General features: G+C 36.6%; 5 protein-coding genes, 2 long non-coding RNA genes, 1 other non-coding gene and 2 pseudogenes across 73 annotated transcripts; 5 read left to right on the top strand and 5 right to left on the bottom strand.

The window, feature by feature from the left end:
- The first annotated feature begins 34489 nt into the window (after window positions 1-34489).
- Window positions 34490-196300, top strand: LOC101702684 (CD302 antigen). Of its 3 annotated transcripts, XM_013076267.3 has the most exons (39): window positions 34513-34673; window positions 39917-40288; window positions 44877-45047; window positions 48142-48306; window positions 59340-59450; window positions 61105-61245; window positions 63714-63905; window positions 64744-64901; window positions 68076-68186; window positions 68685-68773; window positions 69109-69278; window positions 77210-77409; window positions 79268-79410; window positions 89731-89812; window positions 92530-92598; window positions 95003-95117; window positions 103813-103848; window positions 104714-104889; window positions 105518-105585; window positions 105851-105930; window positions 106864-107003; window positions 108507-108612; window positions 108910-109070; window positions 119550-119679; window positions 120894-121120; window positions 124810-124975; window positions 127283-127444; window positions 128806-128922; window positions 133057-133251; window positions 135552-135778; window positions 137088-137256; window positions 141641-141790; window positions 144514-144636; window positions 145761-145928; window positions 182443-182553; window positions 187561-187677; window positions 189218-189391; window positions 190858-190884; window positions 195719-196005. In XM_013076267.3, the coding sequence occupies exons 1-39, from the start codon at window positions 34580-34582 to the stop codon at window positions 195919-195921; spliced, it is 5616 nt and encodes a 1871-aa protein (XP_012931721.2). In that variant the 5' UTR covers window positions 34513-34579; the 3' UTR covers window positions 195922-196005. The 3 variants fall into 3 exon arrangements, with proteins under 3 accessions (XP_012931726.2, XP_012931721.2, XP_012931718.2); XM_013076272.3 differs by lacking the exons at window positions 182443-182553; window positions 187561-187677; window positions 189218-189391; window positions 190858-190884; window positions 195719-196005 and adding an exon at window positions 148335-150160 and having other exon boundaries at window positions 34490-34673; XM_013076264.3 differs by lacking the exons at window positions 34513-34673; window positions 39917-40288; window positions 44877-45047; ... (29 more) ...; window positions 144514-144636; window positions 145761-145928 and adding an exon at window positions 163505-163689 and having other exon boundaries at window positions 195719-196300.
- LOC110351018 (uncharacterized) lies at window positions 78928-80791 on the bottom strand. Its single transcript, XR_002398035.2, has 3 exons — window positions 80721-80791; window positions 80273-80359; window positions 78928-79101 (listed from the first exon to the last, which is right to left on the bottom strand). It is a non-coding gene; the product is annotated as an uncharacterized LOC110351018 (long non-coding RNA).
- On the bottom strand, window positions 121691-182505 carry LOC147829917 (uncharacterized). The gene is made up of 3 exons (XR_015445488.1): window positions 182404-182505; window positions 133878-134011; window positions 121691-121818 (listed from the first exon to the last, which is right to left on the bottom strand). It is a non-coding gene; the product is annotated as an uncharacterized LOC147829917 (long non-coding RNA).
- An 838-nt stretch (window positions 196301-197138) lies between the features above and the next one.
- On the bottom strand, window positions 197139-236018 carry Marchf7 (membrane associated ring-CH-type finger 7). Of its 5 annotated transcripts, XM_087196402.1 has the most exons (11): window positions 235626-235833; window positions 220499-220663; window positions 216207-216396; window positions 214066-214233; window positions 211737-212832; window positions 209840-210009; window positions 205617-205726; window positions 202643-202756; window positions 201056-201104; window positions 198804-198828; window positions 198249-198438 (listed from the first exon to the last, which is right to left on the bottom strand). In XM_087196402.1, the coding sequence occupies exons 2-11, from the start codon at window positions 220649-220651 to the stop codon at window positions 198426-198428; spliced, it is 2088 nt and encodes a 695-aa protein (XP_087052528.1). In that variant the 5' UTR covers window positions 220652-220663; window positions 235626-235833; the 3' UTR covers window positions 198249-198425. The 5 variants fall into 5 exon arrangements, with proteins under 5 accessions (XP_021121549.1, XP_004835950.1, XP_087052530.1 ...); XM_021265890.2 differs by lacking the exons at window positions 198804-198828; window positions 235626-235833 and adding an exon at window positions 235905-236018 and having other exon boundaries at window positions 197139-198438; XM_004835893.4 differs by lacking the exon at window positions 198804-198828 and having other exon boundaries at window positions 197139-198438.
- Baz2b (bromodomain adjacent to zinc finger domain 2B) lies at window positions 235842-646962 on the top strand. 46 transcript variants are annotated; one of them, XM_021265772.2, is made up of 40 exons: window positions 235872-235978; window positions 237319-237508; window positions 367919-367959; window positions 395393-395439; window positions 481754-481900; window positions 503487-503675; window positions 508060-508221; window positions 509111-509304; window positions 526825-527028; window positions 527317-527712; window positions 533337-533940; window positions 535477-535767; window positions 536951-537011; window positions 537902-538010; window positions 538274-538375; window positions 551438-551648; window positions 556810-556902; window positions 557019-557080; window positions 561245-561310; window positions 563114-563179; window positions 564811-564855; window positions 565095-565127; window positions 566344-566409; window positions 581746-581886; window positions 585033-585287; window positions 586285-586499; window positions 587207-587281; window positions 588246-588489; window positions 606248-606310; window positions 607266-607410; window positions 623405-624057; window positions 624441-624714; window positions 624889-625044; window positions 625396-625556; window positions 630171-630481; window positions 630867-631002; window positions 634958-635104; window positions 640535-640800; window positions 641031-641174; window positions 645485-646962. In XM_021265772.2, the coding sequence occupies exons 2-40, from the start codon at window positions 237494-237496 to the stop codon at window positions 645636-645638; spliced, it is 6744 nt and encodes a 2247-aa protein (XP_021121431.2). In that variant the 5' UTR covers window positions 235872-235978; window positions 237319-237493; the 3' UTR covers window positions 645639-646962. The 46 variants fall into 46 exon arrangements, with proteins under 46 accessions (XP_087052322.1, XP_087052470.1, XP_021121447.2 ...); XM_021265767.2 differs by having other exon boundaries at window positions 508054-508221; window positions 565095-565121; XM_021265804.2 differs by having other exon boundaries at window positions 508054-508221; window positions 630171-630376.
- LOC101703513 (translation initiation factor IF-2, mitochondrial pseudogene) lies at window positions 591260-592999 on the bottom strand (annotated as a pseudogene).
- Window positions 646963-662980: 16018 nt separating the features above from the next.
- LOC147829916 (RNA binding protein fox-1 homolog 2 pseudogene) lies at window positions 662981-663430 on the top strand (annotated as a pseudogene).
- An 11672-nt stretch (window positions 663431-675102) lies between these two features.
- Window positions 675103-718666, top strand: Wdsub1 (WD repeat, sterile alpha motif and U-box domain containing 1). 4 transcript variants are annotated; one of them, XM_004835895.3, is made up of 11 exons: window positions 675103-675277; window positions 677687-678108; window positions 679728-679912; window positions 684492-684584; window positions 687753-687846; window positions 696191-696224; window positions 697471-697511; window positions 697585-697691; window positions 698461-698640; window positions 705524-705664; window positions 718241-718666. In XM_004835895.3, exons 2-11 carry the CDS (start codon window positions 677711-677713, stop codon window positions 718396-718398), a joined length of 1431 nt encoding a protein of 476 aa, XP_004835952.1. In that variant the 5' UTR covers window positions 675103-675277; window positions 677687-677710; the 3' UTR covers window positions 718399-718666. The 4 variants fall into 4 exon arrangements, 3 of the variants coding, with proteins under 3 accessions (XP_004835952.1, XP_004835951.1, XP_021121582.1); XR_002398040.2 differs by lacking the exon at window positions 718241-718666 and adding an exon at window positions 702768-702890 and having other exon boundaries at window positions 675128-675378; XM_004835894.3 differs by having other exon boundaries at window positions 675130-675378.
- Window positions 718667-723789: 5123 nt separating this feature from the next.
- Window positions 723790-974667, bottom strand: Tanc1 (tetratricopeptide repeat, ankyrin repeat and coiled-coil containing 1). Of its 12 annotated transcripts, none has more exons than XM_004835896.3 (27): window positions 974499-974628; window positions 936470-936571; window positions 869162-869240; window positions 843274-843471; window positions 806350-806454; window positions 794347-794477; window positions 793096-793282; window positions 781093-781356; window positions 775833-775955; window positions 774925-775206; window positions 773787-773938; window positions 771187-771418; window positions 769321-769487; window positions 766997-767604; window positions 762907-763015; window positions 761961-762083; window positions 754778-755014; window positions 752507-752692; window positions 750120-750198; window positions 735438-735571; window positions 733652-733775; window positions 733134-733309; window positions 731702-731834; window positions 730301-730392; window positions 728299-728445; window positions 727510-727610; window positions 723790-726918 (listed from the first exon to the last, which is right to left on the bottom strand). In XM_004835896.3, the coding sequence occupies exons 3-27, from the start codon at window positions 869220-869222 to the stop codon at window positions 725475-725477; spliced, it is 5595 nt and encodes a 1864-aa protein (XP_004835953.2). In that variant the 5' UTR covers window positions 869223-869240; window positions 936470-936571; window positions 974499-974628; the 3' UTR covers window positions 723790-725474. The 12 variants fall into 12 exon arrangements, with proteins under 12 accessions (XP_004835953.2, XP_021121621.2, XP_004835954.3 ...); XM_021265962.2 differs by lacking the exon at window positions 974499-974628 and adding an exon at window positions 973554-973770; XM_004835897.3 differs by lacking the exon at window positions 936470-936571 and having other exon boundaries at window positions 974499-974667.
- Window positions 953392-953498, top strand: LOC147829915 (U6 spliceosomal RNA). Its single transcript, XR_015447514.1, has one exon. It is a non-coding gene; the product is annotated as a U6 spliceosomal RNA (small nuclear RNA).
- Window positions 974668-977151: the final 2484 nt, after the last annotated feature.

Below are 977151 nucleotides of genomic sequence, written 5' to 3'. Positions count from 1 at the left end.
AAAAAAATATTGTGAAAGAAAATAAAGAAAGTATAGATTTTTGGTAAGAATCTGACATTTTACCCTATCCAGGTGAAAAGCTCATGACAAAGTTTTGTGCTTTGTCTATGTTCCATTTCTAAGTGAGTGATGAGAATGAATATTAACATACTTGTTTGAATTAGAAAATGAAACCAGATTTTTCTAGACAGTGTCTTTTTGGCTCACTGGTTTGACAATCAGAATGCTACTTCACAAGTAATACAAATAATAGCAGGAGGAACAGAATCAGCAAAAGAAAGGGGTACTAATTAATTCTGTCAGAGATAGAGAAAAAGGCTTAACAGCATTAAGTGATGCCTATTAAGTAGTAGGAAATTTTAGATAAAATAGCTTTTTTGATATCTTTTTGAGTTACAAAGCAAGTTTTAGTTTTGCGCCAACAACAAAGAAAAGAAGGACTAATATTGTGTTCAGTTAACTTTTAAATTCCCAGGGGAAAAAAATTATCACAGGAATGACATACAGTACATTATTAACTTTGTACAGTGGCTGAATCCATTTAAAGCCAACTTGTTTATAGTGATTCTTAGTTAATATTGGAGTGAATTAGAAAAGGCAAATAAACCTAGATTGTTGATCATACATGGAATTCAAATATTAACTTACATAAGGAATTTCAGTTTAAATCCAATATATGTATAATTAGTTTGATGCACAACATAATTAACATATATAATGGCCCATAAAATTCTTAGACATAAAAACAATGGCTTTCTTGCAAAGAAACTAAATTTAAGTGAACATTCGAAATGAGCATTAAAAAGTTGTATCTTTTTTAGAAATATTGTCTTTAACTATTTAGGATTCTCTAAAGCTTAATGACATTTTTGATATCTTGGATTATTTACAAGCAATTAAAATTTCTTCTCTGTGCTTATAATTCCACATAAAACAACTGAAAGATTTGTTAATTATGTTGTAAAATTTGGAGTACTGAACAATAATTTATACGTAGTTTTTAAAATTCAGCCATAATACCTTGACTCAGAAAAAAATCAATATTTGAAGTATGCTTACAAATATTCTATACTTGAAACATTAGTGTTATTTCCTAAGTCAGCCCCATTATTAATATTGCATTTTAGAGAAGAATCAACAAATGTGCCCGTTTCTGAAGTGCTAGATAAAAAAGTGACAACCTGCACATGCTTACAGTGCCTAATAATGAATTCTAGTTGCAGAAGAAAATCTATAACCAAAACCACAAAATGAGCCCTATGTATACCAGTGACCTTCTTTACTCAGAGTTAATTAACACAAGCACTTGCTTCTTGCAGAGCACTTTGCTATAATTTAGAACAAATTAAGGGGAAAAAATCATTCAAGTGCTATTTTCTTCACACCATGAAGTTAGTGTGATGGACCTAAGTTAACTCATCTAAAATATAATCATGCACTTCTTGTAATTATGAGTAGCAATACCGTATCTTCCTCTTTTTTAAAAAAAGAGACATCCTGTTCTATGCTATTTTCAATTTGTTTCTTGTACCTGTATTTATTAATGGAAACTGATTTCAAAATTAATATAAAAGTTTCTTTTCCACTTCTTCCAGTAGTTCTTTATACATTAGATGTAGCATACATTTTCCAGAACGATTTTCAAATATATTTTTAATTTAATACGACAAATTACTGTTTCCTTCTGCCCCTCCCCTAATCCTGAAATTGTGACTTTATTATTGTTTCCACATGGTGTTGTGTAAATTAACTGGAGCTCCTTGGTCCCACCCAATGAGCTCCTAGCCTGAGAAGTTAAACTTTACTGCCCCTCCCATCCCCTTTGTAGGGCTGGGGACTGAACACCACCCGGCCTTGGCACCGGGCTACATCCCCAGCCCTTTTGTTTCTCTTTTTTTGAGACGGAGTCTCACTAAGTTGCCCAGGCTAGGCTTAAGCTTGCCATCCTTCTGCCTCAGCCTACCAAAGGGCTGGGATTTCATCTGTGTGCCACCAGGCCCACCTTAAACTTTACCTTTTTAGAAGATAGAACTGGGGCCAGGGATTTAGCTCAGTGGTTCTGGCGCCTGCCTCGCAAGCACAAGGTCCCGAGTTCGATCCCCGGTACCAAAAAAAACCCACCAAGTGTGGAAATTTTAAAAGGGGGGGGGTGCGGGGGTTTGGCTCAGTGGTTCCACCTCCTGCCTTGCAACCACAGGGTCCTGAGTATGATCCCCGGAACCAAAAAAGAAAAAAAAAAGAAGATGAAACTGAGGGAAACCCAGTTCATGGACATGAGAATCAGCAGGGCTCTTGCCCCAGTCACACTGCAACTAGGAAATACAGGAGATAAGGCAGAACAAAGAAAGACTCCCAGAAAGGACTCAGGAGAATTGAGGACCTAACAGGAAGTGTTATCTCAGTGAGTCACCAAGGACTTTGGAGGCTAAGCAGGGGCTTTGGAGGCGACTGAGCATGCCTTAATAGAGGCAGTGCTTCCCCAAGTCATCGCCACTTGCACTCCTCTCATCACATGAGACATTGTTTACTCCCATTTTACTCTGTGTGACACTGAAAGCTGCTAAAGAAAACCAGTTTCTGTGCACGGTGTTTAGTGCGCATGTACCTGAGTGAAGCAAGGGCTCCTGGTCAAGAGGAGGATCAGAGAGCTCAGGAAAACTGGGATTCACAGAGGAATCTCAGTGGAGTTGATACTGAATGTCATACTAAACTTCCCAAGGCAAGTGTAGGGAGAAAAGAAAGGGATTGAGAAAGACGTCCTACTTGTTTAGGTATAGCTTACCCGATGACCTATAACTGCATCTTAATAGGTAAATTAATGTTACATTTTAATAATAGCCTGTATTTGTTACAAAATGTAGTTCTAGGATGGTAGCCATTGTAGTTACACTGCTACTACTCAGACTGCATCTAAAGCACTCATTTCCAGCTCAGATGGAACCCCAGTTAACGAATTTAAAAAAACCAGTCGCAGCAAGGGAGCATAAAAATTGACAGATACATACTTACCTTACACATTTAATTCTTATTAGAACACACAAATACATATTTATCTATTAACTTTTTTTATTAAGTTTATTTATTGGTACAGTTTAGGTATACAATATAGTTACATTCATCATTGAGATCTTGTACCTTTACATGATGCATCTTGTTTTTTCCCCATTCCTGGCCCTGCCTTCACCCCCTCCACCCTTTCCTATTTACAAATAATTTGTTTCTATTTTTTTCCTTTTCTCATATTTTTTCTTTTCCCTTCTTTCCTTTCTCCTCTCCCTCCCATTTCCCCTATTCCTTTAGACCTCTTCTTCCTATTTCACATATTAATTATACATTTTGATCCTTATTTACGCTTTTAGTTTTTCACACCAGAGAAACTATTGGGTATTTACACATGTGTGTCCTGTTTATTTCACTTAAGAGTATGGCCTCAATGTGCATCCACTTAGCTATAAATGTCTCTAGTTTCTCATTCTTTTTTTTTTTTTAATGTTGGGACCAAATCATTCTTTTTAAGATTGCTTTTAGTTGGCCTTACTCATAGAGCATAGCCATAAGGTTTTGTTTACAGTCTCCAGTTTCAGTGTCTTTAATGGGTTAAAATTTTAAAATGCCTGTTAGACCAATTTGAGTGCAAGCTCTAAATTAGTATAGTATTCCTCCATATTTCCAAGTGTCTTATTCAATTTTTAGGTACATATAAGTCTTTGGAAAGGCCTCATCTTATTTTTCATAAATGAATTTGTTTCATATTCATATTTTATGTCATAAAATTAAACAGTAAAATTACAATACCTAGCAAAATTGGCATAAGGAGATTTGGGGGAACATACCTAACTGGCATTCAATATGCAAACAAATCAGTGGGAACAACAACTAGGCTGGATCTTGCTCCACAGAAGTCTTGGCTGATAAACACACCAGCTGAATCATATGCTTCTTCTTCTTTCACTGTTAATGCTTGAGGTTTACTCCAAATACAAGAAGTGAGAATTTCCCTCAGAACTTAACTCTGAAATCCACACAGAATGGATCTGAGCACAAACAAGCAAGAGAGGGAATAGTTCCCCAAGCCACCTGTCCAGGTTGTAGCTTGATTAAACATCTCTGAAGAAGAAACACAAGATGATGGTGAGCAAGAGTGTGGAAGGGGGCACACAGTGCCCCTTGGAAGCAAGCCAGAGACAGGCATCCACAGCAATCTAGAGGAAGGAGACCTGGCCTCTCAAAGTTCTTATGGGTATTTAGGATTTTAGGGCTCTCAGGAATCCCTCTAGTGATATGGATTCATTATGAGACTATCTTACCTTTTGTCACAAGCCTAACTTCCTTTGTTCTGTTTTCATGCTCACCAAAAATCCCTAGTTATAGGTAGGTCCACAGTGTACATTTGCCTAGTACTGAGAGAATGTCTAACTTCCCAATTTTGTGTATTAAGGTCTTACGACAATGAGTGTCTGATAAAGAAAACAGCTTATGATTATGGTTAAATTTCCCATTCAGCTCGAGCAAAGTGGTGATTGTGTGAGTATTCATGCCTTAAATTTCTAACTGGAAATTAGTGAACTCGCATTGTGATGCCTTCTCCAAGTCTTGTGTATGACTCTTGGGGCAGTGGTGACTTGGAAATGTTGCTCTAGAAGGGCATAGGCAAGGGCAGTCTCACTGGTAAGGGCCTCTAGACAGTAGGATCATGACAAGACCTTCCTCAAAGGCCAGAAAATCAGAGAAGAGAAAATAGGCTCCTCCCATAACTGAGACACCCAGGAAGGTGAGAGAGTTGCAGCTCGGCTTTAGAATCCAAATAGGTCTATGGAGTATAAAAGAAACCCTCAAGCAGAGAGTTGAAGCAAGAAAATGCAGGAGCCGGAATCAGGAATCCAGAAGGAGCCATGATAAATAATTAAATGCAAAGTTACTCATTTGTTTGTTTTTTTTTCAGTGAATCTTTAAAATGAGAAAACTTCCTCGTTTGGCCTTGGAGAGTAACAAGAAGTGGTTGTTTCTGTTTTGTTCCACGTTCGTAGACACTGCTGCATTCTTACTAAAAGCTGGTGAGTTGCATTCCAACCTGATTAGAGTTGTAAAATAAACATCTCTGAAAGTCACATAACCCCAGAAGTAAAAAAGAAAGGAAGAAATTTACTTGAACCTTTTTTATTACTAGTGACTGAAAAGCACAAAAATGAGAACTAGATCACGAAGTATCTTATTCACTTTCTTAGCCTTGGCACAGAAAAACCAACACCTGCATCTCAAAGGAGGAGAGACCCTCCTTGGCTCACATTTCAGCCTGTGGTCCACAGGCCTCAGAACAGGACAGCATGGCAGAGGGGCTTGGAAGAGGAGGGTCACTCAGCATGGTGGGCAGGAGACAGATAAGAGAGGAGAGGAGCTGGGGAGGGAGATAAACCCTTCCAGGCCATGTCCCTCCTGATCCATCTTCCTCAACCACATCTTACCTTTCAACAGCAAACCAGCAATACCATCCCCATAATCCAATTACTTTCCAAGCACATGAGAATTGGGAGCCAATTTAGATCTAAACCATAACACTAAGTTTAAATTCTAACTGCTCACATTTATTTCAAATATAAATGCTGAGTCTTTCAGCATCAGTTTTGTTCATTCTTCTTCTGCTATGGATATTGGCTGTACCTCAAAATCCACACACCACCCTTCTGCATCTGCTCTGTGCCTCAGATAGTACAACCAAGGACAACCAGGCCCTCTAGTTTCAGTTGGGTCCAGAACAATAGGAAGTCCAGAAAGGACATTTGAAGATGATTTTTAAAAGAAAAGAAAGCTTAGAGATTTGGATCCCCCTTGTTTTCCTCTTTGCCCTACTACAGCCTGGCAGTGACAACATTTCTCCAAGGGGCCTCAGTGCCTGGCACTGTCTTCTCCCACAGCTACAGAATTTTCCAGGTCCAGAAACATCAAAGCTACTTTTCCTCTTCAGGCCTTGAGTGGCACAGGTTCCCTGCTGCATGGAGTTGCTATCCAGCTTCTGCATCCCTTTTTGCTTCCCTTGACCTTCTCACACCTTTATAAACTTTCTTCAGTGACTATTTCCAATGAGTCACCTCTTCCTGGAGAGGCCCTACTTTCACAGCAAGCTTTCAAACCTAGAACATGTTTTTGACATTGGAATAGTTCACTGTTTCATCATCTTTGTTCTCCGGCTTTCAATTTCATTTTTTGTATGATGCTTTCCAGAATAACAACATAAAATTCTAATTAAACACGTGTTCAGCCCTACTAGACTCTAAAAGCAAGTGCTGTAAATCATGAACTAGTAAGCCATTCTTGAGCTAAAATAAGAGGGGACACTGCCAAAAAAAAAAAAAGATTATTATGAGCCCAAACTGTTAAATTATACTTTCATGACTGAACACAACTATAATCCATATTATTATTTTAAATTACACTATAAAAAGCAGTCATTTATCACCTTTCCAAAACATAGTGGTAATATATTACCAAATTATCAGGGGTCCCTTAATAAAGTTCTTGAATGTGATTTATAATGGGAAATATAGCTTATCCTTGAGAAAGAGCTACTAAAAGGTCTACTTAGTCTTAAAGCTACTGAAATAAAATCTCCTTCTAATCAGTTGCCAGAAAGCTTCTGCTTCAATGCTTTGTTGATACTGGTGTCAGCAAGACATTAAAAGCTTGAAGCTTTTTATGTTTGATCAAAACAGTATGCTGAAGCAGAAGTATTAATTCATACAATGTAGCTTCCCAAACCTCTACAGTTATCCTTCATCCCATTCCCTCCAACCCCTACACGTACACCAGAAAGGTCATACCAAATCAGGAGTTTGAGAACAAAAGAGGAGGGCATTTGGAGTGTTGAGTATACACAGAACTACTCAGAACCAAAGGAGAGACAACCACGAAAATATATGTTTTTAAAAATGTCAATCATATCTAAAAATGGGCAAGATAACCAGTGCTGAGGAATAAGAAGGTGACCTGGTTATTATTTTCATCTTCTAATGAGAAATAGAGCAACAGAAGGGTCAGAAATTTGCCCCAAACTTTCAGTTAGTGTTTGAGGAAGCTGGGGTCATTGTCAATCACATCTTCATACTGTAGACCCTTCCTGAATAGAATCTCTCAACAAAGAAATAAGAAACCTCCAAGGTTAAAGGAAAAAATTGTTTCCCTTTCTTAGTTTCTCTTTCTTTCTTTCTTTCTTTCTTCATAGCTTTGATTCTGGGCCTTCTAAAACAAAAATTTTATTATGCTGCCAGTTTCACGAAAACACTCAAGGAAACCAATTGAATTTTAAGTATGTCTCAGAAACATGCAGGAAAATGTGAAAAATAAAAACAATTTTCTCACATAAAAGCCTAAAATGTATTTGTACTATGGAACTGCCATAAATGCTAATCTCAATCATTTTGTGTATGCTTCTCTTCGCCTCTTAAAAACATATACACCCAAATGCAGAATTATTGTTTCCACCATAGCAATTTGGACACTATGGTACATGGAAAATTCCAACTATCACAGTAACACTACGAAGACATGTCATATCCTAAAAGATTATTTTGTAGTTTTTAAAAAACATACCAATTAAGAAAATAACAGCACCACTATCTCTAGGTAAGAGAATCTGGGAAAATTCATTTTCACATGGAGAAATACATGTGAATTGAGGTAAACGGGTAGGAACAAGAAGGATCATTTAGGTTTGTTTGAGAATCATATATTAGAAAGTTGAAGAAACAGAAGTTGTCCTTTTATTATTGTCCAAGTCTTTACTGCTATAAATGTCCTGGATAATGCCAGGTATTATAGGAGTGATATACATCAGACCAGATAGAAAATGAAATTTGATGCAATATTAAAAGCAAATGTTGTTGTTAATAAAATATAAAATATAATGGAATTGTCTGGGGACCCGGAACAGATTTTTCCTGTCTTCAAAGAAAGAACACACTTCCAAGTCCACCTCATATTTGTGTGTTTGTTTTTGCCACCCCTCTCCACCCCCACCCCAAATCAAAGAAAATTTTCTAGATTTGTTTATCCTTGTTTGAAATTGGTACCCCAAATATCCAGCAATAGGTTCTGTATTAGTCATCTTTCCATCACTGGGACAAAGTACCCAACACACACAGTTTAAAGGAGGAAAGGTTTGTTTTTGTTCACAGTTTCAGAGGTTTCAGTCCATGGTCAGCTGGCTCCAAGGCACAAACATCACAGTGGAGGGGCATAGCAGAGGGAAATTGTTACCCTATGGCAACAATAAGTCCAGAGAAGGGGAGCACCAGAGAGAGAGAGACAGATGGACAGACAGATCCTCCAAAGGTATGCCCCCAATGGCCCACCTCCTCCAACTAAGGCCCACCTCCCAATGGCACATTCAGCTATGAACTCATCAATTAATACTGATGAGTATAGGGAGTATAGGTGATCTAATCACCTTCTGAAAGCCCTACCTCTGAATACATGAAACTTTGGGAAACATTTTAGATGTAAATTAAAGCAGCTATCTTTTTTTCAGTTTAAAGATCGTGGCTAATTCTTGACATAAAAGCTCCTTTCTTTGAAGCTTTGAAGACTATTGTAGTTGATATTTGACTACATTTTGGCCTGTCATTTTTAAACACCTTTCCTCACAGGAAGCTCACTTCCTATCCTTTCTTATGGCTCAGGAACAGGTGACCTAGGCTTCAACAATGAGATATACATAAGTGATACAAATTCAGAAACAAATAACATTTTCATAGGCTAAATAATGGCCCCCAAGATATCAGGTCCCAGTCCCTGGAATCTGTGAATATTACCTTATATGGCAAAGTCTGCGTGGGATATTGAGACAGGAAGGTCATCCCACATTTCTGAGGTGGGCTCTACATTCCATCACAGGGATCCCTCTAGGGGGGCTCAAAGGGAACTTCACACACACACACACACACACACACACACACACACACACACAGGTGAAGGCAATGTAGACACAGAACAGAGAGGGATTTGAATATTCTGGCCTGGAAAATATTGGTAATACAACCTCAAGCCAAAGAAAACCAGTGGCCACCAGATGCTGAAAGAGAAGCAACAATGTTATAGTTTAAATCCAGAATGTCCCACCTCAAAGTCTCATGGGTACAGAGATGGGGCTCTTTGGAAGGTAATTGGATCATGTGGACTCTGTCTATACTCATCAGTGTATTAATGCATGGATGTGTTCAGTTGAATGTGCTCTTAGGAGGTGGGGTCTGATAAGGAAGAGGTGGGTCACTGGGGCATGACCTGGTAGGGTATATCTCCCTCCCAGGCTCTTTCCTTCTCTCTCTTGTTTCCTGGCCTCCATAATATTAGCAGCTTTCCTCCACCAGACTCTTCCACCATGCCTTTCCTGTCAGCTGACTATGTACTGAGTCCTCTAAAAGCCATGAGCCAAAATAAACCTCTCCTCTTTAAGTTGTAAGTATCTGGTATTGTGCCCGAGCAATAACAAAATTTCTAAATTCCTTCCTGGTGCCTCTGGCAGGAGTACAGCTTTCCAAGACCTTGATTTCAGCCTAGTGAATTCTCATTTAGGGATTCTGGTCTCCAGATTGGTGAAAGAATAAATTTCTATTGTTTTAAGCCACCACTCTTGTGACAATTTGTTACATACAGATAACTAATACACACAGGAAGAAAGAGGCCCAGCACAGAATTTATTCTGGTTAGGCTGATGTTGGACATATAGAGCTTTCATTACCTGAGGGGCCAAGATGCCAAGACTCCTTTCTAATTCACAGTGCTCTGCAGCCTTCTCAGGACATATGGCTGGGGATGAATTTGTGCCTTCCTTCTGTTGTATAATCTCTAATCCTTTCAACTATCCTTTGAGCAACCTAATATGACTTCATGAATTGCTTTTATGCTTGAACTAGAGTGGGTTCCCTTTAGTTCAACTCAGAACCATCCCATAATAACAATTATCAAATTCTATATTAAATATCCTCACCTACAGCAGATCACATATGACGTAACTCTTTCTCCCATGTATTTATCCATGGCAAATCCAGTTAAACCAAGATGTATGGGTAACCACAAGGTGAAACAGAAAGTAGGTGATGTCTGAAGTATATTGAATTAAATTAAAATAAATCCATCAAGTCACTCTATTCAATCAAAATAATGATAAGCCAAGTTCAATCCTTCTCTTTGAGGAGGCAAAATTCGTACTTTAAAGACTTTAGAATATTGTAAATGAATAATATAAAATTCTGACTTGGTATCTTGGCTTATGGTTTTGTAAAAGCTTGTGCTTCTCTCTAGGTCCTCACTATTCCAAATGTGGCCTGCAGTACCACCCAAGAGCTTGTTAGAAATGTAGAATCTCAGACTTATCCAAGAACTACTAAATCTATCTCTGTATTTTAGCAAGACACCTAAGTGATTCCTATGCACATTCAATGTTGAGATATACTCTATGAGGGGAAGTAGAGGACTTTATAGAGGAAATGACACTTGAGTTGGACACAGGTTGAACTATGAGAAAGATATTCCAAGTAAAAAAAATACCCTTAGCAAAAATATGAAAGTGGCAAAGTATAGAACACAATCAGGGATCGTAGGTGTTTTCTTAAAAATCCTACATAACTAAGACAAATACGAGGGATATAAGACTAAATTGTAGAAGATCAAATTGTACAGTTTCCATGTTAGCCTGGGGTGCTGAAGGTGATACAACCTGACCTGTGTTTTCGGAAATTTAATCTCACCACAGGTGTTAAATCAACTCAGGGGATAACTGTCAATAGAGAGCATGTGATAGTTATTCAGACAAGAACAAAGTAGCCGCAGTAGTGATAGGGGTGACTGATGAGTTACTGGGCAGGAGAAAGTGAACAGAGCCTGGTACTGGTTGTTTGGGAATGTAAGTGATGGAGGGATGGAAGGTAAAAGTATGAGTGTCTAGCCAGGAAGAGAGAGCAGTTTCTAACAAGGTGAAATTGGCCTGTCTGAGTCAGTCTTGTTGGTTCTGATGTCACAGTGTCATGCAGGGGCTGTGTGTTTAGTAATGTGAGATTACCAGAAAGGTGGAATCTAGAAAAAGCTTTAGGACAAATCAGTACAAATTTGAAAAATGATACCTTAAAAATTAATGAGCTTCCCAGCAGAAAGCATGTGGATGGAAGGGAAAAAAAAGCAGTTGAGGAAAGAGCCATTAGGAATTCCTTGACTTAGGAGATGCGGGGAGAAAGAAAAAAATGTATAATTCAGAGATCTGGAGAACAAAATGTATAATTCAGAGAACCCAACCCTGGCACACCAGCAGAAAAGGATAGGTGCCTGCCGAGAGAGAGTGAGAGCTGGAGAACCAAGCTCAAAAACAAGAGCAAACCAATACAGTTGGCAGCTGGGAGCTAGGAGTGACTCTGACACAGGCCACAGGAGTCCTGCTTGCAGCAAGTGTTTCCCATGGGCCTGGGTGGGACACTTGGAGTGCTATTTACATCTTCCTTCAGAAAATGATTTCTGATAGTTCCATGCAGAAGCTTCTGATTGGCAGGGTGCAAATCACATGCCAGCACCATAGCAGGAAGGGAGAGAAGAAAAGGAGTAACAGCCTCCCCCTGAACCCCATGGGTTCTGCTCGCCTCCCTACCTTCCCTTCCCCAACTATTTCCCCAAATAGACAAGGCCCGGAAATTGACAAACGTTCACTGAAGCAACAAGGAAGGAAAGACAGTAGAGAAATCAGGAGTGCAGTTTCATAGGAGAAGAGAGAGCAGTAGTCACATGGTTACCTTTTCAAACACAACTAGGAGACCAAAGAGGATGCGGGCCAGCCATTCACAGATCATCAGTTCAACTCATGAGTCTCTGTAAGAGGAAATAAAGTCAACCCACTTCCTGGTAGGAAGGTAAAAGCCAGACTTTAAGAAACAGAACAGAAACTCCGAATGAGGGGACAGCATAGAGGCTGTATGTAAATTATTCTTTTTAAAAAGTGTAAAAGTGCAAGGAAACATGCACAAGAAAGGTTGTTTTAGAACAGGAGACATTTGAACATATTTCAGGCCAATGGGCAAGACTGTAAAGAAGGTGAATGAAAATTCCCTAAAAGGGAGTGAAATAAGATCCTAGAAGATGTGGGAGGTGTGGATATCAAAGAGAGGAGTACGAGGAAAAGAGGCTGGAAGCAAGAAGGGAATGGAGACAAGCAAATACAGGAGTGATTCCTTTAATCCCATTTAACTAATGTATGTGAAGTATTAGTTATAAGCAACTATTAGGCTGGAAACTGTAGGGTATAAAAATATGAGTATGATGGGTCATGACTTCAGTGAGCTCATGAGAGAGTGACCATTACTTTAGATGATTTTTGATGTTCATTCAACCTTAAATGTGCTTTTAAAATATTTTTAACTGCAAATATCAATACAAACAAATGAGAATTTAATAGGATCAAACAAGGTACAAAATCCTTTTAAAGTTCAGGGTAAGAAGCTCACATGTCCAGATGCAAGGGTTCAGGGAGGAAGCTGAAACCTAAAGGATAAGGTGACATTGTGGGAACAATGAGCATTTGGAGGGTTTGCCAGAGAAATCAAAAGGTGTAAAACATTACACACATGCATGAATGCATGCAAGTACACACACACACACACACACACACACACAACTAGACATTAGAGTAGACATTTATCAATTGTGAGGGTCCCAGAATCTGAATCTTTTATTTTCAGTTCCTCCATCTTACAAGGTAGAGCTGTAACCTTACAAACTGAAAGATCAGATGTTCACTTTCTCTGCCACCTTCAAGTTGAGGGCACAGAGACATGACTTATATTTATCAACTAGGCACACTTACTTCAGAATTCAATAGTGGCAGTTACTGCACTGATTCTATGCCATGATTTTGGTTTTGTCTGTTTCTCACTTTCTGCCTAGATTCATTCTCCAAGCCTGATTCTGCAGTCCTTCAGCAATTCTGCAAGCTACCTGAAGTGCCATCAGTAAATTTCTTTTGAAATTAGTTATATAATCTTTCTGTTACTTGAAACTAAAAATCCTAACAGATACAAATGTGATCATCATGATATCAGTGTAATCATGGGATACTCATAATCCAGTTTAACTGAAAAGTTAAGGGAATATATTAGACAAGGTCACACCAGGAAAACAGAAAGACTTCTTTCTAAGTGTTACTGGACCAGACCAGACTGCTCACTGCTGGAAAGCCAATGCTTGGAAGATGAGACTTGGCAGGAAGAAATAAGGCCTATTCAAAAGGCAACATCTTAAGAAAATGAAGGGATTATGTTGTCCTCAACATACCATTTTAGGGAACTCAGAAGCACAAAGGGCTTTGGGGGGCAGGTGACAATGGGCCAGAAGGCTACATGCTGAACAGTCTGTCATGCTAGGTATGTGTCCATTTTTCCTTCTTCTCCAGCCAGCTAGAACATTGTACTGGACCTCAAACTTCTGGCCCAGGTTCCTATAGTTGTTTAAACAGACATATTGCCTTTGCGCAAGTTAAACCTCACAGCAACTTACATGCTTTGTGTTAATTGATGCACAGAACTAAAGACTATAGAAAGGCATTACACAGTCTGATGTTATCTGAAGGGCATCAGGTAATTTGAGTTGTGTAAATCTAAAGAAAGATTATGTAGCAGTTAACATCTGAAGTATTTTAGTGTGGTTTCTCTTCAGAATTTAGACTGCTGGGCAAAGGGAAGGGTTGCAACCCTGAGAAGGTAAGGGGAATGTAACTTCAGGGAAGATCAAATGGAAGGGAAGAAAACAAAGGGAGCTCTGCCCAGGAGAAATTCCAGAGGAGTGGCCACTGTTACATAAACATGTCAAGTACGAAAAAAAAAAATACCAGAAACTAGAGGATGACATGGTCTCTGAAAGGCATAGGGAAGTAAGGGTAAGGGAAGCTGCTGTTAAAATTCAAGAAATGTAGAGATGTGGGGTTTGCAGAAACCACTAGTGAGGATCTCAGCTCTCTGCAGCACCCAAGTATTTGGGGCAGGTCTGCTCAGCTGTCTGCCATCTGCCACCGCTCGCTCACATGTTTTCCCACAGTTACAGCTGGAGAAACATGGCTTCTCTTCTACTTTGCAAAATTTGTATGAGTCCCCCTTATTGAAGAGGTCTAAACTGAAACTCTACTGGCAGAGAGTCTGAGAAATGTGGTTTCCAAATTTCCAGTCCTGCCCCAAGAGAGAATCTAGAAGGATGGTCATGGGGAGGGTGGGAGTCAACTGTTTCCCCTCTGAAGGCTTACATGTCTGAATCTAAATTTTCTCTCCTTCAACTTCCTCACTCTCCTACTGCTCCTCCATCTGCCAAACCAGTAACTTCAGTAAGACTTTCAGGACTTTGATACCTCAATTTTCTTCAGTCTGTCACCTCCCTGAACATTTTTGACAATTTTCTACTCACCTGCATCCTTGTCTTCCAATCATAGCCCATCTATACTGTATATCATTCCAACTTTGCAGCAGTCTACCATTTTGGGTCCTAGGTCCAGGCTGGCAAGCATCACAGGGGAAAAGAAATCCTATACCATGAAGACTGATATCACTAGTAGTTTATAGCTTTTAACAAGTCACATGTGAGCTAAAGCTCACATACCACACATCTATTGTCTATAGCTTAATAAATTCCTATAAAGTGTGATTTACCCCATCTCCTCCCCTTCGCACACACTTTCTAGGCAATGGCCTTGTCTCCTACTGCACAGAAAAAATAAATAACATAAACTTGGAATATCCCATCATCCCTTCTTCCTTTTCCACATAAAACGTACATATTTACTTGTTGTTATTTCTACTCTTACTGCTTTCTTCCCCGTAATGGAGGAGTCACCCTTCTCCTTATGCTCCTGATCCTCATCTGTTTTCTTATCAGGTATCATCTCTCTTGCCTAATAGCTTCAAATTCTCTCTTTTTGCCTCATCTTCTTCACTAAATAAAAATGCTCAATTCATCCAGGCATGGAGTGCTTTCTTGTAATCCCTGCATTGAAGAAGGCTGAGACAGCAGGATTGCAAGTTCAAGTCCTGCCTGGGCAACTTAGTGAAACTCTGTGTTAAATTTTTTAAAAATAAAAATAGAAAGGGCTGATGATGTAGTCATAGAGTGCCACTGGGTTTGATCCCCAGTGCTGAGAAAAAAACAATTCTTTTTTTAAAGACAAGGGGGAAGTTCCTTCTTTAACTCGCTCATTTCCTTTCTTTCTGTTCTCACACATATCTGCAAGAATAGTTGTCTACACTCATTTCTAGTATCCACTAGAGAATCTCACACTGGGAGACATTACAGTGTATTATTTCAGAGCTTAGGTTTGGGATGATCAACCTCGGTTCCAATTCTGCTACAAGCACTCAGCTGTGTGAGCTAGTACAAGTCACTTACATGCTGCAGATTTCTGATTGCTATATTAAATTTGGGATAATCATAATTTCTCAGGCTTGTATGAAGAGTCTTTGGTGACACACAGTCTGACACATATAAATGTGCATCAATGCAACCTATTATTATTCCTTGAGCCCTTACACTCTGGCCACCCCTATCCACTGGAAGGAGACCTTCAGTGACCTAGTTGCTAAAGCTGGACAATTTTCCATTTTTGAAATGATGTTTTATATAGTATCTTCAAGGAATTTACTCTTGCCCTCTTACACTTAATTTCCAAAGTGGGCACTCTGAGTTCTATACTGGAAGGATTCGTGTGGGGTTTTTTCCCCACAACCATGTGATGAGCACCTCAAAGTCATCAAATCTAAAAAAAAGAATGTTTCCCTGTACATCTTCTCATCCTCCTGAGTCCCTTATCACAACAAATCATATTACCATTTTCCAGTTGCCCACTTTGGGAGCCTGAAATTTATCTTTTCAGCTCCCACTGCACACCTTCAGGTATTGTGATATTTTCTAATAGCTCTAAAATGTCGCCTTTTCTCCTCCACTCTTAATTCTACTTCAAGCCCTGGCTGAAACAAAAAAATATATATATTATGTTAAAGGTCACTAACTCATTTACAATGTAAAATTTAAATGAAAAATAATTTGCATCATTAGTTTGTCGTGCTAGAGTTATGGAGATCATCAAAATGGTCCAAAGCAAAAACATCTGCTGTTAGGGAGTATGTGCCAGAACTTGACACAATATTGTTTTATACTGATAATTACCTGGGAACAGAATTGATTTTTTTATCCCATAATTTGGTGTCTAGTGACTTAAGTATCAGGTTGTTAGAGAAAATTTCATTACTGTTTGGCAAATGATTTCAGACTGGATTGATTAGCCATGAAATGAGTGCAAGTGATCTGCACAGCTTAAATATGTACTTAATAGTTTAAATATGAGATGACATTTACAGCTTTCCAAATAGTGCCGATTTCTAGTAGAACAATTCACTAACATATATCAGCATAATTCTTACATATGACCATTTACCATCCTATTTTTTAACTTTATATTTCCAGAACTTTCTGTTCATTTCCTAAATTCTTCATCCTGCCTTCTTTCAGGGATAATATAAGTTAACCTACAATGGCCATCAAGAGATTCCTGACTTTATTCTCCTCTTCCAGTATTTACCATTTAAGTGGAGACAAGAAGTTTAACTGGAAGGTGCAACAAAACCCAAGAGTACAGTACATAATTTGAAGAGACATGCAAAGAATCTCAATTCTACATAGATTGATAATCGTTAAAATGAGAAGTTTCTTTAGAACAATTGGAAAGGTCTAATTGTATCATAATAACACTTATATCTTTAGCCCTTTCAATAGCAGTTTATTATATTCTATGTCCTTTTAAGATCTCCTTGATCATTTGTTTCCCCCGTATTTCCTTCCATCCCATTGTTATTGTCCTAGTTCTAATGTTCTAATGTAATAATGTTCTAATCCACATTTTTTACTTAACAGTAAAGTCCTTCATTATGACTTTCCTAACAGCTCTTCTAGTCTTACTAACTTTAAATTATCCACAATTGCCAGAGTCATCTTGTCATATTGTTAAAATATAATTCTGATATTGATATCGATACAGATAGATACATATATATTGTTGTTAAACCCTTCAATAATCTGTAGTGTGCAGAAGATAGAGTCTGAGCCTTTTTGTGCTGTACAGGAGACCTTGCTCAACATGGCTCCACCTTACCCTCCAGCCTCACCTTTGGCTACTCCTGCCCAGACAGACCTCACGCCACTGCTGGGTACTCATCCACTCACAGCTCCCAAATGCATTACACTGTGTAATGTCTTCGTGTCACTGTATAATATATTTCTCACCACTAGAATACCTTTTACCTTTTATAGCAACCTCCCCCTCCCCTGGTGTCACTATTTTGTCCCATGACCTCCTACTCTGGAAAATCATACCCAAGCAAAATTAACCATGCCTGTTATTAAGCTTTAACAGTGTCTATTGTTGCCCTGAATCCTAGCAACACAAATGTATGTGTGTATGTATATATATATATATATATATATATATATATATATATATAGTATTGAACCAAGGGCCCTCACATTGAGGTACATGCCCAGCCCTTTTTAAGACAGAGTCTTGCTAAGTTACTAAATTACTCAGGCTGGACTCAAACTTGCAATCCTCCTGCCTGCCTCAGCCTTCCAAAGGGCTCATTGTATGTACCACCACACCTGGCTACATGTCTCATTTTCTTTTATCTTCTGTGCTGCTTAAACAGGAGAATCACATACTGTCCATTTTAGTTTATTGCCCATACTAATCTAAATGTGCAGTGGTAATAATAAATACCGATTATTATGCACAAAAACTGTTTCAGATGCTGATCTAAGTGCTTCCTTCACTTAATTTTCACAATAACTGTATAAACTGGGCATTATTACTACTACATATAGGAGCTAATAATACTACATATACATGCATATGTATACATATACAAATACATATACATATACAGGCATAGAATATATGTTCAGTGAATGTTAATAAATGTTTATTTTTTAAAAAATATATAGTCATATCATCATTATTCCTGAGAGTTCCCACAGATTCTTAAAACTAGAAGATGTTGGTCTTGTGTAGGAAAGGTTTATGCAATGACATGAAGTAGTTATTTGCTTTGAGAGGACCTACATTACCTGCCATTCTGAAGCTCTGTGTATACTGGGCTTCAAAAGCAATTGCTTTGCCCAGGCATGGCAGCACATGCCTGTAATCCCAGCACTCTGGGAGGCTTAGGAAGAAGGGTTGCAAGTTTAACCCCAACATGGGAAGAGTGACAGAGAAAGACCTTGTTTCAAAATAAAAATAAAAAAGAGCTGGGGATACAGTTCAGGGCAAAGACCATGGGTTCAATACAGAGAGAGAGAGAGAGAGAGAGAGAGAGAGAGAGAGAGAGAGGGAGAGGAGAAAAATGTATTGCTTTGTTTTTATTTTCATGTGCTATGAAAGCTCTGTAAATCACTTTTCCCTTCCCCAATTTTATTTATGCCTAAACATTATCTTATGTGTAGCTGGTATTAGTCCTACTTGTATATTTTCTTAAAATGACAGGCATAGAAATAAGATTACTAAACCTGGAGGGAAACAATGCCCACCTTCATACTGCTAAGTGGGCAGTTATTCTACTTTAATATGTATCTGCTTTAAGTCTTTTCTCCAGCAAGACACTGCTAAGACAGATTTAAGTTATCCTGAATTGAAAAAAAGTAGTTGTTTTCTGAACAACTTTTGTAATTCTTTTTTTCTTTCTTTTTTTTTTTTTTTTTTTGGTACCAGGGATTAAACTCGGGTCCTTGCACTTGCATAGCAGGCAGTGAAACCACTGAGCTAAATCCCTGGCCCAACTTTTGTAATTCTTTAGCTACATCACTACACATAAGCACACAAACTTAAATAGATGAACTCATATGGGTTATTTTCAAAAAGCATTTGCATTTAACAACTCTAATAAGCTAAGTAGAAATGCATAATAAATGGAGGAATTGGGGACTGGGTAGAATTGAGAGGCTGAGGTACTCATAGTCCAGAGATTGTTGTCAAATCACAAAGTGTATAAGCAACTACCTACAGTCCACCATGAAGACCTACTAGTAAGACAGAGAAGTTTACTGACACCTTCCATTTCTACACTAATTCATCAGAGACACTATGACCTATATTGAAAATCACAGAAGGTTGTGTTCAGTAGCAATTTGATCTGAAATCCATACCTGACAAAGAAAAGAAAGAGAGAAAACAAAAGGAAGAAGAATAATGAAGTAGTTGACTCCAAAAATTTGACCATCTTCTTCTTTAGGAGGGGATCATGCCTATTGTCCTGTATTCTATCATTATAAAAGGGAGTGCTAGAACAAAGATCACTTCCCAGGGGGAATGAGCAGTGCAGTGAGTGAAACCAGAGCACACTCACACTCTAATGCATGCACAACTGTACATGTTTGCTTTATTCTTTTCAATGGCCTTCTTTTTGCTCTTGAATCCACCTGTCTTGTGGATTTTGGATAACTCTGCACATCTCATCTGCAGAATCACTAAAAGAGAGGCTCTGATTCTTCTCATTAATCACAGTAGTTCCTGCTGAGCACCATCTCATTCCAGCCTGTAGAACTAAATGTTAGGACTCCATACAGATTCCTCTATGTTCATTATGATGTTTGTGCTCTTTACTTCTGGTGTGCTTTTACTTTCAATAGCTAGCACTTGTGTTTATTTGTTGGCTGCCTGAAGATTGCATGAGGCCAGCTTTTTCTGCAGACAGAGAGAGCAAGCAGTACCTGGAAATCAATATCCCTCAGGACCAACTCTTAGCCAATGATTCTCAAATATGGAAGTGCTCCAGCTCCATTGCTGAAATGCAATTGTCTCTGATGTGACCCATTTGTATTAGACCCATCCTTCCAGAATTGAGACAAATTTACCTCCTGCAGGACTTGCTTGATATCTCACCCTTCCCTTATTTCTCCTTTTGTCTCTCCACTAATTTACTAGTTTTTTTCTAGGTATACTTTCTTCCTCAAGAGTTCTGTGACAGCAGCACAAACTCCTTGGATTTTATTTTCAGACTGTTCACTAGGATGCTTTCACAGATATTTTCATGCCAGAACCTGCTTCTAGGAAACCCATCTCAAAAAAAGCCATTGCATCTTTTGCTAAGCTACTTAGGAACTAGCTGTCTCTGACTGAGGCAGGTGCTCATCCCTGATCCAATCAACTGGGACCACAGTTGTAGGGTACAAGAGAACATTGTAACCTGTGTATACCCTTCATCAAGGACCTTGGCTTTGGACCATGGCAGTTTCTTGAGTACGAGAAATCAAGAGCTAGAGACATCCCCAGAAAATGTATTTCTATTCATTTAGGAAATGCCTGCTAGCTACAAGACAAAGTGATCGCAAATTAGGGCTATAGTTGTGAACCATGCAGATTAAACTGAAGAAACTAAAGTGCTTTCTGTACCAAATGTGGAGACAGCAATGTCATTTGCAATGATGAAGCAGTACCCTAAACTATGAAAGACAAAGATATGAGAAAGAAACCTGGAAGTATAGCTCTAAAAGGTAACACACAAATATATACACACAGATATGCCTCTTATGTTTGCACACCCCTACACATACATATAGGGGCTTCAGAAATCAGTCCTCCCCACTAAGAGCAATGTGAGGTTGAACCACCTTTAAGAACCTTAACAATATCTCCTTAGTTTTCCATTAACTCACAGGAGAAGTCTGGCCACCACAGGGGCAGAAACCTATTATTTACAAGGTAGCAAAGGTACACATTTATTTAGAGTTGTACTCTGTTTTTAATTTTTAAATTGTTAGCTACCTACCTTTCATTCTGAAAATTATACAAAGTAGCCTGGCAGGTGATTTATAGATTAAATTATTTTACCATAAGAAAAATGAAGCACTTTAAGTTCACTAACTGCTTAACTCACACACAGATGTCATATTATAGTAGTAACACTATAAAACAGCCAAACAGCAAATGAAATCACAAAACATACAAAGTATCTGTGAAGGAATGGAAGACAGAAAGGTGCATAAAAATTCTACCCAAATTTCCTTAAGGTAACATCACATAGAATATGATCCAAACCCAATACCCACAACGGGAAAGAAACCCCAGAATCCTATATGGAACAAGTAAAGGTTTTTAATTTTTATTCTTGCATTATCACCACTTGCTGGCTGACAATATTTTCTTTCTTGCATTAAAAGAAATTGTGTCAGAAAGTAGGAAATAGAAGAATTAAGACTAGGTGTCAGCTACTGTGGTGATGATAAGCATGCACAGAATTATATTACAAAGGAAAACTTACCAAGAATCTCATTCAAACTGATGGAATCAGGATTGTTTTCATGGAAAAGGTCTCAATTTTTTTTTCATTAAGTTTATTGGTACATTTTAGGTATACAATACAGTTATATTCATTGGGAGCTTGTACCTTTACATGATGTATCTTGATTCTTATTTTTTTTCCCCATTCCCCTGCCTCCCTTCAACCCCTCCACCCTTCCCTATTTACAAAGATTTTGTTTCCATTTTTTCCTTTTCTCATATTTTTTCCTTTCCCTTCTTTCCTTTCCCCTTCCCCTCCCACTTCCTCCACTCCTTTAGAGCTTTTCTTCCTATTTCACATTATCAATTATACATTTTGAGCCTTATTTACACTTTTAGTTTCTCACACCAGAGAAACTATTTGGTATTTACACATGTGTGTCCTATTTGTTTCACTTAAGAGTATGACCTCAATGTGCATCCATTTAGCTATAAATGTCTCTAGTTTCTCATTCTTTATGACAGAGTAGTACTCCATTTTATTTTTTTAAAAAACCCCACATCTTCTTTATCCAGTCTCCAGTTGATGGGCAATTGGGCTGTTTCCAAGCTTTAGCTATTACAAACTGTACTGCTATTAAACATGGGAGCACATATACCACTATGATATGATCCTTTTAATTCTTTGGGGAAGATACCCAGTAGGGGAATAGCTGGGTCAAATGGGACCTCAAATCGTAGTTTTTTAATGTATCTCCATATTGATTTCCACAGTAGTTGCACCAGTCTGCACTCCCACCAACAATGGAGAAGGGTTCCTTTCTTCACACACTCCCGCCAGCATTTGTTATTGGTTGATTTCTTGATAGCAGCCATTCTTTCTGGGGTGAGGTGGAATCTCAGTGTTCTTTTCATCTACGTCTCTTGAATGACCAGTGATGTTAAACATTTTTTCATATGTTTATTTGCTGCCTTTACTTCTTCGTCTGAGAAATGTCTTTTAATTTTAGATGCCCATTTTCAAATTGGGTCTTTGAATTTGGGGGTTCTGATTTTTTTAAGTTCTTGTATATTCTCAATAGTAGACCTTTGTCTGAGGAGCAGCTGGTAGAAATTTTTCCCACATTGTAGTTTGTCTCTTAGCTCTGTTGGTCATTTCTCTTGCAATGCAGAAGATGAGATCCCAGTTGTTGATTCTTTGTGCTAGTTCCCATGCTAATGAGGTTTTGTTCATAAAGTCTTTTCCTATGATGCTTCAATTTTTAAAAGAGGAGATCTGGAATAGGATGCTGTGAGGATTTATTCTGGTGATTAACATTTTTCTATAGCACAGGCTAAAAATCCCTGCAAGTGTTAGCATCTTTCTCTTTCAGAGTTTCTCATTTAACTGTCTTTAAGCAAAGAAGCAGTGCAGGGGCTGGGGATGTAGCTCAGTGGCACTGCACCTGCCTTGCAAGTACAAGGTCCTGAGTTCAATCCCTGGTACCAAAAAAAAGAAAGAAAGAAAAGTAAAGAAGTGGTGCAAAGGCCTTGTGTTTAATGTCCAGAACAAGGAAAGGTTACAGAGAGAAAGACAGAGAGGAGAGGAGAGGAGAGGAGAGGAGAGGAGAGGAGAGGGAGAGAGGAAGAGGGAGGGAAGGAGAGAAAAGAAGTAGGAAGTCTAAAGGTATCTTTTTCTTACAAAAGGGAGTGATTTCATTTCTGATGTCTCTTCAAGCTGTCTTACCAGGGCTACCACTACAATGCAAGCCTTATACCTTGGCAAGAGTCCTGGCCTATTTCTCAATCTCTACATTTAGACCAACATCAAAACAAGATTCTCATTATTTCACTCTAAAACTTTTAATGAGATTGAAAACACTGCCCAATTAGGTACATATCTATCAGCTAACTATTCAGACAGATACAAAAAACAGCCACACGGAGGAAACAGCAAATACCTGCACCATGTTCACAAAGAAGACCAGCATCATTAAGATGCTATCTCCCTCCATATTAGTCCTTGAATGCAGTTCTAATGAAAAGGAAAACAGGGTTTTTCATGAACATTGACACATTGGTTCTAAAGTTTATATGCAGGAATGAAAAGGCAAGAATTGCCAAGTTAATCTTGAGGAGGAAAAACAAGCAAGCTGTCTTACCCTACCAGAAGTGGAAACTTATTCTAAAGATATAATACATAAAATACTATGCTGTGATTGGCACAACGACTGGGATAAAAATTTTACTGAACCTATAGAGAGAGTACAGATAGTGTCCCCTGAATTTATGGATGAATACCTATGACAGAGGTGGCACTGAATCAATGTGGGAAATATAATATTGGGATAATTAACTAAACATTAAAAATTATTCCTATTTTCCAACATGTAGCAAAATGTACCCCAGGTGAAATAAAGATCTAAATGTGTGAAAGAAGCTTTTTAATGTTTGCAAGAAAATGTAGAGGAGTGATTTTATGATCTTCAAATCAGGAAGAATTTCATAAACAAGAGTGAAAAGCATTACCAAAATAAAGGAAGAAATGTATATAATTGAATAAGTTAAAGTTTAAAATGTTTATAGAATAGGAATAAACATAAAGAAAAAGGATAAACCTCTATCTTGGGAAATCTGCTGTATTAATAATATATATAATTGGAAAGGGTTTGATACCCAGAACATATCAACAATTCCTAAAAACCAATTTTAAAAGACCCACAAGCAATAAAAAGTAAAAAAAAAAAAAAAAAACAATGAATATCAACTCACAAAGAAAGAAACATAGGCAATAAACACAGGATGTTCACCCAGTTTCTGACACCAATTCTGGGCAATGGGAACTAGGAATTTAAGTTGATACAATTTTGGTGAACAGTTGGCAACATCCTTCTTAGTATTTATCACATGCATAACTTGGCATTCAGCAATTTCCCCAATCACTGTATATTATGGAAAATCTTTTGTGCATGTGCCCAAAAAGTCATGTGGCCCACAGTTTCTTTACCATATGTTCCTCAAATAATAACTTATCTCCACTATTTTATTTGACATAGAGTTCCTCCAGTCACATTGATTTCTTAAGGGGGTAAGGTCATGGGGTGTGGCTCTTGTGAGGGAAAGGATTTTGAACACTCATGGTTGCCCTGCACATAAGTAACATAGTTAAGAAAGAAGAATTATACTGACCTTCATTTGACTTGAGCCACGGCTCTGCCACTTGCAGGCCACCTAGCCTTGGGAAAATTTTTTAATCTCTTTAAATCTCAATTGCCTTATCTGGATCAGATTACTGAGCCCATTTGATAACATGATCATCTGTGTTAATGAAGACACAAAATATTATAGTCATCATTTATGTATTGCTTACTTTGTGCTAGGCAATTTAAGCCTTGCAATAATCTCATGAAATAAAAGTTGATATCTATTGTTTTTGCAAATGAGAAAATGAGTCAAATTAAGGATCTTTCATAAGAACACATCTAGCAAGGGGCAGAGTGAGGACCCAAACACACATTTGTCTGACTTCAAAACTCATCCAGAAAAAGTACCCCTAACACCCAATTGTGGCCTATAAATACCATTTCTTACTAGAAAGAAACAAAGACCATTAGAGAAATGACTTATTTCAAGTATGGGGCAGGTTGAGACTGAAACACAGTTTTCTCACTCCATATCACAAGGTAACTGTGCAAAACTCTTACAGACATGTCTGCCTAGTGAAGGATAGAGCAGAGGAAGCATCAATAAATACAATAACTGAAAGAAGTTTATTTAAAACACATCAAGTATGTATGTGTACATGACAAGATAAAATACAAATCTCATTGGTTACCTTTGGAGGACACTGGGAAATTACCTCCTTATTTTCAAAATACATAAATAAAAAGAAAGAATCCAGTATGTTCCTACTTTTCCTTTATGATCTATACCTCTGGGTAACCAAAAAAGACAATATGGGAAAGTTTCTATTTAAGGAAGTATCTCTTTAATAAATAAAGAAAATATGATAGAATACAGTATCTTTATTTTCCAATTTGTGTGCGTGTGTGTGTGTGTGTGTGTGTGTGTGTGTTATTGAAGATCAAATCTAGGGCCACTTTACCACTGAGCTATGTCCCCAGCCCTTCGGCCCTTTTCATTTTATTGAGACAAGGTCTCACTAAATTTCCCAAACTGGCTCGAACTTGCAATCCTAAGCCTCAGCCTAAGACATAGGTAGGATTAAAGGTGTGTGCCACCACATCTGGTTTATTTTCCAATTCTTAATTAATTATTGGATCCAGGTCATCAATAGTTGATAACATCAGCAAACAATGAAAGAAATGACACGTTTATCCTAATAGAAAAAGTACAACATATATGAAATAGTACTATTAATAATTGAATTTGAACCTCATAAAGGTTAGTACTAATCCATAGAAAAATAAGAAGGTTGATGGAACATGCTAAATGACACAACAGTGATCCAACTATCAAAATTTAAACTGTAAGAAACTCTTCAAAAAGCTAGTTTTTCTCCAGACACACAATTTTAAAGGAAAGATACAATATACTGAGATATGGGCTGGGGATTTAGCTCAGTGGTTTTGCAGCCTGCTGCGCAAGCACAGGACTGGAGTTCGATTCCCAGTACCAAAAAAAAAAATATATATATATATATATATGCTGAGATATATCAACTAGTCTTGATTAAAAACCTTATTTGCATTTGGATTCAAACAAACTATAAAAACACAACCAAGCTTTTGAAAGACAATTGGGGAAATGTGAACATTGGTTGAATATTTAATAAGATTAAGGAATTATTGTCAATGTTTTTAGGTGAATCATATATTGTGGTTATGTTTTCAAGAGTCCTTACCTTTTAATGATGCATACTGACATGTTTACAGATGGTACTTGACTTTTGAGATGTACTTAAAAATAATCTGTGAAGATCAGAGTATGGGTAGAAGGAGAGATGAACAAAATTGTCCTGGATTGGTAGTCACTGAAGGAGGGTGAAGAGAGCAAGTTCATCATGACACTATTGTTTCTACCTTTGGTATAGTGCTTAAATTCCATTGTAACAAGTTAAAAATGAAAACAAAACTTTAAAAATATGCTCTGGATCTCTCTTCCTCTAATTCATGGAGAAGAAAAGATTAGAAATACTAGAGAGAGGAGGAACATGGTTGGGAGTACCGAAGAGCTATATTAAGAAAAACAGACTGGCTTTTCCTCCATGCTGAGAATCAGAGGAGATGAAATAAGAGGTAAGTGAAGTCATATCAGGTGACTTCAGCCTACCAGGAAAATAAGAGGCACGTTAGTTTCCCTGAAGAAGCCTGTAAGGAGATGAAACAGAGTCATTTTTAGGGTTTGGATATAGTTTAAGTGTGTCCCCCAAAGGCTCATGTGTCAGAATCTTAGTCCCCATTGTGGGGATATACAAGGTGAGATCTTTAATAGATGAGACCTAGTTAGTGGGAAGTTATTAGATAGATCATTGGGATCATTGCCATCAGAAAGAATTAAGGTAGATCTTAAGGGACCTTGGTTAGTTTTCAGGAACAAATTGTTATTTTAAAAAAGGCAAGGTGAGTCCTTACCTAGTCTCTCTGGCTTCCTGTGTAACCAAGTAATATCTCCCCCTCACATGTACTCTTGCCATGATGCCATCTATCATGTGACATAGCCAAAGGGACATCTCCAAAACCAAGCCGATGCTGCCCATGGAACTCCAAAATTGTGCGATCAACAGCCCTTTTTCTTTATGTATTACCTAGTCTCAGTTATTTTGTTATAGAAACAGTAAATGTACAGTCCTGAAGAGGAAAAGGTTTGAACCATCTGCTTCGTGGAGATATGAATAAGATGGCAAAAAGTCAATAAATGGTTACATTGGTAAATACAGTAATAACACAATATCACAGATCTCAGTGCTTCAATTTCTTAGTAGGATTATCATTTCCAAAATGTTCCCAGAAAAGAATTCAGCATTGTTAAACTTACCCTTATCTAATAATTTAGGTGGTCCTGAGCCATGTCCCTAGGTTATGGGTCAGCTTTTGTAGAGGGCCACATCATACTCTGATTTCTAAAGCTAGAAACATGGCCTCTATCTTTTGCTAAGGTCAGAAAAATATTTGCTCTAAAATTCACACCTGATCATTTTCACTAAAGAGCAAAGACTCTGAGAATTTGATTATTTATCATTCTAACTGTTGTTTTCTTGGAACAAATTTTGACAATAAATTTAGTTATTTCTGAGGCAAGAACTTCCAATTACTTAAGAAAAAGCAAACATATCATCCCACTTCTTGTCTCTTTACCAAAATATAGTGAACAAATGTCTCTTCTAAAGTCAAAAATTCTTTTTTTTTCTTCCCCATATATTTCTCCCATCCAATCACTGGTACACTGAAATTGTTTCCTTATTCTCTAAAGCATGCATATGCAATGAAAATGTTTCCTAGAGAATTCTTACCATGCATGAGATAGTGTACTTCTACCCAAACATATAACTGATCCTGGAACACATTTCCACCAACACCGGTGTTCTTTGATCTGTGACCCATCCTTCTATGCCCAAATTTTACTTTTTAAAAAAATAAGATACAGTTCACTAACCCTAGGTTGATCTCATTGATATTTCTGGACTCTTCCCATTAGTCTCAGAAGTCTGCATCTAACCTCTCTAATATTACCCTTAAATCCACAATGGTCACTGAACCCTCTGAACTTCAGTTTTCCTGTCTTCTTAGAGACTCAAGATTTCTATGAGCTCTGTAATTCTACAGTTTCTTGGTCTCTATGCACATATACTGATAAACAAGTTTAAACCCTGTAAACCAGTGGGATAGATACAGGACACACAAACAAACCCACCCAACTACAACTATCTGATTACTGACAAAAGAACCAAAGTATATGTTGGAGAAAAAGCTTCTTTAATAACAAATTGTGCTGGAAAAGCTGGATATCTATATGCAGAAGATTGAAACTAGGTCCCTATTTCCCACCTTGTACAAAAATCAATTCAAAATGGATAAAATTCCTAGCTATATAAGACCTGAAACTTTAAAACTTCTGAAATAAAACATAGAGGAATAATTAAAATCATAGGTGCATACAAAGATTACACAAATAAAACTCTTATCACACAGAAAATAACAGCAAGAAACAATAAATGAGACTACATTAAACTTAAAAACTTCTACACTACAAAAGAAACAAACAAAAAATAGCCGACAGAATGGGAGAAAATCTTTGCCAGCTACTCTTCCAATTAAGTATTGATATTCAGAATATATAAAAAACTGAAAACTAAAAATACTTAACACCAAATAAAAACCTGGCAACACAATTACTAATCAGAAAAAGAAATGAACAGACACTTATTAAAAGAAGTACAAATGGCCAATGAGTACTGTATACTAAAAAATATTCAACATAATTAGTCATTAGGGAAATTCAAATCAAAACTATACTGAGATTCCACCTCACCCCCGTCAGGATGGCTATCATCAAGAATATAAGAAACAACAAAAACTGGCAAGGAAGCAGAGGGGCAAATGTCAGTGTGAAGATAAATTAGTATAGCCATTATGGAAATCAACATGGAGTTTCCTCAAAACATAGCCATTTGATCCAGCTATACTACTTCTTGGAATATTCCTGAAATAATTAAAGTCAGCAAACTATAGGGATGCCCCAATAGCAATGTTTATTGTGGCACAATATACAATAGCCAAGATATGAAAGAAGCCTAGGTGGCAATCAATAGATGAATGAATGAATGAATAAAGAAGAACAAGATGATCACATTTGAGGAAAATGGATGGAAATGGAGGCTATCATACTAATTGAAATAAGTCAGACTAAGTGAAATATTGTATGTTTTCTCTATATGAAGAATATAGAGGCAGAGAGAGAGAGAGAGAGAACATCAAAGTAGAAGGAGACTATTTGAGAAGGGGAAGAGGATAAGGATGGGGGGATAAAGTATATGTGTGTACAAATATGCCAAAATAAAACTCACTAGTCTCTATAACTAATATGCACTAGTAAAAAATGACAAAAGAAAAGAGGGAATAAATTTACCACATCCACTTATTGTCCAGTCTCATGTCAATCAGTGTTCTATAGATAGCCCAGCAGAGCATTTCCTCCTCTGAGAATTCCACAACTTAAAGCCTGTAGAGGAAGTTCAGTTTATTCCAAGAAGACAAGTTGTTTAATTTTGTTGTTTTTGTTTTTTTAAGCAGTTGGATTACAACCTTGTGCTTGTCCTTTAGGGTCTACCTATGCCTACAACTATAATCCTCAAGAGTTTAGTTATGACCAGGACTAAAAGCAGATCTTTATTACCATGGTGTAGCGGGAATTATTTAAAATTTATTTTTAGATTAAGCCCTTATCTGAGCCTCCTGGGTCCTCCTTACTACACCTGGGACCGTCTGTGGACATCCTCATTATTGCAGTTTAAAATGCATCCCACACAAGCTCTCTTTATAACACAACATTTCATACAGCTTCAGAATCTGCTTCAGGTATAGTTTTTCTTTTTCACATCTCACTCAGTTTGGGATGCCATCTCAAGGTACCGTTCTAATGTTAAATCAGCATCATCGAAGTGTAGCAAGAACAAAATCCATACTAGGTAGTTCAATGAAAGAAATTTAATATAGCGAAGTTACTAGTTACAGAAATGTTGGAAGAGCTCAAATAACTGCTAATGAGGCCACTCAGAAACTAACAACTACAAGAAGTTACTGCCAGCCAAGGGGCCTGGGGAACAAGAAAAGGATGATGTTATCAGCATAGGAGCCTGAGCTACCATGTGGGAACTAAAACCTTAGAGAAAGAACCACCCAAAAGGAGCTGCATGCATAGATGAGGTTACCTGGAGGGAATTGGACCACAGAGGGCAGGGCTCCCAGGCAGGAGTTCAAACCACAAAAGATGCAGCTTCTGCCTGGCATGCTCCCAAAGAAGAGAGCAAATAAATACCCCAACTTCTCCCCATCTCAAACTGCTGTCTTCTGTCAGACATTCCCATTGCCCAATCCTAACCAGGGATGGCTCAAGGGAGTCTGGGAAATCCAGGTTGGCATGTTGAGCTTCAAAGCAGGAAAGGGTGGAGAATGATCTTAGAGAAAAACAGGCAAACCACCTGTTCAAGAATGGGAAAATGAAATACAAATGACCAATAAACATAGGAAAATATGTTCCACTTCATTAGTAATCACTGAAGTGCATTTTTAATCCACAGAAAATTTTAAACCCCAGTTGCTGATGAAAATGTTTAGCAATGGGAATGCTTGTACACCAGTAGGAACATAAATTAGAAAACACAATGGTATTGTCTAATAATGTTGATGCTAAACATACCCCTATCTAGGAATTCTACTTCTAGGATTGTATCCTCAGGATATTCTAACAATGTACACCAGGAGACAGCTACAAAAATGTTCAGAGAAACATTGTTAAAGATGGCAAACTAATCAAATGAAAACTGTTCATATGTCCACCAAGAAGAGAATTGGTAACAAGTGTTTTATTCTTAGAAAATAATGTTATATAAAAAGGAATGAAGTACAACTACCCATATCACACAGATGAGTGTCACAGGCATAATTTTAAGAGAAAAAAAAGAATAGTGACCAAAAAGAAAAAATCTTAAGGCCCAAGATGTAGCTCAGCAGCAGAGTACTTGCCAAACATGCATGAAGCCCAAGCCTTAATCCCTACCATTGGGAGAAACAAAAACAAACAAACAAAACCTTAAAAGGATTCCATTTACATAAATATCAAAAATATGAAAATTATATATAATGTTTAAAGAGTGAATCATGTATGGGGAAACTGTAAAGAAAAGAATAGGCTGAGAATGTAGTTCAGTGGCAGAGTATGTGCTTAAACATACATGATGCCCGGGGTTCAAACCACAGTGAAAAGAAAAGGAAAAGGAATGATAAAAGGAATACTAAATAATTCAGAGGAATGGTTACCTCTGCATGCAAGTAAGGTGGATGTAAGCAAAGAGAGGCCTACGGTACAGCCACCCTTTTTAAAGTATATTTTTAAATTAAAAACACAACTTTATAGGCCATATATATCTCCCTAATATAATTAAAAAATTATTAACACTGACACACTCATGCAAGTTATACAGTGAGAGTCCCATCACTGTGTCTACACTTGCGATTATTAACCCTATGGTGTCTTAGTTTCCACATCTATAAAATGAGGATAATAGTAATAAACAAGCGAGTACCTGGGAAATGCTTAGCACTATGGCCTGGCACCCAGTGGCCTGTAGATATCTGTCATCCCATTCACACCATTGCCTCAACCCTCAGAAGGTCCTCCTCAACTGCCTCAATCTACTAGATGCTATTCATCAAAGGACATGTAGGTAGTCCAGGGCCTGAAGACCCTCCCTCCTACCCAAGCCTAATTTCCCTTCTTTCAAATTCCTAGCCCTCCTGTTGCCTGAATCATTTATGAGGCATCTGCTACATATTTATTTATTAATCTATCCAACAAATCATCCCTGGTACTAGAAGCCTGGAGGTCAATAAAGCAGACATAGTCAGTGTCTTCATGGAGCCTGTAGCCTAAAGAGAGAGAGGCAGAGACAGGGAGAGAGAGAGAGTTATGTAATTCAGCTGTGTTAGATACTACCAGGAAAAAGTGTGGGATGTCTGGTGAACCTGTCAAAAGGGGGGGGGGCAGGGATTTAGTTCAGTGGCATCACACCTGCCTGGCAAGCACAAAGTCCTGAGCTGACTCCTGATACCAAGAAAAAGAAAAAAATTTTAAAAGTTCACCTAGACCATACAGTACAGAAAGATAGATTTATTGGAGAAAATGACACTCAAAGTGAGATCTAAAGGATACACTGATTTCCATTGTCACCGTCAACAAAAAGTATCTATGGAGATTCAATAGCCAAGGTGAAGTATCAGTATATATGCCCCTATCACCACACACTGCAAATATGTACCAATAAAAACAAAAATTGAATAAGAAATAGTAGCAAGTAATACATGTTAATGTCAGATGCACAAAATGTACAATATTATATAGACGTTTGGAAGAGGATTAGTCCCAAGGGCCCTTCAGAGAAAGGTTTATATAAAATGTGAAATCTGAGCAGAAATTTAAGGAAAGGCTGGACCAAGACAAGGGAGGATGAAAAGAAGTCCTCTAATTAGAAGCATCTGGGCAGAGACAGAAGAAGCAAGACAGGTTCAGACAGCTTGCAGGAGTGACCAGAAAGTGATACAGCAAGGATTGTAAGGAGCAAGGGTCAGACCATAGAGGGACGTGCTTTATCTCAAATTGAGTTTTCTTTTTGTATCATGGGCTTCTTTGAGATTCTCATGAAAGTCTTGAGCTCCCCCTCAAAATCATTTATAAAGCTTTGTACTATTTGAGGGGTTCACAATGTCCCTGAACTTCCAGCTGGAAACTCCTGCTACAAACAAATAGCACTGAAAGGATGTGAGTAACACGATGGCACATTCCAGAGCATTTAGAGAGAGTCCCTAGCCAGAGAGGATAGTAACTACAGGCAATGAGGTCAACTGAGAAACTACTGCAATACAACATAAGGCAAGCAGAGCCTAGATGCCCCCAAGCTAAGGTGGTGGCTGTAGAAATTCATTCATTAATTAAACCAAAATTTATTGGGTGCTTACTGTGGGGCAGGCCCTGTGCTCAGTGTGGAAGACATGATAATAAGTAAGACATGACCATTTCCTTCAAGGAGCTCCAGGATGGGCAGGATCAGAAAGAAAGGCAAACACCTAAAGATGCACAGGAGATCACATCAGTAACAGGCTCTCTTAGAACCTTCCATTCTCCGTTCCTTGGAGAATAAATTCTTTGGTATACACTCAAGGCCCTTCACGAAATAGCCACAACTTGCCTTCCTGCTGTCATTTCCATGTAGCCCTTGATCACTCACACTTCTCTCTCTCTCTCTCTCTCTCTCTCTCTCTCTCTCTCTCTCACACACACACACACACACACACACACACACACACACACACACCACACCCTGCAGGGCAGCTACACTGTACTTTGTCTTCTAATCTTGCCTAACTTTTTCTTATTCTGTTATCACTTGTTTTCTCTCACCTGTACCTGGTCTAGTTGCTACCCATTCTTCAATCCCAGTTGATATACTGCCCTGCCCATATCTTTGTCTGACTTTCCCATGCATTTTTCCCTGAGTTACTATGTGGGCCTCAGTCTCCCACAGAACTCGGCAAGCCAGCAGGGCAGGGATCCTGTTTTTTCATCCTGTTTCTTGAGATGCACAGTTCCTGTCACAGTCAACACATATCTGCTCTATCTATTAATATGGAAGACCAGAGCCTGGGAAAGGACAGAGTCAGGGTAGACTTAGAGCCATTGCAGAAGTCTTGGCAGCTGGACTCAGCCAAGGCAACCTAGGGACATTCTCATGGGAACATTATCGGAAACAGGATGGAGGCCACCCGAAGTTCCCGTCATATGCTCAGTAAATGCACGGTTATTCACGCCCAGGCAACATAACTCATTAGGAAATTACAATATTTAGGTCCATAGGCAGAGAGTATGCAGGACTTTCAGATTCTGTGTGAAGACGTCCACATTTCTACAAAATTATCATTATGTTAAATTATTAAGAAAAGAGATTACTTGCAACCGTCAAAGAGTTAAAAATTCTACATCATCCTTAGAAATATTATAGTCACTGGAATAACTCTTGCTTTAATTCTTTTATAATTGCAGGTCAAACTGTAGTTTACCATTATCCCACCTTTGTTTGCACTATCAAAGTACCCAAGACGTTGCCAAGGACCGCTGAATTCTTCAGATTGGCCACAGACGCCGCACTGCGAGTGTGAGTAGCCCTGTGAAGGATAGCAGTCTGTGGGTAAGAAGTCATCCCGGACTGCAGTCGCTAGGCAGAGGACAAGGGCCTAAATGGACAGAACCCACTCTGTGGGGCAGGGACAACTCCCAGCAAGTGCGGATCTCCTCAGCCTGGCTGGTGACGAGGCAAGGGTTCGGACCACCAGCCCTTTCCCTCCTCGACGCTCACTTCCCGCCTTCCTGTGGTCCCAGGCAGTCGTCGCAGGTGTCGGGACCCCCGACCCATCCCGGCCCCTGCTGCCCCACCTGCCCTGAGGCGCCCAGGCTCTGGAGCTTCGGGTCTGATTGGCCGAGAGCGGCGGGGCGGAGCCTTGCGCCCTCCCGCGAGGTCCGGGGCAAAGGCGAGGACCACGCCGCGAGGAGTGGGTGCTGCGAGGCTGCGGAGCGGGGCGGAGGCCGGGCCGGCTCGGGATGCGGGCGCGCTGGGCCACCCCTCGCCTCGCCGCGGGGCTCCTCGCGCTGCTCCTCCCCTACTTCGGGCTTGCGCAGCCTTCGGACCGCACAGGTAACTGCCTTCTGGGGACCTCGACGCCGCCCACTTTCCTCCCCCAGAGTCCCGGGCCCGGTCACTGTCGCCTGGCTCCGGGGGGCTGAGGGGGACAGGAAGCCTGGTGGGGAAGGCGCCCCACTGCCCTCGCGGGCCGGGCCAGGAGGGCGCGACAGGGCAGAGGCCTCTCTGGTGCTGAAGGCACCGGGTCCCCTAAGAGAAGGCGCTCTTTTCGGGGGGCGTCTTCTGCCTCTTCCCTCTGCGGCTGTCCTCAAAAATGTTGCTAGCCTGGAGATGGGGACCCCTACACCCTCCCCTGCTGGTTCTCAACCCTCTCTCGTCCCTCGGTCACCTGGGCCCCTGGGCAGCGAAGATGAACGGCCTCCCAGAGAATCCGTCCCTGGGATCCCTGGCTTCCTTGCGCACACGGTGCGCGTCAAAAAGGAAGTCAGGTTGAGCCATCTTCTCCAAAAGTAACTATGACCAAGAGTCGGTTATGATGCCCTCCTCCACCGCCGAGAAAAAGGACCCTTTCTTCCCCTTTTATTACGGGCACCAAATGACACCCCACCCCAGCCAGCCTGACAGCCTCACAGGGCTGCTCCCTTGGGCACTCAGTGCTTCTCATTGCCAACTGAAGCCCTTTGCTAATGCTTAGGCTGATGCCAACCCCACCTTTCCCTTAGCAGCGACTGAATTTTGCTTTTACTTTCTCTTTGCGCCTTGACCAGAAATGTGCCAGGACTGTTTCTTGGTCTGCCTGCATAAATGAGCAATGTATGGGTTTCCTCACCCATAACTTCTGCTATCTTGCCAATATAAGGAAGGAAAAGATGGCCGGGAAATTTTTGAAAACTATCTACTGTGGTACTTACTTTCTTTGCAGCCAAAGTATTATCTGGTTTAGCCTGTCTTCCGAGAGTGATGGGAAGAAGTTTCTCAGAGTGTGGGTGGCATCATCTTGTCTACTTCTAGAACCTTTTAATGGACCTTGGTCTGACTTTTCTCCATTCTCTTTTGACCTTCGGTGCTGAAAATTGCCAAAAGAGCCTTTATTGCTGTGAGATCTATTCGCCTGTCCCACAATTCAAGGAGAAAAATTGCCGCAGCAACTAACTACAGGGGAAACAAGCTAACTTTTCAGTTGCTCACCTCTTGGTTTCCATCTACATCTGCTTTAGTCCTGTTGTGTCTCCTCCACAAAATTCAGGGTTTCTTTGATTCTCACAAACTCTGCTGTACCTGTTTTGTCTTCTTGACCCAAAGCAAACAGCACTAGACTTAACTCTTTTCTCCCTGCCCTACGTGCCACAGGCATTTGTTTCCCTGTATCCTTCCTCACTCCCAGTAGCAGCTCTCGGTGTCCTTCTCTCTTCCTCAGACCAGATTTGTAGCCTTATTAGGGAAATTGCTGAAAATTTGAACACCCAGCTATTTAGGTAGCGTGTTTGGCAGTGTTTCAGCTTCATGATGCTAGTGATGACATGTGCCTCCTCATGTGGATGCAGCTAGGCATGGGCAGGTGGTCTTGGTCACCCAAATGCTGAAGGAGCACTTCAGTGTCTTTGGAGAGATGCCAAGGGCTTAGTTTATTTTTTTTTTGCTGCCTTGGAAAGCTAACAGCTGATTCTTCAGGGACCCCTGATCTTCTCATCTGCCCAAACACCGTGTCTGGGCTTGATGGCTTTTTTACTCCTAGTATATCACCAAGGACCTAACTGTCATGTCAGAACCTGTTTTTGAACTAGTAAACCTAGACTTCTGATCCACTCCTCCTGCACCTGTGCATCCTGCATACTTGGTAGAGACCACAAAACAAAGAATGAGCTCGGAAAGTTCTCTGTGTCTAGCAATACTGTGATCTTCATCCTTACTGCCTTCCCAAGTCATTTCTCTTCCCATTGGTCTGTGGTTATAAAATGTCAATATCCAGCTAAGGCCAGAGCTCTTTGGCCTATGGCTTGTAAGACAGGACTTATTAGTGATCAGACAATAATAAAATACAGAGAGATGGTTTTTCTTTGATGGATTTAAAACTACTAAAAATTCATTTTCAGTGTATGATAATGCTATTTAACTATTTTCTCTCAAATATCCCTGGAGTATTTATATAAAATAAATCATATAAAAACTGCTTCTAGGAGTGATGAAGTGACCAATAAAAAATATTTTATAAAATTGCTCTGTAATTACCTTTTCAAAATGTAATGTATTTCTAAATAGTTTATATGCCCTTATATAACAAATTTTCTAAATAAAGAATTCTTTTTACACTTTCTCAATCCTTCCCATCCTTTAACCTCCTACCCCAGTAATGTCACAAGATTGAGGCTTTTTGACTCCTAGTGTATTGCCAGGGACCCAGCTGTCACTTCAGGACCTGTTTTCAAGCTAATAAACCCAGACTTCTGATCATCTCCTCCTGCACCTGTGCACACTGCACACTTGGTAGAGACCACAAGATTGAGGCAGACAAAACAACTCCTGCTAAGAATAGAGAAAGACGGGGGAACATGAGAGAACAAGACTCACCCTAGCTAATGTACTATGCACAAGTGCTTATACATACATTATATATGAAGGCTAATAACAAGTTTCCCTAAATCACATTAATAATGAATACTTGTGCTGAGTGACCACTGTAAGTGTCAAGCATTGGTATTGATTACATGGTTCAAGCACAGGTTTAGACTGAGCCAAGTAAAATATCTACATTTATGGATGTTGGTGTAAAGGCACTTGGCAACTTCTCCTGAGCATTGCTACTCCGTGCTACTCCACAGCTCTCTTCTAGTCTAGTCCCAGAATTAATCTATAGAAAATTGGAAGGAGTACATTTTTCCTCATCCAAAGAGCATCTATAAAGCTATCACCTAACTACACATGCCCAGTACAAGTGAGATTAGAATGGTCTCAAACACTACTAGCAGTAGCATGATATAATGAAACTGTGGACATCTATCCAAGAACAACATGCAATAAATTTATCAAAGGCTAATAAAATCTACAAGACTAAGAACACTGTTGTCTTGTAGAAGTGGCTTAGATATCTTATAGTCCACTGCTTTCTTCTGACATTTAGACTTAGGAAGAACCTGGGAGATTAGATGACTTCACCAAGATCTCTCAGCTAACTGATAACAAAGGTAGTCTTCAGTCTAGAGCACCTTATCTCTTGTTCCACTACTCTTTCCACCACATTGAAACTTGTACCCAATCCACTGGACTCTACAAAGGCAGTTTAAAAAATATAGAACTTCAAATTGCAAAGAAAGGCAAAGTTACTGTTTGTCCAGGTCAGCTGTTTGGGGTTAAGGGTCATAGGTCAGAGTGCCCCAAGTTTTGAACAAAGGTGATGGCCACATTTCTTGCAGGAGCAGAATTATTTTTTCTGTTATAATTCCTGATACTTTGGAACACAAGATTTATTTTGGAGAGGTGAGAGGAAATAGTTTGGAAAAGTGGCAGATCAGAGGTCTGAAGAGTTGTGAGTGAAGGAAGTTAGAATACTATATTAAAATACATAAAATACTATATTTCTCCTTTATGTTGACCATCAAAGAGACCTGTGACCTGTCAAAAAGAGAATAGCAGAGAATTGTCAAAGAAGAGAATGAAGGATGAATGCAGCTATACCAAATATACTTAGCTGTAACCCTATAAAATGTTTTAAAATTCAAATTTGAAAGCAGAACTAACTCACATCTTTAAAGGTATTTTTGTTCTTCCTGTAGTTGCTGCTATTGTTATTTAAAACAACTAAAAATGCCATCCAAAGTTCAAACTGCAGATTTAATTTTGTAGTTATTTACATGGTAAAATTTCCCATCAAGTTGCCTCCCCCTAATATGAGAATTTTTAACTATTCTAAACCCCATGAATTATTATTAGAATAAATGTTCAAGTTAGTAAGATCAGTGATTGTGAAGCAAGCATCAAAATGAAAGTGCCTTCAGGTTCTTCCACTGAACTCTGGTTCATTGACAGTGTTCTCTAACATACTTCAGCTTTACTGTCATTATCATGATGGTCTGTACTGTAACTTAATTTTTTCTTTGTAAAGAAACCAATTAAATTGTTCAATTATAATTCATTGAAACAGATGTGAATCTTGCTCTACAAATTCAAGTGTGCAAGAAATAATGCATTACTTTTAGAAAAATCAAATTAAATTTGATTCTGGTTTCTATTCTCTCAGGTGGAGAGAACTTCAGTTTCTACCATCCTTGGAGTCTTCCCCAGTTCACATAGAGTGCCCAGGAAAGGTTCAGAGAGGTGTCTTTTTCTACAGCTCCCACCGGTTTCTTCTCAAATTCCCATTATCTGAACATGCTGTAATCTGGTGGTTTGGGGATTTGGGAGCTCAGGGTGATCCACAAGCCAATCCTCACCTTCTCCCCAGGTCCTGCCACCTTCCTGCAAGTGATGCAGGCTTCCTGTTACCACGAGCTCCCCAATCTCAATACCCAAACCTCTATTCTCTCTTGTTCTCTATTCTTTCTTATTTATCCCACTCTTCTACCTCTACCCTCTCTCAAGTTTCCCATCTCCTCTGGGACATCAAAGTAAATCAGGCTTCCACCAAAGGTCTAGGTGAGGTGAACTTTAAGCAAATTCTATTTTTGCATCACCATACTGACTTGCCCTAAAGCAGAGGAGCACAAAGGCCTATCTTCGTACTTGGATCTGGAGAAGGAATATAGAATGAAACATTTCACATGTAATAATTTACTCTGCCATGGTGGCTAAAATACAAACATGACAAAGTTGTGGTCCTAGATAGGCTCAGAATATTTTTCATTGTCCACAGACTACCTGTTTAAGTAAGAGGAAAACAAAAGAGCTTCCTTAGCCTACTAAATAATCAAGGAATACCTTTCATGGATAAACATACTGCTGTCAGTGGTTTACATGTTCTAGCTTATTCCATCCTCACATCTACAGTGTGAAGTAGGTACAATATTACAAGTGAGAAAATGGACCAGCAGAGGTCAAATAAGTTGCCCTGATATCATGGCTAATATGTAGGAGCAGAGGCAGGATATGAACCCAGGAAGACTGGCTCTGAAGTCCATGCTCTGATGCACGTTGTATTACCTCCATTACTGACCTCCTTTCTTGTGTAGATATTACAGTTAATCAAGCTCTTAGGGTGGGAACAGTCCAATTGCGCTCTACTGTCTTCAGCAGTAGAGAGCAAGGCACATTGGCCACATAATTCAGAATCCTGAAATGTCTTCTTTTACTCTGTCCTGGTCCAGGTAATGATTTGTTCACCATTGTCAATGAAAACACAGGCAAGTGCATCAAGCCACTGTATCAGTGGATAGTAGCAAAGGATTGTGATGAAACTAAGGATATGTTATGGAAGTGGGTGTCCCAGCATCGCCTTTTCCACTTACAATCCCAGAAGTGCCTTGGTCTGGATATTACCAAGCCTATGGATACCCTGAGAATGTTCAGCTGTGACTCTAATGCCATGCTGTGGTGGAAGTGTGACCACCACTCTCTGTATAGTGCTTCCCAGTACAGGTTGGCTCTGGAGGATGGATATGCCATAGCTAGCACAAATACATCTGATGCGTGGAAGAAGGGAGGCTCTGAGGAAAGCCTTTGTGACCAGCCTTACCATGGTGAGTACGGGAGAGGAACTTTGATCCATTTGCTGTCGTGGTTGCTAAATGTAATATGCACAACTGAGTAGAAATAAAGTCATACCCTGGTAAGGTCAGTAAGCAAGCTATTTGGTTCCTGGCACCATGCAGTTACTTCAGGCTACATTCTTACCACATACCTCTGAGCTGGGTTGTATTTGCCCTGCCCTCATCCCTTCACAGTAAGGCTGGGAGAGGCTCTAAGACGTGGCACGGCCATGTCATAGTAAACTTGGGATTTGAAATTAATGTGATACCTGAGCATATTCCTATGATAACATTCTGAACTCTGGGAGAAAGGAAATGTCAGATTAATAGAACATCTTTGTGCAAGCTAAAAGACAAGTGATTTAATACTGATCCTATCAGTATTAAAATTTAGTATATGTGCTGCCAAAGCGAGCACTCAGTATTAAAATTTAAAAAGAAGAAAGAAAACAAGATGAATTCTTCCTTACCTAGATATTTTGATATGGTAGGAATATTTTTAAAGTTTCTGTCAGGAGTTTTATTTTCATTTTTGGCATGGCTATCACATGTCGATGTTTGTATTTATGATTCAACATTTTAAGAGTGGAATTTTTCTTGATTGCTTCCAAAAACAAGTACTCAATATTACCATGACTATTGCTCTGAGTCTAGGGACCATGTTTCATTGAATTTCCAAGTTTAAAAATAATAAATAGATGTATTTTTTAACCATTAAAGTAATCAGCTGTCAACCAAGCAAATCCTTTTTCACGATGTTTCTCTAAATTTTGTCAAATCTTGACATTTGTAATTATCTTGAGTCCTATTATCTAGCTGCTCTCTTTAAAAAGTACATAGCTTACCAGAGGTTTTGCTCTTTCCTTAAGGCTCATTTAAGCTAAGATTGGCTTAGACTCAGGATAACAGCGTCTGCCCATTATCTTCAAGAGTTTTTCTGCTAAAGGAACCTTTATTTCTGAGGGAAAAGCCAGAAAATCTTCTGAGAATATATGGTTCTACTGTTAACTGAAAAATGTTAGAGAAGGGATGTTCCTTTTCTTCCATTCTTGACCTTTGAGTAATTAAACAAATATATTTCTGCTAGCCAGCTTCCTCCTGAATTTAGAGTTGTTGCTTTCTGGGTACCATTTAATGCCATGTTTAAATTTCATGCCATAAATGACTCTCTCTAAGTTGGCAACTAAAAGAAAACATAGTTCCCAACAAAATTGTTTTGGAAGTGGATTTAACTTGATTCATTTATATTTGTTCCGGGATCTGAACCCATCATTTTCTTGGCAGAGATTTTTAATTTTCCTGTCCTCAGTTCTTTTGAAGGTATAGTTATAATCTTATACTCCCTCAGTCCCCAAAGTGTCTTCATTTCAATGTAAATTGCTTCCTTTTATCCTGTGTATTTTATTTATGCATTTATAATATTTTTCTCAGAAGGGAGTCCATGGGCCTCACACAGCAGCCAAAGTAAAGCTAAGAATTCACCCAGAGCAGGACCCAAGAGAGCTGAACAGAGCCCTGGCACAGCCCACAGACATGAATATGTTTCTGTACCTTTCCACGTGTAATATATGGAACATTAAATTTTTTTAAAGGCCCATATAGTTCTGACCAGTCAAGCTGTACTTCACATTTTAATTTGCACAGAGGCCAAAGCCAGAGCTGCCACCTCTACTCTGTTCTTCTCTAGGTGACTGACACCATCCAAGTTCTGCATATCAGAAATAAACAAGACAGCCTCAAGTTTTCCTGCTTTCCTCTCCCACTGTTCAAATTGAATCAAGTATTAAAAATTAGCAATTCTACCCTTTTAATTTTATGTGTGTCCATTCCTACTCAGGGACACAGACAGCCTGTGTGTCCCTGCTGTCTTAAGTTAGGGACCTTCTCTAGAAGTATTCTCTCTGACTCCTGATACTGGCCCCTGCCCTATCCTTGTGTACCTGTATAGAGATAAGGAAAGTAAGATACTTGAGTCTCAATAAAGTGAAGTTCAAGGTTACCCAGCTTGTTACAGCAAAGCTAGGGATCAAAGCCAAGCTTTCTTTCCCCAAATATAGTGTCTATTTCTCACTTGACTTTTGCAGTCTAAAAATTTTTACTTCTAATATATGAAAATCCATTCACCATTGTGCCCTGGATTGCCTCTTACACTTGCTGTATGACTTATGTTCATCTCAGAGAAAGCTTTAGTTACATAAGCTTTATGAATGAACTGCTCTTTTTGACTAGTACCTAGATATGTATTTTTATCATACAATAGCTTGACCTGACTATCACTCTTCAAAATTTTGAATGGTGAATCATGCAGAGGAAATGGGCTTTTGGTGGAAAGGTGGCTGTGAGAACCATCTTAACTACTTGAGCTTCAGCATGACGCTCAGAAACCTGCCAACCTCTTGGACTATTAAAGCTATTTTTTTCATGTTACTGACAAAGTTAATTTTTTCACATAAATACCGTCTCACAGATTTGAAGTTACATAGTAAGTTGTTCTTTCAAAGATGCTATTACCCTGAATCAATACATTCAGGGAAGCTTGTTCTCTAAAAGCCACTATGGAAACCCATGGGATTCAGGAGGTCCAACAATAGCAAGGATGAGGGCTAGGGGATTTAACTCAGTGGTGCTGCCTCCTGCCTCACAAGTGCAAGGTCCTGAGTTTGATCCCCAGTACCAAAAAACAAAAACAGAAACAAATAGCAAGGATGAGTGGGAGTAAAATTCTTAGTGAGTAATAAGCATCATTTAATTGCTTCTGTTGTGGTGGTCGTTGTTTGCTTATCATTCTTCAAAGTTTGAGCTTTTCAATGAAATCTGGCTTTCTGCTGTGGAGGGAGGGGAAGGAAAGAAAGGGGACAGGGATGTAAAAAGAATTAAGATGTAATATATTCATGAACCAACTCCCCATGATGAAAGTAATCATTAGGTACTGCACACCTGTACTAATAAAAATAAAAATGTAAAAAGAAAAAGTCCTCAGAATGCAAGCATTGCTTTCAAACATGTCCTTGAATGTCAAGGACTCTAATCAGAGCCTTCTCATCTCTGTCACTCACAGCTAAGTCACTGAATACAGTATTTCACTTAACTACTCTGAAAACAATGGGGATTTCACAAACAAGTATAGCACCTTCCCTACTCAGCTCATGGGTTTGTGGTAAAGAGCAAGTGAAAGAAATGTATATGACAGTGCTATTACAGAGATGAAAGTTTTTTGGGGGAAAACCCAGTGGTCTTGCAAGTCACAGTCTTTGTGTTCAGGGATTGTCCTCTTAGTATTGTAATAGAGAAGGGAAATCAGTCGTGAATTGTTGGGAGTTTTTAGTGTGGTCAGAAATAAAGCATATATGATGAGCACAACCCTTATAAAACAGAAGGTCAGCATAATCTAGTAAAAGTACCCTGTTCGAAGCCATTTACGTGGGTAACAAAACCTTAAGAGTTTCATCCTTAAGATCTTGCTTGAAAAGAAAAAAACACCTAGATTATTCTTGTCTTTTGTTATATAGCTGCGTAATACATTCCAAACAGTTAAATTAAGTTTCACATTTCAGTCAGGTGAACTCTTGAGAATAATTAAGGATATAGGAGCAAAGACTGTCTTAAACACATTTTTCAGAAAATCTGTGAGACATTTTGAAAGACTCTGGTAGCCTAGTAAAGGGTAAAGAGATTTGATGACTATGGTTTACTTAATAGCTGTTATTTTATCTGAAAGTGACCAGGGTTTTAAACAAATTGGGATATAGGATATGGTGTCAGAAATAGTTGTTCTATAAAAACACCTTAAGAAAGTGATTAAGCACTTCTCTAGCATTTCCAGGCATATTTTCCATTAGAATCATCTTTCAATGCTTCTGGGCCTCAGAGAAAATGATTTAAATGAAAAGCTAAATCTGCTCCTTTGCTGGCTACCAGCTGGTCCCATAACTGCCCCTTTGAGAATGGTTTTTCTTTCAGAACCTAAATTACTCTGCCCTAATTTCTCCAAAAATCTACCTAGGAATCCAGCAGCTCTTCCTTTCACTTCCTCAAAACCCACAGTCTAAATTCTTTTAAGCAGTGGGGCTATTTGTCCATCACTCTAACTCTATGGATAGTTTCAAGAGTCCACACATGTGCCCTCAGTGATGCCCAGGTATTTTTCTGGCCCCACATTTACTAAAGAAAATGGAGGTGAATTAAATCTCAGTCAGGATACCCTTTCTGGTGAAGTACTCTGCCACCCACAGTAGAGTAGTCCATGCTTACCTGAGAAAGCCAAGATATTTTAATCCGTCTTATTACAAAGAAAGAAGCTTCGCATGGATTATCTCATCAGATTCTTGTGAGCAACCTTCATTATTCCCAATTAATGCAGAAACTAAGGCAAATGGGGATTAGAGGGGAAATCAGCATTCAAGCCCAGACCTGAACAGTCAGCATCCATGCTCTGTCCATACCATGCACCCTACCTCCATACCATATTCTCATAAGTGGAAACAATATTCTTTCTTTAAAAGAATTTTTAGAAATTTCCTAGGTGAAGGGTAATTACCCAGTTTTTAATTCTTCTCTTTGCTTCCTTCCCAACCCACAGAGATTTATACCAGAGATGGAAACTCTTATGGGAGACCTTGTGAATTTCCATTTTTAGTTCATGGGACATGGCATCATGATTGCATTCTTGATGAAGATCATAGTGGGCCATGGTGTGCTACCACCTTAAATTATGAATATGATCAAAAGTGGGGCATCTGCTTAAAACCAGGTATGTGTGGACGGGTAAGCTTTATGTCTGGAAAGAAAATAGTACAATTTATGTGAGGCAAAAAGGAGGCAAGATTACTAAAAAGTGATGGTAACAAATATCTTAGGTAAGGAGCATATATTTGGAGAAGGAAAGAGAAATAATGTGTTGTTTTGCATTTGCTTTCAGAAGCAAGTCAAGAGGAAAACCAAGATGGCTTGTGTCATGGAAGACACAGAGGAGGGGAGAACTGAATAGTACACATATCTCTGGGAGAAGTGGAAAAAGCATGAGCAGTTAGGAAATTGGAATTTCAGAACACTAGCAGTTAGGAAAATGCAGTTTCAGAAGACTAGTAGGAGAAAAAAACTGAGTTATGATGAACTGAAGCATGAGCAGAAGGAAGTTAACCTCATACATCTCGTGGAGAGAAAAAGAGAGATGAATAGCATGGAGGGGAGGAGATAGGTTCCACTTTTAAAATGGTGGAAATTTAAGTATGTTTATGGCCTGAAGCTAAGAGAAAGGAGACAGATATCCTTGGCCTTCTCAGAATTGATAATACTGTTCTCTCTGTCTTTCCTGTGTGTTGATCAGAACACTTTTTCTAGTTGCTTCTTACTAGAAGCAAACTATTCAGGGTGTGCTAAAGAATTCACTGTTCTTTTTACAGACAAAAAGAGACCAACGTAGAAGTTGTGACATTATCTGATATATCACTGTGACACGGTATCTTGGCAATTAGGAGAGAATTACAAGGGATCATAGGTGCTTACGAAATATTATTCAGGACCAGGGATTTAGCTCAGTGGTTCTGCCACCTGCCTCGAAAGCGCAAGGTCCTGAGTTTGATCCCCAGTACCAAAAAAAAAAAAGGAATATTATTCAATATGCAATAGGTTGAAAGAATCTATAGCAAAGAGGAGAGAGCTCCAACCCGCATAATAATAGTTAATATTTAAATGTATCCATTGGTGTAAGCTCTCAATATCTATTAACTCTTTCAGTCCTTACAGCGACCCTATAAGGTGGGTACCATGATTTAGCTTTATTTTACAGATAAGTATGGTGAGGCACAGGTGAATTACATGACTGACGTTAGGTCAAAAAACTAATAAATATCAAAGCTAGGATACAAACCCAGGAAATCTGGCTGTGAGATTCTTGCCATGGAGAGCTATGCTGCTTCACTGAATAGAAAGCCTGATGGAATTAGTAATGCTGATCCCTCCTTTCTGGAATATGAGCTTCAACCTGCAGAGTTCTGAGCAACTTGAAGAGGTTATACTGGGACAGTGAGTCTCAAACTTCAGGACAATGAGATCACTGGGAGGGTTTGTTAGAACACAGATTGTTAGGTCCCACCTCTAGTGATTTTTATTCTGTAGATTTAGGGAGGAGCCCAAGAATTTATAGTTCAACAGATTCCCATGCAATGCTTAGCATGCTGGTCTGGGGACTGCATTTTGAAAATTATGTATCGAGGTTGAGGCCCAGGTTTTCCACACCTGGAACCTACTGAAATATAAAAAGCTAATATTTGCTTCAGCTATAATTAATAACAAGCAGAATGTGATCAACCATGAAACTGTTTTATTTAACTCTGGCTATAAGTTTGGGTCAGCAGTTTTAGATGGGAAATGGAGTTTACATATTGTCTAGTGCAAACTGTTTCTCAGGTGAGAGGCAGCATACTCAGACTGATGGAAGGATCTGCAAAAGTCAGACCACATTCTTATGGAGCCTGGCAGAAACCAGGATTCCTAATCCCATTCTCCAATGTATTTGCTCTGCCTTGCAGCCTTGACTGGCGTATGTCATGGTGCCTTTAACTTCCTTTAAGTAGTAGAATAGGAGTTGATAATATATTCATATGCCCCCCCCCGCCCCAAGTTACTTGTCCTGGGAGAAGCAAGATTATGAGTTTCTCAAACCCAAAGACTTGCTAAACCCTGGAGGTGATTTTGTATAGCAAACTCACTGCCATCCCACCAGAAGCTTCTGGATTTACAAGCAGAGGGCCTCAATAGTAATAATGAATGCGTAAGCCATGTGCCTACAAAACCCCCCTATTTTGTTTTCACCAATATTACAATCTCTGTTGGTATTTATGCCCTAGAAAAGTGGCTGAAAAGGAAGAATGTGCTACTCAGAAGAGCAATAGAAGAGATCAGTGTTCTGATTATAGTTCTACCTCAAACACCTGTAGGCCTTTGTTCTCTCTGTGAAATGAGGCCGTTTGGTAAGAGGATCTCTAAGGGCCTTACCAGTATATAGGCCCATGACACGAACATCTGATGTGTAAATGATTATAGAAGGGCCTATGAAACCCCCCACCTGCCAGGATGCACATGATACAACCTACACTGATTTTTCCTTCTTGTCAGAAGCACGTGGGAGGTTCTGAGTATATTTTTGAACCAGGTGTTTCAACACCTATATAACTCATCCAGGAGACAACTTCAAGATTCTTTGCCTAAAGTTGTGTTTACCTTTACAGGTCTGTTGAAGGATGCATGATATACATTATATAATGTACATACATGTTTCTAGACCTACATATGTATGCATACATAATATGAATTTTATAATATAAATTATATCATACATTTAATCATCTATTAAAATAAAAAGAAACTTGGTTTCTGAAATAAGATGGTTACTTGTTCTACATCTTGGCCATTTAAGCAGCATGTCTAGTGCACACACCTACAGACTTTGGTTTCTCTGCAGTCTGTGGGGAAACTCCCTGCAGTCTGACACCATGGTTAAGCAAACTTCTTCTCCACTAGCTTAGAGTTCCACACCTGTACATATGGAGACTTGTACTGTCAAGCAGAGGACAGTCATGGACATAGGTAAAAACATGCCATTGTAGCAGATAGGAGGTAAAGGAGAGTAGAGGCTTTCATTATCTTGAGTCATTTGGTATCCTCCAACTTCAATTTCACTGTGTAACCAAAGAATCAAAATATAGTCTAAACAGGCAATAGCAGCCTCCATTTTGGCATATCCTACCTAGGGGTATGCAATTTGAATCACAGTACTTGTAGGCATTGCAAGTAATAGAAAGCATTATGTCCTTATTTTTCATTAACTTATCTTTTTATCCCAGAAAATGGCTGTGAAGGTAATTGGGAAAAGAATGAGAAAACTGGAAGTTGCTACCAGTTTAATACTCAGGCAGTTCTTTCTTGGAAAGAAGCCTATGTTTCATGTCAGAGTCAAGAAGCTGACTTACTAAGCATCAACAATGCTGCTGAATTAACTTATCTTAAAGGTAGGTTTAACTTGCATATGGTAGAGAAAATTATTGAAATTATAAAAGTGCCTTCATCTACTTTTATGTCCAGAAGTTATGTTTTGTGTATATTTTCCTGACTTTGCTTGGGATTTAAACTTCCTTATTGAAGGTCACTGCAAAAAAGTACTGAATGTAAACATATTTTGTTTATTGAAAAATGCATCTTGTGATGGAGACCAGAAATTGATGTTCAGAAAACAATCCTAAGTGAAAGGATTTGGGGGCAGGGAGTGAACTTTAAACTCTTTGAATGTTGAAAAGTCGACATTCAAGGAAGATAAACCAGATGACTGTCACACTGCAGAACCTCAGTAAAAAGTCCTCACATTTAAGTGAAGAAATACAGTCCTCAGGGGTAAAGAAAGTTTTAAGAAATCTTAAGTGGATTTGACGTGGATCTGTGGAGCGGATAGGACTTTGTTTTATTTTGTTTGCAGGATGGTAGTTGTAATTTTAAAATAGTTAATGATGAAAACTTAAAGCATATAGACAAGAGCAAAAATAAAAATACCATGTGTTTTTCATATGAATTTCAGAATCACCTTGTAATTCCAGTGATAATACCTATGGGGATTTTGGTTGGAATTGCATTGAATTATACATTAATTAGGAAGGCATTGCTGTTTCCACACTGTTTTCTCAGCCATGAAAATGGTATGCCTTTCTATTTTTTAAGACTTTTGTTATGTGCCCAGTGAAATTCTCTAACTTTTTCCATCAAAATTTTGCACATCTCTGAAAAGAAAGTTTATATACAAAAATTTCGTATTATTTTAAAAATCAAAAACCCTAATGATTTGTTAAGATTTAATGAGTCCTTAATGATTTGCGCTCTGAATGAAAAATGTAGTAGTAATATATGATAATTGACGCAGACTATTAAATGTTTTTATATATCTTCTCATTTTATCTTACATAACAACCCTGTGAAGTTAGGTACAAGATGTGACCAAAAACTAGAGTGAACGTTTAAATTTTTACAATTTTCTTGCAGTAAAAGGAATAGTGCCACTAACTCCTCTAAAAATACTCCCCCTTGCTTTGAACACACATTCGTGCCACTTTCTGAAGCAGTTCTGGAAGTCCTTTTTCATGCCTTTAGTTGTGCTGTTGTGGCTGCCTCAATGCCTAAATTAATTCAAAACATTCACTTTCAAGGTCATTTTTTATTTTGAAGAAGAGCCAGGAGTCACAGAGTGCCAGATTCAGTGAGTAAGGTGTATTAGGACACACTTTAATGTTTTATTTGACCAAAATTGCTGTGAACAACACACATGAAGTGATCATAAAATGCAGTTTGAATGTTTAAATTTAAAATGTTATTACAATAAAAGACGCATTGCCATTAATCTCCAAATATATCCCCTCACTCTTGGCAATGTGTCTTTTACTGCAATGCAGTTTTTTAAATTAATTTTATTGGTGTATTATAGGTATACAATACAATAACATTTATCATTGGAAATTTGCACCTTTTCATAATCAACCTTGCTTCTTATTTTTTTCCCATTCCCCTGCCCTCCCATCAACCCCTCCATCCCTCCCTATTTACAAAGATTTTCTTTCCATTTTCTCAGATTAATTCCATTCCCTTCTTTCTTTTCCCCTACCCTTCTCACTTTCCCTTCCACTTTGCCCCTTTTCTTCCTATTTCACATTATCTATTATACCCTTTAGTCCTTATTTACACTTTTAGTTTCTCGCACTACAGAAACTATTTGGTACTTACACATGTGTGTCCTATTTATTTCACTTAAGAGTATCATCTCAATGTGCATCCATTTAGCAATAAACATTTATTTCTCATTTTTTATGGCTGACTAGTACTCCATATTATTTTTAAAAAGCACATTTTCTTTATCTAGTATCCAGTTGATGGGCAATTGGGCTGCTTCCAAATTTTGGCTATTACAAATTGTGCTCCTATGAACATGGGTCCACATATATCACTGTGGTATGATTCTTTTAATTTTGAGGGGAAGAAACACAGCAGAGGAAGAGCTGGGTCAAATGGGACTTCCAGTCCTAGTTCCTTGAGGTATCTCCATACTGATTTCCACAGTGGTTGCACCAATCTACACTCCCACTGGCAATAGAGCAGTGTTCTTTTTTCCCCCACAGCTGCACCAGAATTTGTTATTGGTTGATTTCATGATAGCAGCCATTCTTTCTGGGGTGAGGTGGAATCTCAGCATTGTTTTCATTTGCATCTCTCAAATGACAAGTGATGTTGAACATTTTTTCATATGTTTATTTGCTATTTCTACATCTTTGTCTGAGAAATGTCTGTTCATTTCAGATGTCCATTTTTGGATTGGGTCTTTAAATTTGGAAGATCTCATTTTTTTAAGTTCTTTATAGATTCTAGATAGTAGACCTTTGTCTGAGGAAGAGCAGGTGAAAATTTTTTCCCACATTTTGGGTTGTCTCTTCACACTGCTGGTGGTTTCTCTTGCTGTGCAGAAGCTTTTTAATAAGAAGAGATCCCACTTATTGATTGTTTGTGCTAGCTCACGGAAATGGAAGTTTTGTTCATAAAATCTTTTCCTACACCAATGTCTTCAGGAGTTCTACCTAACCTCTGTTCCAGCCGGTTCAGCATTACTGTTTTAATATTTAGATCTTTAATCCATTTTGATTTTAGTTTAGAGCACGGCAAGAGATATAGTTCTAGTTTTAACCTTTGGCAAGTTGAAACCCAATTTTTCCAGCACCATTTATTAAAGAGGTTATCTTTCCACCAGTGAGGGTGTTTGGCTCCTTTATCAAAGATGAGATAACTGAGTGTGTCTGGAGTTGTTTCTGCATCTTCTAATCTGTTCCACTGTTTCTTGGCCAGTACCATGCTATTTTTATCACAGTAGCTTTGTAGTATAGTTTCAAGTTGAGAGTTGTGATACCTTCTGCCATGTCTCTTTTGCCTAGAATTGCTTTTGCTATTCTAAGTCTCTTTTTCTACCAAATGAATTTTTGGATTGTTTTCTAAAGGTCCATGAAGTATGCTACTGGAATTTCAATTGAGATTGCATTGAATCTATATAGCAGTTTTGGAAGTATGGCCATTTTTACTATGTTGATTCTTCCGACTCAGGAGCAAGGGATGTCTTTCCACTTTCTGATATCCTCTTCAATCTCTCTTTTCAGAGTGCTATAGTTTTCAGAGAAGAGGTCTTTGATTTCTTTTGTTAGGTTGATTCCTAGGTATTTCAGTTTTTTTGATGCTATTATGAAAGGAATTGTTTACCCTATTTCTCTCTCAGTGAGTCTGTTGCTTGTGTAGAGGAAAGCTATTGATTTTTGTCTGTTGACCTTGTATCCAGCTACTCTACTGAATTGGGTTATTAAGTCTAGAAGAGTTTTAGTGGAGTTCTTAGGGTCTTCTTTATAGAGTATCATGTCATCTGCAAATAATAACAGTTTGACTTTTTCATTTCCTATCTTTATTCCTTTTATTTCTCTTGTCTAATTGCTGTGGCTAGTGTTTCCAAGACTATATTGTACAGGAATGGTGATAGTGGACATCCTTGTCTTGTTCCTGATTTTAGTGTGAAGGATTTCAGTTTTTGACCATTTAGTATGATATTGGCTGTTGGTTTTTCATAGATAGCTTTTATCAGATTTAGGTAGAGACTATCTATTCCAATTTTTGTAAGGCTTTTATCATAAATGCATGCTGGATTTTGTCAAATGCTTTTTCTGCATGTTGAGATGATCATATGATTTTTGTCCTTGGCTCTATTGATACAGTGTATTACATTGATTGATTTGCATATGTTAAACCATCCCTGCATCCCTGGGATGAATCCCACTTGATCAGGGTGTATGATTTTCTTGATGATATTCTGCATTCTATTTGCCAGTATCTTATTAAGGATTTTTGCATCTATGTTCATTAGTGAGATTGGTCTATAGTTCTCTTTTTAGGTTGGGTCTTTCCCTGCTTTGGGGATCAAGGTGATGCTTGCTTCCAGGAATGAATTTGGGAGTATTGCTTCCCTTTCAATTTCATTGAAGAGTTTAAACAGTAGTGGCAGTAGTTCCTCTCTAAATGTCTTGTAGAATTCAGCAGTGAAGCCATCAGGACCCAGGCTTTTCTTACTTGGTAAGATTTTAATTATGTTTTCAATTTCATTGATTGATATTGGGTTGTTTAGAATTTTTAGGTCTTCTTTATTCAACTTTGGTAATTCATGTGCATCTAGGCATCTGTCCATTCTTCTGTGTTGTCCATCTTATTGGCATATAGGTTCTGGAAGTAGGTGTTGATGAATCTCTGGATTTCTGCCGGGTCCCTTGTAATTTCATCCTTTTCATTCCAGATTGCATGGATTTGGGCCTTTTCTTTCCTTTATCTGATAAGGTTGGCTAAGAGTTTGTCAATTTTGTTGATTCTTTCAAAGACCCAACTCTTTGCTTCATTGATTTTTTTTTTATTGTTCTCTTAGTCTCCATTGCATTGATTTCTGCTCTGATCTTTATAATTTCCTCCCTTGTATGAGCGTTGGGTTTGTCTTGCTCTTCTTTTTCTAGAAGATTGATGTTCAGCATCAGGTAGTTTAATTGGGCTCACTCTGTTTTCCCAATATGAGTATTCACTGCTGTGAATTTCCCTCATAAGACTGCTTTCACTGTTTCCCATAGATTCTGATATGTTGTATTGTCATTGTCATTTAATTGAAAGAACTATCTGATTTTTTCTTTAATTTCCTGTGTGACCAATTGGATATCCAGAAGTGTGTTGTTCAGTTTCCATGTGTTTATGAAATTCTTGTGGTTTCTTTTGCTATTGATCTCCAATTTCAATGCACTATGGTCTGATAATACACAGGGGATAACTTCAATTCCTTTGGACTTACTTAAACATGTTCTGTGAACATGTATGTGGTCTATTTTGAAGAACAACCCATGTGCAGCTGAAAAGAATGTATATTCTGATTTTGTGGGATGAAACACTCTGTACACATCTGTTAAGTTCATTTGTTCAAGAGTTTGATTGAGTTCTAGTATTTTGTTGCTTATTTTTTGTCTAGTTGATCTACCTATTTTTGACAATGGGTATTTAGGTCCCCCACTACTAATGCATTAGTGCTTATTTGGTTTTTCATGTCCGTTTCTATTTGTTTTATATAGTTGTGTGCGCTAGTGTTTGGTGCATATATGTTTGTGATTGTCATTCTTTCCTCTTGGATTGTTCCTTTACACGGGTGTAGTGTCCTTCTTTGTCTCTGTTAATTGTGTTAGCTTGAAATCCACTTGATCTGCAAAGAGGATATCTACTCCTGCTTTTTTTGTGTTCCTGTCACATGGAGTATTGTTTTCCACCCTTTAACTTTCAGTCTATGAGTTTCTTTTTGAATTAAGTGTGTTTCTTGTATGCAGCATATTGTTGGATCTTGCTTCTTGACCCATTCTGCCTGTCTGTTTCTTTTGATTGGTGAATTGAGACCATTAACATTGATGGTTATAACTGATATATATTGACTTATCATTGTCATGACTTTTTCTTTTTCTTGGATTCTCACTCTTTGTGTTTAAATTCTTGTTGTGCCTGATGGATTCATTCTGCTGGGCTTCTTGGGGTTGTGATCCTCATTGTCTTTTCCTAGGATATTGTCTACAATTTTTTGGAGGGCTCTTTAGGTATTCATGAAGTTCCTAAGGTACTCTTTGTCAAGAAAGTATCTTATTTCTCTATCAATTTTGAAAGCTAGTTTTGCAGGGTACATCAATCTGGGTTGGAGGCTGTTTTGCTTTAGGGCTTGAAATACATCACTCCAAGCTCTTCTTGCCTTGATGGTTTGTGTTGAGAAGTCTGCTGTGATTCTAATGGGCTTTCCTTTGTATGTGATTTGTTTCTTTTCTCTAACTGCTTGTAGAATTTTGTTCTTCTGTTGGGTTTCTGGAATCTTAACTATTATATGCTTATGTGTAGATTTTTTTTTTGATCAAGGCTAATTGGATTCCTATATGCCTCACTTATCTTTATGTCAAGTTCTTTTCCCCTCCTTGGGAAGTATTCTGCCATCACTTCTGTGAACAGTTTTTTTATGTCCTCTACACTCTCTCCTGTTTCTTCATTGACCCTAATCAGTCTTATGTTATTCTTCTTTGCATTGTCTAGCAGCTGCTGAATTGATTTCTTGTGGCCCCTTACTATATTGAAGAAATTTTTCTTTTCCTGGTTGCTAATTGCAATCCTATCTTCTATATCTGAAATTCTGTCCTCATATTGTCTCATTCTGCTGCATAAACTTTCAATGGAGTTTTTAATCTCCTGGAAATCTGTTTGTATCTGTTTTATGGATTCCATTTGTTTCCTATGTTGGGATTCCATCATGTTCCTCACCTCCTCTATTTTTTTTATCCGTGTCCTTTCTAGATTTATTAATCATGTCTTTCACTATGGGCACAATCTCTGCTGTTATCTGAGAAATTATTTCTAATTTCATTTTTTCCAGATCCACTTTTGTTGCCAGTTCAGGTAGTCCAGATGGTTGAGTATCAGTGTTCCATACCGTTTCCCTTTGGGGTTGCTTTAGGTGATCTTGGAGTCTGGTTTTGAGACTTGTTTTGAGACTTCTCATTTCAATGGAGGGGAGATGAGGGAGGTGAGTGTGTACTGCTGCCCCTCCCCACCATATGGCTGACCTCCTGGATGCTGGGAGTGGCTCTGCTCCTTGGCCCTGGGGGCAGTGGTACAGCAGCCCAAAAGGCTCCTCCTCAGCACTGGAGATGGCTCCTGTAATACAGTTTTTAAAATTGAAATGTTTTATCAGCACTTGTATCGTTATTATGCTCATTTTGCTGATGATTATTGTGAAGCTCAGAGAGGAGATGTAACTTGTCCAATGTCACTTGCAAATAATTAGCACAGAAAAGAAATTTGAATGATTGATCTTACAAAAACAACTTGTATCGGGCATGTACCTGGATTCACCTTTTATAAGTCTTCTTTGCAGGCAGAGATGGTGTTGGGGTTTTTTTAAACTTTAAGCACAAAACTTTAAGCATTAGTGGCATATAGTAAACAAATACTGACTTATTAAATATTTCCAGTGAATTTTGTCACAATTTTATATAAGTTATATATAGTTATATATAATAACTATAAGTAGTTGAAAGTGCTATGAGCAAGGCTTCTTCTGAAAGAGGTTAATCTTGGCTACCACATCACCAGATTTTTATCACCAGATTAAAAAAAATTGATGCTTAGTAATAGTGTACCCAGTGTCACAAGCTAAGACATTCCAGAATTGGGATTTGAATATCAACATAGAGAATTACAGAGTCCTTACTTTTCTTTTACTGTGCTATTTATTCTTACATATTTTCTTTATTTCTTTCTTTTTTTCATTAAAAGTCCACTGACTTTTTGGCTAATGATTTATTCAGGCCTCCTTTCTTATTTATAGCTTTATCTTTTGTGTGTGTGTGTTGTTTGGCAGTTAAATTATTAAAACTTTAGAATGGAGATCTGTCAAGTCTAATAGGCTAGTGTTTGGTAGACTACTATGCCAAGACTTCACTAAAGCCTTACCAAAAATATCACTGAGAATGTAAAATTCCAATAAATGTAAGTCTCCTAGAATATCATCATTTGGAAAATGATGGTTTCAGGAGGGAGAAAAGTGTCGAAGTGTGACTATGACCATTCTAAAAAAATCTAATGATGCATTTGGAGCAATGAATGGTGCATGATTCTTAATGAATCAGTTTTTCCCTAATAACTTATAAAAGTGAGATGATATAGAAAAGTACCTTATTTTCCTGTATTCCTGGAAAGACACTTCATGTATTTTTATATATATCAGTAATTTGAAAGATGCATCTGTTTCTAAGGTTCTCTTTCAGTATAAAATTGTTTAGGCATATCAGTATGCCTAATTATGATTGCTAATTTCCCAAGACTCAAGAAAGCTGTGCTTTAGAATCTAAAATTTAGAGTATCCTTATTTTGAGAAGAAATTTGTTATGTGTCCCTTTACTGCAAACTGCCATGTGTAAACATTGGACTAGGAGTAATGATGTCAACAAAAGTGAACCAAATAAAAGACTTTGTAACCAAAGTGCTTGATCTGATTGAGGAAATAAGAGTTGTGCATATGCATAGCATAATGGAGTATGTTATTTCTCAATGATGTTCAGGTTTGATAGTAGTTGGGTGAGATTAGGGAATCTATTGCCAGAAAAAATAATAATAATAAATGGAGGAAGTGGAGAAAGAAAAATTGGAAGAAGTAAAAATTTAAAAAATAAAGACAGAAAAGAAAGATGAGGAGAGAAAAGTGAAATTTTAAAATCCAACTAAAAATTTTTAAACAAAGATATTTAGGTAAAAGTAACAAAAAATAAGAAAAAAAAGAAAAACAGAATAAAAACAACTGAACAAAAAAATTCCAAAATATAAAAGACAGAGAGAGTGAGCAATATTCTTCCTTGTTAAGGTATTTCAACGAGTAGTTTCTTCCAGGACCTGTAGTATTGGAATCCGCCAGATATGGGGAAGGAATAGTGAGTCATGTTGGTCACACTGTGTTTCCATACCCACTTTTTGCTGTGTGGATGCTGAATCCTGCCACACCTTTACCTCTGGGTAGGGTCAGTCAATTGTTATGTTCTCTGCCTCAGGGGTGTGCTCACTCCAGAGACTTTTAATATTTTTTGTGCCCTTCCATGCACCAAGAACCCTACTATCCCCAACTAGCTTTGCTGCCTGTGGGCTCATGAAATGCCCCACTTGCTCCAGAAGCCTTCTATCAATACCCCTAGGCTGTAGAAAATATCCAAGCAGAAGTGTGTCATTAATCGTGTTAGCAGGTGGGGAATGCAAACAGACCATTTTTTGTGCTGAAAGTAGGTAACAAGGGGGTGGAGGGTGAGTAGTCCACTGAACTCAATTGTAGTCCTCTCAGATACCACACATGACCAGCCTGGCTTCTCACCACAGAAAGAGGGACTACCTTGGTCTTCGTAGCCTGAGCTTGCCACTGCTTACTCTTCTCAGGAAGTCTGTGACAAGCCCTCCCCCACTCCAGGACTGTCTCCTGAGGCCATCTCCCACCCAGTCACTGAGTAGGGTGACCTCAGAGACCCTAAGGTGTAATTGTTATGTGACTTCTGATTCTCTGGAGTAGCTCAGTCTTAACACGATAAACCCCTTCTCAAATTGGCTCCTGATTATATTACTCCTGAATATGGTAAGTGCTGCACTGGATTTTTTTTCCCAAGCTAGCCTGCCATGCAGAGGGAGTCACATTCAGAGTAAAACCCCACACTGTATTTGCTGCTCGCAGTAACTGTAGGTTTGTCCTGGGGCTCATGTTGCCAATCCATTGTTTATCACTGGGGCTGCTGGCCCTTCTGGGCTTACCTTATGTTTTTGGAGTCAGGTCCTCCCTCCTGGGGAATCAAGGTTGGCATTAGAGGCTGCTTTTTTCTTTTCTCTGTATTATCTTGTGTTTCTCTGTGATTTTCAACTTTCCTGCTGTCTCTTGATTGCTAGAGCTCTTCTCTTTCTCCTTGCTAAGTAGTTGTCCCCAATACCCTCTTCCCTGCCATCCCTCCAACATTGGTGTCTGATTACTGCTCTTGGCACCTTTCCTCTTTCCTGCTGCTGTTACTCCTCAACACAGGACAGCTCTTCCACACCCTAGTTTTGGTTCCAAAGAAGTCATGTTGTAAGAATTTGGGTTACAATGTCTGCAATAAGGCAAATATCATGTATAGTGAAAATTACCCTTGGAAAGCCCTTAAGGTATGGATATGGTTTTCTATGTGAAAATCATACAGTTTTTATATAATATACATATACATGATATGTAATGCAATAATACATCATACATAATTCCCTGGGAAGAATTAAGACACTGTTATTAAGTGTTTTACTGCTGGAAATATTTCCACAAATTTATAAAGGTTCCAACCTATATAAAGCTTGCTCCGTTTGTCAGCATCTTCTTTGTCTTTGGTAAAGCAATTTGTCAGTTGTTCTACCTGTGCTACCAGGCCTTCAATTAATTTTTAAAATTCTTCCTTCATGATGTTGATGAAGTCCTGCCAGGCTCCTGAACAACACTGTTGGCTTCATAGACAATGGAAAAAATTCTCAACAATCATTTGCACATTCTTTTCATTCTTTTTCCTATACTTATGGACCCATACAAGTGTGATCACATCCCTATTTTATGAGCATATGCACATTGAATGGCATATCAGCAATTGGCCTCAATATTTAAATTATTTATGCTTCTCTTTCTTTTTTATTTTTGCTGATGATGTCTGGTTGTCAAATAATAGACTTGAATGATACACATCCCCTGTTTACACACATATGTATAACTCTCATTCTGTTTCTCCAGTCTAAGAGTTCCTTTGGATACTAGTGCCATATATTCTGTTGCCTGAAAAATAGAATATACATATTATACATATGCATCTTATACATATTTCTGACCCAGTTCCAAAAGTACTTTACCATTTGTGGGGTTCTGTATCAATTCCTTTTTTACTAGATTAAAATTTTTATAAGAACAGAGACTTTGTCATTTTGGTTTTTATATTCCTAGTACCTGGAAAATATGTGCTTCATGAGTTTAAAATCATGTGTTTCATGAGTTCAAAATCTAAATATACAATGGAAACTGTTTTTTGTCTTCAAATTAGTGCAAGAGTTTGAAAAAATAGATCGTGAATCAGTAATCTGAAGATTCTGTTTTTACCTTAGAAAAAAGGGAATTGGACAAGCTAATGGGAAAACAGAATTGAACAAATGCATGAGACTTTGGGTTTCTCAATAGTACAAAGTTTTGTTGTCTATCAGCCTGGCCTGCCTTTGTTGCCTAGTCAGCCTACTACAGGGATTTCTGCTTATAGTCAAGGCCTTCAAGGTTTGGAGGTGGGATTTAATTTGTTTTCTCTTGTTTTGTTTTTGCCTTTAGTAGAAAGTTGGTCTTATTTAGATGATAACTTAGGTAATAGTGTCACTTTTAAAAATTATGTAAATCTTACAGGAAAAGAAGACATTGCTAAAATATTCTGGATTGGATTAAATCAGCTATACTCAGCCAGAGGCTGGGAATGGTCAGACCACAAACCATTAAACTTTCTCAACTGGGACCCAGGTAATGCTCCTTCCCCACCAACTTGCACAAAGCAAAAGCTTCAAAAAACAAGGGTTTCCCAATCACTGAACTCTTATCAAAGTTTCAAGTATTGACAAATTTTGTGGTTACTTCTCAAAAGGAAATTTTCCTAAGCCATTCTTAACTATAGTACCTGTTGACCACACCATGGGTTGCTGAGCATTTGTCCTTGACCTTTACAGTCACCTCGCACTTTTAAGTAGGAGCAGGATGACCCCCACCATATGGCCAAGAGCCATTCTGGGACCTGTGGGGACTTAACATGTCCGTGATTCACTCATGTTGTTTTTCATGTGCAGCTCAACTCTAACGTGGAAAGTTCCTCAATTTCAAAAGCTTGGGGTCCCTCCACTGTGGCACTCAAGTACTGACAACATAATGGGTATATTTCATTACTCAGATAAATACTTCAAAGAAAACTTTACAGTGAATGAAATAATTAAAACTCTACTTGGCCAAAATAACTTTTTCCTCAAAAGGAAGGATGAGGTACTTTTTAAAAAATACAAATCTGGCAAATGCAGAACCTTAAAATTCACATTAATTTCAGTAATGAAGTATTCTGTGCACATACAGGAAAAAAAAGTTATCTACTATGAAATACCAATGTCATTCAGCTAAATAAATTTTCTTATTAAAAAATAAATCTCTACTGGATAAAGAAAATGTAGTTTTTTAAAATAAAATGGAGTACTACTCAGCCATAAAAAATGAGAAATTAGAGACAATTATAGCTAAATGGATGCATATTGAGGTGATACTCTTAAGTGAAATAAATAGGACACATGTGTAAATAGTGAATAGTTTCTCTAGTGTGAGAAACTGAAAATGTAAATAAGGACTAAAAGGTATAATAATGTGAAATAGGAAGAAAGGGGGCAAAGTGGAAGGGGAAGTGGGAGGGGTAGAGGAAAGGAAAGAAGGGAATGGAATTAATATGAGAAAATGGAAACAAAGTCTTTGTAAATAGGGAGGGATGCAGGGGTTGAAGGGAGGGCAGGGAAAGGGGGAAAAATAAGAACCAAGAGAGATTATGTAAAGGTGCAAATTTCCAAAGATCCAATGTCAATATATTGTATATCTAAAATATACCAACAAAATAAAATTTAAAAAAAAGAAAATAAATCTCTTATTATCTCAGTAAATAGAATCTTTAAAGCAGTGGAGGGGGAGGCCACTGGGGATCAAACCAGGAGCCTTGCACCTCCTAAGCAAGTGCTCTATCACTAAAATACACTGCCAGCCCTTAATTTAATCTTCATTTTAAGGGCTTAAAGGCATTACAGAATCTTACAGATAATATCTTCATCATGCTATAAACATTTATTGTAGAATAGCAGATTAAGAGTTACCGGCCACAGGTGGAAAGTTGCTTAGAAACAGAGGTTTGTTTTTGCTTTTGCATTTTAAATTGTGATATATCAGAATGTTTTCCTTTGTGTCTTGTAGTTTAGAAGAAAGACGTACTTAAGCACATTGTTACCCACTGAGGCTTATAAAATTTCAATTTAGTTAAAAGTATCAAGTGTACTATGAGTTTCCAGAAAGGCGAAAAATTATGACTTTGAATTAGTTTTCCTAACTACCACCCTGAGCCTAACCGTTTTTAACTCTGAAAATCCTACCTTTTAAGATATGCCAAGTGCACCTATAATAGGTGGATCAAGCTGTGCAAAAATGGATGCTGAGTCTGGACTGTGGCAGATGATTTTCTGTGAAGCTAAACTACCCTACATCTGCGAGAAGCCCCTGAATAATACAACGGAGTTCACAGGTATCTTCCTCACTTCCCTGTGCAGAGAAATCTTAACAGCACAGTTTTGTGAAGTCAAGTAAATTCATTTCAGATACTTACTTCCACATTTCCTTCACCTGATACTGCCAATGCAAAAAGGCATTTCACTTTTGACTTTATTATTAGATATTATGAGCTGAAGAATATCAAGTAAAAATATATTTCTCCCCAGAAGATGGCAGATATATTTTGATAGGAAATCTATTTCTGCTCACTGGTGGCCTGCCCCTTTCTCTTGGTCTCTGTCTCTCTGTTTCTGTCAGTCTCTGTCTTTGTCTCTGTCTCCTTAGTCCTTGTACAGAAAAATCAGCAAAAAAAAACCTAGTAGCTCAGGACAAAATTTGTACATGAAAGGTATCTTAGTTACTTATCTCTTGTTGCTGAAACAAAATACCTGACACCCAAAATTAAAGGAGGAAAGGTTTATTTAGTTCGCAATTTGTAGAGGTTTCAGTCCATAATTGGCTGGCTCCAAGGCAGGGTGGCTTCACAAATGAGAACAGTTCATGCTCAGGCAAAGACTAGCAAAGCAACAAGGGTCTTTATACCCCTTTTATCTTATCCAGACTACTTAGGGCAGGTAGCACTCACACCCTTAATCCTAGTGCCCTGGAGCCTAGCATTGCACCATGAATCAATTCCAGCATCACACATTCTAGATCCAGCCACCTCTGAAAAAGCCACACCTATGACTCCTGAGGCTTTGGGGAGACAGAGACACAAGCCATAAGAAAAGGAATTTTTTTCCAGGGAGTGTGTGAAAGGGATACAAGAACAGCAGAAGTTTTTGAGGAGGGAAGGTTTAAGGAATGTTTTGCAGGAATGAAGAAGAGTGCCAAGACTGTCAAGCATGTGGCCTGATGTATACTTTAATATTTGATTAAATTTTTACTGAATGCGAAAAACTCAGACTCAAGACTAAGAAGGAAAAAAGTGATTTTTTAAAAGTCTTGCTTTAAGGAATTATGAGGGGAAAGGGGAAAGCCACTAAATTTCTTGTCATACAAAAAGGAGTTTACAGCAACTTTTTTTAAAAAAGACATATAAAATAAATGATATAAATGATTGTTTTATGGTAACAGGGAAAAATAAACATTTATCTTCCAAGTTAATGCAGACCAAATATAATCCATACCACAAAAAGCATAATAGAGAAGTGAGTACAAATGAAAATAAACCAGAACAACCAACAATAGATTAAGTAAATACCTCAAAGTAGCAATTATTAAGTAAATTATGTTTCCACATGATTGAATAATATGCATTTATTATAACTATGCCATTAGGAAAGTACAAAGAGTTGAACAAAATGATATGCCTACTTATCATTTTAATCTTATAAAAATATTCATAGAGACAATGACTAGAATATGAAAATGATTGTTTTAAGTTCAGTTATGCATGATTTTTCCTCCTCTGCTCCTTTTTCATAATTCTAAAACATAATAGTAATGATGAATGCTATTCAGAATCTAAAAGTTAATTTAGTTATCTTGCAAGTACGAGTACCTAGATAAACCTGAATTTTACCCTTTAGTAAAAAAATAAACTGTTCAAATTTTCAAGATGCTGTTTTCCTGTAACAGTTGTTCCAAGTGGTTCTGAATCAGTGAAATCTGAGTAACCACACTATTTTCTAATTTTTTAGCAAGGGTAGAAGTATTTTGTATACTTTTTTTTTTTTTTCTTTTGGTACCGGGGATCGAACTCGGGTCCTTGCGCTTGCGCAGCAGGCTGCGATATTTTGTATACTTTTATACCTGGATCTTTTTCTCTGATCTAGAAAGATTAGACTTTCATTTGTGAGTTTTATCGCAGTCGAAACAAAGAACCAGTAGTTTAAGAGGACAAAAGGTCCAGCAGGAAGGGAGGAAAGAAGAGGTCCAGAGATGCCCTTTGCCCTTTTTCTCCATTGCTACTATCTCTTGAGTGTGAAGTGTACAAATGTCTGATTCGGTTCCTTAAATCGCTGCCTGTCTTTTGCTCAATACTGAGCATTATTGCACATCATCTTGCTAACTTGATCATGCAAGGAAAGAAAGCTAAGCCTCATTATAGACCTCTCAAAGGCAGAGACTGTAGGCAGCCTGACAAATCTAAGACCCAGGAAAAGATTTGTCAGCAACTGGCTTACCCCACACCTTTTTTGTCTATTACAACTAAGGGCAGTTCCTCCCTTTATTGTGCCTATGCCCCCGAAGTTGTTTATGCCCAGCCATGTAGCATGTCTGTATCACAATAAGGTCACTTCATTATCTGAATCCTTGCAGGAATTCTTACAGTGTTGTATATACATTAGGCACAGCGTAAAATTATGTCACTGTAGTATCTGACATTACATTGCTGAGTTTTCCAGAAGCTTTGATTCAAGAAAGAAAAATTTGCAATAGTTTTTATTCAAAAGAGCAATATCTTTACTGGAATATAAATTGCTGCTTTTCCCCCAGATGTTTGGACATATTCAGTTACCCGCTGTGATGCAGGCTGGCTGCCAAATAATGGATTTTGCTATGTACTAGTAAATGAAAGTGGTTCCTGGGATGAAGCACATACAAAATGCAAAGCTTTCAGTGGTGACCTCATGAGTATTCATTCGTTAGCAGATGTGGAGATGATTGTTACAAAACTTCATAATGGGGGTAAGTTTTTTAAAACATGCTATTTGAGAGGCTTGAGACATTTTTAAATATCCCAATTTTCTGACTTTTAGTGGAAATGAAAGCTTATGATTTGATCCGGCAGATTAGCACTGTCAAGGCAAGGTTTTCTGTGATGATGGAACTGGTCTGTTGTCTGCCCTGTGCAATCCAGTAGCCACCAGGCACATATGGCTTTTGAGCACTTGCAATATAGCTAGGGAAATGACAAGCTGAATTATTGACATTTGGGTTTAAATAGCCACATATCCCTAATAGCTACTAATTTGACAGTACAACTGTAGATTGGACAGGCTCCCTCTTCTTATACACTAAATTCCTTTTAGGTTTCTTCAAAAACTTAAGTGATAATTATTTCACTTTGTAACTACTTGATAATTAAAGACCAGTAAACTGAACTGTACTAAACTGCTGGTGTTATGGCCTCTCCCTAAGATTTTCTAATATTAACAAGTAATAGTAGGTACCTATTTTGTGCAGAGATGGTGCTAATTTTTTTTCTGTGAAGGCAGTGTTGTTCCCGGCCAGCAGCAGGCAATATTTCTATTTTAATTGGAATATCTATGATTATATTTATAGAGTCTCACTAATCCCCATACAGCAAAGTTCATCTACACAGGGATCAGCTTGGTCCCTGTGTTTCTGAGTATCAGTATCAGGAAAAGCCTTCACTATCCAACCTGCTTCCCTTGTCAACACTTCAATAGGCTAATTAAGAAGGTTCTTAAAACCCACATCAGAAGGCAAAACTCTGTAACAATATACATGTTGAAGAATGTAACTGAGTAAAACCAAACAACTAACACATTTTTTCTTTTAGATACCCAAGAAGAAATATGGACAGGCCTTAAGAACATAAATACGCCAACTTTATTTCAGTGGTCAGATGGTACTGAAGTTACTCTGACATACTGGGATGAAAACGAGCCAAAAGTTCCCTACAATAAGACACACAACTGTGTTTCCTATATAGGAAAGGTGGGAAACCTCCTGTGGTTTATTTATAGTCTTAGTGTTATCCTTATACATTAAGATTATTTTGGTTAAAGTATTTGTGTGTAAGCTGAGAAAGAAAATAAAAGGTAAGAGCCCCATAGATTGTTTTTCTGATAGCTACTGAAAAAACGGGTAAATAAAAGCAATTCCTGACTAAATAATCCACTTCCTGTCTGAGACAATTTGCTTTGTCTGAAATAGAGATAGAAAATCTCTTGAGAACTCACATCCTTTTGCAAACTGGTTCTAATAACCTGTTTTCTCTCAGGATCAGAGTCTGCATCTGCCTTTCTGCCATCAATGTGATACTCAGCAGGTAGCCAGCCACAAGTAAACCAGAAAAGTCCCATTTTTTTTTTTTTTTCATTTTGGTACCGGGTATCAGGGACCTTGCGCTTTCAAGGCAGGCGACAGAACCACTGAGCCAAATCCCTGGCCCTGTCCCATATTCTTATATTCAAGTTTTATAGGAATCCTTCTTTGAGAATTAAGTGAAAAATATTTATTTAATACTTTAACTTTTGTATTAGTCACTTTTCATTGCTAAGACAAATTGTCGGACATAACCAAATTAAAGGAGGAAATATTTTGTTTTGGCTCAGTTTCAAAAGTTCCAGTCTATGGTCAGCTGGCTCCAAGGCAGAAACATCATGCTGACCGGGATGGTGGAGAAAAACTGCTTAATTCATGGCATCAAGGAAACAGAGTAGGGGAAGAGCACCAGAACAGAAGGGGCCAGAGACCATATATATTCCTCAAGGTCACATGCCTATGACCCACACCAACACACCTGAGTGTGTGCTTTACTAATCTCCTAGGCATCCCTGAGGCAAATCAAGCTGACAATCAAGATTAACCATCACAATTTTAAATAAAAAATTTTAAATATTTTAATTTAAAAATTAGGAGTAAATTGGTTCAGAAAAATATCTTTCTCTTGTAGATAGCATAAACATGTATTGAACATATTTCAGTTAACAGCTCAAAATAGGTTGTAGCTTGAGCAGAAAGTACATCTGCACCTCTATATTCTTGTTTTTATCACTTTCCTGTGGACTTTTTTTTCTATTTGATTGAGAAGGTTGTTGTGTCATCTAGACATCTAGAGAGACTTGAGTGGAAGTAATAAATGTATGTATATGTAGAAGTGTTTTGATAGTAATGATTAATCTAGGAAGGTGTCAATCTGTTTAAAAGGTTATCTACTATAGGTAGAAGATTGAAACTAGATCCTTATAAAAATCAATTCAAAATGGATCAAAAACCTAGATATAAGACCTAAACTGTGAAACTCCTAAAGGAAAACATAGGGAAAGCAAAGTCATAGGCTTAGGCAAAGACTTCCTGAATAGGACTCCAGTTGCCCAAAAAATAACATCAAGAATCAACAAATTAAATTATATCAAATTTAAATGCTTCTGCACAATAAATAATCATCAGATTGAATAGACAACCTACAAAATGGGAGACAGTCCTTGCTAGTAACTCTTCTGGTGGAGGATTAATATCTAGAATATATGAAAAACTCAAAAAATTAACACCAAAATACAAATTACAAATGGGCAAATGAATTGAACAGAAGTAAATGTATTTCTCAAAAGAAGATATACAAATAGCTGATAAGTATATGAAAAAATATTCAACATTTTTAGCCATCAAGAAAATGACAGTGAAAACTATATTGAGATTTTGTCTCACTCCAGTCAGACTGTCTATCATCAAGAATTTTTTTAAATGCTGACAAGGATGTGGGGGGAAAGGAACTCTTATACACTGTTAGTAGAAAGTAAATTAGTAAAGCCGTTATGGTTTCTACCTAAATGTCCCCCCAAAGCCTCATGCCCTCATAGGTGGGGCTTTTGGGGAGTGACTGGATTTAGTAGATCATAAGTGTATGATACTGGATAAGTTCACTGCTCAGTTTAGCATAGTTCTGGGCATGGGTGATGGAGTTACTGAAGAGGGAAGACCTACCCAGGTGTGGGTGGCACCACATCCAGGTATGGGTGGCTTGTACCTTGCACAGAATAAAAAAGGGAAGCAGAAGGAAGACTACTGCTTCCTGTCTGCCATGCCATGATCATTTTAATCCACCATGCTGCCCTACTTTGGAACTAGCTGACTATGGACTGAAACCTCTATAAACTGTGAGCTAAAGTAAACCTCTCCTTTTTTAACTTTTTGGTGTTAAGTATTTTTTCCCAGCAACAAGAAAGCAACTAAGATAACAGTTATTATGGAAGTCAGTATTAAAGTTCCTTTAAAAAACTAAAAACTGGAGCTGCCATTTGATCCATCTACACCACTCCTGGGTATACTCCCAAAAGAATTAAAGTCAACCTACCCATGTTTATTGCAGCTCAATTCATAATAGCTGACCTATGAAAATAGCCCAGGTGCCCATCAACAAAAGAATGATACATAAAATGTGGTAGATATACACATTAGAATATTATCTGGCCATAAAGAGAAACAAAATCATGTCATTTGCAGGAAAATGGATATAACTGGAGATGATCATGTTAAGTGAAATAAGCCAGACTCAGTCAAAAATCATGTTTCTTTTCATAAGAGAAATCTAGAGATAAGAGAAAAAAACACAAAAAAGTAGAAGAGAAACAATTAGAGAAAAGGAAGGGGATCAGGGGAGAGGGAAGAAAGGGTGGATAACTTTGGCGGGAAACCTATTTCTAGAGTTCTCAAAGAGTAGCTCTTGGCCAAGGATTTAGCTCAGTGGCAAGGCACCTGCCTTGCAAGCGCAAGGTCCTGAGTTCAATCCCTGGTAACAAAAAAATAGTAGTTCTTGTAACCACCATCATCCTTGTGCGCATGAGGAAGCTGAGACAGGAAAGTTAGTTGACATACCTAAGTTTAACCTGTGGATGGGTTTTGATTATGTCATAGGGAAGGAAGACTAGAATACAGTACTGGCAATGGTTTGACACCTTTTCAATCTCTAGATGATGTGTCCTTTAGTGGCTTTATTATTATGCTTATGAGAAAATGAAATTCATCCACACTGCATCTTGATCCTAAAATAAGAGGTTGTGAGCCACAACTTTCTCTCCCTAGCCTGTCATATTTCTTGTGAGTTTAACTCTAAACTTAATGCAAATCATTTCTTTTATAATAAAATATTTTTCTGTCTTTTAAAAGTTAGGTCAATGGAAAGTCCAATCATGTGAAGAGAAACTTAAATATGTATGTAAGAAAAAGGGAGAAAAGATGAATGATACAAAGTCTGATAATATGTGTCTTCTGGATGAGGTATGTAAAATCCCTTTGTAAATTTTCCTAAACAGAATTACATCTTCCTGGTTAGAAGTTCTGCAGTTACTGAAACGTAAACAATTCAGAATTAGAAAATAAAAGAAATTATTAGCTCTGTTCATTTACATTAGAGCAGAAATCATAGTGTATAGTCATTCTTACATAAGGCAAATAACTTACTTATTTGTGAATTTCTGTAAAAATGTAAATGATTACTATGCTCAATGCTGATATCTTTACCTCCCCTGCTGATAATATTCCTGTTCAAAATAACTCAACCAACAATTATACTACTTATAGTGACCAAGATACCAAGGCTATAGAGACACAGGTTCAGTTATATAGAGGTTATCTATGAAACTGCATCCCATCCTTATCACATGTTGAACACACTATCTTCTCAGTTCCCACAACTTGTAAGATGTTACCAATGTAATAAACTTCCTTGTCAGAGGGAGACATTATCAAATGTGACAATATTCCTCTCTGGTTTAGGGCTGGAAGAGACATGGAGAAACCTGTTACAAGATTTACAAGGATGAGGTCCCTTTTGGAACGAACTGCAATCTGACTATCACTAACAGGTGTGACTATCAGTAAATGTGTACTAATAAATTTTTAACTCTGAGGGGTGCTTTGTTTTGTTTTTGCAGTGCTGGGGATTGAATCCAGGGACTTCACAATGAGCTACATCCCCAGCCCTTTTTAATTTTTATTTTCAGACAAGGTCTTGCTAAATCACTAAATTGCAAAGGCCGGGCTTGAACCTTGTGACCCAGCCTTTGCCACCCAGAGTGCTGGGACTATAGGCAAGCACCACCATGCTTGGCTTAACTCTGAATTTCTCTAAGAAAAAAGGAAATGTTTTAGTTATTTCAATGATTGTGAGACATTTGCCAATTTGATTCTTCTTTTGTAGATTTGAACAAGAATACCTGAATGATATGATGAAAAAGTATGATAAATCTCTTCAGAAATACTTCTGGACTGGCCTGAGAGATGTAGATTCCCATGGAGAATACAGTTGGGCAACAGCTGGTGGAATAAAGCAAGCTGTAACCTTTTCCAACTGGAATTTTCTTGAGCTGGGTGAGTGCCTGAGCCTTTAAAGTAGTAAAACAGTGACTAGCGAAACACAACATCCCTCCCAAATATATTCTTCACTTGCTTTTGAAATGTGAGGGAATCAATGATCCTAAGGACTGGCGCCTATGAAACCATAAATGGAAGTGCTGACTCTGTCTTCCTTGTTAAATCCTTGGGAATAAACCATGAAGAAAGTTAGATAAGAAATTAGTTCTGTAAAGCCACCATCTAACAGCCCAGGGCTAGAACCACTAGTGTAAGCTTTTTAAACTTTTTTATATTTAGTCTTGAACAGAATCTAGAAGCTTCTTGTGAAGTGCTCTACAATTTCATCCCTCTGCTTCTTCATTCTCCAAAATTGAATCCTTGTTATTCTCAGTAAGAATTAAGAAAGCAATATATTGTAGGTAATATTTATTCTGAAAGTTCATCTTTCAAGCAGCGTAAAGTATTAATCACAGTTTGCCATATATTTAACATTGAAGGGGCCTCAAAAGCCACTTGTGATTTTAGAATTGAGAAAATAGAGATTTAGAAAGTGTTTATCTGACAGAGTTCATCTGGTTATTGAGTTAGTAAAATCCAAATCTTATTTCCAAGCCAGTGATTTTTAGAGGACTTTGGGTTTAAATAAGACAAAAGTTTTACAGCATTCTACTTTTCTCCTTTCAAATTACTTACATTTCTTTGTGTTACCCTAATGTGATCATGCATTTTTTATAACATGGAAATTGGAACCTGTAGGCTTACAATTGAATCTAGTATTTGAAATAGACAATGCTGACCAAATTTGTGCATCTGCTTGAGTTCACCAACATGAATGATATTAATAATAATAAAATTATCTTTTTAGTTATAGAAGATAGAGGATGCCAATGCTAATCCTGGCTAAATCTCACTTAAATTAGAAATATTCCAACAGATAAAACATAAATTTTTTGCATCTATGTTTTCTTAGATCTATATTTTAGATTTACTCAACTATGTTAGAGTAAATGTCACATTCTTGGTAGATAAACCACATGTTTGAAGAGGTGTTCAGGAAGTAGCTGTCATGAATATTCCCTCAGTTTGGTAGTCAGAAAGACTGCCATTGAGCTGTCTTTGCCATTATAATTCCCAGCTTCAGCCAACTTGGTGTATGATGAGCAAGACACAGAAAGAGGGACAGAATGATGGAAAAAATAGTGTACATATCCAGGGTGGAATGGCACTATTTTTTTTCATTTCTTTGTTCCTCATGCTGCTCATATGTAGATATAAGATGTGAGACCATACAGCTTCTCTGTTAAGTATAGTAGAAATCATCCTTATTACTTTCCAATATATGTGATTCTGATTGTATTCTGCCTGTTCACGCAGTGTGATATATGGAAATAGGAGTTTTTGGCCTGAGAAAGCTGGATTTAGATATTAACTCTACCTCTCACTGAGTATGGGCAAATCATTCAGTCTTCATTTAATGGACCTGATAATACAAACTACATTTTTTTAATTAAATTCTTTTATTGGTACATTGTAGGTATACAACACAATTACATTTCTCATTGGGAACTGTACCTTTACATAATGCATCTTGGTTCTTATTTTTTCCCCATTCCTAGCCCTCCCTTCACCCCCTCCACCCTTCCCTATTTACAAAGACTTTATTTCCATTTTAACCATTTCTCAGCATTTTTCCTTTCCTTTCGTTCCTTTCCCCTGCCCCTCCCACTACCCCTACCTCTTTGGACCTTTTCTACGTATTTTGCATTATCGATTATCCATTCTAATCATTGGTACATTTTAGGTATACAATATAATGACATTCATCATTGGAAATTTGCACCTTTACATAGTCTCTCTTGGTTCTTATTTTTCATCCTTGCCCAGCCCTCCCTTCAACCCCTCTATTCCTCCCTATTTACAAAGATTATGTTCCTATTTTTCCATTTTCTCATATTAATCCCATTCCCTTCTATCCTTTCCCTAGCCCTCCCACTTCCTTCCCCTTTGCCCCTTTTCTTCCTATTTCACATGACCTATTATACATTTTAGCCCTTATTTACACTTTCAGTTTCTCACACCGGAGAAACTATTTTGTATTTATACATGTGTGTCCTATTTATTTCACTTAAGAGTATCACCCCAATGTGCATCCACTTAGCTATAAATGTTTCTGATTTCTCATTTTTTATGGCTGAGTAGTACTCCATTTTATTTTTAAAAACCCACATTTTCTTTATCCAGTCTCCAGTTGATAGGCATTTGGGCTGTTTCCAAGTTTTAGCTATCACAAACTGTGCTGCTATGAACATGGGCGCACATATATCACTGTGGTATGATTCTTTTAATTCTTTGGGGAAGGTTCCCTGTAGGGGAATAGCTGGGTCAAATGGGACTTCCAGTCCTAGTTCTTTGAGGTATCTCCATACTGATTTCCACAGTGCTTGCACCAGTCTACACTCCCACCAGCAGTGAAGCAGGGTTCCTCTTTCCCCACAGCCCCGCCAGCATTTGTTATTGGTGGATTTCATGAGAGCAGCCATTCTTTCTGGAGTGAAGTGGAATCTCAGCACTGTTTTCATTTGCATCTCTCGAATGACCGGTGACGTTGAACATTTTTTCATGTATTTATTTGCTATTTCTACTTCTTTGTGTGAAAAATGTCTGTTCATTTCAGATGCATATTTTTGGATTGGGTCTTTAAATTTGGGAGGTCTGATCTTTTTAAGTTCTTTATAGATTTGAGATAGTAGACCTTTGTCTGAGGAAGAGCAGGTGAAGATTTTTTCCCACATTGTGGGTTGTCTCTTCACACTGCTGGTGGTTTCTCTTGCTGTGCAGAAGCCTTTTAATAAGAAGAGGTCCCACTTGTTGATTGTTTGTGCTAGTTCATGGGCAACTGAGGTTTTGTTCATAAAATCTTTTCCTACACCAATGTCTTCAAGGGTTCTACCTAACCTCTGTTCCAACTGGTTCAGAGTTTCTATTTTAATATTTAGATCTTTAATCCATTTTGATTTTAGTTTAGTGCATGGTGAGAGATACAGGTCTAGTTTTAATCTTTGGCAAGGTGAAGCCCAATTTTTCCAGCACCATTTATTAAAGAGGCTATCTTTCCTCCAGTGAGGGTGTTTGGCTCCTTTATTGAAGATGAGATGGCTGAGTGTGTCTGGCATTGTTTCTGCATCTTCTAATCTGTTCCACTGGTCCTCAAGTCTGTTTCTTTGCCAGCATCATGCTGTTTTTATCACAGTAGCTTTGTAGTAGAGTTGCAGGTTAGGGATTGTGATACCCCCTGCCATGTCTCTGTTACCTAGAATTGCTTTTGCTATTCTGGGCCTCTTCTTGTTCCAAATGAATTTTTGGATTGTTCTCTCAAGGTCCATGAAGTGTGCTGCTGGGATCTCAATTGGAATTGCATTAAATCTATATAGCAGTTTTGCAAGTATGGCCATTTTCACTATATTAATCCTTCCTACCCAGGAGCAGGGGATGTCTGTCCATTTTCTGATATCATCTTCAGTCTCTCTTCAGAGTGCTATAGTTTTCAGAGAAGAGGTCTTTGATTTCTTTAATTAGGTTGATTCCTAGGTATTTCAGTTTTTTGGATGCTATTGTGAAAGGAATTATTTGCCCTATTTCTCTCTCAGTGAGTCTGTCATTGGTGTAGAGGAAAGCTATTGATTTTTGTGTGTTGACCTTGTAACCAGCTACTTGACTGAATTTGGTTATTAAGTCTAGAAGACTTTTGGTGGAGTTCTTGGGGTCTTCTACATAGAGTATCATGTCATCTGCAAATAAGGACAATTTGACTTCATTTCCTATCTTTATTCATTCTAGTTCTTTCTCTTGTCTAATTGCCATGGCTAATGTTTCCAGAACTATCTTGAACAAGAGTGGTGATAGTGAACATCCTTGTCTTGTTCCTGATTTTAGTGTGAAGGATTTCAGTTTTTGACCATTTAGTATGATATTGGCTGTTGGTTTTTCATAGATGGCTTTTATCAGTTTGAGGTAGAGACCATCTATTCCAATTTTTTGGAGGGTTTTTATCATAAATGCATGTTGGATTTTGTCAAATGCTTTTTCTGCATCTATGGAGATAATCATATGATTTTTGTCCTTGGCTCTATTGATATAGTGTATTGCATTGATTGATTTGCGTATATTGAACCATCCCTGCATCCCTGGGATGAATCCCACTTGATCAGGGTGTATGATCTTCTTGATGATCTTCTGCATTCTGTTTGCCAGTATCTTATTAAGGATTTTTGCATCTATGTTCATTAATGAGATTGGCCTATAGTTCTCCTTTTTGGTTGGGTCTTTCTCTGCTTTGGGGATCAAGGTGATGCTTGCTTCCAGGAATGAATTTGGGAGTATTACTTCTCTTGCAATTTCATTGAAGAGTTTAAACAGTAGTGGTAGCAGTTCCTCTCTAAATGTCTTGTAGAATTCAGCAGTGAAGCCATCAGGGCCCGGGCTTTTCCTAGTTGATAAGTTTTTAATTACATTTTCAATTTCATTGGTTGATATTGGGTTGTTCAGAATTTTTAGGTCTTCTTTGTTCAACTTTGGTAATTCATATGTACCTAGGAATCTGTCCATTTCTTCTGTGTTGTCCATCTTATTGGCATATAGGTTCTGGAAGCAGGTATTGATGATCCTCTGGATTTCTGCTGGGTCTGTTGTAATTTCACCTTTTTCATTCCTGATTGCATGGATTTGGGCCTTTTCTTTCCTTTTTCTGACAAGGTTGGCTAAGGGTTTGTCAGTTTTGCTGAATCTTTTGAAGAACCAACTCTTGGCTTCATTTATTTTTTGTATCATTCTCTCAGTCTCCATTGCATTGATTTCTCCTCTGATCATTATAATTTCCTCCCTTGTATGAGCTCTGGGGTTGTCCTGTTCTTTTTCTAGAAGCTTCAGGTGCAGCATCTGGTTGTTTTAATTGGGGTTGTCTGTTTTCCTAATATGCATATTCACTGCTATGAATTTCTCTCATAAGACTGCTTTCATTGTGTCCCATAGATTCCGATATGTTGTATTGTCATTTAATTGAAGGAACTTTCTGATTTCTTCTTTAATTTCCTCTGTGACCCATTGGTTATTCAGAAGTGTGTTGTTCAATTTCCATGTGTTTATGAAATTTTTTGAGTTTCTTTTGCTATGGATCTCCAATTTCAACACACTATGGTCTGATAATATACAGGGGATAACTTCAATTCCTTTGCACTTACTTGAACATGTTCTATGTGTGAGTATGTGGTCTATTTTGGAGAATGACCCATGTGCAGCTGAGAAGAATGTGTATTCAATTTTGTGGGGTGGAACACTCTGTAAACATCTGTTAAGTTCATTTGTTCAAGAGTTCGATTGAGTTCTAGTATTTCATTACTTATTTTTTGTCTAATTGATCTATTTGTGACAGTGGGGTGTTGAGTTCCCCCAGTACAATTGTATTAGTGCATATATGACTTTTCATGTCTGTTAGTATTTGTTTTATGTAGTTGGGCACACTAGTGTTTGATGCATAGATATTTATGATTATCATCTCTTCCTCTTGGATTCTTCCCTGTACAAGAATGTAGTGTCCTTCTTCATCTCTCTTAATCAGTGTTGGTTTGAAATCTACTTGATCTACAAAGAGGATAGCTACTCCTGCTTTTTGGGGGTTCCTGTCACATGGAGTATTGTTTTCCACCCTTTAACTTTCAATCTATGAGTTTCCTTTTGAATGAAGTGTGTTTCTTTTATGCAGCATATTGTTGGATTTTGCTTCTTGACCCATTCTGCCACTCTATTTCTTTTGATTGGTGAATTGAGACCATTAACATTAATGGTTATAACTGAAACATATTGACTTGTCATTGCCATGACTTTTTCTTTTTGTTGGGTTCTCCCCCTTTACATTTAATTTCTTGTCATGCCAGATGGGTTCATTCTGCTTTGCTTCCTGGGGTTGTGATCCTCAATGTCTGTTCCTACGATATTGTGTAAAATTCTTTGGAGTGCTGGTTTGGTATTCACGAAGTTCCTAAGGTGCTCTTTGTCATGAAAGTATCTCATTTCTCCATCCATTTTGAAAGATAGTTTTGCAGGTACATCAATCTGGGTTGGAGGCTGTTTTCTTTTAGGGCTTGGAATATGTTACTCCAAGCTCTTCTTGCCTTGATGGTTTGTGTTGAGAAGTCTGCTGTGATTCTGATGGGCTTTCCTTTGTATGTGATTTGTTTCTTTTCTCTAACTGCTTATAGAACTTTGTTCTTCTGTTGAGTTTCTGGAATCTTAACAATTACATGCCTATGTGTAGATTTCTTTTGATCAAGGCTATTTGGAGTCCTATATGCCTCACTTATCTGTATGTCAAGCTCTTTTCCCCTGCTTGGGAAGTTTTCTGCCATTATTTCTGGGAAGAGATTTTTTATGTCATCTGCACTCTCTCCTGTTTCTTCATTGACTCCAACCAATCTTATGTTATTCTTCTTTGCATCATCTAGCAGCTGCTGGATTGATTTCTCATGTTCCCTTATAATTTTGAAGCAATTTTTCTTTTCCTGGTCACTAATTGCAATCTTACCTTCTATATCTGAAATTCTGTCCTCACATTGGGTCATTCTGCTGTGTAGACTTTCAATGGAGATTTTTGTGTCCTGGAAATCTATTTGCATCTGTTTTATGGATTCCATTTGTTTCCTATGTTGGGATTCCATCATGTTCCTGAGCTCCTCTCTAGATGTATTAATCATGTCTTGCACGAGGGGCACAATTTCCCCTGCTATCTGAGAAATTATTTCTGATTTCATTTTTTCCAGATCCCCTTTTGTTGCCAGTTCAGTGTGTCCAGGTGGTTGAGTATCAGAGTGTTCCATCTCATTTCCCTTTGGGGTTGCTGTAGGTGATCTGGAAGTCTGGTTTTGAGACTTATTTATGTGTTTTCTCATGTTGACTGGGGCGGGGGGTGGGGGGGCTGTTGGCGCCTGCACAGATTACCTCCTCTGAGCTGCGAGAGGTGGGCCAGGGGCCGGGAGCAGCAGTAGGGATGGTGGCCCAAAAGCCCTTTCCTGTGGGCTGGGAGCAGTGGGAGGGATGGTGGCCAGGAAGCTCCTACCTCTGTTCCAGGAGCAGTGGGATGGTGGCTCAGAAGTCCCTACCTCTGGGCCAGGAGCAGCAGGACTCAGTACCATGACCTAGTGGTCCGGTGTCCTCTGCGTCTTTGTAGTGTGGAACCAGGTGGCTGTACAGAGGAGCGGGGCGGGGGGTCCAGTGGATTGTTGCCGGGGTGCAGGCTGTTTCCTGGTGTTCCGCACAACTTGGGACCTCAGTAGGGTGTGCACAGACCTGCCTGTCTGCAGCGGGCTCACAAAACTACCTTTTCATGTTGTGAGCAGATAAAACTATGACTGCCATAAAACAAATAATAAATAAATATATGTTTCCACATACTTCCCTCAACCCTTATTGTGCCAGCCATTCCTTTGGACCTGAATCTAGGAAGGTTTTGTTTTGAAGTTTACTAGATTGCTTAAAACTGTTCCAAGTTGTTAAGTTAATTTGTACCACCATCCTAAACAATGTAGTGATCTGGGGTACTGTCCTTGAAACAGACTACTTGGGTTCAAATACTAGGTTAACTGTTTCATAATTGTGTGACTTGGACAAGTCAGTCTTCACTGTACCTTAATTATATCAACAGAAAACATCCTATATACTGTTCTAAGGATTAATTAACTTATTCCCTTAAGAATAGTTTCTGACATGGAGTAAACATTTTTCTATAATCCAGTCATATCATTGTTATTCTGAACAATGTATTTCTTTCCTCCATTGTTTTTCCTATTCTCTCTATCCACCTTGGTTCAAATAAAGAGAAGAAGCAAACACTAGAAAATGTTGAAACTTCAATTTAAAGTTTTAATTTGTAATGGAACTTTCCAATTCAACCCTAGCATCTTCAGGTGGGTGTGTGGCTATGTCTACTGGAAAGTCTCTTGGCAAGTGGGAAGTGAAGGACTGTAGAAACTTCAGAGCACTTTCAATCTGCAAGAAAATAAGTGGACCCCTGGAACCTGAACAAGCAGCCCCCAAGCCTCATGGCCCCTGTCCTCAAGGCTGGCATACTTTCCCCTCCAGTCTATCATGTTATAAGGTAAAGTAGCATTCTATTTCAATCTTTCAATGGAGTTATCTTTCTACCATCCTAGCTGGTGTCCTTGTACAAAGTATGCTCCTCCAATAGTCCTACTTAATCTAACAAGTGTTTGGGGGGACAGTCCATGACAGAGTATCATGCACTTCTTACGTCAGGCAGCTCAGCCCTACACCCTGCATGTGTCCCACCTACAAGAGCAGAACCAGAGTCAATAATGGCCCTTTCCCAGATTCTTTCCTTCTGGGAAGTTGGGTGAGCTGCATGCCATGCTGACACCATGCTAATGATTCTCATGTCCTTCTAATGATTATTGCCAAATTAAGAGTGTCATTGCTTCTTATTATGCAAAAAAATGTAATTTGAAGTTTGTATCAGTCAGGTAATCCCACAAAAAACCATTAAATACCACCCCAAATCTCAGGAGGGAAGATGTTGAACCTGAAGTTCACAGATCTCCAGGTCAGTGAGGGTTTAACTGATCACATTTGAATGGTTAACTCTGCATCCAGCTGCAAATCAGTTTGGCTGGGCTCCAGGTTATGACTTGGGGTCTGTTTCTGTTCGCTCAAGTCTCAGGCTGATGGGGCAGTAGCTATGGGGAGCTCGTTTTGTTTTGTCTTCTTTTGTTTTGTTTTGATTTGTTTTGTTTTGATGAGGTACTGGAGATTGAACCAGGGCCTTCACTCTGAGCTATATTCCCAGCCTTTCTTTTATTTTTGTATTTTGAGACAAGGTCTGACTAAGTCACTAAATTGCCCAGGCTGAGCTCTAACTTGAAGTCCTCCTGTCTCTGCCTCCCAGAGTTCTATGATTATAGGCATGTACCACCACACCTGCCTGACAGCTTGTTTTTCTCATAGTAAATTCTTCTCAGAAGCTGGAGAAGGCAAGTCCAACCACATTTCAGGCCTCTGTTCACTTTTACCTCTACTAATATCCAATCAATCAAATCACCTTTCTCATCAACTATTTAATGGAGTTATTTTTCTATTATCCTAGTTTGTGTTTCCTGTCTTTCCTCCGTTGTTTGTCCTATTTCCAAGCCAAGCCAAGCCCTACATCAAGACACAGAAATATGGGCCGGGGATTTAGCTCAGTGGTTCTGCCACCTGCCTTGAAAGCACAAATTTCCAAGTTTGATCCCCAGTACCAAAAAAAAAATGATACAGAAATATACTTGACCCAGGAAGAGGCCATGGTGAGAATGTGTAATTATATTACGGGGAACTGAAGAACTGGAACCAACAATCACCCTACTGTCATGCCATCTTCTCCTAGTCCTTCCCTTGCTCCTCTTATTTAAAATAGCTCTGGTTCCTTTGGCCTAAAATTAATCATCCCAAATCAAAGAAACCGTCTGAAGTGGCAGGTTTTATTTTGCCTCCTTCTGTTAGTGTTACACATCAGTGGCGACTGCTCTTTGATTTTCTTCACCTGAAAATAGTTCTGTTTTAGTGCAGGTATCCCTATCTTGTGTTCAAAATTATATTATTAGCATGTTTCTTTGAAGATGTCTACTCCGGTAGCATTCACATATAACCTTTACAGCCTTGGCTTGAGTTCATTTTACCTTCAGAGGTCCGAGAAATGCACAAAAACATGGTGACTTGCTGGAGCAGTTCCACAATCTGGCTTCAGAAGGCCATCCATCCGACAACAGTGGGACACCTGTGCAGCCCTTCAGTCACACTGTGAGCAGGACACATTTGCATCTAAGTATATATGTGCATTTACCTTTGCCTTCATTACATGCATAAGCAATGGTTCTAAGGGCTGACACATTTGACTATCATTGACTTTAAAACTATGCCTTATGATTATTGCAGAAAACAAATCAACATTCTGTTTTGTTAAGGTATTTCATATAGAAAGAGTTATGAGAAAAAGGAACTGGGAAGAAGCTGAAAGATTCTGCCAAGCACTTGGAGCACACCTTCCTAGCTTCAGTCATATGAATGAAATAAAGGAATTTCTTCACTTATTAAAGGAGCAGTTCAGGTAATAGTTCTAGAATGAGAGCTTCTATGATAAATTTGCTGTCTTCTAGGCATTCAAACTGATACAGTATATTATCTAAAAGGCTGTTTTAGTGCTTAGTAGTCATGCCACATCAAGAACTCTTACATGCAAGAGTGTCAAGAGCTTTTTTTGTTTTTTAATCAGAACTCCGAGGCTGAGACAGGAGGATTTCAAGTTAGAGCTCAGCCTGGGCAATTTAGTGACTTGGCTAGGCCCTACCTCAAAATAAAAAATATAAAAAGGACTGGGAGTATAGCTCAGTATGAAAGCCCTGGGTTTAATCTCCAGCACCTCAACAAAACAAAACAAATAAACCAAGCTCCTGATAGCTGCTGTTGATAGCTCTTATTTGGTCTTGTTATGAGAGATTCAAAGATGATGAGACATAGTCCCTGTCATTTGTTTAGTAAAGTCCAGCTGCAAGGATAAGAAAAGTATGGTAAAAATCTAGGACGTAGGTAAAGAAGGGCCTTGGTAATTTGGAGTAAGAAGAAAGTGTTTCTGCAAGATCTAATCAGGAAAAAAGTCATAAAGCCTGATTCTTGGAAGGTGGTTAGTATTTTGAAAGGTAAGATAGGAGAAGAAGCCAGGGAAAACAGAACATAAAGAAAGGTACTGGGAACAGGAGGTACAGATATGGTCATGGAGAAATGAATCATACATCTTAGCTAGAAAGTGGGATTTGAATATGAAATTGGGATACCCTTTCTTGTCAAGAAAAGAGTTTGATCTTAAAAAGCAAACAACTTAATCCTCAGTTAACTTTGTGAATGATTCATTGATATAACTACCTATATTCCTATACCCACACATATATATATACATACAGATAAATACTTACATATATCCTTATCCACACAGAGAGGAGAGGGAGGCCTGGAGCCAAATGCAACTAAGTAGTAAGCTATTACAGCTCCCCTGTAGAAACCTACATCAAAGAAGGGCAGTAAGAATGGTAAAAGCAGGAAGTGTTCAAAAATATGTGTTAAAGTAAAAAGAGGCTTCCTAGCTCCTCTGACACTTTGGGGACTGTTATGGGTAACAGGGGCTTAAACTCTACAAAATTATTTGTCTCTTTCCTTACTTTTCTGAATTGGAAAGACCCAATGTTAAAGAGAGAGAGAGATGATTGATTGACTGACTGATTGATTGATTGAGTGATCTAGATTATACCAGGATAAATTACTAAAAAGAACCCACCACCTGAAAGTATCCTACTGAGTGTTTTCCCAATCATTTTGAATCCAACAGAGACTTCAAAACAAATAACAAAATATAAAACAGCTTACCATGGGCCGGGGATTTAGCTCAGTGGTTTTGCCGCCTGCTGCGCAAGCACAAGGACCCAAGTTCGATCCCCGGTACCAAAAAAAAAAAAAAACAGTTTACCAAACCACAAAATCTAGCCTTCTTTGGGACTTTAAATTTAGAAGATAAAGACTGACATCAAAAGAGTTTTAAGGTAGAAAATTCTTACATTGTATTTATTGTAGTTCCTACTAACTGTATTGGTGAAGATATTAATTGATGTAAACCACCTGTTTATCCTTCTTGAAAAAATTTCAAAGCCATATTCCAGCTGAGAGATGATTTTAAAAATCAAGAATATGTGAATAAGTCATTTGTTATAAAAGAATTAGAAGCAAAACTATAAAAAAAACCCAAGTAAATAATCCTAATATATGTAATTATGAAATAAAATGAAACTATCATAAATCTTGAGAGAGAAATGTAACATGAGAAAAATTTAATAAAACTAAGTTTTAAACTCTTTATAAAAACTTGATTATAGAAAGATTTAACAGATGTGAAAAAATTAAAGTATAATAAATTCCTTATTTTACCTGGTAGTCGTATTTTTAAAACACAGATTATATAAATAAATTTTAAATAAATAAATTTTTAAAACTTTAGGATAACATGTAATAAAATTTAAAGGTATGTCTATCTCTTAAATATGTAATGAGTGTGGCAGGGGGACATATAGATAATTATGAGGAAATAAAATAACAAAGGATGAAATCCAGAATAAAGCAATGAGCAAAAGACCCAGTTTAGCATTATCAGTTTTCATTAAGTCCAGGTCTACAAATAATAAAATCCAACTCTATGTTTCTGAAAAAGACAAAAAACAAATCTTATCAATTACTACCTTTCCAGCTCAAAGAGTATAATATTCTTTTCCCTGGGAGGAAGGAAACATAAAGTGTTACAAAATTGAGACATTTTGATAAAAATTTATTTCTTTAAAAATTAAAAAAATTGGCAACATTTCCATATTACAGCATATAAGTCAATGCTGAGTAGCTGCTGGCCAGCTAAGGTAGGGCATCAGTCTTCAATTTGCCATGGTCCCTATCTACTTCTTTTTTTTTTTTTTCTGAGACTGGGTCTCACTAGGCAGTTCAGGCTGACCTTGAACTCACTGTGTAGCCCAGGCTGGCCTTGAACTTGAGGCAATCCTCCTGCTTCAGTTTCCCAAGTGCTGGGATTACAGGTGAGTGCCATCATGCCCAGCTCCTACCTATGTCTTGACCCACTTCACTTGCTTACATTATGTGCTTGTCCCATTTTAACTAAGATAGAAAATGGGTTAATACTCACAAATATCATGTGATAATCCCAATAGGTGCTGAAAATACATGGTAAAATTCATTACTCATTTTTGGGTTAACATATAACTCTATCTTACCCTTAATATATTTAATGAATACAGTTATATATAAATTCTTATTAAATTAAAAATAGAATAGCTCAAATCATAGTCATATCACAATTAATGATGCATTATTAAATGCAATCCAATGAAAATCAGAAAGCTGTAAGAATCCCTATTACCATCACTATTGATCTTTTTAAAAAATGTATCCCCTGTTCATTAAGATAAAAGCAATATTATAATGTATAAATATTTATAACATATTACATGGAAAGAAAGGCAGATTATACACATAAAATACAGTATTTACATTAAAAACTAGACTGAGACTGCAAAAATGCATCAAAAAAGGGAATGGTTGTTATTGCTGGAAGATAAGATTTTGAAAATTTCCACATTTTCCAGATTTGCTTTATCACAGAGACTACTGCATTTTTCTCCTTAAAGAAAATGTAATGTACTGGAAACCTAATATGAAATACAATACATGGGTTCCATAAATATTCATGAATTAAGCATCTATTGTAGGATTTCTTGTAGTCTAGACTTTATATTATTGCATTAGAAATTAATATACCAAATTTCATTGTTTACTGACCTAAGCCAATTTGGGTATACTGGCTCACAGGTTCTTCTCGAGAGAAATGTTCACTATTTCCTCAGAGTAGATTATAAGGAATACAAAATTCAGACCAAATCTTTCCATGTATGCAGAGATTAATTACACATTCACCACGCACAAAACATTTCATATGACCCATTTTGTAAGCTTGACAACACCAAGCAATCTGTCCTTTTAGGTGTTCCCAGCAGGTTCATTTGAGGCTGATATGGCCAAATACCAGGCCAGAAATCTGTTCCCATTATCACTGGTATCGGGCTGTCACAATTCCTGACTCAGTGACTGGACACATTAGGGATCAAAACCTTAGGTGCCATTTCTAAAGGTACAGACTGCTGGACTCACAAGAACCTAAACCTTTTCATGAAAAGTACAGTATCTTTAAATATTTTAGCTAATCCCCATATCTTAAATAATTTAAATTTCAGTAATGAGAGCCCATTTTTGACATAGTGCTGATTAGGAAGCTTCTAATTTCTCTGATAAAAACCCATTTCTGACATTCAGCAGAGGCTAATTACCACAGCCTTCATGTAGCTACGGATCACAGAAGTCCTTGTGGCCATGTTTGGGGCATGACCTCTGTAAAATACTGCCCATCCTCCTCATACTGTGCAGGTACATCAGGACAACCTGATGGCCCCAAGATCACAAGCTCGGCACACACAATATCACATTGTCTAGGCAAAAGATTTCTACTAAAATACTGACATAACAAACTAGATTCCAAGCAAGACATTAGTAACTCTGATTGGAATGGGGAGCTACATACAAGTATTAAACAGTAAAGTTGGAAATATTTGTAGGAATCAAAAAATGGAAATATTGGATAGCACAGATGACAGAAATAACCATTACAAAAATCTGTGTATAGAATAGATTAAACTAGGAAACAAAACTGATGTGAAAAGTAATTAAAGAAATTTTCTTGATTTATTTTTGATTACACTAATTGACCACCTCCCATTCAAAAACTGATTGTAAACTTTAGAAAATATAAAAATGGATAATGAAAAAAATAAAAATCACCTCAAACCCTAATTCCCAGTTAAAATCATAGTAAGCATTTAGTAATTGCTTTCCATTGTCTTCCATTCTTATACATATAGTTTTCACAAAATTTCCTATGCACTAACTGTACAGTGTTTCTCTTTTTTTCTAATCACAAAATTAATGCACATTGAATTTGGAAAACAGAAAAGCATAGAGGAAAAGCAACAAATCTTCATAATCTCTTCAGTCATGGGAGCCATATTTTATTTGTACTCTAATCCCAACAGCCAAAGTAACATATTAAGCAGAATGTTGCTGCCTAATAAGTGCTCCATAAACAAGGAGCTCATTTGCCTATGCTGCACTTAGAACAAATTGTAAAGCCAAAATTGTAACTGTGGCTTAAAGGAAAGGAAAGGAAAGAAGCCAACCCATTTATATTAGAAAATGACTCTAAAGCTTTCTTCTTGAAAGCTTTAGCTTTTTATTGCAGAAATTGACCTTTCTCAGCAAGAAGTTCATTGCCCACCCAAATTATGTATCCCATGCCTAGGAGTTAAATCAGATTACTGCTCTGCTTCTCACAACCTAAATTCCACATCTCAATTTGTATTTCAATGAAAAGGATTCATGGTGCACCAAGTCATTAAGGCTCTAAGATCTTTGCAGCTCTTAAAGGCAGCCCAACAGGGGAAGCCACTGTAGAGTAAAAATAGTCATAGGATTAGAGAAGAAAGCTTTGTTTGCAATGTCATTGCTGCTGTGTACACTACCTCCTGTGAAGTGGCATGAATGGATTTAGATATAAATCTAAGGCTTTGCAGACTAAGAGCCCTCATCAAATAGTATTTATAGGGGAGTATAGCTGAGATACTGCTTTCCTTAGCAACCAGATACAGCAAGAAACTTGATGGAAAATAGAAATTTTAACATATCTTTATACATATTAACTTTTAACCTAGTAGCCTTTAAACTATATATTCAGTACCTGGAGTAGAAGAAATGTAAAAAGAGATATTTCAATTTGACTTGATTCCCCAGTTATGATCAGGTGCATATTTTTCCCACCAGTTTTTTAATATCTGCTTTGAAGGTAATGATTAATGAGATTTCCAATTTGTTCTTGCCTCTCTGACTGGCAGGCCAAATTTGGCAAAAGTTTTATATAAGTCAGGAAATATTGTCCTTAGGGCTGGGGGTGTAGCCTAGTGGTACCACACTTGTCTAGCTTGTGCAAGGCCCTCAGTTCTATACTCAGTGGTGAAAAAAAGGAAGTATTTTCCACCTGTGACTATACACAGACATACCTACAAAAGCACAAGTAGCCACTGTTTTCTGTATTTTTGACACATTAATAAATCCCTTAAATTTAAGTTTAAAACTAAATTTTTGGGTTGAAATGAAGTTCAATCTCAGATAGTAGTGAAGATTAGATATTTTGGATAGTTGGCAAACTTTTTTCTAGGAAACTGTCCTCTGAGATACAGCAAAGGAACCAACAAAGAGCTTGAATCAGAGAAGTTTGTAAGTGGGAGGATGAGAGCCATGGCTGGGAAGAGACTGGGCAAAAAATGCTCAGGGGCCTAGGAAGGTTGGGGGAGACCTCTACAAAGGCTGCCCAGGAGCCTCTGGAATGCTGAGACAGATAACCTTTGATCATCTTCCCATTGTATTGTTGGCTGTGTAAAGAAGGTGAAATAGTTAATGCTGACTTTAGGGAAAAATAAGTCTATACTAATTCCACAGGTCTAAATATATTATGTGCAAATATTTGGGAGATGTGAAGTTATATCACCAAGTATGAGGAAGGAAAGTTTACCTCTTTATTTTAGCCATCTGGCTTTAATTAGGCTGTACATGACAATTACCTAGGCCTGCAGATTAGAAATCCAACACTCAGACAGACGTTTGGAAGCCTTAAGAGAGTTCTGATTAGTTGAAGACACAAGCAGCAAGCTCCTCTTACAGCCACTAAATTTAAACTGGACTTAATTGTCTCCACAGGATTTATCTGAAGAACACATATTGGTAGTCTTTCTTAATGAAAGAAAACAATATAATAATATGCCATTCCAATAAGTTGGAAAACTAGAGGTTGGAAAGATGAAAAAGTATTTATTGATATTAAGCTATAAAGAAATGTTGAACAAAGAAAAGAGATAAAGAAAGCAATTACTTCATTAAAAAGTGAGGAAGTAATTTAAAATTTAGTTTTCTCTTGCCTTTGATTAACTAGAAAATTTTGTGAAAATATGCAGAATTATTATGTTTCCCAGTAGTCTTATCTACTGAGCTTGAGAATAGGCATATTTTTAGATTTGAATCCTCCCTCTTCTCTAATATATATGGTATTGATATGATATTTATATATGCATATACATACATATGCACACACATACACTGATCTGTGTGCCACTGATACTTTGCAACAACAGCAGGTTGAAGTATATGGAATATAACCAAGCTACTTATTAAGGCCTAAAATGTATAATGCATTTTAGGAAATTTTCAAGTGGAGTTGAGAAAAGAAAAGTCTTTACAGTTATGTAACTTCAATTTATACTGCATATATCTCCCTGGCTAGAACATACATTTATTGGAGGAGAAGGGATCATTCAAATGTGCATTCCCATCTCTGTATGTTTGTGTATATATTCTTCCTAGGGATGGTTATCCTTTCTCCTCTAGGCCAATCTGAACACTGAAATGTGATAAGCACCCAGACCTTGACTTGAAAGAAATGTTACCCATCCTCTGTAGACCGTATTTTGTCTTCTCAACCTTGTGAGGTTTGTCCTTACTCCCTGCAGTCCACAATGACCTCTCCTTTCTCTGAACTTTTGTAGCACTTAGAGTTTATACAACTAATTTGAAAGCCTATATAAAGAGTCTTAACATATATTTTCTGTTTATAAGTATCTTGCCTCCACTACTTTATATTCCATGTGAGAATTAGATATTAACTTTTATTTTCTTTGTATCATTATTGCACCTAGCTTAATGCCTTGTAAACAAGAGTATACTACTTACGAGTCTTAAATTTAATCCCTTAAGTAATTGTTTAATTATATTTCCCTGGTATATTTTTGGCTTTTAGAAAATACTAGAATGATTGTTTACTTTCATCTTGATTGGCAATAGGAGATAAACTATTTTTTAAATCTTCTTTAATAAAAATCTAGCCAAATGGTTTGGCATTTTAAAGAAGAGAAATTTGTTCAGAAAAGGCATTCGACAAAATCCAACACCCTGTCATGATAAAAACCCTACAGAAAATTGGAATAGAAGGTCTTTATCTCAACCTGATTAAGGCTATCTATGAAAAACCAACAGCCAACATCATACTAAATGGTCAAAAACTGAAAACTTTCACGCTAAAATCAGGAACAAGGCAAGGATGCCTACTATCACCACTTCTGTTCAATATGGTTCTGGAAACATTAGCCACAACAATTAGAAAAGAGAAAGAAATAAAAGGAATAAAGATAGGAAAGGAAAAAGTTAAACTGTCATTATTTGCTGACGATATGATACTTTACATAGAAGACCCAAAAAACTCTACCAAAAGACTTCTAGACTTAATTGACAGATTCAGTAGAGTAGCTGGACATAAGGTCAACACTCAAAAAACAATAGCCTTCTTATACACAAATACCAGACTCACTGAGAGAGAAATTAGGGAAACAATTCCTTTTACAATAGCATCCAAAAAAATGAAATATCTAGTAATCAATCTAACAAAGGAAGCAAAAGACCTCTACACTGAAAACTACAGCACCCTGAAAAAGAAGACCAAGGAGGATAGAAAATGGAAAGACATCCTTTGTTCCTGGGTAGGAAGAATCAATATAGTGAAAATGGCCATACTTCCAAAACTGCTATATAGATTTAATGCAGTGCCAATTGAAATTCCAGTATACTTCACAGAACTAGAGAAAACAATCCAAAAATTCATTTGGAACAAGAAGAGACCTAGAATAGCAAAAGCAATTCTGGGCAACAGAGACATGGCTGGGGGTATCACAACCCCCAACTTGAATCTATACTACAAAGCTACTGTGATAAAAACAGCATGGTACTGACAAAGAAACAGACCTGAGGATCAGTGGAATAGATTAGAAGATGCAGAAACATCTTCAGACATACTCAGCCACCTCATCTTTGACAAAGGAGCCAACCACCCTCATTGGAGGAAAGATAGCCTATTTAATAAATGGTGTTGGAAAACTGGATTTCAACCTGTCAGAGATTAAAACTAGACCCATATCTATCACCATGCACTAAACCAAGATCTAAGTGGATTAAAGATCTAAATGTTAAGATAGAAACACTAAACTTGCTGGAAGATAAGTTAGGTAGAACTCTTGAAGATATTGGCATAGGAAAAGACTTTATGAACAAAACCTCAATAGCACAGGAACTAGCAGAAAGAATCAACAACTAGGATTTCATCTTATTAAAAAGCTTCTGCACTGCAAGAGAAACCACCAACAGAGCTAAGAGACAATCTACGATGTGGGAAAAAAATTTTAGCAGCTGTACCTCAGACAAAGGACTACTATCTAGAATACATAAAGAACTGAAAAAAATCAGACCCCCCAAATTCAAAGACCCAATTCAAAAATGGGCACCTGAAATGAACAGACATTTCTCAAAGACGTAAAAGCAGCAAATAAGCATATGAAAAAATGTTCAACACCACTGGTCATTCAAGAGATGCAGATGAAAACAACACTGAGATTCCACCTCACCCCAGAAAGAGTGGCTGCTATCAAGAAATCAACCAATAACAAATGCTGGCAGGGGTGTGGAGAGGAAGGAACCCTTCTTCATTGCTGGTGGGATTGCAGACTGGTGCAACCACTGTGGAAATCAGTGTGGAGATACCTCAAAGAACTAGGGCTGGAGGCCCCATTTGACCCATCTATTCCCCTGCTGGTTATTTTCCCAAAAGAATTAAAAGAATCATACCACAGAGATATATGTGTACCCATGTTTATTGCGGCACAGCTTGTAATAGCTAAAGCTTGGAAACAGCCCAAATGCCCATCAACTGGAAACTGGATAAAGAAGACGTGGTTTTTTTTATAAAATGGAGTACTACTCAGCTATGAAGAACAAGAAACTAGAGTCATTTATAGCTAAATTGATGCATATTGAGGCCATACTCTTAAAGTGAAATAAATATGACACATATGTGTAAATATCAAATAATTTCTGTAGTGTGAGAAACTGAGAGTGTAAATAAGGATTAAAAGGATTAATAACTAATAATTGATACTTTGAAATAGGAAAAGGTCCAAAGGGCTAGGGGTGGTGGGAGGAGATGGGGAAAGGAAAGAATGGAAAGGAAAAATTATGAGAAAAGAAAAAAAAATGGAAACAAAGTATGTAAATAGGGAAGGGTGGAGAGGTGAAGGGCCCACAGGTAATGGGGAAAAAATAAGAACCAAGATACATCATGTACAGGTACAAGCACCCAATGATAAATGTAAATATATTGTATACCTAAAATGTACCAATAAAAGAATTTAAGCAAAAAAAAAAAAGAAAAGAAAAGAAAAGAAATTTGATAATGTTATAGACAAATGCTTTTTGCTCACAACTTTTTTTTTTGGTACCGGGGATTGAACTTGCGCTTGCAAGATAGGCACGATACCACTGAGCTAAATCCCCAGCCCCATACTTTTTAAAATGTCATTATTGTATTTGACTCCATCTGAAAACATTGTCTAGTATTCAAACATAGTAACAAAAATTTTGGAATAATCATAAATCTTTTTCTCTTAAAGTTCAAAGAAGAATATATTTTGCTTTTCATACAAACAGAATAACTTAAAATTTAGTTTTTAAAAGTATGGTACTTCCTCCAGTTAAGGTTCAGTTTCATTTTAAAAGAGTAATCTTTACAAACCTTGAAGTTATGCTTTTCAGTCAGTGTTAAAAAGCACTTTAAACATATGAATGCTAAATATTTTTACCAAGTGTCATCTTCAAATTGTTTTGATCCTTCTTTTTTACATAGTGTCCATCGTTGGCTGTGGATAGGTTTGAATAAAAGGAGCCCATATTTACAAGGATCCTGGCAGTGGAGTGATCATACACCAGTAAGTTAAAACTTTCTTCTTGGATATAAAATGGAAGGCATGTTTATTTTGGTAGCAAATAAATGATTGTTGAGTAATACATATACATCTAAAATTTTTGTGGAACCACAAAAGGCCCTGAATAGCCAAACTAAGTCTTGAGCAAAATGGACCAAACTAGGAGGCTCACACTACTGGATTTCAAAATATTTATTACAAATCTATAGTAGCCAAAACATTATGATATTACCATAAAAACAGACACCAATGGAAAAGAATAGGGAGCTCAGAAATCTATGTATTTACAGCCAAATAATTTTTGACAGAAATGCCAAGAACATACAACAAGGAAAGGACTATCTGCTCAATAAATGATCCAGAGAAAACTGGACACTCACATGCAGAAGAATGAAATTACATCCTCATCTCACACATGTATAAAAATCAACTCAAAATGAATAAAAAACTTAAATGTAAGACCCAAAATTATGCAACTACTAGAAAAAAGATAGGGAGAAAACACCATGAAAATTGGTCTGAACAATGATTTATTGGATATGATCCCAAAAGCATAGGCAATAAAAGTAAAAATATAAAAATGAGATTACATCAAACTAAAAAACTTCTGCACATCTAGTAAATTCAACAAAGAAACAACCTAGAGAATGGGAGAAAATATTTGCAAAGTATTCATCTAATGACTTAGTATCCAAAATGTGTAAGGAATTTAATTCAACAGGAAGAAAACAAAAGAAACAATTAAAAACTGGGCAAAGGGCCTGAATAAATATGTCTCAAAAGAAGACATTCAAATAGCCAACAGGCATGTGAAAAAATGCTCAACATCACTAATCAGGAAAATGTAAATTAACACTATAATGAGATATCACCTCACTCCTGTTAGAATAGCCATTACCAAAAAGACAAAAATGTAAGCGTTGGCAAGAATGTGGAGAAACTGTTGTGAGAATAACTTAGTACAGCATTTGGAAAACAGTATGAAGATTCTTCAAAATATTAAAAATAGAACGATATAATTTAGTAGTACCACTCCTGGGTATATATCCAAAGAAAATGAAATCACTGTGTTGAAGAGATACTTGCACTCCCACGTTTATTGCAGCATTATTCACAGTTGCCAAAATATGGAATCAAACTACAGTGGATGAATGGATAAGGAATACATATACACAGTGTAATACTCTTCAGTCATAAAAAAGAAGAAAATTCTGTCATTTGTGGCAACAAGGATGAACCAGAGGCAAAAGTGTTAATTGAGATTAATCAGGCACAGAAAGCTAAATACCACATGCTGTCACATGTGTAATCTAAAAAATGGATCTCATAGAACTAGAAAATATCATGAATGTCACCAGAGATTTGGGCAGATGGAAGTTGGGGAGATGTCTGTCAAAGGATACAATATATTAGATAAGAGGAATAAGTTCAAGATGGCTATTACTGTAGAACATGGTGAAAGTAGTTAAAATATTGTATGCTTTAAAAATGTGATACTTAGTGTTCTCACAAAATAATAGCTATGAGAGGTAATATACATGTCAATTAGCTAGGTTTAGGATTTAGTCATTCTACAATATGTATAATTCAAAACATTATGGGGCCGGGGATTTAGCTCAGTGTTTCCAGCGCCTGCCTCACAAGCTCAAGGTCCCAAGTTTGATCCCCGGTACCCCCCCAAAAAATAAATAACTAACAAAACATTATGTCATATATGATAAAAATGTACAACCTTACCTCTCAATTTTTAAAAAGTAATTAAAAATAGAAAATATATCCACATGTCTTCAACCATTACAATAATACAGGTCCATCTTTATTGAAATGGAAATAGATTCACATATATGAAGTAGGAGATAAATCAAAGTACTAATCTTACTTTTATAAAAAAAAAGTAGTTTCTCCATATGTAGCCAAAAAAAGATAAATATTATATAATTTATAATTTATTCTAATTTGTATTTATATTATAATATAAACATAATAATATATTTATAATATTTATTATAATTATTTTATTTAAAGAGAAAGAAGTGAGTATGTGATCTTTGGGTAGTACAAGTATTTTTTCCCCAAAGCTGTTCTTTATCTTCCTTATATTAATTTTTTAATAATGGGAAGCTTTTCATTATCTAAAAATATAAGTTATGTATAAAAAGTATTTTGCAGGAGAAATACTTTCCCTTTATTGGAAGAAATAATTTGTTTTAGGAAACCTAAAATAATCATAAACCTTATTTCAAATGTTTACATTATCCTGAAGAGGTCTTACATAAGACTGATAGGAGGAAAATATTCAAGTATTCAATATTTGCTCATGTTATCGTTGTGACATTTGGTATTCTTTCTAAATGTAAGACTCATGGCTTTTATTTTTAAATGGGAGCATATTTTAGATTAGTTGATGAAATAACCACTATTTTAACACATGCCAAAAAAAAAGTGTTTTGTGAGCTCTTAAATGTCTGATTCCATTGGTGAACTTAATATACTATTAACCTCCAATTCAAAAGTGTTGCTTCCTTTCCTTGGAAACTTATTAAATTATGACATTTTCTAAGTCTTTTCATGATTTAACATCCTTATGTACAAAAAAATGAAAAACTTTTCTTTTTGTGGCATATGAACATGCTTGAGTTATTAAATCTGCCTAAATTACATCTAAATTACAAATATTTATACATCAATCTTAAATTCTCAAGGCTTTCTTGTCTTTTCAGGTGTCTACTATTATCATGGAAAATGAATTTCTAGAAGATTATAACATCAGAGACTGTGCTGCTGTCAAGGTCAATACAATGCTAGAAAATCTGCATTTAAAAAAAATCTAGGGGCTGAAGTTGTAGCTCAGTGCCTACTGTGTGCAAACATGCTTGAGGCCCTGGGTTCCATCTCCAGCACCAAAAAGGGAAGGGAACCAAAGAGTAAGAGAAGGAGGGAAGGAGGGAGGGAGGAGAAAGGGAGGAAAGAAGGGAGAGGGAGAGAGAGAAAGGGAAGGAGGGAATAAGGAAGGGCACATAGCATATAATCAGGCAACAGATGGGAAGTAAGTACACCCTCAAGGAACCGAACTTACACTTAATTTGAGAAAATTAAATTCATATTCAGTAAAGATAGTTTTATCATTAATGTACAGTAACAATCTTCAAATGAATGGGCTAAGGAAGACTTATGACACTCAAGAAGTGATCTCTGTAACCTCTTCTCAGAAAGAAGTGGGGATTGACCTGGGACTTTAAGGATGGATAGAGTTTGTTCTGGTGGAAATAGTATGAGAAGGTAGCATAAAATGAGATCAGAATGGAAGGAAGAAGGTATGGCAGTGAGGAGAACAGTGCACAACAAGTGCATTCGATGCTGTGTTGAAAACAATGTAACAACCTTGAGAACTTAGATTAATGCCAGGTTAAGGTGTTTGTACATTTTTTGATAGGCAACAGGATATTCTTAAAAGTTTCTGAGGGAGAGTGACATGAACCAAGAGAATATGAGGAATATTTATCTTCAGGAAGATTTCAAGATGCAGCAGGAGGACTGAAAGCTATAAAAGACCCATTAGGCATCTTCCTCTGCAGAATTCATTGGTTTATTCATTTCATAAATGATATGTCCAGGGAATCTGCAAGGCATTGGGGGATATAACAGGGACAAGGCACAAAATGTTGTCATTTTCGTTACGGAACTTTCTGTCCAATAGGAGATAAAGACAATTAAACAAACTGTGGTGATACCACTGAGTAAGGGTTATGCCAGGCAAAATCAAATTATATGCAAGAGTAAGTTTATTATGAGATAATGATGGTTACGATGGTGGTGATGGCGATGGCAGAAGTAAAGACTTATAGACCACTTTGAGTCAGGCACCATGATATGTATGTTGCATACTTAATTTTATCTAATATTTATACAACCTGGTGGAGCAGGTACTGTTATTATAGTCATCATATTAAAAAAAATAGACCTTTGAATGACTTCCACAAGGACACATGGTGAAATTTAAACCCACATATTTCTGGGTCCAGTAGTCTTAAACCACTGTGCTATTTGACTAGGTATTTATAGAAACAGGCAGAATGGGGTCCTGTTTTATGGAAAATGTGGTATTTAATTTAGTTCAAATCCAACCTCGCCATAAGATGTATCCTATAGTAAGTTGAAAGCAGAGACAAGTGGAGGAAAATATTAATGTTAAAAAATGCAAAGGGCCAAGAAGTAGATTTGAAAGGACTGTCATTACGTAGGGTAAAAGATGATGAAAAGGCAGACATCTAGATCATACTTTTACTTTGTAGCCAAGAAAAAAGATATGAAATGTTATAGGAATATTGGGACTATTAAAAATTGAGAAAGCCATTGGAATGCACTGTTTCCAAAGTAACTTTTCAAAGTCATTTTTGTAGAATTTGCAATGTAACTCAGAAAAGGTGAAATCTTCAGAGAAGCTTATGAAGGTTTCAGGATTGTCAAGAACACTGGTGCAATAAACTGTATTCTATGTAAATAGAGTCTCCATGTATGGAGAGATTTGAAAAGCTACCAGCAAATAAAAGAGACACTGATGCAGCATGCATCAGGAATAATTCCAGTGAGGGCACTATTCTGTAAGGAGAATCATTGCTGAAATACCCACTAGGATTTTAGCCGTAGGAGAAGAGTCCAGGAACTGATGGATACCTCTCCCAAGTCATACATTTACCCCTTTTCTTTGTTTCTGCCTAATGTCTGAAATTCACAGTAAGCCCTTCTGGACCCTGGGGAGATGGACAGCATCCTAGAAAGGGAAGAACAACACAGAAGAAGGGAAATGGATTCCTGAACCTTCACTTTTCTGTCACTTTCTGATCTGCTCTGATCACAACCTAGTCTTCGATACCATTGAAATACTATTTTCTAGTTTGATCTTACCCAAATTTTAAAAGCAGAAGATTCCACAATTTCATATCAACAAAATCAGGAGAAAAAAAGACAGTGATTAACATTTTAGACATAAACATACCCTGTATCAGTGCCCTTGGAAGGCTCTTTATCTGGCTGTTTAAATCTTCCATTCATTTATGTGTTCATATGTGTTCTACAAATATCTTAGGTGCTACAGCTAAAATAGAGTCCAAGACTGCAGAACTTACAGTTTAGCGTTTCATAAAGACAAAAGCAACTTCAAAATATTCTGCAATCCTTTTCTTCCTTCTTTAGGTTATTTACAGTTCTTGGAGAAGAGGCTGGCATTTTTATGATGACAGAGAATTTATTTATTTGAGGCCTTTTGCTTGTGATACAAAACTTGAATGGGTGTGCCAGATTCCAAAAGGTAAGTGGTAGCTATTCCTTTTCACAACCTTTCCACATTAACGTTGTGAATGCCAAGCTAGGTGTACCTAAAAGAACATTTTACTTTTACTATAGTAATTTTTACAAGCCTATGAAATACCATTAACATATTAAACTCCATCCTGCCTGATTCCCACTCAGAATTCCAGCTTATTGAAATTTGGTGATACCATACTCTTTAATTATAAAAAAGCTTGTATAGAAGATAAAATTTAGTGTTCATTAAGAGAGATGAGATTTTGGAATGAAAGATTATGAAAAGGAGAGATGTAGTAAAGAGGATCACTTTAATTTTATTTTCATGCAAAATGAAGATAATCTTAGGAAGAATGAGGTTGGAATCAAGAAATTGAAATTAGGTAGATCCTTGTAAAATTTAGCAACAATTTTCAGTGAACTCCAAAGCTGCTAATACTTCATGTAAATTCAAATTCAGGAAACCAGTTAATTGATAGTAGAACCTTTGATGACAGAGAGGGAGGGAGGGGTGGGGGAGGAGGGGGCGAGACAGGGTGGGGGAGGGAAATTGACACCCTTTTGTGTAGTTTTTTACTAGGAAAATGTTAAGGAAATGTTAAGAAAAACGTTAAGGTTTTTGCCTCCCAAATTATTTTTAAGCAAACAGTCGAGATATTTTTAATCATACATTGGACATATGAATTAATGGAAAATACACTAAAAGAGTTCTAAAATGAATTTCTGAACTGAATGTAAGCAGACCATTGAAACTAAAGGTACCCTCCTACAAATTCTCAAAGAATTCAAAGCTTGCATCAAACATTATTCTTTTTCCTAAAAAAGGGGCCACCCCATTGCCTTTAAGAGAGCTTCAGATGTGACATCAAACATTGTAACTGGCAAGTCTCTTTCACCGAGGCAGACTGACAGGCCATTAGTAAAAGTTGTGTGTCTATGTGTGTGTGTGTGTGTGTGTGTGTGCACGTACATGTATGCGTGCATATGCATGTATTCATGTTTATGTGTGTGTTGATGGGGTTTTCCCAGAGGGAAAACTATTGTTTGGTTAAACCTGTAAAAGAAGCAGAGAAAAACCAGTTTGGAAAAATTTGTGCACATGATTAATTTAGATGATGCCTCAGGTTTGAAGCATTAGTGTGAGCCTTCCATTAGTCTGCCATTTACCTGCATGTCACAGCAAGCATCATCACTCCCTCTAAGATGATTTCATTAGTACCTGCTACCCCTGCCTCCTTATTTAAAGATATTTAAAGGTTAGACATAGCTTCCTCAACACAACAATGATCAGAAGTCTTTGACAAGATTATAGACAAGAAATTATGCATAGTTTTAACTGTCTTATAACACAATGGAAACTACCCAATACAGAGAGAGCTGGATAAACCAGAAAGAAGAATCTGAATATATAAGTAATCCTGAGGACAATCTTCTGATGCCTTTGGCCTCAGTGCCAAAGCAAAATTAATGACATATTTTCCCTTGTAATTTCTGAGATAAAGAAAATTATCTTTTTTTTTTCTTTTTCTTAAATTCTTTTATTGGTACATTTTAGGTATACAATTCATTTACATTTATCATTGGGTGCTTGTACCTGTACATGATGTATCTTAGTTCTTATTTTTTCCCCCATTACCTGTGCACCCTTCACCCCCTCCACCCTTCCCTATTTACATAGATTTCATTTCCTCTTTTTTTCTTGTCTCATAATTTTTTTACCTTATTCCCTTTCCCCTTCTCCTCCCACCACCCCTACAACTTTGGACCTTTTCCTATTTCAAATTATCAATTACTCCTTTTAAGCATTTTAATTCTTATTTACATTTTCAGTTTCTCACACTAGAGAAACTATTCGGTATTTACATGTGTGTCCTATTTATTTCACTTAAGAGTATGGCCTCAATATGCATCCATTTAGCTATAAATCTCTCTAGTTTCTCGTTCTTTATGGCTGAGTAGTACTCCATTTTATTAAAAAAAAAAAACCACATCTTCTTTATTCAGTTTCCAGTTGATGGGCATTTGGGCTGTTTCCAAGCTTTAGCTATTACAAACTGTGCCACTATAAACATGGGTGCACATATATCCCTGTTGTAGGATTCTTTTAATTCTTTGGGGAAGATACCCAGCAGGGGAATAGCTGGGTCAAATGGGACTTGTAGTCCTAGTTCTTTGAGGTATCTCCACACTGATTTCCACAGTGGTTGCACCAGTCTGCAATCCCACCAACAATGAAGAAAGGTTCCTTTCTCTCCACATCCCTGCCAGCATTTGTTATTGGTTGATTTCTTGATAGCAGCCATTCTTTCTGGGGTGAGGTGGAATCTCAGTGTTGTTTTCATCTGCATCTCTTGAATGACCAGTGATGTTGAACATTTTTTCATATGCTTATTTGCTGCTTTTACATCTTTGAGAAATGTCTGTTCATTTCAGGTGCCCATTTTTGAATTGGGTCTTGAATTTGGGGGGTCTGATTTTTTTCAGTTCTTTATGTATTCTAGATAGTAGTCCTTTGTCTGAGGCACAGCTGCTAAAAATTTTTCCCACATCGTAGATTGTCTCTTAGCTCTGTTGGTGGTTTCTCTTGCAGTGCAGAAGCTTTTTAATAAGATGAAATCCTAGTTGTTGATTCTTTCTGCTAGTTCCTGTGCTATTGAGGTTTTGTTCATAAAGTCTTTTCCTATGCCAATATCTTCAAGAGTTCTACCTAACTTATCTTCCAGCAAGTTTAGTGTTTCTATCTTAACATTTAGATCTTTAATCCACTTAGATCTTGGTTTAGTGCATGGTGATAGATATGGGTCTAGTTTTAATCTCTGACAGGTTGAAATCCAGTTTTTCCAACACCATTTATTAAATAGGCTATCTTTCCTCCAATGAGGGTGGTTGGCTCCTTTGTCAAAGATGAGGTGGCTGAGTATGTCTGAAGATGTTTCTGCATCTTCTAATCTATTCCACTGATCCTCAGGTCTGTTCCTTTGCCAGTACCATGCTGTTTTTATCACAGTAGCTTTGTAGTATAGATTCAAGTTGGGGATTGTGACACCCCCAGCCATGTCTCTTTGCCTAGAACTGCTTTTGCTATTCTATGTTTCTTCTGATTCCAAATGAATTTTTGGATTGTTTTCTCTAGTTCTGTGAAATATATTGTTGAAATTTCAATCGGCATTGCATTAAATCTATATAGCAGTTTTGGAAGTATGGCTATTTTCACTCTATTGGTTCTTCCTACCCAGGAACAAGGGATGTCTTTCCATTTTCTTATATCCTCTTCGATCTCCTTCTTCATAGTGCTGTAGTTTTCAGTGTAGAGGTCTTTTGCTTCCTTTGTTAGGTTGATTTCTAGATATTTCAGTTTTTTAGATGCTATTGTAAAAGGAATTATTTCCCAAATTTCTTTCTCAATGAGTCTGCTATTTCCATATAAGAAGGCTATTGTTTTTTGAGTGTTGACCTTGTATCCTGCTACTCTGCTGAATCTGTCAATTAGGTCTAGAAGACTTTTGACAGAGTTTTTCGGGTCTTCTATGTAAAGTATCATATCGTCAGCAAATAATGACAGTTTAACTTCTTCCTTTCCTATCTTTATTCCTTTTATTTCTTCCTCATTTCTAATTGCTGTGGCTAATGTTTCCAGAACTATATTGGACAGAAGTGGTGATAGTGGGCATCCTTGTCTTGTTCCTGATTTTAGCATGAAAGTTTTCAGTTTTTGACCATTTATTATGATGTTGGCTGTTGGTTTTTCATAGATAGCCTTAATCAGGTTGAGATAAAGACCTTCTATTCCAATTTTCTGTACCATTTTTATCATAAATCAGTGTTGGATTTTGTCAAATGCCTTTTCTGCATCTATTGAGATGATCATATGGTTTTTGTCCTTGACTCTGTTAATATAGTGTATTACATTTATTGATTTACGGATGTTGAACCATCCTTGCATCCCTGGGATAAATCTCACTTGGTCAGGGTGTATGATCTTCTTGATAACCCTCTGTATTCTGTTTGCCAGTATCTTGTTGAGGATTTTTGCATCTATGTTCATTAGAGAGATTGGCCTGTAGTTCTCTTTTTAGGATGGATCTTTCCCTGGTTTTGGAAACAAAGGAATACTTGCTTCCAGGAATGAATTTGGAAGTATTGCTTCCCTTTCAATTTCATTGAAAAGTTTAAAGAGTAATGGCATTAGTTCTTCTCTAAATGTCTTGTAGAATTCAGCAGTGAAGCCATCAGGACCTGGGATGTTCTTTGTTGGTAAATTTTTTATTATGTTTTGAATTTCACTCATTGTAATTGGGGTGTTTAGAATTTCTATATCTTCTTCATTTAACTTTGGCAATTCATATGTATCTAGGAATCTGTCCATTTCTTCTGTGTTTTCCATTTTATTAGAGTACAGGTTCTCAAAGTAGGTATTGATGATCCTCTGGATTTCTGCTGGGTCTGTTGTGACTTCACCATTTTCATTCTTAATTGCATGGATTTGAGCCTTTTCTTTCCTTTTTTTGATAAGTTTGGCTAAAAGTTTATTGATTTTATTTATTCTTTCAAAAAACCAACTCTTGGCTTCATTGATTTTTTGTATCATTCTCTTAGTCTCCATTGCACTGATTTCTGCTCTGATCTTCATAATTTCCTCCTTTGTATGAGCTTTGGGTTTATCCTGCTCTTCTTTTTCTAGAAGCTTGAGGTTCAGCATCAGGTTGTTTAATTGGGCTCATTCTGTTTTCCTAATATGCGTATTCACTGCTATGAATTTCCCTCGTAAGACAGCTTTCATTGTGTCCCACAGATTCTGATATGTTGTATTGTCATTGTCATTTAATTGAAGGAACTGTCTGATTTCTTTTTTAATTTCCTCTGTGACCCATTGGTTATTCAGAAGTGTGTTGTTCAGTTTCCGTGTGTTTATGAAATTTTTTGAGTTTCTTTTGCTATGGATCTCCAATTTCATCGCACTATGGTCTGATAATATACAAGGGATAACTTCAATTCCTTTGCTACCCCTACTTTTTTCTGGGTTCCTGTCATGTGGAGAACTGTTTTCCATCCTTTTACTTTTAGTCTATGAATTTCCTTTTGAGTTAGGTGTGTTTCTTGTATACAGCATATTGTTGGATTTTGCTTCTTAATCCATTCTGCTAGTCTATTTCTTTTGATTGGTGAATTGAGGCCATTAACATTGATAGTTATAATTGATAGATATTGACTCATCCTTGTCATGATGTTTTACTGTTGTTGGCTCCTTTATTTCTTATTTTTTCCTCCTTTCACTTTAGTGTCTTACCTTGCCTGGTGGCTTCCCTCTGTTGGGCCTCATGGAGTTGTGACCTTCATTGTCTTTTTCTAGGATATTGCTTAAAATTATTTGGAGTGCTGGTTTGGTGTTCATGAAATTTCTCAAGTGTTCTTTGTCATGGAAGTATCTAATTTCCCCATAGATTTTGAAAGATAATTTGGCAGGATACAACAGTCTAATTTGGAAGTTATTTTCTTTTAGGGCTTGAAATACTTCACTCCAGGCTCTCCTTGCTTTGAGGGTTTATGTTGAGAAGTCTGCCCTGATTCTGATGGGCTTTCCTTTCTATGTGATTTGTTTCTTTTCTCTAATTGCCTGTAGAATTTTGTTCTTCTGTTGGGTTTCTGGGATCTTGACTATTATATGTCTAGGAGTAGATTTTTTTTGATCATGGCTAGCTGGAATTCTACATGCCTCACTTATCTGTATGTCCAATTCTCCACCTCTGTCTGGGAATTTTTCTACTATTACTTCTGTTAACAGTTTTTTTATGTCAATTGTACTTTCTCCTGTTTTTTCGTGGACTCCTATCAGTCTTATGTTATTTTTCTTTGCATCATCTAGCAGCTGCTGGATTGATTTCTCATGGTCCCTTACTATCTTTAAGAAATCTCTGTTTTCATGGTCCTTAACTGCAATCCTGTCTTCTATATCTGATATTCTATCTTCAGATTCTCTTAATCTGCTCTGCATGCTTTCAATGGAGTTTTTAATCTCCTGAATATCTGTTTGAATCTGTTTCATGGATTCCATTTCTTTCTTATGTTGGGTGATTATGGTTTCCATTTCTTTCTTATGCTGGGCATTCATGGCTTCCAGCATGTTTCTGATCTCATCTATTTTCTTATCTGTTCCTGTTCTAGAGCCTCTAATCATGTCTTTCACTCTGCTCACCATCTCTGTAGTTATCTGGGAGATTATTTCTGCTTGAATTTTTCTAGAGCCTCATGCATCTGTTTTGTTACTTCCTGTGCTATTAGTTCAGGGTGTCCAGGTGGTTGATTATCAGATTTTTCCACCTCATTTCCCCCAGAATTTGCCTTTTCTGTTGTGGAAGCCTGAGTTTGTGCCTTACTTAAATGTCTTCTCATTTTTGTTTTTGGTACTGTCCTTGGTTTAATTCCTGGGTTGATATTTCAAAATTGCTTAATGTAGGTATCTTTGTTGCTTGTGTTTAAAACCCTTGTGGAATGATTGTTTTTCAGAGGTATCTTCCAGATATAGCTGGTCTTTAGGTTTTGAGACTCTAATGACTCTGAGGCTATTTCATTTTCATTATACCAGAAAGGACAACTGATTAGATCAATCACAATATCTTAGCCCAGATGATACAATCAACAACACCCTAGCATGAAGTACATCTTAGAAAATGACAATTTGTGGTAGTTATTAATCTATCACACTTAACTGTGTGAATTAAATCAAAACCAAGGACCAGCCCAACATATGTTTATAGTGAATAACCTCTTCAATATACCAACTTTACCTTCGGGATGGGGAGTTAGAAGGAGTTGGGGAGGGAGGGACAGGTAGAAAGATCAGCAGTGAGGCCAAAAGACACAGGAAGATCACACAAACTCTAAGAAATTGTTAAAGGCAAGAGGAAAAGGCAAAATGAAAGAACAAAGACATGAACAGAGCCACCTAACAGCAATAGGGAGGCTAGAGACTGTATTTACTTTCCTTTAAAACTAATGATAATCATGAGAAGGAAAAAGAGAAGAAAAGAAAAATAAAGGAGAAATCCAAATTCAGTCCAGAAAGGAACAAACAGGGAGATGAAGAGCAATGTAGGAGAGCAAGAGAATGGGTGAGAAAGAGTGAGAAAGAAAAGATAAAAGAAAGAAAAAAGAAGAGAAAACTAAAAATTTGAAAAAAGTAAAAATTAAGAATTAAAAATAAGAGAAATTTTTTTTCTTTTTTGCAAATAACAAAAAATAAAAATGAAGAGCCTACTTCAGGGTATGTCTCTGCTGTCACAGTTGGCAATATAGGCAGCCATGTGCATATACAAGTAAATGAGTTTCAGCAAACCAGTAGCAGACCTGTGAGATTCAGGCAGATTTCTGGCTGCTAGTCCCAAGTTGAGCTAGCTGTCCTCCTGCAGGGTTGAACTCTGCAAAGTTCTACCGCAGGTTCTGGTTACCCTCCCCCTGAAGATAGTGCAGATTCCGATGGGAGGTGATGATCCCTCCATCTTACCAAGTACGGTGGTCTGATGTGCCTTTATTGTAGAGATTCTCTACTTTTCCGCTGAGCTTCAGTTTTCATCGAGGAGCCTGAGAGGCCCTTTTTCTGTTGCTAACTTCTGCTCTATCTTGTGGCACTCAGGACAAAGGCCTTTATAATCCCCTGTGCCTCTGTAGTGTGGAACCAGGTAGCAGAAGAGCCAGGAGGCCAGAGGCGGGGCGGGGGGGGGGAATGTGGACATCAAGGAGCAGGGAGGACTGGGCTCTGCATGGCCCATGCGACTAAGAGGAGTGCAGGATGGAGCAGGGGCTCCAAGCCACAACTGGGTCCTCCGCAAATTAGGTCTTTGATTTGAAATCATTTTGATTTTTGGGCAGGATAAAAAGTGGGAGGGAGGAAACTACGAGCCTGCGTCAGCTGCCCTGAGTGTGGCACTGTCTAGATGCTTTCTAAGAGGTAACTGCGTGACCTTCACACTCTCTGTATAGAGCTCCATTTTTACAGAATAGAAAATTGAGGCTCAGGGAATTAAGCAGTTCTTCCACAGTACCACAGCAGCAAAGAATATGAGCATATTTGGACAAGGAATACCCAACTTCTAAGCCCATATGTAGCATACTGTATGTCTTGTTTCCATCCAGGAAATCTGAATCACTTTTATTATTTCTCTTCCAGTTTTGTTTCACCTCCTCAGAAGGTTCAATACTTCTTCCTCATTGTATTTGTTTTCCAGTGGTATTTTGGGAGTCTAATAAACTCTCCCACCCCAGGTATACACAACTCAAACTCCATTGGGTGAAAAGGTGGTTCCTGAACAATTCCATCCTATAATGATGATTATCTTACTGCATATCCCTTAGTGGTTCTATATAATCTATGCAATAATCACCATTGACTTACTTTTATTTTCTAATTATTAACTAATCATCATCCATCTAGTCCTCCTTTGTGATTTCCATGATAAAAAGTAAATGCCAATAATATTTTACTAATATTTTGCAGGTTTGCCTTTTTTATTGCCACTTGAGCATTAACATAAGTCCTATAAAATTCAGCTCAGGTGGTCATAACTTGAAATGGTTTGGTCAGAAGTGGATAAATCTCCACAGTACTGTGAATCCTTTGAGCTACATTAAAGTCCCTGCTTATAGTATGCCATGGTCTGTAACTAGAAACTAAACTTAAGTCACTTACTTTCTTCCTTCTATAGGCAGCACTCCAAAAACACCAGAGTGGTACAATCCAGGTGAGTTATGAAAACTGAAATCCAGCCAAAGCTGCTTTTATCTTTTTGGATAATGTACGTAGTTAATTATTTAAGCACCAATTTCTTCTCTATCACATTTTCAAGTGAAATAAAACATCTCCAGGCGAGTAAGGTGTCCAGATGGTGTGGGGTGAGGAATGAAGCTGCATTTCCTTCTGTATGAAAACAGGACACTGGCAGAGTCACTGGCTCAGGACTCTTCAGTTCCTTGTAATCAGTACTGTGCCAGCCAGAGAGAGCTACCAGTAGTAATCTAGATGGGTTACCGTATTAGTCAGCTTTCCATTACTGTAACAAAGTACCCAAGATAATCAACTTAAAAAGAAGAAAAGTAGCTGGGTGTCGTGGCATGTGCTTGTAATCACAGCACTTAGAATGCTAAGGCAGAAGGATCATGAGTTTGAGCCCAGCCTAGGCAACTTATTGAGACTTTGTCTCAAAAAGAAAAGAAAAGAAAAGGTTTGGTTCACAGTTTTGGAGGTTTCAAGCCATAGTCTGTTGGCCATCCTGATTTTGGGCCTGGTTTTGGACTGGCTGGGGTAGTGCAAACTGCTTACTTCATGGTGGCTGAGAAGCAAAAGAGAAAAAGGAAGCACCAGGGTCCCAATACCTCCTTCAAGGCCACACCTCTATAGAATCAGAAGACTTCCAACAAGGCCCCACCTGTTAAAGGTTTCACCACCTCCTAGTAGCACCTTCAACACACAGGCCTTTTTGGATAAGAGGGGACATTTATCCACATGTTAGCAGCCACTCTTTGTAAATGGCTTTGGACATTAGCCCATGTTTCGAGGGTACATTCGGTTGGCACAATCATAACTCTGATCTTCTTCCTTTTCTTTAGAGCGTGCTGGTATTCATGGGCCTCCAGTTATAATTGAAGGAAGTGAATATTGGTTTGTTGCTGATCTTCACTTAAATTATGAAGAAGCTGTCCTGTACTGTGCTAGCAATCACAGCTTTCTTGCTACTGTGACATCTTATACAGGACTAAAAGCCATCAAAAACAAAATAGCAAATGTAATTTAAATGAATGCATTTTAAAATATCTTTTCATTTTTATATTTATCCCATTAAAAATATTTTCAAACTCTATGAAAGTATATTTGCCTCACAACATCTAAATTCATTGTTTCTTGTTAGAGAAGTTAAATAGAATTCTTTAATGTTTTTAAATATACAAGATTAATAATAAATGTCAATTTATGAGATAACCATAAGTAGATAATATAAATAATCCTATTCCATATCATGTTTTTTACTAAAAGTTAACTTCATAGTTAAATTTCTGTTCCTACTAGTAAGTAAGTTTGTAAAACAGTTTTGGGGAAGAAAAATAATTTAATATTTAAGTTATAATTAATTACAAAAGACACTGTATACCAAATTCATATATCTGCCTGATTAATTTATGCCTATAATTATAGCAACCATATTTTTTCTACCCAGAATAAGGCCTGTGAATATACAAAATAGGGACCATTAAATTACCTTTTTGGTTAAAGGTCCTGGTTTGTGTAATTTTGAGACCAAATAATGGAATGTCTGGAAATTTTAGTGATTTGTGGTTATAAGACAGGGTATTTAAATCAAAACTCTCCTAGAAAATTCAACACATTTAAGGATGGGTGTTTGGTTTGTTTTTCAGATATCTGATGAGGAACAGAAGTGGTGGGTGAGGACTAATGGTCAGCCAATAGATCATCATTTTATATAGTACGTAACATCACAGATTCTGCCTTTGTGAACTTATCACTTAAAACTGGGAGCCTCAGATTCCTCTTGACTAAATGGATTTCTGTTTATAAACAGTTTTGAACATTAATCCATAAACTGCCTAGAGAAACCAAGTCTCTGTTAAGGAAAAGTAGTATAGAATAATAGTATTAACATTAAATTTAGAATTAAAATAACATAGTAAAAACAGAATGAAACATCTAATTACATTATGAGCTGTCACATCTCTCTTATTTACTTTCAGCTCCCGACATCCTTGGCGCCGCTTTCCTATGACATTTGGGGAGGAATGCTTGCACATGTCTGCCAAGACTTGGTTTATTGGTAAGATTAAGTTTGAACTTTTTAATGTTGATTATATAATATGTGAACCCAGGTTCAATTACTAGCTTAATCTTGTTTTCCTCTTGATTATATGTTTGGTAGCTTCATCTTAACTCTGTTTTATTGTTAATGACAATAGCTCAAATTCCAAATGCAAATAAAGGCACTTTCAGTGTGAATATATTAGCTTTCTTTATCCTAAAGCAGTTACTTAGAAGTAAACTTACCACCTTCATAACTGATAAGCATATGAACAGTTTACAAGGGTGAATGAACAGTAGTTCTAAAATAAAGTTTATGTCCTTTTACCTCTCATTAGACTTCTCTTTCAATTCTCTACCTATTTCTTGCCACAACTTTGTGGGGTTTTTTGTTATTCTAAGTTTTTGTCTTGTTTTGTTTTGCTGTGCTAGGGATGGAACCCAGGGCCTTCACCCTTAGCTCATCCCCAGCTTTTTAATTTATTTTTTATTTTATTTTAAGACTGGTTCTCGCTAAGTTGCTAAGATATCCAGCCTGGGCTCTAATTTGATTCTTCTGCTTTAGTCTCCCAGAGGGCTGGAGTACAGGTATGAACCACCACTCCAGCATGCAGTCACTCTTTGGAGGGTGTGGTAATAATACTAAATGTGTGGGGTTTTTTATAAGGCAATATTTGTGTGCTCTAACCTATTGATATGATTAATAATAGAAGATACGAATGACTAAAGAATAAAGGAAATATATTTTAACCTTTTGGGAAAGACTAATTTAAAAAGCCTTCCTCTGGGAATGTAACTCAGTGGTAGACCCTGGGTCTAGGCCCTGGGTTCAACCTCCAGCACACTCACAAAAAAAAAAAAAAATTAAAAAGAGCATCCTCTACTAATAGCTTGCTTTAAAAATGTGCCAAATGAAAATTCTCACTATTGCGATCCTGTTTTTCATTCTCAGACTTAAGTAAACCAATAGACTGTAGAACCAAGTTGCCCTTCATCTGTGAAAAATATAATGTTTCTTCATTAGAGAAATACAGTCCAAGTTCTGCTGCTAAAGTACAATGTTCTGAGCCTTGGATTCCTTTTCAGAATAAGGTAAAAAGAGAATTGCTACATTGCACTCTCATAGATTGGTCAGCCTAATGAAGAAGGACAGCTCATCAGACAACTCCATTAAGCTAGCTTCTGCATATGGCAATATCTCACTAGATCCTCTGTCTTAGAAACCGCGGGTGATACCAAGAGTTAACTCTCAAGTTAGTCATGGCTCCAGACCTTTCAAAATACAGCATTTCCACTTTGTTGCTTTCAACACTTAAATTGCTGAAGCCCATCAGTCAATGGGTAGTAATGCAATGAATAGTCAGACTATCACTATGGCATGTAACAAAGTGTAATTTCTGGCTGCTGCTTTCTTTTCCCTCTCTAGGAGAGTTATCCAAGCAGCATCAGCCAGTCAAATTAGATCAGCATTTCCCAAACTACTCTTCAGAGACTATACATGTGCTACAAAATATTAATCATTGATTTTGATTCCCTCCAAATGGGAATTTTATGATTACATATGTTTGAGAATACTACTTTCTATATCTGCCTCTTTGAGATGTATAATCTGTTTATGTACATGTATCTGTAAGAAAATGTGTTTGGATGCTAAAAAGAAATGGCCACAGTATGTTAAAACATTTATTCTTTCACATAAAATAAATTTATGTGAAAGATTGAGTTGGTGTGGAAACCCCATGAAGTTTTCAAAATTAGGTTCTTTTGTTTTTGTGCCCTGCCATCCTTAATATTAGGCTTCCACATTGTTCTCTCTAGGGAATTTTCTAGAAGCCATCCAATGACTTTGCCTATATCTTATTAGCCAGTATAGTGTGTAAGAAAGCTAGAAAAAAAATCTTTGTAGGATGTTTCAAGGAACACAATTTGAGGCATACTACTCTACATTTTGGTGATCATAATGTCAAAAGAAAAAGGAAGGAATGTATTTGACAGCTGAAAACACTTGCAATAAATTATGGGTGCATTTTGATTTTTAAAAATTAGGACCATCTCTTTAATTCCCAGGGTACTAAGACCATGTTAATTTACATAGTTAATACAAAGTTGAATTAAAATATCTGCCCAAAAAATGATAATTTCTTTTAAGGTGTGTTTCTTGATATAGGGAAGTGATGACTATAAGCACATTCTTTGACATGAGGTGGAAGAGTCTAAATGCTGACCTTACCTCTGTGTAGCTCTTTCACTTATGGTTCAAGTTCCTTAACTTCCCTGTCCCTCAGTTTTCCCATTTTTTGTGAGAATTAAATCAGATAATACTACAGAAACTGTGTAGCACACAGTATTCATTGAAGTATTCAATGAATGGAAGATATTCTAAAAATATGTAATAGTGTGAAGATTGCTTTTCAATTATTTATACTGAGAGTGTAAATCTGAATTCTTCTGATACTAGTTTGTAAATTTCCGTATCTCACACACAAAATAGTAGCAGCCCTCAAATTGATGAGGCATTTACTTCCTGTCATTTACTTCCTGTGTGAGCTTTCTTGTGTCTGGAATTTTATGCTTCATATGTGTCTTTGTTTGCAGTGCTTTCTGAAGATCAAATCTAAGTCTCTTACATTTTCTCAAGCAAATGATCTTTGTCTCTCCTATGGTGGGACCCTTCCTTCAGTGTTGACCCAGAGTGAACAAGGTACTGAATTATTTGAGAAACATGTTTTATTCTGATCTGGAAACCAAGTTAGTTTGGGGAGGCTATAGAGAATTTACATTCAAAAATAATCTTATTAAACTAGTTTTTTACAGATCAAGTAAAAGACTATCTTGATAGATAAGCAAAAGGAGGGTAGCGGCATAGCTCACAGCAGTTGCTTAGCATATATAAGGCCCTAAGTTCAATTTTCAGAATGGAAAAAAAAGATATTCATTGACATTTTTAATACTTCTTTCATTTTAAGTCAAATTCACTTCTTAAAAATCTTTGTAACAGATTTTATTACATCCTTGCTCCCGAGTATGGAAGCTAATTTATGGATTGGTCTACGCTGGACTGCCTATGAAAAGATAGGCAAATGGATGGACAACAGAGAGCTGACATACAGCAACTTTCACCCATTGTTGGTTAGTTGGAGGCTGAGAATACCAGCAAGTGTAAGTTGTTGTTGGTTTTTTTCATCAAAAATTGATATAGCACCATGAAATACCCAAATCTACCGTAAATTACTGGATTAGAGCAAAGGCCCATTGTTTAATTTTATTTATATGATATGTCCAGAATAGGCAAATTTATACAGAGAGAAAGTAGATTTGTGGTTGCTAGAGACTAAGGGGAATGGAAGGGTTGGTGGTCGTAGCTATGGGATATGAGGCTTCTTGTTAGAGTAGTGAAAATGTTCCAAAATTGATTGGAGTCATGCCTGTACAACTTTGAGAATACACCATACACTATGAAGTATATATTCACAATGGATAAACTTTATCTTATATGAATAGAGCTCAGGTAAGCTGTTATAAGAAAAAAAATCGGCACTTTGTAACTTTAGCTTTTAGGTAGATGACCTAGTTTTTTCACAATAGCATCAGATTCTACAGCATTTACTTCACAACCATGTAAAATGACCAAGTAGTGGATTATGAATAGAAACAAATATAGATATTTTATTTAACATTTGGTGGATGTGGACAGTCAACATTGTCCCATAAGGGAAAAATACAAAACTGGTGATTTGTCATGAAGAAGCCATAAACATAATTTCTAGCTGATGTTTTCTTCGATAGGAAACTGGAGAAAGGAAGGCAGCATTATATTGACAGTAGTTATGCTGACACCATGATATTGCTGCCTACTGCTCTGTCCATACTACTTTCTGCCTATTCTTTTTTTTGGTACCAGGGATCAAACTCTGGTCCTTGTGCTTGCACAGCAAGCGGCAAAACCACTGAGCTAAATCCCTGGCCTGTACCATACTACTTTCTGAATGTAGACCACCTTTTGCACCAAGGACAAAGACTGAAGAATTAACATAAAATTCAAATTTCAAAAATATGTTCTAGATAATAATCAACTGAAGTTCCTAATACAATGTTACTTCACTCAAGGTTGATTTGGGTGACAAAGAGAATGCTAAAATTTATGTAACAATGCACAAAGTAAATATCAAAATAAGACTTGATGATGATAGAAAATGTGGAACTTTTAGGAGAGTAAACACCCTCACATACACATTAAAATGTCAACCCTGATTCCCCTTAATCTTAGGACAGTGGCTTTTAAACTTTCAGCCATAACCCATATTAAGAGATATATTTAAATCACCATCCAGTAAATAGCTATAGATACAATATTGCAACAAAAACTTCAGGAAATAATACCTACTCTTAGAGGTTATACATCCTCATATTTTCATTCTATTCTATTCCATTTCATTCCATCATTATCCTATCTTATCCTACGCTATCCTATCCTATTTCATTACCATAAATGCCAGCAAGATAGACATGACCTATTAAATAAGTGTCAGACCATACTTGAGCCCTGATCTAGGGAATCACAATGAATATTTAAGCATTTTTTTTCTTCTAGAGATTTCCTATATGTTGATTCCTTGACATAGATGAGATTACAGTATAAATACTAAAGTACTCTATTTTTCTCACATATTATAAATAGTCATATATGCTATTAAAAGATCTACTTGATAAATATTTTAATGTTTGCATTTCCTTTCTTGATAGGCCATTACTTACCTAACCAATACTGTATATTTAGTTATTTATAGCTTTGTGCAATCATTAATAATGCTGCAATGAACATCTTTGTCCATAATCATTGCTTATATCAGATTACCTCCTTAAGATACATTTTGAAAAAGTTCTGCTTACCAAATTGCTCTCTAGCAAGGTTTGTGAGTTTACATTCCTGTCAGCAGTATATTGATTGCCCTTCTATGGTCATAAGCATATTAGTAATTTCTAATGTGTACTGATCTATTAATATGTGCCAGACACTATGCTAATGCATCACCTATATTGTTTCTTTTAGTGTGTACAGAAACTGTGAAATACTTATGGTATTCCTAACTTTAGCTTAGAAATGCAGAGACAGACATGGAGAGTCTCATAACTTGCCAGAGGTCATATAGCCTATCCATGTGCAATTGATACTTAAACATGTCCAAGAGTTGCCAGACCCACTGTTCTTGGTCATTTAATACATTTCCTCTAATAAGCATTAGTTTTTTTTTTTTTCTTTTGATACCAGGGATTGAACTTTGGTCTTTGCACTTGCGAGGCAGGCAGTGGAACCACTGAGCTAAATCCCCAGCCCCTAATAAACATTAGCTTTTGAAATTCTTGCTAATTGGTAGTTTAGACAGTATCATGTTTGTTGATATTTCTTTGATTTCTAATGAAAACAAACATCCATAAATTAAATAATAATTTGTACTTCAAGTGTGAATATTATTCTTTGTAAATTTATCTATCAAAGCCTCCCTGTATTTCTAGTTGATTTTATGACTTTCTAAACATTTATTAGCTAACCCTGTGTTTTTTGTGTTTATTGAAAATACTTCCTTAGGTTTTTAAAAGCCTTATTACTAAAAATATTACAAAACTAAGTTTTGAATTTTTTGGAATTTGTTCAAATCTGTTTACTTTTTTATTTCACTTCACTGTTTTTAGGTTACATAGTCCATTGTGTAAATGTTAGATAAATGCATACCTATATTTTCTTCTAGTTTTGTGTTATAGATTGCTTATTTTCCTGATTCATGACTACTTAATCCTTTTTCTTGACCCTAACCGCTTGTTACTTGCATCATTTATTGCATACTTGTATTTGTTAAATGCAATATAAGATGCCTATTTTACCACATACAAAGAAAGCATATGTATATGTGTGTGTATGGGATATATATATAGTGATGTACTATACAGTGACATTTCGGTCAGTGTCGCATCACTTGTACAACAGTGATCCCATAAGATTATAATGGAACTAAAACATCTAGTGATGTTTTAGCCATTACAACACTGTAGCACAACACATTACTTATGTTTGTGGTAATATTGGTGTAAACAAACCTACTATCCTGCCAATCATATAAAAGTATAGCACATATAATTATATAGGGCACAATACTTGATAATAAATGATTACACGTATGTTACTAATTTATGTACTTACTATACATATTATTTATTTTATTTACATGTTTGTAATCTGTAATAATTACATTTGTTTGGGGAAATTCATATATTTTGATAATTTTGATAATTTTCAGTATCCTTTCCTATTATATGTACTCTTCCCTTGCTCCCTTTCTCATCTCCAAGAAGTCTATCTTCTTGTTCCCTACCATTTCTCCAATTTTAAATTTATTTATATTTTGAGTTTCTCTTACAAGAGAAACCATGTAATAATTAACCTTTTGTGTCTGACTTATTTCACTTAACTTAACTTATTTCACTTAACTTCACTTAACTTACTTATTTCACTTAACACTGTGGTCTCAAATTCCATCTATTTTTCTACAAATGACTCCAATTTATCTTTCTTTAAGGCTGAATAATACTCCATTGTGTAATTATAACACATTTTCTTTATTCATTTATCTGTTGTTGGGCATCTAGGCTTCAATAGTTTGGCAATTGTGAATTGTGCTGCAATAAATACCTATATGATATCCTATAATATTGTGTCATTCACTCTTTTGGGAAAATATACAGAAGAAGAATGGGTCAAATGAAATTTCTATTTTTAGGGTTTTTTAGGAATATTCATACTAATTCCCATAGTGGTTGTACTAGTTTACATTGCCACCAACAGTGTAAAAGAGTTCTTAGTCCCCTGTATCTTCACCAATATTTGTTGTTATTTTGTGTCCTTGATGATAGCCATTCTTACTGGGGTAAGCTGGAAGCTCATTGTTTTTATTTACGTCTCCCTAATGCCTAAAGATGTTGAACATTTTTTCACATATTTATTTACTGCTAGTGGTTCTTCTTTTGACAAGTGTCTATTTCATTTGTTCATTTTTTATTGGATTATTTGTTTTTGGGGGGGGTCTAAATGTTTTTTGAGTATTTTATATGTTCTAGATATTAGGCCTTTATCAGAAGAGTAGCTGGCAAACATTTTTTTCCTGTTCTGGAGGTTGTCTCTGCAGAAGCCTTTTAGTTTAATATAATGTCATATGTTGATCCTTGGTATTATTTCTTGTGATATTGAAGTTCTATTCAGGAGGTCCTTCCCTATGCCTATGTCTTCAAGTGTTTTTTGTTGTTGTTGTTGTTTTTTCATACCGGGGATCAAACTCAGGACCTTGCGCTTGCGAGGCAGGTGGCAGCACCAATGAGCTAAATCCCTGGCCCGTCTTCAAGTATTTTTATCTTTCAGGAGTTCTAGTGTTTCTGTTTTTATATCTTGGTCTTTGATACATTTTGATTCAATTTTAGTATAGGGTGACAGATACAAATATAGTTTATTCTTCTTCACATGGATAGCTAGTCAGGTTTCCCAGCACCACTTGTGAAATAAGCTATCCTTTCCCCAGCATTTGTTTTTAGCCCCTTTGTCAAAGATAGCTAAAAGTATGTGGAGTTGTTTCTGTGTCTTTTATTCTAGTCCATTAGTCTTTGCATCTGTTTTTTTATGTCAATACTGTACTGCTTTTAGCTTCTTGGTATAACTTAAAATTTGAGATTTCCCACTTTGCTGTTTTTGTTCAATATTGCTTTGGCCATTCTAGGTATCTTCTGGTTCCATATAAATTTTAAGATTATTGCTTCTAGTTTTGTGAAGAATGTTGTTGATATTTTAGTAGGAATTGCATAAAATCTACAGGCCATTTTTGGTAATATGGCCATTTTAGCAATAGTAATTCTGCCTTTTCAGGAACAGGAAATGTTGCTCCATTTTCTAACATCTCCTTAAGTCTCTTTCTCTAGAGTATTATAATTTTCATTGTAGATGTCTTCCCCCTCATTGGTTATGTTGATTCCTAAGTATTTACTTTTTTGAAGGTATGGTAAATGGGATCATTTTCCTGATTACTTTCCCACTGAGTTTATTATTAGTGGATAGAAACACTTTATTTTTGTGCACTGATTTTCCATCCTGCCACTTTGCCAAATTTGTTTATTAGCTCTTAGAGTTTTCTAGTGTATCATAACCCCTGTGTATACAGATAGTATGACTCTTTCTTTTCTACTTGTATTCCTTTTACTTCTTTCTCTTGCCTGATTTCTCTAACATTGAAGTACTATATTGAAGATAACTGGGGAGAGTGGATACTTTTGGCTTATTTCTGACTTCAGAGGGAATGCTGTCAGATTTTCCCCTATTAATTTTATGTTGGCTATGGATTTGTAAACTGCTTTTTACCAGTTTAAGGAAGGTCGTTCCATACTTATTTTCATCAGGGTTTTTATTATGAAAGGATGTTAGATTTTGTCAAAGGCTTTTTCTGCATCTATTGAGATGATCATGTGATTTTTACCCTTCATTCTATTTATATAGTGTATTACATTTATGGATTTATGTAGGTTGTATCATCCTTGCATCCTTGGAGTGAAGCTGACTTGATTGTGATATATAATCTTTTTAATGATTTGTTTCATTCTGTTCACCAGTGTCCTGTTGAGGATTTTTGCACCTGTGTTCATTAAAGAGACTGGCCCATAGTTTTTCTTTTTTGTTGAGTCCTTGTCCTGTTTGGTATTAGGTTTATGCTGGCTTTATCTAATGAGTTTGGCAGTCTTCCTCCTCTTCATTTCATTGAATAGTTTGAGGAGTACTGGCATAAGTTCTTCTCAGAAGTTTGGTAAAATTTAGCAGTGAATCTATTGGGTCATGGGGTTTTCTTACTTGGAAGACTTTTTATTACTACTTCAATTTCATTGCCTGTTATTGATCTGTATGGGGTTTTTTTATTTTATTTTTTTTTTTTTTTACCACAGATCGAACTCAGGACTGCAAGGCAGGAGTGGTGTCGCTGAGCTAAATCTCCAGCCCCCCATATGGGTTTTTTATATCTTCAATTTTGGCATGTCATACATGTGCAGGAATTTATCCATTTTTTCTATATTTCTCTGATTTATTGGAATGTAAGTTTTTGAAATAGTTTCTTATAATTCTCTGAATTTCAATAGTTTCTGTTGTAATTTCACTTTTTTTCATTTCTAATTACATAAATGTGGGTCTTTCCTTTTTTTGTTAAATCTGGCTAAGTGTTTACCAAATTTATTTATCCTTTCAAAAAACCAACTATTTGGGGCTGGGAATTTAGCTCAGTGGTGCCACCACCTGCCTTGCAAGCGCAAGGTCCCAAGTTCAATCCCCAGTACCAAAAAACAAAACAAAACTATTTGATTCATCGATCCTTTGTGGAGTTTTAGTCTCAATTTCATTGATTTATGCTCTGATCTTTGTAATTTCTTTCCTTCTACAAGTTTTTGAATTGCTCTTGTTTTTCTAGGCTCTTGAGATGCATCATTAGGTTATTTGAAAATTCTCTACTTTTCTAGTGTAGGTATTCATAGCTATAAGCATCCTTCTTAGATCTGCTTTTATTTTGTCCTACAGGTTCTAACAATATTGTATTGCCATTGTCATTTGATTCTAAGAATTTTTAAATTTCTCCCCTGATTTCTCTTGTAACCCATTGATTATTCAAAAATGTATTGCTTAATCTGCATGTGTTTGTGCAATTTCTGTAGTTACTGTTGCTGTTGACTTCTAGGTTTATTCCATTATGATCAGAGAGGATGCAAGAGAATATTTCAATTCCTTTCTATTCTGATTCTTTTGTATTTATTTAAGCATACCTTAATGGCCTAAAATATGGTCTGTTTAAGATAAAGGTCTATGGACTGCTGAGAAAAATGTATATTCTCTTGTTGGTTGAAACACTTTGCAGATACCTGCTCGATCCATTAGTTCGGTAGTTTGGTTCAACTCTGATATTTCTTCTTTGATTTTTTTGTATGGTTGCCTTATTTGTGTGAGTGAAGTATTAAAGTGCCCCACTATGATTGCCTATCTGTCTTTTTAAATAAAATACTTTTGCTGTATATAATTTGGTGCACTGACATTTGGTGCATATATTTACAATCATTATCTCTTCTTAGTGAATTTTTCCATTTACCGTTATGTAATGACCTTCTTTGTCTCTTCTGATAAGTTTTTGTTTGAAGTCTGCTTTGTCAGAAATTAGAATTACTACTCCTGCTTGCTTCCAGCTACATGTAATATTGTTTTCCATCCTTGCACTTTCAGTTTGCATGTTTCTTTGTGGATGACATATGTCTTTTGCAGGGAATGTATATAATAGGATATTATTTTTTGATCCAATCCAATCCAATTTTCTGTCAATCTGTGTCCCTTGATTGGAGAGTTAAGAACGTTTGTTATTATTAAAAGGTGTTCATTGAATCTTGTTGTATTATTTTTTCAGTGCCAATTCCATTAGTTTTCTCCTTTTACTACTCTCTCATTTAGATGTATTCTTTCCTTTGGGCTCCTTGGTGAATTGTCCTTGGTGTCTCTTCCTAGGATTCCCTAGAGTAATTTCTGCAATGCTGGTTTGGTGGTCTTGAATTTCTTTAAATTCTCTTTGTTGTGGAAAATCTCTTTCAGTTTTGAAGAATAATTTTGCAGGACATAGCAATCTGGATTGGCAATTGTTTTCTTTCAAGGCTTGAAAATCTTCCCTCTAAGCTCCATTAATCTTTAAACTATGTGTTAGGAAAGCTGTTGTTATTCCAATAGGTTTGCCTTATAAATTACTTGATATTTTTCTCTGACAGCTTTTAGTATTCTTTGTGCTGAATTTCTGAGATTTTGACTACACTGTGTTATAGAGAGGTTCTTTTCTTGTCATATCTATTTGGGATTCTAAATGTTTCATTTACCTTGATATTCATTTCATTCCCTAGATTTTGAAATTTTTCTACAATGACTTCAGTGAATAAATTTCTTTTTTATTTTTTTATTATTTTTTTTTATATCCAGGATTGAACTCGGGACTTTGCACTTTCAAGGCAGGTGGTGGAATCACTGAGCTAAATCTCCAGCCCATAGTGAATAAATTTTTATGCCCTCAGTATCATCTTCTAATCTTTCCATAACACCTGTAATTCTAAGGCTTCCCTTAGGGTTTGAGTCATGTAGCACATGTTGGATCCAGCTTTCATGGTGTCTTGTTTTTAGGATGTCACTGAGTACATGATCTACTACATCAACCTTATCTTCAGGCCCTGAAAATCTCTCCTCAGATTGATCATGGCTGCTGCCCACACTTTCAATTGAATTTTTCATATCCAAGAATCCTTCTTGATTCCTTTTTATAATCCCTAATTCTTTGCTAAAGTGGTCATTCATATCCTATGTTATTAAGTCCTTCAGCTGTTAATTTGTATCTTTTTTAAGCTCTTTGATTGACTGATTAATTTTATCATTTATCTATTTATTTACATCTTCTTTAAGCTAATTGAACATTTTATTAATTCCTTCCTGAAATGGATCTCTTCTGCTATTTTAGTTATTTGTGTTTTTGAGTTCTTTGTTTGGAAATTCTTCCATTTCCCAGCCTTGTGAGCTCAGCTTTTAGGAAGTGTGAATTTTTGGAGGCATCTTTTTGCCTTGCCTTCTCATGATTCTTGTGTTTTTGTGCAGAATGTTGTAGATCAGTTTAGAAAGAAAACTCTGTCCCTATAGTACAGATCTCTTTAGTATATGGGTTTCTCCCTGGGATGTGTCCTTGGCTTTGGGTATAAATCAGCGTGCAGACACCTACTCCACTAGTTCAAAGAACGAGGTTCAGTCTCAATCACTGCCTTGCAAGGAAAGAACAATTACCAGAAATAACAAAGAATCAATCATATATCAGCACTTAATTTAACAATTGTTTAAAAAGTTTAAAACTCTTTCAATAGCCTATGGAGGCTAAAGAGTAGTAGTAATGGAGCCACAAGTTAGGAAAGATAAAAGGGAAAATAGAATAAAATGAAATGAGTTAATATAAAATAAAAACAAAAATAAGAATTGAAAAAATAAATGTTGGTAATTTGGGTGGGCAGGATCAGAGGGGAGAAAGGAAAGAAGATTTGAAAGGTTATATGAGATATGGGGACAACTACAGGAGCAACAAAAAAGAAGGAATTATTAGTGTAAAGCTTAAGAGGATGTTGGAACCAATTAATCAAATATCTCCACCTGAAAAACTCCACTGTAGAAATTAAATATTAACCCACACCTATACACAGTTGCATACTCACTTAAGCCTCACTCACTTTGGAGATAAAGGAGTCTGAGAATGCAAACAGTTCACAAATCTGTGTCACTTACTGGCTACTGAGTGGTTTCAGAGGAGAGCCAACACTCCACTCTCTTCCAGACCTACTGTTTTTAGCCCTCCAAGTTGTGGGGCCTCTCTTCTCCTCAGAATCCTTGGTGGGGCATTAACTCTGCTTGCTTCAATGAATTCCAGCCTCAGGTTCCTCAGGAGGGATTCCAGGAGAATCCCTGTTATAGGAGATGACAGCTTCCTTCATGTTATTGCCCCTGAACACCTTCTAGTGGGAAAAGATATGGAGGTAGAAGAGAGTGATATTTATGATCTTAGTCTAACATATGTATATCTTTCTTAGTTTTTAACACAAAAGGTTAAAAAGGAGAAGAATAAAAGTGTTTAGGGTTTGGAGATGCTCAGTGCTAGAACACTTGCTTAACATGCATGACTCTGAGTTAAATCCCCAGTACAGACAAAAAAAGCCTAAAAATAGAAAAAAGCTTAAAAGATAAAGTTGTGTGTGGTTTTTTTGTTTTTGGTTTTTTTGTTTGGTTTTTGTTTTTTGGTACTGGGGAATTTGAGACCTTGTGCTTGCGAGGCAGGCAGCGGAACCAGATAAAGCTGTATTTTTGTAAGTATCCAGTCTGTTTGTGCTTAAAGATGAATGTTATTAAAATTCAAACTATTTTAAAATTTAAAAGTATATGAGGTAAAAATGCTACAATAAATTAATTTATTACACAAAAAAAAATATTTTTTCTAAATTTACTGTGGCCTAAGAAGTACAGTGCTTAGAAAGTCTATAGTAATGTCTTAGGCCTCCCACTCATTGAGCACTCATTCACTCAACCTCCAGTTCTGCAAGCTCCATTTGTGGCAAGTATACTAATTTTTAGAAGTGTACCATTTTTACAGTAGTTTTACTGTACTTTTTTAATGTTTAGATATGCAAATATTTACACTGTGCCACAGGTGCCCACCGTATTCAGTGCAGTAACATGCTGTACAGTCACACAACCTAGGAGCAATGGACTATGCCGTATACCTGCATGTGTGGTAGGCTCTACCATCTAGGTGTGTGTAAGTACACTCTATCATGTTTGCTTGACAAAATCACCTACAAATGAATTTCTCAAAACAAATCCTTCTCATTAAGCAATACCTCACTGTATTTAGAATGGTGTTTGTTGTTAAGGAAACATCATAGAATAAGTTCATGAGGTTTTTTTCCTTTTTACAGAGGGAAAAAAACCAATTTGGAACCCAAATTTGTCTTCACAGGACCTTAGGACTATGAGTTTCATGATTGTGTGTATATATTTGCCTTTCTGTTTAGCTTTTTGATGAAGAGTCCCACTACCACTGTGCTCTGATGCTCAACCTCCCAATGTCACCTTTTACTGGGACATGGAACTTTACTTCCTGCGCTGAACGCCATTTTGTATCTCTGTGTCAGAAATATTCAGGTATCAATTATTATCTAGATAACTATAGTACTTTATATTATTAGATATTTACGGTCCTTTTTTTACAAAAATCTTATAAGTGAATTGCTATAAATTTATAATCATGTAGCTTAAAATTGCAGCATGGAGCACCAGGCATGGTGGGGCACATCTATAGCCACAGCACCCTCCGGAGGCTGAGGAAGCTGGACTACCTAGCAAGACCCTGTCTCAAAAAACTAAAAATTTCAGCACAAATTCATATTGACACTGAGGCAGATTATCTCAAGTGAAATGTGATTTTTTCATGTATAATTGTTATACTTATATATAAAAATTAAGTACTTCAAGGAATATGTTAGTAGTTTCCTAATGAGAGTAAGTTATTTTTGAATTTTTTTCTTTCTGCTCTGGCATTTTTCAGATTTTAGTTTTTATCTTGGGAAAAGAACAAGAAAAACCTTCATCTTAATTTGGTCTCATACTGCTAATTTAGCACTCATTTTTAAAAATGGATCACTGTCTGTGCCCTATAATCCAAGTAAAAGTGAAATGTATACTTAAAGATAGGAATCACCCGTATTTTGAAAAATATGCTTTCAAAAGACATTACATAGTTTTTCATTAAGCACAGTGAGTTCCTAACAAATGATTAAAAAGACAATCTGTGTCACATGCCAAGAACATTAAGTAGCTATTATGTGTATTTTGGGAGAAGTTTTTGTTAAATTAATCTTTACCCATTGTCCCACACTTTTTAGTAACTGCTTTATTTCAGATAAGTATTGTAAAACAAGGGTTCAAATATATCCTCTAGTAAGTGACTTTGTACACTTTTCTCATCGTAGTTCTTCCAGGTAAAAACTTTGTAAGAGGATACTTCTAAATATCTTTCCTGGTAAAAACAGTACAGACAAAGGAAGTATTTGACACTGACGGAAAATGATAATCTTATTGCACGCTACTTCTGTTTACAGCATTTCTCCTTCCTAAATTAGAGAAATTAAACAAAATTTTCTTCTGATTTTAGAAACCAAATGTTTGAGGTCATGCATTTTACCAAACATATAGAGCAAGGCACGCCTAATTCTCCCACCCAAAATCTAAAATAAATAAGTGGGCAAGAAATATCTAAAGCAGATTAGTAATATGAGAAATCTGAAAAACTAACCCATGACTTGGAGAGTGTGGGGGTTATTGTTGTTATAATTACTGTTGTTTTCTTTTACACACAGAAGTTAAAGACAGACAGCCCTTGCCAAATACTTCAGAGACTATAAAGTATCTAAATAACTTGTACAAAATAATCCCAAAGACGCTGACCTGGTACAGTGCGCAAAGGGAATGTGAAAAGGAGAACATGAGGCTGGTGACCATCACCAACACCTACCAACAGGCATTCCTCACCGTGCAGGTCGTGCTCTGGAACTCTTCCTTCTGGATTGGACTCTTCAGTCAAGACGTAAGGCTTCAGTGCCAGGGCTGAGTGATGAAACGCGACATTTTTATTGTGCATAGTATCTTTCATGGAGTAAAGGAAACCAGAGATCTTATAGTCTCACTCCAATATAGTTCATGAATATATGGGGTTTTGTGTCAATTATCTTCCCCCAACTGAAAGATCTCATGTAGGTGAAGAAAAGGTTCAATGGCCATAAATACTTGAGCACTTCTCTTCATTTATTCTAAACAAAAACTAAGCTAGAATCAAGAGCTTTCATATCTCCTCAGCCAATGAAAACATGAGAAGGAAAGAATTAAAACCTCAAATGTAGGTGGCTATATGGCAGGTCTGTGGACAATGTTGAAGGGAGCTTTCCATCACTTTCAAATTAGCAGAGAGTAAGCTGCTCTAAAAAGGGGTTAGAATAGTGTTTCACATCTCAAGTCCTGCTCCTGGATAGGTGTCCCTCATACTTCTCCTTCACTCCACAGCCCGCTAAAGAATATGGTATCAGTCTCCCGTGAATTCCCAGCACTGACCTTTGTGTGTGCAGCACAAACAGGAATTGGTATGCACATGAGCTTTAGCTGTAATCAAATGCAGGAATTTTTTTTTTCTTTTTTGAGAAAGCTGTCATATTCTTAGCATTGTAAGCAGTTTTGCCTCTCTTCTCAGCCATGGCATATATCTCCCAACATACCAAGACGGGTCTAGGGCTGTGTGGAGAAAATGTGATTGGAGACAGTTTAGTCCTAGCAAAAACCCAGAATAAAACTAAAGAACAGATGAAAAAAAGGGGGTGGGGGGTGAGATTTAGCTCAGTGGCACCGCGTCTGCCTCGCAAGCACAAGGTCCTGAGTTCTGTCCCCGGTACAAAAAAAAAAAAAAAAAAATCTCAACAGCTCAGTTAAAAGTAGCATTTAGAGATGGTTTGAAGAATAATCTCTCTGGGGCTCTGAGTATCCTAAAACTTGCCCCCAGATCAAGCCAGGTGACCAGAGAGCTGCTCTTCCAGTCTCACGGCATCCACTCCTGCACAGCGTGCCTTTTCCCTGCTTTCTGGTCAGCATTCAGTATATTGTGAAACCTCTCATTGTGCCTGTTGTGAGTGTAGCAATAAGTTGTTACATTTTCTTGTTTTGATCAAGGAATTTTTTGAAAGAAAAATTTAAATCTTTAAATCTTTTGAAAGACGAGCAAAATTGTTACTAGATAAACTATAAAATGTAGTAAATTAGAAGAAGAAAATTAAAGTCCTATTTATTAATGGGAAGTCACTGTTATTCAAGTAACTAAATATAAATGTGGTTTAGTATTTTGGTATATATCCTTCCATTATTTTTCTATGTGCATGTATTTATTTTTTAAATAATTGGAATAACACTGTTTTGTATCTTCTTTCTCCCACTTAATCATAGTGGTCTTTTTTCTTATTCTATTTTCAATTTTTATCTATGGTTCTCTTTTCCTTTTACCCTTAATTTTAACATATTTTGTCCAGCTATTTATTATATATCTTTATAAGTGCCCTAAATCTTTGGAACATGACAGGATATTAATAAATAGCATTTTATATTGAAAGCAGTAGGAAGACCTTGAAAGATTTTAAACAAAAAGAAATAGTAAAAATACAAGATTTTTTTCTTAAGTAAAATAAAATTGAGTTAGCGTTTGGGGAGGAAACAAGCAGTCTGGACATGGGGAGACCAGTTGTTGTACATAAATTCATGCAGCCATTGGTGTTGGCCTAAACCACGGCCTATCTGCAGTACCTGAAATGCAGCCCTTCTAGGTTGAAAAAAGTCCACAGTGTGGCCATGGCAATGGGTCCTTTAAACATTTAAGATGTGCCCAAGTCATTGGCAGAGCCAGGAAAACATCAGAACATCTTAGTGAGTGTCAGGAAATAACAAGGTCCCAAGTCCTCAGTGAATCTCTGAAAGAAGCAAAGATTCTAGAAGCTTGCAATGATAAGATGGGCATAAAACAAGATGAGTAACTGAAGGAAATAAAAATAACTACTTTCCCCTTCTTGTAGCTTGTTGGTGCCTGAAAATGGCAAAAACAAACAGCCTTACTTTGTGGGTACTGAGAAGAGATTATTCCTTTGGCAAAGCCAGATTTAAACTAAGATCAGTGAAAGCCAATAATTCAATAAAGAGATATTTCATAGTCTGAAGAGACTGCACATTCAGTAAATAAACTGAGGGTATGGAAGGATTTATCAGTGATGGAATAGACATTCCAAAAGCCCAGGGACAGAGACTAGTGATGAGTACAGCACGAGAAAAGGAATCCAGGGCAGAACAGATCATACTGTAGCAAAAATCATGCCTCCAGAGGGCCACATTTGAGGCCACAATAGCTTAGGAATTAATTCACACAAGTTTACAACTGGAACTCTGGTCAAGAATGGTTCAGGGTCAAAGAGCTAGTGGCGTTTGCTGATTAGGGTTCCCTAAAGAGCCTGTGTGTGGCCTTTGTCAGTATTCCAAATAAACTAGTGATGCAGATTGCTTCAGAGCTCAGGAAAATTTAGCTCAGTGGTTCCACTAGGCCCAAACTGGTTATATAAGGCTTTCTGGTGGTGCCATGGGGAATTTCAGACAAGCCTGTACCCCAAAAACCCTCCCCTGGTCTTCTTTGACTACTCTGTAAATTCTATTTCAGGATAGGGGGGTGGTCAGGCCCACATCAGAGTAAAAAGACATGTTTCTCACTTCTAGGGTCTGGGGGTGTTGCTCAGTGATAGAGTGCTTCCCTAGCAAGTAGGAGGCCCTAAATTCAGTCCTCAGCATTCCCAAAACAAACAAACAAACAAACAAACAAAAAATGTTTTTTGCTAGGTGCAGAGATGTAATCCCAGCTATTTGAGTATTTGGGAGGCTAAGGCGGGAGGATCACTTGAACCCAGAAATTCGAGGCCACCTTCAGTAACATAGTGAGACTGCCTCAGAACAACCACAACAAAATAGATGTTTGTAGTATATGATGACATATAGTAAAGGAGGAAGCCTCATCCCAAAGACAAATGTCAAAACAGAGACAAGTTTAGTCACAGGCCTAAGGAGCTAAGAGGATGGCCCTGTGTGCCAGCTATCCACTGGGTTATGTTTTACACATAGCCATCATTGTGCCACACCCTTTAATAGATGAGGGAATGGAAACTTGGAGAGGTAGGCTCATGGGTCAAAAGCAAGTAAGCAACTGCACCAGGATTCAAAACCAGTTACACTTAGCTCTGAAGCCCATGTTCTTTCCACTATGGCATGGTTTCTCCAGTTTAACTGGTGTTTACAGTGATTCTTATTCCATTTCTAGCTTTCTGTTTTCCAACAACCAACAGTTGCAATGATGTATGAGGCACCAAAGCACAAGGTTAGAACAGGCTCCAGAGACTGATGGCCTGCATTAGAGTCCCACAACTGCAGTTTATATTCCGTGTGATTTGCACATGTAACAAACCTTTACCTTCCTCGTCTGTAAAATCGAGAATTTCATAGAACTTTTCTCATAGGGTTGCTATGAGGATTAAATAAGTCAGTATTCATAAAACACTTAAGACATTACCTAACACATAGTGTTATGCGTGTGTGTGTTAAATATAAAGTAAAATCAAAAGTCATTAAATTGACCATATGAGTCAAAATAATAAAAAGGAGATAACATGAATATTGTCACTTGAAATGTATTTCTGTTCCTTACAGGATGAACGAAACTTTGGCTGGTTAGATGGAAAACGTCTTCATTTTAGTCGCTGGGATGAAAATAGCGAACAACTTGAAGACTGTGTGATATTAGACACGGATGGATTCTGGAAAACAGCTGATTGCAATGATAATCAATCAGGTGCTATTTGCTACTATCCAGGAAGTATGTGAATTTCAAATATTTTAATTCTTAAATTATCAGCATCATAAGAATTTTAAGGCAGTGGTTTTGTAAAATCTGGTTTTATAATTATGAAGAAATTATAAGCATGTTTTTTTACAAGAAATTTGTTGCAAAAATTTGCATTCAAATAAAATTACTTATTAAATATTTTCCCATTAATTTTTATTTTAGATATATTTACCTTTTTATATCAGCTGGCAACATTGATTTTTTTCCTTTTTTCATTTTAATTTTTATTAGTACGTATTTGTAGTGCATAATGTTTCATTGCTTGTGTGGAAGTGGTACATGTACATAACACATCTTAATTCCTTTTCTCATCCTCTTTCTTCCCCTCCCTTTCCTCCCCTCCCTTTCCATCCTTCCATCACTTGATCTTCCCATTTGAAGATCATCTCTCTACTTTCCATCATCTATCTTTTGTTTTGCTTATTTATAATTTGCACCTCTCAAATAAGAGAAACCATGTGATATATAAGCTTGTGTGTCTGATTTATTTCACTTAATGTGGCCTCAAGGTGTACCCATTTTCCTAAAAGTGATTCAAGTTTATCTTTCTTTATGGCAGAGTAGTGTCCATTGTGTGTAATACCATGTTTTCTTTTTTCTTTACTAGTACATGTTTGCAGTACATAATGATTTCATTTATCATGGAGAGTTTGCCCATGTACATAACACATCTTAATTCTTATTTTTGTCCCCTTCTCTTTCCCTCCCTCCCTCCTCCAACTCTTGTTCTCCTCATTTGCAAAAGCTCTATTTCCATTTTTTTCAACTTTTTTTTTAAAAAATCCCTTTTCCTTTCCTTCTCTCCCCCTTCTTCCATCTTGTGCCCCTTTCCATTTGAAAAATATCTCCCTACTTCCTATTATCTCTCTTTATTTTGCTCTTTATTTATACTTTGAGTTTTAAAGTCCTATTGTAACTCATTTTACATATCCATAGTATTTATCTTGTCTCAGAAAACTTGTTCTTGTGGGAATTCTTTCATAATTCTGAACATCAACTAACATTACTTTCCTGACCCTCTGTTAAGATTCAGTTCGCTGCAAGTTATATCAATAGCCTTAACTTAGCTTAAGCCAACAGAGAAATTTAGAACCCCTCAAATAGGGATAGAGCTAAGCTTCCTGCAGAATTGAAACTAGGACCCCATACATGCATCCTTCCACCTGTCATTTCTGTTTCTCTCTGTGTGTCTGTATCCTGCTCTTTACATGCTGTCTGCTTCTCTCTGCACTTAGTAGAAAACAGTGGCTCTGCAACTTTTACTTGTATTATAACTGGAGATGAGTTAACGATTTCTGAATTCCACTTTTCACATTCTTAGATTCTGATGGACTCAGCCTGAGTCAGGTATGCAATCTCTAGCTCAGTCAAAGGAAGGTGATCTTTCAATTATCAGGGGCCCATATTTGTGGGTTTATGGTGTAAAGAAAATACTACTTCACTGACAAAGGGGTTGGTTGTGAGGTGGGGGAGTTACTGAATGATCTTTAGAGCTATATGTTAGTCACTTTGATTTATTTTAAGTAGGACATATCTATATTTGTATCATCTTGAATGTACAGCCTTTTATAAAGTAAAAAAACAATTTTCTGGAGGCCACATTACAAATTAGATTTCTGTTTGATTTGGTAAAGTAATAACTTAGATCATCAAGTATTTCATTAAAATGTTCCTTTAAAATTAGAGATGTATGGGCCAGGGATTTAGCTCAGTGGCTCCACCGCCTGCCTCGCAAGAGGAAGGTCCAGAGTTCAATCCCCAATACCAAAAAAAAAAAAAATTAGAGAAGTAAGCAGAAATATGAAAATAAATTCTGAAAATTATAGTTATGTGCCTGTTATTAATTAATATGTTCATATAGTTTCTCTGAGGTGGCCCTTTGCACTTGACATTTTGATAATGCACAAAGGCAGAAATTGAATTTAACCTAAAAGCACCTAATTTTTTACATTTTTCTACTACACAGCAGGGCTAAGAAAATGGTGATAGTTTCCTCCCTATAAAAAGCAAACTTGGGCCGGGGATTTAGCTCAGTGGTTTCGCCGACTGCTGTGCAAGCGCAAGGACCCGAGTTCAATCCCTGGAACCAAAAAAAAAAAAAAAAAAAGCAAGCTTCCTATGTGCTACATTTGAGCATAAACAGAGAAGAAGCATTATTAACAGGCCATTATTTCTAGGCGTCCTGAATATTTCCTATAAATTCAGGCTAATGACTATAAACAGAAATTAACATTGTAATTTTCAAATGAAAATTCTTACTTCCAACTCTTTTTCTAGATGAGACTGAGGTCAAACCAATTGAGGGAGTTAAATGTCCATCTCCTATTCTAAATACCCCATGGATACCATTTCAGAACTCTTGCTACAATTTCATGTTAACAAAGAATAGACATATAGCAATGACACAGGATGAAGTTCATTCCAAATGCCAGAAACTGAGTAAGTATACACTCTGTCATCACATATTGAGTCGTGCTAATTCTTTTTAAAAGTCACCTGTGCTATAAATATTTCTAACTAGCACTAGTAACTAAATCTCAAAAGTATTTACCTCCTAATTTCTACATTATCAATTACAGTGTATTAAAATATGTGATTAGTTAAAAATGGAAAGTATATGACTAACTTCTTCTTTACTCACCCACTTGAGAACTAGTCTGTTTTCATGTGTGTAAACAAGATGTATTCTTTAAAAGGAAGAGAAATTACACTAAAAAGCAGAGAAATGGATATTAAACAAGGTAGACTAAGGACAAAGTGACAATTGGTTAGCTTAAGTAGTTAACTACACAACAACTATGCTTACAAGAAATATACATTTCATACTTTCAGCTCTCAAGACTCTGGAGATATTGCTAGTGAAATCCACTGAGGATTTGTGACTTTCAAACAGTGGAACTAATGGAACTGTGAGCTTTGTGAAAAGTTCCTATGCAAAACATCAAACTGTTATCCCTAGCACGTGTTCTACACTTTAAGAAATACTGGCATATACATATACGAACTAGTTTAACTTTGCTTAAACCTATGTTTGCAAACAGTTTTAACCATGCAGCTCTATTGTGAGGAAACCCCCCTGCTAATTTCCCGAGAAACGCATTTCGAGAAATATTAAACTTGTTTCACCCTAATAATGATGTGTAAGGAAAAGGACACTGTGTCTTGGAGTTCATCCAAGAAGATTGTTTAATTACAGAGAAGTCTTCGATACTGTATCATTAATACAGGTGAATTTATGCCACCTGTCAATGAACTTTTTTTTTTTAATTTCTTTTATTTATTTATTTATTTATTTATTTATTCATTTATTTATTTATTTTTGGTACCGGGGATCAAATTTGGGACCTTGAGCTTGTGAGGCAGGCTGTGGCACCACTGAGCTAAATCCCTGGCCCTGATGAACTTTAAATGTGATGAACTTTAAAGTGAATTTGTTTGAAATTGTCTGCTTAGCTACTTTTCCACTACACTGTAAGACCAAATTTAACATCAAAATTTTGAAAATTTCTTAACCTATTTTGTACAGTAAGATAATTTAAATTTACATGTTTATTTTTCCAATATTAAGTTTTCTGGGTTTTTTTTTTCTTTTTCTTTTATTTTGGTACCAGGGATCAAACTCAGGACCTTCCACTCTCGAGGCAGGTGGCAGAACCACTGAGCTAAATTCCCGGCCCAATCCAGTATTAAGTTTTGAAGAATATTAAACTAGGAAAGAAAACTTTCTAAATCTTATCAGACAAAATAAAGTGTTCTGCATAAGTAATTATTAAAATTATTTACTGTTTTTCATTTAACAGATTCAAGATCACATATTCTAAATATTCGAGATGAAAAAGAGAATGAGTTTGTTCTTGAACAACTTCTGCACTTCAATTATATGGCTTCGTGGGTCATGTTAGGGATAATTTATGAAAGTAAGTTGTAAATGTGTCAGTTTTTTTCTGTTTTATTATTACTTCGCTGTAACCAATTTATCAAGCTGCAAAAGTATGGCTCTTCAAAGTATATCAGTATACAAAAGTATAATCATATAGGGGCTGGGAGTATTTTTCAGTGGTAGAGCTCTTGTCTGGCACTTCTGAAGCCCTGGTTTCAATCCCCAGCACTGAAAAGAAAAAAGTATAAGTAAAATCATGTACTTAACTTCTATCCATAAAAGACAGTTTTTATACCTCTGCCAATGTCATTATTATACCTTTTCCATCAACCTTAAAGTTAAATGGAGAAAAATAACTACCTTTCCCCATTCTTTCTTCTAGCAACTCAAGACTAACTAAAAATGACCACACTCGCACATAAATCTCCATACTTACTTTAAATCTTTACTAATTATGTGGGATGAATGAGAACAGAATCACTTTTCTATTAACATTGCACCTAAGGGTTTATAACATTGTCTTGAGGTATGCATATGGTAAGCAACAAAAAATGAGACTCCTGGTCTGACAGTGGGATATGAAATTTGGACTAAATACCACAAATACAAAATATCATTGATATGATTGGGGGGGGATTGTTTGTTTGTTTGTTTGTTTTGCGGTACCGGGGATCTAACTCAGACCTTGCACTTGTCAGGCAGGCACGGTGCCACTGAGCTACATCCCAGCCCTTGGAATTTTTTTTTACATAGCTTCACTTTCTAGTTCAGGCTAACCTTGAAGTCACTGTGTGACCCATGCTGGGCTTGAACTTATGTTGATCCTTTTGCCTCAGCCTTTTGGATGCTGTGATTATAGGTGTATGCCACCACATCTAGTGGTATAAAATTTTTTAAAACACCAAGTCTAACATGGGAGTGGGGGAAGAACATACTCAGAGATGTCATGAAAACTATGGAAATTTTGAAATGAAAAAAGTCTGTCATGAAAAGCATTTCATGCTTTGATGAGCATAAATCATGAAAAGCATACATTTTCCCTTAAATGGGTTTAATAAGGGACACTAGACAATGAGCCAGAGGTAAAGTAGGAAGGAAACTAAATTACTCAAATCTGACCATTTTAAAAAATAGACTTGGGGGGGTGGATTTAGCTCAGTGGTTAAAACTGCCAAGGATCCGAGTTCGATCCCCAGTACCAAAAAAAAAAAAATAGACTTTTCATTTGCCATCTAACCTGTTTTTTATGATTGGTGAGGTTGTCCCTAAATGTTTATTGCTTGCAGGTGAGTTTGCGAAGATTAAACTATTAAGCAGTAGATAAGACTTAGGTTCCCACTTGAAGATAAATTCATCATAGTAGGACTTAGCTGGCCTGAGTCTTTTCTTCAATTGCACTATATTAGGAGTAGAAGGAAAAAATGGACAGAAACTAGATGGAAAGTTTTTAGGCTTTACCTGAAAGTGATTGAAGAAACAGTGGTCTTGGATTGGGCAGTCGAGAACAAACCCAGAACATAAGAGATTTAAATTGTACCCTCTGATATACTTTGCAGTTATCTTATCAGAAACAGATTAAAATGTTTTCTATATTCTGAAGAAGCACTTTCACATATGAAGATATCTTTTAAGTTTTCTTTTTATAAAAATATATGGGTAACAGAGCTGGAGATTTAGCTCAGTGGTTCTGCCATCTGCCTTGCAAGTGCAAGGTCTCGAGTTCGATCCCCAGTACTAAATATATATATATGGGTTACAAAAATTTTACTAAGATATACAGGTGTATGAGGGACATATAGAAAGATGTTTTAAGCAAACAGCAAATCTGGTTTAAATCTAATTCTTACTGATTAAATTTATATCCATATGTCACTCTTTTTAGTTCAAAATGCTTACAGAATATTTAATTCTATATATTACCTATACAACAAATTTTGTTTTTGAAAACCTGACTTTTCAACAGTGGGGCTATGAATAAAAATTATTAAGACAACATGGCAACCAAGAGATACTTCAAGCCAGGTTTTTAAAAAATGAACTTAAAGCAACTTTAGAAATATAGCACTGCATGTTGGATTGGTCAGAAAAGTGGAAACTTTGAAGTTTGAGGAAAGGAAAAAGGATTTAGGAAACATAAGGTAATTTAAACCATGAAGCAGAAAACGAATCACAGTCAGGCGCATAATCCCAGAGGGGAGTCTGAGGCAGGGCAAATTCCAGCCCAGTTTGAGCATCTTAATGATTTAATGAAACCCTGTCTCAAAAATTAAAAGGGCTGGGGATATAGCTCAATGTGAAGGCCCTGGGTTCAATCCCCAGTACAGAAGTGAGGTCTAAATCACTTGCACAATATTTCTAATGTGTCATTGATGCTGACCGATGTTTAGGTGTGCTGCCTTGGGAGATTGGTAATCAGTGAAAGCTAGGAATAGCCAGGACAACAATGATTGTGTGCAGGTAGTGATGATATCACTGACCATATGGACTTAGAATTTTAAAAAGCCCAACAACTTTTTCGATCTCTTTATCATAGAGACATATTCCCATATCATACAATTCAGCCATTAGAAGTGTACAATTTAATGGCTTTTAGTGTAGTCATGGAGTTGTGCAATCATCACTACCCCTGAAAAGAAATATGGTATCCCTTAAGATTTCCTTCCCTATTCCCACCAGTTTCCCAGCCCTCAGCAACCACAAATCTGCTTTCTTCTCTACAAATTGCCTGTTCTAGACATTTCTTATAAATGAGATCATACAATATTGCAATTTTTTGTGACTGTCTTCTTCTACTCAGCAAAAAGTTTTCAGGCTTTATCCATATTATAGCATGTATCAGTACACCATTACCTGGTGTCACTGAGTTATAGTCCATATTATGGATGTACTACATTTTATTTATACATTCATAAGCTAGAAGGTTGTTTTAATAGTTTTGATTATATAAATAATGCTTCTCTGAACATTTATATACACATTTTTGTGTAGACATATTTTTCCATTTGTCTTTATACTGAGTATAAGACATCCTGTGGAATTGCTGAATCTTTTCACTCTTTGAAGAACTTCCAGATTAGTTTCAGAAGCACCTGTAAATTTCTCCTACCAGTGTATAAGAGTTTTGATTTCTCCATATCTATGCCAACATTTGTTTTTGGGTTTTAAAAATATATATATAATCACCATTCAAATGAATGGAAAGTGATATAGAGGTTTTTATTGTATTTCCCTGGTGGCTAATGATGTTAAGCATCTTTTCATGTGCTTATTTATTACTTGTGTATCATCTTTGAAAAAATCTCTATTTAGATCTTTTGCCCATTTTTAGTTGAGCTATTTTGTCTTTTTTATTGTTAAGTTGTAAGCATTCTTTATTTTAGATATAAAACTGTGGTCAGATAAATGACTGGGAAATATTTTCTCCCATCACTTTCCTGATAGCACAAAAGTTTTGCATTCTTGTGAGGTATTATTTATCTATTTTTGCCACTTATACATCTCTAAGAAGGTTTTATCTACCACAGGGTCATGCAAACTTACTCCTATGTTTTCTTCCAAGCTTTTTATAGTTTTAGCTCTGAAAGGCTTTGTCTACCACAGGATCATGAAGATTTACTTCTGTGCCTTCTTCTAAGGGTTTTATAGTTTTAGCTCATACATCTAGGTTTGTCATCTGTTTTGAATTAATTTTAATGAATAGTGACAACAAAGGGCTCAACTTTCTTTTTTTGCATGTAGATGTCCAATTATTTGGCAACATTTGTTGAGATAACTATTCTTTCCACATTGAATATGCTTGTCATCTTAAGATAAAGTTAGCCATATGTATGCACAATTGTATATTGCTTATGACCAGAGAAGAGATTTCTCTCACTAATTGTGTAATATATGAATGATTTTTAATAAAATAGTTATGTTCATTTCCACTGCAATTAAACATATAAGTAAGAGAAATGGATATTTTATTTTCATGTTTATAATTTATATTTTCCAAATTAAAAATAAATGTGATTTACCAATATAATCATAAAATATTTTAACAAGATTCACATAATCATATAACCATTTAGAAGGTAAGGAAAGAAGAAAATTGGTCATTTGAAATATTAACCTTTTAACTGTAATGTTTAAATTAATCTCAAAGCACAGAAAATATGCATTTCTTCTTCAGATAATTCCCTGATGTGGTTTGATAAAACCATGCCATCATATACACACTGGCGAGCAGGAAGACCAACTGTAAAAAATAGCAAGTTTTTGGCTGGTTTGAGTACTGATGGCTTCTGGGATATTCAGACCTTTAATGTTATTGATGAAATACTTCCTTTTCACCAGCACACCATTCTTGCCTGTAAAATTGAAATGGGTAAGTATGTGGAGGTAGAGTTTCCAGTCCAGAGAAGAATGCCAAGCTATTAGCTCCACTAGTGGGAATTATGCACTTGGGTTTTTTGAGTGCTTCCTCTATATTCAGTTCCATTTGAGGTGCTTGCAGAGGCTACATAGGAGGAGACCACATAACTTCATTATCAAATGTAGCTTAGTCTTAGATTATTTGGTACAGATGAAAATGATCAAGGAAAGCTTTCAAGAGGAGGTGACACTTGGTGGGACCTTGATGGATGGATAGGATTTTTATAAATAAGAAAATTTGTTTGGGTAGAATTTTGACATTCCAGGCAAAATGAATGCCTTTCAACCTTGCCTAATGCTTAAATAAGTCCATTTTAAACTGGAAGTTATATTTAAAATTTTCACAACTTAACAACTACCATCACTACCACCCTTCTCTGAGCCTTCTGCTGTCACAGACCCCATGACAATGGCATCCTGGCCGGTCATCTTCCTTCACTATGTTTCAGGATAGCATGCCAGAGACCATGTGTAGCAACACTCTCCAAGGATTCCCTATTATCAATTACTTTGAGTCCATGTAAACTTTTGAGGTTTTAGAAATTAGCCTCTGTCCTTAATTCTAGACCTTCTCCTCACCTCCATGGTTTTCCCATTCTTGCTCATTAAGCATTTTTTTCTCAGTGAGCCTGATATTTGTCTTCTGTGTGGAGTTTGTCCAACCTCATATTTGTTCCTTTATTTTTTCTTCCTGCCAAGAAGCTTTCTGTTTGCTTGATTTAAAAAAAAAAATTTAAATTCAGTTTAGAATTCCTTTAGATTTACAGAAAAATTACAAAGATAGTACAGAGTTCCCATATCTCCCACCACCACTTTCCCCTGTTGTTGACATCTTACATTTGTATAGTATATTTGTCACAACTAAGAAACCCATACATTTTTATCATTAACTAGAATCCATACATTTTTCATATTTCCTTAGTTTTATGTAATATCCTTTGGTTGTTCAGGATTCCATCCAGGATACTGCATTGCATTCAGTCATAAGCTCTTCTTGGCTGTGATGTTTCTTCAGACTTTCCTTGTTTTTTTATGATATTGGCAGTTTTGAGGAGGACTGGGCATGTATTTTGTGGACTATTACTCACTTTGTATTAGCTGTTTTTCTCATGATTGAAGTGAGGTTTTGCAGTGAGAGGGGAAAACCAGAGATAGAAGGTACCCTTTTCATCATATGATATGAATGGTATATGCTGTAAAGATGTCTTTCACCATTGACTTTAACCTTGATCACTTGGCTCAAGGGAGTGTTTGTTAGACTTCTCTATTGTAAAGCAACTCTTTCCCCCTTTTCCATGCTGTACTCATTGTAAAGAAGTTACTGTGCTCAGTCCACAGTTACAGGATGGAGGGTTATCCTCCACCTTCCTGCGAGGGCTGGGGAGAGGTTGACTATTAAATTATTTGGGACTCTGCATAATTTATCTATTCTGGCCAAATTAAAATATATTCAGTTGTTTATTAATATCCTCAATCATTGTGGTTTTGTTTTTTGATTGTTTTTAGCACTTCTTTCTACTTATCTTCTCTTTATTTTTAATTTCACCTAACCTTCTAATTCTCATATGAACTCATGGTTATTTATTTTATACTTTGAATTATTATTCAACAAACTACATTACTTAATATTTTGCTCAATTTGTCCCAGCTTTGGGCATTAAGAGCTTTTCCCTTTGGCTGCAGTGTCCCTTTGCAGCAGCCTCGCCATTGCAGTTTTGTTGTTTACTTACTTGTTTTCAACACTTCCTTACTTTCTGGATAACTTGTTTCTCTTTAGTCCTAATTTCCCCTAACCCTCCAGATCTGGTATTTTAAGCAGATTCCCTAAGGCCTCTAACACAGATAAATCTCTCCATCATAGTTAATCTCACATACCCTAATGAGTAACAGTTTTGCTATCATTTCAAGCATTGTTGTTTTGTCTCTATAATGTGCACGTCTTAAATAAAGACTATGTCTATACCTTTTTTAAATCAACCAAACAACCATAATATTAAGAGCCTATTGCTGGGGATTTAGCTCAGTGGTTCCGCCGCCTGCCTCTCAAGCGCAAGGACCCAAGTTCAATCCCTCGTGCTAAAAAAAAAAGAGCCTATTATACGTGCTGTGGCAATAAGAAAAATAAAATATGCATTTGACCCCTCTTATGAATAATAAACGCAATTTTAACTTTTTAAATAATTTTGTCATTTTGTCCAGTGTGTTTTTAAAATACTGTAAATTTAATGACTAACACTTTTTAAAATATTATAGTTGACTACAAGGAAGAATATAATACTACACTGCCACAGTTTATTCCATATGAAGATGGTCTTTATAATGTTATTCAGAGAAAGGTAACGTGGTACGAAGCATTAAACACATGTTCTCAAAGCGGAGGTCATTTGGCAAGTGTTCATAACCAAAATGGCCAGCTCTTTCTGGAAGATATTGTAAAGCGTGATGGATTTCCACTATGGGTTGGACTGTCAAGTCATGATGTAAGTCTTGCTCTGTTTTTCATAAATTTTCCAAATCTGTTACTTTGCGGGTTGGAAATTTGAGCATAAAATACTAACTCAAAGTACAGTATCTGGTCAAGTCCTTGGATTCTGCTTGCACAGCATAGTGCTTTCTTACCATTAACAGTGTTGTACAAGTAAAAACTTATAACTGTAGAATGTACATGCAAACAGCCAAGCCATCCTGTAAGCCCAGTGGGTTAATATCTCAGCAGTGCCTCTGTTACCTATTTGGAGCAGACTAATTGCAAAACTGGTATAAAGGAAATAAAATCAGAAAAACCTGAGTTTCAATACTAAAAACAGCTCTTCCATTTATGTGCTAGGTTTTCATGAGCAATTTAACTTTTGCACCTCTATTTCTTCATCTGTAAAATTAGGATAATAATATTTTCATTGAGATTTTAGCACAGAAATTTATGTAATTTGCCAACTAAAATTCTTAACACAATTAGGACTTATAAACATACATTTTCTTCCCACTTTTCCCCTTAGGAATTAGCATTACTTAAGATTAATCTGCTGATAAACACATCTGTGCCATTATTTGAATCATATTAATTAGTATATCTATATATTTATAATAATGTCTGGTTTACAAAGATAGTCATCCAATGAGATTAAAGTTGTAGGCCTTATTTAATCTTTAGAACAGAGTGGAAGAAATAAAAGAAAGAAGTGGAAGGACTGGGGATTTAGTTCAGTGGTTCCGGTGCCTGCCTTATAAGCACAAGGTCCTGAGTTCGATCCCTGGTACCAAAAAAAAAAAAAAAGAAGTGGTAGCAAGTGAAATTGATTCAAGGAACAATCAAAAGTATTCTTCCCATTTTGAGTTTCTTGGGAAGTATTTTCTAGGCCCCTGCTGCTTGGTGGTCTCTGTAATGTCAGAAATGTAGCCAGACACCCAAACCACAAGACTGTAAAACATAGAAAACAGTATTTAGAACAATACGAATGTTAGGATTGTAGCTCTGTAGTTATAATAAATGGAAGCCATTTATTTGCATGTCATTTAAAGTATTATATAAACTCATCCTTTATAAAAAGATCCAGAGTATAGTAATTCTGTGTCAGACTTTAAAGTCCTACTTAAATAGTGTCAGAGCAAATGTCTCAAGTGAGTGCATCGAAGTAAATCTTCAATTTCACAGATAGGTCCAGAGCTGCAATACTTACAAGCAAATAATCAACCTCAATGTCAGTGGTTCTTAAAGTATGTATTTGTTCTTTATGTTATTTTTTGAAGTCACACATCTGAGCTCTGGTTATCTCTATTATTGTTAAACAGGGAAGTGAATCAAGTTTTGAATGGTCTGATGGAAGTGCACTTGACTACATCCCATGGAAAAGCCAAAAATCTCCTGGAAATTGTGTGGTTTTGGATCCAAAAGGAATTTGGGAACATGAAACATGCAACTCTGTTAAGGATGGTGCTATTTGTTATAAGTCTACAAAATGTAAGGCTTGATTTTAAATAACTATGAATTTACTAAAATATGATATTTATGTACATGGCTACATACTCAATACAATTTTTAGTTTTTAAATAATGCTTATTTACAAATTCCATAGAAATAATTTTGATAATTTGTAAATAGAAACAAGTATGATACATCCTTTCAGGTAATTTGTTCCCAAAGACTTTCAAATCATGGTATCAATTAGGTAAATTTTACTCTAGAATCTGTGAGTTCTCATTGCATATAGGCGTGTTTCCAATACTCCTTTAAAGATGCAGTCACTTTTTACTTTTTAGGGGCAGAAAATATATGGAATTTTTTTAAAAACTATTGGAATACATGAGGATGTGGACAAAATAAACATACTGCTGGTAGGAAGGTAGAATGGTATAGCCACTATAGAAAATGGTATAGTGATTCCCCAAAACTTAAATAGATGACTACAGTACCATATGATTCAGCATATTCACTTCCAGGTATATATTCAAACAAATTAAAAACAAGGACTCAATTTAGGTACAGTCTCACATGTTGTAATCCCAACTACCTAAGAAGCCGAGGTGGGAGGATTGCAAGTTCACAGTTCAAGTCTAACCTGGACAACATAACAGAGCCTGCCTCCCCCAAAGAAACAAAACCAAGGACCCAAATAGGTATTTATAGAACATGTTCATAGCAACATAATTCATAATAACCAAAAGATGGAAGTGATCTAAGTATCTGTTCGTAGCTAAATGGATGAGCAAAATGTCGTGTGTACGCACACACAGACAAACACACACAGAGGAATATTATTCAACCATAAAAATGCTACAATGCTACAACACGTGCTGCACAGGTGGCACAGGTGCCACACATTGTGGCTAAACCTTGAAGATATTATACTAAGAGAAACAGCTGATCACAAAAGGACAAATACTGTATGCTTCCACTTATATGAGGTACCTGGAGTTCTCAAATTAATAGAGGCAGAAAGTAGAATGGTGGTTATCAGGTCCTCTAGGGAGTGAGGTTTGGGGTGTTATTTTTTCTTTTTGTAAAATTTTTTTAAATTTATTTTTTTATGAGTACATGTTTGCAATTCATGCATTTTACAGTCATCTTGGGGGTGGTTACATGTACATATTACAACTTGTTTCTTTTTTAAAAAATCCCCTTCCTTACCCCTCCAGTTCCCTTATCCCCTTTTTCATATTTGTTGACATTATTTGTCTTAGCTCATGTTATGGCATTTAATGTTTACATTAATTGGGGTAATTAGGTTCCCATACATAGCATATCTCTATTCTTCTCATTTCCCCTTCCCCTCCTTCATACCCCTCACCCTTGTTCCCTTGGACCACTTCCCTATTGCAAGAGACCTGTCCCCTTGTCTCTCTCTATCCTATATAATTTTCTTTGTTTGTACATTTGCTCACTCACATGAGAGATACCATACAGTATTTACACTTGTGTGTCCAATTTATTTCACTCACCCTTATATTTTCCAAGTGCATCAGGTTTCCTACAAATGTCTCAAATTTGTCACTCTTTATAGCCGAGTAGTATTCCATTATATATAAATACCATATTTTCTTTATCCAATCATCCATTGGTGGGTACACAGGCTGCTTCCAGGATTTAGCTACTAGGAATTATATGTTACCTATAAACAGATCATTGTAGTATGATGTAGTATGATGACTTATGCTCTTTGGGGAAGATACCTAGTAGGGGGATAGCTGGGTCCTATGGAATTTCTAGCTTCAGTTCTTTGAGTAACACTGATTTTCATAGTGGTTATACTAGTTTACATTCCTACCAACAATGAAGGAGGATTCCCTTTTCATCCCAGCCATGCCAGCGTTTGTTATTGTTTGACTTCCTAATGGTTGCCATTCTTTCCAGAGTAAGATGGAATCTTAAGTTTGTTTTAATTTGCATTTGTCTAACAGCCAGAGATGTTGAACATTCTTTTTTATATCTGTTGACCATTTATATTTCTTCCTCTGTGAAGTGTCTGTTCATTTCTCTTGCCTATTTCTTGACAGTCTTTAATTCTCAGTGGTTTTGAGTTCTTTGTATATTATAAACATTAGTCCTCTTGTCTAAGCAGTAGCTGACAAAAATTTTTTTCCCACCTGTAGGTGGTTGTCTCTTCACACTACTGATTGATTCTTTTTCTGTACCGAAGCTTTTTAGTCTGATATAATCCCATTTGTTGATTCTTCCTGCTATTTCTTGTATAATTGATGTTTGGTTTAGAAAATACTTTTCTACACCCATGTTCTCAAGTGTTTTACCTATTTTATCTTCCAGAAGGTTTAATGTTTCCATTTTAATGTTTAGATCTTTGATCTATTTTGATTTTAATTGAGTATATTGTGAGCAATAAGGGTCTGGTTTCATTCTTCTCCAAACAGATAACCAGTTTTCCCAACATCTGGTGTTACTTTTTAATGGGTACAGTTTTGCAAGATGAAAAAGTTCCAGTAATAGTGGTAATGGTTGCACTAAAATGTGGATTATTTATTGCCACTAAACTATACACTTAAAAGTGGTTAACATGTTAAATGGTATGTGATGTGTATTTTACCACAGTACAAAAAATTAGATGGGTGCCGGGGATTTAGCTTAGTGGTTCTGGCACCTGCCTCGCAAGTGCAAAGTCCTGAGTTTGATTCCCGGTACAAAAAAAAAAAATTAGATCATCTTGGACATTAATATATCAAACTTCCCATAGTACAGGTAAATGTATGCAACCCAAGGCACCCCAGCTACACACAACACTAGAAACAAATAAACAACAAAGATAAATGATCTCCATTTGATTCTAGTATGAGAATTTAAAAGAAAAAGAAAAAAAGAAAACTCCACTCATCCTAGGGGTGCCATGGTGGCCAGTAGTTCAACATGCTTCACATCTAAAGAAACCACACACAGTTAAGCCCAGCATGACAATGGAGAGCCCACAATATTCCTTTGACAAACCAACTATTTTCACAACATGGTAGAAGCTAGTAGGGGCTGGGGATTTAGCTCAGTGGTTCCTGTGCCTGTCTTGCAAGCACAAGGTCCCAAGTTCGATCCCTGGTACCAAAAATAATAATAATAATAATGACTTGCTAGTAATGTCTCCTTCCATTGCAGCCTCACTGAAGAGTTGTCAGAGTTTCATAGATTTTACAAATAAATTCGCCAAACTAGTTTTGACCAGCAACAGCTGGGAAACTTACCTAGGGTGCTAGGTGTAGAACTAAAGAAAAACTTAGATCTCAAACTGGTAGCATTGGAGAATAATAAAAGACAAAAGCCAACCAAATAATTGAAATACGAAAAGATCAAGGCTGGTTTTTAACAGAAGATAAGGAACCAGAAGGAAGTAAGAGACACTATAAAAGTCTCTTGATAAGAAAGAAACAGAAACATCCATTTTTCTGGAATCACAGAGACCACAAATAGATTCTACCACAACAAGACCTGGAGAAAAATTAGGAAAAGCTTTCAGTTACTGGAGGAAGTGCAGACCACATGCACAATAACAGTATGGGTTGAGATTACTGACTGGGACTAGGTCAGACAATTGATTAGATAATCTGTAAGACACCCATGGGGTGTTGACAGTGTACCCTCTTGCCTCATGTGCTCTTCTCTTGGGATTAATTATAGGCATTAAGGGGCACTAGCTTCATTACAAAGGCTCATCATGTTACTTAGCACAATTAAAAATCAAAGAGTTTAAATAAACACTTTTTTTTTTTTTTAAAGAGCTGAGAAGCCACACTTACTCTCTTTTTGGTATGTGAGAGATTTTGCTGTACTGATAGATTGTGTTTTGTAAACCGAATTACCAAGATATTACTTGTGAGTATAAGTCCTAAAAATAATTTTTTGTGTATCTAAGTAATTTAGGTATTATCAAAATATTATATATTATCAAAATAAAAAGGAATCCTAGGAGGTATGAGGGCTGATGGGAGGGGGAAGGAAGAGGAAGTAAAAAGAATCAAGATGTGATATGAATATTTACTATGTATTGGGGGAGGAATCCATGGAAAGGAAGAATTTTAATTATTTCAGAGTAGTTTCAGGCCTACCCACTCTCACTCACTTTGTTTCTTTCCCCGTCTGTCTTTCTGGTTGTGTTTACTTCAGTTTAAATCCATATTAGAGGGGTAAGTACTTTCCTTTTCTACTGTCATAAGTTTTAAAAATGGTATTCCAGAAAGCTAACTGGAATGTGTATTCACAGAGTATGGCCTGTGGCTTTCTCTGGTACATTTATTGTATTAAATACTTGTTATTCACAAAAGCAAGAGTTCAAATGGGGACATTTAATGTTATTTAGGAAGACAGTCATTGTTTTGTGCATTATTACAGCTGTGTCTTAACATTTACACAGCTAAAGAGCTGTCCCTGCACACATATTCATCAAGATGTCCAGCAGCAAAAGAACACAGGTCACAGTGGATCCAGTACGGGGATCACTGTTACACGACAGACCAGACATTGCACAGTTTCTCAGAGGCCAAACAACTGTGTCAAGAACTTGGTGAGCTAAAACGTGTTGATTTTCTTTGACTTGATAATTTACCTCTTAGAAATTTTTCTTAAGGAAATAATTTTAAATATTGTTTGTATTTTGGAAAATGTTTAGAAGAACTTGCTGTTTTATAATAGCAGTATAACCTAATTGCCCTGGGGTGGGAAATGGTAGAGAATTCATGAGGTAAGTGCTCAATGGAATATTGGAATAGCTCATTAAAAACTATTAGTGTAAGAATAAGTACATGGGAAATAAAAATAAGTGGGAAGAAGTGTGCTTAAATATGCGAAGTAAGCTGTTGTAAAGTGATGACAAATGAAATAGTTTTAAATATAGCTAGGTATGCGTAGATAAAAAGATTAAGAGCCAAAGTTTTTATAAAGTTGCTAAGTAGTAAATAAAAAATTATAGATTGTCCATTAATTATTAACCAGTTAAGCTAAGTCTAACCAGAATAACAAAATCGAACAAGCGTGGGTTATGCATCCATGTGGAATAGATCACCTACATCCTCGGAACACCATAAATTACAAATTTGTCTTCTGGTTTACCGATTTGAGAAATAGCAACAGTGACTGGCTCTCACTCATGATAAATTTAACCTATAGTCAAAATGTAAAATGACTTCAAGATAAACTACCTAGAGGAGTTTCAAGACCCAAACTATTTACCTGCATGTTTGGGTAGCAGTTTAACCAGGCAGATGGCATTTAGCTCATTTATTTTGCTAATCTTATGAAGACATTTGACTGGTTAAAAAATCTCCTAGTTATTGCTTAACTACATAACAAGAATTTTAATGTGGGAACAACTGTGTGTTATACGTTTATGTATTTGATGAAAACTATTATAAGCTATGTATGTATTCTGAAAATTAGAAACCTCTTCCTCTTCTTCCTCCTAAGGGAAAAAATAAAAAAGATTTACTCTAAATATAGTGTGTGGGTTTAGCATTTAAGCTTTTGATGCCAATGGTAAAGGTCCAAGTTACAGCTGTCACAAGTACCAGCTAAGTGACACTGTGGAATTTACATATTATTTGTTTTCTATCTAAACAGTGAGAATGAAAATAGTACTTCAAAGGTTGGTACAGTTTGGGTTGTTGTAGGAATGAAATGAGATGATATATATAGATAAAGCACAGTGCACATTAAAGAGTGAATTCTCAAAACTATTCTTATTAAAAATATTGAGATTGGGGGCCTGGGGATTTAGCTCAGTGGTTCCACCACCTGCCTCAAAAGCACAAGGTCTCAAGTTCAATCCCCAGTATCAAAAAAAAAAAATTGAAATTGGCCCCACACAGTGTCAGATGCCTATAATCTCAGCTACTCTGGAGGCTGAGGCAGGAGGATCACAAGTTCAGGGCCAGCGTGGGCAATTTAGTGAGATCCTGTTTTAGAATTTGAAATTTTAGGAAAAGGCCAGGGATGTAGCTCAGTGGAAGAGTACTTGTTAACATGCACTGGCCCTAGGATTAATTCCCAGTACTGCAAAAAGAAAAGAACAAAAAAAGAAAGCTTAAAAATGTCTTTCTAATTCTGTAACTGTGTAAATGTGAACAATTAATCTCAAGTTTCAGTTTCCTTACGTTTCAGGTAACATCTACCATATTGTATAATATTAAACATGGAAATATATAGAGCATCTGTACATTGTGATGGTCTATGAAGAGGTTTTATTTTTTCTTCTTTTTTTTTTTCTTTTTTTTTTTTTGGTTTTTTGAGATGGTCACCCAGTGTAGTTCCAGCTGGCCTTGAACTCACTATGTAGCCCAGGCTGGCCTAGAACTCAAAGTGATCCTCCTACCTCAGCCCTCCAAGGGCTAGGATTATAGGCATAGACTACTACACCTGGCTCTCCTTTGCCTTCTTAAATTACCTCTCACCACAAAAGAAATGCTTTAGTTCAAGTATGGATAGGCTTGTTGCTGATGCAGATACTGTAGTTAATTCCATTTGGGACTGATTTCCAAGTCTAGTTTTTATTTATTTCTACCTCTTACCCAGTGCTGGTGATAATACTATTTTCTTTGTGGGTTTAGGGAACCTATCAAACTTCAAGAACACTCACTTATTGAATTCCAGATTATTTTTAGTAACTCACAACAAGTATGAACAAATACATTTATTATGAGATAGTATTAAAGGAGGATTAATGCTCCCCAATATCACATACCTATTCATTTTTAATTCCACTTTAGCAGAAGCAAGTTTAAAACTGAGTTATAAAAAATATTCATTGAGGTCAAAGCACTAAAACTCTGTAGGGCGACACATATTTCTACCATCACAAACTGCAGTTATTATGACTAGCTGTTCAAACAAGGATCTTATTAGTCAGGCATCTCTAAGATCAAAAAATAGTACCAGGGGGCCAGGAATTTAGCTCAGTGACACCACGCCTGCCTCACAAGTGCAAGGTCCTAAGTTTGATTCCCAGTACCCGCCCCCGAAAAAAAGTGCCAGTTAAATATTTTGCAGAAATACAAAATTTCTACATACAAATTTTCAATTTTAATATATGTCTAACTTTTTGGAATTACAGTATTTTAAAATTTTGCCATAACTGTTTTTTTAAAAAACCCTAAGAAAAAAATCCCTGTGTGAAGATTGAATATTTCAATGATCTTGTTCATGATAGATTTTTTTCTCAAATGACTAGTTTAGAATAAACCATTTTCTGTTTTACATAGAGCTAATTAGATGCAACTTGTTTTCCTTCAACAGATCATTCTGCAACTATCATCAGTATAAAGGATGAAAATGAGAATAAATTTGTGAGCAGATTGATGAGGGAAAATAATAATATTACCATGAGAGTTTGGCTTGGATTATTTCAACATTCTCTTGGTAAGTGCCATATTTATGTGTACAGTATGTAAAGGGAGTTCTAACTTGTCCTAAATACCAAGTCAGCCTTGCTTAAGAATGTCAAATGGTGACTAATTCAAGTGCTTCTCATGGAGGAGTAAGCCAGGCCCACTGGCTGTTTTGGAGGCTTATAAATTTTGAATGAACATGTAAGTAAGTTATTAGTAATTATGAAAACCACTAATGAAACAGAAAATCAGGTTAAGTCAGTAGGATTGTTGTAGAGGCTGATTCCTAAGATCCTTGGATCAACATCAGAATTTTTTTTCCTATAGAAATGTCTGTGTCCCATGTCCCCACCAGGAACCCAGGAGTTACTTCCCTTAGGGCCCCAGTGTTTATCACTCCATGGTTTTGCCCCTTATAACTCTGTTATTGAGAAAAATATCTTATTATTTTCCCTCTTAGAATATTTTTACCATCAATCAAAATTGTCTTAAATGATTTTACAGATAATTGATTTAAACGTAAAGGTACAAATTTGGTAGGAGGTCTGTTTTATGCAACTTTTTTCCAAAGTTGAATATTAAACAAGTTAAACAAATTCTAAAATATTAAGCATTTTTCAAAAAATGAGATTGTAATGACCATCTAGATGAATCAGAACTTGTGTTTACCCTTTCACCACAAGGTGGTGCCGCCTCAGCTGGAAAACAGACTGGAATCTTGGTGCTGGGGCTGAGGTGGGAAGGACGCTTCTTCCTCCTCCAGCTGTGTGATTTTAATCAAACAAGCTTTCATAAAGAAGGGAGGATATTGATTCCCAGACATCACTCTCTCACACAGTAAATGTGCAAGCATACTGCACATTAATCAAAATGCCATATTCTGTATCAGTGTCCAACAGAACTTTCTACAAAGATGAAAATGTTCTATTTCTGCTTAAAATAGTAGTCACTAGTCACATATGGCTAAAGAGTACTTGAAATGTGACAAGTGCAACTAAAGGACTTATTTATAGTTTTTTTAAATTAATTTCACTTTTAAATAGGCTATCATATAAAGACAGTACCATTCTAAGTAAATGATTTATTTGATCCACATCCTTTTAACTCAGTAATTTAGTAGCTGTGAATATAGTTGTATTTAATATCTTTCTTCAGATCATTCTTGGAGTTGGTTTGATGGATCAGGAGTGACATTTGTCAAGTGGGAAAATAAAAGTAAGAGTGGTGATGGAAAATGTAGCATTTTGTTAGCTTCAAATGAAACTTGGAAAAAAGTTGAATGTTCACATGGTTATGGAAGAGTTGTCTGCAAAGTTCCTCTGGGTAAGTATGTAACTTGTCCTTAAAGAACAAGTCAAGAAATAAATGTATGGGCAGGGAGGCATGGGGGTGCACACGTGTAATCCCAGCACTTGGGAAGCTGAGGCAGGAGGATTGCCACAAGGCTGAGGCCAGCCTGGGTTACATAGTGAGTCCAATGCCAGCCTGAACTACACAGTAAGACCCTGTCTGAAAGGGGGGGAGGAGAACAATCCAATTATGCACTAAGTTTTTGTTCTTGGTCCTGAAGTATTTGTAAGGTGTACCCAAATTTTTTCATTAAATCATAGAGATGTTTTTCCCTGAAAAAGAGATTACAAGAGACAGTAAATGCATATCCGAGGCTCCCAAGTGAAGCTATTAAATAGTCTAAACTTTATAGGTAATTCTTAGAAAAATGGAAGCTGCCAAAGTATTAAAGTGGTAATTTTTTAAAAAACATTAAGATGTATTTCATTCTATAGTTTGACTATGTAAAAGCTTGAAGATCTATTTTGCAGTTACTTTGCTTCCTTTCTCCCCATTCCCATAAAACTCATGATTAATTTTAGGACAATCTAAAACTAGATTTAACTACTTAAAATGTTCAGAATATCCATAGGAAATCATAATTTGAACTTCTGGTTCATTAATTGATATATAAAATCACCACTAACATATTATTTTTTTAAAAAATATTAATTTTAACTTATTTGTAGAGAAAGAGCTCCAAACTTTTCAGACTAACATTTTTAAAAATTTAACATAAAAATTTCCATTTTTGTCTATAAATATTAAAGGTAAAATTCCAAATGTAGGCAATTGGTATCTATTTTTATTGCATTGATTCAGCAAATACTCAGTGTCTACTGTCTGTTATATCCTCTTCTCCATGCTGTGCACCTATGAACAAGGCAGATCAGCTTCCTGTTCTTACAGAGCTTACAGGGTAGTAGAGGAAGACAGAGAAGTAAACAAGCAGCTCAAGACAAAGAAACACAAAATAATTCTAAACCCTATGTGATGGAGGATAGGTGGGTGACTACTTCAGGTAAGGTTACCAGGGAAGATGTCTAAGAGCAGGAGGCACTGAAGCTGAGATCTGAAAGGTCAGCCCAGCACAGCTCAGGAGGCACCAACCAAAGCAAGGAGATCAGGGAAGAATTTGAAGGGAGGCAGGTGGCAGACGCAAGGGTTTAGAAGCAGAAGGGTCAAGGGTTCTGGCTTTCTTCTAAGTGGAATGGAAAGCAATTGGAAGCTTTTAGAGGGTAGGACAAAGCAGGTATAAGGTGGTATAAATCAAGAGTTCTATTTGGGCCATTTTGAGTTCCTTGTGTAGAGAAAAAATATTCACATAAAGATGTCAAGTATGCAGTTGAATATATGAAAGGGAGTGGAGGCCCACACAGAGATTGTATTTAAAGTCATAGAGCAGGGGCTGGGGATGTAGCCCAGCGGTAGAGGTGCTTAACTGGTGTGTGCAAGAGCCTAGGTTCCATCCCCAGTAGGGTGGAGGGGTCGATCAGAAAGCTGTAGAGAAGAGGGCCGGGATTTAAACTCAGTGGTGCTGCCACCTGCCTCACAAGCGCAAGGTCCCAAGTTGGTTCCCTGGTACCCAAAAAAGAAAAAAAAGAAAGAAAGCAGTATTTGAAGTTGAATAGCTAAGAACTAAATGAGGTCATCCTAGAGGCATGAATCATTTTGAAGCAAACAATACTTTATTTGACCCCAGGTAAATCAAACACAAAAATTTACAGCTTTTAGCAATTTGTTATCAAAATAGGACAATATATAAGGAGTGATAGTCCCAAAAGAGTGATGTTAAGAGAAAGTGAAAAAATGACAGTGCTTCAATTTCTTTGGAGGAAAATTCCTATAACCATGAAGAGGATTTCAATAAAAAAGAAAACACTTAAATTGAAAAGAAGGCACTTAAGTCTTTGATGACAAGCTTGAATTTTATCTGCAAGCTATAAAACAATCAGGCATTTATTGTCTCTAATTTGTACAGTGGATCCTTGACTTATGCACTCAGTTCGTTCCTGAGAGCTGGTTGTAACTCTAGTTGGTCAATGAAAGGCTCAGGCTCCTCTACACAGTCTTCAAAGTCTCTTTTATACAGGCAGATCTCAGTGTCCTTAGAGAGACATTGGCCCAGGATTTCTTAATTAACCCCACACAGGAAAGGGTTAAATCTGATTCTAAGACCATCTGGAAGCATAAGGGCCTACATTCCAGTCATAACTCAGGCTTTGTTCGTAAGTCAAAACAAAAATTCTGGTTGTAACCCAAGTTGTATGTCAGGCTGGTTGTGACTCGAGGGTGCATTGTACATGGTTATGTATGTGACACACAATTTAAAGAATAAAATCCATAATAACGATTGCTGGTGTATTCTTTCCTCCAATGTCACCCTTTTCCCTCTTTCAGGTCCTAATTACAAAGGAGTAGCCATCACATTTGCTGTGCTCAGCAGCTTAGCTCTGGTCAGCGGAGTGATTTGGTTCCTCTTCCAAAGAAACCGTTTCCAGTGGGCAGGCACCTCATCAGTTCGGTATGAACAAGGAATGAATGAAGATCAAATTGTGTTTCCTTTTTTTCATGATTAAATTTTCCTAAAAGTTTGCTTATTTGCACTAATGTGTTAGGGAAGATGAGCCACTTAAAATTTTCCTAATGTCAGTATTTACTGTGTTCCAAAGTAGAAATCTTAAGTACTTTTTCAGTTGGCTACTTACTGTGTTAATCTACACAATCATCTACTAAATTCAATGTTTATAACTCTACTTACTAGAATGGGGCAAACTAGAAGCTAGAACTTAAATCCAGACTGTTTATAGGGTAAAAGAATGTGGTGGTAACTAGGATATGTTTACATTTTAATGACATTTTTAACACAATTTAGAAAATTTAAGCGGGCGTATTACTAGATCATACATCTACCTTTTAATTTTTAAGAGCATCTTGCCATATGCAAAATTAGTATCTCTAGGTAAAAACCCAACTGTAAATAATAGCAACAAAATAGTCATTTGTAGCATTTGGGAAAGATTATTAAACAATGTGACTTGCTTAACTTTTACACAGCAAAATGATGCCTCTTAGCAAGATGTTTCTTATACTACTCCAAAGATATTTCATACCAATGTTACTTAAATGTATATGTTTTTATTCATAAATAGCTTTAAAGAAGAGTTAGTCCTGAATACTTTCTGAAATGTGAGAACATTATTGTTAGATTTGATTGAGTACCTTGCAGCAATGTATTTTGTGTTTCCTGATTTAAAACATATGATTGTTTAAAGGGATTCAACTATTTGGAAATTTTACAATTTATATCTTTCATATAGCATGTCAACTTGGGTTTTTTTGTTTTTTGGGTTTTTCTGGCACTAGGGATTGAACCCAGGGCCTTATACATTCTAAGCATTCACTATGCTACTGAGCTACACCCTGAGCCCTTTTTATTTTTTAATTTGAGACAGGGTCTTGCTAAATTGCCCAGTTTAACCTCAAACATGTGATTCTCCTGTCTCAGCCTCCCAAGTACCTGGGGTTAACAGGTGCCATACCATATACAGCCAACATGTCAACTTTTTACTAGAATTTTAAAAATTAATTTATTGTCTATTTACATGAGTTAAACAGAGAAGGGGCCCATAAAAAAATTGTATAAATTACATTTGTAAAAATGTGAGAATTTTACAGTGAAACTAGGAGATTACCATGAAAATATTTAAGATTTTGTAGTTAATACTTTCAATTTTACCACCTAGAATATATTCTTAATACTAATTTCACTAGAAATGGTGAATGTTTTATTGAGTTTTTAACTTATATTTGTATTTTAGAGTATTTTTGTATAAAATCCGTAGATTTAAATTTAGAGCATTTGTACTATCATAAAGTTGTAAATAATTTTCTAAGACAATTTTAATGTAGTCTACAATTGCCTTAAAATATTTTATTGAAGCGGCTTTCATATTTTACTTCTTTTGACCTATAATGTGTACAATTTTAGTAATAATACTTTCCTCTAAGAACTAGATATGAAAAGCACAGCTGTAATAGTGGTGATGCATAATAAAATTGTTTTCTTTTATCTTAAAGTAAATGTATTGGAGTAGATCCTTGTTGAATAAAAACACCTCTAGATTGGGCTTTATTGTATTAGATGTATAGTATGATGAGTATAAAGTGTTTTGCTATTAAAATTTTAATGGGTACATGTTAAAGAATAAATAAAATCATTCCTACATCTCTGCATGTTTGGTTTTATTCTCCTTTTTTAGACTCCTCTCACTCAGTGGATATCTATGAGAATCAGCAATCTATGCTGTACTTACTTCTCATTCTTCCCCTTCATTAAAGATCCTGTCGAGATCCTCTGCTCTGAGGCATTTCTGAACTCATAGTTCAAAGATATAGTTCTAGGTTCATATTTCCAACTGTGTGAGTCTTTCTCAGCATGTCCAGAACTTCTCCAGTGGTCTCCCTTCCTCATTTTCCTGTTGCAGATGTTACAGAAGAACCACAGACAACTGATTCAAGTCTTCTCTAACCCAACCTCTATAGAAGGCCTGACAAAGTTTATGTCTTAAAACCAGGTACCTACAAAAGCAAGTAAATCACCTTAATGATGAGATATTGGGGACAAATATAGAAACGATACCAATAATCACCACCTTCTCTTTCCCCCTAGTCCCCGGCATGTTTCCTTCCCCCATTCTAGGGCAAGATATTTTCATTAAATAGGAATTCACCCCTGTAAATGTCTGCTGTAGTCTTTTTTTTTTGTATTAAATTCTTTTATTGGTACATTGTAGGTATACAACACAATTACATTGCTCACTGGGAATTGTACCTTTACATAATACACCTTGGTTCTTATTTTTTTGCCATTCCTAGCCCTCCTTCACACCCTCCACCCTTCCCTATTTACAAAGACTTTATTTCCATTTTTTCCATTTCTCATCATTTTTTCTTTCCCTTCTTTCCTTTACCCTGCCCCTCCCACTACCCCTACCCCTTTGGACCTTTTCTTCCTATTTTACATTATCGATTATTCATTCTAGTAATTGGTACATTTTAGGTATACAATATAATGACATTCATCATTGGAAATTTGCACCTTTACATGGTCTCTCTTGGTTCTTATTTTTCAACCTTGCCCAGGCCTCCCTTCAACCCCTCCATTCCTCCCTATTTACAAAGATTTTGTTCCTATTTTTCCATTTTCTCATATTAATCCCATTTCCTTCCATCCTTTCCCCTAGACCACCCACTTCCTTCCCCTTTGCCCCTTTTCTTCCTATTTCACATGACCTATTATACATTTAGTCCTTATTACACTTTCAGTTTCTCACACAAACTATTCTGTATTTACACATGTGTGACCTATTTATTTCACTTAAGAGTATTGCCTCAATGTGCATCCACTTAGCTATAAATGTCTCTAATTTCTCATTTTTTATGGCTGAGTAGTACTCCATTTTACTAAAAAACCACATTTTCTTGATCCAGTCTCCAGTTGATAGGCATTTGGGCTGTTTCCAAGTTTTAGTTATTACAAACTGCGCTGCTATGAACATGGGTGCACATATATCACTGTGGTATGATTCTTTTAATTCTTTGGGGAAGATACCCAGCAGTGGAATAGCAGGGTCAAATGGGACTTTCAGTCCTAGTTCTTTGAGGTATCTCCATACTGATTTCCACAGTGGTTGCACCAGTCTACACTCCCACCAGCAGGGGAGCAGGGTTCCTCTTTCCCCACAGCCCCGCCAGCATTTGTTATTGCTTGATTTCATGATAGCAGCCATTCTTTCTGGAGTGAAGTGGAATCTCAGCATTGTTTTCATTTGCATCTCTCGAATGACCAGTGATGTTGAACATTTTTTCATGTATTTATTTGCTATTTCTACTTCTTTGTCTGAGAAATGTCTGTTCATTTCAGCTGCTCATTTTTCAATTGGGTCTTTAAATTTGGGAGGTCTGATCTTTTTAAATTCTTTATAGATTCGAGATAGTAGACCTTTGTCTGAGGAAGAGCAGGTGAAGATTTTTTCCCACATTGTGGGTTGTCTCTGCACACTGCTGATGGTTTCTCTTGCTGTGCAGAAGCCTTTTAATAAGAAGAGATCCCATTTGTTGATTGTTTATGCTAGTTCATGGGCAACTGAGGTTTTGTTCATAAAATCTTTTCCTACACCAATGTCTTCAAGGGTTCTCCCTAACCTCTGTTCCAAGTGGTTCAGAGTTTCTATTTTAATATTTAGATCTTTAATCCATTTTGATTTTAGTTTAGTGCATGGTGAGAGATACAGGTCTAGTTTTAATCTTTGGCAAGTTGAAGCCCAATTTTTCCAGCACCATTTATTAAAGAGGCTATCTTTCCTCCAGTGAGGGTGTTTGGCTCCTTTATCAAAGATGAGATGGCTGAGTGTGTCTGGCATTGTTTCTGCATCTTCTAATCTGTTCCACTGGTCCTCAGGTCTGTTTCTTTGCCAGTACCATGCTGTTTTTATCACAGTAGCTTTGTAGTAGAGTTGCAGGTTGGGGATTGTGATACCCCCTGCCATGTCTCTGTTACCTAGAATTGCTTTTGCTATTCTGGGTCTCTTCTTGTTCCAAATGAATTTTTGGATTGTTTTCTCGAGGTCTATGAAGTATGGTGCTGGAATCTCAATTGGAATTGCATTAAATCTATATACTAGTTTAGGAAGTATGGCCATTTTCACTATATTAATCCTTCCTACCCAGGAGCAGGGGATGTCTATCCATTTTCTGATATCATCTTCAATCTCTCTTTTCAGAGTGCCATAGTTTTCAGAGAAGAGGTCTTTGATTTCTTTCGTTAGGATGATTCCTAGGTATTTCAGTTTTTTGATGCTATTGTGAAAGGAATTATTTGCCGTATTTCTCTCTCAGTGAGTCTGTCATTCGTGTAGAGGAAAGCTATTGATTTTTGTGTGTTGACCTTGTAACCAGCTACTTGACTGAATTTGGTTATTAAGTCTAGAAGACTTTTGGTGGAGTTGTTGGGGTCTTCTATATAGAGTATCATGTCATCTGCAAATAATGACAATTTGACTTCTTCATTACCTATCTTTATTCCTTTTATTTCTTTCTCTTGTCTAATTGCCATGGCTAATGTTTCCAGAACTATATTGAACAAGAGTGGTGATAGTGGACATCCTTGACTTGTTCCTGATTTGAGTGTGAAGGATTTCAGTTTTTGACCATTTAGTATGATATTGGCTGTTGGTTTTTCATAGATGGCTTCTATCAGTTTGAGGTAGAGACCATCTATTCGAATTTTTTGTAGGGTTTTTATCATAAATGCATGTTGGATTTTGTCAAATGCTTTTTCTGGGTCTATGGAGATAAGCATATGGTTTTTGTCCTTGGCTCTATTGATATAGTGTATTACATTGATTGAGTTGCATATGTTGAACCATCCCTGCATCCCTGGGATGAATCCCACTTGATCAGGGTGTATGATCTTCTTGATGATCTTCTGCATTCTGTTTGCCAGTATCTTATTAAGGATTTTTGCATCTATGTTCATTAATGAGATTGGCCTATAGTTCTCTTTTTCAGTTGGGTCTTTCTCTGCTTTGGGGATCAAGGTGATGCTTGCTTCCAGGAATGAATTTGGGAGTATTGCTTCTCTTTCAATTTCACTGAAGAGTTTAAACAGTAGTGGCAGCAGTTCCTCTCTAAATGTCTTGTAGAATTCAGCAGTGAAGCTATCAGGGCCTGGGCTTCTCTTAGTTGATAAGTTTTTAATTACATTTTCAATTTCATTGGTTGATATTGGGTTGTTCAGAATTTTTAGGTCTTCTTCGTTCAACTTTGGTAATTCATATGTATCTAGGAATCTGTCCATTTCTTCTGTGTTGTCCATCTTATTGGCGTATAGGTTCTGGAAGTAGGTATTGATGATCCTCTGGATTTCTGCTGAGTCTGTTGTAGTTTCACCCTTTTCATTCCTAATTGCATGGATTTGGGCCTTTTCTTTCCTTTTTCTGACAAGGTTGGCTAAAGCTTTGTCAATTTTGTTGATTCTTTCAAAGAACCAACTCTTGGCTTCATTGATTTTTTGTATCATTCTCTTAGTCTCCATTGCATTGATTTCTCCTCTGATCTTTATAATTTCTTCCCTTGTATGAGCTTTGGGGTTATCCTGCTCTTCTTTTTCTAGAAGCTTGAGGTTCAGCATCAGGTTGTTTAATTGGGCTTGTTCTGTTTTCCTAATATGCGTATTCACTGCTATGAATTTCCCTCCTAAGACAGCTTTCACTGTGTCCCACAGATTCTGATATGTTGTATTGTCATTGTCATTTAATTGAAGGAACTGTCTGATTTCTTCTTTAATTTCCTCTGTGACCCATTGGTTATTCAGAAGTGTGTTGTTCAGTTTCCGTGTGTTTATGAAATTTTTTGAGTTTCTTTTGCTATGGATCTCCAATTTCAATGCACTATGGTCTGATAATATACAGGGGATAACTTCAATTCCTTTGCACTTACTTAAACATGTTCTATGTGTGAGTATGTGGTCTATTTTGGAGAATGACCCATGTGCAGCTGAGAAGAATGTATATTCTCATTTTGTGGGGTGGAAGACTCTGTAAACATCTGTTAAGTTCACTTGTTCAAGAGTTCGATTGAGTTCTAGTATTTCATTACTTATTTTTAGTCTAGTTGTTCTATCTGTTTGTGACAGTGGGGTATTGAGGTCCTCCACTACAATCGTATTAGTGCATATATGACTTTTCATGTCTATTAGTATTTGTTTTATATAGTTGGGTGCACTAGTGTTGGATGCATAGATATTTATGATTGTCATCTCTTCCTCTTGGATTCTTCCCTGTACAAGGATGTAGTGTCCTTCTTCATCTCTCTTAATCAGTGTTGGTTTGAAATCTACTTGATCTACAAAGAGGATAGCTACTCCTGCATTTTTTCGGGTTCGCATCGCATGGAGTATTGTTTTCCACCCTTTAACTTTCAGTCTGTGAGTTTCCTTTTGAATTAAGTGTGTTTCTTGTATGCAGCATATTGTTGGATTTTGCTTCTTGACCCATTCTGCCAGTCTATTTCTTTTGATTGGTGAATTGAGACCATTAACATTAATGGTTATAACTGAAATGTATTGACTTGTCATTGCCATGACTTTTTCTTTTTGTTGGGTTCTCCCCCTTTACATTTAATTTCTTATCATGCCAGATGGGTTCATTCTGCTTTGCTTCCTGGGGTTGTGATCCTCAATGTCTGTTCCTAGGATATTGTGTAAAATTCTTTGGAGTGCTGGTTTGGTATTCACGAAGTTCCTAAGGTGCTTTTTGTCATGGAATGTCTCTTATTTCTCCATCCATTTTGAAAGCTAGTTTTGCAGGGTACATCAATCTGGGTTGGAGGCTGTTTTCTTTTAGAGCTTAGAATATATCACTCCAAGCTCTTCTTGCCTTGATGGTTTGTGTTGAGAAGTCTGCTGTGATTCTGATGGGCTTTCCTTTGTATGTGATTTGTTTCTTTTCTCTGACTGCTTGGAGAACTTTGTTGGAACAAACTTTGTTTGTTCTTCTTGGAATCTTAACATTTATATGCCTATGTGTAGATTTTTTTTGATCAAGGCTATTTGGAGTCCTATATGCCTCACTTATCTGTATGTCAAGCTCTTTTCCCCTGCTTGGGAAGTTTTCTGCCATTATTTCTGGGAAGAGATTTTTTATGTCTTCTGCACTCTCTCTTGTTTCTTCATTGAGCCCAATCAGTCTTATGTTATTCTTCTTTGCATCATCTAGCAGCTGCTGGATTGATTTCTCATGTTCCCTTATAATTTTGAAGCAATTTTTCTTTTCCTGGTCACTAATTGCAATCTTATCTTCTATATCTGAAATTCTGTCCTCACATTGGCTCATTCTGCTGTGTAGACTTTCAATGGAGTTTTTCATGTCCTGGAAATCTATTTGCATCTGTTTTATGGATTCCATTTGTTTCTTATGTTGGGGTTCCATCATGTTCCTGAGCTCCTCTCTAGATTTCTTAATCATGTCTTGCACTAGGGGCACAATTTCTCCTGTTATCAGAGAAATTATTTCTGATTTCATTTTTTCCAGATCCCCTTTTGTTGCCAGTTCAGTGGGTCCAGGTGATTGAGTATCAGAGTGTTCCATCTCATTTCCCTTTGGGGTTGCTGTAGGTGATCTGGAAGTCTGGTTTTGAGACTTATTTATGTGTTTTCTCATTTCGACTGGGGCAGGGGGCTGTTAGTGCCTGCACGGATTACCTCCTCTGAGCTGGGTGAGGTGGGCCAGGGTCCGCGAGCAGCAGTAGGGATGGTGACCCAAAAGCCCTTTCCTGTGGGCTGGGAGCAGCAGGCGGGATGGTGGCCTGGAAGCCCCTTCCTCTGGACCAGGAGTAGTGGGACGACAGCTCGGAAGCCCCTACCTCTGGGCCAGCAACAGCGGGACTCAGTACCTTGGTCTGGTGGTCTGGTGTCCTCTGCGTCTTTGTAGTGTGGAACCAGGTGGCTGCCTATCTGCAGCGGGGTGATTTGGTGTCTTCCAAGCGACTCAGGACCTCGGTAGGGCATGCACAGACCTTCCTGAGTTCAGCGGGCTGATTCGGGCAGGTTCTGTGCGACTCAGGACCTCGGTAGGGCATGGCCAGACCTGCCTGTCTGCAGCGGGGTGATTTGGCATCTTCCGCGGGACTCAGGACCTCGGTAGGGCGTGCACAGACCTGCTTGTCTGCAGCGGGCTAATTCCGTCTGATGTAGTCTTAATAACTCCCAATCCTGACTCCATGGATGAGATTTTTCTGGACAAAGTCAGAGGTTCAGATTCCTTCATTTAGATCTTAGGCTCATTTAATCATAAAACTGTTTTGGAGATACAATGACCTATTTGTTTTTAATTAGTTCAACAACTTTATCTTGCTGAAGACAAATTTTAACTAGTTCTCAAAACAAAGACTTCTTTAAAAACTAGACTTTATGATCTGTACAATTATCTCTAAATCCCTGGATATTCTAAATTAAAATATTCTCACTATATCTACACTTCAACAAATTTAGTATACTTGTATTTCTTTTTTCTCCAAACTAAAACACAATCAGCACTTGAGAAACTTTTCTATTCCCACAACTAGTTCTTTTTCTTATATTCTCTTTCAGTTAACTGAAGAAAGCACAGTCTTTACAACATACTAGAAACCCAGAAGTCATCCTCAGATCCTCTCTCCCATCTCCCTAATCCAATAATTCTCAATTTTACCTCCCACTTCTCACAAAGCAGCCCATTTCCAAATGCAGACTGTATTGTTTCAGGACTTTATCCTTTCTCCCCCCCTGGATGATTTGCATCTGCCTCTTCACTTAGTCTCCCTCATCAGCCTTTGCTGTTCACCCTATTTTACCCTTTCTTGGCCTAGAAAAGCTGAAATACACAGAAGAGAACTCACACTCTGCTCTACTCTTAAGTTATTGAGGCCTAACTGACTGAGGTCAAGGATTGCTCAGCAGTGCCCAGCCCAGGGGCCTTTCCCAGGGAACTATCTGGGCTGGGTAGCAATCTGGAGAAATCCTGGAGCTTCTTACCCTGAAATCAAATAACACTGTACACTTAAGAATTAGGAAACCACTGGTGATCTTACCCAGTGGAAATTCAGCAAAATGAAGAATCCCTAATCCAGATGAGAATGAACTGAAAAGTGAAAGGGAAATTTGAAAATGAGGAAGGTGAGATTTTGAGAAGTATGGGGGAAATGGAAGTCAGGAAATATTTTGAGAAGCATGGTGGATATGTAGGAGAGCAAAACAGAGTCACTAATGGAAGAATATCTTCGAGAAGATGAAATATGGGGCTTTTTGAACCCCACAGAGAGGAGAATTAGGTTTGAGTAGGACAAGCAAGCATGCTTTCCTCTCTGAGGCCACAGAGGAAGACTTAGAAGACATCTATGAAGATGTTTGCCTATATCTTATGGCCCCTGCTATGGCTGAAATCTAGAATGTTTCCCAAAGGCTTAGGAGGTGGAGATTTTAGAAGGTGACTGTATCATGAGAGTGCTGTATGTGTGGGTGGGTTAATCCACCAAGGAGTTCAAAGCTAAATGTGCTGCTGGAAGTGAGCCTGATAATAAGAGGAGAGTCATAGCCTGGAAGGGTATATCTCTCACCATGGCTCTTCTCTCTCTCTGCTTCCAGACCACCATGACAGGAGCAACTTTCCTTCACCAAAGCCCTTCCCCATACTCTTCCTATATTTCAGCCTTCAGAACATGAACTGAAATCTCTGAACCTGTGAGACAAAATAAACCTCTGTTCTTTCAGTTGCAGATATCAGGTATTCTGCCCCAGAGATGAGGAAAGTGACTAAGACAGCCTCCATTTTCTTGATGAGTAAAAGATAGTCCTGAGAAAGATAGGGATAGTACCTAAGGTCTTACCTTGAAAAGACTAAGAAAAAACTGAAATGAGAAGAATAGGAGAGGATGATGACCAAAGAAAAATAAGGGAAAAGTTTGTTGAAGAGTCACACAGAACCCAAATGAAACTCAAAGGCATCTATTCGTAGGGACATCCATCAGGAGAATTGCTGATTTCTTCTCCCTGTCCTCAGTTATGTCAGTAACACTGAGGAAGGAGCTTCTGAAAAAGAGACCTGAGCCTCAGTGTTGGCCAGGTAGATATATCAGACAGAGGAAGGGGGAAGAGAGGAAGTGATATCCAGGCTGGATATGGAAGGAAGAAATAAAAAGCTGTGGAGATGAAGTTAAGGGGCTAGCATCTGGAGTGATACCAAAGAGATAAATTGAAGTGAGAGAGAGAGGAAAAGTTAAAAGTATGGTAAGTGTTTGGAGACCAGGGCATTATAATGAGAGATTTTAGTGAAATACCACATCCCACAAAGAAGGAATAAACATTTTTGTTTTTCCATCTCAGCATAAAAATGACCCAGTGTGCACTAGGGTTAATAAGGGAAAAATCAACTTTTCCTAGTTCCAAAGACAGAAAAATGCATTGCTGAAATGGTTTGCTTAAATTAGATTGATCATTATGATGTTAATTCTGTATAAATCTAAGGAATATTTGAAAATTTAGTTTACATCAAGTAATCCACATTAATAAAATATACTTTAGGGCCTGAAATGGGGTTGGAGAACCTTTTCAATTTCATGATTACATAGAAATGTTCATTATACTAGTGTAGATGGCAGGACAAAAGAATCCAGAATCAAGATGTTTCAATATTTATATGGAGAATACATTTGGAAAGAATTGGTTTTGGTTTCGGTCTGCTACATAAACTCATTATTGATAACTTGAGAGGGAGAATGAAAATAAGTTGAGCAAGACCATGCTACTTTTGCAATGAGGTTGAACCTGGAAATGGGAGAATCCAGCAGGAGACCTGGCCTCTGGTTCATGTTGCATTCACTGTGTGCCCATGAGTAAGTCATGGCCTTTCTTTGGGTCTGTTTTCTTTTCAGTAGATAAAAGTGGCCTGTACTACCTCCAGCACTCTTCAACTCTCCTTATAGGTCCCTTTGGTCAAATATCCTTGGTGTACTCATCTATTTCAGACCAGTCTATCAGAGGCATGAAAAGGGCTACAAAGGTTTAGAAAGAGACTTGAGACACTAATTTTTGAGCAGTTTTAGGACTGCAGAAGTTAGAGTGAGTTCTTATGTGCTTCTTCATACACACATGCACACACACACACCCAAACACACACACAAACACACACATCCAGTGTCCCTATTATTAACATCTTCTCTTAGGGTGGTTCATGTGTTGTAATCAATGACTCAATGTTGATACATTGTTATTAACTTAAGTCCACAGTTTATATTGGGGTTTATCTTTGTTTTGCAAAATTCTATGGATTTTGACAAATATATGATAATATGAACCACCATTGTAGTATCATACAGAATAATTTCGCTGCTGTAAAAACAGAGCTAACAGACAACCTACAATATGGGAAAAAGTTTTTAGCAGCTGTACCTCAGACAAAGGACTACTATCCAGAATATATAAAGAATTGAAAAAAATCAGGCTCCCCAAATTCAAAGGCCCAATTCAAAAATGGGCATCTGAAATGAACAGACATTTCTCAGACAAGGAAGTAAAAGCAGCAAACAAATATATGAAAAAATGTTCAACATCACTCGTCATTCTAGAGATGCAGATGAAAACAACACTGAGATTCCACCTCACCCCACAAAGAATGGCTGCTATCAAGAAATCAACCAATAACAAATATTGGTGGGGTTGTGGGGAGAAAGGAACCCCTCTCCATTGCTGGTGGGAGTGCAGACTGGTGCAACCACTGTGGAAGTCAGTATGGAGATACCTCAAAGAACTAGGACTAGAGGTCCCATTTGACCCAGCTATTCTCCTGCTGGGTATCTTCCCAAAAGAATTAAAAGAATCATACCACAGTGATATATGTGCACCCATGTTCATAGCGGCACAGTTTGTAATAGCTAAAGCTTAGAAGCAACCCAAGTGCCCATCAACTGGAAACTGGATAAAGAAAATGTGGGGTTTTTTTAAATGCAGTACTACTCAGGCATAAAGAATGAAAAACTAGAGTCATTTATAGCTCCATGGATGCATATCGAGGTTATACTCTTAAGTGAAATAAATAGGACACAAGTGTAAATACCGAATAGTTTCACTAGTGTGAGAAACTGATAGTGTAAACAAGAGTTAAAATGATTAAAATGAATAATTGATAATTTGAAATAGGAAAAACGGTCCAAAGACGAAGGAGTGAAGGGAGGGGAAGGGGAAAGGAAGAGGGAAAGGAAAAACTATGAGAAAAGAAAAAAAATAGAAATGAAATCTATGTAAATAGGGAAGGGTGGAGGGGATGAAGGCTGCACAGGTAATGGGGGAAAAAATAAGAACCAAGATACATCATGTACAGGTACAAACACCCAATGATAAATGTAAATGAATTGTATACCTAAAGTGTACCAATAAAATGTATCAATAAAATTAATTTCAAAACAAAACAAAACAAAAAAACCTGTGTTCAGGCCGGGGATTTAGCTCAGTGGTTCTGCTGCCGGCCTCCTAAGCGCAAGGTTCCGAGTTCCATCCCCAGTACCAATAAAAAAAACAACCTGTGTTCTACCTATTCATTCATCCTTTCTTTTTAGCACCCCCTCCTCAACCCAAGCCCCTGGAAACCACTAATCATTTTGCTGTCTCCCTAGCTTTACCTTTTCAAAATGTCATAAACCTTTAATCATATTTAATCTTTCAGACTGGCTTCCTTCACTTTGCAATACATAAATACATATTTAAGGTTCCCCCTATGTATTTTTGTATCTTATCAGCGCATTTCTTTTCAGCACTGAATATTTCCTTGTATTGGATATACCTTGTACATGTACCATTGTTTGCTTATCCATTCATCCATCTATTATTAAGACATCTTGATTGCTTCCAGGTTTTAGGAATTATGTATAAGCTTGTTGCAAGTAGTAGTGTTCAGGTGTGTATGTGTGGGTAAGTTTGAAGCTCATTTGGGTAAACACTAAGTTGTATGATTGTTGGATTGTGGGTAAGAGTATGTCTTCCAAGCTGTCTTCCACAGTGGCTGTACCACTCATTCATCAGCAATGAATGAGAGTTCTTGTTGCTGCACATCTTTGCCACCATTTGTCAGTGTTTGGGGTTTGGGCCATTCTAATGGTTGTAGAGTGGTTTTAATTTGCAATTCTCTAATGACATAATGATGCTGAACATCTTTTTATAAATGTCTTTGCCATCTGTAACAAGGGTCCCCAACGCCCAGGCCACAGACTTGGTCAATGGCCTGTAAGGAAGCAGGCCACACAGCAGGAGGTGAGTGGCGAGTAAGCAAGCAGTTTCATATTTACAGCTTACTCCCCACCACTCACATTACTGGCTAAGCTCCGCCTCCTGTCAGATCAGAGGTGCCATTAGATTCTCACAGGAGTGTGGACTCTGCTGGGCACTGCACATGTGAGGGATCCAGGTTATGCGCTCCTTAGGAGAATCTAATGCCTGATAATCTAAGCCGGAGCTGAGGCAGCACAAGCAGCAGTGGGGAGCAGCTGCAAATGCAGATTAACACTGGCAGACAGGTTGGACTGCACCAAGACCACAGTAAACCAACTGCTTGCAGACTCATAGCAAAACCTAGCAGTGGGTGGCAAGTGACAATTAAACTGCATCTGGTGGCAAGCCAAAATGAGGATTCAGGGTAGACTGGATATAGGCACCATACTCCAGGTGTCACCGTCTCCCAACACCCTCAGAATGGAACGTCTAATTGCAGAAAAACCACCTCAGGTCTCCCATGGATTCTGCAATATGGTGAATTGTGTAATTATTTTACAATATATTACAATGTAATAAGAACAGAAATAAAATGCACAATAAATATAACGTGCTTTAATCCTGCCTGAAACCATTGCCTTCCACTCCCATCCCAGTCTGTGGAGAAATGATTTCCACACAACTGGTCCCTGATGCCAAAAATGCTGGAGACTGATGATCTACATATCTTCTTTGATGAGATAGATGTCTGCTCAGACTGCCCAGTTTTTAACTAGGTTGTTTGTTTTGTATTGAGTTTAGTTTTTGTTTTTTAGTACTGGGAATTGAATGCTGTGTCTTTGTACTTAGCTACAACTTCAGTCCTTATTTTTTTGAGACAGGGTGTCACTAAGTTGCCCAGGCTGGGCTCAAACTTGCCATCCTCTTGCCTTAGCATCTCAGAATTCTGGGATTACAGGCATGCACCACCATGCCCCGTTTAGATTTCATTTTATAGGGCTCCTTGTTGGATGAGATGAGGCTTAACCGCTGAGCCCAGCGTGGCCCTCTTTTGCACTGTCTGGCTCCAGAGGCCTTCTCTGGACAGGTTGTAGATCTTGATCCAGGAGCTGATGACAGAGAAAAGTTTTCTAAGAGACGCAGTCCATTGGGAGGACTATGAAAAGGAGGTTTATGGCAAATTCCATAGCAGTGAACTGGCAGACACCCCCTAACCAAGTGACCTAAGCCATCGTCGCAGTGATAAGACATATTGACACTGTGTCCCTCCTGTGTGGTGTCAAGCCCGTGGACTCCTACCTAACACACAACCTGAACCCAATCAGGGGGAAATATCAGGCAAACAACTGAGGAACATGCTACAAAACAACTGACCAGTACTCTTCCAATGGGTTTTGATCACGAAAGCCAAAGCATGACAGAGGGTTACCCTAAATTAAAGGAGACTAAGGAGGCATGACATCTCAGTGCAATTATGATCCTGTGTTGGATCTCAGAACAGAAAGAGGGCTGGAGAGAGGGACAACTGCTGAAATGTAATTTCCTGGTTTTGATCCTTGTACTGGAGTTATGTAAGACATTAATATTTAAAGAAGCTAGATGAAGGGTTACAGAAATTCTTTGTACTATTTCTGCAACATTCTCGAAAGTCAGATTATTTCCGTTCAAATGAAAAGAAAAAAAAAAAAAAAAAAGGTTCCAGAAGGCATCGCACCGCCCCTTGCGCGCTGTCCGGACCCCAGCGCGCACTCCCGCTCCGCCCCCCATCCTCGGCTGGGGCAGGAGGGTCGGGATCCGAGATCCGCACCCCGAGAAGCACCGCCCAGCCGCTCCTGCCTGCAGTCGCCTGCTGCCCGCGGCTCTGGGCTCTGACGCCCGCGGCTGCCGTCATGCCCCGGGCAGTGCTGCCCACGCTCCTGCTGCCGCTGCTGGGCCTCTCTGCTGCCACTGTCGCGGGTAAGCTGCCCCTGGCCTGGGAGCCAGGACCCAGAGCTACTTCTTCCATCCTTGCCCAACGCACTCTCCACTCCCTTGCGCCCCGGACGGCCCAGAGAGTCTGGAGCCGGGCCGGGCATCTGGCCCTTTTCTGCTCTCCTATCCTGTGCGCCCCAGAGTCTGACCATCCTGCATCTGCCTCTCTTCAGTGGGATCCGAGACAGCGCCTGGAAGGGGGGGGGGGAACCAGAGGGCCCCCTCTATCTCCTGTCCACTTCCTCAGGCCAGACCCCACTCCTGAGCCAAGGACCCCTAAAAGGGGCTGATTGGCCAGAGAGCAGAGTCCCACCACGGGTGTAATTTGAGGGACCCTGGGGGCTGAGAAGAGAAACAGGTAGTCAGCCAGCTGAGATTTCCCCCCAGCTAGTGCATAGCGAGGATGGGGGTGCAGGGAGGGGTGAGGGGTGGAGGGAGGAAGCAGCCCCCTCTTTTGCAAGCATTGCTGTTTGTCCAGTTGGTTGGTGTTCAAACTGTTGAAATAGGAAGTTCAGCCAAATAACCCCTGGATCGAAAAGGGATGTGAACAGACGAAGCTTGGGTTCCCGTTAATCATGGGATTTAAAAAATCTTTGGTCTGCTCTTGTGCAAGTGACATCTGAAGAATTACACATGGTTAGTCATTTTCAAAACGACTCCTGAGGAAAATAGAAAATTTCACTGAACATGTGTTTTTTCTTCAAACAGCTTCTCCACATAGACATGTCAAAAATATGTTGATGGGGAAACTCTGGGGAAGACTTCCATCCAAGAACACTTCTTTGAACAATTCCAGGAATTAAAGAGCAAAATAAACAAGAACTGAACGAATATTTGTGTGGGCTTAAATAAAAGGATTAAGCAAGACTCCACCCCGCAACCCCCCCCACCACCAAAGGTTTCACTGCGTTTTTATCATAAGTTCTTGTTTTAAACGTACTGACTGGCAAGAATATTTTAAAGGCCCTCAGTGTTGGGAGGTGACAGCCTTAGAGTGCTAAGCAGCTCAGAGCTTGCTTACAAACTCAGAGCTCTTTCCCTGAAAGCGTTTGTGGACCGGCATTTATGACCAGTTATGCCATCCTCTGATACTAGACAAGCAGAAGCAAGATGTGTGGATTTTCACACTGTTCAGACTGGACGTTAATTTTTGTCCAAGATAGGCTGGACTAGAGATTCTGTGTCTGAGTATTCCTCACACACATGCTCATTTCCTGAGCCAGTCAATCTGAGCTACCATTTAACTTATCCTCTACCATGCCATACATTTGTACTTTAGGCTAGTAAAAAAATAAAAATAATACACACACACACACACACACACACACACACACTTGGAAAATTTTGAAAGCAAATCCGTTTCTAAATTTTTGTATCTCTTCTTCAGAGAAACTGTTTTAACTGGCATTAGAGGACAAACTTCTCTCTGGCAAGTTATATTCTTTTCCTTTTAAAGGCCAGTGTGGATAAAAGGGCTTTTCAAGAGTTTTAGAAGTGCATGTGAATAAATTTATACTGTTAATCAGCTTCCCTCAATCAGGAAGTTTTAAAGATTAATTTGAAAAGAGCATGAGCTTTGCCCTTGCTAGTTACCCAACTTTTCTGTGCTTCCATAAGGTGGAGATAATACTTGGGGCTGTTGTGTGCACTGAGAACTAGTTCTTATTACAGGCATGGTACAACTTTGTTTCCTTCCCTTTGCTCCCCTCATACAAAATGAAGGGTAATTATTATGACTAGAAAACATCATTTCAGTACTGCTCTGTGTTGGATGTTTATGGTTACTGAGCACATTCACATACTTAATGATGTTCTAAGGCTGAAAAACCACTATGGACGTTTTTCATCACAGTGCTTTACAAGTGTTTCCAGACAAAAGCAGAAGTTATACTTGACTTAGAAATAAGTCAAGAAAAAACTTTGTTAAGATTTTCACAGACCTAGCTGAATGGAAAGATCTTAACAGATCATCTTTCATAGTATTGCATGAAGTATAAATTTAATGTTGAAAAGGAAATCATTGTTATTGTTCTCTATTAGTTTGGACTTTAAGTGAAAGTAATTTTATGTTGTTCTTAACTTAAAAACCACAATGGACAAAACAGTCTTTAAATTTCTAAGTAAAGTTCTGTCTGAGTCAATTTTCTCATTACTAAGACACAATACCCAATACCCAAACTTAAAGGAGATGAGGTTTATATAGGTCACATTTCAGAAGTTTCAGTCCATACATGGTCCATGGTGTGGTAGAAGGGCATAGCAGAGGAAAAATTGCTCTGGTCATGGCAACCAGGAAACAAGATAGAGAAGGAGGGAAGCTGGGAAGGAGATACTACATCCTTCCAGGTCATGCCCCGGTGACCTGCCTCCCTGGACCAGGTCCCTCCTCCTAACAGCAAGTTAGTTACAGTGCCCCCACGGTCCAGTTCTCTTACAAAAGCCCTGCCAGCGAACCACTGAGGCTCTTGAGGTTCATCTAGCTATAAACCGTGACAGGTTCCATGGCATACTTTAAAAAAATTGTTCTCCCAGTGGTTCCGTCACCTGCCTTGCAAGTGCAAGGACCCAAGTTTGATCCCCGGTACCAAAAAAAAAAAATTGTTCTGTAATGGTACGTTTTGCACATAGTTGATGATCAATATGTTCATTTGGGTCAGTGCCTTTCTATGAGAGGCATGGGATGAGGGAATATAAGGATATTTAGTGGTAATTCCTCATTCTGTGGTCATAATGTGCTTGAGAATCTAGGTTTCTAAATTTGAATTGCTATAACCTGCAATCCTTAGATGAGATTCCCCTCCCTTCTTCCCTAATGTCATCTCTTAATGTTATAGCTTATATCTAGGTGTCCCCCCAAAGCCTCATGAGTTCACAGGTAGAGCTTTATGGGAAGGTGCTGGATCATGGGTGTGTGATAACTGGATTGATCTATAGATTGGTTTAGCATAGTTCTGGGTGTGGATAATGGGAAGGTTCACCCTAGATGTGAGTGGCATCAACCAATAGGATTGTAGCCTGAATGGAATAGAAAAGGAAAGGGAGGCTCGCTGATTGCTGCCTCCTGCCTGACACATCATGAACTGTTTGTCCTCTGCCATGCCCCTCTTGCAATGTTGCCTTACCTTGGAACCAGTTGACTATGGACTGAAACCTCTACAAACTGTGAGCTAAAATAAACCTTTCCTCCTTTAACTTGTGGGTGTCAGGTATTTTGTCTGAGCAATGAGAAAGTGCCTAAGACATTTATCCTAATGTTATTTCTTACTGACCTTTTGAGAACTCTCAATACCTTTGATTATTCTGCAAAGAATACCTCCCAGCCGTCCATTCAGATGTCTGTTTATATGCCACCTCTTTAGGATTTCCCTAAATACCTTGCTTTCTCCATCACATCTTCATGTTTTATCTCCTTCAAAGCACTTCTGAGTGCATCTTGCTTATTTGTCTTCTTCCTTAATGCTATTTACCAAAGGAAGCTCCATCACAGCAGGTATTTTGCTGTTTTGTGCATTGTTGTTTTGTGTCTCTGTTCTTTATTTTATCTTGTAATAAAAGAATGAAAAAATTGGGAGAATGCTTCAAAGAGGATAAGGGGTGATTAGGGAGCACTTTTTTCAAATTATGTTACTCTCTGCTATGAACTCATTCATAATTCAAAGCATTCAATCCTCAACTTATTGATACAACTTTTTCTGACCCTTGTAGATGGTATAGTTTGATCAGGGGAAATTAGCTCATATTAAATATCAGAATTTTTTAAAGCTTTGAAATGTTAATTTTTCTTTTCATGAAAAAGTCAAATTACCATCAGGTGTCATTTTAAGACTTCTTTTATTGTTAAGAAGCTTTAAAAAATTTGCTTATGGAATCTGAAGACTGAAAATCAGTGTTGCAACAAGGTTATCTTACACAATTTTCCATTGTGTATGTCAAGTATTTCATTGCTTTTACAGGTTCTCTTAGATTTTGAGGGCATATCTGGAGACAGAATCTGTAGGAGAGTGGACCATTGATGCCCAGTGAGAAAGGTGCAGGTGAATGCTGGCACACAGCTTCTATGAACATATCCAATATCATGACACCTCTTCTAAGAAAAGGAAGGAGATAGAGGAGAACATCTTGGACGATAGGTTGGGAAGGGCAATATGGAGAAGGGATAGAGTATCAGAGTAGCTCCATTGCCTTGAGATCTTGCAGCAGCCCAGAGCAAAACCTCAGAAGCTCTGAATTAGTCAGAGACTTGGAATAGCCACTCCCTCCTCTATTTATAATAAATGCAATAAATGGCCCTTATTCCTCTTTCTTGCCAAAGCAGCTCTTGTGGAATGTGACTGCAAATCCCATCTTAATGGGAGAGGAGCAAAGGTCTTTTTAGTGACAAGGAAAGAGAAAAAGAAAATCTTTGTTTTTTTCTGTGTGAATATTTCTAACATGTATGTCCTAAGGATCACTTCCTCTTATTCTGTGACTGGTTATTTTTTTAAAGCAAATTTATAAAGGAACCGCGAGTTTTATTAAATTTGACTGGTAATGCAAAATGTCCCATGGATATATTTTATTCTTTTAGTACATAGTAATTTGAGGCAGATGATATAAACTTTTGGAGTTAAGTACAGCTTTTAAATTTTTCATCAAGATCCTAAGTTTCTGAGCATATTAAATTAATAGAGAGTTATAAAATTATAAAATCCCTAAAGAGTCATTTAGGTTTACTATTAATAACAGCCTACCTTTCAGGACTGCTGTGAAGAAATGAGTGCAGAGAGCTCTGTGGGCAGGTTGTTATAGCAAAGATGCTTTAAAGATACTTTAGCATTGAAGATGACTTACATTAGCCTTCCTCACAGGATAATCTAGCCTTAACAGTTTTCTTGAAGAATAAATGTATCATGTGTGTGTGTGTGTGTGTGTGTGTGTGTGAGAAACACAGGCATTCACACCACCACTGGCCTACATCCATTCCAAAATATATCTCAAGTAGTGCTTAAAGCTTATTCCTGGGGCACGTACTCTGACCTATAGCATGTACAGAGGGGTTCAGTGTTGACTGAACTGCAGGTATAGCTAGTGCTGAAATGAGTCTAGGGAGAAGGCAGTTGAAAATTTGGGAAAGTGAATCAGCAATCTATTTTCTATTTTTGTCACATATGAATTAAGTCAACAATGATCTTTGAGTAACTAGTTATCATTACATCATACTCATACCCGTCTCAGTGGCCTTGTATTTGCTCTTCCCTCTGTCTGACCTAGACATCCATGTGACTTCTTCAGATCTTTATTTGTTACCTTTTTTTTGCAACCCTGACTTCTACCTACCCCAACCCCCACTCAAGATCTTGTTTGTATGTTTTTTTCCCCTGTTTAGTACCTATGGTATCTGTGGTTTCCAGCCTCCAAGACAGCCCCCAAGATTCTTACTCCTTGGTAGTTATACCTCTCTCACACTGAAAAGGGTTAACTCACATAACTATGATAGTTAATTTTATGTGTTGACTTGAAAGTGCTCTTGGATGCTTAGCTAGCTGGTAAAATTTTAGTTCTGGATGTGCCTGTGAGGAGGTCTCTGGAAGAGATTAGCACTGGAATCAGTAAAACTGAGTAAAGAAAATCCTCTCTTATCAATGGAGACAGACATCATCCAATCTGTTGAGGATCCAGATGGAACAAAAAGGCTGAGGAAGATCAAACTCCCTCTCTGCTGAGGCTGAGACATCTATCTTTTGTATTCCTGGTTTGCAGATTTTCAGAATCAGATGAGGGGCCGGGGATTTAGCTCAGTGGTTCCAGCGCCTGCCTCTCAAATGCAAGGGTCCCGAGTTCGATCGCTGGTACCAAAAGAAAAAAAAAATAATAATAAGGAGGGGAAGAGGAGTTTAAGGGAGGAGAGGGTAAAGGAAACAATAATCAAGATGTATCATGTACAGAATCAGATGAGGACCTACATACACTATCACCCCATCCTGCCCTCCATTCTCAGATCTTCAAACTAAGGCTGAATTATACTATTATCTAGTTTTCCAGCCTGTGTGTTCTGTTTCTCTGAAAAACCCTAATATAGTAACCAGTGTGATATTGCAAAAATAATGGAGTGTGACAACCAAGGCTGGATTATGTGTAAGGCATTGTACTTAGGCCTTGCTCTCTGAGTCACTAACTCAGGAGAAGGCACATGCTGTATTATAGGGACCCTTCAGCACTGCTGTGGAGAAGTTTGCCTGGTGAGCAAGGCCTCCTGCCACAGCCACCATCACCTCACTATGCATATGAGTGAGCCTTCTTGAGGCTGATCCTCCAGCTGCAGCCATGACCAACATCTTGACTATAGCTTCCTAGGAAACTCCAAGCCAGAACCACCCACCTAAGCAGCTGCTTCTAAAGTTCCAGACACAGAGACTCTGTGTCAGGTAATAAGTATTTCTTGTTTGCAGCTGCTAACTTATTACATAGCAATAGATGGCAAATATACCATCTAACCTATTATTTTAGTTATTATTTTTACTTTTGTGTATCTATCTGCCTCAACTAGAATCTAAGCTATAGGAGGACAGAAATTACTTTCCTTTTCTGTTCACTATGGAATCCCAAGCACCTAGAACAACTTTCTCACAGTACCCCCTTATCTGTCATGTACATCTGTCTCTCTCATCAGAGTTTTAGGTACTATTATCGTCATTTTACAAATAAAGAAAACTGGGTCACCATAAAATTAAATAACAAACCCAAGACCATGTTGTCTGAATCAGATATTTCTCCACACACTAATGTGCATAGTTAGAGCCCTGCACTGGCCCACTTCTATACATGCAGTCCGGCCTGTGTTATGTTCAGTGCTGTAGGATAGTAATTTTCGAGGGTACAAGTAGATTTAAGAAATAGTCTCTGATGTTGTGCAGCTAACAATATAATTGGGAAAACAGAATGAATATCTGATAACTGCCATATAGAACAGGATTTGATGAGTGCCATATACATGTGTGTAGGGTTTCAAAAGTAACACATTCTCTTTTCTAAGAAGAATGGCTACCTATGGTTCTTATGCATAGGTCTCTATGGCACCATCTCAGCCACAGGTAATCAAAATAAAGATAATTTCAAGTCAAAAGCTGACTACTATAAGTTTGACGGTACTCCAAGAGGGAAATTAGTATAAGCCTGTTTAACTGCTGAAATAGCACACATTAAACATTATTACTTTACACATTGCACATTAGTACATTACAATAAATCTGTATCGTCTCAGGTAATCTGAATATCTCTTTAGTCCTTGCAACCAGAAAAAGCTTCTTACACATAGTACAGTAAAAAGTCCTATAGAAGTTCAGAATAATCAGGTGACATGAGGCAAGGGTTGGAAACTTCATGGAGAGTTAACACATGAGCTTTCACAAAAATAGATATATACTTTAATTGATAGTTCAGAGATCATTTTAATTTATAAAGTATATGAGCTACAATTGTACAAAGTATCTTGTACATTTTACTTGACTTTGGTGATATCTTTGTGAGCTTACTAGACATGCCTTATTTCATATAAATAATATTTTAAAGTTATTCATTTTTGTATATCTTACTAGAAAACAGTCTCTGTAGCTTTGACTAGAAATAATACTAGAGATCACTTCTCAACCAGTTGTTCAAGAACTTCCAATAATTATAAAGATGTTTCAGGTGTGGTAATGGAGTCTTTCCATTTCAATTTTTTTAAATCCATAAATTAAGTAAAAAGAGAAATACAAGGAATCAAAATAAAATAGGAGGAGGGAAGAAAAGAATAATAAAAGCTTGTAATTCAGAATATCAACCCTTCTGATGATATACAATTTGAGTTTCTTTCTGAAAATGACTGTTTGTTTTCTCTAACATACTCTAGTATATAACATTCTGTGGTTAGAGGGAAGGAGAGAAAGGAGGGAGAATCCTGCTTTTATAGCCTCACTCACTCACGCAAAAAATATTTGTTAAGTCCTTACTAGATGTCTTTCACTGTGATTTTTATGGTATTCCCTTTCCTTGTACTTTCTTTTTTCTTTTCTGCATGCAAGCTCCTGTTTATTCTATGAGATGTGGCTCAAATATTGCCTACATTTGAAGTGTTCTCTTCCTCCACAAAGCTATATACTCTCTCTTATAGTGTCATAGCATCTTAGCTATCATATCTTTGTCTTATCTGTTATGTACATCTGTCTTTCTCATCAGACTTTTATGTCTTATCTTTTCTCTTTAACTCTTAACACTGAGCATTCTATCTTAGAATCACATAAGAGTTACTCAGCAAATGCATATTGGATGTTTGATGGATGGATGAACAATTGACAACTTTTTCAAAAGTGTTAAAGGGAGAATTCCGCATTTAGCTCCAATGGAGTGGGATTCTAACATATCTGCTAAGAACATTTAGAAAATCTGGAAGCCACACAAAGTGGTGTATGCCTGTAATCCCAGCTACATAGGAAGCCGAGGCAGGAGGATTTCAATTGAGTTCAAGGCCAACCTGGGCAACTTAGAACCAGTCTCAAAATTTAAAAATATTAAGAGTCAGGATGTAGGTTAGTGATACAATGCCCCTGAGTTCAATAGAGAGACAGAGAGAGAGAGACAGACAGACAGAGACAGAGAGAGGCAGAGAGAGAAATAGAAATAGAAATATTAGGCAATAATTCCATAAGAATCATGTTTATAAGCATCAGATAGCTGCTAAGACAGTCCACTGAGGTGAGTCCAATTTTCTGTGTTACTTTTCTCTTAAGAGAGTTACTCTAATCTTAAATGGCCAAAAGCAGAGCAGAGTTTTGATAGTCTTGTGATACTGAAACAAAAGTTTGAGAGTTTTAACTCACTAAAGAGAAAGGCCTGTAGTTAATATCCAGACTTTCATTTGGAGCCCATATGGAGTGTGCGCCACAAACACTATGGCACCTTCTCAGGTCATCTCAATCCCTGATTAGGTTCTAGTGCCTCTGCTACTCTAGCTGCCTACAGAAATCCTTTCCAGAGGAGGATAACATCACTTAAGAGGCGCTACATTTCCTACAAAGTATCTGGCATTTGATACAAAATTACCAGGCTTAACAGAAGGGCTCAAAGGGGCAAAGGGCAGGGGGTGTAGAGGAATGGAGAATAGGTGACCTAGAAATTAGAGTTACAAGATGTGGACTTCAAAGTAACTCTGAAAAGTTCAAGAATATAGATTGATATATTCAACAAAGACCCAGAATCTATAAAATTATAAACAACACAAAAAGGGGAGATTTATTAAGTTAAAATACTGTATGAACCTAGCATTGTCTAGCAAGTAATAAAAGTATTAATTTACTTTAGGTACTAATAAATCAGGGTTGTATATGGTAAATGTCAGAATATGCCCAACATAATATTTAACAAATTAAAAATAAGGAAAAAGGGAATATAGAAATGTTTAATAATCCAAAGAGAAGACAAAAAGGAAAGAAAAAAAAGACGAGAGGAACATAAAATGAGCTGGTCAATAGAAACTGAGTAGATGGTTGCCAAGAAACTCAAATTCATGTGTTAAATATTACGGAAATGCTTCCATGAAAACACAAAGATCATCAAATTAGGTTTTTAAAAACTACTAGTTTGTGCTTATAAGAATTATAACCACCCTGTAAGTGTTTGGTAGTAGCTTGCAAAACTGAACACATGCATGTTTCATGGCCTGGTGTCTCAGTCCTTATGCTGCTCTAACAGAATATTGTAGATTGAGTAATTTATAAAGAACAGATTTATTTGCGCACAGTTCTGGAGGCTAGAAAGTCAAGATCAAGGTGCTGGCATCTGGTGAGAGCTTCTTGTATTATGGAAAGCAAATGAGCAAGAGTGATCGGGGTGAGGCCAGGATATGTATCCTTTCATAAAGACACTATTCATTTGCTAGAGAACCCATTCTTGTAAAATGGCATCAATCCATTAGAAATCCGTGGAACTATACACACAAATAGCAGGTATAGCATGTCCACAGGAACATTACTTGTAACAGCATACACTAGAAACTATCCAAATATTCATCAACAAAAGAACGGTAAAAATTCATACAATACTATTTAATAAGAAAGAACAGCAGATAAACATTCCAACAAGAATGAATCTCATAAAAGTAATGTTAGATGGACACAGTGGTGCATGTCTGAAATCTCAGTACACTGGGAGGCTGAGGCAGAAGGATGGCAAGCTCAGGGCCAGCATGGGCAATTTTTTTTCTAATTAAGAGTTTTTATTAGTACATAGTTGCCATACATAATGATCACATTCATCATAGGGGATTTGTACCTGTACATAATATACCTTAATTCATCTTTTTTCCCATTCCCCTCCCCTCCCTTTAACCCTTCTTCCCTTCTGTTCTCGCTTGTAAAAATCCTTTTTCAAACTTCCCTTCCTCCTTCCTCCTTCCTTATTCCCCTTCCCATTTGAACATATTCGTCCCATTTCCCAATATCTATCCTCCATGTCCTGACTTCAAAGATTTGTTCTTTCTGGTACTTTACACTGCCACAGGATGGTGGCTTAGGAGAGAAAAAACTTTGTGGTGAAACTGCAAGTGAAAGTTGAAATAAATTCCATAGTGCTATCTTGAAGAAGGTGACAGATTGGGCCAGGGATTTAGCTCAGTGGTTCTGCTGCCTGCCTCGCAAGCGGAAGGACCCGAGTTCGATCCCCGGTACCAAAAAAAAAAAAAAAAGTAACAGAAGGTGACAGATGGTCTGGACCTCAAAGGATGAGTATAGAACAGTGTTTAATAGCTTGGAAGTGGGGTTAAAGAAATAAAAGTCTTCCTTTTGAGTAAAGTCCAGACTTCCAAAGATAGCAGTAGAGGTGCATAGTGAACTATACTATGACTGAGTGCTCTTTTTCAGGAAGGGGATCAAAGTGTTTAGTGATGCTATTGTAGAAGAAAGGTTCAGAAGGCCTGAAAACAAAGCACTTAGTTGAAAGTTTGCACTAGCTGAAAGGGTCTAGGTAGAGCTGTTATATGCAGTCAGGTGGAAATTGAGAGAGAAATAAACTTTATCGCAGTAAGTCATTGTTTATTTAGATCACTCATATATCAATTGGTACATGCATCATCCCAAAACATCTTGAATGTTTTAACTACTAAATATGGTAGCATGAGGCCAGGGAAAGCTTGCATCTTGCATGTTGGGATAATTGAAGCAACCAGTTCCCATTAGTTAGGTTATTGGTCCAGTTGATCATGAGTGATGTGAATTAACAATAATTTACCAAGATAGAAGTTTACTTCTCTCTCAGTTACCATCTGAGTGCACGTGATAGCTCTACCTAGATATATCCATCTCATTGTTCTGTTATTCCTAGGGTGTTTCTTTTGGCCACATGAATGTAAGTAGGTAATTTAGTGTAGCCAGTGGGAAAGAGAAAATATGGCATGAGTAGCACACTCCTACCTTTGAAGCAAAGACCTGTATGTGGAACATTTCACTTCTGCTCACTCCTCCTTATCCAGAAGTTATCAGAAGAGTGAGAAATCTATCTTGGTGACCATGTGCTCTGTGTTTTAAGAAGCTGAGGTCAAGTACTGGGAACACTAACAGTTTCTGTCATATTGTGAGTTCAACAAAATCAAGAGTGTTGGTTTAATTTAGATTAATGTGGCTAATTGGTAAATTCTGATCTTTGTGGTAAGGCTTGTTCCTATGCCTATTAAAATTGTAATGCACAGAGGATTTAAAAATAAAACCTTATAGGGCTTGGCGTGTAGCTTGGTAGTAAAGTGCTTACCTAGTGTGTGTGAGGCCTTGTGTTTGATTCTCAGCACTTAAAAATATAAGAATAAGAAATAAAACTATATAAGTAAAATCTCAAGTGATTTTAAATAAACCTCAAAAAATATGGAAGCTTAATGTTTTGGGCTCCTTTCCTTAGTAGAATTAATTAAAATCTGTTTCCCTTTCCTCCATTTTGGCCAGTGAAATCAAGCTCTTACTTTTCCTTATGAGGCTAACTAATGACACTCTAGAACCTAGATTAAAGATGTACAGCTTGATAACGAACAAAAAGAGATGAAGGTAAGGGCTGGGAATTTAGTTCAAAGAGACAAAGGTAGAAATGAAGGAGATAACCCTCCTTACCGTACAACAACGGTAGAAAAGATATGGGTTTGTTTCATAGAACTAGATCAAAGAATCTGCTTTGATGAGGTGTTAAATTAAGAACATTCATAAGAATATAAATCTTCTTGTCCTGTGCAGTACTAAAGTTTGTCTGAATATTCATAATTTAGCCACTTGTTCTTTGTTTTTGGAGATATAATTTGAACAAAAGAGTTTCATAAATCTCTTAGGACTTTTTAAATTATCACATTCTGAAAAGATAACCTTCAAAGAGAAGTCTGTAATTCTTTTTTTTTTTTGTATTAAATTCTTTTATTGGTACATTGTAGGTATACAACACAATTACATTGCTCACTGGGAATTGTACCTTTATATAATGCATCTTGGTTCTTACTTTTTCCCCATTCCTAGCCCTCCCTTCACGCCCTCCACCCTTCCCTATTTACAAAGACTTTATTTCCATTTTTTCCATTTCTCATCATGTTTTCCTTTCCCTTCTTTCCTTTCCCCTGTGGCTCCCACTACCCCTACCCCTTTGGACTTTTTCTTCCTATTTTACATTATCGATTATTCATTCTAGTAATTGGTACATTTTAGGTGTACAATATAATGACATTCATCATTGGAAATTTGCACCTTTACATAGTCTCTCTTGGTTCTTGTTTTTCACCCTTGCCCAGCCCTCCCTTCAACCCCTCCAGCCCTCCCTATTTACAAAGATTTTGTTCCTATTTTTCCATTTTCTCATATTAATCCCATTCCCTTCTATCCTTTCCCTTAGCCCTCCCACTTCCTTCCCCTTTGCCCCTTTTCTTCCTATTTCACATGACCTATTATACATTTAGTCCTTATTTACACTTTCAGTTTCTCACACCAGAGAAACTATTCGGTATTTACACATCTGTGTCCTATTTATTTCACTTAAGAGTATTGCCTCAATGTGCATCCACTTAGCTATAAATGTCTCTAATTTCTCATTTTTTATGGCTGAGTAGTACTCCATTTTATTTAAAAACCCACATTTTCTTGATCCAGTCTCCAGTTGATGGGCATCTGGGCTGTTTCCAAGTTTTAGCTATTACTAACTGTGCAGCTATGAACATGGGTGCACATATGTCACTGTGGTGTGATTCTTTTAATTCTTTGGGGAAGATACCCAGCAGTGGAATAGCAGGGTCAAATGGGATTTCCAGTCCTAGTTCTTTGAGGTATCTCCATACTGATTTCCACAGTGCTTGCACCAGTCTACACTCCCACCAGCAGTGGAGCAGGGTTCCTCTTTCCCCACAGCCCCGCCAGCATTTGTTACTGCTTGATTTCATGATAGCAGCCATTCTTTCTGGAGTGAAGTGGAATCTCAGCATTGTTTTCATTTGCATCTCTCGAATGACCAGTGATGTTGAACATTTTTTCATACATTTATTTGCTATTTCTATTTCTTTGTCTGAGAAATGTCTGTTCATTTCAGATGCCCATTTTTGGATTGGGTCTTTAAATTTGGGAGATCTGATCTTTTTAAGTTCTTTATAGATTCGAGATAGTAGACCTTTGTCTGAGGAAGAGCAGGTGAAGATTTTTTCCCACATTGTGGGTTGTCTCTTCACACTGCTGGTGGTTTCTCTTGCTGTGCAGAAGCTTTTTAGTAAGAAGAGATCCCATTTGTTGATTGTTTATGCTAGTTCATGGGCAACTGAGGTTTTGTTCATAAAATCTTTTCCTACACCAATGTCTTCAAGGGTTCTACCTAACCTCTGTTCCAACTGGTTCAGAGTTTCTATTTTAATATTTAGATCTTTAACCCACTTTGATTTTAGTTTAGTGCATGGTGAGAGATACAGGTCTAGTTTTAATCTTTGGCAAGTTGAAGCCCAATTTTTCCAGCACCATTTATTAAAGAGGCTATCTTTCCTCCAGTGAGGGTGGTTGGCTCCTTTGTCAAAGATGAGATGGCTGAGTGTGTCTGGCATTGTTTCTGCATCTTCTAATCTGTTCCACTGGTCCTCAGGTCTGTTCCTTTGCCAGTACCATGCTGTTTTTATCACAGTAGCTTTGTAGTAGAGTTGCAGGTTGGGGATTGTGATACCCCCTGCCATGTCTCTGTTACCTAGAATTGCTTCTGCTATTCTGGGTCTCTTCTTGTTCCAAATGAATTTTTGGATTGTTTTCTTGAGGTCTATGAAGTATGGTGCTGGAATCTCAATTGGAATTGCATTAAATCTATATACTAGTTTAGGAAGTATGGCCATTTTCACTATATTAATCCTTCCTACCCAGGAGCAGGGGATGTCTGTCCATTTTCTGATATCATCTTCAATCTCTCTTTTCAGAGTGCCATAGTTTTCAGAGAAGAGGTCTTTGATTTCTTTCGTTAGGATGATTCCTAGGTATTTCAGTTTTTTGGATGCTATTGTGAAAGGAATTATTTGTCCTATTTCTCTCTCAGTGAGTCTGTCATTGGTGTAGAGGAAAGCTATTGATTTTTGTGTGTTGACCTTGTAACCAGCTACTTGACTGAATTTGGTTATTAAGTCTAGAAGACTTTTGGTGGAGTTGTTGGGGTCTTCTATATAGAGTATCATGTCATCTGCAAATAATGACAATTTGACTTCTTCATTTCCTATCTTTATTCCTTTTATTTCTTTCTCTTGTCTAATTGCTGTGGCTGTTTCCAGAACTATATTGAACAAGAGTGGTGATAGTGGACATCCTTGACTTGTTCCTGATTTTAGTGTGATGGATTTCAGTTTTTGACCATTTAGTATGATACTGGCTGTTGGTTTTTCATAGATGGCTTCTATCAGTTTGAGGTAGAGACCATCTATTCGAATTTTTTGTAGGGTTTTTATCATAAATGCATGTTGGATTTTGTCAAATGCTTTTTCTGGTTCTATGGAGATAAACATATGGTTTTTGTCCTTGGCTCTATTGATATAGTGTATTACATTGATTGATTTGCATATATTGAACCATCCCTGCATCCCTGGGATGAATCCCACTTGATCAGGGTGTATGATCTTCTTGATGATCTTCTGCATTCTGTTTGCCAGTACCTTATTAAGGATTTTTGCATCTATGTTCATTAGTGAGATTGGCTTCTAGCTCCCTTTTTCAGTTGGGTCATTCTCTGCTTTGGGGATCAAGGTGATGCTTGCTTCCAGGAATGAATTTGGAAGTATTGCTTCCCTTTCAATTTCATTGAAGAGTTTAAACAGTAGTGGCAGCAGTTCCTCTCTAAATGTCTTGTAGAATTCAGCAGTGAAGCCATCAGGGCCCGGGCTTTTCTTAGTTGATAAGTTTTTAATTACATTTTCAATTTCATTGGTTGATATTGGGTTGTTCAGAATTTTTAGGTCTTCTTCGTTCAACTTTGGTAATTCATATGTACCTAGGAATCTGTCCATTTCTTCTGTGTTGTCCATCTTATTGGCGTATAGGTTCTGGAAGTAGGTATTGATGATCCTCTGGATTTCTGCTGGGTCTGTTGTAGTTTCACCCTTTTCATCTCTAATTGCATGGATTTGGGCCTTTTCTTTCCTTTTTCTGACAAAGTTGACTAAAGTTTTATCAATTTTGTTGATTCTTTCAAAGAACCAACTCTTGGCTTCATTGATTTTTTGTATCATTCTCTTAGTCTCCATTGCATTGATTTCTCCTCTGATCTTTATAATTTCTTCCCTTGTATGAGCTTTGGGGTTGTCTTGCTCTTCTTTTTCTAGAAGCTTGAGGTTCAGCATCAGGTTGTTTAATTGGGCTTGTTCTGTTTTCCTAATATGCGTATTCACTGCTATGAATTTCCCTCGTAAGACTTTCATTGTGTCCCATAGATTCCGATATGTTGTATTGTCGTTGTCATTTAATTGAAGGAACTGTCTGATTTCTTCTTTAATTTCCTCTGTGACCCATTGGTTATTCAGAAGTGTGTTGTTCAATTTCCATGAGCTTATGAAATTTTTTGAGTTTCTTTTGCTATGGATCTCCAATTTCATCGCACTATGGTCTGATAATATACAGGGGATAACTTCAATTCCTTTGCACTTACTTAAACATGTTCTATGTGTGAGTATGTGGTCTATTTTGGAGAATGACCCATGTGCAGCTGAGAAGAATGTATATTCTCATTTTGTGGGGTAGAAGACTCTGTAAACATCTGTTAAGTTCATTTGTTCAAGAGTTCAATTGGGTTCTAGTATTTCAGTACTTATTTTTAGTCTAGTTGATCTATCTATTTGTGACAGTGGGGTGTTGAGTTCCCCCACTACAATTGTATTAGTGCATATATGGCTTTTCATGTCCGTTAGTATTTGTTTTATATAGTTGGGTGCACTAGTGTTGGGTGCATAGATATTTATGATTGTCATCTCTTCCTCTTGGATTGTTCCCTTTACAAGGATGTAGTGTCCTTCTTCGTCTCTCTTAATCAGTGTTGGTTTGAAATCTACTTGATCTGCCAGGAGGATAGCTACTCCTGCTTTTTTTCGGGTTCCTGTCACATGCAGTATTGTTTTCCACCCTTTAACTTTCAGTCTATGAATTTCCTTTTGAATTAAGTGTGTTTCGTGTATGCAGCATATTGTTGGATTTTGCTTCTTGACCCATTCTGCCAGTCTAATTCTTTTGATAGGTGAATTGAGACCATTAACATTGATGGTGATAACTGAAACGTATTGACTTGTCATTGCCATGACTTTTTCTTTTTGTTGGGTTCTCCCCCTTTACATTTAATTTCTTATCATGCCAGATGGGTTCATTCTGCTTTGCTTCCTGGGGTTGTGATCCTCAATGTCTGTTCCTAGGATATTGTGTAAAATTCTTTGGAGTGCTGGTTTAGTATTCATGACGTTCCTAAGGTGCCCTTTGTCATGAAAGTATCTTATTTCTCCATCCATTTTGAAAGCTAGTTTTGCAGGGTACATCAATCTGGGTTGGAGGCTGTTTTCTTTTAGGGCTTGGAATATGGCACTCCAAGCTCTTCTTGCCTTGATGGTTTGTGTTGAGAAGTCTGCTGTGATTCTGATGGGCTTTCCTTTGTATGTGATTTGTTTCTTTTCTCTGACTGCTTGGAGAACTTTGTTCTTCTGTTGTGTTTCTGGAATCTTAACAATTATATGCCTATGTGTAGTTTTTTTTGATCAAGGCTATTTGGAGTCCTATATGCCTCACTTATTTGTATGTCAAGCTCTTTTCCCCTGCTTGGGAAGTTTTCTGCCATTATTTCTGGGAAGAGATTTTTTATGTCATCTGCACTCTCTCCTGTTTCTTCATTGAGCCCAATCAGTCTTATGTTATTCTTCTTTGCATCATCTAGCAGCTGCTGGATTGATTTCTCATGTTCCCTTATAATTTTGAAGCAATTTTTCTTTTCCTGGTCACTAATTGCAATCTTATCTTCTATATCTGAAATTCTGTCCTCACATTGGCTCATTCTGCTGTGTAGACTTTCAATGGAGTTTTTCATGTCCTGGAAATCTATTTGCATCTGTTTTATGGATTCCGTTTGTTTCTTATGTTGGGATTCCATCATGTTCCTGAGCTCCTCTCTAGATTTCTTAATCATGTCTTGCACTAGAGCCACAATTTCTCCTGTTATCTGAGAAATTATTTCTGATTTCCTTTTTTCCAGATCCCCTTTTGTTGCCAGTTCAGTGGGTCCAGGTGGTTGAGTATCAGAGTGTTCCATCTCACTTCCCTTTGGGGTTGCTGTAGGTGATCTGGAAGTCTGGTTTTGAGACTTATTAATGTGTTTTCTCATTTCGACTGGGGCGGGGGGCTGTTAGCGCCTGCAGGGATTACCTCCTCTGAGCTGAGGTGGGACAGGGGCCGGGAGCAGCCGTAGGGATGGTGACCCAAAAGCCCTTTCCTGTGGGCTGGGAGCAGCCGGAGGGATGGTGGCCGGGAAACCCCTTCCTCTGGGCCAGGAGCAGCGGGACAGAAGGTGGCCCAAAAGCCCTTTCCTCTGGGCTGGGAGCAGCGGGAGGGATGGTGACCGGGAAGCCCCTTCCTCTGGACCAGGAGCAGTGGGAGGACAGCTCAGAAGCCCCTCACTCTGGGCCGGGAACAGTGGGACTCAGTACCTTGGTTTGGTGGTCTGGTGTCCTCTGCGCCTTGGTAATGTGGAATCAGGTGGCTGCCTGTCTGCAGTGGGGTGATTCGGTGTCTTCAGCGTGACTCAGGACCTTGGTAGGGCGTGCACAGACCTGCCTGTCTGCAGCGGGCTGATTCGGCGTCTGCAGCGGGCTGATTCGGCGTCTTCTGCGTGACTCAGGACCTCGGTAGGGCGTGCACAGATCTGCCTGTCTGCAGCGGGCTGATTCGGCGTCTTTCGCGTGACCGAAGTCTGTAATTCTGACTGGTTGTCTTCTTTAATGGTTTCTTGCTTTGGTAATTAAGCTGTAATTTGCATGTTTGAATTGCAGACCAATCTGAAGACTTGTGACCTTGCCATGTCAAGTTAGAAAAGAATCATTCGTACATTCCTATTTTCCCACATGTAAAATGGGGAATTCCTATTGCAGTGGTTGTTTTCTTATTTTAACAAAGATTTAACAAGGGAAATTATGTGTACGAAAACTTAATATCTAATATCATTATCATCAGGAACTTCTGTACTTACTGTCAAGTTATTTAACAGTGTTTTTCTTTTTCCACATAGGCTGTCCTTCATCTACCTGGGTTCAGTTCCAAGACAGCTGTTATATTTTTCTTCAAGAAGCTGTTAAAGTAGAAGGCATAGAGGATGTGAGAAATCAGTGTACTGGCCATGGTAAAGTTCTCCCCTCCCCTAATTAGTAGTATTCATTAAAAATGGCTTTGTCTTATTTCACTTTTAATGAGGTTCTTAGAATTAATGTGCAACTTTTACTCTATGACACACAAGCCACAGTTAATGTGCAATACTACTCAAAGTAGAGTGACAACTTAGCAACATCAGTGTCTAATGTATGTACCTGTGCTAGGCACTATGCTTAAGTACTTCATACTTTACCTTAAAGCAGTTTATTCTCTTTTAATCAAGAGAAGAAATTAATTCAGTTATTTGTCCAAGATCACACAGGTAATTATAGGCAGAGCCAGGATTCTAAGTCTCACCTGCTTGCTTGCTTTTTTTTCCTTGAATCTAGACTGGTCTTTGTGACTTGCTTTGATCAATTAAATGCAGCTCATGCAATATCCTGGGACATTTGAGGCTCAGATTTTAAGAAGACTAGCAGATTCTTCTGGAAGCCAAGAGAAGAACATGATTCAAAGATGAGCAGATTATCAGTTGTGTCAGATTCTGTTGACAAAGAGGAAGGGAACCAGAAACTGATCATTGGATACAATAATGTGCCTGTCATTCATGACTTGGATTATAGAAATCTCTGTGGAGTATTTGGAGCAAAATCCAGACTGAAGTGAATTTAAGAAAAAAAACACGAAGAAATAAATTAGTTGAAAATGAGTACAAATAGCTCTCATCTCTTGCAGAAAACTGAAGAGCCATAGGACAGTAACAAAAAGGGGATGATGGTATATGCCAATAGCAGTTTTTTCAACTAGCACTATTGGTATTGATTTTTCTAAATCTTGGAATATAATTCTTAGGTTTAACCCAACAATTTAAAGAGTGTATTGACTCATTGTAAAAACAGGATTCTTAAAAGCAAAGTTAATGCTTGAAACATAGTATCTTTGCAAATTTATTTCTTTTGATTTTGGTTTGTTGAAGCAGAGTCTCCCTATATAGTTCAAGCTGGCCTTGAACTTTCAGTCGTCTTATGTCACCTCCCAATTCTTGGGATTACAGGTGTGTACCACCCCACCCTGCTATCTTCTCCTTGTATTTCAATTTCGTAATTTGTAACATGTTATAATTATCAATTTATAAAGTAAAAACAAAATACATCTAGGTCTCTTAGATTTTGGGATAAGAATTCTTCATTACTGTTATTCTGCCTTTAAAGTGCTATTTCATGCATGCAGTGTGGACAAAAGATTACATAAACCCATGAAATGAGACTGTAATAAAGAATAGGATTAAAGAAAAAAGCTATTTGCTAGAGCATACACTTTATGTCCTCTGGAAAATTATTTATAATTTCACATCGTTAAATATTTAAACATCAAAGCCATTTATTTATTTACTTATTTATTTTTGAGTTAGCATCTCACTGTGTGGCCTAAGCTGGTCTTGAAGCTCTAAGCTCAAGTGATCCTCCCACCTTACCCTCCTGAGTAGCTGGGACTACAGGCATGCACTATCATGCCCAGCAAAATGTCATTTAAATTTTTCTTTGAAGAATATCATATTTATATTTTTTTTCTACTAAAGTACAATAAATAATTCATCATAAGGGGAATTGCAAGCACTGTTAGACCTGTGGTGGTTAATAGTGTCATTTAAATTTTTTAAAAATGTTTTGTGAGGCAAGGTCTTTGCCTCTATTGCCCTGGCTATTCTCAAACTTGAGTTTTTCTGCCTCAGCCTTCCCAACTGCGGGGACTACAGGATTGCACCTCCACACCTGGCAAAAGTTTTTTCTGCAGTGCTGAAGATTGAACTAGGACTTCACATATCCAAATCACATGTTCCACTATTTAGCTACATCCCCAGGCTATTTTTCTAAAAGGTGTGCTTGGAGTGAATGCATTTTATGTATCTGGCTCTTTGGCCTGTAGTACATGCTTTTGTTTAGCCTCTAATCTCGACATTCTTTAGCTCAAACTAAACTTTGTGGTAAGCTCACATCTTTTTTCAACTGAAGTATCTAAGCTGGTTGACATAAGAGTCCTCAGTCCTTTAAAGGTACTTTTTAAGAGACATAAGAGTCTCTCATTTCATTAGATTTTTTTTCTTAGGCATATTCACGAGTCCAGCATTTAGAAATGCCCTTTACCTAAAAAACACCATTTCTGACAACCCACCAATACAACATTTTGGAAAACTTGTCACATCTTGTATACACAACTTTGTTGTGTTAGAGATACTTTAATTAAAATCATATTTAATTATAGAAGAAATTAATGGAAACAATTTTTAATTCTATTAAAATTCTAACAAAGTTTCTAGTATATATTATTTTCCTTTGAAAAATTCTTACCTACTTAATGGTGAATACTGACTTTGAAAAAAATATTTCTGACATGCCAAGATAGTTTTATTTCAAGGAAGTTGAATAAAATAATAGCAATTTTGCTAGTTTAACAAGATTTTTTATATTTGAATTTTAAATTTTGAATTTTCCCCTCAATTATTTTCTTTTTAAAAATTTACTGTATATTAGTTATACTTCGACATAAACATAATTTCAATAATAAAAATTATATTAGATGGTGACAACCAAGCAAAGACTTGTTCCTGTATTTATATTAGCTTGTATGAACCATAAGATCAAAGTTCATTGTCCAGCATTAATATTTGTTTCAGTTAATCAACTGTTACTATACAGGGGCAAAATTAATAATTGACTGACCTCCTCTATTATTCAAATGTAGTTACTTCAACAAAGGAAAACACTAAAAACACCAAGCAACTCTGTGGCCTGAATTTCGAGTGCTTGTTTAGAAGTCCATTAGCTCTACTTGTTGAAAGAAAAATTTTAAACTGCATGTACAAAGTTGTTTTGTGCCTAAACAAATGACTTTCTCCTCAGTTAAAGTTTAAAATTTAGAAACTAAGGGTAAAGTTGAGTGGTGGAGAGTTTGCCTAGCATGTACTGGGTTCAGTCCCCAGCATGAAAAAAATTTAGACTATCTTACTGATTTTATTTTCTGTTGAACCCAGGGAGCCCTGAGCTACATTCCCAGCCCCTTTTCACCTTTAAACGGGATCTCACTAAGTTGCCTAGGTTGTCCTCAAACTTGAAATCCTCTTACCTCAGTCTTCAAAATGGCTGGGATTTACAGCCAGCATGCTTGGCTTCTAATGTGATTTTTTTATAGTTCCTCACACAGTTTTAATAATCCTTCCATTTATTTGATTATCCTGTGTATTTACTTTCACTCTGGAAACATTCATTTCATAGATGAATCAGAAAACTAGTTCAATTCAGTTAGTAAATTACTTATTTTGGGCTAGGGTAGTGCTTTGTTTCAGACAGCAGGTCAATATGAATTGTGTTTGCTTTGTATGAAGAAGAAAAGTCATAAGGAATACTGCAATATTCGTATTTGAAAAAAGTCTTTATAGTCATGCAAAACCATATCTTAAACCAATCACTGGAGTATAGAAAAGTCATTTGTTACTTTTTGGGGTACAGAGAGCTGCATTTATAGTTCTCCCAGTGTTTTGTGCCAATTTAGTTAAATGTACTTACTCTCTACTTTTGCTAATAGTATTCACTGTGAAAACCTAAAACTTATTTTCCAGCATTTATATTTTCAATCTTTCCTTTTTGTATTATGAGCTAAAACACTGACCATAGAGAGAATTAAAGACCCAAATTACATCTCAATAGATAGTGTCATTGGTAATGCATTGTTTAAAAAAAATTGAGTATATGCATTCTTTGGGGATTTATGCTGTCACTGAAGAAAATGAAAGTGTGTCATATTTGCCTGGCAAAATAATTTAAGTCTATACAGTATTTAATTAGATTACGATGTTAAAAGTCATTAAAGTTCCATTGGCTGCCACAAGGTCAGAGAAAAGGATAAAAAACTCATCTCTGGATTATTAAGCCTAAATTATTAACATAAATATTTCTCTTGAGAGTTTTTCTACAGTGGTATTTTGGTCACATTTCATCAGTAATTACTAGGATACAACAAATTACAAGTCTATATGACATTTAACAGACAGGAGGTCAAAACAGCTGGAGCTGATTTTTTAAAAAGCCATCATTTTTTTTTTTTTTTTGTACCAGGGATTGAACTCAGGACCCTGCACTTCTGCCACTGAGCTAAATCCCTGGCCCAATCAGACTTTTTTTTGAAAAAATGATAAACAGAGAACTTTGCTGAATTCTGACTATGTTTAAAAGTCAGAATAAAAGTATTGAGTATTTTAAAGTTATCTTTTTTCTTTTAAAAATTACTTCATGACACAATGCATGATCAGTATTAAAAAAACTTTTTAAAAAATTTCCATATTTTTTAAAATTGAAAAATATCACCCTAAATTGCAGCACCCTAAGGTAATCATTGCTAACATTTTGGTAACTATGCTTCTGGACTTACATTGATGACTGTTTCCATTCTTTCAGTCTCATAAACAACATATGATAATTGTACCTATTTGTACTTTGTGAACACAAATTCAAATTCGTGTGTTGCTGAACAAATGATTTTATCTTAATATACATTATTAAGAATTGCTGCATCAAAGATGTACTTAAGGGCTTTTGAAACATCTTGCCAAATTCTCTCTAAAAATGTTATACTAATTTTTACTGAGTAGCTGCTTATTAGCTCCCATTATACAAAACTGTTCTGCAGATCTCAAAGTCTGCTTTCTCTCTTTTTAGTAGTCAGACTGAGTTGTCACACATTTTTTACTATATTTTTGTGACAGTAAATTGGCTTAACAGTGTAAGACCATTTTTACTTGTTAAGTAATTTTTTTATATTTGTAATAGAATTGTATGTCCAGTTTCTGATACTCCTCTTTAACAATATGGTATGTTTTGGGTTTTAGCCCCATTTCCTGTCCTTCTGCAAACTTACTGATTTTCCAAAAAGGCCTCCTTTAAAAGATGTAAAGGTGGAATGTATGTAATTTATAATTTTTATATGCTTCATGTGATTTTCATTGATTTTGGAACATGCATTTTCCCCCCTCAAAATAATTCAGGAGCAGACATGATAAGCATACACAATGAAGAAGAAAATGCTTTTATACTGGATACTTTGAAAAAGCAATGGAAAGGACCAGATGATATCCTGCTAGGCATGTTTTATGACACAGACGGTAAGTGATATTTACCTTATGGGACATGACTTTTTCTTTCTTTAATGTTAGTAAAACTTAGGGCTTTTTGATTCTTGTTCTCTAGATCAAATGAATGTTTCCTGTGGCCTCCGGGTATTGCATTTTCAGTGTGCACCTGTAACATGAACCATACCATTGCCCTGAGTAGCTCCATGTGTTTCACAATGAGAGATGCAGTTGATCCTCTTGTCTGGATTAAAATGTGTTCCTAAGTACTTTTGTAATATGGCATGGTCATAAAAGTTAATATTGGTGTCAGCAGTTATAGGATAAGGATAAATTATCCCTACTTATAACGTTACATAATGTAAACATATTTTCACCACTACAAAAAACTAAACTGTATAAACATTTTCAAATGACCTGAAATTATTAAAGGTTAGTATTAAGATATTCACTTTAATTTTTTGCCCATGAAAGCATATTTTTTCTTTGCAAAAATAGTATGTTTCAGAATAACTGTTAAACTAATATCTTTTCAAAAATTTTCTATATAGAGAATATATCCCTAATTTTAATCCTGCAAACAAAAAATTTAGAAAGTACTTAACCTCAGTAACTTCCCAAACCTGTAGTCCAGTATCTTTAGTTTTTTGTTTTTCTTTATCAAATAAATCAATCCTTTTATTGGAGAGGCATACCTCTCATATGTATATTATTCAAATATACGAACACATGAACAATCACATCACCTTGTTTAAAAAAAACACTTAATATACCTGACTTTCAAAACATAATAGTATATAAAATATAAAACATCTTTAATATTGTAAAAATTGTAACAAAACAATGTATGAAAGTATTTTTATCTTGAGTTTTCACTCACTGTTGAGAGGCAGCCTAGTTTGCTTTGAATTTTGAATGGGTAGAAGTATGCCCTGCCTAATATTATTCTGTCCCAGGGGAGCTTAAAATATAGTAGCTGCAGAAGAGGATGAGAGCCATGGAAAGATATGGTTCCGCTTCTCCAACTGCAGCAAGGAATAAAGCTGGTAGAAGACAACACTTATCTCAATAAGGTTAAGTAGATTTAGCAGCCTTAATGGATGATGAAACAGGAAATAAAAGTGGGCATGGGACACATCTGGAGGCACTGCCACATTTTAAGGCCCCATGGCTCTATATAAACATCTGTGCCACATCAGTACCCCTTGAGGTCATACTGTATTTTCTGACTACATGTGCTGTGAAACACTGCTGTAGGACTCACATTCTAGCTTCTGCCACTTGCCCAGGTGTGCAGCTTATTTATGTAGCAAATCACAGTATTTGGATGGCTGCAGTTGCATGGTGAGCATGAGTTTCATGGTGAGCATGACAAAAGTACTGATCTACATCATGATAATATGCTCACATGACCTGTGCATTTTGTATTACTGGGTATTCTTCACAAAATACAAAAGGAGAAACCCAACATAGTAGGCACTGGAGAGAGTTGAAGAGAACTTCTTTGATTCTGTTGTTGAAATCTGCTTTCACCTTTTAAAACTGTCATGATGTTGAAAATATCCCTTGACAGATGCAAGTTTCAAGTGGTTTGATAATTCAAATATGACATTTGATAACTGGGCAGACCAAGAAGATGGTGACAATCTAGTGGACACCTGTGGTTTTCTGCACACCAAAACAGGTGAATGGAAAAAAGGAAATTGTGAAGTTTCTTCTGTGGAAGGAACACTTTGTAAAGCAGCTAGTAAGTATGGACTGAATGTCTTTTTCCATTCGAGGAAGGGAAAGGAAAGTTGGGCTGGTTTTCAAATATTTTTCTTCTGGATTAGTGTCTTAGAGGAGGACTTCAGAATACAATAGTGTGGTGTGCTCTCAAGTCTCTCGGAAATCTATGTGTAATTCTTTTATATTTCAGAGGCTGGGGCAGATTATTTGAACTAGGCATAAATTTAATTGTTTGAAGTTGCCAAGATGTCAAAAATTTCTTCTATTTTTCAAAAGAATTGTACCCTTATTGCATGTGATTTGAGAAGTGGTGAGAGTAATCATATATAATTCCAGAATTTTAATGTAATTTATAAGAAATTAGATTATTTATAAGAATATCCTTTGTTTAGTCTAAAAGAAAAAATATACTGCAGTAAAAATAACAACATAGTTCATAATATATTCTGAAATTTAACATATACATTATCTGATCCATGTGAATATATTTTAATGAACAAAATTACCTTGTCCCATATATTTATATGTATATATATACATAATATATACATATATATCCAATAATATGTACATATTTAATTTTGCTGTACTGGAAATTGAATCCAGCATTTCATGCATGCATGCTGGGAAAGCACCCTCCTGGTTCAACTTTATCCTCAGCCTTTTAAAATTTTTTTAAAGAAAATGTCTAAGTTGCCCAGGCTGACCTCAAACTTGCAGATAACACCATCATGTCTGACTTCCACAGTATTTTTATATGTTAAACACTGTGTAAAGTTTGTTCTTCTAAATTATGAAGAGTAAGTCTACTCAGTAAAAAAGGAATTTTAGTATATCAATTTGGGATGCATGACACGTGACACAAACCACTATTTCCCCACTTTGCATCCTTAGTATTTTCTCCCTCAAATGTAAACCAAAACAATATATTTGGCTCTGATTTTCTTTTTTACATCTAAAATTATACACATTTTTGTTTTATATTTGCCACTATGGGGTCCTTGACTGTAATTTTTAGTGTTGTAAAAGTTTGTTATAATTTTATAGTAGTAGCAAACCAATTTCAAAGATCTGAATTTTTAAAATTAGTTCATGTACTGTACTCCAGGGCACCATTATATAGACAAGTTTTTAATTTGAACAATAACTTCAAAACATCAGAAATAACGAGCAAATCCACACTAATGACATAAAGTCACAGTTGCTTTACTGTACTTTCAACTTCAGACTGTCCAACAAGAATCCTCTTATTTTCTTCATCTCATTATCTTTTTCTTGAGTTCCCTTATTTTTTCCATCAACCAAATCTAATGCATTTTTCTAGGCCTTTATATCTGTCTTTCAAAACTAAATTCATTACAAACAAGAATATTAAGACAATAAAGTGCTCATTTTTAATGACTGTGAAGTGTTTAATGTCTATCTTATAAAAAAAAAATATATATATATATAACATTTTAATTTTAATTTTCTTTTGTATTTTAGTCCCGTATGACAAGAAATATTTATCAGGTAAGTAATAGTACAGCCTCAGTGTTTTTTTTGCCCATAGTTAAATATTAAAATTCTGGCATGTTAAAATTCTAATATAAACCCTTTTTTAAGATTATATAACATAAAGTGGAACTTTCGTAGGAATGGTAATCTATTTAGTAGGACATGACATTTTAAATATGATAACCACAAGTTATGCATGAAATGAGTTTTTTTACACCAAATTTTATTTCTCTATCAAACTGCATTATCTATTTTTGTGGATTTAACTCTATGTTTTGTTTAGAAGTTTCTCCTCAGTTCCAGGTACAATTCATAAAGCATAATGGCATATTAAATGCATTTTTAAAGAAAAGATAGGTAACGGATGATTCAAAATAAAAATGATGTTAAGGGCTGGGGATTTAGCTCAGTGGTTCCACCGCCTTCCTCCAAATGCAAGGTCCTGAGTTTGATCCCCGGTACCAAAAACCAAAAAACCCCCCAAAACAGTGTTAATATAACCATTGTCCCACCCTATCCTGTCTTTTCTCTTATTGGGCACCACTTAATTTCTTCAACCTTCTAGTGTTTCTTTTGTTGATGCTGCGATACATGACAAGGAAACTGAGATACATGACTTACTTTGGCCCTTTATTCACTAATATAGTTTAGTACTCTCCATATCATTTTCTATATGTAGATCTATATTCCATTTTTACAACTCTATGCTCATTCTCTCTCACACACACACAGCTTCAAACTTGTTTCCAAACATTTGCTGTTATAAACAAGCATTGCAATGAATGAATCACCTTGCACAAAAACATGCAATTGCTTGATGCAAGATGACAGCTTTAATCAATATTTATCTTGGTCTATAGGAGTAGCATCCTGCATTCTCAGTGTGTGTCACGAAACTTAGATTTTCATCAACTGGATAATATAGATCTTTGAGGTACAATGAACAGAAAATGCATAAATCTTAGACATACAACCTAGGATTTCTGTATTCACCTGTTATCACCAAATCATTGACATCCAACATTTCCATCACCCCATAAAGCTCCCTCACTACTCTTCCCCAAAAAAGTCCACATTACCACCCATCTACTCCCAATTTCTGATTTAATGCACCTTGAAGTTGCTTCTTCCTGAACTTTACCATGTTCTACATATGTACGTTTGGGTTCTTTTACTCAGGGATGTTTTAAAGATTCATCTACACTGTTGTGTTTATTGTATTTCTTCGTGATATTCTATAATCAGGAATTTTCTATTTTTTTTTTTGGATATTTGAATTTTTACCTTGAACTAGTATGAATAGAGCCACCTATGAACTGTCTTCTTTTGGGATCTAGGTCATTTTGAGTATATTACCCAAAGTGAAATGGTGTATGTTGGTATATATTCATATAGTTGTATTTGAGACTATTGTATAATTTTTCAAAGTGGTTCAATCTTGCTAACATTCCTGTTGGTAAGCTTCATTTGCTTCACACTTCACATTGATCCCACAATGGTATTTTCAAATTTTACTTTTAGCTATTCAGATGGATGCATAGTTATCTTATTGTGTTCTCACTTCCTTGATGATGCAAGCACATTTTGGTACCTTCTTTATGAAATGCTTGTTTTGTCATTATTATCAGGTCTCCTTTCTTACAGGTTTTTATAAGAATTTAATAAAATTTTGGATGTCTTTTGTATCTAAAAATTAGTATTATGTGTCACAAATATTTTCTCCATTTGGAGCTTGCCATGATAAAACTATGATGGAGAAGGAAAAAACAGAGTGTGTTGGTTGGTGTATATGAGCTGCACCCTCATTCTATCAGTAGAAAATGTATAGCATTTTAAGAAGAACCATGTAACATCCATTAATTGGCTATTGTTTAAAAAAAGACAAATATTAGCAAGATCCACACGGCAACTCCTCAAAAATTGAATTACCATATGACCCAGCAATTCCTTGTCTGCATATATTCCCAAAAGAATTGAAAGCAAGGGCTCACAACATGTTCATAGCAGCATTATTTTCAATAGCCAGAGTGGAAGAAACCCAAGAGTCCAACAGACAAATAAATAAATGTTACTTATGCAAATGATAGAATATTATTTGGCCTAAAAAGGGAAATTCTTTTTTTTTTTTTGGTACCGGGGATCAAACTTGGGTCCCTGTGCTTGCACAGCAGGCAGCAAAACCACTGAGCTAAATCCCCAGTCCTAAAAATGGAAATTCTGACCCAGGGTCCCATCTTCATGAACGTGGAAGACATTAGGCTGTGATAAAAGCCAATCAATAGATAAATGTTAGATTAACTTGTTTAATTTTACTTAGAGGTGCCTACTCAAATATAGACAGAAACTAGAACTTAAGTGTGAACTTCTTAGAGCTCGCTTGTGGCATGTGTGCCATAGGTTTGCCACAAGTGAACTAGAATGCTTGTCAAGGGCTAGGAAAGGGAGGAATGGGAGTAAATTGGTAGTTTAAATTTTATGAATGGTGATGTACCTAGCTTATTAATGTACTTGATGCTATTGTACTGTACACTTTTGTTAGATGGATTTCAGTTAAATTTTTAAAGAATCAAGAAAGGTGGCATGACCATGTTATTTAGAAGTAGAGTGACAATAGAATGGAGGAATGGTTATTGAGAGGTTGAGTAGTGGGGCAGGGGTTCAGTATTTTTTCCTTCTGGAACTAGACTTTAGCTATGCACACATACACTTTAAGAAAAATAAAAACTTCTGTAAATTCAATTATGTTTAGAAAAGAGCATGTAGGTCTATGATGAGTCTCAAAACCATTATCAAGAACAGCTGGGAAGACTTGGCAATATTTGGTTTTTAGAGATCAGGAGTGTTGTCTTTGAATTCATTAAAACATATATGCAAATCCATTTTACCTAAAGATTGATGCATAACTCAGTAACTACTAGGTGCCTGGCTTTTATCTGAAATTAGACATTTGAGAAAGCAATGAGCAGAAAAAGAATTTGCTTTCAAACTTAAATTCTAGTGGAAAGGTTAAAATGATAAAAATAGAATGTCAGACAGTGACCTGTACTGTAGGTAAAAAAGGCAGGATGAGGATGAAGTAGGGGGAAGGGGAGCTTTTGTTTCTAAAGTAGGGTGATAAGGGAAGGCCTCAATGATAAGGCCATATTTGAGCAAAATGAAGAGGAAGAAAGTGAAAGCCTCCTATACTGCTAAGCATTAGGCATAGTCTATGACTTTAATATGTAGCAAGGCAAATGAGTTGAAGCAAGAAGCTGACACACTAACAGTAATCTTGCAAATGAGAAGTTTCCATTCATATACCCTGGAAAGAATATTAAAAGAGAGGGTTATACTAGGATGCACAAAGCCTAGTGAGCATAAAGCAAGCAGGAGTTAGCCAAGCAGGGTTCCCCAAAAGTTACTGGACATGATCCAGGAGTTAAATCTTGAAGGTAAGTGGGCATCAGAAAGTGTGAAAAGAAAAGCTATCTCAGTTTATGTATCAACATTAACCTAGATAGATTAGACTTTTTACTATCACTTAACTAAATGCATCTGGGCAAGTTAAACCATGTCTCAAATATACACAGTTGGCACTCAATAAATTGTTAGTCCAACAAAGGCTTTACTTTTAAAAAGTAGATTATGTACTTTGAGTCTCACATGATCAGGCACTGACTATACAATTATCTAGATTTATTTAAAAGACTTGAATAGTTGAGGTCAACCATGGAGAGTTTAAATAATGGAGTATGAAAAATAAAGGTAAAAGAAGTTTGTCAGGGAAGTCAAGTGGGATAAAGGTTGAAGGTGGATGGCTAATAGTCTAGATATCTCAGCTTGAACGGACATGTTCAGGTGTTTATGCTTCAACATAAAAATCACTGGTTAGGGCCGGGGATTTAGCTCAGTGGTTCTGCCACCTGCCTCCCAAGCACAAGGTCCAGAGTTCAATCCCCAGTAATAAAAAAATAAAAAAAATTAAAAAAAATCTGGTGACCTTTGCCAAAGCCAAAGGTTGAGAGCATGGGTTACGTGGGTTTGAGAAATGACAGTGAAGTGAAGGTTATGTTTGTAGTAAGTTTCCTCAACTTTCTATTCTTAGGCTAAGGCTGATTTCTCTTTCTAGCTGTATTTTTAAAATGAGGATCAAGTGTTAGATAATAGCACTTACTTGCTTAATCAAAGAAGCAACAGATTTTTCTCTTTCATTAATGAAGCAGATATAATGCAGAACTATCCTTTCCTTCAGATGCATATATTGCACATCTTAATATATTGCTAATGAGTTGTCCTGTGATTGACTTTGTCCAACATTTTAGTAATATGTAGGTAGCCAAAAAGCCTTGGTGGCAACTTGGCCACAGATCACTTACAGAATGTAAAAATATAAGTATATATATTTACTGTGTCCTATTGCAGTTCTTAGGATGAGGTCTTTAATTCGTTAAAGCTGTGATTATGAGTCTGTAAATCATTCTAAATTATGCCTTTTCTGGGTAAATTTACTTTTTGTCTGTATTTCTGTGGCCATGAAATCAATAGACACTGATTATATATTATGACACATTAATAGACTGAAATAACAAGTGTGTCCACATGGGTAAAATTCGGGATGTGTTCTGAAAATATGTACTACTACTAAAACAAATGCAAAGAATCCAAAATGCAACATACTGTATCTCTCATTTTAATACTAAGAAATAAGAATCTTGACAGTAGTAAATGTGTAACTTTTTGCCTGTCTGTGAGAAATTCTCTAATAGAGAAATATATGGAACTATATACTACACCTGTGCGCTCCAAAATGCAATACTTCCAACTTCTACAGCTTTGTTTCCCATATATTCTCTTGTGTTTTCCTTTTCAGATAATCACATTTTAATATCAACTTTGGTGGCTGCTAGTACAGTAATTTTGACAGTTTTGGGAGCAATCATTTGGTTCTTCTACAAAAGACATTCTGATTCTGGTTTCACTACAGTTTTTTCAACTACATCCCAATCACCTTTTAACGATGACTGTGTTTTGGTAGCTGGAGAAGAAAACGAATATGCTATTCAATTTGACTAAATTTTTGGTAATCTCAGACCAAGACAGCAATTGTCTTGACACTGATTCCTAAGAGTTAAATACAAAACTTGACATTGAAAATTACAGCTTTTATGGTACTCTTATTCTAGTAGCAATATTTTCATGAAGTCGCTATGACAAAAGTCAACCTTTGGGTTGTGAACATGTTCCTGCAAGCTTGAACCTCTGGTGGTTCAAGCCACCTCACAGATATATAAATATGGCCCTGTCATTAAAGCAGGTTTTGGAAAAGGAATGATCTTATATCTAACTTAAGGGTTTTAACCACCATTTCAAATGCAGAAAATTTCACTCAAATAAAGGAAAGCCTGAAGTCCAAGAAGCTAATACAAATAAAAATCCAGCCTATTTGTCTTAACCTGCTTTACTTTGCCTTCCATCTAGCTGAACCAGTTTAGTTTACAATTTAACTTACTCTTTTATTGATGAATGTGATATGGGAAATAAGTCTGATTTCAAAATAGATTTTATACATTTAAATATCCTGACACTGGGTACTTTGGCTAATATATCCTCTACTATTTGTATTTTCTTTTATAATTTAGATGAAAGATACAGATTTTAACACTTCATACTCCACAAAATTTTAAAATTCCATTACTTTTAGACACATTAAACAAACAGAATTTAGCATTCATCACAAATTATTAAAATTTTAAAAATTATTGAAACAAAAGATTAGAGATGTGTCCATCAGGAAGGATTTCATTTTACAAGTTTAGAGCTTCTGGTAATGAAGTGCTGAATCTTAATTTCTTTTTGTGGCAACACATCTATTTCAAGTCTATTTTTTGGTCAACAGATAACTAAATTATTGAAGCTTCCATTTTTTTTATATTAACACAGCCTTGTTTACTATATTCAGAATATAGAAATTGTTTCTTCTATGTCTTCATTCTAGTTAACTATATAAGGTGCAAAGCATCAAACTCAGAGACATGCACATGGCTAGGCACTGAAAGCATCCCTAAGGATTCACAGAATATGTTGAAACTGGCATCCTTAAATTTTGTGTTTCTGCCTTAAGTAAGGCAATGTACAGGTAACAGGCAAGAGCTGAACATATGGTTTAGAAACACTCATATTGCTCTAAAAAACAGGATTTGACATTTTAATAGAATTTTTGGCTATAAGTTTTAAAGTCTTTTTTTTTTCTTTGTGCACCAGTTGAAAAGGAAACAGTTCAAACTATGAAATAAATCAGTGAGTATGCACTTTATTTCCAGCCAAGATTTCACAGAAGACCAACAAACTAAGTGGGGACAAATTGTTCATTCACATTTGAGAAATTACATGGTTTCGATTAGGTTTTGAGAAAGTAGTTTGCTGCTGTAACATCAGACTTTAACCTGGAACCACTTTCAGGTGTTTTTAAGTATATCCTACTGGTACTGACAGGAAAAAATACAATGTTATGGAATACACAACTTATGACTACAGTGCAGACTCATTCAGGTTGAACAGGTAATTTTCATCTATTTTCCCCAAATACTGAAAAATATTAATTATCATCAAGTAAATGCTCAGAATTATTGAGTAACAGTTAAAAATGACCAGGACCCAAAACAGGTATTTATATCATATTTATCTATAAAGTAGTGACAACACTAAAATACATATTGAAAACCAGTGTTTTAAACTTTGACTATGGGATTTAAAAAGATTCTATTACTTGCAATTGCAATCATTTTTTTTAACCAAATAGCATTTGACTGGCAATTATAATTTATAGCTGAAATATTCCTAAAGGAATACTTACATACTATCACCTATCAAATATAGTCTGCATTTTGAAAAATCAATATAAAAAATTTTCCATCATTTCTCAGTCTTTTATACTTTTTTAAAATTAGGTTTTATTGCTAAATGAATTTAGAATTCAAATTAAATTTGGAAACCTAATATAATGAATGGTCTTCCCATTCTTTTTGAGTTTTTTAGAAACACTGGAAGTAAATGATTATTAAAGTATGAATGCTATGTAAGGCATTGTAGAAGAAAAACTAGGTGCCATTTGGCAGTTTATTTCAAAAGCATATTTTGTCCCCTTTTTCTTACTAGCAAGAAACTAGAACACAAATCTGTTTTTCATAAATATGACTACAGTAATCAGAACACACACAAAAAAAGGGTTGATAGGCATTGCTTAGATATTTAAAACAAGGGTAATACTTTCCCACTCACCTACAAGAAAAATATTTTTAGCAGTTTATAAACATCAGATATGCTGGTCAAGGTTAAAAAGTCCAGCAGAAGAAGTTTAATTCAGCAACACTTGAGAATGAATATATATGCACATGTATATATGTACGTATATATATTCATTTTATATACAGTCAATATATTTCACAGGCATTTCCTTACAAAATTAATTCATACTTAATTGCCAGTCTTAATAAACACTTGTTCACAGATCATCCATTTGTCTTAAATGAAGTTAAGCAATATCATATGTTCTGTTTTGTTCTCCATCTTCCTCAGAATCATCCTCTGAAGCTGTTGAAAGAAAACAGAATGATCAAGAATGATTTTGAGGGGGATGATGATGGGAGGTATAACTATGAAGCCAGAGAAGCAATGACTTATAACAACAAAAATCCCAACTTAGTATACTGTTCGGTCCAAATGATAAGTTATTATGACAGGGTTAGAGTGGTTGATTGTGGGTGATGCCCATCCACAACACCCCACCGCCCCCAAATCTTTTTGTGATGTTATAGTTTTTATAAAAATGAAAATGCTTTAAAAATGTGGTTCAAGAGCATCTTCTAAAAATGTTTTTGAGATCAATTTGTGTTCATAGTAGCTAATGAAATAAATACTAGAGAAAGAGTGAATTTAAGGCAATTCCTCTCACACACCTGAGTAGAATCTGGCTTATTACTGCTGCATGTTTGATGCATCCGATGAAAATGAAAAAAAATGTACACAGAATAACAGGTTATGGGTGTTCTTGCAATTTACATCTATATAATGTACACTGTCTATACAATGCACAGAAAAAGCCTTATTTAGTAAGTTTTAAAAGCTCTATATAGACACACCTTAAGTTAACTGGATTCAGTAAAAAACTATAGTACTATTGAAATTATCCCCATGTCTCCAAACTGTCAGAAACATCACTTTTACAAGATTTCTGACCTAAATTTATTCAAGAGTCATTAGTGGCTCAAGATTTAAAGTAAAGCAACCTAGAATGTCTTTAGGAAGGGGATAATAACAAAAAATTGTCTTCTGAAAACTGTTTTTCATGTGAAAGAAAATGAAAACTCAATAAAATAAGCATCTGACCAGCATCTCCGCTATTATCAAAAGCAGAAAGATGTAATGTACTCTCACTTCATTAATATTAGACAGCTGAGGAGCACCCGGCACAGAATCAAACCAGAGCAAATCATAGGAAAAGTCTGTCATATGCATATATAAAACCCACTTCTTTTTTTTTCTCACAGCATTTCTTTTTAATATTTGGCTGGGAAAAACACTGGTAAGCCATAAAATCCACTTCTAATAAATGAGATCAAGTATGTACCATAGCTTAATGACTGGGATAACCCCTGTGGTTAAGTTGTATGTAACAGAGAAATATCAAACTATTATTACAATACTGTATTTTTTTTTTTTGGTTCCGGGGATCAAACTCAGGACCTTGTGCTTACGAGGCAGGTGATGGAACCACTGAGCTAAATTCCTAGCCCTCAATACTGTGGTTTTTACATAAACTTTTAAAATTTTCTACTTGATTAATTCCATGTGAGAATAAAACTGAGTGGTAATTTTCAGAATATTCCAGTGCTCTGGTATTTATAGGGTTAATGTGTAGCATGCACATCTTTACGTTACATGACTTTGGGTCTTTTACCTCCATCATTTCCCTCTCTATCACAGGTTGGAAAAAGATACTGTTATGTTTAGAAAACTATGATCTACATGAGGTCTTTAGTTTTTTAAGAATGAGAGATCTGAGGAAAATACTGTATACTCAAATTAGCACATCTGACAAAGTATGATAATTTTTAAAAATAAAAGACTATTGGCAAATATAAGGGATTTGAACTAAAAAGTCAAAAAGGGAAAAAAATTATACTAACTGAATTCCCACTATTTTCACATAGAGCAATTAAAATTGTAAAAATGTTGTGTCAGGTTTTTTTCTCAAATCCTCAAAAAAAAATCGATGAATTAAAAGATTTTTATAACAAATAAAAATTTCAACCTATTTTCAAAGGATGACGACCTTTCTCTAAAGGTAAAAATGTTATACCTACTACAGCTAACACTCCAAGTATTCTGAAGATAAATGAATCAACTCAAGATCATATATTTAAAAACACTTCAAAGAGTGTATTGGAAACAAGGAGCCTGTTGCTTTGGGTGAAAAAGTACAGTAAGTAGAGATTGGGTGGAGTAATCTTGGATTCCTCAGGAACTGTTCCAGAGCCACCAATACCTGCGTGCCCACTTGGGATGAAGCACCCAAGTGATGAAGTGTTATAGGACTTTGAGATATGGCAAACTGCAAATTACATGCATTCACCTCTAAAAGCCCAGATAAAAGTCCTAATGCTAGAATATGATCTTAAGAGATTAGAGTTACTACTAACTTATTAAAAGTCCACAAGGACCCAAGCAAGGAACAAAAAAAATGTCCATGGCTTTTGCTACTGATTTGGAATCAGAACTTCTCCTTTCATTTCCTGGAATGTATAAGCCCCAGTAAAATCTTTTTATGGTCTAATAAGCTGAACAACAAGTAAAAATGTCTTTAAAAAATTGCCCAAAACTAAGAGATACAGCTGATTAGCAAATCTGTGTTCATTTTTATTACAAGTGCTGAAATCAAAGTGATCAAAAATAGATTTTGACTCAAATGTAAATACTGATGGTTAAAAATTCATCCTTCCATACACCTTAAACACAATTTTCAAAGTATGCTGCTAGGTAGTATCTGTTGCCCAACCCACATTTCCCAAACCAATCATTTTGATATTATTAAGCCTATAAATGAAGCTCTAATTTGGCAGAAAAGAGTTATATATAGTTAGGTTTTGTTCTGTGGGTTTAATTTGCAAAAGAAAATTCAACAAGTCTGGGGAGGGGAAATTCCACCTACTTTCGAGATCTTCCATATGTGCCTGAAGAGTTCTTGCAAGGTTAATAAACTAGAAACAATGCAGAGAGAAATACAGTACTTTAAATGTTGCAAATGGATCTAAAGAGAGAATCAGTATAGGAGATTCAATTCTACTTAAATAGTCTAACACCATTTTAATCCTTTAAATAGGGGTCTCTCTCCCCCCATATTAAAAATTACAACCTTAAGGGTATTATGTAATTATCAATCATGTAGAAACCAGTTTCTTAAAATTGGGAGCAGATACAATAAAATAATGTTATCCAATGATATTGTTTTCCTACATAACATTTCAAAAAATTTATAAAGGGGGAAAACAAACAAGAAAAACAAAACAAAACAAAACCTTCACTTATTAAAGCCCAAGTTAACTGAAATTTATCTGCCTAAATTTGAAAGAAAAACCTTACCGATGATTTCCACTTATTATTAACAACATTAATTTTTTTACAAAGGCATGAATTCAACAGACATATGTTTCCTGTGGCTTATTTATTTTCAATAGATAAGACACCATTTCAGAAATCATTTTATAGCATTTACTAAAACTAGGGTCTCATGGTTTCTGAAGTACTTAGAAGTCAAGAGATCTTTGCTTAAATTCTCAAAGTTTTCCAACAGTTTGTTCCTTTACTTTGATGATAATTGTCAATTGGTTTATTGTTGCAAAGCCCATATGATGATAAAATACAGAAAAGTATTTTACTTAGAAGTATTATATTCATTGAACTTTTTAAAAATTAGTTTTCAAAACACACTACACCTTAATATAAACTAATTTTTACCACTAAAGAGAACATTTATATAAAAAAGTTTGAAGGATGTGTTATGAACACAAGATATGAAGTGTTCAGAATGTTATATTAAACAGCATTGTTTCCTTACAAATACCTTAAAAATAGCAAGCCTAAATAGTACATAGTTAATAGTGTACATACAGTTAACAGCAACCAGTCTATATCTTAACGTTTGTAACATGGATTCTTTAAAAATAGTATACTCGTAATCTTTTACAGGATAATAACAAATAAACTGAAGTTAATTTCCCACACTCTTGGCTTCTGGAGTTCAATTTCAGGTTTCTAAGTTGGTAAGGCTGAAGTTTTTGGGTTTTTTTTAATTTAAAAGAACATTTTCCACTTTGGTCTGTTTTTCACTGAAATACATCCCAATTACTTTTAAGAGTGAGAAAACTTCTCTAAATAGCTTTATGAAAATATTATGCTGTTTGTCGTAGGAGGAAAGACAGCAATTTCTATTAAATCTACAGTATCTTTTGGGGGGGGCATGTTGAGAGAGGGTCTCACTTTGTAGTGCAAGCTGGCCTTGAACTCATAATGTACCCCAGGCAGGCTGTGAACTCACAGCAATACTCCTGCATCACCCTTTGGATTACAAGTGTATACTACCATGCCCAACATCTACAGAATCTATTTTTAAGGAACATTTAAAAAAACTAAGAGCTCTCCAAAAGAAATAGTATGTGAACATATAAAACCATCTGCTTTCCAAGGCCAACATTTTCTATATTACACCTTCCCACTCCCCCACTCAAATACTACTTACTCGAACACGTGTGCTTGGTTCATTTGTATTTCCCATCATATCAGAAAAGCTTTGTTCGCACAAATGCAGTAACACAACTAGGTAGAGACCAGAGCTGATAAACTCGTACTCAGCCTTCAACAGAGAAGCAAAGAGGAGAAAAGAAAAAGTGAAGAATGAAAAATTAGAATTGATTGATGGTCATAGTTTATTGATAAACCAGAGGAAGTGTACTCATATCCAGTTCCTAAAGGCATACAATGGCATCAACTGAAACAAGAAATAAAAGGCTGCCCTTTATAATTTCCTAAAATTTCACCAATGCTGCAAGACCATATAGGTGTGAATACCCTCTAAAGCCTTGGAGTCTTCCTTTATGTAACAGTTTATTAAAAAGCTTAACTTTTAATTGGGCCAGGGATTTAGCTCAGTGGTGCCACTCCTACCTCGCAAGCACAAGGTCCTGAGTTCGATCCCTGAGGGGGTCGGGGGGAGCGGGTGGTACTTAACTTTTAAATCATCTGAGGATAGAATGGATGTTTTGGATTTCTAAAGTTCCTAACAGATTTCTTTCTACAAATGGCTATTAGCTATATATAGCTAAATATACTTAAAAATTACCACTTAATTTATATTAAATTAATGTTACTATACTACCTATTCTGATAGCTCAAGTGTTTGTGTGATGGCAATTAGCTTAAAGGCCAACACTAAATACAAGATACAATACAGATAACACTAACTCATTATTAACATGGAATTTTATTATTATTTTTTTGGTACCAGGGATCGAACTTGGGTCCTTGTGCTTACGCAGCAGGCAGCGAAACCACTGAGCTAATCCCTGGCCCCTAACATGGAATTTTTAAAAAAAGAGTTCACTGGTTCAAAAATGGCCCCCCCACCCCTGGTATTGGGGATCAAACCCAGGACCTCACATGTAGGCAAATACTCTACCACTGAGCTCCAGCCTAGCCCTGTTCTCTTTTTTTAGTTATTAATATGTCATGAATATAGTGTAAAGTCTAATCTGTACAGTAACTTTTATAGAGAAAAGGTAAATTGTACACCTTTCATGTAATTAACTCATCTAACAGTAAGAATTGTATGTTCTTAATACTAACTTTAGGGGCTGGGGATTTAGCTCAGTGGTTTCGCCGCCTGCCTCGCAAGCGCAGAGAACCAAGTTTGATCCCCGGTACCAAAAAAAAAAAAAAAATACTAACTTTAGCAAGTAAGTGGTTATCCAATTCTCAGGAAATCTGACATTTAGCCAGGCATGGTAGCGCACACTTGCAGTCCCAGCACTCAGGCTGAGGCAGTAAAAACACTACAAATTCAAGGCCAGCCTGCACTACAGAGTGAAACCCTGTCTCAAAAAACAAAAAACAAAGAAGGAAATTTGAAATTAAGTTTCTTTAAATGTTTAATTATTTTGATAACCTTTAACTTTAAAAGGAAATTATCATCAAGAAAATGTTTACAAATTTTTAAATGGTTATCATTTGCAAAAGGTGAAGCCACTGGAAAACAAGGAAATAAACGGTCAAACTAATCTGTTAAGTCATTCGATTCCATGATTCATATAAAACTAAGAAAGCCAGGAAACTTGAAAACTGTCATTGTCTTTAATGATATTTCTTAACACTTGTAAATTATTTCAGAATAGGGTAATGAAAATGCAGTAAAAATCCTCCCTGAAAGAAAAACCAAAAAGCTGGTTTTAACAGACATGATGAACACCTAAAGGAAGATGGCAGGAGAAAAATCCTTCTGAAACTTACTCTTGTTCTGAGAAAATAAAAACATTTGTATTTTTTCTGCATTATTTTATCTTTTTATATTACTGTTTCCCCTGTTCTTTAAAACCACATTGCTTAGTTTTCTATACAAACTCCTTGGGGATTTAATCCATTCTCTTGCTGAAAGTGATTTTCTTTTTGGACAACTGGCTCATTAGAGAATAAAATCATTTTATTGATATTAGAATAACAATTGTATCAACTGCCTAATATTTCATCCTTTACATCAATGATTCTTAAACTCTGGATGAGTAATTTGTTTCAAGGACTTGGGAATCCCTTGAATTATATAATTTGTGCTCATGTATTCTGTAAAAAGAGTCCATAGTTTTAATCAGATTGTCAGAGTATTCATAAGTTCCATATGTTATTTTAAAAGTAAAAGCAGTTTTAGAAAGACTTTATATGGTATGATTTCATTTATATGAAATATCCTGAACAGGTAAATCCATAAAAAAAAAACAGAACACAGACTAGTCACTACTTGATGCTAGGGGTTAAGAAATGAGATTGAACAGCAACTGCTTAATAGCTACAGGATTTTCTTCTGATGTGATGAAAATGTTTTGGAATGAGAGATGGTGGTTGCACAACACTGTAAATTTATTAACACTAATGAATTGTTCATTTTAAAATGGTTCTGATGTTGTATGAACTTCACCTCAATGTAAAAGTGGGTGGGTGTCCATTACTCCTTCACTAAAGATATTTTTCAAACACTAACCACTTCCTTGCTATCACCTCTTTTTATACTAAATGGTAACACTTGAATACCTTGGCATTATAGTCACCCTTATTATCTCCTTAAACACATACCCTCTCTTCCCAGAATTTTCTTCAGTAGAAAAAAAACACAGAGCTCTTCATCCCATCATTTAAGCATCTCAAACACAGTTTTGGGGAAATAAGGTTGAAATGCCTACTTGGGGACTGTTTTCCTAAGTTTTTATTATTTTCAGACTTATTTAAGAAGCATGACAAATTTTATATTAAATAAAAAATCTGTAACATGGATATGTCTTTCACTTAAAGAAAAAAATAAAGAAAAATTATATTATAGATACCTAATGCCATAACAGAAAATTATGTTAAAAATATTTTATTGCTGGATTTCTGACCATGAATTCTTTTCTTCAAGAGCTGTCCTTTAAGCATAGAATAGACACTTACCAAATTAGGCAAAATATACTAACTTGTTCATTTGCATGAGCTCTATGTAGTTCATGAATATCAAAGTCCTCCAGGTTAAGTTGTAACTTCTCTTTACAGAGTTCACAGGTGGTTACAGCCTCTAATGAAGAACCTTGGAAAAACCAAATGGCATGCAAATCTTAGTTTTACACTGTCCTCATAAAATATTTTTCCTCAGTTTTAGGTTTAAAATGAAGAAAATCTTGGAAGGGGGAGGGTAGGAAGAAGGGGGAAGACGTTATTGCAATAAACCAGTGATGTTTTCTAAAACAGTAATCTGTAACACCCAATGTGCATGCCAGGTCCTGCCCTATGATATTTAAGCCTCCGCCCATAATTTAGATGTCTTTTCTCCCTCCCAGATACTCACACATCCTTATAATTATGGGAAGCTAACAGAGGCAATGGAATGTTGTCTGTATTTCCTACTTCCTCTTTAAGTACCTTGATTTCATGCCATAAAAACAATGTTTAATGATGTAGCATCTCAAACAACTAGTTACATACTCAGGCCAGTAACTCTGATGTGACAGCATATACCTATTTTGTGTAGTCTAAGGAATGTACCTCCGTGCTCCCTAGGTGAGATTATAATAAAAAGGATCCACATTTGTCCAGATAAGACAATGACTCCTCTGGGGGTAGGGGCATAACTCAGTAGTAGAGTGCTTGCCTAGCATAGGTGAGGGCATGGGTTCAATCCCCAGCACAGAAAACAAAAGGCCATAGTTATTTTCAGCCAAAACAGCAATTAAGTCCTGATACATGCTAACAATATGGCTGAACCTTGGAAAAACTATGTTAAGTGAAATAAGGCAGATGCAAAAGGACGGACATTATTCTACTTACACGACATATCTAAAATAAGCAAATTCAGAGACAGAAAATAGAAGTTACCATGATCAGAAGAGGAAGCAGGGAGTGAGAACTTAGTGGGTATAATTTCTATCTCGGGTGATGAAGTTTTACAAATGGATACGAGAGGCAGAAGCAGGAGCATTGCTACAAGTTTGAGGCCAGCCCGGGCGACATAGTGAGTTCAAGGCCAGCTTGAACTACATATTGAGATCGTGTCTCAAAACTTAAAAAAAAAAAAAAAAAGATAGTAGTAATGTAATGTAGTGATGATTGTACAATGTTCTGAATGTACTGAATGCTATCGAACTATATACTTAAAAATGGTCAAAATGGCAAATTTTATTTTATACACATTTCACCATAATTTTTTGTTTTGTTTTTAAACAGTAACTTGTGTTCCATATGCACCCAAAAACTGATTATGATAAACGTCTGGCTTCAATATAGTAGGTGGTATCCTGTTTAATTAAACAGGTAAGCCTTCTCCTCCTTTATTTTTAGATACAGTTTCCAAACAAAAAATGTCCTAAATAAGGTGAGTAACAGGGAAGAGGTTTAAGTTCAATTCAACTCACATTTGTTGAGTGATTGTTCTGTATCAAGCAATAGAGGTTTTGGAGATTCAGAAATGAGTAAACTGTCTTTAAGGAGCACATAAAATTCTCACTAACTTAACAGCAACAATATTTAAAAGACTAAAATTTAGCATAAAGTCCAGTATCTCCCCAGTAGTAGTACTTTGTGTGCATTTTCTAGAAAACAGGTGAAAGGTGTTAAAATACAAAAACACGGTATGCTGTCTTAAAATGAGCTATAGTTAAACTACATCAGTTTTCACTATACATTCAAGCACCATTTACAGTGGTTCCACAAGAATATAAAAGAGGCCAGGTGTGGTGGAACAACCTATAATCTCACCACTCTAAGAACTAAGGCAGGAGGATCACTCAAAGTTTGAGTCCAGCCTGGGCAACCTAGAGAAACCCTGTCTCAAAATCAAAAAAGGCCCTGGGTTCTAACTGCAGTACTATCAAATGTGTGTGTGCATCCATGTGTGCATGTGTGTATGAATAGCAGCTGAAAAATTCCTATTGGCTAACACAGTGGTCTAAGGTTAGAGCACAATGCACTGAGTTTGTGGAAATGCTGATGTCAATAAAACTACTCAAGCCTGGGACCTTCCACATGCTAGGCAAGCACTCTACTACTCTAACCACTCTACTACTGAGCTATACCCCCAGCCCTAAAATCATTTTTATAGACACCAATACCTGGAAATCCTATAATCTTTAGAATGTTATTTCCCCGTATCTCAAACCTCCTTACCTGTCCCCAATCAGCTAAAGATTATACCTAAGAAAATTCAAGCAATTACATAGGAAGTCATTCATCTTCCCACCAAAGCAATAAACTGATCAACACCAATATCAATCTATACTAGCTTTCAATAAATGAGATAACATTCTATTAAAAAGAATAATCATTCAACTTGTGCACTGGATCCACCCTTTTCTCCTTTATATAAATTATTTTTCCTCTCCTTTGGATTCTCAAAAACATGCACAAAAATCTAGCTCAAAATAAAACACTTTCTGTGACCTCATACGATTCTCAAATTCCTGCCTCAAACCTCCAATCTCCTTGACAGTAGTAGCCTGATGAAGAAGGGTCTAAATTGCTGTGTCACCTATTTTTTTTTCTCTTCTTAATCCAGTCTAAGTAGGCTTATGAATCCATCACTCCATAGAGAATGAAGTCATTTAAAATATTCATGTTATCAAATCAAACTTTTCATTTCATAATCTTATCTGACCTCTTAGCATTTACATATCCTTCTTAGATTTTCTTTTTTTTTTTTCTTTCTTCTACAACAACATTTTCTTAGCTTTGTTCCTACCTGACTGGAAGGTGTTCCTCAGACCACCTTTTCTGCTCTCACTAAATGTCTGGATGTCTCAGGGCTCTGTTCTAGGACCAATTCTTTTGGTATCTGCTTTCCACCAGATGATTTTATTTGTTTACCAAACTTCAAATGTTACTAAAACTAACTTCTGGCTATTTCTCTGGAAATGTCAGGGTTGTCTAGCTCTTGACATTTTCATATGGTCAAATCTAAAAAGGTCAAATAGAGTATGTCTAAAACATACAAGCTTCTTGGTTTCCTGTCCCAAACTTGTTCCATTTCTGGCTTCAGTAAAAGGTACTACCATTTACTTAGTTTTCTCAAGACCAAAATAGGAGCTTCTTCATCTATTATTTCTCCCTCATTCCACTACATTCAATCCATTGACAAGTCTAAGCGAATCTACATCCAATATATATCTAAGTTTATTCCTATCATCACCATTACTAACTATTACCACATGCTAGCTAGCCACTGCCATCTCTAACAAATACTACTGAAATGGAGTTCCTGGTTGGTCACTTTGCTTCCACTCTTACTCCTGCTAAAAGCCATTCTCCATAGAGCAGCCAAATACAAATAAGATGCTTTCATTTCCCTCCTCTTCAGAGGGTTTCCATCGTCATTAAGATAAAAATCTAAGCTTTAGGCTTCACCTTTTAAAACCTTCTATGAACTAGCCTCTGCTAATCTCAACTGTATCACCCTTTCTTCAATCCATTAATTATATATTAGCTATACAGTACACATCATTCAGTTCTTCAAAACACAAGTCATTTGTACTTTAAAAAGTTTCTGCACTAGCCATTCCCTCTGCCAGCATGTTCTTCTCATTCTGAAATATTTGGTTCCTTATTATTCAGCTTTCAGTTTAAATATCCTCACTTGGGATTTAGTTCAGTGGTAGAAAGAACACTTGATTCCCTAGCATGTGTAAAGGCCTGGTTTCAGTCCCTAGCGCTACTAAATAAATAAGCAATCAAACTCATCTGAGAACAACATTCTCTTAGCAACCAATATCACTGCTATAAGAGCACGTGCCTTGCCTTGTCTTGTTAACTGTGCTATACCCCGCACCTAGAATTGTGGCTGGCTTCAGACAGGTACTCAAAAACAAATGAATCCCTGCAATAGATTTCATATCCTAATTTGGTTAAATGATACAACAGCATGAGACAATAAATCTTCCTCAAGGACACACAGCTGGTAAGCAATGAGTATATTTCTTTGACTCAAAGGTAGTTTGTTGGGTAACAAAATGTAAGATATTACTGTTAACATATTTGTGAAGAGAAAACATTCTTTAATGTTTTTGCTGAAACTTCAGAATTAAATGATAGTTATATAAATAAGAGCCTAAAGTCAACAACCAATAAATTATAACAAATTTGTTAACTAAAATGCATACATATGCATCTTTTACAAACATTTTGAAAGCAAAATGCACAAAAGGGTAAATCTTACCAGAGTTAATTTTGGCCTGTAACCATTTTTTCATACATTCTTGGTGGACATACTGTAAACTTCCTGTGCACTTGCATGGTTCTATCAGCAAATTAGATGATGATGCAGCTGCCATCTGACAAATTCTACATAAATCACCTTCTTCTTCTTCAGAGTCCTCTAAAAGGAGGCTAGAAAAGAAAGTACATTTTCCAAACAGGCTGTCATAACTCATCTTAGTTTGTCATTTCCAGATCTATTATCATCCACACCAGTCTTGTCTACTTACACTGAGTAGAAAAAAGCAAATAGTTAAAAACAACAAAACGGTAATAGTAAAAAATAACCACCATGAAAGACCGTTTCACTGAGAATAAAAATTGTAAGAATTTTAAAATAAAATGAAATAGGCTAGCCTATCATTTATCTTCATGATTTAAGTAATTTTGTCCTTAGTAGCAGTTTAAGTTCCCTATTTTTAACAATACAAAAATAGACCTGCATTGCAAGCACAAGGTCCCAAGTTTGATCCCTGGTACCAAAAAAAAAAAAAAAAAAAAAAAAGGAAAACACACATAAACTCTTGTAAAATGATCCAAAAATGCTGTTTTAAAACTAAACAGATTAGTACTGGATTATTTTCCTTTTGAAGATCACTAAACTAATGCTTTGCCCTTTGTTTAACTACTGTAAGCAATTAAGCTAATTTTGAGGAAAAGAAATATGATAATTACTATATTCCTCTGCTGACAGTTTACTATCAGAGGAAGCTGCTATATAATAAGCAAACGTTAAAACTAACACCTCCAGGGTAGAGCAAATCTCTATAAGGAAGGAAAATAACAGGCTTAAAAGCAGGAAAACAGTTACACAATAAAATCTGTCCTATATAAAAGGAAAAATGGAGTACAATAGCCCAATGCCCAATATCTCAGAAAATGTGTAAAACCTTCATTCACGACCAGAGAACTGGATCTGAACCTATTTTATTTTTAAAGTACAAAAATATTTTAAAAGATAATTATGCTTCCCAACAATTCTATTAACTATTCTATTACCTATTAGGTATTTGTGAAAACTATCCCCTGGCCCGGAGTGTTTCCTTTTTGTATTTGAATTGTATTATTCTACCCCATTTTATCATAAAAATTATTTTAATACTTAGAACTAGACTAAGATGACAAAATCAACAGCCAAGTTGGGACTATTTGGTCTTTCACCCTTTTCTTTCTTTTCACTCCTGTCAGTGACATTTATGCAATGTACAACTGTGGAAAATATTTCTTTCGTATAAAAATGTACTAAACTCTGAATATGAAATGCTGTTTTTGTCCCTAAATCCTAATATATATAGACTATTCAGTATACCTTCAGACTTCAAAAGCAATAAAAATTATTTTTCCAATCTCACTTCATTCCATAAAAAGGTGTCAAACATAAGTAAATCGTAAACAAACCAACGTAATAAAGCCTAATACATTTATTGGTAATCCATGATCACTTGGTTCTTACCAATCTCATTTAGCAGTAGTCTAAGTAAGGAATAGGGTAAAAGATTAAGATTTTCCTGTGTGTTTATATATCCAAAGTTGGTAAAAAAAAAACCCTCAAGCTATTTCTTGATACAATTCACACCTCCAGTGTCTACCTCTTTATTAATTCTTCTCCACTTATCTACAGAGACAATAACTTCATCAGGATATAAACTCTGAGGAAAAAAATCTAAGGTATCAATTTTATTTTATGGGGGGCATACCAGGAATCAAACTCAGGACCTTATGCTTGCAAGGCAGGTGGCGGAACCACTGAGCTAAATCCCCAGCCCCAGGTATCAATTTTATGAAAAGCCATTTTAGAAGTGAAGAATTCTTTCTCTAATTTGTTCTAGGGTTACAAACAAGGAAGTATTCAAATTTACCTCTCTTTTATTTTCTGCAGTCTTTCTGGATCTCTTGAAGGTGCATTTTTGGTTTTGTCATTTTTTCCATCAGATGAATTCCAACCCGAAGGAATAATATCTACAGTAATCATGACATTGTCAGTCAAATTATCTCCGAGTGCTGGGGGAACTGCAAATCGGAATAAGGAACCAGGAAGAATCCCTGTTATCCCTCTATTTCTTCCACCTTGAATTGAATCTGATGTGGAGCCACCGGTAGAGGAACTGCTTGATGTTCCTGATGCTTGCATTCTGTTAGCAGCAGCCCCAAGGGGATCACTCTGTGCTTCAAGATGAACAACTTCATTTAATTCTCTTCTAAGGATATGAGATCTAGATGGTCCATCAGAGGTAGTTATCCTTGAAGATTCATCTCTTCCCTCTCTTCTCCTTCTAGAGAACAAAGGTGTGCATCTATTTCTAAGTGAGGAAGATAACCATGGACCTGTATTTCTACTTTCAGATTCATGGTTAAAATTTTCTGAATCTGGCTCAGAGCTATGATTCTGGCTAGATGACAAACCCCATCTTCGCCTAAGAAATCGAAATCCCTGAGAAGCTTCAGTTGCCCTATTATAGTTAACTTCAGAAGTTGTTGCATTACCCCGAGACTGTGTTGTCAAGATTCCTGGAGAAGTATAAGAGTTTTCAGAACTCAATGATCTTGTATTCAAGGAATCTTGACTAGATCTTCGTGAAAAAAAAGTAGATGACATGCTAGAAGCTATACGCGACAGCAACCTCCTGGTTGTGCGCCTACCTTCATTTTCAGAAGATTCTTGAAATGATCTCTGAGATGAACCAATCCTTTCTGAATTGCTTACAGTTGGGGTTCCATTTCTACTTGAAAAATAAGAAAATCCAGAGTGTGTACTGCTTCGGAGAGATTCTGATTCTCTTGAAGAAAAACTTGATCTTAAAGAATTTCTACTGGAGTCCCTATAATTTGGTACTGTCTGATGTTCAGAAGGCAATTGGTGGTTTGTAGATGATGTATTCAACTGTAAAGGGCTCACTGAGTTCTCTTTTGGTCTTGCTCCCTGTGAATATGAAGAAGGAACTCTGTCTTGAACATCTATTTTAGAAAGGAAGGAAAGATAACCAATTATATGAAATAATGAATACTAATAAATTTGCATTTATCAACTACTTATAGCTAAAATGAAACACTAAACTGAACACTGCTGTCTTACAAGGAAGTCTATTATTATTATTATTATTATTGAAAAAACATAAAGTATATTTATTCCTGTTTGTGAAATCCAGGTAAAATGTGAGGTAAAGTCAATATTACAAAATTCAAAAGAATGAATGTTATTAAGGGCTTATAAAAAGCAAAAAGTTGAAGATGAAGTTGAATTTACTAATCAGAAACTGATACAGTAGAATATCTAAAAATCTATTCTTGATACAAAATTGTAAATAGGCCACTTAATATAATGCAAATGATTCTTATAATGATTAATGGCACAATCAACCTAGGGAAACTGAGTTTTGGAGATTATTCTTACTCTATGCTGTAAGTATAAAAGTTATTTTATGTAAATATTATCCTTGCAATTAACAGCTAAGGATTTCTATAATCTTGTCTTTTAAGGTAACAACAGTGCTTCTTCAAATACAACTTTTGGCTCCAAATTTTGAGTCAGAATAGGAGTCTGGCATCTGTATTTAAAAAATGCAGTTGAACTGGAGGTTTGTTCTTCAATGGGATGAGAAACACCACAGAATTCCTTTGTGAAGACAACTCTGGCATTCACTTTCACTTCTGCCTATTTTATTGTGAACTTTCTTAGTATGTTTTCCCTTCAAGTTACTTGGTGTGACTGCTGATTTGTGAAATGCTTAAGTCTATGTATAGTGATAAGAACTTGGTCTTCTTTATATCAATTTAAGAAGCAACTGTGGTCTTCTTTATATCAGTTTAATGAAAATAAAGGCACACTCATTATTAAAATAATTCTAAATTATGCCTTAAAAATGGTCATTTCAATAGTTATTTTAGAATTTAATTAGAAGTAGTTACTAAACTGTGTACGATAATTATATATGTATTAGTAATATTTGAGTATGTCCTTACTAGTATGTTACTCTGTAACATATACATTCCTAAAAGGAAAAATTCAAGCAAAAAATTTAAAGAGCAGGAAAAATCTGAATATTCACGTCTGTTTCATTTTTTAAAGCAAACAAAAGTTAACAGAAAACATGCTATTCATAAGATTCATTTTATTCCTATATAATCTTGACAAACATAAAAGAAAACTGTAACCTTAGATAAACTATAATTAATGTATTTTATACGTACACGACGAAGTTGTGAAATCACCACTTCGATGACTATAATCCATAAGATTACTAATGGAAGAATCTCTTCTCCTCTCCAAATCTCTCCTCTCTCTCATTAAGTCTGTTCCAAATGAACCAAGTACCACTGATGAAGACCTGGGAACTTGACTATGTCTCCATGAAGAATCTTAAAATAAATGAAGAAATTTTACTTCAGAAAAGTTTTAAAGATTTCTGATGATATTAAATCTTCAGTAATACAGAGGGAGGTTACTATTATGTATTATGGGAATCCTCAGTTACACAGCTGCAATCAAAAGCAAAATTCAGCAAAATTTAAAAGTATTCAGCAATGAACTAATCACAAAATATTTTCCCATACAACAACAACAATAGCAGCAGCAGCATCTTTGTTGGAGGTGAGGATTGAACTCAAGGCCTAGAACATGCATGCTAAACATTAAACACATTCTTAACACTAGGATCTACATCCATATGTATTTTCACCATTTCAGGTCACTCTCTATAACATATGACAATAAGATGTCACCATAAAGTAAAATGACCATAGATTAAAAATGCAAAGCTTGTTTAAACTGCAGAATTTCACAAAAAGTGAAAGATACGGTGAAAAACTGCCAAAATTAAAATCGAAGTTGTTCTGATTTGGAAGCTAAATCGTAAGTTACAATTGTAACCTGGGAAACCTGGGAACGAGCTGGGAAAAAAAAAGTATTTTTCTTGCTGGGGATTAAGTCCAAGATCTGTGCATGCTAAGCATGCACTTCTCTACTAACCTATATATCCTAGCGCCAGAAATATTTTATAGGTATTATATATGGTTCATTCTTTTTTTCATACTGGGGATCAAACAGAACCACTGAGCTAAATCCCTGGCCCCTATGGTTCATTCTTTAATCAGAGTTAATGTATTATCTCATTTTGATCTAAATTTTAGTAGATATTTTATTTAAAAATAAAAAATTAAGTCTCAAGCCTCTTGTCCCCTATTTATCTTGAAAGTTTGGTTCTTCCTTTCTGAGTCCCAACAGTCTTAATAATTTCTCTCTAAAGGAAACGGCCCAGTGTATTGAACATAGTGGAAGTGTTTTTTGTTTACAAAGTTAAGGCTAGTCTGTTCTTAACCATCACAGGACTTTAAATATCTTTCAGATTGACAGGCCTTTCCCCATGGCAATTCTGCCTATCAAAATTCAAAGGAATTGCTTACACTAATCCAACTGGCAATACATAACCATTTTAAGAATTTTATTTAAAAATTATAGTGCCACAAATTTTTCCTCCCTTTATAAAAATTTCAGTTACTGGCTAAAATTTCATTTAAAAATGAATGTAAATGAGGAAGAAATCCCCTACTCTCTCAATAAAAGATCTCAATTTCTGCAACAAATACAGTATGTATTTCTCAGTACAAAATACCAGGCATGAAGCATTATGGATAAACCATCTAAATTCTAGGGCAATGGTAGCAATAGGGAAATTTGTTAACATTGAAAGCACTAAAAGGATCACTATCATTATCCTAGAGTAAGTTGTCTAATGTCACTCATTTACTTAAGTGGCTATAATCATGCCTTTCTTATATAGGACTATACATATTCTTATATAGGACTCTTACTAGGGACAGTACCAACATTTTTTTCTTTTTATTGAAGAGTTTCTGTGATTTCTGAAAACAAGCATCATTTCCAAAAAATTTGCTTAGGAAATGCTTTTTAACATTTACCAGTAGGTTTGGCTTTCCTTGTAATACTCAAAAATGTTATCTTCTATAGGGCCAGGGATGTAGCTTAGTGGCACCGCACCTGCCTGCCAAGTGCAAGGTCCTGAGTTCGATCCCCAGTACCAAAATAAATAAAAAATGTATCTCCTATAAATACAGGGAGCTTTCACTAATTTGATTAGTACATACACCAGTTACTTTTTTTCTTCTCCCATAGCAGAGTATTGAAGGGCCTCACACATATTAGGGAAGTACTGTACCAATGAGCCCATAACCACCTATACTTAAAATCAGATATCCTATTCATTATAAGACATCTGCATCAAACCAAAAAGCAATTATGCTATATCACAGAAAAAGGGTTTCGGTCCAAAGTACATATGCAATGGCTTTTACAGAAATTGAGTAATTCTTACCTGATACTGCATTTAAACCATTTCCAATATTTCTCACAGCTGAGGTAGATGTACAGTTTGTACAAGAAAGCTTAGGTCTTTTTGAATCATGATCCCGTTGCTGGTTTTGTGATCTTGCACGTGCTCCCTGAGTTATCTCTGATTCACTATACCATGTAGACTGAAATGGTGATGCAGATGCTGATGCAGACTGTAAATTAAACATTTTTAAAGGAACAGCAAAATGTTTGCATTCAATATGAAATCTAACCTACAATGCTCTTAATAAACTTCCAAGGAACCTTTTTATTCCCACAAATACCAATTTTCTACCATGTTCTTTTTTTCTTAGATTTTGTTCACTTCTCCCTACTTAATCCTTCACTATAAACTGTTACTGTATTTTGCTGGACTGTCAACCTGATTTAGATCAAACCTTCTTCATAACTCTACACACACTTGGTTATGAAACAATGAAGAGCAAAAACTTTATAGTAATTTTTTGTGACTAAATAATTCAATATTCTGAGACACCTGTTTCCTCTTCTTAAAAATAAGCAGGACACCCAGGGTGGGGCATCTAGCTCAGTAGTGCCTCCACCTGGCTCTCAAGTGAAGGTCTCAAGTTCCATCCCTGGTACCAAAACAAACAAACAAACAAACAAAAAGCAGGACACCCAAGAAAGGCACTGACATAGAAATTTGATTACCAATACCCTTAAAACAAAAATGAGATTTTCAAGCAATAAAAAACTCATTCCTGGGATGGGGATGTAGCTTAGTGGAAAGTACCTGCTTATAGCATGCGGAAGGCCCTCAGTTTGATTACCAACATACACAAACAAAAACAGGCAGAAAACTTGTTGCTGATCTGATTCTTAGTCTTAGAAACATAATCAGACAATACTAATAATGAGTAGTATGTTAAAAATAGGAAATCCTGGCCAGGTGTGGTGGCACATGTCTGTATATCTCCGTGCTTGGAAGGCTGAGACAGGAGGATCACTGCCAAATTTGAGGCCAGCCTGGGCTACATGGTGAGTTCAAGCCCAGCCTGAACTACATAGCAAGACCCTGCCCCTAAAACAAAACTAAACAATATAATACAACAACAAAAACAAAAGAAATCCTAGCAGGTAAAATTTACTGGCAGAATCAAGAACAAGTTCATATCTACAAACATTACCTCATTGCTTTCTTTTAACATAGAAATATATGAGCATAAAACAACTTGTAACAAATGTCACTCAGGTACAAACTTTTACTAATTATTTAATTGGTTAAGGAGTTTACTCAAAATGCATGTAGTCTCCTTAAATACAGGTTTAGATAATAAGAACATATTTAAGTCACAATTATTAAAACTGTCCTATTATTTATTTTTAATTAGTGCATATTTGTAACACAAAAGATTGATGTTTGTTTTGGGGAATTGGTACATGCATATAACATATCTTTATCATTTTCAATCCCTTTATCCACCTCACCCTTTTCTCATCTCATCCTCTTCCCCATAATGAGTCTACCTTATAGTTTCCTATCATCTCTTGTATTACTTATATTTTAGGTTTCTCATATAAAGCAAACATAATGATATTTAACTTTCTGTCTGGTTTATTCACTTAGACGATAGTCTCCAATTCCATTCATTTTCCTGCAGGTGACATAATATTTTTTTTATGGCTGAGTAATAGTCTATTATATATAAATACCACATTTTCTTTATCCATTCATCATTGATTGGCAGGCTTTTTCCAGAGCTTACCTATTGTAAATTGCACCACTATAAACATGGAAATGCATACACTGCTATAGTATAAGGTCTTTAATTCTTTCAGCTGGGTGAAATGGTTATTTCTATTTTTAATTTTTGAGGTTTCTCCACACTGTTTCCATAGTGGTTTTACTAGTTTACATTCCCACCAATAATATAGGAGGGCTCTTTTTTCCCAACATCCTGGCCAGCAGTATTTCTCATGTTCTGGCAGATAGCTATTATGATTGGGGTGAGATGGAATCTCAAAATTGCTTTGATGTACATTTCCCTAATAGCTAAAGATAATGAACTCCCTCACCCCCATACATTTACTGGCCATTTGTACTACCTTTTTTGAGAAATATCCAGTTCATTTGTCCATTTTTTGACTGGGTCATTTGTTTCGGGGGGAGTTAATTTTTTTGAGTTCTTTATATATTCTAGATATTAGTTCTCTATAACAAGTAGCTGGCAATGTATTTTTCCCATCCTGTAGGATGTCACTTCACTCACTTGCTATGCAGAAATGTTTTGATATAGTCCCCTTTGTTGATTTTTGGTATCATTTCCCTGTGCTACAGAGTTCTTTTCAGGAAGTCTTTGCCTATACCTATGGATTCAAGTGTTTATCCTATGCTATCTACCAGCAATTTCAAAGTTTAAGTCTTTGATCAATTTTGTTTTTATTTTAGTACAAAATAAGTTATCTTCAGTACAAGATGTAGTTTGAATCTTCTGCAAGGGCATACCCAGTTTCCCCAGCACCATTCATTACATAGGCTTTTTTCCAACATATTCTTATCCCATTTGTCAAAAATGAGATGGCTATAGGTTCAGCAGCATTGTTACTGTATCTTGTTTTATTCCACTGCTCTATGTGTCTGTTTTGTGCCAATACCATGTTTTTGTTGTTGTTGTAGCTTTGTAGGATAACTAGAAATCCAGGATTATAATGCTTCCATTTTTGTTCTTTTTGCTCAGCACTGCTTTTGACTGTTTTGCTTTTTCTTCTTGATGAGTTTATTATTGATGTACAGGAACACTAGTGATTTTTGTGTGATTCTGCATCCTGTCCCTTTATTTTTCCCCCAGTTCCGAGGATTGAGCCCAGGGCCTTCACACTGAGCCACACCCCCAGCCCTATTTATTCTTTTTATTTTGGGACAGAATTTCAGCAAGTCATTAAGTGGTTCAGGCTGGGCTTAAACTTGCAACCTTTTTGCCTGAACCTCCTGGGCAGCTGGATTACAAGTATGTGCCACCACATCCAGCTTTGGCATTCTATTCTTTTTTTTTCTTTTTTTTTTGGTACTGGGGATCGAACTCAGGACCTTGCGCTTGCGAGGCAGGCAATGGAACCACTGAGCTAAATCCCCAGCCCAACGATTCTATTATTTTTATATGAACTGGTTCTTCTTTGCCAAGTTCTTACTTGAACATACACAAAAATTTAATAGATAATCTCTACAATGCTTGGTGACAGTTAAGGAATGGAATTAAAGTATCTTTTAAGAAATAAAAGAGAGGCCCAGGATTTAGCTCAGTGGTTCCGCTGCTTGCCTTGCCAGCGCAAGATCCCGAGTTCGATCCCTGGTACCAAAAAAAAAAAAAAGGAATAAAGACAGCTCTAGAGATAATAAAAGAGAAATAAGAGAGCTCTAGATAACAGAAATAAATAATAATATAAGCAAATATTTAACAGAAGATATGTAGGAAATTTTATAGGAAAATTTATGTCCGAGGGAAGCAGTAGGCAGGCAAATGAAAGACATTACACACAGACAATATAAAAAATATAATTATAAACAATCCTACTATTAATTTCTTCTAAAACATTACTACTTGATCTTCTATTATGCTTCAATTTCAAGAAGCATACTGCTTTCATTCAGGAAATACATTAGTACACAGTTAACACTGGAAAATAAACTTTGTACATACATGGCAAAACACAAGATGTAATAGGAATAAGTGAGATCAAGATTACACCAATCCTTTATAGCACTCTTCAGCTTAGCATAAACTTGGCTTCACAAACATTCTGTACTGTAGTTTGTACTGTGGAGTACAAACATTCTGTACCCAGAGACACAATCAAAGTAATCTATACTACCTAATCTTGCTTGGGATTGAATCCAGAGCCACATACATGCTAAGCACACACTCTACCACTGGGTGAAAAACCCTCAACTAGATTACCAATTACCTTCAACTAATCTGATAATTGTGTAATATTAAAAGTATAATATTTTAAAGAATATGGATTCTAAATAATATGCAGTAACAACCCTCCCTATTCCACCACTGTTTCATGTATAAAAAGAGACAGAAGTCGAATGAATGTGCTAGTTAGAAGGATACAGTTTTTGGTCCTTTGAAAAACTGTTCACACTGACCACTTCACTCAAATTTAGACTGATATTTAAGTACAAAAATTTTCAAGTCTTTGGAAAATGTTTTTTGTAAGGCCACAATCTCATCCATAATTCTAAAGTTCATAAATTTAAAAATCAGACCATTTATTTTGCTACTATAATGTTTTGAATTAAAATGTTACCTGATACTCAGAATCCCGTCTAAAAGAAGAGTCTCTTGAGTGGCAGTTATCATTTAAACTACTTCCTCTGCTTCCAGACATCATCCTAGCACTTAAAGAGCTAGAGGGTGGAACAGAAATTCTTCTTGGAATCCTCGAAGGTTTAGACTCCATTCTTAAGACTCCCTGTGAAATGCAAATTTGTGTTAACTGCCTTTGGGAAAACAAGTAAGCCTTTAATCTGTCTCCTCCTTAATCATCAGCTCAAATCAAGAATTATCATACAAGTCAACTATAATAAGGTAAACTGTGAGACTATCACCACTTCTCTTCCTAAAGGGAGAGGCATAAAGTCAACCAAGATTTCCTACTGTCCAAAGTGCAGGAAGAAACTTAAAGCCTATTGTTTGCAATGCCTTTTTCTTACTCAAATATGTCTGTATAAAAAATCCTGTATGACTAAGTCACTTGCTCTCTTCCTATTCTCTACTGTTAAGTGTTTAAGGCTCACATCTATTGTACCATTTCTATATGCCTTAACACAACATGCTCTCATATGCCTTTGTAGTACGGTCTGGAACACCTATGCACTCCTTATCCAACTTGTGGTCATAAATTTAAACACAAGCATCTTTTTTTGTGCTTCCACTCTGTACATATTTTTAAGACATCATAATTTTTTTTACTAGCCTATTTTTCCTTCCTTCTCAACAGCAAATTTCTCTAGTTCAGGATCATTTAAAGTACTTTGACACCCCTGCCTAGAACATAATAGGTACTCAAAAATCAAAAGTTAAAATGTAATGAAAAATGTCTTCCTTTTATTTACCACTGAAAAGATTTCATTACAACAAATATATAACAGCTGATATTTACTGAGTATTATATGTCATGTCTGTTGGTAAGGGCCTTCTGATTATTAGTGCAATGATTTGACAAACCAATCCTGTGACTGGATACTATGTTATCTCCCCTCTATGGGTAAAAAAACTGGCACTGAGAATTTAAGTTATTTACAGATGGTTGCTCAGCTATTAATGGTCACCCGAAGAACTTTAAAAGAATGTTTATTACAATATTGAAAAGTGATATTTTAAGTGAAAAGGCCAATATTTAAAATTGTAAGAGCTACAAAACTACAGATATACTGATTCTAATGATACAAAAATGAAGAAAATAGGGGGCCGGGGATTTAGCTCAGTGGTGCCGCCACCTGCCTCCCAAGCCCAAGGTCCTGAGTTCAATCCCTGGTACCAAAAATAAATAAATAAATAAAATAAAATGCTAAATTTGGTTTACGTAAAATGTAGAATGGAGTGCTTTCTGCCTTACTGGACTGTCTGATATTTAACTATATAAATAGAATCACATAGTAGGTTCTCTAAAATTATGCAACTAAGAATATCTAGTGAGAAAGAGTATAAATTGTACTGTGGAACCTGATTAATGATTAAATCCAAGAAAGTTTATCCAAAACTTTCAGTTAAATATGATAGGGAATTTTTAGGTATCTATTTTGCCTACTCTAATCAAAATACATACAAAATTACATTAAAGAATCAAAAGCTGTAACCATGGGGGCGGGGCTGAAAAGGACTAAAAAAACAAGAAATTTCAATGTAAACTTGGGAAACCTAAAGTAGGAGAGATACAATAATACAGAAGACAGAATGAAAACTATTCTTTAAGTACCGAGAAAGAGATAGGAACTGGAAGCAAAGCATATGGCCTTAGAATCCCGAAAGGATCAAGATTTGGAGATACAAGGTACTATTTAAAAGGAAATTAGGCTGTAAAATGGTACGACTACTGTGGAAAAACCATATAGAATTATCATATGCTCCAGTAATTCAACTTCTGGTTATATACTTAAAGGAGGATCTGGGTATATACCTAAAAGAAAAATAGGACTCTAGAAAAATAGAAATATAGAAAAATAGAACTGACATATGCTGTAATATAGATCAACCTTGACATTATGCTAAGTGAAACAAACAAGTGACAAAAAAGACACAAACTGCAAAATTCCACTTACAGGATTTATAGTAGTTAAAGAGATTTATAGCAGTTAAAATCAGAGGCAGAAAGTAGAATGGTGGTAGTCAGGGGCTAGTAGGGTGTTACCAATTAAAGTGTCAGTATTACAAGATAAAGAGCTACAATGAAGAGTTACATACCAGTTGTAGTAACTGTTGTAAACCATTACAAATGTACTTAACAATTTAAGGTGGCAAATTTTATGTAAGGTTTTTATCACAATAAATATGGAGGGGAAAAAAGATGATGCATCGGGTTAAAAAAAAGTTGTTGAATTAAAATTGTATTTGGAACGGCATAACCCTGTATTCTTCCGAGCTCTATTCTCTCAAAGACAAAGCATTTATTCACTTGAAAGAAAAGATCTCACAGGAAATGCCTCCACTCCTAAATGTATAATCAATGCTTCAGAGGTTCAGGCATGGGTTAGTATAAAGAATAAAAGAAAATCTATATATTCTATTTTGAGACCCAAATTCTCTTTCCTACTCCTTTTTCTGTAATGTAAGGAGATTCTATTCTTGGATCACAGAAGACCTACCACTGATAACATTTTCTTGCTCTCAATTAAAAACCTAGCTTAGCTTGTCACTTGGCTATCCTATCCTACAGCCAAGTCCACTAGTTACCAAGTTTCTAATCAGCTTTTTCAGCGTTTCTAATGTAAAAACATCAAGAATAACTAGGTATTTAGGGAAGGCTCAACATAAATACCAAAGTTAAACACTCAATATAAATACCAAAGTTAAACAAAGAAAAGGAACTTTATGATGATACAGGGAGAAGAAATGGGAAAACATTATTAATTCATAAAATAACAAGACACTTGAGAATGAAATTGTAGTATAATAAAGAGCTTGTGTAAATTCAAAATGTGATATACTTTTAGAAATATGATACACTGAAATAAATCCAACATACAGATTCGAAGTTGGGGAATTTTCCCAGAAAGTAGATCAAGTAGAAAATGTGATATGAAAGTAAGTGAAATATCTAGAGGATTATCAGTTATGACTATTAAGAAAAGAGAAGAAAATGACCAGACATAACGGAACCTTTCTGGAACTGAAAGACATATAGCTTCACACTAAGAGGGGTCAAGAGTATACAGCAAGATCCAAGAAAATAACATCGATTACAGCACAATAAATCAATTTGAAATTTCAGGAAACCAGAAATAAAGGGAAGAGATCCTGTAAGTTACCAGAGCAGAAAAATGGGTCACAAACAAAGGAAAAGTAGTTAGAACAGCTTAAAAACAATATTAAACTCTAAGGAATGCCTGTAATACTGAGAAAAGTGTTTATTTGGCCTTGAATTCCAATCTAGCAATTAATGATAAGGTGAATAGGGTATGCATAAATTTCAGATATGCACAATCAATCAAATTCAGAATAAGGTGCTGGGGGGCAAAGCTCATTCCTAGAGTGCATCAAGGGTGAGGTCCTGGGTCCAAGGCCCAGCATCACAAAATATGTAAAAAGATGGAAACAAAAGAACTCACAACCACAGGAACTTAAATGAATATGTCTGTACGAAGATGAAAGTGTAAAGCATGAAACAACCAGATAAAGAAGCAGTGACAAAAGGCAAGTTCCAGAAGCTGGAAGCTAGTAAAGCACCAGAAACAACTGATCCAGACTGGAGCAAGACAAAGGTAAAGGAAGAAAAAGAATTCTAAGGAGGAAAAAAAAAAGCATAATATGGAAACAACAATTCATTGTCTTGTGGCAGAGATATGGATGTAACAGAACAAAAGGCAATCTTAAAAATTAATTTTTAACTTAGGAAAATATAGTCACCGTTCAAGAAAGGAGGTATGGGTGTATTTGGGTGAATTCTTTTGTTTTGGTACCGGGGGATCCAACTTGGGACCTTGAGTTTGTGAGGCAGGTAGCGGAACCACTGAGCTAAGTCCCCAACCCTGGGTGAATTCTTTATTTACACAGACATAACAATATAAACAGACAATTGAGTCAATTTTGTTACAACAAGTAGTGGAATGGAGTCATGCAGGGGAAGTAAGAACAATGATGAGTAACAAATATATGTAACAGAAAAATCATGAAACAACAGTATAAAAACATCATTTAGAAACATAAAGGTAAATAAATCTAGAAGAAACAGCTGAACAGTTGAAAAGAAACTGTGGAAAGTCAGATTATGAATGGGGTAAAGGATTTTTGTTTTTTCTTATGAGTAGGATGACCACACTTTTCCATTTGCCCAGAATAGTCCCTGTTTATGCCCTATAAAGCACTAACTTCTGTTCATTATCCCAGGATAAGTACAGAAAGTATCTTTAATTGAATGATAAATGGTTTGAATGATAAAGCATATGGTCACCTAACTTAAAAATCTTTTCTTTCATCAGCTTTTTATAAGTACATTTGTGTTAAGTCCATATAAAATTGTTCATTAAAGGTGAATTTAAATAAGACATACATTGGGAAAGAGAATATTCATGGTTAAACACTGACATTCAAAAGCCCATATATGAACTTCCAGCACCAAAAAGGAAAAAAATCCATAATTTAACAAGCAGTAAGTACACTTTAGCAAGAAGGTATGAAAATATTAAAGAAATTATTTGTGTGAGGGTTTTAAAACAAGGAAACAAAATGCTTTTTGAAAGATAAACATCTAATTTTTTTTTAACAATAATGCTTTTAATTATACTATTTCTAGTTTACTTTGACTATATTTATATATAGTTCTTACTTGGAGAAATGAAACTAACCTAGTAGGAAATCTTACAACAAACCCTTTGGGAGAAGACAAAGAGGCAAAGTCCTCTGAGAAATATAATTTGATACTGGATAAAACTATTTTTGGCTACTCTTCTACATAAAATGATTGAATTTTGACAATGTAGGTGTTACACGAAAACTTATGTAATTTGGTTGCATAAGTTGTAGGTCAAAAGCACAAAAAATAGTGAAAAATGTGAAAAATTTGTACCAGGCCACTTGACAAAGTTCTATGAGGCATTTTTTGAAGTCCACTCATTCATTTAATATTTTTTAGGGGGTGAGGGGTGTTGCAGTTTAGTAGGAATGTTAATACTAAGCAACGGGATGAGGTGTGGGACACACTGAATATACTGAGATGCTTCCTCCAAAAGCTATAGTCTAGCAGGGATCAACTATAGAAATAATTATACAACTGAATTTATAAATAGTATATAGGAAAATATGTAAGAATAACAGACACTGTAGCAGGCAAAAGGTATTGGAAATGTAATGTTTTTTACAAATACTTGGAAGAACACAGCACAAAGATAATACATACATCTTTCAACATAATGATCTGAGTTTCCTTCTAATACTATATAGTGTCTCTTTAAACCCAGATTTGATTCTAGAGTTGGATAGTCAGATTTTTCTTTGTGTTTGGTGGTAAGAAAAAACTTTTTATTACTAGGGTTGGTTCATAAGTGTGGGCCCACAGTTCATTAAAAAATCGGCTAGTGACATCCTAAACTCTTTACAATTTTATCCTTGAACTTGTATGAAGTCAGATATGACAGTGAAACCTGAACTAAATTAGAGGAGATATGTGTCTGACAGCCATGCCTTGCCACTAAATTTGCAATGTAGTACTTAATGGTGATATACAATTTGCATAACATACTTAAATTTGTACTTGCTTTGAGCCTCACAGAAGTCTCAGGCAGGATAGGTCCACTGGAATTCTGTGATCATGTCCCTCATTTACATGTCTACAATAGACTGAGGAGAGGCAGGCACTGATAGATTAAACAGACTACTCTTTTTGTTTTCCAGAACTTCCTTCAAATTCATAAAGGAGATAGAAACCACAAGCTCACAAAAATCTTACAATCAATATTTGAGATTTTGTTTGATCCCCAGTATCAAAAAATTTAAAAATTTTAATAAAAATGATATTTTTACTTTACTAAACTTTTCATCTTCTGAGATGAAATCTTAGTTAAGATTCTCCAGAGCTACTAACTGCTAGTTTACCTAAATTCCTCATTTTTAAATTAGTAATGTGCACCTTCACTTTAAAGCTACATACTTAGCTCAGTGGGTAAACTGTTCGCCTGGCATACGCAAGGCCCTGGACTCAATCCCCAGTACCATCAAAAAAAGAAGTGGTTAACATAAGCAACAGAAGTAAAAAACATATTCAAAAAACAAACATTTGGAGGACATGTCCATGAGAAAGCAAACAAAAAATAAAAAACAGATACTCATTCCATCTTTACTTAAATAGCCTGTCTAAATCACAAACTTGTAGCTTGCTCTAAAAAGATTAACTATTTTTTTTTGGTAGGTGATTTCATTCAGCTCAGCATCCTAAGAAACTCTGCAGAGCTCTTTAAAAACCAATTTCATGTTTTTAGTGGCCTGTTGAACACTATAACAGATCTTTAGATAAAACAAATTTCTACTTATAAACAGCATTAAATCTTTTTGCATCTATTCTGTAGAAGTAATCTTTCCTTGAACTTGCTTTTAGCTCAAGAAAAAGCCTAAAAGAATTGTCATCACCTGAGTGAGAAAAAAATCCATGTGTTCTATAGCTGCACAGGTACAAAGTGGTGGTAAGATGTTATTAGGAAAAGATTAGAAAACCCAATTTGAGGACGAACTCTACACTCATACAAGGTAGAGGCCTGTGGCTCCTGGGGAAGGGCTATAAAACCCACCTGCCAAAGACTCTCCATCAATACAAAGCAGAGATCAGCTGCCACAGGAGAGGAAGGGCAGTAAAAAAATTTGCCTGCAATCTATAGAAGAGTCATGGCAAACATTTTAGAGATGACTGCCCAAACTGCAACCCAAAACCCACTTATTTATCACAAAGTGCCAACACTGCAATTAAACCTGAATACTGAGGTTTTAGTTTAGAAGAAACAACTTATACATTAACATTAACATTTCTTAAAAGAAAAATACAACACATGCCATAGGTTTGCCACTACTGCTATACTCTAGAATGAACAAGATGCAAGGGCAGAAATAGTGAGAAATCCCAACCTGCAAGGATCAGTAAAATGAAAAACATCCCCCTCCCTACCTCATGGCTTTGCTTCAAGCTAGTAGCAACTGCAATATACTGTTGAGGAAGGTACAAAAGCCTTTAAGAGAACCCTCTGTTGTAGACAAGCTGAGGGTGGAAACACTAAAAAGAAATTATCTAGCATTCTATGCCTCACGTAAGTACTAAATTGTGGGAATCTGCCACTAGAGTTCTTTAAAGGCAAATAAAGCAACAGTAAAGTTTAGACTGAGAGTAAATACAGACTAAACCCATCACACTAGTATTCTGGCACAAGTACAGCTTGTCTTTAAGACATTAAATATTACATCTCAATTTTTTATTTATAGCATTTGGTATTCAATCAAAAATTTTAAGATACTGGGCCAGGGATATACCTCAGTGGCATAGCACCTGCCTGGCAAGCGCAAGGCCCAGAGTTTCATTCTCAGTACCAAAAAAGAAAAATAAATTATAAGATACACAAAAATGCAAATAAAAAATAATCAACCCACTGTCAGGAAATAAAGTCAACAGAACCAGACCAAGAGACAGCGCTAATGTAAGTAAATGGGGAAATTTATGGGTTAATCTAAAAAGAAGCATAGAAAGACATAAAATGTTAAATACACAAGAGAGCATTTAAGGGGGAAGGGAAAAATAAGAAAGTCTAATGTACATTTAAATAAAATAGAGGGCTAGAACAGAAAATAACTGAACACTAGCTGAAACCGACGAAGAGTCAAGAAGACCGACAAATACCAACTAGAATAATCAGCAATCCTCACCTATATAACTCACACTAGGCTGCTGAAAATTATATTTCAAAAAACAAAACATATCAGCCAGGCATGATGGTGTACACCAGTAATTCTGGCTACTCACAATGCTGAGACAGGAAGATCTCCAGTTCAAGGCCAGCAGGGGAAGGCAAGATGGTGGTGGTTACGTAGGGTGTGCGTAACTACACACACACACACACACACAAATAAACAACACAAGGCGGGAGTGGGAGTGTAGATCCAGGGCTCCTTGAGTTCAATTCCCAGTACCAAAACCAAACCAAACCAGACAAAAACTCAAAATGATATGAGAACAGTTAAAAATCCCAACAAGATGAGGAAGACTGGCTTGGGGATGTAGCTCAGGGGTAAAGAGCTTGCTCACCTAGCATGTATAAGGCCTTAGGTTCAGTCCTCAGTACTAGAAGAAAAATGTCCTCACAAGAGTAACATTTGCATTGAACTATGACATTAAAATGCAAAAAGAGAAGGCATAAAGATGCCAACGTATGCTTAAAAACTGAAAATAGAAAATAACATGAGTGTAATTCAAAGCAGAAAAGGTGAGAAAGGAACACAAGTAGTCTGAAAGTAATAAATGCAGAAAGTAAATTATGCCATGTGTCCTCTGCTCAGGCATCACTTTAATAAGGCAATGACTTTGAAGATCTCTACCTCCAGTGCTCTGGACCTCAAAAGTTATGTTTCTAACAATTACAGCTTTTAAAAATTAAACAATTAGGGGCCAGGGATTTAGCTCAGTGGTTTCGCCGCCTGCTGCACAGAGCAAGGACTGAAGTTTGATCCTCGGTACCCCCCCAAAAAATAAATAAATAAAAAAAAATTAAACAATTAGTACTAAATCTTGTCCTCCCTTAATAGATTCAAATATGATTTGCTGCATTTTGGGGAATACTAAAATACTAAAAGTGACTCAATTAATTTTGCTACTTTTGTGGAACAAACCACTGCTACGGGCTAAAAGGCTTAGGAGCTACTAAAGATTTTGAAACAAGGTCAGCTAAAACAAATCCCCCAATGCTAAACTGGTATTCAGTTCAATTTACAGGAAGAGAAACACTGATTTCAACACAAATTAGTGAGAGCTCAAAGTAGTGGAAATGGATGAAAGGTAGATTCAGTACACACATCTGAAGAAGACAAGAAACTATTTTTTTCAGATTCTCCTTTTAAATGTAGGCAGGCCCTGCATGGGTTATTTTACAGAAAGGAAGACTTTCTACCTGCTTTCATTTTTTCTTATAAGCATGCAGTGGAGGCCTAAGGAAAAGACTAGCCTTCAGCTGACTTAGATCTTCCTGTCACAGCGGCAAATCTTTGGCCTTTTATGAATTTAGGAACTGCACAAATTTCGTCTGTTTTGGCTTAGTAGCTTTTATGGTGGTTACCTTTGTCTTATCCCTCCCTCAGGAAAGGTTTGTCATTCTTTGCAGTTCAATTCATCCAGCTGCCTTGCAACCTCCCCAATAACTGGCAGAAGAGACATATGATATTCAAAGTACTGAAGAGCAAATATTTTGTTTTTATTTTTTTTCTTCAAGGAGGCTGGGAGTGTGAGAAAAGGCAGCACACTAAGATGAGTTGGTTTTAAAAATGAGAGTCTGAACTGACCAGAAGTGTAAGAGGATACTGGACTTAAAGTTTTTGAAAAACAGTAAAGCAGTGTAGGCTGATTAACAGATTTTCAATAACATGGATTTACTTTTTTCTGGCACATAAGCTATCTTTACTTCATTTTACTGTATCTTAACCTGGTCAGCCTTAGCATTCCTCATTCCTAACTTATTAACTCTAATTAGAAAAATTTGGGGTACTAATAGAAAAACAAACCAAAAAACTTCAAGCAGTATAGGGAAACATTTGGAGCAAAAGAGTTCTACCTATTGCACATACTTAATGAGTACAGTACTACTTTCTCTGATCACTACCACAAGCTGCCTAACACATAGGGCTTGGACTTTTGGTTTGCCAAACTTGGAAAGCTAAGGTCTTAAAAATAGCCTACCTGCCCCCAAATTTTTTGTTAATTCTTCTTTCAAAGTCTTTTCTTAAGTAATATATATTCTCTTTCATCAATACAGATCACTGTGTCCCATTACCATAATCATGTTTCATTCAGATGTCCACAGTCACAAACCAAAGAACCAGCTTAAAATGCCCCATGTCCATATTAATATTTCCTACACCTATAGTCCTTTCCTGTATTTTAATGTATTTGTTAACAGAAATGTATTTAATGCATTTATATAATTTATTTCCAATTTTTTCCCAAAAAACAGGGGAAATTAAGCACCACCTAATTTTTAGCACATGAGCCAATTTTCAGCAATTTGTTAAAAAAAAAAAAAAAAGAAAGAAAGAAAAAGATAGTCAAGAGTGCAAGCTTCAAAGTCTGCCCCTTGATTTACTTGATGTGATTCTAGGCTTAATCTCAGTAATATTTAATTTCCTCACCTTTATAAAATGGTGATAAAACCAACTTCACAAGTATATTATGAGCTTTGGTAACACACAGTTTGTATTCAGCAAGTAGTAGCTACTACTAAGCAGTATCATCAGCACTAAGAATTTCAAATAAACAGCTTAGGAAAACCTCTATTGAGTTTTTCATTATTTGAAATTTGTCATACACACACAGTAAAAAGACTTTTTACAGGGCTGGTGATATAGCTTAATATTCCCTGGGTTCAATGCCCAGGACTGAAATAAAAACAAAAACAAAAACAAAAACTGGAAGGATTAGCCATCTTATTCACCTATCGCTGCATCTCTGGGTGATACCATTATTGGTATATTTTGGGGTTTTTTTCCCTTGTTCTTAGCTTTCCAAAATTTCTTTAATGTACTTGTCTTACTTTGCTCAGAGAAGTTATTTACAAAAGATTCTTTTCTATAAATTATTAAAAAAAAAAACCCACTAAAAAGCACTATGGAGGCTAACACTGTTTCTAAATTACTAAATTGCCCAGGCTGGGCTTGAAATTGTGCTCCTTCTGCCTCAGTCGTCTTAGTGCCTGGATTAAGGCATGTGCCACTATGCTCAGTTAAGAATGCCTGTTCTTCAAATGACTGAAACCTGTGGTAAATCGTACGGCTACAAATTCCTCCATCCTAGTAAGTAAACCCCTGTGTAATGCAATGCTGACAATCTGCCCAGGATGAGGTAGTCATATTTTCCCACCTCTTGAATAATAGATTAGCCTTGTGAGACTTACTGTGACTGGAAGTCAGTACAATGTGGGTTAATTTCATAATTTGAAAAGGTTTTAAGTCTTATAGCCTCAATTTTCACTCTAGTGATATTGCTCTGAGACACTAATAAAGATCACATGGAGCAAGACTTAGATGTTAAAGAACACAAACAGCCAGACATGTGACAACATCTTTTTCTTCCCAGCCTGGGAAATACTCCAGCTAAATGTTGGTACAAGAGTGAACCCATACAAAACCAGTATAACTGCCCAAGAAGCACAAAGAACTTTAAAAAACAGTGGAACAGATTTAATTCACTAGGTTTTAAGTGGTCTGTTACACATTAATAGAGCAAAGGTTCATGATTTACCATAACTTTTACATTCCTATTATCATACCATTATTTTATGCTCTCACTCTCTATGAAAAACCTGATTCTAACTGGGTCAGATTCAAACTGTCTTAAGTATCAAGGGAAATTACAGTTAATGAATTACCAAGAGTACATTGTTATATGATAAATTTATGGCATGAAGGCCAGAGTTAACACAATCAATGCATTTCAACAGCCAGAATCTTTCAGAAATACATAATCACAATTCCATTATTTACCTGTAGTTTTCCTTTTCTTTAAAGAAAATGGTTTCTAGAGAAAATATTTTTTTCCGTAATGAAAATTATCCTAATATTTAATTGATCCTGGTGAACTCTGAAACAGGGAAGCCAAAAGTGGTCAAATAAGGGAAGCATTCTGAATGCACAGAAATGTGGGGGCCCTTTAAAAAATGTCTTGAATTTTTTACTTAAATCTTTAAAAAGATTAAAGTAAGAAACTAGGCAAGTGAAAGTTTCAGATCTCCATGCAAAAATATAATTCTGATGTTGTCCACAGTAGAGCACTTTTGAGATAGCCGGTTCTCTAAGTGAATTTATTCTGTAGGTGTCATGTTTCAATCTTTATTCAGTAAGTGAAAACCTTTTTAGGATTCTTTGTGGTAAGAAATACATGACAACTAGCTTTGAAGGTTCAAACCTTGAAACTGTTGACAAAAAAATGGGTGTAGAGCACTAGATGATTTTAAAACCAAGTATTCAACTTATCTAGTCTAACCGGTAGTCACAGAGAAGTATATTTGCAAACAGGAAAAACCAGCTTTGACCACATTAAAGCTTATGTCAGAGCTGAAAACTAAAAATTAACGTCAATGAAAAATGACACCCCAGCTAACTCTCAAATTATAATTTTATCCCCCCTGCCCAGACTTTTTTGGGTTCATCTTACAATTAGGTACTTTATTTTAGATAGTTTTTGTGAAGTAATGATTTGTAATTAGATAAATTCACTGTAATGGGAATTCTGCTTTACTGAATTCAACTAATCTTAGCAAGAACTCAAAATATTTTTCATTTTAAATTGTAATCATTCTAATGTGATCCACTGTTGATTCAGTTATTTACCAGTTAAAAAGGTCCATTAGTTAAGTTTAATAAGTTGCTTAAAAATGAGGCTTGATGTTTATTTATACATTCCTATTTTTTTTTAATTACTAGAACTGTGGTAACAGAAGAAGGTACCAGCCAAGAATCTAAAAATCACTTTTATTAGGCTTAAGGATAGAACAGCTTTCTTTCCCACAGCACAGTGTTCTAACACTGCACAGATCTTTCATGTCAAGCTCTAACCTTCCATTCAACTTCCAATACATCTCTGGGAAGCAAACTGTCACTTCCTAAAAGAAATTATATGGTGACTTTGCAATTTTCTTATCAAAGCCCTATTCATCCTTCACATCTTAATTTAAGCAATACTTCTTGTAAAATTTTCCTCCCAAATCAAGCACTCCTCATTTATGCTCCCACTATATGGCACAATGACGATTACAGTAGTTATTTATACATTAATTCCTGTAGTGCAGCCCTAATCTAGTAGTCAGACAACAAACTATACATTATCAAAACAAGTCTTGCATCATTTGATACATTTTACATTACAAAATTACTTCCCTAAAACGTATTAAGATGTGGGCAACTCTTGAACATAAGAGGTGTGCGCAATGGATATGGAGATGACTAAAAATTGGCTACAAGAGTGTCATAGATGACTGTGCCCAAGTTGATAATTTGAATTTGGCACTTCAGGTAGACGGAGGGGGGGGGGTCTTTTTGCTTTATGTGGGAAAATAAGGCCTCTTGACAATGTGGTAGAAAAAAATTACTTGTAAGTAAGAATTCTTAAGACACCTGACTCAAGATTGAGTGTATTTCTAGATTACATAGCTTAGTGGTAGAGTGGGTGCTTAGCATGGGCAAGACCCTGGGCTGGATAAAAAGACACCTGATCTATCATGAAATTAAAAAGAACCCAAGACTATGTATACCACTATTAAGAACTGCAGAAAGTTCTTAACTTAAAAAACATGCAATCAACTTTTAAGATTTTTCTAACCACAATGCTTGGATATAAACAATTGGACTTTAGCAGCCAATTCCATTTGTTTATTTTCATTAAAAATTCACACTCCTGGGCTGGGGATTTAGCTCAGTGGTTCCCCTGCCTGCCTCGAAAGTGCAAGGTCCCTGAGTTTGATCCTTATTACCAAAAAAAAAAAAAAAAAACCCCCAAAAAACCCTCACTCCAAGAATGTCTCCTGATATGCTGGCTGCTTCACACACTATCTTATCTAATTTTATTTATTTTTGGTTTTTTGAGACTGGGTCTCACTTTGTAATTCAGGCTGTCTCTGAACTATGTAATTTAGGCTGGCCTTGAATTTCTGGCAATCCTCCTGCCTCTGCCTCCAGAGTGCTGAGATTACAGGCCTGCACCACCGCGCCAGGCTCTAGGAATTTACTGCAGTATTTCTGAAGAAATCTGAAAAGGTTAAATAACTATGGCAAAACCAACACTGAAGCCAGGAATTGTGGCCTGTAATCCCAGCACTCAGAAGGCTGAGGCAGGAGGAACCCTTCGAGTTTGAGGCCAGCCTGAAATTACAAAGCAAGACTATCTCAAAAACAAAAAAAATTCCAACCCAGATCTTTGACTAGTACTACTGCCTCAAGCACGACTGTTTCATGAAATGCTGTAGCAGCTGTAAATTACAATACTGACCCCAATTCCAAAACACAATTTTTGTTACCTCATGAACATATCCAGTTACACTACCTATGTACCTCCTTAATAATGTTACTGTTTGATGCTTGAATCAAAAATTCGTAAGTCCTTACCTCTTTGTGCTGGACAGAAATAGTAAACGATTAGAGTAAGAAATGGAGAGATTTAAAAGAATGGAAAAAACAAAAAGGGGGAGTACCTAAAAAGTACAAAAATCGCAAGAAAAAACCCACTAAATTCAATCTTACTTGACCCATCTACTCTCATCTAAGTGTTAGGCACCAGTCGTGACAAATTTATTGCTCGCAGATATTTTTCCCCACATTTACTTCTGTGCGACGGGAAAAAAATACTTGTGTTTTAAATATGTGTTTACACATTCATCTTCACTGCGCAGTTTCACCAAAGTGAGGGAGTATTCTACTACTCGCTCATTCCATATTTTTACTTCGTACGCCAACAGGTCCGACCTTTATACGTAGTATCACCACCAATTTCATTCGAAGAATACGACACTTACCATAGAAAGTGCCACGATATTCAGGGCCTGGGACTATCAACTAGCAAATCTTCAGGGAACCTAAAGGGCTGACCAAATCTCTTCAACTCAAGGCAGGATGGGCCAAGCCCGAAGCCTCCCCGGAGGTCAGCAGGGCGCTCACTACCTCACTCGCGACACCTCAAAAGGACCCTCCGGACACCGGCCGAAGGGAGACCGCCCCGGCTAGAACAGGGCTCCAGCCCCTTCCCTCGCCTACCACACGTCGCCAAAGCGAGACGCACAAGCCGCCCCCGCCACAAACTCCACCACCGAATGGCAGGTAGGACTGCGGAGCAGGCCAGCGTCGGGCCGCCAGGCCTGCGGGCCCCAGTCCTCCACCTCAGAAGGGGAAGCGGCTTCGCAACCCCGCTCCCGCAGTCCCGTCTTCCCCTCCCCCACCCGCGGCCTGGCCTCCAACCCACTCAGAGAAACCCTAGCTCCACAGCTTATTACCCCTGCTCCCGAGCTGGCACTAAACAGGGCGGATTCCGCTCACAGCGACCACTCCGCGTCGCCTTCCTGGTCGGAATTCTAGGCCTCTAACTGAAGCAGAGCCGTCCGCAGCGAAGCACAATGGCGCCCGCCCCTCTCCCGGATCCGGCGCAGAACCAGCCGCCACCGTTAAGTGCCCCTCCCTTCTTCTCCTCCACCCCCCAACTTCACGGACTTCTGACTTCTCGCGAGAGTGGCGGCGCTGCAGGGATCCGAGAGCTGCGGTTCTGCCTGACGTACCCTGCCGCGGGGTGGTGCTCTGACTGCGGCAACCGTTGAAGGGCTGCCCCCCGGAAGGCAGCGAGGCGTCACCGGTAAGCGGCAGCGGGGCGGCGGGGCGGCGGGGAGGGCGCGTGTGCGGGCGCTGGGAGCAGGAGCGGGCGCAGGAGGCCTGGCCCTGGTTGGTTGGCCGTCCGCGTCCGGCTCACGAGGGTCTGGCGTCCAGTGTACTCACAGGCGCTCACCCCTGGGGCAAAACTGCGGGGCCCTTTCTGCGTAGAATACCGCTCCGCTCTTTTGCTTTTTGGTCCCTCTCGAAGCTTGGCAAGTGGAGCAGTGAATGTTTATTGAATCGAGTAAAGCACTGCCTTTTCCGACCTCCCCGCCTCAGTGCCGTCCCCGCCCCCGCCCCCGCCCCCGCCCCCCCCGTCTGATTTGACAGCAAGCCCTCCCCCTGTAGGGCTCGATTTGCCCAGTAATTCCCTGTGATAATTGGGTGTCGGTTGGGGCGCTTTTACTATCATAGCTTTAAAAATCGTGATGTTAGCCTTACATAGTGTGGTTACAGATTTGGCAGTAAAAAAAATTTACTTATTTAGAAAAAGGGAGGGAAATTGTGAAGTAAATGGTCAAGTGAATATTGGACGAAACTTTGAAAACAACTGTAAATGTTGTAAATTAAGATGTGAGTACTAATAAATAAAAGAGAGTAAGAGAGAAAAGCCACAATTTATGTGGATTTCACCAAATAACTCCAATAAGTGAAATATGATGTTTAAATATACTTGTCATTTCATCTGAAGGGAACGGACTGTTAATCATTCTCCCCATTTTACTGTCTTAGAGAGTAACAAACTGACTGTGCCTCGCTATGATAAATTTTAAAATACTGGAAATTTAAAAAATTTAAAGTCTGATTATTTAAAGTTGACACAAATTCCAGTCTCTTAGGATATGAAATGAAGATTAAGTGTTCAGTATGAGAAAAGTGAACAGATAAAGATTATTTTTGAGGAAATTAATTTGCCCTTTAAAGAAAAATACTTTTTCAGCCCCAGTGCCCTGTAGCATGATAATTATATAAACATATCACTCACACACACACACACACACACACACACACACACACACGCACACACCAAGAACCACGCTGTATGGGTTCAAATTCCGGTTCTGATTCTTAATTATCTTTACTTTGACCAGTGCCCCCCCCCCAGGCCCCTGAAAGAACAGTTCTTTAACTTGGTAGGCCTTGGTAGGCTTTCTGTGAATTGGGATTAATAACAGTATCTAAACCCCCTAAGGTTGTTGAAGGGATTAAATGGGATGATGCATGCATTCTTAGAACATAATGAGCATTCCATGATTGTTAGCTATTACATTCCCTGTTCAAACCATCACTAATATTATCGTTCTGGGGCTTAATATTACATAGGTCCCTCAAACAGCTTTTCATGTTTATTCTACACAAGAGGAATGACTGTGTCAGTACCACTTTCTTGAGCTATGGCAATCAGAGCTGGAAGTGGGAACTTGTCTACAGAACACCCAAACTTGCCAAGGATGGTGCAGATTATGAAAGATAATGGCTTTATCCCCTCCCAGCACTGATGATATTATCAGAGGTGAGTGTGGCACCAATTACAGTACCAGTTTTTTATTGATATTAGTAAATAGGTAAAGACCACTGATATCAATGTTTTTATTCTTTAGTTTTGTGTGTGTGTGTGTGTCAGTGTGCTGTCTTTGCTTTGAGTTTCCAAGTAATTATTATCAACAAATAATTCTTGAGATTTTGCTATGTTAAAGGCGTTTTACTGGGAATTATGGATACAAGAAAGTAAAATTGTGACCATATTTTCTGAATTGAACATCACAAAAGTGATTTGACAGGCAAGTATCTGAAATCAGAACTGTTCTAAACTGTCTAGACTCCATGGTTACCTTTCATGTACAGAGTTCCTCCTTTCTTTGCTAAATTTTTATTTTATGTGACTGTCACTCCTTTCTATGTAAAAATATCACAGTGCTCCAGCCTCACCCTCCCAAGTGCTGGGATTACAGACATGCACCACCATGTCTGGCTATCATTTTTAATTATAGATTATTTCTTCATTTTTTCAGAGGAAGTCATACCCATGAAGAGACAGAAGTGTTTAAAGTGAGATCCCTAAGTTGAAAACAGGGAATGCAACTTTCTTCTGAAATGGAAACCTTATTAATCAGTAAAGAAGGGAATGGTAACATTAACAAATTTGACAATCTACTGTTTAAATTTATAGGTAGATGCCAGGGGTAGATTGAGGACTCCTACTTCTAAAAAATACATATTATCTAGCAGTCCTTTGCTTTACGTCTTTGATGAAAGGAATTCTTTTCATGGAAAAATAATAATCCCTGTATTTAATGCTTTTATAAATTTGTACTTTCTCATGAAGTTTTCTTGTAAGATGCCACATTTACTGAATGTACATCCAAAACATTCTATTGGTTGGCTTCTGCTGAATTAGCAGCAAAACTTTCAGTCTTCAAAGGAAATGTTTTAAAAATTTATAAAAACATAAAAAAGAATGCCAGCATGGGCTGAGTGTAGCGACAGGTGCCTGTAATCTCAGCTACTCAGGAGGCTGAGGCAGGAGGATCAAAAGTTTGAGACAACTTAATGAGACCTTATCTATAAATAAATAAATAAGAGTTGGGGTGGGAGTATAGCTTAGTAGAAAGCCCCTCAATTCATTTTCTAATATGTACATATACAATAAAGAGTACTATCTGGAAACCCTCTCTGAGAAACCTCTCTCACACTAACTCTTGGGTTTAGATCTCACAGTTACTTGGAAGATGGTTCCTTATTTGCTTCTGAATATCTAGTTTGGCTGAGAACAATTCCCAGTTTAAGGAATATGATTCTCATTCCATATGTGAAATGCCTTTCATACTGCCTGCAACAGAGTAACTAATAAAAGAAGTTATCTTTTGTTATTTATAAAACTAAGGTTTAGAAAAGTATGGTACTCTGATCAAATTTGGCCTGGCACCTATTACTGTAAATGCTTTTATTGGAACACAGTCATACTCATTAGTTTATGTCTTTTCTATGTATTAGGGTTCTCCAGAGAAACAGAATCAATCATATATTGTATATTATCTGTTTATCAAGAGATTTATTTTAAAGAGTTGTCTAATGCAATTGTAGGGCGTGGCAAGTTTGAAATTTGTAGGGCAGGCTCGCAAGCTGGAAATACAGACAGGAGTTGATGCTATAGTCTGAAGGCTGAATTTCTTCTCTAGTGAATGTATTCATTATATATCACAAACATATACTAATAAAAAATAAGGATTTCTTCTCTAAGAAACCTCAGTTTTTGCTCTTAAGACTGATTGAATGAGAGCCATCCACATTATTGAGAGTAAGCTCCTTTATTTACACTCAACAGATTGTAAATGTTAACCACAACTACAAAATACCTACACACCAACACCTAGATTAGTGTTGCTTTAATATCTGGGTTCTGTTGCCTTGCCAAGTTGACGTATAAAGGTAACCATCATCCATCTATCACTGTTTTCTCCATATAATTTCAGAACTGAGTAGTTGTAGCAGAGATGTAATGACCCAGAAATCCTAAAATATTCTATATCTCGTTCTTTACAGAAAATTCCCTGACCTCTGGAGTAAATCATAAACCGTTTTTTATAATAGATCCAGGGACCTGTACATGCATGGACATAAGTGTGCACACACAGATTTTACAATGTTAGTAAGAATTGTGCTTGGCTTCCCATGACCAAGTTCACAGACTACATTTTATGAGTGGAAATGAAAGAAGATACTGGTATAAGCTCCTTGGTACTCCTGGAACTTCCAGGAGTTCCTCATCCCCCTTCTTAAATTTTTTCATATGTATATGTATATATACACAACTCTATAAAAAGGTATGTATGTGATAATATATATATTCTAGTGGCTATCTTAGTATAGCATTTTTCTTTTTTTTCCCTTTTTCTCCCCACCCTTTTTCCTTTTTTAATTTGGCTCTCCTGCCTTTATCTAGTGCTTCACAAAGAAGCACTAGATAAAGTGATTGTAACCCACATTAGTTACTTGAAAGTTTTGAACATGTGTTTGCATATTAGGATCCTGGAATATCAATGAAAATATGAAAAAATTTTAACAAATATTTTTGGTTACACTTTTATCAGTTTTATAAACTAATATGATTGTTTTGTGTTTGGCTTTATTTTTTTCCTAATTTTGTTATTACTGATAATTACAAATTGGTGAAATAGTTATCAGGATATTAATATTTATTAAATTTCAATTAGAATAAGATTGATCATATTGTAGCATTTGAGTTGAGGATATAGCTCAGTGGGAGAGGGTTGTGTTGCTGTAGACTATTAGAAAATATATTGTAGCTAAGTGGTAGAAAGTGTACTTAGTATGTGAATCACTGGATTCAATATCTAGTACCACAAAAAAAATTTTAAGTAGTAAGAGAACATTTTCCTTTTTTCTCTAAAATTTACCATTTTGAATTAATGAGAAAAGAAAAAATTCAAAAATGAACAGATTATATGTGTTGAAGTGAATATTCTTTTAAAATTTATACTGGGGAGTATATATATTTTTTATTTTACAATAAAAATTTTTCTAGTTTGGTGGTTGATGATTAACATTAATTGAATTTTGATTTCTCTTAGAGAATACTTTAACAAAAGTGTTTCCAACCTATGGCTTGCAGGCTGTATACCTCCATGCACAGCTAGTAATATACCCCGTTGAGATTATAAATTTTTAACATTACTTTATGATTTTTGGCAACATTTTTCCCGACAAGATTGCTCAGTGCTGCATAGTCAGCAATAGAATGCTGTGAGGAGGAGGGCCACAGTGCAATGCCAACTTTGCCTCCTGTGCTTGCTACACAGTCCAGTCAAATCAAAATCTGCAGATATCAGATGTTATGTGCACTTCTGCAACTTGGCAAGTAAAATGCTATAATCAAAAGTAGAATTTCAAATTACCATCACATGTATGTTTCTGTGTAGACAGGTGTTGTTGTTATTGAACAGATATGTATTCTTATTAAACTTGGGCTTGTGTTATTTTATAAAATAATAAGTTAAAATATTTTTTAAAGGAAATTGTTATTTGTTATTTATAAACATTTACTGTGTTATATACAGTGGTGCCTTGGTTCACAGATGCTTTGGTTTGCAAACAATTTTGCTTGTAAACCAAAGTATTTGGCAAAATTTTATATTTTTCACAAACCTGCCTCAGTGACAGACACGGCCATGGCATTTTCCCTACACGAACACAAATGTGGCCATCTTTTCCAAAGTTGTAGAACAAATTTTTATGAACCAAGGCATCACTATATTTTATTTTGGGGCCTAGACAATTCCTCTTTACTCATTGTGGCCCAGGCAAGCAAAAGATTGGATACCCATGCTTTAAAATAATATTTTTGTTTGTCATTGCTTGGAAATAAATTTTATTCTGTAGTTTTTATTGTAGGCCAACTATTATTCTATCTAGCACATCAAGATGAAGTTTTATAACATTCTATTTAATAAAAATGAATGTTGGTACAATTTACTCTAACTTTAGGCATAATTAGATTACATATTTAATTTAACCATCAAATCTACATAAAAACTAGAAATTTAATATTAATTTTACTTCAATATCTTTCTCTAAGAAAACTTAGATTACACCACTGAGATGGAGAAATTATTCATCCTATTAGTATTAAAAGATTCTTTTAAGTAGAGTTTATAAGCAGATAAGATTTACTCTTTTATAATTGTTTTGTCAATTATGAACCTGCTATTAGAGAAGTGCTATGGTCTGAATTTCACCCAAAAGTGTTGAAACTTACTGGCCAATGTGATAATATTAAGAAATGGGGCCTTTAGCAGCTGATTAAGTCATGAGACCAGAGCCTTCATGGATGGGGTCAGGGCCTTACAGAAGAGCTTGAAAGTGTGGGTTCCTTGTCTTCTGCTCTGCCTTGTGAGGAGGATGCAGCACAAGGCATAATCTTAGAAGCAGAGAACAGCCTTTATCAGATTAGTCCTGCCAGCACCTACATTTTGGATGCTCCAGCCTTAGAACTATGAAAAATAAATTTCTATTATTTATAAATCACATATTCTGCATTATTTTGTTATAGCAGCACAGACAGATTATGACAGGAAGCAAGTAGTGTCTTTGGCCACATTTTATTTAGATGAGTGTTGGGAGTAGAAACTACTATTTACAAAAATATTTAGTTGGGTTTAATAAAAGTAAAATAAAGCAAAAATGATTCAAACATTTATTTTCTATGCTTAATATTTTAACATACTCATGGAAGTATGACCTCTCCCTATAATTTCAAAGAAACTAACACTTAAAAATTTTATAAGCACCTATTTTGAATAAATCACTGAAATGATTAATTGAAGATACAGTTCATATTCTAAATATCTTAAAAATGATCATTACTACAAATTAATTTTTCAGATTTACCATTACTTTATTTTGGGGAGAGTTGCACAGTGTTTTTAAATCATATTAAAAATACAGAACATAGACTTTTCAGAGTATGATATAGAAATATAGTAGTAAGGCCAAATTCTCAAAGATTTTTATTTCTTCATCTTTTTTTTTTTTCTTATTTTTGCAGTGTTGGAGATTGAACCCTGGAACTCACACAGTCTAGGAAAGCACTTGGCATTTAGCTATATGCTCAATAGTCTCAAAATTTTTTAAAAGAACATTTATCTAAAGGACAATAAGAGGTTCTTGAGAATTAGTTATGTCTGTGATATAAGATAAATTTATAGATAGGAAACAAATTTAAAAGAAACTCATCTATGTTACATGGCTCTATAACTGTAACACAATTAAAATGTTTAAAGTACATTAAAATAGTTTCCTACTTTAGACACATTGAAAGTTTTGTTAGGATAACTTAAGTGATTTATACTTAATGAGATAATATTCACAGCTTGTACATTTCAAACTTGAGAACAATTTGAAGCTGGTACTATTTTCATTATTTGACATTGTTACATATTTTTGCAGTACTGAGAACCAGGAGTATGCTACATGTGAGCTACATCCCCAGCCCTTTTTAAATTTCATTTTGAGATATGTCTCTCTAGGTTGCTGAGGCTGGCCTCGCATTTGTAATCCTCTTGCCTCCCAAGTAGCTGGGCTTACAGGTGTGAATCATGGGGCCCAGCTGACATGTTTAATTTATGTTTGCTTTTTCATACTAGTAAAGAGTTTACATTGTAATGGCATATAAGTAAAAATCCTAGGGCCATAGACACCCATAGTTCAGATGAGTAACTGAGATCAATATAGTCAGGTGTGTTTTAGAGATGGGGACAGGTCTAAGAAATATATTGTTAGGCAATTTTGTCATTGTACAACATCAAAGTGTACTTCTAAGTAATTAATAGTCTTAGACCAGACTATTAGGAAACATTGTTATGTGATACATGACTCTGTATAAATAAAAAGATAACATTTAAAACAATACATTATAAACTGGGTATAGTGGCACACTCTACAATTCCAACACTCTGGGAAGCAGTTCTTACCCAGCCTGGGCAACTTGGTGACTTTACCAACACTGTGTCTCAAAAATTAAAAATGCTTATTCTGGTCATAGGTTATATGCATTGTAAATATGGTCTGTTTAAGGACTACTTTTCATTTTAATGATGTCATTTAAAGTTCTAAATTTTGATGGAATCTCATTTATCAATTTTTTTCTTTTATACATCATGTTTTTTTGTATCCTAGGTAGTTCTTGCCTACCCTGAATTCATAAATATTTTCCCTTATAATTTCTTCTTAAAGTTTTATACTTTTAGGCTTTCTTATTTAAGTTCATAGATCCCTTCAAGTAATTTTCATGTATGGAAAAAAAAGGGTTGAGGTTAATTTTTTATATACAGATACCAGGTGTTCTAGTGCCGTTTTCTGAAGACACTATCTTTTCCTTGGCTCTTGAATCAAGTTTATATTCTATAAAATGCTAATGTTAAATAATCTTTCAAAACTCAGTGGACCATATATGTGTGGTTCTATTTCTAGATTCTCTGTTTTATTCAAATGATCTGTATGTCTTTCCTTACACCAACACTGCCTTGATTACTGTAGCTTTAGAAGTCTTAAAATTAGGTACTAAATGTCTTCCAACACTGTTTTTTTTTTTTAACTTTTCTAGGTCTTTTGTACTCCTACATAACTTTTAAATTTCAATGTCCAATTCTTCATTTATAGCAAGTATACACAGACCTGAATTTTTATATATACCTTGTGTTTTCTAATCTTGCTAAATTCAAATACAAGTTCTAGGGGCTCTTAGAGATTTTTTAGTATTTTCTCTGTAGATGATCATTTCATCTACATATAAAGATTTTGCTTCTACCTTGCCAATCCTATCCTAATTGTGTCATTTTATTTCCAGACTATTTTGGTTGGGCCTAGGTTTCAAAGTTTAATGGACAGATAAAGAGTAAGCATATCTGCCCTTGTTCCCCACCTTAAGGAGAAAGCATTGTATCTTCTGCATTCATATAAGGCGTTCTCACTGGAAGTATGGAGTACATGTCTTTAATCTGTTGAGAAGGTTCTGTTCTACTTCTAGTCTCCTGATAGCTTTGACCATGAACAGCTATAGAATTTAGTCCAATACTTTTTCTCCAACTAGTGACAGGATCATATGGCTTTTTCCTTTCCTCTGTTTAAATGATGACTTTTGGGGGTGGATCTTCCAATGCTGAACCAACACTGCCATCCCTATAACAAAACCACTTTCTACATCCTGCCAGATCTGACTTCTAAGGCTTTGTTTCATTAAACAAATTTCTATCTATGTTCATACTTTTTTCTTCTATTATCTTTATCCAGTTTTAGGATTAGCACAATGTTGATTTCCTAAAATGAGGGGAGAAATGTCCCTTCTTTTTTTCTGCTTTAATTGTTTGATATAATTTATCAGTTAAAATGTATATGAGCCTGCTGTTGTCATATAGGTAGGTTTTCAAGCTAGGAATATACTTTCTTTAATAGGTGCTATTCAAATTTTATATTTCCTCTAGAGTTAGTTTCATTAATTTGTCTTCCAAGGTACTTCTGAGAAGTTGTCAAATTTATTTCAAAACAGATTTTTGTAATATGCTTTTTATATCATTTTAAATTCTATAAAATCTGTGGTAATGTCTCCTAGATCTTGATATTGTAATTTTAAAAATGTATAATTGATATTGTGTAATAGGAAGAAAAGGTCTGAAGGAGCAGGGGAAGTGGGAGGGGTAGGGGAAAGGAAAAAAGGGAAAAGAAAAAATATGAGAAATGGAAAAAGATGGAAACAAAGTCATTGCAAATCGGGAAGGAAGGGGTGAAGGGAGGGCAAGGGAAGGGGAAAAAAATAAGAACCAAGAGACTCATGTAATGGTACAAGATCCCAATGATGAATGTAATGTATTTTATACCTAAAATGTACCAATAAACTTAATGGGGAAAAAAAAATTAAAAATGCCTGGGCATGTAGCTCAGACACTATGTTTAATCTCTAGAACTGCAAAGAAAACAAAAACAAGCATCATACTGTGGATGACAAATCAGTTAAATAAGCAGATAGGTTAGGTACCAGGAATTCTGAGTTGATAATATGCACTGTAATTCAAGATGAGTAAAATTCATTGTAGAGTCTGTGGATAGGGCATTACACCCAGGCCCAGAAGGAAGGGTTGTACTCAGATAGGTAGAATTAGGGAAGTAAGAGTAGGAGTAACTGTTAAATCAAATATTTGAAAACTTACATCCACCTAAACTTATTGTATTTTCCAGAAAGAATAGAATGAAAGTTGACAGTCTGTTCTTGACCTTAGCTTTTAATATTAGTGTTGAGGGCACCTTAAATATACATTTGCTATGCAGTCCAGAAACTTCCAATGAAAGGACATCATCATTTTACAAAGGAAGCTTGATATTATTCTTAGTTGTATGTCATCAGGCCCTGTGGGCATGCTGGATGCTTTAAGCCTGAGGCTAGGCCAAAACAGCAGAAGGGGATGACAGGAAAGTTGCTTACTTCATGATAGTCAGGAAGCAGAAAGAGCGCCCAAGAAACGGACAAGGAACAAGGTATAGTCTCCAAGGTCATGCCCTCATGATATACTCCATTCAACTAAGTACCACTCCTGCTTCTATCACTTCCCAATAATTCCATCAAATTATGATCTTATAATGAAGTAACCCACTGACGTATTTAGAATCCTAATCATGTAGTCACTTCAGAAGCTCATCACCTAGCAACCAAGGCCTCAATACAGTGAACCTTTTGGGATGTAGGATCCAGCCTACGAGCTGAGCTTGAACCTGACCAAAGGGTGATGAGGATGAAAAAGGGACACAGAAACAGGTTAAAATCTGGGGGGCCAGGGGTCTCATATCTCTCTTAGGCACAGAGCCCCAAATGACTGGCGCACCTTGGCTTTATTCACTGAGACATGGCACAAGCAATTAAGAGTTCCACAGGATTCATCTGTCTCCCACCTTGGACGGTACTTCTCTGGATAAACAACCTCAGGTGTTTCCACTTTTCTCTGCAGCATGTTAGTATGCTTGCATACCCTCTTGTCAGTGCTCACTGAGGAGGCCAGTTAGGCCTCAGTCTTCGCATCTGGTCTCCCATAGTAGGGGACATTTTATATAGCAGCCAGAACACTGGATACTTTTTACCTTATTATCACATGCTACTTCTAATATCTGGTATTACCACAGGGCAGTTCTAGCAAGTTATAGGCCCTCAGTAAATGTTGACAGAGCAAAATGCTGTTGTGTTGGCTTTTTAGTTTATAGTTGTTTAAAAAAATCAAGTGGTAATTAGTATTGCATAAAGAGTAGTATCTGAGAAAGAGTAAATACTTTCTTGTTAATAAAATTTTCAGTTCAACATACTGTTTATGTAAAAAATGTTCATAGCCATTAGATATTTTAAAATCACCGTTGGTGCTTTGTAAATTAGACAAGTTTCAATTCCAGAATTGTTGAGAAAAAAAGCATTGATTCAGGGGATTATTAAAAATCAACTCAGAACTTATTGTTATGTAAAAATAGAGCCAAGCATTACCTTTTTTTTTTTTGAGACAGGGTCTCAGGCTCTCCTTGAACTCATTTTGAGCCCAAATTGGCTTCAAACTTGCAGCAGTCCTCCTGCCTCAGCCTTGCAAGTGCTGGAATTACAGGCATCTGCCACCATGCCTGGCTAAGAGCTAAACATTCTTAATACATGAAGTAGAGTAGTTCATATTAAAATATTTTATATTGAGGAGAAAAAATAGAGTGTTTATAATACCACATAATAGTATTTGTTAGAAGGGGTAAATGTCCTTATGTGCATGAAATATAGGTAGCTTTTAGTAATTTGTGAGTGCGTGTGTGTGTGTGTGTGTGTGTGTGTGTGTGTGTGGATGTGGATGTGTTACTGGGGATCAAACCCAGGCCCTTGCTCTTAGTAGGCAAATATTCTAACTGAGCTACACCTTTAGTACTCCTATTGATATATTTTTATATTGGGGAAAAGAAAAAGATTATTGGGGAACTGTGAATTTCATAAACTACTATAATGAATGTTCTGACATTGGTAGTTAGCATTGTAACATACATTAGACAAAATTATAATTACTAATAATTTGTTGGAAATCTTTTCATTCTAATAGTTCAAAGTACTTTACAAATACTAATTAAAAATTTCAAAACCTCTTAAATTAGTTATGTATGATTAATTATGTATTTCATATGAAAAAACAAAAGCTGAGAAAGGCAAATTTATTTACTTAAAATCACATAGTATGTAACTGATGAAAACTGAGTAGCTCCAGAGTCCCATTAATCAACTGTAACTCTATATAAAATAAAATTAGTGTAGTGATGCCTACAGAGTGCTCTTGTGGCTCCCAAAATAAACTAAAGATATTAAGTTTCAGCAATTTAAAGAAATATCTTCAATAAAATAGGTATTCAATTTAATATCTGTTAAGTATAGATATACATATTTATATAAGATATTTTATTTAAGAAAACAGTAACTTCCTATTATATATATATATTTTTTGGTACTGGATATCAAACTCAGTACTTTGCACTTACAAGGCAGGTGGCAGTACCACTGAGCTAAATCCCTGGCCCTTATATTTTATTTTTTTAATATATTTTATTTTTAATATCATTGTCATTAAGTTTTTCACATGGCTTTCTAATGATAAGGAAAATTCAAAAAATCCAAACTTGGTATGGACTGTGAATCAAGTACTCTTTTAAATAGAAGATATGATGAACTACTTGTTTGTTAAACTTGGCTGCTTAAGTAAAAATAATTTTCCTAGTGGAAAACCTAAACAAAAACAGGTAGCTCCATTTGCGTAAAAGACTTTTGTATTATTTTGTATTTTAGTTAACTTTCTTTCCTACTGTTCTCATCACTGATTAGATGCCACATGACTTATGAATTGTTTGAATGTCATGGTAGGAGTACAGTATGTTTAGGAAGAATTTATCTAATGCCATGTTAACAAATAACCCATGTTTTCCTAATAATAACACTTAACCAGAAAATAATCAGCCTTGAAAAGTAGAGATCAAAATGCTGGCCCAAATCACCTTGCCTTACTGCCATTACAGAGTAGCCACTGAGCAAGAGAATAGTGAGATATAATTTCCTGCGTGACACTGGCCATCACCATGGTAATGACCAGGGTTTATTTTTCCAGTTAGGTCTTGCTTTTGGGGAAACACAGAATTAGCCAGTTTCAATATTACTCATATTTAGTATTACCATTTTAGCACTGTAGTAGTGTACATATATCCCATTCTATTAAAAACCTGGCAATTCTTTATCCAAGAAAAATAAAATATTTACAGAAATATTAAATTATTGGTAACTGAAGTGATGGCAAATTCATTAATCCAAATTTCCCTGTAGATAGATCTTCCAGAACACAATAAAGAACAAATAAAACTATACATAGGCTTGCCTAAAAAAAACCCAAAACAAAACAAAAAGAATGTGGCAACTTTGAATTATCTGTAAATCAAAAAAGTACTACAAAAATCCTAGCTAGTCATCATTCAATCCCCTGCACAAGCCTGGTGGAGAACAAGAGGGCTATGGGAGAGGTTGGGTATAGCTCAGTGGTAGTGCGGTTGCCCAACATTCCCAAGTTAAGATTTCAAACCCCAACAATGAAATAAAAGGTGATCTTGGAAAAATTGACAGGAGAGGGGAGCTAGTGACCAGTTTAATATTGATTTAAATTGCTTACAGAAGTTCCTTTCAAAAGACTGACAGATCAGAGCAGACTATAGAAAAAGGACTGACAAGTTTGTATGGAACTCAAGGCAGCGTTTTATGAAACTCAGGGCAACTCTTTGGGGGAGAAAGGGTAAGAAAAAGATAAATAATCTTTAGAAACTAAACAATTTTGGTAGGGGAGAATGTGTAAAAAGCAAAACTCATAACTTTAAATGCCAAGAGTGAACCCTCATGTCAGTGGTGGATATGGGGTGGCAAGTCTATCAGTGTAAGATCATTGATTGAAACTAATGTTCCACTGTATTTTAGAATGTCTGTAATGAAAGTATGGGAACTTTCTGTACTTTCTACTCAGTTCTGCTGTAAAAATATTAGGCTAAAGAATAGTCTAATAAGCAAAAGGACCTGGGTGTAGTAGAGCATAGCTGTAATCCCAGCATTTGGGAGGCTCATGCAGGAGGATTACCATGAGTTCCAGGCTAGCCGGATCTACATAGTGAGGCCCTCTCTCAACCAAAACAAAACAAAACCAAAGAAGCAAAAGGGGAAAATTTAGGATCCTGTAAGATAGAAGAATATTTTAAAAATCAGCATCCTCACATTGTCTGACTCCCAATCCAACTAATATTTACACTTTACTGAAAACAGACGGCCTTTTGGTTGGTTTGTTTTTGAAGCAGAAATTTTCCAAGGGGAATTTTATTGATGGTTCTACATTATTCCCTCCCAAAAGACCAACTATAACCAGATGAACTTATCAAGTGAGCATAATATCAAGGTTTTGTTGTCTTTATCATAAAACAAAAGATAAAGGGCCGGGATTTAGCTCAGTGGTTCCTCCGCCTGCCTCCCAAGTGCAAGGTCCTGAGTTCTATCCCCGGTACCAAAAAAAAAAAAAAAAAAGATAAAGCTTAGAACTGGACATAACCCTCTTCTCTTCTTTCTCCTTCCTGTTCAAAATATTTCATTTCTTAATATCCAGCATTCTCTTAAATGTGCAGTTGGATTCAACACACTCAAGCCTCAGAACAGTTTCCTTTGTAGTTTTTGTCTTTTTTCAGAAAATCAGTTTAGTCTACCCATAGCCACTCTGCTGCCAGTCACAATGCTGATTTACTTAAACATACTTGTGCCATAGTCTACCATATTTTTTTTGTTTTGTTTTGTTTTGTTTTTTGGTACTGGGGATCAAACTCGGGTCCTTGAGCTTGCACAGAAGGTGACGAAACCACTGAGCTAAATCCCTGGCCCTCTACCACATTTTTAGGATTGGTGCATGCCACACTTCCTACAGAAAGTCTGGCAGGTTTTAGGAACATGCGACATATCTGTGGGAGTACTGTGAAAGAAGCAGAGAGGGCATTCTTGAACTAGGAATCTTGTGAATTGCCTCAAATAGCCAGTCTTGTTCACAGAAACTGATTTAAAAAAAAATAGAAAATGAGAATCAAAAGAGTTCATTTGATGAAAATACTTATAACATCCTCCTCCCTAGAAAGGGAATAGACATATTGATCCATGGAATAGAACTGAGAAGTCAGAAATAAACCCTTATATTTATGGTCAATTGATTTCCAACAATAATACCAATACAATTCAACATATTTATGGGAGCCTCTTCAACAAATTATGTGGAACAAATGGAGATTGACATACAAAGAATGAAGTTGAACTCCTACTTCAAGGTACATACAAAAACTAAAGTGTATCAAACAACTAAATGTAAATACTCAAAATATTAAAAGAAAATGTGTAAATATTGACCTTGGAATGAGTAGAGAGCTTTTTGTTGTTTGTATTTGAAAATATGATACCTTCAGGCATAAGCAACCAAAGAAAACTAAATAAATTATACCTTATAAAATTAAGAATTTTGTGCTTCAAAGAACACCCTTAAAATGAAAAGATAACCCAAAGAATGTAAGAAAAATTGTAAATCTTATATCTAACAAGTATTCTGAATATGTAGAGAACATTTCATAGCTCAACCATAAGACAAATAACCTAATTTTAAATAAAGGATACAAATATTTTTTCCAAAAGATATAAAAATGACTAATAAAAAATGAAAAGAGGAGCAACATCATTAATCATCAGAGAAATGCAAATAAAAAACATGAGATTTTTTTTCACACATATTAGTATGGATATAATAAAGACAATAACAAATGTTGATGAGGATATGGAAAATTGGAACCCCAATACATTGCTTTTGCGGATGTAAACTGGTGTAGCTATTTACGAAAACAGTTGGCAGTTCTTCAAAAAGTTAAATATACTACTATATAACTCAGTGGTTTCATTACTAGGTATATATACAAGAGAATTAAAAATACATATCATACAGTAACTCATACATGAGTGAAAACATGGAAACAACCTGTGTCCATTGACAAATGGATAAACGAAATGTGATATATTTAGGCAATATTCAGCCAGAAAAAGGAATAAAGTTCTACATGCTACAGCATGGAAGAATCTTAAAAAGTTAAGGTCACATTTTATGATTCCATTTATATGAAATGTTCAGAACTGGAAAAAGTCGGAATTGGGAGTGATGCTAGTAAGTATGGGGCTTAGTTTTGGGGTGATGAAAATGTTCTGCAACTAGAAAGTTGTGATAGTTTTGTGAAATTATGAATATTTTGTATATATACAACACTGAATTTTATAGTTTATGTATTTGTTTTCTAGGACTATTATAACAAATACTGTACAATAGACTATGTAACTTAACGAAGAGAAATTAAAGGGCAGGGGATTTAGCTCAGTGATTCCACCACCTGCCGAGGCAAGCTCAAGGTCCCAAGTTTGATCCCTGGTACCAAAAAAAAAAAGAAAAAAGAGAAATTAATTTTCTCATTCTGGAGGCTAGAAATCTGTTATCAAAAGGGTTGATTTCATTCTATGACCTCTTCCTTGGCTTGTAGATGGCCGTCTTCTTGCTGTGTGCTTAACATGGTTACCCTTTAGTCTATGTCCTAGTCTCCTCCTTTTAAAAGGACACCAGTTATAATGGACTGGGGTCCATGCATATAATATTATTTTACCTTTACTTCTTTTAAAGGACTTATCTCCAAATATAATCACTACCACTGTGCTATATCCCCAGCCTAGTTCTTATGATTAAAAATGGAGATATAATTCACATACCACAAAATTTTATCCTTTTAAAGTATGCTTTAAAGCATTATATCTCAACACTGCCCCTCTCCAACATTCAAGTGTGGAAGTCCTAACCTCTAGTACTTCAGTATGTGATTCACTCAGGGTGAAAGGGATCATAAGAACCTACTATGCAAACTTCTCTGTAAGTAAATTGAAAACAGACGAAAAATACAATTTTCAAGCTAAATATAATTTACCAAAATTGACCATTTTGGAATTTGTCCAGTTTCTGTAAAATAAATAGAGTATCAAGGAACTACCTCATAAAAAAAGCATGGGCCTAGATGGTTTCCCAGTGATTCTATGAAACATTCAAAGATTAGATAGTCTTTAAAGCACCATAAATTGTTGCAGAGCATTAAAAGTTACTACTAATTCTTAAAGACAGTATAAAAATACATATAGACCAATATCAATTAAAAAATACTGATGGAAAGTGCCAAATTAAATACTAGCTAATAAATCTAAAAGCAGTATCTTTTTTTGGTACCAGGGATCGAACTTGGGACCTTGCATTTGCACAGCAGGCACTGGAACCACTGAGCTAAATCCCCAGCCAACTAGCTAGTAAATCTAACATCATATTAAGAAAATAATACACTAAGACCATGTAGGATCTATTCCAGGAATATAAGGTTGGTTCAATATTAAGAAATTTATTAATATAATATAGTACCATATTAATATGTATATTGTAAAGGGAAAATAATCATCTTCATAGATGCTGAAAAGGCCAACAAAAATGAACATCTAATAAAAACACTGCTAGAAAAATAGGAATTTTTAGTCCTATTAATTTTTAATCTTTAATTCTAGGGGCTTTATTTTTATTTATGTCAATATTTATTTATGTCAGATTGAACCCATGTCCTGAGCTATATCCCTAGCACTTTTTAAGTTTTTTAAAATTTTGAGCAGAGTCTCACTGACAGTCTCAAATTTGCCCAGGCTGGATTCAAACATGTGATCCTTCTAGCTCATCCTCCCAGGTACCTCTATACCCAGGGGGAATGCAAGGGGCATTTTTGCTACCAGCATCAGAAATAAAGTAGAGATATTCAGTAACTACACTTACTATTCAGCATTTTACTGAGGATATTAGCCAATAGTTAAACAAGAGCAGTCAGTATAGCATAACAATAAGATGAGAAGAAATAAAACTATTTCTAAATGCAGATAACATGGTAGTGAAAATTCCAGTTGGTAATTGTTATGGCTTGTATTTAGCAATCCCCTTACAGTCATAGGTGGGAAGTTTCAAAGGTGGCTGGAATAGGGTGTGATTAAGGGATTAAGGGATGTGCTGGGATTAAGTATGCCCCACCCTAGGTGTGGTGGCATGGCCCAAAGAATGGGTAGCCTGAATGGAATCTAAGGGACAGAAAGATGGCATACTGCTTACTGCTTTGCTTCTGCTTGCTGCTTTGCTCTCTCTTGCCTGCTTGCCATGGACTATTTCTCCTCTGTGATGCCCCTCTACCATACCACCCTGCTTTACTAGCTACAGACTGAAACCTCTACAAACTGAGCTGAAATAAACCTTTCCTCCTTTAGCTTTGGGTATTGGGTATTTTGTCTCAGCAGTGAGAAAAGTAACTAAGACAGTGATCAACAAACTGGGAGCAAAATCTGACCATATTTATGTATTTTTGTATTGCGTATGTCTGCTTTTGCAATCTACTAGCAGAGTTGAAGAGTTGTGATGGAAACTTTTTTGGCCCATCAAGCTGAAAATACTATGTGGTGTTTCTATAGAAAAAGTGTACATACTACTCTCCTAATGAACCAATGATAACTCAAACAATGAACAAATTCAGTAATTAGACTGTAAAATAGAATTCAGAAGTTAATATCCCTTACACATGCAGTTACCAGTTGGAGAATATACCAGGGAAAACCCCAGTAATAACAAAAGAAGATAAAATACTTGGGAATAAACATAGCAGGCACACACCATTATTATAGAAAAACTTTAAAATACTTGCAGATACATAAAGTTAAATTTGAACCAATGAAAAGAGAATTCTCCCTAATTTATAATTTTAGTATGATCTAAGTAAAGATACCAGTGTGTGTCTTTGTGTGTGTATGGACCTAGACAAGTTAATATAGTATTCCAATGAAAAAAATATTGTAAGAATAGCCAGGGATTGTTTCAGGCATAAATGAAAAGTTGATAGCAAGGAATCTATTTTTACAGACATAAGTTTTCCCCACAAAACACAGAAGTTGGTATTATCAGTAGTGGTACAAATAGACATCATGCATCCTGATAGGATGCACTAAGATGAGCACATCATTTATGTGGTATTTCTGAAAGATGGCATGACTGAAAATAAACAAGGAGAAATATCAAACACAAAATAAGGAACATTTCACAAAATAAATGGTTTGACTTTTAAAAATAATGTCAAGGTCCTGAAAAGCAGACTAAGGAACTCATTCCAGATCAAAGACTACAGAGATAAATGATAAGTACAATGTATGACTGTGATTTGGATCATGGACTTGGATAGAAATAATTTAATTTTTCCCGCTTTTAGTAAAAGGCTAAATAATTTTTCCCACTTTTGTTATAAAAAACAAATGGAACAATTGGAAAAATGTGAAAGTTAATTAGATAGTACTGTATTAATGTTAATTTTCTTATTTTGATAAATGTACTTTAAGGAAATATACATTGAAATACTTAGAAGTAAAGAATGATGATGGCAGTTTATTATTATGTTTAGAAAAAAATACTATATAGATAAAGGAGAAAGAGACTGATTAGTAAATGTGATAAAATGTTAAGTTTGGAAAATCTGAGTGAAATGTATATAAAGATCCAGTCCAGTGTACCACATTGCATGTATCTATTCAGTCTTCTCTGGTCTATGATGGTTTCCTAGTCTTTTCTCGTTTTTCAGACTTTGACAATCTAGAGAATACTGGTGAGATTTTTGTAGGATGTCCCCGATTTTGGCTTGCCTTATATATATTTCTCAAGATTAGACTAGGATTATAAGTTTTTCTTTTTAAAAGAATACTGTACGGGTGAATTACTTTTTCAAAACATCATATAAGGGGCTAAATATTAGCAACTTAATATCCCTGCTGTTATAAACCTTTATATCTTGGATAAAGTAGTATTTGCCAAATTTCTGTACTATAAAGTTCCAGTTTTTCTGTTCTGTTCTTTGGAAGGGTGGCACTAAATCCACTCTACCCTCAGAAACAGAAGTAGGGTTGGGAGACAGTTAAAAATATCACCTCCTTGAGGAAACAGTCACTATAGTGCATATCCTATAAGGAAGATTTAGCTCTTTGATTTATTATTTATCATGTATTTCTATTAGTATGGACTTTTGTGTATTTATTTTATTCTTTGACTTATAATATGTCATTTATTTTGTCACTCAAATTATTCTAGCATCAGCCACTCTTTCTAGTGGGGATCTAACCCTTTCATATGCCCTCATGTTTTGTTTTTTGGTATTACTTTGCCTTCTGTATTCCATGATGCTTCTGCTTTGTTTTGTATTTTCCTGCTCCAGCCCTAAAATCAGCTTTTTTTTTTTTTTTGTACCGGGGATCAAACTCAGGACCTTGCACTTGCGAGGCAGCCGGCAGCACCACTGAGCTAAATCTCCAGCCCTAATCAGCTATTTCTTCAAGGATCCCTTGTACCTTTTATTAGAGAATGATATTTAGATACCAGGCTCTTGGCACTAGGTGTTTTGCATCTTTTCTGTAAGTCTGGAATTATTGCAAAATAAAAAGTTTTAATGAAAAGGTAAAAGTATATGGTATAATATTCTATTTGTTATTCTTAAGTGTTCTACTTTAGGGAAACTATTGTCAGTTACCAAATGTTACCTTTTACAATTCATAGATGCTTATTCTAAGTAAAAATTATATTTATACTTCCCTTGATTTATGAAAGTTATTAATAAAATTATATTACAACCTCAGTGGAACAATTATTGTATATTTTATTTGTAACTTTTTATAAGATAGAAAAACCTTGTCATATTTCCCTGTTCTTAAAAGTATGGAGGCCTGTGATTAAATCACAAAACTTTATATAACAAAAGTAATCAGTAAGCAGTCTGATTTAATGTACATACTTAAAAGGACATATTACACCCCTAAAGGAAGATCAAGACGTTAAGGACATTGCCTATGACTCTTTGAGGTATGATATCTCTGGCCTGAAATTCCACTTTGGCAAATAAACATGATAAAGACAATTTGACATGAAATTCTGTTTACGAAAATACAGCATTTCTTACTGAAGGTTTTTAAAATATCTCTTTGATCTATGACATGTAAAAAGTTACTACTGAACCAGACAATTTGATTAGAAAGTTCTAAGTCATAGAAAGTAAATTATTCCTTCCAGAATATGAGAATGAATAAGGACAGTATATTAATAAGAATATAGTTATGCTTTAGCTTTTAGTGGCATATAAGAGTACATTATCTAGGAAGAAAAAGGGCAAAGGGGAAGGGGAAGTAGTAGGGGTAGGGGAAAGGAAAGAAGGGAATGGAAATAATATGAGAAAATGAAAAAATGGAAACAAAGTCTTTGTAAATAGGGAGGGATGGAGGGGTTGAAGGGAGGGCAAGGGAATGGAGAGAAAATAAGAACCAAGAGAGATTATGTGAAGATGCAGATTTCCAATGATGAATGTCATTATATTGTATACCTAAAATGTACCAATAAAATTAATTTTCAAAAATAAAAGAATAAAAAAAGCATTCTTATGTAAAAACATTTTTAAAAAGAGTATATTATCAAATAATGTAAAGGAAAATATGAATAAGAACATTTTCAGTGTAACAGAGATAATACAGTTTGTTCTGGGTGTGGTATGCATGCCTATAATCTCAGCACTATGGGAGTCTGCAGCAAAAGGATGGCAAGTTATAGCCCAGCCCGGACAATTTAACAGCTTAGAAAGACAATGTCTCAAATTTTTAAAAAGGACTGGGGATCGAGTTCAGTGGAAAAGCCCTGGGTTTTATCTGCAGTACTTAAAAAAAATACAGTTCATGTGATCTGAGGGCTGATCCTCTTTTATTTCTCTCTCTTTATCCCTCACCCTCTCATAAGGCTGGAGATTGAACCCAGAACCTCATACATGCTAAGAAAGCATTCTACCACTGACCTAAACCCTCAGCTCTCATTTTTATATAGAAATATAAACATACATGTTTATACATGCATAGAAAATTTTTGGATTTACAGATCAGTTTGTAGGTTGCTACCTACTGGTGTGTCATAAAATCAATGTGGGAAATAACCAGCATTTCTTCAGTTTAAATAAAAACAGAATAGAATATGTCAGAGTGTCTGACACATAATAAGTATAATTACTATTACCAAAACTTTTATTTACTCTTCTATTTTATTTAGGTCCTGGGGATAGACCCCAGACAGAGCCTTGCACATGCAAAGCTGGCACTTTGTGGCTGTAGCCCCCTATTATCAAAACTTTTTTTTCAGGTGGTTATGTATGCAAGAGAGAGTCTGAGTGATTTCTGGGTTGTGAAATAAAATACATTTCTTATTTTGGCCTGGATCGAAAAGAATGTTTGAAAAATATGGTACCTGAATGGTAGACCAAAAATACTTAAAAGTGGGCCTTTCGGAAGAGAGGGATTTTGGCATGGGATTTTGAGGGGAAAGTCTATTAACTTCTTTTTGTTTGTTTTATACAAGCCTAGTTAACAAAATCTTGCAAAACAGTGGTATCTAGTTTGCATCCTCTATTATTCTGCCAGATTTCTCTATTTAATTCTTCGTATCACTGTGGGAGCTTCTAGAGCCTAAGCTCGACTTCCTTCCTCTTACCTTGCTATGTAAAATTTATTCCTATCCTGGGAGCTGGCTAAATATGCAACTGGAAATATTAATATAATGTACAATATATGGACCATATTTTCTAACATCCTCCTCAAAAATCTGAATTTTTTTTTTGTACCGGGGATTGAACTCAGGACCTCGCACTTGGGAGGCAGGCGATGGCACCACTGAGCTAAATCCCTGGCCCTGAATTCTTAAATATACCTGAGGTCAACATTTCACATAAAAAGTTTTAAATTTGCTCTTTTAGCTGGGTGAGGTGGTACATACTTGTACTAGCTACTCTAGAGGTTGACCCAGGAAGATTACAAGTTTGTGGCTAGCCAAAACCCTTAGTGAGACCTTGTGTCAAAATTTTTAAAAAGGAATGGAGATGTACCTCAGTGCTGGAGCACTTGCCTAGCATATGTGAGGCTCTGGGCTTGATCTCCAGTACGGGAAAAAAAAAGTTGTAGATTTTAAAAATGACTATTGTTTGGTCTTGTCTTTTGTAGATGAAATGTCTGTTGTCAGTATTAATTGTGTTCTGTTCTTTCTGGTATCTCTTAGGAGCCTTCTCTTTATCCTTAATATCCACATTTTCATCATAAAGTATTTGAGTATGGCTATTTCTTTTAATTTTTTTTTTTTTTCTACCAGGGATCGAACTCGAGACCTTGTACTTGCGAGGCAGGTGGCAGAATCACTGAGCTAAATCCCCGGCCCCTATTTCTTTTAATTTTGATAGCATTATCTATAGACATATTTTTTCCTTAATTCTGGAAAGTTTGGGCTGTTAACCTATTCAATACTGCTTCTCCACTATCTCTACATTATTTTTACAATTATTTTTGTCCTGTCTCTTAATACATTTTCATATTTTTATTTTTATGTTTGTCTTCTCTATAGAGAATTTATGCTATCATTGTGATAGACAATGTTGTCCAAGCAAAAGGTGCTTTCTTCATTTTTTAAACTAACTCTGTTTTTCTTTGATTATGTAATGGGCAACCATGTGCTTCAGAAAAGACATAAAAGGTACAGCCCTAGTGGAACACAGTTTGACAATTTTTTAGAAAGTTAAATAGGCACTTAACATTCAACCAACAATCCCACTCCTATGGATTTATCCAAGAGAAATGAAATTTTGCATCCACACAAAAACCCACACATTGTAATGTTCATAGCAGTTTTTTTCATACTTGTTAAAACTGAAAACAGCACAAAGAACCTTCAGCTGTGAAGAATAAGCAAAATGTGGTATATCCATACAATGGAATACAATACTCTCAGCCATAGAGTGAACTATAATTGGCCCTCCATTCCTGCAGATTCTGTATTCATGGATTCAATAAACTAGAGATCAGAAATATTCAGAAAAATAAATTGCATCAGTACTGAACATATACAGACCTTTTTTCTTGTTATTATTCTCTAAACAATACAGTGTAACAACTATTTACATACCATGTATATTGTATTAGACATTTTAAGTAATACAGAAATGATTTAAAGTGTAAACTGGGATGTGGATAGGTTATATACAAATATTATGCTATTTTACATAAAGGACTTTAGCATCTAGGGATTTTGGATCTATGAGGAGTCCTGGAATCAATCTTCCTTGGATACAGAGGGATGGCGATAATACTGTTAGATTCAGCAGTCTCTATTAACTCAAGCATATTGTGCTGAGTAAAAGAAGCTGGACTCAAAGGTTACACACTACAATGATTACATTTATAAGACATTCTGGAAAAGGGCACATTGTAGGAACTAACAGAGTGGTAGTTTCCAGCGGCTGGGGTTTCCTACTATGTAAACTGAATAATGGCTCCCCAGAGATATCTACATATTAATTCCTTGAACCTGCAAGTGTTACCTTATATGGTAAAGGATTTTGCAGATATGATTAAAAATGGGACAGTTACCTTGGATTATTTGGGTGAGTCCTAAATATAATCACAACAGTTCTTATAAGACCAAAGATTAATAGAAGGTAGGTGTGTAAAGACAAAGCACAGAGTGCATTAAGCCAGGAACTAAAAGATACTGCCAGTCTCTAGAAGGTGGAAGAGGCACAGAATAATCTTCTCTTAAGTTTCTGTGAGGAGCCATTCCTGTTAACACCTTGACCTTTACCCCCATGCAACTTGTTTCATGTTCATAGCCGCTTACTTCATACTCATTAAAAACTGGAAACAGCATAATTAATTTTCCCTTTGCAAAAGGTAAGCAAAGTGTGGTACAAACATGCAGTGAGATACTCTTAGCAATGGAAAGAACTATAGTTGGCCCTCCATATCTGTATCTATGAAAACAAATCAGAAATCAGAAATATTAGGAAAAAATAAATTGTATCTAGAACTTTAAACTTGTGTTGTTTTATGGCACCAAAATTTTGACAATTTGTTAAAGCAGCAACCAGAAAATTAAGACTACAAAAAGACCTAAGAGTATTTTGGAGTAATAGAACTGTTCTGTATTTTGGTTGTGGTAGTAGCTCTGACTATATGCATTTGTTATAACTAGTACAACAGTACGATTAAAATGTGTGAATTTACTATATGTAACTTATACTTCAGTATAACTTTAAAAAAAGTTTTGCTCAGAAAATATTTTTCATTAGAAACAAAATTGGACATGCTGATAGACATGTTGGCCCAATGAAAGTTTATATATTTATGAAAAGTATAATGCAGATGGCAGCTTTTGTATAAATAAATAAGGCACAAGCAGTATAAAACTGAAATAATAATGCTGCGTGGAAGAAATGCACTCATAATTCTTAGTAAGACAAACACCCATGAATTTTTTTTTTAAGATGATGACAAGAATATCTGCTAAGACTCCTATAAGATGAATTTGTGTGTGTGTGTGTGTGTGTGTGTGTGTGTTTTGTTTTAGCTATGAAAAAAGAAAGAAACAGCCTTTTTTTTTCTTTTCTGGAATAATTGCAAGAGAATGTAGTCTTTGGAACTGCTGGAGCCAAGAAGAAAACTGAGAATTGCAGAGAATTTGAGCTGATGAATTAATCAACCCTAGAACACTTCTAATTTTGTCTTCTTGTTGTATGAGACAGTATTCTTTTTTAGCCACAATTTTTAGTTGGTTTTCTGTTATATGTATCATAAACCTTTTGTGCCATTTATCTTCTGTTATCTCTCCAGATCTACTTTAATATTCTCCACTCTGCATTCTGTTATGAGTGGCTGACCTGTGTGAACAACATCAGTGGGCTGTTTACCTTTAGGTTTCCTATGGCTTGACCAATAGAAAGAGCCTGAGAAGGAGATCAAAGAAGAAAGACAGTAAGATTGGGATATTTATTCTTCTGTAGGATTGCCTGAGGTGGCTACATCTTGATTAAAAGTCAGCCCTCTTTCTCCAACTTATACCAATCCTCAGATTCTGCATTGTTATTCCTGATTTCTCTACTTGTTTTATTAAGTCCTTCTCCAATGGCTTTAATTTGTACTTTTAATTTTTATTTCTTTTGGTTTTTTGAGATAGAGTCTTGCTATGTAGTTCAGGCTGGCCTTTAACTTGTGTTCCTCCTCATTCAGCCTCTGAAGTGCTAGTATTACAAGCATGAACCATCATGCCTGAATGTACCATTCGTTTTCATCGGTGGGACCCTGGCTATATATTATCCAAAGTAACAAAACTTGCATATATATATATAAAATCTTTCTTTCAATCTAATATTTGTCAGATGTGTTGTTTTATTTCATATCTTTTTCATGTCTAAAATGTCCAATTTTTAAATACCCATATATTATTACATTTCTACTTGGTTTTGTTTGTAATTTATTTTACCCTTTTGTAATGAATGTGATTTCTGTATTACTTTGAGCTTTTTTTCCCCTGGGTGCTGGAGATTGAGCCTAGGGCTTTGTGCATGCCAAATAGGTACTCTACCACTGAGGTAGAACCTCAGCCCCTATTTTTAAAAGTTATTAGATGTCTTTGTTTCCTTTTTTTTTTAGTATTTGTTTGCAGGACATAATGATTACATTTATCTTGGGGGGTTTGTACATGTACATAACATATCTTATTTCTTTTTTGGGAGGACTCCTTCCCCTCCTGTGCTTCTCAAATTCCTCTCTTATTTTCCTTCCAAATTGGAAAAGATCTCCCTATTTCCTATTTGCTTTTATTTCGTTCCATATTTGTATTTTGCGTGCAGTATTTACACTCCTGTTTCTGATTTATTTCACGTAATATTATGATCTCAAGGTGCATTCACTTTCTTACAAATGACTCATTTATCCCTCTTTATGGTAGAGTACTCCATTGTGTGTAAATACCACAATTTTTTAATCTATCAGTTGATGGGCATATAAGCAGGCTGTTTCCAATTTTAGCTATTATAAATTATTCTGCTATAAACAGGGTATGCAGGTATCACTGTATCTTTAACTCTTCCAGGAAGATACCTAGAAAGGGAATAGCTGGGGTCAATGGAATTTCTATTTTTAGCTTTTTGAGACATCTCCATAGTGTTTGTACTAGTTTATGTTTCTACCAAGAGTGCAGAAGTTTCCTTCTCCTCCTCGCACTCCACGGCCTCAACCAGCATTTGTTATTGTTTGATTTCTGAATGATAGCTATTCTTTCTAGAATAAAATGGTATCTCAATGTTGTTTTAATTTGTATTTCTCTAATGGCAAGCAATGTTGAACATTTTTTTCATGTATTTGTCTTCTGTAATTTTTCTGAGAAGTGTCTATTCATTTCAGTTGCCCATTTTTTTATTGTCAGCCCCTACTTTGAACATCATAAACATATTTATTTAAACATACTTATTTTTAAATTTTGTGTCAGATTTGCATAAAATTAGTTTTACTTATAGTAAATTACTGTACTGATTAATTTTGATAGCTGACTCTCAGCCTAAGATTTTCTAATAGGTTTTAGAATTTTGATTAGCAGGCTTATGAGTAGAAGATCTTGTATTCTGTTTTCTCTTCCTACCTCTTAGACTTTATTCATCTATCACTCCCTAACAGTTTTTAGGTTACTACTTCTACCTGGCCTCCACACTGTCAAGAAATTTTTTTTTCTTTTGGTTTTTTGAGACAACATCTTAGTAGTCCACGCTGGCTTTAAACTTGTGATCCTCCTGCCACAACCTCCAGAGTGATGGGATTGTAGGCATGTACCACCATATTCAGCTGGGAATAAGCTTTATGTCATTTCAGAGCTGCTACACTGCAATATAATTAAGGCATATTGCTGATCCTAACACCAAGTCATGGTCATAAAGCTCTATTTTTGTCTTCTTGTCTCCTTGGGTGCATACCTCCCCATAAAATTGGAGCCCATAGCAGTAGGTTGGTAACATACTTTGTAGCCTTCTTTTGGAGTAAGGAGTAACAGCCAATATCCTTTCTCCAGTCTTGTCTCTGACTCTAGTCTCAAACAGTGAACCTATCTCTAATTTTTATTATCACATACATACAGCATATTTAGTGAGAGTTATTCCATAGAAGCTGAATTCCCACGGCTGTTGCATGAGGTGTTAGCTCTATTAATTAATTTGGGTTACTTTTCAACTTTTGATAATTTTGCTCTATATTTTTACCTGACTTTAGAAAAGAATGTAGCATAGTATTTTGACTTAGCTTCAGAATGTAAGCATTCTATGATAGAGAGTGAAAGGAAGAGTCCAGGGATTAGAATAAAGAATTACAAAATTGCATGCAAAGAGAAAACAGCATATTGTGATTTGGCATTTGGGGTTAGTATTTAGTGTCTCATGACTGATTGTGTTTTGTAATGGAATAGGTTTAAAACATCTGTATTATTATCATGGCTGTGTTATGATCTGGTTGAATGAACTTGACCAAATAATTTAATTGCCCAAATCATCAGGCTCTTTTTCTGTAGCTTGAGAAGCAAACATGTTTTAAATTATTTAGCATTCAGTAAAAGAGATGCTCCAGGAAAATACTCTGTGATTTTCCTGGTGGCTCGATAGCCCCTGACATACCGTTACATCCCCTAGTTGTAATAGCGTGAGAATAGGTCATGTAATAGTATTCCTCCTGGCTGTAAAGTCTTGGTGTGTTTTATTTTTTAACAGATAATTTTTTGGGTTTTCATTTTTTTTACATGTTCATTTTTAATACTGTACAGAGCAGAAATTTAAGACCACTAGATGGGGATGTAAACAATAGAGCATTTGTTGTTTCCTTGCACTCTAAAGTGATTTGTTATGACCTTAAGTATAATTCCCCCAAAAAAGAGGCTAAAACAAAGAACAAATCCATTGAAGCACTTGTTTTTATCTTTTTAAATATTGTGGTATTCTGGATTTGAGAAAAGTTAAGCTTCTGAAATTAAAAAATGGAGTCATCTGTATTCAAATAACATTGTAAAACCACAATATGAATGACTTAGAATGATTCTTTTTGAATGTCCCTGCATTATTATAATATGTGATAGTCTTTGTTTTGTGAGTTTATTTTTACCTGAAACCTGTTAATGATAGATACTAAATCAGAAATAAAAGCTAAGAGTAAAAATAAAGTATAATTTTTTTCTCCCGGGTTTATTCATACTCTTTGATGCTATAAAAATTAAAGTGAAATAATGGGGCATGGTGTCACTCGCTTGTAATACCAGCACTCGGGAGACTGGGACAGGAAGATTGCTGGGAGTTTGAGGGCAATCTGGGCTACATAGTGAGTTCAAGGCCAACTTAAACTACATAATGAAACTCCGTCTCAAAAATAAATACATAAATTGAATTTTAATTTCCCTTTTAAGATATACTTTAAAAATTACATGAATTTAAGGTTTTATTAGTGATTTTTAAGCCTTGTACATATAATTAGTAAGACATAAGCTATACAAAATATTAAGGATGTATTTAAAGAATTTTTTTAAAACAAAAATACCATTGTGCTATTTTGTGAAAAATATTAGGGAAGGACAAGGGTTTTTTGTTTGTTTGTTTGTTTGGGTTTTGTTTTTTTTTCAGGGTAACCAGAGGTATTTAAAATGTGTTAAAACTGTAATTGGATTAGAGCAGGGATGTAGCTTAGGGATAGAGTGCTTGCCTAGTATGTACAAGGCCCTGAGTTTGATCGCATATACTGCAACAAACAAACAACAAAATCCAAAAAAGAAATTAATAGGTTTGTACAATTGAATTTTTTTCATCTCATTTTTGTTGCTTTATTGATTAATAAAATTAGTGACAAAAATAGAGAAAATATTGCATCAGTGAATCTCATACAAAAAATTACATGCTTGTCTGCTACCATGTTTTACTCCATAATATCTCACTATTAACAAAATTTGGGGCATAAATAAGACTGAAAATGAAAGGTCAAAGCTATATTAATTAACTCTGGGAGTCTCAGGTAGTAGGATCATAGGTTTGAGCCCAGCCTGGCCAACTTAGCAAGACTCTGTGTCAGAAATAAAAAAAGGGTTGGATGGAGCACAATGTGAAGGCGGCCCCTACAGTGAATCTTCAGTAACTACCACCACAAGATACATTAATTTTAAAAGATATCTTTTAATTTTCCTTCAATGTTTTTTCCTTGCCTAATTCCTCTTACTAATGTTTCAAGTACTGTGTTGAACAGCAGTGATGATAGCAGACATCCTTGTCTTATTCCTGATTTTAGAGGGAAAACTGAGTTTTTCCCCATTTAATATGATGTTGGCTGGTTTGTCATAAATGGTATTTTGTTTTTGTTTTTGTTTTTTTTTTTTGGTACTGGGGATCAAACTCAGGACCTTGCACTTTTGAGGCAGGCGCCGGAACCACTGAGCTAAATCCCTGGCCCATAAATGGTTTTTATATTGAAATAAGATCCTTCTAAACTATTTTCTTCAAAATTTTTTAATGAAATAATGTTGAATTTTGTCAGAGGCCTTTTCTGCCTCTGTTGAGATGATCATGTGATTTTTTTGTCCTTGCTTCTGTTCATATGATCTATTAAATTGATTGATTTTTCTATGTTGAGCCATCCTTGCATCTGGGAGATGAAACCTGCTTAGTCATGATGTATGATCTTTTTGATGATTTGTTGCATTTTTTTGCTGGTCTCTTGTTGAGGATTTTTGCATCTCTATTCATTTAAAAGGTTGTTCTATAGTTCTCTTTTTTGGTTGAACCTTTGTCTGGTCTTGGAATCAGGGTAATGGTAACTTCCACAAATGTCTTTGGAAGTACTCCTTCCCTTTCAGTTTCATTAAAAAGCATGAATACTATTGGTGTTAGAATTTCTCTGAAGTTTTTGTAAAATTCAGCAGTGGACCTGGGGTTTTCCTGGTTGGTAATTATTTATTACTGCTTTAGTTTCATTGCCTGTTATTGGATTATTCAGGATTTTTAAATTCTCCTAATTTGGTTTTGATAATTCATATGTACCTAGGAATCTCCATTTCCTCTGAATTCTCCAATTTATTGGTGTACAGGTTTATGAAGTAGTTGATTATAATCTTTTTGATTTTGGCAATGTCCATTGTGATTTCACCTTTGTTTCTCATTGCATTGATTTGGGACTCTCTCTCTCTCTCTCTCTCTCTCTCTCTCTCTCTCTCTCTCTCTCTCTGTTAGATTTGTTAAGGGTTTTTCGATTTTGTTTATTCTTTTGCAGAACCAACATTTGGATTTGTGAATTCTTTGTATTGTTTTTTTTTTGTCTCAATTTTTACCCCCTTCCACTCCACCCCTACCCCTAGTTTTTGTTTCTAGCATCAGATTCATTTATTTATCATGTAAATTCGTATAAAATTAATTATCATATATACAGATTAACAGCCAGACTAATTGGCCAAAAAACATAAAAAACACATAAGACAATTACACTAAATCAAGGTATACTAGGTACATTGTCCATGCTGGACTACAGTAACCTTTCTCTCTTTTTTATTGTCTTTTATTTTGTACTTTATTTACACATTGAGTTTCTCATATAAAAGAAACCATGAGATATTTGAGCTTGGATGCCTGATTTACTTCACTTAACATTATGGTCTCAAGGTGCATTCATCTTCCTAGCAACGACTTAGGTGTTAAGTCCATTTGTTGGAAGGTTTGGTTCAACTCTGATATTTCTTTGTTGATTTTTCTGTCTAGTTCATCCATTTGTGACAGTGGGGTATTGAGGTCCCCCGTTACAATTATACTGGTGTTTATCTGATTTTCTTAGCCTTTTATTATTTGTTTTATGAAGTTGAGTGCACTGTTATTTGGTGTATGTATGTTTATAATTGTTATCTCTTCCTGTTGAATTGTTCCCTTAACCAATATGTTGTGAACTTCTTTGTCTCTTCTGATCAGTCTTGTCTTGAAATTCATTTTGTCTGAAATCAGGATAGCTACTCTTGCTTTTTTCCTGGGTTTCTTTTGCATGGAATAGAGCTTTTCAATCCCTTGATTTTTTAATCTGTGAGTTTCTTTTTGAATTAAGTACATTTCTTGTATACTACGCATTGTTTAGTTTTTTTTCTTGATCTATTCTGCCAGTGTATGTCTTTTTTTTTTGGTACTGGAGATCAAACTCGGGACCTTGCGCTTTCGAGGCAGGCGCCGGAACCACTGAGCTAAATCCCCAGCCCAGCGTGTTTCTTTTGATTGGAACTGGTTACTGTTCACATTTAGAGTTATTACTGAGTGGTATGAACTTATTCCTGTCATTGTGTTTTTTTCCTTTTGCTGATGTCCTTATTCTTTTTCCTTTTGCTTAACTACTCATTTCACCAGGTCATTCTTTTGGATTTAATTGTCTCTCTCTATAATATTCTTGAGAATGTTTTGTAATGCTGGTTTGGTGGTCATGAATTTCTTGAGGTGCTCCTTGTCATGAAGATACCTTATTTCTCTGTCAATTTTACAGGAAAATTTTGCAGGATACATAAGTTGGGGGTTGGGAGTTTTATCTTTTAGGGCTTGACACACTTTTTCAAGCTCTCCTGGCCTTTAAGGTTTATGTAGAAAAGTCTGTTGTAATTTTAATGGATTTATCTTTATATGTGATTTATTGCCTTTTTTTAAGTTTTGAAGTTTGTCCCTGTGATAGACTTCTGGTACTTTGAGTATAAATGTGGCACAGAGAACATCTCTTTTGGTCATGGCTGTTTTGGGATTATATATGCCTCATTAACTGCATGTTTATTTCTTTACCTATATTGGGGGAATTTTCAGCAATTATTTCTGTGAACAATTTTTTTTTTTTGGTGCCAGAAATCAAACTCAGGACCTTGCATTTTCGAGGCAGGTAGTGGCACCACTGAACTAAATCCCAGGCTCAGAACAAATTTTTTTATGCCATTTGTGTTGTATTCTGATTTTTCACTTATTCCAGTTATTCTTAGATTAGTCTTCTTTGCATCATCTAGCAGCTGTTGGATCTGTTTTTCATGTTTTCTTGTTGTTTTTAAGGTGTTTTGGGGTATTTGTTTTTTAAAGGCATCATTGCCTTTTAGTTCTGTAATTCTGTCCTCACATTGGTCACTCCTTCTGCCCATACTTTCAATATCATTTATAACCTTCTTGATTTCCGATTGAAACCTTTTTGTTGACTCTACTTTCTTGGTTAACTGGTCATTCATGTTTTGTATTGTTTTGTTTTTATTAATGTCTGCTGAAAGCTTGTGTGTGTTTTTGATTATTACTTACATTATATGTTTAGTTATATCTTCCCTGATCTCACTGAGTACCTCTTTGATCTGTTTTCTAACCACCTCTGTTATCCTTTTGAGTAAATTGAGTATGTGGGCTATGCTGTTCTACCCTCAGTGCCCCCTGGATTAGCTTCTGAAGGAGTTTTGGGGGGCTTTTTGTTGGCTTGTCTTCTCATGTTTCTCTTGTTTGGTTTCGTCCAAGGTTTATGAATGCTTATAATCTAGAGACTTTGTTGCTAGTATAGAGATCTCTTTAGTTGCTTTTCAGTGATGTACATTGGGTGTTGCTAATGATAATCCTTTGCCACAGCTTAATTTGGGAGGGAAGAATATAACGTTAGCCCAACAACCAAGTACCCTGGGAATGTACTCTAGTTTGTTCATGTCACAAGAGTAATGGAATGTTGTCTTACAGAGAAGTAGGGACAATTATGTGACTCTATTAACATCATGTGAATCAGCTGTAGTAATATTGTCCAAGACAAATTAGATATTAACATACCATATGACCACTCTTAATCCTAGAGAAGAAATCTACAATTATGGAGTAACCATTAAGACAACCTAAGTATTGACTTACAGCTAATATATACTCTACTAAATGTGACAGCTGTATCTCCGCTAATGGTAGAAAAGAATTCAGTATTATTTTTACAGCATTAACTAGCTATCCAAATGTTAAATAAAGCTTTATAGTTATACTATTAAAGTTATAGGGCTTGGGAATGGGGAAATGCAAAAGGAAGACTTTGAAACTTTAAACTCTATGATATGAGAAGGAGGAGAGAAAAGGAGTATAAGGAATCTTATTCGGAGGTAGAAGGATGTTTATAGAATTAGGTGAAAGTAATGGAAAACACTGATGAGTAATAAAAAGATTTTTTTAAAAGGCCAAAAAAGGGAAGAAATTAAAGTGTAAAAATAAAAGAAAAATTAAAGGGAGAAAAAAATAAAGAAAAAGGAGTTAAGAAGCAAGGAAGAAGGACAAGGGAAAATTCCCCAAGCTCTAATACTCATGAAGAAAGGAGGAAAAGAAAGAAGAGAAAACAAATAGAAAAACTAAACTAAAAACTAAGAATACTTCACAAAAACAAACCAAAGGAAAAAACCCCAAAACAAAACAGAACAAGAGAAAAAAGCAATTTCTCTGATTTTGAATGTATGGTTTTCTTCTGTGATTTACAATTTACTTGGGCAGTGTCCAAGTCAAGACATGTTCTTGCTCACACAGGTAGATGAAGAAGGAAGTCAAACCCCAGATCCAGGCTGGATGCAGGCACAAGCAGGCAGTAGGATTAGGTAAAGGCACCAATTCTGTGACTTTCAAATCCAGAATAATTCAGGCTAAATCTGGTCTCTAGCCATGGGGGTGGGGCCTATACTTTTTAGCTTGAACCCCTCAGGGGGTCTCTTGCTGACCACAGCTGTCTTCTGTGGCTGTCCTTCACCCAGTCATTGTGGGAACATAATACTGGGAGCCTTGAGTTAAAGCTATTTCATAGCTGTACTGAGTTCTAGGTTCAAACAATCACTACCCCCTCCCACCACCATTGGTGTCCCATAAAGTGGGACAAAATGGTGAGGGCAAATGGTGAGTGCTTTGAATGAAATTATTCACTAGCTGTTGTAGCAAATAGCATCCACTGGTCTGTTCTCCTGCTTCATTTCTCCCTAAAGCCCTCTGGAGCCCCCTGCTTTCACTTTGTCTCTGAAGTTTCAGTCTTCCTTTCTCCTGAGCCGTGAGCCAGGAGCTGGAGAATAAGTGCAGATTGCCCCTTTGCTTTTCCACCTTGTGTTCTATCTCTTCAGTGTCTCTCTAGGTTCACTAGTTTCTGTTTCCTGTTTCAGGTTCGATTTTTGTTTTTGTTTCTAGGAAGTAAGCAGATATATATTTCTATGTAATTATACACTCATCCTCTTCTTTCGGCGAAGATAGTTGTTAAATACAGTACATGCCCTTTCTTAGATTTTTTTCTTTTAAAAAACACTGGGTTTCGAAAAACCCATCCCTTTTCTACTGTAAATCTTTACTTGAGTGTAAATAGTAGGAAGCTGTGCATCTCAGTACCTTTCTCTGAGGGTTACAAGAAGCGATCTTTGTGTTTACCTGCTTGGTATGATGGCAAGGTGTGTGTACCTGTGCAAGTGTCAAAATTGGATTTTCACCCACATTATACTCTGCCTAACAGGTTTTGCATATATCTACGAGTATCACACATGGTATAATATACTCACACCCCTCTAGAATTTTTTTTTTAAAGTTTTCTTTTGATTTTTCTGGTAGAAGTAGCCCAGTTGAGTACAATGGCACATGAAAAACTAGATTTGTAAATTTTGGAGGAAGTCAAAAGTGAGTCATCAGATTGCTCATACATGGATGATGAAGATATCTACTATGGGAAAATACATGTTTTTATAACAGAAGAGTGGTTAGGGTGGATGATAATGTTGATTACTTTGACACTGGCCACGTGAGCCAAAGTTCCTGTGACAGTGAAATGGAGCAAGAATAGACTGATACAGACACAGGGAATACAGACCTCCTTGATTCAGATGACAAACAAAACAGCAATGTGAGTGCAGATTTGACTAGTTGAGATGTTGCAAAATGGTCATACAACCAAATGGAATGATCCAATGTTAGAACTAGTTCTAAAAATATAGTGAGGATCTTGGCAGGAGTGAAACCTATTGGACAGAATTCCGCTATTCATTGTTGGAAATTGTAACAGATGAAATGCTACAAGATGTTGTGAAATACTCTGGGGAATAATTAATAGTCAACTTGGAACACCCACCTGAACTGAGTGTGGTTCTGGACGTGGAAGACCCACCTGAGAATTGTTGCCAATGGCGTAAAAGGAGAACTGGAGAAGAACATTGTATGCTGTTGATTTTCCTGGAGAAGCTTGCCACAGCTGGTTGTCCTGATACAAATGCAGCTGTTCTTGTCCTCAGAGGAGCTCAGGTCCTCACTGTCGCTGGCGATGGCTGCTCTTCTTTTCACGGGAGCTCTGGTCTTCACCTTGAGTGTCGCTTCCTGGCTTCAGTGGAGATCCTCAGCCTGGTGCACAGATCCTTCATCCTGCCAGCACACACTTTCTAGCTTCCTGGCTTTTGGTCTTCCCAGTGCAGATCCTTGATATGGACTTGAATGAGACATTGCCATATGCTCTAGGCCTCTGGCTGGACTTGTGGAGGACATTGCCTTGGACTCTAGGCCTTCAGCTGAACTTGTGCGGGACATTTCTGTGGGATCCATCCCCTTGGCTGGATTGTTTGGGTCTCTAGTGTATAGATAGATCTCTTGCAGTTCCCTGCATTTGACTTTTTGGGTTAGTATTATAAAATAGTCCTGTAAATTATGTGTCCTGTGTTAAATCTCTTCCCTTACAAGCCCTCACTACAACATACACAAAAGCTGATAAACAAGTAAAACATTCTGTATACACCAACAGCCATACTCAGAAATGTATTGACACCTCATTAGCTGAACTGACAGCTTCACTCATAGGTCTACTGTACTTAGTAGGGCATTCTCATGGTAATTGCAGAAATGTAAAGAACTTATGAAAAAAGCAATGGGTATGGGCTTGAGGTTTGGAGAATAACAGTAACACTGAGATTTGGTTTCCTTCAAAATTGTCTGAGGCTTGATGACAAACCACCTTCCAAGAAAGAAAAAGACCTGATAATCTGGCAGATTTGTGAGTAATTGCCAAGCAATTTACACACCATCCAAATACATAACTATTGAACATTTTGCACTATTTCATGCTGCTATAGCTTCAGGGAGTACATGCCAAAAAAAATCTTCAAAATATGGCACAAAAATTTATTCCTGTGTAGATGCAAAGACTTATTATTCTTTCAAATTAGAAATTTATCCTGGAACTCAGCCATCAGGTCCTTATTCATATAGTAATAAATTAAATAATGGTGTGAACAAACTTGTTGCTCCCATCTTCCAAACTAATCAGAATGTGACATTCAACAATTGGTTTACCAGTTTCCAATCAGTGTTACATTTGCTAACACAACACAATTTGACCAGCATAGGAACTATACACAGGAACAAAGCAGAAATTCCAAATGAAATATTGCAGTCTCAAAACAGAATTGTATAGTACAGTCTTTGGATTTCAGAATGATTTACATTGACTTTATATATGGCAAAGAAAAACAAACTGATAATACTGATGTCAACATTGCACCATAATGGAAATATCAATAGGGGAAGCTCAACAAACTGGAAGCCTCAGATAGGAACTTTCTACAACAAAACCAAGGATGGAATTGATGTTGTTGATGAGTTATGCAGCAACAATGGTGTCACTTGAAACCCAAAGCATTGAGCAATGGTTGTGTTTTACTCTGTCCTAAACATGTGGCATATATTGTTTGATAGTTTATAAAGAAAATAACAAGTGCAAAACATCACAGAGAACTTTTCTTAGAGGATTGGGGGTAGGACTCATAAGAGATCATTTACAGCAGAGAAAAAACAATGTGTCTGCCCAGGGAACTAGACAAAAAATTGTGGAGCACACTAGTTAGCTGGTGACACAGGTGAACAGGCAGATGCAGCATCCCAAAGACCTACTGCGACAAGAAAGAACAAGAAAACAGAACATACATGCTATCAGTGTAAATGATACTTGTGTACAGAACATGGAATTTTCAGATGTGAAGACTGCCTTGGTGTGACAGTTGAAGCAAAGATTATTTTTATTGTAGCGTTCTATTGGTATTTTCATTGTAGTTCACATAGGTTTTTATTTGTGATGTTATCTTTTAGGTTTTGTAAGCAAATAAACAGCTGATGTGAAAATGTTGATATTTATTCTAAATATGCAATACATATTAAGAATTTAATACTTTATTTTATTGACATTTTATGTTCCTGTTAATTACCCATCGTATTATAATAAGAACCTCTTGACAAATCAGCAAGACCAGTGAGATGTTCAAGTATGTCCTACAGAAAGGTCAGGAAAGCAAAACACATATGCTGACAGTGTAAGTGATACGTGTGTATGGAACATGCTTTTGTCATGTGTGACTGCCTTACATGTGATAATTGAAGTAAAGATTTTTTTTATAGAGTGCTATTGATATTTTCATTTTAGTTCATGTAAGATTTATTTCTGATGTTCCTTTTTTTTTTTTTTTGCTATGGGGATCAAACTCGAGACCTTGTGCTTGTGAGGCAGGTGGTGGAACCACTGAGCTAAATCCCTGCCCCCTCTGGATGATCTTTTTTAGACTTTGTACACCAAAAACCAATGTTGAAAATTTTGATGCTTTTTTATAAATATTAAAAATGCAATACTTATTTTTGTCTTTTTTCTTGTTAAGCACTTATTGTTTAATACAATAAAACTCAAAAAATTAAAATTAAAAATTCATCAATAGAAATATTCTAAAGAGTAAATGTGCGTTTGACACACCCATGTTTATGCACCTTATGACAAAAAATGTTTTACCTAATATGTCCCTGAAATCCCTCCTTATCTGTTTGTAGACATTTTCATCTTTTTTTTTTTTTACAGCTTCATAATTTATGATGCTCAGAGTATAGGTATTCCATCTTTTGCTAACTAATGTATGAACATTTATATTTTTTCCAGTTCTGTATTATATTCCATATAATATAATATATGACCTGGTACATAAGCATTTTTATGCTTTTGGAGATACGTCTTCATGGTGAACTCAAGAAATAGTTTTGTTAGATAGGAGTAATCAGAATTGGGCATGGTGACTGACACACACCTATAATTTCAGCACTCAGGAAACTGAGGGCAGAAGATCCAGAGTTCAAGGCCATTCTGGACTATATAGCAAGTACCTGACTCAAAGGAAAAAGCCCCAGAACAAAACAGAAAGGGATAAACACCTATGTACTTTATTTCCTACTCTTTTTATTGGTACTGGGGATTGAACTTGGGTCCTTGCGCTTGCGAGGCAGGCGGTGGAAACACTGAGCTAAATGCCCGGCCCTACACCTATGTACTTTAAACTATGTAAAATTGTTCTCTATGGATACATCATTTTATATTCCTACCAGCAAGTAGTAAATTCCTGATTTCCCCAGTGAAACCAACAGAATGTACTATCTTTTTTTTTGGTACCAGGGATTGAACTTGGGTCCCTGCACTTGTGAGGCAGGAGGCAGAACCACTGAGCTAAATCCCCAGCCCTAGAATGTACTATCAAGTGTTTGAGAGTTTATTGGTCTGACAGGTGACAAGTAGTGTCATTTTAATTTGCATTTGTCTTATGAAAATGAAATTGAACACATTTTTATATGTGTAAGCTATTTCATATTATTTTACTAAATCATCTATTAATGGCTTTTATCTGCTTTTTATTGAGGTTTTAGTCTTTTTTTCCTGTTTATATATTAGAAATATTAGCCTTTTGTCTGTAGTATACATTGCAAATATTTTTTTCCCTGTTTGTCACTTGTTTTTGGACTTATGGTGTTTTTGCTATGCAAAATTTTTTATTTTGATATATCAAATTTATCAGTTTTTTATTTTAGCACATGTGGATTTTGCATGCTATTTATAAAATATTTCCCAGCACCTAAGTTAACAAGAAATGAACAGAGGCTCCATGGTAGAGCATTCCCTAGTATGCATGTAATCTCAGGTTTCATCCCTAGCACAGAAAAGGAAGGAAGGGAGGAAGGGAGGGAAGGAAGGGAGGAAAGAAGGACAGGAAGAAGGAAGTAAGGAAGGTGATGGAGCCCGCCGTCACTTGTCGAACAGTACCTGAATGGGGGAGTGAGGATGAAGAAAAATAAAGACAAAGAGATAGAGTCGGGAGGGCTCCCAGAGACCAAGCGCCCAAGTTTATTTTTCGCCTCTCTTTTATACAACAGGTGAGTTTGGTTGTTAATCATGACCCTTATCCAGAGACACCTGCTTCCTTGTTTTCTAGTTCTTTGGGAATTCCCCACCCTCATGGGCTTCTTTGTTTCTCGGGGTTACAGAACGTTCATCACGTTCCAGGGCAATCTAATTCGTCAAGGATGCAGTTCCTCATAACATAGTCTCCTTGCTCTATACAATGGAGGGTAAGATTCAAAATGGAGCCTCTTTGGCTAACACCGCTCTCCACACACCGCTCTCCACAGGAAGGAAAAGAGGGAGGGAAGGAAAGGAAAATGAAATTAACATATGACTTCTTTCATTCTTTGCATCATTTCATACCATACATTTAGATCTCAGGTCCACTTGGGTTTCTGCTTATGTACTGTGTATAGCTATAGCTCCAAATATGTCTTTTCCCAAATGGCTATATAGCTATTTATTAAAAGTCCATTTTCCTCTATGTGATAACATCTTTAGTGCATACTAAATTTCTAAATCTATACTTGTTTTTGTTTTTGGACATTTAATCTCCTTTACTCGTCTCCCTATTCATGTGTCAATACCATATTCATTTAATTATGATAGTTTTCTAGTATGTTTTCATAACTGCAAAATCTAGTCTCTCCTAGAATTTTTCTGCCTTTCTTACATACTTATCTTTCCATTTGTATTTTAGCATAGTTTCAAACCACACTAAATTTATGACTTAACTTTAGTAGAATTAATATCTTTATTATGTTGGATCATTCTTGATGAGGCATGATTTTACATTTATTCAAATCTACTTGTATTACTTTTTGGAGTGTTTTAAAATTTTTTCTCACAAAGATTCTGCATGTTTATTTTTAATTTTAAAAATTTACATTAGGGATCCTTTTATTTCTTTGGTTGGTTTGTTTGTTTTTTCCTGGGGATACAACTCAGGGTCTTACACATGTTAGGCAAAGCACCCTGCCCTTTAGCTTTTTCATTGCTTTTTGAAAGGGCTTTTCTGTAATATTTTATTATTGTTGATTACTGAACAAAAAAATGAAAAAGTTTGTAATACACATTGAGCAAAGTAAAAAAATGACAACTGAGAAAATATTTGTAATGTATATCATAGAAATAGCTACTATCTATAATACATTTATAGTTCAACATGCACCTAACCCTGGGGGAAGAGGACCCAGAAATATAACAGATTTTTTTTTAAAAAAATGCTTTTAACCCAAGAATAAATAAATATTCAGTGTTACTCATGATATAAGAGGTAAGGATTAAAAGTACAGTAATACACAATTTCTTACCTAATTGTCAGAAACTCATGAGTTTTCAACTGTTTGCCATGGGGAAAGTAGGCATTCTCATATCGTACTTGTAGGAATACAAATTGATACCATCTTGTAGAAGGGATTTGCCATTTGTTAGCTATATGCTGTATACAATTAACCTTTTAAAGACTAATTCCATTTGTAAGAATACATCCCAAAATTTAACTGGAGAATATTCAGAATGACTTATTCTGACTGTTTATTACTATCCTATTTTTAGGGCCAGGGATTTAGTTCAGTGGTGCTGCGCCTGCCTCACAAGCACAAGGTCCTGAGTTTGATTCCCGGTACCACCAAAAAAAAAAAAAATCTGTCCTATTTTTAGTAGCAGAAGATTGAAAACATCCATATGTCTTTCAGGAGAGAATGGTTGATTAAATTATGATAAATCCCCACATTTGTGAAACACAGGCTGTAACAGTAAATTAATTTCTAGGGTATTTGTTAAGTCAAAAAAGGTGAGGTTCAAAAGACTCTGATAGGGCTGGAAATTTAGCTTAGTGGTGCTTCCGCCTGCCTTGCAAGCACAAGGTCCTGAGTTCAATCCCTGGTACCAAAAAAAAAAAAAAGACTGGTAATATTCTGTATTTTATCTTAGCCATTTTGTTTGGCAGTAGTTTAGAAGAATAGACTTATAATAAAAAACAGAGAGAAATGAGGATGGAAAATACAGGAAAGAGTTTAAGAGCCATATGGGACCCACTGTAAAGGTGTAACAAAATATCTAGACAATACCTATACATTTGAAAATTATGCCATATTTTTTTTCTTCAGTGCTAGAGGTCAAACCCAGGGCCTCACACATACTAGGCATGCATTCTTCCACTAATTTACATTCTCAATGCTAAATAATAGAGTTCTAAAATACCCTTGAGTCAAAACATAAACTGTATTTTCAGTTGAATGGTATCAGCAACAACAACAGCAAAAAGATATATCAAAACTTGTAGGGGGGCTGGGGATTTAGCTCAGTGGTGGTGCCGCCTGCCTTACAAGTACAAGGTCTTCAGTTCAATCCCTGCCCCCCCCCCGGCAAAAAAACCCAAAAACCAAACAAACTTGTAGGGTCTAGCAGAGTGTGGTGGCACACACCTGTAATCTCAGTACTTGGGAGGCTGAGGCAGGATGATCACTGTGATTTCCAGGCCAGCCTGGACTACATAGTGATAGAAAGTTCAAGGCCAGCATGAACTACATAGTGAGACCCTGTCTCAAACAAAACAAAACAGAACAAAACAAAACAAATAAAAAACCCTTGTAGGGGCTGGGGTTGAAGCTCAGTGGTAGAACATATGTTTAGCCTGCTCAATGATCTAGGTTCAGTCCCTATCATGAAAGCAAACTAATTGTGGGATACAGTGTTCAGATTGAAATTTAGAGCCTTACATGGATATATTACAAGAAAAGAATCCCCCAGAAAGCAATGATCTAAAAATCTATTTTAAGATGTTATAAAAACAATGGCAGGATAACTTCATGGAAGATGGAAATAATAAAGGTAAAACTAGAAGTTAATGAAGAAACAATAAGCACATAGAAGATGGAAATATAGCATTAAAACTAGAAGCTAAGGAAGAAATAGAAAATAAGCACATTAGAAAATTGAAGCTACAAGTACATTCTTTGTAAAGATTTTTGAAACATAAATTCCTAGTAAGAACTGTCAGGAAAAGAAAGAAGGTACAAACCACTCTTACCAAAAAATAAGGGAGATATCATTATAGATCTTACAGGAAGGTAACAGGATATTTTGAACAACTTTATGTTAATATATTTGGAAATTTAGGTGCAAAGGACAAATTACTGAAAAATTAACATGTAGACAAAATAGTCTTACATCTATATCTATAACTATAATTTAAAGTCTTTGCACTGTAAAAACTCCAGGCTCAGATGATTTTTCTGACTACTTATTCAAAACAAAGGAATAAATAACATGATCTTCCACAAATTCTTAAAGAAAATAGAGTAAAAGAGAACACTTACCAACACATTTTATGAGACAGCATGATCTTGATACCCAAATCTGACAAATACAAAACTAAAAATAAAGAAAAAAATGTCCCATAATGAATGCCAAGTGTAATTAAGTTGTAGTTTATTATTTAGATTCATGGGATCAGTGAGCTTATTTGGCTTTTTTTCCACCCAGTACAGGGCCTTACACACTCCAAGCAAGCTTTCTACCACTGAATTATAGCTCTCTGATATGTTGCAATCCATGCCAAGCTTTGGATAAGGAAACTAGTAGAATCATTTATATGCTATCTAATTGATATATTTCTGACCTGGCCTGATTAACCCCTCCTTGGGTAATACAGTGGCCCCCTGCTCCCTGATGCCAAATTTAGTGCAATTACCTGATGGGCATAGCACATAGCAGCCTACAACTCCGACTACAGCGGTCCTCCTACCTCATCCTCTTGAATACAGGGATTACAGGCTCATACCACCATGCCCAGTGATACACTTATATAGATATAGATTACATAGTTTATTATCTTGAGGGCCTAATATAATATTACAGGCATTATTTTATAGGAGAACCCACGTATCTGTGAGTTTAAGAATCTTGCTTGTTGACCTTGTCCAAATAGTATCACTCATTAATACAAGTTAGTATTCTCTAGAGAATAGCTAAGCCTATGTTTGTTGCAAGAGAAAAGAAGACTGATCTGTAATATATTATTGTGCAAGAAAGAAAATACTTTCCATAAAGGGGATGTGGCTCAGTGAATCGGTCGTAGAGTGCTTTGCTAGCATGCACAAGGCTCCGGGTTTGATCCCTCTCATCCTTTGCCTGAAAAAAAGAAAGAATACTTTCTAAGATGTCTACAAATAAAAAAAAAATTCCAACTTCAAATAGCTCTTGTCTTAGTCACTTTCCTTGTGCCTGGGACAAAATATCTGACACAACTTAAAGGAGGAAAAATTATATTGACTCATGTTTTTGGTCGATAGTTGATTGGTTTCAAGGCAGAAAAACATGGTGGAAGGGCCAGGTGGAGGAAAACCTCCTCAACTCCGGGTAGACAGGAAATAAAGAGAGAAGTGAGGAGATAGGGAGGGAGATAAATGGTTCCACGCCACACCTCTAGTGATGTCTCTCCTGACCAGACCTTGCCTTCCACACCAAGGCAGTTACAATGCCCCCATAATCCAGTTACCTTCCAAACATGTGATGCTGGGGGTTACATTTTAGATCTAAACCATAAATAACAGCTCTAATTGGCCCAATTTTGACAATTCTAACACAAAAAGACTATGATTAGAGTAACTCAAATCAGTTGAATCTGAAAAGGTATAGCTCTATGATGCTCCAAAAGAACAATAAATTGTATTCAATAAATCATACTTATCTATATTGGTCAGCTTTCTGTCACTGTGACAAAATACCTGAGACAGTCAAAAGAGGAAAGATTTATTATGGCTCATGGTTTCAGAAGTTTCAGCCTCTATAGTCTGCTAGTTCCATTGTTTCTAGACCTGTTGTGAGGCAGTATATCATGGTGGAAGCACATGGCAGAGAAAAGCTGCCCACCTTATGGCAGCTACAAGCAGAGGCACAGTGACATATTTCTTCCAACTGGGCCTGCATCCTAATAACCTATTCAGCTATGAATTCATCAATGGAATAACGCAACCCATTGATCAAGTTAGCACACTTATGATTCAGTCATCTCCCTAGGCTTCACCTGTAAACATTGCTGCATTGGGGATTGTTATCTAGGGGCTTATATCTAGATGTATTCCCAATGTCTCATGTGTGTGATACTGGTTTATGGGTGTCTGATAACTGGATTGATTCCCTAATTGGATTAGGTTGGTTCTGGGTATGGCAGAATGGATTTATTGAAGACAGAGGACCTACCCTGGTGTGAGTAGTATCAACCTATAGGCTTGTGGCCTGGATGGAATAAAAAGGGAATGAAAGAAGAAGGAAAGCTGATGCTGATAACTGCTTCCTGCCTGTCATACCATGGGCTGTTTCTCCTTTTCCATGTCCCTCTGCCATGCTGCTCTGCCTTGGAGCCAGCTGACCATGGACTGAAATTTCTATAAACTGTGGGCTAAAATAAACATTTCCTCCTATAACTTATGGGTGTCTGGTATTTTGTGCCAGCAATGAGAAAGTAACTAAGACAGGGATCAAGCCTTCATAACATGGGTCTTTAGGGGATACTTTATATTTAAACTATTAATACTATCTATGGGACTCAATCAAGTTATCCTAGTTACAAAACAATGTAGAAGTTTATACCTCATGGTTACTGCTTAAGTGATCCCTTATCTAGGTTCAAGGAATAGATTGAGGGAAAAAGATTTGTGACTATGGTTCCTAGGTTGTGTTCAATGTGAGAACCTTCCAAATGCAAGTATGTGTTTTGAGGTTTTTGATTTTTTTTTTTTTTTTAGAGGTAGGGTCTGGTTATATTGCCTACGTTGGCCTCAAATCAAATTTTCAGGCTTAAGTAATCCTCCTGTTTCAGCCTCCAGAGTACCTGGGACTATAGACATGTTTCATTTCATCTGACTTGCCTATATTTTAAGAGAACTTTCCAAGGAAAGGTAAGCCCTAATTGGAAAAAATACTCAGGGAAGATTGAGAGTTTTTTTCAAAGTATTACCTCCTGGGACTGGAGATGTTGCTCATTGCTAGAGTACCTACTCTACAAGTCCCTAGGTTCATTACACAGCACGTAGAAAACAAAACAAAAATTATATATCTATGCCTTTCTAAGTGTGTGATACATATATAAACCTCTCTAGATTCACTTTAAAAAGGATAACAGATAGTGCTTTCTAGAAAGTTAATTCTCGAAATTCTATGTAGCTACTGTTTTGTCTTTCATGCATTGTTTTAATATGGTATGGTCCTTTGAAAAAATATATTCCTAAGGAGCTCCACTGGCCCAGTTGAATGACAGAACATTAACTTGTAAATCAGTAGTTCTATTAACACTGACAGCTTATAAATGAAGAAAGTAGATAGTGAAGGGAGGGCTGGATTCAGAGGACTGATATAGTGAACATGTGAGAAAATGAATGAAGCACATTAACTTTCAGTTTAGAACCATGAGGACTATCCTTGGAAAAGTAGGCCTCACTATATTATAATCTGAAACCTAAGATAAAAAAATATGGATTTAAGAAAAACAGTGTGTCACACACAAAAGAATAATAATAATTCAAAAAAATAATAATTCAAATGCCTGCAGTTTTTTCCATCAGAAAAAATGGAGTCCAGAAGACAGTATAACATCTTAAAAGCTCAGACAATAAATCAGTGAGCCCAAGAATTCTCTATTCAGTGTCCTTCAGAACTGATCGCCAAATTAAGATAGTTTTATAAATGAAAAACTAAGAAATTTGTCTTCAGCAGACTTTTACTACAAGAGATGATAATGGAAGTTCTTCATGTGAAAAAGGAATATTAACTGAACAGTTGGATCTTCTAGAGCAAATGAAGGGCATCAGAAATGGTAAATATTTGGATAAAAATAAAGACTATTCTCTTTGTAACAAGATCTATGGATGTTTAAAGCAAAGATTATAACACTGTCCTTTTGAGTTTTCAATGTATTTATTTCCAAAATATACAATAAAACATATATAAAACTATAATAAAATAATTAAAATTATGGGAAAATATGGTGTATTGAGGGAGGTGATTAAAGATCTAAATACTGCAATTAAGAGGCAGAATAGATAATAAAAGACCAAACTACACTGCATACAACAAATAGATTTAAGGCATTAAAAATATGTTAAAAATAAATGAATAGATAAAACTATCTGCAGCAAACAGCATAAAAAGCAAGGAATGTCTATATCAGTATCAAGTTAAATTGCTTTTAAGACAGGGTATAATAAGAGATGAAGAGTGGTACTTCATTACGCTAGAGAATACATTTCAGGAAGACATAGGAGTATTGACTACTAGCTTAAAAATACATGAAACAAAAGTTTAGATAACGTTTACCATTAATATTACCATTTAATATTCTCAGTAATTGATCAAACAACTAAAAGGAATCAGGAAAGATGTAGAAGATTTGAATAACACTATGAAGTATCTTGATCTGATATTTATAGAGTGCAGTATCCAATAACTGCCAAATACATACGCTTTACATATACACATGATGTGTTCCCAAAGATAGACCATCTGGTGGGGGATAAACAAATGAATAAATTTAAAGGGAATGAAATTATATAGAGTATGTTCTCTTGCCTCAGTGAAATTAAAATAATAGTTAATAAGGATAAGATTGGAAGATATCAAATATTTTAAAATTTAACAGAAGATTCTTAAATCACAGGAGAAAGAACAAAGGAAAAGTAGAAAATACTTTGGATCCTGATGTGGTTGCACATGTCTGTAATCCTAGCACTTGGGAGGCTGAGGCAGGAGGATCACTGAGTTTGAGGCCAGCCTAGACTACATAGTGAGTTCAAGACCAGCCTTAACTACATATAAAGACCTTGTCTCAGACAAAACAAAACAAAACTTTGTGACAAGTGCATGAGAATGAAATTACAACATATCAAAAATTTGGAAATGCAGATAAAGCAGCACTTACAGGGCAAATAGCTTTAATCTTAGATTAGAATAAGAGGACTGGAGGTATAGCCCTGAGTTTCTGCCCCAAAGTAAGGGAGGAAAAAACCCTTCTACAATTAATGATGTAGGGTTCTACTTTCTGAAGCTAAAATAAGTGAAAGTAAACAGAAAGCAAAGTAAAGAAAGAATAAAGAGAATAGACATCAGCCACACCCAAAAAAACAATCAACAAAATTAACAAACCTAAATCTGACGCTGAAAAGATAAAGAAAATTGACACATATTATTGAAAAAAAATTTCTAGACCAGTATCCCACATGAACATAAGTACAAAAAGTACTTTACAAAATAACATATTAAATGAAGTAATATATAAAATTGACAATATATCACAAGCAGCCAGGGATTTAGGTCAGTGGTTTTGCTACCTGCTGCACAAGCACAAGGACCCAAGTTCGATCCCCAGTACCAAAAAAGACCACCAAAAAACAAAAAGTATATCATAAGCAAAGAGAATTTACTTTAGAAATGCTAGGCTCAGTTAACACTGTTGATTTTAGTTCACTACATTAACAAGAGAACAACCACACAATCATTTCAAAATGTGCAGAAAACACAGTTGGAAAAATTCAACACACAATTATGATAAAAATCCAATAAACTGCGTAATAGGGACCTTCTTAATTTGATAAAGAGTATCTACTTGAAAACCTTCAGTTAACATCATACAGAGTGACAAAAGACTATTTTATTCCAAAGATTAGAAACTTGGAAACAATGTGCGCATTCACCACTTATACTTAATATTGTATGAAATGCTACTAAGTACTGCATTTAAGGCAAAGTAATAATAAAGTAACAATAGTGTGCAAAGAGACCTCAAAGGAAGACATAGCTTTATTCCTCCTTTCAGATGATAAGATTCTTTACCTAGAAAACCCAGAGCCTGGGAAATAACTGCTGCAACAAATGAGTGAATTTAATAGTATTATGGGATATAAGATTAAAACAAAAATCTGTGGTTTTGTTTGTTTTTAGAGACAGGATTTTGCTGTGTGGGTCTGGGTGGCCTTGACCTCACTATGTAGCCCAGGCTGGCCTTGAACTTGTGGCAACCCTCCTGTCTCAGCTGCCCAAGTGCTGGGACTACAGGTGGGCCAACACACCTGGCAGTTGTATTTTGTCCTGGATTTTTTTTTCTTGGTGTTGGTGATTGAATCCAGGACCTCAGCCAATCTCAGTACATGCTACTAAGCTAAATCTCCAACCCTGAAAAAATGTTTTAATTGTGTCAAATGAGTAATATTTAGGAAGAGATATTTAGGTTTTTTATTCCAGTACTGGGGATCGAACTCAGGACCTTGTGCTTGCAAGGCATGTGCAGTGCCACTGAGCTAAAGCCCTTAGGAAGAGATATTTAAAAAGCTTTCCACAATTTCTACCCAGAAAACTTGAAAACATTGATGAGGCAATTTTAAAATGACGTGTTTTGTTGTTGTTTTTCTTTGAGGCAGGATCTTGGTATGTATTTCAAGTGGACCTTTGAGCTCAAGGCTGGGCTCAAACTTGGGGCAATCCTCCAGCCTCAGCCTCCCAAGTGATGAGATTACAGATGTGCACCACCACACCCAGCTAAAATGACCTAAATTAATAGAGATATACCATGTTCATGGGTTACAACACTCAAAATTATTGAGATGGTGCTTCTGACCAAATTGATCAATATAACGAGTAGACTATTTTGGGTGAACATGATAAAGTGATTCTAGAATTGATGTAGAAATTAAGTACAAAGCAGGAGTAGCCAATGCAGCTTTTAAAATGATAAAATTAAAGGATGTACCCTGATTTCGAGACTTAAAGTGTAAATTCTGTAATCATAACTTTGTTATCAGTGAAGTGATAGTCCTCAAGAACAAGGGACAAAAAAATATATAGATATATATGTTATATATGTATGTAATCTTTATCAAGGGTGCCCATGTAATTTAATGAAGGAATGGAGAATCTTCAATAAATCTTATTGATCCAAGTAGCTATCTATATGGGAAAAAAATGATTAGATCCTGCTTCACAATATGAATAAAAATTAAATAAAAATGAACTATAGATTTAAAAACTTAGCACTATGAATCTTTAAAGGAAAAAACAAGAGAAAACCTTTCAGATGGGAAAATTATCCTTAGAACTAAAAGACTTTTCTTCTTTGAAAACACTCTTAAGAAAATCAAAAGACTGTGAATGCATGGAAGGGAAAATATTTGCAAATATACATCCAGGGACTTGCTTCCAGGGTATAAAAAGATCTTTAACAACTCACTAGTCAGAAGAAATATGATGCACTTAAAAAACAGACAAAAAGAGAAAGGAAAAAAGAAGGGAAAAAAGGTTTTTAAAAATACACACACACACACACTCACATACAATTTGTGTGGGCAAAAATTTTGCTCAGGCACATCACCCAAAAGATACATGAATGGGTAAATAAGCACATGAAAATACTTTTAACACCATTAGCCAAATATACAATGCCCAGTAAAACCCAAATGAGAACTCTTTCACATTCATTGAAATTGGTAAAACTAAAAATTTAAAAGAGCTGGGCATGCTGGCTCTCTCCTGTAATCCCAGTACTCTAGAAAGCTAACATAGGAGAATTACAAATTTAAGAGAATTACAAATTTGTTTTATATAGTTGGGTGCCCTAGTGTTTGGTGCATATATGTTTATGATTGTCATCTCTTCCAGTTAGATTGTTTCCTTTGCAAGGATGTGGTGTCTTTCTTTTTCTCTCTTAATCAGTGTTTGAAATCCACTTGATCTGCAAAAAGGATAGCTACTCCTGCTTTTTGTTGTGTTCCTGTCTCATGGAGTATTGTTTTCCACACTTTAACTTTCAGTCTCTGAGTTTCTTTTTAATTGTGTTTCTTGTATGCAGTATATTGTTGGATCTTGCTTCTTGACCTATTCTGCCATTCTGTTTCTTTTGATTGGTTAATTGAGACCATTAATATTGATGGTTATCACTGATATGTATTGACTTATCATTGTCATGACATTTTCTGTTTGTTGGATTCTCCCCCTTTGTGTTTAATTTCTTGTCATGCCCAATGGATTCATTCTGCTGTGCTTCCTGGGGTTGTGATCCTCAATGTCTGTTCCTAGGATATTGTCTAAAATTTTTTGAAGTGCTGGTTTGGTATTCATGAAGTTCCTAAGGTGCTCTTTGTCATGAAAGTATCTTATTTCTCCATCCATTTTGAAAGATAGTTTTGCAGGGTGCATCAGTCTGGGTTGGAGGCTGTTTTCCTTTAGGGCTTGGAATACATCACTCCAAGCTCTTCTTGCCTTGATGGTTTGTGTTGAGAAGTCTGCTGTGATTCTGATGAACTTTCCTTTGTATGTGATTTCTTTCTTTTCTCTAACTGCTTGTAGAATTCTCTTCTTCTGTTGGGTTTCTGGAATCTTAACTATTATGTACCTATGTATAGATTCTTTTTGATCAAGCCTAGTTGGGGTCCTGTATGCCTCACTTATCTGTATGTCAAGTTCTGTTCCCCTGCCTGGGAAGCTTTCTGCCATTACTTCTGTGAACAGTTTTTTTATGTTGTCTGCACTCTCTCCTGTTTCTTCATTGACTCCAATCTGTCTTATGTTATTCTTATTTGCATTGTCTAGCAGCTGCTGAATTGATTTCTCATGGTCCCTTACTATTTTGAAGAGATTTTTCTTTTCTGGTCACTAATTGCAATCCTATCTTGTATATCTGAAATTCTGTTCCCAGATTGGCTCATTCTGCTGCTTAAGCTTTCAATGGAGTTTTTAATCTCCTGGAAATCTGTTTTTATCTGCTTTGTGGATTCTATTTGTTTCCAACGTTGGGATTCCATCATGTTCCTCAGCTTCTTCATTTTTTAAATCTGTGTCCTCTCTAAATTTATTAATCATGTCTGGCACTATGGGCACAATCTCTGCTGTTATCTGAGAAATTATTTCTGATTTCATTTTTTCCAAATCCTCTTTTGTTGCCAGTTCTGCTAGTCCGGGTGGCTGAATATCAGATTGTTCCATCCCATTTCCCTTCGGGGTTGCTTTAGGTGATCTGGGAGCCTGGTTTTGAGATCTGTTCATGTGTCTTCTCATTTCAACGGGAAGGGGGGTTGTGTGCTGCTGGCATCTGCATGGCTCACCTCCTCAGTGCTGGGGACAGCTCTCTGCTCCTTGGCACTGGGGACGGTGGTATGGTGGCCTGGAAGGTTCCTGAGTTTTTGAATTTATTCACACACAGGTTTGCCAAATAGTCGTTAATAACAATCTTTTCTATTTTGGCAGTATCAGCTGTGATTTCCCTCTTTTTTTCAAAGTACATTAATATGTATCTTTCCTTTTTTGTTTGATTCATTAAGAGTTTCTCTATTTTATTCTTTTTAGAACAAACTCTTTGATTCATTGGTTTTTTATGTTTCCTTACATTTTTTGTCATAGTTTCATTGATTTCTGCTCTACTGTTTATAATTTCCTTTCTTATACTAACTTCGAGTTTGAGTATTCTTATTTTTCTTGGAGCAAGAGGTACATTGTTCAGTTATTTGGGCTTATTCTGTTCTTGTGATGTGATCGTTCACAGCTATTCACTTCTTTCCTAGAATTGTTTTTGTTGTGTTCCATAAGTTCTTTTATGTTGTAGTGGCTTTATTGTTTAGTTCTACAAACTTTCTTATTTCTTCCTTGACTGTTTTTGTAACCCATTGTTTATTTAAAAGTGTATTGTTTAGTTTCCATGCATTTGGATAGTTCCTATATTTTCTTTTGTCATTGACTTCTAGTTTCATTGTGCTATCATCTTATAACATGCTTGGTATAATTTCAATTATTTTACATTTATTTAAGCTTCCTTTATTAGGTAGTATGTGGTCTGTTTTGGAGAAAGTTTTGTATGCTGCTGAGAAGACAGTGTTTTTTGTTGCTGAGTTGAACCCTCCATAGATATCTAGTGAGTCCATTTGTTCAAACATTTTTTTCAACTTTGATATTTCTTTGTTGATTTTTTTGTCCAGTTGATCTATTTGTGATAGTGAAGTATTGAGGTCCCCCACTATAGTTGTGTTTATGTTTATCTGATCTTTTATGTCCAACATTACTTGTTTTATGAAGTTGGACGCACCATTGTTTAGTGCGTATATGTTAATATTTGTTATCTCTTCCTGTTGGATTGTTACCTTACCCAGTATGTAGTCACCTTCTTTGCCTTTTGTGATCAGTTTTGACTTGAAATCTGCTTTGTCTAAATGTGAAGTACATCTTTTTTTTTCAGGGTTTCCTGGTTTTTTAGTTTTAAATGTTTCTCTCTTTTCTTTTTCTTTTTCTTTCTTGAGACAGTGTCTTGATACGCAGTTTAGGCTGTCCTTGAACACACTGTGTAGCCCAGGTTGGTCTCAAACTTCCAGCAATCCTCCTGCCTTAGCCTACCAAGTGTTGCAGTGTGTTTCTTATATACAGCATACTGTTGGATTTTGTTTCTTGATCCATTTTTACCATTGTGTGTCTTTTGATTGGGTAATTCAGACTGTTCACATTGAGAGTTATAAATGACAGGTATTGAGTTATTCCTGTTACTGCCTTGTTTTCATGTTGCTGATTCCCTATTTTTCTTTTCTACTTAACTACTCACCTTACCTGGTATATTCATTCTATTAGATAGTTTTTCATTATTAGCTTAATTGTATCTTTTTAGGATATCCTTGAGAATGTGTTTACTGCTGTTTTGGTGATCATGAATTTGTTTAGGCACTCTTTATCATGAAAAGATCTTATTTCACATCAATTTGGGAGCATAGTTTTGCTTGATATACAGGAATACTTCAGTTTACAAATGCTCCTGTTTCTAAGCAATTTTGTTCACAAACAAAAGTGTTCAGGGCCGGGAATTTAGCTCAGTGGTTTTGTCGCCTGCTGCCCAAGTGCAAGGACCCAAGTTCGATCCCCGGTACCAAAAAAAAAAAAAGTGTTCAGCAAAATTTTGCTTCCATTTGGAAACTCCACATCAGATGACAAACCATGGCCATCTTCCCTACACAAACACAAGCACAGCCATCTTCCTCAAAAATTATAACTTCTAATTTCAGTTCTTTGAACAATCTTCATACTGATTTTCATGTTTGTACTACTTTACATTTCCACCAAAAATGAACGAGAGTTTCTTTTTCGCCCTAGCCACACCAGCGTTTGTTATTATTTGACTTCTTGATGGTTGCCATTCTTTCTGGAGTTAATCTTATGGTTGTTTTAATTCGCATTTCTCTAATGGCCAGACATGTTGAACATTTTTTCATATATCTGTTCACCATTTGTCTTTCTTCCTCTATGAAATGTCTATTCATTTCTCTTGCCCATTTCTTGACTGGGTCTTTGATTTTAGGTGGTTTGTTTTGTTTGTGTTCTCTGTATATTCTAGATGTTAGTCCTCTGTCTGAGGAGTAGCTGACAAATTTTTTTTCCCTTTATGTGTGTTGTCCCTTCACTCTACTGATTGATTTTTTTCTGTACAGAAGCTTTTTAGTTTGATATAATTCCATTTGTTGATTCTTGCTGCTATTTCTTGTGCAACAGAGGTTCTGTCTAGAAAATTCTTTCCTATACTTATGACTTCAAGTGTTTTATCTATTTTATCTTCTGGAAGGTTTAATGTTTCGATCTTTGATCCATTTTGACTTTTACTTAGTATATGGTGAGAGATAAGGTTCCAGTTTCATTCTCATGCAAACAGATAACTAGTTTTCCCAATACCACTTGTTAACTAGGCTATCTTTCCTCCAATCTCTTTAATGAACATAAGTGCAAAAATCCTCAAGAAGATATTAGCAAATAGAATGCAGGACATTATCAAAAAGATGATACAAGTTGGTTTCATCCTAAAGATGCAAGGATAGTTCAACATACGTAAGTCAACAAATGTAATACCTCACAAAAACAGGAACGAGATAAAAACCACATGATCATATAAATAGTAACAGAAAAGTCCTTTGACAAAATCAAACATCCCTTCATGTTAAAAACCCTGAAGAAAATAAGTATAGAATATGATAGTCTATTTATGACAGGCCAACAGCCAACATCATACTAAATGGGGAAAAACTAAAACCATTCCTCCTAAGCTGAAGAACAAGACACAGATATCCACTATTACCTCTTCTATTCAAGATAGTATTTGAAACATTAGCCGGAGCAATTAGGCAAGAGAAAGAAATAAAAGAGAGACAAAGTACTAGAACAAAAACAGACACTTGGAACAATGGAACAGAATTGAGGATACAGAAACCTCACCCTCACCAGACATATTTAATTTTGATCTTTGAGAAAAGGACCAAAAGCATATGTTGTCTTCCAGTTCTGACATTCTGTCTTCACATGAGTCTCATCTATGGACCATACCTCTAATAGAACTTTTTAATCCCCTGAGTTCTCTTTTGGGGCCTTGTTATGGACTCTTCAATTTTTTTCTATGTTGGTCATTCATGTTTTTCTTAGCTCAGCTAGCTTTTTAATATGAATATCTTTTTATTATGAGAAGTGTAGACTCACTGATCATTTTGTTTATGTTGCATATTATCTATTTACTTATATCTTGTGGGCTTATAAAATGTCTTATTGATCTATTTCATTATCTCCCCTGGTATCATTTTCAATAATTTGGTTGTGTGGCTTTTGGTTTCCTCCCCTTTGATGTTCCATAAATCAGTATTTGGGGGAGCTTTTGGAGCTGTTTTGTTGCCTTTTCATCGTTCTATTTTTTCTTTGTTCATTTGTTTTGTTTTAAGGCTTGTGAATTGATTATAGTAGAAAGCTTTATTTCTAGTATGGAACTTCTTTAGTTAATGTCTACTTTTCACCAGTATCCTCTCTGGGTATGGCTAACTGTTGTTGGCCTTTTCCTTTGTTTCAGGATTCAAAAACCTCAATTTCTTTGGGATGGGAGGTTGTACCAAACTTGGCCCAGTTCCCAATTCTCCAGAATTAGGCTGCCATATTATTAATGATCCCAAGGCAATCCAGATGTTGGCATCCTAAGAAAACCAATAATATCAACAGCTGTGTCTCTTTGACTATGGTAATAAAATCAATGACAGCTATAACATGAATGACAAACTATTGACAGACCCTAAGGACTAACAACATACTACCCTTAACCATGGAAAATTTATTATTATGAACACTAAGAAAAACCAAATATTGATCAACTATTGATATTTACTGTAGTAAATATCTACTAAATGGAACTTTACGTCTACTAACAAATAGAAGAGTATTCAAGAACAGCAGCATGAAGTTAACTAGTTACCAAATGATTCATAAAGCTCAGTAGTTAACTAGTAAAGCTGGATTGGGGAACCAGAGAATGCAAAAAGCAAAATTTGAGAAATTAATCAATGAGATATAAGAAGGAGGAGATAAAAGCAATATAGAGGATCCTATTGAGGACTAAAAGGAAATTAGTAGCATTAGAGAACAGTTGCAGGAAAGAATAAAAAAGAGAAAAGAAAAAACAACAAAATACAGAAAATAAGAGAAAGATAAGGGAGAGAAAAAACTTGATGGGGAAAAAAGAAAAAGAGAGAAAAGAAATGAAAGAGAAAAAAGTAGAAAAACCCCAACCCTCCCCCAAATCTGATGAAGGCAAGAGAAAAATAATAAAAAATAGAAAAATAAAAAAATTGAGTCATGGAAAAATTCCTTTTTTTTTTTTTTTTTTTTTTTAAATGAGTGGTTTCCTCCCAGTCTTGAGATCCAACTAGCCATGATTTTCTCTACCTATCCTTAGGACCTATGGGCTCTTGAGGTGCCCCCCCTCCACCAGTAGCCCCTCTGTTCATTCACCCCAGACTGTGGTTGCTACTTAAACCAAGATATATCCTTGCTCCTGTTGGTAGACAGGTAATGCAGTCAGCCCTCTGATTATTGCTGGATGTAGGCTGCAGATTTTCAACAGGACTGTTGGACTCAATGTCAACACTTGTGCGATCTGGTTGCTCACTATGGAGGGCAGGGCCCGTGACCTTCCATGCCTGAGTTTATACTTCTCAGGGGTTCTCTATTTGGCCTACTCCTTCTCCATGGTAGCCTTCTATGGTTGTCTTTCACTAACTCACTTTGCGAAAATAACACTAGAGTCCCTGAAATTGCTGGCCTGGTCTGAACTTTCTCCATGGGTCTGCTGGCTTCCCAGACTTACATTCTCTCCCTTGATATTGTCTTCATCCAGGATTAGGTTGGGGAAAACCTGTACAACCAAGTTGGAGTTGGTAGAGTCTCATGCCCTTTTATTGGGGGATGGGGAAGGGTGCATCTAGCATGGGCTTGCTTGTTCATGCTGTGGGGTGCACTGCACCAATAATGCTATTTTAAAAATAACATATTGGAAAGGATATAGACGAATTTGAACCTTCATACACTGTTCACGGGAATGAAAAATGTGCAGCTGCTTTGCAAAAACAGTCTGGCAGTTCCTGAAAAGTTGAAACAGAGTTATAAAAGCCATCAATTTTACACTTAAATATATGCTCAAAATGAAAGTGTGTGCCTATAGAAGAAGTCACACATTCGGATTCTTAGTAATACCATTCAGGAGGAGCATCATTTCCACAGGAAGAAACAATCCCAATCCTATCAGATGAAGAAAGAATAAACAAAATGTGATATCTATACAACAGAATATTATTCATCCATTGAAGGAAGTACCACTCACGTAATACAATATAGTTGACTTCAAAACATTATGCTAAGTGAAATAAGTCATATACCAAAGGACAAACACATCTCTACTTATATATGACATATGTGATATCTAGTATAGGCAATGCATAGAACAGAAGATGTTTCAAAATGCTAGGAGAACTATTATTAGCATTCACTAATAAAAAGTTTTTTATAGAGATGCCTGCCCCTTCCTCTTCCCCTCTCTTCCCCCCTCCTTTCTTTCAGTTCTGGAGATCACACCCTGAGTGTTGGATAAAATGAGCACTTGCTGAGTTACTGAGCTACATCCCTAGCCCTACTTGTGGTTCTGGATATTAAACTCAAGTCTTCATATATGCTAGGTCCACGTTGTACCTCTGAGCTACAACCCAACCCACAAGATGTCCTTTTTAATTGAACTCCCACCCTCAGTTTTTATTAAAGATGCTACAAGAGTGCTACCTAAAAAATAGTCAAACAGTTGGTATTAGTGGTCTACCCGCACACCCATTAGTGGAGATTGAACCCATGGTCTTCATACTGAGCTGTATTCCCAGACCTTCAGTTAAAAAAAATTTTTTTTATTTTTTTAGTTCAAGAGATGGTCTCACCAAATCTCTTGAGTTTCCCAGACTGGACTCAAATTTGTGATCCTCCTGCCTCAGCCTCCCAGAGTATTGGGATTATAGAAATGTGCCACAGTACTCATCTATATTAATGTTTTTTATAAAATATTTCTGTGGCATTTTGCTATGAAAGTATCTTCAATATGTTCAAATTATGTATATAACTACATTTGCATAGATGACCAGAGATTCTAAAATTTTTTCAGAAGAATTATGAAAGAGTTGGAAATATCTTATAGGTTATTTGTCACCCAGTATCTTTTACCAAAACTTAAGGTAGTCTTTCTTTGAATTCCTGCAAACTAAAGCAAGTTAGACTTGAAGTTTTAAATTTCTCACTTAAAGCGCTAGATTATATACTTTTATTTATTTATTTGTTGGTACCAGGAATCTAACTCAGGGCCTTGCACTTGCCAGACAGGCACTGTGTTGCTGAGCTACATTCCCAGCCCTAGATTATATACTTTTAAAGGGGTAAATTTTATGGTAAAGCAGTTATACTTTAATGATTAAAAAGTAACTCAAAACAATATTTTCCTACCAACCTTGCTGACCCTGCAAATATATTTTTGAAAATACAGCAAACATGAAAACCTATACTATTGTCAGAGTACATAAAGAAGTGAAATCAGAGACTAGCAGAAGAGGGCTTATAAAAATGTAGCAAATATTTTCACTGACTCTGAGAAGAAAGTTTGGGAAAAAATGAAAATCACATGCATGGTTCTCCTCATAAATTAAAAATAGTTCCAGTCATTCAAAGTAAAGTGGGACTTTTTCTTCTGTTCCTAGCATCCCCCTTATTGAGACAAGATTTGTATTTCTCAGAAGAGTCCTCACCTATCCCATTGCTGCTTTTTGAGATGGCCATAATTCATTCCCATATTTTTCTGTATTCATATATAAGAACAATGTTAGAATGCATTGCGGTTTTGGATACATATTTCCACACATAGATGAGGAAGCACCTTGACAGTGTCATATTCTGGGGATTGTAATTACTATGATTTTAAAGGAATGTTTGGCAATTAATAATTAATTATTAGGGACTTTTATTTCTAGATAACATGGTTAACTGCACAAGATTTACCCTCATACTTGAAATAAATGAAATAAAAAAGAAAAGAAATATGTGAAACAAATATTTTTGACAGGTTGGGCATTACATAACAAAGGGTAGTGTTTCCACGAGAACAGAGGAAAAAAGAAAAGAGAACAGAGGAGAGCTCAGAGACTTGACTTGAGACATTGTTGATAGCTTACAGAGACTAGAATGATTAAGATTCACAGGATGAAGTACTAGAGTGGTAAGAATTATTCCAAGAACAATGGAGATCTACAGAGGATCCCTTCAAGTTTTCAGCAGAGTACTGATCAGCATATGAATGTGAGGAAAGACCTGAGGCTGGGGAAGAACAAGTGAAAAAGATCAGAAGAGGGAAGCATCTACAGTTTTCTCACAGAGATAGGATTACTGCCTCTTCCTACCTGCCAAAATGTTACCTCAACCCCAGTCCCACTTCAGTCTCAACTGAAAATATTTTTGTTTTTGTTTTTGTTTTGTTTAGTACCGGCGATTGAACTCGGGTCCTTGTGCTTGCGAGGCAGGCAGCAGAACCACCGAGCTAAATCCCCAGTCCTCAACTGAAAATATATTATACCTAAATGTAAATGTTTAAATACAAAATTTCTAGGAGAAATTATATGCAAAGGATAAAATCTTCATGACTTTCTACAAATGGTTCTTGTATAAACCACTAAAAGCTGGATCATAACAATAAGACTGATAAGTCAGTTTTCATCAAAATAAAAAATAAACTTTGTTCTTTAAACTGTAAAGGGAATGAAAAGACCGGAATGAAATATTGCAAATAATGCACCTGTATCCAGGTGTAAAAATGCCTTGTATCCAGAATGTGTAAAGAATTCTTGAAACTCAGTAATGACAAAACATACAACCCAATTAAAAAATTGGCAAAGATTTGAATAGACAGTTCACCAAAGATGTAACTTTATTAGTTATTAAAAATTAAATTCTACAATCAAATAATACTATAGACTTATAAGAATGACTAAAATAACAAAAAAAAGACTACTCCATATGAGGACTAGAATGTTAAAGATCTGGAATACTCATTCGTTTCTCATGGGAATGTGAAATAACTACTTTGGAAAGAAGTTTGCTGATTTTGAAAAAAAATGATATACATGCCTACCGTGTGATCTAGCCATTCCATACCTTGGTAAATAGCTAAAAGAAATAGTGACATGACATAAGTCTCCATAGTGTTTTGTATGTGAATGATCACAGCAGTTATTTGTAATAGCTAAAAAGTAGAAACAACCCAATTGATCAACTGAAGAATAGTTAAATAAAATCTGGTATATATACAGAGGGACACAATTTATCAATAAAAGGGAATGAACAATTGAAACATGCAACAAAATGAAAGAATCTGAAAATAATTACATTGAATGGAAGAAGTCAGAGGAAAAAAGAATATATACTGCATAATTCTAGAAAATTTGAACTAATTTATTGTGAGTGAAAGGAAATCAGTGGTTGCTTAGGATCATGAAGTTGAGTAACATGGAAGAGTAGAAGGGAAACATTTTACATAAAGAAGCAAGAGGAAACTTTTTTCATAATCTTGATGTTAATAGTTTCATGGGAATATACATATGAAAAAATGATCTAATTATTCACTTTAAATGTGTGCAATTTATTATATACAAGTTACAAGAAATCATCTTTACTTTGCATAGTTCCAGTATATACAGATTTTAGACAGCATAGTTCAGTTCAGTCACACCCATCCCTTAAAAACACATTTCAAGTTTAATTTACCATAGAATATTCATTGTGAATAACTGCAAAAAGTATAAATTTTGCTGTTAGCTCTTTAGTCCACAGATCATTATAGCATGATCAGTGAGTGACCAGTCACATGGCTTAATTTCAATTTCTGGGATGATTTTTTCATTTCACATCTGTTGTTCAGTTTATGTAATTTGTTGTCGCCTTATCTTTCAGTGATAAACCTTTGTGTGTTAGTCACTTTTTAATTGCTGTGACAAATACCTGAGATAATTTAAAGTAGGAAAGATTTAAGAAGTTTAAAAAGTTTCCATCTATAGTCAGCTGACTCCATAGCTTTTAGGCCTGTGGTGAGGCTGAAACATATCAGAAAGTCATGGTGGAGGAAAGCTACTAATCTCAAGGAAGTCAGAAAGTGGAGGGCGGAGGACCTAGGGTCAGAGAGGAAGGGGTTGGGGATCTGAGTCCCTAAAGTTGTCTCTAGCTAGCACAGGTCCTTACATCCATAATAATGGAAATCAAAACTAAGGCAATCAGCATGAATTTATAGGCAGAAGCTTTAACTGGAAATGGTAAAGGACTTTTGCTTGTGTAGCAGAAAGCTGAAGAGGCACAGCTCTGACAAAGATTAATCCAGCCTCTTATCTGAGGGAAGTAAGAAAAAGTAGGGATTTCAGTTTGAAGAGCTGGAGGGGCATGGGTGTGATAGAGAATATCGAGTAGCCTCTTAACAAAAGTTGCTTTTATGGTACCGCTGGGGTAGGGTGAGGGCTAATTTTCCATTAGGCCAGAAGTCTGGTACTTTTTGACTTTTACCTCATGTTTTAAGGATTTTCTTCTAGTGTAAAAATGTGGATCAGTGACTGCTCTTGTCTTCGGAGACATGGCTTCCCCCTGCTGTTACAGTGCACCTGGTTCTTATGAAATGTAGGAGATACGGGAAGGGTACTCTCTGTACATTGTTGACAAGGTAGGATATTGCAAAAGACATTTTAATGAGTAACAGGTTGTGTTACTCAGGTTGTGCCTGAGAATCCCTCTATTTCTTGTCCTCATGAGGATCCCTATTTTGCTTCAAGGTTACCCCCCATCCACTCCCTCCAGGGAGGCATCACTTCCCAATTTTGCCATCAAATTATGATCCTATCTCTGAAGAACTTGAAGCTGTACTGGTCCTATTATCTCTGGAAACACCACAGACACACACAAAAGTGTACTTTACTAATTTACTAGGATTTTTTTCAAGCCAATCAAGTTGACAATCAAGATTAACCATCATGGCCAGGGATTTAGCTCAGTGGTTCCACCGCCTGTACCACAAGTGCAAGGACCAGAGTTCCATCCCTGGTACCAAAAAAAGAAAAAAAAGATTAACTATCACATGTAATATTTTAAATTAAAAGAGGGAATTTTTTTGACTGTGATATTTATTTTTATGTGTTAATATGAATGAACCAAAGGGTGTACAAATATTTGGTCAGTCATTACTCTGGCTGTGTTTGTGAAAATATTTTTGAGTAAGATTTACATTTGAATTAGTAGACTAAAATAAGCAGATTTCCATCCTAAATGTAGATACCTGTCATCTGATCACTTAAAGTCCTGAACAAATCAACAAAAAAAGATTAAAAAAATAAAAAGGCTGGGCATGGTGGAGCCTTTCCAAAGGACCAAGATCTCAATGTAAAATGGAGATGGTACTTTATTCCTACAGCTGTTACCAGCTCCTGATTTATTTGCAAAGTAAAAGAAGGCCAGTTGTCACTCTGAAAACCCTGAGACAGTGCCAACCAGGGAATAATTTCTTCGAGGAGCACCTTGACTATCTCTGTAGCCTTTTCTGAATGAGTAGTCCTCAATCCAGCTTGTAAAGGTGAGGTCCAACATTTGTTTAAATCCTCCATATGGTGGCATGTGGATAAAGTCTGATTGCCAGTCTCCCTTCTCTGTGTCTCTCTTCTTCGTACACGTTCTAACAAAGGAGATGGTTTGGTCTTGCCTGGGTTATTGTAGGCACAGAGTGGGCAAGCTTTGCAGACTTGTCAGGTGGTAGTTGCTAGTCCTATTCCTGTGAAAATTTGAGTGACCATTTCCAATATAGCATTTCTTCCCATATGGAAAGAATTGTGAAGGCTTTTATAGCCTTTTACTGTGTCCTTTGAGGAAGGACCAGTTTGTTTTCTAAATACTACCAGAGTCCCCTTTTAATTTCCCCTTGTCCTAAGACCTATTTATTTTTCCTGGAATTTTTTATGGTTCCTCAGGAACTGGGAATAAGGCTAAGATCTTGAGGAGCTTTAACGCTGCCCTTTTTTGCCCCCCAATTAGCCTTTTGATTTTGCAGAGACATTAGACACGTCTCTTGGGTGTCCTTTAAGTGACAGCATCTGCCTGTAGGAGTTATAGAATTCCCTACTTATGCTTTGTAGATGATTGGTTATTAGTTAAAAAGCCCTTTTCTTTCCAGATTGCTGCATCAGAATGTAGCACCAAAAAGGCATATTTGTAGTTTGTATTTAAATAAAATATCAATTCTTGAGTAAGAGCTATGAGCTCTGCTTTTTGAGCAGAGTTCACTGAGGGAAGGGGTTAGGCTTCAGTGACCTATTGTGAACTGACAACTGTCTAACTTGCCACTTGGTGTCCTTCTTGAACAAAGCTACTTCCATCTGTGAGTCATACTTCCTTAGGGTCTTGGAGGGGCAGGTCACTGATGACAGGTCTGGAAAATCATCTGTTCACAAGAGTGGAGCCTGTAGGAATCAATGAGGCAGTATTAAGGTTACAGTAAGTCCCCAACTTACGAACATTTGAGTTGTGAACTTCCACAGGTGTACTGTGTAAAACTCACTTTGTGGGCTTACAAAGACAACTTATGAACAATTTCCCCAGAATGGCACTCATTCATAAGTAGAGGACTTACTATACTTCAAGTGTTTATAGTAACCTTGAGGGTGTCTAAGAGCATGGGCTGTTACTTGGTAAGTTGTTTTCCTGTCAACTACAAATAAACTTTTGTCTCAAGAATGTCTCTGATCTGATGGAGAGTCAGTACTTATAGTTTTTGCCACAAAGTTAGTTTCACAGCTTCTGTTAGCATAGCTGTAGCTGCTACTGCCCTCAGGCAGGGTAGCCATTCAGTAGCCACTCTAACTTTTTTGGAAAGTATGCCACTGGGTGGAGTTCTTGTCCCAGCCTTTGAGTCAAGACACTTAAAGCCATTTCTCTCATTTTTGATATGTGGAGGAAGAAGGGTTTTCTTAAGTTAGGTATTCCCAATACTAGAGCCTGAGTAAGGACATGTTTTATTTTTCAGAAGGCATTGTCTGAGACTTTTCAAGGGCACAGACTCAGGACTTTTGACAGCCTCATTAAGGGCTTTGCCATTAATTCAAAATTACATATCCATATCTAGATGTTGGCCATTCCCCAGGAAGGAAAAAAACTGTTGTTTAGGGGCAAGGCCCAAGATCACAGATAGCCTGGGTCTAGTCCCTAGACAAGTGTAAGAATGTACACCAAGCATTGGATTTTCTAGAGAAATACCTGAGCCTTTTTCTTTGAGACTTTATATTCTTTCTTTGATAGAAAATTGAGGGCTTGGATACTATTATGGTTGGATAACTCCCAAATTGGACTACAGATTAGAATATTATCTACATACTGTAGATGAGTGAGTCCTTGTTTAAGCTATAGGTTCCTTTTCTAGTGCCTGAGTGAAAAGGTAAGGGCTATCTCTAAAGCCCTGTGGGAGAACTGTCCAAGTACACTGCTGATTTTCCTTTGAAGTGGGATTTTCCCATTCAAAGGCAAACATGAATTGGTAAGCTGGGTAGAAGGAAATGAAAAGAAAGCATCTTTGAAGTCTAAGAGTGTGAATCAATTCAGGTCTCCTGGAATTTGGGAAAAAATTGTGTGTGGGTCTGCCACCAGAGGGTGGATTGGGATTACAGCCTCATTAATGAGGTGGAGGTCTTATACCATTCTATATTCTTTACTACAGGGAGAATGGTAGTATTGCAAGGAGAGTGGCAAGACTGCAAAAGGCCATGTTTGAGAAACTTGCCTATGGGAAGCTGGAGGCCTTTCTGGCTCCTTCTTTGATTGAATACTGCTTTTAGCTAGGAAATTGCCTGAGATCTTTTAGTTTTATAACTATTGGCATTGCCAGAATCAGGTATTCTGTTATACCATACAGCAGGATTCACCTGTTGGCTATTTAGGTCCAGGAGGCCTGACGGAGTTCTAACAGGTAAAATCTATTTTGACCTTTGTTGGAATTGGAGAATTGTACCCAATTTTGCTAGTAAATCCTTTCCTAGAAAAATTGCTAATAAGGAAGTAGGACACCATGGGATAGTTAAAAACTCATGGTTAACATTTGACTTTCCAATTAACATGTCAGAGCAGGAGTAAAGAAGCTCTGAATAGGAGTCCTGTTGCCCCCCAGTTATATCTGTAGATCTAGAGAAGAGTTTTCTAGAGAAAAACGTTAAAACAAAAGCCAAATGAATTGAAATTGCTCACCCAAGACATTGAGGGTCATCCAGGATACCTTGAAGGAGAAAGAGATATCCATGGACAGGGCATTGCAGGTTGCTTTGGGCCCCTTCAGGCTTCATCAGAGTGGAAAATGAGAGTTTTGTCTGGCCTGGCCCCTCTTTGGGAGCAGGGACAGTCAATCCTCCAGTGCCATGGGTCAGGCACATGGGGTGCATAACACACGGAGCAGGCCCATTTGGTGGCTTGGTACAGTGGTGTGCCCAGTGTTCAGTTTTCTTGCAGGTCTTGATTGGCCCTGGGTTTTCCCTTGGATAACTTGGGTGTGCTTAAAACTTTGCCAGTCACAATGGCCATAATTTTGGTCTTTCTTTTTTCTTAGTCCTTTTCCTTTTATCCTAATCTAGATCTAGTTGTTGAACATAGTCAAGGCCGTGTCCAGCAGTTAGGTCATAGGGTTCTGGGGACCCACCTATAAATCTACCAGGATCTTTTAAAAATACTGTGTCTCTCTGGGTGTTAGCCTCTAATGGAAACAGGTGGGAGAGCCCCAGAGACAGTGTATGTCTAAGGACAGGATATCAATTTCCTCTTCCTTAGACCCCTTTTAAAGTACCATGGTTCTTGGGCTCTCTAGAGATAAAGAGCTATAAAAGCCTGAACATAAAGAGATTTTACACAACCTTTCTTGTTTTTTGGAGATGTGATCTAACTGAAAAATTGTATCATAATTTAGACTGCCATTTTGTAACCATCTTTTGCCATTTCCTAGTTTATAAAGACAAGGGTGTAGTCTCCCAGGCTCCAACTAGCTACTTAATGGTGTGCTGCCTGAGATCTACAGGGTAGTACCATAGATCTTAACCATATCTGATTTAGATGTGAGTGTGAAGAGATTTCAGATGTTTGAGTTGATGCTGGAGTGTACTTCATGTATTTCACATGCAAGAAAGATACGAACTCTGAGGACCCAAAAGTGGAATGTTATAGGTGGAATTTTTATGTTCTTCCAAAACACATACTTTGAAACCCAAATCCTCAGTGCAACTATATTTGCAGATGGAGCATCTGAAGAAATAATTATGGCCCTATTTGAAGGATAAGGATGGGGCCTGACCTGAGAGGATTACTATCCTTACAATAAAAGACACTAAAGTGCTTACTTAATACCACGTGAGATCATAAGAGAGATGGCTGCTTCCTGTAAGCAAAGAGGCCTCAGAATGAAATCTACCTTGCTAACACTTTGATCTTAGACTTTCTAGCCTCCAGAACTATGAGAAATACATTTCTTTTGTTTTAAATCACCAGTCTATGGTATTTTTTTTGATAGCCCAAGCAAACAAAGATAAAAGTTCAGCAAACACTAAAATGTGATAATGCTGTTAGTGATACACGAATCTACCGTAAGTCAAGTTATAGAAGAAACAGCTGACCATGAGATTGTTGATACTGTCATTCAAAAGATTATAGATATTAAGTTAGGAAATTAGTAAGGGTGAAATTATCAACATAATTGAGGAAATCAATTGTGAGGAAAAATATTAAGATATCTTAAGAAATGAAGTAATGCTTTTTATGGAGCATTGTGGATAGCTCAGTGGTAGAAAGTACATGGAACATGGATGAGGGTGTTCATCCTCAACACCAAAAACCCCAACAAAAAAAACAAAAGAAAGCTTGGTATAGTGTCACATGCCTGTAATTCAACACTCTGGAGAGTGAGGCAGGAGGATTGCCATGAGTTTGAGGCCAGCCTGGGCTACATATTGAGTTTAAGGCCAGCTTGAATTGTATACTAAGACCCTGTCTCAAAAAACCAAAACATGCACACACACACAGAGGGAAAAACCCAATGAAAAGTAACCTCACACTAGTAAGAATGGCTGTCATAAAAAAAAAAAACAACAACACAAGTTTTAGTAAGGCTGTGTAGAAAAATGAATGCTTTTTTAAAAATTAACTTTATTGGTACATTTCAGGTACACATTATGATCACATTCATCATTGGGAATTTGTACCTGTACATGATATATCTTACATTTTTTCCCATTCCCCTTCCCTCCCTTCCACCCCTCCACCCCTCCCTATTTACAAAAGCTTTGTTTCTGTTTTTTTCCTTCCTTTCTCATATTTTTTTCTCCCTCCCTCCACTTCCTCTTTGCTTCCTATTTCGCATTATCAGCAGAGGAACTATTTGGTTTTTACACATGTGTGTCCCGTTCATTTCACTTAAGAGTATGGCCTCAATGTGGATCCATTTAATGATAAATGTCTCTAGTTTCTCATTCTTTATGGCTGAGTAGTACTCCATTTTATAAAAAAAAACCACATCTTTATCCAGTCACCAGTTGACAGGCATTTGGGTTGTTTCCAAGATTTAGCTATTACAAACTGTGCCACAGTAAACATGGCTGCACATATATCACTGTGGTGTGATGCTTTTAATCCTTTAGGGAAGATACCCAGCATGGGAATAGCTAGGTCAAATGGGACCTCTAATCCTAGTTTTTTGAGGACTCTTCACACTGATTTCCACAGTGGTTGCATCAGTCTACACTCCCACCAATGATGGAGAAGGGTTCCTTTTTCCCCTCAACCCCACCAGCATTTGTTATTGGTTGATTTCTTCATAGCAGCCATTCTTTCTGGAGTGAGGTGGGATCTCAGCATTGTTTTCATTTTCATCTCTCAAATGACCAGTGATGTTGAACATTTTTTCATATGTTTAGTTGCTGTTTCTACTTCTTCATCTGAGAAATGTCTGTTCATTTCAGATGCCCATTTTTGGACTGGGTCTTTAAATTTGGGGCATCTGATTTTTTTAAGTTCTTTATATATTCTAGATAGTAGACCTTTGTCTGAGGAAGAGCTGGTAAAAATGTTTTCCCACATTTTGAGTTGTCCCTTCACACTATTGGTGGTTTCTCTTGGTGTGCAGAAGCTTTTTAATAAGATGAGATCCCACTTGTTGATTCTTTGTGCTAGTTTATGTGTGACTGAGGTTTTGTTCGTAAAGTCTTTTCCTGTGCCAATGTCTTAAGAATTCTACCTAACTTATCTTCTAGCAGGTTTAGTGTTTCTGTTTTAATATTTAGATCTTTGATCCATTTCTATTTATTTTAGTGCATGGTGAGAGATAAAGGTCTAGTTTTAATTTTTGGCAAATTAAACCCAGTTCTTCCAGCACCATTTATTAAAGAGGCTATCTTTTCTCCAGTGAGGGTGATTGGCTTCTTTATCAAAGATGAGGTAGCTGAGTATGTCTGGAGTTGTTTCTGTGTCTTCTGATCTTTTCCATTGATCCGTGGGTCTGTTTCTTTGCCAGTACCATGCTGTTTTTAATCATAGTAGCTTTGTAGTATAGTTTCAGGTTGGGAGTTGTGATACCCGCTGCCTTGTCTTTGTTGCTTAGAATTGCTTTTGGTATTCTAGGTCTCTTCTTGTTCCAAATGAATTTTTGGATTGTTTTCTCTAGTTCTGTGAAATATGCTGTTGGAATTTCAATCAGGTTTGCCTTGAAAAAAAAGGAATGCTTTATACCTTTGGTGGGAATATACATTAGAATGGCCATTTTTCTGTACTGAAAGTTTCTCAAAAAACTAAAAATTGAATCACCAAATGATCAGCAAATCCCACTTCTGGGTATTTACCGAAAAATTTGAAATTAGTACATCAAAGAGATTTTTGCATTCCTGTGTTCATTCACAATAGCCAAGTTATAGAATCAACTTGTGTCCATCAGTGAATTAATGTATAAAGAACTTCTTTTACTACTGCCTTAGTCTGTTTGGGCTGCTATAAGAAAATAAACAGGGTGGCTTATAAATAATAAGCATTTCTTGCTTACAGTTCTGGAGTCTAGGAAGTATAAAATCAAAGATGCACAGCCACATATGCTGTTTCCTGCTACATCATTGGCATCTTCCATATGGTCACAAGGTAAAAGGCAAAATAAGCTTCCGTGGGCCTGTTCTGTGGGCACTAATTCCATTGATATGGGCTCTTCCCTCATGTCCTAAACAACTCCTAAAAGACCCTACTTCTTGATGCCATCTTCTTGAGGAGGGCTAAAATATCAACATATGAATTTGAGGGACACAAACATTCAGACCATAGCAATTACCATTTAGCTCTAAGCTCTCATCATCTTTGTTTGGATTTTTCAGCAGCTCTTATATGGTCTAATTACTTCAATTCTTACTCTGCTATAGTAGTATATTCATCTTTCCTTCCCCTCCCATTCCATTCCTCCCTTCTTTCCCTCTTTCCTTCCTTTTGAGAATGTTGCAAGTCAAACTTGGGGATGCTGGGCAAGTGTTTTATCACTGAGAAATATCCCTACTTTATCACTGAAGTCAGAGATCTTTTTCAAAGGTAAGTCACATAATGTCATTTCTTTCTTAAAAATCACTTGATTGTTTCCTACTTAAAAAAAAAAGGAAAAAATTTAAAATCTCTATAATGACATAAAAGCCCCTACACAGTCTGGTACTATCTATGGGATTCTCTGACCTCATTTCTTGTCTTCTTGATTATTTTAGCCTATTTACTGTATCCTGAATAAATTATGCTTTTGCTCTAAGAACTTTGCATGTCTTTTTTTCTGCATGTCTTTCTTCTGCCAAGGAAGCTATCCCTCCATGTGTTTACATTCTCTTTCCTTTAAGTCTCACTCAAATGTAATCTTACCAGTAAAGCCCTTATTCACTACCTATAGAACATTGACTCAACTTTTTATATCATAACAGGAGTATGTAAACTACAGCCAGTGCTCTAAGCCTGACCTCTCACCTATTCTTTTTTTTTTTTTTTTTTTGGTACCAGGGATCAAACTCTGGTACTTGTGCTTGCACAGTGGGTGGCAAAACTACTGAGCTAAATCCCTGGCCCAAATAAATGTTTCCATTTTTTTTTTTTTTGGTACCGGGGATCAAACTTGGGTCCTTGTGCTTTCAAGGCAGGTAGGTGGCGGAACCACTGAGCTAAATTCCCGGCCCAATCTCTCACCTATTCTTGCAAATAAAGTTTTCTTGGAATACAGTTATGCCCCCATTTTTAATATATTGTACATTAATACTTACTTACCATAATGACAGCCTTGAGTAGTTACAACAAACACGCGTGGCCCATAAATCACAAAATATTTACTCTGTGGCCGTTAACAGAAAAAGTTTACTGATTCCACCGCTCCTAGGGCAGAGGAGGTGAGCCAATCCCAGTGCCCAGGAGGAGGCTCCCCCACTGCCATTCCACTGCTCCTAGGGCAGAAGAGGTGAGCCATGTGGACACCAGCAGCACAAACACCCTCCCTCGCCCCCTCATGAAAATGAGAAGACACGTAAACAAGCCTCAAAAGCAGATGTACAGATCACCTACAACAACCCCAAAGGGAAAGGAGATGGAACAATATGATACTCAACCACCTGGGCTCCCTGAACTGGCAACAAAAGAGAATTTTGAAAAGATGAAATGAGAAATAATTTCTCAGATAAAAGAAAAGATTGTGCCCATAGTACAAGAAATGATTAATAAATCTAGAGAGGACACAGATAACATAATAGAGGAGCTGAGGAACATGATGGAATCCCAACATAGGAAACAAATGGAATCCATAAAACAGATGCAAACAGATTTCCGGGAGATTAAAAACTCCATTGAAAGTCTACGAAGCAGAATGAGCCCATGTGAGGACAGAATTTCAGATATAGAAGATAAGATTGCAATTAGTGATCAGGAAAAGAAAAATTGCTTCAAAATTGTAAGGAACCCACGAGAAAGCAATCCAGCAGCTGCTAGATGATGCAAAGAAGAATAACATCAGACTTATTGGAGTCAATGAAGAAACAGGAGAGAGTGCAGATGACATAAAGAAAAACTATTCACAGACGTGATGGCCGAAAACTTCCCAAGGAGGGAAAAAGAACTTGACATACAGATAAGTGAGGCATATAGGACTCCAACTAGCCTGGATCAAAAAAAATCTGCACATAGACATATAATAGTTAGGATTCCAGAAACCCATCAGAAGAACAAATTTCTACAAGCAGTTAGAGGAAAGAAACAAGTCACATACAAAGGAAAGCCCATCAAAATCACAGTAGATTTCTCAACGCAAACCCTCAAGGCAGGAAGAGCTTGGAGTGATGTATTTCAAGCCCTAAAGGAAAATAGCCTCCAACCCAGATTGATGTACCCTGCAAAACTATCTTTCAAAATTGATGGAGAAATAAGATACTTTCATGATAAAGAGAACCTTAGGAACTTCATGAATAGCAAACCAACACTCCAAAAAATTTTAGTCAATACCCTATCAAAAGACAATGAGGATCACAACCCCAGGAAGCCCAGCAAAATGAATCCATTGGGCGTGACAAATTAAATGCAAAGGGGGAGAATCCAACAAAAAGAAAAAGTTATGATAAGGCTTTTAAAACTTTTAACTTTATCTCCCTAATGAGTGTATAATTCAGTCTTGTTGTACTGATTAGTAATTTTCTGATTCTAGTGTTGCATACCTTTTCTTGTGCTACACTGGCTATTTATCATCTTCTTGTGTCTACTTTTTAATTGGTTTGTCTATTAATGAGCTGTAAGTGTTCTTTATATATTCTGGTCATAGGTTATATGCATTGTAAATATGATCTGTTTAAGGACTACTTTTCATTTTAATGATGTCATTTAAAGTTCTAAATTTTGATGGAATCTCATTTATCAATTTTTTTCTTTTATACATCATGTTTTTTATATCCTAGGAAGTTCTTGCCTACCCTGAATTCATAAACATTTTCCCTTATAATTTCTTCTTAAAGTTTTATAGTTTTAGTCTTTCATATTTAGGTTCATAGATCCTTTCAAGTTATTTTTATGTATGGAAATAAAGGGTTGAGGTTAATGTTTTATATACAGATAACAGGTGTTGTAGTGCCATTTGCTGAAAACACTATCTTTTCCTCGGCTCTGAAATTGAGTTTATACTCTATAAAATGTTAATGTTAAATAATCTTTCAAAACTCAGTGGACCATACATATATGGTTCGATTTCTAGATTCTTTGTTTTATTCCAATGATCTATATCTCTTTCCTTACACCAACACTGCCTTGATTACGGTAGCTTTAGAGGACGTCTTAAAATTAGGTACTAAACATCTTCTAACACTTTTTTTCTTTTTCTTTTTACTTTTCTAGGTCCTTTGTACTCCTACATACCTTTCAAATTTCAATATCCAATTCTTTGTTTATAGCAAATACGTATAGACCTGAATTTTTATATATACCTTGTTTTTTCTAATCCTGCTAAATTCAAATACAAGTTCTAGGGGCTCCTAGAGATTTCTTAGCACTTTTCTCTGTAGATGATCATTTCATCTACATATAAAGATTTTGCTTCTACCTTGCCCATACTATCCTAATTGTGTCATTTTATTGCCAGACTATTTTGGTTTAGGCCTATGTCTCAGATTTTAATGGACAGATGAAGAGTAGGCATGTCTGCCCTTGTTCCCCACCTTAGGGAGAAAGCATTGTATCTTCTCCATTCATATAAGGTGTTTTTGCTGGAAGTATGGAGTACATGTCTTTGATCTGTTGAGACAGTTCTGTCCTACTTCTAGTCTCCTGATAGCTTTGACCATGAACAGCTGTAGAATTTAGTCCAATACTTTTTCTTCAGCTAGTGACAGGATCATATGGCTTTTTCCTTTCCTCTGTCAAAATGATGACTTTTGGGGGTGGATCTTCCAAGGCTGAACCAACACTGCCATCTGTATAATAAAACCACTTTCTACATACTGCCAGATCTAATTGTTTTGTTAAACAAATTTCTATCTATGTTCATACTTTTTTCTTCTATTATCTTTATCCAGTTTTAGGATTAGCACAATGTTGATTTCCTAAAATGAGGGGAGAAGTGTTCCTTTTTTTTTCTGCTTTAAATGTTTGATATAATTTATCAGTTAAAATGTATATGAGCCTGTTGTTTTCATATAGGTAGGTTTTCAAGCTAGGAATATACTTTCTTTAATAGGTGCTATTCAAATTTTATATTTCCTCCAGAGTTAGTTTCATTAATTTGTCTTCCAAGGTACTTCTGAGAAGTTGTCAAATTTATTTCAAAACAGATTTTTGTAATATGCTTTCTATATCTTTTAAATTCTGTAAAATCTGTGGTAATGTCTCCTAGATCTTGATATTGTAATTTTAAAAATGTATTGTTGATAATGTGTAGCAAGAAGTAAAGGTCTAAAGGAGCAGGGGAAGTGGGAGGAGTAGGTGAAAGGAAAGAAGGGAAAAGAAAAAATATGAGCAAAGGAAAAAAATGGAAACAAAGTCTTTGCAAATAGGGAAGGGTGGGCAGGGGAAGGGGAAAAAAAATAAGAACCAAGGTACTCATGTAATGGTACAAGATCCCAATGATGAATGTAACTGTATTTTATACTGAAAATATACCAATAAACTTAATGGGGGCGGGGGGGATAAAAAGTTTACTGACCATGAGATCTATATCTATAGCTATATCTATGTTTATTTTTTCCTGTTTCTTCCCTTAAAAAGTAAGCCCTATTAAAACATTTTTTTTTCAGTTTCATCCCTAGTACCTGAAGTTGTGGCTTGAAATATAATAGGTGCTCAATATATATTTCTTTTTTTAAAAAACGACTGAATGAAATAAAGGATATAGATATAGTGTGGTAATGTATTAAAAGATTTTAGGCTGGGTATGGTGATACATGTTTGTAATCCTAGCACTCTGGGAGGCTGAGGCAGGAGTAGTGCTAGTCTGAGTCCAGCTGAGACAACTTAGGAATTTAATGAGACCCTGTCTCAAAATAAAGAATAAATCTCCAGTACCACACAAAAAAGTATTTTAAATTTTACAGTCAAAAATTCTCATATGTTACCAGCTTTGTTATTATATGTCATTACTCAATTAAGCTTTGTTTTTGGTTTTTTGAGATAGTGTTTCACTATATAGTTCAGGCTGGCCTTGAACTCACTAGGTAGCCCAGGATCGCCTGCAACTCTAGGCAATCCTCCTGCCTCAGTCTACGAAGTGCTGGGATTACAGGTGTGCGCCATCACCCTGGCTCAATTAAGCATTTTTTTAATTTAAAAAAAGAGATTTCTGTGTTAAGATAGTAAGGGAGAATAGAGCATTTTCCTCTAATGATACCTTAAGGTACAGGGTATAACAATCTTTTTTTTTAAAAAAAGGGTAAGAGTAGCAGAACCAGAATGGGGGAAAGGAAAAGAGACAGAGAAAGATACAATGCTCAACAGTAGAACAAATCAAATAGAAGATTGAGAGTGTATCACAGTGGCAAGGAAGAAGAAGGGTGGAGGAGGAAGAGAGAAGAGGAGGAAGAAGTAACCTGAATAGAATCTCCCAAGTTTCAAAAAATGATAGCCAAGAAAATTTGGTGAAGCACAATATGGTATTAGATTTTATATTATCTATTCTTCAGAAGTTGTTATCTTGTGAGTCATCATTAATAAATCTAAAATAGTAGAGGGACAGAAGTATGAAGTTTCTTTTTCTTACTATGTGAAAATAAAAACAGCTGTGGGGAAGAGCTCGCTAAAAACTAAGAAATGAAAGATTAGGGCTAATCTCTTGGCAGAATCAATGGCGTCTGAACTCTTGAATCAAGATAATGATCTAAATTCCAAGCGTTGTCTGTCCATGGAAATAAGATATGTTCCCTCCTTGGAGTAGGTACATGAACCTCGCAGAAAATCTCAAAGAACTGAATCCAATTCCTTTAACCAAAGCTACACATAAAGAGCTCTCACTGAATTGTCTTTCCACTTAGCTTTACTATTTGAAAAAATCAGCTTGTATAACCTTGTCATTTGTTTTACTTCTCGAAGATAATTTTTCTCTCTTGGATTTCCTCCTTTATTGAGGGTAAGAAACATTATATAAAAAAATTTGAATTCATTCAAGCCAGGAATTATCAAATCCCCTTTTATCTGTTTATCTGTCTGTCTACCTATCTACCTTCCTATGGGATGCACTGAGTTACATCCTCACCCCACCTCTCCCTCCCTCCCTCCCTCCCTCCCTCCCTCTCTCTCTCTCTCTCTCTCTCTCTGTCTCTCTCTCTTTATCTCTATCTCTCCAGAGGCTCACTGAGTTACCCAGTTTGAACTAAAATTTGCCATCCTCCTTTCTCAGCCTCCCAGACTTCTGGGATTACAGGTGTATGCCACCACACCCAACTCACTGACTTCCTTTAAACCAAACCTAGTGACTTTCTATAAACTGTTTTAAAAGCTTCCCAGAATAAACACCAAATAATGTTTACTAGCATTTTTTCCTCCAGAGGTAAAGGCACTGAAGCTAAACAAGTATCAGTCAGTGTGTTGCTCTTCTCAGAGTTAATTGATGAGTGTTATCATTCTGTATGTCTAAAACTTACCAATAAATGTTTTTCTGTTAAAAATAAATATAAAAACACATGGTTGCCATGTTTATTAAATTAGCAGCAAAATAAATATGTTTGGTGTGAAGGCAGAATCATCTTGGCTAGATTTCTTTTTAACACTTGATACTTTTGGAAACCATAATATCAGTGATATACAATATGAAAGCAGATTCACTCTTAATTAATGTGTGGATGGTAATAGGTACTTAGCTTTATATTTGGATGCAAACCTATTTGAAAAGTATAAATGAAATTTTGACATATGTGCTTTTTACAGAAGAGGGAGAAGTGCTTGAGAACTTTGTGTTCTGGGTGTTTTTAATTTTATTTTTTGGTGGTACCAGGGATTGAACCCGAGGCCTTTCATGTGCCAAATATATGCTATACCAGTAAGCTATACCTCCAGCCCTTGATCATTTTGTTTTTTAAGTCTTTTGAGACAAAGTCTTGCTGTGTAGTCCAGGCTGGCCTTGAACTCACTATGTAGCCCAGGCTGGCCTTGAACTTATGGCGGTCCTCCTGCCTCAGCCTCCTCAGTGCTGGAATCTGTGTGCCACCACGCCCAGCTACCCTTGTTCATTTTGAAGCCTAGAAAATCCATGCAGCAAAAGAGAAGAGATTTTTAAAAATTGGTTTGTGATTTTTTTTTTTTTTAAGTCTGGAAGTTTCTTGAAAATGGTTTTTGGGATTAGTATTGATAGAGTTGCAACTATAGCACAAGGAGGAACATCACATTAGTTGATGATATTGCACTTGAATGTTAATTCTCACACTACTATTTCCAGAGCATAATTGTCTGTAAACAATATGAACTCTAATCTTGATTCACTTGTTAAAGTAATGACAGTTGTACTCATGATTGAATGTTGATCCTTGAGTGTATATTCTTTAGAGTGCTGTGAAAATAAATGGGCAATAAATATAAAATTCTGGTTCCCAACTCAAAACATTCTGGCTCTCAAGAGGGAGGGTACTCATGTGAAGTTTAGAAATCACATATGAGACAAAACTATGTAACTCTAAAACAGGTCATTTCTGTAATTTGAGGGAGCTTTGCTTAAATGGCTGTGTGAGTTCCTTGAAGAGCTTGAAACTCTTCTTCAGGTTTAAATTATTATAAATTTTAATGCAGAATATATATATATATATATGAGGGCAAACTATGAGGCAAAGTTTTATAACTATAGGCTTGACTCTTAACAAATTGAGAATATGCAGTATTGTCCTTCCCCCATTTCTACTCCAAAAAAGTAATCATTTCTTCTGATATGCATTTATTTACTTTGACTATCTCTGTTAGAGTAAGTCAGGTATTTTGGGGTATAAATGCTTCTCAGTTGAACTGTGCACTACTGAAAGGCTAGTGATTATATTCTTTCATAGAGGTGTGCTAATAAATCTTTAAAAATAGTATTTCTGACAGCAAAAATATATGCTTACATATACAAATGTAAGCTAATAAATTTTCTTGATATAACAGATTATAATGCACAATTTACAAATAAATTATTGAATACTTATTGTAAAATCCATATAACTAATTTATTCTCAAGACTTCTTTAGTTGATTTTTATCAAACTGTCTATTGTACTATGTAGCTAATCTGTGCTTGCAGTGTATGAGTGATGTAGTTCTGACATGTTCATTGTTTAAATGAGCAAGATGAAAATGAAACAACAAAATGTAAATTGGAACTCCATAGTTTTATCAATGATGTGAATGACTTCTTGATAAGTTAGTAAAAGTAATCAAATGCTGGAAGATTATTTCCATATTTTTGAATTGCTATTTACAGTGTAACACTTAAGTTTAATTTATATTATTTACATTTTTCCTACCCCTTAAGTTGAGTCTATCAAAAAAATATTAAGTTATAGGGTGAGTTGTAGTATAAACATTTCCATGGTGTAAATATTCCCAGCATGGCTAATTTCAAGCTCCCAGTATGGCATCACTGAACACCAAGTGGGGAAGAAATGGGTAGAACACATTACTATATAGTTTTGTTTTGTTTTGAGTTTTTTTGTACATACTGCAGTGTACATAAATAACCTTAAGTGTACAGATAGTAGAGTAAAAGAAGTGATGAGTTCTGTGAATATGTTTTTAATATATTGTATAATGTATTTAAGTTTGAAAATACTTATGTTTTAGCAAGGGCAACCATTTTTAGTAATGACAGTCTGCTTGCAAAATCCTTGAAAATTTAACATTTGACTTTCATTTCCTTGGCTTTCCTGAAGGATTGCATTGTGAAAGATCATAAAAATTATCTTACAAATGCTGAGGGTGTAGATGCAGCTCAAATAGTGGAACGCTACCTAGCAAGATAGTGGCCTGGAGTTCAGTCTGTGGCACCTGAAGTTCAATCCCCAGTACCAGGGAAGAGTGGGCAGAGAGGATTGATTTTTCTTTGAAAGCTAGGTATGGTGGCACAAATTAGTAATCCTAGCAACTTGGGAGACTGAGGCAGGAGAATTACGAGTTCAAGACAAGCCTGGACAACCTAACAAGATTCAGTCTCAAAAAAACAAACAAAAAAGGCTTTCTCTGTTATGTTACTCCATTTAAAAAAAATTTGTCTGAATGAATTGGTTAAGCTTCATCTTTACCAGATAAGAATGCTATCACCTTCCCTCTGTCTTACTTGACACTTACAGGTAAATTGTATGCAAATTTACCTGTAAGTGTTAGTACAGGCCAATGATATTTTAAATTTTTTCTTCAATAATATTTCAAAATTTCTTTAAAAAGCAAATCTATCTCAACATTTGATAGGAAACTGTTTTCTTTATTTACTAGTTTTCCAGATGAGTTGGGGCTGGGGATGAGTGGTTGCCTAGCATGCTTGTGGTTCTTTAATTCCCATCGCTGCAAAAAAGGGAACAAAATAATGAGCTTGTTCCCTAGCATCATTCACAGGTGAGCTAGTTTTTAAAAATATATTTGTTATGCTTCAATCTGTTGGAGTTATTCCAAATAATGTTTAAATTGTCTCATCTCTGGTCAGTGGGAGCCACTTCATGGTGGCCTCTTCAAAATGTCTTCTAAATTCTTTTGTCATGACACCACCAATAATCTTTGATGGCTTCTATGCTCACTAGTGTGACAGAGTAGTCTAAATTTATTTTAAACAGTTTCTGTCCCAAACCTAATATCAGCCACTGCTTCAAGGAACCCTTTTCACTGGGAAATGGTGTATAGAGATCACAACCTGGATACTACTTGTGCTTGTTGCTACTGCACTAGTTCCCATTGCTAGGTATTTCCATTTGGTAGACTTAAGATATACACATTTATAAATATAAAATATTTTATGGATTCATTCTGATACAACTATTTCTGGAGTTTTTATTTAACCTGTTTATTTTTTCCTGTTTCTTTTTTTGTCTCACACTAAAAATTAATTTCCCCCAGACACCAATTTATTCATTTGCTTTTCTCAGACCAAGCATGCAACAATATTATAGTAAGGGCTGGGGATGTGGCAATGGCAGAGTGATTGTCAAGCATGCTTGAGGCCTTGGGTTTGATTCCCAGTAATGAAAAAAAAAAAAAAGAAAAAACCCACAATATTAAATAATAACACCAATAATACCATAAAAATATGGTTACAGGTAAGAGTTTAAGTTGCTGTTTTATTGTTGCTTTGAAATTCTTAGGGTGAAGCCTGAGGAAGGTGTGTGTGTGTCCAAGTCTGATTGCTTATTTATTTTGGGGGTTGTAGGGATTGAATTTGAGGCACATGCTAAGAACATGCTCTGCCACTGAGCTACACCTCCAGGCCCAATTATTGTGATTTATCACTTGGAATACTTTTCTGTATAGTTATGCCATCAATTCCATGTAGAATTATGTTATTTTATTTGGCTTTCATTTTTATGGGGTTGCTTAATTTTTAACTTCTATTTTATATAGTTCCAAAGCCCCATATACTAAACAGATTTTGAGACCCCCCCACATACTATTTTTACTACCTTACTCCTTTCTTCTTTATAGGTTGACCATAGTTTTAAAGGTTTTAATTTTTCCTTTCATTTAGGAAAAGAATAGGTAAATATATTGATGGGATACTATATGTTACAATCAGGGTTTGCAAGGGAATAGATTAAATACAGGACACATACTTTATAGGATTTTTTTTTTTTTTTGCGGTACTGGGGATTGAACTCAGGACCTTCTTTATAGTATTATTTTATAATATTCACTCAAAAAGTCAAATGCAGAGAACTGCAAGAGATCTGTCCACATGCTAGAGACCCAAAGAATCCATGTCTTCCAAGAGTCCATCCAGAGGCCTAATGCCATAGCAATGTCTCATGCAAGTCCATATCAAGGATCTGTACTAGGAAGGCCCAAAGGCCAGTGGTGAAAGCTAGAATATGTGCACTGGTGCGGTGAAGGATCTGGGACACCAGGCTGAGAGATCTTCACTGGAGCCAGGAAGCAGCGCTTAGGGCAAAGACTGGAGATCCCCTGAAGAGAACAGCAGCCATCCTTGGTGACAGTAAGGACCCAAGCTCCTCTGATGACAAGAAAAGCCAAGTTCTTATCAGGAAAACCAGCTGTGGCAAGCTTCTCCAGGAAAATCAACAGCATATAATCTGTAGTTCCTCTTTTATGCCACTGGCAACAATCCTCAGGTGGGTCTTCCACACCCAGAACCACACTGACTCAGTTCAGCTGGGTGTTCCACGTTGACCATTAGTTAATCCACCAAATTACATGTTTTTCTCTTAAGTTGTACTCACTTAATAGTACTTTGTGAAGTTCACTGTTGTTTCATACCACATGTCACTTATTCCTTCTCAAAAATTGTATAGTACTCCACTGTGTGGCCCTACTATGGTTAATTCATCCATTACCATATGATGGACATGTGCCTTATTTCTAGGCCTTTTCTGTAATAAACAGTGCTTCAACAAATAACTTTCTCTGTATTTATTTTCATATTTTTGCCAGTGTTGGTCAGATTCTTGAATGTGAGTTATTACTCAAGAAATAAAAATATAACTATTAGATACTGCCCAATTATCTCTTGATAGGTTCTTCCACTTTGTACTCTAAGAAAAAAGGGAGAGGACCTTTTCTCATCAAAGCCTAACAGGCTGTGTTGTAAAACTTTGGATTCTTGCCAACCTGATGGATGAGAAATAGTATTTGAGCAATTCTTAATTTTCATTTCTCTTATTATAGGGTTGTGAATGTTTTTACTTAAGGAGTATTTGTGTTTTTGCTAAAACGTGTTTATATCTCTTGTCATTTTGTTATCAGGTTGATCTTGTTCTCTCTTTTTAGAAACTATGTATAAAGTTATTAAATTCTTTCATATATAGATGTCACAAGTGTTTTTTTATAGTTTATCATTTTATACTTTGCCTGTAGTGCTTTTTTTTTTTTTTTTTGCTGTATAAAGCGTTGTATTTTATGTAGTGGGATTTACCAATATTTTACTTTATTGTATCTGATTTTGACTGTTGCTAGGAAAGTTTTCCCTATTTTCTAGTTATTGAGGAACTTATCTAGTGATTCCATTACTTATGTGGTGTATTTTTTACATTAAATACTTGATCTTTTTGAAATTTTCTTTTGGTGCAGATCCAGATACTTACAAAAAGTCTTTTTCTCACTGCTTTGGGATATACCTTTTACCTATAGTAAATTTCTATGTCCATGTAGGTCAATTTCTCAATTTTCTGTTGTGTTTTATTGGCCTTTTCCTCATGTCAGTTGTTAGCAATTAAATTATAAGGGTTTTATAACAATTCAATATCTGATATTGCCCCTAACTCTTCTTTTTCAAGATGTTTCTGTGCTTATTTTAGTTTCCCAATGAATTTTATAATCAATTTGTGCATGTGGCAGTGTTCTTAATAAGAAATATTTGTCAGAAGCACCTTTGTGGTGAGGGGGGAAGGCAGGATGGATGAGAAATACTGGGCCTAGGTATATACAATTTGAAAGAGTTTTAACCCCATTTTTTTTTTTTTTTTTTGTACTAGGGATTGAACTTGGGTCCTCGTGCTTGCGAGGCAGGCGCCAGAACCACTGAGCTAAATCCCTGGCCCTTAACCCCATTTTGTAAAAGACCTATAGAACTTAGTATGAAATTCTAATTCCAGACTACCTTGTGATTTGTTTTTCCTTATATATTCTGGACCTTAATGACTAGCACTAACTCAGTTTTCTGTTAGAAATCCCATTAGTGCTTTTTTTTTTGTACTGGGGATCGAACCCAGGACCTTGTGTGACCTACCTTGCAAGGTAGGCAGCAGAAACACTGAGCTAAATACCTGGCCACAAAATGATTTCCTTTTCTTTGGTACTGGGGATGGAACTTGGGACCTTGCGCTTGCAAGGCAGGGGAGGTGGCACCACTCAGCTAAATCCCCAGCCCCCATTACTGCTTAAGTTGTTCCTCTCCTCAAAGGTTTGCAGTTGTCACCAAAATGAAATTTTACCTCAAAATATCTGGCTGTAAATCTCCAATGCCATTATCTTTTACCATCTTTCTCATGGATTGTTAAACAATCTCTTCATATTACAGTCTATCATTTGGACTTCCTATGCAGTCATTGTTCCCTCAAATGTAGGTCAATCACATTACTCTTTTGCTAACCTTTGTTGCCTCTCAGGACAAATTCAAATACTGTCCCATGGCATATTATGCTTCACTCTTTGGTCCCAGCCTCATCCCTGTCATGACATCCCTGTTATCCCTTTGTCCCTCATGGTGAATATTGTTACACTGAATTTCTCACTAGTGGATGGCCACAAGACCTAGTAGCTTTGTATATTTACACTTATGGTTCATTTCTCTTAATTTATATTTGTGGTTTCTTTCCCGCTCGAAATCCCTATTTTCATTGCCTGATAAACTCTCAGTATTGACTGTTGCGTTTGGTACTGGGGATTGAACTTGGGACCTTGCACTAGCTCTCAGTATTGAGATGCAGTTCAAATGACATCACTTTGATAAAACTTTTTATAGTCTCCCAATCAGAATTAGTTGGCTATCTTTATTTTTATAAAACTTTATATCCTTATGTGATTTATATCAGTCTCTAATCTCTTAGCTATGTCACACTTTCAGTATCAACCAGAAAGAGTTTTTCATGTTTTATTTCAGCCTCTAGCACAGTTGCTAGAGTACAGTAAGCACCCAAATATTTATTCAATGAATGAAAACAAATAAAGCTTCATTAGTCTGTAGTGACTGAAACTGAAACAAGATATGACAGTGGCCAGCTTGTTAATACTATTGAGATCTTTTGTTTGTATTTCTTTGTAGTCAGCCTTCTGAGACTTAGTTCTATATATGGCAGTTCCTTACTCTTTGAGGAACCATTGACAATAACCATAGTAGTAAATGAGGTATCTCTAATATGTGAAAATGTGAATGCTCTGCTAGCCAATTATTTTATAATTAGTAATTATTTTCTTTGATTTTCTTAACTCTGATTATGTTCTAATCTTTGAAATGATCAAGTGTGGTAACATTTAAAAAGAGAAGAAATAATATTAAAAAACAATTTAAGCAGAGTTCTTAGTAAGAGGGTCTTAAAATAATTTAAAATTTCTAGTATACTATTTTCAAAAACCAGTTTAAAAGTATAGATCAAGTTGCATAATTAATGTATTTGAATTACTAGATAGCACTAAATTCTTTTGAAGCTATATTTTAATATAAAATTAAACTTATTGAAATATTAAAATATATTCACTTACACATTTTAGATATCTGTGTATTTTTCACTTTCCAACTCTTTTGTTACTGATTTCCATTTAATTTCATTTCATCTTTGAGAATGTCACAAAAACATTTCCCAAACTATACAAAGAGCCCTTATGCTAATATAGTTTTCTAATATTTTTAAAAAACCATTAAACAAGCTGGGCATGGTGGCGGACATGTGTAATCCCAATACTGGTGAGGTTGAGGCAGGAGGATTGCAGTGAGTTCAAGGCCAGCCTGGGCTACATAGTGAGTTTGAGGCCAGCCTGAACTACATAGTGGGACACTGTCTCAAAAACAAAACAAAACAAAACCCTAAAAAACCAAAAACCATTAAAATCAAGTACTTATTCACTGTTACCACTTTTATACTTTGTTCCAACTTTTTATAATGGCCAGGCTTTGTTCATTTCATCTTACAATCAAGGAAAAGAAAGCTGTGTTGTAGGGTGCTTCAGTTTAAAAATTACATATACATAATCTTCAAAAAAATTTTGAACTGTGGTTCTAAAATCACTGAAGGGGATGATTTTTTATATAGCAGCTAATCACTATCCTTACGTTCAGTGGTTCCGTTGCCTGCCCTGCAAGCACAAGGACCTGAGTTCAATCCCCGGTACCAAAAAAACCCCCAAAAAACTATCATTAAGTAGGTACCATTTTTCCTGTTTATTAGGCATATTTCCACAATTTGAAGTCATGAATTTTACTGAAAAAATTTTCTCCACCGGATTTTTTTTTCTTTAAAAAATGGGCAATGTTCCAGGCACAAGTAATGCCAGCTACTACTTCAGTGGTTGAGCCCAGGGGATTGCAGTTCAAGGCCGGCCTGAGCAATCTGGCAAGAGACTGTCTCAAAATAAAAACAAAAAAGCACTGGGATGTAGCTCAGTGGTAGAGTATCCCTGGGTTTAATTCCCAGGATCACAAGAAAATAAAAACAAACTAGGCAATGTAAATTACATATCCTTATGAAACGCACTGTTTGGGAAACCAGTGTGTCATCTGTAAACCTAAGTTTTTTTAAAATTACTGGAACAAAAAATTGAACCATATTTTATGAAATATTTAAACAAAATATTTAAGGAAAAGATACTGTTAGTTACTAACATTACAGTGTGCCACTTATTTTTATTTCAAGAGAAATGTATTTCAAGAAAATTCTTTATCAAAATCAAGACACTTTGAAACCAAACCTTTTATTCTTTCAAAATTAAGTACCAATAACAATGCAAATGATTAGGGAGTGTCAGTAATGTTAAAATATCAGTATCCTAATATTTTATGTACAGAAAGATTACTGAATTACATTACTTCCAAATACTTAAAAATCTTACTTGAGTAATGACAATTGTAAAATAATAGAACTTTTTTGTGTTATGACTTGGGATTAAAGTCTAAGTGGTAGCATTCATACTTACATTTTTCTTCTGGAACATTATTAGTAAATTTTGAGATTGTAGAACTGTTGACCCAGTCATACACGTATGGAGCTTGGCCTCTGAGTTAATTAAATATAAGTTAATAATATATTATAAGGAAATTATTATCCTTATTACAGTTATTAGGTAGTTACTCAAATTATAGCCTGAAAGGAATGCAGAGCATGGAAAACTCAGGATTAAATTATGCATTTGAACCTTAGGCCAGCTTTTACTGTAGAGACAGTTTGCTGCTAAAAGAGAAATTGTATGTCATTGAAATTAAATGCTTTTCTGGGGATAGAAGATTCCAGTTTTTAATGAAATTACTGAGTGTGGTGTAGTGAAATGATTAAAATCTGTATTCCGGGAATGTGGCAGGGAAAAAAATCAATAAGCTTTGCTGCTCAATGTGAATCCTGAGAATGAAATAAACTACTACAAAAATAATAATTAAAAACATATCAGCACATTAATTTATTTAGCATCAGTCTCCTGAGACATCATCTTCACTAATTTTTAGCATACATTTTACTGTGTAATGAGCAGCCTTCTTTTCAGTTATTCCTGCTAGACAGGCAGTATTTCTGCCCTTCCCCCAGTGCTCCTGCATTGCAATCATTGTACTTGCACTTATTATGTTACAAATGACCGAGGTAAGGCTGACATTCTCAGTGCATGCAAAAAGACCTAGTCTGCCAGCTTTTTTTTTCCTAATGAAGCAGCTTTGTGAAATCTCCCCATGTGTTAATACTAATGAAGATCCTCCAGCACAATTAAAATCACAGCCAGTGGTTGAGGAGGAAACATAAAACAATAGCATCTTTTAAGATACATTTACCCACATATGTATGTATAAATATAACATGTATGGTTAAGTTGTTCTCCCATAGCTTAATTTTCACTTGCTCTTCATCCTGAAAATTAAATTATGCATTATGTAATTTATATGAACTTTGAGACTTTAACATGTTCTTAAGGAAAGAACTAGTTCACTGAAAAAATTTAAAAGTTAACATGTCTTCATGGATAATAGTTTTTTTAAAAGTAGTTTTAGAAAACTGGAGTGGTATGTGGAAAGGAATAGGGTACATTTTACCTTCGTTTAACTTGATTGGTTGCAAGATATGGGAATTAGAGGGGTGGAACGTTAAAAAAAAGTTGGAAGAGACGCTGGGGGTCAAATACATACCGCGTGTATAGTTTAAAGATGGAATTAGTGCGCTACCGGTTTTATTCAAATTGATTTAAAAAAACTGTTCAGTTCCTACAATTATCTATCCGTTTCTTAACCTCTCAGAATCTGGAAAACAAAACGATCGACATTACTGCTTAGTTTGTAAATTTAACTTTAAACCGATTTGCTATTTTAACGTCCTTTTTTAGATTTTATTTTAGCTCAGTGCATAAACATTACAGCCAGTGTAACTTGTCCATGGGAAGGCAATAGCATTTTACCCTGGGACCATCTTGCGACCTGCTCTTTAGTCCTAACATTCACAAATTCTTGGCATATTAATTTAGTTGGTTTGTAGACTTCAACAGAATTGAGTTTGCAAACATAAAAAGTTTAAGTGAAAATGGTTAACCAATAGTGACTATTAGTTTACATTTTTTAACAATTAAGTTTTCAACCCTGTTTTCTGTCCTCTTCTAAAAGCAAAACAAAACATTTAAGTTTCTTAACTTTTTCCTGGGACAAGGATCGGTGCAAACTCAGCTACAGTGTTCTTGGAGGGAAGAAGCAACCCCCTCCCTTGGCTTCTTTAGGAGCTGATAGGTCATTTATTATTGGAACTGAAATGGTATAAACAATTCTCTCTCCTTTTCCCTTGTTAACAGCAACTTTCATTGTTAGAGAGAGGAGAGAGAGAGAAGCCTTGTTGGTTGACGTCACTTGGTTCATGAAGCCTTCGCCTAGAAGTGAAGCTGCTGAACAAACCTTGAGAAGAATCATCTCCTGCTTCAATCTGCTGCTGGATAGGAACTAATCAGAGAGAGAGAGGCGGAAGACGGAGAAGGAGGGAGTCGAGGTCTTTCCCGATCACAAATTTCACCTCCACTCCAACTCTCTTTATACTTTTCTTGCAGAAATTATAAGAGAAATAAGGAGGTGGGTGGTAGGGAGTTCAAAAATCTTAACCTTCAACCATCTGGGTGAGGCAAAAATCCCATCTACTGCAACTCTCACTTCGAAAGTAAAGGTGAGTTAAAAATCCTCGGGTGTGACGGGAGCGGGTGAAGATGAAAAATTCCAAATGTTATGAAGCTGGTAGAAAGAAAAGGAGAAACTACGCTCCCGCGAGCAGGGAGGACTCCGGAGTTGCTCTCGGAGGCGCTCGCCCTGCCGCCCTGCTCGCCCAGGCGCCGCTGTTTACCCTCGCCGGTCGGTGTGTCTCTTTGTTGTGCTGGCTGGAAGGCAGGGGTGGCTCTTGGGGTCCCGAGTGGAGTTTGGGGGAGGAGGACGCGGAGAGGTGCGGTCCTGTGTGGGAAGTAGGGGGTGCGGTCGGTCTCTGGAGGACGTAAACTTTATGCCTAGCTGTCTGTGCGAGACTTCGGTCTAGCAGGGCCACGGCCCGCTCCCGGCCGGGCAGCCGCCGCGCGTCCGCCTCCTTTGTGCGGGCCGCCCTTCTCGGCCGCCGGGCTTCGCGGCGCCGTCCTTCTTCCCTCGGACTCCCTGCGCTCAGGTCGCCGCCAACAGTTATGCTTCTTAACAACGACCCCTGGCACCGGTGCAGTCGCCGTTCCTACCCCAGAATATCCGCCGCCTGCCCCACTCCCCGCCGGGGTAGTTTCGAGATTACCCCTCACCCCCACCCCCACCCCGTCCGCCTACTGCTACCCTTTCTGCCTCCGCCCCCTCTTCCCTCTAGGACTGATTAGCTGCGTGTCCCCCCTCCCCCGCTTTTGGGCCTCTTTTTTTTTTTTTTTTTTTTGCCTTGTGTGGCTTGAGGCTCTGGAGTTTACGAAAAATGAGCGGAGGTGTAGGTGGGGGTAGGGCAGGTGGGACTGGGAAAGGCTCTGGGTACCTGGGAAGGTCTGTCTGGACGCAGGAGGTGTGAGAAGCTTTGCTTTTCCTACAGTAATGTCTCATCTAGTAGTTTTTCCCCCAGGAACGGCCGCCAGCTCTCAACTCTTCTGCTTCCCTCTTTTAATCGTGTCCCCCCGCCCCGCTTTCTCGGCTCCCCTCCCCTTAAAGTAATTCCAAGAACCCCAGAATTGGCATTTCGAAAAGGAAGTGTTTGGAGAGTAGGAGCTGGCCCTGCTGTTTGGGAGATTTTCTCTTTTCTCTCTCCCTCTGTATTTATCTTTTGTGTTTTGCTTCCTTAAAAAGAGAGAAGCAGCTGCAGTCCTTGGCCGAGTTGTTGAAATTTATCCCTTTGTGTATATTACAATATCCTCCATTTTTTCCCCTGCCCTCTAAACAACAACCGTTTCGCCATCTTGGGCAATTTTTATTCCCAAGTCTCCGTTTTTTTATTTTTAAGGAAGGGAGAGAAGCCTTAGAACGCCAAAAAGCGTTTATGGATAAGGCTCAAAGTTTAGAAAATGTTCAGGGGGCCCAGTGACGTCATATAAACTCAATCGAGAAATTTTGCCAAAAGTAGTATTTTTGCTCAATTTCCCCCGTTTTAAAGGATCGTGAAACTTACAGCTTAATGATCAATGGTGCGGCATATTTTTGTTTTATTCTAAAATGAACAGGCAAAATCTGCACATTTTATGTTTGGTAACAGGTGGAAGATCATGTGCAAAAAATGATATAAACTTATTGGGTCATTTGCTAGTCACCTAGATTTTGTATGCTTTTATTTTTTTAAGCTTTCAGGTATATTTGTAATCATCATATTCCCTTTCCTATTTGCTCTCCTGTGAGTTTTTCTTTAATTAGCATAGTTAATATTTACGTATACATTACTTAGATTACTTAGTCCCCCTTTTGTAATTTAGTGACCTATTTTTAAATACTTATTTACATCTTGAAAAATGGACCTACTGGAAATACCTCAGAGTACTAGGTACATAAGAATTTTAGTAGTAGATAATATTAAATAATTGACAAAATGTAGCCTAGTGTACAAAAAGCAGAATTTATTTTAAAAGATAATTTATTATCTTTAGCTACAGACTTCATCAGCCATTATGAAAAAATGCAATAAAAACTCATATTGTTTTAATTTGCTTGTGTAAAATAGTTTTCATCTCAAAAAAGTTGGGCTGATCACATGACCAAACTTAATGATACACTCACTGACTAGTATATAAATAAGAGGCACTGTAAATTGAATGGGAAAGTGGAATTCTGTCTCCTGTAGTCATTTTCAGTCAGCATATTTACATCTCCTCTAACAAGGACATGAAACTATTTAATTTGCATTCTCTTTGTCTTCTTGGTTGGGGAAAAACATTGACTACAATTAACTGAAAAAAAACTAACAGAAACCATTCTTAATACATTGAAAAGGTTTGTCTAACATATAAAAACTTACCTGGTAAACAGTATGTTTTTAATTTCTGTAACAATCTTTTTTTAGTGTTATCTGCTATTTATCCAGAAATTGGCTTTATGTAAAATTCTGTATGGAAAGGTTGACTGAATTGATGTCTGCCATTTATGTGAATTGTAGGTAGGTGAAAAATGTTTAAATAGTTAAAAGCACATAGAACAGATGGTTCTAAATTATACATGCAACAAAGGACTAGAAGATTTGGCAGATTATAAATGGCAAGCAACAGAGGATAAGCAGTTTAAGAAAATGGTAGTTAAGTATATTTGATGTTTCACACCTATTGTAAACACTACATATTATTGTCACTGTGCTGAATAGTCAATAATTTAGAATGTTAAGGCACTTGTATGTTTGAGATAGTAAAAATAAGATTTTACAAATATTTGAAATCAGTGGTTAAAGGTAAAATCATTTTAAGTTTATGACAGTCTTTTTTCAGGGAATCATTGTATGCTTTAAAAACAGGAAATTATGAGAATACTGTTAAGTTCATTTATAAAGAGAAAGAGGCGTAGGTACATATTCTAAAATCTAGATAATAGTACTTTTGCTGTTGTTATATGTTAAATTAGTACTGAATTATAGCAACATTTACTCTTTCAAACACTAGTGAAAAAATATTTTTAGACTGTTCAGTCTTGAAAATGCATTTGTTACAATATTATTGACATTGTGAAATAAAAGGATACATTTTAGCTTTTAGGTTTTGAATATAACATACTGGTTTTACTTGATGAATACAGTTTACTCTGAATTTTAAAAATGTAGTTTTTGCCTTTCTAGAAGAATCTGAGTTTTTAATTACATTTAGCATTTTTGAAGAAAATAGAATAAAAGTATTCAACTGTGTAGAAATGTTTTAAACATTTTTAATAAGTCATCCATTTAAAATCCATATAACACTGTAATGGAAACCTTGAAATTTTAATTCTGTTGCCCTTTCTCCCATTTCTTTGTTTGCATGTTTATTATAGAACTGCAGTGTAAAGGAGCAGATGTTTTGCCAAACATCCTGATGTGTTGCTTTTTCTTATGGGAGTGCATAACTGTTCCTTCTGATGCATCAACTTGACAGCTGGTTGATTTCATGGAGCTGCTAAGAAGCCATTAGTGGTGTCATTGAATTGAAACAGAACAGTCACTCCCAGCTTGAACTGCAATTGTTAATGTCTTTGTTGCTACTTTTGTGTTACTACACAAGATGTAGGATATTACAGTTGCAGGAAAGTTCACTGATTTCTGTCTTACCTCCTTGAATTAGTGAAAGTATATGTTAGAACTTGATTACTTGTAGATTTCAAGATCTCTCAATGAAATGGGTTTTAAGTTTGAATTTTTAAAATTAGTCTCACTTAAAACTACCAAAAGAATATGATTTTGCTCAAAGTAATAATAGTGATTTTGACCCTTAAATGAAATTATGTCATCAAGGTTTAGTGATTAATATACTTGATTTTCAGAGGGCTTAATCAAATTGGGTATTTTAAGAAGTTTTTGATTACATAAATTTAAATATTTTATACCATAAGTTCTTTAAAATATTATGCTTCATTTCATAAATGTTGCCTCATTTAATGTTTCTTTCAACCTTTCTTGTAGGAATAATCGGAAGAAAAAATAATTATTGGGGAAATAGTTTTTTAAATTTTCATTTATAACAAGGCCAAATTGTTATTTAAAAATTCACACAATCTCTAAATTATTCTACTAGTTGTCATTTAATGATTTTTAAGTTAAAATTATATTTTATTTCTAAAATAACTATTATTGATAGTTTTTACCTATCATCCTATAGTACTAAAATGGTGTCATTATCCCACTGGTGCCTATGCCTAAATGTTTTGTACTTTCTCTTAATTATTTGCATAGTTTTGTTACTGATAGGAGAGATGGGAAAGAACAAAGAGGAAGAATAAAGAGTAACAATCCTAATAGACAAAGACATTTAAAAAAAATTGTATAAAAAATCTTTAGGATGATAAGAAATCTGGTGATATCTTACTGTAGTTTATTACTGTATTGAGCCCTTTTCTAAAATCCCAATATTAATTTTTAATATTTTTAGATCACTAAGTAATTAGATATTTAACAGTTCTTCAAGGACCATAAAATTTAAACATTTAAATGAGTTTGCTTTATAAAAAAATACTTAAAATGTGAAATTGGTGGTCAGAATATATAATTTGCTGAGGTTATTTCTATTAAAAGAACTTCCTATATAGTATAGACAGATGTTTAACATTTATATCTCTGAGTGATTCCAGAATTATGATATCCTGAAATCATGTTTATGAAGACACTTTTCTTTTAAGTAGGTCCTACGTTACTGTTAGTAAAACTAAGATTTATATTCAGGTAGTATGCTTCTCAAACCTTTTTGTGAATAACCGTACAACTCCTTAAAAAGGAAATCGGTTACCTTAGACTACGACTCAATTTTTAAGAAATATATTTACTCATTTAATATTTGCATCAAGACAGATAATCATATAAGCCAAATGTGGTAAATTGAATTTTATGTTAAATATAAACTATAAAGAAATCTCAATTCTTAGTTTATTATAGAGATGTAATGCTAATAAGCACCCTAGAACTTAAGTGGAAATTTTCAGCCTTGAGTATTTTAAAGGAAGGTAATTCTGAACAAAAACGTCATACAAAGTTTATACTTTGATCATAAACTTTTCTCTTTGAACATGAATGTTGAAATTATGGGTAATAAATATATTTAATTCATTTATAACTGCATATGGAGTTATAAAATAGCAGAATCTCTTGAAAGCAGGGAAATAAAATGAGTTTACACAATTTTGAAATCTGTTTTGAGTGGTATTTGATTTGTGGCATGTCATAATAAAATTTTTGATGTAAAACATTTACTAGTCTAGATATTTGTAAATTAAACATTGAACTTTAAAAATTAATAGGCTTTTATGAGAATATGAAGTGAAAATATTTGTATCCTATTTAAATTTTTACTATATAATTTTAATTTGTTTTTTAAAATAAAATGCTTTTAAATAGTTTTTACAATTTATAAAACTTGACTTGTACCTTACCTTTTGAATTCCTTTCATTGAAATAAAAATAATTTAACTATTGGGACACTAATAATGAATCTGATATATAGATAAAAAATCTTTACTGATTTTATTTGTTCACATGCGTACAAATACATATAAGAAAAAGAAATATTTGGTTTGAAAATAATTATTTCATTGGTACTTCAGCTGTGTGTAGACATAATTGTGTTTTTTCTGTTTTCTCCTCTTAACACTTTTCCACAAACATGCACTCATTAATCAAAGACGGTGCACTCCTGCTGAGGGTAGAGAGGTTCATCAAATTGGCAGTCAGTTTGGTGTAAAGAACAGTGTACTGAAGCTCTTAACTCACTGGGACATAAATAAATCTAAGGTCTTTGTATGCAAACCCTGGAGGTTAATACTGTATAATTCAATGTCCTGTCTTTGTTTTTATGATTGATGTTTTAAAATGTTTCAAGCTTGGTGCAAGTCTTCGAGTAGGTCAGGTCTGACAATCTGATTGGCTATAGTAAGAAAGCCTTAGGTTGTCAGAAGGACTTTGAGTATACTGCAGAGATTTTGGGTTTTTTTCTACAAGATTATTGTCATATTGTCTGAGCTGTTATAGGAATGTACCAATGATTGACATTCCCTGCTGTGATAATGGACCTGGAGCATGAAATGCCAATAGTTTGGTCCTATTTGTTCGGAAGCTTACTGCTATTTGTATCCTTAACAGAGCTAACATGTAGAACAAGCAAAACTACTGGGATTTCTCTGTAGAAACAGTGCTGGGATTTGGCTTTAACATGAATTGGTTGCATATTCATAATTTAAGAACAGCTGGTTACAGCAAGCACATAGTCATTTGCAAGCTATTATAAACCATTCCACTCACACATGGAGCCTATGCTTGATTTTTTTTTTTTTTTTATTGATCTACCTGCATTTAAAATCTGGTCACTCCTGCTTGCTCTTCATTTTAGCTGTGTTTGCAACACAGAACAGCTTCAATTTTAAACATTTAAACTAAATTCTGAATAAAATTAGGAACCTTTGAAGAAAACAATTACAAAAGGTCATCTTTTACCAGTCATATATTTAATCTTGGCCAAAACCAACCAACCCAGATTATATGATCGTAGTTTTTGGAAAATAATATTTTATAATTTTGTCTGTAGATAAATAACTGAAATGCCTTTGATTTGAAATATTTTAAATTATATCTTACTAGTTATATATGGTTCTGGGAAACAGCATTAACAATAGACTGTGATTAGTCTAAAATAATGTCATCTAATATGTAGAAAAGAGATAGTACTTTTAGCTTATGATCGGTGTAAAGCAATGTCAGGCAAAATTTACAGGACTTTATAATTAAATTAGACTAATGCTAATGCTAAAGCTATAAAGCTACTCTAATTTTTAAGAAGGAATCTAATAAGTAGTCTTTTCTGCTTTTTAGGGCACTTACAGTATTTTAAATGTATGTGTAAGTTAGTATAGCCATAATAGTTTCCTGCATGTTGTCATTGACTATAAGGAGAGAGGAAAAACCTTTATATCCTAAGCTTTCAATTGTTAAATACTATTATATCAGATAGAATTTTAGGAATCACAAGGAGCTATACCTTGATTTGCGAATGTTAAAATAAATGGGTACCTGAATGATGTACAATGATGCATTTATACTGAGCTTACCACACAACAAAGTGTTAGGTTCACATGTGCATGCATGTGTTTGTCCCTGTGCTAGATGATAAAGTGGCTCTCCGCACTTCAAGGTTGAAACCCAGTCCTAAGAGTGCATTTTACTCTTTCTTGGCTTCTCAAATGACTGGATATGTTGGTAATATAACAAAATATATGGCCAGGTTTAATCTAGCTGATAGTGGGCTGTACGTTTTTCTAAATAGTAAATTCAAAGGTTATTAAAGGACGAGGTTTTAGTTTTGAGTTGTAGCAGCATACATTTATACTTTTAATTTGCCATTTCTTGAGATTACTTTGTTATTTTGTGAATTATTCTATGTCCTTTTCTTCTCTCTCTTTTGACAGTTGTCCTTTCAGCTATATTCCTTGTTCTTTTCCTCTCATTACTGAATAAGCAGAGGAAATAAAAAGGAATAAAATTTAAATAAATCCAGTTTTCCCTACTTCCTGATAGGTCAAAAGGAGAATTGTTCTTTGTTGTTTGGTAAAATAAAAGTTTGTGATTTTATTTGTCTACCTTTTCTGGTTCTCGTTACAAGAGTTAATTGTTTTTAGAAAAGAGGATGGATGAGTTAATGGACTGAATTTTTTAATGTATTAGTAACTCAGCAAAACAGAAAACTTAGCAATTGTGTGAAAAATGAAGAACGCACCAACCAAGGGGAATTGCAAGTATTTGGTATACTTTTATTGTTTTAGAATTAATAATAGGGATAAGAGAGGACAACTGTGTTCATTCTTCAAATTTATATTGAATATTGTCTGAGTGTACCTTTGGAGAATTATGGATGGAACTTTATGGAAGTTCAGAATAAGAGTTATAGGGTTTGGGTGGAATAATTAAAATGGCTTTTTTGATTAGATAGCATTGAACTAGATCAAGAAGAATGAATAAACTTTGAATATGCAGAGATCAGAAAGAAAGGATCCAACAAAAGGAGGACAGTATGAGCCCTCTACAGAACAAGTATGTACATTAAAGCTATTGGATATCTGAGGTAGTTCTGCAACCTTTTTGAGGTCATTTCAACTTACTCCTCTTCCACTAGAAGGAAGAGAAAATGCTATGGAACTCTGCCTCTGTTTCAAAATTGCTTGGCTTTTTCTGAGTAGATGGGTTAATGAGTTTCAAATCATTCAGATCCTTTCAGTGATAGGATTGTTTGTAGGGCCAGATTAAATCCAACAGAACTGCCCTTTCTAGTTAGAATTATTCAAATCTCCTGTTTTATTGGATTAACTAGAACTCCTCCCTTTTCCTAGGTTCTTATCCTATAGTATGGTTTTGTGAATGGTTTTTTTTTCTTGAAACCTAATGTAAGACACTACTGTTAAGAACATTGAGTACTGAGCAGAAGGGGATACTGTCTTGTCTTTTCCTCTTGGTAGTGAGGACCTAGCTTTCCAAAGGAAATTGATGGCCCTTACTCAAAAAACATTTTTATTTGTTTTAAGCAAACATACCTGTGAGTACAAAAAGCAACAAAACTCATGGCCCTTATTTTCAATAACACTAGTATTGAATTTCATTGAAAATGGAAATCTCATTAAAAATAAACTTGAAAAAAGGAAAGATTTAAAAAATTTCAACTTAAAAATATAAAAGGATCTTGTGCATAATGTTTTGGCCAAGGATAATAAATTTTAGGGTAGGCTTTCCCCAACTTCATTATTTCTGCATATTTCTACAAGCTGCTGAGGAGGCTGAGTCAGGAAGATTGCTTGAGCCCAGGGATTCTGGGCTATTTTGGGCAATTTAGGGAAACCCCCATCTCTCAAAACAAAACCAAACAACAAAATAAAACAAAAACCTAACACCTTTTAAACCAGATGTGATAGCACACACCTACAATCCCAGTATTTGGAAGGGTGAGGCAGGAGGAGTTCAAGGCCAGCTTGGGCTTCTTAGAAAATCCTGTCTCCAAAAGAAATAAAAACACCCCATCTTTTACATAATTATTTCTTATCTTATATAGCGATGAGTTTTGGGAGAAGCCATACTGATTATTTTTTGGTTTCTATGATGACATGTTTGTTGAAATATACTTCTGATCTTCCTTAGAAAAAGTATAATTGTTAACATAAATCATAATGACATAGAAGCAGCAAAACCTATCTTGAACATCTGAAAAGGTCAGGAGCAACCTGTCAGTCACAGGATGATGTTTTTTCCTTTTATAGGCTGTCAGTGCTGGATGGCACAGTAGGTTCTGTAAGACAGCAGTAACTGATAGGGTTTGTGGATCAAATCCCTGTCTTTAAAGGGTGACTAGCTGGGTATGGTGGTGCAGGGCTATGATCCTAGCCCTGAAGGGTGGGGCAGGAGGATGAGGAGTTTGAGGCCAGCCTGGGCTGCATAGGGAGACCCTGTCTCAAAAAAAAAAAAAAAAGTTACAGCAAAGCTTTTATTCTAAGTATCTTAACATTAAAATTCTGTGCATCATCATTCATATTTTCAGCAGCTTGTTTTGAAAATAACATCTATAATCTTTTGTGGTTTTTTTGGTACCAGGGATCGAACTCAGGACCTTGTGCTTGTGAGGCCGGTGTTGGCACCACTGAGCTAAATCCCCGGTCCAATATATCTATAATCTTACCTTGAGGAGTTGAAGAAAAACTTATAGGGTTAATAGGGAAAGCTAATGCAAACAGTAAACAGTTGGTCCAGGAAGAGAACATGTAACAACTTTTGATAGGTGAAAGCTTCCCCTTTAAGAAACTCTATTCATAGATATATTTACCAAAACTCAGAAAAGAAAAGATTTGTTTTAGAGAATGTGTAAGTGTTTGTGTACTGTATGTGAAACTGAAGGGTAGGACAGGTACACTTATGGAGAAAAAAATCTACATAGAATGTGGTCAAAAGTTTCATTTTTTATTCCCCCAATACTAGGAATTCAACTCAGGCTTTTTGCAGTGAGCTACATCTCCAGCCCTTTTTTTTTTTTTTTTTTTTTTTTTAAATTTTGAGACAAGGCCTTACTAAATCTCTTAGTTACTCAAACTTGGACTTCCTCCCTCAGTCTCCCAGAGTGCTAGGATTACAAGTTTGCACCACTGTAGCTGGCTAAGAGTTTCACTATTTTTAAGTGAAGTGTTCTATGACTCTGTACCTTCAATTTGACCTTTTTCATTTTAATATGAGACATTGCAACTTTTTGCAAGTATTTTGTTCTTTGTTGATAACATTTAATATGTTGCAGCTAAAGTCCAGCAGGTACCAACCAAATTAATTATATAGAGTATACCTGGGTGGGGGGAGGCATGTTTGTTACTGTATTTTTAATCTTAGCACTTCACAACTGAGCTAAAAATAATCCTATAGTTACTTGTGGAAACATTAAAAAAATCACTTATCGTTTTCTTATCTTTGGTACTATTATGATATGCTACCAGTATCTTAAACAGTATTAATTAAAGAATTGATCATTAAATTGAGAACAAGAATCAGGTTAGCATGTATTTGTTAATAATTAGAAACAATTCAAGTACCCAGAAGTAATATATGGCTCATATGCTGGAGAAGTTCATAGTTTACTTAGGAAAAAAGAATCTACAGAGAGTAGTCTCATCTTTTATAATTTTGAATCCATGGAACGTACACGTTTTAGAAAAAAAGATGGGGTTGAAGATGGAAGGCACCCTCACTTGACATCATTTACTCAGTGAACATGGGCTCCAGGCAAGATACGTGAGTCCGGTGCTATCTGTTTCTGACTGAAGAAGGGGATCAAACTATGCATTTTGGCATATGCATTATTTTGAGCTGAAGGCAATTGAGAATGAACAGATGCAGGAAGAAGCTTCCTTGGAGCTTCTCTTATCTGACTGAAAGCAGAGACTCCTGAGAAATGAGGACTACCATAAATCCCATCAGCAGCAAAATTTTACGGCCATGAAGACAGCACCAAGATAAGGCTACACAAACAATATTACTAAAATAACTCCTATCTTTCATTAGTTTCTCTGTATTATTTACCTTCCCACAATTTATTGAACTTAGGACTCCCAGCCCCCTTTTCTTTGTCTAGTCACTTCTCCACAATTTATCCCCCTGTATTAAAATGGTTTATGACCCTCAGACTCTTAATTGCTTGAGACTTCACTTCTTTTCTTTGAAGTCCTATGCATATAAAAATAGTAACATCAATAAAAAAGTGTTTTTTCTCCTGTTAATTTTTCTTTTGTTAGTATAATTGTCAGGTCCCTAGGTATTGAACATTAGAATGCAGAGGAAAAGTTTTTTCTCCTTTGTAGTCTCAGGGTAACCATCTTATTCCAAGTGTTGTATTGAAGTCTTAATATGTTTTTGTATGCATTCTTTAATATCATGGCTCTTAAATGCACACCAACAATGAGTTTTGGGGCCCAATTTTATAAGTGATATTTGATATCTGTTTTATTAATTGTATCAAATATGCAGAGCATTTTTTTTGTTGTTGTTACTGGGGATTGAACTCAGGACCTTGTGCTTGCCAGGCAGGCACAGTGCTGCTGTGCTACATCCCTGGCCCATGCAGAGCATATTAAAATACATTTTACTTGATAAAAACAGTTATCATTCTAGTAACCTTCTTACCTATTACCTTTAAGATAAGACTATTTGAGAATATAACTTGAGGCTTTAAAAAATAAATTCACATATCTTGTTATATTTGTGCTATTTGCTTGTTTTTGATAAAAGTATATATGTACTTCTACACCTTGACATTTAGTTATTCCTTCTTATAATTATTATGGTCATTGTCTTTGACTTTTTAAAAATTAAAAGTATATATTTCAGTATAAAAATACATATAAAAATTTTTACAAATATAAAAAAGTATTGATAAAAATCTCAGATGTCCAAAATTCTATTATTCACAGCATATACATTACTACTTTCTTTTATGTTGAAGTATATTTATTGAAATAGAAGTATTCATGAATGAAGCAACAAGTTAATGCCATAGATCTCCCCCTAGCAAAAATGAAAATGAGCCAGGCATGGTGGTGCATGCCTATCATTCCAGCACTCAGGAAGATGAGGCGAGAAGATCACTGAATTCTAGACCAGCTTGGGCTACATAATGAGTTCAAAGCTGGCCTGAACTACATAGCGTGATCCTGTCTCAAAAAAAAAAAAAACAAAACCCAAAAAACTTAAAACCAAACCATAAAAACAACAACAAAAAAAACCCCAACCAAACACAGAAACAAAAATGAAACTGAGGGAAATGATTTTAGAGTGAAATACTTCTTTGATATCCAGTAAGAATGAAGCAAAGTAATCTACTGGATTTCAGGAAAAGACATTGGTGACCTTAACAGTAGTAGTTTCAATGGAGTAATATGGACTGAAGCTGAAAACATAGAAACATGGAGTTTAGACAGCTTTTTTTGTTTGTTTTAGAAAGAAAGGAAATTGAATAGTTTCTGGGAAGGAAATATGAACTTGAAGAGGACTTTCTTAAACATGACAATAGGGATGGAGGGGTAGGTCAGTAGTAGAGCCCCTTGCCTAGCAGGCTCAAGTCTGTGGGTTTGATCCCCAGCATGGAGGTGGGGGCCATGAAGATACAGGGGAAAAGGATCTAATATAGAGATTTTCTTTTAAATGCAAAGAAATGAGTTCCAGAAATTAAAAAAAATAATGAATTTTTTAAAAGAAGTTCCATTTAGCCCATGTTGGACTGATTGATATTAAGAAGGAGGACTTCTTTCAGTGTAACTAGAGGAAATGAGAAAACATGGGTGTGCATAATGGTAAAATTGGAGCTTTGATGGAAACAAATTTCAGAGTCCAAATTCCAGATATTAGAAATTATTCAACCAGAAATGGCTCTTCACTGTCTTTTTGTTTTGTTTTGTCTTTTCTTTTGAGTCAGGCTCTTCCCCTGTAGGCCAAGCTGTGCTTGAATTTGTGATCTTTCTACCTCAAATTCCTAAACTGCTGGCATTAGAATCCTGAGCACCATGCCTGGCTTTTGTTGTTGCTATTTGAATAAAATAATTTTATTTGCCAATCTTTTCTATCTATATTTTTTTCTCAAATAAAGCTGCTTTATTGACTCTGAGGGAAAATTTATAAAAAGTTAACATCTTGCTATATTCAAATTTACAATGATATGATAATTATATATGTAGAGTTCTTATTTCAGTCATGTTCTATACCAAAGACAAATATTCAAGGGGTTCTCTAAATTTTGAAATTCACACAGCAATGCCTTGACTGAGTAACATAATTACAGACAGGTATCGAAAAGCTGTAAATGTGCTTGCTTCATAATAGCTCCCTTCTATCGCTCACCTTTTTCTAAAATCTTCTTTGATTAATATCTACACTCTTTAAAATGCGTTTATAATTTTATAGGTAATTAATTTGATTTAAACAATTACTTGGATAGTTAAAAAATTTTAAATTGTATTAAAAAAATAAAAATGCATTTAATACTAATCTAATACTAGATTAAAATACCAAGAAAGCAAACAAAAAATCCTTTTAAATATATAAATACTTATAGAAAATATCCATCAAAAAAAAAGAAAAGAAAATATCCATCAATAGTCAAAGTATATTTAATAGTTGTATGAGAAAAGTTAAGTGGGCACTTGATGCCAGGGATGATTTAAAAATGCCACTCTTCAAGAAAATGCTGCCTGTGGGCCAGCCTTGTATTTTGAAAATTTAAAACAAATTTATAGATACATGTATATATATACATAAAGAATTTTTTAAAAATTCACACCAGAAGTGAAAAACTGGGAACTTGTTTACAAAGTACAATATACCAGTACAGTGTACTCATCTTTTTAAAAAAAAATTTTATTTTATTGGTACAATTTAGGTATACAATATAATGACATTCATCATTGGAAATTTGCACCTTTGCATAATCTCCCTTGGTTATTATTTTTCCCCCTTCCCTTGCTGACCCTTCAACCCCTCCATCCCTCCCTATTTACAAAGACTTTGTTTCCATTTTTTCATTTTCTCATATTAATTCCATTCCCTTCTTTCCTTTCCCCTACCCCTCCCACGTCCCTTTCCCCTTTGCCCCTTTTCTTCCTATTTCACATTATCTATTATACCATTTAGTCCTGATTTACATGTGTGTCCTGTTTATTTCACTTAAGAATATTGCCTCAATGTGCATCCATTATCTATAAATGTCTCTAATTTCTCATTTTTGATGGCTGAGTAGTACTCCATTTTATTAAAAAAAAATTTTCTTGATCCGTTCTCTAGTTAATGGGCATTTGCACTGCTTCCAAGTTTTAGCTATCACAAATTGTGCTGCTATGAACATGGGTACACATATATCACTGTGGTATAATTCTTTTAATTTTGGGGGGAAGATACCCAGCAGTGGAATAGCTGGGTCAAATGGGACTTCCAGTCCTAGTTCTTTGAGGTATCTCCATACTGATTTCCACAGTGCTTGCACCAGTCTACACTCCCACCAGCAGGGGAGCAGTGTTCCTCTTTCCCCACAGGCCCTCCAGCACTTGTTATTGGTTGATTTCATGATAGCAGCCATTTTTTCTGGAGTGTGGTGGAATCTCATTGTTGTTTTCATTTGCATCTCTCCAATGACAGTGATGTTGAACATTTTTTCATATGTTTATGTGCTCTTTCTACTTCTTTGTCTGAGAAATAATCTGTTCATTTCAGATGCCCATTTTTGGATTGGGTCATTAAATTTAGGACGTCTGATTTTTTTAAGTTCTTTATAGATTCTACATAGAAGACCTTTGTCTGAGGAACAGCAGGTGAAAATTTTTTCCCATATTGTGGATTGTCTCTTCACACTGTTGGTGGTTTCTCTTGCTGTGCAGAAGCCTTTTAATAAGAAGAGATCCCACTTGTTGATTGTTTGTGCTAGTTCATGGGCAACTGAGGTTTTGTTCATAAAATATTTTCCTACACCAATGTCTTCACAATAGTTCTACCTAACCTCTGTTCCAGGTGATTCATCATTTCTATTTTAATATTTAGATCCTTAATCGATTTCAATTTTAGTTGAGTACATGGTGAGAGATATAGGTCTCGTTTTAATCTTTGGCAAGTGGAAATCCAGTTTCTCCAGCACCATTTATTAAAGAGGTTATCTTTCCTCCAGTGAGGGTGTTTGGCTTCTTTATCAAAGATGAGATGACTGAAACTATCTGCAGTTGTTTCTGCATCTTCTAATCTGTTCCACTGGTCCTCAGGTCTGTTTCTTTGCCAATACCATGCTGTTTTTATCACAGTAGCTTTGTAGTATAGTTTCAAGATGGGGGTTGTAATACCCCTTGCCATGTCTCTGTTGCCTAGAATTGCTTTTGCTATTCTGGGTCTCTTCTTGTTCCAAATGAATTTTTGGATTGTTTTCTCAAGGTCTGTGAAGTATGCTGCTGGAATTTCAACTGGAATTGCATTGGATGTATATAGCAGTTTTGGAAGTATGGCCATTTTCACTATGTTGATCCTTCCTACCCAGGAGCAAGGGATGTCTTTCCATTTTCTGATATCCTCTTCAATCTTTCTTTTAAGAGTGCTATAGTTACCAGAGAAGAGGTCATTGATATCCTTTTTTAGGTTGATTCCTAGGTATTTCAGTTTTTGGGATGCTATTGTGAAAGGAATTGTTTGTCCTAATTCTGTCTCAGTGAGTCTGTTGTTTGTGTAGTGGAAGGTTATTGATTTTTGTGTATTGACCTTGTATCCAGAAACTCTACTGAATTTGATTTTTAAGTCTAGAAGACTTTTGGTAGAGTTCTTGGGGTCTTCTATATAGAGTATCATGTCATCTGCAAATAATGACAATTTGAGCTCTTCATTTCCTATCTTCATTTCTTTTATTTCTTTCTCTTGTGTAATTGCCCTGGCTAATGTTTCCAAAACTATATTGAACAATAGTGGTGATAGTAGACATCCTTGTCTTGTTCCTGATTTTAGTGTGAAGGATTTCAGTTTTTGACCATTTAGTATGATATTAGCTGTTGGTTTTTCATAGATGGCTTTTATCAGTTTGAGGTAGAGACCATCTATTCCAATTTTTTGTAGGGTTTTATCATGGATGCATGTTGGATTTTGTCAATTGCTTTTTCTGCTGCATCTATGGACATAATCATATGCTTTTTGTCCTTGGCTGTATTGATATAGTGTATTACATTGATTGATTTGTGTATGTTAAACCATCCCTGCATCCCTGGGATGAATCCCACTTGATCAGGGTGTATGATCTTCTTGATGATCTTCTGCATTCTATTTGCCACTATCTTATTAAGGATTTTTGCATCTATGTTCATTCGTGAGATTGGCCTATAGTTCTCTTTTTCAGTTGGGTCTTTCTCTGCTTTGGGGATCAAGGTGATGTTTGTTTCCAGGAATGAATTTGGGAGTATTGTTTCCCTTTCAATTTCATTGCAGAGTTTAGACAGTGGTGGCAGTAGGTCCTCTCTAAATGTCTTGTAGAATTCAGCAGTGAAGCCACCAGGACCTGGGTTTTTCTTAGTTGGTAAGTTTTTAATTATGTTTTCAATTTCATTGGTTGATACTGGGTTGTCTAGAATTTTTAGGTCTTCTTCATTCAACTTGAGTAATTCATATATATCTAGGAATCTGTCCATTTCTTCTGAGTTTTCCATCTTATTGGCGTATAGGTTCTGGAAGTAGGTACTGATGATCCTCTGGATTTCTGCTGGGTCTGTTGTAATTTCACCCTTTTCATTCCTAATTGCATGGGTTTGGGCCTTTTCTTTCCTTTTTTCTGATAAGGTTGGCTAAAGGTTTGTCAATTTTGTTTATTCTTTCAAAGAACCAACCCTTGGCTTCATTAATTTTTTGTATCATTGTCTTAGTCTCCATTGCATTGATTTCTCCTCTGATCTTTGTAATTCTCTCCCTTGTATGGGCTTTTGGTTTGTCCTCCTCTTCTTTTTCTAGAAGCTTGAGGTTCACCATCAGGTTGCTTAATTGGACTTGCTCTCTTTTCCTAATATGTGTATTAAGTGCTATGAATTTCCCTCATAAGACTGCTTTCATTGTGTCCCTTAGATTCTGATATGTTATATTGTCATTGTCATTTAATTGAAGGAACTGTCTGATTTCTTCTTTAATTTCCTCTGTGACCCATTGGTTATTCAGAAGTGTGTTGTTCAATTTCCATGTGTTTATATAATTTTTGCAGTTTCTTTTCCTATTGATCTCCAATTTCATTGCACTATGGTCTGATAATACACAGGGGATAACTTCAGTTCCTTTGCATTTACTTAAACACATTCTATGAGTGAGTATGTGCTCTATTTTGGAGAACAACCCATGTGCAGCTTAAAAGAATGTGTATTCTGATTTTGTGGGGTGGAACACTCTGGAAACATCTGTTAAATTCATTTGTTCAAGAGTTCGATTGAGTTCTAGTATTTCATTACTTATTTTTTGTCTAGTTGATCTATCTATTTGTGACAGTAGGGTACTGAGGTCCCCCACTACTATTAGTGCGTATATGACTTTTCATGTCCGTTAGTATTTGTTTTATATAGTTGGGCACACTAGTGTTTGGTGCATATATGTTTATGATTATCATGTCTTCCTGTTGGATTGTTCCCTTTACAAGGATGTAGTGTCCTTCTTTGTCTCTCTTAATCAGGGTTGGTTTGAAATCCACTTGTTCTGCAAAGAACATAGCTACTCCTGCTTTTTTGGGGGTTCTTGTTGCATGGAGCATTGTTTTCCACCCTTTAACTTTCAATCTATGAGTTTCCTTTTGAATTAAGTGTGTTTCTTGTATGAAGCATATTATTGGATTTTGCTTCTTGACCCATTCTGCCAGTCTATTTCTTTTGATTGGTGAATTGAGACCATTAAGATTGATGATTATATTTGATATGTATTGATTTATCATTGTCACGACTTTTTCTTTTTGTTGGGTTCTCCCCCTTTACATTTAATTTCTTGTCGCACCCGATGGATTCCTTCTGCTTCCTGGTGTTGTGATCCTCAATGTCTATTCTTAGGATATTGTCTAAAATTTTTTGGAGTGATGGTGTGGTATTCATGAATTTCCTAAGGTGCTCTTTGTCATGAAAGTATCTTATTTCTCCATCCATTTTGAAAGATAGTTTTGGAGGGTACATCCATCTGGGTTGGAGGCTCTTTTTCTTTAGGGCTTGAAATACGTCACTCCAAGCTCTTCTTCCCTTGAGGGTTTGTGTTGAGAGGTCTGCTGTGATTCTGATGGGCTTTCCTTTGTATGTGATTTGTTTCTTTTCTCTAACTGCTTCTAGAACTTGTTCTTCTGTTGGGTTTCTGGAATCCTAACTATTATATGCCTATGTGTAGATTTATTTGATCAAGGCTCTTTGGAGTCCTATATGCCTCATTTATCTGTATGTCAAGTTCTTTTCCCCTCCTTGGGAAGTTTTCTGCCATCACTTCTGTGAACATTTTTTTTATGTCATCTGCACTCTCTCCTCTTTCTTAGTTGACTCCAATCTGTCTTATGTCATTCTTCTTTGCATTGTCTAGCAGCTGCTGGATTGATTTCTTGTGGTCTCTTACAATTTTAAAGAAATTTTTCTTTTCCTGGTCACTAATTGCAGTCTTATCTCCTCTATCTGAAATTCTGTCCTCACATAGGCTGATTCTGCTGTGTAGACTTTCAGTGGAGTTTTTAATCTCCTGGAAATCTGTTTGTATCTGTTTTATGGATTCCATTTGTTTCCTATGTTGGGATTCCATCATGTTCCTCATCTCCTCTATTTTTTTCAATCTGTGTCCTCTCCAGATTTATTAATCATATCTTGCACTATGGACACAATCTCTTCTGTTATCTGAGAAATTATTTCTGATTTCATTTTTTCCAGATCCTCTTTTGTTGCCAGTTCAGGGAGTCCAAGTGGTTGAGTATCAGAGTGTTCCATCTCCTTTCCCTTTGCGGTTTCTGTAGGTGATCTGGAAGTCTGGTTTTAAGACTTGTTTACATGGCTTCTCATTTTGATTGAGGGTGGTGCTGTTGACACCTGTATGGCTCACCTTCTCTGCACTGGGAGCATTGGTAAGGCGGGCTGGAAGCCTCTTCCTCCTGGCTGGGAGCAGTGGAATAGTAGCCCATAAGCCCCTACCTCTAGGCTGATAGTGGTGGAATGGCAGCCTGGAAGCCCCTTCCTCCTGGTTGTGAATGGTGGAAAGATGGCCAGGAAGCCCCTCCCTCTGGGCTGGGAGTGGTGGGACAGTGGCCAGGAAGCCCCTACCTCTAGGCTGGCAGCACTGGGATGGCAGCCTACAGTGTATCCATCTTAAAGAATGTGGCTTCTCACATTTTAAAACTTCCTTGGTTTCCATTTACATACATGGTTTAATATTCACTTGTGCTGTATAACACAAGAAACCAGGAAACCTGTGTAATGAAGCCTAGGCCCTGAACACCTTCTATTAATTAATTCCAACATTAGCGAGTATGAAACCTGGAAAGTAAATTGTCAATATCTGATCAATGAGGAACAGATTATATGAATAAAATTTATGACCTGGTGTGAGCAGTTAGTAATTCCAACACACTTTACTGCTTTGTAATAAATTTTGTATGGTTTGGATATCCTTCAATAACTGAAGATTTGCCAAAATGAGACGTGGAGAAAAAAGCAGAAAAAAAAACGTATGTAAATATATTTTTTTAAAACAAAATTGCAGTTGTTATAGAGAGGTCTTTTTGTGTTGTTGTCTTACTCCTTTTTAATCATTTGGTTTATATCCTGAGCATTTTCTCCTTCTTTCACGACCTTAAATATTTCACAGTATACCCAACTCTATGATATTTAAGGGTTTATTTGTTTTAATTTTTTTCCTTTTGAAATTGCCAGGATGTCCTCAAAGTTACCATCTTCCCATCTCAGCCTGAGTATATGGGACTATAGGCACATGCTACCATGCTCACCTTTTAAATTGCTTAAAAAAAAATAAGTGCCTATTATTGTATTAAGGAATAACATGAGATATAATTTTGTCCATATTCTAATTAATTTCCTTAGGATTCAGTCCTAGAGGTTGAATTGCTGGTTGAAAGGATATGTTTTTCATATATCCAAGTGATATTTTGGAAAATATTTAAGGGCTTATATGCGTGGCAAAGAGCCTTGATTTGTAATGTCAGTCTTTTTTCTTTCTTGTTTTGCAGTATTAGGAATTGATCTTTGGGCCTCACATAGGCTAGCAAGTGCACATAGGCTTGGCAAGTGCTGCCCCACTGAGCTACCTCCCTTACCATTATTTTTTATTTTGAGAGAGCCTCTTGCTAATTTGCTGAGGCTGACCTTGAACTTTTGATCTTCCTGTCCCAGTTTCCCCAGTAGTTGGGATTATAGGCATGTGCTACCACACCTAACAAGTGCCTATTTTTTTCTTGTAAATATTCCAAATATTGCCTTTAGTCCAATAAATTAATGCCACTAAGCATTGAGAAGTGAAGTTGCACAATGATTATGATATTTCTGCCATATAGTAGGTCCCCAACTTACGAACCAGCTTTGTTCTGAGTGAACACTCAGTAAGTTGGATTCATTTGTAAGTCTGACAAAGTGAGTTTTGTACACCTTTTACATAAATATACAGTGAATATTGCTTTGCGCTTCCTAGCAGTTCCCTCCACATCACTGCTTTTCCACTTGCCTTGAACCTGGGCTGGGATTGAGTAGTGTACTACTGTACATTATCATGCTGTATTGGGGCTGGGGATTTAGCTCAGTGGTTTCGCTGCCTGCTGCATAAGCACAAGGACCAGAGTTCGATCCCCGGAACCAAAAAAAAAAAAAAAAAAAGCAAAACATTATCATGCTGTACAGTAAACACAGAGCAATAAAACTGTGACAGTGTCCAGCAGACACATGAGCCACTTCCACGATTTGTTTGCATCTACAAATGTTTGTAATTGGAGGTTCGTTGGTATCTGTGAAAGCTTGCAACTCAAATGTTCTTATGTCAGGAACTTACTGTAATGATGTAATAGATAACAACAGATAATAAAATGTAAAATAATTAGAAAATGATGACTTTTAAGTGCTTATTACCTTATTTTTAAAAATATTTGTCTAATTCTGTCTTGATAAGATGAAGACAGATTCTTAATACATCTATGCAAATATCTGTTGATAGATTTTCTTAAAATATTTTAATTTTGAAGGTTGATGAGAATGAAACATTTAAGAGTTTCATTTTGAGGGGCCGGGGATTCAGCTGAGTGGTTCTGCCGCCTGCTTTGCAAGCAAAAGGTCCCGAGTTCAATCCCTGGTACCAAAAAACAAACGAAAAAAAACATTCTACACCTAAGATTTCTTCATTGGGCCAGGGATTTAGCTCAGTGGTTCTGATGCCTGCCTCGCAAGTGCAAGGTCCTGAGTTCTATCTCCAGTACCAAAAAAAAAAAAAAAAAAAAGAGTTTCATTTTGGTTTATAAAAGTAGAGTTTACTAGATTGTTGTGGTTATTGGTAGCTTAAGAAGAAAGAAAATAGAATATTCAGCTGGGTATAGTGGTTAAGGGCTATGGTCCCAGCTACTCAGGAGGCTGAGTGAGGCAGGAGGACAGCTTGAGCCCAGGGCTTTACAGCCTAGGCAAGAAGGGAGACCCTGGCTCAAAACAAATCAACAACAAAACAACCCACAGGAGGGCTAAGGGTGTAGCTTAGTGGTAGAACACTTGCCTAGCAAGCACAAGGCCCTGAATTAGATCCCCAGCAATACAAAAACAAAAAAAAATACAAACAATGTCACAATCAAATAAACTTTCCATCATCAAATCACACACATATTTTGTTCCTCAGTAGTACTGGAGCTACTACTGCTATGAACTAAAAAGGGTCCTGCATATACTGGCTCAGTGTAAAGATGGTCTCAAAGTTTGGGAGATCTCACTTAAAAGTCTGTGCCTGCATACCCTTGTTTATTGGGGCATAATTCACTATAGCCAAAATATGGAACCAGATGAGGTGTACACATCAATAGATAAATTGATAAAGAAAATGTGGTATTATCCACAATGGAATATTTTTCAGTCATAAAGAGCAAAATTATGTCCTCTGCAGGAAAATGAATATAACTGAAGATCATACTGTTAAGCAAAATAAGCCAGATTCAAACACAGATACTAAATTTGTTTTGATATGTGGAATCTACAAAAGATGACATGAAAGTAGAAGAGAGACATAAGACAAGGGAAGGAGAAAGAAGTATCATAGAGGGTATTGGGGGTGAATGTTATATGTATGTAATCGAAACATTGAAACCCAATTTTCTGTAAAATTAATAGGCATTAATAAAATATATTTATTGTTGTTGTTATTTTTTTTGAGGTAGGGTGTCACTGTGTGGCTCAGGCTGGTCTTAAACTCACTATGTGTCCCAGGCCAGCCTTGAACTCATGGTGATCCTTCTGCCTCAGCCTCCCAAGTGCTGGGATTATAACCATATGCCACCATGCCCAGCTACTAATACAAATATATTTTAAAATTTTTTCCAAGAAAGAAAAAGAAATATGCTTAATATTTTATTCTTTGAAGTGTTGAAACTGTGTTTTGTTGGAGACACAAATTCTGGCTTGAGGTAGAATTTTTGAGAAGACATCAGGACAGAACTAAAGCTACCTGTGGAAAATAGATTTAATGGCTGTTAATTTGTTACTCTTAATTCATGTCAGGGCAGAGGTGCATACATTTCTTTGCTGGCATATAATGACTATTTCTTTAGAGTTGTGATCAGAATTTCTTCTGAGCGTAAAATATATTGGATATGAAGGCATTGACATATCCCCAGGAGCCTCTCATAAAACAGAATTTCTGAAGTATTTATGTCAATAGCATGTTGCCATTACAAAAAACCTAGGAAAGGCTAAGTGTTTCTTTTGATTTGACAGCTTTTCCCATGCAAGTCTTAAAAGAGTAACATATCAAATAAACCTAATACTAACTCCTCTATTTTTGTTAGGGAAAAGAACAAATTTTGGTTTTATTGAGACACTTTTAGAAATCTCAAAGATAGTATAAAGTCTTTAGTGTATTGTGAAAGTTTTGTTTTCCTGTATATTTAGGGTCTGATTAGGGAAATGCAGTGTATATAATTGTCAGAGGGTATCTATAGCTTGATTAAGATGGAATCCTAGGTGCCTAAGAAACAATATTAGTTACCTATTTAATCAAAGTAACAAAGATGAACATAAAAGGTAACACTTAAGCTACTTCAAAAGTGAGCAGGATTTTTTTTTTTTTCATTTTGAGATGGAATCTGGCTATATTGCCCAGGCTGGCTTTGAACTCCTGAGCTCAAGTGATCCTTCTGTCTCAGCCTCCCTAGTTGTTCTAAATCCTATTCAGTGTTTGTGGCCTGGATCAGATCTGCACCTACAAAATTTAAATGGGGGCACATATTTATGTTACTAAAAATTCAGACATACAAAAACATCATTAAAACATTACCAAGAATTTCCTTATCTCATTCACTTATATTCTGTAAAGGTTAACATTTGACCACACTTGATTCATATTTGTTTTATATCTATCTACATCTATAATTTCCAAACAAAAAATCATTATGCAACACTTGATACATTTTGACAGTGGGCAGATTTTATTTTTATTTTTATTTTTTGGTACAGGGGATCAAACTCGGGTCCTTGTGCTTGCGCAGCAGGCAGCAAAACCACTGAGCTAAATCCCCAGCCTGGGCAGAATTTTAAAAGCATATATTTCACTATGTTGAACATTATATTGGAGACTGGACTTTTGGTCTTCATTTATAACTGTTACTCATCCTTATTATGCATTTTGTTGAATAGTTGCTGGGACTATAGGTATGTACCACTGTGCCTGGCTGAGGAGGAATCTTTATCCTTTATTTTCTTTAGAAAATCCAGGATATAATGAAGTCAATATAGAGCATAGAAAATTATTCTGGTAGGGAACAGAATTTCTGCTATTTAGACATATTCCATAGAAAGAATAGATTAATAGCATTTCATATTGAAGATGAAGGCATTAATTAGTACCCCCAAGGATGTAAGCCTATCTACATTAAATGAAATTTTCTAAAATTTAAAATGTTTCATAGCTTCCTTTCAGAGTTGGCTGTTAAAAATAAAAACACATAAAATTTACTTTCCAGGTTAGATACTTCATTGTCAGCTTTCATATTCTGGAACAACAGATATTTTACTTTAGGCCAGTGATTCTCTTTATGGGGATCTTTAAGTTCAGAACTATTTTTATAACAAGACAAAGGTATTATTTCTGTTAATGCAAATTAACCAATAAATAAGGATTTAAAATGTGTCTTAATTTTCAATATAGTAAACATCAACAGTTACAGTCCATATTAAATAAAAGCTCTTTTGGATTCCTCAGAAAGTTCTAGGAGTGTAAAGAGGCCAGGGAACAAAATAGCCAAGAATTCCTTCTTTAGAACAGAACAACCCTTTTTTCTTGAGAAATAAAGGCACTTACCTAGCTGTACTTTTCTGTTACTATTGGTCCTGGTATTGTTTCAATGACTCGTATTAATTATAACTTACAGCTAAAATAACTAATTTCTCTTTCACAGAAAAAAGCTGGGGGTATTTCAGAACTGTTTTATACATCAGCAGTTTAGCTGACTAACAGAGCTGATGAGCACATATAACACAACTTTTTATGGCCATACATATTTGACCCTTCTTAAAGTGGCAAAAATTAACATTATCATTAACATGATCCAAAACTATAGGTTTTCAGTAACATATACAAGTAAGAAGCATTATTATACATGATTAAAATTATAGTGTATTAATGTTTCAGTATTTGTCTTAGAAATTATCTAGGTATACAATACTTACATCAGTCCAAAGATTTAGGTTACTTGAAGATCTTGGAAAGTATCTTCAAACTACGTAGCTACACAGTGTACTCTCTGTTGAAATAATGGTTCACTTTAGATGAATTTATATTATAGCTTCATAATGATAAACATGTGAATTAACATTGGTTGTTTAAAATCAATTAATGCTATAGCTTTCACAAAACCAGTTTTATTATTCTCATTTGCCAAAGATTTATCTTTAATTATGCAAGCTGGAGTTGTTAAAAGGTTCTTTTTTATTTTTTTGTTTTTAAAGGCAAATTAAAAGTATTACAAACTCAATTTCTTTATTCTAAGAATTTTAGTTCAAAGGCAGTGAAAAGCCTGGAAATTATTAGTGTTGGAGGTTACATATAATTGTGAATTGTAAAATACTTTTAAAGATCTTTGAAATTTTAAGAAAACTTAAAAATCCTTGAAATAGTAAATTTTATTGTATATATATTATTGCAAAAAAAGAAAAAATAGTGAAAGGCATACATATCTCAGTATGATATCCTTAGTTAGGACATAAGTAATCATTTTTTGCCTTTGTTAGAATCTTCCATAATTTTTCTTCTTAGGAATATTTTTGTAAGAGGGATAACATGTTGATGGGGGAATAAATAGAACATTCCATATTACCAAAAATAAGATGCAGAAATTTAGCCAAAGTTTACATGTTTACTGTGGAAAATAGTGATAAAGGTAGAAATAACGATTTTAGAAATACCTTTTCTTGTTCTCTGATGGTACAGATTAGAACATTATATGTTTTATTAAGTGAACATGTGTTTTCTTTTTTATTTCAGTTGTTATACAGAATTATGAGCTTAAATTTTTGTTTCTGTCAGCAGTAGAGCAAGGGAATTTGCAGAGTTTTGGGCAACCTGCATCACAAATCTTAGTGCTTTCCTTTATTGTTTATTGTTAAGTGTCTGTACAAGTCAAGGAACTCTCTTATGTTTGAGGAATAAAAAGAATAAGAAGATACTTTATTAATTATCTAGTTCTCTTTATTTAAGAACTTTAAAGGCTAGCATATTATTTCAGTTTCTGTTGTTCAGGAGTCTTGGAGTATCTTCGGCAGTTTTGGTTTAGAGCCCTCAATTGTAACAGTAGACATTAACAAGGCTCCACTGAGTATTAGAATATTCTTCCAAGCTCACGTGGTAATTGACAGGTTTCTGTTCCTTGCTGGCTCTTGGTGGGAAGCTTTAGTTCCTTGTCACATGATCATTTCCACAGTGCAGCTTCTGAAAGGCCAGCTTCCTTCCCTTGAGTGAGGATGAGAGGAGAGAGAAAGATACAGATACTTTAGGCTGAGAATACTATGAAGGAGAAAATTTTGAACATAAAGTAACTTGAAAAAGAATGAACATTTTAAAGGGTCTTTTAAAGTCATGTTATTGGATACTTATAGGCCTACCATGACCCTACAAATACTTAGTACTGTAAATCTTCTGAGAAAATTTTCATTCCAGGGACATTATATGTAATTCACTGGTATGAGGTAGACCTATGTGAAAGTTTGGTACCAGTATTAGCAGAGACTTTTTTTCGTTCTTAAAAGTTTGCTTGGCTTGAAAGATCATTTTAGAATCAACTATTACATGAAAGTTAAAGTTTAAAATCCAAATTAGGATCACAAAATATGGTAGGATGTTTAAAAGCTTTACTTTCAGTATTTACTTTTCAGTATTTCAGGTTTTTGCTAGAAATTAAATCTTATCATTTGATGACCTCTGAGTTTTGTTTTGTTTTGGCAACCTATAGTGGGAGTGGATTCAAAATTTGGAAAAGTAGGGTTAATGATTTAAATCAGTGGTAGAGTGCTTATTACTTATGTTTGAGATCCTGTGTTTTATCCCAACACAATACAACCACACAGACACACACACACAGAGTTGTAAATAACATGTAAGACTTTTCTCATTAAAAAAATTAAGGAAAGTACATTGGAATGTCAGAGTTATTCTCCCATAAAAAAATTAAGGAAAGTACATTGGAATGTCAGAGTTATTTTTTTTCCATATCTCTGATATTTTAATAGGAAAAGAACATTAAACACATATAATAGAGGAAATGAAGACAGACTACAAAAAAGAACTCTTAAATATATAATTGAGGACTACATATTACTACCAGTTCTTCTTTCTTCAATCTGTTAATGAACCATGTTCTCATAGAACTTAAAATTTTGTTTGATTCTCTTCCCCATGACCAGAAATTCTAAACTTACAGGGGAAAAAAATGGAAAAAATAACATTGTATGACAAAGGACACCAAGTTCATAAAGAACTTCTTTTTAAATGCGATATTATGGAAGAAAATACCATGAAAATTATAATCCTATGAGAATTGTTTTTAAGCACAGTAAATTTGAGCCTTGGTCTTCATGAAGATACCGCAGTTTACATAGAAAACTATAAATATACATGACTCCGGGGCAGGGCGGGGTTGGTTGGAATACATACTACTTTATTTAATATGGAATGTCAGAGTTATTCTCCCTTTAAGTATCTTTAATACTGAAAGAACCATTTTAAATTATTTTTGAAAAATTAAATTGATGTCTGTTATTTCATATATATTCTCTCCTCACTTAGCTATTATTTTAAAGTGTTTTCTTCTGTTTTTCTGTTCCTATCTTTGTTGCCGTAGAAACAAAATAGGACTAAGGAACTGGCAAGGCAGCCAGCACCCAAATTAATGAGCATTCTAACCTTTCACCTAATAGTTACCACATCCTTTTACAACTCCTGTTTTGTTTTGCTCGAACACAGGCCTTTACACTGAGCTAAATTACCAGCCTTTTTACTTTTAATTTTTAAATTTTGAGACAAGATCTCCCTATTTTGCCCATGCTGGGCCCAAATTTATGATCCTTCTGCCTCAACCATCCAGAGTGCTGGGATTATAGGTGGGAGACACCACACCTACCTGTAACAACTCCTGCTTTAATGGATTTAAGCAAGCAGTGTAAAACCAAACACACACACACATACACAAAACCTGAGACAACTTTCATTTGTTTTACAGTTGTCTATTTGTCTAGAAACCATTAGGAAAAAGCTTTTTCTAACAAGTGGAAAAAGCTTTTCTTTCCTGTGAATGGTTAGGTTACTACCCATTCTCTACAGTTGCATCTTTAATGATTATAATGTGATTTTCATTCATAGATAGTAAAATAATACATTAGCCTGGCATGAGATATGCACATATAATCCCAGCACTTTGAGAGGCTGAGGCAGGAAGATCACAAGTTTGAGTCCAAACTGGGCAACTTAATGATGTAGTGAGTCCTTGTCTCAAAATAAAAAGGAAAAAATGAACTGGGAACATAACTTAGGGGGAAGGCTGTGATCCAATTCCCAGTAACACCCCCCCGCAAAATATCTTATAGGAAATGAAATTTTGACATTATTTTATGCTAACCCTCTATACCCAAATTTTTCATATATTATTACACAAATAATGAAAAATACATATACCTCTTATACTCTGAGAAGAATGCATTAAAATACCATAAGATGTCAGCAGACTTAATATTATATGTTTATCATCAAGAAAAAGATTTTTTCCTTTTTTTTTTCTTTTTGGTATCACGAGATCAAACCCAGGCCTCATGCATGCTAGCTAAGCTGTACCATGGAGTCACAACACCAGTCTTATCATCAAGAAATAAATGGTTTATAATAATAAAAATGTTAAGGGCACTGGAGGTGTAGCTCTGTGGCATGGCACATGCTTAGTATGCAGGATGCCCTAGGTTCAAGATTCAGAATCAGAAAATAAAATAAAATATTACAATGGCCTTTTTTATAGAGTAGGTGGAAATTTTGTTTGTTTGTTTTTTCTTTTTAGTGGGGAGGACTGAATTTAAGGCTTTGTGCATGCTAAATCCAGATTGTAAATAGAACTATCAGAGATTGATAGATATTTGCTTCCTTCTATTTTTCCCTTTCTTTGCAACTAAGAAGTAATATAGTGTTTTGAAATATTTGCTTTAAGATCTTGGATTAAAGGTTCTTTCTCTTGGTTGTTACCTTTAAAAATTCTAATTCCTATATTCAACCTATTCTTCAATAGGCAGTATTTTGTCTGTATATATGTTTATAAAGAGCTTTCTTTGATGTTTTTAGTACATGATTATCAATGGGTGTCTTCCTAGATGTTATTATCCTTCAGTCAGGTTCACTGTAAGGTTTGGAAGATTATCTTAGACTACATTATTTTCATATTTGATTAAATTAATTTTTGGTGCTGGGGCTTAAAGCCAGCCCCTTGCACATGTTAAGCATGTGTTCTCTTGAGCTGTACCTTGATCTCTACATTACTTTTAGATTCAAATATTCTTTAATACTGATCTTTGAACTATTTTGATTATGTTTCCCTGTTACCTAACTGTTTTGGAGCATAGATCACCAATGTGTATATATTTGTTTGTGAATTATGTAAATTTACTAATAGTACTTTGTGTAGGATATGCAATAAACTAATAAAAACAAATAATGATAGGGTGAGGTAAACATGATATAAACAATATTCTAAAATATTTTAGTAACTTTAAAAGCTTTACATTGTTATTAGCTAGTATCTCAAAATATATTAAATACTTAGGGTAATGGTTAACAATAATAAATACAGAAAGTAAAATAATCTCTTTTAAATTCATAATTCTTTTTGGCAGAGATCATCATTGTTTTTTCCTTACAGTGTGACTGATAACTGCAAGCAGAAACAACAGCTTTGACATTTTGTGTTGTTTCTTGAGATTCCATTAAGGAGTAGTATGTTTAATCTGTAATATTTTCAAGAAATCTTTAAAACCCTCTCATTTTCATGAAAGTTGGTTTAAAATAGTTAATGTAATTTAAAAATCCACATCATCATATAATCTATAAATTATGATTTTGGGCATTATCCAAATGAATTTGGAAACCTTTGTGAGCTTCTTTACACTATGAAATTCATATTTTTCCCATGTATCCCAACTTGTGTTCTGGGAAATGCCTAATATTCAGCCCCACTGGTGGTGGCAATCTCAGCTTGCATATTAAATAGTAAAGTTTTCTCTTTATCCCAATAAAAATTTAACTTCATGATTTTTTCTTACAGTGCAAATGATCATTGTGACTGTTATATTTTTGAAGAAATTGTTTTGTTCGGTTTTTAAATCTGCACATGGACTCTAGATTCTCACAGATATTTCCATTCTGAGCTCTGCTACTTCAACTTTAGCCTGCCTTTAGTTTTTCTATTTGTTTGGGGTTTTTTTGTTTGTTCATTAAGGCAGGATATTCCTAGGGAGTCCACACTGGCCTTGCATTCACTGTGTATCCCAAGCTGCCCTTGTACTCATAATCCTCCTGCCTGAACTTTCAGAGTGCTAGGATTACAGGCATGTGCCACCACACCCAGCTAGTCGTTTTTTGCTTTTGTGTATTTCCTTGAGGTAAAGTGGCCAATTGTACTAAATTTAAATTTGTTCCTAGTATTTTACAAAGTGATTTCATATTGAAAGTTTTGTTTTACAAATATTTTAATTCTTTAAGCTTTAGAGATACATGGCAATGATGCTTTATGGAATAGATTATTTACTTGTAAATAAGATTGAGCAAAGCCACAGAACTAAGCAAGGGTTCTCATCTCAGCAGTTGACTGTTCACAGAGAGAACATTTTCAAATGTGTGTTTTGAGTTTTTACAATGACTAAAGAGATCTACTGATACTGAGAAAGACTAGCAATGCTAAACATCTGCAAGGTTAGGGGCATCCTTATTCTAATGAATTGTTTTGTCCAGTGTATTTGTAGAACCTGTGAAACACTGGACTAAATTTATATTTTGGAGTTATACTTTGGTAAGATGATTTACTATTAATTTATAAATATATATTTTTATATTAAAGTCAATTTAAGTGTGTTTATATAATGGCAAGGTATTGCTATAAAAGACATTTTTCTTTCACTTGGCATTTTTCTCATTTATTTGTTCATGCTATACTGAGTATAATTCATGGCAGCATTTAGTAGCTACTGTTGGTAATTCATTTGGCTAGTTGTTGAGACTAAAAAGATGAATAACATACTTTTCTGTTCACAGATGTAGGGGATAAACCATAATGTAAATAATTCTATAGAGTATGATAAGTACTCAGGAGAATTAGGTTTAATTCAGAGATAGTTCTGAAAGGAGTAACATGTTAGGAGAAAGTCAGCAGATTGTTAAACTCTTCTGAAGTCAGGAACTTCACCTTCTTATCTAAAAGTCACATATTTGTAACATACAACACTGAGTCTTAAACTTGATAATGTAGTCAATAAATATTAGTTGATTAACCACGTTGGTATTTTAGCAAATTTTTGAAGTGTAAATTGAAGTATGCCCAGGCTAGCAAAGTAAGAAAAAATAAGCAGGCTTAAAATTTAGGTATTGTAGGAAGTACTAGCAAATAACACTGGAAGATGACGCTTAGCCTGGAGGTGAAGAAACTTGGAGGTGACGGGTTATCATTAATGTTTTCTGTTTAAACATTAAGTTGTTAGGGGGAGAGACATGATTAGATTTAGCTCATTAAATTTAGATTATAGAAAGGTAGCTCCCCAAAGGTAGAGTGATTGCCTAGCATGCATGGAGTCCTAGGTTTAATCTCCAGTACTGGGGGGGAAAAGGTGTCTCTGTTGGCATTATGGAGGATGTATTTGAAGGACAAGACATTATCTTTTCTTAGTAGTGAACTTCAGAAATGTAAGACTTTGTAGGATCAAAATGTTAATGGAAAATCTAAATTCATGCTTTTACACATACAGTATTTTAATTTTAGATTTTATTATGCAAGAGTAAATATATTCTACACTAAATAATTTGAATTTTTCAATACATTTTTATTAATTCTTTAATGATATTTGATTAAAATTTTTATGTTTGGGTTGACCAAGTTATTTATGTTAGTAGTGATTGTTACAGAACAAGGAAAATAATTAGTAGTCTTACTTAATTTTTTTAAATAAGAAATTTACAAGCCTAAAGTTGATCAACTGGTTCAACTGAAGATTAGTTGATAACTCTTTTAAGATAGCTTGATAGCAAACAGTAATTTCCAAGAACATTTGAGTTGTATGTAGAATTTTGACTTGTTTCTACTGAGCAGATTTGTGTATATAGCCTAATTCCTCCTTCCCACTCCTAAGAAAAACCCAACAAATACAACAAAGCAAAAAATACACTATTTGGTTCACAAAAATGAAAGCAGATTTTTTTGTTGTTTTGACCATGCATGGGATCTTCCACTGAGCTACATCTCCAGCCCTATGAGAGTACATGTTTTTAAGGATTAAGTAATATTTAGTCTTGAGAATATTTTGAATCCTTTTTTGTTGCACCAGATGTAAAATTTTAGGGCTGGGGATGTAGCTCAGTGGTTCCGCTGCCTGCCTCACAAGTGCAAGGTCCCAAGTTCAATCCCCAATACCAAAAAAAAAAAAAAGATCGACCATGCCTATGCAGATGTAAAATTCTAATTCTAATATCATTACTACAAAATATAGATTATCAATAAATTAAATAACAATGAGTTTTTAGGTTTGTGAAATTTTAATATAAAAGCTGAGATTGTGGAGTAAATAATTATTTTTAAGAAAATAACCTGGACCTTTAGCATATATAAAATAACTTATGAAAAATTTCAAATTATGAGTATTAAATCTGTTTACTCATACTTAGAGTTTCTGAGCTAGTAATGCAACATTTACTTTTGTTAAATATATGGCATCAGTAGGCATATAAAGAAAAGTAATTTATTTAAGCCAATATGTTAAAATGATTATTAAATTTAAACATTCAGGCAGAAGCAGGTCACAGCTGATAAGCCTTCTAAAAAGAAAGGAAACTGAAAAACTTGAAAGCAGTCTGGCTGGTGCTATTTAACACAGGGACAAAGTCCTAGTAATTAAATGAGAATATCATAGTCTAGCTATAAAATTAGTACATAGGAAATATGGATGATTTTACTAGATGATTTTGAATATCAGAAAAACAGATCCTTGTTTAAGGAGGAATGGAAGTATATTAACCAATTTATTCAGGATATTTCTTTCACAGATACTAAAAATTTTTAAAATGACTTCTAGCCATTATTTACAAAATGTACAGCAAAAGCTTATCTAATCCAATTAAGCTGATAATCATTTAATCAAAAAGGCCAAAATATGAAAACATAAAAAGATACATATACAGTATAGTTATAAATATAAACACTTAATAAACTTTCAAATTCATTTGCCCTTTTTTTAATGAGGCTGTGGCAGGACAGTCCGTATTTTACTGTTTTTCTTGCACACACATCTCCACAAATTTTATGTCTATTGAAATTAGTGTATTTTTAAATTTAAAAAAAATTTATAGTTGTACTGGGAATTAAATTCAAGAATGCTGAGCTACAGCCCCAACTCTTATTTTCTTTTCTTTTTTATTTTGAGCCAGGTTCTCCCTAAATTGCCAGGCTGTCCCTGGACTTGTAATCCTCCTTCCTCAGTCCTCCCTTTCTCCCCAGTAGCTGAGATTACAAGTATGCTCCACCACAGCTGGTCCTCTATTAAAGATTCTTTGAAGTGAAACAGGCCTTAGTTACTTATAAAACTTGATAGAGGTAATGTCTGTGTATATTTTTTTTAAGTTTTCTGCTGGTACTTCAGAGTACTCTAATTTAACAGTAACTAATGAAAAATCTACTGTCACCAAACTTTTCAGAAGCATTTAATTTTCAGGGAAATAACCTTTTTGTGCTCATTTTATTAGTTTATATAATAATTAAATTATATAATTACAATATCAAATATTACCAAATTTGAAAACAAACACAACTTCATAGGCATGCAAATCAAGCAGTGGGAATAGAAATATTATGGCCTACTGGGAAGGGAGAAAAATATGTAATCGCTGTTAAGATTTTGCCTTTGTACTTTTTTGTTCTGTTTATCTAACAATTATCATAGCCATCATTGTATCAAAACAACTTGGGGAGGTATCTCAAAGAGATCTGCCCTGATATACTGACCTTCCCCAATTTCCAGTCTGGGGTTTTATTGGATGAATATAATCCTTTTTCAGTTTACTTCATAGTATATTTTCCTGGATTATTGCCAATTGTTCCTTTATATCACATTTTTCCTTAATCATTATTTTTCCTTTTCTTAGATTATTACCATCCACATGCTAGGAAAATATTTTTTGTTGTTTCATGTATTCCTCACTGCTGTACCATTTCTCTACTTTTATTCAGAAAATTGCATGTGCTACTTCTAGTTTCTCTCCTTCCATTCTTGATGCTTTCATGCTTCTTCATATCAATTCTACTGAAATTATTATCCTTATCTCTGGTTTGTGTCTAATTTCAACCCCATGATCAGTTCTCATACTGTCTCTTGCAAAAACTAGCAACACATGACATTTTTTATCAATTTGTCTTCTTTTTTGTTGGTACCAGGGATCAAACTCCGAACCTTGCACTTATGAGGCAGGCGGCAGAACCACTGAGCTAAATCCCTGGCCCAATTTGTCCTCTTTGAAACATTCTTTTTCCTTTTGCTTCCAGAAAGTTTGTGGGGGGCTTTTGTGGGGTTTTTTGGGTTTTTTTGAGATGGGGTCTTGCTATGTAGTCCAGTCTGGCCTTGAACTTGCTATGTAGCTGAGGGTGGCCTTGAACTTATGATAATCCTCTGGTCTCTGCCTCCCCAGAGCTGGGATTACAGGTGCGTGCCATCATGCCTGGTTTATTTTGTGGGGGGGTTTCTATTAGTTTTTTCTTTTTTCTTTCTTTCTTTTTTTTTTTTTTTTTTTGGTACCAGGGATCAAACTCAGGACCTTGTGCTTGTGAGGCAGGCATGGTAGCACTGAGCTAAATCCCTGGCCCTGTTTTGTTTTTTTGAGACAGGGTCTCACTATGTATGTAGTTCAGTCTGGCCTTGAACTCACGGGCTGATTTAAAATTGGGGCAATCCTTCTGCTTCAGCCTCCAGAGTGCTGGGATTACAGGTGTGTCACGACACCCCAGTCCTCCTAGTTTTCTGATCTACCTCCCCAATTTTCTAGGCTCTCCTCATCTCTCTGCTCATGTCCTGTCCTTGGAGAGCTTATGTTCTTTTATAGTGATCACTGCTTTGGTGAAATAATTTAATCTCCTTAGTTTAGATAGCATCTAAGTACTAATGATTATCCATTTTACTTAATTTTTTTTGCTTTAAAGGAAGAAACTTAGGAGCCTAGATTATTTTTGCCCCTCAACTCAGACTTTATTTATTTCTCTACCTCCCTGTCTACTAAGTATCTCAAATTTAGCATCATTAATGATAGACTTTTGACTTTATTCTTCCAGATCTGTTCCTTCCACAGTCTTTCTCATCTTAGTCAATGGCAACTCATTCCTATTACTCATATAAAGAAGGGTTCATCATTGACTCTTCTTTTACCACATTTATTGATTGATTGATTGTGCTGCTGGGATTCAAACTCAGGACTTGGTTCACTCTAGTTAAGTACTCTCAGTGAGCTATATCCCCATCCCTTTTCTTTTTTTTTCTTTTGGTACTGGGGATTGAACTTGGGTCCTTGTGCTTGTGAGGCAGGCAGAGGAACCACTGAGCTAAATTCCCGGCCCTCCTTTTCCTGCATTCTTGACTCATCCTGTCTATATCGTCACTCCTCTCATGTCATACTTGCAATCCATCATCAAATTGTGTTGACTCTTATTCCAAACTATATTCAGATTGTCTTCCCTTTTCATCACTTCCAGTGCTCCACACCCAGGTTACTGTCATCTCAGATTATCTGCCTTCCAAATAGTCTCCTGTAGTAACCTTTCAAATAGTCACCTGTTCTAACACCCGAGCATCTGTCACAGCATATCAATGGTCAGCCTCTCACCATGTGATTTACAGCCCTTTCAGTGACCTTCAGGGCCCTGCATGATCTTTTTTGCATCACCTTATCCTCCCCCACTGTGTGTGTGTGTGTCTTTGCACATGTGTACACACGTGCGTGCACTACTGGGTATTGAACCCAGAGGGTAGGCACTGCTAGTCACATGCTCTGTCACTTAGCTACATCCTCATCCCTTCACATCATTTCTAAGTATACTTCCTTTAGTTTGCCAGCTATACTAGCCTCCTTGATATTCTTGTATACATTTCAGATAGATGCACTATTCCCTAAGATACTTACATTTCCTAGTCTTTCAGATAACTTTATAGCTTATTTTCTCCTCTTTCAAACCATTGTTTAGATGTATCCTTCAACATGATCATTTACCTCTACCCTGAACTCTGTATACCTTTTCTGCTTTATTTTTCCCATGACACTTATGGGAAATATTCTGTATGTGTTTATCTATATGTGTATATGCCTCTATATGTGTATATGCCCCTATATATATGTATCTTTCTAATCCCTTTCTATATTTTTAGTGTCTGTTTCCTTCCATCAAGAAGGCAAGTTTTACAATGATATCAGAAAATGGAAAGATATCCCCTGCTCCTGGGTAGGAAGGATCAACATAGTGAAAATGGCCATGCTTCCAAAACTGCCGTATAGATTCAATGCAATCTGAATAGAAATCCCAGCAGCATACTTAACAGACCTTGAGAAAACAGTCCAAAAATTCATTTGGAACAAGAAGAAACCCAGAATAGCAAATGTAATTCTAGGTATCAGAGACATGGCAGAGGGGTATTACAGCCCCTAACTTGAAACTATACTACAAAGCTACTGTGATAAAAACAGCATGGTACTGGCAAAGAAACAGATCTGAGGACCAGTGGAACAGATTAGAAGATGCAGAAACAACGCCAGACACACTCAGCCACCTCATCTTTGACAAAGGAGCCAAACATCCTGCCTGGAGGAAAGAGAGCCTCTTTAATAAATGGTGCTGAAAAAATTGGGTTTCAACTTGCCAAAGATTAAAACTAGACCTCTATCTCTCACCATGTACTCAACTAAAATTGAAATGGATTGAAGATCTAAATATTAAAACAGAAATGCTGAACTGGCTGGAACAGAGGTTAGGTAGAACTCTGGAAGACACTGGTGTAGGAAAAGATTTTATGAACAAAACCTCAGTTGCCCATGAAGTAGCACAATCAATCAACAAGTGGGATCTCTTCTTACTAAAAAGCTTCTGCACAGTAAGAGAAACCACCAACAGTGTGAAGAGACAACCCACAATGTAGGAAAAAAATTTTACCTGCTGTACCTCAGACAAAGGTCTACTATCTAGATTCTATAAAGAACTTAAAAAAATCAGACCTCCCAAATTTAAAGACCTAATCCAAAAATGGGCATCTGAAATGAACAGATATTTCTCAGACAAAGAAGTAGAAATAGCAAATAAATGTATGAAAAAATGTTCAACATCACTGGTCATTCAAGAGATGCAAATGAAAACAACAAGGAGATTCCACCTCAACCCACAAAGAATGGCTGCTATCATGAAATCAACCAATAACAAATGCTGGTGGGGCTGTAGGGAAAGAGAAACACTGCTCCACTGCTGGTGGGAGTGTAGACTGGTGCAACCACTGTGGTAATCAGTATGGAGACACCTCAAAGAACTAGGACTGGAAGTGCCATTTGATCCAGGTATTCTCCTGCTGGGATCATCCCCAAAGAATTAAAAGAATCATACCACAGTGATATATGTGCACCTATGTTCATAACCACACAGTTTGTAATAGCTAAAACTTAGAAACAGCCCAAATGCCCATCAGCTGGAGATTGGATAAAGAAAATGTGGTTTTAAAAAAATAAAATGGAGTACTACTCAACCATAAAAAATGAGAAATTAGAGATATTTACAGCTAAATGGATGCACATTGAGGCAATAGTCTTTTTTTTTTAACTTAATTTCTTTTATTGGTACATTTTAGGTATACAACACATTTACATTTTTCATTGGGAACTTGTACCTTTACATGATGCATCTTGGTTCTTATTTTTTTCCCATTCCTAGCCCTCCCTTCACCCCCTCCACCCTTCCCTATTTACAAAGACTTTGTTTCCATTTTTTTCCATTTCTCATCATTTTTCCATTCCCTTCTTTCCTTTCCCCTGCCCCTCCCTCTACTCCTATCCCTTTGGACCTTTTCTTCCTATTTTGCATTATCAATTATTCATTCTAATCATTGGTACATTTTAGGTATACAATATAATGACATTCATCATTGGAAATTTGCACCTTTACATAATCTCTCTTGGTTCTTATTTTTCACCCTTGCCCAGCCCTCCCTTTGAGGTGATACTCTTTAAGTGAAATACTCAGGACACACACGTAAATACTGAATAGTTTCTCTAGTGTGAGAAACTGAAAGTGTAAATAAGGACTAATAGGAATAATAGATAATGTGAAATAGAAAGAAAAGGGGCAAAGGGGAAGGGGAAGTGAGAAGGGAAGGGGAAGTGAGAAGGGTAGGGGAAAGGAAAGAAGGGAATGGAATTAATATGAAAAAATGGAAAGTCTTTGTAAATAGGGAGGGATGGAGGGGTTGAAGGGAGGGCAGGGGAAGGGGGAAAAATAAGAACCCAGAGAGATTATGTAAAGGTGCAGATTTCCAATGATGAATGGCATTATATTGTATACCTCAAATGTACCAATAAAATTAAATTTTAAAAAAAAGACAAGCTTTTTGTTCTTTTTTTTGTTCTCCATTGAATAGCAAGATTCTAGACAGCACTGGCGTGTAGTGGCCATTAAATATATTCTTTATGGAATAAATTAATTCCCCATTGTACTAAAATAATTATCTTTATTCTACTTGCTGCTAAACTTCTTGGGGGCCAAGGCTGTGATTTCTTGGAGTCTGTTTCCTCAGTGTTTAACACAATTAGTTTGCATTAAAGTAGTTGAATTTATGAAAGAATATACCTTTTATTTTCACAATATTTATATACTATAATTATATACTATAATTTTTTGCCGTTGCTATCCACTCTACATACATAATTACACATTGTTAACTTTCAGACTTTGTAGGCAATTTATAGACAAATTAGTACTGGAAAATTCTCTTGGGTTGATGTCTAGTAGCTTTCTTATTATTTTGAGCATATAAGTTTTTCCAACTTGGGTTTTGGGGGTGGTTTGAGATAGGATCTGTGTAGTCTAAGCTGGCCTTAAACTTACTGTTTAGCACAGGCTAGCCTCAAATTGCAGTCTTCTTCTCTCAGCCTCCCAAAAGTGCTAGGATTACAGGCCCACGCCGCCATGCCCAGCTCCCACTTCTATTTTTACAGCTAAAAACACAATGAATCTTTTAGGAAGTGTTTAATCCATTAACTGAAGATGCAGCATATTACAAGAAATGCATTACATTTAATGTGTATAAAGAGACAGTATATTTCAGCTGTGAAAGTATTTACTTTAAATAATGTGGGGTTTGGGATATAGATTAGTGGTAGAGTGCTTGCCTCACATGGGGAGGGACCTTGGGTTCCATCCCCAGTACTGTGCAATTAAAGGAATAAACAAACAATAATTTGCTATAGATCCTTTAAGATTTTCTTATGTGTCTGTAAATAATCTAAAAAATCTAGTTACTGTATTGCTCCATAGTTTATCTTTTCTATTTTGTATAATAATCTACTGTGTCAATATATGAAATGTCCTCTTTACAAAAGGTACACAGTGTGGTATGTAATCATTTTCATCATTCCCATTTTGAAGGCCATTTAATTTGTCTTTAATTTTGGAAATCAGTGGGTTACATTGTACAAGGTTAAATATTATCTGCAGTATAGAACATTATGAATCTCTAAAGAGGATAAATGTGTACACAATTTTCTGAACTTATTTCACCATGAAATTTTTTTCATGGACCACATAATTTTTCAGAGATGTTAGAACATCATATCACTGAAGGTTCATTAAAAGTATTTAGTTCTCAGCAATGTTATTTTACTTATAAGGAAATTAAGACTGGGTTAGTATAAAATTGGAACCACAGTCTTAGTTTCTTTATTCTCTTATTGCTTCTTGCTCCATGTTGCTCCTTTTGCTTTGAATTTAGTCTTCATTTAATATTTTTTTTCTGAATTCAAATAGGAAGGTTAAGCACTAGAATTTTTTATAAGGGAAATTTTTTTTTTTGAGGTTTGATTCTACAAAAAATTAACTTGGTTATTCTTTCTGTCACCCTGCAATATCTTGGTAGATAATGACAAGTGAAAACAAGTTTCAGTTAGTTTGATATAGCTAAAAATCACCTAAGTTCTCTGATATAAATGAACCCATTATTTTCTCATATTAAATAATTATTTGAATTACTTTAAAAATAAAAGTCACAGGGGCCGGGGATTTAGCTCAGTGGTTCTGCTGCCTGCCTCGCAAGCACAAGGACCTGAGTTTGATCCCCATCACCAAAAAAAAAAAAAAAAAAAAAACTCATTTGAAAACCAGTATTAAGTTTGAAAGTGCCTAGTAAATTTCTAAGGTATTCATTACACCTTTCTCTTTTTTATTCAGGTACCTATTTTTATTACTTATGGGATATGAAAGTACTCTGGTCAATCCAGATTGTTCCAGATAAGTTTTAAAATAGAGCTATAGTTTAATCTTTTCATAGTTCTTCTTCTGTCTTTTCCTGGGGTGTTAGGTTCCTCCAGTCTTGGGGTACATTCAAAGTATGTTTTCCTTTCTTCATACAATATTTGCTTGGATCTGTAGTTTTGGATAGTGAAAATAATAATTAGGCTAGGAATTGGTGTTCTTTTTTCAGTTTTTAAAATTTAATTTATTTAAAGAAATAAATTAGTCTTTTATGATTATAAAGATAATGCATCCTTTTACAAAAGTTTAAGCAATAAAGAATTTAAGAAAGTTAAATAACTTAAAATTCTTTTATCTAGAGTTAAATGTTCTTCTCTGTAAATATACACATATATTAATAAAGTGTTAAATACTCTTCTCTGTAAACATATACACATAAAAATAAGATCCTACTCTATTGGTTTATAATTTTTCTTTTTATTTAATAATCTTTTTGGAATTTTTTTTCATTAATATAGAGAATATAAATTATTTCTTGATAGAGATGACAAGAAACTCAAAGGTAGACTTTTAGAAATGGTGAAGGAGTTAAGAGGAAGGCGAAGAAAAAAGTGTGGTTTATAGGATAAAAACTATCAAAACATGTTATATGTATGTACCAGTGTACCAAAATAAATCTTACTATTCTGTATTACTAATATGCACCAATAAAAAATTACTCCCTAATGACTGCAAGGTCATGTTAGGGTTATACTGTAAATTTAATTAATCCCCATTAAAAGACATTTAGCTTATTTCTAAGTTTTCCAAATTATGAGTACTTCTATGTTGAACATTTTTGTAGATATGACTTTATATACCCTTGTTGATACCTCCACAGGAGAAATTCCTAAAAGAAAAGTTGTTGGGTCAAAATTATTTTCTTACCAAACTGCCTTCCAGAACAGTGATATTAACTTACAATCCTTACAAAATTACTAATTTTGGGACCTTTAACTTTTTTAACCTTTAATAATTTAGTGTTTAATGACAAGTCAAGATGGTTATATTTGTGTTTCTTTGATTATCCCAATAAGACTTAATATATTTTCATTTGTTGGCCACTTTTATTTCCCCTGTGGATTATTTGTCCACATCTTTTGCCTCTATTAATATTATAGTGTTACAATTTTTTTTTGTTAAGATTTTCATATGTGTTTTTAATCTTCATAATCATCCTCTGAGTTAGGTACTATATTTGCCCCACTTTACAGGTAAGGACATTGAGAGATCATTAAGTAACTTGCCCAAGGTTACACAGCTATTATCTGGTAAATCTAGAGTTCGAATTTACATTTTCTTTCTTTCTTTCTTTCTTTTTTTTTTTTTTTTTGGTATCAGAGATTGAACTCAGGACCTTGTGCATAAGAGGCAGATGGTGGAATCAGTGAGCTAAATCCCCAGCCCTCGAATTTACATTTTCTTTTTTTTTTTCCTTGAACTCTTATTGGTACATTTTAGGTAAACAGTACATTTACATTTATCATTGGGTGCTTGTACCTGTACATGCCTGTGCATCCTTCACTCTCTCCACCTTTCCCTATTTACATAGACTTTGTTTAGGAGGGAAATGAATTTACATTTTCTATACTGATTTTCAGTAAGCCTATGCATGTTTAGTTGACTTTCTAACTATATTTCATGGAGTTAGTTTGTGTTCTTGGTATATAGTTAAAACTATTTTTTCAGGCATTATTTAAGTTTCTGGATCTTAAAGGGAAAATGGATGAATATTAGCCTTAGAATTTTAGGTTGCTCTTTGTGGAATTCAAGTTTAGTATCCTTATACCTTTGTGTGATCTAAAAGCAGTTGCAATGAATGAAGGAAAATACAGGGTTTCTTCCCTCAGATATAGATATATTTTTTGGCTCATGAATTAGATAAACATTGAACTAAAATTTTACTCTTTTGTAGATTTTGACCTATACCGATTTCTCGTCTGTTGGCTTTGTTTTGATCTTTGATAGATCTAGTGTCCACAGTTCCAGAGGTGCAATAATTAATTAGTGGCAAATGCCATGGTTCAACCTTAAACAGTAATTTGGTTTCATTTGGGGCATTTTGGAGTTTTCTTGTTTGTGGGAGAAAAGTTGTTAAACCTTCTCAACTTAATTCCTCAGTCTATTTATCTTTATATTGTTGCATAATTCTGTGTCTAGTATATGGTAAGCACTTATTAAATGCTATGTTGAATTTAATTCAGCATTTTTATTTTAACTTTCATTCAGCCTGTCAATTCTCAGATTTTGAATGTTTTAAATTTGTTTCTTACTCTGGTTCCTTTAGGTTATATGATGATCAGTCTTTTCATCATCTCATAGCTAATAAGTAGTTGGGTAGTGAACAAGAATACAGATAATTTTCCTGAATCCAATGTCTCTCAGTTCATGCTGACTTTATAAACATAACTGAAAAGTTAAAAGGGTGCATCAAATCATAAACATAGAATTTTAGGGTATGAATTAAAATGCTTATTTAGTTCAAAACTTTCATATAACAGTACAAGATAGAAACAAGATGGTAGAAATGTGTTAATTTAACATTAATCTGACAATAACTATGTGACTTTATACCTAAATGAAATTTTTGAGAAGTCTGTTGGTTCAATCAAGCATGAAGAAGGACCGTTTGTAATTTATCCTTTGAAATACAGTAATAGAAATTTTTTCATGAAGATCTGTACTGGTGGTTTATACAATGATAGTCTTTTTCAGTGATCTATACAATGATTGGAGTAAAACATAAGTCAGTCGGATGACTTTCTGTAGTTTACTTGTTCTGAGTTTTTTAGAGAAGATAGGTGATGGTCTCTAAACCACATTTCAGAGATCATTTATGTGTAGTTTATTTTCTAAATTCATTGCCAAGTGATGCATACTATTGATTAAATACTAAGAATAAACAAAATACTGAAATGCTCACTGATAATCATACAGATAGTCTTAGAAAGTGATATCCTCAGCAACTGTCAGTCATTCTTTATTTCTTTCGAAGTTCAGTTTTTGAACTTGTTCTTTAAGTTTGTTTTAGAAGCAGTTGAAATTTGTCACAGTTAAAATCTTTGTAACTAAATCCAGACTTGTAGGTAGACATCTGAGTGGCTATACTCTATCAAAAAACTTCTTAAGAATCTTGAGCAGGTTTGGAGTATACGAGCTCAGTGGTATACCACTTGTCTGGTGTGCTTGAGGCCCTGTGTTTGATCCCCAGTCTCTTAAGGGTGAGGGTAGAGAGAAGAATTTCTAGAAATCATAGTGAATAGCTCTAGGTATCAGAGCCCATGTAACATGAAAAGGGATTGTAGAAATATCAACAATATATTATATATCTATATATCCAAACTGTTGTAGAACTATAGAGAAAAGATTCATTAATTTTGACTGGGGCAAACAGGAAAGGTTTCTAGACTTAGACCATATTGTTATTCATGATAGCTCTCTTGTTTTTTGTTTTTGTTTTTGTTTTTTTGGGATTGGGGATCAAACTCGGGTCCTTGCTCTTGCGCAGCAGGTGGCAAAACCACTGAGCTAAATCCCCGGCCTCATGAAAGCCCTCTTGAAATCCTGTTAAAGGTAGTAGTAATTGTTTTGTTGGCTTGGAGGAGTTTGGGGATGGTGATGAAGATGAACTTGAAGATTATTGTTACTATTGCACTCTACTGCAGCCTGTCCTTTATTCCCAAACTCTGAGACTGCTCTTGAGGAAAGTTACTGATCATTACTTAGGCTAAATTCTGTGCTAATTTTTCAATTCTCACATGTGACCTCTCTGTAGTAATCTGAATATGGACATCTTAAATGACTCCTTTTATTCCCCTTGACGTTTAAGAAATTGCTATGGGAAAGGGGTATAACTCAGTGGTAGAGTGCTTGCTTAGCATGTGCAAGGTCCTGGGTTCATCTCCAGCATGGTAAAAAACAAAATAAAAAATACCCAAGATATATGTTTCATTCTTTATGATTTTTTTGCTGCTAGCCCTAACCTTATTACTTAGGATGTATCTTTCATCTTTGCTCATTTATATCAACATTTTATTGGTAATTTTTGACATATTTTAATAATTTTTGTCAAGTTCCAGAAAGTAATTCTTTGAGTTTTGGCCGGGATTGTGCTAAATTCACAAGTTTGGATTTGTCCTATTTCATTTTATAACTTATTTTATAGTTGTAAAATTTTCTTAGATTTTTCTGGGAGTAAAAAGCAATCATTTGTTTTTTATTTCCTATATCTACTTTCTTTGTGTTTTAATGACATCATTTCTGTCCAGCTTCCTTTTTTTTCTGGTTAACTTATTCACATATAAAGACAGAATTGTATAAACCACCCTCACTACTTTTAAAAATTGACTCAGAGGTAAATAAATACTGAGGAGAAATATTCATTCTCTTCCAGCTGTCCTTTAGCAGGAGTGGATGCTTTGGATCAGTGGAAGGGTAAGTGTATTCCCAAGGAGTAGACCAGACTTTTCCATGATTTTCTTCTGTCTTCATGTTTTTAACATATGTGACTTTCATGGCTCCGGGTTATAATTCTAATAATTCGAGCTAAAACATCTCAGTAAAGATGTTATCTTAAAAAGTCAAAACTGATGTGTCTTGTAATATTCTGTACTCTTTGGTTCCTGTTGGTTCCTTCATACCTCCCCCAAACAAAAAAAAATTTCAAATCTTGATTTGATTCAGTATTTTTGATAAAAAGGGGTAGGGGTAGTGGGAGGGGCAGTGGAAAGGAAAGAAGGGAAAGGAAAAATGATGAGAAATGGAAAAAATGGAAATAAAGTCTTTGTAAATAGGGAAGAGTGGAGGGCATGAAGGGAGGGCTAGGAATGGGGAAAAAATAAGAACCAAGATGAATTATGTAAAGGTACAGTTCCCAATGAGAAATGTAATTGTGTTGTATACCTACAATGTACCAATAAAAGAATTTAATATAAAATAAATAAATAAAATAAAATAAAATTTTTGCAAGTGGAGCATGTTTATATGTTGCAGAATGGTACAAAATGAAATACTGCTATCCAGTCTATATATTACAGAGATAGTTTTGATGACTTATATCTCAGGATAATCAAGCAGTGCTGTTTTTGGTCTTACATAACCATTTTTCTGTATTTCTTGGTACCTATTCCTGTAATATGACATAGCAAAGTCTTTCCAATTTTTGTTTAGGTTTAAAAGATGCTAATGTTTAAATCTTCTGTAGTCTGCCATTTAACTGCCTGTATAATTTGGGTAACTCATATAATATTTCTGACCTTCCATTTCCTCTTCTTGCTGTGTGTACCTCACTGATAAATTGTTGGGAACTAATATGAAAGTATATATACATTATCTTCATAAATTATAAAATTCCATATAGGTGTACAGAGATTTGAAGTATTATACTATAAAATAATTACAGGAGACCATCATAGAACTGTCAGAAGATTCTTTACTGCTGACATTTTTCAATAATTGAATGAAGACATCAAGTACTTCCATGAATATAAGCTTTCATTTACCTCCATGCAATATGTCGTATTTTATTTATAGAGTTTATGTAATTGTTAGCTAAGACAAAAACCAAGGATGGTATGTAGTACAAGAAAGCAGTGTTCTTCTGTTAGTCGAATTATGGTATCTGTGCACAAATACATTAATATGGTAGAAATCCACTGTAGCCTAAATGTATAAGTTCTAATCTACTAAGGCTCAGTTTTTGTTGACTTAGTATATTAGAAGATGGAAAAAAGATTCCAGTCTACCGTATTATGTTCATGGTTTGTGTTGCCCATATCACCATGCTTCTTTCCCACTATATGAACTGAGACTAAAATAATAACTATAAGATAAAACTTATAAATTAAAAAGACAAATACAATAACGTCTGAGCATGTAGCTCAGTGGTAGACCACCTGCCCAGCATGTTTGAGGCTCTGGGTTCTCTCCCTGGTAACCACCACCAAAAAAGGGGAGGGCATTAAAAAATAATGAAAAAACCATAAAGTTGTACTAAAGAAACAAGGAAGTGGCACGGAAGAAATTAAAACTCAAAGCCAAGCAAAGTAATTTAAAAAGAATAAAATAAAAATAAAGCATTGATAGAGTCTAAATATCAGACACAAAAGTTGACATCTTAATCATTCTGTTGTTATTGAACTGTTAATCAGTCACTACACAGGCAGCAGTCACCAACAGACAGCCCATTCATCTTGACCCATGAAATGTGTATAAGTTCAGTGGTGTAAAAAATTTTTTTCAGTGATGTAACATTATAAATAACTATTGCTAGTGGTAATTTTTCACAAATACTGAGTCTTAATAAAAATTACTGATAGGATTGGGAATGTAGTTCAGTGGTAGAGTGCTTCCCTAGCATATGCAAGGCTCTGGGTTTGATCTTTAGTGTTGGGAAAAAAAAATTACTGACCAAGATACAGAATTCCCTGATAAAACTGACCTCATGATATTTATTCAGTTTTATAAAAGGCACTGAACTGACATCTTCACATTTAAATATGTAATGCTTCTAGTGCTTTGAGATTATACCATATACCATATATTTAAATATACCATATATTTAAAATTTAAAATTGCTTTTGTAAGAGTTATATGCTAATAGGTTATTGTATTCTTCAGTGTTGTATATTAATTGTTTTTTTGGATTTTTTTTTTTTGGTACCGGGGATCAAACTCGGGTCCTCGAATTTGCAAGGCAGGCAGTGTTGTATATTAGAATTCTTTATGTAGCTTTTACCTAATTAAACACTTTTTAATTCTTTATTTGTATATAATTTAAAATTTACAAAACATTGTAATAAAAATAAAACACTCACATAGCTCGTATCCCTTTATCCAGATTCACCAAAAAATTTTTTAATCTGAATTGAAAGTTCTGAGCTACTGGAGAGCCATAGTCCTTTACCACTAAAAGTTAAGCTTTAGTGTATATTTCTTAAGAATATGGGTATAGTTCTCAACAACAGGAAATTTAAAGTTGTTATAAAACTAATCTGTCCATAATTCAGTTTTTTTCAGTTGACCAAATGTCTTTTGGTTTTTCCCTCTTCAGTGTAGGATCTAGTCTAGGATCAGGTTTTGCAATTTTCTTTGGTTTCCTTTAGTTTGAGACTTTTCTACAAGCTTTTCTTTATCTTCTTTGACATGGAATTTTTGAAGAAAGTAACCTTCCCCTAATTTTTCACGTAATGTTCCTAACTTGGGGTTGTCTGTTAGATTCAAATTACACATTCCACGCTAGATTACTACTGAATACTTGCGTTGTTAACCAAACCTTTTATGTTTCATTCATTGCAATTAACTCATTGAACTTTCTTTAAATTTTGCATTTTTACTCACTAGTTGTAGTGCATACAGCTTGTTATTTAATGATGTCCTTATAAAAACACATGTTTGACTTAGGTTTAATATTTCTTGAGAATTCAATCAAGGGTTAGGGTGTAGTGAATAGTCCTATACCTCCCCCCATGGGAACTCCCTGTATTGGCCCAGCCTCAACTAATCCTCCTGTCTCAGCCTCCGCAGCAACATGGACTATGTGCATGCATGTTCTGTTTTAATTACTAGATAATACAGCATAAAACTGAATTTTATTTATTTGATCTTTTACTTGCCTTTTCTATGATATACTATTCCTATTGCTTATTTCACTTCTCATCTAGTCCCCTGCAATTTGAAATTTTAATCCTCAACATTTTCCCTTTTTTTTTTTGGTAATATTGGGGAATTGAGCTCAGGGGCTTCACACTGAGCTACATGCCCAGTCCTTTTTGAGACAGGGTCTTGCTAAATTGTCCAGACTGGGCTCGAACTTGCAATCCTCCTACCTCTGCTCCCCATTGTTCTGGGATTACAGGCCTGTGCCACCATGTCCAGATTTCTTTTAAATGTTTAGATATTTCCTACAGTTTCCAGACAAAAATAAGAAAAATAAAGGTACTTGTTTTAACAAATTGTACTTTAAAAAGAAGTTATCCTGCTCTTAATGTTCCTGTCTTATGCATATTGAAATGACTTCCAAGTAGTTGAAAATACCATACTTTACCTCTTAGCTTGACCTATGTTAGATTTGTAGTTTTTCTTCTATTTTAATTGCTCATTTATTATAGTTTTAACATTTAGTGGAATCAGACACATAGTCTCTAAGTTTAAGAAATTCAAATTACATTTTTATGTCATTATCATATACATAAAGGTAATGTTTCCACTAGTCTACCAAAATTGTTTCATTGTGTATAATGATTTACAAAAAAATCAAGTAATCTCTCAGTAAATTTTGGTGTTTTGAGTCATGATTAATCTAGTGGTATAAATCTTCCTATGGTTATTTTTATATTCTTAAGCTGTCTGGGTAAGGGAAAGAAAAGAAGGGAAAGGAAAAATATGAGAAAAGAAGCTGTCTTTTGGTCCTCTAAGGGAATTTTAGTTCTTCATGATTTTGTTTCTTACCTAAGGTGAGTAGAATTAGGAGTAGAGCTCTTAAATATAGATAATTTCCTGAATAATTTACTGAATCTTAACCTTAAAAAGCCTAGAAGTGTGTCCTACTATAGTTACTCTGGTTTTACAATCTGTTGCTAAGGTTTTGAGGATGTATCTGTGCTAGGAGGTGGACACATTTCATTCATTCAACAGATAATTTATTGAACACCTATTATGGGCATCTGGAAATGAAAATGCACAAAGCATTCCTTCTTCTTAAAGAGTAAGAAATGATCCAGTTGAAGATTCTTGTAAAGCTTAGACCCCAAAGATAAATGAGGTATAAGTTCTGTTATTTAAATCTAGGCCCACTAAAAAAAAAAGTTATTTTTGTTTTTTTAAGTAGTTCCTAACAATTTCCACTAATGCCTGAGTTCAACAGTAATTTCAAAAGTTTAAAATTTATGAAATCTAAGGTTTTCATAGATTTCCTTTAAACTGTCAGTTAATATAATCAAAGTATTTTTCATTCAAATATTGACACTCAGAATCACTGCATTTTAATTGCTATGTCTTTGAAAGAAGATACATCTTTTATTAGAGAGGTAACTTTAAAACTTTCTAATAGAAAATATTTTTTGTATAAATTTTCATTGGTTCTAGAGATTTGTCTGATTTTTATGCAGTTGAATATTTTATAGGCAAAGAAATTCAAGTGGAATGTCATAAATAAGGATTATTAATCCACTCAGGGAACATCTATCTATCTAAAATAACATTTTTTGATTCTTTCTATAAATTGCTTTATGTTGTCCTATTGCTCAGTTTTCACTAGTAATTCTATAGTTCACTTAATGAGCCATTTAGTATATTCTCCACAACCATGATTCCAAATTTTTCAAGACCCTACCCCCCTCATTGTCCCTTGTAAACTTCCCTTTTTTTTTTTTTTTCTGTACCAGGGATCAAATTCAGGACCTTGTGCTTGTGAGGCAGGTATAGCACCACTGAGCTAAATCCCTGGTCCTCTTTGTAATCTTTCTTAAAACTTGAAAGATGTTGTGAACACACAAACTATAAAATAATACAGTGAAAATTCATGTACGTACCTTGGCTCTAATAAATCTTAACCTTTTGTCACATATACTTCAACTTATTTTTTAAAATAACAGATGACCTTAAAAGTTTGTGTAAAACCTACTCAATCTCATTCTCTCTCCTCCTCTCTTTATAGAAACAACCACAGTTCTGAAATTTATTTTGATTACTCCTGTAAAAGCCTATGTGCTTTTTTGTACTATACTTGTATATGATGTGCAGTACTGTTTGGCATACGTTAAAATCTTATACAGGTTGAGTATTCCGTATTCAAAATACTTGGAACCAGAGTGTTTCGGGTTCTTGATATTTAAAAATTTTTAAATATTTGGATGTTCATAATACGATATCTTGAGAATGAGACCCAAGAGTAAACAGAAATTGAACTTATTTTTCACATGCATTTTAATCACATAGCCTGAAGATAATTTTGTACAATATTTTTAGTGTTTACATTTTAACTTTCACCTCCTCAACATGAAGTTACATGGAATTTTTCACATGTGATTTGTATCGGTGCTGAAAAAGTTTTGGATTTTAGAGCATTTCAGATTTTGGATTTTTGGATTAGGGTTATTCCATCTCTAGAGCATTTTATTCTATGCATTATTTCCAGCTTGCCTTTTTCACTGTTTTTGTTTTTCAGACTTAGCCAGTTTATTCATGTATTACTTCATGTATTCATGTATTCATCCAAATTGTTGTACAGTATTTAATTCTGTAATAATGTATAGGATATTTATGAAAAGATATATGTGCACTTTTCTTCTGCATATTGGTAGGAGTTACTGAAGGGTATGTCTCAAATTGGATTTGCATATTGAAATTTTTAGCTCTGTTGACAAATTTCTTTCTTTGATGGGTATATCAATTAATATTTCATTAATTAAAAGTACACATAAAAGCCAGGTGTGGTAGTGCTTACCTGTAATCTCAGTTTCTTTGGGAAACTGAAGCAAGGTGAGCACAAATTTAAGGCTAGCCTGGGAATTAAACAAAACAAAAAAACCCCCAAAACAAAGAGGGCATCTGTGGTTGTAGCTTAGTGGTAGAGCACTTGCTTAGCATAGCATGTGTGAGGTCCTCAGTTCTATCCTCAGTAACTCAAGAAAAGTGCATTCAAATTTCCATTTGTCAGGATTCTGAGTGAATTTTATATTATCACACTTAAAATTTTTACCTGATTGGTTATTAAATGATAGCTCATATTTTTATTTCTCTGGTTGAACAGCTTTCATGTTTACTAGTCATTTAGATTTCTCCCTTTGTGAACTGTTTGCCCATATTCTCTTGAGCTTTGTTTTTAAATTTTTTTTTTACTAGTATATGTTTGCAGTACAAAATGATTACAGTTATTGTGAGGAATTGATACATGTACATAATACATCTCAAGTCTCTCTTTCTTTCTCTCTCTCTCCTCATTCCCTATCTTTCCTTTCTCTCTCTGTTCCTTCCAGTTGTTGATCCCCTTCCCATTTATAAAAGCTCTATTTTCATCATTTTTTCCATCCCCTTTCCCTCCACTCTCTTCTCCCTCCCTCCCTCCATCTCTTGTTCCCCTGTCCATTTGAAAAAAATCTGTTTTCTCTTTATCTTACATTTTGCATTTTCTCTCTCTCTCTCTGTCTCTATGTATATATACTTACATATACATACATATATACACATATATACATATATATATTTTAGTTTCTCGTATAAGAGAAACACATAAAAGCTTGTGTGTCTGACTTATTTCACTCACTGTTATGGTCTCAACTTATATCTATTTACTGTTTTTAAAATTAGGTTATTTCTCTCTTATTCTGCACATGCATCAGAGATGCCTTCTCAGTCAGTGCCTTTTCTGTTCACATTGATTAAAATGCTTTTTGTTGTTTAGAAGTTTGTTTTTAATTTTGGTACTAGGGATTAAACCCAGGGCCTTTGAACTAAGCAATATCCCACCCCCTTTTTATTTTTTGAGATAAAGTCTCACGAAGTCTCAATTTACCCAGACTGGACCCAAACTGACAATTCTCCTATCTCAGCCTTTGAGAGTGCTGAGGTTACAGGTGTGAGCCACCAGCCTGACTTTTGTATAGATGTTTAAAGTGTTTATTTAGTCAAAGTTACTAGGTTTTTACTTCATAATTATGCTTCTCCCCCTTTTTTTTTTCTGTGAGAATCTCAGGCATTGATTATGATTTTTGTTGTTCTTTCTTTCTTTATTTTTTCTTACTGGGGATCAAACTTGGGACCTTGCACCTGTGAGGCAGGCGGCAGAACCACGGAGCTAAATCCCTGGCCCTGTTCTTTTGTTTTTAAAAAATCTTTTCTTCCCATAACCCAAAACATAATGGCTTAAAACAAGTTATTTCACTTTATGTCATGGATTTTATGTGTTAGAAATTCAGGCAGGGCTTAAGAAAATTGCCTTGTCTCTTCTGCAAGCCTTAGCTGTGGTGGCTTGAAGTCTATTGATGGCCAGATAGGTGTGTTTTGTAGTTGATGCTGGTTGTTGTCTGGACTTCAACTGGATGTTCTTCTAGAAATCCTACACGTGTCTATCACTGAGTAGAAATAAGGACAATAAACACTCAACTTTTTCTTAACCCTAATGGGAATGCTTAAATTTGTTATTTATTACTATTTATATGTTGTTATGTTAAAAAAAATTTTCCTGCTGTTTCCCCAGATTGGAGAATATTTTAAAATTATGACTTAGACTTGAATTTTATTAAGTTTTACTTTTTTGAAATTTTTTTTACTGGTGCTAGCAATTGAACCCTAAGGCCCTTATATTGAGCTACATCCCGGGCTTTTTTTTTCATTTGTTACTTTTTTTTAAACTCACTAACTGGCCATGTTTCCCAGGGTTGGCTAAAACTTACCATCCTCCTGTCTCAGCCTCCCATGCTTGGCTTTTTTCTCCACTTCTGAGAAAATAATATATTTTTTCCCTTTTGTTTATTAATGTCATAATTTAACATTAACAACTTTTCAGAAATAAACCCATTCTTGCATTCTCTGAATAAAACCTACTTAACCATGACATGTTAACAGTATTTTAATATTCTGCTAGATTTGATTTATCAATATATTTACAATTTTGCAACTGATTGATTTTGCTTTCAAAATTATACTAGTTTTATAAAATGAGTCTTTTTTCTTTACTTTTCCCCTTCATGAGAAATAAATAATCCAAAGGAAGACAGAAAATGGGAAACAAGGAGCAAAACATACATGAGGACTATATATGTAATAGAAATTAACTAGCAAGATGGTAGATTTAAGTCCAACTGTAATGACAGTTATATTGAATATCAATGGTCTGTGTACCAAATATAAGAGGAAGAGATTGTCAGATTGCATAAATATTTGACTCAACTATTTGCTGTCAAAAAGAAACCCATTTTAAAAATGAAAACATAAGTACATGAAAAGTGAAAGGTTATAAAAGATATGCCCCACATTTATTAGGCAAAAGGAAACTGAATAGTTATATCAATTTCAGAAAAGTAGATATCATGGTAAGGAATATTAACAGGGAAGACAGATGTTAATGATAAAGGAGTTTCAAGAATTTTCAAGAAATAATCTTAAAAGCACATGCACCTAAAAAGTAACAATATCAAATGTTTGTCTCAGTAATTTTGAAATCATATATAAAATGGAGAATTTCCTAGAAAAATATAAATTAGCAAAATTGTTTCAGAATATAAAAAACCTGAGTAAAGCAATAATCCATTAATTAACTGGGGCTAGAGGTATCCCTAACATCTACAGTGCCTCAGGTTAAATCCCCAACAGGGGATTAAAAAAAGTAATACAAGCATGACTATAGTTATTCATAAATAAAATTAAAATGAGTGGTTTATATGTATTTTTGTTCATGTTTCATTCATTTATTCATGTATACAAAATAAATGTATTAAGTATTGTGGGGTTTTTTCCCCCAAAACAATAGTTTCTCCAGTTTTTCAACTTAGTCTCCAGTAATTTAATTCATTTCTGATAGTAACTATTAACAGTTAGTACAGATCCCATAGGTGCAGTGATAGTGAAACTTTTAGAGCTTTCAATGATAACAAACAGCACAGGATTATTCTTTTTATTTTAATGCATTTATCTAGCTTGTTTTGATTAAGTTGGACAATATTAAAATTATCTCCCAGTTGAATTAACTGCTAAAAATGATTAGTTTTAAAATTATATACATTTTTAAAATTTGACAATAAAGCAATTAGAAAAGTGAAATCCTTTTTAAATTTTGAAGCTAAAATATATTTTCATGAGTTTTTTATTATATGTTGTTTTTTAACATTCTAGATCTACCAACTTTTTAAAATAGCAAACATATTTGTATGTTTTTGTGCTATTTCTATTTAGAAATAAAGACCTTGCTGGTTGGTGAGGTGTATAATTATAGAAGTTCAGTGTTAAATTTGTTTCTGAATTTTTATTGAAACCCCTTTGTTTGTTTCGCCAAGATGTATTATAAGGAAAAAGAGGAACCCAGTTTGCACAGGTTGCAATACATTGACATTCTCTGAGTCACTCCAAAAACAATCATTGTTTTATCTTGAATACCTCACTTGGCTTTTGCTTTTTCTTTCTTTTTTTTTTTTTTTTTTTTTTGATACCGGGGATCAAACTCGGGTCCTTGTGCTTGCACAGCAGGCGGCGAAATCACTGAGCTAAATCACCGGCCCGGCCTTCACTTGGGTTTTTTGTTATTGTTGTTTTAAGAAACTGAAGCATCTCTATGAAGCATTCTTCTCTATAAAGAATTTCAGTTTTTTTGCTTGTTTTATTCACTAGCAGAGAATAACAATAGTCTTTTTCATTATAGCATCTCTCTGTGGTTGTTTTGAGAACATGGTTGATTGATGTAAATATATAATGCTTCATTGGTGACATTAAAATATATATTGAAATGATTTTTATAAATCAAGACATAATTTGTTATAGAACAGCTGATATAAATTGTTACTTAGTAAATGTTGCCTATGCATCATCTATAGATAGAACAGAGAGCATTCCAAGTAATGTTAGGAGGAACTCATGGAAACTTGACTATACAAGAAAGAGTTCTAAATTGGACAGTAAAACTCATATACTATGACACTAATGAAGTAAAAATTATATCTAGTAAAATTTAATATTCTCTTTCTTTTTTCAGTGCTGGGAATCAAACTCAGCTAGGCAAACAGTAGGCTGTATCTTCAAGCACTGGGCTATATCTCCAGCCTAATATTTAGTAAATTTTTAAATATTTGGTTACCAAGCTTGGCAACTTTTCATGATCTTTTCATCTGCTACCAACAAATCCAATATTATTGTTTTTAAATTCGGGCTCTTACAAATCATAATTAGGAAATGCAGAACGGTTATTTTCATCATTCTGGCTGCTAACTGAATCTGATTAATTAGCTGAAGCATATATCAGTATCTTGTATTCCCCAAACTTTAAAGAAAAACATTGCTTGAGCTGGGTGTGATGTCACATGCCTATAATCCCAGCTCCTCAAAAGGTAGAGGCAGGAGGATTGCAAGTTCAGTACAAAGTAGTCTGGGCATATTCTTGGCTGTGTGAAAGGATCCAGTTAGCATTACTTTTAAAGTTTTAAAATAAGAATGCTTTTTAGCTTTTCAGCCTGCTTGAAGAATTCATTTCTCATAAATGAGAACTCATGTAGCTAATGTATAGCTAAATGTATATACAAAAAATTAACAATTATCAATGTTTAATTCATCTGGGAGATAATATTTTGTCTACCTTAATTTGCTGAGTGTGAAAACATTATATGCCTTTTCTTTCTCAAGCTATAAGTTGATTTTGATAGTTTCCATGGAAATGCTGCAAGCTATTTTAATATCTCTTTCCTGATGATTTGACAATTTTAAGTTTTTGTTAATTGTTAAAATAATATGCCTTCTCAGAACATCGACTGTTCACTGAGAAGGTAATACATCTGATAGGTGAGGAGGGAGGGAATTCAGGGACTGGGAAATGGCTGCTTAATTGGTTTAGTGTTTGTTTATTTTGGTGGAAGATAAAATATTTTAGAATTAGATAATGGTTAGTTTCACAATATTGTGAATATACTAGAAACACTGAGTTGTACCCTTTATAATGGTTAACACAACGAATTTTCTCTCTAAAAAGTTGTTGTGATTTTATAAATTTTAACACTTTAGGAAAGAAAAACTAAAACATGTAAAGTACTGCTCTATATATTTCAAATTTGGTCCATGAGTTAAAGTAATATGCTACATATTTAAACTACATTGTTTTAGATGCTGAAATGCTCACATGATGTACTACTGGCCATCTCTGACAGAAATTAAATGGCCCTGTAAAGCTCATAATTATATTTATTGCCAGAATATTTTTTGAACTATTCTAAATTCAGTAGAACTTTCCTTAGGTCTCAATAAAAAAAACAGCTGTGCTTTCTTCAAGAAAATAATTTATTTTCCACTTAGGAATACTGTGAATATTATAAAAAAAAATAAAAGCTGCATATGACTGTTATTTCTTTTCTCCATTCACTAAGAAATTCAAAGACATGTATTTACTCCCCAGGGAATGAATGCTACAGGGTCTTGTGGCATGTGTTTTTGATACCAACCTTAGTTTTCGGCTCTTCTGATTTTCACACTCTAAATTTCTTCAGTTATCATTTTATTTTGTATATTATTTACTTTTGTAAATTCACCTTTCATCTTTTTTTTAGAGTAGGAGGAGGCATAAAGATACACAAGGTTTATAATTAGAAGGAAAAATTTAAAATATATGTGTTTGAATCACTTACCTAAATTTACATTAATATGTAATTATTCAATAGACTATATGCCTTTCATATTCTTAACTGTTCTTAAGCACACTAGGAAACATAGTAGAAATAATTAACAAAAGAAAGGGAACTGTGGAGATCATGAAGATCTGTATAAATGTGACATGGGAATGGCTTCCTGTTTTGAGTACTTGATTAATTACAGAACAGGAGGACCCTGAAAATTCAAACCTAGAAATAGGTCCATGCAAAGAAGGGAAAAGAAAAAGTATAGTGATGTTATTTTGAATTGCTAGCATAACTCTTTGTCTAATGTTAATCCTATTTAAATCCCACTGTGTGTAATCAAAAGCTGTGCATGGCATTATTTTTATACAGTGCAGCTGTGTGTGTCAAGTTTAGAAGGGCATTGTTGTCATATCATGTCAAAATTACTTTGTATAATATTTGCACCATAACAGCCTCTATTATAAAATATTATTCCTAAAGAATTTTAATTTAAATATCTTTATGTGATATTTTCTCCCATGATTTTCAAAATAGTTTCCATATAACCCCATGGCTGAATAAATTCCATTTATTTATTATCTTTGCATTTCTATCAGTAAGGACAGATATATACATTTATTAGATGCTTAGTAATAATTTTGCTTCTGACTTTCCATCTTTTTTCTCTCTAGATCATCTCATCAGCATATAAATGTGCTACACTGTCTCCCATTTTAATACAAAAAGTTTTCCAGACACCACTCCTCCAGCTACAGTTCCATTTCTTTATAGCAAAATAAATACCTTTGAAGAGTTGGCCCTATATGCCACCCATCCTCAGCTCATTTTTTCTACTTTAACTACCCTATTCATGCTTTTGTCCTCACAACTCCACTGATAGAGCACCAGTGAAATTTAAGTGTTTTCTCATCAGCATTTGTCAGACTTTATCATGTTATCTTTCCTGAAACTTGGGTACTTAACTTTGCCAAAACCGAACAGTTCCTACTACTATCACTACTAGCACTATTCTTAAATCTGTTTCTACACTAATGTTCTCTATTTCAGTGTTTGGCAATGTCATTTGTTCAGCTCATACAATTAGGACCTTGGAGGCATCCCACCCTCAACCCCAGGCCCCACCTCCCATGCTGTAGCTTGAACCCAGGGCATCATGCATGTTAAAGTCATTCTTAATTACATTGTCTTTTCTTTTATTTGGTCTGTCAGCAAACAAGCATACAATTACTTTTCATGACCAGTGTTGCTATCATAAGACCACAAAAGTTGCCTTATTTTCACGTGAGTTACTACAGTCTCTAAAGTGGACTCTGTTTTGATTCTCTTTTCCCTCCCTGACCTCCAAAATCAGTCTGCACACAGTGGCCAGAGTGTCTCTTTTTTTAAAGAAAAAAGCCAGACATTATTTTGTTAGTCAGAACTCCTCATATGGCTTCAAAATATGTGGACTAACATCTTACCTACTTACGATTGCTTTTCAGGCCTTCCATGATCTGTGCTTGGTTCTCCTACACCTTGTTCTAGTTTACTGTGCACCAGCCCTGGGCCTTCTGGTCATTTTTTGTAAACACCAAACCTTTTCACCTCAGGGCTTTGGCACTGTTTATCTCTAAAGTATTTCTTCTTCATTCTGCTCTCAGGGCAGTTTTCTTCTCAGAGATGTCATCATTGCCATTACCCCACCTCTTTGCCTTTCAGTGTAGCACTTATCACTGTAAGGAGGCATAACATTTTCTTTTTGGTTGTTTGTAGATCTCCACTACTAAAATGTAAATTCTGTGAAAACAATGATTAATCTTCTTTATTGCCTTCTTCCTATGTCTAGCACTGTGCTTGTCACATTGAAAGCACTCAGTAAATCCAATCATGGTGGCACACACCTGTAATCTGTAATCCCAGAACTTCCAGAGGCTGAGGCAGAAGGATCACAAATCCAAGCCCAGCCTGGGCAATTGAGCAAGACCCTATCTCAAAAATAAATAAATAAATAAATAAATAAAAGAGCTGGGGACATAGTTTTGTATGGAGACTAAATTGAGGTTCATTTTTCTGTACTATAATATAAATTATTGTTCTATACATAATATAAATAAAATAAAATAACTCAGGTGTAGTGGCACACACTTGTAGTCCCAGCATTCTGAGGCTAATGGAGGAGGATTGCAAGCTCAAGCCTAGCCTGGGCAACTTAGTGAGACCCTGTCTCAAAATAAAAAATAAAAAGGGCCGGGGATGTAGCTCAGTGTGAGGCCTTGAGTTCAGTCTTCAATACCAATAAACAAATAAATAGATACATATACTGCTAAATATTTACTGACTGAAAGAATGATTTCATTAATGTTTTAATGAATGAGAGCGAGAAAATTTTAATGAATGTGAATGTGAAAGTTTTAAGGTTTGTGATTCATATTCTGATTTTCACACGTTAAATTTTTTATCAGGGGGGCAACTTACTTTCTGGTCTCCTGTCTCTCTTATACAGAAACTATCTCTCAATAAATTTTTTTCTGCTCTTAAAAATTTTTTTTTATCATACTTGAACTTGGCATTTATGGTTGCATCAAATTTATAATTTTAGCCAGTTTAAAGTGTTACTTGGTGTATTCATATTGTGCAACCATAACTGCCGTTCAGCTTCAGAATTTTTAAATCTTCCAAAAATGAAACTCTGAAACCATTAAACCCCACTCCCTGCACCCATCATTTTACTTTGTCTGTATGAATTTGACTAGTACCACATATATGTAGGATCACAGTATAATTTTGTCTTTTGTAACTTGGCTTATTTTAAGTAGCACAATGTTTTCAAGGTTCATTCATGTTGTTAGATGTTTTTAAGTGGCATTTTTCACCAAGCAATTAATTGTATGTATGCCTTATACCTCTCTTTCATCTGTGTACTTCAAAAATTTTTATAAGCATAATTAACTAAACTTCACAATGTCTCTGTGAGGTTGCTAAGTATGGTGTAGCAAACCAAAGTACTTGCAGGTTGCCAAAAGTACATGATGAATATATGGCATAATTCAAGGACAGACTAGAGTTGTGTATTTCCTTGGTAAACCAGAAAGCTTTAAACTAGGTTTCTTGTTTATGATGAAATTACTCTAAGAGTCCTAAGGAAAAAGAAAAACATAGCAGTCATCATTATTTAATATTCGTCAATATTCATAGAAAAATGTTATAGAAAAAAGTGTGTAAATTATCTGATAGCATTTGTTAATCAGCCTTTAGCTGTGGTACATAAATACTTTATAAAAAAATGATTTGACTTAATTGCTAACTTGTTCAAGGGAGTTCTATTTTAGCCACATTATCTAGTGATTTGACATTTGTTTATAGGACTAAGATTAATTTGATTCAAATAATCTTCTTTAATTTAGGTAATAGTAATTCCTAAAGCCATAACCTGAAGTCCTGCCTGTGTGTTGCTACAAGTTGAATTAAAATTCTCTAGCGAATTTGTAGTTAGAGATATAAAGTCACTATAGCTGAAACAACATATAATTATTCTCAAATGAAACTTCATTATATTACTTCACCCAAGTGATTAGTTCATTTTTGGCTATAACCTCAAGAATGTTTCAACACCAGTTGGCAGTGCTACTACCTCATTCCTCTACTGGATGCCCAATTATGGCCCTAAATTGGAAACCTATGAATGAGTCAAGATTTTGAGAAGTGTTGAAAGAACATAGTGTCAAAGTTTGGAAAAACAAATAGCTTGTATGTACTATTTTCCTTTTTGTTATTACAATATGTTTGTGGTACATATTGATTACATTCACTGTGGGTAGTCAGTACATGTACATGACACATCTGAATTCTTTTTACATTCCCTTACCCTTCCTGTTTTCCCCATCTCCATCTCTTGGTCCTTTTTCCATTTGCAAAAGATCTATCTCCCTGCTTCCTATTGTCTGTCTTTTATTTTGCTCTTTAATTTATTTATACTTTGGGCTTCTCACATAAAAGAAACTATACAATATTTAAACTTGTGTGTCTTATTTATTTTACTTAACATTATGGATTCAAGGTGCATCTATTTTTCTATAAATGACTCAAGTTTATCCTTCTTTATGGCAGAGAAGTACTTCATTGTATGTAAATACCACATTTTCCTTATCCATTCATCTATTGATGGACGAATGGGCTGCTTCCAAGACTTAGCTATTATGAATTGTACTGCTATAAGTATGGGTATGCATATATCACTGTAATGTGATGTCTTTAACTCTTTCAGGAAGAAACCTAGTAGGGGAATAGCTGGGTTGACTGGAATTTCTATTTTTACTTTTTTGAGGAGTCATACTGATTTCCATAGTGGTTGTACTAGTTGTAGGTATTTTTTAAATGTTTTGATACATTTTTGAGAGAATGCCAGTTTTTTTTTTTGACAAAAAGATAGTGGTTATTAATTGGTACATTTTAGTAATTTTTGGAAATTGCCAATATAAGAAGTGCTTTGAAAATGCTGTCTGGTTTTACCTGAAGTAGTGCTACTGACAATGAGTTATTTTGAAGAGGGTGGCTAAGGAAAAAAAGTTTCTCTACAATCACATACACCTGGCATGGGCGCATGCCTATAATCCTAGCACTCAGGAGGCTGAGGCAAGAGTATTGCAGTGAGTTCCAGGTCAGCTTGGGCTATACAGTGAGTTCAAGGCCAGCCTGAATTATAGAACAAGACTCTGTCTCAAAACAAACAAAAATCCAAAAAAATACAAAAAAACAGTCACATAATACTTCTGACATGAGATGTGTTCCCTACACTAAGCAATTCACTAATTCTGGACACCAGCTTGGTGCCCTGAAATTTAATTCAGTTTGTACTGATTTAGTGTCAGATTGCACAAATTAAGAGCTCAGTCTCACAAGACTGACCCTATTTCAAATGCTAGTCACCATCTGCTGACCAATAAGCTGTAAATTGGGAGTTCCCATGATCCCCACCTTGGTGCTGTAATAATTTGTTTGAAACGTTCATAGAACTCAGGGAAACCATTTTACTTATGATACCAGTTTTTATAAAAGTGTGTGTGTGTATTGTTTTTTATGGTACTGGGAATTGAACCCAGAGCCTCCTGCATGCTCAGCCAGCATGTTACCACTGACCTACATCCCCAGCCTTATAAAGATTATTGTAAGGGATGCATATGAACTGCCAGATGGAGAGGTAAAAAAAGGCAGTATCTGGAAGGTTCCTGAGCACAGGAGCTTCTTTTTTCTATGGAGTTGGGGTTGAGCCACTCCCTTGGCCCATAGATTCAGTCACCAACCAGGAATCTCATCAAATGAATATTGTGCTTGTTTCCAGGATTCAGTTGATTTTCAGTTTTAAGTGAAATTTAATTTGCTACAGCAAGAACCATTGGAACTATTTCTTTTACAGTCTCTGCACATTAAATGAATACATATCTGATACTTTACAAATAAATATCTCTGCCTAGAACTACTGTTATAACTGAGGACAGGAACCATTCAGTGAGTGTGATGCACCAAAATTACTGTACTGCTTAGAATTGGAACCCATGTCTATGCAACATGCCTATCTGCCTTTTTTTCTGTTCCTTGGGAGCATTACATTTTTTAAAAAATTAGGAAACCATTAGGTTAGGGTAACTCCAGAGCTTTAAGTTCCTACCAAGCAAACCAAAGCCCAATGTAAACAGTAGAAGAAATTAAGGACTTTACCAAGTAGAAATTGCTAACTACTTTTTAACTAGAAACTTCCAACTCCAAACAGTCATTTTTTTCAACTTCTTCCCGCTTTTGTCCTACATAAGATCACTGCAGCAGGCTGGGTGAACCTCCTCTAGTTCTGAGTGCAGCCCACTTCATGAATTGTTCTTTGCTCAAATGAACTCTGCTAAATTTAAAATGGTTTTTTTCAGGAAATTAGGAAACTACTTTTAGCCTAGGTACTGATATAGTCTGTAAATGCACAGGTCAGGTAATGATCTGGTGTCTGCTTTGTTGCTTTAAGTACGTAAATTGGTACATAGCTAACTTAACAGAACTGCTTGATACAGTGTTAAACATCTATTAATGTTTTACATCTTCTCTTTTAATTTTATTTATCTATTCATTTTTGGTGCTGGGGATTGGGGTTATCAAATGTGCTTGGCATTACCACTTAGCTATACCCCCAGCCCCAATATCTTTTATTTTTATGTGTGCTCTAAACTGAGCTAGCAGGCTTCTCTGTCTTATGTACTATATGAAATACTTACATAAAATTGTCTTACTTTTAAAGCTGCTCATTTTTTCTCCTAAAACGCTAAATAACAAAGGGAAAATAATTATTAGCAAATGAGGTTCCCTATGATTGAGACTATTAAAAATGTTAATAAAACACACTTAGTTTTTTCTGTGTTCTGTTGAGGTTTTAGTCAGCAGTACATGAGTAAACAAAGTTAAAGCATATCTACCCAGCTGAGCAAACTAAAGCAGATTGATATATAAGTACCAAATAATACTGATACAACCTGAAGAAGTTTAAAACTCAATGTTCAAAGTCCAACACTATTTTCCTTCATAAGCACTATTATACATGAAAGCTTCTGTGGTAAAATAAGCCTTTATTTCCCCCTCCCAAATATGAACTTGAAGTTATTTGAAGATGAAATAATTCCTTTCCTCTAAATTTGCTGCAATTTTACTGAAATAAACATATGCTACCAAACAAAGCAGGATTTTTTCCCAGTTGTTAAAATACTTTTTCTTCATTTTTCTTTCTTTGGTCATTTGGGAACTTAAATGCAGGGCTTCACTAAGCATAAGCTATACCATTGAGTCAACCCTCCCCATCCCTTCAAAAATAAATTTAAAAAATTTTAGAAACATCATTTTACAGTTCAATCCCTATATAGTTTCAGAAATGCAGAATGGTAGGGCTAAAGAATGGTATATAGCTCAGTGGTAGAAACACTTGCCTAGCATGTAAAAGCCCTGAGTTTGATTCTCAACACCATAAGGAAAAAAATGCATAGCTCATCTAAAATGGTAGCCATTAGTTACATCTATTTAAATTTAAATAATCAGAAATGAATATTTAAAAGTCAATTTGTAAATCACGCCACAGTATAAGTATACAATAATCATATTTGGGTATAGGCTATGTATTGAACATTATAGATACTGAGCATAATCATCACTGAAAAAAGTTCTATTGCATAGCCTTAGATAGATCACATTATTGGCAGTTTCCTCAGTATATACTGTTGTATTTATAACTGTCCTTCCTTTCTGCCCTAATTTAAATATTGTCCATAAGGAACCTATGAGTGAGACCGGAGCAGGCTTGCTTAGTGATACTGTTCAGCGTGTGCAAGACTCTGGGTTTATTCAGCAGCACCAGCTCTCTACCCCTAAAAATGAAAAAAAAAAAAAACCCTATGATTTTTCCATGTGTCTATAATCCAAGATTATAACACTTGAAACACTCTACAGACACAATTTATGAAATTATTTTCATATGTAATTTTTTGAAATTATTCGGGGCTTTTTTCATGGTGCCAGGATCAAACATATAGCCTTGAACATGCGAGGAGCTGCATTCCTAGCCTTTCTTTATTGTATAATCATACTTCGAAAGGAACAAAGAACACAGGAGAAACAGTGACTATTACTTTAAATGAATTTTAGGGTTAATCAGCTTTTATTTCCATGTTGAGAGTTAAGTGGTGAGAAAAGTTATTTCAGTTATTCATTTCTTTGAATCTTTTCAGAGAGTTAGGTAGAGATAAACATTCTTACTTTGTGTATATGGAAACTTATTTAATGTTGCCAAGTAAGGGTTGAGACTTGAGTATAGAATACTAAAATTAATTATATTAAAAAAGACTTTCTCTGGTTTGGGGCCAAATAAGAGTAAAAATAAAGATTGCACATGGTAATTGCTGGAAAAATACCCAGGATTGAATATGACCTAAGAGTCTTTTCCCACATCTGTAAATGGAAAACATTTTAAATGTTTCCTGAGCCGCTCCCAGTGCCAGGAGGAGGCTCCCTGGCTGCCTTACCACTGCCCCCAGCGCAGAGGAGGTGAGCAGCTCAGGCACCAGCAGCATCCCCCTCCCCCCGTCAAAATGAGAAGATATGTAAACAAGTCTCAAAAACAGGCTTTCAGATCACCTAAAACAACCCCAAAGGGAAATGAGATGGAACACTCTGATAATCAACCACTTGGACTCTCTGAATTGGCAACAAAAGAGGATCTGGAAAAAATGAAATCAGAAATAATTTCTCAGATAACAGCAGAGATTGTGCCCATAGTGCAAGGCATGATTAATAAATCTAGAGAGGACACAGATAAAAAATAGAGGATCTGAGGAACATGATGGAATCCCAACATAGGAAACAAATGGAATCCATAAAACAGATACAAACAGATTTCTAGGTGATTAAAAACTCCATTGAAAGCTTACACAGCAGAATGAGCCAATGTGAGAACAGAATTTGAGATATAGAAGATAAGATTGCAATTAGTGACCAGGAAAAGAAAAATTTCTTTAAAATTGTAAGGGACCACGAGAAATCAATCCAGTAGCTGCTAGATGATGCACAGAAGAATAATAGACTGATCAGAGTCAATGAAGAAACAGGAGAGAGTGCAGATGACATAAAAAAAACTATTCACAGAAGTGATGGCAGAAAACTACCCAAGGAGGGGAAAAGAACTTGACATACAGATAAGTGAGGCATATAGGACTCCAAATAGCCTTGATCAAAACAAATCTACACATAGGCATAGAAACACAACAGAAGAACAAAATTCTGCAAGCAGTTAGAGAAAAGAAACAAATCACATACAAAGGAAAGCCCATCAGAATCACAGCTGACTTCTCAACACAAACCCTCAAGGCAAGAAGAGCTTGGAGTGACATATTCCAAGCCCTAAAAGAAAACCGCCTCCAACCCAGATGAGTGTACCCTGCAAAACTATTTTTCAAAATTGATGGAGAAATAAGATACTTTCGTGACAAAGAGCACCTTAGGAACTTCGTGAATACCAAACCAGCACTCCAGAAAATTTTAGACAATATCTTAGGAAAAGACAATGAGGATCACAACCCCAGGAAGCCCAGCAGAATGAATCCATTGGGCACGACAAGAAATTAAATGCAAAGGGAGAGCATCCAACAAAAAGGAAAAGTCATGACAATGGTAAGTCAATACGTATCAATTATAACCATGAATGTTTATTGTCTCAATTCACCAATCAAAAGAAATAGACTGGCAGAATAGGTCAAGAAGCAAGATCCAACAATATGCTGCATACAGGAAATACACTTAATTCAAAAAGAAACCCATAGACTGAAAGTTAAAGGATGGAAAACAATACTCCATGTGACAGGAACCTGAAAAAAAGAGTAGCTATCCTCTTTGCAGATCAAGTGGATTTCAAACCAAAATCTGAAACAATTCTGGCCCCAAGAATTTCAGATAAGGGATAGTCAACTTGTATGTACAAATCTATTGTGAACATGTGTTTTCATTCCTCTTAAGTAAAAACTTAAGAACAGAACTGTTGGTTCTTAACAGTAATACAAGAAATTTCTATATTGTTTTCCAAAATGGTTTTATCATTTTACATTCACACTAGCAGTATTAGAAAGTTGTAATTGGTTCACACCTAAGCTGACATCTGTTCTTTTAAAACTTCATCTCCCTAATGAGTGTATAATATGATATTGTTATTGTACTGATCAGTATTTTTCTGATTCTAGTGTTCCACACCTTTCCTTGTGCTGTACTGGCTATCATCTTCTCATGTCTATTTTTTAATTGGGTTGTCTATTAATGAGCTGTAAGTGTTCTTTATATATTCTGGTCATAGGTTATATGTATTATAAATATGGTCTGTTTAAGGTCTACTTTTCATTTTCTCAACGATGTCATTTAAAGTTCCAAATTTTGATGGACTCTCATTTATCAATTTTTTTCTTTTATACATCATGTTTTTTGTATCCTGGGAAATTCGTGCCTACCCTAAATTCATGAACATTTTCCCTTATAATTTCTTCATAAGTTTTATACTTTTAGGCTTTCATATTTAGGTTCATAGATCCTTTCAAGTTATTTTTATGTATGGAAATAAAGGATTGAGGTTAATGTTTTACATACGGATGCCAGATATTCTAGTACCATTTGCTGAAAACACTATCTTTTCCACTGCTCTTGAGTTGAGTTTCTGTTCTATAAAATGTTAATGATAAATAATCTTTCAAAACTCAGTGGACCATATATGTGAGGTTCTATTTCTAGATTCTTTGTTTTATTCCAATGATCTATATGTCTTTCCTTACGCCAAAGCTGCCTTGATTACTGTAGCTTTAGAGGAAGTCTTAAAATTAAGTAATAAATGTCTTTCAACACTGTTTTTTTAATTTTTACTTTTCTAGGTCCTTTGTACTCCTACATAACTTTCAAATTTCAATATCCAATTCTTCGTTTATAGCAAGTATACATAGACCTGAACTATTATATATACCTTGTGTTTTCTAATCCTGCTAAATTCAGATACAAGTTCTAGGGGCTCCTAGAGTTTTATTAATATTTTCTCTGTAGATGATCATTTCATCTACATATAAGGATTTTACTTTGCCAATCCTGTGCTAATTGTTTCTTTTTACTGCCAGACTATTTTGGTTTAGGCCTATGTTTCAAAGTTTAATGGACAAATGAAGAGTAGGCATATCTGCCCTTGATATGCCCCACCTTAGGGAGAAAGCATTGTATCTTTTCCATTTATATAAGGCATTTTTGCTGGAAGAATGGAGTACATGTCTTATCTGTTGAGAAGGTTCTGTTCTACTTCTAGTCTTTGATAGCTTTTACCATGAACAGCTGTAGAATTTAGTCCAATACTTTTTCTGCAACTAATGACAGGATCATGTGGCTTTTTCCTTTCCTCTGTTAAAATGATGACTCATGAGGGTGGATCTTCCAATGCTGAATCAACACTGCCATCCCAATAATAAAACCACTCTCTACATACTGCTAGATCTTACTTCTAATAGTTTGTTTTGTTAAACAAATTTTTATCTATGTTCAAACTTTTTTTCTTCTATTATCTTTATCCAGTTTTAGTATTAGCACAATGCTTATTTCCTAAAATGAGGGGAGAAGTGTTCCTTCTTTTTTCTGCTTTACATGTTTGATATAATTCATCAGTCAAGATGTGTACTGAGCCTGTTGTTGTCATATAGGTAGGTTTTCAAGTTAGGAATATACTTTCTTTAATAGGTGCAATTCAAATTTTATATTTCCTCCAGAGTCAGTTTCATTAATTTATCCTCCAAGGTACTTCTTAGAAGCTGTCAAATTTATTTCAAAAAATATTTATGTAATGCTTTCTATATCCTTTTAAATCTGTAAAATCTGTGGTAATGTCCTCTGAATTTTGATATTGTGATTAAAAATGTATAATTGATATTGTGTAATAAGAAGAAAAGGTGTAAAGGAGTAGGGGAAGTGGGAAGGGTAGGGGAAAGGGAAAAGGGGAAAAGAAAATATATGAGAAAAGGAAAAAAATGGAAACAAAGTCTTTGCAAATAGGGAAGGTTGGAGGGGGTGAAGGGAGAGCAGGGGAAGGGGAAAAAAATAAGAACCAAGATACATGATGTAAAGGTACATGATCCCAATGATGAATGTAACTGTATTTTATGCCTAAAATGTACCAATAAACTTAATGGAAAAAAAAATGTTTCCTGGGAGTAGATATAGTAGAGGCTGTCTCTGTGTTTGCTAAAATGGTGTCTTTTAGAAGAGTACCACATAACCAATATAGTAGTTGATTTATGTTTTCATAAAATGTAACATTACTTTTTATATGTGTGATTTGAATACATTTTCTAGTTTGGGTATGATTTTAAATTATTATCTTTTGGTTGTAAAAGGCACTTAGGATTTTTTATGAGACGTTTTAATATTGTCTGGCTTTATCCTCTAGAGTCATTTAAGTTGCACATTTGTTTTTTTCTCATGCAATCACAAGTACCCAGTAAGTCATGTGTAAAAATTGCTACCATAGGGAAGGAACACCTTTACTCTTTTATTAAGCAATGAGCTTTATGTAAAGTATATATTTTTAATGATAGATTTATTTTTAATTATTTTATAATTTTTCAAAAAAAATTAAAAATTAATATTTACTTTTCTCTTTTTATTCACTTATGAATATTGTTTGACTATGACTATTTACAAGAATTTAGTACTTTTTTTGAATTGTAGAGTTCTATGAAAGTATAGTTCTGTCTATCATAAGACTTCTTAAACTACCTCTTTCACCATCACAAGACTTTCCCTCTTTTTTTCTCTTACCATACTGGAGATTGAGCCCTAGGAACCCTGGGCTACATTCCCAGCCCTTTTAAGTTTTTTTTTTATTGGGAGACAGGTTCTTTTGGGGGGGGCGGGGGGGGGAGACAAGTTCTTAATCATTTGTTCAGACTGATCTCAAACTTGTGATCTTCATACCTCAGCCCCCACCAAGTAGCTGGATTGCAGGTATGTGCTACCACACCTGGCTAGAAAATTTTTTTTAATTGAAAAAATGAACAGTGTAATGCTCTCCAAGTAGTCCCTTGAAGGCAGTTCTTTGGATACAGAAAGTACAGTAATAGGTTTCATTTACATAACGACCTTCTGATCAGATTGATTGAGGGATTGTTTAGAGAAAATATGTTTCCAGCTTCATCTTCTCTGATTCCTTTTTATATCTCTTAAAGCTGCTGAACACATTTTTCTCCTTTTAACTCTTTCCTCATTTGCCTTTAATTAGTATATTTTCAATTTCTCTTCTTGGACTTAAAAACCCTATGATGACACTTCTTTTGTTTCCCATGAGCATTATTTAAATTACCCCTGGATTTTCTCTTCTTTCTCTGTTTTAACTTGGTTAACTTTTCCATACCCTTGGCTTAAACTATAGTTTTATATGACTGATTTTCAAACCTTAGATTATTCCAAATTTCTTCCTGCTTGCAGAAGCATCTCCGTTTGAGTGGCCTATAGTGTCACTGGCCTTACTTATTGTTCAAAATAAAAAGTTACACCATCCTCTCACCACAGGATCCTTCATTGTTTGGGTGAGAACCTTTGATTACTCTTTCACTCTTTGCTGTCCTTGTTTCTCATAATCTCACATGAAGTCTTCTTATTTTTCCATTTGAGATATATCTGAGATTTCCTATTCCCTCTGCAATTATTCTTCTGAACTATCCAGACCTTCAGTGTCTTACATCTGTAATTTACTACTCTGACTTTCCCACTACCCCTTGCCTTGCTTTTTGTTGTTGTAGTTTGTTTTGTTTTTAAAGCTTTCTGAACTCTTCCTGCAGAGGCTTTAAAAATGTACACCACATTGTTATGACTTATTTTTCTTAAGTAGTAATTACTGTAAGCATTCTTCCTTACACTTTGAATTCTCTGTAGTTCTGGGTAAGTCCTAGGTGCAGTAGAAACTCTGTATATACTTGTTCACTCATTCTTTCAACAACTAATTACTAGTCAACTATTGGGTTCTAGGTACTAAGGTAGTATTTCTGCAATCTTTCCTCATGTAGCTTATAGCTACAGTGCCTAATGGTAAGGAATGGTCTCTCTGAGGAAGTTGGATTTGTTTGAAGCAGTCCTTAAAGCAAGAGAAACCAGTTTTCTAAAGATGAAGAACAGTTGTTCTAAAGAAAGGGAACAGCAAGAGTCAAGGCCCTGAAATAGGATAAATTTGGTTTGTTTGGGGATTATCAGAAATGTCATTTCGATTGGTGCATAAAAGCGAGAGAAGTAGTAGGGGATCTAATCAGGGATCCAGGTAACAGAGGGCCTAATAAGCCATGGTAAATACTGTATTGTGAGGTTTATTTTAAGTGGTGGTAAAACTATAATGAAGTTTTGAGGGCTGGAAATGTAGTTTAGCGGTGGAACACTTACTTAGTATCTGTGAGGTCAGAGGTTTTATCCCCAGCACTGTGAAAAAAATAAGCAAAATATAAAACAAAACATCATTGTGAAGTTTTGAGTAAGGGAGTGATGTGATCTGATTCATTGTGTACTCCATTTGAATAGTATTAGGAAACCAACCATGATGGTGTATACCTGTAATCCCAGCATCCTGGGAGGCTGAGGCAAGAGGATTGCAACTTAGTGATGTAGTAAGACCACCTGGGCACTTCAGTGATTTAATGAGATGCTGTCTCAAAATAAAAATTTTTTAAAAGGCTGGGATGTAGCACAGAGCAAAGGTCCTGGGTTCAGTTTCCAGTACTGAAAAAAAAAGTAGTAGGAGACTACAGTGATAACATAGGAGAGCAATATCTTTAACTGGTAAGATCACTAGCAATAATAAATGTGTTTGTGAATTAAGGACAGAGTGAGAAAGACTAGTGACAGAGTGGATTGGGTGGAAGGTTTGGAATACAAACGGAACCAAGAAAAACTCAGTTCTGTGTCATATATCCTAAATTGTCTTTCACCAGAGTTTATAATAAGAAATATTTCCTTCCTAATTCTTTAAAGTGCAGAGTGCATTATGAACCTTAAAACACTGCGTTATTTTTTAACTAAGTATTTTAGAGTTCATCTTAAACTAGGCCTTATTAATACAGAAATTTCAAAAAGGCAAGATTTTACAGGAATAAGATGGGAGTCATTAATATCTTAGGAAATTATTTATTTTTATATTATTATTATTGTTATTATTAACTTTTTAGTATATGTGCTGCTGAAGTGAGCGCAATTATTGGCTTTTTGATACAGGGTCTTTCTTTGTAGTTCAGGCTGGCCTTGAACTCACAGTGTTGCCCAGGCTGTCATTGACCTGGTGGCAGTTGTCCTGCCTCAGGCTCCAGAGTACTGAGATACCAGGCATGTACCACCATACTCAGCCTTGGGAAATAATTTATAAATTCCTTTGAGTTTATAGTTTACATTGAATCCTTCTCAATAATATATTTTATTTTTGATAATTTTGTCAGTATTCATAAGGATCAGCATGTGATAATTTCTCCTATATTAAGTAAATGACATTTTGACTCTAAACTGAGCTGCTAATTACGGGGAGAAAAGTATTTATAAACAATACCAGTCTGGTATAAGTATTTAAGACACATTGATTCTCTTCTTAGTAAATATTTTAAAATAAAACTTGTAACTCAAATATCCTATAGTTTGTTTTTATTCTTTTTTCTTTTTTATTTTTTTGGTACTGGTGATCGAACTCGGATCCTTGCGCTTGCACAGCGGTGGCAAAACCACTGAGCTAAATCCCCAGCCCCTGCAGTTTGTTTTTAAATGTCTTATGTTAACCCCGGGGTGTTGCTGATTATAAACATAATCTGCCATAATATAATAAACACTAATCTATGAATAAAATACTGGCCTTTTATAATTATTTGTGTCATGCCAGTTGTTTGTTTACTAACGCTTTAGATTGATTGAAATATGACACATGTCATCAAGACAGACTAAAGTTCTAAATATTCTTTTTAGTTTCTGAAATTGCTTAATCAAATATGATTCAGCTGATTGTTAATTCTGTTTTCCTGTTGCAGGTTTCTCAACAGTAATGTCACAAGATTGACCACACTGATCATACACAGTAAGACCAAAATGATAATTCAACTTTTAAAAATGATTTGTTTCTCTGAGAATAAGAACTGAGTTAAAAAATATTTATAACTTAAAGTTACTGTATTATTATTATTTCTTTCACCAGCCAGTTGGATGTTTACATTTTCAATGAGTCATATTTCATGCATCTAGCTAATTATTTAAATATTTTTTTACTTTGAAAGATTTAGAAAACATTTAAAATAAAAATAAATTCATAACTGAAATTAAATGCCTCCTTATTTTACTGTGACTCATACTCTGAATATTACCTTTTTTAGTTTTTGTTTTTACTAAAAAATGGAAATAATTTAAGGTGACTCACTCCATAGTAGGAAAACATATAAAAATAAAATTGAGATTATGAGGAGTTATTAAGGAACAATTATGAAAACATAGCCTTGAAAGAATTCTTGGACTTCTTGCTTAACATTTTTATTGGCATTGAAGCAATTTATAATGTTCCAGAGTTGTTTAAAAAAGGATAGTTCTCTTAAGTAGCTGATAGTTTTCCTCATTAATTTTAACTGTTCCTTTTTATTGTATATCAGGAAACCTTACTTAAAGATAAAATTTTAATCTACATTCATATTATAATTCTTTGCCTATTTGGGTGCTAGGGATTGGACACATGGCCTTGTATATACTAAACAACATGCTACACCTGAGCTATTCCCCCAGCCCTATTATAAAATTCTAACTAGCAAATTCTAAATTATAGTTGTGAGATTTATAGCATTTTTGAAAAATCCTCTTAAGTAACAGAGGATTAAGTTTTTGAGTAAATTTCTTACTCAGTGAACCTACTTTAACCCTATTTATTGTTCATTAGTATAGAGGCAATAATTATCAGAAGTGTAAATCTATGTATTTTGTTTGAAAACTGTTTTAATTGTTAAATCTAATATTTTGCAGAGAATAGAGAGGACTCTTACTGTGTTTCTTTGTTTGGTACTGCTAATTGAACCTAGGGCTTTTGCAATGAGCTATATCCCAAGCCCTTTTTATTTTGAGTCAGTATCTTGCTAAATTGTCCTGGCCGGCCTCAAAGTTCTAAGTCTCCTGCACCAGCTTCCTGAGTAGCTGGGATTGCCGGTGTGCACCACCATGCCTGGCTTACTCTGTTTTTAGAGGCTTTATTGTGGTCATTTAGTTTTCTGTTATATATGGAATGTTCATTAATTTCCCCAAGGGGTCATTTTGGCATTTGTATCTCTCTAGCTGTCTTGCTTTTTTTCTTTGATAGTTAGAGATTGAACCTAGGACTTTCACATACTAGTCAGGTGTTCTGCCTCTTAGTGATACAGTACCTCTAGCCTTTTTATTCTTTTTTCTACTTCCTTCCTCCTCTGCTTTCCTTTCTCCTCCTCTTCTTCCTCTCCCTCCTCTTCCTCCTTTTCTCTCTCTGTCAGTCTCTCTCCCTCTCTCCATCTTCTTCCCTTTCCTCCCCTCCCTTTTTTTTCTCCGTGTGTGTGTGTGTTTGTGTGTGTGTGTATATCCTCATAATACCAAGATTGAATCAGAGACCTTCACACTGAGGTGTATCTCTCTCTACACCCACACCGCCACCACTTTTTTTTTCCTTTTTTTTTTTTGAGACAAGGTCTTGCTAAATTGCTGAGTTTCTCAGCTAGGCTTGAACATGGGATCCTCCTGCCTCAATCTCCCTGAGTGCTGGCATTACAGGCATGTAACATCATGACCAGCTCTTTGTTGTTTCTTACTTAAAAGTTTATTGCCCTGAGTATTTTACAACAAAATAACATATTTCTGTAGTGACCTTTTGTTTAGCATATAGTGCTTAACAAAATTAAAATTAACATTCAGTGTTAGGGATGTAGTTCAATGGTAGAGTACTTTCCTAGTGTTCATTAAGGCCTTGGGTTAAATCCTCAGTGTGGGGGGGAGAATTAACATTGGATGAAAAGTTTTTTATTTTTGTATTAATTTTAAAATGTTGACTCCCACAGTTTATTTTTAGCGTGATATTAAATTATTTAGTTGCAACTGTTCTAAATCCAAGAGTTTAAGGAAAAGAGATGATACTCAATATTATATGTAAAGTAGGTTAAAGACTAGGCAGTGCTCATTTGAGATGTTCACAAGTGACCTTTCCTTTGTAATAATGTCGGGGTTATGAGGCTTTCTCCAGCTTCTTGAGTCAATAATACCCAGTAAGAGGGTAGAGTAGTTCAAGTATTGACAGTGGGTATGGAGTGATGATGCTGGTACACTCAGAGAAAATGGAGAAGTCAAGGGACTAGTCAGAGATATATAAGCTAGTGTAAAGAGGTGACATAACTGAAAGAGTAGAATATTGTGGTTAGAGAGATAATTATATATTTTTTCCTCAAAATTTTCAGCAATCAGGAGAATTTTTTTTATTCTATGTCACAATGTACAGAAATGTTAAAACATTTTATCTGATCTTCCCTTTTTTCTGACCATCATCAATTCCATTGAAACTTGTACATGATTCTCAGTTTAATCTTATTAAACCATTTCTCCATTCCTTTTATTTTTCTGTTTGAAGATATTTGATGACTTCCTATTTCCTATTACATCAAATCCTAACTTTCTGATTTGGTATTTGAGATCCTTACTTGGTTTGGCTCTAACATATTTCCCAGCCATACATCCTAATATTCAAGAATTAAAGAACCTTATATCTACCCAGTGTGGACTACATATCACCTTAAATCATTTGGCTTCACAGATGGAATAATGTCATTATGTTTAGCTAGAATATTCTTTTTCTTCATGCTTTTAAAAACTTTCTTCTGATGAAATCGGACCTCCCCTCTGATATCCTATCCACATACAATCATCTCTCTGAGAGCTTCCCTCAGAAAGTGATTCTCTCTAATAGTTTAGTATTGCTGAATTTTTATTAATTCTATGTTTCTGGTAAATATATTTTCTTGTATATTGATGTTTATTTTAATATACACCTTCCTACTATACTCAGGAAATATTTGTTGGTAATCATACATACCCTCCAAAATGCTAAATCAATCAATATCTTTTAGTTTTCCTGTATTAAAATTGAAATGAAGATAGTAATATATGAATATCCATAATTAAACCATAGGAAGGAACACAACTTTTAGAACAGATAGAATTCAAACATTAATATCACTATTACTATTATGTGACTTTGAGCAAGTCAGCCTCTTTGTACCTCAGGATCTTCACCACCTATTAAATTATATACTACATATATTTAAAGGGTTGTTATGAGATTTAAATATAATGTTCAGTATATTTCTTCCCTCTACTCATGTAACTTTATGGATTGCTCCTTTACAGATAAACACTAAGGGGCATGAGAGCAACTATAAAGATCAAAGATATCTCCCAAACCATCCAAATTTATGATATACATTGTGGTCCTTTCATGTACAAATTTTAGAAAATGATTTCTACTTTCTGTATTACATATAGTAGGGCTAACTTACATAAGTTCCAGCAAAGAGGCTAATTAGATTTATTAATCAAATGTCCTATTTGGAGAAAAAGTGTCAAACCTCACTAGAATGTCAACCTCTTAAGAGGCCAGAATGAACTTGAGAACAGTTCACATTGTACTATATTCCCCTTCTGACTCAGATGAGAAAACCAAGGTCCAGAGAATCTGAAGAGATATAGTATGTCTATGAATTAGGGACATGGACTTGGAGTCAGAAAAATCTCCAAGTGTAATGCTCTTGTATTTATATAGCATCTGTAATCTTGTGTCAAGTAATCTTAGGCTAAGATCCAATTTTTTCTTCTCTAAAGTAGGGATAATACTTATATCTCAGGAATGTTATGAAAGTAAATAAAATAATGTTCATAAAGCACTTAACATAGAGGATGTCACATACCACCTTCTTTTGACTCTTGTACTCATCATTTGTAAAGTTACTTGCCTAAAATTATATAATGTGAGAACTTGAACATAACCTGGTTTTGCTTTATTATGTTAACACTTTTACTCTGTTTTATGATTACATTTTACTTGATTAGAAGTTTCTGAACAGAGCCAGGGATTTAGCTCTGTAGCTCCTCTGCCTGCCTCAAAGGTGCGAGGTCCCGAGTTTGATCCCAGCTACCAAAAAAAAAAAGGTCTCTAAACAAGCAGGCTTGGTGGCAACTACCTATAATCCCAGCACTCAGGTGGCAGAGGCAGGAAGATCATGAGTTCAAGGCCACCCTGGGCTTCATACTGAGTTCAAGGCCTCACTTGCAGTACATAGTGAGAGCCTACCTCAAAAATAGAGAGAAAAGTTTCTGAATAGCATTTTTAGAGAGCATAATAAAACAATTTATATTATTTTCTTCTTGGATTTTTTCTATATCCTCTTATTGTATTTATGCAGTTTTGTTCAAAGGTTTATATGTAATTTTATTCATTTTATATATTTTCCTATACATTTACTTTGTCACAAAGAAACATTTAAATAAAGTGAATCTTCTGTGCCGGGGATTTAGCTTAGTGGCACCATGCCTGACTCGCAAATGCAAGGTCCTGAGTTTGATCCCCGGTACCAAAAAAGAAAAGAAAAGTTAGTCTTTTATGTTTCTATTGAAATTCCTTTTCTCTCCTTGATAATTTTTTTGTATTATTCAAATTTTATAGAAATAAATATCAATAGAAGTATTTTTTGAGGTTTAGAAATAATTATCATTTAATTTCACAGTGTACTCATTATTGGAAACACCAGTGTTAGATTATAAATTTTTTTTATTTATGTATTAATTGGTACATTTTAGGTATACAGTACATTTACATTTATCACTGGGTGTTTGTACCTGAACATGATGTATCTTAGTTCTTATTTTTTTTTCCCCATTACCTATGTGCCCTTCACCCCTCCACCCTTCCCTATTTACATAGACTTTGTTTCCATTATGTTTTCTTTCTCATAATTTTTCCTTTCCTTTCTTCCCTTTCCCCTTCTCCTCCTGCCAGCCCTCCACCTTTGGACCTTTTCCTATTTCAAATTATCAATTATTTGTTTTAATCATTTTCATCCTTATTTACATTTTCAGTTTCTCACATTAGAGAAACTATTCGGTATTTACATGTGTGTCCTATTTATTTCACTTAAGAGTATGACCTCAATATGCATCCATTTAGCTATAAATGACTCTAGTTTCTCATTCTTTATGGCTGAGTAGTACTCCATTTTATAAAAATACCACATCACCTTTATCCAGTTTCAAGTTGATGGCCACTTGGGCTGTTTCCAAACCTTACCTATTACAAACTGTGCCGCTATAAACATAGGTGCACATATATTGCTGTGGTATGATTCTTTTAATTCTTTGGGGAAGATACCCAGTAGGGAATAGCTGGGTCAAATGGGACCTGTAGTCCTAGTTCTTTGAGGTGTCTCCATACGGATTTCCACTGTGGTTGCACCAGTCTGCACTCCCACCAACAATGGAGAAGGGTTCCTTTCCCTCCACACCCCTGCCAGCATTTGTTATTGTTAAATGAAATGTCTGTTCATTTCAGATGCCCATTTTTGAATTGGGTCTTTGAACTTGGGGGGTCTGATTTTTTTCAATTCTTTATATATTCTAGATAGTAGACCTTTGTCTGAGGTACAGCTGCTAAAAATTTCTTCCCATTAGATTATAAATTTAAAGTATCAGGTGAGACCTAGCATGGATAAGGTATAACCAGATATGCTAATGATAGCAGTTGTCCCCTAATACTGATTCCCCCTTCTAATTTTTTCTCCCAGCATATCACTACTAGGAATAAAAACATCATTTCAGTTCCCTTTGTAGCTAGATATAGTCATGTGACTAAGTTTTGGCTACCAATAAATAAGCAGAAGTAATATGGGCAATATTCAGAAAGTAGCCATGAAAAAGTGGTACATGCCCTCTCTTTTTCACCCTTCTGCCTTTCTGCTGAAATCTGGATGTGATAATTGAAACATTTGTGGAAACCACATACTAAGAGAATCGGAAAAGCATTAAGATAGAAAGTCCCTATTCCTTTCACACTAGCATCCAAAAAACTGAAATATCTAGGAATCAACCTAAAAAAAGAAATCAAAGACCTTTTCTCTGAAAACTATAGCACTTTGAAAAAAGAGACTGAAGGGGTTATCAGAAAATGGAAAGACATCCCTTGCTCCTGGGTAGGAAGGATCAATATAGTGAAAATGGCCATACTTCCAAAATTGCTATATAGATTCAATGAAATCCCAATTGAAATCCCAGCAGCATATTTCATGGACCTTGAGAAAACAATCCAAAAATTCATTTGGAACAAGAAGAGAACCAGAATAGCAAAAGCAACTCTAGGTAACAGAGACATGGTAGGGGGTATTACAACCCCCAACTTGAAACTATACTACAAAGCTACTGTGATAAAAACATCATAGTACTGGTGAAGAAACATACCTGAGGATCAGTGGAACAGATTAGAAGATGCAGAAACAACTCCAGTCACATTCAGCCATCTCATCCTTGACAAAGGAGCCAAACACCCTCACTGGAGGAAAGATAGCCTCTTTAGTAAATGGTGCCAGAGAAATTGGGTTTTAACTTGCCAAAGACTAAAACTAGACCTGTATCTCTCACCATGCACTAAACTAAAATCAAAATGGATTAAAGATCTAAATATAAAAACAAAAACACTGAACTGGATGGAACAGAGGTTAGGTAGAACTCTTGAAGACATTGGTGTAGGAAAAGGCTTTATGAACAAAACCTCAGTTGCCCGTGAACTAGCATAAACAATCAACAAGTAGGATCTCTTCTTACTAAAAAGCTTCTGCACAGCAAGAGAAAGCACCAACAGTGTGAAGAGACAACTCACAATGTGGGAAAAAATTTTCACCAGTGGTCCCTCAGACAAAGATCTACTATCTCAAATCTATAAAGAACTTTAAAAAGTCAGACCTCCCAAATTTAAAGACCCAGTCCAAAAATGGGCATCTAAAATGAGCAGATATTTCTCACACAAAGGAGTAGAAATGGCAAATAAACATGAAAATATGTTCAACATTACTGGTCATTCAAGAGATGCAAATGAAAACAATGAGATTCCACCTCACTCCAGAACGAATGGCTGCTCTCATGAAATCAACCAGTAACAAATGCTGGCAGGGCTGTGGGGAAAGAACAGCACTGCTCCACTGCTGGTGGGAAGGTAGACTGGTGCAACCACTGTGGAAATCAGTATGGAGATACCTCAAAGAACTAGGACTGGAAGTCCCATTTGACCCAGCTCTTCCTCTGCTGAGTATCTTCCCCAAAGAATTAAAAGAATCATATCACAGTGATATATGTGCACCCATGTTCACAGCAGCACAGTTTGTAATAACTAAAACTTGGAAACAGCCCAAATGCCCATCAACTGGAGACTGGATCAAGAAAATGTGGGTTTTTTTATAAAATGGAGTACTACTCAACCATAAAAAAATGAGAAATTAGAGACATTTATTGCTAAATGAATGCACATTGAGGCAATACTCTTAAGTGAAATAAATAGGACGCACATGTGTAAATAATAGTTTCTCTGGTGTGAGAAACTGAAAGTGTAAATAAGGACTAAATGGTATAATAGATAAAGTGAAATAGGAAGCAAAGGGGCAAAGGGGAAGGGGAAGTGGGAGGGGTAGGGGAAAGTAAAGAAGGGAATGGAATTAATATGAGAAAATGAAAAAATGGAAACAAAGTCTTTGTAAATAGGGAGGGATGGAGGGGTTGAAGGGAGGGCAGGGGAAGGGGAAGGGGGAAAAAAATAAGAACCAAGAGCGTATGTAAAGGTGCATATCTCCAGTGATGGCTGTCATTATATTGTACACCTAAAATGTACCAATAAAAGGATATACAAAAGAAAAGAAAACTGATAAAGATAATTACATTAAAAAAAAAAAGATAGAATGTCCCTAAAACCTTCATGAAGTCATCCTGCTTGGGCTGGCTTATTTTTATCTGGACTTCTTTGATATGACAAAAATAAACTTCTATCTTATATAAACCACTGGCTTTTGTGCCCTTTATCACTCATAGCCAAAACTTACCTTGAATACACCAAGATAGTTTGAGAAAGTTTGTGCTCTGTTAAATGTCCTTTTTTTTTCTTACATTTTATTTACTGTATTTTATTTGAACCATGCTGTCACTTTTGATGGTATGTGTTTTAGGAGAATAGAAAAGGGAATGATTCTCTCTGGGAGAGGGAATCAGAGAAACTTTTACAAAATAGGGACATGTCTGGGTTAGATTTTTGAAGTATGAATTAGAAGAGAACCTGAAAGACGAAATAGGGATATAGATTTGAAAGAATATATCTTTAAGGATTTGAAGATAGTTTAGTCTAATATTGTTGAAATGTATAATTTGTGGAAGTGAGCCTAAAAGTCAAGTCTTGTAGAGCTTTATAAACCAAGAAGATTGATAAGTACTAGGTACCTAGTGATTTGTTCTTTTAATATTACTAATTTTAATATTATTGATTTTTCATTAAGTATTTTTAATAAATATATGTCAATGACAAATGTTGAGGAAGGGGAAGAACAAAGCTAATATTTATTCACTGCTTACAATGTTAGGTCTTTCTATTTGAATCTTCAATGATTTTAGAAGAGATATCATTACATTTTACAGATGACTACCCTGAGACTTGCAAAGGTCAAGTGTCTTTCCCAGGCTGTTTTAAGTAGTAGTTAGTTAGGTCATTATTTGAAAAGTACAAAAATCAACATTTTCAGAACAAGGCTACTATGTATTATCTGACCTTTATTTTCCTAATTTTCTAATAGCAAAGGAAAGTAATAGCCAATTTTAAGGTATCTTTGGAAAATATAATAACAGTGATCAAGTCAGAAGTAAAAGTCTATATTTAGGAATTTCTGTGTATTTTCAAACCAATTTATGCAAAAATATTAAAAATTTTAAAATTTCATATAGTACAGTTACAAACTGTCTTAAAATATTTGTTTTCTAAAGTCTGAATATTTTAAACAGTATCTTCAAAATTAGTGTTAGCCACCATTTTAATTACTTCAGATATATCCATTCTCTATTATTTCTAAATGTGTATTGGGTAAAAGAAACATGGCACTCACCCCTATTACATCTCCCTGAAAAGACTGTTTTAACATGTAACTATTAATGAAGCTAAAAGCACAGATAGTGTTTTATACATGAGTGATTGCAGCTATAAATGATAGCAATGCAGCACAGGCTCAAGTTAAACTTTTAAGCATGTCAGAATGTGCAGTGTTACACAATCATTAATTTAATTAAATTAATGACATTTTTGCCTCCTCAGTGCGTTGATAATCTGTTAGGCAAAACTAGAATGGGTACAAATATATAAATCTCTTGATTTAGTATATCTGCCTAAAAAAGAGAAAAACAGTTCTGTGAATAATTGTAGAAGCTCAAGATACTTAAGAGAAAAAACAGTTAAAATTACTTGAAATTTAATTTGGCTAGTAAATTGTTCTCATACTTTGTAGAACACCATTGAACTTTTCTATAATGAGATGTATATTTACAGAAATGTTAGTTATGGAGTAGATAAAATACAAATGTGGTCTGCAGAAATTGTTTAGAGTTGAGAAAATGAATGTTAGACACTGTATATAAAAAGGTACCTTTCTATCATAATGCAAGACAATAAATGTAAACTTTGCAATATGCAGACCACCTTGTCTAATGTTTGTGATTATAATCTTAGATTTCCTTTCCTCAAAAGAAACTCTTCAACTTTTATCCAGAAAACTCATGATTTTTGTTTTCTCATTGCCCTTTTCTCTTAATAATTATGTTCTTTTATTTTTTACTGTAGTAGCTTTATATTTTCAGTGTCAGCCTTATGGAAAGGAAGTAACAGAAAATGTATATACTTGGCACTAAATTCAAATGTCACAATTTCAAATATTACAACCTTGATAAAATCTCTGGATCTCCAAGTTAGAGTTAATCTCCCAATCATTTCTGCCTTTCTAGTACTTGTTATTTCTATTAAAGTAGTGTTCTTCAACACTAGGCTTCTTGTATCTGAGTATGTGGATATATTCTCCGTAGTGACTTTTATAAGAATTAAAAAATTCAACATCAATATAAAATATTGATATAAGCATATTATTGGATCATCCATGATGCCAACCTTACAACCAATTACCACCAGGTATTTTCAGGACTGTGACCATATTATGTCAGTCTAATGAATGAAAATAAAAACAGACTTGATATGTAAATGTACCAAGGAAAAGCCTGATGACATCAGTGAACTAAGTCAAAGTATTGTAGTGGTTTGAGTAGAGAGAGAAATGGTGAATATATTAAATCACTCAGGACACACAAGACTATAGAACTGTTGGCCAGGGATTTAGCTCAATGCTTTTGCTGCCTGCTGCGCAGGCGCAAGGACCCGAGTTCAATCCCCAGTACCCAAAAAAAACAAACAAACTATAGAACTGTTAAACTCAAATGTAGTTGGAAAGTAATGGGGAAGTAGTGGTCAGTATCATATTCATATTGGGTGTAACAATTCATTTTAACAAAACCATCACATGATGCTTATTGAAATATGTTAATTTTGTAGCTTTTTTGTCCATATTTGTAAATTTTTTATGTTTTAATTAGATCTGAAAGCAAAAGGAAGAGTTTGGCCCTATTCATAGTTTTTGTCTATATTTCAATAATCAGTGCATGCATGCATAGCCTTTTTTTCCTCTCTTCACAAAAGGTTCATCAGTAACTTGAGTTTCGGAAGCATTATTATAAAGCTCTTAGATGTCTTATATAATAGGTGCGTTCAGCTGTTTCCTGTATTAGATTGTAAACTCTTTATGATCTAGTAGAGATGTGGATTATGTTTTATTCATCCTTGTAGTCCTATTAGAATGTGTCATAATACCTTGTACCTAGTAGTGGTCCAGCTGATATTTATGCAGCAAACTTGTATGTGTTTTTGTACTGTGACATAAAGAGAATTAATGACATTTTTGCCTCCTTAGTGTGTTGATAATCTCTTGGACTGAACTGGAATGGATACATATATAGAAAACATACTTACAGAAAGAATATATATATATATATATATATATAATTTTATTTGTTTTTGTTTTGTTTTGCACTTCTAGAGATTGAACCTAGGGCCTTTCACATACTAGGCAGTCCTCTGCCATGGAGGGGGAGGAGATCCTGGGGTTTGAAACCTAGGTGTACTATACCACTGAACTACATCCTCTGCCTTTTTTCTATTTTTTTTTTTTTTTTTGAGAAAAGGTCTCACATTTAGCCAGGCTGTCCCAAACCTGTGATCCTCCTGCCTCGTCTCCTCCTGAGTAGCTAGGATTACAAGTATGCAGCACGCCACCCAGAGAACTGTATATACAATTTGAAATTCATATGTTAACAAATGCCTCTCTTTAAAATTAAATATTTCCTAGAATTTTGGCCACTTATAGTGTTGTATGGATTATGTTAATTATTTTTATTTATTATTATGTTAATTATGTTAATCATTTCTATCTTTTTATTTAAATTGAGATGTGTAATTCTTCCTTTCACTTGAATATTTAGAAGCCATGGTAGGGCTATTAATTGGCGTGATTTCATTATTGTTGTGAAATAGGGAATATTGAGGCCTGAGGAGAAGGAGAGATGAGTTAGTTGGTGGAGCTGACAGTCAGAACACACATAACATTTATCAGTTAAGTTTGCTCTCTAATGTTTGTGGAGTTCATAGTGCCTCAAAATGATTACTGTAGTAAAATCCAACATTACTGATCATCTATCACTGTAACAGATAATAATAATCTAAAGTTAGAAATTAGAGCATTATTAAAACAAAAAACCCCATAGTTATCTATGAAGTGTAATAAACCAAAGTATAATAAAATGAGATATGCCTGAATAGTATAGCAGCAAGAGAGTTCAGAACGTGTTAGAAAGGAGGAGGGCTGTGTAAGCATAGTGCTTCAGGGAACAAGACAGTAGTATATCATTGCAAAAATGTAGGTTTTTGTACTTGGGCCAGCTTGAGACCTTAGTTCCCTTAGGCAAGAAGAGAGACAGGAAAGGGGACTGTAAATATGGGAAAATACTGAAGGCATCATCTTCCACATTTGAGGTATTGCCTAAAGCCACAGTGCTAGTTAATGATTCTTTTAACTTAAGTGGAAGTAAAACTGGCTAAATGAAAACTCCCTAGAATAACATAATAAGTGTATTTTCTACTTTTCAAATTCTGTTATGATAGACTTTTGTATGATGTTTCCACAACATTTATGTAGTTCAGCTGTCTTCCTAACTTCTTCAATGTCTTATTTTGTACTTAAATTCAATTACCTTGTCCTATTTACATAAATTATTTCCTTCTACTTTTCAATACACATCCTTTTATAGTGAGAGCACTCTTTTAGCCACACTTATAAGTGATAATTTTGCCTGCATGTCTTTTTTCATACATTTGCCTTTTTTGAAGTGCTTCTACTTTTCTTTATCCAGTGTCAGTGCATTCCTTGCAGGGCCTTGCAGGTTTGTTTTGTTCTGTTTTGTTTTGTTTTGTTTTGTTTTGTTTTGTTTTGTTTTGACAACTATGACCTTTCCTCCCAACATCTGTTCTTTATTTTCAGCCCCTGTGATCTTTCTTTTACATGTAGTACCTCTAATTCCAGCTCTCTATATGACATTGATATCTGACTCTCCCACATGTAACCCACTCAACACATCTAAACTTTAACTCATTTTCCTCTAATTTTTCACAACCTTTTTCTTCTTTATGCATTTCTTGTATCAGTCAATGATATCAACATCTATTCAGCTACTCAAGTAAATGCATTAGTTATCTTCAACTGCTTCTTGAAAAACATCTAATCTGACAGTAAATCCTGTTGATTCTCTCTGGCTGCAGTATAATAAAAGCTAATGTGTGTGTAGTACTTACTGTTTTCTAGGTACCAGTTTAAACATTTGACCTGTAATAACTCATTTAATCTTCTTAACTTTGACTCAGACACTTTTGTTATTCCTGTTTTATCTAGGAAATACAGTTTGTCTTATTTTCTACATGACCACCATGAGGCTAGCCAAGCAAAGCAAAAAACAACAACAAAAAACCCCAAAACAAAACTGTAATGATCAAGCCTGAATTAAAAGAAATGAAAGAATAGAAGGACATGATAAATGACACTGGAGAATATGAATCAGGACCTTAGTTTCTTTAGCTAAAAATATTAAGGGAAGGGACCAGGGGCATTGTCCAGTGGTAGGGTGTATGCTTAATATGCACTTATCCCTGGATTCAGTCTCTAGCACACACGCATGCCCTCACGTGAAAAACATTAAGTGAAAGAAAAAAGATTGACATTGGGTTGAGATAGGAGCATTTAAAGATTAAAGGAGAGGGACCAGGGGTTTAGCTCAGTGGTTCTGCCACCTGCCTCACAAGCGCCAGGTCCCAAATTTGATCCCTGGTACCAAAAAAAAAAAAAAAAGATTAAACGAGAGTCATATGAGCCAGTTCCAATGTATGGTTCTTATTTAGTCCAGATTCAAATAAGCCTATTTTGCAATATTATAAGACATATGTATATACACTATATATTTGGTATTAATGTGTTGTTTAAGATTATTTTATATTTGTAATAAATTTTGGTTGTTTCTTCATCTAAAAAGTATAAATCTGTGCCATAAAATGACATGCATCCCTTTCAGAGACAATCTTGAGGAAAAAACACCCAATCATTTTTTAAAACTCAGAGCCTCTAATAAAAGAGGATTTGTTAAAGGAAGTAACTGAACATTGACCCTAATAGCATTACAATAAATTTTACTAATCCATATTTCTCCTACAAACATTCATGCTTCATGTTTCATGCTTCCTCAGTACATATGCAGTGTTTCACAGAAATATAGAAATTTAAGGAAATAAAAACTAACATTTATAGAACCTCCATAAAAATCATGAAAATAATAATGATAATAATAATATACAGTAGTCAACATTTCAGTCCTTTATTATGTGTTACACACCCTTTCATGAGTTTATGGCTTTTAACAACTTCGTGAGGAAGAAGCACTGTTACCTTTATTTTATAAGCGGGAAAATAGAGAAGTTTAGCAGTTTTCCTAAGGTCACAGGACAGTCAGTGAAGTTTAGGACTCAATCTCTCAAATTTGACATAGAATCTTGTCATTATTGTTATTATTATTATTATTATTATTGTCTCCCCCCACATACCCTCTCCATAGTGCTTTTAATATTAATCTCACTTATTTCATTAATCTAACTGCCTTAATTTCTCCACCATTAATAAAATATAGTTTTGTCACATATAGAATTCATGGATGGAAGATAGGTTTAGGGGTGTGTTTATTTTTAATACTTTAAATATGTCCTTCACTGTTGTCTGGGTTCTATGCTTTTCGGTGAGAAATTGGCTTCTTAATCTTGCTGGATTTGCCTTGAGCCTAAATTGCTTCTCTCTTGTTGCTTTTAAGATTCTCTCATTTTCAACAGTTAATTATAATGGGGTTTGGTATAAATCTCTCTGAATTTATCCTACATGGAGTTTGTTGATTTTGTTGGACATGTAGACTCATGTCTCTCCTCAAGTTTGGGGAATTTTCAGATAAAATTTCTTCACATATTGTTTGGGCTCATTTCTCTAGCTTCTCAATTTTGCACACCTGTAATGAATATGCTAGTTTACTTGATAGTGTCCCACAGGTTCTATAGGGTCAGTTCATTTTTCTTTATTCTTTCTTTTTCCTCTTCAGATTAGATAACTTGAGTTGACCTGTCTTAAAATTTACTAGTTTGTTTTTTCTGCCTGCTTATATCTGCTGTTTTGTGTAGTGAATTTCCACTTAGTTCCTGTAGTTTTTAGCACCAGAATTTCTGTTTTCTTCTTTTGAAGTTTTCTTTCTCTTTGCTGATACTGTTTTCTTCATATGTTATTGTTCTGGTTTCTTTTCATTGTCTTTGATTTCTTTAGTTCTTTTAATGTATTTTTGACAGGGAATTTACTAATAGACCTGCCTTATAAGAAATGCTAATGAAAGTTCTTCATTCCGAAATGAAAGGATCCTAGATGGTAACTTGTAGTCATCTGAAGAAATAAAAAACTTTGGTAAATTAGCTATATAGATAGATAGGAAGGAAACAGAAAAGGATAGAAAGCAAATGTGATTGGAATACAGAGAGAAAGCATTTGATTTAAGTAACCAGAAGATACAGGTCATATTAGACCAAAATAAGAACTTTCTTCTCTATCCTAAAAGCAATAATAAATGTTTCAAGTTGTTTAAATTTTTGATAGCCCATTTATTTGTTTTTTTGGTGTTAGGGATTGAACCCTGGGTCTTATTCATTCCAAGAATGCATTTTACCTCTGTATACTCCAGCCCCCAATAACCCAATTTTAATTAAAACTTATAGGAGTGTCCTGAGCAGATTTAACATTTGTACCACTTACTTTTTTATAAATGTGTAGGAAATGTGTAAGAAATGATAAGCTTAAAATATTTGTGATCTGAGGTTATTATTTTAATAGATGATTACTGAATACTTACTATGTTGAAGGGATATGATTTTACTTATTGAAAATATAGTCACAGTTATATTAATTTTGTTAGCTTTGCTTTTGACCTGTTGCTTCTCAATAAACAGGTGATCTCATAGTGTCCAACAGTAACCATTAAAACAATGATATATTTGTTCTGCTTTTATGATTTCTTCTACCTTTCAATTCCTGCCATCTAAGGGAGAACTAAAATGAAGGTTAATTATATGGGGCAGTTTCCAAATATTATGTTAGACTTATTGATATTAAGTAACTACTCCAAGTTGACATAATTAGTAAAAGTTATAACTGCAATTCCAGTTCATATTTATCTAACTAAAGACCATGATATTTCTGCAACAGTACACTCAGAAGAATATGAAACTAATTTGTCTTCAAGAGACCTTAGTATATATCTTAGTTACTTTCTTGTTGCTGGAACAAAACACATGACATCTACAAGTTAAAGGAGGAGAAGTTTATTTTGGTTCACAGTTTGAGAGGTTTTAGTCCATAGTCAACTGGCTGTAAGGCAGGGCAGCATAACAGAAGAGAAAGAGTTCATGGCATAGCAGGCAGGAAGCAGTGAGACTTCCTCCTTTCCCTTTTTATTCCATCCAGGCTACAAGCCTATTTGTTGGTTGGTGCTACCTACACCCATGGTTGGTCTTCCCTTTTAACAGGGAAAGACCTTTCCCTTTCATCCTGACCCAGAACTATACTAATCTAATCCAATATCACATACCCATGATCCACTGTCATACATCTGTGATCCATTTACGCCCCCCAAATCCCCGCCTATGAGTCTTTGCGGGGGAGATCTAGACATAAACCATAACATTCCATCCCTGGCCCCAAAAGACTCATGCATATCTCTTTATATAAAATGCAGTTAGTTCATCTCTAAGAGTTGCCAAAGTCCAGCATTTTCAGCATTGCTGAAAAGTCTGACTCCAAATTCTCATTTGAGATGTAAGGTAAACATATCTGTGAGCCTCTGTAAAAATGAAAAGAAGGTTCAATACTTCTAACATACAATGGCACAAGATAAACATTCTTATTCCAAAAGAAATGGGGGAATAGAAAGCAGTGGGACCAAAGTAAGACTGAAATCCGGTAGGGCAAACATTAAACCCTGTAGTTTCACTTCTAGCACCTGGGGAAATTTGTGGCAAGATGTAAACTCCAAATGGCTCGAGTGTCCTCACGCCTGTGGGACTGCTGGTGGTATCCACCTGTGTTTCAAGCCGTCGAGAACATGTTAATTTGGCTCACGTTTTAAGATGATTCAGCCCCCAATCTGCTGGCTCCAATGAAGAAATTTCATGATAGAAAGGTGTGGCAGAGCCAAATGTTAAGCTTATGTTAGTCAGGAAGCAGAGCAAGGGAACAATGGCAGAGAGAAAGGGTCCAACAAGCTGACATAGACCCCTACCCCAAGGCCATGCCTCCATGACTCACCCAGATACCCCCAGAAGTGTGCTCTACTAATTCCCCAGGGGAATCCCAAAGCCAATCAAATCAACACTCCACCCTAAGATGCCTTCCACTATGTTACAATGCAGCAAGAAGGGTCTCACAAGGTTCAGCCTCTCAATCATGTTCTTCCCAGCCTTCAGAACCATTAACCAAATAAATGTAAATTGTTTATAATTTATACAATCTGTATTGGACTGTTATAGCAACAGAAAACTCAGACACAGTATTTGTCCTGAGGTTATTACATAGTTTCTTCTTTGTTTTAAATTTTACTTTATTAGTACAATTTAGGTATATGATATAATGACATTCATCATTGGAAATTTGCACGTTTACATAATCTCTCGTGGTTCTTATTTTTCCCCCTTCCCCCACCCTCCCTTCAACCCCTCCATCCCTCCCTATTTACAAAGACTTTCTTTCCATTTTTTCATTTTCTCATATTAATTCCATTCCCTTCTTTACTTTCCCCTACCCCTCCCACGTCCCCTTCCCCTTTGCCCCTTTTCTTCCTATTTCACATTATCTATTATACCATTTAGTCCTTATTTACACTTTCAGTTTCTCACACTAGAGAAACTATTAGGTATTTACATGTGTGTCCCATTTATTTCACTTAAGAGTATCACCTCAATGTGCATCCATTTAGCTATAAATAATTTCTCATTTTTTATGGTGAGTAGTACTTCATTTTATTAAAAAACCACATTTTCTTGATCCAGTCTCCAGTTGATGGGCATTTGGGCTGTTTCCAAGTTTTAGCTATTACAAATTTTGCTGCTATGAATATGGTTGCACATATATCACTGTGGTATGAATCTTTTAATTCTTTGGGGAAGATACCCAGCAGGGGAATAGCCAGATCAAATGGGACTTCCAGTCCTACTTCTTTGAGGTATCTCCATACTGATTTTGAAAGTGGTTGCACGAATCTACACTCCCAGCAGGAGGGGAGCAGTGTTCCTCTTTCCCCACAGCCCCACCAGCATTTTTAATTGGTTGATTTCATGATAGCAGCCATTCTTTCTGGGTTGAGGTGGAATCTCAGCATTGTTTTCATTTGCAACTCTCGAATGAGCAGTTGATGTTGAACACTTTTTCATATGTTTATTTGCTATTACTACTTCTTTATCTGAGAAATGTGTGCTCATTTTAGATGCCCATTTGTGGATTGGGTCTTTAAATTTGGGAGGTCTGATCTTTTTAAGTTCTTCATAGATTTGAGATAGTAGACCTTTGTCTGAGGAGCAGCAGGTGAAGATTTTTTTCCCACATTATGGGTTGTCTCTTCACACTGTTGGTAGTTTCTCTTGCTTTGCAGAAGCTTTTTAATAAGAAGAGATTCCACTTGTTGATTGTTTATGCTAGTTCACGGGCAACTGAGGTTTTGTTCATAAAATATTTTCCTACAACAATGCCTTCAAGAGTTCTACCTAACCTCTGTTCCAGGAGATTGAGCGTTTCTATTATAATATTTAGATCCTTAATCCATTTTGATTTCAGTTTAGCGCACGGTGAGAGATATAGATCTAGTTTTAATCTTTGGCAAGTAGAAGCCCAATATTTCCAGCACCATTTACTAAAGAAGCTATCTTTCCTTCAGTGAGGGTGTTTGGTTCCTTTGTCGAAGATGAGGTGGCTGAGTGTGTCTGGAGTTGGTTCTGCATCTTCTAATCTGTTTCACTGGTCCTCAGGTCTGTTTCTTTGCCAGTACCATGCTGTTTTTATCACAGTAGCTTTGTAGTATAGTTGCAAGTTGGGGGTTGTGATACCCCCTGCCATGTCTCTTTTGCCTAGAATGGCTTTTGCTATTCTGGGTTTCTTCTTGTTCCAAATGAATTTTTGCATTGTTTTCTCAAGGTCTGTGAAGTATGCTGCTGGAATCTCAATTGGAATTGCATTAAATCTATATAGCAGTTTTGGAAGTATGGCCATTTTCACTATATTAATCCTTCCTACCCAGGAGCAGGGGATGTCTGTCCATTTTCTGATATCATCTTCAATCTCTCTTTTCAGAGTGCCATAGTTTTCAGAGAAGAGGTCTTTGATTTCTTTCATTAGGATGATTCCTAGGTATTTCAGTTTTTTGGATGCTATTGTGAAAGGAATTATTTGCCCTACTTCTCTTTCAGTGAGTCTGTCATTGGTGTAGAGGAAAGCTATTGATTTTTGTGTGTTGACCTTGTAACCAGCTACTTGACTGAATTTGGTTATTAAGTCTAGAAGACTTTTGGTGGAGTTCTTGGGGTCTTCTATATAGAGTATCATGTCATCTGCAAATAATGACAATTTGACTTCTTCATTACCTATCTTTATTCCTTTTATTTCTTTCTCTTGTCTAATTGCTGTGGCTAATGTTTCCAGAACTATATTGAATAAGAGTGGTGATAGTGGACATCATGTTTTTTGTTCTGAATTGCATGGATTTGAGCCTTTTCTTTCCTTTTTTTGATAAGGCTAGCTAAAGGTTTATCAATTTTATTTATTCTTTCGAAAAATCAACTCTTTGATTCATTAAGTTTTTTTTATTGTTCTCTTAGTCTCCATTGCATTGATTTCTGCTCTGATCTTTATAATTTCCTTTCTTGTTCCAGCTTTGAGCTTGTTATGCTCTTCTTTTTCTAGGAGCTTGAATTTTGCCATTAGGTTATTTAACTGAGTTCTCTCATTTTCCTAATATGGGCTTTCACTGCTACGAATTTCCAGCGTGGAACTACTTTCATTGTGTCCCATAGATTCCTCTATGTTGTACTGGCATTATCATTTACTTGTAGAAACTGTCTAATTTCTTCTTTAACTTCCTCTGTCACCCATTGGTTTTTCAGGAGGGTGTTATTCAATTTCCATGTGTTTGTGGGAGTTTTGCGGTTTCTTATGTTATTGACCTCCAATTTTATTGCACTATGGTCTGATAATATACACGGGGTAACTTCAATTCTTTTACATTTACTTAGACATGTCCTATGAGCTAGCATGTGGTCTACTTTGGAAAATGACCCATGTGCAGCTGAAAAGAATGTGTATTGTGATTTTGTGGGGTGGAACACTCTGTAAACATCTATTAAGTCCATTTTTTCAATAGCTTGGTTCATTTCTAGAAATTTGTTTTTAATTTTTTATCTAGATGATCTGTCTATTTGTGATAGTGGGTATTGAGGTTCCACACTACAATAGTATTAGTGCTTTTTTGGCTTTTCACGTCCATTAATATTTGTTTTGTATTGTTGGTGGCATTCGTATTTCATGCATATATATTTAGAATTGTCATCTCTTCCTCTTGGATTGTTCCCTTCACAAGAATGTAGTGACCATCTTTCTCTCTCTTAATTAGTTTTGGTTTGAAATCTACTTTGTCTGCAAATAAGATTGCTACCCCTACTTTTTTCTGGGTTCCTGTCATTTGAGGAAGCGTTTTCCATCCTTTTTACTTTCAGTCTGTGAATTTCCTTTTGAGTTAGGTGTGTTTCTTGTGTACAGCATATTGTTGCATTTTGCTTCTTACTCCATTCTGCTAGTCTATTTCTTTTGATTGGTGAATTGAGGCCATTAACATTGGTAGTTATAATTGATAGATACTGACTCATGCTTGTCATGGTGTTTTACTTTTGTTGGCTCTTTTATTTTTTACTTTTTCTCCCTTTCCCTTTAGTGTCCTACCTTGCCTGGTGGCTTCTCTCTATTGGGCCTCATGGAGTTGTAACCTTCATTGTCTTTTTCTAGGATATTGCTTAGAACTGTTTGGAGTTCTGGTTTGGTGTTCATGAAATTTCTCAGGTGTTCTTTGTTGTGGAAGTATCTAATTTCCCCATCGATTTTCAAAGGTAATTTTGCAGGATACAACAGTCTAGGTTGGAAGCTATTTTCTTTTAGGGCTTGAGATACTTCACTCCAGGCTCTCCTTGATTTGAGGGTTTGTGTTGAGAATTCTGCTGTGATTCTTATGGGCTTTCCTTTATAGGTGATTTGTTTCTTTTCTCTGTCTATAGGATTTTGTTCTTCTGTTGAGTTTCTGGGATCTTGACTATTATATGTCTAGGTGTAGTTGGTTTTTTTTATCATTGCTAGTTGGAGTTCTATATGCCTCACTTATCTGTATGTCCAAATCTCCACCTCTGTCTGGGAAGTTTTGTACTGTTACTTCTGTGAACAGTTTTTTATGTCCATTGTACTTTCTCCTGCCTTTTCGTGGACTCCTATCAGTCTTATATTCTTCTTTGCATCATCTAGCAGCTCCTGGAGTGATTTCTTGTGGTCCCTTACTATTTTTAAGAAATCTCTATTTTCATGGTCCTTCACTGCAATTCTGTCTTTTATATCTTCAGATTCCCTTAATCTGCTCTGCATGCTTTCAATGCAGTTTTTAATCTCCTGAATATCTGAATCTGTTTCGTGGATTCCATTTCTTTCTTATGTTGGGCGATCGTGGCTTCTAGCATGTTTCTGAGCTCATCTATTTTTTTTAATCTGTTTCTGTTCCAGAGCCTCTATTCATGTCTTTCATTCTGCTCACCATCTCTGTAGTTATCTGGGAGATTATTTCTGCTTTGAATTTTTCTAGAGCCTCATTCATCTGTCTTGTTACTTCCTGTGCTATCAGTTCAGGGTGTCCAGGTGTTTGATTATCAGACTTTTCCACCGCATTTCCCCCAGAATTTGCCTTCTGTGGGGTGGATGTCTGAATTTGTGACTTGCTTAAATGTCTTCTCATTTTTGCTTTTGGTACTGTCCTTGGTTTAGTTCCTGGGTTGATACTTTGAAGTTGCTTATTGTAATTATCTTTGTTGATATATTTAGAACACTTATGCAATGATTGCTTCTCAGAGGTGTCTTCCAGATATAGCTGGTCTTTAGGTTTTGAGTCTCTAATGGTTCTGAGGCTGTCTCATTTTCATTATACCAGGAAGGAGAACTGATTAGATCAATCACAAAACCTTAGCCCAAGTGATACAGTTAGCAACACAATAGCATCAAGTTCCTCTTAGAAAATGACAATTTGTCATAGTATTAAAGTATCACTTTTAACTTTGTAAATTAAATCAAATTCAAGGACCAACCCAACATATGTTTATAGTGAATAAACTCTTCAATATAGCAACTTTACCCTTTGGACTGGGGAGTTAGAAGGAGTTGGGGAGAGCTGGATAGGTAGGTAGAAGGATAGGGGAAGGTTAGCAGTGAAGCTAGAGGACACAGATGAGAAGGAAAGAGAAGAGAAAAAAATAAAGGAGAAATATGAATTAGGACCAGAACAGGAACAGAAAGGGAGATGAAGAACAATGTGGGACAGCAAGGGAGCAAGGGAGAGAAAAGGAAAGAAAAGAGAAAAGAAGGAAAAAAGAGAAAAATAAAAATTTTAAAGGAGTAGAACAAGAAGGAAAAAATTAAAAATAAGAGCAAAACAATAGTGGTAATTTTGAAAATAACAAATAAACGACAAAAATGAAGAGACTCCTTCTGTGTATGTCTCTTCTGTCACAATAGACAACATGGGCAGCAATGTGCAGTTATAAGTCAATGAGTCTCAGTAAGCCTGTCACAGACCCGTGAGATTCAGGCAGATTTCTGGCTGCAAGTTCCAAGTTGAGCTCCCTGTCCTCCTGTAGGGTTGAACTCTGCAAGGTTCTATTGCAGGTTCCAGCTGCCTTTCCCCTGAAGATAGTCCAGGTTCCGATGGGAAGTGATGATCCCTCTAACTTAGCAAGTATGGTAGTCTGGTGTGCCTTTACTGCAGAGATTCTCTTGACTTTTCCATTGGGCTTCAGTTATCATAGGGGAGGCTGAAAGAGGCCCTCTCTGTCTTGTTCACATCTGCAGCTCAGGACAATGACCTTTGTGTCCCCCTGTGCCTCTGTAGTGTGGATCCAGGTCTCTGTTGTTGTAGGCACCCACGCGGCTCCACGGGCAGCTGATGGGCATGCCCAGGTGGTCCTTACCAGCTCTTGGTCACAAGCAGGCGTAGCCAGCTGGATGGAGGTGGGCTCAGTCAGTCCTGGCCCCTCTGCCCATGTACCTCTGCCCGCGTGGCTGGTGGCTGGTGGCATGGTGGGCATGCCTGCAGGTTTATGGAATCTTAATAATTATATGCCTATGTGTAGTTTTTTTTTGATGAAGGCTATTTGGAGTCCTATATGCCTCACTTATCTGTATGTCCAGTTCTTTTCCCCTGCTTGGGAAGTTTTCTGCCATCACTTCTGTGAACAGTTTTTTTATGTCATCTGTACTCTCTCCTGTTTCTTTGTTGACTCCAATCAGTTTTATGTAATTATTCTTTGCATGGTCTAGTAGCTGCTGGATTGATTTCTCATGGCCCCTTACATTTTTAAAGAAATTTTTCTTTTCCTGGTCACTAATTACAATCTTATCTTCTATATCTGAAATTTTGTCCTCACATTGGCTCATTCTTCTGTGTAGACTTTCAGTGGAGTTTTTAATCTCCTGGAAATCTGTTGATATCTGTTTTATAGATTCCATTTGTTTCCTGTATTGGGATTCCTTCGTGTTCCTCAGCACCTCTATTTTTTATCTGTGACCTCTCTAGATTTAAAAATCATGTCTTGCACTATGGGCACAATCTCTGCTGTTATCTGAGAATTTATCTCTGATTTCATTTTTTCCAGATCCTCTTTTGTTGCCAGTTTAGAGAGTCCAAGTGGTTGATATCAGAGTGTTCCATCTCGTTTCTCTTTGGCATTGCTGTAAGTGATCTGGAAGTCTGGTTTTGAGACTTGTTTACGTGTCTTCTCATTTCATTGGGGGCGGGGATGCTGTTGGCACCCACATGGCTCACCTCTGTGCTGTGATCGGTGGAACGGCAGCCTGGAAGCCCCTTCCTCTGGGCTGGGAGCCCTGGAATGGCTGCCTGGAAGCCCGTTTCTTTGGGCTGGGAACATTGGAAGGGCGGCCTGGAAGCCCCTTGCTCTGGGCTGGTTGTGGTGCAATGCTACATAGTTTCAATTTCTGTCTTAATTATTTTTATTTTTGTATACCTGAGTTATAATATTGATAGCAGAGGAAGAGACATGAAGCAGGATATTAAATGGAAAGATCTTTGCTCTCAAATTTTTGCTTGACAAAAATTCCCTGGGTAGGAATTGGAACCCTTCATTCATTTAATCAATATGTTATGTGCTCACATTCAGTCAGTCCTACATGTATTTATTCATTCAATAAATATTTACAGTCTGCTGACTTATATGCTTCAACTGTCTAGGTCAGTGAGGTGAACCTTTTAGAACCTTTCAGTGATACAAACAGCCTGTTCCAGCATGTGTATTGTGGGTTTGCCCCCACTGGTCTGGTATTAGGGACACTGTGGTCAGTAGGACAAAGTTCTTTCTGTCATAAATTCACTTTCAAGTGGGAGAAGAAAAGTCAATATATACATAAATATTCTCAAATATTAATAAGAATTTCAAAGGAGTAGGGACAGAAAATATGATCCTGCATACAGGGAGAGTGATAGAAAATATATATATATAATCTTCCTGATAAGGTGACATACTTGTATTAAGAAATGAATCAGCAAAAGGAGCCAGCCGTTATCCGAGAAAATAGTGAATGCTGTGCCAGTGAGGCTGGGATACTGTGAGCAGACAAATAGAAGTGCACATATATTCTCAAAAGGCTTATAGGGTTGCCATTGTCACTCAGTGCTAGAGCACTTGCTTAGCATGCGTGAGACCCTGGGTTCAATGTTCAATATCACAAGAAAAACACATGTTGTAGTAATAAAAGTAAATTTTAAAAAAGTTTATTTTTTTCAGCTGCATAGTGAAATAAACAAGGGGTATCTGAGAAAGTTGAATTTCTAAGTACAGGGTGAAAAAGAATTATGTTGTCCTCTTAATACACACAGGCCCTGGTTTATCATGATTCCATTACAGTTTTTACCTTTTCAAGTAGTACAAAGCAATACCCATTCAGTAGAATCTGAACTTTAAATTTTGTTTTTTTTCTTGTGATGCTGGGCAATGGCAGCAAGCTGTAGTTCCCAGTCAGCCATAAGATCAGAAGGATAAACACTCTGTATTCTACAGTACACTGTATTGTTAAACTTCGATCTATAGGTTAGGTAAGAGGTGTGATCAAAATATACAACAAGTGTTTAAATTTTTAAAATTTATAACAAAAGACACATTGCCATTAACCCCTCTCAAATATTCCTCCTAGATTTAAATACACTTATCTCATCATTTTGGCCACTTCCTAAAGTAGTTCTAGAAGTCCTCTCTCATGACTGTCTTCACAAGATGTGATTAAAAGATATGGAGTGTTACCCAGTGGGAAAACAGTCTGGTAAAACATTAAAGTGTGGCCTCATTCACCTTACTCACTGGATCTGGTAGTGATTGACTTTGGCTCTTTCCCAAAGTCATAATGATCATAATGGTGAAAGGTAAACATTTCAAAGTGAATTCAGGATACTGAGGCAGCTACAACAGTGCAACTAAAGACACTCACTAAAGAAGACTTTCAGAACTGCTTCATAAAGTAGCAAGAATGAAGCTGGGCATGGTGATGCACACCTGTAATTCCAGCACTCCAGGGTCTGAGGCAGAAGGATCACCATGAGTTTGAGGCCCTCCTGGACGACCTAGTGAGTTGAAGCCCATCTGGAACCACATAGCAAGACCCTATCTCAACACCTGTGCTCTGCCCCCCAAAGTAGCAAGACTGATGGGATAAGCGTGTTATAAGTGAGGTGGAACATTTTGAGAGAGGTTAATAGCATTGTATTTTTGTAGTAATTTTTTATTTAAATATTCATGGTATTATTCAGTCACACTTCTTATTAAATGGATCTTTTATTTAACATTTATATTCTCCTGTGGGTTTATAATTACATGATAAATTGAGAGTGTCCATATTGCCCATTTCCCCTTCTATTTCTCTCACCTTTTGTTCTCCATATTTGTAAATTTACATGAAGTGGGAAGGAGATAAAGTGTTAAAAGTGTTGATGGTAGGCCTGGGGTTATAGCAGTGCTTGCTGCAGGCACCTGGCCCTAAGTTTGATCTTTAGCACTTCCAAAAAGAAAAGTTTAATAAGAAGCCTTCATAACACATTTTGACAGTTTGTTTATTGAGGGTGAAAGAGTATGATTATAAATAGGGAATTGAAGCCAGATGTGGTGTTGCTCATCTATTAGTTCTAGCTACTTGGGATGCTGAAGCAGGAAGATAACTTAAGCCCAAGAATTTGAGGCCAGCCTGGTTGACATACCCAGATAATGTCTCCAAAAGAACAAATGAGGAATTTATTTATTTCTGAGCTGATGGTACCATTTCTTTGACTGGAAACCTAGATCTTTCCCTTGTTGAAAACCCCAATATCAACATATCATGTTTCCTATCATATTAAGCAGTTGCTCCAATAAATAAGACATAGCAAAATGATGAGATTAATGCCAGTACAACTGGAATGAGCAATATGATAGAGAAAATGATGCAACTTGTAGTGATTTGTAAATATGTTGGACAAGAATCAGTTAAATTATAAGAGATCTACACAGACACCTAAAGAGAAAGTGCAAAATTACAAATAAATGCAGAATACACTAGTGCCAGGATATGACATGAGAAGGAATAAAACTAGCAAAATTGAAGGAACTGAAGTAGAGAATTATTTCCTCCTAGTAATTAATATTAATTTTGACTCAAAATGGATAGTGTGGTGTTTTACAAGGAATTAATACACAGAGGGAGTATGAAAAGATATGATAAAAAATAACAGTAGTGGCAGCAGCAGCAAAATTTTAAGTGAGAGTAGCAAGACTTTATATAATACTGACCTTTATAAAGTTAATGGCAGAGAGCATTTACTCCTGAAACTAGAACCTTCCTTCAGAAGATAATTTTCAACATGGAGAAGACTTCATGAAAGACAAGAAGAAGACAGTGGGCTTCTGATAAGGATGGTAGATTGGATATACATGTTTACATCAGCTAACTGCTGAAAAAGAAACATTTTTTAATGGGCATAGAAATAGGGAAAGAATAAATAGTTACAAAATTCTGGAAACTGGAAAAATGAGTAGTATCTGACTTATCAGATTGAGAGAATTAAATAATCAGTCAACAGTGATGAAACCAAGAAAAACACAACTCACACCATTGAAAACTCCAAAGGATCAACAATTACCAGTTTTAGATACCTCTGAGACATTTTCAGGTAGTAATGAAGCACTACACATGAAATCTTCATGAAAATATCTGAGGTTTATTAAGCATTCATTAAACTTGAAGTGTCTGTTTAGCCAGTTAGATTCTTCAGGGCCCTTTCTTTTATTTTTTAAAAATATATTTACAGTACATAATGATTACTTTCATCGTGGGGAGTCGCTACAGATACCTAACACAACAGTTTCACTTAATACAATCAGGGAGCAATGCTTCCATTTCATAATAGAAGGCTGAAGTTTGTCCTCTCCAATGCATAAGAATGAGACTCTGGACTTAGGGAAATGAGACACCCTTGGGGGTGCCTGTTTCAGTGGTCATAAGTACATTCACCCTTTTGTGCAGTTGTCACCATTCATCTCCAGAATCTTTTCGTCTTGGAAAACTCAAATGCTTTCATTTACAGTATCATTCCTTCTCCCCACTAAGTCCTGGCAACCACCTCTCTTCTTTGAGTTTCTATTCATTTTAGCACTCTAAGTGCCTCATATAAGTGGGATTGAATAACATTTATCTTTTTGTGACTGGCTTACTTCTCTTAGTGTAATATCCTCGTTGTGCATCCATGTGGTATGTATCAGGATTTCTTTTGTTATGCAGCTGAATAATATTCCTCTGTGTCTATATCTCTGTATTTACCACATTTTATTTAAATCCACTCATCTGTCAATGGATAATTGAGTTGCTTTGCTTCTTCAGTATTCTGATAGCAGCATTTTAAAATCACATTTTTATTTTATTATGCACAGATTAAAATTTTACTGTATGACAATATTTAAAATAGTTTAAAACTGCTTTCATATGCTCATGTCTAAAATTCTTTGTGTCAACAAATAAACTGGTTTATTTTTATAATTTTTGTTCTCATTCAGAAAAGAGATAATTATATCCAGTTTGACATTTGTTATATTTTCTTGTCTTAACATTGGTTTTAAAGTTATAAAGACATCTTGATATGCTATTTAAGAATTTAGATCAGATAAATCCAGGATTTTGTGAAGATCTCTTTGAAGTGCATTTGCTGAATTTTCATTTTATATCTTTCAATGGCTTTCGTTGCCCTATTAGTACACCTCATGTTTCTATTCTTTAACAAATTAAAACATGTAAAAATATCAAAACCATCACGTCAGCCTGGAGTAATTGTTCATGCCTGTAATCCTAGCTACTTGGGAGGCTGAAGCAGGAGAATTTCAAGTTGAAGGCCAGCCTGGGCAATTTAGCAAGAAACTGAATTAAAAGAAAAAAAAATTAAAAGGTCTGCCTGGGTTGTACCTCAGGAATAGAGTGCTTATCTAGTATGTGTGAGGTTTGTCCTGGGTCTGATTCCTAACTTCTTAAAAAATCATCTTTACTATATCAGTGTTCAGCTGTGTGATACAGGATTGAACATTCTAATCTGATTATCACTCACTACAGCACATTATATGCATTTATGGTTTTCAGCCTGTTCTTTTTTTCCTGCTAAGAAATGTTATCTTATTTATTAAAAATGTAATTGTAGGCCAGGGATTTAGCTCGGTGGTTTCACCACCTGCTGTGCAAGTGCAAGGACCCGAGTTCGATCCCCGGTACCCAAAAAAACCCCCAAAAAACCGGCTAAAAAATGTAATTTTAAACATACTGTTACCCATTTTAAAATATGAACACTTTGAATCATTTTATGAAACTCTTTGAAAAGTTTCCTTTTAAAGTACTGTATTGAATTGTGAGCTCTTTGTAGATGAAACTACCTTATTCATATGTATCTGTTCAGTGTTGGAACTTAAACTTCCTTATAGTAAATACTCAGCTGAATTTTTTGTGGGAGGTGGGTGGTATTGGAGATAAAATCCAGGGACTTCACACTGAGCTACATCCCCAGCGCTTTTTATTTATTTTTTGAGACAGGGTCTTTCTAACTGTCTTAAGTTGCCCACGTTGGGTTCAAACTTGCTATCATCCTGCCCAGACTCCCAGAGTGCTGGGGTTATAAGCAGGAACTATGTAGGATAATTTCACACATACTGTGATTCAGTTATTTTCTATTATTTTTTTCTAATGTGCCATATAAAGATAAGAAATTAATATATAAGAATTGGGGACCAATTACCAAATCACCATAGCAGAAGTAAATTGTTTATATTTTGCCACACAGATATAATTAATACTGGTTAAAGAATCAACCAGACAATTGCAATAGCTCCAGACTGCTTCATAACATGTTTTGCTATGAAAGCTGAAAAAATTATTAATTTTATTTTAGTAAAAACAATAGAAAGAGAACATTCATACCTTTAAAGAGCTGGACTCAATTTAAAATTATAAGTGCATTTTTGTAGGAAACATGAACCACCTCTAATCTAGTTTGTCTTATTTTAAGAATGCCACTGTGATTGCATACTGAATATTGGATTTATTTAGCAAAATAGAGAAATCATATCATTAAGTCATTGAATTCTTCAAATCAAATACTTGTATGTTTTAATAAGAAAGAAGTGATCTTGGAGATCAAAAGTCCATGAATATAACAAAATATTTTCCCTCAAAATAAGAATTTACCATGCTTGAACATGGATAGTGCCTAGTAATTTAATTATATCTTTAGTTGAGCATAATGATAATTATGAAGAACTAAGAGGAAGCTTTGATGTATCACTTTTAATTATTTGTTATCAGCATACTTTTTAATGAAAGAAATAAGGCAAATTACTAAAGTTAACATCCTGCCTTAGTATATTTGCTAAATTTAATTACTTTCCTACAAAAATTAACATTTTTTTCTAACTTTAATATTATGTTTTAGAATAAAAATTATTTCATAATGTGATTTAAATTATAATTAAATGTTTTATAAAAATTGATTTACTTTATTGTCTTTATACATCTCTCCAGAAACATACTTTATAAACTCCATCTATGTGTGGCATCATGTCATAAGAAAAAATATAGTTTTTATTTGACATTATGAGGAATTATATGCAAAATTCTCCTAGTTCTTACTAAAGGACACTTAATGAATATTATTGCAGGGTTAATTTTAACATTGCTGATTTGGCCTTTAATTTTATGGCTGTTGTGTTATCACTTGTACCTGTTGAGTAAAAGTAATCATTTTTGTTTTTCTGTCTTTTGGATAAAGTACTTTGTATTTCTCAACTTTTCAGGAGCACAGAAGTTGTTACGTCAGTCAAATTAAGACTGTTTCAAAAGATTGAATGCCTTTACAACTTCAAGTTTGGGGAGAAATTAAGATATATAAAGCTGAAAAGAATATTAAGATGTGTTGAAGTCCACTATTCTCATTTGAGGAAAACCAAATTTCAGAGTGACTTTTTCCGTGTCACACAGCTATTTTAATTCAGAGACTGTGGTATCAGTGTGTCACTCTGAGTCCAGCATTCTTTTTCTGACAATTAGGTGACTATTTCTTTTTAATGTATTCTCTTTTCTTTTCCATATTGTTTTAGAAAGAGGATCACATTTCAGGCTTGTTTCTCCTAGTAGTATCACCATGTCCCACATCAAGATATAAACTCTTGGCTTTACTTTGGATTACTCTGTGTCCTTTGGCTCCAGATATCAAAACTTAAAAGTACCTGTAATCTATCGTCAGTATCTTTCACATCCTTTGTTTTTCTTTCATTCCCACCATTACGCTATTCAGTTCATGCTTAGCTATATTAGTTTACTTACTAGATTCTCTGTATCCGGTATCATGTCTTCTCTTCTTACTCATTGTGGATAACATTGCTACATTAACATATCTCAGATCATGATTTCTTTTTTATATCTTTATTTATGCCAATCTTTTTTTCTGAAAACTTTTTTCTTACCTCTTCTTGTATATTCAAATGGTACACATCCTTCAAGATTTAACTCAACTTTCTTTTCCTCCTCAGTAATGGCCTAAAGGAATAGAATTTGAAAAATCTGAGGTCAGATAGTGTGTGTGTAATCATTTGACATCTAGACATATGGTATCATATTACCACAGCAAGCTATAGCCGGAAGAGACTTTAGATATCACTTTTTCTATTCATTTCACTTTACAAATGAATAAGTAGTTTTCCTGAAACTATAAGTATTTGGAGGGTTCAGGCTTCAGTCTCTAACCTCTAATTTTAGACTTTGTATTCTCAAGTGCCTTGCCTTTTTACATATTTTTTCATGAATTAGTCAATTTATTATTTCCCAAACTTGAGACCAAAACAGTCTTGTTTTAAACTGATACTACCCATAATATTTTGCATTAGTAGGGCTAGTAGAAAACAGTTTCAGAGAAAAAGTAATATTTTAGGTAAAAATTTGTTTCTATTTCTACAGATATTAATGGCTAAAAATCATACTAATTTTGTTTAAAAGTGATAAAACTGTGTTTAATAGTTCTTGGTATTGTTAGCATTTCTCTCTAAAGCTATTTTAAACAAAAATAATAGGAAATAAAATTTAATTGAAAAGTCCTGGTTTTGTTTTATTGCTAGATTAATGGGTTTCTCTATTCACAATATTAACACTAGAATACAAAATTAGCAATTTTATCATCATTTCTTTGTTGTTTTAATGCTTTCATTTTCTAAGGAATGAAAATGTCTTATAAAAGTATAACGTTGAAGCCAGGCACAGTCACACACACCTATACTGCCAGCTACCCAGGAGGCTGAGGCAGGAGGATTGCAAGTTCTTTTTGAGGCCAGCCTAGACAACTTAGCAAAACCCAAAAGATTTGGGAATGTAATTCTATGGTAGAGCTCTTGCCTATCATTTGTGAACTCCTTTGTTTAATCCTCAGTACCACAAATAATAATTTTGAGGGACTGGAGATCCACCTTAGTGGTAGAGTACTTACCTAGGCTGTACAAGGCCCTAGGTTTGATGCCCAGCACTACAGAAAGACAAAAACAAAGAAAGAGAAAAGAAAAGAGAAGAGAGAAAAAGAAAAGGGAAAGGGAAAGAATGAAAATTTGTAGCAAATTATATTTTAAAAAAGTGATATAATATTGTTGTCTTAATTATTTAGCCATTTTTGAAAATTACTTTGTATTGTCTTTAGGTTTAAAGTACTATGGCTATATCTGGTTTAATTTATGTAAGTAATACAATAAAAATTACAGGAATTTATTTTTTTTATTTATTTATTTTTTTTTGGTACCAGGGATCGAACTCGGGTCCTTGCGCTTGTGAGGCAGGCGGCGAAACCACTGAGCTAAATCCCCAGCCCAAGGAATTTATACATCTTAAAATTCTTTTTGCAATTCACCATGAATAAAAATGGTACATTAGAGGGTAGCTTAAATACCTTTCAGGTGACTAAAGCATGGACTTCACTCTTGTAGTTGTGAATATATGTATCATCTGCTAGAGATATATTACAGAGGTGATATCAAGGTGAAAGCAAGCTTGCAGAATGGTTGGAAATCATTGATATTCTGACTTGGAGGCTATAAATGACTCAGTAGCAGACGGAGTCTTTGTCAAGGAAGAAAAATGGCAGCTTTGGACCATGTACATGTTTTGCTAGCAGTCCAGCTCACAGGCTGTGACCTAGTATTCAGGAATCTTTTCTTTGCCTCTAATAAATTGTCCTCTGCTTTTCTTCATCTAAAGTAGATAAATAGTAGCCATCACATTTTAATACAAATTGAGCTGTTTCATCTACGGAGAAACATAAAAATATGTTTTATTATCTACTTTTTAAAGAACTAAGCTTTTAAGGAATCTTGTACTTCTTGGTATCAGAAGTATTTTGCAGTCAGTTTGCAAGAGTAAAAACACTTCATGGAGTTTGAAAACTATTTGTTTTAAAATCACAGAATATTAAACCTTTAAAGTGTGCTAAAAATCCTAGACCAATCCACTTATTTTACTGATGAACTAACCAAGGCTCAGAGACTGTGATTTAACAAAGACCAAGTAGCTATTTCATGGCTTTTAGATTAGGACTTGTTATAATTATAAAATATCTTTAGTTTTGAAGGTAAAACTTTCTTTAACCAAAACCCGGACTACCACAAAATACAACTACTTCACCTGCATAATGAAGATAGATAATTTTAGCGACTTTTATTTACTATTCAATTTTAGATTTTTTATTACAAAGAATTCAAGTTTTTCATTTTAATCTGACGTCAAAAGACTGTTGTAAGGAAAGATTTTGTTAGAGAATTATAAAGTTATGTATACATAAGCTTGTTCTTATTCCTTAATACATTTTTTATGAACTTTAACCTATTGAAGTATACAGATGATCCCTGACTTAAAATAGTTCTACTTTATAATGGTGTGAAAGCAACATACATTCAGTAGAATCTGTATTTCAGACTTTGAATTTTAATATTTTCTTGGGCTAGTGATAGGTGCTAAAGTTCTTTCTCAAAGCAGAACAACCAGAAGTGAGCTATAACTCTGTCAGCCATACAGTGCAAGGGTAAAAAAAAAACCAGTGTGCTATAGTTGCTGACTTATGATGTTCAGTAGGTTAAGTGCACTAAATGTTTTTTCAATGTATGGATTTTCAACTTACAGTGGGTTTATTGGGACATAACTCCACTATAAATCGAGGGGCATTTGTATATGTTGTGTTTATCTATTTGAATATTTTTTCTTTTTTTGGAAATACTGTATTTCATATTAAAATATTTAACACTTTATTGATTGTATACTTAGATATTTTTTAGAAATTGGTTTATGTGTTAGTGATAATTTATTTTAGTTTTTAGAGGAATTTATATCCCTATGAGAGTATGTTAATCTTGTACAGTATATTCAAAAACAGCTGAATTAAATTGAAGGTAATGTCTTAGCTAAAATTAAAAAATGGAAACGTTATACATGTAAAATCTACTACAGCACTGGACAATTGCTAAAGTTATAGAAAGAGATCACTGCATCACTGCAGAAAATAACCCTTTGCTTTAGAGGGTCACAGTTACTGCATTCAATACTTCAGGTTATAGCATTTTCCTAACCAGTGTCTAAAAAAGTGCAGTTAGAGAGAAATGTGTAATAACAGTTACACTAAAATGATTGTCCGTGTACTTTGTAAAGATAAAATTATACAACAGCTTTATAGCTGCTTTTGATAAAGAGAAAAATTTGAAAATTTAGAGCTAAAAGCTTCCAAAATCCTGAAGTAAATTTTATTTTAAACAGTAAAACTGGTCAGATATTATATATAGCATGTGGATATAAAAATAGGAATCACAGCCGGGGGTTTAGCTCAGTGGTTTCGCCGCCTGCTGCACAAGCGCAAGGACCCGAGTTTGATCCCAGGTACCAAAAAAAAATAGGAATCACAACATCATAATGGAATTGCTACTTATGTAGATTGATATACTGATATATAGCTATTTCATCTATTATCTACTCTAATATAAAGTAAATATACTTGAATAGAGGTTAAATGATGATCATAAATTATTCAACAACTAATTAGTAAGTGTCTATTTACAGATAAGTGCTAAGGGTAATGTACTGGACAAAACAAAGACTCTGAACTCATGGGCCTTACATTCTATTAGGTGAAAGAGATAAATAAGTTAATATTTAATGTGTTAGATGGCACCCAACACTATGAAGAAAATAGAGCAAATTAAGGGTAATGAATGTCAAGGGTGTAAGTTAACATTTGTTTTAGAGTGGCTATCAAAGCCCTCTTTAATAAGATGATAATTTAGCAGAGACCTGAAGGAAGTAAGGAGTGAATCATGTACATTCTAGGTGAGGACTCTTCCCAAAAAAACCCAGTAAATGTTAATACATTGAGGGAAATTAGGTTTGGCACATTTAGAGAATGATAAAATCAGCATGGCTGGAGTTATGTGAGTGATGAGTGAGGCTAACAAATGAAGCTAGAGAGATTTCACATAAGCCATCATGTAAGTCTTTTTTAAAGAATAGACTAGAAAAACTATGCTCTTTAAGCAAACTAACACCCATAATTGCTGTAAGAACAGTCGTGTCTAAAGTGGTTTTGGTACACCATTGGTTGTGTGGAGTACTACACAAAAAGAAGGCTCTATGGCCAAATAAGTTTGGAAGACATAGGATTAATGTTAAACAGGTTTTGCTCTATTTAACAATTGTTTCTGAGCATCTTTTTAATGTGCTAATGTGTTTTTTTGAATCTTCATCTTATTTAATCCTTCCAAGAGTATCTTATGAGAGTAGTATTTTTTAATGCTTTGCTAAATGCTGTATTAGTCATTCCTGTAAGTTAACTACAGGTTAGTAAAAGGATTTTCCACAATAGCTGTTTCATAAGTTCTCTACATCCTTAAAGCAATACCTCTCTATGTCTGCTTTTTCAGTAAGGACTGCCTTCCGTCTCTCCCTTCCTCTTCCTACATCTTTCTCAAATCCTTCCTTTGTTCTCTATTCATGATGCAGAAATCTTAATGTAGGTGTATATCATGTTTTACCTGGGCTACTGCAATAGCTGACTGCTTTCTTTGCATCTAGTCTTGCTGTATCCATGTTCATCATCCTCTCTGTAACAGTGTAATTGACATCACACATCTAACCAGGTCATTCACCTACTTAGAATCCTTTACCAGCTTTCAGTTACTACAGAATTAATCTCATCTACAGGGCATATGTAATCTTGCACAGTCTGTCCCCGGCCTACATCTAAAATTATACCTCAGCCTCTCATACTTAATACTCTTCAAATTTAAAGCCATTTAAATTTTCTTAAAGCAGATGATGGGTGTACAGTTTTCTTGCCTTTATTCTGTACCGTTACCTGTTCTTGACACAGCCTTCTCTTGTGAGTAAACTAATTTTCTATTCTTGTAAGTTTAGAACAGATTGTACTCTTCTATAAAAACACTCTGAAGATCTTCCTAGATAAGCCAAGTATATTCATGTATAAATTTATCACAACACCTGAAACAATGAAATGAAAATATCTATTTATGTTTTTTCCACTCTCTCTATCCTATACTTGTATTGTTAAGTGCCTAATACTTCATGTGGATACTCAATAAAAGTTGAAATTGACCAAGTAGTTGAAGGCCTTCTGAAGAAAGGTCTATAAATTTATATTTTTCTCTATTTATGAACCTGTTTGGATTATAGATTTTAAATGTAAAACTATAAAACTTTTAAGAGAAAACTTATGGGAAAATTTACAAGACCAAACTTGGTAAAGAGTTCTTATAACACAAAAAATGTGATTCATAAAAGAAGAAAATCTATAAATAGGACTTTATCAAAATGAAAAACATCTGCTTTGCAAAGGATATTTTTGAGATGGTGAAAGAACCAACTATATACTGGGAGGAAATATTTGAAAAACATATCTGACAAAGGACTCATTTAGGATATTTTTTAAAACTCATGAAAGTCAATAGTAAAACTGCAAACAGTTGAATTAGAAAAATGGGCAAAAGACAAGAAGAGCTGTTGTTTTACTTCATGGTTACATATAGGCTTGTCCTGCCCTAAACAAAATGACAAATATGAACAAAACCTTCACATCTCTCAAGTTTTTGTTTTGGCATAGTAAAGATATATATCCATGTTAAATATGCAGCTGTAGTTCATTCATCTTAACTGCTGTATATAATTTCTTCAAAATACGTCATAATACTTTTATTCATTTACCAGAACTGTACTATACAAATAGTGGAGTTTTTGGTGTGTGTTTGTTTATGTAGTGCTGGGGATTGAACCCAGGCCTCATGTATGCTAGGCAAGTACTCTACCACTGCGCTATGTAACCCCAGCTTGCAATTTACATCTTTATACATGATTCCTTATGCATACATTTGGAAACTTTTCTGGATTAGATATCTAGAAGTAGAATTACTGTGCTATAGGATACATGCAGCTTTGACTTTAATGCATATTACCTAATATCTTTCTACAGCCATTTTACTAGTTTACACCACTGATTACAGCACTGATACTCTACATGTTTGGCATTTAATTTTTACCTTCCTACTCCCTCTGTATAGAACCTTGTATGAAATCTACAGATTTTACTTCAGTAATACAGTTTTTTACTTGCTCTACTTTTACTAGCCAATGAGTTAAAAAGAATTGATTAATCTTGGCTTCAACAGCTTTCATATTCATCTTTTTATTGGCGACTCTTCTGCCACAGCCTTAATACAGAACCTTGCTTCTGCTTAAACTATCTCAGTAGACCAAATGTTGGAAATATCTTCCTGCTTCAGTTCATCCCACTTAAAACTGCTAGATTAATATTTCTAATGCAAGTATTTTACCATTGTTTGCAGTATTTGTTTAAAAAACCTTAATGTAGTGTGCATGCTTAAACTACCTCAGTAGACCAAATGTTGGAAATATCTTCCTGCTTCAGTTCATCCCACTTAAAACTGCTAGATTAATATCTCTAATGCAAGTATTTTACCATTGTTTGCAGTATTTGTTTAAAAAACCTTAATGTAGTGTGTAGTCATTTCCAATAAGGTCCTAAACTACCTTTTTAGCCATATTTCTCTTCCACTGTTTTTCTACAATGTTCTATGGTACTAAGCAGACAACATTATTTTCATTTATTTGTTGATTGATTCATACAAATAATAAATGTTTAATGACCACTTGCAATGCTATATAGGCATATCAACACTTGGATTTTATATGTGGCTCAGATATAAAATGAAAGAATCATGATTCTTGTTATTAGGGGGCTTGCAAGCCACCTCAGACTATTCTCTGAATACGTTCAGTGCTTTTTACGCTCTCATCCTGAGCATGTATGTTTTCCCTCCACTTGGGATACCTTTTTTCCTAGTTCCCTCATTTAACTATCTTTGCCTTAATCTCCTCCACAGTTTTCAAGAACTACTTTGTATGTCACCTTTTCATCAAACTTTTTCTGACATCCTTAGTTCCTTTTGCTCCCATTGTACTTTATTTATATCACTCACATGGCATTTAATATGATGTATATATTTGGATTATCTTTCCAAGGTATTTATAGTACCTTTTCCATTCATCTGTATTTGTCTTATTGTGCTTAACCATAAGACCTTTTATGTGAAAGGTCCGCAATTAAGACAGTAGCATTGAAACTTCATCATTTGGACCAATTTAGGAAAACATCAATTCAAAGTAGAAAAAAAATTACATAAATTTAATCCAGTGTTCTTAATTTAAAACAGAATAACTTAAAACAATAAACTTTAGGACTTGCTTTGATGAGTAGTAAACTTTGTGTTTAGTGTAACAGCTTTTTTGTTTGTTTTAGACTCTTAAGTAGTGTTGTTTTCTTAAATCACATTGTACTTGAGAAATCATACCAGTTAGTTCTCTTCAGATCCTTGGCAGCTGCTGGGTGCCTCCTCTACTTCAAAGAGCAGCTTTTTGTTTATTTTCCACTGTACTGAACTTTTTCACAAGAGTTTGAGGAAAGGACTCTTTTATTGAAATGGTTTAAAATTCATGCCAAGGAATTGTTTTTACATTTTTCAAGTTCTTCCAAAACCAAAATATTACTCCTGCCTTCTTATTCCTTTTATTACCACAAATTTCAAATAGTCTAATGAAACTTAAGATGATTAAGCACATGGTAGGCAGTAGACTTTGGGTATAACAAGTAAATTGTTTACCTTTGATTATTTTACTATGAATTTTGAAATGTTGTAGGGCATCAGAAATTACTGGAATTTGTATATTTGTATATAGAAATTACTGGAATTTGTATATAGAATTTGTATATAGGTTGTATATAGATTTGTATATACACTAAATAATATTTTATATTAAGACTTCTTACACTTTAATGTCCAGAAGATTCTGATTCAGTTAACTCTGGGCTGGAGCCTGAGATTTTGTATTGCTAACAAGTAATTTCAGTGTTGCTGGTATATGGACCCCACTTTGTGTAGCAAGAAGGCCTTCTTGAGCCTGTCACATTTTAGGATTATATACTTTGCCCTAGTGAATTAGGTTTTTGGCATTGCCATATATGTTTGTTTAAAACTGTCTGATTCTCTATAGAAGTTTGATTAATATTTGGCCATTTTAACATAAATTTTTGGTGTTTAGGGTAATACATGGTTTAGGAAAATACATTATAGATTAATGGTTGCTCTGGATTTATGCTATTCTTTCCTTAAAAATCACCTTTCAAGACATTCATTATTTTATTTTTGCTGTACTGGAGATCAAATCCAGGACCTCAAGTACTAGGGCAAATTGCTCCACACCTAGCCCCAAGATTTTTATTATTATCCTTAACAGCTAGGAGACCATAAGTGAAAAATCTCAGCAAGTTTAATATGGGATACTTAATTATTTGGTTTACTTTTGTAATAGAAAAGAATTCATATTGCCTTTTGTTATTTTTGCAGGACATTGTTTTTAGAAAGAAATTAATGTATTATAAAAATAGGAAAGTTAAAAAAAATAGGAAAGTTAATGTTCTGTTTGAATTTGGTTCTTTTACTTGGTATAAGTTCTGCTTTTTATAATTTTTTCTTAGAGCCATTATAATAAGGAATTAGTAATAATTATATACCACAGAGATTGGACTGTTAATTTTACCGGTGGGATAGATAGCTGTGTAGTTAAATAGCTAGTACTCAAAGGGATGTAAATCAATTCTGGGGGGATATTAATGCTTATCTGTAAGATAAATAATATTAAAGACTTTCGTAGTCTTTTGTGCTTTTATAGAAAATTATAACTAAATCATAAATCCTTAAGGAAGTTTTCAGAATCTTTAAGGGAGTTCTCATAAATCCTTAAGGATGTAATCAGCATTTGTAGGCCACAGTAAAACATTTTTGGGGAAAAATTATGATTTCATTTAAAAACATTGGAAGAATTTTCATGTTAATAGTTATTTTATCAACCCTACATTACTTCATTTAACAATGTCTAACAAAATCCTGTAGGAATTATATCATTCCAAAAGTGACCTTAAGATATATTTATTATTATCTTCATATTTCTTATTAAATAAGAACTCACCATACAGTAAAAGTTTTCATATGGAATTTATGTCAAATGTTGAGAAAATATTTTTGGATCTGGCCCAGCAATTGTCTGTAGAAATAAACCTCCTTTGTTTCTTCTGGTAGCATCCATTGATTTTTTTTAAGATATGTTAATAGTGCTGATAGGAGCAGAAAAATTGGAATTTACATTAAAAATAAATGTGATGAATAAAAAGCAGTACTCTGTAATATTGGAGTCTTGATTTTGCTTTACCAATAACTTCTTAAATCTAAAGGACAAAAATACTGAAAGGGTCAAGAGAGAAATGAAAGAAGGAACAAATGGTGTAAAAAGAAAATGACACTGAGGTCTTGGTTTAATACATATGTATTTCAGTTTGATGGTTGATTTCATTAGCAAATCTCATTGTTATGCAATGTCTGTTCTTCTGCAGCAAAATGAATATTGTATTCTCACAGGCTCTGTGTGTATCTATTATGTTGCAATTACTGAAAAATATATACATTTATAGCTGTCTTTGGTGTGCTTTTACCCTTTTATTTTTAAGGAAAAAAGAAAATTGAATTATATTCTTTCCTTTTGTTAAATTTGTTGAAATGCCTTTTTAATTTGTATTATGGATGTTTTCTACTTTTGTTCTCTGAAGTAAACAATTATAAGGTGGTTATTAATGTAACCATGTTAATTATTATATTTTTAAATGAATATAATGTAATCTTGATTGATTTAAACTGATAATTAGTATGAGCTACTCAAGTATATACTTTCTGACATATTTTAAATGTTAAAGAGTGGTTTTCTCATTGCAATAAAATATGTTAAGCAAGTAACATATGCCACATTTAAAGATTGCTACCTTTTGTAATAGGAAAAAAATTCTATGTCAAGAGTACTAAGATTTGAGTTTTCATAAAATAGAAACTTCAGAAATAACCAATTTCAATGGTTACACATTGGAAAAGTTCATTTAATTGTTATATAGTAGGCTGCATCATTCTTATATAATGAGTTCAAATGTGAATCAAACTGTATTGGACACAACTGTCATTTAATTTTGGTCACCTTGAGCTCCAATAATAGTTTACAAAATCTAGTGTTTGGTAGTATTCTTTTGACAAGCTTGAAAATAGAATAATAACAAGGTTTGATTAAATATAAGTTGATTTTATACCATGCACAAATTATTTGTATAGTGAAAATTGGCCTCTGGCTCACGTAATGCAATCTTGATAAATAATCTGGCTATGTTGAACAAACATGAGCTATTATAAATATATATGGAAGTTTATTTCAGTACTAGGGCCGAACCTAGGGACTTGTGCATGCAAATATTCTATACTAAGGTACACCGCCATCCCTTTTCTCATCATGGTTCAAGGTCCCCATAAATTGCACAGCCTAGCCTTGAGCTTGTAATCTCCCTGCTTCAGCCTCCTAAATAGCTGGGATTTTAGGCATGCACCACCATGCCCAGCCAGCAGTTTATTAATGCCTCATGTTAAGTTAATTTGTACTTAGAATGTTTGCTACATGTTGAATATTTTATTATTCACAGATAATAATATTAAAAAATCTCCAAAATCCAGTAATGCAGACTCTAAAATAATTAGAGAATGCTACAGAGCTAAATTATATAGAGTAAGGTTTTATAGGCCTAAATAGGCTCTGAGAGCAGACATCCTGGAAGTAATGAGACCTGAGCTGAAAATGAGATGGGGAAACAATGGGAAAGAACATAAAAATAATCTGGAAGGTAGGCATACATAGCATCTTTAGGGTGCAGAGATGAGACTCACCCAACTATAATAAATTTATTGTTAATAGTGCTCAATCCAGATACATGTCAGTTGACATGCAACCATGGTGGACTTTGTTTTTCTTTGTATGAAACAATGGCATGTAGAAATTCTCTTAATTTTACTCTTTCCCCCTGAACAGTAACATACAAAAATGCTCTAAAATATGGGAACATGAATCTATATTGGTATAAAATGAATGTGAAGACAGAGTTACAAATGCCATAGTTACAAATGCCAAACTGAGGAAGAATAAAAATCATTGTATATTGGGTTCCCAGGCTGTTGGTAAATCGAGCATGATCATAGAAGTTCACCAATGAAAGAACTCTTTTAAGTAAAAGAGAAGTCCATTTAAGTGTTTGGACCCACACAGTGGTATCTTCTCTTTTGCCAGCTCTTGAACTCCTATTATATGTACTAATCATACAGAAGACTCTGAATTTAGAAAATGGAATATGAATTTGGAATATAAAAATGGATATGGATTCAATAATTGTTAATGTATGTTTAAATACCCAGATACAATAAATTGAAGGATTTCTGGCTTATTCTCTGAGAAGTCTTTCATTATGTTCTGACTCACTTGCACTGAGGAAATGTTAAAAGAAACTTTCATATGAAATTTGTTATACTGATTTCTGTAAGAATGAAGAGAAAACTATTGTATTGTCCTTTCAATTCTGAGTTGTAATAAAAGCTTTGGAACATGTTTGTAAAATAATATCTTGTGAAGAAAGAATTTTGTAATTTGATCTTGTTACCCACTTTCCTTTGACTGTTAGGTAGCTCAAAGATGAACCACCCACATTGTAATTTATGCAAGATTTTACACCAGGTGTTTCTGTATTCCAACTTTATGTTGCATTTTTTCATTTGCTATTCTCTTTATTTTATTCATTAATTTTCCCCTTCCCTTACACCACCTTTTTATTCACATTTATATTTTTTAAAATTCTGTTCTACTAGTCATAGTTGTTTAAGCCACTTTAAATTGTGTTGGAATAATGTGAAGTATTAAAAAATATTGATTGAAACTAAAAGCAAACAAATAAAAATAGAAAACTTTCTTCCACCTCTTGTCCCCTCCCCTGCCTCCTTGCTTCATTTTGCACAAATTTTTGAGTCATTAGAGGACTAATCTCTCTGATTTCTTTAACTTGCCAAGGAGCAGGGGAATCCTTCCTGAAGCTATTTGCATAACTAGAATCACTACTTAGAGTCAGTTGTGCTGAATGTATGTGTTGAGAGTATGTATGAGAGTGCCTAGCTGAGACAAGTATGGCAGAAATATACCCTAGAGGAGGAAAAGGTGCCTTTTACTCATTTCTCAGTTCAGAAAGTCAGTCTTTCTAATTCACAAGGTGTAATATCTATTATCCTTCCCTTTTGACTGAACTATAAACTCTTGATATGAAAACTTGTTCTCTAGATAAAAAGCCATCTTTAATGAAATATCAGATTTATTTTCTATATCTCTTTACATTTCTCTTCATCATTCTCTAAATTTGAACCAGTATGGGAAACTAAGATAGTTGTGGATCTTTGTAATTATTCGATAATAATTTTTTAATTTTCTTTTTATTCTGTTTTGGCATATGAATCACATAGTCAAAGCTATCTATGTAGTAGGAATTACATTTGAAATTTTCTATAATGGAAATATGGGCTGTGTTTTATATTCCAAGGGACTGTGGGGTATTGAAATTATTTAATTTGACCAAGAAATTTATCTGGAACTCTTCACTCTTTAATTATTATTTTCTGAAAATCCACTATTTCATATGTCATTGTAGTAAAGGTGTGATTAGTGATGTTAGGGACTTCTGTTAATGTTTCTCAATATTGAATACATACTACTTTGAAATAACATATTAAGTGTTTATGATGAGACCTATAGTGTGATTTTTGTATCCTTGGCATAGTTTTACCTGCTTGGGTTTTCTTTTTTTGTTGTTACTGATTTTATTATCATTCTGTTTTATTGTGTTTTCTATTTCAGAACATTAGAACTTTATTTTGTGAACTGAGAAACATAATTTAAGCAATATGATTTTAATATTCGATATGATTATATCTTAGTAAAAAGATCTTTAAGAGCTCTTTGCATTAAACTTAAAGCATAATGTGTTCATAATAGGACATAGGTACATGATCTTTGAAATAAATATAGAATCTTTAAAATAAACATTTTATAAATTTTTTAAATGTAGATATTTTAATAGTAGTAATTTAGTTTATCATTTTGATGGAGTTAGGTTTTTTGTTTTATTTGCATAATTAATGTAAATCAACCCTCATTCTCCTGTATTACAAATTTCAGACAGCAAAACATGAGCAACTTGGGGGAAGGGAAATTAAGGCTAAGGAGGCTTAATTTTCAAGTTAACAATTTTTTTAAATGCTCACAGTTAAGTATACGTTTTAAGTTATATTTTCTTTTAGTATTATGACCTTAAAATAATGTAGGGAATAACTTTAACTTATATAAAACTTGATTCATATAATTTTTTTTCAAAAATTGCTACATAAAATTATAAAGTAGTCATTTTGCAGTTATGCTTTAAAATTTTTAATTTTAGTCTTTTATTATGATTCAGACATTTCTTTATCTACTTTCTGGAACCAATTGAAATTTAGACTTTTCTTTACCAGGATTTTGAACAAATATCCTCACTTGTTTTTTAAAAAAATGTTGTTAGCATTGTCTTGTTTTTACGTTCTATTTGCCAAAACTAATTTTTGAAATCTGCTTGAACTGTATCAGTTTTCAAGCATTCCTTATTATAAGCTGTGAGTTTATGCTTCTCAGGAATAAATCCTTTAAAAAAAAGAAAGACAGAATTCCTCTCTGTTGGTTTTCATGTTACTAAAATTATGAAAAGAATTATTTGAGCCTTCTTGAGCCGTCAACCTCACCTGGCTTAGTTTTGTCACGTGAGCATTCATTTACTGGTGATCTAAGTGCTCCACCTGCCTTTCAGTTTGTTTACCAGGAAATCAAGATGTGTAAACTGCAGGAAGTACTATTTGACCCTCTCCGACAGTATCTCATTACAATAATTGCTAATCTCTGAATAAGACAGCCATGTTTTGTGAGTAACTGAGAGAGAGAGGGGTTGTGTTAGGTAGATTTTAGGTGTTTCAACAAATAGAGCATTGTAAATGCTAACTTGGATTATGCTTTCATTATAGCTTTTGATAAAAGACATATGGTGACCTTTGGGGTCAGCAAAGCTAGGACACAATAGTAGGTATTCTTTCATGCCTTTTAACTGAAAAATATCACGGCTTGTTGTTTTGGAGTGCTGTCACTGCTCTGAATCGAAAGGATAATGGCTACTTCCTGATTAAACCCACTCTCCACAGTAAGCTGCTAATGTTATACTGTATGTCTTTCTCTTCTGTAAATGTAAGAGTATTTGGTGTTTTCTTTACTTTTTAATCCTTGGTTTTTCATTGATAAATCTCTTATATATATATCCTGAAGTTGAAGTTTACAATTAAAGAAGAAACTACTGTTTTAAGTTTGGAAGATTTTCTGTAATGCAAAAGTATTTCTGGCTGGTATCTGAAATGCAACCAGCTCATTCACTTACTGTAGATTTTGTTTAAAGAAATTAGGTTTATTAAAAGACATTGAAATGGTAAATTATATTTCTTGGCATTCTAAGCACAATTTTTAAAATTACTTATTTAGTAAATCAGACTTATTTTTCAGAGTCCATTGGGATAAACTAATACATTTCATAATTATTTATATGTTGATATATTAATAGTTATTTTAATTATTATATTAAATTATCATTCCTAGATTAGTTAAAAGATTCTTGTGATGTAAATATAATGTTAAGTGTTCAGAATATAAAAAGGAAATAATGACCTCCTTAGTTTTAATCCTAAAGCTGGCAGTCATACCATCTGTGGTCTTGGGACAATCATTTAAACTGCTTACCTCTCTGTTTTCTTATCTGCTATCCATGTGAGTGCTTAGATAAAACGCATATGTTTGTTTATTCTTTATGGTAGAAGAAGCTATAAAGAAAATGAGCTTCATGAGTATTTTATAAAATGGAGAACTGACTCTGCAGATAGGAAAACACTGGAAGTCATAGTAGACAGAGGAATAATAGAAAAATTTTATACCTTTAAAATAAAGTATTACACTGACCTTTTAATTTGAACAGAACTCTGTTTTGCTCATCCCTTAATATAATATTACCTAAGGAATATACATATTGTTGGATACATGACTAAAATGAGAAGTAGTAAGCATGGGGTAATTTAGTAAAAAGTCACAAATATAATTAAAATTATTTGACTTTTTCTCAAAAGTCTTATTTCTGAAAATGAGATTGTTCAGAAGGAAATGTGAATGTATATATTATAGGCTAGGTGAGTGTAGGTGATCTACATAACACATGTTTAAATGTGGTTATATGAGAGAAAACATTTAAAAAATATCCTGAAGAAGGATATAGAATCTAGTATATAAAAATACTTAAAAGTATTCTGCAGTAATGTAATAGAATCCTTCTTATTGAGAGAATGAAGGTAGTTTCTTTTGCAAAATTCTTGCCAAGGTTGTTTTAGGAAACTCAGTAATTTTTAATATAAATTTGTGGTATGTCCTAAGGAGATTATAAATATTATGTTTAGTGAATAGCTTAGGTAGTCAAAGTAAAACTTTTAATAGTGCCTCTATTTTAATTTGTAGTAATTTGTAGTTGTCATTTATTGAATGCTTACTATGTGCAAACCTCTGAACTAATTCTGTATTTCATATTCATGATAATCATATCAGGTCCAGGTACTGTTATTGCTTCTATATTGTTGATAATGAAATAGTTGTGAAGAATTCAAATAATGTGATCAAAGTTCTTTAGCTGTTAAGTGCCAGTGAGAGACTAAAAGCATTAACAGAATCCCAGAACTCAGCCTCCAGTATCACATATTTAAGCATTTTATTTATATTTTGAAGATAGTAAAGGTACTTACACCTTTGATTCAGGTCATTTTATTTTTCACTAACTTATCAAATATTAGAGAATGTCTCCTGAGTATCAGACACTGTAAGTAAATACAAGCAAGAACACATTAAAAAGTAAAACCAAATTCCTTGTCTCCAAAAGTTTCACACTGGCAAGAAGATTGCCAGTTTGAGCCCACAGGTTGGGCAATTTAGTGATTTATTGAGACGTTGTCTCAAAATAGAAAAAATTTAAAAGGGTCATATAAATGCAGAGGCTCTGGGTTCAGTTTCCAGTACTGGGGGGGGGGGAGCCTACAATGTAATAGAAGAAGCAGAAAATTAAGAGGCTGTTATACTATGATGTGATAGCTGATACAATATGTGTAAGCATACAGTGCTAGTGGCAGCATAAAGGAGAGCTATCATGTGTAATTTTTATTTACATATTTAATTTGTAAGTTTTGAGTGTTGTTCTAGAGACGTGGGAAATACCAGTAAATAAAACTTTCAAAGGTCTCTACCTTGTGGAATATGTATTATAGTAGAGGTAGAGATAAACAAACAATGATAGTAAGTAAAGTATACATATAGCATGTTAGAAGGTGATACATATTATGAAAAAAGAACAAGGTGTAGGATAGAAAATGTATGGTGGAACCGGGCACAGTGGTGCATGCCTATATCCCAGCATTTGGGAGGCTGAAGCAGGAGAATCACTGAGAGTTCTTGGCCAACCTGAAGTACATAGTGAGCCCAAGGCCAGCCTGGATTATATAGCCAGACCTTGTCTCAAAAAACAAACAAAAAAGTATGTGTTGATAAAAGGTTTCAGAGACTGAAAGACTCACAAAGAAGATAATATTAAACAGAGACCAAAGAAGTTAGGTTTGTGGATACCTTTTTGGAAGCACTTTCCAGACAGAGAACATGAGTTAGGAGTATGAGTGATATAGCCTAGGAAATGAATGGTGGCCACTGTAATTGGGGGAGAGTGGAGAAGGTACTTTCACAGGTAATGGATGGGAGCATCATGTAGGGCCTTACGGACCTCTTTAGGGACTTGGAGGAGCCCTTGAAAGGCATACAAGGATTCAAGTTGCTATGTTGATAATGGATTATATGGAGGCATGGACCACTAGTTAGAAAGCTGTTACAGTAACTTAAGTGAGAGAAGGTATTAGTTTGGTGAAAGTTAAATTATCAATATTTTTAAGTAAGATTTAAAAGATTTCTTAAGAGGCTGGATGTAAGATAGAGGAAAAAAAGAAGAAAAAAAATTAAGGCTTTTGAACAACTAAAAGGATGTGGCCACCAAGTATGAGATAGAGAAGGATCTCAGGTGAAACAGGTTTGGGATAGGGATGGAGAATCAGGACTTTAGTTCTGGATGTGCAATGTCTAATAGGTATGTAGGTAGAGATATAGTAAGGCTTTACAAAGAGAGAACAACCCCAAATGAGACTAAAGAATGAATTTGACATAGCTAAAGAGATAGTTTATAATGAAATTCAAGAGCATTTGCTATAATGTATTCAAATGAATCTTGGCATTATCTGCTTTATATATTTACTAACTAGAGTAACATCTAAGCATCTGAACAGTAATAAAATTTATCTTTGGAATTATTCTGGGTTTTCAGAGTATTTCAGTGACTATGAGTATACTCATGTATTCACGAGTTATACCTCAGTGTTTTTATATATTTTGATTCTCAACATAGCACTGTAAAGTAAACATTTCCCATTTTACATTGGATAAACTTGAGTGTAAGGGAGATTGATAACTGCCTAAGGTCATTGATATATTAGCTGGACCTAAAGATTGGATTCAAATCCAGGTCTTTGGAGTCCATTGATCATACTGCATATGTTTAAAAAAAAAAAAGTAGGCTAAAGTCAGTAAATTTTTAAACTTTTGTTGGAGGTCTCAAAAATTGTCTTTTTGACCATTAGATGTTTTTGTCCTTCGTTTTTGGTACTGGGAGTTAAACCTAGGGAGTACTGAACCATACCCATATCCCTTTTTCAGTTTTTAAAATTTTGAGACAGGGTCTCAAAATTGCTCTAAGTTACCCAAGCTGGCCTCCAACTTACAATCCTCCTGCCTCAGCCTCTTGAGTAGCTGAAATTAACAGGCATGTACCACTATACTCAGCTTGAACATTAGTTCTTCTCTTATATTTTAACACAGTAATACTCTTAGGATATAAGATTTTAGATTCTTCATCATGGAGTCTTTTTAGAACTACTAGGCTGCTTTCAGTACAGTTACCTATTACAGACTTCCTTCACTCCTGGCTCCAATCGCCGTGGATAGTATTTAGTAAATGCTTTAAAACTTACAGCTGCTATCATCCTCTTCATTCCCTTTTCTGATATGCTGTGATGATGGAAATCACAACTCAAGCTTCTTGTAATCACATGTAAATTATAAAAGCTCAGAGATTAAATTATGAAAGGACTTTCTAGTTAATTATAAGTTTTAACTTGTGTTTTATCAGCTTGGAGACCATTTTTGTTTCCTTTCCATTTTTGGCTCTTGTGGGCAAGTGAATTTGCTAAATAGTCATTTTCTGACTAAAAAAGTAATGATCTCTAAGATGCCAGGGGACATTTTTGTTATAAAAATGAATATAAGTTGTTCTACTTCAGGAGAGAATATAAATATAGCTGTTCTTGAAGCAGGTTTACTTTGGAGATAACAGTGCTATTTGTGAAAAACCTAAAAGTTTGCCTCTAGATGCAAATACAGTTATTTCTTAATCTTTATGTGAGTTGTTTACATTTATGACGTTTTTAACATACACTTAACAGCTCATTCAAACTGCAGCTAAATATTTTTAAAAACCCATATTTTATATACAAAAACTCCCAACTTAAAAAAACCACAAAACTCTGCTGTAGATCAGTCTATGAGTCTAAAAGCATGTATTATGAAAATGGTTAAAAAATAACTTAGTCTTTATATTTCTATTTGATAAGACTTTAATTCCACTGTTTTGATATATTTCTTGAGTCTTATAACTTTTTTCCAAAGAACAACATATTTTATTCATGCTTCCTATTTCTAAAGTCTTTTCATTATTATACCCTAAAGACTTCTCTCACATATAACATATTTTAAAGTTACTATAATTTTTAAGTAAACAAAAATTGTGGTTGGCCTCCAAAATATAGTATGTCTTTTTTTTTTTTTTGTACCGGATATTGAACTCAGGACCTTGTACTTGTGAGGCAGGCGGCAGAACCACTGAGCTAAATCCCCGACCCCTACAGTATGTCTTTTTATTTTAACTAAATTATCTGTGTAATTTTCACATTTTAATGAATTATATATCCTAAATATTTCCATTTAGGTACAGAAAATATTACTATATGTATTAAAGCTTATGTATTACTCATCTATTTAAATTTTTTTAAAAATTTGGTCAGTGTCTTATCCAAACTAAAAAAAAAAAAAAAAAATTAAGGAAGAAAGAAAGTATTCAGTCTGAAATTCTCTGTTTAAGGTATATTATTATTGCCTATTTTTAATAACTATAGTGAATTTAATACATTATATCCTTGATTAATTACAATGCCCATAGAATTAGCATTTTAATTTTTCCTGAAATTCTTTCTCTTAACATTTGTTATTGAAATTTCTAATTTATTTGTTCATATATAAAATTGAATTGCTTGTTGTTGATTTGCAGAGGTAGATTGTTAACTGAATCCTGATTTGAGCTATAACTAATGTATCTTTGCCAACTAAGTTTAAACATATTAAAATGGGTGTTGATTTGATAAGTCAAGCAACTAATCTACTTTTGTAAGCAAAGCATAGTCAAATATTCAGTGTTATCAGTAATTTAAAAACATGAAAGATATCAATAGAAGGATAAGATTAATTGCTAAGTTATATAAATTAGTAAAATACTATGAGTTGACAGTAAGGGAATGGTCACTAGAACAACTAGGCTTTTTTAAGGAAAAGGAGCCATAACAACATCTTCAAGCACTGAAAAACTTCAAACATTAATTTAAAAAATAGACTTATTAAGATATTATTTATATATCATACAGTTCACCAACTTAAAGTATATAATTCAGCAGTTTTTGGAATATTACATTTTTATATATCCATGATTTTTAAAAGACCCGTGTATGAGTATATGTATCACAACTGGCCATTTTGACCTTTCCTCCCTCCCTTCCTCCTTCTTTCCATTTTTCTCTCTCTGTCCCTCTGTCCCTCTGTCTTTCTTTTTTTCTTTCTCTTTTCTTCCTTTCTATCTAATCCAGGGCCTTGTGCATGCTAGGCAAGTGTTCTACCACTGAGCTTACTCCGAGCCCCAATTTTCAACATTTTATGTGTATAATTCAGTGGCACTACATTCACATTGTTGTGTAACCATCACTTCTAAGTATTTCCAAATGTTTTTTATTATCCACACAGAAATTTTGTAATCCTTAAGCAGTAACTTCCCATTTCCCCTACCTTGCAGCCACTGGTAACTTCTAGTCTTTCTGTCCATGTAAACTTCTCATAAGTAGATTCATACAATATTTCTCCCTCTCCTTCTCCCTCCCTCTCTCCCTCTCCCTTCCTTTCCCCCTCCCTCTGTCTGGGGGAAGTCAAGTAAATTTCACTTAAAAAGTTGTCAAACTTCAAATATATTGTAGCATGTTTCAGAAACTCTTTGCTTTTTAGGCTCAGTTACATTTATATAAATAAAACAAATACATATTTAAATGTATGTCACATTTATTTATCCACTTATCTGTTGAAGGAAATTTATATCTATAAATATCTTTTCAAGTGCTAATTTGAATTTATGTGGTAACCTTTATGTTTACCTTTTTAAGGAACACCAAACTGTTTTTCATAGAAGCTAAATCAAGCATTAATTTGTTTTGTTATAAAATACATTTATTCTGTTATAAAAAGTACATAAAAGCTTAGGATGAATGAATATTAGCTTCAGTACATATCACATTTCTTAAAAAAAGAAAATGTGTATTTGTGCTTCTATATGTGTTTATAGAAAGACCTACTTCTTAAAGTTGCTTTTTAAGAAACAAGCATTCTGGTTGTATGTAACCCAGTTTTTCTGTAACATTTTATAAATCATGGTCACACATAGTCACTGTATTTGGATTTCTCATTCCCTACAAACTCTGTTATCAAAGGATTGTTATTGTTGTTTTCACAATTCACTTAACTTATTGTATTTCTGTCCATTGTTGCCTCTTTAGTGTTATAAAGGAAAATTACTCAGTGATATCTAATTGGAAAATATTCTCAATAAATTCTTAGTTAATTTATATTAATTGATTTTCCTTCATATGTATTCTCATTTTATATCAATCTGAGGGAGAAAACTATAGAAATTTCTGTTGGCATTTTTGTGAAACTCTTAAGAATATAAATTCTGGAATGCAGTATATATTGGGGAAAAAAATTCATCTCTTTTCATAGGAAAGTAAGGGACTACTTGTAAGTGAGGGACCACTAAGCCAGAAGGCAGGGCATATGTACTGGCTTGATAGATCATAGGATCTAGGAAATAGGAAGCAATATTGGAATAGTGAAATTCTTACAAATTTCTCTAGGAGAGGTAGACATAAATCTATAAATAATAATGAATTATATTTGTGGATCCAATTTGGAACTAGACAATAGTAACAGATATAAAGGGTCATTCTGATGACAATATTGTTTAGGACATTAATAATTTCTGAAAACAAAAAAAAGATTAATTAGAAGTTTTCTTTATATTTCTCATCAAGGAGTGTACATGAGAATATTTGATGCCTAGGGAGTTTGAAATAAGTAGGAGTTTTGAGAAATTGATACAGCTCACAGAATCTTTTTGGGGGTAGGACATAGGTAAGTTGATTAAAGGGATTTGAATTTAGTGAGGTTTTGTACACTTGAGTAAGAACTGAAAATGTGATTACCAAAGGTTAGACTTGAAGAAATCTTTTTTGGAAATAATTTTCCACTTTGTTAACAGTAAAATTTCAGTAGTCTATTGAGCAAAGGATTATAATGGACTAAATAATAAATACTTTGAATAACTTACTGAATACAAATTAAATAATTAGATAGTTTGAACATTTTTGTTTTAGAAGTGCTTGATCTGGCAACAAGTAAGGAGTCAGTAAGACCAAAAGGGATAAGAAAATACCAAAGCCAGCTTTCACTTCAAGGAACTTGCTAAACTCTGCTGATTTGAGTGTCTGTCTGTGTGATTGTGTCATGGCCCATAGTAGAAATCAAATAGCCCTGTTACTTTTATTTCAGAACATCTTACTTCCAGTTAAAAATAATATAATTCTCCTTTTTAAACCTTCCTTATTAAAACTTTAATAATTGTACCTTTAGTGTAACAACTCTTACCTACTTTGCTCCTTCTCATTTTTCTTCTGTGAGATATTCTTTTATTATTCAATTTAGATCATTTCTCATATTGTAGGAAGTTTCAAATGAATCCTAAATTTATTTGATTCCTAGTATCTTAATGCATTGATTGAAAAATACCTAATTTTCCAAAATCAACTTCATCTGTGATACACAGACACATATTCAAATAAATTTAATGCCTTAGATCTTCTGGAACTAGTATATGTAAAATTCAAATGATGAGAGACTACTGCTTTTCTTTAGGATGAAACACTTTTCAAATCTTAGTTTTCACCTAAAACTTGGAATTAATGTTCTTCCTAGACACAGTTTTATCATTTGTCTTGTTAATTGCATTATTCTTGAGATTCTATTTTAGTGTGATGCTTCTACATTTTATATACTAAAATAAAAACTGTCCCAGGGCTGGGGATGTAGCACAGTGGTAGAGTGCTTGCCTAGAATGTGTAACATTCTGGGTTCACTCTCTGTCACCATAAAGCAAACTCAACACACAAAAAAACTTTCCAGGTAGACTTGGAGGTCAGTATTCTAATTTTATGAAAGCCCCTATTTACAGGTTAATGTAAAGTTTTCATATATGTATTTTGAAAGCTTTTCCAGGTTAACTAAGAAGATAGGAGTAGAATTAGTGTATGTTCATAGTTTCTCTTATATGAGAAACCCAGAGTAAAAATAAATAACAAAATAAAAGATAGATAATAGGAATTAGAGAGCTCATTCTCAAAGGGGAAGGGGATTGAAAGATGGAGGGAGTGAGGAGGGAGGGAAATGATGGGAAAAAAAGGAATTAGAATGTGTTATATACATGTACCAACTTCCTATAAGGAATGTAAACATTATGTACTACACACATGTACTAATAAATTAAAAATAATTTTAAAAAAAGAATTAGTGTGTCTTTCCTATTCTCCAGGGCCATATAAACCAGACATTCTAGGATGACCTTGTTGCCTATAACTCTATTATGCTAGATAGAGGAGTTTAAGGTATGTCAATGGCATAGGCCTAGTGTGTAAACCAATTTTAGTATAACATCAAAAGTGAAAGAACTAGACAACTGGGGAGTATTTCTGGCTGATTCTTTTTCAGTCTTCCTTTTTCTGAGACTGTCTATAATTCTTTTTGCCTCTGTACTCTCTCATAGTAGTTTGAAGCATGACTTTCATCACTGAGCCAGCTGTTAATTTGTTGTCTAATAAACTCTTTCTAGAGTTCATAGCATATTTCCCAAGTTTTATATTTCTTTTCAGTATATCAGGCTACATTTTACATACGAAACCTCAATTTACGTTGTTCTCAAAACATTGATATCTTCTCTGTTGCCATCTAATCTCTCTTTGATGGCAATCTAGCATCTTTCAGAAGGACCTTCTTTATCCTAAATTTTACTTGGGGGCCTAATGAATGTAAAAATTTCATTAGTGTAGTTTAGATAGGAGTACCACTACTTTTCTGTTTTCCTGTCCTGCAAAATATCACACCTGATATTTCACAGGGAACTTGTGAGTAATGGGTTGTAAGTCTTATGAATAGCACCAAGTTTTAGACTTATACTTCTTTAGATAGTTTATCTGGTTGTTAAATTCTTTCATTTTGCTTTTTTTTTTGTTTTGTTTTGGTACCGGGGATCAAACTCAGGACCTTGCACTTGTGAGGCAGGTGCTGGAACCACTGAGCTAAACCCCCGGCCCTTCTTTTGCCTTTTTAATCTTTACTTTATGACACAATTTACTGGGGGGAAGAGGGAAGGGACCTAGTGTTCTGTATTATTCATCTTTGACTGCAAAAAGAAATTTTTCAGTGTATTAAATTGGAGATAGGAGAATAAGACACTGGGTTAATGGTATTTCTTTTTATTGGTCCTGTGTTCTAGTAGATACACTTTCTGAAAGGTAGGCCTTTTTTTCTAAACTTTGCCAAGTTGTGGACTATCTATTAATAGTATCTTTCCTGAAGGTTTTGAGTTTTTCCCTAGATAAGCCTTTCTGGTTCTTTGAGGAATAATTGCCCAAGTACCAGAAGATACTCATCCATCTAAGCAACTGATAAAAATCTACATCATTCTTTTCTGGAAGCTTTTTTATTGGTTTTTGTTTGTTTTTGAGATGAATTCTCACTTTGTTGTCCAGACTAACCTTGAACTTTTGTGCTCAGGTAGTCCTCCTGCCTCCTCCTCCTGAGTAGTTGGGACTGGAGAACCTACATCATTGCAACTAGCCCCCTCCTATTTCTAATATCAGCCAGGCTTGGATCATTACATTAAAAGAAATATGTGCTGAAATATTTACAAAAGAAAGAATTCATTTAATACTTAGTGAATATTTGAAAACACTACTGGGTGAAGCCACTGTGCTGGATTTTTTTTTTTTTTTTTTTTTTAAGACAAGGTCTTGTTATGTAGCCCAGGTTGGGCTTGAACTCAAGATGCTCCTCCTGCCTCAGGCTCCTGAGTGCTGGGATTACAGGGATGCATCATCATGCCCAACTTTTTAAAAACTTATTTTAAACTAATACATAAAACCAGAATTATACATATTAATTGAGCATCCTGTGAGAGATATATATGTGTGTGTTTAAACCAAATAAAACATTTATCTACTTGAACATGTACCATTTCTTTGTGATAAAAACTGTCAAGATCCTTTGTTTAGCTTTTTGAGCTGTTCAATACTGTACATTGTTATTATATATAGTCACTCTATGATGGAATAGCATAGCAGAACTTTTTGCTTCTTTCTAACTGTAACTTAGGATACATGGATCAACCTTTTCCCATTCCTTCCACTCCATTAGTCTCCTCAGCTTCTGGTAATCATCATTCTCTTCTCAACTTCTATGAAATCACTGTTTTTAAATGTGCATATGGCTAAGATGCTGCTATACTCATCTTTCTGTGACTGGCTTATTTTACCTAATGTAATGATCTCGGTTCCATCTATGTTGCTGCAAATGACAAGATTTCATTCTTTTTATGGCTGAAAAGTATTCAGTTGTATATAAGTACCACATTTTCTTTATCCATTCCTCATTTGATGGACATTTAGATTGTTTCAGTTTCTTAATTATTGTGAATAGTGCTGCAAGAAACATGGATAGAATTCTACAATGAAATTAACCATATATGTCTTTGCTCCACTAGACTCTAAATTAAGATTTTAATTAGTCAGATTTTCTCTGAGTATATGACTCCCTCTATTTGTAGTGGACTTATTTTATCTGAAGATACTGTCTAAGTCATTTTCATAATGTTACTCCTTGCCCATTAAGATTTAAAATGAATTGATTGTGATTATATATAAATATGTAGCTTTGTAAATTAAATTCTATGAAAGATAATTACTTTTTAAACGTTTGTTTAGAATATATATATATATATATATATTTTTTTTTTTTTTTTTCTGTATATATATCCAGACAACCACATTGATTCTATAGAAACTTTGGTGGAGGAATGTTCTGGACTTGAACTTTTATGTATTTATGTATAATATTTTATATTTACATGAAAATTATCTTAATGTAAGCTCTGCAGAACTTGTCTTTATCACTTCATTGTATGTCTTATGAGAAAGAGGTGTTCAAGCTGGGCGTGGTGGCACATGTCTATAATCCCAACACTGGAGGGAGGCTGAGGCCGGAGGATCCTTGTGAGTTCAAGGCTAGCCTACATAGTGAGTTCAGGGCCAGCCTGAACTACAAAGTGAGACCTTGTCTCAAAAAGAAAATTAAAAATTAAAAAAAATTTAAAAATAAAGAGAAAAAGGTGTTCAATATGGAATTAATAAACCAAATATAATACCCAGGGTATTACAGTGTTTTTAGTAAAATAAAATTAGGTAACCAGCAGAGTCTAACTTTCTGCCTGAATTTTATAAGTGTGATATAAAGGTAGAAAACAAGTTTAATGGCCCAATGGGATCATTTGGACAGCTAGTTAAATTTTAAGGTTTCAAGAGTTTGTTAAAACCAGAAGAGGTTTGGGGCTGGGGATTTAGCTCAGTGGTGCCATTGCCTGCCTCACAAGCACAAGGTCCTGAGTTCGATCCCCGGTACCAAAAAATAAAACAACTAGAAGAGGTTTGAGTGTCAACATCTGTTATCAGGAGAATTTGTATGATGTGCTTTGCAATCAAGTTTATTGAATGATAGAAAAAATGTACTAATCAAGATTGATACTTTAGTTTTAATTACTACCTATTGTTTACTTAGAAAGGACCAAAGCAAAGTGTAGACATTTGGTTTATTTTGTTGTGGAAACTTGACTAGACTAGTTGAGTAGTTGTGGAAATTTCTTGAAGAGATTTTCTCATTTACTCTTTTAAGTTAATGACCTTTTAGAATTGGAGTGGTTTCCACGTTCTCAGTCTTTGTGGGTATCTATCTGTTCATTTATTTCATACTTTCATCCAACAAATAATTATTGAATACATCTATGTGCCAGAACTGTTCTAGGCCTATGAAGATGATGAAGTAAACAATTGATGAAGTAGTCAATAGTCTGCTGTGAGGAAGACAGACAATAAATAATATAAATAAATATATAAAATATGTAGTATTTTAGTACTAAGTTCTAAGAAGTATTAGTGTTGATATAGTGATAATATTTAATAGTATGACCAAGAAAAGTCTAGTGGAGGAAGTGACCTGAAAGGACATCTGAACATTCTGGACTAAACTTGTAGGGGAAGGATTCCAAAAGTATTGATGATGTACAGTACTTTACGAAGTGTAGTCACATGGATAGCAGAAAACTTAGGTTCAGAGATCTTAAATAAATTCCCCAGTGTCAGATGCTACTAATTAGCACCATAGCTGGAAATGTAATCCAGTCTTTCTTATTCCCAGCATTCTTTTCATTCTTTTTTTTTTTTAATTCTTTTATTGGAACATTGTAGGTATACAACACAATTACATTTCTCATTGGGAATTGTACCTTTACATAATGCATCTTGGTTCTTATTTTTTCCCCATTCCTAGCCCTCCCTTCACGCCCTCCACCCTTCCCTATTTACAAAGACTTTATTTCCATTTTTTCCATTTCTCATCATTTTTGCCTTTCCTTCTTTCCTTTCCCCTGCCCCTCCCATTACCCCTACCCCTTTGGACCTTTTCTTCCTATTTTACATTATCGATTATTCATTCTAATCATTGGTACATTTTAGGTATACAATATAATGACATTCATCATTGGAAATTTGCACCTTTACATAGTCTCTCTTGGTTCTTATTTTTCACCCTTGCCCAGCCCTCCCTTCAACCCCTCCAGTCCTCCCTATTTACAAAGATTTTGTTCCTATTTTTCCATTTTCTCATATTTATCCCATTCCCTTCTATCCTTTCCCCTAGCCCTCCCACTTCCTTCCCCTTTGCCTCTTTTCTTTCTATTTCACATTACCAATTATACATTTTAGACCTTATTTTCACTTTCAGTTTCTCACACCAGAGAAACTATTCGGTATTTACACATGTGTGTCCTATTTATTTCACTTAAGAGTATTGCCTCAATGTGCATCCACTTAGCTATAAATGTCTCTAATTTCTCATTTTTTATGGCTGAGCAGTACTCCATTTTATAAAAAAACCACATTTTCTTTATCCAGTCTCCAGTTGATGGCCAATTGGGCTGTTTCCAAGTTTTAGCTATCACAAACTGTGCTGTGGTGAATATGGGTGCACATATGTCACTGTGGTATGATTCTTTTAATTCTTTGGGGAAGATCCCCAGCAGGAGAATAGCAGGGTTAAATGGGACTTCCAGTCCTAGTTCTTTGAGGTATCTCCATACTGATTTCCACAGTGCTTGCACCAGTCTACACTCCCACCAGCAGGGGAGCAGTGTTCCTCTTTCCCCACAGCCCCGCCAGCATTTGTTACTGGTTGATTTCATGATAGCAGCCATTCTTTCTGGAGTGAAGTGGAATCGCCTTGTTGTTTTCATTTGCATCCCTCGAATGACCAGTGATGTTGAACATTTTTTCTTGTATTTATTTGCTATTTCTACTTCTTTGTCTGAGAAATGTCTGTTCATTTCAGATGCCCATTTTTGGATTGGGTCTTTAAATTTGGGAGGTCTGATCTTTTTAAGTTCTTTATAGATTCGAGATAGTAGATCTTTGTCTGAGGAAGAGCAGGTGAAGAATGTGGGTTGTCTCTTCACACTGCTGGTGGTTTCTCTTGCTGTGCAGAAGCCTTTTAATAAGAAGAGATCCCACTTGTTGATTGTTTGTGCTAGTTCATGGGCAACTGAGGTTTTGTTCATAAAATCTTTTCCTACACCGATGTCTTCAAGGGTTCTACCTAACCTCTGTTCCAACTGGTTCAGAATTTCTATTTTAGTATTTAGATCTTTAATCCATTTTGATTTTAGTTTAGTGCATGGTGAGAGATATAGGTCTAGTTTTCATCTTTGGCAAGTTGAAGCCCAATTTTTCCAGCACCATTTATTAAAGAGGCTATCTTTCCTCCAGTGAGGGTATTTGGCTCCTTTATCAAAGATGAGATAGCTGAGTGTGTCTGGCATTGTTTCTGCATCTTCTTATCTGTTCCACTGGTCCTCAGGTCTGTTTCTTTGCCAGTACCATGCTGTTTTTATTACAGTAGCTTTGTAGTAGAGTTGCAGGTTGGGGATTGTGATACCCCCTGCCATGTCTCTGTTACCTAGAATTGCTTTTGCTATTCTGGGTCTCTTCTTGTTCCAAATGAATTTTTGGATTGTTTTCTCAAGGTCTATGAAGTATGCTGCTGGGATCTCAATTGGAATTGCATTAAATCTATATAGCAGTTTTGGAAGTATGGCCATTTTCACTATATTAATCCTTCCTACCCAGGAGCAGGGGATGTCTGTCCATTTTCTGATATCATCTTCAATCTCTCTTTTCAGAGTGCCATAGTTTTCAGAGAAGAGGTCTTTGATTTCTTTCGTTAGGTTGATTCCTAGGTATTTCAGTTTTTTGATGCTATTGTGAAAGGAATTATTTGTCCTATTTCTCTCTCAGTGAGTCTGTCATTGGTGTAGAGGAAAGCTATTGATTTTTGTGTGTTGACCTTGTAACCAGCTACTTGACTGAATTTGGTTATTAAGTCTAGAAGACTTTTGGTGGAGTTCTTGGGGTCTTCTATATAGAGTATCATGTCATCTGCAAATAATGACAATTTGACTTCTTCATTACCTATCTTTATTCCTTTTATTTCTTTCTCTTGTCTAATTGCTGTGGCTAATGTTTCCAGAACTATATTGAACAAGAGTGGTGATAGTGGACATCCTTGTCTTGTTCCTGATTTGAGTGTGAAGGATTTCAGTTTTTGACCATTTAGTATGATATTGGCTGTTGGTTTTTCATAGATGGCTTCTATCAGTTTGAGGTAGAGACCATCTATTCCAATTTTTTGTAGGGTTTTTATCATAAATGCATGTTGGATTTTGTCAAATGCTCTTTGTGCATCTATGGAGATAAGCATATGGTTTTTGTCCTTGGCTCTATTGATATAGTGTATTACATTGATTGAGTTGCATATGTTGAACCATCCCTGCATCCCTGGGATGAATCCCACTTGATCAGGGTGTACGATCTTCTTGATGATCTTCTACATTCTGTTTGCCATTATCTTATTAAAGATTTTTGCATCTGTGTTCATTAGTGAGATTGGCCTATAGTTCTCCTTTTTGGTTGGGTCTTTCTGTGCTTTGGGGATCAAGGTGATGCTTGCTTCCAGGAATGAATTTGGGAGTATTGCTTCCCTTTCAACTTCATTGAAGAGTTTAAACAGTAGTGGCAGCAGTTCCTCTCTAAATGTCTTGTAGAATTCAGCAGTGAAGCCATCGGGTCCTGGGCTTTTCTTAGTTGATAAGTTTTTAATTACATTTTCAATTTCATTGGTTGATATTGGGTTGTTCAGAATTTTTAGGTCTTCTTCGTTCAACTTTGGTAATTCATATGGATCCAGGAATCTGTCCATTTCTTCTGTGTTGTCCGTCTTATTGGCGTATAGGTTCTGGAAGTAGGTATTGATGATCCTCTGGATTTCTGCTGGGTCTGTTGCAATTTCACCCTTTCCATTCCTAATTGCATGGATTTAGGACTTTTCTTTCCTTTTTCTGACAAAGTTGGCTAAGGGTTTGTCAATTTTGCTGATTCTTTCAAAGAACCAACTCTTGGCTTCATTGATTTTTTGTATCCTTCTCTTAGTGTCCAGTGCATTGATTTCTCCTCTGATCTTTATAATTTCCTCCCTTGCATGACCTTTGGGGTTGTCCTGCTCTTCTTTTTCTAGAAGCTTGAGGTTCAGCATCAGGTTGTTTAATTGGGCTCATTCTGTTTTCCTAATATGCATATTCACTGCTATGAATTTCCCTTGTAAGACTGCTTTCATTGTGTCCCATATATTCCGATATGTTGTATTGTCATTGTCATTTAATTGAAGGAACTGTCTGATTTCTTCTTTAATTTCCTCTGTGACCCATTGGTTATTCAGAAGTGTGTTGTTCAATTTCCATGTGTTTATGAAATTTTTTGAGTTTGTTTTGCTATTGATCTCCAATTTCATTGCACTATGGTCTGATAATATACAGGGGATAACTTCAATTCCTTTGCACTTACTTAAACATGTTCTATGTGTGAGTATGTGGTCTATTTTGGAGAATGACCCATGTGCAGCTGAGAAGAATGTATATTCTGATTTTGTGGGGTGGAAGACTCTGTAAACATGTTAAGTTCATTTGTTCAAGAGTTCAATTGAGTTCTAGTATTTCATTACTTATTTTTAGTCTAGTTGATCTATCTGTTTGTGACAGTGGAGTGTTGAGGTCCCCCACTACAATTGTATTAGTGCATATATGACTTTTCATGTCCATTAGTATTTGTTTTGTATAGTTGGGCACACTAGTGCTTGGTGCATAGATATTTATGATTGTCATCTCTTCCTCTTGGATTGTTCCCTTTACAAGGATGTAGTGTCCTTCTTCATCTCTCTTAATCAGTGTTGGTTTGAAATCTACTTGATCTGCAAAGAGGATAGCTACTCCTGCTTTTTTTCGGGTTCCTGTCACATGGAGTATTGTTTTCCACCCTTTAACTTTCAGTCTGTGAGTTTCCTTTTGAATTAAGTGTGTTTCTTGTATGCAGCATATTGTTGGATTTTGCTTCTTGACCCATTCTGCCAGTCTAATTCTTTTGATAGGTGAATTGAGACCATTAACATTGATGGTGATAACTGAAACGTATTGACTTGTCATTGCCATGACTTTTTCTTTTTGTTGGGTTCTCCCCCTTTACATTTAATTTCTTATCATGTCAGATGGGCTCATTCTGCTTTGCTTCCTGGGGTGGTGATCCTCAATGTCTGTTCCTAGGATATTGTGTAAAATTCTTTGGAGTGCTGGTTTGGTATTCACGAAGTTCCTAAGGTGCTCTTTCTCATGAAAGTATCTCATTTCTCCATCCATTTTGAAAGCTACTTTTGCAAGGTACATCAATCTGGGTTGGAGGCTGTTTTCTTTTTGGGCTTGGAATATGGCACTCCAAGCTCTTCTTGCCTTGATGGTTTGTGTTGAGAAGTCTGCTGTGATTCTGATGGGCTTTCCTTTGTATGTGATTTGTTTCTTTTCTCTAACTGCTTGTAGAACTTTGTTCTTCTGTTGTGTTTCTGGAATCTTAACAATTATATGCCTATGTGTACATTTCTTTTGATCAAGGCTATTTGGAGTCCTATATGCCTCACTTATCTGTATGTCAAGCTCTTTCCCCCTGCTTGGGAAGTTTTCTGCCATTATTTCTGTGAAGAGATTTTTTATGTTATCTCCACTCTCTCTTGTTTTTTCATTGAGCCCAATCAGACTTATGTTATTCTTCTTTGCTTCATCTAGCAGCTGCTGGATTGATTTCTCACATTCCCTTATAATTTTGAAGCAATTTTTCTTTTCCTGGTCATTGATTGCAATCTTATCTTCTGTATCTGAAATTCTGTCCTCACATTGGCTCATTCTGCTGTGTAGACTTTCAATGGAGTTTTTCATGTCCTGGAAATCTATTTGCATCTGTTTTGTGGATTCCATTTGTTTCCTATGTTGGGATTCCATCATTTTCCTGAGCTCCTCTCTAGATTTATTAATCATGTCTTGCACTAGGGGCACAGTTTCTTCCGTTATCAGAGAAATTATTTCTGATTTCATTTTTTCCAGATCCTCTTTTGTTGCCAGTTCAGTGGGTCCAGGTTGTTGAGTATCAGAGTGTTCCATCTCATTTCCCTTTGGGGTTGCTGTAGGTGATCTGGAAGTCTGGTCTTGAGACTTATTTATGTGTTTTCTCATTTAGACTGAGGTGCGGGGCTGTTTGCGCCTGCACAAATTACCTCCTCTGAGCTGGGAGAGGTGGGACAGGGGCCGGAAGCAGCGGTAGGGATGGTGACCCAAAAGCCCTTTCCTGTGGGCTGGCAGCAGCGCGAGGGATGGTGGCCAGGAAGCCCCTTCCTCTGGGCCAGGAGCACCGGAACAGAAGGTGGTCCAAATGCCCTTTCCTCTGGGCTGGGAGCAGCAGGAGGGTTGGTGACCGGAAAGCCCCTACCTCTGGACCAGGAGCAGTGGGACGGTGGCTCAGAATCCCCTACCTCTGGGCCGGGAGCAGCAGGACTCAGTACCTTGGTCTGGTTGTCTGGTGTCCTCTGCATCTTTGTAGTGTGGAACCAGGTGGCTGCCTGTGTGCCTTTTCATTCTTGTAATATTGCTTTTTCATTTGGGCATAGGAAGATGAGATGGGTTGCTTATTATGTATGTTATTATTATATCTTTACTTAGATTGTGTGTCATCACCTAAAAGAAATTCATTCTTTTAGATGGGTAACATAAGCAGTGATAAATTTGTTGTTTCAAAGAACAAAATTACAGAATTCCAAAATGAGCCATATTGGATGAGTTGATATTAATGACAGAGTAAAGATTGCTTCAACATAAAGATGAAGTAAAAATTTTTTTTACAATTATGGTAGTGAGATTGGGTTAAAAGATGAAAGACTTGTAGTTCAGCATTAAGACTACTCTAAACTATCTTTAATAAGTACATAGGCAGGCTCAAAGAAGTAGCCAGAAACATTAGAGTTAGCTTAGAGCAGTGATGGCGAACCTTTTAGAGCTTTCAATGATATAAATAGCCCACTTCAGCAAAGATGCCATAGATTTGCCACCACTGGCTCAGAGCATCAAAAGAATTACAATGGACCCTCAAGTTATGACCAACCTGACATACGAACAACTTGGTCTAATTGAGTTAATGGAAAATTTGTCTGCCTCTTGTTATCTATGCCATGTATCCAGGTAAACATCCAGATCTCAGCTATATTGACTTAGTTACAACCAGCCCTCAGTAACCAATTAAGTTTATAAGTCAGTGGTCCACTTATATAAGGGAAGCCAAGATCATATACAACAGTAAATGGAACCATCAGATAAGAAATATAGGAAAGAATGAAAAGTTGATAGGAATGGCAGGAGAGTAGAATCAAGGAGAAATAGGAGTATTTGTTTAAAGTTACTGTCATGACTGCCAGGCACATCTAATTGTACCTCTTATAGATTCCTTAGTATTTATTGTTGAGTTTGGAGTAATAGACTTAAAGACATGTGTAGGCCTAAATGGCCAATTTTTTTATCATTAAATTTTGTATTAATGGACCTCAAAATTCTGTGACAGTTTTTTGGCCATCTTGTTACTGTACTAATTTAAAAAAACTAATCAGCCTGCCACAGATAATCAAATGGCCCACAAGATAGTCTCTTTTCCTTCTGAAGGTTTTATGATACACAATTATCATTAATCAGCCTTTTACCATTACACTTAAATGGTCATTTGTGATGAACATTTCTGAGACGGTTCTCCCAGTGATTGAGACTGGGATCCAAGATGTTAGGGATAATATTTATTTAGCCTTCTGAGCTTTCTGGGTAGACTTGATGACCTTGCCAGCTCCAGCAGCCTTCTGGCCCACTGCTTGGATTACACCCACAGCAACTGTCTGTCTTATATCATGGCTTGCAAAATGACCCAGGGAATGACAGACAGCAGAGCTCTCAACACATATGGGCTTGCCTGCAACCATATCCGTGATGGCAACATCACCAGATTTTAAGAATTTATGGTCATCTTCCAGTTTTTTATCAGAGCAGCGATGAAGCTTTTCTTTCAGTGAAGCAAAATTACAAGTGCTGTGAGCTGTGTGGCCAGCACAGGGGCACAGCAACCCCTCATTCAGGTCATCACCTGAGTAGTGGAGCCAGCTACTTCCATTGGTGAGTCATTTTTGCTGTCTCAGCAACACTACCACAATGAACATGAACTAAGAATTCCTCATCTGTAAAATTGGAATAATAATGCTTACCCATTTCAAGATTTTCTGTTAGGGTAAAATGAGGATATTTATGCTCTTCTTTTAATTGTAAAGTCATATAAATTTTACTCATTATCATGCATTTTCATCCAAGACTTTTATTAAGATTTTATAGGCTGTAAAGCTCTAAGAAAGAGTGTCTGCTTCTCAGGGATCTCACAGTGTAGTAGGAAGCCAGATATCAAAAAGAATACTGCCATGTATAATAAATGCTTTAATTAGAAAATGTACAAGAGCAGCAAGAAAGGAGTACTCAACACTTCTTTGTGAGTCAGGGGTTTCCCAGAGGAGGTGTTGCATGAGGTGAGGCCTAGAGATGAGTAGGATTTGGACAGGGAATAAGACAAGGACATTTAAGAGACCATGAACATTATATACCAAACACATGACATGGATGCAGAGGAGATAGTAATACACAGTATTTAGGAATGGCAGACAGTTTAGTCATCTAATATATGAGAAAGAGTAGGAGAGTTGACCATAGAGGAAGCCTATTAAGAGTTTTCTATGCTTAGCAAGGTCCTGGGATTTTATCTTATACATGATATAGAAATAACGAAAGATTTTAAATGGGGGAGGGGTGGTAGGACCAGACTTTTATATTAAAAATAATTGTTACTTTTGAAAAAAAGTTACTGTTGGCTGTATGGAGGAGGATTAGGAAAAAAAAGAAACAGAGAACTCAGGCTGTTGCAGTATTCTCAGTAACGAGTGAATTATGATTGTATTTAGGTGAGGCTAGGAATAGAGAGGAGATACTTAGAAAGTGGAATCAGCAAAAGGGAATGAATAATTTTTGTGGTTTACAGTCTCAGGCATATTTATCTGAATTAAATTCTTCTGTTATAAATCTGGCCAGTCACATGAATATTGCAATAATGTAGAACAAGTTTGGCAAGTACTTAGGTACTTACGATGTTGGATAAACTTGTTAATCCCCAAGCTGAATTAATATGGATTTACTGAATTTAAAAATAATATATACATTATGGAAGTGGAAGTTTAAATAGAAGAATGCCTGAGAGAATTTTGTAAGTGACTTGACTTCCTGTCTTATTATGTCATTGTATAACATGTAAGTCATTAAAAGGACATTCTATATTCTATATATATAGACTCTTGTATATAGAATGAAGCATCAGGAACTAATAAAGAATTCAAGTGAAATATCATTTTATCATAGAGAGAAATCCAAGTACTCATTTTTATATTTTAAAATCAGCTTTGCAGAAATGTAATTTAAATGCCATACATTCACCCTGTAGAGTTTGCTCATTTAAAATATACAGTTCAGTGTTTAGTGTATTCATAGAGTTGTGCAACCATCACCACAATCTATTAAAACATTTGATTATTTCCAAAGTAGCCCAGTACCCCTTTCCCCACAACTTACTCATATCTCTAGCAAACACTAACTACTTTTGGTTTCTACAGATTTGACTTTTCTGGAAATCATATAATATAAATGAAATCATACAACATGTGGTCATTTGTGATTGATAATGTTAGTTTGTTACGTAACAATGTTTTCAAAGTGCTTCCATGTTTTAGTGTACATCAATTCTTCATTCCTTTTTTTGCCAAATAATAATTTATTGTATTCATGTAACACATTTCATTTATCTAGTCATCAATTGATGGCCATTTGAGTTATAGTATTCCTACTTTTTAGCTGTTACAAATAACAGCTATAAATATTCATGCAAAAGTTTTTGAATAGACATAAGTTTTCATTTTTCTTGGACATATAACTAAGAGTAGGAATTGAATTATACCAAGGAATAGAATTGCTGGGCTTTGTAGTAATCTTTATATTTAACTTGCTGAGGAACTCAAATATTTTTAATTTTTGAACATTTGAAATATTTATATAAGCATTTAAAGTACTGACAGTTTTGAAGTTCTAGTAGGTATAGGATACATTTCTGTCATTACACTATATTAATTTTAATTATTGAGGTATTTACAAAAGATATTTACAGAATTATTTTTAGCATTCTAACATTCCTTTTTAGAATGATTTTATTACTGAGTTAGTACTTTATTTTACTTTGCAGAAGTACTCAAAATATTTACATACATATCTGTATTTATTATAGCACTATGTTTAATGTTAAATAATGTTTTCATATGTTTAATGCAGGTCATGTTAAGACATGTGTGTCCTATATACTTAGGACTTTGTAATATAATTTCTCTCTGAGCATTGTCACAGAGGCATTTGATTCTTCCAAATAAAACCTAAAAGTATAATAATATTTAGACATGTCCATATATTAAGTGACAGATACATGTTTTCAGTTTAGAAAATAATAAAAATTAGGAAAATGGATGGGGCATTTTTGACGGGATAAATGAATGCATAAGTTGACTAAATGTTATAGTTAAGAGAATAATGGAAGTATTTATAATACTTGTTAGTGGATATATAGAGATTATCAGTGTCAAAAAAGGAGAAAACTTGCAAAATAATACTACATTACTAAAAAATAGAAATTACTAAATAATTACTAAATTACTAAAAATATAAAGTTATAATCTGAGTAAAGTTAATTTTTTTAATTAATTTTTTGAATAATGATTATAAAATTACATATTAACTTCTGAGAAAAAGTAGTTTTCATATTTGAATATGTAAAAACTAAAAAAGTCACTGTTAGCTAAAAATTTCAGATAATGCTATTATCCAAAAGTGCAATAAAGATAATACTGTTTTGAGGGTTAGATGGACAAGAGTATATTAGTCACTAGGACAAATACATGACATCTCCAATTTAAAGAAGTTTTTTTTGTCTCACAGTTTCATGGTCATCCAGCTCCAAGGCAGAAATGGAATGTTAAAATGGAATGTTAAAAGGGCATGGCAGAGGAAAACTGTTCACCCAATAGCAGCCAGGAAGTGGAAAGGGAAGAGAATAGCCCAGAACAAACATACACCCTCCCTTGTCACATCCCCAGTGACCTGCCTCTTCTAACCAGTTCTCATCTCCAGATAGCACAGTTAGCTATGGATTCATCAATGGACCAATCTACTAATGAGTGTAGTGCCCCCATGATCCAGTCACCTTCCAAAAGTCCCACCTGTGAACATGAGACTTTTGGCTAGACAGTTTAGATCTAAACCATAACACAAGCCTAATATACTCTTAGACATGGATTCAGGTTTACTTGTGAAAGAAATTTGCTTGGAATTGTAAATCTTTTTGACCTTTTACACTTAGTTTTGTTTGCACTTAACTTACAGAAGAAATAATATTGACTTTTATTGAGTTGTTTTCCCATCCTTTTATCTTTAGCTTGGGAGAAGCAAAGATATTTTTTATTCTATATTCTCCTGGGCAAACACATTAAGAACAAAATACCTGGCCAAGGATTTAGCTCAGTGATACTGCCGTCTGCCTCACAAGTGCAAGGAACCGAGTTTGATCCTCGGTACCAAAAAAAAAAAAAAAAGAACAAAATACCTAGTAGGGAGTGTGCTAGGCCTTATTTTTTAATAATAATTCTTTAAAGTAATTGTAATTAATCCCATTTTACTTATTCAGAAACTATGTTTCAGTGGACATACTGGCTGTGTATTGAACAATAAAGTGAATTCATAAAAGAAATACACAGCAGTAAAAACTCAGTGTATTTACCACCTTCCTATGTAGAAGCTTAAGGGCTGTATAATTCAAAGATGGGAAGTTGTGACCTAGGATTGGTCAGAGACAACTTTATAGATAGTGACTCTTTAGTTTATATTTGAAGGAGAATAGTACTTGAATTTGGGAAAGGGAAAACAAAATATGTCTCAGTGGTGTAAATAATATGAACAATAATGACAAAAGACAAGAATGCATATGACATTTATCAAGAAGTTTTCTCTTAGCCTCTGAAGGTTGCCAGGAATGATAACTCATGAAAACTCAAGTAAAAGGATAGGTATTGGAACACTACAAAGAAGTATCAGAGAATATAAGGAAATCACAAAGGCATGCCTAAGGAAAAGAACCTTGAATTAGCCATACTCTGATTTTCTCTCCCTCAGGACCACTCAGCCTATCTATGCATATGCTTTGTCATCATTTCTTTTAATCCAGGTTTCTTTAACTTGGATATCCTTACACCTACATCTTCAATGATCTCCAGATGAGCAACAACTTTCCATGTTTCTATCAGTTAAAATGTCTGTGTCAGAAAGAATCTGATTCGATCATAGCAAATTTTAGAGGCAAGTAACACATTATAGATTAATGGCCAGCCATTGTTTCCTTGGATCATGTCTTTGAGACAGATTTGTTTGTTTGAGGATTAGAGTTTTGCTGGGGATTGAACTCAGTGCTTTGTGCATGCTAAGCAGGAGCTTCATCTCTCGTTTTCATATTTCAAATAGCTTTGACCCATCGTTAATTATTCTATTAGCAAGAAATTTTACCTGCTGAATTAGCTGGACTATAAATAAACAGGAAGCATGAATAACAGACAGGGAAAGCATAATGGGTCGTCCCGGATCTTTCTTCTTCCTGGATAGGAATGGAAAATGTAACTTTTTAAAAAAATTCTTTTATTGGTACATTTTAGGTATACAATACGTTTACATTTATCATTGGATGCTTGTACCTGTACATGATGTATCTTGGTTCTTATTTTTCCCCATTACCTGTGTACCCTTCGCCCCCCTCTACCCTTCCCTATTTACATAGATTTTGTTTCCATTTTTTTTCTTTTCTCATAATTTTTCCTTTCCCTTCTTTCCCTTCCCCTTCCCCTCCCACCACCCCTACACTTTTGGACCTTGTCCTATTTCAAATTATCAATTATTCGTTTTAATAATTTTAATCCTTATTTACACCTTCAGTTTCTCACTCTAGAGAAACTATTTGGTATTTACACATGTTTTATGAAAATTATCATCACTTAAAACTTACATGAAGGCAAAGATCTCTTTTTCTTTCCTGGTAGTCTATCCATGATGCAATTTCTCTTTAAAATCTTTATGAGTCTATCCACCTCCTTTTCAACTACCCTATTGCTTCCTCTACTCCTCTCTTGCCTCCCTACACCCCCAGCTTTTCTTTCAAACTATCTCATCCCTTATTTGTCCTAAGATGGTTACAGAGTAGATGAAAGCCTTCAGATATCTCAGAGAAAACAATAGCAATAAAACATGACTTACTGTAGTACCCAACACATGTTCAAGACATATATGTTGTATGTGAGGATGTGGACTTATTTCCTTTCAGAAAATTTGCCTGAATTTAGTAAAGTGAGAACATATGTTTCTACTTACCAGGAAAACCCCCCCACAAATAATACTAATTTAGATTTGGGTTGAATTATAGTGAGCATAATATGAATTGGAAAAATGAAAGAAAGTTTAAAAAAGAATTATCAGGTAATGACTGTGATCTTCATTTTTATATTCTAACCACTAAGCTAGCATATAGTTTTGTAGTAAATTCTCAGTGATTGTTGTTAAGTACATAAATAATGGACCAGCTATTTAATTTTCCTTGAAATTTTGTCAGAATTCTCACATTTTTTATTGTCATTAACTTCAGTAATTTCAGCAACATTAATTTTAAAGTAACTCTTTTTGGATACTCTTTTTGTTTCTCTTTGCTGCAAAATAAGATACTACAATGTGGTCTCAGTAGATATCAAAATTTAAAAGTATAGGTGAATCATAAATCTTAGAAAATAAATTTTATAATATCCTATATATTATAAAACAATTATAAGTCTATATTTAATACTGGATTCTAAGATGACTTTTAAAAGCATTCTATTTTGCGCTGGGGATTTAGCTCAGTGGTGTCATCGCCTGCCTCGTAAATGCAAGGTCCTGAGTTCAATCCCTGCTACCAAAAAAAAAGCATTTTATTTTTTGCAATAAATGTTTTTATATTTTTTTAGTATAAGAAAATGTGTAAATTGTAATATAGATATTCCTTGTCATTAATAAAGAATATTATCTATCTTCTCACTGCTTATCTTATTTTCCCTCTGATTTCTTTTTGCTCATCTATGTATATGACCCTCCAAAAGACCACCCTGTTTCCTGAATCTAGACCATCTTTCAACACCTAGTACCAAGGTTACTGTCATTTAGCTCAATCTCTTGCATGTAAGAATCCATTTAATTCAGTTTTCATTAACTTCCCACCATTGCCCCAGCCTACTACATAAACTCTTGAGATGATTTATTCATTATATCTCAAGGACCTAGCATGTTTCAAGGTTTAATAAATGCTTTCTGAAAAATTGAACATCTGATGTTTTCATAAATGATTAACTTTGTAAAATTGTATCACTTGTAGTGAGTAAAATAACTTTTAAAAAATATATTCTTGATAAGTGAGTATACAGAGAAAAAGAGTAGCATTTAAGTGACACCCCAACTGCCTAGCTAATTTAATATTCCCCCCTTTTTTGTCAGAGACTGCAAAGTTAAAAAATATATGCCCATTAGCTCTAGAAGAATTCTAAGAATTTTGTATAGTTATTTATGATAACTCTTGGGCATTGTGAACAAAAAGCTTGGATTCTACTAGTGCAGTAGTTGCATGTTTCTATGTATAGACATACATGTACTAATATGTTCGTGTATATATAGTAATCATTTGGTTGTATATCTATATGTAATCAATATAGCAGCTGGTATAATTTAAGAATTTCTAAATCTTTCCATTCTTCCCTTTAAAGCCATACATTACTGGGAAGCCAAATAGATGAATGTTTTTAAAAAATTTTTAGCAGTGACCCAGAATATTTTACATTTTTGTGATTCCACTATGTGGATTTCATGATAATTAGTGGGATACAACCCATGAGTTTTAACATATTGTCACAACTGGGACCAAACATTTAACTAGAAAGGACTTAAAATTTTAAGGTTAGTAGCCAGTGTTTCCTGTGTATTATTTATCTGTGTTTTGCCCATTGAGTAAGCAGGTTCTTTTGGAATTCTGCTGTAAGTTCTACTAGTATAAAAAAGTGTGGAATACCAAAACTTTGGCTCCTTTTAACTCTTTTGAAGACTCTTTGTAAAAGACAGAGTGTCATCAGCAGACTGGAAGATCTTGTGTCTCTTCTTTTTCAGTGATACTACTTTTTTCCTGTTAAATTCTTTCTCTTTAAATATGTTGAAATATAGAGTATGTGTTTATGGTTTCTTCTGCCAGTAATAACTGGAACTACATTGTTGTAAATAGAACAAAACATTTGTGATTTACAACAGGGCTATTTTGGTGGAAACATTTGAGAAGTGATGAAAGGTATAATGAAAATTATTTGAGATTTTCTTCTAAGTAATCTAAGTGAATGGTTTATAAATAAGCTAAACTCTAGCTCAGATGATCTCCAGTTCATTTAATGAAATTCCCAATATATTGGTAATGGTAAATATACTTAGTGAAGAAAACATACAGTATGATAATAGTTTCAGTTTCTTTGTAGAGGTAACTGCTGACTCAGATCATTTCTTGTACTTAAATAATGCTGTACCTGCCCTAAAGCTGCCAACTCATGCTTTAACAATATTAACAGTCTAGTTACTCAGTATGTAACAGGCTTCCTCACTAAGCAAGATTGCAGTCTCTGGGAGAATAGTATTAAATAGTATTATCATTTACTTTTTTTTTGTGTGTGTGTGTGCCCGGGATCGAACTCGGGACCTTGCGCTTGTGAGGCAGGCACCAGAACCACTGAGCTAAATCCCCGGGCCTAGTATTATCATTTAGATCAGTATTGTACAATAAAATTTTCTGGAAAAATGATGTGAAAGCTATTGAACACTTGAAGTATACCTAGTTTGATCTTTAAGTTTTACTCAGTTTTAATTACATTGTATACATATGGTTAATGGCTATCCTATTGGACAGTTCAGTTTTATATATTGCTATTGATACATTGGTTTTTATCAAAATTCCTTACTGTCTAGTAGAATGCTATCCGTAAACATTGTAATACAATTTAATGAGTGAACCTGAATTTGCATGTTGTTGAAGGCCTGGCCACACAGTGAAAAACTATGTAAAATAACTTTTTTTTTTTTTTTGGTGCTATAGGGGATTGAACCCAGGACCTCCTATATGCTAGGCAAGTGTTCCACTACCGAGCTACCTCCCCGCCCCTTTTTCTTTTTTATTTTCAGCCAGGATCTTGTTAAGTTTCCCAGACTGCCCTTTCACTCAGAATCATCCTGCCTTGGCCTCCTGAGCAGCTGGGATTACCGGCATGAGCCACAATACCCAGTTTAAAATGACTTCTATATATTGTAATTTGATTGTATATTCGTGGTAAAGTATATTCTGTGAATCAGGAAAAATCCTATTTGTTGTGTTACTGTTGCTGTTGTTATTCTGAGGCTACTGATTGTGTTCTAAATCAAAGGAGTAAAACTATGTTGAGTACTTAAAGGATCAAGAACTGAGATCTTTGGCAGGTTAAAAGCAAGGACTACAGGTGTAAAAACTGATGATACAATAAAAATCCTGTAGTTCTGAGTTTAAATTGAAAATATTGATATGACCTGTGTAATTAAAGAATGCAGCACAAGTGTTTTTATTGAATTATTTTCTTTGAAGTGTAAAATCTGTGACTATTCTCAGATTTGATATAATACTAGCTCCACTATCAGAATTTTATAACTTGATGAAGTATTACTGTTTTTCTTGCTATATTTTTGTTTTCTTAGGATGTATTAATTTAAGGCAAGTAAATAATGAATACACCTTACCATTTATTCAACGAATATTTAGTAAGCAACTATTTTAGACAAAGAACCCCTAAGGCTCTGTGGGAAATGTCAAATACTACTGACATGATTTGTATTCCCATAAGCTGACAGATTGTCAGACAAATTTATGCAAGTTCATAACTGTAAACAGAATAAAATGTAAGTTCAGTGAAATAGGCACTGATAAAATACTTTTTAAAGGTAGATTTTGGAACTTTGACTTTAACTTGTTAGTAGTAATTGTGCTAAGTGTTTGGGATCAACGACTTTCAGCTTGGATGATAACCAGATGAATCTTCATGGGCTGGCATTTTGGCCTAGGTTTGAAGGACAGAGAGAATTTGATATTGGATGTGATGAAGGTTAAAGAACATTGTAAGGAGAGGACAACAACAGGAATTGAGACAAGGATTTGGGAAAGTATAGTGCAAAAACCAGATGATCCGCTGGGGTTGGAGGTAATCCGTTGGGGTGGGAGGCTGAGGTAAGAGTCTTGCCATGAGTTTGAGGCCAGCCTGGACTTTATAGTGAGTTTAAAGTCAGCCTGAACTACATAACAAGACCCTGTCTCAAAAATAAATAAGTAAATAAATAAAAACTATCATGTGCCAAGGTAAAGTTCTGGGTTCAATCCCCAGCTCTGAAACAAAGTATCAAAACGACGAAAAAGCAAGTCTTGAAAAGGGAGAAAGTCCATAAGATCAAGCTAAAGAGTTTGTGCTGAATTCCGTTGTTACTATGGGGAAGGGTGGAAGAGTAAGTATATGTCATCACAATGATTTTTTTTAGAGAGTTAGTTTCTGAGAGAGAAGGAACACTTAGATGACCAGTGAGGTAAGAAGAAAATGAAGTAAATTAGGATGCTAATGATAGCTATCTATAGCAACAGAAATCTGTAATAGCATTAGAGAAACTGTGATAAGATTTAATTTAGTTAAATAAATCACACCTACACTAGTAACCTAGTAACTAGTAACCTTACAGGAGTTTGAGCATAGTCTATTGCTATTTTGGACTACTGTTATATAAAGTTTTGTATAAAATAATTGGACTACTTAAGGCTTGGATTGAAAAGTGTAACAAAGGTACATATGACTACCACATTTCAGCTATATATTTTTTATGTTTTGATCCACATTTTGTCAGTTCTTAGCTATAGATAAATTTAGTATTCAGAAATCACCTAAAATACAGATTTTGCTACACATTATTTTAAATCCTAGAATTTGTGAAATTTTGTCGTAAGTTTAGACAAACATTGATGTTGTCAGGTAGTAGTTCCTTTAAAAATGGCTTGCCAAACAAAAGTATTCCAGGTCCTTTTTTGTCTCAAACAAAAAATTGGATGAGGCAAGCCAAAAAAGGAGCCAAAACTGTATTTGAAAATGAGGGGTGAAAGAGTAAGGGAAGAACTAGCTCTGCAGGGAAAACTTGGGCCAAACAAAGAGAGAAAAGGATAAAAGGTAAAAATAAAAGTGTACCTTGCATCTAGGAGATGCAGGGAAGGGTACTGTGAGGAGTCAGGGCAGCAAGCTCCTCGAGCCATCTGGTCTTTATGAAGTCCATATCTCTAGGAGCTGGCGCAATGTTCTACCTACCAGGTCCTGAGAAACATCTGGCACTGCCTTGGGGTCTTGCAATAATTGACAAGTCCCACCTATTTCTCCAGCCAGCTTTGCCATGCCCTACCTCCTATATCATTAACATTGTAGGAAGTCAGCTTCTGACATGCACTTTTTTTAAAAGGAGAGGAGAGAAATAATATTGTGTAATTCTAAATTTTAGCTTAGTTTCAGGAAATAAATTTATATTTCCTTGGTTCTTTCCCAAGAGGTAATAACTTTTCCTCAAAGGCAAAACTTGAATCTTTCATTAAAACTGTCATAATTAGTTGAAAATTGTCCATTTTTCTCTAGAATTAAACTTTTTTGAGTTTATTCAGTTTGAAGTTTTCTCAGCTTTTGGTATCTTTAGGGTTTTTATGTCTTAAACCAAAAATAGTGTTCAGCCATTGTTTATCAAGTTTTACAGTACTACACCTTTTATCCTCTTTTTTCAAGGTTCAATTGACATAAATGTTTTGTTATTGACTCAAAGCTCCCTAAGTTATTGTTGTTTATCAGTGTTTGTTCTGTGTTGCTCAGACTTGATAGTTTCTATTAATTTATATTGAGTCCACTCAGTGAGTTTTTCTTTTCTTTTTTATTTTGGTTATTGCTTTTATCAATTCTAAAATTTCTCTTTTTTTGTGTGTGGTTCTCAGAATTTAACCCAAGGCCTCACGCATGCTAGGCAAACACTCGCTGAGCTACATCTCCAACCCAGTTCTTTGGATATTCTGTTTCATTACTGAGCCTTTATGTTTTCCCATGTGTTTCAAGTGTGCTCATGATTACTTCAGTAATCAGCAACTGATTCATATTATGTATTCAGAATCAAGAAAAAAGAATCTATCCCTAGTTTAGCAAGCTTTCCATTAATTGTTAAGGGAAAAGCATAGTTGGGAAGAAATTGGCTTTATGACTTGATCTTGGCTTTGATTACTGAACAATAAGCTAGTCTAAGCCAATAACACATTGGTTCTCCAAATACATATGGCTTTTAGTGAAAAATTATTTTGTTTTAGTGTCATTTGTATTTTGTGATTCTTTTTGTTAATGGTAACTGGAAATGAAGCTCCAAAGATTGTGACTAATTCCTCTTTTTTGGACCATTCTCAACAAGTAATTGTGAGTCATCTTCCTAAAGTATTTTCAAGGACAGATTTTATTTGGTTGTTGATTATCTTGTGATCAGGATTTTTCTTATGACAAATGTAAGATTTTAAGTTGTTTTCCTCTTTTAATAAGTAGAAAATGATTGTATTTAATTTTCTGTAATAATTTTTAACATAAAGAATTGAAATCAACGGAAAAGTATAAGAAATGCATGTCACTCATAATTTCACCACTATAAGATAACTATTATTAATATTTTATTTAATGTGAAATGTTTGGGTGCATTTCATTTCAGTATTGTTTATACATTCATGTATTTTTACTTTTTAAAAAATATAATTAGATCATTCTGTTTTTGTTATATGTACTGCCTTTTCCACTTTATGTGATAAACATTTTCTTGTGTTAAATATTAGAAAATAAAATTTTTAATATTTAAGTGACATTCATTTGAATAGATATTTCATATTATTTAACAGGTCTCCTTGTTTACTGGGTTATGGAATTTCTTCTCAGATTTTAATAGGTCATTAGCTCATTTAGTTTCTATATTGTTTTTAGGTTTTCTTTTTCTGAGATTTTATAGGCAATTTAGAAGAAAATACTGAATCAGATTGACTTTTTCATAACCTTTTTTGTTGCTGTTCATTTCCATGCTAAGCACATGGAGGTGCTTACCTCTACCACTGAGCTACATCCCCAGCCCCTTTATTTTTTTTTTTCATAAAACTTATTTCCTGTCACATTTTAATTGTTCACAATGTCTGATCTACTTGGCTTCTTCCTTTATTTTTTAAAGTTTGTTTAAGGCTGAGTGTCCAGAAATCAACATGATGTTCTAATATTGTCCTAACTAACACAGATTATGATAAAATGATTTATTATGAAGAAAGAATGAGGCCAAATTTTAGTCTTTGACACCTAACACCTTTGGAGTATAGCAAGTTACCTTTTCTATGTCTGTGTTTTCTCATTTGTAAAAATTATAGTGAATAATTATGAAGATAATTGCACTTGGAGTTTACTTGATACAATTAAAATAATGAAGCAAAAAATAATTAACATAGTTCCTAGTATAAAAAATACTAGGTGCTTAATAAAATAGGGTAGTGATGGTGGTGGTAGTCATAGTAGAAGTTATAAGAAGCAGTAATACTGTCAATATTGGTAGTATCATATTTGAAGCACATTTCTCATTTTTTTCCACACTGTTAAATTGTTAACTTATTTCTGATCCATTGTATGTGTGTGTGTGTGTGTGTGTGTGTGCGCGCGCACGCACATGTCTGTCTGTCTGTCTGTCTGTCTGTGTCTTTTTTGGTGGTTTCTCCAATCTTTTCTTTTGTTTTACTTTTGGTCCTATAACTTTGAACTGATTTTTTTAAATCATCTTTTTAAAAATATATCTAGTTTATGATCAGTTTTATTTTGGCTAACATGATAAACAGTTTCATTAAAATTGTTTCACTGAAAATTTGATGATTGTATTTGAAATTTTTTCAGATAATTAAATATAGATGTGAACAAAAATTCAAAAGGATAATAGGACTAGCATCTCTATCATACTAATTATGAAACTAATTTTTCACCTGCTTAGTTCTTTTGGAGTGTATTGATAAGAATGTGAAGGAAACTAACTGCAGATGAAAAAATATGTATATAGTTCTTTCTTTTTTATTTTATCCATGTTATTTGGCCATAAATGTTGAGCTAAAAGAGCACATTCAATATGTGTTATAGATGTGCTAAAGACATAAATGAACTTTGTGAACACTGTCAGTGATTTGTTTTTTCTTAAATATAGCTCTGCAGTAATATTGAAAAGTTTAAGCAAGAAAGTGCCATTGGTTAATTTATGTTTTTAACAATAATTTGTAAGAATGGATTTTAGTGAGGAGGATGGGGTACTGGGGTAAATTTGTAAACAAAATCCATGAGGAATCTTACCAGGAGCCAAAAGAGCAGGGGCTTGCAAACTTATTCTAAAAAGATTGGGTAATAGTTTAGACTTTGTAGACCTTATCACCTGTCACAACTATAGTGTTCTGCTGATGTGGTGTAAAAGTAACACTTTATTTACAAAAATAGGCCTGTGTTATAAAAAATAGGCCAACTTATTGTAGCTGAGACCAAATAACATGAGGGGAAAAAAAGTTGGAAAGATTTATTTTGACTTGTGATTTCAGAGGTTTCCGTCCATGATTACTTGGCTCCACAGCTTCTAGGATATAGTGAGACAGAAACATAACAGAAGGGTTTGGAGAGAAAAGCTGCTTACCTCAAGGTAGCCTGGAAACAGAACAAGGAAGGGATCAAAGAGGAAGGGAACAGTGACTCTAGTGCCATGCATTTGTGACCCACACCCTTCAATTAGAGACTCCACCTCCTAAGTATGTGTTACCTCCCAATAATCCCGTCAAATTATGATTTCATCAGTAGATTAATTTACTGGTGAAGTTAGAGCCCTCATGATCCATTCAATTCCTCAGATCCCATCAGCTGGCATTGAAGCCTTCAACACAATGAAGCTTTGGGGGGACATTTTGGATCCCAACCATAACACTGCCCCTAGGATAAGTTTCCTATTTTGTCTAGGGGAAAAGCTGTTAGTAATCTAGGGGGATGGCTATGGAGATGATGAAAAGTGGATCAGTGTAGAATTTATAGGAGAAGTAAAATTGACAAAATCTGGTGATAGATTGGATAAGATAGGTCAGGAGGATACACATGCTCATGCTTATCCCCTCTAGGGGCATACCTTACAAATGGGGTTAATATCTTGATTTGCCTCCGGGATTAAAGATACCACTCATAAAACTTTCCATCTGATTTGTGTTTGCGGTCTCCCATTCAGATTAGCACCAACTTGTATCAACGGTTCCTTTTACCTCCTGATTGAATTCTGCATCCTTTTTTATAGACTTCTTTTCTGGCAGGGCCATAGAGGCATTTAATTCAGTTTTATTTTATTTTTATTTCTTGTTATAGCATTGAGAGTCTAGCACTAAAATCACCCAGTGACATATTACAGAAATAAATTTAGAAGGCTAGACTTGAGTGAAATTGTGAAAGGAAAGTAGAAAAGTGGAAACCAGATATTTGGACAGTTAATAATTTTAGTTGAAATCAGAGTAAAAAATGAGGTAGCTAAATGAAAATAGATGACTCAAAACGAGGTTTTTGGTCTTTCTAATGATGTGGGAACAATTGAAAAGAATCCAGTAGAGTATAGTTGCAGAAAAGAGGGAATGGCCAATGGAATAAGGTCCATTGTAAGCTGTGAAAAGACAGTAGTAAGGCCACTTCTTCCATTTTAATAGGAAGCAAGGAAGGAGAGGATAGTTATAATGCCATGAGCTTTTAGATTTTGTGAGGGAAAAATGTTTTTACTATAGTTTTAAATTTATCATTTAGTTACTCTCAACCTTGCCTCAGGTAGGTTCCTAATTATTAATGTCAATAGAGACTGTTGCTTTTCATTTATCATATTTTGTTCTTATTCACTTGTTTAAAATCTATACCTTTTAAAAAATTAAGATGGAAATGAAAGAACTAAGCACTCAGGGAAACTGACAAGGGAATAATAAATAGATAATGAATTGCATCACTTACAGCCTCTTCTAGTAGGTGATTGACTATACCTATCGGGATGTGGGTATTTGGAATGCAGAATTGGGAAGATGTCCTTTGCAGTGAATAGGAACTAGTTTGAAAATAAGTTGTACAAAGGCTTGAAGTTATTAATTACAGACCAGAAAACAATGGAAGTGACTACTTGAAGGTAAAGTCTCAGATTTTGAAGTTACAGTAAAAAGATTCGATAGATAGCCATGACATTAAGTATATACTAGAATAAGACAGATGTCCACTAGACCAGTTATTTGAGCAGTTTGCAAACTTTTTTCAAAGGAGTGGCACCCTTCTTCAAACAAAATTTCACATAGAATTCTAATATTAAATTTATTTTATAAAAAAGAGCTTTGATAAAAGCAAGTGACGTATGAGCCAGAACCAGAGCCCCTACTCCAAAGTGCTTAGGGTAGCTGAAGACTTGGTGGAACATTTTGAAGGATAATTTCCAACAATAACAAACTATTAGAAGCCTTTCTGTTTTTATTTATTTAACTGTCATTAATACAAGCATATGGTAAGCATTGAGGATACACAATAGATAAACAGTGAAAAATAACTCCTCCATCCCAGAATCCAGGTCTCTAGTCCCTTTGCCTAATACAGTAAATAGTGATCATTTTCTTTATATATATTTTCCAGAAATATTCAATGAGTATACAGGTATTTATCCCTCTCCTTTTTTATTTTTTTTTCTTTTTGAAAAGTTTGTTAACAGTACTATTAATAGACCCCTTATTTTTTCAGTTCACAGGAAGTTTTTGTTTTAAAGATTGTATTTATTTCAGAAGTACTTATAAACTAGTGAGACATGACTAAAGCATTTACAGTAAAGTTTTCAAATCATTTTAATACCTTTTTATGGGATAAAAAGAGCATTACCATTCTAGTATTTGTTTTGTTTTTATTAAAATTAGTTCTTTTCAAGTTTGATTATTACTAACAAATCCTGAGTTTTAGGACAGTCAGAGTATCCCTTATCCCAAATATTTGGGACCAGCCAGGTCCAGTGGCACTCTTCTTCTAATCCCAGCACTTTGGAGGCTGAACCAGGAGGATCTTCTTAAGTTTGAGGCTAGCCTGGGCTACTACGTAGTGAGTTCAAGGCCAGCCTAAACTACATTGGAAGACTCTGTCTCATAACCAAACCAAACAAACAAAAAAATTAGGACCAGAAGTATTTTGGAACATACATATATATATATATTTTTGGGGGGGGGGGAGGATGGAGCCCCAGTCTAAGCATGAATTTCATTTATGCTTCATAAATGCCTTCTGCACATAACCTGAAGGCAGTTGGATACAGTGGTTTTCATAATGTTTCCTGTGAATCATAGTTGTGTGTATGGAATTTTCCACTTGAACGTTCTGAATTTTTGGATTAGAGATGTTAAGTCTATAGTCTCCCAAGGCAAGGTAGAAATATGATTTTTTTCTGTATGGAGAATTAAACCCAAGGCCTTCACACTGAGCTACATCCTCAGTGTAGCTTTTAAAATTATCTTTTATTTTGAGACAGGGTCTGGCTAACTAGCTAAGTTGCCCAGGCTGGGCTTGAATTTGCAGTCCTCCTGTCTCAGCCTCCCAGAGTGCTGGGATTACCGGAGTATGTCACCACACCCAGCTGGAAACATGATAATTTAAAAAATTATTTTTCATCTTCTAAGTACTATTTTATGTTAAAAAGTACTATTTGTTCCTAAGTGTTCTTATATGCAAATAATTTGTACTGCAGATGGTTTTTATTTTCCTGACATCTACATTATGCAACTCTAATCGCTAAATTCTTCCTCATCACTGAAGTATGTGTTCTTTATCCTTGGGCTCCGTGAATCCTCTGACGCTGAGGGGCCCCCTGCATTGGGTTTCCATTTGTTCTGTTCAATCTTGGCTTGCTGGGGCACGATAGCTTGGCTGAGACTGTCAAGAGTGGGGTCTTTCCCTTAGTCTTCACTTTCTGCTGTGTTCTCAATTTCTTCCGGTTCAGCAATTTTCTTTTTCTTCTTTTTTTATTTCTTCTTTGGAGGCTCACGTTCTGAGCGTATTTTTCAGACAGGTATAACTGAAGTGTCCACTTTCCCCACATTCGTAACACTTTGATTTATCAAAGTAGTTTCCCCTTCGTATGAATTTAGCTGCTCTCCCATTGTCAGTAGCAATGCTTGCCTTTATCACTCTACCAAACAATTGTCTGTTGTTTATGGCCCTGGTGCAGTTTTGTGCAGTCTTTATCCAAAAATAATATAAATGCAACCCCTTTACTCTTTCTCATATCTTTGTCTTCCATTATAGCAACCTTCACAACTCTACGATACTTGGAAAATATCCGGTATAAGTCGTTGTCAGGGAGAAGGGCAAGTTGGAAACATACACTGTGGTCTTACTTGGAACCAAGCCACCATTCATTTCTTCAGGAAGGTTCCGCCCTGGCACAGCGGGGGTTCAACCCCGACTTTTTGAGCTACCTGGATGCAGAGGCTGAAGGGAGGGTGGGTCGCGGTGGAGGCTCTCCTTTTTAAATCACAAAGAACTTCTTGCTGCTTACATTTTTCCTCACCTTGCTCTTTTCGCTTAACATATTAACTAATACAGACCTACATCATTCTTTTTAACAGGTACATAGTAATCTAGTAAAAATTTAAAATCTAATTTAACGATCCCTTATTTATGGAATCTTTATTGAAGTTTTTATTTTGCAGTTACAGTGTTGTAGTAAATATCCTTTAAATATCTCCTTACCCGAGTATGTGTGTATATAATCTAGGATAAATTCCTTTGAAGGATTTTGAGCAGGAAAGTGTTAATATTATAAAGAAACCTAATGTTAGGGGCATGGAGGAAAAAATCATTTTTTTCTTGGTATTCACAATCTCTAGCCCTTGTTTTGTTCTGTATGTATGTTGTTTTCCATGTTATGTAAGCTCTGCATCTTCTGAATTAAAGGAAAGTTTTTCTTTTAGTTCATCAAACATGTAGCACTTAGACTGTATAGACTGTATTTCCTGGGCTTCTGAGTATACATATTATTTTTCATACGTATCGTGATTTCTATTTGATACTTTATTTGTTCAGTCTCATGTATTGCTCACAGTTTTTCAGAATTGTCTTAGATATGCCAGTTAAAATTTTGTATTTCTTAAGGCTTTAAATCTTTGGCTTGTTCTTTGGAGCCCCTTAACATTTGTAGATGAAAGGATCAGTTAACCAGTTAACCATTGTCTCTATTTTTCTTTCTAACCTTTGTATCCTTATTAGAAATTTCTAAGTCTAGTCATTATTTAAATTCATAGACTGTACCCATCTAGATGTTAAATCCTGCTTACATCTTCCCTTAATATTCTTGTGTATCTATTTTGTATGTGTAAGGATAACCTCTTTCTCACAGATATCTCATTGCAAAAGAATCCTTAATCCTTTGGTTGGAAAAATATACTCCCTGAATAGATTATTTCCTAAGCAGTATGAAAATTGGTGCTTTACTCTTGGATTATTTTCTCATCATCAAGTCTCTTGAGGCATAAATAGAAAAGAGTAAATTTTTAAAAGATTTAATAGAAGTCTGTAATTTAGCATGATACATACTTGGAGATAGAATTATGGTCAATGAAAGGAAGAATAATAGAAAAATGAAGTGAAATTGTTAAATATTTTAATCAGTGTAAATTTTGTGTGTTTTTTTGTTTTATATGTTTGGAGAAAGAGCTTGGTTTTTAACCAGCAACTTTATAAAACTCTGACAGGGACTTGAGAGCTAGTTTAATTCAATTGCACTATTTGTAAGGTAAGAAAAGTAATATTTAGGGGAGTCCCAGTTCACAGACTACAGCACAGAGCACCTGATTGCCAAGTGGCTTCTGTTTCTGTATATAATTAGTTGACTGTTTACAGTGGGGATTAAAATGTGTCAAGTGACAAAGGAAATAGTTTTATTTTATATATTCATATTTTAAATCACAATGTGCTATACTTCCTCAAAATAACTTTATGAAAATGTAGATAGCTAAAAGTTTTATAAATAGAACCATTTTCCTATAAACATATTCAGAGAATAAGGTTTTCTGCTGTCTAATAAGATATTTCTGCCTCATCTCCTATTCCTATAATCTTCTCTCTCCTACAGATTTTTGTTTTATGCTTAGTTTTTCTTTACTTATTATCTTGAAATATTGTATGTCTAAATGTTTAGTTGCCTTGCACATGCTAGGCAACTGCTGTGACACTGAGCTACATCCTTCTGTATCTGTATTTTTAATGCTAAAGTATTACTGAAACTGAAACACAGGGAGCCGATCATGTTTACATTTGTTAGCTAACATGTCTTACCCTCCTTATTTGCACCTGTTCAGGTTTATACCTACCAGCTGTCAGTATTCATAAACTATGATTACACAAGGTAGAAATATTTTATATATGTGAATTTGAACAAAGTTATCATTAACAATTGATCATTGACTTTTGTAATACCTAAAAGCATCATTCAGGGAAGAAGTTATTTGTGGTCTGTTATTTTCATAAATTCCAATTTTTGTCTGTTCTCTGGATTGTTACCAGTAAATATCATTTTAGTAAAATAACAGCAAATTTATGTTACCCAGTATCAGTGAGCATTATTATGTATGTTAATTGTATATCATAAATTATCAGTTTTAAGCAATCTGAACAAAATATAAAATATTAGGCTATTGGACATATGCTGACACAAGATACATTGAATGTGATTTTATACTTATTTCAATCATCAAAATCAGTTTGGATCATTTTACTATTATAGCTGTATACAGTAATAATACTTAAGGGAAAGTTTTGGTTCGTTGAGTATAGTTTTTGATACTTTAAATCAGGGTTTCTTGTCCTTATCACTACTAACATTTTAGGCTAGATAATTCTTATGTGTGTGGAGGGGGTCCTCTTATTATAAGGTATTTAGCAACATCTCAGAATCTGCCTACTCAATGCTGTTAGCATTTTCAGTTGTGACAATCAAATATGTCTCCCAATATTCCTTAGTAGGGAGGAAGGTTGTTACAAGATTACCTCTGGTTTAGTACCACTGGTTTAAATCATGGGAAATATCTGTAATGAATCAAATCATTTATAGTCCCTTCATCTTTGACATATTTTTCTTGCATTGTTCATACCAACAAGTTTATTTTTCATTACATTTTCCCCTCAAGATTCATGAGTAGCTCACAGTTCATAAGGCAGGGAAGTTCAAGATCAGAAAAGTTCATGTAGAGTGGCCTCCCTTTTAACCATCTGCTCTTCAAAGAATTAATCCATTTTCAAGAGAATAAGAATTTACTTACTCCTGCCCACAAGAAAGGCATCAATGCCTCTTAAGGACTTAATCACCTCTAAAACGCCTCATCTCCCAACATTTCCACACTGAGTCATTAAGCCTCAACGTGATTTTTATTGGGGACATACCATATTTATGCCATAGCACTATTTTTGTCCCTATTATATATGTATTCCTAAATTTATTACATATTTCTAAAAGTTAGTGAAAATTTAAATGTTTAATTCTTTAAAAAATTATAATACTGAAAATTAACTTTTTTCTTCATGTCATAGATATGGAGTCTGGAGAACGATTGCCATCTTCAACAGCCTCCTCTACTACACCAACTTCATCTTCTACACCCTCTGTGGCTTCAGCAATTTCAAAAGGCGGCCTTTCTACTGGAGTTTCTTCACTTAGCTCTGCAATCAACCCATGTGGTGAATATACTTTATTAACTTAATTTTAGAAAGCCATTGTTTTAATAATTTGTATTCATAACTCTGACTAAAATGTTCTTGTGACCTCCATGACCTGTTGATTAATGGTTAGGTTAAACATCCACTCTTTTTGCTTTTTCTGGACTTTACACTGGAGTAGCCCTGGTTATTCCGTGCATTCCATGGTTACAAAAAATTCTCTTTGAAAGTTTAATCTTAATCTCTTAACTTGTTTAACCATTTCAATTAATGAATCAGTAAGTGTAAAATCTTGTAATAGTAGACCAATGAGAGAGTGAAGGCATACAAAAGAGTCCTTGATGGTAAGATTTGTTTCCAGTATTTGAAATGCTCTTCTTATGGTCCACTACCCTAGTTCACAGGGGTATACTAAGGCAGATTATTCCTATGTGTACTATATTTATGTATATACTCCATGGAAAATATTGTAAAAGTTTAGTGCATAAGTTTCTCTTAAGTATGAAAAAAAATTTTGTTGCTAGAAAGAGTGAAAATTTCTAATGTAAAAATATTCCCAGTTTTGATTAATTATGTAGAAAGTATTATTAGTATTCCCCCAGTTCATCCTTTGCCTTTTTGTTGAAGTTTGGTATAATTCATCCTTTTTTTAAAAAAATGCCGGAATTTGATTAACACATTCCTATATTAGCAGGAAGCATTTTAACCTTAAATGTTTTTAATCTTACAGATTAAACAGTAGAATTAAGTGATATTTTACTTTTTAAATATTAGATTTATAGTTCTGTATAGATGAAATGCTAAAATTGAATATATGCCTACAAAATACTTTAACAAATTGTCAAATATATTTTTTCAGTTATTTTTATTTTTCTAATGAATAGAATAACAAGAAGAATGTCATTTTGTCATTGTATTATCATAGAATGATTTTCTAAAGTTTTCTTAGTGACCAAAAATGACTAAAATAGCATTAATATATTTAAAATCAATAATAATTAATAACTTCTCCTCCAGTACCCTATATGGTCCTCATCAAGTAATTTAACAATTTTGTTCATATTTTGCTTTTACATAAAATGATGCCCAAACTCTAAGGTCCATTGTTGATGTGCTATGCTCAAAAATAGTAATTTTACAATTGGCTTTTTAATTTAGATTATTCTTCTTAAATGATTGCACACAGTTATACTTTTGTATTTATTCTCTCCTGTTTTTTATAATGCTTTCCTTTGTTCTCACCTCCTTTAAATATATTATTTTAATCTGCTGTCTTACTTTGTATTTATTTCTGAATCAGCCTTTAACATTTGTAGTGATTCTGCATAAATGTCTTTCTTTTTTAATGTTGAAATTTGCAGTAGCATCCATTGAATTTTCTGGACACTTTTTCCTCACTTTTCTGAATTAATGATGCTGGACTGATTTATAATTCTGACTACTTATGTGTTGGTACTATACTTTGTTAGTAATGGTTGGGAGTTGGCAAATGAATGGGGTCTGTTGAGTTGCTGAGTAACATCAGAAATTTTGTGTAGAAAGGGAGTAGTCTTTTTAAAAAATCATTTATCTGTTATTTAAAGGGGTATCGAGGTTTTATATTGAAATGCCTAAATTGAGTATAATCTGTTTACTCAGAAGCGTATCATTTACTCACACATATTTTAAGTACCTATAACATCAGCTTTTTTCACTTTCTAAGTAAGATGAATTTTTATTTTAAACTTTTAGAGTTTGCTGTGTTTCATGTTTAAAATAAAAAGCCTTCTATTTCCTTCTGACACATAGACTGCTTAGGAAAATGTTTAATTGGCCTGTATAACTCAGCATACTAGTTTCCTGTCTTCTTTGATTCAATGTTTTTGGCCTGTACAGTGTCTGATATTTCTCTCCATTTTAAAATAAAGCCACAGAGTGATAATGGGCCAACACATCTATCTTAAATAATTAGATCTCAGTTTTTTTGGTATATAGAGACAATAATTTTTATCTTTAAAATGCCAAAATCTCAACAGTTCTTTGAATTCATTCTGTTTTTTTAAATAGTTATTTTATTTAGAGAAAGTTTTTTCTTTATCATCTTTATTAATGCTTTATCTACCTATAGAAATTTGTTTAAGCTATAAAGGATGTAATTTAAGCTTACTTTCAAACTTTGAATGATCAATGATCTTTTCTGTTGAATACAATACCTTGTCAAGATCTGAGATTATACCTACTTAGAAGTTAGCCTGTTGCTATTATGGATGCTGGCAGAAGACATAAGACTCCTGGATCAGAGCTTTTATTGCTAACAGAACAGCCAACATCATGAGCAGAGGATTGTGTTGGTTTTGGTTCCTTGTGTCAAAGTCCCATGTAGGTAACGTGGATCCAGTGATGCAGTGGGTTTCTGTCATAGCAGAGGAACACTGAGCTCCATGAATCCTTTGTTTTTAACATAAATGAAGGCAAGCTCACTCTTGAGGGAAGATGTTACCTCATTCTTTAAGGTTGCCTGCTGTGAAGGCAACTCTGAGAAGTAGCCCAGTTAGAGTGGCTAAGGCCTTGCCGTTCTTGGGATCCAGCAATAACATGCACAGACTCTTGGAAGATAGCCTTTCACCACACCGCTTTAGTTTTGTTACAGTGACTCAGATTTTAAAAATTAACACTGCAGTAAGATTGATTAATCTAAGGTTATGTGCATATATGGGTTTTCTTGGTCTTATTGCCAAGAGTAATATTTCTTTCCTCTTAAGGAATGGCTTTTTAGAAATAAGCTGCTTACATATAAAATAATTTGGGACAGCTTTAACCAAATGTTGAGGCGTGATAAAAATAATTAACTAAGACATTAAAAGATAGACTCTAGGGTTTCGCCGCCTGCTGCGCAAGCACAAGGACCTGAGTTCAATTCCCGGTACCAAAAAATAAAAGAAAATAAAAATAAAACATAGGCTCTAGGAAATAGAAAGATTTTAGCTAAACAAGCCATAGATATTAAACAAAAAAATTAGCTAGCTCCTAAGAATGAAAGGAAAACATAAAAGACTACATGGTTCACATTACCCTAATATTGCTAATATTAGTTCCTCAGAAAAAACACAATTTTTTCTAGTCCAGAGTGATATGGAGAATATGCCACTGAAACGTTTATATGAAATGGCAAATGATGCACACTTTCCTCCATTCATTCAAATATTTAGACACTATTCCACATATTGGCTCCACATGAAAGCTGAGAAAATGGAATTTAAGCATAATCTCACAAATAAACTTTACGAAATCAATTTGCTAGAAATTTTTGGTTATTTGACCTAATACAAAAAGTATCTCTGAGAAACTTGAATGATAAACTATCATGGACCAGTTGTTTTCAAACCATTTTTGAGGTAGACTGCTTCAAACAAAAGCTTATACAAATGCAGAATATAAAAAGCTAATAAACTTTTAAAAACTTTTCCACTTTCAACTGGACTAGGCCTGCTTTTCTTTGAAAAATTAGAGAGTGATTTGCATATGTATTTTAGTTCCAGGCTTCTACAACATGTGCCAAGTCATGGTATATTAAATAAGTTACAAAATGATCAGTAAGTCTCCAGTATATGGTATGTGTTAGTTACGACAGTGATTTGGTGTGAATAAGAAAGGTAAACCATAATGTGGCAAATAAACACACCAGCCCATAGATAGGCAGCCCTGAAGTGGGAAATGTCATCACAGACCTAGGCTCCTTCTAATTTTACATTCTGTCTTCTGAAGTACAGCATTTTCATGCTCACATATATATCTCAGGATTATAAGAGGGTTGATCTATATAAAGCAATTTTTTCCAGGAAGGAAGGAAGATAGGAATAATAAGCAAAATTTGCATGCCAGCTTACACTGTTTTGACTCCTTTCATTTATTTATTTATTTGTTTGTTTATTGGTGCCAGGGATCGAACTTGGGGCCTTGCGCTTGCAAGGCTGGCGGCAGAACCACTGAGGTAAATCCCCAGCCCTCTATTGACTTCTTTTAAAGATCTTTCCCAGAAACCTACCCAGAGATTTCTACTTATATCTCTTTCATCAAAACTCATGAGTGATAATCTCAGCTTCAGGGAAGGTTGGAAAGAATAGTTTTTAGCTGAGTATATTTCCATCCTAAATAAAATAGGGATTATTAGTAAGGGAAGAAGAAAATAATGGACTGATGATATGGCTAAGTAGAGCAGAGGGACAGGGAAGAGGTCAAGCTGGAGAGCAGGCCAAGATCAGATCATTTAGAACTTTATATGCCATACTTAGGAATTTAAGCAGAATAATGTAATGATTAACAAGGACTTTGTTGTCAGAAGGGTCTGCAATTGAACCTTGGCTTGACACTGATTATCCATGTTAATATGGATAAATTATCCTTCTCTTGGGTTCATTTCATGTATAATGTAAGTATAACATCTGTTCTATAGCATTATGAGAATAAATGAGATAATGTCTGGCATATAGTAGATGCCTAGTAAATTGTAACCATTGTCTTTATTCATATTTTATCCAAAAGGAATGGTTTTATACAATCACATGGCTTTCAAAATGATAGCTCTAGCAACATTTGGAGCATCAGTTTGTAATAGAGATAAAAAATTAGAGGCAAAAATGACCTTGTATTTATACTTAGGTGAGAAATGGGCCAGAGTTAAGGTGTATTGTAGGTGGAGGAAGAAACACCATTTCAGCAATATTTAGGGAGTAGTTTTTATGGGTTATACAAACTGAATTTGTTCAAGGGAATATTTAGAGAGAGAGAAGCCTTGGCATGACTGAAGTATCTCATGGAAGGGTGACATAATGAGAAATGTACAGGAAGAATAAGTTTTAAAGGGTAAAAGGCTGTTATCTTTTTTGTGTGTTACATGTGAGCAAAATGTACATATAATTATATATCCATTTGAAGTGTTTCCAGCTTTGTCAGTTACAATGTTGTTATGATCATAATTATACATGGGTACTAATGCAAATAAACACACGTTTTTAAAGATGTCCTCAGCTTCAGCAGCAGTCCCAGTTTTTTTTTTTTTTGCAAGGAAGGGATGTGTTAGAATTCCTGATCCTTCCTAACATTTGGCACTGTCACACTTTCTGATTTTTTTGTCAGTAATGATTGTAAAGTAGTATTTCACTTATGTGGCTTTTAAGCTTTTTACAAGTTTTTAGATTTTTGGATTTCCTCTTTTTTAAAATGCCTGTTTAGGGCTTTGATGTACATTGTATTTCTAATGGGTTGTATATTTTTTCTAAGTATTTTTGAGTTTGTTTTGTATATTGGATGCTGGTTCTTTTGTCAGTTACAAGTGGGAGAGATAGCTTTTCTCTGTATATGATGTGTGATTTTTTTACTTTTTACCATTTTTTCATAAATAGAACTTCTATATTTAATGTAATCAAATTTATCAACATTTTTACTCATGATTATCTTTTGTTTCTCATTTAATAAATCCTCCTTTCCTCCAATTTTATGCATTATTTTTAAGATTTTATTTACCTTCTAGACTATTTGAGCTGCTGTGGTAAAATACCTTAAGGTGGGTAATTTATAAACATTAGAAATTTGTGAAAACAATGCTGAGATTCCACCTCACTCCAGAAAGAATGGCTGCTATCATGAAATCAACCAATAACAAATGCTGGTGGGGCTGTGGGACAGAGGAACCCTGCTCCACTGCTGGTGGGAGTGTAGACTGGCGCAACCACTGTGGAAATCAGTATGGAGATTCCTCAAAGAACGAGGACTGGAAGTCCCATTTGACCCTGCTATTCCACTGCTGGGGATCTTCCCCAAAGAATTAAAAGAAACATACCACAGTGATAAATGGGCACCCATGTTCACAGGAGCACAGTTTGTGATAGCTAAAACTTGTAAACAGCCCAAATGCCCATCAACTGGAGACTGGATCACGAAAATGTGGGTTTTTTAAATAAAATGGAGTGCTACTCAGCCATAAAAAATGAGAAATTAGAGACATTTATAGCTAAGTGGATGCACATTGAGGCGATACTTTTAAGTGAAATAAATAGGACACACATGTGTAAATACCGAATAGTTTCTCTGGTGTGAGAAACTAAGTGTAAATAAGGACTAAAATGTATAATAGTTAATGTGAAATAGGAAGAAAAGGGGCAAAGGGGATGGAAGTGGGAGGGGTAGGGGAAAGGAAAGAAGGGAATGGAATTAATATGAGAAAGTGGAAAAATAGGAACAAAATATTTGTAAATAGGGAGGAATGGAGGGGTTGAAGGGAGGGCTGGGCAAGGGTGAAAAATAAGAACCAAGAGAGACTATGTAAAGGTGCAAATTTCCAATGATGAATGTCATTATATTGTAAACCTAAAATGTACCAATGATTAGAATGAATAATCGATAATGCAAAATAGGAAGAAAAGGTCCAAAGGGGTAGGGGTAGTGGGAGGGGCAGGGGAAAGGAAAGAAGGGAAAGGAAAAATGATGAGAAATAGAAGAAATGGAAATAAAGTCTTTGTAAATTGGGAAGGGTGGAGGGCATGAAGGGAGGGCTAGGAATGGGGACAAAATAAGAACCAAGATGCATCATGTAAGGTACAAGTTCCCAATGAGAAATGTAAATGTGTTATATACCTAAAATGTACCAATAAAAGAATTTAAGAGAAAAAAAAAAGAAATTTGTTACAGTTTTGAAAGCTAAGAAATCCAAAGTCAAAGCACCACTAGATTTGATGTCTGATGAGTGTCTTAATCTAGTCTGTGTTGTTATAGAAAAATGCCTGAGTCCCTTATTTTAAAACAAAGAAACAAAAAAAGAGGTTTAAGGGCTGGGTATTTAGCTCAGTGGCACCACGCCTGCCTCTCAAGTGTAAGATCCTGAGTTTGATCCCTGGTACCAAAAAAAAGAGGTTTACTTACGTTATGATTGTGGTTGCTGGAAAGCTCAAACAGAATGGTAGTGGTATATGATGAATACTCCCTGGTGTGTCACCATATGGCAGAGAAGTGGAAAGGGAAATGGTTGCTTGCAGAAGGGGCCATAGAGAGCTCACTTTGTAACAACCTGCTGTCATATACACTAACACAGTTTTGCATGAATTACATTAATATCTTTCAAGGGTGTTGCCCCCTGACCTAATCACCTTCACTGAATCCTAGTTCTTAAAGATCCAACTCCTCTCATTACTGTCACACTAGGGACCAAACTTCCACCACATGATCTTTTAGGAGACAAACATATCAGAACCATAATGCTGAGGGCTTGTTTTATACTTCCAAAACAGCACCTTCTTTGTCCTCACATGGTGGAAAGGAGACAGAACAATCCCTTCAACCTCTTTTATGAGGGTGCTAATATCCCATTCATGAAGGCAGAGCTCTTATGACTTAATCACTTCCCAAATACCCTACCCTACTACTTGTTTTGTGTTGTGTTGTGTTTTTGAGAGAGGGCCTTGATTTTAGTACAAGCTAGCCTTCAATTCACTATGAAACCTAGGCTGGCCTCAAATTTACAGTGATCCTACTGCCTCAGCCATCCAAGTGCTGGGATTACAGGCATGCACCACCATGCCCAGCTATCCTACCTCTTAATGCTATCACATTAAGAGATTGGGTTCTAATATACAGATTTGGGGAAAACACCAACATTTAAGACTATAGCAACTCTGATTCAGTATAAATTGGAAATGTACTTGGTGACAGACCGAATTGGTCTTTTGTTTTTGGAACTCTCACCAATTTGGGCACTTGGTCAATATATCAATCAAATCATCTAGAAGATAAAATAAATCACTAAGGCTGTTTTAAGCAGAAAGAGATTTTTTTTTAAGGAATTATTTATAAAATTATTGACAAGCTGGTCTCTGGTCCCCTGAATGATTTCAAATATTACTGTCTAATTGACCCATTAAAGAAATTATCTCTGGCTTAGTCAAGATACCACTGTTCAAATTGATTGTACCACTCTCCCTGCAATCCAGTGATTTCCAGCACTGGGGGGGGGGGGGGATAGAAAGCAACTACTGAGAGAACTGGCCCCAGGGCTGTTCTGTGCAGCTTGCTAAATCTAATCAGCAAAAAGCCCAATTAATGTGCTACCAAACACCCAGCTTACCTGTTTTTAATTCTTGCCAAATACATATGATTGGAAGAATCTAAATTACTTCCAGAAACCTGGCTGCAAAAAAGACTGGTATATGTAGTTTTTGCCATCAGCCCTTGTGTCATAGGAAGGCACACTAAAAGAAAGTTGAAGCAAATGCTGAACGAACCAGTGCTCCAATCGTTTGAGGTCATCTGGTTGTAGACTCCTAGCTATATCTCCTCTTTTGATATTGGGATAAACTCCTTTGATATATGTGTAGGAGCTTTATTTGCTTTTGAATAGTTTTTTTAAAAAATAAATGGTATTTTGGTAGTGTGTCTAACAGCTAATATATACTTATTACAAGTTTCCTTTGATTGTTTTAAGAATATAAATTAAGCCAAGTATAATAAATACTTAACTCAAAGTTATGGGTCTTAACTTTCACAAATAATAGTAAATATGTATTGTTTCCTTTGAAAAGATTATAAAGTACTTGTCAAGAACTTCAGTCTTTCTTTAGCATATAATTAATTATTCTTTATCTACTGGATGTGTATCAGTATAAAAACATGTGCTTATGTTACCCATCCAAAAACCAGTACATACCAAAAACCATTCTTTTAACCCACCTTCTAGCTGTTTACCTATTTTCTGCTAAAATTTTCTCAATCCATCTTCCTGAAAAAGAAGCTACATATCCTTTCTCTTTTTCTTGTCTGTCACACAATCTCAACTTCATTGGCACTTTTCTATCCTTATTTTCCTCAGTTTCAGGAGAAGTTGACACAGTTGACTATTGTTCTTGAAAATCTTTCTTCTTAGTTTTCTCTTATTTCTCTATCTCCTCCTGCTGCTGCCTCTGTTGCTTCTTTTTTCTTTTCTTTTCTATTCTTTTGTTGTTTTTGGTATTTTTTGCAGATTCCTTTACTCATAGTATGTTTCCCAGGTGTTGATAATTGAGGTCCCTTATCTTTTATCACTTTATTTAAATACACCTATATTAAGACACCATCCAAACTTTCTTCCTGAGATCTTAAACATACACATTTGCATGGATGTTTTATAGACATGTCAAAACTAACAAATCCATCATATCCAAAAACCAAACTTTTGGGGTTTTTTTTCCCAAAACCTGTTTCTCTCAAATTCTTTCTCATTTAGCTAAATGATAACTACTATCCATCCAATAGGGTTAGCCATAAATATAATGATTCCTATATTTCTTTATTTTCTCTTTCACTGTCAAGTCTAAATCCTATTGATTCTGCCTTCACAGTAAAACTTGAGTCTGTACAACTGCTTCCCTAGTTTACACCAAAACTGCTAACCTGTATCATAGCAACCAATTCCTAACTGGTCTTTCCACTTCCATGCCTGCCAAGGTAAACCATTTAAAACCCATTCCTCTGATAACAGAGTGAAGCCATTGTATAAACCTACTCCTAACTTGTAGATTTTTGTTTAGTTATAATTTTTATACAATAAAATTTACCATTTTAAGAATTTACTGCTGTGAATTTTAACAAATATGTATAGTATATATTCATATAACATGCAGTTATGGAACATTTTCATCATCCCAAAAAGTTGCCCTGTGTCTTTTTGAAGTCAGATTTCTCCTTCCATTCCCACCTTGGCAATCATTGATGTTCTTGTATCATTTGACCTTTTCTAGAATTTTGTATAAATGGAATTATATAGCCTATATTCTTTTTTTTTTTTTTTTTTTTTGGTACTGGGAGTCGAACTTGGGACCTTGCACTTGTGAAGCAGATGCTGGAACCACTGAGCTAAATTCCCAGCCCTAGCCTATATTCTTTTGTGTCTGGCTTCTTCTGTAATTCTCTTGAAACTTATTCATAACACTATATATCAATAGTTCATTCCTTCATCTTAATGGGTAATATTTCCTTTTAGGGCTATGCTCCAATTGTTTTTTCATTTCTCTGTTGATAGACATTCCAGTATTTCAGTTTGAGGCGATTACAAATATTCAAGTTACAAGACCTTGTGTTTTTAGGTGTTTTCATTTCTCTTTAGTAAATACCTAGAATTGGGATTGTTAGAGAGTATGGTAGGTGTTTAGTTTAATAAGAATTAACAGATACTTTTTCAAAGGGGTCATAATGTATGAGAGTTCTAGTTATTCCATATTTTGGTATTTTCATTTTAAAATATCCATTCTAGTAGGTATAAAGTGGCATCTTATTTTCATTTTAATTTTTATTTCTCTAAAGACTGATGATGGTTTTCAACAGATTTTGATGTGCTTATTTGTGCTTCCTATACCTCCTTTCATAATACATCTTTTTCAAAATTTACTCTTATTTTTATTGTGTTGTCTTTCCCATCTATTTCTTTTCTTTTTTGTTGTATGTTTGTTTTGTTTTGTTTTTTAAGACAAGGTCTTGCTGTGTAGTTCAGACTGGTCATGAACTCACTATGTAGCTGAGGCTGTCCTCAAACTCACTGTGATCCTCCTGCCTCAGCTTCCCTAATGCTGGGATTACAGGCATGTGCCACCACACCCGGCTTTTATTTCTTTCTTGTAATGAAATTGTACAGTTTAGTACAATATTGAACAGAAGTGATAATGGAAAACATTCTTGTATTGTTGCTGATTTTAAGAGGGAAGCATTCATTTTTTCACCAATAAGTGTGATATATATTTTTCTTAAATGCCTTATATCAGATTGAGGAAGTTCCCTTCTATTCCCACTTTGCTGAGGTATTTTTTTATTAAGTGGTGTTGGATTTTGTGACATGGCTTATTTTCATCTATTGAGATGATGATATAGCCTTTCATTTTTAATTTGATATATGGTGAGGCTCTGGGTTCTATTCCCATTATGGCATACCCACAAACACACACACACATGCATACAAATACATAAACATTATCTTTCCTATTCACATTAAGTTTTCTTCAAGTGAGATTTGGTTGGTGTCTTTCAAAGAATTTGTCCATTTTATCTAAGTCATTGAATTTATGAGCCCAAAGTTGGTCGAAGTATTACCATATCTTTTTAATGTATACATAATTTATAGTGATGTTTTCTCTTTTATTGTTGACATGCATAATTTATGTCTTTTCTAACAATTAGAGATTTATCAATTATACTGATCTTTTGGAGGAATGAGCTATCAGTTTCATTGATTTTTTTTTTCACAATTTCCCATCTTCTGTTTCATTGATTTATGCCCTTTATGACTTCTATTTTTTTCTAGATGTGATTTCCTGTTCTTTGTTCCTTGTGTTAAAGGGGAAGCTTAAATAATTTGGGGGGAAATTTTCCTTTTTTATGTATAAATTTAATGCTATGAATTTCCCTTTTAAGAATTGCTGTAGCTGCAACCCATACATTTTTATATGTTGTCCTTTTCCTACCATGCCAGTAAATATTTTATATTTTCTGTTGTTAATTCTTGGGCTGATGGGTTACTTACAATCCAGCAATTTAAGTGTTAGGTTTTTGGGTTTTTTAATTGATAATCATTTTTGTTGTATTGTGGTCCAAAATGTACGATGATGTCTATGCTCTATTCTCTTGGCTTCCCACTGATGCTTTTTAACAGTAGCCCCTGTGAATGTCTATGTCTGTGACTGTCAGCAAAGTACTTAGGCAGTGATACGTCTCCTCTTCATAGTTTCCTTGCTTCTAAGATTATGCCCTAACTTCCAGCTGCTCTGCCAGCTTTGGGTGCTATATTGTGACATGTCGAACTTTCTGTTCCTGAGCTAATTATGGTGAGGGAGTACATTTAATTAAGAAATACATCAAACTTAACAGATCTGCTGTTGTAGCTCTGCTTTTCAAGAGTAGATTTCTCTACATTTTCTGCCAAGTATTTTAAAGAATCTTTGGATGGTCTAAACTCTGAATTTGGTTTTTATTTCTTCTATGATTCACTCACTGCCAGACTTTTCTCCTTTAAGTTTCCAGGTATTTACGTAGTCCTGAATTTTTACCTCTTGCACCTTTAGTTCATTAGTTTAGTTCATAAGCCTGCTATTTCTTATTCTGCCATTTTCTGTAGTTAGAACTGGGGATTGAGCAGTGTAATTGGACCTGAAAGCCACAAAGTCACATTTTTTACCCTACTTTTAGTTATGACTTTTTCAGATTATACTCTCTTCTGACTTTTCTATGCCTTTTGATGCTTTCTGGTATCTTTAGTTGTTTTAATTTTTTTGTAACTTGGTTTTTATAATTATTATATATGTAGGATTCTTATAACCACTTTATCATAGTATTATCACCACCAAAAGTTATCTCCTCAAAAGTAAATTACTTAATTTTTTCTAAACTTTTTACATAAGACTCCAAAGGTAGCATATGATGTAGCCTAGGCAATCCAAACTTTATATTTCCCAGAAAAAAAATGATTAGTTAAGAAATGGGCACATAATGTAAGTCAGACTAATCAAAGACAATGAGATTCCATTCAGGGACTTTTTTAGTCCTGGTGAGGTAAGACACCCTTTTTCCCCACCCCACAAAACTGGTAGGAAGGGCCTGTCTGTGGGAGTAGAACCAAGAGGAGAGAGAAATTGGGTCTTGGTAAACCTTCCATTCAACCTCTTCATCTCAACTGAGCCTTTTCTAGTGACTTTTGAGCTATATTAGTCATTAAATAACCTTTTCACCTAGTGGTATTGAGTTGGTATTTTGTGTATTTCAATCTCTTTACCTACTTCTTCAAATTTATCTGGCCTATTCCAGTTATGTCCTTTTGTCTTTCAGCCTTTCTGATCTTTTAGTTCTTCAGATATAAAGATTTCCTTCCCAACTCAAGTTCTCTGTCTGAAGGACCTTTTTAAGGCTTTTTTTTTTTCTTATCAGATTCTACTTTGTCTCACGTTAAATATCCTGAGACCCTGTGATGGTTAATTTTATGGGTACAGAATACCCAAATTAAAAATTATTTTTTAATGTGTCTCTATGGGTGTCCCAAAGTAAGATTAGCATTTGAATCTGTGGACTGAGTAGAAAAAATTGCCCTTCTGGGGGTAAGGGTGCATCTTGCAATTTCTTGAGGACTTGGATAAAACAAACAAATAGAGAAGAAAGTAATTTGTTTTTCCAGCCTGATTGGTTTATCTGTGACATCAGTTGTCTCCCACTACTGGAACTTCTACCACTGGCTCTACAATTCTCAGAACCATTGGCTTTCCTCAGTTGGCCTCCATAATCTCATGAGCCAATTCCTTATAATAAATTAATTAATCTTATTAGTTCTGTTTCTTTGAAGAGTTTTGACTAATACAGACCTTAAGTAGAGATAACTCTACTGATCATAGTGTGTAGGTAATTGCTCCATTATTATCTATCCCTGTACCTTTTAGTTTCCTCTGAAACACTCTTCCCATTATGTAATTATACATTTGGTGTTGTTTTATTTATTCATTCTTTGTTGTTTAAAGTGCAGGGACCATTATCTCTTTTCTTCTTCTAGACCATGTGTTCATTCAGTGCCTGGTACAAAATATAAAAAAATTTTTTTTGGTATGGGGCATTGAACTCAGGACCTTGCACTTGCCAGGCAGGTGTGGTACCACTGAGTTACATCCTTGACCCTAAAAATAATTATTGAAATAAAGAAGAGAAGGAAAGATGAAGTTGAAAGACTAGGTTTTGAAACTCAGATGATAAAATAACTTTAATTAATAAGTTTTCTGGCACTTTTGCCATCCTTCATGCCACTATAATGATGTACATGAATGTCTCCGCTGAGGCTCTCAAGAGCTATAACAATGCCAAAAAGGGCAAACACCAGGCTCTTATTAGGCAGTGCTCCAAGGTCATCATCCAGTTTCTGTGAGGATAATGCATGGTTACGTTGGCAAGTTGGAATCATTAATGATCGTACAGCTGGGAACATTATTGTGGATCTCACAGGCTGGTTAAACAAGTATAGTCTGATTAGCCTTAATATGATGTACAACTCAGAGATCTTGAAAAATGGCAGAATAATCTACTTTTATTTTGTCAATTTAATCTCTTTGTACCTAAAATCTCAGATAACATCATGAACCATGCAGAAGATGAAAACACACAGATAAAAAAATCTTGAGATTTATTTTAAGTAATATAATCCTTCAATGAAAAAACCACATAAATTTTGTGTATTGTTTTGGTAATATCAGGTGACTATGCAGATTTCAGTTAGAATTAGGATTTTTTATAGGCTGCAGAGTAAGGCATCATATAAATCAGTTTGTATCACTAAAGAGGCAGTGTAGTTAAAAAAAGGAAAGTCAAAATTTAGAATTTAATTAGGACTTATTTAAAAGACAACCAGATCTTAAATTTATAGTAAGTAGAGAATCATCAAGAGAATGAGAGACCTTCTTTTGAGGCTTTTTAGATAAAGCCAAAGTTTCTTTAATTATTTATATTATAGTATGAATTATTATAACAGTATTTTCTTTTTAGCTGATTTGTCAATGCTGTAGATATATATGAATCCTAAACAAAGGCTCTTAAATTATCAGCTATCTCACTTTTCTTTAGTGGAGTTTATTTAACGAGATGCTTGATTATAAGTCATTATTACCAGTCAGCCAGGGTTCTTTTGCCCAATCCAGAAAGAAGTCATGAATAGACAACATATAGCTCTGAGTTTTAAATACCAGTGGCTCTCAGCTCTTAGTGTTAGTAACTCTTCTTGCTGTTTTTCTACCAGCCAGAGCCAGCAACTACCAATAGCTCTCTGGAACTCTTTCAGCAGCCATTTCTAGCAGTTCCCAGAAGCTCTTCATTGCTCTATCTCTCTGTGGCTACTATTGCACTCATTCCTAGCTGCTGGGTGCTTTCAGTACCAGTAGCCTTTAATGTTACCAGTTCTTATGCAACCAGCTTATTCTGCTCTACTCGAGATAGAAATCATGAATACCAAAGTAAATCCATCTGAAGGAGGCTTTACTAGGTCTTATGCTGCAGCATAATGGCAAGCAGTACATGGACTGATCTGATAAACGTGAGAGGAAGGCTGATTATATAGACAAAAGGGCAGGAGCACACATGTGCACAGTGTCCTGCCAACTAAATGAACATTTTCTGCTTAGTCATGGTAGGAGAGGGCTCCTTGTGGACTGGAGTGGGAAAATCTGAAGTGGCTGGAAAGGGGAAGAGTCATCCAGAGAAGCCAAGGGGTGCAATAATCTGGGGTAGACCCAGACCAGAGCTTCTACCAACAAAGCAAAAGTCTCCCAGTAGTCAGAGGCATTTAAGGTCACGATTGACAAAGATGGAAGAATGAAAAAAAATTTTTAAGTACCTTTTGGGGAGTGTTAGTCCTTTCTCCTCTGTCTCAATTATTTTTGAATTATCACCAGGCGTGGTGGTGCACACCTATGATCCCAGCACTTGGGAGGCTTAGGCAGGAGGATAGCCACAAGTTTTGAGTCCAGCCTGCACTACATAGTGAGTTCAAGGCCAGCCTGGATTACATAGCAAGAACCTGTCTCAAAAAAAGAACAAAAAAAAATTATGTTACCTAACTTCTGTTAGTAGAAATTTATAGTTGTTGTTTTTTTGTATCGAGGATCGAACTCGGGCCCTTGCGCTTGTGAGGCAGGCAGCAAAACCAATGAGCTAAATCCCCAGCCCAAAAATTTATAGTTTTGATTTAAAGTTTTTAGCAGGCAATGCATTCAGGTCAGTTAAATACTTTTTAAAAATGAAACAAATTGGGCTGGGGATTTAGCTCAGTGGTTCTGCCGCCAGCCTTGCAAGCGCAAGGTCCTGAGTTTGATCCCCAGTACCAATAAATGAATGAATGAATGAATGAATGAAACAAATGTTATGGGCTGTGCCCTCCCCCAAAAGACACATGTTGGAATCCTAGACTCTGGTACTTTAGAATTTAGAGTATTCAGATTAAAATGAAGTCATTGGGTAGGTCCTAATCTAATGTGATTGGTGTCCTCATAAAAAGGGGAAATTTGGACACAGAAACATGGACAGAGAGAAACACACACAAGGACATAGGAAGAATACCTAAGGTTACCATAGACTAGGAGAGAAGCATGGAACATATCTTTCCCTAGTACTTTCAGAAGGAGCATGGTCCACCAAACACATTGATTTTACACTTGTACCTTCTAGAACTATGCAACAATAAATTTCTGCTGTTCTAAGTCACCCAACCACAGTATGACTTATTATGGCAGCCCTAACAAACTAATGGATCCATTAAGTTCTTATTGCTAAAAAACTATTCTGTTAAAAACAAACATTGCCTGAGTGATAAAAAAATGATAAATTATTTGCTAAACTAAATCAAAAGCTTATTGACTATGTTTAGTGCTATAGGGTGGCAGCTTTTGTTCTCAAAGCTACCAGTGCTTTTAATAACTTTACTTGTTTTCTAATAAAAATACTGTTTGAAGAGATTATGGTAACTTAGAGTGGAGAATGATGGCAGGCAGTTTAGCCAAATCATGAAAATTATCATCACCAATGCCACATAGCAACATCATGGGCCTCAGGTATCTTGCTCTGAGAAGGGCACATTGGGATTCCTTCCCCAAATGTATAAGCTCCTTCTAATCATTAGAAAGTACCAAACCAACCTAAATTGAAGGACATCGTACAAAACATTGGACTACAAAATATTCTTCAGTGTATCAGTCCTAAAGACAGGACTGAGAAACTGTCACTGGTTAGAAAAAATTAAAGACAAATACAAATTAAATATAATATGGGATCTTAGGACAAAGAAATAATTTTAATGAGAAAACTAATTAATCTGAATATTTTAGTTAACTAAGGTTAATTTCTTGGCTTTGAATATTTGTCAATAGTCATATTAGACATTAACATAAGAGGAGTTTGATGGAGTGCACATAGGAGCTTTATACTGTTTTTGCCACTCTTAAGAGTCTAAAATCTCAAGATAAATGTATTCCATCAATCTTTTAAAATATGAACACGAACTGGCTCAAATATGAGAATACAGGAATTAAATGAAGATTATTTGGGGAGAAATGTTTTGGTATCATTAACTATATAGTATTTTGTTCTTTAATCAGTTAAAATTTACATAATTTATACAGTTTGAGTTTCAGAATATTTAAACATTAAGAATTTTAATATGTGAGCCAGTAATTTGAGTATTTCTTGAATTTATAGTAATTTTGATTATATTTTGGACGTTACACTCCATTATTACTGATGTTAAAGTACATACCATTGTGCTTGCTTCAGCAGCACATATACTAAAGTACATACCATTTTTGATGATTAGCCATACTTTGCAGTTTCTATATTAGAAGCTGATTTTGCAATGCTATAAATTATGCTTATAATTTTAAAGAGCTAGACACAAAAGCCTGAAGACATATTGCAATAAGTTTGTGTAGCATTGAAAGATTAAAGACATTTTTCACATACAAAAAAGCAAAAAGTAGAGTTATAGTAAAGAGTCTTCTCAATTCTTTTTTAAAAATTCAAAGTTTTAATGTACTTATTCTTTTTATTTTGCTTTAATGTGATTTATAGACTTGTCTTTAATGATAGGGGATTTTCCTCACTGGTATTAAGGTTTAAGGCATCGGTTCAGTATTTCTACCATTTTGTTCTTATAAAGAGAAAAAACTGTAGTATTCATTAATAAAAATACTTGTAATTACCATGAATTGATACTGATCCACTGTTATAAATGTACTGCTTTTAAACACTTTTTTATATATATCAGGTAGTAGATTTGAAAAACACTGCTGAAAAGTATTTAGTGTATTATGACATTGAAGATGTATATAAATTTTTATTATGAAAAATGTACATTGTTACTTTTCTGTTAGAATGACATAGTTTATTTTTAAGGAAATTTGTTTGAATGTTAATCTGTTAAAAAGGAATAACTAGTTCCAAACATACTACGATTTTATGATGTAATTTCCCCATTTGCAAATACTTTCTCTGAGTAAAACTTTAATAATTTTTAATCAAGATGGGTTTTGTGAAAATCTTCTGACATTAGGTATATTATCGTAGGGAAAATTTACTTCCTCAAAAGAGGAGTATTCTAGCTGGGTTAAGTGGTACACACCTGTAATCTCAGCACTAGGGAGGCTGAGGCAGGAAGATCACCATGATTTCCAGGCCAGCCTGGGCTACATAGTGAGTTGTTCAAGGGCATCCTGAACTACATGATGAGACTTTGTCTTAAAAAAAAAATTTCTAATATTCACATAATTTAGTTTTATAGTCATAAAATTAATAGAGCCTGTTTGACTTGTGTTGTATTTTGTTTCATGTAAGAATATATCTGTTTTTTACTCATGCAGAAAATATGCTTTAAGTGTGATTATAGGATTTACTAAGTCATCACCAGTCTATTAATAAAACATTCACTTTAAAGTAGTCTTGATTTGAATTCCCATCTCTGTGGTGTCACCAGGCATCAATGTAATTCTGTACACAGTTCTACACAGAATTACATCTGTGCTCATTCAACAAAGAACGAGCTTTATTCATCATAGTTTCAAGTGAAAAAAAATTTGTAGAACTACAGAATTATATCCATGCCTGGTGACACCAGAGATGAGCAGTTCTCAAAAATGATAATAATAATGAAAATGAAATATATAACCTTATTTACTTTGATTTTGAGAACTGATGTTTTAGGTAAATAACTTTTATCAATTAAAATTGACCGGAAGAAGGCCACTTTTGTTAATTATGTACTGTAATACGATATCAAATGTTTTTGCTCCTAAGAAGGAAATTTTCTATTGTGTCTAGATGTCACGTTTGTTTATTTGTTTGTTTGTTTCTGGGGATTGAACCTACTTTACCACTGAGCCATACTACACCCTCAGACTTTAGCTGTCACTTTTAGAGTTAAAAAAGAATTTTATTGTTATCAAAGTATATTGTTTTGTTTGTGGTACCATGGATTAAACCCAGGGCTTTCACATTGAACTACATCCCCAGCCCTTTTATTCATGTGTATGTTTTGAGACAGGCTATCACTGAGTCATGAAGTTGCCCAGCTTGGGCTCAAACTTGCCTCCTGGAATTCTGGGATTATAGGCATGTGACACCGTGCTCAGCTGTTGGTTTTTATTTGCTGCTGTAAGAGTGATATCTTCATTTAGATATTGCTTATATTTTCTGCCCATGAGACTCTAAGGTTTAGCTCACTGGTTTCTTCATAATAAGGAAATTAATGTTTTCACTATGCATCTAAAGAAAGGTATTTATTATCCAGTTTTTGTAGAAGTATTTTTATGTTTCAATTACTCTGAATTTTTATAATATTTTGTATAATTTTAATAGTTTGAATTTATTCCACAAATTTCTGTGTATTAAATCATGGCTATGTATAATTTGATAAATACAATTTATGAATCATTTTGTGATGGGAGGGAAGAAAAGAGTAATTTTTTTGTAAAACACAAATGGCAAATGACTATAAATTCTCCAAAGCTACTATCTATGTTCAGTTCATCTTGCTTATGAGGACCATTGATAGAAAAAGGAATACTGCATAACTAACCGTAGAATGTTTATAAATACATAAAACATTTGATAACACCCATATGAATCAGAAGTTGAATTCATTGTCCAAAATGAGAGATTTTATTTGTAATAACAAATGAAAAGAAACAGTAGCTTTTTACAAGGTCATTTTTTAGAGAAATTTCCTGGGTTTCTGAGAATTAGCTAAGAATAAAAACAAAAATCAGTCTTTCTGGTGGCCTTTCACTGGACTTAAAGACAGTGATGTTTGGGTAACCATTTTCTCAGGAGAATGCCCTATTTTATAATTCTGCCTCAGTGCTAATGTAGTCCAGAACTCTGCAAACACAAAAGTACCAGTTCAACAGTTTTCTTTGTATTTTTTTTAAAATTCACCCAATTTTCTATTTAGGATTTAAAGAACAAAAATAAAGATTGACTTAGAGAAGACATTTGAGTTTATGCACTTTTCTTGTTTTATCTCAGTTTCTAGGGGAAGGCCTCCTTGTAAAGACACTACGAGGACATCTAGTTATTACTTTACATATTGAGAGTATTAGCCCATCCGAACTTTTTCCTTAGAGGCTGATATAAGATGTACTTGCTGGAATTTATTTCAATCTTAATTACTTATTTAAATCCTCCAGGCTGGGCATAGCTCAGTGGTAGAGCACTTCACATGTTGAGGCCTTGGGTTTGATCCTGAGCACTACAAAAGAAAAACAAAGTTATCTAAATTTTCCTATTTCAGCAAAGAATGTAGCATTATTTCAGTAAAAAAATATAGGGTTATATCATTCTGTGAGGATATATTCTGAACTTTTTTAGGACTATCTCTTGGTTTCAAGAGAGAAAAAGAAAAGAGGAGAGATTTGATTGATAACTTAATGATAACAAAAAGTATACTCATTTTGAACTTAACCTTTTTTTCATTTACTTCAAACATATTGTACAGGCAGGGCTGGTATAAACAGGAAATAATAAAGGAATCATTCTGATTTTAATAATACAATAGTAATCTTTACAAAATAAATTCTTGCAGTACCTTAGATTATGAACTTTGATACTCTGTTTTCATAGTAGGAACCTAGGGAATTATAATTATTTTCTGGAAATAAAGGGAAAAATTTTCTCCCAAATCCTCACAAAATCTGGGAGCCAGAGATTATTAGCTCAGTGATGCCAGTGCCTACCTGGCAAGCACAAGGTCCTGAGTTCAATCCCTGGTTCCAAAAAAAAATGAAAAAAAAATCCTTACAAAGTTTGAAAAATAAAAGTTATGTTTTTGATCATATAACACTCCAAGCTGGTATTATGACACTTAGTGCTAGATTCTCTTTAAAGTGGAGACTGAAAAATCACATTCATTCAAGTTGAATATTGATTACTATCAGAAAGGTTAAAAATGATTTTTGTATTGGTAACTACCTATGAATCCATTTAGAAATACCTTACTAAATGTATTGCTTATGTTAATTAATTGCTTATGTTGTCTTGAGCATTGCTTTATTCAGCTAGATTATACAGGCCTTTTGGTATCCAGATATTCTTCTCACCTAAAAGGTGTTAGAGAAGGGAGCTTCAGTTCTGGTACATCAGAAATGGGATCTCATTGCCTAAAGTGTATGATAATTTGAATGATGACTTGGTAACAGATTTTGGTTCTATTTCATTGACTTTCAACCTTAAATTAGTGCAAAGTTTATATTTTCCTACTTAGAAGCAAAAACATTTGACATATTAATATACGTGTATTAACAAAATTGGCCTTACTTCCTAAGGTCAAACAATTTTAATTAATAAAAATTATTTGCTTAAAATATCGATTGTCAAATCTCAAAATTGAGGAAATAAGGTTATACCTTTTATTTTCATTATTTTACAGTACTTTGATGTTTCAAGAAACATGTCACTCTGTAGGGCTTGAAGAGTAGAAATGCAGAAAGAAATGTAAAACAAAAATTTAATACTAAGGAAATTATTATAAATTTTAACTATGAACATTGAAATCAGAGAAATCTCATCTGGTTTTATAACACAACTTTAAGTGTGTTTTTTTCCCTCCCAGGACATATATTCAGAGCAGCTGGGGATCAACCGTTTAACCTGTCCACAGTGTCGAGTGCCTTCCCAATGGTCAGCCACCCAGTCTTTGGTCTACATTCAGCCAGCTCAGGGCATTCAGAATTTGGTGGTTTGGGGACACTTGGTACACCCACAGCCTTAGCCGCACATCCCCAACTAGCATCTTTTCCAGGTAAACATCTGTTACAAACAGTGTTTAAGGAAAGAAGGAATGCTTGAAATGTTCAAGCAGTAATTTGTTTATTAAACTGAGCAAAAAGAATAGTATAATGCCTGGTATATTTAACTCCTATGCAAGAATTGGCTCAGTCTTATTTATCACATGCAAAAAAATAAATAAATAAAGCACACTGTGTATTAGATAGCATAGCAGTTACTTAGGTTTTCAGGTATTTGACTGGATAAATAAGCATTTGCCACAGACATGAATAATAAAGCCAAAATTTTCTGATGTATTTTATTTAAGTATAGTACAAAAAGTGTGCATATCTTAAATGTAGAGTTTGAATTTTTCTGTTTTATATATTTTTTAAAGTATAGTGTAAAATTAAAATCCAGTTCTTACGAATATTTTTGGGGGGTTCTTTTCTTCACTTTGTAGCAACAATGTACTTGACTCTTAAATTTCTAAATTTTTCTATATTTGGTCAAAACAGCTAGAGAGTTGTACCACTTATGTGCCAAAGGTACCAGTGTTAGGTGAAATTCAACAGATTATGAAGCAACAGTTAATTAAAACAGTGATTAAAGCTTAACTTAGAAAAACATGCTTTAATTTCTTTTGTTATAGTCTCTTGAATGTTTAAACTTAAATGTATTTTAAAATTAATTTTAATTTAATACATTTTAGAAAAAGATACATAATGTATGTAAAATAGTTTAAAACATTAGAGCATAATTCCAAAGACTAACAGACTTGAATTTCAATCTTTTGCTGCTTAGTAGTTGTATGGCCTTGGACATCTTATCTGACTTCTCAGCCCGTTTTCTCTCCTGTAAAATGAGAATAATAATAATAATAATAATAATAATACTTTATAGGATTTTCACAAAGATTAAACAACATAATCATGTTCAGTGCTGTGTACAGTGTTTGGTATACATAATTATTCCATAATTGGTAAATGTCATTATTCTCTATTGCCCACTTTAATGTTTCATAAATTGTCAATCGTTTCTTTAAAAAGAAACAACTATTATGTTTAAATTATATGTAGAAAAGATAGATGGTTAAATATATATTTCACATGCTACAGTATTTCTTGAGTTATATTTTTAACATACTTGTCTGGAGAAAGTGGGATGATGAAGAGGAGTAATGTGAGTAAACAGATGATATCTTAAACTAAGACTTAACATTTCCTTTAAAAATATTCATAGGAACTTATTCCATTGTTAGCATGGTTGCTTAGCAAGATAACCACTGAACATATTTTTCATAAAATAGAAGATTGCTGAATAAAAATAAAAACAAATTCTATATTTTTTATGATATCTTAAATATTTTTATTGTTTTAGCATGATTTATTATAATACTTTGAGCATTCTAGACCACAATATAATTACTATATTATTAAAATCAAATACCTTCTACACTGTAATTGGTTAACAAATGTAAAAGGTCACTCATCTGAATTTTCATAATGTTGATACTTGCACTGTATGAAAAATTTTAATAGCCTACATCAACTATTCACTCATTTATCATATTCTGTATACAAGGCCAGTTACTGAGGAATGTGCCAATATATTTTATGTTGCTCCTAGTTTCAAGGGAATAGATAAATAGACAATTACAAAACAAAGTCTTTAGTGATAAGAGTATGCATGTACAAGCATACATCTTTGTCAAATTGGCAGATTATGCCTTACAGAGAATTCATTTCAGTTGTAGATTTGGTATGACTTAAATATCAGTTCTCTATAAGGTAATCAAATTGCTAAATTTTCAAAATCACTCCATAAATAAATGAAAGAAAGACACAATTAATACATACTAGGAGTTTTAAAGGAGGAATAATTTAAAATTTTATTGGTTGGTCACAGTAGCACATGCTTGTAATCCCAGCACTCTGGGAGCTGAGGCAAGAGGATTGTGATTTGGAGGCCAGCTTAGGATACATAGCTAGACCAACAAACCAATCAATCAGTCAATCAATAAGTAGTTCTAAAGTATTTTTCTGGTTTAAATCAATAAATATAATTATTTCATGGACATTAATATAATGAAATTATTTTCATTTTATGTTAAAATAGTATTTTATGATATTTTAAAAAAATTTATAATGTTGATCATTATATCTTAATTTTATAAAACTGAGTATTTGTGAAGTATCTGGCTCTTGCACTTTCAAACTTCTGCTGAATGTTTTAGATTCAAATTGAGATTTTTTTGTATTATTCAGAATATTATAATCCTTCAGTTTGAATTATTAATTGCTATTATGCTGTTACCTCTTTTGGATACTCAAATTCATCCTGTGATTTATGTAGTCTTTTTTTAATTTTTCATTTTATTAACAAGCTAATTTGTGAGTGACTAAATTTTGTTTTTTATTTTCATAAATTTGGACGATAGGTAAACTTGTCAGTCAGAAAAATTATATTTTTCCTACAAAATACTATCAGACATTTGTAAAGTTTATATGAGAAGCTCTACCATTTTCATCTTTTTATTTAATTGATCTTATTTACTTGCATTTTCTTTAGTGTCACTTCATTTATAACACATATTTTCCTATTATTTTCTCTAATCCATACTACAGACTTATATACCATTGATATTCTGAAGAACATTGTCATAGGTTTTTAGTTTATTTCTAAAATACTTAAATCATTATATTTTATTATCTTACCAAATTGTTTGATGCAAAATTTATACACTCATCTTTAAAACTTTAGTTACACTGTACTAGGTGATAGAAATATCTTTGGGAAACCACAGTTCCTTTTTATCAAATAGTAGAACCTAGATTTCAAACCCATAAATATCAATGAGAATCTCCTATGCTGATACAAGCCCACAATATACACCTATTCTTCCTGTCTAAATGTACTTCTTTCATCTAAAGTGGGTCAGTGATTAATGTTTCTATATAGCCATTCTTGTTCAGTTCCCATCATTCAGTCATGGTTAAATATACGAGAATGTCATTTCACTAGAATACCTTCTGGCAATCCAGGATAACATTTACAGTTTCTGCTTGTAGTATTTTTTAGACCTCTGAGAATGGCAGCTACCATGAACATTTCACTTTTTTAAAAACCAGATTTCACTGTTAGATAATGAAAGTGGTCATAACTTTACATTGTATTTTAATCAAGAAATATTCCTATAGAATTTTTATAATGTGATACAATACACTGACAATAGTTTCTTCTATGCTGGATTTTTTAAATCTAATTTTCTTGTGGCTATTATGATCAAATAGAAATATATTATTTAGAAGATCAGCCTGAAAGATACTGTAATAACTGATTTTGTAATCTAGTGGATTAGTGAATTTGAGGTTATTTCTGAGATTTCATATGGGGCAATACAAGGCTATCCTTTGGATGCTTTTCAAATCTCTTCTTAATCTCACCCTTCCTTGAAAAATGTATAAAATTTGACTTTCAATCATAAAAGTTTGAACTAAGAGCTACTGTTTGAATACCTAAATTTCATTCCATAATTTTCTACCATTTAGTTATTTTATACTGATTAAGCAGTCATTGTCACCTGTAATTTATAAGCAGGAGCATAAACAAAATGCAAGGCTTTTTTCATTAATTGTAAGGAGAGAAGCTTTATAAATCTTTATATTTTAGTGCAAATTGATTTTGAAATCTTCTTTGAGAACTTCTCAGACAAAAAAGTTATTGATATTGCTATATTTACATTTTTGTCTGACTATAGAATTTTTTCTTCCGTAAATACATTTGAGATATAGTGGATTACCATAGTCTTCATAGTATTAGACCACCAGATTTATCAGAGCCAGATTTATATTATCTATAATTGGAAAAAATTCTTAACATAGTTTGTAGATATAAGCTTAAATTCTAAGGTTTTAAGATAGATTAATATAGACTTAAATATTTCTTTACTAATTTAAAAAAAGTATATCAGGCTGGGGATTTGGCTCAGTGGCACTGCGCCTGCCTGGCCAGCACAAAGTCCTGAGTTCGATCTCCAGTACCAAAAAAAAATAAATAAATAATTTAAAAGTATATTAAAAGTCATCAAAGAGTCAAATAATTCCTTTATATTCCAAGTTTTCAGTTTTATTTTTAAAACTATGAAATACCTTTGTCCTTTTTAGCTTGAATCTAGAAAACTGCTAAGTGGAGATCCTTGAATACTGGCCTAATGAGAAGAGTGACAAGTGTACAAGTTCTAATTAGCAGTTTACACTTAAAAAGATGATCACAAGTATGTGAACTAAGCAGTTCTATTCCAACTAGAAACTTAAAATATTTTTTTCAGGAATAAAATATAGAAATCAGTGTTGCATTAACTAAAAAGTTAATTGAAATGTCATTGTTTGGTTGGTTTGTTTGGTTTTGAGGTGCAGAATGGTGGCGAACAACAGATATTCATACCCGTACAGGAGCACCTTTCTTTCCACCATTACTAGGAATTCCACCACTGTTTGCTCCTCCAGCCCAGAATCATGATTCATCTTCATTCCCTTCAAGGACTTCAGGAAAAAGTAATCGAACTGTTCCTGAAAAAGGTACCCATATTAGCATTAATATTAATATTAAGTGAAGTATTGTAAGTCTTCCATTCTAATACCTATATTCAGTGGAGTACAGGTTTAATAACATTTTTATAGCATTATGTTAGAGACTTTTACATCATCTTGTTTAATTCTTATAATAATTCTTTGAGATTAAAAGTATCCTTATTTTACAGGTAAGGTTAAATAGTTGTTCAAGAAAAGAATGATTGCATTTAATGTGGTTTAATCAGGACTTGAAACCAATTCCACTGCTTTTTCTTCTGTATCTCATTATCTCCTCAATCAACCCAGTATGTTATTTCTTCAGCAACCAAACATTAACTTCACTGAAACTGGTTTTACTAGTGCTCTATTTTTCCTTTAATTGATGGTTAATATTTCAGCAATTGATAATTATTAGAATCTCATTTAAAATTATAATAGCATTTCAAATAACTTACTGTTCTTTTTAACTTGAGTAAATGTTTTGGGGTGTTTTTCTGAATTGGAAACATTAGCATTTAATTATCTTTCTAAATATTTTTTAATTGAAGTATAAGTCATATAATATTAGCCATTTTAAAATGAAAATCCATGTTGTACAGCTTCCACATCTCTGCTTTGTTCCAAAATATTTCATCACTCCAGAAGGAAATCTCATACATATTAAATAGCTGTTCTCTGTTTCCTTTTCCCCCAAACCCTGGGAACCATAAGCTTATACTCTGTCTCTGAGGATGTATCTATTGTGACTATTTCATATATATCGAATTATATGAGAGGGTCTGGCTTCTTTCTCTGAAAATGTTTTGAGTTTTATTCATATTGTACATATATTAGTACTTTATTCCTTTGTATGACTGTATAACATTTCATTATATTTTTCATTTTTATTTTCAAGGTGTAAATGGGTCAATTAATGGAAACAGCACATCATCTGTAATTGGTGTCAACACATCAGTACTATCCACTACTGCTTCAAATTCCATCGGACAGACTAAAAGTACAAGTTCAGGTGGAGGAAATCGGAAATGTAATCAGGAGCAAAGCAAAAGCCAGCCTTTGGACTCTAGAGCAGACAAAATCAAAGATAAGGTAAGTTATTCTTTAAAGGATATATATATCTACACACATATATAGTTTTAAACATATAAATGTGTGTGTGTGTGTGTGTGTGTGTATACACACACATATATATCATTTCTAATGTCACAGCCAGAATCTAGCTTGGTGTGGTGGCACACACTGGTAATACTGGCACTGAGAGGCTGAGGCAGGAGGATCCTTAGTTCAGGCCCAGCCTGAGCAACTTAGCAACTTAGTGAGACCTTGACTAAAAACACAGAAATAAAAAGGGCTGGGGATGTAGCTCAGTGCAAAGCCCCTGGCTTCAATCTCTAGTACCTCAAAAGTAAAAAAAAATAAAAATAAAAACTAAAACCACCAGCGTTTGCAGATTAATTTCCTATGCATTATGAAATCCTATTTTTACAGTTGTGTATTTTTATGGTGTAATACATAAAAATGGTACATGCCACCACACCCAGTATTTTATATATCTTAAAAAATTAAAGCCGTCTGTACCAGTATAAATAATATCAATAGTAATTATAGGCTGAAAAACATTTATATAAATATTTCCAGCCCCAATAGCTAAAATTTATTGAGAACTACCTACATACAACCTCTGCTCTAATTGCTTTGTATATAATGCCTATTTCAATCTTTTACATACCTAAAATGAAATAGCTATGGTTATTACAAAAGGGGGAACAGAACACCAAAATAATTAGTCAATAAGTAGCTAAACAAGGATTTGAAGTGAAGCAGGTTGATGGCAGAACCCATGCTGTAGAAAGAAAACCAAAAAAAGAAACCCCCTCCCCTTTTAAAAAAAATTTCAAATATTCAAAGCAGACAGAATAATTCTGTATGCCCATTATGCTATTCAACAGTTATCATATCATGACCAGTTTTTCATCTGTATCTTCAACTACGCAAGTTATCGATTGATTGGTTTGAGCTCTAACCTCACTCTTTTCTCCTTTGCTATTTGGCACAAGGTTAGACCTTGTTAATAGAGGTTCCTGGGCAAGGAAGGGACTTCTGTCTCTGGTTTCTGTTTCTTCTTTCTTTTATGCTGTGTCTGCCAGTGGGTGATTTTCTTCCTAGCTAATGGCTTTCACGGTGGTGTTGAACAGGAGTCCCAGTGGTGGTCAGGAGACCCTGTGGTGCGTACTTTCTAGCAAGTTTCATTGGCATCCCAGCAAGCAGCTTGTGAGCAAGTTTTGCTAGGAAACTAGTGGGTGGCTTCCTAGCCAATTTTACTAGCACTACATCTGGCAGGTTCCCAGCCAAGTTTTTCTGGCATCCAGCCAAGTAGTGTTTCCTTTGTGCTGGCTTTGATTTCTCATATCTTGAGCATCTCTGCCACTCAGTGGGCAGTAGTTACGCCCTGTCCAAAAAGCCTGAAGCTCATCTTGGATGAATGGGGATTGAAGGAAAGAACACTTCTCCCAAAGTTATCTTTATTTCAGTACTCTACCTCAACCCTACAGACAGTGGCTATTCTCTATACCAACTGTTCCTAAATTTTTTTTTTCTTAAATTCTTTTATTGGTACATTTTAGGTATACAATACATTTACATTTATCATTGAGTGCTTGTACCTGTACATGATGTATCTTGGTTCTTATTTTTTCCCTGATTAGCTGTGCGCCCTTCACCCCCTCCACCCTTCCCTATTTACATAGACTTCATTTCCATTTTTTTTCTTTTCTCATAATTTTTCCTTTCCCTTCTTTCCTTTCCCCTTCCCTTCCCATCACCCCTACCCTTTTGGAACTTTTCTTCCTATTTCAAATTATCAGTTATTCCTTTTAATCATTTTAACCCTTATTTACACTTTCAGTTTCTCACACTAGAGAAACTATTTGGTATTTACACGTGTGTCCTATTTATTTCACTTAAGAATATAGCCTCAATATGCATCCATTTAACTATAAATGTCTCTAGTTTCTCTTTTCTTTATGGCCTAGTTATACTCCATTTTATAAAGAAAAAAAAAATCTTCTTTATCCAGTTTCCAGTTGATGGGCACTTGGGCTGTTTCCAAGCTTTAGCTATTACAAACTGTACCGTTATAAACATAGGTGCACATATATCACTGTGGTATGATTCTTTTAATTCTTTTGGGAAGATACCCAGCAGGAGAATAGCTGCGTCAAATGGGACCTCTAGTCCTAGTTCTTTGAGATATCTCCATACGGATTTCCAGGGTGGTTGCACCAGTCTGAAATCCCACCAACAATGGAGAAGGGTTCCTTTCTCCCCACACCCCTGCCACCATTTGTTATTGGTTGATTTCTTTTTTTCTTTCCTTAAATTCTTCTATTGGTACATTTTAGGTATACAACACATTTACATTTCTCATTGGGAATTGTACCTTTACATGATGCATCTTGGTTCTTACTTTCTCCCCATTCCTAGCTCTCCCTTCACCCCCTCCACCCTTCCCTATTTACAAAGACTTTGTTTCCATTTTATCCATTTCTCATAGTTTTTCCTTTCCCTTCTTTACTTTCCCCTACCCCTCCCATTTCCCTACCCCTTTGGACCTTTTCTTCCTATTTCCAATTATCAATTATTCATTTTAATCATTGGTTCATTTTAGGTATGCAATATAATGTCATTCATCATTGGAAAATTGCACCTTTACATAAGCTCTCTTGGCTCTTATTTTTCCCCCTTCCCCTGCCCTCCCTTCAACCCCTCCATCCTTCCCTATTTACAAAGACTTTGTTTCCATTTTTTCATTTTCACATATTAATTCCATTCCCTTCTCTCCTTTCCCCTATCCCTCCCACTTCCCCTTCCCCTTTGCCCCTTCTCTTCCTATTTCACATTATCTACTATACCTTTTAGTCCTTATTTACACTTTCAGTTTCTCACACTAGAGAAACTATTTGGTATTTATACATGTGTGTCCTATTTATTTCACATGAGAGTATAGCCTCAATGTGCATCCATTTAGCTGTAACTGTTTCTAATTTCTCATTTTTTATGGCTGGGTAGTACTCCATTTTATAAAAAAAAAGACAACGTTGTCATTATCCAGTCTCCAGTTGATGGGCATTTAGGCTGCTTCCAAGTTTTAGCTATTACAAATTGTGCTGCTATGAACATGGGTGCACATATATCACTGTGGTATGATTCTTTTAATTCTTTGGGGGAGATACCCAGCAGGGGAATAGCTGGGTCAAATGGACTTCCAGTCCTGGTTCTTTGAGGTATCTCCATGCTGATTTCTACAGTGGTTGCACAGGTCCACACTGCCACTAGCAAGGGTGCAGGGTTCCTCTTTCCCACAGCCCTGCCAGCATTTGTTATTTGTTGATTTCATGATAGCCATTCTTTCTGGGTTGAGGTGGAATCTCAGCTTCCTTTTCATTTGCACATCTCGAATGACCAGTGATGCTGAACATTTTTTCATATGTTTATTTTCTCTTTCTACTTCTTTATCTGAGAAATGTCTGTTCATTTCAGATGCCCATTTTTGGATTGGGTCTTTAAATTTGGGAGGTCTGATCTTTTTAAGTTCTTTATAGATTTGAGATAGTAGGCCTTTGTCTGAGGAAAAGCAGGTGAAGATTTTTTCCCGCATTGTGGGTTGTCTCTTCACACTGCTGGTGATTTCACTTTCTGTGCAGAAGCTTTTTAATAAGAAGTGATCCTACTTGTTGATAGTTTATGCTAGTTCACAGGCAACTGAGGTTTTGTTCATAAAATCTTTTCCTACACCGATGTCTTCCAGAGTTCTACCTAACCTCTGTTCCGGCTGATTCAGCATTTCTATTTTAATATTTAGATCTTTAATCCATTTCGATTTTAGTTTAGTGCATGGTGAGAGACAAGGGTCTAGTTTTAATCTTTGACAAGTTGAAACACAATTTTTCCAACACCATTTATTAAAGAGGCTATCTTTCCTCCAGTGAGGGTGTTTGGCTCCTTTATCGAAGATGAGATGGCTGACTGTGTCTGGAGTTGTTTCTGCATCTTCTAATCTGTTCCACTGGTCCTCAGGTCTGTTTCTTTGCCAGTACCGTGCTATTTTTATCACCATAGCTTTGTAGTATAGTTTCAAGTTGGGCATTGTGATACCCACTGCCATGTCTCTGTTACCTAGAATTGCTTTTGCTATTCTGGGTCTCTTCTTGTTCCAAATGAATTTTTGGATTGTTTTCTCGAGGTCTGTGAAGTATGCTGCTGGGATTTCAATTGGAATTGCATTGAATCTATATAGCAGTTTTGGAAGTATGGCCATTTTCACTATGTTGATCCTTCCTACCCAGGAGCAAGGGATGTCTGTCCATTTTCTGATATCCTCTTCAATCTCTTTTTTCAAAGTGCTATAGTTCTCAGAGAAGAGGTCTTTGATTTCTTTCCTTAGGTTGATTTCTAGGTATTTCATTTTTTTTGGATGCTATTGTGAAAGGAATGTTTACCCTATTTCTCTTTCAGTGAGTCTGTCATTGGTGTAGAGGAAAGCTATTGAATTTGTGTGTTGACCTTGTATCCAGCTACTTTACTGAATTTGGTTATTACATCTAGAAGACTTTTGGTGGCATTCTTGGGGTCTTCTGTATAGAGAGAGTATCATGTCGTCTGCAAATACTGACAATTTGAGTTCTTCATTTCCTATCTTTATTCCTTTTATTTCTTTCTCTTTTCTAATTGCCTTGGATAATGTTTCCAAAACTAAATTGAACAGGAGTGGTGATAGTGTATATCCTTGTCTTGTTCCTGATTTTAGTATGAAGGATTTCAGTTTTTGACCATTTAGTGTGATATTGGCTGTTGGTTTTTCATAGATGGCTTTTATCAGATTGAGGTAGAGACCATCTATTCCAATTTTTTCTGTGGTTTTTATCATAAATGCATGTTGGATTTTGTCAAATGCTTTTTCTGCTGCATCTATGGCGATAATCGTATGGTTTTTGTCCTTGGCCCTATTGATATAGTGCATTGCATTGATTGATTTGCGTATGTTGAACCACCCCTACATTGCTGGAATGAATCCCACTTGATCAGGGTTATGACCTTCTTGATGATCTTCTGCATTCTATTTGCCAGTATCTTATTAAGGATTTTTGCTTCTATGTTCATTAGTGAGATTGGCCTATAGTTCTCATTTTTGGTTGGGTCTTTCTCTGCTTTGAGGATCAAAGTGGTGCTTGATGCCAGGAATTAATTCAGGAGTATTACTTCCCTTTCAATTGCATTGAAGAGTTTGAACAGTAGTGCCTCTCTAAATGTCTTGTAGAATTCAGCAGTGAAGCCATCATGACCTGGGCTTTTCTTAGTTGATAAGTTTTTAATTACATTTGCAATTTCATTGGTTAATATTGGGTGGTGTAGAATTTTTAGGTCTTCTTCATTCAACTTGGGTAATTCATATGTATCTAGGAATCTGTCTGTTACTTCTGTGTTTTCCATCTTATTGGCGTATAGGTTCTTGAAGTAGGTATTTGATGATCCTCTGGATTTCTGCTGAGTCCATTGTAATTTCACCCTTTTCATTCCTAATTGCATGGATTTAGGCCTTTTCTTTCCTTTTTCTGATAAGGTTGGCTAAGGGTTTGTCAATTTTGTTTATTCTTTCGAAGAACCAACCCTTGGCTTCACTAATTTTTTGTATCGTTGTCTCAGTCTCCACTGACTTGATTTCTGCTCTGATCTTTATAATTTTCTCCCTTGTATGAGCTTAGGGGTTGTCCTGCTCTTCTTTTTCTAGGAGCTTGAGGTTCAGAATCAAGTTGTGTAATTGGGCTTTCTCTGTTTTCATAATACTTGTACTCACTGGTATGAATTTCCTTTGTAAGACTGCTTTCATTGTGTCCCATAGATTCCAATAAGTTGTATTGTCATTGTCATTTGATTGAAGGAACTGTCTGAGTTCTTTTTTAATTTCCTCTCTGAGCCATTGGTTATTCAGAAGTGTGTTATTCAATTTCTATGTGTTTAGGAAATTTTTGCAGTTTCTTTTGCTATGGATCTCCAATTTCATTGCTGTAAGGTCTGATAATATACAGGGATAACTTCAGTTCCTTTGCACTTACTTAAACATGTTCTTTGTGTGAGTGTGTGGTCTGTTTTGGAGAATGACCTGTGTGCAGCTGAAAAGAATGTGCATTCTGATTTGGTGTGGTGGAACACTCTGGAAACATCTGTTAAATTTATTTGTTCAGGACTTCGATTGAGTTCTAGCATTTTAGTACTTATTTTTTGTCTAGTTGATCTATCTATTTGTGACAGTGGGGTATTGAGGTCCCCCACTACAATTGTATTAGTGCATATATGACTTTTCGTGTCCATTAGTATTTGTTTTATACAGTTGGGCACACTAGTGTTTGGTGCATAGATATTTATGATTGTCATCTCTTCCTGTTGGATTGTCCCCTTTACAAGAATGTAGTGTCCTTCTTTCTCTCTCCTAATCAGTGTTGGTTTGAAATCCACTTGATCTGCAAAGAGAATAGCTACTCCTGCTTTTTTTCAGGTTCCCATCACATAGAGTATTATTTTCCACCCTTTAACTTTTTCAGTCTATGGGTTTGATTTTGAATTAAGTTTGATCCTTGTATGCAGCATATTGTTGGCTCTTGCTTCTTGACCCATTCTGCCAGTCTATTTCTTTTGATTGGTGAATTGAGACTATTAACATTGATGGTTATAACAGATAAGTATTGACTTATCATTGTCATGATTTTTTCTTTTTGTTGGATTCTCCTCCTTTACATTTACTTTCTTGTCACACCCAATGGGTTCATTCTGCTGTGCTTTCTGGGGTTGTGATCCTCATTGTCTGTTCCTAGGATATTGTGTAAAATTTTTTGGAGTGCTGGTTTGGTATTCATGAAGTTCCTAAGGTACTCTTTGTCATGAAAGTATCTTATTTCTCCATCCATTTTGAAAGATAGTTTTTCAGGGTACATCCATCAGGGTTGGAAGCTGTTTTCCTTTGGGGCTTGGAATACATCACTCCAAGCTCTTCTTGCCTTGAGGGTTTGTGTTGAGAAGCCTGCTGTGATTCTGATGGGCTTTCCTTTGTATGTGATTTGTTTCTTTTCTCTAAATGCTTATAGAACTTTGTTCTTCTGTTGAGTTTCTGAAATCTTAACAATTATATGCCTATGTGTAGATATTTTCAATCAAGGCTATTTGGAGTCTTATATGCCTCACTTATCTGTATGTTAATTCTTTTCCCCTGCTTGGGAAGTTTTCTGCCATTACTCTGTAGACCGTTTTTTTATGTCATCTGTACTCTCTCTTGTTTCTTCGTTGACTCTGATCAGTTTTATGTTATTCTTCTTTGCATCATCTAGCAGCTGCTGGATTGATTTCTCGTGGTCCCTTAAATTTTGAAGCAATTTTTCTTTTCCTTGTCACTAATTGCAATCTTACCTTCTGTATCTGAAAGTCTGTCCTCACCTTGGCTCATTCTGCTGTGTAGAATTTCAGTGGGGTTTTTAATCTCCTGTAAATCTGTTTGTATCTGTTTTATGGATTCCATTTGTTGCCTATGTTGAGATTCCATCATATTCCTCAGCTCCTCTATTTTTTTATCTGTGTCCTCTCTAGATTTATTAATCATGTCCTGCACTGTAGGCACAATCTCTGCTGTTATATGAGAAATTATTTCTGATTTCATGTTTTCTAGATCCTCTTTTGTTGCCAGTTCAGGAAGTCCAGGTGCTTTACTATCAGAGTGTTCCATCTCATTTCCCTTTGGGGTTGCTCTAGGCGATCTTGAAGTCTGGTTTTGAGACCTGTTTACATGTCTTCTCATTTCCATAGTGGGGCATGCTGTTGGAGCCTACTCAGCTTACCTCCTATGAGCTGGGAGTGTTGCAATGGCGGCCCGGAAGCCCCTTCCTCTGGGCTGGGAGTGGTGGAACTCATTGGTTGATTTCTTGAAAGCAACCATTCTTTCTGGGGTGAGATAGAATCTCAGTGTTGTTTTCATCTGCATCTCTTGAATGACCAGTGATATTGAACATTTTTTCATATGTTTATTTGCTGCTTTTATTTCTTTGTCTGAAAAATTTCTCCTCATTTCAGATGCCCATTTTTGAATTGCATCTTTGAATTTGAGGTGTCTGATTTTTTTTCAGTTCTTTATATATTCTAGGTAGTAGTCTTTTGTCTGTGGTACACCTGCTAAAAATTTTTTCCCACGTTGTAGATTGTCTCTTAGCTCTGTTGGTATTTTCTTTTACAGTGGAGAAGCTTTTGAATAAGATGAGATCCCAGTTATTGATTCTTTATACTAGTTCTCATGCTACTGAGGTTTTGTTCATGAAGCCTTTTCCTATGCCAATGTCTTCAAGAGTTCTACCTTACTTATCTTCCAGCAAGTTTAGTGTTTCTGTTTTAATATTCAGATCTTTGATCCACTTCAATCTTAGATTAGTGCAGGTTGATAGGTATGGGTCTAGTTTTAATCTTTGGCAGGTTAAAATCCAGTTTTTCCAACACCATTCATTAAATAGGCTATCTTTCCTCCAATGATGATGGTTGGCTCCTTTGTCAAAGATGACATGGCTGAGTACATCTGGAGTTGCTTCTGCATCTTCTAATCTATTCCACTGATCCTTGGGTCTGTTTCTTTGCCAGTACCATGCTGTTTTTGTCACAGCTGCTTTGTAGTATAGTTTCAAGTTGGGGATTGTGATACCCGCTGCCATGTATCTGTTGCCTAGAATTGCTTTTGCTATTCTAGATCTCTTCTGGTTTCAAATGAATTTTTGGATTGTTTTCTCTAGTTCTGTGAAGTATATTGTTGGAATTTCAATTGGCATTGCAATAAATCTATATAGTAGTTTTGGAAGTATGGCCATTTTCACTATATTGGTTCTTCCTAGCCAGGAGGAAGGGATGTCTTTCCATTTTCTTATATCCTCTTCGATCTCTTTTTTCAGAGTGCTGTAGTTTTCTGTGTAGAGGTCTTTTGCTTCCTTTTTTAGATTGATTCCTAGATATTTCATTTTTTTATATGCTATTTCAAAACGAATTATTTCCCTAATTTCTCTCTCAGTGAGTCTGTTATTTGTGTATAAGAAGGCTGTTGTTTTTTCAGTGTTGTCCTTGTATCCAGGTACTCTACTGAATCTGTCAATTGTCTAGAAGTCATTTGGAAGAGTTTTTTGTGTCTTCTATGTAGAGTATCATATCATCAGCAAATAATGACAGTTTACATTCTTTCTTATCTATCTTTATTCCTTTTATTTCTTTCTCTTTTCTAATTGCTGACATTAATATTTTCAGAACTATATTGAATAGGCATGGTGATAGTGGCATCCTTGTCTTGTTTCTGATTTTAGCGTGAAAGTTTTCAGTTTTTGACCATTTAGTATGATGTTGGCTGTTGGTTTTTCATAGATAGCCTTAATCAGGTTGAGATAAAGACCTTCTATTTCAATTTTCTGTAGGGTTTTTATCATGAATGGGTTTTGGATTTTGTCAAGTGCTTTTTCTGCATCTATTGAGATGATCATATGGTTTTTGTCCTTAACTCTGTTGATAAAGTGTATTACATTTATTGATGTACATATGTTGAAATATCCTTGCATCCCTGGGGTAAATCCGACTTGGTCAGGGTGTATGATCTTCTTGATGACCCTCTGTATTCTGTTTGCCAGTATCTTGTTGAGGATTTTTGGATCTATGTTCATTAGGGAGATTGGCCTGTAGTTCTCTTTTTGGGTTGGGTCTTTCCCTGGTTTTGGAATCAAAGGAACACTTACTTCCAGGAGTGAATTTAGAAGTATTGCTTTCCTTTCAATTTCCTTGATTAGTTTAAAGAGTAATGGAGATAGTTCTTCTTTAAATGTCTTGTAGAATTCAGCAGTGAAGCCATCAGGATCTGGGATTTTCTATGTTGGTAAATTTTTTATTACATTTTCAATTTCACTCATTGTAATTGGGGTGTTTAGAATTTCTATATCTTCTTCATTTAACTTTGGCAATTTGTATGTATCTAGGAATCTGTCCATTTCTTCTGAATTTTCCATTTTATTACAAGACAGGTTCTTGAAGTAGGTATTGATGATCCTCTGGATTTCTGCTGGGTCTGTTGTGACTTCCCCTTTTTCATTCTGAATTGCATGGATTTGAGCCTTTTCATTCCTTTTTTTGATAAGGCTGGGTAAAGGTTTATTGATTTTATTTATTCTTTTGAAAAACATACTCATTTTTTTGTATTGTTTTCTTAGTCTCCATTGCATTGATTTCTGCTCTGATCTTTATAATTTTCTCTCTGTACAAGCTTTGGGTTTGTCATGCCCTTCTTTTTATAGGGGCTTGATGTTCTACATTAGGTTATTTATTTGAGTTCTCTCTGTTTTACTAATATGGGCATTCACTGCTATGAATTTCCCATGTAGAACTGCTTTCATTGTGTTCCATAGATTCCTGTATGTTGTATTGGCATTATCATTTACTTGTAGAAACTGTCTAATTTCTTCTATAATTTCCTCTGTGATCCATTGGTGGTTCAGTAGGGTGTTATTCAGTTCCCATAGGTTCGTGGGAGTTTTGTGACTTCTTATGTTATTGATCTCCAGTTTTATTGCACTATGGTCTGATAATATACAGAGGGTAACTTCAGTTCTTTTACATTTACTTAGACATGTCCTATGAGCTAGCATGTGGTCCTTTTTGGAGAGTGACCCATGTGCAGATGAAAAGAATGTGTGTTCTGATTTTGTTGGATGGAGCACTCTGTAAAAATTTATTAAGTCCATTTTTTCAATAGCTTGGTTCAGTTGTAGAATTTTGTTGTTGATTTTTTGTCTAGATGATATGTCTATTTGTGATAGTGGGGTATTGAGGTTCCCCACTACAATTGTATTAGTGCTTGTTTGGTTTTTCATGTCCATTAATATTTGCTTTGTATAGTTGGGGACATTCATATTTGGTGCATATATATTTAGGATTGTCATCTCTTCCTCTTGGATTGTTCCCTTCACAAGGATGTAGTGACCATCTTTGTCTCTCTTAATTAGTTTTGGTTTGAAATCTACTTTGTCTGCAAATAAGATTGCTACCCCTCCTTTTTGCTGAGCTCCTGTTGCATGGAGAACTGTTTTTCCATCCTTTTACTTTCAGTCTATGAATTTCTTTTTGAGTTAGTTGTGTTTCTTGTATTCAGCATATTGTTGGATTTTTCTTCTTAATCCATTTTGTCAGTCTATTTCTTTTGATTGGTGAATTGAGGCCATTAACATTGATAGTTATAATTGATGGATATTGACTCATCCTTGTCATGATGTTTTACTTTTGTTGGCTCTTTTATTTTTCCCCCTTTCCCTTTAGTTTCTTACCTTGCCTGTTGGCTTCCCTCTGTTGGACTTCATGGTGTTGTGATCCTCACTGTTTTTTTCTAGCATATTTTTTATAATTGTTTGGAGTGCTGGTTTGGTGTTCATGAAATTTCTCAGGTGTTCTTTGTCATGGAAGTATCTAATTTCCCCATCGATTTTGAAAGATAATTTTGCAGGGTACAGCAATCTAGGTTGGACATTATTTTATTTTAGGGCTTGAAATACTTCACTCCAGGCTCTCCTTAACATGAGGGTTTGTGTTGAGAATTCTGCTGTGATTCTGATGGGCTTTCCTTTGTAGATGATTTGTTTCTTTTCTCTAATTGCTTGTAGGATTTTGTTCTTCGTTTGAGTTTCTGGGATCTTGACTATTATATGTCTAGGTGTAGATTTTTTTTTGATCATGGCTAGTTGGAGTTCTATATGCCTCATTTATCTGTATGTCCAATTCTCTACCTCTGTCTGGGAAGTTTTCTACTATTACTTCTATGAACAGTTTTTTTAATGTCAATTATACTTTCTCCGGCTTTTTCATGGACTCCTATCTGTCTTATGTTATTTTTCTTCACATCATCTAGCAGCTCCTTGATTGATTTCTCATGGTCCCTTACTGTTTTTACGAAATCTCTGTTTTCGTGGTCATTAACCACCATCCTGTCTTTTATATCTGATATACTATGTTCACATTCCCTTAATGTGCTGTGAATACTTTCAATGGAGTTTTTAATCTCCTGGATATCTGTTTGGATCTGTTTCATGGATTCCATTTCTTTCTTATGTTGGGCTATCATGGTTTCCATTTCTTTCATATGCTGGGCATTCATGGCTTCCAGCATGTTTCTGAGCTCAAATATTTTTTTTTATCTCTTTCTGTTCTATAGCATCTAATCATGTCTTTCATTCTGCTCACCATCTCTATAGTTATCTGGGAGATTATTTCTGCTTTGAATTTTTCTAGAGCCTCATTCATCTGTTTTGTTACTTCCTGTGCTATCCATTCAGGGTGTCTAGGTGATTGATTATCAGACTTTTCCACCTCATTTGCCCCAGAATTTGCTTTTGATGGGGTGGAAGTCTGAGTTTGTGCCCTGCTTAAATGTCTTCTCATTTTTGCTTTTGGTACTGTCCTTGGTTTAATTCCTGGGTTGATACTTCGAAATTGCTTATTGTAAGTATCTTTGTTGCTTGTAATTAGAGCCCTAATGGAACGATTGCTTCTCAGAGGTGTCTTCCAAATATAGCTGGTCTTTAGGTTTTGAGTCTCTGGCTCTGATACTATCTCATTTTCATTGTACCAGGAAGGACCACTGACTAGATCAATCACAACACCTTAGCCCAGGTGATACAATCAGCAACACCCTAGCATCGAGTACATCTTAGAAAATTACAATTTGTGGTAGTTATTAATCTATCACCTTTAACTGTGTGAATTAAATCAGAATCGAGGACCTACCCAACATATGTTTATAGCACATAAACTGTTCAATATATGAACTTTACCCTTCAGGATGGGGAGTTAGAAGGAGTTGTGGAGGGAGGGATAGATAGGTAGAAGAATAGGGGAAGGTTAGCAGTGAGGCCAGAGGGCACAGGTGAGAGAAGGAAAAAGATAATAAAAGAAAAATAAAGAAGAAATCTGAATTAGGGCTAGAATAGGAACAAAAAGGGAGATGAAGAACAATGTGGGGCAGCAAGAGAGTGCGTGTGAGAGAGAAAGGAAAGAGAAAAGAAATTAAAAAGAGAAAAATAAAAATTTGAAAAGAGTAGGAAAGCAAAAAGAAAACCCAATAATAATAATTTTGGAAATAAAAACTAAAAATGAAAATGAAGGGCCTCCTTCAGGGTATGTCTCTGCTGTCACAATAGACAACGTGGGCAGCAGTGTGCAGATATAACTCAGTGAGTCTCAGCAAGCCAGTCTCCGACCAGTGGGATTAAGGCAGATTTCTGGCTGCAACTCCCAAGTTGAGCTCTCTGACTTCCTGTATGGTTGAACTCTGCAAGTTTGTACTGCAGGTTCCAGCTGCCCTTCCCCTGAAGATAATCCAGGTTCCAATGTGAGGTGATGATCCCTCCAACTTACCCAGTACAGTGGTCTGGTGTCCCCTGTGTCTTTGTAGTGTGGAACCAGGTAGCAGTACAGCCAGGAGTCCGGAGTGGGGGTGGGGGGCACTAACTGGATTGCCACCGTGGGTGTGGCCAGTGGCAAGGGGTCCTCACCTTCTGGCTGGTCCCCGCTGGTGTGCTTGTAGCAGGCTGGATGGGGTGGGGCTCCTGGCGACTCGGTACCTCTCTCAGGTGTCCCGCGGGTATCCATTCTAAATTCTTTAAGGTGTCCTCATCCCTTTTAGCAGTTACTCTTCTGTTACTAATTCTTTCGTTTTTTCCTTTTCTAGGGTTTGAACCCCAGGCCTTCATACTGAGCTACATCCCCAGCCCTTTTTATTGTTTTAAGTTTTCAGACAAGTTCTCACTGAATTGCAAAGTTCCCTAGGCTGGCTCAAACTTGTGATCCCAGAGTCCTGAAATTACCGGTGTTCATCACCATGACTGGCTCCTTATTCTTTATATTAACATTTTCCTGTTCCAATTGTTAATGTAATTTCTGCTTCTAACTAGATTTTATCTGCTACAGAATTGTTATCAGATATGCAATGAGTGTGCAGATCGCATGTGTGAAATTCACTCCAACATTTTGATCATCCCCTTTCCACCTCATAGCAGGGAAACTCTGACATTTCAACTTTATAAAACATAGGCCACCATTACATCTAGGTTTTATTTTTTCCAAGCTGAGACCCTCCAGCTACATCTTCTAACATTTTATATATCACATCACATATATTAGTGACTTTGTTCTGCTTCCATATGCAATTTCTCCTTGAGTGAGAGGTCTTGATTTATTTTGAATTAAAACTCTGGCATCAACTGCAAACATTTGGAAAACAAAGATAATTGCAGATTTGTCTTTTCTTCTACATTTTATGAAGAGTGCTTTCAAGGCCTGGATTTCCAGTAGAGGAGTCAAACAATGGTGACTTGTCCCTGTCTCCACTATAATAGCACAGACACTAGGAAGCTTCTGGTATACAATAACAAGAATAGCAAGATATGGGTAGGCACTGCTTTCAAATGTCATTGTTGTGAACTTTAAATCTGAATAGCATGTCTCCCAGGCTTCAATTTTTAACTCTAAGGTATTATTTTATCAAATTTTTCTCACCTGACGTGTAGCTCAATGTAGAGTACTTACCTTGTATGCCAAAAACTCAGGATTTGATCCCCCACATTGTGCAAAAAGCAAACAAAATATAAAAATGTTTTCTTTCATTTTACTGAGCATATTTCATAGAGGTACTTCCTCTAGATATTTCAGTTCCCTTCTCAATAGAAGATATTTTCCAGAATATAGCACACGCATATATAGGGCTTGAAACAAGGTCATCTGATCACTCTGAGAACTGTAATGATACCTATTACAAAAGTCAACCATACTGTACTTACGCCCCAAAACAAACATTTCTTTCCACTTCAGTTCACGCCACTGAGCACTTAAGCAAACAAGATAAAAGACTCTTGATTTTTCCTCCCCGGGACTCAGGTTTCTGGGTCATACTCTCCACCTGTTGCTTTTCAACTGCACTTAGTTCTTCTCCCTTATGATTTGTTTTCAAGCATACTCCCATTAGTATATTCAACAAGGCCCTGTCTCTGAGCTGTTGCCAACTTCTCTGTTTGCCAGACATTGACTGAAATATTACCTGTTCTTGATACGCACGCTGTTTGAAGCAAATCGCAGACATCATATCGCTTTATATATTTTTATATGTGCTTTTTTTGGGGGGGGGCAGTACCAGGGATTGAACCCAGGGCCTCACACATGCTAAGCAAGTATTCTACCACCGAGCTACATCCCCATCCCTTACGCATATTTCTAAAAGTTAAGTGCCACACTTTTAAACTTCTCACTATCCTATCTTTTAGAAGTAGTGCTAAAAGCTACTAAAGTCTAAAATCTAAAATATCCTCTCCTTCCACCAGTTCAAGGCATTATGCAAGACTTGCAAGACATGAATATGAAACATTCCATATCTTTGGTTCCAATGAGGAACCTATATTAACCTTACTAAATAGAATTAGTACTGGTAAACTAAAAAACTATTACCAGGAGCATGTATTAAAACTTACAGAGGCTCTTCTTTCATAATATGTGAGATGAATTGCAAGGTACCATAGTGTTGTCTGTAGAAGCTAAAGTGAAAGTAATAAAGAGACTGGCTTTTAAAGTGAGGCATACTAGAACTTAAGATTTGACATATAAGTATTTTTGGATGATCAGACATGTTTGTGGTAGTGGGTTGTTTAAGTAAAACAGAGATGAACGACATCGGAACTAAAGAAAAAGAATCTTACAATTTTTTACCTAGTATTTTTCAGTATTAAAAGCTTGTGAAAATTTCTTCATTTGCTCTCTTTAGGCATAGATTGAAAAACTATTCTTCAGCTAATTTTTATATTCTCTCGCGCACTCTCTCTCTCTCTGTCTCTCTTGACTAAGGAAATAAATGGTGATATCTTCACCCATTTTTCTTCTTTTTCTTTAATATCCATATTTGTCTCCTCAATATTTTAGTGCTCCTTTACATACTATAAAAATTTGCTTTGCAGTGACCATGTGCATTAGAATCACATTGTTTATGAATAGTAATCCCTATGTCTTGTTTAGAAGTGGAACCCAGGAATCTGATCTAAAATTATATACAGATTACTTGGGCACTAAAAGTTTGTTTTTCTCTGCTAAATCACTGTAGCTTTCTCATTCTTTTCTTACCCCCTACTAAACCAAAAGTGATAACTTATGCTAAGTAATCCATGATAGATATTGATTGCAAAGAAGAAGCTGTTCTGCCAAATAAATGGTAGGCTTAATATTAATGCTTTATTATTTTCCTTTATTCTCTACCTTATGGTCTTTTTCTTCTAATTCTCACATTACTCTTTTTTTGTGTAACTCTGCTTTAAGGGAAGGAGATACCTCAGGGGCTGGCAATGATTGTGAGTCTGCTTATTGAAGGGTATGTGTGTGGAGAAGGCATAGGCTACCTTGGAGCAGTTAACGCAAAGTCACTGCAGGCAGAATGTAATAGCAGGAGTGACTCTCCTTATATGCATTTTATGCTAGGTAAATAAATCTTCAGACAGCACAAAAGAGTATAGGTTTGCAATCTGTAACTGTGACTTCAATTTGGCTTCTTGTTGTAGAAGTGTATTATTGTCTTTTATGCCCCAAACCCTCGTAGTCAAGAAAAGCTGTTTGTGTGTGTGTGTGAACACCAAAACGTTTTTAATTCATTGTTACTTTTAGTGTTTTGTTGTCTATCAGCAAATGCTATTGAAATAACTTGTTAATAACTAAATAACTTAATCTTGTTCCTCTATCATTTCAAGATTTTTCTTTTTATCCACTACAATTATCTGTTCTTTAAACAGAAAACTTGCCTTTATGTGACCTAATATCCCTTTCTGCCAGCTTTGGATTTTCTTTGTCCAATAGTCTTCAATATTCCAGAAATATGTATTTCTCCTTTATTATACTTTTCTATCTCTTTTGATATAAACTATTAAGTTATTTGATGGTAACTAAAGGAGCCCCATAAGTATTTTATTACCTATTTTATCTTTTCCACAACACTTACTGCTCTATGGAATTAGATCCTTTTAGATTAAACATTTGTATACCTCTCCCCACTATCACCACTAGAATGAAAGTTAGTAAAAGACCAAGGACTCTTGTACAGTTACAGACAGATACCTAAAAAGATGTGTTTGGCACAGTATAATACATTTTTGGCTATTCACTATCTGCACTAAAAGAAGGCTAAAGCTAAATATATATAATTTCAACATGTTTTATTATCAGAAATTGTGTGAACTGCTGTTTTTAAGGTCATACAGTTTGAAGTGTAGGAGTTATATGAGTAGAACTACATGTATACGATGTTGGTAATTTCAGTATTCGAGATGTGACAGAGCTTATACTTGTTGATAATGACTTCCTATCAGATAAATTATTTGGTCATTTTGTTAAATAATTAGACTTAACAATATGTGACTGTTTCCTTTTCTCTAAAATGACATTTTGAGTTTGAAAATTAAAAGACATACCTCCTTTATTGAAATTTGATTTTTTCAAAAAAATAAAACCTTGCCAAACATCTTGTCTTTAATCCAGAAACCAAGAAAGAAGGCTATGGAAAGTTCTAGCAACAGTGATAGCGATTCAGGCACATCATCAGACACCTCAAGTGAAGGCATTAGTAGTAGTGATTCAGATGATCTAGAAGAAGATGAAGAGGAAGAAGATCAAAGTATTGAAGAAAGTGAAGATGATGATTCTGATTCAGAGAGTGAAGCACAACATAAAAGTAACAACCAGGTATAGTTTTGTGAACAGTATCCAAATATTATTCATATTTACAAATTAACTAATTTATTTTGACACTCAAAGTCTCTAGTTTTAAAGATAATCACCTTGAAATCTTCCTGTTGCTCAGAAAATAGGAAATGTTCTTAAAAGGACATTTGGTATATTTTTTGTTAGCTTTATACTGTGTATCTTTCTTAAGTCATTAGGAACACTTTTAAAAGTAATTTTTTATCCAAGATTTATTGCTTGATAATCTTCATAGATAATAAGAAATTGCCTTTTATACTTTATTTCCAGGTGCTATTACATGGTATTTCAGACCCAAAAGCAGATGGACAGAAAGCAACTGAAAAAACCCAGGAAAAAAGAATACACCAGCCATTACCTCTTGTGTCTGAATCCCAGACTCACTCATCATTCCAGTCCCAGCAGAAGCAGCCTCAGGTTTTGTCACAGCAGCTTCCATTTATTTTCCAAAGCTCTCAGGCAAAGGAGGAATCTGTGAACAAACATACCAGTGTAATACAGTCTACGGGATTGGTGTCCAATGTGAAACCTTTATCTTTGGTAAATCAAGCCAAAAAGGAACCTTATATAAAACTCATAGTTCCTTCTCCTGATGTACTTAAAGCAGGGAATAAAAATACCTCTGAAGAATCTAGTTCTTTGGCCAATGAATTGCGGTCAAAACGGGTGAGTTAAAAATTATTTATACAAGAATTTTATTATTAGAAAAAATGTGAGACTAAAGGGATGATAGAACATACTTAGCATATGCAAAACCCTGGATTTGATTCCCAGCACCAGAAAGAGAGCTGTTGTGCAGCCTTGCTATACACAGTTTTAAATTACTTAACTTTTATATTTTCTTACTCTGTAGGAATAGAATATATGTGTGTGTGTGTGTCTGTGTGTGTGTGTGTATCAGAGTAATAAATTTCTCTGATTGTAGGCTGCAGATATAGTTCAGTAGTAGAATATTTGCCTAGCACATGTGAGTCCCTGGATTTGATTCCCTAGCACCACAGAAACATTTTTTTCTCTGATCTTATATTCATCTATACATCTGTTTTTTTGGCAACACAATCATGCCATCCCATTCCCTCACACCTAATATTTTAGGAGTAAATAGGGATAAATATATTTGAATATGACAAGTTTTCTAATCACTTTTTTAAAAATTAATGTCCTTTTCTTCTAAAATCAATTATGTTCTTGTAGTAATTTACCTCTGTGGTCCTAGAATTTATAACTTTTAAGTATAAAACTGCTCTATAAAGAATCATTTCTTGAGCCTATTGTGGTAGTATGTGCTTGTAGATCCAGTTACTTGGGAGGCTGAGGCAGGATGATCAGTTGCACCCAGGAATTCAGGGCCAGCCTAGGCAACATTGATTCCATCATTAAAAAAAAAAAAAGAAAAATTCATTTTCCTTTGCAATTCTTAATGAACTATATGAAAGTAACTTCTACTTACATAAACACCAGAATCACTTTTTTTTTCCTTTTTTGGGATCAAACTGAGAAACAATCTACCACTGAGCTATTTTCACCCTCCTTTTCACTTTTGTTTTCAGACAGGATCTCTTGAATTTGCGTACACTAGCCTCAAATTTTCCATCCTCCTTCTTCAGCCTCCTGAGTAGCTGAGCTTAGAGGTGTGCACCACTATGGCCAGCTACCAGAACCATTCTGCAGAACAGTTTTTTCTTTTTTTTTCCTGCTGTTGATTTTATATTACTACAGCCTGTGTCCAGTAGAATTTTAATAATTAAATGACCATTGCTTTATATTCTAGAATTAGCCCAGCATGGAAAATTACTATGTTTGAACATAATATCCTATCTCTTGGTTACAAATATTACTATATTCTCATCATTATTATTAGGCATCCTAATCATTAGATAACACTTTAGACCCCTTATAATGTTTGCTAGTCATTGTTTTAAGTGCTGGACATGCATTTACTCAGTGGATGATAATATCTGTCAGTGTTACCAATATTATTAATTCCATTTACAGATGAGAAAATTGAGGTAGTAGAATTTAAACAGCATTTGCAAGATTACGCTGCTGGTTAGTAGTGGAGTTAGAATTCAATTCTGGGTTATTTGGTATTAGAATTCTTTTTTTCTTTTTCTTGGTACCAAAGATCGAACTCAGGACCTTGCGCTTGTCAGGCAGGCACAGTGCCACTGAGCTACATCCCCAGCCCGGTACTAGAATTCTTAACAACTGTGATAAACTGTTTTCTTTTCTCAAAAAATTCACAATGTCTATTTGCTCGTACCATAAAGAATGTAAGAACTGTGATTTGAACAAATCAGCCTTTTTTGATAATCTAAATAAATGTGTGGTTCTTAAACCTAACTACACATTAAAATCACGTGGGAAACTTTAAGAAAAATACTTTTGAGGATAATTAAAACAGAATCTCTTACGGTATAATGTCCTGGAGTTTTAAAAATGTATAGACATTTGATGAGGTGACTGAAATGATGGATTTGAGAACCAATGATCTATATAGAATGATCAGCAGTATCAGAATATCATGCATATCTCTTGTAAAGAACTGCTCAAACCCAAGGAAGTTTTATCAATGTCACATTGTTGACTTTCTATCACTAAAACAAGCAAATTAAAAATTACATCATTTAAATTTTAATTTTTCATTACTATGTTATTTCAGTTTAAGAAAAGTGAACTTACAGAACCACATCAGATTTTTTGTATTCCAAAAGATTCTCTAATTTTTTCAAAGGATTTCTTAAAAGTTTCTTTAAGTAAAAATTTTATGTGACTACTTATTAGAAATTCATTTATTAAACACTTGCTTACTAAGTGTAGTAAAGTTAAGCTTTTGTATGTATGATCTTATTTCATCTTTACCAAACCACATAAGCTAATGCCAAAGCTCAGACATTATCACTTCCTAATATCATGGAACAAGTTAAGGGCAGAAGAAGTTTAAACCAAGCATTCTGATGAAAAAAGGTGATGTTCTTGTTATCTGGAAATTATTCAGAAATAGAATACAAATTATATGAAATGATAATGATTAAATGGAAAATATTTTATGCCAATGGACATTTTTATCAAATTCAGTGCTGAAAGATGTTATCTAGTCTTTACCACTATCTTGTATTATATTAGATTATTTTAGAAGTTCTTCTCTTATAATAGCTATCTTTCTTTATATAGCAGTCTAACATTCAGAATTTTAAAAAATTTCTTATGATAATCTCACTTCTCATGCCACCTTTTGTGTATATGTCTGCCTTCCATTAGTTTATGATTTTGTTGTGTTATTTTATCATTGGCTCCTTCATTACCTTCACATTGTAGATACATAATCCAATTCAATATATACGAATTGGATATATACACCAGAAGAAGAATTTGGAGGTCTTATGTCAATAAACTTTTGTCTAAAGACATTTTGCAGTCCACAGAAACTTAGGTTGGGGCTGTCAGAGCAAGAGCTTAGAGGTTAGACGGACTTTCCACCTGATCTTTTCATATAGTACTGCAATCGAAATGGATATCTTAAAGCAGCAAGAGATTTATTAAATATAGAGGCTTCAGTTGTCTTTCTTTTTTACACATTATTCCTGATATTAAAAAGGACAATATATTTACTGTAATAGAATAACCTACTTAACTTGAGATAAAATGTTGTAATATTTGGTTATTCTTTAAAACTTATAAGTATAAATATATGAGAAGAGATTCTTTAGAATTATAGCAAGAAACAGAAAATTAAAATACAAGTGGAAAATTTTTATTTTTATGGTCCTTTTGATCCTATGTACTTTGAAAGAAAATTTACTACTTATAAAAAAAAAAAAAAAAGAGTACAGGGCCAGGGATTTAGCTCAGTGATTCCGCCACCTGAGTAGCAAGCACAGGGTCCCAAGTTCAATCCCCAGTTCCAAAAAAAAAAGAGTACAGAATGATTATGTGACAATTAAGGACTAAGGGATAAAAATACAGTGGTACCTCAGTTCATGAACTTACTTTGTTCTACAATTTTGGAATAATGGCCACGTTTGTGTTTGGGAAAGATGGCTCTTGTCACGTTTGTCACCTGATGTAGAGTTTTGCAAACAAAAACAAAATTTTGCCAAACACTTCTATTTTCAAACTAAATTGTTTACAAACAAAAGCATTTGTGAACTGAGGTACCGTTCAATGCATACTAATTTCTTTTCTGCTGAAAATGTAAATCTTGTACATCTGAAAGTATTTTATGTAAGAGTTGCTATAAAATTCCTTCTAAAAGGTAAATCCATGTCTTATATAATTTTCCATATTTTATTCACTGAATACTAATTAAACAATTTCTCTTTGTAAAGTATTGCCTGTGGAATGAATCTGGCAGTCTTTGTTTACAAAGAATTATTTTAATAACTTTCTAAATTAATACAGTAAAGATATTAAATAAGGTGAAGTAGTTTATGTAGAAAATTCTTTGTTGCTTATTAGTAGTGTTGTTTAAAAATACTTAATAAGTCATTTTATATGGCATCTGCAATTGCACTTAAATTCTTAACACAAATCTTTGCTAATTTGAGTGTTAGCGGCCCAGGTTTGATGCTGAAAAGTTGCTGGTTTTAATTTTTCAAAGCAGTCATTTCTTTTGTTTGTTTGTTTGGGTTTTTTTTTTTGGTACTGGGAATCAAACTCAGGACCTTGTGCTTGTGAGGCAGGAGGCTGAACCACTGAGCTAAATCTCCGGCCCTCAAAGCAGTCATTTTTAATGCAGACTTTACTAAAGTTAGGAAATTCAGCTCTATTTTTCTTATTTTAATTATTATACTTCAGTTTATTTTATATATTATTTTAATTACTCTACTATAGTAAGATTTATATGGCTTTATAGTTTTCAAGGAGATTTTAATAGCTAAATATTTTGTTTCTTAAAAATATGCACTTTATGTCTTAATGGTTTAAAAATTAACTTTTCCCAAGGAAATTATTTTTCTAAACTGTTTACCTATATAATGTTAATGTGTAAAGGCACTCTAAGTCCCACAGAATATTGAACCACCATTCCCATTGGTTTAATATCTTTGTATCTATTATTTATTCATTCATTCATTTATTTGTTTATTGTGCTGGGGTTTTAATCCAGGGCCTCTCACGTGCTAGGCAAATACACATCTTCAGCCCTCACAATATCTTAAATCTTTGCTTCAGAGGTTTTTTTTCTCAAGAAATCATTTATTCACAATGTAGGTTTTTTTTGTTTCAGTATGTAACAGGTTCAGAGTTCTAAGTAATGTTTTGGGAAGACTATAGATGACTTTTCGACTCTGAGGGATTTATTAAAAATACTATACATTAGTGCCTGGGATTTAGCTCAGTGGTTCTGCTGCCTGCCTCGCAAGGGCAAGCGCAAGGTCCCGAGTTCGATCCTAAGTACCAAGAAAAAAAGAATACTATGATCTAAAATACCTTATAGTATAATAAATGTAGTATGATAGACTATAAGGAGGTAAAGAAGCTCAAAGGATAAAGGTACAGAGTACTTCTGGCTAAGATAAACGTGGAAAGCATCTTGAAAAAAGGACAATAATTCATCAGTTTGAAATTTAGCAAAGGAGGATATTTCATAGACAAAATGGTTATAGCAAGATATAGATACAGTGAAAATATGACATGTCCAGGCCTTAGCAAATGATCTACCTCAAGGTATGTCAGTGCCTCATGATATAGTGATTTGTGTATTAAAGTGTAGAGTTTGTAATGTTGGTGATACTGCAAGAGGCTGATGAAATAAAGCTAATCAAAGGTAAAATTGGTGTTGGTATATAGTGTATACTAGAAGTTTAGTGAGAAGAAATAAGGGCATGGCTTAAATTTGAACAATAATGAAACAATCCAAAGATATGGTAGTATGGCCAACTTGGGAAAAAAAAGATGTTTTTAGGATTTCAGATTTTGACTACTGTAAGAATGACAATAGCATTGCTCCCAACAATAGGGCCAGGGATTTAGCTCAGTGGTTCTGCCTCCTGCCTCACAAGTGCAAGGTCCTGAGTTCGATCCCTGGTACCATTAAAAAAAAAAAGAATGACAACAGTAAAGAGAAGAGGACAGTCATGAAGCATATATTTTTTTTGAGGAGAAAACTAATTGAATTTATAATATATCAAGTCTAGTCAAGGTTCAGCACACAACTGGTCATTGTTGCCACTTACAGCACTTGTATGGCATAGTGTCAATTTGTATATGAGCAACTGTTTTCGGATATTGAAAACAATCTTTGTTTTTATGGTACATTTTGTTTAGTTTTTTAACTTATGTTTCAACAGGAACAATATAAACAGGCATTCCCATCACAGTTAAAGAAACAGGAATCATCTAAGAGCCTAAAGAAGGTTATTGCAGCTTTGTCAAATCCAAAAACAACCTCTAGCTCACCAGCACATCCAAAACAACCAGTAGAAAACAACCACCCTAATCCATTCTTGACAAACGCACTTTTAGGTAATCACCAACCAAATGGAGTTATTCAAAGTGTGATTCAAGAAGCTCCTCTAGCACTTACAACCAAAACTAAAATACAGAGTAAGATTAATGAAAATGTTGTGACTGCGGGTAGCACCCCTTTTTCCTCACCTGTAAATCTGAGTACAAGTGGGAGAAGAACCCCTGGCAGCCAGACACCTGTGCTACCCTCTGCCTCTCCCATACTGCATAGTCAAGGAAAGGAAAAAGCAGTTAGCAATAATGTAAACACATTAAAAACACAGCATCACTCCCATCCTGCACAATCTTTGGTGGAACAATTTAGAGGAACAGATTCAGACATTCCCAGTAGTAAAGATTCCGAAGATTCAAATGAGGACGAAGAGGAAGATGATGAGGAAGAAGATGAAGATGATGAAGATGATGAATCTGATGACAGTCAATCAGGTTATTTTCTGTTTTGAATTTTAATGTATTTCTCTGAATTGTGAACCAAAACATTTTAAAGATCTTAACTCACAGACTTAAAATCACTGTCATTTATTGTTTTATGTATCTCTGCATTTCTACTAATAGCTGGTAACTTATATGAGTAAAGGATACTGGAAATTCCAAGTTAAATTATCAGCTTGTTAGTCATCTGATATTGAACATATAATAATTTTAATGTGAATATAAATGATGCATGAATTTAAAATTTTCATCAGTTTGCTAGTTTTCATTTCATTCAGAATCACTTATCTTTCCCTATTTTCACTTCTTTTGCTACTAGTTAAAATGGCATTAGATATTTTAAACAAAGGTAAAATTTTAATTACAGTCATTCAGAAAGTACCAAAAACCTACATCTCATGAGCAGTCATTAGTAGCATAGAATTTATTAAATAACAAGGGGTTATGGAGTAATCCCCTGATTTGATTTTGATTAATTTTTCTAATTTTTTTGACGAGGGGAGATTGTTTTTGAAAATGTAACATACAAGATAACTTAATTATAAATATGCAGATAGCTGCATATTATAAAAGCTCATAGATTTGTGATTTATTAATCAGCCAGAAATTTAACTGGCATATTTAAATAATAAATTTTCTAGCAGCCAATATAAATAGGAAAGTATAATTATTTATACTAACTTAAAGTGTCTATAAGTTAAAAACAAAGTTTTTCTCAGGGTAAGGACAATTCTTGATATTATCTTTAATTTCAAGCATGATAGTAAATTTATCTGTACTTATTACTTTTAGAAACTAACTTATACAAATAATCTCAATGTAGACAAATAGTACCACACCAAACAGAATTCCCCAAATGTTGCTGCGTGGTTGTTCTTGTGATCTTCACGATATAGTCCATATGTTAGTCTTATGTTAATCAAGTTTAATTTAGTAATAGATTTAACTACAAAACTAGGACAAATTTATTGAACTGCTCTCTTATCCTAACACAATTATTTCCATAAGCCTACTTTTTGTAACACCTGAAAACCTAATGATGTCTTATACCTAAGTTTTAAAAAAAAAATCTTCCCTAGAAGATTTTTTTACCCCAAAGTCCAAATGAAAGGATGATGATATTCCAGATATTTCTTCCTCACACTAGATTTAGTATGCTTCTGAAGTCTTTGGAATCTGTTAATTTAGATACTCAATTGTATTCACTCTTTTACTTCAATTTCTCCATTAAATTAAAAGTGGTTTGAAGCTACAAAGTAGAACTAATTATGTGAATAGTACCATGTGAGAAATGTTTTAAGATTCAAGTGTTGAGGAAAACGGGTCAATTTAAGAGTTTTGAAGATTTATAGCCTGCATACACTGTACTCAAATGGCTTATAAGATAATTTTTTACATTTCTTCTGGGGAAATTGCTTGTTTAAATTCTTGGTCACAGATTCTTGTTCTTGAAGTGTTCTGTTTGATACAAAGTGCAAATTATTTGTTATTATCTATTTATAATATACAAGTACTTCTTTTACTTCTCAGAATCAGATAGTAATTCAGAATCAGATACAGAAGGATCAGAAGAAGAAGATGATGATAAAGACCAAGATGAATCAGATAGTGATACTGAAGGAGAGAAAACTTCAATAAAACTGAATAAAACTACTTCCTCTGTCAAGAGCCCTTCCATCAGTCTTACAGCTCACTCTACACCTCGTAATATCCATATAGGAAAAGCCCCAGGCTCCGCTCCTGCTGCCTTATGTTCTGAATCTCAGTCACCTGCTTTTCTTGGCACATCTTCTTCCACACTTACTTCCAGTCCACACTCTGGTATCTACATTTATTTTTATCATTATAAAGTAGAAGTCAAACTATAATAAGAATTTATATTGTGTCCTAGAGATGATCTCATTGCAAATAAGTGTTACAGGTAGATTTTAGATTAGCTATGAAAGGTTAGTGTGTATTTTCAAAGGATATGACCCATTTCTTGATCTCTTTAAAATTTTTCTGGGCTTTCAATTTAAAAATCTGATTAATGCCAGGTATGGTGGCATATACCCGTAACCCCAGCACTTGGGAGGCTAAGGCAGGAGTTTGAGGCCAGCCTGAGTTATATAGCAAGCAAGTTCAAGGCCAGCCTGGACTACATAGCAAGATGCTGTTTCAAAACAAAACAAAAAGTGTGACTGATGATAGCTCTTTATTTTTTAATTCTTTCCTGCTTGTATGCTCATTTTATGCTTTTGGTATATACATTCAGTTGATAATTGGATTTTTTTGTACTTTGTAAAAGATTATTCGGACAGTTGTATACCCAACATATAGTCAATATCATTTCTATTAACAAGAAACATTCTTATTCCATTAACAGACTATATCTTTTTTTTTCCTATATGACTTTTTATAAACTTCTGGAGGTCTTTATTAAGCATTTATACATTTAATATTCTAAAACTATCCTATATACTTATTCAGTAACTTAGGAAATACAGGTGTGTGGAGTAAAATGTTTTATTATTTTACTTATTTTACTTTCTTGACAATTTCTAGGTTTTTTTTCATTTACCATAAACTAGTATGATATCTTACTAATTTGAGATGAATTTATTTGTATTTATGAAGCTTAATCTTTGTCTTACAAAAAAATTACATATACTCTTAATCTTTTTTATGAGATTTAGATTGTTAAAAGACATAACAGTGTTTTTAACCATAGATATGTATGCACAAAGGAATTAAAATGAGAGAAAAATTTATATATTTTTTAGTTTGGATTGTAATTTTTAGAGACATACTAGTCATTTTGTCATTAAGACCAAAAGGAAAAAAATTCCTCTACCTTATCTAGTATGTTTTGTTGAAAACCACCTAAGAATAATGTATAAATTTGACAAATACACTAGTATCCAAGTCATTAAAATATATTTTTAAAGAAAAGTTTGTAAACTATCAGAAAACTTTCATCCTTATAAGTTAATCTTTTATATTAACTGGCTGAATTTTCTTAAAGGCACTTCCAAAAGAAGAAGAGTAACAGATGAACGTGAACTGCGTATTCCTTTGGAATATGGGTATGCAAAGTTAGGTTTTTTATTTTACTTTTGCATATTTGATGTATAGTTCTCACTCTCCACTATTAATAAAAGAAGTGAATATATTACATAATATTAACTTGACCAGAAAGCAAAAGGCAAAAAATGTTAATATATCAGAAAACTGAAATTAAGCCTATTGCCTCATGGAAGTATGGCAGAGTGAGGATGGACTCACGCAGCCAAGTGAGGACATGCCTAAAAAATCAACCAAGAGCAAGTCATATGGCAATGAGCAAGAATACAGTTAAGATGACTGACAATTTTTGTGAAGATGAAATTAAAAAACAATTAAAACAATTGTGGTCAAATGTTAGGGACTCAAACAGAGTTTGGTTAAATGGTTTAACTAGAACTGACACATTTCAGGTTGGATGTACTTGAGCCCCAGACAGCAGAGAACCAGGTTTATTGCACTCTTCTCACTTGAAGCTTTTCGGGTCTAAAAACTCCATATACAAGCTGGGCATGGTGACATACACCTGAAACCCCAGCAGGTTGATGCAGGAAGCTCATGAATTTAAGGCCAACCTCAGCAACATAGCAAGACCCTGTCTCAAAAAAAAATATATATATATATATACATTAACACAGTTGCTAAAATGTCTAAGTGCTTAAAGTAATTCTAGTTACAATTTCTAAAATATTTAATAGACTTTAACATTTTTAAATTGACCATTTGATTAATTTATAGTTGAATTACGTAAAAATCTACAGTTAAAATAATAAATGGTTTGGAGTTATATAATTACAAGTTTATTTTTGTTTCCTTTATGTTTTCTGAAGTGCGTATGTACTATGTATTTTTTAATTTTTAAAAACTTTTTTAAAATTATGTATGTCATAACCCTCATTTCTGTTACACATAGCTGGCAGAGAGAGACAAGAATAAGAAACTTTGGAGGGCGCCTTCAAGGAGAAGTAGCATATTATGCTCCATGTGGAAAGAAACTTAGACAGTACCCTGAAGTAATAAAGGTACATACTTTTCAACAAATAACACATTGGTGCATATTAAGCGTGCTTATGTAAAGAAAAACTGTATTTGTTTCTCAGATAAAGTTCCTTGATACAAAATAGTCTCTTGTATGGGTCTTTTGTGCTTAATCTAAATTGATCTCTAATAAATCCATAGCCCCTTGATAGAATATTCAAAGCATTAGTGTCCCAAAGCTAGCTATACATCAAAGCTGGGTTGTAATTATTAAAACCTGAAGTGGAAAAATATGTGATTTTTTCAGTATCTCAGCAGAAATGGAATAATGGATATCTCAAGGGACAATTTCAGCTTCAGTGCAAAAATAAGAGTGGGTGACTTCTATGAAGCCAGAGATGGACCGCAGGTATCCAATTTTTAAAAAGTATAGTCTTTGAACCAAAAAGTAGTTCCATAGCCTAAATGAAGTAAATTTAGCTACAATCTGGAGCATTGCCTTTTTTTAGTTAATTCGTGTAGGTATACATACAACTCTGTGGTAAACACTAAGACCTCAATTTACTGTTATAGTAACAAGGAGCTTTGACATAAAACATCTTTTTCATAATTTAAGGAAACTTTTTCCTGTTCTTTAATTCAGTTAATAATTTTACAGTTTATGCAGGTATAAAAGTATTTGCATGTTAATGTGAAATATAATGAGAAACATTAGTTCTCTGAAAGGTAAAACAATTTTTAAAAAATTAATTTGAATAAGCAAACCATGATATAAGTCAGTCCAAAAGAGAAAAAATATCCTTTAGTTTTTTGGAAGGATCTTGTCCATCTGATTATGCCACACTATATGATGTATTTCACAAGGTTTATAATTTGAAAGGTAAGTGTTCTTAAAATTAGATCATGAGCCAGGCATGGTGGCACATACCTATATCAGCACTCAGGAGGCTGAGGCAGGAGTATTGCAGTGAGCTCAAGGCCAGCCTGGGATAGATAGTGAATTCAAGGCCAGCCTGAACTACATACTGAGATCCTGTCTGCAAAAAAAATTAAATGAGAATGAAACTTATCTTTTAAATTAAGCACGCATATTTCTGACCATAACAGCTCCCTTTGAGTTTGTGGATTAAGTACACAATTTCACTAATCATCACAAAGAACCTTTTGTTCTATGTCTTCCCTTTATTGTTTTCCCTTTGTTCCTTGTATTCAGCTCCAAATGATTGTTCCCTTTACCTTTATCAGATCTTTTGAAAGAGGTCTTAGTGTAAGGAGTGATGAGTGATCTCCTAGGCCTAGATTCTTGCTAATACACGAAGTAGTTTTGTGATTCTGAACAACAATAAAATAACATCCCATTTTTCCTTCAATTTCTTTATCTTCCAAATAAACAATAATAATTACACTTCTGCCTAATAGAATTATAGTAAGGTTAAAATGCAATTATATGCACAAAAATATTTCAAAAATGTTAAAATGCTCCACCAACTGAAATTGATATTTATTTTCTTGACTGATCCTTTCTCCCCTTTGGCACAGGTTTTCTGGCAATTAATATCTTCTTTGTAAATTATTAGGCTTTTCCATCCTATCTTACCCTCTAATTTTATAGTGGTAGAAATGGAGAAGGCCTTTCCCATTTCTAAAGATGTTTTAGAGCCAAAAAATTGAAAGTTTCAAGATCACAAAGCAGTGATTTAACTGAACTTCAGGGTTATGAAAAAGTGTTCTTTTGCGTACATCATGTGACCTGTTTTCCCTTATTGTCCAGGACTTTTTAAGGAACAAGTTACATCCAGACCTACTCATTTCTTTACTGGTAGTTCTAAAATGCCAAAATATATTTGAGATTTAATTTCTTTACAACAATATGGGATTCCTCTAGTTTTCTTTTTTTTAAATGTAAAAGAAATTGATTTAGACTAAAGCTGTCCCAGATTTAAACTTTGTTTAGTGAACCGCAGTGCTACTTTACATATTCCATACAACCTAGATTAGTTTTTTTCAGCAACAAAACCTATTAGAAGGCAATAATTTTATAAAATAATATTTTTAATCTTTGGTTTATATTATTAGAACCTTGTATTATTTATGTCAAATACATCTTTATGTTTTTAAATTCAATAGAGTTTTGCTCTGAGGGGAAGCCTAATTGCTATTCAATAAATAAAAGATTTTTAGTTTTGTATCAGTGATAATTAGACTTAATCTATAAATCCTAATTACACAAAGCAGAATGTTTTTTGACATTCACTCACTTATTACACATAATCAGTGTTTTTAAAATGCATATTGTCTTGCTGCAATCAATAACAATCGCAAAATATGATAAATTACTAAAGCTATAATAGGTTAAACTGCCAATATTTTAGCAGAGTGATAGAGGAAAATATTTTGAGAGCATTTCTCTTAGTTAAAAAAAGTAGTAAGTTGAATTCATTTTAGGGTACTTTTAGAGATCACTAGTTAAAGGTAAGTAATCCAAAAAATGTTTTAATCCACTAGAGGTGCATGTAACTATATAGCCATATATGTTTCTTTACAGTGTTTGATTTTTATATATTTATAAGCATATGGTTAATTAGAATTGTCTGTAAATAGGTAAGAATTTTCTATGAAAATTAACGAAGGTTATATAATTTTGTCATAGTAAATGTGATGTGAAATAATTTTGATCCACCTAAAGTTTATAGAGGCAAAGCATGCATTGGCACAGAGATACTGTTAACATGCAGTGATTACATGTGTTTATAATATGTCTAAGTTTATGGTTTGATTGTGAAACATATATTAAAAAACAAAACGGTGTTAAAAGACCAGAAGGAAATGTGTCAAAACTTTAACATTGAACATAATGGTTGATGATTCAATGGAGTTTTGGTTTTTTTGCTTTTTACATTCTTGCATGTTTTGTATTTTCTAAATCTTGCTTCTATCAAGTATAGAATGTGGAAATTTTTTCTTACCTTTTATAAGTGGTATTTGTACACTTATAATCCAGTGAAGCTAAGAATTCATGGTTTTCCCAGTGCATGGAGATTGTACCTAATACTTTCAAATGTTCCAAGCTTCTTATACTGTATCTATTTGGGTGTCTGATAGCAAATGGAATGCTATATTTACAGATTTATTAGTATTCCTTAATCATTCTAAAAATAAAATATTTTTCTTGGAACTATATTCTCTCCAGATTTTTTTTGAGATGCAGCAAGAAAATAACCAATATTAGTTTTATAAATTCTAATTTTACTTACATTTCAAAAATTACATCAGCGTCATTCCAAAACTCCATATATTATGTATGAAAGTTAGGAGATGATAATTTATGCTAAAAGGTCATATCTTCAGTGGAGAATCATGATTATTTTGTATAAATTAATCATTTTATTTAAGATATTTCTGAGTTTAAGATGAAAATAGTGGCTAACATTGCGTATGAGAGGATGATGAGTATGAGAGCTCATATTTATTGAAACCTAAGGAAATTCATCTGTAAGTGAAGGACAACAGTCTAATGATTACCTTTAAAAAGAAAAAGAGAACCCCTTAATTCAAGTGAAGAGGTTTATACAAAAGTGGAAAAAAATAAAACCCTTAATCTGTTATTTATTTCAGTCTATACATGTGGTGAGAGATTTATAGAATCAGCCACTTGTCAGCACCTTCTATAAAAACTTTACTTTTTAATCACTTTGTGGTCTTTTGGCTAAGATAAAGTGTAAAAACTTTACTTCTAGGATGATAAGACTTGAAACAAAACACATTATAGTGCTGCCTATAAGTCCATGCTATACTAGCTAGCTAGCATCTAATGAATCTTTGTTAGCTATTCTAACCTTTTGAGATCCCTTCAAAAGAGTATAAGATTTTTGAGAGACTTCTGCTTTGTTATATTATAATGAACTTGCTGAACCTAATTTTTTTCATTGTTTGTGTTTGTGTTTATCTATTTACTTGATTGTCAGAATAATAGAAAGTAAGGTTAAGCTAGATGGGTTTTGGTAATTATAAAATAGTTATTTTTATTTACCTAAATATGATATGAAGGTCAAAGTTATTCAGGTTTTTCTTGGGAATATATGAAGGTATCATAGTAAATTGTTAATGGCAAAGATTGCTTTAAAATATATGATGATCGGGCCAGGAATTTGGCTCAGTGGCACTGTGCCTGCCTGGCAAGAGCAAGGTCCTGAGTTCAATCCCTGGAACCAATAAATAAATAAATAAATGATGATCTACTTTGGAAAACATTTTTGTGAATTATAGAAAATAAAAGATTTAGTCACATATAATTGAGTTGATTTTTTTCAACAAGGAAGTTCAGAAACATTTAGAGTATTGAATGTCTATTGTACACATCCCAAAAAAGCAAAGATGCAAATAAGAAACAAGTTAAAAATGAATCATAAAATATTGCCTTCTCTTTCTACTTGAGATGTTGTATTTTTTAAAAATATAGAGTCCACCAAAAAAATGTATACACACTTAGGAAAAGAAAAATAATAAATGTCTGAAAGCTAATGGCCACCACTTTGAGCACCTCTTGTAATTGTAAAGGCCAAAAGGTAACTTGTATTAATCTCATGATGTCTGAATAAATTTAGTATTAAAATATTTATTCAAGTTTTTGTTTTCCTGAAATGTGTATACATTTTTTGGTGGATTCTGTATATTCTTTTAAATGGCATAATTCTGTGAGAAAAGTAAAATGCCTGTAGTTTTTTGTAAAAATAGTCTTTTTATAGATATTTAATCAATAAATATTTATGATAGTACTTATTATGACAGTCATTTCAGTTGCCAAATTAATCTTCCCTAAAGGTGATTTTCTATAAAAGAAATTGTGAACATACGTTTTATTGCAGAAATGAAGTTGAAAGCCTGAATTTGAGAGTAACTGAACAGTACAAAAAATATCATTAATTTAGAGGAGCTTATTATCCTGTAGAATTTAACATGAGATACGATGCTGCCTAGGTAAAATTAGTACTTTGTTAATAAAGAATAAGAAGAGATTTCAAAATAAGTTAGGCAACATGCAGTTTCTGGCACAATTATAATACAGGTAATTATTTTAAATTAAGTCAAGAACAAAGCATTGAGAGTCAACAACCAGAGTTCTAATTCAATTCTGCTGTTAACTGTCACACCTAGTATAACATAGCTGTTGGCATATATGGACACCAAGAACATGAAAGATCAGTACCAGAAGTCTAAAAGTCTGGAAATTTATATCACTGATCGACCAGGTGGGGATTTTGTAACTTGACAAGTAGTAAGAAAGCAACTATACAAGTCCTACTGTGAGTAACTGGAGAACGTGATCAGCAGTATGGACGTAATTGCGCCAAACCATGTATTTCTCAACTTTTTAATAGGTAACACTCCTCTCCTCTCAGAGAAAGCTATTCTTAGTCTTTCACATCTTTTAAAGTGCTATTCAAGGCAGTGGTGGTGAATCTGTGGCACACATGGTGCAGCAGGCTGTGTCACTGAAAGCTCTAAAAGTTCGCCATAATATCATTATTATGGTATTAATAAGCTGTATGACTAGGGTGGACTGAGAATCCCTAAAGCCATTAAGTTTATATCAAGCTCTTCCTACATGCCTCTGGAACTATAAAACAACTAAATACTAATACTAAATGCTAATAATTTAGTAGTAAACTGAAATAATGTAAAGAAATCCAACAAAATTATAATTGTTCTAACATTAATTTAAATGTTTTTCTTAAAATATGAAATGTCAAAAATACTTGATACCTTTGCTTTGCCCATGCCTAAAATTTTTTAAAACTCCTACCAGGGTTTAAATGTTACTTTCAAAAACTGAAGCCTACTTAATTCCTTTATCTGTAATGTAAATGTGTATACTGTATTATAAAAACGTCTTCTAAGACCCATTCTGTTTCAGGTGTGACATTCTGAAAGTTTTATATAAACTATTAGAAAGAAAAGGATACTGAAAGTCCACTTTCAAAGAAAGGTAGTTCTTTTTTTAAAGAAAAAAAAAACTTTGTTTATTTAAGCTCTAGTTAAATTTGCTGAAAATTATTTAGCCAAATTTCAATTTGGTAAATAATCAATTCACTAAGCAGTTAACAGGCCTAAAATTGTCAAAACAAATACCTCAATTTAGACGTAAAACACAGACCCTAGCTATTTTACTACCAGTGGCAAGGGCTGTGGTATATATAAGTCCTGATCCAGGAAAAAATAAAGTAGAATGGTTCATCTATTCACTTATATATCATGGAACATTTAAGAAATACTAGGGGCCTCAAATATTAGCTAGAAAATCAGCATTTATTGGTACAAGATTGCACATCCATGTTGAAATTGTTGCAGCAAAGTCTTAGTGATACTAAGACTTAAAAAAAATCATCAGTAACTTGACAGATTACTTAGTAAACTGGCTTTTGGTGGACTGGTTTACTACATTTACTTATATACTGCTTTCCTTTCAAAATAAATCAGTTTACAGGTGTATAAAAATCAAAAGAATAGCAGCAACAAAAGGAAAAGACAAAATTTAAACAGGAATAAGATTCGGAAGCAAATCCCTTTAAAACCTAAACATGTTGCTGCTCAGCCACCAAATGACTAGTTTTTAGTGAAATGCGAAAAACCCAGTTAGGAAATTCAAGGAAAAACAGACAAGTTACTCATGAAATGTTCAACCATATTTTGGAGTGTCATAAAGAAATGTTGAAGTTTTGTAATGTTTGATTTTTAGTTTCTGAATGCAGAAAACATTTCAACATTAATTCAAAATAAATATTTTCTTTAATGCTGTTTATTTTTTTGGTCATAAAAAGTTGAGAGAACTAATTCATTTGTCAGTTTTCCCAAATATTTCCCATCCTGTAACAACTTCATTGAGGAAGAAAACTTCACTACCATTTCCCCTTTTCATATTACTTAGAGACTACTACAAACTTTAATCACCTTTCTGATCTACATTTGTGCTTTCGTCCTTCACATCCAAGCAGTGTCCAATTCTAGTCGCTTCTCTCTCTATAAAGAATGATATAGTCAAGTGCATTTCCAGCTATAATTCCTATACCCTAATCTAGACCCTCATCATTTTTATGTGGACATTTATGACAATATCCTATCCTAACCTCTAAATAAACTCTTTCCATTTCATTACTACTCTTGGCGTCATCCTTGATTGCAGTGGGATAGTCTAAGCCAGGTTCCTTGTAAAAAATCCTTGTCCTTTAGGGGAAAGGACTCTCTAACTCATTTTTAAATAATGCATTGCCTTCCTTAGACTAGGCACCTCAGCAAATACTCAAGTAATGGAAACTTTAAAAAATAATATATTACAGCTTGACAGTATACTTTTTTTTATCTAATTTCCTTTTATACCTTGATTACTTTGTTCGGTCTTTTGAAATAAAACATAAACACTTTATTGCCTTTTTTCTTTTTAGTATTTATAGAAGTGATTGTGAGGGCTGGGGATTTAGCTCAGTGACATCATGCCTGTCTCCCAAACACAAGGTCCTGAGTTCGATCCCTGGTACCAAACAAAAACAACAACAACAACAAAAAAGTGATTTTGTTATTTTCCAAGGACACACATTAATAACTTTTGAAAGAGAAATTACAGTAATATAATAATCTTTCACCATCTCCATCGTGTTATCTTTCTTTTTATCTGTATCTTAAATCTTAGTGAAGAATGATTATTTCTAGGAAACATTTACTATCTTAAGTCTTAGAAATTAACCAAAATAAATAAAATAACTTTTTTGATATATAAGGTCTGACTCAAACTAGTAATATATGAAGCAAGTGATTTATATTTTCTTTTCCTCAGGGAAAGTTTACTGAGAAAAATACTCTCTCCTTAAACCACAATTACTTTGGCTATTTGTTAAAGCTGAAATAATATAAGCTTCAGATTTTTGCAACCGTCATTTTCTCATTTTCTGAAATTCAGGAGTTGGAAGACATTATATGTAACCCAATATATACAATCCCCCTAGAAAGTATTTACTTTTTGAATCCTAAGGGCAGAAATATAAATTTTAGTGTCACTATATTTGTTTTGTAAGTTTTGGGCACCAATGTATTTGGTTCCTTTTTTATCACAGATATATTTCTCCTGGCTGAATAAAAACAACTATGTAAAAATTGTATCTGGATAAGAAAAATTGACAAAACCCTTTAAATCTTGTTCACAAACTGATTTTCCTATTAATAGGATACTTTTAAAATTGATGCAGATTTGTTTACAGACTCTTATTACTCTCTATTCTACTCTCTTACAAAGTCACTTTTATATTTCAATTTATCTGATGCATTCTGCCTTGGTGCCTACGAGTGTAGAAAAATGAAAACCTAAACTAAGCAAAAGCTCTAATTACTGATGAATATAACTTACCCTGACCTAAAACTGTTCTTATGGGTTTCTTTGTAGTGGCTTATGACCTACAGATATACTTGGTACAACTGTAAATCCTATTGATTTGATTTGAATTCTTAGCAAAAATTTTGTTTCTTTAAGAATTAGTTTTAAGGGGCTGGGGATTTAGCTCAGTGGTTCCAGCACCTGCCTTGCAAGCGCAAGGTCCCAAGTTCAATCCCCAGTACCCGCCCCCCAAAAAAGAATTAATTTTAAAAATATTTTTAAGCAGAATCACTGAAAGGAGTTAGTATTGATATGATTTTTAGCAAGTAGATATGGAATACATAGCTATTAATTTTTTTCTGATAGTCTTTCCTTGATGTAATCTTGGCTCTGTTTTCAAGGCTGAATGTTGTGATCAGTAACTTATCAAGTATAAAAACATCAGTGTAACATCAGATAAGTCCATATAGTATACTCAAATCCATGTAGTTTCAGAGTGAAAGTATTTTGAATTCAAATTGCTATTCTGTTCCGTGCTAGTCTTTATACCTCAGACAATTTATTTAACCTTACTGAGTCTGAATTTTCTCTTGCTATGTGAGTTAGAAATGTTCTGCAAATTGATTTATTCAAAGTGCTTGAAACTAAGCATAGTACTTGGAATATGGGTTTGTAGATATTTTCCATTATGGTAGCAAGTAATAGTATTTGTATTTTTAGTATCTATTAACTGAAATATTCATCGATTTCTTGACTTAGTTTAGGAATTATGGTATAAAATATATCGCAAGACTTATGACTGATTTTGGTTGCAGAATTTCTCTCAGTGGTTCAAGTAAAATCTTTAAAGTTCTTTTTAAAGAAAAGCATATTTTAAAAGTTTCCTTAAAATCTTTTCCTACGCTGATGTCTTCAAGGTTCTATCTAACCTCTGTTCCAACTGGTTCAGAGTTTCTATTTTAATACTTAGATCTTTAATCCATTTCGATTTTAGTTTAGTGCATGGTGAGAGATACAGGTCTAGTTTTAATCTTTGGCAAGTTGAAACAAAATTTTTCCAGCACCATTTGTTAAAGAGGCTATCTTTCCTCCAGTGAGGGTGTTTGGCTCCTTTGTCGAAGATGAGATGGCTGAGTGTGTCTAGCATTGTTTCTGCATCTTCTAATCTGTTTCACTGGTCCTCAGGTCTGTTTCTTTGCCAGTACCATGCTGTTTTTATCACAGTAGCTTTGTAGTAGAGTTGCAGGTTGGGGATTGTGATACCCCCTGCCATGTCTCTGTTACCTAGAATTGCTTTTGCTATTCTGGGTCTCTTCTTGTTCCAAATGAATTTTTGGATTGTTTTCTCGAGGTCTATGAAGTATGCTGCTGGGATCGCAATTGGAATTGCATTGAATCTATATAGCAGTTTTGGAAGTATGGCCATTTTCACTATATTAATCCTTCCTACCCAGGAGCAGGGGATGTCTATCCATTTTCTGATATCATCTTCAATCTCTCTTTTCAGAGTGCTATAGTTTTCAGAGAAGAGGTCTTTGATTTCTTTCGTTAGGTTGATTCCTAGGTATTTCAGTTTTTTGGATGCTATTGTGAAAGGAATTATTTGCCCTATTTCTCTCTCAGTGAGTTTGTCATTGGTGTAGAGGAAAGCTATTGATTTTTGTGTGTTGACCTCAAAACCTCAGTTGCCCATGAATTAGCACAAACAATCAACAAGTGGGATCTCTTCTTATTAAAAAGCTTCTGCACAGCAAGAGAAACCACCAGCAGTGTGAAGAGACAACCCACAATGTGGGAAAAAATCTTCACCTGCTCTTCCTCAGACAAAGGTCTACTATCTCGAATCTATAAAGAACTTAAAAAGATCAGATCTCCCAAATTTAAAGACCCAATCCAAAAATGGGCATCTGAAATGAACAGACATTTCTCAGACAAAGAAGTAGAAACAGCAAATAAATACACGAAAAAATGTTCAACATCACTGGTCATTCGAGAGATGCAAATGAAAACAACACTGAGATTCCACCTCACTCCAGAAAGAATGGCTGCTATCATGAAATCAACCAATAACAGATGCTGGCAGGGCTGTGAGGAAAGAGGAACCCTGCTCCCCTGCTGGTGGGAGTGTAGACTGGTGCAACCACTGTGGAAATCAGTATGGAGATACCTCAAAGAACTAGGACCCTGCTATTACCCTACTGGGGATCTTCCCCAAAGAATTAAAAGAATCATACCACAGTGATATATGTGCACCCATGTTCACAGCAGCACAGTTTGTGATAGCTAAAACTTGGAAACAGCCCAAATGCCCATCAACTGGAGACTGGATCAAGAAAATATGGGGTTTTTTAAATAAAATGGAGTGCTACTCAGCCATAAAAAATGAGAAATTAGAGACATTTATAGCTAAGTGGATGCACATTGAGGCGATACTTTTAAGTGAAATAAATAGGACACACATATATAAATACCGAATAGTTTCTCTGGTGTGAGAAACTGAAAGTGTAAATAAGGACTAAAACATATAATAGGTAATGTGAAATAGGAAGAAAAGGGGCCAAGGGGAAGGAAGTGGGAGGGGTAGGGGAAAAGATAGAAGGGAATGGAATTAATATGAGAAAATGGAAAAATAGGAACAAAATCTTTGTAAATAGGAATGGAGGGGTTGAAGGGAGGGCTGGGCAAGGGTGAAAAATAAGAACCAGGAGAGATTATGTAAAGGTGCAAATTTCCAATGATAAATGTTATTATATTGTATACCTAAAATATACCAGTGATTCAAATGAATAATCAATAATGCAAAATAAGAAGAAAAGGTCCAAAAGGATAGGGGTAGTGGGAGGGGCAGGGGAAAGGAAAAATGATGAGAAATGGTAAAAATGGAAATAAAGTCTTTGTAAATAGGGAAGGGTGGAGGGGGTGAAGGGAGGGCTAGGAATGGAGAAAAAATAAGAACCAAGATGCATCATGTAAAGGTACAAGTTCCCAATAAGAAATGTAATTGTGCTGTATACCTAAAATGCACCAATAAAAGAATTTAACAAAAAAAAAGTTTCCTTAAGGTTTGCATTAAAAGTAATTCTTTAAAAAGAAAAGAGATAATAAGGCAGTTATTTTAAATGTGCTTTTATATTTGAACATATTATTTTGGACTCTAAATAATGTAAAATAGTGTATGTATTTTGATTGACATACACAGGATGTGTAGAAACCAGACTCAGACTTTTTATGCACTCAGCAGGATAAATCTTATAATACAGTAGCATTTTGTTGGTGTGTGTCTCAGTCAAAAGAACTATAAAGAGAAATCTGAAATATACACAGAAGTAAACAATAATGTATACCATGTACTCTTCATCAACTTTAACAATTGTCATTATGGCCAATATTATTTCACATGTACTTCCATCTACTTCTTTCTTCAATAATTTGCTGAAGCAAATTTTATACATCTTATTTCATCCATAAATGTTTTCATGTATATCTCTAAAAGATAAGGACTCCTTTTATACATAACTACAGTACTATTATCATACTTTAACATAAAGTCATGCTCCAAATATCAAAGTTTTGCTCAGTGATAGACTGCCTATCCAACAGTGATCCCAAAAGATTATAAAGGAGATAAATATTTCCTATTGCCTAGTGACATTTTAACCATCATGGGGTAGCATAACTTGTAACTCATATGCTTGTGGTTATGCTGGCTTGAATAAACCTGTACTGCCAGTCAGAGGAAAGTATAGTACATATAATTGCCTATAGTACTCGATAATACATGACTGTTACTCATATATATTTACTATACTCTATCTGTTATTGTTATTTTATAGAATACTCCTTGACTTATAAAAAAGTTTGCTATAAAATTATATTCCATGTTTCATTGGTAGCAGCCTCATATACCTTGTATTTTATCTCATCCTTTCATTGTGTCATTTTCTCTTGTGCTAGATTTAGTCTCATGTTATTTTGTTCCTCATATCCCTTGGACCAATAGGCTATTTCTTTCAATGTACATATATCATACAACCTAAGATGTAGTAGGCTATACCATCTAAGTTTGTAAAAGTACACTCTATGGTGTTCCCACAGTGACAAAGCCACCCAATGACTTATTTTTCAGAACATGCCTCCATCCTTCAGTGACTGATATTATGAAATGTCAGTTATTGTTAAAATTATCTTAAATTGTTAATATTTTCTTAACAGTTTGTCCATTTAAATCAATATCCAAGTAAGGTCCACATATTGGGATTCTTTGATACATCTTTTAAGGGTTATTTAATCTTACATTTTTTTCACTTCTGTGAAAAAAGATGGCCGAGGCCATCTTTCCCACACAAACACAAACATGGCCATCTTTTCCAAAATCATAGAACAAATTAAGTTCATGAACCAAGGTCCCACTGTATTTGGATAGCCTAATGGTTTGGTTGAATTGATAACCAACATAAACAATCCTTGGGGGAATGGAGGTTTAGTTCCGTGGTGCTGCACCTGCCTGACAACCACAAGGTTCTGAGTTTGATTCCTGGTACCGAAAAAGGAGGAAAAAAAAAAAAAAAGAACAATCCATAGGGAGATCTTCATACAACTAATATTTTCTTTTATATTGTTATTTTTAAATTTTTGTTAGTGCGTTTGTAGTACATAATGATTACATTCATCGTGGGAGTTGGTACATGTACATAACACATCTTAATTCTTTTTTTATCACCTTTCTCTCCCCTCCTTTTCCCCTTACTATATTTCATGGTCCCCTTTATTTTTTAAAAGATCTATCTCTATGTTTCCTATTATCACAACTAATATTTTCAAGTATAAACTTCATTATAGTTTAGAAATGATAGTCAAAATATATCTCCATATATGTTTTTAGATACAGATATAAATCTACACATACATTTAGTTAAATGTAAGTCCTTTAAGAAATTCATGCCAAAGACCATGAATAATCATAAATTTAAAATCAGTTTTAAAAGCAAAATCTCTAAGGTTCATACTAGCTTTATAAATTTCAAAATATCTTATTTTTTACCTGACATAGTGATATCTCATTTTTATTATGTTTGTAACATATTATTTCTATAAAATGTCAATTAAAAGGGAATGCAGTGGTGTCTTTTGAAAGAAGAGGATGTCATTCCTCGTATCAGGGCAATGGAAGGTCGTAGAGGAAGACCACCAAACCCAGATAGACAGCGAGCAAGAGATGAATCCAGGATGAAACGTCGGAAAGGTCGACCTCCAAACGTTGGCAATGCTGAATTCCTGGATAACACAGATGCCAAACTACTAAGAAAACTGCAAGCTCAAGGTAAGAAACATAATGTATCTGACATTGTGATATTCATACTAAAAAGCATTCTAAATTTCTTATATTTTTGACCTAGGAATGATTGACATTGCTCTCAATTTCTAAAATGTAGATATTTGTGCTAGAATAAAATGAGAAAATAAGGAGTCCTACTGGTAACTGGAGTTCTTTGATTACATAATCTTTTAAGAGTTATAAACACATCCTACCATCTGTATTTAGAATTACAAAGGTAGGTGTTAAGCTATTAAGGCTTGCACAGAAAGGGAATTAACCAGCACTTGACACATGCCATAAGGTTGTGCCAACCTTCTGGAAATTCTTTTAACAGCTGCCAATTCCTTGAGGTGGTAGATGGAAACACTCCAAATATGTGGATCTGTGAAGCATATTTTCAGTCAGAGAACTCCAATTACTGGTACTTAATCCCAGTCTTCCAGTTTGAATACCCTTGTAGTCTGGATATATTTTTTTCAAAATCCTCAATTAATAGATTTATGTTGGTATTTTAAGATCACTGGAAGGTATTACTTATCAATCTGAAAATTTTCATAATAACCTGAAATCTATTGATGATTCAAAACTATACATAAATTATCAACATGAAACCATACTATGTGTGGCAAAGAAGGCTGAATAAGGCAGTGCTGCTAGAGTATGAGTTACTACTTTGTAAATGTAAGCCCACTTAAAGTTGTCTGAATACATCAGCATGTATAGATGTCTTATATTTCAAGAATATAAAATAATTTTAAATAATGGTTTAATAATGAAAATTGATTTAGAAGACTAAAAATATCAAGAATTTTACTATCGCTATAAATAAACACCAAGATCTGGAAGAAATGCCCCAAATACTTATTTCTCTTTATTGTAAACACCATCATAATATTGACTTCTTTGTTGCTGCTTTATTTTTATTTTAAAACAAAAACCCATGAAAAACCTAATAGAACAGAAGGCTTTAAAATGAAAGACAGTCTTATTGCACATTAGTTGAAGCATTAGGAGGTTTTTGTTAATCTTTCCACAAATGAGTACACACAAAACACTCACATACACATATATATCTTTTTCCCTTTCCAAAATAAATAGACTTAAAAGTATATATTATTCAGCTTGATCTTTTTCCCTTTACTTATCATGAATATCTTTCTGGATTAGCACAGATAAATCAACTTCAATCTTTTAATGGCTAATTAGTAAGTTAGACCACGTGTGGCTCTACCATGCTTCATTAAGTGTTTCTTCTTGATGAGTGTTTCTGAATACTTACTTCTACAATATTATAATAAATATATATTGTACATATCTAAATATATGTTACGCATAGTGCACATACCATTTCCATGCAAATATTGTCTCCAAAAGCATTGAACTAGTTAATACTTCAACCAATAGCATGGGAGTTAATTGTATAGGGTATAACTTAATGTCCAATAGAATTTTTTTGTCTTAATATGTTAGTCAATTTTTAAAATTTTTCCTACTACTTGATTTAGTTTAAGACTTTTATTTCCTCCAAATAGTTATTACTAAAGGTTAAAAATAAAACAAGTGAATGTTAACAGACATAGATGAATTTTAAAACTTAGTATTTTCTGAAGAACGTATAATGGTAGAGAAGATGTTAATTGTTTATATAAAATAAATACTTGAATTTAACTGATAGCCATAATATGAGCTCTTCATACAAGATTTGTATATGTAATATAAGTATCATTATTATTTAGTATCCAAAATGGCAAAATTTAAACTTGCAAAATTAACTGTGTTTTTATTGTAACAAAATAGAAGCTCATTATTCTTCTACCCAATATTGTTTTCTTCTTTTAGATTTCAAATTGATTTTTATTATATTATATCACCCCACTAGTTGTAATGAGTTATACTGTGTAAATTCTGATATCTTTTACCTTGTTGTGTATGTGTTCTTTCTCAACATGTATATGAAGATTAAATATTTAACAGTATATAATTAATATTCATATTTACAAATGTATGGGGTATTGTTTACATTTTTTCCTTGGAGAAAAAAGAAAGCAAGAATGAATCACTTTATCAGCACTTTTATTTCTATGCTATTTCTAACAGTTTGGGAGACAGAGAATTCTAGAAGTTTCTATTATTATCCTGTTGGGACCCAAAAACTGAGTTTAATTTGAAGAAAGGTTCAGAACAATAAGATAAATACAAGTTTTGAATATACTGTACATCCAAACATTGTGAAATGAGAGCTCTAATTTCTAAGAGAATGTAGATAAAAGGCTGACGTGGTTTGGATATGATAAAGACTTTTGGTCTATAAAAATAAACCTGCTTGTGGATCTCCAGTGGCACAATCAGCACGCAGTACTTATATAAATAAACCTGCTTATTAATTGACCAATACTGTTAATATCTCAGATCTTCCAAAATATCAAATAACACCTGTTGATTTTATGTTATAGGAACTGAGATATTATACAGTCTTAAACAGTGTACTGCTATTTTATGAGGTACCTCTGAGAAAGAAAAGTGCTGCCAATTTTCTGACACATTTTATTTAGAAATGTTAAAATGCTTTAAAATATATCTTAACATCCAAAGAAATGAGTCATGTGCAAAAGATCCCTAATTCTATGTGAAAATAAACTTTATTTCAAAAATAAACTTTATCCTGGAAATTTATTTTGTAATTTCTTAAACCATAAAGATAGTTTTCAAATTAATATTTCAAAAGCTAATTACAACATATTCAGTAACCATAAACCAAATAAATGAGAAGATGCAGTACTAGGAGTCATTTATTCTTCATCACTTAGGTGAACTTTTCTACGTTTCTCTTTGCTACATAGTCTGTCTTAATTTTTTTTTCATTTTGTGCTCCAACTTCCCAAAAATGTAAGTTTTAAGCTATATAAATTTTTAATGTTTAATCATAATTGTATATTCCTTGCTAATGTGAAAAGATATAAGATGAACTTTTTAATATTTTTCAGTCAAAAGGATTTAAAAATAAAAACTATTGGGCCAGGGATTTAGCTGAGTGGCGCCATGCCTGCCTCGCAAGTGCAAGGTCCCGAGTTCGATCCCCAGTACCAAATAAATAAATAAATAAAAACTATTATGTGCTTGCCTGGGACTTTAAATTGACACATTTGTATGTAAACACACACATACATATATAGCAGAATTTCTTTATTAACAGTCTATTGTTAGAGGAAGAACTTATATCACATTTTTTAGAAAACATTTTTAATCACTTAGCACACCTTCAAACTTTAAGACAAAGTTAGACCTGTATAACAGAGTACAGTAAAATTTTCAATTCTTAAATGTTGAAGTAGTATTTATCTGTCATTATTATAGATGAGAATAATATTTTTTGAGCATGTTACTATCAGAGGCTGCTGACTCTGCAGGCCAATTTAGAGGTTTTCATTTCCCAAAGTATTTAGTATACAGGAGATGTTTTTGTGTGACCTAGACATTTTTGATGATACCTATAACCCCCACCATTGAAAATCACTGGATGATTGGAGATTTATTTTAACACCAGCCTCCATTTTTCTCTTTCATTAACACTTCCAGTTTACTAAATAAAATTAAATCTTTGTGTATCCCCTCCCCTTCTTACAATCTTTATGGTAGAAAATTCACCCTGGTAACCAACTTCATTTATTACAAAGGCTTAGAGTTGCATTCTTAGCTAAAATCTCAAGGCATTCAAATATTGCTTAAAGATTTTTAGTGGTAGTACCATATACACTATAGAGCAAAAAGACCTGCATTTATATCTTGGCTTTGTTTTTAACTTTAATGACCCCTAGGTATTTTATTTATAAGCTAAGCATAATGTTGCTTATTTTATAAAGTAGTTGTGAAGATTAAAGAAGAGCATCTAAATTTAACACAATAGTGCCCACATTCAATAAATGGTAGAAATTGTTAGAGTTCAAATGATTAAGGTGTTACCAATCATATTGACTACCAGTGATATAGTGATAGGTTCTTTATACTATCCATCAGCTACAAAGTTTAAAACAATACCTACTAAGAGTAATGTTTTCTAAAATGATTTTTGAATAATATTATGATATACTACTTACAGAGTTAGAAGTATTCAGATTAAGTTAGCCAGCAGAAGAAAGAAATAGCATTACATGGCTTCCGTACCCATTGTACCTTTGGCAAAATAATTCTGGGTAACTACCACCAACCTCAATGGCATATGACACTAAGCATGAATCACTCACTCAGAGTTAGCTGGAGGTTAGCTAGGCAGCTTTGCTGATTGTGGCTGGGTTTATTCACGTGTGTGGGTTCAGTTGGCTCCATCTATCTCAATCTCCACCGGCCCAGCCCAAACATGTCTTTATATAATGAACAAAGCGCAAAAATAGAGTACAAGTTTGCTTTCAAGCTCTGCTCTCATTAAAGCTGTTAACATCCTCTTGACCATAGATCACATGGCTGCATCACAATCGAGGGACATAAAATGTATTCCACCTCTTGATGGGAGTTGCTGCAAAGTCACATTGCAAATGACAGAAATAGAAGAAGGAATGAAGGATTGGGGCCATTAATTATGTCTTTATCCATGGGTTCATACGTTTGTCCTTGAAAATTACAAGAACTATACAGTCTTTAAAATTCATTGACATGATCAATTGTTTTTATTTTATGAAATTGAGTTCCTCTTCCTTATAATGAGGATATTACTGGATTCAAGAGATTTAACCATTATTATAGCTAATTGAAATATAAGATTGGCAGAAGGCTCTGTTTTATTTTGGGGTCTTTCTCTTTTTGATATGTTTTGTTTTAAGGTTAAAGCTAAATTACTCTCTTACATATTAGCAGCTACTTTCCTACAGAGTATGGAATCACTTGAAATGTGAGAAAAATGTACTTAAATGAGCCTCTGTGATTAGAATTTTTAAAAAATCATTTCATATTTTTATAGTTTTGTATGTGATGAAATAATTTTGGCAATTCCTGGGGTAAATAAACATGACATTGTCTACTACACTTATTGCCGTACTTGGAATCTGTCTAACCTTAGGCAGCTTTCTTAAACATATTTCTCATAATACAGTACCAATTTCACAGTTATTGTTTTAGGTCAGCAGTTATATAAAATTGATAGTAATATTCTGTAAAATTTTTTGTTTTTCAGAAATAGCCAGGCAAGCAGCACAAATAAAGCTTTTGAGAAAACTGCAAAAGCAAGAACAGGCTCGAGTTGCCAAAGAAGCTAAAAAACAACAAGGTAGGTGATGTAAAGGATGTCATGAATTTGAAAAATGAGCATTGGCAAAGTCAAAAGAGGTTTCCCCTCTTCATTGCTTACCTGATGATAATCTGTGCTTTTGTTTGTCATCATAGCAATAATGGCTGCTGAGGAAAAACGAAAACAAAAAGAACAGATAAAGATTATGAAACAACAGGTATGTTTATGCATTTAAAGTGATGTTTAAAATATAGACCTTATTTTGAAGATTTACTTAATTATGTACATTATTTTCATTTTGATTTCTTAAATAACTATATTTCACTCTGTTATGTGTCTTATTTTAAAAATTGCCATCTTCTATTAGTTTTCACCTCAGTTTTAATCAAGTCTTCTCATCCCAAGGTTTTTTGTTTGTTTGTTATAGTGCTAGGGATTAAACCCAAGATCTTGCACATGCCAAGCAAGCTCTCTACTACTGTACAGCTATGTTTTTAAAGAAATCATTACCAAGTAGAAAATTTGTATAAGTATTTTAAGATACTGGTAGATTTTGAATATAAGTTGACATCCTGAACAACTTTTTATATATATATATATATATATATACTTTTTTTTTTTTTTTTTTGGTACCGGGAATCGAACTTGGGACCTTGCACTTGCGAGACAGGCAGCGAAACCACTGAGCTAAATCCCTGGCTATATTTTAAAATTAATGTACGTTAAATCAAGGATGTGAGCATTCAGAATCTGCTAAAGTTAATTATTCTGAAACATGCAAAATTAAATTCAAATTCTATAGAATAAAATTTCCCCTCATTTCTTCTGAGTGATTTCAGAGTTGCTTAAATATTGCTATTGCAAAAGAAATGATGAAAGCACTATTTTAGTATAACCAAGAGTTCTGTCTTATAATATCCCTCCTCCTGTGGTTTTCAGAATAAGTTTGAGTAAGTGAAGTAATTTTTATATTATTGATAAAATGTTAAGTGAAAAGATACTCAGATACATTTAAGATAGGAATGTGTAAACTACCCTCCCATCTTCACATATTCATGAAACATTAAAGTATAATGGAAATGGTGGGAAAGAACTATGCTTTAAAAAATTCTAAACAGCAAGTAGATCTTAGTTTGAAATGAAACAAATATTTAGTATATAAACAGCTTGTTTTGGATTTGACATGATTATCTTAGGGTTCCTTCCAGTATTGATGAAAGCATTGTGACCAAGAGAGTTAACATAGAGTTGGAATTTAGAATTTAGAGTTTGTAGTCAGGCAGCCTAGAGTTAAATTGTACTGTTACTTAATAATGTTATGTCCTTAGATGAATTACTTAACCTCTAAGTCTCTATTTCCTCCATTATAAAGGAAGATTAACTGCAATGAATGTGAAGTGCCACAGTACCTGGCACTAAACAAATGCTTAGTTTTTAAGGCTGTATATAAAATATCAAACTGTATTGCATTCTTTTTTACCATAATTTAAAGTAGTCAATTATAAACATGAATTTCTTTTGTTTATTGTGCTGTACAAATATTGTAAGCCTGACTTAAAATAGGTAGGCTATGGAATACATTTGTTAAAATATTATGTTTACTGATAAATATATATGTACAAACAAGGTTATATCTCATTTTAAACAAAAATCTGCTATTTATGTTATATTTTTCATGGCTTATCCTATTTTATAATGGGTGACGATCCATCAGATCCCATTAGTACTTTAAATTCAGCTTTGTGATTATCCTAAAGTCCTAAAGTGGCTACAGCCTAAATACATATGGCCTTTGCTATTCATTTAAAAAGAATTGGGTTCCTAAGTTTCCAACAGCATTAATATAAATAAACTGGTCTTAGATATCTACCAAGACACTATTCTGAAACTAACCTGAACATACCATCTGAGTATTTCTTCTTACCTACAAAGTTCTACAAACTATAAAATAGTTTGGCTCAAGTTTGTTATATGATTGTGCTGCATGTATTTTTCTGTTTTTTGTCTTATTTTCTTTCTTTCCCTCTTTCTTTCTTTCTCTCTCTCTCTCTTTCTTTCTTTCTTTCTTCTTATTTCTTTCTGGAGACTGAACCTAGTCCTTTGCACTGAGCTACTGAGTCACATTCCAGCTCTTTTTTTTTTTTTTTTTTTTTTTAATTTTTTTTTTGAGACAAGGTCTTGCTATGTAGTTCAGGCTGGCCTTGAACTCACTATGTAGGCCAGGGTGCCCTTGAACTTGCAGCAATCCTCCTGCCTAAGCCTCCCAAGTGCTGGGATTGCAGACATGTACCACCATGCCCAGCCTTTTTTTTAAATTTTGATACAGGGTCTCACTAAATTGCCCAGGCTAGGCTGGCCTTGAATGTTTTTGTTTTATTTTGTTTTTTGTTGTTGTTTTTGTTTTTTGTACTGGGAATCAAACTCAGGACCTTGTGCTTGCATTGAATGTTTGATCCTCCTGTTTCAGCAAGCTTCTGAGAGTACAACCCTGTGCCCTGATGTAACTACTTCTTTTTTGTTTTAGTTTTTGAGGAAGAGGTCTTGCTAAGTTGCTAGGTTGCCCATGCTGGGCTCAGTCCTCCTGCCTAAGGCTCCCAGAGTACTGGGATTATAGGTGTGTGCCACCAGGCCTGGCTCATAACAACTGTTATAAAGTCAACATTAGATCTAGAATAAAATAGTAGCTTATCTTTCTCATCCTTTGGATTATTTTTTCCCACCTAGTAGACCAAAACTATCACCAGTGTGTGTGTGTGTGTGTGTGTGTGTGTGTGTGTGTGTGTGTGTGTGTGTGTGTACATACCTCTAGACCTCACCAAAGAGTCCTTGAAGCAGTTTCCTGGAAAATTGCAGAATTATTATGATGGGTAGAAGGAAGATAGGTATTAGAATCTGAGCAGGTTCCTGTATTTACTTGCTATTGGACTTTATGCAAAAATTTACTTCCTGGGAACACCAGTTTTCCCTTTTGTAAAAAGAAGATAGAACTTCTATGATTTTTAAAAATTTTAAGAACGGCAAGATATTTTGTGTAAAGTGACCAACTCAGTGGTCAGCATTATAATGTTTATCTACATGCTAATGACAGCACTACCAAATCACTTGGTCAGTTCACATAAAGCTTGAGGCTATGTTTACCTAGGCCCAAGATTCTCTACCTATTTCTGTGCAGAAGAGAACAGTGGAAGACTTTTGCTGCCATGGGGGCATCCCACCTCAAAATCTTATAACTGACAAGAGCAGAAAAATTTAGGTCAAGACTATGCCTTTCTTAAGTCTCAAGTTCTAATCCAAATAAATACTTCAAATGTGGATCAGAGTCTTCTATAAGACTTAAAAATGACACAAAAGATATACTTTTGAGAAAGAAAAGAAGAAAAGAAAGACATTGCATAGTAAAATATAGTTTCAAAAGGCGCAACTAACATCTGGAATTAGAAGCAGGTATTGTACAATGGAATAAAATGTATTTGTTCTGGAAATTCTAGGACAAATACAATTTGAAGTAGGAACTTGAGGTTTTTTTAAAGATGTATTCTCATCAATGGTAATTTGGACTTTGAAAAGGAATTTAAGAACATGAAATTGTTGGCAATGTGTTTATAGTGCATGAATTAATATTTAAAATGTCAATTCTTACCAAAATTTAGATGATCACTAAATTATAAAGCATAAACTACTATCAGTTCATTAAATTTAGACATTGAGTACACCAATTATATCGTGTGAACAATTTCCTGGATTGTTAAATTGAAATTAATCCATGTTTAAATGTTACAGATTATTTGTAGGTAGATTTATTGTAGTTAAAAGCAGTGTCATATTATCATGTTATTCAACACAAATATTAGAAAAGAAATTCTTACTAATAATGTTACAATTGTGACACTATATGCTTTTTAATGCATTTTTATATAATTAAGGCAAAGTACTTCATCCTATTTTATAGAAGAGTAGTCATTATTTGCTCAAGTTCATTCAATTATTGACAGTAGTCCAAAACTAACCTTATCTTTTCTGACTCTAAAGACACTGTTCTTCCTTCTTTTCTTTCTTGTATTTATTTACAATTAAGTACTATTCATAATTGCTAATGTTTATAAAGATTTCTCAGGCTACAGAAGTTTAACCAACTTGATTTATCTGCTTTCTGTATAATTATCATTTGTATTTTATAGATTATGAGAAATTATATAAAATCATATGAATTTATGACATGAAAATACATGTAAACTTATAATAAATAAGTAATTGTTTATATGTAGCCTGGTAAGCCTTTTATAATTTAGTGCTTATATTTTAAATTATTTGATTCCAGATAAACACTTTTTGTCTAGGTATATAGTTTATTTTATAATCTTAAATTATCATTTTCTTACAGGAAAAAATTAAGAGAATACAGCAAATTAGAATGGAAAAAGAACTTCGAGCCCAGCAAATTCTAGAGGTAGAGTTCTTAAATTTAATAGAATTAAATTATAATGAAAACAATATAGTCATATATTTTATAGTCTTCAAAAATATTCTTTGCCTACATGTTCTCTCACCCATACAAATTAATATGCTTACCAGAAATTCTCTTTAAACACAATAATAGTGTGAGACCTTCTCTGAACCTTATTCAGCAAACTCATATGATCCTAGCAATAAAAAGCCAAGAAATAAGAACAAAAAAAGGAAGAAAGGCAGGAAAAAAAGGAAAGAAGGTAGGAGGAAGAGAGGGAAGGAAGGGAGGGGAGGCTTCCAGCAGCCAAGATAGTTGTCATAAAGTTCATGTGCTAAAACTCATGTTCTTCGCTCTTTGAAAAGTCATTAAGTACCATCAGATATTTACTTTTAATTTAGGAACAAATTTTTATAAAAATAAACATTCTAGGGGCTGGGGATTTAGCTCAGTGGTGCTACCGCCTGCCTCGGAAGTGCAAGGTCCCAAGTTCGATCCCCTGTACCATAAAAAAAAAAAATTCTAAAATAAAATTAAATTTTAATTACACAAACAACTTTATGTTTCTAGCATACCTCTTCCCTGCAAGCTGACTAAAATAGCAATAGAGAGCAAAAGTAATAGCCAAAAACAGCAGGGGAAAATACAGAAGAACTTCAACCAGCATATACAGAAACTCAAAAGCCTAGCAAGAGCTTTTAATCTTTTAGTTGAATAGCAAGAAATTTTCAACACTTTAAGAGCCCAAAGGCATTACTCTATCAAACTGTGCAGTATAATAACCAATGTTCAAAATACTTGCCCTGAGTCATCAAGAAAAAGTCAAATTGTGGTTAATGTTCTATGTCTAAACAGGCATATGTCTCAAAATTATTTCCATCTAAAATAGTGAAAGTAAACTTTTAATGTTTAAAAATATTATAACCTCTCAGCTATTCAGGAAACTGCTGCTTTATAGAACACTTTATTTGCCGAAGGCTCAAGATAGCTGAGGTTTTCTCTTATATTTTTTTCCTTCTAGAAATACATATTACATATTCTCTTACACATTTCACATTAATTGTTAAACTCCTAAATAAAAAATACTCTATCTTCAAATAAATTGACAATAACTACAATATAGTTGTTGCACCACTAGATGTTTAATGACTTTAAGATTATAAAGTTCACATTTGAAAGCATGATCATGATAGTCAAAACGTGCTTCATAAAAGACAGATTTTCCTTCTATTAAAAAGAAGGAATGCTTGAATTTAACCACAGTATACAGAGACAGGTAAATTCAGATTCAGTGCTTCATTTAATGATTATAGCCAAATAATGATTTTTTATATAAAATCACAAGTACTAAAAGAATTTTCAAATAGTCATATGCCTTTTTTAAATGTTTCCGATTTATTTTTCAAGTAACTTTTATTAGTTAAAATCTATCCTGTTTTCTAAATTTTTTTACAGGTTGTATTTTCTTTTGAAGTTAGAAAAAATACAGTAAATGACAAAATCATTTTGTCTGATGGTTTTAAGATAGAATGCCAAACAATTATTGCAGATTTTTAGCAGTTTGTAGAAGAAAATCTTTCATATTTTTATTAATTTAAGTTTTTTATGTATTCTAATACTAAACTATAAATAAGAAATAAAAATCAGTGTGTTAAGTATGTTAACTGGGGGGAATCTTTGATTGTCTACATATATGTTACATATTGTTTTGTACCCTGTGAGGCATGTAGCTTCATTTCAAGTCAGATTATTTGCAAGTTGTAGTGGTGCTGTTGCATGACTTTGAGACCTGTTTTGCATGCACAGGCTAAAAAGAAAAAGAAAGAAGAAGCGGCAAATGCTAAATTATTGGAGGCCGAGAAACGAATAAAGGTTAGTTTAGATGACAATCAGAGTTTTTATTTTCAAAAAAATAAAAACTACATGTTTACCAGCATATGCTATATGAAAAAATAGCTTTCCTCAAAATGACTACCTAAACATATTTAGCAGATATATGTATAAATGTGTCCTTTTATTTGTATGTATATTTTATGTATATTATGTATGTTTTATGTCATTATACAAGTTTTATGTAGTGTTTTCAGATCTTTAGGAAAAATTAAATCAGAAATTCAAACTATTACATAACACCTGTATATAGTTTTGTTTGATAAGAGTAATCCCCCCAAATTATTTTGTGTGTCACTAATGTTTGTTTTAAACTGTGTCCCAAATCTGATTTTTCCCTTATAACTTTCTTTGTTGTTGTCCAACAACTATTTTACCTATTAAAATGAAACACATACAGAAACAAAACCCTTATCATGTTAATTATTGTAACTTAAAGTGTTTTGAGGTGCTTTGTTTTTTATTTCAATAAATGAACCATAAGAGTGATGTTCCATCCCCTCCCCACCCATCTCTTTTAGTAACTTCTACTTTGTATAACTGAATTCTGAAAGGGGACAGCTGTATGAACCTGCTGGTACTGTTAACAGCCACTATAAGTATACCTTTTAAACTTAGAAAGCTGTTAATTTTTTTAAGGGTTGAGAAGGGGGGACCCGATGCTGGAGATTGAACCCAGGGCCTCACACATACTAAGCACAAGTTCTACTTCTGAGCTATACCCCCACCTGGTATCTTTCCAACACAAACCTGTACCTCTTTAGACTTCTCCTTTTTATGCCCATGCTTAATATTAATTTCATCCAGCTTTTACCTTTATAAAAATAGTGAAATTTATGATATTAGTAGAACTATTTGCATTAAGCCCCATCCCCTTGGGTTGGTGCCATGAACCATAGGTGGGTATGGAAATCTCAATCTGATCACCAAAGCTTTCCATGAAATAGAAAGCCTTGGTGTAGCGGCACAGCCTTATAATTCTATCTACTTGCAAGGCTGAGGCAAGAGGATTGGAAGCTTAAGGCCAGCCTACGCAACACAGCAAGACCTTGTCTCAAAAGAAATAATTGAAGTAAAATGGATGCTATTAATATATTTGAGAGTATATATTCAGAGTGTGGAGACCTTTAAAGCCTGGCATGGTGATACATACCTGTAATCTCAGCACTCAGGAGACTGAAATAAGAGGACTACATAGTGAGTTCAAGGCCAGCCTGTACTACATAGCAAGATCCTATCTCAATCAATCAATCAATCCATCAGTATATTTCAAAATACATATGTGATTTGTTTCTGTTATACTCTGACAATTTCGCTAGTCATTTTAGTGATAGTGACATTGAAGTGTGTTATTAGGGCATTCATTGAATTTTAAGTTGAAATATTTACTGACGAAAGATCCTTGCTACTATATCAGATGTATGTTAAGTATTAGGTATAACAGTATGCAGTTGAGTTGCCATGAGCTTAAAAACTAGATTGAATATTGGCAGTTTTGTGTGGTTCAACTTAATGGAAGACCATAGAATCTCAGAAAAAGGAACTTCTAATAATTTTTAGCACATACTAAATCTTCATTGAAAGCCATATATTAAAAGTTTCTTATTTTTAAGGAAAAAGAAATGAGAAGACAACAAGCTGTTCTTCTGAAGCATCAGGTCTGTATACATATGATTATGCAAATGTTGAAATGTACATTTTATAATTTTACTTAAACTTTGGGGGAAATTTTCAAAATATTTTCTTTAAAATTTCTGATATAATTCCTACTTAAGTTTTTCCTTCATCTTACAGTTTAATGCCTTGCTTTGGTAATGGTGTCTTTTGGGGGGTTAAAAATTGGTTTTATGACTCTGTGATTTCTGTTTCATAATGTTGTGCCAACTCTTTCTACCAGGAGTTGGAGAGGCATAGACTAGATATGGTATGGGTATGTTTATTTTTGTACATCTAACACCGCATTGTGATTTGGTTGTGATATGGTTGTCATAGCAATGCATAAAGTGTAGCACTGGCTGCTGTCATATTACATACTGCTGCATGGCTTTACAGCACAGTGCATTGCATACATCTGCTTGTCTGTCTATAAAGAAGTATGATACATCTCTAAGATTTTCATTGAACTGTGCAAGACTTAAATAAGTCTAGTATCTAAAAACATATATTACTGATGTCACAAAGAAAGTTGGATCACTGTACAATCAGACACAAAATTGTGACCTATATTCTCCCATCATACTAGATACAAAACTGCCATTGAGTACAATGGGAATTTTGAGTTTGCTTGATGAGAGAATATGACAAAATTTAGAAATAATTTAAGAAATGTCCCTTTTGGGGTATCAAATATATTTAAACTAAAATTGATTACATATTGTTAATATGTGATATTTAAATTTTAGAATAAAATGAGAATATCAAATTAAGCTAGTACTTACCTTATTTTCATACTGTACATTTTAGATTATACATATTTAGCCCATGGTGCAGTTTCATGGTTTTGAACAGTGCATCAAGTGGGAGACATCAGTAAATAGGAATGTCCCAATTTATTGGTGTTTGTATATAAACTAAGATTAGTTACATTGGTACAAAGGCTTTTTAAAAACCTTTTAATTTCTTGGTGGCTTCTCGGATTTACAAAATGATAAAATAAAACTATCCAATTATAAAACCATGACATGAAAGTGATTACAGATCATTTCTGCCTGACCTAAAACTTTAAGAATACAACCTTTAGTTCAATTGGCTATAGTAAGTATTTGTGGTTTTTCTAATAGCAGATGTAAGGTAACTGACCTGTTCCAGCCAACCATTATGCTTTTTGTTCTGCCAGCTTTTGAAGGAGCATCACAACTGACCATAAGTAAATCTTGTATGCTTCTGTTTACACTGTCTCCATGTTCATTGCTTTACCTTTTTGCTTTTGATTGTTCTTGTATTTGCTTTCTAAACCTGAACTAAAACATGCACAGACTGGCCATTCTTGTCTTATATTTAGTATTTACTGTGACTTGTCTATAAATGCTAAACATGCTATACTGAGTTTTTTGTTGTTGTTGTTGTTGTTGTTGTTGTTTTTCATTTGAAAAATCAAACTGTTTACTGTGGTTGAGTTATTTTCCTAATTTTATCTGGCCTAATAGGAACGAGAACGAAGGCGACAACACATGATGCTCATGAAAGCTATGGAAGCTCGTAAAAAAGCAGAAGTAAGTGTGTTTCTAGAAAAATATTACCTTATAACTTATCTTTTTCTTGAAGCATTGATTTTTCTAAATATAATTTTAAAGTGGGTTGTCATAATTTAACTAACTTTTATAAGAAACCAAAGGTTAAAAATAGTAACTGGACGATGGAGCATAAAAGAATGTAGGAAGGGTTCCAATGTATGTTTTAATTTTCCTGGCTGAGATTTTAATTATCTTCATTTAATGTATAGAATGATATTGGTTTAGATAAAAGTAGCTATTTATTACTATAACTAGAGTGTCACAAAACTAATATTACCACATGCCTAGAGAAGTCCTCTGTGCCTTAATTCAAACACTAATCCTTCAAACCATGGACATCTGCCATCAGAATTATTCTTTAGCATTCCATATGTAAAATTATGTATAAATACTTTATTTAAGGTAGACTTTCAACAGATAATTCAGAAAAAGAGAATTCTTGTAGTATATCAAAGTGAAATTATTTAGAATTTAATACAAATCAATTAAAGGTTAAAATATTTGTTACAAAGGAGTGCATTCTACATTAAAACTATTGAAAAGAGGGAGACTAAAAGACTCAAATTTCCATGCTGGCTCTGCTACCAACTTGCTTTAACTTTTTAAATCTGTTTCTTTAAAATTTAAATAATCATACATACCTTGTAGGGATGTGGGATCATCAAGTGAGATAAGCATTTAATAAATGAGAATTGGGCTGTGGATGTAGCTCAGTGGTAGAGCACTTACCTAGCATATGTGAGGCCCTGAGTTCAATACCTGACACTGCAATAGAGATAGATAGATAGACAGACAGACAGATGGAGGGACAGACAGACAGACCAATCGATGTTAATGAAAATGACACTGTTGAGTTGAAAAGTTGAGAGGTATATTTTTCAGTCTCAGCTCTGATATAAATTCAAAAGATATATTTCTCCTGTGTATAGACAATATGGTATAGCTAGATCACCTGAATTTGGGGATCAGGGAAAAAATAAGAACCAAGATATGTCATTTATAGGTACAAATTCCCAATGATGAATGTCATCATAATGTATACCTAAAATGTACCAATAAATTTTGTGAATAAATGTTTTAAAAGATAGATTCTGATTTTAGTACTTTACAGTTATATGAGCTTGGGCGAGATATTTAACCTTTTGTGATTCCTCTATAAAATGGAAATAATACAAATTCTTAACTCATAGGGTTGTAGTAATGCTTAAATGAATATGCATCTATGTTAGTGTATGTGTAAAGTTCTTAGAACTAACTGCAGCACCACATACTACCTAACAATTGCTTACTACATTTATATTTGTTATGCAGAGTGAGTTTAAGAAGATGCATAGCCGGGGTTGGGACTACTAACAGATTACCTCTAGTTTCTTCCAGCAGTAACTTTTTGTGACTCTCTGAAATTGTATGCCCTAATGTTTTTCCTTTTGTCCATTTTCTCCTAACCTGTTGATTATCTAGGCCCTCTACACCAACATGGTAATGGAATTTATGCATCTATATATGCAGTTATAACCATAGGCTATGAAAAATGATAGCCAGGGAAAGAGATAGATAACAAATTCCAGGAATTGGCATGGCCTCTGTGCTCTCTATTCCTTTGTAGGAGCAATATGGTGGGTAGTAAGAATAGAGAAAGAAATTAGTTAAATTCCCGAATATTCAACCTAATTTACTCCATTCTGGAGAAATGGAAAGTGAAGGACAGCTAGTAATTCCAAGAAAAGGCCTGGGAAGACAGTTTCTTCCCTACAACTCTCCTCCTTCCTCCTTCATCTTCATCTTCCCTATCTTCCTCCTCTTCTTCTTTCTTCTCCCTCTCCCTTCCCCTTCCACTCCCTCTCCTTCTCTCTTACCAGAATGAATAGCCAGAACTATTTCATTCTGGTATTTCCTGGCAGAGAAGACTAATGCAGAAAAACATTATAATAAAAATAACCCAGAGCTTTATCAGAGAGGGTGAAGAACAAGATGAAAGAGGCACCCAAAGGGCTCAAAACACATGACCCATCCCATTGGTTTTTCACACTTATGCTCTATGGCCTGGGGAGAGAGTAAGGAAAGCTGCTGCAGAAAGCTAAGTAAAATCAGTCGAATGGAGGGTGGCAGCCTATTAAAACAAGATATTCTAAGAGTAAGTCAAAGTCCAGTGGGGCGAAAAAAACAAAAGGAAAATTAACCCACATATATGGAGCAATATAGATGCTTAATAGGGACACCAACATCAAATATAAGTAATTGGAAAAGAAATGAGAAAAACTACCATGATAAAATGTTAAACAAAATAAAGCAAATATATACATAAAATAGTTACTTAAATCATAATAATTTAAAGAGTTTGGTTTCCCTACATTTATTGTTGCCATCCTCAATACTCCCTTGCATTCTCCACTGAACAACCATAGATCTTTTTAAAAACTAAACCAAATCATACCATTACACTATCTGGTGGCTTCTCGTTTGAGTTGTAATAAAATCCAATCCTCTCCATGACATAATAATAGTCCTACATGTTCTGACCTCTCCCTGAAATCCAAATTTACCTTTTATAATTTTCCCTTATTACATTATTTCATCATTTTTGTCTTAGTATCATTCCAAAACAGAGTCTTTACCTTCGCTGTTATGGTTACTATTTGTTGTTCAACCACAGATCAAATGTTAACCAGTCAAAAAAGTCTTCCCATTTTTAAAACACTAACTCTGGAACTCAGTTTTTTTCTTGCCTATGCTCTGCCTCCTTCTAGAATGTAAAATCTATAGGGACAAGTCTGTCTTTCTTACTGTTGTATCACCAATGCCTTAATTTGAGGCAAGTATATAATAGATACTTAGAAATTATAGTTGAAGTCAGGCAAAGCGACACAGCCTATAGTCCCAGCTGCTTGAGAGCCTGAGGCAGGTGGATTGCCAACCTGATCAATTTAGCAAAACCATGTCTTAAAATAAAAAATTAAAAAGGTTGAGATATAACTCAGTAGTTATAGTGCCCCTGGGTTCAATACCCAGTACTGGAAAAAAAAGCTGTAGTTGAATGAATGAAATAATAAATGAGTTAAAGGAAGTGCTAGAACTAAAATGAAAGCGAAAAGAAAACCATATTATTTCTGTCCATATAATTATAAAACCTTTCTTTCATCTTTTTTTGTGGTGCTGGGAATGAAACGCAGGGCCACAGGCATGGTAGGCAGGTGCTTTTCTTTTGTTACAGTCAAATATTCAAGAAACTATTATTTAAAAGTAACAATCAAGGGCCAGGGATTTAGCTCAGTGGTTCCTCCGCCTGTCTCGCAAGCACAAGGACCCAAGTTCAATCCCCGTACCAAAAAAAAAAAACCCATAAAAATAACAATCAAATAACATATTTCACAAATAATCCTTGACTCAAATGTTTAAGACAGTATCATATAGGTGAGTTCTTAAAATGTTGTCCAACCTCCAGTAACTGTAGACCTGTAAACAGGATTACTCATAGCCCAGGTAATTTTATCACTCTTATTTTAAATTGTGCTCCTCTGATGAATAATGACTCTAATTTGTGATAAACTAAGTATTTTTTAATGTCTTAAACTTCTTCTGTGTACCCATCTTACTGAATTAAATAATGTGGGAAAAACTAAAATTCAAATCAATAATCTCAGAAAGAGAAAAGTTTACAGTGTAAACAGGTAAGCAATAATGAAGCTTTTTAAATAATTATTTTTTTATTTAAATTTATTTTAACTGATATATAAAAACTCTACATATAGAAGGGAAGGGTACCACGTTATATTTTGATACGTGTATATATTAGGTAATGTTTACATCAGGTTAAACATATATAGTTCCTCCAACATTTATCATTTCCTTATGGTGAAAACATTCAAAATCTTTTCTTCTACCTTTCTGAAATTTGCACTACGTCATCTTTATTTATAGCTACCATACAGTGGAATAATATACCAGAACATCTTACTATTTTCTAACTATAATTTAGCACCCATTGATCGACTTTTCTCCTTCTGTCTCTTTCAAGCCTTTGGTAAATACTGTTTTACTCTCAACTTCTGTGAGATCAGTATTTTTTGAATCCACATATGAGTGAGATCATGTGGTACTTGTCTTTCTGTGCCTGGCTTATTTATTTCATTTAACATAATAATCTCCGGTTCCATGAGAGGATTTCATGGTTTTTTTATGGCTGAAAAGTATTTCATGGTGTATATGCACCACATTTTCTTTAATCATTTATCAGTTTATAGATAGGTAGGTTGTTTCTATTTGACTCTTATGAATAGTTTTACAATAAACATGTGAGTGCAGATGTCTTTTCAGCATACTGATTTCATTTTATTTGGGTATATACCCAGTAGTGGGATAACTGGATCGTGAGGCATATTTTTATAGACAATCAAAACTTTTACCCAGTCTTTTAAATAAACTTGCACCTGAGTGTTAACAAAATATTCTTGCCATAACCTCATTATTGCCTAAGATGCACAAGGTGTAACTAGGAGAATGTCAGTAATGGGTATATCTTGGCTTTATATTCTGCCTCCTGTTTTCCTTCTACTATTAAACCCAAATTTGTGATTTTTTTCTGCAATTAATTGCTAAAAGAACAAGCATTATTATAAAGTGAAAGCCATGCAATGGCTTAGGATCGGTTCAAAATTCTAAAAGGTTTATGTGTAAATATTGATTCTAAACTTTTATTTCTTTAAACATCTAATTATTAGATTGTGAAGAAAGGAAAATAAAGAAGACAGACAAATATGCACATGTACATTATATGTAGGTATAAAAACTGATGAAATTAAAAAACAAAACTTTGTACAAGTTAGTTAAAAATATCCTACATGTCTCTCCAAATCCACCAAACTAAGAAGGTAACATGAACAGTTTGTATGATCAATTGTGTACACCACATCGCTCTTACTTTTTGATTTAGTATTACCTCAGTATAGTTTTCACTAAACAACAACCGAAAATACTTTTGGTTCTCTACTTAATTTCTAGTGTTTTTTTCTTTATATAAATCTATAATTAGTAAAAAAAATAGATTTATGTAACTTATTTTGTTACTTGGATTAATTTCAAAAGGCCATTAGTACATCATTGAGTTTCTAAATATTTTCATAACGTAATGTAGCCTTAAGCATAAAAGAGCTTACTATTTCTGTGTATAATTCAACTAATGTGAAAAGCATATGCTTTCCATTATAACTAATCATTAGAAACAAGATTTGTCCAAGCAATATAAGAAAGTAACATTTTACTCAAAGTCTCCTGCTTAAATTAGAAAAACTTCAAACTGTACCACCCAAAAATTTATAATTGCTTTATTCATATTAGCTGATTAACCATAGTAATCGCAGCAGAGTCTTTTGTATATCTCCCCAAGGATCTATAAAGAACAAAATGTTAAACAAGCATCTATCATAAAATGACTGTCAGCACTTTAGGCAGCAAAACCATAAATGGAAGAGAGAAGTTCAGGTATCAGAAGTCATCCAATAAACAATTTGAAAGTTAGAAAGATGTGTAGTCTCTCAATGGTTCAAGTCATGAAATTATTTCATAATGCTATATTCATACTAGACATAATTTAGTTAAAAATAAAATTTAAAAATGTAATTGCATATGTGCACAACTTTTTAAAGCAAAACCGCTTTTCAGTTGAAGAAAGTAAATGAACTTAAACAGTACTTAGACAAATGCACTTTTTTGTTTTAAAGTTAAAATACCTTTTAAAACAAATGTAAAATTATTTTATATTAGCTCTTCAGTAGAATGTTAAAAGGTATTTGATGAAGTAGATTATGGAAAGCATTGTTATTGATTTAAGTATCCTGAAATCTCTATCTGACTTGAGAATTAACAATTTGATTTTAAGAAACATTTATATAATAGTAACTGTTCTTCATAATACATAAAATAATCTGAAGTAAGTATAGAATTTTTCATGTAGTACTTTGGTAGGTTTTTTTTTTCTTTTGGTACTGGAGATCGAAGTTGGGACCTTGTGCTTGTAAGGCAGGTGGCAGAACCGCTGAGCTAAATGCCTGGCCCATTTTGGTTGGTTTTAAGAAAATATGATAACTGGTAGATTTTATTCTTTTTAATTATTTTACAACTATGAAATGTAAGAACTATGTTTTAAGAGTTTCTTCAGTCATGCGATTCATAATTTTTTCCTTTAATTTTTATAATAATGTTTTTTACAAAATTACCTGATATACTCATATTCAATATGTAACCCATAAAGGAGTATCTTTTATGTTCTTTATATATTGTATAAATGCCTTGTAGCATTAATCTTATTTACACTTTTATTCTTCCTGTACCCTGAGGTAAACCATTGTCTCTTAAATTATATTTATGTCTTTTAAATTTGAGTACAAGTTGCTGTCAAAAGAAATGTATTCTCCTAATTATGCCCAGAACAAATGCCTAAGAGACCCAATAGAATCGTAAAATGCAAAAACTATAGGCTCTTTGCAGCATAGTGTCTTAAAAATGGCCTGTTTTGCAATCTTACAAGTTGTAAACTTTACAATAATTGTTCATTCTACCACATTCTACCACATTACTTGACTTTTAAATGTATAATTCTGAAATACAATAAATTTAGTTATATATTTGTTATTGTACTATAGAATTTCTGAGAATACTTTCATTTATGCTTTTAGAATCCTCCAAATAATGTTTTCATGTGAATAAAAAGTTGATTTTTAAATTTTCTCTCTATCCATTTTTACTGTTTAGGATAAGCTAAATTTATTACATTTATTTTCTTTTTTTCTTTTTTTAATTACATTTATTTTTAAAAGATACTTCAACTTTGAACTGACATTTTAAATGATTTCTTAATGCTGATAGTGTAATTTTGATACAATTCCATTAATATAATTAGATGATAAAAATATTATAATTTATAATTCAAGAATCTGATTTATTTCATGAATTCTAAATATGAAAAACTAGGAAAAGGGGAAGAAGCCAACAAAAAATTGGGAAGAGGCATACTGATTTGCTTGTAATTATTTATAGTCAATAAAATATACTCTAGAACAGTAATGGTGAACCTTTTAGAGCTTTCAATGATACAAACAGCCTGCTGTGGCATTCGTGCCATAGATTCACCACCACTGCTCTAGAACTATATTTTGTAGGTATTTCTTAGCAATCTAAGTTATTGCCCTGCGATGTAATCATTAACAGAAAATAAGCCTTAATATTCCTTTCATAGGGGTTGATTTAATAAGTTATACTGACAAATCAAAGATGTGTTGTGAACTGACCTTAGAAAATCCAAAAGTTCCATTATGAAAGCCTAGTATTTCACATAGCAGTAAAGTATAATGTTATAGAAATTAGATGTAGGATCAAGTATTACAGCTTAATTTGTCAAGAAAAGGCTTAAATTAAAAAGTGGCTAAATATAGCCAAGCATGGTAGCACATGCCTATTATCCCATCACTCTGAGAGGCTGAGGCAAGAGAATTACAAGTTTGCGGATATATCTCAGTGTAAAGGCCCTGGGTTCAATCTCTCTGTCTCTCCCCCCCGCCCCCCCCACACACGCACAGCTCTTTGAAGCATAGTAAGTCTGGAAGAGATAGTATTATATGGATTTTCACATCTTCAAGTTGGGCCTAAATGAGCACTGCCTAAATTCCTCCCTCCCTCACTTCTTCCCTTCCTTCCTTCCTTTCCAGTGCTGGGGCAAATGCTCTACCACTTAACACTGCCACTTTAAAGCTTTAGCTTCTGGAAAAATTTTCCTATGGGAGATGTCTATGGTTCAAACATAAATCGCAATATATGCTGTTATATGACTCAGAAATTAATAGTGTTAGAGTAGATGTGAGAAATATATTTAAGATAAAGTTTCTAAGTTTAAATATTTTTTATTTATTAAGTTTATTGGTACATTTGATGACATTCATTGTTAGGAATTTGTGCCTTTACATGATATAGCTTGGTCCTTATTAAATATTCTTAATAAATGTATTGAACTGTGCTTTTGGTTTACATGTTTGTGTAAAGGAAAATATAATTTATCTTTGTCCACAGAAGAAAATACAACACATAAAGAAAATACATATTGAATATATTTAATGAATAGTTCAAATGCTACCCTATCTTTATTGTTGTGACAGTAGAAGAATTTAGCAGTTAAGAATTTAGCAACTTAATAAATGCCTAAATAATTTTATATGTTGGGGCAAACCAAATATATCCATTTGGACTAGATGATGACATTTATAATAGGAAATAAGAGTAATATTTAGAGAAACAAGACAGGGATGTCTGCAATCACCACTTCTATTCAGTATAGTTGTTGAAACATGATAACTAGACAAAAGAAAGAATTAAAGGGATATTATAGGAAAGGAAGAAGTTAAATTATCACTATTTGCAAATGACATGAACCTCTAAATAGAAGACTCCAAAAAGTCCACCAAAGACTCCTAGAACTAATAACCAAATTCAGGAGTGTAGTAGGATACAAACACATAGAGTGGGAAATTAGGGAAACAACACCTTTCCTAATAACATCAAGAAAAATGAAATACTTAGGAATTAACCTAGTGAAGGAAATGAAGGAACTCTACAAAGAGAACTATAGTACTCTGAAAAAGGAGATCAAAGAGGATGTCAGAAAATGGAAGGGTATCCCCTGTTCCTCAACAGGCAGAAGAAATATGATCAAAATGGCCTTTTATATAAATTCAGTGCAATCCAAATCAAAATACCAATAGCACTGCTTACAGAACATGAGAAAGCAATCCTAAAATTTTTCTGGAACCAGAAGAGACATAGAATAGCAAAAGCAACTCCTAACCAAAAGGGCAAGAAAGGGGGCATCACAATCCCGGATTTAAAGTTATACTATAAAACTAGTGATAAAAACAGCATGGTAAGAAAACAGACTTGTGGGTCAATGGAACAGAACAGAGGATGCAGAAACAACTCTAGGCACACTCACCCATGTATCTTTAACAAAGGAGCCAAATCCTTTTGCTAGAGGAAAGATAGCCTCTTCAACAAATGATACTGGGAAAACTGGCTATCCATATGCCAAAGATTGACCCTAGACTCATATCTCTCACTATGCACTAAATGAAAATCTAATGGACCAAAGATCTAAACATTGGAGCAAAACACTTAATCTGCTGGAAGACAAAATAGGTAAAATGGCTGGGGATGTAGCTCAGTGATGCCACGCCTCCCTGGCAAGCACAAGATCCTGAGTTTAATCGCTGGTACCAGGGGAGAAAAAATGGGTAAAATGCTTGAAGATATAGGTATAGACAAAGACTTCATGAATAAAACTACAGATGCAAAAGAAATAATACCAAGAATCAACAAATGGAGCCACATCAAATTAAAAAGCATCTACACAGCAAAAGAAACCACCAACAGAGTGAAGAGACAACCTACAGAATGGGAAAAACGTTTTGCAGCTACTCCTTAGACAGAGGACTAATAAAATCAACAAAATTAGATGCCTGCCAAATTTAAAGACCCAATTAAAAATGGGCATCTGAAATGAATAGATACTTCTCAGATGAACAAATACAAATGGCCAATAAATACATGGAAAAATGTTCAACATCACTGGTCATTTGAGAAATTCAAATTAAAACAGTACTGAGATTTCAACTCACTCCAGAAAGAATGGTTGTCATCAAGAAATCAACCAGTAACACATGCTGGTGAGGACTGGGGATTTAGCTCAGTGGTGCCATTGCCTGCCTTGCAAGCACAAGGTCCTGAATTTGATCCCCGGTACCAAAGACAACAACAATAACACATGCTGGTGAGGCTGTGAGAAAGAAAGGAACCCTTCTCCATTGTTGGTGGGACTGTAAACTGATACAACAACCATGGAAATCAGTATGGAGATTCCTCAGAAAATTAAAAATAGAAATTCCATTTGACCCAGGTATTCCCCTTTTAGTATCTTCCTCAAAGAGTTAAAGACATCATACCACAGTGATGTATATACCATGTTTATAGCAACACAATTCATAATAGCTAAACCTTGGAAACAGCTTATATGGCCATCAACAGATGAATGGATAAAGAAAATGTATTTATACACAGTGGAGGGCTATTTTGTCATAAAGGATAAACTAGAGTCATTTGTAAGAAAATGGATGTACCTTGACACCATAATGTTAAGTGAAGTAAATCAGACAAACATGCTTACTTGCATGATTTCTCTTACATGAAAAACTCAATATATAAATGAAATGCAAAATAAAAGACAGATAATAGGGAAAAAAGAATTGTAATCCAGTATGGACAATGTATTTAAAAGTGTCCCTTGATTTAGTATAATTGTTTTATGTGTTTATATGTTTTTGGCCTATTGATCTGGTTGTTAATCTGTATATATGATAATTAACTTTATAAGTAAATAATCTGATGCTGGAAAAATAAAAAGAGGATTGAGAAAAGGGGGGGAAATTGAGATATGTTATGTAATGTAACAATTCCCTACAATGACTGTAATCATGATGTGCTGCAAACATGTACTAATAAAAATTAAAGATTTTTAAAAGAATAAATATTTAGACGAAGGAAATCAGTGAGAGAGAGGAAAAGTAGACTGAGAGCATTGGAGAGAAAAAATTTATGACAACTTTCTTAATATATCTGGCAAATTGTACTACTAGACATTGAATAGGTCCATAAAGAAACAAATCAGTTAATTCTTCTGCTCTCTGTAAGCTCACACTCAAGTGGAAGAGATCAGCTTTAAACAAATAATTGTTTCACAGTGTAATCAATGCTCAAAATTAAATGAAAGCTCAAAGAAAAGTATTAAAATATCTGAAGCACTTGTGGGAAGAATTAAAAACAGAATTAGTACAGATTTTGTAAAAAGAGGAGGAATTGAACATTTTAGACAGATTATGATGTATCAAATGTGCACTGTGTGACTTCACAGGACTGTGGGGCTGGGTTAGAGAGAGGACTGGGCAGTTTTAACCTTGTACACACACCTGTCTTGGTTTTTTGCTTCAATCATTGTCATCCTCACCATCCAAGAAATAATTTAAAAGTGATTATACTGTCTTGTCATTTTGCCGTGTGTCACATAGTGTGGCTGGAATGTGGAAAATTTACTTAAAATCATGAGAATATAAGACTAGAACTTATATGGGGCCAGTTTGTGACTGGCTTTATATACCAAAGATTTATAATCCAAAGATTATTTAGTGATTGGAGAAGCACTAGAATCTCTAGTTTTAGTTGTCTTATCCAAGAAGCACATAATTTGCATGAATTCACACTAAGTTGATTCTCCATATTTCCATTAAAGGATAGATGAGAATGGATATGTCTTAAACTGATAAAGATTCCACAATTTTTGAGATTTCCTGGAACTCTTCATTTTATACCAAATATTGATGCAAATTTTATGTTCTTTCCATATTATAACCATGCTTTTATAATTGGAAAAATATTACGTATCACTAGGTAAAATTGATACTCTGAGAATATTATCTGCATTTATCTCATGGCATTCTGTGCATTGTAGCTTATTGCTGATGTATCTGTTAACTGTGTGTACACCTCTAGGATTGCTGTCATTGGGAAGTGGGCACAGTAAAAACAGCATCAGTGTCCCATGGGTTTTTTCCTCTTTTTGAAAAGAAGTGCCATTTTCAAGTTTTAGTGAATAGTATCAATTATTATATTGATAATTGCAATTATGAAGATCATTAAGAAGTCTGGGGCCTATGTATACTTACCAATGGTATCTGGGTGGACCTCTGGCTGGAGCCTGTGCAGCTGTTAAGTCAACAACTGGGATCTCATTAAAAAGCTTCTGCAGGGGCCGGGGATTTAGCTCAGTGGTGCTGTCATCTGCTTCGCAAGTGCAAGGTCCTGAGTTTGATCCCTGGTACAAAACAAAACAAAACAAAACAAACAAACAAAAAACTGCTGCACAGCAAGAGAAATCACCAACAGAGTGAAGAGACAACCCACAATGTGGAAAAAAAATTTTACCAGCTCTTCCTCAGACAGTGGTCTACTATCTAGAATATATAAAGAGCTTAAGAAAATCAAAACTCCCAAATTTAAAGACCCAATCCAAAAATGGGCATCTGAAATGAACAGACATTTCTCAGACAAAGAAGTAGAAATGGCAAATAAACATGAAAAAATGTTCAACATTCAACAACTGGTCATTCGAGAGATGAAAATGAAAACAAGACTGAGATTCCACCTCATTCCAGAAAGATTGGCTGCTATTATGAAATCAACCAATAACAAATGCTGGCAGGGGAGTGGGGAAAAAGGAACCCTTCTCCATTGTTGGTGGGAGTGCAGACTGGTGCAACCACTGTGGAAACCAACATGGAGATACCTCAAAAAACTAGGATTAGAGGTTCCATTTGACCCAGCTATTCCCCTGCTCAGTATCTTCCTAAAAGAATTAAAAGAATCATACCACAGCATTATATGTGCACCCATATTTATAGCAGCACAGTTTGTAATAGCTAAAACTTGGAAACAGCCCAATTGCCAATCAACTGGAGACTGAGTAAAGAAGATGTGGAGTACTACTCAGCCATAAAGAATGAGAACTAGAGACCTTTATACTTAAATGGATGCACATTGAGACCATACTCTTAAGTGAAATAAATAGGAACACACATGTGTAAATACCAAAAAGTTTCTCTAGTGTGAGAAACTGAAAGTGTAAATGAGGATCAAATTGTATAATAGATCATTTGAAATAGGAAGAAAAGGTCCAAAGGGGAAAGGAAAGAAGGGAAAGGAGTAAATATGAGAAAATGAAAAAATGGAATCAAAGTCTTTGTAAATAGGGAGGTGTCAAGGGGTTGAAGGGAGAGCAGGGGAATAGGGAAAAAAATAAAAACCAAGATATATCATGTAAAGGTACAAATTCCCAATGATGAATGTCATCATATTGTATACCTAAAATGTACCAATAAGCTTAATGAATAAAAAGAAGTCTGGGTTAGTCCTATATGGTAGAAAAATGTATAATAGCTACTATGAAATCTCTGAGGTATTTTATAGCTTTTTTTCCTTGCTGATGCTAATTAATTATTTTGATAAAGAATCAAAAAGTTCAATCTTCCTTTCTTTGCAGACATACTTACAGCAAAATTTCATGTGCTTAAGAATTGAAAATCCAGGCTGGGGATTTAGCTAAGTGTATCCGCCGCCAACCTCACAAGCACAAGGTCCCGAGTTCGATCCCCGGTACCAAAAAATAAAAAAGTAAACTAAAAAAAGGACTTCACTCATGATTACCATGAGATGCTTGTGTTAATACAATTTGAAGGGGCCGGGGATTTAGCTCAGTGGTTTCGCCGCCTGCTGTGCAAGCACAAGGACCTGACTTTGATCCCCGGTAGTAAAAAAAAAAGAAAAAAGTTTTTGAAAATCCAATTCTAGATGGAAAGAAATGGATCTAAGTTCCGCCAGTGACTCACTGCTGCCCTTTTGTAAGAGTTAGTAATAATTGCATTTCAGGCTTTTGCCTCATAATTTGATCTGAAAAGTTTTAGCGCGTTATGGGACTGTTGTATGTTAATTATGTATATTCCAATCATTAGACGCTCAGTTTTTGGTTTAGACCCTCTGCTTTTTAGCTTATAATAGTTTCAGTTTTAGAATTTTTATTGTCAAAAAATCTCATAACAAGGGCCAGGGATATAGTTCAGTGGCACCGTGCCTGCGTGGCAAGCGCAAATTCCTAAGTTTGATTCCTGGTCCCAAAATTTTTTTAAAAATCTCATAACAGAAAATTTGTTTGTACCCCCCAAAATGACTGAATCAGTAACCCAGAAATTTAGAAATGGTATAAAAATAAACAATAATCTGTGCATATCATATAAAAACCTCTCCATGATCTGGCCTGTAGCTCTCTGTCATAATGTTCAACACCTATTGACCTGAAACCACTTCAGCCTTGAGACCACTCGCGATATTTTAACCATAAATTGTGTTGTCAGCTCTCTGGCTTCTCCACTCTTCTCAATCTCTCACCTGATCATTCCCTCTTGCAACAATGAGATTGTTCAATTACCAATGATTATCAAATTGGAGATGATGCAGTTACGGGTACAAATAACTAACCAAATACAAGAAGCAGTAAGTGTTATGTTAAAAGTATAGTTAAAGACTATGTGAACTAATAGAAATGCTAATAGAGAGGAGGTGGTAGTGTTTAATTAGGACTTTGATATGTAAGATTTGGAGTAATGAACTTTAATTAGAGTGAACCAATACAGGAGGATGGAAACAAGTGGGTAAGGAAACAAGTGCTCTGTAATAGAAAATAATTTGACTAAATCTGCATAGAATATAAAACTGTGAGATAAGACCGGAAAAGAAGAGAGTTTGGAATTCAAACGTAATGACTTGGACTTTATTTTAATAAAAAATAAATTTTTTAATCAAGTAAGAGATATGATCAGCCTTATAATAAACATAATCAGCAAGGGGTTGGAAAGTAATAAGGTAGAATTGCCTGATGATTCTACTGTTATGTCTTTGTAAATAAATGAGAATTATATTTGATATATGACAATAAAGTAATGATACTGGTATTATAGTGGAAATTTTCATAATTTCTTCTGACAGATTTTTATTCCTTACAAGGGGAAAAGACATGTATATACTGTTGGCATTACTGAAACATTTTTTGAATGCTTTTGGAATGACCTTAAGAAGTGCCGTTTTATATTCTCTTAAGTATTGTTTATGGTGGTAAATCATATTTTTATTTTATCACAGGTGCTATCTTAAGACTAGCTAATTGTCTTTGAGAGAACTGCTTTTGCAATTTCACACTTTTTTTGCAAATTAACATTGTTCTACTTTCCTGCTGGAAATCCTCCTTTGTTTCCTATAAGCACATAAAAATTTGTGTTGATTCTAATTTTTATTTTATAAATAAATAGTTGACCGTGTGTATTTTGCATTCCTGTTTTTTAAATATATATTGTATTCTCATAACCTGGCAAAGGATTGAACAAATTTTGAATAATAAAATAGTGAGTACTGGATCTAATATTGATATTAAATATATAGTCATAAGATCTTTTAGATTTATTTTTATTGTATATACCTTGAGTATATACTGCCATTCATAAGATTATTTTGCAGTTCATAGGGTAAAAAATAAAAACAAAATAAACTATTTTTATGTTATTCTAAATTTATTCCTAAACTTATTCATGGAAATAATACTTTTGATCATTTTTTAAATTTTACCTGCAATTTTTTTAGACATTTCTAATGATTAAGGAGAATTGTATTCATTTTTTTAAGGAAAAAGAACGGTTGAAGCAAGAAAAACGTGATGAGAAGAGATTAAATAAAGAGCGTAAACTAGAGCAACGAAGATTAGAATTAGAAATGGCAAAGGAACTAAAGAAACCTAATGAAGACATGTGCTTAGCAGACCAAAAGGTAATTTATATATCATGTAAGCCATTTCACTAATGGTTTAATTTTTCTAGTTTTCTCACCTAATACCTTTGACAGAAGGAATTCCTTTCTGCCATTCTGAAAGCTCTTAGTTTTTTATCTAAAACAGTGGATTTGCCTCTCCTGGATAGCCGCCAATAAACCTTTCTGAAGTTCCTATACTGACAGTGGCAGTTTTCAGTATATAATTGGAGTACTACAAACCTTTTTAATGTTAGTAGATGCACTATAAATCCACAAAGATGAGTCATAGAAGTAAATAGTATGTCCATATTTCTTTTGGTCCTTCTCATGTATTCAGGCATAGCAAGATCTAACTCTATCCTTACTACTCCATAAATAGTTAAATAAATTAGGATACATGATCTATAACCTCCTGCAGTGCTTTAGTAATGGCAGCTAACTTTTATAGAGTATATTTACTCCATATTCCAGGCACTATGCAAAGTGCCTATATGAACTCTTACTTATATGATTTCGTTTAATCCTCAACATAATCCTATGGAGCTAGTATTTATCTCCATTTACAGATGAGAAAATCGAGACACAAACAGGTTAAACAGCTTGCCCATGATTAAACAGCTAATAATTAGAAATTTGTATTCAAGCTGTGGTTTGTTAAACTTAAATGCTTTTTATGATCCTGAATGCCAAGTAATTATGTGAAACCACAGAATTTGGTGCATTTTCTCACTTCTATAGTGCTTTACGGTATATAATATTGCGATAATAAATGAAAATAGAAATTTAGAAGGATCAAAATAATCTTGACAACCGGCATATGATATACTTTTGAATAGAAATCAATTTTGTTTTGACACAAGTTAATAAGATGGTACTTCGACACAATTATATCAATAATGCGTATCACCTCTACACTACTTTATAATAATATAAATATATTTGGTCAGTAGCATCTGTATTTATTTATGTGCCATATTCATCTGTTATACAAATTCCTTTCTGATGTACTTGAAGCAAACTTTTAGTACCCCAGTAGGGATTAAATTATATTAATATTCTATTTATTTACTTAGCATAAATGCTTTTAAGTAAAAATAAATACATACTATTTTCATTCATACAAATGTTTAAATTTTCCTAAGCAGAGAATGGGTATACTATTATAAGGTATTTAACACATTCACAAAATTGTAATGAGTAAGTTTTTAAAATCCTAAGTAGGCTTTATTTTTCTGCATCTTTTATTTTCATTTTAATCTATATGCACTATTTCAAATTTATAAATCCACTTTAAGCCATACTTTTATTACCTTTGTTGTATAAATTTTTAGAATTGTATGGAAATGTGTGTCAGATATGGTGCACAAAAAAAGGAAGGCTCAGAATTAACTGGTACTCAAATGCAGCGTAAAGCATTTGTATGGTATCAACTATTTTCCCTACTTGTATGTTTCCATACAATATTAATAGAAAAGTCTTTGGTTAGTTACTTCAATAAGTACAAAATGGAGGAACATTTTTAAACAAGGACCAATTCAAATAAATAGAAATATTTTTAAGTCACTCCTTTTGCCAATTAAAATTTAAAGTACTTTCTTTGAATCTTATTCATGGGCAAAAATATTTTTAATTTAGATTACCTACTTACTGAATTTTTAAAATTTATATATTAATTGGTACATTTTAGGTATACAATACATTTACATTTATCATTGGGTGTTTGTACCTGTACATGATGTATCTTAGTTCTTATTTTTTTCCCCATTACCTGTGTGCCCTTCACCCCCACCACCCTTCCCTATTTACATAGACGTTGTTTCCATTTTTTTTCTTTCACATAATTTTTCCTTTCCTATCTTCCCTTTCCCCTTCCCCTTCTTCCCTTTCCCCTTCCCCTCCCACCACCACTCCACCTTTGGACCTTTTCCTATTTCAAATTATCAATTATTCGTTTTAATCATTTTCATCCTTATTTACACTTTCAGTTGCTCACACTAGAGATACTATTCGGTATTTACACATGTGTATTCCTATTTATTTCACTTAAGAGTATGGCCTTGCCAGGGATTTAGCTCAGTGGTTTCGCCTCCTGCTGCGCAAGCGCAAAGACCAGAGTTCGATCCCCAGTACCAAAAAAAAAAAGAGTATGGCCTCAATATGCATCCATTTAGCTATAAATGACTCTAGTTTCTCGTTCTTTATGGCTGAGTAGTACTCCATTTCATAAAAAAACCACATCTTCTTTATACAATTTCCAGTTGATGGACACTTGGGCTGTTTCCAAGTTTTAGCTATAACAAACTGTGCCATTATAAACATAGGTGCACATATATCGCTCTGGTATGATTCTTTTAATTTGGGGGGAAGATACCTAGTAGGGGAATAGCTGGGTCAAATGGGACCTGTAGTCCTAGTTCTTTGAGGTATCTCCATACGGATTTCCACAGTGGTTGCACCAGTCTGCACTCCCACCAACTTTACTGAATTTTTAAATGTCTGTGATAAGAAGGACTATAATTTAGTCATTAAAATGTTAATTTGAAGTATATTTGAGATGTAGCAACAAAGACAGCTATCTAATTTTAATAACTGAACTCATAGTACTGCTTCACTAAATACAGAGCAAGCTAAAACCTTGCATTATAACTGGATTCATGTGCAGAGTTATGAGTTCTGGTCATGTGGACCTAATAATTTATCTACATTCATTAGCTGTAGTGGGTACCTCTCTGCAATCATAAAGTCCACAGATTGATGCTGGTAGTTTCTGAGTTGCCAAAAATATGTGGATTTTAAACATTTGCATCATTAGAAGAAATCAAAGCAAGTGCTGAGTATGTCCATAGAATGTATACATCTTATATTTTTTAATTTTTTGCCCTATAATCTAACTTATGTTTTATCAATGTATAAGTTAATTAAAATTAGTATTTTAAGTTCAATTTGAGTTCAACCAAAATTCAATCATAGGTACTTGTGTTCAAGACTATGTGTACCATGGAGGTTAGAGAAATACCCCTAGGAAACATACATCCAATAGGAAAACTTCTGTACTAGTCAAAAGAAAGAGTGCAGCTTATTTCACTTCCAAAGGTAGAAATTTTTAAATTTTTTAAGTTATTTTAAATTTTATCTATATATTTCTATTTTATTATTGTTTTCAGCCTTTGCCAGAGTTGCCTCGTATTCCAGGACTTGTTCTCTCTGGAAGTACATTTTCAGACTGTCTCATGGTGGTGCAGTTCTTACAAAACTTTGGTAAAGTTTTGGGCTTTGATGTAAATATTGATGTTCCAAACCTGAGTGTTCTTCAAGAAGGATTGCTAAATATAGGGGACAGCATGGGTGAAGTACAAGACTTGCTTGTGAGGCTCCTCTCCGCTGCTGTATGTGATCCAGGTCTAATTACAGGATTCAAGGTAAAAAAAAAAAAATATATATATATATATATATATATATATATATATACATTTGTTTTATATTTGTACTATCAGTGCATTTATAGCTAACTTTAACATATTAGCAGATTGTATAGACTGAGCCAATATTTCTATATGATGTCTCAAAGTTAAATATAGATTTGTATTAGATTATACTTGGTGCAAACATAGAAGAGCCTGGTTACAAAGTTTAAGGGATTACTCTTTTTTCACTAGCTGTAGGCAAAGACCAAGTTGATTTAAGGAAATGCCTAAGTGGGCATTATGAATCAAAAAGAATTCATAATTCATAAAACAAGTAGAACTTATTTGTGTGCCTTCTGAAATTATACTTTGTCTCAATCACTATGGATAACAGGCTAATCAAGGGATCTGCATACTGTCACGTTAAGATTCTTTTTTGCTCAGAAGATACTCTATAAGTTCAAATTTATCTAAACCCAATTAAAATATACATTCCAAAAGTTTTGCTCCAGATAATATTGTAGAGAGTAAAGCTGCCAGCTCCAGATAATATTGAAGGTAGTGAAGCTTCCAGAAGCTTCTATATCCCTGTTTGTTCAATATAGCAAGCAATAAAATCCACCATACCACAAAGGTAGAAAACATAATAGTAATGTTTTTGAACTACTCCCTCTTTCTGCCATTACTGATAAAATGTCCTGATACTGTAAAGCCTGGGAAAAGCTTCAGACAATTTCTGTAATCAAAGAAACCTTAATAGATTGTTTTAAATTTCTGCTACCCATAAGTATACATACTTTTCTGATTGCCCGACTTGTAAGATTTGAAGAAGGAACATAATATAAGCACTTGAATGTTTGTCTATAATCTGTTGCCTTTTATCTCCATTTCATATTGTGAATAAAGCCCTTATCAGTAATATCTAGAACACATAAACTAGTATTTTTAATCTTATTGTTCTTATGTTATGAATGATTATGACAAATACTGATGAAAATGCCAACTTTTATAGGCCAAAACAGCTCTCGGAGAACATTTGCTAAATGTTGGTGTGAATCGAGACAATGTGTCTGAGATTTTGCAAATTTTTATGGAAGCCCACTGTGGACAAACTGAGCTTACTGAAAGCCTGAAGACCAAACCTTTTCAGGCTCACACTCCAGCACAAAAAGCCTCAATCCTGGCTTTCCTGATCAATGAACTGGCATGTAGCAAGAGTGTGGTGAGGTAAGCATATGCTTAGGCTTTTCTGTTTTAATCACAAAGGAATACAAATTGCTTATAGAAAATTTAGAAGTTACAGACTAGCACCAAAAAGAAAATTAAAATGATACAACCATATTATTCGAAGATGGCCGTTAAATATTTTAATGTTTTTTGTAGTTTATTATAAAAATTTTTAATATATTTCTTTTAGTCTATTGAAAAAAACTTTGGATTATCCTATCTATATCGTGTAGCCTTTGTCACCTATTTCATGTAGTAATTTTTATGTAGTAGAACTTTTTTATATTTTTTCTGCTGTAGTGCCAAAATCCAATACCACTGCAGATCTGGAATTTTTCTTTCCCTAACATCTTTTAGAACACATAACTGATTTCCTTATTATCCATTTGTGGAATTATCCAGCCACTTATTTATATATATTATTTATATATATACATATATATATGTGTATATATAATGTATAGTATATCTATACTTCTATATATATTTAAATTATATATATAATTTTAAGTATATATATTTGTTATGATGTTATATTGATATAATTTTCCATTTCTTTTTGCTACTCTTTGGCAATATCGACAAAAATGTCCTGGTTAATTGTATCATTTTCACTTATGAAAAATGCATTAATTTGCTGCATACTAAGTTAATTTATTGCATAAATGTAGTAATGTATGTCTTTTAACAAATTTTTGTATTGGCAGTGAAATTGACAAGAACATCGATTATATGTCAAACTTGAGGAGAGATAAATGGGTAGTAGAAGGCAAACTCCGCAAGTAAGTCCTATTTTATTAAAATTAATGTACTATTTTTGTTTTGTACAAGTTCTTAGTAATACATAAGAATTGCAAAAACAGAATTTGTACTTTTTCTAAAGGAATGGTAATGTTTAATTTGGATGGGATATGAAATTAATAAAACTCAAGGCCAGAATTTGCAATGGGCAAAAAATAACGAAATTCATTGAGCTTATAACCTACAAACTTAGAAGAAATTCAATTTCTCTTTTTTCTTTTGGAGAAGTCAAACAATCACATTTTCTAAGATTGTTTTTGCTGTCATGTTGCTTTGATCATAATTAGGACTTGCTCATAGCTACTACTTTTTTTTCCTCAGTACTGAGGATTTAACCGAGGGCCTTTTCACTGAGTTATATCCCCAACCTTTTTTGGTTTATATTTTGAGACAGGGTCTTGCTATGTTGCTGAGTTACCCAGGCTGGGCTCAAACTTGAGATCTTCCTGCCTCAGACTCCCAGAGTGTTGAGATTACAGGCATGCACCACCATACCCAGCCCCCTTTTTTTCTTATTTATTTTCTAATTAAAATTGGCTTTTATAGTCTAAACTTCCTCAGCATTGAAATTGCCAGGAAATATGGACAAATTTCTAAACTATTTTAATAAAATAGTTTTTTCTCATAATTTGAATTGAAATTTAGTTGCATAGTAAAGGGGTCAGGAATTGTCATTTGGCCATTGTTAGAATTAATCTTTTGAGCTTTTGGAGTTGATTTTTAAAACATTGTTTCAATTGCCAAAAGACAAGATAACTTAGAAGTTAGTATAAAGTGAAATTTATATATTTCTTAAATTTCTTCAATTCTAATTTGTATTGCCATTGATACATTGCTTCCCAGGAGAGAAGTATCATAAGTATTTTTGCTTAGAACTCATGTTTTGCTCTTTAAAAATATAGAAAGTAGCTTTATATTCCACAATACCAATTTTTATATTTAAAGGCTCAGAATCATTCATGCTAAGAAAACAGGTAAAAGAGATGCTTCAGGTGGCCTTGATCTTGGAGAGGAGCAACATCCATTGGGCACCCCTACTCCAGGGCGCAAGCGAAGAAGGAAGGGAGGAGACAGTGACTATGATGATGATGATGATGATGATAGTGATGAACAAGCTGATGAAGATGAGGAGGAGGAGGATGACAAAGATGACAAAAAAGGAAAGAAAACTGATATCTGTGAAGATGAGGTAATCGAGTTTATGCTGATTCTCAGAACAAATAGAACTACATAACATAATGAAAAATAATACAGAATTTGAACTCAAATAATTTTAACTTGAAATTCCTTGTGGTTTTATGTTTCTTTTGTTTTATTTTATTTTTACAGTAGTAAGGATTGAGTCAGTACTCTCTGCTTCTGAATCAGAATCTCTACTTCTGGGCTACATCTCTAGCCCTTTATTTTTTATTTTGGGACAGTATCTCCCAAAATTGCCCAAGCTGGCCTTAATCTTGTAATCTTCCTGCCTCAGCCTCCTCCTTAGTAGCTCGGATTGTAGGCTTGTATCAGTGCACCTCACCTTGAATTCAGTTTTGACATTTACTTGCCTTAGTTCCTTCATCTGAAAAACAAATACAGTATTGCCATGTTTATCTTATGAAGTTTTTTGTGATAGTTAGGGAAATAATGAATATCATGCCTATACAAAGAAAACAGCTTAAGCTGAATAAAAGAAATAGGTTCTTCTCTGCATATGTGTATAGTCATGTACTTCATGATGACATTTCAGTCAGTGACTAATCACATGACTGGTCCCGTAAGATGATGTTGCATAGTAACATCATAGTCATCTTATTTTATGGAAGCATATTCTATGATGTTCATATGACAAAAATCTCTTGATGGTACATTTCTCAAGAGTATCCCCATTGTTAAGTGACACATGACTGTGATTACTTGAGAATTTTCCAAAGAACTATGCAGTTTCTTAATTTCAGGTATTTTCTCTTTCATTCTATTAAAATATTATTTGTAAGTATTTCATGCTGTTAACAGTATTATTGGAAGGTGAGTATTGTGGTACAAGCCTGTAATCCCAGCTACTGAAGAAGTTGAATCAGAAGAATTAAAAGTTCAAATTGCCTGGGCAATTTACCAAGTCCATATCTCACAGTAAGCTTTTTTTTTATTAAATTCTTTTATTGGTACATTTTAGATATACACTACATTTACATTTATCATTGGGAACTTGTACCAGTACATGATGTATCTTGGTTCTTATATTTTCCCCATTATCCTGTGCTCCCTTCACCCCCTCCACCCTTCCCTATTTACAAAGACTTTCTTTCCATTTTTCCTTTTCTCATATATTTCTTTTCCCAAATTTCCTTTCCCCTTTCCTTCCCACTTCCCCTACCCCTTGGGACCTTTTCTTCCAATTTCAAATCATCATTTATTCATTTTAATAATTTTAATCCTCATTTACACTTTCAGTTTCTCACACCAGAGAAACTTCGGTATTTGCACATGTGTGTCCTATTTATTTCACTTAAGAGTATGGCCTCAATATGCATCCATTTAGCTATAAATGACTCTAGTTTCTCATTCTTTAAGGCTGAGTAGTACTCCATTTTATTAAAAAAAACCCACATCTTCTTTATCCAGTTTCCAGTTGATGGACACTTGGGCTATTTCCAACCTTGAGCTATTACGAACTGTGCTGCTATAAACGTGGGTGCACATATATCACTGTGGTATGATTCTTTTAATTCTTTTGGGAAGATATCCAGCAGGGGAATAACTGGATCAAATGGAACTTCTAGCCCTAGTTCTTTGAGGTATCTCCATACTGATTTCCACAGTGGTTGCACCAGTCTGCACTCCCACCACAATGGAGAAGGGTTCCTTTATCACCACACCCCCGCCAGCATTTGTTATTGGTTGATTTCTTTTTCTTTTTTTTAACATTTAGCAGTTGAATTTTATTGTACATAAATTTAAGGAAACTTTTTTGAGTGTCAAACCAATGGTCACTTTAATCTTGATAGAACCCACCACGATGTGCTTCTGCCATCATGTAAATTTTGCTTCTGGGAATAGTGTGTGACCTGTTTGTAGTTTCTGGATATCTGCAAAGTGCCAGCTGCATGGAAAGAGCTTGATGTTTTCAATTCATAGTAGTGAGGCCAGTTTTTTTTAACCTCAACACTAGATATGGGTCAGATAATTCTTCGTGGGTTCTCTCCTAGTCATCAAAGAATGACTAACAGGATCCTTGGCCTCTCCTATCTAATAGTAAGAGAAGGCCACCTCAACTCTAATAAGAATTTCCTTAGAAGAGGCTCTGGCAAGTCTACTGTGGCACTGCATATCTGTAATCCTAGTGTTCTGGGAGGCTGAGGCAAAAGGATCACAAATTCAAACCCAGCCTCAGCGAGTTATTTTCTCAATATTTTTAAAAAGGACCGGAAAGGTCTGAAAGCCCTCATTTCCTAGTACCACACATTTATATACAACTTCAAATTGCTGAATCATTCAGAAATACATTGTGAGTCCTTCTGAGACCTGTTGGCTGCACATTAAGAGAACATTAGCTACTGGTCAGTGTTGTGCATGAATGCTTGCGGATTTAAAACTTAATGTTCTATTCAGGATAAATCTTTGTTTGGTACCATATTTTGCCCATGAAGCTCAATTCAAAGAGGACTAAACTGATGACGTTCAATGATGCCACTAATACCCTTTTTAGGTATTTGGTCTTTCCAGGATTTCTAATTGGATGCATCCTTTTAAGGTTTCCTATTTCTGTAGCACTTCTGACAAATTTTTTTTTTTTTTTTTTTGGTACCAGGGATTGAACTCAGGACCTCATGTTCGCCAGGCAGGTGCTGTGCCACTGCTATATCCCTGGCCCCCTTGGCAGTTTTTGTAATCCATTACTGGTGAACTTTTACCTTCAACAAAGGAAAAACTAGCTGCTCTATAAATAATAAAGCAAAATATTTAGTTGACATTTTTAATGTAATTTTAAAATCCTGGATCCCAAGAAGTCTTAACTGGAACTTCCTTTTCTTCATAACAAACAATTTCATCTTCCACTTTAAAGTCTATTTTTTCTTCATCTAAACTGAGACCACATTCCATCCCAGTTTTAATGACTGAAATATCATCTTTATGGTGTTTCAGTGAGGTTAATGAACCCTTCCAAATAGCATGTCCATTACGCATTAATTTAAATTTTTTGTCTTTCCAACTGTCCCTTTTGGACTCTGCAGCCAGCCACAGGAATTTTTTTTTCCATTTGTTACATAGAAAATAGCCAATACAGAAGCCTCACCTACTGGGTGTTCTTCCACAGTGCAGGGCAATCTGTTGCTCAGTTCTCCCTGCAAATCTTCAATACGACAGTAAATGATTTTGTGAAGTTTAATTTTTACTCCTTTTTTTGCAGCTGACTGCTGGATGACATTGCTTGCATTCACATTAAAACCATATATAACCCCATCAAATGTTTCAGCAAAGTTAACATCATTTTCATTAATATCACCTACTCCAAAATGTACTAATTCTAGTTCACACTCATGTGAAGCATCATAGGTATCCATTTTGTCTAAAATGGCCTCAACAGATCCATCAACATCACCTTTAATAATTACATGAAGGACATTTGAATCTCTACTTTCTCTTTTGGCCTCAAGGGTCTTTGTTCTTTTCTTTCTAAGTACTTCATAAATGATCTCTCCTTCCAATGCAAAGTGCCATACTCCTCACGGGCTTTCTGATGTGCTTCTTGGTGTTCCTTTCGCTTTTCTTCTATTATTTTCAGGTTATCTTTATTTTTCTCCTGCTCTTCTTCATACTTCCTCCAGTCAATGACCTCCCGTGCCCTTGGCTCAGATTTGACTTCAAGAATTTCATCTGCAGAAGGAAGGTCTTTCCAGCCTATAATTCCAATGGGCATGCTGGGATAGGCCTCATTGACTGTTTTTCCATTCTCATCAAACATTAAGCATACTTTTGCCCAACTCTTTCCAGCAACTAGAATTGAGGCTTTTCTCAAAGTTCCTCTTTGAATTATAGCTGTTGTAACAGGACCTCTTCCTTTGTCTGTGAAAGACTCTTATTACTGTTCCTTCCACTGGACCACTGGGATCTGCTTTCAATTCTAACATTTCTGCAAGAGCAATTGTTGCTTCTGCCAAAGCCATCAGATTCTCACCCGTAAGTGCAAAAACATGCACTGCTTGAACATCACCTCCATAATCTTCACACACCACATCATAAGCCAGCAGCTCTTTTTTCACTTTTTCAGGATCAGCCTCAGCTTTGTCACATTTGTTTATTGCAAGAACAATAGGAACTTGAGCATCTCTGGCTGAATAGATTCTACAGTTTGTTTCATCACTCCATCATCTGCAACTACAACCAACACGACAATGTCAGTGACCTGAGCACCTCTGGCTCTCATTGCTGAGAAGGCAGCATGTCCTGGAGTATCAAGAAAGGTTACCTTTTCCCCAGAAGATAGAGAGACAAGAAAGGCACCAATGTGCTGAGTGATGCCTCCAGCTTCCATTGCTGCCACTTGAGTTTTTCATAGTTTGTCAAGTAACAACGTTTTCCCATGGTCAACATGGCCCATTATAGTGGCAACTGGGGACCTTGGGGTTAATAAAGCTGGATCTGCCTGTGGCCTTCTTACAGCATTTCTGTTTTCTCTAACTTTGTCTTGTTTTAACTTGCTCCACTTCAGCTTCATCCCTGCTTTCTTTATCACTTCTTTGATCCAGACTTCATCTAAATGTGAGTCTGCTTCTAGAGAATCTATGTCAAAAGCAGTGTTCAATAAAGGTTCATACATGCAATCTATGTCTTTTTCCATTGCTTTGGCCAGTTCCTCAACAGTCATTCCAATCCATACTTCTACTTCTTTTTTAGATTTTGTTGAAGATAATTGAGATTTCCGTGGTCTTTTTTCCTTCTTTGTTACTAGAAGCCTATATTGAGATAAAGCAGCCCCAAGGAACACATCTGTCTACCAGGGACAGGCATACAGCTGAGCTCCCCTTACCAGGGAAGGAGACAAAAACCCATGTCTCCACTGTGCTAACATTCTTCTCTGATCTAGGCTGTGTAGTTGCCTAGAAATCATGTGAAATCATCGCAAGTTTTCCAACTTCAGCAGCTCCTGGTTCATGTTGATTGATGGAGCATGTCATTTCTTTTCCATGGGCCTCATTTTCCTGATCTTTACCTCCTACGTGAGGTCCCTGGCACCTCGTTTCTGATTGCTCAGGTTGATTTCTTGATAGCAGCCATTCTTTCTGAGGTGAGGTGGAATCTCAGTGTTGTTTTCATCTACATCTCTCAAATGACCAGTGATGCTGAATATTTTTTCATATGTTTATTTACTGCTTTTATTGCTTTGTCTGAGAAATGTCATCATTTCAGATACCCATTTTTGAATTGAGTCATTGAATTTGTGTGTCTGATTTTTTTCAGTTCTTTATATATTCTAGATAGTAGTCCTTTATCTGAGGTACAGCTGCTAAAAATGTTTTCCCACATTGTAAGTTGTCTCTTAGCTCTGTTGGTGGTTTCTCTTGCAGTACAGAAGCTTTTTAATAAGATGAGATCCCAGTTGTTGATTCTTTGTGCTAGTTCCCGTGCTACTGAGGTTTTGTTCATAAAGTCTTTATGCCAGTGTCTTCAAGAGTTCTACTTAACTTATCTTCCAACAAGTTTAGTGGTTCTGTTTTAATATTTAGATCTTTAATCCACTTCGATCTTAGTTTAGTGCATGGTGATAGACATGGGTCTGGTTTTAATCTCTGACAGGTTGAAATCCAGTTTTTCCAACACCATTTATTAAATAGGCTATCTTTCTTCCAATGAGGGTGGTTGGCTCCTTTGTCAAAGATGAAGTGGCTAAGTTTGTCTAGAGTCATTTCTGCATTTTCTAATCTATTCCACTGATCCTCAGGTCTGTTTCTTTGCCAGTACCATGTTGTTTTCATCACAGTAGCTTTGTAGTACAGTTTCAAGTTGGGGATTGTGATACCCCCTGCCATGTCTCTGTTGCCTAGAATTGCTTTTGCTATTGTAGGTCTCATCGTTCCAAATGAATTTTTGCATTGTTTTCTCTACTTCTGTGAAATATATTATTGGAATTTCAATCTGCATTGCATTAAATCTATATAGCAGTTTTGGAAGTATGGCCGTTTTCACTATATTGTTTCTTCCTACCCAGAAACAAGGGAAGTCTTTCCATTTTCTCATATCTTCTTCAATCGCTTTTTTCAGAGTGCTGTAGTTTTCAGTGTAGAGGTCTTTTGCTTCCTTTGTTAGATTGATTCCTAGATATTTCATTTATTTTTGATGCTATTGTAAAATGAATTGTTTCCCTAATTTCTCTCCCAGTGAGTCTGTTATTTGTGTACAAGAAGGCTATTGGTTTTTGAGTGTTGACCTTGTATCCAGCTACTCTACTGAATCTGTCAATTAAGTCTAGAAGTCTTTGGAAGAGTTTTCTGTGTCTTCTATGTAGAGTATCATATTGTCAGCAAATAATGGCAGTTAAACTTCTTCTTTTCCTATCTTTACTCCTTTTATTTCATTCTCTTTTCTAATTGCTGTGGCTAATGTTTCCAGAACTATATTGGATAGGAGTTGTGATAGTGGACATCCTTGTCTTGTTCCTGATTTTAGCATGAAGGTTTTCAGTTTTTGACCATTGAGTATGATGTTTGCTAATGGTTTTTCAAAGATAGCCTTAGTCAGGTTGAGATAAAGACCTTCTATTCCAATTTTCTGTAGGGTTTGAATCATGAATGGGTTTTGGATTTTGTCAAATGCTTTTTCTGCATCTATTGAGATGATCATATGGTTTTTGTCCTTGACTCTGTTAATATAGTGTATTACATTTATTGATTTACAGATGTTGAACCATCCTTGCAACCCTGGGATAAATCCAACTTGGTCAGGGTGTATGGTCTTCTTGATGACTCTCTGTATTCTGTTTGCCAGTATCTTGTTGAGGATTTTTGCATCTTTGTTCATTAGGGAGATTGGCCTGTAGTTCTCTTTTTGGGTTGGGTCTTTCCCTGGTTTTGGAATCAAAGGAACACTTGTTTCCAGGAAAGAATTTGGAAGTATTGCTTTCCCTTCAATTTCCTTGATGAGTTTAAAGAGTAATGGTGATAGTTCTTCTCTAAATGTCTTGTAGAATTCAGCAGTGAAGCCATCAGGACATGAGCTGTTCTTTGTTGGTAAATTTTTTATTACGTTTTGAATTTCAGTCATTGTAATTGGGGTGTTTAGAATTTCTATATCTCCTTCACTTAACTTTGGCAATTCATTTGTATGTAGGAATCTGTCCATTTCTTCTGAGTTTCCATTTTATTACAGTACAAATTCTCAAAGTAGGTATTGGTGATCCTCTGGATTTCTGCTGGATCTGCTGTAACTTTACCTTTTTCGTTCTTTATTGCATGGATTTGAGCCTTTTCTTTCCTTTTTTTTTTTATAAGGTTGGCTAAAGGTTTAGTGATTTTATTTATTCTTTCGAAAACCGAACTCTTTGATTCATTGATTTTTTTTGTATTGTTCTCTTAGTCTCCATTACATTGATTTCTGCTCTGATCTTTATAATTTCCTCTCTTGTAGGAGCTTTGAGTTTGTCGTGCTCTTCTTTTTTTGGAGCTTGAGGTTCTGCATTAGGTTGTTTATTTGAGTTCTGTCTGTTTTCCTAATATGGGCATTCACTGCTGTGAATTTCCCTCATAGAACTGCTTTCATTGTGTACCATAGATTCCTGTATGTTTTACTGGCATTATCATTTACTTGTAGAAACTGTCTAATTTCTTCTTTAATTTCTCTGTGACCCATTGGTTGTTCAGGAGGGTGTTATTCAGTTTCCATGTGTTTGTGGGGGTTTTGCAGTTTCTTATTGTATTGATCCCCAATTTTATTGCACTATGGTCTGATAATATACAAGGGGTAACTTCAGTACTTTTACATTTACTTAAACAGGTCCTATGAGCTAGCATGTGGTCTATTTTGGAGAATGACCCATGTGCAGCTGAAAAGAATGTATATTCTGATTTTGTGGGGTGGAACACTCTGTAAACACCTATTAAGTCCATTTGTTCAATAGCTTGGTACAGTTCTAGAATTTCATTGTTGATTTTTTGTCTAGATGATCTGTCTATTTGTGATAGTGGGGTATTGAGGTCCCACACTACAATTGTATTAGTGCTTATTTGGTTTTTCATGTCCATTAATATTTGTTTTGTATAGTTAGGGGCATTTGTATTTGGTGCATATTTAGGATTGTCACCCCTTCCTCTTGGATTTTTCCCTTCACAAGGATGTAGTGACCATCTTTCTCTCTCTTTATTAGTATTGGTTTGAAATCTACTTTGTCTGTGAATAAGATTACTATGCCTGTTTTTTTCAGGGTTCTTGTCACATGGAGAACTGTTTTCCATCCTTTTACTTTCAGTCTGTGAATTTCTTTTTGAGTTAGGTGTGTTTGTTGTATACAGCATATTGTTGGATTTTGCTTCTTAATCCATTCTGCAAGTCTATTTCTTTTGATTGGTGAATTGAGGCCATTAACATTGATAGTTATAATTGATAGATATTGACTCATGCTTGTCATGATGTTTTACTGTTGTTGGCTCTTTTATTTTTTTATTTTCCTCCTCTCCCTTTAGTTTTTTGCCTTGCCTGGGGGCTTTGCTCTGTTGGGCCTCCTGCAGTTGTGACCTTCATTGTCTTTTTCTAGGATATTGTTTAGAATTGTTTGGAGTGCTGGTTTGGTGTTCATGAAATTTCCCAGGTGTTCTTTGTCATGGAAGTATCTAATTTCCCCGTCGATTTTGAGAGATAATTTTGCAGGGTACAACAGTCTAGGTTGGAAGTTATTTTCTTTTAGGGCTTGAAATGCTTCACTCCTGGCTTTCCTTGACTTGAGGGTTTGTGTCGAGAAGCCTGCTGTGATTCTGATGGGCTTTCCTTTGTAAGTGATTTGTTTCTTTTCTCTAACTGCTTGTAGGATTTTATTCTTCTGTTGGGTTTCTGGAATCTTGACTATTATATGTCTAGGTGTAGATTTTTTTTTATCATGGCTAGTTGGAGTTCTATATGCCTCACTTATCTGTGTGTCCAATTCTCCACCTCTGTCTGGGAAGTTTTCTACTATTACTTCTGTGAACAGTTTTTTTATGTCAATTGTACTTTCTCCTGCTTTTTTGTGGACTCCTATCAGTCTTATTCTTCTTTGCATCATCTAGCAGCTGCTGGATTGATTTCTCATGGTCCCTTACTGTTTTTAAGAAATCTCTGTTTTCATGGTCATTAACCACAATCCTGTCTTCTATATCTGATATTCTTTCTTCACTTTCCCTTAATCTGCTGTGAATACTTTCAATGGAGTTTTTAATCTCCTGGATATCTGTTTGAATCTGTTTCATGGATTCCATTTCTTTCTTATGTTGGTCTATCATGGTTTCCATTTCTTTATTATACTAGGCATTCATGGCTTCCAGCATGTTTCTGAGCTCATCTATTTTTTTTTATATATGTTTCTGTTCTAGAGCCTCTAATCAGGTCTTTCACTCTGCTCACCATCTCTGTAGTTATCTGGGAAATTATTTCTGTTTTGAATTTTTCTAGAGCCTCATTCATCTGTTTTGTTTCTTCGTGTGCTATCCGTTCAGGATGTTCAGGTGGTTGATTATCAGACTTTTCCACCTCATTTGCCCCAGAATTTGCTTTTGATGGGGTGAATGTCTGAGTTTGTGCCTTGCTTAAATGTTTTTTCATTTTTGTTTTTGGTACTGTCTTTGGTTTAACTCCTGGGTTGATACTTCAAAATTGCTTATTGTAAGTATCTTTGTTGCTTGTATTTAGAACCCTTATGGAATGTTTACTTCTCAGAGGTGTCTTCCAGATATAGCTGGTCTTTAGGTTTTGAGTCCCTAATGTCTCTTAAGCTATCTCATTTTTATTATACCAGGAAGGACAACTGATTAAATCAATAACAACACCTTAGCCCAAGTGATACAATTAGCAACACCATAGCATGAAGCACACCTTAGAAAATTACAATTTGTGGTAGTTATTAATCTATCACCTTTAATTGTGTAAATTAAATCAAAGTGGAGGACCAACCAACTTATGTTTATAGTGAATAAACTCTTCAATTCACAATAACCTTTTTAAGAGGGTTGGGAATGCTAGCTCAGTGGTAGATCAGTTGTCTGGCATGCACGAGGCCTTGTGTTCTATCCCCAATTCCAGGGGTGAAAAGTATCTTTAGTGAAAGTGATATATTTCTCAAACACCTGTTTTTCCCCTCGTTTTAGGTAATTTTCATCCAAAAGAATAAGACACTGAAAATCTTCTATAAGTTAACAATTTGCAAAAAAGAAAATACAGTGTGTTCACTGATTTGATAAAAAGGAGTATTTACAATGTTCTAGGTAGCTTCTATGAAAGGGCATTAACACTCTCTGAGGAATGAAGTTTTATGAAGTGTTTCTGGACCCATTATCTTAGGCTTACAAGCTGAGATAAATATTAACCTGGGGAAGAATCTAAAGAAGTGCTTTTCCAAGCAGAGAGAATAACATGAAAAAAGGCCCAGAAATTTGAAAATGTGGTTTGTTTTAAAGGAATTACAAGTTCTTCATTGTTGCTGGAGTGTCTCACACTTAAGAATGATGAACTAGGATTTTGTGTTATTTTTTACTGATAGAACCCCAGTATAGCATTAAAATAAATAGGATCAGAATGTTCAGACTTAATTTTTATTTAAATGGCTTGCTCTGGCATCTTTGTGGGAATTGGAAACAGGATAGTACAAGGTCAGAGGTGCAAGGATAGGTCATGAAGTATTGTAATAGTTTAAGTGAGTTGTGAGGGGTCTGAAACTGCAGCAATAATAGTTTGGATAAAATAGGAAAAGATTCAGCAAATATTTAGAAAACAGAATTAGGAGGATTTGAAGATGAGCTATGTAGGTTGATATATATATATATATATGTATATATATATATATAGAGAGAGAGAGAGAGAGAGAGAGAGAGAGAGAGAGAGAGAGAGAGAATTCATTTCCATGGGGCCAGGGATTTAGCCCAGTGGTACAGCACCTGCCTCACAAGTGCAAGGTCCTGAATTTGATCCCTGGTATGAAAGAAAAAAAAGAAAGGAAAAATAAGAAAGAAAAAAAGAGAAGAAAGAAAGAACAAAAGAGAGAAAAGAATGAAGAAGGGGAGGAAAGAAAGAAAAAATAAAGAAGAAAGGAAAGAAAGGGAGAAAGAAAGAAGGAAGGAAAGAAGAAATAAAGAAAAAAGAAAAGAAAAAGGAAAAGAAAGAATTGATTTCCCACTATCTGGTTTGAGAGACTGCATGCTACTGTTTCTATTAACTAAGACCAAAAAGTCAGAAATAAATAAATAATGAGGCATTAGTGTCATTAAGAAATATATGAATGCAAGAAATGATGATATATTCTTTTGGAACGTGTTGAGTTTGAGGTACCCATGTAGAAGTTCAACAGTCAATTGATTTAGGTACCTGAAACCTGAAGAAGAGTTCAGTCCTAAAAATATAGACCAGGGTGCTATTAGCACTTGAATGATAGTTAAAATCATGAGGTGGATTGGTTTGCACTAGAGGATTGGTTTCATGAATAGATTAGGGGACTGAGGCTGGAGCACCCTGAGGTACCTATAGTTCTTCTTGTTGAAGGAAGAGTCAGAGAGGTAGGAGATTTCTCTAATGGGTCACAGGATACAAGACCAACTTTATGTTTAGTGATTCACTAGGATGACTCAAAGAACTCAGAATAAACTTTTGCTTATGGCTTTGAATTATTACAGCCAAAAGGAACAAAGAAAAATCAGCAAAGAGCAAGTAGGAAAAAGTCCAGAGGGAAAACAAGTGCAAGCTTCTAAGAGTTTTTTGTCGTGGAGAGTAACACAGAATGGCCTTGCTTCCCTTAACAGCAACAACGTGTATATATATATATATAAGTGCTGTCTACTCAGGAAGCTCATTAGAGACTCTATGCCTACATTTATATTAAAGGCTTCATATATGTACCTTTTGCATAGCATGTGCCCAAATTCTAGATTCTCTGAAGAAAAGTAGGTGTTTTATATGAACCGTATTATTAACACAGGCAGTATAGGTCCAGTGAATCGGTTTTAACAGTTAGGGTGAATCCATCCCAAATTCCAAGTTCTCACATGCCAGGCAAGGATTAACCTTGTAAGGAGGGCTTTCAAAGGATAGCACCCAAGCCTACAATGTTGTCTTTTTTATAGATTTAATAATAACTGAAAAAGAAAATTATTTCCAAAAGGAGGAAGTGATAAATAATATTAAAGTGACAGGAGTCTAGGATGATGAGAACTGAGAATGTTTATTTGATTTAACAACAGAGAGGTCATTGGTAACAAGTGCCAGCAGTTTCATTAAAAGGTTGAGAGCAGACATCAGGCTAATAAGTGGTTGGTGATAATAGAAAGTGAAGATGAGAGGTTGAAAGGGCAGGGGAATGGGGAAAAAATAATAACCAAGATATACTATGTAAAGGTACAAATTTCCAATGATGAATGTCATTATATTTCATACCTAAAATGTACTAATAAAATTAATTTTTTTAAAAAATGAAGATGACTGCTTTAAGCATTATACTTCAGAAGAAGGGGTACTTCCTTGAGGTCAACAGAAAGCTGAGGATTTTTTCAGATGTGAAAGACTTGAGATTATTGGTTGAAGGGAAAGAGTCAATAAAATGAGAAAATGAAAATGAATATTAAAGAGAATAATTAATAGTACAAGGTTCTGAAGTTATCAGAGAAGTTTCAGTTAAGGTGAAGAGGGTGAAGGAGACTCTTGAAAGAATGAACCAGGGGGCGGGAAGCAATGTTAATATGTCAATTTTTTTATTGTGTGTATTTAGAGAAAGCAATGATAAGCCAGGGACATGGATAGGGATAAAAGGTTGAAGTTCATCTTTTACCAGAAAGGAATGCAGGATGTACTGAAAAAGCTGCATAAGAACACTAAAAAAAGAAGGGGAAAAAAACTCACAGAAAATCTTGCTTTCTATTCTCAACACCAGTAGTATTTTGCGAAGTAAATCTAGAAAGAACTCTTTTCCTTTCTTGTTTCAGCTCAGTCCTGCTAAAGGAATAAGGAAAGGAGGCTTAGGGACATTAATCTATTGATGGAAAATGTGAAAAGAATATCTAATTGGGATCAATGATATATTACTAAATCAAATTTATGACTAAGTCTGAATATTGTACCATTTACAAGATAATGTGCTATACAATTCTCTTTCTTACATAAAATAGCATAAATGTTCTCATAAGTTCTCCCTCCCCAATGTTGTATTTTAAACCAGGATGATAAAAATCACTAGAATGAATTTTTCTCTTTTTATTTTTTAACTTTGGTAAGAGCTACTCTCTTAATTTTTCATAGTATATAATACAATGTCATTGCCTATAGGTGTGATTTTTTTTATAGCAGCTCTCTGAAATGTACTCATGCTGGGTAACTGAAACTTCATACAGTTGAAGAGTAATACTCTCATTTCTTCCTCTCTCCACCCCTTGACAATCACCGTGCTACTCTGCTCCTATGAGTTTGACTATTTTAGATACCTCAAACAATTAAATCATGTAGAATTTGATCTTCTGTGACTGGCTTACTTCACTTACCACAATATCTGCCAGGTTCACTCTTGTCCATATGGGAGGAACTCTTGGGTACAAGCAGTCCCTCTGCCTCAGCCTCCCAATTAACTGGTATTAGAGGAATGTGCTGGATGTAAACCACTAGATCATATACATTCATTTTCTGACAGATATTATGAGAGGTTTATAATTTGAGTATCAGAACTGTAATTATCCCACAGAAAGATACCATTTATAAATAATCTGCTTCATTTGGTAAGTAGAGCTGTTTCCATGGCAAGAATTAAAATATTTCTAAGCAAAATTAGTAACCTTTCACAAAATATTCCCTTTCAGCACTTAATATTATAAATTGTTTTAAAATATTAACACTCATAAATTTGACAACCATATATTGGAATTTCAGTGTGCTCTACTGGGTAATTATTACACTAAATTGGGATTTATTTATAGAAATTATGTTTCACCTCTCCTATTTAAACGTAGAGAATTTATAAGTCATATACTTTATTCTTTATACATAGATTATTTGAAAATAACTACTAATGCTTCTTAGACATATCTTTTAAAGTACTATATTATGAGTATTTATTGAGAGTAAAATAGATTGCAGAATTTTATTGCAAATGTGTATCTTATTAATGTGAGAAAATAATTCAAAACTTTAAAAATAATAAATATTTTGGAACCTGAGAAATCAAATTAAAATTGCCTTTAAATTATTTAAGTTATTCTTTACAATAAAGAACTAGTAGATATTCATCAAATTCATACACATACACAATTCTGACCACCTGATAAACCTGACTAATAAGTTCGGCATATCATTTCTCCAAAATAGGTTGGACCTCGTAAGTTATAAGTAGACTGTAAATACTGTAGTAGTATCACTTAAAGGATTAATTGCCAGAGGTTTCCCATTGAGACCCACATGATCCCTTGTAATGAAAAGATACTCTCCATAAGTAAGTCGTAACCCTTTGTCCCAGAGATAATTTCCTTTTCTTCTCACTCTTCATTCTTTTAATATATAGACTCTTTCATAATAGTCAGATTTATGTTGAGACCAATGTGAGCTTTAAAATCACAAGTTGGCCTGGAAATTTTATGTAGACACTTGAACTCTGACATATGGAGACATATAATGGCCTTTTTTGGTTAAGAGACCATGGAGAACCATGGTAAGATAAATTCTGTGTTCTTAGAATTGATGTTCATTTTGTAGCAGCTTTTTTCTCTAGTCTTACAAGTTCTTTAATATCTTAAAATTATAAGCACCACCAGCCAAAAATCCTCTAAATAAAACTTAAGTAGATGTACTATTTCTTTCTCATCATGAGAAAAGTCTTAAAAATTACATTTACTAGGCTGGAGGCTTACCTCAGGGGTAGAGCACCCACCTACTTTATGCTAGGCCCTGGGTTCAATCCCCAGCATTGCAAAAAACAAAAATTACATTTAATCAACTTGGCTAATACATAGCTCTTTACTGTCTTAGTCCAAATATTTATTGATTGAACTGTATTATTATATAAACAAATTATGAACATTTGCCCTGCTGATCAAAAGATCATTGTCTTAGTCACTTTCTTGTCACTGGTCAATAACCGCACCAACAAATTAAAGGAGGAGGGGTCTATTTTGGCTCAAGTTTACAACCCATGGTCAGCTGGCTCCAAGGACAGACAGCATGGCAAATGTGCATAGCAGAAGAGAAGCCACTCAAGTCCAGCAAGCAGAGATAGAGAAGAGAAGCCAGGAAGGGAGATACACCCTTCCAGGCATGGCCCCAGTGACCTGTCTCTTCTCTTCAGACACTACCTCCAAACAGCAAGTCACCACATCATTCAGTCACCTTCCAAAAGCCCCACCTATAAGCAAATGAGGCTCTTAGGGGACATCTATATATAAATCATAACCATCACCACAGGATCTACATTTAAATATTGGGAATGTCAAGCTTTAAGGGTCATTGCACCTGTTTTCTTTTAAAATTTCCTTTAATCCCAATTAGAATTCATGTTATTCTTAGCATAAATAATATTAGATGTGATCAAGAAATGGTGAATGTTTAATTATTTTTAATTACAGTAAAAGATATATTGCTATTAATCTTCAAAGCCCTCACCCTCATGAGTGTCTTTAGTTGTACTGTTATGGCTGTCTCAATGTACTGAATCATTTCAAAACATTTACTACTTTTCATGGTCATTTTGACATTAGAGAAGAGCCAGAAGTCACATGATGCCAGATCCAGTGGATGAGGGCATACCATAATGTTTTTACAAGCCTACCTTTTCATTGGTTGGTATTTGGCAGGTGCTTTCACCATATTTTCTATCACAACTTATAAAGATGAAAGAAGACTTACAGAACTGCTTCAGAAAGTGGCCAGAATGATGAGATAAGTCTGTTTGAAGTAAGGGGAAGTAGTTTGAGGGAGATTAATGACAATGTATCTTTTACTACATAATTTTTTACACATTCACTGTATATTTTGATCACTTCTTACATAGCAAAGTGCTTTTATAACTTAGTCATCTAAATTTGGATAAAGATTCCATAAATCATACATAATGGTAAAACTATTGAGGTCTTCTTCTCACTTCCTTTTATGAAGTAGGTTGCCATACTGATATACAAATATATATTCGGGAATGCTTGGTGACAGTGTGGCTTTTTAAAAATGCTTATAGAAAGTGATATTCAGAGAAAAAGGAGAAAAGAAAATAAACATCAAGAACAAGTCTTGGGAGTAGGGGTATAGTTCAGTGACAGAACACTTGCCTGAGTTGCAGAAGTCCCTGGGTTCAATCCCCAGCACCAAAAAATTTTTTATTTTTTATTAATCTAAAATGTACCTGTATCATATTAAACAATTATGTTAATTGCTTATATTTATTCTTAATTAGTCTTCCCAAAATCTTTTTATTTAAAAACAATGTTAGTTGCTTTCAGAACAGTTCTTATTTAGTTCCTCCTGAATTCCATGTTACAGATAGTGTTACAACCAATTTACTGTTAAGGTAATTGTCTTAGATTAGGTAAGTAATTTGAGTAATTTGCCTATTCAAATAAAGCACCAACATCCAAAAAAGCCTATACAGTCTCCTTATGTTTTCCCTCTAAAACATAATTTGGAAGTAGTTCTTCTATTTCTGATTTCTAGAAAGAAAACTTTCGTATAATCACATACAAACTTTTTACATATGAAACTGATACTGTAAGTGGGGGATTATTTTTATTCTCAAAGCTCAGTGTTGGCCCCGGGGATTTAGCTCAGTGGTTCCGGCGCCTGCCTCGCAAGCGTAAGGTCCCGAGTTCGATCCCCGGCACAAAAAAAAAAAAAAAAAAAAAGCTCAGTGTGCTCAAAATATAATTTATCTTTTCTCTAAAAATTACTCCTCCAGGTAATGGTACCAGAGTTCCTCCAGTCTCCTAGATTAAACCTTAACATCATAATTTATTCCTTCCTTCATCTCCTTTGCTACTCCATCTCTTATATATATGAGTTACCAGGATTTATCAATTTATAATTATGTAATATCTCTTATGTCCATTTCCTTTTTTCTATTATTTTTTAACCTAGTGGGGCCCATATCCCCTCTCTCCCTGTTGAATCATTACAGCAGTACCTATCTAATTTTGTCAAATTTAGTCCTTTCTTTGCTCCAGAGCATGTTAACAAATATTGCCAGATTGATCTGTATAAAGTGTAGTCCTGATGTTAAACCTTCCTTATGGGATCATATTGTTATCTACTGCCAAGCATTTACAGCTTTTCACAGTATAACCCTAAACTCATCTTACCTCATCTCCCACATTTCCTAGATGTCCTCTTTTCTCTGATTCAGAAATTCTTAGCCATGCTTCCTGCCAGTTAAAATACAACTTCTTCCATATAGCCTCATTGGTGTAGATTATCACTGGACACCTTGGCTCTTAAACTGTACCTCTTTTGAGGTTCTTATTAGCTTCCTACTATTTGAGGAAATTTTCAATTTACTGTCTTATATATCTGCATTCCAGATTATTAGTTTTTAGAAAATAAGAACTGAGTTGTATTTATTTCCACAGTGGCTTTTCTAGTATTTTGTGTATAGGAAGCACTCATTAAATATTTTCTGATTGATTGGATAAATAAATCTTAAAAACAGGTAAATGGGCCTAGAAATGTAAGTTAGTGATACAACTCTTGCTTAGCATGTGTGAAGCCCTGGGTTCAATCCCCAGCACTGAAAAATAAAAAATAACCAGATACATGATATTGTATTTTGTTATACATAGGATGAAGGTGACCAAGCAGCAAGTGTCGAAGAGCTAGAAAAACAGATTGAAAAACTCAGTAAAGTAAGCACTTTTTAGATTAATGTTTGCTTTCTTTGCAGTGTTTTAAAAATCTATAGTGTACGGGATTAGCTTTTCTGACTCCTAAGTAAAAACAAGCTCTGTGATTAAAATGAAGAGCTGTAGAAACATTCTTGCAATTAAATCTTAAAATGTCAATGCCAAGCTTAAATACCTGCCTCTTAAAACATAACATTAGACCTAATCAGAATCAATTAAAAAAAGGTTCTGTATTTCTTCAGCTTTTTGTATAAATACCAAGTAGTGATAAAGGCATGATTTTACTTCTTGAAGTTAATTATTTAAAAATTTGGTTGATTTTATAGCAATAATTTCAGTATCCTAGGTTTTATATTTGTTTATTTGTGGATTTTATTTGTATTGGATTTATAAACAGTATATATTTATATACTTCCTAAAAACTAAATTCAGCAGCATGGAGAAATTTAAAATGAGCTTTTTGAAAGAAGAAATGAGGTTTTTAAAGTATTATGAGATGTCTATGTATTATGTCAATGTTTGATTCACAGATCTATCTGAAATGTAGTTATTTATTGCCTAAGTGTATATATAACATTGGTATAAAAATAGGCAAATGGAGGCTTGATCAATTACATACATATGGCTGTTTAATCAATGGAATGGAGCTAATTTGCTTTGGCTCTATAAAATACTTGTTCATATATAAGATTGTGTTTTATATATTTAAGATATGATTTACTATGAGATACCTGATAAAATAAAACTTATACTTTTGTTCTGTGGCAATAAAAATATTTGAGTTATCCTTAAAATAATTTGTCTTTATAAATATCACTAAAATTGAAGTCAGGCATGCAATAGTATCTTTTTCTATTAGTGAAAATTATCCACTCTGAAGAAATGTTTAAAGTCAACTATTTGTTAATTTTTAAAACAATTATAATTTGTAACAATTATGATTATTTTTTTTTAACAGCAACAGAGTCAGTACAGAAGGAAGCTCTTTGATGCCTCTCACTCCTTACGTTCGATGATGTTCGGGCAGGACCGTTACAGACGCCGATACTGGATACTTCCCCAGTGTGGGGGGATTTTTGTAGAGGGCATGGAAAGTGGCGAAGGTAGGAACTATCAATCTGTTACAAAATATCCAGTATTAAATAACAGGGTTTATTCAAACCCTGTTATCTCTTCCATATATTTTGTGCTTCTTATCAAGTGTACTTTATTATTTTTTATTAATTTTATAGGTACATTTTAGGTATACAATATAATGACATTCATGATTGGAAATATGCCCCTTTACATAATCCATCTTGGTTCTTATTTTCTCCCCCTTCCCCTGTGCTTCCTTCAATCCCTCCATACCTTCCTATTTACAAAGACTTTGTTTCCATTTTTTAATTTTCTCATATTAATTCCATTCTCTTCTTTCCTTTTGCCTATCCCTCCCACTTCCACTTCCATTTTGCCCCTTTTCTTCCTATTTCACATTATCTACTGTATCTTTTAGTGCTTATTTACACTTTCAGTTTCTCACACTAAAGAAACTGTTCAGTATTTACACATGTGTCCTATTTATTTCACTTAAGAGTATCTCCTCAATGTGCATCCATTTAGATATAAATGTCTCTGGTTCTCATTTTCAATGGCTGAGTGATACTGCATTTTATAAAAAAAAAAACACCCACATTTTCTTTACCTAGTCTCCAGTTGATAGGCAATTGGGCTACTTCCATTAGCTATTACAAATTGTGCTGCTATGAACATGGGTACACATATATCACTGTGGTATGATTCTTTTAATTCTTTGGGGAAGATACCCAGCAGGGGAATAGCGGGGTCAAATGGGGCTTCCAGTCCTAGTTCTTTGAGGTATCTCCATACTGATTTCCACAGTGCTTGCACCAGTGTGCACTCCCACCACTGTACCAGTGATTCTCTTTCCACACAGCCCCACAAGCATTTGTGATTGGTTGATTTCATGATAGCAGCCATTCTTTCTGGGGTGAGGTGGAATCTCAGCACTGTTTTTATTTGCATCTCTCAAATGTTGAACATTTGATTTTCAACATCAACAATGATGTTGAACATTTTTTCATATGTTTATTTGCTATTTCTCCTTTGTCTGAGAAATGTCTGTTCATTTTAGATGCCCATTTTTGGATTGGGTCTTTAAATTTGGGAGGTCTGATTTTTTGAAGTTCTTTATAGATTCGAGATAGTAGACCTTTGTCTGAGGGACCGCTGTTGAAAATTTTTTCCCACATCTTGGGTTGTCTCTTCACACTGCTGGTGGTTTCTCTTGCTGTGCAGAAGCTTTGTAGTAAGAAGAAATACCACTTGTTGATTGTGCTACTTCACGGACAACTGAGGTTTTGTTCATAAAATCTTTTCCTACACCAATGTCTTCAAGAGTTCTACTTAACCTCTCTTCCACCCAGTTTAGTGTTTCTGTTTTAATATTTAGATCTTTAATCCATTTCGATTTTAGTTGAGTGCATGGTGAGAGATATAGGTCTAGTTTTAGTCTTTGGCAAGTTGAAACCCAATTTTTCCAGCACCATTTATTAAAGAGGCTATCTTTCCTCCAGTGAGGATGTTTGGCTCCTTTGTTGAAAATGAGGTGGCGGAGTGTGTCTGGAGTTGTTTTGGCATCTTCTAATCTGTTCCACTGGTTCTCAGGTCTGTTTCTTTGCCAGTACCATGCTGTTTTTATCAAAGTAGCTTTGTTGTATAGTTTCAAGATGGGGGTTGTAATACCCCCTGCCATGTCTCTGTTACCTAGAATTGCTTTTGCTATTCTGGATCTCTTCTTGTTCCAAATGAATTTTTGGATTATTTTCTCAAGGTCCATGAAGTATGGTGCTGGGATTTCAATTGGGATTGCATTGAATCTAAATAGCAGTTTGAGAAGTATGGCCATTTTCACTATATTGATCCTTCCTACCCAGGAGCAAGGGATGGCTTTCCATTTTTTGATATTATCTTCAATCTCTTTTCAGAGGGCTATAGTTTTCAGAGAAGAGGTCTTTGATTTCTTTCCTTAGGTTGATTCCTAGGTATTTCAGTTTTTTGGATGCTATTCTGAAAGGAATTGTTTGCCCTATTTCTGTCTCAGTGAGTCTGTTGTTCGTGTAGAGGAAAGCTATTGATTTTTGTGTGTTGACGTTGTATCCACCTACTTTACTGAATTTACTTAAGTCTAGAAGACTTTTGGTGAAGTTCTTGGGGTCTTCTATATAGAGTATCATGTCATCTGCAAATAATGACAATTTGACTTCTTCATTTCCTATCTTTATTCTTTTTATTTCTTTCTCTTGTCTAATTGCCGTGGCTAATGTTTCCAAAACTATATTGAAAAGTAGTCATGATAGTGGACATCTTTGCCTTATTCCTGATTTTAGTGTGAAGGATTGCAGTTTTTGACCATTTAGTATGATATTGGCTGTTGGTTTTTCATAGATGGCTTTTCTCAGATTGAGGTAGAGACCACCTATTCCAATTTTTTGTAGGGTTTTTATCATGAATGGCTGTTGGATTTTGTCAAATGCTACATCTATTGAGATGATCATATGGTTTTTGACCTTGGCTCTACTGATATAGTGTATTACATTGATTGATTTGCATATGTTGAACCATCCCTGCATCCCTGGGATGAATCCCACTTGGTCAGGGTGTATGATCTTGATGATCTTCTGCATTCTCTTTGCCAGTATCCCGTTGAGGATTTTTGCATCTGTGTTCATTATTGAGATTGGCCTGTAGTTCTCTTTTTTGGTTGGGTCTTTCTCTCCTTTAGGGATCAAGATGATGCTTGCTTCCAGGAATGAATTTGGGAGTATTACTTCCCTTTCATTTTCGTTGAAGAGTTTAAACAGTAATGGCAGTAATTTCTCTCTAAATGTCTTGTAGAATTCAACAATGAAGCCATCAATTTCATTGATTGATATTGGGTTGTTTAGAATTTTTAGGTCTTCTTCTTTCAACTTTAGTAATTCGTACGTATCTAGGAATCTGTCCATTTCATCTGTTTTCCATCTTATTGGCATATAGGTTCTCAAAGTAAGTATCAATGATCCTCTGGATTTCTGCTGGGTCCGTTGTAATTTCATCCTTTTCATTCCTAATTGCATTGATTTGGGCCATCTTTTTCCTTTTTCTGATAAGGCTGTCTAAGGGTTTGTCAATTTTGTTTATTCTTTTGAAAAACCAACTCTTGGCTTCATTGATATTTTGTATTGTTCTCTTAGTCTCCATTGCATTTATTTCTGCTCTGATCTTTGTAATTTCCTCCCTTGTATGAGCTTTGGGTTTGTCCTGCTCTTCTTTTTCTAGAACTTGAGGTTCACCATCAGGTTGTTTAATTGGGCTCACTCTGTTTTTCTAATATGTGTATTCAGTGCTATGAATTTCCCTCATAAGACTGCTTTCATTGTGTTCCATAAATTCCAATATGTTGTATTGTCTTTTTCATTTAATTGTAGGAACTGTCTGATTTCTTCCTTAATTTCCTGTGTGACCCATTGGTTATTCAGAAGTGTGTAGTTCAATTTCCATGTATTTATGAAATTTTTGCGGTTTCTTTTACTATTGATCTCCAATTTCATTGCAGTATGGTCAGATGATATACACAGGATAACTTCAATTCCTTTACACTTACCTAAATATGTTCCATGAGCGAGTATGTGGTCTAGTTTGGAGAACAACCCGTGTGCAGGTGAAAAGAATATGCATTCTGATTTTGTGGGGTGGAACACTCTGTAAAGATCTGTTAAGTTCATTGGTTCAAGAGTTTGATTGAGTTCTAGTATTTTGTTGCTTGTTTTTTGCCTAGTTGATCTATTTGTGACAGTGGGGTATTGAGGTCCCCCACTACTATTGTATTAGTGCTTGTATGATTTTTTATGTCTGTTAGTATCTGGTTTTGGTGTTTTTTTGGTACCAGGGATCGAACTCGGCTCCTTGCGCTTGCACAACAGGTAATGAAACCACTGAGCTAAATCCCAGCCCTGTTAGTATTTGCTTTATATAGTTGGGCGCACTAGTGTTTGGTGCATAGATATTTATGATTGTCATCTCTTCCTGTTGGATTGTTCCCTTTACAAGGATGTAGTGTCCTTCTTTGTCTCTCATAAGCAGTGTGGGTTTGAAATCCACTTGGACTGCAAAGAGGACAGCTACTCCAGCTATTTTTTGGGTTCCTGTTGCATGAAGTACTGTTTTCCACCCATTAACTTTCAGTCTGAGTTTCTTTTTGAATTAAGTGTGTTTCTTTTATGCAGCATATTGTTGGATCTTGCTTCTTGACCCATTCTGCCAGTCTATTTCTTTTGATTGGTGAGTTGAGACCATTAACATTGATGGTTATAACTAGTATGTATTGACTTCATGACTTTCTCTTTTTGTTGGATTCTCCCCCTTTGCTCTTATTTTCTTGTCATGCCCAGTGAATTCATTCTGCTGGGCTTCCTGGGGTTGTGATCCTCGTTGACTTTTCCTAAGACTTTTGTCTAAAATTTTTTGGAGTGCTGGTTTGGTATTCATGAAGTTCCTAAGGTGCTCTTTTTCAGGAAAGTATCTCATTTCACCATCAATTTTGAAAGATAGTTTTGCAAGGTACATCAGTCTGGTTTGGAGGTTGTTTTCATTTCGGGCTTGCAAAACTTCACTCCAAGATCTTCTTGCCTTGAGGGTTTGCATTGAGAAATCTACTGTGATTCTGATGTGCTTTCCTTTGTATGTGATTTGTTTCTTTTCTCTAACTGCTTGTAGAACTGTGTTCTTCTGTTGTGTTTCTGGAATCTTAACAATTATATGCATAGATTTTTTTTGACCCAGGCTAGTTGGAGTCCTATATGCCTCACTTATCTGTATGTCAAGTTCTTTTCCCCTTCTTGGGAAGTTTTCTACCATCACTTCTGTGAACAGTTTTTTTATGTCATCTGCACGCTCTCCTGTTTCTTCATTGACTCCAGTCAATCTTATGTTAGTCTTCTTTACATCATCTAGCAGCTGCTGGATTGATTTCTTGTGGTCCCCTACAATTTTAAAGCAATTTTTCTTTTCCTAGTCACTAATTGCAATCTTATCTTCTATATCTGAAATTCTGTCTTCACATTGGCTCATTCTGCTGCATAGACTTTCAATGGAGTTTTTCATCTCCTGGAAAGCTATTTGCATCTGTTTTATGGATTCCATTTGTTTCCTATGTTGGGATTCCATCATGTTCCTCAGCTCCTCTATTTTTTTGTCTATGTTCTCTCTAGATTTATTAATCATGTCTTGCACTATGGGCACAATCTCTGCTGTTATCTAAGAAATTATTTCTGATTTCATTTTTTCCAGATCCTCTTTTGTTGCCAGTTCAAGGAGTCCAGGTGGTTGAGTATCAGAGTGTTCCATCTCATTTCCCTTTGGGGTTGCTGTAGGTGATCTGGAAGTCTGGTTCTGAGGCTTGTTTACATGTCTTCTCATTTCAATGGGGGAGGGCATGGTGCTGATGGCACCCATGTAGCTCACATCCTCTGTGCTTGGAGCAGTGGTAGGTTGGCCTGGAAGCCTCCTACTCTGCACTGGAAGCTGTGGCCTGGTGACCCAGAAGCCTCCTCTGCATTAAGAGCTGTGGCATGTTGACCCAGAAGCCTCCTCTGTGGTGGGAGCAGTGGTAGGTTGGCCTGGAAGCCTCCTCTGCCTAGTGCTGCATTTTCTGTCTACTTGGCATTTATATTTTTCTGGGATTAGCATATAGCATGCTATCCACATGATGTTAGTTGGACTTAACTGCACGTATGAAGTGGAAGTATTTAGTTGAGAGTTTTGTGCTGCTTTTGGGTGCCCCTGATGTTGAACATGGATTCACTGGCAATCAGGAGAGAGTTTTATACAACATGACTATAATAAGGACAGTATTACAGAGGACCAGGGCAAATGAGAACTCTGGTTATCACCACCTAGGAGTAATTTCTGTGGTGTTACCTGGGAGTAGAATGGCCAGACATTCCTCCAAAAGCAAGTAGAGTAGGGTTGACCAATCAAACATTATCATAGCTTTGTACTGTCTTTCAGAGGATTGGTACTATCTATAAGAAAGGTACAGATATTTATACTCTAGCCATCTTCTCACTTTCTTTGGTCTGGCACGTTTATGTCCGTCATCTTCTGGGATGATCCACATGTCTGTCCTCCTTTTTTTGGAACAATAAGTTCTACATGAAACCAGGAATTGGCATTTTCCTACCAAAGATGTCCTTTGGATGAGATATACCATATGGGTATAAGCATTGCAACAAAATCTTCCACTTGCAGAGCAAGCATAGAGCAAAGATTTAGAACTGTTTAAAGAGTGTCAAAGTTGCCCTTTCTGTGGGTATAGCTAACAAGAGTCATCAGGTAAACATGTAAGCATCCAAATATATTTTCATTCAGTGATTTCTAATAGGAAAAACTTCTCTGGCTACCTCGTGAAACCATGACAAGTACAAAAAAAAGGAACAAAATCAGACTGGAAAGCAATAATCCTAACTAGACAGCTAAAAATAATGTGGTCTTTTATACAGTAATATCAAGATGTCTTATTGGGATGGGTCATAGCAGCACTGTCAACACGGAGACAAGGAATCTAAGAGAGATTTCTGAAGTTAAGCATAATAGGCAAGGGCCCTTGAGCCCCAAGGGGAGGCTATACATGTATGAACCTCTGATTGACCTGTATTTTTGAATTTCTTATATTCTTTATCTGTGCTTCACTCAAGAGTTTAGTAAAGTTGGTTTGAAAGTTTTGGCCTGCTTCAGCCCAACTAAGGACAGCCAAAAGAAAACTGCCATTTGAACTGAGAATGGCAAACCACCAAGGTCCATTGACAAGATTAGGTAAACTAAGAGAGTTCAAAGTGATTCTCACAAAAATAAGACATAGACTCTTTCCAGTAACAAACTTTTCTACTTATAGAGTTTATTTTAATTGGGAAGTGATTTATCATTGCAGTTTTAGTTACTGTCAGAGAAATTCAGTAAACAGCATTTCAGGTGTTTTATCTTACTTTTCTTTCTTTTCTCTAGTTTGTTTTGAAAATGTTTAATAATATTCATTGTAACATGTCAAAGAAGGAAGGACTGAAAAGAACTGGGGAGTTAGGAGATAGAAAACTATTTAAAAGTGAGGAATCTTTTTATCCTATATATCCTGTATGTACTTTAAAACTTAAAATAATTTTACATTGTAATTAAAGGTCTGACTGTTTATAAGTAAGCAATTTGAATATGAAAGTGAGATAACCATGATTATTAAAATTATTATCAGGTCAATATACTTTATTAGATATAAATAAGTTATCTATTAGCTATAAACTAGTAAAAAATACAACAGAAGTTTTGGGATTTTATTTCTTAGGAAAAATTAAACAATATTAGTATTCCCTTACAAATGGCTTCTATAAAGTAAAAGAACTTGTGAGCAGAGATATGTGAAGAGAATTCTTGTGAACTTGTGCCTAATTTAGATGATGAAGTCAGATAGTCTCAGGGCAAATGTACATAAGTACATAATGGTCATGAGAGGTGTTAAACAGTTTTTCTCACTACTTTTATTATTTTTTACCATTGATTTTGAGCAACTTTATTATGGTGTATTTTGGTGTTGTTAACTTCATGTTTCTTTTGCTTAGCATTTTTTTTTCCTTAGATTTTTTTATTGGTACATTTTAGGTATATAATACATTTACATTTATCACTGGGTACTTGTACCTTTACATGATATTCTTGGTTCTTATTTTTTCCCCATTTCCTGTCCTCCCTTCACCACCTCCACCCTTCCCTATTTACAAAGACGTTTTTTCCATTTTTTTCCTTTTCTCATAATTTTTCCTTTCCTTTCTTTCCTTTCCCTGTCCCCTCGCATTTCTCCTACTCCTTTGGACATTTTCTTCCAATTTCACATGATCAGTTATTCATTTTAATCATTATTTACACTTTCAGTTTCTCACACCAGAGAAACTCTTCGGTATTTACACTTGTGTCCTATTTATTTCACTTAAGAGTATGGCCTCAATATGCATTCATTTAGCTATAAATGTCTCTAGTTTCTCATTCTTTATGGCTGAGTAGTACTCCATTTTATAAAAAAAAAACCACATCTTCTTTATCCAGTTTCCGGTTGATGGGCACTTGGGCTGTTTCCAACCTTGAGCTATTACAAACTGTGCCGCTATAAACATGGGTGCATATATATCACTGTGGTATGATTCTTTTAATTCTTTGGGGAAGGTAACCAACAGGAGAACAGCTGGGACAAATGGGACCTCTAGTCCTAGTCCTTTGAGATATCTCCATACTGATTTCCACAGCGATTGCACCAGTCTGCACCCCCACCAACAATGGAGAAGGGTTCCTTTCTCCCCACACCCCCGTCAACATTTGTTATTGATTAATTTCCTGTTAGTAGCCATTCTTTCTGGGGTGAGGTGGAATCTCAGTGTTGTTTTCATCTGCATCTCTTGAATGACCAGTGATGTTGAACATTTTTTCATATGTTTATTTGCTGCTTTTACTGCTTTGTCTGAAAAATGTCTGTTCATTTCTGATACCCGTTTTTGAATTGGGTCTTTGAATTTGGGGAGTCTGATTTTTTTCAATTCTTTATATATTCTAGATAGTAATCCATTGTCTGAGGTACAGCTACTAAAAATGTTTTCCCACATTGTAGGTTGTCTCTTAGCTCTATTGGTGGTTTCTCTTGCAGTACAGAAGCTTTTTAATAAGATGAGATCCTAGTTGTTGATTCTTTATGCTAGTTCCCATGCTACTGAGGTTTTGTTCATAAAGTCTTTTCCTATGACAATGTCAAGAGTATTACCTAACTTATCTTCCAACAAGTTTAGTGGTTCTGTTTTAATATTTAGATCTTTAATCCACTTCAGTCTTAGTTTAGTGCATGGTGATAGATATGGGTCTAGTTTTAATCTCTGACAGGTTGAAATTCAGTTTTTCCAACACCATTTATTAAATAAGCTATCTTTCTTCCAGTGAGAGTGGTTGGCTCCTTTGTCAAAGATGAGGTGGCTGAGTATGTCTGGAGTTGTTTCTGCATCTTCTAATCTATTCCACTGATCCTCAGGTCTGCTTCTTTGCCAGTGCCATGCTGTTTTTATCACAGCTTCTTTGTAGTATAGTTTCAAGTTGGAAATTGTGATACCCCCTGCCATGTCTCTGTTGCCTAGAATTGCTTTTGCTATCCTAGGTCTCTTATCATTCCAAATGAATTTTTGCATTTTTTTCTCTAGTTCTGTGAAATATATTATTAGAATTTCAATCCACATTGCATTAAATCTGTACAGCAGTTTTGGAAGTATGGCCATTTTTCACTATATTGTTTCTTCCTACCCAGGAACAAGGGAAGTCTTTCCATTTTCTCATATCTTCTTCAATCGCTTTTTTCAGAGTGCTGTAGTTTTCAGTGTAGAGATCTTTTGCTTCCTTTGTTAGATTGATTCTTAGATAATTCATTTTTTTGGATGCTACTGTGAAAGGAATTATTTCCCTAATTTCTCTCTCAGTGAGTCTGTTATTTGTGTATAAGAAGGCTATTATTTTTTGAGTGTTGACCTTGTATCTAGCTACTCTACTGAATCTGTCAATTAAGTCTAGAAGTCTTTTGGAAGAGTTTTTTGTGTCTTCTATGTAGAATATCATATTATCAGCAAATAATGACAGTTAAACTTCTTCCTTTTCTATCTTTACTCCTTTTATTTCTTTCTCTTTTCTGATTGCTGTGGTTAGTGTTTCCAGAACTATATTTGATAGGATTGGTGATAGTGGACATCCTTGTCTTGTTCCTGAATTTAGCATGAAGGTTTTCAGTTTTTGACCATTTAGTATGATGTTGGATGTAGGTTTTTCAAAGATAGCCTTAATCAGGTTGAGATAAAGAACTTTTATTCCAATTTTCTGTAGGGTTTTTATCATGAATGGGTTTTGGATTTTGTCAAATGCTTTTTCTGCATCTATTGAGATGATCATATGGGTTTTTTTCCTTGGCTCTATTAATATAGTGTATTATATTTATTGATTTACGGATATTGAACCATCCTTGCAACCCTGGGATAAATCCAACTTGGTCAGGGTGTATGATCTTCTTGATGACCCTCTGTATTCTGTTTTCCACTATCTTGTTGAGGATTTTTGCAACTATGTTCATTAGGGAGATTGGCCTGTAGTTCTCTTTTTGGGTTGGGTCTTTCCCTGGTTTTGGAATCAAAGGAACACTTGTTTCCAGGAATGAATTTGGAAGTATTGCTTTCCTTTCAATTTCATTGAAGAGTTTAAAGAATAATGTTGATAGTTCTTCTCTAAATGTCTTGTAGAATTCAGCAGTGAAGCCATCAGGACCTGGGCTGTTCTTTGTTGGTAAATTTTTTATTACGTTTTCAATTTCACTCATTGTAATTGGGGTGTTTAGCATTTCTATATCTTCTTCACTTAGCTTTGGCAATTCATATGTATCTAGGAATCTGTCCATTTCTTCTGTGTTTTCCCTTTTATTAGAGTACAGTTTCTCTAAGTAGGTATTGATGATCCTTGGATTTCTGCTAGATCTGTTGTGACTTCACCTTTTTCATTCTTAATTGCATGGATTTGAGTCTTTTCTTTCCTTTTTTTGATAAGGTTGGCTAAAGGTTTATCAATTTTATTTATTCTTTCAAAAACTGAACTCTGATTCATTGATTTTTTGTATCGTTCTCTTAGTCTCCATTGCATTGATTTCTGCTCTGATCTTTATAATTTCCTCTCTTGTAGGAGCTTTGGGTTTGTCGTGCTCTTCTTTTTTTGGAGCTTGAGGTTCTGCATTAGGTTGTTTATTTGAGTTCTGTCTGTTTTCCTAATATGGGCATTCACTGCTATGAATTTCCCTCATAGAACTGCTTTCATTGTGTCCCATAGATTCCTGTATGTTTTACTGGCATTATCATTTACTTGTAGAAACTGTCTAATTTCGTCTATAATTTCCTCTGTGATCCATTGGTTGTTCAAGAGGGTGTTATTCAATTTCCATGGGTTTGTGGGAGTTTTGAGGTTTCTTATTGTATTGATCTCCAATTTTATTGCACTATGGTCTGATAATATACAGTGGATAACTTCAATTCTTTTACATTTCTTAGACATGCCCTATGAGCCACCATGTGATCTATTTTAGAGAATGACCCATGTGCAGCTGAAAAGAATGTGTATTCTGATTTTGTGGGCTGGAACACTCTGTAACATCTATTAAGTCCATTTGTTTAATAGCTTGGTTCAGTTCTAGAATTTCGTTGTTGATTTTTTGTCTAGATGATCTTGTCTATTTGTGACAGTGGGGTATTGAGGTTCCCCACTACAATTGTATTAGTGCTTATTTGGTTTTTCATGTCCATTAATATTTGTTTTGTATAGTTGGGGGCATTCATATTTGGTGCATATGTATTTATGATTGTCATCTCTTCCTCTTGGATTGTTCCCTTCACAAGGATGTAGTGATCATCTTTGTCTCTCTTAATTAGTTTTGGTTTGAAATCTACTTTGTCAGCAAAGGAGACTGCTACCCCTCCTTTTTTCTGGGTTCCTGTTGCGTGGAGAACTGTTTTCCTTCCTTTTACTTTCAGTCTGTGAATGTCTTTTTTAATTAAGTGTGTTTCTAGTATACAGCATATTGTTGGATTTTGCTTCTTAATCCATTCTGCCGGTCACTTTCTTTTGATTGGTGAATTGAGGCCATTAACATTGATGGTTATAATTGATAGATATTGACTCATGCTTGTCATGACGTTTTACTGTTGTTGCCTCTTTTATCCCCCCCACCCCTTTCCCTTTAGTTTTTTGCCTTGCCTGGTAGCTTTGCTCTGTTGGGCCTCCTGCAGTTGTGACCTTCATTGTCTTTTTCTAGGATATTGTTTAGAATTGTTTGGAGTGCTGGTTTGGTGTTCATGAAATTTCTCAGGTGTTCTTTGTCGTGGAAGTATCTAATTTTCCCATAGTTTTTGAAAGATAATTTTGCAGGATACAACACTCTAGGATGGAAGTTATTTTCTTTTAGAGCTTGAAATGCTTCACTCCAGGCTCTCCTTAACTTGAGGATTTGTGTTCAGAAGCCTGCTGTGATTCTGATGGGCTTTCCATTATGTATGATTTGTTTCTTTTCCCTAACTGCTTGTAGGAGTTTGCTTTTCTGTTGCATTTCTCGGATCTTGACTATTATATATCTAGGTGTAGCTTTTTTTATCGTGGCTATTTGGAGTTCTGTATGCCTCATTTATCTGTGTGTCCAATTCTCTACCTCTGTCTGGAAAGTTTTCTACTATTACTTCTGTGAAGTTTTTTTATATCAATTTTACTTTCTCCTATCTTTTTGTGAACTCCTATTAGTCTTATGTTATTCTTCTTTGCATCATCTAGCAGCTGCTGATTCATATCTCATGGCCCCTTACTATTTTGAAGAAATATGTGTTTTCATGGTCACTAACCACAGTCCTGTCTTCTATATCTGATATTCTATCTTCATGTTTGCTCAATATGCTGTGAATACTTTCAATGGAGTTTTTGTTTTGTTTTGTTTTGTTTTTTTGTTTTTTGTTTTTGGTACCAGGGATCAAATTCGGGACCTTGCGCTTGTGAGGCAGGCACCGGAACCACTGAGCTAAATCCCTGGCTCAATGAAGTTTTTAATCTCCTGGATATCTGTTTGAATCTGTTTCATGGATTCCATTTCTTTCCTATGTTGAGCAATCATGGTTTCCATTTCTTTCTCATGCCAGTCATTTATAGCTTCCAGCATGGTTCTGAGCTCATCTATTTTTTTTTTTTCAACCTGTTTCTCTTCTAGATCCTCTAATCATGTCTTTCACTCTGCTCACCATCTCTGTAGTTATCTGGGAAATTATTTCTGTTTTGAATTTTTGTAGAGCCTCATTCATTTGTTACTTCCTGTGCTATCAGTTCAGGGTGTCCAGGTGGTTGATTATCATATTTTTCCACCTCGTTTTCCCCAGAATTTGCCTTTGCTGAGCTGGAAGTCTGTGTTTATGTCCTGCCAAGGTATCTTCTTATTTTTAATTCTGTTGCTGGTGCTGTTTTTTGCTTTCATTCCTGGGCTGATACTCCAGTATTTATTTTGAGTGTCTTTATTACTGGTATTTAGAGCCCCTATGGAGTGATTGCTTCTCAGAGATATCTTCCAGGTATAGCTGGACTTCTTATACTTTGAGTCTAATGACTCTTAGTCTTGTTTTCAGTATACCAGGGAGGAAAACTGATTAGATCACTCACAACGCCTTAGCCCAACTGACACATCAGCATCAAACACAGCTTAGAAAATGACAATTTGTGGTAGCAGTTAATCTGTCACCTTTAACCACACAAGCTAGATCAAAATCGAGGGCCAGCCCAAAATATGTTAGTAGTAAGTAAACCCTTCAATATGCAAAGTTACCCTTCGGGATAAGGATTTAGCACGGTTTGGGGTGGAAGGGGTAGAGAGATAGAGGGAGAGGGAAAGGTTAGAGGTGAGCCTAGAGGATACAGGAAGATCACACATATTGTGGAGATCTGTTGAAGACAGGAGGACAAGACAGAGTGAAAGAACAGAGACAAGTACAGAACAAACTGACAACAATAGGGTAGCTAGAAATTGTATTCACCTTCCTGTAAAAGTGACAGTCGAGAGCACAGAAAGAGAGAAAAAATTCAGAATGGGACAGGAAAAGGAACAAAGAGGTAGGGAAATATAGAGCCAGAAGGGATAGAGAGGGAGAAAAAGAAAAGAAAAGAAAAGAAGAAGAAGAAAAAAAAATATATATATATATATATATATATCTCCAGCAAACAAAAAAACATCTCCCTCAGGAAATGTCTCTGCTGTCCTGGTAGGCAATGTGGGCAGCAGTGTGTGGGTCTTAAGTCAGTTTGTCTCAGGAAGCCAGCTGTAGTCTGCTGAGATTCACTGGCTGCAAGGTCCAAGTTGAGGTCCCTGACCTCCTGCAGGTTTAAACTCTGCAAGATTCTACTGCAGGTTCCTTGCTTAGAATTTGTTGAGATTCTTGGCTCAGTTATTTATAGACTTCATCAAATTTGAAAATTTTTTAGTCATTATATCTTCAAATTTAATGTCCTCTCCTAATTCTATCTTGTCAGTTTGGATTCCGTTTTGGTTGATTCTTCTAATTACATATCATGTTTTTCTACTTATTTGCATACCTACTAATTTTGGCTGCACCTCAGACATTATAAATTTTACTTTATTGGGTTATAGATTTTTTTTAATTCCCATAAATACTCTTTGTTTTACTGTGACATAGTTGAGTTACTTGGAAAATGTTTGATATTTTCAAGTCTTGTCATTTATACTTTGCTAAATTAGAACAGTATTCAGTCTAGGGCTAATTATCCCCTGCAACCAAAGGACGATCCTTTGGAGAACTCTGCCTAATTCTTATGAATCTTGAGGTTTCCTCAGTTTGTCTGGTAGAGACAGGCACTGTTCCCAGCCTTTGTGTGCACCTAGCATTGTCACATTCAATCCTTTTTTCTTTTTTTTTTTGATTTTTCAAGCTGGCCTCAAGTAGGTCCCTCACACATAAGTGTGGATCATTGTTCAGCTGAATCCTCTGTAAAGGTAATGTAGAGAATAACATAAGGTCAGGAGAAGGGGGACCCTATTTTAGATAAGGTAACCAGAGAAAACTTCAGAAAATGACACTTAAGCTGAGACATGAAGAATAAAGAGCCAGTGAACAAAGCAGTATGCCTGGCAAACGGAGCAGCAAATGCAAAAGCCCTGAGAAGGAAAAAACCTCGCATGTGTGAGAAGCTGAAAAAGAAGAGAAAGCAGGAACAAACAAACTGTCAGAGGTTGTGGAGGTTCTCAGGAACCAGATCATGTAAATGTTATAGACCTTAGTTAGAAGTTTGGGTTTTATCTTAAATTGCAGAAAAATGTATAGTATTCCATTTGAATAATCATGCAAAATGATAGCCATAGTTAGTACATGTAAGGTTTCTGGAAGGATATATAGAGGTAATTAACCTACTTCTGAAGAATAGAAATAGAGATTGAGGGAGTAGGTCAGGAAGGGCTTATTTTATACCTTTCATTACTGAATATTTGACCTTGAAAGTATATTACTTTTCAAACTGAATAAAGTAGTAGATGTATATTTTTAAAAGAGTTGTTATAAATTATTTTTAAAGCAATGGGCAAAACTGTGAACCAGAAATTCACAAAAGAGAAATATACTGGTAAACCTATAAAAAGATATTCAGCTTTACTAGTTATCAAAAATAATGCAGTTTATATTTTCACTTCCTAGATATTGGCAAAGACAAAAAATATTAATAGTATCTGGTTTCGTTGAGGGTATAAAAACAGATGTGCTCATGTACTTCTGGTATGAATATATAAATCCGAACATTTTAGATGTCAGTTTGACAATATATTTCAAAAACTCTGAAATATGTTACAGGACTTAATAAGTTTTTTTCTAGGAATTTATCCAGGGAGGTTAAATCAGGGGGAAAAAAATGCCAAAGATGCATCTATAAGGTCATTTATTATTTACAATGTTGTTAATAATAGTGAATAACTGGGCCCTATGAATATCTAACAGTAGAAGATTATTTAAATTTTGATGTAGTCCTTGGAATACTCTGTAACTATTAAAATTTAGGATATAGTTATATATTTACTAACAGTTCAAAATGTTTACAGAGTATTATTCAGTAAAACAGGTAAGTTAGACCATTATGTGATACTAAGATTCCCTTTTTTAATTATTTAGGTTTAGGTTAAAAGAGAACTGGAAGTTTTATATACAACTATTAATAGTAATTTTTTCTCAATAGTATAATTTTTAATATTTTTATATTTTCATTTTATAATGATCATTTTTATCATAATCATGCATTAATTTTATAATGATCATCCATTAATTTTCTAATGAGTGAAAATAATCTATAAAAAGGGAAATATGAGGAATATTAGGTAATATTTATTTAAATATTTATGCATATAATTTGATAAATAATAAAATTTGATTAAGTATTGGTTTGATATGGAGTAACTAATTTTCATAACACTCTTCAATTTTGTAGGACTAGAGGAAATTGCAAAAGAAAGAGAAAAACTTAAAAAGGCAGAAAGTATCCAGAGCAAAGAAGAAATGTTTGAGACTTCTGGGGACCCTTTAAATTGTTCAAATACAGATCACTGTGAGCAGAAGGAAGATTTTAAAGAAAAAGATAACACAAACCTCTTTCTTCAGAAACCTGGCTCTTTTTCCAAATTAAGCAAGCTCTTAGAGGTAGCTAAGATGTCTCCTGAGTCAGATGTTCTGACCCCCAAACCAAATATTAGTGCAAATGGATGCACACTGTCTTATCAAAACAGTGGGAAACATTCATTGGGCAGCATCCCATCAACAGCAACACAAAACAACATGGAAAAGACAGACTCTAATCTGTTTAACACTGGTTCAAATGTTCCAGGGAAGTTTTACAGTCCTCTCCCCAATGACCAGTTATTAAAAACACTGACTGAAAAGAACAGACAGTGGTTTAGCCTTTTGCCAAGAACACCTTGTGATGACACCTCACTTACCCATGCCGATATGTCAACTGCTTCTTTAGTGACTCCTCAGTCTCAGCCACCATCTAAGTCACCTTCACCTGCCCCAGCTCCTCTTCTAGGATCATCTGCTGCTCAGAATCCTGTTGGCCTAAGTCCATTTGCTTTATCATCTCTTCAGGTTAGTACTGCTAACTGAAACATATTATAATAATACTTTATTTCATCTTTGACCTTGTGAAGATTTTCACTAAAGGAAGATCAGTTGAATAGTTACAGTATCCCTGCCATAATCTGAAAACTGCCTTGTTAGAACTACTGATTTCTAACCTATGCCCAAGACTGCTTTAATTTCTTTTTTTCTTACTACTGTTTCATTGTATCTAAAACTGAAATTACTTTGCAGAGCAAATAAGAACATGAAATTTAACATTGACATTGCTAATATATTTAATTTACCTCTAATCGTGATAAAGAATATTTTTTTCAAATTTAAAAAATAATTTCAAACATTTTCCCTAACTTCTTAAATTAATCTACTTTTAAAATGTTTTGTTTTTACAGATGAAGAGTGGAGTGTCAATAATGGGACTTCAGTTTTGTGGGTGGCCCACTGGTGTGCTTACTTCCAATATTCCATTTACATTGCCTTTACCTAGTCTGGGATCAGGGTTAGGACTGTCAGAAGGAAATGGTAATTCATTCTTGACTTCCAATATTGCTTCAACTAAAAGTGAATCTCCAATACCTCCAAATGAAAAGGTCTCTTCAACTCAGCCTGCATCTATTGAAGTGGCAAAACCAGTAGATTTTCCCAGTCCAAAACCTATTCCAGAAGGTAGGTACATTGAGATGGCTTATAGTCACTTATATATTTCATTATTATGGGTCCTATATTATAACTGAATCTCTGATGGTTTTCTAGTTAGTTAATAAATCTTTAGGTTTACTTCATACTATTATTTCCTATTCAAAATATTTGTAAAAGATCTACATATTTATCTTGATATAGAAATGCAGTTTGGTTGGTGGAGAATTATTGACCCAGAGGACCTAAAAACTTTGCTTAAAGTACTACATCTCAGAGGGATAAGAGAAAAGGCATTACAAAAACAAATTCAGAAACATTTGGATTATATTACTCAAGCCTGTATCAAGAATAAGGATGGTATGTATCTAAAGAGATTTCTGTTCTCTTAGTTATAAGAACTAATTCTCATATCCTAAAACATATGTCTCAGTTCTTAACTTATTACTATTTTTTCCAGTTTACTCAACAAACAGTATTTGCATTTCTTAAATTGATATTGCTTTATTAGAATTTTTAGCACTTGCACACATGTTCTTTTGTCTTTTAGAAAGTCTTTTTTTTTAAGAGTAAGCTGCCTGAATGTGCACAAGTGCATTTGTGTATGTTAAGTTAGATGTACATGGTACTCCTGGAGTGTTATTCAAGTTCTTGAATATCTGAGAGGGAAAAGTAAGGTGAATTTTAAAATTAATTTCTTTTCAAATGTAGTTGCTATTATTGAATTAAATGAAAATGAAGAACACCAGGTAACTCAAGATATTGTGGAAAACTGGTCAGTAGAAGAACAAGCAATGGAAATGGACTTGAGTATCCTTCAACAGGTAGAAGATCTAGAAAGGAGAGTTGCGTCAGCAAGTTTGCAAGTAAAGGTAAAATTAACTTGAAATAATATCTCTTTTTAGGATAATGAAAAATAACTAACATTTATTATGGACCTAAGACATGCCAGCTACTGTACTAAATATTTTCACTTTATTTCATTTAATTTTCAAAACAATTCTGAGTTAATTTCCCCCATTTTACAGGTAAGGAACCAGACTCAGAGTAAGTAACCTGCCAATGATCATATAATTAAGCAGCTAAATATGGATTCAAATCAAGCCTGTTTGACTACAGAGCCTATGCTCTTTTTACTGAATCTTGCCGCCTTTTTAAAGATATTTACAAATATGATTCCTGATATGGAGTTCTTTACCTAAAGCAAAATTTCATAGTTTTTCCCATTATGAATATACTAGTAGTACTCTAGTATAAATCTCATCAAATTCCTGCTGTGGTATTTCATATAGGACCAAAAATCTCTTGCATTTATGCCGTTATATTTCAGACTTTTATTTTATATAATTTAAATTTGGAGAATAATATAGATATATCCAAATGTTATATTATGATATAGAGATATACTGTACTCACATATACCCTGAGTATATATGTGAAATATATATGTATGTATTTAATGGGTACTGCCATGTCACAAGCAGTGATCAGAACTGGCTTTACATTTGTGCAAAAATTTCTACTTTTGCAAAGGGGTGCCTTCATAATTAATTTTGAAGATCTCCAAAACATATAGTTTTTCACAGATAATAAAATATCTCTTTCTTGCCACAAACATAATTACCAATTTTGGAAAAAAACCTTATCATTTATTAAATATATTGTGCTAGTAAATTATATGTCTCCTTCTGACACTATAATACAGTATAAAAGTGCCTCATTTATTTGGTATCTTCACCAAGTGAACTCTTCCATACAAGTTAATTTTCTGGAGAAATGAAACTTATTCCATTTAATGCCATGACTTTTTAACATGTTTGTTGGATCTCCTTTGTTACACATTTCACTGCCTTCTTAAATTGAGAATAATGCATGTAACTTAAATTATCTTGGTAACACAGGATCATTAGTATGAAGACCAATTATGAGAAAGTGATTTCCTCAAGAAATGTGAAGTTTTGCTCCTACACTAAATGTAGCATGCTTTTCTTTCTAAACTATTATATCTGCTGTCTATAGTCTGTGTTTTGTCCTCTCAGGGTCAGTTGTTACTTCTTGGTGGTTTAGATGTTTTCTATTTTCTTCCAATTTTTTCCATCTAATTTGCCAATTCTAATTGATCATTACTTGGGAAAGCAAATCATCAGAAGTTTTCTAAATTATGTATATAGTCAAGAGTATCAGCCTGAAATGTTTTCCTAGTGACCTACTCAGATTTTGGTGCACTGACCTTATCACATAGCTGGCTTCTTAAATGTTCTTTGTTCTGTTCTCAGTTGCTAAGATAAGTGGAATTTACCATTAATTTAAGTGTGATGTTTTAACATCCTGTTAATATTACTGATTTATTCTGTATTATTCTAAGAATTGAATGGTAATTATATTAGGCTTGAAGAGTCTAACAACACAAGTGATGGAAAATGATGGAAATAATCACAGAACATTTACACATCTGCAGAGAATCAGTTTTTTTCTTAAAAATAAAATAGAGCTGTATGTTTGGCCTGAGGGTGTAGCCATTGTAAAGGCATATTAAGCAGTTGGCCTTGGTTTTCGTAGGTACATTCATTTCTTTTTTTAATATTTGCTTATATTTCTTTAAGTTCATTTTTATATTATTGGAAAATCTGAGTTCCTAATACTGTGTTAAGAATATATAGAATGTCTAATTATTTATAGCTCCTCTAAAGATAACTTTTATGTCTCCTTTTCAGTTTTCTTTCTTTTTTACATTTTTTATTTTGAGACAAAGTCTTGCTGAATCACTAAATTGCCCAAGCTGGTCTTAAACTCTCAATCCTCTTGCCTCAGCCTCCCAGGATGCTTGCATAAGTTTTCTCTTTTATAAGTTACTCCTTCAATTATTAGACCCCAGAAATAATTTACAGGTTCATGATTTTCTTCTTAATAAGCACTAGTATCAATGTCCTTCTTAAAGTGTTGTACCCATAACTCTACATAGATATGTTTGTATTCATGAGACTTTTATTTTCCTTCATCTAGCATTATACTTCTGTTGGATTTGTACCACCACTTTAACATCTATGTCATACTGTTGATTTACTGCATATACTCTGTAACAGAAATCCCTGAGCCTCTTTTTACAGTTCTTTTCATTATCACGAGGTATTTCTATGGTTAGTTGCTTAAACTTCAAAGCTAAAATTCATCATTGTTATATTTTTCTTAATCTCATTTGGCTTACTTTTCAGCTTATGAAACCATTTTTATCTTAGTCCTGTCATGCAGAATATTAAACTTCCTAGTTTTAAGTCACCTGTGATTTATAACGATAACTGAGTAATAAACATTAACAAAACAAGTCAAATGTAGAGCTTTAGGCCTGGCCACTAAGGACATTTTCTGAAGTGACAAGCTCTGTTAATTGCTATTTTTGATAGTTTTCAACCATCTAGGTTTCTCTAGTGGCAATCTTGCCTTTTGTTGTTTGTTTTGTTTTGTCTTGTCTTATCGGTTGCCTTGCAGAAATCAAGACACACTATGTTCCCAGGGTTCCCTTTATTCAGCAATTTCAAAGCCCTTTCAGAATATGGAAGGAGCTTTATTTGACATGACTGTACCTATGTACTTAAATGTACTGTGCATAATTCCATCCTGCCCAAGTCCTTAAGCCAGTGGTGGCAAATCTATGGCACACGTGCCACAGTGGGCTGTTTGTATCATTGAAACCTCTCAAAGGTTCATCATTACTGTCTTGTGCATTCTAGGCAAGCACTGTACCACTGACCCACATCCCCAACACCATCCTTCCTTTCTAAATGTAGACATTCTATGAGGGAAAATGGGGGACTTGATCCTAATATACAGGATAAAATAATTATTTCTAAAGGATTTTAATGTTTAAAAGGTAATTCTGTTTTTTATTTCATATGCATTGCAAACTACCTGTTCCATATCAGAGAGTGGACACCACAAAATTGGATAAAATGTAGTTCCTACATTCAGAAAGCTTACTGTATCATAGGAAAGTAAGATTAGATATAGATACAGAACAGATATAGATGTAGATAGATATATATTCTAGTAACTAAAAAATCATAGAGAAGTACAGAGTAATACATGTATTTAAAAATGAAAGCTTATGATGGAGATAGAAAAGAGATTAGGAAAGACTTCATGTAGAATTTGAGATGAACATAAGAGGATGAGTAAAATTTTGACAGACACCAAGGGAATGTCATAATAGGAAGTTGGAACAGCATGAGCCAGTATCAGGATCGGGAAGCTTATATTTGCAGAGTAGTAGCAAGCCATGTAATTTGACTACAGTGTAGAATGTGTGAATAGGAACATGAGAAGAAAGGTAGATTGAGATACTTGGATGCCCTACTGAAATTTGAGACTTTGTTAAACAGTGGGGAATCTTTGAAGGATTTTGAGCCAGAGGATCAAGCAAGCTAAGATCATTCATTTATTCAGTCAAGATGTATGGGGGCCAGGGATTTAGCTCAGTGGTTCCACCAACTGCCTTGCAAGCTCAAGGTCCCGAGTTCAATCCCCAGTACCAAAAAAAAAAAAAAAATGAGAATGATGGTAACAGTTCAAAATAGGGCTGGGGATTTAGCTCAGTGGTTCCACCACCTGCCTCACAAGTGCAAGGTCCCAAGTTCAATCCCCGGTACAAAAAAAAAAAAAAAAAAAGATACATGTATTGAGTGCCCATTATTTGCCTTCACTTTGCTTGAGGCAAATGAATAAAAGCAGACATGTCCCCTGCCCTCATAGAATTCAGAAGTAGAAAGATCTTCATCAAATGGCCATACTAAAATTGTAACTATGACAAGGCTCTGAAACATTATCCAGTCCTATGAGAGCAAATGTTAGGGAAACTTACCTTCTAAAGCAGGTCAAGGAAAGATTTCCCTCAGGGAATGCTTTCATGTTAAAGTGAATTTTAACGTAAGATCTACAGAATGAGTGTAGTTAGGTAGGTAGAGAACAAGAAAAGGCTACAGAAATATAGGTAGTAGATTATAAAGTGTCTCTGCAGCCAAAAGAAAAATGTTGAGTATAAGAACCTGAAAAGAAGAGTAGTATAAGGCAAGAAAACAGAAAGGAAGGGCGAAATTCAGGCCACCAAGACTTTTTCATTTAAATAATCCCCTGAAATTAAATAACATGTTAATCTAAAATCTTCCAGAATACTTTGCTGATTTTAATTATACCTTTCATAATATCAAATTTTGATATTTTCTTTTTAAATTTTTTTTGGATACCAGAGATCGAACTCGGGACCTTGCGCTTGTGAGGCAGGCAATGGAACCATCTTTTTCAATTTTTATTACAACTGTTTCTTTTAATTTGTTTATCTTGTTGTAACCTAGCATTAGGAAACAAAAAGTTAAAAAAACAACTGTAGTAAAAATCCTTGAACTGGGGTCTGCTGCTATATTTTCAGTAAAGGTAACTCACCCTTCCAGCATTTTAAGAAGAAACCATAATAACATTGTTCTCTTGATATATAGGGTTGGATGTGTCCAGAGCCTGCATCAGAAAGGGAGGACTTGGTATATTTTGAACATAAGTCATTTACTAAATTGTGCAAGGAACATGATGAAGAACTTACTGGCGAAGAAGAAAACAGTGTGCATGCACTAGAACGGAAGAGTGACAACCCCCTAGATATAGCTGTAACCAGGCTGGCTGATTTGGAGCGGAACATTGAAAGAAGGTATCTGAAGAGCCCTTTAAGTACCACCATTCAGATCAAACTGGATAATGTGGGCACAGTTACTGTCCCTGCTCCTGCACCATCCGTTAGTGGTGATGGTGACGGGTAGGTTATTGAGATTAACTTGAAAAATTATTGTGCTTCTTTGCTAATTGGAGCCTATTTTCTATTGCCTGTTATCTATGTATCTTCTTGTATGTCTGTGATCCGTATGGATCATGCTATTTGCATGGTGCTTTGTAAAAACTTTTTTTTTGTTATGTGCATTGATAATTCTGCAAAGTGATCTTACATTTACCTGGTTGTGACTAAGCTTTAAGGCACGTAGCCACAGTCTGTGCACTACATCAAGTTTAGTTGCTTAAACTTTATACTTTATTGGCTGTTACATGTTTTTGTCATTGCTTGGCTTTCAGTGTGTTGATTGTTTCACATTCAGTAACCATAAATATGGACATGACCTACTTAATTTTTCTGTATTTCAATGCAGAATTGAAGAGGATATTGCTCCAGGGCTCAGGGTATGGAGAAGGGCATTATCAGAAGCTCGCAGTGCTGCACAGGTAGCTCTGTGCATTCAGCAATTACAGAAATCAATAGCATGGGAAAAATCAATTATGAAAGTTGTAAGTGTTTTTATTTAAGAAATACTATAACTAATTTACTTTGTCCTGTTTTCTCCAACCTCCAGATCTTTTTAATTATGCATTACCTATTGTCACAATAATGTATGCTGTACTTGAGAATTTAATTCTTAAATACTGTATAATCTAATACTTTCCTTCTTGAGCTTTTTTAAAGGAACCTACCAAATTTGTCATGTTTTATTTTTTTAAATCTTGCTTCTGCCTCCTTTGAGTATGGCTTATAATTCTAACTGAAGTTGTCTGCTATGTTCTACTGGTATAACAGTTGTTAATCTAAATATTTTGAAAGTCCTTTCACTCTTCACTTGATCTTAGCCAAAAGGCTGTAAAGTGATTGTCTTTTCACTCTTATAAGCATTCCCTAACATCACCTGCTACATTGTTGGATTCCACAAATGTCCTATTTTTCTATCAGTTTTATTTCTTTTAATGCTAAAAAGTACTAAAATGAGTACATACAAAATAGAGAGCTCCTACGTTATGCACATATATTCAGATCATATATGGTTGACATGAATAGTAGATCTTTTATCTTTCTTTTAATGTTTAAAACTGGTTTTCACTTTCTTTGTACATGCCCAATCAGTTACTATCATACAATGAACTTCGGGATGTCTGTCCATTTTCTGATATCATTTTGAACTTCTACTTTGTTCCAGAACCAAAATGATATGTATTTAAAAGAAAAGTATAGTTCATTATTTCCAGAAATCTTCATTTTAAATCATGTACAAATATCATTCTCGCCTATTTTATATATCATTTATACAAGTATCTGTTATATGTAGGCTTTTATGATTTACTTTTGAATTACTCACTTTAAAATTTAAACATTAAAGATTTGTTTTCCTGAATTGCTAAAGGTAGAATTCCTTTGCTTAAAATAGTCACCAAAGAAAAGCGATTTAAATAACTTGGCATTGTTTCCCTCATTTTTACCTCTATGCTTAGACCTCTAAGGCTTTATCCATTTTATAAAATAAATTTATTTTTTTTCTGTTTTTTTTTGTTTCTTCCTAAAATGTTTATGGAATTTCAATTTGCAATTGTTAAAATATGCTCAAATTTAAGTCTTTACTGCTCTAAATTAGAATTCAATATAAGTTTTAAGGCATTGTTGAGTTCATCTGATAGCATTTTTACCAGGTAAAAATATTTTTTCTTCTAAAAATTATTATTAAATGAGTTTTAATATCACCTTGGACACGTATATTTGGTGAAATCTAGGCTATAGTGATCAAAAAAGACTGACTTTTATATCTAAGTGAAATTTATACCATTATCTACACCAATATAGTCATGATGGTGTAGTCAGTTTTGTTATTAAACGTAAACAAAGTAACCCAAAACTTATACCAAAATCCTTTTTTATATTTGTATACTTTATTTTCTGTAACCTAAAGCTTTGTTAAATTTTTGCAAATTCTTAACCTCTTGCCTATTATTAATATGCATTTAGCATCATTTAACAATTTCACAATGTTCATTTAAATAATGTTTAATAATATATTATTTGTAGGCTGGAGTGTAGTTTAGTGGCAGAGAGCTTGCCTGTCATGCTTCAATCTCCAGCACTATAAATTATTTATATTATTATTACTAAGTACACTATTTGTTATGAAACTACCTTGAAAAGAAGGCAAAGTCTCATATTCAAAGATTGATGATCACTTTGCACACCTTAATTAGTGGGGTAAGAGTGCCTATCATAATCCTCATAATAAATCCAAACAAAATATTAAAGTGCTCAGTACCTTCAGAAATATCCTGTTGACCAGAGACCAGCTTACCAGGAAAGAAGGAGCTGTCGATTTGCCTCCAGATAATTCTTTGCCCACAACATGCTGCATGTTGTTGTTAATGTTAAACAATAGGCAACATTCACTATTTTTTTTTACTGTACTACCAAAGGAATTAAAACCAAATGTTAATACATTTGTACCAGGCCTTCCTGATGCAGTCCTTGATTTGGACTTGCATGAGACATTGCCATGGACTCTAGGGCTTCGGCTAGATTTGTGCAGGACACTGCCTTGGGCTCTGGGCTTTCAGCTGGACTTATGAGAGACACCGCCATGGGACCCAGGCCCTCAGCCTTCAGGTCTCTAGCACGTGAACAGATCTCTTACACTCCTCTGCATTTGACTTTTTGGGTGAATATTATAAAATAATCCCATAAATTGAGCTATTACTGTACCTTTTCAAAAATGTTATGAGTTTAGTATCTGTCACCTTTTTTTAAAAAGTATCAGAAGATAATTTGTTTTTAAATAATAAATGCAAGCTATAAAACAGACTGTAGCCGGGGATTTAGCTCAGTGGCACAGTGCCTGCCTGGCAAGCACAAGGTCCTGAGTTCGATCCTTGGTACCAAAAAAAACCCCAAAATCAGACTGTAGTATTTTTATTTGTCTATGGTAGAAAACTGAGAATATACTTATGTTTATGAATCTGATTTTTTTAATATTTTAAGAATTTAAATATAACTTTTTAAATTTCTCAATGAATATTTTTATGTTTTAAAGAAGTAACTCAAATCTGTCAAAATAATACCATCTTAAGGTATTTAGTGATGTGGTATTAGAAGAGTTCACAAAATAAATATTTATTGTTAGAATGTTAAACTCTACTGCTTTGCTCTTAATATACATGCCAATTTTAATATTACATATTTAGTAAACATTTGATAGATACCTGTTAACTTTAGTGGTGTGTTAAGGTTCTTATCATTGGTATATATATTGAGTTAAGTAAATCTGTTTTAGACTTTCCCAGTCTAAGATATAATATTGTATTAAAAATTAATTTTGAACAATTAAACTATTGTCCTTAAGATTTTATACCTAAGTTTAAATTAGTATAAATGAATTCCAGTTTAAATGTTTTTACCTTTTGAAATGCTGATTATAGGACATTTTCTACTGTGAGTGGGCTGTAAGCTAAATGTCAAAAAATATTAGTGCTGGGCCAGAGATTTAGCTCAGTGGTTCCGCCGCCTGCCTCACAACCAGCAGGTCCAGAGTTCGATCCCCGGTACAAAAAAAAAAAAAATATATATATATATATATATATATATATATGTATATAATATGTGTGTGTGTGCTTATCATTTTTAAAGCTATCTTGAATTTTTTTCCTTATTTAACTTTTCTTCTTTCCTTTTGTGAAACTTGTTATATAGTATACCTATGAATGGAAAAAAAACTCTCTGTAAATTTAAAGTTCTTTATAATATTAGACTTTTTAATAGAGAAATGATTTTATTATTAGTTGTATAAAAATCATGACCTCTTCAATTCTTTAATTTATTCTGTTTCTTTCCTTGGAAATTAATTAGTGTGATTCATTTCCTATACTTGTGGCACATGTTTGATTTGAATTGATTTTTGGTTTCCTGGTTTGGACACATCTTTCAGTCAATCACAAAATATAGATGGATAATTTGATCAAAATCTGGGGCTGTCATATATAATTATAATATTAATACAAGTTTCCTAATTTTGATCTTAAAAACTACTCTAACTCTTATTTCTTTCTCAGAATATCATGAGGATGTTAAGATAAGAAAAAAATGAAACGTTTTTAAAACACCATGTATTAAAGCTATTCATTGCTTTATGTGCTCTAATGTCATGTTAATTATTTCATATGTTAATGTGTACATGCTTCTGAAGTGTGTGCAGGCATTCAACCTCTAGCTTTGTTTTTTGCAGTGTACCTGAAATGTGCATTTACCCCAATAGAACTGCTCACCCCATCACGTGGTCCATATCTGTGTAACGAGAGATACATAGATGTGTATGGCTACTGTATATTTGTTAGCAAGTGGAATGTTCATTACTAATATAAATCAGGAATTTTCGTGTGTTTAACATCCCAATAACTATTATTCATAGCAAAGGTTTAATTTTAAATGATTTTTCATGTATTATAGTACTGCCAAATCTGCCGAAAAGGAGATAATGAAGAATTGCTTCTCCTTTGTGATGGCTGTGACAAAGGCTGTCATACCTACTGTCATAGACCCAAGATTACAACTATACCAGATGGGGACTGGTTTTGTCCAGCTTGCATTGCTAAGGTAAGACTTATGTAGGTGTAAACTTCTTAATTACCAGATCAAAATGTAGTAATTTGTTTCATTGACTATTTTTGAGACATAATTCATATTCCCTAAAATTCACCTTTTTAACAGTTCAGTGGTTTTTAACGTATTCAAAGTCATACAGCCATCACCACTAGCTAATTCCAGAGCATTTTCATAATCCCCAAAATAATGCTTTGTACTTATTAGCAGTTAACTCCAACTCAGACCCCAGCTTTTTGCAACCACTAATCAATGTTCTATGGATTTGTCTACTTTAATCTTTACATAGAAATTTAATCATATAATATGTAGCCTTAGTGTCTGACTTCTTTTACTTAGCGCAGTGCTTATAAAATGCATCTATATTTTAGTATATTTTAGTACTTGTTTTTATAGTCAAATTACATTCCATTTTATGTAGAGATTTACTGTATTTTGTTTATCTATTTATCAGTTGATGTACATCTCAATTATTTCCACCTTCTGGCTATTACAAATAATGCTGCTAAGAACACTGATGTACAAGTATTTGTATGAATGTATGTTTTTGGTTCTCTTGGGTATATACCTAGACATAGAATTGTTAGGTTATATGGTAATAAGCTGTTTTTTAGCCACATTTACAATAGAAACCTCTGAGCTCTCATACTAATGAAGAGAAAAACAATATGATAAAAAAGACATGAGTTTTGGAATTAAAAGGTAAGAAGTAAAAAGTATGTAAAGATCAGCATATGTTCAAACTCAGACTCTTTGCTAAGCATTCCCTATCTCAGAAACTCCCAAGTTTAAGCTCTTGACCTAATCATTACCAGAACTACCACCTCTTTATAAACTCAAGTGTAAACTTCCACTGTATTTGTCTACTGCCTTTCTTTTCAATTCACTCTCAATTTTTTTATTTGATCTTACCCAAATATTGTACCTCCAGTTCACTCTTGAACTCACTGTAGTCACTCCAACAATCCTTTGATATCAACAAGACTTCATTTATCATTTATCATAAGACCTTTTCTCTGTTTCTCTCCCTTTCATGTCCTTTCCTTCTACCTAGTCCATCTTATTTCATTATCCCATTATTATTGTTATCATTGCATTTACTATCAAGTCCTTTACCTCTCTGACTTGGTAAAACCATCTTTCTGGTTACTCAAACTCTGTCTTCTCCAGCACCTATGCCTTTGCATCTGAATGTGGTTACAGAAAATACCCAGCCTTTTACATCAAGGTGTTAATCAAGCCTTTCATAATGTCTGATGATTTGTCTCCTATTCTGTCCCTTCCATCCTTATTCTAAGCTAATGACCTTACTCTTATTCCATTGAGAAAATGGAAGCCATAAGAAAAAAATCACAAGATCATACACCACATCTACTATCCTTCTGTATCTAGGCCCACATGCTTATCTTCTGTCCCATTTCCAAGAGCTTCTGTGCCCCTAACTAAGCCAGTTTCATTGCTTGTACCTCAGATCTCATCCCCTTTTAGAATATTACCTCTTTAGAATATTACTCCACCAGTTCTCCCTCCTTGAAATCATCAGTTTCTCTCTCCTTTTCCATGAGGCTCCTCTCATCAGCCCACTGAAAAGGCATTTCTCCCAATTTAAGAAAACTAAACAACAGCCTTCTTCTGGCCTTGCTTGATCCACTTTCTTTCCCTCTCCTTCACTACAGAAAAACTCTTAGAAAGCTTTCAGCCCTGGTCCTTCCTAATTTCTATATTTTACTTTAGCAAATACCTCCAATTCACTCTTAAACTCATTCTAGTCACATCTGCACCAATTCTGCACTTTTTCAGATTTGCTCTTATTGGACTGGGGATTTAGCTCAGTGGTGCTGCACCTGCCTCGCAAGCACAAGGTCCTGAATTCAGTCCCCAGTACAGAAAAAAAACAAAAATAGAACTGTTCTTATTATGGCCACAAATGAATTCCATAATCTAGTGATACGTGCTTAGCTCATCTGACCTGTCAGTTATATGTGACAGACTTGAACACTTCCCTCCTCCTTGAAATGCTGGTTTTCACTTGGCTTCTAGGATACCATACTCACCTGGTTTTCTTCCATTTTTATTCCTTGTCAGTTTCCTTTTTTTTTTTAATCTTTCCTTGCCTTCTTAATCTGTAAATATTGCAGTAGTTTCTCATTTTCAGGAATATCATCTGTAAAATGGGATCATATCAGGTTTATGGAAATTTGTGAGGCTCAAGTTAGGTCATATATGTGAAAGTTTTTATAACTTTAGAGTTTTGTGAAATATGAAATGTTTATATTTATACTTTACTATTTTATTTTAGACTACATATTACAAAGGATCTCACATAGTATCATATTAACTAAAAGGTTTTTTTGATTTCTTATCACTTGATCTTTTTGTCATATACAGTTAAATGTAGTTCAATAATAATCTTTACGGGTTATACATAAATTGTCTGCTAGCTTCATAATTGCCAAGTTATAGAAAGTTTCTCTAATACTTATGAACTACTAACAGTTAAATGTGTGAAGTCTTAGGGGCATCTTCTGGTAGGCCCTTGCAGGGTTTCTTTTCGGTAAGTTTGCTTAAATTAGAATTCTAGCTGTCTTATTTAAAGAGTGAACTTAGAGACATATGATTTTTATCCTTGTCCTTTGATATGTATGCAGCTTTCTAAGCCTCTGGGTTTGTTTGTTTATTTGTTTGTTTGTTTTTTAAGTGAAATGAACTAGATGTTACGATTCTTCCAACCATAAAAATTCTAAACATTTTGATGTACGTATAAGTAAAAGTTAAGATCTTAAAAAATCTTTCCATTTAATTCATGATTACAAATATTTACTTACAAAAAGTTACTTACATCTTGTTACCAAATTACTATTTCTAAAATATCATAATTTTAAATATTTTTTAACTATCTGTGTGTATGTGTTGATATGTGATCACAGGATCACAGAATCAAAGGGCATCATGTGTGCATGTGTCTACACACACTCAGATATACACACACAGACTCACATACTGAAACTATCAAACTCCAGTACCTACAAAAGCCATACAAATAATAAGAGTTTGCCATGGGTAATGTGGCAGTGTCATTCCCCCATTTAAATGTGATCATCACTCAAGTCATCCATTTTTTGTCATGTAGGAATATGAGTCCAAACTTCTAAGATCTTCTAAAAATCAGGATTATGGATTTCTATGCATGTCCTCCCAGATATTACAGGTTAGAAACAAATTCAGAATTTTTACCAGCCTTACATGAGCCAAGTAGCACATTCTGCACTGTATACAGCCTCTTAGCTCCTACTTCATGACTTCTAATATATAAATATATGTCTAAAAATATAGATACATTCCCTATGATGAATGTGATCATTATGTATATCAAAAGTGTACAAATAAAATTAATTTTAAAAAATATATAACAAACCAGGCATGGTGGTGCACACCTATATCCCAGCACTCAGGAGACTAAGGCAGGAGGATTGCTGCAAGTTCGAGTCCAGCCTGGGTTACATAGTAGGTTCAAGGCCAGCCTGAACTACATAATGAGAGCCTGTCTCAAGAAACCCAAACCAAAATAAAACAAACAGTTGCTGCGCAAGCGCAAAGACCTGAGTTCGATCCCTGGTACAAAAAAAAACAGATGATGCCATTGAGTACATGATCTGGTATGTTCTGCTTAAGACTCACTAAAGTTCTCCTTTGAATTTGGGTTTTAACAAGAAAGAAAGAGGAACTGGTCTGTGTCCAAGAACGAAGTAATCAGGTTACAGAGTAAATGTTTAAAAGCTTGCTTTTACAGTATCTGTATATCTAATGAGAGAAGCTAATAGCATCATTTATTAAAGAAATTTAGAGATATTCTGTCTTTTTTGAAACATAACAAGTCTTATTATTCAGTGATTTCAATCTTTTATTTCCTTACATTATTAATTTGTTGGAAAATGATCCCAAGTGATATTTTACCTCAAGTAGAAACTAGATGTTTTGTCACATTGTTAATGAAATGTTATTCTTGTTAAATAACATAACTATTCCATCTAACTTAATTTAATCATCAAGTGAAATATTTCTTCAACATATTAAGCATTCTCTTTTTAAATGGTTTCAGGGTGGTAAAAGGTCAGTATAATATGAAAACTCAAAACAATAAGATTTTAGTGACTTATAATTAGTAAACTAAGTGGAGAAAAGTTAATAAAATTAACTAAGTAGTCAAATATAAGTAGCAGTTCTTTGATATGGTATGGAAAAAAATGTGTTGGACCAGAGTAAAGGAGTAGTAGTTTTCTCAAAGATTATGGGATGTATCATATTGGGAAATCAAAATAAAAACCATACATTGCTACTGACTTTATATCTCTTTTATAATGTTATATTTGTTACAACATTTAACTCTCAAAAATACTTATTTCCCTATTTTTAATGTCAAGGTGGAGGATCCTCATTGTGCTGCTTTCAGTTTGTGGTAGATTGCATAAGGCCACATTAAGATTATTTTTAATCATATAATTCTAGCACTAGAACAACCTCAGCAAGTACATGGCTCATCTTAATTTACAAATAAGGAAAAAGTACCTCTAGACATTTTTTGCTCAAAATTACGTAGCTAGTTAGTAACAGAGTCATAGCTGAAATTTATATCCTTTGATTCCAAGTATACTGTTTTTATTCCATTTGTTTCCACAGTGTTTTCCTCAAAAACAGAGTTGTTTTTCCTGTCTTTCACCATTGCTGTAAAATAAGTTTGCAGCATGCTATTCTTATGGCAGATACCTTTCTTTCTTTATCCAGGAAAAAAAAAAGATTAATTCTAAAAATTTGATCACTTTAAAAGCACTTTTTCTATTTGATACTCAATGAGCTCTTCTTCATGTTTTGGTCTAGCTTTTTATTATATATTCCTTTCTTATTAATAAACTTATTAATAGTCACCTTTGATAACTATGTTGTGCTCTAAAAGAGAATTCTTTTGCTCTTTAATCTCATTCTCTTTAGTGACCTAGACTAAAGGAATACTGGTGCTAAGTTCTTTAGTAAAAAAGATGGATCAACATTTTCAAGTTTGAAGAATTCTTTTTGGTTTTTTGAGCCAGGGTCTTGCTATGTATTTCAGACTGGCCTTGAACTCACTGTGTAGCCAGGCTGGCCTTGAACTTACAGCAATCCTCCTGCCTCAGCTCCTGAGTGCTGGGATTACAGGTGTGTGTCACCATGCCCAGCAAGTTTTTAAGGATTCTTAAAATAAATATTTCATGCCATTACTAGGTTTTAGCTTTATGTTATAAAAGAAATTCACAGATCTTTCGTGAAAATAATAGAATTATCAACTTAAATCAAAGTTAACATTTCTTTTTATTTGTCTTGTCAAACTGTCCTCATTTAAAATAGTAGAAGGTTATTTTCTTATACTCATTTACTTTTTTTTAATTAAAGGCAAGTGGTCAGACTATAAAAATCAAAAAGCTTCATGTCAAAAGCAAAAAGACTAATGAGTCAAAGAAAAGCAAAAAAGTAACTTTAACAGGGGATACTGAAGATGAAGACTCTGCATCTACAAGTAGTTCATTAAAAAGAGGAAACAAAGACCTCAAAAAAAGAAAAATGGAAGAAAACACTTCTATCAATGTATCAAAACAAGAAAGTTTTACTTCTGTTAAGAAACCTAAAAGAGATGACTCTAAGGACCTAACTCTTTGCAGGTATTGTTTCAATTTTTATGTGCTATATATTTATAACATCTCATTTACCATATTAAAGATTACTTTTTGATAATTTATGTAAAAAGAAAAATACAAAGTATAAGTAAATATATTTCTTTATCTTTGAAAATATATTTACATTGAGTTTTTACTCAATGCTGAAAGCTGATGTTTAATAAAAATAGAAAATGCTGAAGTATAGATACTTATTTAAAACATTTTTTCTTTAGTATGATCCTGACTGAAATGGAAACTCATGAGGATGCATGGCCTTTTCTACTTCCTGTAAACTTGAAACTTGTACCTGGTTATAAGAAAGTTATTAAGAAACCTATGGATTTTTCCACAATTAGAGAGAAACTCAGTAATGGACAGTAAGTAAATCATTTTGGTTCAGTTAATATTTATTGAATGCCTGGCATGTACTAGTCACTTTTCTAGTGAACCAAAGATGTACTAATTAAGAGCAAAGACAAAAGCTGCACTTTGGAGAGGGATGTATATGTGTGTTAGGTTAGCATGGTGAGGTATGGAAGATGAGTCAATTAAAATTATTGAAGAAATTAAAAAGCAGTATGACATGAGAACAGCATCAAATCCAGACTGGAGTGAGTGAGTAAAGAAAAGTGCCTAGGAAACATGTCAAAGTAAGTAATAAAGAATATTGACACCACTTGATGAGGATTTAACAAAATTGACTCTAGTATTTTTAGATTATTGAATGAAAAAGAAGGTCATTGGAAATTTTAAAAATTAAAAGCTTCATTTTGAGTTGTTGGGAAATACTAAAACTTCATTTATTACACATGGAAGCAAACTTACTTGTTCCATTTACCTTGTTCTGCTTAGGATCCTATCTCAAGAGTAAAGTGACTTCTGGGCCACATTTAATGATCTTTCTTAGACTACCTCATACTCCTGCCAGAGAGTAATGGCCACTAGAGAGTGTTTAGAACAGCAGCCCACTTTGGAGCTACAAGAATGTTCTCTTGCAAAACAAACCTACACAAGGCATTTCACATGAGAATGGCCAAGATCTCTTCATTCTCCCACTGCTTCTTTTATTCCCATATACCTACATAGCTCAAAGCAAACTCTGCTCATTACTTCTGAGTCCCAAAAAATATGTAGAAAGAAGGAACTTTACATTGAAATAATAACTCTATAATATATTTTAATTATATTGTTTTGCTATTGTTACTATACCATATTTCATTTAGCTTTTCCTAGGTATTTTTGGGTGTTTCCTGAGTATTTTGACTTTGGTGACTTATCATTTGCTTTATGACTTATTTTCAGTTTCAATTTATGATTTATTTTCTTTTTTATGACTTATTTTCAATTTGAATTTATCTCATAATGGTCAATATTCCTCTTACCTATATCAAATAATTTAGTAGCTTGACCAAATGACTTCAGTAATTTATTTCTCTGGAGGCTTAAATAACTATCTTTGAAAGGATCCTTTCTGATTTTTCTTGTTTTTGGTTTGGTTTGGTAATAATTACAGAAAAGACCTGCCAAAATACAGGAAACATTGAAAACCGTCCAAACTTTGGGATCTAATATGAACCTTAAGAGCAGAAGCTGTTGTTTAGACATGGACTACTTCTTTTTCTTTTTTTCAAAAAAATCAAATGCCTTCCATCTTTATAGCAGCACAGTTCATAATAGGTAAACCTTGGAAGCAGCCTATGTATATCTTTAACAGATGAATGGATAAAGAAAACGTACTTACTACTCTGCCATAAACAAGGATAAACTTAGTCATTCCTGGGAAAATGGATGCCCTTTGAGACTATATTATTAAGTGAAATAAATCAGACTCATAAGCTTAAATATTGCATGATTTCTCTTCTGTGAGAAACCCAAAATATAAATAAAGAACAAAATAAAAGATAGATAATAGTAAATAAGGACATAGATCTTTTGCAAAGGGGAAGGGGGACCAAGAGATGAAGAGAGGGGAGAGGGAGGGAGAGGGGAAGGGAATGAAAAAAGAATTAAGATATGTTATGTACATGTACCACCTCCCATGAGGAATGTAATCATTATGTACTGGAAACGTGTTCCAATAAATTTTTTTAAAAGGCAGATATCTAAATGGGCAATACACTGGAATTTATAGTCAACATGACCACACGCCTACACATAAACTTTCTCAGTGTTTACCTCTTAACTTTAAATTCTGCAGTCTTCCAATTTGTAGATAGAGTAAGAAATTTAAACACAAAAATCCCCAAAACAAAAGGGTTAGAAATTAACACTAAATAACCAAAAAGGCTACAAAATCAGAGCTCCCTTTCAGAATGAGTCCTAGTGAATGGAGAAGGTCATAGTAGAGGAGTCAGAGAGAGGAAAATACTGTATAATCCTGTGTGATGCCAGCTGTGCAGGAAGCAAAATACAGTGAATTCAGGCTTCTCTGACTTAGAGGTGTTTGATTAAACCCAGATTACTGACTTGGAAACAAAACTTATGAATAATATTTCAAGCTTCTAGACTATGTTTATAGAACAAAGAAAAGGAAATACCTACTTTAATGAGTCTCTCTGAGTTCCATTAGCTTTCCAGTCCCTCAACAAAGGAAAGGCCCAGGTCTGAGTGTTGTACTTATTTCACCTAAAATTCTCTCCTGGATCCTTATCTGCATTAACCTTTTCTTATTTTAAGGAACAATATAAAGAGATGAATAGTCCTCAAAATAACTTTAAAATATTTTTCAAATAATCCCCACACATGTTGAATGAGTCTCATTGATATGAAATATGCAAATTAGATATATCTATAGCGACCGCTGGATTGGTGCTTGCCAAGGGCTGGGGGAAGGAAGGAATGGAGAATAACTGCTTAATGAATGTAAGGTTTCCTTTTGGAGTGGCGACGACAGTGGTTTTGTTGTTGTTGTTGTTTAATTCATTATGTTTATTAGTACATTTTAGGTAAACAATGTGACATTCATCACTGGGACCTTGTACCTTTACATAATATTTCTTGGTTATTATTTTTTCCCCATTCCCCTGGCCTCCCTTTAACCCCTCCACCCCTACCTATTTACAAAGACTTTGTTTCCGTTTTATCCTTTCCTCATATTTTTTTCTTCACTTCTTTCCTTTCCCCTACCCCTCCCACTTCCCCTCCCTCTTCCCCTTTGGACCTTTTCTTCCTATTTCACATTATCTATTATACATTGTGATCCTCATTTACACTTTAGAAGTGATGGTGTGATTGTTAAATGCTACTGAATTATCCGCTTTAAAATGGCTAATTTTATGTTTTATGATTTTTTCATCTCAATGAAAAGTAAGTAATTCCCAGGACAGGAACATGAATTAATATAAGGGCTGGCTTAAATCTTCATAAGGCTATCAGTGATAGAGAAATTTTGTTTCTTGCAGTATACACATATTAGGTAGAGTGAAAGGCTATACAAAAGATTTCATCAAAGAAGTAGAAATCCTCTTTCACAGGGTCTCAAAGCTTCAGGATCTTGTGGGATATTTCTACTAGTTGCTATTTTAGTATCCAATTTGAATTAATTTAAAATTTGAATTTCAAAAAGACTTTCAAAATGTATTGAATTGCTTGAGTTGGGTTGAAATGACCTCTCCTCTCTTACTAGTTTAGACAGATTCATTTACTCTTCTGTTCTCATCTCAGTGTTCTTGCAGAGAAAAAAATTGGGCTTATCCCACCAGAAAAGCACTGAAGCCACAGGACTTCTTTCTTGAAAGGCAGTCCCTAATAATGTTACCTCTGGTAAAAGGAGAGCACATGTTTTTTTTTTTTTCTTGTCCTTGTACAATCAGTATTTCCCCTCTTATCTGCAGGAAATACATTTCAAAGTTCCACAAACCATGGATAGTACTATGGTACCAAACCCTATATATGTTGTTTTTGTCCTGTACATACACACCTATGATAAAATTTAACTTTTAAATATTAGACTTAGTAAGAGATTAACAACTAATAAAAATAGAGCAATTGTAACAATATATTGTAATAAAAGTTATGTGAATGGTGCTGCTCACTTGCCTGCCCTCCTCCCTCTCCCTACATTCCTCCCTCTGTCTCTCTCCCCCTACCTTCCCTCTTTTTCTGGAATTCCCCACTTAATATTTTGCTTCAGCAAAAGACTATATTTGAAGAGAGAAGAGAAATGGGGAAGATTTAACAGAGTGGCATATCCTGGAATATATATAAAAGTTAGTGGAAAAGTATAATTTTTATAGTGCAAAACATGTGTTTACATTACTTTGACTACAACAGAACACTGTTGTATGTGGGTAATAGGGTATACAAATGATAGCATTGGTCAGCAGAGTTAATTAACTAGTCAAATAGAGGGACTTCTATAACAGAATTGCGATACAGGTCAAATGGGAAATGGGATGTAGAGGAAATGCTAATTAGTTGAAAAAATCTTAATCATCAGAGCAATTTATTATTCCATTTAACCATTTAACCTGTCTTTAAATCCAGTATTGTCCAGAACACAGAAAGTGTGAAAATTTCTTAAATGTTACATTCATAAAAGAATATATATATTATATAAGTTTACATATAGTTAGCCTAATTTTTTTTTCCTTTTAGCTTTACTTTTTATTTTACCTTTTATTACCTCTTCATTTATTTATAAAACAAAACCAATGAAACCAATCTCTAATTGTATGCTTTCTTTCAGGTACCCAAACCTTGAAACCTTTGCTGTAGATGTCAGGCTCGTTTTTGACAACTGTGAAACATTTAATGAAGATGATTCTGACATAGGCCGAGCTGGCCACAGTATGAGGAAGTATTTTGAAAAAAAATGGACAGATACTTTCAAAGTGAGCTGAAGTTATAATGATCCTTTTTTTTTTCCTTTTAAACAAGGACAAATGAGACCAGCAATGTGAACTGTATTTACATAAACGTGCAAGGCACATATGTAATGACTTTTTTCCTTAAAATAAATATCAAAAGTATCAGAAGAATGATACCATTTTTAAAGGCTCCACTCCTATGACAACCAAGACCCTTGGTTATTGGTTTGTGTGATTTATCAGCTAATTTAGGTAGAACAGGGAAGCACACCCAAAGAATTTTCAAAGGAAAGGGTGTTATAGTGCAATAGCAATTAAAATATATCAAATCGCACTGAATATTCAACACCAGAGCTCTAATGTGGGAAATGGTTCTCCTTTCCCTCTCAATAAATATCTATTTTTCATTTTTTTACTTTGTAGTTTATTTTTTAGTGAATGTATTTAATTTTATGAATTATTTATGATTAAACTACATCCAGAATCTTCGTTTTCTGTGAAAAGGAAGAACTAGAAAATTGCTTTAAATCTTGAAAATACAACAAGGAATGTTTTAAAATATAAAACAAAGCCAAGTTAAACTGTTTACACTGATGTGCTATAAAGGCACCAAAAATAAACTTTACTGTAGAGTTTCAAGTACATTTATATATATAACATATATATATAACATATATATGTTATATATATATGTTGCTGCATCACTTGTGTAGTTAAATTGTATTTCAAGACAGTGAAAAAATTGACATGTATATACTGTTCATTATTGTTTATATTAAGTCTTGTTTTAAATATGTACTATGTGTATATATTGTTTGCAGACATTGTTGTTTATGCCTTAGAAGGATTGTAGCATTTTATTTTAGTCTGAAGGTAATTACAGCTATAGAGCTTGTACAGTAATTATCCTCTACCAACACTGTGGCGTCTCCTTAATCTTGGTAGTGCCTGCCTTTGAAACAGGGTGTAGGGGATATTAGTTTTCCATTTTTCTATTTTGTTATATAATTTTAAGCCACCAGGACTTAAATTAAAGTATAATCATTTGTATCCATGTGGAATAAAATTGTGACTATTTCCTACACACACAGTATTTTTTCATAGAGACATTTCCCTCCCATTTGCCTTGCCTCAGAAATAAATTTAAAAGACATTTGTAACCACTGTGTTTTATCTACTGTGTGTTGTGGCGGCCTGTTGGAGTCAAATAGATCAGAATTTTTTTTGTACCTATGTAAGAGTACTTGGAAGTTTTATTTAAAATAAAATGTTGTGGAAAAGGTAGCATTCTTTTTTAGGAGTGTTATTTTTCACTACTATGTGTGGCACGGATACAATAAAAGACTTTTACAAATTAGCTTTTTAGTTTTCCTTAATGAACCTGAAAACACATTCTTTTTAAAATCCAGTTAATTTAAATTTGATTTTAGATTCCTACAGGAAGAGCAGGGTGTGAATGTGGTTCAAGAGCACTGAGCTAGGAGGTAACTGATGGGTTTAAGTAAAGTTCCTGAGCTGAGAACTTCTCTGGACTCATTTTCATACAATGTGAAAATACTGAAATACTGATTTTTCTCTTTTCTTTTTTTTTTTTTTTTTTTGGCAGCACTGGGGATTAAACCTAGGTCCTTCACACTGAGCTACATCTCCAGCCCTTTATTTTTTTTTTTTTGAGACAGAGAGCCTTGCTAAATCACTAAGTTGCCCACATTAGTTTGAACTTACAATCCTCTTGCCTCAGCCTTCTGTAGTGCTAGAATTATTGGCATGTGCTATCATGCCTAGCTTGGAATACATTTTTAAGGTCTTGTCCTTATATGAGAACAGTCTTGTTAGACGTATAACACAGTTGTCAGAAAAATCAATAATATAAATGAATATAATAAATAATCATAAATTAGCCTAATAAATGATGAAATATAAATTCAGTCATTCAAGAAGTACACTTTAATCCTTGCTTGGCCCTCTGCTAGATGTCAGGGAATCAAGACAAGCCTGTCTTCATGAGCTTACAGCCTCGTGAATTAGACCTTAGGTAATTCCACTGCTATTTGTTTGGTTTTAGTACTGGAGATTGGCCCCAAGGCCTCAAACATGCTAGGCAAATGCTCTAAAACTGAGCTACATCCCCACCCAGCAGTCCTGTCCACTCCTTTTAATATTGAAGGGAGAATAGAAAAGTTTTGAAGAAAATATTTCTCACTTTAAAATGCTTCAAAACCAATAATATTTCCCAGACTCCCTAAACACTTCATGAAGACTTAGCTGAAAATCACATATTATATAAATATGTCTGTCTGTTAAGCAAATATTTTGCTATGCTTTAAGGGAACTGGTGTGTAATCAAAAATAGCCATGTGGAGCAGAGCACAAGGTAGCAGAGTGAGGAAAGTGTTTGGTTTTTATTTTTATAGAACTGTCAGATACTCATGGGGATTTTTCATCATTAGAGTCTTTGCCTTATGGGTGATGCATGCTTATGTTAGTTTATATTAGTACATATAGGGGGCTTGATAATAACATGCTTGGTATTTGGGAATCTCATAAATGAGAAAATACACTCATAAAAACAGTTTTCCAAGAGTAATAATTTTCTTTTAAAAATAAATTAGATACTCCTTAAAAAAAGGAAAGCTTGATAAATATTGGCCCTTTTGGCCTGGTATCCTCATCATAGCTCAGCAGAGGCAGCTGTTGAAGCAAAAGGGCTGCAATTAGGGGACAATGGTGACCACACCTACGTGGATCTCTTGCTAGACAAATGACTCAGTACACTCACAGTGCCAAGGACTGAGCTTATGCGTAATAAAATCAATATCACCATTCTTCTCAAACATAAAAAGTTATCCCAACCCTCTAAAATCATGGAATTACAAGTGTACACCACATACGATAAGGTGTACATTAAGCTTTAATTTGAACCTTCTCCATTAAGTTCTAAATATATTTTAAGTTGTAAAAAAAACCTAGCCTGCCTTCAAGTTTAGATTTAGATTATCATTCAAGTAATGACTAGTCAAAGTTAATTAATCAAGAAATCCACTACTATTACAGACAGGAAATAATCATCAATTTGAAACAATACATAACCAGTAAATTAATATATATCAAATTGTTAACCACAGGGAAAATTGAACTAATGAAAATGTATAGGCTCACCTTACACTCAAAATAAATCAGTTACTGTAAATGCAAGATAATCTATTTCTTGTTTTAACCTCAAAATACAATTTGTTAAAAGCACCAATTTTAATCAAAATTATGAACTATCTAATCTGTCCTTGGTATCTTAAGGTGCCCCTCTATGAACCCCTTTTAGGCTCCTGTATCCCCATAACCTTTCAAGTAATTCAAAATCCTGTTCCTTTAGGTTTGTCCCATTAAACATATCCTCAACAAGGAAATCTGATGTGAATCATATGCTCTTTATTGTAAATTAAGTTTGTAGGCTATTTCTCTAAACATTGTTTGCATTTTAAATAACTCCATTTGAAAAATGGAAAATGTTTTTGTTCTGTTAAAGAACTTCAATTAGGGGATGACGGAGGGTATTTTAATAGAACTGAAATTTCCCTTGTGAATGAGACTCATAAAAATAATACACAAAGAGAAATGAGTAGAACTTTATCTGCTAAGAAATCTTGTTTTAATAAAATCTCTTAGACATCTTTAGGCGCATCGCAACTCTGTTGGGAAAACTTTTTTTTCTTAAACCTCAACTAAATGAAGCAAATAGTTCCTGCCCTCAATTCATGGCATACTCTTCACATTGTTCTTACAAAGCCTCTCTCTTCTTTCTTTCCTTTCTCTAACATATATAACTACTTTTAATATGTTTCTCCAGCCAAACTTTTATGTACTGTATTTATTTAACAATATTTGAAATATATAGGGTGAAAAAAATCTATACACAGTGAAGTATTTTGTCTTGTTTTTGTTTTTGGATGGTATGTGGGTGTGTTTGTTTGTTTGCTTGTTTGCTTTTTTCAAAGCCTTGCTATGTAGTCTAGGCAGGTCTCAAACTCACAATGTAGCCCAAGCTGGCCTTGAACTCACAATCCTCCTGCCTCAGCCTCCTAGGTGCTGGGACATGCACTACCACTGTCCTAGGTCTACACAGTGGGGGTTTTTTAAACTTACTTAATTTGTATTATGCTATAAATCTTACTCTTTTTGTTGTTTCTGTTTCCCCTGAGTTGAAAAAAAAAGTATGTATTTCTTTTGATTGCTGCAGGGTATTCCATCACAGAGTATACCACATTTTAATTACAAATTTCTGTAGGAATAAAAACCTAAGTTGCCTGCAACTCTGTCCCTGCAAATAATGCTGCTATGACTACTGTCAATACTTGAGCCTTGGTTTGGAGCCATTTTCCAAGGTTGCTCCAAACGTTTCCTGCATTCTGATTTCATGCCCTTATTTAAAACTTTCCTACACTGTATCAGAGTTAGTCTGTTTGACCAACATTATATGGTAGTGATGGCATGGAAATTCCTAGACTAAGCCCATGTAAAATACATTGTTGCTTACACCTTGTTCTCTTGGGTCATCTGCTCCAATAAAGCCAAGCACTGTAGTGTAAAGACATCCTGCCAGCCCTGTGGCGTGGCCAGTAGCTAGCACCAACTTGCCAGCCATAACTGAAGCATCTTAGAAGTGGATCCTTCAGCCCACATAGATGACTGAAGCCCCAGCCAACATCTTGAATGCAACCTGAGGCCCCTGAACCAAAGCTACCTGGGTATGCTACAGCTAAACTTATGGCCCAACAGAAACTGTGAAGTAATAAATGTTTGTTGTTTTAAATGTTAGTTTTAAGTAATTTGTTATATAGCAATAGATAACTAGTATATCATGGTAAGATTTTCTCTAGGACCTGTAAATAGGGGTGAATCACCACATTGTTAGGTACATACACACTTAGTTTTCCATGACCTTGCCACACTACTAAAGTAATCTGTACCAGTTTACACCCCCTGCCAGCAGCCATGCCTCCAATCAGTATTCATTATTTGGGTTTTCACAAACTATTCATTGCAGATTTTGAATTTTTAAAAACAAGCAATTTTTCTAATCATATAAGCAGCTTCTACTTTAATTTGCCTTCTTGTCATTTTTATCTAATGTAGACATGTGTAACTCCATCTGCTTTTTAGAGACTATTTTTTTTTTCTAAATTCTTTTATTGGTACATTTTAAGTATACAATATGTTTACATTTATCATTGGGTGCTTGTACCTGTACATGATGTAGCTTAGTTCTTAGTTTTCCCCCCGTTACCTGTGCGCCCTTCCCTATTTACATAGATTTCATTTCCATTTTTTTTCTTTTTTTGGTCCCGGGGATCGAACTTGGGTCCTTGTGCTTGCACAGCAGGTGACGAAACCACTGAGCTAAATCCTCAGCCCCCATTTTTTTTCTTTTCTCATAATTTTTCCTTTCTCTTCTTCCCTTTTTAGAGACTATTAAAACTGCCCTAGGACCAGGGATTTAGCTCAGTGGCACCGCGCCTCCCTCAAAAGTGCACTGTCCTAAGTTTGATCCCTGGTACCAAAACAACCCCATTATTTTCAGCTGCTAATATTCAGGAGATGAAATATTAGCATTTGCTGTAGTTACTTGGGAATACTGATCCTAAGGAAAATGCTTAGGAATATGCAAGTTCGTAGAAAATACTACAAATTTTGAGGTATTACTGGGGCTGATATTCAGTACCAAAAGTAGTGTTTGGAAATGTTAGATAAGGAGTTGACTAAATCTACATTTAAAGGAAAAGCTGATTTATATCTTCTGGACCTTCATTGAAAGTGAGTTCTGCATCTTAGCATGTAAATCAGAAGAAGGCAGTAGAAAAGTTAGTATCTGAATCCTCTTTTTGTAGCTTCTCTACCCTGGCCATACACAAGATCATCAGGTTGTTCTCACTGGATCCCTAAAAAAAAGCACTATGGAGTATACTATAAATTCTATGTAGTTCATTCTTTAATTTTTTTTTAACTGAAAACTTTGGAAACTAAGCTGAAATTAAGCTGGATTTTTTGAACACCCTTATTCTCCCTGAATATACTCATTATATCCTTCAGTAAAAAATAGCTCTAATAATCATAGTAGTGTATGTCAACAAACAGTTGAGTCTAGCAGAATTCGGGAGAGAACAATAAAAGAGCAATAAAACTTCTAACCACTTGGGAACAGATCTTGGGCTGAGGTAAAAGAAAAGTCCAGTGCCTTCAGCATGTCACCAAAAGCTGTCAGGCATTTACACGACATAGGTGTGCATGGAGACTAAAAGCCCTTGACAGGCTATACATTTAACTGATGAGTCTTCCAATTCTGAAAATCTTTTTACAATTTTTCAGTATTGCATTTAACATTCACAGCACATTTTTCTGTCTTCATTGTGCCAAATCACAATTATTTTGAATAGAAAAATGACTTGAAACAAACACAGATTCTATTCAGCCATTAAAAATTATCATGTAAATCTATTTAAATCTTGGTAAATTAATTTAAGTGAAATAGCTGGTTATAGTACAGAATTGCAGTATTTCTGTTAAATATATGTAATGCACATAGCACAGAAAATTCTGAAAGTATATATATTTAAATATTAATTTTTTTCTTTGGTAGAATTTTGGAAGACTTTTAGTATCTTGTCATCTTATCTGTCAATATATCTGCAACAAATGTGTATCATTTACCTTTTTAACTTAAAATGTCACAACCAAATATGGTAAATTTAGCTCATAGATATAACTGATAAAAATACTAAGGATTAAAATTGACATGTGACATATCATAATTGAGATGTGGATTACTGTCATCTGTATTATCTCACCTTGCTTAAATAGCTATTTTATTGTACAGATATATTCCAGATGAAAGACATTTTAATTGCCTGTTCTGTAGTTATTTTGCATTTCTTCCTTTTTTCTAGTTTTTTTTTTTTTTAGATGTTGATTCAGGGAGAAATTTTGATTACTAAGCAAACTATGGTAATTCAATTCTTCTTAAGAGTGACTGCTCAAAGCAAGCATATGATACAATTCTGGGCAGTGGCACGTGAGGAAAAATCTGGGAGACTTCTGGAAAATTGTCTAGAAGAGAATTTATGTCTAAAAGGGACATATTCTCTTGTCTTTGGAGATGGATGTGGAAGTTCATGAAGCTGGTGTGGCCATCATTCATTATGCAGAGTCAAACCTGAGAGAAGATAAAGGTAACTCTGAGAATGGGGGCAATGGGAGGGGGAAGGATGAAAAGAACTTGGTTTCTTGATGACATGAACCATTGAATTAATTAACCTTAGAACCACTCTGCCTATGGACATTTTGCTAGGTGAGATAATTCATATTATTTTGTAAGCCATTTTGTTTTGAATCTTGTTTCAGATGAAAGCATCTTGACATAGCCAGGGCTACTACTTTTAAGTTAAGCAATTCAGCTACATGCTACACAACTCCAGAGGGCTCCATTCATATAGATCATAACTCTGCTGCTTTCAGCGTCGGGAAAACTAAAACCAATACTCTTTACCACCCAACTAAGTAAACATTAGTCAGGATTAAGTGTTTATCTTTGACCTTCAAAAACAGAAATCCTCAGAGCATGTTAAGACTAATTTTCTTTAGTAGCTCAAATATTCTTTGCATTCTTTTGAGTGATTTGAGCATTAGTAGCATTATGGAATAATATCAAGATGATAGTTTGTAAAAAATGAATACATTCTCATTTATGTAGAAATCGTTGCATTGCTTTGGAATGAAAAATCTAAAAAGAATGAAAGCCAAATTTGCTTCTGTGCATGAAGAAGAAACTAGGACTAAATTTAGCCTACTAGTATAAGCACTGAGGCGACTGAGCAAAATATATGAAACAAGTGTTTTCAGACAGACTACATGCGGCACAAGTCTAATTTGTGAAATAAGAGTAATAAATGAAGCTAGTCTGTGTTTACTCAGTCTTCCTTGCAGGCACTTTCTGAGCTTAAGAGAGGGTTTTCCGAATAAAGCACAGAAATTCGACTATTCAACTGAGTTGAGGAAACAGAGATCAAAGATCACCTAGGCTGAGGTAGCTAGTATTTCCAGAGGGTAACACCGGAGAAGAAGGAGCTACACAGAGAGCTACAGGAATCAAGTCTGCCCTGAGATATCTGGTGAGTACTATACATAGGGTGAAACTCTCTAAGGTTAGGCAAAGAATGACCAGGGATCTATGAGTAGAACAATTCTCAGAAGTCACAAAGGGCTAGGAGACATTTGATTTCTGAACATCCAAAATAAACAATCCTCATGAAACTCCCAGGACATTGAGTAGAAACAAGAGTCATATCTCAGTAGTAGGAATAAATCAGCCCTAGAGAAAAAGTTACTACATACCTGCCTGTGACCATTAATCGTGATATGTCAACTAGATTAAGAAATGCCTAAGACATAAATAAAGTGCAGTTCTGGATGTGTCTGTGGGTGGATGACATGTAGACCAGCAAATGGGGGGAAGACTCAGATATGAGTGGCACTACCAACAGGCTTCTAGCCTAGATGGAATAAAAAATGAAAGAAGAAAAATAATGCCCATTCTGAACAACTTCAGTCTTCTTCAGCAGGTGCACCTTCCTGTTGTCTTTGGATATTTGTCTCCAGTTTCTTCGACCTTTCAGCAGAGTCACACTAGGGACTCTCAAGTCACCTTTGAGGCCTTCAACTTTAGACTACTGCTGTGTCCTTGATAACCTCATGTTCTGCAGTTTCCATCTTCTTCAGCTCAGCAGCTACTGGATCCCTGACTCTCCAGCATGCAGTCAGTCATTGCGGACTCTCCTGCCTCTGATCCTGTGAGCCTACTCAATAAATGCCCTTTCATAATTAAACATATAGTTCCTATTGATTCTCTTCTGCTAGAGAACCCTAGCTAACACACTGCCCTAATGATGTTTGCAAACAAGGATCAAAATGATATGCAAGTAACTGCCTGCTAAAACAAAGTCCAACTCTTTAGAGAAGTCAACAAAACTAAGTGCTCAAGAATCTAGAATTCAGTGTATTTATCATTCAGTCAAAAGTTATTAGACCAAAGGAGTAGGGGAAGTGGGAGGGGTAGGGGAAAGGAAAGAAGGGAAAATAAAAAATATGAGAAAAGAAAAAAATGGAAACAAAATCTTGGCAAATAGGGAAGGGTGGAGGCGGTGAAGGGAGGGGAGGGGAAGAGGAAAAAAATAAGAACCAAGATACATCATGTAAAGGTACAAGATCCCAAAGATGAATGTAACTGTATTGCATACCTAAAATGTACCAATAAACTTAATAGAAAAAAAAGTTATTAGACCTAGACATGAAGAAAAACATTATCAATAGCCAAGAGAAAAGTCAGTCAAAAGAAAAAGAGCCAGAAATGGCAGATAATGGGGTTAAGAAAAAAGACTTTAAAATAAACTTTTTAAATAGTTGAAGTAGGTAAAGGCAAGCATGAACATGATAAAAGAGAATGAAAGATATCAAAGCAAATAGAAGCCCTGAAAATACATTGAAAGAAAATACATGATGACTTGTGGAATCTATCATGAATGCAAGGTTACTTGAACTTTTGAAAATCACCATAGTAAGAGGATATTAGAAATTTTACTGTATTAAAAATAAACCAAAATAATTAAAAATTTAAAAAAACAAATTATCTCCATAGATGAAGATGCATTTGAAATTCACTATTTCAGTTTATAATTCTAAGCAAAATAAAACAAAGAAGGGAATCTGCTCAATCTGATAAAGGAAATCCACAACAAACCTATTCCTAGCATTATTTATGATTGCCAAAGACCAGATGCCTTCCTTCTAAGATGGGAACAAAAAACAAGCCTATTCATTCATACCAGATCTATTCTATACTGCATAGAAGTTTTACCCTATGCCATAAAAAAGAAAATCCAGGTAAATTGGAAAGGAAGAAGTTAAACTATCGTTTTTGCAGGTGACATGATTAGGTATATACACAATTCTACAAAGACTACAGAAAGAATATAATACGTGGATTTAGCCAGGTCATAAGATACAAATGGATAAATTAGACTTTATCAAAATTAAAATGTACCTTAAAAAGAGACATCATTAAGAAAATGAAAAGAGACTACCTTCTTGGAGAAAATATTGGCAAATATACATGTTTTTTAAGGATTTGTATCAAAACTTTTTTAAAGCCAAGCATGGTAGCACATGCCTGTAATCCCAGCTACTTGGGAGATGGAGGAAGAGAGTTGAAAATTCAAGGTCAGCATGGGCAACTTGTTGAGACCCTGTCTCAAAAATAGGGGGGAGATAGGGATATAGATCAGTAGCTCAGTGATAAAATGCATGCTTACCACCAAAACCAAAACAAAACACTTAAAAATTATCACTCCATAAAAGAATATATTCAAGTGGCCAATAAAGACATGAAAAGCTGTTCAATGTTATTATTATCAAAGAAATGGGAGTTTTAAAGAAGTATGATGAAATATACACACATTATAATGGCTAAAACTAAATGATAAAACCAATGATAAAAAGGAACTGAAACTTATACACTAGTGTTGGAAATACAAAATGGTACAACCACTTTGAAGAATTGTTCAACAGTTTCTTACGAACTTAAAGATATACCTTTTCCTTTTTTTTTTTTTTTTCTGCAACTGGGGATTGAAACCAGGACCCTCACACTGAGCTACATTCCCAGGCTTTTTTAAAAAATATTTTCATTTTGAGACAAGTTCTCACTAAATCACTAAATTGCCCAGGCTGGACTTGAATCTGAGATCCTCCAGCCTTAGCCTCTCAGAGTGCTGTGGGGTATGCAACCACACCAGCAAGATACACTTTTCATAAGTGAGAATGCACACTCAGACTTGAATATATGTTCATAACTCTTTCATTCATTATAGCCTAAAACAGGAAGATCTGTTAATTAGCAAGTGAATTGCTATTCTCATACGAGGGGACATTAGCCTGCATTAAAACGGAATAAACTACTAATACACCAAGTTTGAATCTGGAAAAGACATGGAAAACCAGCCATGTATAAAAGAATGCATACTAGATCCCATTTATGTAAAGTTCAAGAAAAAGAAAAACTAATCTACAGTGAAAAAATACAGTTCAGTGATTCCTAGGACAAGGAGAGTAGAGGAATTGATTACGAAGTATCATGGGAATTTCTTCTGTGATGGAAATATTCTTTTAATGTCAAAACATCCTGTATAGTTTAAATAGGTGCATTTTATGTAAACTTTCCTGCTGTCAAATTTTTAAAACCTTAAAGATACTCTTAATTTTATTATTTTATTATTAATTATTCATCACTTTATGTCATATGATGCAGTCACCTCCACAGGGAAAAGACTTTCATTGTATTTCATCTTTTGGTATTGGTTTATTTCAGTGTAGGACTGGTGAGATGATGGCATAAAATATGTCTAAACCCTTTCGATAATGAGAGTTATATGAAAAATCAGGAGGAAGGAACTCCTATAAAGTGGGCTAATCCACAATGAATATAGCACTATAGATTAGTGCCTTACATAAACCAGGAACAAAAGTTATTTCTCATGCTCATCTTCATATAGTTTAAAATATTAAACTATGAATATTTAAAAACTATATAAATATTTAAAATATTTGTGAATGGTTCCAAATATTTTCACAATTAAACCTATTATAGTTGTTGTTCTTGTTGTATTTTCATATTGCCAACATTAAAATATTTAATTTACAAAATAATGACATTTGAAAAATAGTATTTTAGGCACATGTACTATTCATTTTTACACTTGATCTTAGCCAAAAGGCCGAGAAGCAATTGTAGTCTTCATTTTTAAGCTGTTTGGAACTATCACCTGATAGTGTGGATTATTACTACATGTAAGATGAAAATCAGACATGGGCTGATTCTGGGGCCTGCTGATGTCCATCTCTGTTGTCCACCCTCTTTTCATGGACTTATATGTGCTTCCAGGATGTTATCAGTCAGCTAAGGATTCTTGCTCAATTCATGTAGAAATTATGAATCTGGTCGGCAAAGTGTAGCTCTTTTAGTGTTAACTGTCCTGAGTTTTGAATGGCAGTAACTAGCGAATCATAGTGTTAATGCTTCTGAGTTTTGGATGCCCAAATTCCAATTTCAGCAGCTTTCAGCTATATTAGTGTTAGTAACCCTCCTTACTACTTGGAGCAAGTAGCTACCAGCAGGCCTCCAAAACTCTTCTAGCTAGCAGAGATGGTGGCTTCTGGCTAATCTTCATCACTCTCTGTAGCTCTCAAACACTCCAGCCTTCTCCAGTGTTGCCAGGCCCACTTGCTGGCTGCTCTGGGAAGCAGCCCTTGTTTGGTGTTACTAGCTCAGCATGTGCTGCTTAAGACAAAAATCACGAATAAATAAGAATACACTGTCTGAAAGAGGCTTTATTACAACTCATACTGCAGCATAAGGGAGAATAAGTAATGCATGGACTTGACCTGCAGGAGGTTGGTTATCCAGGGTGGTCATGGGTAAGGAAGGGGCCCCTCATGGACCTGACTGCGGAGAGCTTCAGAGAGGCCAAGTCATCTGTGATAGTTCATAATTAAAGTCTGTTGCTGTAGCCAAACCAAATATCTCCCGGTGTAGCCAACACATTCGGAGCAGTTATGGAATAAGAGTACATTTTGGGGAGCATTTGGCTCCCTCTCCCATATCTTGGAACATTGAAAGTAGCATTAAAACCCTACTTACTATATTTAGAGACTTGCAAAGCTGGAAAACCCCAGGCTTACTTATAACAATTTTTCCTATAATTGGATTCAAGTAGGATTCAAACTAACAATCAGCTGACTCCAAGTGAATGCTGTTAGCACTAAGCTATGAAGCCACTCAAAAGGTCTGGCTGGGCCAGGCACTATGGCACATACTTCTGATTCCTGCTACTGAGGAGATTGAAGCTGGAGGACCACAAGTTCAAAGCCAGCCTGGGAAATGTAGCAAGACCCTGTCTACAAAAGGCATAGAAAGGGTTGGGGATGAGACTCAGTGGCAAAGTACCTGTGGGTTCAATCCCAGTGCCAGAAACAGAGGGATGGCTTGATAGTGAAATTTTATATAACCTGGAGATTCACCTACTTTTGTCTAGACCTAAAATTGTTTTTATCAGGGCCTCAAAGTTTATCAGATTAAAGACTACTACTGCTATGTGTTAACCTCAGTAACAAACCAGAATATCAACTAAATTATAATAGCAGGGAATACTTTCCAGTGACCAAGGAACCACATCCTGGTTTCCAATGTGAAAGAATGAATCACCTGAAAGATGTTGGATGAGCATCCAGTCAACACAGAATAATGAAATTGAGGATTGTTCCACCTAAACATTGGTAATGTCAAGTGAAACAGCCCTCTCCATGATAAGCAAACCACAACAAAACCTCTATTTATATCTGATAAGTCCCAGGACTCTCTCTTGGACATTCCATGTGAAAGCTCATTTTGCCCCTCAAACTCTCCTTTAGCTTGGTTTCATGGTACTTATCCCCATTTTTTGTTCCTGATTGTCACAATTTCTAATTCTGCCTCTTTAAAATTATATCTAGCCATCTAATTTGGAATTATGCATATTTCCAAAACTCATGAGTCATTGACATACTCTTGGTGTGCACATACAAATTCTTGCCATTTTGTGTAGATTTAATTTGCTTTTTTCAAAGTTCCTGTGAGCAGTTAGAATCCATATTCCCTATAATGGGTGTGGGGGGGAGGTGCTGCTATACCACTTTTGCCTGACATAGTTCCTCAAAAGATTGTGTCATATATGTTTTAAAACATCTATCATTTAATACAATTTCTGTATATCAAAGATACCAAATAAAATTTTGCGAATAAAGTCTTCCATTAAGGAAGGCATTAAAAAGAATGAGCCACACATTCTGAAAGCAATGCCAAAATTGAGCTCTAAATATCCTGTTATAGCAACTACACTGAAATAAATGTTTGACTTTTTAGATGATTGCTTTGAAAAGGCTAGCATATATAGAGAGATAGATATACGATGTTTCATGAAATATCTAGTGATATTATTTATAATCATATTTTGAAGCTTACTGTTGTTTTGATAGAGTACACTTGTTTCCTGGGACATGTTGAAAAGGCTCATATCTATAAAAAGGGCTTAAATAAAAGGTCCGAGGTGAATTCAGTAGGTGAAAAATAATAGATTAATACAAAGAGGAACTTTGTTGTAGTTCTCCAGATTGCTTCTCTCTGCTAACTTTGATCTAAATACTTTAAAAGGAGAACAGAATCTACCATCTGGTAAAACCATTAATACCAAAAAATCAAAGACTTGAAGCTTTCCATCTTCCCATCCACATGGTGGGATTGTATTTACTCTACCCCTTGAGGTTGAATTGGGTCATGTGAAAAGTTAGTTCCGGCCCAAGTGTTCTGAATGCAAGTATCATGTGTCTGTTCCTGGCCAAGCATTTAATTGCTGTCTTTTCCCTCTACCACAGCAACTGTTGGTGTTCAAATGACTCCTGTTAGTGTAGGTCCCTGATTAGGTATGATGAATAGAATTCCTTCTAATTCATAATGGACATCGCACATGAGTAAGAAATAAATCTTTCTTGTTTTAAATCACTGAGGTATTAGAATCCATTGTAAATGCATCATATCTATACTACCTGACACAGACTGGCTTCCCAACCATTGGACTAGAAGGAAAAAATAGACCTAGTAGAACTTAATATACTACTGTTCAACATCCCATCTGTCTCAGTTACTTTTTGTGCTGCTAAGACAAAATATCCAACATCCAAAGTTAAAGGAGGAGAGGTTTGTTTAGCTCAATTTGTAGAGGTTTCAGTTCATAATTGCCTGGCTCTAAGGCAAGGTGGCATGGCAGAGGGGCATCACAGGGGAGAAACAATTCATGGCAGGCAGAAGGCAGCAAGGCAGTAAGCTACAAATGATAAGAGACAAGCAACAAGCAACAGCCTTCTTTCTATCTCTTATATTTTGCACTCACACCCTTAATTCTAGCATTGAACCATACTGAATCCCAGCCTCAGTGCTTTAATCCTAGCAACACACACCCTAAATCCAGCCACATCTGAAAAGCTCTACCTATGACCCCATGAGGCTTTGAGGAAACATCTCAATACAAGCCATAGTGCCATCACTTAAGAAGGGGCCCTAAAAAGGAACTACAGTACACAGTAGAAGAACATATGATAAAAGATGAGGAAGATCTTGAAAAGCAAGTTGATCAAAATGGAGTAATCTGTCATGGTCAGGAAAGATTGCAACATATTTTACCCTAGGTTCAAAGGAGAGAAATGTGAAGAAATTGAAAAATGGAGGGGCTGTAGTGCCTTTTGATCCAACATAACTTAGGGCTGTTGCAGATTTGTATAGCTATGTCTTATGCTATTACAGACAATCAGGATATGATCTAACTAGAGAAAAGTAGCAGGTGTGGTAGATTTTATGAATGAAAACGATTGTTCAGTTTCAGCAAAAGCAGTGCCAGGAGAAATTTTTATATTTATAAATACCCATGTGCAAAAAATATAGAAAGATTTCAGATCAATGGCCTAAAATTCCACTAGAAAAAAGAGGACCAAAATAAACCTAAAACAAAGACTTCTTCTCTGAAAAATATACCACTTTGAAAAAAGACGTTGAAGAGGATATCAGAAAATGGACAGACATCCCTCACTCCTGGGTAGGAAGGATCAACATAGTGAAAATATCCATACTTCCAAAATTGCTATACAGATTCAATGCCATCCCAATTGAAATCCCAGCAGCATACTTCATGGACCTTGAGAAAACAATCCAAAAAATCATTTGGAACAAGAAGAGACCCAGAATAGCAAAAGCAATTCTAGGTAACAGAGACATGGCAGGGGGTATTACAACCCCCATCTTGAAACTATACTACAAAGCTACTGTGCTAAAAACAGCATGGTACTGGCAAAGAAACAGACCTGAGGACCAGTGGAACAGATTAGAAGATGCAGAAACAACTCCAGATATACTCAGCCACCTCATCTTTGACAAAGGAACCAAACACCCTCACTGGAGGAAAGATAGCCTCTTTAATAAATGGTGCTGGAGAAATTGGGTTTCAACTTGCCAAAGACTAAAACTAGACCTGTATCTCTCATCATGCACTAAACTAAAATCAAAATGGATTAAAGATCTAAATATAAAAACAGAAACACTGAACCGGCTGGAACAGAGGTTAGGTAGAACTCTTGAAGACATTGCTGTAGGAAAAGACTTTTTGAAAAAAACCTCAGTTGCCCGTGAAGTAGCACAAACAATCAACAAGTAGGATCTCTTCTTACTACAAAGCTTCTGCACAGCAAGAGAAACCACCAACAGTGTGAAGAGACAACCCACAATGTGGGAAAAAATTTTCACCAGCAGTCCCTCAGACAAAGGTCTACTATCCTAAATCTATAAAGAACTTAAAAAAATCAGACCTCCCAAATTTAAAGACCCAATCCAAAAATGGGCATCTGAAATGAACAGACATTTCTCAGACAAAGAAGTAGAAATAGCAAATAAATACATGAAAAAATGTTCAACATCACTGGTCATTCGAGAGATGCAAATGAAAACAACACTGAGATTCCACTTCACTCCAGAGAGAATGGCTGCTATCATGAAATCAACCAATAACAAATGCTGGCGGGGCTGTGGGGAAAGAGGAACCCTGCTCCACTGCTGGTGGGAGTGTAGACTGGTGCAAGCACTGTGGAAATCAGTATGGAGATACCTCAAAGAACTAGGACTGGAAGTCCCATTTGACCCCACTATTCCCCTGCTGGGTATCTTCCCCAAAGAATTAAAAGAATCATACCACAGCGATACATGCAAAGCCATGTTCACAGCAGCACAATTTGTAATAGCTAAAACTTGGAAGCAGCCCAAATGCCCATCAACTGGAGACTGGATAAAGAAAATGTGGTTTTGAGATATGGGAGGGAGCTGGAGAGAGGGGGAGAGACTGCCAGAGAGGAAGAGAAAAGAAAGGAAGAAACACTAGAAAGAAAAGAAAGGAAAACGGTATAAAGGGAGGTCTATTACCCACCCTTAAATAGCTAGCTTGGGGGTGGGGGAAGAAAGCCACGGAGGTGCGCCCCAGCACCGCTGCTTTGAAGGGTTTATCATCTGTTCCATTTTGTTTATGGAGAAAAAGAAAATGGTAACTCAGCTAGAAGGCTGAAGTCTTTCACCTGAGTTGCTGCCAGTTTGCTCTTCTGTTCTTGGGTAGTTGGGAGAAGAGAAGAGGGAGGAGAGTATTTTATGCTTTAACTAAGGACAGTTAACAGAGCAGGGTAAACAAGAGCCAACAACAACTTCTGAAATGGTTCAGCCTTTTACTACCATCCCATTCCCACCACCTCCACAGAACGGAATTCCTACAGAATATGGAGTGCCACATACTCAGGACTATGCCGGCCAGACCAGTGAGCATAACCTGACACTCTATGGAAGTACACAAGCCCATGGGGAGCAAAGCAGCAACTCGCCCAGCACACAGAATGGATCTCTCCTGCAGACAGAAGGTGGAGCACAGACAGACGGCCAGCAGTCACAGACACAAAGTAGAGAAAATTCAGAGAGTAAATCTACCCCTAAACGGCTGCATGTCTCTAATATTCCTTTTCGCTTCCGGGACCCTGACCTCCGACAAATGTTTGGGCAGTTTGGCAAAATCCTAGATGTAGAAATAATCCTTAATGAGCGTAGCTCTAAGGAGATTCGTCTGCTTTTGATTTCTCCCTTAAAAGTTACATTCCTGAGGCCAGACTAAAAAAGGTGACAGTTACTCAGCTCCTATATGTCCTTGATGATGACTGGATGTCAAGGCGGGTGATGAAATTGCTGTCCCACTCGGTAGAAGTTTTAACTGCAACCATACTCCTGATAAACCATTCCTTTATTTCTTAAGACAGCTAAGATAGCTGGTAAATCACCAATGTAACATTGGCATATTTAACTAATGAGTACTGAATTATTAACGTAGACTTTGGGGATTGAGAATTTCCACAGGAGTATACAAGCCTTTTTTGTCCAGTATAGTGGTCACACTGAGCATTGGAAATGTGGAAAGGCTAACTGAAATGTCCTATAAGTGTAAGGTACAAGAGAGTGTTAAGCGTCTCACTAATAATGTTTATACATTGATGCTATGCCAAATTGATAATGTTGTATATATTGGGTTAAATAAACACGTTGTTAAAATTAATTTTACCTATTTCTTTCTACTATTTTAATGTGACTTAGAAAATTTTAAATTATATGTATGGTTCATGTTATAGATCTATTGGGTAGCGCCGGTATAGATAAATGTGCCAACAACATCTTTTAAGTTTAGATGAAAATTCTTCATCCTCTTGCCTGAAATATTTCCTTTTAAGAGTTTGAAATTCATTAGGAAAGAATTTTTGCCAGCTGTTCCATAGACAGAGGGCTAATATCAAGAATATATAAAGAACTAAAAAAATTAAACTCCCCAAAATAAAAGACCCAAGCAAAAAGTGGTCAGCCAAAATGAATAGACAATTCTCAGAAAAAGGAGTTCAAATGGCCAATAAATACAGAAAAAAAATACTCATCAGCACTGGCCATCAGAGAAATGCAAGTTAAAATTACACTGAGATAATATCTTACCCCAGAAAGAATGGATATCATCAAAAAATCTAATAATAACAAATGCTGGAGAGGATGTGAGGGAAAAGGAACTCTTCTACATTGTTGGTGGGAATGTAAACTAGTATACTCACTATGGAAATCAACGTAGAGATTCTGCAAAAGACTAAAAATAGAAATTCCCTTTGACTCAACTATTCTCTTCTGGGTATTTTCCCAAAAGAGTTAAAGGTCATCAAGTTTTTGGAATATTTGTATACACATGTTTATAGCACCACAATTTATAATAGCTAGATTTGGAAACAGCATATATGTCCATTAACAGATGAATGGATAAGGAAAATGTGGTGTTTAAACATAGAGGAATACTACGATACCATAAAGAATGATAAACAAGGCATTCATAGATAAATGAATGCAACTTGAGAACACGATGTTAAGTGAAATAAGTTAAACACACAAGCTCAAATATGGCATGGTTTCTCTTATGTGAAAGTCACAGAATATATAGAAAGAGCGAGAGAAAGAGAGCAAAATAGAAGAGGGATAAACAGGGAGTACTGTTTATCTTTCCCACATTATATATTCCAATATTTCCAAAATATTTTAATATACATGCTGGTTTCATTTGTAATACTAGTTTATCACAGTTTGTGGAAAAGAAAGTTTTGTGTTATTACCTGTTTCTTTTTTGTAAGAATCGTTTTGGTTTATGTCTTGTGCTCTGGGTAACTACTTTGAAGATAATGATGCACAGTGTATTAACTATTATTCTCTTGTTATGAAATTTTGTTTCATTTTTTCATAAAATAAAAAGAAAAAAGTTTGAATTTAAATCTGTTCATTGCAGATTATATAATGTTACATATCTGCACAGATTGGTTATTATAGTTCAGTGTTTGATACGTTATATGATTATTTTGAAGCTGTTTAAGGAAAATGTTAGATTTAAATCTTATTTTACTTTTTTTTCCCTAAAGCAAGAAATTAGAATGACCAAACTTAATGGTAGTTAGCTTTCTAAGAATGAACAAACATTAAAACATGATTTCATGTAAGCAGACTTCTGTAATGTTTGTTTGTTTGTTTGTTGGTACTGGGGATCAAACTCAGGACCTTGCACTTACTTGCAAGGCAGGTGTGGTGCTGTTGAGCTAAATCCCCAGCCCTTCTAGAACTTTTAAATATGGATAATCTGTGACTATCCTTAGCAAAATTCCTGGCATCTTTTCTAAAACACTTAAATTTTATTGATGTAATAGAACATTTAAAAACCTTTTTAAGAGGCCAGGGATTTAGCTCAGTGGTTCTGCCACTTGCCTTGCAAGGACAAGGTCCCGAGTTCGATCCACGGTACCAAAAAAAAAATAATAAATTTTAAAAAAAATAAAAAACTTTTTAAACTTTGAAAAAAAAAAGAAAATGTGGTTTTTTAATAAAATAGAGTACTACTTAACCATAAAAAATGAGAAATTACTTATAGCTAAATGGATGCACATTGAGGTGATATTCTTAAGTGAAATAAATAGGACACACGTGTAAATACCAAACAGTTTCTCTAATGTGAGAAATTGAAAGTGTAAATAAGGACTGAAAGGTATAATAGATAATGTGAAATAGGAAGAAAAGGGGCAAAGGGGAAGTGGGAGGGGTAGGGGAAAGGAAAGAAAGGAATAGAATTAATATCAGAAAATGAAAAAAAGGAAACAAAGTCCTTGTAAATAGGGAGGGATGGAGGAGTTGAAGGGAGGGCAGGGGAAAGGGGATAAAATAAGAACCAAGAGAGTATGTAAAGCTGCATATCTCCAATAATGAATGTCATTATATTGTACACCTAAAATGTACCAATAAAAGGATATACAAAAAAATAAACCTAAAGCAAGCATATGGAAGGAAATAATAAATCAAGGATAAATTAAATAGAGAATATAAAAGAATAGAGAAATTTTTTTTTTTAAAACTGCTTCTTTGAAAAAATCAATAAAATAGACAAAACTTTAGCTAGAATGACTGATAAAAAAATTTAAATTACTAAAGACAGGAATGAAAGACGGTTCATGTTCATACACAGGAATGAATTATATGTGCATATGAAGAACAAACAAAAGCCAACAGATTAGGTAACAGGTGATAATGGACAAATTCCTAGAAGACACGAAGTATTGCAACTGACTCAGGAAGAAAGAGATAAGCTAAATAGACCTATATAACAAGCAAAGCAAGAGATTAATAATTTTTAAAACTTCTCACAAAGAAAAGCCCAAACAGAAATGTCTTCACTACTGAATTCTACCAAACATTTAGAGAATAGCAATTCTTCATGACTGATTAAAAAAAGAGAATACTGACCAACTCATTTAATGAGCCCAGTATTATCACAATATTGAACGACATCACAGAGAAAATTAGAGACCAATATTTCCTATGAATATAAATGCAAAAATCACCAATAAAATGTCAGCAAACTGAATCCAAAGTCATGTAAAAAAGGAATTATTGGGCTAGTAGGGATGGGGATATAGCTTAGTGGTATAACAATTGTCTAGCATGCACAAGGCCCTTGGTTCAATCCTCAGCACTGAAAACAAAATTTATAAACCATGAGCAAACTGGATTTATCTCAGGAAAGTAAGGTTGGTTTAATATAAAAAAATCAATTACCTTAATATGCTATATCAATATGCTATATGCTATATTGATAGAATAAAAACAATCCCATTTCATTTCAGCAGAGGCACATAAAAGTATTTGATAAAACCAAACCACTTGGATAATAAAATACTCAACAAAGTAGGATAGAAAAGAACTTCCCAAACTAGATAGAGGATATTGGCTAGCACCAAACTCTATGCTTTCTCCTAAATCAAGGAGTAAACAAAGATGTCTGTTCCCATAATTCTTTTAAACATTAGAGTGGAAGGTCTAGCCAGGGCAATTAGGAAAGAAAAACAAATAAAATAGAGGGAAAGAAGTAAAAAGTTTATTGGGTAGCTCCTTCTAAAACGGTTCACCAATTAAATGTTACTGGGTTTTGGGTTGCTTGCCTCTCCTTCTGGAATTGGATTACAAGTTCTTCTTGTCTTGAACAAAGAACTGAATGAAACAAGCAAAAAGCTGTGGCAAAGTTTATTTGAAAACATAAAAGTGAAGAGGGAGGGAGAAACTGGCTCTGCAGAGTTAGCTTGGGCTGAGTAAAAGAGGAAAAAGCAAGATAAAAGTACACCCTGGAGAAAGCAGGGCACTCTATCATGAGGAAAGCCATGATTGTGAGCTCTTCTTGGAGTCTACGTCCTTTTATACTGTCCAAATCTCAAGGAAACCCAGGAGAACTTCTACATAGGCGTTCCACAGTGCTGGGATTCCACACCTCAGGCTGATGTCAGGTCCAGGTCATCCTATGAAAACCTGCTCAAGTTCTCCTAAGAAGTCCACGTGCAGGGCTTTGGGAACTGTTTTGCACATGTGTTCTGGAATCTTGCAATTAACAAGTCACCCTACTTTGCTATGCCCTATTCTCCTATGTCAAAACTATCTCTGACTACAGATATGATCTTATGATATAGAAAATTCTAAGGAATCCACAAAACCTATTATAATTAAGAAGTAAGTTCTGCAAGTTTACAGGATATAAAGTCAACAAATAACAATTGTATTTATGTATATTAACAATTCAAAATCTAAAATGAAATTAAGAAAATAATTTTGTTGGTAATAGCATCAAAAAGAATAAAATATTTAGAAATAAATGTAATAATGTAAAGCTTATATTCTGAAAACTATAAAACATTGTGGAAATAAGTTAAAGAAAATCTAAATAAATGGAATGAAATACCACTTTCATAAATTGACAAAAAGACTTTTAAGATTACAATAAATCCTCAAATTGGTCTATAGATTCAATACAATCCATATCAAAATCTCATGTGGCTTTTTTGTGGAAATTGACAAACTGTTCCTAAAATTCATACTGAAATAAAAAGATAAAGAATAGACAGATGTTCAGAGAACACATTCATGATCTTTGGAACATCACACTTGTCAATTTCAACACAGAAATATAAATCAGTGAAACAGAATTAAGAGTCTATAAATAAACTATCATCTTTACATCCAATTGATTTTGAAAATGGTGCCAAGACAATTCAATGAGAAACAAATGGGCTAGGATAAATGGATACCCACATGAAAAAGAATAAAGTGGGACTTCACCCTTATACCATACATAAAAATTAACTCAAGATGGTCACATACCTAAATGTAAGATGTAAAACTGGAAAATTCTTGGAAAAATACACAGAAGCAAATCTTTATGACTTGGGATTAGGGTAAATCCTTATATACTAAACCAAAGCACAAATGGCAGAAGAATGAAATAGATAAATTGAACTTTATAAGATTCCACCTCAGAACTACTAGGATGGCTATATCCAACAAGACAGACAATTACAGGTGTTTGTGAGGACGTGGAGAAATTAGGACTCCGGTACACTGCTGGTTGGATTGTAAAATATCATAGTTGTTTGGGAAGACACCTCAGCAGTTTTTCAAAATGTTAAGTTTATAGTTACTGTATGTCCCAGATATTTCACTCCTAGGTATATACTTGAGAGAACTGAAAACATGTCCACCCATACATTTGTACAAAAATGTTCATAGCAGCATTATTCATAACAGCTAAAATCTGGAAATAACCCAATCTATCAACTAATGAAAAGATAAAGAAAATGTGGTATACTTATATAATAAAATGTTATTTCACAATAAAAAGGAGTAAGTAAATTCTATAATATGTAAAAACCTTGAAAATGTGCTAAATGAAAAACCCAGTCACAAAAGATCATATATTGTATGATTTCATTTACATGAAATGGCCAGAACAGCCAAAGCTATAAGAACAACAAGTGAATTAGTATTTTCATAGGGTATGACGTAAGGTTGAGGGGATTGGATAGTAAATGCTAATGGGTATAGGCTTTCTTTTGTAGTAATGTTCTAAAGTGCTCTAATGTTAGATTGAGTTGTACAACTCTGTGAATATACTAAAGACTATAGAATGTTATATTTCAAGTTGGTGAGCTATATAAATTATATGTCAATTAAGCTGCTAAAAAAAGACTCCCCATGCAATTATTGTAGAGGTAGACAAAGTTATTGCCTGCTCTCTAAGGGCTCTCTAAGGCTTTCTATGCCTAAAAAAATCAGAAAGTCACAGGAAAGATGAAGTGTATTAAAGACGAACCAGGCAGAACAAAGGGAATCTAGCCTTGTTTTATATTGCACAGATAGGAGTCTATCTCCTGGGTATGATTATCCTAGATAGATGAAGTTGAACAAAATTTGTTTAAACAATGATTCCTTTTGGCAGTCCTAGAAACATTGATTTCATAACCAACACCAAGGAGGACTACACCAGACAGATTTATATGTGTCAGAAAAACATACACCTAAATACTTTCTTTGGACAAAAGAATTTGATTTAACTTAAACTCCTGTGAATTTTTGTATCTTTGGACTTTAATTCTCAAGGAGCATTAACCTTAGTCATTTAATTTCACCTTATGAATGTCATAAAAAGGAGCAGTTTGTATTCTCATTTTGTTGCTAGGAATTTAATTTCATTATTTAATCTCATTGCAGAACCTATCAGGACAAATTTAACATATTTAAATAATATGTCTATAATAATTTAGAATGAGAATGAGACTGGGAAGTAATTATTCAGCTTTGGTCACAGAATGGCCCTAGAATTGATTTAATTAATGTGCCTTCTTGTCTATTTTAGAGTTTTCTGGGGCCAAAATCAATATTGACTTCTGTTGATTAAAAATGACTCACAAAAAGTGGTTGTCATTAAAGTGAGTGATTTGATGAAAGTTAGTAACAAGACAGTCCCAAAACTCTGCACTTCCACACCGTAGTTTCACAGAATGCCTATACTCCCAGTTGGCCTTGCTCAAATGAGTTGAGTGAAGAAAATATTGCAGAATGTTGGCTGTTGGGTTCATTGAGTTTCATGAAAGGACCTCAATCAGTGTAGCTCTTTTAAGTCTTTCCTATACTCGCACTTATACTCACACTTCTCTCTGATAGGTGAATTTAGGTAAAGGGACTGGGCTTGTACAGCCCAGTCTCCTCCAGTATCTGTTGCCAATGGAACCAAGCCCTCAAATGTCTGTAGCAGTTATCTTGCTGTATAATCAAGCACACAGAGAGGGACCCAACAGCTGAACTGCCTTTTAAGACCTGGCCTTGGAAATTATGTAGTATTCCCTATTACTTGAGGCAGTCATAACGACCCACCCAAATCAAGAGAAGGGGACTGCTATCATTTGGATCTGGAAAGTTCCCTAAAGGCCCATGTGTTCAAGACTTGTTCCCCAGCTCCTGGAGCTATAGGGAGGTGGTGGAACCTTTAAGATATGGGGCATAGTGGGAGGACTTGGGGTCACAGGGTGTGTATCCTCCAAAGTACTAATAGACCCCAGATCCTTCTTTATACTTTCATTTCCTGGCCATGAAGTGGGTGATTTTGCTCTGCTATATGCTGTTGCCATGATGTGTCACCACGGACCTAAAACAATGAGCCAGTTGATCATGAAATGAAACCTCTGAAATCATAAGCTGAAACAAACCTTTACTTTTTATAAAGTTAGTTGTCCCAGGTAGTTATTATAGCAACAAAAAACTTACAAAAGGACATAACCACCATCTCTTGATGGATGAGAAGCAAAGTGAAAGAACCTATGGAAAGTGAAATATTATTGCAATCAGTTTTGTAATCCTAGGACTCTAGAAGACTGAGGCAGAAGGATCACAAGTTTGAGTGAAGCAGTGAGACCCTGTCTCAAAAATAAAAATAATTTTTAAAAGGGCTAGCAATGTAGCTCAGTGAAAGGCTGTGGGCTCAATTCCTGGTGCCAAAAAAAAAAAAAAAAAAAAAAGAAAGAAAGAGAAGAAAAATTACAATCTGCTGCATTAGGTACAGCATTGTATTCTTCTAAATCTCACAATTTTCCTTCTCAAGTTACAAATAGAAAGTAAGACTAAAGGAATATATTGATTTTCTTTAGGCAAAAAAATCAGCCAACTGTTTGAAAGTCATTAGTGAAAATATGAAAAAATATCAATACTAATCAGGGTAAAATACAAATCCAATCTATTTGGCCAATGGATTTATAGGATACTATAGGATGCTAAAGACTGGTATCATCAAAATATTGCATTCCAGACTACTCTGGCAGTAAACTGGAAACATGGTGTGTTAATTCTGCAAGTCAAACTATTATTAAATGAATGTGATTTGGCAATACGTGTAATATTTTCTTTTTTTCATAACTAAAGCTATAAATATGGAAACAAAAATGTACTTCTTTTTCAAAATTGTCTGAAATCTTGCATCCTCTTCAATAGACCTAATAATAAGATACATGAAAATATAAAATTTGGGAAAATGAGACAAGAATTAAGAAGTCAAAGGAAAAAATTAAGGTGTAGGTAGTTGGAATTTTAAATTTCATAAACAAGAAAAAATATTTCTTGTACCACTCAGGGTCCAAAGCCATGGTTGGAACAGTAAAATTTCTTTAGTATGTATCAAATACCAAAGATCATACATGTCATTGCATTATTTTCTGATATTCTTACTTCCAGCCACTTGTATAGCTTCTGCAATCAAGTAGTTCTCAGTGTGCCAGTATATACCATCATTCTGATCTCTGATTTCTGTGGTAGTTTTGCATTTTATTATTTTCTGAATGGAACTCGAATTCTTTCTAAAGAACTCTGATAACTTTTGCTATTTTGTTGGTACAACAGGATGATGTGGATGGGTTAATAATGGAAAGAAGGCTGGGTAGAAGGTGTAAAGTTTATTTAATGGGAAAGGAGCAGAAGATTAGCTTCTGCCTATGCGCAGAAGATAATAAAGCATGTTCCCAGACAGAGTTGCTACTTCCAAATTCCCAGAGTTCGCCCCTTGGATGGAGCTGTGGATGACATTAGCTGAGAAGAGTGGATGATTGTATCAGATATGAAAATAACATATTCACAATTCTCAGACATGTTTTTTAAAGACCCTTTTGAAATATATACATGAAAACAAATGCACATATTATATATGTCAAGTTTGATACGTTGTCACAAACTACTGCCTCAAGAAAGTTTTTATATCTTCAACTGTATTCTGCATAATTGTTCTGGAAACTGATGTGGGTTTGCCTGTTAAACAAATGCATCTCTGATTATTTATTGTGAAACTAGTAATTCTTAAGTTCAAGTCTCAGTTGGCCAGACTTCAAGCTTATATAGGACCTTTTCCAATTTTCCTTGTCCCTATAATTTCTCTCTCCTCTGAGCTCGTTTATTGTGGAGCACACATTTTATTTTAATCAGTGGCTCAACTAATTGCTTTACACCTATTCTGTTCCTGTTTGCAATTATATTTTGAGAACATATATTGTTTACTATTTAATTGAAAAGTTAGTTTTCCTTAGGATTTATCATTTAAAATTTCTGTATTCCTTAAGTAGTATTATTACAAGAAGCAGAACTCGATTGGATTTTTATTAGGCGAAGACTACACAATTAAATCCAGGAATGCATTAAGTACTCAAGTCTTTACTATTCCAAATCAAAGGTCCAAATAGTTTGACAGTTTATGTGTCATAAGATAACCAATTCATTCATATAATTAAAGATCTTTGTAAATTCTTACAAATTTATCTTTATAAACTGCTCCTATAGTTTATTGGAAGCATATTTTTTGAACATTTCCCAAATTGCAAACTTACAGACTAGAGACCAGCTGTAGCAATGCCTCCTCAGGACAAGCAGAGCTGACCAATTGTCCTCAAAGTCACTGTGCTCATCTACTGGCACATGTAGGCAGGGGTTCCTTTTTTATATTTTACTTAAAAAATATTATAACCAGTTTTGCTCACCAATTTAGTGAAGAAAATAAAGGTTTTACTCAAATCCAGCAAGAATGTGAAGAGACAGCCACTACCACAATTGCTGACAGTGTAATCATGTAGCTAACCCAGAAAAGTCAACAAGTTCTTAGTAAGTACTATACTTATTAAGAATCTTTACCACCCTTATGCCCAGTAATTCTATTTGATTATATTGTAAGTACATATTCATAAAGGTGGATAAACCAAGATGAATGTAATTATTATGTATCACAAATATATTGTAAAAATAAAATTTCTGTAAAATAAGAAAAATGCAGATAAAGATCTATGTACAAAGGTGTTTAATCCAACATTATTTATATAGAGCAAACACATTGAAACCACCAACCAGCAACGGGGAAAATGCTAAACAATGGTATGTTTCCATATGGACCATTAGACAAAAATAATAAAGCTAATGAAGAAAATTTAGGCATGAAAAATATTCAGCATGTAAGTTTTAAACGGGAGTATGTAAAACATTTTGTTCAATCACTGAATTTTACATGCGTGTAAGACAAAGGGACTATTATTTGCGTGAGTTATCTTTGATGTGATTATTAGCTATTTATCTTCTCTATTTCCTACAGGAAGATCTATTATTTATACAACTTGTATTTGAAAAATACTCTTTTGGCGGTACTTTATAATGTAATTAGGCCGGGCGTGGTGGCGCACACCTGTAATCCCAGCACTCGGGAGGCTGAGCTAGGAGGATCGCTGTGAGTTGGAGGACAGCCTGGGCTACATAGTGAGTTCAGGGCCAGCCTGAACTACAAAGGGAGACCCTGCCTCAAAAAACCGAAAAAGAAAGAAAGAAAGAAAGAAAGAAAGAAAGAAAGAAAGAAAGAAAGAAAGAAAGAAAGAAAGAAAGAAAGAAAGAAAGAAAGAAAGAAAGAAAGAAAGAAAGGAAGGAAGGAAGGAAGGAAGGAAGGAAGGAAGCAAGCAAGCAAGCAAGCAAGAAAGAAATTAGGTGTTCAGAGTCTTACTCGTAATGCATTCTGATAATTTAAAAATCAGAAGAGGTTCACAAAACTGTGAATTTTGATCATCCTTTCCCCTTACTCTTTCACTGTAAATCATTTCCCACGATCTCAATTTCATCTTTAAATGTGAGGTATTACTCTTCAAATACATGACTTTGGTTTCCTAGGGATGATATATTTTTAATGTTCCTCACTAAAGAGAATACTAAAATCTCATAGATTAAAAATAAAAGCTAGCGGTATCTTTGATTTTCATCTGAACATAGTCCTACTAATATCGTGCATTTAGTTAACCAGCGTTACAAGCCGAGAAACTTTTTTTCTATATAATTTTTATCTAAAAAAGCACCGGCAGGGAACTGTGTAGTCATCCGCACGTGGACGCCACAGTCTATCCGAGCCACCTAGACACTGTAAGGCTGGAAATACGCAAGTTCAGGTGACGCAAAGGTCCCGGAGTCCCATCCGGGCTGTCGGGGGCGGGCGGGAGTGGGGGAGACCCGCAGGATAGGGTGCCCAGGGCCATCCAGCCTGGCCAGGAAAGAGCCTTGGGAAACCTGAACCCAGGGGCGATGCAGAGGACACCTCGTAGTGGCCCACTAAGGATAACAATAACAAAGATGCCTCTCCGGAGAAGTAGGATCGTGCAGACTGGAGAACTACAGCACGGCCAAAGGAGGTTTTCAAATATTAAGCTGGGATGTGTGTTGATGCCCCTCCTCCTTTTATAAGATCATTTCAGATGTTCACTAGGCCTTCAGATTTCAACTTCACAAAACCAAACCAAACAAAACCAAACCCCTGAAACGGAAAGTCCTACCCCAGCTCCAACACTAAGCCTAGAGCTCCACGCGGGCGAGGCGGGGCCCGAGGCCGCGCCTGCGCCCCGGCGAAGGCCGCCCCGAGAGGGCGGGGCCTGTCTCCAGGCGGGGTTCTCTGGGGCCGGGCCGCGCCTCCGCTTGACTTGAGGCCTCTGGGTGAGCGAAGTGGCCAGTCCCCCAGCTTGGCCGCGGCGGCGACCCTGCGAATCCTCCTAGCTCCCAAAGCCGGTTCTAATCGCGCGGCGAGCGGGTGAGACTTGGACTGCGGGGCAGGAGGCGGGGGTGGAAGTCCCTGCCGGGCGCGGTGCGAGGCCGCCTTGAGCGAAGTCTGGGTCCTCGCCGGCGACGGAAGTAAGTCGCGGCATTATTTAGGGGGTGCGCGGCGCATTTGGGTTCGGTTTGCCTCAGATGAGGACGCGTGTGTTGACACTGGTCACCCGGCTTGGTTTGCCCGGGACTCGGCGTGGGCGAGTCAGCGGAGGTGGGAGTGGACTCCACACCCCTCGGGTAGAGCGACCAAGCGAGCTCTTCCCGAAATCCCGTCAGTGGATCAGCATCCCTCGCTTCCGACGGCTCGGCCTCCAGCTGCTATGGGAGCTGCGTGCCACCGGAGTGGAAGTCAGAGTTTGTTTGGAAAAATCACTTGTGTGCGCTTGCACAGTTGTCATTAGGGAGTTCTTCAGAAAGCACCACCTGATCTGGATTGTTTACAATGCAATAAAAGGCCATAACCTACCAGCTTTTTTCAATGCTTGTTTTTTTAAGGCGGGGGTGGGGGGACTGACCTTTTGAGATTAAAATAAAGATAGGAAAAGCCATACTTTTTTTGGTAGAGATTTCCATAAATAAGATTAAGACAAGAGATCATAAATTTTACAAGTCAAGGTTATACCTATATCTTTAGGACTGATTACTGTTTCATTCTACACCATTTTTAAATTGCCATTTTAAAAAAGTGTTGGTAGTTTTATTCTCAGATCATCTCATAGTCCGTATATAATATTTAAACGCTATAACTCAATTGGCTATAGAAAAAGTATTAAAATGTATGCGAGCACATTTGGTATTTGACATGCTATAGATACAGAAGCAAATAAAATGCATAAAGTACCCACTCCTTTGGAATTTATGTTCTAGTGAAGGAAGACATCATAAATATCTGATGGTGCTGGTAATTGCTACATTGAGGATTGAAATAGCAAAATGTGCTAGTCTGGAGAGTAACAACTTTAGCTAGGGTAGCCCTCTCTGAGGAGGGACATTGAAATTGAGATCTGAATGAGAAATAGAATCCCAAAAGGAGAGAGGAAGGGATTTCAGCTGCTTTATGAGGCTGAAAGACCAGTTTGGCTATGGAGTCTGGAAAGGAGAGAAAGGATGAGTTGAGGTCTGAGAAGTAAGCAACAATCATACCATATAAGATTTGTAAGCCATGGGGAGGGGTTTGGATTTGCTTTGAAATTTTACATTTTTTTTTTTTTTGCCACTGTTGGTTTCCTTGACTTACTCAGAATTGGTTCCTCACCTCAGATCTTTTGTATCATTTTATTACAAAATGACAAGCTGGTTTTCAGTACACCCACTTAAGTTTTGAATGGACTTTTTTGTTTTGTTTTTTAATGAGCAAATCCTACAGTTTAGTCTTGGAGGCAGAGGAAATAGCCTTGGCTCCACCCTGTGGAGGGAGCATTATTTTAACCTTATGTTAAAATAATGAAAAACTTTGTTGTTGTTGTTTTTGCTTTGTGATGTTGGGGATCAGCCTCCCAAAGTGCTGGGATAATTATAGGTGTATGTCACCATAACTTGCCGTGAAAAATCTTTGTGCTCAGATTGGTGGCTCTGAAATGAGGTCTTGTTGAGAATTAGTTATGGGAAAGACTTCAAAGGTGAAATAAATAATGCAGGTTCTGAAAGTTCAACATCAAATCATCTTGAAGTTATCTGTCAAGGTTCTTTGTCAGGAGGTAGAACTTTATGGCATGGCAGTGGTGGCTATGATCATCATCAGAGATTATGATCTTGTAAATATTTTTTATTAGTACATGTTTGTGATACAGAAGGAATATATTCATTGAGTTGGGCCATGTACTGACTGCACCTTAATTCATTTTACTTCCTCTCCTCTTCATCCATCCTAAGGTCCCTTCCCATCTCCAAAAGATCTGCCTCCCTGTTTTCTGTAATCTTGTATTTTGCTCTTGAGATTGTTTATACTTCGGGTTTATATTACAGAGAAACCATGTGATGGTTAATTGTGTCAGGTTTTTTTTCATTTAGCATTATTTCAAGGTGCATCCACTTTCCTACAGATGACTCAAATGTATCCTTTATGCCTGAGCGTATCCATTATGTTTTCTTTATCCATTTATCTGTTGCTGGGCATTTAGGCTGCTTCCAAGATTTACGTGTTGTGAGTTGTGGGGCTATAAACGTGGGCATGTATGTATCACTGTAATACTGTCTTTCAGGAAGAATCTTGTAAATGTTTGTCTCCAGATTATCCTTATCCCAGGTTATAGATTGTCCTTTACAAATATTAATGTAGGTGCTTTCTTTGAGCAAATTCTTAAATTGATTTTGGCTCTTTGTCATGGGTTTGAGTTGCATTTATCTGATTCCTAAAATGACATAACCTTTCCCAATTTAAAACTTGCAGGCTCTTTTACTTGGAATAAAGAACATGGTGAAATTAATTCACACATTGGCTGATCATAGTGATGATGTCAATTGCTGTGCATTCTCTTCTTCCCTGTTGGCTACTTGCTCCTTGGACAAAACAATTCGCCTGTACTCCCTAAGTGACTTCGCTGAACTGTCGTACTCTCCACTGAAATTCCACACCTATGCTGTCCACTGCTGCTGTTTCTCTCCTTCGGGACATATTTTGGCATCATGTTCAACTGACGGTACCACTGTCCTGTGGAGTACTCACAATGGACAGACCTTGGCAGTGATGGAACAGCCCGGGGGTAGCCCCGTGAGGGTTTGCCAGTTTTCCCCAGACTCCTCTTGTTTGGCATCTGGGGCAGCTGATGGAACTGTTGTTTTGTGGAATGCACAATCACACAAGTTATATAGGTATGAATATTTAAATTTTGTCTGTATTAAATCCTGTTAAGTTGTACCAAAGAAATAAAAAGCCAAATATTCTGATGATCTCAGGAAGCAGGTAGTTTGTAGATAGGACAATGAAAAAAAGTAGATTTTTAATGATTCCTGTAGTAGATTTGCTTGGCTTTGAGAGAGTTTTGAATTTTCAGTCTTTTTTAATCTTGTTAGGTTTTTATGGACTTACTGAGCATTAGGCAAAGAAAGCAGGTAGTCTTTTGAATCAGGTTCAGAAATGGTAGGCTTATTTTTGTTACTCATGGCTCAGGTGTTCTCAGTAATAACATCATGGAGAGTTAAGCCCCACTGAAGAGATGCAGCTGCTTTCCTGACCCGGATTCTTGCTATGTGAACAAGCAGCCTAGAAGGAGGAACTTCATTATTGGTATAGTGGTGTTTTGTCATTTATATCTGAAAAAACTTACCTGAAAAACTCTTCCAGAAAAAAATGCATCAGTTAATGTACATTGGTAATATTTTTCTGCAACTTAACAAAATTAAAACCATAAACTTATTTATATTTACTGTGAAAATCTACACAGAAAATTTACCATTTTAATAATTTAAATACACTTAAATGTTACCAATTAAAATAGTCTAGCCAGGTATGGTGGCTCATGCCCCCGTAATCCCAACGCTCAGGAGGCTGAGGCAGGAGGATCACCGGGAGTTTGAGGCCAGCCTGAAACACATAATGAGACACTGTCTCAAAAAATAAAATAAAATAAAATTTGTCTAATGTTTCTCCCCTCTCCTGCCTCTAATCATCACTCAGAACACAAATGCCAGCCAGTCAGCAACTGTTGCTCATTTAAGTTTAGGTTGAAGAAGAGGGTATGTTTTAAGTGGCCTTAATAAATATTTGGCTTAACAAGAAAGCACAGAAAGAATAAAATGTCTTTGTGTGAATGAAATCCAGCTGTCAGCTAAGGAATCTTCTTTTTCACTTATCAGGTGATGACTTCTGCCTTTATAAGCCTAACCTCATAATGTATATAATTAACATGCACTCATTTTTGGGTTCTTACCAGTTTATTTTTCCTAATTGAGAAAATAATATTGTCAGCACAGTGCTTCCCTCCCTTCTCAAGATAATTTGTAAATTGTTCACAGCATTTTCTTTTCTCAAAGAATTTACATTTGAAGATGAGATGAAAGACCTTACTGTTGCATAGGTGATTTTGATACAGAATTTGAAAATGCTTTTGACCTCAATAACATGTTTTTCAAGAAAAATAGTTTTGTATTGTCTTTAAAAAAAAAAAAGTACAGCTGTAGTTTTTGTTGCTTATCATTAGTGTTTTTAAGTTTTGTAGACTAACATGTTCAGACTTGACTTGCCGTATGGACTTTGGTTACAATCCTTGTATTTTAGGCTAACTCATATTAGTTACGATGTTTAAATCCTCTCAATTTTAGAAAGCATGTCTCAGTTTAGAGCATATAAATGATATTTCTGTGGGCATCATTTGTCTTTTTTCTGTAGTTCTGTGATAACCATTTACCCTCTTTTACTATCTCAAACTATTAGAGATTGTAATATAAAAGATGCTGTGAAATAAAAATCTCCCTTTTTGCTTTTGTTTCAGATGTGGTAGTGTTAAGGATGGCTCCTTGGTGGCCTGTGCATTTTCTCCTAATGGAAACCTCTTTGTCACTGGCTCCTCCTGTGGAGATTTAACAGTGTGGGATGACAAAATGAGATGTCTGCATAGTGAAAAAGCACATGACCTCGGGATTACTTGCTGCGATTTTTCTTCACAGCCAGTTTCTGGTTAGTTATTTTAGTTTTTTAAGCACTAGAAATTCCCATCTTACTTTGTATGTAACTTTTTGGACTTTCATTTTTATTTTGTTAGTGAAGTAGAAGGCTCTCTTAATTCATTGCTTTTTACAGAATCATCTTTTATCTTTTTAGATCAAAATGAAATCATGGAAAATATTATGAGAAAATTATTTTTCATATATAAGCGAGAATTCAATTTGGTACAATAGGTCGATTGCTTGAATATGGGAATTTAGAAGACTTAACTGTTAGTTTTACTGTGATTTTTAAATATACTGATACTCAAATGGAAATGTGAAGTTAAAAAGTTGGAAAGAGAAGTACATTTCTATTTACTAATTTAATCTTCCAAAAGCAGACTTTATAAAATAATATGTTTGACTACATAGTTTAAAAGGTAATTTTCCTTTTCTGTGTTCAAATGATAATTTTGCCTTTGGCCCCTTTAGTCCTATCTCTAGATCAGTACTGTCTAAAGCAGTTTAGTGAGAATCATAGTTAAATTAAAAATGTTTAGTAAATAAAATTAATTTTAACAATGTATAATTTTAATAATTACCCAGTATCTCTAATGTTATTTGAATAATTGATTATCAGTGGAAAATATTAATTAACTATTTTTTCTTTTTTGGTAAATTTTTGAGAAAGGGTCTTGATGTGTAGTCCAGGCCAGCCTCAAACTCATGATCCTCCTGCCGTGGCCTCCAGAATGCTGGGATTATAGGCATGTGCCACCATGCCAAGCTCTAGTTTTCCTTTTTTGTACTAAGTCTTTAAAATCCAGTGGGTATATAATAGCACATTTCAATTTGGAGTAGCTACATTTCAAGTGTTCAGTGCCCACATATGGGTAGTCATGACTTTATTGGCCAACACAGGTCCAGACAGTCAACAGGATGGTTTAGGCCTTCTCCTGTTTCCATTAATGACTGATATGATTAAGATAAGGTAAAATCCTAAATTCAAAAGACAAAACCTATAAGTACCTTACACATTCCATTTCAGCCTAATTTCAAATCATTTTTCGCTTCTTGCATTCTTTTTAGCCACAGTGGCCTACTTTCATTCTTCAGTGTTCTAAAGATTTTCCAAGGGTTTTATATGTGGACCCTTTACCTGGTTCATTCTTTAGTCATCTTGTAGATTTTGGTTAGAAAATCACTTTAGATGAGGCTTCTCTATTCTTCATTTTGATACCTTTTTTTTTTTTTGGTACCAGGGATCAAACTCGGGACCTTGCACTTGGAAGGCAGGTGGTGGAACCACTGAGCTAAATCCCCAGCCCCTGATATCATCTTTTATTTGTACTCTTTGATAGATTTTACAGAAGTATCACAGTTTTTAGTTACATATTCAATTACATGGAATTTTTTTTTTTTTTTTTGAGATGGGTTCTTGCTATGTGGTCCAAGCTGGCCTTGAATTCCTACATTCAGGCAGTTCTCTGGCCTCAGCTGCCTGTGCCTCTGGCCTCAGCTGCTGTGGTTACAGGCCCACACTGTCATGCTGGGCTTTCTATATGGATAGTGTTTCATGTTTTTCCTGTTAGGTTCCAAGCTCCATGCAGGCATGACCTGGTTCTGTTTTCTTCACCGTGCCCAGCACAGATAGTATGCCTCTTATGTAGATAAAAATTCATATACCCAGTGTATAAATCAAATGCCATATATTGAGTTACGATTGGTGAGCCGGATTTCTTTTAGTGACTTGCTGAAATTTTTAATTTTTAATTTTTTTGGTACTGAGGATTGAGTCCAGGGGCTATTTTTACCCCTGAGATACAGCCCCAGTTCTTTTTATGCTTATTTGAGACAAAATCTAAGTTACCGAGGCTGGCCTTGACTTTGAAATCCTCCTGGCTAGCTGGTATTACAAGTGTGTCCCTGGCTAATTTTTTATTTTTTAACCTTTTAATGTTTTGTAGAAGATTAATCAGTTTCCTTTTCATGAACCCATTCTTATATTAAACTTATATTAAACTCCTTCCTAATTAATTAATTAATTTTTTAATATAGTGTGCTTTTTTATTGTACAAAGAATAGGTTGTAATAAACAAGAACTATTTCTTCCATTTCTGTAGTACTTTCTCCATATCCTATAGGCACTCAATGTATCTTTGATGAATTATAAAGATGTAGGAAGATTTAGGTTTCTTTTTTTATTTTAAAAGGTCTGGAAACAGATTTTCAGTGAAAATATCATTAGTGTATTAGTTAATATTAGAATAAAACTATGGGCATTTTAGGGGTTCGGGAAAGGTTCACTGAACCAGGAAGAAATTCTGAAGTAATACACACATCCCTACCCTGCCTTTAAGGGATTTCAAAGTATGTATTTCTCTCAGTATCATTTTAATCCTTATCTTTTCTTTAGCTCTTCTGTTGAAATAGGTACTAATTTTATGTGTAAATTCCCTAAAACAGATTAATACATACTTTAAAAGTGATTATTACAAAAATTTGTAAGAACTACTGTACTTACTTAAAAGATAAAGTATATAATTTTAACTAGTTGTGTAATGTGGTATTTGTTAATATCTGTAAATACTTATGACATATTAATGCCTCAGGCATGTAACATTTTGCTCAAATAAGGAAAAATAATCCCATTTGCACCTGAGGATAAGTAGTCAAACCAGTTTTTAAATGGTAATAAAGCATGGTTTAGGTTATTATCACAATACAAATATTTTTCCTGAAGAAAAATATATCTAAGTAATTAAATATTGAGTGTAGCCACACCTTAAGCTTCATAATTTCCCATTGCTCTAACTGAATTTTCACTACTTAAAGCAACTTCAGAATTAACTATAGGGACCTAGTTAGTCAAAAAACAATGAAAATATAGCTTTTCTAAACAGATCCAATACTTAAATAGCTTACTTTATTCACTGAGTAAAATATTTTACCTTATTTACTTTATCAGAGGAGCCAGGATTTAGCTCAGGGGCACTGCACCTGCCTCACAAGCGCAAGGTCCTGAGTTCAATCCGTGGTACCAAAAAAAAAAAAGATTATCAGAAATTGCTTATAATCAGTCATCCAGATCTCTGTAAGAAAGGTTGTATTTTGTCTGAACCTGTGCTGCCAAAACCAAAATGCTAGCCAGCCATGGTGGTGCTCACCTGTAATGCCAGCTACTGGTGGGGAGAGGGCGCTAAAGCAAGAAGATTGAAGTCCAAAACCGGCTCAGACAATTTAATGCACCCTGGATGAAAAATAAAAGGGGCTGGGGATGTGGCTCTGTGGTAGAATGCTTGTTTAGCATGTGAAAGTCTGGGTTCAATCCCAGCACTGTAAAACAAAACAAAATCGAAATGCTCTTGAAATGTGGAAGTCTCAATGGAATTAGCAAAACTTTTAATGAAATGGAAGTAAATTTGTTGTGTTAATGAAATGTATGTTTGGGTTTTTTTTGGTACCGGGGATCAAACTCGGGTCCTTGTGCTTGCATAGCAGGAGACGAAACCACTGAGCTAAATCCCCTGCTCCAAAATACACACACACACACACACACACACACATGTATGTATATATGTGTGTGTGTGTGTGTGTGTGTATATATATATATATATATATATATATTTTTTTTTTTTTTTTTTTTTTTTGGTACCGGGGATCGAACTTGGGTCCTTACACTTGCGCAGCAGGCGGCGAAACCACTGAGCTAAATCCCCAGCCCCAAAATACATATATTTTTAATGAGAGAGCATATTTGGATAAAAATTTATATACGCAGTGAATAAATTCAGTAACATATATTGAGTATTTGTAAAATACTGAGTACAATCTTAAGATGGATGTTAGGTTTAATAATGCTTTACTTCATATGAATGCCAAAGCCATCGCTGATGAAACTGCATCTATGATATGGGGTGGAACTTGTGCAAGATCAAGTTGGTGATGTTGATATTTATATTACCACAAATATTTAGGGACTTAATCTAGTAGCTGTGTAATGATATGCTGAAATTCTCTTGTACTGAAATTCTCTAAGAACATTTAAGCTAGTGGCTTTTTGAAATAGGGTTTTTAATACTTTCCCTAAATTGTGTAATATTGTTCACCTAATGAGCTGAATTGATGTTATTTTGGGTTTATATAATTTCAGTCTTTATTAAATCAAATGAAAAAATTTCCATTATTCCATGTGAATTATAAAGCAGCCTTTTAAGAAACTGATGTATCAAAAATATTCAAGTTTTGAATGATTAACCTTTTAACATTCTTATCATAACTGACACTTTCTTCCCAATTTTGGCCACCAGTGATAGCCTGTAAAATTGAGTTGAAAGACACCCTACTTTAATGGCTCAGTATTGGCTCTTTTAGCTTTGAGTTACAGCCTTAAAGGCATTTTATTATAGCAAATTCAGGTCTAAAGTTATATTCTCTATAGTACCTTGTATAAAACCAATTCTTTAGCCAGTGTTTCATTAGATGGTGTAAATTAATATTATTAATATGGTTTAAATGAATAGCATTAACAGATCTCAGTATAAGAAACTAATATTTTTGAGTTTAACTGTTTTATCAGTTCTTTGTATTTAACAAATTTACTGTTTCAGGTGGAGAACAAGGTCTTCAGTTTTTTCGATTGGCATCATGTGGTCAGGATTGCCAAGTCAAAATTTGGGTTGTTTCTTTTACCCATGTCTTAGGTATGTTTTTGATTAGTACATCTCTCAAATTATTTGTGATTTGTATAAAATTTGTTTAATATTTCTACTCAAGATAACTCTGATATCTGAAAGAGATTATAAAAATGTTTTAAGAAACTTTGAATCAAAGTAATACATACAGTTTAAAACTCTGACACTTCTGATTTTTTTTCCCCCTACTGATACCACACACATTCCTACTCACCAGAGGTGACCACTTTGCACTGGTTTTCAACTCTTGTGGTGGCTTTCAGAGTTTCTAGAAATGTAGGTTTACTACTGTTTTTTTATTCATTCAGGATAGTTACTGTTTTATATACTGTGTGGGTCCTTTTCCCATACATTGTCCTGTTTTGACTTTTAGTCAAGAAGTTTATGTTATGATTGTGGATGTAACTCAGTGGTAGAGGACTTGTCTGTTTTATATGATGGCCTGGGTTCAGTCCCCAATACCACAAACAAGAACAATAATGAAACAAATTTATATTATTTGGTTTTGGATTGTGGCATTCCTTTATGTTGTATCTTTTTTGGGGGGGTGGGTACCGGGGATTGAACTCTGGTCCTTGTGCTTGCGCAGCAGGCGGTGAAACCACTGAGCTAAATCCCCGGCCCCCTTTATATTGTATCTTTAATGATTCTTTCTCTACTGTCCTCTGTTTTATAACTCCCATTAGTTGAGTGTTGAATCTCCCAAATCAATTCTCTATGTCTCCCCCACCCCACATTTCAATCTAGTTTTGTTTTGGTACTGGGGATTGAACTCAGGACCTTGCGCTTGCGAGGCAGGCAGCAGAAACTTACTCGTATACTGCCCATTAGTTTCCCTGTAGTAATCATTTTAATGTATGTCATGCTGCTGAGCTAAATCCCCAGCCCTGCAATCTAGTTTTCAAAAAAATTACTGTTTTTTTACTTTAACCTTTTGTTAAAATTTTTAATCTTATTTTAAGTCCCCTTTTGCTTCCTGATCATCTCTGTTACCTCTGGGGGCTTTTTTTTTTTAGTTACTCTGATCTTTCTCATTCGTATAGTTGCCTTCTTTAAGTGTCTTGGGTCCTTAGTATGTATGTATGTATGTATGTATGTATGTATGTATGTATGTATGTATTTATTTATTTATTTTTGGTACCAGGGATCGAACTCGGGTCCTTATGCTTGTGGAACAGGCAGTGGAACCACTGAGCTAAATACCCAGCCTCCTTAGTATTTTATTTACACTTAATAATTGGATAATAAGATGTTCAGAAACTCTGTGCCTATGGATGTTCCGTTGTTGCTGGGCTTACTTTAGGATGAATGTGTAATTGTTTCTTCTGAGAGAAGGGTTGGGGGGAAAGGGTATGGAGGTCTTTGTGGCCCTAGAGCTGTTTGTGCAAACATCATTTAGAAAGCTTATCTGGAAATAAGCACCTGGCTTTTATGTGCCATACTAAGGAGTGGGATCAGGAAGGGATTGAAGGTAGACATTGAATGTTCCACACACATACTTAATTAATTTCTATTTCCAAGTCTATGTCTTTCATTCTGATTTGTGTTTTTCCTGGCTGTTGATAGTTGTATATCTTGAGGAGTTCTCTAGGACAGAATAACTTTCTCTTGTCCCTATCTCCCTTCCTTTATATTCTAGGCTTTTATTCCTCTCTACGGTCTCATCAATTAATCTTCCCGCCTTCCCATTCTCTCCATTCATGTGCATTTATGTCTTTATTAATTTGTTCATTATCATTTTAAGGGGGACTTTGAAATTTTGTGGTCAACTGAGCTTCTTGATTCAGATTCCTCAAAATATTGTATTATTTGTTACCCAACAGGGTTTAATTACATCACCAACTATGTTCCTGTCATTCATAGTTATAATAGTATATAGAGAAGAGCACATTATCCAGAAAGAAATACATCCCTTTTGTGGTGGAAACTTACTTGTATACTGCCCATTAGTTTCCCTGTAGTAATCATTTTAATGTATGTCATGCTGGTGAGGATGAGAGGTCCTTTATTTCTCTGGTTTATCCAGCTCTTCTTTTTGTCTTTCTTTACCGCAAGCAAAATTTTGGTAAGAAATGAGAAGTATACTCATATATGTATATCTTCTAAATATATCCTGAATAATTGTTTTAAAGCCTTTCATTTTCTGTAAAATATTTTTACACTGACTATTGTTAAAAAATACATAACAATTTATAAATGTGTGGCTAAAGCCTTTTTATGAAGCATTTGTCATGGTTTGTACCTTATTTTAATTGCTCATTTGTAGGCAGTAGACATATGGGTCATATTCTTGAGAATATATTCATGTGGTCATATTGCAAGTTCTGTAGTCTTCGCTTCACAGCTGAATATTTTTGCTTTGATTGTTACAATGAAAGCTCTTTGAAATTCACCACTGTGCTTTTGACATTTATCTGTTCTCCCAGGTAATAATTTTTTTTTTCCTTCTTTGAGCTTAAAATTTTTTACCTGCTCTCATAGCTTTTTTTTGTTTAAATAATTGCTATCTTCTTTATGAGACTTTATCACTTCAAAAAAGGTTTTATGTCTGATAGAGATTTCATTGATTTCCTTGTCCCTCCTAGGCTAGCTTCCTATTTTCCTAGGTTGTCACCAAAACATTAAATTTCTGTAGTTTACCTTTAAAAGACTTGTGATGTTTATCTTCAGCAATTGTAGAAAGCATAAAAAGTATTTTAGTATTACCATACTTTGTAGGTAGGAGTGTTATATATTGGAATTATACTATGTACAAATTGCCATTGATCTAATTTACAGAATGAGAAAATGTTTGCTAATGTCACATTTTGCAAAATATAACCATTTTATTTTTTAATCTGTTGGGTAATTAGCATATTTTCTTTTTAAAAGACACTGAAATGTTTGTGGTTTAGTTGAAATGTTTAAAGTAATTTGGTAGCTATAAAATTACCCCATCTAGCCTTTACCAAACACATCATTTTTAATCCATTATTAAGCTTTCAAACTATTTAATCACACTGCATTGGAATTGTTTGCTGTATGTATAAATACTTGAGGTGCATGAGGATTTTAAATTTTTCTGTCCCTTAGGCACCCAAAGATTACTTATTTAATAAATAAGTAAAATAGTGTTGAGTTAGAAATGAATTTCAAGCATGGTCAGCTTGCTAATTTTTTTCACCTTGTTAATTGCAGGTTGTGAATTAAAATATAAAAGTACTTTGAGTGGGCACTGTGCACCTGTTCTTACTTGTGCTTTTTCCCATGATGGACAGATGCTAGTCTCCGGGTAAGCTATTTAATTTTCTTAAGCCATTTTGATATGAAATACAACAGACAAACACAAACATATAATAAACATAATGAATAGCTTGATGAGTTACTGTGATGCAAACTTGTTAGCATCAAGTCAAGAAGTAGAACACTGCTGGTTGTGACCCAGAAGCCCTTTCCTTCTTGTGTCCCTTTCTGGTGACACACCTCAGGGCATGTGCAGTACTGCACTTTTCTTTTAAACTGATTTAAACCAAATCATATGATGTAAATTATTTTGTGTCTGTCCTCCTTAACTTTATGGTTGTGACATTCATTACTGCATTTAACTGTGGTTTATTGACTTACATTGCTGTGTAATATTCCATTGCAGTGTATATGCCATAATACTCACTTTAATGAATGGCTATATGGATTATTTCCAGGCTAGAAGCATGATAATAATTATATGAATATATTGTATCTCCCAAATACATAGGAATGGAATTGCTAGATCATAGATTTCATTTCTAACTTTAAGCAAATAACATGAAACTGCTTCCAAGTGATTGAACAATTGATACTACTATAGCCATGTTGTTTTATATTCTAAGTTAGACTCAGTATTGTGGGTCTTTTAAATTTTAGCCATTCCTATGAGTGTGTAGTATTACCTTTTCGTGGATTTCATTTGTATTTCCTCAAAACAATAAGGTTGGAACTTTCCTGAATTTATAGAATACATATATTTCCTTTTTTATGAAGTGCATGTCCATGTCTCTTGCTTATTTTTCTTTTTCTTTTTTTTGGTACTGGGGATTCAACTCGGGTCCTTGTGCTTGCGGAGGCAGGTGGCGGAACCACTGAGCTAAATCCCCAGCCCTTCTATTTTTCTTCTAAGTTATCTTTTTCTTACTGACTTTTTGTTATATATGTGTACGATATGTGTATTTTGACATGTGAATCATGTTGGTTATATGTGTTGCAAATATTTTTCCCACCCTCTAGATTTGCCTTGTCAAAATTCATAGTTTTAATGCAGTTTCATTATGTTGAGGTCATAAAGATATATTCTTGTATTATTTTCTAAAACCTTGTTTTGCCTTTCACAAATTGATTTATGTGTATGAAGTGCAATAGGAATCCAGTTTCATCTCTTTCAGTACAACTATCCATTTATTTTAACACCATTTATTGAAAAGACCATCGTTTCACCACCATTTTACTCTGCTGCCTTGTCAGAATGTGTGAGTCTGTTTCTCAGCCTGTTATTTTTGTATTTATCTTTGCTGTAATACTATTCTGTTTTTAAAGGGTTCATATTCTAGTAATTCATAGCTCCTGACACTTCCATATAAATTTTAGATTCACCACAAGTTGTATCCACTCACACAAGGCTGGTTAGATATTGGTTAGGATTAGATAGACTTTGATGAATTGACATTTGGGGGGAGAATTGACATTTTTATGAGTTTGAATTTTCTATAAATATGACATATTTTTCCATTTTTTATTTTTTAATTTCTCACAACAATTATCTCCTATATAGAAGTCCTGCTTACCTTTTATTAGACTTATTTGCAGGCAGTTTTTGTTGCTGTTGTTGCCATTATGAAAGTTGTAATTGATATAAGAAAATGTATAGGGAAATGGGATGGATTTATCTATAAATTTTCTTATTTTCAACTTTCTGTGTACAAAATTATTTGTAGTAATGATAGTTTTGTTTTTTCCTTCCTACTTTTTATACCTTTGGTATCTTCTGTGCCTTATTAAATTGGCTAGTACTACTATGGCAGTGGATATAATGATAACAAGCATCTTTGTGTGATTTTTTTATTGTAAAGAGAAAGCTTTTGTTATTAAATATGACCATTGCGGGTTTTGGGAAGATAAGTCTTATCAGCTCTACTATTCCTTTGAGGTTCACCCCATCCCCCTGCTTTCGTACTGGGGATTGAACTCAGAGACTTCACACTGACCTATGTCCTCAGACCATTTATTTATTTATTTATTTATTTGCTGTTTTGGTACCGGGGATCAAACTCCGGTCCTTGTGCTAGCGCAGCAGGCGGCGAAACCACTGAGCTAAATCCCCGGTCCTTTATTTTTCATTTTGAGGCAGGGTCTTGCTAAATTGCAGTTTCCCGAGCTGGGCTTGAACTTGTGATTCTTCTGCCTCAGCCTTTCAGAGTGCTGAGATTATAGGGATGTACTGGTCTTCCAGTTTTTTAAGACTTTTATTTTGTTTTTTAATCATAAATATGTGTTGTGTTTAATCAGATGACTTTTCCTGCACCTTTTGAGATGGTCATATAATTTTTTTCTATTACTCTGTTAGGGTGGTGAAGTACATTTATTTTCAAATGTTTAACCAGTCATGCTTTTTTTGCAAGACGTATTATTTTAGTGTCTGTAGAGAAGTTAGTTTCAGTCTTTTTCTTTGAGTATAATTCATATCTTTTTCCTCTGGTTGCTCATACAGCTTTCTGTTTGGTTTTCTATACATTCACTTTGTTGAACATGTATGTGAGTTTCTTTTTATTTAATTTTCTAGGAAGTCTTTGAGCCTCTTAAATCTGTGGAATAATATTTCATCAATTTTGGCAAGTTTTATTTATTCTTTCTTCAGATACTGCATTTGTCCCCTTCTCCTAATTCTGGGACTTTAGTTAAATGCAAATTATGCCTTCTCACTGGGAACTTCATGTTGCCCATCCTCTTTTCTATATATTTCATTCTGTTTCCTTTTTTCCTTATGCTTCTTTTTTTTTTTTTGGTTCCGGGTATCAAACTCAGGACCTTGCACTTGCGAGGCAGGCATCGGCACCACTGAGCTAAATCCTCAGCCCCCTTATGCTTTATTCTTGATGGTTTCTCGTTTATAAATTCTGTCTCCAGTTAGTGTGCTATTATTAATAAGTAGTCATTGAGTTCATAATCTTGCTTCTTTTACTTTTTGATCCTAGAATTTCTACTTTGCTATTTTTTTCAAGGCCCCTATGTCAGTTTTTTATGATTTCTTGTTACCTGTTGAAATTCTATTTTTCAGAGTTTTATTCTTAAAGCAATTGGTTTGGGACACAGTAGCATGATTCAATTATTTTATACCCTTCTTTTGAATACTTTTATATATTTTCAATTTCTTGCCACTAGATTTCTAAAACTTGTCTGTGTTCTCAACAGGCCATAGCATCGCAACCCACATTCATGGCTGGTCATACCAAGTTTGACTCCAGTTGCTTTGACTCCACTTAAAATGTCTTCATTTTAAGGCTAATGTTTCTTTTCTGCATGTGCTCTAGTTCTTGGTAGTCAGCAAATGGTAATGTTGCCATTCTTACAGATGTGGCTCATTCATCTCAAAAGATGAATATTGTTTATCATTAAAAAAATAAGTCTCATTTGACCTAGAATTTAAGTCAGTGGAAAGTTCAAACAAAGTTGGATTTCCTTCTGTTGTTTTGGAGACAGGTTATATACAAATAATTACCTCTAATTCACCCATTCATGGCTCTCTTACATACTAAGGTCTCTGCCAATTGCACCTGGGTATTTTATAAAAGGAAGTACAAGACACTGTTTGTGTTCCTGAAGGAATTTTAAGTTTCTTTTCTCATACTTGATGTTCATAGTGATAACTGAGTAACACTTACACTTCCTGACTTTCTGAAGCATAGAAGACTTAAGTGATATTTAGCAATATTTTGTTTTCATTTTATAGCATTGTCAGTTTGTATGTGTTACTTTGGTTAACTGACATGAGATTAACTAGAATGACCTTTTCCATTCATTATGTATAAATGAAAGTTTAAATTATTAAATGCTTTCAGGTCTGTGATGTTGCTGTCAGACACATTCAGATGTTTTCTAAATAGTTTTCATTTATTGGAATAAAGGTACAGGCAAGTAAATGAGTTGTAAATGTAACTTGGTAAAACTTAACATTCAGTTTTTTAGAAATAGTATACATGTTTAAATCATACTTGGTCTGACAGTAGATAAGAACAAGTTAATTTGTTAATGAGAGAAAGATTCCATCTGTGACTGAAACTGGTACAATGGAATGAACATATATGAAAAGAGGATTACAGGGTAAAACAGTAAGATAAGGAGGTATATGAATGTCATGCCTGGATAAGAAAAATGATGGATAGTAGGTCAGAAAGTATACTAAAAAAGGTATATAGGACATTGATAAGGGTGGCCATGTAAAAAGCAGTATAGAGTTAGATATGCAGATAATATAGGGTAGGAGAGTAGAAAGAGCATTCCAAGAGGCAGGCAATTCTTGAATAGATTAAAATGTGTTAGCCTGTTTTTCATTACTATAATGGAATAATTAACCCTGGATAACTTTTCAAAGGAAAGAGGTTTGTTTAGCTCAGAGTTCTAGAGGTTCAAGGGCATGGCACCAGCATTAGCTTAGTGTTGGGTGGCATCACATGGTAGAAATGCTTGTGGAGCAGAGATTACATCTTGAGGCCGGAAGCTAGATTCAGGGGTCAGACTAGCTTTTATAAGAACTTGCTCTCACAAGAACTAACTCAGGGCACAAGAACTACCTTTGTTCCTTCTAAGGACAGGGCAGCCAGTGACCTAAGCACCTCCTACTGGGCTCACCTGATACAGGTCCTACCACCTCTCACATCACCACACTGAGGACCAAAGACTCCAACATGTGAACCTTGGGGATACACCACATCCAGGCCATAGCATGTATAGCACAAAAAAGGAATACAGGGAATGAGGCTGAAAAAAGAGTTCATACAGATGACAGAGGCCTTGTTATAACTTGTCCCAACCTGATATAGTAAATTTAGGAGAACTACTAAAACTTTCATTCTAATTGGCTAGGCCTAGCTATAGGAGATTGATGTTAAAGTCAAGATTTAGATCAGTTCTCATATTTCTGGTTTAAGATTTCTTTACATTCTTAAAAGTTATTGAGGAGCCCAAATAACTTTTGCTTATGTGGGAGATGTTCCTAATCTAAAACTCTGAAATCCAAAGTGCTTTGAAATCTGAAATATTTGGATTGCCAACATGATACTCAGAAAGTTTTAAATATTAGAACATTTTGGATTTCAGACTTTTTGGATTAGAGATGTTCAGCCAGGAAAGTCTATACAAATATTCCCAACACTTCTGAAAAAAACTCTGAAGTCTGAAGTCCCAAGTATTTCAGATGAAGGATATTCAACCAATATTAGTAAATAAAGACAAAATTTTATAGTATTTAAAATTCCTTTTAAAGAAACATTACAGGTTTTTTGTCCATAGCTTCTGTATCTGTGGATTCAGCCACCTACAGATGGAAAATATTGGGGAAAAATTATACTGAACATGTACAAACTTTTTTCTTTTTTCCTAAACAACATAGCTTAACAATTGTTTATACTGCATTAGGTATTATAAGTAATACAGTGATGATTTAAAGTATATTGGAGGAAATGTATAGGCTATATGCAAATATTCCACCATTTTATATAAGAGACTTGAGCATCTGCACCTTTGGGTATCTGCAGTGGAGAGGGCTGTTCTGGAACCAATCTCCCACTATAGGGACTGCAGAAATAAACTTAACTGCATATACTGCAAAATATTACATATTTTAAGGGAAAAATTAAAACAAAAATAGTGAGAAGAGTGGCATTGTTTTACATGTTTGAAGATCTTTTCAGTGTCTGTCTTGGCAGAAGACACTTGCGTTTTCATATCTGCTCCACACATTGTGTTTATCCCTCAGAGGTATGACATCACAGGTCATGGCAAAATATGGAAGAAATTTTTCCCTTCATCTTTCTCCACATCTCTTCTCTAGTAACTTTCATTTAGCCACTAAACAGAGGTTGTCTTTTGTTCCAACCTACTCTTGTTGATCCAGCCAAATGTAATGAGCGTTACATGTATAAACCTCTATTCAAACAGAAAAAGTCAGCCTTCCTAATTTAAGAAAAGGCTGGTTAAGTCTCAGTGGTTAGGATTCCTGGAAAACTGTTTTTTTAAATGCCCACAATTGTTAAGAGTTCAGTGATGGGCCGGAGAGTTGGCTCAGTGGTTCTGCCACCTGCCCCACAAGTGCAAGGACCAGAGTTCGATCCCTGGTACGCAAAAAAAAAAAAAAAAAAAAAAGAAGGAGAGAGAGAGTTCAATGAATATCACCATCTCCTCTTTGAGTTAAAAACCAAAGAGAAAGAAATAGGACTAATAAAGTAGATAACATGGCTTTTGATCTGCAGCTGCTTTGCTCACCTGTCTGTCAGAGTGATCCATTGCAGACTTTTGCAAGAGCAGATCAGAAGAAAAGGACAATGAAGGACAAAAAGGACAAATGAAGGACAATAAAGGACACAGAAAGAGCTGTGCCATATTGTCCAGTGTCATTCCCCAATCTCACCAGTCATCTGGCTTTCTTTTTCTGCTAGAATAGTAGAGGGAGGAGAGGCCCAGAATCTTACTTCAGAAGAGATGGGAAGTTCCCCCTCCAACAAGACACTTTCTTATGTATTACTTATTTTGGATGTAGATGATGCAGTTTTGTTGTTATGAATTAGGAGTGGTTTTAATGAACAACCCTCTCTGACTCAGAATTGACTAGCAGAAGAAGGCTTATGATCACCTTTCTGAAACCTAATCTTTTTTTTTCACTTTATACTTTCTACAGTATCATACTTTTCTGTCTTGCTGATACAGTGCTTATAAAGATCGCTAATGATGAACCTGCTTCTTGAGTAATACATCAAGAAGGAGTTAGTTTTAATCATACCTGGTAGTAGTAGAGGTGGAATTTCCTGTTAGTTTTTTGTTGTTGTTTGGACACCAGTGAGGGTGGTATTTGAGACACCGTATAATGGGGACCAGTTGGGAGGACCATTTTTTATGTAAATTTAGCATAGCTGGGCTCCAGCCAGCTCCAAATTAGATTTTGGCTATCATCCCTTTAGAAGTGCCAGACTTAAGCAGAACTGGGCTCTAGGTCAGTTAGTCAAAAGTCAGTTCAACAAGTCTCCAGTTCACTTATTTTTAAAAAATACATTATTTCTGTTGACCAGTTTTCCATTTGTTTAATGTGCTCCTGACTCCTAGCCATGTTGCTGTAGTGGGACACCCTGGTTCCTCTAGCTCTTATGAATGTATTTTCATTATGGATAATTGTTGACATTGTGTTCCTATCTGTCATCTTCATGTCATTCCTGTGTGTGTGTGTTTCTGTATTGAAGGATGCTCAGAAGTAATAAAATTTTCCCTAAGAATATTAGATATTCCAGAAATAATAACCTGTGCCTTGAGGAATAAGAGTATCCATAAATTATGTCTAGTATATCCATACTGAAGTAGTTAGCTGGTAAGATTATTTCTCAGTTTTGGATGGTGTTTTACATCCAGAATATATTTTATGATTCCCATCTTCTTATATTTCAGTTTAGATTTGAATTTCTAATTATAATTCTTAATTTGAATTCATATGTAAGTTCTGATGTAAATCTCCATCAACACTGGATGACCTACTGAACAAGGAAATTTTAAATTTTCTTCTAGGTCTGACCCTTGTGGTCAGACAATTGACGACTTTTTACTAATAATAAGTACAAATACTAATACTGTACTAAGAATTAATGCTTGTCTTGCTGAAATATTTTCTCACTTTGCATTGTATATCATAATGGCATAAAGACCACTTCCAAGTGTGAAATACTAAATAGAAACATTTTTATCTATTGTTTTAAATTGTGTACTTTGTTATAGTATTGTACTTTTCTTTGTATTATGATCTTTTTCCCACTAAGAATAATCCCAGAGGGATTTTTTAATTTTTAAAGCATTAAAAGAAACCATGGAGTCAACATAAAGTTTACAATTACAATTTTCAAAAGTGATTCACAAACAAAACTTATGTACATTGGTTAGGAATTAAGGCATAGCCACCAATGGCAAAGAACAATGTTGTTTGAAACCAGTAACAGATATGTTTTCCTTGTAATGACTTTTTACTGAGTTACTAACTTGATAAGGAATTCTGTTATGTGTGTATGTCACAAATGTTTTCTCTAGTTCCAGGGATTTAGCTCAGTGGTTTCGCCACCTGCCTCGCAAGCCCAAGGTCCCGAGTTCGATCCCTGGAATTAAAAAAAAAAAAATGTTTTCTCTGTATCCATATATAAGTAGCATATGCTGTTGTTTTAATAAAGAGAATAATTTTCTGATAAATTTTATATTTCTCATGTAGGTTTGAATAAATAGAGATTGACTGTTAAATACCTGTATGTCACTATTTCAGCTTTTTAAAAAAGTTACTAAAATGATTTAGAAATACTAATTATGTAAATGTACTTTGTTTTATAGAACTTTTCATCCATAATTTCTTTTTTCTTTTAAAGGTCAGTGGATAAGTCTGTCATAATATATGATACAGTAAGTATTTCAAAACCTTGTGTGTGACCTAAATTATGTTAGACAACTGAACTTCAAGTTTAGTTAGGTATGACAGAAATAGTATATATTTTTCTACTTAGTATGCTCAAGAATATAAAATACACATGTTCACAAATGCTAAACCTATATACAAATAAGTTATTGGTTCTAGGACAAGCTGTTAAATATTTCAATAATGATTTTAAGATGGATAAATTTAAGAGCATCAATATCCAATTTTGATCAATATTGAACTTTTACACCAGATATCTATTACAGCAAAGAATGAATGGCTACCCTAGAGGCTTTGGAGAGTAGAGTAGAAAGTGGCCTACCATTTTTAAGAGTGCTACCGTAGGTGGATTTAGTGGTTAGCATGAAAAACAATAGGTTATTGTGGACTTGAGAAAATGGAAGTTTTGGCAGATCATCTGCTGTTTGGTAAAGACTGAGTTGTGTAAGAAGCAAAATGAATGTTTTACCTATAACAAAGGTGTAGTTGATGGAAACAGTCTCCAAGAGAACGATCAGTAGAGTGGAGCCTTGTAGCAATGTAGTTCAGACAATAGCTCTACTAGAAAATCAGTGGAGATGTAAATCCTCAAACTAATAGTGTGTCCAGCAAGTAATCTAAACCAGTCCTTCACACAGAAGTTAAGTCATTGAAAGTTCTGGCAGGAAATGGGAATGAATACTCAAACTAGATTAAGTAGATCCTGAGTATTTCTCATCAACTTTTTATGAGTTTTCTACATTCACAAAAGTAACATTAGTTTTTCTCTGTAAAATATGGATAAGTACCAGTTAAATACATGAAAAAGGTTGGCTGGCTGCCTAAGTGTACTGTACTCAAATATAAGTGACTAATTTCTGATCTCTCAATGTGTACAAGTCAGATGCCGTAACAAAAATACAATTATTTCCTGTATTAGACATTTTGGTTACTGTTAGTAAGTTCAAACAAATCAGCAAATGCCAAGGGTCAGCTATACTAGAACTTGCTAAGAAGAAGACAGCCAGTAGACAACAATTTTAATGTTTGAGAAAGAGTGAAATAAGCACCTGACAGTACTGTTATAGGTGCTATTGTTATTCACTGAACTGTCAACTTAATGTTAGTTACTAATAATAAATATTAGAATACATATAGCATATAAACCATTTATTATTAAAGTGAATCTTTATCATTATTTTTACTCTTGCCTGAGTAAATATAAAGCTATTTTTGTTGCGTTTTTTTCCCTAGAATTCGCAGAATGTACTTCACACATTGACGCAGCATACCAGGTATGAATTTAATCTTTTTTATTAATAAAATTTAAAAATTAGAAGATATGTAATAGTTGTTCTTATTAACTAGATATGTCACAGCATGTGCCTTTGCACCCAATACTCTCTTACTCGCTACTGGTTCAATGGACAAAACGGTGAACATCTGGCAATTTGACCTGGAAACACTGTGCCAAGGTTAGTAAGGGCATCATCTTTAACCCTACTAATGATTAAAATCAGAAATTTAGTAACTTTTTTTTCTATGTTGCTGGCTTGGAAATCAAACTCAGGGCCTAGTGTATGCTAGGCAAATGCTCTACCACTGAGCTATACCCCAGCCTGAAATTTAGCAAATCAAGTTATTCATATTGCTTTTCCCAATATAAAATATACATTCAAATTTAATGTAATCTAAAAAATAATTTTACAGAAGTCAGTGTTAAAAATGCTGGCAAATGCTTTTGAGTGCACATTTATATATATCATACTTACAATGGTTTTGTAAGTTGTTTATACTCCAAAATAATTTTTCAGATAAATATAGCTTGAAGACAAAAGAGAAATTATAGGTTTATTTTGTGGACTTTCTTTTTGGTTACATCAAGCAATATTGGCACATAATTTAGAAGTTTTATTTTTATCACTGTTGGAATTAACCAAATAGTGGTCCTCATATATAGATGATAGAGCAAATAGAATATCTTTGCTGGTATGAGTTTTAAATAATAAAGAAAGGTTTTTCCGGAGTGAAAAAGTAGTAGTTCCAAAAGAGTACTACTTAACATGATATTGAATAATACTTTATATATGGTAATATTTATTCTTTTGGAATTCTTAAAAGGAAGGTAAAGTTGCAAAACACAGATTTAAGGAAAATTTCATTTACTTTGTAATTCAAAGTGGCATTGTTTGTAAAAGAAATACTTTGTTCTTATTTCACTTGCCTCTTTTGTTTGTTTTTAAGCAAGGAGCATGGAAGATCAGCTGAAACAGTTTCCTGAAGATTGGTCAGAGGAAGATGTTTCACTGTGGCTTTGTGCACAAGGTTTAAAAGACCTTGTTGGTATTTTCAAGATGAATAACATTGATGGAAAAGAACTGTTGAATCTTACAAAAGAAAGTCTGACTGGTGATTTGAAAATAGGTAAGATTCGTGAAAAATAGACAGTCTTAAAAAATGACTTTTAATAATTTTTACTTTGCAGTTGATTTTAGTTGTAGTCATGGTTTCTTAACATTCTACCACAGTAATTATGCTAGTGTATGTCTTTGTGTAGGAGAGTATATATTTTTATTAGGTTAGGGAAAACAAAATGTTATATAGCATTTATTTAGGTACAAGGTTAAGTATTAACCTTGTAATTATAATTTTAAAACTCATATTTTTTAAAAATTGGGAAATAATTCATATACCACAAAATTCACTTTTTAAGTGTATGATAGATATTTTGTGCATATAACCACAATCACTACTAAATTTCAGAATATCTTCATTACCTCAAAAAGAAATCCTATAACCATTAGCTGTCACTTCCTCTTCCACTTTTTGCCAGCCCCTGGAACAACTAATCTGTTTTCTGTGTCTATGAATTTCCTATTGTGAATTTCACATAAGTGGATTCATACAATTTGTGGCCTTTTACGTGTAGCTTCTTTCCCTTAGCATGTTTTCAAGGTTCATCTGTATTGTAGCATGGATCAGTACTTCATTCCTTTTCATGACTAATTCCATTGTATGAATTTATCATTTATTCATTCATCAAATGAAAGGATTCAGGTTACTTCCATGTTTTAGCTATTGTGAATAATGCTGCTATGAAGTTATACAAATTTTTGTATGAGCATCTGTTTTTAGTTTTTTGGAGGTCTGTACTATAATTGGAAATAGAATTGGTAGGTCATACCTCAACTCTGTTTACCATTTTAGGAACTGCCAGGTCGTTTTCTAAAGCAGCTGTGTTGTTTTTATGTTCTTGCCAGCAGTATACGTGAGTTTCAATTCCTCTACATCCTTACTGATACTTGTTTGCTTTTAAATTACAGCCATCTTAGTGGTTGTGAAGTGGTTTCTCATTGAGGTTTTGATTTGCATTTTCCTGATTAGTAATGATGTTATCTTAATTCATTTGGGCAGAGATGGCAAAATATTGTAAACTAGGTAGCTTATAAACATAATTTTTTTCCTTACAGTTCTAGAGGCTTGGAAGTCAAAGAATAAGGTACTGACAGATTTGATGTCTAGTGGAGAAAAATTTCCTGATTTTATAGATGGTACCTTCACTGTCTTTGGTTGGTGGAAATTTGCTTTCTGGGAGTCTCAATAATAAAGGCATTAATCCAATTTATGAAGGCTCTACCCTTATGACCTAATTATATTCCAAAGACCCCACTGCCTAACACTGCCTATAATGTTGGTGATTAGATTTCCACATATGAATTTTGGGGACACACATAGATTCAGACCATAGCAGATGTTGAACATCTTTTTCTGTGCTTGTCTGTTTTCCTGTAAGAAATATCAGTTCATCTGATTTGCCTACGTTAAGAGCTAGGTTGTCTTTTTATTGTCATGAGAGTTATTTGTGTATTGTGGATACTAAGATATATGATTTGCACATTTTACCAGTCTGTGGATTATCTTTATACTTTCTTGATTGTGTCTTTTGGTGCACAAAACTTTTAAATTTTGATACAGTCAAACTTATTGGGGTTTTTTTTTCCCTGTTACTTGTTTTATAGGTATCATATTAAAAATGTTTACTTAATCCCAACTCTTAAAGATTTAGATTTTTTTTGTATGATTCTTCAAGTTTTAGCTTTTACATTTAGGTCTGTGATCCATTTTAACTTAATTTTTAATATGGTGTGAAGGAGGGGTCCTTCTAATTCTTAAGATACAGATATCCAGTTGTCCCAGCACCATTTCTTGAAAAGATTGCTTTCTTCTCATTGAAATGTCTTGTTATCTGTGTTAGCTTTTTATTACTGTGGCAAGATATATGAGAAAATTAGTTAAAAGAGAATTTATTTTGGCTCACAGTTTCAGAGGTTTTAGACCGTATCTGGTCTCCAGCCCCTTCTCTGGCTCTGCACTGTCACCCTCCCTGCTTCCTGGCTGGCATGAAGTGAGCGCCTTTCCTTCACCACACTTTCTCTGCCATAAGGCTTTGCCTCACCAAACCCAGAAACAGTGGGGCAAAATTTGGACTCTTAAGTGTCTTGTTCTAATAAACATAATAGGGTCTTATAGTCAGTGTGTTATAATAAAATCTTAGTTAACCAGAAAACTCAGGAAATATATCTATGTTGACATTTGTTATTAATGAAGAATGAAATAACAAAGTATTTGTTACAGAACATCAATATAAAATATAGCATTACATTTTGCTTTTGTATAGTAAGTATGGTCTTTTAAGAAGTTAGCACAATTCTTTGTTTTGAAAATACTTAGGTTGAGATGGTTATGTACTGTGTTCAGACTATAGCATGAAAATTACTTTTGTATCTCTAATAACTGATTTCCTCTAAAATTTATTCTTGAGAGTAGGTAATAGTTTTTCCCTCGTGGGAATTTAGCATCTTCGTTTATTTCTCATTAATCTCTTAATGAATATTATCAAGCAGAAGTACTTGCATTAACAGTGTGAAATAATTTCAGTTGCAATTGTTTGAAAACATAAAAGAATCATAAACAATTAATAGAAATAGAATTTTATTTTTATTGTCAAATAATACAGTATTCAATTAGTGGCCCAAAATAGTTTTTTAAGGATGAATCTCAGGTTTAAAGTTCAGTAAAATGAGTTTTGGATGTATTAATAGGCCAAGCCAAAACAAATATTTAAATAAGTCCAGTAGTGGTTAGTAGATGAATTTGAAAAATCATTATGAATAGAGACAAAAATATTGCACATTTTCTGGTAAATAACAGTTCTGCTTTGTGCTTGTGTTTAAAGTTTGGAAAGTTAGTAAATGTAACAAATTAGATGCAGAATAAATTAGTAAATAGAATGTGTATTTTTTTGTACCATTCTGAAGTACCTTGAGACTTTTTGCAAAATGTTTATTCCAAAGGCTCAAGAAGCTAATTTAACTACAAGTGTTATTTTAAGCTACAGTAAATTTCTTTGGTATTTAATTTTAAGAAAAATACACCTCTCCTCAAAATATTACATTGAACTAATACAGATTAAAATTAGGTCTGAAAATTAATGTAAGAGGCAAATCAATTAAAATATATGCTAATGAATTTCACTTCTTATGTGCAAAACAATTTTGCTTGCATTTGCCTTTGTGGTATAACTGTTAAAATGGTTCCTGTCAGTGTAAATAAATCTGAATTTGCTCAACATTCATTTATGGAGGAAGTTGATTAATTGTGCAGTAAAGTACATTGGAGAGTTACAGTAGATCCATTATGTTTGACACTGAAATTATTAAGGATTTGAGAAGTCTATGAAATCTTATATCAATAGACCTTTTGTTAATGCACAATTAAGGAACTTTCTGTATACTTGAATATGTTTGAATCTCATGGTTTAAGGATAACAGTCATTTCTCTAGGATTATTAATTAAAAATTCAGGGTACAATAGACATACAGTTTTATTAGGAAATAACTCCTTACACTTGTGTGAGGAATGTCCAGAGAGGGATATGTCTTTCAACATTTCTGAACCAATAAATTTGTGAACACTACATGCTGTAATATGTAGTATCGCATTCAAAAGCATGAAGTATCAAAGGTAAAGAGCAAGAAAGTCAGTATTAGATATAACTTAGGAAAGCAGTAAGTTCACTAGCTAACTTCCTTTTGTACATTGGCCTCATTTTATAGCTAGGCCTTGGAAATATTGCAAATTGAGCATATCTTGGAGTTTGGAAACTTACATTGACAAATGCCAAGGAATTACTGTATATCATATTAGTACTTAACACTTATGGTTAAATAATCATTAATATACATTTCCTAATTTGGGTATTAGATTTTTTTTCAGAGTTCATGTCTCATTTTTATGTTTCCTTTTTCCAAGAAATCATAAAAGCACACAGAGATTTTTTTTTTTTTTTTTTCTCTTTCTCATTTGCTTCTGGTTTGAATAAGTTTTCCCAAAGGCCCCTGTGTTAAAGGGTTGGTTGCCAGCCTGGGGTGAAATAGGGAGCTGGTGGAACCTTTAAGAGGTGGGGCCTAGTGAAAGGAAGTTAGGTCATTAATGTATGCCTTTGAAGGGGATATTGGAACTCCAGCTGCTTCCTCTCTATTGCTTCATAGCTGCTGTGAGGTGAGCAGCTTCCTTTGCCACATGTTCCGGCTGTGATGTTCTAAAGGAAATGGGACCAGGTAACCATGGACTGGAACCTCTGAGACATGAGCCAAAATAAGTTTTTCTTCTTTGTAAGTTGGTTATCTCAGGTATTTTGTCATAGTAACAGAAAGCTAACACATAATTGAAAAATTTGTTAATATATGGTAATACAAGTTATGTTAATACAAGTTAATACAAGTTGCCTTTGTAACTGTGTAATGTGTATACCATTAAGTGAACATTTGGTTCATGAGGATACCTTGCTGTCTTGTTTTGTTGAAAATGTCTGTGGGGTTTGAAATTGCTATCTAGATGCTTTGTTTTTATAGGGAGTCAGGGAATTAAACTATAGTGCTTCTATCATCATCTTCTCCAAATCCCTTTAAAAAAAACTGGTCTGTACCTATAGTTGTGTTTCCTTTTTTAAATTTTGTTTTTTTGAGTTTTTTTGGTACCTGGGATCGAGCTCAGGACCTTACGCTTATGAGGCAGGTACAGTGTCACTGAGCTAAATCCCCGGCCTTAAATTTTGTTTTTATATCTTCTCTTGTTTACTATTCACTTTGTTCAGAAGTTATACCAAGGGTTTACTAGCCCTTAGCTGGTAAAGGTCTTTTCTGAGCAATTAAGTTTATACACTTCTTCCTAAGCCGCAGTCACAAAAGGAGATACTTGTGTCTGGGTAAGAAGCTCTGTGGCAGTGGTCTGGGAAATGCTTCCCTGATGACAAGGTGATCTCATTTCAGTTTTAAGAGACATTAAAATTGGACAGGGATAATGCTGAACTTAGCCTTTTCTTATCTGGGGCATTTTGAATTAGGCTTTCTGTATTTTCTATTATAAATATTAGCATTGTACATATAGGTTTACATGTCTAATATTTTTGACAGAAAAATATACTTTTATTCAGAATATTGATTGCTCATATCCTTTTGTTATATAAACAGGATGGCTACTTTCTAATTGTAAACATATTCTAGAAAGACAGTGTATCAAGCCCTGTGGACATGGAGGAGTTTTATCAGAAAACATACTCCAATCACAGTAGATTTTCTACCATTTAAACCCTAATATCTTCACTTCAGTATATCTTGATTGTTATCAAAACTTTCAATCTGTTTATTTTACCCACCAATTTAAATTATCTGTTATTTTTGCAAAATCATTCAACCTGAAAAGAAATTAATATGTTGTACTTAAATGTTTTAAAAAGCCTTAATTACATAGAAAGAAAGTCATAAGAGCAGACTTAAAGCAGCAGGCCACTGCCAGGTTAACTTGCATTTACGTAAATAATGGGCAGTAAGCCCCAGTGGTTTTAAACACTTTCTTACTCATGGCACAGCAGGCATGGATTTCATGTTTTAATTGATTCTCTTTCCCCTAAGTCTCATGGGAATGATTTGTATTTATGTCACAATTGAAGAACCGTGAGTTTATAAAACCTCCAGTCCTTTTTTCAGTACTGGAGATTGAACTTGGGGTCTCACACTTAGTGGGCAGCAAGTACTGTACCACTGAGCAACATCCTGAGTCTTTTTATTTTTTTGTTTTGAGACTAAGTTTGGCTAGGTTGGCCTTGAACTTGATCCTCTTGCCTCAAGCTTCTGAGTAGCTGGGATTTCATGGTTGTGCCACTTTGCTAGGTGAAAGCCCAGTCTTATAATGGGACTGTTTAATAAACTAGCCCAAGAGGAAAACACTGTCTTTGTACTGGTTAGGGAACAAACCTGCTTTCTGCCTGGGAAGAAAGACAGTATCTCCATCTTCCAAGGACGTTTGCAAATATCCTTGAAAAGATTATGTAAGACAAAAGATGTCTTAAAATGTGTACAAAATCCATTGGAAATTACTTCTCAACAAAAAAAGCTAGTTTAGCTTTTTATGAAGCATTCTGAAATATAGTTCTTCTACTCACCCCACCCCAAAACACCCAAACTAAAGTGGAACTGTGAACTAGTTCTAAAAACATAGAGTCAGTAACACTAATCTTTCTAAATTAGTTACACTAGACTTCCTAAAATTAAAAATTAAGGTAATTTTTTAAAATTAAAAAATTTATACAGGGCCGGGGATTTAGCTCAGTGGCACCGCACCATTCTTCCAAGTACAAGGTCTGGAGTTTGATCCCTGGTACCAAAAAAAAAATTTATATAGTTTTGGACTAAGAGATGAATTTATTTGTGATTGTGTTTAAGAATCAGCAATATATTCAATTTCATTGTTTATGTAACACGGATTTGAATACTGTTAAATGATTTTTAGGCATTTTTTTATGTAAGCAGAATTTTAAAAATTTTTTGTGGTTCTGGGGATTGAACACAGAGTCTTGCATATGTTAAACGTGTTCTACCAGAGGTACCTCTGTAGCCCGTGTTGTATATATAAGTTAACCAATAATAATGAGTCCTTCATAAAAATAATAATAATAATAATAATGAGTATTTCCTGACTTTGTGGAATCTTTTAGTTTCTGGCAGTCTGAAATTCTTGAATTTCACAATCTAAAGTTGCTTAAAATAAGCTATCTACTAGCTGCTGATATACTTTAACCATAGAGTATTCTATATTACAGAGATCCATAAAGGAATTAGAAAAACATTTCCACCTAGTAAAATGTATCAGAAGTTTTTGGTTTTAGTAGATAAAATCTCTATTTGCTGAACAGTTGCATAAAGATTACCAGTAGTTCTCCAGACCTAACAGAATAATTTCTTTTCAGAATCTCTAGGGCTGCGTAGTAAAGTGCTGAGGAAAATTGAAGAGCTCAGGACCAAAGTGAAATCCCTTTCTTCTGAAATTCCTGATGAGTTTATATGTCCAATAACTAGAGAACTTATGAAGGATCCTGTCATTGCATCAGGTATGTGTGATGGCTCCTAAGTTGTGGGGTATATGATGTGATAAGTGAATAGTGTAGATAGTTCATAGAAGTTTGCTTAAATGGGGGGAATTGTCAGACTTATTATATTTTTTTGCCTAAGTAGTTTTTTCAATAACTCAGACCTGAGTGAACAATTGAACATTATATATTTCTTAATAAATGAAATTGTTGATAAAGAGCTGAATCAGAAGGGTTAAATTTTAAAGTTTTACTGAAACTTATGAAATGTGTGTTTAGAATGTAAAGATGAAATACCATTTTTTAAGGTAGACTGTGGAGTTCTCATGTTTATTTTTTTTCATGAATTTAAACCACTATATAGAAATAAGAATTTAAAGATTATGAAGTTGTTAATACCCCACATTAATTTTAACCATTGTCTACATACACGGTTTTACTGTGCTTTTTAATTTTGTTCTATCATCATACAGATTTCTGAATATTTAATCTACATATATTTCATTTGTAATAGTTTTGTAACTTTGTGCTACATTGTGTTTGATTCTTCTAGTAGTTGGGTGTATATATTTGCAAATATTGCACATTCCATTGTGTTGATATCTTGGTACATGTTTCTTTCTGTTACTATTACTTTGGGATATGTGCCCCAAAGCACAGTCACTCAGAATATTTTATGAATATTAAAAATAATATTAATACATTTTGTTAGATTTTTTTTCTAGAAAATGAAATGTTTAAATTACTATCAGCAATATATTTAAGTATGCCTGTTTTCTCACAATCTTGTGATCTGTGAATTTTGTAACTTTATTTATTTTTAGTAGTTTAATAGTTCTATGAAATGGTATTCCTTATATTGCGAGGGATGCAGTGAATTTTTTCTGCATTCTCCCCAACCTTTCTTGTACTGGATATTAGCGATCTTTTCAGTCTGATACATGAAAAGCAATTTCAGGTTCCATTTCTTAGTGTAATACTGAGTTTGAGCATCTTTTCATATTTTAATCATTTATAATTTTCTTAGGTGACTTCTTAATCATAAACATTTAATTCAAATTCTTCTTTCATAAGAAATATACTACAGGAGGCATAGTTAAACCACTGAAGAGCCAGACTGCCTGAATCTGTTTCATTTCTTTTTTTTTTGGCACCGGGGATCGAACTAGGGAACTTGCACTTGTGAGGCAGGTGGCGAAACCACAGAGCTAAATCCCCAGCCCTCTGTTTCATTTCTTATTTTGTTACATATGGAAAGTTATAACAACCTCTGTTTCCTCAGGTACAATATGGGGATATTAGTACTTACCTCAGAGAATTCTTATGAGAATGAGTTAATGTATGTTGGGAACTTAAAACAGTACCTGCATATAATAAACACTCAATAAATGTCAGCCATTTTTCTTTCAGGCTATGAAATTTTCTGTGAATATAGCAGTGGCAATATATCTTTTGTTATATCAGGACTCTGCAGCTGAAAGAAACTCGAGTTAGCTTAAGCAGACATGGCAGTTGATTTATTAAGTGTGGGTCTCAGATTGGATTGCAGTCATGGTTCTCTCATCTGTTCAGAGGCTTCTGAATTTCACTTTCTGTGAAGTTTAATATGACTTTTCCACATGATAGGAAAACATGACCACAGCAGGTGCCAAATTTTACATTATAGTGCTTATGAACTCCAGAGAGATCACTGTCACATAAAATCCAAGAGAAAGGACTCCATGGGTTAATCTGAGTTAGGGCCCTGCCCCAGTAGTGCTATATTTCCCCCCAAAATAGGCCCTAACATGATTTTTCAGAATGCTCATAATATAGGCCCTACCCCCAGAATAAGCCCCAGTTAAGATTCCAGCCAGATGGACACATTTAGTACGTCTGTTGCAAAACACGACATATTAATATGTAATTAATATAAATACTGACTTTAATACTTAAATGATAGTATAAATTATAATTATTTGTAAATCCCCAAGCAGACACCTTTGGACGAGAGGTAAATGCCTATGTTCAGATGAACTTTAGACTTAACTGACAAATGACCAGAGTACAGACATAACATACAAATAACGTACACACTTGCTAATAAATAGACGTGGTGGTATCTAACATGAATCTCCATAATTCAGTATGTTGTGTGTTGTAATGGGTGTACTTAATGCACTCATGTGAAATAACATTTTCTGAATTTTGGTGCCTGCAGTTTTTCTTTGCTTTTGTGTGGACCATCATTCTTAACTCTCATCATTTTTATTGCTACTCCCATGGCATAAATCTCCAGTTAACACTTGATTTAATGATAGATTTAGGGAATAATATTCTGACCACCAGACAAGATGAGTGCAAATAGAAAGAGCTCCCACTGAGTATTAGAAAGGAATTTTGGAGGACTCTCATGGCAAGAATCTTAACACTTCCTGCAAAAGGAAGTTGTTCGATCTCCAAATGGTCTGAAATGGCTGGCAGAGTATGATGACCTCAGTCAGATGGATCAGGGAAATGCTAAGAAGCACAAGTGTGAATCAGGTCAGCAACCATTATTTACTGAGCTGAAAGACATCACCTGTGACTCGACTGCTGCGAGGAGCACAAAGGCTTTGGTTGTGCACAGGGGTTATATTCAAGCATTTGCCCTTGCAATGGCATCACATTTTGAAATATCCCTAGAAGAATTCAAAGCGTCACAACACTGGCTGGATGGCTTCCTTCTGCGATATAATCTTGTTGCTACGTAAGAAGATTAACAACACTGTTCAAGCTGGAAGACACTGAAGTTAAACATGCACTTACATTCAAGTCCTTTGTTGATGGCATTGACTTTCTAAACCAACTCTCCAACATGATTCCTGTGGATAAAACTGCAGTGTTTATGGGCCAAGGATCTCAAACTGCAGTTGATCAAAGGGCGCAGTGCCTCGTCAATCTACATTCCCTCCACTGGTTACAAAAGCGCGCGTGTTACCTGTATTTTGGCAATTCATCTGTATGGAAAGAAAGCCCCACCTCTAATCACTAAGGGCAAGGAAAATAAAATTGGGCACTTATGTTTTGGAAACCAAAAAGGCCTGGTGCACACAAGCACTATAAGGAAGTGGGTTGATTTAATGCTGCCACTTGTTTTTTGAAGTGGACAAAGAGATCTGCTGTTCTGGGATTCAGCTAGCGCTCAATGTGCTAGACATAAAGAACTTGCTGACAGAATAGAGCAAATAATGATTCTCACAGGAATGACAGCCTATCTCCAGACTCTTGATATTGCAGTAAACAAGTCATTCGGGGACCATTTGCGCATGAAAATCAGTGACTACACTGAAAATAGAATGGAGAGAAATCAGCATGGAAACTTTGTGAAGCCTAGCCTGTAAGAGACTGTGGACTTGGGTGAAGAAATCAGGGGATAAAATCATTTACAGCTGTATTGCCAGTGCACTATGAGCAGGCTGTACTGTATGGATGGACAGGGAGGACCCACTTACGGACAGCTCTATTGCTAGACAAGAGAGATTGGGGCCAGGTGGTTCTACGGAAAATGGAGTCACAAATTCAGGGCAGAATTTGAATTTTGGAGAGTTATGACAATGTTCCAGAAGAGGATGACATGACTATTTGAATAAATGTAAGTTTTTGTACATGAAAATAAGCCCTGTTGAGTCTTTTGGAACAAAAATTAATAGAAGACTTGGTCTTACTTTCAGGAAAATATAGTAGTCCACTATAGGAATATGATTTGCCCAGCCTTGGAGAGCAGGGTCATATATAAACAGGGTGACATCACAGGAGGATAATGGTGGTGGCGGGGGGGGCTTTCCCAGGGAAGGATGTGTGTTACTGACTTGAGAGTAACTATCACTACAAAGATTTTTCCTTGTTTTTTTTTATATCTTTAATTTCTAAGTAATATATATAGTACTTAAACTTACATTTCTTATTTTACCCAAAGATAAAACTATATTAAAAGTTGCAAGTTGATTGATTAGTTTTGAGGCTGTTTTTAGAGAAAGGCATCTTTTTTATTTCTTTCCTATGGGATCAAAGAATACAAAAGAATTGTCTTGGGGAATATGAGATTTTCCTTGAATGCTAATATTGGTAAAATTTCACTGGAAATTTATAATAGTGTCTCTTTGGTTGCAAAATTTCTTGCAACATTATAGATATATCAATACATAACACTGGCAGTATATCAATGTGTAGCTGCCAGACTTACTAGTTGTCTAGTTCAAATCATATATGATATTGCTATCCAATATGATTGTCACCACATGTGGATGTTGAGCACTTAAAATGTGAGAACCTGAATGTTTTAATTTTGATTAAATTCCAGTAGCACATGTCTACTTTATTGGACAGTGCAATTCTGTAATCTAACTTTTTGATATAATTTGTTGAAGTATAATTTTTAAACAATTTAATTCCTTTTAAGTGTACAACTTGGTTTTTATATATGTATACATTTGTACATCCATCATCTAATCAAGATAAAATTATCATTTTAGAAATTTCTCTTGTGCTGTTTGTATTCTCTCATTCCACTGTGGCCTTAGGTAACCACTGCTTTCCTTTTTAGAATTTGATATAAATGAAATCAGTATGAACTCTTGTGTCTGGCTTCTTCTGTTTGGCAAAATGTTTTCTGATTTATCTTATTGCATATATCAGTAACTTGTTTCTTTTTATTAATGTTCCATTGCATTAGATATGTCATATTTATCAACTAACTTAACAGACTTTTAGGTCTTTCATTTTGTGATAATGGTCTAAGCAGGAATAATGTTTATGTATAATGTTTATGTTCAAATCTTTGTCTGGACATCTCCTTTCTCTTGGTGAATTTAGAAGTAGAAATACTGGGTTGTATAAGTGAATATTTAACTTTCAGAAAGTGCCAAAATGTTTTTCAAAGTGCCTGTACCATTTTAAATTTCCAGCTGAGAATTCAAATTTCTCTGCATCCCAGCCAACACTTGGTATTGTTTTTATTTTTCCATTCTAATGGATGTGAAGTAGTATCTCCTTGTGTTTCTGATGACTAAGGATGTTGAGCATCTTTTCATTATCTATTCATGTCTTTTTTGTAATGTGTGTACCCTCATTACAAAATCTTCTCTATTTTGTATTCAGTTGTCCATGTTCTCCATACAAATCTTGGGTAAGATAATTTATTGCATATCTTTTCTATTTGCCTCATCATTTCCTTAATGGTGTCTTTGAAAGGATACAAGTTTTAAATTTTAATGAAAACTATTTTTTTATCACTTTGATTTATAGTTTTTGAGTCCTAAGAAGATTGTCTACCCTCAGGTCTGAAAGACTTCCTATTTTCTTCTAGGCATTTTATAGATTTAAATTTTATGTTTAGGACTGTGGTTTATTTCAAATAAATTTTTGTGTATAATATCAAGCTTTTTCCTACTTGTAAGTAGCTATTCAGTTGTTCCACCACTACTTAAATCTTTTTCCCAATGAATTACTTTGGTATCTTTAAGTCAAATGACTGTGAGAGGTTTATTTTCAGACTTCCTGATACTCTGTTGAGTTTTATGTGTGTATGTCAGTTACGGGTAGTATCTTCTTGGTGGAGCTTTTTTATAAATCTTTAAATCAGGGAGTCATCTGACTTAGTTCCTTTCCAAGTTCCTAGTACTTGTTTTGACTATTCTGGAGCCTTTGCATTTCTATACAGATTTTGTAATATTTTCTCCGTTTCTACAGAAAACAATTTGCCAAGATTTTCACTGGGATGGTGTTTAATCTGTAGATCAATTTGGAATTGACAGTTCCAATTTATGAATGTTAATACACTCTCCACTTAGGTCTTCTTTCACTTTCTCTTAGCAGTGTTCAAAATTCAGATTTTGCATATATTTTGTTTAAATTATCTTTCATAGTTTTTCTTTTACCATACTAGTTTTTAAAATTTCACTGTGCTTATATATAGGTATAAAACTGATTTTTGTATGTTGATTTGGTAGGTCCTTAAATTAGATGTTCTTTACACATGATCTTGTTATCTCAGGACGATATCATCTCCAGAAAGAATGGCTATCATTAAGAAATCAAATAATAACAAATGCTGGTAAGGCCGTGGGGAAAAATGAAACCTTTCTATATTTGGTGGGAATCTATAAACTAGTGCAACCATTCTGGAAACCATTATGCTTAAACTAGAACTAGGGCCAGGGATTTAGCTCAGTGGTTCCGCCACCTACCTCGCAGGGGAAGGTCCTGAGTTTGATCCCCGGTACCAGAAAAAGAAAAAAAAAAAAAAAAAAAGGAAGAAACTAGAACTAGAAATCCCATTTGACCCAGCTTTATTTTTCTTTTTATGGGCATTGTTGGCTATTATAAGCAGTGCTGTCAAGAGCTTTTTTGTTTTTTGGTGAACAAATGTATGCATTTCTGTTGAGTATATTACTAGGTATAGTTAGTTTTCAAGAGTGGTTGACCCATTTTATACTTCCGCCAGTAGCATGTGGGAATGCTAATTGCTCCACAGCCTTACTTAATATTTAGTATTATCTGTATGCTTCATTTTTAACCTTTCTGGTGCTACCCATTTATTGTAAAATTATTTTTATTGAAGCAATTGTAGATTCAATATGCAGTTGTATAAAGTGATAGACATGCTTTATCCAGTTTCCTCCACTGGTAACATTTTTTCAAAACAGACCTTTAGACTTATTTTACTTGGATTCATTTGTGTGTGTACTAACTTTAGAGTTTTATTGCTTTTGGAGTTTTGTCTACTCTCCACAGTTAAGACATGTAACAGTTCCAAAACCATAAGGGTCCTCCTGTTGCCTTTTTATTACTACCCTCAACAGCTGCCCACTCTTCCTCCCACCCCAGCCCCTGGAAACCACTGATCTGTCTTCTTTTCAAAATATTTTTAAAATGTTACATGAATAGAAGTATGCAGTAAGTAACCCTTGGGATAGGCTTTTTATTTTAAGCTTAATCCCTAGAGATTTCATCATCCATTCATATTTAACCTTCCTGTGCTGCTTCATCTTATGAGTGGTCCTGTGGGAAACATACAATTTTTAAATAGAATTGAATCGGTGTCTTTATATTGTGGTTGATAGATTTGGGCTACTTGCTGTCAGCATGAACTTTTCTCCTAGTTTCCTTTTTAGCTCCTGCCCTCCCTGTTAAGTGTTTTGGAAGGCTTATTCCTGTTGAAATATCTATAGTTCAGTATTTTTACACTGTATTTTATTAAACAGCATGTACTTGATGAGAAATAGTTGAGCAATAAACATTTTAAAAGCAGAAAGTCTCTGTACCCTGGTGTAGCCACATAGTTTTACAGCATCATTATAGATTTTTTTTTTTTGCCAACACATTTACGTAGTTTTACATCAGCTGCAGGATTGTATTTTAAAACATTTTAACTGAAACATATTTAAGAGATACCATGTGATACCAAAAAGTATTTCATGGTATAGCTTTGCTCTCTTAGCCAGCTGATAAACATCTTCATTTTTTGCACCCTGCCAAAAGTGATTCTATAGAACAATTGTCAGTGATAAAGTGTATACAGGTAGACTTGTATAAATACTGTTGTTGGATAAATTCTTAATACTGACACACATCACTAGTTTAATTTAAAATTTTAGTGAGTTTAAATGTAAATTGTTTTAAATTATATTTTTTAAAAAAGGATGGTCATTTTTGCCCATTTAGCCCTCTTGCCCTCTAGCCCTTTTGCGAAATGTCATATTGTTGTATTAAAAAGAACAACTTTCTCATATTTTGAGATTATAGAAATTTTTTAATGTTACATAAGGTGTGAAGAATTAGTAACTTTGTACTGGTTAGGCATTCTATTCTTGTCATTTTTTTATTCCTCTCAGGTCTTTTCTGAATACCTGAATATTAATTCCCTGATACTTTTCTAAACCCTTTGTTCACACTTATGATGTAAAAACCTACTAACCCTCATTTGACCACTGTGCTTGTTCTGTGGAGCCTTTATTAGATCCGGGGAATCCCACTCTGTCTCTTGTTGCAGTTCAAATATCCTATTATTTAATTCCTATGTTTTGCTTCAGAGAATTTATTTGGTTTGGATTTACTTTTATTTCTCCTTTCGGGCACATTGTGTGTCTTAGATGGAATTTATGCCTTTCAGAAATTTCAGTCATTCTCTTCCTATACAGCTTACCTTTAGACTGCCCACTGAGATTTCTCAGGTGCTCTCATTTCGGGAAATCCCACTTAGTTTGTACAGTACAAGCATTGACCTTGGAAAGTTATTCAGGCCAGGCCTGTTTCCTCAACTGTAGAATAAGGACAATTACTATTAATACTTGGACCCTAAGGTAATTAATAGTAATTATCCTCATTTCCTATTAGTACAGTCATACCCTGCATCTAATGATAAAGTACAGTTTAAATTACTCTTAGAAATGCTTATAGGTTTTATCCATTAATTACATTTTCGGAGGCTCTTACTCTTGTTTTCATTTACCTGTTCCATTGTTGTCAGTGAAATATTACCTGTGGAGTTCAGTGGCGAACATGTTTAGAGAGGAGTTCTCTTTGCTTGGTCTACTTTGGTGAGCAGTGCAGTATAAACACAGAGCCTATGCCAGTGAGCTAATGTTTTTTACTTGAATCTTTCAATGCAAGTCAGCTATCCATTGAAAAAGAGACTTCTTTTAGTCACCGTTTCTAGTTCTAATGTAGCAAGAAATTTTTAGGTTTAATCTGCCTTCTTACTAGAAACAGAAATCTAGGGTAGGAGTAAATCTCACAGTACTTATTGGTATTCTATCATAACCTTTTCATCTGAGTGTTCTAAATTGAATTGTGAAATTAAAAAATTGGGAATGTACTCATTTAAAGAATCCAAGAGCTTCCTAAAACTGTCTCGTATAGCTCTTGTCAATTCACTGTCTTGGCTGATAGCAAAATTCAGATGGATCTGTCTGGATTCCATTCTGTTTAAAGTATAAAAATCCGTAAGTCACTTTTATAATACAGTGAAAACATGCAAACAAACAGTATAATGTGTACTAACGTCATTATTTTCTCTGGTGACATGTTTGGTCTCAACTATGCTATAGTTGTAGACTTTACATGAATTTTAAAAAGAAACCACAAATGACACTAATACACATTGTCAGCTACAATTGTTTTTAAGCCAGTATTGTTTCAGTGCTTCTCCATTCATAGAAATATTAGGTGTGCTGTGTAGTTCTGGCAACCCGTCTTAGTACTCTGGGATGAACTTTGATAGAACAGTTTGAGACCTTATATTAAAATAGCAAAGATGTAAACCCACTTAGAATTCTTGTTTTCTCTTATTTTTTTATCAAATGTTTCAGGAAATTGCATTGTCACTGATTTTAAAAACCTTGATATTAAACTTGGGGTAAATGAGTTGCTTATGTTAAGAAACCTGTACACTGTCAGATTTGCCATTTAATTCACTGTTACCACCCAGAAAACAGCCTAGCAGAGAAAAGTGTTCATTTAAGGGAATTCAATTAATAACGCTGACAAAATACTATGATTATTAGTTCTAAAAAATATAGATATAATACAACTATAAAAATTGGGAGCAAAGAATATGAAAAGTTGAATAAACTCATTAACTAGAAGTAAAAGCCTATTTTAGGTACTAGGAGAGAGAAAAAGATTTTTAGCTAATTTAAATATCACGAAAAATGGGAACCATTAGATACTAATGATATTCTTGGTCCCATTTTTAAAAAAGATAATAGCATAGGGCCGGGGATTTAGCTCAGTGGTTTCACTGCCTGCTGCGCAAGTGCAAAGACCCGAGTTCGATCCCCGGTACCACACACACAAAAAAGAAAAAGATAATAGCATAAAGGTAACCAGTACATCAAAAATACAAACCTTATGAAACCAATTTCCATAGTTGAATTCATATGTAATTTATAGAAATAAAGAGATTTAGCTAACAAAACATAATACAACTCCACGCAACCCAACCTGAAATGAGACAGCTGCAACTAAAAGTTTCAATTAAACGACAACATACACATGTACTGTACTTGTTGCCTGGGAAGAGAGAATTCAGGCCCCAGAAAAATTTAAAAAGATACTAGATTGTGCTGAAGACCACAATTCTCAGTGCACATAATCCATGCCATTTAGTCCAAAATAGATCCAAGGAGACAAAAACTAGTAATATATCACGTTCTGAACCTCCAACATAGAAAGTATATTTTCTTTCTAAACATATATGAGGCATAGTGAAGCACCACTAGAAATAACACAAACAGCATTACATCACCTTGATGGACTATTAGAAATTTGGTTTTTTGTTTCTTTTACGTTGAATAAAAAAACATGCTGTTACTGTATCTACCCTGGTGATACATGAATTAGCTATCATTGAACTCAGTATTTCACAAGTTTAGCACTAAAGTGCACCTTATTTATCAGTAATAGGCAAATGTGACAAAAGCAGTTAAAAATATAACGAGACTTAATTTATAATAACAAAAACTGGAACAAAAATCCTAGACATAAGAAATATATAAAATTTACCAAACAACATGAGGAAAACTAAAGCATCCAAGGGTGAAGTATATATGAACAGATGGGAGAACACAGGATGCTCATAGATGGGAAGGGTCAGTGTGAGAAAGACGTTATTTTTTTTGCAGTTTATAAATGTAACATCATCCTCATAAACTCGTTTTTTCCTAGAGACACAGAAGGGGATTGTTAGGTTTCATTTAAAAGATTAAATGTAGAAAAGACAAGGAAAAGGCCGCTAGCTCTACCGGACATTATAGCATTACAAAGTCTCCATAAATAAAAACGTATTTTTGGCAACATATATAGACCAATGTGAAAAAACCCCTAAAAATCCAGACATTGATGCAAATGGTTTAGGAAATTTAGTGATCCTAAGTGGCAACGGAATAGCCATGTGGAAAAGGATAAAACTGGATCTGACCCAATTGTATGTAATGTATACTGTGCATATACATTAATTCCTTTTTTTTTTACCCCAGTACTGGGAAACAGGACCTTACTTGCAAGGCAGCCGTGGCGCCAGTGAGCTAAGTCCCCAGCCCTATATACATTAATTCTAAATGAATCCAAAATCTAAATATAAAAAACCCCAAAACCTTTCAAGTCCCACAGATTCTCTGATAAAAACAGGGAAAAATTTCCTAAGCAGGACTCAAGAGAAAAACTGATGAAATGTTAATATGCTATATACATGAAATCTTCCTAAGAAAAAGACAACCTAGTAGAAAAACGGGTAAAAAATATGAACAGTTCACAGGAAAAATAAAAGTAAATTGCTCAAACATATGAGAAAAATGTTACATACCTGACATAGGACATCATTGCTCTGGAAGGGATCCCAGATATCCATCCATAGAGTACTGTGGGGGAAAACTTCTTAAAAACATGGCAAGGTGTAAGCTAGTGTATGTTAGCTTTAACGTGGAATGTATATGTATAATAGTTTCCTTTTGAAAATATAAGCAAATGCTTATGTACAAAGATTAAAAACTGAAATACATGTTCATTTATATGAGAAGGGAGGGGACAACAAAGATTAGACAAGATAAATGAGACTCCTCTGAAGGTCCCAGGTTTTATAATTCTTACATTGTAACCACGTAAATGATTCTCAAGCACAGGATTTTGGTTAGACCACCTTAGTGGACCTACCTTGATGACAGACCCAAAAAGAAATCTTGTATTTCAGGCTTATGTTAGTAATATATATTTTTGGCATTATTTTGAAACAGTTGTAGGCATTGTAGACCAAAGCAAGTAAGTGGAACACAGCTGAAAAGATCTTTACAAGTACAAAAATGAAAGTAGTGAAGCAAAAACTCATCTCTACATGTGAAAAGCCAAGAACAAAGAAGATTGAGAATTCAAGGCCAGCCCGTGTTACATAGTGAGACCCTGTCTTGAGAAAAAAAGAATTTTACAAGAACCTGGGAAATTACTTTGCTCAGTATCCCTATAGCTCTTTGTACCACCACCACCCAGCTCTGTCCCTGTCTTTCCTTCTACCATGTCTGAATTTCTGGCAGGGTCCAAGTCTCAGCTGTAATGTTGAAAAGGAACCATTGAAAGTATTATGAGTTTGTGATGATACTGTTCTAGGTAATTGTGCTTCACAGAGCAGTATTTACTCAACAAATCTAAAGCAACTTGAGATGCTGTGGCAGGTATGCTTTGGGAGTCGCAGTACAAGAATGCCACTTAAATCATAATATGGCGGGAATGGTGGTGCATGCCTTAACCCCAGCACTCGAGAGAGCTGAGGCAGGAGGATTTCTGCCTGTTTGAGGCCAGCCTGGGCTATATAGTGAGTTCAAGGCCAGCCTGAACTACATAGTGAGACCCTGTGTCCAAAAAAAAAAAAAAATCATTAATAGAGACTTGGCAATGGCCTTTTTGTATTCATTTTAGTAATCCTGACTTCCCTCCCACTCCCTTTTTTTTGAGATAGGTCTCACTGTGTAGCCCAGTCTAACCTCCTGCTTCAGTCTCCTGAGTTTGGGGATTACAGGTGTGCCCCACCATGCCTAGGTTAACTTCTCTTTCTTACATCTCAAATATTTGTGGTTTTTTTTTTTTTAGATGGCTATTCCTATGAAAAGGAAGCAATGGAAAACTGGATCAGCAAAAAGAAACGTACAAGTCCCATGACAAATCTTGTTCTTCCTTCAGTAGTACTTACACCAAACAGGACGCTGAAAATGGCCATTAGTCGATGGCTAGAGACACATCAAAAATAAAATTGCTTTTATTGTAATATTTGTATTTTCACTGATCTTATTTGAGGTAAACGTTAAGGCATTAAAGGTAAATGTTAAGAAGGCATTAAAAGCCTAACGAGGTAACTTTTTTAAATGTAGTTATTAAAATTGTCAATTTTTACTCTTTAAAGTATATGCACCTAATTACATACCTAACTTCATTTCTACTTTTACTGTAAAAGGCTTTTGGTGGTAGTGAAAAAAAATCTTAAGCTGTATAGAAATAAAGTTTTACTTTGACTTTAAATTACAATGCCTATATTTATTCTTGTTAGTTATAAGGTCATGTTCCCATTATAACTAAAGATTGAAATATTCCAGAATGTAACTGGTGTTTGCATCCTAGTTTACATCCTAGTTACTAGCCATTCATCTACTACCTCTTAGAAATCTTAGAGAATTCATAAGAAAATAATTCAGCTGTTAATGATTAAATTAAGAAAATCACTTTCAATACGTTTTAAAAATTTTTTATTGGATTCTAAATTTGCAAGATAGGATTTTTCTCCTTGCTCAAACCCATGTGCAGGTTAGATGGAATAAATTATAAGTCAAGTTGACTTTTCTGAAATATATAAAGGGTAAACTAGCCTTTTAAAATTTAGAATTCTTGAGGTTCTTACAAATTAGGGTGACTAAAGACATTTTTACATAATAGGCTGATATAAAATATACCACCACCACCCTCCCCCCACTAGTTAGTGTTCACTGCAAGAAAACTTCAACTTCAGTCTGTATTGACTTCTCACATACCTGGCATAAACTTTACCAGAATGGGAGCCTTTATTGGGAGGGAAGCTTGTTGAAACAAAACTGCAATGGACTGAATGGCAGGCAGGGACCAGGACTCTGTCTCTACTCCTCAGTGCAATCTCTGTTCCGGTTTAGGTCTAGAATGTACCCACCAGGCCTCATGTGATACAGGTGACTGGGTCATGGGGGTGCCATACTCATCAGATTAATCCCCTGATGAGTTCTTAGCTGATGAGTTAGGAGGTGGGGCCTGGTCTGAAGAGGCAGGTGACCTGGAAGGGTAAACCTCCTTCCAAGCTGTTCCCTTCACTCTGCTTCCTGGCCCCCATGACATGAGCAGCTTTCCTCCCCATGCCCTTCTTACCTTTGAGCCAGTATGCTATGGACTAAATCCTCTACAAACCATGAGCCAGAATAAACCTTTCCTTTTAACTTGTGCGTACTGGATATTCTGTCCCCTTAAACGAGAAAAGTAAGAATCACCCTCAGAACTCTCTCTGGCAGTGTTCAGTATTAAAACTCAGAACTAAAAGCAATATAAATGTATTTAGCATTTTTCTGTATTTTATAAACATATCTAATACTGTTCACAGAAAATGGCAAACCTAGCTAACAGCAGAATTTCCAAATACCGTCTTTATGTTTTGTAAAATTTTTACATAATAAATTACTGAAATGTGTTTCCTTTGTGTTATAACTAGAATTCACAATCTGTTGCAGAGAGGTAATGTTTTCACACTACACATTCATACCTTGTGGACAAAAGGCTGGGTCCATGTTCTAGAAAGTTTTTGTTTTTAATTCTATAGAGAAAGTATGCTGACTTTTTTTTTTTTCTTGAGACAGGGTCTCACTATGTAGTTCAGGCTGGCCTCAAACTGTCTGCCTCAGCAGCGATTACAGGTGGCTACCACCATGTCCAGCAGGTTATCTATTCTTAATTAAGGTTTTATTTATTTTCCTTGTTTCTATCTTAGCCACTCAGTTTTGGTCCTTTTCTGCCCTGAAGTTTTCAAAGCACTCACCGTTTTCATTGAACGGGCAATCTAGTTAGACAAACTTTTTTAGTCCCTTATTTAAAAAAAAAACCAGAAACTCAGGGGAGATAGTTTTAAAATCCTGTTTGTTTCTGTTGTTTTGTTTTTTAAAATTTAGTTCACTTTCAGGCAACTGTCTGCTGGGAAAGGTTCTTTTGCCCTAGGGAATTAGCCAATCTTTCTTGTTCATTTGTTTACCTTGTTTTAATTTTATCAATCAAATCCTATTTCTGGAGATTTTTGTCTGTTCTGGTTCTGCACTGTATCTATCATCCCTCAGACCACTGGCCTCAGCCCAAGCCAAACTGAAGGCCTGTGATCATTTCTAACAGAACCCACCATTTGTCTTTTTAAGCAACAGACTTACTGTCCAAAGGAGATTGGCTAGGTTTTACATAAAAAAAACAGTAAAAAAATTAAAAAGTCATTGCTAGAAAATACAACTTGTTATTTTCAGATGACCCCAAGACTCCACCAAAAGATTCCTAGAATCAATAACTGAATTTGTAGCATAGCAGGATACAAAATCAGCACTCAAAGGAATCAATAGTGTTCCTGTACACCAATAACATACTGAGAGAGAAATTAGGAAAACAATGCCATTTACAATAGTATCAAGAAAAATAAAATACTTAGGAGTTAACCTAATCGAGGAAGCAAAAGACCTCTACAATGAAAATTATAGTACTCTGAAAAAGGAGTTTGAAGAAGACATCAGAAAGTGGAAAGATGTATCCTGTTCCTGGATAGGCAGAACCATTATAGTGAAAATTGCCATACTTCCAAAACTGTTACACAGGTTTAATGCAATCCCAATCAAAATACCAATAGCATTCCTCACAGAACTAGAGAAAACAATCCTAAAATCCATACAGAACCAGCAGAGACCTAGAATAGCAAAAGCAGTTCTGTGCAACAAGGGCAAAGCAGGGAGCATCACAATCCCACACGCTACAAAGCTGCAGTGATAAAAAAAAGAAGTGTGGTATTGTCGAAACAAAAAGCAAAACCACACAGATCAGTGAAACAGAATAGAGGATGCAGAAACAACTGCAGGCACACTTAACTACCTCATCTTTGACAAAGAGGCCAAACACCTTTGCTGGAGGAAAGATAGCCTCTTTAACAAATGGTGCTGGGAAAACTGGCTTTCCACAGCTGAAGACTGAACCTACACTCTCGTCTCTCACCATGCACCAAATGAAAATTGAAATAGATCAAAGATCTAAATATTAAACATTTAATTTGCCAGAAGATCAAACAGGTAAAGCTCTAGAAAACATAGGTGTAGGCAAAACTTTATGAACAAAACCCCAGTTGCACAGGAAAATATTACAAAGAATCAACAAATGGGATCACATCATACTAAAAAGCTTCTGTAAAGCAAAGGAAACCACCAACACAGTGAAGAGACAACCTACAGAATGGGAAAAAATTCTTGCCAGCTATCCTCAGAGGACTAATATCAAGAATATATAAAGAACTCAAAAAAATTAGACCCCCCTCAAATTTAAAGGCCCAATCCAAAAATGGGTATCTGAAATGAACAGACACTTCTCCAAGGAAGAAGTACAAACAGCAAATAAATATATGAAAAAATGATCAACAGCACTGGTCATTCAAGAAATGCAAATTAAAACAACATTGAGAGTCCATCTCATTCCAGAAAGAATGGGTATCATCAAGAAATCAGTAACAAATGCTGGTGAGGCTGAAGGAGAAAAAGGAACTTTCTCCACTGTTGGTTGGAGTGTAAATTGGTACAACCACTTTGGAAAGCAATATGACAATTCCTCAAAAAACTAAATCTAGAGGTTCTATCTGACCTAGCCATTCCCCTCCTAGGTATCTTCCCGAAAGAAGACATCATATTACAGTGATACCTGCAAATCCATGTTTATAGCAGCACAGTTCATAAAAGCTAAATCTTGGAAGCAGCCTGTATGTCCAATAGATGAATGGATAGAGAAAATGTGGTATTTATACAGTGGAATACTACACTACCATAAAGAAGATAAACCTGAGGCATTTTTATGTAAATGGGTGCACCTGGAGACCATAATCTTAAGTGAAATAAATCAGGCACACAAGTTTAAATATTGCATTACTTCACTTGTGTGAGAAATCCAAAATATAAGTAAGAAGCAGAATGGGGGAGAGATATTAGGAAATAGGAAGAACTTGATCAAGTGGGAAGGGGAACAAGAGATGATAGGAGAGGAGAAAGGGAAAAAAGGATTTAAAGAATGGAAAGAAAAAAATTGAAGTAGAGCTTTTGTAAATGTAGAGGGGAAGGGAACAAAGAAATTAAGATGTGCTATGTACATGTACATTTCCATGATGAATGTAATCATTATGTACTGCAAACACACTAATAAAAAAATGAGAAAAAAATTTTTAAATGTGAAGTTTTGTTTTACTCTTTCTTATAAAACAAAATGACTGAAAACGAAATTTTCAAAATGAAATACCTCTGTTTTTATATAAACATAAGCCAACAACATGTAACTCCCTCTTCCATGCACATAATTAAAAACCAAAACCATGAGCATCCGTAGGAAGGGTCTGGACACACTGGTTCAGGATCATGCAGGCCTAGTGGCTTCTTACCCAGAGCTTCCTGAAGATGCTTCATGTCCTCCTGGAGGCAAATCACCAAGTGCCCAATCTCTGCTAAGACTGTATCAGAATCATAATGAGTCAGCAGTTCTACTAATACACTGGCTGCTTTACAGGAAAATAGGACCAGAATTATACATTACCAGTAACACTTTTTACCTCCTGCCCATTTTCTTTTGTATTTAATTTTTAATTTAAATATAGAGCTTTAAAGAAAGACTGGAAATACTTTCCCTAGGCTTCTATCGTAGTAACCAGACAATAATTTAAAGCAGTACTGGGCTGAATATTCCCACTCCCACTCAGAATTTCATCATGATACAACAGTTTAACATTCAATCTTATACTCCACTTTGAAAACAAAAATATATGGGCATAGAGAGAAAAAATACACACTTTTAATGAAAAGATAATACAAATACATTGAAGAATAAGCCTAACAGTGTTCAGTTACTGGCAAAATGTTTGAGAGTTACAGTGTAACCGATATCTAACAGATACCTTGTTGCCAGTAAAAACAGACAATAAATAGATTGCTTTTCTCTATGCTTTCTTTCTATTTCAGGCAAAAAGACTACTACTGATCCTTGGATATTCTGAAATTTCTAGAAGCTGTCACCCTTATTCTGAAATTATGATAAAATGAAATTATGCATTTGGCAGTATTTATATTAAAAAGCTTTGGGGGGGGGCTGGAGACTGAACTCAACTCCTACGTGCTAGGCAAGCACTCTACCATTGAGCTATATCCTATTTTTATTTTTAGACAGGGTCTCAGTTGCCTGGGCTGTCTTCAAACTGGTGATCCTGTCTCAGCCTCAGAGTAGCTAGGATTACCTACATGTAACATCTCACCCCGCATTCACCATTTTCATGAGGGTAACAAAGATTAAAGACAAGACTGGAAGCTGTCATCAGGATATTCTCTACTTACCCACTGAATCAGTAAATCCAACTCAAATCTAGTAATAGCTTTTATTCCTTATGGAAAAGTACAGTAGTTGTGCAGAAACAAAACTACATAACAAAAGAGTAAGACTTTCACAAATATTAAAGAAAATAATAAATAAGCCATAGTAGTTATAGCAGAACTCATGGAAAGCTGATAAAAAATAATAAAGTTGTTTGTACAAGGTACACTGTACACACACTCAGGAAAAGATGTTGAAGAATGACACCAGAAGGTTCCTATTCATACAAAACCTTAATAATGCTGTTCGTAGGAACTTCGTAACAACTACTCATTTTTAAAACAGTCTGCAAATATAGAACTTCCTTCTCTCCAATTCTGAAAATAAATTTCACATCCCAACATATAAAACAAATACACTCCCACCTCTCTCAAACTAGCATTTTAACACCCTCCAATAGCACACCATTTTCATATAAAAATACCTTTAAAGCAAGGTTCATTCCTGTACCTTATCTTTACAAATGAATAATACATCAGTTTGGACTTTAGCACCTCAGAGGTGTTCATATGCATGAGATAAAGTGCCGTCACTGGTGTACTGTTAACATGCCCTAACAACACATCATTCAGTGCAATAACCAGCATGGGTGAAGTTCACAAAGAACATGCAGATATATGACTGGGGTTTTGTTATTTGTTTTTGATTTTAGTTTAACTATGTTGAAATAGTTATTTTTACAAGTCTGAAAAAAACTGGGCTAGCTATGTAATATATACAACTTGTGACTATGAAGTAATGGCTGTATAACAAAACAGGCAACAACCAACCATACCTCAAATATCCAACTTAAATATTGTCCCAAAAGGGCTCTGGAAGACTCGTTTCAGATACGATAGTAGTTTTAGAATCATTTGAGATTAATTTATAAGCTCCTCTAAGAACGCTGGTCTCAGTATTTTAGCTCAAATCTAACCACCAATCCATATTCCAAATATCTTGTTCTGATTCCACCCATCAAAAACACCTTGAAGCATCTATATAGTTCCAAGAAAGGTACTGTAAAAATATTCTGAATAAGAACCATTATACAGATAAATATTTAATCTTTTTTTTAAAGGAATGGCTAGGAAGGGAACAATATTTGATGTTCTTATATCTTGCTTAAACAACAGCAAAAAACACCCTCAGCTACCTTAGGTTTATAGTCACACTCATATTCAGCTAGAAATCATTGAGGTCTTAATTTTATTTGTGTATATAAAAATAAAATTAGGATTTGACTCAATGGAACAGTAAAACTTGAAAACTCCCATCTTTCCAAGGAAACATCATTTGGGTTAAACTTATCATTTTTCAGGAATGGATACTGTTTTCCCCTCTTAAGTACTGTGGTTTTACCAAACAGCAAAGGTAGGGAGAAAAGTGATAAAAAACCAAATAATTTCATAAGAGAAAAGCATATGTTACTGTATTCTTGGCTGTCTTGAAGTTTTAACTTGGTAAGTATAGCTAATTTTTAATTCTGTGTAGCAATCTTATTTACTGTGACTTCTAGCTACTTATTAGAGAAGTGTTTCCTACATTTTTAATACATCAATGGCATCAGATACACCCTGGAAGAAAGAAAACAGTATGGCTAAAAAGTACTTTTTATGATGAAAAACCATTTAACCATTTCCCACCAGGAGTCAACACACTGTTTCCCAAATTCTACACATGTGTCTCTTAAGGCTCACACGTTTGACTCTATGAATGATCGCTTTGGTTTCGCTGAAGTGAGGTGGCTCCTGTGGGCCTCGTTACTGACGTGAGGCGGCTGCTTGGAGATACTTTCCTGGTACAGATGAGGAACACTCTGAGGTTTCCTGCTGTCTTGACTGGGGCAAGGGGCTGGGATTTGGCACTTGTCTTCTACCTCCTTCACCTGTGCCCCATTGTGGACACCTCCACTCAGGGTGGGAACAGGACAGGCTTTGGCTTGGCTGCTGTATCCTCCTCCTTGTTTGAGAGAGGGCTTCTCCGAGTTAGCGGACTGCAGGCCAGCTGCAGCAGATGTGTTTGTGAGTAGCCCCTCAGCCACCTGGCAATGCCAGGCTCGGTGGGGAGGATGGCCCTGCTGTTGGAAGCGCGCGGTCTTGTCCATGATGCCCATGAACGGAGTGTTGCGGGGCCTGTGCTCAGCAGTGCCACTCTGAACCTGACTGACCACCTTGTCTTTAATTCGAGCATCTGGTCCTTGGACCTTGAAGCCATCTGAAAAACTACTGCTTGAAGTCAAACTACTGGTTGAACTTGACATCTTTATGCTGCTCGAAGGAGAACCGGAAGAGCCAGAACCTGAGCTGCTGAGAGAAGCAGGGTGTCTCCCATCATTGCAGTTCCCAGGTCCACCCTGGCTTGGAGGGGCCACATTCACGGCCACAGAAGCATGAGCCAGAAGCCGCTCGGCAGCTTTGATCTTGCTTGGTAAAGGATACGCGGCACCACTCTCACTGCGCTGGAGGTGGACATTCTGGCTGGGACCCAGCCGATCTCCAAAGTGGCCACAGCTGGCTCCCACAGGGAAGGCACCTGGTCCCTCCACATGCTGGTTTCTGCTCCCAGTGGCAGCTGCGGGGACTCTCCCTGGCATGGGACTTGGGGGAGGATTCTGAGAAGAGACCTGCAGTTTTGTGCTGCTGTGTCTCACACCAGACTGCACAGAACCCAGGTGTTGGTTGGTTTTCACTATCTGTGCCTGTTTTGTGGGCTGCATAACCAGCCCCGGCTGAGCAACAGTCTCTCGCAGAGACTTGCTGCCTCCTGCCCTACTCGGTGGTGACACTGGGCTGGCTTTAGACTGCAACCCTTCTTGAAGGTTTCGGATATATGGGGAAGGGACAGATGAGGATGGCTGGGACCTGGGATTTGGGGAAATAGGTTCTTCCTGTGGAGAAGTTTCCTCCTCTTTAGCCTCCTCAAGGTGAAAGTGGTCATTTAATCCAGGGGTCGGGGCATCCTCTTCGTTATCTGAGTCATCTGGTAGAGCTGGCGGGGGGCACTGCTGTTTCTGCTGCTGGTTCCTCTGGAGTTGCTTACACTCCTCTTCTACTCGAGCAAGGAGCCTCTTGATTTCCTGATTGGTGGGACAGAGTTTCACTGCCTCCTGCAGGTCAGCCAGGGCTGCCACAAACTGCCTGTACATGCAAACGGAAGACACAATTATAAGCCATGTAATGAACATGCTCTCTGTGTAACTTCCTGCAATAGCTGTGCTCAAAGGAAAAGTAGGTAGCTGCAGGAGCTCTGACCTCTTACTGTGGTTGGCAGGTTCCATTTACTCAGCTACGAGGCAGTCTGACCCAGACTCGGGCCCTGAGACACTGGGCTGGGAAGGGGGACATGCATAGGTCAGTGAGCGCCAGACTCCTGCGCCTGTAGTCCTCACCAAGCACCATCCTGCCCTCCTCCAAGTCAAAGGCGTACGCAGCGCTAGCTCTTCCCTCCGGTCCCCAGCAGGCAGCCTCACTGCCACAGGGCTCAGCCAGGGGCTGTGGTGCAGTAGGTCTCTCCTAGGGTCGGGTAGGGAGGGCCAGCTACTGAGATGCCAAGAGACATTAAGTTTGGCCATGGCTACTACCGTGCCTCTTGGAAGCTACTAGTTTACCACTCAAAGTGCCAAGAGGATCTGAGTGACCCTGATGAAACAAAACTTCCTCAAACTCCACTAGCAGGTTTGGTCCCAGAGAAAACAGGCTCCTCTAGTCAGGTAGGTGACCCAGACCTACCTGCTATTTCTCTTTGCTCTTGCCCTGGCATAAAAGGCTTCATAGGACTTGGGCTTCAATTCCAGAGCCTTGGAAGCAAATTCTTCTGCCATGCCAAAGTCCTGGTGTCAAAAGGTAAACACATGAGTCAGAAAGTGGCACTGAAATAGTTACAGGCAACTCTTTCACAGGAGTTTTCCTCTAGTGGGTGGCAGGGTATTGGGATAACTAGAGAGAGATGAAGGCAAACTCTTGTTTTAATGCTGGATAATCAGAGAGTATGACTATTCTGAGGAAATCCAGTATCGAAGCAGCACTGGTGGCTCAGGGTAGAGGACAGCGGTGGAAGAGAGCAGAGGGCAGGGGCAGAGGAGCCTGGGCCTCAGCAGCAGGCAGGAGGGTGGGCAGCAGCCTGGGGGTGGGGGGCTAGACTGGGCAGAGGGAGGATGTAGGTAACCAGAGTAGGAAGAAGTACTGAAACATCTGCTAGTTACAAATGAAGTGACTGGCAGGCCTCTGAGCAAACCTAAGGGACACTAGGGCAGGCAGGCTAGGAGAGACATTAATGTTATCTCCTGCTGACAATGCTGGCAAGATCCCTGCTACAGAGAAGCAGTTGACATGTGCTTCCTGTCACGGAAGCAGAGGAAACTAACCCAAGTGTGTTCCACCAGCACCCACGGGTGCTCATCAAGAGAGGTGCACATTCAGAGAGGAGACACAGGACCTGGCCTGCAGCAGGGCTGGCCTTTACCACTGTGGGGGTCCTACTGCTAAAGGAATGGGCTGGGGTAGCGGGGCCCGCCTTACATTTGTTTTTCTTCGACATCGAGACAAATTGAGATAGAGAGAGACTCTTAGTTCATTGAAGGGTCTCATGTCCTCCCCGAGTCCTTCTCGAGGAAACTTCCTCAAGGCATACTGGTACCGCTGGGTCGCCTCCTTCATCTTCCCTTTCTAGGACACAAAGTCATGGAACTGCATCCTTTTCCAGCACTCAAAGCAGAATGAGCTCCCACACCCCAAAGCCCCCATGTAAACCCATCGCAGCATACTGAAGGAACCAGAGGCCCGAGCGCCAAGGCAGGAGCGGGGACACTGAGAGTCCAACACACACGCTCGGGCCTCGAGGCCCTCACACACGTCTGCAGCATGTGGTCACAAAGGAAGGAGGGCTTTCCAAGGGGGCGTTCCTAAACTGCCAGATCACTGACTATCGATTGTAATGCATCAGATCATCTTCTCAGTTACACATTTTAAAAAGTTATTTCAAGAATGCTTTCCCATCTGAAGATATTCTAATGCCAGGTGTAATAGAATCAGATGAAAATGAAGCTGTTTCTAAGGCAAGTATAGTCTTGGGAAACTGAGAGCTTGCTGTAGAATAATAAGTTTCCTTTAAGAACAGCTTTAAAGCCTGGGCTTTAAAAATCAGAGCAACACCACATCATTTTCAAGGCTAAAGAAATCTATTTGCTCAGTCAGTCTCATTGCACAGCAGGTGTGCAGCTTGTGGAAAATGGCTTGATATTTTTGACATAATTGCCTACCAAAATCCATATTAAAAACACTTCAAAGCCAAAACAATACACACTCTGAACTCAATTTCAAACTGATTTCATGCCAGGAACCCTGCTGGATCATGCTGTATACCTATTTATTTGTTATTATTAAAAAATGAAAAGGAAAATAAACCTACAACAAAGCAAATAAAAAGGATTAAAATGTATAGTGGGTTCTTTTTCCCCCATAATTTTTTAATTCTACCTAATAACAGGTCTGGAAAGAACAGTGATCTATGTACATGGCCTATACTTCTATCTAAATCTGGGGTTGGAAAATTACAGTTTGCAGACTAGATCTGGCTGCCACCTGTGTTTACAAATAAAGTTTTAATGGGACACAGCCATGCTTCACCAGCACAGCAGAGCTGGGTGATATGACAGACACCGTAGGCTTGTAATCTGCAAAGCCTAAAATATGGAATATCTGGCCTTTTATAGAAAAAGTTTGCCAACCTTTGATCTAAACTGACATCTCATTTTGGAAAATTTAAAGTCAAATTTATTCATCTGCAAGTCATATTCTATTTCTGAGGGGAAATGGGAAAAAATTAACTGTCTCCTAAATAGCTAATAATTATATTTGACTTGACTACATTAAGTAAAAATATTTCTAGAAACAGTTTCAAAATCCAAGTTTATAGAGACTAAATATTAGATAGTAAAAGGCTGAGAAGCTAGGTGTGTTGGTGTACGCCTGTAATCTCAGCACTTGGGAGGCTGAGGCAGGAGGATCACCATGAGTTTAAGGCCAGTCATGGGTACACAGTGAGTTCAAGGACAGCCTAAACTACATAGTGAGACTCTTTCTAAAAAAAAAAGCTGGAGAGACTAAATCTTTTTCTTCTGAAATATCCCCTGGGTGGTCCTCTCCTGTGTGTCACATGACTGTTGCAGCACTGTGCTCTGAACTCTGAGGAAATGTGAAGGCCAAGGAACCTTCTGTGGGGCGAGCCAGGTGACAGAGAGGTGACTCCTTCATGCCATGGATTCAAGCAGAAGTCACATCTGCATCCTCAAGGATTAGTTCAGAAATAATGGTTTTCAGGCAGGAAGAGAAGTGCTTTCTAGGGAAGGTTCTACTGTGAAGAGATGCATACACTCTGCACCTGAGGCAGGTTAGCATCCTTTGGAACTCCAGCTGCCACTAAGCCCCATGTGCGCTGCACAGAAGCACAGCTTCTAAATACCAGACTAAGGGGCTGCTGGGAGCCAGGCTCGGCAGCACAGAGAGCAGTGGGACCACTTACTTTGTACATCACATTTCCTTCTTCCATTAATTTCTGTAAGAGTATAATCAAAATATCAGGTTTGGAGGTGGCCATCGCCCAAGCAGCATTTCCTGCAAAATAAACATGTTTTCAGAGGCGCTTTCAAGGTCCAGGGGAAAGCTGCTCGGTCTTTCTGGGTCCCCTCGGCTGCACATCAGAAACAGCAGAAGCCCAGGACAAGGATATGGCTGTGGGTGTGCAGACAGCAGTGTGAGAGGAGAGGCAGTAGGCAATGGCAGGTTGGTTGGCTCCTAACTTAGTTTATGTGGAACCAGGCACACAGGCGGGGAATGGCACCAGCACAACCTGTCCTTAGTATCCTATCTCTGTTGAAAATAATGATGAGAAGCTGAGACCCATCCTACCCCTCTGAAGGGGATCTCAGGGGATGTAACAGAACCAGGCCTCGGCCATCTCCCTAGCTTCCTGCAGGCCCATCATGCCAGCAATGGGCCAGGCTGGCGTTCCCAAGTCCTCACATATCTGCCCTTCCTGTCTACTCTGAGGCCACTCGGCTGGGGCCCTCCTGCGCGTCCTTGGCCAGCTTCTCTCCGGGCCACACGAGTCACAGCATTCTCACTAACCCCACTCTTGACACTTGGGGTGTTATAGGGAGGGGTGCGGAGAGCAGCTCAGAGGCTTGGGTAGGCTTGCACAGTGACTGTCATGTACTGTGACCTGGGGGAGACCATGTAGCCCCCCTGTGCTTTAGTTTGCCTGTGTAAATGATAGTACTGTCACTGCCTACTTACAGGGCTATGGGGAGAGCAAGCTTAGGCTGGCTCTGGATGTTGTTAACTGCTTAAGAATATTAGCGAGTATCATTTCCATCACAGGGCCTGCCCAAAACTGCTCCTTGCCAAGGCCTCACATACCCAAACATGGAGGCTCTAGCAGCTCTTCCTCCTCACACCGAGCAGTGTATGATGAACCACCCTATGGAGTAGCCTACTGTCTTGTCTCCAACACCGATGGGGTCACGGTATCCCCAGCTGGCTGACCACCACTGCTCTAGCTGGGAGCTCTCAGCACTGTGGAGGCTCGGCCTGCCCTACTGTTCAAGCCTGGCTGACTATGCCCTGCTATGGCTCCTGAGTGTCCCCAACATCCTTAGCCTCTGCTTTCCACCCAGATTGGCAGTAGTAGCATGAGCTATGTAAACATTTTAGATGAGACAAGGAGACAGAGGAGGAGGAGAAAGAAAGGGTTAAGATAAGGGAGAAGAGGGAGAGAGGCAGAGACCAAGAGAGAGAGCCCTCTCTCCTGCCAACCCCTGACATCTATCTCACCCTGTAAGCAGGCAATCTTTATGCTCCTCAAGTCACTCAGAAGACAGAAGCCAGCCCCTCTCCCTGCTGAATGGAGGAGGAATTCACTGACCTAATTTGGCTCCTTTTCTGAGCAATGTGACCACAACAGAGGTATTTCGACAACCGATGGCTCTGTCCAAGGGCCGCATTCCACTGTGGTCCACGTGCTCAATCACAGCTCCCTTCTCGACCAGGTACAGCACCTGCAGGGGACAGGAGGCCCTGAGGAGCAGCACCAGGAAGGACAGCGGCCACCCAGTGGTCTCCACATTCTGATTTAGCTTTACCCCTGCTGTAGATGGGGCAGGCCATCAGAGATCCGAGAGTGGAAATGAAGTTGACACAAAATGGAGAAAAGTAGTTAAAGCTCATAGCCAACACCTTTTTTGCTGAAGTGACCTTGCTCTCATTGACAAGGAAAGCGGGCAGATGCTCCAGGCAGGCATACTGTGCGCACACCCCAGACAGAAAGTGTCTGCCCCGCTTCCCAGGCCACAGAAAGGAAACAGTCACCTTTTTGCTGAAGGGAATTAGCAGGTGGGCACCTGCAGAGGGCCAGCATGCTCGCCAGGTGACAGCAATGGGCACCTCTGAAGCATCAGTCCACCCGGCCAGGGTCTCACAAGGTGGAAAAATTAGCAGCATGGGACCAGAAGGCTCTTAAGGCTCAGGAAAGACGCCTGATGAATATTGGGACTGTAAAGATGGCACCTTTCAGGCGAGGGTACAAATGAAATAGCCATCTGGGTAAATAATCACTTTGTTTTCTTACTAGAAACGAAATCTGTAGCCAGTTTATATTTTCATGTGGATCTAACAGGATATATTTCCTGTCAGTCCACCAGTTATTGAAAATGTTACCAAAGAGGTTAATATCTAGAATATATTTTAAAAACTCCTACAACTCAACAGTAACAAAACCAAATTAAAAAGGATTTGGGTGAAGGACTCAAATAGATATTTTCTCCAAATATGATATACAATAAGCATATGAAAAGATGTTCAGTTTCATTAATATTAGTGAAATGGAAATCAAAATAGCAATGAGATATCTCACACCCATTAGGATGGCTACTATTTAAAAAACAGCAGAAGATAACAAGAACTTGAAAGGCTGTGCAGACACTGGAACCCGGTACACTGTTGACAGGAATGTGAAAAGGTGTGGCTGCTGGGGAAGACTATGAGGACCTCCAAAATGAAAGTCACTGTATAATCCAGCAATTCCATGGCCGAGTATTTAGCCAGAAAATTGAAAGCAGCATCTTAGGAGATATCTGTGGGTATACAGGTTCATGTATGTGTTTGTAGTACACATACTTTGTAAGCAGGTAATTTTTAAGCTTTCAAGAGTATAATAAATCTTCACTACAGCGACCCTGGGATGGATTGCATGTCACAGAATTAGAGAAAACAGAAAGGCTTTCACGGCCAGCACTCGGGCACACACACCGATCATGCCTTAGCCAGTCTGACCTACCCAGCGCTGGGCTGGTACTCACGGTCTCGGCGTCGCCATAGAAGGCAGCCAGGTCCAGTGGAGTACGGCCATTCTTGTCCGACTGGTCTATCTCGGCTCCTTCTTCAACCAAATACTGCACCACCGCCCGGTGACCCTTCAGGCAAGCCCAGCTCAGTGCTGATAGACCCTCTTTGTCCAGAGAAGAAAGGGCAGCACCTGTGAGGAAGGCCGGTGACAGAATGTGATCGAGGCAGAGCCAGAAGCAGAGGCTCCGCGAGTGGCACACCAGCAGCATGGCACAGCGGTCCACAGCTGAGCCATACAGCCGTGGGGAAGTCAGATGCCCATGCCCAGGGGCCAGCACGGCAGCTGAGCAGGGGCACACAGGCTGTGCTACCTGTTCTCTCTGCCGGATGGGTTAGAAAATCCCCGTAACCAAAATGAACTCCTGTAACACAGTGACTTAACGTTGGGGGCAGAAAGTACTGAGTGGGTCTGTCAAAGCTCTTTGTCTATGCAAAAGAGACCTATGTGGGTGACAAGGTGACTTGCCGCTACCTTTAGAGAGGAGGAATTCCACGGTGCTCAAGTGCCCTTCACAGGCAGCCACCATGAGGGGCACCCGGCCCTGCTTGTCACTCAGGTTCACGTCACAGCCGTGTTCCAACAGCAACCTCACAATCTGAAAGAAATGGCTGGATTATAGTCTTCCTGCTGCATTTGAAGCCACATTCTCTATACCCAGGCAGGTTTCTCAGTCTTTAAAAGTAGGCAAAAGACTCTTTTCTTTTAAAAATCCCTTTAAGTGGTGTGATTTGTGGGGCCTCTAATTCTTTCAACTGTATTCCTTTGAAAAGAATCTTTTTTCCCAAATACATGCCCTTTTTTTTTTTTTTGATACCAGAGATCGAACTCAGGACCTTGCGCTAGCGAGGCAGGCGGTGGAACCACTGAGCTATATCCCCGGCCCTACATGCCCTTTTTTAACATCCCCACTTCATTACTGTATGAAAACCAAACATACAGGCATAAACAGTAATCTGGGGGCTACAGATGTCATCATAATCGGGTAATGACAGGACAGCCCCGATGGGGAAGGGGGATAACTAAGGAAAACGCAGTCTGACTAGGGGTGAGCAGCGGCTGGTGCTGGTGCTGAAGCCATGCAGTCAGCCCTCTGTACCCCTGGGGTGCACATCACTGGATTCAATCAACAGTGGACAGAAGGGAAATGTTTTTACAAATTGCTCCTGTACTGAACATGTATAGATTGTTTTCCCTGTCATTATTCCTTAACACAATATGATGATTATTTATGTGGCATTTGAATTATGTATTAAAAATCATGTAGAGATGATGTGCATAGGTTATATGCAAATACTGTACTAAGCCATTTTACATAAGGGACTTCAGCCTCCTCAGTTGGGTATCTGCCGGCATCCTGAGGGATGATGGTGTCTACTGCAGAGTGTGGAGGGGGGCAGGTGAGCAGGCTGCTGCTCAGGCAAGGTCCTTTTTGTAACACTTGAGGCTGGGAGGCCTCCCCATCTGGGGAAACTTCTGGCACAGCTTCGTGCCAGAAGGAGAGGCTCAGGCTCAGCAAGAGCTTTTATGTCATGCATGGCACGGGGAGGAAAATAAGGAGCCTGGCACCTCTTGGTCACTGTGCCAGTAGGAAGGGCTCTATCCAAGGGGCTTTCTCTGGCATTTTACCCACTGCATCATTACAGTGGCCAAGGGTGACATATTCCCATTGCTTTCCAATTGTTTTGCACCAACAAATGTTTTCCTACTCCATGACTTAGGGAAACAGACCAGGACAGCCAGCCATGGCAGGGCATTTTTCCTGTAATGGCCCTGAGATCCTTTTATTTGTATTTGTAACCTGCTGTAGAGGCTGGGTAAGTTCGAGGTCACTGTTTAGAGCTAAATGATGAAACACTATGCAAGGATTCCTCACTCCTCTGAATTAGAGACAGCCATGAAAATGCATGCTTTTCTAAAGAGCACAACAGAGCTGCTTTTTCAAGTATGTGAGACCAACAGGTTACAAAACGATAGCAGCTGATGTATTGGAGGAAATCTTCTAGGACCACAGAGGACCCAGCCACCCCAGCCCCTCACAGTTAGGGGCGCAGCCGTGGGTTTGTGGCAGGGCTGCCAGTCTTGCTCCACAGCCTATGGGGCTGACTGTGCCGCGCTGTCAGAAATGTCTGCCTGCATCCAAAAGTCCTGATGGCATAGGCAGAAGCCAGGGGTGGGGAACAGACAGGGCCTGGGCCAAAGGTGCGCTCAGTTTGTCCCCATCATCATTTTGGAGGCACTCAGGAGGCCCATGGGGTACCTGCCAGTGCCCCTGGCGTGCCGCACAAAACAGTGGGGGGACCCCTCTCTTGTTCATCCGAGATACAGCAGCACCCCGTTCCAGCAGCAGCTCGCAGATCTCCAGCTTCCCTCTCCCTGCAGCGGCAGTCAGGGCTGAAGGAAAGGCACAGGGGTGGGAGGCAGTTAGTAGGTATGGACTACTGGCCACAGAGGCTCCGACCCTCATTTCTGTCCTCTCCCCTGAAATCTGGGTGGGCTCTGTGACAGCCATAATTAGTAGGAGACAGCAGAAGTGGATGCAGTTCTGCTGTCTGGGCTGGGTCCTGGGAGAGGTACCTTGCCTTTCCTTGAAACACTCACCCCTAGAACCCAGATGCCATGCTGTGAGGAGACTCAAGCAGCCCTGTGGAGAGACCCACAGGCCCAGGGAGCTCTTTGCGGACAGTGGACACCAGTTGGCCCACCACATTCATGAGCCATCCCAGAAGGGTTCCCAGGCGAGTGGAGCTGTGCCCTGCCCATCAGGCCTGAAAAGTCCTCAGCTACTAGGTTTGGGCTTTTTTACAGCAAGAGATCATCAGAATACAGTGCAGCACAAATGTGAATTGGTATTGTCCAGCTAAGCCTCTCACCACCAAGTCAAACTTCACTCAACAGAAATAATTCCTGAGGCACTCAAGAGCAGATCTCTTCACTCCTGCATTGATGGAGCTTAGAACTGCTTAACAAGACAAGAAACTTCAAGTTGAGAAAGAAAACTGCGCACGAGATCAGTTTGTACAGGGTGTAGGGTGCTGGGCTGAATATACAGGTGGGGTGATGGGGGGCCAGCAGGGTGATGGTGCAGGGTGCTGCTGTGGAAGAAGGGCTGGGCACAGGCACAGCACGGACACAACAGAAATGGCATGGAGGGAAAGACCCCTTACGTCAGTGGCTGTGCCCTCCACGCCACTTCCTGATTCGTGCTTCTGCTGTGTCACGTGAATCACTGCCTTGAAAGGATGATAGCAGGTAGCCAGGACAATCGCTCTTCCCCCGACAAGACAAGAGGTCGGGGTTGAGTGGCATGGGATGGGTGCTCTTCCGGAGGGAGCAGGCACAATGCCGAGGAGGAGGAAGACAGTCCAGTGTGATGTCTGCTTGGGACAACTGTGTTCTAAATACAGCCCTGAGTCTATAAATCCCTGCCTTCCAGAATAGAGCCGTGTTCCCAAGAATCAGCAGGGCAGACAGACCCCTCAGGAGGAACAGAGAAACACAGGCATGGTCCCTTTGCAAAGCATTTAAGGCCAAATGCCAGTAGACTTAGGAAAACTGTCCAAAGCCATGGGTCAGGCAGGTGAACGGGACATGATGGGGACGCTCACTTGCTGCTGGTGGGAGCGAAGGCAGGAGATGGCTCTGGGAAAGGGGCCAACCCTGCTAACTCAAAGATGCAAGTCTCCCTGCAGGCAGCACTCTCCTCACACCTGGAACGGCCACCAGCGGGGATCACATCAGCAAATAGGTGCAGTCCAACAGGGGACTACTACACATCACAGAAAACAAACACTGTGCCACTGAACACAACACATGTCAGTCGTCCCACAATTGATTCACAGAAACAAAACACCAAAGGACACACAGTGGCTTCATTCATATACAGTTCAAAAATACCACTGCAACAGAAGAGGGGACCTTGGGGGCCTCCTTCTGAAAGGAGTGGGACTAAGCTCAGTCTCCTGAGCTCCTTGGCACAGCTGGGTCCATCTGTCCTCTTCAGACCCCTCGCAGGACAGCTGGCTGGTGCCTCCTGCCTCTGTGCCTACCATGAAGCTGGGGGAGTTGGGGGTTGGGTCCTAACCAGCATTCTCCTGTGGTCAATCTACTGCAACCTCCCATCCGTATGCTGGTCCCAGGAGCCACACACACACAAGGGGCAGATCTGACAGCTGGGCCTGATCTCTTGGGACAAACAGCAGCTCCTCCAGTGAACAGTCTCAATGAACTGTCCTCAGGGTCACAGTGCAGCGTGGCCAGGAACTTCACATGTCACGCCTGCCTGATGTCACCTGAGCCCTGTTCCCAGCCCAGGGACCTGCTCCTCTGGAAAACAAGGTGAGACTCATGGGAGAGGGCCAGTGTGCTGGGCAGAACTGGTCCTGGGAACCTAGGACATGAATGTATGTGGGAAGGTGGCAGAGAAAGCACAACCTCTCTGTTCTTCCTCAGCATAAGCCAGCTCTCCCTTTGCCTCTGGCCTTCAGCCTCCCTGCAGCAGAGGTACAGGCCGCAGTGGTGAGGGCACTGTCCTTCCTTGCTAGACTGGCCCCTGGGCCTGCCTGGATCTGCTCACTCCCCCCGACTGATGGGGCCTGCAGGTCAGCACCACTCTTTGGAAAGGTAGGTTTGAAGGGCTCTGACCTCACTCTTGACATCTTGATCTGCCTTTGCAGCAGATAACACTGAAGGGCAGGACAGGGCACCAGAGTGGGTGGCATCTGTTGGCTGTCAAGATGTTCCAACGTCCAAAGCGACGAGACACAGCAAATTCTCACTGTGTGTTCTCCTCAGACTCTCCAGGAGATCACTACTTCATGAACTGGCTCTCCAAAGTGCTAACTGGTAAACCGGCCATAGACCCAAGAGAAGCCACAGCTAGTACCAAAATATGTTTGTAGTGAGTCCATAGCAGAAGGACCATATACCAAGGTCCCAGAGCCCAAGGGGACTCCTCAGATCCAGAATCTGGGGGTCATGGACATAACACAAGACAGGCATCCTGTAAATGAGGTTCTAGTCCCATCTACTAAGTCTGACCTTGACAAATCATCAAGGTCTCTGGGCTTCAGTTTTCTCATTTGCATAGCTATGGGAGTGAACCAGATCAGATTTATGGAGTCCAAAGATTCAGCAAATGTTTAATTCTAATTTCATTCTATAAATGTACCTTAACTATTTAAAAAAGTAAACACAATACCTTCCACCATATCTGCGGTTACTAAGCTTTAACACTCAATGCTACCCAGCACATTAACCTGAGTGACTACAGTAACTTGTCCATGGGGCAGTCTTCATAATGCTCCTTCTGGCATCTGTCTAATGCTGGAACACACAAGACTCCCACACCAAAACCAGTATCCAAGGTGAACTGTCTGTGCAACAAGCATCTAAGTCAAACAGTCCTGATGTCTGCTGCAGGGAACCCTTGTTTCCATCTGTTCCTGCCACGGTTAATAATTCCTAATAACATGGGGCTTGGGGACTATTTCATCACATGTGCCACCCCAAAATCTACCTTTGGCCAAAGGGTTATTTTGCACTGATTATTTTGAGAAGCTGCAGACACAGGAGAAGCTGTCCTTCTGTAAGAGAAATTTCCGTCTCTCCAGAAACTGCCCCTTTAGAAGGATGTCTCTGTCCAGGAAGAGCAGGACCCATCCCCAGAGACTCCCATCCCGAGATGTGACTGGACAGTGCCAAGCAGACCTTGCCCTTGCCTTGGGTGCCAGGCCCAGATGCCTCTCCATAGCCTCATTCCGCATCTTCATCTGGTTTTCAGGGAACTGTGGTACTGAAGCCTGAAATCTAAGCCTCCTCTCTGAGAGATACTCATTTCTCTCCCATGAACACCAGAGATTCTTCCTGTGTTAATAAACTTCTGTGTGTTTTCTTGTTTCTTTGATTTTGTTTTTGCAGTTCTGGGGATTAATCCAGGGCCTTCCCATTGAGCTACATATACCCGCAGTTCTTTTTATTTTTCATTTTAAGACAGGGACTCACTAAATTCCCCAGGATTTGCAATCCTCCTGCCTCAGTTCCCCAGAGTGGTGGGATTACAGGCACGCACCATCACACCCAGGTTTATTTTCTTCCTGTTAATCTGTCTTTGGTTACAAGAGTCCATCCTCAACTAGGAACTATGAGTGGTAAGGAAAAAATTATTTTTTCTTCTATACTGTGCAGTAGTGGATTGATGTGAATGAACACAATTCCTGTGAGTGGTTCATGGGATGGAAGAATCTGGGTGTTGAACTGACACCCTGGCTGCTGCTTCTGTGTGACTCCCCCCTGTTCCTTCTCTGGCTGCAACTGACCAGGAGAGATGAACCAGAGGACGGACATGCAGGCACACACAAGTGTGCATATGCACACGCACACGTGCACATGCACTGCAGAGAGAGGCAGGCCCAGGGTGAGTGCGGGACTCCATGGGAAGGAACAGACACAGGACTGACTTCTACTTGAGAAGACTGAGGGAGCCCATCCACCCAAGCAGTTCATTCTTTTATTTGGTAAACAGGCCTTGTCTCTATTAGAAATAGGGCCTTTAAGTTGGGATTTTGGTTGCAGCTGCTGCTAAATTTTTGTAATAGCAGCACATCCAAAATGACAGCCCAGCACTAAAAATAGGGGCTGTGTTTAGAGAGGCGTCAGAGAGGTGTCAGAGAGGCCTGGGGCTGGAGCAGCTGACAAGGGAGTGAGAGTGCCACCCCAGGTCTGGAGACTGGGTGGCTCCCACCTCCTTCTCCCCCTCAGCCTGACTTGCTGGGTGTTTGGTGATTAAGTTCCTTTTGAGGGGATTAAGAACCCATCAGCATAGGCACACTTTGAGATCATATTCTACACACAAATTCCTAATGAAGAGCTCCTTTCCAAAAGATGCTGATAGACCACAGGGTGGGCTTTGCCTCCTTCTACTTGGAGTATTTTTAGTCCCTTGCTGCGAACTCCTAGGACTGGATGCAGTTCAAGTTTCAGCAGCCACAGGGACTTCAGGACACCATATTTGGAAACAATGGAGACTAAAAGATAGTCAGTTACACGCTTAAGAAAACAAAAAAGGGCAAAACTCACTCAGGAATTCCAACTATTCTGCTAGAAGGGCAATCTCTGAGCTGTCACTGGACTCTATTGAGGGTCACTGCACTCTAGTGGCAGGTGGGGGACCTGGCTGGGAGCAGAGAGAGCTCTGCCAAAGGGCACTGCCTTGCCTTCTGGCCAACAAAACATAGAGATGAGGTAAGAGGATGTGGTATGATTTGGAAGCTCTAAAAATCACTGTAAGCACAATACACTTTTTAGAACTCAAATTGGACACAAGTTCTTTTCCTAGCAAAATCCTTAACAAGATGGCATCTGTGTAAGTAAATGCCCAAGAAAGCACATATCACTTTCTGACAATCCTGAATAATTTCACCTCTGTCTTCTGTCTGCAGAGCATTCGGGGATTTGTGGTGGCAGATGCTCATTTTAAGAAAGATCTGATTGACACTTGACCATTGTGAATTTACTAAAGCATCAGTGAGAAATAGTTCTTTGTACTACAAAATGGATCATTTGCAGGGATCTGGTGTATGTTAAAGTTCTCTGGGCAAAGATTTGATTCACAAAAACTCAACTATCAACTTGCCAGGCACACAATCATGTCATCAACAGAGCTGTTTATAAAATGTTACTGCAGATCTGTCACTCAGTGCATAAGTTGTACCACCCCGTCACAGGCTGGCTCAGAACCACAGATCATTATTCCCCTCTTTTGCTTCCAGACCATTTGGAGACTTGGGAAGAAGAGCGAACAGTCAGAGGCAGCTCTGCCCTGGCAGACAACTACCTTTCAGACACTGCCCACCTAAAATCCAAACTCTCGCCACATCCAAGCTGAGGACGTGAGCTAAACTTGCTGCACTTGCTGAATGCACTTCTTGCCAGTGAAGAGGGTGATGTGTGTGGAGTGGCTCAGCTTTGTGTGTGTTCATTTGTGCAATGTATTTACTGTTATATTGGCCCTTCCCATCTTTTATAAAAAATGAGTGGAAATGGGGGAAAAAAACACACGAAAGGGCCAATATTAATAAACAGCAGGGTTCTCCAAAATCTCATCTAATTATGGCTAAGGTGGAAACTGTTAGATGTGACAATGGCAGTGATGACTGAGACTCAACCAGAGACTTGACAGACACACTCCACTCAACTGGAAAGGAAAAGAACCAAACCGAAGATGAGCCCAAAATGTTGACAATTTCTAGGCTATTTCGTCTAAAAGGTAAAATGTAATTAGGAACTTTAGTTTTTTAAACTCTGCAAATGACAGGTACACCCCACTCTTCCACTGCTGTCCTAAGAAGCTGCCATATCAGAGGTGACCACGGACTGTCCCTGAGAGTCTCAGAGAGGCTGGCCCCAAGCCCTGCCTGAAAGCAGCCCCTCCCTCAAAGTCAAGGCCGCACGGCTCCCCACCCTCCAGGAACACAGCTAAGCTTCCCAGACCCCAGCCCTCCCTGCTGTTTTGTTAGGCATTTCCTCCCATCTTTTGTACTAGTCAGAAGCACACAGTTTCCAAGGCCTATAAATTCTTCATCTTTATAAAGCCTGAGTGAGCAGTTATTTTTATCAAATCTTCGACAACTTAAAGGATAAAATGAAAATAAAGATTGCTCTTACTGAAAAGAAAACAACTGTAATTGTACCAGGAAACAACTCCCCTAGCCCTGGGGTCTGCAGCAGGCCCCCAACACGCCAGCCTCACCAAGGCTTCCCTGGGCAGGCTCTGCTCTGTGACCTTGTATCTGGGAAGCCAGCGCTGCCCAGATGCTTTCTGAACTTAACAAGTCAGTTGTTCCTAACTTATTCCTTAATGTTCTCCATTTGACAAAACTCTCCCAGGAAAGCCAAGCCTTCAGAGGGCCACTCTAGGCCTGCAGGGTCAGGCAGGTCTGGCCGGAGCCAAGTGCAGGGACCCACATGACAGGCACAGACAAGCATCATGTAAAAGTGTGCCCCCTCAATACCCTATTTCTATGCAGCTATCTTTGAGAGGTTAAAACTATGACAGGAAAAAATACCTATAAGAGGTAAAAAAAACAAATCTGAGGAACCAGAACACACTGACCACGTTACCTGACCATATTAACGATTCCGTTGTACAACATGCTGTCAGTCTTTGGGCACGGATTAGACTAACATGAACCTCACACTGCCAAGGGACTCCTCAAAAAAGTAAAACATACAGGGACAGGGATTTAGCTCAGTGGTTCTGCCGCGTGCCTCGCAAGCGCAAAGTCCTGAGTTCGATCCCCAGTACCAAAAAAACCCCAAACCATACAGCACCCACTAGATAGGACTTCACATGTAATCAAAATTCTTTTGTCATCTATGACTTCATCTTCCTATAATCACTGTAAAGTAACCAAGATTTTTATCACTAAACAGTCACATACTATATGACGATCAAATGTTTATCATAAGTTATTAATGGTACAATGATTAACATTATTAACTTAATACAACTCCGGCCACCTATCATATCTATTGACCACTTGTCCCTTGCTGAGTGTTGTGTAGAATATCATGGGTGAATTTTGACAAGAACAATTTGAATGAGATGCACTATTATGTCTACCTTACTGAGGTAAAGAAATTAGTCACAAGGGTCCCATCACTTGCCCCAAATCACAAAGTAAATTAGGAATTTAACCCAGGCAGCTAAATTAACCAGGAGCCACGCTCTTAATCAAAATAGAAAGACTCTAATATATTTCAGTAGTAAACTAGGACATTTGTAAAGCGCTTCCCACATGATGCTTCATAGCCCTGCATATTTATAAATTCATTCCATACAAAACCAGCTTCTACAAGAAGAGTACTATTCCTTTTTTTTGAGACAGGGTCTTACTGGGTAGTTCAGGCTGGCCTTGAACTCACCATGTAGCCCAGGCCGGCCTCAAACTCATGGCTGCTCTGAGAAGAGTATTATTCCTATCTCTCTGTTACAGATGAGAGATAAAATGAATCAGAAAGTTTAACAACTTGCCGAAAGTCACACTGCTAGCGGGAGTCTGGTGGCCCCTGAGTTCCTAACTCCTACACTGCTATCTCCAGAAAACATCCAGCTCATCAGACTACCGTCAACAAGTGCTGATTACAAGAAAAGTGCTAGAAAATGCTTCTGTTTTCCTGAAGAAAAGTTATGGTTTCTCCATGGCCTATAAGAACAGTCTACAATGACTGTGTTTCCTTCTAAATCTAGGTGCATGGCAAACTAAGGCTGGAACAGTAAGTCAACTTAGGGCCATGCAAGATGACTTTACGGCACACACATCCTGTCCTACTCCTGACTTGATCTTTTTTCCTAGTCATATATGTATTATTTCAAATATGCCTCTTTTCATCCTTTGAAAAATGTCTGCTATAAATAATGTAAATGTAATTTAAAAACAATTTCCTAAAACACAGGCAGCATAAATCATATTTCTTACAGGCTCTGTTCATCTAAATATCTGTCAGAAGATCGCAGCTCAGAGCAGCTGTCACTTCTAAAATGTGCTAAGGATGTCTGTGTTCTTGGTGGGTCAAGTCTCACAGGCAAGCTGCTGAAGCCCCATCTGCTCCTTCTCTCTCCCGACCAGTTCAGCACACACTGGGCATGACACAGTCATGTGCAGGGCAGTGAGTGGAAAGGGGGCATTTTCACAGAACTGGTGAAAGAAAGTTTACAGAGCATGAGTGAGAGTGCAAGCGAGAGCAAGAGGCAGAGACAGAGGCATACACACAAATGGAGACTTCAAATACAGCTTTCTAAGCAATTCTGAAAGCAATAATTCTGACTTCTTTCTGGGGAGCAGAAGAAACACCCAAGACTCAGTGAGCAAGCAGATCAGCAACACTGTTTGTGGGTGAAGATGCTCTTGGTTACCAAAACATAGATGAGTGTAAGTTTTTCTGTGGAAGGTGGAAGTGGTGTTTTGTCAGTGAATAGGCAGGAACCCCTCACCAGGAAGATGGGCTCTATGGACAGCAGAAATGACACTGGTAAAGGGGTGAGCAGGTGTCTAGAAGGTGGATGTGCTATTAAATCATTTGCACCTCACGCACACTGGGTTTTCCACATGCTCACTTCTGGCCATCCAGCCACCCTGCAGGGCAGGGACAGACACATAGGCCAACTGACTCTTACTGCCTTCTTGGCAAACAAGTGGTCACTGAAATGCATGTAAGTTAGGGCAAGCCCCAGGGGTCTGCCAGATATCGCGTGCATGTGCGTGCATGCGCGTGCATGCGTGAGTGTATACCAACCCAGTCCTCTCAGTCCTTACCCCCAAATCTGCCCCCACCTGTTAGGTGATCCCTCCATGCCTATCTAGCAACTTCTAGAGCCAGAGTCTGGTTCCCCTCCCACACTGCCCCTACTATAGCCACTCTGTCCTGAGCTAGTTGATACCTGATGTTCTGTGCCCCTTTTCTTTGGGGCTGGAGATTGAATCCAGGGCCTCAGGCATATTGTGCATGCGATCTCCCATGTCCCTTTAGGGCCAAGTTCCCTTCTTTGAGGGTCCTGGACTGTCCCTCCCCCCAGTCTTCCATGATCCTGGGTTATTCCCATTTTAGGCATTTATGCCAAAAACAATCAAGAATTTCTACCTTTCAGGACTGAGAGAGATCTGGGTTTTCATACCTATTAATCTTACAACACCTGGTATAAACATGCAGCGGTAGAGGGAGAAAGATCAAGACAGATTTTCCAAAACCACTACCACCAGTAAGACGTTTGGAGCTCCAGAAAATCTTAAGTCTTAGGCAGCCAACAACTTTGGCAATAGGGACCAATTACTTATAATCACTAAACTTCTTTGGAAAGCATTCACCAATTAAAATAGCACCGCCTTAACCCAAAAGACCTAATGCTTTACATGAAGTATTTCAGGGCAACTAACTGATAGGACGTCACCTGTGCCCATAGCACACCAGGTAGTGACACACCCAGCAGCCACCTGGGCCCCTGGCACAGACAAGAGGATCTGAGCCATCCTGGAATCCAGCAGGACGATCCTGGGCAATGACACCAAAACTCGGCTCACCGAGTCCCTAAGAGTGCCAGGTTCCTTCCCCTTCCCCACCTCCAGCAAGTATGCCCCCCAAGTAATTGTACAAACTGAACATCACCTGTTCTAAAAACTGTATGGATTCATTTTCTTTAAATCTACTTGCCTACTCAGTCAACACTTACATGACAAGCCCTGGACTAGACCAGCACTGCCTGCCCAATTAGGTACTTAAATTTAAATACATGAAGATAAAATAAGACTTTAAAACACAGCTGCACAGGTTGCATTTCAAGTGCTCGGTCTCCACACACGGCTACAGTGTTGGACAGCACAGAGACAACATCTCCACGTTACAAAATGCTCTCCAGGGATAGCATCAGGACAGGCAATCATCCTGTCTCAAAACAAAAATAAAAAGGGGCTTGGAGATGTAGCACAGTGTGAAGGCCCTGGGTTCAATCCCCAGTACCACCAAAAAGAAGGCGAAGGCATCAAAAAGAAGACTTAATGGTGAGCCCTGAGAAGGGAACTGCAAGGTGAGCTGAGGAGAATGGCGAGGAAGCCTTTCCTCAGAAGACAGGCACCCAGGCACATAAATGGGCAGATGCCGGGACAGAAGAGTTGCAGTTTCCTTCACTCAGGGCAGGGAAGCACAGAGCAGAGGCACACACTTAAGGGTGGCCTGGAGTCTGGAAACACAGTCCTCTGACAGTTCTCACAGCATGAGGTCATCAGCTAAGCATCCCTGGTCATTTCAGTTTAGGCTGCTCTGCATCAAACACTGACAGGGAAACAGTAACTCAATTCAGCGAGGACTCCGTGGGAGCCACTGCTAACAGTCATGGCTGTGGAATGCCTGAGACTGAGCATCCAACAGGCTCTTGCCACGTTTCAGGCTGCCCAGAAACTACAGGCCCATCGTCTGTCCGAGTCTGGGAAATGTCACAGAGCCGAGGTCTCCACAGCCTCCAGGGCAACACAGCTAGCGGCTCCTCACTTGCTCTGTGCCTTCTTTAGCTGGGTCACATTCATTGTTTTTCCCCACGGGGTGTAAGGAGGAGGGCATCTAAAGAGCTACTGGAACTACAGAACCGATGCTGAAGGGCTGGTCTCTGAACATCAGATAGACAAGCAGAGAAAGGCACCAGACACTGATGAAAAGGAAAGCATCCCCAAGTGCAGCCTTTCGCTCTCCAAAATCAGTAGGACAGTCTGCGGAATTCTTTAAGCCCATGAGTTTACTGCAACAAACTGAGACTAAACACTTTTCATGGTAAATGAATGCCTTCAAAATCTATTATATACTTCTTGTCTCTTTAAACCTAAGATGGGAACCATCTCTACATGGAACGATGTGTATGACTCAGGGGCCACAGCGCTGAGAGGCTCAGGCACAAGGGCTCTGGTCTGCCCCTGCTCCAGCCACCCTGCCCCTTTGCCCTGAGTGACGGCCTACTGTTCCCTGTCCTCCCTGCCTGGCAACTGCCATCCCTTCTGCTGGGAACTCACTGCTTCTAATCAGTAACGGGCATGACAACCACCCTCCTGAAATGTAAAAGGGCAGAAGTCTCTCCTGGCTGGACCTCAGAGAGGCCCTGAGCACGCATTTAGCACCCCCACCTCTGAACCCCAGCTGAGAGCAGGGCAGAGGTTGGCAAGCAGCTGTGCTGCACAGGAGACAACATGCTCACAGAAAACTCACGCCCTTCACCACCAGGAGGGGAGCTGAACCCAGATGGGGAGACTTCCTGGGAACCCCATCAGCCAGCACCTTAAAGCCAAGCTATTTGTAGCTAAATCTTACTGAACAGACTTGCATAAAAGTAAACAAGGTTCCGGGAGAAATGAGGACTCCATCATTTATACAAAGCTTCCTACTGTTCCGCCAACCTCCCACACCCTACACAGGAGTCCCTCTTGGGATTCTGTCCTTGTGCTGCAGCTAACAACTGACCAGGGCCAGTCTGGGTGTTCTGGACACAAAGCACCACTGAGAGCACCCAGGAAGAAGCACCAAACAAAACCACAGAGCAAACATTTGCTTTCAGTTCTGAGGGTTCCGATGGCATTGAGAGCCGTGTGCCAGGCAGTACATCACACGCAGGCTGGGAGGCTGCTGGGGTCTGTTGCTTATGGGGGAGGCTTGGGGAGAACCAGGACTGCAAGTAGAGGTGCTCACTCGTGCCATCACCATCACAGCCTATGGTTCTCTGCAGGCTGCCTCTGAGCCTGCCTCGTCCACTTTCATTCCATTCGGAGTCATGGAACACGACTGCACACAGCCAAATCCCAAGCACAGACCTCATCTGGTGAGTGTGGTAAACACTCAAGTAAAGCCCCATATGTGCCAATGTTCTCTCATCTAAAACTACTTCCTCCAAAATATTTCAAAGTACTCCCTCAACAAACACTTGGAAAGTAGGGGGCCTTAGGGTAGAAAGTAGGGGTCATTTTTGAAGCACAGGTGAAAGATACCATAAGAAAACACAGAGAGAGCCAGGCATAGTGGTGCATTGCAATCTTTCCAGCTATAGGGAAGGCTGAGGCAAGAGGAACGCAAATTTGAGCCTATCCTCGGGAACTCGAGACTTTGTCTCAAAAAGTAAAAAAGGTTGGGGATGTGGCTCACTGGAAGAGCGCTTACATAGCATACATGGTGCCCTAGGTTCACAGTCTGCACAAGTACCAAAAGAAAAGACTACAGAGAGAAGATAAGGCTGGTTTTATTCACATGCAGTGTGCTGAGACCTGCCATAGCTCTTTAGGCCTGAAAAATAGTGTTTAGCATGCATTTTCTTTGCTTAAATGTTAAGAATTTTAAAAGCTTCTCAAAAAAAAAAAAAAACCACTCTTGGCTGATGAAATTCACCTCAATGCCTGCCATAGAAAGTGGTAAGTGTGTCGCACCCCACAGAGTAGTCTGAAGGTGTATATGAGACTTTGCAATAGAGGGGCTGAACTATTCTGTATCTTTTCACCAAGACCAGTGGGACAACTACCAGGACAAGAATTGTGCCAACAACCTCCATGCCTGGAAACACCTGTGTCTCCAATGAGATCACAGCTCAGGTCAATACCTACAGTATAGGCTAAAAACAGAGAACCCAGCCCATACTTCTCACCTACGCAAACTGGGGGATATTGCTTTAAAAAAAAAAAAAAAAGATTGGAGGGAGGTCTGCAGTTTCTCACATACATTTTTTTGACAGAATCTCAGGGAGAAAATGCTAAAATTCAGGACTGGTCATTGAGTGAAAAAAACATGGAGCTCCCATAGAATCCTAGAAGTCAATCCTTCTTCGGGTTTTTCTTCCAGAAAGAGAAAAAAAAAGTCATCTTGAAAGCTAACAGCTCGATAATGCCACTTGAAGTAAGGAAGTGATATTCCTCCTACTGCCCCTGGGGATACCTATCCTCAGTGGCAATGTGTGCCAGTCCCCCTTCACTGCTCTGCAGCAGTTCTCTTTTTCATGACACTAGGAGCCATGATGCTTGCTGAGAACACAGGGTCATGGCTCTCCCTAGACCTCGGGAATTGGAACACACAGGGCCCATGCTCCTGAGCTTCTCATCACTGGGGACACTTGGGTAAGGCTGCCTTTACCTCAGTCTTAGCCTCACTACTAAAAGGCAGACATTATTTGCCCCATTTGACAAGGAGGCAAAGAAATTTATTCAAAGGTGCTTTAGCAGGCAATGAGGGAGTGGGGATTCAGACTTTTTGGCTACCAGCAGAGTCATGTTCTTATCTACTTTGCTATGCTGCTGCCCATGACACAACAGAGAACTGATGGAAACTGTTCTTTCAACAAGTTACAGAATAACCTGCATTATTTAAGAGGGTGGGGAAGGACTCCAGAAAGAGCTCAAGGTAATAGGTAAGTCTCCACACTTCTGGCACCACACGTAGCTCACACCCTCTGGAGTCCAGTGGTTTCCCCACAGTCCAGGCCCTGGCCGGCTCCTCTGCCGCTCCCACAGGAAGTGACAGGATCCAGCCCTAGAGGGCACTGTGTGGCTCGGAAGGGCAGGCCTACACTCCCACCAGGAAAATCTGAGGCCTTTCCTAATGGTGAGTTCCCTAATAATCCCTCCACACCACCATCTCCCTTATTAAGAAAATAATTTCAAACCATTTGGAAACAAATCTGGTGCAAGAAAAATGGAAATCACATATACTATGTACATATACAGAACACAGCCTGAAAATGCACATGAAACACTCCTAGTTACATCTACTAAAAAACAACTCACGATTTAAAGTTTTAGATTTTTAATCAATTCAAGTAGAAAGTTTCAAAGCAACATTGTGTTCATTAACTAAATTTTAATCTAATCTAATGGATTAAATTTTTAATCCATTAAAATGCACTCACTTCTGGCTTCTTCCCACTCTAGTTAAACACACACATCCCAAACCACTGGAAACGGACTCTGTCCACTGCATTCAGTATTTCAGATAGGGCCTCTGAGGCCTGACCTCTGCTCTCATCCTACAAGCAAGGCAAGCCCAATGCTCCCTACTGAACTATCTTTGATTCACCTAAAATGGAGATGGAAGGTCCTGCGTGGCCCATTTTGCATGAGTCACAGGACAATCAGATGGGTTAGGACAAGTGACAACTTTGCAAACTAGAATACCTTACTTATTTCCATATGACATTTCTCAGAGGCATGGCAACTCCCGGTCTAAGTCAAATGATTCAAATTTTATATGCTTCTAGCAAAGCTTTACTGCTTGTTTGAAAAGTTAAAAAAGCCTTAAACTTCAAATGCCTTGCAATAAAATAAAAATAGGTCTACATGCATCACAAGTCAGTCTTAAGACAATTAGGCCACAATGGAGGCTCCAACATGAGGCAAGCTGCCGGAACTACAAGCAGAGGAAGCATAATTACCTGTTTCCCCCCACAACGTGTCAGTGCCATTGACTTCTATTTCATGTTCCTCTTCCATTCCCAGCAAGCACTGGACCACCTGTCAGAAGTGGCAAGGTGATTTAATGAGTTCTCATAGCAATAGGTGCTTATTATACCCCATACATCAAAGGAAAGAGTGTTGTTTTTTAACCATTATTGTCTCATACTGCACTAGGAGAGAAAATAAAATGAAAACCATTTTCAAGCATAATTCGTATGCTATTCACACTTTCACTTGCAGAAGAATTAAAAAAAAAATCTCAGTGAATTTCAGCAATACTGTTCAGGATTACTAGGTACTCAGAATTCTAATGAATTCCAACCTGACCCAAATATGCCAGCCTAATCAACAAAGGACACAGCAGATCACATAAAGTGCACTTTCTGCATAAATCACCAGATGATGGTCAATCCATTTTTTACAAGGAAGGAAAATAAGAAGATATATTTTATAACCAAAAAACTATTGTCCAAATGATTTTCAGACTGGCAGCATTGTTCTTTTCCCTTCTGGGCATTTTCCTGCTAAAGAGTAGGTTAGATTACAGGTATGGGGGCAGGAAAGTGGGCTCTCAGGGAGCCAGAAGATCTGTGCCCCAGACCACAACCAGTGTTCACCCTGAGCAAGAGCACCAAGAGGAGAGGAAGTCAAAGCCATCTTCATCCTCGCAAAGGTAGCCTGAGTAGTAGTTCTGAAACATGTCCACTAATCCCACAAATCTATGAATGTTCCTTTAAATGTCAGAACTGCAGATATGATTACTGATCTTAAAATGGAATGATTATCCTGAATTACCAGTGTGCACAGTGTATCTGCTATTTGCCTTATAAGTCCACAGCAGTTCTAAAAAGAGCATAGGAGGAATCAGGGTCAGAGGAAGGAGGAGACGGAATGAGGTAAGAGAGACCCACTTTGAAGTTGGAGAAGAGACCATGGGCTGAGGATCCAGGTAGCCTCAAGAAGCTAGAGAAGAATTAGGCACAGTGGTGCACACCTGTAAGCCCAGAATGAGGTAGGAGGACCACAAGTTTGAGCCCACTCTGGGCAACTTAGCAAGACTTTGTCTCAAAATAAAAATTAAAAAAAAAAAAAGCATGTGGTAGGGAGGTAGAAGACTCTCCCATTAGAGCCTGCCAAAGGAACACTGGCCTCCTCCCACCTTAACTTTAGAATTCTGTCTGTGAGAACTCTAAGAGTGAGTGTGTACTGTTCGTAGCATCTAATTCGGACAACAACATTAACAAACCAATGTACCTTTCAAGTCTCTGGCAGATAAGTCCTGCTTTTTTCCATGAAGTGGTTACTGGCTGTGCTGAGATGGATTTTGCTAGACATTCCTTCTGGCCAATTTTAAAATGAGGGGAGAACATGAACTGAGGCAAAGGTTATACCTACACATGGTGTCCAATGCCCTCCCCATGGTGAATTTTCACATTCAAGACGCAGTTAGATTTAGGGAACAGTTTAGAAAGGAAAAACATCTACATTTATAATATGTGTACTTAACACTCTCTCTGTATATTTATGACATGAGCTTTCAGCGTTTTAAACGCCAAAAGTCAGCCAGCCAGCTGTGCTTACTTGTATGTTTCTGCCCTGTGTTTAAGTGCCAAATGTCAGGCATCCAGCTTGGCATGCAAATTTAGTTTATGCCATTTTGGGAAAAGAATCTTACCAAATGCTGGCACCTCTAATTGCTTGAAGATAATACAGTGAGAAGCACATGAAAGAGCATGAGTAAAATGTTATTAAAATCACAAAGCTTAGACACAGGTCAGGAAATGACAATTAAATCTTCAAATTGAGGAATACCGACATCTACCAGAAATAAATGCTCTATTTAACCGCTGCTTGAGTTTTCCTTCAGGGTAGGAACTGCAGATGACAAGCATTCTTAAATGCTATCAAAGCATTAAAGTTCTATTTTTAAAAAACCCTTCAAATGCTCAAGAATGATTTCAGAACTAGGATTCCATGTGATTATTTTTAAAAGATTACAAGGACAAAAAAATTAATCAAAGGGAAAAAATGTAAGACAGCAGGGTAGAGGTAAAAGTAGTATAAGGGAAGGGAGAGGGAAGCAGGAGGAAGAGTGTAGAGTGAGCATAAGGGGAGAGGCCTCACACGGGAAGAGCAAACCGGCCTGTCCCATCACATTCACAGAAGAGCGCAGGCCTCGCTTGTAAGAAGGTGTGATGCTCACAGAAGCCCTAAACATGTGACCAGAGCAAATGGCTAGTTCTGAGAATCCTCATCTTCCATTCATTTCCTTAAGCTCACAGCTTAGAAGATGGCAACTGGAGAAAACAGATGACCCCTGGGCCGCAGCCTCCCTTTCCCAGGAAGGAACCTGTGGCCCACTCACCAAGCTGTGGCCCATGCTGGCTGCTGCCGTCAGTGCCTGCTGCAAGGCTTGGCTCTTCCTCAGTGTGCTGGGCTGGGGAGGGCCCATCGACCACTCACAGGTCAGCAGGTACTGGAGAATGTCGCCATGGCCCCGCAGTGCGCTATGGACAAGCGCACACTGGCCTTTCTTATCCAAGTGGTCCACCTGTGGGTAAGAGCAGGGGAGGACACAGGTAAGTACTCTCTTTCCTTTGAAAAGGCAGGTGACTCAAGCACTGTGTGCAAACCCCATTGGGTGCAAATGGATGCAGGTCTGCATTCCCACTCCTCTTCCTGGACTGCACTGAAGCCTAACTTTCTTCATGGCAATGAGAGCACGGATCCAGGCATCAGAGACCCTTCACAGGACCAATGTTCACAGAATACCCCCCTACCAAATATCCAAGAAACTGCATGGAGCTCGAGGCTCTCCTGGGAATGTGTATGAGGACACAGGCCCACACTATAACAAAGTCCTGTGCGTCCCAACTGGGTGCCTGGGTGGTGCCTGCTGTGAAGGAACCATGATTTGGGGGAGAAGAACAATTCTTTGGTCACTGAAGCAGGGCAGCCATAGAGGACTGGGCAGGATCTAGAAAGCGTAACTCTGAATGGGGAAGTCCAGGAAGGGAGGCTGTGCAGGCAGGGAACCTGCGACATGCTGGCATGTAAAGAGGTGGGCCACAAAACTGGGGAGGGCAGCCAGCCAGCAAGGAAGAGTGTGTGGGAGCTGCACACCTGCTAAAGCCCCAAAGGGTCTCTATAATCCCAATACTCAGGAAGCTGAGGCAAGGGGGTTATGAGTTCAAGGCCAGCTTGGGCTACATTGCAAGTCCAAGGCTAGTCTGAACTATATAATGACAGCCTTCTCAAAAATTCCCCAAAGGCCTCAGGCAGCAGGCAGCCCATCTCTGTCTACACCAGGGAATGCTGGGGCTGAAGAGGATTCTAGGACCTAGTCCCACGATGCTTGCAAATTCCGAGGAGCTCTGAATCCTCATCCAAAGGCTTTGCAAGAGCCACCAACATGATGGCTGGCTTCCTCCTACAGAACTTTCAATTTGCCGGGGATTTAGCTCAGTGGTTCTGGCTCCTGCCTTGAAAGCGCAAGGTCCTGAGTTCAATCCCCGGTACCAAAAAAAAAAAAAAAGAAAAGAAAGAGAGAGAACTTTCAGTTGTGATGGGAGGGGTGCTGCTCGGCCCAGACCCAGAGTAAAGCCAAAGAGTAAAGCCAAGCTGGCATGTGAAAAACGGAAGTGTGTGGTATGCAGCAGTGAGGCACCACTGCCAAAGCTGAGCCAAACATTACCCTTCCTCCACAAGTTGAAGTTCACATTTCTCAAATGTTGAGTTTGAGTGACAGAGAGAGAGACAAACAGACACAGAAATCCCATAGCTACCATAGCCTAATGTTCTGTGTTGTTGTTGTTTTTAATCTTTAAATCTCCTAATTAACTAAATGGGTGAAAGACAATTATTAGTGATTTATCTGTTATTCAAAAGACACATCTGCCCACAAAAAGTTTATAGTAAACCTAGAAGGAGTTTACTGTGAGCTGGGCATCCTCTCACTTAATATATTAATTAACACTGACAGTTTGGAAACTGATTTATGGCTCACACAGCAAGCAGCACTGTGGGTAATTCTGCTGTGGTTCCCACCTGGAAAATGAGAAGCAGCCTGAGTCATCAGGGCTCAGTAACGTGCCCTGTGTCCTAACCGGCAAATAGAGAGATGATGAGTAGCTCAAGCACATGGCTTCTAAGACCCTGGAGCGCTCACATGACTGTTTTAAGAGGACAGAGAATAAAATGGGATGAGAGGAGGAAAAGGGGAATAAAAGAAAACACCTAAAATCTTTGCAACCAATGGTGGGGCCATGTTAAATTCTATAGTTAAGATCTAGCTATTGGCACCTGCAGGCTTTGAAAAGATGCCCCACGCATGCCCATGGCTAGTTTCCCTGGTGCCTCTTAATGTTTCAACATTAAGCAGAGAAACAGCTTAGGAGCACACTCGGCCCACCTCTCTCCTGAGCTCCCCCCCCCCCCCCCCGCCCAACATACAACTGACTGCAGTGCAGCCCCACCCTCTCCACTCCTGCTGCAGGTCCTCAATTTGCTGCAATTCAACAGTGCAGAGACAAGGGAGGCTGGCCTTTGGGTAACAATTCCAGCAATGACAGGAAGACGGTTCCCACCCCTAGCCCATGCCCTGGCCAGACCCACAGTGAGGAAGGCTGCTGCTTACCTTTGCCCCCTTCTTTATCAGCAGACACACCAGCTTCATGTGGCCAGCAGCTGCCGCATAGCACAGCGCAGTCATGCCGTTCTCTGACATGCCATCCAGGCAGGCGCCAAATTCCAGGAGCAGGATGATGACTTCCTCGTGGCCGAGGTGAGACTGGACGCACAGGATGGGGGCATTGTTCAACACCTCTGTCCTATAGTTCACATTGGCCCCCGCCAAAATCAGGAGACGGCTCACCTGTTGGACAATGTCCCCAACAAGATTAATTTCTCACATGCATGCTAGCCTCAACAACCTTTGTGGAGAAGGGCAGTATCCTCAACTTTTTGTAAAATTTTAATCTTAGATGTGTGTACCAGCACCAACACAGGGAATATGTGAATAATGCACATTTTTCACTGGTGGGAAAGTAAAATGGTACAGCCATAATGGAAAATTGATGGTTCTCTCCAAAACTTAAAAAAAAAAATACTCTATGAGCCAGCAATTACATATCTGGATATATATCCAAAATAACTGAAAGCTGGATCTCAAAGAGCTTTTTTCACACCTATGTTCACTGCAGCATCTTTCACAAAGGGCAAGAGGCAGAAGCAACTCCAGTGCCCAACTAAAGATGAACAGTTTTAGAAAATGTGGTACAAACATATAGTGGAATATTATTCGAGTTCAAAAGGAAGAAATTTCTGACACGTGAAACAATAGAGATGCAGATGAAGATATTATAAGTTAAATAAGTCAGATGCAAAAGGGCACTGTATGACACTACTTAGTGCTAGAGTGGTCAAAATCATACAGATATAAAGTGGCATGGATTTCATGTCCTGGGGAAAGGGGAAATTAAGAGTTGTTTAATGCATACAGAGGTTTTTTTTGCAAGATGAAAAGTTCGAGAGATTTACTGCACAACAATGTAAATATACTTTATTGAATGGTGCACTTAAAATGGTAAATTTCCTCTTATGCGTTTTATCACAACTGAAAATAAAACTTTAAGAAGGCACAAACCCTGGGCTCCCCCTTCTGATTCAGGAGGTTTGGGTGGTACATTTTTAATGAGTTCCCGTGAGACACTGATGCTGTTGGTTTGGGAATCATACTTCAAAAAATCCCTATTTAACCTAAACAAAAATCGGAACTTCATTTTCTGACAGTTAAGCAATAATCAGAGGACTGTTGGCAACACGATACTACTAGAGACTCTTCTACTGCTTCTGCTAATTACTACACCCACCATCCACTCAACGTCTGGGATCGAGATATCAAGGAAAATATTTTATCTACAGATTTCAAAATAAAATCACTGAACATACGCAAATTTCAGCTATATCAATATTTCCTTCAAATCTCCAGGTCACCAGAAAGACATGATGTTCCCTCAACACCCGCTGAGATGCCCAGTAGGTTTTTTGCAGTGGTTCCTTTCACTGCTACTGACCTGCACCCTTCACTCCCCATGGCAAGTCCTGGGACGACTTCAGGGCTGCCCGTTAGATGTGAAAACCAAGGAGACAGTGTCATTTATATGACTGGAGACACACGAGGATCATTAAAAGGTACAGAAAGATGACAGGCTTATAAAATTCAGTGTACTTCAGTGACATGTGTCCACTATAGCAGCTGACATAATATTTACAAACTGATAGGTGTGGGAGATTGATACTACCAGATTGTGAAGCTGGGGTGTACAATGACATACTGACAAGTTAGAATTCAACATGTAAAATCTGAAATGCCTTGGTTACTGCTGAAGCTTGAACCCAAGAACTGGGACTCCAGCTTCCTCTCAGACCTTCTCTCAGATGTCCTTCCCCTGGAGTCCCCCACTGAAGCACCCCAGCCCAGAGTCATACTCCAAAATAATGCTGAGCATGCTCTAGCCTGATGGCCCCTGCTCTTCTAGGTCCCCTTATCGCACAGGCACAAGTGTCAAAGGATCGCTCTCGATGGGTCTCTGCTCCAACACTAGGACCCGAGAAAAGTGCCACATGCTGCATAGAATACCCCTCCCCGTGCACAAACCAACCTCAGCACTCTCCACCCCTCAGCACACTGTCTCCTGGCTAGGTCCACTGCACCTGGCAGAAGTTCACAGAGTAGAAGTCAGGCATGAAAAGGCCCCCAAGGACAAGGATAGCCACACCTCTGCAACCATCACTTACACATAAGCAAGGACAAGCCACATAAAAAAGCGACAAGGAGGCCCCGTGGAGCCAGCAGGCAACCTGACCATCAGCCTAGTTGTTTACTCTACCACAAGCACCATCAAGTAGCCAGACCCAGGTTGGCACCAAACCGGCCTCCTGCCTCCCACTCCCAACCAGCACTTGTGCATGGGAAGGCAGAGAACACATGGTGGGGAAGAGATCAGAAAAAGGTTTCCTGTCCTAACACCAACAGTTAATGTGAGACTCAGGTTAATGACCTAATTCTGTCTGTGACCAAGCTACATAGGTTTACTCTTAATAATACCACCAGATTCAAATATAAATCAAATGTGTTTTAAAATTCTAAGTGCTAAAGGGCTTTAAATCATTCCCCTTTAAATAACCATTAGCAGTATGGCAAGAATAAGGTTACGCTAAAGGAGTACTTGGAAATTTTATTCTCAAGCCCAAGAGTATAGATGACCTACAAGCACAGAAATAGACCACAGGGGTGGGGCACCACAAGACAGGATAGTTTGTAAATTCCCTGGATGATGGCTGGGCCAGTTAATATGTCCCCAACTTACCAACCCCATCCTTTCTTGAGACCCATTGAGCGGTCTGAATTCTCAAATAGTCACTTTAACTCACTGTCTGACTGTCAGAAAATTACTCAACCTCTCTATGCTGCAGCTGTCTCCTAAAAAACAAGCAGGACACCATCACATTCTGCCCAACAACTTCTCTTTGCAAACAATGTTGGAAGATATACATTCAGTCCCTACAAGACTTCACCTGGAAGTTATGTGCTTAAAAGCAGAGCCTTCCTAAAGATGTTTGTCATAAATTCATGCTTTATCCACTCACTCCTGGAAAAAAACTTCTTTTGTTGGTACAGTGATGCAGGTATTTTTACCCTATAACCTCCCACTAGTTTATGGATCCTCCCTGACCTGTGGTTCTCAACCTGCTGTGCCTTGAAACCCCAGGGGACCTGAAAGTTTCCAGTGCCTGGGCCCCACCCTTGGAGATTCTGACTTAACTGGGACTGAGGCTGTGGCACCCAGAGCTCCCCAGTGAGTATACTCGGCAGGCAGGTCTGTAAACACATCCAATGATGAACACATCTGCTGACATGGTATGGGCGTGCTGAGCTTCAGGTAGCTCTCCAGCCTGTGAATTGGGGAATGCTACCAACCCTAAGCCTGTATTCCTGCAGCTGAAAAGTGGAGTAGAAACAGTTTCACTTCAGGGAATGATTGTGAAGATTAAAAATGGGTGTGTAAAGAGAAAGCGTCTAGGTATACACATGTACATAAAGCATTTAGCATGGCACTCAGTGTCTCAGAGGTGCTAAATAAGTATTAATTGCTACTGTTACAATCACTTTTGTGGATTCTTCAGAAGGGATAAAAGCACAGGTCCCTGGTAACCTAAACATCTGCCTTCTCCCTACCCAGGCTGTTCAGAGCACAGGGAAGCAGGGAGATTCCACAGGATGGAGGACAGGCCTGACTCACCAGAAACTGTCAGGTTCCAGGCAGGCAGCTCCTGTTCACCACCTTTACTAGGCCCATCCAGAAGTTCCCAGGTATCTGCAGCAGCCACCGTTTCCAGAGATGAGGCAAAGCACCAATTAAAAACACCTCACCTGGGCATATAAGAAATGCCAGGCTCTTTTCCAAGAGCTTTAGCATGAGGTTTTTGATCAATCTGAGAGACAGGGTCTTTCGTCCTTTCCATTTTATAGGTGAGAACAGTGAGGCTCAGAGCAAGTAGAACAAAGATGAGCTCAGAGCACAAAACAAGTCACTGTCATGGAGCTGTCAGTGGCAGGGCAGCAGCTCTAGCTGGACCGTGCTGTGTAAAGGAAGGTGGTAACATGATTCATCCTATAAATTTTTCCCAACTGCATGGATATTTTCCAACAATCATCATAAGCTCTCCTTGCCTAACACTTAAAGTGGCAATATTGTCTGTAATGCATGGATTTAATGAATGCAGGAAAACCACAAAGGGCAATGGATGCAGGGAAAGTGAAATGATCACAAGGGACAGGAGAGGTGCTGGTCAGCCTGGTCACAAAGTGGGAGTCACTGTTTCCTCATCAGCTATTCCAGACTGTTACAAAATGTGCTCGAATTGGGATGCAGAAGATGACTGGTCCTCTGGCCCCTGCCAAGGAAAGTTAGGCCAAGGGCATGTCTCATTCCTGTTCTCCCTGCCTTCAGCTGAGCTAAGAATTGCAACCTGAATTCTTCAAGTCTACAGTTTGTGGCTGGCAGCCACTCCTATGAGACATGACAGCAAAAACCAACAGCTGGACGGGAGCCTGGAGGTGCCAGCAGCAAGGACCCCAGTGGGCCAGCTGGGTGCATGCTGGCACAACCCTGACCTGGTCAGGGAGGCTATAGTGCTAGAAATCACTGGCATGCCTCTGAAATTACTAAATAATCATGCTAGAGCAAGTCACTTTAATTTACCAAAGTGGCAAACTGCAATTATTGCTCAAAATGACATTCACTCCTGTATGACAACATTTAATACCCTCTTTAAAAAAAGTTCCTTAATTGCATGCATAATTTTAAATTACTATAATTTGCTCAAGATTCTGTGAAAACCTTTTCCTCCCTTTGAAAGATTAAAAAAAAATAGCAATAACCAGAAGCATAATGGAAAACCTTAAGGTTCTATAACCACGTTGTAAATGTAGGTGACAATGGAGTTCTACAAAACAAAGTGAAAATGAACAACTCTTAAAATTACAAATACTTAAAGAGAAAGATTTATAATCCCAGGAGAGCCAAGCTCACTGCATTATTATGTTGTATCTTTTAATTTGGTGTCTTAAAAACTCGCATTCAGTAGAGTATGACATTTCCCATTTACTTTTCTCCATGTTAAATAAATTCATTAAAGTACTGAAAACAGATATTGCCATTCTTTTCTTACTTCTTTCTCCTTTGTTATAGTTTTAGTAATTATGGAGGAGCCAAATGATACACTATTAGCTAGCATGAAAGATGAAACAATGTTATTATCATAGCCTAAATTCTAATTTTTATAAAATCTAAGTGAAAAAAATTCTTAATATAGCATCCTTTTTACGGAAAATCTAAACTTCAAGAGCCATCCCCTCCACTTTCTTTTTTCAGAGTAACTTCATTTAGAAAGTAAGCATTGCCTTTGACCAGGAGCAGCAGCCGGGAGCTGGCTCTCCGCCTGTCATACATAAAAGGCTTTCAGCTGGGTGTGGTATCAGGTAGATCACAAATTCAAGCCCAGCCTGGGCAACTTAGGGAGAGCCTATCTCAAAAGAAAAAAGAAAAATAAAAACAAGGGCTGAGGAGGTAGATGAGTGGGAAAACTCTGGGTTCAATCCCCAGTACTGGAAGGAAAAAAAAAAAAAAGAGGTTTCCTGCCCATCCACCTATAAAAACTTGCATGTGGGTTAAGTTGAAACCTAAGCACTGACATCTACCAGTCTGGAGGTGAGGGATAATACAATGGGACAGGCACAATGCAGGGCAGAGTGCAGGGTCCCTAGGGCAGTTCTACAGCAGTGCTCTGCTCAGTCACCTAGCCAAGGTCAGGGAATCAACCCTGAAGTCCAACACACCCTCTGCCCATCAGCCTGCAACCCTGATGGGGGCTGGCTCCACCGGGGACAAGGTGCATTTTTAATCTGTACAAAGACATCTGGGTCCAACCATGGACAGTGCTCTATCTCTATTCCATGGCAGCAGGGTCCTAGGTCAGCAATCCCCAGACTCCAGAGCACTGCTAGTCCTCTTCAGGAGCCTCAGGAAACTCTGAAACACTCTCACTTCTCAAATCACCAGGGAGATGCAGAAGGGGCTAAGCAGCAGAACACATCTCTAACCAAACCTGGGAGACAAGACAAAGTCCCACAACCTACACCCAAGGTGTGGGTGCTGAGGATGAGGCACAAAAGGGTCCTAACAGTGTCCCCATGGCTCCCATTGGCTCCATTTCTGGCACATATGTCCCTCTCCTACGTGGGTCTGAAGAACATAAGTGAGGAGAAGTGGACTTCAGATGCCTGGAAACTCCTGAGCCAGGGCGTGGTCTAGGCCTTTACTGGATGACGATGTCGAGCCTCCTTTGTGTTGCTAAGAGAGGAGGCAGGTATGATGATCATTCCATATGAGAGATTTAAGAGACCTGGCTCAGTGGGAGATGACCTCAGTTCCGAGACTGAAAGTCCTGGACATTACTTTGTGGCCTTAACCAGATATTTAGCTTTCACATGCATTTCATATTCAGACTGCATTAAATGGGGAAAGAAAATCTATCTCACAAAGCAGAGTAAAATACAGTGGTACCTTGGTTCATGAGCCTGATTCTTTCCACGATTTTGGTCACAAACTGGGTAGAACAAGAACTGAATCAAATTCAGAGATTAGGTTCAATGCTGACCTTATGGGGAAATTTGATTCAATTTTCATCCAGTTTGATTTGCAATCAGAATAGTGAAGAGAATTGCTTCATGGATAGAGATGCCACTGTATTTTGACATGAAAGCCATTGACCACAGAGCAAAGAAGTTGTTGGCTTAGAAGACAACCAATCTAACACACTTTCCATGGTCAGAAACATGTGTGTATACATGAAACCTTTAGTCATAGTTTTTCTGTGTATCTATCTCTTTGGGTCATTCATCAGTGCTTAATTTCCTATTAAGCATGAAGAGATGGTCCAGATTAGTGACCCAGGACACTTGCGAAATCCAGTTACCCTGGAAATCTACCTTTGACTTTTGGCTTCCTTTGCAAATTGCTTTATCACATCAAGCTCTGAAATGTCGCCATGTGCTCACTCAGCAGCCCAAGAACCCATTTCTTCCTGCCAGAGCAAAAGCTGAAGATCTAGAAGAAAATGTGTGTTTTATATCGGGGAAAAGTATCTCTTAGAAGCTTCTTGCTCTTCTCAAAACTACCTGGTGCCAGGGCTAGGAGAAATAAGCAAGAAACAGGCCAAGTCAGGCTCTGCTCCCTGGGCAGAGGGCTGCTCACCTTCACATTGGGTGTGTAGAGATTCCGGAGAGAGGCGAGGGCGGCAGACAGCCCCTCGGTGCTATACCCAATCCACAGGGCCTGCAGGTGGCTTGAGGAGATTCCGGTCTTCTTACTGAGGCCCTGGAAATGATCAGAGACAAAGGCCCCCTGAGCATCTCCTTCCCAAGCAAAGCATCAGTTTGAAAGTGGGTCTGCTCCAGAAAGTACAGGTATGAGGTGAAGGCAGTACAATTCACACAAAATAAAACCTGAACCTCTGATTCCTTTGCCTAAAACCAAAGGTCAGGTCTGCCTTTTCCATGTGAATTATATTCCTTGGGAAAGAGATGGAAGATACAGATAGTTCCCCTTTATAGAAGTAATTTAGAGAGGAAGAATAAATGACAGAATTAGAGAATGACTGTAACTCCTAATGAATAAATGAGCCCAGGCAGTAACCAGCAAAGGCTCATAGCAACCCCAAGTAAGAAGCAAGCACAAAGGCTACACCTCCTGACACAAGAAACTCTGACAACTACAAAGTAATCTCAACCAAATGATAGGACATGCAGGAGAAAGAGGAATATGTTCTACCATGAGAGACAAGCACACAATCAGAAAATCCAGCAGTACAAAATTACACAGGCCAATGACAAATAAATAACAAAAGGAAACCAAAGAGAATGAATGAAGTGGGACATCTGGATGAGAAACTTCAAAGGGATTCAAAGGGGGAATAAGTTAAATTCAACTGTAGTATGCACACTCATGTGATAAAATATGGACACATGCAAGGACATGACAATAAGTCAGAAGCACGGCTGCTTTTAGGGAGGAGGGAGGGAGTTGCATTTGGAATGCAGCTCATGGAGTGCTTCTGAGATGGCTCACAAAGCTGTCTACAATCTCCAAAACCATGAAATGAGAAGAAAGAAATCCTTCCACCTACTAGAATGTGCCTCACCTTGAAAATGTGTGCCTTTAGGATGTGGTGGCCGAGCTCCATGGTCTGCTGACGGTTCAGCTTGCCCTCCTGCCGAGAGAACATGAACGCCAGGAGAGCGTGTCCATTCCTAGGACAAGAAACACAAAAGCTCAGGACAAAAGATCTCATTCCACTGTGCCACAGACCCTCGGGTGTGCATCACCACACACTCCCTGAACTGCCTTCCTTGTGACTTTAGCATTACCACACAAAATGGGGGTTAACTGCTGCTTCTTTTCAAGGATGACAAACACTGCTTGCTCTTCCAGTCATTTTAATGGCTTTTTCTGAATTCCCTTATCTCTGCGGAGTAGCTTCTACCTCTGAGGCTCTTGCACAGAGCAGGGCTGTTTTTGGAATCAGCCACCTAGTTGGACGAAGTAGGTCCCTGGAGGCATGCCTTTGAAAGATAAATTTTTCGGTAGTCTTTCTCTCAGCCTCCTGTGTGCCACATTGTGAGCCACCATCCTTCATCATGATGCTTCTCACCATGATGTTCTGCTCACCATGGACCTAGAAGTAACAGAGCCAAGTTACCATGGACTGAAACTTCTGAAACCATGAGTCAAAGTAAATCTTTTCTGCTTTAAATAGTTTATCTCAGGTATTTTGTTACAGTGATAAAAAACTAACATACAGACCTTCAAAGGTTCTCAAGAACTGACAGATAAAAACCATCCTCAGTAGCATATCCTTCTATTGGCTCTTTCTGCTCTTCTACTTCCTGATAAAGGCTCAGATTGGATTTGGCTGCCAGAACATAGCCTATGATGCCTTTGACAGCTCCTCATATTTGTAATAGCCTTGTTATACCTATGAACGTCCTGTCCATTTATTACTCAAGTTTACAGCATGGGAAAAAGAGCAGTGGGGACTGTTCTAGCCTATGAGCCTTTGCTCAAACCTAAAAGGTTGATGGACCCAGGAATTGGTCATCAATGAGCCCTAGCACCAGAGGGAGACATGAAGATGTTATGTGCCCCCTGATAGAAGTGCTTACCACCACCTATGAAGTCTCCTTGCCACGCCCAACACAAATTAGGGAATTGCAAATTAAAATGGTGATGAGATATCACTTCACTCCAGTAAGAACAGCTATTATCAAAAAGGCTAAAGATAGCAAATGATGGTGAGCGTGTGGACAAAAGGGAGCCCTTGCACATGTTGGTGGGAATGTAAATTAGTACAACCACTATGGAAAACAGTATAAAGGTTCCTTAATTAAAACTAAAACTACAATATGATTCAGCAATCCTATTGCTGGGTATATATCCAAAGGAAATAAAATCAATGTGTCAAAAAGACATCTGTAATCCCATATTTGCAGCATTATCCACAAAAGTTGAGAGATGGAAATAACTATTCAGCCATAAACAAGAAGGAAGCAGTGTCATTTGCAACAACTTAGAAATGGAGATCATTAAGTAGAAAAATCCAGGCACAGAAAGACAAGTACCACACAATCTCACTAGTATGTGCAATGTAACCAAGTTGAGCTCATAGAAACTGAAAGAGTAGTTACCCAGAGGCTGGGGAATAGTAGACATTAAGGGAGGAATGAAGAAAAGTTGATCAATGGGTACTGAGTTACAGTTTGATAGGACCAAGAAGTTCTGGTGTGCTACTCTATGGTAGGGTAACTATAGGTAAGCAGATCCTGTTAAGAACATATTTAAATGTCACCATCTCTCAGTAAGAAGATAGTCACACTTTTTACAGATAAGGAAGAGAGGCGGTGTGTCCAGGAAAGACACAGAACTGATGAGGTCAAGCTATGAATCCACATGTGTAAGGCTCCAAGGTATTCCCTATGTGTTTTTATGTTTATAGGTATTCTAGAAATAGCTTTGAGGTCTAATAACAAAGGTATGGTAAAATAGCTAGTAATTTATCTACTAAGAAGTTTGTGCAGCCATGAAAAATAAAAATGACACTTTTCTAAGATTTTCTAACAGCTTGCGAGGGCCCTAGCCTGTGACGTGGTAATCAAAAAAGGCCACACACACAACAACAACAACACAATAAAAACAAATACCTTCCTCCCCCCCTTGAAATAGGACGAGAATTCGAAGAGAGAAAAGATAGGTTTTTATAGTTTAAAATGCTATGGAAAGAGACAGAAATAAAAAGTGAGGTGTCACTGCCTCTAGGTGTTGGATTCTCCTCTGTTCCTCTCTACAACTAGGACAAAAATACAAACTCCCTGGGTAGGGAAGAAATGCTACCACCTTTCAAAACCAAATCTAAACATAACCATGTAGCAAAACACTTTCTAGAAACAGCGTCCCTCACTGGAGTTTTCTCCCCCTTTTCTCCAGTCCTACACATGGTGGCTCCCTTCCTACTAATTTTGTACTAAAACAAAGCACAAAATCATTAACTATAGTCCCTCTCTACCCTCTTCATCTACTTTCTTTTGCAGGATCCCTTGAGAAAAAGCAGGTCCTTAACCTAGGAATCTCTGCATCCATCACAGTACTCTACACATAATGGATCCTCAAAAACTGAATGCAGACGTGCCTTCTAAAATTGTTCTCTGTGTTCTGTTTGCTAAATGAAGCTCATGCACCGAAGATTCTTGGGGGAATGCTGACTCCCACAATGCCAGAGTGGGTACCTTCTTAAGTTCTGTACCCTCAGCATCCCTCTTGCCTCTACTTGGTGTAGGCCCCATCCCAGGAATGTCCCCACGTGTACACTAAGAAGAGCACAGCAGCAGTACAAGTCTGTGAATGCGGGCAATGACCAGGAGTCACCCCACACTCATCCCTATCCTACGCAAACTTAATGTCCCTATTGCCCCAAATGAAGCAAAGCTTACTGATGACTGCAGTCAACTACTTCTGCCCCAAACTCCAGCAACAAACCTATGCCCCCTGAAGTCTTTCAATTTGCTTTCATGTCTCAAACACACCTATAGCCTGTCCTTCTAGCAAATGATCAGACTTTCCTGAAAAAAACATTTCACTTCTCTAGCTATGTCCCAGCACACATTTTGCCTAACTATAATAATCTAGCTGAATAACCAGGATGTACAGGGTAGTGGCCCAAACCAGGTTCAAAAATTAATAAGAAACCTTGAGCCCAGCATCACCTAAGAAAACAACACAGAAGAGCAGCTAGACCTCTCAGGTCAACGTTAGAGGCCAGTGTGTGTGGGGAAGATGGTTGTGAGACTGGCAAGTGCTTCCTCACCTCTTTGTCTCTAGACCCCTAACATCTGAGCCAATGCTCACAACAATCCTGAGGACACAATCTGGCAGCTTGCCAGCTCTGTTACTAGAGTAGGGGGCAATCCTGACTCAGACCACTGCTGATCAGGACAGCAGAGATGCAAGCTGAGGCCAAGCACAAGAGGAGAGCTTGCCCCCATCTGAAGGCACAACACCCCGTGTCTCCTAACCTCATGCCCCAAATCAGACCAAGTCACATGACAGACAGACAGGCTTGTCTCCTCGTCATGCTATGGTTCGAGGAGCCCAGGCAGTGGATACTGGCATACTGACCCACTCACAACATTAAACAGAACCACTAAGACAAATGAAGGTGACCAGGTCAGACCACAGGGCTCCCGTTTTGGACTCTAGATACTTCTGATCCCTGCACAAGGCATTACATGTTCAAGAGGTAGCAGGGGTCTGTCAATGCTGAAGATCCACAATGACCTCAGTCCCACAGGTGAACACCTCTGGAGATGCCCAAGATTCCCTGAGGCAGAGGTCACACTCTCTGTGACCCTACTGAAGCTAGGATGGGAGTAGATGGGGATCTGCAACTGAATGGCAGCAAGAAAATGTCACCAAGGCATGGCCCAGCTTCTCTTCCACTCAAATATACTGGTAGCCCTAAATTCTAGCAATCAAAGGAAGGAAGCTTTTGTGTAGAAGTACAGAAAATTTTCCTCTGCCCCTCCTTCTGCCAAAAAAGGTCAGGAAACAAAGCAGCATAATTGAATTATTCATTCTGAGTTACTATTCTGTTAAGAAATGTGCATCATGTTTGAAGCCCCTCTCTCCCCCAAGGGCACAAGAGAGCCCTGTAAAGAGCTGGCAGAAGCAGCCTGTCATACCTGGGCTCACACAGGAAGGCTGTGCTTTCCCCATCTGCTCTCCAGACGAGCCATTCCCTAAAGGACGGGTGGCAGAACATGCGGGTTTTGTCTCGCCTCTTAATGAGGAAGCAGGAGAGGGCGTCCATCCTCTGCTGAAAGTCCTCCCAGTCCTGCTCGCCCTGGATGTGACCAGCATTAATAGCCTGAAAAATCTGCTCATCTGTCATGGGGTGGAGGGACGCTAGGGCCACATTTAAAATCGGCAGTGCTCTCTCAAAGGCAGACTGGGTCATGAACTTCATGTTGCACTGCAGCAGATAGAGCTCGGACAGAGACACAGGCACCACTTTGTAGCTGGCGCTTTTGATGACCAGGTGTCCCCTCTCGAAGAGGTCCAGGGTGAGTTTGAGGTACAGGTAGGAGCCAAGGCTCCGAAGTACCAGGTGGCTGCTGACCTTCCCAATGAGGGCAGCATCAGCCTTGCCATTCAAGGAGATGTTGCTGAGGATGTCCTGGCTGCTCTGGATCCTGTGCTGGACATAGGCATGCAGGTCGCTGTGAATGTCTTTGTTGTCTGGAAAGTCATCTAGGGAAAGCTTGATGAATGGCAGCTTGCTTACAATTTCCTGCAAAACAATAAAACCCCACAGTGTCAGTCTGCAGAGATTCCTTCTTTATTTTAGCAGCATTTTAAGCCAGGTTCACTAGTTTTCTTTCAAAGAGGATTTTCATGGCTTACAGGGACTCATTGTTTTGAATTAAAATGTGTAATTGGATAAGGTACAGATAAAAAGCTTATGTGAAAGAAATCCTGGGGCGAGACAGAATCAGCAAAGGCTTTCCCAAGGCCCTCATCGGGGGCTCAGATCCAAGCAAGCAGAGTGAGGGTCTTGAGCAGATAGTGGCAACCAGGCCACTACCAGCAGAGGGACAGTGAGACCCTGCAGGTGACTGAAACCCATAATCCTCACACTGTGCAAATGGTTATATAACCAGGATAAATGCAAATCAGCACCACACATCTAAGCCAGATGCTGAGATAAGAGGCATGCCCCTCTATGCATCAGAGCCTGGGCAGTATAACCCATCCAGGGAGTCCGAACCTACCCCCAGGCTATCCCTGGACAGCCTGTAGTCAAACAGCTGCCTGCTCTGATGCAGCACATTACCATCTTTTAAAGTGAATTTAAAGTAAACTTTTAAATGGGAAGATGTATAAATACATTGATATAAAAACCATAATTGCACGGTGTCATTAATTTTCACAAAGACAAATATACCTGTGTAGCTAGAAGCCAGAAACAACATCACCAGTTCCCAGAAGCCTGTATCCCCTTCAGGTCTCTCCCTCATTTCAAAGATAAGCACAATCCTAACACTTCACACCAAAGAGCACTTTAGACTTTTTTTTAACTTCCCATTATCATTTCTGACGTATTAAAGAACATGTCCCTCTTTAACTGTAGGAAGAAGGCAGAGTACAATCATTCCCATTTTACATGGATGCTAACTGCACTTCTAAATACTCACAGCCGGGAGCTAAAACAGGACCCTGTTTCTATGCTCCACTGAAAAGCATATGAATCAAATGTCCACAAAAATTAACATCAGATAATTCAAGCGAGGTCTAATCCCAGTGGTAGAGAGAAAAAAATAACAAACAACAACAATAAAAAAACCTTGGATGCCATGTTTAAATAGATACCATCATAAAAGGGCAAAAATCAAAATATAATCTCTAAATGTGTTTATTGAAAAAGGACAGGCATAGAGTTGATGGTTAAGATATAATTTTAGGGTTCAAATGACAGGGAAGCTGGAGAAAGAACAAAATTAGTCCACCTCATTCCAAGTGTTACAGCACGTTGAAATTTAATGAAAAAGCAGATTCACTCAAAACAGGCCTTAAACTCTTTCATTCCTCATTTTTCCCTTCAAAAGAAGCCACAGGGCTAGAGAGCAACTCAGTGGTAAAGTGTGTGCTTAACATATATGAAGCCCTGGGTTTGAACCCTAGTACAGCAAAATAAAAACAAAAACAGTCCCGCAAAGCCACCCCACCACCAGCCACACACTCTGAACTATGGTAAACCAGGGTAAGACACTACTATCTGAGAAGTCCAGGTACAACTCTATGCAGAGAGGACTGACGTGACATCTCAGATATGCCAGGAAGCCTGCAAAGATGGGAGTTTTCCCTATGTGAAGTGTTCTAATTTTTCGATGTTCTGACATAGTTTTTGATTCAGCAGTGAAATAGTTTATAACACTTTATTTGTATTTATCATTTGTAAAACCGCAGCATGGGGAGTTGTAAAGAGATTTGAGAATTCTTTTGTTACCTGAAAATTTGCTCTTACAGTCACAATCAACTTCAACCAGGCAGGAAATTTAGAAATAATTTTGGTTATAAATGAAGAAAGTGTATCTCCATAATCGGGTTTATGAAACTCAGCCTCATTTAAGCCATCTATCAAAATAATGTATTCTTCGTCAGAAATTTTCTGCTCTGCAGGAGAAAAATTTTCAAATTAAGAATTTATACATTTCTATATGATGGCACCATCTAGTATATTTTAACGCACAGTTTAAAAGTGTTAGCACAAACTAAAAAGGTTTACATATGGCAGAAGACATGGCTTTCACAGAAGCATATTTTCTATTAAATTTATAATGAAAACCAGAGCACAGAGCCAAAAGAAAACCAATTCTCTGGAAAACAGTTTTCAGAAACATACTGCATTACACACATTAGCAGAATCTCAATCAGGTATGTAATACAATTAGCTCTTCATAAACCACTGTCACTAGGGTGGCCTATAGCAAAGATAACTAAGATAGAGACCAAATCTGGAAAAGATACTAGGTCCCCATTAGAATTCCTCAGTGGATTCCAGGCAAGGAAAACTGACCCTCATATCCCAAGAGCTAACTATCTGGTCCAAGGGATACAGTGTTGAAAGTTTGCCTCATAGGCTCCTAGAGGCTAAGTCTAATTTTGTAAGTACCAACTTTCTGCCCAAGGAATAGAGGAACAATGGCATCTGTTTCAATCCTTCTCTCTACAACCTTCTGGCAGAAATGCTATGTAGGCAAGTAAAATAGCATAAAAGGTAAGGAGAAAAGAGGAGGAAGGAGGGAAACCTGAAAGACCCACGATGTCTTTAACATGCTCCACCTTCTAGAATATTTGGGAACCAAAAAACTCAAATAGAAACCTCTATAAATGGCTTTAGATTTCAACTCAGCTGAGCAGGGCCTCTGAAAATAAAAACATTAGAAAATTCCCCCAACCAATCCACTTATTGCCCTGTGATCAGCAGTACAAAATACGTAGGCAATAGTTTTCAAGGTGCAAGTCATCTAAATAGCTTTTAGTTATATGGGAGACCAGAATATGCCCCTACAAAATATGGAGGACATAAATTTATAAAGATGCCCTCTACCCATCTCTACCGGGATAGACAGACGTTAATCACTGGAATCAAGTGTATGGACCCACATCAACTGCATATGGCACCAGAGGAATCTGCTTAGGAAACATAATTAACCAGCCCTTATCTGCCTTAGTTTTCCTCTATATTTACCTTCCCACAGTTTCTCACATCTAGAAACCAAAAACTGCTTTCCTTGTCTTCTCATTTCCCTAAAACTTACTGTTCTTGGTGCAGATCTTATAGGGCCCAGAGTTTTAAAGGTCCTGTGTTGAGTTACCTTTCATTGAGGTTTCTCCTGCATGGTATACACCGTGCATGGTAATAAACTCATGTGTTTTCTACTGTCAGTTCATTTCACAAACTAAAATATCAAGACTTACAGGGTAGAAAGTCTCTGCTCCCCAATAGCTACCAACTGGCTTTTGTGAAACCTCAATTGTACAGCTTTTTCTTTTTATAGATGTTTTGTTGAAACTATACCACTGGGGTGAAGGGGAGAAAGCTCAGTGGAGAGCATTTCCCTGGTATGTGCAAAGCCCTTGGTTCAATCCCCAGGACTACCAAGGAAATAACCAAAAAGCCATGAAAACTACCACTGAGGGGTATGGAGGGACCTTGGGAGACAGTTCTGCAGAGGAAACCAGATATATCATGATTCAACTACATTTCCTCCCTGCCAGCCCAGGGCTGAGCTGACCACCCTCCTTCCGAGGACCACCTGGGATCCTGTGCTGCTACTAGGGAGAGGGCTCTGGGTCTGCAGGGAGGTACCATTTCTCAGGCTTGTGAGTGGCTCCAGCACTCCTCTCTTGAAAGCAGCCACAGGGTCTTGCACACAGGAGCGGAGGCTCAGCATGCTCTGCAGCTGGGGCTCCTTGATCAGCAGGTCTCTGTAAGCGGCCAGCTGGTGGGACCGGCAGAGCAAGGCAGCGATGCTGTGCACGAACTCAGGCACTAGGCACGTGTATGTGTTGTCGGCCTGGCAGTAGTGGTAGGCTACGACCTAGGAGAGAAACAGAGCCATCAGTGTCACCACTCTCCACACAGCTCCTTCTGCAACCTCAAACAAGAACGAAACTCTGCTCATGTGGCAAGATAACAACATACACTACTTCTGTTTCCCAAGATTGAGGTGTTAATTAGCTTAACTGATTCAGTTATTCTTTCCTTCATTTGTGTGGTTTGCTAAGTTCTCCTCAGAACATTAATTGCAACCACAAATCCATCTTGATTAGCAAAAACAAAACAAAAAAAAATCAGCAAAACTTACTCTGTATTGAAGATAAGAGAGTAAAAGTTATTCATAAAACCCAAAGCCTAGCACGGCTGAGAGCAATTCCAGGCAAACCCCTCTCCTCAACAGTGTCATCTGCACTGCACTTCTGTCCTCAGGAACAGCAGCACCTCTTTAGGGATCCCTCCACTGACCCAAAAATGCAGACAATCAAGTTGGTGGCTAAGAAACTCAGGTGCAAAGTCATAGCTGCTGCTTCCTACTGGGAGGAAAGGCTCAAGTTCTCAGCCCCTCTCCACACCCACACTCTTTAAGGGACCAGGAGAAGTTCAACAGGGACACTGAAATAGGAAAATCAGAAATGACAGGATTTCTGCTTGCCATGTGAGGGGACACATGAAGGACAGGGGGAGTTGCCCAAGTACAGAGAGGATGAGGTGCAGTCCCTTTGTTACAGGGATTTGCTGTGGCACAGGTTCTTTGCTAGAAACCCCAGAGGCAGAACTCTAAGGAATGGGAGACATGCTGTGGGGAAATAAAACAACCACTTGTGTGATGCGCTTTGTGTTTTTGCACAAGGGTCTGAGTCACCATCGTCCCACTCAGCTCTGCAGCCCCCTGCAGTAAGGAGGACAAGAGCCACTCACTACAGTGCATAGCTAAGGGCAACAGGTGCAGTGATGAAATGCCCTGCCTTGGTGACAAAGACAGTCAAAGATCTCAGATGAGAGCCTAGGGCTGTAGACTCTGAGAAAGCAAGGGGCAAGAGCAGATGTGGAGAGGCTTTTCTCAGGCCAAGTTGGAGCCAACATGTGACTTCTGGTTTAGATTGAATTTATCATCACATTCAGAAGAAAGCTAAGTGCTCTTCAATTCTCACCTGGACAAAGATTAGCAGGAACATATGTGAGGACCCCAGGAGCTTGTTGTGCAAACCACCATGAGATATCTGGTACCACTGTGCTGCACAGCATTTGACAAAAGCAGCTTGGCAACCCAACAGAAGGTTGGGTTATGAAATTAATTTGGAGCTACAAACAACTTTTTGAAAAAATGAAGTAAATTTAAATTACCAGAACATCTTATAGGATGTAAGAATAAGGTAGTCTGGTGATGTTTTTGCTTCGATTTTGTGTGCAAGAGTATTAGATCTCTAGTGTAAGTCATACTTAGTGTGGGTAACAATCAAAGAGCACTGAAAAGTCAACGCAGGGGTAGCTTTGACGTCTGCACCACGACTCTCATCTCAGATCACCTGCTCATGACCACAGCAGTGTTCTGAATCACTAGTAAAGAGCATCGGGGCTGGCCTGCCAAAAGCGGCTCTCATCTGTGAAGCAGCCAGGGGTCTGGGGCTGAGCAGCATTTGTTTCAGTTCCCCTGGACCAACCCTACCTGTGGGGAAGTCATTATAAGATGCCCCTTATTGCTGCCATCTCTGGTGGTTCTCCAGCTCCACTGGCTCACACAACTGCTCCCAACAGAGACCCAAGTGCTCACAAGGGCAAGAAAAATGTTACCACTTTAATTGCAGGAAGGCAGCTTATCAGCCAATGATAGGATCAGAGCAGAAGAAAAATTCCAGAAGGTCTTGATGATCACGCACTTAGGAAGGGAAAGTAGGTCAAATCTCTTTTGCAACTTTCACCAGAAACTTCTGGTAGAAGGACACAGGGAACCAAAGGTCCCAGGCAAGGAACACCATAGGCAGAAGGAGGTCTGGGACAAGTACAAAGCTCCCAATATTCTGCTTCCATACCAAATTAATCAGAGCATGCACTTGTAAGGATGGGTTCATGATTCCTCCTGCTGCTTTGAGGAACTCTTTCAATCTACTATATTTCAGACAGGTAAGTGTCCCTGCCAGTGTCTTTAGATATTTATTTTCACTAATATCTTTTTCTTTGGTAATGGGGATCAAACTCAGTACCTTGCACTTGTGAGGCAGGCATGGTGCCACTGAGCTAAATCCCCAGCCCACTAACACCTTTTCTTTGTAGTGCTCTATCACAATTTTATCAAAAGCTATACTTTAGCACCAAGCAGTTGTTTAAACATCCCTTTTCTGACTCCCTTCTCAGAAACCAAACTAGCAGATGTCTATCTGGAAGGCTCCCATAAAACAAAAGCAAGTTACCTTAGAAGCAAGGTATTTCACTGCATCCTCTCTTGGTCTCTGGTTTTCAGGAGTACCAGACCCACAAGGTGTTTTAGCCATCTTGAGACCACTTGTGGAAGAACTCAGGGAAAGCAGTGGAGTGAAAGGAAGATCCTGGGTAGGATCTGATGCTAGAGAAGAGATCCACCTCATTATAACATCAGCATATGGGTATGACAGGATATGGAATACATTTCTTGATTAGGACCAGAGTCTTTTAATAGATACTGAGTAAACATGGCCCAAAATGAGAGATCCAAATGAGCACATCAACCTCATACCTATCTCCATTCACCCAGTCTCCCTCCCTGGAGATCTGCTGTTTCCTTCCTTCCACCCACCCACCCTTCCTGCCTTCCTTCATTTATTAGAGACAAAGTCTCACTATATTGTCCAGTCCGGTCTCAAAACTTCTGACCTCAAATGATCCTATTACTTCAGCCTCTCAAATAGCTGGGACTATAGGCAACCATTTCCAGCTTCAGTTTCCTTTATTAAATTGTTCTGGTTTTTTAAAAAGAATCTTGCTGTGCTCCCTGGTTCTTATTCATTCACCATATTTAAAGAAGCTTTCTATAATGGGTTTACTCCATATAAAATAAGCAGTGAATAGTCAAATATTTGGCTACTCTATCTCATGTCTTACTTTATCTTTGTAATTTTCATAAATCTAGAAAACAAAGTCCATGGCAAGATACAAAAAAAAAAAAAATCTGCATAGAACAAAATAGAGAAAAGAAAAAAAGAACCAAAAATGAAAAACAGAATTCTGCATTAGACTCATCTGCTTTATTCTGCCACAAGCCTAACTGTTTGGCTTTAGGGACCCAAGTTCTCAAGAGTACGGTTCAGGCCTCCCTATTCCATCTCTGCCTCAAAGAGGGAAACAGGGTTCCAGGTCAGAAGAGTATCAGGGAAGGCTGGCCTTACCCCAGGTTGTAGCCAAATACACATGACTTCAGATGGAAGTATTTAGATTGCTCACTTAACATATGATGGCAAACTTGATACAGTAGTTGGAATTTAAGGAAAATTGTAATTTACATCTACCCAAAAAGCAATTTCCTTCACCTACCTTATATTAATAAGTTAGACAAGTAATTAAACATGGACATACTTTTGGGTGATGAACTGGGGCTGTTGGAAGCAATCTGTCTCATACGGCTTCCATGGCAGCTCAGGGCCACCAACTTGGAAATGATTGCTGTCTTCCCAAAGCCCACATTTCCAACAATGGCTGCTCCTCTATTCTCTGGCAGTTCTGTGTTCTTCAAGTTTTCTTCTATCTGATGAAAAAGCCAATCCCTTCCCACAAATACAGAGTCTGTTGTGATGCTTGGAACTTCAAACAGCAAGGGTTTCAACAAAATGTCTTGTGGCTTGTAGGGAGCAAATCGTGCTTTAAAAAAAATCATTTAAAAAAAACATCAATTTTACACACAAAAAAAACTCAATATACCACTGCTTGTTGTCTTAAATATTTTAAATTTGATTCTCTTATTAGTCCTGTAATTCCTAATTTATCATACTCTACTGGTCCCATATAGTGTCTTATTAAAATGACTTAAGTCTTTTCATGCCTCTGAGCTATTCTTGTGACCAAAGCAGACACAAAGAAAAAGTAATGCATGGGGCCAAGGCACATCTCACTGGTTTCACTGTGACTGCTATATTGTGCGGTACAGGTAGACATAGGATGCAGCTAACAGTCCAAAGAACTGAAATAGAACTGATTCTGTTAGCAAGAACTCCAATGAGTACAAAACTGCTCTGTACTTTGAAATAAATTGCAGAAATACTTTTCAACACCAGATATAATTTAATCAGATATTTTAAGGACGAAGCCCAGAACTTTTAGGGAGACCTCCTAGAATACCTTATGGATTCCATTTTTAACACACATACACACACACATCATATCATGGTTTTTAAGCATTTGGTTTCCATGCGAGTTATCAGAGTCTTTCAGTGTTTAGTGAATGAGTTCATCATATCCATTATGACACTGGATGCAAGGATAAATACCTTTAACTTCCTGTGCCCTACCTCCGGCTGTGTTGTGCCATGGTAATCTAATTGATGTCCGGAGAGGAACATTTCTCTGCCCATCTAAATAACTCAGGTCTTCCAATTTAGTAGAGCTTGTTGCTGTAATATTAAATAGAAGTTTGGTTTAATATTGAGTTTAATGTCATACCTAAACTACTGTAAGTTATAACTTACTAAGCAATTCAGTTCAGGCTCTTAACAAAATTTATTTGAAGATATTTGTTTGGCCTCAGTTTATTATTTTTCTAGCAATTCTGTTAATTGAAAAGTGGTAAAAATCAAGCGTTACTCATTCTTAAATCAAAGTTATGTTGATATGGTTGTCAGAATTCTTCATTATTCCAGGAAAGAGACAGACTTAACCATAAAAATTTTTATGAAGAAATTTCACAATAAAGCATCACATGGTAAACCTTCAGCGCTTATGGCAAGTATGTGGTATGGTACTAGACTTCTTCCCTACAGCACTGGGATGTTTTCTGCTATTTGAAATTCCAGCCTTGTTAATTAAGTAAGTAGATTCTGCATGCACAATTCAGAACACTTAGTTCTCAGCAGTAAAAGCATAAACACTTAAAGTTTCAAATATATATAGATATATTTTAATGTATTATATATTGTAATATATTATATAAGTACATATAATATATAATATATTATTAAGAATTTGTCGGTATTTTTTAAAATTCTAGAAATAAGTAATCATGTTTACTTCTGACCAAATCAGTAAGATTCACAGCACACAGGTACCCATTAAAAAAATTAGGGACATTCATACGTACACTCCAGTTGGATGAACTATAAAAAAAACCAGTATGAAAAAGTTCTGCTATTTCTCAGCAAACATTAGAGACAAATATTACATGTTTTTGCATTAAGAAACAACCAAAAACCCTTGTATATATCGTAAGTCAAAAAAGATAGATTTAAATAAAACCTAATTTAACTTACAGATTAAATGGTCCAACATAAAGTCCTGCCAATCACAGATGTATGATTATCTTCCAAGATAATAAAATCTACACATCATTTAAGGGCAAATGAGGACCCTAGAGGGAGTTGCACCCCAAGAGCTAAATGATGCTGATGAAGGCATTTGTGGAACCAGGATGCAAGGGACAGAAATACAAGGGACTGAAGTCAAGGTGGGCCATCTGTCTTCTGAAAACCTCTTGCTACCCCCACTGGCTCTCACTCATTGTCCAGCTACTCTCCAGCACTCTCTTCCCTGCACCTTCCTACTGCCCCTCCTACAGTTTGCTCATTGTCCATGCCACTCCCTCTCATTCTGTCATTCAAAAAGCACCTGGGAGACTCCGTGCCTGACTTGGGGATGCCTTATTCCCCTCCTGCTGCATCCTCTAAGGGCAACCATGGTCCCTACCTACTCACCTTCTTAACTAGCAGAGAAACATCTGAAACTCTGCCTTCATAACAGCATCAACTTATGCTTCTGAATCTTTTTGGTGTGTTTCTACACCCTTGTCACTCACTGTGCACATACCTAAGTGAATGCTCTGCACATAGCCAGGAACCACACAAATCTCTCCCATTAGAAAGAGTCAGCCAATTCCTTATGCAGGACTTCCAAATGGATCTAAGGTAGAGTAATCCAATGGCAGCCTCCATCTCTTCTCCAGGTCCTTCATTACCAGGGTGTGTAAAACTCTGTGGAGGAACAGCAGGACCACCCTACTCCTTTAGCCCCCCATCTCTCCAGGCTCCCTATGTGAACCCAGGTTAGAACATATATCTGAGCTTCTGCCTCAGACCTGGGACTCTGACCCACCAGCTTGACACACGTTGGGGTGAATGCACCCACCGTGGCTCAGGCAAGGGGGTCCATCACAGTCAACACTCATAACTCACCAAAGAGCCAGAACAGCCATGAATGTCCTACATGCTGCTTCAGCCCTACAGAATACAAAGATGCTTAGAGCCTCAAAAGGATTTCCTGTTTACCCTCTCTCTGACTCCTTAGAAAACAACAGTTTGAAATTGTGTGACAACTAAAAGCACTAAAAATATGCAACTATAAAAGACATTCCAAATAAAGAACTGCAAAGAAGCTCTACTTTGACACGGATGCAGGAGGTGGTCAGATTTCCTATCACCAGAACATCATCTCCAAAGCAAGCAACAAATCGGCCTCAGCAACTCCACTGTGCTTGGCTGATTCTCCACTTCAACTGTGGTTAAGCAGGACTTCAAATGACCAGCTGCAAGCAGCCATCCCTGCTTTCCAAAGTAAGATATTTTTGGAGCCATACACAGACGTCTGAGAGCAGATTCAGTGAAGCTTCAGCTGCTCAGCTATGTGCCCAGGTGCTCCCCCTCTAGTAGAGCAGGTGACTTGGATGCTTCCACCCACCTTCTCATGCACACCTATGGTAGGTTCTCAGATGCTACCAGTCCAACAGTCAGATTTACATTAGTATTAACAACAAACACCCTCAAAATCCTAAAAACTATTCAGGGGCAGGAAAAATCAGAGGCAAAGCAATAATTTCCTGCTGCAGTAAACCTACTGCTAACATCTCTACAATGGAATCAATTACACACTTACTGTGCATGTGGATGCACACACAGTGCTGTGTCTAACACCTGGTGAGAAGCACACTTCAAAATGCTGCTGGGAAAGGTTTGTTTTATGGGGGACCAGGGACAAGGAAGACGCCTCTTGAAGCTGAACCAAAGACCAAAAATGTGCTAAAACCATAGGTAGTGGACTAACCTCTCAAAGGTAAATGCCAGTGAATCAGAGCAATTACCAGTTAGTGTTTCAAGAAAATTGGAACTCAATTGGTAATTGTGTTTGCTTATTTCCTGGAGAATTAAACACGGTGTTCTGTGATCCACTCAGAAAGTATTTCAAAAGGAAAAAAAAATAGTAGAACCTACTGCTCAACTTCTTCTACATTGTCTGATATAATTTTAAAGGTTCCACATCCTACAATTTAACAAAGAAAAATGTGTTCATGTCATACATTTTGATGTGATGTACAACATTTCAAATCAATCCCATTTTAACAAATACCTTGACAAAGAACATCTCTGTGTAGTAAAGCAATCTTTAAACCTAGCCAACTTACTTTTACAATCTTTGACAAAAAACTTTCACTATGCTACACAGTTAACAAATAGCCACAGTTCTTTGTAACAGGTTCAGTGACGATAAAGTAAAAAAAAAAAATGACAGAAAAGGTAAGAAGTAGTTCTGTCCCCCTAGCCTGGGGCTGGGTCCCATGGGGATGAGGTGCTGTGAACAGAGACCTGGTATCATTCCTCAGTCCTTACTCTACCCCTATGTACCAAAACACCTTTCCTACCAAACGGCAATTTATGTTTATATGAATCTTACATGCAAATACTTTCAAGAGATTTCAGTGTTATGATCCTTCACATTTTATTTAAATCCGTGTAACACTGAGTGTACACTGTAGCAGCCTGCCCTCTAATTACTAAGCAAATAGTGCTGCATATAGGCTGTATCAGTGGTGGTGAACCTATGGCACACGTGCCGCAGCCATTTGTTATCACTGAAAGCTCTAAATGGTTCACCATCACTGCTCTATACAATGGAATTTTATTCTTTTCCATGAAACTTGAAACATCTTGCTCTTCCTTCTTAACTGAGGTTCAGCTTTAGGGGTAGGAAAGTGGGCAAAAAGGACTCTATCAGACTCTGAGCTTGTTAATAGATTCTATTTATCTATTTCCTTTCAAAATACGCATTTAGTTTTGAAAATATGCAATAGGAGAAAGAAGCAAAATCCATTATGCCAGATAGTCTAAGATCAAACCCAGAGGTAAACCTCTCCCATTCCACAGGAGGTCTAGCTCAAGGGCATACATCGTGCTAACAAATGAGCACGGCAGAAATGGTAAAGCTCTGCTCTATAATCGCTGCAGTCTCCTGGAAAAGCTCAGCTCACACCCACTGTCACTCCACATGGCAGGAGACCACATAAAAGAACATCCAACAGAAAACATAATGCCAATGGGGCACTTTTAACACTGCTAAAATTAACATATTAACGTGTTCTCTAATTTTAAAAAGGACTGATTAAATTGAATACAAGTTTGCCATTCTGTTGGAAAAATAAAGCTGTTAAATTCTAGGGCAACACCAGTGACCCATTCGTCATAACTAGGTAAGTATTACCAAAAACATCTTGGGTGCAAAATATGTCAAAGGGATGGGAAGGTGGTCAGAGGACATAAAAGCTTTTGGAAGAATCATCAGTCACTACAGTTAATGCTCTCTAGTAGTTCTCTTTGGCAGACATACCAAATCCCTCTTCAGGAACAAGGCCATTCTGCTTCCTTTGAAAGTGAATTAGAGTTGTGCCTCAGAACTTTTCCATTATGGCCATTTATTTACCAGCTGCTTAAGAGTTCCATTGTAAAAAACACCCAACAACAGCTAGAATGACCTAGCATATCCCGAAGGAGCAATATAAATTACAGAAAACTCCTTTGATGTAGGGAGAGAATATTGGTCTGTGAATTAGGAGGGGACACATTTTAAGTGCTACATTGCTAACAAAGAATTACCAATAACAAGTTCTCTTCTAAATTCAGCCCAAGAGCTCAGAGTGCAGAAATATGAGACCTTCAAAAGCAGGCACAAAGGCTTCAATGTAGAACATCTCTCTTTACCCTCTACAGACAACGCCTCTTGCCACTGACCAGTCCAATCACCAACCCACTCTGCCATTTGTGTTCTCCTCCCCGTTACTTCCAGCTGCTACATCTCACTCTCACTTGAGCTGCATATGATCCAAACCATGAGCTCCATTACAACTGAATTAGACAGAAAATATCCAACCTCCCATCTATGACAGGCTTCAGTCATACAAAAGCAAAAGTTTAATTAACAACTTCACTCTATACAATTCCTGTTTACCAAGATATAATAAAAAGTCACAAATTTACTCAAGGTTAAAATAACACCAAAGGACAGTTTTTGTACTTTCTTCCCTTAAATACAAAGAGCCAAATAGTCCAAGTCATAGATTTCAAAGAATTCCAGAGCAAAAGGGTCACTTAAAGACCATTAAGAACAGTCTTGGCATGTTTACAGATGGATACACTGAGGCCTAGGAAAGGTAAATGCCTGGCCAAGATCACAGCGCTGGCTTGTGTCCTCTGGATTAGTGTCCCACGTGAAGACAGTGAACAGGGCTCTTCAGACTCAGCGAGGTAACCCTTCCCAAGAGAGGTGGGGCCTTACCTGCAACTGAGTTGGGCCGTGGCATTATTAGCGAGCTGGAGCTCTGAGAATAAGGGACTGGACCATCTCCAGCTGAGGACTCCGCTTTGGGCAGCTCGCTTTCCGCTGGCCCCGTGGTCTCCTCCTCTGCCACTGGAGAGCAGTTATCTGCCCTTCGATCATGAAGCGCAACCTTCTGAACCCCTAACCTCAGGCTTCCATCTTTATTCCATTCCAAACTGGAGCCACTCCGGTCATCATTTTCGGATGAACTTGTAATTGTGGCTGAAATGAGAGATCAAAGTATTTTTGAAATCTATGGGTCACAATGAAAGCAGTCTTACGAGGAAAATTCATAGCAGTGAATACTCATATTAGAAAAACAGAGTGAGCCCAATTAAACAACCTGATGCTGAACCTCAAGCTTCTAGAAAAACCCAAAGCTCATATAAGGGAGGAAATTACAAAGATCAGAGCAGAAATCAATGCAACAGAAACTAAGAGAATGACAGAAAAAATTAATGAAGGCAAGGGTTGGTTCTTCGAAAGAATAAACAAAATTGACAAACCCTTAGACAACCTTATCAGAAAAAGGAAAGAAAAGGCCCAAATCCATGCAATTAGGAATGAAAAGGGTGAAATAACAACAGACCCAGCAGAAATCAAGAGGATCATCAATTCCTACTTCCACAACCTATACACCAATAAGATGGAAAACACAGAAGAAATGGACAGATTCCTAGATACGTATGAATTACCAAAGTTGAACGAAGAAGACCTAAAAATTCTAAACAACTCAATATCAATAAATGAAATTGAAAACGTAATTAAAAACCCGTAAGAAAAGCCCAGGTCCTGATGGCTTCACTGCTGAATTCTACAAGACATTTAGAGAGGAACTACTACCACTACTGTTTAAACTCTTCAATGAAATTGAAAGGCAAGCAATACTCCTGAATTCATTCCTGCAAACAAGCATCACCTTGATCCTCAAAGGAGAGAAAGACCCAACCAGAAAAGAAAACTATAGGTCAATCTCACTAATGAACATAGATGCAAAAATCCTTAATAAGATACTGGCAAACAGAATGCAGAAGATCATCAAGAAGATCATACACCCTGACCAAGTAGGATTCATCCCAGGGATGCAGGGATGGTTCAACATATGCAAGTCAATCAATGTAATACAGTATATCAACAGAGCCAAGGACAAAAACCATATGATTATCTCCATAGATGCAGAAAAAGCATTTGACAAAATCCAACATGCATTTATGATAAAAATCCTACAAAAACTTGGAATAGATGGCCTCTACCTCAAATTGATAGAAGCCATTTATGAAAAACCAACAGCTAATATCATACTAAATGGTCAAAAACTGAAATGCTTCACTCTAAAATAAGGAATAAGACAAGGATGTCCACTGTCACCACTCCTGTTCAATATAGTTTTGGAAACATTAGCCAAAGCAATTAGACATGAGAAAGAAATAAATGGAATAAAGATAGGAAATGAAGAAGTCAAACTGTCTTTATTTGCAGATGACATGATACTCTACATAGAAGATCCCAAGAACTCCACCAAGTCTTCTAGATTTAATTACCAAATTCAGTAAAGTAGATGGATGCAAGGTCAACACACAAAAATCAATAGCTTTCCTCTACATGAACAACAGACTCATTGAGACAGAAACAGGGCAAACAATTTCTTACACAATAGCATTCAAAAATCTGAAATACCTAGGAATTAACCTAACGAAAGAAATCAAAGACCTCTTCTCTGAAAACTATAGCACTCTAAAAAGAGAGATTGAAGATGATATCAGAAAATTGAAAGATATTCCCTGCTCCTGGGTAGGAAGGATCAACATAGTGAAAATGGCCATACTTCCAAAACTGTTATATAGATTCAATGCAATCCCAATTGAAATCCCAGCACCATACTTTACAGACTTTGAGAAAACAATCCAAAAATTCATTTGGAACAAGAAGAGACCCAGAATAGCAAAAGCAATTCTAGGTAACAGAGACATGACAAGGGGTATTATAATCCCCAACTTGAAACTATACTACAAAGCTACTGTGATAAAACCAGCATGGTACTGGCAAAGCAACAGACCTGAGGACCAGTGGAACAGAGTAGAAGATGCAGAAATAATTCCAGACACACTCAGCCATCTCATCTTCGATGAAGGAGCCAAACACCCTCACTGGAGGAAAGATAGCCTCTTTAATAAATGATGCTGGAAAAATTGGGTTTTAACTTGCCAAAGATTAAAACTAGACCTGGATCTCTCACCATGCACTAAACTAAAATCAAAATGGATTAAAGATCTAAATATTAAAATAGAAATGCTGAACCGGCTGGAACAGAGGTTAGGTAGAACCCTTGAAGACACTGATGTAGGAAAACATTTTATGAACAAAACCTCAACTGCCCATGCGCTAGCACAAACAATCAACAAGTGGGATCTCTTCTTATTAAAAAGCTTCTGCACAGCAAGAGAAACCACCAGCAGTGTGAAGAGACAACCCACAATGTGGGAAAAAAATCTTCACCTGCTGTTCCTCAAAGGCCTACTATCTCAAATCTATAAAGAACTTAAAAAAATCAGACCTCCCAAATTTAAAGACCCAATCCAAAAATGGGCATCTGAAATGAACAGACATTTCTCAGACAAAGAAGTAGAAATGGCAAATAAACATATGAAAAAATGTTCAATATCACTGGTCATTCAAGAGATGCAAATGAAAACAATGCTGAGATTCCACCTCACTCCAGAAAGAATGGCTGCTATCATGAAATCAACCAATAACAAATGCTGGTGGGGCTGCGGGGAAAGAGGAACACTGCTCCACTGCTGGTGGGAGTGTAAAATGGTGCAACTACTGTGGAAATCAGTATGGAGATACCTCAAAGAACTAGGACTGGAAGTCCCATGTGACCCAGCTATTCCCCTGCTGGGTATCTTCCCCCAAAGAATTAAAAGAATCATACCACAGTGATATATGTGCACCCATGTTCATAGCAGCACAGTTTGTGATAGCTAAAACTTGGAAGCAGCCCAAATGCCCATCAACTGGAGACTGGATAAAAAAAAATGTGGTTTTTTAATAAAATGGTGTACTACTCAGCCATAAAAAATGATAAATTATTTATAGCTAAATGGATGTACATTGAGGTGATACTCTTAAGTGAAATAAACAGGACACACATGTGTAAATACTGAATAGTTTCTCTAATGTGAGAAATTGAAAGTGTAAATAAGGACTGAAAAATATAATAGACAACGTGAAATAGGAAAAAAAGGCAAAGGGGAAGGGGAAGTGGGAGGGGTAAGGGAAAGGAAAGAAGGGAATGGCATTAATATGAGAAAATGAAAAAATAGAAACAAAGTCTTTGTAAATAGGGAGGGATGGAGGGGTTGAAGGGAGGGCAGGGAAAGGGGGAAAAATAAGAACCAAGAGAGATTATGTAAAGGTGCAAATTTCCAATGATGAATATCATTATATTGTATACCTAAAATGTACCAATAAAATAAAATTAAAAAAAAAAAGATCAAGAGAGCCAGTTGTGGTGGTGTACACCTGAAATTCCAGCATTCAGGAGGCTGAGGCAGGAGGATCACTGTGAGTTCAAGGCCAGCCTGGGCTACACAGTGAGTTCAGGGCCAGCCTGAATTACAAAGTGAGACTGTGTCTTAAAAAAAAAAAAAAAAAATTCAAGGAGGAAACACGACTACAGTATGAATTCAGAATTGTTTAGGAACTAAGGGTCAATAAGATCAAATATATGCCACACATAGATTTCTCTTTCAGTTATTAGAAAGACAAGAAGTATAAAGCATCCCTAGGGGGCTTGCGTTCAAATCTAGATTTCTCTCCTTTTGAAGATCCACAAGGTGGCGTGAATCTTCAGACCCAGGACCAGAAGGGTACATTTTTGTCTTTACAAGCATTACTGTTATGGTTTAAATCAAGAATGACATCCAAAACTCTCAGGTAGACTGAGGTAGGGCTTTTAAAAGGTGATTGGATCACAGGGGTGCAATAGCTGAATGCTAGGAGATGGGTCGGGTTGAAAGCAGTGGGTGGGTCACTGGGGGCTGCCCTGGAAGGGTGTATCTGTCTCCCAGGCTCCTTCCTTTGCTCTCTGCTTCCTGTGAGCAGCTTGTCCTCTGCCCAGGCCCTTCCATCATGCCTATCCTGCCTTGGGGCCAGCTGACCATGGACTGTAATGGCAAGCCAAAATAAACCTCTCCTTATCTTTAAGTTATGAGTGTCAGGTCTCAGCTATATGTATTGTGTCTCAGCTATGAGTAAAGTGACTAAGACAATCACCTAAAAAAAAAAAATTGACAGCATGCCACTCATAAGAGCAAGGCAACTACCCCCATTAATGGGGCTGGGGATTTAGCTCTGCGGTGCCTTGTCTGCCTCACAAGGGCAAGATCCTGAGTTCGATCCCTGGTACCAGCAAGGTGTGGGGGGGGATCGCCTTTCGCAACTGTGTTCCTTTCTACTGACTAGTAGGGACCTTAAAACCTTCTGCCCACTTATAAGAAAAATGAATAAAATCATATGAACCTCACTTATTGTCTTTTTTCTAGCTGTTATTATTTATTTTTTCTAACTCATGACTTCACAGAAAAAGAAAAGCTTTGGTTTATATATAAATAATTGCATGCGGGTTACTACATGTGTGAGCATTTCTAATCAACTGGGGAGGAATGAGGTAGAAATAAGTATCTTTAGGAAATAGCAGCAGTGGCTAACACATGTATTGTAACAGTGCCTTCTGTACCAGGCTCTGTTCTAAGCTCCTGTCGTATCTCAGCTCGCTGACTCCCCATGACAGCCTGGTAGATAGGAAAGCCCCATAGCACTAGAAACCTCAAAGTGCTCCCCATACTGTCTGGATCATGCCACAAGATTTGTAAAATCTGAGCCATGTGCTACCAGATACACTGATAAGCTGACATAATATACAGACAAAATATACATTTCTAAAGGATGGGGGAGATAGAAATAATTTTCTTCAGGCATGCCACAGATTGTCTTTCATTCTCTATATTCCAAATGAGGGCATTATACAAACTTTACCCTACCGTGGGTTTGAAGAAAATTAGACCTAAAGGTCTGTGTAAAGTGTCTCTTATTTCCTGAGTACAAGACTGTTTTCTTCCTGTAAAGCTGAAGAAAAATAAAGCAGTGTTTAAACAAACAAATACTTGTTAACCTCCATATTCAGTTTAATGGTTGACAGGAAGAGTTTAAAAGTTAAAACACTAGACTACCAAATTAAAATCAAACAAGAACGGAGTATAAGGGTGGCTTATAAAAGTGGGAGAAGTGAAGAACTGAATTAAAAAGAAAAATCCAGCTACTACATGTGCTGACTGGAGCTCCTTTGACCTGACTGAATAAGTATCACTGACACTTCAAAAAGTTAAGTTTCACTGAAAGAAAGGAAGTCAGAGATGGTGGAAAGAGCAAAGAGACAAGTCAAGGCAGCAATGTGACTGTTTTCTAGTCCGTACACCTGACAGGTCTCGTTCCTCTCCTTTGCACTCACACCTCACACCCAACAACCATCCAGGATGCCAGACCACACTCTAGACTTCAAGTGACAAAGGGAAAGGGTGCCTGGACAAAACCAGCCTGCATTAATCTTTCTGGTCAGTACTGCTGGAACATGCTTCTCTCCCCATTCCCACCCCAGACCTGCCCCACCTGCAAACAAACAAGCCACACACAGAACAGTTGCTGGCTGACCTGCAATCACATTTGTTAATCTTCTTCAGACTAACAAGGGGAAAACCCACAAGATACCTCTCCTGGAATGCCAGAGGGAATGTCCCAGGTGGGGCGGCCCAGACACCTTCAGCTTCAGGGGCTCTGTGGCTTCCCCTTCTGCAACAGCCTCAGATGACAGTGTGGCACTTTCAGCCAGCCCTGTCCTTTTTGGTGTTATGCTGGGAGACCTGTGCACTGGACTGTGACAGCCAGATCTCTGTACCAAATCTGGAGCTCAGTGCTCGCCTGCATTGCGCAAGGTGTACTCTGCCATGACATGCAGCAAGGCCAGGGGCCCAGCCGAGGTTGCCAGCTGCATTTCATCAGGCCCTTCAACTGTGGAAACACCTGAAGGAATGGCTGGGGGCAGGGCAGTGTGGGAGGCCAGACCTGTGTCTCTCAGCAAGGACACTGCCCCAACTCAGTTTGACACAGTAGAAAAGAGGCTCCAAGTAGAATCTGAGGATTTAAATAACATGATGTCTTCTCATGAGAGCATGCAGTGTAAAGTGTAAAGTAAAGCTTTGCAATTCTGTACACCGAATGCATCCATGCTCAGTCTAATGACTCCTGGGAATTCCAGACTCTGGAGAAGAGCTCAAGGCACTTAGTGGTTGGTATGTTGTATACCTACAACATGCATCTTCCATCAGAGATGTCAATCAACGCCATGTTTTCAATTCTTCTCAACAACGGACAGGACAGTGCAGATTGTCATACCACAGGTGGTCAAGTTTTTGAAAGAGATACTATGCATTATCTGTACTGTTCTTTTACTGAACAAACTTGCTCCTGGGACACAGTAGGGGGACACAGTAGGTGCCCACAGATGCCTGGTGCACTAACAGAACAGCCTGAAGAATCTGACACAGCATGAATAAAAGTACAGCAGGCACTCTGCTGACTGGAACCATCACCAAGGTTTTCTTCCCCAGATTGAATACATTACCAAATTATATACATAAAGAAAAATTTTCCTCTTTCACCCCAGAGATTTTAAAAAGGCTTCTATAATTAAGGATGATTTTTTAAATTGCAGGCAACGGAGCAAAATGAATATTAACCCAGATTTGAAATACTCTAAATAGTTATTACCAAATCAATTTCAAAGCATTTCAATTTAGCGAGCAGGGCAATACAGGTGGCAACAAAGCAGCATTAGCATAAAATCAAAAGGGCAGGATTTATAACAAGTTAAAAATAAAAGGAAAAGTACAATTAATTCATCTCTGTGCGCCCCTCCATCTGATCATCTCTCTGGGGACATGAAGTCCAGAAAATAAACAGTTTAAAGCTACCTCTGGAATCACTCTTATTTTACAAGCCTGGGAGGAGGCAAGAGAGAGGTAACCCAAGATAAAAGTCAGTCCTTGATAACTTTTTTTTAATTTCCTAAGCAATGGGGCAGAAAAACAAATACAATCACAGTCCAGCAAGCATTACCAGGGTATTAACCTTGGGTCCAGCATTTTACCGCAAGGCCCTCTTGCAGGAGAAATGTTTCTGCAAAGGAATACCCCTGCATTTATGCCTGCCTCCTGCTTCAAACCCAAAAAGAAGAAACCATGTAAGTACCCCAAGGAAAGGAAGGTTGAAAACCCTGAACATTCCACCTCCTGAAAACCATCTCAGTGGTGAATATGGGGGCAGGCGCTCCAGCTCAGGCGTCAGGTAGAGGAGGCACCTGCCTTGTGGGGACACATGCAGTCCTCCTGCTCTCATGAGCTCTCCTAACATCACCTGTCAAGAGGAAACAGATACAGGATGCTGCAAAAGTACTTTGGCAATTATGAATCTCAACAGGTCAAAGTAGGTAAAAGAAGGGAATGGAAAGAATGACTACCTTTTAATAGGTCTCACCCTCAGCCAGAATTTTTCTAACTGCTACCTCTAAGTCCTTCTTGGCACATTTATTATTAATGAAAAGGAAGGTCTTTATTTTTTTAATATAAATATATTGACAGCAAAGCAGGTTTTGCTTTTCTTTCATCCAGTTTCTATTCCTTCTTCCTAAATGGAGAAATAGCCCATTTTCTTAAAATAACCACATAAACATGAAATATTTATCATGTGGGCATAAATAAAAATTCAATACACTTAACTCAAAAAATGCTTTAAAACTATTTTCACCAATAGTTTTTTTAAAACTTGGATTGGTTTTCATATACATTCCAATGAATACACAACTTTTTTTTCCTAAGTTGGGATTAACACAACTTACAATTTTCATTTGTAACAGCTAGAAGCAAGTTACACTCAAAGGAGTGTCACTAAAAGAATGTTTTCTCAAGCACAGAGGAAACACCTTTAAAAGCATATTTCTTTATAAGGTTTTTCTTTCTAAAGCAAGTTAATTATAAACTATTTTATGGTGATTGAATGCAGCTGGATTTCACATTTGGAAGATTTTCACATTACAAATTTGAAAATCAGACGTGAACTTCTGGGTGATGTCTCTGATTTTAATATGTAAGGAGCAAGAAACTTTGCTTAAAAAATAGAAAAGATATTAATAGGGAATTCAGTTAATCCCATCCATTTTAGACAGTATTTATACAGGGTAGAATTATACTTCTAAAGACATTTATGTTGGAAGAACTTGAACCTCTTGAAATAGGATAAAGTGTGACCCCTCTCTGGATAACTTAATAAAGTTGAAAAAAGGGTGGAGAATTCTATTAAGCCCTGGCCCTGGAATGGGCCTAATAAGTTCTTCTAATGGTCACTGGCTACCCTTTCTCCTGTTAAGCTGTGGAAAGAGAACATGGGCAGGGCACCTGTGGCAGCACTGAGAAGGCTGCCCGGGCATGTGGGAACACTGGTTTTCCATCCCTGCCTCTGCCAGGCACCGATATTCAGAATGTTTAAAGCCAGCTCAAATAGTAAGGGGAAGCTGAGGAATGTTTAAGGATGGGTTAGTACTATTTGAAATGTACCCTAAATGCCCCAAATAAACTGTGCTGATAATGGGAATGGAACAGTGCTCTGAACCTAGTGCTACCCGAAGGGTGGAATGCTGCGGCAGCTCTGTGCACTCTATATCAGCTGACCCCAAGGCCTTTGCCATTCCAACCCTGCTGTATTGGTTGACAAGTCTTAGACTACTTAAAATGGAAAATTAAATGGAAAGCCACTTCCTTCCTTCTCCAGGCCTTATGCAATTTGAAACATAGATCCTCACCAGCCCATTTTACAACCTGCTGTCAGGCCTTCTGAAGCAAGAACCCAAGGAAACTCACCTTCATCTCTGCCTGCTAGGATTGCAGTGCTCTTAAAAATTTTGCTCTGTTAAACATTTAAGATGCCCAAAAGCTGCCATCCCAGGCTACACCTTATAAAGTCGGCGTGTTCTTCAGATGGCAAAAGGCATATCCCCGCCCCAGTAATCAATCACAGAACCACAAGTGTGTCACAGGTGCCGCTCCACTGAGAGGCAATGGAACCTTCCCGCCCCACACTGACTGAAGAGGAAGCTCTTTCCCTCCCTAGCTCTACCACTTCTGCCTCTTCAAAGATCTGAGGCTGAAGTCTTCGTGGAGAAGAAATTCTTGTTCCTCTTCCTTCTCCTCCCTACAACACCTCCAATGTGTCCCCCTTGCCAACAGGTTCTAATTCTGCAGGTCACGGAATACAGAAAACAGAGGCACACTGTCACCAGCACAGTGCTTCCCTCATTACCCTATAGACTTTGCCCCTTCAAAAAATAAAAATTAAAAAATAGCTAATGCAGTGGCAAGCATGATCTCCAAGAGTCAGGGTCTTCCAGGAAAGCAGGACTTACCAACCCCTTCTTTATTTCTTCCACTTTCATCGAAACTTACACAACTTTCCATATTCACCCTAGTTAAACCACACATTGGCTTGACCCAAGGAACAGAGGGCAGTTTCAATTACATGCAAGGCACTACTTATTATTAAGGCAGAACTTACAACACAGATGTTAAAAGGCTTCACAAAGTCAGCTTGGAATGGGAATCATGCACAGTTCTTTACAAACCAACAAAGTTCTCCCTCTTTCAATGCAATTTGAGAGTTGCAACAATTCTTTCCTTCATTTCTCACTCCCAACACTGCTACAAACCCAGGAGATAATCAGAGTAATATGGGACCCCTGTCCATATAGAGACAAAAATTAAACAATACGGTAAATACACTGAAGGAAAACATTCAGGTGCTATTGGGAGCAGTAGGGGGACTGATCACTCTGGGACTGGCAGGCAGGACATCAAATCAAATATTATTTAAGAGCCTCCTGCAGCTCAATCTTTCATCTCAATGCACAAAGTCAAACCTACAGCCTTTCTTCTGTTTAAAATACTTCAAAATTTTCAGCACTGTATCTCATTGTGGGGGCAGCATTAGGAACGGGTGGATCTCTGATATTGAAACCATCTGTTAACTGTTAAGACAAAAAACTGACTTGGTTACAGTTGGAGGCATGGAATGCCAATGGTCAGAACATGCAATAATAAGAAATGGCTTGTAAAAATTAAAAAAGGTAGCACTGGCCAAACCCTTGAAGGAAGATAAACTCTCTGAAGGAGATAAAATTTTTTAAGAGCCAAGAAATCTGAGAAGAAAGTCACGTAGCTACCACAGAATTCATACCAAATACCTTGTCATGGTGGTCATCTCAGAAAGAGACTGAGCATGGGAACAGAAGTAGCACTGACACTATACAGCAGCTAGGTAAGTGGGATAAGATGAGAATGCAGAATTAGCAGATAAGCTCACTGGAAGGCCTTGAAGGTAAGTGAAAAGAATTTAAATTTGGTGCAAGAGACTTTTCCTCCATTCATATGAAATGTCCAGAATAAGCTAATCTATAGAAACAGAAAGTAGGCTGTTTGTTGACCAGGACTCTGGAGCCTGGGGGGAATGAAGAGTGACTTCTAACAAGTGCAGTGTTTTTAGGATCATGAAAATGTTCTAAGCTCAGATTGTGGTGATAGGTAAACACATTAAAAAAAAAATTCCATGGTTTAAGATAGTGTGGTATGTGAACTGCATATTGAGAAAGTAATTAAAGTAAACTGAAACAAAAACCCACTGAAGAGTCTGATCCCAGTAAAAAGTGAGGGAAGAAGCTGCCTTACTGAAGCTGAGGGGGCCTCCCTGTATATGGGAGCTACAGCCCATTCCCAGACCCTAGTGTCATCTCCAGAGTCCAAACAGGATGGACCTACAACCTGGTCTTTCAAATTACACTGGAAAGAAATTGCAGATGGCTAAAGAAAATAAGAAGCTCAAATATCATTCCATTTGGTTACATATTAATGTGGAAGGAGAGTTCAGTCCACAATGAAATATAAATATCCCTCAAAAAAGTGCACAACTCAGCAAAAGGGAAGGTATTAATTGTTCAGAAGAGCTCCACTGTAAAATCAAAACCTAATCGTAGAGCAGCAAGGACCTAAACAATCAGCTCCAGAGTGCCCAACAGGTCTGCTATCTGAAAGGCACCAAGGTGGAGACCAGAGATATGCAGAGGCTTCAGCTCCCACTTAGAAATGTATGGGCAGTTTGTCTGGGATGGGATGTAAAAGTTAAGTGCTCTTAAATTCCCTGAGCCTAGTAACACCTGGGTCTAGTAACTTTCTAAATCAAAATTCTACTTTTCTAGAGAAGGAAAGAGGTATGCAAAGAAATCAAACACTGCTCAAGCCACCTAGGACCCGAGTCTCCTGACCCTCATGTCAGAAGAATCACACCCACTGTGTGGGTGTGGGTGTATGGGGACTCAGAGAAGTCTTCCTTAGAAAATCTTGGCCTCAAAACACTAGCCAGACTCCATTATGAGAAACTAGAGAACACATGCCTGAACTGTTGCTGGGAAAAGAAGTGACCTTGAGACCCGGCTAGGAGACTTCTTCACACACAGAGATTTATTTCACTGCCCTGTTATGTGCCCTAGGGGGACCCGATGCCCAACAAATGGAACTGACTGGTCAGGAGAAAGGAATTTTGTAACTTCACAGGCCAGATCTGATGTGGAATTTTTTTTTTAACCACATGAGCCCAATATAATAAAATAAACATCAAGGAATATAAAAGCTGATGCTTCAGTTCTCGGCTGCACATGGACCCAGAGCTGTCTTGCAAAGAACAGGGCAGGCCCTGGCAGATCAACCTTCACAGAAAATGCTAAAACCCTCTTAAGAAGTGCCTGGTGAGTGCTCTGGTTGATGTGCATCAAGCCATTACAGTACCGAGCAGTGTGCTTCTTACCTATAATTCCACTGTCCTTGCTTTCCAGGGTGGAACTAGGGCTGCTAATGGTCTCACAGGGACTTTTGTTGGCTGCCGTCTTGCTGACACAGCTATTCAAGGTTGAGCAGGGGCTATCGGTGCTAGGAGATGCGGTGCTGCTTGTTAGTGTGGAGCAAGGACTGATGCCTTGACTCAGAGCTGTGCACTGCAAGACGAACGGAAGGAGTCATTAGCGTGGCTTACACAGGATACTTCAACACATGCTACTGTTTTTATCCTAAAATAATAAAACTAAAAAACAGGAACATGGAAGACAGTTTTTGAACTCTGGGGAGGACACAAATAGGCATAGATATGTATGGATATACTTATGGTCTTCCAAGTGTTAAGAGAGAAGCATCTTTGTTTGGCTTCCCTCCTTTGTGGTTTTCTTTTTTGTTAAGAGGGCAGTCTTAGCAATAATTTACTGAGAAAGCACATTTGTAAAACAGAAATGGCAAACAGGCAGACTTCCTCTCATTTAAAGTCTGCAGAAGACAAATGGGTTATTTGACCTCTGTACAAAAAGCCTGGGGACTCTGTTTTTGCAATGTTTCATGAGCACAGCAGCTTGATTCTATTCCTGAAGATTTATGGGCTCTGTGACTGGGAAAGGAGACTGGCGACCACTGCAGTCTCAATCAACCTACATCACCTCCCTTGCATCCCGCCTCAGAGACCCTTACAGGAGGCAGAAGTTCTAGCCCCTCATTGCTATTCGAATACACACATTTCCAAAGTGGTGCTGCTGGCTGCTGCTCCCTTGCATGGGGGAGTGACTTCCCTACAGATGAACCATGGGATCTCATCTCATTTAGTCTCAGCTTCATCTCCTATAAATCTTTTCCTCACCACACTGACCCTCTAAAATCCCAACAACTCTACCAAAGCAGCTAGATGGGAAGAATGGCATTATAAAGATAAAAGTAGTATCATTATAAAGGAATTCTTTTAACCACTTTAATACATGTAGCTATTCTTCTCTGGGAAGTGACTAGAAGGTTTATGTGGACATTTTCCTAAGTTCTGCTCCCTCCTGCTTTTCCCACCCATCCACCCCTGCCATGCAAAAACCTAGAAACAAACTGTTGCAATAAATTTCAATACACAACAGCCCAGAACTCATTTGACCTAACAATGGCTTTCCCCCTCATGGATGGGGTAAGATTGGTTATTGCTTCATTCATCCTCTGAGCAGATAGGAAATTCAGTGTCTTCCTCGGGCATTACCATGGTTTCATTTTTGTCTTCAATGGTTATATGTGTGGCACTTGGGATCCCTTCTCCCAGTAAAAATCCCAGCCTTGTCAACAGTTCTTGAGCTGCCGACGAACAGCTTGGTTCATTATCGGCCTTTGCTTCTGGAACAAAGAAAGAAAACAATAAAGATGCCCCTCTGGGGAATTTCAGCATTGCATCTGGATGAATTCACACTACAGCTGCTTGTCTGACGCTTTTGTGTATTTTTATAAAATGCACCAAGTTTGACAATGCTGCTTGTCCTCAAGCAGTACATTCCAATTAAGAGACTATGACAGGTTAAGAAAACAGTAACAGAGGAGCTCCAAGGGCAAAGGGTGAAATATTTGACCAGAACGAGAAGAGTCTAGCATCCTTATCTGATAGCCTGTTCCTATTTCCATGTCATGTGAAAAATAGGCACTTCAGGCACACCTTTGGGAAAGAAAAGCATCTTTAAGGGTAACTTAGAAAGTATAGTGTGGTCAATGCCACAGGAAGCCAAAATAACATAAAACCCAAGTGGCATGCTGGCAGAGGCCCAAGCTATTTAGATGTTGAAATGAAACTGAGAGCCAAGTTCTCATTAAACAAGACAGGGGCAGGAGGATTTTGGAGAAAAACTTGCTATGTATATTCCACAGCACTGGAGGTCATAACTAGGATTCCAACTCGAGCACCAATCACCAACAATCTACACTGAAACAAAGATTTTTTTAAAAATCCCAGTGAAACATGTCTTCAGAGACTAGATTTAGTAATGCACTGTGCAGAAACACAGAAAAATCTGTGAATTTCAGTCTGAATTCTCAGAATGCTCCACAGGTAATGCTGGGAAGTATGGCCTTTCTTGAGTTCTCCCCAAGGTTGGTCATTTAGTACTTCCCACTTAAGAGAATTTTATTATTGGATTGAAATAAATGTTGAGTTGGAGTTCAACCTTATACCCAAAAGCCTAAGGATACTTAATTACAGTTACCAAATAAAATATAAACATCATTCCAACACCCCTGTTACAATTAAATCAGCATTGTCAAGAAGAAATAATATACAAAGTAAACTATGCTTATAAAAACTGGAACTTAAGAACAATATACAACCTAAAATACTGCTGGTTTCTGTTAATTGTCTAGACACCTAGACCCATACATAAATGAACCTGGTTTCTCTAGATATAGAAATCTACAGATAATGGGCAGAGACCTTAAAAAAATAAAATGATGTTACCACTGAGCTACAGCATCACCAGCAAAGCTCAATGTTAACTTTGCCTTTTGTAAGAACTGCAAAAATCAAATTAAGCAGAGCTTTGGAGAAGATCATCTGGATTACCTTCATTCACATACATCAATTTTGCTAAGTCATGTACCAGAATGGCAGCTACAAGGCAAACCAGACGGGCAGTATCTTCAGAAAAGAAAGGCAGCCACCACTGGCTTGCTCTCAGAATCTCTCATGCTTGCTGTTGGTTCCAGTTTGGATATTTTTAGTTACTCTAGAAAACTACAGTAATAAGGTAATTGAGGCTTCCTTCATTATTCTGGATCAAGAGAGCCTGGTGTTTTTGGATCATCTGAGTTAAACTCAGAAGGATCAGGGCCCTGTGCCAGCAGAGGGTAAAGGAGCCACCCCAGGGCTGGTGGACCACACCCCTAGTACTGCTCCATTGAAGGTCCCTTCCCACCAGAGACTTTAAAAACAATGGTTAGATTCTCAAGTAGATGGGCACCTGGGAAAGGAAGGCAGGCACCAAAACAATCAACATAACCCAGGCACACCCAAGGGCTGAGCCATTCTGAACTGGATCAGTCCCTCCCTCCCTCCATCCCTCGGCCCTCCCCTGCCCTAAGGCTCAGGCAGGGCAGCTGCTTTATCTTAGGAGGCAGCTGGACCAGAGGGAAGGGCACATGAACCAGAGGGAAAGGGGAAGAAGTGGGTGAGGGAGCAGATCTCTGGAGTTTCTCTATTCCACACCTCCCTTTCCTGTCGAAACAATCTCCACACTGCTACCCAATTGTGACTGTGCCCCAGAAAGTCTGGCTTCTAGTTCAACCTGAAACACTCTGGGGAAAGGGCCAGAAATTACTCCCAGTTGGCAGGTGCTGGGAAGGCAAGTGCAGCTGCACAGGCTTGGCTGCCACAAAATGTACTGGACATCAAACAAGGCCAAAGCTTATGGCATACTTGGGACTCCCTTGAAAGCTCAGGATGCTGGGAGTTCCCACATGCAGGAGAAGGACATCACCACCCTAGCAGACACACTGCCACCTCCACATTGTGCCTGCATATACAGGCATACCTAGCTTTTCATTGAAAAAAAAACAACTAAAAACAATTAGTTATTCAAACACTCCCCCCTTCAGATGAGTTATGGAGCAGTGGTAGGCTTAGTGGGTGAGCTGGAGAGACACCCAAGTGTCTTTTTTCTGGCGGGAGGCGGGGGGGGGGTGTCTGGAGACAGGGTCTCACTATGTAGTTCAGGCTGGCCTTGAACTCACTATGTAGTGTAGAATGGCGTCAAACTTGCCTTCATCCTCCTGCCTCAGCCTCCCCATGCTGGGATTACAGGTTTGTGCCACCATGTCCAGCCCAACTGTCTTTTCACATTATTCTTTCTTCTAAAATATCATCCTAATGACCTTCTCCTTAAAAAGTTCTGTTCCGTCGGAGTTCCTTAGTCTATATCAAGTCATCTGTGTTTCTCCTTCCCTCATGCACAGAGCCTTTTGCCACTGAACTTTCCATTCTGGCAGAAGGACCTCTGGGAGAAGAATGGTAGCATCATTCTGGGAGAGATGAGTTGCCTGGAACTCACATGAATGGGTACAAACCACTATGAAATGGAAATACATTTCTACTTCCACAGTTGTTCACCAAACACTGTGCTTTGAACAACTAGGTGATCTCCTTTATGGGAATTATTACTGCAAAATAATCTCTGAACAAAATTCTACTGGGACACTCAAAATGTAGTCTATTTTCACATGTGTGGTTAATATTAAATTATTCATCAACAAGGGGCAAGCTTTACCCAATATCTGAGGGATAATATAACTGGAGATAGGTCTTTCTTATCTCATAGATTTAAATAGCCAAAGGATTTGTAGTAGCTGTGTTTGGAGCTAAGAGTAACTGGCCTTGTTCTCCCTGGGACTCCAGTAGTAATCCCAATAACATGTTCATGGGTTCCTCCATATCACACCATGGTGGAAGGCTCACCCATGCATAAAGGTAAAGGCAAGTTCTCGGGTCACTTCCTGCCTGCCTCTTTCGCACTACAGACCCTGCTGGACAATGGGCCACAAACACCAAACAGCCACCCAGGAACTGACTGGCTTCCCAACTGTTGCCATTATATTCAAAGAATCAGTGCTTTTCATAGTCCTCCTCTACCACCTCAGAAGACAGGATGCTCTCCATGCTAAAGCAGTTCTGGGCCAGTCTTACACTGCTAAGACTCTGAACCTCAAGCTCCTCATCAGTGAAGTGGCCACATCCACTTCCCATAGAGGTTGCAAGTAATACAGAAGAAACACCCAAAGAACCACAAGATGCTAGAAAAGGTGGTTATTACCTCTACCAGCTTTAACACTAAATGCCCATACTTCCTCACTGTTATTTCATTTTCTGGCTTTATAAGTTCATATGTATTTTCAAATATGCTTATATGTCTCTTACCTAAAAATATAGCTGTTTATAATTACTATGGCCCAAATAGATTTTTATGGACTCATTATTCAAAAACTACAAATTCTCTTTTTGTATGTGCATGCATGTTCTTGTATATGTGGTAAGTAGTGCTGTGGATTAAACCCAGGGTCTCCCGTATGCCAGGCATACCTATGCTCTACCACTGAACTACATTCCTAGCCAACAAATTCCCTCCTCTTGTGGATTCCCAAGGCCTCAATTTAGCCTGTATGCACTGCTCTACTTCCCATTTAATCATTCCTTTGGGGAGGGCTGTACCAATTTATTTTTATTTTTGAGATAGGGCCTCTCTAAGTTGCAAAACTGCCCAGGTTAGGCTCAAGCTCACAATCCTCCTGCCTCAGGTTCCTAGAGTGCTGGGATTACAGATGTGTGCCACTGCACCCAGATCATTCCTTCTTCATAAAGTTAGACTCTGTTACAACTGCAGGGTAAGAGCATTCCATAAAGAGAGCCTCTTCCCTACTCTTACCCTCCTTGCATTCTACAGAGTACTGGGCTTCATCGACATCAGCCATTCACTAGCTATGGGACCTTCAACAACTGACTTAATACCAAGTTTCCAAGATGGCACTTGGAAATAAAGTCTGTTAAAAGAGACAGGCCATGAACTTGACATTGACCCCCTTCCCCTAATCCTAGTCTCTGCCTATCCATGATCTGCCTCTTGCTTAACCTCTTGTCATCCTCGACTTCTAATTAGGAGCCTTTTCCTGCTTCTTTCTGGTGGCTCCTTCTCCTGAGCCATCACCAACTCCCCCAGACCCCAGATGTCCAAAACCAGTATTTAGAATGGACCATCAATTAATGAACCTGCTGTTGTTGTTAATAATTTGTTTCTAGGCTGCAACACTAAAACATGTTACACAAGTTTTAAAACTTTTCATCTCATTTACCCCATATTGAAATTGTCGCCAAACTTTATCATTCCTTCTTTCAAGTACTTAATTAGCCTTATTCTCTTCAGTTGTATTGGTACTTAGCTATAAGACCCTATTCCCTCAAATCTAGGTAGCTTTCAGACTGTGGATCAGTTTTCTCATCTCTGTTTTTATTGTCTTCTCTGTCCAACCCCCCTGGCCCCCACTCCACCCTGAGCTAGTAAATTTTCAAATATTTTGGCCTCAGGACTTACTCTCAAAAATTAGTGAGGATTCCAATGAGCTTTGGCTTTTGAGGATTATGTCTCTTGGTATTTATCACACTAGAAATTAAAACTAAGAATTCATAATGTATGTTAATTCATTTTAAAATAAAAACTCATTACTTATCTTAACAACTAAATTTGTTGGTTGACTGACTGACCCTGAGGATTGAACTCTGGGGCTTCACATTCACTCCACCCCTTAGCTACAGTCCCAGCCACATACTATATGCTTTTGGTTCAATCAAGTGATTCAGACTGCAGCCTAAGAGATTCGTAATTGGGAAACAGAGGAGTTGTTCTAGCTAATTACAGATATTCTTTGACACCTCATAAAACTTAACAAAGAGGGCCGGGGATTTAGCTCAGTAGTTCTGGCGCCTGCCTTGCAAGCACCAAGGTCCTGAGTTCAATCTCTGGTTACCCCTCACCCAGGGAAAAAAAAAAAAAACTTAACAAAGAACAACTTCCTAAAGGAGAGTTCCAATGTTGACTCTGGACACACATCAATGAACTTTTCATACTCTGCTATAGTAAAATCCAATAGTCTTGTTTTATGGGGTTTTTTGGTGCCAAAGATTATACCTATGGCTTTGCCCATGCTAAATATGCAAGTACTCTGCCACTGAGCTACACCCTCAGCCTGTTTTACGTTTTAAATGGATAGTTTACATATGCAAGATTTTTTAACATCATTTACTGGGTCAGTTGGAAACTGTTGGTTTTGCAGGTCTTGAAAATGCTGACATATTTATCACACAACATCAAAATATCACATTCATTAATATTACTGCGGATCTTAACTTAAAAATATTGGGAAGCCACCAAGCTCAATGTGACAGATGTAATTTCCCAAAAACCTAATTTTAATTTAAAAGGTCAAGTTTTAGCATTGACAACTAATTTTGTGAGGTTTTGTTTTTTTAATTGAAGTGACAGGTTCATTTCATGCCTTTTGAAGAAAATGTGTGACAAATACCCACTTCTGAATAACCATAGTTTGTCAGTTATTATTTCAAAGAAAAATGATGTTTCATTTAACGAGGGGCTGTTTCAGCTTGGAATTCAAACAATCACACAGTTGCTTTGCCGCAACACAGCCATTATACTTCAGCACGCAGCAGAAGTACTTCATGTGGACTTCCCACTTCATCACACAGAATATTAAAAAGGTAGGTATTCAAGGGTCAGCATTTAATAACATTCATTATTTGTAGTGCTTTGTCAAGGACATTCTTTGGTGAATTGTTTTTCTGACGCAAGTATATGGCAGAGAAGAATACTATGACTACTAGTGTTAATAGGTGCCTTGCCTTGAAAAGCAGGTATCAGAAGTTTTACTGACCATTGATTTGGAGTATTTTATTTTTTATTTTAATCTAACACAAGTAGATATTAATGAACAAAAAATATTTTAAAACATTCTTCTTACTTCCCTATAAAAATAAAATTTCATTAACAAAATAGAGGATAACAATAATATATTGTGTATCATGATCTGAAAAAAATGGACAAAATCTTACTCAAAGTACAAATCATAAAAGACAAAAAAAAAAGAAGAGACAAACAAGCCTAGTTGTTCAGGGACTGAGGCAGGAGGGTCATAAGTTTGAAGACAGCCTGAGGAATTCAGAGACCCTGTTTCAAAATAAAATCAAAAGGGCTGGGGAAGTGGTTCAGAAGTAGCACACTTGCCTAGCATGAATAAGGCCTTGGGTTCAATCCCCGGGACTGCAAAAAGAAACAGAAATGTAAAAAGTTATGACCTTACAAATCCCTGAAAGAGTGAAGGACACCTTAGAAATTCACAACTCATGTTTTAAGAACTTCTGCATTAAGCCTACAATTGTGTTAGAGGAAATCCCTTTTCTTTAAAAACAAAACAAAACACGATAGCTACACACACTATTCCTAGTGAGCGGTCCCTCATGTTTTCTTATCTGCTTCATTTCTTGGGTTTTAAAGAGGGTACCTATTCTTACCAATTCCATTTCCTCATCACTTACCTAAAACTTCACTCACTTTTACTATTCTCCTACTGCTACTCCTACTACTGTAATTTTTCTTCATTTTTTTAAACACTCTTTAGCCCTAACTAAACACTATTAATTTTTCTTCTCTTTTTTAAAAACAAATAGCACACCTCCTCTTTTGATTTTCCTGTAGATTTCTGACCTTGCAAACTCTTCCACAAGGGATAAAACAGCAACAGAAACAGAGGGAAAATTCATGGCTATTAGGACTCTGTGGTCTCAAGGGTTTCTGCTTCTACCCTCTTGCCAGTGTTTCATTCATCTTTTATTCACAGATCATAAGTAAAATACCAAAGTTTCTTGGTGTTCATCTCTCAAAAAAGACTAAATATGGGGGCCAGGGATTTAGCTCAGTGGTTTCGCTGCCTGCTGCGCAAGCGCAAGAACCCGAGTTCGATCCCCGGTACCAAAAAAAAAAAGACTAAATCTTTTCCCCTAGTGTATCTTACCCTATCATCTTACCTTTAAGCAAATGGCTGCTCAGTTTACACTCAGCTCTTTCTTTAGGCCCAGTTGGATTTTCCAACTGCCTAGATGTTCTACCAGCACTTTCAGGCCACATGCTTGAAAACTGAACTCAAACAACAACACCCATTCCCTCTCCTTCAGGTCCTCTCAACAGCCTCACAGACTTGAAGCTGTCATCTTTCTCTCTTATGGAGGCTCCCAGGTCCTTGTACTCTCAATAATCTTCCCATTCATCATCCCTTCTTCCCTGACTCTAATTTGAGACTTTACTTTTTCATGTAACTAATGAAATTGCTTTTGCCTCACCCTCTATGATTCTAGTTTCCTCCTGCCCCTCTTCCATACTCTATCATCATATGATTTGGTCTAAATGTCTGGGTGTATTCCCTATCCCCCAAGTTCCTTGATAAAATCCTAATTCCCAAGGTGATGGATTAGAAGGTAGGACCTTTAGAAGGTGATTAGGTCATGAAAGCATAGACACTAGAGTTTGTTGTTCCTTTCCACACTGTGAGGTGATAGGGAAAAGACAGCTCTCTGTGAACCAAGAATATACTGGTACCTTGATTTCAGCCTCCCAAAATGTAAGGACTCAATTTCTGTTGTTTATAAACCACTTGGCTTATGGTATTTTTATTAGAGCAGCCTAAAATGGACTAAGACACCTGGTAAATCTTAAGGCACAGCATCAATTAAGGCTTTCCCACATTCAGAATCTGTACCTGCTGAACTCCTGACTCATCTCACAACTTGGATTAGTCCACATTACCTCCTCCTTTCAATTACAATCACTTTATATTCTGGTCTTTAATCCCTTATCAGGCACCTATGCTTGATATCTGGTCTCAAGTACCATCTAGCACTTTTCACAGCTTAGGAATTTAGTTGATACTTGAAGGAAATGTAGGACAAATGGATTCACTACCTCTAGTTTTTCTTCCACTGGACACATGCCAGGCATGCTCATTTCTACACTCCCACCTGACTAAATCTTAAATCATTAGTTGAATGGTACATCACCATTTTAAGAAACTGAAATTTAAAGACAAAGCAAGATCAAGGGGAAATACAACTACATTTTATTTCTTAGACTAGGTAGTGGAAAGATAGGTACCATTATTCTTTACATCTCCTTAATTCTGTACTTCTCTTTGAATGTCTCAAATAGTAAACAAAAACCTAAGACATCAAAAAATATTTATTTAAACATTTATCTAAAAGAGACCACCCTCTTCCCAGTAAGCTTTTCATCTATTCTGTTGCTTCAAATGTGTTAGTTTTATTTGCTAACCAGACTGCCAGAAAAACAGTTTCACCATATTTTGAGATTGATCTACATTAAGCAATGACTCATGAGACTTTCTCACCGCTCCACATCAAAGCTTGCTCAAGTAGCTAATGATATATTAAAGCAAAGTGAAATGAATTATGGCTGTCTCTAATACAAAAAAAAAGAGGTGGGAGTCCTATTATAATTTAATAATCCCCTCTAATTGGTCTCGGTTTTCTTTCCTTGTAAGGCACAGGCATGGGCTTTGGAGGGTAAATGATACCACCCCAAAACAGAGGATTGGCTTAACAATTGAAAGCTTATTTATGAAGCCTCTATTCTATGTGACACACAGCTTACTAAGGTTTGCACTGAGTTTGAGAACTTCATTACATCACTTTGGGGGAAACAGAGAAGAAAATTGCTGTGTTTCAAAATATTTCAAAATACTGAAAATGGTAGAATTTTTCTTCCTAAAGATGTTTCCAGGTGAGAGCAAACTTTAATAAAACAAGTTTTCTTATCAAAAAAAAAAAAAAGTTCATCAGTTTCAACCCACTTCCCAGATGGCTAAAAAAGGCAAGTTACACAACAACAGAATTATTTACAAATTATTAAAAAAGAAAGCTAAAAATCAAGAATTGATGGAGCTTCATGGAGCCATCAAATGAAAAATGAGGCCGTGTGGTCTGGAAAGAGTATTTAAACATTTAGGAATATGTTGATATTTCATGAGTGTACATGAAATTTCAAAGGCATTTCACAAGGAGCTGTTTTCAATAGATACTGTTAGTGAGTGAATACAGACTTGTTATGACTACAGCACCCAAAAGTATTCAGAGACTAGTAAGAATGCCCAAAGGAAGTAGGGAAAGCAGAAGACCAAACTTTAAAGTGAAACTTTAGTGATGATGCCAACATCAAACCTCAGAGATTAATATTGGCCCATCATGCATCTACACATGCCTAGATAATGTTCAAACTCAAGTAACTTTATTTAGCTTAAGCTTCTCCTTTGGGTTCAATGACCCAGACACAAAATTTACACTTTAATATGGCAGACTTAATTAATTCTATTGAAATTTAAAAGATTCCATGAGGATTATGAAACACATCACACTTTGCTAATGTTGAGTTCAATTCTGTTAGGCAACCACCCACCCCCTAACCAAAGACAACCCTGCTGGGACCAGAACCAAAATCACAGATCTCTTCACACAGATCTGTGTGCCCAGAAACCACACCCCAACTTACACCTTTAAAAAAGTGAAAAGTACCCTGCTTCTTAATTTTAGCAAAGATGGAATTCTCTGGTCCTGTTTTCAAAGTCCATGAGTTGTAATTTTGTTCCCCACGGAGCCAGATGAAGCCAGATCAGAGAGCTCAGATATTCAGAGTAAGCACACATGCAAATTTTGGCCTCTCCAGAAAGACCAATGGCTGCCCTTGAATTTAGCTTGGCCCACAACCAAGCACAAGTACGTCTCCTCTTGCCAAGAAAGGTGGCCAATTCTGCCTTGGGCAAGGTGAGAAAAGTTGACTGTGGGCACTATTTATAACCTCTTTTCTTAGCCCAATAAAAATCCTAAATCTTTCCCCTGTCACATCAAGATATCCCTATATGTAATTCCAACAATCCAATCCTCACAACCATAAGAAGAGGTGACACAGTGGTGTCTAGACCAAGTAAAGCTCCAGGAGCATAATCAGACAGGATGACAAAGAGGGGAAGAGGATGAGGTTGAGGGGTGGCAAGCTTAATCTAAGATGTGCAGACAGCTTGGTAAATTCAGTAACTGATACTTCAAAGGCAGATTTTGTTTTCACTTCAACATACAGAACAGAAATGAAATACAGGACACTTGTACTCATGAATTACCAACCAAGAGCTCTTGTATCAGTTAACAGCTGTCCTAACTGGATACTATAAGAGACTCTCCACCTTTACCATATACACCCAGTGCCATATGGCTCCCTCAGCCCAAAACCTAATCTCTTCAATCACAACAACTGGGTACCTGGCCAGAAAGGATAAAGTAGACTTGCTCATGTCAGGACACAAGTACTGGAACCTCTTGCCTACCCTGCATGCCCCATATTACCTCCTGCTCTATGCATTCCAAGCTTCCTGATTTCTGCTAATTCCCTCTGTCAAGTTAATTTTGGTGGTATTTTAACCACCACTCCACTGTCATACTATGTCCTACTTTCTGTTACACAACGCCAGAAATACAAAATGCATACATGATAGTTATAACATAAAGGGGGTGTTCCCACCACCACCAATGAGTCAAATTCCAAAGTGGAATCATGGATTAGTTTTCTTTCTTTTCTTTTTTTTTGGTACCAGGGATCGAACTCCAGTCCTTGCACTTGCATAGTAGGCGGCAAAACCACTGAGCTAAATCCCTGGCCTATTTCTTAAGTTTTTTTTAAACATGTGTCCATAGTGAGGGCAAAATGGGCTTTTATGCATAGGCTAAGATATTTATCATTGTTTTGAGTCAGGAAAATGGTGTAAATTCAAACCACGCAAACTAAGGCCATAGAGTTGTGGGCTGGGCACTCCCCAGAAAAGAACAAACAAGTAACTCTTGAATTGATTTTTTAAAAAATAAAGAACTATTGGGCCAGGGATTTAGCTCAGTGGTTCTGCCACCTGCCTCGTAAGTGCAAGATCCTAAGTTTGATCCCTGGTACCAAAAAAATAAAATAAAATAAAGAACTATCACTGGATCTACTAAATATGATTAAGTTCATAATGTGTGCTATACTTACATACAGATTTAGACACCCCTCTCCCCCCAAAAAAACTCCAACAAAATAAAATATAAAGTGTCTTAACAAAAACTTTTCTGTCAATTTTTTTTTTTGGACTGTACTTCAATAATGCCTAAAGAAAAACTAGATGTTGAAAACAAAAAATTCTTTCAAAAGTTACCAAATGCTTTTAAGAAACCTAGCTCTTACAAGCTTTGTCTAGTTAAAGTTTCAAAAGCCAATGCCTGTTGAGTATTCTGAACTGGTAAAATATTGAAAATGAAACATAATCTTGAAGGTTCTTAGTTGATTTTCCATGTCCCCCAAAGCCCAGGTAGGTCAGAATTCAGAGGAAGCAAGGCCCAATCCTTAAACAATGTATATAAACCCACTCAACTGTTCCTAACCTATGTATGTAATTCCAAGAATTTACATTAGCTAAACAAATCTCTGTAAACTGCCCAGAGAGGGTAAAACCTCTCAAATACATTTATTTAGTTCAGCAAAGCATTCCTGCAAAGACATTCAAGTTTCACTCAGAAATACCGAGTGCCTTTCTATACAATCTTTAGGGCAGGAAGGAGAAATCACTGAAAACATATTCTTACCATTCTCACTGGACTCTGTGGGCTTGGACACTTCTCTGAACGGGATTATAACTGCATCTCCAGGCACCCTGGGGCTTTCCACATACTTGGGCTTCCTGATGGGACCTGCAGTGGGAAAAATCTGAGTGTGGCTAATTTTTTTCCAGATGCAAATAAAGCTTCAGAATGTATAGTGTGTGTCTTTACCAGGATCCAAATACACCTAAAGAGCCGGCCCCTTCCCACCCTTACACTTACACACACACACACACACACACGAGAGTGAACCTCAGGGCAGACACAGAATGTCCAGGCTGGGGTGCCAAACAAGAAAAGGGTAAGCTCAGTTTGGAGAACATAAACTCTGACAAAAACAGAAGCTGCTCTTCTGCTAGGAAGTCTCTACAGCTGTCTTCACTGCGTTTCAAGTAGGTGACTTTGATGTATTCAAATCTGGACAGCTTGTGGTGGAGGTTTTCTTTTTCTTTAAATATCATTTTCCTCTAACTGGGATAAAGATGATTTGGTTGGTTAATACTTTCAAAGTCAGGAGTCAAGGATTAAACAGCCAGCCTGTAATATCTACAAACTCTAAGCAGCCATTGAATACTGGCATCTTATCGAGCTGATGACGCAGGGTAATTGTGGGGCCCAGAGGATGACTGCTGCTTTCTTGGCAGCTGAAATAGCTGCCTTCAAAGCAGCACGGCAGCCAATGCAGCATGAGACTCAAGGACACAAGAGAGATGGTCTTATCTCCCTCCCCTAACCCCAAGTTGTCATCAGAATATCTAAAATTCTTATAAGACTGGATGGAACCTCATTTGCTGCTGGGAATAGGCAATGGTATAGCCACTTGGGAAAACAGATTAACAGTAAGTTGACTGAAAGGTTAAAATACACAGTTACCACATGGCCCAGCAATTCCACTTCTATGTGAATGTATGTCTATATAAATATGTATTTGGACACATACTTTCATGATCATATTACTTATAATAGCCAAAGTCCCATCAACCGATGAAACAAATGTGGTGTAGCCATATACTGAATTATTGCTGGGAAAGAAAAAGGAATGAAACACTAATTCATACTACAACATGAATGAAACTTGAAAGCACTATGCTAAGTGAAAGAAGCCAGTCGGTCACAAAAGACCACATACTGTATCATTCCAGTCATATGTAACATCAAGAATAGGCAAACCTACAGATGTGAAAGGTATGAGTAATTGCCAAGGGCTGAAGATATGCAGGATTGTGGGGTGATGACTAAGGAAATTCTTTTGGGAGAAAGGAAATGTTCTAAAATTAGATTGCAGTGATCCTTTGTAAACATCCTAAAAACTCCTGTACCATACACTAAGTGGGTGAATTTCGTGGGATGTGAATTATATCTTTAAAAAGCAGTTTTTTAAAGAAACAGACTATCCAGCCTCTCTGCTCACTCCAAATATCATTTCATTTTGCTCTAGAATCACCCAGTTGCCTCATATTTTCCATGGTTGCCTTTTTGTGTGTGTGCAAATGATTTTTCTTCAGTTTTTATTTTTTTATTAATACATGTTTGTAGTATATAATGATTACATTCCTTGTGGAGAGGTGGTATGTGTACATAACACATCTTAATTCTTTTTCATCCCTTTCCCTTCCTCTCCCTCCAACTTTTCATCTCCCCTTCCCTTTTGCAAAAGTCCTACCTCCCTATTTTTTATTAACTATTATTTTGCTCTTTATTTATATTTTTGTTTTCTCATATAAGATAAATCATGTGATATTTAAGCTTGTGAGTCTGATTTATTTCACTTAACATTATGGTCTCAAGGTGCATCCATTTTCCTCCAAATGATTCAAGTTTAACCTTCTTTATGGCACAGTATTGCACTGTATATAAGTATCACATTGTCTTTATCCATTCATCTGTTGGTGGACATACAGGCTTCTTCCAAGATTTACCTATTATGAATTGTGCTACTATAAACACGGGTATGCATATATCACTGTAATATGATGTGTTTAACCTGTAGAAGGGCTACAGCTGGGTTGACTAGAATTTCTATTTTTAGTTTTTTGAGGAATCTCTATACTGAATTCCATAATGGTTATTGCCTGGATTTTGAACAAGGCCACAGAGACAGAAACATTTTGCATCAGTAAGAGAAGGGATGGTGGAAAGAGCTCCAAGCTGGGGTCTATGACTGCCCCTACACAGCCCTGTGCCACTGCCCTGCCTGTGCTGAGACCGCACACCTCCACCCTCACACAGTGAAGGGATGATACAGGGAGACTCTGAGCAACATCTTATACATCTCAGAAGTTTTGTTCAAAATATGGTTTATGGTGAGAGATGCTGCCATCTAAAGGTTTCCTGTAAAAGTATCTACACTACTAGAAAAATAATCCAATTCTCAGCCAGCAATAATGTACTGCATTTTAAAATAACATCCTTATTTATCAAAGAGGCCTCTTTATAAATAAGGATGTTATTTTCAACTTTAGAAACCATAATTTTAAAATTACTAATGTAATATTTAATCACATGGCTGTCTTTATTATTTAGTCCTGTCTGAAAAGAAAAAAATTTTAAAGGTTAATGAAATTAAAAGGGTAGGAGGGAAATATGCACACAGTCTAAATGGAGAATAGAGGCTATTCAACAGGACCCAGATTTTATCTAAAACATAGATATATCCTAAATACACCTGAGGAAGGGTTCTAGCATCTTCTGTGGAAGTCAAGAACTAAGAAGGAGGCCTGAGCAAGACTGACAGAAACATAACTGGACAATATAAGTTGCTATGTATGCTTTTGGTTTCTCACCAACTCCCTAAGGTAAAATGGATCACTAGTATCTTTTCCCTCTCTGGTCTCTTCCATTTAAAGGACACAGAGAGGTAAAGCCCTTGAATTATTACTTTCTGATGATTTGTAGCTCCTGCAACCAGCAGCCATACCCAGTGCTCAAGAGACACTGGTGCTGCTTACCGTTGATTCTTCATGGTCCAATAAGGGCAAATCTAAGATCTATTTCTAGGCACCCAATCTACCTACCCATTACATTCTTCAAATTATTCTATCATAGTCGATATTTTGTTAAAACATGGGCTATTTTGAGCATCAATAGTTGTTACAAATCAGAAGGACATGGATTCCAATGTCACCCCGAGCCTTCAGAAGGTTCCCCCCATCTATTTAATTGTCTATAATGGTCCCACGCTGAAGCAAGTGCTAACTGTAAGAAATGCTCAACACCAAGGAGTCAGGATGTTAAGAACAGACTCAGGAGTTAGAGAGATGTAAGATTAAACACTACCCTCCCTCCTCATCTCCCCCTAATTAACCCTTATTATGTCCCAGAGTAAAAAATAAGCAAATGAGTCTCCTACAGTTAAAATCCTCAAGTGCAGAGAACAGGCCAGTCTGGTTCCCAGGCAGAGCAAACAATAATGCCTGACCCGAAAGTGATCTAGAGTATCTCAAAGTAAATAAAACATATATTCAGCGTTCAAACAAGGCTAAGCACTCACATCAATTCACTCAATCCTAATAACTTTGGGAGAAAAGCACAATTTCCTCCATTTTTAGGTCAAGAAACTGAGGTTCAAACAAGTTCAGTAATTTGCTCAAAGCCCACACATGGAAAAGTAAAAATGAATTCAAACTCTGGTCTATACAGTTTTGAAGTCCATGCACTAAACCACCAGTTGGCACACATAATACCAGAAAATCTAGATTAAGCGTACAATTCTAGAAAAAGGCCAGAGAAACCAGGCATGATACAGAATGCCTGTAAACCTAGCACTCAGGAGGCTGAGGCAGAAGGATCAAAAAATCAAGCCCAGCCTGGGCTACATAATAAGTTCAAGGACAGCCTAGACTATATTACACTGTCAAAAAAACCAAAATACCAAGTCACTGGAACCATTACCCAGTTGTCCACAAACCTCAGCTGTATAGACACAAATCTTTTATTCATCCTACTTGTCTCTGACCTCCTCTTTTACTAGGAGTTGAAATATTATGAAGTGACTTTCCAACAGGACCCTTTTATTTAAATTGCTTTTCATGAACAGCTGAACCTCAAACACTGTAAAACAAGATAAATTTATAGCCATAGAGGTTTTATTCTGCCCCCCAATTGCTCATTAGAGAATCTGTGTGCACTTTATATTAAACAGAGCAGATGAACGCTCATCTGCCTCCGCTCCCTTCTGAAACACTATTAAAATTGCAGTAAATGGATTAAAGAGAGACTGACGGGAAAGGGGAGAACCACAGGCAAAAATCAGACTTCTCAAAGTGGGAAACAGACTGCCAAGAAGCAGCAAGCTGGATGCGAGATGAGGGTGGATCCAGGCCACAGAGTCCCACAGCTACCAGACGGCTCTGCAGGCAGGGCCAGGTGAGGGCCCAAACAGCAGGATGAGTTAGAATCTATTTAAAGGAAAACCCCCCAGAATCTCATTCCAAGCCAGAACTATTCCCTCCCTCAACCTGGAGGCTGAGATTATTCTCTGGAAAGGCTGAATTCTACAACCATGAAGATTCAAGAGCTAAACTGAAAAACTAGGATTAAGAAAACCTCCATGTACAGAATGGCAGGCTCAAGAGGCATGCATCCCCCAGCCCCACTCAGCTTTGTGGACTCTGGAGCCACATTGTAGACCAAGGCGGGAAAACATGGACGATTCCTCTCTGGGGAAACTCAGCAAGAGAAAACAGGTGTCTGTAGTCACAGTCGGAGATCGCACCCCAAAGAAATGGCAGACACTGACAATCACACTCTCTAGCACAGCCTGCCTTCCACACACTTTTCCATCAGCTTTTTAGCACCTTATACATACATAACAAATGAGGAATTCTCCAAACAGACCCTAGCAGGGAGGGACTCTACCCTGCAAGACAGTGACTAAAACAGGTTCAAAGAGGATCTCTGAGAAAATAAGGAGAAATACCCAGAAAGAAAAAGTGATACTGCATCCAGTACACAAGGCACATTGTGATGAGGGATTCCCTGATGCAGGCAGCTGACCAATGTGGCTCCTGTGAGGACAACTGGAGGCCATACTGGCTAGGTCTCACTGCAATCATACTTAAACCACCATCTACTAAACCACAATGTTACCAATGCTGTGCCATCCATAGGAAAAATTCCCCAAAAGGAACCAGTCACTTATCAAAAAGATCAAAAGTGGAAAACCTATCTCCCTCAAATTTCCTCCAGGAAAACTAAGGCCTAGCACCTTTCCACACACAGCTTTTTGTTTAAAAGAAAATATCCCTCATCCCCAGTACAAGCTACTTTAAAGTAAAATAATCCCTCCTTTACATAAATCAAGAGTTATAAGGTTAACCCTCCTGAATTAATCAGAATGGAATACTGCAGAGCATGTAGCCAGAAAACATGGTAGTCCTGCTACTAGGTATGTTTCAACTCAAGAAGCTTTCAAACATAGGACTGTCAGGTATGAGTATGAGCCAATGCTTCCCTGCAGCTGCCTCCCATCTCAGTCACTCCTGGATAGCTGACCTATGCTGGCACTGTATCAAGTAGCTTCCCAGCTTGAATGTGCACAGGATCCTCCGAAAATCTTGCTGCAATGCACATTCTGATATCTGAGTTATGGGCTAGGACCTAGGACCATGCTTTCATAGCAAGGGTAGGCCTCCAAGAAAGCACCACTGAACACCCTCTCTTGTCAGGTGAAAGTGGGATCTGGTGTCTGTAGTGGGAGCCTTGCCCAGATTACAAAGGCTCTTAAATTCAAAGAAACAAAAAGTGTGCCAAGAAGAGGTTAAATAGCCATAAACTTGCAGATGCCGAGGGGCACTGTGCAAAAGAACAGCTGCTGCCAGCTTCCTGAATCACACAGAAGGGCCTGGTGTTAGCGTGGAAGGCAGCATCCAGAATCTGCCCTTCATCATTCTACTCTGCAACCTCCAAGGCAGCACGCTCACTCTATTCAGTATTCTGCCTTTGCGCGAATCTCCAAATATACTTTTCCCAGCGGCCAGTTTTTTTTTTTACTCTTTTTGACATTTTAATCACACAGTTATTCTGCTGCTTAGAAACTGCCATATAAGGAATATTTTTCAAAGGGGGATGGTAGAAATAAACCAAACTGGGCTTTATCTCCAGGCAGTGAAAGAAAGAAGGGCAGGGGTTACTTTTCATTTCTGAGTGTTTCAGTTAAATATATACATATATATATATATATATATATATATATATATATATATATATGTATAATATATGCAACATTTGAGTCACAGAATACCTGAGGCTACTTACTGCATTTAAAGTAGATCTTACATTTTTCATACCATTCAGAGACTATGAACAGTGACGTTCTGGCTTATCAGTCATTTTAGGGATTCTTTGGTATCTTGAACTTTTACAATAAAGAGTCCTTTCAGTTTTATCTGGTCTAGGTTTTCATTTCACTTTGGGAAATTTCACAAGATGAGGAAAATAAAAGGAGATGAGTAAGGATTTGGAAGAGGGAGTTTTTTTTTTAAATCTCTGAAGCAAATGTCACTCAGCAGCCAATTTCAAGTGGTAAACCATGACATGAGATCACAGTTTGGGATTTTTAAAGAGAAAGACAACCACACAGAGCTTCTAAAGTTGGATCCCTTTCCTTTCTGTACCCTCAAAAGAAAACACACAATGTGGAGGGAGAAGAGAGAGACATACAGTTTGGGACTGATAAAGGGTAAAACTCATCCCAAGCAAGGCTGCCGTGCTCAGTAGGCTCTCTGCAACAGAAGGCAGAGCTGGAGACCTGGTGAACTGCCTGCAGACACAGATATAAGGGGCAACAGCCTCTTGCGAGGATGCATTCTGAGGGAAGGAGGAGCCAGATGAAGAATTGACTCAGTTGGAAAGCCCTAGCCAAAGAGAAGAGCAATTTCAAACACAGCATGGTATCTACTGCTTGGGTTTTTCCCACAAGAAACAAGGAAGGGATCTGAGTAAAAACCTAAAATCCTGCTGGAGTTGGCTGTCTCTACTCCAGGGAATGACAAAAGGAAGCAGTAGTACCTCAGCCCCCAAATGTCTGGGGTCTGGTGCTGACTTAGGGAATCAGGCAAGAGAAGTGTACTGACTTCTCCCTGCAGATATACACGCAAAGATAGGGGAGATCTGGGGAAACTAAGACTGCAATTGTAGGGAAGAAAAAACAAAAGGCCAAAGGAAAAAACATAGGTCACCTGCTGATGAGGAATGAAATGTGCAAGTTAGCTGACACCACTGTCAACAGGCCTCCTTTTATTTATTTAAAACCTTGTTTTTTAGGAGTCTACTGGGAAATGGCAGCCTTCACTCATTTTTGTAACACTTAAGGCAAGGTAAAGATGCAGTCAGCATTTCCATAATAGCTGTTCAATCCAGCAGAATGCAGCACATCAAATAGTGCCCTGCTTCCCTCAATAAAGCAGCACTGAAATAAATGTGGACAATGATTTCCAAATCTCAGTTTGCTGTCTGCATGCTTATAGTATCATGAGTGCAATAAACTCTTCACATAACAAAATAACGAATAATGTCTCCATTTTCCTCCAATGCAGTTTGATTCATCATGCTGTTCCTGCACTCTGCCTAAATTGGTTTTTGTATATTAAAGTATGGAAATGCATTAATTCACTCTATTTATTTATTCCATAAATATCTGTAGCACATTTGCCACATGCCAGGCATAAGAGTGAGACCCACAGACATGACCTAGTTCTCTTGGTATCAGCCAAGAGGGTGAAAGTCTCTAATATAAGTGAATTTTATTTCAAACACCTCCACATAAACAGTGTGATGTAAGTATATGGTGGGTAGTTTTAATCTGCTGCATAAAGGCAATCAGTTGTCTTAATCTGGAACAGATTCCAGGAATAGTTAACTTGCTTTTAATCAAAAGGCCACAGGCAAGAGACACTGCTGCCAGTCAGTCAGCTAGTTGTCCTTATCACCAACCACCAACAGGTTACATTAATTAGTATACAGTACTTCAGGTCAGAAATGGCTTTCACACTAAATTACTGACTTTGTTTATTAATACTATAGCTGCTGGAAACTTATTTACAGTGGTGGGACTCATGTTATCTGTAGTAGGTAAAGGGACTGACCAGAAATGTCATAGAGATGCTCTGGCTTTTGACCCAGGTATAAAAGTCTCACAGGTCCTCAGAAGTGTAGGGCTGTAAGTAAGGATGGCACCCTAGGCTTGATAAGTGAAATCATTAGGCCCTCAATGGAAAAATGGCAGGATAAGCTGAATCTTGCCTATGGCAGGAAGAATTCTAAAGATGCCACTCTTAAAGATTCCTGCTTGTCCCTTCAATATTGAACCATAAAAATCTCAGTACTGTTGTGAAGGGCCTCTGCAGACAGAATCCGGAATTGGGGTTACTGTCTTAGTCACTTTCTCATCATCACTGGGATCCAATACCTAACACCTACACCTTAAAGGAGAAGTTTATTCCAGCTCAGTTTCAGAAGTTTCAGACCATGGTTGGCAGACTCACCGAAAAGAGATGGTGGAAAGGCCTGACTAGAGAGAAACTGCTCACATCCTGGTGGCCAGGAAGCAGCAAGTGAAGGGAGGAGCCAGAGATGAGACTACACACCTCCAAGTCACACCTCAAGTAACCTGCCCTTCTGGCCAGGACCCACATCCCAGTCATACACCAGCTAGAGTGCCCCAGTAATCCACCCAACTCGTACAATCCATTGGGGGCCATTTTAGAACTAAACCACAACAGCTACCAATTAGCCAACCTTACAACAAGAAGGTTATTCTGAAATACCAAGATATCCCCAATATAATCACATGAACCCTAAAAGGAGAAGTCAGGCAGGGGAGAGATGCAGAAGGGAAGAAGGATTGAAGAGAGTCAAATGGTGAGAATTCAACCCTTCTGGACTTGATACCTTGCTTGTTTTGAAAAAGTGGGAAGGGAACCACAAACAAAGCAATGCAGGCAACATTGAGAAGTTGAGACTGATCTCTAGCTGACAGCCAGCAAGGAAAAAGGGACCTGAATTCTGCCTTCCTGGAAGAGCTTGAAAAATCTTTCCTCCCTTTATTCTTAAAGGAATACAACTCTGCTACTGTCTTGACTTCAGCCTTGTGAAACCCAGACCAAAGAGCCAGATATTCCTCATTGTGCCTAGACTTCTAACCTACAAAATTTTGACATAATAAATTTGTTTTGTTTAAGCTGGTAAGTTCGTAGTTATTTCCTAGGGCAGCAAGAGAACAGTAATATATTGTCTACCAAATACAGTCACATGTGCTACAGGTAAACACTGCATACTGGACCCTGAACAGGACAGAGCTGGAACTGCACAAGGCATCTAAAGCAGTCTGTGGCAGTCTAATGAGTCTAGACGTGGTCAGAACAGTCTGAGCACTGCTGTCATTCATAACTGGTAGTGAGTTTACAAAGAACTCTCCAGCCCTCACCTCCTCTAACTCTTCATAACAATTACACTTTTCCATAAAGAACCTAGACTCTAAAACTGGTTTCATTACATTTGTAAGAATTACAGGTTGAACATCTCTAATCCAAAATGCTGAAATTGAAAATGTTCCAAAATCTGAAACTTTCTAAGCCCAGATACAATGCCGCAAATAGCACACCTGATCTAAGCTGTGGTCAGAAATGTAAACACACTAAAAATACAATACGACTACCTTCAGGTTATGTGTACACAGTATACACAGAACATAAAAGAAGGGAAGGGAAGAGGAAAGAAAAATGGCTAAGTTGCCCTATGTATATATACCAACTTCCAACACTTAATGTATTAATTATTTATTATAAACATGTACTAGTAGAACATAAATTTTTTAAAAACACACAAAAAGAAGTTTTGTGTTCAGACTTCGGTCCCATACTCAAGATAACTCATTACATTATATGCAAATATTCCAAACTCCAAAATCTGAAACACTTCTGATCTCAACCATTTTGGATTAGGAATACTCAACCTGTATTAACCAAACAATTACAAACAGGTGGAAAATCACATAGCTTGATTTTGAGATGTCCCTGGAAGAAAGATGAACCCTTCCTGGAACAGCGATTTCAAAATTTCTCTAAGAAACCAGAGAAAAAGCCCACATGGGGAAAAGGCTCCTCTGGTGTTCACCCAAGCAAAAAAATGAGCCCTGTATGAAGTGGCTGACTCCAAAAAGAGGGAGTTCCCGGAGAATCCCCAGGAACAGTCTTTCCTTGTGGGTTCAGACCTGTCACACTCTGAGTATGGTCCCTGGATCAGCAGCCACAGCAACACATAAATCTTGTTAGACACACACATCTCAGCCCCTGAGGTCCACTGAAGTTTGAAGCCATAGGGTTATTATTTTTCAGCAAGTATATAATTATTAGCCCATATTAATTATGTAAAGTAATGAGTTCATCATGCCATTTCCATAAATGCAAAGAATGTGCTTTGATTGTATCTACCCTCCCTACTAACCTCACTTCTCCCTTCCCCTGATCCCCTTCCTCTCCCTAATAGGCTCCCTTGTACTTTCATGTTGTCTTCTACCCCCTGGATTCTACATACGAAAGAAAACATGCAATAGTTGTCTTGAGTCTGGCTTAATATAATGATCTCCAATTCCAGCCATTTTCCTGTAAATTATATGATTTCATTCTTCTTTGAGGCAGGCTATTACTCCACTGTGTATTTTATCAAATTTTCTTCATCTATTCATGCAGTGGACACCCAGGTTGATTCCATAACTAGACTGTTGTGAACAGTGCCAGCTTTAGCCACCATGGAAATGAAACAGTGATGGCCCTGCCTCTTCCTTGTTGCTGCCACTCTCCCAATCACTCAGCATTGTGCGGAAGGCAGCTGTCCGTGCCTTGTCTTCACACTTGCTTGAAAGCTTCACTGAAGTTTGGATGAGGTACTGTATGGCTACTCAGTCAGACTCAACCTATGGTGGCTAAAGCTAGCACTATTCGGAGAGGAGTGTTTTACTCTTTCCATTCCTAAGCAGAATAAAAGTAGCCTCAGGAAGAGAACTGTGGGGGTTTTTTTTGGTTTCTTTATAGCCCTTACTACATGTGTTTATGGCACAAATATTTATTTTGACAAGAAAAAGTTTCTTTTTGCTTTTTAAATAAATACTTTGAATATACACTTTAAATAAATTGTACTATGAACCAATAATTTCTAAAAATTTTTAATTTGAAATATTTTTTCAAATATTCATTTGGTACGTGACCACTAGAGAATACTGGGTTTATTTTGGGTTGTTTTTTTTTTTGCCCCAGAACTGAGGATCGAACTCAGGACCTTGTGCTTGCCAGGCAGGCACTGGCAACACTGAGCTAAACCTCCGGCCCAAGAGAATTCTGTTTTAATCTCATTGCATCTTTGTGTAGGGCAGATTTGTGGGTAAAGGAAGAAGCAGGAGAGGAGTAAGTGTGCTAGGCCACCCAAAGGTTCCAACCTGTTGGAGAGTACTCCAAGATCTCTCCCAACCATTCAGGAGAGGGTAAGAGCAGACCATTCCTATGTCTCCCTCAGCAGCTCCCTCTCTTCTCTGCTTCATATTGTCCAGGTCAAAGACTATTTCTGATACATTGACTCCACCCCTACCCTATCCAGGAACCCTCATATCCTATGTCAAGGAGAAAATGGCCATCAGTGGGAAATACCTGAACTGCTTCTCAGCCCCCTCCCTCAGACTCACCTGCAAAGGTACTTACCTGATCACATCCATTGAATACTAATCTGCTACCCATGTCCAATGTGCCAAGATCCTATACGTACATATTTATAGCAACTTTTACTCATAATCACCAAAAACTGGCAACTATCCAAATGTCTTTCAATTAGTGAATGAATAAACTATGATACGTCCATGCAATGGAATATTACTGTGCAATAAAAAATGAATTATTGATACCCACTGAGATGTGGATGAATCTCAAACGCACTAGGCTAACCAGAAAGAAGCCAGACTCAAAAGGTGACAGAATGTATAATCATGTATGTAAAGTCCTGAAAAAGGCAGAACTAGGTTTGGAGAAAGATCAGAGTATGCCAGGCATAGGGATAGGTGTGGACCACAAGGAAGCAGCATGAGGAGATATTTAGGGGTGAAGGAACTGGTCTCCATCTTGATTGTGATGACAGTTACAGAAATGTATCCATTTGTTAAGTTCACAGATGTGTGCAATGGCAAAATGGCATTTTACTGTGTTAATTTAAAAACATTTAATTTTTAAAATAGGGACTACTGGGCTGGGGAATTACCTCAGTGGTTTTGCCACCTGCTGCGCAAGCACAAGGACCCAAGTTCAATCCCTGGTACCAAAAAATAAAAATAAAATAGGGACTACTTTAGGGTGTCCTTCTGTGCAGGGGAGCCTCACTCCCATGATACCAGTGATGCTGAGCTGTAGGAAGCCCTGAACTCAAGCCCAGGTCCCTGATGACACCTTGAAGTGGCCAAGGCTACCTCTGCCTACCTCCAGACTATTAACAAGAAAGAGCAATAAATATTTATCTTGTTTAAGCTATGGTGTGTTTGCCTGTCCTTTACTTGAAGCCAAACTTAATCCTAATAGAGTAATATGAATTATTGGCCTTACATTCACCTTACCCAAGCTGATCTATCTTAATGGTTGTCTATACCTTAAGGTTTAGAATAAATAAAGAGCTGAAATAAGTCAAAGCCAAAATATTGACAAGACAGAGGTACATTCAGGAATGAACCTGTCGTCATTGGCAAAATCAGAGAATCTATCTAGTAGATAATACCTTTTAAAAAATACAGCATTATTGGGACAGCTGACTGAGTAGCCTGGGATTCCTATTTGAAATGTCACTTTTAGTTTCAAGTGAAATTCATTTTAAATATGATTTTAATAAATAGCAAGACTTTCAAATTGAATTTAAAGGCTTATGTTTTAAAATGTCAACTATAATGTACTGAAAAGTAGGGGCTACGGATATAATTCAGTGGTAGAGTTCTTGCTTGGCATGTGCAAGGTTCTGGGCTCCATCCCCAGAGCATTAAAAAACAAAAAGAAAAGGAAAAGGAAAAAAGCAATTTGAAACTCTTATCATTGTCTGCATACAAAATGTTGTCCTCAGATATCAAAAGGTTTGTCTTAAAATGTTCTCTCCACCGGGTAAAGCCAATCTTTCCCTTTCAAAACACTCAAAAGAAGGAGCTTGAGGTTCTGTCACCTAAAAAAGACAGAAGGAAAAAAATGACAATAAAATAATAGGGCCAAGGATTTAGCTCAGTGGTTTCACTGCCTGCTGTGCAAGCACAAGGACCGGAGTTCAATCCCCGGTACCAAAAAAAAAAAGAGATAAAAACACTCCCTTAACTCAAAGTCCACCATGTCCCCTGCCTATCCACAGCTCCTATCCAGGTGGCAAGGCTTGCATCTCTGATCCTTCATATTATCAAAGCCCTTCCACCCCTGAAGTATGTACACTATCACTGCCCATGTACCATCAGCATCCTCCAGCAGACTCACTCCTCAGTGTCTGTACAGACGAGGCTGGTTTAAGACACTATCTTTGAAGTTAGGACCTTATTACGTAAGGTCAGAGTGCTGGTGTACTGGGCCACACACAAGTGGCCCCTAGCAATCTTTAAGAGTCCCTCTGCCAGTCACATCTGAGAGAAAGCAAGGACAGAGTGCAAGCAGGGCTCATGGGCTAGAGGCAAACGTACTTCTCTGACCTCACTGGTAATGAGTTCACACTAGAAAGCATGGGCTCACCATTATCAAAAGAGTATCTTGGGGCTTAGCCATTATCACTTTAGAGTCTACACAGGACATACTGCACTCACCAACGCTATAGGTAACCCATAACATTATCACATTATATGTAACCATAACACTACTGAGAGGGTCACAGCTCACTCTTAACGATGTACCTATGATGCCCCTACCCCCCACAGTGACAGAGACCACTGTGACCTCTCAGCAATGGCGTTTTACTTTCTGTCAGTGTTCTGAGTTCAAAGCACAACAGAAGGAAGGATTTCCACATTAAACACCACAATCCCAGTTCTTGTAGAATTTTTAGTGGTCAAAGCTACTACAATTCTATCTTTTATCACTATAAAAGCTGGTCAAGATAAACAACTGTAATGTCTTGATTTATTGTAACAAAGAGTGGTTGGTTTTTACTTTTTTTAAAAAAAAGACCAACTACAACTGATCTCTGGCTTAGCATCTGACACCAGTTAGCCAGGTCATCCACAGGCCATATTAAATCATCATACCAATGCCTGTGTCTCTACTGGTGCTGAAGAGTCCTCTGGCGGATGTCAACATTCCAGGGCACAGACAGCTCCTGCACCCAACCCACCCATGTCCCCACACACCATGGTGGCCTCAGCAGACCCCTTGGCTACTTTCCATATAGACTTAAGTAAATTAGGCCTCAGTGCAAAGACATCTGAAAACATCCGAGGGCAAAGAATAAGCTATGAAAGCAATTCCCTCATCTGTCTATTGTGAAGAAAAATAGCTCTGCAAGTTCAGGGTTTCAACCTATTCTAGTTGTATACTTCAGCCATAAAATCATTTTTATTAATTAGAGAGAAAAAAGCTTACCTAAAGAAATATATTAACAATGTTAAAAACAAAATAAAAATCTGTTTTTTTAATTTTTAACTCTAAAGTATTTACCTTTTTTATAAACCTGGTCTTGTACAGAACAAAGTCAGAAGTAGCCTCTCTTTTATGAACTTAAAACATTTTTTATTCTAACAGTGCTTTAGACAGTAGAAAGGTAGGAGGGTCGGGTAAGGGTGACAGAACTCCATAGAAATTGTTCCCAGTATACAATGTTCATTCAGCATTTGCCACAAGGTGGTGCTGCTTCAATGCTAATTTCAGACAAAATCCAGAAGCACAGCCTTGCCAGAGAAGTTTCTTCCTCACCGTCAAAGTCACCCTGTTTGCATTCCTTAATATGAAGTCCAAAAATGCTTTTCCCTTTATGGTTTTAATAGGTATGTATGTATGCGTGTGCATGTGCACGTGTGTGTGTGTATTTATATATTTTAAATGATGGTGAGCACATGCTTTTCAGTGTGAGTTCATCACCAATGAGATCAGAGAAGTTTGCCTCTAGCTCATGAGCCCACTTGCATTCTGCCATGGCTCTCTCTCAGGCCTAGCTCTCTCTCAGGCCTAGAGATAAAAAAAAAAAAAAAAAATATATATATATATATATATATATATATATTTTTTTTTTTTTTTTTTTTTTTTTTTTTAAATCAGTCCATACTGAGGGGGAAAAAAAAAAACCTCAGAGGCAGCAACTTCCTGCCTCCATTTTAGGTCTGATCTGGCAGAACAGATGCTGACATAACAGCACTGCAAAGACCAATCTTGGCCTTAATCAGCCAACAAAGCACCAAAGCAGGGCACAAAGGGTGAGCACTCCTGAGCTACACCAGAGTGCAACAGTGAAAGTTCATCGACCCTTGAATTCAGACAGACATAAATAAATGAAGAAGAGACAAATCTCAGATACAAAAAGAAATCCCAACTTATATAGGTACTTCACTCTCACAGAAGTAGGGCATATCTCCATACCGCTGTGTGGGCTGTGCACTCTTCCAGAGAGTATAATATAGACAGAAAGGGTACAAAAGGAATCAGATACACTCCAACAGAGGAACAGCCTACAAAATACCAGACCGGGATTCCTCGAAACTGTCATGGTCATCAAAATAAAAAAGTCTGAGAAACTGTTAGAGCCCAAAAGAGTCTACAGCAACAGGACAACAAAATGTAATGTGGTCAGGATATCAGAAGAGAAAAATACATTAGCTATAAACTATAGACATTGGTAGACATCAATACAGGTTCACTGGTTGTATTAAACGTATCACACTAATGTTCTATGTTAAAAATATGGGAAACCAAGAATGGGATATATGGGAATACTCTGTACTATGTAACTTCTCTATCAGTTCAAAACTACTCTAAAATGAAAAGTTCATTAAAATCAAAGTTTATCCAAGACTCAAACGGTAAGAGATGCCTTCACATGCAGGACAACCCCTTTACCTCCTATACAGAGGGATTTAGACTGTGCTCCTAAAAATTCTTTGATGTGCAGCATAGAGGAAGCAGGTAAAGCAGAAAACCACGGCTTCACTGAAGGTTGTGTGAAAGACAATGGCAGAATGCACAGCTTGAAGTTTCCGTGCCATCTGTACCTTCCAAGAGTGACCTGAGCTTAAACCATTGTCCTTGGTAGCAATGAAGTAAAGTGGAAATCAGACCAAGGCTCTAATCTTAGCCAGTCATTAACCAGCTGTGTAACTTCTAGGAGAGTTATTTAAACTCTCAGGGCTCCCTATCTACTGTAGACACCTACACCTCAGGATTAAAAGTGTTCACAATGTGTGCAGCACATGGTAAATACTGAATAAATGCTAAGTTTCCATTCTGAGGCAAAAGTTGTGTTGCCAAACAATGGCCCAAAGCTACATCAGTTCATTGAGTGTTTTTATAATAAAATGTACAGGAATATACCCATGGCCTATCATTTATGTATTATCTGTGGCTATTCTGAGATTTGTCTCTTCCTCATTTACTGTACTTATGTCATTCAAGTGAAGGTTGATAAACTTCCACTTCTGATAGAAAAGTGGCAGAGTTACTGAACAACAGAGACCTATGACCTAACACACTATCTGGCCCTTGACAGAACAAGTTTACAGACTCTGGTCAAAGGTCATCAACTACCCTACCTGAAAAAGCTAAAAGACACTTCATTCCTTGTATTTGATCTTCACAGCATCTGCCTCAGATGTCACATCTAGAACTCCTTCCTCCTCAGAGTCATGTCTAGAAATCCTTGCTCCTCCCCTGAGGCTGGCAACTGGAGCTCAGGCTTTGCACTTCCAATTCCCTGGCACCCTTCTCAACAAGGGTCCATGAATACCCAAAGTTCTAGACATGCAAAGTGAAACGAGTCCACACTGCAGTTAACCACACCAGCAGCTACACCTGTGGTGCCACAGAAATAGCATTACAGTACTTGGAATCTATGATCCACCAGGGTTGATATCCCACGTTTCAGATTCTTAAGAGTCCTTGTCAAAAATATAGGAATATTGGAATTACCATAAAAGTTAAATCAGGGGGAAAATGTAAAACCGCAAAAAACAAAATCCTTTAAAACTCTGGATTCATCTAGAAAAACCAATGAGCCTTAGCGACCTTCCCAACTGGCATACAAAGGGCGAATCAAGGGTCTGCCAAGACACAGACCTACCCTACCCTCTCAGCTCTAGGGTGTAGGGCAGAGTTGGGGCAGTGTTCCAATGGACAATTTATTTATCTCAACTGCCAGGTTTCCTGTATAGCATGATATAAAAAGCCCTTGTCCTAAACCACTCTGTACTTTTCTTCCTTCCTTAATACCACCACAACCTATAGTTTTTTTCCTAAAACTTTCTCAAATCAACCTTCACCTCACTGCATTCTCCTCTGTCACTGCAAAGTTAAGCCACTACACTTTACTGAATCACTGAGTCTAGTCTCAACTCCAAGATGACCTGCAGAAAACAGCTGCTGTCCTAAAACCCAAAGCTACTTCACCCCTCTTCCTAAAAATAGTCAAAGAACATTACCAACAAAAAAATAAAATCCTTCCTGGCTCCATGATCTCATTCCAACTGTACTTTTTGTCTCTTTGTAAGCTCTAGCCACTATGACCCACTAACTCACACCTGTGTGTCCTCCAGATATTATTCAGGTTGTTCTTTCCCTACAGGATAATCCTCCTACCCAACTTTGACCCCTGGAGCTCCTGCCTGCTATTGGAACTCACCTGCTAATGCCCCTTTCCAATGTCATACATACAGCAAGCCTTCCCAGCTTCCACAAGGAGATTCTCACTCTTCTCCACAAGGTCACAACACCTTGGAAACACCTCAGTGTGTTCAACATTATCATCTCTCTCACTGAATAGGGAGGTCCCCAAAACTTAGAGCCAAGTATTTATTTACCTTTACATCCACCTTATCTCTAGCCCAGAGCCCAACACATGGCTGAAACTCAATAAACCCACATAAAACAAATGTTTATGGAACCTCCTGAAATCGCTAAGTGAAAGAGTCAAGTAATCCAGAGTGCCTCTGAGGCCATTCAGGAAAATAAACATCCCCACCAAAAAAATCCACCTCTACTTCCACGGTGTCCTCTTATGATGAAAGAGATTCTGGAATGGTCTCTTGCCAACATAGCTGCCAACGAGTTCAGGAGAGCAGGCTCTTCAGAGCACTCCAGCATAAAACGGACACACAACTAAGAATTTCCAGTGTAAAAGGAAATAACAGGAAAAGTCAACCATAAAAATAATGAAAGGGTATCAAAATCCAAGTAAAAAGGTGATTCTCTTAAGCAATCTGGTAGAAATTTCTCATTTTAGAGAAAACACATGGAACTCAACAAGTCTTTATTTTTCCCCTTCTGTGTATCATGTATAAATCTATGGGCAACAGTGCCAATAAATCAGTGGCTTGGATTTTAGGATATAGGTAAGACTTTTTTCTTCTTCTTCAAAAGAACCTATTACTCCTCAAATGTTTATTTAGATAACAAAAACTGTAAGAAAAAGAAAGTGTACAGTAAAATCTAAAACCAAGTAGGGCCGGGTATTTACCTCAGTGGTTCCACCGCCTGCCTCACAAGCGCAAAGTCTCAAGTTCGAGCTCCGGTACAAAAAAACCAAAAAACCTAAAACCAATTCAGTATTAAATCTTTAAAAATTGTTGGAGTGCTTTCTTGATGTCTATTCACAACATTTTTTCCCGAGAAGCTTATAGGGCTCAGGTGGCCATCCAGGGGCAGTCCTTCAGAGCCAGCCAAATCAGAGTGGTTGTCCTACTCTCATCTCCAAAATCTTTAGTTATCGGCTTGTTTTCTTATGAAATGCTTCTCACATTTCTCTCATACTTGGTTACTTGGGTGTACTCTGGTTGATCTTTATCACTTTCAATAAAAACTACATTAGGATGAAGAATTAATAAATGCAAGGCATTTGGCTGAGAGCAACACATACTACAGGAAATGACAACTGATTAAATATCAGGCAAGATGCTTCCCACAGAAGCTGTGGATGGGCAAGCGCATCTGCAAAGCCATGCCCAGAATTTCCAAACCCCAATCCAAATGGCAACAATTTGGTTTCAACGTTTCATCAACATTTACAAACCCAAATCCAAATATCAGCAATTAGATTTTTTAAAAGTCCCTCTGTTTAAACAGTGGTACTTTCTCTGTCCTCAAGTCAGAGAAGCAATCTGAAGTCAGACAACTACAATGGTATGAGAAAGGCCAACAGAGGGTAGATAGTGATTTATGCATCGGGATTTTGGACCCCATTTGATGTGACATGCAGCAGGAGCAGCATTTCTCCACTGTTACGGGAATCAGCACTTTAGGAACAGCCCTTCTAATCCCCTCCCAGATCTACATGGTAGACAATGAATTCTTACTTCCATGTGAGGAAACCAAGGGGCAGGGAAGTTAGTCAAGTGGCTTCCAAAAACAGACAGCTACTAAAAATAGGGACTTGAGATGTGAACCCAAGCCTCTCTGTCCTGGAGACTAACTATATCAGCCAGGTAGAATTTCTCTACTATGGCAGTAAGAGAAGAGCAGAAGCATACACAAGTTCGAGTTAACCTAATACAGGTAAAATCTAGTTAAATTTAACCACCTTTTAAAAAAAAGTCATTTATTCTGAGAATGGCTTACATGCAAATATTCAAATGTTAATGGACACATGTGAGTGCACCTTTATTCATTCAAGTCTCAAGAGTGCAAGCATCTGGCTCTGATAACAACTGTACGACTGACAAAAAATGTCGTAAATTATAGTAAAATGATTTCAATAAAGGAAACATCTATTGAATTTTTATTAAAGAGCACTGACTCCACAATCATTTTTTTGATTGATACAAGGGGAGATTCCTAGCCTACAATATTCTTATCAAACATCCTCAGCAGGAGTGCTGGCACACACCTGTAATCCTAGCACTCAGGAAAATTGCAAGTATGAGCCCAACCTGGGCAATTTAGCGAGACGTTATCTCAGAATAAAAAATAAAAAAGGGCTGGCGGATGGAGTAAGGGCCCTGGGTTCACCCCCCCCCCCCAAAAAGCACCTCAATGGCCACATATTATATCCAAAATCCTTGTGAAACAAACTGCCTAAGACAGTAGTGCCATAGTACTTGCTGTATTCTCAAATACCACTTCCCTCCAGTGGCATGGTAAGGCTGTAACAAAGTACAACAACCTTACCTGCAGTCCACTGTGCCTGCAAAGGAATAAATGCAGAGGAACAAATGCAGCTGTGGCAGTGTCATTCTCAGGTTCCGAGGCTAGTCTCAGCTCCACGTGGCCCTCAAATGGTGAGATTCTGTGTACAAGGTACATTATTTCCAGTACAGTATAGTCCTAAGCACAAGCTATATACTTTATCTGGTGCTCATCCAAGTAAACAATGATCTGTTTCAATGGCAGAAAAATAACACTGTGCCATCCTGAGACAGTATGGCTGAGTATGGCTTTTATGAGCAATGTAAAGGATACTCAAGGGTTACCTGACACAATGGCTTAAGACTAAAGAATTGCCTTTATCACTAACCCTGCACAGCTTCCAAAACCCTGCAACTAGCTGTTCACTTCCTACTGGAGTTTTGTTCTCACTGATGAGCAAATCTGGACCATTCTGGAGCATTCACTCTCCATCAGCTTCAAAAGTCATCATGGTCTCTCAATTCCACAGAAAGTACTTCAAGAGCTTCACAAATTACTAAGGCAGGACCCCCGAGGCATCCTGCCTTTTTTGGTCTATCTACGTTTCTGCTTTCTGCCAAGAACCGTTGCTTTCTTAGACCTTTTCACTTCTACCACCAGTTCTGCGAGCTAGCTTCCTTTGCAGGACAATTATACACACACAGCATTTTAATCACTTTGCACAAATCCTGTGGAAATCAAGAGAAGATGCATAACCCAAGTCAGTGGGTGGTTGAATGGGAACTGGAACCCACTGGGCCGGGCTGCTTTCATATACTACTCACAGGGAACAAAGCCTCAAAAGAGAGTAGAGCTGCACATCAAGATGACACAGGCTTGCCAGAGAAAACAAATCTGAGAGTGGAATCCCACTGGAGGGCATCTGGCTGAGGATAAAGACTCGAGGTGACTGATTCTGTGGGAATCCATTGGTGGCCACTGAGTCAGATGAAAGAAGCTGAAGATGGGCTTCAAGACACAGAAGGAAATTCCAGTCACCAGAGCCCTACAATTTATAGTCTCCATCTTACTTAAATTGTGCTTGTCCTATGTGGTAGTTAGTCCAGTCTGCTATAAGAAAAATACCACATACTGGATAGGCTTAAACAATTTACTTCTCATCTTTTGGAGGCTAGGAAGGCGATGGTCCATCTAGTGTCTGGAGGCAACAATCATCATGTATCCTCATGTGGTCTGATGGAGCTGCCTGTAGCTACTTATATGACATTTAATCCTGTCATGTGAGGGCCACTGTACCACCCTGCCAGCACAGAGGAGGTGAGCCACTCCCAGCGCAAAGTGGGAGGCTTCCAGGCCACCTTATCACCCCACCAGCACAGAGGAGGTGAGCTGCTCCCAGCACAAAGGAGGAGGCTTCCGGGCCACCGAACCACCTCGCCAGCACAGAGGAGGTAAGCCACATGGGCGCCAGCAACAGCACTACCACCACCACCACCACCACCACCACCCTCGTTGAAATGAGAAGACACCTAAACAAGTTTCAAAACCAGACTTTCAGATCATCTAAAACAACTCCAAAGGGAAATGAGATGGAACAATCTGATACTCAACCACCTGGACTCCCTGAACCGACAACAAAAGAGGATCTGGAAAAAATGAAATCAGAAATAATTTCTCAGATAACAGCAGAGATTGTGACCATAGTGCAAGAAATGATTAATAAATCTAGAGAGGACAGATTTGAAAAATAGAGGAGCTGAGGAACATGATGGAATCCCAACATAGGAAACAAATGGAATCCATAAAACAGATACAAACAGATTTATAGGAGAATAAAAACCCCACTGAAAGCTTACGCAGCAGAATGAGCCACTGTGAGGACAGAATTTCAGATATAGAAGATAAGATTGCAATTAGTGACCAGGAAAAAAAAAAATTCCTTTAAAATCGTAAGGGACCGCAAGAAATCAATCCAGCAGCTGCCAGATGATGCAAAGAAGAATAACATAAGACTGACTGGACTCAATGAAAAAACAGGAGTGCAGATGACATAAAAAACACTCTTCACAGAAGTGATGCCAGAAAACATCCCTAGCAAGGGAAAAGAACTTGACATACAGATAAGTGAGGCATATAGGACTCCAACTAGCCTTGATCAAAAAAAATCTACACACAGACATATAAATAGTTAGGATTCCAGAAATCCAAGAGAAGAATAAAAGTCTACAAGCAGTGAGAGAAAAGAAACAAATCACATACAAAGGAAAGCTCATCAGAATCACAGCAGACTTCTCAATGCAAACCCTCAAGGCAAAAAGAGCTTGGAGTGATGTATTTCAAGCCCTAAAGGAAAACAACCTTCAAACCAGATTGATGTACCCTGGAAAAATATCTTTCAAAATTGATGGAAAAATAAGATACTTTCATGATAAAGAGCACCTTAGGAACTTCATGAATACCAAACCACCACTCCAAAAATTTTAGACAATATCCTAGGAAAAGACAATAAGGATCACAACCCCAGGAAGCATAGCAGAATGAATCCGTCGGGCACGACAAGAAATTAAATGCAAAGGGGGAGAATCCAACAAACAGAAAAAGTCATGACAATGATGAGTCAATATGTATAAGTTATAACCATCAATGTTAATGGTCTCAATTCACCAATCAAAAGAAATAGGCTGGGGCCGGGGATTTAGCTCAGTAGTTTTGTCGCCTGCTGTGCAAGCAAGCGCAAGGACCCAAGTTTGATCCCTGGTACCAAAAAAAAAAAAAAGAAAGAAAAAAAAAGAAATAGGCTGGCAGAATGGGTCAAGAAGCAAGATCCAAAAATATGCTGCATACAAGAAACACATTTAATTCATGTGACAGGAACCCAAAAAAGAAAAGCAGGAGTAGCTATCCTCTTTGCAGATCAAGTGGATTTCAAATGAAAATCTAAAACACTCTAAGAATTTCAGATAAGGGATAGTCAACTTATATGTACAAATTTAGTGTGAACATGTGTTTTCATTCCTCTTAAGTAAAAACTTAAGAACAGAACTGTTGGTTCTTAACAGTAAATTTCTATATTTTTTTCCAAAATGGTTTTATCATTTTACATTCACATTAGCAATATTAGAAAGTTCTAACTGGTTCACACCTAAACTGACATTTGTTCTTTTAAAACTTTTAACTTCATCTCCCTAATGAGTGTATAATTCAATCTTGTTATTATACTGATTAGTATTTTTCTGATTCTAGTGTTGTACACCTTTGCTTGTGCTGTACTGGCTATTTATCATTTTCTTGTGTCTACTTTTTAATTGAGTTGTCTATTAATGAGCTGTAAGAGTTCTTTATTTATTCTGGTCATAGGTTATATGCATTATAAATATGGTCTGTTTAAGGACTACTTTTCATTTTCTTAACGATGTCATTTAAAGTTCTAAATTTTGATGGAATCTCATCAATTTTTTCTTTTATACATCATGTTTTTTGTATCCTAGGAAATTCTTGCCTACCTAAATTCATGAACATTTTCCCTTATAATTTCTTCTTAAAGTTTTATAGTTTTAGTCTTTCATATTTAGGTTCATAGACCCTTTCAAGTTATTTCTATGTATGGAAATAAAGGGTTGAGGTTAATTTTTTACATACAGATACCAGGTGTTCTACTGCCATTTGTTGAAAACACTATCTTTTCCTCTGCTCTTGAATTGAGTTTATGTTCTATAAAATGTTAGTTAAATAATCTTTCAAAAATCAGTGGACCATATATGTATGGTTCTAGTTGTAGATTCTCTGTTTTATTCCAATGTGTCTTTTATTCCAATATGTCTTTCCTTACACCAACACTGCCTTGATTACTGTAGCTTTAGAGGAAGTCTTAAAATTAGGTAATAAATGTCTTCCAACACTTTTTTTTTTCTTTTTACTTTTCTAGGTCCTTTGTACTCCTACATAACTCTTAAATGTCAATATCCAATTCTTCATTTATAGCAAGTATACACAGACCTGAATTTTTATATATACCTTGTGTTTTCTAATCCTGCTAAATTCAAGTACAAGTTCTAGGGGCTCCTAGAGATTTCTTAGCATTTTCTCTGTAGATGATCATTTCATCTACATATAAAGATTTTGCTTCTGCCATGCCAATCCTATCCTAGTTGTGTCATTTTATTGCCAGACTATTTTGGTTTGGGCCTATGTTTCAAAGTTCAATAGACAGATGAAGAGTAGGCATATCTGCCCTTGTTCCCCACCTTAGGGAGAAAGCATTGTATCTTCTCCATTTATATAAGGCGTTTTTGCTGGAAGTATGGAGTACATGGTTTATCTGTTGAGAAGGTTCTGTTCTACTTCTAGGCTCCTGATAGCTTTTACCATGAACAGCTGTGGAATTTAGTCCAGTACTTTTTCTCCAACTAGTGACAGGATCATATGGCTTTTTCCTTTCCTCTGTTAAAATGATGACTTTTGGGGGTGGATCTTCCAAGGCTGAACCAACACTGCCATCCCTATAACAAAACCACTTTCTACATCCTGCCAGATCTGACTAATAGTTTGTTTTGTTAAACAAATTTCTATCTATGTTCATACTTTTTTCTTCTATTATCTTTATCCAGTTTTAGGATTAGCACAATGTTGATTTCCTAAAATGAGGGGAGAAGTGTTCCTTCTTTTTTCTGCTTTAAATGTTTAATATAATTTATTAGTTAAAATGTATATGAGCCTGTTGTTGTCATATAGGTAGGTTTTCAAGCTAGGAATATGCTTTCTTTAATAGGTGCTATTCAAATTTTATATTTCCTCCAGAGTTAGTTTCATTAATTTGTCTTCCAAGGTACTTCTTAGAAGTTGTTAAATTTATTTCAAAACAGATTTTTGTAATACGCTTTCTATATCCTTTTAAATTCTGTAAAATCTGTGGTAATGTCTCCTAGATCTTGGTATTGTAATTTTAAAAATGTGTAATTGATATTGTGTATAGGAAGAAAAGGTCTAAAGGAGCAAGGGAAGTGGGAGGGGTAGGGGAAAGGAAAGAAGGGAAAAGAAAAAATATGAGAAAAGAAAAAAAATGGAAACAAAGTCTTTGCAAATAGGGAAGGGTGGAGGGGGTGAAGGGAGGGCAGGGGAAGGGGGAAAAAATAAGAACCAAGATACATCATGTACAGGTACAAGAACCCAATGATGAATGTAACTGTATTTTATACCTAAAATATACCAATAAACTTAATGGGGAATAAAAATCCTGTCATGTAATCTCTGCCCTCATGAACTCACCTAAACCTAATCGGCAGCCTAATGCCTTGCCTACTAATGCCAGGCCATCACAAGTTAAGATTTTAACACAGAGATTTCAGAGGAACATAAACATGCAAGTGCATAATGCCCTCTACCCTCTAAAAGAACCACCACAGACCATTTTCCAGATGAGGAAATACCTACAACTTGCCCAGACACAACAACCTGGGAAGAAGATCCAATTCTGACCTGCCCATGACTGGGGCAGAACAACGCAGAATGCATCTGTCAGGACTTTCACATGTCAGGGAAAATCAGTCTCCCAAGTTCCTGGCTTAACATGGAGAATTCATTCTCCCAGGTGCTTCAAAAGGTGGGGTCTTTAATGGCACTCAGAACCTATCATCAGCAAGGAGGTGAAAGTAGTAGTAAGAAAAATCACATCTCCTGGGGAAACTGTTTCCTAAATTATGTGTCTCAGAATCCTTGCACAGAAAGAGTGCCATGAGTGGCACCACTAGCTACTCTGGATAAGCCCTTCTCCAAGCAAGCTTTCTGAGTTCAGCACTCATGCCCCTAATAATGAAGACTTTGGTAAGGTATTCTAGGCTGTACTGGCCTCTTCTAGAAATCACCATTCTTAATTCACTTTGGTTTCCCAGCTCCAGCCTTTTTACATCCTTGGCCCTCTTCCTGGAACACAGCCAGCCATTCGTGCTGACACACATATACATTTCACAAAAAATCTGAGAATTCAAGCTGGAGCCTCAGACTTTTCTGTTTACTTCTACTCTATGCTAAGGTTCATTAATGTTAGATACAATAGCATCCACAGACTTCTATGACTTCTATGAATCAGAAATGATCAAAGGGATTCCCAACACCATTGCCCCTGCCCCTACCTATTTTTTCTTTGAGGGAAAACATTCATTTCTGAGAATGGCGCTGGGTTTGTTCCAGCTACCATCTGACACGACCACAGGGTGCAGCTGACACTGCTGTAATGTGTGACTAGATGAAACCTCCAGTCATCACTAACTGCAGGCGGGCAGGAAACAGGCAGCAAAACCTTGAAAACCCTTAGAAAAGGAGAGTATGACAGAAGCACAGGAAAGCAAGGATGAGAGGCTGCTGACAAACCCAGTGTAAAACATCCTCCTCTTTGCTGCTTGCCCTGAGAGGGAGACTGGGCCTTAATTATAAAGCATCTGATTTCTCTAGATACAGAAGAAGATATATTGCTAGCTTTATAAATGTAAGGTACCATTACACTGAAACTGCTTATGTGTCCATTAGTATTTTCAACCAATCACATGGAGCTGATCAACGGAGAATATTAAAATCTGACTCTCCTGGTTACATACCTATGACCTATGGCCAGGATAAAGGAAGTGATCGAATCCTGAAGGAATTCCTAGGATCCTGTTTTTCATGGGTCCCAAAGGGAAACGAGACTCAAACAAAGACAGGTCTCCTGTCCTTAAGGAATTCATGCAATGTCAGAGCAAAGAGATGTAATACAAGGCTCCACAGAAGGAAAAACAATGGTGCTACAGGTGTTTGGAGCATGAAGAAGTTCTCACATAGGAGGAGGACACTCACAAAGGCAGGCTGCATGAAATGAGATGGAAGCCACACACACCTGAGGTCAGATCTGAGGAAAAAATTCAGTCTAGGACACAAGGAAGAGATTGTGGCAAAGGGGAAGTATAGCAATCTGAGTTGCTGATTTAGGGCACAGCAATGTTTTGGTCAATCAATGACCACTCAAGGAGAAAAAATGTCTTTTCAATAAATGGTTCTGGGATCACTGGTATCCACATGTAAAATAATCAACTTGGTCCTACCCTCAAAATGGATCACAGAACTAAATTGAAGAGATAAAACTACAGAACTCTTGGTGACACCGGATTAGGCAGTGGTTACTTAGATATTGTAGAAAGTTAAGTTAGATAGAAATTAATATACAGTCAGAGAGGGACTGGGCTCCCAAGGAAGTCAGCAGAAAAAAATAAAGACATCAGAATTGTGGCTAGAGATGCATTTGAAGAAGGCTAGGCCTCAAGATAAGGATGCAATGGCCAGGCCTCCATGCCTCCCTAAGGGATAAGCAGTAACTTGGAATTATACTGTAATTAGCACCACTTGGTTCAGGAAGTCCAGATAGGCATTAGTCGCCCAGGAGGGTGACCAGAGCATTCAGACCCATCCCTTCCCAAAAATGCCTTTGTTCTTTCCATGTATCATTGCTATGTGACCCACTTCCCTACCGGATCAATATTAGCTAAGCAGCTATACTTGTAATCCTATATGTTGATTATAGTTTGACCCACATTGTATCCATAGTGTGACTTTGCTGTATAAATTATCTTGACAAAGGGCCTCAGTGGCACCCCACTTTCAGGACACCATCCCTCAGGAGCTATCTCTCAATAAATCTTTCCTACTCTTAACCTCTGTTGTTCTGTAGCATTCTTCAACTTCAGGGGACATGAACTTAGCATATCTGACATCTAGCAGGTTTGGAGTTATATTTCGCCTATGTCAATATCATATCAAAAGGACAGAGGCAAAATAATATAAATAATAAATTGAACAACATAAAGAAAATTTGTGCTTGAAAAAATACTATCAAGAAAGTAAAGAATGCACAGAATGGAAGAACATATTTACAAATCATTCATCTATCTGATAAGGAACTTTTATCCAGAATATAAAAAGACACTGTAGTAACTGTAGTAAAGCTACAGTTTACATGACTAGGATGGCTATAATAAAAAAGACAAACAATAACAAACATTGGCAAGGATGTTAAGAGAAATTGGAAACCTTATACTTGGGTGATAGTAATGTGGTGCAATCATCACGTTAGAAAATAATTTGGCAGGACTTTAAAAGGTTAAACAGAGAGTTACCATATGATCCAGTACACTCAAGAACAAGTGAAAACATATGTCCATATAAAAATACATGCATGAATGTTTATAGCAGCATTATTCATAGTAGCCAAAATTGGAAATAACCCAAATATCCATTAACTAAAGAATGGACAAAATGTGTTGAATACTTAAATATTATTTGATAATAAAACAGAATTGAGTACCGATTCATACTACTACATGGATGAACCTAGAAAACATGTTTGTTCCATAAAAGAAACCATTCACAAAAGACCACATATTGTATAACACCACTTACATGAAATGCCCAGAATGGGCAAATTCATGGAGACAGAAAGGAGATTCGTGGTTTCTCAGGGGTTGACAGTGGGAAATGAAAGGTCGAGAGGAATGTGAAATGATTACTCATGAGTATAGGTTTGTTTGATGTTTTCTTAGTAAAGATAAAAATGTCCTGAACTTGACTATGGCAATGATTGCACAATCCCGTGAAAATGCCTAAAAAAAACCCTGAACTTTAAGCCTTAAATAGATGAATTATGTGGTAAATTATATTTCAATAAATCTGTTTTTTAAAAATGCAATGGGATAAATCGCAATGGAAAATTTATAAATTTAACTTCAGAAAATGAAAAACTTCTGGAGAGTCATAAAACACCATAACCTAATTAAGTGGAAAATAAGGAACAAGGAAAAAATTTTTATAACATACATGACTGATACCCTTAAAACAAACAACAACAAGCTATAATAATGTAGTAAGAAACACATATTGCTCCAGTAGAATGAAGGACAACTGTCACAAAAATCTCCCAAAAGTAAAAATTACAAATGATCAATAAATGTTAACAGCTCATCTTCAGTGTTAAAGTAAGTCTTGACCTAGCTATTCTACTTTCATAGTCTATCAGATCAAAATAAACATGGCTTTAGATATTAATACAGAAGAATATTCTTTCACTGTCCTTTAGTGGAAAACTAGGAGATTCTTACTTATTAGCACTGGAAAACTAGACTATACGACAGAAACAAAGGAAGAAAGATAAAGTAGCTGGGTTTTTTTGTATAAAGGGAACTAAGATTATGTCATTTCATACCACACATTTTTTTTTTAAAAAGAGAGTCTTGCGCCATTGCCTGGCTAGCCTGGAACTCCTGCGATCAAGTGATTCTCCTGCCTCAGCCTCCCAAGTGGTTGAGACTACAGGGATGTGCGACTGCACCCACCAATTTTGTATATTTTTGTATTTTCCTTCTCAAGTGCTATTTCTAAAATTTAGGAAATAGAGATAAGTATGTAGTTACCCTCACTGAAAAGGAATTATGTGAGACAACTACATATTCTTCATCAGTGGTTCTTAAACTCACTACATTAGAATCAACCCGGAAGCTTAAAAATAAAAAATCCCAATGCCAAAGCCATATTCCATATGCATTAAATCACAATCTCTATAAAGGTAGGACCCAGGCATCGGTATTTTTTAGAACTCCTGGAGTGATTTCAGGGTACAAACTATATACAAGGGAACCAGGACTCATCAGCAGGGGAAAAATGGACTCAACCCTAGGTTCAAAGTGGAAAACACACACACACACACACACACACACACACACACACGTTGTATGTGTGCTCATGTTTTGAGAAGAATGACAGGAAACTTGTGTGTCCCATTCACAGTTGACCACTGCAGTACAGCACAGGAGAGCTGTCTACTCCTTGGAAGAAGCTATCATACAGTTTCCAGGAGGAAACAAAGAATTCTGTACTTACCACAAAAAGGGGAACTGTCCTTGCTGAAGGTCAGGTCCCAAATGCAGTCCTAACTGCTGAGAAGTGAGAACAGACTATAGCTAGCTGGTTCCACAAGGTCAAGTGGGGCTGCATGATCCCTGCACTGCTCTCCACCCTGGGCACAATCTTCAGCCAAGCCTGCACCCGTGCATCACACCCAGATACAAATCCTGGTCATTTAAAGCTCACATACAGGCACAAAGGACAGACTGGGCACAGGAGAACGGGCCTGGGACACAGTGAAGAGGACCAAATGCTAACAGTAACTTGCACGAATCTGAAGCAAGTTCCATAATAATTGTGAGGTCTCGCCTCTGAATCTGCAAAGAGGCTTGGCTTGGAAGTGCTCAAAGGGCCTTCCCAACTCCAATAGGCCAACAATCCACCATGAGCCCATGAGCTCAGCAAGCATTAAAGACTGCAGTCACAGATACAAGTGGAAGCCAGCTGAGTGTTTTTCTGACCATGAACTTGATCTGCTTCAGCTGTGGTAATGCCCCCGACACAGTATACTGGAAAGAAAATGGAAGTTGTCTGAGAAGTGCAGACAGAAAGGAAGTTCAAAAGGAAGCTTCAGAATAACCTCTCAGCCTCTTAAAATCCTCAGTAGTCCACAACTAGGCCTGACAAAGCACCTACAAGCACCATCCATTTAGATGTTTCCCAGAAAATGTTAACTAAAAAAAAAAAAAAAAAATCCTCTCAAAGAATGCTAGAGGGAATGTGCAATCAATACCACCTTTCTAGAAAACAACTGGGCAATACAAATGCAGGCCATTTCACTCAATGATCCTATTGCTGGGAAGCTGCCACCCTCAAAGAACTAACAAGAGATGTGCATAAAAATCACTGGATAAAAGTATTCCTATCAGGAGTTCTGGAGATAAGTTGTGCACAATAAAGAGAATTACTATTGAACTGCATACTTAAAGAATAGTCAAGATGGTAAATCTTATGTATGTTTCACCACGATTAATTTAAAATTTACACCAGAAAGTTAACAGCAAAAATAAAATATCTTGGGTCAAGCTACAATGTTTTAACATGAAAAACAATCTAAATAGCCAACAGCTGGAAATTACTTTTTAAATTATAGAATACTGAAACAATAGACAATAAACATCTTCAAGCAAACAAAATTCCTATGATGTCATATTATATGGAAAAAAGGCAGAACCCAAAAGGGTTACATCACATGGTCTCAGGTTTCAGTAGATTGCTAAAAATGCACTAGAAAAAATATATCAATATGCTGGCAGTAATTCTCTCTCAATGATTGGATTTCAAAATTTTATACTCTTCCAGGGTTGGGAGGAGGCAGTGCCTTGGCAGACATTAACTCACTGTCCAAGAATCAAACAGACAAGATGACTTCCTCTTGCTCTGCCCTAGGAGCCTGGGAGCTTCCTTCCGGGTGCTGGGACCGGCTCACCCTCTCTGCCCTAGGAGCCTGGGATGGAGGCGGGGAGCTTCCTTCCGGGCGTGGGACCAGCTGAGCTTCACTGCCCTAGGAGCCTGGGATGGCTGCGGGGGAGATTCCTTCCGGGTGCTGCGACCAGCTGAGCTTCATTGCCCTAGGAGTCTTGGATGGCTGTGGGGGAGCTTCCTTCCGGGAGCTGGGACCCGCTCACCCTCTCTGCCCTAGGAGCCTGGGATGGCGGTGGGGGAGCCAACACTTGTTTTTCTGTTGTTGTTATTTGTTTCTTTGATAAAGATCATAATATGCGTGAGGTGGTATCATTGTGATTTTGATTTACATTTCCCTGATGATTATTTATCTTGAGAACTTTTTAATATATCTGTCAGTCATTCCTATGTATTTTTCGAGAAATGTCCACTCTGTTCTTTTGCCTATTTTTCTCTTTTTATTGGTTAAACAGATTAATGGATTTCATTTTAGCAGGTTCATACATGCACATAACATACTTTGACTATTTTCACCCCTCCATCACACTTCTTGCCTCCTCATCCTCCAATGAGTTCATCTGTTGGTGAGCATGTAGGCTAGTTCCATGTCTTGGCTATTGTGAACTGTGCTGCAATAAACATAGTTTGCATGCCAAAAAAAAAAAAAAAAAGATGATTTCCTCTTCACAGCCTGTCCCTTTGAGCTTTTTCCCTCAAATAAGCAGACAAGAAGAGGGGTTTTCTTATTTGTGACTGAGTTTTGCTACATGTCCCAGGCTGGCCTTGAACTCTCTATCCTCATGCCTTAGCCTCCTGGGTGCTAGGATTAAAGGCTTGTACCACCATACCTGGATAACAGGGGTTTTCAAAACTGCTAAATCAGCTACAATGTCAACTGTGAGCCAGAACTGGAACTGGGGAGAAGTGGGAACGGCTGGCACTCTCCAGTCTCCCACACAAGCCAGTCCAAGGAGAAGGGCAAGATACAGTGGATCCTTGATTTACAAACTCAGTTCATTCCTGAGGGCTGGCTGTAACTCAAGTTGGTCAAGTGAAGGCTCAGGCTCCTTACATAGTCTTCAAAGACTCTTCCAGGCAGATCTCAGTGTCCTTAGAGAGACATTGGGCCCAGGATTCCTCAATTAACCCCCCACAGAAAAGGATGTTGTAATGTTCCTTCCAGAACTCTCTAAGGGTTAAATCTGTATCTGAGACCATCTGGAAGCATAAGCAGCCGGCATTCGGGTCGCAACTCAAGACTTTGGTCATAAGTTAAAACTAAAATTCCAGCCATAACACAAATTATTTGTATGTCAGTTCAGTCATAACTCAAGGATCCACTGTACTGTGACGATCTCTTATCCTAGATGCTTGGAACCGGAAGTGTTTTGGATTTTGGAATATCTGTATACACATAATAAGATACCAAGGGTGTGAGACTCAAATCTAAACATGAAATTTACTTATGTTTCATATTATACATAGCCGGAAGGCAATTTTATACAATATTTTTAGTGTAACTATGTTTTAACTATGACCCATTACATGACGCTAGGTGTGAAATTTTGCACTTGAGGTTATGTCAATGGTCAAGAAGTTTCAGGTTATGGAGAATTTCAGATTTTCACACTAGGGATGCTCAACCTTTATTATTCAGTTGTTGCCATTTTGTTGTACCCATGTCTGTATTTCAAAAGGCTGCTTTCCATTCACACCTGACCTTTCTGTTTATTTCATAATGGGCCCAAAGTGATCCAGGAAAAAGAATGCTAATATAAAATAACTAATGCTATTACTAATAAACAAGCCACAGGAAATAAGCTTTTCTCCTCTCTGGAAGGCAAAAGAACACTACAAATATTGATGAAGTCTTAATCCAAAAGGCTTGCCACAGCCACAGAACTATTTTAATGGATGCTGATCCTTGTTTTCACTACCAGAAAATGGATTTTCCATTTAGAAAAACACCAAAATTTTTCAAATACTCAGAAAAAAGAATCTTCCAGCCAGCAGTGGGGAAAAATACATATAAATGGAGAAAGGTGGCAGATGGGTAAATAAAAATAACTCTTGATGTAAAGTAGAATGTATAAAAATCATGTAAAATGCAGGGTCACATTAATGCAAGGTTAATGGCATTATCTCTTGCCCAGATTTCCAAGATCCAGGGCCTAATCACCAACTATATTAAAAGAAATTTTCACTAGACAGGGGTTTATAGCATTTGACCCTTGCTAGGATAACAATTTCAAACTCTTGACAGTTTCTTGATTAGCAACAATTAGTGAAGAAATTCTATTCAAACAAGTAAAACAGGTTTGGTGGGGTTTTTTAAAAAGTACCTTCTTAAATAGAAGAGAGAGAAAATGGTCTAATCTTCCAAATCAGAACAAAACTCATGGGTACTTACTTTCACAGGTGGTTCTGATAGGACCTGAAGCACCACCCACTCTGGTGAGAGGGAGGGGGTCCAGGGGGCAGGAGTGGCTCAATGCCTTCTGGGAGCTGCAGACATACTGTATTTATTGTATGATTACTAGTACAGTGCTAGCTACTAAAATAGAAGGATATTTTTAAATCCAGTGCACGTTCACAGCCATATGTCAACTTTTCTTTTTCCTTTAAACAGGCAGGTAGAACATTAGGGTTCTAGATACTTTTCCAACAACACAGTTTAAGCAGAAATCTATGTGTTAGAGACTGTTGAAAAAATATTTTCATCATTTAATGTACTGAGTCATTGCCATTTTTAAGCAAGCATTTTTTGCCCCTAACTTTTCTTTTCAAATTAAAATTACCAAGATAATGAAGGCAAATCATCACTGTGAGACGCTAATTTGAGGCACAAATTTGCACAGCACACAAGAACTGCTCTGTCAGACATATCTGCTTAGTTTATTTCATTACCATTTGCATTAAAAACATCTAGGATGGAAGATATTTTCTTCAATCCAATAAAGGTTGAATGATACAGAACTACTACTCCTTTCTATTCATAAGGCCAAACAAAGAATTTAGCAGAAATAAATTTCACTTCTATAGATAAAAACTTTAGGATATTTTCTCAAAAGCAAAAATGTCTAACATTGGTCCAGGAACATAAGGAGATAAGCCTCAGGATTTCTCTGCCCACATTCCTGAAGCCCACATGAAACCATTCTAGACAGCCATCCTTCCCAGGCTGGCCAAGACATTCGCTATCCAAAATCCCACAAAAACAGAGTCTGAATTTGTATTAATAATGAAATTATATCTGAAATGCAGTATTCCCTGGAGTCTCTCAGGTGTTTCCACGGCCTAAGGCTCAAACAATGTCAATTCATTTGCAATAGCACAGATAATAGGAAAGTTTGTCCAAAATGTCAAATCTCAGCATATGACATTATCTTTAACTGAGGTCCCTTAAGGTTACAGATAGGTTCTCAGAATTATCTTCATTTTACATAGATAAGGTATACTTAGATAAGACAGCCTGCCTGTCCTCTACAATCAGATACAGAAAGCACATACATACTGTCAAAGAATAATCTATTCAAAGCATAGCAACTCACACTTCCTTCAGGTGTATATGCTGGGACCAATGGAGTATAATTTTGCAGCTAGGGAGAGATTGGGTTCAACTCTGAATAAAGCATGGTCAAGGGGGAATTTATAGCCAGGAAGCAAGCTGGGGTTCAGTAAACAAAAAATTACAAAGAGGAAACCTCAGGAGTGAAGGGCAGGGGGACTTTGGCTGAACAGGATTCTTGCTAAGGACAGGCCAGGCCGATCAGGCATCACCTAGGGGATGGTGGAAGATGAGAAAACTGGTCAGATTTGGAGAGAACGGGGTTCTTGCTAAAGTGATGTAGTAGGTGTCTTTGCTGAAAGTGGATTTTAGAAGGGAATGCACAGATGGGCCTGGGAGAAGGTTCAGGAGCCTGTCTAAAGTTTGGCAGTGAAAAAGGGAGAAAAGACTTAGCTGATAATAGACAAAAAGTAAGATGCTGTGCATAGTTCTTAGAGAGCAGAGTAATTCCAACCAGGGTAACCTAGCAAGAGAGGCAGTGTGGGAACCAAGATTTAAAGAGAGAAAAGACATCTGACATAGAGCTACAGCAGCAGGGAGGGCAAAAAGGAAGCAAGGACATTTCAGGAATTTCCCCAAAAACTGATAAACAGGTCAAATTCCTTGGCACAGGAAATCACTTCATACCAAAAAGGTTTCCAAGTTCCAGTTAATGACTGGACTGTAAACAATGTAGTCCAAAATAAGAAAATTCTAGAACAATAAAAGATTTTGGACACTCACCAAATTCATAGCACCACTTCCAAAATTTAAAGCCTTAAGGTTTGCCCTAATTTTATCCCAAGAACCTCAAATATCCACTCAATGATTCAGAAATAATGTATGCCATTTCAAGAAATACAAATATTTAAGAAAACAGAAATTAATTAATTTCACAGCCCCAGGGCACATTTTAGATGAATTCTGAATATGTACGTTTATATGTAGTTGAGAAGAATCTTTGCATTGGCGCATGATCAATAAAGCCCCCAATTTCCCTGCCTTTTGTAAGCAAATATTCAACAAATCTAAAAGAATGTCAAATACCTATTATAATTCTAGGCATGAGCATTTGGAAGAGGCTTGCCTCACATCTGAATTATAATCTCTCAAAGCTAAGTATACAAGTAAGTAATCCATAAATTCCTGGTCCTTACCCCTTTACAAGTCTGTTTCCACAAGCAATTACATTTTATAGCTGTTCAAACACTGGGTATTGTAACAAAGTAAAATGTATCAGTACATTTTTGGTAGTAATGAACAGATTGTTGTAAAATGACAGTCACCTGCATCCATAACGCTTAAACATACCTCATGAGAACTTAGTTCACAGTGCTTCTTAATTCATCAACAAGAAACCAACAAAACTAATGGTAGGAATAGCAAGTGTGAATTACAAGTATGAATAACAAGATTTTGAATCTATAAAAGTGGAGCCTAAGCAATCCAAACAATATATAAAATTTAAACTACAGAGACAAGTCTATTTAAAAATCACACTTTTAAAAGAAATTTCTGCTTGGCATGCTGGTTCACATCTGTAATCCCAGCATCAGGAGGCTGAGACAAGAAAATCACACGTTCAAGGCCAGCCCGGGTTATACAGCAAGGCCAAGCCAGCCTGGACTGTACAGTAAGACTCTGTCTCAAAAACAGATTCTGTCTTAACAAAGAAAAAACATCCTCCTCGAAGATTTCTTACAGGCATTCATTTTGCTGAATTTCAACACATCCATTACTTATCTAACCAAGACAGCTCATTTGGATGCCACTATATTGCTTGTTTACCTGGGGATTTTTTCTTTGATCTTGACTGCACCAAGTTAGATTGTCGAGGCAGCAAGGGTGATGAAGGCAGAGACATCGAGACACCTTTGGCCAAGCTCACCCCATAGGTATCTTCTGCTACAGGAAGACTGCTCACAAGAGAGTCACCAGCGTGACCAGGGGGCAGGACTGAAGAACTCTCCAGACCAAAGTCACTTCCTGGAACAGAAAGATAATACCTTAGATATACTATCCATTACAAATTGATGTGAACTTATTTCCTAAGAACAATATTCTTAGGAAATTCCCACATATTAAATATATTGAATTTCTTTTATATGATTTTTCCCCCTTGATCTTAAGTTTTTGTTGTTGTTATTCTGTGTGAGAAAAATTCAAGATATACTATTCAAGCATCGATGAATTCTGCCCCTGACCCATTTCTGCACCATCCAACTGATCTGGTTTCATTCATACCAATGGGTCTAGAAACTCATGGATCTGAGATTAGACCAAAATTAAGTACAAATGATCCACAAGAAGCTTTCAGTTCTTTGGGAGGAGGAGGGATATTGGCCTTTTATGGATACCAGTGGAACAGACTCTAAGCCAAGAGCTGCTCCAGAACTGCCAGACCTCCTACAGCTCCTGTCCAACAAGGGAGGGTCTGGGCAAGCTCCTCCCCAGCCCTGTCCCTCTGTGTTCTCTCATGCCCTCTATTCCACATGTACTATAAAACAGGATCCTCTTAACCCTCAACCAGCCCCAAACCATCACTGGACTGGAACCATGGCTCACTTACTGGGCAGATTCCCTGTGTACTTAAGCTCTAAATGACCTTGGGGTCATTTATGAAATTAAATATTCTAGAGTAGGCAGATTCTCCAAAAATAGAAAAGATGCAACTACAGTGTAGAAATCTTGTAGTATCTTGGCTGGGACCAGCCAGCCCCTCCAACACTGTTCATACTTGAGTACTCAGACAATATGCTTTCCTCCTATAGCTCCTTCCCCTAATCAATTTCCTCACTTAGTATGTACCAAGAAGCAACTGAGGAAGTGTAGGGAGAGGTAAATCATTACCTGGCAGATTACAAAGCATCTTTAAGCTCTAAATTATAGACAGTAGAATTGGAAAGATATGCATTTTCTACAAGCAAAACCAGTCTCCGACAATCATCATCTAAATGATTCTTGTCAGGCTTTCCTCACTCCAAAAACTCAAGAACCAGCTTTGAAAAAAAGAGAAACAAAAGCTGTCTAGGCGGCAGGAACTCATTTTTTTCATCTTTGTGCACATGGCTCACAAAGGAATGTGACTCAATCCTATCAAGTTCCAAATTGTTTTTTGTGTTAGGAGTTGCGGAGAAGGAGAGTCACCACCACCACAGACTGGGGGGACATGCTCATGCCTCACTTTCAAAAGCAACTCCAAACCAGCAGAGCTGTGAACAGAAAAGCCTTAAGGTCTGCAATAAGCAAGCTGGCAAAGTCAGAAAAGTAATTTCAGTTTTACCTGGGCCAAACATGGTTTAAGGAGTTTTGACAGACTTGGGAAACTAAGAGATTTATCAGCAATTGCCCAAATGACTGGCCTTTGAATTATAATAAACAGCCAGAATTACTAGAAAACTTTCACTGGATTACAGAAACAGGGATACTCATGGCAAATGCCCAAGACAGAGTTTAATCCCCAAGGGAGGGAAGCAGGCAGAGTTAATATAGTTTATGTAAATAAGAAGGGCCCCCTCCCTGGACCTCTAGCCTTCACCCACTCTATAAGACACCAACCACTGTCACCAACTCCCAGGACCACAGGCGCCAGCCTGAGGTTTTCCTGATACTACCAATGCATGAAGCTTCCTGACTGCCTCCTTTGACTGGCAATGAAACAGATCCCCAGAAAATCTAGGGCTACACCATACTGCCAATTCCCATGGGTGCTGGGTGCCCACTGTTCAGAAAAGACACCTGAGAAGAGAAGGACAGCTGTTTTCTCTGGTCCAATACCTTGTTCTCATGACCAGTCCCCACCATGACCCGGCTGTCACGCAAAGAACACAAACAGAAGCGGTCATGGTGGCACCCGCCTGTAATCCCAGATACATGAGGCCAGTCTAGCAAGACTCTGTCTCAAAAAAGAAAGAAAGAAAAGAAATGCAAGCAGGTGCTATACATGCAAAAACAGTCAAGATCAACGCTAGAGGACAGACAAGAACTTGGAGAGCTGAGGCAAAGCGCACTAGGAGTTACACATCAGGATGTGGGGGGAGCTTCAAGAGGTGGCACTGGTTTTCCATGTGTTTGAAGAGAACTGTCCTATTGCTGTCCTATTATCTAAGTCACAGACCTGGGTTGTCAAATGACTGCAGGATGGCGTGACGGGCCACTAGGCAGTGTCTCCCTACCTATACTCAGAAGAATTTCTGACCTATATGTAAATAAAAACTCAAACATCAAGTCCCTTAATTTGGATAAAAACACAAAAGAAGGGAGAAGTACATATAACACCACCAGAAATTTAAAACATAAAGCTCATTACTGACAAAGGGTTTCTTTTCTCAGATATTTAGACTTCTCCAACACAGTACAAGAGAAATTAGGGTTGGAAGGGTAAAGATTTAAAACATTCTCTAATCGCAAATTCTGCCCATAAACTTTGTTTATATCAAGAAGCAAATATTTTCATTATCATTCTGTAGCCATGAGAACCTTCAGCCTTCAGCTGGTCTCTGGTACTTTAATTTTATGCAGGCTACAATAAAAAATGAGACTTAGAGATGGGATTTGGGGGAAGGGGTTCCTATTTCAACTTGATTGTGCCATCTACTATTAATATCTGTCCCAAACACACTGTTCTGTTTGGTTTTCCAGAAACAACTAAATTTCCAGCTTCCTTTTATTAGACAGGCACAAAGCAGGGAGAGTTTTATGGATGAAGAGGAGGCACAAAGTACAAAGTGGGCGATCCAGCAGCTCAGAAGCTGGAAACAGCACACTGGAGCCTGCAGCTTTAACTTTAACTGCGGCAGGGCAAGAAGTTAAGGTCAAGAAAAGCCCAGAGCATCCCTTGACGCCAGAGGCAGAAAGTGAAAATCTCTTAGGGGCATCCACAGTAACAATGCTATACTGGTTCTAGGCAACATGACACCAGAAATTCTCCGGTTGATTAACATTCCTCAGCAGATGCTTAAAGAGGTTTAAGAAAATTAAAGATGTTTCACTGCAACAACCAGCATGGTTGGCGCATTTCTTTCAGCCTTGAATAGATGTTTTCTTTTAACTGCGATCTATTTTATTCCTCACCTCAATTAAGTGATAGGAAGCACACTTCAATCACTCTTCCTGTTGCTGCAGCAGAAATGCCCAGGTTAGCAGGACGATGAATCCTCACCAGGATATGAAAACCATGCTATCAATAGCCAGTGATTCACCAGGCCTCCTCCTGCTTATAGGCAGGTGTTTTCCCATGGAGCATTTACACACCATAGATGGCTAGATCTACCCCAACGTGCTTTCATCTGAGAAAGCATCCAATGCCACAGTGTCTCAGATAAGAAGCTGGGGCCTGATTATTAACCCGAAGGGACAGGGGCCAGAAACTCCCCCCAACCAGCTAGCATGGGCTCTAGCATATTAATATTCCATCCATTTGAGAACTGTGGGGAAAACGGAGATCCCCAAATGAGACACATTCTAAATGCATTAAATGTACAAGGGCTAAACACATTTTTGCTATAAAAGTCCCGGTAGTAAATATTTTAGGCTTTACAAGTTACATACAGTATTATTCATTTATTCAAACAAATATACATATCCATGTATACACACACACACACCCCTATATACACAACTACTTTTCTTAACTCACTGATATCCTGAATTACAAAAAGAAAAGATCAGAAAGAAGACAGGGACAAGTAGATTTTTATAAGATCCTTCATGTATGTAATAAATAAAAATTAAAATATATACACAAAAGAAGTGTAAGAATCAAAGTCACAGTTTGCAAAGATAATGGAACCGAAGAGAATAAAGCCATCCAATAAGGCATTTTAGATTGGCAGAAATAGTTTTGATAAAAGAACCTTACTTTAACCTTTTTCTTTCAGTATTACATACAATGAAAAAGGATTTAAATTCACAACAGAAGAAAACATGAATCTGAGAGATGAATGTTTAAAGGTGGTCATGCAGAATGGTGAAGTCCAACATTACAGATTAAAGTACATGGAGTGCAGGATTAGAGAAGGCTTTTAAAAATGAGGACAATGAAGGGAGAAACCTGAAAGTAAAAGTCTATTTCAGAAAGTGTAGACCTGAGAAAGGCAAGGGTAAGCTCAGACATTCAGGTAAATAGGTCTGCAGAAGCAGGAAGTAAGATTGCCATTTATTGTGCCATTGAAGAGGCTTGGGAAGGTGGGGGATAGAAACTTAGAATAGAAAGAAAAAGATGTTCTGTTTATCCAGCTCTAGAAAAGGGGACTTGTGCAGTACATTTAACTAGGGCATTAAATGTACTACAGCTCTTTTATGCGGTCCTCGCCTCTGCATGTACTAATGTTTCTTAATATTTTCCATCATAAGGCTTCATAATCATGGAATTCATTTATTTACAGAAACCTAAAAAATTGGAAAAGATTTCCTCCCCTGCAGAAGGCTCTCTCTATAAATGAAAGCACTTTATGAAAGCATTCTGTGTCTTAAGGGATTTCCTAGTATCTAGGCAGAGCTACTGATCATTTATGCCTGTTTAAAAAGAAAGTTAAGAGAAATGCATCCAAGTAAACAATCTTCAAAACTATATTCATATAGTCATGAATAATTCTCAAATAATGCCACTAAGAGGCAAGAAAGCAGTGGTCCCCCAGGGGAGGGATAGTGTATCCTTTCGTCAAGTGGGTTCTAAAGAGAGACCAGTAAATACAGTCCTCATACTCTCTGTTACAGTACCAAATGTACAAAGATTGCTTTACCCTGAAACAGAAGAGTAAACAGATTGGCATTTCCTCTCTAACTAGTTGTCCAAGTTTTTCCATTAAGACATGTCACCATGCAAAAGTTTCTGGGCTTTAAAAATATATGACCTCAGAAAACCCCCACCCCCAAATCCCACCAAAGTGTATTTTGAAATAAATCCTTTTTCAGATCTGCTAGGACAGGGTATCTGGTCCACTCTATATATTGCCTCATTTAATCTTCCCAACTACCCCCACATAGTAGGTGCTCTTACTATCCCTGTTCTCAGATGAGGAGACCAAGGGGCAAAACAGATCAAATGTCATGCCTAAGGAAACCAGAAAATGTCAGAGCTGAATTTGAATCCAAATGTCAGACTAGAGTCCATTTTCTTAGCACTGCTCTCCTTCACGAAGGCTGTTGAGTTATGCTTTCAACATTACATCACTATGTATACTTAATAGGAAAAAACAAAAATAGTATATATAGGTCTATACACAGTAACGCGCCACTGTGAAAAGAAACCTGTTCTCTCGTCTATTTTCCTATTCCATGCCGGCTGGTTAATTAGCTCCTGGAATGCTCTACTGGGGAAGCACCCAGGCCCAGGGATCATTAATTTTCTTTCAGTCACACCTTATGCTACTCCCATACAAGTGAAGTGGATCTGAGATATAGGTGTTTAGTCACCAAGCACCTTAAACAGTTTCTTCCACTTTCAAGGGGTACAGTATGTTCATTAACTCTTGCAGTGCTTGGACTTTCTGCTTCTGTGGCACAGCACAGATGTTTCCAGGGTTACTGCCACCATGGAGAGTGACAAGTCTAATCACTTTGCCTGGCTCAGATGCAGAATAAAATAGGGAGTCAGCTGTGGGTGAAAGCAGCCTGTAAGATTCACCTTACACAGGTGTGGAATTTAGCACTCTATATTTTGTCAGCAAAATACAGATGTTACCCAGGTTCCCAGGTCTCATGGACCACAACTTGGGTTCTGTGTCTCTGTCAGGCCTAGCATCCCTGCACCTCATCACAGAAGCAGATCCCAGTCCCTTCATACCAGAGGAAGCTCAAGCCCTGTCCAGGAAACTCCCTTACAGGTGAGTTACAGCTGAGGTGATGATTTTCAGAGCTCACCTAGTGATTCTCTTGTGCAGTTGGGACTGAGAACCAATCAAGAAGACGGTCAAAAGATCTGAAATGTTTGTATTGCTATCACAAGACAAAGACAGGAAAAGAAATTTCAGGAAATTGATGATTAAAATTACTCATTATTCATTATCCCATTATTCAAAATGTACATTCCTGGAGTGTGTATGTATATATGTGTGCATACATGTGTACACACACTGTGTATTTATATATATGTAATCATATACATTTCTTCACAAAGGACACATGGAACCAGCAGTAGTGGCTACTGCTGAGAATGGGAACTGACCAACTGAGGGAGGCTGACACTTGGATGTGGCTGACATTTTCTACAGATTTGTTTTCTGTAAGTGTTTATATTTATACTCCTCAGTATTGAACCATGTATAGATATGAAGATCTTTAGGCTAAATGAGCCACCTAAGGCCTAACTTGGCGAAATGAAGCTCCATTCCACAAAGTATTGCTAGAAGACACGTGTGTGTTTACTACTCAGAGGTAAGCTTGTGTAGTTGACTGTGGCGGGCACAGGACATGGGAGAAGAGCAGAGTGCCCCGCTCTGAAGGTCAGAGCTGGTGGCACTCGTGCTTCATCACTGATAGGCAGGTTCTTCCCTTAGCTCCCTGCACTGTCTCCCCTCCAGGTCCTGGTCATCCTGTGCTGTCTGTGGCAGAGTACACATGCAGATGCATGCTCACGTGGGGAGAACAGGGAAACATCAGGGAAGGACAGACATGGGATTGGAGTGGGGTATGGGCTAAGAAAGAAAGTAGAGTCTGTAATGGAAAATAATAAAGCAGAAGATAAGGGAATAGAGAAGTCAAGGGAAAAAGGAGAACAGCCACTCGGGGGATAGCAAAGTAGGGCATGGGTGGCTAAAGCACGAATTCTTGTTTGTGTTTTAAACTGAATATGGCAAGCAGCCCTAGAAAACCCCTCCAAATACCCTGGTGAAATATTTATAAGTACAAAGTAAAAGATAAAATTTACAAGCACAAAAACTACCAAAAAATAAGAGACTGCCAGAAAAAAAATCCTAGTAATTTTAAGGAAGACAAAGGAGCATCCTTTGTTCTTGAAACAAACAACTGGTGGCCTAACCACACCGAGTCTGTGAAACAGCAGAAGCCACTGGCCAGGCTGGGAAAACACTGAATCCCTCACCCAGAAGCCGTGACTCCAGTCCACAGCTCCAGATCCAGACACTTAATCATGGCTGATGGGGGATGATGAGATTCTCTTTGGATTATAAATCTCCCTCAAAACCATCAGTGATGGAAGAACAGGGAAAATGTATATCTTATTAGCAAAAGGAAGGAGGGCATCTTGAAGACCCAGAGACAAAAAACAGAACAAAATTCAGGGACCACTCAGCACACTTGGTGAAATACAAGATGGCCTGCCCTCCATACTTTTTCCTGTAGTTTCCTTTTGGATTACTTAATCCATGGTATAGACTAAGAGCAGTTAACACTATAGAAAATCCAGTCAATAATAAAGCAAATAAACTTGGGAAAGTGTTCCCAAGAGAAGGGCCACATATCTTAAGATGTGACAAAAGATTATAGATACGGAAAACCAAAGGTGTTTCTGAGAAGAAATATGGGCAAGATAAAGTAATTAAAACACAGCAAAACAAAAACTCTTGGAACTGAGAAATCCAGGCACAAAGGACTCACATGGTCTAGACTAACTCCCTGAAGGAAGACCTGCACCTACACTCTCTGGTAAAACTTTATTTTATTTTATTTTTTGGTACTGGGGACGGAACTCAGGACCTTGCACTTGCAAGCCAGGCACAGTGCCACTGAGCTAAATCCCCAGCCCTCTGGTAAAACTTTGAATTGAAAGTTTAAGAAAAGATTATGACAAAAATCCAAGTAAGTATTTTTAAATGTTTAACAGGATACAAAGCCACAGGGACACTGAAAGGAACCAAAATCCAACTTTCCCCAGAGCTCTTGCATTATGTAGTTTTCTAGAGCTGCTCTGCAAAGTACTACAAACTGGGTGGGCTCAAACAACCAGAACTTATTTTCTCACATTTCTGGAGGCTATCAGCTTAAAATAAAGATATGAAACAGGGATATGCTCTCTCTGGAGGCTCTGGGGAGAATCCAGTCCGTGCCCTTCTCTTGGCTTCTGATGTGGCCAGCGATCTTGACCCTCACTTGTTGACTCATCACTCCAACCTCTGCCTCCATCAGTGATAGTGAACTTTTCAGATCTTTCAGTGACACAAACAGCTTGCTGTAGCACATGCATAAGTTCATCACCACTGGCCTAGATGATCAGATGGCATCCCCATCCTGTTGGCTCTCTTCTAAGGACACCTGGCCTAGGGGTTAGGGCCCACCTAACCTGTAGGGAACAGGGAAAGGGGATGTTACCAGAACCCCTGCAGTGGGTCCTGGTCTCCTGTGAGGTATGACAGCACAGGGTGAATTAATAAAGACAGGAAACAAGACTTAGAGAAGAAGATGGGTGCTGGGCCTGATCAGCGCTCCTCTGAACTGCAAAGATGTAAGGTACCCTGAGTGTGCCACTATTCATTGGGCTCATAGGGAGTTACAGATGACTCAGAGGACAGTGGTAATCCTAGGAGGATGAGGATCTTATAATCGGAGGAAGTATCTGATCTCTCAGAGAGTGGCAGTAATCCTAAATTGACAAGGATCTGATGCTGGTGAGGATTTTAGGTTGATAAGCAGCTTATGTTGATTAGGAGGGTAGGATGAGCAAAGACATTCTTACAACAGTAGATGGGATGAGTTAAGCTGATAAGGAATTTGTCCCTCTCCAGGTGAAACCTTTCTCTTACTACTCTGTTCTCAAGGAACCAGGATGTCTTCAACTGATGTAATCTTGCCCTTGAGTGTCACAGGATCATGGGACCATTAAGGCCTCAGCTGTGACCAGAGGCAAAAATGGAGTTATGGTTTGACATGTCATAGCCAGCCCGTAGGCAAGAAGTCTAGGCCTAATTACAATTTAATTGTGAAATGATTTTCCCAAAAATTATGTAGAATGGTGCTCCCAATATTAACCCTGCAAGACTTTTGAATTATTTTAACTCAATTACATCTGCAAACAACTATTTAACAAATATTAACATGACTATACCTGCAAAGACCCTATTTCCAAATAGAGCCATTTTCACAGGCACTACATCAAAGATTAGGACCTTAATGTAAGTTTGATGGGGAAGCACAATTCAACTCATTACACCTCTCCTCTCCAATGCCAAGTAAGGCCAAAAAGCAACATTTACAAAACATGAGTGAAGGAATGGCACAACCAAGTCTTATAAAACTGTACCAAGTTGTCCATTACGTGCCATACCAAAAAACACTCTGAGACTCTCAAAGGCTCAGAAAATGCACAGTACATTTATCCTCCTAAAGAAAAGAAGAATCAAAATTAACTAGCCAACAGTGGAGATACAATGGTTAATTTCTGTAAAAAGTAAACTCTGTAACTCAAGCCTTCTAACACTTGATTCAACTTTCCCTCCACATTTCGTTTTCATTCAGGAATTATAGGTTTTAAACCATATCTTTCACCCCATAGCACAGAAAAATCCTCTTACCTTATCTGAGTGACTTCTTAAACTAACAGCTAATGCTGCCCTGCCAGAACTTGCTAAGAACAGCTCACATTTTCACATGATTGGGATGCTGGGCAGGGAAAACTCTTTGCCCCCACCCACCCCTTTAAACAATTAGAGAGAGGACAGAATACTACAATGACCATTTTCACTCCAAGGAACAAATTACAAAAGAAAAATCAGTTTACCATATGATCAACATTTTTTAAACCATGTTAAATAAACATCCAAGCCAGTGATCTTTTATGTGCAATATGACGATAATGAGAAAATAATATACACAACCAAAAGCTTAGAAGGAAGGTCAATAAAACGTTGACAGTGGCTGCCTTAAGGGGGCTGGATTATGGATTTTTTTCCCCTTCCTGTTCTGTTTTCAGTTTAACAGTTTGACATATATTCTGGCACTTTTTGTAACAAGAATGCTTTAGAAGATAAAAGATATTCTATTTTCTAGTACACATTTACTTGAAGCATAAATCTGTATCCATCTTCCTGTCCTTCTAGAGGTTGCCCAGTAAACCACCCCACCAGGTACCTGTAAAGTTCCTGAGGTTCCTGTTGTCATTACCCTTCCCCAAAAAGAAAGGCTCCCTTTTCCTTTATCCACACACCTCCAACTCTGCCCACTGTTTTCATTCAGCCCACCTGCCCTAGACATGCCCTTGTCCATCAGGCACAAAGTGCCCATAGCCAGGTATTACATATGGCCAAGAGTCTTCTCTATTGATTTTTCTCATGATGGAGTTCTGGATCTGCTACAGCCCTACAGGGCACTTAAAACAGAATGCACTGTCCTGGTGGTTTTTACTCCAACTTCCCTACTTTTAACCTCCAATCTCAACCAAGCAGTGCTTTTACTAACATTAAATTTCCTTGAAAACAACCCAAATATACCCTCTTCATTTATAATAATACAGAGAACTCCATTCTTTCTACAGAACGTTCTTGGGGGTGACATGAGAAATGATAACAGGACCACAGTGAGCACATCTCACATATATATCAATGATATCCCTAGAACCAAGCAACATAGCCTGGAACTGCTACTGCCCATTGGTATCTAATTCCTTAAGCCAGTGATGGCAAGTCTTTTACAGCATTCAGTAATGCAAACAGCCTGCTGCCTTAAGTCATTCTCCATAGCCATTACATGCCTGCCCCAAGCCACAATTACCGCCAGAACTCATCTATCCTGGAACTTCACAGAAAGTAGGTACCCAAGTTTTAACTATAAATGTATGCCCATTGAGTGTACCCACTCTTAAAATGAGGACTAAACAGTTCTTAAAGCCCTTATTCTGTGTCCCATACACCTTATTAACCACTTTATATACTTTATTTATTCATCTTATTCCTTTTGAAGTAGATGTTGTCACTGCCTCTTTGTTAACAGATGAGGGAATTAAGGAACAGGGAGGCTAAGTAAATTGTCTGGGTGGTAGATTCAGATGTGAACCTCAGGCGTCTGACTACAGCATCACAACTCTTAACCCCTATATCATAGAGGCCTACTGTTGTAGACAGAAGATCCCCTAACCCAGTGCACACTGAGCATACACCACTATTTGGTGCTTAAGAAATTCTGTTACCCACAGATAATTTAGCAAGTCATGTTTCTCTGAATGATAATCATCAGGAACATTCTGTCATATTGGACATGGTGACATTTTGGGGGTGGAAAAATAAGTGGAGGGAAAAAGACTTTTAGAACAATACCATAACCAGTACACCACCCCCTCAGTAACCACTCTAATCCAAACTCTGGCAGTCCCATCAACAAAGCTGTCTGCCAGCAGGCCTCCTTACAAAAAAAAAAGGAAGAGAATAAAAGGAAACTGCTACCATTTCTCTTATTTCAACTCCTTCTAAGGAAAACAGGATCTATAAACATTTTGGAAAAAATGGCTCAAAGTTTCTAGGCAGCATGTAAAGTTTCTTCCCCACAGAAATACATTTAAAAATGCAACACAACCAACTAGATAAAAACCAGACTAAATTAACTATGCACATGTGGCTATTTAACAAGGTCCTCTTCAGACTTATACTGGGGGTAACAGAAAGAATGAGATGACTGCATTTTCTGTATTTTTTTTGTATGTGCCTTCTGTATTTTATTTGCCATATGCCTTCTCTACCATCATCACACACACAAAAAAATCACTGCACAGTTTTCAAAGCAGCAGCCTCAATGACATGTCTGGTAAAATATCTTAGCAACAATGTCAATATTGTCTCACTGAAGCTAACCATATCAACATTCCACTCTAATCATGATTTCTCAAATACAAAATGGAATGCAAGTTATTCATTTCATTCATTCCTTGAGCATCTCTGGGAAAAGAGCCCTCTAACATCATGTAAATTAAACATTAAAATTATATTCACTAGCAATTACTTCTTGTGTATTGAACTTGCAAGTGTAAGTATGTGAGTAAGCAAATGTTGATAAGGAATAATCATAAACACCAAACTAAATTATACTGACAAATTACTTTGATCAAATCCTATTCCTTGTTATTTCTGTAATGAAATCCTTTCATTTATCTGCTTGTTTGTGTTTCAAGTTCATCTTTATAGGACTTCCAAGAGCAGTGTTTACTAGATAATAGGGAATCTGCTTCTCCCAAATTTTCAAAGTCACATACACATACATTTGCATGACTGGCTGGAATTTGTTCCTACAGTGACAAAAGAAACAATGGTATACTGGCAGCTCCAAAATTTAGCCATTCAAAAATCACCCCTACACACACACCTATACACACAGTACAGATGTACTAGGGTGCCACCCATGGTGAGTGATTGACAGTAGGCCTGGTGGAATGAGTCACTAACATCTAGGTGAACCAGCCAGGTTTAAGAACCAATGCAGGACACAATTATACAGGAACCAACTCTCGTAGGGCAAGGTGAACACTGAACCATATGCGTGCAACACCTCTGAATGCACACACGTCTTCTTTGCAGACACAGAGGCTTCTGGCTTCAGATCCATGCACTCAGGCCTCATATCCCTGTTCTCTTCCATCTCCTCTCCAATACATACTCTCCCATCAATTGTTTACAGCAACTGTCCCTGCAGAACTCTGCTAAGGACATGCCTACTACCAACACTCCTTCCTCCATCCGTACTAGGTGGAATGGGTAGGCTTATGTCTGCCACATAGACAAGTGAGCTGAGAAAACAAAAATACTCAAGATACAACCATTTGCTACTCTAAAGGAGCGTGTCAAGAGGGTTAAAAGCAAAGAGCCAGAAGGGTACAGAAATTATCATAAATTACAATATGAGCAAATACTTTTTAAATGCTTACTATGGTCCAGGCACTGTTCTAAGCACTTTAACTCACTTAATCTTCTCAAGAATCAGCAACCCAGAGGAAGTACTGATCCCATTATAATATCTAATACAAGGTAAACGCTATATAAATTGTAATACTATGTTGTTTAGGGAATAGTAACACTTCTGTATGAGGAATGATAAAAAATACAGTCAATATTTAAATTTTTAAAAATTTATTACAATAAAAGGCATATTGCCATTAATCCCCCTCAAGATACTCCCTCTCCTTCAAACACACTGAAGTCATCATTCTTGTCACTTTCTGAAGAAATTTTCTAAGTCTTCTCTTTTGTCTTTAGTTGCATTGTCATGGTTGCCTTGATGTCCTAAATTGATCCAAAGTGTTTACCTTTCATGGTCATTTTGATCTTGCAGAAAAGCCATTAATCAAGCAATGCCAGATCCAGGGAATAAGATGGATGAAAACACACCATAACGCTTTTATTTTTACAAGCTGTCTTTCCATTGAATGGTACTTGTCAGCAGCACTCACTGTATTTTTGATTAAACCTCATAAAGACACCCATGAAAGAGGACTTTCAGAACTGCTTTAGAAGTGACAAGAATAATGGGATAAGTGTGTTTGAAGTGAGGGGGAATATTTTGAGGAGGATTAATGGTAACGTGCCTTTACTGTAAAAACATCTTTTTTTATTAAAACACACACCATAAACAGTATTTTCATCACCCCATACATGCTCAATACAGTTCATATAGAATATTTTCAATCTGTATAGGTTGAATCTGCATAAGTGGAAGATACAGAGGGCTGACTGTAGTGTTATCTCCCTTTTACAGATGCAAACAATGGAAACAGAGTGAGATTAGGTAGCTTAAACTAGGAACTGTACCCAAGCAGTCTAGCTGCTCTCCTGCCAAGATCTCAGGCTTTGGAGACAGAAACCAGGTTCTAACCATGCTTCTGGCATCTAATAAACAAATACTCTTAAGGGAGTTCTTCAATCTCTATTAATAAGCTATTGATATGTGAGGTAACTGTTTATAGGCTTTAGCCACTGTCTGATACATGGTAAGCACTCAATAAAGAGCAATTTTCCCTAAATACTGTCATACTATCTCTAGAAGAGTTACTTCCCGATTAACGGTAGTTCACTTCCTGGTTTCTTTAATATCTGAGTAACAAAAAGGTATCTCATCCCTGTCACACATTTCAGTATCAAAAACTCCTGACATAAATTTAAATATTTGTATAAGAATACTTTATTTCCTTGTCTAATGAGCATTTCCATAAGATCAAGGATATCATGTGATTTTCAAAAACATATCCACATCTTCAGCCTACCACTGAAATTTTACAACACAAAATTTATTTCATTTGACTCTCATAATTGCTGTAAGAAACATATTATCACCTTTGTTTTTCAGACAAGAAAATTAAGATTCAGAAAAATATTTAAACTGAGACTCCTATCTAAGTTTTCTGAAGCTAAATTAGGAGTTCTTATTCATCTTTAAGAAGCTACTTCCATACATCAGGAGGGATTTGAGCTCCTGTTTGGGGAGCCAAATAACCATGGTAAGAATTTAATGGATGGAGGGTAACAAATCTTCCAGAATCTCTAATCTTCTAAATCTTGGAGCTAAGGATGTAGCTCTTAAGAGGTTTAATCAGATTATCAACAAACTCACAAAGCAGGGAAAGAGAGCTGACCTCCCTGAAAAAAATGATTTGTAACCTCTCTGTTTTTAACACTTAAAGAATTAATACAAAGTCCTTCATTTAATCCTATCAAAAATAAAAGATGACTTAGATGAATCCTTTTAAGCTTTATAATTAAAAACTAAACAAGAAGGGCAGGGATGTAGCTCAGTGGCACTGTGCCTGCCTAACAAGTAAGTGCAAGGTCCAGAGTTGGATCCCTGGTACCAGAAAAAAAAAAAGATTGACAAAAATGAAATAAGAGACATGCTTGCCTTTCTTAGAATTTCAGCTAGTAAACTATCAATGGCTAACCACTTATCAAAATATTAAAACAGTTATTGAACCCAATAGAGAAACAGGTAAACAGAACAAGGTAAGAAACTTAAATTTGTTTGTTTTTTGAGACAGGGTGTCACTATGCACTCATGGTGATCCTTCTGCCTCTGTCTCCCAAGTTCTGGGATTACAGGCACGTGCCACCATCCTCAGCTAAGAAACTTAAATTTTTATTTGTTTGGTGCTGGAGATTAAAGGCAGAGCCTTATGCATGCTAGGCAAGCACTCTACCACTGAGCTATAGCCCTAGCCCTTTTAAACATTTTTATTTATTAGACAAATACATGTATCAAGCATGGTTTTAAGAACTTTATAAATATTAACTCATTTAATACTCATAAGTGAGCCATGAAACAGAGAGATTTAATAATTTGTCTAAGTTCATGTGCCTAGTAAGTATAAGCCATAATATATAAACCCAGGCAGTACAGTTTTAAACGGTCAGTAAATGCACAAATGTTTATCACACTAAAAAATTATAATTAAGACAGTGAGATCATTTTGTCTATGATCCAGCAAAGACGAAATAGTTTGATTACAATCTATAAGGATTTGAAAAAACAAATATTTTCACATATATATTGTTAGTAGAATTATAATTTTAATGCCATTTTTCCCAAGGGCAATTTGACAAAGTCTAGAAAAATTATAAATGAACAAATGTGTTACAAATTTTTCTTATATTTATTCTTATGTAAACATAGGCAGTTATGTATAAGGAGATTCACTCTAGAATTTACTTGTACTGATGACCTCCCCCTCAAAAAACAGAACAAGATACAACTTAAGTATCCATCAACAGAGGCTTAGTGAAATAAGTCATGGTATACTTGCTCAATATTATACTGAGCAACTTTTTTAAAGTTTATATATTTGTATGTGCTAATACGAAAAAATATCTGTAAATATTTTCAATCACTATTGTAATTTGCATAATGAAACACATTTTAAAGTCCATGTGAGGTTTAAGGATCTATATTTATATAAATATGTGTACATACGCCTGCAAAGTTCCTAGAAAGACCATATAACAAAAAGTGAACATTAATTGCTTTGGGGTGAGTGAAGAGGGAAGGGGAAGAGGAAGAGACCGTGTATATTTTTTACTTCTTCCTTAATATCATTATATAGCTTTTGTTTTTATAATTGTGTTGTTTGTTTTGGTACCAAAGATCAAACTCGGGACCTTGCACTTTCGAGGCAGGCGGTGGAACCACTGAGCTAAATCCTCAGCTATAATTGTGTATATTTAACTGTTACACTTATAGAATTTGAATGGCTTACAAAAACAAATTATTTCCTAATAAGATGGGTTTATAACAGACACATGGATACCAAGCAAAACTTGGCTTTAAAATACAGAAAAGGAGTACATGTACAAATTCATCACAATTAATGTAATCATTATATATTGTAAACATATAATAATTTTTAATGTAAACAAAAAAGATATAGAAAAAGAAATAGAGGTATTAGTCAGTGAGTGTCTTTGCGGGGGGGCGGGGGGGGGACCATGGATTGAACTCAGGACCTTGCACTTGCCAGGCAGGCAGTGGAACCACTGAGCTAAATCCCCAGCCCATAGTCAGTGAGTCTTAAGTCTAGATGAAAACCATACAAACGTTTCAGAAATAATCCTTTCGGAAAAAAAATCTAACAGAAGAAAAAAAGTCAAAATAAACACCCCTGATGGTACGAATTATAAATATAAAAGAAATCTACTCTCTTCTGTCCCAGAGAGATCTAACAGAGTTGTGATTTCCTTTATAGTTGCTACTCAATACAAGAGGTAAAAATGAAGGAGGCCAGGCAGAGACATAGTAGAAACAACTAATTTGGAGTCCAAAACTATGCTTTCATCTCACTGTTGCTTTAACTATCTTGAGTTTCGATGGTTGCTGCACTTTGCCTTTCTTCAAAAAGCTAAAAAAATACTGAACTCTAATTTAAGGATCTCTCCTGTTCTAAAACTTTTTAAATTTCATGATCACTTTTAGGGGAAAAGCAGCCCTACACATCATAATCCAAGGATATACAGCCATGGATAAAAGTCTGCATTCACTAATATGGTACTTTTATTTATTTTTATTTTTTTAAAATAGCAAGTTCTATTTTGTTTTATTTTTGTGATACTGGGGATTGAACTCAGGGATGCTCTACCATTGAGCTACATCCTGAGCTCTTTTTTTTTATTGGTACATTTTAGGTATACAATATACTGACATTCATCATTGGAAATTTGCACTTTTATATAATCTCTCTTGGTTCTTATTTTTTTCCCCCTTCCCCTGCCCTCCCTTCAACCCCTCCATCCCTCCCTATTTACAAAGACTTTGTAGGGGCTGGGGATTTAGCTCAGTGGCACTGTGCCTGCCTCACAAGCACAAGGTCCTGAGTTCGATCCCCAGTACCAAAAAAAAAAAACAAAAAAAAGACTTTGTTTCCATTTTCTCATTTTCTCATATTAATTCCATTCTCTTCTTTCCTTTCCCCTACCCCTCCCACTTCCCCTTCCCCCCTTTTCTTCCTATTTCACATTATCTATTATATCTTTTAGTCCTTATTTATACTTTCAGTTTCTCACACTAGAGAAACTATTCAGTATTTACACGTGCGCCCTGTTTATTTCACTTTAAGAATATCGCCTCAGTGTGCATCCATTTAGCAATAAATGTCTCTAATTTCTTGGTTTTTATGGCTGAGTAGTACTCCATTTTATTAAGGAGATATTGCTGGAACTAACTCTGCCTGCTGTTCAGAGAACTTGCCAGGTGTCAAGGTTCCAGCTCATCTAGGCAGGAGGAGGCACTTTCTTGGCTGTGCACACAGACAGAATGCTACTGAGTACTGTGGCTACCTGATGACTCATCTTAGATGCTTTTTATTTTGGTTTCTCTAAAAATTTCTTGAGTATCAGTCAACCATACCAAAAGACCATTAGCCTCAGTGTATGAAATTTTAACAATGAATTAAGACACTTTTACGCACTAAATATAGGTGGTTTCACTACAAGTGACTTTAATGATAACTCCCTGAATGACTTTCTAAGAAAGCTCTATGTGAGTCATGGTGGTGTACGACTATAGTCCCAGCTATTCAAGAGACTGAGTCAGGAAGACTTGAGCCAGCCTGGACAACACAGTAAACCCTGCCCCTTAAATAAAATAAATCCAGGACTACCAACCAGGGACTACCCTAGAAAAACCAAAAAAAACAGACAAGCTTCTCTCAATGCCAAAAGAAAAATATAACTAGGAACAAAAAGACATCTAGTCACTGAACATGACATATTAATAAGCACTAAATACATAAGCCTACCAACTTCAACAAATGCTGATTTAAAACACTGAACAATATGTTTTAACCTACAAAATTGACAAAGATTATCAAAATCCACAATATTTCCCATACTTGTAAGAATTATGCAAGCAGCACGCTCACATTGGTTACCCAAATGACAACCAATACAGCATTTGTGGACAACAATTGGCAAAGGGGCACCAAGAGCTTGTGAAAAGTTCATCTCCTTTCAGTACTGATAGCCTAGAATGACTGTGTTAAAGTAATGAGTAATTCATACAAGGGTACATATTTTCCAGGAAGTTTTTTAATGAACGAGAAAAATATGGAAAGAAGATGGTCAAAAATAAAATCATGATATACTGAAAGGACAAAGTAAAAGACATAAAATATCTTGGGTTTTTGTCTTTATTCTTAGTAGTATTCTCCAACTTTTCTACAACGAGCATATACCATGAGGCATTGATTCTCATATTTATTCTCTAATATTTATTCTCATTTTTACTACCATGTAGTAGCTTGAAAAAAACTTTAAGTATAATAAACTCTAAGTGGCAAAGCACTGTGGCAGTTTAACAGCTAATTTTTTCTTTAGTAGTGCACAAATAATCGTGTGTTTTATAATCAAAGAAATACCATGTAATCAGAACAATTTAGCACAGCAGTTTTAGATGGTGCCCTCAAATCACTCTTACTAGGCAGTAGTTACAATGCGCAATCACTGCCTGTGCATGGCTGGTTGTCACACCTAGTGCAGAGACCAGACCATTTCTGGGAGGTCAGTCAGTAAGCCAACTACGACCCAGTGTGGGGAGGAATAAGACCCCTGGATTTTACCTGAAAGTCTTCTGGCAAACCTCCCTTTGAGGTCACAGAAGCTTTCTGAAAATCAAGTCTAAATAAAGATCTTTAAAAAAAGAAAGGAAAAGTACCTTTAGTGGAAAAAATTATCTGTGAAATAAAATTAGATTTAATTAAAAAAAGGACTGAATTTCTCATGTATAATTTTCCTATTACAAGTTAAGCTTCCTATTGCACTTACACACACACATATATATGTATATATGTATATATATATATATATATATATATATACACACACATACACACACACACACACACACACAATAGGGGGCTCAAGTAAAAAGTGTTGAGAGTTTTTCCACACTCTTTATGATTCCAAGAGTCTCTTGCTGGAGGCTTTACTGACCATGAGGAGGAGAAGATCCAGGGTGACTTCCCCTTCCTCTGGCTCCACAGCTTTCTCCAATTGCTCCTCACAGCAAATAGGATGTTCACCACAAAGCCAATGTGGCCCAGCATGTTTAAGGGCCTGACTCCAACAAATGCTCATTATTTGCTCCCTTTCTTCTCTAAGCTTTTCATCCTTATACCTCTTTAAAACATATGGGAAAGCTACAAAGAAGACAGAGGGCAAGGGCCTTCCAAATATAAAGACCTTTATTAATGAAGGATGTGTTGAGATGAAATTTTATAAACTGGATTTAAAAATCTATCCTTGGAGATGGGGATATAGCTCAGTAGTAGAATGCTTGACTAGGAGTTCAATCCCCAGCACCACAGAAAGAAGAAAGAAGGCAGGGAGGGAGGGAGGGAGGGAGGGAGGGAAGGAGATCTATTTTCAAATTGCTTGGTGATTCCTGAAATCCCTTGAGCAAGGAAACAAGCCTTCCAGTTTAATGTCACAAAAAAAAAGATAAAATGCAATAGAGGTAAAAAGGTTACAAACCACCACACAGCAAATGACTTAGAGCTTGCTTGGTTTTGTTCTGAAGGAAAAGATAAAGATGGGAGAAGTCTCTTGATTGCCCAAAGAAAATGGAAGATTAAGTCCTTGGGAATAGGAAGTCATGGAAGCTTCTAGAATAATGCTCTTAACTTTTCCTTGTTGGAGGCTTTTCTTTTATTCAACAAGGGACAAGAAATTGTAAAGCGTTTTATTTGTTCTTTAAGGTATCACAGTTTTCTCAAAGGAAAGATAGAGCTGGACACAGTGAAACATATGTGTAATCCCAGCTTACTTGGGAAGCTAAAGCAGGAAGATCGCACTATCTAGCAGAAGCCAAATGCCAACTTACACACTTCTGCAGAAAAATTCTCTTATTTAACCCTGACAACATCCCTGTAAGGTAGTTTCATATAGGGCTAGTGTTACAGTGCTCACCTAGCACATGCCAGTCAATGAGGCTGGATTCCCCAGGACCATAGAACAAGAAAAAAAGCCAGATGTGGTTGTGCACACTTGTCATCCAAGCATTCTGGGAAGCTAAAGGAGGAAGATCACAGGTTCCATGTCAGCCTGGGCAATTTAGCAAGAAATAAGGGGGACTGGGATATAGCTCAGTACAAAGCCCCTGGGTTCAATCCCAAGCAGTGAGCGAAAGACAGAGAGAAATTTATCCAAGTTAACTGGGAAGTGATCAAGCTGAGATTTTAAATATATCTTCTAATTCCAAAGTCTATACTTTTTCTAGACTTTGCAATTTACATGAGGGACAACGAAGACAAAAACCGAAGGAGTAACCAACTGAACCACACACAACAAAACAGCATTACTGCTCCCACTAAGCAGCCTGGTTCTGTTCTATGTTTAAATCATGTTCTAATATTTTGCAGAATTTGTTTAAATGCCCTGGTTTAAAAAAAGATAGAAACACATTACCTTTTAAATGAATTATTCTTGCTTACTTTGTTGCTTAGGAAACATTTTTGGAGTCTGTTAAAAGAAGATACCAAATATCCACGGCTCAGCAAGACAGTCATTGCACTAAATTCCTAAATAACAGTCCACAACCACAGAAAATGGGCAATGCAGCACAAAATAATCAAAAGCAGCTTCATATTTTCTGTATAAAACAAAGCATCATTTGTACTGAGGCATTTTTAGAAGGTACCACTGAAAGTCAGAATGCACCCTGGAATGGCTTAAAATATCAAATTTAACAATCACATCAATGGCTTTTAAACTTTATAGGCAAACAGAGCTTCCTTTTACTTCAAATTCAAAGTGAAGAACTAGATGCAAAGCTAACAGATTAATTCAGTGCACACACAGGCTTAGAGATGATCCAATGCCTTAATTAACACCATTACAAGTGCATTTAGCCAACCACCTGGGTTTTAACGATGGCAAGGTGAAGACCAAATGTTTTTAATAAATTGCTTCAAACTAAGCCCCCCTGCTTAAAATGAACATGAACAAGTGAGTGGAAAAGACTAATAGCTATTATTTTGGCACATTAAAGAACTGTTTTTCAATCAGTCCGTATTTTAATTGACAGTCCCACAATTAAAACTTCACCAATCTTTGCCTTTCTGCCTCATATTGGCCCTACTTCCACACCAGTACTGACTGGTTCTATAGGATTCAAAACTGGCAAGAGGCCAGGCCAGGAGACATAGATAGGAAGAACAACCAGCCCCCTCTGTATATGGCAAGAGGTCTTGCCTGTCTAGAACTTCCAAAAGGATGCCAAAATCTCCAGAGTTTAAAGAAAAAACCAAACCACTGTCTACTGAGAGCTCAGATTATATCATACACCTTAGATAAAATTGTTTCATTTCTTGAAAATCAAAAGGGGAAAAATGTGAAATTAGCTAAGTCATTTACTTACTATGTGATAGTAGCTACTGTTTTTTTAAAGGAGGAAGTAGTAGCTTTTACCATGACCTATCACCAGGTATGTGTGCTTTGTTCATTTTTGAAGGGGAGACACGAGTCTGATATCTATGACTAAAGAGGAGGCTCTGAGATGCATGTGCTGGCAGGAGTCCACCTTGGCCTGTAGATGCTGAGAAATTTAGATGCACTCTCCCTGTCTCTCTTGGAGCTAGAATCCAGGCATGGGAACAAGGCTCAGCCACTCTAGTACACCCCACATTTTCAGATTTCCCACACTGTATGATACCTCAAGTGAGTACATACAAGTCACTATATATTTGTCCAAACCCATATAAAGGACAACACTAAGAGCAAACCCTAATATAATATTATGGTATGTCAATGTAGGTTCATCAACTGTAATAAATGCCACACTTTGGTGGGGGTTGATAATGGTGGAAGCTATGGATGTGTGATGGAAAACTCCATACCTTCTGATCAATTTTGATGTAAACCTAAAGCTACCTTTTTGTGTGTGTGTGTGTGTACCAGGGATTGAAAAAGCTACCTTTTAAAAAGCCTTTAAAAACAAAACATCAGTATTACATTAAAGGACAAATGAAATGTACAGATAATTTTGGAAGAACTAGTCGGTTTAAAATAATGTGCCTATCAATTCAGGAATATGATATTTCTAATTTATTCAAGTCATCCCCTTAAGTCCTTTGATAAAGTTTTGTCATCTGTTTCAATACAAGGCTTACATATTTCTTAAGGTGATTTTAAAATTTTTGTGGCTATTCTAAGATGGGACTTTCTCCTATTCATTTTCAGAACAGTATACTATGAAGAAGATACTGGCTTTCTATGTTGCTCCTATATCCACTCTTATCAGGTCAAGATATCAGATACATCCAATTTCAGAATGCACCAATTATTTAAGTTTAATTTAAGTAAAAATTTAGTAACAGTAACATCAAAGGAAAGGTTAGTTAAAATAAAGAAACACGTGGTAGAAGGTTGTAGACGTCTCTGGAGAGCTTTCAAATAAAAATAGTGCCTCATGTGCTTGTTTTAGACCAAGGTCCTAGCATAAAAAACAGGGAAAGAAAAAAAGAGATGCCCTTGTTTGGCCTTCCCCTCATTATGCCTTAATAGTGATTTTTGCTCTCTTTGGCCTAACTCAAGGTCAAGAGAAGTACAGGGCTCATTTACAATGATGGAACAGTCTTCCCAAAAAGGAGATTTGTAAGTGTTTAATGTTGTATTCTCCAACAGGCCTCTACAGCCCACAGAAAACATTTTGTCCCCAGCTATAAGCATTTCCTAGGTAAAAAGTGTAATCATAGAAAAGAATTCTGCTATATTAAGAGCTCACTCAATGGCTTTCAATAGTTTGACTCTATCTGTATTTCAAATATCCTTATATACATGTAAACTAAATTTCAACAATAGTTTAAAGCAATTACATGGGACATATTCCCTTTTTTTTGGTACTGGGGCTCGAATTCAGGACCTTGCTCTTGCGAGGCATGCGGAGGAACCACTGAGCTAAATCCCCGGCCCTGGGACATACTCTTTTAGGGACAGGAGCTGAGAGAATAACAACTCATCAATACTTTTGAAAAATATTTGGTTTATTTTGAAGAATACTAAATATAACTCTGATTGCATTTTCCAAATTCTCAAAACAAATTCAACACAAAAGTACATGTAGTAAAATATTGTCAGTAAAAATCTACAAAGAATATGAAAAGCTGAACTCAATTTTTTAGACATAAATATTTCCTACATTTCTGTGATTGTCACCTCAAGCACTTAAGATTTTTTGTCTTTACAATAAAAATTGGTTTTAATTGGAAACAATAGAGCAAAATTTTTCCATATTGAAGGAGAAATTATTACCTAATTTTCAGAGCAATCTTAGTAGATTACCCAGCTTTAATTTATAGAGAAACTTAGCTACGATTTACCTATATAATGAGAATTGGTACAGAACTCAACACATGAACGGTCAAATTCCAAGTATTTTCCCCAATCATCCTGTAACATAACTTCATCTGGATTTAAAATTCCATCTGCTTTGTTCTTAGCCTAACAAAACCAGATTCTAGTTAAGAGCAAACAGGCACATACCATATAGATGCTTTATGAGAAATGTTCCCACTGCTTTTTCAAGTTGGTTTACGTTAGTGGAAAGGCTATGGTGTGGGAATTATTATGAAAACAGGATTCAGAAAAAAACAGTAGTTACTCTGAAAGACCAAAGGGAGACATAAACTTCCAAGTCACATGCTTTGAAACTGGAAAAGTTTCAAAGGCAAACTGTGTTCACTGTCTGGCCCGTCTGAAAAGACAGATGCCTCAAGTCATTAATACTAGTATTTCCCATGGACCTGGTGCTGGTCAAAGTGGATGTTAGGTCTGTTTTGAAAGACTCTGTTACTGTGTAGGGAGTTTTGGCTTGGAGACCCTGGCCCGAGGAAAAAAACTACTGGTTGGCAACTCCATCTCAACAGACAGCTTAGCATCTAACTCTATGCTGGAAATTATAAAGGTTTCTAAAGAAAGAAAAAAGTTTTAGAATTGATGTCAGATGAGCCAAAACTTGAAACCAAAAATTAACAGCTTTCAGAGAACTAATGAGATAGACATTTTGGCCTTGACCCAGTAGAAGATGAATGTACCCCCAGACAGAAATGATGTGAACTAAAATTTCTCCATAGTAACAATTATAATTAATTATTCAAAACTAAGGGTTGAATTTCTAAGGTTATGAGCTAACTGTAGTCCCCTGTTTGTATCATTAAAATCTGGTTTCTTCTGTTCTTTGTATGTGCTTACCCAAGCATTAATGAGAAGCTTTTATAACAGAATTTTAACAGCAAACTTACAATAAAGGCTCTACTTTTAAGGTGTATTTGCCACTTTGCAGAGTAGGCTTAAGGAATATTTAGTAATACACTAATTCTGTCTAGGTTCCATACAACCAAAACATTTAAAAGTCCATTTAGTCTCATAAAAGTACAGAAAAAAAAATATTAACAATATTCTTACAATACATTACAGGTCCTTCTGAATTGAAGAATTCACTATAATTTGGTGATGTTTCAGTAGTAAGTGTAATTATTTATATTTCAAATAAAATATGTGACACACAGTAAGTAGAAAAAAGGCCACTCTCCAACAAGACTGAATTAAGATGAATTTGAAGAGCGAAATGCAATATTTCAAGGCAGTCAATTCCTGCTAATAGATTTTTATTGTGTAATACAAGGATACAACACACAGTTTTTCTAGCTATACTAACAGAATATAACAATAAGTAGTCACCAGAGTAACCTCAGGGGAGGTTATCACAGGGAATGTAATGCTACTGAGGTCCCAATAATCACGTATGCATGAGAACCCTACAGCCAGGAATGAAACCCAAGCCAAATTGAGCAGCTCTCCTCATAATGAAAACTAGCAGTCTGGCATTAAGTGGGGCCACACCTGTTAGAAGTAAAATTTGATACTAAAAAAAGATGAGGACTAGTCAGTCAGCAGTTGGTCAAACATATAAAACGCAATTCCATGTAGGACAAGGGAAAAGGCTTTCTAGAAATCAAATTCCTGAACACACCTGTTACCCCTCAAGGTCTTTAACTCTGCATGCCTCCAGATCTGAATGACTTGTTAAAATTATGACCCTTCAAACTCTTCTGGGGAAGGATCTGGCTTATACCCCAAACTCAATTTTCAAAGTCACTTCTCCTAAGAAAGCTCCAAAACATATTAAATTTCTCATAGCCTTGAAAATGCTATTGTTCAAACCCTCTCTGACCCAATTCCCAAAGCAACTCAGCTACCCGGCCTGCAGTGAGTTGTATCTTGCTATCCAATGTCCACCGGGCTTGTTCAACTTGTTCTTGTACACATACCCGTTTCCTTCTTGCTTCCTTTTCCTCCCTCTCGGCTCTTCTTCAGCACAGCCTTTAACATTTTGATACTCTTTTGTCTCTAAAGAAAAAAAGAAAGATTGAAAGATTTTGAGTACAACTTTCATTTTGATATAAGAAGTAACTTGCATTACAAACAAACTCTGGACAATATAAAGGGATCTTGAGTTTTACATTAATTTTCTATTAATAAACTATGGTGGCAAATTAAATGCTAAAGACACAAAGAATGTTTTATAACTTTTAATGAAGTGATCTGAAGTTCACTCTTATTATAAAAGTTACAAAAAACACAATAATGCATGCACAGCATTCCACATCTAATTAAGGTTATGAGGCTAACCCTGGGCACATGGCTATAAAATATTTGGCATGGTAATGCAGTCCTCCAATCCTAATTCATCAAAAGGAAGAAAATATTTAAAAATGAAATCAAAATGATAATGGTTTAGAAAGAAGTTACAGGGTTAAAGGCAATGTACTACAGTGTTTCTAATTATATACCTAAAAGAAAAACATTTCAGAAGGTTATCGGAAAGGAACATACCTTATAAGCATTTGCAAAATAAACATGGTGGGAACACATTTTAACACTGTCAGAAGACCTGATTAAATAGTACACACTCCTGTGTGTTTTTACTATATATAGTTATGACTTCAGGGTGGAGAAGAGAGGTGAGTAGAATAGACCTGCAGTATTATGGCTGACTCTTTAAAAAAAAAAAAAAAAAAAAAGCTGTATTTTTAAGTAGAGTTGTACTGAGCTTATAAAAACAACACAATGACCCAAGCCTAAGATGAAATAGGAAACCATCTCTATAGTAAGAGACAGACAATAGGAGTATTATTTCATCATGAAGCTAGTGTCCTTTAGTACATACATACATACACACACACACACACACGCACACACACACACACACACACTCACTCAGATGATGGCTGGAAAACCCCAAGCACTAACAAATCCTAGTGGGTTGTGTTACCCATCATGCTTTTGCTGATGCATTAAAGAAAGCAGAAGCCAAGAGGCTGCTCCTGAACAGACAAGATGGGGGCAGGGGCACACAGAAAGGCAGGGGGAAACTCCCACTGAGAAGACAGCTTCCTTAACCTGCCTTGCTAACATGAATGTTTGAAGTGTCTCAGTGTAACCCCCCACACCACCTTTCAACCCTTAGAGCAAAGCAGAGGTTTTGTGGGGCCCGCTCAGAAAGACAGGGAGCCCCAGTATGTTGTCATTCACAGAATTACACAACATAAGTGTGCAGGGTGACCTTCCTTATCACAGTATCCAGGCCTTTATTTATTTTTCTAAGCCCTTTGTTTTACTGATGAAGAAACAGAGACCCTGGGAGGCTGACTTGCCCAGAGTTCACTCAGCTAATTAACAGCAGGGTCAGAATCCAAATCTGCAGTGTCCCAACAAGGGCTGCCCTTACTCATTCTGTTGGCTGGCTGGCCTCCCTTCTCAGATCAATGAAAGCTTTGGGCAAACAAACAAAACTGAGAGATATTAGGGGAAAAAAATCTTAGAATATAAGAATGCCATACAAACAAGTTGTTACAAACAAAAAGAACATGGCTGAGAGCCTAATTGTTTTTAAGATGCTACTTGAATGGGCCCTGGTAAAAAGACTTATGTTCCACCTAAAGGGCCAACACTCAGATCTAGAAGAGTGTGCAGTATGCTCTTCCACATGAGGACCTTGGACACACAAATTACTCCTAACAGTCATGCCTAAAAAGAGCAATACAAAATGTTACGGCATAAAAAATGGTACATAGGGTCAGGGATTTAGCTCAGTGGGGCCGTTACCTGCCTCACAAGCACAAGGTCCTGAGTTTGATACCCAGTACCAAAAAAAAAAAAAAAGTATATAAAATTAAATAAATAAATAACAAGCACTGACATCTCTTCAAATCAATCAATCAGTTAATCAGTCAAGCAACAATTTTCCAGGTGTGTAATTTAACAAAGACTACACACTTAAAAAATACTGACAGAAGCTGGGTACAGTGGCACATGCCAGTAATCCTAGTATATTCAGGAAGCTGAGGCAGGAAGATTGTTGAGTTTGAGCCAACCTGGGCTACATAGCAAGTTCAGGGCTAGACTAGGATACTTCATCAGACCCTGTCTCAAAAAGCCAAAGAAGGGCAGGGATTTAGCTCAGTGGTGCCATGCCTGCCTTCCAAGGTCAGGGTCCTGAGTTCAATCCCCGGTACCAAAAAAAAAGAAATCCAAAGAATAAAAAAATAATACTGATAAAGCTATGCCATCAAAAGTCCCACTGCACATGCCAGAGTGACTCTTGAAGAACCCTGTACAGTGGACTACAGAGGACCCTCAAGTTACAAATGGCCTAACATATGAACAACCTGGGTTAATTAGATTAGTGGAAGATTCATCTGTCTCTTGTTCTTGTTATCTCTAGCGTGCCCAGGTAAACATCCAGATCTCAGCTGTACTGACTTATAACCAACTTGAGTTACAACCAGCCCTTCGGAACCAATGGGGTTCATAAGTCAAGGGCCCACTGTCCTTGGATCTTAAATCAGCTCAGGCCCCATTATGTCCAAGAAGCTGCTGCCCTGAATGATCACACAGTCATCACCAATTTTCACCAGACCTACTGAGCCACTCAGAACACACATGCCACCGGGGAGGTCTAGGTGACACTGATGTTGGCATCTCATTCCAGACAACTTGTTTGTCTATTTGGGGGAGCTCAGCTGTTTTCAGCATAGTCACATCTTCCACATCAGTAGCCTTGAGTTAAGTGAAAAGGGTGATCAAATACCAGCCGTAGTTTTTCTTTACAGTTCCTGCTTTCCTCCATAAATAGCAATTCAGGGGGAAGAATTTAAATTTTATTCTAAAAGCTATTCAAACAATGACCCTGAGAAACTGATTATACTTGAGTGTACAAGAACCCTATGACCACTACAACAGGTAAATGTACACACCCAAACTGGAGAGGAAAAAAGTAAGATTTCCCAGCAAATTAAATTCTGAAATTCACAAAGATCCAAGTAGAGCTATGCAAAATCACCTGGAAGTCCCAATCATCCTGTGGACTAAAATCCTTAATCAAAATGTGACATTTTTCAACAGACCTAAACACTATTCCCATCTGAAGGGGGACTGTCAGAAGGAACAGCTGAGATAGGCTACAAGGCCCAAAATTTATATTTCAGAGAAGATCAGCTGACATACCTGATGGTACCTATGAACTTCTACACACACAACCACATTCACATTCAGTTCTGGAAATGGGTTATCAGAACTGGGTGCTATTAACATTAGCACAATTTAACTCCTTCCCCTTGTTCTGATTCTGTAATTTGGCTTCTTTCTTAGAATGCCAATAGTGTGGGGATAGAGTGCTACTCCAGCCAATACTGGGAGTAAATTAATAAACCAGTGTTCTGAACGTAAACAAAATCTCTCATGAGTTTTGTCAAATGTCCAAATCCCACCCATTTAAGACATTGAGACTACTGAGGAACCGTCCTCAGTTTGAGGACGAAAAGGAAGAGAGTGTAAATTCTTTGATGGAGATGCCACCATGAACCAGACCTGTGAGACCAGCCAGCAGGCACTCCATGAATAAATCCTCTGCTTTAACTTACACATTTCCCCTCCAGTAGTAGCTTCAACTACTATCATTTTTCCTCTGAAAGTGAATATTTACTTGTCATGAACAAGAACCAAATGGAAATGATGTAAACTATCCTTCCAGACATAGTAATTCAGATCCAAAACACTGAAAAGAAACTGCCAGAAGCTATCAAGTTGCTAATGGAAAATAACGCAAGTGGTGAGGAAGTATTTAGGAACAAGTGTTACAGGATAAAACATAAGAAATGTTATCCTTACTTTAAATATTATACCACAAACAAAAGGGACAGATATAACTGGCCAAATAGAACCCTGGTAGGTCTGCCCCATAACACCTTACACTTCAGAAACAAACAAAAAGCCTTAAGCTTCTGTGACAGAAAGGAAAACAAATATATGGTTGGGTTCAAATAAGAATACATATTTCAAAAAGTAGAGATTATCTGTTATAACGTAAAATTATGTACTTCTGAGGCTGGCATCATAGCTCAGGGATAGAGCATCTACCCAGCCTGTTCAAGATACTGGGTCTGATCCCCAGCACTGCAAAAAATAAATTATATGCTTTTGAGGGAAAGAATGTGTGTGGAGTTGAGGGAGTATTGTCTTTTTCTTACTCATTGCAAAGTTCATGGATGACATCTCTGTAACAAGAGAAAGGCTTAAGTTTATATGACCAAAGTTTTATGTGATATGGGAGCTTTCAGAAATAAAGACCCAACCTAGGGAAAACTGTATCTTTATGTTCAGAACTGATGAAGAATGACAATTATGTGAAAGTGTTGTTGGGCAAAAAGGCCAACTTAATGTTAATAACCTGGGAAAAAATTACCAGTCTGTTCCGATTCTTCCTACCTTCTTAGTATGAGGCAGAACCCCTCTGAAATGAAAGTCTTATGCTCTCCTATCAGATGAGGTTAAGTCAAAAATTCCTTTATGGGCATGCTTCAGGGAAAGGGGCATGCTTCAGGGAAAGAGGCAGGCAGAGGTCACAGGCCTTCTTGCATCTGCAGTTCTCAACTGGTAGGGCTATTTTTGGGGGTACAACATGACAAGTTCCAAAAAAGAAGAAAGACCAATCTCTAAGATACTACAACTGAAATTAAGTAACAGAAGAAAATTACCTATAGTGTCCATTTAAAAGAAAGTAATAGGTGAATACATAACATCACACCTAGAAAGTCAATGACCTAAAGTTCCTAAATTCCCTTATTTTCTACTATCATTCAATATCTGAGGCTCCCTAAATGCTTAAATGCCTAACCTGCAGAAACTAAAGTGACCATCAAAAGCTTATGACCTCTTCTTGTATTTTGCCTTTAGTACATCAAGTCTTTGGGGACAGGCACAATGTCACCATGTCCTGTGTTGGAATTCTGCACAGTATGTTACACTATCACCTAAAAAATAACAAAAATCACCTTCGGTTTAAAAAATGAGATGATTTCAAACAAAACATCTCAGTTTTCAATCACAATGGTAATATCCTAACTTCTGAAATCACAGAATAGCAGTACCATTACAATTTCCTCTTCTGGATTACCATATTGCTTATCTACATAATGTTAAGTCGAAGGTCAGGGCTGGGCTGAGGCTATGTTTATTCTTTAATAGATACAAGCCAGAACACAGGCTTCACACCCACTCCCACTCTCTTCTCAATATTTGTTGACAGATTTAACCAGACTGCAAAGAACATAGGCGATTTCCTCCAAATCAAGCAATGAACCAACATTTATAATGGTTTATAATGGACAGAGAACATTCTTATATATTCTCATTCACAAGGAAAGTAAGAAAACTCAGTTAAATCCAATTGACATCAGGCTATGAAATACCTGGGGGGGGGGTGCTGCATTTCATAATATCTCTTCATTTCCATACCTTAACCTAAAATTCTCAAGCCAGTTATTGCAAATACCTATACTCTCACGCTTTGTGTGCTCCAGCTTAAGGAACATGTCCCATCAAACCAACTATCTGACCTCAAAGCAAAACTCTCTGAAGATGCCTTCTTTCTTTTGTCAAAATAAATAACAAAGCTGGAGCAGTAGTTTTACAAGAGAAACTACTGGAAGGTATAGTATATGTAAGTATTAAGAAATATTTTTTCAGAGCCGGGGATTTAGCTCAGTGGTGCTGCCACCTGCCTCACAAGCGCAAGGACCCAAATTTGATCCCCAGAACCCCCAAAAAAATGAAATGTTTTTTCAGAAATGGGGAAGACATCAAAAACATTGTCAACATTAAACATTCAAAAAGTTTTCTTGGGCTGGGGATTTAGCTCAGTGGTTCCGCAGTCTGCCTCCCAAGCGCAAGGACCCGAGTTCGATCCCCAGTACCAAAAAAAAAAGTTTTCTCATGGGCCAAGGATTTAGCTCAGCGGCACCACTCCTGCCTTGTAAGTGCAAGGTCCTAAGTTCGAGCCCTAGTACCAAAAAAAAAGGAAGTTTTCTCAGCCAGGTGTAATGGGCACACCTGTAACCCCAGCATTTGGGAGGCTGAGACAGGAGGATCATCATGAATTCTAGGACAGCCTGGGTTATGGCTATACAGTGAGTTCAGGCCCAGCCTGTACTATATATATAGTGAGATCCTGTTTCAAAATAACAAAAAAGTTTTCTTAAACCTAGTTAGTTTTGACTCATCTAAGTAATAACCATGTCTTCTTATGATGGCCTTTAGGACTTTCCTTTGTATTAACATTTGTTGTTTATCAAAAGAAAGGAAATGATAGTGACAGTAGTTCTGTAGCAACCTACAAGATAAATAATACAGAAGAGAGCAAATTAAAAACAAAGCAGAACAGAGACAACAAAAGGAAACAAGGAGGTCTGCTGGAGACAACCTTACCTACGGGCTAGAAATTCATGGGAAACCCTGCATTACAGAAGCATCCTGAAATCAAGAGCAGTATCTCCAACACTCTAAGAAATCCCCTTGTTTTTTCCCTTGAAAAGAAAAAAGCCTAGTAATCAAATGACCTGGTCAGGAGGATCAATGGAACAGAACAGAAAATGCAGAAAACTCCAAACACACTCAGTTACCATATCTTTGACAAAGGGGCCAAACATCTTCATTGGAAGAAAGATATCTTCTTTAATAAATGGTGCTGGGGAAACTGACTTTCCACATGCCAAAGATTAAACCTATATCCATACCTCTGACCATGCACTAAACTAAAATCAAAACAGATCAAAGATCTAAATCCTAAAATAGAAACATTTAATCTGTTGGAAGATAGAATAGGTAAAGAAGAAGACATAGGTGTAGGCAAAGACTTTCTGAACAAAACCCCAATCTATAAGAACTATCACAAAGGATCACATCATATTAAAAAGCTCTTGCACAGCAAAAGAAACCACCAACAGAGTCGCGCTGGAAACACCGAGTCAGTGTGGGGAAAACACCGAGTCAGTGTGGGGAAAACACCGAGTCGGCCCGCTGCAAACAGGCAGGTCTGCGGGCACAGTCGCAAGGTTGCTAATCCCGCTGAAGGCACCGAATGAGCCCGCTGCAGAAGGGCAGGTCTGCAGACCTGGTTCCAAGGTCACCAGTCGCACTGAAAACACCGAATCAGCCCGCTGCAGACGGGCAGGTCTGCGGACACGGTCCCGAGGTCACCAGTCTCACTGAAAACACCGACTCAGCCCGCCCAGGCAGCAATCCACTGAACAACAATCCTTTGGGCTCTTCTCTGTACAGCCACCTGGTTCCACGCTACAAAGACACAGAGGACACTGGACCACCAGACCACCATACTGGAGGTAATCAAGTTCTCAGCATTTAAAGGATTCCTGCCCAGAGGTAGGGGCTTCTGAGCGGCCATCCCACTGCTCCTGGTTCAGAGGAAGGGGCTCTGGGCCGCCAACCATCACAATGCTTCTGGCCCAGAGGAAGGGGCATTCGGGCCACTATCCCTACCGCCAGCCTCTGGCCCACCTCTCCCAGCTCAGAGGAGGTGAGCCGCGCGGGCGCCAACAGTACCCCCCCCAACCCCATCCCCCAGTCAAAATGAGAAAACACATAAATAAGTCTCAAAAATAGACTTCCAGATCACCTACAGCAACCACAAAGGGAAATGAGATGGAACACTCTGATACTCAACCACCTGGACCCACTGAACTGGCAACAAAAGGGGATCTGGAAAAAAGGAAATCAGAAATAATTTCTCAGATAACAGGAGAAATTGGGCCCCTAGTGCAAGACATGATTAATAAATCTAGAGAGGAGCTCAGGAACATGATGGAATCCCAACACAGAAAACAAATGGAATCCATAAAACAGATGCAAATAGATTTCCAGGACATGAAAAACTCCATTGAAAGTCTACACAGCAGAATGAGCCAATGTGAGGACAGAACTTCAGAGATAGAAGATAAGATTGCAATTAATGACCAGGAAAAGAAAAATTGTTTCAAAATTATAAGGGAACATGAGAAATCAATCCAGCAGCTGCTAGATGATGCAAAGAAGAATAACATAAGACTGACTGGAGTCAATGAAGAAACACAACAGCGTGCAGATGACATAAAAAAACTGTTCACAGAAGTTATGGCAGAAAACTTCCCAAGCAGGGGAAAAGAGCTTGACATACAGATAAGTGAGACATATAGGACTCCAAATAGCCTTGATCAAAAGAAATTTGCACATAGGCATATAATTGTTAAGACTCCAGAAACTCAACAGAAGAACAAAGTTCTACAAGCAGTTAGAGAAAAGATACAAATCACATACAAAGGAAAGCCCATCAGAATCACAGCAGACTTCTCAACACAAACCATCAAGGCAAGAAGAGCTTGGAGTGACATATTCCAAGCCCTAAAAGAAAACAGCCTCCAACCCAGATTGATGTACCCTGCAAAACTATCTTTCAAAATGGATGGAGAAATAAGATACTTTCATGACAAAGAGCACCTTAGGAACTTTGTGAATACCAAACCAGCACTCCAAAGAATTTTACACAATATCCTAGGAACAGACATTGAGGATCACAACCCCAGGAAGCAAAGCAGAATGAACTCATCTGGCATGACAAGAAATTAAATGTAAAGGGGGAGAACCCAACAAAAAGAAAAAGTCACGGCAATGATAAGTGAATATGTTTCAGTTATAACCATCAACATTAATGCCCTCAATTCACCAATCAAAAGAAACAGACTGGCAGAATGGGTCAAGAGGCAAAATCCAACAATAAGGTGCATACAAGAAACACACTTAATTCAAAAAGAAACTCATAGACTGAAAGTTAAAGGGTGGAAAACAATGCTCCATGTGACGGGAACCAAAAAAAAAAAGCAGGAGTAGCTATCCTCTTTACAGATCAAGTAGATTTCAAACCAACACTGATTAAGAGAGACAAAGAAGGACACTACATCCTTGTAAAGGGAACAATCCAACAGGAAGAGATGACAATCATAAATATCTATGCAACAAACACTAGTGCACCCAACTATATAAAACAAATACTAATGGACATGAAAAGTCATATATGCACTAATACAATTGTACTGGGGGACCTCAACACCCCACTGTCACAAATAGATAGATCAACTAGACAAAAAATAAGTAATGAAATACTAGAACCCAATCGAACTCTTGAACACATGAACTTAACAGATGTTTACAGAATGTTCCACCCCACAAAATCAGAATACACATTCTTCTCAGCTGCACATGGGTCATTCTCAAAAATAGACCACATACTCACACATAGAACACATTTAAGTAAATGCAAAGGAACTGAAGTTAACCCCTGTATATTATCAGACCATAGTGTGATGAAATTGGAGATCAATAGCAAAAGAAACTCAAAAAATTTCATAAACACGTGGAAATTAAACAACACACTTCTGAATAACCAATGGGTCACAGAGGAAATTAAAGAAGAAATCAGACAGTTCCTTCAATTAAATGACAATGACAATACAACATATCTCAATCTATGGGACACAATGAAAGCAGTCTTAAAAGGGAAATTCATAGCAGTGAATACGCATATTAGGAAAACAGAATGAGCCCAAATAAATAACCTAATGCTGAACCTCAAGCTTCTAGAAAAAGAAGAGCAGGACAACCCCAAAGCTCATACAAGGGAGGAAATTATAATGATCAGAGGAGAAATCAATGCAATGGAGACTAACAGAACAATACAAAAAAATCAATGAAGCCAAGAATTGGTTCTTCAAAAGAATTAACAAAATTGACAAACCCTTAGCCAGCCTTATCAGAAAAAGGAAAGAAAAGGCCCAAATCCATGCAATTAGGAATGAAAAGGGTGAAATTACAACAGACCCAGAAGAAATCCACACAATCATCAATACCTACTTCCAGAACCTATACGCCAATAATTGGAAAACACAGAAGAAATGGACAGATTCCTAGATACATATGAATTGCCAAAGTTGAATGAAGAAGACCTAAAAAATTCTGAACAACCCAGTATCAACCAATGAAATTGAAAACGTAATTAAAAACACCAACTAAGAAAAGCCCGGGCCCTGATGGCTTCACTGCTGAATTCTACAAGACATTTAGAGAGGAACTGCTGCCACTACTGTTAAAACGCTTCAATGAAACTGAAAGGGAAGCAATACTCCCAAATTCATTCCTGGAAGCAAGCATCACCTTGATCCCCAAAGCACAGAAAGACCCAACCGAAAAGGAGAACTAGGCCAATCTCACTAATGAACATAGATGCAAAAATCCTTAATAAGATACTGGCAAACAGAATGCAGAAGATCATCAAGAAGATCATACACCCTGATCAAGTGGGATTCATCCCAGGGATGCAGGGATGGTTCAACATACGCAACTCAATCAATGTAATACACTATATCAATAGAGCCAAGGACAAAAACCATATGATTATCTCCATAGACACAGAAAAAGCATTTGACAAAATCCAACATGCATTTATGATAAAAACCCTAGAAAAAATTGGAATAGATGGTTTCTACCTCAAACTGATAGAAGCCATCTATGAAAATCCAACAGCCAGTATCATACTAAATGGTCAAAAACTAAAATCCTTCACACTCAAATCAGGAACAAGACAAGGATGTCCACTATCACCACTCCTGTTTAATATAGTTTTGGAAGCATTAGCCATGGCAATTAGACAAGAGAAAGAAATAAAAGGAATAAAGATAGGAAATGAAGAAGTCAAATTGTCATTATTTGCAGATGACATGATACTGTACATAGAAGACCCCAAGAACTCCACCAAAAGTCTTCTAGACTTAATAACCAAATTCAGTCAAGTAGCTGGTTACAAGGTCAACACACAAAAATCAATAGCTTTCCTCTACACCAATGACAGACTCACAGAGAGAGAAATAGGACAAATAATTCCTTTCACAATAGCATCCAAAAAATTGAAATACCTAGGAATCAACCTAATGAAAGAAATCAAAGGCCTCTTCTCTGAAAACTATAGCACTCTGAAAAGAGAGAATGAAGATGACATCAGAAAATAGAAAGACATCCCCTGCTCCTGAGTAGGAAGGATTAATATAGTGAAAATGGCCATACTTCCAAAACTGCTATATAGATTTAATGCAATTCCAATTGAGATCCCAGCAGCACACTTCATGGACCTTGAGAAAACAATCCAAAAATTCATTTGGAACAAGAAGAGACCCAGAATAGCAAAAGCAATTCTAGGTAACAGAGATATGGCAGGGGGTATCACAAACCCCAACCTGTAACTCTACTACAAAGCTACTGTGATAAAAACAGCATGGTACTGGCAAAGAAACAGACTTGAGGACCAGTGGAACAGATTAGAAGATGCAGAAACAACGCCAGACACACTCAGCCATCTTATCTTTGATAAAGGAGCCAAATACCCTCACTGGAGGAAAGATAGCCTCTTTAATAAATGGTGCTGGAAAAATTGGGTTTCAACTTGCCAAAGATTAAAACTAGACCTATATCTCTCACCATGCACTAAACTAAAATCAAAATGGATTAAAGATCTAAATATTAAAATAAAAACTCTGAACCAGTTGGAACAGAGGTTAGGTAGAACTCTTGAAGACTTCGGTGTAGGAAAAGATTTTATGAACAAAACCTCAGTTGCCTGTGAACTAGCACAAACAGTCAACAAGTGGGATCTCTTCTTATTAAAAGGCTTCTACACAGCAAGAGAAACCACCAGCAGTGTGAAGAGACAACCACAATGTGGGAAAATATCTTCACCTGCTTTTCCTCAGACAAAGGTCTACTATCTTGAATCTATAAAGAACTTAAAAAGGTCAGACCTCCCAAATTTAAAGACCCAATCCAAAAATGGGCATCTGAAATGAACAGACATTTCTCAGACAAGGAAGTAGAAATAGCAAATAGATACAGGAAAAAATGTTCAACATCACTGGCCATTCGAGAGATGCAGATGAAAATGCTGAGATTCCACCTCACCCCAGAAAGAATGGCTATCATGAAATCAACCAATAACAAATGCTGGTGGGGTTGTGGGGAAAAAGGATCCCTTCTTCACTGCTGCTGGGAGTGCAGGACTGGTGCAACCACTGTGGAAATCAATATGGAGATACCTCATAAAACTAGGGCTGGTGCAACCACTGTGGAAATCAATATGGAGATACCTCATACAACTAGGACTGGAAGTCCCATTTGACCCAGCTGGGTCAAATTTGACTCTGCTGGGTATCTTCCCCAAAGAATTAAAAGAATCATACCACAGTGATTTATGTGCACCCATGTTCATAGCAGCACAGTTTGTGATAGCTAAAACTTGGAAACAGCCCAAATGCCCATCAACTGGAGACTGGATCAGGAAAATGTGGTTTTTTTATAAAATGGAGTACTACTCAGCCATAAAAAATGAGAAATTAGAGATATTTATAGCTAAATGGATGCACATTGAGGCGATACTCTTAAGTGAAATAAATAGGACACACATGTATAAATACCGAATAGTTTCTCTGGTGTGAGAAACTGAAAGTGTAAATGGGGACTAAAATGTATGATAGGTAATGTGAAATAGGAAGAAAAGGGGCAAAGGGGAAGGAGGTGGCAGGGGTAGGGGAAAGGAAAGAAGGGAATGGAATTAATATGAGAAAATGGAAAAATAGGAACAAAATCTTTGTAAATATTGAGGAATGGAGGGGTTGAAGGGAGAGCTGGGCAACGGTGAAAGACGGGAACCAAGAGAGATTATGTAAAGGTGCAAATTTCCAATGATGAATGTCATTATATTGTATACCTAAAATGTACCAATGATTAAAATGAATAATCGATAATGCAAAATAGGAAGAAAAGGTCCAAAGGGGTAGGGGTAGTCAGAGGGGCAGGGGAAAGGAAAGAAGGAAAAGGAAAAATCTTGAGAAATGGAAAAAATGGAAATAAAGTCTTTGTAAATAGGGAAAGGTGGGAGGGGGTGAAGGGAGGGCTAGGAATGGGAAAAAAATAAGAAACAAGATGCACTATAAAAAGCCACAACTTCCCAATGAGAAATGTAATTGTGTTGTAAACCTAAAATGTACCAATAAAAGAATTTAAGAAAATAAAAAAAAAGAAACCACCAACAGAGTAACGGGACAATCCACAGAATGGGAAAAAAATTTTACCAGCTGTTCCTCAAAGGACTAATATCTAGAGTAAAGACCTCAAAAGGTCAGCCCCCCCCAATTTAATTACCCAATCCAAAAATGGGCATCTGGAATAAATACATACTTCTCAGTTGAAGACGTACAAACAGCAAATGAATATATGAAAAAATGTTTATCATCATTGGCCACTGGAGAAATGAAAATTAAAACAACACTGAGATTCCATCTTACTCCAGAAAGAATGGCTATCATCAAGAAATCAACCAACACCAAATGCTGGCAAGGCTGTGGGGAAAAAGGAGCCCTTTTCCACTGTTGGTGGGAGTTTAAACTAGTAAAATCACTATGGATATCAGTATGGAGATTCCTCAAAAAACTAAAACTAGAGGTTTCATTTGATCCAACTTTTCCCCTTCTAGGTATCTTCCAGAAAGAGTTAAAAATCATCATACCACAGAAATATATGCACACTCATGTTTATAGCAGCACAATTTATAATTGCTAAATCTTGGAAACAGCCCATAGGCCCATCAACTAAAGAAAATGTGGTTTTTAGATGCAATGGAGTACTACTCAGCCATAAAGATGGATAAACTTCAGACATTTTTAGGTAAATAGATGCACCTTAAAAACATAATTGTAAGTGTGATAAATCGGACACACGTTTAAATATTCCCATTCTCTTGTGTGGGAAATCCAAAGAGTAAATAAAGACCAAAATGGAGACTAGATATTGGGAAGCAGGAAGAAAATGTTCAAATGAGAGATGGAGAATGGGGCAGAGGGGTAAGGCAATGGGGATTTTTAAAAAATTAAGAATGGAAGGAAAACAACAGAAACAAAGTTTTGTAAATGGGGAGGGGAAGAAGGGTTAAAGGGAGGGGAGGGAAATGCAAAAAAAAAAAAATGAAGAAGCCATATTACGTACAGGTACAAATCCCCTATTATGAATGTGATCATTACGTATGTCAAAAATGTGCCAACAAAATTGGTTTTTTTAAAAAGAAAAAAAAAAAAAGGACCTGGTTACAGTAATGTGACTGGGGCAAATAAGGGAACTTCCCCAGGATACAGAGGCTTCACCCAGAAAAGTATTAAAACAACCAGGTACTCGGCTGACATTTGGTTTTCCTTAACATGCACAGCCAGAAAACATGGCACCAACAACACTGAGGCCCAACCACTCCATTTTCTTTATTCAGTCCCAACCTACAAATTGAACCTCCAGTTCTATCGTTTCTCTCTCTATAGTCAGGGTTTGTCTTAGGCAAAAACACTTCCAGATTTCATTGAAAGCCTGGTAAAATGTAGTCATAAGCAATGTGAATTTGTAAAAGAATCTGAGGCATGAAATTTGAACTCAGCTGCTTCAGGAATAAAATTAAGTAGGAACTCCCTATAATGAAATAATTTTCAACCTATCTTTAAAATATTCTACATAAGACACAATTTGTTTGAAGGAGAGTTTCTTTTTAAAAATCTCACTCTTGGGCCGGGGATTTAGCTCAGTGGTTTCGCTGCCTGCTGCTCAAGTGCAAGGACCCGAGTTTGATCCCCATACCAAAAAATAAATAAATAAAATAAAAAATAAAAAATCTCACACTTAAGCTAGTATTATTACCTGCTTGAGAATTACTATAAGCAAGTTTGTTTAAAGAAGGTCTCACTTTGGTAACTATTTGGTAGAAAGGAAATTTCACTTTTGGAGGAAAAGAAGAAACTGCTTCCTTCTGTGTGCACAAACATTTTTTATATACCTGTGCAGGGCTTTGCTCAGCCCAACTTTTAACACTACCACTTCTACAAAGCCTTTCAACCTGTGGTAGGTCAAATGATAGCTTTTTTCTAATTCTACACCCTACCTTAAACTGGTATATGATTATCGATCCAAATTATGGTTAAAAAAAACAAAACGTTGAACTCTACAGATTCCCCATGGCACCTGGGTATGCACTTCACATACAACAAAAGTTTTTTAAATAAATGAGTGGCAGGATTACTACAGAAGGGAAATCTAAATCAATGGCAATTCCCATCTACAACAGGTTTTGACTAATAATTTAAGAATTCTTCTGGTACCAAGTATAAATTCCAAGTTTATGGTCAAAATTATCCGGTGGATAACAGCACATTTACACAACAGAGCTGATCCTACTATAGGACCTTCAGAAGCACTGGAGAGAGGAAAGCTTGGTGTTTCATACAACCAGACAGAAGGGATCCAGGCAATGACAGAAAAGCTAAAATCTGAAATCAATTCATTCTCCCTCAAACTAGGAAGGTCTCAGATAGTGAAATAACAGAGGGTTTCCAGGATTGCTGACAATCATTGTCCCCATGAGGTCAGAGGCTCCTAAAGCCCCTGATCACCCACAGTTGTCATCCATTCTCTCTCACCTGGGTGTGCCCCAAACATAGCAACAGAAAACTCCTAATTAGAAGGCAAAATAGTTGCAGTATTATCACTGTCCCCACCATTCAGGTGTTAGTCAGATATTTATTTAGATCTACAGAATAAATTCCACAAGTCTACTCTAAAACCTATCCCACAATCACCTTCCCTAAAAGCCTTGACTTTATTTTAATTGTTCATATGCCCACTTCTTCCACCAGACTAGCGGCTTCTGGATGGTCAGACTCTGCCCTAACCCCACTCACATCTTAATACAGTGTGTTTTCTCACTTTAACATCAATAAATGGTTGTGGGGAAACAAAACTTTAATCCATTATATTTCTCAAAAGGAATGGCTGTACTTCAAAACAAGCTGTCATCTTTTAATGAATTTAAGTAATTTTAATATCATTTAAAATGCATAAGCCCTGAGCCTAGAGTGGTGGTTCATACTTGTAATCCCAGCACTCTGGGAGGCAGAGGCAGAACTCAGCGTCTTAGCAAGCCCTTGTCTCAAAATTTTTTCCAAAAAAATTTCTTTAAGGGTTGGAGACATAGCTCAGAGCAAAGGTCCCAGGTTCAATATCCAGTACTAAATAAATAAGCAAAGTCCTGAGCCATACAGAAATGTGCTCTGGCTTTCTGGGCCAGCAAGTGGCAGAAATGGGGTTACAATCTGATTTTCCAACTGAGAAATAAGCATTAGGCTGGTGTTTGGGCTCATAAACAATACCCAGTTTGGGCATGCTGAGTACTTTTGGGAGAATGGAGGATGGCCTCAAATGAAGTCTCTCAGACCTGCTGCTCTCTTTTTCCTGCTTCCCTTTCTTTAAGACAAGTCACAGAAACCAGAATTTCACTTTCCCAAAGTGGGTTACAGAAACTAAAACCCTCTCCCCTAAAACAAGCCATAAAAACCTAGAAATATTACTCTAACCTCCGACCTTTTTGTGGAGGACCTGGCTATAAAGACATTCTCTGATCTACTTTGTCTGATACATGATAAGAGCCTTGTTCCAGGGAGGTCCTGCCTCCTACCTGAGAGGAAGAAATGAAACATAGAGATGCCAAGAATCTGAATAGACAGGCTTTACTGGGCTCCTCACTCAGTCTACCCCTATTACATCACATGCTTGTGTCCAATTATACGTCCTAAGCATAAAACTGGACTGTTAGTTCTTTGAGTCTTCATTTCTGAAGCCCCTTGGGCCACATAAACCTTTGATTAAAATTTGTTGTGCTTTACTCTTTTGTTATTGTTGCTCTTTTTTTGAGGTGGGGGGAGTCTCATTATGTTGCCCAGGCTAGTCTTAGAGTCTTGGGCCCAACTACTCTTCCTTGCCTGTGCCTCCCAAGTAGCTGGACTATAGGCACATCCCACCATGCACATCTTGTGCTTTCTCTTAACTGTCCTTTGTTACAAAAGTCTCAGCTGTGATCCTTATGATGGTTGATGTAGTTTTCTTCATTCCATACATATTCCTAAGTATCTATTTTGCCAAGCAATAAAGTCAAGTATAATATGATAGAGGAGGAAGACAACAATGTTGGGAAACATAGGCAAGAAACTAGAAAAGACCATGTAGTCTTGGCTACTCAGGAGGCTGAGGCAGAAAGACTGCAAGTTTGAGGCCAAACTGAGCAACTCCGTGAGACCCTGTCTTCAAAATTAACCAAGTCCATGCCACTGTTTCCTCTTTAAAGAATTAAAATAAGGTGAGAGAGGTGCAGCAAAGGTTCAGAATAGTTCTATAAAGAAAAGGAAGACAAGTATAAGGCAAAAGGACAGCCAAAGAGCTCTGCTGAACCACCCCAAGTGCCACACAAGACAATGGGTGAAATGATGAAAACTGTGTAGTGTTACCCCAAGGAAGAAGCATCCAGAGGACAAGAGGACTAACTAGCAACAAGCAATTCACAGCACAGGGGCACTAAGAGGAGCCTGCCACAGAGTCAGGGCTGGACAGGAAAGCAGTAGAGTCCTGGAAAACAAGACAGCCAGAAAGAAAAGCTGTGGTGTCTCTTAAGAGCTCAAAGAGCAAACACATTTGGAATGAATGCATGGGGAAGCTGAAAAGAATCTGGTTCTTTTAAATGAATTGAAATTCTGGATGTGGAGCAGTTCCACATGATGGTAAAGACAAGACTGGTGAAAGTAGAGCTGATACATGAAACCAGACCTGACTTGAAAGTGCAGGCACTAAGCAGCTATCTCCAAAGTCCTCAACAAAGGAAAGAAGAGGGTCAGGTGGTATCCAGGAGAGCAGAGTACAAGCCTCAAAGAAAAGGTAGCTGGTAAGAAGGTGAAAGTACTGCAGTTATCGATCCAGCCAAGGAGGATTAGGAGGTCACCAACATCCACACAGGGTCCCAGTGGCCAGGAACCCAAAGCTCCTGAAGAATCCAGGGCTTTGAATACAAGTGACAATCTTGAATGCAGTCTCACCCTCCCTGACAGCACTGTAGAAGACATGGCTCTGGCCTCAGGATGCTTCTCTGGAGATCCAAATCCCAATCCCAATCAGCAGTTAGCTCCTTAACAACTACACTCTGAGAGTGACATTTTGTCTTCCTTTCTGCTTCTTAAGTTTCCCACTTGAGTCATGTAATGGGGTACAATCCCCCACTTACACCAACCCTCTTCTTGAGGTGTGGCAATCAGCTTCCTAACAAAGTGAAGGCATTCGGCAAACACAGTGATTTGGGGCAAGTTATTTCACTGACTCTTCAAATGGGAATTCTGCACCTTTTCCTGCTGTGTTTGATGGTTTCTGATTTCTCACACCAGTAAGTACTAGAATTTTAAGAAGGGAACTTTGTTTCTTGTTCACATACCACTGTAATCATAGCAGCTGATAAACCATCACTATAGGAAAAGGAACCCCTCAGACAAAGCTATGGTATGAGTGATAAGCTTTTAGTATGAAAAGAGAAAAGACCTTGAAGGCATTTTTCAAAAAATGTTAAAAGGCAATCAATGTCAGCTGAATGAAGTCTGGCATTATAAATTTAAAGAAATTAAAAATTTTAAATTGCACTGGATCTGGTCTCAAAGTGAAAAAGGTCAGAAAACTTCAAAGATGCCCATGAAAGGCACCTATTCATTACAGGAAAATCTCCTGCTTATGTAGCTGACAGATGAATCTTTCACTTAATGCCCCAGAATAAAAGACTTCAAAATTCATCCTTCACTTCTGCTAGTGACTTGCAATCACTATATAAAAGGTTATAACCTCCCAAGGCCCTGGTTTCATTAGGATGGGAATTCTTGATTTCCATGTAGTTTCTTTCAAGCTTCCCCAGGTGATTCCAATGGGCAGCCAGCACCACAACCAATGCCAGGCTCTGCATTCAGCTCTCAGTGTAGTCATTTAATCTTTACAATCACTCTCTGAGAAGAGTGCTGTCAAGCTCCATCCTGCAGAGGTAGAGTTAGACTTATATGTGGTAGAGCCTGGGCCCCCATCCAGGCAGTCTGGCTCCAAGAGTCTTATCAATCCACTTCCATTTTATGCCTCCTCCTTCGGATACAAATGAGAAAGGTTATGTCCCAGAGGACTGGTGAGAGAACCAAAGATAAAATTGCTCAAAAGGGGAAATAAATCATTTGGCCAGAGTTACACACATAGACATAGACACACACACCCAGAGCAGCACCCCATGCCTCCAATGTATCCTGAAAAAGAACCTGCCTCCACTGAGATACCTTATACTGTCTAGTCCAGTGGTGGCAAATCTACAGCACTTCACAGCAATGTTTGTTATCACTGAAAGCTCTAAAAGGTTCTTCTAGTTCTGCTAGGTGTATACAACTAATCAGTTATTTCAAATGACAGTGCTGTGACCTAGAGGCAACATGCAACAGAACTCATGCTAAATGAGCAACCTCTTGACTTCATCAGCCCACAGGGGAGAATACTGGCAGTTCGGCCAGACTGACACATGGGGCAAAGAGCTCTGCGTCACATGGGGAATGTTTCCCCTAGTCTTAACACTTATCCTCTTGCGTTAAAGAAGAACTCAAAAAGCCACTCTATTTCTTACTGAGTTATATGACACTTGTTAAAGGTAACAGGAAATGGCAATGGTAGCATGGCCTGGGGACCTCCGTTTCTTTCCTTGGGCAGTTTTACACAGTAGAGTTTTAATCTCGGACATCAACTTCTAAGTTAAATTAGGATATGCCTGCAACAGAGATCTGAATCTAATTCATACAAGTCACATAGCATCACCTCTTCCTAGAGCTGTCCTCTCACCTGAAATATGTAAGAGAAAACATTCTCATCCATAAACATTTGTTTGCAGGAAACAGTCTTAAAGGGGACTGCTACCAGGGCCTGTGAGAAAGATCACATGGGGCACACACAATAGCTTTATTTCTTAATTGTCTCTGAGAGCTTCCATATGGGGAATATCAGAGCTTCAGATGATAAAAGTCAAAGACAAGCCACGTTAGGAAATAGCCAAATGTGGGTTTTTTTTTAATGCTAACAAGTCTACATCTAATATTAACAAGTCCAGTCTCAAAGCAAGACCAGAAAGATACATGGGTACCATCCAAGCAGGAATTTGTAACTCCAGAGATCATGGGCTACTTCAGCACCTGAACTCTCTAGTGAGAAAAATGCTTTTGAATATTTTTAAGTAGAAAATATGATTACCAAAAAAACTAGTTATACTGAAACACAGACATCAAAATACTTTAAAAAGCAACTCTGATGCACTAATATGCACATCTAAGAACCACGGCAGTTTCTAAATCAGTGATGAGCATAAATGATATTTTAAACTATTCTCAACAATGTGATACAAAAATCTTTAACTTCTATGTGACAGAGTCATAGATGCTGACATGACACGGTTTTGCTGCCCACTTTCATGACTGAAGCCAAGGCTACATTTTAGCTAGAAGTTAGCAAAAATGAAGTTCTGATTTTTTGTTGTTGTTCCATCCACTCAAGTTCACAGACTGCCTTCACCTAATGTAATCAATGTCCCCCAAAGTTTAAGAACCCTGAGCCAGAGGACCAGAATTATACTTCCAAAAAAGCCGTACTAATAGCTAAGATGCTTCCGTAGAAACAGTAGCCCAGCTTTATCTCACTCATAGAACCACTGAAATCCAAAAAAATTAAACAGTAACTGACGGATTGAGACACATAGGTGAGGTCAGGTATTCCTCATATACACCACTGCTGGCAATTAAATGTCAAGTCCATGATTAGTTTTCAGAGTAGTCTGTAAAAACTTGATTTAACAACAAAGTCCATCACTACTAAATTACTAACTCAACTGCAATAATTAGGCCTGGCATTGCAAGAGAGAGATCTCCAGAAATTTACACTACGAAGCAACATACAGAAAGGGAAAGACCAGGTCTTATATTTGGGACAAGTGCATTTTATCTACACAGTTTTGCTATTTTGTTGGTTCTCTCCTTGCTGTTACATGTAACCATTCCCCAAGAGGACTGAAACTACATGAAATGTAAACATGTACAAATAAACTTAAAACTTAAAAATTTTTTAAGAAGCATTTATAGCCTAGCAACTAGTCTTTCAGTTAACTGGACAGGCTTCCTAGTGAGGGCAGTGCCCAAGAGTTGGCCCCTCCTCCCCTCACTGCCTCACTCAGTCAGGTCATTTCCAGCTGCACACCTAAATCAGGGGATGCCTGTAGGAAGATTAATATAATTCAGAATCTAAAATACATGGGTTTACACTGGGCCAATGCCAGTTTCTCATGGATCTTAGGTAACTGAGATGGTTTTTGTTTGCACGGTTAAGAACTACAACAGCAGCTGCGGGAGCACAATACTTCTTCTCAACTAATGATGCAAACCTCATTCTAGAAGAGTTGGGGTAGTGGCTCTAAACTAGTTATACTTGATACTTGGAGGCATTCAAACAACCCAGCAGCAAAAATCCATTCCAGCTGAATTGTGAATTACATACTAATTCCTATGTGTGGAGATGACAAATGTTATTTTTAGGAGTCCCATAAAACCTTAATCAAGCCTATGAAGTTAAAGCTTTACATCTGAAAGCATGTCATATGCCATGCATGAACATCAGATTTTTTTTTTTCTAAAACTCAATGAAAGGTTCAATTAAAGCCTTTAGGAAGTCTGTAGTAAAAGCTTTGATCAACAACTCTGTCATGACTTCTCTTAACACATGTAGACAGTATGAAACAGATCTCAGACTTAAGGAACAGAACTGGTATTGTGATGCAGAATAGAAACCACACATGCTCACATGTATACACACAGATCACTTTTCTTGGGGGATGGAGCCGGGAGGGTGTTTAAGAAGCTATAGTTTCCAAAATGAGACTGTTTCTTACACATTTCTTATATATGTTGCACAAAGTTATTTCCAAATGTAGGTGTGTGGTCCAAATGCCTTCTATTAAGGAAAAACATTCCAATTAGAACCCCATGGAAAACAGGACATATGTTTCCTGAATGACTCTGAATTAGTGAAATTGCCCTACACATAATGAAGATGGTGTACAGATGTACTAAGTTTTTGCGGTCTCAGCAAAACATCTTTCTGTTACTGCAAAATATGTGAACCTGCAACAAAGCTGCATTTAGAGGACAATTTTTTAAATATCCAAATCTTGTTATTATGCAGTAGAATTTCCCAGACCAAATCCTTTCTGCTTTTTCACAAACCTAATGAAGCCCATATTTCAAGGTGCTACTTCCTTGAGAACCACAAGTTATACTCATTTCCAATTTAGACTTGTATTACATCTTCTTACAGTTACCTCCTGATCAATATTATAAGCCTGTTTCAGATAGAAGACCTGTATTCCCAAAATCCTGCAACTAAGCATGGACAGCAGAGAGGGCCACATTTCACAGAGATCACCTTATTTGGTCCTCACAACTTTGAGATAGGAACTGTAGTCGTCCTCTTCGGACAGATAAGGAAATTGTGATTTAGAGTCTCAGCAGCCTGCTCCATGTCACACCTTAGCTGCTAACACCTCACTCCCTTTCCTGCTTTAGGTGAAAGATACACTAGAACCTTTCCTTGTACCTAACCCTTGTATCCCAAGATAAAAACGTACAAAGACAAGTCTCTAATACTCGCCATAGAGCCTAAAGATAGCAATATGGCAAAACCGGAACATTATTCTGATAATCTGGTTTTATTTAAAACTACATCACCATGTATTCCTAAACGTGTCCATCTGACCTTCTGAAAGAGAACCTGGATGCCATAATCCCAAACACGCAATCCCGTTCCAGACTGGCCCTGCTCTCTTTTCTCTGTTCTACTCTCCTTAGGGAAGTGACCTGAATGCCCACTTTCCACAACTGATCCCCCCATGCAGGTGACTTACAAGTCCGTTTTGTTACTGTTTTGCCTATGCTACTACTGTACTTACTTTCCAGCTTGCTGACATCAACCCTGGTAACAAACTCAAGATATCTAAAACTAAACTAACCCTCTGTTTCTCCCACCTCCAAAGTCCAGTCACGGACCTGTTTCAGGCGCCTGCTCAGACCATCATTCCCTTTTGGTCTACTAGACTGAATGCCTCTACACTCTGTGGCCTCTTTGCTAGAATGATAAACACAGGACTCTATCCCACCACTCTGAAGAAGCCACCACTATCCCTCCACTGGCCTCCTCTAAAGCCTTGAGGCTAATTTCTGTACCCTGAGGCCTAAGTGCATCAGAATCCCTTGGAGGCCTGTTAGGCTGCAGGCTGCTAGGCCCCAGCCCGAGAGTTTGGTTCCTTTGGTCCAGTGTGCAGCTAAGAGTTTACCCCCATAAGAGTGCCCAGCTGATGATGATGCCGCAGCTCCTCCAGTTCCACAATACTGCATACCCTCCTACTACAGTGCTTCCCCCACCCTCAGATGTCACAAATTCTCCCTGAGTCTCTTTCACCATGCAGCAAACCCAAACCTGAAATTTTAGGTCTCCAAAAAATAAGTTTAAAAAGTAATGGCTGCCACTCACCAGGCACCTACTGTGTGCATCAGGTATGTTCTCCATCAAGCTGCAGTCCAAACCACCCTGCAAAACACACAGCATTGCTCCCAAATTTATAGAGCAATTTTGTAGGATACAAACTTTTCAATTCTACAATGACAAATTGGTTTTATACATTCACTGAAAGAGACTCTCCTTAGACGAACTTTGTAACCAAAATAGAATGAAAAGGGGGAAACCATTAAAAAAAAAAGAAAAAAAACAGAGCATGTCCTTCTCAAAACAGGGCAGAAGAGCAGGCTGTGATAAAACAAAATAGGGTCCATTTTAGTTCAGCACAAACATATCCAAATCCATTCTCCCAAGATCCATTTCACAAAAGAAAACTTTAGTAAGCTAACTGTAATATGCCAACCTATGCCTACCTGCCATTTGATTTCCATACATCATGTCTTATTCTGTTCTAGAAACTTTTACTAAGAATAACAAACTAGTTCTATGTGTACTCTTTACTACCAAGTTCTTTACCTGAAAGAGCATCTTCTAATTTTATTACATATACTTCAATGACTCAGTCAGCATGAACACCAGAAATCCGGGACAGCTTATATTTTCACACATTATTTATAAAGAAAGAAAAGAGGTTCATCTGAGCTCAACAATTATCAACTCTCACAACTAAACAACTTTTCAAAAATCTCCGTGGGTGCACCCGGAAGGAAGCTCCCCGCCTCCATCCCAGGCTCCTAGGGCCAAGAAGGTGAGCCAGTCTGGTCCCAGCACCGTGAAGGAAGCTCCCTGCCTCCATCCCAGGCTCCTAGGGCAGAGAAACTCTGCCAGTCCCAGCACCCAGAAGGAAGCTCCCCACCTCCATCCCAGGTTCCTAGGGCAGTGAAGCTCAGCCGGTCCCAGCACCCAGAAGGAAGCTCCCCCGCTGCCATCCCAAGCTCCTAGGGCAGAGAAGGTGAGCTGCATGGGTGCCAGAAGCACCCCCCACCACCACCACCACCACCCCCGTGGAAATGAGAAGACACATAAACAAGCCTCAAAAACAGACTTCCAGATCACCTACAGCAACTCCAAAGGGAAACGAGATGGAACACTCTGATACTCAACCACCTGGACTCTCTGAACTGGCAACAAAAGGGAATCTGGGAAAAATGAAATCAGAAATAATTACTCAGATAACAACAAAGATTTTGCTCATAGTGCAAGACATGATTAATAAATCTAGAGGACACAGATAAAAATATAGAGGATCTGAGGAACATGATGGAATCCCAACATAGGAAACAAATGGAATCCATAAAACAGATACAAACAGATTTCCAAGAGATTAAAAACTCCATCGAAAGTCTGCACAGCAGAATGAACCAATGTGAGAACAGAATTTCAGATATAGAAGATAAGATTGCAATTAGTGACCAGAAAAAGAAAAATTGCTTTAAAATTGTAAGGGACCATGAGAAATCAATCCAGCAGCTGCTAGACGATGCAAAGAAGAATAACATAAGACTGATTGGACTCAATAAAGAGGAGAGAGTGCAGATGACATAAAAAAACTCTTCACAGACAGAAGTGATGGCAGAAAACTTCCCAAGGAGGGGAAAAGAACTTGACATACAGATAAGTGAGGTATATAGGACTCCAGCTAGCCTTGATCAAAAAAAATCTACACATAGGCATGTAATAGTTAGGATTCCAGAAATCCAACAGAAGAATAAAATTCTACAAGTAGTGAGAGAAAAGAAACAAATCATATACAAAGGAAAGCCCATCAGAATCACAGCAGACTTCTCAATTCAAACCCTCTAGGCAAGAAGAGGTGGGAGTAATGTATTTCAAGCCCTAAAGGAAAACAGCCTCCAACCCAGATTGATGTACCCTGCAAAACTATCTTTCAAAATTGATGAAGAAATAAGATACTTTCATGACAAAGAGCACCTTAGGAACTTCATGAATACCAAACTGGCACTCCAAAAACTTTTAGACAATACCCTAGGAAAAGACAATGAGGATCACAACCCCAGGAAACCCAGCAGAATGAATCCATTGGGCATGACAAATTAAACGCAAAGGGGGAGAATCCAACAAAAAGAAAAAGTCATGACAAGGCTTTTAAAACTTTGAACTTCCTCTCCCTAATGAGTGTATAATTCAATCTTATTATTGTACTGATTAGTATTTTTCTGATTCTAGAATTGCATACCATTCCTTGTGCTATACTGGCTATTTATCATCTTCATATGTCTACATTTTAATTGGGTTGTCTATTAATGAGCTCTAAGAGTTCTTTATATATTCTGGTCATAGGTTATATGCATTGTAAACATGGTCTGTTTAAGGACTACTTTTCATTTTAATGATGTCATTTAAAGTTCTAAATTTTGATGAAATCTCATTTATCAATTGTTTTTCTTTTTCACATCATGTTTTTTGTATCCTAGGTAGTTCTTGCCTATCCTGAATTCATAAATATTTTCCCTTATAATTTCTTCTTAAAGTTTTATACTTTTAGGCTTTCTTATTTAGGTTCATAGATCCCTTCAAGTTATTTTCATGTATGGAAAAAAAGGGTTGAGGTTAATTTTTTATATATGGATACCAGGTGTTCTAGTGCCGTTTGTTGAAGACGCTATCTCTTCCTCGGCTCTTGAATTGAGTTTATATTCTATAAAATGCTAATGTTAAATAATCTTTCAAAACTCAGTGGACTATATATGTGTGGTTCTATTTCTAGATTCTCTGTTTTATTCCAATGATCTATATGTCTTTCCTTACACCAACACTGCCTTGATTACTGTAGCTTTAGAAGAAGTCTTAAAATTGGGTGCTAAACGTCTTCCAACACTGTTTTTGTTTTTGTTTTTGGCTTTTCTGGGTCCTTTGTACTCCTACATAACTTTTAAATTTCAATATCCAGTTCTTCATTTATAGCAAGTATACACAGACCTGAATTTTTATATATCCCTTGTGTTTTCTAATCCTGCTAAATTCAGATACAAGTTCTAGGGGCTCCTAGAGATTTCTTAGTATTTTCTCTGTAGATGATCATTTCATCTACATATAAAGATTTTGCTTCTGCCGTGCCAATCCTATCCTAATTGTGTCATTTTACTGCCAGACTATTTTGGTTTAGACCTATGTTTCAAAGTCTAATGGACAGATGAAGAGTAGGCATATATGCCCTTGTTCCCCACTTTAGGGAGAAAGCATTGCATAGTTTCTATTCATAGAAAGAGTTTTTGTTGGAAGTATGGAGTACATGTCTTTGATCTGTTGAGAAGGTTCTGTTCTACTTCTAGTCTCCTGATAGCTTTTACCATGAACAGCTGTAGAATTTAGTTTAATACTCTTTCTCCAACTAGTGACAGGATCATATGGCTTTCTCCTTTCCTCTGTTAAAATGATGACTTTTGGGGGTGGATCTTCCAAGGCTGAACCAACACTGCCATCCCTAATAATAAAACCATTTTCTACATACTGCCAGATCTGACTTCTAATAGTTTGTTTGGTTAAACAAATTTCTATCTATGTTCAAACTTTTTTCTTCTGTTATCTTTATCCAGTTTTAGGATTAGCACAATGTTGATTTCCTAAAATGAGGGGAGAAGTGTTCCTTCTTTTTTCTGCTTTAAATGTTTGATATAATTTATCAGTTAAAATGTTTATGAGCCTGCTGTTGTCATATAGGTAGGTTTTCAAGCTAGGAATATACTTTCTTTAATAGATGCTATTCAAATTTTATATTTCCTCCAGAGTTAGTTTCATTAATTTGTCTAAATTACTTCTTAGAAGTTGTCAAATTTATTTCAAAAAAGATTTTTGTAATATGCTTTCTATATCCTTTTAAATTCTGTAAAATCTGTGGTGATGTCTCCTAGATCTTAATATTGTAATTTAAAAAATGTATAACTGATATTGTGTAACAGGAAGAAAAGGTCTAAAAGAGCAGGGGAATTGGGAGGGGTAGGGGAAGGGAAAAAAGGGAAAGGAAAAAATATGAGAAGAGGAAAAAAATGGAAACAAGGTCTTTGCAAATAGGGAAGGGTGGAGGGGGTGAAGGGAGGGCAGGAGAAGGGGGGAAAAGATAAGAACCAAGAGACTCATGTACAAGATTCCAATGACGAATGTTAACTGTATTTTATACCTAAAATGTACCAATAAACTTAATTTAAAAAAAAAATCTCCGTGGGTTTTAAGGCACTTTCCCTTGTGTCATCTGATTTGATTTTGATAAAAAAGCTTTTTCAGGCAAGCATCATGGGCCCACTGTCCTTTCTGGGGCCACCCAGGTGATACACAGCTAAGAGAAATCCAGGTCTGGATCCTGGATGAAGCCACAGGCATCAAGGACCATGGTTTTCCCACAGTCATGTCTTAGTGCCTTTCTTAATCCATTTTATGTTGCTATAACAAATACTTGAGACCCAGTAATTTATAAAAGAAATATGTATATTTAATCCTGAAAGCTGGTAACCCATGATCAGGCAGCAGCAATATGTGGGGAGGGCCTCATACTGCATTGTAATGGGGAGGAAGAGCCTAAGGACATGCCAAAAAAAGCACACAGTTTAATAACAACACACTTTCATGGTAATTAATTCCTGGAGGCCTTCATCAACCCCTTTTAACAACCTAATCACATCTGAAAGGTTCCATGACCTCTCAATACTGTTATATTGGCAATCAAGTTTCAACATGAGTTTTGGAGGAGACAAACCACATCCAAACCATTAGCAGGACCAATTTCGTAAGAAAAAGTACATATCTTAACACAAAAAATATGTCTTGAATAACACCCAATTCCTCCCCTCAAAGTCAATCTACTTGACAGATATCTAAAACCGCCCCATGCATGGCATTATGAAGACAAAGTAAGAGCAGTGACAACACCACAGGCAAAGGATTTTGAGTTAGGTACACCAACCCACAGATTTAAACCTTACTTCCACTGTCCTTCACTTGACCTGTGATCCTGAGCCTATATATAAGTCTCTCTGAATCCCAGATTTCTCACTTAGAAGAGAGATGACATATCTAATAATAGTTGTGAAAATTAGAAATATATCACAAATACCTAAAACCGTGTGTAACATAAAATGTGTATAACAGTCTTAAGTGTCTCATACCTATTTATATGGCTCAACCACAAATTTTAAAAAACAATAATTAGATGTTTATGGAATGACTGAAGTATTCCTCTTAAGTAAAATTTAGGGCATTAAAGATAGTACTGACTGCCAATTAAAATATAGAGCTGACTGAGGAAGGGGGAAGGATGAGTCAGAAATTTCTGGCTTTAGGAATAAGGTAGAAAGTAGAGCCAACAACCAAAATGGGAAAACCTGGCAGATAGCTGGGGATGATGGACTTGGAGTGGGGCAGGAAACAGGTGGTAATTAGGCAGGAAATGAGTTGTGTAGATACCTTGAGTTAAAAGTACCTATGAATCATCCAAGTAGAAATGTCCACAAGATTGAGATGAGAACTCAGAGAGAGATTCTGGAGGTCATTATCATGTGGGTGGTGCCTGAAGCCTCAGAAGTATTCAGATTACCCAAAGGGCTGAGCAGACTAAAGGAAACCACCAAGGAGAAGCAAGGAGTGTGAACATATAAGGGCAGACATGTAGCCCCTTCAAGAAAATGAAAGATGGAAAAGCAAAATAATTACAAATGTGCGAAGGAACCCAGAGTTCCCAATGAAGAGTGGTCTGTCTTATTGGTGCTATAGAAAAGCTGGGTGAAGGACTACAAAGTAACCATAGGGCTCTGTTGACAAAACTGAAGTTCATCATTCTCCAGATGCAAAAAATAAAACCTCAAACACCAATGAGTTGCAAGGTTTCTTTCATAGAAAGGGAATCTGCAAAAGACAGGCATAGTTAAATACCACAAAATCACTGCTATCTATTTACTTCCTGAAGTTGTCTCAAGGAAGGAGAAAAATCAGCTAATTCTCTGCCACACAAAACCTAGAGGAGGAAAAATTGATAACTTACTATATTTCCTGTCCAATAAATCTTTATGGGCAATACATTTAAATTGCTGTTTCAATGTTACTTCAAGAAATGTGCTACCTTAGGTAGAAAGGCTTGGTTTCAATATGCAAAGCTCTTGCAAAATTCCATTTAAGCAAATTTCCACCTGGATTTCTAAATAAGTTAAACTCTTGCTGAATTTAGCAAATTGTTCAATGTCATTTTTCTCATTAATTGTACAATTATAATTGTAAAAAATGTTCTTCTCATGCAACTTTCAGTTAAGTTATAAAATGGTTCTACTATACATATCATGGCACAAGAGAATGTATGGCTTGGCAGTATAAACTGGTTAAACTAGTTAGTGGAGTTCAAAAAAATTCCCCTAAACATCTGCTCTGGCTAAGGAAGTGTTTTTGGTTTTCAAGTCAACTCCTCATACAAATATTTTTCAAAAAGCTGAACTTTTCAGATATTAATACTTAGAACAGTAATCCATATATAGCAAAAATTTAAATATTTGAGCATTCTGAGATGTATTCCCCTAAAAATACTATTTATTTTTTGTAGGCATCATTGAATCTAAGGTAAGTGATTTCTTTGGACCATCTGGTCACTAATCTGGTATGTGGCTAAATTTGGGGCGCAATGTAGCCACTATTCCTTATGGATAAGCAGGGTATGGCAGGAAGGGTGAGTGCAGAAAATGAAATCCTGCTGGCAAGTCACAGGAGACAGATGGCAGAGTGCATGGGCCTATCACATAGACATCCCAAGGACTCAGAGAGTTTGGGAAGAGGATTCAGCCTTGATCCCCCAGCTGGATGAAGGAGTATTTTTCAATGCCTACAGAGAAGGATTTGGGTCAGAGTCTGCAGATCCCCAGCCAACTATTCTCCGCTGGATATCCTGGGATTCCTGCTCGCTGCCTCTCATGGACAGCTGAGTGTTACTGAATCAGCCTCCAAGCTGTGCCCACTTCACATCGGACCAGAGACCTCTCTCAGCCAGTTCTTCCTCCTTAAAGGGGATACTTGAGCACCACTACATGCTACCCACTGAAGAGGGGATGCAAGTGATACTAGTAGACCTCATCCATTAGAAGCCTCCAGCTTACCCTCAACCTCTTAAAAAAGGTGTTTCTTTTCACAACTGACACCTGAAATTGCAGTGCAGGAAAACCATAGCCTGGGTTTAGAAATTTTCCTACAGTTCCTAAAGCCAGACAACTAGAAAATCATTCTTAAAACCCAATGGAGAAGGAGTGACACAACTCAGAATAAGTTAACAGGACAGTCTGTAGCATAGGCAGGAGGCAGGATCTAAGCCAGCCTTAACTGATATGGCCCCAAAAAGTCATCGTACGAGGAGCTTTTGAGATAAGGCAAGCTATAAACATTCCCTTGTCTCCTGGGTGCCAGCAGGTGGCTCATAATTAAACCTGACAAAGTTTTTCATGGGGAACCAGAGACAGGAGAATGACAGTGATAAAGAAGAGACAGCCAGTTTAACTTTATTAAAAATCTGAAGCAAAGACGGCACACATGTATAGTCCCAGTGACTCAGGAGGCTAAGGTGGGAAGATCTCTTGAGACCAGGAGTTCCACCAACATAGCAAGAAATTGGCTTTTTAAAAAAAATCTGAGGCTGGGGATTTAGCTCAGTGGCACTGCACCTGTCTTGCAGGTGCAAGGTCCTGAGTTCAATCCCTGGAACCCCCCCCCAAAAAAAAATCTGAGAAATTTTAGCAGCTATACCTCTACATATGGAAACTGTAAGCCAAGATACAGCGGACCTTTGACTTATAAACTTGATCCATTCCGGAGGGCTGGTTGTAACTCAAATTGATTGTAAGTCAATACAGTTGAGATCTGGATGTTTACCTGGGTCCACTCTATTCAAGAAGCAGATGAATCTTCCACTAATCAAATTAATCCAAGTTGTCTGTATGTCAGGCTGGTTGTAATTTGAGGGTCCACTGTAGTATGCAATTTAGTAAACATATACTAAACATTTTTAGTGCCAAAGTACTGTACGAGGCACCATAAACACAGACCAAGAATGAAATGGGCACAAGTCAATACAATGAGAAAAGTTTTGAAAGGATACACTAATGCATCCACATTAATACTAACACATCCACATGAATAAGAGTAAGATGTTTGTTTTTTAAAAATTAATTCTTACATTTGAATAAAAAACCTGCTTTACCTTCCACAGCCTCAAACTTTTCAGAAAATATCCAATGTGCATGCACTATGCAGGTCTGAATGTAGACTCCACGTTAGAATACACCTCCATGCTCTGGTTCACCTCTCTCCACCCCAGGATCCCCTTCCCTACAACAGACAGTGGCTTCTCACTCACCAGGGAAACCTGTAAAGTTCTTTCAGTCCAACAGACCACAGGAGCTGGCAAGAGAACTGGAATAAAGGAAACCTGTTGGCACACTCACCCCAGGGGACAATCAGCAGAGTTTTTAAAACAACCCTGAGCTCCCTGAGAATCCCAATGCGGCAATGACACATTGGAAAAACATCACACATACCTACTCTAAGTCTTGGAAAAGCAGGGTGACCAGAATCCAGGAGAGTCAATGAGTTCCCTGATACCCTATGTCCAAGGTCATGTGGGACATTTACTAGAAGCCCCTGTCTGGAGCAAGGCCCCGGAAGTGTCCTGTTTAACTCCAATACCTCAGGTTCTTTCTGTGCTGTTAGTAGCTTTGCAGCCCAATCCACAGGGGAGGCTTAAAAACTTTAAGACAATCAGCTAAGAGCCTCACTCCAACCTTCAGGGTGTGGAGTCACTGTGACCTCCTCCTTCCCACATTTGCTGCCTCATGACTCAACAGTCCCGAATGCACCACCAAACTTCTGCCTTTGCTCTCCACTCCCCTCATCTGGAAACAGCTCTCCCCTACTCTGGGCATTGGTTATCCTCCAGGAACAGCTCAAGCATCCCAGGGAATCTCACACGTCTGTGCTCGGCTCTGTCCTCTGCATTCAAGATGCCTGGCAGCACCTGTGTTTAACATGTGCCCCAATAAGCCTCGACCTCCCCACCACCAGTTTCTCAAGGGTTAGTCTGACTGCCAGCACCCTCCAGCACTTACTAAAACTAGAGGCAGATGCTCAATGTATGCTTCCTGTCTGGATTCCAACAAGAGGCTCCCCCATGGCTGTCTCAGAGCCTACTTCCCTGGAAATATTCTTTTTACTGTTACACCTGACCTGGAAAATACTCATTTTCAGGAGTGATAGCCATGCTCAAACTCACCAATATAGCCAGGCTCTGGGTCAAGTCAATCCCCCCAAAGCATGCTGCCAACTACACTGGCAAGCAGAAGGAATCATGTGCAGTCATGTCTGAGCCAACCAAACCACCTTGGCAGGGCAGCAGGGTACTAATAGGTGTATGCATGCAAGGGCAGGGTGGAAGCCTTTTCTGCCCTTTAAATCTGATTAATGAGGAGCTAGGAGACATGTCCCTGCCCCTTACCCACCAGGACTTCAAAGATGAGAATGAAGTGCAGCAGCTTTTCTCTGAAAGGAAACCAAGTCCACTTCTATGAGCCTGTTTCAAAGACAGCCAAGATCTCACTGGAGCAGAACGCAGAGGGATACCCTATAGGCCCAAGGTGGTCACCTGCATGTCAAATATTTAATATTTCCTCAGAAAGACCTCAGTTCATGTTTGTGAGAGCCTGCATATGCTTCCAGAGCTCCTGACTGTTCCAGGCTGCTCCTACCCCAGGGGAGCCCTCAACCAGCACAGTCGGCAGCTCTAGGCACTCAATGCAAAACACCATCACCTGGTGATCACTATCAGCTCCCCATCAGATCCTACCGTGTACTCCCCTCAGGATCACCTTCCTATGGTAGGAGGAAAGGCCTCCCTCCACACAGTGTATCACAGCAGGAAAGGCAGGCTTCTCCTGTTAACACCATCACAGCCTGTTGGGAGTAATGCTACATAATTCTAGGGATAAATCATTTGGTTAGCCTAGTTCTCTTGCCTACATCCCAGCTACAGAATAACTCCAGTTTGGCCTCCGGTCACAACTGAGACTTCAGTGATCCAGTGATGCTGTGATTCTCCAGGACAAGAAACATCCTGGGAGAACAAACACCTGCTCAGTTCCTCATTGTTCTTGGACTGATTAACATCTTGTTTGCCGGAGATGTACTGAACTCTCTGCAAGCCTTCCGTTACACCTTGTTTATCCCAATGTGAACTATTGAACTCTCTGCAAGTTATCTGTTACATTTGTTTCTCCCGATGTACTGAATAAAAGGTGTGGTAAGCTGGGAGCTTTTGTCTTTGCTGCCCAGAGCAGCACTGATCAGACCCAAAGCTCAGCTTCTTCTCGGTCTCATTTTTCTACCTTTCCTGTAATTCGCCGTGTGCTGCCGTGGCTCGCAGGAGACCAGGACTAACTGCAGAGGTTCTGGTAACGTCCCCTTCCCCTGTCCCCTACAACAGCCCACAACAGGCTGGCTGTAAGACAGACCTGTGCATGTGTGCCCTTCAAATCAAACCTACAACGTGTCACAAACATGCATGCTTCCTTGCTGGATTCTTCCCCACCTACAGCAGCCCAGTTGTAATACTCCTTCTGTAGGGCCAAAGGAAAAAGAGTCCCTTCTGAATTTAAGACTACTACAAAGACAACACTAGAAATTAGAAGTCCCAAGAGGAGGCAGCTTCCTGTGAGAAGGACTGTCTCTATAGTCTGTTTTTGTGGTGATGAGATCACAGAGCTCTAATTCTGTATTTGGTCCTACATGGGTTCTAAGGCCTTATTCCATAATTATGGAAAGGAAAAAGAGAGGTCATCTAGACCAGAGGAGCTCTGAGTGGTATTTGAGAAGTTACTTATAACTATGGTCAGATCACTGGCCAGATTTACAAAAGAAACTATGCCTTGAGTTTTCTTTTCTTTCTTTTTCTTTTTGTCTTTCAGAATCAATTTTAGATTAACAAAAACATCAGGGAACTTTTTACTAACCTGTCTTAGTATCTCTCCATTCATAGGTCTTTTCAATACACAAACGAATATTCAGGTTCAAGTACGTTTTGAAAAGTCAAGCATTGTACCACAAAATATTCTCATTCAAAATATAAGATATGACAAATTAGACCTATTAGAAACACAAGGTTTTAGAGCACTGGTGGTGAGCTTATGGCACACGTGCCACAGCTGGCTGTTACCACTGAAAGCTCTAAAAAGTTCACCATCACCGCTTTAGAGAGTAGCTAAATGAGGGCTCCAACTACCCTTCACTACCACTTTATTTGCTGATCTAATTTCCAAGTAATTTCTTAATTAACAAACAAACAAAAAAAAAACTGCTTTTGCAAAGAATTATTAAGGTTTACCTCCTGGTCATCACTTTCTTTCAAGAATGAACAGAGAGACTTCAAAGTTGTTTATGAAACAGAAGTAACCGTCCCTCCCCCCAAAAAACCTCCTCTCAAATATTCTCCTAGAAACCTGGCAGTGGGCCCTTCAGACCACAAAACAAAGACTACTGTATGTATTCGTGGGCCAAAGCGTGTCATCACCAGTTCCATGTGACAGTCTAAATCCTCCAGCTGGGTGGGTTTCTGCCACTCTGAATACTGCCTGAGGAGACTGTGAGGCCCAGGGAGGGTCCACAGTGGAGGGAGGCCACTCATTCGGCCACTGTGTCAGAGTTCAAGAGGAGGGTCAAGTCACACTCCGATGCAACCAGTGGCAGCAATACCACAGAAACCCTAAGGCAAGTTAAAACAAAAAACAACAACAAAAAAAACACCGCTCCTTTTTTCATTTTTTGTTTTCATTTGTTTTTTGAGTCAGGATCTCACTGTGTACTCCAGATTGACCTTGAACTTTCTAGGCTGGTCTCGAACTCCTGATCTCCGGGTCTTACCCTACAGGTGTGCACCAGCAGGCACAGCTGAAAGCGCCTGCTTTTGTTTTCCTTCATTTTAAATGCTGCTGTAATAGAAAGCAAGCTTAAACATAGAGGAAGGTAGAGAGAAGAAGACCTTTTGGGATTCTCACACATTGGGGCTTGAGTGGCAAAGGGCTTTTTTGAGACAGTGTCTCACTATGTTGCACAGGTTGGTCTCAAACTTGTAGGCTCAAGTGATCTTCCTGCCTCAGCCTCCTATGTAGCTGGGACTACATCACAGCACCTAGTTGCAAAGGACAGTATTTTAAAATACCTATTCCCATTTCGAATCTTGCAAGACTTCCATTTTTTTGAGCCAGGTGTCTTTCTAGTACTCTTACACCTGTCCACCACACTAAGATGGTTTTCCATCCGGAACACATTAGAATCTCCTGAAAAGCTTAAAAATTCTGATGTCCAGAAGTAAAAGATAATCTCCAGGAGTAGGGCTCAAACGCTGGTACTTTTTAATTCTGACCTCATTACAATGTGTAACTGGGTCTAAGAATCACTACCAATCCCTAGACTGTCTCTTTTGTTCTCTTGGGGGATAAAGTGATAAATATTTAGGCCTCGAAAAAGGGCAGGGGGAAAAACAAATGCACCACAGGAGAAAATGTTACAGTTAATATCTAGGTGCCCCCCAAGAGCCTCCCACACACCTAGGCAGGGCTTTTGGAAGGTGATTGGATTTGGGGGGGGGGGCGGGTTTATAGCTGACTTGCTGCTAGGAGGCAGGGTCTGGTCAGATCAGGGGGGTCACCGTGGGCATGGCCTAGAAGAGTTTATCTCTCTCCCTAGCTCTTTGCTCTCTGCTTCCTGCCCGCCATGCCATAAGCAGGTCTCTTCCAGCGTGCCCCTCTGCCATGCTGCTTCTTCTTGGGAGCTGGCTCACCCTGGACTGAAACATGAGCCAACATAAACCTCTCCTCCAAAGTTGCTGTTTCAGGTATTTTGTCCCAGCCACAAAGAATGTGACACTAAGATGATGGAGGAAGATGGGAGCAAACAGCAACCTGCATACTGGGGTGGATTGTAAGGTGTTCCCTGAGGGAGAAGACAGAATGGGAACAGAATGGGTCTTTTCTTAAGTAAGCCATGCGTGGCACTTGTTATTAAATTTGGTTGCTCTGGCAAGTGGAAGTAGGGACAAAGAGTAGCGATCCAAAGCTTACCTGAAGAATGTTCCTATGCTAGTGTTTCTGATGTGAGAAGTGATTAATATGATGGCTGTCATGGGTGAAGAACCTACCACACCATCATGTCTATCACTGTGACTACAAGTGTTGCGGTAGGACCATAGCTCACTGCTAATCCGGCTTTCATTCCATGGGACTTTAATCCTTTTTTTTTTTTTTTTTTGGTACCGGGAACCGAACTCGGGACCTTGTGCTTGTGAAGCAGGCAGCAGAACCACTGAGCTAAATCCCCAGCTTCCATGAGTCTTTAATCCTTAAGGCTGCCTGCTCTCTCTGCCTATCCCTCTGTAACAGAGTAACAAAGATCAGGGATTCGGCTTGGATGTCTCCTTCCCAAGGTGGCTTCCCCTGGGAATTAATCCACTTTGCCTTATCCCTCCCTTATCAGTGTTTCTAATGTGCATTAGAGTGAAGGGGACCACTTGCAAACATGATCCCACCCGACAGGCATCATCATACCTAGAGCCCACGAGTGTGTGTTTTAACCCAACAGGCTGTGAGCCCATCACAAACCCAAATCAATTCTTCCCCTGAAATGGTTCTTCAGATGTGCTGCTGAAGCTCTCCCTAAGCTTTCCCACTTCTAATACAGTCTCGTGAACTTGCCACTCCTCCTCTCAGGATCCAACTGGTCTCTTCAATGCAGACTGCATGGCCATTTACTCAAACAGTACTTAGGTCCCAGTATCCCAGCTCCAAATTCCTGCCTCAAATACTCTTCTCTGTACTCACACCCAAGGCAAGAGTTCAGGTCTGTTAATTCTCTCTTCCAACTACACACTATGTTTCTCAATGGCATGGCCAGTGTCATGCCTTGGAATCATCGGTCACTGACAGAACAAGCCCTTGCCTCAGCCTTTGGTTTCCCTCCATTCAGCTTCTCATTTTCCCTGAGAAAACTTTCATTTTTCTTTTACTATAACAAAAGTGATTTAGTCAAGGGTCAAAGAAAAGATTTACCTGCTAGAGAAGAAAAACTGGAGAAGCCAATAGGAGGGGGCAACCTTATCGTACCCAGAAAACAGCTAGGAACCAAGAAATTTTTGAAAATAAGTTTTCAGAAGCTGCCAAAATCTGCGACTAAGTTCACACACAATTCCGAAGACCTCCCACAATTCCCAACCTCCCACCACCCCCTACTAACCCCTCTCCCAGGCCCTCCCTTCCAGCCATGTGACTCTCCTTTTAGATACAACTCTTAACAGAAAGAAATATTTGGTTTCCCAGGTCACCATCAATTAAGAGGGTGGAGGATGACTGCCAGATCAAGGCACAATGACAGTCCTGAGAAGTTATGACTGACAGGAGAGAATGTATAAAATCCCAAAAAGTAGATTACAGACCACTGTAGCCTATAGTTTAAATAGTCTTTCAATCCCCAGTGTCCAAGGACACCAAAACAAAGCATTTCAAAACAGCACAATTAGTGGCTCTGAGCAATGACCCTGGGCAATAAGAAAAGGTTATTTTGCTTTCAGTGAGTCTCTGCCACTACATCCAGGAGAGAAGTTCACATGCCAAACCTCAGTCTCTAAGACTCAAGTGTCCTGAAAACAGGAATGGGCTCAGCATCCAATTGCACGTGCAGTCTTCACGTTCTCTCTAGCACTACCTAACACCAGCCAGTTTTCTCGAAGACATGCACACAACCCCTCACCACTGCCATTCTGATCTGGAATCTTTCCTCCGGCTACTCCCACATTCACTGCTTCTCATCCACATTTTCTTATGGTATTTGTGAGTAAGCTCTTCACCAGATTACAGACTTCTTTGAGCAGAGGGACTACACCTTTGAATGGATGCCATGCCCTCACCTTCTTCTGAACCACAGCTAAAGCCTGCAGACCCTGCCAGCTTCATCTGTCCAGAAGTCCTAGGGCCTTAGGATCTCAGGGTAGGAGGCATTTAAATGTTTTAAAATAGCATCCACTTAGGCCGTGTATGTTTTTAAATAGCCTAAATATTTCTATAGTCTGTTTCCTGCTTTTTAAAGGTTTATAAAATTGGTTTATATGTTACGATTCTGTGCCCAACAAGGCAAGCTTCAGTTACCTTGGAATTTAATCTGCATGGGATACTGAGCCAAGGAGTAAATTTCACACTGCTACATGTGCCCATCTGAACTACAAAGGTGAGGGTGGGTTTTCCCTTGATCTAAAACAACCTAATCTCAAATATTTTTAGCTATTCATCTACTCAGCCTAATTATTAGGTTAACTCTATATTTATTTCTTGATAAATAATAGCATGCAAAGGTACTAATTTGCTTCAGCCTTAGTAAAGAGAGTATTTGAAAGAATTTAACTGGTACTTCTGTAAAATAAAAGTTATAATTTACACTTTGAAGAATTTTTCGTCTACACTGAATTTAAAACTACATCTACTTATAGATTCACAAAAATAATTCTCAGTACTGTTTCAAACTCGTTATTAAAAACGCTCCTTACACTCACAATCTGTTCATTTACAGGCAGGCCAAAATGACCTACAAGGACGCTGAAAACCTCCCTACTAAGGGCCAGGCCGTCAGGCCTTCCAGGCCCAGCCAGTTTCTACAGGCCTTCCTTCCCCACAGCTGAAAGCTCTAAATTGTTCTTGCTGCCTAACTGCCCTGACCTTAGAGCTAATACTTGGCTCCTTTCTCCTGCAATCCACAGGCCTAACCCACACTCTAGCCAAATTCTGATAAGGAGCCTGAGACCTTTCTGGATAAGTGCTGCTAAATCCCTGGGGGCTGAGGCACCGCCTAGCTCCTGGCATTATTCCAGGGGACCAGAGGGCACTCTGAATCCAGAAGGTACCACGGTGCCTGTACCATTCTACTCTGATGCTGCAGCCACCCCAGACCACCATTTTCCAGGCCAGCAGCCCTTTAGACCCCCAGCCTTCCCTCCTGGTACTTGGGCTTCCTTCCAGTTGTAGTCAACCGATTTACACCCCCACCCCTGCGTGGGGAGTTCCAGGTCCAATGCTTGGGCATCATTAGGAAATGACTCATCACAAAAAGCTGAGGGTCCTCTGGCTAGAACACAAGATCAAAAGATCTGGGTCTTACCTACCAAAAAATATCAAAAATAAAATCCTAACAACAAAACAAGATAAAATGGCATCATTTTCTCCCCTGAGAATTCAACATCCCCATGTTGGCCTTGGGTAAGCTAAAGCCACTTCACCCTAGTCCACCAGTTCTAAGGTAAAAACTGAAGAAAATCAGAGAAGTGGCTGCAATGGTATCCTTCCTGGCTAGAGGATAATGAAAGAAGGCTTTTTATCAACAGCTTCAAAGCTGATGGTAGCTTCAAAGCTAATAGTTACTAAAATTACAAATATGAAAGAATTACGAGATAATACTCTCTAGGAAATCAAATCATTTTCCAAGTCCCTATTAACAGAGCTAAATGAATACGTGTATATATGTCTATACCCTTGAAAAGCAGTCAACATTAAAAGATTCTAGCTGGCTAAACTGTCTTACACTTGAGAAAAACATGAAAAACAGCACCTTCATGTTCTGGTCAATCCTTATTTTTGTAATACCTATTCTTTTCTACAAAATTCTTGCATTTTCTGCTTCCTACTATTATTTTGTAAGAAGATTCCCACCATTCCCCCTCCCCGACCTTTAGTTTTATGTCCTTGCTTTTTGATTTTGTTAACAATCCAGAAAATTCCAACCCAGCAATTTTTTCACTCCTGGGAAGAAATAATGCAGTCACTTAAAAACCAAAAGTAGTATCAACCTCAACAACACAGCTGCTGTGGCCAGCAAATAAAAGGCTCTATTTTGGGAAGACTGACTTCTCTCCAAAATACATTAGACCCTTGACTTATGAACTCCATTGGTTCCCAAGGGCTAGTTGTACCTAAGTCAAATACAGCTGAGACCTGGATCTTTACTTGGGTACACGCTATTGACAAAAGAGGCATGAAAAAAGGGGCAGATGAATCTTCCACTGATCTAATTAACCCAAGTTGTTCATATGTCAGGCCAGAGCTGTAACTTGAGGGTCCACTGTAATTCTAAAAATTATTGAAGACACAGTCCAAAATAGGCATTAGTTAAGCAAGAAGTACTAACTACCTATAATAAAGCACAGTAAAGATTTGCAAACTATATGGGCTCCTGCTCACAAGGGTGGCTGCCCAGTAACTGTAGATAGGCAAGGACCCACCTTGTATGCTACGTATAACCCAAGATAATACACAAGGTCTTCACTACAAATCTTCATTAAAAAAACAAAATAAGAACAGAAAAAGAAAGGTAATCCGGCAATCTCATTGCTGAGTATTTATCCAAAAGAACTGAAATTAGAATCCCAAAGCCAGAGTCACACTCTCATATTCATTGCAGCATTGTTCACGATAACCATGATATGGAACCACCTGACAATGGATAAATAAAATATGGTACATCCATATAATGGAATATTATTCAACCTTTAAAAGGAAGGAAATCATGATAAATGCTGTAACATGAACACATTTTAACAGCACATTATAAGTGAAATAAGGCAGTACAAAAGGAAAAAGAGAGCCTGATTCCATTTAGATGAAGCAGTCAAACTTAAGAGAAGCACAGTAGAATGGTGGTTGCCCTGGGATGTGGGGAAGGGAAAATGGGAAACTGTTCAGTGGGTATAAAGTTTCAGTCACTCACAAAGAAAAAATTCTAGAGATCTATTGTACAACACTGTGCTTATAGGTAACAATACTGTACACTTGTTCAGGGAGGAGAAACCACAATTTTTTAAGATATGTGTGAGGAAATAGGCTCAGGACTTCGGATGACACTGGCTACAAGTTTCTTCCCGTCTACACCTTCATACCACCAGCATGCAAGAGAAGTATAAACAATGGAGATGAGCATATAATTAAGGGCTGGAGTGCAGAATAGGAGTAGTGGAGAAGGGACAGGGAAATAAAGAAGGCTGAAGGAGTCTAACTAAGCATCAACAGGGAAGGCAACTCAGGCCCCCAATGGATCATGCTGAGGCTATGGACTGCTACAAACATCAGAATGTTTTCTTTGCTTATTCTTTCTAAGTCTGCATGTACCCTGAGGAGGTCCAGGCAAGAGTGTCCTAGGGGACAGCTTTCAAAGGCAGGAGGTATGTATGATGTAGAATAAACTCAACACTCCCAATTCTGAACTAAACACTGAAAGCTAAACTGAGGAAAAATCTAAGGAACTGGTCAGAGTACCTTAAGCCACTTATAATCTAGTTAGCAGAATTTAAGAGTTGTGTAAATTCCAAAAAAGGACTTGTTATATGACAAATTGCAACATAAAAAGTATTAAACTGGGTGTGGTGGGGCACATCCTATGAAGCCAGCACTCTAAGAGGCTGAGGAAGGAGGATCATAAGTTCAAGCCCAGTCTGGATAACTTAGCAAGACCCTGCCCCAAAATAAAAAACAATGAACAAAGGGTGAGGATGCAGCTCAGTGCAAAGGCCCTGGGTGTTTAATCCCCAATACCACATTTGCACACACACACACACGTATGTGCACACAAACACTCAAGGCACTGTCCTCCACTGGGGCCAGTCCCATGATAAAATGGATCTGAGGAAAAATAGATAAATTATAATACATTTATAACTAATGGAGGCCAGGGATATAGCTCAGTGGCACTGTGCCTGGCTGGCAAGTGCAAGGTCCTGAGTTTAACCCCTGGTACCAAAATAATAATAATAATAATTATATACATATATATGAATGAACAAAACTAGGGTATTAGAGGGCCAGGGATATAGCTCAGTGGTTCCACTGCCTGCCTCGAAAGCACAAGGTCCCGAGTTCAATCCCCGGAACCAAAAAAAAAAAAAAAAACAAAAAAATAGGGTATTAGAATACAACCCACTTACCTAATATTTCTGAAAAAAAAAATAGGTTTGCTAAATAAATTAATCCTTTAAATAATGTGTTATAGTTTGGATCTTAACTATCCCACATGGCCCATTTGATAAAGGTTTGCTTCCCCAGGTAGTGATACTGGGAGATGGTAGAACCTTTGAAGGTTAGGGCCCTGTGAGAAGTCTTTAGGGAACATGCCTTTGAAGGGGACTGTGGGATCCCAGTCCCTTCCTCTTTCTCTGTTTTGCTTCCTGGCCATGAGGTGAACAGTTTTCCTCGAACTCATATTCCTGCCATGACGTGCTGCTTCACTGTAACCCTAAAACAATTGCACCATTAAATATACCAACAGAACCTCCAAGACTGTGAGCCAAGATAAAACTTTTCTCCCTACTGGTTGTTTATTTCACTATAGTGATGGAAAGCTAACACATAATAAAACCTGTGTCAACAGGGTCTATATGCATATGGACTGAGTATTAGATGGGTATTGGGAAATAAGCCTTATTTTATTGTGTGACAAAGGCATGGGGAAATTTTTATGCCAGTGATGCATGTTATTTATGAATGAAATTACATAATGTGTGGAATGTGCTTTAATTTGCAGGGGGGAGAGCAAGGAAGATGTAGGTCAAAGGTTAAAAATTGCAGTTAGGTGGGATAAGACTACAGACCTCACGTACATGAAGATTACAGTTAATAATATTATACTTTATAGTGGAATTTCAGAAGAAAATAGATATAAGGTACTCTTATCACATGTTCTAAAGAATGCATCATTAGGGAGCAGGGATCTAGCTCAGTGGCTCCGCTGTCTGCCTCTCAAGCGCAAGTTCCCGAGTTCGATCCCCGGCACCAAAATAACAAAAAAAAATTGAGCCAGCGAGCAGACAGGTGAGGACTTCAGCCACGTGGACCTGGGGCTGCCGTCCCCTGTCCCCTGCCCCCATCCCGAGTCCAAGTGCTGAGAGGAACTACATGGGAGCCTGCAGCACCCACACCAACCACCACCCCACCTCTGGCCTCTTGGCTGCATTGGTACCTGCTTTCACACTACAGAGTCACAGGGAGTCATAAAGGCCACTGCATTGAGCTCTAGAAGATAGAGCAGAAGTGAACAACAGAAAGAGGGCCGCTCTCAAGCTCCTTGATGAAAATTGAAGCCCATTAGAAAAGTGAAGAGAATCTCTACAAAAAAGGTACACCAGGCCACCAAAGTTAGTAAGTTGGAGGGATCATCACCTCCCATCAGAAACTGAACTATCTTAAGGGAAAGGCAGCTGAAAACTGCAGCAGAACCTTGCACAGCTGAACCCTGCCACAGGACAATGAGCTCAACTTGGGACTTGTAGCCAGAAATCAGCTTGAATCTCACAGGTCTGCTACTGGCTTGCTGAGACTCATTGACTTATATCTGCACAATGCTGTCCACATTGTCTATTGTGACACAAGAGACTTACCCTGAGAGCCCTTCATTTTTATTCTTTGTTATTCTCAAAATTAGTATTTTTTTCTATTATTCTACATTTTTAATTTTTCCTTTTCTCTCTCCTCTCTCTCTCTCTTTCTCTCCCCTGCCCCCTCTGTTCTTCATCTCCCTTTTTGCTCCTGTTCTGGCCCTACTTCAGATTTCTTCATTCTTCTTTTTTTTCCTTCTCTCGATTACCATTAGTTTTAAAGGAAAGTAAATACAGTTTCTAGCTCCCTTTTGCTATTAGGTTGTTCTGTTCTTCTGTTCATTCTTTCATTCTATCTTCTCCTCTTCTCTTCAACAGCTTCCTAGAGTTTGCGTGATCTTCCTGTCCCATGTGGCCTCACTTCTAATACTTCCCTAATCCACTTATCTGTCCCTCCCTCCCCAACTCTTTCTAAGTCCTCATGCCAAAGGGTAAAGTTCCTATATTGAAGAGTTTATTCATTATAGACATATTTTGGGCTGGTCCTCAATTTGGATTTAATTCACATGTTTAAAAGTGATAGATTAATAACTACCACAAATTGTCATTTTCTAAACTGTGCTTGATGCTATTCTTGTTGCCGATTATATCACTTGGGCTAAGGTATTGTGATTCATCTAATCAGTTGTCCTTCCTGGTATACTGAAAATGAGACTGCCTAAGAGACATTACAGACTCAAAACCTAAAGGCCAGATATATCTGGAAGACACTTCTGAGAAACAATTATTCCATAAAGGTTCTAAATACAAACAACAAATATACTTACAATGAGTAATACTGAAGTCTCAACCCAGGAATTGAACCAAAAACAGTACCAACAACAAAAATAGAAATGAGAACACACCTAAGCAAGGCACAAAATCAGGCTACCAGCTCACCAAAGGCAAATTCTGAGGGAAACGAGGTGGAAAAGTCTAATGATCAATCACCTGGACACCCTGCACTGATGGCCCAGGAAGTGACAAAACAGATGAATGGGGCTCTAGAAAAATTCAACACAGAAATAATTTCCCAGATGACCACAGAGATGCTGAGCAGAATGAAAGACATGATTAGAGACTCTAGAACAGAAACAGATAAAAAAAATAGATGAGCTCAGAACCATATGGAAACCAGGAATGCCCAGAATAGGAAAGAAATGGAAACCATGAACACCCAGCATAGGAAAGTAATGGAATCCATGAAACAGATTCAAACAGACATCCAGGAGATTAAAAACTCTACTGAAAGCATTCATAGCAGAATGAGTAAATGTGAAGATAGAATATCAGATATAGAAGACAAGATTGCAGTCAGTGACCATGAAAAGAGAGATCTCGTAAAAATAGTAAGGGACATATAAGAAATCAATCCAGCACCTCCTAGACGATGCAAAGAAGAATAGTACAAGACTGATAGGAATCCATGAAAAGTCAGGAGAAAGTACAAATGACATAAAAAAACTGTTCACAGAATTAATGAGAGAAAACTTCCCAAATAGAGCAAAAGAATTTGACATACAGATGAGTGAGGCATATAGGACTCTAACTAGCCATGATCAAAAAGAAACTACACCTAGACATATGATAATCAAGATCCCTGAAACCCAACAGAAGAAGAAAATACTACATGCAGTTACAGAAAAGAAACAAATTACATACAAAGGGAAGCCCATCAGAACCACAGCAGACTTTTCAACACAAACCCTCAAGTCCAGGACAGCCTGGAGTTGAGGTATTTCAAGCCCCAAAAGAAAACAACCTCCAACCTAGACTGATGTATCCTGCACAACTATCTTTCAAAATTGATGGGGAAATAAGACACTTCCATGACAAAGAACACCTGAGAAATTTCATGGATACCAAACCATCACTCCAAACAATTCTACACGATATCCTAGAAAAAGACAAAGAAGGTCACATCTCCATGAGGCCCAACAGAGCAAATTCATCAGGCGAGGCAAGAAATTAAAGGGAGAGAGAGAAAAATAGAAAAGAACCAACAACAGGAAAATAACATAACAATGATAAGTCAATATATATCAGTTATAACCATCAATGTTAATGGCCTCAATTCACCAATCAAAAGAAATAGACTGGCAGAATGGAGTAAAAAGCAAAATCCAACAATATGCTATATACAAGAAACGCACCTACTTCAAAAGGAAACTCATAGACTGAAAGTAAAAGGATGGAAAAAGTTCTCCATGTGACAGGAACCCAGAAAAAAGACAAACTAAATTTCAAACCATAACTAATTAAGAGAGACAAAGAAGATCACTACATCTTGCTAAAGGGAACAATCCAAGAGGGAAGAGATGACAATCATAAATATATATGCACCAAATACTAATGCCCCCAACCATACAAAACAAGTTTTAGGGGACATGAAAAACCAAATAAGCACTAATACATTAGTAGTGGAAGACCTCAATACCCCACTGTCACAAATAGACAGATCATCTAGACATAAAATCAGCAATGAAATACTAGAACTGAACCAAGCTTTTCAATAAATGGACTTAATAGACCTCTACTGAGTTTTCCACCCCACAAAATCAGAATACGCACTCTTGTCAGCTGCACATGGGTCCTTCTCCAAAATATACCACATACTAGCTCATAAAACATGTTTAACTACATCCAAAAGAACTGAAGTTTTCCTGTGTATATTATCAGACCATAGCGCAATTAAACTGCAGATCAATAGCATAAGAAACCACAAGAACTTCACAAGCACATGGAAATTGAGTAGCACCCTCCTGAACAACCAATGAGTCACAGAAGAATTTAAAGAAGAAAGTAGACAGTTTTTACAAATAAATGATAATACCAATACAACATACAGGAAGCTGTGGGACACAGTGAAAGCAGTTCTACCAGGGAAATTCATAGCAGTGAATGCCCACACTAGGAAAACGGAGCAAGCTCAAATAAACAACATAATGCTGAATCTTAAGCTCCAAGAAAAAGTAGAGCAAGACAAGCCCAAAGCTCGTACAAGGGAGGAAATTATAAAGATCAGAGCAGAAATCAATGCAATGGAGACTAAGAGAACGATACAAAAAAATCAATGAAGCCAAGAGTTGGTTTTTCAAAAGAATAAATAAAATCGATAAACCCTTAGCCAACCTTGTCAAAAAAAGGAAAGAAAAGGCTCAGGTATATGCAATTAGGAACGAAAAAGGTGAAGTCACAACAGATCCAGCAGAAATCCAGAGGATCATCAATACCTATTTCGAGAAACTGTACTCTAATAGAATGGAAAACACAGAAGAAATGGACAGTTTCCTAGGTACATATCAATTACCAAAGTAGAACGAAGAAGACATAAAAATTCTAAACACCCCAATTACCATCAGTGAAATTGAAAACGTAATTAAAAATCTACCAACAAAGAAAAGCCCAGGTCCTGATGGCTTCACTGCTGAATTCTACAAAACATTTAAAGAAGAACTACTGCAATTACTCTTTAAACTTTTCAATGAAATTGAAAGGGAAGCAATACTTCCAACTTCATTCCTGCAAGCAAGTATTGCTTTGATTCCAAAACCAGGGAAAGACCCAACCCAAAAAGAGAACTACAGGCCAATCTCCCTAATGAACAGATGCAAAAATCCTCAATAAGATACTGGCAAACAGAATACAGAGGGTCATCAAGAAGATCATACACCCTGACCAAGTCGGATGTATCCCCGGGATGCAAAGATGGTTTAACATACATAAATCAATAAATGTAATACACTATATTAATAGAGTCAAGGGCAAAATCCGTATCATCATCTCAATAGATGCAGAAAAAGCATTTGATAAAATTCAGCACCCATTCATGATAAAAACCCTGCAGAAAATTGGAATACATGGTCTTTATCTCAATTTGATAAAGGCTATCTGTGAAAATCCAACAGCCAACATCATTCTAGATGGTCAAAAAATGAAAACCTTCACGCTAAAATCAGGAACAAGACAAGGCTGTCCACTATCATCACTCCTGTTCAATGTATTCTTGGAAACATTAGACACAGCAATTAGACAAGAGAATTAAATAAAAGGAATAAAGATAGGAAAGTTAGAAGTTAAACTGTCATTATTTGCTGGTAATATGATACTCTACATAGAAGACCCAAAAAAGTCTGCCAAAAGACTTCTAGACTTAATTGACAGATTCAGTAAAGTAGAAATCAATAGCCTTCTTGTACACAAATAACAGACTCACTGAAAGAGAAATTAGGGAAACAATCCCTTTCACAATAGCATCCAAAAAAATGAAATATTTAGGAATCAATCTAATGAAGGGAGCAAAAGACCTCTTCATTGAGAACCACAACACTCTGAAAACAGAGATTGAAGAGGATATAAGAAAAATGGAAAGACATCCCTTGTTCCTGGGTAGAAAGAACCAATATAGTGAAAATGGCCAAACTTCCAAAATTGCTATGCAGATTCAATGCAATCCCGATAGAAATCCCAACAGCATATTTCACAGAACTAGAGAAAACAATCCAAAAGTTCATCTGGAACCAGAAGAGGCCTAGAATAGCAAAAGCAATTCTAAGAAACAGAGTCATGGCATGGGTTATCACAATTCCCAACTTGAAACTGTACTACAAAGCCACTGTGATAAAAACACCATGGTACTGACAAAGAAACAGACCTGAGGATCAGTGGAATAGATTAGAAGATGCAGAAACAACTCCAGACATACGCAGCCACCTCATCTTTGACAAAGGAGCCAGCCATCCTCACTGGAGGAAGGATAGCCTCTTCAATAAATGGTGTTGGAAAACTGGATTTCAACTTGCCAAAGATTAAAACTAGACCCATATCTATCACCATGCACTAAACTAAAATTGAAGTGGATTAAAGATCTAAATATTAAAACAGAAACACTAAATTTGCTAGAAGACAAGTTAGGTAGAACTCTCAAAGACATTGGACTAGAAAAGGACTTTATGAATAAATCCTCAGTAGCACAGGAACTAGCACAAAGAATCAACAACTGGGATCTCATCTTATTAAAAAGCTTCTGAACCGCAAGAGAAAATACCAGCAGAGCTAAGAGACAACCTACAACGTGGGAAAAAAATTTTACCAGCTGTTCCTCAGACAAAGGTCTACTATCTAGAATATATAAACAACTCAAAAAAATCAGACCCTCCAAATATAAAGACCCAACTCAAAAACTGGCATCTGAAATGAACAGACATTTCTCAGACGAAGTAAAAGCAGCAAATAAACATGCAAAAAAATGTTCAATATCACTGGCCATTCGAGAGATGCAGATGAAAACGCTGAGATTCCACCTCACCCCAGAAAGAATGGCTATCATGAAATCAACCAATAACAAATGCTGGTGGGGTTGTGGGGAAAAAGGAACCCTTCTTCATTGTTGGTGGGAGTGCAGACTGGTGCAACCACTGTGGAAATCAATATGGAGATACCTCATACAACTAGGACTTGAAGTCCCATTTGACCCAGCTATTCTCCTGCTGGGTATCTTCCCAAAAGAATTAAAAGAATCATACCACAGTGATATATGCACACCCATGTTTATAGAGGCACAGTTTGTAATAGTTAAAACGTGGAAACAGCCCAAGTGCCCATCAACTGGAGACTGGATAAAGATTATGTGGTTTTTTTATAAAATGGAGTACTACTCTGCCATAAAGAACGAGAAACTAGAGACATTTATAGCTAAGTGGATGCACATTGAGGCCATACTCTTAAGTAAAATAAATAGGACACACATGTGTAAATACTGAACAGTTTCTCTGGTGTGAAAAACTAAAAATGTAAACAAGAATCAAAATGTGTAATTGATATTGTGAAATAGGAAGAAAATATTCAAAGGAATAGGGGAAGTGGGAGGGGAAGGAGAAAGGAAAGAAGGGAAAAGAAAAAATATGAGAAAAGAAAAAACATGGAAACAAAGTCTTTGTAAATAGGGAAGGGTGGAGGGGGTGAAGGGAGAGGAGGGGAATGGGGAAAAAATAAGAACCAAGTTACATCATGTAAAGGTACAAGATCTCAATGATGAATGTAACAGTACTGTATATCTAAAATGTACCAATAAACTAAATGGAAAACAAATAAATGAAAAAAAATATAAAAGAATGCATCATTAGATGATTTCACCATTATGTAAATATCATAGTGTCCTTACACAAACCTGGATGTGTAGGTCAATCAAGAAAAGTGGTAAACACAAGATGCATAAGGCTGCTCCTGCCATAACATGATAGACTGTTCTACAGTAAAAAATTTTGTAAGTAGGAGGAGCACGTTCTAAAATGGTGTTACAAATTATCACGTAGTATTAAATACATAAGCCAATAACAGTTATTATCAAGTATTATCTACTGTGCATAATTATATGTGCTATACTTTTATAGTACTGGCAGGACAGGTTTATTTATATCAGCATCACCACAAACACCAACTTTACATCTATGAGACATCACTAGGTAAAAGGAATATTTCGGTTCTGTATATACCTTATGGGACCACCACATATATTTGCAACCCATCACAGAACAAAACACTATTATGCGGTGTGTGACTATACATCAAAACACATCATTGTTTATTTCAAATATATACAATAACAAAATTGTTCTAACCACCCCCCTCAAAATGAAAGGTTAAGTGAAATAAAATTGGCTAATGTTGATATTTAAAGCATGTTGATGGGTTTTGTATGTGGTGGTTAAATATGTGTCTCACTATATGTTTTTGACAATTTCTATGATTACTATAAAAGCTCTGGGTTTTCCCATATAGTGTAACATTTTCTCCAAAATTTGCTACCTAGATTCTAGCCTCTTCAGTAAAATATACAGCTCCCCCTTTATATACTGGAATGTATTTTTACTCTACTTCAACAACTCCTATTCACTCCTTAAGACGTATCACTGTCCTTTCATTCCAAAGCAGAGGGCTTGATTTCTCCTTTGCTCCCACTATATCCCAATAATATCATTATGTGCCGTTTATTATATTCTTTTTTTTCTTTTCTTTTTCTTTTTTTTTTTTTTGGTACTGGGGATCGAACTCGGGTCCTTGCATTTGCAAGGCAGGCGGCATAACCACTGAGCTAAATCCCCAGCCCATACTTACATACATGAAAAAGGAAGGGATCATAATTTATTTAAATCCCTAGGGCCTGATAGATAGCATGCACATGATAAATATTTGGGACATGCATAGAATAGCCTGGAGCCATCATAAAACCCAGTTATTGTCCTGCCAAGAGATCTTATGCTCTCTCAGGCTGATATGCTCTTTCAGGCTGATAAGTGCTTTTCAGGCTATGTTCTTTCCATGCTGATATCCTTACATAGCCAAACATGCCTGCCTCCCTTCCATTTTGGCAATTCCTAGCTTGTGATTTCTTATGCACAGAACTCTAAACACACACCTTCTTACTTCAAAGAGCCTCCCCGACAAAGACAAAAGGCCTGAGGCCAGGGATTTAGCTCAGTGGTTCAGCCGCCTGCTTTGCAAATGCAAGGTCCAGAGTTCGATCCCCATACCAAAAAAAAAAAAAAAGAAGAAGACAAAAGGCCTGGATGCACACTTAGGAGAAAGATGCATGTGTCAGTGTCTATGCCATACATGTAATGTGTACTCCAGGCTTCTCAAAGGGCTTTCCTGACAATTCCCAGGCTGGAACCGTGTACAAGATAACAAGACTGCCAGGCAATACCCAACTCTCCTGCATAACAGACTACATGGTCCAGGTGAGAAAAGGTGGCATTCTGGCCACCCTTCTGATACCAAGTATCACACTCAGAGAGTCTTTACCTTTCCATAGGTCGTCAATGATACAAGTAGGAACTCCACCCAAGGTGGCTGTGGGAAAGTAAGACAATACGTATCCAGCGTTTTCAAGTAAAACTCTCCTCTTTGACAATTTTGAAATCATGAAAAAGATACTGATCTTCCCATTCATATCTCTTGGAAAATTGTCAGCTGTTACCTCTAGGTTCTCCCTGAAACTTTGACTTACAGCCTGTATCAAACACTCTACCTCTCAATTAAATACCGATCCAAACTGTTTACACTTGTCTTTTATGTGACATTACTTTGAAGCCATATCTTATTACTTTGAAGTAATGCTCTAATAGTAAGCTGGGTTCCTGTACTGGCTTCATTATATACAGACAGTCCCTGACTTCTGATGGTCCAATTTAAGATTATTTTCCTGATGATGCAAAAGCAATTTGCATTCAGTTGAAACCATACTTTAATTCTAAATTTGGATCTTTTTCCAAGTTAGCAATATGTGGTGTGGTACCTTCTCTCCCCCAATGCTGGGCAGAGGTAATGAGTGCCAGTTCCCAGTCAGAAATGTCACCATGAGGGTCAACAACCTATACTCCACAGTGCAATGTTGTCAGCATTTTTGGATATTGTGCTTTGTGTTTCTGCATCCCATCATGTTTACAGAACACCCATCTGTGCATGTACATGAGATATTCAACACTTTATTATAAAACAGGCTTTGTCTAAGCAATTTTGCCCAACTGTGGGCTAATGTGTTTTGAGCATGTTTAAGGTAGGCTGGGCTAAATTGTCATATTCAATAACTTAGATGTATTAACTGAATTTTCAATTTACAATATTTTCAGCACATGAGTTTGTTAGGATATAACCCCATCAAAAGCTGAGAAGCATCTGTACTTTTTTAAAACTTTAGAACAATCTTCTGTGAGAATGCAGCAGGGGTGGGGAGGTTGTGTTCTGTTAAATTTAAATAAAATTAAATATACTATTTTATTTTTAATGTCTGCAGTGAATTTTTGAATGAAGTTACTTTTCTGTGTTTTTAGTTTTTAAAAATGTCTACCAGAAGGATAGATTACTCTTGTCGTCAGGAAAATAACATTTTTTTTTTTTAGGAAAATAACTTTTAAAAAGAAAAGTCTAGATGATTTTCAGTTGAATTAAAAAACATACAAATTCTGCCCTCCACCCTCCCCACTAGAAACAGAGCTTTGGTAGACTGATGGCTACCACAGTGGAGGCCAATGGTCAAGTTTCAGATTAATGTATTGATTACTATACCATTCATATGACAAGTGCCCGTTTTAAAATGTTTCCTTACATTCTCATTGATGGTATTATCTGTAAAATGATCAGATGATTTAGTTTAGGCTCCCTGTACAAATGTGGTAAGGGCTTGGATTCTTAACCACAAAAAAATACAAACCCTGGGTACCTCACAATCATACACTATCTGATCCAAATCCACATTAGTAATAGCAAAGTGCTATGGTTTGCATATACATCTCTTTTAAAATCATATGGGGGACTCCACCCTAATCTGATATTTTGCTTCATGTAGTTTCGGTTACTCTCAGTCAACTGTGATGTGAAAATATTAAATGGAAAACTCTAGAAATAATTCAAATAAGTTTGAAATTGTACAGTGCTGAGAAGTATGATGAAGTCATGTGATGTCCCACTCAAGATATGATTAATCCCTTTGTCCATGTATCTATGCTGTTTACACTATCCATCTGTAAGTCACTCGGTAGCTATCTGGGTTATATCAACTATTTGGCATCTGTATATTGTTGTGATAGCTCTACTTTAGTACTAGTAATTTCTTGTGCTTAATTTATAAATCAATCTTATAATAGGTATGTTGTATGTATAGGAAAAAGCAGAGTACATACAGGGTTTGGCACTATCCAAGGTTTAAGGCATTCACTGGGAATCTTGGACTAAATCCCCTGAAGATAGAGGAAAACTGCAGCATTCAGAAAAAGTGGGAATCCCAGTATGGTAGTACATGGCTATAATCCCAGCACCCAAGAGGCAAAGATCATAAATTCAAAGGCAGCCTGGGCTACATAGCAAGTAGAAGGCAAGATGGACTACACATTAAGACCGTGCCTCAAAAAAAAAAAAAAAAAAAAGTGAGGACTAATCATTCTTCTCCAGTTCCTTCAGGCTTCCAGTGTAGACTCTTCAGCCTTCCTACACAGACCCTTCTGCTTTCTGATGCAGACCTGCACCAGATTCTGCAGTGAGTTCAAGGTCTTTGACTTTTAACTGAGTCCACTAGCTCTCCAGCATACTGCAATCTTCCACCCCTGCTTCTGGCAGCCAGCCATTGTAAGTCTACCTAGTAAATCCTTTACATAATCATATACATACATTTATCTGTTCCTCTAGTGAACCTTAACTGATACATTCTTGGGGAGTAAGTCATGGCCCTAGTGTCTTATAAAAGAGATTGAGGAGGGTACCTTTTTTTTTTTTGGTACTGGGGATCGAACTCAGGTCCTTGCGCTTACGGAGCAGGTATTTTGTTATGGTAGCACATGTGAAATAAGACACAAACCATTTAAAATATGCTTGGAAGAAGAGAAAGGAAAGGAAAAAATGGAAATAAAGTCTTTGTAAGTAGGAAGGGGTAGAGGAGTTGAAAGGAAGGTAAGGGAATGGGGAAAAAATAAGAACCAAGATACATCATGTAAAGGTACAAGTTCCCAATGATAAATGTAAATGTATACCTAAAATGTACCAATAAAAGAATTTAAGGAGAAAAAATAAATAAAATAAAATATGCTTTCAATGACCAATGACTCACAGCTGTATGAGTGATGACATACTATTATAGTTTAACAAAGCTTGTCTTTCCACAAATGACAGAAAGATAAAAGCAGAAGCAGTATGGTGTCTAAAAAGATTACTGGACCAAAGACTAGAAAAAATAAAGGAGACTCTGACTATACACTCAGTAGATGTGTGTCGAAAGGGTTCTGGCTCTTCCATACAACAGATACATGACATTGGAGTAGTCTCTTAAAGTGGATGGCCCTGAGTAGCTTCATATGCAAAGTCAATAAACTGAACTAGACATGTTCAAATCCCTCCAACTCTAAAATCAATATAAATTCACAAATTTGTATTTGATTGATTCCATAGTTAAAGAAATAAGGCATATGAAACCCTTAACACAGTTGTTAGCACACAGTAAGCATGTTATAAATGCTGACAGCTGGTATTAAAATAAGGAGGTTTAGGTTTGTATGTGTTACACATAGCATGTATTTGAATTTCTTTGGTGAGACTTTTTCTAAAGAAAAAAAAACCACTTTAAAGACCTATTTTAATCAGCATTGTTAAATCAAAGGAGCCTAAAATGAAACAATAAATTATGAAGCTCTACATGAAAGGATATGAGCCTCTCAAAATCGACTGGCTTTGTTTTGTTTTAAATTAGACTTTCAGTGAACTCTTGGCAGCACTCAGGAAGAAATCATGATTGCTGCAAAGACTCATCACTCAGCACACATTTACTGAAAATTGCTATATCAAAGTTGCAGCTGGGGAAGCAAAGATCGGCAAGACCCTGCCTCAGGGTCCAAACAATGGCAAGTAACAAGCATGGGGGCAGAAGCCCTGCAAACTGCTGAAGGATCTGGATGAGAAAAAGGTCATCCTGAAACTTCAGAGCAAAGGTCTCAAACTAGCTGACCACAGATAAGCCGTCTGGCCCACATGCTTTGTTTTAACTGAATTAGGTCATCCACACTTAGAAATCAGTAGAGTACACATGAATAAGGATGTCTAACCTTTCTTCACACCGTGGAAGGGGCAGCAGAATCGGGCCTGCACCCCCATTTAGCAACCCTGAGGGTATCTGAACAGAATCTCTATTCCTCCACCTTAATCCCAACCTCAAGACTGAGGGTCAGACTGGCTGCCATTCGCCTTCTGCTCCCTCCTGGGCTGCCTGGGCTTCTGCCATTTCCCTTTGTCTAGCCCTGGGCACCTAGAAAGAATCAAGGGGCTTGCAGGAGCTTGGGCTTTGCAGCCTATTGCTGAGCTGGAATCCCTGCTCTGCCACATTCTCGCCATGTTATTATCTCAAGCAAGCAATTTACCTCTCTGAGCTTCAGCTTCCTATCTGTGAAACTTGGGTATTATTAATACTCTCAGCTTCACAAGGCTGGTGTGAGGGTGAATGTGTTATTACCTGCAAAGTGCTTGGAGCTGTGCCTGGTACACAGTAACTGCTCTATAAATATTACATGTTACTACCTTGTGGCCCTCAAGGCATAAGAGTTTCCAATTTCTGCCCCAGAGCTTTAATATTCTACAGTTAATCTGCCAAATTATGTTATGATCAAAAACGAAATGGTGTACAGTGAAAGCTGTACAGATATAACTTAAGGATAACTAGAGCTACCAGACACAAAGGGACAAATATATGATTCCACTATCTGAGATACCAAAACCAGCACATTCATAGAGACAGAAAGAGGAGTAAAGGTTAGATAGAGAAGACTGGAGGGAGGGGAATACAGAGCTATGGTTTCACAGATTTCTTTTTGGGATGATGAAAAATTTGAAATGGGTGATTGTGATGGTTACAAAACAGTGTAAATATTTAATGCCAGTAACTGGCACACTTAAGAATCAGAATGCCAATTTTGTTAAATATTTTTCCAAAATTCTAAAAGAATTGTTCTAGCTTACATAAATTAAACTATTTGCTACAATTCAGGTGTCAATGATCCCAAAGACACCCAAATGCACTATAAATTCATTGTTCAGAAGCTACATAAAGCACATCCCATAGTATCTTGGGGAAAACAATATTAACTATTTTAACAGCTGTGTCACAACAGTGGCCTTTCTTTTGGATATGGAAGCCTCCTGGGAATGAGTATGTACAAATACAGTATGAGGCTGTCAAGATCAACTTAGTACCTGACTACAGCAGTTGGGCCATTCTTCTTTGATTATAAAATGCTTCACAGACTCCTCATTCTCTTTTCCCTCAATAAATACACAAAATGGGAAGCTTCCTGCCAAGCACCACGCAACTGGTTGTCTTTGAACTGTAGGATGCTGGGCAACCCTGACAAGGTTTTAATTCACACTTCTTCTGTAACAGTATTCATAATACACAGGCAGCTGGGTGTGGTGGCACCCGCCTGTAATTCCAGCACTGGGGAGGCTGAGGCAGGAGGATCATCACAAGTTCAAGGCCAGTATGGGCTACATAGTAAGTTACAGGCCAGCCTAAACTACACAGTGAGACCCTGTCTCAAAAAACACAAATTCAAAATGCACCTACACACTGAGAAAAGCAGGCTATAAATTAACATATACAAGGGAATGTCCCAAACTGTCCCAAATCAGGATCTTTATTTTTACATTTCTACATGCTGCCACTTTCTAAGGCATCTTAAAAAAAAAAAAAAAGAAAATCACAGGTAAAATGAAAACAAACTTAAGATTACTTTGAAAACTGCAGTTAACCTGAGACACACAAAACGAGTATATCTAGTATGTGTTCACAATCTTCCAACTTGGATCCCCTGCAAGTATTTATTTCCTAACATTGACAGAGGACCATCTCCTATGAGTTTACAATCTTCACCTAGTTCCAAGGATAAATTTCCCTATATTTTGGAAGTTCCTTAAAAAACAAGTGCCTTTGGGGTGCAAACGTTGTTTAGTATAAAAGATTTTTAAATTAGTAAAAATCCAAAGTGATACAGCATAGTATTTTAATACTTATATAGTTGTAAATATTACATCCTGAATACCAACTCAAACTTGGGTGTGAGAACCACCTGGTACCTTGATATCCACAGCTGCCTAACAGTTAAAACATCGAGTCCCCAGGTAGTTGTATGTCCTATATAATAAACCCTCAAACAATGATCATTTTCCCCTTCAAGGGCACAAACTGTTCCAAAAAAAAGGGAAAAGATCATAGGCAAAGTCTATAATTTGTCCTCTTTCAAACCAATGTGTACATCAAATGACAAGTATTTTTATACTCCAAGGATCAAACAAAAAGATAAATGTTTTTTAAAATTCACTGACAAACTGTCTCAGACAAAAGTGCTACCATCTAAGAAACGGCCCCCCTCTATAAATCAGTATGGCAGAAAAATGAAGGCGAGAAGGAGGTACTTCTTTGAGGGGAAAATTTGGCCTTCCTGTCCAAGCTGCATGTAAACCAAACAACAAATTTATCAACCATCTATTAAACAGGGCAGGGGAAGCAATGAAGTTAAGAAACAGAAAGAAACTGCAATCCCAGATCCTGCTATTACGGGTTAAATTTTGCCCCTTCCCCTCCAAATTCATGATGAAGTCCCAGTGCCCAGTATCTTAGGATGCAACCTTATTTAGAGGAAAAGTATTTATAAAAAGGTAATCATGTAAAAATGAGGTCATTGGGGTGGGCCCCAATTCAGTGTGGTGGTATCTGTATAAAAAGGGAAAATGTGGACACAGGGACAGACAGGAATAGAGGGAAGACATGAGGAGAAGATACCCACCTCAAGCCAAGGAGAGAGGCTTGCAATGGATCCTGTCCTCACAGGCCTCAGAAAGAACCAAGCCTGCCCATGGACTCTTATTCTCCACAACAGAGAGATGCTAACTTTGCATTGGTAATGCATCCAATTTGTGACACTTTGTACAGCAGCTTTAGCAAAGCAGCTTAGCAACAAAGGTGGCCTCACAATCAGTACAACCTGGTCCTCAGGCCAGGTGCCCAGGTTCCTCTTCTATCAAGTGGACATAGGACAGTCTTCAAGCAAATAAGCATCCCACAAATCCAACGGCTATGCAAGCAATCCTGCACAGTGAGCTTACAGGAGGAAACTCAAACTCTGCCTTCTCCTGCAAAAAATCTCACCACCTCACCAGCATGAGGAACATATAGAATATAGTGCGCCTTGCAAATTTGCCACACTGCTATGAACCCCAGAGGAGTAGGCATAAAACAAAAATACCAAGTTCTCTGCTTATCAGTCAAGAACCAAGAGAAGAAAGAAAAAAAGCTGAACCAACTTTTAAAATAGGACTTTTCCCTTTTCCTGGGACAAATGAGAGTTTGATAAATATTCTTATGCATGCTCTGTGAATTGTGGGTCCATGAGGATGTGTTATTCTTTCTCTTACTCTCTCAGAACACAATTTTACTGCAGAAATATGACATAGCTGCCCTGCTTTGTCCAGCAAACAGAAAACAATATGCCTTAAATATGTTACCTATTTCATCTCTTTAAATACATAATTGATCTCACTATTTTATGCTCTAGTTACCACCCCAAAACAGATTGGAACAAGTTCATATTTCAACTGCTCCTTCAAGTATAAAAGGAGTGATCAGAACAATTAACAAATTATTTTCAGTTTTTCTTGCAGAGTCACTTGCTCACAACCTTCTCTAGTTTCTCTATCATTCATATATATACCACTCACATATCAAAAAGGAAACAATATTTATATAATCTTTCTTTAAAAAATAGAGCTACATATACTATGAGAAACCAACAAGAGAAGAATTTCCCTTTATTTAGAACACTGAGGGAGTAGCTACTTACATTCCCCATAGAAACAGAATTAGAATCCAATGTCAAACAAAAATTAAAAGCTTAAACTTTCCTTTTAAAAAAAAAAGAAACTAGAGCTATATATTTAGGTCATTTTATTTTTAACCACAGCCTAAGTGACCTGAATATACCAACATCCATTCTAAATGACAAGTTTTATAATTCTTATGAATAATTTAGTTGGGCAAATTTGCTTTACTTGTCGTTGACTAAAAACATTGCTTCAGAAATTGACAAGCCAGTTGCCAACAAAAAATTTTGATCTGAGTAGCTTCCATCCCTGTTATGAAAAAATAGTGTGTGAGGGGAAAGCATGACTCTAAAATTGGGTTTCTTGCAGGACAGAAACTTCAATGAGTACAGTAAAAGGGGGCAGTTTTTGTTTACATAGTCTTCTACCTACGCAATGTGATCAATAAATACAATGAAATGTTTAAATTTTTAAAAATGTATTACAGTAAAAGACATTGCTATTATTCCCTCAAATACTCCCCCTTTGCCTTGCCACTTTCTGAAGCAATGCTGAAAGTCCTCTTTCATGAGGGTCTTTAGCTGACCTACCACCTGGGTATCCTGAATCAATTCAACACATTTATCTTTCAGAGTTATTTTTACTTTGGGGAAGGGCCAAAAGTTAAATAGTGCCAGATCCAGTGAATAAGGTGGATGAGGACACACCTTAATGTTTTTTATTTGACAGAAATTGCTATTAAGTGTTTTGAATCTATTCAGGACATCAGGGCAGCCACGAAAAGACACTCACAACAGAGGAACTCCAGAAGTGCTTCATGAAGTGCCAAGAACAACGGGATTTGTATGTTCAAAGTGAGGGGGAGTGTGCTCACTTCGGCAGCACATATACAAAAGTGAGGGGGAGTATTCTGACAAAAATGTGTGGTATATGTCTTTTACTGTAATATTTTCTTATTTAAGCATCCACCAAATTTTTAAATCGCATTCTCCATTAACCATCTCCCCCCAAAACTGGAAATATCAAGGAGTTTTATGGTTCCAAAGGCATATATTCAAAGACACTGCTATTAGTCACATACAGTGTCACCTTTAGAATACTGAGTAAATGAAATATGCCAGAATATTTCACTCTGACTTCTACTAAAATAGAAACCATAGCAGCACAGGCTTTGGCAACAGCAAGCTTAGGGGTTCTGTGTTGTTATTTAAGCCAAGTTCACTTTTACAAAAGCTGGTATCTCAAGCAGAAGAAAGCAATTTATCCAAACGATGTTAGCTTTGGGAACAGAACAGCAGTTATTACTGGAAGTCAAGGGTCTGCCTAGTTCCTACTCCTTTATGAGGAAAGCATCCCTCTAACTCACCATCTGGGTCTCTCCCTTGCTAGAAACCCTAGTGACTTCTTAATCCACAAAGCTTAGGAACAGACATTAGGGACAAGGCCCAGCTCTGCCCTCCTCCTTGCTGAATGCCAACTCCCTCCAGAAGCACACGCTCAAGGCTTGGTAAACCTTCTGGCTATACAAGAGCAGCTTCACAGGAGGAAGCCCTGACAGTCCAGCACTGCCAGTGAGCAAACAGGCAAGTCTGTCTATCATGAAATTTAGTACAGTGTTAGGAAGCTCACTGATGGCTCATACTACGGTTTGAATGTGTCCTCCAAAAGTTCATGCATTAAAAACTTACTTAAACCCCATATTCATATCTTAATGCTATTTGGGAGAAGAAGCCTTTGGGAATTAATTAGGATTAGATAAAGTTGTGAGAGTGGGGCCCCCAGGATGGTATTAGAGACTTTATCAGAAGAGGAAGACAGAGGGCTGGCATACTTGGTTTGTCTTGCCATGTGATGCCCTCTGCCACATTATGATGCAACAAGAAGGCACTCGCCAGATGCCAACCAGTTGTGCACACCTCACTCTTGACTTCTCAGCCTCCAGAACTGTCAAACAAACTTCCGTTCTTTTAAATTACCCAGTCTCAAGTATTTTGTTATTGCAACAGAAAATTATAAACTAACACACACTGAAACCTTTTTTTTTTTTACATTTAAGTCATATTCTCCAGTTTTAGTTCAATGTGTTAAAAAAAAAAAGTACAGTCTGACTGTGTGTCTTCTTTCCTCAGAACTGGTTCAGAATTCAGACATGAAAAACTTGATATCATTTATCATCCCCACCTCAAATCCCAGTAATCAGGAAAAGGAAAAAAAAAAGCATTTCCTATTTAAGATCTTGCTATCTTTAAAAAGCTTATTTTATTTCTAAGTCACCTGTGGGAAAATAGAAGTAAAAAACAGAACAACTGTAATTCCGACAACACCGACTTTTTCATTTTGTTCCAAACTTTCAATGAATTACTACTGTTAGGACCATTTCTCAGTGTAGCCCTGCTCAGCCACTTAGTTCTCAGTAGCTATGCACATGGTCTATTCTACTACTCACCCTCACTTGTAAAATGAAAAGTGTGATATCCCTACCTTATGGGTGTGATTTATAGAGCAAACGAAATAATGAGGAATTAAGGGGATTATGGCACATAAAGCACCTGGAATGTACAAAGTAGGCACTGTTAAATAAATGTTCCCTCCCATCCTCATCTATTCAAATTGGACTTACTCAGCCAGAACCAACAGGGGCTTTAGGAGATTTTTCCAGTAAGTTTTTTTCTCATTTTCAGGTGAGGAAATTAAGATGCAATGTGAAAAAGTGATCTCCCAAACATCATCCATTTTTTTAAAGCTCCTCCTTCATTTCCACAACTACACAGTTCTGAATGTTGTTCCCTTCCCCTATCCTTGAAACAGGATTTTGCAGATTGTCTTCTGTACATCAGAGCCACGTGTTGATACTAAGTCCTTCTTTACTGTACAAAGAATGAGGCCAGGCCCTCTCTGAACCTCCCATTCAAAAGGTGAGGAAGGGCAGGCTTGCACTGTCCCACAGCGTAACACTTCTAGAATCAGCAGGACTTTTCCCTGACTCACTCCTTCAGGGGGTCACCTCACTCAAGGCCACACAGCCACCCCAAATCCTTATTTTATCAGTTTCTACTCTAACTCTGCCACTACGAAGATTTGCCAACTACTGTATCATACTTTCTCAGTTTTTCCTCATCTAAGCAACAAACACATCGGTAAATTAGTTAACAAAAGTGACTAGGTCTTTTTATCAAAAAGTAAGGATAGGAATACTTACTACTAGTATTCTCTGGTAGTACTTATGTCTCTCATTTAAGAAAATTTCTCCAGAACTGAATATTGCCATAGACTAGGACTCCATATAGCCCATCTTCCAAGAAGTTGCTGAAAGAATGCACAGTGACCAGCAGAGGTCCGTATTTGCTATTTCCTTTGGTTCTTTAATATCTGGCCCACCTACTTCCAGAAGAGGCTCTTTTCTTGATTATTATGAAATACTTATGCTAAAAATACCCTAATAACACTTAAATATTTTATCTGTAAATAGTACATAAAATCTCATCACTATTGAAATGCTGTGGAATTCCATATTCTTTTAAGATCTAAGTACATTGTTTTAAATACTCTCAAATAAAATGAAGCTTTGGGCAATCTATCATTTATTTCTCCAGCCTGCTTTCAGTTCTTCAATTAACAATAATTTCAAGCCATGCCTGTAATCCCAGAACTCTGGAGGCTGAGGCAGGAAGTTTGCTGCAAGTTTGAGGTCAGCCCGTGTTACATAGTGAGTTCAAGGTCAGTCTGAATTACATCGTGAGACCTTGTCTCAAAAAAAAAAGCAACAACAATTCGAATTCTACATCTGTCTGAAATTGTCAGCTTTTATTTCAGTAAACTGAGTCCCTAACATCAGCAGCAAACTATAGACCATCAGTTTGCCCAATCCATTGTCCCAGATAAATCCACATTTCTTACCACCAGTTGGTGTGGAAGGCTAAAGGGCTGTGCCATGGAGTCCTGCTACAGAACTCTCCCCAGATAAGCAGAGGATAGCTTACCCCAATAACTTCTATTCATGTGATCTTTTGAACCCATAAATAGGTAAAGAATTTGACAACCTTAGAAAATGTTGGCTGTGGGGAAACTAAGACTAATTTACCAGCAAATAATCCAGAACAAATATTCCACTCCAGGTGTGCTCCTGCCTTTCCAGAGTTCTTGGTCAGCCTCCACCCTGTCTTTCCTCAGTACCTCTATCTACCCACAACTCACCAACCCTAAGTCCAGAAATTTCATCTTTCTTCCACTTTCTCACCCAAATGGTTAACTTGGCTTCTTTACCACTCCATTCAAATTATTCCTTTCAAATAATTGAAATCTTTTAAATTTAAAAGGCATTCTGCATATATTCTGTATAAAGTTTTTTTCCTTCTATTCTAGAGTGTCAAGCATTATCAGTTGAGAGGAAATGGTCTGACAATTTAGTGGGGACACTTTAATCCTCAGGAATTTGGTTCATGATACCTCACCAACATTTTTAGACAGATGGCCAGGGAGAACTTTCTGGTTTTCTCCCCAGTCATCTTACATTCAATCTGCCTGACAGTTTACCTCTGTCTATTTCTCATCCACATACCACTCCAAAAATCAACAAACCCTCCTTCCAAGGGTGCTGTGTTTTTCCTCCTCTAGATTACTGTCTTTCTAAACCAGATGCTTCCTAAGCAGAGGGAGGCAGGTGATCTCTGAGGGTAGGGAAAGGAACTATTAAAATTTCTAATCATGCTTACTTGTCTCATTCTTTTATCTCTATTTTTGTGTATCCTATAAACCAAACACCTCATTACTAAGCAAGCATATGATTATAATTTATAGATGTACAAATGTTGCAGATGTGAGCAAAAAGTATTTTACTGATAGAATTGTTTAAAATCCTACCAAAATAAAATAAAATTTTAAAGTGTTGAAAGAGTACAGGGCTAGCCTGTCTTGGTGGCATGCACCTGTAGTCCCAGCTACTTAGGAGGCTGGGGCAGTCCAGTTCAATAAATTTAGTGTTAAAATATTTATACAAGTTTTTCTTTTCCTGAAGTATGTATACTTTTTTTTAGAGGACTCTAGATTTTCTTGGTATTCTATGAACAATTCCAACTAAAATGTTGTATTCTAGTTGTTTGCATGAGAAAATATCCCATATCCATGTAATATTTCCCCCCATACAAATCTCTTACTAGGGCATATTAGCTACACAGATTGATGCATTTCATTTTGACAGATTTGCACAGGTATATAACTATTAGGTAGTGCTTAGACAGTAATGTTCTTATTACTAAAATCAGACCTCACTCTTGGCTTTCCTAGTATTTATTAAGTATATTTTTAAACTCAAGTCTTCTCTTAAAACAAAATGCCATAGTTAAAAGAAACATTTTTGTCTTTACTTCAAAATTAAAAGTGAGCACTCAAATATCCTTTAAAAAATAAATAACATTCAAGACAAATTTTCAAACACAGCCCATACAAAGTACAGGCACTGTTCTAGGACTCATTTAATCTGCATTATGATTATGAAATATAAAACTATATGACTAATAAAAATTAACTGTAAGAATTAGTACTTCTTAACAGAAAGACATTTTTACTTTTGTATAACTCAAGACTCCTCTAAAACTGTTTTCAATGAGGAGGTTCTAAAGGAAAACTACTATTCTCTTGACTTTCACTTTCTTCATGTACAGATTCTCGAGGAATCAAATTATTACTATGTGCAGCTTTGGACAAGCAGTGCTTCCTCTCAGTTCCTTGGAACCTTTATCCACAGTAAGTTCATTCACTGGTACACTCACAGCACTAGGCACTGTGCTAGGCTGAAGGACACAGTAAGGACAAAACCCTGTTTCCAAGCAGCTGATTAGGTAATTCCAAGAAAGCACAGAAGATAACCAGTCAGTACAATGTTAGCCATTATTATTTCCCAAAATGAAGGGCAAACTTATTTATCATTACCTTTGTCCTATTTTAAAGGCAAATTCCACCTAGTCCCCCATAAACTCTTAGTTGATGAGACTCAATGAGAACATGGCAGCAGTGAGCGCACACACACATCCTCTACCTTTCCTTGTTGTAAAGCTCTATGGATCCAGCCAGACACTGGGCAAAAACAGCACAACCAGGTACCAGGTTCTGAAAACGACTTCTGATGGAGACACGTGCTGTGGATCCACCCAGCACCTTTCAGTGATGTTGATGAAGGTCTAGTTACACCTGGAGGTTACAGCTGACTTGGACTGCAGTGTCGGCTGCAAAATTCAACTACAGTGCAACTTAATCCCCAATGATGCTGTTCCTGGGTTGCCTTACAGGACCTGTCATAAGACATCCTTTTATTTATTTAAAATTATTATATAATCACAGAGCATCCTCTCCATTGTCACAAAAATCACTGCTCAGCCTGCCTTTCTGCCCAGAATTTAAAGTCACCAGAAGGATAATCAAAGAATCCTGCTGAATCCAAACTAAACACATGAAATAAAATGATAACAGGAACTCTCAAGAGACCACTTCCCTTATAAACAGTTTAGATCATCTCACAGACACCTCATTAAATCTAAATATCTGAGACAGCCCTGCACGGTGAGGGGGGCGGGCATGACAAAAACTACTGGTCATCACTGAAGGCAGGACATGCCTTGAGAATTTTACATTACAACCTCAAAAATTTTCCTGAGGAACCAGATATGATCCATTTCCTAACATAAGTATTTCATACCATTCTCCTAAAAAGAAAGAAAATCTGTGGCCAAATAACTGCAGTTTGCTGATCACCTACAAATCCAGGTAGTTGGCCAAGATTTGACCTTACCTGTGGGATTTGCACTGTCAGCATTACAAAAATATTCAGTCCTCTTCCTCCTCTTTCCTGTCTTTACCCATGTGCCTCAATTCAGCATCGGGTGTGCTGACTTCAGACCCAATAGGCATGTGGCTCCCCTCAGGCAGGTCAGGTAGACAGGAAGAGGAAGAGGAAGATGAACAAAGAAGGAACAGGCCGAGCTGCTCCACACTGTCCGCTCCACACTGTCCATACCTCTAGCCCTTCCCACTGCAGGCCTTTGTCTGAAAAGAATCTTCTGGCAACAAGGTGTCCACAGATGGCACCAACTCCCCAACCCTGAGCCTTCATACTTCTTTTCCAACCCCTGCTGGACTTCCCACCAGTTCTATCACAGCGCATACTCAGCCTGGACACAGGAGGACAATCCCTTCCATTGGACTTCTGACCCCTGTAGTCCCACTGCTCCCCGTTCTGACCCAGCCCTCAGCATTTCCCTACCTCAGCCCTTCCTTGTCAACAACCCTCAATCTCCTTGTCCTCCCCCGAAGCCTCTGGAGGCTTCTTTCTGTTGTTCAGTTTCCTAGGGTTTACAGGCAGGGGTGATGGGGGTCAGGATCTGGTAGTGCCCAGCCTCCACCATTTCCCAATGTATAACCTTCAGCAAGTTGCCTAATCTCCTTAAACCTGAGACTCTTCATCTGTACAGTGGGGTTTACCTCATCTCTTAAAGTAAGGATTAAATGAAAACACATGAAAAACACTTAGCAAAAACCCTAGCACACATTCAAGTATTTAGTAAGTGCCCACTTTGTACCAGGAAAAGGTTCTGTAAACAGTAGTGATTATCATTCCCTCATCCTACTGTGTCTTTTTCTGTGTGGTAAAACAGACATAAAATTCACTACTTTAACTATTTTTAAGCAGACAGTTCAGTGACACAAAGCATATTTACACCATACTGCAACCATCACCATCAATCCACAGAACTTTTTCATCTCCTCCCATGGAAGCTCTGGAACCATTAAGCACTAACTCCTCTTCTGGTCATGACAGTCTCACCACCCTGAGGTGCTAACTTAAGTGCAGCTCCAAGCAAGCAGAGAACTGGACATTTCTGCAGCCTGTTTGTCTTCTAACCACAGGTGAAAATTCCCCCTCCTTTGGGGCTCTCACTACTCACAGTCATACCACCTTCTACCCCACTTCTAAGCTGAGACCTACCTATTTTCTGGTAGATTCTCATTCACTGGGAAAGGTGGGGTGAGTCCTGAGATCACAATTTTCTGGACTTTCTCCTGAGAAATCTTACCCAAAAGTCAGCTCCTGAAAGAACAAGGACACAGGAAAATCTAGATTAGAGCCCAACTCCACTGTTTACTGTGTGACCTGGAATAATTTCTTCCAGTCTCTGGGCCTTGGTTGCCTCACATATCAGTGGGGATAACGGCAGTAATACTGTTTGTGGGGCTGTTGAACCGACAGCTCAAAGCACAGCCAGCCTGAGGTCAATAAGTGATGGCAATGTTGCCACTACGGGTGCACTTGCTCCAAACTCCGGCCCCGAGTCTAGCTTATCATTCCCAGGACCACACCTCATAGGGGTCTGGCGCTCATGGTTGATGACCACACTCCTGCCCTCATACTCCTTCTCTCCTGGATCCTCACTTTTTGGTGGCCTTTGAGTGTCCTCTTCTTTTTCATTTCCTGACCTCACAGACCTATGCCAGTCATCAAACTTCCCCCTCTGCCAGCACCCTCAATAAGCTACAGCCTTCTTTGGCCACATCAGGGGACTTAGCACCAGGCTTCAGGACTCAGCTCTTTCTCATCTACACTCCAGGCCCAAAGATCACACAGAGAAGTCGTATCACCGCACAGCAAGATGCCACCGCACTGGAATCCATGGACCCAAAAAGTTCCTCAATAGCCTAAATAAAAGGCTCCTCCCGTACCCCTCAGCATCTGTTGCAACTTTCATCATTAACCTCAATCCTGCTTTAGCAAATGCTTTCTCTTCCCACTTCACCCAGAAAACCAGGCCAAGGTTTGATACAGTAACATCCCAACTTCCTGTCCCATTCTGCCACCTGCAAATTTACCCATATGTACCTCCCCTGGCTTTTCCTTTTCACTGTGATTCCAAACTAACCTTCTCATTGGCCCCTTTTATGGTTGCCTGCTGCACTCCACACTCCATCCACAGTACCCAGACACATCACACTGTTTATAAACCACATGTGCCCGGGCTTTCGGTGTCTCCCTCTGCCTAATCAACTCACCTGGTCTTCCTTAAGATGCAGCTCAAAAATCACCCCCTCCAGAAGCCTTCCCTCACTTTGCAACCTGAGTCCCTAACCCTCCACGCCCTTACATAAAACACACCCTGATTGTCTCTTGCCCCAAGAACAGAGGCTGTATCATCCTCTCAGGGCTTGGCACATTGGTATGCCAGTAACTGATGAATAAATAAACTGGTAAGTAGAGTAGGCTCTTGCTTTCTGCTCTGAAATGTTTTATTAAAAGCATCAATTAAGATTCCTTACCTGTCACTTAAATATGATGCTGTATATTTTCTTCCTCTGATCTAGACAGAAACAGTCCTTCCCCCTGCCCTGACCTTCTCGGAATAAATATTCCTTTGATGAAAGCAAAAACCAGAAACAAAAACACTATTTCCTCCTCATCAAAAACAGAAAACCCAAAGTTGCAAGACAGTTTATAAAAAAGTATATAGCTGGGGGCCGGGGATTTAGCTCAGTGGTTCTGGGGCCTGCCTCCCAAGTAAAAGGTCCTGAGTTCGATCTCCGGTACCAAAAAAAAAAAAAAGTATCTAGCTAACAGTGGCTTAGGTAGGGATAAATGCAGTTGTCAGGCCATAAGAAGAGAAAGGGAAGTTTACTTTGGATGGCTATTTAGGGGAGGCAACAATATTCACAGGCTAAACAAGAAAGCTGACCAAAATAATAAACCTTGAATCTATTTATAAGGTGAAAGAGGAAGAGGAAGAGGAAATGGGTAACTCCAGTGGAAATTTCCTTCCTTTGTCTAGTTTTACTTCTGGTATGGCTACTACACTAACATCTCAATACTAATTTATGACAATTTAATTAATAGGAAATGATTTTGAAGGGCCCCAGGTAGCTGCAGATAGTACCTCAGGGGCCCATCTGTTTAAGGATGAAAACTTAGTGAACACCATTACATCACTCTGACCTTCCTCAGCAACTTCCTATCTGACAAAATCGAGATGTTTGCTTTGTCAACACAGTATTTGTGTTTGTCCCTAGCCTCAGGCATTGGCTCCTGATTAGTTTAAAAATCACTGGGGCCGGGGATTTAGCTCAGTGGTTTCTTCGCCAAGCACAAGGACCCGAGTTCAATCCCTGGTACCAGAAAAATAAAAAAATTTTAAAAAATTAAAAAAATAAAAATCATTATGCACCCAAACTGGGGCTACGGTTAGCAGCTGGAAGGTCCTCCTCTGGGCAAAGTCCCAGCTCTGCAGCCTTCAGGGAGCAACTGCTGTCCTTTCTGCATAGCTGCACACTCTCCTGATGGATGCACTGACCCTCTGCATTCCACCTCTTTCCTCAGGGGACCTCAGCAGAGGGAAGAATGGTGTGCTCAGGTATGTGGCTCTCCCTAGATCAACATTCATGCACTACACATCCCAGCTTCAGCAGCTCCATACTGTTCCCTACCCCATGGCAACCCTTAAGCTGCCCACAGTAAAAGAGGCGCTATTTCCCAGACGCTCACAGACCCCATGATGCCCAGCTCCCACATGTAGAGATCCATATCATCCAAGCACGCTCACCTAACTATGCACACTTTGATAACCTTGGAAAGTGACAACATAACCTACACCCTCTCTCTCTCCTTGACACTCAACAGGACATAAGAACAGACTTGGTGTCCACTGTAAAGTGCCCCAAGGTGCTGGACAGCAACAGTGGAGAGAAGGTAAGAACTACTTTTTAAATACATTTTGTTTTGGTTTTGTTGGAGGAGTGAGATCCATGTGTACTGATGTTTGCAACTTACTTCAAAATATTTTTTAAAACAAGATGGACTGAGGGCCGGGGATTTAGCTCAGTGGTTCCACCACCTGCCTCGCAAGTGCAAGGTCCCAAGTTCAATCAATCCCCAGTGAAAGGGAGGAAGGGAGGAAGGGAGGAAGGGAGGAAGGGAGGAAGGGAGGAAGGGAGGAAGGGAGGAAGGGAGGGAGGGAGGGAGGGAGGGAGGAAAAAAGGCAAGAAAGAAAGAAAAGAAAGAAAGATGGAGTGATAGGTAGATACATAATAAAGCAAAGATGGCAAAATCTTAATTGTAGAATCTAGACAGTGGGTGTGTATGTGTTCACTGTCCATTTCTTTCAACTTCTCTTTATGATTGAATGTTTTCACAATAAAACATAAGGGGAGGAATTTTAGTGCCTTTAAAAAAAATTAGCTACTGGAGACTGGATAAAGAAGATGTGGTTTTTTAATAAAATGGAGTACTACTCAACCATAAAGAATCAGAAACTAGAGACATTTATAGCTAAATGGATACATATTGAGGCCATCCTCTTAAGTGAAATAAATAGGACACATACGTGTAAATACCAAATAGTTTCTCTAGTGTGAGAAACTCAAAGTGTAATTAAGGATACACATGGATGAAATTGCCTAATAACGTATTTCTCAGATTGTGTTTCCATCGCATGTCATATGACTGGATCAAAATTTAAATTAGGGAGAAGTTTGGTTTATGTGGAGTATGCTAGCTAACTGGAGTTTTTTTTCCAGACCACTATTTGTTCAATGTTGGTTTTGAGGATCTTTCTGAAACAAATCGCATCCTCTGGTATCTTGCTGGTGCTTGAGATACTTTTTTAAGTTATATGGAAAAATGTTTAAGTGCTTTTCAGTTTTGTTTTGGTTGAGTTCTACTGTATTTGAATATTATTGTAGGGTTTTTTCCCTTACATTGTTCTTCTTTGAATGGTTTTAATTTTTGTATGTGTGTGTGATAATAAAGTTATTTTAAAAAAAAATTAGCCAGACATGGTGGCAATATGCCTGTAATCCAAGCCCTTGAGTGGCTGAGGCAGGAAGATGTCTCTAGTACAAGGCCAGCCCAAAATACACAGCAAGACCTTGTCTTAAAAAATAAAAAATAAATAAATAAATAAGTATATATGTGTGTGTGTGTGTGTGTGTGTGTGTGTATGTGCACTCCACACTTCATTTAATGTCACTAGGCTTACACTAATGTCCTTTTTCTGTTTCAGGATCACACTTTGTAATTACTTATACAGCTCCTTGGTTTCCTCTAGTCTGTTAAGAGTTTCTCAGTCTTTCCTTGTTTTTCATGACTGTGGTGGATTGACTAATGGTCAACGTGTATCACCCAGCTGAACTGAATCAGCATGGTCTGGGGATGGAGGATCCACCAGAAGACTGTTACCAATAGCCATAAAAGAGAATTGGAAGGGAAGATCTTGGCTTGTTGATTTACCAGAAGTTTGCTGCGGATGGTTTTCCTGATGCAAATTAGGCTGTTCTTGGAGGAAGAGGGGCTCGGGACCTCGCCGTCACTGGGAATGGCTGCTGTTTTCATCAAGGGAGCTCTGATCTTCTCCATGAACATCACTTCCTGGATCCAATGTGGATCCACCTTGGTCACAGAAATCCTTCATCTCACCAGCACAGATTTTCTGGCTTCCACCACTGCTCTTTGGGCCTTTCAGATGTAGATCCTCAACATGCACAAGCATGAGACATTCCTGTGGGCTTTAGGCCACTAGTTGGACTGGAGGAGGACATTGCCTTGGACTCTAGGCCTTCAGCTGGACTTGTGTGGGAAACTTCTGGGATCTAGGCCCTCAGTTGAATCCTTTGGGCTTCTAGTGTGTGGTTAATCTCTTGCACTCCTTTGCATTTAAATCTTTGGGTAATTACCATAAAATAACATTATAAGTTATGTGTCCTGTATTTAATGTATTCCCTTGCCGAATCCTTCTGACTACAATAATAACCTTAAACGTTCTGAAGACCACTGGGCCAGTATTTTGTAAAATGTTCCTAAATGGAGATTTGCTTGATGTTTTTCTAATGATTACACTGGGGTTGTGGGCTTGGAGGGAGACCACAGAGGTAAAGTGTCCTCCTCATGACTACATGCTGTCACCAAGAGGTGCTGCTTGTCAGACTGACTTTGATTGCTTGGTTGAGGTACGATTTGTTAAGTTTCTCACTTCCCATAAAGTATCCTTTAGAAGTGAGTCATTAAATTCAGCCCACACTCCAGGAAAAAGGTAAAGCCTAGCTCCTGAAAGGAAAACTTTTCTACATAAATTATTTGGAATTCATTGATAAAGAGCATGCCTCTTATTCTTTACAGTAGAAAATGAATTAAAGAGTTTGGATTATAATGCAGTACATCATTTTGTTGCTCAAATTAGTCCAGCTTTGGCTATTAAGAACTCCTTGATGTTAGCTCCTATGTCCTTCTGACATGCCCACATTCTTCGTTTTTTGAGCATTTCCTTATCTTCAATCCAAGATACTCCAGATATGTTGTTATCATTTCTCCAAAGAGTCCTAGTTATTGTTATTGGAGAATGGTATTCTATGCTTGTTACCCTCTCAGCGGACAGATGGAAGAAACACCCGTATGTATATCAACCTAGTTATGCGCTTAAAAAATTACTTCTGTGTCAATACTAAGCTAAATCTAAGCTTACACTGATGTCTCTCATTCTTATTCCATAACACATAGTTCATTCTGGCCTTCTTCCATTGCTTACTTGGAACTTCCCTCCTATCATCCACTATCTCTTAACTCTGCTTCACCCCCCAGTATACTGTTAAAGCAGTTTCAGAACTGCTAATCCATGACCCCTGATAAACTTTACCAACTAGAGTACAGTGTGTCCGTACAGCTTCTTCTGTCTTTGGACTTACAGTCAAAACACCATTTTCCAAAGCTAACATGGTCCATGCTTTGTGCCCACTCTCTTCAGTGGCAATGTCATAAGTTGTAGGTAGATTTTTTTTTCCACAGTTCACATCTCACTACCCACACCACTCCACACACATGCACAGGTACAGCTACTGATGAATGTCTTTTTCATTTGAATATATTACAATCCTTTAGTGCCTAACTTATTTAAATTATTTGCTTAAATACCACCACTTGCTATTGGTATACACATTCTACTTTATCCCTAAGACTATAATACTTACATCTGAGGGTACCCTCATGACACTTAGCTCAGTTCTGTACCACTTTGATTGCTTAGATGCTTATAAGATAAACAGATTTGACAAACTTGTCTTTTTAAAAACTACCGTGTTAATGGGCTGGGGATTTAGCTCAGTGCTTCTACCATCTGCCTTGCAAGCACAAGGTCCCAAGTTCGATCCCCGGTACAAAAAAAAACTACTATGTTAATTTAACATGGTTTAATTGCTACAAGTCATTCAATAAAACTAGGACAATGTTCACTGCAGTGTTATTTAAAATTCAGACGTAATCAAAAAATTATGTTATACCTAGCAGGCTGAAAAATGAATTATATACAATAATTAGAAATCATTTCAAGGATAAATATTGGTATAAAATAATATACACCATGCATGTATGCAAAAATATCAAGCTACAAAACAAAAAGAATGACGTATTATTTAACATGTCTGTGAAAAGAAAAACACAAAAAGGACACAAAAAGGACCACATACCAGGTTAATTTTAAATTCCTTGTTTTCTTCTCTTTTAATTAAAATTAAAAGGGAGGATTAACTTCAGGATCTGCCTGACCTCCAAAAGATTTGATAACACTCAAGTGGCTGACAATCAGGAGAATATTTTCAAAGATTAACATTTTTACATTGGAATTTACACTCCATTCCTACAAAAAGTGCTTTGTGTTGGGTGTGACGGTACACACCTGTAATCCCAGCACTAGGGAAGGTAAGGCAGGAAGATCACAAGCTCCAGGCCAAACTGGGCTACATACCGAGTTCAAGGCCAGCATGATAGACCTTATCTCAAAAAAAAAAAAAAAAAAAAAGTGCTTTGTAACAAGAACAACACAAGCTTATGGTAACCATGGAAGACACTGAAAAGCTCAATGGTGATAATGGCCAACTTTCCCTTTGTGGTAATTTTCAATATACAATATTGGGCTCCCTAGCCAGCCACCTCCACAACCAGATCACACAGCTCACACACATGTAAATACAGCAAGCTAGAGAGCTTTATACAGACACTGTGGCAGCTCAGCCAGGTATTCCTCCTCATAAGTTTAAGGGCTTGGAAAGAACTAGTCTTTATTGAACTATACGAGGAAATCATATCTCATATATGCTGTTTCCCTCAATCCTTATACCACTAAAGAAAGGATTAGCCATAAAAGGCCACTTAGTTTAGAAACAGAAACATTTTAACTCACGACTCTTCCCTTCAAGCCTGTCATCTCTCCACTTGGAGTGTGTCTTTGTCACTTTCCCTGTGGCTGAGACAAAATACCCAACACCCACAATTTAAAGGAGGAGAGATTTAGTTTGGTTCATGCTATTAGTCCATGGTTGGCTGGCTCTAAGGCAGGATGACATGGCAGAGGGGCACTGCAAAAGAAAACCTGCTCTTGTCATGGCAGCCAGGAAGCAGAAAAGAAATGGAAGGGCTAAGAAAGGAGATAAAGCCTTCCAGGCCACAACCCCAGTGACCCAATTTCTTGGAACAGACTCCACTTCCCAACAGTAAACCATAACCCAATCACTGCCCCCATCATCCAAATATTTTCCAAACCTTGAGGCTTTGGCGGCCATTTTTGACCAAAACTGTAACATTCCACCCCAGTCCCCAAAAGGCTCATGTTCATCTCTTCAAACAAAATGCATTTAGTCCAGCTCTACAAATTGCCAAAATCTCAAGAGTTCCAGCACTGCAGAAATGTCCAAGTCCAAAGTCTCCTGAGACAAGGCAAACTCTTAGCTGTGAGTCCCTATTTAAAATAAAAAATAAAGTTAAATATTGGCAATGGCATAGGATAAACATTCCCATTCCAAAAGGAGGAAGACAGGGATAGAAAAGAATGAGACCAAAGCAAGATGGAAACCTAACACAGCAAGTATTAAATCCTACAGCTCTATGTCCAGACCCCATTGCAAGGTGTGGTGAGATTTGAACTCTAAAGGACCCGAGCAGCCTCATCCCTCTCATGGCTTTTCTCATAAACTGACTTTGCTTACTCCTTGTGACTTTCCTCGGATATTCCACATTCCTGGCTTCTCCAACTTTCTGGGTTCTCCACTTCACTTTTGGCTTCACTCTTATGCTTTCCCATACTGCCCTCTCAAGGGCACACTGCCTGGCCTTCCAAGTTTTCTTCTGAATTCTGGGTAGTAACCTCCCTGACCCCACAACTCTTCTTCTTTGCATGCCTATAAAATTGGCTTCATAGGGGCTAGGGATTTAGCTCAGTGGTGCCAGGTCTGCCTCGAAAGTACAAGATCCTGAATTCAATCCAAAAAAAAAAAAATAGCATCATTTATGTAAGCCAAGATCCACCACTAGCTCAAGCAGTAGCCAGGCCCCTTGAATCACAGCTGCAGAGACCTCTGACCTACTGGATGGCTGAACACTAGGAACCAAATCCTGGCGAACCAATTCCTCAGGCAGACCTTCTTGAGCAGAGTGCTCTGGAACTCTCTTATCAAAGCAGTCTTACGGCCTTGCACCCTTGACCCTAAAAAGGAAGGAGACTTGCTCATTTCTGACACCCCTTCGAGAAATTTTTCCTATTGTCCTTTCCAAAGGCTTCTTTTTAATTCTAGTCATTTTAGCAACCAAGCTCTTCTCTACTCCATCTTTGCAGGCACTTTTTGACAAAATTGAAAACTTTTCAAATAGGCTTTTTGCTCCTGTTTCTCCCAGGTTTTGCTTAAAAGCAGCAAACAGTAACCATGCTACAGATTGACTGTGGAGCTGCTTTGAAATCTCCTCTGCTAGACCTATTAGTCCACTGCCATCAGTCTCCTGTAAAATCTCAGAACATGAGCAAAATGTAGAAAAATTTTATCCCACAGCATAACAGACACAGCCTGAAGTTCAATTGCCATCAGGGTCCTTGTTCCCAACTGAAATTTCCTGAGCTTGGTCTTTACCATCTGCATTTTCATTAGCTCTTCTGATCTCTGACCAGAATCTCCCATCAAGCTGGGTTACAGCATTCTAGGGTTGCTTTGCCAGGTAGCATTTCCAAACCTTTCCAAACTCCTCCTCAAACCAGTTCCTGGGCTTCTAAACCATATGGTCAAGTAGACTCATAGCAACAACTCCACTTCTCTGGTACAAAAGTCTGTCTCAATCATTTTATCACTGAAACAAAATACTTGACTCCCACAACTTAAACGAGGAAAGGTTTATTTTGGCTCACATTTTTAGTCCATAGCTGGCTGTCTCCAAGGCAGCACATCATGGCAGAGGGGCACTGAAGAAAAAAACCTACTCACATCATGGCAGCCAGGAAGCAGAGAAAGAGAAGGGAAGAGCTGGAGAGAGAGATAAACCTTTTCAGGTCACGTCCCAGTGACCTGACTCCTCAACAGCAAGCCAGCTAGACCACCCCATAATCCAATCACCTCCCAAAAACATGAGGCTTTGGAGCCATTTTATAACTAAACCATAACAGAATGGCTTTATATGTTTCAACAAACTCAAAAGCAGGCTTAAACATACCTTTAGTATCACCGGTTAAAAAAAGAAATCTGACTGTAATCACAGTACTAGAGGCTGAAGTAGGAGGATCACGACAAATCTGAGGGGAGCCTGGGCTATATAGTGAGTTCAAGGCCACCCTGAATTCTATAGTGAGACCATGTCTCAAGAAATTAAAAAAAGAGAGAAAGAAATCTGAGTCAGGCCTGGCGGCCCAAGCCTGTAATCCAAGAAGCCCTCTGAGAAGATCACTCAAGTTTGAGTCTGGGTGACTTAGGGAGACCCTGTCATAAAATTAGGGTGGATAGCTCTGTGCAAAGGCTCTGAGTTTAATCCCCAGTACTACAAAAAGGAAGGAAAGAAGGAAAGAAAGGAAGAGGGGGAGGGGAAGGGGAAGGATGGAAAATAAATCTGATCAATTTTCTTCAAGTAGTAGTTATTTTTAAAAAATAATTTATACATGATGCCAAGATTTCCACTTTAAAATCTGAAGCATATTTTCAAGTCCCAATGAGTAAAGACCACTTATGATTTTGCAAAATACTAGAACATCCACAAATAAATCAACTTGATCACCATATTGTAAGTTTAAGAACTGCCAATCTATGCTATAGATTTGGAGCAACAGGGAAAGGCATCTTCTGTTGTGCTGTTCAGTGGTAAAACAGCAAGTTGCAGAAGAGTACGTACAGAAAGGAGTCTCCCCTTCTCCAGTTCTACCGTCTGTGGTTTCAAATGCCTACTGTCAACTATGGTCTGAAAGTATTGGTATTTGCCAAGATTCTTTCACGAGAGAAAGACCAGATTCATGTAACTTTTATTACAGGGTATTGTTATAATTGTTTTATTATTGTTGTTAATCTACTACTGTGCCTAATTTATACATTTTATCATAAGTGTGTATAAGAAAAATAGTATATACAGGCTTTGCTACTGTTTGAGGTTTTAGGCCTCCCCTGGGGCTCTTGGAACAATCCTTTATGGTTAAGGAAGGACTGCTGTACGATGTAGTCGCATTTATGCTTTCCCCCCAAAGTATATATTGTATCTCTATTTGACACATTTACTATATGCCAGGTTCTAAGCTAGGCCCATTTGTGGAGAAATGTTTGAAACATCTTTAGGCTGTAGGATTGAACAATTTTCTTCTAAAAGTTATTTATGCTATTTTTTCATTATTTATGTATTTTATAATTTATATTTTTTAAAGATTTTACTGTCTTAAAAAATAAATATTAACTTTCTTCTACTCCTAAATTGCAGTGCTTAAACTTTCTTTTTAGGGGCTGGGGATTTAGCTCAGTGATTCCGCTGCCTGCCTCGCAAGCACAAGGTCCCAAGTTTGATCCCCTGTACCAAAAAAAAAAAAAACTGCAGATCTAAAATATGAAGTTTCTTATAATAAGATCTCAAACTGAGACAGACATCTGTCTAGATTGATTTTCTTCTCAGTGAAGAGTAATTTAGTTTATATTTTAAAACTTTATCACTCTCTTCCTCTCTACATCCTTTCTCCTCCCTTTCCACCTAGAAGAAGCCCCAGCTTCTATTCTGTAGCTCAGGATGCTCTGACACTTCCAGTATCACATTTTGTAGGACTCCCAAGAGTATATGTATATATAATTAAATAAGCTTTTTCCCTGTTATTTTGTCTTGTGTCAACTTAATTCTTAGCTCAGCCAAAGCACCCAGAAGGGTAGAAGGAAGCCGCTTTACTTTCCCTGCCCTGTCACACACATACTGCAGACTTCTGCTCAGCACAATCATTCACACACAGGATGCTCTTGTGCTATTTGTAAGGAGTAAAAACATTCAGGATAAAAAGATAGTGTCTTCTCTTCATACAAACTAGAAGAGGGCTTTGGAAATTAATTGTTTCAAAAAATTTTAAAAGAAAGGGGTTTTTTTTGGTACGAGGGATCCCGAGTTCAATACCCAGTACCAAAAAATATTTGCTGAGACTCTTCTTTGTGCCCTGATTCCAATGACAAAAAAGGTCACCCTAGCCCCAAGACTTATGCTGACCAGCAGTGCAGAAAACAAACATAGGTATGACAGAAAGCACATGAGCACAAGGCCCAAATGAAACACAGTAAAGCAATCATGCTGTTCCAGGAGATAGCAGCTATACAGGGCACTCAAGAGAATGACTACACAACACCCAGAGAGATGTATAAAATCATATTAAACAAAAAGTCTGTAATTCACAAATAGTTACAATCACATTTTTAAAGCCATATGCAAAGAACAGAAGGGGAATAAAATCATGGTTGCTGCATTAAATACCTAATATTATTCTTTTTTCCCCTTTACAGAGCATCATTTAACATTTATAATCCTTAAAATAATTTAATTGCTAAAAGCACAGATGGAGGCATGATTCTGATGGAAATAATGTATGTGAAAAGTGGAAACTCTTAAAAGGCCCCATGAATGATGTTATTGTCAGAGTATGACATAACCTAAAAGAATTCATAACCTCATTACTGTACCACAGCACAGGTTATTTTTATGTTCTGCCTCTTGGTTTCCTGCTTACCTGATAATGTACAACATTAATCACTTCTTTACAGTATTTTCTTGAAAAGAAGTTTTAAAGCATGATTGTGAAAAAATGTCTAAGCACTATAGAAAGATCCGCAACAAAAAGCAAGACTTTCTTCTATCCAAGACCCTTTTTGTTTTCTATCTTAGCAAATTCTGTATCTCCCATACCTTAATTGGCAACTTACAGGAATCATTAACATTTCATCAGTGACAGTGCATTGAAGATATTCAACCCTGACTTCTTTTTCATTGAGCTTCAAAAGCCTATGGCCAACATTAAAGTATTTGTTGAAAATGCTTAGATTTCTGCAGGTACCTCAATGTCACATGAACCAAACTCCTGGTCCTCCTGGAAAGAAGAAGCTAATCCTACTCCTATATCTTCCCTACCAATCTGGTTTCACTATTTACCATTTCTTACACTGGAAATTTTTTTTTTAAAGGCAAGATCTTGATACGTAACACAGGCTGGCCTTGAACTCACTATGTAGCCCAGGCTGGCCTCAAATACCCAGTGATCCTCTTGCTTCACCCTGCCAAGTGCTAGGATTACAAGCATGCACCACCATACTCAGCTCTTAGACTGGAATCTTGAAGAGTATTCTAGACTCCTTTTCATCCCTCTCTATAACTTATCAATTATTGCTACAGATTTTGCCTTTTCATATTCCTCTCTCCATCCTTCTCACTCCTACCCAAGGTCGAGTCATAATCTCAACTGCAGAAGAGTCTAGCTCTTTTCTGCCTCCCTTCTACACTTTCTAAATCCATACCCATTCCCACCAATCACCAAGGTAAAGGCAGATGTGTCTCTCTCCTATTTAAAACCCATTAGTGATTCCATCACCTACAGGTCCACAAGGCCTACCCGTAACTTCATACTCTGCAGGCTGCCTTGGCTCATTTCCCAGGACGGCCTGCTTCCTGCATTCCACCCAGCCAACCCTGGCTGGGCACAATTCTGAACATTCTCATCCATCACTCACGCTGTTGGTTTCCCTATACCCATCCCACCTTGCCTGCTTTAGTTAATTCTTAGTCAATCCTTCAAGAGAAGGATTAGGCATAACCTCCTCTTGGAAGGAAAAGATCTTCCAACCCTCAGGGCACAGGAAATGTGCCTGTGCTCTGGTCCTGTCTCAGCCTAGGCCTTGGCAGTTAATCTCCTCGTGGTGAATTTGTATGTGTCAGACTTGCTGGCTGGATTTTAAATTCTTCCAGAACAGAAACCACATCTTATTCATCTAACTACCAGAGTTTCATAAAACTTAATATCCATTGACTCAAATAAGAAGAGAACTTCCAAACACCTACTGTATGTCAAACTATATTCTGGATGTACTGTACAAATTATCTTGCTGAGTACAACGATCTTCGCTTTACAGATGAAGAAACTGAGGCCCTGAAGCTTAGCACTTCAGCAACAGCATTAGGGGACAGCTGAAATTTGAAACCAAATCCACTTCATTCCAGAATCACTGTTCTTTCCAAAATCCCATTCCCATGCATGATTTTGTTTTTGTGGTAATGGTGGTGGTTTTGTTTTGGTTTTTGTTTTGTTGTTCTGGGGACAAGGCCTTCACAGTGAGCAACAACCTAGCCCCTTTTTTCATTTTTCATTCTTAGTTCTTACTAAGTTACTAAGTTGCTCAGGCGGGGCTCAAACTTGTGATCTTCCTGCCTTCAGCCTCCCAGAGTGCTAGGACTCATGCATGCGTTGATGTAGAAAGTTAAGTAAGGAGGTCAAATATGCAGTGCCTGAGGATACAACATCTTTCTGACGTTGACAATTTATTACTGTCCATAATAATTGTGAATAACCATTATGGACAATCCAAAGATACTATCATGTCCCAAAAACAGTTAATCAAAAGCAATCTAGAATGTAGGACTAAGTTTCAGAAAAACAAAGAGTATCATAAATAAATTTTGCAAAAAGTATCCACAAATCTGTATTCAGCACACCAGGCAGTACCTTCAAGGAGACATTCAAAATCAAGAGGGCAAACAGTCTCAGTCAGACATGGTAGTGTGGTGCAAGCCTATGATCCAGCACTCTGGGAGCGATTTTTATTTAAACAGCTGAGGATGTAGCTCAGTGCAAAGGCCCAGGGTTTAATCCCCAGTAGCAAAAAAGGAAAGGGGATAGGAGGGCACCATTCTCAAGCACTTGCAATGGCCCTGCTTAATTCTATCAGTTTGCTTTCCCTATGAATAGTCTGCTAGGTCCCCATGTCCCAAATTTCTCTCTCCACCCACACCCAACTCCATAGTATCTACAGCGCCCATACCACTCACTAAAACTGACCTCTGGACCAGGGCCCTTAGAGGATTTAAAAGTAGATAGATGAGAGGCCCGGGATTTAGCTCAGTGGTTCCACCGCCTGACCCCCAAGCACAAGGACCCGAGTTCAATCCCCAGCACCAAAAATTAAAAAAAAAACAAAAGTAGATAGATGAGTTCTGGACAGAAGCCTATGGAAGCCTACAGTGGGGGTTGGAAGAGGAGAAGCAGAAGGGCAACACCATAGTGGGGAGGTTTGGGGTAAACTGTTAGCCTTCTATGAATCCTGGGGGGATAAGAAAATGCATCTCCAAAATGAAGGGAGTGAGAATTCTTGCTGTCTTAAGGCCTTTATGAAAATTATTTTGGGGTTGGGGATTGGGGGTTTAGATTTTTTTGTTTGTTTTGAGTTTTTTTCCCCAGTGCTAAGGATCAAACCCACGGGCTCATGCATGCTAGGCAACCACTCTACCACTGAACTTGTAATTCTAGTAGTCTGGGAGGCTTACACTGTAAGATTGCAAGTTCAAGCTCAACTTGGACAACTTAAGAGACTTAGTAAGATCTTTCCGAAAATAAAACATTTTAAAGGGGTTTGCTCTGTACAAAAGCCCTAGGTTCAATCACCAGTACAATGAAAGGAAGGAAGGAAAAGAGAAGGGGCACTCTGTGTGGAGCCTAGCAGAGAGAGGAGGCTCAATAAGCTTCTGTTAAATGGTTGACCCAACAACTTCCTCCTGTCCTTTCCTCATCAGAAAGGGAACTAAGGAAAAGAAGCTGGGAGCTGAGAAGTCCTGTCTTTGAGATAGCTAATTACAAGAAAATGATCTAATAAACAGCTGATCAGGTTTAAAATTCAAGTTGGATGTTGTGACACATGCCTGTAGTACCAGAATTTCAAGTCCAAGGCCAGCATGGGCTACAAAGTGTGATCAAAGAATACAGTAAATGTTTAAATTTTAAGAATTTATTACAGTATAATACACATTGCCATTTAATCCCCCTTAAAATATCCCTCCTTGTTTCAAATACATCCCATTGTTCTTGCCACTTTCTGAAACAGTTCTGAAAGTCCTCCTTCATGTCTTTAGTTGAGCTGTTGTGGCTGCCTCGATGTCCTGACCTGATTCAAAATATTTACATTTCAAGTCATTTTGACTTTGGAGAAGAGCCGTAAGTCTCAAAGTGCCAGATCCAGTGAATAAGGTGGATGAGGGGAACACTGTAATATTTTTTTAAACTTGCCTTTTCCACTGGATGGCACGCAGCAAGATTCACCATCTATCTGATCACACCTCATAAGGACACTCACAAAAGAAGACTCCCAGAAATGCTTCAGAAAGTGACAAGAATAATGGAATAAGCGTATTTAAAATAAGAGGGATTATTTTGAGGGAATTAATTGCAATGTGTCTTTTACCATAATAAATTTTTTAACTTAGATATTCACTGTATATTTGGACCACACCACATACATAGTGAGTTCAAGATCACCCTGAGCTACCCAGCAAGATTCTGTCTAAAAAATTAAAAATAAAAATTAACGAAACACCTCAGACTTTAGAGTTGAATACTTTTTGGTAACTCTTTTGGGGTTGGGGGGGTGCTAGGGACTGAATCTACTAACTTGCTGGGGATTGAACCTAGGAGCTCACACAGGCTAGGCAAGCTCACCTACTGGGGCACATGCCCAACCTAGGCCATCCCTAGGCAAACCAAGAACCCCAGAATAACACCCCTTTTCCTCCACATCCCAGATATGAACTTCCAACTGCTTCTTCACAAACAAACAAAAAAAGGCAAGAGTCTAACTTCACTAAAAATTGCTTGCCAAAGGTTCACTTAAAAGACAAGAACAAACCCAATTTTGAGAGCTTGCTGTTTTTCAACATTAATTCATGTAACTAAAAAGCATCCTGAAAAGAATTCAATATAAATGCACACAAGTTCCTAAAAACCAGTAATTTTCCTTAGATGCTGTTTTTATCAAAAAACAACTTAGTATTGTTTAAGAAGCTATCGAAAGCTCCCCAAAAGAAGGGAAATGAAAAGACAGCCTACCCTTTCAGAACCAAACCTTCTCAACGTAGGATCCTGTTGCAATCTGTCTCACTCAACCCACCTTGCTTTAAATGTAAATTCTCAAACCCTACCCAAGACCTACCTGGCACCACCTTGGGCCATGGCCTGGAGATCTGCATTTCAGGTAAGATATTTCCTTTGTGATACATTCCCATGCCTGCCTACCAAAGTCCTAAATCAAAGCCTACACAGAGGTAAAGCCCCAGATAAGAGAAGTTTCTATAGGAAGGCTGGGGTTCCATTTTAAGAACCAAATTTCTAGCTCTGAGCGAGAGCAAGCTGAAGGCTAAGGACTTCAGCCCAGTGGAGCTGAGGCTGCCAACCCCGGGCACCACCCCACCTCCGAGCTATGAGCAGAGCTGGACAGGTGCCTGCAGAAACCTCACACACCCCAAAACCCTCACCCCCCACCCCTGCCTCCCCCCACCCAGCTGCACTGGTATCTCGTTTCATACTGCAGAGGCACAGAGGGTCATAAAGGCCAATGTCCTGAGCTCGAGAAGATAAAGAAGTGAACAACGTGCTCACTTCGGCAGCACATATACTAAAACTGGAACAATACAGAGAAGATTAGCATGGCCCCTGCGCAAGGATGATACGCAAATTCATGAAGCATTCCATATTTTTTGAAGGAAAAAAAAAAAAATGAAGTGCACACCAGGAAGAGGGCCCCTCTCAGGCTCCTTGATGAAAATTGAAGCCCACTGGAAAAGTGAAGAGAATCTCTGCAATAAAGGCACACCAGACCACCAAAGTTGGTAACTTGGAGGGATCATCACCGCCCATCAGAAACTGAACTATCTTAAGGGGAAGGGCAACTGGAATCTGCAGTAGAACCTTGCAGAGTTCAACCCTGCAGGAAGACAATGAGGTCAACTTGGGACTTGCAGCCAGAAATCACCTTGAATCTCACAAGTCTGCTACTGGCTTGCTGAGACTCATTGACTTATAGCTGCTCTCCACGTTGTCTATTGTGACAAAAGAGACTTAAACTGAAGGAGGCCCTTCATTTTTATTCTTTATTTGTTATTCTCAAAATTAGTATTTTCTCTTATCAGTTTTAATTTTTTTTTCCTTCTTTTTCTTTTTTTTTCTTTCTCTCTCTCGCTCACTCGCTCTCTCACATTGTTCTTCATCTCCCTTTTTGTTTCTATTCTGGCCCTAATACAGATTTCTTCTTTCTTTGTCTTCTGTTTCCTTCTCTCGATTACCATTAGTTTTAAAGGAAAGTAAATATAGTTTCTAGCCTCCCTACTGCTAAGTTGTTCTGTTCTTGTGTTCATTCTTTCATTGTCTTCTCCTCTTCTCTTCAACAGCTTCCTAGAGTTTCCCTCCCTCCCCAACTCCTTCTAAGTCCTCATCCCAAAGGGTAAAGTTCCTATATTGAAGAGTTTATTCACTACAGACATATTTTGGGCTGGTCCTCAATTTGGATTTAATTCACATGTTTAAAGGTGATAGATTAATAACTACCACAAATTGTCATTGTCTAAACTGTGCTTGATGCTATTCTTGTTGCCGATTGTATCACTTGGGCTAAGATATTGTGATTCATCTAATCAGTTGTCCTTCCTGGTATACTGAAAATGAGACTGCCTAAGAGACATTACAGACTCAAAACCTAAAGGCCAGATATATCTGGAAGACACTTCTGAGAAACAATTATTCCATAAAGGTTCTAAATACAAGCAACAAATATACTTACAATGAGCAATACTGAAGTCTCAACCTAGGAATTGAACCAAAAACAGTACCAACAACAAAAATAGAAATGAGAACACACCTAAGCAAGGCACAAAATCAGGCTACCAGCTCACCAAAGGCAAATTCTGAGGGAAACGAGGTAGAAAAGTCTAATGATCAATCACCTGGACACCCTGCACTGATGGCCCAGGAAGTGACAAAACAGATGAATGGGGCTCTAGAAAAATTCAACACAGAAATAATTTCCCAGATGACCACAGAGATGCTGAGCAGAATAAAAGACATGATTAGAGACTCTAGAATAGAAACAGATAAAAAAAAATAGATGAGCTCAGGACCATATGGAAACCATAAATGCCCAGAATAGGAAAGAAATGGAAACCATGAATGTCCAACATAGGAAAGTAATGGAATCCATGAAACAGATTCAAACAGATATCCAGGAGATTAAAAACTCTATCAAAAGCATTCATAACAGAATGAGTAAATGTGAAGATAGAATATCAGATATAGAAGACAGGATTGCAGTCAGTGACCATGAAAAGAGAGATCTCGTAAAAATAATAAGGGGTCATGAGAAATCGATCCAGCACCTCCTAGACAACGCAAAGAAGAATAGTACAAGACTGATAGGAATCCATGAAAAGTCAGGAGAAAGTACAAATGACATAAAAAAAAAAACTGTTCATAGAATTAATGAGAGAAAACTTCCCAAATAGAGCAAAAGAATTTGACATACAGATGAGTGAGGCATATAGGATGCCAACTAGCCATGTTCAAAAAAAAAACCTACACCTAGACATATGATAATCAAGATCCCTGAAACCCAACAGAAGAAGAAAATACTACATGCAGTTACAGAAAAGAAACAAATTACATACAAAGGGAAGCCAATCAGAACCACAGCAGACTTTTCAACACAAACCCTCAAGTCCAGGACAGCCTGGAGTTGAGGTATTTCAAGCCCCAAAAGAAAACAACCTCCAACCTAGACTGATGTATCCTGCACAACTATCTTTCAAAATTGATGGGGAAATAAGATACTTCCATGACAAAGAACACCTGAGAAATTTCATGGATACCAAACCATCACTCCAAACAATTCTACACAATATCCCAGATAAAGACAATGAAGGTCACGTTTCCATGAGCCCCAACAGAGCAAATTCATCAGGCGAGGCAAGAAATTAAAGACAGAGGGAGGAAAACAGAAAAGAACCAACAGGAAAATAACATAACAATGATAAGTCAATACATATCAGTTATAACCATCAATGTTAATGGCCTCAATTCACCAATCAAAAGAAATTGACTGGCAGAATGGATTAAGAAGCAAAATCCGACAATATGCTGTATACAAGAAACATACCTACTTCAAAAGGAAACTCAGAGACTGAAAGTAAAAGGATGGAAAAAGTTCTCCATGCAATAGGAGCCCAGAAAAAAGCAGGGGTAGCAATCTTATTTGCAGACAAAGTAGATTTCAAATCAAAACTAATTAAGAGAGACAAAGAAGATCACTACATCCTGCTAAAGGGAACAATCCAAGAGGAAGAGATGACAATCATAAATATATATGCACCAAATACTAATCCCCCCAACTATATAAAACAAGTTTTAGGGGACATGAAAAACCAAATAAGCACTAATACAATTGTAGTGGGGGACCTCAATACCCCACTGTCACAAACAGACAGATCATCTAGACATAAAATCAGCAATGAAATACTAGAACTGAACCAAGCTTTTCAATAAATGGACTTAATAGACGCATACAGAGTTTTTCCACCCCACAAAACCAGAATACACATTCTTGTCAGCTGCACATGGGTCCTTCTCCAAAATATACCACATACTAGCTCATAAAACATGTTTAACTACATCCAAAAGAACTGAAGTTTTCCTGTGTATATTATCAGACCATAGCGCAATTAAACTGCAGATCAATAGCATAAGAAACCACAAGAACTTCACAAGCACATGGAAATTGAGTAGCACCCTCCTGAACAACCAATGAGTCACAGAAGAATTTAAAGAAGAAAGTAGACAGTTTTTACAAATAAATGATAATACCAATACAACATACAGGAAGCTGTGGGACACAGTGAAAGCAGTTCTACCAGGGAAATTCATAGCAGTGAATGCCCACACTAGGAAAACGGAGCAAGCTCAAATAAACAACATAATGCTGAATCTTAAGCTCCAAGAAAAAGTAGAGCAAGACAAGCCCAAAGCTCGTACAAGGGAGGAAATTATAAAGATCAGAGCAGAAATCAATGCAATGGAGACTAAGAGAACGATACAAAAAAATCAATGAAGCCAAGAGTTGGTTTTTCAAAAGAATAAATAAAATCGATAAACCCTTAGCCAACCTTGTCAAAAAAAGGAAAGAAAAGGCTCAGGTATATGCAATTAGGAACGAAAAAGGTGAAGTCACAACAGATCCAGCAGAAATCCAGAGGATCATCAATACCTATTTCGAGAAACTGTACTCTAATAGAATGGAAAACACAGAAGAAATGGACAGATTTCTAGGTACATATCAATTACCATAGCAGAACAAAAAAGACATAAAAATTCTAAACACCCCAATTACAATCAGTGAAATTGAAAACGTAATTAAAAATCTACCAACAAAGAAAAGCCCAGGTCCTGATGGCTTCACTGCTGAATTCTACAAAACATTTAAAGAAGAACTATTGCCACTACTCTTTAAACTTTTCAATGAAATTGAAAGAGAAGCAATACTTCCAACTTCATTCCTGCAAGCAAGTATTGCTTTGATTCCAAAACCAGGGAAAGACCCAACCCAAAAAGAGAACTACAGGCCAATCTCCCTAATGAACAGATGCAAAAATCCTCAATAAGATACTGGCAAACAGAATACAGAGGGTCATCAAGAAGATCATACACCCTGACCAAGTCAGATTTATCCCAGGGATGCAGGATGGTTCAACATACATGAATCAATAACTGTAATATACTATATTAATAGTCAAGGACAAAAACCATATGATCATCTCAATAGATGCAGAAAAAGCATTCGAAAAAATTCAGCACCCATTCATGATAAAAACCCTGCAGAAAATTGGAATACATGGTCTTTATTTCAACTTGATAAAGGATATCTATGAAAAATCAACAGCCAAAGTCATTCTAGATGGTCAAAAACTGAAAACCTTCACGCTAAAATCAGGGACAAGGCTGTCCACTATCACCACTCCTGTTCAATATAGTCTTGGAAACATTAGCCACAGCAATTAGACAAGAGAATGAAATAAAAGGAATAAAAATAGGAAAGTTAGAAGTTAAACTGTCATTATTTGCTGGTAATATGATACTCTACATAGAAGACCCAAAAAAGCCTGCCAAAAGACTTCTAGACTTAACTGACAGATTCAGTAGAGTAGCTGGATACAAGGTCAACACTCAAAAATCAATAGCCTTCTTGTACACAAATAACAGACTCACTGAATGAAAAATTAGGGAAACAATCCCTTTCACAATAACATCCCAAAAAATGAAATATTTAGGAATCAATCTAATGAAGGAAGCAAAAGACCTCTACATTGAGAACTACAGCACTCTGAAAACAGAGATCGAAGAGGATATAAGAAAATGGAAAGACATCCCCTGTTCCTGGGTGGGAAGAACCAATACAGTGAAAATGGCCATACTTCCAAAACTGCTATACAGATTCAATGAAACCCAACTGAAATCCCAACAGCATATTTCACAGAACTAGAGAAAACAATCCAAAAGTTCATCTGGAACCAGAAGAGACCTAGAATAGCAAAAGCAATTCTAGGAAACAGAGTCATGGCAGGGGGTATCACAATTCCCAACTTGAAACTGTACTACAAAGCCACTGTGATAAAAACAGCATGGTACTGGCAAAGAAACAGACCCGAGTTCAATCCACATCACCAACATGAAACCCATACTGTTTACTGTATGATGTGACCTTTCAATAGATCAGAAGAGAAAGGATAGCCAAATTCCAAAACAGGCTGAGCATGGTGCTGCATGCTTATAATCCCAGCACTCAGGAGCCTAAGGCAGGATGATTGCCACAAGTTTGAGGCTAGCCTGGGATACATAAAGAGTTCAAGGCCAGCCTGGACTACATAGCAAGACCCTGTCTAAAAAAAAATATTCCAAAACAGGACAGTTTTCCAAAAAACAAGACTCACAGTAACCAATCAAAGGAGTCCAGTCAACCTGAGTGGGCATGGTAAGGACGTTCCCTCTACTTCAACACATACAAGGAAAGTAACCTGACATTAACCAGTTTGCCTTTTGTATTATGCTGTTTTCTTGTTCCTGTACAGGCTACCTTACAAAAGATGAGAGGCAGAGCTCTTCTCTTCCAGACTGGATGCTCCCCTGTTCATGAGTCTTTAATAAAAGTGAGTTACTAGACCTTGAAAACACAACTCATTTAAAATTTGTTCTTTGACACTGTTCTAAAAGTACAGTGGCACAGGGCAGTCATCTTGGGTTCAAATCCTATCTGAGCCAGTTTACTTTGAGCCCAAATGAGGGCTCAAATGTATGAAATGAGGACAACAATAGCATCCTCTGAAAGTTTTCTGTGAAGATCCCATGAGCTAATCCACCTTAAATGCATACTAAACGGTATTCAACTGGCATTAGTTCTCTGCCTTCCACTAACTCAGGCCTCAAACATCAATTCTCACCTGACCTACTTCAAAAGCCTCCTAAGAGAGCCCTGCAGCCCATCTGTCCCCACACCAGTCTTTCCTCCACATCACTGACAAAGCTCTGCTCCAACACATAGATCTGATTACATCACCTTCCAGCTGAAAAGCCTTTGACAGCTATCACTTGCTCACAGGATCAAGTCCATACTTCTCAGTTTGGCATGCAAGGCTTTCGCAATCTGGTTCACTTCTCGCCACCACTGTACCCAAATGCCAGGCATCGTCTGTTCTAGCAAAAAGCCACAAACACGAATTGTATTTTCATGCCTCCTCGCCTCTGCTCACTGTTCTCCCTCTTTCCCCTAAAAGACTCTGCCCCCTCTTTCCCTCCTGGACAACTCCTGCGCATCCTTTACCTCCTCCCTGCTCCCTGAAGCTTGCCCCATGCCACCAGCTTCTCGTTTTTCCTCTCTCTGCTGCACTCCTGTCTCCCTAACACCTTCCATCAGTACCATGAGTGTACTTGTCTCCTCAGACTGAGACACAGGACTGGGCCTCAAATTCCAAAGACCACAAAGATAGCCCTCAAGCAGTATTTTCCAGGAAAATTAATGGAAGGCCTCAACCACATTTTTGACAAATGTAGTTTCTAATTTGTCAAACAGTTAACACCTTCATGGTAACTTCTGACCTCTGAAAACCCAAAAGGATATTATATTCTTTGATGGCTAAGGCTGTTCTTAATAAAGAAAGCAAAAAAACCCTGTGAAGGTAATAACTTTATGAATTTCACTGGATTAGATCTCAATCATCATCTTCCAGAAATGACACCTTTCTTTCCATGATGGAGAGGGAAATCATGCTCTTTGATTCCCCTAACTTGACGTTTGGTATGTGAAGTTGGACAGCTGGAGAGATGCTTCTTGTTTAAAAGAATTCAGAAAGGAAGAGATCAACAAAACTATAATAATAAAGAAAAAGTATAAAAAGCTCAAGTGCTGCTGGACTGGAGAGTCCTGAGAGAATCAAGCTCATTCTCAGAGAACGGGTACTACATTGGCAGGAAGCAGTGTGACTGTACCTTACTGAGAAGTTCCCTTGTGCAAGCCAAATCCAAAGCTAAATGCCCTTAGACTTTCAGACAACTGAGAGAAGAGAATACTTCTTCACTTACCCACAAATGCTAAGAATTCAAAGCCCGTAAGTGTCCAAGCAGGCACCACATTGTTCCTTGAGATCTCCTGCTCAACACTTAGAACACTTACCCTTGTTATGGTTTAGATTTAGAATGTCCCCCCAGTGCTTCATGTGTGAGGAGTTGAGACTTGGTTGAAGGTGGGTCACTGGAGGCATGACCAAGAAGGGTATACCTTCTGTGGGCTTCTCCCTCTTTCTCTGCTTCTTGGCTACCATGAGGTGAGCCCCTTTCTTCTCCAATACCCTTCTCCATGCTGTTTTTGCCTTAAAGTCAACCAACCATGTGGTGAATCCTCTGAAAACTGTGAGCCAAAATAACCTCTCCTCCTTTAAACTGTGGGTACCACATATTGTGTCTCAGCAATAAGAAAACTAGTAATTTTGCCTTCATGTGGTACTTTTTTTTATTTTGGTGGGGGCAGTGGTAGGGTTTGAACCCAGAGCCTCATACATGCTAGGCAAGTGCTCTACCCCTGAGCTACATCGCCAGCCCTGCACGGGTTTTTAAAAAGGCACAATATCAGTGAGGATCCACCCCCTAATTCAGAACCTCTCTAGGGATGCCTACTTTCCTGGCTGGTGACAATAATGTTCATAAGTAAATATGCACATTTGCTCCATCTAAAACAAATAACAAATAACAGAGTTTATTATTCTAAAACAACACTCAAAAACAATAAAGTCTGAGGAACTTCTCATGTTCTCAAAGTCTCAGGAAGTAGATTTTTTTTAAGTACTATTTTCATAAAAACCATAGTTTGTTAGCAATATTCTTGTGCCAGTAATAAAATGCCCTTTTTATCCTCCACTTTCTTCTCTACTAAGTTATTATCTAAAACTGTCTTACCAGTTTGTCCAAAGCATTTTGTGTAGGCATCTCACTGGGTTTTTTTTGTACCGGGGATCGAACTCGGGACCTTGCGCTTGAGGCAGGAGCCTGAACCACTGAGCCAAATCCCCAGCCCATCTCACTGTTTTAATGTAAGCAACCAACTTACACAGATTACTTGAAACCAAGATTTTATTTGGACCTCGTAACAAGTACCTTAAAATTAACAGTTTTTTGTTTGTTTTTTTTTGGTACTGGGGATCAAACTCGGGACCTTGCACTTTTGAGGCAGGGCAGGGGAACCACTGAGCTAAATCCCCAGCCCAAAATTAACAATTCTTAAAACAACCAGAATAAATAAAAACTTCAGTTCAACAACTGATCCAGAAAGTTGGATTTTTTTTTTCTTTTCTGAGACAGGATCTCACTAAGTTGCTACGCTGTATTTAAAATACAGCAGGGGAAAGAGAATGGAGCAAAGGATCTGTCTTGGGCACCAATAAGCTAAACTTGGTGGTAAGAGGTTTACAAGGCCCTCACCTTTGTTCTTGGCTAAAAAGTCCAGGAAATAGGAATTATTGCTTTCATTTTACAGATACAGAAACAGGCCAAGTAAGCTGCCAGATCCAAACTAAAAACCAAGGCTCAGCTTCAAAGATCCGGCTCTTAAGGCTGGGGGTACAGCTTAATGGTAGAGGACTTGCCTAGCATATGCCAGGCCTGGGGCTCAATTCCCAGCACTGTTTAAAAAAAAAAGGCTCATGCTCATTTTTCCATACGTTACATATTTGTATTTTAAAAGAGGAGGAGAAACCAGGAGGTACACACTTGTAGCCTTATAGTCTCAGCACTTAGGATGCTTAAGCAGGAGGATCACTTATGCCCAGGAGTTCCAGGTCAGCCTGGACAACACAGTGAGGCCCAATCTCAAACAAGGAAAAGCAAGAGAAAAAAAAGTATATATGTGTGTATTTTTAGTGTACTACTATAGTTAAACAAAATACTGACTCTGTCCAAAGCACCTTATTATTCACAACAGGCAAATTTTAATGTATAAAATGGTGTTCCTGCCAGCTAAGGAATTAAATATAAGAATGTGCTGGGAATAGCTTATGATAGCTACCATTCATCATGTAAAGCTACTTAATATATAATAAGCTATTCTTCATTAATACACACAAAATTCCTTTAAGTTTAATTTTTCCCAGACATACAACAAGCACTTGGAAAGCTATCAAGGGAAAAAACTTACATAGCAAATTAAGTTAGCAAAGTCAGCAATGATAGGGGCCTTTATATAAATGTCTGAGTTTCCAAGACAATGTATATATAAAATTACTACCCTGAGGCTGTCCTAAAGTTTATGTGCTTAGATTAGCATATGCATTTATCAAAAAAGAATTTTGTTTAAAATTTATTGAGTAGAGGTAAAATTAATGCACATTCTTAAATTATTGTGCCTAAAAGAGTCTTTATAGAATAGTATTGTACCATTACAACTCAAATACCCTGTCATTCTGAATGAAATTCAACCACCAAATATGTTTAATACCCAAGCCACTTACCTCAAGAGACACATGGTTTATAGTCTTAAGATTCAATATACTGAAAACTTATATCCATTTAAATAGGCCAACTAAGCAGAATACTTTCTAACCACACCTGGAATAAATTCAACTTGCATTCCCTTGATGAACTAATAAAGCTAATTTCCAAAAAACTCTAAGCCCCTACTCACTTCTTTGAGGGGACGGGGGGTGCTACATCTTATGAATTGCTGAACCTACATGCCTATTCCCAAATCAGAGGTGAAAAAAGGATAGTCCTGGATCAATTTCTATCAAAAATATTTAACCTAAATCCAATCATGCCTTTAAGCCTGCTCTCTAGTTCCCAGGAAATACAAGGGACAGAGGGAAAGGGTAAACAACACTTCAAGGAACAAATTTCATAACATGGGACATCCTGCAAGTTCTTTTCCAAACGTGAGGAGGAGGAAGGGAGGTGGTAAAATAGTATTTCTGTACATATCTAAAAGGACAAGCAACAACAACCCACAGTGCAGCACGTGAACCTCGATTATCTTGGTACCAAAAAGCAGGAATGATAACAAATGACATTTAAGGGACTATCAGATAATATTAAATTATTGTAGCCAGACATGGTGGTACACACCTGTAATCCCAGCACTCTGGCAGGCTGAGGCAAGACAGCAAGCAAGTTCCAGCCCAGCCTGGGCAACTCAGAGACTTAGCAAGACTCAGTCTCAAAATAAAAAATGAAAATGGTCTGGGGATGTGGTTCATCACAAAGGCCCTGACTCCGGGGGGGAGGGCAATTTTATGTGATAAGGAGGTGATTTTTTTCTTTTTAGTCCTTGAAAATGTCAGGCTTGGGCTAGGGATTTAGCTCAGTGCGCCCGGCCTATCTTACAAGCGCAAGGTCTTCAGTTCAATCCCTGGTACCAAAAAAAAAAAGAACGAAATCTCAGGCTATAAAGTTTGTCAGGCAAAATTACATGATGTCTGGAATTTGCTTTAAAGTACTTCACTAATAAAACAATTTGACAACTGCTCTCTGACCAAAAGATACTTTGCAAAAAATAATCTCTGCAGTACCATGTGCTTGAGAAATACTGGCTATTCTATTTTCTTCATGGAGGTTCCAGAATGAACACTAGATCTCTGGGTGATCAAAAATCCTCCAGTTAAAGACAAAAATACCTCATTTACTTTTGCTAACCCAGAATTTTCCACTTATGGACTATAAGACCTTTATTCTCTTGTATGCATTAATTTTCGGAGAATCCTTTTCCCATGGAAACTACTTTGAGAATTGCTCCTTTACCTACATGAATCATCCTAAGATAAGGCTCTCTTAAGTCACATTCAAGATTCAAGAATCAGATATGAATTTCAAAACTGTGTCTATTTTCAATTTAGAAGCCATTCGCTGTTTCTGTGCTCGAGTCTATAAATAATTATGTTCACTCTTTAAGTTAATGTTTTAATTTCTGTTGGTCTTTTTTCATAATATGAAATCCCACTATAAACTTCCCCTCAACTGTGGTTAAATTTTTCTTATTCAAATCCATTTCTTCTAAATCTACAAAGGAATAGATTTCAAATTTATCCAAACTGTCAAATCATACCTACATTTCACTTTGAAAACTATGCTGAGATATTTCAAAGGCATTCTAATCCCAATCCCTCTCCAAAGACTCCTCAAAATAAGTTACTGTCTTGAGAGTGACAATAATAATTTTTAAAACTCCTGGCGGGTTGTGATGGTGCATGCCTGTATCCCAGCACTCAGAAGGCTGAGGCAGGAGGTTTGCCGTGAGTTTGAGGTCAGCCTGGGCTACATAGTGAGTTTAAGGCCAGCCTGAACTATATAGCAAGACCCTGCCTCAAAAAGAAAAAAAGAAAATGGAAAAAAAAAAAATCCTGAGATCAAAAATCTTTGGAAGTCTTTCAGGTAGTATTTATAAAGATTTTCTATAATTTATCTCAAAGCCTCCAGATTTCCATCTTCATGCACCAGAAGTGATCTTACTCTTAAAAATGGATCCCTGGGGGCTGATTAAGTGGATTACAGTACATTCACCCTATCACAAATTATATTTACTTCATGGATAACTTTTATAGCAGCTTTCAACTATTATCTGTAGTACACTTGAGAAAAAAATGTATTCTTCTATTTAAAAGCCCCAACACTATAAAAATCATTGGAAATGCACCCAAAAGAAAAAAATTACTGACAAAGAAATATAAACTAAAAGTCACCGCTGGAAGGAAATGCTCAAATTTGTTTTCTCCCTTGTCTGTAGGAGGCAATTTATAACATTCAGAACATTTCCACGCACATTCTTTCATTTGACACTCAAAACTCTATAAAGAGTGATAGCTGTTTTCCATGATGGCAGCACACAGTTTCTAACACAGTTCAACTTGAAACCCAAATGGCCCATGACCCTCAATTATCCTTTTCCTGGAAGAAAGACCAACAGAGATAACTCAGTTCACCTGAGCAGCATACAGACCATCATTCCCAACAGGGATTATCAAGCCAGTACCACAGGGAATATCCCCCTTGATTGAGCTTGGTGGTACTTGCAGACAGTTAACTATTCACGGGCATTTAGATCTTCATATATCTCACCCTCCAGTGCCTTCCTGTTACTCAGCAAGAGAAGAACCTACTTTCAACCCCTTGAATCCACCTAGGATGGTCCAATAATGTTTTCGCACCACCATGCCATGAGCTTCCCATTGTTACCCTTTGTCAGTGTTCCCAGAAGAAAGAAGTCCAATATGTAACTGTCAGTATGCGTCAGTATAGGCAAAACAGCTTTGGCAAATCACAACCACAATGCTATACCACCTCACACATGCTAGAATGCCTGTTATCAAAAAAATGAGAGATAACAAGTATTGGTCAGGGTATGGAGAAAGTGGAACCCTTGTACACTGCTGGTGGGAATATAAAATAATACAGCAGTTATCGAAAATAATATGGAATTTCCTCAAAAAATTAAAAGTAGAACTACCACATGATCCAGTAATTCTACTTCTAGATATATATCCAAAGGAAATAAAATCAGTATCTTGAAGAGTTATCCACACTCCCATGTTCATTGTAGCTCTATTTTCAATAGCCGAAATATGAAATCAACCTAAATGTCCATGGCCAGATAAATGAATTAAAAAATTGAACACATATATACAGTGGAATATGTAGCCATAAAAAGAAGGAAATCCTGTCATTTTTAACATCATGAATGAACCTAGATGCTACTGTGTTAAGTAAGTGAAATAAGCCAGACACAGAAAAACAATAACACCATGATCTCACTTGTATGTAAAGTCATTTTTTAAAAAATCAAACTCAAAGATGCAGAATGGAATGGTGGTTACCAGGGTATGGGGAACTGAAAAAGTTGGGAAATGTTGGTCCACAGATACATAATTTCTGTTATAACATGAACAAGTTCTGGGGGTCTAAGGTACAGCATGAGTAGTGATGAATATGTTAACTAATTTGATTGCTGGAACCTCATATAACGCATACACATATAAAATTATAGTATTATACACCCTAAATATATTCAACCTTTCTTTTTCAACTATTTTAAAAAATTTTAAAGATTACTTTGGAATAGCAATCCTTCAGGTGTGAATCCTGGATCTTCTTGCCATGGCCTCATAAGCTCCTTGGCCTTGTGAGTACCTTGACTTGGGTGGGATTCTTAACCTGTACACAGCGCTCTCTGCTTTCCTAAGGTTACCAAGGGCTGCAGGCTGGAGAACCATCACAGTAACTGGCAGGGAGTGGTTTAGCAAGTGTGGATTCTCTGCTGGTCTCTCTTTCTCCCAAAGGGAAAACAAGTGATAAAAACTTGCTTTACTGATAGGTTGTAAGCTTCTTGATGGTAAGGGCCCTGTCTCACTTTAATCATTATAAAATGCAAATAATAATAATAATAGGCAAAAACAGAACTGTGCATAGAGGTACACACCTGTAATTCTAGTATTCTGGGAGGCTGAGGTCAGAGGAACACAAATTCAAGCCTTGCCTGGGGAACTAGCAACTTAATGAAACTCTGTCTCCAAAAAAAGGGCCAGGGATGTCACTCAGTGAAAAGGCCTTGAGTTTGATCCACTGCGGGGCGGGGGGGGCATAATAAATATATAAGCAATGTGCTAAGAGGATTAAAAAGAAAGAACCACTGAAATGTGAAAGGGAAAAACCAGGATAATGTTCATGAGAAAGCAGTATTTATTAGAACTAGGACTTGAAGGATGATGAAAATTTCAAGGTGGGGGGTACATTAGAGACAAAACTGAAAGTCAGGTACCTTTGCCAGCTAAAGATAAATGGAGGTAGCCACTGCTCATATCTGTCCTTGTATCAGCTATGGTGCTTTCAGCTGCAAGTAAACAAGTCTGACTATAAGTGACTGAGATTCAAAACTTTTTTGATCATACAGCCCTATCAGTAAAATAAACATGTACTCCAAATATGCTGTAAAAGGAATATAATTTATGTACAATTAAAAGATCAGTTATAAATTGCATGTGTGTACATTATAAAACCTCCTTTAAACTTTTTAAAGGATGAGATTCAAACAGTACTTTTATTCTTTCTTTCTCTTTCTTTTTTCTCTTTCTTTCTTTCTTTTTTTCTCTTTAGTGGTGCTAGGGATTGAACCCAGGCCTTTACAGTAAGCTAAGTCTCCTACTCTTCTTTTTTAAATTTAATTATTTTGAGACAGGGTCTTATAGTAACTGACTTACACAGGCTGGGCTCAAACTTGCCATCCTCCTGCCTCAGTCTCCCAGAGTGCTGGGATTAGGCATACAACACCACACCTGGGCTAGTTTATTTTTATTTATAATACAAATCCATACATAATTTTTGTTTTTGGGGGGTTTTTTTTGTACTGGGGATCAAACTCAGGACCTTGTGCTTGCAAAGCAAGCAGCGGGACCACTGAGCCAAATCCCCAGACCTCCATATGTAATTTTTGTGCCAACTTCCTGTAAAATTTTATTTAAATCTCATTTTCTAATCTTATAACAAGATGTTTCCCTGCTCCTGTATACTCTTATCAGTATACATATGCCAGCAGCATGTTATCAACATTACTTTGCACTTTCTTTGCAAGAACCATTTTAAACCACTTGCCCATTTTGTGGGGATCAGTTTAATTAGAACTAGATAATGTAACCCATAAACCCTTTAAAATTGAACACATTTCACCCAAGGCAACAAAAAAAAAATGAGAGTAGCGCTACCAACTGGACCAGGTTATAAAATGGCCACTCTTCTCTCAAGTGACTTGACATAATCTAAGAGACAAGAGGCCATCAGATAACCAACTAGGATCAGCCTATACATATGAAATCTTTTTTCTGAACATAGTTCTAATATTTTCTTTCTTGTCATACTGGATGATTCAGTGTATAATGAAAACATTTTTTCACAGTGGTTCTAGGGCTGGACAATTTAGCTAAGAAAGTCATTATGATCTAGACAACTTCAGTCTTTGGACTTTGTTCTCTGTTCCCTTGTGCTGACTACCTTATGTTCCAAATATGGCAGGACTCAACAGTTGTTATATACTTATTCATTAACCAGTCATTAGCAAGAGCTATAGTATTACTAAAATTTCTTGGCTTAATCAAGGTTCGCTACTTGGATCTGGGGACACACCCCAGCTTACCTTAAGAACACAGGTAATGGAAAACTAATCAAAAGCAGAACTGTGGCAGCAAGTAATGTAAATTATTAAAGCAATGGCCCCCTAATGAATTATGTAACCACCAGAGCCAAGAGTGAGCCCAGACACAGGCAGAAGAACCAACTAGCTGAGACCAGATCCATTTTCTGAATCCCAAGGAAATAAGCAGTTGTTAGATAAAGCCACAAGAGACAAGGGAAGCCAGACACCGAATACTGTGGTCCACTCAAAATGGGCAACCAATCATCCATATGTAAATAGAACAGGGAAAGAGAAGACTGTACTGTTTCATTCCACAGATTTCTTTTTAAATTCACACATCTAGTTCCACGTTAGCACTCAATAAACATTAATAATTGATGTTACTAATCTCAAGTAATTTAGAGCAAATCATGGCAGTGAGGAGTATAATGGGCTACATGAGAATAATGACCAACTCTAAGTTTTTAGCAGTACTGTAATCCAATACCCCCTAACACAAGTGCCTACATACACAGCAACTACAGAATATGGACATTTCTACTACTTTTGAGACTATGGTGTATACATATATCACAAGAACATTTAATATGTTTATACCCCTTGGCATGTTGGGATGTTGTTATGACCAGCAACACCATTTTTGCAAATATATACTTTACTGACCAGTTCTTCTTTTTTTTTTGGTACCAGGGATTGAACTCGGGACCTTGTGCTTGTGAGGCAGGCGCTGACCAGTTCTCTTTGTTTACAGTTCCCTTGCCCCTGACCAGTTCTCTTTTTTTATCCACTTCCTCCTTCTTCCATCAACAATAATCTCCTTCTTTGTGGGCTACTTATTCACCCCACAGTTGCATCTTATGGGTCTAATGAGGACTGCCAACTGTAACTCTTTGGCTGGCACTAGACCAATAATGGGTTCTCTCCAGGGTTTGCCCAAATTGGAACTAAAAGCAAAGAGGCAGTTTTTTGATGATATATGGTTTTGGAGCTGCCAGAAACCAGGTACCCCTATGCGCTGAACACTGCTGGGCCATGATAATTTAATGATGAGCAAATCACATCTGAGCCAAAAGGATCTGAAGGTCTAAGAGAGATTTCTTTCCAAATATACCTAGAAGTCAAAATGGATTGTTAAATAAGTTATGGTCACACAGCAATCAATTTATTAAACAACTAATAAAACAGTGCCAAAGAAGAATATGCACCAGAAGCACATGTATGATGTGATGGAAGAAAAGCATATTAAGTACTGTATAAACTCTACAAGGCCCAAGTACATTCATTGTATGCACCCTCACATGTATACTATTTATCATAGTTCTTCAAATATGCATGTAGTAAGGGTCCCATTCACCTGAGTGTGACTTTTGCATGAAAAGGTCAAGCCAAGTATTTCTTAAGAGACCACCTCAGTCCCCATGCAAATAAGCCACTGTGTGTGGTAGATGTGTAACCCTAATTGTGCTGAGCAGAGCAGGAAGGGCTGACTCAATGACTGTAGCCTAGATGGCTGAACATGCTGGGTTCATATCTATCTACAACTGGTGGCTGCAAGATTTTTACTAATAAATTCCTCATGTTAGTGACAAAATCTGTGCTAAAATCCAGGGACTATATGATACCTCTCTAACACTTCTCTTATCCTGGATATTCCTGCCTATGGTATTCTTCTTTCCAGAACATTCTCCTTAATTACACCCAACAGCCCCTAAAGACAACACCTACTATAACATCAGCAACATGGCCATACCAAACCAGGAAAACCCCTTTTACTCTCCACAAGAGAACATCTCCTGAAAGTCTTCTTACCATTTAAAAATCCATTCCCTTGATAAAAATTCAATTCTTCCTCCTTGCTACTCTTATCCCCTTCTGATACACTGGTAATAGTCTCCCAACTTCACTAGCAAATACTGCCTCATGATGCTGTCTTCTGCTCCCACTTCCCAAGGAAATGGTAGCAATTTCAGATTAAAAATACATCCTTCACAGTCTGTCAATGGGTACTAATTGACACATCCTCTTTTTGAGGTTTAAACCCCATTGCTTTGAAAAGACATTCTTCAGAGAATCAATTTTAAAAGCCTGATAGACAAGTTGCTCAGATGTAAAAGATCCTCTAGCTTAGCACATCATTTCATTTTTGAAGCCATTAAAGAAAATCTAAAGGGCTGGGGAATGTAGCTCAATGGTAGAACACATGATTAACATGTGTGAGGCTCTGGGTTTGATCCTCCAGCTCAACCAAAAAGAAAGAGAGGAGGGGAGGAAAAAATTCAGACCAGCTTCCAGACCGAGTGCCTAAGCTACACTTCGTGAGTGCTCCCAAATAAGCAAGCAGGACAGAGCACAAACATTTAGAGACAATGAAAATGAAAGGATTTACTTAGCATGGAAAATGGTGTAAAATCCAATTTACCAGTCAACAGCAGAAGGAGCCCAAGAATGATAACACCAAAAAAGTGATATTGATCTAGGCTTTGTAATTAGACTGAAAGATACCAAGATGGTGATATGTTCATTTCTTATATTTGAAAAGATTTGAGAAGTGATTTCTTTAAGAATGCTGTCGGGGTTACACATCTGGATTATAAATCACATCAGTTGCCGAACCCTACTTAATAAAAAAGTTGAAAATAAATAAATGATTAGTTGGAGGTATGTGACTTTCTGAAACTCTCCTAGGGAGAAAGTTTTATTACCATTATTAGTGAGCTGTTTTTAATCCACAACATCAAAGCACAGGCATTAACCCTAGATGAAACCAAAATAACTCATAAATGAAATACTATGAGAAACTGCCACATATTAACATTAGTCTGTTTGTCAGGTTTTAGCCAATTCACAGGTGACTTCCATGAACAGAGATATGGGGAAGGAGCAGGCAGAGTCAGAAGACCCAAGAACAAGTTCAGATCCACTATTCATAGATGATACTGGGCAAACTGATCTAACTTCCCAGGCCCTGGTTTACTCAACTGAGGGTTCAAGGATAAAATATGTAACAAAGCCCTTTACAAACCCTACATTTCTCAAACTCTTGGAGTCATAGAACTTTAGGGTGGAAAGGTAATTCCATTTCAGGTATGACAAAGGAGAGAACGCCAAGGCCCAGAAAGGCTTAAGATCCCTATGCAGGGATCTTTTGCAAGCTGAGGATGCATGCAATGAAATATGCATTTAAAGACAGCTCAGAAAGACAAACATCACATGCTGTCCCTAATATGTGGACTATAAAAAGGATGAGATAAAAATAGTAGGGAGACTATTATTAGATAAAAGGAAGGGAATTAGGGAGAAAGGATTGTACTGAAAGGAAAGGTAATAGGGAAATTGAATATGATCAAAACATAGGCACTGAAACCCAGTATTTTGAAAAAATTAATGGTCACGAATAGGAAAAATTTTAAAAATAAGTTCAGAACAAAGCTATTCTACGCACTAACACAAATATATATGCAACAAATACATATAACAAATATATGTATACTCTAACACAAATATATTACCCTCTGCTTTATTTCCATTTTGTAAATTTAATTCCAGTAACTTACAAGTTAAACCAAACTTCCAAACGTTCCATCAGAAAAAATAAAAGCAGTCATTTAGCCATGAGTTTCTCAACCTTCCTTTCAATCTAACAGCAACAAAATCTTTACAATTGGGTTAGTAATGTTTGGTGGAAACATCAACATAAAATTAACCTCCAGCTATGCTGGCAGTACTCATTATAATATGGATTACAGCTCTACTAGCCCAGGGATACTGCTTTAAACGTTCCCTAGGAGATTAAGTATTAATCAGAAAAAAAAAAAAAAAATTAATCAGCAGCTCAGAAGAGAGGCTGCCTAAAAATGGACAATTTAATCAAGACAATTCCATTGTCTCTATAAATGTGCCCTCAATCGCCCAGTATCAAAAACTCACTAAATTGTGTGAGAAGAGACAAAATGTTCTTTTGGCTGTTATGGGAAGCAGAAAAGGCTGACTACAAATCAGTTATGTTTTAGCTCTACCATGAACATGAATTATGATAATTTAGACATTTTGGTGGTTAAACCAAGAAAGCAGGAAAACCAGTGCTTCCAAGTTCCAACAAAAGTTTGTGGCACAAGAACTGCAAGACAGGGTCATGAAAAGTGATCTCAAATTTATTTCTGGACAGTCCTGCTGCCATTAAAATCGATGACACTATTTCCCATGCCTTAGTGTCATAACAACAGTTCAAAAGCTGGGCTGTTCACTTGGCAGGTGACAAAAAACAACTTGAGATGCAGTCCTTAAGATATCCTACATCCTCCTTTATTCCTGCATACTTTTCGTCTTAAAACCACAAGGGCATACTTATGATGCTTTTCGATTGACACCCACCAAGCGTTCGGACTCACAGAAACTTTGGAGAATCTAGCATACTGGAGTGAAAATCCCCTGTGAGATCTTTAAGTAGCTTAGACGAGGAAAACATTCAAGTACCATAATGTATACCTCACAGCCGCTCATAAATTCCTTCATTCCCAGCAATCAAGAGGCAGCTGTTAAAATCCAGGAATCTTCCTAGCAGCAGATCTGAAATACCTCCAGATTGGCCACAGAAGCTTCCCAACTGCTTTCTTCTCCTTCCCCTCCCCCGACCCAGGCCTGCCAACCTGGCAGGAATAAAGATGACCCAGGAAGGAAAACGAAGAGAGTACTGGATCTGATGAAGCAGAGATGCAGACTTCGTTCACTTCAACTACAGAAACACCAAACCTCTGCGCCAACTAACCAGGTTTCTCCTTTCCTCTCCCACCCCACCCCCTCCAAACACATTTAACTTCTGCAGTCTGGTGCGTCTGGCATTTCCAGAGTTAGCGACCTCAGCAGTCCTGAGCCCTTTCCTCAAAAGCTCTTAACCAGGAGCTTCCTTCCTGCGCCAGTTTGAGTCTATGTCACGTTAAGATTCAGCTTCCTTTACCGCGGACGACGCTATTTCTGGGGCTGCGAGAGTGGGCCGAGGGGGCTGGGACCACAGGACGCTCGCCGGGCGGCGTCCTCCGCCCCTCGCCCCTGGCCCCGGCCTTTACCTGGTCACCGCAGCGTTTCCTCCTGGAGCCGTGCACAATAAGTCCAGTAAGCTTTAAGAATGTCAGACCAGAGACATTCCCATCTGCAAACACGCCTCACAGTGCCTCGGACTTCCTTCCCGGCCAGCCGTTCCGGAAAGTCACTGCGCCAAAGCGGGGAGTCCCTCACACCCTAGCGCTGCGCTCCGGACCCGAAGTCCTCCAGGAAGAAACAGGCGTCCTGAAGAGCCCCCACCCACCCCCGCCCCGTGACCACTCTGCATCTAAGAACAAGGAGACTCACCACATCTTCATCTTTCTCAGTTCTACCCATTTAAAACCCCTCCAAGTCTAATTCTAACCCACCCCCACCCCCATTACAGAAAAGAGCAGAGATAACGCGAATCGCAGGTCGTGAAGCAATAGACTTTCAGCCTGGAGAGGAGCAATCTGATCCCCCACCACCACCCCGGTTTAAGTTTGGTAACTTCGCGACGCGCGCACCCCACACTCAAGACCCCGCGGTGCCAGGCGCGCCGCGCCCCCTCCCCCGCCCAGGCACCAGGCGCAGCCCAGGCCCCTGCCAAGCCCGGGGCTCAAAGCCGGCGGGAAAGGGACGGGCAGGCGGGCCGCGGGGTGGTGGTCCCGAAACTCGCGCGCTTCCGCGTGTTCCCGGCTCCCCCTTTCCCAGCTCCGCCGTGGCCAGCGCGCAGGAAACGGCTCACAGAAGGCGCGGACTCCCCAGAGGCTTCGAGACTAAGGCCCGACATGTCTGTGCCTATCCCTGGAAAGCTCCCGGGTGTGCCCGGCGGAGGAGGGGGCGCTCCAGAAACTTTCCCACACTCCTTCCCACCGTCCGCATCGCCCTCTCCGTCCCGGGACCCTCTTCTCCACTCTGCACCAGGGCAGCCGGCCCTTCGCCGGACGCAGCGAGGTCCTCGGCGGCGCCCGGGCAGCGAGAATTACCTGCCGGGAAAGTTTCCAGCTCTCCGGGGCGGCTCCCCAACCCCAGGGCCGGGCCTCGGGGCGCGGCCGGCTCGGCGCAACGCGGCTGCTTCTCCTCCGGCTCCAAAGCTTGCCTCCCGCAGCTGCCACAGCACGGGCTGCGCTGCAGCCCGTCCCCCCCGCCTCGCTCGGCCCACACCCGGGCCTCATTGGCAGCGCGAATCCCCGCCCTTGCGCGTGTTCCCGAAGGCACCTTCCTCTCGCGCGCCCGCCGGGCCGCCTCCCGTGCCCCTCCCCGCCCCGAGCGGCTGCGGCCCGGGGACCCGCTGGGGCCAGCGCGCGAACTTTCCGAAGGCCTGGTCCGGACGGCGGCCCTGAGCTTCTCCTAAGGGGGCTGGTGCCCTGGGGCCACGTCTGACCCCTGTGGGACAGGACGAGCTGGGCGATAGTCTTTTTTTGCTGCCTCTTTAAACTCAGTACCTTGACCCATTGCTTTTTGAAATCGGCTGGGGACATGTGGGAGCAATTAGCCGAGCAGAAGTTGCTGTGGATGCTTTAAGGGTGGTTTGAGTGGCTTTCTTGGATTTTCCCTCCCTCACTTAACTATATACACACACAAACACAAACACACTTTCTGGGGCCAAAAATGAGCTAAGGGAGATGGAAAGTTTAAGAAGGAATCTCACTGGCTGTGCCTTTTTCTTTCCCAAAAGCGAGTTAGGAGGTTCGGGGACTCCTGATGGCACGGGCGTCCCCGGGCCCAGGGTCTGCAGCCTCCTGCGACCTCTCCGGCTTGGCCCGAGCTGTCTGGGCCACGTCCACGGAGGGCCGGTGTCGTGCTTCGGTCAGCGGGAGGAGGGCGACATGGAGGGGAAGAAGAGACAAAGATGCTATTATGACGTCGGTCAGTGGCAGTAAATTAAACTCCCGAGTTCCCAAAATGTTTTGTTATTCCACAGCAGAGCAATATCCAGAGTATGGCTTAAGGATTCGAGAGTCCTTGGTTCCCCAGATCCTTCCTGGAGTCAAGCAGCCAGTCCAGCCCGGGGGCTCAGCCCATTCCGTCCCCTAATTCTGTTGGAAAGGAGCAACTGGAACCGCTGCTGCCTTGTGTGGCCAGTGGTCGCCCCACCGGTGTGCCTGGAGCACAGAATACAGGAGTTTCTATAAATGGATTTATTGGCAACCCTTAACCTTGCTGTGGCAAACCTGCCTTTAAAGACAACTGTGTTTTAACCAGTTTCCCTATAAAAACTTCAACCTCATACAGAGCTTCCCAATATAAAGATACTGGCAAGCATGGTGTCCACATTGAAAGTTCTAGTGAAAAAGTCAGGAAACAAAATGCCACACAATCGCTCTACAATAAATAAAAGATTACTGAAATGTGTTGTATTTTTCACCCCGAGTTTCAAAGGCCTGCTTATTGCTATGTTGATATTTGAGCAGTAAACATATCAGCAGCCTTGAGGTCTTCCTGAAACAAAGCAGACTCTAAATATTTAAAATAAAATACAAACTCAGTAAGCCAAGAAAGCTATTGACTTCTTTCTGCACTCCCAAACGTCTCACTGCTGAAAAATATCATTGTTTGATTTAATTAACTTATCTTGAATTAAATATGTTAAAGTTACCAATCTTTCAACAAGAGATGACAAAGTCAGACAGCAACTATAATGATAAAAGAATGACCCAAACAAAAGACAAGAGCTTCAACATAGTCTGCTCTGAAATATTAAGATGTAAGAGAAGCAGTCTTAAAAAAATAAACTGGTACAGTTTCCTGCTTCAGACTTCTGTATAAAGGATGAAATATATGATTGATGAAATTTATAATTCACATCACATTCTTCTCTTTGGCTCTTCTCATCTATATTTTCAATTTTAGAAATTGCTTAGTTAAATTAGAACTTTTTCCCCTTTACCCTCAAAGCTCCCTAAGTATCAAATAGAAATTCACCTAAATATGTTAATTTCCATCATCATTTTTATTTTCATTTGAAAAAGTTTTGTCTTTATAGTTTCAGAAGTCACAGTCATTAAAGAAGTAACTTCATCACTGCCTGGTTAGCAGTGCTTAACATTCTAAACAGGCATACAGTTAGCAATCTGAAATTTGTACACAAAAGGACCCTGTCTCCCCTTCTTCCTGTAGGGTTTATATAATCCAGACTACATATGTTATTATGCACAATCTGATCTCCAGCTGTAAACAGCTACCATTACGTACAGTATGTTGTACAAAGAACATCAAAGCTGTCTTATGCTATGAGTGAAAGTGGTACATTTTAGAAAGTCAAGGCCAAAAACACAAAGTTAAAAAAAAAATTCATAGGTGAGACAAAAAAGAGAGGCCAGGGCTGGGGATTTAGCTCAGTGATGACGCCACCTGCCTTCCAAGCGCAAGGTCCCGAGTTCGATCCCCGGTACCAAAAAACAAAACAAAAAAGGGAGGCTTCCAGGAAGATCAGGTTTATAAAAAAAAAATGAACATTTTCTAAGTATCTCAATATGCAAAGTATTAGCTGAACACAAGCGCTAAAATAATGAATGTAGGGGGTTTTTTTGTTTTTTTTTTTCTGGTTTTTTTGAGACAGGGTCTCGATCTGTAGTCCAGGCTGGCCTTGAACTCACTATGTAGTCCAGGCTGGCCTCCAATTTGAGACTATTCTCC

This window comes from Heterocephalus glaber, unplaced genomic scaffold (assembly GCF_053883595.1).
Source record: "Heterocephalus glaber isolate CG9 unplaced genomic scaffold, H.glaber_assembly_v1.0 deba00000347, whole genome shotgun sequence".
NCBI classification, from domain to species: Eukaryota; Metazoa; Chordata; class Mammalia; order Rodentia; family Bathyergidae; genus Heterocephalus; species Heterocephalus glaber.
Note: the sequence above shows the minus strand (reverse complement) of the source record. Positions and strands in the feature narration are given on the sequence as shown.

Coding starts and splice junctions, on each gene's coding strand:
- LOC101702684 (XM_013076267.3), top strand. CDS start 34,580: ATGCGGGCGCGCTGGGCCACCCCTCGCCTCGCCGCGGGGCTCCTCGCG. Junction 104,890..105,517: donor TCAAAAACAAAATAGCAAAT/GTAATTTAAATG, acceptor TTTGTTTTTCAG/ATATCTGATGAGGAACAGAA. Junction 145,929..182,442: donor TGTCTGCAAAGTTCCTCTGG/GTAAGTATGTAA, acceptor TTTTCCACATAG/GCTGTCCTTCATCTACCTGG.
- Marchf7 (XM_021265890.2), bottom strand. CDS start 220,651: ATGGAGTCTAAACCTTCGAGGATTCCAAGAAGAATTTCTGTTCCACCC. Junction 214,234..216,206: donor TGGTTTAAATGCAGTATCAG/GTAAGAATTACT, acceptor ATTTATTTTAAG/ATTCTTCATGGAGACATAGT. Junction 205,727..209,839: donor ACAGGCCAAAATTAACTCTG/GTAAGATTTACC, acceptor GGTTTTTCCAAG/GTTCTTCATTAGAGGCTGTA.
- Baz2b (XM_087196172.1), top strand. Junction 587,282..588,245: donor GTAGAAGGCAAACTCCGCAA/GTAAGTCCTATT, acceptor TTATATTTAAAG/GCTCAGAATCATTCATGCTA. Junction 641,175..645,484: donor GAGAAACTCAGTAATGGACA/GTAAGTAAATCA, acceptor GCTTTCTTTCAG/GTACCCAAACCTTGAAACCT.
- Wdsub1 (XM_004835895.3), top strand. CDS start 677,711: ATGGTGAAATTAATTCACACATTGGCTGATCATAGTGATGATGTCAAT. Junction 696,225..697,470: donor CTGTCATAATATATGATACA/GTAAGTATTTCA, acceptor TTTTTTCCCTAG/AATTCGCAGAATGTACTTCA. Junction 705,665..718,240: donor GGATCCTGTCATTGCATCAG/GTATGTGTGATG, acceptor TTTTTTTTTTAG/ATGGCTATTCCTATGAAAAG.
- Tanc1 (XM_004835897.3), bottom strand. CDS start 869,222: ATGTTAAAGGCTGTGCTGAAGAAGAGCCGAGAGGGAGGAAAAGGAAGC. Junction 781,357..793,095: donor CAAGGACAGTGGAATTATAG/GTAAGAAGCACA, acceptor CTCTCATTTCAG/CCACAATTACAAGTTCATCC. Junction 752,693..754,777: donor TGATAAAGAAGGGGGCAAAG/GTAAGCAGCAGC, acceptor TCTTACCCACAG/GTGGACCACTTGGATAAGAA.